The sequence below is a fragment of the Bubalus bubalis genome, chromosome 10 (genome assembly GCF_019923935.1).
Source record: "Bubalus bubalis isolate 160015118507 breed Murrah chromosome 10, NDDB_SH_1, whole genome shotgun sequence".
Taxonomy (NCBI): Eukaryota; Metazoa; Chordata; class Mammalia; order Artiodactyla; family Bovidae; genus Bubalus; species Bubalus bubalis.
The window spans coordinates 14,488,624-15,467,501 of record NC_059166.1 but is presented as its reverse complement, the minus strand read 5'-3'; the positions used below and the strand labels follow the sequence as shown (position 1 = coordinate 15,467,501).

Sequence of the window (978,878 nt, the reverse complement as noted above, 5' to 3'; positions counted from 1 at the left end):
ACTGAAGCAACTGAGCACGGTGTTATTTTTAATGTAGACTACCTTAGACAGGGGCTTCCCCAGCAGCTCAGTGGTAAAGAATATACAATGCAGAAGCCAAGGAGATGTGGGTTCTATCCCTGGGTTGGGAAGATCCCCTGGAGGAGGGCATGGCAACCCACTTCAGTATTCTTGCCTGGAGAATCCCATGCACAGAGGAGCTTGGAGGGCTACAGTCCATAGGGTTGCAAAGAGTCGGACTCTACTTAAGTGACTTAGCATGGCATGGCACCTTAAGCAGAGAGATTTTGGGGAGCCCTGTGGAAAGATCCAGGGTTAGACTAGCTTCAGCATGGCTAGATCCAGGGATTGAACACTGTTTTCTGATTCTTTTTGCTTTTATCCATCTTTTGTCTATGCTTGATTTGTTTGTCTTTGTACGTTGGACTCACTTGCTCCTTCTGAAAATGGTTTCTCTAGGCTGCCAAGAAAGATGCTCATAAGCAGTTACAAGATCCTCATAAGTTAGAAACAGCTGAGAAAGAGAGATTTGCCTCTAACATTCATGGAAGAAATCTCAGGGAATGGTCTGATCATCTCTTCTTAGTCATATACCCACCCCTGAGTCAATCACTGTAGCCAGAAGGATGAGCTCACTGACTTGCACCCATGCCAGCCCCTGCAGTGAGGGTGGGGTGAAGCTCCAGGATAATCTGTTCAACAAGAACCACGTGTAAAAATAGAAAGCTCCCCAGAGAAAGAGAAGCTGGAAGGACAGACAGCACAATCTATTGCACATGGCCAAATTGAAGACCTTCTAATCACCTAGAACTTCTCCACCTCTGAAATCTTAAATTCTCCAGAGCCTCTTATATCCCAGAACTCCATCTTTCACTCCCAAATAGCTGTTCTTTGTGATCCCTTGGTCCTCATATTTTTCTCCTTACTAGACTTGCTAGTCTTCATCTGGAGCCAGCCAAGATATTTCCTCAATCATTCTCTTCCTAATACCTTAAACTTCTTGTTCCCTTGCCCTTCTTCCCTTAACTTGGAATTAATCCCAACTAGCAATGTTTTTGCTGCTTTTCCTGCCTCACTGAATGAGACTGGAAATCACATGAAGGCATGGCTAAGTGTTATGCTGGATCCATGGCCTTTGATCTCACTTGAGCCCTTTGCACCAATTGGTAATCCTTCACCATATTCCTGGTTAGATCTCACTGCCATTTTCCAAAATGACTGTTGCAAATGTTCTCCATTCCCTCAAGGCTCTTACCTTGTGTCCTCCTTCTTCACTGTCAGCCAATAATCTTGTTTCCTACTTCACCCAGAAAATAGAAGTCATTACAGGAAATACCTTTAATATCTGATCCGAACATAGCCCAGTACATGTGCCCACCCATCTTTGCCTCCTTCTCTCCTCCTGCCTTGGGTTATTCCCTCTACCTGGCCTCTTATATCTTCAGCAACTTAGCCCTATTAGTTGTTTTCCTCTCTCAACTGTTCCCAACCTCACCATTAGTACCTTCTTTCCATCAGCATTTGAATATATTCAAATCTCTTTTGTCTTAAAAAATGTCACTGCTTCTACTCTACAACTTAGAACCTTGGTTTTCTCTCTCTTCACAGTTGAACCAGTTGAAAGTGTGGTTTGTACTGTTGTCTTTTTCTGGTCTTATGTCCCATTCATGCCATCATCCTTGGCAACCTGGCCTCTGTCTCCCCTCACCCAGCTCTTACATTTTTTGGTTAACAAATCTGTTTCTTTTAAAGTGTTGTCTCACTTGATCTTTCTGAAACATTTGATGTAATTGACCATTTCCTTCTTGAAACATTCTCTTCCATTAACTCCCATACTGTGACATTCAACTCCCTTTCTTTCTGCCTCTCTGGGCACTTGAGTTAGATTATTTTAAGGTTATCAGACATGAAATGAGAGATTCGTGTAAGGATAAGTGTGGATATAACTGTGAATGGGAATCTTGACCTCACGGTCAGAACTCAGTGGAGTTGTCATGCATCCCATCAGCTGGAACAAGTTGTTAATCCAGGCACTGGAGTGCCAGTTTCTGGGTACTGTACGGCTGCCATGGCTGGATTCTTGTCACATGAGTGCTGGTGTCCTTCGATGCCACAATGACTCAACCTCTCCTTCTACTGCTTCCGCCCATACCGCCATCCGCTCTCTGTTTCCCTCTCAGCCTTTAGCATCCATTTCTGCGTCTTCAGGGCTTCCCCTTGTCTCTGTTTTCCCGTGCTTCCTGGCTTTTCTGCATATCTTCCCACCTCGGCTCCCACCATCAACTCCCCTCATTCTGTCTCTCTCTGATTCACTTCCTAGGGAGAGCTTGGTTGGTGTAGTCAGTCACTCTTCAGGATGAGCAGCACGTTTACGCAGGGACAAGCCTGTAAATCGGTTCCCCCTCAGATCAGGCCCCCATTTCCGGTCTGTGTACTGTGGTCACGAAAGTGGAGTCTCCTTGTCTGTCTCTTGGATGTAAGTGTTCCCTCAGTCCCTGGTCTCCTTTCCCCATACCTTATACACTCTCCGGTGCATTAGCCTTAGGCAAGTTACTTTTCTCCCTGTGCCTCAACTTCCTCATCTGTAAAATGGACGTAAAATACCCATCTGTTATGGGTCGACTTGTGCTCCCCCCACCAAAGATGTTAAAGTCGTAACTCTCAGGACCTGTGAATGACATCTCATTTGGAAATGGAGTCTTTGCAGATGAACAAGTTAAGATGAGGTGATCAGGGTGGACCTTAATCCAATATGACTGGTGTCTATAAAAAGGGGAAATTTGGACACAGAAAGACACACACACAGGGAGAACACCCGGTGAGGATGAAGGCAGAGATTGGGGTGATGTAGCCACCAACTGAAGAATGCCAGACGTGGCCAGCACAACACCAGAAGCTGGGAGAGAAACATGCCGCAGGTGGTTCTCACAACCCTCAGAAGGAACCACCCTGCCAACACCTTGGTTCCACACTTCTGGCCTCCAGAACTGTGAGTCAGTGAATCCTGTTGTTTAAGCCACCGAGTTTGTAGAATTTTGTTAATGAAGCCCTAGGAAACTAATACAGTCTAAGATTGCTGTAAGGAATAAATAATAGAAAGTCTTTACAAAATATTCTGGAACATGGGGAGTACTCAATGCATGTGAATATCACTAAGCAGTTCCTCCCATTCTCATGGCTTTAATGATCATTTATGTGATGATGATGCCAGCTTTTGTCTCTCTAGATAAGGACTTTGTCCTGATTTTCACACTGACCTAGGCAGCTGAGGGGTGTGAAGGGGATACATACAGGATTTGAGCAAAATAGACTTGGATTCAAATACAGGCTCTCCTGAGTGACTTGAGCTACTTGATTAAACTCTGAGCACTATAGTGCTTCAGGACTATAATAGGAATAGCAAGAGTAGTTTCCTCATAGAGTCCTTATAACAGTACAATGAGTTGACATATGTAAGGTGCATAGCTTGGAACATGGGTGTTACAAGAGCTCAATGAATGTGATTAAATCCTGTCTGTTCCGCCGCTTACCTTCTCCCTCATCTACCCGTTATACACCATTAACACCACAGTTGTTTACACATCATTATCTCTTACTCAGTCTCTGCTTTAATGTTCCTGGCATGAGGCATTGTCCCCTCCTTCTCCATTGTAGTCTGAGGGATCTCTTAAAAAGTACAAATAGCATCCTATGACTTCTTGCTTTATGCCCATCAATTGTTCTCACTGAGCTTTGGATGGAGGCCAGACTTGCTGACTCAGCACACGGGGCTCTATTCCTCCCCTTCTCCTCTATGAATGTCATACTTTCTATAAAACCATGTTTGCAGTCCCCACAGTGCTCTTTCCCCTCTAGGGCTTTGCAACTGCTGACCTTTGGGATTGTCTTTTCTTCCCTCACTTGACAGATTCCTGCTTATTCTTAGGGTCTCTGATACCCCCACCAGAGAATTAGCTCATCTGCCTATGGGTTTCCATGGTATCCTGTGGATAACTCTACCGGCACTTAATTACAATAATCCTTATGGTTACATCTCCTTTCATGGACAAAAGAACATGAAGATTCAGAGAAGTGAAGGTTGTAGCCACCTCAGCTGGAATTGAAAGCTACACTAATCTTATTTCTAAATCTACAGTGTTCACTTTCAGCCATGCTGCCTCCTGAAGGGAAAAGAAGGGCTGGCATGCTGCAGTCCATGGGGTTGCAAAGAATCGGACACGACGACTGAACAACAACAATCAGTCTCAATAGGGTACAGAACAGACATTTTTCCAAGTAGCTTAAGCAAGAAGGGATTTATTACAAGGTGTTAAGTCGCTTGTAGAATCATGTGGAGGCTGAAGGAATAGACTTGAGGTTGAATTTCCATAGCAGTTCCCAAAGGCCCATCACAGAACTAAACCACCAAGAAAGCTGCCGCTACTGCTACAACCAGAAAGTCAGTGGAGGCAGAATCCCGTTGCTGTCTCCAAACTCTGGAAGCCACCATTTCAGGTTTGCAGAGTGCCTCCCCCACTGCTGTTAACTCCAGAACCTCATTCCCCTGCAGCCATCTGGGGTGCCTTGTGTCCTCCCTCTTGCTACACATGGATCTTGTGACCGTGTGCTGAGACCTCTGCTAATGATGCCCCAGAAGATGCAAAGTGTCAGTGACATGCTTGCCAAGCGAGATAGATGTAACAGTAGAGCTCTGACCACTGCCATCTTCCACATCGCACCCTTGGGCATCTGATCAACCAAACCCAAATTATACCTGAAATCTTTTATTTCTGAACACAGAGTACTTAACTTCCCAATGTAGGAGGTATAGGAAGACATGTCAGGACAATGTTTTTCACATTTTGGACATACTCTGCTGTAAAATTTATTTGATCCACATGTATACAAAATCACATTCATGTATAACTGAAATAAAAGATTCACAAGACAATGTGATGCCCCCAATGACTTTTATTCTAATCTCTGCTGTGCAATTCTATGCTGATCTAGGCTACTCCACTCCATTAAGAAATGCTGGTCTTGACCCCCCAAGTTGATTTTGTGACGGACTAATGGATGGCAACTGGTAGTTTGAAAAATACTACATCTTAAGAAGGGACAACTGGATGTTGAGTGCCAATCCACAGTATCTACTCTACTCTACTGTTCCCTCCCTTGCCTCTGAATTAACAGAAAGGATTTAAGGCTGCTCACAGAAGGGATTTAGTAATCTGATACAGAGTACAGTGGGTTGAGAATCAGGAGAGCTGGTTCTAGTCTTTGGGGCAGCAATTTCTCCTTTTGTAAATTTGTACTTTGCAATAGCTCTGTGTGCTTAATAACCTGATTGACACTTGTCTGAGAAAACAGAGAGAAAGAGTGATTGGTACCTTGTAATTTTTCAGTAGAAGTTGGATTAAGCTCACAAGGCAATTTTGATGGCAAACACACTTGTGGATCAGTTGTTGTACTCGTAAAAAATATTGTTTGGCTTTAATTAAGTTCCTGGTTATACACGTAGGTGTAAAATCTAATGATTTAATCTAAGAGTATGGTGGTGTGTATTGAATGTGAAGAGTAAGATTAGTTCACCTGTCGCATGTTTGAAGGCGATTGTTAATTTCATTGTTAAGGTATGTAAAGAATTTAATCCCTTAATGTAGAGCTTTTAAGTAAAAGCTCCTATATGCCAGTGACTGAGGCTTTCAAGAAGGACTTTTTCCGTAATTCAGTGTAGGTTGGAAGGTAATTGATTTTAAGAAACAAAAGCCTATTGAGAAGACAGAATAAATAAACATTTAACAAATGACTATTCTGTGCCAAATAGTGTGCCAAACATTTCATTTGCAATAACTCTTATAATCCTTGCAATAATCTTTAAAGGAGGAATTATGATTCTCATTTTTGCATATGAAGAGAAAAAAGGTTAAAGTGATTAAGAGGGGCTCATTCAAGATCCTTAAACCAGCAAGGGAAAGAATGTGGAGTTTGCACTCAGTTCTGGCTGAGGTATAGCTCTTGCTTTTCATACTGTACCAGAATGTCTCCATTGCTTTCATTGTTCAAGGTGAGTATAAGTGAAAAATGCTCAAAACAGATTTTATCAGGCAGACTGAGCTTTCGTGTTTTAGAAAAAGAGACATTCTAATGGGTACTTAAACTGCCCATTTTATCCAAAGATTTCTAAGACATACTTTGCTCTTTCCAGGGCATTGATGGCCAAAAGTAACTGGGAATTGTGAGGATTATTTGCAGGCATTATTTTAGCATCCTATGGTTTCCTTGTGTTTGTGATAGTGTTTAAAGAATCTAACTGGGAGAATTTATCATTTGTGCTTAGTCACTCTTTGCTACTCTATGGACTGTAGTCCGCCAGCCTATTCTGTCCATGGGCTTCTCCAGGCAAGAATACTGGCGTGGGTTGCCATGCCCTCCTCCAGTGGATTTTCCCAACCCAGGGATTGATCCCACGTCTCCCACAATGGAGGCGGATTCTTTACTGTCTGAGCCACCAGGGAAGAATTTGTAAGTAACCTAAAAGATTTCCCTAGGAATCTCCATTTTGTAAACTTAGCACAATGGTGTATCATGCATATGGGACTTTACTTGTGTCTGGTTGTAGCAGAGTGAGGAATGCCAAGCTTGTAAAACATGGGAAAAGCATCCACAAAGTCTTCAGGCCTCTTTAAACATCTTAACTCAGTATTTGTTTTTGAATTTTTCCTGTTTTAGCTAAAATACATAAAATTAAGTAAAATATTTGGTTAAAAAGAGCACATTTCAATGTGATTCTTCATCAGTGCAATTTAATTTTTATTACCCTCAGTACAGAGGTTGAGCATATAAACCAACAGGATATATAATACATGGCTTTGGGACATGTGATTCACATGCTTTCAAGAATCACATTGCTATTCCCCCCCAACCCCAGCTAAGTGTCTTATTTAAAAGTTTTCTTTGATTATTTCTAATAAGTAAGCTAATGCTGTTAGTTCTGAGGAGGTCCTTCACAGAGGTGATAAAGCCTCTTGGATGCTCTCACAGAATATGTGATAAATTGTAAAGAAGTTCTGAAGAACACTTAATCTTTTAAAAAATCTTTTTTTATTAAAATTATTTTTGTTATTAAATTTTTTATTTTATATTGGAGTATATAGCTGATTAATATAGGGATTAGATCTGATAGATAGAGTGCCTGAAAAACTATGTATGGAGGTTTGTGACATAGTATAGGAAATAAGGATCAAGACCATTCCCAAGAAAAAGAAATGCAAAAAAAGAAAAATGAGTGTCTGAAGAGTCCTTACCAATAGCTGTGACAAGAAAAGAAGTGAAAAGCAAGGGAGAAAAGGAAAGATATACCCATTTGAATCCAGAGTTCCAAAAAATAACAAGGAGAGATAAGAAAGCCTTCTTCAGTGATCGGTGCAAAGAAATAGAGGAAAACAATAGAATGGGAAAGACTGGAGATCTCTTCAAGAAAATTAGAGATACCAAGGGAACATTTCATGCAAAGATGGGCTCAATAAAGGACAGAAATGGTATGGACCTAACAGATGCAGAAGATATTAAGCAGAGGTGGAAGAATACACAGAACTGTACAAAAAAGATCTTCATGAACCAGATAAACATGACGGTATGATCACTCACCTAGAGCCAGACATCCTCGAATGTGAAGTCAAGTGGGCCTTAGGAAGCATCACTACGAACAAAGCTAGTGGAGGTGATGGAATTCCAGTTGAACTATTTCAAATCCTAAAAGATGATGTTGTGAAAGTACTGCACTCAATATGCCAGCAAATTGGAAGACTCAGCAGTGGCCACAGGACTGGAAAAGGTCATTTTTCATTCCAATCCCAAAGAAAGGCAATGCCAAAGAATGCTCAAACTACCACACAATTGCACTCATCTCACATTTTGAGCAAAGTAGTGCTCAAAATTCTCCAAGTGAGGCTTCAACAGTACATGAACCAAGAACTTCCAGATGTTCCAGCTTGATTTAGAAAAGGCAGAGGAACCAGAAATCAAACTGCCAACATCCACTGGATCATAGAAAAAGCAAGAGAGTTCCAGAAAAATATCTACTTCTGTTGTACTGATTACACTAAAGCCTTTGACTGTGTGGATGCAACAAACTGTGGAAATTCTTCAAGAGATGGGAATACCAGACCATCTTACCTGCCTCCTTGAGAAATCTGTATGCAGGTCAAAAAGTTAGAACTGGACATGGAACAACAGACTGGTTCCAAATTGGTAAAGGATTATGTCAAGGCTGTATATTGTCACCCTGCTTATTTAACTTATATGCAGAGTACATCATGTGAAATGCTAGGCTGGATGAAGCACAGACTTTAATCAAGATTGCTGGGAGAAATATTAATAACCTCAGGTATGCAAATGACACACTCCTTATGGCAGAAAGCAAAGAAGAACTAAAGAGCCTCTTGATGAAAGTGAAAGAGAAGAGTGAAAAAGCTGGCTTAAAACTCAACATTCAAAAGACAAGATCATGGTATCCGGTCCCCTCACTTCATGGCAAATAAATTGGGAAACAATGGAAACAGTGACAGATTTTATTTTTTTTTTTTGGCTTCCAAAATCACTGTAGATGGTGACTGTAGCCATGAAATTAAAAGGTGCTTGCTCCTTGGAAGAAAAACTATGGCAAACCTAGACAGCATATTAAAATGCACAGACATTACTTTGCTAACAAAGGTCTGTCTAGTCAAAGCTATGGTTTGTCCAGTAGTCATGTATGGATGTGAGAGTTGGACCATAAAGACAGTTGAGCACTGAAGAACTGATGCTTTGGAACTGTGGTGTTGGAGAAGACTCTTGAGAGTCCCTTGGACTTCGAGAAGATCAAAGCAGTCCATCCTAAAGAAAATCAGTCCTGAATATTCATTGGAAGGATTGAAGTTGAAGCTGAAACTCCAATACCTGATGTGAAGAATGGACTCATTGGAAAAAACCCTGATGCTACGAGTGATTGAAGGCAGGAGAAGGGGATGACAGAGGATGGGATGATTGGATGGCATCACTGGCTCAATGGTCATGAGTTTGAGCAAGCTCCGTGAATTGGTGATGGACAGCAAAGCCTGGCGTGGTGTAGTCCATGGGGTCACAAACAGTAGGACATGACTGGATAACTGAACTGATAGCTGACTAACAGTGAATGTTGTGATAGTTTCGGGTGGACAGCAAAGGGGCTCAGCCATACACATACATGTGCCCATTCTCCCCCAGACGCCCCTCCCAGCCAGGCTACCACATAACATTGCGCAGACTTCCCTGTGAAAAGCGCTTAATCTCAACACCAGTGGTATCCACTTATTTATGTATCAGAGACTGCTGTGTAAACTTTATCTAATTTAATCTTCCCCTAAACTCTCCGAGGCAGACACTGTTATTAGCCTCGCTTTAAAGCTGAAGAAACGGTCTAAAGTACCTCAAGGGACTAGGGTCAAGTGGCCCTGCTGGGCGCTGGGTGTTCTAAGCAGTGCTATCCCTCTTGCACTTCTCCATGGAGGAACCCCTTGCCAGTCCTGAAGGTGGGGACCTGGCTGGTTGTGCCCTGACCTAAAGGAGAGTGAGAGTGGGAGCCTCTTGAAGGTGGATTAGCCAGAGAATCCTCTAGGTGGATTAGCCTAGAGGAGTGGACAAGGAAGAAGGGATATGCTCAGCAGCAATCTTTGTGTGGACAGGAGCTGACGCGGACTCACCGGTTAGGGAGTTGGGACCATTGACTTCAACTGAATGTTAAACGTTAGTTTTAAAAGACAGGCTACTCTGACAGTTATGCCCCATTGTTGTTGTTCAGTTGCTAAGTTGTGTGCAACTCTTTGCAACCCCGTGGACTGCAGCACACCAGGCTTCCCTGTCCATCACCAACTCCTGGAGTTTGCTCAGATTCATATCCATCGAGTCGGTGATGCCATCCAACCATCTTGTCCTCTGTCATTGCCTTCTCCTTTTTTCCTTTCACTTCCCTTTTTCCTTTCACTTATTTGAATTGTAAGAGCTAAGGGCTACTCTGAGTACATTTTGGGAGAATAGTGAAATAAATTCCCAAAGACTCCTTTCTCATGCATTAAGATAGAAAATCCTATGGAATTAGATCCATGTTTACTTCCTAAATTATTACAAAATCTCAATTTTATTAAGTATAATCTGCCTAGCCTTGCATAAAATTAAATACTTAGATGTTAAAAAAAAGACATGCTACTGCCACTACCATGGGGACCTCGGGACCATTGGTCAGAAGTCAGGTAACTTGGGGAGTAATAGCATGGACTTTGGAGTTGTACTCACTGGACTTTCAACTGAGCTCTACCTTTGACTGTTTGCTTCCATACTCAGGCATCGATTGGTTCTCTCCTCTGTAAAATGAGGAATCACAATGGCACCAAATGTTCTACAGTTGCTATGAAAATCTAGTTAAATAATAATGCGAACTGTTTAGTCCAATGCCTGGTATAGCATAATTGTCTGTATATTTATTAGTTATATTAATTAAATTATTGTTAATATTAAACCCTTACTATGCCCAATTATCATGTTTTCATATTTAATACTTTTGTTCCTAGATTAGATCACTATCATCAAAGACTGTTTTTTTCCCTCCCTCTGGATGATGTTACGTGGATGGCCACCCATGAATCATGCCTCTTGATACCGAGGCCACAATATTCCCCCTCCATGATGAGTGTGGTCTTGGCTATGTGACTTGCTTTGGACAGTTGGGAGGTCAGCAGGTGTAATATAACCAGAGGTTTGATACACACTCGCATATTGGGACCCACCGTCTTGAAACCTAGTTGCTGTGCCAGAAAGACCAGACCCTGCTAGTCTTGGAGAGATATCCTCAGAACCTGTGGGGAGAGAGGCCCAGCCATCCCAGTGTTCTGAGTGAGCCCAACCCTGAGTCCATTTTCCAGCTGAGTGCAACTACTCAGGGGACCCCAGTGGTGAACAGAACCCACAGAATCCGGGGATTAATAAATTAGTATTGTTTTAGGTTACTGAATGTTTTAAAAATAGCTTAATTAATAAATTTTATTTTGGCTGTGCCAGGTCTTCGTTGCTGCGTGGGCCTTTATCTAGTTAAGGGAAGCGGGGGCTACTCTCTAGTTGCGATGCCTGGGCTTCTCGTGATGGTGGCTTCTCTTGTGGCAGAGCTTGGGCTCTTAAGCACGTGGGTTCAGTAGTTGCAGCCCCTGGGCTCTAGAGCACAGCCCCAAGAGTTGTGGCACATGGGCTCAGTTGTGCCGAGGCACGCGGGATCTTCCTGGATCAGGGATTGAACCCGTGTCTCCTGCATTGGCAGGTGGATTCTTTACTGCTGAGCCACCAGGGAAGCCTGGCCACTGATCTTTAGGGGGTTGATTTGTGATGGAGAAATAGATGATTGGCTTATTCTCTGTCACGACTGCATAAAACTGTGAGGCCTTACCTTTCATGAAACCTATGGTGATAAGAATGCAGCATGAATACTATAATCCCAGTGACAAGTGAACAGCTGTGGGGAAAGAACTCAGAGCAGCACCTCCTATGTCCTGTTGCCAAGAAGTCCATCAGGAGTTGCCCAGGGAGTTGCCAGGACACGGGCCTGATGGGAAAGCCATCACTGTGGCCTTGGGCCTGTGGAAATATGAAAAAACGCCACAGGCACTCCAACTGCTTCACCACAATAACTGCTAGTCACATTCCATTTGCCAACAAAACCAGTGTTTACAACAGAAAAATAAGACAATTTATATTTTCAGAAATGCATGTTTTATTTGGAAAATGTCAGTGCCAGTTGCACCCTAATGGTGTTTTTCCAAAACATGTGGTTAGTAAGGAGAGTGGAGTAAGGACTTGGGTTATTTTAGAGAGCTCTAAGAAGTTGACTAAATAATATTGAATGTTACTGTATTTGAAGGGATGGGAGCCTGTTTGTACCGTGGCTGCCGAATAGAAGTGACATGCGACTTATTCTTTCTACGTGGGCCAACCGAAATATACACACAGACGCTGCTGTGTTTCAGTGACTCAGCTTCCCTTCCTGGACCTCTTTTTATTCTTTTCATTTAGATGAAATGAATTGAGTGGTTTGGACATTGAAGAGGATGATACATCTTCAGGGGAAAATACATTTAATCCACGACTAGGATGGAATAGATAAAACAGAATTAATTTTGAATGGACATTAAAAGAAAATTATTTTTAAGAGCTGCTTTAGGTTTGTAGCAAAACTAAGGGAAAGATTTCCCACAAAACCTCTCCTTTCTACATGCATCGCCTCTCCACTGTCAACATTTTCTATCAGAGAGGTCCATTTGTTATAACTGATGAGCCTACATCACCCAAAGCCCCATGAGCTTTACAACTCTTGGTGTTGTACATTCTATGGGTTTTGACAAATACATAATGACATGTATCCATCAGTATGGTATGATACACAGTAGTTTCAGTGACCTAAAAATCCTCTGTGCTCTGCCTATGCAAACCTCCTACCTCTGAAAATCACGGATCTTGTTACTGTCTCCATAGTTTTGCTCTTTCCAGAATGTCATATAATTGGAATCACACAGTATATAGTCTTTTCAGATTGGATTCTTTCACTTAGTTGTCTGCATTTAAATTTCCTACATGTCTTTTGGTGGCTTGACAACTCATTTCTTTTTTAGTTCTGAATAATATCCTATTATCTGGATGCACCAAAATTTATTGATTGATTCGCCTACTTGTAGGACATTTTGGTTGCTTCCAAGTTTTGGCAAGTTAGGCTACAAACATCTGTGTATAGGTTTTTGTGTGGACATACATTTTCAGCTCACAAGGGTAAATACCAAGGAGCATGATTGTTAGACCACATGGTAAGAGAATGTTGCTTAATTTTGTAGGAAACTGCCTGTCTTCCAAAGAAGCTTTATTGTTTTGCATTCCCACCAGCAATACATGAGATTTCCTGTTGCTCCAAACCCTTGTCAGCATTTGTTGTTGTTGGTGTTCCAGATTTTGGCCATTCTACTGGGGTAGAGTGATATCTCATTGTGGTTTTAAATACGGTCTGTTAATGACAAATAATGTGGAGCATCTTTTCACATGTTTGTTGGCCATCTGTATATCTTCTTTGGTAAGTGTCTCTTCAGATCTTTTGCTCTTTTTTAAATTGGGCTGTTTTCTTACTGTTGATTTTTAAGAGTTCTTTGTATGTTTTGGGTAATACTGTTTAATCAGGTATGTTTTTTACAAATTTTTTTCATAACAATTTTTAAGGTAAATAATCTTTGGGAGATTTAAGTTAATCTTAGCATTGTATTATCAAATTACAAAATTTAAGAACAAATACAAATACATTAGCTATCATGATCAAATTTTGGGCAAAAGATTAGTAGATTGTTAGTTCTTTGATGAGTCTGATAATTTTATGTGCAGGAGGTATTATAGTAAAAATCTTTGTGCAACAATGTAGTTATGAAAATTATGAAAGAATAGGAGATCTAATTAAGGCTGAGAAATAGGAAATGTTTGTAGAGAAGAGGGGAACTGCCAGTGTCTTTCCACTCCGTCACTTCTGTCTACCGTATTGTGATTATTTATGTGTCTGTCTCTTCTGCTTGACTATGAGCTGCTGGGATAGTATCTTCCTGATATGTGAATCTTTATTGAAGCTGAAATGAGACATAGCAGAGCTTAAGTAAATGTTTCTTTGATGAATGAATATTTGAATGAATGTAAACAGACTTAATATTCTAAGGTTTCCATGTAATTGGATTTGTCAGAAACAATCTTAAATGTCATTTGATGACCATCTTGTGGCACTAAGACATTGGAAATCTTATTACACAGTGGTTGAGAGCTTGGGCTTTGAAATCAGAAAGATCGGAGCTGAGTGCTGATTCACCACTTTAAAGCTGTGTGATCTTGGACAATGTATTGCTATTATCCTGAGTAAAATGGGACAAAATGTAATGCCTGTCTCATGGGGTGGTTGTGAAGATTAAATAAGAACATGGCTGGAAAGTGCCTGGCATAGGAATGGGACTCAGGAGATGTTAGTCATGCTTATGTTAAATAAACTACGTGATGCACAAACAAGATTGTGTTTGAACAGCAAAGGGAGGAATGCCAAGTCCTGCTGGTAGAGACAGGGAACCCTTGGAATCCAGAAGCACAGCTAGATTAAGGAGGTGGTGCTAGGAGGCAAGAGTGAGCCTTGCTTTAGCACAGGCTTCTCTGGGCTACAGTGTCTCTCTGTTGATATCCTTTCTCTATATTGTGGTTGGTCTAGGCCAAGGACACTTATATTTACGGAACCCTACAGTCACATTCAGACTGTAGACAGGTCATGAGTGGGTAAAGATAAGATTCAGGACTGACTTCACGTCTAGATGGCCAGCCTGTAGCAATCTGCTAGTCCTTATAGACCCTCCACAAGGCTCCTACCCCAAGTCCCCAGTCCTAGGATTCAGATTGATTAATAACAACCGGTGGTCTCTTGGTTTGCTATCAACAACCATAAAACCCCAAGCACAAAGAAAACATTGTTGCTTACATGATTACTAAATCCTGCTCCATGGTTTACTCCAAGGGCTAACATGGAAGAGGGCGCTAAGGGTGACAAGAACTTAATGAGGAGAGTTACTGCTGTACATTCTTGAAGGGAAAGTGAAAACATGAGCTCTGGCTGCTCTTAGGAATTGATGTCCAGCTCATGTAGTATTAAAAGGTTTCACTGGAGAGATATTAGGAGCAGATGGATAACTGTGGGTGGGTGGATAAATAAACTATCCCATCTTTGGTAAACAGTTCCTACAAAAGTGAGGCTAAGTGGAAAAAGAACAGGATCTTGGCCTGGGTGAGGGTCTTTGGTTCCAGGCTTGGTCTTCACAAAATGTTTTATCTAGTTCTGAGTCTTGAGGACAGAAGTAGTCGCCAGGTTCAAAGGAAGATGGTTCTTAGAGCTCTTTGTAATCTGTCAGTTCCTTTGTAAAACCTTCTCAGAAAACACAGCAGATTTTTCTCCTTGATGCTTAGTCACATTGACTGCAAACAGCAAACAGTAGTGTGATGTATATTTTGATATCTAGACAATTACTGAACATATGTATGTTTATTTCTTCTTGTCTGTCTATCAATCATCGATCAAGCTATCCACCTATCACGAATGAGTTCTGTCTTATCTGTTAGAAAGTTTACTGGAAGCAATGTTTCATGGACTCTTCTCTGATAATCATGCAATGCTTTTCTGTGGAATTAGTAGAAACAAAACTCCCAGATAATGTCATTTCTTTGTAACCTTAATCTTTGGAGGAGTTTCTAGATCCTACCTATGTAACACATGCCAATATATGCAATGTTTAGGGGGCCTCAGATATTGCTCTGTAGGCCATAAAGAGAAAAAAAAAAGAACTGTTGCTATGATTTGGATTTTTAAAAATATACATTTTCCATGAAAAAATATATGAATAGATTATTTTCATGGATATTAATAAAAAAACAGGTAAAGCTAAAATTTCTTTCACCACTCCTAATTGCATTCTTCCACCCAAATAAGAAGAAGGCAGAGGAACCAGAGATCAAATTGCCAACATCTGCTGAATCATCGAAAAAGCAAGAGTGTTCCAGAAAATATCTATTTCTGGTTTATTCATTATGCCAAAGCCTTTGACTGTGTGGATCACCACAAACTGTGGAAAATTCTGAAAGAGATGGGAATACCAGACCACCTGACCTGCCTCTTGAGAAACCTGTATGCAGGTCAGGAAGCAACAGTTAGAACTGGACATGGAACAACAGACTGGTTCCAAATAGGAAAAGGAGTTCATCAAGGCTGTATATTGTCACCCTGCTTATTTATTTAACTTATATGCAGAGTACATCATGAGAAATGCTGGGCTGGATGAAGCACAAGCTGGAATCAAGACTGCTGGGAGAAATATCAATGACCTCAGATGACACCACCCTTATGGTAGAAAGTGAAGAGGAACTAAAGAGCCTCTTGATGAAAGTGAAAGAGGAGAGTGAAAAAGTGGGCTTAAAGCTCAACATTCAGAAAACGAAGATCATGGCATCCAGTCCTGTCACTTCATGGCAAATAGATGGGGAAACAATGGAAACAGTGGCTGACTTTATTTTTGGGGGCTCCAAAATCACCACAGATGGTGACTGCAGCCATGAAATTAAAAGACGCTTACTCCTTGGAAGGAAAGTTATGACCAACCTAGACAGCATATTAAAAAGCAGAGACATGACTTTGTCAACAAAGGTCCGTCTAGTCAAGGCTATGGTTTTTCCAGCAGTCATGTATGGATGTGATAGTTGGACTATAAAGAAAGATGAGTGATGAAGAATTGATGCTTTTGAAGTGTGGTGTTGGAGAAGACTCTTGAGAGTCCCTTGGACTGCAAGGAGATCCAACCAGTCCATTCTAAAGGAGATCAGTCCTGGGTGTTCATTGGAAGGACTGATGTTGAAGCTGAAACTCCGATACTTTGGCCACCTAATACAAAGAGCTGACTCATCTGAAAAGACCCTGATGCTGGGAAAAATTGAGGTCAGGAGGAGAAGGGGACGACAGAGGATGAGATGGTTTGAATGCATCACTGACTCAGTGGACATGAGTTTGGGTAAACTCCAAGAGTTGGTGATGGACAGGGAGGCCTGGGGTGCTGCAGTTCATGCGGTTGTAAAGAGTTGGATACGACTGAGCAACTGAACTGAACTGAATCCAAATACATTCAGTTAATAATCAGTTTATAAATAGATGTATGTGTGCGTGTGTCTGTGTGTGTCTGTGTGTGTGTATATGGAGATATAATGGGAGAGAGAAAAGCTATAGGGAGTTTTAAACATAAATGGTATTACATGGTATGCAGTATTCTAGATCTTGCTTTTATCACTTACTAGGATGTCTAAAGATCTTTCAATACGTATATATTTATCTTCCCTCCCATGATATCTTGTGCGGTATTTCATAACATGAATATTTCATAATTTATTTAATCATGCTGTTGGATATTCTCAATTGTTCACAATTATAAACAGCATTGCAATGAAACACATTATACTTGTGTTACTGTATATATTTCAAGTATTTATTCCGAATGATTATGTGACCATATAGCCTATATGCAAATGACAGGCATGTGTTTCAGTACAACTTTATTTGCAAAAGCAGGTGACAGGACTACCTATGCTGTGGTTTCCTGACTCCTGGTCTATGAGGTGACTTTTATATAGATCTGTTTCTTGAGAGGATTCTAAAATTTTCCTGTAAAGATATTCAGACCCAGTGCTTTTCTTAGGAGAAAGACTTTGACTAACTTTCTAATTTATTCTATGGTTACTGGTATAGTTAAGTTCATTTACTCTTGTACCAATATTGATAATTCATATTGTTTTTAGAAGATCAGACATATTATGTAGATTTCACTTTTCTTACTACCAATTTTTACCTAGTTTGCCCTTACTTTTCAAAATTTCTATATCACATTTTTAATTCTGTATTTTAAAAATTGATGTTTTATTTTGGATAAACTACATGAAATTTTTAAAAAGCCCTTAGTACAAATAAATAGAAATCAAATAACTGTATAGAACTCAAGGTGATATCAATTATTTGTCTAAATCATGATTGCTCTGTAGATAAGGAAGAGCAATAGCCAGTTATGATGACATCTTATCAATCTAGCCAGATTTGTTCATTCTTTTCTTTTTAAAAGCCATCCATAAATAAAGTCATTTACTGAGTCAAGGTATCCTGTTGACACCCAGATTCATGTATTAAAGAAAAATTATAGTGGCTAAGAGAATAGATTCTGGAGTTAGAATGTATGTGTCCAAGTCCTCCACCATTGATGAGAATTGTGAACAATAGAAAAGAAACTGTTCTGCCCCAGCTTCTTGTTTGTATAGTGTTAGTTGCTCAGTTGCGTCTGACTCTGTGCGACCTCATAGACTGTAGCCTGCCAGGCTCCTCTGTCCATGGGATTCTTCAGGCAAAAATATTGGAGTGAGTTGCCTTTTCCCTCTTAGGGAATCTTCCCAACCCAGGGATTGAACCCCGGTCTCCTGCATTGCAGGCAGATTCTTTACCATCTGAGCCACCGGGGAAGCCTAATTTTTGTATAATGGACTTCATAATATTTGTACAATGGAGTTCAAAGTCCATGTTTGTATAATGGAGTTCATAATCGTACGTGCCGTGCAATGCTGTGACAAATAAAAGCATTAATGCATGTAGGGTATTTAGAAGCGTATCTGGTACCGGTAAGTGCTACTTATTGTCAGCACGTTATTAGTCCTAGGTGATTATGTGCTCACTTTGTTCCACAACTGTACTTGTAAAAGTTTTACTCTGAATGGTTTCACTCCCTGGAGTCTGTTTTGGTAATTTTTAAAAAAAATTGGAGGATAGTTGCTTTGCAATGTTGTGTTGCTTTCTGCTGTACAGCAAAGTGAATCAGCCGTACATATTTTTTTATAACTACACCATTTTACTATGAGGAAATAGTTGGACTATTTTTTCCCCAGATACCAAAATATGAATTATTGTAGCTTATATATAGACAATTTTTATATTTGTATTTTCATTTATTTTTAAAATAGCTCTTATTGGCATATAGTTGCTTTGCAATATTGTGTTAGTGTCCATTGTACAGCAAAGTGAATCAGTTATGCGTATACATATATTCCCTCTTTTTGGATTTTCTCCCCATTTATGTCACCACAGAGCACTGAGTAGAGCTCCCTGTACTACACAGTAGGTTCCCATTAATTGTATAGATTATTAAATGACACAAGAAAGGTGATAGAAATGGCATGATGTAGAGACAAAATTCATATTCCAAATTCCAAATCTTGAAAGCTTTCTACCATCTTATTTGCTGTGTCTTCATTGGCTTGGAAATCCTGTTCATCTCCCTGACCTTCAGATTCATGACCTAAAAATGGGTAAAGGGGACAGTGGTTAAGGTAATCATTTCTAAAGTTTCCTCACCAAACATTTTAGGAGTCTATCTTGATTTGTATTAATACCTTCACTTACAGATTAAACATTTTGATAAGTTCACTATGGGCTCTTAATTCTATTATTGAAATTGTGATGAGAGCCAGCTGTTAGTCTATGGTAGAATGTGTTTCCATTCATTGTTATAGCTTATTGCAGTGATACATTTGATAGAATTATTTGCTTTCTCTCTAGGATATTGTCAAAATCATAAAATACAAAATATGGTGAGAGGTTTTTTTGTTTTTTTTGTTTTTTTTTTAACAAGATCGTGTTTTCTCTAACAGAGAGAAAGAATAAGTCAGATTTTGTCCTGTCATGATACCGTCTCATAGTCAAATGTCTGTGTGGATTTGAAAGCTGTTGCAGCTCATAATGAGACGTCATAAAATGCATATATTATTTTGTCCTGGCCTGACACTGTCCATGGTCAAGTTCCAGTTGAGTACCACTGCAGTCCATTAGGTGACATAGTCTGAACCATTTTGCAGATAACTGTCCTGATTTTATGACTTGATTTAGGGGACAATGCTCATATCTGTTACTTTTCTGCACATATAGTACTTTTTCTTTTGCACACCTAGCCTAAGTGATTGTTCAGGATAGAACACCAGTGACAGTCTTGATTTTTGGCATGGGAGGGAGACGATTCTGAACCAGGCAATTGTTGGTGGCATCTATGCTGCTGCTGCTGCTAAGTCGCTTCAGTCGTGTCCGACTCTGTGCGACCCCATAGACAGCAGCCCACCAGGCTCCCCCATCCCTGGGATTCTCCAGGCAAGAATACTAGAGTGGGTTGCCATTTCCTTCTCCAGTGCATTAAAGTGAAAAGTGAAAGTGAAGTCGCTCAGTCATGTCTGACTCTTAGCGACCCCATGGACTGCAGCCCACCAGGCTCCTCCATCCATGGGATTTTCCAGGCAAGAGTACTGGAGTGGGGTGCCATTGCCTTCTCCAGGTGGCATCTATAAATGTTATAAAAAAAAGTGGATCAGGAAGAGGAAATCACAGGGTCTGGGTCAGAATTTTAGTTGTTGGGCCTGGCACCTTCCCCTACCTCAGCACAATGCCTCAGTCTCCACTCATCACAGCAGGGAAAAGAATACGCGCTTTGTTGATTTCGTCAATCTGCTGTGAGGATACAAGGAGATGATGTATATAAAGTTACACAAAAACATAAAGCCGTCTCCATTCTGTTGTCTTTATGGTAGAGGAAGGAGCACAATGTTCCCCTCTTCCTTCCTCCTTTTCTTTTTCTCTTCTTCATCCTCTTTTTCTTTTTATTCTTCCTTGTGTTGTTTGATGCACAGCCGAAGGCTTAATGACTCTCTCGCTTTGTGCCTGACACAATTCCAGGTGCAGTACAGAAACTGTTACTTAATTCTCCAAATGATCCACAAGGCAGTGATATAATCTTTCATTTTTGAAGGAGAAAACGGAAGTTCAAAGAGGTCAGCTAAGTCGCACAAGCTCTGAACCACCAGCACACAATGGAGACAAGCTTCCAGTCAGCTCAGCTTGATTCCAAAGTCTATAGTCTTACCTACAATCAATTTCTTGATGTCCTTTGTCTAAATAATGTTCCAGAGAATTGCGAGCACAAGTCTTTTAGTTTTGACAGAGAATTTCCCTGAGGTGAAACCAACTATCTTAAGACTGTCTGGCCGAAAAATTGATCTGGTAGACAAAAATGCTCTGTGAAAGTATCAGTCTGGAGACCAGAGACAGAGATAGGGAAAATCTATAAAATTTTGGCAGAGTTGGGAAAGATTTTAATTAGAGCTATTATTCAAAGAAACAAGAATCTGTGAACACTAGCCCCTAATTTGGAGTGAGTTCACAAAGGACACATTCACTTGAGTTTATTTAAAATGGACATGGATGAGACAGCATTTATTGAGTTATAGTTCTTTGTTTATTGGCTTCAGTAAACTCAAACACAAAAGGATTGTATTGGTTCGGTGCCATGTAGATCATAGAGTAAAATCACTGGACCAGGACAACAAGAGTTATTTGGGCACTTGGGAATGAAGAGTCTCCAACCATCTTCCTTTCTTGCGTCACTCTGGTCAGAAGAAAAGTCCCTCGAGAGAGGGTCTGATGAGACCAGCTGGGGTGGTGTCCCTAGGCCTTGGCTATGAGAGGAATTTTCTTGCTGAAGTCATCTGTGATGGATCTTGTGGATGAATTTGGCTTGGAAATTCGAGTCTCCTAGATTAGAATTCCATCAAGACTGTCTGTGCATGGTGGGGGAATATTTACACTTTTATTCTCCAAAGGGAAATGAAGTGATCTCAGAAAGGAGGAATGGCTGCTAAGCAGGATTACCACCCCTCCCACCCCCAAAATTCTGTTGCAATGTGTACTTTAAAATAAGTTTAGACTCATAAGAAGTTACAAACACAATACAGAGTCCCATGTAAACTTCACCTAGCTTCCCTCAATGATAACATCTCATATAACCATTATTAAAATAAGGAAATTGACATTGGTAAAATGCTATCAAATGAGCTGCAGACTTATTCTGGTTTTGTCAATATTTACATGCATTCTGCTATTCCTATTTGTATATGAACATGTGTTTGTATACATATGTGTGTATATATTTTATGTGTGTATATATACATATATGTTTATATATATATATATATATACATGTATATATATGCACATGGAGAGAGACGACAGACAGACAGACAAAGAGAGAGACAGAATTCAAATCATAGTGCAGGCTTGTTTTGTAAACTGGTTTTAAAAATTTTATCAACTATTAAAGCTGCTTTCCCATACCATTTGATGTTTTTTCTATAATACAATTTAATGGCTACATTGTGTTCTATGTTATAGATACATTGAATCTATTTATTTAAAATTTTACTATGGGCTAAAAAAAACTTTCAGTGTTATAAAGATCCTGTGATGGACATGTCTTTCTTTTTTTTTTTTTAATATTTATTCAGTTGCACTGGGTCTTAGTTGAGGCATGTGCGATGGTGAGTCTTAGTTGTATCATGCAGGATTTTTAACTGTGTCATGTAACTCTTACTTGTGGATGTGGAATCTAGTTCCCTGACCAGGGATTGAGCCCGGACCCTGTGCATTGGGAGTGCAGTCTTAGCTGCTGGACCACCAGGGAAGTCCCTGTGATGGACGTTTCTGTATATAAAATTTTCTGAGATTTGAGTTCTTATACAATGCTGAACTAGCAGAGATTACTGGTTCTCATCTTCCGCATCTGGACAAATTATAGAAGGAAAATATTAAGATTTAGAAAAAGAACTGAGAAGATTGCTTTGAACTGGTGTGTGTGTGTCTGTGTGTGTGTGTGTGTGTTTGTGTGTGTTAGGGGTGGTGACTGCAGCCAGGTGTGTCTGTGGGATGATTAAATAGGAGATGAGATTTCGGAGTTCTGCTTTAGCCTGGAGCATTCAGTGTCTGCCCCCACGGCAGTGGCTCAGACTGCTGCCGTGTGTATCCTCAGAAGCAAAGTCTGGGCAGTGAGGAAGCTTCCTGGGAGAGCAGGAGGTTGAGGGAAAGAGGAGGTGGTGGGCTGTAATTTAAGGACTGCCTCATCTTAGTGCTGCCTGCCCATAGGTAGCTGAGGATGAAACGCTGACACGAGGAGGTGTTCGGTGGGGCAGGAAATGATTGCAATTTCTGGTACCCAGACTCTTCACTGTCACATGCACACAAGAGATGTGTGAAATAAAGATGATCAAGCATCTCAGTAAAGTTTGTTAACTTAAAGATATAATCAATAGCAAAGAATACAAAATGGGAAACTTTACTCATGATTTCCCAGGCTTAAAATGCTAGATCAACATAAAGGGAACTGATGAAGATGTAGGGAAAGATAAGGGATATCAGATTATGCTCAATTCTTAACTTGTTGGGAGAAGAAAAAAAATAAGAAAGGGTTAAAAAAAGAAACAGAAAACAGAATCAAATTGAAAGAGTAAAATAAGATGATAGAAAGGTATATAAATATATCACTAATTACAATAACTACAAACGGATTGAATTTACCAGCTCAAAGGAACTTTCAGATTATAAATATGCCAGGCCTATGTTTTTCATATGACTATAGCTGGAGCATAAATACACCCAAAACCAGAAAATAAGAGGATGGAGGAAATGAACAAATATTAACCAAAGGAAAGCGAGTACAGCTACATTAACATCAGACAAAACTCATTTTTTGACAAAAATCTTTACTAGTAATAGGGAAAAGAAATAAGTTTCAACTCACCAGGAAGATGTAGTAAATTCTAAACACATATACACCCAATTAACCACCTCAAAATAAATGAAGCAAAAAATGTGAGACCTATAGATTTAAGCATAAGGTTTGCAAAGAAAGAAAGAAATCTATCACTTTCAAATTGTATTTTATTTACGTAGCAAAAAAGAACCTTTGGAAAATTACTAAAACAATAGGAGAGACCATAATATGGCTGAATATACAAAAGTCACTATCGTTTCAATGTACTAGCAAAGATGACAGGAAAAAAAGACTCTGACATTAGAGAATATCAAGAATCTGAGAACAGTATAAAATGTTACAAGTTCTTTGAGAAAGAAAAAGTCATAAAACTTCATTGAGATATTAAAAAGACTAAGAAGGTTCATATCATATTCATCCATGAGAAGATACTATTTTGAGAATGTCAATTCTCAAATTGATCTGTAATTTCAATGAAAGTCCAATAAAAGTCCCAACAAGGTTTTTCATGATATGTGATAAATTAATAAATTTTTGTGAAAAAGTAAAGAGCTAAGAGTAACTAGAACATTTTAAAGAAGAAAAATAAAAAAGAGAGTCTTGCCCTATTAGATATTAGGATTTATTCTGAACCTATCATTAAACAAGGCATAGAAATAAGCAAATTGACAAACAAAATATTAATATTCTTGACAGCCCATGAACTGAAGTTTGCCATATAACAGAGGTGGTATGCTAGATTATTGAGGCAAGGATGGATTATTCTACTGGGTAAAAATGGTTAAATATAATAGGAAAAGATAAAACTGAAAATTGAATTCCAGTGTCATGAAAGTGAAAGTGGCTCAGTCTATGTCTGACTCTTTGCAACTCCATGGACTGTAGCCCATCAGGCTCCTCTGTCCATGGACTTCTCCAAGCAAGGATACTGGACTGGGTAGCCATTCCCTTCTTCAGGGGATCATCCCAACCTAGGGATCGAACTTGGGTCTCCTGCATTGCAGGCAGATTCTTCACAGTCTGAGCCACCAGGGAAGCCCTGTGTGTCATACCACATACAAAATCCAACTCCAGATGTCTCAAGGGCTTCAATGTCAAAAAACAAAGTTTAATTTTTTTGCAGAAAATTTCGTGACTGTATATTGAACTTTTGGTAGGGAACAATATCTTTTTTTTAAAATAAGTGCTAAATATGAAAGAAAAGATTCTCATTGTTATTATTTTAAGAAACTTTTTGCTAGTTTGATGAGTACAAACTGTATCTCATTCATTCATTTATATTTTCATTACTGCTGTGAAGTTGAATCTTTTTCATGTCCTGTGGCCATTTTTATTTCTTCTTTTGTCAATCCATGGCTATTTTTTGACTGTGATATTTGTTTCTCATTCATTAATAAGAACTCTTTACATTAAAAAATTCTTTGTCTGCTGTATATGTAGTAAATATTTTCCTTCACTTGTGGCTTTACATTTAGTTTTGCTTTTTGTATTTTTTGTTATATAGAATTTAATAAACAGAACTACACGTGAATTAAAGTTTGGTAAATGAGACAGATAAGATGATACATTAAATGATATTTTACTGCTTAGAAAACTCTCCCTTCCCTCAAGGTTAAATTTATTTTTCTTCTAGTACTATAAAAATGCTTTTCATTGAAAATGAAGACCAACCAAGGTGTTCTAGTTTATGCTTTACAATACAGCTACAAATTATGAACTCAAAATAATGCATTTTCTCCCAATATGTGAAAAGTGAAAGTTAAAGTAGCTTAGTTGTGTCCGACTCTTTGCGACCTGATGGACTAAACAGTCCATGGAATTCTCCAGGCCAGAATACTGGAGAGGGTAGCCTTTCCTTTCTCTAGGGGATCTTCCCAACCCATGATCCAACTCAGGTCTCCCGCCTTGCAGGCATATTCTTTACAAACTGAGCCAAAGGGAAGCCAATATTATTCCAAAATAATTTGTTGAACTGATCCTTTCCTCACTGAGTTGATTAGGTCCCATTTGATTTTATTTATGTTGCTTTGGAAGGCTGGCCCAAGAAAACACTGCTACAATTTATGTCTGAAAATGTTTTGCCTATATTCTCTTCTTTCCTCACTGAGTTGAAAGGCCATTTTCATCATGTACTAAATTATTAAATATCCTTCATTTTTGTATTTCAGTTTGCTGGGGCTGCTATAACAAATGCCACAGACAGGCCACAGAAATTTATTTTCTCACAATTCTGGAGGCTAGTAGACCAAGAACAAGTTGTCAGCAGGGTTTGTTTCTGCTTGAGGTCTTTCTCCTTGGCCTCCCTGTGTCTTGGCATTGTTATGTGTGTGTGTGTGTGTGTGTGTGTGTGTCTAAATTTCCTTTTCTTATAAGGGTACCAGTCATCTTGGATTAGGGCCCACCCTAATGATGTCATTTTAATTTAATTGCTTATTTAAACATTTGATCTCCAAACACAATCACATTCTGAAGTACTGAGTAGATAGGAATTTTGTGGGGGCGGGGAGACACAGTTCATCTCATAACAGTGCTGTTTTAGAAGTCCAGTAGGTCCAAAAGACTGTTCTATACGTCTGTGTCTCTTTGCTGTCAATGTATGGCAAAACCACTACAATATTATAAAGTAATTAGCCTCCAATTAAAATAAATTAATTAAAAAAAAAAGTGACTAAAAAAAAAAGAGAAGAAGTCCAATGGGCTACCCATTGCATGACAGAGCCTGACACAGCAGTACTGTTTGAGACTAGTAATTTGGTGTATTAATGAACTGTTTCATACTAAATCAATATTAGTTTTAAAATAATACTTAGTAAAATGTGCAGGTTAACTTTTCTCCTTTGAGATATATCTAGGCTACTCTTACGTGTTTATTCTTCCAGAAGACCTCAATGCAGAGACTGATTTTGGAAATAAGATTACATTTGCAATATAAAGTTTCTGAATCTATAACATAATGGATACTTTAAGATATTTTATTCTCCAGGGAAGAATCCTGGATTGAGTAGCCATTCCCTTCTCCAGAGGATCTTTTCCACCCAGGGATTGAATCCCAGTCTCCTGCACTGAAGGCAGATTCCTTATTGTCTGAGCCACCAGGGAAAATATAAAGATTTTTGTTTGTTTGTTTTCATGAGTGGGATATTTTTTCAATTATTTTTTCTGAATTGTAGATGAGGCAATCGGAAAGGTTTTCTCTTTCTTGATTGCTTTGAGATTTTGAACTTAAATTGTTGTTGAGGAATATTGTAACAATTTATTCTGCCCCCAGCTCTGTCCCATAGGGCCTATTTCCTGCATCATCAGAACTATAAATAGTATTTCAAAGCTGGGAGCATACGGTTTTAAAAATTTCTAAGTCTTTGATTACTGATGAGGTAGAGCTTAAAAAATTATATTTATTGGCCTTCAGTATTTTGTCTTTTGTAAATCTTTAGTTAGTTTTCCTGTTCACATGTTTCATTTAAAAAATAGATTTTAAAAAACTAATTTTTATTGGAGTACAGTTGATTTACAATGTTGTGTTAGTTTCAGGTGTATAGCAAAGTCAATCTGTTATACATATACACATATCCTCGCTTTTTCAGGTTCTTTTCCCATATAGGCCATTATGGAGATTTGAGTAGAGTTTTAAAGAGCTCTTTATATGTTATGAATATTAACCCAGTGTTTATTATAATTAGTATTGGGTTTGCCAAAAAGTTCATTTGGATTTTCTGTCATATTATGGAAAAACTTGAACAAACATTTAGGCCAGCTCAATCCTTTACAGGATCTCTTTTCTAAATGCATTTATTTTTGGTTTTAGTTTTTAGCTAAAGCTCGGAATGCAAGCTGGTTATTTGCTATAGCACTTTTTCAGTAACTAGTGATGTATTGGCACCCCACTCCAGTACTCTTGCCTGGAAAATCCCATGGACGGAGGAGCCTGGTAGGCTGCAGTCCATGGGGTCGCAAAGAGTCGGACACGACTGAGCGACTTCACTTTCACTTTTCACTTTCATGCATTGGAGAAGGAAATGGCAACCCACTCCAGTGTTCTTGCCTGGAGAATCCCAGGGACGGGGGAGCCTGGTGGGCTGCCGTCTATGGGGTTGCACAGAGTTGGACACGACTGAAGTGACTTAGCAGCAGCAGCAGCAGCAGCAGCAGCAGCAGTGATGTATTGACCATGAACACCAGTGACAGTCAGTATTCCCTTTACTGCAAATATTTGCCAGATTTTGGAGAAATTACTGAAGGCTTTTGAGACAGTTGTTTTGAGTTTTCTTTCAGTAAACAAATTTATCTGAAAGCAGAAGTGACTCAGCCAGACATACTATCAATGCCTAAACAAACTTTTTGTGAGCTTCGTCCAAAAAAATTTTGGTTAATAGATTTTATTTTGGTAGACCTAAATTTCTGATTGGTAAGATAAATGAATGTCTAGCTTCAAATGTCTTCAGAATCTGATACCAATTCATTTGATTGGGACTTATATTCTCTAGCTCTCAAAAATGGTTAAGTTTTAATTTTTCTACTTGATGAAATAATAATCTTCAATATTCTAATATACTAGGAAAAGATATAATCAGATCAAGACCTCACATTATGGGTTACAATCATACAAGACAGAAAGAATTTGGTTCTTATAAAGTGATGCCAAGACATGGATGTGGGCTGTGTGTTTGGTGTCTTCAAGTGCTTGAAAATGCAAGGTTATTAGATTTTCAGAGCTCCTAAATTATCATGACAACCTTTCACATTAGGAGAGTTCTTAGTTTATCAGCAAATGATAAAGTAATGCTTCAACTACGCTTATTTACAGGGAGCACATTTTGATTGTTTTTTTAAAATCTTTCTTTGTCTATTCAGATCAGGTTATCACATCTTCTTAAAAACTTGGATTTTAAATGTATGGTTATAAGTAAGTTTAATGTTGTGTAGGAATTAAAACTTATTTTGAAAATACATGGCAAAATATAGATGCATTTAAAATTTTGGGATCCACTGTATCATGACAAAAGGGACTTTAGTTAAACTGGACAACCTCTGAAGACATAAAACTTGAAAAATAAAATTTTCTCCATTATATTACATTGAAATTATTTACAATCTGTTGTGAAGTTAAATATTTTGGGTAGAAAGTGTAGCCCACAAGTGTTTGTAATCTGCACAATCTTCTAAGCAAAACAAGTCCTTTATTGGGGAAAATTATTCTTAAATCTGATTGTTAGTTAATTTCACTGCATTGTACTGTGTCAATAACTGGAGTTACTGGAGTGACTCTACCAAGCACATTAGCACTTTTCCCTTTATGAAATGTATTGAGTGAAACTTCATGCATCACTAATCAACTTTTTATGCTACTTCTTCCATCCCCTGAGTTTAAATATCATGTAATTTTTTTCTCCCCAAATTGACTTTGAATCTGAAAAAGCCCCAGAAGAAATAAGCAGGAGTTTAGAGTGGGTAAAATTTATGGGTTACACACAGGCCAATATATATATATCTGAGGTTAAAGAATGGCTCACTGAAATGAAACCATAAAAAATTTGTGGTTACGCATGTTAAAAAATGGTTGAATATTGACATTTTCATATCATTTGATCTAAATCTTTCTTTTTAAGGTTATTGACCAACATTTTGTGATAATTAGACAATTCTTTACTGTCTTCCCTCATCATAAGCTTTGTGTTTTAAAACATTTTTCAGTATTAGAGTAATCTGGCCACATTCCCAAAAAAGTGGAAAATTTTGTAGGCTCGTTTTTGTCACTTTTTTTTTTTATAGATTTATGTTTATGCTACCTTCTGTCTGCTCAATTAGATTTTAATCATCCAAGAAAGGTACCTTATTGTACACTTCTTACTAATTTTTCATATTAGTTAGCCATGAATGCAACCCACGCTACAGTGCCTTGAGTGTGGTAGGCACTTTGGTAAATATTTGTTGATGGTTCTGATTACAGTGTAATGAAATATGCTAAAGGTAACTTAAACTCTTGTCAACAAAATTGTGCTTCAGGTTAGTTTGACCTTTTTGGTTTCTCTAAATATTTCCTTCCATGGAGATGAAATGGCCCACATAAGCACTTATTGATTATGAAATCCTTTTACCCTTCTACAATTTTTTTAGGAATTAATTAATTTTAAATTGAGGTTTAATTGATTTACAATGCTTTGTTAGTTTCAGGTATATAGCAAAGTGATTCAGTTGTATATATGTATTCAGATTCTTTTCCCATACCGGTTATTACAAAGTATTGAGTATAGGTCCCTGTGCTATACTGTAGGTCCTTGATGGTTATCTATTTTATACATAATATATATAAAGTACAGTATACATAAAATAATAGTGTACACTATTTTATAGTTGTAAGTGTATGTTATTCCCCAATTCTTAATTTATCCCCACCCCCACATTTCCCTTTTGGTAACAATAAGCCACTAAATTTTTGAACTCTGAATTTAACAAAGATTTCATAATCTTTACATACAAACACAGTTAGTGCTGTTACTTGCTAATTTTATTAAAATCGTGCTTATTGACACCACTTATCTAATAAAAATAGTTGATTCCCAGCATGCACAAAGCACTAAAGACCACTAATTTCAATGCGTCAGCAACCTCGCACTGTTTTTCCTTCCATGCAAAATTCAGATGCCAATATTAAATATGTATTTATAAATAATATGTGCTTATAACATTTTTATTTAAAATGGTGATTGATGTCATATAATAAGCACCTCCTATGTGGTAGGCACTGTTCTTAGTGCATTAAAGTTATTATCTCATTTAGTGAAGTGAAGTGAAGTTGCTCAGTCATGTCCGACTCTTTGTGACCCCATGGACTGTAGCCTACCAGGCTCTGGGTCCATGGGATTTTCCAGGCAAGAATACTGGAGTGGGCTGCCATTTCCTTCTCCAGGGGATCTTCCCAACTCAGGGATTGAACCCGAGTCTCCTGGATTGCAGACAGACACTTTACCATCTGAGCCACTAGGGAAAACCTTATCTCATTTAATCCCTACATAATCCTGAGAGAAAGGAATATCATTCTCACTTTACAGATAAGGAAACTCAGGCTTAGAGAATTTATGTCTAACTAAGACTGCAGAGCTAGGAAAGCAGCCCAGCCTGGGTCTAAATCCAGGTTTTAAATGCCATAGTACATATGTGTATAAGTCTACTAGAATAGGTTTCCTGAAAACAGCCCATCTAGGCTCCCAAAAGAAAGCCCCAGGAGTCTGTTCCAAGACATGAAGGCAATGGCAAAGCACTGACTGGCAGAGGGGGTGACTGGAACCCCAGACTCATTCAGCCCCAGGGGGAAGTCTTTCCTATATAGAATCAGCCAGCAACTCTCTCCTTTTCTGGTTCCTTTGTTTATCCTGCAAACTTCCACTCATAAAATGGTTTGGCCAGTGATGTGAGTGTCCCAGCCCTTTTTACCATCAAGACCTTATGACTAAGGAATAAACTGGTGGTATCCAGGCTGAGCTATAGGACTCTGTGAGCCAGCCTCTGAAAAAAAGCTCCATGCCCTGGTTGTTGGCAAAGTCTAGGGATTGGACCCTGTTAGGGGTAAGTCATCAAGGCCAGAGTCTTCCTTGCCAACACTCCAACCTCACCAAGAGCTTTCTCTTCAAAGTAACAGTTAATAGTGTGAATCTCAACTAAGCCAAAAAACAAAGAACAGAAAAAGAACATGTGTGATATACATGTCAATCTATAATGTTTACTCCTAAAATTTATAGAAGATTTTGGCTGATCATTAAAGCCAAACTAAGGTGGCAACAGGTACGGAAACATAAGAAACTATTAGGCATAATTTGTCTTGAAAAATAACGCATTTCTACTGACAGTTGTTTGTGGGAAAGGCATCTTTATTTATGATGGTGAAAAGAATAAGAGAATTACTAGCATGTATCTATGTGCAATATGTCCATTTTATAATAGATGTGTCTGTATACTCATAAGTTCAGCACTTTGGAGTTCAATACTTTCAAAGAAATCAGAATGGAACATCAGTTCTGTATATTTAACTAGTTCAATTCAGTTCAGTTGCTTAGTCGTGTTGGACTCTTTGTGACCCCATGAACCACAGCACGCCAGGCCTCTCTGTCCATCACCAACTCCTGGAGTCCACCCAAACCCATGTCCATTGTGTCAGTGATGCCATCCAATCATCTCATCCTATGTCATCCCCTTCTCCTCCTGCCCTCAATCTTTCCCAGCATCAGGGTCTTTTCAAATGAGTCAGCTCTCCGCATGAGGTGGCCAAAGTATTGGAGTTTCAGCTTCAACATCAGTCCCTCCAATGAACACTCAGGACTGATCTCCTTTAGGATGGACTGGTTGGATCTCCTTGCAGTACAAAGGACTCTCAAGAGTCTTCTCCAACACCACAGTTCAAAAGCATCAAGTCTAGGTGCAATGAATGTATATAATGTGGAAAATGTATATAAAATGTATATGCTGCTGCTAAGTCACTTCAGTCGTGTCCGACTCTATGCGACCCCTTAGACGGCAGCCCACAAGGCTCCTCCATCCCTGGGATTCTCCAGGCAAGAACACTGGAGTGGGGTGCCATTTCCTTCTCCAATGCATGAAAGTGAAGAGTGAAAGTGAAGTCGCTCAGTCGTGTCCGACTCTTTGCGACCCCATGGACTGCAGCCTACCAGGCTCCTCCATCCGTGGGATTTTCCAGGCAAGAGTGCTGGAGTGGGGTTCCATTGCCTTCTCCGAAAATGTATATAATTCCCTATAATTTCTTCAAAGGACTTTATGACTTGCTCTGGCAACTTCAGTGACCATTGCATAGCTAAGGATGATTAGTATAAATATGTGTCATTCTTATACTCTCAACCTGGTTATGCCATGACTTCACTTCTCACATTTGTTATGATTCCGTGGCAAGTTCAGTATGACGGTTGGTCAGTGTAGATCAGTAGCTAAACTTTGAGATGAACAGACCTACGTTCTGAAGACACTGCTGTCACTGGTAGAACATGACTCTGGTCAAACTCTTTGCCCTTTTAAGTGTGTATTTCCTCATCTTCCAAACCTCATTTATGGGATTATTGTGAGGATTAAATGAAAAATGCATGTAAAATGCTTCGAAATATAAATCTGAGTTAAAAGTAGGAAGTCTCATTAGAAGGTATCCAGTAGGAATGCAGTCATAGCGAAAAACTCCATTTCTTTAGCTGCCAGCATACAGTTTATGGGCAACCACACAGTTTTACTTCCAGCTCTAGGAAATAATAATGGCTAACACGTTTTGAGAACTGATTTTCATCTCCTTTTCATATCAACCTTGGGGATAAGCACCATGGTGAAAGACAAGGAAACAGAGGTTAATAAACTGTCCTCCATCAATGGTTGGGAAATGAAAGAACCAGGATCCAAACCCAAGTCTGTCTGGGTCTTGGGCTGAGCTTGACATCTGTGCCATATTGCCCAGGACTGCTGCTACCAATTCTCTCCATCTCCTCATCCCTGACTTTTGTGGCAGCAAATCCGTGGGTGGTGACTTGAAAAGCAGGGAAGACCGCAGGTAAGCAAGTGGCACCAACCAGAGGACATGGGCCACGAGGAAGTGTTTGGAGGTTCTGCTTCCTCTTCTGTGAGGCAGCTCTCAACCCCAGGGTCCAAATGAGTCCCAAGTCCACCACGTCTCAGTTTCTGTTCAACATCAGTGGCAAAGAAGAGTTTTAAAAGTTTTTAGTGCGTTATTTGGAAGATGAAGGGGTTTGTTTATAAGAAAAAATATGTGGAGTGTTGTTCCATGCTTCTCTGGAAAATTCTTGTTGAATTTTTGTGCAGCTAGTAAATTAAGTCATTGTTTATTCTATAAAGGAAAGCATGCCTCAAGCGTGACTCAGGAGACCTGGGTCTAGGAATGGCTTGGCCCTGAACCCAATGTAATGGTGGGTAAGTCTCTAAAACTACCTGAGGGTCATGATGCTCACTGTTTAACAGATGGTTTGGGCTATTCTACTGGTAAGGTGGATTTTGGCTGCATGCTTTTGGAGACATTTTCTCATCTGTTTGAGCCTCAGTTTCCTTTTTGGTGATTATTCAGTTACATGCGGCATGCTTTGTATAGCACCTGGGACACATCGTGTCTGAGATTGTGTCTCTATTGCAGGAAGGAGTTGGTTTAGAAATTAACTTGGGCCTGTAGATCTCCCAGTGGGTTGGTTACTTCAAAATCTCATTTATAATATTCTACTCAACACTTTTATTTTGAGACCTATTCTTCCGCTGCATCTAAGTGAGATTTCTGGACTACAGTCTAAATGTCAGCACTTTTCCTCAATACATTTAGTAAGACCTGAGGAATATAGACTCAGAGTTGGTTCTCACCAATGGATTGGTGCCTTTGGTTTCAATTTTTTTTTTTTTCCAGATTGATTGCCCATAGTAATCGAAGGATTAGTGCCTTCAATTGGTGCCTAACTACCTCAAATTGTGGTTACTGTAATTACGGAAATGCATTAGTTTCTCTGGGTTATGAATCACTGACCTGAGAATTAGATTTGTGTCCCTTCTTTGTTCAATCCCGTTTATTTCCTGGGAGAGCTTTCACTGTGTCCCCAGGGCTGAGAGAGGTGCTACAGTGGCTCAGAAGTGTACAGTCTGATATTTGGGGAGACAACAGTCTTTTTGGAGAAAAAGCCTTACACAGGTGACGATTAGAGACCAGAGGAGAACAATGCACAAGGGAAGCTCTGACTATGTGTTTTGTGGCTGTGGTCTAGAACAAAGCACCCATTCTTCCAGATACTGAAAAAACAAGACTGTGAAAGAATCAGCAACGTAAAAGTGAAGGAAATGAACTCCAAAGGGAACTCAGAGCGTGAAGGTTTTCACTGAAACCCTATTGCTTGGCGGGGTTCTCTTTGTGGTGGTGGTTTTGGCTCACTGCCTCAGACCCTGTTCGTCAAAGATGTCCACTCCAGAAAGGATCCTGGGTGTATTTAGCCGCTTCCAGGGCTTCCCTAATAGCTCAGTTGGTAAAGAATCTGCCTGCAATTCAGGAGACCTGAGTTCGAGTCCTGGGCTGGGAAGATCACCTGGTGAAGGAAATGGCAACCCTCTCCAGTACTCTTGCCTGGAGAATTCCATGGGCAGAGGAGCCTGACAAGCTACAGTCCATGGGGCCACAAGAGTTGAACACGACTGAGTGACTAAACCACCTCCACTTCCCTCTGGTTGCCTCTGATGTCATGCCAGTGCATTACACTCTTGGTACGTGGATAAAGGTTACCATGATTTGAAGTAAAAAAAAAAAAAAAAAAAAAAAAGATTGAACTGATGATTTAGCAGCGAGGTAATATATCGGAGAAGGCAATGGCACCCCACTCCAGTACTCTTGCCTGGAAAATCCCATGGATGGAGGAGCCTGGTAGGCTGCAGTGCATGGGGTCGCTAAGAGTCGGGCACGACTGAGCGACTTCACTTTCACTTCTCACTTTCATGCATTGGAGAAGGAAATGGCAACCCACTCCGGTGTTCTTGCCTGGAGAATCCCAGGGACGGGGGAGCCTGGTGAGCTGCCGTCTATGGGGTCGCACAGAGTCGGACACGACTGAAGTGACTTAGCAGCAATATATCGTGTAATAAACCATAATGGAAAAGAATATGAAAAAGAACCTGCATATATGTATAACTGAATCACTATGCTGTACGCCAGAAACTAATACGACGTTGTAAATCAACCATACTTCAAAAGAAAAAGAAGTGTTGAGATGTAGATCCCACAGAGAAAACCATACTTAGACTGTAGAACACGCTGAAAACTCCTGTTACCACCAGATGGAAGTGAACACTGCTTTTACGGATTACTGGGAGAAGGTCAGACTTCCCTGAGAGCACATTAAACCAGGACGCCATTACCGTATTTTCAAGTAAATTAATTTAGAGAACTTAATACTGATATTGACTTAGTTTCTAAATGATCTACTAGTAAACCCAATAACATATTTAAAAAAGGATTACCAAAGAAATAAGTATTAAAAATGTATCAGGTATGATAAGGATAATGTTTCAGATAACACGAGAAGGTAGTTTTTCTTTAGGCAGAAAAATACCAGGTACAGATTTATCTTTGCCGGCGTGACCTGCCAAATACCCAGCTCTTTAGCCCATCTGATAAAGGTCAGTGATGGAGCACCCAAACAAGTCCATACACACAGCACCTGCCTGGCAAAAACAGTAAAATTATTTTTTTCAACCCGGACTGCACCGTTTTCTTAAAGTTTGAAAAACAGTCTAAATCTCCCTATCCTGTGTGTAAAGTTTTATTTTCCATTTTTTCCACGTGTGAGACTGATCAGTGTGGTTGCTTAAAGTCAGTAAAGAGAAATCTGATGTCTTTTTTTTCTGCCTCTGAACCCTTTCTTTCCCTCAACAAAACTCTCTCACTGCTAAACTTAGAAGGAAATAGGAAAGGAAGACAGACTTGCCTTGAAGATGGTCTTAGGAGAAACAACGATAACACTCATAATCCTTTTATCATGGGTTTACAAAGCAATAGAGGAGCTTGATGGGCTACAGTCCATGGGGTCGCAAAGAGTCGGACATGACTGAACAACTAAACATAAGTATTTTCCAAGTTATTGCTTTCAATTATAGATTAGGTAGAAGACATGCCAAATCTAACTGCCAAAAATTTGTAGTCCTCAAAATATGTTTTTCTTGTATTGCTATTATTATTATGAACAGAAATAGCAGTGATAAAAATCAGAGTGAGCTTTGTGAACACCCGAAATTCTCTTTGTGGGAGGGGGTGTAGTTCAGAATGAGCAGAATTAATATTCTTCCTTGCTCGCAGCTGTGTCCTGCGCGGTTGCTTTCATGCTCTTATTTTCCTGGCTGGGAGCCTCCTCCATTAAACAAGAAAATGAGGTGGGTTGGGTCAGAGAAATAGCAGGGTAACAGGGAATTGGACTTGAACCTAAGCTCCATCCAGTCCACTGATTTTTTTTAAGTGGTTTGTTTTTTAGAAGCGTCTGTCATGAAACATAAATCATTGTTAATTTCATCATTAAATCTGGCCTTGGAGAGATTTTTGTTTTAAAGAGACAATGCGGAGAAAGGATTGTGAACTCGGAACTTGGATGCCACTGGACCGGCGAAAGCCCCCCTCCGTGGTCCGGGAGGTAGGAGGAGGGGCGGCTTTTGGCTGCTGTCTGCGTGGCCTCCTCTGTCTTCTGCACACAAGCCTGCTCATCGCTGCCCTTTCTTCTCCCCTTTCCTTTCTTGGGCCACTCGGAGCTTACTGAGAGTAAACATTATATTTTACTTTCAGGCTGAACTCTGATTTTGGCAGATACGGAACAAGTCCCTTGATGCCCTAGCTGAAGGTGAAGGGGCTGGGAAGAGGGTGACAGCTGGCTGGCCCCGGAGAGAGGGATGAGCATCCTCGTGGTAACCGTCCTAGGCCAGCACTATTCTTTTCATCCTTTCCTGCATTCTCTTTCTTCTCCTTTTAAAAACAGATCTACCCTCCCTTTTCCCATGCCAAGACTTAAAAGGTTTCAAATACTTCAAGAATAAATGATTTCTAAATCATCTCGCATGGCTAACATAAAATGTTTTATCACATTTTCTAAAACAGAATGGCATATTAAGAAATGATTTCATTCTTACACATATCTTCTTTTAGGGATGTAGAGATATTATCTCAAATGATTACTCCAAAGAGACAGAGACAAGAATTTTTCCCCATTTTAGTTCTCAAATCATTTAGGTTATTTTATTTCAATTCCCCTAAATCTCTTGGACGGTTATTTCCTGCTGTATTTCCTTGTATCACTTAAAAATTACATTTTACTTTGTCAGGGTCTAAAGAATTGCATTGAAAAACTAAGAAATTATTGAAAAAATTCCATTAGTACAACTATAGTCATCAGAAGAAATTGGCTAATTTCAGTGTCTTTCTTTGGGCTCTTCACAGAAAATTGTTGAAAGGGGTCTGCCATAAGTAACTGGCATTCTGAAATTGATTTAAAGCTGCAGTGGGGAAGAAAAACTGCACTGGAAAAAAATTAAGCCTGAGATTTGGAGATATTACAAAAAATAAAGTCCCTTTCCCAGGGGATCCCAAATACGGGCCCTCTTTTTTTCAGCTGTTCAATGAAGAAAAGAAGTTGCACAGCTGGCCTGGGGGCAAAGACAGGTGCATCTTCTGGCCATCATGATACTTTAAGAGCATCTATTGGATGATTTTTAAGAGTGTCAACTACTTCTGTGGTGAAAACTACATGTTCCCCCCACCCTGTGGAAACAGCAATCATGTTCCCAGTAGATGAGTATGACAAAAGGGCCCACCGCTCTGAGACCACTTGTCCCCTCCATCCAGTCTCCACCGAGCTGGCCAGGCCCGTTGCAGTTTCCTCCTTGACCTGCTCCAAGACCCCTCAGGTCTATAGGAGCCGGAGCAGATCTCTGAGCGGGGTGTCGATGACAGCTGCCGACTAGAGACACTCGCAGCAGCGGTAGGGAGGTTGGATGGGAGGTGGGAAGCCTCCTGGAGGGCTTACATCAGTGTGGAAGCTGCCGTCCTGAGATCTGGGTGTGGTGCTAATTTCTGGAGATGGGCTACTGTTCGCGGGAGGGGAGAGCAGGGGAGAGGAGACATGGGAGGAGTGAGTCCCACCACAGAGAAGGTTTTCAACACGATGAAGATGACAAAAATTTAGGAAGGTAGAGGAAGAAGGGACAGTGACAGCCTTGGGAGGGAAAAGTTTGCTTCAAGGAGCAAGCCCCAGGCGCACCGAGTTCAGATTAAGAGGGAAGACTCTGGCACCAAACGGGAATCTTGGGATTAGTGGGCTGACCTTGGGCAAGTAATTAACTACCCCCGCCTCAGTTTCTTCATCTGTAAAATGGGCATCACCACATAATCACTGATAGGGTTGTTGTGAGGGTTAAAAGAGTTAATAAAGATAAGGCTCTGAGAACAGAGCCAGGCATCATAAGTATTATGTGTGTCTGACATCTTTAGGAGGTTTTATAGTGGTGTAGTGAAAATGGATATAAATGAGACTGGTTGGAGTGAGGAGGGAATCCAGGGAAGTTTATTTCTTTAGTTCATGGGAGATTTTAAAGAATGTATCAAGTTGAGGGAAAGGGCATATGAGAGAGGGAACAAATGAAAGATATTGAAGGTAAACTTAGACCAGAGGCTATGGATCAAGTGCATTGAGGGGTGTGTGTGTGGGGGGCACTTAGTATTGCAGGGAGGAAAAAAATGGCCTTGCTTTGCACTTGGAATAAAATCTAGGCTCTTTTCCTGGACCTCCAAAGCCCTCGTGAACTGGCTCCTATCTGCCTTTCTAGCTATATTTCCTATTGTCTCTATTGTCTTTTACACCCAGTCCTTCACGTCCACAGGTTCTGTATCTATAGATTCAACCAACTGCATATCCAAAATGCTTTCCAGAAGTTTCCAGAAATCTCCAAAAAGCAAAACTTGAATTTTCCCTGCACTGGCAACTATTTACATTGCATTAGGTAACCTGGAGATGATTTAAAATATACAGGAGGATGTGTACTTCCAGATGTGAAAGCTTGGTTTTACAAAAGGCAGGGGAACCAGAGATCAAATTGTCAACATCCGTTGGATTATCGAAAAAGCAAGAGAGTTCCAGAAAAACATCTATTTCTGCTTTATTGACTCTATGCCAAAGCATTTGACTGTGTGGATCACCACAAACTGTGGAAAATTCTTCAAGAGATGGGAATACCAGACCGCCTGACCTGCGTCTTGAGAAATCTGTATGCAGGTCAAGAAACAACAGTTAGAACTGGACATGGAACAACAGACTGGTTCCAAATAGGGAAAGGAGTACGTCAAGGCTGTATATTGTCACTCTGCTTATTTAACTTATATGCAGAGTACATCATGAGAAACGCTGGGCTGGAGGAAGCACAAGCTGGAATCAAGATTGCCGGGAGAAATATCAATAACCTCAGATATGCAGATGGCACCACCCTTATGGCAGAAATCGAAGAAGAACTAAAAAGCCTCTTGATGAAAGTGAAAGTGGAGAGTGAAAAAGTTGGCTTAAAGCTCAACATTCAGAACACCAAGATCATGGCATCTGATCCCATCATTTCATGGCAAATAGATGGGGAAACAGTGGAAACAGTGGCAGACTATTTTTTTGGGCTCCAAAATCACTGCAGATGGTGACTGCAGCCATGAAATTAAAAGTCGCTTATTCCTTGAAAGAAAAGTTATGACCAACCTGGCCAGAATATTAAAAAGCAGAGACATTACTTTGCCAACAAAGGTCCATCTAGTCAAGGCTATGGTTTTCCCAGTCATCATGTATGGATGTGAGAGTTGGACTGTGAAGAAAGTTGAGCGCTGAAGAACTGATGCTTTCGAACTGTGGTGTTGGAGAAGACTCTTGAGAGTCCCTTGGACTGCAAGGAGATCCAACCAGTCCATTCTAAAGGAGATCAGTCCTGAGTGTTTATCGGAAGAACTGGTGTTGAAGCTGAAACTTCAATACTTTGTCCACCTGATGCAAAGAACTGACGCATTTGAAAAGACCCTTATGCTGGAAAAGATTGAAGGCAGGAGGAGAAGGGGATGACAGAGGATGAGATGGTTGGATGGCATCACGGACTCAATCGACATGAGTTTGAGTAAATTTTGGGAGTTGGTGATGGACAGGGAGGCCTGGCGCGCTGCAGTCCATGGGATCGCAAAGAGTCGGACACAACTGAGCGACTAAACTGAACATTTTATTTTGTTTATTTATTTTTAATTGGAGTAGAGTTTCTTTACACTGTTGTCTTAGTTTCTACTGTGCAGCAAAGTGAACCAGCAATACATATACATAGATGCCCTCTTTTTTGGATTTCCTTCCCAACTGGATCACCAGAGAGCCCTGAGTAGAGTTCCCTGAGCTGTACAGTCAGTTCTCATTAGTTACCTACTTTATATATAGTGGTGGATATATGTCAGTCCCAGTCTCCCAATCCATTATTCCCTTCCCACCCCCTTCCTCTCTTGGTGTCTGTACATTTGTTCTTTATGTCTGTGTCTCTATTTCTGCTTTGCAAATAAGTTCATCTATGCCATTTTTCTAGATTCCACATATATGCGTTAATATACAGTATTTGTTTTTCTCTGTCTAACTTACTTCACTCTGTATGCACCATTTTATGTAAAAGACTTGAGCATCCAAGGATTTTGGTGTCCATGGAGGTCCTGAAATCCGTCTCTCCGAAATCCGAGGGATGACTGTATGTTTCTTGCATTATTTCACCCCTGCCCAGGCTATGCTCACTGGGATCTTTGCTCCAGCAAGTCTGTCTTCCCGCAGTGCTCTGTTTTCAGACCCTTTCTTGGCTGGCTTCTTTGTAGCACCCAGCTCTCACTTTAAATTCATCAAGGCCTTCCTTGACCATCCAACCCAAAGCAGCCAGTGTCCATTCCAATACCCACATATCCATGTCTCACTGCATTTATTACCACTTGATGTTCTCTTGTTTATCTCTTGTCCGCCTCTCTCCACTGGCGCACAAGCTTCACTGGGGCAGAGACCGCTTCTGCTCCGTCAGCACAGGGTCCTTTGCTGCTGGTACACAGTAGGAGCTCAATGAAATGTCTGTTGAATGAATCAATGGTTCTTTCTCTAATAGGTGAGAAAAATGGGAGGCACGTCTAGGTGAAGAACATACATATTGGAGAGGAAGGAGTTGAGGAAATGGCTCATCTTACCTATCTTTTACCTTTTTCACAGAAAAAGATGTAGTGAAATAACATGTAGAAAGTGAGGTGGGATGGAGCTCAAAATAGATCTCAGAGGAATGTGTTAAAGGGATCAAGCAGGAAGTGGAGCAGAGACAAGAGAAGAGCATATGGTATAGCTGTGCCCCCAGGGAATGGGACTCGATGGACGTGAGTCTCAGTGAACTCCGGGAGTTGGTGATGGACAGGGAGGCCTGGCGTGCTGCAATTCATGGGGTCGCAAAGAGTTGGACACGACTGAGCGACTGATCTGATCTCATCTGAGGGAATGGGAGAAAGTTCTTGGAGAATTCCCAGCACAAGGTGATCAGGAGTTAGAAGTCCTTGCTCTTTTAAATTTTCATTTATTTTTGGCTGTCCTGGGTCTTCACTGCTGCAAGCGGGCTTTCTAGTTGCAGGGAGCTGGGGCTACTGTCTTATTGCTGGTGTGGGCTTCTCATTGCAGTGGCTTCTCTTGTTGCGGAGCACGGGCTCTAGGGTGAGTCGGCTTCAGCAGTTGTGGTGCATAGGTTTAGTTGCCCGCTGGCATGGGGCATCTTCTCGGACCAGGGATAGGACCTGTGTCCCCTGCATTGGCAGGTGGAGTCTTATCCACTGCACCACCAGGGGAGTCCAGAAGTTCTTGCTTCTGATGGCAGCTGTTCTCTTGTTACTTTTTGCTCTCTTTTATTTGTGTATTTATTTTTGTAGTTTTCTACAAAATAATAGTTAACACTTTCTGAACATGCCATGTGCTTGGCATGGTGGTAAATCTTTGCATGTCTTTACTGCTCATCTCATCAACACAGTAACCCCTGAAGTGGGCACCTCTATTAGTCCCATTTTATGGATGACAAAATGGAGGCTTTGAGTGGAGCCAATCCCAGGCCCAACTGCTGCACCTACTGTCTTAACCACCCTGCTCCACCAACTAGCTGTATTTTCCCACAAGTGGTCAGGCAGGCTTTCCGGCTGCTCCTCGTGGTGGCCTGGCTTCAAGTTTCACTGCTGCTTTGGTGCCACCAAATAAAGGTGGGAATGTAGGAGGAGTGTTTGCTGCCTCTGGTCCCACCAGACCCCAACTCCATGCCTCTGGCCCGTGAGGAGTGGGGAGCTGACTAGGGCATTAAGGGAATGAATTCATGTTTCCTTTATGTGTTACACAGGAATCAGCGGTGATCCTGTAGGATCGTAATCTCATTTTCTTTTTCTTTTTTTCCTGTCTGTGCTGGCTCTTCCTTGTTGCGCTCAGGCTTTCTCCAGGTGCAGAGACAGGGGGTTACTCCCTGTTGCCGTGCGTGGGCTTCTCATTTCGGTGGCTTCTCTTGTTGTCGTGTGGAGAGTGGGCTGTAGGGCCTTCCGCAGTTGTGGTGCACAAACTCAGTGGCCTTCGGCATAATAGGATTTTTCCTGGACTGGGGATTGAACCCTGGAGTTCCTGCATTGGCAGGTGGGTTGTTTACCACTGAGCCACCAGCGAAGCCCCTCAGCCCCACTGTGTGATAATTTGCCTACTCAACTTTCCCACAATTTCTTGGGTCAATTTTAGTAATTTAGATTTTTTCTAGGAAGGCCTGCCAGGACATTTTTTATGTTGTTTTAGGTTTGTATGTGTAATTCTTTTAAACACTACTATTTTCTCATTGCTAGTTTGATATATTTAATTCTTTCTCTCTCTCTTTTTTCTTCTGTATCAGGTTTACAAGAGATTTATCTATTTTATTGGTCTTTTCAAATAAACAGCTTTCAGATTTATTTATTCTTTTCATCTTTTTTTGGTCCTTCCTTAACTTCAAGTTCTAATTTATCTTAAATTTTTGGATTTATTTTGCTCTTTTCTGATTTCTTAAAATGAGCATTAAATTGTATATTTGTATATATATATAGTATATAATGATATATGTTTTCATACTGATATGTTGTATGTATTATTTTATATTATTATGTATGTTTATATATAATATAAAATCACATATATAATTATAATGATGTCTATATAATATAGATATAATTATACAGATAATTATAAATATAAGATACAATTATATAGATATCCTTATAATTATATATAACTTATATAGAATGTATCATTATATATGATATATAAAAAAACTTCATTTAAGTCAGCTTTTTTGTGGCCCATAGGTTTTGGTCTGAAGCATCTTTTGCATTGCTGTCAAGATAGTTTGAGCATCATCTTTGATTTCCTCAATTCTAAAGGTTAGTTAAGCTTATATATCTTAAAAAGTGAAAATGAAATTCGCTCAGTAATGTCCGACTCTTTGCAACACCACAGACAGTATAGTCCATGGAATTCTCCAGGCCAGAATACTGGAGTGGGTAGCCTTTCCCTTCTCCAGGGGATCTTCCCAACCCAGGGTTTGAACCCAGGTCTCCGGCATTGCGGGCAAATTCTTTACCAGCTGAGCCACAAGGGAAGCCCTTATATATCTTAATTTTTAAGTAAAAACTTTATCTTTTATATTCCAATTTTATTGGATTATTATCAGATTATTTCTCCTGTAGACCTATAATTTCTCTGAAAAAATTTTTCAGCGCATTCTTTGTGCCTGAGTTCATAATTAAGTTTTATAAATGGTTGATGGGAAAATACTCTGCAGTTGAATCTCAGGGTCTCTATGTCACTATCAAATGTAGATAATTGAATGTAACACTGATTTTCTCCTACTAGAGATCTATTGACATCTTCCACTATAATTGCATTTTAATCAAATTCTTACACTTCGAAAGAACTTTTTCTTTATGTATTTAGCTATTACATTGTTTGAGCCCTTCAGTCTACCGACTGTTATACATCCTTTATAAAAGCATACTATTTATATTTCACAAAATCTCTATCTTTTTTGGTCAGTTTTCCCATAAATAATTAAAATGCCATGGTATTAACATTGCTTTTTCAAACTAGCATAGGCAGCTCTGCTCCCATCATGTTGTACTGGGCCTTTGGGTTTATCTTCCTAAGACATACAGACTCCATCTTGAGTCTATCAAAATAAACTACAAAAAATTTCATGTTACTTTTTGCCATTTAAAAGACCTATCACTTAATTTGGATGTTAATTAAAGCCAAATGGTTTTTCTCTGTTACAAAAGATAATGAATAATTTTCTATTGAATCTAAGTTGCAGTTCTGTTTTTGTCTAAGACTTACCAGCTCCATTAAATACCTTCCAGACATTGGTGCAAGGACCTGTCAAAGGCAATAGTAATAAGACTGCATTCGATTTCCATTGAGAAATACTATGCTTTATAAAGAACAGGAAATGTAGAGATGTATTTTTAGATCACTATCTTCTGAGCCACTGTCTTCTGAAACCACTTTCTTTGAAATGTTTTGGTGATTTATAAAAATAAATACTTTTCCTACTCCTAGGCCCATTTTTTAATAATTGGAGTATAGTGTATAACATCACATAAGTTACAAGTGTACAATAAAGTGGTTCACAAATTTAAAGCTTATACTCCGTTTATAGTAGGGCTTCCCTGATAGCTCAGTTGCTAAAGAATCTACCTGCAATGCAGGAGACCCTGGTTCAATTCCTGATTTGGGAAGATCCCCTGGAGAAGGGATAGGCTACTCACTCCTGTATTGTTGGGCTTCCCTTGTGGCTCAGCTGGTAAAGAATTTGCTTGCAATGTTGGTAAGGAATAGGCTACTCACTCCTGTATTGTTGGGATTCCCTTGTGGCTCAGCTGGTAAAGAATTCGCTTGCAATGTTGGAGACCCAGGGTTGGATCCCTGGGTTGGGAAGATCCCCTGGAGAAGGGAAAGGCTACCCACTCCAATATTCTGGCCTGGAGAATTCCACAGACTGTATAGTCCATGGCATCACAAAGAGTTGAACACAACTGAGTGACTTTCACTTTCCATTTGTAGTTATTATAAAATATTGACTATATTCTCCATGTTGTACAATGTTTCCTTGAACTTATTTTATACATAATAATTTGTACTCTTAATTCTCTACCCCTATATTTCTCCTCCCCTCTTCCCTTGTCTCGCTGGTAACCACTAGTGTTCTCTCTGCATCTGTGAGCCTGTTTCTTTCATGTTATATAGACTAGTTTGTTGTATTTTTTAGATTCCATGTGTAGGTACAATCATACAGTATTGGTCTTTCTTTGCCTGGTTTATTTCACATAGCATAATAACCTCCAAGTCCATCCATGTTGTCATAAATGGCGAAATTTTGTTCTTTTCATAGCCCAGTAGTATTCCATTGTCTTCTTTATCCGTTCATCTGTTGATGAATGCTTAGGTTGCTTCCATATCTTGACAATTGTAAATAATGCTGCTTTGAATATTGGGGTACACATATATTTTCAAATTAGTGTTTTTGTTTTATTTCAGGAGGGAAACTGATGGGTCATATTGTGATTCCAGTTTTATCTTTTTGAGAAACCTCCATACTGTTTTCCACAGTGGCTGTGCCAATTTACATTCCCATCAACAATGTAAGAGGGTTCCCTTTTCTCTACATTCTTGCCAATATCTGTTAATTATATTCTTTTTGATGATAATCATTCTGACAGGTGTGAGGTGATATCTCATAATGGTTTTGATCTGCATTTCCCTGATGGTAAATGATGTTGGGAATCTTTTCATGTGCCTGTTGGCCACCTGTATTTCCTCTTTGGAAAAATGTCTGTTTGGGTCTTCTACTCATGTTTTAATTGAATTGTTTGATTTGTTTGTTGAGTTGTATGAACTGCTTATATGTGTTGGATATTAACCCTTTATCAGTTATCATTGTTGTTCAGTCACTCAGTTGTGTCCGACTCTTTGCAACCCCGTGGACTGCAACATGCCAGGCTTCCCTGTCCTTCACCATCTCCTGGAGCTTGCTCAAGCTATGTCCATTGAGTCTGTGATGCCTTCCAACCATCTCATCCTCTCCTCCTGCCTTCAATCTTTCCAAGCATCAGGATCTTTTCCAGTGAGTTGGCTCTTTGCATTATGTGGCTAAAGTATTAGAGCTTCAGCTTCAGCATCAGTCCTTCCAATGAATCATTTCATTGAGTCATATCATTTTCAAATATTTTCTCCCATTCAGTAGATTTTCTTTCCATTTTATTGATGGTATCCTTCTCTGTGCAAAAGCTTTTAAGCTCTAGGTCCTTTTTTGACTAGTAATATAGAACGTGAAGGTAGGAGTAACTAAGGCTGTAAGATGAAGGAGCGTGGTGCATGTAATTGTCATGCATTTGTGCATATGGTAAGTAGTCCTGTCATGTCCCGGCGATATAAATTAACAAACAGAGTTTACTAAGTGAAGGTATGGATTGCAAAGTGCTGCTACTTACATATGCATTCATTGATCTATTCAACAAATACTTGAAAGTCTACTGTGTACATGACTCCAGCCCACGTGCTGGAGATGTGTGGGTGAACAGCTGTTTATGCTCCCGCTGTTCCTTTGGTTGTGAATGGCTGCATGGTTAACTCAGTGGCTTCAGATGCTAAAAGTTGTTCTAACATGTTTCTGAGCTGCTTCACAAATCAAGAGTCTTTCTTCCTCCTCCTTTTCTTTCTTCTTCCCACCCTGTTTATTATAATCATAGGAAATTTGAAGCACAAGGAAAGAAAAACCCAATGTTACATAAATGTCACTTTTTGGAATTACTCTCCATTTTATACAGTGTGTCCTCATGATTTGAGAAATGTCATCATTTTAGGCTGGACTTTTGAAGGTTTTCAACATGTTACTACCATTCAGCAGTTACCTTAAAAAATAGAACACTTCCCCTAAAGTGGCTCAGTTACTCATTTAACATAACTTGTTCATTAAATATGTGATTCTCTGGTAACTCAGATTGTAAAGCATCTTCCTGAAATACAGGAGACCTGGGTTTGATCCCTGAGTCAAGAAGATCTGCTGGAGAAGGCAATGGCTACCCACTCCGCCTGGTGGGCTACAGTCCATGGGGTCACCAGAGTCAGACAACTGAGCGAACTTCTTGGAGCCCATACATTAAGTCAGGTTATGGCTAAATAAAATGAAAAAATTTCGAGTTGGTGTCAAATTGATGAAGCCTGTGTTGGATATAAGGGCCAGTTTGTCAGATTACCATCTGCGTATGCTGCTGTGGACCAGATGGGGGCAGCAGAGAGCTGGCTGAGGTCCAGAAGCCCAAGGCGCAGGTGAAGGTAGCAAAGGGTTAGAACACAGAATCAAAGTTTTGACCGTGCCTAAGAGGAAGGGAGGAAAGCAAGGGAATTAGAAATGCCACAGAGGTTAGAATTCAGGGAAACAGGGATTGAAATAGGACTGATGTAAGTCAAGAATTCGGTGGTGAAAGCCAAGGGAGCAGGTGAAATAAGAGGGTGAGAGTGGGTGGGTAGACAGTAGGTGCCAGTGGGAAGCCAGCCTGCTCCCCCACAGTGCTTCCAGCACCTTCTTGGCACAGGTCCCCGCTTGGTCCTGCCTGGTCTTTCAAGGGCAGTGGCTCTTAATGGACTGAGATATGGAGGCACCAGCCACGTACCTTTCTGGAGCTGAAATGGTAATTAAAGTTTTTGTTTTATTAACAAAATCTAAAGTATGTTGAATGCATCTGGGGCGATTTGGGAGTGATCAGAGCGTGGCAGTGCAGTTTTGCTTGGGCTTTTTCTTTTGGTTAATCCAGAGAATGGAAGCCCTCAGCATCCTTCCGTCCATCTTTTGGAAGATTTTTCACAACCACCCAGGCAACAGAGTTCCATACTCCTGTTTACTTAATGGTCTACTCTACTTGAAACATCATGCTCTCCCTGTGTGGTCTTGTCATAATTATCTTCAAATGGTGCTAATTAACAGAGCCAACACATGGGCACCATTCCCGCCCCGACTTGGCACCCTCGCATACTGCATTTAGCACTCCTTGTGGGAAGGCGTTCTGGAGACCCCTTATCTGCACCCTCTCTGCATCGATCCCTTACCACCCAGGGAAGCTGCCTCTCCAGGGCAACCGCTAGTCAGTAAAGAATATTACTAAGCCCTAGCAGATGGCTGCTTATCTCAAGACACATCTATTCACCAAAACCCTAGCAGAAGAAAAGCCTTTGGATCGTCCCTTAGAGCTAATTATAACAGAGTTTGAACCACAAAAGGCAGTTGGGAAATGAAGATGGAGGCTGGAATTGGAGACAGAGTGTGGAGAAAGACCAGGGGAGAGTACAGGAAAGAGCTCCTGGAGAAACAGGAACATTTGAGTGAGAACGTGGAATGATAGGCACTGATTTTCTTGGGAAAATGGATGGAAATTTTTTGGTGTGTGATGACACCAAGAAACCATCAGAAACGGGCACCTCCCACTCTTAACTGTGCTGGAGGCAGCTTAACTGCCCTCAGTTTGATCAGACCCTGCCTTTGTCTTGCTTTCTGTGAAATGGGAATTTGACTGCTTGCTGACTGTGGTTCCAAAAGTTGTTTTAAAGAACAGGGACTATAACGGACAGTCCAGTGGTTCTCCGAGAGGCTGCTGTGAATGGGTAAAGACACGAGGAGCACTCCATTAATGAACTTCAGGGTGTCCAGCTTTTCCTAGGAGAGTAAACACATGCCCTGTGGGATCCACTGGGTTTGCATTGTCTTGTCTCGTTGTTTGTAAATCTTCAGAGTGATTACCCAGTATTCGTTCTCTATTGTTCGAAATACTCTTTTAAAAGCTGAATATAGAACTTCAGTCCCTGCTGGTTTGTTCTTTTCCACTTGGCAAGGATTGATTGATTTTATTTTTCTTTTGGCCTGTGTTTCTCAGTGGCTTGAAATGAGCATGGCTTTTTTTGTTTACTTCCTTACCCACATTGTCAATAAGAGAATTGCTCTTGCTCTGGGAACGGGGTGCGCCGTGTAATTTCTGCAGCATAGTTTGCAAAGGGAGGAAGTCTTGGCATAAACTTGGAATATTGTATTGTTTTAGTTTTCTTTTTTCAGGCATTGGAACGGTTGCCCAGCAGTTATTCTTTTCGACTAATGAAAGTTCACACGTTCACTTAACCAGTACTGTTCAACATGAGGTGAAGTCGCTCAGTCGTGTCCGACTCTTAGTGATCCCATGGACTGTAGCCTACCAGGCTCCTCTGTCCATAGGATTTTCCAGGCAACAGTACTGGAGTGGATTGCCATTTCTTTCTCTAGGAGATCTTCCCGACCCAGGGATCGAACCGGGGTCTCCCGCATTGTAGACAGACGCTTTACCGTTTGAGCCACCAGGGAAACTACTGTTCAACATAGCAAACTTGTAAAAAAAAATAACAAAAAATAGGTTGAAGCCAATGTAATGAACGAAACAGGAAGTAAAGTACAAAAATAGTAATGGGAGGAAATAGCGATATCATGGTCTGGTTTGATTATATGTGTGTGAGACACAGGAATGGTTTCGATTGGGACAGATTTATAGAAATGGTGACAACAGATTAATCTAATCCAGAGGAATCAATCCTAAAGGAAATCAACCCTGAATATTCATTGGAAAGATTGAAGCTAAAGCTCCAATCCTTTGTCCACCTGATGTGAAGAACTGACTCATTGGAGAAGACCCTGATGCTGTGAAAGATTGAGGGCAGGATGAGAAGCGGGTGACTGAGGATGAGATAGTTGGATGGCATCACTGACTCAGTGGACATGAGTTTGAGCAAGCTCTGGGAGATGGTGGAAGACAGGGAAGCCTGGCATGCTGCAATCCATGGGGTCTCAAAGAGTTGGACACGATTTAGCTACTGAACAGCAAAGGGGTTTGATACGCTTGCAGCATATTGAATTCACCTGGAGATTTTAAAAAATGATGCTCTGGTTTTTCTCAGAAATGAGAACATCTGAGGGTGTGGTTTAGGCATAGACATTTGTAAAGACTCCTTAGTTGACAGTCAAGTTTGCAAACTACCAGTAACCAATGGAAAAATGCTTCTTAGAAGTGTCTCCAGGCAAGGCATATCAGCCTAGCACCAGACACCTGTCTGGGCCGACACACATTTGTGATTTTTTTTTTCCAACTCTCAATAGGCCTCTTCTTCTGGCACTGTTCCCATGCTATCTGGTTCTTCCCAGCTTTCAAAATAATAAGCTTTTCTCCATTTGAATTTCTGGAGCATTTAGGATGCTAAGAAAATGCTGAATGAAATAGTATAAAATAGTATGGATTGCCTTTACTTAAACTGTGGTTGGAAATAGATATATTTCAAAGGTCCTGATCTAGTTGCAGAAAGATTGTTTTTGAGAGTGGATGAAATGTCTGTTTTGTGTCTCAAGGGCAGTACCTTCATCCTTGGAGCCAGCTGTCTTCCTGTATGCAATTCAAAGGATGCCGCGTGTCCCAAATGGGACTTCTGACATGGCCTAAAGTTCCCTATTAAAAAGAACTCACATTCGCTTGAAAGGTAATTTCCAGACATTTAGACCTATTAATTTAGTTTATATCTGCTGGCCTGTCATATCTAAAAAAGAGCCCTCTGAGGACATGGGGTTCATGAAAAGCAAATAAATACATTTAGGATGAAGAGGGAGGTAACAGCCAGGAGTAAGGAAAGCAAACTCAGCTGAAGACATAACAGGGAGATTATAGGCAACTGAGAATAGGGAGGCTGGGACTTTGGGAAGCTAAATGAAGAGAAGAGATGCCGGGGTCCACTGTCACCAACCTGCAGCCACTGTGTTCCAAAAGTCTTAAATACCATCTGTGCACTGATGCACCCCCTATTTATATCTTCATCCAAGCACTTTCTACTGACCTCAGTTGTCAACATATCCATTTGTTGTTTTTGTTGTTCAGCAAAGTCGTGTCTGACTCTTTGTGAGCCCGTGAACTGCAGCACACCAGGCTTCCCATTACTTCACTATTTCCTGGAGTTTGCTCAAACTCATATCCATTGAGTTGGTGATGCCACTCAACCATCTCATTCTCTGTCTCCCCCTTCTCCTTCTGCCTTAATCTTTCCCAGCATCAGAGTCTTTTCCAATGAGTCAGCTCTTCATTTCAGGTGGCCAAAGATTGGGGCTTCAGCTTCAGCATCAGTCCTTCCAATAAACATTCAGGACTGATTTCCTTTAGAATTGACTGGTTTGAGCTCCTTGCTGTCCAAGGGACTCTCAAGAGTCTTATGCAGCACCATGGTTTTGGAAGCATCAGTTCTTTGGCACTCAGCTTTCTTTATGGTCCAATTCTCACTTCCATACATGATTGCGGAAAAAACCATAGCCTTGACTATACAGACCTTTGTCTGCAAAATGATGTCTCTGCTTTTTAAAATACTCTGTCTACATTTGTCATGGCTTTTCTTCCAAGGATTGACTGTCTAAATTGGCACCTCAAACTTAACATGTCTAAAACTGGACTCTAGAGCCCTCTCTTCCCCCCAACCTGGGCCTACTGGGGTCTTCCTTGTCTGGGTAAATGGCTGCTCCATACTAGGGGTCTGGAGACCAAAGCCTTGGGGTCGTTCTGGCCTCCCTTCTTTCTCTCACTCCTTAGACATCAGCAAACATGTTGTACCTTTCAAGTTCACCCAGAATGTAACTACTTGGCCCTCTTACCATCACCGCCCTGGTGGAAGCACTCTGGCTTCTCATCTGGACTCTGGGGGTGGCCTCCTCCCTGGTTCCTGCCCCTCCTGTCTTCTCCTACCACCCCACTCACCCCACAGATCTATACTAATCAGGTACGGTAGGGTCTTTTAAAACTGGAGTCAGATCATGTCACTTCTGCCCAAAGATCTCCAGATGAAGCCAGTCCCCTTCGGATGGTCCTTGACAACGTGGAGCTCCTGTTCCCCCTCCCACCTCTCCTCCTCCTTCTACCCCTGTGGGCACCAGTTCAGCCCCTCTCACTCCACCCTGTTCCCCAGACATGCCTGGGACATTCCTGACCTTGCACTTGCTACTGCTCAGGCTGTGGCAGACTCCAGATGCTCATCCCTCACCATCTTCGGGCGGTTGCTCAATGTCATCTCAAAGGTCACCTGTCTGATTGCCATGCTTAAAGGTCAACCTTGCTCTTTTACTCCTTGTCCCCCCTCCCTGCTTAATCTTTACCTTTACACTTGGCTGTGTTTGACCTACTCTGTTTTCTTTATTGGGCTTCCCAGGTGGCTCAGTGGTAAATAATCCACCTGCCAATGCAGGAGATGTGGGTTCGATCCCTGGGTCAGAAAGATTCCCCTGGAGAAGGGAATGACAACCCACTCCAGTATTCTTGCCTGGACAGAGGAGCTTGGGGGGCTACAGTCCACAAGCTCACAAAGAGCTGGACACAACTGCTCAACTAAACACACACATATTTTACTTATTGGAGAAGGGCAGGGCAACCCACTCCAGCATTCTTGCCTGGAGAATCCCATGGACAGAGGAGCCTGGCTGGCTACAGTGCATAGGGTCGCACAGAGTCGGACACGACTGAAGCAACAACACACACACACACACACACACACACATTTTTACTTATTGGTTTATTGTTTTCCTCTTCTTCTTTCTCTAGAACATAAACTCCATGAGGTCAGGTATTTTGGTCTATTTTGTTTACTAAATACTATGTTCCCAACACCTAGAACAATACCTAGTATGATACAGGTGCCCAGTAAATAATTATTAGATGGAAAAAAAATGAATGGGTTTCCTAACTAATCTCTCAAATTCTGCCCAAATGACTAGCTTTGCCATGCTTTGTGGCTGAGTCTTGACCTTCTTCCCTAGTCTCCCCAGGGGTGGAGCTTCCCATGTCCTGGTAACCTGGGGCTCCATGGCCTATTGTGTGACTCTGCACCTGTCCTGCCCACCTGGGGCTCTGCCAGCTGCCTGGGTCGGCTGCTGGTCACTTCCTTGTCTCCGCTCCATCAGCCAGCGGGGGTCCCCCTCGCTCACACTCCCTCTGTCCCTTCCTCTCCGGACCCATCTCCTGGCTGACACCTCACATTTCTTACTTCTTCCTTCTGCAAACCATTCCCGGCCCTCACCAGCCTGGAGTTTGGTACGTTGGTCAACCTCAGGCTTAGTGACGCATCCCTTTTAATAATTCTTAATGATACTTCGGAGAAGGAAATGGCAACCCACTCCAGTGTTCTTGCCTGGAGAATCCCAGGGAGGGAGGAGCCTGGTGGGCTGCCATCTATGGGGTCGCACAGAGTCGGACCCAACTGAAGCAACTTAGCAGCAGCAGCAATGATACTTCAGGCTGACTCTGTGCAGCAGATCCATAAATAATGATTCTTTCTAAAGTTGCATCAGGGTGTGAGAAGGTGGGAAAAATGCTTCCAGATGATTGGACCGTGGCTGTTCTGGAATGACTGCTGAAGGCGTGTGGTCAGAGGTTCCCACGGCCCTGATGAGCTCTGACAGGGGAGGGGGCAGCCGTAGGTAGGGGGAGGGTCCTGGCTCCACCAGTTCTCCTCTGGCTTCCCCTAACCCTAGTCCTAACCCCAGAGCCCAGCGCTCTGACTGTTGATCTTGTGATATAGAAGCTTCTGGGGGGCAGGAGTGACCGTGGAAACCGAAGGCTGTTTCTGGACTATTTCGCAACACTTTTCTCCAGGAAAAAAAAAAAAAAAAAAAGAAGCCTCATTTTCTTCATCCCCAGGGTTACATAACCTAACGTTTCCCTCACTGGTTGAAATGAATATCCTCTCTTTGCCTGAATAAATAGGACACAAACTCTTTGGGACGGGCGGCTTCCTCTGCTGAGAGCGTCTGAGGGCTCCGCTGCTTCGGCTGGTTTAGTGGTGACCCACAGCTTGGTGGGGGCTGGTTCTCCCTCCTGGGCTCCTCCTTGGAGTGGGAATTCCACCAAAACACCTTTTAAATGTTTCAATAAACAAAGACCCTCCTGTGGTGACTCTGGAAGACGGGCTCCCCATGAGGTGCCCGGGGCGGTGTTTGTAGCTGGAAATCTACCGTCGCTCCTCACACACATCTCCTAAGAAACACTACAAAAGGCACAGGAAAAAAAAAGGAAAGATTAAAAACGCAGTTACAAACCCTCACATGCATAGCAATTTTCTGTCCCGCCTTTATAGGAAAAGACTATTTACCTGCTGGGTTATTTAATATTCAACCTTGATCTCCCAGGGTTCATCCTGAATGCCAGGAGCAGCTCCCTGTTACTACTTGGTAATTATCAGGATGGATCCAAGGTTTTAAAAATCAAGACCTCTTTGGACCTTTACAAGTAAATTGTTAAACCGTGAGAAGTGACTCTTTCGATTTAGCTTGGAAGAAAGATACAAACTATAAAACTTTACTGATTTGGTAAAAGGTGTTAGTTTTGAAAAGAAATCTAATCTTACCTGCAATGTTAAACATTTCAAGGAAATGTAGTTGACAGCATGTTACAATTTACAATAAGTCCATGCCTTTAGTAGTTCTTCATCTTGTTAGGCTTCATAAAGAATCACATGAAGTTTCTGTTTTCCTGTTTCTAAAACTTTTTATGTTGTATTGGGATATAGCTGATTAACAATGTTGCCATGGCTTCAGGTGAACAGCAAAGGGACTCAGCCATACATGGACATGGATCCACTCTCCCTTGAACTCCCCTCCCATCCGGCCTGCCACATAACCTTGAGCAGAGAAAGAATCACACGAAATTTTCTAGACTCTCTAGACTCTCTAGATTCTAGACTCTCTAGACTCTCATCAACATGTGTTGATGTAGCTGAAAGGTTGGCTATGATTTCAGAGGATTCCAAGTTCCCTGGAACCATCCATGTGGATCTTTGCTTTGAAACGTGGAGTAAGCAAACTAGAAAAGGCTAGATGATTTTATCAGAGAAAAACTTGATAAATAGTGGTCAAACAAAACTTGACTATGGAGAAAATGATTAAACACATTCATTGTCCAACTGATGGTAACACAATTATATTCATATTAGTATCCATTTTAAGCACATTTCACACTTAACAGTGATCTAGTAATCCAAATGTTGTCTTATTGTCTATTATCCTCTCATTTTACTTAATGCCAAAACTAGGTAATTTAAATATGCTATGTCTTATCTCTGATGTAATTATCTTGTTTTGTTTGTTGGTTTCTATGTTTTATTTTTTGCTTCCTGTCCTTACTTCAAAGACCTTAAAGGTATTAGGCCTCGAGGGAAAATAGTTTCCAGTACAGATTTTTATATTGTAGAGGAAGCTTTCCAAACCTCAACAGGCATGTCCTTGGGGGTTGAGACTACTCGGTACCCCTGTGCATAGTTAAGCTGTATGGTTTCTGCTGCTTGGAGAGCAAGGTGACTGTAGGTCTCCTAGGCCACTGGGGATGATGGAGGGTTGGGGAAATGAGGATAAACAGACCTTTATGTCTCTTCTACTCTAGTTGAAATTCACTTGAGTGAAAAAAAAAATGTGTCTCGTGCTGTGTGAATTACTGCCATGGATCTAGGTGGAGAAGACACATTCTCAGGTAACCTGCAATCAACTGCAATCAAGAGGTGGTAGGAGGTGTGGGCGACACACAAGTAACTCAGGACCAGACTGAATTTCATTTCTCTAAGAGTCTTATCTAGTGTTCAGTGAGAGTGTATTTCAGTTCTGATGCATCAGTTACCATGTTGTCTTACAATTCATCTGTTGAGGTGTCTGTTCCTTGTAGACACAAACTCCTCAAGGTTCTGTCTATCCATCCTTGCCTGGCACACAGGAGGTGCTTCCTCTGGACTTGTTCCTGGAGGGGGGAAGTGCAGGAAATACACAGGGGGGATGCAGAGGTGGGTGAGAACAGGGCAATGGTGGGCAGTCAGGGAGGGCTCCATGGAGAAGGTGTCCTTTGAGATGAACTTTGAAGATGTGATGAGATCATAGCTAACCCAGATGGGGAGGAGGTCGTTCCCTGGGAGCAGGGAATGAGTCCGCCTGATCTGAGCTTGAGTCTGGAGAGGTGCACTGGCACCGGAGTATCAGGGAGATGGGGAGTGATTTGCAACTTAATTGCATGACGGTGATGGTTAGTGAGGAACGTAATCTGGTGAAGGAGTATTCAATGGATTAGAAATAGGAGAGGCTGGAGGCAGTCAGAAGAGATAGGACGCTATTGCATTTGTCCAGCTCAGAGTGGAAGAAGTCTTGAGTAGTAACATGGAGAAGGAGACAGAAGGGAGGGAGGATAGGGGTATTTGGGAGATAGAATTTGATGTTCTTGTAGTCCATAGCTGATCTAGAATAAACCAGTCCAGGAAAGAAATGATGAAAACGGCAACAAAGGAACACTGTCTCACTCTGCTCTCCATCAACTCTTTTTTTTTTTTAACAACCTGAAGGCCTTTCAAATTCTTCCTTCCTGTGTCCCCAGGTGAGTAAGCAGATGCTGCTGAACTTGCCCCAGGTGTTGAGAGTCACTGCAAGCCTGCTAAAGCCACCACTGTCTGCCAGAGGTGCCAAGGAGGGCAGGGTTCACTTGCCGCTAAGTGGCCCGAATCCTTAGTTTGGGAGAGCTGCTCACTCCTGATGGTCATCTGGTTTAGGAATCAAGGCTTCCCTTTCTTCTGTTTTGCCTCTGCAGTTCTTTCACTGAAGTTGACAAACTTAGTGACAAAAATCTGCTCTGTATTTAAAAATTGTTTTTCTCTGGCACTGGCTCCTTGGCTTTGGGTGACATTTGTGGAGTTCTTTCTTCCCCCTGCAGGTTCTCCTAATAGTCCATGAAAATCAACTCCTGGAAGGGTCCACCATCTCCAAATCCTGGTTCAGACCTTGCTTCCCACCAAGGCGAAGAGTGTGTGAGTTTCTGGAACCAGCAACTGAGATAGATGGAGTTGGGCAGTGGTTAGGGACTGGTGTTTTGGGAAAAGAGGGGAGGCACAAGGTCTTGTGGGATTGAGGAGAATCACAGATTTTCTTCACTCAGCAAAGTGACTAGCTTTGCCACTTTATTTTTTATTTACTTTTAAAGATATATTTATTTTTTGCTGCATTGAGTCTTTGTTATTGGGCGAAGACTTTCTCTAGCTGCAGAGAGCAGGGACTACTCTCTAACTGGGGTGTGCAGGCTTCTCATTACGGTGGCTTCTCTTGTTTGGGTGCAAGGCTCTAGGGCGTGCAGGCATCAGTAGTTGTGGAGTGCGGGCTTAGTAGTTCAAGACGTGGGCTCAGTAGTTGCTGCGCACGGGCTAAGTTGCTCTGAGGCATGTGGGATCTTCCCAAACCAGGGATCAAACCTGTGTCCCCTGCCTTCGGAGGCAGATTCTTAACCACTAGACCACCAGAGCTTTACCACTTTAAATCATGGTATCCTTCAGATGTTATCCCCTTTGTCACCCTTATCAGTATGAAAACCCATTGATTCTCCTAGCAGAAGTCTTTTCAATAATTATTTCTTCACGTGGGATGTTTGTGTCTTGCTATATATCTTTTTCTGTATAAAGAAGAAGCATGTGATTTATGCAGGGAGGTTTTAAAGGCCTTTCTATAGATGAAGTGTAAGGTTTAATTGAATTGCTATCTTTTTGTATACGTATTTTCTGCCTAACATCTTTGTTATCTGAAGGAAGTTAGTTCTTTCATTCTTTTTTTTAAAGAAAAAGATTATCTTTATCCCTGTAAGCTTCAACTGCTGCTGCTGCTGCTAAGTCGCTTCAGTCGTGTCCAACTCTGTGCGACCCCATAGACGGCAGCCCACCAGGCTCCCCCGTCCCTGGGATTCTCCAGGCTAGAACACTGGAGTGGGTTGCCATTTCCTTCTCCAATGCATGAAAGTGAAAAGTGAAAGTGAAGTCACTCAGTCGTGTCCGACTCTTAGCGACCCCATGGACTGCAGCCTTCCAGGCTAGAGAGTTTCAATTGGAGTAACTAACACTGAGAAGAGTCACCAGATATTGCTGCTATCATGTTGAAAACAGGACTGCTGTGCATTGTGACTTCTGCTACAAGCTACCACTTGTGATCCAGGATGAGTGTTTTAGTTACAGTTTTTGATGACAAAGAACAGACTCCCTTAAATACCTGGGAATAGGGTTATGGGAGACTTGTGTGACTTCACACCTGCCCAGTGACCAGTGCAGCTGTGGCCGTATCCTGCCATGTGCTCATGGGTCCAGAGCCCTGTATTTGTTGATCTTGGCCATTCTCTGTCTTCATGTAACTTCCTTTCCGAAAAGCCTTTGCTTATAATGGCCTCCAGTCTACCCCAAGACATGAGAGCTTGAACGTGATTGGTTATGTTCATCCTTTCATATTAGGCATGTCCTTGGTCCCTGCCTATCTGAGTTAAATGCCTATCCAATTAGCTCTGATCTGAGGTGGGGACTGAGGGTCCTATGGCTGCAACTTGGTTGTCTAGGCAACAGGAGCTGAGTGCAGGGCAATTTTCCTGAGAGAGATGAGTGAGTGGGTGCTCGGCACTGACTGGTATCTCAAGGCAAGCAGAGTTTCAACTGTGATTGCTTTCATGACACAAACAAAACACAGAGCTGCCTTCATAAATGTGATGAAATCATATTTAAAGGAAACATCTTTGCTAATAAGGACAAAGAATTTGGGCAATTAACTGTGTAATTGAGTCACAAACTCTGCTATCATCTGGGGCATCAGACAGAAACACTCCAAATCAAAAACTTGGGTTTTATTTTAACCCGAATCAGCCAGAACACAGCAAAATTTTGCTTGAATGACCCAGACAGATTGCATCAATTTTCTGCTTTACTTTGCTTGTGAAGACCAGGCTGTTAGTGATCGCTTCTGGAATGAGAAAAGTACTAAAAAAAAAAAAAAAAAAAAACCAAAACTTTGGAACCTGGAAAGATTCTAGAATTTCCTTGTTCTGTGCTTCTGAATAAACAACATGCCACTATGAAAGAATGTGTGTGTTGATTTTTTTAAAAATAAAGATATTGTGGGTGGTATGATTTCAATGAAATAACAGGCTTTATTTTTCATTAACAAAATGAGGGAATTAGACTTAAAGGTATCATACTACTGTTTGAATTATGAGATTAAATTTGCGCTGTGTTTGTTTCAATTACATTGTGTCACACTGCTTCACTTACTTTGTTGTTTCTATGTCAATCTGTAGAAACATAATCTTACCCATTCACTGATAACTTCTCAACTTTTCCTTCCAATGATACATGTAAAACATTTGTGTCCTACATGGATGGATCCAGAGATTGTCATATGGAGTGAAGAAAGTCAGACAGAAAAGGAGAACTATTGTATGATATACCTTATATGTGAAATCTGGAAAGAAATGATACAAATAAGCTTATTTACAAAATAGAACAGATTCACAGACTTAAGAGATTGAATTTATGGTTGCCGGGGGAAGGATGGGGATGAGATAGTTAGAGGGTGGGATGGGCATGTACACACTGCTATAGTTAAAATAGATAACCAGCAAGGGCCTACTGTACCGGTACAGGGAATTCTGCTCAATGTTGTGTGGCAGCCTGGTTGGAAGGGGCGGTTGAAAGAGAATGGATACGTTAATATCTATGGCTGAGTTCCTTTGCTGTATACCTGAAACTATTGCAATATTGTTAATTGACTATATTCCAATACAGAATAAAAAGTTAAAAAATTTGCGTTCCCAAAGTGTGCTCCTGGGTGCTGGTTTTGATTCTGTAGTGGAGTGTTAAAATTTTGGTGATTGGGTCACACCACCTGAGTTTGAACTGTGACTCCAGCTGTGAAATGTTGGGGTAGGTACTTAATCTTGGTAGCCCATGGTTTCCTCATCTGTAAAATGGGTTTTCAATAGCACTTACCTTGTTGAGTTGTTGTGAAAGTACATAGAACAATGTTGGCCTCTAGTACATACTTGGAAGGCAAAATAGTAAAAGCTATTATTTTCCCAGTTGAGAAAGCACATGTTGGGCTGCAAATAAATGTCAATTATAGTCTTTGAAGGAGGATTGATCCAATTTTTATTTTATCTGAATTGTATATTATACATTTATATTTCTAGTGTGTAGAAAATAATCTGTAACTTTTCAGTTCCGAGTTCATTGGATGTCTTATTTTGAGAATTATTGGTCTAAATAATTTTCTTCTTTGTATTGATGTGCACAACTGGTTTTGACAGGAAGCTAAATGCTATTTGAAAAGTGTACTTCACACATTCTGGCAAGTCAAATAATTGAAAGATTTAATTAATTTAGAGAAAAATGTTTTGCTTTCAGAATGCTCTAAGTCCTCAAAACATTTTAGTAAATAATTTACCTTTTGCCACAAATCATAATAAAAATGATAAAAAGCTAATAAAACTGCCACAATGCATCAATATATATGATGGTTCTTTTTGTGAGTGAATCTTGTTGCCATTTTATGTTTCTTTAGTCAAAATAAAATACTTCACATATTAGCTAAAATATGTCCTGCTCTATGATCAACCTACACAACATATTAAAAAGCAGAGACATTACTTTGCAGACAAAGATCTGTCTAGTCAAAGCTATGGTTTTTCCAGTAGTCATGTATGGATGTGAGAGTTGGACTATAAAGAAGGCTGAGGGCCAAAGAATTGATGCTTTTGAACTGTGGTGTTGGAGAAGACTCTTGAGAGTCCCTTGGACTGCAAGGAGATCCAACCAGTCCATCCTAAAGGAGATCAGTCCTGGGTGTTCATTGGAAGGACTGATGCTGAAGCTGAAACTCCAATAATTTAACCACCTGATGCGAAGAGCTGACTCATTTGAAAAGACCCTGATGCTGGGAAAGATTGAAGGTGGAAGGAGAAGGAGACGACAGAGGATGAGATGGTTGAATGGCATCACCGATGTGATGGACATGAGTTTGAGTAAATTCTGGGCATTGGTGATGGATAGGGAAGCCTGGCGTGCTGCAGTCCATGGGGTCGCAAAGAATCAGACATGACTGAGTGACTGAACTGAACTGTCCTGCTCTATGTGGAAATTAATCTCAGGCAATTTGCATATTCAAATGACTTTACCAGCTAACTCGCAAGTATAGAGAAGATGGAAGGCAATCCTGTGTGTGCATGTGTGTGTGTATTCAGTCATGTCTGATTTTTTGTGACCCCATGGATAGTAGCCCACCAGACTCCTCTGTCCATGGGATTCACCAGGTAAGGATACTGGAATGGGTTTCCATTTCCCTCTCCAGGGGATCTTCCTGATCCAGGGATCAAACTCCTGCATCAGCAGGCAGATTCTTTGCCACTGAATCCACGAGGATGAACCACGAGGATGACCACGAGGATGAACCATGAGGATGACCATTAAGAGCCTTTATTTCAAAATGTTTTAAAGCATGGACTATGAGAATTTTGATTTTCTTTCCTAAGCCGATTTTGCGATGCATGGGTTGCCCTACAGATGTCAACATGCACTTGGAGATTCTAGAAGGCCCAGGAGCAAGACAGACTTTTCCTCTTACCTGTCCTCCACCATCCTCACTTGCAGAAAACCAGCCTCCTTCAGATTTGAGTAGAAAAAGCTAACGTGCTTTTAAAAGATCCTTTAAAATACATATTACATATGCAAATGAAAAAAAACACCCCTCAAACCTTTAAATGGCTGGATGAAAAGCCAGATGGGTCATGGGATGATCAGATGGCAGAGGAACGGCTTCAGAGGCAGAGAGAAGCTAACCTCAGCAGTTCACTGAAGTCAAGAGCCTAACTGATCAGGGACCAGTAGTGCAGAGCTGTTGAGCCAATGTTGAATGAGAAAGTTACCAAAACGCTCGCTGAACACGCATCCTCACTCCTGCTCTGAGCTGTAACAAAATTTATGTGCCCAGTGAATGCTTGATTATTATTTTTCCAACCCAAAATGCCTGTCTAGACTTTAACCTTTATTAGTAGTGAAGAGAAAGTGAGCTGGTATTCATCAAAAAAAAAAAATTCAGGCAGATTAACAGATGACTTATACCCTTGTGAAATGTCTGTCTTGACCCAAGTGCTAGGACAGTGAGAATCAGGCCTGGTGTGGAGAAAGAAGGGCCACCCCCTCCTCTATTTTGTACAGAAGACTTTTCCACTCCTAGTCAAATGGTGGTGCTAGTTCTTTAGTTTTGAGTTTCTGCATTTCCTAATTTCATGGTCATAACAGCCTCTTGTCTACTGCCTCAGAACGGATTTCACCAAAACTGAAAATAAAGGCTCCATGCTCAGAAGTTCCTTAACGGACTTGAAAGGTTAATATTCCTTTCCCTTGCCCTTCTATAGCATACGAAGACAGTCTTTCAGTGACATTCTTCTCCTCAAGCAGGTACTCCTATTTCTTCTTCTCAGTATATATGTATATATATACTTTTTTTCTTTTTGTTATATGTGCTACTATTTACAAACGTGATGTAACTTTACAGCTTCCCTCTCCTGTGAAAAGATGTTCATTTTTCTCTTAATACTCCAGGGATATTTTGCAAAGTTTCTGGCAAGTATTAGTATGACGTTGAAATGTTAAGTCTAAACTTGGTACAGTGAAAATCCACTTTTCAAATAATATTCAGCTGAGTCAGAGGGCAACCCGACTACCCTTTTCTTAGCACTCACTGACAGGCTGTCTGCTTGCTCCAGATAACGCCTATTTATTTGATCCAGCTCTAGCTAGAAGGTTTTGGATTATCGAAATGTGGCAGAATTTCAAAAATTATTAATTGGACTGATCACGGGCTAGCGTGAACACGCTACCTGTTTTCGTCATCTTTGGGTGCCGTAACTTCTGTGAGTTGAAACTAAGCAATCTGAATAAGCCATTACTTGTTTCCTGAAGGCAGTCAAGTTTTCTGAAAAGCTACGCCATCTAGCAATCCAAAAGTCAGCCACCCTGTCTTTAAATTGCCTGTGATTTCAGGGCAAGTTCTTTTGGGTCTTTCTGCCTCAGTTTGCTCTCCTGTGGAAGACACTCCTGGGCACTTTTTACAGGGGGTTGGCGTGTACATAAGTGTCTCCCCGCACCACAGAGTGCTACTTAAATAATGATGTGGCAGTCACAAAAGACAGGGCAGCATACTTTCATTTTGGTTAGAGGCATGCCACATGTTTCAGGAAATGCGCGTTACATTCTAAGTTCTGTGCTGTGTTAAGAGGGTAACCAGTCTTCGCTCTCCCAGACATGCCCATAGTAGCCAACATAATTAAAAAAAAAAAATCTTAATCTAAGGATTGAGCTTTATCAGGACTTGGGATCATGGCACTGATTTCTGTTCAAAGATGCCAGATTTGTATTGGCTTTCTGGGCCAGATATAACAGACTTGCAAAGTTACTCCATGCACAAGATTGCTGGGAAACTCACCTGGTTTTGAATATTATATATATACACACATATATATACATACATATGTAGGTATATATATATATATGTTTATTTCACATCTATGATGTATATATGATATTTATATTAATGTTGAAAGTGAACTTATGAATATGAGGTTGCAGTGTTTGAATTTTATCTTAAAATACACTGAGAGACAAAAGAAATGAAATTAGATGAATATTTATGAGATGTAGGCTTCAGAACCTGTTTCTACTCTATATAATCCTTTCCTATTTCTCCAAAGCAAATGTTTGCTCCAATTTTGTTAATATCCTATGAAGATTGCCCACTAGGATTTAATGCATGTGACTATACTATTCTAGTGGTTAGATATAACACTGTACAGGGTATTAGGTTTCAAAGAAATTAGGAATAAAAACAATATAATCATCAGAGACAACAACATGGAGGGAAAAAAAGCAAAATTTTTGAATATGAATGTAAGTGCCATATTTCCTAGCAGGATATTATTTCTTAGATTCTTGGAGGTATTTGTTTTGTTTTATGGCAATGACAGTCGAGGAAAGGGATTAAAGCTTATGTTCTCAAACTTGCAGCAAGAACGAAGTCAAACAATTATCTTTTATTTCAATTAACTCTGTATCTTTCATTCAGTTTAGGATTTAGAGTTATTGACTCTCTTCCTTTCTGCTAACACCCACTCTCAACCTCTGTACAATGTAAATATTTGCACTTCAGGTCTGCTAAACATTTTCATGTGGTTTTCTGTGGCTTCTCTCAGTATTTGTCCATATTCATTTAGTCCAGTTGATCAGTACAACCACTGAGACTCAGGGCCTGGTACCTAGGCTTTAGTTTGCCCAAAACAGAGAACAGTACTGGTTCATGGTTGCAGGTTGGCTACAAAGATTAGTGGGCAAGAATGAGAGTGACCCAGCTCTGAGTAGATCATCCATATCGGTTGTAAAATGTTCATAGCATAAGTTTCCCTCATAGTGGTTGAGAAATGGCCCTGCCCATTCATGTCCATCATGGCTGTGTCTGTCCTTAATCCCCTTGTTGGGCTCCCTGCACAGAGTGTAATAAACTGCTAGTTTTAGAGCAAGGTACTTGTATGTGTTAGTTGCTCAGTCTTTGTGACCCCATGGACGGTAGCCCGCCAGGCTCCTCTGTCCATGGGATTCTCCAGGCAAGAATACTGCAGTGGATTGCCATACCCTTCTCCAGAGGATCTTCCCAATGCCGGGACTGAACCCTGGCCTCCTGTACTGCAGGAAGATTCTTTACCGTTTGAGCTATAGGGAAGTCTTAGCAGGTGGCTTTTGATGAAGGTGATGGTGAGGAAGGTGATCTTGCCTTCTAGGCACCAATTCAGTCGACTTCCTCTGGATCGTTCCCACTGGACCCTGACAAAACCTTGCACATCAGTGAATTTATGATTCTTTCTAAGGAGTGTAATTTTTTTTTCTTTCTCACTCTGAGACAGAGTCAGGATGCAGAGGCTTGCATTATCCCTGTGTCCGTGCTAAGTCGCTTCAGTTGTGTCCGACTCTATGAGACTCTATGGACTGTGGCCCACCAGGCTCCTCTGTCCATGGGATTCTCCAGGCAAGAATACTTGAGTAGGTTGCCATGCCGTTCCTTAGGGGATCTTCCTGGCCCAGGGATTGAATCCACATCTCTTACATCTCCTGCATTGGTAGACAGATTCTTTACCACTAGCGCCACCTAGGAAGATCCTTGCATTATCCATTTGCCCCTAAAAATATGTTGCTGGAAAGCATCTGCTTCTGCTCGGGTCTCCCCTAGCAGACCTCTTTGGTGAGGATTCAGATGTTCAGCAATTTTGATTCAAAACCACAGGAGATGGCTGAGTCCAAACCAGCATGCCCATCACTTTCTAGTTGTGTGGTTTAACCTCTGGCCTCAAATTCCTCATCTGTAAAGTAGGGATAATAGGAGTGGCCCCTGGATTTAGTTGTGTGGAATAAATGAGATTAAACTACTTAATAAACCACTTGTAGTCTTCATATGTTAGAAACTCCATAGGATGAAGTCATTTTTATTCCAAGCCTAGTTACACTGCCTGAGAGTAAATGTTGGTGGAATAAATGACTAGACCTCATGGTCAGTATCACAGCCACTAGGAGTTTGCATCCATTGGACCAAACAGGGAACTTGACCTGAAAAAAATAAGAACAAAAGCAGTCAGCTGAGCCTGCCATGGGTGCAATGCTGCTGTGTCTGTAATGAGCATAAAGTATTGGAAGAGAAGGTACAGAAATCCCTAACATCCTACCCTCTGTTATGACTTCTCCTTTGTGACCCTAAGGGTAGTTACGTCCATTTGTGATAAGAGGAGTAGGAAAGAAAATGGGCCAATTCTTGCTGAGACAAGGATGAATGAAACTTGGTACAAATGCTTCCCATTCATTTTGCTGTCCGGAGAAGTGTTCGGTTTGGTGGTTGGGCCAAGCCTGAGTCTGTACATGTGTACAGTTGTACCCTGATTTTTCATTCAACATGATGTCGGAGACCTGGGGTGATTTCACCCTCTGGCTCTATAACAAACACTTAATGCCCACGAGGTGGTAGGAACAGCAATCGTATTAGTATTTCCCTTTTAGGGAGCTCTGATTTTGTACCATGCTTTTTATAAGCATGATCACATTTAATCCTTACAACCACTCCACATGGTAAACAACAGTATGGTTCCAGTTTTACAAATGAGGACACCAAGGCTTTGTGAACTTAGGTCACGTGCCCAACGTTACGTGTCTTTACAAAGGACAGTTCTAAGGCTTGAAGACAAGCTTCTCTGTTTCCCAAGCCCACACTTCCAGCCATTCCTTGATAGAACACTCATCTCTAAAGTTTTGGATCCATATGATCCTTGCCGAGAAGATCTAACCAGTCCATCCTAAAGGAAATCAGTCCTGAATGTTCTTTGGAAGGACTGATGTTGAAGCTGAAACTCCAATGCTTTGGTCACCTGATGCGAAGAGCTGACTCATTGGAAAAGACCCTGATGCTGGGAAAGATTGAAGGCGAGAGGAGAAGGGGATGACAGAGGATGAGATGGTTAGATGGCATCACGGACTCAATGGACATGAGTTTGAGTAAACTCCGAGAGTTAGTGATGGACAGGGAGGCCTGGAGTGCTACAGTCCATGGGGTCACAAAGAGTAAGACATGACTGAACTGAACTGAATTGATCCTTGCCTTGGAGGAGCAAGCTGAGCATCTAGGCTGATAAGAGATAAGAGAACAGTCTTTTGGACTCTGTGGGAGAGGGAGAGGGTGGGATGATTTGGGAGAATGGCATTGAAACATGTATAATATCATATATGAAATGAGTCGCCAGTCCAGGTTCGATGCATAATACTGGATGCTTGGGGCTGGTGCACTGGGACGACCCAGAGGAATGGTACAGGGAGGGAGGAGGGAGGAGGGTTCAGGATGGGGAACACATGTATACCTGTGGCAGATTCATTTTGATACATGGCAAAACCAATACAATATTGTAAAGTTAAAAAAATTAAAAAAATATGGAAAAAAATTTAAAAAAAAAGAGATAAGAGCATACACTCTCAGGGTCTCAGTATCTTCATCTGTAAACTGGGAATAATATTATCTGACTCATAGAAGCTTTATGGCTCTTCATGGGGATTAAATTGAATAATGTTAAGTAAAAGAACTTTGCAAAAAGTTCAGCCTTTTGAAACATAGGTGTTAGATGCAGAATGCATAAATAATGATTTAGTTACATGTCACCACATGAGTGAGAGTGGCCCTTGTGTGATGCTATGAAATGGGGATGAAAGGTGGGTTCATTTGTGCTCTAAAGGCCTGAGAGTGTGTGCAGTGGTGGAGATGTGGGTGGAGAGGCTTGGGCCCCTGGGCAGGTGGGAAAGGTTGTAAGTAGGGCAGGCAGAGGGGTGGGGCTTTGGCGGGGTAGTGGCAGACAGGCTGGGAGTCAGCCAGCTCCGTCTCTGTAATCCTGTCCCTGGGGCATCCCAGTAGTCCTTGGGGTGCTCTGTGACTTGTCTGAGAAGACAAGCGGCCAGGAGCTGCCCTCGCAGTTCTGTTGTAAAAAACCACAAACACTGGTTCAGCTGCACACCTGGCGCTTCATTTTACTAAGCCCGGCCATCAGGAGCTTGAACTGGCTTCTCCCTTCTATTTATAGTCATCAGCAACTCTCAGTTCTTTGAGGTTTCCTGCTAAGAATGAATGCAGATGGAGGCACAGCCCTCCAGCTTCCCTTTCTCACTACCTTGAAGACAACACACAGCCCCGGGTGGGAACTGGCAGTCATGAGCGGGGAGAGACAGGCCCCGACAACCTAGGGAAATGGACAAGTCTGTGCAGTCACGGCCCCTGGTCTGGGTCCCTGTCCTTTGCTGGGACAGTAGATTGCCACTGGGGTTTTGGCATTTCTTTTTCCTCTGCTGCTGCTGCTGCTGCTGCTGCTAAGTTGCTTCAGTCGTGTCCGACTCTGTGTGACCCTGTAGACGGCAGCCCACCAGGCTCCCCCGTCCCTGGGATTCTCCAGGCAAGAACACTGGAGTGGGGAGCCATTTCCTTCTCCAATGCATGAAAGTGAAAAGTGAAAGTGAAGTCGCTCAGTCGTGTCCGACTCTTCGAGACCGCATGGACTGCAGCCTACCAGGCTCCTCCATCCATGGGATTTTCCAGGCAAGAGTACTGGAGTGGGTTGGCATTGCCTTCTCCTTCTTTTTCCTCGGATCCCATCAAACTGTACTCTGACCAAATAACCAGCAGCTGAGCTCTCTAAACACGCTTATTCCCCTAGATTGGTTCAGAAGACCTGAAAGCCCTTTTGCAAATGGATGAACTACATTTCTGAGACCCTTCTTCCCTCTGCTGTTCATAGAAATAGTCTCAGCGGGGTATTTCCTTTTCAGAAGTTCGAAAAAGGCACAAAGAAATCCACAAGAAACTTTGAGTTTATCTCACAGAAAGCTGTCTTTTATACTCTCATCTTTACTTACCATTGGGGCTTCCCTGGTGGCTCAGATGGTAAAGAATCTGTCTGCAGTGCAGGAGACCTGGGTTCGATCCCTGGGTTGGGAAGATCCCTTGGAGAAGGGAATGGCTACCCACTCCAGTATTCTTGCCTGGATAATCCCATGGACAGGGGAGCTTGGTGGGCTACAGTCCATGGGGTTGCAAGGAGTTGGACACGACTGAGTGACTAACATACACTTACTATAGCCAGTCATCCGTCAACATTCACTTCCTTAAAACCATGTGCTGTAAAGTAAGAGATGATCACGTCATATATGACAATCCATTTGACTGTATTTCACCTTAAAACTATGTGCCAAATATAGATTTCTTTGAAATTTTGAAAATTCTACTTGCATCATTTTTTTTTTTTGCTTATTTTTGTTTCTACAGTCACCATGTGAAATTGGTGCCACTCAAGACAAAAGGACATACACTGCTGCCTCTGCACCTTTTTAGCAAGAAACACAAAGCCCTTCCCCAAAATCTCTACCCCTGCCCTGCCCCAGGCTTCCCTGCATCAAATTTTACTAAAGGATATTTAGAGATTACTTAGAATCCAATATAGTTCAATTTGACACACACTGTTCAGTTTTTTTTTCCTGATTTTATTTAAGGAATGAGTAATATTTACAAAGGCCCTGCTGTGGTTTATTAACGTCTGTCCAGAGTCTCTGCTCCCAACCAGACTGAAAGTGTCTCAAGTGCAATGACAGGCTTGTGCCCGCCTCACTCTAGCGCCGCGGGGGGACTGGGATGCACTGGGTGTTGTTGTTTAGTTACTCAGTCGTGTCCGACTCTTTGCTACCCCATGGACAGTAGCCTACCAGGATTCTCTGTCCAAGGGGATTCTCCAGGCAAGAATACCGGAGTGGGTTGCCATTTCCTTCTCTAGGGGATCTTCCCAGTCCAGGGATCCAACCTGCATCTTCTGTGTTGGCAAGCAGATTCTTTACCACTGAGTCACTTGGGAAGCCCTGCACTGGGTGTTGGGGACACAATTGTGTATGATAGAGCCTGACCTAAGGCACACAATAGGATATGTGATTATTACACAATGACCATCATGTCACATATTACAATATGGCAAAGTGGAATGTGATGAGTGCTTCATGAAAAGTCAACATGTGGTGTGGAAGCAAGGAAGGGAATCTATTTCTGGGGGAGGGGTGATGGGAAGGAGGGGCGAAGAGGGAGGGGATGCTTAGGGATGGTTTCACATAGGAAGTAACATTTGCCCATGGCCCTAATGGATGGGTAATGTTTACCTAGGAAGATTTAAGGAAAGACAAGAACATAAGTAAAGCATGGGGATAAAGGATCTGAAGACTCATGAGCCAGCTTGTGGAAACATGGGTGAGAAGGGTGCAGGGGAGTGGTGTGAGATTATTTTGTAATTGAGAGTTAACTGTCAGACTTCTGGACTGATGGTGTAGACACTCTAGAGTAGGGTTGGAATGAAATGAAAACTTAACCTTAGGAAAATGCTGTGTAAATTGTAATTCTCAGATGAAGAGTGAGCATGTCACTCTGGAGGTGATTAAACTAGTTCAAGAGAAAGTGAAAAGTGAAAGTGAAAGTGAGAGTGACTCAGTCGTGTCTGACTCTTTGTGACCCCATGGACTGTATATCCCATGGAATTCTCTAGGTCAGAACACTCAAGTGGGTAGCCTATCCCTTCTCCAGGGGATCTTCCCAACCCAGGAATCAAACGGGGGTCTCCTGTATTGTAGGCGGTTTCTTTACCAGGAAATCCCCAGTTCAAGAGAGGTGTGATACAATTTAAAAAGTCTTGATTGTTTATGGTTGTAAAGAATATTTTTGTTCCCAAAATGACTAGCATAAAAAGAAGTAGGTTAGGATTCAGAAGATATAACTCTGCCACTGATGTGCTGAATAATCTCAGCAAATAACTTGCATGCTCAAGGCTCTGTTTTCCCAACTGTAAAATGGGCATAATAACTACCAAACACTGATTAAAGATGCTCCTAGTGATGCAATGAAGATTAAGTGACAGAACTTGAAAAGTTATATATATGTGTTACTCATATATGTGTAAAATGCTATTAACTTGGAATATTTTTCTAGTAAAATTATTGTATTTAAACAAAATATAGATTTAGAAGAGTTTATGTTTCTATTAGATTAGATTAAGGTTGTTTTAATTTGTTTGTAGTTATTAAATAGGTACTTTGTACTAGGTGCTGAATAGTCTTTAAAAAAAATATTTTATTGTGGTAAGAACCCTTAACATGAGCTCTATTTTCTTAACAAATGGAAGGAAGTCCAAAAGGGAGGGACATATGTATATATATGGCTGATTTACTTTGCTGTACAGTAGAAACTAACACAGTGTTGTAAAGCAACTCTACTCCAAAAAAATTGATTAGCCGTACATACACACGTATCCATACGTATGGCTGAATCCCTTCACTGTTCACCTGAAACTATCCCAGCATGGTTAATTGGCTACACCCCAATACAAAACAGAAAGCTAAGAAATTAATTAAAAGACATTGTTGTTAACTATAGATGTTGTTCAATAGATTTCTCAGTTCAGTTCAGTTGTTCAGTCGCTCAGTTGTGTCCAACTCTTTGCGACCCCATGAACCACAGCATGCCAGGCCTCCCTGTCCATCACCAACTCCCGGAGTCCACCCAAACCCATCGTCATTAAGTCAGTGATGCCATCCAACCATCTTATCCTCTGTCGTCCCCTTCTCCTCCTGCCCTCAATCTTTCCCAGCATCAGGGTCTTTTCAAATGAGTCACTTCTTCGTATCAGCTGGCCAAAGGATTGGAGTTTCAGCTTCAACATCAGTCCTTCCAATTAACACCCAGGACTGATCTCCTTTGGGATGGACTGGTTGGATCTCCTTGCAGTCCAAGGGACTCTCAAGAGTCTTCTCCAGCACCACAGTTCAAAAGCATCAATTTTTCGGAGCTCAGCTTTCTTTATAGTCGACCTCTCACATCCATACATGACCATTGGAAAAGCCACAGCCTTGACTATATGGACCTTGTTGACAAAGTAATGTCTCTGCTTTTTAATATGTTGCTGTCTAGGTTGGTCATAACTTTCCTTTCAAGAAGTAAGCATCTTTTAATTTCATGGCTGCAATCACCATCTACAGTGATTTTGGAGCCCAGATAAGTAAAGTCAGACAACAGATCTCTCAGTTCAGTTCAGTTCAGTCGCTCAGTCGTATCTGACTCTTTGTGACCCCATGAATTGCAGCACACCAGGCCTCCCTGTCCATCACCAACTCCCGGAGTTCACTCAAACTCATGTCTATTGAGTCAGTGATGCCATCCAGCCATCTCATCCTCTGTCGTCCCCTTCTCCTCCTGCTCTCAATCCCTCCCAGCATCAGAGTCTTTTCCAATGAGTCAACTCTTCGCATGAGGTGGCCAAAGTCCTGGAGTTTCAGCTTTAGCATCATTCCTTCCAAAGAAATCCCAGGGCTGATCTCCTTTAGAATGGACTGGTTGGATCTCCTTGCAGTCCAAGGGACTCTCAAGAGTCTTCTCCAACACCACAGTTCAAAAGCATCAATTCTTCAGCGCTCAGCTTTCTTCACAGTCCAACTCTCACATCCATCCATGACCACTGGAAAAACCATAGCCTTGACTAGACGGACCTTTGTTGGCAAAGTAATGTCTCTGCTTTTGAATATGCTATCTAGGTTGGTCATAACTTTTCTTCCAAGGAGTAAGCGTCTTTTAATTTCACAGATCTCTAGGGCTTATTTAATTGAAACTTTATGTCTATTGATTAATAACCCATTTCCTCCTCTCTCAAGCCTCTGGTAACCACCATGCCAGTCTTTAATTTTATTAATTTGACTATTTAAGACATCTCCTATAATTGAAATCATGCAGTACTTATGTTTCTGTGACTGTCTTATTTCCCATAGCATAATGTCCTTCTGGTCCATCCATATTGTCACATACTAAAAAATTTACTCTTTTTAAGACTGAATAGTATTCCATTATGCATATATACCACATTTGCTCAATCAGTTTATCTCTGGATGCACATTCAGGTTATTTTCACACCGAACAAACTACTTTGAATAGTGCTGCAATGAACATGGGAGTGCTAACGTCTCTTCCAGATCTTGATTTCAATTCTTTTGGATGTAGACTCAGGACTGGTATTGCTGGGTCATCTGGTAGTTTTGTTTTTAAATTTGAAGAACTTCCTACTGCTTTCCATAGCAGCTGAACCTGTTTTGCATTCCTTCCAACAGTATGCAAGCGTTCCAATTTCTCCACATTCTCACCAATACTTGTCTTTTTAATAATAGCCATCCTGACAGTGTAAAGGATATTTCATTGTGGTTTTGATTTGCATTTCTCTGCTGATTAGTGATGATGAGCATTATTTCATGTATCCTTTGGCCATATGTTTATCTTCCGAGAAATGTTTATTCAAGTTCTTAGCCCTTTAAAAATGGGATTATTTGTATTTCTGATATTAAGCTGTATGAGTTCCTTACATATTTTGTAGACTAACTCTTTTCAGCTATATGGCTTGCTATATATTTCTTTCATTCTGTAGGTTGTCTTCTCACTTTGTTGAATATTTTCTGTGCAGATGCTTTTTAGTTTGATGCAGTTCCACTTGTTTATTTTGTTTTTTTGTTGCCTGTGCTCTCGATGTCATATGTGTTAAATCATTGGCAAGATCAATGCCATGAAGCGTTCCCCCTTTTCTTATAGGAGTTTTACAGTTTTGAGTCTTATGTTTAAATCTTCAATCCATTTTGAGTTGATTTTTGAATACTGTGTAAGTTAGTGTTCAATGTCATTATTCTTCGAGTAGAATCCAATTTTCCGAACACCATTTATTGAAGAGACAATACACAGTACAGTACATCATTGTGTACTCTTGGCACCTTGTTGAAGACCAATCAACTATGTAAATGTAGATTTATTTAGATCTCTCCTAATTCTGTTGGTCCATATATCTGTCTTTATACCAGTACAATACTGTTTTGATTGCTGTAGCTTGATAATATTTTTGGTGAAACCAGAAAGTGTTATGCCTCCTGCTTTGTTTGAACAAGTCCAATTTTGAGGTTCCATTTCCCTCATCAATTAAATGAAGGCATTGGATTAGGGGTGCCCTGTGCACCCTGTTGCTATACCACTTTATGATTCTATAATTCTTGCTCTCAGCAATCTCCACTTAGAACAGTGACTTGAGATACTTATATAAATAAAAGCACAACCAAATCCATGGGGATCTACACTGAAATAAAAGACATGTCATCATTCTATTGATTTAGGACTCTAGTCAGACAAAGAAGACTCTGATATCTCTTGCAGCTGCCTGACATGCTTTGTGCTTATGGATCCTGTGATTTGAGATAAAGGGAAGGAGTCAGATTGTGCTTTCTTTTTTGCCTGGCTCTAAGGAGAAGTAAAAGGCAAGGATAAGTTCAGTTCAGTTCAGTCGCTCAGTCGTATCTGACTCTTTGTGACCCCATGAAATGCAGCACACCAGGCCTCCCTGTCCATCACCAACTCCCGGAGTTCACTCAAACTCATGTCTATCGAGTCAGTGATGCCATCCAGCCATCTCATCCTCTGTCGTCCCCTTCTCCTCCTGCCCCCAATCCCTCCCAGCATCAGAGTCTTTTCCAATGAGTCAACTCTTCACATGAGGTGGCCAAAGTACTGTAGTTTCAGCTTTAGCATCATTCCTTCCAAAGAACACCCAGGAATGATCTCCTTTAGAATGGACTGGTTGGATCTCCTTGCAGTCCAAGGGACTCTCAAAGTCCTCTCCAATACCACAGTTCAAAAGCATCAATTCTTTGGTGCTCAGCTTTCTTCACAATCCAACTCCCACATCCATACATGACCACTGGAAAAACCATGCCTTGATTATATGGATCTTTGTTGGTAAAGTAATGTTTCTGCTTTTGAATATGCTAGTGGAGGTGATAGAATTCCAGTTGAGCTATTCCAAATCCTGAAAGATGATGCTGTGAAAGTGCTGCACTCAATATGCCAGCAAATTTGGAAAACTCAGCAGTGGCCACAGGACTGGAAAAGGTCAGTTTGCATTCCAATCCCAAAGAAAGGCAATGCCAAAGAATACTCAAACTACCACACAATTGCACTCATTTCACATGCTAGTAAAGTAATGCTCAAAATTCTCCAAGCCAGGCTTCAGCAAAATGTGAACCATGAACTTCCTGATGCTCAAGCTGGTTTTAGAAAAGGCAGAGGAACCAGAGATAAAATTACCAACATCCGCTGGATCATGGAAAAAGCAAGAGAGTTCCAGAAAAACATCTATTTCTGCTTTATTGACTCTGCCAAAGCCTTTGACTATGTGGATCACAATAAACTGTGGAAAATTCTGAAAGAGATGGAAATGCCAGACCACCTGATCTGCCTCTTGAGAAATTTGTATGCAGGTCAGGAAGCAACAGTTAGAACTGGACATGGAACAACAGACTGGTTCCAAATAGGAAAAGGAGTCCATCAAGGCTATATATTGTCACCCTGCTTATTTAACTTATATGTAGAGTACATCATGAGAAATGCTGGACTAGAAGAAACACAAGCTGGAATCAAGATTGCCGGGAGAAATATCAATAACCTCAGATATGCAGATGACACCACCCTTATGGCAGAAAGTGAGGAGGAACTAAAAAGCCTCTTGATGAAAGTGAAAATGGAGAGTGAAAAAGTTGGCTTAAAGCTCAACATTCAGAAACGAAGATCATGGCATCTGGTCCCATCACTTCATGGGAAATAGATGGGGAAACAGTGGAAACAGTGTCAGACTTTATTTTTTTGGGCTCCAAAATCACTGCAGATGGTGATTGCAGCCATGAAATTAAAAGACGCTTACTCCTTGGAAGCAAAGTTATGACCAACCTAGACAGCATATTGAAAAGCAGAGACATTACTTTGCCAACAAAGGTCCGTCTAGTCAAGGCTATGGTTTTTCCTGTGGTCATGTATGGATGTGAGAGCTGGACTGTGAAGAAGGCTGAGCACCAAAGAATTGATGCTTTTGAACTGCAGTGTTGGAGAAGACTCTTGAGAGTCCCTTGGACTGCAAGGAGATCCAACCAGTCCATTCTAAAGGAGATCAGCCCTGGGATTTCTTTGGAAGGAATGATGCTAAAGCTGAAACTCCAAGTACTTTGGCCACCTCATGCAAAGAGCTGACTCATTGGAAAAGACTCTGATGCTGGGAGGGATTGGGGGCAGGAGGAAAAGGGGACGACAGAGGATGAGATGGCTGGATGGCATGACTGACTCAATGGACGTGAGTCTGAGTGAACTCCGGGGGTTGGTGATGGACAGGGAGGCCTGGCGTGCTGTGATTCATGGGGTCGCAAAGAGACAGACACGACTGAGCGACTGATCTGATCTGATCTAGGTTGGTCATAACTTTTCTTCCAAGGAGTAAGCGTCTTTTAATTTCATGGCTGCAATCACCATCTGCAGTGATTTTGGAGCCCCCAAAAAATAAAGTCTGACACTGTTTCCACTGTTTCCCCATCTATTTGCCATGAAGTGATGGGAGCAGATGCCATGATCTTCGTTTTCTGAATGTTGAGCTTTTTTTTTTTTTTAATTTTATTTTATTTTTAAACTTTACATAACTGTATTAGTTTTGCCAAATATCAAAATGAATCCGCCACAGGTATAAACGTGTTCCCCATCCTGAACCCTCCTCCCTCCTCCCTCCCCATTCCATCCCTCCGGGTCGTCCCAGTGCACCAGCCCCAAGCATCCAGCATCGTGCATCGAACCTGGACTGGCAACTCGTTTCATACATGATATTTTACATGTTTCAATGCCATTCTCCCAAATCTTCCCACCCTCTCCCTCTCTCACAGAGTCCAACTTCTTCACTCTCCTCTTTCACTTTCATCAAGAGGCTCTTTAGTTCCTCTTCACTTTCTGCCATAAGGGTGGTGTCATCTGCATATCTGAAGTTATTGATATTTTTCCTGGCAATCTTGATTCCAGCTTGTGCTTCCTCCAGCCCAGCGTTTCTCATGATGTACTCTATATATAAGTTAAATAAGCAGGGTGACAATATACAGCCTTGACGGACTCCTTTTCCTATTTGGAACCAGTCTGTTGTTCTATGTCCAGTTCTAACTGTTGCTTCCTGACCTGCATATAGGTTTCTCAAGAGGCAGGTCAGGTGCTCTGGTATTCCCATCTCTTCCAGAATTTTCCACAGTTTATTGTGATCCACATAGTCAAAGGCTTTGGCATAGTCAATAAAGCAGAAATAGATGCTTTTCTGGAACTCTCTTGCTTTTTCAATGATCCAGTGGATGTTGGCAATTTGATCTCTGGTTCCTCTGCCTTTTCTAAAACCAGCTTGAACATCTGGAAGCTCACGGTTCACGTATTGCTGAAGCCTGGCTTGGAGAATTTTGAGCATTATTAGCGTGTGAGATGAGTGCAATTGTGCAGAAGTTTGAGCATTCTTTGACCTTGCCTTTCTTTGGGATTGGAATGCAAACTGACCTTTTCCAGTCCTGTGGCCACTGCTGAGTTTTCCAAATTTGCTGGCATATTGAGTGCAGCACTTTCACAGCATCATCTTTCAGGATTTGAAAGAGCTCAACTGGAATTCCATCACCTCCACGAGCTTTGTTTGTAGTGATGCTTTCTAAGGCCCACTTGACTTCACATTCCAGGATGTCTGGCTCTAGGTCAGTGATCATACCATCGTGATTATCTTGGTCGTGAAGATCTTTTGTGTACAGTTCTTCTGTGTATTCTTGCCACCTCTTCTTAATATCTTCTGCTTCTATTAAGTCCATACCATTTCTGTCCTTTATCGAGCCCATCTTTGCATGAAATATTCCCTTGGTATCTCTGATTTTCTTGAGGAGATCTCTAGCCTTTCCCATTCTGTTGTTTTCCTCTATTTCTTTGCATTGATTGCTGAAGAAGGCTTTCTTATCTCTTCTTGCTATTCTTTGGAACTCTGCATTCAGATGCTTAGATCTTTCCTTTTCTTCTTTGCTTTTCACTTCTCTTCTTTTCACAGCTATTTGTAAGGCCTCCCCAGACAGCCATTTTACTCTTTTGCATTTCTTTTCCATGGGGATGGTCTTGATCCCTGTCTCCTGTACAATGTCACGAACCTCATTCCATAGTTCATCAGGCACTCTATCTATCAGATCTAGGCCCTTAAATCTATTTCTCACTTCCACTGTATAATCATAAGGGATTTGGTTTAGGTCATACCTGAATGGTCTAGTGGTTTTCCCTACTTTCTTCAATTTCAGTCTGAATTTGGCAATAAGGAGTTCATGATCTGAGCCACAGTCAGTTCCCGGTCTTGTTTTTGCTGACTGTATAGAGCTTCTCCATCTTTCCTGCAAAGAATATAATCAATCTGATTTCGGTGTTGACCATCTGGTGATGTCCATGTGTAGAGTCTTATTTTGTGTTGTTGGAAGAGGGTGTTTGCTATATCCAGTGCATTCTCTTGGCAAAACTCTATTAGCCTTTGCCCTGCTTCTTTCAGTATTCCAAGGCCAAATTTGCCTGTTACCCCAGGTGTTTCTTGACTTCCTACTTTTGCATTCCAGTCGCCTATAATGAAAAGGACATCTTTTTTGGGTGTTAGTTCTAAAAGGTCTTGTAGGTCTTCATGGAACCGTTCTACTTCAGCTTCTTCAGCATTACTGGTTGGGGCGTAGACTTGGATTACTGTGATATTGAATGGTTTGCCTTGGAAACGAAGAGAGATCATTCTGTCGTTTTTGAGATTGCATCCAAGTACTGCATTTTGGACTCTTTTGTTGACCATGATGGCTACTCCATTTCTTCTAAGGGATTCCTGCCCGCAGTAGTAGATATAATGATCATCTGAGTTCAGTTCACCCATTCCAGTCCATTTTAGTTCGCTGATTCCTAGAATGCTGACGTTCACTCTTGCCGTCTCCTGTTGACCACTTCCAATTTGCCCTGATTCATGGACCTGACATTTCAGGTTCCTATGCAATATTGCTCTTTACAGCATCGGACCTTGCTTCTATCACCAGTCACATCCACACCTGGGTATTGTTTTTGCTTTGGCTCCATCCCTTCATTCTTTCTGGAGTTATTTCTCCATTGATCTCTAGTAGCATATTGGGCACCTACTGACATGGGGAGTTCCTCTTTCAGTATCCTATCATTTGCCTTTTCATACTGTTCATGGGGTTCTCAAGGCAAGAATACTGAAGTGGTTTGCCATTCCCTTCTCCAGTGGACCTCATTCTGTCAGACCTCTCCACCATGACCTGCCTGTCTTGGGTGGCCCCACAGGGCATGGCTTAGTTTCATTGAGTTAGACAAGGCTGTGGTCCAAGTGTGATTAGGTTGACTAGTTTTCTGTGATTATGGTTTCAGTGTGTCTGCCCTCTGATGCCCTCTTGCAACACCTACCGTCTTACTTGGGTTTCTCTTACCTTGGATGTCGGGTGTCTCTTCACGGCTGCTCCAGCAAAGCGCAGCTGCTGCTCCTTACCTTGGACGAGGGGTATCTCCTCACTGCCGCCCCTCCTGACCTTGAACATGGAATAGCTCCTCTAGGTCTTCCTGCGCCTGCACAGCCACCGCTCCTTGGACGTGGGGTTGCTGCTCTCAGCTGCCGCCCCTGGCCTCGGGCATGGGGTAGCTCCTCCCACGTGCCGCCCCTGACCTTGGACGTGGGTAGCTCCTCTCGGAGGCAAGGATACCAATTAAAAAAAAAAAAAAGAAAAGGCAAAGACTTGTTGGGGGTTAGGAGTTGGGGGCGGGGGGAGGCCAAGCACACTAAATAATTTAATTTCAGTTACAATAAATCTCAAGTGATAATACTCCACTCCTGAGGATGCTCCCTGGTGGGCAATGTTGGGGCATTTTATTTTAAGCAGAAAAGTACAGGGACAGGGTGACATCATAACATTTAGCATGAGGAACATTGCTCACATTGGTCTGTGGCCCTACCCCTCCAGATTATTTAGGCTTCACAAATCAAGCCAAGAGGTATTTCCAAATTTAGTTTGTGAGGGAAAGGTTTCATAGAAGAATGTTGTTTTCTAGGAAATGAAAAAGCAGAAAGCAAAGTCTCCTGCTTACTATGGCATTCATGTTGCATAAGCAGTATTAATAGAGTTGAGTATTAATCATTCAGAGCAGCTCACAAATTATCTATGTTCAGACTCCACAGGGCCCTTGCTTCACTTTCTTCTCACCATCTGGAGTCTGTCCATTTGACTCCTCCCTCGGCACTTGGAAGAGAAGCAAAACTGAAGTGCGCCAATTTTCTACTTGTTAACAGCCATGGTAAAAAGCTCAGTAGGGGAAGGGGTTTATACTGTTAAGCTGAAGAAAGTTTTTGGATTGCTTAAGGCTCCAATTTGTTGATGGGATTTCTAGAATTCACCAACACCGATATTTGAGAATTGAGTACTCTAGACAAGTTTGTAGATTTACGAAAGTGTAACTAACAAGGGCTGTCCTTAAATTTCTTATCCAGCTCTTCAGTTCTAAATTTATTGCCAATTTTGTTTATCAAACTTATTCTCAGAGGAGTGGTATTTGCTAGGGCCACAAGGAAACATCTGTGAGCTTAAACCTTAGAGGCAGATAGCCAATTAGAACATTTGGCATTTAAGGCTTAGATTGCAGAAGAGAAAAATTAATCAAGGAAACCCCTAAAAATATTGAGAAGGCAACTTAAAAAAAAGTCTTATCACTGATGAACTGAAGTACTGAGTTCATGTTAATTAAGAAATGTCAAGATTTAATAATGAATCAATGAGGACTGTCATATTATGGCAAGGTTGGAAGTTGATGTCAATCTCTGTTGCCAGGATTTATGGCAGATTATATAATAGAATCCTGAGCTCTGTGAGATCAAAGGAAAATGCTGGCTCTTTCTTCATCCATTCTCTTAGGTCAAGCCTACCCAGCAAGAAGCCAAGTTGAGAGTTGAGCAATTATCTGAAGTGGGCAGTAAAGACTGCCAAAACCAGATAATACATAACCAGAAAGTCACCATGGAGGGAAAATGTGGACTGAAAATAGAAGGGAAGGGGGTGAAATGTCAAACAGTTTGGTCAGTGTCCACAGTCCACAGTCACTGGATAACAGCCAATTCCTGGCTTCATGTAATTATCTAGAATGAGTATAAAGACTAGAGTTAAAAAAAAGATGAATTCATTACCAAGGTTGTTGTATATTTGTGCAAAATTTCTCTGTATCTGTATTACTATCTGTGACATGTTGATTTTTGAGTATTTCCAGGGATTTTACTATTTTAGATTAGTATGTCGAGGTGACTGAGGAAGCCTAAGCACTCTATTGTCTTACATGGAGAATAAATTTAAGATTAATTGAATGTTATATTTAATTAACCTTTTCCACCTACAGCATAGGCTTATGAACTTTCCATTGAAAACTTTGATTCTCCCTTACCTTTATCATTTCCTTATGTGGTAATTTCTGTATCTCCTTGATGTCCATAGAATTTATCAAGGAATTGTACAAACCACTGGAATAGGGTTTATATTATCTTTGGTTAAAAGATAAAAAATAAAACTATTAAAGTCTTAGATCAATGTCATTTGTTTTCTTCTATTTGAAATGGAAACCATAAACTACTTACTCTGAGCAGATGTTTCCTAGACCTAAAATATAGTTGTCATTCCTTGACCCCTATAAATCTGTCATTGTGTACCTGCTAATCTTGAAAACTCCTTAATTCAACATTAAACTTTCCATTTGTTGTTTTTTTATTGAGAAAAAGTTCATAAATTAGATTCCCTGCTGCTTAGAATTAAGAAAAAACACAGTCAGGCTAGTATTACAGAGAGAAAAACAAGTTAAGAAGTTAATATTTTTTCACTCTATCATGTCTTATACTTTGAAAGCCATTGTATACAGCATTTTGGAAAAAAAAAAAAAAACCCAAAAAATAACCCAGGGCCTTTTTTCAATAGCTCAGGCTGATGTTTGAAATTCACAGTGAAAATTGCCCATGGAATATTCTTGAAGTACTGCTAGGGAGACCATTGGAATACCTTATATAAAGTAAAAATTCAAGAAGAATTTTGCATGAAGTAAGGATTAAGAAAGTTGTTTTGTAAATAATATGAATGCGTGTATTAAGTGGCATTGTTAAATTTCTCACTCACTCTGTGTAGTGACTGCTTTTCCTGTCATAGAGCAATGTCTGAATCTCTGTGATATACCCATACAGCACAGCCACAAGAAGTTCAAGTCTGCTTCTGGTGAACTCATGTTTGGAGATGCTGTGGGCCAGCATTTTTTGCTCTAATAGCAAAATTGATCTACAAATAACAGAATTCATCCTATGGACCTGAGTTGGTAGGGTGTGTGGTGGTCTATGAATTTCACGTGATTGCTTGCTCATGGCATCCATGGTAAGTATCTTATGCCTTCCTTAGCTTTGTAAAAGAATATGATCAGGGAGTTATGTGCAGATGTGAGAGTTGGACCGTAAGGAAGGCTGAGCACCAAAGAATTGATACTTTCGAACTGTGGTGTTGGAGAAGACTCTTGAGGGTCCCTTAAACAGCAAGGAGATCAAACCAGTCAATCCTAAAAGAACCAACCCTGAATATTCATTGGAAGGACTGATGCTGAAGCTGAAGCTCCAGCACTTTGGCCACCTGATGTGAAGAGCTGACTTACTGGAGAAGAACCTGATGCTGGGAAAGATTGAAGGCAGGAGGAGAAGGGGATGACAGAGGACAAGAGATGGTTGGATGGCACCACTGACTCAATGGACATGAGTTTGAGCAAGCTCTAGGAGTTGGTGATGGACAGGGAAGCCTGGTGTGCTACACTGCAGTCCTTGGGGTCGCAAAGAGTCAGACATGACTGAACAACTGAAGAACAACAATGACCAGGAAATTTTGAGCTGAACAGTTACGTGAAACATCGATTCACCAAAACTTATTGATAATTGAGACTGCTTTATCTTCAACCACCTTGTTTAATTTATGCAAATAATCAAACCACTTATAATTATGAAAATCTCTAGAAACCACCCACACAAGCCTTTCCCTCACCGTTAGAAACAAAACGAGGACGCAAACTAGGAGACTTAAGCATACAAACTTCTTCTCATTGTCTAGGATTGTAGCACCACATCTTAGCAAGCTCCTTTTGAGAAAGGATGTAGATATTAATCTGGATTTGGAATCACCACTGAGACATATGTGAAAATTTTAGTTTTCTTTTTTTTTTCTCTCCTGTCTTCTTCCGTAAATACGTTAGACCTAATTCAGCCATTCGGTTTGAAGGAGGGTTTTTCATTTAGTTTCTTTGATTATCATATGTGTTTTGCCAGGGGTGGAGCAGTAACTGATCAGGGTCACTGATGTGTTTCTTGAGACCAGGTTCAGGATACAGACTGTAAGCTACATCCTCTGTATGCACGGTGTGATCCAAGTTTCTTTATGTGTGATCAGGGATGTTAACCAATGTATCTACAATGCTCAGTAGTCCACTTCACATACAGAAAGCCCAAACTTTTTTTTTTAAAGCTCTTTTATTTTACTCTTTTCCCCCTCAGAGCTCTACCATAGCTACTAGTAAGTAAGAACATTTCCTTATTTGAATTTCACAACCTCCTTTTTCTTTTGCCACTTGTGCTAATAGGAAGCAAAATGTGTGTGTGCTGAAGTGTTTTATAGAAGTATAAAACATTTACAATTTTGTGTTGTTTCAGGTGTATAGAAAATGATCCAGTTATACATGCAAATATATACATCAGTTCAGTTCAGTTCAGTTGCTCAGTCATGTCCGACTCTTTGTGACCCCATGAATCGCAGCACGCCAGGCCTCCCTGTCCATCACCAACTCCGGGAGTTCACTCAGACTCACGTCTATCGAGTCGGTGATGCCATCCAGCCATCTCATCCTCTGTCGTCCCCTTCTCCTCCTGCCCTCAATCCCTCCCAGCATCAGAGTCTTTTCCAATGAGTCAACTCTTCGCATGAGGTGGCCAAAGTACTGGAGTTTCAGCTTTAGCATCATTCCTTCCAAAGAAATCCCAGGGCTGATCTCCTTCAGAATGGACTGGTTGGATCTCCTTGCAGTCCAAGGGACTCTCAAGAGTCTTCTCCAACACCACAGTTCAAAAGCATCAATTCTTCGGCATTCAGCTTTCTTCACAGTCCAACTCTCACATCCATACATGACCACTGGAAAAACCATAGCCTTGACTAGATGGACCTTTGTTGGCAAAGTAATGTCTCTGGTTTTCAATATGCTATCTAGGTTGGTCATAACTTACCTTCCAAGGAGTAAGCGTCTTTTAATTTCATGGCTGCAGTCACCATCTGCAGTGATTTTGGAGCCCCCAAAAATAAAGTCTGACACTGTTTCCACTGTTTCACCATCTATTATATATATATTCTTTTTCAGATTCTTTTCCCTTATAGGTTATTACAAAATACTGAGTTTAGTTCCCTGTGTTATACAGTAGGTGCTCATTGATTATCTATTTTATACATAGTGGTATGTATATGATACTCTGAAACTCCTAATTTATACTACACCCTTTCCCTGTTGGTAACCATAGTTTTGTTTTCCATGTCTGTGGGTCAGTGTGTGTGTTTAACTTAACCCTAAAATAGGAGAACATCTTCCAAATATAACCTTCATTTATTCAATTACCTACCTCAAAACAGAGACATGATTCTTATATTCACAGTCATTGAGAATCCTTTCTACTGAATTCAGTTATTCAAAGTGTCAATTGGCAAGTTCATAAGGGGAAAAAAAGCTAATATTAGGTGGACAAGTAACCATTTCACTTTATTTGTGATCACCAAGTAATTGCATTGTTTTTTCTTAAAATTTAAAAGAGAAAATCACTGGCCTTCCAGTCCATTCCTCATTTTTTCCATGGAACATTTCTAAACTAGTTAGCAAAACTCTTGAAAAGCTGTGCATACATTACAGTGAAAATACAAATTGCTACCATTGCCTAGAAGCCAATCTGAGAGGCTATTTATTTAGCAGTTTGTGAATCCAGTTCAGTTTAGTTCAGTCGCTCAGTCATATCTGACTTTTTGCAACCCCATGGACTGCAGTACACCAGGCCTCCCTGTCCATCACCAACTTCTGGAGTCTACTCAAACTCATGTCCATAGAGTCAGCGATGCCATCCAACCATCTCATCCTCTGTCAACCCCTTCTCCTCCTGCCCCTAATCCCTCCCAGCATCAGGGTCTTTTCCAATGAGTCAACTCTTCGCATGAGGTGGCCAAATATTGGAGTTTCAGCTTCAACATCAGTCCTTCCATTGAACACCCAGGACAGATCTCCTTTAGAATGGACTGGTTGGATTTCCTTGCAGTCCAAGGGACTCTCAAGAGTCTTCTCCAACACCACAGTTCAAAAGCATCAATTCTTCGGAGCTCAGCTTTCTTCACAGTCCAACTCACATCCATACATGACCACTGGAAAAACCATAGCCTTGACTAAACGGACCTTTGTTGGCAAAGTAATGTCTCTGCTTTGAATATGCTATCTAGGTTGGTCATAACTTTCCTTCCAAGGAGTAAGCGTTGTTTAATTTCATGGCTACAATCACCATCTGCAGTGATTTTGGAGCCCAAAAAAAAGTCTGACACTGTTTCCACTATTTGCCCATCTATTTGCCATGAAGTGATGGGACCAGATGCCATGGTCTTAGTGTTTTGAATGTTGAGCTTTAAGCCAACTTTTTTAGTCTCCTCTTTCACTTTCATCAAGAGGCTCTTTAGTTCCTCTTTATTTTGTGCCATAAGGGTGGTGTCATCTGCATATCTGAGGTGATTGATATTTCTCCTGGCAATCTTGATTCCAGCTTGTGCTTTTTCCAGCCCTGCATTTCTCATGGTGTACTCTGCATAGAAGTTAAATAAGCAAGGTGATAATATACAGCCTTGACGTACTCCTTTTCCTATTTGGAACCAGTCTGTTGTTCCATGTCCAGTTCTAACTGTTGCTTCCTGACCAGCATACAGATTTCTCAAGAGCTTGGTCAGGTGGTCTGGTATTCCCATCTCTTCCAGAATTTTCCACAATTTGTTGTGATCCACACAGTCAAAGGCTTTGGCATAGTCAATAAAGCAGAAATAGATGTTTTTCTGGAACTCTAATCCAGTACTAGCATGTGATATAAAAGATTAAACTCCTCAGGTCTGTAAATACCATGCTATCCTTCAAAATGTTTAAAAGCACAGGAAGTCTGAGTCAATGGAGTAATACTGGAAGGTTTATTTTTATGTAACCTGCCCAAATTACAAGGGAGGGTTGGGGGGCAGGACCTAGGTTTGTCTGAAAATCAGCTAGAGATGCCAGTGGAGTAAACCCTGATTTCTCCAAGGATCAAACTGGCATATAACTACTCAGTGAGGTCACTTCTTCATTGTAGAACTGGCCTGCTTTAATGACGTATTTCAGGAAAATTTTCCATTAGATCGGCTGTATAGGAAATGGTTTCTTTATTTATAGGAAATGAAGGTTTCTTTATTTCATGACTAACCAAAATGTTAACATCACCAATGCCAGGCTTGGCCACTGTCCTCAGAAGTGCAGACTGGTCGGGTCAGTCTTCTGAGAGTTGGGGTGCACTCTTGTTCCTGGGTCCATGGAACCTACCGAGCCTGAATGCAAGGAGCTGGCTGTTTAGGTGCTGCTGCTCAGACACTCAATTATGTCAACTCTCTGCGACCTCATGGACTGTAGCTCTGCAGGCTCCTCTGTCCATAGGATTCTCCTGGCAAGAATAGTGGACTGCCATTTCCTCCTCCAGGGGATCTTCCTGACCCAGGGATCAAACTCGAGTCTCCTGCATCGCCTGCATTGGCAGGCAGATTCTTTACCACTAGCCCCACCTGGGAAGTCCACTGCCTATTTAGAAGCCCTGCAAAACCTCCTCTGGCTTTGGAATTCTAGACAGCTCTAGTTCTAATCCTGTATTAAGAGTCTGAACACCTATGAAGGAACTCTCATGTGAATCAGAGAACTGAGAACAGGACGAACAGCTGGAGTCTCTTACTTCCAATGAGACAGTGCTCATAGCTACTCACCAGCCTAGTGCAGACATCTAGTTTGGAGAACAAGGAGATAGACAATGAAGAGGAAGAAAGAAAAAGGTTTTTAACCAAAAAATGAATCCTCTACTCAGCTGGGACTGAAGAAAGTAGAGCGAATGCAAACCATTGGGTATTTGGTTCCTACACAATTTTCAAGGCTATTATTCCTTTCCCTCCCATAATTTTCCAGGGCTTCCCTGGTGGCTCAGATGTTAAAGAATTTGCCCACAATGCAGAAGACCTGGGTTCAGTCCCTGGGTTGGGAAGATCTCCTGGAGAAGCAAATGGCAACCCACTCCAGTATTCTTGCCTGGAGAACTCCATGGACAGAGAAGCCTGGACAGCTACAGTCCATGGGGTTGCAAAGAATTGGACATGACTTAGTGACTAATACACACACACACATTCCTTTCCTCAACCGTTGTGTTTCTATACGCTTGTCAGTCTCGGAATGATCTTGAATTTCTCTTCACTCTTTGAAGTCCTGGATCAGAAGCTGATTATCCTGAAAAGGCCTGAGAGTGTGCCTTTGCTGGGTTTATGAAAGATGTCTGAACAAAACCATTGAGGTTCTACAGGCCATGAACCTGGGGCTTGTTATTCTTATATCTTGTGTCTCTTGGATAATAACACCAAAATCACTCCTCCCCAATTTTTATTGCCTTTCTAGTTGTAAACAACACAGAGCATCAGTGTTTCTCCCTCTCCGAAAGTTATTTGGCTTTATGAACAGTAAATGTTGGTCTTGAAAGAATCTAAAGCCTAAATAATAAAATGCATAAAATATGTTAGTAGGTTAGTGTAGTGCCCACACGTGGGGTTGTCTGCTACCATTGTTTTTCATTTTTAGAAATTAAAAAATTTTCTTTCTTTATTTTTGGCTGTGCTGGGTATTTGTTGCTGCGTGTGGGTTTTCTCTAGTTGCGGTGCTCCGGCTTCTCATTGCAGTGGCCTCTCGTTGCCAACCACAGGCTCTAAGGCATATGGGCTTCAGTAGCTGTGGTGCTCAGGCTTAGTTGCTCTGCTGCATGTGGAATCTTCCTGGACCAGAGATTGAATCTGTGTCCCCTGCATTGGCAGGCAAATTCCTAACCACTGGACCACCAGGGAAGGCTTCTTTCTTTTTCTTAAAGATCCAACTCTCTAATTTAAATAATCAGTTCTTTAAAGGATTGTTTCTTTTATGATCTTCTTTGCTCATCTCTGGGGTCAGTCAATCAAGTAATAGTAATAGTGACAGTAATACTACCTATTCATGGGTTGATCCCTTTTTCTGCCCATCATAGTGTTTGCACCTTACAGAGAATACCTTAGTCATTACAACATCTCTAGGAATGGGTATCATTACTCCCAGTTTCTAGGGAGGCTCACTCAGAAATCAAGTGATTTGCTGAGGATCACCCAGTTATTAACAAGACTTGAACTTAGAAAAGTAACTCCAGATCTTGGCCACTATAAACATGGGTTTTCCGATGATGCTTGCGGGCAAGGGCTTCAATAGTGAAGGAAGTACAGAAGCAGTATTGTAAAAAGTCCCTTCCCTTGAGAACCTTATAATCCACTGAAATGAGGAGCTCAAATTTCCACTGTAAAATATCTGTTTCACTATTGCCTGGAACAAATTCTTATGATTTCCTTTTTTTTTTTTTTTTTTTTTTTTTTTTTACTGTTTAGAACCCATCCACTCAAGTCAGGAGCTCTGAGTGTGAGCCTTTACAGGCTTTGGGCAGTGACTTTTCTGGTTTTCATCAACCATCAGTATGCTTTCCTGCCTGTAAATAACATTTAATGGAGTTGACTGATTATATCTGGGTCAATTTAACTTAGCAAAAAGACAATAGGCGAGGATTAGTTGACTGGTATCCTCATTTACCGAGTTCAATTCCCATTCTGACTTCTCTCTCGTGAGTGAACATGTGTCATCAGATTTGATTTCTAGAGAGGTGAAGGGGGGTCTTTGGTCGATAAACCACAGCCATACCATCGAGTTTGCTTTGCTAAGTGAGTTTGAAGTAGGTTAATGGTAAACATTATTTTGGGGTTCCCTGGACACATATGAATTAAAGATGGCAGGAGATTACTCAGATGCATGTATGAAGACTGGCAAAGGGAAGGATAATCCAAAAAATTGGTAAATCACACATGAATAACCAAGAATTGAATACAATATAACAATATGTGCTCATTTTCACTATCAAATAAGCTACCTTTATCCTCTCTTCACTCTCCACTTGGGTTAAATTACTTTTCTGCTCTATTTCATTCTTACTGGTATCTATTTGCTATGATTTCTCCTGGTTTTGACTCTATCTTTTGGCTTTAATCTTGTCTCTAAGTAAATTGCAACCCAGTAAATATACTCTAGTATCATTTATTGTAATTCCTGGCTTTATGCCAGGAGCAAAGAGAAGGGACTTCTTTTATTAATTTATCTGTCTGGATATGTGCTAACAAGAGCCCTGAATACACACTTTGATTATGGTTGGTTAAGTCTAAAAGATTCAATTTGGTTCATTCAATTTATTTTGACCTGTCTACATTACAGTCTTACACAGCTAATTATAGTAGTTTTCTATTCATATTGTTGACCTGACACACAGTAGCAAGATGGATTAGAATTTTCTATCCAGTATGAAGCTATATGTATACAACAGCAACATGTTCTCATAAGAAGTGAAAATCTTAGTCATATGGAAGTTTGGGTTCTATGATACCAAAGACAGCCAGATGCTGGGAGCTAGAATCAGCTGAGGAAATATCCATTTCCACATTTTCTTCCCATTAAAACATGTAGCCATTGTTTGGGCATCTATTTAAGTTCCCCCAGAGAAATGAATGGCTACTCACTTCCGTATGCTTGCCTAGAGAATTCCATGGACAGAGGAGCCTTGTGGGCTCAGTCCATGCGGTGGCAAAGAGTTGGACATGACCGAGCAGCTAACACTTTTTTTTCTTTTTAAGTAGTGATGTTATTGCACATGAAAGTGTAAATAGTTTGGTGCTTTGCTGTTCGGTTGTTAAGTTGTGTCCAACTCTTTGTGATCCCATTCGCTGATTCCTAAGATGTTGATGTTCACTCCTGCCATCTCCAGCTTGACCACGTCCAATTTATCTTGATTCATGGACCTAACATTCCAGGTTCCTAGGCAACATTTTTCTTTACAGCATCAGACTTTACTTTTACCACTAGACACTCTGCAACTGAGCATTGTTTCTGCTTTGGCCCAGCCACTTCATTCCTTCGGGAGCTATTACCAATTGCCCTCCACACTTCCTCAATAGCATATGGACACCTTGCAGACTGGGGGGCTCATCTTCTGGTGTCATATCTTTCTGCCTTTTCATACTGTTCATGGGGTTCTCCCAGAAAGAATACTGGAGTGGTCTGCCATTTCTTCCTCCAGTGAACCATGTTTTGTCAGAACTCTCCAGTATGACCTGTGTATCTTGGGTGGCCCTGCACAGCATGGCTCATAGCTTCAGCTGAGTTACACAAGCCTCTTTACCACAACAAGGCAGTGATCCATGAAGGGGATTTTACTACTAGTTGAATACTAAAAAGATTTTTAAGAGTTTCTTGAATTTTGCTCAACACAAGTATGTCGAACACAGTTCTTCCAATTGCTTTGGCAACGGAAGGGATTGGCTGGTGTATTTGAAAGAAATCCACCTGTGTTTCTGTTAATCTTTCTTCAATCCCACTAGACCATGGGGACAAGATGTAGCCTGGAATCTTTGTCAGTGTCTTGGGTTGATGTTTACCTTGCTGGCCTATTAGGGAAGGTTTTCTGGGATAAGAACAGAAAACCTGTTCCTGGTTGTCCTTGCTGTGTCATGAGACCTCACTAGCTCCTTTTGCTACAGGCTTGTTTGTCTTAACACCAGTGCCTTTCCCTTACGATTCAGCTGCAATCTTTCTACCTAGGAGGAAAACCAACGGAGAAAGAACAGAGGAAGTGTTTCCAATTTTGAGAACTCAGATCGAACTAGAGATATCTGCTCTAACTGGAAATCTGAAGAAATAAACTACGAATGTTATTCACTAGTGCCCAGTCCTGTCCAACTCTTTGTGACCCCATGGACTGTAGCCCACCAGGCTCCTTGGAGATTGAACCCACCTCTCTTGCAGCTCCTGCATTAACAGGTGGATTCTTTACCACTGAGCCACCAGGGAAGCCCCCATACTACATTTTATCTTAGCTGAAAGGCAGAGAAATGAGAAGTTCAGTAAGGGTAGTATAAAAAATGACTTTGCTGGTTTTCATAGGAAGGCTTTCTATGTAGCATCTCTGGCACTGGCTATGTGTGTGATTCATCCTCAAAATTTGAGCATGTGTAGTATCCTCAAATCCTACAGATGCTATTTGAGGGACAAGTTGTTAATCTAGGGGATGCTGGGATAATGTGTGTGTGCAAAGTTGTTTCAGTTATATCTGACTCTGTGCAACCCTAGGTACTTTAGCCTGCCAGACTCCTCTGTCTATAGGATTCTCCAGGCAGTAATACTGGAGTGGGTTGCTGTGCCCTTCTCCAGGGAATCGTCCCAACCTAGGGATCGAACCGGCCTCTATTATGTCTACCTGCATTGGCAAGCAGGTTCTTTACCACCAGGGCCACCTGGGAAGCCCCATAATGTTAACAAAACCCCAAAATATAACACAAATTTCCATTTTCAAAACTCATACTTATTACATATACATACACAAAGTATATCTTTTATGGATTAAAATTATGTTGTATCTTGGATTTGCATTAAAATATTTGTATAAAATATGCACACATATGTATATACACATATGCACAGTATGGATTTTGCAAATTGAAATTATGTTTTATCTTGTAGAATTTATTAAATTATTCAGGTGTTGCAACATGCATTTTATCTACAACTCTATTTCTCTCCTTAAAAATAATTCTTAAAAGTGAAAATATAGTGTCAAAAGTCAAAGCTACTTTTAAGGTTCTTGAAAGGGTACTGACAGATTTCTCTTATTTCCTTCTGAAATATTGTATTTCAGAAACTCTCCTTAAAAATTCCAAGCAAAAATTGTCTTAATCCCACCTAGAAATCAAATTATTATTATATTTGGCCACATCACCCCTGGTCCCTGTCCATGAACTTACCCTATTATTCATTATTTCTATTAAGATAATGGATAGAATTTTATTTCCTACGTTTTCTTTTGTTGTTCTGTCATGTGTAGCTTCTATTATTTTTTGTCTTTCTTCTTCCCTTTTTCCTTTCTTTTTTGCTTTGCCTACACTCCTTCAGAGAAAGCAGTGAATACAGCTTGGTGTGTTCTATGTATTTCTCCATGGTCACACACTATAATATACACTATTGTACAAGGCAATGGTTTCTACTTATCTTAAAATGTGGGTCAGGCTATATACATAGTACACGCATGAGTGTGTATGTGTGTGTGTATGTGTATGTGTATTATCTGCCTTGATTTTCTCACTCTGAAATACATCTTGGAGATTCTGAGTCTGAGAAAGATCCCTTATTCTTTTCCATAGTTGTATGATGTACGAATTTGCTAAAATTTGCTCAGGTATTCTGCTATTAATGGACATTCTGTTGTGAATAGTGTTCAACACATGAAAAATGTTTTCACTACAAATATCTATAGACACAATTCTTAGCTCTTGGTGGTTTCATTTTTATGGTCTAATTCCCAGAAGTAAAATTACTGGTTCAAAGGATATGTGTATTTTTAAATTTTAATGGGTTTTCCCATATTATTTTCTAAAAATATAATAGCAAATCACATTCCCACTAGCAATGTTTGAGAATATAATTTTCCTCACATTTCCACCAACTCTCCTATTTCTCTACTTTCTAATTTTTGCTAGTCTAAGGAGTAGGCCTTATTAATTTAAATTTTCTAATGAGGTTGAGCATCTATTTAAATTATTATGATTCCTATGGATATCCTTATCTATCAACTACCTATATGTATCCTTGGCCCCTTATATGGTTGCTTTTTTACTTATTAATTTTTAAAGCCTCTTGAATATTATAGATTTTGAAGATTATGCTAGTTAGATCTTTCCCCTTCAACAATTTGTTCTTTGATTTTATTTTTTAATTTTATTCCTCCACAGAATTTTAAAAAACCTTATGATATCACATTTATCTCTCTTTCTTTACAGAATCTGGATTGCCTATTTTACTTTACAAGATCTTCCCACCAATTTTCTTAGACTTTTTTCTAATTTAAATTCTAAATTCTATTTTTTCTATTTTGAAATATTTTAGTATTTCCCCATCTGATTTTATTTTTCTATAAAGCTTGCAGTTCTAACTGTATTTTCTTTTAGATGGATAGCCAATTGTTAATAGCCACATAGTCAGTAAACTGTCTTTTCTCTAGTAAATTAAATTTTCACATATAGTAATATCTGTTTAAAATTTTTTCTCTATATCTATTGTCAGGCCTTTGATTGCTTTGCATATAATAGCTGTATAATTTGTATTAATATCTGGCAGGTTAAAGCCTCTCCCCTACATTATTCTTCTTCTTAATTTGGTCTAGTTTTCAATACTTAGAATTCCATATATATATATATATATATAGAGAGAGAGAGAGAGAGAGAGAGTTCCATATGCATTTTAAAGGAATTTTATTCAGTTCAGTTGCTCAGTCGTGTCTGACTCTTTGCGACCCGACCCCATGGACCACAGCATGCCAGGCCTCCCTGTCCATCACCAACTCCTGGAGTCCACCCAAACTCACGTCCATTGAGTTGGTGATGCCATCCAGCCATCTCATCCTCTGTCATCCCCTTCTTCTCCTGCCCCCAATCCCTCCCCAGCATCAGAGTCTTTTCCAATGAGTCAACTCTTCGCATGAGGTGGCCAAAGTCCTGGAGTTTCAGCTTTAGCATCATTCCTTCCAAAGAACACCCAGGGCTTATCTCCTTCAGAATGGACTGGTTGGATCACCTTGCAGTCCAAGGGACTCTCAAGAGTCTTCTCCAACACCACAGTTCAAAAGCATCAATTCTTCGGCGCTCAGCCTTCTCTTCACAGTCCAACTCTCACATCCATACATGACCACTGAAAAAACCATAGCCTTGACTAGACGGACCTTTGTTGGCAAAGTAATGTCTCTGCTTTTGAATATGCTATCTAGGTTGGTCATAACTTTCCTTCCAAGGAGTAAGCATCTTTTAATTTCATGGCTGCAATCACCATCTGCAGTGATTTTGGAGGCCCCCCAAAATAAAGTCTGACACTGTTTCCACTGTTTGCCCATCTATTTGCCATGAAGTGATGGGACCAGATGCCATGATCTTAGTATTCTGGATGTTGAGCTTTAAGCCAACTTTTTTAAGCTAAAACTCCAGTACTTCGGCCACCTCATGCGAAGAGTTGACTCATTGGAAAAGACTCTGATGCTGGGAGGGATTAGGAGCAGGAGGAGAAGGGGACGACAGAGGATAATATGGCTGGATGGCATCACTGACTTGATGGACGTGAGTCTGAGTGAACTCCAGGAGATGGTGATGGACAGGGAGGCCTGGCGTGCTGCGATTCATGGGGTCGCAAAGAGTTGGACACGACTGAGCGACTGAACTGAACTGAACTGAAGAAAACATTTCCTTATCATTCACCATCTTAACCATAGCATCTGACAGGTATCTAGAAGCACTCTGAGTATTTGGTGAATGAATGACTTTTATAAAACATTATAACAAAATGTAACACTTCGCATTTGCAGAAGAAACAAAAAATGTATTGGTTTCACAGTATGAAAAGAGAAAATGAAATTCAACAAAAATGTCTTGGTGGTGGTGAGAATATACAAAGATACATCTCCACTTCTATGAATCAGTAATAAGATGTATAGAGGAGGCCAATTCTTTCCAGAGGGTTCTATCTGTAGAGGAAGCATGATATTGATCTCTTTATACAAAGGATGAGAAACACAACATTGAATTGCAACTTAAAGTCACATCTCATCATCTTACTGCTACAACACCTAACACAGAGACCAGCACTTAATAAGGGCTTATGGAGTACTAGCAGAGTAATTAAAAATATTGGATTGTTTTTGGTGAGCAAAGAACTGAGCATTATTAGGTTCTGCTTAGTCTGACTCTTTGGGACCCCATGGACTGTAGCCCACCAGGCTCCTCTGTCTATAGGATTTTCCAGGCAAGAATACTGGAATGGGTTGCCATTTCCTTCTCCAATTATTAGGCTTCTCATTTAAAAAACATTCATGAGGTTTCTATCTATTACTAATATATTATACTAGTGAGAAGTATTATTCAAGGACTGGGATAAAAAGTCCTCATCTGTCTTTGCCAGTGGGTTGAATGTGGAGGTGATGGAGTGGTTTTACTATCTAAATGACTGAAAAATAGGTTATGGTGCCCCAAAGACATTTTTGTTGCTTGCTGACAGTTAGTAATGTCTGTTTAAAACACATGGTTTTATTGGGCCTTAAAAATATCTTTCAGTTTCGTTCTCATCAGGACAAGAGATGAGCTGAGGAAGGTGGATTGCGGCCCACTATTTAGTTGGAAGATTTCAACTTCATTCCACCTCTCTCCAGATGAGTGCTCTTTGCAGTTTTTCCTTTTCTCTTTCTCATTCTACCATTTTGCTTCCCCCTTCTTCCTTATCTTCAAGCTTCTTTTCTTGTTCCTCATTTCTGGAAGGGTGAAGAAGCAGCCTGAATCAGGATGAGGTGGGAAAAAGAGAAAAGAACCCTAAACTTGCTAGTTCTTCATTCTTCCCTGTGTCACCTCCTTTTAATCAAGCTCTGCCTTTATCTACAATCTCAGACAATCCAGTATATAGTATTCAATCTTGCGTTCAGTAAGTATTGAGCTCCTACTGTGGGGGTGGTGTTTTGGAAGCTCAGCTTCAGGAGCGAACAACATAGACAAAGATCTTGCTTTTATGGAGCTTACATTTTATGGCAGAGGGAGGCAGATGATAAACAATAAGCTTGACAAGTGGGTATAGATGTCAGAGGTGGTAAGTACTCTGACAAAGAGCAAAAAAGGAAGGTAGAGAGTGGAGGGGCTAGGTGGGTGTGGAGGCAGGATGTGGCAAGTTGGTTAAGGTAAACTTCACTGAGAAGGGAGCATTTGAACAAAGACACGGATGAGATAAGGAAGTAAGATAATGAGTATCCAGGGAAGAACTTCCCAGGCAGAGGGAAGAGCTGGTGCTAAGCCTTGAGGAGTAGCATTCTTCATCGGAGGCCAGTGGGCTTGGAGCCCATTAGGGGAGAGAAGGTCAAAGGAGGCAGGAGGGGATGGGGTAGGTAAACTGCTTTTCAACTGGGGAGTGGAAAGAGTAATGCTTTGGATAAATTTAAAGAATAGCTTTCTTAAATTTATTTTCACATTATCTATAAAATGTACTTTCATGTAAAAACTTGATTAGCAAGCAGATGGCTAGGTGGTTGACGTTTCCTCAGAGCTCCTCTTGATGAAGATGAAAGAGGAGAGTGAAAATCTGGCTTAAAACTCAACATTCAAAAAACGAAGATCATGGCATCTGGTCCCATCACTTCATGGCAAGTAGATGGGGAGAAAGTGGAAACAGTGACAGGTTTTATTTTCTTGCACTCCAAAATCCCTGAGGACAGTGAATGCAGGCACAAATTTAAAAGACCTTTGCTCTTTGGAAGAAAGCTATGATAAACCTAGACAGCACATTAAAAAGCAGAGACATCACTTTGCTGACAAAGGTCTGTATAGTTAAAGTTTTTTCCATTAGTCATGAATGGTTGTGAGAGTTGAGCCATAAAGAAGGCTGAGAGAGAATTGATGCTTTTGAACTGTGGTGTTGGAGAAGACTCTTGAGAGTCCCTTGGACTGCAAGGAGATCCAACCAGTCAATTGTAAAGGAAATCAGTCCTGTGTATTCATTGGAAGGACTGATGTTGAAGCTGAAGCTCCAATACTTGGGCCACCTGATGTGAAGAGCTGACTCACTGGAAAAGATCCTGATGCTGGGAAAGAATGAAGGCAGGAGAAGGAGGTGACAGAGGATGAGATGGTTGGTTGGCATCATCAACTCGATGGACATGAGTTTGAGCAAATTCCAGGAGCTAGTGAAGGACAGAGAAGCCTGGAGTGCTTCAGTCCATGGGGTCCCAAAGAGTCAGACACAATTTAGCAACTGAACAGCAACAACAAAGCTCCAGGTAAACTTTGTTTTGTAAATTTCTCTTCCATTTTTATTTACCAATAGAGAGAATTGTAAGGGAGTCACGAAAAACCAAAGCCGTGTTCTCCTAGAGCAGCTGAGATAAAAATATGTTCCAGTTATCACTGAGTTTAGTTCTGTATTTCTCTTTAATGTTTGAGGGGGTAGAAGTACAGGACCTAATGATTGTTTAGAAATGTGACTCAGCTAGTTTCATGACTCAACTGGCAGCTTTCAAGGAGAATATAAGGTCAGAATCTAGTGGTTGATAAGAGTACAAAAGACAGCACGGATGCACACATGTCCAGCAGGAGGACCAGGGTAACATACCAGAGGTGAGTGTTCAAGGAAAAGGCAACAGGAAGCATGTCTGGGTAACAGCGTAGGATTTGGCATGATGAAGGGGCAAGTGGTTCATCACAGCTGAAGCTCAGGGTTCTGTGGACAGACTGGGAGGAAGCTGATCACTCAGGGGCTTGTGATGACCCAGGAGGTTACCAAAACTCAAATTAAGAAAAATCAGATACAAGTCTAGAAAGAGCACTCCACCTGGAGTATGAGCATGAGGGAGCGGATAATTGATGGAGTGAGATTCTTGAGGGGACAGGAGAGATTGGACCATTTAAGTTCTGTGGATATTTTAAAACAGAAATTTTCAGCAGCAAAATTGGGACAGACATATCAGCCCTTTGGAAATGATGAAGCTAGATTGTTTGGAAAAGAAGTGAGATCATTCACTTGTTTATCGTCTATGCATTGAGTGTCTCTGCTCAGACCCAGGTGGCTGCCCAGTGCTCCGAGTACAAGTCAATGTGGAAGATGCTGAATTCCAACTCCTCCTTCATAGAACCCCAGTTCAGCAGGCTCAGTGGTTTAGTTGGAAATATAGGCTTTTGGTGTATCCATGATAACAGGAATGCATTCTTGTTCAAAAGCGATTCATTCCTCCAACGAGTGTTTGTTAGATAAATGTACGTGGCACTGCGGTAGGTTTTCAGGGAGCTAGCTGTATATGCCAGGGATGTTTCACTTTATTTGAAGTGAGTCACAGATGTAAACTAGTCAAGTATAATTCCAGGAAAAGTCTGATTTACTTTCCAAAAGACAGTGACACATTTGTTTCCTAAGAGATTGGCCTGCCCTGGTGGCATTGGGAGAGGCTTGTTTGGGAGATTGATTATAGGGAGGACCTTGGGAAATAATTGGGAATAACTGAGGCAGAGGAGGGGTATATCGGAGAGGACGGTAACAGCTCTTGAGCAGGAGATCAGTAGCTTTGGGTTGAGCACAGAGGGTGTAGGGTGCTAGGAGGGCCGCGAGGAGTGAGGGCTTGTTCTGGAGCAAGTACATGGGCTCTGACTGTGGAAACTTTGACAGACCTGCCTGCTAAGACGTGTTGACTTCCTCTGTAGGTGACAGACACTCATTAGGGCTCCTCAAACAAGAAAGTGACACGCCAAAGAGCCAGGATTTCCACTGAGTAGTCCCCAGATATAGGGAGGATTAGATTAGAAAGACCCGGGCCTCAGGAGAAGGCAGGGACAATGCAGAGAAAAAGACAGATGTGGATGAAGACAGAAGAAAGAGCAAAGCTCTGTGAGTTGGGAAAGCCTTTGGTGGAAAAGAGAGAGGACATTTGAACGAGCATGGCTGAGAGGGAAGTGCATTCGGATGAAGCACTGTAGACCCTCCTCCAGTAAAGCTCTGGCACTAACAGGCCCAAGTGTCTGTAACTCCCAGTATATTTCTGGGCTTGAGCAACTTCAGAGTCTTGCTTAATGCAAATCTAGAATTCTCTAAACTCATCGTCTTTCCGTAAAGCAGTAATATCTCTTACAGGTATTGTGTATCTTCGCATGAAACCACTGAGGCAAAATCCTGTTGAAAATGAATTCGTTATCTGAGTGACGTGTCACTTTATAGTTGATGTAAAGGAAGCTTGGGAGGCAGAGTGTTAGGACTTTTAGCAATGTATGTTGCATGACATTTATTATAGGCCGTTCTCTACCCTGGAAAGCTCATATAAATGTGGCAGTAATATAAGCTACACATCACACTAATGTAGAAACATCTACAAAGTGTTAAAGGTTAGATCGTTCCAGGCTCTCGGTGATAAAGAACTATGTGTGTGTGCGTGCTCAGTCACTCAGTCGTGTCTGACTCTTTGCAACACCATGGACTGTAGCCTGCCAGTCTCCTCTGTCCACGGGATTCTCCAGGCAAGAATACTGGAGTGGGTAGCCATTCCCTTCTCCAGGGGATCTTCCCAACACAGTGATCGAATCCACATTTCCTGCATCTCCAGCATTGGTAGGCAGATTCTTTACTACTGAGTTACCTGGGAAACAAAGAACTATGTAGTTCTTTGAAAAGTGCTTTTTTGCATCTTGCCAATATCATACATTTTTGATCTATGGATTAGGAAGGGGATGAAGGTTGGGCATATGGAGCTGTTTAGACAGAGAGAAGCCCTTTAGATTACATAAAATGTAACTAGGAGTTTTTGGCTCAATTGAGAAAATCCACTTCTTGAGAAACTGCTAAAATGACAACAGAGGACTGAGAAAAAGGCACAAATCCATAAGAACTAAGATTATGAGAGAGGAGATAACAGCAAGCTGGAGTGATACATGAAATTCTAGGATGTGAAAGCTGGTAGTTGACTGGTAACCAACCAAGCCTGTCCAGGGGGCAGCCGCTGAAAAGCAAGTCCATCAAATCATGAAATCCCAGAAAGGGATGGGATTTGGAGGCAGCCATTCTCCCTGAAGATGAGGGTTGGGATGGGGCTGAAAATAGAACTCACTGAAAATCTTCAAAAGGAGAAATGAGAGCCACAGATGCCCTTCCAATTTCTGAATCATTTACAGTTTAGTGGAGAAGGTAAAGGTCTTCCTGAAAATAGAGTGAAGGCTCTCACACTGAATGTGAGACCCTCCACCCCTTGCATCTCAATACTGACAGCAAGGCTTGTACCATCCAGGCAACAGTTTGTAGGAGCTGTCTCTGAGGAAACAGTCTAAGAGAAAGGACCCTCAGAAATCGACATCAAGAGAAAGGACCCTCGGAAACTGACATTGAGTTTCTATGAAATGGTGAGGTCCCACCTGATTAGAGATGCACATGTAGGAATATGACTTGGATAATCAAGGAACACCAGACAACACTGGTAACATGAGAGATAGACACCCAAATACACCAATAAGTACATACACACACATGCACACACATACTCCAGTTCTGTTGGAGGAACTATGTAGGATGAATAAAATCTTGTATCTTTCTTGAGCTACTCCATGCCCAGAGGAATGGTTGCATGTTTGTGGCCAAGCTAACTGTAAGACAGAGCTTTGTGAGGCAGAGAAACCCTAACCCTAACCCTAACCCTAATCTGGTTGGTTTGAGCAGCATCAGTGCTTGGACTGGTTTCCTTCTGGTCTCTGTACCTGGCTCCTTCTCATCTTTAGATTTAAATCCAGAGTTGTTATGGGTAGTAACACCTGGAACAAATCTATAGATGTTTTTGTAATCCATTTTCTAGGAATCCCAGAAAACCTAGGAGAAGGCATTTATTTTGCTATGCTAAAAACGAAATGTTCTGATTTTAAGTATTTTATTCTGTGTTGTCAACAAACAAAATGAGAGAACACATTGGCTGTCATCCTATGCATTTTACCTCAAACTTTATCATTGTTATTCTGAGCATTTGTGTAATGGATCATATTCAGAATGAAGGATTTAGAAGGATGAGCTTTCATTTTTTGTGTGTGAGCCCATGGAAGGCTTTCTGCCATAAATTTATTACAATTTCCCACTTCTGGCCACTGATTAAGGAATTGTAGGCTCTTCTCCATGACAATTCTTTGCTGAACAATATTGCTATACTCCATTCATGTGTTTCGGGGTCATGTGGAGGTGGTACACTTAATTGGATCCCTCTAGTATTATAAAACTCCAAGAACACAGAATTTATTCAAAAGTCTTGAGCCTTTTTGTTTGCTTTCCCAGGAAACCTTATGGTTATATCCTTTGATTTGGGACTATAGAATTTCTGGGTAAAGTCTCTAGTTCTTAGTTTCCTGGGTAAATTCTTGGGAGTTGGCAAGACTCCCAAGACTACTCTTTATTATACTTTTCCAATTAACAGGGGAAAAGTTATATAAATCTTAGATTTCTAAGACCTTGGGTTATTGCCTTTACTTGTCTATTTCTTATCCACTAATTGTGGCAACATGTCGTGTATAAAACAAATCACAGTTTTACATGTGCATCGAGCATTTTCTATGTGGAAGGCATTATAAAGAGAAAAGCAAAGAAATATAAATTATGAGTATTTGTTGTCTTAGAGTGAGTGTTCTAGTTGGGGAGATGAGTTGTGAAAAGTAAAATAACAAATATTTACATAATACACACAGTTGGCAAGCATTATTGACTAATTATATGTCAAAAAATATTATAGAATTCAAGGCAAGAGAAATGAACTTCAATTGAGTTGCATAAAGAGAAACGTATGAAAGCGTGTAACTGTATTGGAGGAGTGGATTTGGGTAGCAGGGGAAGGAAGGGTGGAGTAAAAATAAAGAGGTGGAAACCCTTGCAGTGTATTTGAAGAACAGAGGGCAAGGAAGTCAGGTATATGCGGGAGGGACACCCTCAATCCCAACCTTCTGGACTCTTCAGGGTGCTTGTGTCTTAAGAAGCTGAAACCAAATCTGACTCACTTGGGCAGAAAAGTAATTTGCAGTACTGGACCTTCCAACTCATGAAAATGATGTATCTAAAGAAGGCTGAGCACTGAAAAATTTATGCTTTTGAATTGTGGTGTCGGAGAAGACTCTTGAGAGTCCCTTGCACAGCAAGGAGATCAAACCAATCAATACTTAAGGAAATCAACCCTGAGTATTCACTGGAGGGACTGATGCTGAAGCTGAAGCTCCAATACTTTGGCCACCTGATGTGAAGAGCTGACTCACTGGAAAAGACTCTGATGCTGGGAAAGACTGAGGGCAAGAGGAGAAGGGGGCAAGAGAGGATAAGATGGTTGGATGGCATCATTGATTCAATGGACATGAGTTTGAGCAAACTTTGGAAGATACTGAAGGACAGGAAAGCCTGGTGTGCTGCAGTCCATGGGGTTGCAAAGAGCTGGACACTACTCAGTGACTGAACAGTAACAAATCATTTATTTAGGTCTCATTTAATCTCTCTTTAATATTTACAGTTTGAATAGTTTTCTATAAACCAGAAGATTTAAAATCTTTTAAATCCTTTTAAAATTTATTTTTATCGAGGTATAGTTGAATTGATGAAAGTGAAAGAGGAGACTGAAAAAGTTGGCTTAAAGCTCAACATTCAGAAAACTAAGATCATGGCATCTGGTCCCATCACTTCATGGCAAATAGATGGGCAAACAGTGGAAATGGTGTCAGACTTTATTTTTTGGGGCTCCAAAATCACTGCAGATAGTGATTGCAGCCATGAAATTAAAAGACGCTTACTCCTTGGAAGGAAAGTTATGACCAACCTAGATAGCATATTGAAAAGCAGAGACATTACTTTGTCAACAAAGGTCCGTCTAGTCAAGGCTATGATTTTTCCAGAGGTCATGTATGGATGTGAGAGTTGGACTGTGAAGAAGGCTGAGCGCCAAAGAATTGATGCTTTTGAACTGTGGTGTTGGAGAAGACTCTTGAGAGTCCCTTGGACTGCAAGGAGATCTAACCAGTCCATTCTAAAGGAGATCAGACCTGGGTGTTCTTTGGAAGGAATGATGCTAAAGCTGAAACTCCAGTACTTTGGCCACCTCATACGAAGAGTTGACTCATTGGAAAAGACTCTGATGCTGGGAGGGATTGGGGGCAGGAGGAAAAGGGGATAACAGGGAATGAGATGGCTGGATGGCATCACCGACTCGATGGATGTGAGTTTGAGTGAACTCCGGGAGTTGGTGATGGACAGGGAGGCCTGGCGTGCTGCGATTCATGGGGTTGCAAAGAGTCGGGCACAACTGAGTGACCGAACTGAACTGAACTGATAGTCGAATTACATTGCTGTGTTAATACTGCTTTACAGCAAAGTAACAGTTCTACATATATATATATATATATTTCATATTCTTTTCAATTATGGTTTATCATATTGAATAAAGGATATTGAATATAGTTCCCTGTGTTATACAGTAGAACCTTGTTGTTTATTCATTCTAGATGTACCAGTTTGCATCTGCTAATCTCAGACTCCGACTTCTATCCTCTCCCACCCCATACACGCTTGGTAACCGTCAGTCTATTCTCCGTGTCCCTGCTTTTGTTTCTGTTCATAGATGGGTTCATTTGTGTTATATTTTAGATTCCACTTATAAATGATATCATATAGCATTTGTCTTTGTCCTTCTGAGCTACTTCATTTAGTATAATAATCTGTAGATGTATACATGTTGCTGAAAATGGCACTATTTCATTCTTTTTAATGGCTGATAATATTCTATTGTGTGTGTGTGTGTGTGTATATATATATATATATATATATATATATATATATAAAGAAGTATAAATAGTGTATATATATATATCCAGTATCTGTTAGTGGATATATATATCTCCACTTATCTGTTGGTAAACATTTAGGTTATTTCCGTGTCTTTGTAATGAATTCCTTCTTGATCCTCTGCTTTCCTGCTAGTCTAGTTTTTACATCCTGAGTTTTTGAGGACCCAGACATTGGGCTCCTGCCTTCTCCCTGTTCTTTTTCCTAGAGCCAGGGCCAGGCATCCTGGTCCCCAGCTCTGTCACTGGAGCTTCTCTTCCTGCTCCCTTGGAGCCTTGATGCTAACTATCTGCTGGTTCTGCCCTGACTCCTGCTTCTTTCCTTGTTCCGCATCTCAGATTCTGCCTGCTCATCACTCTTGACAGGAACTCCCTTCCCTGTCTTATTGGCCTGTTCTGGCCTGTACCCAGGTCCTGCTCTCTCTGACCATCTTCTTTTATTCTGGTCCAGCCTTTAATTATCCACAGCTGATCTGTCCTCAAGGTCTACCTTCTCAGAGGGACTCAAGTTCCGGCTTCTTCAAGTCCTGTAGCTGGTGCCTGTCTCATGTATATCATCTGAAATCATCACTACTTCCTTTTTGGTATTTCTCTCCTTTCTTGATCTAGATTTGGACTTACTGCATGGATCATTAACAAATAAATATGTGTCTCCACAACTAATCACTTCCAATTTGGAGTTCAGTCTAGTGGATTACAAGGAAATAATAGCTCATATTGAATGACTTGACCTCACCAATAGGAACCAGGATCCCTGTGTTTCATGGACATGTGATAATATGGTGTTTATTAGAATAACGTGTGGTACTTAAAACATTCCTACTTGTCTTCCCTGGTGAAATGTTCATCCTAATCTTTTCTTTTATCTCTGAGACCACTTTTACACAATTTTAATAGGTCATTAAATTAAATAGATTCAATTTTCTCTGTCTAGCCAAACTACAGAAGAATCTCTGTATAAAATTAATAATGAAAGACATTTTGCTTGCCTCTTTTCTCTAGAACGGTGCCTGCATGTCACCCATTAGCGAGGAGCACATTTTTTCTCTGTGCCCCTTTTCTTCTTTCTCTGTTCCAGGGAAATTGATTAGCAGACACAACTGTGAGTGCAGACGTGGTTTTTAATTTTTTTTTTTTTAAAGAAAGAATTGGGCTTGGCTGGCACCTGGAACCATGTGGAAATGGAACAGCTCTTGGCAGCATGCACACGGCAGCCTAGCATAGAGTCACACCAGAGGTGGTTTGCGATGTCTTCAGGTCTCTGCATCTTGGAGACAATGATTCCTGCCCCCTGTCCACTACAACACCCCCTCTCCCTGCCCCACCTGCCTCCACCATCACAATCTTTGTATAAACTCTCTGGAGGTTTACTCAGAACCAGTGCCTCAGTTAGGACTTACCCATGATGGAATACTAACTATATTTTAGCCAGACTTCATGGCATACTGGGCTTCCCAGGTGGTGCAGAGGTAAAGAATCTGCCTGCCAATGCAGAAGACGCAGGAGACACAGGTTCGACTCCTGGGTTGGGAGGATCCCCTGCAGAAGGAAATGGCAACCCACTCCAGTATTCTTGCCTGGAGAATCCCATGGACAGAGGAGCCTGGCGGGCCACAGTCCATGGGATCGCAAACAGTTGGACGCTGAATACAGGCACACACGCACACGTGGGATACTAACCAGTAATCACTGTGAGATCGACTTGCAGGGTCTTTGGCTTTTAATAATCTTTATCATCTTCCTTCTTCCTTTATCAGGGAGATAACATAAGGTGTCTGTATTACCACTGCAATCATGCAACTTTAAGGATGGGATAGAAGTTAAATCTACAGTTGTGCTTTGATAGGCTGTAGTGGGTATCTGTGGAAGATGTTGTTTTCCCACTCATCGGAAAAAGAAATCACCGGTCCTAGTGAAATGGGCCCTCTGTGAACTAGAAGACAGGAAACAGACTGGTTATGTAGAAATTTGAGCAATGAGAGAGAACCACCCCCTCCATCCAATCATTAGACCAGTGTTATCAACCGGGCTGCTGTTTACTTTGAAAGCAAAAGTGTTAGTCACTCAGCCCTGTCCAACTCTTTGCAACCTCATGGACCATGGTTCCCCAGGTTCCCCTGTCCATGGGATCCTCCAGGCAAGAACACTGGAGTGGGTAGCCATTCCCTTCTTCAGGGGAGCTTCGAGACCCAGGAATTGAGCCTGGGCCTCCTGCATTGCAGATTGTTTACTTTGAGCTTTTTCATAATTTCTTTTTAGAAAGATAAAATCTGAAAATGTTTATATATGGTAACATTTTAGAGTTTTAGAAACTCTAAATGTTTAGAAACATTTAGAGTTTTAGAAAACTATGCTTCTTTACTTTTTCTAGGATAGCATTTTAATTTCAATTATAAAATTGTCACTCTAAACAGCCAGTCAAGTTCATAGGTAATCAGTCTCATGAGGCAGTTAATTTACATTGTAAAAATATATGAATCATTAACCTAAATTTAAAAAGTAAGTGGTATCTTCTTGTCACATATTGTATGTTATACCTTTTGTCAGAGAGGTGAAAAGTGGTTTCACAGCCTTGCCAATAAAATTCCAAAGAAGTAAGAACTTACTTATATTTGCTAATTGAAGTTATTCTGGTTATGAACAAGAAACCCTGGCTGTGTCTCTGATGAAAATAAAAGGATTTTTCACTTTCAAGATTGTCTTAAGGGTAAATAGGGCTCCCTTGATTTTTCTGGTGTGTAGATAGTTATACAGGATGTATACAACTCATGCTTTTATGCTGCTGCTGCTGCTGCTGTTGCTAAGTCGCTTCAGTCGTGTCCGACTCTGTGCAACCCCATAGACGGCAGCCCACCAGGCTCCCTAGTGAGTGTTAATTCAATTTGGTTATCTTTTCGGTCTGCTTCTTGCATTTAAAGAGAATTTTTTCATAGTGCCTTAACCCAGAAAATTAACTCCAATGATAAAAAAAGACTTGGGTTTTCATGGAGGTTAGCAGGGGGCATATTTTGGGAAAAGGATTTTTTTTTTTTAAAGGCATCAGACCCAATTTTGCAGACTGTGGCTACTCTAAGCATGACCTGTGATGGACAGTATTAAACATGATACTGAGTTTGAAAGGGATGACTGCCTTTGGATAAGAGAAGAGCTACAAGTTTTTGACCTTGTGAGTCTGACATTCTAGCCCCATCTCCCAAGGCTGCCTGCCCACGTGCCCTGTGCTCCAGTCCACCTCCCTCCTCCTGTGAACGACACCCTTTGTTTCTCTCGTTCCTTCATCTTGGCGGTCTCATCTCCTCTGGACCTGTGAAAAGCCTAGATAAAAATAGCAGACGACATTCACTTCTGAAGCACATTGTATATTGTGAGGTGTTCCAGGTCCTTGATACATACTGATTCTTGTAATCTTCACAATAACCCAGTGATAGAGGTTCTAGTCATACCCCCATTTTACAGTTGAGGGAGTTGGGGCCTTAAGGGACTAAACAGTTTGTCCAAGATCACATGGTTAGCAAGTAGTGGAGCCAGGACTTGTACCCAGGAGTCTAACGGAAGAACCCATGTTATTGGTCACCACACTATCGTGCGCCTTGAACTCACATCAAATATATAGCACCATCATGGCATAATTAGCCAGCAGCATGTTGATCTCTTCTGCTTAATTGTTGCTACTTATGATGAAGAATAGGCACCATTTCCAATACCTGGAGTCACACACATTGCAGCTGCCCCATAACCTTAATTATTGTCATCATTGTCATCCTCCTCTTCATCTACCACTTATTCGGCACATTTATGTGTCAGGCACACTTCACATAAATTAGATTTAACTTTCACAATGATCATAATGAGGTTCATCTTATCCCTATTTTATCGTTGAAAAGACTTTGCCTTTAGGAAGTGGCAGAAATAGGAGTTTAAGACCCCTCTGGTGAGTTCCAGAATTCTTTCCCTTAACCATCGTACATTATATACTCAATAAATTAAGAAAATTAAAAAGGAACTAAATAGGTAAGAAAAAAGCTAACGATGTGACAAGTTTTGCTTCCCCAGGTTTTAGGGTTTCTTCCTTACTTGTGTTAGAGTCTAGAGCACTCAGATCATGTGTAGCTGTGTCCCTCAAGGTATGGGCGAGGGTATTCACCCTGGCTTTCTTGCACTCATGATCCTTCTGTCCTCTGGATTCTTCCACCTTACACAATTATTTTCTTCCACTCATTCCGTTGATTACATATTCACTTGAGATAGCTGGTTTATCCCTTCTATTTTGAAAACTGTAAGGCAGTTTAGTTTCCTACTTAATATGGAACTTTTCAGTTAGACTGTTTTGCTTGTAACACCCTAGTTTAAATCAGTGCAGAAATGCAAATTTTCATTGGTTGTAGGATTAAGAAGTTATTTTGGAGTGTGGGCGTACTTTAAGAAAGACAAACTGGTATTTAAATAATGAAGCATTTCCTTGGGCTTCCTTGGACAGCCAGTTGGCCATGTAAGAAATCTGACTGCTTATGAGAGGGGTGATCACGTACAAGAGAGATGCAGAAAAAGAAGTAGGCACAATCCAAAGTCAAGTTCCATCTTTTTTGTGGTCCAGAGTGGCAGCTATGACTCCAAGGGTCACTGAAAGGCATTTTCCCCTGAAATGACTTCAGATGCCAAGTTGCGACCACCTCAGCTGCTATAGCAAGGTTAACCTATGAGAACTGAAAAGGAATTGCCTTGCCTCTAGCTCACCAAGTCCCACCTGCAGCTTGATGCTCCCCTGGTGTCTGAAGCGGTCCATCACTCTTGCCCTGCCAGGGGAGGACCTCAAGCTGGATGAGAAGGTCTGGGGCTTTTTGCTGCACTTTTGGCAGCTTGCTGCTCTCTATTTAGGGACAAAGACAAGTCCTAAAAAAATGAAAAAAAAAAAAAAAGAAAAGAAAAAGAAAAGTATAAACTGAAATGAAGTCTAGTTCTAATAGGCCTTGGGAGGATATAACAAAAATTGCCTAAAATAAAAATGTATAAGGCAGACTGTGAACAGACACATTATCGCCTTTGGCCATTATTTCTTTAGAGGAGAATCCATGATTGTGTTATTTTTGGGATTACTGATAGCTGATAGAACCAATGTAACATCTACAGTTTTTTTTTTTTTTTCTTAGAGTTCTGGGCTAGGTTTCTTAGCATAATGTGTTGTGATGCTCGTGGTCTCTAATTCTTTTTTGCCAGGCCTATTTTATCAGTCCCCCGGTGTCCCACAGATTTCTGAGGCATTGGAATCCTAGCAACGGATTTTTCATTTAAGTAGGATCATCTTGATCACCAGCCTCCCACAGGTTGGTAAAAGTTTTGTGCAGCTTCCTAGCACTCACAGAGCATCCCTAGAGCATATTTTGTTGAGCCTGCTCTCCCACCAATTTAGCAGAAAAATATAACTTGCTTGTGAATCTACAATCATGTGTCAAAACAAGATGGCCTTCTCCTCAGCGGCAACACTGCCTTAGTGGGGAGCTGGTTTTTGTGGTTCATTTGTTTGGGAGTTCATTTTCTATAAGGATATGAATAATAGAAAAGCTTTTAACCTTTTAAAATTGGGGAGGCCAAATTAATAGTAGTCTGTTCCATTCCAAGAATTTTCTGATTATTTTTTATTCATTGTCCCTCAAATTTGTGTATATATATATATATATATATATATATAAAATTCTCAGCAACATGTAATCAAGTGAAAGTTGAAATGTATACTAAATCATATGAATGAGTTTTTGAAAGATTTCCCCCTAATTCTAAAAGTAGAAACAATATTAAAATTATGTTCCACTTTCCAGTAGAAACAAGAGTATTAAAAGCTTAGAAAGCAGTTCACTTCTATTAGCTCACTGAAGTCCCAATAATGTTTTGCTGTGGTAGCTATTATTATCCCCATTTTATAGACAGAAAAGTGAAGCACACTGAAGCACAGAGACATTAGGCTCAAAATCTCAACACATGTAACACTGTGGGCATCTGAATCCTGGGAAGTTAATTATTAGCTCACGTTGCTAACAATTGATCTGTGTTTAATGCAGAGAACTTCAAAAGCTTGAAAAAACTGCCCATTTCACCACCATTTATAGATCTGGTGAGAGTGAAAGTCACTCAGTCGAGTCTGACTCTGTAACCCCATGGACTGTTGCCTGCCAGGCTCCTCTGTCCATGGGATTCTCTAGGCAAGAATACTGGAGTGGGTTGCCATTCCCTTCTCCAGGGGATCTGTCTGACCTAGAGATTGAACACAGGTCTCAGGCGTGGCAGGAGGGTTTTCTACCATCTGAGGCACCAGGGAATGGAAACAATTAAAGCTTAGCTATAGATACATGTGTGAAACCATCATGTTGTATACAGTGAACTTGCACAATGTGGTAAGTCAATTATATCTCAATAAAGCTGGTAAAAGATGGAGCTACATTTGCTTTCTGAATTTTCATGTGCATATAACTTTAAAAAAGAGTTTATTTGCACATACAGTTTTGTACCCCACTCATACCTCTCCATGTCAAAATCATTCTTCTTGACTGTGAAATTTTGCTACATAATGCTCCATTTTATGTAAGTACATAATTTGCATAATTAAATTTCTTATTAAAAGACATATAATTAACTTATATAATAATTTGCATAATTAAATTTCATATTAAAAACATCTGTGCTATTTCTTCAGTGACCCTTTCTGTTTTTTTATGAGTGTATCTATTATAGGTTTGTGGTTTCTATGAGGTTTATATATAAACAACATCTATAAATATAAAGATTTTTTAAAAAATTGATGATCTCAGGTTTGAACACATTCTAACAACTCTGCTTTTTTCCTCTGCCTATCCCAAATTTAATGCTTTTGCCATAATATTTACATCTTTTTGTTTTGTGTTCCCTTAGCTACTTATTGATGATTTTACTATTTTTGTCTTTTTAACCTTCCTGCTAGCTTTATAAGGGGTTAATCCATTACTTTTACTGTATGGTTGCCTTGATCAATGAATATTTCCCTTTATTAATTTTCCCAATTCTACTTGTGGTCTTTTTCCTCTAAGAGAAGTCCCTTTAACTTTCTTTTTAAAAAAATCTGTATATTTTTAGCTGGAAGATAATTGCTTTACAGTATTGTATTGGTTTCTGCCCTGGCTTCCCTGATGGCTCAGACAGTAAAGAATCTGCCCGCAGTGTGGGAGACCCAGGTTTGATCCCTGGGTCAGGAAGATCCTCTGGAGAAGGGCATAGCAACCCACTCCAGTATTTTTGCCTGGAGAATTCCATGGACAGAGGAGCCTGGTGGGCTACAGTCATGGGGTGGCAAAGAGTCAAACACAACTGAGCAACTAACACTTTGATTTTCTGCCATATATCAACATGAATCAGTCACACACATACATATATCCCCTCCCTCTTAAACGTCCCTCCCACTGCCTACCCCATCCCGCCATAATATTCCAGGGTTTATATGTACTGCAACTTCTTTATCCATTCATCTATTGATGGACATCTAGGTTAATTCCATTTCCTAGCTGTTGTAAATTTCTTATAAAGCTAGCTTAGTCATACTGAACTGCTTTAGCTTTTGCTTGTCTGTAAACTCTATATTCCTCTTTCAAATCTGAGTGATAGCTTTGTTGGGTAGAGCATTCTTGGCAATAGATGTTTTCCTTTTATCACTTTGAATGTATTGTGCCAGTGCTCCCTGACATGCAATGTTTGCTGAAAAGCCAGCTGATAGTCTTATGGGAGTTCTTTTTCATATGATTGGTTGCTTTTCCCTTGCTGCTTTTAAGATTCTTTATATTTAATTTTGCCATTTTAATTATAATGTATCTTGGTATGGTCCTCTTTGGGTTCATCTTTTTTGGGAGTCTTTGTGCTTCCTGAATATAACGTCTGTTTCTTTTCCGAGGTTAGTGAAGTTTATAGCTATTATTTCTTCCAGTAAGGTCTTTGAGCCTTTCACTCGTCTCCTTGTGGGACACAAATGTGAACATTAGTATGCTTGATGTTGTCCCAGAGGTCGCTTAAGCTATCCTCATTTTTAAAAATTCTTTTTGCTTTTAAGCTTGGGTGATTTCCAGTACTCTTTCAGTTCATTGATCTGTTCTTTTGTATCATCCACTTTACTACTGACTTCTTGTGCATCTTTAATTTCAATTAATGTATTTTTTTTTTTTTAGCTCTGTTCAGTTCTTTTCTGCATTTTCTTTGTTGTTTAGTCACCAAGTCGTGTCTGACTCTTTTGAGACCCCCATGGAGACCCCCAGGCAGACTGTAGCCTGCCAGGCTCCATTGTCCATGGGATTTCCCAGGCAAGAATATTGGAGTGGGTTGCCATTTCCTTCTCCTGGGGATCTTCCTGACCCAGGGATTGAACCTGAGTCTCCTGCATTGGCAGGTGGAGTCTTTGCCACTGAGCCCCCAGGGGAGCCCCCTGTGTTTTCTAACTCTTGGTTAAACCTCTCATGGCATTCATTCATTCTCCTGAGTTTGTTGAGCATCTTTATGATTAGTACCTTGAATTATATATTGGGTAGATTGCTTGTCTCCACTTCACTTAGTTCTTCTCTGAGTTTTTGTTTCATTCCTGTGTTTAGGACACATTCCTCTATCTCCTCCTTTACCCTAATTCTCTGTGTTTATTTCTATGTAATATGTATGTCAGTTGCAGTACCTGATTTCGTGGAAATGGTCTTATGTAGGAGACATCCTATCAGGTTCAGCAGCACACACCCCTCTAGTCACCAAAGCTATATGCTCTAGGGGTGTCCCTGTGTGCACTGCAGGGGCCCTTCTGTTGTGGTTGGGCTGCCTGCTGTGGGTGCACTTGTTGGCTATCAGGCCCTACATCATGCTGCTGGACTGCTGGTAAGTGAGGCTGAGTCCCAGCATGGCTGTTTGCATGGCTTGGGAAATCCTAGGACTGTTACTGGCCTGGAGGTGGGCAAAACTGAGTCCAGGCATGACTGGGTGGCTGGTCAAGACTGGTGTTGGCTTGCTGGTGGGAGGATGGGCAAGCCCCCAGTGCTAGAGGGAAGACTCCAATATGGTGGCTGTTAGCACAAATGTCCTCGCGGTAGAATGAGCCCCCAAAATGGCTGCTTCCAGCTTCTGTGTCACCAGGGGAAGTCCCAGTTACCTCCTGACTGTCTGGATATTCTCTGAGACAAGCAGGTAGGTCTGACTCAAGTTTCTTTCAAATCAGCCTCTGCACTGGGACACAGAAAGTGTGTGTGTGTGTGTGTGTGTGTGAGGTTTTTTTGTGTGTGTCCTTACAGAATGGAGTCTCTCTTTCCTACAGTCCCTTGGCTTTCTCATATTCAAGTCCCACTGGCCTCAAAGCCAGTCATTTAGGGGCTTGTCTTCCCAGTGCAGGACCTGTGGACCTGTGGGCTGGGGAGCCCAATGTCTGGCTCTAACCTCTTGCTTCTTGGGACAAACCTCTGCAATTGTAATCATCCTCCCCTCAGGATAGACACATTTTAAGTTTCTTGATTTGTATTGTCAATTATCCTCCAGAAAGATCGTCTCAAATTACATTAATCCTAGCAGCCAACAAGAGAGCATATTTGCCTGGACACTGGATACTTCTAGGCTATTATTCTTCCTATTCTTCTTATTTAATAGACAAAAAGAAGAAAAAGATTTCACATTTCAGTGTGTATTTTTTTGATTTGCAGGAAGTACAAAAATGAACAAACATTATTCATCCCTTGAACAAATATACATGGTTCAAGTGTTAAAGAAACAAAGATTTTTATGCAGATTGTGTACCTACAACACCTGCTTCCTAGACATCCATCAGTAACCCTCTCAAGGGGCAGCCACTCTAGCATTTTCTTGAGTGGCCTCCCCAAAATTATTACTCACATATAAGGAAAGGGGGGCTTCTCAGGTGGCTCAGTAGTATAGAATCTGCCTACCAAGCTGGAGACGCAGGAAGGTCAGGAAGATGCCCTGGAGACGCAGGAAGGTCAGGAAGATGCCCTGGAGAAGGAAATGGCAATCCACTTCAGTATTCTTGCCTGGGAAATTCCATGGACAGAGGAGCCTGGTGGGCTACAGTCCATGGGATCGCAAAGAGTCAGACATGACTTAGTGACTAAACAACAACAACCACCAGGAAAGGAACATGAGAGCAAACACATGTGCACGTATATATGTGTGCTTATGTTTTCCTCCACAGACAGAAGCACATACCCTATACATTGTTTTTTTCCTTTTTTTTTTCACTTAGCATAATATCTTGGAGATTTTTCCATATTAGTAAGTGAAGAACTGCCTTACTACTTTTAATGTCTATATACTATTGCATTATAAGGAAAGAGCTGCAAATATTAACATTTTAAAAATTGTCTATAGGCATTTCTTCTTTTGCAATTGCCTGTCAATATTTTTGGAGGCTTTTGTTATTGTAGTTTTATTATTTTGGTTATTGCTAATGATTTGTAAAACTTCTATGCGTAATATGATTACCAGTCCATTTTTACCAAATGATGCAAATTTTATTTCACATTTCATTGTTGGCCTTTCTGTTTCATTTTACGATTATGGGTTTTTTTATTGTTTGTTTTGTTTTTTGTTTTGGTGTGGATAGAGAGAATTATTTTTATATAATCAAATCTATCAATCTTTTTGGTTTTGTTTGTGAATAATTTCCTGGATTATCAAAACCTCCTACTGTCCCTTTGTATACTTAAATTCTTTTGACATAGTATCATAGGATTTGAACTAGAAAGACCTTAGAGGTGATGGAGGAAAAATTTCCAGTCAGTGCAAAAAAGCCCCAGAGCAATACTGATAGATAAAGGTCTTTATTTGCTTGAATGAATCAGTGACCCCAAACTTACCACCTAACAAAACACATTCCATTGGCCAGCTCTCATAAAACTCTTTATTGAATAAAGTTTTAAGGTCTCTCCTTGAATCTTTAGTCTAATTTTGTCTTAATAAACACAAAACAGATTTATTTTCTCTTCTACATATAGTAATTTTATCATTTTCTCATAATTTATTCCTTTTTATTATTTTTAAAGAATCCATATTTTAGATGTATTGTTTAAAATCTGCAAGATAATGCTATAAGAAAAAAAAACTCCAAATGGTATGGAAGGATTACCTTATGATAATGTATATGTGAGTTTTTACCATCTTAACAATTATTAAGTGTTCAGTTTGCTGGTTTTAAGGGCATTCACATTGTTGTGAAGCAGATCTCTAGAACTTTATCATCTTGTAAAGCAGAAACTCTGTGCACATTAAACAACTTACCTTTCCCCCCTCCACTCAGCCCTTGGCAACTATCATTCTACTTTCTGTTTCTATGAATATGACTCCTTTGGACCCATAATGTAAGTAGACTCATACAGTTTTTAAATTTTATGATTGGTTTATTTCACTTAGCATAATGCCTTCAAGGTTCATCTGTGTTGTAGCATGTGACAGAATTTCCTTCTTTTTTGAGGTCACATAATAGGTCTGCTGTGCTGCTGCTAAGTCGCATCAGTCGTGTCCGACTCTGTGCGACCCCATAGACGGCAGTCCACCAGGCTCCGCCGTCCCTGGGATTCTCCAGGCAAGAACACTGGAGTGGGTTGCCATAATAGGTCAGTAGGTGCCCATTATGCTACTGGAGATCAGTGGAGAAATAACTCCAGAAAGAATGAAGGGATGGAGCCAAAGCAAAAAGAATACCCAGATGTGGATGTGACTGGTGATAGAAGCAAGGTCCGATGCTGTAAAGAGCAATATTGCATAGGAACCTGAAATGTCAGGTCCATGAATCAAGGCAAATTGGAAGTGGTCAAACAAGAGATGGCAAGAGTGAATGTCGACATTCTAGGAATCAGCGAACTAAAATGGACCGGAATGGGTGAATTGAACTCAGATGACCATTATATCTACTACTGCGGGCAGGAATCCCTTAGAAGAAATGGAGTAGCCATCATGGTCAACAAAAGAGTCCAAAATGCAGTACTTGGATGCAATCTCAAAAACGACAGAATGATCTCTCTTCGTTTCCAAGGCAAACCATTCAATATCACAGTAATCCAAGTTTACGCCCCAACCAGTAATGCTGAAGAAGCTGAAGTTTAATGGTTCTATGAAGACCTACAAGACCTTTTAGAACTAATACCCAAAAAAGATGTCCTTTTCATTATAGGGGACTGGAATGCAAAAGTAGGAAGTCAAGAAACACCGGAGTAACACAGGAGTAACAGGAAAATTTGGCCTTGGAATATGGAATGAAGCAGGGCAAAGACTAATAGAGTTTTGCCAAGAAAATGCACTGATCATAACAAACACCCTCTTCCAACAACACAAGAGAAGACTCTACACATGGACATCACCAGATGGTCAACACCGAAATCAGACTGATTATATTCTTTGCAGCCAAAGATGGAGAAGCTCTATACAGTCAGCAAAAACAAGACCAGGAGCTGACTGTGGCTCAGATCATGAACTCCTTATTGCCAAATTCAGACTTAAATTGAAGAAAGTAGGGAAAACCACTAGACCATACAGGTATGACCTAAACCAAATCCCTTATGATTATACAGTGGAAGTGAGAAATAGATTTAAGGGCCTAGATCTGATAGATAGAGTGCCTGATGAACTATGGAATGAGGTTCGTGACATTGTACAGGAGACAGGGATCAAGACCATCCGCATGGAAAAGAAATGCAAAAAAGCAAAATGGCTGTCTGGGGAGGCCTTACAAATAGCTGTGAAAAGAAGAGAAGTGAAAAGCAAAGGAGTAAAGGAAAGGAAAGATCTAAGCATCTGAATGCAGAGTTCCAAAGAATAGCAAGAAGAGATAAGAAAGCCTTCTTCAGCAATCAATGCAAAGAAATGGAGGAAAACAACAGAATGGGAAAGACTAGAGATCTCTTCAAGAAAATTAGAGATACCAAGGGAACATTTCATGCAAAGATGGGCACAATAAAGGACAGAAATGGTATGGACCTAACAGAAGCAGAAGATATTAAGAAGAGATGGCAAGAATACACAGAAGAACTGTACAAAAAAGATCTTCACGACTCAGATAATCACAATGGTATGATCACTGACCTAGAGCCAGACATCCTGGAATGTGAAGTCAAGTGGGCCTTAGAAAGCATCACTACGAACAAAGCTAGTGGAGGTGATGGAATTCCAGTTGAGCTATTCCAAATCCTGGAAGATGATGCTGTGAAAGTGACGCACTCAATATGCCAGCAAATTTGGAAAACTCAGCAGTGGCCACAGGACTGGAAAAGGTCAGTTTTCATTCCAAGCCCAAAGAAAGGCAATGCCAAAGAATGCTCAAACTACCGCACAATTGCACTCATCTCACACACTAGTAAAGTAATGCTCAAAATTCTCCAAGCCAGGCTTCAGCAATATGTGAACCGTGAACTTCCTGATGTTCAAGCTGGTTTTAGAAAAGGCAGAGGAACTAGAGATCAAATTGCCAATATCCGCTGGATCATGGAAAAAGCAAGAGAGTTCCAGAAAAACATCTATTTCTGCTTTATTGACTATGCCAAAGCCTTTGACTATGTGGATCACAATAAACTGTGGGAAATTCTGAAAGAGATGGGAATACCAGACCACCTGATTGCCTCTTGAGAAATTTGTATGCAGGTCAGGAAGCAACAGTTAGAACTGGACATGGAACAACAGAATGGTTCCAAACAGGAAAAGGAGTCCGTCAAGGCTGTATATTGTCACCCTGCTTATTTAACTTATATACAGAGTACATCATGAGGAACACTGGGCTGGAAGAAACACAAGCTGGAATCAAGATTGCCGGGAGAAATATCAATCACCTCAGATGTGCAGATGACACCACCCTTATGGTAGAAAGTGAAGAGGAACTAAAAAGCCTCTTGATGAAAGTGAAATAGGAGAGTGAAAAAGTTGGCTTAAAGCTCAACATTCAGAAAACGAAGATCATGGCATCTGGTCCCATCACTTCATGGGAAATAGATGGGGAAACAGTGGAAACAGTGTTAGACTTTATTTTTTTTTTGGCTCCAAAATCACTGCACATGGTGACTGCAGCCATGAAATTAAAAGACACTTACTCCTTGGAAGGAAAGTTATGACCAACCTAGACAGCATATTGAAAAGCAGAGACATTACTTTGCCAACAAAGATTCATCTAGTCAAGGCTATGGTTTTTCCTGTGGTCTTGTATGGATGTGAGAGTTGGACTGTGAAGAAGGCTGAGTGCCAAAGAATTGATGCTTTTGAACTGTGATGTTGGAGAAGACTCCTGAGAGTCCCTTGGACTGCAAGGAGATCCAACCAGTCCATTCTGAAGGAGATCAGCCCTGGGATTTCTTTGGAAGGAATGATGCTAAAGCTGAAACTCCAGTACTTTGGCCACCTCATGCGAAGAGTTGACTCATTGGAAAAGACTCTGATGCTGGGAGGGATTGGGGGCAGGAGGAGAGGGGGACGACAGAGGATGAGATGGCTGGATGGCATCACTGACTCGATGGACGTGAGTCTGGGTGAACTCCGGAAGTTGGTGATGGACAGGGAGGCCTGGCGTGCTGCGATTCATGGGGTCGCAGAGAGTCAGACACGACTGAGTGACTGAACTGAACTGAACTGAATACGTCATTGTCTGTTGACACTGCTGCTGCTACTAAGTCGATTCAGTCGTGTCCGACTCTGTGTGACCCCATAGATGGCAGCCCATCAGGCTCTATTGTCCCTGGGATTCTCCAGGCAAGAACACTGGAGCGGGTTGCATTTCCTTCTCCAATGCATGAAAGTGGAAAGTCAAAGTGAAGTTGCTTAGTCGTTCCCGACTCTTAGCAACCCCATGGACTGGAGCCTACCAGGCTCCTCCACCCATGGGACTTTCTGGGCAAGAGTACTGGAGTGGGGTGCCATTGCCTTCTCTGTCTGTCGATACTACATTTTGTTTATTCCATCGCATGTGAAAGGATACTCAGATTGCTTCTACCTCTTGTCTATTGTGAATAATGCTGCTATGAACATGGGTGTGCAAATATCCCTTTGAGATCCTGCTTTCAATTACTTTGGATATGTACTCAGAAGTAGGATTTCTAGATCATATAGTAATTCTAACTTTTTTGAACAACTGCCATTCTGTTTTCTACAGTAGTTACATCATTTTACAGTCCCACCAATGGTTACTAAATGTTCCAGTGTCTCACCAATACTTGATATTTTCTGGCTTTTTGGATAATAATCATCATAGCAGATGTGAGATGCAATTGTTTTGAACATAACATATCTATTAGAATCTGTTTTTTTTTAATAGTGTTCAACTAGCAGTTCTCCAATTTCATGTATTTCATAAAAACAGTATCATAAATTAGAATGGGTCCATGAACATATATTGTTGGAGGACTTTTGTCTCTTATGGGTTAGTTTTACTTTATATATGCCTCACGTATATAATAATTTATATGTGCAGAAACTAAGATTCAGTGTCTGTGATCAAAGTGGGCTTGATTTGAATTGGAGTTGATTAAGATGAAATGACTTATAAGCTTCATATTGACTTGGGAGTTGGTGGTGGCTGAAGAAGGTCCTGGGGCAATGTTGAAACCTGATTTACCTCCTACCTCTGTTAAGTTGGAATATTAGTACTGCTTTCAGCACTTAGCAGGTATTTCTTAGCTTCTTTGAGCAGCAAAACATGTCCCACCATTTTCAAAATCAAGGAATACAGACTGTTGGTAGAGATTTCTCCATCCTCAATCCCTTCTAGTATTTCATGTTTTATCTTATTTGTAAGATGAGGTTTCACGAGTCCTGGCTTAACTGTCTTGGCCTGAGCACTAGGTGATTGGGAGTCAGGTTTCTCAGTCTTGGTAATTGTTAATTTTTTTTAACCTTTTAAATAAGGATAAAGATACTTGTACCTTATTCACAGAGTCGTTGTGAGATAAAGTGAGTCTTCACAGAGAGATAAAACATGGAAAGCATTTAGCAAAGTCCTTGGCATGTAAGTTTTACATAAACAGAATGACTGTTGATGTTTGCTGTATCTTGTAATCTTATTGTTGAGGCCAGTCAGCCTTTATTCTCAAGATAAAGGTCCACAACCATGATGTGTCTCTTTCTTTAGGGTAATTTTGCTAGGTAAGATATCTTCTATTTATCTTCTGTGTAGAAGCTTTTTCTTTCTTGCTTCTCATGAACATGAAGGGATCCCCAGTGCAGTTTTAATTGCATATTGTCAAACAAAGTGAATAAGAGCTGTTTCGTCAGCAGAGTCAGGATTATAAAAGTCTTCAGTGTTGCCCTATGTGATGTATCTCAAGGATTTTTCACTGAGACACTTTTATTTATTCTCAAATGATAAGATGTCCTTATAGACTATAATCCCAAACCTCTTTGATCTCATTGGCCATGAGATCAAAATATGGCCATGCCACAGATTAAAGTAAATTATTTATTTCACCTTGTTGTTCATGCACTGACTTGATTTTTGAACGTCTATCTTTATAGGCACCATAGTTCAATTTCTTGTGGCAGAAATCCTTTCCTCCTTATCCTTTCATTTCATCTGTTAGCAATCTACCACAATCCCCCATGATGTGGTCCTCATTAGCTATCTCTTCCCTCCCTTTCTCCTTCTTTCCCTTCATCCCTCTCTTTACCCCCTCTTTCTCCGGTCTCCATTCACACATTATTGTTGAGAAGCTGCTGGGTGCAAAGCACTGTGCTCCTTAAAATGTGGACCTGGGTACAGTCTTTGCTGGCTCTCTCACTGCAGATCTAACAGGTCAGTTGAGATTTATGGCTGCATTATCACTAGATTGGGCTTCCCCTGTGGCTCAGCAATAAACAATCTGCCTGTAACGTCAGAGATGCAGAAGACGTGGGTTCCTTCCCTGGGTTGGGAAGATCCCCTGGAGAAGGGCATGGCAACCCACTCTAGTATTCTTGCCTGGGAAATCCCATGGACAGAATAAACTGGCAGGCTACAGCCCATAGCGTTGCAAAGAGTTGGACACGATTGAAGTGACTTAGCATGCATGCACGTCTCACCAGGTCTCCTTGTACTTGTTGAAACAAATATTCTCTGAAGATAGATCTATTTTCTGCTTCATATCCCCAGGCCCCTAATCCCCTGTACTGTCTCAGAGCTGATAAGATGATCCCCTACCTCTAAACGCTCTCACCTCGGCCTTCACCTCTCTCTTGAACTTCCCTCTTATTCTCCAGCAACCATTCTTCATATTTCATACGGCCTCCTTAGTTATAAAGGAATAAATTTTGATAATTTTCTATTTTTAAAATGAAGCAAAGTGTCACCGGAACTTGTTTCTGGACTGTGCACGGTTGTAGCTGAGTGAACAGTTCTTTTGCAATTGGATGCCCAAACACTCAGAATTTGGTTCACCCTGAAAATTTCTCTTCAATCATTTACTTAGCATTTCTACGTCTTTTCCTGAAAGCCTAGGCTTTATTTTGAAAATATCGAGGTCTGTGTTCCGCTCTCAGGCGGGTGAATATGGCTCGAGGTGCAGCAGCGGGTAAGGCTTTTCTCTCCTCTGCCCACTTTGACCACCTGTCGCATCTCTAGAGGCCACTGGCAGCAGGCATGGGGCTGCTGCTATGGATTTGCCTGGCTGTGGCTGCGTTTCCCTCTGGCGAGCCGGGTCTCTTTATTGGGAGAAAAGTGTTCCATTTCTGAGAGGGGCATGAGAGGTGGTCTGTCGCTCACCGCTGTTCCCTAGCAATCCACAGCAATGTCAATTTTCTCTCCTCTGTGCCCTGGTGGTAATCTTTCCATTATCACAGTCATTTCCTCCTCCTTGTCCCTTTCTCTTCCTTTTTCTCTTCTTACTCCTTTTCCTCCCAGGGCCTTTATCAAAGCTTACCTTCAATGTGTCTCACACTAAAGCCTTCCCATTTTTAGAATAAAATTCATTGATTCCTCTTCTGTGCTCCAACACTTACCTGTCTGGTATAGCACTTATCATTTCATATTATAGCTCTCTCTCTACCCTGCTCCCCCATTCAGGCTAAATGCGGGGTATTATTAATATCATTTCCCTTAAACTTAGCTGACTAGTCATGCTGAGCAGATAGAGTAGTTATAAGCACTGACTTTGGAACAAGCCTGCGGAGACTGACATCTTATCCCTGCCAGTTCTTAACTGTGTAATCTTGGGCAAATTGTTTAACTTCTCTGTGCCTCAGTTTCTTGACTTACAAACCAGAGACAATAATAGTGATGCTTAGAGTAGTTCCTGCTGTACAGAGCCTCTTGATGAAAGTGAAAGAGGAGAGTGAAGAAGTTGGCTTAAAGCTCAACATTCAGAAAATGAAGATCATGGCATCTGGTCCCATCACTTCATGGCAAATAGATGGGGAAACAGTGTCAGACTTTATTTTTGGGGGCTCCAAAATCACTGCAGATGGTGATTGCAGCCATTAAATTAAAAGACTCGTACTCCTTAGAAGGAAAGTTATGACCAACCTAGACAGCATATTAAAAAGCAGAGACATTATTTTGTCAACAAAGGTCTGTCTAGTCAAGGCTATGATTTTTCCAGTGGCCATGTATGGATGTGAGAGGTGGACTATAAAGAAAGCTGAGCACCAAAGAATTGATGCTTTTGAACTGTGGTGTTGGAGAAGACTCTTGAGAGTCCCTTGGACTGCAAGGAGATCCAACCAGTCCATCCTAAAGATCAGTCCTGGGCGTTCATTGGAAGGACTGATGTTGAAGCTGAAACTCCAATACTTTGGCCATCTGATGCAAAGGGCTGACTCATTTGAAAAGACCCTAATGCTGGGAAAGACTGAAGGCAGGAGGAGAAGGGAACTACAGAGGATGAGATGGTTGGATGGCACCACCGACTCAATGGACATAGGTTTGGGTGGACTCCAGGAGTTGGTGATGGACAGGGAGGCCTGGCGTGCTGCAGTTCATGGGGTTGCAAAGAGTCGGATACGACTGAGTGACTGAACTGACTGACTGTGTGTTCAATTCAGTTTAATAGAATCATTATAATCAAGTTCACCAGTCATGTATTTAGTGACGGTATCTTTGTTGTATGCTGGTGATCATTACACCTAGAATAGGGCCAAGGATGTGGAGAAGGCGATGGCACCCCACTCCAGTACTCTTGCCTGGAAAATCCCATGGGTGGAGGAGCCTGGTAGGCTGCAGTCCATGGGGTCACAAAGAGTCGGACACGACTGAGCGAATTCACTTTCACTTTTCACTTTCATGCATTGGAGAAGGAAATGGCAACCCACTCCAGTGTTCTTGCCTGGAGAATCCCAGGGACGGGGAGCCTGATGGGCTGTCATCTATGGGGTCTCATAGAGTCGGACACGACTGAAGTGACTTAGCAGCAGCAGCAGCAGCAGCAGCAGCAGCAGAGCCAAGGATGTAGGCATTCAATCAATATTGTTGTGTAAATGCATGAATGTGCTGGGTGTTATAGATACAAAGAAATATAAGTCCTTATTTCTTTCCTTCGGGTCTCACAGACTGGGAATACAGAAAGGACATAAGACAGTAATTGAGTGCTGCGTGAATGCACCACTTATCTGTCTATGGATATTTGGGTTGCTTCTATCTCTTGGTTATTGTGGGGAATGCAAGTATCTCTATGAGACCCTGCTTTCAATTCTTTTGGATACATACCTAGAGTGGGATTGCTGGATCATATACTAATTCTATATATTTTGCTTCCTTTTAGACATATTCCATTAGGATAATCATGAACAAATTATTGATTCTACTTGAATTCCTGCCTGTGCTTTCTTTTTTAAACAGTGGAAGTGCTGAAGTTAATCAAACTTGTGGCCCTCCAAATACAAGTAGATCGATTGCTGTTCTTGCTGATAGGCTATTGGCTAATTCTTTATTACTCCAGAACACATTATTCAGTTAAAAAATATATATTATTTCAATGAAAAGGGAACAATGATCCCCTCTCCCTTTTTTTTCTCTTGAGAAGTATGTAGATGCAATGTTTGATTGATTTATTTTTTGCCTTTTAAACTTTGTGCGATTTGTATTATTGTAGACATAGTCTACAAAGAGGATGATAATTTAAAATTGTCACTGTACTTCCCTGGTGGTCCAGTGGTTAAGACTCCACACTTCCAGTGCAGGGGGTGAGGATTCGATCCCTGGTAGGAGAACTAAGATTCCACATGCTACACTGTGTGGCCAAAAATTTATTTTTTTAAATTAAAAAAAAATTGTGCCTGTAACAACTATCCATATACAGGTTCCAGTAAATTTATTAAATGGTTCATGATGGTTTTGTGTTTTACGTTGTTGTTGTTCAGTCACTATGTTGTGTCTGACTCTTTGTGACCCCATGGACTGCAACATGCCAGACTTCCCTCCCTTCACTGTCTTCCAAAGTTTGCTCAAATTCTGCCCATTGAGTTGGTGATGCCATCCAACCATCTCATCCTCTGTCGTCCCCTTCTCCTCCTGCTCTCAATCTTTCCCAGCATCTGCATCTTTTCCAATGAGTTGGCTCTTCACATCAGGTGGCCAAAGTATTGGAGCTTCAGCTTCAGTATCACCCCTTCCAGTGAACATCCAGGGTTGATTTTCTCCAGGATTGACTGGTTTGATCTTCTTGCAGTCCAAGGGACTCTCAATGGTCTTCTCCAGCAATACAGTGTTGTGTTTTATAACAAACACTGAACTGATATGGTAACTCAACTGAAGTGCTACATGCAACGTACATGAATCTGGTTGAGGAAGACTCAAAGTGATGAAAGGTACAAATTTGGGTTACTATATGAATTTGATTTTCAGTTTTATTTGACTAAAAGCATTATTAGAGAAAGCATAATATGTGGCAGATCTTTTCTATATCAAACCTGTATTTAGATGAGGAGTGGGTAGACTAGATCAAGGACACAGTTTCTGGAGTCTGAGTGTTTGGTGCTGATCCAGTCTCTGCCCCACTTGTGAGCTGTGTGACACTGAGCAAGTTACTCAGAGCCTCGCATTCTCGTGTGTGAACTACAGTTAATAATGGGTTGTTGTGACATTTATTGGAATTAATATATGCAACTTGCTAGATCTATGCATTATGGAGGAAGTGCTATGTCAGATTTTGCTATTGATTTTCTAGCATTGGCCACAAATCCTTAGGTTGTTCAACATTCCTCATATCTCAGGCATCAATGTTGTCATCTGCAAAAAATAAAAAAAGTTTTTCTCTTTACTGAATGGCTGTAAAATGTAGACCAACCAAAGGTCTAATCCTTTTAGTCAATTAGTAGTGCATAAATTGAAAGAGTGATGGATGGAACATTTTGTTCCCTGAAAGCTCTTAGATGGTGGATGTGCTAGGAGAGTCAGCAAGCGCATCACAGATAGATTCTGGGTGACTGCAAGAGTCTTTAATGAATGAATCATTGAACAGGCAGATGGGCTGTGGGAGGCAAACCCCTAGTAACTTTTTTCTTTTACTACAGAAATATTTCTGAGTGGTAAATACCCAGACTACTATTCATGACTACAGACTTTACATTTTAAAAGTAGTTGCTGTTTTTCTTTTCTGTGTTTTGTTGTATACAGTATCTCATCTGGTCTTTATAGCCATTGTTTCTGGGGACGCATTTGAAGATCCAATGTGATAATGTATGTGACCATGCGTTAAAATTTTTTTCACAGCTTTATAGAGATTTATACTATATTTATATAATTTATGTATATTTCACATAATTTTTATTATATTTCACATAGTATAAAATTCACCCATTTAAAGTACATACAGTTCAGGAGTTTTTAGTATATTCCATGTTTTATGGCACCACCTAGCACATCCACAATCTAATCTTAGCACATCTTCAATTCCTTTATTTCTCTATGGAGTTTTATTCTGGACATTTTATATAAATGAAACAGTATAATATCTGATCTTTTGTATCTTATTTCACTTACCATAATGTTTCCAAGGGTCATTCATGGTATAGCATGTATCAGTACTTCATTATTTATATTGACAAATAATATTCCATTGTATGGATATAGTACATTTTGGTTTTCTACTTGTCAGCTGATGGATGTTTGGGTTTCCACTTTTTGACTATTGTAAATAATGCCACTATGAATGTTTTTATACAAGCTTTTTGTGTGGGTATATGTTTTTGATTCTCCTGGGTATGTATCTAAGAATGAAATTGCTGAGTCATGTGGTAGCTCTATGCTTAGCATTTTGAGGAACTGCCAGATGGTTGCAGAATTTTACATTCCTACTGTATGACAATTCCAATTTATCCACATCCTGATCAACACTTGCTATTGTCTATCTTCTGCATTTTAGTCATCACAACTAATATGAAGTGGTGAAAATATTTTTTTAATTGAAGAAAGTGATGGGATGGGGGCAAGGTGCTGTGGGTTTCTTCTCTTTACCTACTTCCCAGGTTTGGGCCAATGTTCTCTAATAACACTGATGAACATAGAGCTTTCAGTCTTATAGGTGGACTTGCTCTACTTCTAGGTATTTTAAAAGGGATATTTTGTAATTTTCCTTTAGAACCAGCAGAAAGATGTCCCAGATGAAGAACTTTTTCTGGGTTTCCACTGAAAACTTTTTTCATGATCAGCTGCAATTTTACCAAGGTTTTCAAAGGGCTTTTCCTTCAGAGTTAAGAGACAACCATCTTACCTTCTTGAAGTAGAAGCCCTTCCTTTGGAATTCTAACCCTAAAAGCAAGACCTCTCTGACAGGTGCTTTATTTTGGCATCAGATTAGAAGACATGGGATTTGAGAAGCCATTGAAGCAGGTCAGCTCTGGTCTGGAAATCAGGGCTAAATTTTAGGACTACTCTTTTTTTTAATCACATTCTCTCAGTTGGAAAGCAAAAGTCAGAGGTCAAACTGTTCATCCTGCCTCTAGGCAGGATGGAACCAAGATGTGTTCCAGGAACCCAAGAAGTTTTGAGAAGAAATCTGGAAAACGAACCCAAGTGGAGAAAAAAAATTTTATATGAAATGCAGTAGAAACAGGCAATCTAGATGAACTGCAATATATTAGTATAAATGGTCTCAATACCAGTCTTCAGACACTTAAAACAAGGTCCAATAGGCAATTAAGTTTTTAAGGAAGCAGGATAATCTGCTAGGTGTCAGCAATGAAAGTTATTAGTCATTCGTCATACCTGATTCTTTGTGACCCCATGGACTGTAGCTTGCCAGGCTCCTCTGTCCATGGAATTCTCCAGGTAAGAATACTGGAATAGGTTGCTATTTCCTTCTCCAGGGGATCTTCCCGACCCAGGGATAGAGCCCAGGTCTCCCACACTGCAGGCAGATTCTTTACCATCTGAGCCACCAAGGAGTCAACATTAGTGAGCTCAATTTTTGGCTAACCCTGACTTCGCGATATGACCGTGGGCAAATTTGCTTGAAATGATGATACTAACTACTTTAAGGAGAGGGTTGGAATTTCTTGAGTCATGATCTATGGGGTCCCAGGTATGAAGCAGGAAGAAGCATAATATTTATTTGTGTAATATTTGTATGTGTTTGGTCCTAATCATACTGGCCTTCTGAGAGTTAAAGTCTGATTATTTTAAAGTCACTACTTCTGGATTTTTCTCTCTTCACTTATTCACTTCCAATAACTCAGTTTATCCCTATAGACTGTGTCTAATGTAGACAGTAAGACAAAGAGAGTCTTGGAATAAAAGAATGATGATGTACATAGGGTATTTTTATCTGACCTTGATGTTTCATGAGATTATTGTTGGATAGCAGAACTGGTAGAATGTACTGTAGATGTAAATTTAGAAAAAAAATATAAGCATTAATATTTAACCCAGGAAATTTATGTGGTACTGGTAAATGTGGTCCAATTTTCAAATTTATTTTTAATTGGAGGATAATTCCTTTACAGTGTTGTGTTGGTTTCTGTCACACAATGTGAAATAGCCATAAGTATACATATATTATTAAGAAGAGGTGGCAGGAATACACAGAAGAACTGTACAAAAAAGATCTTCACGACCCAGATAATCACAATGGTGTGACCACTCACCTAGAGTCAGACATCCTGGAATGTGAAGTCAAGTGGGCCTTAGAAAGCATCACTACGAACAAAGCTAGTGGAGGTGATGGAATTCCAGTTGAGCTATTCCAAATCCTGAAAGATGATGCTGTGAAAGTGCTGCACTCAATATGCCAGCAAATTTGGAAAACTCAGCAGTGGCCACAGGACTGGAAAAGGTCAGTTTTCATTCCAAGCCCAAAGAAAGGCAATGCCAAAGAATGCTCAAACTACCGCACAATTGCACTCATCTCACACACTAGTAAAGTAATGCTCAAAATTCTCCAAGCCAGGCTTTAGCAATATGGGAACCATGAACTTCCAGATGTTCAGGCTGGTTTTAGAAAAGGCAGAGGAGCCAGAGATCAAATTGCCAACATCCACTGGATCATGGAAAAAGCAAGAGAGTTCCAGAAAAACATGTATTTCTGCATTATTAACTATGCCAACGCCTTTGACTGTGTGGATCACAATAAACTGTGGGCAATTCTGAAAGAGATGGGAATACCAGACCACCTGACCTGCCTCTTGAGAAATCTGTAAGCAGGTCAGGAAGCAACAGTTAGAACTGGACATGGAACAACAGACTGGTTCCAAATAGGAAAAGGAGTCCGTCAAGGCTGTATATTGTCACCCTGCTTATTTAACTTATATGCAGAGTACATCATGAGAAACGCTGGGCTGGAAGAAGCAGAAGCTGGAATCAGGATTGCCGGGAGAAATATCAATCACCTCAGATATGCAGATGACATCACCCTTATGGCAGAAAGTGAAGAGGAACTAAAAAGCCTCTTGATGAAAGTGAAAGAGCAGAGTGAAAAAGTTGGCTTAAAGCTCAACATTCAGAAAACGAAGATCATGGCATCCAGTCCCATCACTTCATGGGAAATAGATGGGGAAACAGTGGAAATAGTGTCAGACTTTATTTTGGGGGGCTCCAAAATCACTGCAGATGGTGAATGCAGCCATGAAATTAAAGGACGCTTACTCCTTGGAAGGAAAGTTATGACCAACCTAGATAGCATATTGAAAAGCAGAGACATTACTTTGCCAACAAAGGTCTGTCTAGTCAAGGCTATGGTTTTTCCAGTAGTCATGTATGGATGTGAGAGTTGGACTGTGAAGAAAGCTAGCGCTGAAGAATTGATGCTTTTGAACTGTGGTGTTGGAGAAGACTCTTGAGAGTCCCTTGGACTGCAAGGAGATCCAACCAGTCCATTCTGAAGGAGATCAGCCCTGGGTGTTCTTTGGAAGGAATGATGCTAAAGCTGAAACTCCAGTACTTTGGCTACCTCATGCGAAGAGTTGACTCACTGGAAAAGACTCTGATGCTGGGAGGGATTGAGGGCAGGAGGAGAAGGGGACGACAGAGGATGAGATGTCTGGATGGCATCACCGACTCGATGGACGTGAGTTTGGGTGAACTGTAGGAGTTGGTGATGGACAGGGAGGCCTGGCGTGCTGCAATTCATGGGGTCGCAAAGAGTCGGACACGACTGAGTGACTGAACTGAACTGATACATATATCCCCTCCCTCTTGAACCTGCGGTTCAATATTTAACAAAGTAATTTTAGTCTTCTCAGAGCAAGCATCCTACATATACACAAACGATGATATGAGACACAGGTATAACTTCACAATATTTTCCAGAACTCAAGTCTACCAGCCAGTTGGTACAGCACGCTAGAGGGAAGATACTTAAGAAAATACTAATAGCATTTCCTTTTGTAGCCCACTCTACAAGGCATGAGACTTGAAAAAGCGTATCATAACAAGGAGATAATTTACTATAATACTGTGTTAATAGGAATATGTAATGTGCATTAAGAGGTTCACATGTTCTTGCAGTACCCTTGTAGGTGGCTCTTTACGATTTCTGTCTCTATGCATTCAAATGAAGGAGTTGGCTCGACATTTCGGTGGGCAGATGTTGCCGATATGCAGCGTTGGCAGAGGAGAGAGGGATGGTGTTGAGGAGGCAGCACTACGGCAACAGGAGCTTTTAGCAGCTACCACATTTGCTAAAAGCAGCCACATCCAATTAGCAGTAAGTGCCATACACCTGCAGTTACTAGGAATTCAGCCTCTCTAGAGGCTGAATCTTAACATAGCTTTATTTTTTTAATAACAAAAACCTTACTCTCTGAGAGAATAAAGAAAAATCAACAGTGGCAAAATGGAAGAAATCCAAAAATGTTTTTATTGATTTAGAATATAGAGGGAAATGTACAGATAATGATATTTTCCAAGCTGCTTTGCTTTAAAATATTGTTTTCCTAAAGATTACTTCCAAATTTTGAATTTCCTCTTCATATTAATACTGCAGTTGTTTCCTTAGAAATTTATAATGTTGTTGCAGGTCCCCCATGCATGTTTCCAAAATATTGTCACCAGGATAATAAAAATAACAGTTTCAAATTGCAAAGACAGGAAAAAAAAAATGATGTTCAATTTCTTTTCAAGGTGTCAAATTCACGGCAGTAGAAAAGACTACAATATACTATTAAAATGCTATTTTAAACATGGTACTTTAAAATGTTTTCAGCATTTATTTCCTTGAACATTTGATATCCCTCCTTTTTTCCTGAAAATGTTTGTTTACATTCAGAAAATATTTCTGCAAGTTCTAACAGTATAATGTTTCTTCTGTGTGCTTCCCCGCTGTCTCTTTTTTAAAGGGTATCATAGGAAAAAAACATCTGTTGAGTTCAGCATTTTCTGCAACTGCTAGATTCTAGTAAGACTCATGGACTAATAAAGTAATTAATTCATTGCAACTGGAGGGTGTACCTTTCCTTTATTTTCTTAATTCTTTTGACAGTGCCAAGAACACCAAAGTAATCAAATCTAATGTAGGGCATGGTAACTTTTATTTGCTGCTCATACTATGAGATTTACCATAATGAATAAATGAGAATGTTAAACTTGCACCTTTGTAACATACTCATTAACTACTTGAGATCTTCAACTGCCGATGTGCTTTAAGATCTAGGATTGCAATAACGTGGCAAGAAGGAAATGGCAACCCACTCCAGTGTTCTTGCCTGGAGAATACCAGGGAAGGGGGAGCCGGGTGGGCTGCCGTCTATGGGATCGCACAGAGTCGGACACGACTGAAGCAACTTAGCAGCAGCAGCAACATGGCAAGAAGATTCTACAGACTCATTATTTTGGTTTGTACTGCCAACCCCTGAGAATGAGGCAATTTTACATAAATCAGTTAGAAAAAATTATGCAAATAGGAAGTGTTTTTCAAAATCGATTATTTGAGTGAATTTTTATGTTAGTTGCCAAACAATAACATTATTTGAGGTGCATAGATATTGCCATGCGTGCATGCATGTTTAAATTGCTTTAGTCATGTCCGACTCTGTGACCCTACGGACTGGAGCCTGGCAGATTTCTCTGTCCATGAGATTCTCCAGGCAAGAATACTGGAGTGCGCTGCCATACCCTTCTCCAGCAGATCTTCCTGACCTGGGGACTGAACCCACGTCTCTTATGTCTCCTGCATTGGCAGATGGGTTCTTTACCACTAGTGCCGCCTGGGAAGCCCTAGATATTGCCATAGTGTTTATTTTTAAATGTATGCAATTATTTAGTTTGTGTATGTGTGGTTGGACTTTATCAACATGGAATTTCTAAATCTTGCAGTTTCTGGTTTAACCAGTTTTTGTGGGAAATAATGAAAGCACGTGGTCAATTTAGCCCACCTCCTCCAGTTTCTTCTCTCTTTTCCTTTTATTCGTTTTTCCCTCACCTGCCTTTCTTCTTGCTGTCCTGTTCTTTGAATTATCATATACTGTCAGTGACATCAATCTGCTGCTCTGAGAATATGCAGAATTTTATGATGCTCAAGATTAAATTGATTTTGATAGTGCAGAGGAATCAGAGATTGGGAAGGGATGAGAAAGGGGAGAAATCTGAGATGCTCACAAACCTTCAGAAAACCTTCAGAATTACCTGGAAGAAGAGAAAAATGGAAAAAAAAATCCCTCAAATCAAAACAGTCAAAGGAAATATACATTTTGTTTCATTCCAGGTATGATTTGGAAAAAATGGCAATTAAGGAAGAAAACCATCTGTGATTTCCAAAGTCTAGGAGGCAAAAAAAAATCTGTACTCCACGTGAAATGAAACCATCCATTGTGAGCTAAGCAGTTCTATGATTAAGTCTGACTGTCACTGTAGAGAGAATAAAGCTCTCCTTCTTAAGTAATATTTATGAAACAAAGGGCCACTGAAGATGATAAGGGTTTTTCCCCTGAGGTCTAATTAATAAGCCAAAACCTTGATCGATTTCTTTTGTTCGGGCTAGTGGCCATATTACAACAGCACTGAGTCCTTGACCTGACTTGGCACAGTTGCTAAACCCAGTATCCAGTTTCAGTCCTTATTTATTTGACTTGTCAGCGGAACTTGACCCAGTTAATCATCCCCTTCATCTGGAGACTTCCTTTCACTCCAGTATACTCCACTGTCCAAATTTTTTTCCTTCTAAACTGACTGCTCTTTCTTAGTATCCTTGGCTTGTTGCTCCTAATTTCTAGTCTCTCAAAGTTGCAGCTCCCCAGGGTCTGGTCCTTGGACTTCTCTTCTTGGTGTCAATCACATTTGGTGTCATGGCTTTAAAGACCATCTATCACCTTCTCTCCCCTTGAACTCTAGACTTGTCCCTGCCTACTTGACCACTCCACCTGCATGCCTAAGAGGTTGCTCAAACTTATGCCTAAAAACAAACACACCAAAGGCTACTCATCTCACAGTGTGTCCTGGCTTAACTTAGAGCAAATTCTTCCTTCTGATCCTGTGCCAAATATCACGGAGTAATACTTAACTCCCCTCTTCCACGCTCTCAGTCTAAACACCTGAGAATCCTGTTGCTGTTGTTCAGTCACTCAGTTGTGTCCAACTCATTATGATCCCATGAATGGCAACACTCCAGGCTTCCTTGTCCTTCACTATCTCCCAAAGTTTACTCAAACTCGTGTCCATTGAGTCGGTGATGCCATCCAACCATCTCATCCTCTGTCACCCCCTTCTCCTCCTGCCTTCAATCTTTCCCAGCATCAGGGTCATTTCCAATGAGTTGGCTCTTTGCATCAGGTGGCCAAAATACTGGCGCTTCAGCTTCAGCATCAGTTCTTCCAGTGAATATTCAGGGTTAATTTCTTTTAGGATTGACTGGTTTGATGTCCTTTTGGGTTTAGGATAAAAGCATTTTTGAAATATAACCACTTCCTATCACTTTCATGCCCATTGCCTTGGGTCTATCTACCACCATTCTTATCTGGAGTATTGGAGCAGCCTGGTAACTCATTTCCCTACTTTTTTCTTTTCTGCTCATAATCTGTCAGTCCTACAACTTAAAACAGAAGTAACATAAGGTCACGACTTTGTTCAAAAGCTCCCAATAATTTCCATTTACACTTAGTAAAAGCCAAATTTGTGTCCCATTCATCCTTACCTCTTTGACTTCTAACTCTTGCTTATTCTGCTTCAGGCATACTGAGGTCAATATTCCTTGAAAGATCTAGAACTTTGGCATTTGCTGTTTCCTCAATCACATGGCTCACTCTTCATTTTCTTGAGGACATTATCCAAACTTCTCTTGGGGAAAGGCCTTCCCTGACCACCCTATTTGACACTGCGGCCCTCTCCAACTTCCTCCTCTTTTCTGCATGTAGTGCACTCTCCTCCTTACTTTATTTTCTCTCTGTATCACCTTCAAACCTACTGTGTATTTACTGATTTATTTTCCTGTCTCCCTACACTAGACTGTAAGTTCTGGGAGGGCAGGGTTTGGTGTTCTGTCCATTGCTGTATCCCTAGTACTTAGCACAGTGTCAGATACATCATAGGCATTCAATTAACATGTTTTGAAAGAATCAAGAATAATAAATTATTATTGGGCAGAATCAACTAGGTGATCTCACAGTATAGTGTGCCTTGATTAGAGGAGAAGTTGGGGGTGTGTGGATGGAGATGCACAGAGCGTACTTGGCTTTAAGGTAAGAGTTCACATCAAAGTGATCTAACCTCCCTATTTGGTGGGTCCTATTTTCTCCTCCTGAGTCAAATCAAAAAGACTCTTGACTAGGCCTTTTACTAGTGCTGAGGCTATTTTAGCATTCCACTAAAAACCATTTAAAATACAAAAACATGGCTGTATTACTTTAACTCTGACCTTAGAAGACTCTCAGTTTTACAACTGTTTAGAGAAAATGTGGAAAGGTTGAATATGTTTGCTGGCCTCGATCTTTTTTATTACTCATCTCTATAAAGAGGCTTTTAGGGACATATTAAAAAGTTTCCATCCCTCTTGTCTCTTGCTTTCCTTCTCATCTTTCTTCAATGCACCCAGATGGTTGGAAGCAAGACCCCGAGAGTCCGGAGGAAGTGTGCTGTGGTCAGAGCAGATGGGGATGAAGCTGGCCTAGAACCTTGGATCCTGCCCTCAGGTCAGCTACTCAAGCTGTTGCTCTCGAACAGAGTGAGCTCACGTTATTACCAAGAACTCACTAAGCTGCTGTTTCCCCAGAAGGAGAAGTTCTCATCTGGAAGCTTTGCTTGTTTGTGTCTTCTCCCACATGTTTCTCTATGTCTGACTAGATCAAAGATGAAAGTTTTGGTTCTGAGATCAGGTGCCACACTAAGGAAGCAAAAAAAGAGATACGCTGGAGTGTGGTGTATTAAACTGAGAAAGTAGGTAGTTTTCTAGACAAACCGAAAGCCAGAAATGACATCATCTTGTAATAACTTTCCTATAATAAGGCAATGGTCTGACCTTGAGGAACCTATTAAAGTCTGCTTCAAAACACAGAGGCCACTTCTAGGGCTAGATGTAGGGTGGTTTTTACCCTCAATTCTTTTTGGAAACAAGGCAGTTTATAAACTTTAAGGAAGCTTATAAAACCTTAGGAATAGAAAGCTGTATGCCATCTCTGAAATCATGGAGAGTTTTGAAGTTCAATGTTCACTCCCTGTGAATTCTTTTTCAAAAAACTTTTACCAAAGTATTGTTGGTTTATAATATTGTATTAATTTCTGCCGTATAGCAAAGTGAATCCATTTATACATATATATACATTTTTCATATTCTTTTTATTCTGGTTTATCAGAGATATTGAATATAGTTCTTTGTGCTATACAGTAGGACTTTGCTGTTTATCCATTCTATTATATATAATAACTGGTATCTGCTAATCCCAAACTCTCAATCCATCTCTCCCCAACCCATCTTCTCCCTTGGCAACCATAAGTCTGTCTCTATGTCTGTGAGTCTGTTTCATAGACAGCTAATTTGTGTCATATTTTAGATTCCACATATAAATGATATCATATGGCATGTCTCTCCCTCTTTATGACTTACTTCACTTAGTGTGAGAATCTCTAGGTTCCTCATGTTGCTTTAAATGGCATTATTTCATTCTTATTTATGGCTTAGTAGTATTCCTTTGTATATATGTACCACATCTTTTTCCCCCCATTTATCTCTCTTTTTTTTTAAATTTATTTTTTAATTGGAGGGAAACTGTTTTACAATGTGTCGTTGGTTTCTGCCATATAACAAGTGAATCAGCCATAATATACATATATCCCCTCCCTCCCCTCCCCTCACCCCAGCCCTCTAGGTCATCACAGAGCATCAGGCTGAGCTCCCTGTGTTATATAGCAACTTTTCACCAGCTATCTATTTCACGTATGGTAGTGTATATATGTTGATGCTATTTTTCTCCATTTGTCTCACTCTCTCCTTCCCCCACAGGCCACAAGTCTGTTCTCTATGTCTTCATCTCTATTCCTTACCTGCAAATGGGTTCACTGATACTATTTTTCTAGATTTCATATATATGCATTAATATGCAACATTAGTTTTTCTCTTTCTGACTTAATTCACTCTGTATCATAGGCTCTAGGCTCATCTATCTCACTAGAATGGACTCAAATTCATTCTTTTTTATGGCTGAGTAATATTCCATTGTATATACATATTACATCTTCTTTATCCATTTAGATTGTTTCCATTTCTCGGCTATTGGAAACAGTGCTGCTATGAAAGTAGGGGATCATGCCATGTGAATTATTTGTAGTTTCATGTCTTGGCTATTTAGCATTCTGTAGAGATGCCTGGAGAATCCCAGGGACAGGGGAGCCTGGTAGGCTGCCGTCTATGGGGTCGCACAGAGTCGGACACGACTGAAGCAACTTAGCAGCAGCAGCAGCAGCAGCAGAGACACCTGCATGATAAAAATAGGGCAGGAATTTTTGGACAGTTTTGTTAGTTATGGGCTGGTTTGTTTTTCCTGATAGAGGTAGCAAAATAGATGCTAAGAAGCAAGCTACTTTCATTACTATATATGCCTCACAGGGCCTTCTTTCATCAGTGGAGTTTAAAAACAGTCTTATCTCTTCAGTTCTTTTTTATGCATTTCTTTAATAGTCTTCAACCTGTTTGTTCTTCATAAATTATTCCATAATAATTTGTGCTATACAGTAGGACTTTACAGAAACAATAATAATCGTTCATTCAGAATCATAAAATGACAGTATGTTTAAGCTCCAGGGGGCTTAACAGAAAGTCTAGCCCAATCCTTTATATTATAGAGGAAGAAAAGGGAAGATGGGGGAAGGGGTTGACTCACCCAAGGTCTTACACTGAACTACTGGCAGAATTGGGCATTATAAAAGCTGTCCATACTAATTTCTCAGCTGTTCTCAATATTAAATCACAAACAGGTAATTTTTCAAAATGAAAAAAAAATAACATAAAGTTACCTCTCAAAGTAGCCTTTCTGTATTTTTTGATCATATGGAAAAATAAAAATTATTATGTACTTTGGAGTAACAAACAATGAAAACTCAAAATAAAACCAGAATATTCCTGTGATTTCCATTGCATGAGATAGTATGATTCTATTAATACAATACATTAAAAATCTATTTACAAGTTAGATTCTTTTTATTGTATTTAAATATTCAAATATTTCCTTGGCATGGCCAGCCCTGAGCACCAAGCTATGGAGCTTTGCTCTGCAGAATACCACCCGGTGGCTGGATCTAACCAATGGATATCTTGGGACCCATTTTTGATAAAAATAGCACAACATGTGGTTCCACTTGGTAAATGTTTTTGATGAGGTGAATCAGATGACATACCTAGGTAGGAATGGTCCTTACTCAAGGATCCTTCTCAGTGACGTGCAACCTCATTCCTCCCATCATTAGGATGCTGGGTCCTTCTGGGACCTTTCTTTATCAGAACTGGAAAAGGTTGGTGGAAACCTGAAAATTATAAAATCAATAAAAGTTTAATCAAATGTGTCTGAATCTATGCTACAAGTCAAGCCATGTAGAGTTTACAAACAGCTGTAACTGAAGCATACATGCCTATGTGTAAACCAGGCTGTGATCAGGTTTCATTGCACCATGTACCATCTAGGAAAGATTGGCACAACTCTCAGTTTGTAAAGACTAATTTCCCTATGTCTTCAACAGACACATATTCCCAGAAATCTTGTTCAATTACTTCATTCCCTGCAGATCATTGTACTTCCTGCCCCTCTTCTCCACTGAGTAGCGTCTGAGGGAGAATTTATTCTCTTCCTTTGATTTCCACAAAAGGCCACCCAGGCAAGACCTTGTAGTTAATGCCAGATTTTACCAAAGAAAAAGTTTACAGCACAATAAACAAGCATCTTGAAATAGAATAGAATATCTTAATATCCCTCTTCTTAAGAAGTTCTTGAGCAATTCAGACTTCAACATTCCTGGTGCTCTCAGCTTTCCTATCTTCTTTTCTCCTTATTTCCATCTTGAGAACAATTCCAGCCTCTGTAATACTGTGTCTGGGATTGTTATTTTATGAAAATATTCCAGCTCATCATTTGGTTTGCTTTCTGCTTCTTGGTCTTGCTTGAGTCTATGCATTTAAAAAAGCAAAACAACCCAATATGCCATTGAGTTATTTTTTTAAGTGAAGAAAATTTTCCTTCTGCAAGGTGCCACTTGTTAAGATTTTATAAATAAATATGTAAATAAGTGATTTTACACAAATATACACGACTACAATTAATATACAGCCCCCCAAATTTCATAGTCCTGGTGTTAATTCTAGTCTTGCTTCATTTAGAATTGATGAATGTTTTGGCTCCATGTGGCAAAGGGAAAATGAACTGCTGTATTTTAAATCTGGGTCCTATTCTTTTAATTGCCTAACTTCTACATCTTTAAATCAACCTCCTTTGGGTTTCAAATATTTTCTCTCATTTAGTACATTTCTTTTTTACTTTGATGATGGTGTCCTCTGCTATGCAGAAGCTTTTTACTTTGATGTAAAGCCTACTTTTTTTCCCCTGCTTTTGTTTCCTTTGCGTATGGAGCCAGATCCATGAAACATCACCAGAACTTATGCCAGTGAGGTTACTTCCTGTGTTTTCATTTAGGAAGTTTATGGTTCAAAGTCTTACATCAAGTCATTAATTCATTTTGAGTTAATTTTTTGTATGGTGTAACACAGTGATCTAGTTTCACTCTTTGCTTGTGGCAGTCCAATCTTCCTAACATCAGCAATTGAAGAGAGTATTCTTTCTCTATTGTACATTCGTTATTCATTTATTGTAAATTAATTGTCCATATTAAAAGATGCTTGCTCCTTGGAAGAAAATCTATGACCAACCTAGACAGCATATTAAAAAGCAGAGACTTTACTTTGCTAACAAAGGTCTGTCTAGTCAAAGCTATGGTTTTTCCAGTAGTCATGTATGGATGTGAGAGTTGGACTATAGAGGAAGCTGAGCACCGAAGAATTGATGCTTTTGAACTGTGGTGTTGGAGAAGACTCTTGAGGGTCCCTTGGACAGCAAGGAGATCAAACCAGTCAATCCTGAAGGAAATTAGTCCTGAATATTCATTGGAAGGATTGATGCTGAAGTTGAAGCTCCAATACTTTGGCCACCTGATGTGAAGAGCTGACCCATTGGTAAAGACCCTGATGCTGGGAAAGATTGAAGGCCAGGAGAAGGGGACAACAAAGGATGAGATGGTTGGCTGGCATCACTGATTTTTTTTTTTTACGTTTTTCATGTTTACATAAATATTACATACTCACTGGAAAGAAAAACTGAAAAATATGGAAAAACACAGAAAGGTAAAACAAACCAAAAAACACTGGATTCTCAAAAAAGTCTGAAATGAATGTCATTAACTTTTTGGAGACCATCCCTTCATTCATGGTTATCAAATGTTTATACAAATACATAGTAGTTTTATACCATATACATTGCATTTACATTTTTCTGTTATCCTGTTATGTTATCCTGTTATATTCTGTTATGGACAGGGGTTTGAGCAAGCTCTAGGAGACGGTGAAGGACAGGGAAGCCTAGCATTCTGCAGTCCATGGGATTGCAAAGAGTTGGACATGACTGAGCAACTTAACAACAACAATTGCCCATATATGTGTGGGTTTATTTCTGGGCTCTCTATTCTGTTCCATTAGTCTATAAGTCTGTTTTGTGCTAACATTATACTGTTTTGATTACTGTGTCACCAGGGAAGCCCAACTATAACTGTATAGTATAGTTAAAAATCAGGATATATGATACCTTCACCTTTGTTCTTTCTGGATATTATTTTGTCTATTCAAAATCGTTTGAGGTGCCACATAAAATTTAGTTTTAGTTCTGTGAAACATACCTTTGAAATTTTGATAGGAATTGCATTGAATTTCTAGATTTCTTTGTGTAGCATAGACATTTTAACAATATAAATTCTTCTAATCCATGAAAATGAAATTTCTTTCCATTCATTTGTGTCTTCTTTAATTTCTTTCATCAGAGTCTTCTTATTTTTAGTATACAAATCTTTTCCCTCCTTGATTAGATTTATTTCCAGGTACTTTATTCTTTCTGATGCAATTGTAAATGAGATTTTAAAAAATTTTCTCTTTTTGTTATTTCATTATTAGTGTACAGAAACACCACAAGTTTATTTATATTGATTTTGTATCCCATGACATTACTGAATTCATTTATTAGTTTTAACAGCTTTTTTGTTTTTTTGGGCGGTGTCTTTATGGTGTTCTGTGGATAGCATAATGTCACTTTCAAATAGTGGACCCCAGACCAATTAAATTACAATCTCTGCAGGTGATAATCAGATCTTATTAGTTTTTAAAGTTCCCAAGTTTCTTACAATGAGCAGTCAAGGCTGAAAACCACTTCTAAGGTGACTTCCAAGTCAAAAATGATTATAATTCTAACTTAAAGGAATAAGAAATAAATCTGTCATGAAGACTCTATTCTTTACTCTTCCATGGATGGGTTTATTCCTCCAGAAATAACCATTTTTTATCTTTGGAGAATCCATTGGGACATATGTTGTGCATCTTGTGCCAAAACAGCATGGTATATGCTGAAATATTGCTTTGGACTGCATGCTGCTGCTGCTGCTAAGTCACTTCAGCCGTGTCTGACTCTGTGCGACCCCATAGACGGCAGCCCACCAGGCTCCCCGTCCCTGGGATTCTCCAGGCAAGAACACTGGAGTGGGTTGCCATTTTCTTCTCCAATGCATGAAAGTGAAAAGTGAAAGTGAAGTCGCTCAGTCATGTCCGACTCTTAGCGACCCCATGGACTGCAGCCTACCAGGCTCCTCTGTCCCTGGGATTTTCCAGGCAAGAGTACTGGACTGCATAGATTTTCATAAATTATTTTATAAGTTAGTTTATAAGTTACTTGATTTTTGGGGAGTAATGTGGACATCTTTCTTTGCAATCCAGGGGGTTGCTATCACATTTTTTAAAAAACTGGTGAATTCTACCAATTTATTAAAAATAATTTTTATAAACATTTTTAAATTGAAGTATAATTGATTAACAATGTTGTGTTAGTTTCAGGTATATAGCAAAGTGATTCAATTATACATATACATGTATATATTTTATATATTTGTATTCTTTTTCTAGATTTTTTCCATTGTAGGTTATTACAAGATTTTAATATAGTTCCCTGTACTATATAGTAAGTCCTTGTTGTTTATCTATTTTACATATAGTAGTGTGTACATGTTAATCCCAAACTCCTAATTTATCTCCCCCACCTCTTTCTCCCTTTGGTAAATTTGTTTTCTATGTCTGTGAGTCTATATCTGTTTTATAAATAAATTTATTTATATCACTTCATTTAATATGATCATCTCTAGGTCCATCCATGTGGTTGCAAATGGGCTATAGCTTTTAAAGTGTGATAAATCTCAAGTCCCAGCTCTTCCATTTACAAATTCTATGACCTTGGACTAATGTCCGTATTTTGCGCCAGTTTTCTCTGTAATTGGGATAATTATAAAACTAACTTCACAGGGTTTTGAGATTTATACAGCTAAAGTTATTTTATGTAATTAGCACTCAACAACATTTACTTTCCAAATAACATGGAGTTTTAAAAATATGTTTGATATTGGTTTCTCATTTTGGTATTAATTTCTCATTTAAATGCTTTCCTCTCTGCAATCACTGTCTGTGTTTTTCAGTCTCTTAACTCTGTTGAAGCTTACAATGACTAAGTCAAAGATCTCTCTTGGTAAATGTTATATTTGCACTGGAAAATATGTGGGTTATTTTCAAATACTTTTGATATTGATTTCTAACATAATTCCAGTGATAGAACAGATGCTTTATGATTTCAATACCTTTAGACCATGAAATTTTTGCATCATGTTATATGTCTCTGGATATGTTCCAGTGTCTCCTGGTTTATAGTGTATTGGAACTTGAATAGAATTTGTATTCTGCTGTTGTGTGAAAATTGTATAAATATTATTATATTGAATTGGTTCATAGTGCTTTTCAGGTCTAGTGTCCCTTTACTTTTCTGTCTATTCATTCTACTAATTTTTGAGGGTTTAATATTAAAACTCCAACTAAAAATCTTAATTTACTTAAAAAGTATTGCAATATATTGTGGAACTATATGTAACTTAGTTCTGTATTTTTGAAGTCTCCTGTAAATGTTATCATACTTTCAAAATTTAAAAAATAAAAAAGAGAATAAAACAGATTAGAACTCAAAAATGAGCACTGATAATCTAGTGTTTTAAAACCTGTTTAAAATGTATTTAAATACATTTTGAAATGTTGCTATATATAAAGGTATGCAAATTTGATTTTACTATATTAAAATGAATATGTTAAAGTACATCACAATACATTAACATATATTTATCATATAAGTTATTTATGTATTTAAATTTTTTGTGTATTTCTAAAAGCAATTTATTTCCTTAAGTGTTATATAGTACTTTGGTTCAGTTCAATTCAGTTCAGTTACTCGGTCATATCTGACTCTTTGAGACCCCATGGACTGCAGTACGCCAGGCCTCCCTGTCCATCACCAACTCCCAGAGCTTACTCAAACTCATGTCCATTGAGTCGGTGATGCCATCCAACCATCTCATCCTCTGTCATCCCCTTCTCCTCCCACCTTCAATTTTTCTCAGCATCAGGGTCTTTTCAAATGAGTCAGCTCTTCACATCAGCTGGCCAAAGTACTGGAGATTCATCTTTAACATCAGTCCTTCCAATGACTATTCAGGACTGATTTCCTTTAGGATTGACTGGTTTGATCTCCTTGCAGTCCAAGGGACTCGAAAGAGTCTTCTCCATCACCACAGCTCAAAAGCATCAATTCTTTGGTGCTCAGCTTCCTTTATAGTCCAACTCTCACATCCATACATGACTACTGGAAAAACCATAGCTTTGACTAGATGGACCTTTTCTGGCAAAGTAATGTCTCTGCTTTCTAATATGCTGTCTAGGTTGGTCATATCTTTTCTTCCAAGGAGTAAGCGTCTTTTAATTTCATGGCTGCATTCACCATCTGCAGTGATTTGGAGCCCAGAAAAATAAAGCCTGACATTGTTTCCACTGTTTCCCCATCTATTTCCCATGAAGTGATGGGACCAGATGCCATGATCTTCATTTTCTGAATGTTGAGTTTTCAGCCACCTTTTTCACTCTCCTCTTTCACTTTCATCAAGAGGCTCTTCAGTTCCTCTTCTCTTTCTGCTATAAGGGTGGTGTCATCTGTGTATCTGAGGTTATTGATATTTCTTGCAGCAATCTTGATTCCAGCTTGTGCTTCAACCAGCCCAGAATTTTGCATGATGCACTCTGCATAGAAATTAAATAAGCAGGGTGACCGTATACACACTTGACGTACTTCTTTCCCAATTTGGAACCAGTCTGTTGTTCCATGTCTGGAAATAAAGTTACAGATCTAGAAAACAAATGTATGGTTACCAAGGGGTAAGGGAGGGGGAGGGATAGATTGGATGATTGAGACTGACATATACACAGTATATAAAATAGATAACTATTAAAGACATACTGTATAGCACAGGGAACTCTCCTTAATACTCTGCAATGGTCTATATGGGAAAAGAATCTAAAAAAAGAGTGGATATATGTTTATGTATAACGGATTCACTTTGATGTATACCTGAAACTAATAAAACATTGTAAATCAACTATACTCCAATAAACATTCAAGAAAAATAAATTACCCAAAGCTCAGGTCCCTTTCTAAAACACACCAACCTTCATCCACTCACAAATTCGGCTTCAGGGTGAAGAGAAGACACAAATGGATGTCATATCTTGGTTCTGACTTCAAGCAGCTCACAGCTTATGAGGGCCCCAGGGGATGAGACAGAGGATTAAAATATAATGTTAACAATTTGCCTCAGCCTGGAAGAATAGGTAAAGAATTTGGAAGAGAAATGATTGCCTGAAAGATTAACAGAAATCAGGCCAGTTAAGGGACTGGTAAGGAGAAAGGTGACTGTATGGTTAAGGAGAGGTGAGAAACTGCAGGAAACACAGGCAGTGGAGTGTTCCTGGTGCACAAAGCTGATGCTTCCCTCTTTCTTGCTTTGCTGTCAACAGGTCAGATTGGCAAGTAGGGTGACCAACCAACCTGGTTTCCAGCAAGGTGAGACTTTCAATACTAAAATGGGACAGGCTTTGCATATCAGGAAGATTGAGCTCCGTATCTCTGTGTGGGTATCTGCCAGCTGAATCATGTACCTGTTGTTTTGTTTTTGTCTTCCAAGTAACAGAAGAACATGTTAAAGATAGGGCATGGAAAAGAAAGAGAGGGGAGGTATGATTTTTGTGGCTGGGAAGAAGATATCCTCCATGAAGGATAGGGTTAGGCTACGGGGGACTGCTTCCCATCTAAGGACAAAGAGAGGGGCCATGGAGAACAGTCTGTGCCCCGCACGTGTGAAAAGGAAGAACAGTAGAAGGTTGCTGTGGACCAGTGCTTGGAATTTATAGACGGGAGATAGTTAATGGAAGAAATGGAACAGAGGACAAACTTAACTGAAATTTCTTTAAAAATGTGTGGTTTCGGTCATCAGTTCTTTCACCATGGTAGAGACGGTTCTGTAATTATACTCATCAAAGTCTACAGTGTCTGCCATGTTAAGATATTTATCACCCACAGTGAGGGTCATTGAAAGTGATGTTAGGTAAATGCCCCCAAAGTCATGTTCCATTCATACATACAAGTATCAGTGTCTACTGCATGCTTTTTATTAATCTCAGGGCCAGACAAGAATTAAACACTTAGGACCTAAAAATATTTTAAAATACAGCATTTCGTGTAATTCTGAACACGTTTACTTTTTTAGAAATTTCCATCTGTAAATCAGAACAATGCTGTGCAGTAGCAGTATAATATGAGTCATGTGTCACTTAAAATTTTCTAGTTATCAAACTAAAAAGTAAAAAGAAACCAATGAAATTAACTTTGGCACTTTTAATCTAACATTTCCAAAATGTCATAATTTCAAACTGTTATAGATCTAAAAATTATTAATGAGATAGATTACATTCTTTTACTTTGTACCAAGTCTTCAAAATTTGGTGTGCGTTTTTCACTTACAGCACATCTCAATTCAAATGCTAAATTTTTATCAGAAATATTTTACCTGTATGTAAATATCTTAAAATTTACACAGTTGAAAAGGTAGATTAATATACCTAAGTAGTCATAAGCATACTTAAAAGTTTTTCAATGATTGACTTGAATGTCAGTTTTAGAACTGAAGTCACTTGAGTTAATTAAAATGAAATAAAAAAAAAACAAAAAACAAACAAACCCCTTTGTTCCTCAAGTCACAGCAGCTACATTTCAAGTGTCTCCTAGCCACAAATGGCTAGAAGCTGCTCTACTGGACAGCAAAGAAGTAGAATATATTTAGTAAAAGAATTGGAAAGTGGGGACGTTTTATTACTCTCCATTGTCGTGCTTTCTTCCCCCCCTCCCCTTTTTAGCTGTTTACAACTATAAAAGCCAAAAGACTTTCTCCATCTTTTTTTGTAAGGTTTAATTCCACGTACTTCCTGTAGATGGCAGCACTTTCTTCCCGAAACTCTAAGGGGGAGGAGTTGCTAGGACCTATCACTCAGATTCTGGCATTTTTCATAGAAAGAGTAAGTTCTTTGGAAAATTCCTTGGTGGCATAGGTTAGACTCTTTTCAGCTCTATTGTCATTCTGCATAGATGGCTGCTGATTATGAAAACAGTCTCTTAGCCTCTAATCTAGAAAATTGCACATTTCTCAAGCTGAGGAAAGAGAAAAGCAGCTTGAAGGTGAAAGGAGAAAGCGATGCAATTACGGGACTTTTATCAAAATGCTTTCATTTGCTCAAATCCACGTTTCAGAAATGGTGATTCCAAGTGCCGCTTAATAAGACTGTTCTAAGCAGATGAGAGGTAGATTTTGTTTTACAGACTGTTGGTAATGTTAATCTATTTTTTGTTTTTTTATTTTCTGTCAACTTTGTAACTGAAATTTTTGGAATGCATACATTTCATATTTCTTTTCTATGGAAGACATTCACATCTACTATTAAAAGAACTTAACAAATACCATTTAGATAAAGTTATGTATATATCTGTTTAAAGTTCATGGTTTAACATTTTAGCCTCCCTCTCCTCCCTTTCACAATGTGTTTGAGATAATGAACCACGAGATAAGAGGGGATGGAGACATTCAAGTTGAGTTTCTAAGGACTGGTGTGCATTTTTGTATAGTTCATGAGAATCTCCTGGTACAAAAGCCCAGCAAGTTGTGGTGTGTTTTTTTGATTCTCTTTGAGTGGCATTTAAAAATCACAGCCTCTATTTTCTGTAAGTATTACTTGGTCTATTTCTCAAAGAGAATATCAAGGTATGGTTTGAATTAGCTTTATAGGTAGAATATTTGTAGTGTAACTAATGTAATGCATGTAATATCTATACTTTTGATTAAAATTTTTATCATTTTTTAAATATGCTCTTTAATTCTCAAATTCTAACATAGCCTGTGAAGTGGTAGAATAGAGAAGAAAGCTTGAGGACAGGAAGAGGCAACTTTATTTAGTGATAGGTGCATGTCGGAAGATGTGAAAGATTCGTTTGCATGTGTTTGCTTATATTACCTTCTTTAATCTGAATAGCAATTTTTTATGGGTAAAGAAACTAGACTTGGAGAAGTACCACACCTGTCATTTAGCAAATCTCTAGGTATAGTTCAGAAAACCTGCTGAAACGGTTACCTTTCTTATCTTTTTAGCTGAGACCACATATATAGATTTATTCCATATGAAGACATCTGAGGAATTAAAACATGGTATCATTTACATAATTTATGGCATCATATATTTCTGATTATCTTTCTACTATTCCATTTCTCCTATTCTGTCTACTTCCTTAACAGTTTTTTCATCTTTTTCAAAATGTAATAATTACCCAAAGTTCAGCACTTAGTTTCTTCCTCATTTTTCTTCTTCAGTTATCATGTCCAGCCCCATGGCTTCAACTCTTTTTCTATGTATATTAATTCCCAAATTTGGGATTTCATTCTTTCTGTTAGTCAGAATAGGATAATTACTGAACAAATAGCATCATAAATCTCGGTGGCTTGTTTCTCTTACACACAAGTTTTAATGCAAATATTCCCCACCTGCTTTCCTGTGGCTCCCCACCAAGTGGTGACTCAGAGATCAGTCCTGTCCTGCCCATTTTAGGTCTTGAAGCCCTTTAACAGATTGGTGATACCTATGGGCCTCCTCTTACTGATTTTGATCAGAGTACTGTGGTTAAGTAAAATAAAATAAACATTTTTTGGGGGATGTACATCCTGATGTTGACAACTTGCTCCCAAATGTCTCAGGAAAAAAGAACAAATAAGTAGATAGGTAGACAGATGACAGAATGATAGCAGATAGGTGATAGGATGAAAAAGTAAGTCTGATAAATTGTTAACATTTGAGGAATCTAGGTAAAACATACATGGGAATATTTTATAATATTTTTGCAAAATTTTACTTAAAATCTGAAATAATTTCAAAATGAAAATATTGTTTAGACCTTATTCCTATAAAACCAAGAAGAAAGGTCCAAACTTTTGTTTGCCTTGTGCTTTTCTGTTTATTAAAGGACTTTATGTAGTGGCAAGCCAGGTTGGCCACTGGTATTTTAGTTAACATCAGAGTATAAGTCTAGGAGTTTCTGAGCCAAGTGGAAAGAATATAGTTCTGCATATTTTGATCCCCTTTTGCTAAGAATAGAACACTGTTGTGCTTTAAAGTATGGATGTGTGTGCATGCACGCTATGTCGCTTCAGTCATGGCTGACTCTTTACGACCCTGTGGACCATATAACCTGTCAGGGTCTTCTGTCCATTGAGATTCTCCAGGCAAGAAAACTGGCGTGGGTTGTCATGCCCTCCTCCAGGGGATCTTTCTGACTCAGGGGCTGAACCCATGTTGGCAGGCAGGTTCTTTACCGCTAGTATCACCTGGCTATCCCCTAATGCATGGATACTGTCTATTAATTTGCATCCCAATCCTGCAGATTCTGAAACATTTTATTATCTTGCTATCCTCTTACACGTTTGGGTAGATTTGAATGTCCAAATTGTCAATGGTTTTCCAAAACGTCATTGGAAAATCTGGTCTTGCAAGTTGACTTGCACAAGGCATCTCTCCAAGCATGTTTTCTTGAACCACAGAAGAAAAGATCCGATCAAATTAGTTTATTAATAAGAGCTTATAGTACTGAATGGAGCCTCTGGGAGGAAGTATCTACTTTCATTTCTTGAAAGTAAATGACTACCATTTTAATCATTTAACATGTTCTGAAAGTGATGATTGCTATTAAAGTAATTCTGATCCTTAGTATCACTGGTCTTGACTGACTGTGTGCATGTACCCACTGTGTTTACACACACATTCACACACATACACACACAGTGAGGTTACAGTAATGACGAGATTAAAGTGGAGTAAAGAGTTCTATAATTTTAAAAGATCATTTTGATGTCTCCAGGTGTTAGATTTGTTGGAACCAGTCTGACTGTCATTTGCCTTAGAAATCAGGTGCTGTGTCGTAGGAAAAGAGACATCCCTAACTAAAAAACCCTCATATATTTGTCAAGGCTCCAAAGCAAAATAAGATCAAGTTGAAGCTATGTGAACCTTATTAAGGTTAGATCCTCATATAAATAATTTGTCTGTTCAAAACATGTATTAAAATAAATGCCCTTGAAAGATTTCAGGTTTGTCTCTTAGATGCAGTGCTCAAGACTGTTTTAATATACTTGTCCTCAGGTGTTATTTCAAAAGGAATTATAAAGATATAAATTTCTATTGATGAAGATTGATTGAACTCTGTAGCCTACTGGGGGTTCCTTTGATGAAAGCCAATTATATTTTGAAGCTAAGATGTGATCAGCTAGTTACTAGCAACTTAAAAATGTTTCAAGGAAATGGTTTGACCCTCAAATTGTTTTTAAAATCTGTTTGCAAAAAAATACAATCTATTTGCAATAGTAGATCTCATATAAATGAAATAAGTTTAACTATAAACAACATTAAAGAAAAAAGAATTTAAACCCATGCAAAATCATACCATCTTTATTTTCTTTTGAACTTTTTATTTTGTACTGGAGTGTAGCCAAATAAGAAAGTGATAGTTTCAGGTGGACAGCGAAGGGACTTAGCCATACATATATATATATCCATTCTCCTCCAAATCCCTCTACCATCCAGGCTACCACAAAACATTGAGCAGAGTACCTTGTGCTGTACAATAGGTCCTTGTTGGTTATCCATTTAAAATATAGCAGCATGTACAATATGTACATTCCCAAACTCCCTAAAACTATCCATTTCCCCTGACAATCATAAGTTCATTTTATAAGTCTGTGAGTCTCTTTCTGTTTTGTAAAATAAGTTCATTTCCATCATTTCTTTTTAGATTCTACATATAAGGGATGTCATACAATATTTCTCCTTCTCTGACTGACTTCACTCAGTATAACACTGTCTAGGTCCATCCATGTTGCTTCAAATAGCATTATTTCATTCTTTTTAATGGCTGAGCAATATTCCATTGTATCTGGTGTACCACATTTTCTTTATCCATTCCTTTGTCAATGGATGTTTAGGTTGCTTCTCTGTCTTGGCTGTTGTAAACTGTACTGCAATGAACATTGGGGTACATGTATCCTTTCAGATCATGTTTTTTCTCCAGTTATATTCCCAGGAGTGGAATTGCAGGGTCATATGGTAACTCTATATTTAGTTTTTAAAGGAAACGCCATACTGTTCTCCATAGTGGCCAAAAAATTGAGGTCACAAGCCTATGGAATAATGTTTTCAAATTCACATCAATAAGGGCACAGAGAAAAACTCTTTATAAAAGCACAGAATGTTACTTGTTCCCTTCAATTTAAGCAACTCACCCCTGAACCAATGGATTGGCTGGATTAATTGGAATCTACCTCTGAAGCTGGGATTGTTGGTGCTAAGGGTGGGGGAATACATAATTTAAATTGTGATTCCTTTAAACTGAAGGAAAAGGATTTTGAGTTGGCATCAGCAGTTTTCACTGCAAAGAAAACATACATTTTGGACACATCAATCACTATTTGCCATGTTATGTGGAATTTATTGACTTGAAAATTTTGTCCAGACAACTTAAAGCTATTCTCAATGCCCATTGATTTTTTTCCAATGGCTTTTGATTTCATTGCTAGAAATAATTATGATTCAAACTATTACCTTGATTTAGAATTATTAATGATCCTTTGGAGTTTGCATCACAATATAACCATAAAATGAAGAGACAATGGAGCTGTGCTTACATGCATTCAGAAAATATTTACTAAACTATAATTACATGCTATGCTTGGTGTTAACTGCTAATGATGCAATGGGCAACAAGTCAGGGTCTTTGGTATTTCAAAATTTATAATCTAGTGGACCAATAAGTTCCTATTTTCAGTGGTATTAGACAGCATTCTACTGACTTCTTCTTAAGCTTATGCTTGAACACTTTAGTTATAGTAATAAAAAAGTTTAAGTGTTGTGTCTAACTCTTTGTGACCCCATAGACCATAGCCTACCAGGTTCCTCTGTCCATGGGATTCTCCAGGCAAGAATACTGGAGTAGGTTGCCATTTCCCCTTACTGCCATGCAAATGGCACATTCCATCTTGTTACAGGAAATAGAAGACAAGCCTGTTTTTTTGGCACTAGTGGTATAAATTTGTTTTTCTTGGCTAGGTATTTTGCCAAGAGATGGTTGAACTCTAGCTAATTGTTATCAGAAGGAACAGTTCAGCATAAATTACCCAGACTTAAACTCTTAGTTTGGGGTAGACATTCCCCAACATTTAAATGAACAATGCTGAACAGTCTAAGCCTACAAGTTAATTCATTTAGCTGCACTTATAAGTATTTCAGCTGGTAAAGAATCCACCTGCAATGCAGGAGACCCTGGTTCAATTCCTGGGTTGTAAAGATCCACTGGAGAAGGGCTAGGCTACCCGCTTCAGTATTCTTGGTCTTTCCTGGTGGCTCAGCTGGTAAAGAATCCTCCTGCAATGCAGGAGACCTGGGTTTGAACCCTTGGTTGGGAAGATCCCCTAGGGAAGGGAAAAGCTACTCACTCCAGGATTCTGGCCTGGAGAATTCCATGGACTGTATAGCCCATGGGGTCGCAAAGAGCCAGACACTACTGAGTGACTTTCACTTGGTAAACCTGATACTAATAATAACCTCATCAATGGATAGTTTGTAACATAGACTGTTGCACAGAACTGTCTTTATTTCTCCATGGGTTGTCATAATGGCAGTTGAAATTGTGAGTAATGGAATAGTGGGGAGCATGTAGATTAGATCTATAATTGACAGGCATGGTGACTGATTGAATGGACTGTGAATTTCTACTTTGAAAACAATTGAAAGTGGGGGAGGGCATGTGAAAACATAGAGAATCCTGAAGGGAAAACAGACTGAGATAGGCCGAAGGTAGATTATGAATTCAGTCTGGGATGTGCCAAGTTTGAGGTTTGTCTTTGTCACCTCAGGAGTGCCTATAGCAAAATACCGTAGACTGGGTGGCTTAAACAACAGACATTTGTTGGATGGTTCTGGAGACCAGGAAGTCCAAGATCAAGGTTCTGGCAGATTTGGTTCTTGGTGAAGCCCTCTTCCTGGATTGCTGATGGTCACCATCTTTCTCTGTCTTCACATGACCTCTCTGTGTTCTTCCTCTTCTTATAAGGGCACTGATCCCTTCATGAGGACACCACACTTATGACCTTAACTTCCAAAAGGCCCCACTTCCAAATGTCATCACATTGCCAGGTAAGACTTCAAAAGATGAACTTTCAGGAACATTCAGTCTGTAACAAGGTTTCTTTCTTTCTTTCTTTTTTTTTTTTTTTTGTAACAAGGTTTCTATAAAATGTACATGTGAAGATGTCAAATGAGGAGTTGGCTATTTTTGTCTACATTCCCATTAATCAATAGGCTTCAGAGAAAATGAGCTTTTAAGACTTCTTCGAACAACAGAAAAATAAGATCTTAATAAGATATGGTGGCATAATTGGCTATGAAAAGTTTTAAAGAAAAACACTGAAGATAGGTGCCTGGATAAAATAGAAGGGCCGGGAGAAATATCAATAACCTCAGATATGCAGATGACACCACCCTTATGGCAGAAAGTGAAGAGGAACTCAAAAGCCTCTTGATGAAAGTGAAATAGGAGAGTGAAAAAGTTGGCTTAAAGCTCAACATTCAGAAAACGAAGGTCATGGCATCCGGTCCCACCACATCATGGGAAATAGATGGGGAAACAGTGGAAACAGTGTCAGACTTTATTTTTCTGGGCTCCAAAATCACTACAGATGGTGACTGCAGCCATGAAATTAAAAGACGCTTACTCCTTGGAAGGAAACTTATGACCAACCTAGATAGCATATTGAAAAGCAGAGACATTACTTGTCAACAAAGGTTCGTCTAGTCAAGGCTATGGTTTTTCCTGTGGTCATGTATGGATGTGAGAGTTGGACTGTGAAGAAGGCTGAGCGCCGAAGAATTGATGGTTTTGAACTGTGGTGTTGGAGAAGACTCTTGAGAGTCCCTTGGACTGCAAGGAGATCCAACCAGTCCATTCTGAAGGAGATCAACCCTGGAATTTCTTTGGAAGGAATGATGCTAAAGCTGAAACTCCAGTACTTTGGCCACCTCATGCAAAGAGTTGACTCATTGGAAAAGACTCTGATGCTGGGAGGGATTGGGGGCAGGAGGAGAAGGGGGCAACAGCAGATGAGATGGCTGGATGGCCTCACTGACTCGATGGACGTGAGTCTCAGTGAACTCCGGGAGTTGGTGATGGACAGGGAGGCCTGGCATGCTGCAATTCATGGGGTGGCAAAGAGTCGGACACGACTGAGCGACTGATCTGATCTGATCTGATAGGGATAGGGGCATGATAGCTGAGTTAAGATGGAAATTCTTTACCTCAACAACAAACTCTGATGGTTTGTGAACCTAAATTGTGTGGTGACATTCTAGTAGATCTAGGAAAAGTGACTTCAACATGATGTGGTCTTAATTTTTCATTTATAAGTAATAAAAATGAAATAGCATCACGAACTCAATGGACATGGGTTTGAACAAGCTCTGGGAGATGGTTAAGTACTGGGAAATCTGGTGTGCTTATAGTCCATGGGGTTACAAAGAATAAGACACAACTGAGCAACTAAATGACAAAGTAATAAATATTACACATTTGCTATCCTTTTCTAAGAGCTGAAATGAGAGTGTTAATGCAATTAAAATGGAAAAAAATCTGTTTTGCTTGGAAGAAATTTCATTATAATTATTTATTAAATTAGAGTACAATGCTCTGGAAATATTTATTATGCAGCATTAAAAATTTAATTATCACTAACAAAGGCAGAATTTTGACTGTATTATAACAGTCCAGTTGTTAAATATAATTGATAACTGTAACTAATATTTCATTTAACTATAACATTTAATTTAATATAAATGTGATGAAATATAATTGAAAAGTAAAAAATGTTAAAAGTAAACTATCTGAAGAGTTTTAAAACTGACCAGTTCTTTCCAAGAAGTGATGATGATATGAGATTAATATGTACAAAGCAAAGAAGAATTAAACCAATATAGATCATCTCAGGCAGTGTTTTTTATATTATTGATTAGTTAGTATATAATTTTGCTATTATAAATTAGATCAAATCTATTTTTTTCACAAAGATTCTGCCATGAAAAGTGGAAGTGTTAGTTGCTCAACCATGTCTGAATCTGGGTGACCCCATGGGTTGTAGCCCACCAGGTTTCTCTCTCCATGGATTTCTCCAAACAAGAATGCTAGAGTGGGTAGCCATGCCCTTCTCCAAGGGATCTTCCTGACCTGGGGATCGAACCCAGGTCTCCTGCATTGCAGGTGGACTCTACCGTTTGAGCCACTGGGGAAATCCAAGATTTTGCCGTAGTGGGAGGCAAAAAAAGGTTAGAGAGATAAAGCTCTAAAAGTATCTCTGCACCTCAAATTAGATCTGAAGATGATTAACTTGCCTATTTTAGTTGTTTCTCTGAGCTTAAAGAAAGAAAAAAGGAAAACTGTTCAGATCAAAGGGGGAAAAGTTTGAAAGGAAGCATCTGGATCAGTTAAAGATGCCAGATATGCACCAGCAGCATGGATTATACTAGAATTTTCTACGAAAGTCTTGTAAATCACTGAGAAATAGTGTACAACTTATTTGCTTAAAATTTTCAGTTAATGTACCTTTGGAGTATTTTGCAGGTAATGATCCTCACTCTCTACCTTATTACAGAGGCAGAGCTGTTTCTCTTTGTCCCATTCTCCATCTGTGATATACTTTTTATTGCTCAAGAGCTATAGAATCATGTCCATGCTATTGTTGTCTGCCTGATGGGAATTCATGTAATTGAAAGCATTTATCCTCTCTTAGTAGAAAAACTGGGCATTTGGAAGTAATGAAATCCCCCACCTTTGACAACAGCCCAGGAAATACTATTCACCCAGCTTTGTTCTAAAGTCTCCACTTTTCCCCAGTATAACCTGTTGAAAATTTAGTCCTGTACAAGAAATAAAGCTGGAATTTCTTGTGGCAGGCTAGCTGTCCACGTTCATGTAGTTACACCTTTGGTTGCTATTTCACCACTGATCAAAAAATAAAATTACATTCTTTGAAAAGAAACATGGGATGACATGAAGAAAACCCATACTATATTGTAAAGTGAGAAAAAGCAACTTATAGTGCAAAAGTTGAATAAACTCTATTTTTTTGAGCAAGCAACTCTATACAAAACATTTAAGTACACATATTCAGAGGTTTGCTTAATTAGAGAATGATTACCTCTGGGAAGTGAGATGAGGAAACATAAGGAAAGATTTTCACTTTTTACATTATACTTTTTATTTTATTCGCTTTTGTATTTTTTGAATTTTTTAAAATGAGCAAGTGTTATGTTGTCATTAAAACAAAAACAACTGACAAAAAAACTCCAGGGAGTAAGAAATTACTTGGAATGGAATTTGTTTAAATAATTAATTTGTCAATACCACTTGACTATTATTTTCTCTTGCTAAATCAAAACTCCCCTGCTTTTCTCAGGAGGTTGCTTTAAAAAGGAAGGTAAATGTTTCTAATTAAATGAACAGCTCAACCTTCCCACCTCCAGCCTAAATTCCTCATTTTGGTTTTGTTAGTGACAAATGCTACATGCAGATTTTTTTTGAAGGTAAATCAAGGAACGTGGGTGTTCAACAGGGCAGTGCACAACACCAGAGTCAATGGGAAACCATTTTGTAACAGCTGCTTTATCAGACTGGAGCAAGAAGGGAGATGTGGGGCAACAGGAAGCAAAGTCTCAGTAGGAGTCCCAACTGCTTAGCTGTACCGGGCACTGTGACATGCACCCACAAATCATGGAAGAGTGGCTCTTTAAGCTTATGCGCCAGTCTAATCTTAACTCTACCCCAAATTAATAAGGACAAATTAGTTGTTATTAACTTTTGTAGTAACTTTTACATTATATAGAAAGGATGGGTTGTGTCTTGTGTGGCCATGTGCAAAACAACAACCAAACAGAAAGCTAGAGGCTGATCTCTTTTTTATTTTAACTTTTAAAGGCCAGGTTTAGCAAAATACGGGCTTTCCTGGTGGCTCAGATGATTAAGAATCTGCCTGCAGTGGAGGAGACCTGGGTTGGGAAGATCCTTGGAGAAGACAATGGCTACCCACTCCAGTATTCTTGACTACAGAATTCCACGGACAGAAGAGCCTAGAGGGCTACAGTTCATGGAGACGACTGAGTGACTAACACTTTCACTTCACTTAGCAAAATATGTGGCCGATTCTCCGACTATTTGCCTAACAGACAGTATCTGCTTTTCAGGGGATTTACAGTAGAGGCCCCCTTTGAGGGAGTCGGGAGAGCAATGAAGCCAGAGAGACAAAAGGGTGAAGAGTGATGATTGCCCCATGATAATCTCCATACAGGCAAGATTCAAAACAGTTCTGCCAACTTGAAAATTCAGATTTGTAAATCAATGACTGCCAACTTTGTATTCTCATCAGATGGACAGTCTTAATGCCCAGTGATTGTAAAGTCACTCAGTTTGTGGTGCTTCATTATGATGGGCCTGGTAAATGAATATACTTTCTCCCCTGTGATGGCACTCATTCTCTGGAACAATCCTTTCTCATTCTTCTATAGTAGCAGAAAGTCTTTTGATGAAGATGAATTACCTTTGCTCAAGAGTATGTTTGAAGGCTGCTATTGGGCAGCAACCAGGTGACTCTGGAAAGCTAGGGTTGTTTCCTTGCTTCATGGATCTTGCACAAACAGAAATTGAGGCAATTTCTCCTTTTCACTGGTTTAGGGGGAGATCCTGCTTGTAAAGTCAAGAACAGAGTTTTCAGAAAGAGTCCAATTGTCTTTTAAAAAAAGCTACAGGGATGCCTGGTGTGCTGCAGTCCATGGTGTTGCAAAGAGTTGGACACAACTGGGCAACTGAACAACAGCCACCTCTTATTTTCTCTGTTGGCAAATTATTGGGCTGTGGAGGTTCTAGTTGGAAAACTGATCCCTGGGTCAAGTCCAAAGGGTGAGCTGATTTTTGGGGTTGTTATCAGTAGTGTTATGGTGTCGTATGTGCATGTCTGCTAAGTTGCTTCAGTTGTGTCTGAGTCTTTGCGACCCTATGGACTGTAGCCTGCCAGTCTCCTCTGTCTATGGGATTCTCCAGGCAAGAATATTGGAGTATGTTGCCATGCCATTCTCCATATGGTGTTATGGCTTTCAAATAAACATACATAACATCGCTGGTAAAGAGAAAGCTTTCCACAATAAGAACGAGGAACAGATTTAAACACATTGCTTTGCACAAAGTAGGTATCTTATTGGATGGCTCAGTGGGTAAAGAATCTGCCTTCAATGCAGGGAATACAGGAGACGGGTTCAATCCCTGGGTTGGGAAGATCCCCTGGAGTGGAAATGGCAACTCCCTCCAATATTCTTGCCTGGAAAATTCCATGTATCTAATAGCTATTTGTGGAGTTGGAATAAGTGAATTAAGCAGGGCTATTATAAGGAACATTGTCATTAAGGAGTTAGAGAAAGTTTCTGGAAAGATTTGGTCAGTTTTGGTTCATGTTGCAATGGCGTTGTGTTGAAACCATTTCACTAGCCGGTAAAATTTATTAGCAACAAGAGGTAGAGACTTCCGTTCACTTGCTCTTGTTTTACTTCCGTGAGGTTGCTTTGGTCACTCCAAATGGTGCACAGCATCTCAGAGGAAACAATGAAGTTGGGGTTGGTGGGGATGGTGAGAACAAAGGGCTGTTCTGCAATAATGAATAACTTTGACATTTTGTTTGGAGTTAAGTTGTGCTGTTTGAGCTTCTCTGCCTCTGAATAAAGCATCATATGCCAAGAATGGGTAATAGTTTCTGGGTCACCGGGGGCCAGTTAGTCACGGCTGCGGCATCGCAGCACTGCATGGTGGTCTTCCTTTAGTTTCTAAAACCGTAGGCTGCTTGTGATGGACTCCCAGCTTAGTGTTTGCACAGGATTAGGAAGGCTGGATTGTCTTTGCTTTTTACCACTAAGGAGCATCTTCGGAGTCTGTGATGATTATAGAGGTTAGAGATGATCAGTTGAGTCTGACTGTATTTAGGAAAAATGTCTTCCTATCTACAGTGTTTAATATTTTCAGGTGTAACCAAAAGAAACCAATGTCTCTCTAGACCTTTACTGGTACATTAACATAGTTAGCTGATTAGATGGGTAGAAAAAAAGCTGAGCCTCAGTGAAGTCACTGGTATCCGTTAAATAACTATAGATTGACCCAAACTGCTTTTTTCTTGGTTTGTCACTGACTTCATTTTAATGTCATTTAAATTGACTTTTCCTTCATCTTAACACAGGGAAATAAGCGAAATAATTAGGGTGGCTCTTGAGCCAACATCTAGTCCAATGTAATCCCACTGACTTCAGAGAACGTCAAACCTCAAAATGTTACCTGCATGACTACTCTCTAGGCATCCATTTCTGTCACTGGACAAGGCCTGAAGTGTCAGGAGAGGTAAAAGGAAAAGTCAATGTCTACAAAAAGTAGACATTAAAAAGAATGCAATCTCTCATACAGAGCAAACATACCCGAAAACAACAGAACAGCTTGTCGGTGGAGAAAAGGGCTAGCAAGTTAAAATAGCCCTGGAGGTTACAGCGTAGAGCACCTGGCAAGGGAGGAACAAAATCTCCTGCAAGAGATGGATGTTCAAGGCCTGTTGGCTTAAAGTCTCAAATGACACCAGCATTGGGCAGGCCAAGGGAAGTCAGTCCCAGGCATCTGGTCCACCCTGAAGATGTGCTAAATTTTTATGATTTGGAGAGCAAGGGTGGGGTCAGGGAGTCAGTCACTTAAGAAAGGATATGTAAGGCCCTTAAATTCCAAAAAGGAGGCCAAATGAAGAGGATAAGGGATGGATGGGCACTTTTAGTTGTAAGTAGAGGGGTTCTGGCCTTCCCTCATGGCTCAGCTGGTAAAGAATCTGCCTGCAGTGTGGGAGACCTGGATTTGATCCCTGGGTTGGCAAGATCCCCTGCAGAAGGGAAAGGCTACCCACTCCAGTATTCTGGCCTGGAGAATTAAATGGACTGTGTAGTCCCTGGGGTTGCAAGGAGTCAGACACGATGGAGCAGCTTTCACAGAGGGGTTCCAGACTTTGGAGGCAGGGACGAACAGGTGATGCAAATTCAAGGAAGGAAGCTGGGTCAAAGTGGATTTGGCAGCAGGAGTCAGATCCATTATTAGTAGGGTGCCTGGAGAACACGGGGAGGACTGGAGACTAGTTTGGGCAAACAGGCAGTGCCCTGGCTGACAGAGGCCAGCACAAGTAGTTGAAACCCCTACTGAAATATTAGGAAAAGGAGCCCTGGGAATTCAGTTCAGGGTGGAAAGGATTAGTAGGGGCAATACCAATGGTTACTGCAGCAATTTTACGATGAGAAATACCAAAGCAGAGTCTTGTCTGTTCTTTGTCCTTCCTATGAACAGACTGGCAGGATTATTTGGCAGCTAAGGCAAACCATAGAGCTGTGGGTGCTGGTGGCTATTAACTGCAGGAGCAACAGAAATGAGTTCTCACTTACACAGATGGAGGGGAAAATGTGTTCTGACCACCGAGTGGGCTTGGCTGGAGAAGGAACTGTATACAGGGAGAAATAGGGAGTCGGGATGATGGATGGGCTGGCTAGCAGGTAAGTATTTGGGTTTTATGTGAGAGGCAAAACAGTTAAAATTTTTTTTTTTCTTTTTGAGGATGAGAGTGGCATCTCAGAAAGGTTAATCTAGGCTTGTGGGGAAGCTAGTTTGGGGTATGAAAACCCAGAGAAAATCATGTGCAGCTCTGAGCTTTGAGTTTGTTTTTTTCCTTTTATCTCAACTAACGGTGTTGGTGAGGATGAGGGGTGTGGAAACTGTGAAGAAGAGGTGAAACGAGCACTGATGTGAAGAGCAAGAGGTCGTGGTCAGAATGGTGTTAATATGAGAATGGGCATGTGAAGATCAGGAATCCCTCTGGTAAACAGAGGCCAGAGTGATGGGCGACCGTGTCTGCTTAAAATGCATAGTAGCTTATGCAAAGGGCTTCCCTGGTGTCTCAGATGGTAAAGAGTCTGCCTGTAATGCAGGAGACCCATGTTTGATCCCTGGGTTAAGAAGATCCCCTGGAGGAGGGCATGGCAACCCACTCCAGTATTCTTGCCTGGAGAATCCCCATGGACAGAGGAGCCTGGTGGGCTACAGTCCACGGGGTCTCAAAGAGTCGGACACAACTGAGTGACTAAGCATAGATTATGTAAAACCAGGAAACCCACGTGTTGGCATTCAGCTCCCCAAGACAGGATTCATTCCTGGTCTAATTTTTAAAAGTAGTTTCCACTTTCCTCTAAAATTCATGGACAACCATCATTCTTGAATTCTACTTTTTTTTGTCATACAGGTTCCCATTTTTTTCCCTTTCTTTGTGCACAGTTTATAAAAAAGCAAACACAACCAGTGCAACCCAGTACATTGCTGAGAAAAACCTATTCTTTTTCTTTTTTGAGTTTTGACAGTTCTCATTCCTTCCTTTTCCTCATATGATTCATTGTTTAACCCAGTGATTCTCGACTGGCAGTACATTGGAATCACTCTGATTCTAAAGACAATGCATACAGGCGACTCCCCAAGATTCTGACTTCATTCCTAAGAGGTGGGTTCTGGCCAGGAAAATGATTAAACATCTCCTGTCATGATTCTAAGGTGTAGCCAGGATTGAAAGCCACTGGACTTTCAAGTTTTCTGTTCTTCTGAAAAGGGGAAACCCAGACTTGGGCAGAAGTCAGATGATTAGGCTGGCATTTGGTGCCATTGACTGTTCATGCTCAGTCCACCCAGTGCCTTCCAGGAGGGCATTTGCCATCAAAATCTTGAGACAAAACCACTGACCCCCCAGTCAGCGTCTAACACTTAACAGTCCTAAAAGTGTTTTTGCTACTTTGTGTATATAATCATAGTGCAGTGGACATTTCCAACTAGATACTGTCTCACTTTTTAATGTGATTTTTAATCAAAATCTAATAAGAGAGTTCTTAAATATAAGTGGGTCATAAATATTCAGATTTTGCTTGTCATTGCTGTAGGAAGCAAATACTAGCAAAGCTAAGTCTTTGTATTCTTAAATTTATTTTTGCTTTTAAAGCTAGACATTTTCTTTCAAACTTCCTTTGAAGTAGAATTATATAGGTGAACAAATCCTTGAAGATGATTTTAATATAACCTTTTAAATTTATAGATGAAGAGACTGAGAGCCCAAGAGATGAAATGATTTCTCTAGGGCACACAGTCACTATGCCAGAACCCTGATGTGCTGGTCCCCAATTGAGAGTGTTCTTCCTCCTATACCCTGTCTTTCCCCTGTTTGCAGTCCTTTGTTTTCAGCTATTTCAACATATATTTACTAATTGATATATGCACAAATTGTGTAGACAGGTCAGAACAACTTTAGGATTTTTTTATTTTAGTGGAGAAAATAAAATGTTTTTCTAATAAATGGTGGCAAATATTTGTTTAAAAAGTATTGTGCGAGAGATACATATTCAGGATAGAATTTAATTTTCCAAATAAAATTTTAGTGGAAACAGCAGAACTCTTAAGAGGAGCTGATATAACTGATTTTATTGTTACTCTGCTTTTCTGTGAGAGTCTGAAGCAGAGGTGAGTAGTATTGAAGAAATAATAACCACTAAAATCCTAAAAGATTAGATACACATGGGCAGATTGTAATATGCTATATAAATGATATTATATGCTATATCATTAACTATAATATGCTATAGAACTGTAATATGCTATAGAAATGTATATTATAGTCATGTAAATCATAAAAAAATTGAGGACTTGGATTATTGTGTTCAAACCCTTTGTTTTAAAAATGAGGACTTCAAAATTTCCTTGACTGAAGGTCAGTCAACAACCTGTTGGAACTGGAGTTTAAATCAGTTCTCTATCCTTCTTGTTTAGGATATGAAAAAATGGAAGGAAGGAATTTATCAGTCACTGTTTTCCTTTTATTATAAAAGTAATATATGTTCGTGTACAAATATGAATTTATAAAATATTAAAAATTATAAAGAGGCAAGTATCATGTGCATTTTTATAGTCCAATTTCTTCATTTTACATTAAGATTGCAAATCTATTTTTGAACAAATTATTTTTAAGAAAAGTGTTATAATTCAATTTATAATTTTGTACTTATGGATAATGATTTATTTAGCCAGCTCCTCATTAACAGATTTCTTTTTTTAGTCGACTTATAAGTTTTTAATATCTGTTGGTTATTTTAGTGCATATTTTGGATTAGTTCCTTAAGACAAATAATTTTAAAAGTAAAGTATAAATATATATACAGCTCTTGATAAATACTTTCAGATTTCCTTCTAGAAATGCACACACGAATTTAAAAGTATGTGGAGTTGCCCATTTCACCACTCTCTCTTATTCTGTTTGCCTTCTAGAAATCAAGCTACCCAGCTGCTATGACTCTCTTCCTGCAATCTAATCATTTAAACACAAGAAGTATATGTGTGAATGAACAATTAAGTCCTGACCAAATGTGGAAAAGTGTTAAATATAAATCCAAATCAACTGGATTTTCAATATGCCTCTAGTTTCACTACCCTGTCCAAGTTCTTCCCGATATCCACTCACTGAAATTTGAAATAAAATTTAATCTTATTTTGTATGACACTTGAGACTTCTGAGCTAGTGGTTTTAACAAACCATGTAACAAACCATGTAAACTGGCTTCTGCTCCAGTGCCATGGCCTTCATTAGTCACCCAGTAGCAGCCTACGTGTCACCCTGAGTCCCCCAAGGCCACCACAAAGATGCGGGCTGGGGGAAAGGGCAGAGGGTGGCTGACATCCAGCCGTCATCTGCAACCCAAACCAAAACACCTTTGCACCAGGCTGTGTGTGCCTGGAAGAAGAGGCACATTCTGCCAGTTTCTGCAAAGGAGCTGGCAGCTCCTTGCCCATTGCTCCCTTTCCTGGGGAGATGCTGGCTGTTTTGTTGGCTGGAACAGGAAGGGAATTTTGTTGCCAGGAGCCAGGTTCTTAAATGCCACTGGTCTTTGCAGGGCAATCAGGCAGAGGAAACCCTCTCGGGGCTTCAAGAACCTTGTAAGCCTTGAGTGTAGACAACCAAAATGGAATGATTCCAGAATTGCCAAACAGAAAGTGGTGTTAGCAATTCTGTACATGTCTGTTTAGAAAGTAATTTCATATCTCCATGTTTTACTTTTTATAGAAGGTATCTGTGACTGTGTGTGTATTTAAACAGTTTTAGATTCACAGAATAAGCTAGTAGGGCTTTCCTGTATACCCTACGCTCAGTTTCCTTTGTTAGTAAGATCTTACATTAATACGGTCAATTTACTATGGTTAAAGAGGCAATACTGATATATTATTATTAACTAAACTCCATACTTTATAACAATTTTCATAATTTTTGCCCAATATCCTCTCTATTTCAATATCCAGGTTGCCATATTACATTTGTTGTTATGTCTTAGCTGTGAGAGTTTCTCAGATTTTCCTTGTTTCGGTATTCTTGACAGTTTGGGGGCTTACTGGCCAGGTATTTTGTAAGAATGTTCCTCATTTGGAATTTTTCTGGTGTTTTTCTCATGCCTAAAGCGGGGGTTACAGGTTTTGGAAGAAAGAAGATCACAGAGGTGAGATGTTATTCGCCTTACATCTCATCAAGAGTATATACCATCAACATTTATGTTACTTATGACTTGACACTGACCTTGACCATCAGGCTGAGGTGGTTTTTGTCAGGTTTCTTCACTATAAAGTTATCATTTTTCAGTACTGTATTCTTGGGAAGAAAGTCACTATGCACAACTCATTCTTAGGGAGTTGGGAGTTAACTTCTGCTTCTGGAGGGTAGGATATGTATATAAATTATTGGAAATTCTTCAGCATGGGAAGTTTGTCTATTCTCCTTCATTTATTTTATTTTTTCAATCATGTATATCAGTATGGATTCATGGATATTTATTTTATGTTTTGGGTTATAATTCACTACTACATTACTTATTATGTTGCTCAAATTGTTCTAACTTCAGAGGAAGATATATTTTTAAATATAAAAACACTCTATCAAAGAACTAAGTCAACTTCAGTAATAGGAGAAATAATTTTTTCCCCTTAACTGGTGTCATTTATACCATTTTCTAGCAAATAAAATTTTGATTGCTTATAATATAAAGATTAGTGTTTGTTTTCTAGTGTGCTAAGATCAGAGAACAAATGACAAGTTTTCAAGGATGAGGTAGGCAATATGTGACTCAATGTGATAAGCAGTACCTTCCCCAGGCCTCTCTCTAAATCTCCGTGGTGACCCCGTGGCTCTTGGGATAAAGGTAACACTCTCAACACGGTTATTCCTGGGCTATGGGTGTGGCCACTGTCGCCTCCCTCACTGGGTTCCAGTTGTTAGGGCTTTTTAAAGTTCCTTTAACATATTACCATTCCCATGAAAAAACTTTGGTGTATACTCGTTTCTCTCTCTCTCTTTTTTAAAAACATCTCTTATCCCAAAGCCATGCCTTTTGCACAGATCTTCAGTAATATTTATCAGTTGGCTCACACAGTTGTGGTGGCTAGAAAGTCTTAAATTTATGGAGCAGGCTAGCAGTCTGGAAACTCAGACAGGAGTCGATGCTGTTATCTTCAGGCAGAATTTCTTCTCCAGGAAACACCAGGTTTTGCTCTTTTGACCCTCAACTAATTGGGCGAGACCTACTCACATGATGAAAGGCAATTTTAAGTCACCTGACTATAGATGTTAATCATACCTACAGAATACCTTCACAGAAACACCTAGGCTAGTGTCAGATTCAATCACTGGGTACTGTAACAGACACGTGGACAAGTAAGATCAACCATTACAGGGACTGAGACAGAAAAGTACAATGAGTGGGAAAACACACTAATGGTGCCTCAGTGAGAGGCTGGAACGGGGAAGAGGGAATGGAGGATGCATTTTCATTGGAGTGTTCATGGAGGGTGGGTGATGTCTGAGCCAAGCGATGGAAAAGTAAGGAAGAAAGAGGAATTTATATTTGTACAAATTCCTAGATGATATTGATGAGGTTACCTTGGGGACCACACTTTGAGAACCACGGGTTTTAAGAGTTCACTTCTTACATTATGCAGTTAATCCTGGGAAGGTCCCTTAACATTGCAGAATGTTTTTCCTCTAAATGCCTTCCTCACATGCCCTGAGAGGCTGAGAGTTTTGTTGAGGAGGTGAAATCTTGAGAAGGAAGTTTTGAAAGATCCTAGGACTGCTAGGGCTGCTGTCAGAAAAGATAAAGGGCTGCTGCAGGTAAGGACCAGGCTTCACTGGTGGCTTAATGGTAAAGAATTCACCTGCCAAGCAGGAGACACTGGTTCGATCCCTGGGTCAGGAAGATCCCCTGGAGAAGGAAGTGCTACCCACTCCAGCATTCTTGTCTGGGAAATCCCATGGACAGAGGAGCCTGGCGGGCTACAGTCCATGGGGTCTCAGAAGAATTGGACATGACTGGGTGACTAAACAACAACAATAGGTAAGGACTGGCTTTCTTGGAAATGAAAAGAAACACAAGTTCCATCCACTTTTAATAAGTTATGAGACTGTGATTCTAGGTTATCACTCTGGGCGAGCGACTTAACCCCTTAGGAACTCAGTTTCCAATCGATAAAAAGAAGAGGTTATAATGGGCAAGCAAGTCTGAAATGCACTGGGGTGAAATTCTGTGTAGTGAGATTGATTGGGAGGTGTGATTCAGGTCCTTTGTTATCAAATAGTGTATATGTGTTTTGTGCAAAGAAGAGGTTATTCCCATATTAATGTCCTTTTAATTCTCAAGTTTTTTATTTTTTTTTTAGAGTGGTGTGTTGCATAGCACTTTATTTTTTAATTGGAGGAAAATTGCTTTACAGTGTTGTGTTGGTTTCTGCTGTACAACAATGCAAATCAGCCATCAAGTCTTCTTATATTGGAGAAAAGTCTTGGTGCAACAAGGGTTGCAGAGAACCTGGGATTGGACAGACATTCAAGCTTTTAAGTCTTTTCCTTCATGTGGGTTGGCAGCGGGGAAGAGATTGTGGTGCATTAACATAGGTGACCTCTAAGATCTTGTCCAACCCTTACATCCTGGCTTGTCCCTATAGCCTGCTTACAATGCTCTTGATTTTGACCTAGTTTTATCATTAAAGTCACAAGACTGGTCCAGAGCACAGCTGCTACAGAGAAGTGGCTGGGAGTGGTCCATTTCCTGAGAGAATGTTCCTGATTCTCTGGAGCCAGGATCAATCTCCAAAGTCAGATGTTCTTTGCAAACCCCATGTGCCTGACTCTCCCATCCACTATGCAGCCAAAAGTTGCCTTTCGTGGCCTTGACACAGTTCCACGTGAGCTGCAGGTCAGGAAGCTGGGCTGGAGGGTGGAGGTTCCAGGAGCTTGAGACCTGGAGAAGTCTGGGGCTCTTTTAACTGAATACAACCTTTCTTCATCTCATCAGCACTGGATTTGATTTAGAGAGCAGTTAATGAAAGAACATGCCCATTTTCTCCCAATTCTGTTTTTAAAACATCAACAACAAACAACCATTTATATACACAAATGTTGCTGAAGGAGACATTTGACTTTTTACAAGGGCTAAACCTCTTTATTCAAGGGTATAAACTGAACCTCTCAGAGAGCCTTTTGTTGACTTGTTTTAAAAATCTGTAATTTGACATATGAACAGTTATTAAGACATTTTATCCTGGTAGGCATCAAGTGTGTCCTTGAAAAGAAATAGTAGATATGTTGACTTACCTGGATCAGCAAATTTCACTCTTGTTAGTCTCAACTGTTACGGGAGCCATTTTTTTTTTTTTTTTTTGTATTTATTAAAGCAGTGTGGGGCAGAGTGCATGAGAAGCTTCAGTTCCTTAAAGGAAAATAAATGTTACCATTATGCTGAAAAGCAGGTCTCATGGAATAAGAGAGTATTTACTGTGACTTCAAATTTGTAGGCCAGTTGTTTCTTTGGGTGAAATGTGAAGCAAATCTCAGACTTTCTGATTCCTTCAAGTAATAAAGGACCTCTGCTGCTGCTGCTGCTGCTGCTGCTGCTGAGTCACTTCAGTCGTGTCCAACTCTGTGCCACTACTCACCAGTTAATATACCCAGTCCCATGTGAGGGGCTTCCCTGATGGCTCAGATGGTAAAGAATCTGCCTGCAATGCAGAAGACCTGGGTTCAATCCCTGGGTCAGGAAAATCCCCTGGAGAAGGAAATGGCAACCCACTCTAGTATTCTTGCCTGAAGAATTTAGTGGACGGAGGAGCCTGGCAGGCTAGAGTCCATGGCGTCGCAAAGAGCTGGATATGACTGAGTGACTAAACACACACACATACACATATTGCCGAGAATAGTGTTTTACAGGGGTAATTTTCAACTGATGGTTAAGACTGCCCATGCTCTCATTTATTCACTTTGTTAATATCAATGTTTGTATTTGAAAAACCTCATCAATTACTTAACTGTAATTGGCAAGGAAGAACACACAAGTCATGGTAAATCTGTTGAGGTACTTGATATGCTTTGGTTCTAGCTAACTGTTGAGAAAGACTCCCATGTGAATGTCAAATCATGTGAGTTTCGCATAATATTCCATCTCCTCTCTTTCCCCAGTTCATGCTCGAACAAGTTTGCTATGTGCCGTGGGATAAAGGGCAGTTGGCTTCTTTTCCTTCCTTACATTACTTTGTGCCGCTTGCCAGTTGAATTTCTGATCTCTCTAGGGTTGAAGGGCTTCCCTAGTGGCTCAGATAGTAAAGAATCTGCCCGCAATGCAGGAGATCCAGGTTTGAACCCTGGGTTGGGAAGACCCCCTGGAGAAGGGACTGGAAACCCACTCCAGTATTCTTGCTTGGAGAATTCCATGGACAGAAGAGCTTGGTGGGCTACAAGTCCATGGGGTTGCAAAGAGTCAGACATGACTGAGCAGCTAACACTCCCACTTTCAGGATTGAAAGGGGTGGGTTAGAAGCAGAGGAAAGGGCCAGGAAATACTGTGGTGAGCTGGTGTTGTGATTTCTGGATCTGGCAGGTGTTTGAAGCTCGTGTATGGTGCTTCTGATTCACACCCTGTACCCCAGTTCTGGGGACCTCTCACCTGTGGATCCCTCCATGCAGGTAAGGTCACATCCTCTGGCTGGTAACAGATGGTTCCCCCTCAGCCTTGGGAATCAGCATTGCTCTTGTTTCTGAGGTTACCTCTTCACTTTAGGCATTTCTCATGGGCTAGATACAAATTGAAGCTGCAAGAGGTTCTCTCCTGCCTGTTGCCCATATAAGCTCCATCCTTTGCCTCCATAGACTTTGGGAGCACAGCCCAGTCCCAACACAGTCCGCTTTCCTTGCTTGCTATCAGAGCAGTGAGCCAAGGTCTTTTGTCCCTAAGATTTCCAGTGGATCAGACATATGAGGCCATTGTGTCTGCCAGTTCTCAAGAGATACTTTTTTATTTTTTTAAAGGTTTTTCTGATGTGGGCCATTTTTAAAGTCTTTGTTGAATTTGTTACAATATTGCTTCTGTTTTATGTTTTGGTTTTGGGGCCAGGAGGCATGTAGGATCTTAGCTTCCTGACCAGGCACTAATGGAAAGCAAAGCCTTAACCACTGGACCACCAGGGAAGTGGTTTGTTGAATCTTCTAAAGGTGTGTTAAGGCTGCTTTCCCTGGGCTTAAGATGAGGGTGGACACATTCTACCTTTTCCACTTGAGGGGGAGGCACAGCAAACCACTTTCTCCCCAAATTCTCCCTTTTCTTCACTCCTTTCATACTCTTGATGTGTGATAGGAAAGAGTAAAATCCTCTTCCCAATCCAGGGATCCAGGAGATCAAACCAGTCAATCCTAAGGAAAATCAACGCTGACTATTCATTGGAAGGACTGATGCTGAAGCTGAAGCTCCAATACTTTGGCCACCTGATGTCAAGAGCGGACTCATTGGAAAAGACCCTGATTGGGAACGATTGAAGGCAGGAGGAGAAGGGGTGACAGAGGACAAGATGGTTGGATTGTATTATCAACTCAATGGACATGAGTTTGAGCAAACTTTGGGAGATGGTGAAGGACAGGAAAGCCTGGTGTGCTGCAGTCCATAGAGTCCCAAAGAGTCGGACACAACTTAGCAGCTGAACAATAACAGCAATGCTGTATAACTCAAACAACAGGCTTGTTGTTGTTATGCAGTCGCACAGTCGTGTCTGACTCTTCACAACCCCATGGACTGCAGCACATCAGGCTTCCCTGTCCTTCACCATCTCCTGGAGTTTGCTCAAACTCATGTCCATTGAGTCAGTGATGCCATCCAACCATCTCATCTTCTGTCATTCCCTCCTCCTCCTGCCTTCAGTCTTTCCCAGCATTAGGGTCTTTTCCACTGAGTCAGCTCTTGACATCGGGTGGCCAAAGTATTGGAGCTTCAGCTTCAGCATCGGTCCTTTAAATGAATATTCAGGCTTGATTTCTTTAAGGTTTGATCTCTGGTTTGATCTCCTTGCAATCCAAAGGACTCTCCAGAGTTTTATTCAACACCACAGTTTAAAAGCATCAATTTTTCGGCACTCAGCCTTCTTTATGGTCCAACTCTCAACATCCATAAATGTGCTCAGTTGCTCAGTCATGTATGACTCCTGCCATCCAAAGACTGAAGCCCGCCAGGCTCCTCTGTCCATGGGATTCTCCAGGCAAGAAAACTCGAGTGGGTTGCTATTTCCTTTTCCATCCATACATGACTACTGGAAAAACCATAGCTTTGACTATGTGAACTCTTGTCAGCAAAGTGATGTCTCTGTTTTTTTATAAGAAAAATTTTTGCTTTATATTGGACTATATAGTTGATCTACAATGTTGTGTTAGTTTCAAATGTGCTGCAAAGTGATTCAGTTATACACATATCTATTCTTTTTCAAATTCTTTTTCTATTTAGGTTATTACAGAATATTAAGCAGTTCCCTGTGCTATATACTATATAATAGTTCCTTATTGATTATCTATTAGTGTGTATGTGTCAATCCCAAACTCCCAGTCTATTCTTCCCACCCCAACCCTTCATTCCTGGTAACCAAAAATTCATTTTCTATGTCTGTCAGTTTCTGTTATGTAAATGAGTTCATTCGCATCATTTTTTTTTTGGGTCCACAAATAAGCGATATTATATGATATTTGTCTTTCTCTGACTTACTTCACTTAGTACAACAATCTCCATACACATCCAAGTTGCTGCAAACAGCATTATTTCATGCTTTTTAATGGCTGAGTCTGCATTGTGTATATGTACCACATCTTCTTTATCCATTTCTCTGTAGATGGAATGTCTTTGCTGTCTAGGTTTGTCATAGCTTTTCTTCCAAGGAGCAAGCATCTTTCAATTTCATGAATGCAGTCACTGATCACAGTGATTTTGGAGCCTAAGAAAATAAAGTCTGTCACTGTTTCCATTGCTTCCCCATCTATTTGCCATGATCAGATTCCATGAACCTAGTTTTTTGAAGGTTGAGTTAATTAATTCATTTATTCATGTATTCTCTTCCAATATATACAATGAGGAGCAAATATGTGTCAGGTGGTAAGCAAAGGACTCACAAGCTTCTCAACATCTAGTAAGAAACACAAAACAGAAACAATATGTGTAATTCAAAGTGACAAATCCTGTAATAGCAGGTCACCTACCTACTCCCCATGAAGAATTAGATCTGGTTCAGGTGTTAATTTTAGATCATGTACTTGTGAGATAAAAACATTTAAAAAATATTAGGGGAATACAATGTTATCTTTAATGCTAGGTTGTTTAATTGTCTTTTAATTGATTTCTAAAAAATTGGGAATGGAGTATATTTGACTGTGGAAAGAAGTGATATCAAACCTCCTTTGACATTTATGTTATGGATCAGAAAGCTTATGAATACATAGCAATAGAGTTTTCTTCTAATGTAAAAATAACTATTTGGCTTCTTTTGCAAAAATTAAAAATTAGTCATAAATATAAAACCTCTTTTTTTTTCCATTAAAAATACATTGAAGGTCACAGTGTATTCCTGTTTTCCTGTCTTTTATTGGTACCCACATTCTTCAGATTCACTGGTTGTATTTATTGATAGAACATAACTGGCAAGACCAAAACATGGTTTAAAAAATGGGTGGTTTGTGGTTTGAACTTAATTGATAATCTGTACATAAAGGGATTTCAAATTAGACTGTGGACGCATTTGCCATTTGAGTCACAAGCATTTTAGCTGTATATCAAAGCATCTTCATACCTGATATTTACAGTACTTCAAAATATTTCTTTTTATTTTTGTGAAAGCCACAGTCCTTTTCCTGTCATGGCAGCCAAGATTTTGTCAACAATCTACCACTTATTTACAGAGGTTTAAAATTTGATGAGGAGTATTTACTTGTCTGTACAATGCCTCCATGGGAGCAGTAGAAGGTGGTTTCAGCGAGTCTGAAAACATTGTAAAATAGTTAAAACTGGCATTTCAACAATTCATTCCTCAAACACACTGGATTCATAAGTGAGTCTCTGTTTTTCAAGTTTACATAGCTTGCTTCTGGTGTTAATGCTCTATTCCACACCTAAGGTGCCACTATGCAGAGTTATTTTTCATCCTCAGGGAAGCAGTCCTGATTTGTGCCCAATTTCAATGAGGTTGTGCTAAGCAAACTGTCATTTTGGAATGGCAATAAGCAAGGAAGGCTTCAACAACAACTCTTTATTTCATCTAAAACCTTCTGGTACCACGACCCTGGCTTTTATCATGCTTTCTATTACTTTTAATACATCATTAGCTTTTATTTCTGGAGCCCCTGTAATTGTCAACTACTGGAAAAATAATGGTGGAAGCTGGCAAGAAGAACATGCATTTCCTACATCATTGCATTTAATCTTGCAATGATTCTTTGATCTCAAAAACTTTAATTTGTCCAAATTCACTCAGCCTCTGAGTGGTCAACCTAATATTCAGACTAAAACATATGAAAAGATGCTCATCCTCACTCATAGTAAAAAAAGTACAAATTAAAACTGAACAGAGATATTTTGAGAAATATCAAAAGTTCAAAGATCCATCATATATGTGAGGGTGTAGGAGTTCAACCACTTATATAGAGGGCGTTTAGGCAACACCTACTAAAATGTTGCTTCCAGGCTTCCCAGGTGGCTCAGTGGTAAAGAATCTGCCTGCCAATGCTGGAGATGTGGGTTTTATTCCTGGGTTGGGATGATCCCCTGGAGAGGGGAATAGCAGCCTGCTCCAGTATTCTTGCCTGGGAAATCCCATGGACAGAAGAGCTTGTGGGTTACAGTCCATGGAGTTGCAAGAGGTTGTACATGACTTAGGAACTAAGCACACACAAGCTAAGATGAATGATGTGCATATTAATCCTATAAGAATTGACTTATGTACAAGATTATTAATTGTAGCATTGTTGACAATTGCAAAAGACTGGGGACAAATTAATTGCCCTGAATGGGGAACTGGCAAAATAAAGTATGATTCTTTTAAACAATGGAATATTATGCAGCCATAAAAATGAGGGATATATTTACATAGCAAAACAGGGAGATATATTGCTAATGAAAACAAACATGATACAAAATGGAGTCCGTGTTACTATTTTTAAAAAAGGATGTGGAAATGTGTGTGTTCTATATGTATGGAATATCTTTGGAAGGAGTCTTTTAAAAACAGGTAACACCTGTTGCCTCTAGAAAGGGGAAATTGGCAGGTGGCACACAGGGGTGGGAGGAGATTCTGTCAAAATGGTTATGGAAATATCTATTGAAGATTAAAGCACTGACTCCATTACATACTCAAAAATAAAGGAAAAACAAATTTTAAATAAAATAATACCTGTAAAGCACATGCTAGATTCTCAATGAACAGTCATCAGGCTTTACCTTAGGCTTCTAGTAAGACATCAATAAAGAAATCAACTCTAGAGAAAGGCTGTTTTGGGATATCTTCATTGTAGTCAAACCAATCCAAAAGAAAAGTCTCCAAAACTGAGTATTAGTTCATACTGCACTAGCCCACTGTGAACAGAAATAATCCCCACCCCCCCAACAGCCGAGCTTACAGAAAGGCTAAGGCAATCTGATTTCTTTTGCCAACCTCTTTCCTCCCCACATACAGACAAAGCGGGGGGAGGGGTGTGGGGTGGCAGATGATGAAACTTCCAAGAATATACACAAAGCTATTATAGCCATTGTGAGGCAACTACAGGCTCAGAGTCATGAGATTCTGGTTGAGTTTCTACAAAAACTTCTTTAAACAATGTGAAGAGTTTGAAACTGGAGTTGCAACTGACCAGTCAGCAAATGCTAGATTACCCAAAATGGTAATCGGGCTGGTGGGCAGAGATGGAAAAGTATGTTAAGTATAGAGTGAAGGGTGAATTTGGGCTGATTGGGAAACATTCATCTGAATGAATGCAGCATTTATTTTCAAGAATAAGCATGTCCAGATTCATGAGCAAGAGCTATATTTAGTTTAATTTTTCTTACGCCCATTCTGAAAAAGCTAAATTACCACGTCAGAAAGAGTCAAAGATCACATTTTACATGAAAGAGAAACCAATGGGAAGGGGACTGTTAGACCTAAATTTTTCCATGTTTTACACAAGCACTCAGAAAATGACTTTATTGCTTTTTATGGTCTTCTGCCTCTAGCATCTCAATGTACTGAGGGAGTAAATTTTAGGTATTTGGAATATATTCACCTTCAGTTTTCCTTTGGGAAGTAACTGCAATGAAACATATCCTATGAAAGCCACAACTTTGCTCCCAGGCACTGTGTGGGCTTGTTTATTACAGATCATTAGTTGCTTACACAAAAACAAAGACCATCCAGGTGAGAATAAGGACATATCCTTGTTGAAATGTGAAGAACAGTTCATTCAGGCACCCTGGGGGTTAACCAAGAGATAGTTTGGAATTTTTGAAAGTCTTGAGAAAGAAAAGGGCAGGATATGCTTTACTTACAGATAGCTCCTCCCAGCCCTTTTGCAATTCTACAAGTAGAGATTTCTCTAGTTTAATAAGATTTATCATTTAAAAAAATTCAAATACCTGCATGTGAAGTGAGAGTGGAAATTAGTTCAATCAGATACATTCCTGTAAACTGCAGGCTGAAGTTAAGGCTTTGAACAAGCTAGAATTTGGATGAGATGGGGTTGGGAGACTGGACAGTTGTACAACTTGAACTCTGGGCACCCTGCTCCAAATCAAGGTCCGAGAAGCTTGTGTTGAAGGAGTGTTGTGACTGGGACTGTTGAAAGGGGAGGCAAGGGAGTTGAGGCCACACATCACACGTGGGAGAGAACAGAATGACTGGGCAGGATTTTTTTTTTTCTGAATTCTGATTAAAATTCTGGGTCTCACTGGGGTGATCTATGTTGATTAGGGCTGGTCTCAGAGAAGAGGCAGGCTTGATAGCAGGGAAGAGGTAGATGTTTTAAGGACAGAAAAGTGAGAAGGGCAGGATGGAGAACATGGGAAGAAAAAGATAATTTGTACATTTTAGCCATTCATTAGCATTTGGCATAAAAGTTTGTGGAATTATTTTTTTCTTCACATTTATGTACAAAAGTTGCTGGAAAGTGTCACAAAAAATAATGTCTTTATTTGAGAATCAACGAAAAGTTTGCCACTATATTTTTCTGAATCCAGTGTTTATAATGTTATTCCCAACAATTTTTCCAGTTCTTTTAAGAAGATTTGGTTTTTAGGAAGGTGAGCACTTTTGGATCATAATGTAATTTCCCTTATGAGTATGACAGCAAAATGGAAAGGTACTTGAATGTCTTTCAAATTAGATTCTCTTGGAAATTGGAATGTGTCAAATACAGTAAAGCATTTTTTAGGTTAAGGATGCTCTATTTGCAAGTTTGTACAATTTACAAGATACAGCAAGGATATAAAGTTTTTCTCCAGCTCCAGTTTTTCTCCAGTTTGATTCAAATGATAGATATATTAATAGGTATCAGGGTCAGACCTTAATAAACTCTATTCTAAGAGTAATGCATGAGAAGTCATTTCTTTATGTTTCATAAGGCAAGTTATTTCTCTGAACACAAGTTGTTTCAATATTTTAAGCTTACATCCTCAAACCCTTCTCCCCATTTCTTTATCAGTGTTTTGAGAATGTGAAGCAATCTTGCTGTGTTTTCCAGAGTTGGGGTAAGACTCCAAGAATAAGAGTAAGACTCTAAGAATAGCCCACTGAGCCACTAAATTACATCTTAATTTGATTATGCAGATCACAGCCCACATAAAAAGAAAGAAGGCACTATCAACATGAAGAGAATAGGGGTGGGGTAGGATGGGTGATACACCCTAAATTTGGAGATCCAGATTCTAGTTCAGGTGTTCTGGACTAGACATTCAACAAAAATGATCTTTCTTTATGGAGACAATTCAGATTTGGACTTGACAACCCATAAAGGGGCCATTAATTCTAATAGCCTATTCATATAAGATAAGAAATCTGAGTTGTTCTAGAAAATATGAATCTTCTTTCAGATTCTTCTCTAAGCTCTAGTTCTGAATTCTAGCCCTTATAATCAGTTCTTTGGAATTAAGTTATTGAGGAATTGAGCTGGCAAAGCAAATGTGATATCAGGGAGAGGTTTAAACATTCATTATTTAAATAGTATTTATTGGGGCCAAATATTCATCAGAAATTTACTAAGCAATGGGCTCATGATTTGGAAAAAGACAGTCCCTGTGTGCCTTTTAAAAATTTATAGGTCAGTGGGAGGATACAGAGAAATACACAGGAAATTCCAACAGCATGATAAGAGCAATGACCAGGGATTTTTAGGGAGCAATGGGCATTCACAGTCAGGCACACGGTAGAAAATCAAGGAAGGCTTCCTGGTGGCTGTGATATCTGAAGGGAGACTTAAAGGATGCATAGGAGTAAGTCAGATGAAAAGGAATAGGAGGAAGATTCCAGGTAGAATGAATCAAAAATATGAATATTTAGATTCAGACAGAGTTGAGAGAGTCTGAAAAACTGGAAAATAATTCAGTATGGCAGGAGCGCAATATCTGTGGGAGAGAACTCTGGAGAAAGGAGAATAATAATTCAAGTTCCATTGCTCTTGAGATAGATTACTCTTTCCATAGTCTGGTGAATGGACAGTGGTAGAAAAAGTCTGGAGGCATATCTTGGGAGAGAAGATAGTGGCCTGAAAATAATAATGGCAAGAAAATGCAATTGACTCAAAAGAGATCAAGGAGACAGAAATAAAAAAGATTTGTGAGAGATTAAACACAGGCAGGTCAAGGCTGAAAGCTGGATGTTTGTGGCTTGCACAATTACACGAATAGCAATGCTGTCTGCTGAGATGGGAAACAGAGGGAGGAGTAGGTCTGGGGAAAAGAAACAGTAATTTTGAACAAAGTGAGCTGCTAATGGCAAGCACATACTAGGTGCTCAAGAAGTCTTTATTGAATGAATGAACATGCAAGTAAAAATGTCTAAGAGGTATCTGGAATGGCTCCTGGCCAGCAGAGACCTTTTGGTTGGAGATTTCTATTTTAAAGTCTTCAATGTACAGGTGAAACTTAGAACCCTGGGAGTGGTGGAGACCCTCGAAAGGGAGAAGAATAGAGGGGCCAAGGGGGCCAGGAGCTGAACCCAGAGGAATACCAACAACTGTGGGCGGACAGAGGCAGGGATTCTTCTACAGGAGGCTGAGTAGGAGGGGCCGTTACTGCAGGACTAAATACAAAGGCCCTAGAAGTAAGCTCTTTGAGGGCACAGACGTTTGTTGTTTATGTTTGGGTGGTGGCTGTGGACTTAATGGTGTCTTCCCTACATTCCTATGGTGAAGCCCTAACCTCCCCCATGATGGTATCTACAGACAGAATCTTCAGGGAGTAATTAAGGTTAAATGAGGTCATGGGTGGACCCTCATCCAACAGGACTGTGGCCTTCTGAGAAGAGAGAGCTCTGCCCACCAGGAGTGAATACAGGGAGAAGGCCCCTGTCTGAAAGCCAGAAAGTGGGTCTTCAATAGACTCGATGAAGGTGGCATTCTGATATTGGACTTCTGGTGACCAGCCCCGTGTGAAAATTAACTCCTGTTGTTTAAGCCATAAGGTCTATGGTCTTTTGTTACGGCAGCCTGAGCTGTCCAAGACAGGACCCAACATCTAGCAATGGTCCTGATAAATAGTAGGTAATCAGTATTTTTTGAGTGAACTGAATAAATGAGTTACTCTTTGGCATGTTCAAGAAATATATCGCTCCTTTGAGACAGTAGGATTGTAATTGAGGGTCTTGAGAGATGGGGGAGAGAGTCCACTGGTTATAGCCATGGGTAGCCTGGGATCCTGGGACCTGAGGGAGCTGGTTATCTGGATGAGTGTGGTAACAAAATAGGAAGAAAGACCCGAAAAGATTCAAAATGCAAAAATCACCCCCCTTTTTAAAAACCACTTGACTAAGGCTGGTTCTGAAATTTTGCCAGGTTTCTGGTTGGTTACTTGTGTGTGTGTGTGTGTGTGTGTGTGTGTGTCTATAAAGGTCATCCTTAACAGCGCATAATACTATTAGAATCAACTTGAATTGAGGCACAATCTGAATACTTCTCTCCACAGAGAAGTAATACCCTACTCTGGCAATGAGATTCCTCCAGTAAACAATAGATAAAGGGAGGGAGAGGGGCACAGTGTAATAATAATTGGAATAATTGGAATTCTTTCATCACTCATGGCACTTATAGAGAAAGTACTTTCTCAACTGTCTTATGCTACATGTCTTACAGTTAAATTACATTAACAGTTTTCTAAAAAAATGTAACCTGAAAAGTTACTAAATTTTTTTAAGTTGGTGAATTAAATCTGAACCACTCACTGATTCACAATAATGAGTAGCCATTCTGCCTGACAACCAAAAATCCAAACTACCCCATTGAGTTTTGGGTACAAAGACAGGGAATTGTATCTGAGGTCCTGACTTTCATGAGAATTAGGATTTGGGGTTTGATTCTAGGCTTAAAAATTATTAAATTAAAAAAAATATAGATGGTCTGTTTAATAACATGGTAAAGAATCCTGATTTCATTTGGCTCCTCATCATTAACTCGTATCTTGGCAGGCTTATGTAACACCTAATGAAGGAAAGCCTGTTATAGTTAAAAAGATCCCTGAATAGAGTGTAAGGAAAATTCTGGGGTTTTGAGGGAGCTTATCCCAGGGAGAGGGGTCTGACTGAGAGGATAGCTATGTACCTTGATGCCCTTACAATGCTGTGTGCCCAGCATCACGCTGTTGTGCCAGTGGATGGAAACGGGGTGTATTATGTGCTCCAGTATGAAAGAGGTCACGGTCCACATTTTGGGCCAGAAGGTAAAATAAATCTATGATGATAGCCCTCATAGCAGTGGTTGCCTGGAGGGGTTGCATGTTGGCTTGAACAAGGCGTCAAGTATTTCCTGAGTGATGGAAATACTGTATGATTTCATTGAGACGGTTGTCAGGTGTGCGTGTCCAAACTCATCAAGATTGAACACACAAGATATGTGCATTTCCCTGCATATCAAATTTACCTCATAAGACAAAAATCAAATGTCAGTTGAAAAAAAAAAAATCTAGGAGCTAATAAAAAGTCCTTAAATAGTATGAACCATTTTTAAAGGTGGAAACCTAACAGGAAATTCTTTTTCTTCTACTTTAGAAAAAAATAAATGGTGTCAAATAAATGTGCACAAAAACCTCCCAAACAGAGCATTTTTATCATCAAAATAATGATCAGTTTGAACAGAGTTGGAGCCCCACATCTCAGACTGAAGGAACCATTTCTAGGAGTGGAAGTTATTTTGGAAATATTTCCACATTTATTTTCTTTCATGTTTCTGTTGGAGGAATAATGTTTTTGTAAATGTAAAAAGCTTATAATGGAACTAGAGAAAAACTTTGTTTGGTCACAGTATTATCTGGTTACGAACTAAAAATTCAGAGCTTTCTCGTGAATTATGCTGCCAAGAATTGCAGGCTTAATCCTCAAGATTGTATGAATTTAAATTTTGACTTTATGGCCTCAGTCAGTATGAGTATACCAAGATAATCATTTAGGAAAAACAGTTTGAAGATGGTAGAACGTTACATGGAAAGTTAGCTTTTAGAGAGGGTTTATCCAGATAAGTATAATATTATTTTATCCTTTTAAGTATCTGGATGAATAAATTAGCCAATATTTGGTGACCTAATATGACTAGGCACAGTGCTAGGGACTCAGAAAATTCCCAAATAACTCGTTGCAGACCTTGTCCTCAGGGAACTTCTGAGCAGGAGGGGATATATAATCTATATATTAACACAAGGAAGAATGTAACACATGCATGAGAAATATCACTGGTGTTCAGAGGAGAGGAAATTACCTTTGAATAAAGAATAAAGGAAGGCACTTTTGTTGTGATAGCATTTAAGCTGAACTTTAAAAAAGACCTTCCCCAACAAGCCAGCAAAGCGGGGTTCTAGGCAGAGGGGATGTCATCAGGAAAGCTTTGAGTGCTTGGAGCCTCAAGTTTTTTTTTTTTTTTTTTTCCTTTGACTAAAGCACAGGTTACACATCAGGGGGAGATACACTAGACAAGATATTATGGGAAGAAAGGAAGGCCTGAACTCTGGAGGAAGCTGTGATCTGGGTGAAGAATGGAGCCGATCATGAGAAAATGGATCTCAAAACTGTAAAAACCAACAAAATATAAGGCAGCAAGATCTAGGAAGAAGTGTGCAGGGGCAGATGTCCCTAGGAGATCCTTTTGCCAGGTGAGGTAATGCAGGAGGGGCACAGGAGTGTCGGGGGAAGGGATAAATGGCAAAGCTAGAATGCTCAGGTGTGCCAAAGGCTACAGAAAGCCTACAGGAGTGCCCTGGGCGACTGCAGGGATAATGATGCTAGTCACAGACTGGGGGGTTGGAGAGGAGCCCCATGTCTGGGGGAAGGGAGAATGATGACTCACATTTTCAACGAGCAGGCAATGCCCAGGAGACTGTTGGCAAAGTGGTCTGGAGATGCTCTCGATGGTAGAGCTACAGAAATAGACTTGACCCTAATTCCCCAGCAAATGCCAGGAAGTCAAGGATGGGAGTGTGAGCCTGTGCAGCTGGGGAGGGGAGAGGAGGGAACCAGGCCGTAAGGCTGTTTGCCAGAAGCACTAGAAGAAAACTGGCAAGGTTCGCTGTCCTTTCCCACCCACCATCATCAAGCCTGGGTGATGATTCTTACCAGGAATAGGAAGAGAATACGGGCAAGAGAGTGTTCTGAAAAACTGACTTTATCGGACATCTGGGACTAACTTTGATGGTTAGTTGTAGAAAAATCAAAGTCTGTGAAGAGATAATGAGACTTCTTACCCTTCCTATGTTCAAGGAGAACAGTTGCAAAGTTCCTTTCCTCCCTCTTTCTCTCCTTTCTTTCTTCGTTCCCTTTTTTCCTCTCCGTCCTCCCCCTTCTCTCCCTTTCCTCTCCATTCTTTGCACATTCTTGAGTTTTTTTGGACTGGGCTAGGGCGTGCATGGCCATGGTTGGCCTAAAGGAGGAGTTAATATTCACAGCCATCAACAACAAAGGGTTCTGTGCTCTAATATTGCAATATTTTGGGACTTTCAAAGCACAAAATACTATTTGCATTATGACATTATTAACATTTTGGTAACTTTTTAAAAAATAGCTTTTTACTTCTTCCTTTGTACTGGTCTTAAGAGCCACTCATAAATCTCTCCCTAACTGCATGAGGTACCAGGGCGAGAGACTGGCCACTCCTGGCATTGTGATTAGAACCATTTAATACCCAAGGCAGTGACTAATGTCTGGCAACAAAGGCTCCAGTAGGCGTCACATGTCCTTAGACACTGGGTGAGGGCCACTAGGAGCTCTTTCCTTGTGTGTTAGTACCATGGTCAAGAGAAACGTTGAGAACGTGGAGGCTCTATGTGGGCATCATTGGTAAATAGACTCTCTGCCCATGCTCAATGCCTCTACAACCAGAAAGCCTAAAATCAGTGCCACACAAAGGTACCTACCTTTGTCTTATCTTCCTACTCTGGGACTTTAATGATATATTTTTTTCATGTTTACTGAAAGCAGTCAACTGAGCTATTCGTGGAAAGGTTTGTGGGTTTGGTTAACGAGGTGGAGGAATATTACATTTCAGTTGGAAACACATCCCTAGAATGCCAAAACATTTATTCCAAAGTCTGGTTTCCTGGTGCAATGGGAGGCACGGCAACAGTGTGTCTGTTCAGAGACAGGGGGATGGTGAGGAGGGACAGGGCGGGCTGGGGCCAGCAAGGCATCTGATCCAAGTGGATCCCAGAAAACTTTTATTGTTAAATTATATTCTTCAGGAAAAACCGCCCGTGTCACATTTTGTAAACTTGATATCCACGCACTTTTGACTGGCATTCTATTTTAGCCATAAGCCTGTGATTTTCAGCAAGCCTGCTTTCCCTCTTGCGTTGGATGGCAGCAGAAAGCATGGCACACTTGCTAGGCTTCAGGTAGAAGGAGCAGAAAGGCTTGGGAGTGTTGGTTCCATGCGATAACGCTGACTTGAGTGTGCCACCCTGCTCCCCGTGAGCAGACAGCAAGCCTCTCCTCACTCTCCACTGCCATTCATCCAGCTCTGTGCGGCAGCCCAGCTGCTCTGTCTGCCGGGAGGGGCTGCCAAGTGCCCTGCCTACTGGCTGCTTCCCGATTCCCTGCCATCCCACATGCAAACACATCCCCACACGCTCTGCCTTGCTCACACCCGGAGCCACAGGCACATGGGAGCACAGTCTTCCCTTCCTTCTAACTGTCTCAGCCCTTGACTTCTACAAGCCCATGGAACATTTCTGGAAAGACGCTCTTGATCCAGCAGGGTAGGACTGTTTTGATTTCTCTTTGCAGCTTTAGCATTTTGAGAAAGCAACTCACCTTTCTGACCAGTGTCTGTATCCGAGCAGGGAGATAAGAATTTGCTGTTTTCCCTGGGTTTGTGTGTGCATCTCCTTCTGCTTTCAGGACCCGTAGGGTTCTTTGTGTAATTTGCCTAGAATTTGGCAGGTTCAGATTTTTCAGAGTCCTCTGAAGTGCTTGTGTATGGTGTTTTTTTTTTTTTTCTTAAGATGTTTGAAAATTGAAAGTGTGATTTATGGAAACGAAGTCATCTGTAAAAAGATTGCTTTGGAAAGTAATGGTTGCTGGCCATAAAGAGAAATATCTGTGATTCACCTAATGTGTTTTTAACCCTTTCTTTGCTTATAATTCTAGTTATACTTATGGATGCTGAGCTCAGTTTTGGCTTCATAGTAAATCAGCTATATCTGCATATTATCCCCAAATGCTCTGTCTGTTCTTATAAGAATTAGGTAACCATGTACTTACTAGTATAAAGATATCCCCAGATATTACTATCAGTGATGGCATCTTTGGCATTTATATATGACACGGAAATTTTGTCAGGTATTCCGTCAGGTGTTTGGGATAGCAGTTAAAGCCAAGTAGCAGTTGTATCAGAGTTTATTAGACTGGGGACAAGGAAGTTTATTAAAAAGTATCAACTGTCCATGATTATAGGTGCACAATGTATTTACCATAATTTTTAAAATATATATTTATACACACACATTATATATATACACATTATATATTATATAATTTATTCTAATATATTATATATACATATATAATGTACTTGAGCAGGTTTAACTTTTAATGCAATACCAAACTTTTTCCTGTTTCTTTTTCAATCTGGATATTTGAATCTGCATATCCTAGTCCAAAGGAACAGAAAGGCATCACTGACTTTCAAAATTTGTTGCTGATTTTAAAATTTGTTGCTGAGACCATCAGTACAACATAATTGCTAAAGATGTGGTTAATGACCTGAGGTTCTGTTTTTTTTTTTTTATGGAAGGGTCATATTTCATATTCAGTTTTCTGAAGTTCTGGTTGCATAGTCCGTGGAAAGCATGAAGACCCATGTCCTCCTAACGGAAAGGTTTTGGTAAATCGTCATTCACATTAGAATTCCTAATGGACGCAAGTACAGTACTGTGGTCCAACACAGACAAGGCGGGCTGGGAGAATCTCGGAAGATCGCGGCTGGAGGCGACCACTTTGGGAGAATTTTTTAGACGAGGGAAACTGAGGTCAGGTAGCACTCTCCTGAAGGCAAAACTCGGCTCTTCCTATACGTACACCTTGAATCTCCGCCCCCTTTCCCCGGATGCTTGCGTTCAGTCTCTGCAGCTGCTAAATATAGCTGTCTGCACGGGCAACCGCACACCCTACTACTCTATCTACCATATCTCGGTTACAGAGTGGTCCTCCCCAGGGTCATTCTATGTACACACTACGTATTTCCAGCCAACGAGGAGCGTGAATCAAACAGCACGGGAGACAAACAGAGATAGATTGGAGCCTGGCACGGGGCACATAAGGTAGCACGTTAGAGAAAGCTGGCCCCGGGATGAGTCTTCCGAGTTGGTTTGAAACCCGTCTTCTCCGGGCCACCTTTAGGAGATCCCTCGGCGCCCCCGCCCTCCTGCCGTGAAATCCAGCCTCTATCCAGCAGCGGCAAGTAAAGTAAAGTTCAGGGAAGCTGCTCTTTGGGATCGCTCCAAAACGAGTTGCGCGCCTGGAGTGATGTTGAAGGCAACGTCAGGGCCAGGCAGCAGCCCCTGGCCGGGGGCCAGCACCTTTGTCATGCCTTTGAGCTCGGGAGAGCGGTACTTAAAGTTGGAGACCCGAGCCCGCGAGTTGGCAGAGCGCGCTCGCGCAGGGCTGCACTTGCTCGCGTCCGGCCGCCGCCGCGCTCCTCGGGACGGGGCCGGCTCCCTGGGGCCCGGCCTGCGCTCGCGTCGCGGCGGGACATGCGCTGCGCCGCCTCTAACCGCGGGCTGTGCTCTTCTTCCAGGTGGCCGGCCGGCTGCTGAGCCCTCTGCCGCGGGGGGAGACGGTCTGCGGCCGGCCCGCGGCCGCTCATCATGACCATGACCCTGCACACCAAAGCGTCCGGCATGGCCCTGCTACACCAGATCCAAGCCAACGAGCTGGAGCCCCTGAACCGCCCGCAGCTCAAGATCCCCCTGGAGCGGCCCCTGGGCGAGGTGTACGTGGACAGCAGCAAGCCCGCCGTGTACAACTACCCCGAGGGCGCCGCGTACGACTTCAACGCCGCGGCCCCCGCCTCCGCGCCCGTCTACGGCCAGTCGGGCCTCCCCTACGGCCCCGGGTCCGAGGCGGCGGCGTTCGGCGCCAACGGCCTGGGGGCCTTCCCGCCGCTCAACAGCGTGTCTCCGAGCCCGCTGGTGCTGCTACACCCGCCTCCGCAGCCCCTCTCACCCTTCCTGCACCCGCACGGCCAACAGGTGCCCTATTACCTGGAGAACGAGTCGAGCGGCTATGCGGTGCGCGAAGCCGGCCCTCCCGCCTACTACAGGTAACCCGCGCCGCCCGCCGCGCCCCGTCGGGGTGGTCGCCGCGCGCCGGGCGGCGGGAGGGAGCGGGGGAGAGGGGCCGCGAGGCGCGGAGGGAGCGGGGCCCGCAGGCCGCGGGGCTGGGCGCCCGGCCGCAGCCGCAGCCCGAGCCGGGGCCGCGCGACCCGAGGGCTAGCACGCCGCCCTGCCTGGGATCTCGGGTGCATCTCGTGTTCTCGAGTCAAGTTCTCTGGCCCAGCAGCTTAAAAAAAAAAAAAAAAAAATTTTTTTTTAATTTTTAATTTTTTTCCATCTCCACCGCCCCCCCCCCATCCCCATGTCTGCTTGAGACGCAGATCTGAAACCCCGTGTGCTTCCTGACTAAACAAATATTGGAAAACCGTGCAAAGCAGAGGTTTTTTTAGTTGGGGAGGGGGCCACCCCAGAGCCAATACACGTAAGGTGCTTTGAGTCCCTAGAAAAGGTCCCGCTTTGGTACTTAAGGCTGGAGGTGTTTGGGACTCGCTGAGCTCTGAGTGTTATTTATTTATATTAGTAGTAGTATTTAACAATTTTGTTTTACTGTGCGTGCCAAATTTCCCTGCTCCTCGACTTTCGGGTTGGAAATATGCACGCTCTGATAATGGTGACTATGGTGGTGGCAAAGGTAATTTCCTCGGGGAGCGATTCCTCGCAAGTCTTTCTCCCGTCCCACCTAGGAGGGCTGCGGGGCTGAAACGCGCCCCTCGGAAGACCCTAGAGTTGGATGGGTCTTGAGGAGTTTTCTGATTTCTGAGTTTCCCGGGCTGAGTCCGTGTCAGAGCCCAGTGCTGGCAGAAGACTTCTGACATCCCGAGATTTATAAGTGTCCTGTGAGTTTGAAACATGCCACATCGAAGCACGAGTGTTTTGAAATACTTTCCTGCCAGCTAAGTTTCATTTCTGGCCTACGGGGCACAGAATGCCCCCGGGGAGTGCTGTGCCCGAGTTCAGCCCGGTTCTGTGCTTTTCCTTCAGGGGAAGAAGCAGATGGTTCAGGGCACACAGGGACACTTTCGTGACTTAAAGGCAAATAAGTGTTGTGTCTTCGTTTTTTTTTTTTTTTTTTTTTTTTTCCCTTTTCTTTTCTTTTTCGTAAAGATGACAACTTTTCTTCTCCCTTCTTGCTCTCATTTTCCCTTTGACAATTTCTCCCTTCTTTTCCTGGTGGACTCCAAATGGGCTTAGGCAGGTGGTCCTGGGGAATACCAGTGCTCTAGGTGCTGCTGGACAGGGATGCCCTGGAGTGGGTTTGAGAGACCTCAGGGTACCCACGTGGCTGGGCACTGAGTTAGTCACTGCCTGATTGTACACTGGTGTCTGGACCTGCCTGTCATCCTTAACCCAGACCCTTCTATATTGCAAGCTGGGATGATTTTCCATTCAGTGTTCTATTTCCAGAGATATTTATAGTAGAAGCAGTAGGAGGAAGGTGCCAGGTGGCCCCAGAAAATTTGAAGGGGGGATCATGGGCTATCTGAGCACACCCCACATCCTTTAGCCCCTCAAAAGACTTTAGAACACCCCACAGCCAGGCAGGTCCAGCCTGAGTTATTCCTCAGAAGACTCATTAAGATGAACAAAACTTTCACAAGTTGGTGTCTGTCAAATTCATTTAACTTGTTTTAATTCAGGGTTAAAATGGAAAATGAAAAAGAATTTATTCTGCCTGCTTTTTTTTTTTTAAGTGTTAGAACAAAATCTAACGATTAAGTCTGATTTACACCTTTTAAACTCCTTGATGTGAAGGAAGGCATTGGTATGATGTGAGTTCCATAACCTCCTGGTAGACTCCAGAAACTATTTTCTTTTCCATTTAATTTTCAGTTCTTTTATTGCAAATTAATGCCACTGAATTTCAATGGGCACTAATGAGACTGCTTCTCAGTGGATTATTTACTGCCTTGCCAGTAATTACAAAGTGAGCATGGTTAAATGAAGAGGGGATCACATTTTATTCAAAATTGTTCATCATCCCAGTGGCAAATAATATCCCTATAATATGCCCCATCTTAAACTTTTTTGCATTAGATACTATTCTGGTACTTTTAAAAAAAGAAAAAGGGAACTTTCAAAAATAATAAAGGTAAAAAACTCAGTATGTATGGGATTCTGGATGGAAATTCATTTTTAGAATAATTTTTTCCTTTGGCATTTATTTTCCATAACATCCTTTTTTTGATGTTTGAATTTTGCCTTTTATTACCCAGGGAGGAAAAGAAGACTCTATGAAATAGAATTATTTTAAATAGACAGACGTCACTTAATATTTTTCCCCCTCTCAATTTTACTGTTTGAATGGGTAAAAAGAAAAGAGCTGGTTAGATTCTTTTAGGAACCCTTAGTTTTCTTCAGTAGTTATCAAAAGTTTTGGGGCCAAAAGCAAGTGTTTTTAGATGGCTTGTCATGATCCAGAGGATCATGAAATTAGTTTAGTGAGTCTAGAACATTTTTTTAAAGGAATAAAATATTAAAAAAATAGAAAATACTCAAGTGGGTAATATCTAATAAGAGCAGATTTTGTTTCCTATTTTAATTATCCATGCTTAAGTGTGCAGGCTGTGATTAAAATGTATTTCTTACTCTGGTTTGAGGTAAAGAAGTTTGAAAGCTACTGACCTAAAATGTTATGGTCAGTAGAAAACAAAAAGTTCAGGTAAGTGCCTGGTTGTTTTATAGACACAAACCAAAAAAACAGTTTTGATTGTTTCTATTTTACTTTTTGCTTACAAATCAGCTGGTGACTTTAGGTCAGTTAGGTTACCCTTTATTACTTAACTTTATTCTTAACTTTTCCATTTGTAAAATGCTATTGTGTGGATTGTCCAGCTAAATGCCCCGCTGGGATGTTCAAAGAATTTATGTGAAGTTCACATCATTTTATCATTAAGATGCTACGCGTGGTTTCTTCTGTTGGCCATAATATGCAGCCATATCTACGTATGAAGAAATGTAACAGATAAGACTGCCCTGGGCATATAGTAATGGGAGAAAGATGGTTATATATCCCAACAAATTGTTATTGAAAGGGAATAAATTTGTAAATAGGCAAGCGGTGACCTGTAAAATATGTCTTAGCTAAAATTTCATGATGAAGGCAAGTGGGAGTTACCTTATCCTGGGTTCCTTAGCATGTTTAAACATCTTAGAAGGTTTGAATAAAACTGAAGAAGAAAATTAATTATATCCACTATGTTTTAAAAATTCAAGTGAGGTATATAATACTCCATGCTGGTTTCAGTCTTATCAGTATTCTTAGAGGTGAAGTATTGCCCTCTTTTGCAAAAAATTGACCAATATCCAAACTTTTACATCAAAGCCAAAGCCCTAGAAATTTGTCTTCTGGCTGTATGCATATTGTCAGTGCCTAGTTCGTGCGTTGGTGAACATTTAAACTATTTTTCAACTTTAAGCAAGGCTCACTTCTAGAGAGAGGTTTGAATGGTTAAGTTGCAAGTTTTCAGTAATTCTTTCTTTGTAGTTAGGTAATATCTTAGCACCCTTTTTTCCTGGTCTTACTTTTTTTCAGTTATTTAAATTGTTACTGTGTACCTGATTACGTGGGTCTACTAATAGTTTAAGGAGCCACATATTGCTTCAAGAATGAATATATTTTAGACTGAAACAGGATCACATCTTAAAACCCCATTTCATTTTCACCTACTCTATGTGGCTTGTACCTGTTTGGTAGAAAGCCCCTGAAAGATAATTGTCACTTATTCTAGTCTTTCTCACACTCAGCTAATTTGGGTCTCTGAATTGCTTTTGTGAATGTATTTAAGATGTAAAATTCATAATTTAGGAAAATTCAGGTTCAGCATTTTGGTTTCTTATAAATTTTAAGGATATGAAAGACAGGGGTAAGAAACTGACCATGGCAAGAACCGTAGATACAGGAAAAACTATAAAAGATACCAAACTTTTCAGTAAGGGTAAGATAGTAGTACTTTTGTCAAGTGAGCTAGTATATGTAAAAACAATGCATAAGCTATACAAGTGATTTTATTCACATGTTAATATTTGTTCTGGTGCTTTTATAAGCTCAAAAAATACTGTAGGGAAGAACTGACTTAAATGGTCAGGAGTTTCACTACAAATATAGATTGATGATAATATAAACTCATTTTCTGTGGAAGCCAAATTTAAATAAAATCTTTATTACCATCTGCAACATTTGTTTGCAGTCTGGGTTTTCATAAAGAACATCTATCTTATACATACATTTTTTAAAAAGTCAAAACCCTGATTATGTGAAAATAGTTTTATATAAGGAAGTATATGAATTATGTTTTTTCTAAAATGTGTACTCAGCAAAAAAATAGTAAATCTAAATCCTTCCAATGACTTCAGTATTATTTTTAATGTAACTTTAGAAGGACCCAGTAGAGAAGGCAGCGGTCTAAGTATGTTCCCTTCTTCTCTAGGTTACATTGAATGGGTAAAAGCAAATTACTCATTTTGTTTAATTCCAAGTCCCAGTTTGCTTATCGAAGAAAGGAAAACAGTGCCATAACTGTTTAGAACCAAAATTCATATTCCAAAGAAAGTGCTATGTAAGTCCCCAGAATTCAGCCACTTAACCAGCTAAAGTGAAAATGTAGAGAATTTTATGAAACGGAGGCAGTCCACCAAAATCATCGAGTAGTTTTATTTTACATTTTAAACTCTGCTGATGAGTTAACCTGTAAAGTCAGTTTTTAAGAAGTGTGTCTGAGCTTCCCATACTCTATCTCTAAAACATATTCTCACAGTGTCATCTGAAATCTGAGGCTTGAACTGGGCTGGAGGTGACTGCAAACACCTTTATGATATTCTTGACCTCATGAGAGAAGAAACGACTGCCGAGTTCTCATCTTCGAGAATATTAGTAGGCATTATGAGGGGGGGATGTTTAACATAAATCAACAACAGTTTTAATTATGTGTATATGTTTAGACCCTGTTAAAAATACAAAGGCTAGAAAGGCAACTATTTTGGTCCCAATTGACAAAATTTTATCTATTTTAACAAAGTGATAATTTAATCAGAAACTCTAGGATTGACTCCACAGACATCAAGAATGATTGAGTAAAAGGAGATTTATTTAGTAAGGTGTAGTAGCTAAGAGCAATGACTCTGGACTCAAACTGCTAGGCACCCAATCCCAGCTCGACAGTGGGCCACCTGTGAGAGCGCAACCAAATTGCCCAGTCCTCAGTTTCTCCCTTTTTTTAAAAAACGAGACAATCAAATTCTCTTCATTTAGGATGATTGTAAAGCTTAAACAAAATACTGCAGACTTTTTTAAAAAAATAGTGCCTAATCCATTGTAAACTCTCAGTGACTTAGATCTCAATGCTAGAAGAAAATTATTTCACAATTCTGTAGTCAGTCATTATTTTGCACCTGGGTTAATGAGGAAGACTAGGATTTTAATCAAAATCAGTGTTTAATATTATGCAAAATAAATCTTATACAAAGTTTAGTTCGATCATTTCAATTTACTGAGCTTCTGAGATTCTTAAATAGATTCTTAATAGATATGGTGGTGTGACAGTGGAAGCCACGATGATGGTGGTGTTGGCAGAGGAAGGAGGGGATGGTAATGAAGATGGTGGGTTAGCAGCAATGAGGTGCTGAATTCAATTTGGGTAGGCAGTGTTTCTGAATGTCTATCATGTAGCCTGGAGATATCTATCCAGACAGAAATCAAACATTTTTAATGTACTTTGCTCATTTCTGTGGTGATATAATTTAGATACATAGTCAAAATTTTCCATAATAATACTGTCAATGACACGGATATCCTAAATCTATTAAGTGCCTCTCATTGCCATACAGAAATTCAAAAAGAACAATCCAAACAAGCCTGGATTGCTTTCTTTCTTTGTTTCTCTCCTGAACCTTTTAGGGGAACACGGTGCCTCCTTAGTATGTTCCCATAACATCTCCTTGAATCAAATGTGTCATCTTTCAGGAGGTAGTAGGCAACTCTGTCTTGTCATTTTCTGCTTTCTGAAAATTCAGTGGTTTAGGCTTGAGAAAATTAGAGTCGTTCAATGAAACTTAATTAAGAAAATTTCAGAACTAGACATTTCCCAATGAGCCCTCAAAAATTTCACATAGGGGTCCTTTTTGAGGGTTCCCCTAAAGTATCACCTCCAAGAGGAGCCAGAGACCCCTGAGGGTTTCATGTTCAGAGTTGCAGCTTCAGCTTGGCAGCTACAGAGCTGCCTGGCCAGAGGCTCCCGCTCTGTAGTTGAGGTTCTGTCTGGATTGCATCCCTCACCCTCTTTTCCCCTTGTCCCCAACGGTGGTGGGTGTAGGGACAGAACAGCTGTCTTGCGAGTGCCTGCGAGCACTACTTCCTGGGCAGTTTTCTTGGCAAATCAATTCACAACTCACTTCTCTCACATAAAGACTTGGAATTTCTTTTAAGATCCTGAAAGTAAAAGATAATTCTCTTTTGATTCCCTGCAACCAAATAATGTTAGAAATAGCCATTTATGCATTGGCATCCTTTCTCTTTCCTCCACTGATCTTTGTTTTAATAGTCCCTTCTCCTATTTTGTTTCTTTGCTCTGTTTTCTAACGTTCTTCCCTTTAAACATTTCTTGGCTTCTTTTCCGCTATCCAGCTTTCTTTCTCTCTTTTCTGTTTTAGTCACTCCATCTGTGTAGTCCCAGATTTTTCCTTCCATCTTTTCTGGTTTATTTCTTTATTGACCTGTGTCATCTGTTATTTTAATAAAATTTGGAACAGGGCTCAGCAGAATTCCTCCCTAGCCTAGGAAGGCTGGTGGTGTAAGAATATGCCTTAATAACCTAGTCATGACGTTAAAAGTGGCATTAACAACAGTAAAAGTTTCAAGAATGATTTTTTTTTCTTGTCTCTAAGGAGAGATGCTTAACAAAAATTCAGGACAAAAATTTCACTTAGTGAAATTGGTCCGACAGCTTATTCATTCATTCATTCATTTGGCTAACTACACACTTGTTCCAAAGTGTGTAAGTTCACCAGGGGCATAGATGGAATAAAACATGTGTTTATATTCCTAGCAGTTCATACATCAGTGTTAGCACGGAGCAGCCAGGAGCCTTACTGCATGGATGGCTGCAATCCCAGGGCCACAGTCTTCTGCATGTGGTTTTGTCAAGGAGGTGACAGAAAGTGCAGCCTTGGCTATTGTCTTCTAGCGGTCTACATTTCAGAAACCTATATCCACACGAACTTACACTACCCATATACAGCCGATTATAATTTCCCACTTTGTCAACAAAAACACTCTTTTTTTTTTTAACAGTCATAGATCTGTCCATGATTCATTTTACTTGATGTTTTTTTAATTGTTAGTTTTTTTTTTTTTTTTTTTGGCATAACTTTTGCTGTACAACATTGTCAGAAAGGTACTTGATTTTAAAGGCTGTTTTTGTTGTTTTGGTTGCTGAGTCATTCTTTGCGACCCCATAGACTTTTAGTCGTCAGGCTCCTCTGTCCATGGGATTTCCTAGGCAAGAATACTGGAGTGGGTTGCCATTTCCTTCTCGAAGGGCTCTTTCTGACCCAGGGATTGAACCTACGTCTTTTACGTCTTATGCATTGCAGGTGGGTTCTTTACCCACTGAGCCACCTGGGAAGCTGCTAGTTTGACTTTTTTTTTTTTTTTTTGAAGCCCTTCTGTTTCTGCTGGACTATTTCAGGCACTTCAGAGAGAGAAGTGCATTCTAATCTTGCATTCTAATTTGAATGCAAGATTCAATTTAGTTATAATGAGAAGGTATTTTCTTCAGTTATATGACAAAACCTGAGAGGCCTCCAGAAGCTTATTGGATTTCTAATGGGAAGAACCCCTGAGCTCTGGTCCGAACAGAAAGCCGATCTTATTCATCACAGTATTTCTCTGAGCCCTTAGCAAAGTGCATGGCACATGAAGTGCCTAGAAACGTGGTGAGCGGGAAGTACCAGTTACCCTGATTCCCTCTGGCCTCTTGCAGGGAGAAAGGCCGGTCAGGAAGAGATCTTTAGATGGGATTGGAAGAATGTGAGGAGTTTGAGAATCCCCTTTCCTTCACCGGGCATTTCACGTTCATTGATTCCCGTTATTCATGGACTGCGCATTTACAAATTCACCTGCTTGCTGACATTTTTTGTCACCTTCCAATCAGTCAGTACTCTCGGCACTTTATTGGTCATTCGCAGCAGCATGGGCCGTGCACAAAGTAGTGAAAAATTTGAGTCATCCGACATGCGCGTTCCCCGCTGAGGTCAAACCAGGCAAGCTCTGCCTGCTTGTTTCAGATCTCAGACAGTAAACAAGTGTCCTGGTTGAGGTCTATTTACTGCCACTTTGTGTGTGTGTTTGCATTTTTGTGCTTTTCATTTAGTGATTTTGCTCTTTAGAAAGCCTAGTGCTGAAGTACTGTCTAGTGTTCCTAAGTGCAAGAAGGCTGTGACATGCCTTATGGAGAAAGTACAGGTTAGATAAACTTCGCTCAGCATGGGTTATAGTGCGGTTGGCCATGATTTTATAGTCGACAAACCAGCAATGTATGTTAAATAAGATGTCTTTAAACAGAAACACACACACACACACAGAGACGAAGCAAGGCTGTATATTGTTTGGTTGATGAAAATGTTACAACTAGAGGCTCTCAAGAACCTAACCCTGTATTTCCCCTAGGAGTGATGATTCAGTATCCACTAACTCAATGATTGTAGTGCCTTGATAGAAGGTAACTGCAAGAACCGAAATAAGATTGTATATAATAGAGTGATGAAGGCACTGGTTTGGGAGACAAGCACCTTCTCAATCCCTGTCTAGTTGTAATCTCTGACTCCACATGCCTCAGTTTACTCATCTGTAAAATGCCAATCAAAATAGGCCCTACATCTTTTGGTAGTTGGGAAGATTAAACTAGTTCAGAGATGTCAAGGACTTTCAACATGCCCAGCACATAGCCAGCCACAATTTTTTATTACTTCTCTGATGGAGAATTGATTACTCTACACAGAAGAAGGTGAATATGAGAGCTCTTTAAGAGTCTGGAGTGTTTGTAACTTCCCTATGTGTGTTTATTTTGCCTTCAAGGGACCAGATTTAACACCCTGTTGCGATTAGAAGTTAAACTTTTCCAACCTAAAGGAAACAGGCAGCTAGGATTTTTCGAAATGCTTAGTATATGCCAGCTACTGTGTGAGCAAAATGAAACCAAGCAGCTGTAGTAAACCCCAAGTAAAAAAAAAAAAGTAAATCAGTTTAAAAAAAAAAAAGAGCGAAAGACGTAAAATACTCTGGACTGAAGCAATTCCAGAGAGGGAAGTAGTTGAAACTCAGGTAAACATGGGAAAGCTATGACGTATAAGGTAAGGAGAGGATTTCTCTGTGATCTGGAAAGAAGGATGCAGAGACTAAAGAGGGATAGAAGCCAGAATGTACAGAGTATCTAGAAAAGTTGATTTTCAACCCGACTGCACATTTGGATCAAGGATGATTTCAGAATCACCCAGATGATTAAAAAAACTACAGAGACCTGGGCCATGTCTCAGCAGTGTTGATGTCTGCTCTGGGAGTGAAGCGGAAATAAGCAATTAAGAGAACAAAACAAAACAGCAAAACTCCATGGGCTTTCCTCTTGGGTAGTCCGCTGATTCACGGTCTCCCAGCATTTCTGAAAGCTTTATCACATTTAATCTTCCTAGACCTGTCCATCACAGTGGCCCCAGGCTGTGTTCTGACCCTGAGGAGAACTATTCAGACCCAGGACTGCCTGCTTTCCGAGTCTCCATTTCACTGAGCCACTTGGGTTTCAGAAGCAGAGAGAGAAAGGAATGCCAAAGAGAAAAATGACAGTAACATTAATTTCTACTCCTCATCTTTCCAAAATAATGTATAAAGCACGCAGTTGCATTAAGAGTGTGAGGCTGCAGGCTTTTGCCACTGGATATGAAGAGGAAGTTGGGAAACAACCTAAAACAGGGATGTAAATACAGTTGACCCTCAAGCAACACAAGTTTGAACTGCTCACATTCATGCATAGGTGGATGGTTTCAGTATTAATTTCTATAGTGCTACATAATCTTCTGTTGGCTGAATCCACAGATGCTGAAGTAGGCATACAGAAGGAACCACAGATATGGAGGCAGGCTATAAGTTATACTAGGAAGATTTTTAATTAAATTGCAGTCGATTGGCACCCACAATCCCCGTCTTGGTTCAAGAGTCAAGTGTACCTACCTATGCCGATTAGCGGGCATGATTTGGGTTTTTGTCAAAGGTTTGGATAATTGAAGGTCACTGAAGTCTTTGAACCTTCCCCTCAGTAGGGTTCGCTTCTCTTCAGTTCTTCTGATCGTTGCCACACACCCAGACTCTAGCATTGTTGATATAACCTCTAAATATCAATATCAGGATAATCGATTGATTGTGCCAGATTTCCAGTTGTGTTTTTGGAAAGTTCCTCAAACATTTTAATGTGGAGGGCTTAATTAAAACTCTCCCTGTGTACTCCTTTCTGTTGGGAAGTGTTTGCAGAATTCTTTTTGTAGATAGAATTAGAAGACTCATTCATTGATGAGGGAAATGGGCATCCAGGCACCTGACCTTGGCACATCAGCAGTTTGGGTTCAGCTTGGTAAAGTTCCCTTATTGCTCAATCTTCCCTGTGTGACTCTGCCCAGAATCTGCTGAAAGCAAGCCTTTGAAATCACAGAAACATGTATACTTGTAGATCCTCAGGTTAGAAGTGAGCGCAGGGCTCCTCTGATGTCCACAAGATGATCTAGGTGCCACATAATGAAGCACCATCTGCCCACAGGCCCAGGGCTCTCTGGTTCTTTGTGTCTGAGGCTCAGTAGTTGAGATCAGTGAGATCAAAGTTGCTTTTCCATAACAAGCCCAACTCTCATCAAAGGCATCTGTGTTTGACATTAGAAAATGCTAGCCAAGATGTCAGGTGGCTGGTGGAAGCATTCACAGGTTCTGGTGTTTTTAAAGTTGGACAACTGTATATTTCACAGAAAGGCGGTACGAGGCATCCATTTGCAGGTGTTGAAAACACACAAAGACGCTCCTTCTCCAATGCCTCTCACGTCCTTCTCTCATTTCTCTGCACGCAACCAGCTCTCTGTTATGGCTGTAATAATTCTGTCCAGGTTTTGCAGATTTTGAACTTACAAACTCAAATTTTCCAGTTTACCCGAGCTTCCTACCCAAAGTATGCATTTGATTGGGTCCTTCCTCTGCTTCAAAGCCTTCAGTAGCTTCTCTTCATCACAGAACAGAGGCATATTCTGTAGTGCAGCATTCAAAGACCTTGTCATTTGATTCCAACTCATCTCCTCCACTCCATTCAGCTCAGCTCCACTCCATGAAGCTCTTGTTCAAAACCAAGTCTGAACGGGCACATTCCCACTTCTGTTGTTCAGTCATCTCCCTCATGTACCTTTCTTTCTTCTTGTCCCACCTATGTTAGACTGAGGGTACACAAAAGTCAGAGCTCAGTTCCAATGCCTCTTTTGCCAGATGAGTTTCCCCCTTGGTATTCTTTCAGTGTTATTGTGCACGTGGAGCACCTTCTTGGGCATCTCTATTATGGAAATAACCATGGAATGCCTTTCACTATAGTCGTGGATAGATTTGTCTCCCCTATCTATTTAATTGTTACCAATTAATTATAGGGGCTTTCTGGTGGCTTAGGCAGCAAAGAATATGCCTGAAATGCAGGAGAACTGGGTTCAATCCCTGGGTCAGGAAGATTCCCTAGAGAAGGAAATTGGAACACACTCCAGCATTCTTGCCTGGAGAATCTCATGGACAGAGGAGCCTGGTGGGCTACAGTCTATGGGGTTGCAAAGAGCCAGACATGACTGAGCCACTAACATTTCAGACTTCAGAATTAATTATTAGTAACAGTAATACTATATGGCAGAAATCAACACAACATGGTAAAGCGATTATCCTTCAATTAAAAAAAAAAAAACTGTTAAGTTCAGTTCAGTTCAGTCACTCAGTCATATCCTGACTGTTTGCGACCCCATGGACTGCGGCATGCCAGGCCTCACTGTCCATCACCCACTCCCAGGGGTTGCTCAAATTCAAGTCCATTGAGTCGGTGATGCCATCCAACCATCTCATCCTCTTTCATCCCCTTCTCCTCCTGCCTTCAATCTTTCTGAGCATCAGGGTCTTTTCAAATGAGTCAGTTCTTCGCATCAGGTGGACAAAGTATTGGAGTTTCAGCTTCAGCATCAGTCCTTCCAATGAATATTCAGGACTAATTTTCTAAGGATGGACTGGTTGGATCTCCTTGCAGTCCAAGGGACTCTCAAGAGTCTTCTCCAGCACCACAGTTCAAAAGCATCAATTCTTCAGCACTAAGCTTTCTTTATAGTCCAACTCTCACATCCATACATGACCCCTGGAAAAACCATAGCGTGGACTAGATGGACCTTTGTCAGCAAAGTAATGTCTCTGCTTTTTAATATGCTGTCTAGGTTGGTCATAACTTTCCTTCCAAGGAGTAAGTGTCTTTGAATTTCATGACTACAGTCACCATCTGCAGTGATTTTGGAGCTGCCTAAAATAAGTCAGCCACTGTTTCCACTGTTTCCCCTTCTATTTGCCATGAAGTGATGGGACTGGGTGCCATGATCTTCATTTTCTGAATGTTGAGCTTTAAGCCAACTTTTTTACTTTCCTTTTTCACTTTCATCAAGGGGCTCTTTAGTTCCTCTTCACTTTCTGCCATAAGGGTGGTGTCATCTGCATATCTGAGGTTATTGATATTTCTCCTGGCAGTCTTGATTCCAGCTTGTGCTTCATCCAGCCCAGCAGTTCTCATAATGTACTCTGCATATAAGTTAAATAAGCAGGGTGACAATATACAGCTTTGATGTACTCCTCTCCTGATTTGGAACCAGTCTGTTGTTCCACGTCCAGTTCTAACTGTTGCTTCCTGACCTGCATACGGATTTCTCAGAAGGCAGGTTAGGTGGTCTGGTATTTCCATCTCTTTCAGGATTTTCCACAGTTTGTGGTGATCCACACAGTCAAAGGCTTTGGCATAGTCAATAAAGCAGAAATAGATGTTTTTCTGGAACTCTCTTGCTTTTTCGATGATCAAAAAAACTGTTAAATATCCCCCCCAAATGACAATAATATTCAGTCATGTAGTATTAAGTCATTATTAAAATGAAATTCTTGTTTTGTTAATTTTATGGATTCAGTTCAGTTCAGTCACTCAGTCGTGTCAGACTCTTTGTGACCCCATGAATCACACAGCATGCCAGGCCTCCCTGTCCATCACCAACTCCCGGAGTTCACTCAAACTCATGTCCATCGAGTCAGTGATGTGATCCATCCATCTCATCCTCTGTTTTCCCCTTCTCCTCCTGCCCCCAATCCCTCCCAGCATCAGGGTCTTTTCAAATGAGTCAGTTCTTCGCATCAGGTGGCCAAAGTATTGGAGTTTCAGCTTCAGCATCAGTCCTTCCAATGAACACCCAGGACTGATCTCCTTTAGGATGGACTGGTTGGATCTCCTTGTAATCCAAGGGACTCTCAAGAGTCTTCTCCAACACCACAGTTCAAAAGCATCAATTCTTTGGCACTCAGCTTTCTTCACAGTCCAACTCTCACATCCATACATGACCACTGGAAAAACCATAGCCTTGACTAGTCGGACTTTGTTGGCAAAGTAATATTTCTGCTTTTCAATATGCTATCTAGGTTGGTCATAACTTTCCTTCCAAGGAGTAAGTGTCTTTTAATTTCATGGCTGCAATCACCATCTGAAGTGATTTTGGAGCCCAAAAAATAAAGTCTGACACTGTTTCCACTATTTCCCCATCTATTTTCCATGAAGTGATGGGACCAGATGCCACGATCTTAGTTTTCTGAATGTTGAGCTTTAAGCCAACTTTTTCACTCTCCTCTTTCACTTTCATCAAGAGGCTTTTTAGTTCCTCTTCACCTTCTGCCATAAGGGTGGTGTCATCTGCATATCTGAGGTGATTGATATTCCTCCCGGCAATCTTGATTCCAGCTTGTGTTTCCTCCAGCCCAGTGTTTCTCATGATGTACTCTGCATAGAAGTTAAATAAGCAGGGTGACAATATACAGCCTTTGACGGACTTCTTTTCCTATTTGGAACCAGTCTGTTGTTCATGTCCAGTTCTAACTGTTGCTTCCTGACCTGCATATAGGTTTCCCAAGGGGCAGGTCAGGTGGTCTGATATTCCCATCTCTTTCAGAATTTTCCACAGTTTATTGTGATCCACACAGTCAAAGGCTTTGGCATAGACAATAAAGCAGAAATAGATGTTTTTCTGGAACTCTCTTGCTTTTTCAATGATCCAGCAGATGTTGGCAATTTGATCTCCAGTTCCTCTGCCTTTTCTAACACCAGCTTGAACATCTGGAAGTTCACGGTTCACGTATTGCTGAAGCCTGGCTTGGAGAATTTTGAGCATTACTTTACTAGTGTGTGAGATGAGTGAAATTTTGCGGTAGTTTGAGCATTCCTTGGCATTGCCTTTTTGGGATTGGAATGAAAACTGACCTTTTCCAGTCCTGTGGCCACTGCTGAGTTTTCCACATTTGCTGGCATATTGAGTGCGGCACTTTCATAGCATCATCTTTCAGGATTTGAAATAGCTCAACTGGAATTCTATCACCTCCACTCGCTTTGTTCGTAGTGATGCTTTCTAAGGCCCACTTGACTTCACATTCCAGGATGTCTGGCTCTAGGTGAGTGATCACACCATTGTGATTATCTTGGTCGTGAAGATCTTTTTGTACAGTTCTTCTGTGTATTCTTGCCACCTCTTCTTAATATCTTCTGCTTCTGTTGGGTCCATACCATTTCTGTCCTTCATCGAGCCCATCTTTGCATGAAATGTTCCCTTGGTATCTCTAATTTTCTTGAAGAGATCTCTAGTCTTTCCCATTCTGTTGTTTTCCTCTATTTCTTTGCATTTGATCGCTGAGGAAGGCTTTATCTCTTCTTGCTATTCTTTGGAACTCTGCATTCAGATGCTTATATCTTTCCTTTTCTCCTTTGCTTTTCACTTCTCTTCTTTTCACAGCTATTTGTAAGGCCTCCTCAAACAGCCATCTTTCTTTTTTGTATTTCTTTTCCATGGGGATGGTCTTGATCCCTGTCTCCTGTACAATGTCAGGAACCTCATTCCATAGTTCATCAGGCACTCTATCAAATCTAGTCCCTTAAATCTATTTCTCACTTCCACTGTATAATCAAAAGGGATTTGATTTAGGTCATACCTGAATGGTCTAGTGGTTTTCCCAACTTTCTTCAATTTAAGTCTGAATTTGGCAATAAGGAGTTCATGATCTGAGCCACAGTCAGCTCCTGGTCTTGGTTTTGCTGACTGTATAGGGCTTCTCCATCTTTGGCTGCAAAGAATATAATCAATCTGATTTCGGTGTTGACCATCTGGTGATGTCCATGTGTAGAGTCTTCTCTTGTGTTGTTGGAAGAGGGCATTTGCTATGACCAGTGCGTTCTCTTGGCAAAACTCTATTAGCCTTTGCCCTGCTTCATTCCATACTCCAAGGCCAAATTTGCCTGTTACCCCAGGTGTTTCTTGACTTCCTACTTTTGCATTCCAGTCCCCTATAATGAACAGGACATCTTTTTTGGGTGTTAGTTCTAAAAGGTCTTGTAGGTCTTCATAGAACTGTTCAACTTGAGCTTCTTCAGCGTTACTGGTTGGGGCATAGGCTTGGATTACCATGATATTGAATGGTTTGCCTTGAAGCAAACAGAGATCATTCTGTCATTTTTGAGATTGCATTCAAGTACTGCATTTTGGACTCTTTTGTTGACCATGATGGCTACTCCATTTCTTCTAAGGGATTCCTGCCCGCATTAGTAGATATAATGATCATCTGAGTTTAATTCACCCATTCCAGTCCATTTTAGTTCGCTGATTCCTAGAATGTCGATGTTCACTCTTGCCATCTCCTGTTTGACCACTTCCAATTTTCCTAGGAACCTGGAATGTCAGGTCCATGAATCAAGGCAAATTTTATGGATTAATTTAGAGTAATTGAATAAAATTAATTAATGTGTATATTCACTCACTCAGCAAGCTTTACCCAGTGTCAACTGTATTCTAATCCCTATGGTAGTTACAGGATTGGACATGTTATCTGTCATTAAGTTGCTCACAGTCAAGTGAGGGAGATGACAAGTGACCAGATAACCAAAAACCAGTGGAGAAAGAATGGTAGTAGAGGAGGGACCACCAGAGGTACTGAGGAGGGGCACTTAGCCAGATGGAGGGCTCGTGTCTCCTGAGGAAGAGATCCAAAAAGGTGTGAAGGAGGGAGGATTTAGGCAATGAAAGAGGGTGGGTGAGGCTGGGAAGAGATGCCGATTCTGGTTGCCTGGTCCTCCCTAGAGTTCCAGCCTGGTTCCTTGCATGTAATGAATGCTTTATAATTTACAAAGCCAAACTGTTGAAGGAACCAAAAAGTAAATTGTTAAAAATAGGAGAAATAACTTGAATTACACCAGTGGCTAGTATTTTTCTGACTGTAGTGCACTAGGCACCCTGCTGAAAGCTTTAATGGATGATCTTGTTGAATCCTTATACCAACCATAAGAGGCTGATACTGCTCTTATTCCTATTTTATGGAAGAAGAAACTAAGAGAAAGAAAGTGATTGCCCAGGGTCTCACAGCCAAGAATGGAGAAGTTTGTGTGTACTAGCTTCCCTAGTAACTCAGAGGGTAAAGCTTTCGCCTGCAATGCAGGAGACCTGGGCTTGATCCCTGGATTGGGAAAATCCTCTAGGGGAGGAAATGGCAACCCACTCCAGCATTCTCGCATGGAGAATCTCATGGACGAAGGAGCCTGGCGGGCTACAATCCATGGGGTTGCAAAGAGTCAGACACGACTGAGCACATGAATTCAGTTGCTCAGTTCTGTCTGACATTTTGTGACCCTCGGGACTGTAGCCTGCCAGGCTCCTTTGTCCTTGGGATTCTCCAGGCGAGAATGCTGGAGTGGGTTGCTGTTTCCTCCCCTAGAGGATCTTCCTGACCTCAGGATCAAACTTGTGTCTCTGGTATCTCCTGCATTGGTAGGCAGGTTTTTTACCTCTGAAATACCTGGGCTGAGCCAAAGGAGAATTAAGGATTCCAAATCTAGAAGGTGAATTTTGGAACTCAAGTTTTAACCTGTTCTATTTTGCACAAAAATGGACAGAATGTCTTCTGTCACTGATTGATTTACTTGGCAGTTGATTCGTTGTGTCTTTATATTTAGTTGTGACAATGCTTTAATCTTAGACTATGTCCCAGAGCTGCTGCTTTTAGTTTTATGGGAAATGACTATTTTTATGCTGCTTGCTAAAAGTGTGTTTAAACATTTTTTCCATTTAGTAGGGGAGTGTTTTCCCTTCTGATATCAGAAGGAACCATTAAATAAAATCCCACAAACACTTCCTGATAGCAACCTTGTGCATGCCTCCACATGAAACATACCCAAGGATTTAAAATCCAGACAAAATTATAGTATTCATTTGGTCCAGTCCTCTCTTTATGTAATTAGAATCATAGAATCACAGTATTTGAAATCTAGGAAGAATTTTAGGTGTGATGGATTCCCACCTCTTTATTTTCCAGTTGAGGAAATTGAAGTCTAGAGATGTGAAGTGACTTCCCTTAAGTTCTCCAGTTAGTGTGGGCAGAGCCAAGGTGAGAACCTATGTCTGCCTTCTGCCTGCAGCCCACCACTTCATGCTTAACCACTGGAGGTGTGACCAGCTTCTGTTCACTGAGGACTTCAGGGCCATGCCCTACTCCTTGTAATTCCATCATGGAGAGTAGAAACTGAAGCAAAGTAGAATGAAGGAATGCCTGATGCTGATCATGACAAAACTGTAACAATTGCTTAAGTGAATGCACCAGCCATCCCTGGCTAGACAGGCCATCAGTTCAATTGGTGTTTGGACCTTGTGAGAATTTTTAATCTTGGTTTGACACTACAGTTTTAAGAATCTGGGAGGCTTTTATATTTAGATCATTCTGTCAGTTCTAATAATTATACAATCAGCCCTCTGTATCCATGGGTTCTGAATCCAATTAACCACCCATGGAACATATTGGGGGAAAAAAAGTCCAGAAAGTTCTCAAAAGCATAACTTGAATTTGCTGTGCACAGGTAACTATTTCCTCGCATTTTATCGTATTCACAACTGTTTATTATATTGGGTGTTATATATAGTCTAGAGATGATTTAAGGGTCTTTGGTAGCTCAGACCATAAAGAATCTGCCTACAATTCAAGAGACCAAAGTTCAATCCCTGGGTCAGGAAGATCTGCTGGAGAAGGGAATGACAACCCACTCCAGTATGTGCGTAGGTTACGTGCAAATACTATGCTATTTTATATGAGGGACTTGAGCATTCATGGATTTTAGGTGGGAGTCAGCTTGGAGGTGCCCCCAAATCAATCCCCTGTGGTTGAATGTCAAGGGATAACCGTATCTTGTTACTTTGTGATGGAAGATTTCCTTTCTTGTTTTCCATTTTTCTTTTTCCTGATCTTAAAGGTTCGGGATTACCTTACTGGACTTCTCTGGAGACTTCTGCTGACTCCTTTCAGATTTCTAAAGCAGTTGGATGCTATTTTTGTTCCATAATTACCACAGTGAAAATGGAACTTGAATTATTTCATAATAGATATTTCACCTCAGTATTGGCAAAATTAAAAAATAATTCAATCTGCACTTGATCCAGCAGCCTTGTTACAATAGACAATTTTTATAACAGGGTCCCATGTTGAAAATCTTGTGTCTTCTTTGGGACTAATTGCTAAACCCAATGTGGTTATACACTGTTTACTATTAAATTTTCCCCCTTGTGGTTAATATTGTTCCAGGAAATGAAATGTAAGATTAATAAGAATGGCTATTGATGGAACTGTATGTCCCAAGTATAATTAATGTTCCTGATAAATGTGTTAAAGAGAAGGGCATGGCTGAGGGTTATAACTATACTAAACCAAGATAATTTGAAACCACTTATTCTGTAGAAATTTCTATTTCTCAGGCTGCAATTTATAGCTAAACAAAACTATAATATTTTTTCAATTTCTTTTTTAAATTAATTAAAGAACTGTTAAAATTGTCAATTATACTTACATTAGCATTCAAGGACTTTTTGTTTTTCATGGAAAGGATGACTTTTATACATGTGAAAGAAGAGCTTGAGGTGTCAGTAGTTCCTAAAGACTTCTTGAGGTTACCTTTCCCATTTTTCTTTTCTCTTTTGTAAAAAATTGTAGACCACAATGTATTTTCTTCCGTTTGTGAAAATGCTGTCAGCAGCCTCTCGGCAAAAAGACTTTAGCTGAGAAGTTGAAAACAAAGCTTCCATAGTGATTTGTGGAGAGCTTTGGCCCTGCATTCTGATTTCTGGTGGCTCCTCGCAGCCTGAGGATGCTACATACAAAGGATGATTAGGTCAGTGGTGACTGTTTCTAAGTCAATATTTCTCCCGAGAATATGATCATTTTAATCTTCTCAAGGTCTAGGCTAAAACTCTCTAATTGGATCTACATGAAGGAGAACAGCAGCAGGTGGACGGAAAGTGAGAATGATCAATTAATGCGAGACCACGTCTCATAGTGCGATGCGAGATCGTGTTCAGCACAGAGCGAGCTTCCCTTCGGTGGCCTAATCCACGTGAATCGGATGGTGCATTAGTCTTTTGAACTCCTAAATAATTTTAGTAAATGAGTGAGCATTAATTTAATGTGAAATCCCATTGGCTCAAGAGTTATCATACATGTTCAAAATTGCCTAATTTTGTCTAAAGCAGTCTTTTGTCTCTTGACAAGAAAAGCATGGTTAAGCCTGTGATGTAACCTTTCCCACTGTCCTGAACTCAACTCTGTCATTGCTGCCAAACTCGTGTATCTCTGCTGCCTGCTCTTAAAAGCTTTGTATTTTGGATTGTCCGGTGTATATAGGCTGCTCAAGTGAATTTGAATTTCAGATAACAAACAGAAAAACTTTTTTAGTATAACTATGTCCCACATGATGTTATACTAAAAGATTCTTTGTTGTTGATCTGAAATTCAGCTTAACTGGGTGTCTTGCATTTTTATTGGGTAAATCTGGCCGCCCTGGCCACGTTGCCTCACTGTTTACTGAGTTTCATTTTTGAAGCCTGAAGGTTATGTTTTATGGCTCTCTCTTCCAACTAGTACACAGATGTCTGCCTGTCTTTTCCTACCAGGAAAGGAGGCAGGCTGATGAGGAATCTGCACATTTAAATAGTTGTCATCATTCTTGATCATAATTAAGGACATAGGTTTACAGTAAACCCAGAATGACATAGCTGTTCATTCTGTTACTCAGAATGATAGAGTACAAGGGAAAATATTATAATACAGTATTACAGCATTATAATTCTTCATGAGGACAAAACCAAGGATAAGGACCTAGTTTAAAGAAAGAGATCTGTCATCAGAATTATTGATTAGATAACTTTTGTGAGTAATATAGTGAGTGAACTTTTCTTGGTTGTTTGGAGGGAATTCTCTTGTTTTTACAGCATTATGATTGATTTCAGAAAACAGTGGGTTAGAAAAATTATTCTTGGAAATTCTTTCCAGAGTGTCAAAGATTTAGGAGAAAAAAATACAGCTTCTATCTAGATAGAGCATTAAACATATCTGCACTCCCTTCTTCTCCATTTCTTCACTTTTTAGCACTTTGGGGTGGCTGATTCACTAGCAGAACTTGAGCTTGGTGGTGGTGGCTTGCTGCATGAGGGACCTCAATGCATGGCTGCAAACCAGCTTGTCGGGATGGCATGTGACATGGGGACCTCCAAATGCATGGATACTAGGGGGCTTGTAAAGAAATCAAGGCTAAGGGGGGAAAAAGAGATGCTTGGGAGGCAGTGAATTGAGGAAGTGATCTAGCCATCTTCTGTGTATGGCTGGATAATTGTACGTGTGTAATTTTCTGGATGGGGGGGGAGTCCTCTGAAGTCTTTTGGGTGAGACCATGGGGAACAAAGTGTGAGTGAGAAGCCACAAGCCTTTGGAAACATTTTCTTTTACTCTGCCCTAACTCAAGGACATTAAATAGCTCCCAGAGGCACATGCCAAGGCATAGCTGGGGTTGGTGGGGTGGAGTGGGGAGAGTTGGAGCAAGGTTCTCAGCTGCTTGGGAAACTTGTTGCTTGAGCTGGTGGCAGCTGAGGCCACTGGCTAACAGCTGAGTGATTTTGCCCCAACTGGATGTGAGCCAGGTTTGAGCAGAGTACTGGGGATGGGAGGGGAATAAATGGAAGGTTCATTTGATTGTTTCTGCCTCATAGCATGCTTATACTTGGCAGAACTATGACAGAAGAATCAAGAGTATTTCAGAGCTAAATAGTACGAGTCATAAATACCACTTATAAGGGTAGTAAAAATGTGTAATATTGACTTCCCTCTGACCAATGCCAAGTCTTGCAGGAAGATTGAGCAAGTGGAGTAGAAACTGGGAATTTGAGCCCTTCCCCCAGAGATGTCATATTGCTTCTGACTGCACCTTCTAGAAAAAGCCATCAGAGGGTACTGTCTAGAAACTGAAGGAAGCTCAAGAGGCTGCTGTCTAGAAATGAGAGGCAACTGCAAATGCAAAGGCTAGAACACACCAGCCTGTGCCGGGAGGCCTGAGGCACTGATGTTTTCCAGGAGTTTCAGAGCAGCTGTTTTCTTTTTTCTTCATCTCATAGTGTTTCTTAATTCAATTTTCAGGATCAGGTCTTCTAAAAATCATCCAAAAATTCTTCTCTGATAAACAATATTCCTCTAATTTATGACTGTTATTTGATTATACAAATGAACCGAGTCTTTAAAAAGCAAATTCTGCCTAATTCTGAGCAGACGTATAGAGCAGATCCCTTCTGGAGAGTTGTTGTCACATCAGAACCCAAGCCTTGACCTTCTCAGCCGGAGGTGTTGGGGATCTGTAGTCTGAACTCTGCACGGAAGCCACTGTGGCGGTGAGGATACAGGACAGGCCCTTTGTGACCAGTCTGTAATCCTCAGGTTTGGCCTTCAGGAGTGTCAGGATGTTCTGGAAAGTGTGGGGTGCCTGCAGGCCCAGGGTGTCCATCACGTGATCAGGTAGTCGATGTCAGTGGCCAGCTGCTTGGTGGAGTGCAAGGCCCATCTCCATCTCCTGGCTACTTGAGACTCGGCTCTAGACAGCTGTGCTCTATTAATTTTGATGACTTCCTGAGCAGCACACTGGGCCATAGGTCCAAGGAGTATTTGAAGTCACTGTTTGCCATACTGATCGAGAGTCACCAATGTAGCCTGTCTGACATACTCTTACTTCACTCTGGTGATGCTGTAGGACCTCCACCTAGGTGCACTGGATGGCTGACTCATTCATTCAGTCAGTATTTATTGGCCATCTACCCTATGCCAGGCATTATTCTAGGCACTGGGAATAGGCCAGTGAACAAATCAGACCGACCAGGAAAGGTTCCAATATGAAGGCAACACATAAGCCAAGATTTGAAATAGGCAAGGGAATGGTAGCAGGAGAATATCTCAGGGAAGAGTATTTCAGGCTGAGGTCACAGCAGTGAAAAGATTCCGAGGCAGGAGTCTGCCCGCTGTGTATGAGACAGGGAGGCTGCGATGATGAAGTGGAGTACCAGGTTGGAGGTGAGGATGGAGAGGAGTGTAGGCCTCAGAGTGAACAGGGCCTTTGTAGACCACTGATGGGATGCTGGCTTTTCCTCCAAATGAGTGGGAGATTCATCAGATGATTTCAAAGAGTGGAATGACCTGATCTGAGCTTTTATTGTGACTGTTTTAAAATCTTTACAAAAAGGGAAAAGCACAATGAAAAGCACAATGTTTTCATCACCCAGCTTTGACCATTATAATATAGTTTGTCAGTATTTCTGTATGCATTTCTAAAGTATGGGGACTGCTTTGTAAAAATACAACTATACTATGATTATCATATTTAAAAGTTAACAATATTTCTTTAAATATCAAGAATTTGAATTGATTTATATTTTGAAAGTCAAACTGATAGGATTTCATGACAGCTTTGATGCAGCTTGTGAGAGAGGAGTCAAGGATTAGATAGTAATTAAAATCCTTTTTACTGTCATACATTTATTGGAATGCTACTATATATGTACTTCAAACTAGGTATTTTAAAAATTAATTTATTTTAATTAGAGGCTAATTACTTTACAATATTGTGGTGATTTTTGCCATTTATCGACACGAATCAGCCATGGGTGTACATGTGTCCCCATCCTGAGTCCCCTCCACCTCCCTCCCCATCCCATCCCTCTGGGTTGTCCCAGGGCACTGGCTTTGAGTGTCCTGCTTAATGCATCAAACTTGGACTGGTGATCTATTTCACAATGGTAATATACATGTTTCAATGCTATTTTCTCAAATCATCCCACCCTCGCCTTCTCCCACAGAGTCCAAAAGTCTGTTCTCTATATCTGTGTCTCTTTTGCTGTCTCGCATATAGGGTCATCGTTACCATCTTTCTAAATTCTATATATATATGCATTAATATACTGTATTGGTGTTTTTCTTTCTGACTTCACTCTGTATAATAGGCTCCAGTTTCATCCACTTTATTAAAACTGACTCAAATGTGTTCTTTTTAATAGCTGAGTAATATTCCACTGTGCCTGTGTACCATGATTTTCTTATCCATTCATCTGCCGATGGACATCTAGGTTGCTTCCATGTCCTAGTTATTGTAAACAGTGCTGCGATGAACATTGGGGTACGTGTATCTTTCAATTCTGGTTTCCTTTAAAGATTAACATCAGCATCTGGCTTCAGGATTTTTAGTTTCTTTTTGTAAATATTATCCAATACCATCAATTCTTCGGCTAGAGAAAATATTGGTATTGCTATTTTTAAATGTGGAAAAGTAGCACAGAATTGCTCACTTGTTAAGTGACTTATTCTAAAGTCCCTTAAATGGTGGTTTAGAAAATCCTGGTAAACTGGGAATGACTTACCCAAACTTGAAGTTTCTTTTGCTCTATTATCTCTTCTTCTCTAGAATAAATTTGGGCAATCAGATATATATTTGGACAGATTTCCTAATCTCTCATGGTATTTTAAATTATTTAAAGAGCTGTCATGGATATAGTTCCATGTATTATAACTCAGCTGAATTATTAAATTGAATTTAAAGAAAATCAAAAGATTGATTGGCTACCTCCTATACACTGGATGTCATTTACAAGGATTTAAAGGTCTAACAGGCGTGAAACCTTGGAACTGTAAATGTGATTAGTGTAAATGGAGGCAGAGAGAATACCAGGTGTAGAGATAGCAGAGGGAAGAAATGAATCTGGATGCAATCAGGAGTTCTTCTGGCTCGCAGGGGCTGGGCAAGGGTATTCTTGGCAGTAAACAACACGAGCAAAGGCATGAGAAGAGTGGAGGCATGGCAGGTTCGGAAGTGCATGCAGTTGGCTGCTGAAGTATGCGGTACCTGGCACGTAGGCAAAGGAGCAGCAGGAGATGAGTCTGGAGACAGAGGTCAAGCTTTTGCAGAGAGCACTTTGCATCTTTTGCCCTCAGTCAAAGAGGTAACAACAGCATCTGAAAACTCCCAAACTCTCTGCAAGTTACAGAATCACTGCTTTCGATGGGATGTTTCACATGTACCTACCCAATCTCGTCCGATGTTTGTCCATGAGACCGATGTTGTCTGTGGCTCTGTCAATGTCCCATGTGTTCCTGGTGTCTTTGGATGACACTGTCATCAAATGTTGTCACTGCTACACCTCAGAGTGATCTACTGTGTCTTCTCAGAAGTAAGGAAAATAACAACAGCTAAAGAATAGACTGTCATTGAGCTTGCATCCTGTAGTGTGGGCATGCTAAGTTGATTCGGTTGTGTCCCACTCTTTCTGACCCTTTGAACTATAGCCCACTATGTTCTTCTGTCCACAGGATTCTCCAGGCAAGAATACTGGAGTGGGTTGCCATGCCCTACTCCAGGGGATCTTCCCAATTCAGGGATCAAAACTGGGTTTCTCACCTGCATTGGCAGGTGGGTTCTTTATCACTAGTGCCACCTGGGAAGCTTCCTGTAGAGTGGGTTGGAAAAAAACAAAGTAACCCTGCAGATTTATTTCTAGTTGCCCTTTCTAAGTGAATTCTTAGTCCCTACCCAGAGGTGTTGACATTTCTGGTCACTGATTATGTTGGACAATTTGGCCATTGAGGAAGGTTCTGTGCAAAGGAACCTCTGTTCTTTTTAAACCATATCCGAATTGTCTTCTATTCCAGGATGTTTCATTTGCTTGGGAACTCTCTCTCCAGCCATGCATGCTAATCTAAACAGAGCCCCAGAAGATGAATTATGTCTCCTTTGTCATTGATCAGTTCAGTTCAGTTCAGTTGCTCAGTTGTGTCCGACTCTTTGCGACCCCATGAACTGCAGCATGCCAGGCCTCCCTGTCCATCACCAACTCCCAGAGTCTAAGCAAACCCATGTCCATTGAGTTGGTGGTACCATCCAACCATCTCATCCTCTGTTGTCCCCTTCTCCTCCTGCCCTCAATCTTTCCCAGCATCAGGGTCTTTTCAAATGAGTCAGCTCTTCGCATCAGGTGGCCAAAGGATTGGAGTTTCAGCTTCAACATCAGTCCTTGAACACCCAGGACTGATCTCCTTTAGGATGGACTGGTTGGATCTCCTTGTAGTCCAAGGGACTCTCAAGAGTCTTCTCCAACACCACAGTTCAAAAGCATCAATTCTTCTGTGCTCAGCTTTCTTCACAGTCCAACTCTCACATCCATACATGACCACTGGAAAAACCACAGCCTTGACTAGACGGACCTTTGTTGACAAAATAATGTCTCTGCTTTTTAATATGCTGTCTAGGTTGGTCATAACTTTCCATCCAAGGAGTAAGCATCTTTTAATTTCATGGCTGCAGTCACCATCTGCAGTGATTTTGGAGCCCCAAAATTAAAGTCAGCCACTGTTCCCACTCTTTCCCCATCTGTTTGCAAGAAGTGATGGGACCGGATGCCATGATCTTCGTTTTCAAAATGTTGAACTTTAAGCCAACTTTTTCCCTCTCCTCTTTCACTTTCATCAAGAGGCTCTTTAGTTTTTCTTCACTTTCTGCCATAAGGGTGGTGTCATCTGCATATCTGAGGTGATTGATATTTCTCCCAGCAATCTTGATTCCAGCTTGTGCTTCTTCCAGCCCAGCGTTTCTCATGATGTAATCTGCATATAAGTTAAATAAGCAGGGTGACAATATACAGCCTTGACGTACTCCTTTTCCTATTTGGAACCAGTCTGTTGTCATTGATAGCTCAGCTATATTTTCTTCTACCCAGGTTCCCACCTCAGTCATTGATAGAGGTCAGTGAAATAAGAATATGTCAAATATACAGATGTATTGAATATGTCCCTCTGTTTCTTTGTTTCTCTATTTCTTGTCTTTTTTCCCTCTAGTTTTTTTTCTTCCTGTTTTTTCATCCTTCATATTAGTGAGAAGTGACATTTCTGTGGGCAAGCCACTTTTATAGTTAGAAACACAATGGCCATCACCGTCAGCTCTCTGATAGAATGGGTGTTTGTCATCTTCTATCGGTCATGGGACTGAGCACTGAGCAGGCTTAAATACAGTGCTAGGGCCTCTTACCAACTTATCTTTTACACATTTTATTACTCTTGGGAAAGAGTTTTGAAAAATGGGCTGTGTACTGGCGAGACCCACTGAAGAAATCCTAGCTGCTTACAGATGTTATTGTTGGTTGGAAACATGGTCACCCAGCGTAGAGGCTGGAAAGCAGTTCAGAAAACACAGTTGAGACTTCTCATTTTACAGAAAAGAAACTGAGACCCAGAGAGGTTGGGGACTTGCTTAAGCCATGCAGCTGTTATTGGAAGCTTTTTATCTAGAACCCGAGAGTTCTGACTCAGGGTAGAATTTTTGCACCACAATACCCTGCCTCCCTAATTGAAGTTTATTACATTTGCAGCTCTGTGATCCCTAATGACATGCAGATGACATACAGATTCCCAAATAATTTTTTGTAAGGAAAACTTTCCATGTGCAGCTCTAGACGTGTTTGTGTGGTCTTTTTATGTGATGATATATTATTGTTCTAGCTCTCGGATGGGGTCATCAGTTTACAATTTATGGAGTATGGATCACATTCAGAAGCAAACCAGAGGCCAGTGGTGGAGCTCCAGGACTGTTTTTGGTGTTTTGTGTCTGGAGTCCTTTTCCCAAAGGTCCTAGGTCTGCTTTCCTAGGAAAAAACCTATCCTTCTTCTCTTCCTTCTATCCCTCTCTCCTTACTCCTTTTGAATCTGTCCTATGTCCTAGGACGCTCTGTGGCTGGTAATAAGTAGACACTTTCCCAGTGCTATTGAATGAATGGATGGATTTCTTAATGTTTCTGCCTGCGAGTAGATTAGTCCTCTGCTGACGTAGTGTCCTGTCTTCTGTGGAAATTAGTCTGGGAGTCAGACTTGTTTTAAGGAGTGAAAGTTGCTCAGTCCTGACCAACTCTTTGAGACCCCATGGACTATAGAGTCCATGGAATTCTCCAGGCCAGTATACTGGAGTGGGTAGCCTTTCCCTTCTCCAGGGGATCTTCCCAACCCAGGATTTGAACCCAGGTCTCCCGTGTTGCAGGTGGATTCTTTACCAGCTGAGCCCTTGTTTTAGGAAGGTGTGGTGTCAAACCTCTCTCCTTAGTTACCTCCTTCCTGTCATCCGTGTTTCTCGTTCACTGCTTCTTCTTTGGACTTCCCGTCCTCACTGTTCATTAGCACTTGCAACTGGTTCGTACAAGCAGAGAAGGGAGAGGTGATGAAACTGATCACATCGATGGGTGGCACATTAGTAACTGATAAAAGATAAAAACATATTGGCTAAATGGGTTTTCTTTAGGGAATTTTATGCCAGGTTTCTTGTTTCCCATTAGTGTGGAAAATCAACACTTGCTTGTATTGTGGGGGTGAAGATTTTTTTTAAGTGAGTGGGAAAACCTCTTGACATTTTACAGAGAGACTTAAGTTTTGAATGGCAAATGCTAGTATTCTTTGTGCATAAAGAATTTCAGGACTCTTGTACATGAGCACTAATAATACCTCACTTTTTCTTTGTTTGTGAGTTCAAATAGGCATTTTCTGAAATTGTATTTTTAGGAGATATTAAAACTTTCGTCAAGATGTTCTTCTGTATGACTGTCAGCTCCATTAGCTCTGTTTTCATGGAACTCAACAGAGTTCTCAACCTTTGCACTACAAATTGAATTAGCATTTTCCCTTAAAAAAGTGTTACTGGCCTTGTAATAAATAATTGTGGACAATTTCTAATGGGATTGCTATTTTTGAGTTTAGCGATGAGATATGAGGTAATGACTTTGTTCCTAGTTGTGATACTGTTGGCTTGGGTGAGTTGGGGTGGAGTTCTCAAGGATTCTCTTTTCTTTGGGGAGCGGGGCTCTGGGATCAGACTGCCTGGGTCCTTGACACCATCCTTTTCTGATTGGGTGACTTGATGAGTTAGCTAATCTCTCTGTACCTTGGTTACCTCATTTTAAAAACAACTGCAGTTATAATTGCATTGCTTGGGATAATTTTGAGGGCCAAATGATTTAATTCCATGAAAACACTTAACATAGTGCCTGCCATAACTATCAATTTTGTGTGAAATTTTGCTTGCCTACTCCTCCAGCTCCTCTTGTCTTGCTAGACCAAGGGTCACATTGGGTTTTCCAGAAGTTCAGGGTGTGGTCTGAACTTTTGGCTGAAGCTGAAATAGCAGCTATAACTCTCTCCCTGGATAATTTCATAGTGTTGAAGTGAACTGCATTTATCTCTAGTCATTTTTTAGAAGGAGTTTTCTTTTGTATTGTTTAGGGAAGGACATTATCTGCCTCTGTTTATTAACCAGAAGATACAACAAATACAAATAAAAATTATACTCATTTAAATGGATAATATGCAGCAAGAGATAGAGTAAATTTTTAGATAAGCAGTGTAAATCAGCTAGAGTCTTTTTCTGACAGAGTTGAAAAGACCTATATTTGTCATCCAGAAAATAATTTTTAACTGGTGTGTGTATGTGGTCAGTTGCTCGGTTGTGTCCAACACTTTGCGACCCCATGGACTGTAGCCCACCAGGCTCCTCTGTCCGTGGGATTTCCCAGGCAAGGGTACTGGAGGGGGCTGCCCTTTCCTTCTCTAGGGATCAAACCCATGTCTCTTGTAGCTCCTGATTGGCAGGCAGGTTCTTTACCACTGAGCCACCTGAGAAGCTCCTTTACTTGTCTATCAGAACATAACTACCCCCTATTTTACTAGGCTGCCCAGATGTGACCTAGGGCTTATTTAACTCTAGCTTTTCTAAAAATGAGATTCAGGGTTTTTGTTCTCTAGACTCTACCATTTTACATCGACTTGTCTATTCTTTTCAAGAACATATATGTACTGCCATGGAAAAGAAACGGAAATCATATTAAAATCCAAATATAAAATTGCCTAGAGAGTAGAAATACCCATAAGTTCTGGCCAAAGGCATGAACCACCTCTAGTTGATACCCATTTATGCTGATATTTAAAGCAGAGAGAGTTACATAAGAAACCATGTTCTGATTGATTTGTATGTTGGTGCACACACAGGCATCAATAATTGGTTTCTTGTTCTCTTGATACAGCATTCTGGTACTGCAATAGCTGTGTCTCTTGCATGCTGCTGCTGCTGCTGCTGCTAAGTCGCTTCAGTCGTGTCCGACTCTGTGCGACCCCATAGATGGCAGCCCACCAGGCTCCCCCATCCCTGGGATTCTCCAGGCAAGAACACTGGAGTGGGTTGCCATTTCCTTCTCCAATGCATGAAAGTGAAAAGTGAAAGTGAAGTCGCTCAGTCGTGTCCGACTCCTAGCGACCCCATGGACTGCCACCTACCAGGCTCCTCCGTCCATGGGATTTTCCAGGCGAGAGTACTGGAGTAGGGTGCCATTGCCTTCTCCCGTCTCTTGCATAGTTTTTCTTAATTCTTTACTGATCAATTTGTCCAATAAATTTTGTTAGATGTGTTCTTGCAAAGTACCATACCAAGTGCTTTGGGAGGTGGAGATGAAAATACTTGGGCTTCCCTGGTAGCTCCCACTGGTTAAGAATCTGCCTGCAATGCAGGAGACCCCAGTTTGGGTCCTAGGTTGGGAAGATCCCCTGGAGAAGGGATAGGCTCCCCACTCCAGTGTTCTTGGGCTTCACTGGTGGCTCGGACGGTAAAGAATCCACTTGCAATGTGGGAAACCTGTGTTCAATCCCTGGGTTGGAAAGATGCCCTGGAGGAGGGCATGGCAACCCACTCCAGTATTCTTGCCTGGAGAATCCCCATGGACAGAATAGCATGATGATCTACAATCCATGGGGTTGCAAAGAGTTGGACATGACTGAGTGACTAAGCACAGCACAGCACAGCAAATACTTACAGTTTCTGTATTGTTGAAAAGCTTACAGCCTAGTTGAGAAGGCAAGACATACAATATGAAACATGTAATCCTACTCATTCACAGTCAGCTATCAAATGCTTACTACTAGTTGTCATTACTTGGAGAAGGAAATGGCAACCCACTCCAGTGTTCTTGCCTGGAGAATCCCAGGGATGGGGGAGCCTGGTGGGCTGCCGTCTATGGGGTCGCACAGAGTCGGACACGACTGAAGCGACTTAGCAGCAGCAGCAGCAGCATCAGTTGTCATTACTACGCTGGAAACTAGGAAGTAAGGATGATACAATTAGGATCTCTTTCCTGGAGACTCACAGTGAATACATATAATGAGGAGGAAGATTTCAGAATAGTTATGGATGTGATACTCTAGGAGTGTATGTTGATTCTATGGAGAAATTCAGTGGTTGCTACCTAAGAAGGGGCAATTTTCACTAAGGATATTTTTGCTATTTGGCCAAGATAGGAAGCAGTGTGGACAAAAGCTCAGATGTGTGCTAGTCTGTTTGGGGAAGTGAGACACTTAAAATTAGCTCAGGGAGGAATAGGGAGACTGGACAAGTCAGAATGGCTGATGCTAAGGAACCTGCATTTCTCTCATAGACCTGGGGTGGGCACTGTTAGTCTAAAGTCTTTTAAGACCGATCATGGACTTACTGGTGTGTCTATTGGTGGCTCAGATGGTAGAGAATCCCCATGAGATGCAGGAGACCCGGGTTCGATCCCTGGATCAGAAAGATTCTCATGGAGAAGGGAATGGCAACCCACTTCAGTATTCTTGCCTGGAGAATTCCATGGACAGAGGAGCCTGGCAGGCTTCAGTCCTGGGTGGCAAAGACAAGACTGAGCGAGTAACACTTTAATTTTTCATGGACTTCAGCATGCCCATGAACACCCCAAAGATTATAAGCAAAATCTGTGTTTCTGGAAATAAGGGTGTTTTCCTGGAGTCCACCCAGAGGAAGAAGGTTAAGAAGCCTTATGATAGATGCTGAAGAGATGTGATGGATTTCAAATTGAGGTCCATTTTGCTCTTGCTGTGATATGGAGGACAGGGTTGTGTTGTGGGGGTTACAGGCAGCAAGTTGGGAAAACTTTCCAGAAAAGTCACCGTGTCTGCACCTTAACTCAGATGACAGATGTTTATCAGTCACTTACCTGTGTGTCAAGACTGTGCTGAACGTGAGCAGGGAGAAACCATACAGAGTGAGGTCACTGCAGTTCTGCCAGGGAAGACACTACAGTGTATGGGGTGAGAAAGATAATTAAACAGAGCACAACAAAAGTGTTGGTCTGTTGCCTCAATGATTTATTTATGTACTTGTTCATTCAGCAATTCTTTCTTTGCCAGGCTGTCTTCAAGGCTTTGGGGAAAGGAAGCTCATGTTCAGGGAAGACACATATTATGTTAATGTTAGCATTCGGTTTGGTATTAGGTAGCTGTAAAGAAAAACTGAACCATCATTAGGGTGAGCAGTAATAGGAGGCTTATGTTAGGTCAGGAGAGGCTTTCTGAGGTGAGAAACCCTGCTGGAGAGAGGAAGTATGTCAGGAAAAGAGTGCTGAGATGTGTATGTGCTTGGTCTTTGTGGAGCAGCAGTGATTTCAGGACTTGGAACTTGGTGAGTGAGAAAAGGAGTGTGAGGAGTCAGTGAGAGTGCGGCTGGGGGACAGACGGTGCTGGGCCTTTGAATTTTATTCTCGGTGTGGTGGGAAGCCATGAGGGTTTTGAATCAGTTCAGTTCAGTTCAGTTGCTCAGTCTTGTCCGACTCTTTGTGACCCTATGGACTGCAGCACACCAGGCCTCCCTGTCCATCACCAACTCCCAGAGTTTACTCAAACTCATGTCCATAGAGTTGGTGATGGCATCCAACCATCTCATCCTTGTCGTCCCCTTCTCCTCCCACCTTCAATCTTTCCCAGCATCAGGGTCTTTTCCAATGAGTCAGTTCTTCGCATCAGGTGGCTAAAGTATTGGAGTTTCAGCTTCAGCATCAGTCCTTCCAATGAACACCCAGGACTGATCTCCTTTAGGATGGACTGGTTGGATCTCCTTGCAGTCAAAGGGACTCCCAACACCACAGTTCAAAAGTGTGATTCTGACTCCACTCTGGATGTGTGCGTGTTTTAGCACACCACCAATGCCATGAACTCAGTTTTGACACTCATTTCCTGGAAATGACATCAGATCCCATAGGTTAAGGGCTCTGTCTCATGAGATCCCCTCACTTTAAATGCCGGTCAGAAGCAAGCCCTGGTCATCACCTGTGTTTCTGACCAACTGGCTTTAAATCCTAGTTTCTGCTTGGGTTTGATTAATTTGCTAGAAAGGCTCAAGAACTGAGAGAAACCTTCTGCTTGCTGAATTACTGGTTTATTATAAACATTTGACTCACTAGCTCAATAGCTAGAAGGAAGCGATGCATAGGGCAAGACATGGGGAAGGGGCACAGAGCTCCCATGCCTCTCCAGCTGCCCCACTCTCCCCAAATCTCCATGTGTTCACTTACCCAGAAGCTCTGAACCCTGTTCTTTTGGGGTTTTATGGAGGCTCCATTACATAGACACAACTGATTAAATCATTGGCCACTGGTGATATATACAACCTCCAGACCCTCCCCTTCCCCCTGAATCAGGCAGGTAGAACTGAAAGTTCCAACCCTCTAGGCTTGGCTGGTTCCCCTGGCAAACAACCCCCCTCCTTAGGTGGGGTGCAAAAGTCACTTCACTAACATAACAAGAGACATCTTTGTTGCTTTCATCACTTGGGGTTTTAGGAGCCCGGTGGCCTTGCACAGACCAAATATATATTTCTTATTAAAAAATCACAATATCATAGAGAGTGAAGACCTCTACTATAATTGGGGGAGTTTGGGGTCCATCTAACCTAGCTCATGAGGGTCAGCAAAGTCTCCCGGAGGAAGTTAAGTTTAAACTTTGAACTGGAGGATGAATATGAGTTCTTCAGCAGGTGAGGAAGAGACTGTTCTAGGCAGAGGGAACAGTATGCTTGAATGCCTCAGGTGGATCACTAGCCCAGGGGCCAAGACTGGGAATGCAAGGGTAAGAGCAACCTTTGGGGGAAAGATCCTGACTTCAGTTTTGTACACATTAAGGTTGAGGTTTCTTTGGGTAGATCAGTAGGAGCTGCAGAGTGGGTTGTTAGCATCTAGGTCTGCTGTCCAGGAGAAGAGTATGAGAAGCCAGTTTCGTGTGGCCACACACACGGCTGAGATACCCACAAAGAGCTGTCAGCTGAGAAGGTGAGGGCTGGAGGCAGAGCTTCAAGGAATAGTGACATTTAGGAGCCTGGTGAGGGAAGGAAATGCATAGTAAATATCAATAGTGGTGGAGTAGTTGCCAGTGAGATCTAAGTTGGTGTCCAGAGAAGTGGTGAAGACTTTACCTGCTGTAAGAATTTAAAGCTAAGCCAATATGAGTTGGGATACATAAAATAAGCCTTATGGAATGTGGGGAAGGAAGCTTGGTTTTATCTGATAGCTGAGATGTCTATATGATAGGCAGTGATTATGTGGGGAGCATAGTGTGAGCAGTCTCTCAGAGGTGGGTTTGATAAAAATTTTGCTCAGGAAGCTACAAAGAGATCAGTACTGACTGGAGCAGGGAATTCAAGCATTTGGGCTTAATTTTATTCGCTGATGATTTTTTAACTAGAATTTCGCTGGTTTATGACTCCCCTAAAATTATATGTAGAAGTGTGAGAATTTGTTTATGTGTGTTTTTAGATAGTTTCAGAATTTTCATTAGATGATCAAACAGGTCCACGAGCCCCCAGAAGGTAATTATTTCTGGGTGTAGGCAATGCGAAGTCATTGAGAGATGAATGTTGTCTTTTATGACAGTTCTTTGGACATTGATTGGCAGGGTGAGTTTGAGGAATGATGGGAAACTGAAACTGAGACTGTTAGTTGCCCAGGCATGTCTGACTCTTTGTGACCCCATGAACTGTAGCCTGCCAGGATCCTCTATCCATGGGATTTCCCAGGCAAGAATATTGGAGTGAGTTGCCATTTCCCTCTCCAGGGAATCTTCCCGACCCAGGGATGGAGCTCCAGTCTCCTTCATTGCAGGCAATTTTTTTATCTTCTGAGCCACTAACAGGAGACAGACATAAATTCTAGTAATTGAGACATGGAGTATTGTTTTCTCAGGCAAGAATGATGAAAACCAGAATGCAAAGAAGGACAGGCCTTGTGTTTTGCAGAAACGATGGACTAAATTTGATTATGGATTAGATGCAGGAGGTACATTTAGCAAATGTTTATTAAGGACCTACTGTGTGTCAGTTAAAATTGGGAGCAAGTGAGACATGGTCCCCACCTTCATGGACCTTCATGGCCTTCACAGGGAGCATATATTTGTCAATAATCACTCAAACATAGGGCTGGAAATTGTGGTAAATGCCATGAAAAGAAAGTTCAGGGAACTTGGCTCACAACAGTGGGAACTTGGTGAGGGAAGCTCACTAAGTTATTCCGCTAGCACTCAATTACTCCCACATTTCTAGAGAGTGGGTATTTGTTGGTTCCTTTAATTTAACTTTGCAAAAATATTTCCTTTAGAAACCAAGGCTTTAAATTTTTTTCTTTCAGTGCTTGGCTAATCAGGGGAATAGAGCTTTTGGATGGCTGGTACCATGATTTATGGTTGGAAAAACAACGGTATTTGATTACATTGAGCTTCAAACTTTTCCTTTGATTAATGAAAATCTTCCCGGCAAATTCTTTTTATTAGGCTCTGTTTTTAACTTGGTCCAAGAAAGTGCACTCTCTGACCCCAATATGAATGCCTTCCAACATCTCTCTTAAATCATATCAAATATGTAATATCAGTGGGGCATCCACTTGGAAATATCAGGTTGGCCAAAACGTTTCTGTCCTTTGGTTTTTTAAGTAAAAACAAAAGACACATATGCCGAAAATGTTGCTTTTTTTTCTTTCATCTAAAATGGCTGCCCCCAAATTCATCAGTTCTAATAAAATTTTTTAAAAATGCTCACTGATATGACAGCTGTTGCATTACTGTCTAACAAAATTGTTTCAAATGACATTAAAGAAAACATCTAGAGCTGGCTAAAGGAAAAAAAATTGAACTTTTTAGCCAACGCAATATTTGGTTGTCAAACTGATGTAATGAAAATGGAACTAAATCTAAATCAGTTGGGTTCCCAGTTTCCATAGGTGCCGTGGTGGTGTCTTTTGTTACCTGATGCTCTCCAGCTTCTGCTTTTCCCCTGCCATTACTTTATTCCACTGCTTAGTCATTTATGTGCATCAGAGTTGCAACTTGTTAAGTCACTGATGCGAAACATCCCTCCATGTCTCACTCAAGCATCTACCCTACTTCTTTTCAGAGAATCCTTAAAGGTATCCTGTAGGGCTAAAGAACAGCCACAAGACTGGAAAAAGTCAGTTTTCTTTTCAATCCCAAAGAAAGGCAATGCCAAAGAATGCTCAAACTACTGCACAATTGCACTCATCTAACACACTAGCAAAGTAATGCTCAAACTTCTCCAAGCCAGGCTTCAACAGTATGTGAACTGTGAATGTCCAGATGTTTAAGCTGGATTTAGAAAAGGCAGAGGAACCAAAGATCATATTGCCAACATCTGTTGGATCATTGAAAAAGCTAGAGAGTTCCAGAAAAACATCTATTTCTGCTTTATTGACTATGCCAAAGCCTTTGACTGTGTGGATCACCACAAACTGGAAAATTCTGAAAGAGATGGGAATACCAGACCACCTGACCTGCCTCTTGAGAAATCTGTATGTAGGTCAGGAAGCAATAGTTAGAACTGGACATGGAACAACAGACTGGTTCCAAATAGGAAAAGGAGTACGTCAAGGCTGTATATTGTCATCCTACTTATTTAACTTATATGCAGAGTACATCATGAAAAATGCTGGGCTGGAAGAAGCACAAGCTGGAATCAAGATTACCGGGAGAAATATCAATCACCTCAGATATGAAGATGACACCATCCTTATGGCAGAAAGTGAAGAGGAACTAAAAAGCCTCTTGATGAAAGTGAAAGAGGAGAGTGAAAAAGTTGGCTTAAAGCTCAACATTCAGAAAACGAAGATCATGGCATCTGGTCCCATCACTTCTTGGGAAATAGATGGGGAAACAGTGGAAACAGTATCAGACTGTATTTTTTTCGGCTCCAAAATCACTGCAGATGGTGACTGCAGCCATGAAATAAAAAGATGCTTACTCCTTAGAAGAAAAGTTATGACCAACCTAGATAGCATATTGAAAAGCAGAGACATTAGTTTTCCAACAAAGGTCCGTCTAGTCAAGGCTATGGTTTTTCCAGTGGTCATGTATGGATGTGAGAGTTGGACTGTAAAGAAAGCTGAGCCCTGAAGAATTGATGCCTTTGAACTGTGGTGTTGGAGAAGACTCTTGAGCGTCCCTTGGACTGCAAGGAGATCCAGCCAATCCATTCTGAAGGAGATCAGCCCTGGGATTTCTTTGGAAGGAATGATGCTAAAGCTGAAACTCCAGTACTTTGGCCCACCTCATGTGAAGAGTTGACTCATTGGAAAAGACTCTGATGCTGGGAGGGATTGGGGGCAGGAGGAGAAGGGGACGACAGAGGATGAGATGGCTGGATGGCCTCACTGACTCGATGGGCGTGAGTCTGAGTGAACTCCAGGAGTTGGTGATGGACAGGGAGGCCTGGCGTGCTGCGATTCATGGGGTTGCAAAGAGTTGGACACGACTGAGCGACTGATCTGAACTGAAATGAAAGAAAGTAGTTGATATCGGTCCTATGGAAATAAAAAAGCCCAAGGCAGATAGAGGAAGAAGAAGAAAGATTGCCCTGAGTGTAATAGAAGCACTTGCTACCGGCGAGGTGTGAGGTTAAGGGTTCCGGGTCCGTGACAGCTGCAGTCGGGCAAGACCAGGCAGAGGACAGCGGAAGAGATGAGTCCAGGATCCATAAGTAAGCCCCTCCCTGCGGACTGTTCTCATCTCGGGTTGGTGTCTGGCCCACTCTTGTGTCTTGGTCTGAGTCCAGACACGGGGACCTCCCACTCTGTGCCTTTCCACTGCAGTTTACCTGGCCAAGTTCATCTGCATTCTGAGGACACAGATCTCTATCTAGATGCAGTTGGGCCAGATGAGCTTGGCTTAACTCAACAGCCTTGACTGTTGCATTTTAAGGTGTGACAGGGCTTCACAGCCTGTGAGAGGACCTCACTTGCCCTTTTACTTGATCTGGATTATATTATTATTATTTTTTTCATGAAATCCTGGCTTGGGAGTCTTTGTAGAGCAGGGCTGAGCTCAAATGATGACTGACAGTGTTATTCACATGAATTTCACAACTGGATAAAAATGTTGCTTAACGGAGAGGAGATGTGGCCAATGTAATTTCCCCCTCATCTTCTCCGAAGCCTTCTGGTCTCACACCCTCTGTCTACAGTGAATTTTCAGTACTCAGGGCTATATGAAAGATAAAGTGTAGACGAAAGGCACTTTGTTGACAGCACACCACTGTGCTGGGTCTGGGAAAAATGGGCTTTTGCTCTTACATCTTTTACCAATATTCTTAAAAACAGTATATGCATAGCCTATTATATTGTTTTTAAAATTGTTATCAACTCAGCCATTGATTAATTCATTTGCTATCAATATTTATTGAGTTCCTATTCTGGAAGAGGCTTTGTGCTATGAACACTCAGAGTTCCAACGATGAATAAGACGCAGGGAACCTAGTGGACAGCAATGAAGACGAGAATGTACAATTGAAGGAGTGATAATGTTGTAAGTAGCAGAAGAGAAATGAAGGCCGGCTGTTGAATTCAAAACAAGGATATGTTACCTCCAGTGTGTGGGGATTAGGGGTAGCTGATAAGAGAGGAATTCATGCATAGATGACGCTAAGTGAAATAAGCCAGTCACAAAAAGACAAATACTGTGTGATTCTACTTATGTGAAATATGTAGAGTATCCAGTGCATAGAGACAGAATGTAGAATGGTGATTGCCAGGGGCTGGAGAAGAAGAAATGAGGAGTTGTTGTTTAATGGGTAAAGAGTTTCAGTTTTGCGAGATGGAAAATTTCTGGAGATTGGTTGTACACCAACCAATATACTTATGTGAATATACTTATCGCTGAATGGCACATTTAAAAATGGTTAAGATGATCGATTTTATGTTATGTGTATCTTACCACTATTTAAAAAAAATACAGTGTCTTATTATGCAGGGATGGGTGGAGGATACTTAATACCTTGGAACTTTTGCCCATGCACATACTATTCATTCATTCATTCATCAAATGTGTATTGAATGCTTCCTACGTGTTAGGTGCTAAGCTAGTTATTAATATAGGGCTCAATACTTAAAGCGCTTCCCTCATAGCTCAGATGGTAAAGAATCTGCCCACAATGCGGGAGATCCCGGTTTGATTCCTGGGTTGGGAAGATCTGCTGGAGAAGGGATAGGCTACCAATTCCAGTATTGTTGGGCTTCCTTTGTGGCTCAGCTCCCGCCTGCAGTGCAGGAGATCTGGATTCGATCCTTGGGCTGAGAAGATCCCCTGGAGAAGGGAAAGGCTACCCACTCCAGTATTCTGGCCTGGAGAATTCCATGGACAGTATAGTCCATGGGGTAGCAAAGAGTTGGACACAACTGAGCGACTTTCACTTTCAGTACTTAAAAAGCTGTATAAGACACCAAGTTTGTGAATGTCACACTTGCTAACCACCCCTTCCCTCTCTAGATGCTAAGCTTCTATAGTGAAATATTCACAACTGCTATCTGCTGACTTGACTTGTGCATGAGTTGTGAGTAAATAAACAGTAAAAAGATTTGAGGTTATGTAGGGAGGTGTGGATGGCATGGTGATGAAATGGAAAGAGATGGGTAAGAAATGAACTACAGGCAGTGCTTTCTGAGGATATTAAAAAATAAAGAACTCCTATTTGTGGCTGCCAACCCAAGAGCTAAGTCATTTAGAATGGAAAAAAATTGACTCAACCCAAGGAGCTAGTTGTTTTGTGAATACGGCCAATGTAGTTTGAGAATCACTGCCACAAAATTGTGGACAGTATTAATAAGTGAGGGGAGCAGGGAAGGACTGCAAAATTTGAACTAAAAGGAAAGATATGCGTGCTAAGTTTAGTTGTGTCTGACTCTTTGAGACCCCAAGAACAGTAGCCTTCCAGGCTCCTCTGCCCATGGGATTTTCCAGGCAAGAGTACTGGAGTGGGTTGCCATTCCCTTCTCCAGGGGATCTTCCCAACCTGTGATTTGAACCCGGGTGTTCCACATTGTGGCCAGATTCTTTACCATCTGAGTCACCAGGGAAGCCCTAAAAGGAAGGTCAAGGCTTGTGAAAGGAAGGAATGGTGATGGGCAGGGTGGTCTGGTTATTTGGGCAGGCAGTGGAAAGCAGGAAGTGTGAGTTTCCTTAACCAAGAGACCCTGAAAGTTCTATCTTCAGTTCACTTTATCTCATCTTATTTTCTTTTTAAATGTCATAGGCTTCATTCCATTTCTCCTTCAAATATTTTTCTACTTCTTTTTTTCCCCTATATACCCTGGAACACTGTTCATTCATTTCAAGATAGTATAGAGTGCCAACCACATACCAGGCACTGTGCTGGGCTCCGGCCACATGCTCCCCAGCCTTCTACCTTTATTCTGTTGTGCATGCCGAGCAAATCCTGGGGTCAGGGTAATTTCTGCTCCTATACTTGGCTCCATGAGAGATACAAACAAAGTCTCATCTACTCCTTTCCTGATCTCGTTTCTCCCTGTCTTCTTCAAGGTATCTTCAGTGAGGCTGTTCCTTCTACCTGTGTCTTTAATCCCGACTGCTTTACTTTTCTTCCTGGCTTTATTCTCTTTTCCCTTCCCTGTACCTGCCACTGTTCCCTGCCTGCTGGCCCATTCTTTTCAATTTCCATGACTTCTCAAGTTCCCTCCAGGGAGAAAATCCTTTCTTGTCTTTATATTCTTTAGTGACAACCCTATCTCTTTCTCTTCTCATTTGCATTAAGTTCTCAAAGAAATGGCCCTCATTTATTTTTATTTCCTTACATTCCATCCACTCTCCACCCACTGGGTTGGCTTGTACTGTCTACTGAAACTCCTTGCCAAGTGTTCTTCATGTCAAATCCAACTTCACTTTATCAGTCTCTCCTTCTTAAAGCTTTCTACTTCTTTAAACTTTTTGCTTCCCCATTTCCTTGGGTCTCCCAGAACTTTTGTTTGTACTTTCTCAGTTTCTTTTCTGAGATGTGCTTCCTCCCAAAAAATTTTCAAGGCTGGTGTAATCACTTGTGTTCTTCTGTTCTTCTCATTCTGCATGTTCTTGAAGAGGAATATTGAACATTGACCAGTATGCTCAAGTTATAGCCAAGTCTAAACAACTGATACCTAGGGTTATCTGATAACAGTGACATAAAAATTTGAATTATCTTTCTGCACTTGTTCTACATGGCTCATTGGTTCATCTGAGTTTCACATGTTCCCCTTTTTTATGCTTTGCCTCCACTTTCTAAAGACCCTTAGCATGGTCTGAAATTGGAATGAGCATTGGTCTCTAATGGTTCTGAGTTCATTGTGAACCCTTAAAAAAATGAATAAATCTAATAGAAACCAGCTAATTTCATTTTGTCATTTTCTGAATAATATATTCCGGTGTAGGCAGTCCATTTTTTAAGCAGATTTGCAATAAACAATTTCCCCTCAAGGTTAATATAATAGGCAAACACCTTTTGCTGCAACAGACGGTTGCAGAGGTAATGAAAGATTAGCTTACATTATGATTCATTATTTCAAAATGTCAGAATAAAGTGGATCTGCTACATCTTCCAAGCATCTTATTCTTTAGAGGATAGTGCATATTTTACTTTTCTAATGTTAATGGATTCACTGTTTTTTTTGTTGTTGTTTTGTTTTGTTTTTTCTCCTATTTTTTCCCCCAGGCCAAATTCAGATAATCGACGCCAAGGTGGCAGAGAGAGATTGGCCAGTACCAGTGACAAGGGAAGCATGGCCATGGAATCTGCCAAGGAGACTCGCTACTGTGCAGTGTGCAATGACTATGCCTCAGGCTACCATTACGGAGTTTGGTCTTGCGAGGGCTGTAAGGCCTTCTTCAAGAGAAGTATTCAAGGTAATAGTGTGTTGCAAACAAGTCATCCCATTTTTTAATCCTAAGAGGGGAAGCGACAGAGGAAGACATATGATCAGCCATTTGTACGAAACATTAATACCCAGTGAGTCCACTAGCATCTATGATAGAAACATGGAGAAGAGATAGGGTCCCAGGAGAAGGAGTTGGCAAATGTCAGGGTAGTTGTGGCTGAGTAATTATGCTTCCTCCATCTGGCAAGACTCCCAACAGTCTTGAGCAACTCTACAAGAAGAGGATTTCAATAGTTGGTTCTCTGAGACATTGTCCGTGCCATGATTGGGGGATGGCAGGTGGATCTTTGTGTGTTGTAGGCAGCTAGACTTATGTGATGTTGTGTGATATTAATTATCCATACATAGTTATTTCTCCAACTTGGCTTTGCCTAGATAAGCATTGTGTTCTGATCTCTGCTCCAGACCAATTCTAATTTAACTCATTCTTCTCTTGCTCTTCTTCCATTTCTTTGTTGTCTCAATGGATAATATGACCTTTTGCTAAAATGAGAAGACTCAGTAATAAGGGATGTATTATTTGTACCAAACAGTTATTAAGTATGCACCTGTAACATTTCATTCATTTCATTTGCAGTGTCTGCTTTGACCCTTTTCTTGTATATAGTTTTCCAAGTGCAGTTTCTCTGATAGACTGTTGGATACATTTCATTTCTATTCCAGGAGTGTCTATACTTTTGCTATATTGTCTATAGGGGATGCCCTGGGGGTGGGACACCAATCATTTTTACTACCTAAAATATCTATACGAAAGATCCTATGAGAAGAACAGAGGTCTGACAGCAGTCTAGCTGGATTAATCTTTTGTCTTAATACTGGACCATTTTTCTGTGTTCTTATTCCTTTACCTTTTCAGCTTAAGCAAAGTTTAGTATATAAGCACTAAGAATATTTCCGATGGAGTTTTTATGTGATTCCCTGTATAGAACTGAGACTGAAGTAACTTGTTGAAAACCGGACTCTACTAAATTAAGAGGTACTGATTGCAGACACTTTTGAATAGAGAATGAATCACTATTCTCACAGACTTTTTGCGGTAGCTCTTCACTGCCCTAATGTGGGGTGAAAGCTGGGGAATGATACACACTATTTATTTTTCCTTCCATTGCCAGTGGATGGATTTTTTTAAAAGGCTATTCATATCTTAATAGAGCAGTGTGTGAGGTCAGCTTGGTCCATTTTCAAAGCACTTTTTTTGGACAGCTATTACTTTCAACATCTTTTAGAAATCTACTGTAAGGCTTGGACCTTTTTTTGTCAGCATTTTACTAAAATTTATAATATATGCAAGTAAATTTTTATGTGAATATACATATCAACATAGACTATTTAATTTTTACTAGCAGACACTATTTCATTTAGGAAAATGATATCTGTATTTTGGTTTAAGTTAGTATAAATCCTTAAAGGTCTTTTGACAGCCATCTTCATTTGTGGTCCTCCTTTTTATTTACTTTTATATAATCTAAGATATTCTTTTTATCAGGCATTTAATCTGACATGGAGAAATCATCTGACAGAGGCAGATTTAGTGGATAGGTTCAGCTGCAAACTTGGGCAAGTCATTTATCTGAGACTGAGTTCTCTCATCTATAAAAATGATTTAGAAGAGTGGTCAGCAAAGGTTTTCTGCAAAGAACCAGAGAGGAACTATTTCGGCTTTGCAGGTCATGCAGTCTGTAGCAGCTGTGCACCTTTGGCATTGCGGCAAGAAGTCACAGGCGCTATGGAAATAAATGGATGTGTGCCAACAAAACTTTATATACACAAACAGGTAACTAAGTAGAACTGGCCTGTGGGCTGTAATTTGCTGACTCCTGATTTAATGTATGAAAAGAGAAATTGATGATTTCCAAATCTAATGTTTTATCTGTTCATGTTTATTGAGAACTTACTCTGTACCTGTGCTAGATGTTCTGAGAGAAATAAAAATATGTGTAAGACATAATCCATAATCCCACAAAATTTAGAATTTGTTTGGGGAGGAGGCAAAGGTATTTGTTCTCATGAGAGAATTAGAAAGTCAGTATAAAGAGCTATGCTATGATACAGATAGGGAAAACAATACATGAATATAGGGAAAATATTGGCAGTTATAGATGTAAAAAGACTGAGATTGAGGGTAGAAATGACCTTCCTCCAAGGAACAATGACAGTATTTTCACATAGTTCTTTTTATCACATAGGTTCAGCATTTAGGATTGTGCTGTGTAACACCATGTTGAACTTAGTATTGTCTGTAGACATCAAGGCATCAGAACAGAAAACAGAAAAAAGACTTTTAAAGATGAGGGAACCTTATAAGTCATGAAGTCCCCTAATGTATTAGTTTGTTTATCGAATGCCCCTACTAGGCAAAGCACTATGTGAGGTCCTGGAGATATAGTTATAAGCAAGACATAGTCTTTATCCACATAGAGCTTAAAGGTAGTAGAAGAGATGGACAAATAAACCAGCAATTAAATTACAGTATAATAAGCACCAAGACAGGTTGAATACAGGTCTTATAGGGTCCAAGCTTCACTCATTCCTGGTGGGGGTTTAGTCAGGCTCTCAAAGAATGTTTCCTGTTTTAAAATTGTCTGGAGGATTTTGCAAGTAAGCAAAAAGAAGGGCAGGGTGAGTATCTGAAAATAGAACTGAGTATGTGAGCAAAGACTAGGAGATAAGATAGAGTTTGGGGAGTTCCATGAATAAAAATTAACAAAATTAATATACAATATGGTTAAACAAAGGCATTCCTGGGCCATGTATTTATTCTTAGGCTGTGTAAAAACAAAGAAATTTACTTCCTTTTTACTTTTGTGGCATTTCCATCTATTTGATATGTTTGTGCACATAAAAGGAAAACACCAGAGCAATAGAGTCTTTCTCATCATAGTCTTATTAACTTGGAGCTAAAAAGTTTTGCTGAACTTCTGTGACTCTTTATAAATCACACTGGCCCTCAAGCCTATTTAAGGACAGTGAAGGGTCTGACATGATGCAGGTAGAAAGTTCTGAAGATGCTGTAGCTCTCCCTGCTTTTCTTCTTACTTAAGAAAAGAGCTAGAAATGAGTATCCATCAGATTGCTCTAGTGTTCTAAGTGTTTAGTTGAAGAGGTAAAGTGTTTGACTTGAAAACATACAGAGTTTCATCCCCTACTTAGTGTGTGAGCTTGATCACTCAAGACATTTAGTAATGGCTTCCAGTCAAACATACTTTTTTTTTAAAGCAAAGTCAAGGACATGACTTAAGGGAGATGGGTGAAATTGGATATTCTGTGAATTTATTAATCATTGCAGGTAGAGAGGCAGTGTTCCTTAAGATGTGTTGTAGGCAGAGACTCTTGGATGAGTTATATAAACTCATATGTATATATATATACTAAATAATAAATAAAATAAACTAAATAACACATATAAATAAATATATATGAATAACTATTATTATATATAAATATAGGAATAAAATATTATATATAAATATATGAATAATAAATATTATTTATATATATAAATAATAAATATATTATATATATAAATAGGTTCAGCAGCCAGGTACTAGGGCTTCCCTGGTGGCTGCAGTGTGGAAGACCCAGGTTCGATCCCTAAGTCAGGAAGATCCCCTGGAGAAGGGCATGGCAACCCACTCCAGTATTCTTGCCTGGAGAATCTATGTGCAGAGGAGCCTGGTGGGCTGCAGTCCGTGGGGTCACAAAGAGTTGGACATGACTGAGCGACTAACACTTTCACTGTCACTTTCAGCAACCAGGTACTTCCTTTGAATATTATTTGGAGGAAAAAGGACTCCACAGAACTTGCTGCTTGGTCATAGTATTACAAATAAATGTTATAAAGGCCCATATTATAAATGGTCATGAGGCACAGTGGAGGCTCACACCTATTATACACCCCTAGCTATGCTGCCACTTTTTCTTTTCTTTCTAAGGGATCTATGGAAGATGCTTAACATTACACCAAATGGACATGGCCCAGGCACACATTGGGGCTTAAAGGTTAGCTAAGGCCAGAAGGACATGGTACCAATTTTCAACACAGCAGGGGTCCTTAGGTCCCACAAGGACAACCGATATTCTGACCCATCAGGCCTTAGAAAGCTTCAGGGTGAGAGTCCAGCACCCTGGATAGCTCCCTCAGCAGCAGGGGTGAGCAGAGACTGACTTTCCACGGAACCTCAGGCCTGTTCAGCTAGTCTGTGAAAAGATAACTTAGTTCATTTGTCCTTAGGAACTCACTGTTGTTTGCCCAAGATGGTTTAGTTTTTATGTTTAGTTTCCCATTTCCAGTTGCTTTCTGTCTTGACATGTGCACCTCTGTCTAGAAAAGGCCAGAGGATGGGGTAGAAGTGGAGGCTGCTCTCTTGTTACAGAGCTGTCTTTATCTCTGGAGTCCTTTCAGGGATATGGCTCAGAGTTGGTTCTGGCAGTACATTCACACAAAATTCCTGCATTTTTGGTCTCCATATTTCCCCACTTGCCCTTCCACAGTCTAGTCTCCACGCAACAGCAGCAGAGATCTTTCAGATGCATTAATCAGGTCACATGCTCTTGTACTTCAAATGCTCACTGCTGTTAAAGTCCAGATCCTTTTCCATGACTTAAAGTACTCTGCATGGTCGTATCCCTGCTCACTTCTCTCCTTATCACTGTAATCCAACCAGGTTGGCCATACTTCTCTTCCCCCAACACACTGCATGAATTCCTTCTTCAGCACATGTGGTTCCCTTTTATTTTTTTCTTTGCTTTCAGCTCTCTACTTGGTTGGCTTCTTATCATTCAATTCCTGTCCAAGATCGTATTCTTAGAGAAGCGTCCCCTGATTATGACACCAAAAATAACTACAAATCTTTGCCTTCAGTTTTTTTTTGTTTGTTTTTAAAGTATTTTTCTTTAAGGCCCTTAAACCCTTAATGAACTTTAAAATTTATTCACTTGATTGATTATCTGTCTGCAACAAGTGCCAGGCTTCCCTGATGGCTCAGTGGTAAAGAACCAACCTGCCAATGGAGATGATGAGGGTTCGATCCCTAAGTCAAGAAGATCCCCTGGAGAAGGGAATGGCTGCCCACTCCAATATTCTTACCTGGGAAATCCCGTGTTCAGAGGAGCCTGGCGGGCTGCAGTACATGGGGTCACAAAAGAGTCGGACACGACTTAGCAACTGAGCACGCATGCATGCAGCAGGTGCCATGGTCAAATATTCCTGCCCACACTTGGATGGAAGCTCAGTGAGAGCTGATTTCTGGCCCTGTTTGTTGCAGTATCTCCCATGACTATAGTCATGTTGAGCACTGCTGCTGCTGCTAAATCGCTTCAGTCGTGTCCGACTCTGTGTGACCCCATGGACTGCAGCCTACCAGGCTTCTCCGTCCATGCGATTCTCCAGGCAAGAACACTGGAGTGGGTTGCCATTTCCTTCTCCAATGCATGAAAGTGGAAAGTGAAAGTGAAGTCGCTCAGTCGTGTCTGACTCTTAGCGACCCCATGGACTGCAGCCTACCAGGCTCCTCCATCCATGGGATTTTCCAGGCAAGAGTACCGGAGTGGGGTGCCATTGCCTTCTCCCCATGTTGAGCACACATCTGTTAAATAAGAGAATATGGCAAGAAGTCAAAAGAATGACAGATAAAACCTATAGGAAGACCTCAGAAAAGGGAGTTATTTGATTAAGACTAGCAAGAGAAGTGTTAATGCAAGTGGTATGTTTGATATAGGCCTGAAAAGAATGGGAGGATTTTCATGGGCATTAAGAAGTTTGGAGAAGAATTCCAGAAATGTGAAATAGCATAAACCAAGAAATGCACAGTGGAAATTGAGTAAATCGACTGTGAAAGAACCAAGGGCTTCTTGTCTTCTCCCTGACTCTTTGTTTTTCCTCTTCATCTCTCTACATGCAGGCATTCCCCAGAGTTTGCAGCCTCTGTTCCTTTCTCCTTCCCATCCGTTTCTCTGCCCAGCTTCCTAAGCACCGTCATATATATCTGTTATGGTAGGGGTCCGCAACCCCTGGGCTATGGACCAGTACTACTCCACTTGGCAGGAGGTGAGCGGCGGGTGAGCGGCCAAGCTTCATCTGTATTAACAGCCGCTTCCCATTGCTGACATTACCATCTGAGCTCAGGAAAAAAAGTTCAGGGAGCCCACTGATTCTGCATTATGGTGAGCTGTATAATTATTTCATTATACATCCCAATGTAATAATAATAGAAATAAAGTGCCCAATAAATGTAATGGGTTTGAATCATCCTGGAAATATCCCCCTCCCCTGGTCCATGGTAAAACTGTCTTTCACCAAAATGGTCCTGATGTCAAAAGGTTGAGGGCTGCTGTGTTATGGGTTGTATTGTGTCCCCCCAAAAGATACATTGAAGTTCTAAGCCCCCAGTACCTCAGCATGTCACCTTATTTGGAAATAGGGTCGTTGCAGGTACAATTAGTTAAGGTGAGTCTCCACCATACTAGAGTGGGGTGGAGCCGTAATTCAAGAGGACTAATGTTCTTACTGGAAGAGGAAATTTGGACAGAGAGGCAGAGATGATGGAGAGAGAAAATGAAGTGATGCATCTGCAAGTCATGGGATCATCAAGGATTGCTGGCAAACACCAGAAGGCAAGTAATTCTTTCTTGCAGGTTTCAGTAGGAGCATGGCTCTGCTGACACCTTGATTTCAGACTGTTAGCCTCCGGGAGTGTGAGGTAACACTTAATGTTGTTTTAACAATTTTGTGTTAGCAACCTTGCTACTTCGTGACTCCTGTGCGTCCCCAACACTAGCTCCTTCTGACTGCCTTTATATCAGTTCCCTCAACATTCCCCCACATGTCCAGACTTAGAAGCATGGAGCTTGTTATCCTCATCTTTGCAGTTTGCACTCCTACCCTATGATGGTTCCCATCAGAGGCGTTGTGTAATCCTGTTGAGTCCATCTCTTTAATGTCTATCCATTCAGCTCCCACTACCCAGAGTTTGCCCCATTAACTTTCACCATGATCATTGCAGTAATTTAATTTTTTTCTTCTGCGTTCTCCATTTAACTCATTTACTTCATTTGGTTTCCTCCTTCTAAACCCGTCTGCACACTGACAGTCTATTAACATTAGCAAATCACTAATCATATCAACACTTTGCACAGAATTCTCTAATGACGTTCAGGGCCCACAGAATAATCCTTTGACAACCAAGCATTCAAGGATTTCCACAGTCTTGCCCTAGCCTGTATTTCTAGTTGTTTTAAAGTCACCATTTGTACTTCTGAAGTAGACTGTCTAGATTGGACTATTTGCTGTTACTCAAACATAATCATCCCATTTCTTTGCTGGGACTTTCTTTCCAGATCTACCTGTACAATTTCTTCTTCTAAAAAGTGTTTGTATCAAACCCCTGATGTTAATGCAGAAATTCTGTCTCTCCTATGACCCTCCATATTATAGTCAACACTTTGTATCTGTGGATTCAACTAACTCCAGATTGAAAATAGTAAAGAAAATTTCCAGAAAGTTCCAAAAAGCAAAACTTGAATTTTTCTTGTGCCAGCTAACTATTTACCTAGTATTGACATTGCATTTACAACTATTTGCATTTACATTATATTGGGTATGATAAGTAATCTGGAGATGATTCAAAGAATACTGGAGGATTTGTGTGGCATATATGCAAATGCTATGGCTATTTTATATAAGGCACTTGAACAGATTTTGGTATCCGAAGGGGTCCTGTAACCAATTTCCCAAGGATACTCTGGGACGACTATATTTTGTTCCCATTGCCTAGGATGGCAGGTACGGACATACCTGGTTTTATTGCACTTTGATTTAGTGCTCTTTGCAAATACTGTGTTTTTACAAATTGAAGGTTTGTGGCAACCCTACATCAAGTGTCTTATCTGTGCCATTTTTTGAACAGCATTTGCTCACTTTATCTTGCTTTATTACATTTTGGCAATTCTCACAATATTTCAAACTTATAAATTCTTATTATGTTTGTACAGTGATCTGTGATCAGTGGCCTTAGATGTTACTATTGTAATTTTGGGGGCATCATCAATCGAATCCATATATGATAATTGACTTAATTGATTAATGTCGTCTGTTCTGACTGCTCCAGTGATGACCTGTTCCCCACTCTCTGCCCTTCTGCTTGGTCTCTCTATTAACTGAGACACAACACTATTAAAATTAGGCTAATTAATAACCATGCAGTGGCCTCTGATTGTTCAAGACGAAGGAAAATTCAATCGATGTTGCACACTTTGTTGTCTTAAGAAATTGTCACTTTCAGCAGCCACTACCCTGATCAGTAATCAGCCATCAACATTGAGGCAAGACCCTCCACCAGCAAAATGACTGTGACTTGCTGAAGGCTCAGATGACGCTTAGTGTTTTCTAACAACAGAGTATTTTTTAACTGAGGCATGTACATTTTTTAGACATAATACTATTGTACACGATAGATGACAGTATAGTATAAACATAACTTTTATATGTATTGGGAAACAAAAACATTTGTGTGACTCCTTTTATTGTGATGATCACTTTATTGCAGTAGTCTGGAACCTGGCCCTTAAAATCTCCAAGGTCTGCTTATGTTTGTGTGTGTGTCTTGCTCTGTCTGTTAGTCTCCCAAAAGCAAGATCCAAATCAAGACTTCATATTACAGGAGTCACTCAATGAATAAATATAAGAATGAAAAGAAGGTTAGGATTAGGCAACACAAAACCATTCCATTTTTTTAAATCATGGGAGAGAGATGACAAAACAGTCTTTAATTAAGATTTATCTGCCAAAGGCATATAGGAGGGACCAGAGAAGGGAGCGACTGAAAAAGCATGAGGATGAATTTGGCTCTTATTCACAAACCTTAGACATGCTGCTGCTAAGTCACTTCAGTCGTGTCCAACTCTGTGCGACCCCATAGACGGCAGCCCACCAGGCTCCCCAGTCCCTGGGATTCTCCAGGCAAGAACACTGGAGTGGGTTGCCATTTCCTTCTCCAATGTGTGAAAGTGAAAAGTGAAAGGGAAGTTGCTCAGTCGTGTCTGACTCTTAGTGACCCCATGGACTGCAGCCTACCAGGCTCCTCCATCCATGGGATTTTCCAGGCAAGAGTACTGGAGTGGGGTGCCATTGCCTTCTCCAACCTTAGACATACTTCATACTAAATCTTGATGTTGGTATTTGTGAAATGGGAAAAGGAATAGCATGAAGAATATTATAAGTGAAAGAATTAACCTTATTTTAAGATGATTCAATATGAAATATCTGGAAAAGAAGGAAGTTGAACAAGTTAAAAAACAGAGGGAAAATGATGGTGTCATTACCTAAACTGGGAAGATCAAGAGGAAGGCTGATTAGAAAGGAGTAGCCCTCGTGGCACAGTGGTAAAGAACCTGCCTGCCAATGCTGGAGATGTGGGATCTATCCATCAGTGGAGAAGATCCCCTGCAGAAGGAAATAACAACCCACTCCAGTATTCTTGCCTGGGAAATCGTATGGACAGAGGAACCTGGTGAGCAACAGTCCATGGGGTCCCAAGAACAGTTGGGTGTGACTTGGTGACTAAACAAGAGAAAGTTACATTCCAGACATACTGAATTTGACATGATAATTGGATATCCGGATAGAATTATCCAGCAGCTACAGAGACAGAAGCAGTAATCTCTTCTGGTGGGAGTTGGAATCGATTTCCTCAATAAATTTTAAAGAAACTTGATGACATGAATGTTTTAAATACTTCCTCATGGTTGTCCATTAATAATGAAGAAGCAACTCCAGAAACACCCTCCCGATTCTCAGGATAATATGAGTTCCTGGATCTTACCAAAACCTTATAAGAAACACTCTCATTATTAAAAGTTTATGTTCAAGGCCCTTCTAAGTAGAAAAATCACAAATTAGCCCAATAGGACCAAATGCTGCTCTCCAGGATCTTCCAGTTTGAGAACATGCTGGTACCAAAACATTAGCTGTAAAAATAGTAAACAGCAGGAACAAATATAAGCATTTTTATGATGTTCAAATAAAAAGCAAGTTTTCCCCCACATTATGAATACTGTGGGAGTCCATAGACATCTTTTTTTTAAACCCAGAAACATGCAAATTTTGCAAGAGAATTAAAACTATTGGGGCCAAAAGGCCAAAGAGTTTTAGTGTGTATACATATGAGTTATCTTGTAATTTTCAAATGAAAGCATTTATAGTGAAATTTTCTAAAAGTCTTACCTCCAGCTATGGATAAATTTGCCAGATGCTTGGCTTCTTGTTCTGAACAGAGAAAAAGGAAGGCACAGCCCTAAAATTTAAGACCTAAAAACCTCCTTCAATAAGAATGCCATCCTTATTACCAGTTTTAAGTGCTAGTTACTCTTAAATGCTACAGTATGAAAATGCACTTGTGCACGCATGCATTTGAAGACTGGCTCAGAAAAGCAAAATCATAGTCTTTCTACCTGTGAAATAACACTGGATTTTTTTTTTTATATCCTTCGGCCAAGAAATCTTTATCTTGGAGATAATTAAGACAAAATGCATTTGACAAATAAAATCAGTATAGAACCCCTATTTCTTGGCAGCTCTTGTGGACACAGCTGAAGCTTTCAGAGGTCTTTAAAAACCATGGCAACAAATGCCTTTGAAAGGTAAGCGAAGGTTCCAAATGTTTTTAATCGCTGGTGTTTTTTATGCTACCACTTCAAGCATTCTTTTTCATCTTTTTGTTCATCTGATTGAAATTAAATTTCCAATTTCCCTACTAAATGGTTCTGTCCTGGTCATGGCATTGACTGTTTCCATTAAAGGAGTAGACTTTATGCCCATGTATAGTGATTAAGCTTATCATCAATTCCATTAGAAAGCCTTGTTTATGAGCGACAATGATTTCACACTAAAATTATAGATAGCCATTAATAGGTACGTTTTCAAAGGGCATTAACTAGCCCTCAAAATTATGTGCTACCTCTGCTGTTACAGTTCCTACCAATGCTGGTCCGTGACCTAATGCTGCCTGAATTTCCCTCTCCTTCATACAAGGTTGCTGTTGACATCTTTAAAATGCTATTTCCTTTCAGGTCCTTTCAGAGAGAATGGCCTGATTCTCTCATGCTCTTTCAGAGAAAAGTATACTTTGAGATATATAGTCTGCTCATTTCTGATCTCTATATTATACTTTGCCATTTCAGAACTGTGTATACAAGTTATACGATAACCTGCTTGCCTGACTTTTTTGACTGAAAAATAACAACATTCAAGAAAAATCTATTTCATAGATCTGCCATCCACTTTGTAAAGCTTTTTCTTGCAATTAGGTTAATTCTCTGCTCATGTGTAAGTTTTGGAGCAGATTTAATGTTTTTAAAGAAGGAAATGCTTTGCTTGAGAAAGAGTATAGTGGGGGAAGGATTTCTATTATTTTCTTCACATTTTCATCTTCCTTTAGCTGCAATAACAAGAGACTTCATTTTTTCCAGTTGTTAATAAATAAAGGGACAAAGAAGTAAACAATTTGGTTATTAAATTATAATTTCTCTCTGCTATAGGTACTGTTCTCTCTCTTTTCTTTGAGAAAGAGGATGTAGACTTTAAATTTTATCCAAACAAACATATTTATCCGCTTCATTTGGCAGTTTGAAAATCGTGTATTAGAAAGTGTGGAGTGAATGAGTAAAGAAATTCTTAAATCGCCCCCCAGGAGTGAGTGGCTAGGTTACATTTATAAATATACATCTTTTTGTGATTCAAATTTAAGCAGAGTGATTTAAAAGAATTCTGCATACACTTTACTGCATTTCATTAAGTGAACTGAAATTCACTTAATGAATTTCACAATATTTTCCTTATACACCAGAGAAGATATTACAATTCGTTGGCATCACTGACTCAATGCACTTGAGTTTGAGCAAGCTCTGGGAGTTGGTGATGGACAGGGAAGTCTGGCATGCTGCAGTCCATGGGGTTGCAAAGAGTCACATGACTGAGTGACTGAACTGAAGATAATAAAAGTTTATCATTGTTTTGTCCCTTTGACACAGCAGAATTCCTAATGAGAGATTTCATTTGAAAATTATGTAAAAGTGCACTTACCACCACTGCTAACCAGTGACACGATGGTTGATTGTAGTCACCTTGGAGATGGTTTTCCTCTCTGTTTTGTTTTTCTGATTGCTAGCATGTTGATCAGTCTTCCCGCTACACAAGTGCCTGCAGACCAGCCCCGTGTCTGCTCTCTGGACAGACCTCATCATGTGCAATTCCTCGTACTCGCCTCTTGCTTATCAAGTTAATTTGGTGGATGTCTTCACCAACCCCTTGTGGGAGTTGTTTTCCCTCCACCTGTGTTATCTGGTACAAGCCATTCTCTACTCTCTTGCCACCCAACCTGACTTCTAAGAAGTGTCGTCTCTCAAAGCAGACTCAATTCTTGCTTTGCCTTAATGCACTCTTCTTAGCTCATGTTTTCTTAGCCTACGGACCTCCCTGTCCAAGTTTTTCACAGCTTCTCCACCCAAGAGGGCTAGCTCTTTGAGCTCAGACACTTAGAACAAGATTTTTTATGCAACAGATATTTCTTGAATGACCATTTTATTTTAACCCTGGGAGAAATGCAAAAATATAAATGCCATAGACTCTAGATCCAATTAAAAACTCAGTTTGTACAAAAATGGAAAGATTATAATAATACACACTAAACCACAGAAGCATTAAACTCAGTGCCACAGGAGATGCCTCAAAGCAGTATAAAGAAACAAAGGGGTATCTGAGAAGGTAAGGTTCTGAGTTGAGAGGAAGGCATGGGCACTTTGCACTGGAGTGAACTTGAAAACATTTTGGTGTTTAAATTTGTCCTCTGCATCAGAGGATCAGGCTGAGTTCTACTTCATTGATTTACATTGTGATCGCATGGCTCACGGCTGCATATTTAATACTAAAGAGCATTATATAATATTTTAGGGGAGCATTATATAATATTTTAGGGGAGTATGAGTTTTTTTATTTTTTAAACTTTTTTGAAGTTTATCTGTAGTTTACTTTTAAAATTTTTATTGAAATTTAGTTGATTTACAGTTTTATATTAGATTCAGGTATACAGCAGATTGATTCAGTTATTTATATATATATGCATATATATATACACACACATTCATACATATGGGTTTTTATTATTTGTAACATGTTTTAAAAACATATCCCATGTGTATATCTGTACAGCTGGCATTACTAGTAAGTCTGGCATGTATTCAGAAGTTGATAAGCCTTTACTCATTTGCAGGATAATGTGCTATTACAGTTTGCTTTTAAAGTTGGACATGGGAGTGATGTTAACAAAAATCTGAAGATGTTCCTCTGTAGTAATATATAATGTAGCTATTATACAGGCAAATGCATTTGATATTTGATGTAGAAGAAAACAGTTGGTCCCAAGCTAAGATGTATTTAAGTAGGCTTAACTTAGATTCTGTAATTTTTATGCTTGAAAGTTTCTTTATGTTTTTTCCTGGTTTAAATTTAATGAGATGTTTATGAAAGGGTGTTTTTAAGACTTGCACTTCTAAGCCTTGGCATAAACTTCCCTATGATGTGAACCACTTCTAAGATGTATCCTTTAATTTTTAAAATTGTGACAGTAAACCGGATCTTAGAGAAGAAAAAAAATGATTTGGTCACCTTTTATCAGTTTTGTACAGGGCATTTAAAGGATTTCAATTCCTCACTCCTCCATTCTTTCTGTATAATACTTTATAGTATTGTATAAGATTAGTACTGTTGGTGCAATGATGTAAAGACATGAGATGACATTAATATGTAAATTTAGATCCCAGAAATGGGCTTTAAAACAAACAAACTCTCCCCACTGTCCTTGCTGTGTTCCTTCCTGACTCTTTGCAATCCACGTGAAGACAGGAGGAGCAGACTGGCTGCTAGCTCAGCCCTGGGACTGAGGTACCCTGCTCCTTTTTCTTGCTTTTGTATTTCCTTTCTGAACCAAGTGAATGCATCAGAGTCACAATCCCCGATTTGGGGTCCATTTTCCTAGAAATACAAGTACTGCGAAGGGCCCTGTGGACCATTCATGACTCATTAAATGCTTCTTGCTGTTGCTGCTGCTAAGTTGAGTCAGTCGTGTCCGACTCTATGTGACTCCAGAGACGGCAGCCCAACAGGCTCCTCTGTCCCTGGGATTCTCCAGGCAAGAACACTGGAGTGGGTTGCCATTTCCTTCTCCAATGCGTGAAAGTGAAAAGTGAAAGTGAAGTCGCTCAGTTGTATCCAACTTGTAGCGACCCCATGGACTGTAGCCGACCAGGCTCCTCCGTCCATGGGATACTCCAGGCAAGAGTACTGGAGTGGGGTGCCATTGCCTTCTCCATGCTTCTTGCTGCTGCTGCTGCTAAGTCACGTCAGTTGTGTCCGACTCTGTGTGACCGCATAGACAGCCATTCTTCTTAGTGAGTCACTTTTTCTGAATATAAGGCAGGATAAAGTCTTGGCATCAGAGCTTTCTTGTAAATACTTCCTTTTGTCTGTGTGTGCGGTGTGTGTGTGTTCACATACATATGTCCATACACATGGCTGGCTGGCTTAGTCACTAAGTCATGTCTGACTGGTGCAACCCCGTGGACTGTAGCCCACCAGGCTTCTCTGTCCATAGGATTTCCCAGGTGTGGGTTACCATTTCCTTCCAGGAATCTTCCCGACCCAGGGATCAAACCCAGATCTCCTGCACTGCAGGCAGATTCTTTACCGACTGAGCCACCAGGGAAGCTCTCGTGTACGTACACATAGGTATATACATAAATATACATATTTACATGCACACATATATAGAGAGGGACAGAAGTACTTAACAGACTTTAGAAGTACTTACTACAAAATATTAGCAGTGGCTATCTCTAAGTCACTAAAAGTATGACTACATTTTAATCTTTTTGCTAATCTGTATTTTAATTTTTCTAATAAGTATCTTTACATGTGTAATAAAAAATGTTTTAAAGATTGTTGTCGTAGTCGATTCATTTCCCACTAGTAGAAAATTGTTCCTTCAAAATCAGCTTTGTTTTGGTGACCAATTAAGTAGGGTGAACTGTTATTAAAAAAGGCCAATGAGCAGGTTACAATAGCATTCTTTTAAGAAAATCTTTACAGGTGCAGCCATCATGGGGCTATCTGCCTCGTACCTGCCAATGTAGCAGTGGATCCAGAAGGGTCGGAAAAACGAAGCTATAGTATGGAATTGGAGGCGAACACTTTTCAAATTTATACTTGTTGGATGTGTAAATTATTGGAATCAACTTTCTTTTATGATTTGTTTGAATGAATTGGAATGGTCCATTTAAAATCTTGCTATGTCCTGAGAGTGATACCAAAGAATATAACCTCTATGAGCACATTCCCAAAGAGTTCTGCCTCTAAACAGGCATTTTGCTCTAAAGTCAAAGTGTTCAGTCGCTCAGTTGTGTCTGACTATTTGTGACCCCTTGGACTTTAGCCCACCAGGCTGCTCTGTCCATGGGATTTCCCAGGCAAGAACACTGGAGTGGGTTGTCATTTCCTTCTCCAGGGGATCTTTCCAACCCAGGGATTGAACCTGGATCTCCCACATTCCAGGCAGATTTTTTTTTACCTCTTGAGCCACCAGGGAAGCCCCATTTTGCACTAAAGTAGGAAAAAAAAAATCCACAGTAACCTTTGTATTAATAATTGCTGCTTCAAAATGGGAATTTGGTATGGCACCAAATTAGTAATCAGTTAGAAAGAATAGATTTCAAAAAAAGTGATTATACTAAATCTAGCACTTCTTGAAATATCTTCTGTTAAATAAAATGTAGTTCTTCTATGTTCTCATTTGTAAGCCATGAGGCTAATTCAGGAATCAGAGAATCAGGAATCAGAGTACCGATTGGCTTAGTAGTTTGGGGCTTACTAACTAGATGAATTTTGTCCTTTACCTTTTTGGACAGAAGAGGCAGCCATGTTCACTTTCAAGTCCAGAGGTGAATTACTTTTGACTTTAGTTCTTTTCAGAGACATGTTATGACTTTTCTGCGTTCTTGGACAGTTAGACTGTAATTCTTGGTTGTTTAAAAAGATATTTGAATGTGTTTTGTTAAGAGGCTCGACTAAATAGCTATTTCTCTTACATTTTCAGTTGCTTTCTCAAGCCTTAGAATAGTTTCCAGCTCTGACAGTTGGCCTTATGCTGGCTGAAGTGAACTTTTGGATAGGATGATGTGGATGAAGGATTCTGGATGATTTACACTTGACTGCATAAATGTAGCCTATCATGCTACATAATGTGAAGAGAATTACTTAAGGGTGAAAAAGATTTTTTTTTAACTATTAGGAAATGATAGGTTATTACAAATTGGTTTGAAGATACTGTCATTTATATGCTCTTCCTACAAAGTTGAGCTCTCCTGGTCTGGAGACTGAGTTTTTAATAAGAATGGTGTTTCATATTTAATGAGTACCAGCCCTGCACCAGGCTTTATGTTAGGGTTTCATATCAAAGTATTAGTTGCTCAATAGTGCCCGACTCTTTGCAACCCTATGGACTGTGGCCCACCAGGCTCCTCTGTCCGTGGAGTTCTCCAGGCAAGGTTTCCATTTCCTACTCCAAGGGATCTTCTCGACCCAGGAGTCGAACCTGGGTCTTCTGTGTTGCAGGCAAGTTCTGTAGGGTTTCATATGTATCATCTCTCCCTGGAGTAGGAAGTGGCAACCCACTCCAGTATTCTTGCTTGGAGAATCCATGGGCAGAGGAGCCTGGTGGGCTACAGGCCAAGGAGTCACAAAGAGTCAGACAGGACTGAGCAACTTAGCACACACAACACATGCATCATCCCATTTAATCCTCCACAAAAGTCTAGGAAATCAACACTAAAATTACTCTCGTTTACAGATGAGGAAACTGAGGTGTATAAGAAACAAAACCAGCATTGAACCCAGCTAGGGGACTGCAGAACTCATTGTGTTATATTAGCCACTGTATTCTTTTGCATCTCCCAAGGGAAGAAATGACTCTAAAGGGGATTCTGAAGGTGAGGATTGTCACTGACCATCACTGGCTTCTTTTCCCACTAGGTTAACAGGCAAGAAAAGCGAGGTAGAGTTGACTGGTATTAGTACTGTTTGCCAGGGAAAAATGGAGCTGTATTACTAGCATGTATCTGCGTGCCTGTGTGTGTGATTAGTTATGACTCTTTGCAACCCCATGGACTGTAGCTCACCAGGCTCTTCTATCCATGGGGTTTTCCAGGCAAGAATACTGGATTAGGTTGCCATTCCCTTTTCCAGGGGATCCTCCCAACCCAGGGATCAAACCCAGGTCTCCTGCATTGCAGGCAGATTCTTTACCGCTGAGCCACCAGGGAGGCCCACCCTCTGTGCCTACTTATTTCCTACTGGCATAAAATAAAAGTGAATGATGACTCTACGCTCAATATGGGGAGGGAACCCAAACCCTTTCGGGATAAAGGTTTGTGTCAGCAGAAAGCAAGGGGTGCTAAACCCAGGGAGGAGCAGAAGAGACAGATACTCAGGATGGCTTCGAAACAGGAGCGTCTGCCTGCGGTTTGGGCGTCTGCTACTCATTCTCTGCTGGAGCATCTAAAGAGCAAAACGCAGCTCACAATTAGCCTTTTCCCCATTCTTTATAAAAGAGATGTGATGTTTTCTCTTGCCTAGTGAGGTTCTGGTGGTTAAGTTTATTGCTTGGTGCATGAGTTGCTGAGTAGAGAGAAGTAACCACTGGATGGAAATCGTAGCAGAACCAGAAAAGAAATGAAGATTGTTGACGCCAGGCTGATGTTGGTTAGATATTTAAAAAATATTTTTTCTTTTTTGATTATTAAAAAATCCCTGATGAATACACAAATACACATAGTTATATGTTACACAGTACATGGTGTATGATGAAAAGTTAAGGTCTTCCTCTGGTCCCATTCCAGAATCCATACTTCCTTTCTTGATAGGTAAACACTGTGTTAACAGCTTCTTCCAAAAATTACCTAAATGTGTGTACACATACACTTACATACTATGTTTTGGTAACATATGTCTGTGCTCAGCTGTGTCTGACTCTTTGTGACCCTATGGACTGTAGCCCACCAGGCTCCTCTGTCCATGGGATTTCGCAGGCAAGAATACTGGAGTGGGTTGCCATTTCTTTCTCTAGGGGATCTTCCTGGCCCAGGGATCGAACCCATATCTCTTGCACCTCTTGCATTGACAGGCAGATTCTTAACCACTGCACCACCTGGGAAGCCCCTTGCTAACATAAATGGTATTCTACTCTTCACATTATTTGGTGCCTAGTTTTTCTCACTGCATAAGGTATATTGGAGATTTGTCCACCTTAGTATTTACTAGTTTCATTTTATTTGAATGGCTGTATATTAGTGCATAGTAATGCCTTCCATTGGCACAGAGTTTTATGATTGATCAAGCGTTTGCATATATTATCTTTCTGGGCCTCACAGAAGCCATGAGGGAGGGTATCAGATGGTCCAGAGGGGTTGACAGGTTCACCCAGGATAGCATGGTACCTGGGACTCAAGTAGGAGTTCTGTGCTCCTAACACTTTGACATTCCCTAAATATGCTCATATTCCTTCCATTTAGTTCCATGACCACCAGTGGAGGTCAACTCTTGGAAGCTGTAAAAAAAAAAAAAATCTTCAACCTAGAACCTCAATAAGCCAGGTGACAAGGAAATGTAGAAGAAGAAAAGTGTTAGTTGCTCAGTCGTGTCCAATTCTTTGTGATTATAGTCTCCCAGGCTCCTCTATCCATGGGATTTCCCAGGCAAAAATACTACAGTGGGTTGCCATTTCCTTCTCCAGGGGATCTTCCCAACCCAGGGATCAAACCCAGGCCTCCCGCATTGCAGGCAAATTCTTTACCATCTGAGTCATCAGGGAAGGCTAGACAAGGAAATGCATACCTCATTAAAGTGACAAAAGAGAATAAAAAGTTTAGTACTAGAATGGGCCCCCATGATCAACACATTCGGCCCTTTCCTCATACAGATGAGGATCTGAGGCCAGGACATCAGAGAGCTTGTTCGTACCCTACAGCTATGCCATTTCCTTTCCTGAGGCTAGATCTGGAGAGCAGAGGGAAAGGAGATTATTTATTTTTCCGGGCTCTCTCATTCTCATCAGCCACAATGGGGCATGGACAGCAAATAGACCCCTGAGAAATGAGAAAACATGACAAGCACAATGAGGTGATTTGTCTAAGAGAATGCTGCCTCCGGGACAGTATGACCAAGTAGACTTTAACTATCTGGATGCCCAGGCAATGTGCATTTTAATACCACTTCTGCTTCCCACTCATTCATTTATGGAGTGTCTAATGTACACATAGCTCTTTGCCAGGCGGCAGGGCTCCTGAAGCATATGGTGAAGAAACAACCCTCATCATGAGGACCATAAAATGCATGAGATTGATTATCTGTGCTATTTTGGGTTAAATTTACCATGCAAATAAGTACAGTTCAGTACAAAACAATTCTCCTTATGCATAGGTTGTGTTTTGTTTTATCCAATAACCATCCTGCAAAGGTTCACTGGCAACACAATGAATGAAAAGCAACATCCATTTATTTCTGTTTGTTAGGAGAAATTGTTATCCAATCTGAGACAGAAGACTCTAAGTCCAACAGATTGTCTTTTGGTTTACTTCCATGTTTTTGAACTGGATTTCAGTTTTTTAAAAAAATGATTGAATTCATCTGTGAAAGCATGCTAGAAGTGACCTCTGACCATGGATTCAGAAGCTTCTGCTTCTTCTTTGATTACGTTTGCCAGGATGCCTGAGAGGAACTTCCTCCTGGGCAATCATTTTGGAGGCCTCCTGAAGATGGATGAAACTCCTTATTTAGCAGTTTGATGGTCAGATGTCTACAAGGGAACATTCAGATATGGCAGCTTGAAGGATATTCCTATTCCACACCCTACCAGATCTTAGTAAACAGTGTTTCCTTTCTCTCCTTAAAGCACCACAATGACCCAGGGACAGGAGAGTAGGACAATGCACTTTTTCGCGGTTCTAGACATCCCTGATGCTGGGAAAGATTGAGGGCAAGTGGAGAAGGGGGTGACAGAGGATGAGATGATTGGATAGCATCACTTGGCTCAATGGACATGAGTTTCAGCAAGCTCCTGGAGTTAGTTAATGACAGGGAAGCCTGTTGTGCTGCAGTTCATGGGATTGCAAAGAGTCAGACACGACTTAGCAACTGAACAACAATAAGACATCCAGGACCAGAAGCATAGCTCTGCTCAGGGTCTCTGAATTTCACCCTCTTGCTCTGATTGCTCGTCTATTTTACTTGCTCTTCAGCTTGAGACCAGAACAGTTTCAAATTGTTTCTACTGCTTTTGGCCACCATTGTGTGGACTTTAAGTGAATGCAAATAGAAAGAAAGCTTAAAGAACTCTCTGGAAACAGTTGAACAGAGCCTAGTGAGTTTCTGGTGGTTAAGTTTATTGCTTGGCCTGTGGCTTGCTGAGGAGAGAAAAGTAGAGGAGAGGTGAGCTGAAGGCAGCCTGGCATGGAACTCTCTGCTTCAGTTGTCACTCTGGTCTCCTGTTCATTTGATACTTGTCAGTTGTTCCAGGAGAAGCAATTTCAGAAGGTCCTCCTCTGGGCTGTGAAACAACACTTGCTTTTGTGTTGAGCCCTAGGAGGCGTTCTGGAAAGTAGTTCATTGTCTCTGGGCTATGACAGTGAGCTGGTGGTTATTGATTTCATTATGTTTTTCTTTATTACAGCTGTTGGTTTGATCCTGTGCCAAGGGCTTAAAACAATTGTGGTTTTGCACATCATAAGCGAGGCTGGACAAGGAGATGGGTCGTGTTGCTACCGTGGCCGAAATTTTTAGAAGGTTGGGGTCTGATGAAGGCAAATAGATTGAAGAGTTTCCCTTACTTTATTTAGAAAAAGAAACGTTGCGGGACAATTATCTATCTTAGAATTCGTTTAAAAATTGTTTCTTCAAAAAAAAATTGTTTCTTTTAAAGCTAGACTGAGATATAAATAATGCTTTTATTTAAAAATACTTTCATTAAAAATTAAAAGTAAAATGGCATTTGCAGGTGGTTGTTATCACTGATAAGATATACTAGAATTCATTAGCTATAAAAATATAATTTGGGGATGCATATGAAGGCATACTGTTTTTATCTGCATGCCATTACATACAGATATTGTTTGTGAAATTTTTCAAATCATGGCACATTGAATATCCTCACTGGATTTTTAGGAATGTGTTCACTGAGACAGCCAAGTTCTATTCCATTTTGTTTGGCTCATTGCATTGGCTGTAAATCACTAAATATTCCCTTTAATATCTGAGTTAAGCTTTAGTTCCAAACACAATACTTCAGTTGTTTTTTCACAGAATGTAAATTTTTTATTTACTTCCTCAACACTTGACTTCCTACTTTCTCTTTCTCAGTTTTATGCTGGAGTCTGCTGAAAGGTTTTCCAAAAATATGTTTTTTTGTAATGTGTTATAACCTATCCATGAATGCATTTCATGTGATTAAGCTCACATAGCTTTATCTGTGGAAATATTAGGAATGACAGATTTTATTTAATTTCATTGCTGCTTCTGAGATGCCCTCCCAAAGGCATAATAGTAATACCATGATTACATTAGATAATTATATTTTTATTACAGTGTCAATTGTAACAATATTTAGGCATTCTGATTCAGTAGTTCTTGTGTTTTTTCCATTTCTCCAACCCTATTATGGTGTTACTTGGGGAACCAGGATTTGTGAATGACACAGACCTGAATTTCAGCCAGGGTTCCTCCTGCTACCAGCTGAGTGACTTTCAGTAAGTAATCCAGTGTTTCGGAGTCTCAACTTCTGCTTCTATTACATGGGAATTGCCTTACCTACATCCCCAGTTATGACACTTAGATGAGATAAAGGGCTGAAGCCACTTAGCACAGTGCCTGGTTCATGGGGAGCACAGCTGGTTCTACTAGTCCTGCCCCCAGTCATGCGGAAGGAAATCTGAATAGGCCAACTGAAAATACACAACTCTGATTCCTTTTCCTACCCTGCTTGCCTCATGCAGATGCTCTTTACATCTCCAACTTCGCATTTATTTATTTATCTTGTTGGTCTGCAACATGATATACGTTGCATGTGTACAATACTACATTTCAGCTTCCATATGCACTGCATGTTCTCATCAACAGAAGTGTAGTTTCCATCTGCCACCATCCTGTTGACTCCTTGTACCCATTTTGCCTTCTCCCTTCCCCACTTGCCTGCTGGTAACCACTACTCTATTCTCTATATTTATGTGCTTGTTTTTGTTTAGTTTGGCTTAATTGATTAATGGATGGATATATACTCCACATATGGGTGAGATCATATGATATTTGTACTTCTGTCTGAATTATTTCACTTAGCATAATACCCTCAAGGTCCATACATGTTATCACAAATGGCAAGATTTCATCTTTTTATGGCTGAGTAATATTCCATTGTATATATACATCACCTCTTCTTTATACATTCACCCATTAATGGGCACTTAGCTTGTATCCATATCTTGGCTATTATAAATAATACTGCAGTCATTGAAGAAAAATAAAAGGGATCCAAACTGGAAAATAAGAAGTAAAATTGTCACTGTTTGCAGATGACATGATATTATACATTGAAAATCCTAAAGATGCTAGCAGAAAACTACTAGAGCTCATTAATGCAGGATACAAAATTAGCACACAGAGATATGTTGAATTTCTGTACACTAACAAAGAAAGATCAGAAAGAGAAATTAAGGAAACAGTTCCATTTACCATTGTATCAAAAAAAATACCTAGGAATAAATCTGCATAAGGAGACAAAAGACCTGTACTCTGAAAACTATAAGAGCCTGATGAAAGAAATTGAAGATAACACAATAGATGGAAAGATATGCCATGTTCTTGCTTTGGAAGAATCAATATTGTCAAAATGACTATACTACTCAAGGCAGTGTGCAGATTCAATATAATCACTGTCAAATTACCAATAGCATTTTTTTTCAGATGTACAATAAAAAATATTAAAATTTGTATGGAAACACAAAAGAGCCAAAATAGCCAAAGTAATTTTGAGAAAGAAAAGCAGAGTTGGAGGAATCAGGCTCCCTGACTATACTATAAAACTACAGTAAGAAAAACATTATGGTACTGGCATAATGACAGGCTTATAGATCAATAGAATAGGTTAGAAAGCCCAGAAGCAAACCCACACACCTATGGGTAATTAGTCTACAACAAAGGAGGCAGGAATATACAATGGAGAAAAGACAATCTCTTCAATAAGTGGTGCTGGAAAAACTGGACAGACACATGTAAAAGAATGAGAACATTCTCTAACACTGTACACAAAAATAAACTCAAAATGAATTAAAGATCTAAATATAAGGCCAGATACTATATAAAACTCTTAGAGGAAAATATAGGCAGAAGTCTTTGATGTAAATCGCAGCAATACCTTTTTGGATCTACCTCCTAGAGTAATGAAAATAAAAATATAAAATAAAAACAAAAAATTGGACCTAGTTAAACTTAAAAGCTTTTGTACAACAAGGGAAAACATAAACAAAATGGAAAGACAACACATAGAATGGGAGAAAATATATGCAAATGATGCAACTGACAAGGGATTAATTTCCAGAATACACAAACAGCTCATGCAGCTCAATATCAAAAAGAACAAAAAACCCAAGTGAAAAAAAAAAAAAAACAGGCAGAAGATCTAAATAGACTTTTCTCCATAGAAAACATACAGATGGCCAAAAAGTACATGGAAAGATGCTCAACATTGTTAATTATAGAAATGCAAATCAAAACTATAATGAGGTATCACCTGACACCTGTCAGAATGGCCATCATCAAAAATCTGCAAACAGTAAATGCTGGAGAGGGTGTGGAGAAAAAGAAACTCTCCTACCTTGTTGGTGGAAATGCAAATTTGTGCAGCCACTATGGAAAACAATATGGAGCCTTCTTTAAAAAACTAAAAATAGAGTTGCAATATGATCTAGCAATCCCAATCCTGGGCATATATCCAGAGAAAATCATAAAAGAGACATACACTTCCATGTTCATTGCAGCACTATTTACAATAGCCAGGACATGGGAGCAACCTAAATGTCCAATAGATGATTGGGTAAAAAAGATGTAGTACATATTAACAATGAACTATTACTTGGCCATAAAATAAAAAGAAATAATGCCATTTGCAGCAACATAGATGTACCTAGGGATTATCATACTAAGTGAAGTAAGTCAGATAGAGGAAGACAAATATATGATACTGCTTATATACAGAATCTTAAAAAAAAATGATACAGATGAATGTATTTACAAAATGGAAACAGACTTATAGACTTAGAAAACAAATTTATGGTTAGTAAAGGGGAAAGGTGGTAGGCAGGGATAGATTATGAGGTTGGGATTAACATATATACACTACTATATATAAAATTGATAATCAGCAGGGACCTGCTGTATAGCACAGGGAACGCTACTTAATTCTCTGTAATATGGAAAAAGAATCTGAAAAGGAATAGAATTTTATATATGTATACCTAAATAACTTTGCTATACACCACAAACTAACACAACACTGTAAATCAACTATATACCAATATAAAATAAAAATTAAAGAAGTCTTCCTTTTTAAGCTTGAATATAATTCCATTCTATGTATAGTAGTCCCTCCTTACCTGCAATTTTACTTTCCTTGGTTTCAGATACCTCTGTGGTTAACCTTGGTCTGGAAACATTAAACAGAAAGTTCCAGAAATAAACAGTTCATAAGTTTTAAGTTGTATGTAGTTATGAGTAATGAGATGAACTCTTTTGCTGTCCAGCTTTGTCCTGCTCAGTGATGTGAATCTTCCCTTTATCTAGTGTATCCCACTGTTAGTTGCTCAGTAGTCATCTGGTATATCAGGTTGACTGTCGAGGTACTGTGGTACTTGTATTTGAGTAACTCTAATTGAACCTAATAATGGTACCAAAGAGCAAGGGTATAGGTGCTAGCAATTTGGATATTCTCTTACTGGGCCTAATTTATAAATTAAATTTTATCATAGATTTGAATGTATGTAAAAAAAATGCATGGTGTATATACTATCTGTGGTTCAGGCACCCGCTGGGGTTCTTGGAACTTACCCTCTGCGAATGGTGGGAGGAGTGTTGCATATACCACATTTTGTTTATCCATTTGTCTATTAATGGACTTCTGGATTGTTTCTGCTCATCGATTGTAGTGAATCATGCTTCTGTGAACATGGGTGTACAAATATCTCTTTAAGTTTGCTTTTACTTCTTTTGGGCACATACCTGAAAGTAGAATTTCTGGATCACATAACTTCCAGCTTCCTTTTGACTTGCCTCCCAAGCTTCAGTACTACATTTATAATAGCTTGCTTGGTAGTTGTTTTTTGGTATGCTACTGAAATTGTAAATACAGTGTGTTTAAAATTGTTCTATATCTCTTTTCCCCACCTGCCTCCAAAATCAGATCCTCTAATTCATAGTTAGATTTCAAGACACACTGGCACAAACCACGAGTATCTTTGACTTCTTCCTCCTCTTCTTTAGCCCTAAGAATTTGCAAAGGTATTTCAAACCTCTGCACACTTCTCTCTGCTTCATCTACTTTACTACTCGGAGATCATTAGTGCATATTTTGGTATGATTTTTTCCCTTGGTATAACTTTGAATAGTTTTAAATTCTTCATTTTTTAATGAAAATCATACACCCCTGTTTTCATGAAAAACTCTTTTGAACTCTCATTTTGACAACAGATTCCCTGCCAGTCTTCTTTTTTCCTTTGCTGGTAGATCCCAACAACATCAATGTTTGGACTGATTCTTCAGTGCTACCCAGCAACTCTTGTAACACTTCTTTCCTTTGGTCACAGTAAATGAGTGTGTGGGAGACTGCTAAGCAGAGATCAAGCTTCAGTCCTGAGTCAGGGTTGGAGTAGACGGGGATAATATAGGAAGTCAGTATTTTCCTTGGCGTGTAAGGGACGGTTAGATTTCTCTTCCTCTGTACACTCATGTCCAAGAGAGTTGGACCATTCATTTCATCCGAGTCATCTAAGTCAAATGTTATTGCCAAAAGAATTCAATATTGGTTTGGCCTTGCACAGTATTTTTTTGCAGATACGTTAAATAGAAGACAATAACATTGGTTCTGTTAATTCCTCACTTTTCACTTTCTCATGCATGAGCTTCCTAAGAAGGAGAACACACAGAGCTCCACCAACTGCAGAGAATCCGATCATTATTGCCTCTGGAAAAGTAGATATACAGTTTCCCAGTGAAGATCTTGCCCTTTTGGGATGTTGAGCTCTCCACGTATGCATGAGTTCAATCTCTGGAATAAGGAATACTTTGCTTCAAAACCCATCTGTGCTGCTTGCTTGCTGTGTGGTTTTGAACAGACTTTATAACGTTTATCATAGTTTTGCCTCTGTAAAAGGGAGATTAATATAATCCCTTCCTCATAGAGTTGCTGGGGAATTAAATGAACTAATCCATGTATAACACAGTGCCTGGTGCGTCATAGTACCAGTCTCCTGCATTGCAGGCGCATTCTTTACTGTCTGAGCCACCAGGGGAGCCCAGTCAGTACCCAAATGGGTCAGTTTTCTTAGTCACTAGGCTGTTTCATCCAGAGAAGGCGATGGCACCCCACTCCAGTACTCTTGCCCGGAAAATCCCATGGTTGGAGGAGCCTGGTAGGCTGCAGTCCATGGGGTCGCTAAGAGTCGGACACGACTGAGTGACTTCACTTTCACTTTTCACTTTCATGCATTGGAGAAGGAAATGGCAACCCACTCCAGTGTTCTTGCCTGGAGAATCCAGGGACGGGGGAGCCTGGTGAGCTGCCATCTGTGGGGTCGCACAGAGTCGGACACGACTGAAGTGACTTAGCAGCAGCAGGCTGTTTCATCAAACGATCTCATGCATGAGTGTGAAATGAACAAACTGAGGAGGGGCAGTACCTGGAGGCCCCCTCTCAGGTCGAAGTGGTTGCTTGTTTATATTCAGTGCTTTGAAAATTCATGGTCAAACTCTTATTTTCCCAGTGAAAAATCTCAAAAGTGTATTTTGACATGTTTTTTGTACCTGAACACCTCAAGAAAAATACCATCTTTCACTGATAAAATGAAAAGTTAGAGGCTTCCTTTGGGCCATGCATGTATAACATTATGTGATTCCTATCAAATTTGAAACTGTATAAGTGCATGTTGATTCTTAGAAGGAGAAAGAAATACTGATTTTACCATCTTGTTTGGCACCTTAATTTGTGTATGACTCTTGGATACTTCAGATTTTAATAAATGCTAGTTAATTTTATGCAAATAGCCTGTGAAAGCCTTTAATGAAAAGACTCTAAAGCTAACTAAGCTTTATAGATGTTAGCTAAATTTATGGATTAATCAGGTATAAAAGAACAGGACTTTGAAAATGAAATACTATTTTGTTGGAACCTTCCAATGAGGCTTTTAAATAGGATTAGCTTTATTTGGGCCTTTTTTGGATTTGTGGTTGCTTAAAGACTGGAGATTGTCTTTAATTTGAGAATTCATTTTCATGCCTTAAAAATATGAATAATTAGCTAAATGCTCATATGTGAGATAAAAAATGTTAAGTCCTTATTTCTTACCTTTCACTACCTTCCATACTTGAGTTTTTGCTTGACCTCATCAGAGTCTTCTTGATTTTAATGCATTCCCCCCCACCTCTCCGCCAGAGTACTGTGTATATCTTATTGAGCTCATTTATTTAAAAAAATCATAAAATATATTTGGCAAAACTAATACAATTATGTAAAGTTTAAAAATAAAATAAAATTAAAAAAATAAATAAATGAAAAAAAAAAAAGAGTTGATATGTAATTTAAAGTTTTCTGGTTATGACTTAAATCCTGCAGCTCACATCATGGATTTGTCCTCTTGCATTTCATATTCTGTGCAAGAGGAACTTTTGGGCTGATTTGGTCATAGGTACACCGAGTTCTTCAGTCTCTTCAGCAAAGACACTGTATGTTTCATTAATATAGTTGGTGTGAGTATTAAATGAACTCGGTTTCTGCAAGATTTTTCTCTTGCATTATTTTCACAGGCTCAAATAATAGCCTTTAAACAGAAGTTTCTTCTTAAAGAAACTTGAATAAATTGCTTTAAGAACACACCTTGACCAAATTATACTCACTAGGGAACAAAAATTTTTGTTTTTCTTTTTTCTGATGTAAGTTGAAGACTGACAAATAGTGGTTAATGGTGTTTGGTTAAGAAAATTTTGTTTTAAATGTATAGATCAAAGACATACTTATTAATTGTTTCTTGTTGCCAATTTGTCAAGTCTAAATTTAATGTAGTTTAGGCAGGAGAAAACCCAGCTTGTCACAAAAGGTTGGCATTACAACCATGATTCTATTGTGCCTCTATTTTAATTCTTGTTAAGGGATGAATTTGATTGTACAAATCCAGCATGTTTTGTCTATTAAACATGTTAGTTCAAGAACTTCATTTGGTTTTATAAAGATACGCATCTATGACGGCTGGCCAATCCAAACAAGATTTAACCAAATGACTTCTAACCCAAGTTTTCCTATCTTCTGGCTTGCAAAACATCTGGCTTTAGGGAGAGAAACTGAATCAAAGTAATTTTTTTATTCAAGTGATTGTTGACTTCTAAGGCTTAATATAAACTTATTTTTAATTTTATTTTGTTTTTAAACTTTACATAATTGTATTAGTTTTATTTTTAAGAGTTAAAATAAGTTAACATGTCCTGCACAAACATCATAGATGAAACACTAAGAGTTTCTTTGACGTGTCAGAAGAATATTAGAGTTTTAATATTTTAAACTTTTACTTAGAGTTTACATCTGCCCAGGTAAATTTTATTTCTAGATCTATTATTTCTTCAATTTGTCCCTGTTAATAGGAAAGATTCTAAAGATAAATAACTATGCGAGGGTATTTGAGACAATGTGTGGTCTTTTACTGAAGTTAAGAAATTTCAACTCTGTTGACTAGTTTGTTGTTTCATATTATGCAATAGAGGAATGCACATGTTAATTTAATCTGAAGCTTGTTTATACAATGGCTTTTATAATGTATATCTAAAGACAGAGTTGTGGTGGATTTATTTTGATATTTGGCAAAACTAATACAATTATGTAAAGTTTAAAAATAAAAAAAAATTAAAAAAAAAATAAAGACATAGAATCAAGTTTTATGAGACCAGTATTCTCTTGTCAATTCCCCACTCCACCCTACTCTAATTGGACTGACCCTTAAATTAAATAAAGGACAAAGAGGTCTGTAGTTTCACTACATGTTCTGGCTTGCCCTTAGTAAATGAGAAAATAGAAACTTAAAACAGAGAATCTGAATTAGAAGGTCACATATACACTTACCTTTTTTGTGAACGGAAAACATTTTAAAACTGTACATATCATCTTTCTAGTCTAAATTCAGGTTGTTTTCCAAAGAGGTATAAGAATTTAGACTTCTATAAAAGGACTTCTTTATAAAACTATGCTAATGATACTTTTTGATTTGTAAATTTAATATACTGCATATTATCAGCCAGACTTCTTTTGATGGGTAGAGGAATGGAGGTGACTTCCAGATCTTAGAGCAGAAACTTCATGTGGCCAGTTGGATATCTTTCCCCAAAACTCAGAGAAGAGGACTGGAGTGGCAGTTTAAGTCTATGAGTCATCTGCATTTAGTGGCGATGAAAGCCAAAGATGTGGGGCAGAATTTTCTGGTGGGAGAATTCAGGGTCACAGGAAGAGAAAAGGCCTGGATGTTGAGCCCCAGGCATCTCTGGATTATTAGGAGGAATAATATAAGGGAGGAAAATCTACAAAGTCTGGGAAGCCCCAGCCTGGGAGGTAAAGAGAGTGCTGGGAGCATTTTGTGTTACAAAAGCCCAGGGGAAAGCATATTTCAAGAGGAAGGAGGAGCTGTCAGATGCTTCTGATGGGTCAAGCATGAAGTGGGCTGAAAGTGGCTGTTGAACTCAGCCACTGAAGTCATGGATGGTTTCTAGGAAGCTACGTTTGTGGAGTGACAAAAGTGGAAAGCAGATTGATGTGACTGAGGCAGGCAGGAGGAAAAGGAGGAAGAAGACCTCTGGTGTAGACATCTGTGAGGAGCTGAGCTTGGAAGGAGGAGCAGGATATCTGATAGAAGTTGGCGAGTGTTGTGGGTTAAGGGGGAACATTTTTGTGGGACAGACCTGCCTGATGTGGTAAAAGCCAGTGAGAAAGAAGCCTTTGAGTGAGAGAGATTCAGTAAACAAGAGAGAAAAGAAAGAGGATTTAGAGTGAAATAACAGCAGCAACAATGACTAAATATTCATTCAGTGTTTGCCAGACCCAGGGCACTGGGCTAAAAATTAACTGTGACATGTGTTCTCATAGTATGTGTCTTACGTTATAATGTATATGACGTTATATAGTGGGTGCCTTTGTGTTTTCTAGATTAGAGTGGGGAAGTGTGATTTAGGGATGTTAACTAACCTGTTCAGTGTCCTTCAGCTAGTAAGTGATGGACAAATTTATTAAAGGATGAACTTGGCCACTGCCCCAGTCTACCATCCCTGACTTAAATTTAGGTGTTTTGTGCTGCATTTGGAGAGCTGCTTAAAGAATCTTTAAATTATATTTTAAGAAAGAGCATTTCAAAACTCTGTCTGAAGTTCTAATGACTTTATTGGGACAACAATTTTGATAAGTGGCCTGCGTCAAAGAAACCAACCAAACAAACTGTTGTTTATCTACTAAGAAAGCTTAACTTTGTGAATATATATAAAACGTTATGCCCCCAAATATAGGCTTTGTGAACCAAAATGGATTTTCACAAAGAACTCTCAAAGCAAGTGGGAGAGGTGGAAATTCAGTCTAGGAGAGTTTTTGTTTTTGTTTTTAGCACTTCAAGAAGGACACAAAAAGGACAGTGGGTTGAGGTAGCAACATGGGAAAGTCAAGTAAGTGATGATGGAAAATCTCCTCTAGACAGCTTCCCTGTAGATTCCCTATAGATTCAGACCAGCTAAATTTCCTGAAATAATACTAATTCTGTCCTCTTGCTTTTCACAGGACATAATGACTACATGTGTCCGGCCACCAACCAGTGCACGATTGATAAAAACAGGAGGAAGAGCTGTCAGGCCTGCCGGCTACGCAAATGCTATGAAGTGGGCATGATGAAAGGCGGTAAGTACCTTGGGCCCGGGGCACCCACCTTCCCACCTGCCATGATGTCCTTGTCCATCACCCACTGCTGGCTGTTTCCATTCTGGTAACTGTGGGAATGGAGTGATTTCTCTTCTAATTAATTTTTTTCCTATTCTTATTTTTCTTTGCAATGAAAGTATTTTATAACACATTTCCTTAAAAAAATTAGAAATTTGAGCATGCCATTTTGTGTTTCATATTTTTAATATAAATAATGATGTTTAAAATCAAGATGTGTGGGAGGTGGTGGTGAAAGAAAAGGAAAACTGCTCAATGAGTTATTCTAGAAATATTTTTCAGTTACTGTTTTAGATTGCTAATGCTAGATCATGATATCTGGGAAGACACCTTCACTTCGTTGAGACTTGTATATGTAAAAGCTAAAGGGCTAATTTATAATCTTTCAATCCCTTCATATTCCTTAGGAAATTTGAATTTCAATTGACGGGCAGCTTTCTCCTTTAGAAGTTGAGTTAGCCAGCTGCTCCCATGATCTCCGTGTCTAGCGTGGTGCTGGGGACAATGCAGTGATTTCCAAGCACTAACCATCACTAGGTGGCTGGGACTTGTGCTCGTGTGCTTGTGTCTCTCTGGCTGTGAGTATGTATATGTATGGCTTTCTGTCTCTTCATGTATCCAGTCTTCCAGTTTTCTCGTACAGGAATCCAGTGTCTTGTTCTGGGGGTATTAGGTGCTCCATAAAGAGAGTTTCCTCATTGATTTCCTTGTATTCTTTGGGATCTACTTTTGAAGAGCACTTTTAGTCTTGAATAGCCTTCAGAACACCGGGAGAGAACAAAGAGGGAATGTGTAAATAAAGGAATGGGCTCATCCAGTGTTGTACGGTAATATAAGGCTGCGTAGGTGGCACTAGCGGTAAAGAACCCGCCTGCCAATACAGGAGATGTAAGAGACATGGGTTCGATCCCTGGGTGGGGAAGATCCCCTGAAGGAGGAAATGGCAACCCACTCCAGTATTCTCACCTGGAGAATCCCATGGACAGAGGAGCCTGGCGGGCTACAGTCCATGGGGTCTTAAAGAGTCGGACATGACTGAGGACTTAGCACAGCATGCTCAAAGAGAGACAGACCTATGATGGTGCTGCCTGCTGAGCATAATGGGGAAAAGCTTTCTGGAGAGGAGGCTTGAGATTGGTTAAGGAGAGCAAAGTTGCCATGACAAAGATTAGTGATTGTGTAAATAGAGGGCAGCTAACCTTTAACTCATTAATACTTGGACAAAGTGGGAGGCAGAGGAAAAACCAGCAATCATGCTTGATGATTATATAATTGAGCTTATAGGCAAAGATTCCTTAGTTAGTGGTCATAAATAAACCTACTGGGTTGAGATTTTTTTTGGGGGGGGGGTGAGATTTTTGAATACAACATTTGGAATAAATTCTCTTGATGAACAGATGAAATGTTGGATTTACACATTGTGTGAGCTATGACTATATGTCTTGAGAGTCTGAAAAAGCAACTTTAATTCAAAGGGTAATTAATTCCAAGAATTTAACAGTTACATTCAGAAAATGACACTTTGAGTCATAAAGGGATTAAATATTTAAGAAATTCATCTTTCTTTGTACTGTTGGAGAATTAGTCAGGCTTAATTAAACTCACAAAAAGCTTCTTAAGGTAACTTGATAAGTGACAGAAATATAACAGCTACATGTAGAAAGTTTAATTTGAAAGAATGAGTCCAAGTTTGATATTCTTCTTTGGCAATTACAGGTAGATTAAGCCCAGCCTCTTAAATTCTCTCTAAAAGCTGGAATAATCAACTTGTAAATAGGTCCAGGACATTTTTTTTTTCCTTTGAGGGTACCCATACATTGATCCCACTTCATAGAAACAATTCTGTTTTTCCTAATTAACATCCAGATACAGTCTGACTGCATAAATATAAATTATTCATATTCATTTTTAATCTAACAAAAAATTTAACATGCAAAGACATAATAAAAATCTCCCCACTGTTTTCAAATGGGACTTTGGATAATTACTGCACATAGCCAATCTAAGTGTATATGCATATTCTTGTACATTATATTTATGGCTGCAAAATATATACCTGTGTTAGTCTGCTACTATATTAGTTTTCTGAGCCTGCTATAACAAAATCTATAGACTGGTAGCTTAAACGTAGAAATTGATATCTCATTGCTCTGAAGACTGGAAGTCTAAGATCAAGCTGTTAGGAGGTTCAGTTTCACCCTAGACCTTTCCCCTTAGTTTAAGATGGTCCCCTTCTCTTTCTGCCCTCACATGGCCTTTTTTCTCTGTGTGTGCATCCCTGGGGTGTGTGTGTGTGTGTGTGTGTGTGTGTATTTTCTCTTCTTTGAAGGACATCAGTCATGTTGGATTAGGACCCCATCCTTAGGGCCTCTTTTAATCTTTATTACATCTCTAAAGAGCCTATATCCAAATTTAGAACTGTTTTGAAGTACTAGGGTTAAGGCTTCAATTTGATTTTTTTGAGGAGACACAATTCAGTCCATAACAATTTCCCATAAGATTCCTTAGCAGTTGTTAGTAGCCCTCTGCATAAAATGAAAACATGTGTCTTTCTGGCAGTTTATCCATGTGTATAAGTTTTATGGCAAGCTTTAAAATTGTAAAACTATAGGCTGTGAAAACATCTCATTTTAATTATGTGTATAGTGCTTGCCATAAAGCAATGTAATTTATATTACATTTAAATTATGGGATAGGACACATAACCTTATAACACCTTATGTAACAACTCCCCAAATCCCACCCAATAAAGACTTTATTTACAGCTGCAAGTACAGTTATAACCAACTATAAAATCAGAAATTACTTGTAAAGAACAGCTGTGACTAAATAAATCTTTACAATGTTTTCCTACCAGTTTCACAAGAATCCAGTTTCTGAACCAGGCTAGAGACCAATTATAATATTGAATCTCTACATATGAAATAAAATGTTTCATTTCAGATAAAAGAGAGAGAACCACAAACTTACCCCTTACTTTTAGAGCAAGGCTGAATGTGTTTATTAAAGTATTCTAGAGATCCAAAAGAGTGCATGGTTTATCTACACAAAGAAATTATTTTAATCTCTTATGATACCTGCTGTACCCTGAAAATCCCAACATCATTGTTAGATTTGGTCCTGAGGCAAATTGGTTCAGTCAGATGCAGGATTTAAGACGTGCTTTAGGGGATGCTCTTGCCCATCTTAGTACCAGTGCTGGTTTCCTCATTTTCCTGCCTAGCTTGCATTTTCCTTTTCATCTGTCTCCCTCCTCCTCAACCTTAAGTGGCAGATTAAATGTCTGTTCTTTAGGGAGAGCCTCTCTGTTGCCTTGGGCTTCCCTTGTGGCTCAGCTGGTAAAGAATCCGCCTGCAATGCAGGAGACCTGGATTCGATCCCTGGGTTGGGAAGACCCCCTGGAGTAGGGAAAGGCTACCCACTCCAGTATTCTGGCCTGAAGAATTCCATGGACTGTATAGTCCATGGGGTGGCAAAGAGTTGGACATGACTGAGCGACTTTCACTTTCTTTTTTTCCGCTGTTGCCTCACTCTACATTAGCCCCTTGTGTTCTCCCTCTCATAGCAGACACCTCTTCCCTGAATTCTCATTACTGTTATTGTTCATTGTTCAACATCTGTCCATGAACTCCACAGTGGTGAGGGCTCCTTTCTCTGTCCTGTTTACTGATCTAGCACTAAACAAGCCACAAAGTGAGTGTTCAAGAATTTCCTTCCCCATGAGTTAATGGCATAGTTCATTTAAATAGTTATTAGTTTAGGACTGCTTAGGGGTGAGCTACTACAGAGAGTGTAAAGATGAATAAACACCCAGTCCCTTGCATCAGTATCCTCACTGTACAAAGAGGACGTTTGCTCATCAAGTGACAAATAAAAGTCCTTAAAACAAGTTAAAGACCAGGATGGAAGATAGGATGAGAATGGAAGACCATTGGTCAGTGGAAGCTCAGAGCTTTGGCCATTCACTACTGGGTTTAGTTCAACCCAGAGTGTTACTCAGACCATCTGACTTCCAAAGCGAATATTATTATCCAAGAACATGGAATTTCTATCTTGGGTTAATGAAAGGGGAAAACTTCAGAGATGGAATTCTTGGTCCAAATACTGGCTTCTCCTCAGACTTGCTGAGCAATCCTGTTACAGTCATTTTTATTGAGTTTCATTATCCTCAGATGTAAAATAAAAATAAACAATTTGTACTTAACAAGTTTCTTGTAAAGATCACAATTTATGTGACGTATTTATTAAAGTACCACACAAGTGTTAGTGGTTACAGGCAGCCCTCGGAGATACTGCAGGCGTGGTTCCAGACCGCTACGATGAGGTAAATATCACAATAAAGCGAATCACAGAAAAAAATTTTTTTGGTTTCCCAGTGCATGTAAAAGACATGTCTACACTACACTGTACTCTATTTTGTCTAAAATAATGTGCATACCTAGTTAAGAAATGTTTGTTGTTGTCTAGTTACTAAGTTGCGTCTGACTCTTCTGCAACCCCATAGACTGTAGCCTGTCAGGCTTCTTTGTCCTTGGGATTTCCCAGGCAGGAATACTGGAGTGGGTTGCCATTTCCTTGTCCAGGGGATCTTCCTGACCAAGATGTCTACTCCATGTCTCCTGCATTGCAGGCAGATTCTTTACCCACTGAGTCACCTGGGAAGCCCAATTAAGAAATACATTAGTGCTAAGGAAAAAAAACAAAAACAAAAACAAAGCTAACCATCCACTGAGTCTTTCAGTTCAGTTCAGTTCAGTCGCTCAGTCGTGTCCAACTCTGTGACCCCATGGACTGCAGCACGCCAGGCTTCCCTGTCTATCACCAATTCCCGGAGCTTGCTCAAACTCATGTCCATTGAGTTGGTGATGCTATCCAACTGTTTCAACCTCTGTCATTTCCTTCTCCTGCCTTCAGTCTTTCCCAGCTCAGGGTCTTTTCCAATGAGTCATTTCTTCGCATCAGGTGGCCAAAGTATTGGAGCTTCAGCTTCAGCATCAGTCCTGCCAATGAATATTCAGGACTGATTTCCTTTAGGATGGACTGGTTGGATCTGGTGGTCCAAGGGATTCTCAGGAGTCTTCTCCAAGACCACAGTTCAAAAGCATCAATTCTTCAGTGTTCAACTTTCTTCATGGTCCAACTCTCACATCCATATATGACTATTAGAAAAACCATAGCTTTGACTAGATGGACCTTTGTTGGCAAAGTAATGTCTCTGTTTTTTAATGATGTCTAGGTTGGTCATAGCTTTTCTTCCAAGGAGCAAGCATCTTTTAATTTCATGGCTGCAATCACCATCTTCAGTGATTTTGGAGCACCCCCGCCAAAAAAAATCTCTCACTATTTCTGTTGTTTCCCCATCTATTTGCCATGAAGTGATGGGACCAGATGCCATGATCTTCGTTTTCTGAATGTTGAGTTTTAAGCCAACTTTTTCACTCTCCTCTTTCACTTTCATCAAGAAATTCTTTAGTTCCTCTTCACTTTCTGCCATAAGGGTGGTGTCATCTGCATATCTGAGGTTATTGATATTTCTCCCGGTAATCTTAATTCCAGTTTGTGCTTCATCCAGCCCAGCATTTCATATGATGTACTCTTCATGTAAGTTAAATAAGCAAGGTGACAATATACAGCCTTGAAGTACTCCTTTCCTAAATGGGAACCAGTCTGTTGTTCCATGTCTGGTTCTAAGTATTGCTTCTTGACCTGCATACGGATTTCTCAGGAGGCTGGTCGGTGGTCTGGTATTTCCATCTCTTTCAGAATTTTCCACAGTTTGTTGTGATCCACACAGTCAAAGGCTTTGGCATAGTCAATAAAGCAGAAGTAGATGTTTTTCTAGAACTCTCTTGCTTTTTTATTATCCAGTGGACGTTGGCAATTTGATCTGAGTCTTTAGTGAGCCATAAAAGTAACATCGCAGATCACTGATTACAGTTCACCATGACAAATATAATATTAAAGAAAAAGCTTGAAATATTGTGAAAATTACCAAAAAGGAACACAGAGACAGAAAGAGAGTAAATACTGTTGAAAAAATGGCACTAATAGACTTGCTTGTGTTGCCACAAGTCTTTAACTTGTGAAAAATACAGTATCTTCAAAGTATAGCAAGATGAAGTATGCCTATATATCTTCCATCCTAAAAATAATCCCTATCACAGAGGTGTTTTTTTTGGGGGGGTGGGTGGGGAGGAAGAGAATGGCCATTTTGTCACTAGTTCTAGGTATAAATATCTAATTCTTTTGTAGAAAGTCGAACCCTGGCTAAGCTACATCTGCTTTTTCTTTTTGACTTTTTGGTGTCAAAAAGCATACTTTTATGCTGAGTATGTCTTCATGAGTGGGATTTGTTTTTTTATCATTTTATGATGCCATAGATTTACACAAACTGGCTAAAATTCCTCACATAGACTCAGAAGTGTGTTGGTGGAAAGGTTTTCATTTTTCAGATGAGGAAATTGGTATCCGAAATTAATTGATGTGCAAGACTCATGCACTGACCATCCTGGTTGTACTTCCTTTTTACATACTAAGAAGAAATTAAAGATGAAGTAATAATTGTCACTAACTGTTTACTTTGGTGACAATGTTGCAGTTTAATTTCGAGAAATACTCCCAAACAATAAATAAATTTAACTAACAGTACAGTCTTAAAGTGAGGAAATAAGATACTAATAATATAGATGGAGAAATGTATATTACGTGTTTCAAATAACTGAGATGCCGAATGAAGAGCTGGAAAATAAAATGTTTCCTGTTTTTCTGAGCTTAATAATTATAGTCCTGAGTAACTATAATTAGTTTCATTGATAGGATGGATTTCAGTCCAGAAAATTAGGTTTCTTTTGATCCTACACTGGCTATTTTTCTTTACCAAAATAGTCAAGTGTTTATTAAAGTTAATAACCAGAGAACCAAATCACTGAATTAAAAATGTAAATGTGAATTTCTTCCTAGGGATAGTCCAACAATTCTTGTGAGAACTGTAGCTGCATGTGAATCCAAGTTTTTTCAGAAGGCAGGGTTGAGAATTCATGTTTAGGAATTGATTTAAGAAAGATGTTAAGGGGAAGCTAATTGCTCTTGACCAAAGAGATTCTGGTTGTTTTAAGAAGCAACTTAGATATTTATGATATTAAAAATATCTTTTACTATTTTGTATTATGAATAATTAATTCAAGCAAAACTTCTTCCTTATTATCATTTTTCATTTTCAAACAAAGACATACACTGAATCACATACAGGACCTTCAGTTCAGTTCAGTTCAGTCGCTCAGTCGTGTCTGACTCTGTGACACCATGAATCACAGCACGCCAGGCCTCCCTGTCCATCACCAACTCCCAGAGTTCACTCAGACTCATGTCCATCAAGTCAGTGATGCCATCCAGCCATCTCATCCTCTGTCGTCCCCTTCTCCTCCTGCCCCCAATCCCTCCCAGCATCAGGGTCTTTTCCAATGAGTCAGCTCTTCACATGAGGTGGCCAAAGTATTGGAGTTTCAGCTTCAGCATCAGTTCTTCCAATGAACACCCAGGGCTGATCTCCTTTAGGATGGACTGGTTGGATCTCCTTGCAGTCCAAGGGACTCTCAAGAGTCTTCTCCAACACCACAGTTTAAAAGCATCAGTTCTTTGGCGCTCAGCTTTCTTCACAGTCCAACTCTCACATCCATAACATGACCATTGGAAAAACCATAGCCTTGACTAGACAGACCTTTGTTGGCAAAGTAATGTCTCTGTTTTTTAATATGCTATCTAGGTTGGTCATAACTTTCCTTCCAAGGAGTAAGTGTCTTTTAATTTCATGGCTGCAATCACCATCTTCAGTGATGTTAGAGCTCCCAGAAATAAAGTCTGACACTGTTTCCACTGTTTCCCCATCTATTTTCCATGAAGTGATGGGACCAGATGCCATGATCTTCGTTTTCTGAATGTTGAGCTTTTAGCCAACTTTTTCACTCTGCTCTTTCACTTTCATCAAGAGGCTTTTTAGTTCCTCTTCACTTTCTGCCATAAGGCTGGTGTCATCTGCATATCTGAGGTGATTGATATTTCTCCCAGCAATCTTCATTCTAGCTTGTGCTTCTTCCAGCCCAGCGTTTCTCATGATGTACTCTGCATAGAAGTTAAATAAGCAGGGTGACAATATACAGCCTCGACGGACTCCTTTTCCTATTTGGAACCAGTCTGTTGTTCCATGTCCAGTTCTAACTGTTGCTTCCTGACCTGCATACAGATTTCTCAAGAGGCAGGTCAGGTGGTCTGGTATTCCCATCTCTTCCAGAATTTTCCACAGTTTATTGTGATCCACATAGTCAAAGGCTTTGGCATAGTCAATAAAGCAGAAATAGATGTTTTTCTGGAACTCTCTTGCTTTTCCCATGATCCAGCGGATGTTGGCAATTTGATCTCTGGTTCCTCTGCCTTTTCTAAAACCAGCTTGAACATCTGGAAGTTCACAGTACACGTACTGCTGAAGCCTGGCTTAGAGATGAATAAATTCAGGTGAATGAAACAATATAGCAGGCAGCCCAGGGTTTCCGTCCTTCAGATCTTTTAATGTGCTGAGCAACTTTCTTAAAAATTTGGCAGAATATGATGGGATCATCTCAGTTCAAAGACTGTTTCCTTACTGATTAGTGATTTCTTCCATCAGAGTTACCAATGACTTTCAATTTGTTAAATCCAGCAGTCAAATCTTAGTCCTCCTCCTGATAGATTAGCAGCATTGGACACAGTAGATAATTTTCTCCTAAATGTGCTGATTGTACTTACCTCTCAGGACAATGTACTCCCCCCCCCCCCCCACCCGATTTGTCTCTTTCTCTAGATCTTCTCTGAGTGTTTCTCATTTTCTTTCCTGACTCTCAATGTTGGAGTGGCCCGGGATTCAGTCCAGGGAACTCTTCTGTTCTCTGTTCATTCTCACTCCATTTTGGTATTCCCTAGTCCCATGGCTCTAAATACCATGTATATGCTGATGACTGCCCAGTTCATGGGCTTCCTAGGTGGTACTAGTGGTAAAGAATCTGCCTGACAATTCAGGAGATGTAAAAGACGTAAGTTAGATCCCTGGGTTGGGAAGATTCCCTGGAGGTGGGGATGGCCACCCACTCCAGTATTCTTGCCTGGAGAATCCCATGGCGAGAGGAGCCTGGAGGGTTTCAGGCCATAGGTCGCAAAGAGTCAGACACGACTGAAGTGACTTAGCATGCACATGTGTCCAGTTTATACCTTTAGCTCAGACTTTCTCCCAAGTTTATGACTTCTATATACGGTTTCTAATGTGTGTTCCTCACTTGGGTGTCTAATAAATATCTCAAACTCAATTTGTTCAAACCTGAATTTCTTGTCTTTATCCTCCAATGTGCTTTATCTGTGATCCTTCTCATCTTAGCTGATAATTTCATCTTTTGAACTGTTCAGACCCCCAAAACTGAATTATCCTCAACTCTTTTCTTTCTCCCATACCTCACATTTGGGAAGTTCTGGTGGCTCTGCCTTCAAATATTTTTGGACTCTGACCACTTCTCCCCACCTTTATTGTTGCCACTCTGGTCTGAAATAACATCATGTTTCTCCCACTTTATTGCTGAAGTCCTACTTGATTTTTTCCTTGCTTCCCTGTAGCCTTACCCCCCCCAACCCCCTCCCCCGCCGCCAAAGATATGTTAAAAATGGAAAATAATCCAAGCACTTCTCAGAACCTTGCATTGCTTCCCAGTTCACTCAGCTGATGTCATTACAGAGGCCAGAAGACCCTGTCTCCTCCCTCTTCTTACTTCTTTCACCTTTTTTCCTATTACTCTCTGTCCTGCTTCCTCCACTCCAACTTGTGGGCATTTTTAAATGCTAGGTGCACTTTTGTCTTGAAGCATTTACTCTAACTTTTCCTTCTCCCTGGAATGCCATGCCCCCAAATGCTTGTGCACCTAACTCTGTGCTGCTGCTGCTGCTAAGTTGCTTCTGTAGTGTCTGACTCTGTGCGACCCCATAGACGGCAGCCCAACAGGCTCCGCCGTCCCTGTGATTCTCCAGGCAAGAACACTGGAGTGGGTTGCCATTTCCTTCTCCAATACATGAAAGTGAAAAGTGAAAGTGAAGTCGCTCAGTCATGTCCGACTCTTAGCAGCCCCATGGACTATAGCCTACTAGGCTCTTCCGTCCATGGGATTTTCCAGGCAAGAGTACTGGAGTGGGGTGCCATTGCCTTCTCCACCTAACTATGTAACCTCTCTCAAATTCTGCTGCATTATCAATTTATCAGTGAGGTTTATCCTGACCATTGTATTGATAGTTTGTTTCATCCACACATCCTGCAGTTCTCTCAGTTTTCCCATGTCCCCATCCTGCATTTCCACCTTTTAATACATCACATAATTAATTTCAGATGATTTATTATTTGATATCTGTCTCTATAAAACAGGCTCCAGATGGAAGTTTACAAACAAATCATACATGCTTGTTTGTTCACTAATGACATTTCAAACACTTAGGTCAGTGCCTGCATCTAATAGACAATCAAGAAATAGTTGTAGCATGCACGACTTAATAGAGTGAACGAGCACAACCAAAAGTGCATTGTTAAGTGTTGAGCTGTGAATAGGTTGAGTGTCAAGAGTCCTGTTTTTCTAATTAAGAACATCTGCTTGGAAATTAAAACCTGTATAGGAGTTAGCTTTTACTGCATAGCAGAACCTCACCTCAGCACCTCAATGGCAGTACAACAAGACGCATCTCTTACTCACATGTCAAGGAGATGGCCTAGATGCTGGCATTGGCTGGGTTCCCTCTGAGGTCTGGAGGTCAGCTGGCTGTTTTGGCTGGAGCACCTGGAATGACTCAGTTTTCTTCACATGTCTCCCATTCTCCAGCAGGCTTGTCCGGGCATGTTCTCATGGTAGGTCTGAGGCATGGAAGAGAACAAGCCCCAGACCGCAAGCCCATTCCAAGCTTTTGCTTGCATTATCCATTGATGTCCAAGGCCCCAAGCCAGTCAGATGGCTGGGTCTTTGGCTTCGTGAGAGAGGCTTTCAGAGTTGTGTGGCAAAGGCTACAAAATTGGAACCATTTTTGTAATCTTATCACAACCAGAAATATGAACTTTTCAGATTTTGGACTCAAAAATAGAGAATCATGAACTCTTACACTTGGAAGGGACCTATGGTTCATTTATTCTTCTTCCATACTCAGTGTAGGAACCCCCATCCAGCATTGCTAACAGCTGTGTTGGGGTGCTGAATGCAGATGTCAATTTTGTGTTCACACCCCATACACATGATGAGTGGACACAATAGGGGAAAAAAAAACAACGCAGGAGTAGATATGAGCCAGTAATTCTGGAAAAATAGGGGCTTGTTTTATATATGCCATATTTCACTAATTCGTTTAGATGTAGGTTTGGACTTCCCTCGTAGCTCAGATGGTAAAGAATGTGCCTGCAATGCAGGAGACCTGAGTTCGATCCCTGGGTCAGCAAGATCCCCTGGAGAAGGAAATGGCAACCCACTCCAGTGTTCTTCTCTCTGGAAAATTCTGTGAACAGAGGAGGCTGGCAGGCTATCATCCATGGGGTTGTAAAGAATCAGACAAGACTGAGCAACTAACACTTTCACTTTTGTTTTAAAAGGACAGAAAGAGGGATCTTCATTTACCTTTTCAAGGATAACCATGTCTCATCTTGAATGAGACATAATTCAAAGACATGCTGACAGATATTTACAAAAATTCCAGAACTGGGTCATTCTTATATCCTATAATTTGCTTTTGCAAAAGCAAATCATTCTTGAGATGATGTAAGGACCCTTTCTGTGGATAGAACTTACAAGATGCAGAACTTTGGGGGCAGTAATTGTATGAATAAATTGCTACTTTTTAAGTTCTATAAACCTAAAACCTCATAAATGTTCATGTGTTTACTTTTTATTTCAGTGATTGTGATTAGGATAATAAATGGTGCTTAGGGCTGAAAGAACTTAAAGATCACCTAGTCCATCTTTTTGTTTTTCAGCTCATTGTTCTTATCCAAGTTACACAGCTAGATAGCTGCTCAGACTAGAAGCCAAGACTCCTGACACCGAGTTCACGGCTCTTTTCATTGTCTAGCGCTACCTCGCTGACCTAGAGGACTTAGAGCATCATGAAAAAAGACACATGCATGCGTAAGATACTAATATCACACAGACCAAAATGACGACTTAGGAAACCTTACTGTGGGCCCCAAATCCTGTTCTTCTTCAACAAAAATATTAACACATTTGGCTTAATTGCACAACAGAAGCACCAAAATAAATTTATATGGAGAGTGTGCTGGTTATTTGAAAAAGAATTACTTAATATTTAATTACTTCCTATTGCTTAATATAATTTTAAAAGGACATTTTCTCCTTCAGGCCAAGGGTTTTCACTGTTTTGAGATAACAATGGCAATATTTGTTGAAAGCCCATCTGTTTTCTTTTTTAAAATATTTAGACTATTCTAGTATTAAAAAATGGTAACTTTGCCAAGTAAAAAGGAGGGCTGGCTAAGGGTCCAGTCTGAACCTGGCTCTTTCAAGGACTCTTGGGCAGATCATTTAATTTTTCTGAACTCAGTTTTCACTTGTGAAAAATAGGAGCTTAGCACTGAGTGGTCCCTAGAGCATCTTTTGATTCTTAAATTTTATATTTTATGAAGACAGAGTCAGAATCTAAAGCTAAAGTTATGTATATGAGTGTCCCATTATGAAGAACATATTGGGAAGTAGCTATCATATCAATATTAATATTTCAAGCTAAATTTTCAAAGTAGCTAACAACTGGAAAAACCGGTTGGAATGGACAAAGCTATTCTCTTCATTGATTAGCATGAAAAGCGAATGTCTTCAGAGTGAAGAGTGTCACCAAAATGAGTTTGATGTTCTAGTGATAGGCGCAGATGGCTATAACATCACTACATCAAACAGATCAAGAATAAAGTTTGTTGAGATAGATAGGGCTTTGAGAAGATAACTAACCTCTTTTTTTGGTATTCAGTTCAGTTCAGTTCAGTTGCTCAGTCATGTCTGACTCTGTGACCCCATGGACTGCCGCACACCAGGCCTCCCCGTCCATCGTCAACTCCCGGAATTTACCCCAAATCATGTCCATTGAGTCGGTGATGCCATCCAACCATCTCATCCTCTGTCGTCCCCTTCTCCTGCCCTCAATCTTTCCCCCAGCATCAGGGTCTTTTCGAATAAGTCAGCTCTTTGCATCAGGTGGCCAAAGTATTGGAGTTTCAGCTTCAACATCAGTCCTTCCAAAGAGCACTCAGGACTGATCTCTAGAGATGTATTAATTGTAGTTGGGCTTCCCAGGTAACACTAGTGCTAAAGAATCTGCCTGCCACTGCAGAGGTGGGTTCAATCCTTCAGTTGGGCAGATCCCCTGGAGAAGAGAATGGCAACTCACTCCAGTATTCTTGCTGAGAAATCCCATGGAAAAGGAGGCTGGTGGGCTATAATCCATGGGGTCACAGAATCAGACATGACTGAGCAGCTAAACAGCAACAACAAAGTTATGCTTACGACTTGAGTCCCAAGAGCTGGTGAAACTTTACAGTGTCTGCTTTGTGGAACAGAGAAAGGAAGAGGCTGAAAAGATAGTGTTTTGAGAAGTTCCTGATTAGATACCAGACAAATGAGTCTGGTGATTTTGGCTTGGAAAATTATCTAGTAGGTATAAACCAACACACACGAGATGAGATGTCTTAGAAATCTTGAAAATATATGCCAACCCTAAAAGAGATTTAAAGGTAAAGTGATGAGACACGTGGAAAGAAAGGTTCTGGTTACACCTGACGACAACACATGGTTTAGTTTAAGCTTGACTGAGCAAATAAAAGTAGTGAGAAATATGAAAATTATACTTAGGGGTTTGTATCTTTAAAAGTTTGCTAAGACTAGTTACTATCATATTTATTTTATATTACATTTTTGGCAGTCCTACTTAGAAAATTTTATATAACAAATGTCAGGCCAACTCCAAACTTCTTGCCTAAATCATTTAAAATAAGGGTAAACTTTATTGAGCATTTACCGCGTGGAGGTGTTTGGAGACACAAGGGTAAAACACAATTGCTTAACACAGTGTCTAGGCAACCTTATGATGCAAAGAGACCTTTCACTTAAAAGGTGACCAACCCTCTTCCTTCCCTCAAAAGACCTGAAATTTAAGTTGGCCTAAATACTCCTGCTGTCTCAGTTATCCGCCAGTTCCAACCTTAGTGATATCTATTATACTTTGTACTCCCAGGAATCAAGCTCAAGTTTGCTGGCTTACCTTTTGTATTTTGTGTTTTCAACTTCTGGCTGATATTCATGGGGATATGTCCTATTGCCAAGCTAAGTCCTGTCCATCCTAGATTTATTTCCATCTCTTTGTGGGTCCCAGTCTCACAGAAAACATTGCTGTGTGAATCCATTAACTGCGTCATCAGCCTCTCCCAAGAATCAAAGGCATGAATTATATTGTGGTAAGTAAAAGTTGGTACACAAAAGTTAGCTTTTATTTTTCATATATGATGTTTATGTCTTTAGCTTTTAAAATCAGTCTCCCTGGCTTCAAAATTTAGCTCTGCCTGGAAATGAGTGACCATGAATGAGATACTTAACCTCTCCAGACCTGGGAGAGGTTAATAATACCTACCTAAGATGGTTGTACAAGAATTAATTTGTAGCTTTTATTATTGTATTTGGCCTGTAGTGAGCCCTCCATATAAGTTGGTTGCAACAGTAATAAGAGTACACTCAAAGTCAGGAGTTTTCACCACCATGAGTTGCTGTTATAATGATGAGCTGCACTTCTTAGAAAAGATCAATAAAAACTGCTAGAGAATCAAGAAGGGCTTCATGCCCAACATGCAGGTTGAAGGAGTTTGCTGTGTGAATGATGCTTTGGAAAAATTAATGTTTGAAGAATTAAGGAATGCCTGTCGAGATGGTGGTGTTGGTACCTTTCTGCCAGCCATGAAACAAATTGGCACTGTGGCTGCCCCGCCTGGTATTGTTCATCGATCCATTGGTCTTCCTGATGTCCATTCAGCTTATGGGTTTGCTATTAGGAATAAGACAGCCTTTGATATGAATGACCCTGAAGCAGTGGTATCTCCAGATGGTGTTGGATTTGACGTTAACTGTGGTGTCTGCTTGCTGAGAACCAATTTAGACGAAAGTGATGTTCAGCCTGTGAAGGAGAAACTCGTCTAAGCTATATTTGACCACAGTCCTGTTGGGGTGGGGTCAAAATGTGTCATCCCAATGAATGCCAAAGACTTGGAGGAAGCCTTGGAGATGGGTATAGACTAATTCCTGAGAGAAGGCTATGCCTGGGCGGAGGACAAGGAGCACTGTGACGAGTACAGAAGGATGCTGCAAGCTGACCCCAATAAAGTCTCAGCGAGGACTAAGAAAAGAAGCCTTCCCCAGTTGGGAACTCTGGGAGCAGGCAACCACTATGTAGAAATCCAACTTGTTGCTGAGATTTTCAATGAGTCTGTTGCTAAGAAAATGAACATCAGCCATAAGAGACAGATGTGTGTGACGATCAAAAGTGGAAGCAGAAGCTTGGGCCACTAAGCCACAGATGCTCTCATAGCTATGGGAAAAGCTATGAAGAGAGAGAGGATTATAGTCAATGATCATCAGTTGGCTTGTGCTCGAATTGCTTCCCCAAAGGGTCAGGACTACCTGAAGGCAATGGCAGCAGCTAAGAAAGGAAATCAGTCCTGCATGTTCATTGGAAAGACTGATGCTGAAGCTGAAGCTCCAATACTTTGGCCACCTGGTGCGAAGAGCTGACTCCTTAGAAAAGACCCTGATGCTAGGAAAGATTGCAGGCAGGAGGAGAAGGGAATGACAGAGGATGAGATAGCTGGATGGCATCACCAACTCAATGGACAAGAGTTTAAGAAAGCTCTGGGAGGTGGTGATGGACAGGGAAGCCTGGCATGCTGCAGTCCATGGGCAAAGAGTTGGACACAACTGAGCAACTGAACTGAACTAAGAACCATGCCTGGGTCAACTGCTGTTCCATGACCTTCTTAACCTGTCAGGCTTTTGTCAAGGTCTTCAATGCAACCCCTGATGACTTGGACCTACATGTGATCTATGATGTTTCTCACAATGTTGCCAAAGTAGAACAACATATTGTGGATGGGAAGGTGCAGACTCTGTTAGTACACAGGAAGGGGTCCACCTAAGCCTTCCCTCCTCACCATCCCCTCACTGCAGTTGATTACCAGCTCACTGGACAACCAGTGCTCATTGGTGGCACCATGGGAGCCTGCAGCTGTGTTCTTACTGGCACTGAGCAGGCCATGACTGAGACCTTTAGAACAACTTGTCATGGAGCGGGCCTTGCATTGTCCCAAGCAAATTCAAGACATAATTTAGATTTCCAGGGTGTCCTAGACAAATTGGCAGATGTGGGAATTGCAATCCAAGTTGGCTCGCCCAGGCTGATCATTGAAGAGGCACCTGAGTTCTCTACGAGCGTGACAGATGTGGTGAGCACCTGCCATGATCCTGGAGTCAACAAGAAGGCCATTAATCTGAGGCCAATTGCTGTTCTCAAAGGATAGAATGCTGACTGCCGCCACCGGACACTGCTGATCCTCACTGAAGTGGAAATGGATGAAAACACTCTTCAGACATCGGACTCGAGACCTGACAGGCTCCAGGGTGTGCTGCTCTAGCTGCCTGTTTCAGAATGGCTGGTGGGGCGGCTTCCAATTCTGGAGTCAATGTTGTAAACTTTCCTTCTGGAAGGAGTCACGTTGCCCCCATTTGGAAAGGAAGGCATATGCTTCCTCTCTGATTATCCCACAGATTTTTAGGAAAATCTGTTAGTGGGTGGGGCTAAGTCAAAAAAATTGCCTTACTCAGGCACACAAGTCTTTCTTCACCAGAATCAAATTCTTTACATCAACCTCTTTTTCCAGCCTGAGAGGTGTTGTGAAGGCCATTCCATTAAATAGAAAGAGTTTGGAATCTTTTTTCCCTCTGTTTGTCACTTTGTTCACTTATCCACTCTTACCCCCTTGCCCTGCACTGAGCAAACCCTTAAAAACCATTTTTACTTGGTGCATACAAATGGGTCAAAGCAGGATGTTGAACAGATGGATAATGGTACAAGTTATAGAGGGGGGATGTGTGTGGAGGTGAAGGGATGTTAACCTAACCCTAACCCAAAAGAGAAAATCACTCTTCATAGACTTGTTACCTTTGTCTTTCTAAATAGAAGGCAGAGTTTTGACTTACCTGTAACAGTGGCATCAGCTGGTGTCTGTCATTAATTAGGCCTGGTCAGGGAGACTTTTCTTGAATAATAACTTGCACGGCTGCATCAGAGAACCCCCACAAAATACTGAGTATCTTTACATTTGTGACTGACATTATTATAAAACATCAAATGGCCACAACTCTGATGCAAATGGTTACTCTGTGTTGACAGGTTGACTAGTCTTGTGCTACCTAATCAGATGAGGTGCTATGTACTGTAATGCCCGAAGATGTTAAAGTTATAGGCTACTAAGGCCACAAATGAGTCCAAACACTAAAACAAAAAAACCTAATAAAGTTGTAATACATTGTCTATATGTCATCCTTAATATTTTATAGCTTAGGACAGTTAGTATTTCTACTTGATTCACTTTGGTCAGTGGTCCTGTTTTCTGATTTTCTCCCTGGTTACTTTCAGAGACGTACCTTAAAGATATTCTTTTCTAACACTTATTCCTCAAAGCCTGGCATGCTGAAGTCCATGCAGTCGCAAAGAGTCAGACTTGACTGACTGAACTGAACTGATCTCTTAACTTATAATAGACCTCCCCTTCCCACTGGAGTATCTTCTAAATGCAGAGTATCTTCTAGAGGCTGGAATAAAGCTGACTTCCTCTGAAAAAAATGTGACATGAAATAGCATGTCTTTACTCTGAAAACTCAGTGACTTTAATGATTTTGATGGTAGAGTTTGAAAGTTATCAACAAGTTAGTAATATTAATGCAACAGTTTATAGTTATTAGTTGTGTAGTATATAATCACTTACGCCTCTGGGTTGGACCAGTGACCACTGTGCACAGGTAACTTCAGGATGCAGTTACCTGTGAACACCGGCGGGCATCTGAAGATGAGAAACAGGCTTCTGGCAGGCGCTAGGTTCTCTAGAGATGAGGCAACACTGAGTATCTGTGTGGACTCCGTCTAACTGGGCTTTCCCAGTGATGTCATCTAGCAAAGTCCACTGCCAAAACTGTAATGTCAGTTTAAGAAATGCTGTTGATCATCCTAGGTGCTTATGTTACGTCCTATTGGATGCTTTGAAGGTCACTCTTTGGGGAGGGGATGGGGAGCAAATGAGGAAGAGAAATAAAGAGGAATGGTTTGTGCCATGGTGTTTCTGTATTATAAGCTTTTCTTATATGTAGCATTTCTCCCAGACTTGGCCCTTTTAATGACCTTGGGAAGTAATGGTTAATATTTTGAGTTCAAAAAGAAAACTGTAAACATTGTTTTCCTTGTTCTAAAGATGTTATTTTCTCATTTGAAGCAAAAAGCCATTTTAAAATGAATGTTCAAACGAAGTTGAAAAGATAAAGAGTACACTCAATTTTTGCCTTGTCTACTTAATCTAATCTCCCTATAAAATGCAATTCCACTATACTATTATAATTAAGAATTATTTAGCAATCAATTATTATGTATTTAGTTCAGTTTGGAAAATCAGTGATATGTAAAATGTAGTTGCCTCACCCCAAGGAACCTGTAATTTAACCTCCTGTCCACCTTGGCATTCAGAGTTCTTAACTTCTCAGTTCAGTTCAGTCGCTCAGTCATGTCCAACTCTTTGTGACCCCAAGGACTGCAGCACCAACTCCTGGAGTTTGCTCAAACTCATGTCCATCAAGTCAGTGGTGCCATCCAGCCATCTCAACCTCTTGTCATCCCCTTCTCCTCCTGCCCTCAATCTTTCCCAGCATCAGGGTTTTTTCCTATGAATCAGTTCTTTGCATCAGGAGGCCAAAGTATCGGAGTTTCAGCTTCAACATCAATCCTTCCAATGAATATTCAGGACTGATTTCCTTTAGGATTACTTCTTTGATTTCTTTGCAGTCCAAGGGATTCTCAAGAGTCTTCTCCAACACCATGGTTAAAAAGCATCAGTGCTTTGGCTCTCAGCTTTCTTTATGGTCCAACTCTCACATCCATACATGACTACTGGAAAAACCATAGCTTTGACCATACAGACCTTTGTTGGTAAAGTCATATCTCTACTTTTTAATATGCTGTCTAGGTTTGTCATAGCTTTTCTTCCAAGGAGCAAACATCTTTTAATTTCATGACTGCAGTCACCATCTTTAGTGATTCTGGAGCCAAGTAAATCAAGTCTGTCGCTGTTTCCATTGTTTCCCCATATGTTTGTCTTGAAGTGATGGGACCAGATGCCATGATCTTTGTTTTTTGAATGTTGAGTTTTAAGCCAGCTTTTTTTGCTCTCCTCTTTCACTTTCATCAAGAGGTTCTTTAGTTCCTCTTAGCTTTCTGCTATAAGGGTTACCTTCTGAATCACATCTATTTTTTAAAATTTATTTTAATGTATTTCTTGGAGAATAATTGCTCTACAATGCTGTGTTGGTTTCTGCCTTACGAAAATATAAATTAGCCATAAATATACATATGTCCCCTCCTTTTGTGTCTCCATCTCACCCGCCTCCATCCCACCCCTCTGGTCATCAGAGAGCACTGAGCTGAGCCCCTTGTGTTGTACAGCAACCCCCCCCTGGCTGTCTGTTTTACAGTAATTTATATATTTCAATGCTGTTTTCCCAATTTGTTCCATCCTCTCTTTCCCCCACTGTGTCCATAAGTCTGTTCTCTATGTCTGCATCTCTATTCCTGCCCTGCAAATGGATTCATCAGTACCATTTTTCTAATTTCATGTTATTATACGATAGTTGTTTTTCTCTTCCTGACTTTCTTCCCTCTAACAGGCTCTATGTTCGTCCACCTGTGATCTGCTGTCAGAATTCTGGTGTTAAGCCAGGTACTGAACATCTTGAACCTTGCCAGTCTAAGGACAAGCTGAATACAGTGGTGGGCAGTCAGTTCCAACTGCAGGAGACTGGTTTCTGCCATCTTGGCACTTGACTGCTGCTTGGCCTCACTGCCTTTGACTTTAACATATGTTTACTTCATTGTCTACCTTCTGCCTCCTCACTTTCATTTTGACTCTTTGGCATGATCCCATCTACATAAAGCTTTGATTTTTGACTACTAAGTCATTTATCTGACTGATCATTTCTCATTGCTTGAATCATGTCTAGACTTTGCTGTCACTTAGCCATGGTTATGCATACCACTCAGCTCTGGCCTCAATACTGTCTTGGAATCTTCTCCCAAGTGGCAGACTGTCCATGCCCCTTAGCTTTGGATCCTCTTTGATTGTGCTGTTCCCCAGTAGCCAGCCAGCTGCCTGGCACCGCACTTAATGTATCTTTGTTTATTAAACACTTAATTGAATAGGATATAGGTTTCATCTTCTAGGTGCCAGGTTGAGTTGAGCCAAAAATACATTCATCCCATATCTATGTGTGTGCTTAGTCACTCAGTTGTGTCCGACTCTTGTGGCCCCATAGACTGTAACATGCCAGGCTCCTCTATCCATGGGATTCTCCAGGCAAGAACACTGGAGTGGGTTGCCATTTCCTTCTCCAAGGGATCTTCCCAACCCAGAAATCGAATCCTGGTCTCCTGCATTGCAGGCATATCTATGCAGTTGGCTTTTTAATTTCTGGAAGCAGAGACTGTCATATTCTTGTTTTATTCGTAGCACAGTGACATCTTATAAATAGTTGTTATTGATGGTGAGTTTAATGATAACGGAAAAAGGAGGAGAGGTGGTTTATCTTAGTGCTTAGATAAGTCATTCTCTTGGCATTAGTCTGTTGTTCAGATCCCTAAGCATGACTGAAGTAACACCACTAATCATAAGGACCTCTCCTTCCCCTTCTTTCTCTCTCTCTCTTTTTGCCTAGTACACAGACCTGTGGAAAATTATTATGTAATTTTAGGCATAAAAATAATGACACCAAATATTATTTATTTGAAATTATCATGACAAATATATAAAACTATACATTGATTAAGTCAAAGAAAAGAAATTTTTAGGAAGTAAAAAGAAGCCATTTACAAGTTTATTAAGTTATAATTTCCTCATTATGGGATTATTTTTGTAGTATTCAGTATCACAGGTATGAACTAAATTGTTGCTTGCTAAAACTTTTTATTGTTGTTTAGTTGCTAAGTCGTGACCCCATAGACTGTAGCCCACCAGGCTCTGCTGTCCGTGGGAATTCCCAGGCAAGAATATTGGAGTGGATTGTCATTTCCTTCTCCAGGGGATCTTCCCAACCCAGAAGTTGAACCCGTGTCTTCTGCATTGCAAGCCAATTCTTTACCGATGAGCCACCAGGACACTTTTTATAGATATTTGTCTTGAGAAGTTCTAGGTATAGCATCTTTACTGTTGTATAATCCCTGTTTTTCCTTTAGCCAATACTTTTGTGTTCATTATTTTGTTCCTTGAGGATTCGAAGTATACATTTTGCTATACATGGAAAGTTTCTGTAAAATATTATAGTATGTTGGCTTCATAATGAGTTTTCCAGGTATTCTTTATTGCAGACAGATGTTAACTATATTTAAAACAAACAAACAAACAAAAACAACCAGACTATATTTATGCACATTTTTATTGTCTCCCTCTCTCTTTCTCAATATGGTTTCAATTCATTAAATGAAAGATTTCTTTAAAAATAAGTTTTAAGCATTTTCTTAATAATAATTGATTTTGGAATAACTTAGCTATGTTTGCTCCAGGGCTTCAGTTCACCACTTATTTACTCCAGCCCTTCCCAAAATTAAATGTTGCACATGTGGAACTGATTCCCTTCAAGTGGATGTGCTGTTTACTCCCAAAGCAATGTCAGTTTTTGGCTTTTAGTAATGGTAATGGGTCAGAAAAGTACCCATCCACGTCTGTCAGATAATCGACATTTTTGAAATGTAAGCCGCTGGGAGGTAGGGAAATAAGTACTCAGTGACTTATTTATTTAAATTAAGACAAAAATTAGAGAATCATCTGATACAAAGATGGGTTTCCCTGATGGCTAGTTGGTAAATAATTCGTCTGCAATGCAGGAAACCCCGGTTCGATTCCTGGGTCAGGAAGATCCCCTGGAGAAGGGAAAGGCTACTCACTCCACTATTCCTGGGCTTCCCTGGTGACTCAGCTGGTAAAGAATCTGCCTGCAATGCGGGAGACTGGGTTCTATCCCTGGGTTGGGAAGATCTCCTGGAGAAGAGAAAGGCTACCCACTCCGATATTCTGGCCTGGAGAATTCCATGGACTGTATAGTCCATGGGGTTGCAAAGAGTCGGACACAACTGAGTGACTGTCACTTTCACTGATACAAAGACAAATAACAAGACAAACCAAACACTTAAACTCTAGTAAGATAAATTTCAAAAATACTAAGAATATTAAAAGAATAAAATTCAGTCAGTCCTTTGTATCGTGGGTTCCACATCCACAGATTCAACCAACTGTGGATGAAAAATATTTGGGAAAAAAATTCAGAAATTTCCAAAAAGCCAAAAGAATACAATTTTATTTTGTTTGCACTTGGATAATCACATTGTCCCAGAGCTACTAACTGTATAATACATTATTTCCCCATTGATTTGTAAAGCTACTTCCTTTTTATATGAAGATCCTGCTCTGATTCTGAGAATCTGATTCTGAGCTCTCTTTGCTATTTCTTTCCTCTGTTTGTCAATAAAATGATAGTTTTAATAACTATAAGTTTATAACTGTTTTCACTTTTTGATTCTTCTTGAAGAAACTTTGTTCTGCTTCAAAACTGTTTTGGCTATTTATGGCCACTTTTGTTTCCAAAGGAATTTTAAAATCAACTTTTAACGAAATCGCCTAATTATAAATTAATTTAGGGAATTTTGACATCTTTATGAAATCTTCTCACCTGTTGACATATAATTAATTCTCCATTTATTTTAGATATTTTAAAATGATTTTTAATAAAATTTTAAAATTCTCTCCAAAAGATCTCACATATTAAAAAAATTTACTCCTAGCTATTTCATGCTAGTTATATTTTAAAGATGTATCTTTTTAAACATTTTTCTTTATCTTATTGTTTTAGACATGTAATTTTTAAAAAATTAACAAATTTAGAGTTGCATTGCTTATTCATGTAAAGTTTTCTCATGTTATTAAGTATCCTTCAACATAAGATTTTTGGGGTCTCTGCATTAATATTCCAAAGTAGATATGCTATAATTTAATTATTTCCGTGATTATTGGTGTTTACATTGTTTCTCAGTTCAGTTCAGTTCAGTCGCTCAGTCGTGTCTGACTGTTTGTGACCCCATGAATCGCAGCACGCCAGGCCTCCCTGTCCATCACCAACTCCCGGACTTCACTCAGACTCACGTCCATCGAGTCAGTGATGCCATCCAGCCATCTCATCCTCTGTCGTCCCCTTTTCCTCCTGCCCCCAATCCCTCCCAGCATCAGAGTCTTTTCCAAGGAGTCAACTCTTCGCATGAGGTGGCCAAAGTACTGGAGTCTCAGCTTTAGCATCATTCCTTCCAAAGAAACCCCAGGGCTGATCTCCTGCAGAATGGACTGGTTGGATCTCCTTATAGTCCAAGGGACTCTCAAGAGTCTTCTCCAATACCACATTTCAAAAGCATCAATTCTTCAGTGCTCAGCCTTCTTCAGAGTCCAACTCTCACATCCACACAAGACCACAGGAAAAACCATAGCCTTGACTAGATGGACCTTTGTTGGCAAAGTAATGTCTCTGCTTTTGAATATGCTATCTAGGTTGTTCATAAGTTTCCTTCCAAGGAGTAAGCATCTTTTAATTTCATGGCTGCAGTCACCATCTGCAGTGATTTTGGAGCCCCAAAAAAATAAAGTCTAACACTGTTTCCACTGTTTCCCCATCTATTTCCCATGAAGTGATGGGACCGGATGCCATGATCTTCGTTTTCTAAATGTTGAGCTTTAAGCCAACTTTTTCACTCTCCATTTTCACTTTCATCAAGAGGCTTTTTAGTTCCTCTTCACTTTCTGTCATAAGGGTGGTGTCACATTTGCAATTTTAAACAAGACTATAAACAACTTTATTGATAAATCTTTGCACCCCACAATAATTATTTATTTAGGATTCATTCCTAGGACTCAAATTGCTGAGTTAAAAGGTATGCTCTTTTCCTTTGACTTTTGTTATAGTTAAAATCATCCAGCAGTGTTGGTTCAGAAATCATAATATCACATAAAAGAACATGATATGAATTACAAAATAAAATATATTTCTTGATGTGGACTATGTCATGAAGAGAGCAGATTATAAATGATATTTAAGTATTTTATTTTACTTATGCTTATATTGAGCAATAAAAAGGAGAGTAAATAAGTGAATGAATACATGATTCTGGAAGGGTACTCAACAAGAACCTAGTAATAGCCTTGGGTAAGGGAATTTGCATGGTTTTTATTTTCTACTTTTTTCTTCTCTTATTTTCAACAATACACATGAATTATTTATAAATAAAAACATTTTAAATTTTGATATCTTTATGTAGGTTTAGTGGAATAATATTTCTCCTTATTTCTTTAATATTTGAGAAGCTTTCTTCATGGAAATTTTTTTTTCTTCATAGCAATTTTTAAAATGTGTTTCTTTTGCTCTATTAAGAATGAGGTTGACCAGCTGTATTACTATAACAACCATGTACATTATGATCATTGTCTTGAGTTGCTAAATTTCACAACTCTAATTATTTTATTCCCCATTAGACACTTAACTATATTTTAAGCGAGCTCAGAAATATCATGGAATGAATTCATTCAACATCAGCATTATAATATTGAAATGTCAATGACCAATGGCTGTTTTGTATGTGTATTTTAATATGCTTCTTGGTTATAAAGGTAGCCACTATTACAAATGAAAAGAATACATGAAATCCACTACTGCCTACTCTTTCCCCCTCTTTGCTTAAAACTGAAGCACAAATGACTAGTGTGATTCACTCATGAGGTACTTCATAAAGCTGTAGAGAAATAAGTTAATTTTTCCATTCCTTATCAGAATGTTTTCAATCCCTCTTGAAGGTAAACAACACAAAGAGATTTCGTGAACAATAAAAGCTTTCCAAACAATTGAGAAAAACATTCTGAGACAATAGCATGTGCCCCATCCTTTTATTTAAATGTGTTTTCTTAAGGCAATTACTGGCAGTTTGATGATTTTATGTTGAGAGTTATCTTTTTCTCAGCAAGGCATCACAGTAGCATCGGGTTTTCTTTCAGAGAGATTTGTAAGTGACACCTGGTAGTTCATTCTGGTTGCTTGCTCCACGTTCGCTAAGTAGCACACCCCATTCTGAAATATTGCAATGCTGAAATATGTTTATTTGGGCACCTTCTGCAGCCAAGGTAATTCACCCCATCTGCAAAGAATAAAATGGAAAAAGGCAACCCAATCTGTGTGACCTTAAGCTTTCACTGAAACCTAAGAGACGGGTTAGCTTATCTGAGGAGAGCTTGGTGTTAATGACACCAAGGTTATGGGCTCGATCCCATTACGGGGTGGTGAAACTCAAAGGAAAAGCTCCATTGCCTTGACATAGACTCCTTAGGGCTTCTGCTAGCCATTCAGAGTGGGGCAAAGGAGTGTGGATTTTTTTTTAATTAATCATGTCATAATTGTTTTTTTTAAGTCCCTCAGTTGTGTCCAACTCTTTGCTACCCCATGGACTATACAGTCCATGGAATTCTCTAGGCCCGAATACTGGAGTGGGTAGCCTTTCCCTTCATGATTTAGGGAGCCTCCAACTTGAAGCTTCTTCCAGCCCAGCGTTTCTCATGATGTACTCTGCATATACGTTAAATAAGCAGGGTGACAGTATACAGCCTTGACATACTCCTTTTCCTATTTGGAACCAGTCTGTTGTTCCATGTCCAGTTCTATCTGTTGCTTCCTGACCTGCATATAGGTTTCTCAAGAGGCAGGTCAGGTGGTCTGGTATTCCCATCTCTTGAAGAATTTTCCACAGTTTATTGTGATCCATACAGTCAAAGGCTTTGGTATAGTCAATAAAACAGAAATAGATGTTTTTCTGGAACTCTCTTGCTTTTTTGATGATCCAGCAGATGTTGGCAATTTGATCTCTGGTTCCTCTGCCTTTTCTAAAACCAGCTTGAACATCTGGAAGTTCACGGTTCACGTATTGCTGAAGCCTGGCTTGGATAATTTTGAGCATTACTTTACTAGCGTGTGACATGAATGCAATTGTGCAGTAGTTTGAGCATTCCTTGGCATTGCCTTTCTTTGGGATTGGAATGAAAACTGACCTTTTCCAGTCCTGTGGCCACTGCTGAGTTTTCCAAATTTGCTGGCATATTGAGTGCAGCACTTTCACAGCATCATCTTTCAGGATTTTAAAGAGCTCCACTGGAATTCCATCACCTCCACTAGCTTTGTTCGTAATGATGCTTTCTAAGACTTGACTTCACATTCCAAGATGTCTGGCTCTAGGTGAGTGATCACACCATCGTGATTATCTGGGTCATGAAGCTCTTTTTTGTACAGTTCTTCTGTGTATTCTTGCCACCTCTTCTTATCTTCTGCTTCTGTTAGGTCCATACCATTTCTGCCCTTTATCGAGCCCATCTTTACATGAAATATTCCCTTGGTATCTCTAATTTTCTTGAAGAGATCTCTAGTCTTTCCCATTCTGTTGTTTTCCTCTATTTCTTTGCATTGATCGCTGAAGAAGGCTTTATCTCTTCTTGCTATTCTTTGGAACTCTGCATTCAGATGCTTATATCTTTCCTTTTCTCCTTTGCTTTTTGCTTCTCTTCTTTTCACAGCTATTTGTAAGTCCTCCTCAAACAGCCATTTTTCTTTTTTGCATTTCTTTTCCATGGGGATGGTCTTGATCCCTGTCCCCTGTACAATGTCAGTACAATGTCACGAACCTCAGTCCATAGTTCATCAGGCACTCTATCTATCAGATCTAGTCCCTTAAATCTATTTCTCACTTCCACTGTATAATCATAAGGGATTTGATTTAGGTCATACCTGAATGGTCTAGTGGTCTTCCCTACTTTCTAGAATCAAGATTGCCGGGAGAAGTATCAATAATCTCAGATATGCAGATGACACCACCCTTATGGCAGAAAGTGAAGAGGAACTAAAAAGCTTCTTGATGAAAGTGAAAGAGGAGAGTGAAAAAGTTGGCTTAAAGCTCAACATTCAGAAAACGAAGATCATGGCATCTGGTCCCATCACTTCATGGGAAATGGATGGGGAAACAGTGGAAACAGTGTCAGACTTTATTTTTTTGGGCTCCAAAATCACTGCAGATGGTGATTGCAGCCATTAAATTAAAAGACGCTTACTCCTTGGAAGGAAAGTTATGACCAACCTAGACAGCATATTGAAAAGCAGAGACATTACTTTGCCAACAAAGGTCTGTCTAGTCAAGGCTATGGTTTTTCCAGTGGTCATGTATGGATGTGAGAGTTGGACTGTGAAGAAAGCTGAGTGCCGAAGAATTGATGCTTTTGAACTGTGGTGTTGGAAAACACTCTTGAGAGTCCCTTGGACTGCAAGGAGATCCAACCAGTACATTCTAAAGGAGATCAGCCCTGGGTGTCCTTTGGAAGGAATGATGGTAAAGCTGAGACTCCGGTTCTTTGGCCACCTCATGCCAAAGAGTTGACTCCTTGGAAAGGACTCTGATGCTGGGAGGGATTGGGGGCAGGAGGAAAAGGGGACGACAGAGGATGAGATGGCTGGATGGCATCACTGACTCGATGGACGTGAGTCTGAGTGAAGTCCGGGAGTTGGTGATGGACAGGGAGGCCTGGCGTGCTGCGATTCATGGGGTGGCAGAGAGTCGGATACGACTGAGCGACTGAACTGAACTGAACTGAACAACTTGAAGCTGGTTGTGGGATCAGGGAAGAGGACTAACTGAGGCTGGAAGATAGGACCTAGAGTGCCTTGGGCCAGGGCACAGTGGAGGGTAAGGAAAGCTACATAGGTTTCAGGAAGTGGATGTCAGTCCAGGCACTGTATTTAGTGGGTGAAGCAAAGAAAAGTGAGTTTAGCCACCAGGAATGTTTTCAGATGGAGTCATTGCATAAGCTGGTGTCAGGTCTCTGCCTGTAAGGAAGATAGCTATGGCAGGTAAGGGCCAAGGTCCATGCTGGAAGATGCGCTGGCAGGTGTCATAAATGGTTCCCCAGCCACCACTGAGTTCAGGGCTGAGGCTCACTTCTGAAATGCTTGGGCAGAAGCCTGACATCTAGCATGTGATCAATCAAACTGCCAGGGAGTGATGTAAGTGAGGAATGGAGGACATTTGGTGAACTATACACCTATCTTCTAAGGTCTTGGATGTGGATGTGGAATATATGCTGCTCTGTGTCTGGGAGCCTGATTTCACCACAAGCTTCACCAGACTGGCAGGTAGAAGTTCTGACACACTGTCTGTGTCTGCAGTGGCCGGCTCGGGGCCAGGGAGAAACTGAACTGTAGGTGTGGGCCACAAACAAATCCAGCTGTAAGATGCTATGAAGGAGGAGACAGAGGACAAGAGAGGGGGTTGTGACCAGGTGTCATGACTGCAGAGACTAGGTGGAGAGAATGTTCCATTGGCAGTAACATCCTTTTCATCTCTGACATAGTTCCCAAAGGATTTCATGCAGACTGTTCAGGTATAAATTTCTGCAAAGATGGATAGTTCAGTTCTGTCCATTTTGGTAGTCACTAGCTACATGTAGGGGCTTCCCTGGTGGCTCAGACCATAAAGAATCTTCCTGCAATGCGGAAGACCCCTGTTTGATCCCTGGGTTGGGAAGATCCCATGGAGAAGGAAATGCTACACTTTCCAGTATTTTTGCCTGGGAAATCCCATGGACAGAGGAGCCTGGCGAGCTACAGTCCATGGGGTCGCAAAGAGTCAGACACAACTGAGTGACCAATACGTTAACACACAGCTGCATGTAGCTGTTGAGTACTTGAAATGTTGCTAGCATGACTGAGGAACTTTTTAATTCAAGTTCGGTGTAGAGGGCAACATGTAGCTAGTGGCTGCTGGATTGGACAGAGCAGATTTAGATGCTAGGGTAAGTAGTAACAAACCCTATACTTAGAAGAGCAAAGTGATAATTATAAATAAATGAGCAGGGCAAAGCCCAAATGGTTCTTTCCCTTTGGCCTTGGCTGTGCACCCAACCCCAAATAAGTGGCATTCATTTTTAAAATTTTTAGACTGTAAACTCATCTGTCTATAGTGATCAAATTCATCTTGTGGAGATTCTGCACAGAGAAGGTATTGAATTCATTTTTTAGACCTGTATTGTACCATAGTTGGTCTTTCTGTAATATGGTGATTACAAATCATATTGGTATTTATCATAAGCAATAGGTAGTTAATGTATCAATTTCCAAATATTCCTGTCCAGTGGGATAGTCATTTTCCAAGTAGTTTCCGGAGCAGACAACTCAAATCTATTCAAGTACAGGAAGAAAATAATGTTTTTTTTGGTTCTCATTGCTGCTGCTGCTAAGTCGCTTCAGTTGTGTCTGACTCTGTGCGACCCCATAGACGGCAGTCCACCAGACTTCTCTGTCCCTGGGATTCTCCAGGAAAGAATACTGGAGTGGGTTGCCATTTCCTTCTCCATTGGTGTCCAATTGGTCTCATTAAGAAACTTGTATTTCAGCTTGTATGTTTTAGTCCCATAATATGTTAGTACAGTAGTATGTGCCTGCCTGCTCAGTCGTGTCCAACTCTGCGATCCCATGGACTGTAGCCCTCCAGGCTTCTCTGTCCATGGGATTTCCTAGGCAAGAATACTGGAGCCAGTTGCTATTTCCTCCTCCAGGGGATCTTCCTGACCCAGGAATCGAACCCGAATCTTCTGTGTCTCTGTAATTAAAATATGTACATCCATTAGGGCTGCTTGCTCAAGTATTTTTTCCTAATAGAGATATGTAGTCAAAAAAATACACAGCTCTCTGCTCGACAGTATATCCTACAGACAAAACTAGTCCTGCGGCTAAACAATATGATTGAATATCCTAAACTCAGATATTTTCATAACAGAGTAACAGGGAAAGTATAGTTACTGAAAGCGTTTCTTTATAGGTTTTTCAATAACTCTGTTAACCAATTCCCTGATAGCTCAGTTGGTAAATAATCCGCCTGCAATGCAGGAGACCCCAGTTTGGTTCCTGGGTCAGGAAGATCCTCTAGAGAAGGGATAGGCTACCCACTCCAGTAATCTGGCCTGGAGAATTCTGTGGACTGTATAGTCCATGGGGTTGAAAGAATTGGACACGACTAAGCGACTTTCACTTCAATATTAACCGATTCACTTATTTTAAGTTTCATAGCTCTTTTATGCTCAGTGAATTTTCCTTTTTCTTCCCATGTCTGTATCTCTCCAAGGTTTCATTTCCTGTATCTTTATAGCGACCTCTGACAATATCTGAAAATCAATCAGAGGCTTTAAAATTGTTTCATCTCACTTTATAACCTGCTCTGACTTGGAAAGGGCCTCTGTCACAGCTTCCTCCACAAGTGGTGTAAAATGAATACAGTGTCACAAACTAGTCCTGGGAGCGTCTTCTTCCTTAAGCACATGTATCATTCTGAATTTGAGATAGCAATCTGTGCTTCTACTGCCTCTTTCCAAACCAATTAGGTCAGACACTCTGAGAGAGGCTACCAGAATTGTTTTCAAAACTCCCCATGTGATTCTAATACATGCTGTTTGTTTTCCTCTAGCACTGTTAAGCACCATCAGATATTGCATAGTTTTTGCACACGTGTTTACTGCATAACCCAATAGTTACCCACTAATCACTTGTGGCCATCTAAACTTTGATGAATTAAAATTCAATAATATTACAAATACCACTCCTCAGTTGCACCAGCCACATTCATGAGTGGCTAGTGGCTACCATATTGTCCAGCCCAGCCACATAACATTTCCATTATCACAGAGAAGTCCACTGAGTGAAGTTACCAACTGGGACATGTCAGATTGGAGAAGTGAAGGAGGGAGCATATGATGCAGTAGAAACACCAACCTTTCTGGGTGATTGGTAGATGCTGGATCTTATACTACATTTGGAGCTTAGTTTATGAATCCCTTAATTTTTAGATTCAGTTGAAATAAGTTTTAGTTAATTTAAGTGAAGTACTGGTTTGATTTTATATAATTTGCTTAGCCTTGGAATTGGAAGTTTTAGTCACTCGGTCGTGTCTGACTGTTAGTGACCCTATGGGCTCACCAGGCTCTTTGGTCCATGGACTTCTCCAGCCAAGAATACTGGAGTGGGTATCCATTCCCTTCTTTCTCCAGGGGATTTTCCTGACCCAGGGATTGAACCTGTGTCTCTTGCATTGCAGGCAGACTCTTTACCATGTGAGCTACCAGGGATTCTAGTTGCTTAGCCTATCTTTGTTTAACTTATCTCCCTTGTTAGAGTGCTTTTAGCGGCATCTCAGTTAATCCCTGTCTCAGTTTTTGTTGTGTGTGTCATTTAGAAACAGTTGAATCACAGAAGTTATCCCCTCTGAAATCTGTATTGTTTTACGGAAAAGGTGAACAGCTGGTGAAAATAGCCCCAAGGTTTCTAATCCCGCCAAAGGAAAATATGATGCCAGTCACTGCCTTGTACTGTGACATTTGTGAAATCTAGGGATGGATTACTTGAAATCCAAATTTCAAATTACTTGAAATCCTATTCATAACCTGATGCTTCTATTCACACCATTGTGTAGATTTTCACCAGTATCTCGTGTTTCACTTTGTATACCCTCCTGCTGTTTCGGACACTTTCAAAAAGTCCCTTCCTTGCATGTAAACAGAACACATCAGTCCATTAATGGAGCTCATTATGCTCATTTGTCTTTGCCAAGAACTCTTGGAAATGATCGCAAATGACTATGTAATTATAATTAAGATCGCAGAGATGCATTCACTTTATTTTTAACAAGTTCATTCTGTTAAGTTTCACCCTATTTCAAATAATGACATTTGCTGGTACAAAGAAGAATTATTAAAATAACAGTTTAACTCATATTTTTGGTGGATAAGCTGGTTATTATATTTGATAATTGTAATGAGTAGCTGATAGTATGTAGGTAATAAATCAAGGGAGTTTATTCTCTTAAAATGCCTATGAACAGCTTCTTCTGATAGGACCTGGTAACCAAAGTGATCTCTTTTTCCCATTTTTATCCACTTATCTTCAGTTTTAATTTTGTTCTCTCAAAGACGGCTGAGTCCTTCCAGTGTGATATTTTAGAAATTGTAACACTGTGAATAAGAATAACATATATCAGATCTTCTTTTCACTTACTGAGCTAAAAATTATAAGCATCACTAAATTACCAGAAAATTCTTTTAACAATCAGGTCCTTAGTTCAAAAATGATTCCTTTTTAAAAGTTGTGATAATCTTGTAATTTTCAAAGTAGCATCTTTAGAAACCCCCCATCTGCCCATTATTCTCTTTGTTTCCATTTAGGATATTTCATCAAAACTTAAATTTTTCTTTCTCCTGCTGCATGTGGTCATTATGTGCTTTCACTGTGAACAAATAAAATCTTTAGTTTCAGGAGCTCTGTGTTCTAGTCCTTCACTTTAAAATCATGGGAAAAAATAACTGTCATTTCCTTATCCCTGTCTTCAATTCCCTCATCATTTTCAAAGAGCCAATTTTCTCTCTTTTTTTCCTGTCTACTTTAAGGAACTTTTTGCTTTGCTCCATTCTCTGCAATTCAGGGCTCACAATTTCTTTGAGCTTCTCAGATTATCCTTTGTCCTTGTGTATACTTTTTTTTAATTAAAAAAATCCCTTCAACCTTCTTTGGACTTCATCATATGTACATTGCCATATTGAAAATTCATCTGCTTATTGACCGAAATTAACTTTCTGTCCTGCTTAATCATATTGGATGTATATCTTCCAATATGAGTTAAAAAATCATCGTGTATCACGAAAGAATTTTCTGGCATATTCATGTTATTGCATAATATGCAATGAAGTCAAAGTAAAATAACTCATAATGAATATTCTATCAAGAAATAATAATGGGAATCTGCATATCCTCAGGACTGAATCAACAAGCCCATAAGACAAATCATCATGACATTTGACAAATCATAGCAGTATTGGGGATGGTATAATGAGACCCTAATGCTGGAAAAGGTTGAAGGCAGGAGAAGAAGGGGATGACAAGGACAAGATGGTTGGATGGCATTACCAATTCAATGGACGTGAGTTTGAGCGAGCTCTGGGAGATGGTGAGGCACAGAGAGGCCTGGCATGGTGCAGTCCATGGGGTCACAAAGAGTTGGACATGACTGAGTGACTGAATAACAACAATAGTGAGTAAAAGGACATGGACATTGAGATGAACAGTCTTGAGTTCTAATTTTTTGTCAGTTCCTAATTGTGTGCCTTTGGGTAAAGCCATCGTTACCTTCCTGAGCTCTTTCATTTGTAAAATCAGAATTAATATCTCAGATGCTTCAATGAAGTGCTGTGTAAAGTGTCCTCCAGAGAACATAGTATAATTGCCCTCTGTAATGATAATTCTCTTCCTTCCAGAAAATCGACACTTCTGTTTTGAAATCAGGATAGGTGAACTTCAGCCTAGATAAAACCATTTCATTGTCATGACTTCCCTGGTGGCTCAGATGGTAAAGCTTCTACGTAAAATGTGGGAGACTCAGGTTCAATCCCTGGGTTGGGAAGATCTCCTGAAGAAGGAAATGGCAACCCACTCCAGTATTCTTGCCTGGAAAATCCCATGGACAGAGGAGCCTGGTAGGCTACAGTCCAAGGGGTTGCAAACAGACACGACTGAGTGACTTCACTTTCACTTTCATTGAGTAAATGTACTTCATGAGTGGCTACACTCCCTTTCATCTACCAGCTAAAGCCTTGGTATCAGCTCTTAAGAAAGTGTTAGATGGAATATCCCATATGATCAAATCTCAAATAAATATTCTTTCTAGTTTTAAAAATATCTCTTATTCAAGTTACGAAGCATGTCTATCACCTGACTTGAAACAATTTCTTCTACTTTTTCTCTAGTCAGACCATACAGGCAGTCATCACTACCTTAATGGTTTGTTATTGTTCTTCCTTCACTATCTCCTGGAGTTTGCTCAAACTCATGTCCATTGAATTGGTGATGTTATCCAACTATCATCATCCTCTGTCGCTCCCTTCTCCTCCTGTCTTTAATCTTTCCCAGAGTCAGGGTCTTTTCCAATGAGTCGGTTCTTTGCATCAGGTGGCCAAAGTATTGGAACTTCAACTTCAGCATCAATCCTTCCCATGAATATTCAGGACTGATTTCCTTTAGGATTGACTGATTTAATCTCCTCCAGCACCACAATTCTAAAGCATCAATTCTTCAGAGTGCAGCCTTCTTTATGGTCCAGCTCTCACATCCGTACATGACTACGGGGAAAACCATCGCTTTGACTATACATACCTCTGTCGGCTAAGTGATACCTCTACTTTTTAATACCCTATCTAGCTTTGTCATAGCTTTCCTTAGTTCCTTTCAAGGAACTTAATGATTATGTAAGCCTTTTCTGGAAGACTGGAGGCCCTAGCCATGATATTCCCATGATAGACCTAAAAGTCCACGTGTTCAATTTTGATAACTTCTTTCTTAACTGAATCAAAGCCCTGCCAGCTTAAACAGGATAACTTCGGATTGTTTACTGAAAATTCTGGAATCACAATAAAAATATATTCACATATACTATAACCATTTCCAAAAGTAGAGTAAGCTTGAAAGAAGTATACACTTATCAGTTGTCAAGAATCAAGAATTTGATGAAGTTGATTGTGTGGCACTACCGTTCATGAGAAAGAGCAGAAGTCCCCCTGTGTTCCCTCCAAAAGGGACAATATGCTTCTGGAGAAGCCCTTTCCTTACTGAGAAAGCTTGGAAATCTTCTATTAATTTTTCACCTATATCTTCCTTTGAAATATATCCCGATTACCTATAGTATCTTGAGCTACAAATAGTGCCTAGGAACTTTTCTCTGAAGTTGCAGCAGTAGGGTTTTTTTTTTCCCCAATTTGGGCTACAATCTTCATTCTGTTGCTCAACTGTTTATCCTTTATAAAAACTTTTAATTTGCGCTAACCATGGGCAAAAGGACTGGTGTTTAGAAATGATACAAGTGCAAATATGGACAAGGCCAGGGAACCGCCTAACTGTCCTCACAAAGTATCAGGACTTCAGAGAATCACATGATGAAATGGACCTCGTTCTGCAAGTTAGATTTATGATGGTTCTGTTAACCATGCTTGATGAATTATCCAAGTCTTCAGCTCTTTGTACAGATTTTTTTTTTTTTTTAAGTTTGCACATGTATCTTATCTAGGTTTAAGAGTCTTCTGGCCAGCTTATTTTGGAATTTCTTCTACTATCCCAACTACTGATATAAGTTTTTGCATTCTAACTGAGGACTTCATTCTTTTTCTCTCTCTTCTTCCATTCCCAGCTGTGAAAATCTAGGTTATGTAGGAAACCAATAGTTATGCCAGGTTGCTAAGTATCTTCCCACTGAAGGACAAGTATTCTGGAGAAGCATATATTTAGCATTTGATAGTTGATAAACAAGCTTGCTTAAGATATTTTCAATAGAATTTCAGCTCTGGCAATTGAAAGCAAAGGATACAGTTGATATTTGGTGAAGCAAACAGATATGAACACACTTCCTGCATCAAGATGCATTAATTTTTTCCCCTGAAAAGTGGATAAGAGCTTGTGAGAGTAAATAATAGAATTCAAATGATATGGGGCGAAGTATTTTATATTCAGGAATAAATCACAGTAAAATAAATTTGTTACTTTGTTTGGATTGAACACTGCTGCTTGCTGTCACTTTAGTCGTGTCCGACTGTGCGACCGCATAGACAGCAGCCCACCAGGCTCCCCCGTCCCTGGGATTCTCCAGGCAAGAACACTGGAGTGGGTTGCCATTTCCTTCTCCAATGCATGAAAGTGAAAAGTGCAAGTGAAGTTGCTCAGTCGTGTCTGACTCTTTGCGACCCCATGGACTGCAGTCTACCAGGCTCCTCTGCCCAGGGGATTTTCCAGGCAAGAGTACTGGAGTGTGGATTGAATGAGGAGTTGCTAATACTGAAATACAGTCTAAGAAAAGGAAAACGGAGATTCTATAGAGGAGAGCCTGACCCGGGATGATGCTTCTACCCTCAGTGGAATGCTGTCTTCTTTGAAAGGCTTTGGTTCAGGTCAGTATATGAGACATTCATTGATCATTACCTAGGAAAGCTAGTTTATTTACAAGGCACAGAGTTAAGTCTGGTGGGAAATACAAAGAACTAGGTACAGTCCTTATCATTAAGAAGCTTTCAACTTGTGGCATGTTTCAGAGAGAGAGGCTTCTGGCTTTGGGCAGTAAGCACCTCCTTTGGCTTAAGTATGGTGAGAAAGAATTGCTCCTGTTATATCAGTGCTAAGAAATAAATATTTCCTTTTGCTATTGTTCAGTTACTAAGTTGTGTCCGATTCTTTATGACTTTATAGACTGCAGGACACCAAGCTCCTCTGTCCTTCACTATCTCCTGGAATTTGTTCTAGTTCATGTCCTTTTGCTGAGCTCTCTATTAATGTGGTGGTAGAATTTTGTGATTCTTAAGGCTGCTGATAATTCTGTTGTCTCCTCCTCTAACATTAGTACTTGTTCAGATCAACATTTTAGGAAAGGACCCCAAGTGCTATCTGTTAGCTACCAGGTTAAGTAATAAATTCATCATTTAGGATATATTTGTTCAGTTCAGTCACTCAGTCGAGTCTGACTCTTTGCAACCCCATGGATTGCAGCACACCAGGCCTCTCTGTCCATCATCAATTCCTGGAATTTACTCAAACTCATGTCCATTGAGTCGGTGATGCCATCCAACCATCGCATCCTCTGTCGTCCCCTTCTCCTCCCACCTTCAATGGTTCCCAGCATCAGTGTCTTTTCAAATGAGTCAGTTCTTCGAATCAGGTGGCCAAAGTATTGGAGTTTCAGCTTCAGTATCAATCCTTCCAATGAATATTCAGGACTGATTTCCTTTAGGATAGACTGGTTGGATTTCCTTGCTGTCCAAGGGACTCTCAAGAGTCTTCTCCAACAGCACAGTTCAAAAGCATCAATTCTTTGGTGCTCAGCCTTCTTTATAGTCCAACTCTCACATCCATACATCACTACTGGAAAAACCATAGCCTTGACTAGACGGACCTTTGTTGGCAAAGTAATGTCTCTGCTTTTTAATATGCTGTCTAGGTTGGTCATAACTTTCCTTCCAAGGAGCAAGCGTCTTTTAATTTCATGGCTGCAGTCATCATCTGCAGTGATTTTGGAGCACAAGAAAATTAAGTCTGCTACTGTTTCCATTGTTTCCCCATCTATTTGCCATGAAGTGATGAATGTTGAGTTTTATGCCAACTTTTTCACTCTTCTCTTTCACCCTCATCAAGAGGCTCTTTAGTTCTTCACTTTCTGCCATAAGGGTGGTGTCATCTGCATATCTGAGTTATTGATTGATATTTCTCCCGGCAAACTTGATTCCAGTTTGTGCTTCATCCATTCTGGCATTTCTCATGATGTGCTCTGCATTTAAGTGAAATAAGCAGGGTGACAATATACAGCCTTGACAGACTCCTTTTCCTATTTGGAACCAGTCTGTTGTTCCATGTCCAGTTCTAACTGTTGCTTCCTGACCTGCATACAGATTTCTCAAAAGGCAGGTCAGTTGGTCTGGTATTCCCATCTCTTGAAGAATTTTCCACAGTTTGTTGTGATCCACACAGTCAAAGGCTTTGGCATAGTCAATAAAGCAGAAATAGATGTTTTTCTGGAACTCTCTTGCTTTTCCCATGATCCAGTGGATGTTGGCAATTTGATCTCTGGTTCCTCTGCCTTTTCTAAATCCAGCTTGAACATCTGGAAGTTCACAGTTCACGTACTGTTGAAGCCTGGCTTGGAGAATTTTGAGCATCACTTTGCTAGCTCAATTTTGAGCTCACTTTGTGAGGTGGTTTGAGCGTTCTTTGGCATCCTTTCTTTGGGATTGGAATGAAAACTGATGTTTTCCGGTCCTGGAAACTCAGGCCACTGCTGAGTTTTCCAAATTTGCTGACATATTGAGTGCAGCACTTTCACAGCATCATATTTTAGGATTTGAAATAGCTCAACTGGAATTCTATCACCTCCATTAGCTTTGTTCATAGTGATGCTTCCTAAGGCATCACCAGTCTATGCCCAACCAGTAATGCTGAAGAAGCTGAAGTTGAACAGTTCTAGGAAGACCTACAAGACCTTCTAGAACTAACACCCTAAAAAGATGTCCTTTTCATTATAAGGGACTGGAATGCAAAAGTAGAAAGTCAAGAGATACCTAGAGTAACAGGCAAATTTGGCCTTGGAGTACAGATAAAGCAGGGCAAAGGCTAACAGAGTTTTGCCAAAAGAATGCATTGGTCATAGCAAATACTCTCTTTCAACAACACAATAATAGACTCTACACATGGACATTACCAGATGGTGAATACTGAAATCAGATTGATTATATTCTTTGCAGCCAAAGAGAGAGAAACTCTATACGGTTGGCAAAAACAAGACCGGGAGCTGAGCTATGGCTCAGATCATGAACTCCTTATTGCCAAATTCAGACTTAAATTGAAGAAAGTAGGGAAAACCATTAGACCATTCAGGTATGACCTAAGTCAAATCCCTTATGATTATACAGTGGAAGTGACAAATAGATTCAAGGGATTAGATCTGATAGAGTGCCTGATGAACTATGGATGGAGGTTTATGACATTGTATAGGAGGCAGTGATCAAGACCATCCCAAGAAAAAGAAATACAAAAAGGCAAAATGGTTGTCTGAGGAGGCCTTAAAATAGCTGAGAAAAGGAGATAAGCGAAAGGCAAAGGAGAAAATGAAAGAAATATCCATTTGAATGCAGAGTTCCAAAGAATAGCAAGAAGAGATAACGATATATTTATTGAGCCCCTGGTTTGCCCAGCTCTGGGCTGTTTGGCGTATCAAAGATTTCCAATATATTTAAGGTGATAGAGTTCACAAGTGAGTTTATAGAAAGGAATAGACCCTTTTTAGCCTCAGGAAATATGACACGCACCCACTGGAGGATTTGTGAAATCACCAGTGAGGGTGAACTAGTTTGTTGATCCAATCGTAGGATTGTTGTAAGATGACCGTCCCACTGGCAAGCACTTCTTGTCCAAGAGAATGTAATTGGGTGGTGGTGACTCAAGCAAGGCTGGGAAGACTTTTCCACGACCAAATTAAAGACAACGGGAACTCTACTTGTACCCAGCTCTGCACAGATCAGCATGAGACAGAGGACACCTATGGGGGAGATGGGGAGACAAATTGTTTCTTTTTACAAGTTGAAGAAGGAAAACTGCAGGTCTGAGTAGCAGCCCTGCTAAGAAATGGGAGAAAAGCAAAGAGCTTCACAGGCTAAACCTTGGTGTCTTATTTATTCCTCTTGGCTACAGAATGCCTGCCAGCAGGAGACTCATCACTAAGATATTACAGGGAAATGAAGCCAGGCAAGAAAAATATGTATTGCTTTTCTCCTCACCCCATAAATTTTGTTATTAATAAATCAGATTCTTATAGAACAGCCTGCCACAGCTGTCTCTCTAGAAACAAGGTTTTATTAGCTGCATTTTTATTAAAATACACAGTAGTTTTATGGGTGAACATTATGCTTTTAAGTCAAAATGGATGTCATTGAGAACACATGTGATCGGGACTTTCTCCATACACTTGGTTTTGTGGCTGGGATAAGGCAGCGTGATTTGACATGCAACGAAAGGTATGGCAACCTTGATTGACTTCCCTTTCTTGGCACTCCCTGCCTAGACCTTTGGGAAAATTCCAAAACAGTGCAATTCTTATATGAGGGCTACCTCTCTGGTCCCTCCAGCTTCCAAAAGGGACATTTTTAAACCAATTCTACAACATGTCAGAGCAGGAAAAATGCAATCCATTTTTAAGTTCAATTTCATCAAAGTAAATTTGATAAATTGTCAAATATCATCAAAGCCAGTTATGGTTTTCCAAGATGATTTGGTGAAGAGGGAGACATAACTCTCTCCCCACTTGCTTTGCAGGAGGATTCCTTGTGAAAACAGTAGCAAGTATGGGTTTTGTTTTCCAGATTATAAATGTAAATACATGGTAATTGCAGAGAAGAATCAGTGTGCTTCTGCCGTTGGTGTTTGTGAAGTGTTTTCAGGCAGACAGCTCCAGCTCAACAGGGCAGAAACGTGTGTTGTTGTAAACTTCTGGGCACATGCTCTGCAATGGAGCAGGCATGACCAGGCAGGGCTGACAGCATATTAATTAAGTTTTCTTCCATCGTAGAGCTGCAGCTGCTCCCTTCCATCATTGCAGAGTCCTTACTGTCATAGCAGAGAAGAACCTCGCTCTATGTGACCTGGGAAGAAGGGTGAAGACTGGGATGGGGTAGCATGATTAACCACCATGGTGGGCTCTGATTACTCTTATGCAAATGAAATAATTAGAACAGGTACAAGTGGAGTCCTAGTTTAGAAGGAAAGGGGGGAGAAATATGCTCTTTGCACCCACAGGAGAAAACACTGCTTATCTGTGCACAAGTTTACTCATCAAGGACAATTAACCCACAATAGTTAATCACCCCAAAGGAGCCTACTGTTAGTAGAACTTGCCAGTTTATTTGAATTTGGGTGCTGGCAGACAGTGCCTTGGGATACTGTGATTCCTCCTGAGTACTGCAGTTTGTTAAGTTGATAGGCCCCTGGTCTGGAAGAGAAGGACAAAATGAGTTGGTGCACAGCACTTGAGACAGTTGAGGTTAACTGGTGGTGGTGACGGTAGTATGGTGGGAAAGCTGGAATTCACTACTTTCAAGGAAAACTGAACTCATTAACCAATCTTGTCTGAGTCATGTACATAACCCTCTCTCCACTACTAACAGAGTTATCCCAAAGTTATATAAGATAATGAAAAAAAAAATGTGGGGAGGAGACAGAGCAATTAAGTCATGAGCTTAGACTGATCCCTACTTACTTGTTTTATTTAGCAATTTATTTAAGACTTTTGTTACTTAAATCGATTATAGAAAGTAAGTTGCCTTACTAGAAAGACCTATTTTAAACACTGCTATAATAAAATTGTAACAACTGATGGTGGCCAAGATGTTTTAATATATCAAACTTGTGCTTTTAACATATTCATTGTGATTCTAGGTCATGCCAAGACTCATTTATGTATTCCACCAACACATCTATTGAAGCCTAGTAGATAATTATCTCTAATGACAGATACAGTCTCTGCCTTCATGTGGTTTGTAATTCAGTCATCATTGCTACTTTGTTGTGATGGTTATATGTCTTTAACAGGAGACTCTTAGAATTTTAACTTGTGCTAACACTGAGCATAACTAACTCTCTCTCTCTCATCTCTCTCTCTCTCTCTCTCTCTCTCTCTCTCTCTTTAAAGTGAAAGTGTAGTGGCTCAGTCATGTCCAATTCTCTGCGACCTCATGGACTGTAGCCTGCCAGGCTCCTCTGTCTGTGGAATTCTCCAGGCAAGAATCCTGGAGTGGGTTGCCCTTCCCTTCTCCAGGGCATCTTCCTAACCCAAGGATTGAACCTGGGCCTCCTGCATTGCAGGCAGACTGTTTACCATCTGAGCCACCTGGGAAGCCCTTGTATATTTTAGAAACAGATAAAAAACTACAACAGTGTTAAATTTATGTGCCCAATTACAAAACTTATTCTGCATCCTGAAAACTTTTTAAGCAGCAAAGATATAATCTTTGTAGTTTTAATTTATAGGCCAGTGTATCTGACAGCCTTAAAATTTCCTATTGATCAACTCCATGGTCTTCTGCATATACAATGCTATCATGAATGTAGAATTATACTTTGACTCAAGCTCTTGGGTAAGATGATTCAGCTGTCCTCCTTTAACATAGCAATCTGAATGGCAGTGACTTGTTATTCCAGACAATCAAGGGGAAGTATAAAATTAAATTTCATATGATATAAAAACTGTTCTTGCTCAGGGTTTTGCACTTGACTTTTAAAACTAAACTTTTCACTTTAGATCAGTTTTAAATTTACAGAATGCCCGCAAAGATGGCACAGGGAGTTCTCAGATGCTCTACACTCCGTTTCCTCTTTGATGGAGGTCTTGTGTTACTGTATAGTACTTTTATCACCATGAATGAAACAACATTGATATTTTATCATTAACTGAAGTCTGTAATTATTCAGATTTCCTAAGTTATTACCTAATACTTTTCATCTGTTCTGGGCTCCCATCAGGATATATTGTATTTAGTATTCGTGCTTTCTTAGGCTGTCCTTGGTTGTGACATTTTCTGAGACTTTGTTTTTGATTACCCTGCCCGTTTTGAGGATCACTGGTCAGATATTTTGTGGAATATCTCTCAATTTGGATTTGTCTGGTGTTTTTCTCATGGTAGACTGGGGTTAATGAGTTTTGGGGAGGGAGACCACAGATGTAAAATGCCATTGCCATCACATCATTTCAAGGGCACACACAATCAGGACGGGTTATCGCGGTTAATGTTGACGCTGATCATCTGCCTTGAGGCACGATTTGTCAGGTTTCTATACTGTAAAGTTATTAAAGTTATTAAACTTTATTAATAACTGTAAAGTTATTAAACATTTTGCTTTGGAAGGAAGTCCCTATCTGCAGCTCATACTTAAAGAATGTGGGTTATGCCTTAAGGGTATAACTTAAAAAGAGAGTACTAACATTAATGGAGTCATCTATTCTCCATTAATTTATTTTTTCAATCATGTATTTATGTTAGTGTAGATTCATGGATGTTTATGTTTTGGGGTGTAATCCAACTCATTTATTTTGCTTCTCACATTGTTCCAGCCTTGGCACTGGCAAGTTTATGAGTTAAAAAAAGAAGTATTCTTTTGACATATACATCATTATGCAATTTTTTTTTATTTTTGAGCAAGTTCTTCCTTCTCTGTCACTACAAGATGGTTCAGACTCATTTTGTATATTTCCTGCTCCAGACCTAGAATAAGCCATTTTTCCATGGAGACATGGTTCTCTTATTGGGAACCAAGATCTGGGCAATAGATGCACTTGCTGTTCCTGGGAATATTGTTATTTCTAGAGCCTCTAAGCTGACAGTGTATGGAGATATATGTTTTTATACTACCCCATATGTATACACCTATTTATAAATATTTTATTTATGTTTTTTATACAGCTTAACATCTGTATCTATTAAGTTCACCATTGAATACACACTGATGTCTCCAACTCGAATCAATTGTAGCATGAATCATTCTAAACTTCTCTTACCTTCCACTTCTTACCCCAATAGTGTGAAACCTGGCTCTCACCATGTGCCATTCATTTACTTCATTAATTCCAATATGCCTAACAGTGGTTTCACAGTTGTTATAACATTTAAAGGTAAAAGGAGCTATACATAAACTCCATACTCTAGTTAGTAAAGTTATAACAATTAAGGAAATTTTTATGGCCCAGAATATAGTCTGCCTTGGTGAATATTCCACTGGAGCTTGAGAATAATGTGTATTCATTTGTTAGTTGGTGGAGTCTTCTGTAAATATCTATTAGATCAAGTTGATTGATAGTCTTTTTGAGGTCAATTCCATTCATATTGATTTTCTGCATACTTAATCAGTTATTGACAAGGAGATAATGATGTTTCCAACTGTAACAGTAGATTTATCTACTTTGCTTTTCAGCTCTAACCTTATTGCCTCCCTAAAGAAGTATCTTAAAAAATGGATATGATATATGAAACATATCATATATGTTTTAAACCTTAGATATCAGGCAGTGTGGGGCAGTGTTTCATGAGAAAGGGAAATAAATGAGATGAGTCCTGCTGCTGCTCCAGCTTCCTACCTGGAGAGAAATTCAAAGCCATAGCCAGGGAGGGGGAACTCAGGTGTAATCAAACACAGAAATTAAAACATGATGGTTATCCAATGAATGACAAAGGAAAGAAAAGCTATAAGAAGGAAGGAGCTAGAGCCAGTAGGCTGGGGTGGGGTCCAAGATTGCCTATGGAGGAAATGAGCTTTTACTTGGGATTTGGTGGCCAATGTAAGAGGAGTAGAAATTGCTCATGGTGGTGATATTGGAAAGTATTATAAAAGTGGCACGGCCCAACCCTCTTTCATTAAAAAAATCAAAGTTTGTGGGAGGGGGGGATTTGTAAAGAGAGCTTGGAAAAGCGCTTTAGGATTATTTGCGGAAATACATGAGTCAGTGTCATGTTCGGTTTTATTCCGTAGGTTAGTGGCTTTTTAAATTTAAAATACAACAGGTAAACTCCTTTAAAAATAAGTTATTTCTCTAATATATATATATATACATACATATATATAAGCAACTGCTTTAGACTGATGGGGGGAGTGGGACAACCAGAAGCCCAACCACACTGCCTCTGATACCTGCTTAGAATTGCCAAGAGTTTTCAGAGAACAGTTAAACCACTCTTGAGGTTTTGAGAGCTTTCGATGGACAATAAGAGGATATAGTATGTGTGTAAGGGAGATTAATTAACTGAAAGTTGATTTGATTGGAAGGGAGATTAAAGGTAGGCAAGGAGACAATTTAGAAGCTGCTGCATCAATCTAGGCAAAAAGGGAGAAAGGTGTGAACTAGGGTGGTGGCAGTGAAGACAGAGAGAAGGGGAGTACCCAAAGTCACCGTCCAGCTCAGTCAATGGAGGCAAAATGGGCTGCTTCCGTTGTTGGCATGCATCTTTGTAAGTCCCATAGTTGAGCAGTGGGAACCAAGGGAGTGCCTGGGAGACTCTGATATCTCTCCCCATTGTTAGATATGTGAGGAAATAAAGGTAGGGGTGATATGCTGGATACTAAAAGAGGAAGAGAAATAGCATTAAGCAGCTTTAAATGAACTAGGTAATTCATAGCCTCTATGTGTATCATCTTTTTGCCTTTTCATACTGTTCATGGGAGTTGGTGATGGACAGGGAAGTCTGGTCTGTTGCAGTCCATGGGATCGCAAAGAGTCAGACATGACTAAGTGACTGAACTGGACTGAAGTGTATCATTGATGGTGATATATCAATGATACACTTAGAGGCTATGATAATAATAATCTGTAATTGCATAATTCACCTGGGTTGAAATCTCTGTGATGCCCTTGGTATGACTTTGGGGCATGATAGTTACTGTAAATGTCTTTCTTCTGTTAAGTGGGGACTCTAACAGTGCCTACTTTACAGGCTTCATTTCTAGTATTTGAAAGGAAAGCATTCAAACTGATGCAGGGGAGTTTCTCTGGCTGAAGTTTCATTAGTTATTAAGGTTATTTAATTCTTAACTAATCACCACTTCTGTTTTCTTCAACATGTTGAGTTAGAAAGCTTTTAGCGTGTTTCTCTGTCTGGCTTTTTAATACCTCATGAATAATGTGAAATTATTGAGAAACAAAAGAAAGGTGATTATGCAAATGCTTGAAATATTTAATAATACATTAAAGTAGTCTTGGGAAATTGGAGAAATAGCTTTACTGAAGTTATAGTAGCTTTTTGTAGAGGCAGAAGGTATTAAGGAGAAAAAAGATCATTTCAGGAAAAGAAAATTTAAAAAGCAGAATGCATTAGAAGCAAATGACCTAATAAATTCAATTAAGTAATGAATATTCAGATAGCATTCATTTTCCTGAGATATAATGGGCAAGCCAAAGAGTTTAAAGAATGAAAAAAAAAAAAAAGGGTGATTGAGTAAACTCTAAAGTATTAGAAGTAAGCCTTTCAAAACTCCTAGTTAGACACATTAGGACAGACATTTTTATTTTAGGGCCAGGGCGTAATTGTTTAAGCAGTGAATATGTCTTCAGACCTTTTCTCCCTGCCAGGACTTTACCCCTACATTGCCTTATTATGAACTTCCCCAAGCCCGGGCAGTCTTAAAATCCTTAGGGATCTTAGAGAGTGCCCTGGGCATCATCTTTCTCCCCTTCATTTTCATTCCATTGATCTGTGCTTATTAGTTTAATAAATTCTCTTCAATTAATGCTTCCTTGTGGATTAGAATCACTCAAATTCACATTAAGTACTGCTATGTGCAAGTTTTATACTTGGCTTTGAAATCCTTAACAACAGTGCAACAAAGATATTAAAGAAAGGCTTAACCCAAGGGCATGCAATTCAAAGTGGTGGCATTTCACATGTATGGTGGGCTTGCTGGACGAGAGAGTTTGTATCTCAAGCCTGAAGGTAATCCTTGAATTTTGCAAGTTAAAAAATTTTTTAAAGGAATGTAAAGAAATTTGCTGTGATATAACTCTTGTCTAATCAATGACACAACTTGAGATCTAATAATGTTTGTCCACTAGCAAATCTGTTAACATGAAATCTGTATTGCATTGCTAAATATTTTGCTCAGTCATTCTGGGAAATGACATTTTGGGGTGCCGAATACATCTGCTTATATGGTGCTACCAGCCAAAGTGCTATCTGTTACACATAAACATCTCAACTGTTAAGGAGTTTGTTTAATATTTGCACGATCTAAACTAGTTGGTTTTTTTCCTCTCTGCTTTGTGAACTTTTTTTAAAATACCAAAATGGTTGAAATAATTTAGACAAGGGAAATGAGCTTAAGTAAAATACTTATTAATCTATGTTGTCTGGAAAAATCCTTGGTAGGGAACATAGAACGAGTTTTTTAACTTTATTTGGATTTAAGTTATGCATGCCACTCATATACCCTGTCACTATATGTAATTAGGAACTGGCTGTATATTCCGTAGTGACACAGGTTGTAATTATTGGTTGTGATCTGCAATTCTCATTTAACCTAGGTTAAAATAGAGCTGGAAATTTGTCCATTTTTCACCTATTGCACTCAATTCCAGTTTGAAATTTTTTAAACTACTGTAAATATGCATTATTGTCACTGGCATGTCACAGCTAATATGACCATTACTGCTTCCAAGTAGACACAGTGGCTTTCCTCTTTGAGTTGTGCCCTGGGATCCGATCTTTGTAGTCAGGCACACAATATGTACAGCTTCCTAATTTTGCTCTGTTTGTACATCTTATAGAGCCTTTGACATTTGAAAAATATAGAGCATCTAGGGGTAAATTTAAGAAAATATTTGTCAATGCTAACTGAACCTACCATATTTGACTCTTTGATAATTTTATAAATATTCAGCTCTCATCTCCACCTCTCCAGTTGTGTTTAATTGTTCTGCATACCAAGTCTGTGGTCATTTTTGACTTGTGTTCAACAATGGGAATCAAATATTTGAGACTCAAAGAGGTGTGGTGGTTCAGCTCACTGCTGTAATAGTGCTATACCTAAACCATCTGAAGAGTCTGCTTCTAAATTTCTCCAAGAGAGGAAATCTCAGGTATTGGCCCAAATGTAACATTGTCTCCTAAAGATGCCTTCTTTGTCTCCTCTTCTTAGCTTCACTTCCTCTCTTCCATTGTGTTTTGGGCAGTTCATTCATCCATTCCACAAATAACAGAACAACTTTTGATTCGTGTCTTTCTCCCTCCAAGCCAAAAACTTCATGGAGGATAACATAATCTGTCTTTGTTTAGCATTGCATCATCTGTGAATATACATTGTTAGTATTGAACAAATGTTCACAAAATGAATACTTTGATAAGCAATTTTTAATAACTGTCACTTTTAGAAGCTAAATTGAGTTTAAAATTATTCTAGAAAACAGATTTGTCTGTAGTATGACTGCTGGGACCTTTTAAAGTGTGGGGAATACTGTGTTTTGTTTTCCTTAATTTACCTTGTGTCTATTTGTCTTTATCTTGGAAATATTTTAAAATGAAGATAAATTGCAACGATAACAGAAAGCATCAGCTTCATTTTTAAAAAGTAAAATGCATGTGTATAGTCATAACTTGATTACTTAGGTAACTTTGTTTTGTCTTAGGGTGAACAAAATCACCTTTAATTATTTCTTCTTTGTTCAGATCACTTGCCTTTATCTCTCCATGTAGATCTGATATTAAAAGATTGTATTGTTTACATCTGTTTACATTCTCTATCTGTTTACATTATCTCTCTCTTTCTAAAATTATAGAGAGGGAGTCAAAGAGTATTTGAGTTATATACATACACTGCCTAATATTGAAGAACAAAGCATTTTTTCACCCTAGTTGCCACCCAAAGTAGGTAAATAACAATGAGCATCATCTTCTCAAAAGTCTGACCTCAAAGTTTCTAAGAAATATGAATCTCTAGGAATTCTTTGCTTTTGATCTTCCTTTCCTGTTTTTCATCCAAGGCCACTGGTCTTACATTCTAACAGGGAAATCGTGGAGTCCTACACTCTCAGGAGAGAAAGTACATTGAAAGTCATGCAGTACAAATACTGGGTAACTGAATGCCTTTGGTAACACCCCTGTAAAGTCTTCGTCTAGCCTATTCTTGGAAACCTCCAGTGATCCAACACATCCTTTCCTGTGGCAGCAGATTCTATCTTTGTTGTCAGCGTTGAGTCTTTGTAGTGAGCTCTGGCTTCTCATGATTTCCACATATTTCTTCTATTTTACTCTCTGGACTTGTAAAAAGCAAGTTGAACGCATCTCTCTTAGTCAGTTTAGGGTGCCGGAATAGAAACATCACAGACTTCATGGCTTAAACAGCAGACATTTCTCACAGTTCTGGAGCTCGGGAACTCCAAGCTTGCCAGCAGATCTGGTGTCTGATGAGTGCCTGCTTTCTGGCTTGTAGACAGCTGTCTTCTCATACCCTTACGGGGTGGAGAGAGCAAGTTGGCACCCTGGCCTCTATATATAAGGGCACTAATCCCATTCGTAAAAGCTCTACCCTCGTGACCTAATGACCTCCCAAAGGCTCATACCTTTGGGATGGTATTCAAAGTGTGAAAACCATCACACTGGGGATTAGATGTCAACATATGGATTTAGATGGGGGACACAGACATTCAGACCACAATGCCGTTTTATAAGGTACAGCCCACGTGAAGGTGACACTCATGTTTCCTCTAAGTCTTTTTTTCTCTTTGGCTAACCCCTCCTAGTTCCTCAGTGGTTCTCCGCGTGACCTCCATCCTCGTTACTCTGAATGGGTTTGTTTTGCTTGTCTCTGCAGCATCCAGCACTGCGTGCGATAGTCCACGTGTGCTCTGATGAGCTGAGGGTAGGGTGTGTTTCGCTTTCTTAATTCAGATATTATACTCACATTAGCACATCTAGTGATGAAAAGAATTGACCAAGGACAGCAACTGGCCAAATGCAATGATTACTCTCACTTGACCTATTTTATTTCTTTTTTGTTTTGTTTGTTTAGTCACTAAGTGATGTCTGACTCTTTTGCAACGCCATGGACTGTAGCCCTCCAGGCTCCTCTGTCCATGGGATTTCCCAGGCAAGAATACTGGAATGGGTTGCCATTTCCTTCACCAGGGGATCTTCCTGATCCAGAGATTGAACCCATGTCTCCTGCATTGGCAGGTGGATTCTTTACCACTGAGCCACCAGGGAAGCCCATTTTACTTGTAGATGTCCTTAAATTTGTCAACTGTGTGGGATACAATTTTGAAACTCTGGTAACTGGGAAAAAAACACAAACTTCATTTAGAAGCTTGGATCTTGGATCATACTTAATAGAGAATGGTCTTGGACCAGTTCATGAATCTTTCTAAAGGAGCAGTTTTCTGGCATTTACCTTACAAGGTTATTGTGAGGACTAAATTAGTTGTAAAATGCATACATGTAAAGTGTATTTAAAGTGTTTAAGCACATGGTGAGTGATCAGTGTATGTTAGTGATAATAATCTTTATGATTGTTACTTATTCCAAGAGTTCTGAGAAATGCTTATTGTGATACTGAACAAATAAGGAAGGGTCTGTGGCATCATTATATTTTTAATATCATGTAACATATCTAATCTAGATCTACAAGAATAAAAGCTATGCATAAAAACTCACCAGTGAACATTTGTCCAAACTCCTTGACAGAACAAAATAGAGCAAAATTCTGACATTAGTTATTCATTTGTTTTGGAATCAGAGGACAGGTGATCTGTTACAAAGAATTTTACTTCTCATGTCTTTTATATTAAAAATAATTGTGTTAGATTTTTACCAAAATAATTATTTCTTTTATACAAATCTAAGAAATGTTGCTTTCTGGTCTATTTTGGAGAGATTAAGAGTTTTTGAAAATATGGATCCTTGTGTTCACTTTTGTCCTTTAAAATGTTTGTTTCTGCTGATGCATTTTAGTACTATAGCCTGGTGTTTTCTAGGTTAAGATGCTGAACCAAGACTCAAAGAATCTCTGCAAAAAAAACTGGAGTCTCTCTCCTCCTTTAATTAGTTAGGGGGAACCACAGCTGGTAAATCTTTGGGGGAAGACTATTTTCAACTCTTTTAAAACTTTAATATTAGGAAAATAGAAAGACATTTGTGACATCTTAGAACCTAGTCAACAAGTTGAGGCTCTTGGGTTGATTACTCAGGTGATGAGGTACAGCTTAGTAGCAGTAAAAGACTGACTCAGTAAAAGACTGACTCTGTGGAGGCTTGAGACTGTCAGATACATTTTGGATAAATCATTCCTCTTTAGTGTCTTCCATTAAGAGGTCTACTTGGGTGATAAGGACATTTATTAAATATTTTATATAGATGCTTTTTAAATTTGCTATTGAAAGAATATTCATAGCAGGAGCAATCTTTAATATGTCATATTTCAAGAGTAGCTAATTAATATGTTGTCTTTTTTATAGCATCTGTTACACACACACACACACACACACATCCCGCAATGGTTTGTAAGAGCAGCTTGTACTGGCTCACAAAAGCCTATTGTTAAATTTGTAGGAGTTTTGTACACTGCTTGATCTCAGACAAGAAGCTTGAAATTTGCCATGGTGGGAGTAGTTACACCATGGAAATTGGTGAATGCTACAAATCAAAGCCTTTTGTTTCCCCTCTCGTGGACAGCTGGTTGTTAAACACTTAGAAGCACAACTGTGTCCCAAACTATTTCCTTAAATAAAATAAAGGGCTGTTAGCATTAAAAATGGTTTCCATGTGAAAGTTTATATGAGCAAAAGAATAAGCTATTTTTGTGTGTGTGTTCTCAGGGATACGGAAAGACCGAAGAGGAGGGAGAATGTTGAAGCACAAGCGCCAGAGAGATGATGGGGAGGGCAGGAACGAAGCGGTGCCCTCCGGAGACATGAGAGCTGCCAACCTTTGGCCAAGCCCCATCATGATTAAACACACTAAGAAGAACAGCCCGGTGTTGTCCCTGACAGCTGACCAGATGATCAGTGCCTTGCTGGAGGCTGAGCCCCCCATAATCTATTCTGAGTATGACCCTACCAGACCTTTCAGTGAGGCTTCAATGATGGGCTTGCTGACCAACCTTGCAGACAGGGAGCTGGTACACATGATCAACTGGGCAAAGAGGGTGCCAGGTAAGAAGACTAAGCTGGACTTTTATTTTGAAGAGCCATTCACTATTCATGAACAGGTTGCCATACGTACCATGGGAGAGATAGTGGGACACAATAGCTTGTTATCTAGTTGATTTCAAGGTTATATCAGAACTGATTAATTTTCAGTAACTATACACTCTTAATTCTCCTGGAAATTAGGAAATAGTGTTTTGAAATAAAAATCTAGATGATTAAAGTCTTTAATCTGACATTATTTTTTTAACTGATGAATATTCACCCCACAAATCTGGGGTGAACACTAGATAATAAATGCATTTAATATTATACGTTCACTGTGGCAGAAATTTTTAACACTAAATGATCTATGTCCTATAAAATTTTAATGTTGAGGACCTCTGTTCAAAACACCTAAATTGTGAATCATCACTTTTGCTTTACAAGATTTTATTTTCAGGTATTTATGAGCTAAAGAAATAATAAGGTTTTTTTTTGTTTGTTTGTTTTTTGTTTTTTTACTGAATGCCAAATATTCATTTAACCGTCTATTAACATTTTAGGAACAAGGTAATGCAATAGAAAAATCAATTAGGTTCTCATCCCTGAGGGGAGCTTGTGGGAAGATAACAGTGGGTGAAGTTATACTTGATTCTTCAGCTGATATTTTCAGAACTGGTGTTCTTATAAAACATGACTGTTGCTCTATGTTCAGGGGGAAGAACTCTAGTTATTATGGAAACAAGACTAAAAATGACCTCCTCCATACCCCATCATATCCATTCAGGAGCTAACATAGATGAATGAAGGCAAGAGGAAGTTAAATCTTCTTTTCTGGGCTTACAGATCAAACAAGTAATGAATTTAGATAGTGACTATCTTGTGAGTTTTCTTTTAGTTCAGTTCAGTTCAGTTCACTCAGTAGTGTCCGACTCACTGCGACCCCATGAATCACAGCACGCCAGGCCTCCATGTCCATCACCAGCTCCCAGAGTTCACTCAAACTCACATCCATTGAGTTGGTGATGCCATCCAGCCATCTCATCCTCTGTCATCCCCTTCTCCTCCTGCCCCCAATCCCTCCCAGCATCAGGGTCTTTTCTAATGAGTCAACTCTTTGCATGAGGTGGCCAAAGTATTGGAGTTTCAGCCTCAGCATCAGTCCTTCCAATGAACACCCAGGACTGGTCTCCTTTAGGATGGACTGGTTTATTTTAGTAGATGAACTTATTATCTATGAAGCATGGGTTTTTTTTTTAATTAAACTAAATAAATAAGGAGTTTTGTACTTACATTTTAGAGATTATAAGCCAAGTGAATATATATCTGGCCTTAGATTTGCATTTATTAACATGTAAGCATCTCATCCTTTGAATAAGGAGCCAGCAATGTTGTGATCCAAACTGGATAGAAGGCATCTATTTAGGTGGCAGAGGCTGGGTTACATGGGAACATGGGGATTCACAGGCATATTTAGATTATGAGTCAGTCCAACTGGCAAATAAAGACTCCCAGCCATGTTTGGAATTAAGAGTTTTAATGAGCACGTCTCTACTTTAATATTTCTTTGTGAGGCAGATCCATAAAGTAAATATTGGAATTTAAATGTAATGTGGTTATAGGTTTTCTCTTTATATTTATTACTACTTTCATTTTGTAGAAAGGTACTTCAGGAGAAGAACACAGACAAACAAACAACTAATGGTCATATCCCTGAGAGCCAACTCTGAGTTGCTCTTAAGTTTTATTGTTGTATATAAGCCTGTATTTTTGCTAATGAGTTTTGGTAATGTTAGTTCCAGAGCACTGCTGAAGTCAAATATATATCTTTCATACTTAGCAGTAGATTTCCATCTTGACATTTTTATAAATTTAAAAATTTGAAGGACACTTAAAACAATGGGTTCAGTTCAGTTCAGTCGCTCAGTCCTGTCCGACTCATTGCGACCCCATGAATCACAGCACGCCAGGCCTCCCTGTCCATCACCAACTCCTGGAGTTCACTCAGACTCACGTCCATCGAGTCGGTGATGCCATCCAGCCATCTCATCCTCTGTCGTCCCCTTCTCCTCCTGCCCCCAGTCCCTCCCAGCATCAGAGTCTTTTCCAATGAGTCAACTCTTCGCATGAGGTGGCCAAAGTACTGGAGTTTCAGCTTTAGCATCATTCCTTCCAAAGAAATCCCAGGGCTGATCTCCTTCAGAATGGACTGGTTGGATCTCCTTGCAGTCCAAGGGACTCTCAAGAGTCTTCTCCAACACCACAGTTCAAAAGCATCAATTCTTCGGCACTCAGCCTTCTTCACAGTCCAACTCTCACATCCGTACATGACCACTGGAAAAACCATAGCCTTAATTAGACAGACCTTTGTTGGCAAAGTAATGTCTCTGCTTTTGAATATGCTCTCTAGGTTGGTCATAACTTTCCTTCCAAGGAGTAAGTGTCTTTCAATTTCATGGCTGCAGTCACCATCTGCAGTGATTTTGGAGCCAAAAAAAATAAAGTCTGACAATGTTTCCCAATCTATTTCCCATGAAGTGATGGGACCAGATGCCATGATCTTCGTTTTCTGAATGTTGAGCTTTAAGCCAACTTTTTCACTCTCCACTTTCACTTTCATCAAGAGGCTTTTGAGTTCCTCTTCACTTTCTGCCATAAGGGTGGTGTCATCTGCATATCTGAGGTGATTGATATTTCTCCCAGCAATCTTGATTCCAGCTTGTGCTTCTTCCAGCCCAGTGTTTCTCATGATGTACTCTGCATAGAAGTTAAATAGGCAGGGTGACAATATACAGCCTTGACATACTCCTTTTCCTATTTGGAACCAGTCTGTTGTTCCATGTCCAGTTCTAACTGTTGCTTCCTGACCTGCATATAGGTTTCTCAAGAGGCAGGTCAGGTGGTCTGGTATTCCCATCTCTTCCAGAATTTTCCACAGTTTATTGTGATCCACATAGTCAAAGGCTTTGGCATAGTCAATAAAGCAGAAATAGATGTTTTTCTGGAACTCTCTTGATTTTTCGATGATCCAGTGGATGTTGGCAATTTGATCTTTGGTTCCTTTGCCTTTATAAAACCAGTTTGAACATCTGGAAGTTCACAGTTCACATATTGCTGAAGCCTGGCTTGGAGAATTTTGAGCATTACTTTACTAGTGTGTAAGATGAGTGCAATTGTGTGGTAGTTTGAGCATTCTTTGGCATTGCCTTTCTTTGGGATTGGAATGAAAACTGACCTTTTCCAGTCCTGTGGCCACTGCTGAGTTTTCCAAATTTGCTGGCATATTGAGTGCAGCACTTTCATAGCATCATCTTTCAGGATTTGAAAGAACTCAACTGGAATTCCATCACCTCCACTAGCTTTGTTCATAGTGACCCTTTCTAAGGCCCCCTTGACTTCACTTTCCAGGATGTCTGGCTCTAAGTCAGTGATCACACCATCGTGATTATCTGGGTCGTGAAGATCTTTTTTGTAGTTCTTCTGTGTATTCCTGCTACCTCTTCTTAGTATCTTCTGCTTCTATTGGGTCCATACCATTTCTGTCCTTTATCGAGCCCATCTTTGCATGAAATGTTCCCTTAGTATCTCTAATTTTCTTGAAGAGATCTCTAGTCTTTCCCATTCTGTTGTTTTCCTCTATTTCTTTGCATTGATTGCTGAGGAAGGCTTTCTTATCTCTTCTTGCTATTCTTTGGAACTCTGCATTCCGATGCTTAGATCTTTCCTTTTCTCCTTTGCTTTTCACTTCTCTTATTTTCACAGCTATTTGTAAGGCCTCCCCAGACAGCCATTTTGCTTTTTTGCATTTCTTTTCCATGGGGATGGTCTTGATCCCTGTCTCCTGTACAATGTCATGAACCTCCGTCCATAGTTCATCAGGCACTCTATCTATCAGATCTAGTCCCTTAAATCTATTTCTCACTTCCACTGTATAATCATAAGGGATTTGATTTAGGTCATACCTGAATGGTCTAGTGGTTTTCCCTACTTTCTTCAATTTAAGTCTGAATTTGTCAATAAGGAGTTCATGATCTGAGCCACAGTCAGCTCCCGGTCTTGTTTTTGTTGACTGTATAGAGCTTCCCCATCTTTGGCTGCAAAGAATATAATCAATCTGATTTCGGTGTTGACCATCTGGTGATGTCCATGTGTAGAGTCTTCTCTTGTGTTGTTGGAAGAGGGTGTTTGCTGTGACCAGTGCATTTTCTTGGCAAAACTCTATTAGTCTTTGCTCTGCTTAATTCCGTATTCCAAGGCCAGATTTTCCTGTTACTCCAGGTGTTTCTTGACTTCCTATTTTTGCATTCCAGTCTCCTATAATACATCTTTTTGGGGTGTTAGTTCTAAAAGGTCTTGTAGGTCTTTATAGAATCGTTCAACTTCAGCTTCTTCAGTGTTACTGATTGGGGCATAGGCTTGGATTACTGTGATATTGAATGGTTTGCCTTGGAAACGAACAGAGATCATTCTGTCGTTTTTGAGATTGCATCCAAATACTGCATTTCGGACTCTTTTGTTGACCATGATGGCTACTCCATTTCTTCTAAGGGATTCCTGCCCGCAGTAGTAGATATAATGGTCATCTGAGTTCAATTCACCCATTCCAGTCCATTTTAGTTAACTGATTCCTAGAATGTCGACGTTCACTCTTGCCATCTCCTGTTTGACCACTTCCAATTTGCCTTGATTCATGGACCTGACATTCCAGGTTCTTATGCAATATTGCTCTTTATAGCATCGGACCTTGCTTCTATCACCAGTCACATTCTCTACTGGGTATTGTTTTTGCTTTGGCTCCATCTCTTCATTCTTTCTGGAGTTATTTCTCCACTGATCTCCAGTAGCATTTTGGGCCCCTTCTGACCTGGGGAGTTCCTCTTTCAGTATCCTATCATTTTGCCTTTTCATACTGTTCATGGGGTTCTCAAGGCAAGAATACTGAAGTGGTTTGCCATTCCCTTCTCCAGTGGACCACATTCTGTCAGAAGGATGTGTTCCAGAAACAATGGGAATTAAGTTCAAATACAAAACCAGTGGGAAAAGGGCATGGTAACTCACTCCAGTATTCTTGCCTGGAGAATCCCATGGACAGAGGAGCCTGGCGGGATACCATCCATAGGGTTGCAAAGAGTCAGACATGACTGAAGTGACAGCATGTATGCACATTACTAATCAATGAAGAATTCATGGCAATAATCACCTGTGAAAGTGAAAGTGTTAGTCACTCAGTCCTGCCCAACTCTTTGCAACCCCGTGATCTGTAACCCACCACGCTCCTCTTTCTAAGGAATTCTCCAGACAAGAATACTGGAGTGGGTTTCTCTTCCCTTCTCTAGGGGATCTTCCCAACACAGAGATTGAACCCGGGTCTCCTGCATTGCAGGCAGATTCTTATACAGTATTAGAATCTTCTGTATTTAGGAATAAAATGGAGATGGAAATCAAGGGAAGGAAAAATCATGTCCATGCTTAACCATTCCACTGTAAAACCCCAGAACTAAACACATTTATGGTAATGAGAAGTACAGAAAAACCACTTTATAACTTGATTTGTTTAGGAGACCTGAACGTTTCCAAAGTCCTTGGGCCAAACTATGTCTTGTTATTTGATGATTTAAAAAAAAAAAGAATTATATAGGCGAAAATGAAATTATATATATGCTATGGTGATAAGATGAAAAATGAGGGGAAAATAGTCTTCTGGAATCATCTTTGAAGATGATTGTCAAGTTTTTCAGGGAATTTGGCAAAATCACATTTTGAAAAGTTTTTTTACATCCAGATACCATCTGTCATTAAAAAAAAAGCGAACTCACACGAGAAATCTAAAATCTAATATAGACAATACTACGTTTATATGGTCATAGTTTGAGATTAACAATAATATTAATCTAGTATAGATTTACCTTATATAGATATACTTTTTGCCTGAGTATAAAGAGTAGTAGGAACACCAGTTGTAGAGGTACCTGGAATTAGCTCTATGATACCTGCATGGAACATGTGGATATCCTCAGACGGCTATCAGTATAACAGAGATTGTGAAGTGACTTCATTTTTAAAATTTTCAGCATTAATTGAGTATAGTTGACAGATGATATATTTAAAGTATATGTTACAGTCATTTGATAGACATTGTAAAAGAATTCCCTACATCTAGTTAACTAAATATCCATCACCTTACCAATTTACCTTTTCTTTCTCTAATGAGACCCTTAAGTTCTTTCTTAGCAAATCAGTTACACAGTACAGTGTTTTGTACTAGATCCTCAGACTTTTTTCATCATATAGCTGAGAAGTTATACGCTTATCAATCTTTATTTGTCTCATCCTCCAAACCCTGGCAACCACTTGTGTATTCTCTTTCTATGAATTTGACTTTTGTTTTTAGATTCCATGTATAAGTGATACCATGCAATATTTATCTTTTTCTCACTGGCTTGTTTTTAATCATAATACCCTCAAGGTCCGTTCATACTGTCGCAAATTGCAGGATTTCTTTCTTTCTTGTGGCTGAATAACATTCCATTTTGTATATCGTTGTGCTGCTAAGTCACTTCAGTCGTGTCCTACTCTGTGCGACCCCATAGACGGCAGCCCACCAGGCTCCCCCGTCCCTGGGATTCTCCAGGCAAGAACACTGGAGTGGGTTGCCATTTCCTGCTCCAATGCATGCAAGTGAAAAGTGAAGTCACTCAGTCGTGTCAGACCCTTAGCATGGACTGCAGCCTACCAGACTCCTCCGTCCATGGGATTTTCCAGGCAAGAGTACTGGAGTGGGGTGCCGTATATCATAGATACAGATTTATCAGATCTTTTTCCATTCATCTGTTGATGGTCACTTAGTTTATTTCCGTATCTTGGATACACAAGAGTACAACTATTTATTTTGATATTCTGTTTCCAAACCCTTTGGATGTATATTTAGAATTGGGATTGCTGGATCATATGGTAGTTCTGTTTTATTTTGGCAGGAGTAGGGGTCTCTTTACTGTTTTCCACAGTGGTTGCACTAGATTACAATCTCACCAACAGTTTACAAGGATTCCCTCATCTCCAGATCCTTACCAACACTTATTCTTTGTTGTCTGTTTGATGATAACCAATGTAACAGGTATGAGGTGATATCTCATTGTGATTTTGATTTTCATTTCCCTGATGATTGCTTGAGGACCTTTTCATGTATCCATTGGCAATTGTATATCTTCTTTGGAAAAAAAGGTCTATTCAGTTCCTCTGCCCATTTTTTAATGAGACTGGGTTTTTTCTTTCTTTTGCTATTGAGATATATGTGTTCTTCATATACTTTGGATATTAACCCTTTGTCCAATAACATGATCTATAAATATTTTCTCCTATTTGGTAGGCTGCCTCTTTGTTTTGTTGGTGGGTTCCTTTGCTATGCAACAACTTCTTAATTTGATGAAGTCTCACTTGTTTATTTTTGCTTTTGTTGTTTTGCAAATAGAGACAATTTTATTTCTTCCTTTTTCAATTTGCATGTCATTTATTTCCTTTTCTTGCCTAATTACTATGTTAGGACTCCCAGTAAGTCCTATGTTAATCAGGAGTCTTGAGACTGGATACCTTTGTCTTGTTCCTGATTTTAGACGAAAAAACTTTCTCTCACTGTTTGACATGATGCTAGCTGTGGACTTTTTATATATGACTTTTATTATGTTGAGGTATGTTTCCTCTATACCCACTTTATTGAGAGTTTTTATTAGGAATGGATGTTGAATTTTGCAAATGCTTTTTCTCTATTGTTGATATGGTCATATACTTTTTATTCTTCATTTTGTTAATGTTCTATATTGATTGATTTGCAGATGTTGAACCATCTTTTTATCCCTGAAATAAGTCCCGCTTAATCATGGTGTGTGATTCTTTTAATATGTTGTTGAATTTGGTTTGCTACTGTTTTGTTGAGAGCTTTTGCATCTGTGAGTATCAGGGATATTGGCCTGTAATTTTCTTTTCTTGTAGTGTCCTTGTCTAGTTTTGGTATCAGGGTAATTATGGCTTTATAAAATGATTTTGGGCATATTTTCTCTCCTTCCATTTTTTGAAACAATTTGAAATTCTTCTTTAAGTGTTTGGTAGAATTCACCAGTGAAGCAATCTGAGCTTGTCTTTTTTGGTATGTTTTTGATTACTGACTCTATCTCCTTACTAGTAATGGTCTGTTAGAATTTTCTGGTTTCATGATTCAGTATTGGTAGCTTGTATATTTTCAGAAATTTATCAGTTTTTTTCCTGTTGTCCAGCTTGTTGGCATATAACGATTCATAGTAGTTTCTTATGATCCTTTGTATTTGTGTTATATCAGTTATAATATTCTTTCTTTTCTGATTTTTTTTTCCCTTGATAAGTCTAGCTAAAAATTTGTCTGTTTTGTAGATATTTAAAAGAAAACTGTCTCTTAGTTTCAGTGATCTCTTCTGGTGACTTTTTAATCTTGACTTCATATTTCCAATCTAATCTTTGTTATTTCCTTCCTTCTACTAACTTTTGACTTAGTTTGTTTTTCTTTTCTGCTTCCTTGCAGTATTAAATTTGTTGTTAATTTGAGCACCATTTTTTTCTTCAATGTAATGAGCACTTTTCTTTTTTTCCTAATGCAGCTGTAAACTTCCTCGTTAGATTGCCCTTCTGCATTTTGTAAGTTTTGGTGTTTTATTTCAATTTTTATTTGTGTCCAAGTATTTTTTTTTCTTTTTTGATTTTTCTTTGACTCATCTGTGGTTCAGAAGCATGTTGTTTAATTTCCAAATATTTGTGAATTTTACAGTTTTCTTCTTGTACTTAATTTCTAGTTTCATACCATTGTGGTTGGGAAAGATACTTTATATTTCAGTCTTCTTAAATTTATTGTCTTGTTTTGTGGTCTAACATATGATTTATCCTGGAGAATGTTCCATGTGTGCTTGAGAAAAATGTTTTCTGCTGCTACCAGAAGTTCATCTGGTCTAATATGCAGTTTATACAGTTTAAGTCCAGTGTTTTCCTTATTGATTTTCTGTATGGATGATCTATCCTTTGTTCAAAGTAGAGTATTGAAGCCCCCTACTGTTATTGGATTACTGTCCACTTTCTTAAGGTCTGTTAATATTTGTTTTATGTGTCTAGGTGGTCCTATGTTGGTTGCATAAATGTTTGCAAATATTATTGTATATCATCTTATTGGATTAACCCCTTTGTCATTTTAAAATGATTTTTTGTCTCTCTTTAAAGTCTTTTGCTTGAATTCTATTAATATATGTCTGATATAAGTATAGCTGTCCCTCTTCCTTTTGGTTTCCACTTGTATGGCATATCTTCTTCCCATCATTTCACTTTCAAGCTGTGTGTCCTTAAACCTGAAGAGAGTAACTTGTAAGTAGCATATAGTTGGATCTTGTTTATGATCCATTCAGCCTTTTGTCTGTCTTTTCATTGGAAAAGGTAGTCCACTTACATTTAAATGAATCATTGACAGATATTTACTTATTACCATTTTGTTGATTTTTTTCTGACTGTTTTGTATTTCTCTGTTTCTTTTTCCTTCTTGTGCTCTTTTCCTTTGTGTCTTGGTGATGTTCTTTAATGGTGTGCTTAGGTTTCTTTCTTATGATCTTTGGTGTATTTAGTACAGGTTTTTGCTTTGTAGTTACCATGAAACTTATATAACAACTTATAAGCCTATTTTAAGTTGTTAACAACTTCCAAAGCTATGTATTTTTACTCTTCTTCAGTTTTATGGTTGATGTTGTAATTTATATTTTTTTACCTTGTGTATTCATTAGCAAATTACTGAAGTTACAGTGTTTCTTTTTTACCATTTTTCTTTTCTTTTTTTTTACCATTTTTCATACTAGATTTAAAAGTTAGTAAATACCTACCATGGTTACAACTTTGGAGTATTCTGAATTTAACTCTATATTTACCTTATTATTGAGATTTATATTTTCTTTTTTTAATTGAAGGATAATTAATTGAAGGATTGTTGATTTACAATGTTTCCAATGTAATGTGATTCAGTTGTGTATGTGTATCTATCTATCCTATCTGTCAGATTCTTTTCCATTATAGGTTATTATGTTGAATATAGTTTCCTGTGCTATGCAGTAGGTCCTTGTTTATCTGTTTCTTAGATTTATACTTTGATATGTTTTCCTGTTACTAATTAACATCCTTTCATTTAAGGAATACCTTTAACCTTTCTTTAAAGGCTAGTCTAGTGATGAGTCCCTTCGATTTTTGCTTATCTGGTAAACTCTTGATCTCTCCTTCAATACTGAAGGAAAACGCCTAGGTAGAGTATTCTTGGTTGGTGTTCTTTTTTTTTTCTTCAGTTCAGTTCAGTCGCTCAGTCATGTCTGACTCTTTGTGACCCCATGAACTGCAGCACGCCAGGCCTCCCTGTCCATCACCAACTCCCATAGTTTACCCAAACTCATGTCCGTTGAGTCGGTGATGCCATCCAACCATCTCATCCTCCGTCATCCCCTTCTTCTCTTGCCCTCAATCTATTTTTTCTTCAACACTCTGAATATATGATGCCCTGTAAAGTTTCTGTTGAAATATTGCTGATAGTCTTACCTATCTTGAATGTAACAAGTTGTTTTTTCTCTTGGTTCTTTTAAGATTATCTCCTTGTTTTTAACTTTTGATACTTTAATTTTAATGTGTCATGTTGTGAGTCTCCTTGGGCTCATCTTATTTGAAACTCTTTGAGAAGCCCAGATCTGGATATCTGTTTTTTCTCCAGGTTAGGGAAATTTTCAGTGATTATTTCTTTAGCTTTCTACTCTTCTCACTTTCCTTTTTTTCTGAGACTACTGTAATGTGAATGTTGGTTTACTTGATGTTGTCCTTATATAAATTCCTTAAACCATCTTCACTCTTTTTCATGTTTTTTTTTTTTTTACTCTTCTGATTGGATGACTTCCACTACCCTGTTTTTTAATTTGCTGATCCTTTATTCTGCTTGATCTAGCTGATATTGAACCCTTCTATTGAATTTTTCACTGTAGTGTATTCTTTTGTACTGTGATTTCTGTTTTGTGCTTATATTTCCTGTGTCTTTGTTGAATTTCTCACTTTGTTCTTGCCTTATTCTTCTGATCTTGGTACGCATCTTTGTGATCATAACTTTCAACTCTTTATTAGGTAAATCACTTATCTCCATTTAGTTAAAGTCTGTTTCTGAGATTTTATCTTGTTCTTTTATTTGGAACATTTATTATTTATTTATTTATTATTTATTATTCCTCTGATTTTTTATTTTCCTTGACTCCCTTCATTGGTTTCTTTGCCTTTGATAAAACAATTACCTCTCCCGGTCTTGACAGAGTGATCTCATATTGGAGACGAACATTACTGATCAGCCCAGCTTGAGCTCTTGGTTGTCTCTCAGACTTTTGTGATTTTTCCAAGGTGACTTCTTTGTTTTAGAGGCTCCCAGTAGTTGAGAGTATGCCAAGACCTGTCAGTATCTGAAAGGGAAGGATCTCGGTGAGCATGTAGATACAAACTGATTAGAGCTGGACCTTCAGGTCCCAGCTTTTAATGTATACAAATAGATCTCTTTTAGGGGAAGACTGAGTGGTGGGATTTTGTTTGCTTCTTCTGTGCTGAGCCTTGGAAGGATAACCTCTTAAGAACCCTTTGTTTGTTTGTTTGTTAAAGACCTGTGGGGCTGATAAGTGCAAGCTCTGCTGGACACTAGAGTCAAATGATAAAGTTATGTTTTCCTTAGGTGGCAGCTGCAAAAGCTAGCATACCAAGTATATGTACAAGCTCCTTCCAGAGAGATATTAGTGATTTTGAATAGGTTACAAGCAGAATGCAGAGATGGTATGTAATGCTTTCCCGGTTTCTGGGGGAGAATCAGTCATTCTCTGCTGCTGCTGCTGCTAAGTCGCTTCAGTCGTGTCTGACTCTATGTGACCCCAGAGACAGCAGCCCAACAGGCTCCCCCATTCCTGGGATTCTCCAGGCAAGAACACTGGACTGGGTTGCCATTTCCTTCTCCAGTGCATGAAAGTGAAAAGTGAAAGGGAAGTCGCTCAGTCATGTCCGACTCTAGCGACCCCATGGACTGCAGCCTTCCAGGCTCCTCCATCCATGGGATTTTCCAGACAGAAGTACTGGAGTAGGGTGCCACTGCCTTCTCCCAGTCATTCTCTAGATGGTGCTAAATTAGAAACCTGACTCTCAGATAGCAGCTCTTAAAGTATGCAGATGGGCCTTTTTCAGGAAAAACTCAGAGATGAATGTATCTGTTTGCTTCTTTTGTACTGGACCCTGAGAAGATTGTGAGTCCTAGTGAGCCCATTAAGAACAATCTGTTTGCTTTAGTATTGTGAGTATGGTAGATATAAGCCCTGTTGGCTTTCAGAGCAGTGTGTTTTGGGGGCATATCCCTGGTGCTAGATATTAGGATCAACCCTTCCCTCCTCAGGGAGAAGCTAAGAGTGGTGAGTTCCCTCCTAATTGTACAGTGCTGTACAAATTTTGAGTATGTTTATGGTAAGAGTATGTCTCAGTCTTTCCTACCCATTTCAACGTGAGTATTTTTTCATTTGCCCAAAGTGAAGGAATCACTCAAGTAGTTTCTGGATTTCTTTTAGGGGAAATCACTCTGCGTGTAATGGAGATATGTCCATGGGAGGTTATGAGTTCAGGGGTCTCCTACATCTCCATCTTGGACCATAACCCCAGTTGACTTCATTTTGCATGATGAATTTTAATTAAAAAAACAGTCAATTCATTGGACTATTTTATTCTAGAAGTATACTTTAGTAATAAAATACTGTCCGAATTTTCAAATGTTGGTGATTTTAAGTTGAATTTCCCTTTATCTTAATATCTAGGGCATATTTTTGACTTGCAATGTCTCTCTACTCAGACTCAAGATATGAAGAGCATTATGATAAATCATGCAAGGATGATAATCAAGTTCCTATCTGTAAAGTACTTATAGTTAACCTAGCTAAAGATCACATCATGACATTAGTTTTTTTCCTCTCTGCAATTTAAAAAGCAGCAGCAAGGAGAATGATAAAAACCTACCTACCTACTGCACTCCAAGTTATGTTTTTTCATAACACATGTTACATACCTGCTTTTACTGTAGAGAATGATTTTTCTTTTTATTGTTTCCACTGAATTTGTTAATCTTTAAGAAGCACTTGGGTTTCCCAGGTGGTGCTAGTGGTAAAGAACCCCCATGCAAGGCAAGAAGCATAATGAGATGCGGATTCAATCCCGAGTTGGGAGGATCCCCTGGAGGAGGGCATGGCAGCCCACTCCAGTATTGTTGCCTGGAGAATCCCATGGACAGAGGAGCCTGGCAGGGTGCACTGCATAGGGTCTCAAAGAGTTGGACCCGACTGAAGCAACTTAGCATATATGCACGCAAGAAGCACTTTACATAATCTATCTGTGGATGGAGAATTAGTTTTAAGAGATTGTTAAATCTCAATTTATTATTATCATATACATGGTGAAATGTCAGCAAATGCAGCATCATTATCTGAAGGTCAAAAAGGAAAAGAAGTATGACTGCAAAGTTGTTATGTTTTTAATTTCTGCGTCACACTCATTTGCATCTTTGGCTGATTCTTAGTTTCAGTGTGAATCAAGTACATTTGATTTTTACCCCCAGAAGCTTGACTTGCATCATGAAACCATTCATTTGACTTATAAAAAATTATACATTTTCCAAAATTCACTATAATTTTGAATACCTGGAGGGCAATTTCATACTTCATGTTTATGTTCTAGTTCTGTCTAGTGGATATTTGGACAAATATCTAGCCCTGGGCTCTTCACTGCTTTTAAAGGCTGATGAGTATGAGCCTGACAGTCTCACTGACCCACAGGGACATCTGGGAGGGTGATGAGGATGCTGAGGGTTATGAGGAAGCTGCTGGCCCAGGAAGAATAATACAAAGGACATATGTCGACAGTTGAGCTCAATTTCATGGGAAACATACTACATTATCCACTTTTTTCTTTCAGTGGCAAACTAGATGACTTTTCTCCTTCTCCTTTCCTGCCCAAGGCCCTCTCTACTCAATAACTAGAGAGTCCCCACTTCCTTCTGAGCCCTGACTCCCCATCATTTGGCTGTGCATTCCTTTCTTCTTCTGTTTGGTCCCAGGGGGAGGGGAGAGCTTCGCTTTTTCTGGGTACACCCCCCAACCACAGGTTTCTCAGGAGCTTCTTATATTGTCTCTGAGGGTGTAAGTTTGTCTTAGCTGTGCCAGGGCTCAAGGCTGTGTCTGCCCCTGTGTTTACTAGGAGTCTAGTAATTAGCTTCCTGGACTGTAACTCATCCTCCTCACTCAAATTAGAAATGAACTGAGCTCAGGACATTCCTGTTGAATGAATTAATAAATGAATGAATGAATGATGCTCTTTGAAACCCCTGATTTTTAAGAAATCTCTGAGCCCTGTTAGAACTCAGTTTTTCCACAAAGTCGATGCGATTTTTAAGGTAAGGGTGTTAACTCTTTTTTTCCTTCCTTCAGAAACTACCTGCTGTTCTGACAGTCCTCTCACAGCTGCCTTCATGAGTCTCATTCCCAACCCTTCTATTTTAAAAAATTAATTAATTTATTTTAATTGGAAGCTAATTGCTTTACAATATTGTAGTGATTTTTGCCATACATTGACATGAATCAGCCATGGGTATACATGAGGGCCAAGAGCAGTATCCACAGGCATGGACAGAGCTTAGGCTGAGGACTTTTAACAGGCTTCCTTGGCCAGCAGCAAGGTAGTTTCACTTCATGAGAGTGTAATTTAAACCTTAAAATGGGTATGGCCAAGAGGAGAGCACAATACCCCAGTCTGGAAATTGGGAGCATCTTTAAGGGACACGTTTCTATTCTGGGAGGTGGATTCCAGGGACTTGGCAATCCTACCCTGTATTCTGATTCCCAACCTGTAATCAGACCAGTGGACCCTACTCTAAAGCTGTCCTAGTTTTCCAGCCTGTTTCAGCGTGGCACAGTGATGAATGATAACTTGGAAGTGACTTGGAAGCATAGGTGATGTCCCAGAGAGGCAACAAATACTTATATTTAAGCGTAAGATCTGTGGTTTAGATTTTGCAGCCTTTCTATAATAAGAGCCTTAGGACTTGGGTTAAAAACCCCTGCATGAATGGTGGCAGCCCCCTGGGAGCTTTCATTGGAGTGTTCCATTTCCAAGTCAGTCTTGCCCAGGCTTTCACTGCTCCTCTGGAAGCTCTGGTTGAAATCCAAGGAAAGCAGCTACTTACTTCATTTTTTTCTTTCGCTTGAAACTTTGAAACCCCATAGAAGCTTGTTGGCCCAGATGCAGTTAAACCTTTAAAATCCTTTTCTCATCTTGAGAGTATTTGGGAAAAATGCTCCATCTGGGCTTCTTTGCCCTGCCCTCCTCAGGGTTCTGTTTCATTGAGTCTGGGCTGGGGCCTCTGGGTTCTCAAGCCTCCCTATGGGGAGCTGTTGGCCTTTGGCTCTGCTACTTCTGGGGGAAGTTTGGCATGGAGAATGTCAGGGTTTTTTTGCATATATGGTTGGGAAGATCCCCTGGAGAAGGGAATGGCTCTACACTCCAGTATTCTTACCTGGAGAATTCCCTGGACAGAGCTGCCTTGCAGGCTACAGCCCATGGGGTCGCAGAGTCGGACATGACTGAAGTGACTTAGCACACACACACACATACGCACATATATATGCGCTAAACAGATGTAATGCTGTTGACATGTGTTGAAACAGGTGGAATTGTATCCCCCCAAAATATGTGTGGAAATTCTAACCCCTTTATCTCAGAATGTGCTCTTATTTGGAAATAGGGTCTTATAGGGTAGATAAAATTCAAGTGAGTTCATTAGAGTGAGCCTGAATACTTTTAAAAAGAGGAAATTTGGGAGCGAGACACACAGAGCGGGAAGGTGATGTGAAGGCTCACAGAGAAAAGATGGCCTTGTAATCGGAGTGATGCATCTCCAGGCTAAGGAAAACCACAGATGCATCTCCAGGCTAAGGAAAACCACAGACCGTCCGTAAACACCAAAGGCAGATGAGGTCAGAAAGGTTAGGGCCCACCGAGAGAGCAGGGCCCTGTCCCCTTGATTTCAGACTCATTTCTGTTGTTATTTTATCGTTTGTATGAAAGTCCTAGCAACCGATTACCACGCATTTATTTATTCTTGGCTGTGCTGGGTCTTCATTGCTCGTGGGCTTTTTCTCTAGCTGTGGCAAGTGGGAGCTACTCTCTACTTGCCGTCCACAGGCTTCTCATTGTGGTGGCTCCTCTTGTTAGGGAACAAGGGCCCCAGGGCAGGTGGACTTCAGTAGCTGTGGCTCCCGGGCTCTAGAGCACAGGCTCAGTAGCTGTGGTACGTGGGCTTAGTCGCTCCTCAGCATGTGAGATCTTTCCAGACCAAGGATCGAACCCATGTCTCCTGCATAGGCTGGTGGATTCTTTACCACTGAGCCACTAGGGAAGTCCACCAACAGATATAGAAATTAAAAAGGCTGACTTTTAAGGCAAAAGAAAGAAGGAGTTTTTGATTTAAAAGGATGTTGGGCTCATCTGATGAAGGCTTGGCTAATCATTTACTCTGTAGATTCTCTCCTTTGCCTTTGTAGATTCTCTTCTTTGTCCAAGTGGTTCCCTGAACTTCTGACCTTGAAGTTGGTTTAGAGCTTCAACAGTTCTGTGCACCTACCTGGCAAATGCCTGGTAAAAATTTTTAACCAACAAAAGAATGTTTTCATCTGTTCCTTTGGTAGTTTCCCTTTTTACATTTATGTCTTTGATCCATTTGAATTCGTCCTGGTTTACACTGTGAGGTGTGCTCTAACATTTTTCTACACGTGGCTGCACAGCTGTTTCGATTCCATTCATTGAACCACCTCCTACAGAAGTATTGTTAAGACTTCTTTTCTTGACCTTCCAAGTTTACTATTTGTTAAGAGCTTTTATTATTTATTTTTTTAAGCACTTTTAAAGTAGAGTGATAGATATGACCCCTTAGTTTACATGTTTCATTGTTTTTCCCCCAATCCTGAAATTAAAAAAACAAAGGACTTATTCACAAGCTATAAATTTTGCTTAATTTATATTAGCTGAATATATAATGTGATTTGTGTATCTTGTGCAGATATATTTTGTAACATTCCATTGATTTTATAAATAAGGAGGAAAAGTTCATGAGATGTGACACATTTAGAAAAGATTACTGCTGATAAGAGGTAATCAATAGAATTATCATTTAATATTCACAGGACAGAAAAATTGTTCCCAGGAGAGAAAAAGAAGGCTGCACCAAGCTTCCCTTCTCTCTGGGGAAGGTGTTATCCAGATTCTCCAGTACTGGGCCCTGAGCACTTTGCTGCTTTTAACCAACTTGAAAAGCTAGTCTCCTCAGAGCCTCAGCTATTAATTTTTAGGCTCATGATTCCAGATTTCTTTCTGGAGGTCCCAACACCTAAATATTCAGTTCCCACTTTCAAATGCCCACATTGCTACCAATATATCTAAAATCAAACTAGTCATTTTCTCTTTCTGCCCTTATAACAAACTCATTTGTTTCTCTTAATCCTCCCCATTTCTGCCAGGGGCTCCAGCCTTCTTCTCCATCTAAGTTTGAATCCTCTTTGTGTCTGGCACTTCTTCACTGTGGATTATCACTTCTTCATCCTCAACATCTCTAGATTTTGGCTCTGTTTTCGTTCCACTGTCACCACCCTGGTCCGCATCCCCATTGTTTTGCAAGCCCAAATTACTATCATATCCTCCTAGCTGGTCTGTTTTTGATTCCAACCTCTCCTCCCTTCAATTCCTCCTGCTCGTCCCTGCCAGAGTAATTTCTATAAATCATCATTTCAAAATGCTCCACTCCCTGTGTTAGTTTCACAATGGCTGCTATAACAATGTTTCACAAACTGGACGGCTTAAAACGCTAGAAATCGATCCTCTCACAGTTCTAGAGGCCGCATGTCTGAAATCAAGATGTTAACAGTGTTGTGCTCTCTCTGAAGGCAGGGCAGCTCTTTCCTGGCATCTTCTTGGCTTCTAGAGGCTTCCGGCAACCCTTGACATCCCTTTGTTTACAGTACTTCTCTGCAATCTCTGTCCCTCGGTTGTCACAAGATGTTCTTCTCGTGTGTCTGTAACCAAGCTTCCCTCTTCTTATAAGGACACCTGGGCCCACCCTAATCCAGTGTGATCTCATCCTACTTGATTAAATCTCAAAGACTATTTTTGAATAAGATCACATTCATAGGTTCTGGGTGAATATGTGTTTCAGGGGAGACAACTATTCAATTAAAAATTTGGCAGTAGACTTGACTGTCTAACTTAATAATGGCTTTAACAGAAAAGTGATGGTGTCCCTTGAAATTTAAAATGTAGAATTAGACTATGCCTCAGGGCGCCAGATCCCAGGTTAATCTTTTATGGAGCCTTGGGAAGACCCACTGGCTCTCTCTCATCTTGTTTGATTTCTACTTTCCAACCTGATCTCCCTGCCTCACACTTCCTGCCAGTTTCTGCTCCACACGGTGTATTCATTTTATTTTTCTTCTGCTTGAATACCTGCGTCTCCCTCTGTCTGTTTCAGTTCTATGCTCATTTTCCAACCAAAGGGACACTTCAACTTCTACTTCCTTTCTGAAACTTCAAACTAGCTTAACTAGCAAATCTCAGATCGAGGGTGCCATCACAGGGTAACCAATCCATGGTCCAGGGTGCCTTGTCAGATGTATATACATCAACTAAATCAACCAGAGTCTAAAGCACAGTAAGAGCTTTTAAACTGTATTCTTATTTCACTAATAGTAGATTTGAGGCTGGATCATTCATTTAATACTATGGTTGGATTTCTCCTTTTAAATGGAAAGTTGAAGTTTTTGTTGGCCACTGTCTGTTTTTGTCTAGGGAACTTTGTCAGAGGAAAAGTATTTTTACAATCTGGATTGACTGGCTAAAGCCATGAACTTGTTCTTTAAGGGTTGTATATGTGCAAAATGAATGTATATTAAATTAATCATATTTTAATTGTAGGAAGTGTGTCTCACTTGTATAAAACCGGCTATAGATACAGATACGTGAAGTGAGCCTTCCTTTGACAGACAAGTGTTTTCCTTTTTGTTGAAATATGCTTCTTCAGAAATTGAGATTTCTCAGTGTTCTGATCATTTGCTGCGTTCTCAGAATGACCCTGAAACAGTACGTCTTCTCCAAGATACATGCGGTAACTTCCTGGGTTGAGAGCACTTATCTTTTGGCTTAATTGGTTCTCTATCTAGAACCCCAGAATCCATTTATTCCTTTGTTGCTGTTGTTCAGTTGCTAAATCGTGTTTGCCTCTTTGTGACCCCATGCACTGTAGCCCTCCAGGCTCCTCTGTCCTTGGGAGTTCCCAGGCAAGAATACTGGAGTGGGCTGCCATTTCCTTCTCCAGGGGATCGTCCCAATCCAGGGATTGAACCCATGTCTCCTGCATTGGCAGGGAGATTCTTTACTACTGAGCCACGTGGAAAGCTCCCTGCCCTCTTTTATTCCTAACAGGGGTGTTTTTAGAGCCACTGTGGGCTTAGCCTCTGTGCCCTGAGCATCACCATGCCAAACGAAAGTTTCAACTTCCCTACTACCCAGTGGAAGTTATACCTCAGTGATGTAAGCTGTTAGTTTTCTTTAGGGGATTAAAGACTAGAAAACTGCAAAAAGGGGAGAAAATCAGTATTGGCTCCAGTGAAATCTAAGGAGGTGGAGCCATCAGCAATGATGAGAATCTTGGAAGCAGTAGGGGAGTAGAATTAAAAGAATTCACCTATTTCCTACATAACTCTATATAACCAATAATTTCTAGGCATGTCTCAATAAGTAGATTTGAAATTTGTTTCATGCCACCACTCTGTTATTTCATGGGAACCAGAGAGCTCTAATCAATAGATTTATGCTGCAGTCTTTATGTTAGACTATAGTCTAACCAGATTATTTGGGACACAATTATTCTCTCTCTCTCTCCTTATCTCCTCATACCCACATCTCTCAAACATTCATGTTAAACGTTTCTCTTGCCAGTGTGAAAATAAATCCAGTGCCTATGGCAAGTGCTTAAACATTGCAGTAGGTTGGAAAGTATTGGTATTAATCTAGCGATATTATATTAGCACTTATTTATAGCACGTTGTAAAACCTAGTGACCTCTTAACTTTGGGGCGGAATGAATGACTGTCAGTAATGCCTAACACGGCACCTTTGGGAGCCACATTAGGCATTACTGACAAACGACCTTCAGAGTCTTGGCATGGATGAAACAGCTTGATGCTGATCTCTGGACTACTGGAATCCAGAATGAAAGTTTGGTGAGTGTAGGGAGCTTGAATTGAATATCAAGGAAGAATAGACAGAGGTATTTGCTAAGGAGGTAGAGGGCTTCCCTGGTGACTCAGAGGGTAAAGAATCTGCTTACAATGCAAGCAGACCCAGATTCAATCCTTGGGTTGAGAAGATTCCCCAGAGAAGGAAATGGCAACCCACTTCAGTATTCTTGCCTGGAGAATCCCATGAACACAGGAGCCTGGCAGGCTACAGTCTATTGGATCACAAAGGGTCAGACATGACTGAACAACTAAGCAGCAGCAGATATAGAAATGTGTTCCTTTTCTCTAATCAAATACTTTATTTCCCAGAGAAGGCAGTGTAATTGTTCTCTTAAAGTGATTCATAGTCATTAGGTAAATAGATGCTTGCTCTATACCCTGCTGCTACACAGAGGGTTCGGTTCAGTTTAGTTTAGTTCTTCAGTCATGTCGGACTCTTTGCGACCCCATGAATCACAGCACGCCAGGCCTCCCTGTCCATCACCAACTCCCGGAGTTCACTCAAACTCACATCCATTGAGTCGGTGATGCCATCCAGCCATCTCACCCTCTGTCGTCCCCTTCTCCTCCTGCCCCCAATCCCTCCCACATCAGAGTCTTTTCCAATGAGTCAGCTCTTCACATGAGGTGGCCAAAGTATTGGAGTTTCAGCTTCAGCATCAGTCTTTCCAATGAATATTCAGGATTGATTTTCTTTAGGATGGACTGGTTGGATCTCCTCGCAGTCCAAGGGACTCTCAAGAGTCTTCTCCAACACCACAGTTCTAAAGCATCAATTCTTCGGCACTCAGCTTTCTTCACAGAGGGTGGAAATTAACAAAAGTGCTGTGGTAAAGTCCTTTTACTACTTGTGGTATTTTAACATTAATAGTAAGGTTGATCCAATCTTGGGCTTGTTATATTTGATTTTTAACCTCACCTGAGCCACCACAAGCAGCTTAGTGTTAGTTCATCTTCTACAAAAGGATAAGTGACAAAATTAGCTGTTCCTGTTGGGAACCCCTGGTTCCAGGAAATCTTAGAGGTTCGATTCTGTTGCCTTGGTTACTAAACTGTTCCATGCAGGTTGCTCAACTTCATATGGGTACTTCTCTGAGGAACATTCTCCTTTGGAAGTCAGTTGCTGATGTGTTAAAATCTAATTTCTGCTTAAAAATTCTTGAGTCGAATTCACCATGATTTAGTTCAAAAAACAAATGACCTTGTGATTTTGGTCTAGGATTTTTCACCTAGTTGTACCTGGCAGAACCCCTAGCACAATAATATGAAAAATTTGAAGTGTGTTTGCTAAATGAAATCTAATAAAATGGAAGCAGGTGCTCTTCTTTAGAGTGAACCGAACTGTCTCTTTGTGGTACAGCATGTGTTTATCACGTGATCATTTTATAAACTTGAAATCTACTAAAATGGTGGGCAGTTTCTTTCTCTGGAGGGTATTAAAAGTGTATCTTCATAGAATAGCATGTCATGTAATAACATTTGGTTCTTTTTTACCCGATCAAGATGTTTGCTAAATTTGCTTAGGTGATTTGAAAGGCGTTTTTGAAAATTAGTGGATAAATGCCATGAACGTGAAAAATTGTTCAACACCTTGAACTGTGGCCTTGAATATATGCATTTAAGTTGCATCTGGAGGGGTTTTTCTTCTTGTATCGATGAGGCAGAAATGGGATCTGATCAGTTTTGTTTTTTTTTAGTTTATTGCTAAGCACAATTCAGAGGTATAATCTGGAAGAGGTATACCCTTCTTGTGTAGATCTGAAGTTCCCCAAACTATGATCCAGAAAAATGCTATCTTTAGATTGGATCTGTGAGAGTAATAGGCTCCACTGAGACTGGTTATGAAAGATCTCAAATTTAAAAGGTTTATAAACGTGTAGCTATATAATCAATTAGCATCAAACAAATGTGTATCAAAACACGTGACACACAATTTCATGAAATCAGAATGATCTACTTAAATGTCTTTTACTTTTCCTTCCTAATAACAGACCACTTTGGTTGAATCTTTAGTGTAAAAATGACTGTTAGAACTGTAACATGGGACAATAGCCTTGTTAATCGTTTTCTGATTTGTCTTGATTATAGTAAATGGAACTTAAGGTATCCTAGAAGCTACATTTTTATAAAAGAGGTAGGTTCTGAAGATGGGTCGTGGTGATGGTTGCACAACAGTGTATTTAATGTCACTGAACTGTACACGTAAACATAGGTAAATGGTAAATTTTATGTTGAGTATATTTCGCCACAATAAAAGAAGAGGTATAATACTTTTTGTAGGAAACATGAAACGGAAAGAGGCATTGCATGGCAAAAAGGTAATAGAGAAAAATGATACTAAATTCAGAGATCATTTGTCTTATCCATAACTTTGCATAATATGCATTTTTAAATAAGCATATAAGCACATTGTAAAAAGATAAATTAATAAACCAATGAAGTGAAGTGCAATAGTGAACTGGAACAGTTTATATATTAGGCTCTTATAGAGTCTTCTATAATAAGAGCACAGTTTTATTCATTTTACAGTGATTTAATGAGTTCCTCCTTTATGTTCTAGGTGTGGGAATATTCTAGAGAGCTAAAGTGACAAAATCCCTGCTTTCAAAGAGCTTCTCTTTCACTCTTCTAGCTGTCACATGAGGAATGTGAATGCAGGTATTATGGTTTGCCCATTTTCCAGATGAAGAAGAAGTGGAGCTGACTTTATCAGTTTACCTGTTACAAAACAGTAGCCAACTAGGTGTCAGGCTCTGTTCTAAGCAGTTAACTGATATTAAAAGCTGAGTGATTTATTGTCCCCATTTTATAGGAGAGGAAACTGAGGGACAGAGAGGTAAATAAGGTTTAGTATTAGGGAAACAGCATTCTGGAATACTGTCCTGTGTGAAATTCTTAGAATAGGCTAAAAAAAGTGATTACACAGTTTTAAAAAGTTGTACCATTTTATCACTATTAGATTAAAAGAAAAACGCCTTCTACTCCCCCTTCTGCTGTTTAAGACATATATATCATCAAGAGCGTTTGTATTAATATAATCAAAACTAATTGAGATTTTACTTTTCTTTGCCTTTGTTTTGTTTTTACATGTTGTTACATTTAAGCAAAAAAAAAATTCCTGAGTTATATCAGCGTCTGCCAATTTTTCTGAGTTAATATTAACTGAGATTTTGGGCTACATTTAAATGTGTTAAATTATCCTACAAGCTTGAAATATTGCAATTATTTACATGAAATTGAAAAGACTATGGGATAAAAAAATAGTATCTATTTTAGAAGAAATTCCTTTCAAATATAATTTTCTTTTTAGGATTAGAATCAACCACATATAACAGAAACCCTCCAGGTAATAGTGGCCTAATACACAAAGCTTATTTTTGTCTCACATAAAATAAATCTGGACTTCTTTACCAGTAGTATGGCAGCTCCAGAGTCAAAATTACCCGAACTCTTTCTGACTTTCTTTTTCGTCTAGCCTAGCCCAGGGCTCCCATTCTCAAGGTCAGCTCTTAGTCCAGTGTGGCTACTGGAGCTTCAGCCATCATAGCTGCAGTTGTGCCGAGTCTCTGTGACAATGGACTAGCCCTCTAGGCGCCTCTGTCCAGGCCCATGCGTCTCTTGGATCTCCTGCATTGGCAGGCAGATTCTTTACCACTTATGCCACCTGGGCAGCCCCATAGGCAAGTGGGAGAGGGAAAAGTCAGTAATGTCACACTTCACTGAAACAATTTCCTTTAAGGAGCTCTTGGAAGTCTTACCCAGCCCTTCCTCTTAGATCATATTGATGGCAACTTAGGCTCCATCTGCCTGCAAGAGACCCTGGGAAATGTAATCTTTAAGCTACGCACATTGTGCCTGGAATAAAATCTGAGTCCTGTTAGTAATAATAAGAGCTGAGTGGATATTTGTAGACAAGTAGCAGCAATCCCTATTATAAGTTATCTTCATATAATTTGAGAATTGGACATCCTCTTTAATGAATATTCTGACTTGCTGAGCATGAATATGTAACACAGATAGATCATCATTTTAAAAAAGAATCAGAATGTGAAAAAACAAAATTCATATGAAAGCCATATTGAGGAAAAGCTAATACTGAGTGTTTACCTAAGCATTGGGTAAACTGTGGTCACAATATTCCTATCAGTTACATGCTATGATTGTGGCCACATTAAAAAAAAGAAATAGAAGCATCAAGATGATAAATAGCTTTTCCAAGCAGCATAAGCTAAGAAGTGGTAGAGCTTTGGGAAACTGATTCCTAACAGTATATCTTCAATGCCATTGCTTCATTTTGTCAGTCAGGATGTTGAAGTATTTCAGGACAGTGCAACTGGTCATCATGAGCATTGATGATCATTCTATGGCCTGGTGAGAAATTCTGACCATTCAAATGATTTGACTACTGGGATTCTGTACCCCTGTGATTGTACTCTATGCATATTTTTTAAAATATGGGCAGTAGTTCAAAATACACACACTCACATTTACCCCAGAGAATGGTTCTTGAAAGATTTCCTCTATGTGAGGGAATGTTCTAGCACAAATAGTGAACGAATATTACATCCTTGTCCTCAGAGGGCTTAAGATGCTGAGCCCTCAGATGCTGGGTCCCAGAACTCAGCGTCAGTGCTGGCTGAGAGCCAGCATCTGAAGTTTTTAGTTTTTGCATCACTTCTGCTTTTGCTTCTCTTTGAGATTCAAAGATGATAAATTTGAAGTAGAGTTCTACTTCTTCCATTGGAGGAGGCAAAGTTTCTGCAACTGCATATGTGTGTGTGTGTGTGTGTGTGTAGAGTGTGTGTATGGTTAGAGAAATTTCAGGCATTTGCAAGGAGAGCTGCCATTAGCAAGTAGAGTGGCATGGAGTGGAGAGAAGAGTGAGGAGGGACCAAAACTGGCATCTCCCTGGGGCTCCAGAACCACTCACCTAATTATATGAATGCAAACACCCCCCAGTGTATGAGCTGGTCATCTCAGGACAGAAATTTTCAACAGGAAATGCCCCCCTTCAGACCACACCTTTTCGGGGGTAGAACTTGGCTTGTTCTTCCATCTTTGTTTAAATCATCCCATTCATCAACTGTAGTGAAAGCTCCCTTAGTCATCTGTGAAAGTGTAAACTCTTCATTGTTAGGAATCACTGGTGTGGCATACAGCTTTTTCTACTCATGAACAAATGCAAACTCAAAAGCTGATTTTTCTCATGACTTAAAAAAAAAATGTTTCTTTTGCTAAACAGTCACAGCCTCTTTTCTTTTGTCACCCCACCCCACTAATCATCCTTTCTCAGTCTCTGTACTCCAACATGTCTCAGGAGAGTCGTGGCCAGTGCTTTGCCATGGGTGACTCCTGTCTAGGAACCAGCTTTTGAGAGACCTGCAGCTCTCAGAGGTCTACACATTATTGATCTGAACATATTTTTATTACTAAGCATTTTGTAAATCGACACTCACTAAAAAGAGATTAATGTGTGTGCTTAGGGAAGGGGGATTGCAGATAGGTCTTCAAAGTCTACTGATGTTCCAGTGGAGTCCTGTATTTTAAAATGTGGAGAAATGCTAATGAACCCAGAGTAAGGTTGGAAATGGCAACTACTAGTTTACTGATAATTTTGTTCATTTAGCGATTATCGTTGAGTATGCTACAGGCCCAGTGCTGTTCCGGGTGCTTACAGTCTAGTAGAGAGACAGAAGAAGCCCAACGTGGTGAACAAGCTATATGTGGAAGGTGACAGTGGGCAAAGGAAATGGAGACAGGGGAGCAGACAGTGAGACAGAAGGAGGAGGTGGCATGATTTTCCTCAGGCTGGTTGTAGAGTGTGAGAGAAAGAACAGTGTCAAGAATGGGTGCAGTTATTTTGGCCTGAATAATTGGAAGGTGGGGTTGTCAGCAACTGATATGGAGAAGTCTACAGGTAGACGTTTTCTGGGGAAAAAAAAATCAGTTCAGTTTTGAGGTGTTTTCAGACAGTTCAAGCAGAGATGTCCTGGGGTTTGGAAGTGATTCTGGACTTGATATAATGTCATGAGTCCTCAGCATAGAGATGATTGAAGTCACCAAGTGTGTGAGTATACAACAGAGAAGGAGACTAATGTTTTCATCTTCATCTTATGCATCTACTCTATTGTTAGATTATGTCACTTTTTCTTAACATCGAGAAATTTTCCAACATCTGAAAAAAAGTGGAGAAAATGGTACAGTTCCCTCCAATACACTTGTGAATGTATGTGTATTTAAAAAAAACAAAACAAAAACAAACTTCAGATCTTATATTTTTGCATCCATAAATATTAACACCTTAGTGTATATCTCTACTAGGGAAAGACTTTTAAAAGTAGAGTGCTATATCATAACTATATTTAACAGGCAAAAATGATAATTTTTTAATATTAAATTCCTAGTTTTTGCCAGCGATCCCCAAAATGTCCCTTTACAGTTGCTTTGTTCCAGTCAGGATCCAATGTCCAAACCATGCATTTGGTCGGTGTGATCCTCTAATTTTTTCCTCACCATTTATTTATGAAAAAAACCAAAAAACAAAAACAGGAAATATATCCTGTAAAGTGTTCTACAGTTTTGAGGCAGTCAGCTGAATCTTTACTATGACATTTAGCATAATCTCCTCTACTTTCTTCATTATCTGTTACCTTTTCATTGGACCTTAAGACTTGATTAGATTCTTGTTCAGTATTATTTATAAGAAAAGAATGAAATTGCATCAGGAGGTGATAAGATCTGAAAACATCACTTTTAGAGCTGTTAATATTAATCACCAATTCTAATATTAACAGTTTGTCTGTTATTAAGTTTCCTGTCAGCCTTTCATCCTAATAGTTTTGGTTACCACTAGTTGCCTAGATTCATCAAGGTTGAAAAGAAAGATCATTTTAACAAGGTTGGAAAAAAAAGGACACCAAAGGCCAAGACCTTGGGACACTCAGAGTGAAGGGAAGGACCTGGCCAAGGACGTGGAGATGGAGTCCTCTGTGGCATCTTGAAAGACAAATGAAGAAAATACAGGAAGTGATCAATTATATCAGTCTTAGGTCAAGTACGTAGAGAATCGATAACTGGTCATTGGAGTTAGCAACGTGGAGGTCACTGGTGATCTTCTCAGGAGTTTTATAGAGTGCTCGGGGTGAAGGCCACTTGGAGTGAGTTCATGGAAACTGGGAGGAAAGGAATTGCAAACAGGAGAGAGGAGAGGGAGAGGCCCCTCTTGGGAAGCTCCAGGAACAGAATTTCTGTGGTTGCTTGACACCGAAGTGGGTCACCTCAGCTTATACCAGATCCATACTGTGTTGCCTGTGAGGACACCCCACAGCCTCTTGAAATGGCTTTGCTGCTCTGATATCCTTCCTGCTTTGATGTGATCACAACCTTTAGCACCTATCTTCAGCTGCAATGTAGGGCTCTTAGTTGATCAAATTACTTTCCAAATAGTATCTTATACTATAGCAATCTAGCAAGAATTAAACTGATTGAGTTTTCTTTCCCTTCAGTTCAGTTCAGTGGCTCAGTCATGTCCGACTTTTTGCGACCCCATGAATCGTAGCACGCCAGGCCTCCATGTCCATCACCAACTCCTGGAGTTCACTCAAACTCATATCCGTTGAGTCAGTGATGCCAACCAGCCATCTCATCCTCTGTCGTCCCCTTCTCTTCCTAACCCCCAATCCCTCCCAGCATCAGAGTCTTTTCCAGCGAGTCAACTCTTCTCATGAGGTGGCCAAAGTACTGGAGTTTCAGCTTCAGCATCAGTCCTTCCAATAAACACCCAGGACTAATCTCCTTTAGGATGGACTGGTTGGATCTCCTTGCAGTCCAAGGGACTCTCAAGAGTCTTCTCCAACACCACAGCTCAAAAGCATCAATTTTTCGGCACTCAGCTTTCAACTCTCACATCCATACATGACCACTGGAAAAACCATAGCCTTGACTAGACGGACCTTTGTTGGCAAAGTAATGTCTCCGGTTTTCAATATGCTATCTAGGTTGGTCATAACTTTTCTTCCAAGGAGTAAGCATCTTTTAATTTCATGGCTGCAGTCACAATCTGCAGTGATTTTGGAGCCCCCAAAAATAAAGTCTGACACTGTTTCCACTGTTTCCCCATCCATTTCCCATGAAGTGATGGGACCAGATGCAATGATCTTCGTTTTCTGAATGTTGAGCTTTTAGCCAACTTTTTCCCTCTCCTCTTTCACTTTCATCAAGAGGCTTTTGAGTTCCTCTTCACTTTCTGCCATAAGGGTGGTGTCATCTGCATATCTGAGGTGATTGATATTTCTTCCGGCAATCTTGATTCCAGCTTGTGCTTCTTCCAGCCCAGCGTTTCTCATGATGTACTCTGCATAGAAGTTAAATAAGCAGGGTGACAATATACAGCCTTGATGTACTCCTTTTCCTATTTGGAACCAGTCTGTTGTTCCATGTCCAGTTCTAACTGTTGCTTCCTGACCTGCACACAGATTTCTCAAGAGGCAGGTCAGGTGGTCTGGTATTCCCATCTCTTGAAGAATTTTCCACAGTTTATTGTGATCCACATAGTCAAAGGCTTTGGCATAGTCAAGAAAGCAGAAATAGATGTTTTTCTGGAACTCTCTTGATTTTTCGATGATCCAGCAGATGTTGGCAATTTGATGTCTGGTTCCTCTGCCTTTTCTAAAACCAGCTTGAACATCTGGAAGTTCACGGTTCACGTATTGCTGAAGCCTGGCTTGGAGAATTTTGAGCATTACTTTACTAGCATGTGAGATGAGTGCAATTGTGTGGTAGTTTGAGCATTCTTTGGCATTGCCTTTCTTTGGGATTGGAATGAAAACTGACCTTTTCCAGTCCTGTGGCCACTGCTGAGTTTTCCAAATTTGCTGGCATATTGAGTGCAGCACTTTCACAGCATCATCTTTCAGGATTTTAAAGAGCTCCACTGGAATTCCATCACCTCCACTAGCTTTGTTTGTAGTGATGCTTTCTAAGGCCCACTTGACTTCACATTTCAAGATGTCTGGCTCTAGGTGAGTGATCACACCATCGTGATTATCTGGATCATGAAGCTCTTTTTTGTACAGTTCTTCTGTGTATTCTTGCCACCTCTTCTTAATATCTTCTCTTAGGTCCATACCATTTCTGTCCTTTATCGAGCCCATTTTTACATGAAATGTTCCCTTGGTATCTCTAATTTTCTTGAAGAGATCTCTAGTCTTTCCCATTCTGTTGTTTTCCTCTATTTCTTTGCATTGATTGCTGAGGAAGGCTTTCTTATCTCTCCTTGCTATTCTTTGGAACTCTGCATTCAGATGTTTATAGCTTTCCTTTTCTCCTTTGCTTTTCGCTTCTCTTCTTTTCACAGGTATTTGTAAAGCCTCCCCAGACAACCATTTTGCTTTTTTCCATTTCTTTTCCATGGGGATGGTCTTGATCCCTGTCTCCTGTACAATGTCATGAACCTCATTCCATAGTTCATCAGGCACTCTATCAGATCTAGTCCCTTAAATCTATTTCTCACTTCCACTGTGTAGTCATAAGGGATTTGATTTAGGTCATACCTGAATGGTCTTGGTTTTCCCTACTTTCTTCAATTTAAGTCTGAATTTGGCAATAAGGAACTCATGATCTCAGCCACAGTCAGCTCCCGGTCTTGTTTTTTTGCTGACCTTATAGAGCTTCTTCATCTTTGGCTGCAAAGAAAATAATCAATCTGATTTCGGTGTTGACCATCTGGTGATGTCTGTGTGTAGAGTCTTCTCTTGTCTTGTTGGAAGAGGGTGTTTGTTATGACCAGTGCGTTCTCTTGGCAAAACTCTATTAGCCTTTGCCCTGCTTCATTCTTTACTCCAATGCTAAATTTACCTGTTACTCCAGGTGTTTCTTGACTTCCTACTTTTGAATTCCAGTCTCCTATGATGAACAGGACATCTTTTTTGGGTGTTAGTTCTAAAAGGTCTTGTAGGTTTTTATAGAACCGTTCAACTTCAGCTTCTTCAGCATTACTGGTTGAGGCATAGGCTTGCATTACCATGATATTGAATGGTTTTCCTTGGAAACGAACAGAGATCATTCTGTCATTTTTGAGATTGCATCCAAGTACTGTATTTCGGACTCTTTTGTTGACCATGATGGCTACTCCATTTCTTCTAAGGGATTTCTGCCCACAGTAGTAGATGTAATGGTCATCTGAGTTAAATTCACTCATTCCAGTCCATTTTAGTTCACTGATTCCTAGAATGTTGACGTTCACTCTTGCCATCTCCTGTTTGACCACTTCCAATTTGCTTTGATTCATGGACCTAACATTCCAGGTTCCTATGCAATATTGCTCTTTACAGCATTGGACCTTGCTTCTATCACCAGTCGTCACATCCTCTACTGGGTATTGTTTTTGCTTTGGCTCCATCCCTTCATTCTTTCTGGAGTTATTTCTCCACTCATCTCCAGTAGCATATTGGGCACCTATCGACCCGGGGAGTTCCCCTTTCAGTATCCTATCATTTTGCCTTTTCATACCGTTCATGGTGTTCTCAAGGCAAGAATACTGAAGTGGTTTGCCATTCCCTTCTCTAGTGGACCACATTCTGTCAGACCTCTCCACCATGATCTGCTTGTCTTGGGTGGCCCCACTGGCATGGCTTAGTTTCATTGAGTTAGACAAGGCTGTGGTGCATGTGATCAGATTGGCTAGTCTTCTGTGATTATGTTTTCAGTGTGTCTGCCCTCTGATGCGTTCTTGCAACACCTACCATCTTACTTGGGTTTTTCTTACCTTGAACGTGGGGTATCTCTTCACGGCTGCTCCAGCAAAGTGCAGCTGCTGCTCCTTACCTTGGATGAGGGGTATCTCACAGCTGTCCCTCCTGACCTTGAACGTGGAGTAGCTCCTCTCGGCCCTCTTGCGCCCACGCAGCCGCTGCTCCTTCGACATGGGGTTGCTCTTCTCAGCAGAAGAAAAGAAACCTGAAACAAGCAAAAGAAAAAGCCTAAAATATTTTAACGCCAAGAACCCTGAAATAATCCAGTCAATGCTTAAGACAAAGCACTTCACATTTACGATGAGTAAAAATTCTGCAGCACGCATGCTCAAAAGCAGCTGCTAATGTAACTTTATTGTCTTTACTAAATCAAACCAGTAAAGTTTTACCTAGGGGACTCTTTGAGGCTACAGGATTTATTATTAGAAGACAAAGGACAGGGTTTTAAATGAAGCTACATAATGATTTTCAATTTTCTGCAAGAGAAGATATGTGGAGAGCTTATTCTACCTCTAAACAGGAAAAAAAATGAGCATAGATAATTTTACTGTCTATCTGTCTTATTGACCAACTCTGTCATCACAAAATCATGTGACATTGGGAAACATATCAAAATGGAGCTGGACAAATGATCCGTAGATGTGAGCAGAGAATTTGGGCAAAGCTTTTAGCTACTTACTGATAGTATTTGCACAACAGTCCTTTCAGAGGTGGTCAGAAGCAGGCTGTCTGAAGCTGGTTGTTCAGTGGTGAAGCATTCAAACTTGTTGGTTAGACAGATCCTGGATTAAAATCAATCTGTGCTCCTGAATAGCTGATTGACCTTGTTTGAATCAGTCTCTCAAAACTTCTATCATCTGTATTAGTATGCATGTTATAGGTTCGGAAGGGGTTGGAAGGATTGAGACAATACATATATTTAGTTTGGTACCATCATCTCGGGAACTACACATCAGAAACAAGTTTCCTCTTGGTTTGCCATTTCCCTGCTGTCACCAGCTACAGTGATATAGAGAATATTTGTTGTTGTTTGTTGCTCAGTGGTGTCCAACTCTCTGTAACCCCACGGCTGCAGCACGCCAGGTTTCCTGTCCTTCACCATCTCCTGGAGTTTGCTCAAAATCATGTTTGGACTCATGTCAATTGAGTCAGTAATGCCACCCAACCATCTCATTCTCTGTCACTCTCTTCTCCTGCCCTCAATCTTTCCCAGCATCAGGATCTTTTCCAATGAGTCGGCTCTTCACATCAGGTGGTCAAAAGTATTGAAATATTTCTTCTTTAAAAATTTTATTGATGGTTGATTGATTTACAAATGTAATACAGTTTCTGCTGTATAGCAAAGTGATTCAGTTATACATAAATAAATACATAGATATTCTTTTTCATATTGATTTCCATTATCCTTTGTCACAGTCTATTGAGTTTAATTCCCTGTGCTATATAATAGGACCTTGTTTATCCATCCCATATATAATAGTTTGCATCTGCTAATCAAACTCTCAATCCTTCCCTACCTCACCACCCTCCCACTGGGGACCACAAATCTATTCTCTACGTCTGTGCGTTTGTTTCTCTTTTGTAGATATGTTCGTTTGTGTTGTATTCTGGATTCTACAGTTTTAGCTCTTATGGGAAGCAATGTGAGTTAGATACATTCGCTTGCAGCCTCTAACACTCTGAACATTGGAAAAGACTCTGATGCTGGGAGGGATTGGGGGCAGGAGGAGAAGGGGACGACAGAGGATGAGATAGCCGGATGGCATCACTGACTCAATGGACGTGAGTCTGAGTGAACTCCGGGAGTTGGTGATGGACAGGGAGGCCTGGTGTGCTGTGATTCATGGGGTCGCAAAGAGTTGGACATGACTGAGCGACTGAACTGAACTGAACTGAACACTCTGAACACACATATCAATTTAAACTAGTAATTTTATGTGATAAGACAAAAAGTGTGTAAATACCTCGCAAAGAAGATAACTACTTTACAGATACAGTTTAATTTTTTCAAACTAAACAGAGTAGCTCATTACTTATGAAATTGTTAGGACTCTTGATAACATGCAATCAATGCTATCCATTTAGAAATAAATGTTGTTTTGCCAATCACTGGGTTGATGTTAACCTAGCAATTAAATCATACACTGTTGTAGTAATTTTCATACTAATATGGAGAACTTTCTTTGTTTAGGAGTAATAGATCCTATTCTCTATTTTCTTAATTATGTGGTACACACTGGCTTGCTGAAAAAAATCTAAGTGATGAAAAAGTTTATAAATTAAGAAGCAAAAGATATGTTGTTTTTTCTAAAACCACTCTCCAGTAGATAAACATTGTTAAATAGTGTTATGAAACTCTCTCCAGATATTTTCTATGCATTTTCACACATATACACACCTAATTAATTTTTATACAGTTGAGATCATGTACCATCTGATCTGCAACTTGCTGTTTTTCACTTAATATACTGTGACTGTCTTTCCAAACCATGGCCTGTATCTCTAAATTTTTTTAAACTGCTATAGTTTTTAAGATTTTTAATATCTTCATATACTTGTGTGTGTGTAAATTGATTGCTTACTTGTATCTTTGTTTATTTTTTCTTGTTTCTGTTGCTGTTTAGTCACTGAGTCATGGTATGACTCTTTGCGACTCCATGGACTGTAACCCGGCTCCTCTGTCCATGAGATTTCCCAGGCAAAAATACTGGAGTGGGTTGCCATTTTCTTCTCCAGGGGATCTTTCTAACCCAGGGACCGAACCCGAGTCTACTATGTCTCCTGCATTGACGGTGGATTTTTTACCACTGAGCCACCAGGGAAGCTGTTTCTTTCTTTGTTGTTGTTTAGCCACTAAGCCATGCCTGACTCTTTGTGACCCTGTGGACTGCAACATGCCAGGTTTCCCTGTCCTTCACCATCTCTCAGAGCTTGCTCAAACTTATGTCCATTGAGTTGATGATGCCATCCAATCATCTTATTCTCTGTCATCCCCTTCTCTTCCTGCTGCCCTCAATCTTTCCCAGCATCAGGGTCTTTTCCAGTGAGTCAACTCTGCATCAGATGGCCAAAGTATTGGAGCTTCAGCTTCAGCATCAGTTTTTCTGATGAATATACAGGGTTGATTTCCTTTAGGATTGACTAGTTTGATCTCCTGCTGTCCAAGGGACTCTCAAGAGTCTTCTCTAGCACCACAGTTTGAAAGCATCAGTTCTTTGGTGCTCAGCTTTCTTTATGGCCCAACTCTCACATCCATACATGACTACTAGAAAAACCATAGCTTTGACTATACGGAGCTTTGTCAGCAAAGTGATGTCTCTTCTTTTTAATACGCTGTTTAGGTTTGTTATTGCTTTGCTAGGTTCAAATTAGTTCTCCCTCAGAACTTTGAAGATACTGCCCAAGTGTGTTTTAGAATCTGTTGCTGCTAATGAGAAATTTGGATGTCAGTCTGAGTCATTTCTTTTATATCACTGGACTTTTCCTTCTAGGAAACTATTATTTATCCTCTGAATGATGAAACTTTTCTGTCTCTAGGTATGAGTATTTCTTTTGTCTAAGTTCTGTAAATCTTCAAAAGGTCTTTGAAATAAGGTCTCATCTTCAACTTGGAAAAAATTTCTATTATTTTTTTTTTCTTCCCCTTACTGTCTGTCTTCTCTTTTGAATGCCTTTTTGATAGATATTGGATTCTGTCTTGGAGATTATCTCATATTTTTAATATCTGTGTTTTCTTTTTACACTATATTCAGAATACTCTTTCACCTTGGGATACCACCTGTTAGATCTTTAGTCATGTCAATTTTATTAGTAAATCTATCTTTGAATTTTTAATTTCAGGTATGGTTAACTATGTTTTTAATTTCTAAGAATTTGTTGCTTATATTCTACTTTTCCCTGAAACCTGCTTTTATATCCCACAATATCTGGAAAGGATTTATTCATAGGTAAGTAAGAGTACACTCTGAGTGCAGATATAATGGGGCAAGCATTTTATTAGTTTCCCTACCAATGTCCAAAAGTTATCGTGTCCCTCCAGATCCTTTTTTCTCTTTTTCTCTATGTCTCACCATCATCACTCTTTGTACTGGGACTAGTGGACTTCCATTTGATGCTTTCATCCCTTAAAACTTCATTGTCAGTACTGCTTTGCATTCCCTTATTTAGAGTGAGGTGAGAAAAACAGAGACTATGAAGAGAGATGAATTCAGTCCCACTGTTCTCCTTTTTCATTGTAGTCTTCGCCCATTTTATGAATGAAGCAACCTGTTTCAGATCTCTCTGAGGACAGAGAAGTCAATTTTAAAAGTACTGTTTTATTCCCAGAACCATCTCTATTTTCTGTCTTTCATTCTGTCCTTGTCTCATAAACAGACTCATTAATTCCATCTGTTTGTCTCAGGTCCTCCCTTCTTTTGCTCTTGCTTTTCCTCAAACATCCGGTGGTCCATGGTGGTCTGTTCGTTGTGTTCCCATTTATTAGTTGGAGTCAAGGTCGGAACAGGCGGCTGGTCAGTGACTTCACTGCAGTTGTGGGAATCTGTTCCCCCACCGCACCTCTCCCCATTCTGGGCCAGCTTATCTGGTTCTGGGTCAGTGGATGGAGCATTTCCTCTTGTAGGCATACTTCAGGCTGATGGATGGGAACCTAGCAGGGAGACAGGCTGGAAAAATGTCAAGTTAGAGAAGACTTCCTCCATGCATGGTCCTGGGCAGAGCTGCCTGCTTGATTTATTTTTTCTTCTTCCTGTCTGCAGTTGATACTCTAGTTTCTTAGTCTTTCTCTGGCATCAAAACCTCTGGCAGGAATGTTCTTCAAACAAATCACCCACATATTTAGGAAACAGAGCTCAGTCTTTGGGTGGAGGCTTAAAGGTTCAGGTTTATTGGGTGAGAGGCAAGAAGAATATGGTTTTCCAAGATGTTCTGAATGCAGTTCTTAATGAAATATTCTGATAATTGCTCCAGGGTGCTTAGCATTTGTGAACTTCTAGCTCTCAGCAAGAGCCCCATTAGCTCTGGTGTGTTCAGTTCTGTTCAGTTCAGTCGCTCAATCGTGTCTGACTCTTTGCGACCCCATGAACCACAGCACGCCAGGCCTCCCTGTCCATCACCAACTCCCAGAGCCCACCCAAACCCATGTCCATTGAGTCGGTGATGCCATCCAACCATCTCATCCTCTGTCTTCCCCTTCACCTCCTGCCCTCTATCCCTCCCAGCATCAGGGTCTTTTCCAATGAGTCAGTTCTTCCCATCAGGTAGCCAAAGTATTGGAATTTCAGCTTCAACATCAGTCCTTCCAATGAACACCCAGGACTGATCTCCTTTAGGATGGACTGGTTGGATCTCCTTGCAGTCCAAGGGACTCTCAAGAGTCTTTTCCAACACCACAGTTCAAAAGTATCAATTCTTCTGCGCTCAGCTTTTTTTATAGTCCATCTCTCACATCCATACATGACCACTGGAAAAAGCGTAGCCTTGACTAGACGGACCTTTGTTGGTAAAGTAATGTCTCTGCTTTTTAATATGCTGTCTAGGTTGGTCATAACTTTCCTTCCAAGGAGCAAGCGTTACCTCTGCTCTAATTTCTGTTCCAGTGCCTCTCACCTGCTTCTGACCTTGGAGAGAGGGCTCTGTCCCTTCCCCTGAACTGGAACCCCTTCTGATCTATTTTAAATAAGATTTTGTATTTTTACAGATTCATGAACTTTACTATTATAGCTTATTAGTGTTTGGGTCCAGAGTCAAACCTTTATAATTCTGTAATTTAAAAATCAGCTTTCATTTTCATGTGGAAAGAAGGAGCAGACTGAAATGATGTTCTTCTGTATATTTCAAAATGTTTTGGAATGTTTTTCTAAATGAGTCATTCAGGTGTACAGCAGGCATGAGTCCCTGCAAAAGAGTGTGTACATGCAAGTGTGAACACACACACACACACACACCACCACCATTTCTCCATGTCTCCTCTCATCTCACCTTGCCAGCAGGCACAGGCAACTGAGGGGTGGCTGATGGTGGTAACTTTGCCATTTGCACTGCCAGTGGCTGTGGTAGGAATTGTGCACGAGCCAGCCGTATCGACAATAGGAGTAACAAGTCATCGGGAAATGACTTTCCCTCCCACTTACCTCTTCTCTTGCACCTGACAACTCCCCCAAACAGTCATGAAAGCAGTTGTGGTTGACTTGCTTAGCCTGTGTCCACTGGGAGCCACAAAAGCCTTAGAGAGTTTATTGCAGGATGCTGGAACTCATGAAATGCAATGAAACTCATGGCCTCTTCCCACTCCTCAAATCCTGTTATATCCCTCTTCGTAAGTGGTCCTTTCCCTCCCCACTTGACTCGCCTTTTGAAACATACCCTAGTTTTCCCTAACTTTACCTTACTCATTGTCACCCTTGTGGATCTCCTCCTTTCTGGAGACAGTGCTATGGCCCAGTCCCCATAGTCTTGGACTCTTACACTAGTCTCTGCTGACCTTCTGCCTTCTAGTTGCTTCTCCTTCCCATGATTTCTGTCTTTGCCGCCACAGAAGCCCTTCTAATGCATGGCTCTGATGATGACCAGATTAGACCCTTTGCAAAGAGAACATCCCTGTCCCATACCCTTTTCATCCCGTGCAGGCTTACCACATGCTTGGGATTCAGTCATTCAGGTTAATGAGGATCAAGGACACAGAGCTGGCAGAGGATGGAGGTTAATGAGGGTGTGCATTCTTCTGTTGCTATCCCTGCTCTATGCCTTCTTCACCACTGGCCCCTTGCACCTCCGTCTTCCTATCACAACATGCCTGGCCAAGGACACTGATAAATGAGAAGCCCTCTCATGAACAAATGTCTGTTTTATAGAAACAGACATAAATCTGTAAGGATCCAAATCCCTCTGGGGCTTCTTCTTTCTGGGCTCCCTGAAGATAAGCCTAGTGATGGAGCAGTCCCAGCCTTGGAACTTACCTGAAGTGGGCTTCTTTCTCTCCTACTGTAGAAAGCAGAGCTGAGATAATGAAAGATGTTAACCTCAGGCTGCTGTGGAACTCCTTGAATTTATATTTTAAAGAGAATCATTCACAGTTTATTGCTAGTAACTGATTACATGGGGAAACCCTGGACGGCTGACCAGGCAACTCTGCACTTGAAGAAATGAAACATTGCACTTAGCAAGGTGGTCAGTCTCGTGCAGTGGCTCATCCACGCTTTCTGTTCTGCACAACAGGGTGATTTCCTATCCTGTTGAGCTCACTCCTTTTTCCTTTTTCTGTATCTTTGCCACACCATTGTCTCCCCTTCAGGTGTGCACATGTGCATGCATGCTTAATCTATCAGTCTTGTCTGACTCTTTGTGACCTCATGGACTGTAGCCTGCCAGGCTCCACTGTCCTTGGGATTTTTCAGGCAAGAATACTGGAGTGGGTTGTCATTTCCTTCTCCAGGGGATCTTCCCAATCCAGGGATCGAACCTGTGTCTCCTGCATTGGCAGGCAGATTCTTTATTCACTGAGTCATCAGGGAAGCCATTAAGTGCACATAAGATCCTCCTAAACAAGCTCAAATGCTACTTTTTCTATGACATTCCTCACCCCTGTCCCAATAAAAAAACTTTTATCCATCTAGCTGTTTGTTTACATTTTTATTATAATATAGAATTTTATCAGAATTTTTAGTGGATATGCTTTATTTCTTCCAGACTCAGTGTATTTCATTCATTTTTGTGCTCTCCATAGTGTCTAGCATACTACCTTTTACATCATAGATGAACAGTAGATATTGTGGAATGGATTTATATTAAATTGGCATCATTTGTTTGTCCTGGATAGTAGAGGTTTTAATCCAGAGGAGAATGTCTGTAGCTAATTTTTAATTGTGACTAGTAGTCTACAAGTGGCACTAGTGATAAAGAATCTGCCACAGTGTAGGAGTCACAAGAGACCTGGGTTCGACCCCCGGATCAGAAAGATTCCCTAGAGGAGGGCATGGTGACCCACTCCAGTGTTCTTGCCTGGAGAATTCCATGGACAGAGGAGCCTGGAGGGCTACAGTTCATAGGGTCACAAAGAGTCGGATGTGACTGAAGCGACTGAGCACGCATGGAAAAATAGATAGTAATAACAACAATAAAATCTTATTTAATCCTTAGGACAACTTGGTGAAGTAGGTATTTATTTTCATTTTACTGAAAAGGAAACAGGCCTGGAGAAGTTGAGTAACTTGCCAAGGATACACTGCTGGTAGGAAAGAGCAGAGCCACTGTGTTCTCTCTGTGTTTGGGTGTGTGCTGGTTTATTATTGTTTGAATTGTAAACAAACTAAAGAATATAGCTGGATTTTCAGTCTACTCCCGTTTTGATAGCTTGGCTCACCGTACTATGAGGCCAAAAAGGGGGACTTTCCCAAAGTGACTTTCTGCACTGAGAGTTTGGGATGCCCAAAGCTGTTACTATGCTGTCCATGTATATCATCATTTCCTGGGTATGCATCGTGTTAGAAGCTGGAGGTAAGAAAGTCATGTAAGTTACCACAATTTGCCAGGTGCTTTTGGAAATAAACACAAGTTCATCAGAGGGCCAATGAGCGTGTCTTGTTGGTAGAAAGTAAAGCTTCGTGTACTGTAAACACTCTGTGAATGTTTTCAGGGGAGAGAAAGTGTTAGTCACTCAGTCGTGTCTGACTCTTTGTAACACCATGGACTGTTAGCCCGCCAGACTCCTCTGTCCATGGAATTCTCCAGGCAAAAATACTGGAGTGGGTTGCCATTTCCTTCTCCAGGGGAGCTTCCCAACCCAGGGATCAAACATGGGTCTCCTGCATTGCAGACAAATTCTTTACCATCTGAGACCAGGGTGAGGCAGGACAGGAAAACCTGGCTTTCTAGATTCACAGATGGTTCATAGACCCTTCCCATCTTTGTAATTCCCTCTACCTCCTGTCAGATACCTAGCAGAGTTATTTACTTGCTTTGTTTTGTTTGAATGTTCATTATTGAATGAAAGCAGAAGTTGGCGAACTTTTTTTGTAAAGGGCCAGAGCATAAGTGCTTTCAGCTTTGTGGGCTGTTCAGTCTCTGTCACTCCCACCCAACCATGCCACAGACAGGAAAGCAACCGAGACTATCTGTGGACAAGGGGCATGCCCGTGGTCAAATCCGACTTGATTGGGGAAAATGAGGGGATCGGCCTGGGTTGTGGCTTTTTCACCCCTGATTTGAAATGTGCTGTGTTTCTGGGATGCTTCCATGTTTGAGTCTGTGTTCTTTGCATTTTTCTAAAATTTACCAGGCAGGAAATGACTAAATTGATGACACAACCATCTAATTTCATCATTGAGATAATACCGGCTCACACGTATTGAGTGTTTGCTAGTGGCAGGCACTTTGTGAAGCACTTTACAGGCTTCATGTTATTTCTAAAGCAAGTACTATTATTGTCTTCATTTATAGCCAAGAATAAGCAGCCTGGGTGGCTCAAATGGTAAAGCGTCTGCCTACAATGCGGGAGACCTGGGTTCGATCCCTGGGTTGGGAAGATCCTCTGGAGAAGGAAATGGCAACCCACTCCGGTACTTTTGCCTGGAAAATCTCATGGACAGAGGAGCTTGGTAGGCTACAGTCCATGGGGTCGCAAAGAGTCCGACAGGACTGAGCGACTTTGCTTTTGCTTTCACAACCAAGAAAACTGAGTCACAGAGCACCTGCCAGGAGTTACATGTCACCATTATGTTGATACAGGCAGTCTGATTACAGGATTCATGAGCATCTATGCAGAAATCTGTATGCAGGTCAGGAAGCAACAGTTAGAACTGGACATGGATGGAACAACAGACTGGTTCCAAATAGGAAAAGGAGTCCGTCGAGGCTGTATATTGTCACCCTGCTTATTTAACTTCTATGCAGAGTACATCATGAGAAACGCTGGACTGGAAGAAACACAAGCTGGAATCAAGATTGCCAGGAGAAATATTAATAACCTCAGATATGCAGATGACACCACCCTTATGGCAAAAAGTGAAGAGGAACTCAAAAGCCTCTTGATGAAAGTGAAAGTGGAGAGTGAAAAAGTGGGCTTAAAGCTCAACATTCAGAAAATGAAGATCATGGCATCCGGTCCCATCACTTCATGAGAAATACATGGGGAAACAGTGGAAACAGTGTCAGACTTTATTTTGGGGGGCTCCAAAATCACTGCAGATGGTGACTGCAGCCATGAAATTAAAAGACGCTTACTCCTTGGAAGGAAAGTTATGACCAACCTAGAGAGCATATTCAAAAGCAGAGACATTACTTTGCCAACAAAGGTCTGTCTAATCAAGGCTATGGTTTTTCCAGTGGTCATGTACGGATGTGAGAGTTGGACTGTGAAGAAGGCTGAGTGCCGAAGAATTGATGCTTTTGAACTGTGGTGTTGGAGAAGACTCTTGAGAGTCCCTTGGACTGCAAGGAGATCCAACCAGTCCATTCTGAAGGAGATCAGCCCTGGGATTTCTTTGGAAGGAATGATGCTAAAGCTGAAACTCCAGTACTTTGGCCACCTGATGGGAAGAGTTGACTCATTGGAAAAGACTCTGATGCTGGGAGGGATTGGGGGCAGGAGGCGAAGGGGATGACAGAGGATGAGACGGCTGGATGGCATCACTGACTCGATGGACGTGAGTCTGAGTGAACTCCGGGAGTTGGCGATGGACAGGGAGGCCTGGCGTGCTGCAATTCATGGGGTTGCAGAGAGTCGGACACAACTGAGTGACTGAACTGAACTGAACTGAATGCAGATAACAATAATACTAAACTGAGAGGGAAAAGCATGGGACTTAACAATTGGAAATGGGGTTTATATTCCAACTCTGTTCCATGGCAAATTATGTTCAGGCTGAGCCTTGGTTTTCGCACCAATAAAAGGGGAACACTAACAGAAATTGTTCTTCCAACCTTAGAGACTCCTGGGAGGATAAGAAAGTATATGAATGTGCTTTACAAACTGTAAACACTGTACCATTGTTAGTTACTAGTCTGTTATTTGGATAATTCTTAGTCTTTTTTATTGAAATGTTAGCTTCAAGTGTACAGCAAAGTGATTTGTTATACATATGTATATATCTGTATTCTTTTGGGGAGTCTTTTCCTTTATAGTTTATTACAAAATATTGAATATAGTTCCCTGTGCTAATCAGTAAATCTTTGTTATCTGTTTTATATATAATAGTAAGCATCTGTTAATCCTATACTCCCAATTTATCCCTTCCCTCCCCCCACCCCCCCCCCCCACCACCACCCCTGCCCTGCAGAGGAAGACAAATACGATATCATTTACATGTGGAATCTAAAGAATTGTACAGATGGACTTATTTGCAAAACAGAAACAGACCCACAGACATAGAATACAATCTTAGTCTTTTTTTTTTTAATGTGTAATAGCAAGTAAAAGTTTTTAAGAAAAGCTGTGAAATTCTTGAACTGTAAGGTTATCAGGGTGTTGACACCTAAAGCAGTCTTCATTGATTTTCTCCTTGATCTCTCCCAGCCCTGGAGCACTTACCTTTTCTAGGTGTTTGTGGTTATGCATCTAGACTCCTCTCTGCTGTAAAGGAAAGCTGTACCATTCATTCTTTTTTTTTTTTAAATTTTGTTGGAGTATGGTTTCTTTACCATGTTGTGTTAGTTTCTGCTGCACAGCAAAGTGAATCCTCCATACATATGTCCCCTCCTTTTTGGATTTCCTTCCTATTTAGATCACCACAGAGCTAGTAGAGTCCCCTGTGCTATACAGTAGGTTCTCATTAGTTATTGCTTTTATGCATAGTAGTGTCAGACACGGCTGAGCAACTTCACTTTCACTTTTCACTTTCATGCATTGGAGAAGGAAATGGTAACCCACTCCAGTGTTCTTGCCTGGAGAATCCCAGGGACGGGGGAGCCTGGTGGGCAGCCATCTATGGGGTTGCACGGAGTCGGACATGACTGAAGCAATTTAGCGGCAGCAGCAGCAGCAGCAGTGTGTATCCATGCTATGCATGCTAAGTGGCTTTAGTCGTGTCCTACTCTGTGAGATGCTATGGACTGTAACCTGCCAGGCTCCTCTGTCCATGGGATTCTCCAGGGAAGAATCCTGAAGTGGGTTGCCATGCCCTTTTCCAAAGGATATGTCAGTCCCAATCCCCCAGTTCATCCCACCCTCTTCTTCCCCTCTTGGTGTCCATACGTTTGTCCTCTACATCTGTGTCTCTGTTTCTACCGTGCATTCTTTCACTCCTTTTCTCTGTTGAGCCAGATTTAACTTTTTTCAAAGAGCATTTCCTAGATCACTTAGACTGGGTGGATGTAGGGTGTGTAGAGTGAGGCTGGAATGCAAAGAAAGAGGTTCAAGGGCACAAAATATAGTTATGTTTTTATGGAGTTGAAATGTGTGATTCTCAGATAGCCATGTCTTGTTAAAGATTGTCTTGGCTGATGCAGTTCTGAGGCTTCTCTTTCCCAGTGCCTCCGTCCCTCCTCCAGCCTCTGGCCAGATGTTAGTAGCTGACTCATGGGGATGCATGCATGCTACATTGCTTTAGTCATGTCCAGCTCTGTGTGATCCTGTGGACTGTAGCCTGCCAGGCTTCTCTGTTCATGGAGTCCTCCAGGCAAGAATAGTAGAGTAGGTTGCCATTTCCTTCTCCAGGGGATCTTCCCAACCCAGAGATTGAACCCAGTCTCTTATGTTGCAGGCAGATTCTTTACCATCTGAGCCATTGGAGAAGCCCTGACTCACAGGGATGGAATGGTACATGTCTCTCCATCTGGAAAAAAACAAACACACAAAATAAAAGCGTTGGTATAATCTTAAATGCTACACCTTTTCCCACCCAAGCAACTCCTTCACAATATTGTGCTTAGTAAATCCCCCTTTAGGTTTTCCTCAGCTCCCTTATCAGCTCTTTATGGAACAAATGTCTATATCAATTTATTGTATTAGTCAAGAGTCTCCAGAGAAATCGGAGAGGGCAATGGCACCCCACTCCAGTACTCTTGCCTGGAAAATCCCATGGACAGAGGAGCCTGGTAGGCTGCAGTCCATGGGGTCGCTAGAGTCGGACACAACTGAGCAACTTCACTTTCACTTTTCACTTTCATGCATTGGAGAAGGAAATGGCAACCCACTCCAGTGTTCTTGCCTGGAGAATCCCAGGGACGGGGAAGCCTGGTGGGCTGCCGTCTATGGGATCGCACAGAGTTGGACACGACTGAAGTGACTTAGCAGCAGCAGCAGCAGCAGCTCCAGAGAAATGAACCAATAGGATTTATGTATCTTTCTATCTGTGTATCCATCATCCTATCATTTTGCCTTTTCATACTGTTCATGGGGTTCTCAAGGCAAGAATACTGAAGTGGTTTGCCATTCCCTTCTCCAGTGGACCACATTCTGTCAGACCTCTCCACCATGACCTGCTCATCTTGCCCATGGGCATGGCTTAGTTTCACTGAGTTAGACAAGGCTGTGGTCCTAGTGTGATTAGGTTGACTAGTTTTCTGTGATTATGGTTTCAGTGTGTGTGCCCTCTGATGCCCTCTTGCAACACCTACTGTCTTACTTGGGTTTCTCTTACTTTGGACGTGGGGTATCTCTTCATGGCTGCTCCAGCAAAGCGCAGCTACTGTTCCTTACCTTGGATGAGCGGTATCTTCTCACCGCCGCCCTTCCTGACCTTGAACATGGAATAGCTCCTCTCGGCCCTCCTGCGCCTGCGCAGCCACCGTTCCTTGGACGTGGGGTTGCTCCTCCCAGCTGCTGCCCCTGGCATGAACAGTATGAAAAGGCAAAATGATAGGATACTGAAAGAGGAACTCCCCAGGTCAGTAGGTGCCCTATATGCTACTGGAGATGAGTGGAGAAATAACTCTAGAAAGAATGAAGGGATGGAGCCAAAGCAAAAACAATACCCAGCTGTGGATGTGACTGGTGATAGAAGCAAGGTCCGATGCTGTAAAGAGCAATATTGCATAGGAACCTGGAATGTCAGGTCCATGAATCAAAGCAAATTGGAAGTGGTCAAACAGGAGATGGCAAGAGTGAATGTTGACATTCTAGGAATCAGCAAACTAAAATGGACTGGAATGGTGAATTTAACTCAGATGACCATTATATTTACTACTGTGGGCAGGAATCCCTTAGAAGAAATGGAGTAGCCATCATGGTCAACAAAAGAGTCCAAAATGCAGTACTTGGATGCAATCTCAAAAATGACAGAATGATCTCTGTTCATTTCCAAGGCAAACCATTCAGTATCACAGTAATCCAAGTCTATGCCCCAACCAGTAACACTGAAGAAACTGAAGTTGAACAGTTCTATGAAGACCTACAAGACCTTTTAGAACTAACACCCCCAAAAGATATCCATTTCATTATAGGGGACTGGAATTCAAAAGTAGGAAGTCAAGAAACACCTGGAGTAACAGGAAAATTTGGCCTTGGGATATGGAATGAAGCAGGGCAAAGGCTAATAGAGTTTTGCCAAGAGAACGCACTGGTCTTAGCAAACACCCTCTTCCAACAACACAAGAGAAGACTCTACACACGGACATCACCAGATGGTCAACACCGAAATCAGATTGATTATATTCTTTGCAGCCAAAGATGGAGAAGCGCTATACAGTCAACAAAAACAAGACCGGGAGCTGACTGTGGCTCAGATCATGAACTCCTTATTGACAAATTCAGACTTAAATTGAAGAAAGTAGGGAAAACCACTAGACCATTCAGGTATGACCTAAATCAAATCCCTTATGATTATACACTGAAAGTGAGAAATAGATTTAAGGGCCTAGATCTGATAGATAGAGTGCCTGATGAACTATGGACTGAGGTTCGTGACATTGTACAGGAGACAGGGATCAAGACCATCCCCATGGAAAAGAAATGCAAAAAACCAAAATGGCTGTCTGGGGAGGGCATACAAATAGCTGTGAAAAGAAGAGAAGTGAAAAGCAAAGGAGAAAAGGAAAGATACAAGCATCTGAATGCAGAGTTCCAAAGAATAGCAAGGAGAGATAAGAAAGCCTTCCTCAGCAATCAATGCAAAGAAATAGAGGAAAACAACAGAATGGGAAAGACTAGAGATCTCTTCAAGAAAATTAGAGATACCAAGGGAACATTTCATGCAAAGATGGGCTCGATAAAGGACAGAAATGGTATGGACCTAACAGAAGCAGAAGATACTAAGAAGAGGTGGCAAGAATACACAGAAGAACTGTACAAAAAAGGTCTTCATGACCAAGATAATCACAATGGTATGATCACTCACCCAGTGCCAGACATTCTGGAATGTGAAGTCAAGTGGACCTTAGAAAGCATCACTACAAACAAAGCTAGTGGAGGTGATGGAATTCCAGTTGAGCTATTTCAAATCCTGAAAGATGATGCTATGAAAGTGCTGCACTCAATATGCCAGCAAATTTGGAAAACTCAGCAGTGGCCACAGGACTGGAAAAGGTCAGTTTTCATTCCAATCCCAAAGAAAGGCAATGCCAAAGAATGCTCAAACTACCACACAATTGCACTCATCTCACACACTAGTAAAGTAATGCTCAAAATTCTCCAAGCCAGGCTTCAGCAATACGTGAACCGTGAACTTCCAGATGTTCAACCTGGTTTTAGAAAAGGCAGAGGAACCAGAGATCAAATTGCCAACATCTGCTGGATCATCGAAAAAGCAAGAGAGTTCCAGAAAAACATCTATTTCTGCTTTATTGTCTATGCCAAAGCCTTTGACTGTGTGGATCACAATAAACTGTGGAAAATTATGAAAGAGATGGGAATACCAGACCACCTGACCTGCCTCTTGAGAAATCTGTGTGCAGGTCAGGAAGCAACAGTTAGAACTGGACATGGAAGAACAGACTGGTTCCAAATAGGAAAAGGAGTATGTCAAGGCTGTATATTGTCACCTTGCTTATTTAACTTATATGCAGAGTACATCATGAGAAATGCTGGGCTGGAGGAAGCACAAGCTGGAATCAAGATTGCCGGGAGAAATATCAATAATCTCAGATATGCAGATGACACCACCCTTATGGCAGAAAGTGAAGAGGAACTCAAAAGCCTCTTGATGAAAGTGAAAGAGGAGAGTGAAAAAGTTGGCTTAAAGCTCAACATTCAGAAAACGAAGATCATGGCATCTGGTCCCATCACTTCATGGGAAATAGATGGGGAAACAGTGGAAACAGTGTCAGACTTTATTTTTTGGGGCTCCAAAATCACTGCAGATGGTGACTGCAGCCATGAAATTAAAAGATGCTTACTCCTTGGAAGAAAAGTTATGACCAACCTAGATAGTATATTGAAAACCAGAGACATTTCTTTGCCAACAAAGGTCTGTCTAGTCAAGGCTATAGATTTTCCAGTGGTCATGTATGGATGTGAGAGTTGGACTGTGAAGAAAGCTGAGCTCTGAAGAATTGATGCTTTTGAACTGTGGTGTTGGAGAAGACTCTTGAGACTCCCTTGAACTGCAAGGATATCTAACCAGTCCATTCTAAAGGAGATCAGACCTGGGTGTTCTTTGGAAGGAATGATCTTAAAGCTGAAACTCCAGTACTTTGGCCACCTCATGCGAAGAGTTGACTCATTGGAAAAGACTCTGATGCTGGGAGGGATTGGTGGCAGGAGGAAAAGGGGACGACAGAGGATGAGATGGCTGGATGGCATCACTGACTCGATGGACGTGAGTCTGAGTGAACTCTGGGAGTTGGTGATGGACAGGGAGGCCTGGCGTGCTGCGATTCATGGGGTCGCAAAGAGTCGGACACAACTGAGCGACTGAACTGAACTGAACCGATCCATCATCCATGGGCTTCCCTGGTGGCTCAGATGGTAAAGAATCTGCCTGCAGTGTGGAAGATTTGGCTTCAATCCCTGAGTTGGGATGTTCCCCTGGAAGTGGGCATGGCAACCCACTCCAGTATTTTTGCTTGGAGAATTCCATGGACAGAGGAGTCTGTCCTACTACAGTCAATGGGGTTGCAAAGAATCAGACAAGACTGAGCGACTAAGCACATCCATCGTCTATCTACCTATATACAGAGTGATACTTATTTTTAAGTAATTGACTTTTGGGATTGTGGATGCTGGCAACTCCTGTAGTGCAGGCCAGCACAGTGGAAACTCAGGGAGGGTTGCAGTCTTGAGACAGAATGCCCTCTGTCAAGACCTTGCTCTTGTCTCTAGCTGATTGTGGACAAAGGCCTTCCAGGATAATCTAGAGGATAATCTGCTGTACTTAATTTTAAGTGGAGTCGCTCAGTCGTGTCCGACTCTTTGCGACCCCATGGACTGTAGCCTACCAGGCTCCTCTTCCATGGGATTTTCCAGGCAATAGTACTGGAGCGGGCTGCCATTTCCTTCTCCAGGGGATCTTCCTAACCCAGGGACAATGAAAAAACTTCACTCTTAAAAAAAATGGGGAAAAAAGACAATGTACAGAAGTGCCTGCTTCTTGCCTGCTATTTGATAGCATTATAACTTTGTTTTCACCTATAGTGTTCTGTTCTGCCTACGAGAAATCTTGGCCGAGTTCAGTTACTGTCTATGTTAGTTTCAAAATAAAATAATAAGTTTATCAACCAGTTCCATTTTCATAGATGAGAGGAGTTTAACACAACAGTAAGCAAACAATTAACGTTTGCACAGAGACTTGATTTAATTGACCGCTAACTATGGAACCATAATTAGTTATAGAACCTTTCTTTTCTCTTATCTGAATTCTTTCTTTTAATGACCATAAAGTTGGAAGAGCATGATCTGATTGAAATATTTATTTTTTTATTATTATTTATTGAAAAATAAGAGTAGACAATGTTAACAAATGCTTTCCTAGTTATTGCAGAATAATAAACTGGTAACAGGATGTCCAATGGGAATTTACCCATTCTTAGATTTTTTGAGGGGTGGGGGAGGGGTTTCCCAATGGCTCAGTGTAAAGAATCCACATATAATGTAGAAGACGTGGGTTTGATCCCTGGGTTTGGAAGCCCCTGGAGGAGGAAATAGCACCCCACTCCAGTATTCTTAAGGTGGGAGGAGAAGGTGATGACAGAGGATGAGATGGTTGGATGGCATCATCAACTCAATGGACATGAGTTTGAGTAAACTCCGGGAGTTGGTGATGGACAGGGAGGCCTGGCGTGCTGCAGTCCATGGGGTCACAAAGAGTCAGACACGACTGAGTGACTGAGCACACACAAGCACAGATTTTTTTTTTCTTTTTGTTCCCCCAGCATTTATAATGCATTCATAATGCATTCACTTATGCCACAACATAGCCTCTATAAATTCTGATAAATCTGGCCTGAAGTGCAAATTTGTTTCTTGAAATGTAACACCACATCAATTTAAAAGATTCTTTGGATTTTTACAAAGTGTGAAATTTATTCAAATATAATTTACATAGATATTTTAATGTCTGTTTGATAATGGTTGCAGTGAAGCTCTTCATAGGTGTGTTAGGTAACATTTACATTAAGAGCTCTCTGCTGAAAATGTCATAAAAGTCTGCTTCTAAAAGCTATGACGGAAAAAAATAAAAAATAAAAAAATAAAAGCTATGATGGGGGGGCAATAGGTCCTGGTAAAAGTAACACAATATGCAATACCATTCTGTACACAATTCAAGCTTTTAATAAGCTTTTAAAATGTGTGCCCTTTCTGAGGTAAATAAACAATATGGATGCAGCGTGAATAACCATGAGAACTAGAAATCAGATCAGATCAGATCAGTCGCTCAGTCATGTCCGACTCTTTGCGACCCCATGAATCGCAGCACGCCAGGCCTCCCTGTTCATCAGAACTAGAAATGGACATAATCAAATATAATATCTCTGAAGAATAGAACTAGGAGGTTTTCACTTTTAATTTTGTACCTCCTGCACTCCTTGCGTATTTCTGCATGCATAACTCCAACAATAATAGTTCCAACAGTAATAGCTAAAGGTTTGTCTTTTCAAATGTACAGTTGAGTGGAAAATAAAAGGCAATAATTTGAGATATAAAATTATGAAACTGTTCCAAGTGATTTTTATGTGAATGAAATTTCCACCCTTTTAAATGGCTCCAAAAAAGTCCAAAACTTCCCCATCTTTTCCGCTCGCTTTATTAAGATATGACTGACATATGACATAGTGTGAGTTAAAAGTACATAATGTGATGACTTGATACATGTATCTATTGTGAAATAATTACCAAATAAAGTTAATTAACACTTGTTGCCTTACATAATGACAATTTTTGTGGTGGGTACATTTAAGATCTCTTGTCTTAGCAGCTTTCAAGTATTGCTAACTGTAATCAGCATACTGTACATTAGATTCCTCAGAACTTATTCATCTTATAACTGGAAAATAATATTCTTCGACCAGTATTTCTTGATTTCCTCTACTCCTCAGCCCTGGTAGCCATCATTCTATTCTCTGTTTCTGAGTTCAACTTTTTCAGATTCCATGTGTAAGTGAAATCATATGGTATTTGTCTTTCTCTGACTTTTTTCACTTAATGTAATGCCTTCAAAATCCATCCAGTTTGTTGGAAATGTAGGTTTTTTCCCTTTTTCTGGCTAAATAGTATTCATATATATGGGTATATTTTTGTATATATACAAATATATGTTATTTAATCCATTTGAGTTAACTTTTCTGAGTGGTGTAAGATAGGGGTCCAGTTTTATTCTTTTGCATGTGGCAATCCAGTTTCCCAGAGCCATTAATCAAAGAAACCATCCTTTCTTGGCTCCCTTGTCAATTTTAGTCAACATATATGCATAGATCCATTTCTTGGCTCCCAGTTCTATTCCATAGGTCTATATGTCCGTTTTCATGCCAGTACCCTACTGTTTTGATTACCATAGATTTGTAATATGGTTTGAAACCATGAAGTATGATACCTCCAACTTTGCTCTTATATCTTGGGATTGCTTGGGCTCTTTTGTGGTTCCATGTGAATTTTAGGATTCTTTGCTATGTTTTTGTAAAAAATGCCGTTGGCACATTGATAGGAATTGCATTGACTCTCTAGATGTTTGGGGGCTACTACGGACATTTTAACACAATACCCTCAGTATTATGATACATGAGAAAACAACTCTCTCTGCAGAAAGAACAGTAACAAAACTTGCCTGGCACAACTATGGTTCTGGATAGAGGAAAGGAAAATATCTTCCTTGTGAAATGATAACCACAAGCTGGCCCTCATGTGAGTGTTCAGCTAGGACTATAGTCCAGATGAACCACAGACAGACTGTGTTCTTTAATGTGGACCCAGGTTGATAGTGACCACAGGGCACTGGGAAAAGAAACACAAATCCTCATGGGGGGATGGAATTTCAAGTTGGGCCTCAAAGAATTCCCACTAAAATGTTTCAAAGAATATGCACCCACACTCAGAAATCACCAAACACCCACCCCTGCCAAAAACAAACCACTATGAGTAAGCCATCAGGGGAAAAGAAAGACAGACAATAGAATTGGACTCAGAGACTTCAAATGTTGGAGATTTAGACACTTAATACAAAAGATATATGTTTAAGAAGTAAAGGGGCATTGAAAATATTTGCAAAGAGTAAGAAGTTATAAAAATGATGATGCATATTTTAAAATAGAATAAAATAGCTTTTGGAAATAAAGATAATAATTATAGTGAAATAATTGCTGCCGCTGCTGCTAAGTCGATTCAGTCATGTCCAACTCTGTGCGACCCCAGAGATGACAGCCCACCAGGCTCCCCCGTCCCTGGGATTCTCCAGGCAAGAGCACTGGAGTGGGTTGCCATTTCCTTCTCCAATGCATGAAAGTGAAAAGTGAAAGTGAAGTCGCTCAGTCGTGTCCGACTCCTAGCGACCCCATGGACTGCAGCCTACCAGGCTCCTCCATCCATGGGATTTTCCAGGCAAGAGTACTGGAGTGGGGTGCCAATTCCTTCTCCAGAAATAATTGCTAGATGGGCTAAACAGTAGAAGGGCTATAGTAGACATTTAGTGAACTGAAAAATACATTCCGATAGTTGATCAGGAATGAAATTTAAGGAGATAAATAGATGACAGGTATAAACTTCAATTTAAGAGACATGGAGAACAGAATATGAAGGTGTAATAAATTCTAACAATGATTAGAGGAGATAGTGAAGGGAATGGAAACATATAATATTCAAGAAATATAATGGCTGGTAAGTGTCCAGAAATGTTAAAATCACTAATCTTTGGATTCAGAAACCTACAGTTTGCCACCTTAAGGAATAAGATTCTAGAAAGAATGTTTGATATACAAGAAGAAATCATAAATAAAATATTAAGAAGAGTTGACTCATTGGAAAAGACTCTGATGCTGGGAGGGATTGGAGGCAAGAGGAGAAGGGGACGACAGAGGATGAGATGGCTAGATGGCATCACTGACTCAATGGACGTGAGTCTCAGTGAACTCCAGGAGTTGGTGATGGACAGGGAGGCCTGGCGTGCTGCGATTCATGGGGTCGCAAAGAGTCGGACACGACTGAGTGACTGATCTGATCTGATCTGAGTAAATAAAAATAAGCATGGACTAATTAAGCAATGATAATGTCTAATTTGAAGGTTAAATAGTTAAGTAGAACTAAAATATGGAACCATAATAATATCTAAGTTGGAATGATGGGATTTGAAGTGGTCTATGAACCCCATGTCCCTGGTATCTCTTTTATGTCCAGGTTTCCTCTTCTTATAAGGAGAGCGGTCAGATTGGATTAGGTCCCATCCTAGTGGCCCCATTTTAACTTAATCACCACTTTAAAAGCATTATATCCCAAAGTAGTCATACTCTGAAGGACTTGCAGTCAGGACTTCAACATAGGATTTTTGGGAGGGCTACCTCTCAGCCTGTAGCCACACAACTTTTGCAGTAAAATCCCATCTTCTGAAACAGGAAGAGACCAAAGTTATTTTGGAGGATTGAACTTGGCTATTTAACCTAAGATGATTTTTGAGAATATGGATATTAAATATGTCAGTTCTCTTTTTTGATTTTATTAATGATGTTGAAGCTGAAACTCCAATACTTTGGCCACCTGATGCGAAGAGCTGACTCATTTGAAAAGACCCTGATGCTGGGAGAGATTGAGGGCAGGAGGAGAAGGGGACGACAGAGGATGAGATGGTTGGATGGCATCACCGACTCGATGGATATGCGTTTGAGTGAACTCCGGGAGTTGGTGATGGACAGGGAGGCCTGGCATGCTGCGGTTCATGGGGCCGCAAAGAGTTGGACACGACTGAGCAACTGAACTGGACTGAAGTGAATGACTAGACATGTTTTTAAAATTCAAGAAAATAAGCAATAGGCTTATAATCATAACTCAGTTATGTGCTTCTTACTTTAGTCTTATAAAACTATCATTTCTAAGGAATAACATCATGAAAAATAGTATTTTAATTTATTTTCAAGCCTGTATGGTGACTCACATTAAGAAAGCAGATTGTGAAACCTCCTTTCAGGAGCAACTGATAATTAAAATTAATTAATAATTCCAAAGTTCTTGATAATAATCTGTTTAAACCACAGTGAATATTCCTCTTCCTCAGTATTGTTTGCAATATTGCATTTCTTGATTAATCTGGGTTTATTTCTAAATAATGGAACATAAATCTTGGACACATTTGCTTTCTAAATACCAAATTGCACGTGGAATTAAAGCTTACTGAGCTTTTAGGGCTGTACTTTCAACAAGCATAATCCAGAATCTCTGTTTGCTTTTGGTTTTTCGGTAAGAAATATTTTGTGATATAATGAGAAAGGATTAGTTGCTCAGTCCTGTCTGACTCTTTGTGACCCCATGGACGGTAGCCCGCCAGGTTCCTCTGTCCTTGGGATTTTTCAGGCAAGAATACTGGAGTCGGTTGCCATTTCTTTCTCCAGGGGATCTTCCCAACCCAGGGATCAAACCCATGTCTCCTGTTTTGGCAGGCAGATTCTTTACCACTGAGCCACCAATGAAACCCTTTGTTGGGTAATACAGTGGGTCATCTAAGAACCATAAAAATAATCAGAAGGACAGATTTCCCAAGTTGTATAATATTATTGCCCAGTTCATTGCACATGATTTTTTTAATGACAGCCATTTTACTCAATATTTGCGTGTCAGTAGTTGAAAGATTGAGGACTTCCCTGGTGGCTCAGATGGTAAAGCATCTGCCTACAGTGTGAGAGACCCAGGTTCGATCCCTGGGTCGGGAAGATCCTCTGGAGAAGGAAATGGCAACCCACTCCAGTACTCTTGCCTGGAAAATCCCAAGGATGGAGGAGCCTGGTAGGCTACAGTCCATGGGGTTGCAAAGAGTCAGACACGACTGAGCGACTTCACTTCACTTCAGTTGAAAGATTGAGACAAACAGTGCAGTTTTGGTTGTCACATTTTGGAAGGGTTCTTAGGAAAAATAATGGCCCGTTGGTTGGTCAGAAAGTGATGGGTTTCCTAGAATATATTGCTTGCTAATTTTATTAGACAAGCAAATAAATTCAAATGGTCAGCTACATTCCAATTTGTTTTCTTCTTCTAAAAGTCCTCCCCTTTTGCATTCTTGGATTTTGACACTCCTACACACAAGTTACTTGTTAGAGTGTTCAAAAGAAATTGTTGCAATTAATTTCCTGGTCTCTTCTCTCTTTGGTGTGTCACTATAATGCTTTGAATAATTTTCAGTGTCTGGCATTTGTCAAGGACAATTTCTTGTCTTGGAGGAGGGGAAGAAAAAATGAAGGAAAGAAGATATATTCTTTCTTAAACAGGAGACAAAAATCATTTTTGTCTAAATAGCCTAAAGCATTTTGCTAGATAGGTGACAAAAAACAGATAACTATTTGGCATAGTCAATTATCATAGAGATCTTTTCTCTTTGGGATAGTCATGAAGGGCAGAATTAGACCAGCAGTTGGTAATATCCGACATGTCTAGGTTATCTTGCCCAAAAGAAATCAGATAGATGAGCTTTGCAAACTGGAGCCATCTGAAGTTTTAAAATGGCTGCAGGTGTCTTAGTAGGAGACTCATTTTATTTTCTAATGATTAGAAAGAATGACCAGACCATAAACTCTAGGGTTATGCTTGGTCTCTCATGTCCTGCACAGGATGTTCTGAGCAGTTTCTATTTGTAATTTTACCGAGGTAAGGTTTAGAGGTATTCTACCTTTCCTTGCTTCTTTACAAACTTGTTTTATTTTTTCTTCCATACTGCCATTCCTAAAGTAATGACAAATTTTCAGGAGTGGGTAAGAATGGAAAGAAATGATAAAACTATTGATCTGGAGGAGTTTCTATTCATGGCCTTGTTCACTTAATAATCAATACCTAGCATCCAGGAGGTATTTGGTCAGTTTTTGTAGGGTTGGATTGAATTCTTTACAGAGTAAATTACAATAATGAAAATAGTATTACAGAAGCTTTTCATCTAAGGGAAACATCAAGACTAAAATTTCTATATATCCTTCTTCTTTTGGATCATGAGCTTTACCTTGTAAAACAAACTACATTTAAACGTAACACTTTCCTTAGTGACAGATCAAGGCCAACAGAATGAACTTGAGAAATATGTGTTGAATGTTTATTTAAAAGTCTGTTGTGAAGTATAAACCTAAGAATATAAGATTGTTCTTTTGTTCACACAAAGTTATTGCTGCTCTAGCTTGAGTAGGTTCAACTATATTGACCTTAAAAATTCAGATGTGTGAAAATTTAGTATCCCTTGCTTTCTTGGCAGACCTTTGCCCAACTTGGCTTCTCAGCAGCTTATCCATCTGTCATTAGGGTCAACCTTTCATGTTCATAATGACCATGTTTTCCTCAGAAGGGTTGTATGTCTTTGGTCAAATGTAAACATCAACACTAAGAAGTTCTTCAGTGTTTCCAGGCAAATCAGATGTGTCTTCATCCTCTATATATTGTTAAACTTGAGTTTAACATTATGTAGTTTCTTTTCATATGATACTAATATATTTACATAGATAATCCCATTTAATCCATTCACTTCGTGTTTCATTCAGTCAACAGGCATTCACTGGTTGCCTGCTGTGTAGAAATTGAGGAAGACAGAAATACGATTAAGGCAGGGTCTGTGCTCTGGAAGACCTCACGGCTTAATGGGCAGGCTAACATGTACTGGGTATTCATTGGAAGGACTGATGTTGAAGCTGAAACTCCAATACTTTGGCCACCTGATGTGAAGAGCTGACTTATTTGAAAAGACCCTCATGCTGGGAAAGATTGAGGGCAGAAGGAGAAGGGGACGACAAAGGATGAGATGGTTGATGGCATTACTGACTCAATGGACATGGGTTTGGGTGGACTCTGGGAGTTGGTGATGGACAGGGAGGCCTGGTGTGTTGTGGTCCATGGGGTCGCAAAGAGTCGGATGTGACTGAGCGACTGAACTGAACTGAACTGAACATGTACACACCAGAAACAAAGAGCAGGTGAGGGCTGGAACTCAGAAGCCATGGAGACCTGGGTCAAATCCCACTCTAACTTTGCTCCAGGGGATGTTACATGACTTTTATTTAGGAGCCTCTGTTTCCTTATTGGTAAAACAGGCTTTACATATAAAATGGTTATCTTAGTGAAAAGCATTTAGTAAGTGTTCATCAAATAGTCTAGAGCAATGCTTATCCAATAGAAATGTAACCTAAGCCACATATGTAACTTAAATTTTTCTAGTAGCCACATTAAAAAGGTGAAGAGGCATCAGTGAAATTAATTTTAATGATATCCTTTATTTAATTCAGTATATCCAAAATATTCAGTCGTGTCCAACTCTTTGCAACCCCATGGATCATAGCCCACCAGGCTCCTCTGTCCATTGGGTTCTTCCAGGCAAGAATACTGGAGTGGGTTGCCATGCCATCCTCCAGGGGATCTTCCTGACCCAGGGATTGAGTCTTCTGTATTGGCAGATGGGTTCTTTACCACTAGTGCCACCTGGGAAACCCTTTATTTAATTCAGTATGTCCAAAATATTAGCTTTTCAATGTGCCATTAGTATAAAATATTATGAATCAGCTAGTTTGCATTCTTTGTTTTGTCTTTGAAATATGCTTTGTATTTTACACTTTTAGCATGGATGTTAACTTTTCTTTTCTTTTTTTTTTGTATTTGAATTTTATTTTATTTTTAAACTTTACATAACTGTATTAGTTTTGCCAAATATCAAAATGAATCCGCCACAGGTATACATGTGTTCCCCATCCTGAACCCCCCTCCCTCCTCCCTCCCCATTCCATCCCTCTGGGTCGTCCCAGTGCACCAGCCCCAAGCATCCGGTATCGTGCATCGAACCTGGACTGGCAACTCGTTTCATACATGATATTTTACATGTTTCAATGCCGATGTTAACTTTTCATTGAGAGTATTTGAATCTATATTTAGATTTCATAAATTTTAGGGTGGAAAAAAGTTGATTTACATACCCAAGTAGATCCAAATAAAAGGTTTTTTGCAAACTGAATTGAGCATCAGTTTTAAAATTTAGTCCAATTAAGATTAAGTTAAAAATTGTGGTCCTTATTCACACTAACCACGTTTTAAGTGCTCAACAGCCTTAGGGGGCCAGTGGCTATCATACCGGGTAGTGTAGTTCAAGAATGACAACTCAGTAAGATGAGTGCTATAGCAGAGGCATGAGCAGAGAGCTCTAGGGAGTTAAGGAAGGAATCTGTGAAGTGGATCTTGAAAACCCAATAGAAACTTACTAAGAAGAGAGGAAGAAGGAGAACACTTCCATCTGATCTCTTGGAAACATGTGAAGTAGCAACAGTAGACTCATTTAATCGTTTAACAGCGAGTCATCGAACACACATCACGTGAGATGCAGGGGCTAGGTGTCGGGGCTTCAGTTAGCTAGACATGGCCCTTGAGCCTAAAGAGCTTAGAGACTAACCATGATTCTTGGGCCTGTTTTTCAGAGAGATAGATGTGGGTGTCATTTTGGGTGTGCCAAAATGCCTAGCCTCTGTAGCTCAGATTTCTAGCTTGTCACCTTCAAAGGATCCTTGTGAATAGGACTTTTTCGAGCTGTAAGCAAATTTACTTTGCTTATTCATTTCCAGTGAAAAAAGCTGTTTTGTTGTTGTTTTATTATTGCTTGTAATTGGTATGGCCTGTACTGAAGGTTTCCTGTGGCATCTAGCTCTAGTAGTCATTTGCTTGTTGGCATTTCAACTGTCAGGTGTTGGGTTGAGCTAAATCTCATTCCTGTCTTTGGCTCTTTTAATACCTGGGCAGTGGTAGGAGTGGTTGCTGTTCTGTTAGCTGTGTCTGGGATATTGGACCTATCCCTGAGACAAACAGAAGATGACTTAGATTCAGATGAATCATTTCTGCTGCTAGTGAAGACCCTCATAGAGTCTTCAGCACATTACTTAATTTTGCAATTCTGAGTCCTGAGTATGGATCAAGTCAACTCTCAAATTTGCAGATTTCTATCTAGTTGACTGTGTAGATTTTGCCTGTTGCTTTGTCTTCAACTCTCCCTGAACATTCGGCAAAACAATCAAAGACACCAGCAAAACAGACAAGAAACAGCTTGGTAATTCTAGAAAGATTCTCAAGAAAAACTATTTTCTACAAGATAATTGTCTACTCCTCAGATTATTCAGTAAAGGAGACTTCCATGGCATCCCTGATTATGTTTTCAGTATCTCATAATCCTTCTGGTTACAGGAAGCTTTTTCTAAAATCTAATCCATATGTCCATTTTCTCATTGGATGTCTTTAATAAGGCTGCTACTGCTAAGTCACTTCAGTCGTGTCCGACTCTGTGCGACCCCATAGACGGCAGCCCACCAGGCTCCCCTGTCCCTGGGATTCTCCAGGCAAGAACACTGGGGTGGGTTGCCATTTCCTTCTCCAATGCATGAAAGTGAAAAGTGAAAGTGAAGTCGCTCAGTCATGTCCAACTCCTAGCGACCCCATGGACTGCAGCCTACCAGGCTCCTCCGTCCATGGGATTTGCCAGGCAAGAGTACTGGAGTGGGTTGCCATTGCCTTCTCCCTTAATAAGCCTTAATAAGGCTACTTCCCATCAGTAATAGAGCTCTCTTATCTTCTGAGAAATGGGCTGAGATGACATTCAAAACCAACTGTGAGAAATTAAAATATCTAAGTAGAATTCAATTTGGGAATCAAAACACTAGAAATAGCAAATTTGGTAATCGATTTTGGCATTGAAAACTAGGCTAAAGACAGCAGTTATAGCATCTATGTGTACAAATGCAAAGTTTTTTACACAAAGTAATTTTGACCTCTGTTGCTAAGCTCCAGCCATGCTTGAGCAGACAGTCAGATTCAGAACCTGTTGTCCACTCTTGGTTGTAATAATTTGAGCACTGAGGGGCTATGATTTTCAAGTATTGTTTCTATGATTAAAAATGATTTAAAATAGATAAATTGCACATTTCATGGGCTAAGTAGTTATTTTTAGAAAATCTATTTTTGAAAACCTTGTTAGGTATAATGTAAAAGGCAAAAAATTAAAGTGCATGTGAGTATTATATTTTAGAAATGTAAGAGTCCCTTCCTACCTTTTCTTCACACCTTCATTAATCCACCAGTTCTCCTGGCAGCTATGAAAGTAAAAATGTCTATTGCTCAGTCGTGTCTCTTTGGGACCCCATGGACTGTAGCCCGCCAGGCTCCTCTGTCCATGGAATTCTCCAGGCAAGAATACTGGAGTGCTTTGTTATTTCTTCCTCTAGCGGATCTTCTCAACCCAGGATCGAACCCAGGTTGTAACCCAGTGGTTATGGCCATATTTTAAATGACTTGCTTGTGTCTTTCCCAGCAAACAGAGAGTCCTGACTTCCAGCTTTGGAAGATTAAGAATATAGGTCATTTATTCTATCCCTTCTCCGTTCCCCTTTCTCCACCCATCAATTTTTGTTTCATGCACAAGTGTGTGTGCATGTGTTTGTGTGTGTCTGTCTGTTATATGCCTGCTCTTGAGTTTATTTTGTCTAGAAGATAGTTCAGGAAGAAGATAGGTCAGAGTTGCTGCCTGCCCATCTTCCTTATAGGGAAGGATTCTCATGCTGGAAACCTTGACCTTTTCCAGGAAGATCACTTACATTTCCTCGCAGATTGTTTCTCGTCCTTCAGCCTAAATACTGGTGGGCTTTGTTGTGAGCAGCGGCCCAAGGATTTCAGATCTCTGCTAGGCTTCTGTTACCCTGCTTCATCTCATCCCACCCATCAATCATTTGTCTTCCAGGAAATCTGTGAAAAGTGTTTGGTTGGTTAATGTTATATTCCTCCAGTTGGCAGCACTTTTAAGAATGTGTCCCCCGCTGTATATCATTATCATTTTAATAGGCTCTTGGATTATTAATATTAATTACCAGAACTATACCATATCTGTCTTTTAAGCATCTATTTCTTTGTTACTTGGGTGTCTCATAAATGCATATAGTAATTCTTTCCCCAAATAATGTGAAGAATGGAAATAAATGACTATCTTCTTTGCTTGCTGTGCTGTGCTGAGTCACTCTGTCCTGTCCGACTCTTTGTGACCTCATGGACTGTAGCCCGGCAGACTCCTCCCCATGGGGATTCTCCGGGCAAGAATACTAGAGTGGATTGCCATGCCCTCCTCCAGGGGATCTTCCCAACCCAGGGATCGAACCCAGATCTCCCACATTACAGGCTGATTCTTTACCGTCTGGGCCAGCAGGGAAGCCTAAGGATACTGGAGTGGGTAGCCTATCCCTTCTCCGTATCTTCCTGACCCAGGAATCGAACTGGGGTCTCCAGCATTGCAGGCAGATTCTTTACCAGCTAACCTACCAGGGAAGCCCTCTTTGCTTGCTACTTGGGTTTAATTGTGAGGTCAATACAATTAAAGACTCCAACTTCAGATAGTTGTAAAGAATATGCTTATATTTATATATGAATCTCCAAATATAATCTCTGGTCTCCTCTTTTTATTTCCTGGTGAGCACCAGAAACCCTGTGTGTGTGTGTGTGTGTGTGTGTGTGCGCGCGCGCGTGCGCGCTAAGTTGCTTCAGTTGTGTTTGACTCTTTGTAACCCTGTGGACTGTAGCCTGCCAGGCTCCTCTGTCCATGGGATTCTCCAGGCAAGAATACTGAAGTGGGTTGCCATGCCCTCCTCTAGGGGATCTTCCCGACCCAGGGATCAAACCCATGTCCCATTGTGTCTCCTGCATTGGCAGGAGGATTCTTCACTACAAGTGCAACCTAGGAAGCCCACAAGAAATCCTAGGCACATACATACTCAATAAAAAGTTGTTAAATTAAGATGGAAAATAGTCCTCCCAATAAAGTGAAAGCAAAGCACAAGAGCCCACTAAAGTCCTAACACACTCCTCAAGCTGCTGATCCAGGACCTGTGGGTTTTAAACTCCATCCCACTTATTATCTCATGTGCGACAGCAAGCAGCTTCAAAAGCCCTCCATCAAAAGTGAGTCCAGGAAACTATGTCAAAATAAGTAAAGAGGCTTTCTTGTTTTCTCTTTATGCAGTAAAGTACATTGTGACCAGTTGTGGAAAGCTTACTAAATCACATTTTAAAAAAATCTTTGTAACCAGGAGAGAGGTGCTCATTGAGAAAGAGGCAAGAGAGAGAACAGGAGAGACAGATTCATTAAGCCTGCCCATTTTTTGCGTAGGGTACATTTATTTGAGAATTTATCATTGAAAGGATCAATTTCCCCACTTTCCAAGGCAGGTTTCTTACCTTGACTTAAAATGAATCTTTATAAATACTATTTAAATAATGTAATTTTCCCAGATGCAAAGAAGAAATCTTTAGGCCTTTCACGTGCCCTCACATACCCTCAGCATTTCACAAACTCCAGCATGGGGTCTTGTTGAGGGGATACACAAGTAGAGAAGACACAGATGGGCACACACTCAGAAGCTAGTGTGCTCATGCATCACCTTCTGTGTTCTCAAGGTCAACATCTGCATGAAAATTAGCCCTTAGCAGCAGGGGTGTTTGCTCTAGATACCTAACTCCTGAGTCTGTCAAAGGATTTTTGACTTCCCATGCTGGAAAAGGAAATAACTCTTACCCTACTGATCAGCCTAACTGCTTGTCTTTCTTCCTTCTGACCATCTATCATCCATCCATTCAGGATTTTTTGAGCACTTATGTGCCAGAGAAGGCAATGGCAACCCACTCCAGTGCTCTTGCCTGGAGAATCCCATGAATGGAGGAGCCTGGTAGGCTGCAGTCCATGGGGTCGCTAGGAGTTGGACACGACTGAGTGACTTCACTTTCACTTTTCACTTTCATGCATTGGAGAAGGAAATGGCAACCCACTCCAGTGCTCTTGCCTGGAGAATCTCAGGGATGGGGGAGCCTGGTGGGCTGCCGTCTATGGGGTCGCACAAAGTCGGACACGACTGAAGTGACTTAGCAGCAGCAGTAGCAGTATTGCCAGAAGGAGCCTAGGAGATAGAAAAGAGAATTGTATACAACTCTTCTAGGTGCATAAGCTCATAATTAAGAGACAGTTTCAAATGGGAAATGCTGTAAGGTTATGATTTCAAATGTATGTCTATTATTTGATGAGAGCATTTTGAAGTTCAGCATTGAAATTCTAAATATATTGTGTTCTTAATTTAATTTGTTTGGTGAAACCTTCACAAACTGAATCATCCATACTGTTACTTTATTGGATTTATTTCACCTAACTGGCAAGAATTGTAGGAGAAACTGAATACCTTCGCAACAAAATTACTTGCATGGCAAACTGAGTCTCTCACCTTGAATCCTAGTGAGTACTATGACTATTAATAAGCTCCTACTTAATGAATGATTACCAGACACTGGGCACTATTTAAACACTTTCTATTTATTGGCTTGTTTCCTCATCATGGCAACACTATGAGGAAGGGGCTTTTTTTTTTTATTCTCTTCTTTTCAGATGAAGAAACCGAGGCATGGAAAAGTTAAGTAGCTCTCTCAAAGTTTCTCCACTATGAAGTTGATGAGTCAATATTTCAGAGGTCACATTCTTAAGTGCTCACATCTGTGTCACACTGAATATTATCTACTCTACTGAAGTTTCCTCTGGGGAAAGACATTGCCTATCAAGCATATTAATATCTTCTCATAAACAGCTCATCGTATTAGTCCTTACAGTATGCTTGAACCAATGTACTTGTCTATAAAAAATGAGGACATCATGACTGCTGGCCATGGTTACCAGAGTGGTTACCACAGAATTGCATTAAAATTTCTCTGCACACTATTGAGATGCTTCTCAGTTTGACAACACTCCCCTGGACAAATACTTCCTTCTCTCAGCACACACCCTCTGCTTTGGCCAGAGCAGCCACCTCTCTGTCATCTAAATGTGTTATACTCATGCCCAGGCGCAAGTCTCTGCTTGTGTGGTTTCCGTATTGCTTCTTCTACCCCGTTGTCTTCATTTGCGTCTTCATGTTTTCATTTGCATCCCCATCATATCTGATGGGCTGCACCAACCCCCTCCGCTTAGTACACCCCTTCTCCATTGCTTTTCCTCTCCTTGAAATGCTCTAAGCTTGTAGGTTGTGCCTCAGGATTGGGTACCAAGTCTCACAGTGCCTCATTTTGATCCTAAGAGACCATGTTATATATATAACTCTTTATAGATCATTTACTTTCTAGCAGTTGAATAATAAACATGTCTGTAGAGGCAAAATTAGAACTTTGGGGTCTATCCCAATATGCAAAATAAAGTGCACTATTTTCAGTCCCTAATACATGCCTTGAACATAACAGATCGTCGGTGAATATTTGGGGGAATCACATTTGTTGTGTTGGTTTCGTGAACAAATCTCAGAAGTCTCACAGTTGGTGTAAAGCACAGAGAAGCTGATCCTTTGAATCATCTTAAACAGGTGGGAAGCCACTGTCTCCTTAGTCAAGACGAAGGAGATTTGAGTGACAAGGTTTTCAGCCCATCCAAAGGTATTTATTCTAATACTTGATCCCAGCTGGCAAAATGGGACAAATAATCTTTCATAAGCAGGTGCTTTTTCTCCCTAACTAATGCCCTTCCTCGTCCTGGCCAAAGGAAGAGCAAGATGGTAAAATAAAACAAGAAGACAATGTGAAGAGCATCTCCCTGTTTATTGTTTTGCCCAATCTTAGTTAATAGGACTAGATTTGATCATTCTTTGGGGAAAATCAGTATTCATATATATATGGCTCCTTAGTTTTCTCATAATATACTCATTTATTTTTTGCCCACTCAATTAACATATAATTTACCAATCAACCAGTAAATGAAAAGATCTGTGGTAGCCCATTCAAGAAATAGATATTGAGGCGTCAAATGTCTGTAAACCCAAACTGTTGTGCTCAAATTCGACAATTGTTTTTTGGTAGTAACCTTAGGAAAACTAGAATGCTTTTACACTCTGATCCAAAAAAAAAAAGTTGTTTTCTTCTTTTCAGTCTTAGTCCCAGTGTTGTACAATGAGACAGAGGACACAAAGTATCCCAGAGGTTTAACACTGTAGCTTGTAAGAACTTCAAATGGACAAGTATAACCCATTATAAGCTCTAATACTGATGCATCAGAAGAAAAATGTCCCCTGAGAAGTAATGTGCAGAATACCTATGATTACTGGAAGCTGATTGATCCAGGAATTTAAGTTATTTCTCAACAAACTATCGTTTCACTGTCTGCCTCCTTCTTGACACTGGCTGTGCTTTTAGCTGGGCAGAAGTGATTTGAAATTTTTGTTAGAATTCAAAATTCAAATCAAGCTCACTTTGCTAAAAGTCCATTGGATGGAGTAGCAGAAGAGAAAAACATAGAAATAAAAGAAAAGGGAATGGAAAAAGTTTAGAAATGCTACCACCATCCTGAAAAGATTAACAAACAGGCCACTGAAAGCCAGGGGGAGGAAAAGGGCACTTGGAGGTGTTCCTAAAGTCTTCTGTAAGTGCTGAGGGGATCCCAGCCCTCCTTGGTATTTGCTAGGATTTTGTTGTTAGGAAGATTATTTGCTTTCAGATTATTGCTTTCATATTTTCTGTGTAGTTAAGAGTGTTCTTTTTCTCGTTGTTATTTCTCTGAGTCATTCCAAAAGGGAGGTAGTAAATGGCTAGGCATATTATATGTGTAAACATGCTATTTACATATAGCCACAAAGATATTGAGGCCTAGCCCAAGAGACTCTACCATTAGGATATTATAGTTGCCAATAAAATCAGCATTCTGTTTTTTAATTGATTCCTAGACCCTTGCAAGGGGAATTCCCTGGTGGCTCAGTTGTAAAGAATCAACCTGCCAATGCAGAAGATGTGAGTTTGATCCCTGGGTTGGGAAGATCTCCTAGAAAAGGAAATGGCAACCCACTCCAATATTCTTGCCTGGGAAATCCCATGAACAGAGGAGCCTGGCAGGCTGCAGTCCATGGGGTTGCAAAGAGTTGGACACGACTTAGTGACCAAACAACAGCAACAAGACCCTTGCAAACATTTACTCAGAATCTTTTAGAATGTTAGTTTTGTGAAAAGCACTGTTCTGGGTTCTTTGGGGAAAACAAAGATGAGTGAGCCTGCATCTTCCTCTCCAGTAAGTTCATGCATTAGAGGGGTGGTATCTTCTAGAACTGGACAAAGGCTGACAGAAAGGATGAAAAACCTGATGTAAAATGAAAATCAGTTACATTTTTCTGAAGGCATGTCATTAATCACGCACAGTTTTGCAAACTTCTGATAAAGATGACATCATTGGTCTACTTAGCCAAATATAATCAATTCTCCTAATACTGAGAACTGTTTTTATGTCTTCATGTTTTTATAACTAAGAACTGTGTGCTTCCTGCCAGCTCACATTCTGAAGTTTAGGTATTCTTCACATTCTCATTGTATTTCAAGCAGAATCCTATCACACACCTGCATGTGTTTCAGATAATTTGGCCTCACTCTCAGTTTCTAGTCCTAAAATTTGAATTTTATTGGTGTCTAAGATGCCTTGGACAGAATATTAGAAGCCCTTCAAAGTGGACTGGGTGGCCATTTCTTGCCTCATTTGTCCTGGCCACCCCTTACGATGGTTGTGGCAAAGTTAATGACCAAGTGGGTGGTCCTGTCCCCCTGGCCAATTCTCAGCTGGCCAGTTACATTTGGAGAAAAGCTCACATATCTGAGATGTCTTTATAAGAGATATGAAAGTCGAAGAGCATGTATTTTTGAGGTTTTGCCTATTTTGTGTATAACTTCATGGTCAATTTTACTCTCTTAAAAATAAATAGAATGTGCTTTTTGATATCTCAGTCATTTTATAATTCATTAAATTGCCTCTTTATTTTAAGACCTGTCATTTACCTGTACTCTTAAAATCCTGATAAATTTTTCACAGACATTCTTTAGTTAAGTAAGTATATAAATGGTTTCCCTTAGTATTAATAGCTTATAAAGTAAGTCACTGAATGTGAGTCATTAAGGCCAATTCCTGTACATGCTCTTAAGTAGCAGTTTGTTTGTTTTTGTGTTTAATAGATCCATATGGACAGAGGAGCTTGTTAGGCTATAGTCCATGGGGTTGCAAAAGAGTCAGATATGACTTAGCAACTAAACAACATCTGTATTATAACTTTTTTCCTTATCTCTTTGTCTCTTATGCACATAGCATTCCAGTAGTTTATAATCTTGCTCTTCAATAATGTTTTGAGAGCATTCCAAGAAAAGTGAAGGAAGAAAGAGAACTTCCCTGCTGTAATGTGATATGCTTGAAATTATTAGCGGCCTCTGTGTATCTGGGAAGTCACTCACTGCAATCACTCCCCTACCAGGGGTTCTTAACCCAGGGTCCATGGGCCCACAGAGTTCTTAAAAAAGAACTGAATGTCAGTATTGTTTTGTTGTTGAGTCCTTAAGTCATGTCTGACTCCACAGACTGTAGCCTGCCAGGCTCCTCTGCCCATGGGATTTCCCAGGCAAGAGTACTGGAGTGGGTTGCCATTGCTTTCTCCAGGGGAGCTTCCTAACCCAGGGATCAAACCCACTTCTCCAGCATTGGCAGGCAAATTCTTTACCATCGAGCCACTTGGGAAGCCCAATTTCAGTATAACGGGTTTTATTTTGTGATTTTTAAAATATCTTCTTTTATGTATTTAGAACTCTATTCTGAGAAGAGTCCATGGACTTCATCAGACTTCTAAATTGAGCAAAATGTTTAAGAATCTTGTCATAAATGTATTTCAACCTACAAATTTAGATGATGGAATGCATGGGCATGGTGTAAAAAGAAAATATGTCATAATATTTGTGGCACATTTTTTATCATTCAAAAGGAACCAAAGCAATGATAGCTACTATTTATTTGTCAACTGACAGTATTTGCCAGACAATGTCAATTATTTTAGTTTTAACCAAAACATACTGTAGGGATAGTATCATTCTCATTTTCTAGGTGAATTAACTGAAGCCCAGAGCAATTCAGTTATTGAAACAATACATTAAAAGTAGGCATTATGCTAGGCATCAGGGATGAAATAATTCACATAAAGTCACATCACTAGGAAGTGGCGAGGTTGAGCTCAACAAAGCCTCTTGCCCCCACCCCCGCATCTCACATTGCATCTTCATAGTTCTAATTCTGCCTTGGAAAAGTAAAAAATCCTATTGAAAAACACAGACCTCTAAGAAAGTAGCCAACAGATATTTTTTTCCTTTGTATAAATACGAAACATAATTAAATTATCCTGCAGAATATTAGTAATTCTGCATATACTTTTCTTCGTTCTAGCATTGCCTGAGCAAACCAGAGTCCAATTAGCAGTTGGAATAAGCTCATTCTCTTTTAGGACCATCACTAGTCTGTCATCATGAGAAAGAATGATATGTCATTTTCAGTGATGGTATCTTTATGTCTGTGAATCCAAGAAAACATTTCTACTCCTCTGCCTCACTAAATAGTCATAAACCTTGCCTGTAATTTGGCTCATGTGCCATTGGTTTGTGTAGGGTTGTGTAGGGAGGGAAAGGTATGGAGGAGTGGTTTTGAATTTTTTAGTGATCCCATGATTTTCTCTTTGTCATCTGGAACAGTTAGAACAAGAGACTTTACAGTCTTGAAGACAGATTATATTTTCCTTGTGGAGTGTTATCCATGTTTATGATGATAAACACAATTTTTTGGAATCAAAAGAGCCACTTCATGCTCTTGTCCAATTCTGGCTCAACTCTTCTTTGTGTATTGGCGGCTGATTTGAGAAGCTGATCTTGACACCAACAGCAGTTGAAAATATGATGAAGAGTTTTAGCCCATTATAACCTGGAGGATACCCTAACTGCTTCATAGGTGGTAGGAAGAGAAAAGGGGGAAAAAATCCTTTCTTTGGGTTTATGACAGGGGGTTATAGATTGGACATCTGACTAATCCAGACTTAGTGGGCATGGATATTCTCTTTAATTTTAATTTGTAAAAATAAAGACAGCATCTCCATAAAAGTGCTTCCCAGCTGGCTCAGTGGTAAAGAATCCACCTGTAATGCAGGAGACACAGGTTCAATCCCATGGGCAGAGAGAGGAGCCTGGCAGGCTGCAGTCCATGGGGTCGCAAAAGAGTCGGACATGACTTAGCAACTAAACAGTCTCCACAAGAAGAAGAAATAGTTATGTTCAAAATATGTTTAGTTCCAAGAATTCAAAATAGACAAAGCAATTTCGAGTTTCATTTTCCTCAAACGTCATTCCAGATTGATACCTTGGTTTCCAGGTTTGTAAGAAAGAAACCATCCCATCAGCTCTGCCTGCTCCCCTCTGGGATGAGCGGTGGATGGCTCCAAGGCTGGCGGCCCCCTCAGTGCGGTCAGACCATCTCTCTTGTCCCCAAAGAGGAAGCTGGTGCCGGGTCTGCTGGGAGGCATGAGGTGACAACATTCCATAGGCCGGGGCTGCATTTGAGTCTAAGCGGACTTTCCCAGGGTCCTGGGGGAGGGAGAACACAGCTGCAGCAGCTCCTTGAGGCTGGGGCCCTGTCCGCCCTCAGGATTCCCTTGGGATTAAAGAAAAAGAACACATGTGATCTTTTCATGCTCAACTCCTAATGTGAGAAAGTGAATGGAAGTGTTGCCTCTCAGCCAGCCATGACCAGGCAGCAGTGTATTTTATGCCGTTTTCAAATTTGTATTATTGAAAGTATTTTGATAAAAAGTCAAAAGCATGGCCAGAGTTGGTTTTTTTTTTTTTCCGGAATCAGTAAATAACAAATGTTTATTTTTCCCTTTCTGGACATCTGTTTAACAACTTTGGACATAATGAGTACAAAGAAAAGAAAGCATATGCCAGTCCCATGCTGATTTTTATTTTCTTTTTTAAAGTTATCAAGTCATTGTTTTCAGCATGGGGGAACAAACAGCTATCTTTTTGATGCACTGGCATTTTTCATGGCATCTTAGTGTCCTTTTCTCTGCACATCCTTTTAATCAATACTATCAATCACATGATTTCACTTCTCACCTACTTTTTAATAAAACCCAAATTTATGATTTCAGGCTGCACCAGGCTTCTCAGCCTCAGACTCTTATTTCAGCATCCACTAGACTTGATCCTTTCCTGGTGACTCAGCAGTAAAGAATCTACCTGCAATGCAGGAGATGCGGGAGACCAGAGTTCGATCCCTGGGTCAGGAAGATCCCTTAGAGGAGGAAATGGCAACCCACTCCAGGATTCTTGCCTGAGAAATCCCATGGACAGAGGAGCCTAGTCCATGGGGTCACAAAGAGTCAGACACGACTGAGAGACTGCCCACCAGTAGATTTTTCCACATGGTTGCGCCTTATGAAGCTTAGACTAAGTATGTTCCACCCGGCGCTTACTGCCTTCCCCTGTGAACCTCCTCTTCCTTCTGTCTGCCCATCACATGGCCAACTCCACTATCTCAATCCTCCGGAGATGCTGGGCCCCTCCTCTCCCTCTTTTCATCTCATCAGTTGCTAAATTCATTTTATTCACCTTCCTTAGTATCTTCTCAGTGGGTCTCTTTCAGTTCATTCTCGTGGAATGAAGTCTTAACGAGTGAGGAAGACGCTTATTTTTAAAATCCTCCAGTGGCTCTTCTTTGCACCAGAGTGAAGCCTAAGCTCCGTGGCAACCATGTGGCCCTGTCTTCCTTCTCCAGCCCCGTTTCTGACCACACCTCCCTCTCCTCTGTGCCCCGGCTTATCTGGTCTAGGGACACTTCCAGGAATGTTCCATCCTCTCTAGTCCCTCTGTAGGTTTGCTTCCCCTTTATCAAGTATGCCATCAAGACCTGAATCAGAAATATGAGGAAGGCTTGCCACTATGGATTAGCTGCCAGTCTTGTTGCGTCCAGTGAACCCTTATTTTTAAAATCCTTATTTTTATTTTTAAAATACTCTTATATTTAAAACCCTCCCATGGCTCTTGTTTGCACCAGAGTGAAGCCTGAGCTCCGTGGCAACCATGTGGCCCTGTCTTCCTTCTCCAGCCCCGTTTCTGACCACACCTCCCTCTCCTCTGTGTCCCGGCTTATCTGGTCTAGGGACGCTTCCAGGAGTGTTCCACCTTCTCTAGTCCCTCTGTAGGTTTGCCTCCCCTTTATCAAGTATGCCATTAAGACCTGAATCAGAAATACGAGGAAGGCTTGCCACTATGGATTAGCTGCCAGTCCTGTTGCATCCAGTGAGCCCTGGACAGTCCTCTAATGTGATCTTAGATATTACTTTTGTATTTTATTTTTAACCATTTTATAATTGAGGTATAGTTAATTTACAAAGTAGTATTAGTTTCAGGTGTATAATAGCAAAGTGATCCAGTTTTATTCATATATTTATGTATAAATATTTATGCAATATATACTCTTTTTCAGATTCTTTTCCATTATAGATTGTTACAAGATATTGAATATAGTTCCTAGTAAGTCCTTGTTGTTTATCTATTTTATATATAGTAGTGATTGCAATCTTTTTAAAAATTGGACCATCTTTTCTTTTAGCTTTGATGTCAGAGACCAATACATATTAAAATTTTTGTCCATAACATTAATATTGTGCCTGACACATGGTAGATGTTCAGAAAAGTGAAGAAATTCATTTTTCTGTAACTAATTTATGCTTGTAGGTACTCCAGAAATATTGTATGTGCAATGTGCATTGTTGTGGTGGTTTTTTTTTAGTGATTGGATTGGGTATTTAAATTTCACTTCTTGCTCCTTAAAAATTGGGTTTGCGCAAAGATTTTATGGACTTTTTAAGACGTAAGCAACACTGTACTCAAAAGGACAGTTTCCCAATTAAAGGGAAAGATACATTTCTATTTTAATCCATGATCATGTTTAGACTTATTTGTAGAGATTGGAAGGTCTAACAGGTAAATTCTCTGAGTATTCTTCTTGTCTCTTTAGCGCATTCTCTCTTCCTTTGTCTCGGTCTCTGTCTCTCTCACTCTTCCTCCTGCTCCACTTTCTGCCTATTCCACAGCAATTATTTCAGTCTCCTGCCTTTGCTACCATGACACCTTGTCATCTCCTTCTCCCCTCTAGAGACTAGTTCCCCCTCTTCTTCCCTGAGATACTTGATACCTTCTTACAAGAAGTCCTTCAGATTGCTACCCCTACTACTGGAAGATAATTCACTTCCGCTCATTATCTCATTCATTGACTTGTCTCCCCACCCCACCCCGATTCATTGGAGAAATGTTTATTAAGGGCCTTTTCTCACAGGCACTGCATAAAGTACTGCAGGTAAAATGTTAAGACATAGTCCCTGTGTTTGATCTGTTTCCATTCTGGTGAGTGATGCTAAAGAGCACAGGCATTCACACAGATAAGAGCAGCCCTAGGAATAAGAACTTAATCTCGATGCTGTGAGCACTGAAGTCCTTGGAAGAGTGTGCTGGGAGGAGGGGAAAGTGTATGCAGTAGCCCAAGGAGTAGCCTTCTCTCCAACCTCCAGAGATTAAGGTGTCTGAGCCTCAGATATTTTCCTATGTTTTAGCACTTGGCACCTGCTGTTATTATCATGTTCATTGTCTTTGCTTCGCCTGTAGACTAGGAGCTTTTTGAGAATGAGAACATTGTCCCATCTCTGTACCCACAGTACCCAGCCTCCTGCCAGGTTTATATATATTGGAGATGCTCAAGAAATATTTGGTGAATATTGAGCATGACCAAGTAAGAGGTAAAATGTTACAGTTTCTTATTGCTGTGGGTTGAACTGCATCTTCCCCAAAAGATATGCTGAAGACCTCACCCCCAGCACCTGTGAATATGACTTTATTTGAAAATAGTATTTTCAGATGGAATCAAGTTAGGATGGAGTCCTGCTTGATTAATGTGGACCCTAATCTTATATGACTCATGTCTTTATAAAAAGAAAAAAGACATAGAGACACACAGAGAAAACCATGTGATGGTGGGGGAAAGATGGGAGTGACCCGTCTGCAGGCCAAGGAATGCTAAGGATTACCAGCGACACCAGAAGCTGAGAGAAAGGCATGGACACTGCTGCCCCAGAGTCTTCAGAGGGAGCACGGCCCTGCTGCAACTTTGATTTCAATTTCTTGTTTCCAGAGCTCTAGTTTTCTGTGTTTTGATTTTAAGCCACCCAGTTTGTGGAACCATGTAATTGCAGCCTTAGAAAACCAATGCAGCTTCTCTTTACTTTCACTGGAAATTACTATTGTAGTTCCTGTTGTAAACCTTAGGCAGTCAACATTATTGATGAGACCCAATACCAAGCCATGGGCTGTATTGAGTTAGCATAAACATGAAATCATTCTTGCTTTGAAGGTAACTGGCATTTAGAGAATCTCTCTTTCAGGTTTTCTTAGTTACCCACTTTATTTTTAGACTGGTTATTTAATGGAGTGGCAAGAACGGCTGTGCTTATAAAAGGATCCACCGTGGATGAAAGGAATATAGTCTCTGACTTTCTATCTCCTTTTGGCCTCTCTCAACACTGGTGTAGCTAAGGTCAGCGTTCATTGACTTCAGATATGGGGTGGAAGACGCTGAAATCCGTTCTTTCCCCTTTTTGTTGCTTGTTCTCTCTGGGGCTGAAATTTGTATAGGATAATGGAAAGATGTGGGCTGTGGGCACTTTGAGAAGACCGGAGGAGAGGGAGCAGTCTTGTCTAAATAAATCCCCCCCACATGCTTATGAGACCCTCAGGCCTCCACATCGCCAGACTTGCAGCCCTGTCTCTTCTTGTTATGGGGCCCTGGACCTTGGCCTCTGATTTCTCAGCAGAGGTATTCTCATGTGAATTGATACTCAGCAGTTCTTTTACTTCTTGAAGATTTGGGCTTGCAAAACTCCCATTCTAACCTTCCAACTTAAAGCAAAGGGAGAATAAGCCTTTTTTTTTTTTTTGCTCCTAATTCATTCATTCTAGAACTAGATGTCCTTGGGTAATTGGCAACAACAGGTGTTCCTCTAGCTTTTAAATCAAGTGTGTACGTGTGTATATGTATGAGGAAACACCCCCCTACAATTATCAGGGTCAATTTGGGTTTCACTGAGGGATTTGAGCAGGGTGGGTGTAGGAGGAAATCATCATTTTTCATTTGTTTGGGGGACTTGCCCTTAAAAGGAGATTGTCTGCTTCCCTCTCAGTCTTTGTATTGATGACATTTGTAGTGTTTACTGGGAGCCCACGGTTATCCGGAAAACTCAGACTGATGACAATAGTATTTGAAATGCTTCTGTAGGTCTGCTTCGAGGTAGACAGGAAAAAAATGTATGTTCCAAGGTACAAGTGCTTGTTGACTTTTAAACGCAGCCAGCCCGTGCTCTTTATCAGGGAACTCAGAATTGCTCCACAGCGCTGCCCTTCCTGTCCATTTAACAAGCATGTCAAAGGACAGTCTTAAGTACTTTATAGTTTATTAATTTTTTTCCTTCTTTAGTTTGCCATCTCCTCTCAGAAACTGGAAAATAATTTCTTCGACTCCGCCCCCTCCACCTTTCTCATTTAAGCTCAAATTGATTTCTTTCTGAGCTTGGAAGGGAAAAAAAAATTAAGCTGTAGTTAATACAATTGCTTGGCTGAATAAAAATAAAAGACCAGTTTACTTTCAAGCTGTGCTGTATCAGAGTAAAAAGCTGTTTTGTCCCTCCGAGGAGGATTTTGACATGAGAGAGTGCAAAATTTTATAGCATCACTATAGGATATGGTTTGGTAGCCAATACAAGAAGTAATAGAATTGTTTATTTGGAGGATGCGGGGGATGGGATTTTTGTGTGTGTTGGGAAAATTGGGAAGCTAGGAGACACGCTTAAATCCATCAGCTTCTCCAGAACTCTTCTCAAATGCTTATTGTCATGACAACCATCTCTTCATGAACCAAAGCTTCAAGTATAATACAGATGGATTGGTAACCAGGTGGAGCTGCCATCTGCTTTGTTTTCTCTGAGGGACATTTTTTTTGATCCCCAAGTATGATCCTCATATCTGAAAGTCTTGACTTATTTTTCTTTCTAGAGTCAGATATAGTTGTGAGATTAATTCTTTTCTCCTGACGAACAACTTCTTTGTCATCACATACCTTACTTATTGTTAAAAGTATGAAAAAAAAGGATAATTATTGTCTTTGGATATTCTGTCTCAGTGAGTAATCTACTCATTGTATGTAAGATATTTTCAGAGGAAAGACAGTCTTCTGCATTTAGCCTTTCCCTCATGTATGCATTGTAAGAGAGAACATCTGGGAAATATCTCAGGTCCTCCCAAGCGAGCTCTCCGTGGGTTCTCTTTCACTTAGATAAAAATGGGGAAGATGTGTAATAGAATAACCACAAACAGCACTGTTTGTTTTTCTTTTGGAGATACCATAAACAGAAGCTTCGAATCTGTGCATATAAAAAGAATTTTCAGCGTGGATGCATTCAGCTCTGTTGTCCTGTTCTGAAGAAAGTAATAATTATGTCACAGTGTCTTCATCATGTACGTCAGCTTAAACACAGAATCCTTGTCAGGCTGCAGAGTCAAAATTGGAAAGTTCATGGATTTATATAGATACCTTGACTTCCATCAGGCTTCCCTGGTGGCTCAGTGGTAAAGAATCCGCCTGCAATGCAAGAGATGCCAGTTCGATCCCTGGGTCGGAAAGATCCCCTGGAGGAGGAAATGGCAACCCACTCCAGTATTCTTGCCTGGAGAATGCATGGACAGAGAAGCCTGGCGGGCTGCAGTCCATGGGGTCACAAAGAGTCAGATATTGCTGAAGTGGCTGAGCGTGCACACGACTTGCATCATCTCTAATTCTTTCCATGTATGGCCATCTATCTGAGTAAGGGGTGTCTGAAGGATGCACTGGTTTGAAAAGGCAGTACCTTTGTTTACCCTAAAATCTCTGGACTGAATTCTTTAATCTTTACTCAAATTAATTTGGCTGTCAACTATGCTGAATGTGACATATTTAAAAAATATCAACTTTGTCACATTCAATTCTTCACTTCCCACTGGTTTTTACTGCCTGGCATTGCCTTGAGAACACCACTTTATTTCCCAAGGCAGGCAGTTACCGCAGGGTAAGATCCATTCTCTCTACCCCAAGGTGAATAAGGGGCAGCGCAGTGTGGTTTTCTGAGTTCAGTAGAAAATCATCAGCCATTTATTTTGGGGGTGCACAAAGACAGCTGCATTCTGGATTTGCTAAACATCTTGAAATGCTTTGCGTATAACAAAACCCCAAACGTGCTTTTTTCCCCATTTTTTTTCCACATATGTAGGAGAAATATAATCCACATGCTCTTGTTCCCTCCACTTTTAAATCATGAAAGTATTGTTTCATAAGAGCCATTTGATGTCCAGGAAGTCTTTTATTCTTTTTATTAGTTTTTTTTTTTTTACATATAAACAGAAAAAAATAAACAAAAAACACAATGTGCATGACTTAGGATGAACACAAAGTGCCCAATTGAATTTCAAAGTTCTAAATCTACAATATCTTAAAGCCTATCCTTTTTCTTGGTGCTTTGCAAAAGCAGTCTTCCCTTCTATTGGATTGGAAGTTCCAGAATGTCAGGATAAAGTAGGGAAGAGAACAAATGTTCATTGAGAAGCGACTGTGGTACTCGGGAACATCTGCTAACTCCTTAATGTTAACAGTAGCCCCCAGTGGTCATTTTACAGATGGGAAGAGCTTTCAGAGACCTTAAATAACTGGCTGTGCGCCAAGGAAGAATTTTAAGCTAGGTCTGTGACTTTTCACTTTATACTCTTAATTACTTATGTCCTCCTCATCTGTTGCAGAGCCTTGAGGAGGTATAACTTCCAGAAAGTCCCGTCTTGGGAGGTGACTTGGAAATAACTAATAACCAGGCCTGAGGATAAGGATAACCTCTGGAAAGCGGCCACTTGGTATTGGCAAGGTGGATGTTTAGGACAGTGTTTGCATAAGGGCTTTGGATACATCATATTGTGCCAGATAGGCCTGGGCACCTTCTTTTTATTATAGGGGAGGAAAGCCAGAATACACATGGGATGGGAAGTGGGGCAGGCTTGGTAGGAGGCCCATTTTTTTGCACTGTGATTCAGTATCAAAGTGATACTCGATTACCTCTTATTTTGTAATCGTGGTACATATTTGGTAAATGTGGTACATGACATTACTTAAATGGCTTAAACTCTTTTCTTTGAAAAGAATTTTTCAGTGCTTACATCTTAAAGTATATAGGGTGAGGATCACAGTTCTAATGAATCCTTCCATAATGAGGCCACATATAAAAGAGAAACCAAAATTTTATTTGGAGGGGGAAGGTTATAGGCAGCGATACCATGGGGTACATGATTCACAGTACGGCATTAAATTACTATCTTCTGGAGAAAAGGAAAAATAAAATTACAAAATGAAGGATGTGAAGACTGCTTAGGGTTTGACCTAGGATCTAGGTTCTTCTGATATTATCTGTTCTATCCCAGAAATCCTGTTTTAGTCAATGTGGAGCTGTTTTGTGCTACAATCCCATGTTCCATTACGTTCTTTCTTTCTTTTTAACCTTATATTATTTTGGCATCAAGGGGAAAAGAGATGAATTATTTAAATCTTCTTTCATTGAGATAGGGCAATACAGAAAGAATGCAATGGGCAATTTTATAACTGACATTTTGGAGAACATTGGGGTCATCATATGACTGAGAACACGATTAATTTTTTGAAGGTCAGGACACTAATATTTTTTCCAGTGGATTTACTAAGGGAACCAACCACCTGGTTTCAAGTTTGGAGAGAACTGCTCCCCAGGAAAAAGTTGCCTTTTTTTTTTCAGAGAGATTCTACTTTGTTTTGCATCTAAATAGAGTGTATCCCATGGAAATAAGAAATATAATTACTGTAGCATTCTTTTTTCTTTTTTCTCATGCCTCTACTGAAGAGCCACGCTGGTTTATCTTTTATACAACCGCAGTGCAGAACTTAACCGGCATTCATATCACATTAGTCATTTTGCCTTAGGCTCTTGGCACACTTTTCAATGTCTTGCCACACCCGGTAAGAGTGGGTAATGCTTTAAATGTTTCTTGTGTGCCAAGGCAAATTAAGCAATTAGTATGGCACTCCTTAGCAGAGTTGGGAAGAAGATCTTATGAAGCTCAAGGGAGGGGATGGGGAAGACATGCCACGAGCTCTTTTCACAGTCAAAACTCAGTTAAAAATCTTGGAGGAAGAACAGTTACTTTGCAACCAAGAAAGAAGGCAGGAATATCTTTACTTGGTGATGAGGCTGGAAATAACAAGCTGGTTGACTGTACAGAGAGAGTTTTTTTCCTCTGAAAGAAGGCTCCTTCAGCTTCATCAGATCTATGTCCACATAGCAAGTAGGGAACAGGACTTGAGGCATTTCTGTTTCCAGTATATCCTATCTGTGGCTACTCTACGACTAGACCTGTGAGTGCAGACTAGAGGAAAAGGCCCTTGTTCACTGTCTTTTGAAATTTCATTTTATAAAATGAGATTTCCTTGCATATGACTTCACTTGCTCTCAATCAACTATTGTTATTACTCTTGACACGTGCATTCTGTCCCACTGGTGTGGACTCCATAGCCCCAGGGGGCCCTTGTCACTGTCACTAAGATAAGGGTCCCCAAGTGACGGGTGTGAATCACAAGTGTCAACTATAAGGAGATCTGCCACTGACGCCTCTGTTTATATCCCGTAGATGCTACAAGCTCCCAATTCATATTGGTAAGACTTTCGAGTGTTCAAGAAAGGCATAGAAACCAATGCAGTACTCTAAAGCAATTATCCTTCAATGCAAAATAAAGAAATTGAAAAAAGCAACAGTAAAGCTCTTGGTATTCTACTACTTTTACAAAAAGGCATTGTTGGATGTCTCTAAGTTATGATAGGAGATTTCGCTGAAGTTGCATATTAGATTATTCTTCCTTTTATAGGGAAAACAAGCCAAAGTATCAAAACTTGATGTTTATAGATAGTTGTGGTTTAGTCGCTGAGTCGTGTTCAACTCGTTTGAGACCTGATGGACTATAGCCCACCAGGCTCCTCTGTCCATAGGATTTCCCAGACAAGAATACTGGAGTGGGTTTCCATTTCCTTTTCCAGGGGGTCTTTTCCAACCCAGGAACTGAACCTGCATTTCCTGCATTGGCAGGCAGATTCTTTACCCCTGAGCCACCTGGGAAGCCCCTTTAGATAAGTTGGCCCAGTACAATTTTGTGTGGGATTTATGAACATTATTTTTCTTCACTGGATATGAATTTAGAGTACTCAAGGACATTTATTTTACACCAAAAGAACATTTAGCTTCTGTGTGGTTAAAATAATATTGAGGTCAGTATATTGGAAGAAAGGAGACACTCCATCCAGTAACCCTCTTTGAAATCCCTCACGTTCATTGGGAAGGTTAATTGACAGTCCTTGCACACTTCCTGCAACCTTGGCCCTGGAACTTGCAGAGGATCCTTTGCAAGAGACACAGTAACCCTTGTCTGCAGGCAATATGCACAGCTGGGAAAGATAATTAAGTCAACTATTTCTTTTTGAGAGATCTACATCATTTCAACAGAAGGACCAGCAATTCTGCTGGATTCAGGCTGAACACTATTACTAGCAGACATACTTCAGACAGATTTCATAATCACCAGGCTTCTGTGGTACAAATGGTTATGGTGAGCTTCTGAGGCTCCCCAAAGGCCACTAAAACTGTCCGACTTAAATAGCACTGAAGTTTTGATGTGAGAATTAGAAAGTATGGTTCAGTTTAATCTGTAAGGTTGGATACCAGAAAATGCTCCTTTGGTTTCCCAAAGTTGAGTGGTTCAATGGCTCCCATTCTCTCGTGAGATGGCCCCTAAATCTCATCCTGTGTGATTACTGGGGGCTCATGGAGGGTATCAAATAACATGGGTTGGGTTTCGTTATGGGTGACATTATCACATGATTACTTTCCCCCCACATCAATTAGGGAATGTCATGAGAAAAGAGAAAATATCTTTTGAATGTTAACATTTCTGAAAGTGAGTTGGATTTACCGGGTAATTTTTTTTTTTTAATATAAAATAGATAGCCAATGGAAATGTGCTGTATGGCTCAGGAAACCCAAACAGGGGCTCTGTATCAACCTAGAGGGGTGGGATGGGGAGGGAGGTGGGATGGAGGTTCAAAAGGGAGGGGATATATGTATACCTATGGCTGATTCATATTGAGGTTTGACAGGAAGCAACAAAATTCTGTAAAGGAATTATCCTTCAATTAAAAAAAAAAAAACAACTACTCCGAGAATTTACCCAGAAGATTGGAGTGAACTTTCAAAGAATTAAAACTTCCGTGTGAGCTTTCCTTTTAAGCACTGCTCACTAGAGTTCATTTATCCCATTAAATGTTGGGTACTGATAAAAAGTAGCCAACAGTATTCTTGTCTGGAAAATTCCATGGATGGAGGAGCCTGCTTGGCTACTGTCCATGGGGTCGCAAAATGTCGGACACAACTGAGCGACTTCACTGATAAAAAGAAGCATTCCTTGCTGCCCCAGACAGAGCTTCTTCCTAGCAAGGCTAGTCTATTTTCACCCAGTGCACACTATGGGTGCAAGATTGCAGGGTGTAGGGGTTTGTTCCCCAAAGTCCTGAAACCCAGTCACAGTTTTTTAATCTTTTAGTTTTTCTTATGAACAAGAAAGGCCCATATTCTCTCTGGTTACAAATCATAAATGAGTGAAACCCTCTTTTTCCAGGGAGAAGACTCTTTCTCTGGTAAATGCTACACTGTTATTGGACTTGGCGTGGCTGAAATGATGTAGCAGAAGGGGTAATAAATTGAGACTTTAAAAAGGCATAATTTGATAGAATCATGCATTTTGTGCTTCTAATGAGTACATAGTCTAGCAGAATTTACAGATATATGCATAATTAATGTGAATATAGTATAAGATAATGACCTGTTAGAAGCACATGAAAAGATGCGCAGTATCATTAATTTTTAGGGAAATGCTAATTCAAATCATAGTGCCAGTGTGAAACCTCTGTATATCTACTAGAATGACTAAAATGAAGAAGACTGCCCATATCAGTTACTGGCTAAAGAGGTAGAGTAACTTACTCTCATCTATTGCTATTGACTGGGGGCAGGGGGAGGGGGAGCGGGGAGGCTTCCCAGGCAGCCCTAGTGGTAAGAAACCTAAGAGATGTGGGTTCGATCCCTGGGTCGGGAAGATGCCCTGGAGGAGGGCATGGCAACCCACTCCAGTATTCTTGCCTGGAGAATCCCATGGACAGAGGAGCCTGACAGACTGCAGACGACAGTCCATAGGGTCGCACAGAGTTGGACATGCATTGCTGTTAGGGATGTAAAATGGAAGAATCACTTTTGAAAACAGTTTAACAGTTTCTTAAAAAGTTAAACATATACCTATCCCATACCTTCTACATACTCCAGTCATAGTGCCTTTAATATTTACCCAGGAGAAATGAAAGCATACGTTCATACAAAAAAAATGCGCATAGACTGCTCATGGCAATTTTATTTGTAATAACCCAAAGTAAACAAACCAAATGTTCAATGAAAAGATAACAAAATTGTATTTACTGATTGGCTGTATCCATACAATGAAATATTCAGCAATGAAAAGAGTCACCTACAGTGTTTCTATATTCAACAACACAGGTAAGTCTCAAAACAGTCATGCTGAGTTAAAGAAGTCAGGCAAAAAGGTGAGAGCCTCTTGGGAATTAAATAGAGTAGTGGTGGACATATATATTGGAGAAAAATAATTTTATCATTATTTGAAAGATAAAATTTATGAGGCTTGGTTATGGAATAGTGGCTAGAGGGTCTTTCTCTAGTTTGGGTTTTTCTCTATGGATCATCATCTATTTAGTGGTAAGGATTTCATGAAAGAGAATACTTAAGTATGAAAGAAATGGTGAGTTAATTGTTGAGTGCTGATTCTTTTAACTAACATCACCAAAAGGAAACATTCAGTAGGCAAAACATCAATACTGCTGCTTAAAGAAAATGAGTTACATTTTGGCTTTTTAGTAAATACAAGCATAGATGACTAATAGAAGTATAATATTAGTGAGAAAAGAACAAAGAAGACAAAGAAAAATGGAAATCCTAGACCCAGTCTCATGGATGAGAGAGAACAAAAGAGCTGAGGGCAGAGAGGGAGAGGAAAGAAATGTGATGGGATGTCCCCGGGCAAAAGCATAGGGAACTGATTTGGAAAGCAGCAGACTTTATGGACATCTCGTTTATGCAATGCCCCGGTCACTCACTCTGGCATGTGTTAATGTGTGTGGTTAGGTTTATTTAGCCACTTGATCCAAAGTCTATAATCAGTTGCAGCTTACAAGATGTGGTGGTACTTGTGGTCAAGGGCAAAGGTTCTGGGGACTATTCCTGCCTCTGACCTCAACAGGTATCTAAGCTCTCTGAACGTTTGTTTCCTATCTGTAAAATGGTATCCCCATGGGTTCTTATCTCTAGAAATTATTGTATTAGTAAATACTTTTAAAAATTGGCGTGGTGGTACTTAGCATTGCTTCTAACCCATAGTGGAGGTTCAATGAATTAATCTTCCTCTTCTTTCTCCCTCTTCTCCTTCTCCTCCTCCTCCTCTTTCTCATTATTAGTAGGCATCCACCATATTGTCAGTGATGATTGGAAAAAGCTTTACTTTCCCAATAAGCCATTAAAAAATAAGAAATCAGAATTTCCTTTTTTTTTTCCATTGGATTCTTTCTCTCCCAAGTGATTTATGTACATATGCTATTTTATTAATCTTTCTTTTACATGGTGTGAAAAAAAGAGCATGACTTAGTGATGCAGCAAAGAAGTAGAAATTGAGTGACTTTGGTCCTGCCTGTTCTTCAATACCTATTTGGTTTAGTGCAAGTAATTTAAATTTCTTACACTTAAATATCTTCAACTAAAACAGAAATGAAGTATAATAATCACATAAGGCTATTAGAAATGCCTAAGTAAAAAGCATGCATATGTAAATACCATTTAAGTTCAGAACTTTATAGAAAGCTAAGTGCGTTACATCAGATCAGATCAGATCAGTTGCTCAGTCGTGTCCGACTCTTTGTGACCCCATGAATCACAGCACGCCAGGCCTCCCTGTCCATCACCAACTCCCAGACTTCACTCAAACTCATGTCCATCAAGCCATCCAGCCATCTCATCCTCTGTCGTCCCCTTCTCCTCCTGCCCCCAATCCCTTCCAGCATCAGAGTCTTTTCCAATGAGTCAACTCTTCCCATGAGGTGGCCAAAGTACTGGAGTTTCAGCTTTAGCATCATTCCTTCCAAAGAAATCCCAGGGCTGATCTCCTTCAGAATGGACTGGTTGGATCTCCTTGCAGTCCAAGGGACTCGCAAGAGTTTTCTCCAACACCACACTTCAAAAGCATCAATTCTTTGGCACTCAGCCTTCTTCACAGTCCAACTCTCACATCCGTACATGACCACAGGAAAAACCATAGCCTTGACTAGATGAACCTTTGTTGGCAAAGTAATGCCTCTGCTTTTGAATATGCTATCTAGGTTGGTTACATAAGTTAGTATATTTTTGTAAAGGTAACACTAAGAAAATGCCACATTAATGTTCATTGATATACAATGCTTAAAAAATAGCTGTTTGATTTTCCTAAGTGTGCTTCTAGTTTATATTTTAACATCTTATGAAAGATAGACCCTAACCATTCAAATCCCTGGTTGCATTCATTTCACCAGCAGTTCCTTTTCATTTGAGTCAGGGGGGTTTTCTTGTCTCGTTTCAGGATTTGTGGATCTGGCCCTCCATGATCAAGTCCACCTTTTGGAATGTGCCTGGCTAGAGATCCTCATGATTGGTCTTGTCTGGCGCTCCATGGAGCATCCAGGGAAGCTCCTATTTGCTCCTAACCTTCTCCTGGACAGGTGAGTGACCTAGCTGTAGCTTGGGGAAAGTACATCCCTGAGAATCACCAGTTTTATACTGAAGCTTGTTTATTCAGCATTCCATGAGACTTCCAAGAACTTTATCAGATATGTTTACAAATGGGTGAATTCGAGTGAGGTAGGCTAATTGAGTTCACAGATAGCTAAGGTTAACTGTCTGCCTGATGCGTCTGCAGGTTAGCTCTATCATTTCTAACATAGACATATGGATATTGTATATGTGTTTATAATATACATATATGGATTTACATATACACATGTATTTGCTTGTATTTATAACATTATGAGGGCTTCTCAGGGGCTGCTAGGTAAAGAACCCGCCTACAAGTACAGAAGGCCTAACAGACATGAGTTCAATCCCTGGGTTGGGAAGATCCTCTGGAGATGGCATGGCATGGCAACCCACTCCAGTATTCTTGCCTGGAGAATCTCATGGACATAGGAGCCTGGTAGGCTGCAGTCCATAGGGTCGCACAGAGTCAGACATGACTGAAGTGACTTAGCGTACATGCACATAACATTATGAACTGTCATTTTCTAACTCCATCTTCACCTTGTGTTATATTAAAAAATGATGAGTAACTTTCCTGTAATTAAAATCTTTTTTTGGTTCATGTACATCCAAACCACAATAGTCTTTTCATTTCCTCTTCCAATTTTTCCATCATTAAATGAGGAAATTTGATCATAGTTCCAAAGGTCACTTCCAGTTTTATGAATTCATAAAAGTTAAGTTGCTTATTTTTGAAAACAGAGAATTCAGTTTCCAAATGCGCTACCTTGTTTTATGTGTTTTATTTGGGTTGACTTGGAATGTGAGTCTTATTGTTCTTACGCAGTCATTACTTAGAGTAATTGGATTTAGACATTATTTAACAGCAGCTACCCCTGACAGAGTTCCTACCCAGCACCAACTGCTGTGCTGACGGCTTTATGAACATGATCTCATGTAATCATCACGGCACTCCTGGGAAGCCTTATCACTCCCATTTTACCAGAAAGGGAGCTAAGTTTCAGACACATTCTGTTACTTGGGAAAGCATGGGACGAGCTGATGGTGGAGCCAGGATTGGAATTCAGGATCTGTCTGGCTCTGGCATAACACGTTGCCACGTGTTCTTCACATTCCCTCCTCATCAGTGATGCCATCTTTGGTCTGATGCTGTGACCTTTTCTTTCCATGTATACCTTGTCTTTATGGATGCCATAAACATGTGAATGGGAAAGAGCCATTTTCTAAAGTTTCTTGCCGACTTTGTATGCCTCTGCTCAGCAGTCCAAGGTCGCCAGGTTGCTCTCAATGCATCTCTGTTCTTTCCTTCCTTTTGGAGCACCAGACTGCCTCCCATCTCCTGTCATGCTCCGGCTTCCTTCCTTATACCTGCCAAACACCCTGGAGCAGACTTCTGGCAACATTGATTTAACTCTGGAGAATTGCATAAGTATTGGTTACCATTTCATCATTTTGTATTATTATAGCTTTTGAAAAACAGTGATGATGCTAGTCAAGAAGCAACTCGCTCTTTCCATTGAATATAATCCCATATCACAATTTTTTGGAATGATTGAGGATGGCCACTGGTCCTGTTCCATAGAGCTCCTCATGCAGTGTCTGGCTACCTTAAAGGATGTCTCTGCAGTGCTTCTCACTTTTCCCATCTTCCTTTTTTTTTTCTTTCCCTTCTCTTTTCTTCTCAAGTTTCCCTTCCACTTCTTTTCTCCTTCTTCCTTTGCTTTCCTCTTACCTTATTTTTCACCTCTCTCTTCCTTCTTTTCTCCCTCCTCCTCTTCCTCCTTCTTCTTCTACTCTTAAAAAGTTTTTTTTTTCACCTGTTACAGTCATGTGGTTCTGTGACTGAATTATAATAAATTTGCAAATGAAAATCACAGACCACACATACTGTTTCCCCACTATAGACTGGAAGGTATCTTGAAGGTTGAGGATTTGGGGGACATTCATGACTGAAGTGATCTGCCTCATGATTTCATGGTGACTACCTAGTCCATATTTATCTTCTTGGGTACACACTTCCTAAAAGCAATCATCAATTGTTGCATTTTAGGTGTGCAGGTGTTTTTGACATCACTTCATCCCAATGAGCTCACTTTGCCATGAGGTGATATTGCCTAGTTTTATCATGCACCTGCTTATCTCTCTTTTCTGCATATTCTCACGGTGGTTAATTTTCTCCCCTGTCTCTGACTGCAGTGTGAGTGACTAAGAGTTCTCATCTCTCTCCACTCCTGCTTTCTCATATTCCAGATGTGCAGTTCCTACCACCTCTAGACCAGGATTTCTCAGCTTCTGCACTATTGACATTTTGGGTTGGATTGTTCTCTCTTATGAGGAACTATCCTGTGTGTTTTAGAATGTTTAGGAGCATCCCTGGACTTGCCCTGCTAGTTGCTCTCATAGCAGCATTCCTTTCCCTGGAGATAACAACCCCAAATGTCTCTGCATGCTAAGTTGCTCAGTCATGTCTGACTCTTTGGACCCCATGGACCATAGCCTACCAGGCTCCTCTGTCCATGTGATTTCCCAGGCAAGAATACTGAAGTGGGTTTTTGTTTCCTTCTTCAAGAGCTCTCCCCAACCCAGGGATTGAACCCTTGTCTCTTATGTCTCCTGCATTGGCAGGTGGCTTCTTTACCACTTGTGCCACCTGGGAAGCCCATCTAGACATTTCTAAATGTCCCCTGTGTGTGACAGGAGAGGAGGCACAGAATTGTCCCTGGTTGAGAACCACTACTCTAGATTTTCCTATTTCAATATCCTTTAAACTCTTCAGACTCACAAGAACTCTCACTGAATCGTCCTTATAAGTTTGTTCCTATTCTTTACTGCTGTCTATTAGTGGCATCAACATTCACCTAGACATTGAAGTTGTCAAGTTCAAATTAACCATGGATTCCACTCCCCCAACCCCACCAGATTATCCAGTTAATTGTCAAGTCTTTCCTTCTCTGTTTCTGAAATCCACACTCCCCTTTGTCTCCACGCCTCCCCTAGCACAGGTCCAAATCAGCCCTCCCTAAAGTGTGACCTGGCCACCACTATGTCTCTTTCTCAGCCATCAGCCCTCTTTCCTTCAGTCTCTTCCCAGAGGGCTGCCAGATACTTCTTTGTAAGGCACAGCTGTGATCCTGATGCTTCCTGACTCAGCTTTCATTGGCTTTCTCTCTTCTTTAGAAAGTACTCTCTAGACTTTTTATCTTGGTAATCATGAATCCCTGTTGCAAGTGTCATAGACACGAACATCTGCAGAGCCGGGCCAGTGATGTAATGGGGAAAGCCAGTGATTGTGAGTCCAAAAAGGAGTTCTGGGGATTTAAGTGAGCCAGGTGAGCTCTTGTCCAGGCTGAAAACACCTGGACCCTGACTTCAGCCTGAGAGCCACGAACTTAATTTCACTCTTCAAGGATTTTTTTCCACTGCTTCTGAAAGGCCCTGGGCCTTTAGAATTGTCAGAATCTTGGGACCTTCTTTAAGGCTGTCCTTAGTTGCCACTCTTCTGGAGAAACCTTTCTTTAGAGTCTCTCCTCTTCAGCCAGAAAGTAGCCTTTCCTTTGTTTTAAATCCTCACTAGGTTTGGTTTCTGCTCCTCTTCTTCTCCTTCTGCCTGTAAGTTATGATCATATGTCTTAACTTCTCTTCAAGCTCACGAACTGCTTGTGGGCAGGAACCAGATCTTGTTTGTCTTTTTTGCTCCCTCCAGTGAACAAAGTCTTCATGATCCCCAATAAGTATTTGTTAATTTCACCGGCCAAGGCCCCTCGGGTGGCTCATGTCAGAGTCAGGAGAAACCACATCTTCTGATGGTCGTTTCGACCGTTCGTGTCATCATACTCGCTCACCTCTTGTTCAGAGCTACTCAGCAATTCCTGGCTTAGTCCCTCCTAGACTTTGAAGAAATTAAGATACATATGTTTTGAGAGAATTTTTCAGATTACTAAATGCGCTTGATTCATGCTTACACTTCTGCTTTTATTCCACAGACCTGTTAGATTCTGAATGAGGATAAACAAAGGATCTTACTTTTCTTCCATCACTAGACCCACTATCGAGTAAAATCCTCAAGATCTACATACATTTACATATATGTTAGTGATTAGAAAAATATATAAGTAAATATAAATTATATGTGCATATGTGCTTAGTTGCTCAGTTGTGACTGAGACTCTTTGAGAGCCCATGGACTGTAGCCCACCAGGCTCCTCTGTCCATGGAATTTTCCAGGCAAGAATACTGGAGCAGGTTGTCATTTCCTACTCCAGGAGATCTTCCCTACCCAGGGATTGAATCTATGTCTCCTGTGTTTTCTACATTGGCAGGTGGATTCTTTACCACTGCAGCACCCCCTGGGAAGCCTCATGAGTTATATCAATAATTAGTACTAAATATGTTAAAAATTATGGCCTATAGTATAAAATTTTCTATACTTTTCTATTTATCATGTACCTACATATGAAAAAAATTTCAATATTATGAAATTACTCCCTTGGTATTAGAAGATAACTCCTTTTGATGCCATTGATATACTGATAACAGTAAACAATATTGTGACCAGTAACTCACTTGAAATTTTATACATCTGGAAGATGGCTTTTGAGTGAAAGCTGAGAACACTGTTTATGTTTTTGACTTGCAGGGTCCCAACCCCTCTGATAACATTCAGCTCTCTGATTAGCCTCAGTCATCCTGATCTCCCTTTTGTCCTTTTCCAATCCTTTCTCACATTGTAAACACTTTTTGGTAACAAGCCGTAGGAATCCATGAGTTTCAAAACCAAGTGTTCCAGAGCTGGTAAGCGAAAGATGAGTGTTCAGTTCAGTTCAGTCGCTCAGTCGTGTCCGACTCTTTGCGACCCCATGAATCGCAGCACGCCAGGCCTCCCTGTCCATCACCAACTCCCAGAGTTCACCCAAACTCACGTCCAATGAGTCCGTGATGCCATCCAGCCATCTCATCCTCTGTCGTCCCCTTCTCCTCCTGCTCCCAATCCCTCCCAGCATCAGAGTCTTTTCCAATGAGTCAGCTCTTTGCATGAGGTGGCCAAAGTACTGGAGTTTCAGCTAAGATGAGTGCTAGCTGCATCATTTTTGTTTTCTCTCAAGCTTGGTGATACCACCTTTGCAAAGTCAGTCTCCCTTGCGTGCTTACATCTTCACAGACACAGGGACAAGTGAAAGCCAGAAGTCCCAGGGAGTCCTGTCACCCTTGGATTACCAATGTTGCTAACTGGAGACAGGGATTTATCTGTGATAGATCATATTGATGTCCTGTTTTCTCAAACCTTTGCAAATCCAGGCATTTGTGCTTTCCAAGGCTATCAAGAGGATAGAATGTACCCCAGTCTTTCCTTGTAATTACTCCAATGTTAGCACTGGTAAGTGGGGTTTAGTGACTATAGGAATATAAAAATCTGCTGGGTTGTCATCTCATGTTTGTGAGCAGAGGACATATTTCCTATCTTGCATCCATTTAAAGAGTTATTGCTTGATTTACTTCCTGATGACAGGCCATGGTATCTTGATTCTGGTAGTTTGTAACTTTCCTGGTAGTCATATGCTCAAAGGCTAATTTTATCCTTGCCATGCTTAGCCTATCCACAATTTCCAGTTCTTCCCCCATAGCCTGCAGGAGTGAGTTCCAAACACTTAATGCAGTCATCTCTTTCTGTGAAAACTAAGAAACAAAGCTTATTATAAGGTATTAATAGAGAACCCAGTAATCTCTCTTTGTGTGTGTGTGTCTGTGTGTGTGTGTATGTGTGTTTTACAAGAGGAGAGTTAAAGATAATAAGAACGCCTGTGAAAGTCATCAGGGAATGGAGAAAACTCATTTTCCATTCTAGCACCTAATCCTTTGGTGTGTTTTGGCACCAGAAAACACAAAATATGTCCTCTGTGTCAACTAGGAATGCGCCTCCTCATTGAGTCCTGTTTGAGCGCTCAACCTGGAAAAATAGAGACCAAAAACAGAAGCAAAAGCTTCAAGATATGTCATTCCTTGTGGGATCTCTTTGTTTTCGTAGGAGCAAAGTTTACTATCACTGGAAGACAGATGTGATGTTAGAGGAAACAATGCGAATTGCCAGTTCAGTAAGACCATCCAGTTTGCAGAGCACTGTCTAATTCTGTTTTACTGGTGCCATCCGTGCTAACAAATTCTGAGAAATATTTGTGGATTTCTCAGGGAGGCCAAAGCACTCTCTTTCAATTCCTATTCACTCTCAGGGAAAAAAAAAAAAAAAAAACCTATTCATCCATTTAAAAAGCAGAGTTTAATCCGACAAGCAGAATATTCTCTCTACCAAGTGTCTGGCCAGAAGGTTGTTGATCTGGCTCTTTCCATCACTCCTGAATCAAGAGGCTCTGCCTGTAGGAAATAATACTGGACAACAGAAAGTTCTTTGACTTGTAGGCATGGAATAGGAATGAGTTCTCTTCCTTAAGAGAAAAACAGGTTGCTGCCCTGGGAGAGGATATTTTGCTTCTTCTACTAAATAGCTGACTGTTTTCAGACCATAAATTCATTTAAAATAGAAAAACAAGCCATTTTCTAGAAGCAAGAACATGCTTGAGTTATTTATTGTCAATATTTCAGAAAACAAAGCATGCAAATAAAAACATGCAAATAAAACAGTGCTTCCAGCAATGCTTTTACTGGACTTTTTTTTTTTTATTGGCCTTTTAAAATTTTTTCCTGTGTAAAACTTGATGTAAATTCTTTGCAGATTTTTTTTTTTTTAACTTGGAAGAGTGAAAAAAGAAAGTTCTGGAATAAGCTGATAAATTCAGAATGTAATTTGTTTAAAGGTTTCTTGGGTATAAAGAGGAGGACCTCCCTTTATACTCCTGTTTTAAGATTTCTCTTCTCTGAAAATTGTGTCCTCTACTGAAGGGGGATGTTGTAGTAGCAGAGGTAGCAAGTGGGTGGGGATGGCGGAGTGGTCGACTTACCAGCAAAGTGAGTCCTGGGTTAGGGTTTTGGTTACTCCAGTGGCTTTGCTGGATTCCCTCATAACTTTCCAGGTGTGCAGTGATTTGCATGCCTGTTTGGCCCACTCAGATCTCAAGGACTTCGTTCATAAATTTTTCTTTTTTTTTTGCTCTGCCTTGTAGAATTGGATGAAGAAAGAAAGGAAGCCAACATTTATGTAACTTCTTTCATCTGTACAGTAGTGGGTTGGGTTATCTTTTATACTATAGTTTGTTCATGATATGAGAATACAGGGAGCAAGGGGTTTTACTGGTTTATATTTTGGCTCTATCCATTGGTTCTTTCCAGTTATGAGTCCTTCACTTACTCAGCAGCAGATGCCACCAGGTTGACTTGTAAAAGTCTTTGGCGTAGCATTCTGACACACTCTGGAAATGAAACTGTAAACTGCAGAGAGAAAAATGGAGGCCCAAAGAAGAGAGAAATTAGAAAGGAATCAAAATATCTATTGGACTAAATCTCAGTTGCATTATATACTTTAAGTGGGTCAATTATGTGATATGTGAGTTATATCAATAAAAATATTAAACACACACACATATTGGAGTTTTAGAAAAAATCAATTTGGCCAACAGGACCTTCAGTCATGAGAGCACATGTAGGGGTTCTACTGGAGAAAGGTGAAAAACAGAATATTCAAATCATGATTGCGCCTTAAAAACAAAAGCACTTGAATAGAACAGTGTTATAAGCCTGCTAAGCCACAAGTCTCTAACTCCTCAAGAGGAATAAACCTACAAAGAGTAAAGATTTGTTTGATATAAAATCGCTACAGAGGAAAAGGCAGAATTCCAGCCAAAGAATTAATCCTGTGTAAGAGGCTTGCTTTGACTTCTCTTATGTGTTTACCTTCCACATTGTTTTGGTATTTGCCATATGTTGTTAACAGTTAACCATTGCTAATTGATCTAAAATGTAATCAGCATAATGTTTTTGACAGTTTAGTTCTAAAATATCTTGATGTTATTTAAGTCACACATGCTCCATAGAGGTAATCATGTAATCCCCCTATCATATCTGTTTTAATCTCAGCTGCCTTTCTATAGTTGACATTGAAAAGATCCTCATTTGTTTGAATGAATGCAGTTAAAATCCAGTGACAAAAGGAGATAACACAGCTTCAACTCTGTTAGTTAGGAGTCAGTTTAAGTCAACTCAATAGATATTTGTTGAGTTTGACCATGTCTCTAGGGTTCTGTCTGATGCTGGAGGGTATGGAAAAAATTTGTAAGAGGCAGATCTGGCCTCAGGGAATTCACTGCCTAGTGGAGGAGTAATATTGGTGTACAAATGAATACAAGCAAAAGCAAGACATTGTAAGCAAACCTCCACCACATCCCACATCATCCCTGTCTAGTTTATCCTCCTTCATCACTTTCTCTTTTCAACTGAGATATAAGTGACATGACATTGCATTGTATAGCATATGCATACAGCATATGATTTGATATATTATATATTATAAAATGTTCACCATAATAAGTCTAGTTAACATTCCATCACCACAAATAGTTACAGTTTTTTTCCTATGATGAGAAATTTTACGTTCTACTCTCTTACCAACTTTCAACTATACAATAAAGTTTTATTAACGATAGTCACCATGCTGTACATCACTGTGCTTAGTCACTCAGTAGTGTCTGACTCCTTGCGACCCCATAGACTGTAGGCCACCAGGCTCTTCTGTCCATGAGATTCTCCAGGTAAGAATACTGGAGTGGGTTGCCATGCCCTCCTCCAGGGAATCTTTCCAACCGAGGGATGGAACCCAGGTCTCCCATATTGCAGGCAGATTCTTTAACATCTGAACCACCAGGGAAGCTCAGGGATGGAATGCTGTACATTATCATCCCCAGAACTTATTTATCTTATAACTAAAAGTTTGTACCTTTTACTGTCTTCACTCAATTTGCCCACTCCCCACCTCTGGCAAGTACCAATTTGTTCTCTGTATTGTTGAGCTTGGTGGATTTTTTTTTTTAACAAGATTCCACTGTGATGTGTCTGTCACTGTCTGACTTATTTCATTTAGCATAATGCCCTCAAAGTCCATCCATGTTATCACAAATGGTGGAATTGGATTTCCTCCTTTTTGTGGCTAAATAATATTTCATTATATATATATATATACGTATATATATATACATATACACACACACACACACACTTTTTCTTTATCTATTCATCCATTGATGGACACTTAGTTACTTCTGTATTTTGGCTATTGTAAATAATGCTACAATGAACATGGAGGTGCAGATATCTTTTCAAAGTAGTGTTTTCATTTTCTTTGGATAAATGCCCAGAAGAGGAATTAGTTGATCATATGGTAGCTCCATTTTTAAATTTCTGAGGAAACTCCATCCTGTGTTCCATAGTGGCTGCACCCATTTGCATTCTCACTAACAGTGCACAAAAGGGCTCTCTTTTCTCCACACCCTCACCAACACTTGTTATTTCTTCTCTTTTTGATAATAGCCATTCTGACAGGTGTGAGATGGTAGCTCCAGGTTTTGATTTGTATTTCCTTGTTGGTTCATGGTGTTTGAGCACCTTTTCATACATGTGTCGGGATATCTTCTTTGAGAAAATGTCTATTTAGATCTTCTTCCTATTTTTTAATCAGATTGTTTTTTTGCTATTGAGTCGTATGAGTTGTTTACACATTTTGGATATTAACTCCATATCAGATACGTGAATGCAAATATTTTCTGCTGTTTGGTAGGTTGCTTTTTCATTTCGTTAATGGTTTTCATTGCTGTATAAAAGCTTTTTAAGTTGGCCCAGTCTCTCTTGTTTAGTTTTGCTTTTGCTGCCTTTGCTCTGGTGTCAAATCCAAAAGAAATATTGCCAAGACCAATATCAAGGATCTTACCACCTATGTTTGTACTTTCAGGTCTTATGTTCAAGTCTTTAATCCATTTTGAAATAATTTTTGTGTATGGTATAAGACAGTGGTCCAGTTTAATTCTTTAGCATGTGGTTATTCAGTTTTCTTAACACCATTGATTAAAGAGTATCCTTTTCCTATTGTATATTGTTGGCTCCTTTGTCAAATTAATTGACTGCATACATGTGGGTTTGTTTCTGCACTGTCTATTCTGTTCCCTTCATCTATGTGTCTGTTTTTATGCCAATACCATACTATCTTGGTTACTATGGGTTTATAGTATAAGTTTTAAATCAGGAAACATGATGCCTCCAGCTTTGTTCTTTCTCAAGATTGTTTTGGCTGCTTGGGATTTTTCTGTGGTTCAATACAAATTTTTGGACTATTTGTTCTCTTTCTGTGAAAAATGCCATTGGAACTTTTATAGGGATTTCACTGCATCTGTGGATTGCTTTAGGTATTATGGACATTTTAACAGTATTAATTCTTCCAATCCATGAGCATGGATATGTTTCAACTTATTTGTGTCATCTTCAGTTTTATTCATCAGTGTCATAATTTTCAGTCCTTCACTTCCTTGGCTAAATTTAGTCATAGATATTTTATTGTTTTTGTTGCAATTGTAAATGGGATTATTTTCTTAATATCTCTGTCTAAATAGTTTAGGTCAACATAGAAGCTCAACTGATATATTGAGTTTGAAGATTGCAACTTTATAGAATTCATTTATTCTAACAGTTTTTTGGTCTTTAGGGTTTTTGAAATATAATATCAGGCTTCCCTGGTGGCTCAGATGGTAAAGAATCTGCCTACAGTGTGGGGGACCCGGGTTCGATCCCTGGTTCAGGAAGATCCCCTGGAGAAGGGAATGGCTACCCACTCCCATATTCTTGGGGATTATCATGTAATCTGAAAATAGTGTGTTTTACTTCTTCCTTCCTGATTTGAATACTTTTTATTTCTTTTCCTTGCCTAATTGCTCTGGCAAGGACTTCCAATACTACCTTGTATAAAAGTGATGAAAGCATCCTTTTCTTATTGCTGATCTTAGAGGAAAAGCTTTCACCTTTTGACTATTGAGTATGATGTTTGCTGTGGGCTTATCATAGATGGCCTTTACTATGTTGAGATACTGCACCTACTTTGTTGAAAGGTTTAATCATAAATGAATATTGAATTTTATCAAAAGCTTTTCCTGCATTTATTGAGACAATCATGTAATTTGTGTCCTTCATTTTGTTAAAGTGGTGTATTATACCGATTGATTTGCGAATGTTGAACCGTTCTTGCATCCCTGGAATAAATCTCACTTGATCATGGTATATGATTCTTTTAATATGTTGTTGAACTTGGTTTGCTAACATTTTGCTGAGGACTTTTGCATCTCTGTTCATCAGAGATCTAGCCTGTAATTTTCTTTTCTTGAGAGTCTTTGGTTTTGGTACCAGAATGAAACTGGTCTTATAAAATGAATTTGAAATTATTCCCTCCTCATATTTTTTGAAAGAGTTTGTGAGAATTTGGTATTAATCTATCTTTAAATGCTTGGTGGAATTCACCAGTGAAGCCATCTGGTCCCATCCCTCTATTGGGATGTTTTTGATTACTGATTTATTCTCCTTAGTAGTAATTAATTTGCTCAGATTTACTATTTCTTCATGATTCAGTTTTGGTACATTGTATACTTCTAGGAGTTTATCCATTTCTTCCAGACTGTCCTATTTGCTGGCATGTAGTTGTCCACAGTAATCTCTTATGATTCTTCGTTTATCTGTTGTATCAGTTGTACCTCTATCACTTTCTAACAACTATGAATTCTAAGGGGAAAATCAAATCCTGATTTGCACTTACATTAATAAACTGATTCATTCTTGACATTTCCATGCCATCATAACTCTACTCATTTTACATTTATCTTGCCTAAAAATGCATCCTAATATAGATAGCTGTAAAAGATCATTCCATATATTGGTCCTTTGGGACTGGTAGGAGGGCAACATGTGGTTTTAGCAGAGATTTGTCAAGTTTCTGTGCTTGATAATCACAATTTACACATTTTTGAAATATTACTTATGACAAGGTATTAATACTGCTAGGATAGTTTTCTATAATTACAGTTTTTAATTTTATGACTGGCTAAGGATTTAGAATTTTACTTCAAAGCAAATGAAGTTAGTGTGCCTATTTCCATTTCTTAAAGTTGTAATTGTTTTTATCATTATTGTCATGGTTATATGCCCTTATGATCTATAATTGAGTTCCAGTCTCTTCTTTGGTTTTATTGACTTCTCCCTATGGGCTCCTAATCCAAAGATTAAGGGTCGTATTTCTCTTATGATTCTTCAAGAGACACTTCTAAGTCATTTTATATTCTTATTCATTATTTTTACCTGTGTTTCTATTTTATCAAACACAAGAGAGATGAAAAGCTCACCATCAGTTTTTTCTTTGGTCTTTTGCCACGGCAGAGAATCAGTTGCTTAACCTGCTATATATTGTGGGCTTCCCTGGTGGTTCAGATGGTAAAAAAAAAATCTGCCTGCAATGCAGGAGACCCTAGTTCGACCCCTGGGTCGGGAAGTTCCCCTGAAGGGAATGCCTACACCCACTCCAGTCTTCTTTCTTGGAGAAGCCCATGAACAGAGAAGCCTGATGAGGTCGCAAAGAGTCAGACATGACTGGCGACAAACACCGCAGCAATATTGACCACTCTCCACTGGCACAGATTCTAAGATCCATCATGACTTCATCATTGGAAAATATGATGCCATGGACATGTTACGATAATAAGGAAAGGTTACTCAAATCCCTGATAAGAAAGGGGCTTCTTCTGCATCTCCAGGTTTGATAGGACAAACTTAATACTGTGTGAAGTGGAGCCCGTGCCTGGTCCCTCTTAGCCTTTGAAGAGAGCAAAGCCTGAGGGAGAGCTTAATTTAGTGTGGGTGTGGCGGGAATTCTGGGGAATGAAGAAAGTTTCAACATATGTGGTCATAGGAATTGAAAGGGTGGCTATGCTGTTGATATAAGACTGAAAAAGAATAGGTGTTGGAGAAATCTGATGAATTTTTCCTTATATATGTTGGACTTAAGATACAGGAAGGGTATACTGAAGGCTGTGTCCTTCAGAAAGTTGGAGCTCAGAAGAGAGATGAAGATTAAAAGCTGGAGATAAAAGATTTGAATCATCTCCTTAGTTGAAAGTGTGGAATGCATGAGACAAGTAGGCAAAATATTGGAGAAAGTAGTATCCAAAAGGTTGAGGAAAGACTTCTTAAAATGCTCAGCTTTAAGAGTTATAAGCGAAAAAGAATCCTAGCCTGGGGTTTGAAGCAGAGTTGTTTTAGAGGTAGGAGCCCAAAGTCTCTGATTCCAAGGGAAGAATGGCTTTCCAAAAAGGTTTTTAAATTTATTGCATTGAGTTGGACAAAGTAGTTTCTGATGATTTAGAAAATTTTTTTCTCTAGGTTGATGGTTACTTCCACCTTATAATTTATTTTGTATATTTATCTTTTTTTAGAACTTAGGTCAGCTAGTGGTTTCCCCATTTTGTCAATTCTTTTCCCCTTATTTTTTTTTTATTAGTTCTACTGGTTTTCTACTTTCTAATTCAGTTATATTTTTAGATTTACTGAGACCTTCCTTTTGCTTCCAGTCAGTTAACCTTGTAATTCTTTCTCTAGCTCTTTGAGTTGATATTTAGCTCATTTATTTTCATTTCATAATATAGGTAATTAATGCAAAGAATTTTCCCAGAGCTCTAGTTTTGCCTTAATTATGTATAGATTCTGATATACTTACTCACATTTTTCTTAAGTAACTTTTAAATAATTTCTTCTTAGTTTTTTTTGTGTGAAATGCTGTTGTCAAGAAATTGGGTGGCAGTATGACTTACTTTCCTTTATTAGGGATTTGGACTTTTATCTGAATGCTTAGATAAAGTTTGTTTTTTCATAGACTTAAATTTCAGTAGTATTTATTAAGATATATTTATTAAGTTTTATAAAGATACGGCCTCTTAATGGTCTCTGTGTTGACCGTTTTAAGTTACTTATCCCAGGTACATGGTATGTCTTTTTGAATACATTGATTGAAATCTTCTTTTACTTCTCGACTCTTGATTTATAGTTTTGAGTAACTTTTGCTATATTGCTTTTTCAGGGGCTCATTTATACATACAATGGGGATCCTTTACTGTACTCTATAATTAAGACTTTATTCTAAATATTTTTATTCTTTTTTTTTACTTTTTATCTTTCCATCCTTTGTTCCCCTCACTGTGCTGTCCATGGTGTCTATTTCCTGTTATACCCTCCTTAATTTAGTCTATCTTTCTGAATGTTTTTCTTTTATTTTAAAATTTATTTCCAAAATGTCTCAGTTCTTGTTTATTTTTTTTTTCTGTTGCCTGATCCTATCATTTCTGCATTTTCTGTTTCTGAAATGTGCAACTCTTCCAAAGCTTTGATTATTGTCTCCAGTAGTTTTAACTTATCCTTAAAGATTAGGCTATAGTTTTCATCTGCTTTGTGGATATCAGTACCTAAATGTGCTGAATTGTCAAAGCAGACCCCAGTGAATCGTAGATCTCAATCACACCAAGTTTTTACTAACAACTAACAAAGATACACGGAGAAGGCAATGGCACCCCGCTCCGGTACTCTTGCCTGGAAAATCCCATGGACAGAGGAGCCTGGTGGGCTGCAGTCCATGGGGTCACTAAGAGTCGGATACGACTGAGCGACTTCACTTTCCCTTTTCACTTTCATGCATTGGAGAAGGAAATGGCAACCCACTCCAGTGTTCTTGCCTGGAGGATCCCAGGGACGGGGGAGCCTGGTGGGTTGCCGTCTATGGGGTCGCACAGAGTCAGACATGACTGAAGCGACTTAGCAAGAGCAACAGCAGCAAAGATACATGTTAAAAATGGGCATTAAACAAACATATCATCATCCTTCATTAGAAGGACTCTGAACCATCAGATGGAGCTTTCAAAAGACCCTTTTTCTTTTCTAAAATGTGTTGTAAATTTTGGAGCAATAGATGATTGCTATATGCATGGTAGAAGTTCACTCAGGAGAAGTCATTTAGATTTCAGGTTACTCGGTTTTTATATTTTGTTAGGCAGATAGAAAGCCTATGAGATTAATTTCTATTCTCTAGTAGCTGCCTCGCATAAAATTGAAAATTCCAGATTTTTTGTTTAGCCATGAGAAATTTAGACAGACTTGATTTATCTGGTTTAAAACATCCCTAGATAAGAACTTCCCTTGCTATATTTCTGCTGTTCAATCCCATCAGAATGTTTACAAGAAGGTTTAGTTCAGTTCAGTCACTCAGTCCTGTCCAGCTCTTTGTTACCCTATGGACTGCAGCACGCCAGGCTTCCCTGTCCATCACCGACTCCCGGAGCTTGCTCAAACTCAGGTCCATCGAGTCAGTGATGCCATCCAACAATCTCATCCTCTGTCATCCCCTTCTCCTCCTGCCTTCAATCTTTCCCAGCATCAGCATCTTTTCTAATGAGTCAGTTCTTCACACCTGGGGCCAAAGGATTGCAGCTTCAGCTTCAGCATCAGTCCTTCCAATGAATATTCAGAACTGATTTCCTTTAGGATTGACTGATTTGACCTCCTTGGAGTCCGAGGTACTTTCAAAAGTCTTCTCCAACACCATAGTTTAGTTAATCAATATGAAAAACCCAAGTCAATTTGCATATACCAGCAATAAATATAAAATATAATTATATAGATATATAATTATATAAGCATTTCATATAATTATGTATACTTTTTACAGTAATAATAGGATGTTTAATGTATTTTGGAATAAATTTCACTGAGAGATTTCAGGAGTTTTATAGACATAACTAGAAAATTCTGTTGAAATATACTGAAAACATAAAGCATTGAAACAATATACCATGTTTATGGCTAGGAAGATCTATTATTCAAAATATACCAGTTCTCCACAAATTATTATTATTATTATTAACTGATTTATTAATTCAGTGAATTTATAATCAAAATCTCAAGTTAATTCTAAAATTTATATGGTAGAGGTCAAAGACCAAGTATAGCTAAATGTTTCTGAAGACTGAATTAAGGTGAGGGAGATTGGGTTAAAAATTATAATAATTGAGTTACAAAGTCATAAAGCTATTATAATTAAGACAATGTGGTACTGGCATGAAAATAAGCACACTGACTAATGAAATAGAAAAGGGTGTTCAGAAACTGACATTTATGAAAAATTGACATCAGATAGAGCATTGAGATTGGGAGGGAAAGCAAGAAAGCATTAATTGTTCTGAGACAACTGGTCATTTACACAGGAAGAGAAAAAAAAGAAGGAAATCTGATTTGATTTCATAGCATGTGAAAAAAAGAATTCCAGATGAATGAAGGATTTAATTGAGAGATAACATTTAAAGTTTTCTAGGAAAATGTAGGAAAATATCTATTTCAGATTTGAGAATGAACTTGAGAACTCAAGAAGGACAGTCCTTTTTGTGTTCTGTCTAAGCAGGGCACAAAAACTACTATTGCTGGAAGAAATATTGCTAACGTTGATCTCTCTAAAATGAGCAACTTTAAAAAGAAAATAAAAATAAGGTGGGTTGCTGGAGAAATGGGTATTTATTTTTTCATTATGTTTTACCAAACATATATGATCAAAATTCTGTTGTCTGAATCAAATATTAGGCTGAAAATGAAGTCAGGAAACAGAGAATAACCTAAACAGCCCAGAATGAGCACCCCTTTACATCCATCACCAGCTCAGTCAGGAACCTGCGCCACTCTTCAGTTTTCTGAAATGTGAAATGGAAATCCTTGTGAAGGGCCCTCACAGATGCATTTAGAAATGTATGTTCAGAAAATGGAATTGAAATGTTTTAGTAAGAGTCATGGGCTCAATCCTTGAAATAGATGATGGTTGAATTTCCTATAGTATGTAATTACAACACAATAAGACTCAAAAGCAGCTTCAATAAAGGGTGGGTGGAAGAGAAGCAGCCTGCTTCTAGGGCTTCATTAGCTTCTGCCGACTGGAGCTCTCCAGGCTATGGGGAGGAACCCTGCTAACCTTGGTTCAGAATCAATTTTAACCATCACTGAGGCCTTGGGGGTCAGAGTGCAGCACGGAGTCCTTGGGAATACACCAGGCCAGGAAAGAAAAGATGAAAATGGTTTTTGAAAAGCCCCGAGACGGGCTGCAGTTTTGTTGACCAGTTGTTCCCAAAACAATGTGTTGTAGTGCCAATCACTGATGAAATGATACTTAGACCCCCTACTTTAGTTTCTTCAAGAAGTTTCTGGTAAATTAGAGCAATGCCATTGGCCTAATTTAGGCTATTCTATCTAAATATAATTTCTACATATTCTGCAGCCCTGGGAATATTTAATAAGGGGAGAGAGGCAGCAAAAAAGAAAGGATCATAAAAACAAATGAACAACAGAATAAGAAACAAAACCTTGCCCGTTATGGTAAGGATGCTGAGAAAGACGCACTTATCCGTAAAGGACATGTAGATAATTTCTCATTTCTCTCCTGAAAATGCTAGCGCACATTGCTCTGGTTGGAGTAGAATAGGTTCATCTGGCCTTTGAGGTCACATTGATGATGTTGTGTCTTGCTGTTAATGAAACTTTGTGAATTATTCTTAATTTTTATTTCAGTTTCTAATAAGCATTCATGAGCTATAACCTTTCCCTCTCCTAGATTGCATGCTTCAAAAAAATCCTTAGAACCACGCTTCTAGAAAATAAGGTTGTGTTTTAAGTGATAATTATAATTCTAAAGTGTGTCATACTTGTGGTTTCTAACGTGCTAACCTCCACATTCTCTCATTATCCCTGAAAGAGCTCTTTGAGGATATTAAGATAGACATTATAATGTTCACCTTTCCTCTGGGAAAATGAGGTTTATAGCTGTTAATGTATCTACTTACAGTTGTAAGGCTCTCTAGTGGCAGGAATCAAAACTCCTTACTCCAGCGTCAATGTTTTTTGGTTGTTGTTCAGTTGCTCAGTCGTGTCTGATTCTTTGTGACCCCACAAACTGCAGCATGCCAGACTTCCCTGTCCTTCGCCATTTCCCGGAGTTTGCTCAAACTCATGTCCATTAAGTTGATGATGCCATCCAACCATCTCATCTTCCGTCACCCCTTCTCCTCTTGCCCTCAATCTTTCTCAGCATCAGGGTTTTGTCCAGTGAGTCAACTCTTCATATCAGGTGGCCAAAGTATTGGAGCTTCAGCTTCAGCATTAGGCTTTCCGATGTATGTTCAGGGTTGATTTCCTTTAGGATTGACTGGTTTGATCTCCTTGCTGTCCAAGGGATTCTCAAGAGTCTTCTGTAGCACCATATGGTGCCAGAATGTTTTTTCACTCCACCATTAATGATCTAGATTAATAAGATCAACATTTACCTGGGAATTAGAAATATAAGATACAACCCTGTCCTCTGATAGCATATAATCTATTAGAGGTGTGGGGTGTAGTAAGACAGTTACATGAATATATACGGCTTAACATGAGTCAGTAACAAGTAGCTAAGTGCCAAATGAGGCTTCCTTGGTGGCTCAGCTGGTAAATAATCTGCCTGCAATGCAGGCAACCCAAGGAGTCCCTTCTGGTACGTAAACTGGCCTGTAGGTGGAAAGTGTGAGAAACCTCCCCCAAGCCTGAGTTAGGAGAATCCCCTGGATCCCCTGGAGAAGGGAACAGCTACCCACTCATAGAGGAGGCAAGTGCTGCCTATGGGTATATACTTAGTTCAGAACTCATCTTGAGAGAACCGCTAGTGGGGAGTGGTGGACGGAGAAGCAGAAGGGATAGTTGTTGTAGGAAGATGCATGGTTCACTCCCCAGAAACAGGAAGAAGATGGAAGTGCAGTGGAACCTTCAGTCCATGAATTTGGTGCCAAGCTCCCACGTCTTAGTCCCAGAACTGACATGATGTCCTTGACACTGAGCAAACCTTTGGAACCTGTTGAAAAAGAGTTGTAGGAATTTGTGACGTGTCAGAGCAACAGAAGCTTCTCCAGGCTCATGTTCAGATACATTGGTTTGAGGGGAGTCACAGAAAGGGAGGTCCCTCTGGGAAGGGTTGGATGTGGGCAGGGGTGCAGCAGAGATAAAGGCACATAAAAGTGAGCCTAACTGGAGAAGGGGATGGTCGGGGGTTGGGGGGGTGGGTTGCTATTCAGTGTGCTGTTTGAGAGCTCTGGAGCTAGGTTGCAGGTTGACCACCCACCAACTGTGACTTTGGGTAGTCACTTAACTTCTCTGTGCCTCAGTTTCTTTCCATGGAGTTTTTGGGTTTTTTTTTTTTTTTATTTATTCATTTACTTGTTTGTTTATTTTGGCTGCACTGGGTCTTGGTTGCTGCACCCGGGCTTTCTCTGGTTGTGGTGAGTGGGGACTACTCTCTAGCTGCCGTGCACGGGCTCCTCATTGCAGTGGCTTCTCTTGTTGCAGAGCACGGGCTCTAGGCACGTGGGCTTCGGTAGTTGTGGCTCATGGGCTTAGTTGCTCTGCGGCATGTAGTGTCTTCCTGGAATGGGGATTGAACTGGTACCTCTGTGTTGCAAGGTAAACTCTTAACAGCTAGACCACTTAGGGAAGCCATCCATGGAGTTTTATAAGGATTCAAGGAGTGAATGCCAAGTTTTTAGACCACGTTTATTATCACATAGTGAAAATGTCATTGTTAGGACTCGTAGTTGAGGTAAGTGACAACATGGTCCAACCTAGGAGACTTCATTGGTGCCAAGAGTAGCTGTATTTTAAGACGTTTCATCACCAAAAGTGAAGCTTAGTATTATAATTAAAGGGCTGAGTGAACCCTTTTACTTTCTCGTAGAGGTTAGTAAGTGTACAAAAGGTTGATTCTGTGAAGTATGATTTTGGAGACTTATCTTGTTTGCACTTGGAACTGAAGTAACATTTAAGACCTAGGGCCCTGCTTTTCAAATTGCCTTCTGTGGGTCTTTCCAAGGAGGTAACTAAGAATTTGCCTTGGAGGAAGGAAGAAGATGTGGTCTCCAGGGCACCCTTAGAGTTCTTCCAAAGAAGATGCACTTTGTTCTGCCTTATAATTGAAGTGCCACATAGTATTTCATTTAAGAAGTTTGAATACTATTGATTCACTCCAGCCTCCTTGTTTAAAGTGAAGTCGCTCAGTCATGTCCGACTCTTTGTGACCCCATGGACTGTGGCCTACCAGGGTCCTCTGTCATGGGATTTCCCAGGCCAGAATACTGGAGTGGGTTGCCATTTGCCTAAGGTTATACAGCCAGCTACTGCCAGAGGGTGGCCAGAAACACAAGGCCACTCTTTCTGGTACCGTGCTTGTCACTAGTTATATAATGCTACCTACTGCGTAATCAAAAGAAAACTTCAAAAAGAAATCAGCACCTATATGTAAGAGCTACACAAAACAACTCCAATCAAGAGCGCATTAGTATTAGGACTTCCCTTGTAGTCCAGTGGTTAAGACTCTGCGCTTCCACTACCAGGGGCATGGGTTCAATCACTGGTGGAGGAACTAAGATTCTATATGCCACGTGGCATGGCCAAAATGTTTTTTCAAAAACTAGCATTTAACTCCACGCATACATATCCCAGCACACTGGAAACAGCTCTCAGTGTCAATTTGTTGTTGTTGTTCAGTCACTCAGCTGCATCCGACTCTTTGTGACCCAAGAACTGTAGCCTGCCAGGCTCCTCTGTCCATGGGATTCCCCAGACAAGAATACAGGATTGAGTTGCCATTTCCTTCTCCATGGGATCTTCTCAAGCCAGGGATCAAACCTGCATCTCCTGCCTTGGCAGGCAGATTCTTTACTACTGAACCACATGAGTTCAGGGTCCATTCAGATCAGATCAGATCAGATCAGTCGCTCAGTCGTGTCCGACTCTTTGCGACCCCATGAATCGCAGCATGCCAGGCCTCCCTGTCCATCACCAACTCCCAGAGTTCACTGAGACTCACATCCATCGAGTCAGCGATGCCATCCAGCCATCTCATCCTCTGTTGTCCCCTTCTCCTCCTGCCCCCAATCCCTCCCAGTATCAGGGTCTTTTCCAATGAGTCAACTCTTCGCATGAGGTGGCCAAAGTACTGGAGTTTCAGCTTTAGCATCATTCCTTCCAAAGAAATCCCAGGGCTGATCTCCTTCAGAATGGACTGGTTGGATCTCCTTGCAGTCCATTACCCTTCTTCAAATTAATGTTTTCTATCTGTATTTTTATTTGGCTAAACCTTAGATTGAAATAAATGAAATGACGTTAGAAAGTAGAAATTATATGGTGAAGTCAAGGCAAAGATCATCCGTAATAAAAGAAAAGATAAAATTTTTAAAATGAAGTAAACCAAAGAACTCCACGTGAGTTGTCAACATTAAAGAAAGATGAATTGTATCAAACAGGATTGGTTCCAATGTGGGCTAAGAAGTACCACCGCCACCTCCTGTTGACTGTTCATGGGCTGAGTTTGTGAACTGGCTACCAGGGAAAACCATTGTTCTCCTAACAGTTGTAGGTTCAATTTTAGCGTGAAAAAGACTGGAACTTCTAAGAGGAAGGCAGTGTTCTGGCCACCTCTGATTCTCCTTTTTCAATTCCAGTTTCTTGGATTATTTGGCACAGTGCTTGGTCTGTGTAGATCTGCCTTATTGGGTTGCAAAGCCAGAATACTTTTTCCTAGCCTTAAAAACAACCATTAAAATGACTACCTTAATTCTTATCCTGATGAAAAACACTTGAAAATTTTCTCTTCTAAAATTAGAGCCTGGGTTATCTCAAAACATCTTGTCACTTGGGCCTCAGTCCAGATGTCACGGCCTGGAGAACAAGCTAGCTGGAGGTGGCCCTCTGCTATACTATCCCACTGCTCCCTGGTTTAGTTCCTGTGAAGGCACTTCTCACAGTGGGAATTATCCTGCCCATTATTTACTTTTCTTTATCTGCCTTTACCATGTGAATGGAAGCTCTTGGAAAGTGGGGACTTTGACTAACTTGCAGAGTGCCTGGGATCTAAATAAGAGCTTGATAAATCCTAATGAAATGACTCCAGAATCCCCATGAGAATTCCTAGGTCATTAGTTTAGTTCTTGGCTTGTGTATTGAATATGTGTCATTTGTCTTAAAGGATAGTGAACAGATTAAGGTTTTCCATATAAGAAAGGCGAGGCCCTATAGCTCAGGGATTAGAGCACTGGTTTTGTAAACCAGGAGTTGCGAGTAAAAGACAGGATAAGAAAGGAATTGCTTTTTCTTCGCACATTTCAATGGCCGATTATGTCGCATTTAATTTCTGCACCATAAAGCAGCATTTGGTGGTGCATTTTGGTTTGGTTTTTTGTGTGTATGTGTGTGTGCTGCAATTAGAATGGCGAGGATAAGAAATATGAATTTTATATTCTTCTTGCCAAGAATCTGCTGCAATTCAGGAGACCTCGGTTTGATTCCTGGCTCAGGAAGATCTACTGGAGAAGGGATAGGCAACCCACTTCAGTATTCTTGGGCTTCCCTTGTGGCTCAGCCAGTAAGGAATCCACCTGCAATGTGGGAGACCTGGGTTCAATCCCAGGGTTGGGAAAATCCCCGGGAGAAGGGAAAGGCTACTCACTCCAGTATTCTGGCCTAGAGAATTCCATGGACTGTATAGCCCATGGGGTCACAAAGAATTAGACATGACTGAGAAGGCAATGGCACCCCACTCCAGTACTGTTGCCTGGAAAATCCCATGGATGGAGGAGCCTGGTAGGCTGTAGTCCATGGGGTCGCTAAGAGTCGGACACGACTGAGCGACTTCCCTTTCAGTTTTCACTTTCATGCATTGGAGAAGGAAATGGCAACCCCCTCCAGTGTTCTTGCCTGGAGAATCCCAGGGACGGGGGAGCCTGGTGGGCTGCCGTCTATGGGGTCACGCAGAGTCGGACACGACTGAAGAGACTTAGCAGCAGCAGCAGTACAGCAACTTTCACTTTCACTTCATAGAGACTTGGGGCTTCCCTGGTGGCTTGGATGGTAAAGACTGTGCCTGCAATGCAGGAGACCTGGGTTTGATCCCTGGGTCAGGAAGATCCCTTGGAGAAGGGAATGGCTACTCACACCAGTATTCTTGCCTGGAAAATCCCATGGACAGAGGAGCCTGGTGGTCTACAGTCCATGGAGTCATAAAGAATCAGACATGGCTGAGCAATAACACTTTCACTTTCTTTTCATAGAGACTTGAGGAAATAATACCCCTGTGAGTCTGGTCTTTGAAAAACACAAATCTCGGTCACTCTTCTCTTAAGTTATCCTCGGAATTCTCTTAAAACTGCAATGGCCTCTCTTGGCCTGGGGCTGAAGATCACCCTCCCGCTCGAAGCCTGAAGCCCTTGTTTCTATGGCTGCCTCTTTAGTCTCCTCAGGACCACTGTGCTTGGGATCACAGTGAGTTCCAGCATTCCAAAGTGCTGACCTTCTTTTTAGTGTCTCAAACTCATCAAGCACTTTGTTTTCGCTTCCCAAACCTATGTACACTTCTCTCTCTTTGATTCACTCTTCCCAAAGTTTTTCCTGACTAATTCCAGGTTCTGTAGGTTTCAGATTAAGTGTCACCTGTTCAAAAAGGTCTTCTCTGAGACCCACCTTTCCTCTGAGTTAAGGCAGGCAGTCCTCTTGTCGCTGTCTCATAAGACCCTATACTCTTCCTTCTTGGAACTGATTGCAGTTACTAGTTTTATTTTGTTGTTGCTGTTGTAGTTGTGTGTGTGTATGCACTGAATACCTGTCTGCCTTACTAAATTGTACACTGCAGAAGCACAATGTTTTGCTTATTGTTAAACCCTCAACACTCAGCTCAGTGCATGGAGCATAGTAGATTCTGATGTAGTAAATGTTCACTGAATGAATAAAGGAATGAATACATTTGATCTTTGAGTTCCTAGCACTGAATCCGACATATATAATAGACTTAAAAAATAGCGTATAACTAAAATCAAGTTAATGAAGAAGTGTTTATCATACACAAAGAAACAGTTATTGGTTTATCAAAAATAGAAACCCTGCTCTGATACAAACCACATGTTCTCTGTTAATTTGTTTGCCTTCATTTCAATTAAATAAATCTGCTCATTGAAGTACATGCAAGAAAAACTACCTAACTTCTTTGTGTAATTACAGCGGTTCCAAATGAAAAGTGGATAACCAGGGAATTCTTCGCGATGTTTTACATACTTGATGTGGACATCTTAAAAGATTTAAAAGATTGATCGACTCTATTTTCAATTGGATATTTGAATAGACACAACCATTAGAGAATTTTCTTCTAGGAACTTACTTTAGCTCTTAAACTGTATACACTGAACAAGCAAACTCAAGTGGATCATTATCTATAGAAGTACAGAATTCCATCTCCCTTTGGGAAACCATTCAAACCCAGAAGTGTGTTTTACACATTCTGACAGAAGCACCTGTAATAGCCAAGTGTAACCTTCTTTCTTGCTATGTTAGTACCCAAAAGTATATGAAAAGAGTGCACGTTAAGGCTTTTTCTGTTTATTAGAAAACACCTCTTGGCTTCAAAACTCTTTTGACTATCAACCTACTAATGTGAGAAAAGTAAATAAGCAACGAATTCCATAGAGTCTTACTCCTGTGTGAGAGGTGGCTTAATAAAGATAATTGGACATTAGATGACTAAGTGTGTGACGCTAATATACAGACACATCTTTCAGATAGGCCATTGTAATGTTCCCTGTGTAATTTTCATGACTACCATTTGCACCAGTATGAATAGAAAGGGTCTGGATCTTTCTGGGTGAGTAATAGGCATGTCAATTATCTGTACTCTGTTTCCAGGATTAGAGGTAGGCTCACAGTGACTCTTTTGAGGCTGAAGTCCCCCCTTAATGACTGAAATGAAGGGAGAGGAGAGTCCTCTTGGCCTTGTGTCAGGGCATGATGTTGGGGGGGGGTGGTGGGGAGCATGGGTAGAGTCTTCCTTTTGTAAAGGATTGGATATATGGTTAGATATGTGTGGATGGCCAGTCATTCTAAGACTTCAGTCATCAATGAGTTAATGTCTCAGCAAGGCAAGTCTCTGAATGACAATGACTTTTCTCTTTTTAAAAATATTTATTTATTTGACTGCATGGGATCTTAATTGCAGCACGTGGAATCTTTGTTGTGGCACAAAGGGCTCCAGAGCTCATGGGCTTGGTTTCTCCGTAGCATATGGGATCTTAGTTCCCCAACCAGGGGTCGAACCTCTGTCCCCTGCATTGGAAGGTGGATTCTTAACCACTGGACCACAAGGGAAATCCTAAAGAATTATTTTTTTCTTGAGCTGAATGTATCCTCCGGACACTCCTTGAAGGAAAGCCTCATTGATTTTAATGAGCGTGGACTTCCTTATGCTGAAAGAATCTTTTTGGTGTTTTTCCCAATTTATTGGAAGTCCACTTACTGGGCACCAAGGTTGACTGGCTTCTCTTGGTAGATCCTGTATGTTTCTGAGGGAATCAGCAATAGCAGCAAAGCTTAATATGGATTGAAACTGAGAAAAGCAGAGTCCGGAAAACCTTCTTCCTACTGTTAACCTCTCCTGCTTCTTCAGGAAGGTCTGCTTGACTTGCAATGTGCCTTCTGAGAACTGTACATTTCTAGGATGTTCCCAAATTGTCCCATGCATTTAATCCTCCACCTCTCCATGAAGGCAGCACTGGTTTTCAGTCTCATAGCAACTCTCCTCCAGGTAACGGACCACTTGAAATCCAGTTCTTTCAAATGAGTCATAGAACATAGTTTTTATCTCTGTTTTCTCAGAGTAACTCTAAGAAGATGATGTATTGGCCATATTCTTAAAATTTCCCCTATTGGTTTTTATTGTATTCCACTTTTCCTTTCTCTGCCTAAACACTATCCTTTCTAAGAGGAACAACATTTTTGCTAGTTATCATTATGTGTTGTTAGCTTATTTGCCTTGACATATAGCCTGTGATAGGTAAAGCACACTCACATGTAAAGCACGGACTTTGATCCAAAGCCACGTGGGTTATATGTTCTCAGGTGCACAGAGGGGTGGCTGAGCCCTGAGAGAGATATGCTCTCCTTCTAGTGAGTTTGTTCAGCACATCCTTGCAGACATCAGATCATTGCTTTTGTTCAGAATCATTTTCAGAAGAAAAGCCTTCAAACCAAGGAGGTCTTTGAAGAGTCAGAAACAAATGAGTCCTGGGTAATTTTTCAAAACACTCAGACCTTTGGTCAGCTCTAAATCAGTCACTTAATACTGGGCTTTGTTATAACGATAGGAACCTTGATCTCAGTGTTCATAAGATTCTTGTTGTTGTTTAGTTTGCTAAGCTGTGTCCGATTCTTTGAGATTCCATGGACTTTAGCCCACTAGGCTCCTCTGTCCATGGGATTTCCCAGGCAAGAATTCTGCAGTGGGTTGCCATTTCCTTCTCCAGGGGATCTTCCTGACCCAGGGATTAAACCCAAGTCTCCCGCTTGACAGGCAGATTCTCTACCACTGAGCCACCTGGGACGTCCTTGTAAGATTCTACATTTCAGTTATTTGGTTTCTTCACTCCTTGAGTGGATGTCACCAGCAGTATCATATTTTGGAGGCTCCCTCTCCAGGAATACAGCCCCTGGAGCCTCAAATTTCTCCATCCCTAATGCCACATACTCATCAACCTCTTTCCTAATGATACCAGTTAGAAGTGTCTGGTTTCTCTAAAGCAAGATGTCACAGAGATACATTCTTTATATCCCTTTGGTCAGTTATTAGTAGTCTCCATCTCTCAGAAGAGCACATCTTTGCATCCTAAGTATTTGTGTGTCAGTTGTTTTGTCCCGAGTGGCCTGGAGCACAGAGGATGCATCTGTGCATCTATTCTGTGTCACGGGGTAGAGGCTAAATATTGTCACGGTTCTCCCTAAAATGTCTGCTGTTCAACACAGTGAAAATCTGTTTCTTACTCAGGTTGCCATCCAATGCAGGCATCTTCCTTGGCAGGTGACCTTCCAACTCAAGGACCCAGAGCCTTTCTAACCTCAGGCTGTGCCCTCTACTAGGTCTGTGGAATGCTCTGTATTCAGGCAGTAGGTGGGACAGGGACTGGAGAGGCATGTCTGTTTCTTTTCTATCCACTTTATCACAGAAGTGGTCCCAGTTGCTCCCCCACACTTTTCACTAGCCAGAACCCAGTCCCATGTCCACTTTAACTTCCAGGGAATATTGGGAAATGTTTGTATGTCTAGGAGGAAGCCCAGGAGAGAAAGGAAATGTGTTGTGATCGATTCAGCAATCTTTCACTTCTGGTCACCAAATATCTACTCCCCCATACCCAAAATTCAGACTGTTCCTCTCCAAGAGAGAGAATTCAGTTTCCTCCAGCCACGTGCTTGGTTCCAAGTCAGTCCTACACACTGATTTCTCAGGAATGTGTGGTCCCCTCTGTCCAGCACAGATATGGCTTATCCTGGTTTGGTAACCTTGATCCACAAATGTATTCATTATCGCACGGTAGAGTAGGGGCGAAAGAACAGCAATAAAAAGTCAATTGAGAAACAAAGAAGTAGGAATATCCTGTGTCATTTGTCAGACAGTAGTTGGTATCGAGACTGCAAAAAACCAAGAGCTTTATTTCACATCTTAAGAACTGCAATTCAGGAGATATGGATTCAGATAAAGAGGAGAGTGTTCTGGGAAAGAGAGTCAGGAATTTCTAAAGGCAGAAGTCACAAGGAAAGAAGTATTTATTTTTAAGGGATAGGCTGTCATGAGTTGCTTTAGAATAAGAATCTGATAAACATTTTGAGTTTCTGGTAAAGGTTCTGGATATCTTCCTTAGGACAGTGAGTGGTCAAATGTCAGGTTCCATCCAGGCTGAGATGTGCTCAAGTTCCACTTTCTTAGTGGCCTCCTGGCTCCATTGCTCTCTTAGCAATACTGGCTCCATTTTGATTTTCTTGTCACATACTCTTTCATACCAGTCATAACATCGTACTGGATAGAATGTGTATGCATACTAAGTCACTTCAGTCGTGTCTGACTCTTTGTAACCCTATGGGCTATAGCCCACCAGGCTCCTCTGTCCGTGGGATTCTCCAGGCAGCAATACTGGAGTGGATTGCCATGCCCTCCTCCAGGGAATCTTCTTGACCCTTTGATCAAACCCGTGTCCCTTAGGTCCTCCTGCACTGGCAGATGGTTCTTTACCACTAGTGCCACCTGGGAAGCCCACTAGACAGAATGTGGAGGTTTCTACTCTGAGGAGCCTGAAAGTAGTTTCTTTAATTAGTTCCTAAATTTGCTATCTGGGGAGAAGGAACTTTCCATTCTTCGAGAACCCTGACTTCACCTTCTGGGAGGTTCTTTCTTTCCATCATCCACACTGGCTACAGCTGAATTAGCGTGAGACTGCTTCTCCTTCCAGTGTGCTCTGCCATGTTCATAGCACATCCTGTTGGCACATGTTCCGAGTCTTCCTGAGTCCTTTCTCCGTCTCCTGTCTGAATGAAGAGTACTTCAAGGACTTCTACAGGGCAGAGATAGAGGTTAAAGGGATCCTGAGTCCCTGCATGGGAAGTTCATTTACCAAGAAAGATGCTTACATTGGACAATGACCTGAGACGGGAATACACTTTTATTGTGTTGAGCAGCCTAAATTTTAGGGTTAGAGACTTGAATGATCAAAGGCTCTTGTTTATTAGTTTAGACTTGTGATTTCTTTGGTAGTACAGTTGTCTTAAAAAAAAAAAAGAAGAAGAAGAAGAAGAAGAGTAGGCTTCTGTTCCATTTGCCCTTGTCAGTTTCATCTGCTTGTAACCGCACCCAAAGTCTTTCCTCGACACAGTTCTCAAGTCTGATGTTCTCATTTGCTTCTTTGGCCTTTGGCCTCTCGTGATTTACTGGTGACAGCCTTGAGGCTATTTGAAACCACAGGCTTGGATAAAGAGGTAAGACCCTCTTGATGTCACCCTTTACCACCTGAGGTGCTTTAAACGCTCTAAAATCTAAACCTTGTAAATCAAAAAGTCTTACCGGGCCTTCCAAATACAGAATGCTTTTCGACTTCGTCTCTTTAATATTTCATAGCCAGGAACATTTGGTTTTTCCAAATTTGTAAGACTGTTTATCTTTGGGATTTCCCCATTTCCTTCAGTTTCTGCTTCAGAACCACTTCATTCTTGCCTGAGTTAACTTCTTTTTTGTATGGACAGCCATATACCATTACTTGGACTCCCTCTATTCACTTCTCGAGGTGAGTGGTCTGCCTTCCAAGTTCTTTCAGACCATGGTTTTACCTGATAATTTGCTGACAGGGCTCTCTAGCTTGCTCTATCTGTTTCTTATTACTCAGTATCAAGGGGGTAAATATTTCTATATCAATACCTCACTTCCAGGGCCAACTTCATTATTGCTCCTCATAAACCAACCACTATATCAAACAATCATATATTAATGACTTACTATTTCTTATTCAACCTACAGTCCACTGTGAGTATATACTCATTCAGGCACACAGAATTTAAGTAACTGGTTCAAGGTGACATAATTGGTAAATAATGGTCTCAAGATTTGGACCTGGCAGTCAGATTCCACAGTCTTAGCTACTTTCCTCTCAAGTAATCAGCTTTAAGATATAGCCATTCAAATGTTGTGTCTCTCAAGATACCTTACAATTTGCCATCTTCAGTATTGTGTTCCATACATCAAAGCATTGTATATGCAAACCTCTTGATCATACAAATATTTATGGAGTCATAGCATGTCAGAGCATGTGCTGAGAGATTTTGTAGCATCAAAGATACGGAAACTCTTTATTTTGTTATTGGAGTATAATTGCTTTACAATGTTGTGTTAGTATCTGCTGTACAATGAAGTGAATCAGCTATATGTGTACATATCTCCCCTCCCTGTTGGAGCTCCCTCCTACCCCGCCACCCCCACCCATCTAGGTCATCACAGAGCACCAGGCTGAGCTCTCTTTGCTTTACAGCAGGTTCCCACTAGCTATCTTACACATGGTAATGTATATATGGCAACCCTAATCTCCCAGTTCGTCCCACCCTCTCTTTCCACCGCTATGTCCACATGTTCCTTCTCTACGTCTGCATCTGTATTCCTGTGCTAGAGGTAGGTTCATCTGTGCCATCTTTCTAGATTCTACATATATAAGTTCAGTTCAATCACTTAGTCGTGTCCAACTCTTTGTGACCCCATGAATTGCAGCACGCCAGGCCTCCCTGTCCAGCACCAACTGCCGGAGTGCACTCAAACTCATGTCTATTGAGTCAGTGATGCCATCCAGCCATCTCATCCTCTGTCGTCCCCTTCTCCTCCTGCCCCCAATCCCTCCCAGCATCAGAGTCTTTTCCAATGAGTCAGCTCTTTGCATGAGGTGGCCAAAGTATGGGAGTTTCAGCTTTAGCATCATTCATTCCAAAGAACACCCCAGGACTGATCTCCTTTAGAATGGACTGGTTGGATCTCCTTGAAGTCCAAGGGACTTTCAAGAGTCTTCTCTAACACCACAGTTCAAAAGCATCAATTCTTCGGCACTCAGCTTTCTTCACAGTCCAACTCTCATATCCATACATGACTACTGGAAAAACCATAGCCTTGACTAGAGGGACCTTTTGATATTCAGGCAGCATCTTAATTTGTAGCCTTTTTCTAACCATGTTGTAATTTTTCAGGATAGCTAAATTAAATGTCTTATGTTGATCTCCTGGGTTTTCTGTCTCCATCTATCAATGTTGATTTATACAGAGAGGCTACAGGGTGGGCTTCCCTAGTGGCTCAGTGGTAACGAATCTGCCTGCCAATGCAAAAGATGAGGGTTCAATCCCTGGGTCGAAAATAAACCTTGGAGAAGGAAATTCCAATCCATTCCAGTGTTCTTGCCTGAGAAATCCCATGGATACAGGAGCCTGATGGGCTACAGTCCAAGGGGTCGCACAAGAGTCAGACATGACTTAGCAACTAAACAACAATAACAACAAAGTCCAAGGGATAGCTTTACATTTTAAGATTACTTTTGAAGATATGCAAGTGCAGGTTTGAGCTGTATATCCTCATTAGAGCTCTTTATTTCACCTGTGGAGGAATGAGTACTTAAGGGCTTCCGTAAAATGGGCATTCATTTCTGTAGAGGAGAACCTCCCATGAACAAACGCGCTTTCCAAACCTGTTTCTTTCCCCATAACTTAAGTGCACATGGACTGCATTGGGAGAGGGTAAGGAGAAGAATGAGGTTTTCCGTCAAGGCAATTCTGAGGTGCTCTGAACAGCAGACTGTGTGATGAGGAGAGTTCGTCACTGCAGGCTGACGTGTCTCAAAGTGGGAGTCGTGGGCCGGTCTGCTTGGTAAACTACTCGTGATCTATGCCTGAAGCTGGGCTCCTTTAAAAAAATATATCTTGTTCTTTAAAAGCCCACATATCTCTCAGGCTCAGGCATACCTCAGGGATTTCGACTAATCCTGTCTTATTGTAGTCAGGTTACCTCCAGATTCTTAGCAATCACCCCATCACAGCGCCATTGACTCATCTGTTCCTCTGATATTGAGTTAACTGTGCTAGTCTAATTGGCTCCTCGAAGTTAGTGCAGGGTGTGTCGTGAGGGTTTGAAAATGAATCGCCGACCCCAATGTGTCATGACCTCCGTGGATAGTAAATGATACCTTTGTGTCAGGCAGGTGATGAGCGTCTGTTAACCTTCCAAATCCATGTGGATTTGTACCTGATCTTAGGGTGAGAAATCAGCTGTTCACTAGCTCACTCAGCAAACCTTTTCAGCTGGTGGCAATGCCGATGGGAGACCCTCACATACCATGTAGTCAGTCATTTCCATGCAGCTGACATTCTAGTGATTCACTGAAAATATCATCAGGGCTCTCAGAGTACATGCTTTTTATTTATTACACAAATAACGGATTGGCTAAAGCGTTTAGACCAAATGAAGTTTCTCCACCGAAAGACAGTGAGTTCATTCTTATGGAGACATCAACGTCAAGTTTTTCCAGACTCTTAGAGCACAGCTTAGAAAACTGCAGCTTCACTGCAATGAATGTTCCCCCAGGAGCCTCCGAGTTGACACTCACACCAGCCCATATGAAGCACTTCCGTTTGCTTGGAAGGTTAGACCCAGGGTCCTTCTATCAAATTGTCTCAGTGATTTATATTTAGGCATGTATGCTCCCTCCATGTCCTCTAAAAGAGAACGTGCATGTGCGTGCAAACACGTGCAAATACACACACACAGATACACATTAAGAACTGAAGTGAGAGTCGTGGGTGTGCGCCATGGCTGAGGGCTTGGTCCTAAAGTGTGCTGAAGGGCCAGCGTTGTGCTGTGGCCAGGTAATAACTGCTGCTTAGAAATGCCAGGATAGCATCCATTGAGAAGAGGCTGAAGAGAATACACTCTCACTGGCAGAGTGAAGAACAAACTCCTCATGAGAAAATGTAGGAGACTGTCATAAGGGGATGAGAAGAAAAGAGGATTGTGAAAACTCCACTGTCTCCGTTTCTGAACTGAACTTTTGCTCACAGCAGGCAAACACAGGCTCCCTCCCACACTGAGAAGCCGTCCCCCGCCGGTGTGCAGTCTGTTAAGTAAACAAAGACTTTATACTGAGAAAGGAACATTTCTCTATTTTGGCTATGAGTTGTTATTTTTAAAGCTTTAGCCTCCAAACATGTCCCCCTCTCCTTGTTTATTTTTTCACTAGAAAGAAACAAAATATCAGCTACAGGACAGGAAAGCTCACTTGTAGATTAAGGCCACTTTTGGTTTAAGGCTCACTTGGGCTTGAGGCCCACTCACCTTTTGGGGTAACACCAGCTCATTCCTCCCGTGGAGCAATATATCTTTTCAAGATTCCCCTCTGCTAATGTCGAGCTCTCAAGCACCCAGATTTCCACAAAGCAGAAGGCACTTTGGGAATTGTTTCCTGGATACTTCAGGTAAAAAGGCCAGGCTCTACCCTGATATCTATGACTCTACCTACTTAGCACTGTCTGTAGCTACGACTTAAATATGGCTCCTATGGTGTGCTACATGCCATTTAAGCACTTTACATAAAAACTCATTTACCTTTAACTGAGAACTTTATGACAATTGCTTCAATATTGATGTGGGTTAAATTCGGAGAGACTGTTATTTGATGTAATATACCTCTTCTGGGGAATATACCTTGTATTGCACTCATCTTTTTCCTTGTCTGTCTTGACTTTGTTTTGAATCTCTTTATTTAAGATTTATATTGAAGTAAAGTTGATATACAATATTGCATTAGTTTCTGGTGTACAGCAAGTGATCCAGTTATATATATACACATATATATTCATTTTCAGATTATTTTCCATTATAGTTTATTGCAGGATATTGAATGTTTTTATACTATACTGTGCTATACAGTAGGATCTGAGTTTTTATGTATATATAGTAGTATGTATCTGCTAATCCCAAACTTCTAATTTTTCTCACCCCACCATCCCAATCTCTATATTAACAAGGTCCATGGTTTTCCTCCCTGTACCCTAATGTTAACACAAAGCCTCATATATAATGGGCCCTCAATAAGTCATTTTGAATGTGTCTAGACATAAACATAAGTATAGACATTGCATGAAATGTTTGTAACAGCACAGTACTTGAAATCAAACTAAAAGTCAAACAACAAAAAACTGATTAAAGAAATAAAATCATTTTGTTTGGTGAAAAACTGTGCCGCTGTTAAAAACAATTGATGAAGAACTCTTAAGTATATCCATTAAAAACAAAATAAAGTGCTGGACAAGGTGTTAACTGTTCATGTTTTAAATTTTTATATATGTTACAAACATATGTTTGCATATGCATAAAATATCTTAGCTTCTTCCTATGCCCCAAGCTTATCATGCCCCAAATTCAGTTAATGAATAACTAGATGAATGCATTCCCTTCAGATGTATCATCTCTGCATTTAGTTTCTGTACCAATCCTATTGAAAAATATGCTAATACTTTCTTTTGAAGATATTGCATGTTTTGAACCTTTGAAAGTAAAAAATGAAAGTGAAGTTGCTTAGTCATGTCTGACTCTTTGCGTCCCCATGGACTGTAGCCCACCAGGCTCCTCCATCCATAGGATTTTCCAGGCAAGAGTATTGGAGTGGGTTGCCGTCTCCTTCTCCAGAGGATCTTCCTGACCCAGGGATCAAACCCAGGTCTCCCACATTATAGGCAGACGCTTTACTGTCTGAGCTACCAGGGAACTTCCCTTTGGGTTTGCTTATTTAATAGTTACAACTACTAATGTTAAATCCTTGACACCAAAGCTTTGTTGTACAGGGAAAATGCTTAAACTTCTTATAATGATGTAAGATCTCTTTCATCTTCTTTCCTAGACTACTGCCCTATCTCCTTCTCCCGCCAGATTTTTTCACACTGTTCCTCCTTTCCATGTTTGGGAGCTTTTCCAATGATGCTTTCATACCTCAACCCAATGAAATCCTACATTTTCTTAAAGTGTCCACTCAATGTCCACTCATTAAAGATAAGTGACATCTTTACCTGTCATCCTAGGCAACATTAATGGTTTCCACACAACTACAGCTCATAGTTTTCATAGTTGGTCCTGTATCTCCAAATCATTTTATATACATTTATTAATACAAATTGAATTATCTCAAGGTCATGAGCATATTGATATTAGCGGCCCTATTTTTATTCTTATTATTATCACAGCAACTAGAATATAGTAGGCGATTGATAAATATTTATTAGAATAATGTTTTTACCTGAATTAAAATCATGTTTAATTATCCATAGGTTGAAGAACTTCATATTTAACATAACAGATTTGGGGACTGAACAAGACATCTTTTCTAAGAATTTGAAATGGAAGTCTTTTTATGGATGGAAAATCTTTTTCCATCTTGCCTTCTAGAATTCAAGTGAATGTTCATGCTTCATGAAGAGAATGGGCCGTGGTTTTTTGTTACAGATTTGGAATCAGTAGATTTTTATGAATGTGAACCTTATCATGTCTTCTGCAATTTTTTTGTACTTTAATATTTGTGTGTGTGTGTGTTTTCATAGGAACCAGGGAAAATGTGTGGAAGGCATGGTGGAGATCTTTGACATGTTGCTGGCTACTTCGTCTCGGTTCCGTATGATGAATCTCCAGGGAGAAGAGTTTGTGTGCCTCAAATCCATCATCTTGCTTAATTCTGGTGAGTGAATCACATGGGAAAATTTAATGCCAAGTTACTGGAAGAAACATTTATTTGTATTTTTCAACCAGATACAAGCTACCTATTACAAAGGCATAATCACAAATTGAAAACAGCAACTGACGTACATTTAAATTAGCTATCTTTTTGGCACTAGGGATAAAAAAAATCTGCCTGCCAATGCAGGAGGTGCAAGAGATGCAATTTTGATTCCTCTGTCAGGAAGATCTCCTGGAGGGGGAAATGGCAATCCACTCCAGTATTGTCTGTAAAATCCCAAGGACAGAGGAGCCTAGTGGGCTAGAATCCATGGGGTCGCAAAGAGGCTGGCACAGGTGAGCACAGACACATCTTCTTTGTAGATGACTTATGGAGGCAAAACCATGCTGATAAAATAAGATGAATGAAAGCAAAAATTCAACATTGAATCAGGTGGCCTTGTTGAAATAGTAGCATCCTTCCACAGATATGAGTTTATTTATTTATTTTTTTATTAAAGTGACACATGTATATGGACATAAGTCTGTTGTTAGTTGTATGTGTCAGAAAGTAAGTAGAGTGGTTGACCCTGTTAGGATATTGTGACCAGTTCCAAGCTTCAGATCATAAGGAAAGAGACTTATTTGAGACAGACTGTGTTTCTGGTCAAAACTGATTAGCTGAAAAATACCATTGACTCAGAGATAGAAAAACCTAATTCTAAAACCAAGGAACATGGAATTTGGTATGTTGGTCCAGCTAAAAGAGTGGTTTTCATTTGATCCATGGTATCCAATTCAACTGTCCTTTCCTATTTATTCATTTGAGAAATCTTAGCTGAGAGTGGCATCCTTTTTTTTTTTTTTTTTTTTTTTTTTCGCTAGTGAGGTTGGCTGTTGCATAATGAGTCACTCCAGGTCATCCAGATGGAAACTATGGCTCAGCCTGAATTAGCACCCTGACTCGTCCCAGCCTCTTCAGCAGTCAAATCTAAGCACTTGATCTCCAGCCTATAACACCTGATGCTTGACAATGGGGTGTCAGCTGCACAGTTTAGATGCCCTTAACCTTGACCTTAGCCCCCCAGCCCCAGGCCCGCCTCCTGCTGGAGACCTCATTTTCACACAGAAATCACAGCTGCCTGGAAGCCCTGGACCTGATTTTAGATTTAGCTTCTTACACCCTTCGATATGGTCTCAAATTTCCCAGTAGCTGAACTAAAGTCTTTGTTGATCCCCATTTGGGGAGAATTGGCACTTGCTTGTCTTTTGAGGTGTTTTGCTGATGAATGTCAATCCCTTCCCACCTCCCCTGACAATTTTCCACTTCTCCCCACCAGTGCTTGTAACCTGTATTGCTTAATGGTTCTGATAGTAATCATTCTCCCTTATCAACTGATAAATGGAAATCTGTACCATTACACTAGGCAAGGACTGAATTGCAGGATGAAGTTGTGTGAAAAATAATGGCGTCTCTACTAAGGAAGTGATTACCACGCCATTCAAGTTTCAGGTTCCACTCACATGCATTGTGCTTTTCATTTGAGTCATTTGTCCTGTTGGTTGAAGGGTCCAGAGCCCACAATGGCTCTTTATTGGAGGAGAGTTCTGGGAGCAGTGCCACTCGGCTGCACCGTGCCAGGTCCCGAACCTGCTCCTTCTTCGCTGGAGGGCTGGCACACGCCGACGGCTCTCGTGTGGACAATCTGTTAATTTCAGGGAAGGCAGGCCTATAAAGTGCTGGGACTTTTTTCCCTACTTTTACCAGGAAATAATACCCTGGACAGGAAGTGAAATTAACCAGAGTCATATAATCAATGGAAGTAGATGCTCTGACCTTGATGATCAAAAATATTTTCTTCAGATGCGTATCTTATTTTCCTGCATTACTGGTCTGTGCCTGTGAGAGGGTGTATTTTTTTTTTCATATTATATAATAGAAAAGGGGGAACTTTTGCCATCAAAATATTGGATTTATAGGCCTGAGTCTTTTAAATCCCAGAGGGAAACACTTTCAGCCCTCACAAGAAAGTCTTTTATGAAAAGACTGGCACTGGCATCTCAAAAACAGTACTTCTTGCCACAGAATTTGGACCTTCACCTGCTGCCTCCTGACACCGCCGCCTCCATCCTTGTTCCTTCACCTCTTTCTCAGGATATTCTGTGAGCTGCCTTGCACCGGGAGGGCTGGAATGCTATTTTGGAGAAACAAGGCACCATCTCAGTGACAGTTCATAGTTGTCTTTTTTGTGAGACGCCAGTAGCTCATCTTTTCTCTCAAGAGCAGTACTGCTGGCTGGCTCATGGGCTGTAGCAAAACAGAAGCTGCCTCTCAACCTGGGAAAAGTGAAATCACTCTTTCCACCCCCAGAGTGATTTCTGTTTTGGAAAAGTGGATCTGCCTGCTGAGCACAGCTCCCGACGTCTCATATTGTTCCTGAAAAAAACAGAATCGAAAAGGACTTGACTGCAAAACCCAGGGGTGTGGCTCTCCGGGCCTTTTTCAGAGAAGTGATCAGTGATATGAGGGTCACCACGATCAACACCTTTTTCCAACTACCGGAGGTGTGGGCTTTTCTTAAAACCCAACCAAGCCATAGCTCTGATCAGGGCCATTCTTCACCTGTTGTGAGACAAACTACAAAGTGCCGCTAATTCCTGGACTCGCTGACAGAAGGCAAGCTAGAAATGATTCAGGACAACTGTGCTAGAAGCTGTTTTCCTGATACTTGGGAAACAAAACCTCAGTGTGTAGAGAAACCTGGGGTTTCGTGTTGAGCCCCTGTCACTAAAGTCTGAGAAGGGTGTGTTTACATTGGCCTTGACTTTGGCACAGAGGCACAGGGGGAGTTGAATGGTTGTTATGAGGACCTACTAGGAATGTGTTTCTGGAAGACTTGACAAGGTCTCCCAGGTGCCAACGTTTCCATGAGAAGGCCTCCTCACAGCTATTTGGGAGTGGGAGATTTTCATCATTTCTGCGACAGAAGAATTTATTCCTTTGCTTGCAAAAGTCTCCAATTATCCACAGGACAAGCACTGTTTTTCCACTCTCCACCAAAGGACAGAGGCCTTTCTGGTTAATCTGAAGATGTCTTTGCCCAATCAGTATTAGCGTCAAGGGATTCTGAGAGCTAGCTGGACAGGGTTCAAGGTAGGACAAATGCAAACAGGGCAGATGAACTCAGGGTAATAGGCTGTTGAGGGAGCAGCAGTGGAAGAGGAGGATGGAGCTGGAGCTACAGCAGAGAGGAGGTTCTGGGCCCATTTACAGTATTCCTGCTATCCAATGGGACTTTAGTTCTTTTTTGTAATTCCAGTATTTCAAATTCTTCAAGCCCAGTTCAGATCTTACTTCATTCAGGAAATCTTGCTATGACCCCGTCCGTAATGAGTTTTTCTTCTCTAGACTGTTTTAGTTCTTAGAGCTAATACCTCACACTCTAGCATTTAGTCAGCATTTGGCTGATTTCATTCATTGATTCAATCATTCATTCATTCAAGAACTCATCAGTGATGGAATTCCCACTGTGAACTTTACACCAAGTATACGAAGATGTATAGGGCTTCTCTGGTAGCTCAGTTAGTAAAGGATCTGCCTGCAATGCAGGAGATGGGGTTTGATTCCCTGGGTTGGGAAGATCCCCTAGAGGAGGGAATGGCAACCCACTCCAGTGTTCTTGCCTGGAGAATCCCATGGACAGAGGAGCCTGGTGGGCCACAGTCTATGGGATCACAAGAGTTGGACAGGACTTAGCCACTACACCACCACCAAACGAAAATGAATGACATGGTTTTTTGCTTTTGGTTTTCCAGTTGCTTTTTTTTTTTAACCCAGGTGGAGTCTTTACGCATGTGTCCTAATTTCTCTATAAATCATTAATGCTTTTTTGTATTCCTCAGAGCCTGTAAACTGCCAACAAGTATTATACTGTCTAGTCACTTAATAGATGCTTGTTTGCTGGGTATGACCAAAGGGACCTAAAAAGTTCCCATTTTTCCTGTGCTGTGCCCACCATGATGAAACATGTCATCCTTTTCAGTTTATTAAAGATCTAGATAATGGGAAAAATAATGTCTGTCTCCTCGGGTTTTTGTGAGATCTAGGGGAAACTGTGTATAAAGTGTGTAATGCATGGACTTCCCTGGTGGTCTGGTAGTTGAGAGTCCACCTTCCAATGCAGGGGACACAGGTTCGATCCCTGGTGGGGGAACTAGGATTCTACATGCTGCAGAGCAGCTAAGTCCATGCCACAACTAGAGAAGCCCGTGTGCAGCATGAAGACCCAGCACAGCCTAAAGAAATAAAAAGTGTGTAATGCACTTCCTGGAACATAGTAGGTCCTCAGTCAGTGACAATTGTCATCATCACTTATGAGAATCTCCGACTTTAACAGAGTCAGCTTGTGCCTCTTTTCAACATAATTAAGTACTTTGGGGCTTCCCAGGTGGCACCAGTGGTAAAGAACCCACCTGCCAATGCAGGAGACATAAGAAACAAGAATTTGATCGCTGGGTTGGGAAGATCCCCTGCAGGAGGGCTTGGCCAACCACTCCAGGATTGTTGCCTAGAGAATCCCATGGATAGAGGCACCTGGTGGGCTACAGTACATAGCGTTGCAAAGAGACACGACTGAAGTGACTTAGCACGCAGAAGTGCTTTTAGTTTAAAAGCCTCCCTCTCACTAGGCTTAAAAAAATATGCAAGGACAGGAGGGTAATAACAATAGAGTTTGCAGCTGTTCTGAGGCTTTGTTAGTTGTGCTATTTAATTTTATTTGGAGAAATTTTAGAGCAAGATTTATCTGATAGATAATAATGAATTGTTATTTAATTTTGGCTAACCTTAATGAAAACTGGTGGTGTCCCTATTCCCTGTCGGTTGACTGCTTCTTTGCATCCTTTCTCCCCACATATGTGATCCTCACAAAGCCTTCGGAACCCACTCCCATTCAGAACACCACCTTTTTAGGGACTCTTTCAAGACTTAGAAAAATTCAAGAGTCAAAGCTCAATATGTATAAATGTACAGTCCCTGATAAATGTTGGATTTGGCTTTCAAATTCAATTTAATAATTATTTCTATCCATTTTCTTAACTTTCTTCTGACCATCATTCTTTATATGTCTCAATAATTCTGAAGAGCCTCACCTACTTTGCTCCCTGGTAACTTTATCCAGCTGGCTCCCTGGAGAGCCTGTCAGACCCCTGACTCCAGCTCCTCTGCCTTCTCTGTGTTACAGTGGATCTCTTTTCCTCTCCTGATACACGAACTAACTGTGTTTACTCCAATTCTGTGTCTGCTGGATCCCCGTGGTATCTTTGGCAGGCCTGTTGGTTACTCCTGGACAACCTCCTGCTGTAGAAACATACCCTTCATTACCTGTTCATCCAAAATTGATCTTCAGACATTTCTCTGTCAATTGATGGAATATTAGAGAGCAGAAAAGAGCCAAAACCATAGGGACTTAAAACCCAAAGCGAAAAATTAAAGTGAAAAGCCGAAAAGGAAGAATTATGACAACATCTCTAAAGTGTGTATCTTGGTGTTCATCTAAAGAAAAAAGGCTGTGGAATATCACACAAGTGCGTGTATGTTAAGCATAAACATAAAAATGGTGCCAGCTCTGTGTGTCACTCAGCTCTTTGTTAATACGGCACACCTTGTCGTCTTGATGACTTGATGAGACATCTGGTGCTGAAGGTGATAACATTCGCTTTGTGTATGTTCACCAGAGGCTGCGCTCTGCTCAAAGAAGCATTTATAATCATGATTAATTACAACAGGCTCCCATCGCATAGAATATTTCCTCTTTCCAGACCCGAATACTTGGCACTCCTTCTGTTAATTATTAGACATTAGGACACTTAAGAAACATACTGGCTGTAAATATTAAGGATCATTATTTCTTTAACTGTTAAAGTTCTCCGATAGGAACAAGCCTTGGAATCTCATATAGACGCATTGTCAGGTATGCCAATGGCTGTCACAGTGGAGAAGATTTGATTATATTGTCTCTTGAGTTCTTTGTAGTGCCAAACTTCCTGTCCAGGGAGCCTGCCTATTGTCTTGTGGTAATTTTGAGATAAATGGCTCTTTATAGTTATTAAGTTGTTCACCGTCTTCTTGCTGGCTGATGGATTCTGTTGGCAGTAGATTCAACTCTTGAGCCTTTTCTTGCTCCCACCTTCTGGTGTGGCCTTAAGCCTTATGGTCTCGGTTAATTTCTTTCTTTTCTTTTTTTTTTTTTTACTGTTTATTTTTATTTATTTATTTGGCTGCACAGGGCCTTAGTTGCAGCCTGCAAGATCTTCAGCATGCGGATGCTTAGTTGCAAGATGTAGGATCTAGTTCCCTGATCAGGGATGGAACCTGGGTCCCCTACATTGGGAGCATGACTCTTACCCACTGGACCACCAGGGAAGTCCCTGCCTTCATTAATTTCTTGAACACTTGGTGTGCCATGGACTTTGTCTTAGAAAGGCCAGTCATTCAAGAGAAGCAACGCTGCCACTTAGCAGATAAGGGATGCCATTTTATAAGCCACTTCCCTGAGACATATCTGTACAATGGAAATAATGATACCTAACAGACAGGAGTGCTGTGACTATTGAAACTATGCCCACCTGGCACATCATAGGTCAGTTTGTACACTCGCTAAATACAAAAACTCTAACCATGTTGTTCTTCAGTTCAGTCGTTCAGTTGTGTCTGACTCTTTGCAACCCCATGGACTGCAGCATACCAAGCTTCCTTGTCCATCACCAACGCCTGGTGCAAGCTCAAACTCATGTCCATCGAGTTGGTGATGCCATCCAACCATCTCATCCTCTCTTGTCCCCTTCTCCTCCTGCATTCAATCTTTCTCAGCATCTGGGTCTTTTCAAATGAGTCAGTTCTTCACATCCTGTGGCCAAAGTGTTGGAGCTTCAGCTTCAGCATCAGTCCTTCCAATGAATATTCAGGACTGATTTTCTTTAGGATTGACTGGTTTGATCTCCTTGCAGTCCAAGGGACTCCCAAGAGTCTTCTCCAGCACAATTCAAAAGCATCAATTCTTCGGCGCTCAGCTTTCTTTATGGTCCAACTTTCACATCAATACATGACTACTGGAAAAACCCTAGCTTTGACTAGATGGACCTTTGTTGACAAAGTAATGTCTCTGCTTTTTAATATGCTGTCTAGGTTGGTCATAGCTTTTCTTCCAAGGAGCAAGTGTCTTTTAATTTCATGACTCAGTCACCATCTGCAGTGATCTTGGAGCCCAAGAAAATAGTCTGTCATTGTTTCCATTTTTTTTCTCCATCTATTTGCCATGAAGTGATGGGACTGGATGCCATGATCTTAGTTTTTTAAATGTTGAGTTTCAAGCCAGCTTTTTCATTCTCCTCTTTCACTTTCATCAGGAGACTCTTCACTTCCTCTTCACTTTTTGCCATAAGGGTGGTGTCATCTGCATATCTGAGGTTATGGATATTTCTCCCGACAGTCTTGATTCCAGCTTGTGCTTCATCCAGCCCGGCATTTCGCATGATGTATTCTCCATATAAGTTAAAGAAGCAGGGTGACAATATACATCTTGACATACTCCTTCCCGATTTGGAACCAGTCTATTGTTCCATGTGCAGTTCTAACTGTTGCTTCTTGACCTGCATACAGACTTCTCCAGAGGCACATAAGGTGGTCTGGTATTCCTATCTCTTGAAGAATTTTCCACAGTTTGTTGTGATCCACACAGTCAAAAGCTTTGGCATAGTCAATGAAGTAGAAATAGATGTTTTTCTGGAATTCTTTTGCTCTTTCTATGATCCAATGGATGTTGGCAATTTGATCTCTGGTTCCTCCGCCTTTTCTAAATCCAGCTTGAACATCTGGAAGTTCTCAGTTCATGTACTGTTGAAGCCTGGCTTGGAGAATTTTGAGCATTACTTTGCTACCATGTGAGATGAGTGCAATTGTGCGGTAGTTTGAGCATTCTTTGGTATTGCCTTTCTTTGGGATTGGAATGCAAAATTACCTTTTCCAGTCCTGTGGCCACTGCTGAGTTTTCCAAATTTTCTGGCATATTGAGTGCAGCACTTTCACAGCATCATCTTTTAGCATTTGAAATAGCTCAACTGGAATTCCATCACCTCCACTAGCTTTGTTTGTAGTGATGCTTACTAAGTCCCACTTGACTTTACATTCCAGGATGTCTGTCTCTAGGTGAGTGATCACATCATCATGCTTATCTAGGTCATGAAGATCTTTTTTGTATAGTTCTTCTGTGTATTCTTGCCACCTCTTCTTAATATCTTCTACTTCTGTTAGGACCATACCATTTCTGTCCTTTATTGTGCCCATCTTTTCATGAAATGTTTCCTTGGTATCTCTAATTGCACACAATTTTAAAAGGCTAAGAGGCAATTTAGTACCTTTGAGAATCCACCTTTAATTCTCAGAGGTGTGTGGAAATTAGTTTGAAAACTACTGCTATAGATAAAAAATGTTACCTAATTAAACTGGTTCTCTGGTATATTTTAAAATTAACCAGTTTGCAAACCATGAGGGAAAACTGCTCAAAAGGGTGCTTAGCACTGGGGACAGGAATTGTGGGCCTGTCTTTCACAGGCTGGTTTGGGCAGGGGACGCAGGCAGTTAACAGATCATTTCCATGTCAGGAGATAAGGGGATGTCATGATGAAAGGAAGCAGAGTGATGCAGAGACAGATAGCAGGGTCCTTACCTAAGAAGGAGGCTTCAGCTTTAGGTTGAGTTGGACTTGGCTAGAGGCAGAAGAAAGGCATGGGGTTGGGGGGACTTCTGGCTGCATCATTAAATTAACATGAAGCCACTGGACTGCTCTTCCCTGGTTGCCTCAACTATAAAATATGTATAATAATTCCAGAAGCTTCCCTGGTGGCCCAGTGGCTAAGACCCTGCACTCCCAATGCAGAGGGCCCAGGTTCAACCCCTAGTCAGAGACCTAGATCCTACATGCTGCAGCTGAGAGTTAGCATGCTTCAAATAAGACCCAGTGCAGCCAAATAAATAAATATTTTTTAAAAGGCATAAAAATTCTAAACAGTCCTATTAACCCTATAGGTTTGTTATGATATAACAAGATAGCTTTAAAACATGAGCTACTATCATCATTACTAATATAGTCTGTTACTTTTAATAGGGAAAACATTATGTAACCTAATACTGTACAGGGATTTTGGTGTTCAGGATCTCCCTGTTCTAATCATAGGATGAGAATTACACTCAGGCCCTATATTTGGAAGGGCCTTAAGTGTCCTCTGTCTGCCCTCATGCCTGGAACACTGAACTGTAAATCTAAAAGTGTGTCAACACTTGAACTGAGGGAAACCATGAGGAAACAACAGTAAATCCCCACTAATTTATTGAGCTCAGAAGGAAAATGCAATACTGTTTTTTAATGGAGTTTTCTTTCCCTACATGTTACTCACTGAACAAGTAAAAGCCAAAATGGAATATATATGTTTCCTTAAATCTTTCTATGGAAATCCAGACTATAAAGTTTTCAGTCTAAACCAGACATCCCTACACTTAGTTGGAAGACCTACCTCTGCGCCTTGACGTTCATGCATGGGTTATATCCACCTGCTTCACTTGGTTTGAAAGAAAGATGGAAAAACACACTCTCTGCCTCTTCTTTGGAGTCCTGGTCCTTGAACACTGCATCAGCCTCAGCTGTCTTCAGTGATTTCCTGCAGGAAGTGGATGGCTACTCTTACCTAAAGGGAGTGGATGGCTACTCTTTCCTGAAGGGAGTGGATGGCTACTCTTTCCTGCAGGGACTGTATGATTAGCTTTTCTGCAGGGAATGGATGCCTACGTTTTCCTGAAGGGAGTGGATGGTTACTCTTTCCTGCAGGGAGTGGATAGCTACTTTTGTATGTTGGGGTAGCTTGAGGGTTGCCTCAGTTCTAATTTCTCTGAGTTTTTAACTTTATATCTACTTTTCTTTCCATTTTTCTTCTAATGAAATTAAGACAGAGATCTCCTGGAGATGGAAATGGCAACCAACTCTAGTATTCTTGCCTAGGGAATTCCATGGACAGAGCAGCATGGCAGGCTACAGTCCACGGGGTCCCAAAGAGTCATACATGGCTGAGAGACTAACACATTCACTTTCATTGACTTATAAGCTACTATACATTAGGATCTGCCCAGGTGCATTAGTGGTAAAGAATCTGCCTGCCAATGCAGGAGAAGTAAGACATGTGGTTTCGATTCCTGGGTCAGGAAGATCCTTTGGAGGAGGGCATGGCAACTCATTCCAGCATTTTTGCCTGGAGAATTTCATGGACAGAGGGGTCTGGCAGGCTATAGCCCTTAGGGTCGCACAGAGGCACAGAATCGGACACAACTGAAGTGACAGCACCACACACACACTAGCTTGCGTTTCTCTGGTAGATACGCGGTAAGCAACCTTCCTGCCAATGCAGGAAATGAAGGTTCGATCCGTAGGTGAGGAAGAACCCTTCAATTCAGTTCAGCTGCTGAGGCGTGTCCGACTGTTTGCAAGCCCATGGACTGCAGCACACCAGGCTTCCCTGCCCATCACCAACTTCCAGAACTTGCTCAAACTCATGTCCATCGAGTCAGTGATGCCATCCAGCCATCTCTTCCTCTCTTGTCCCCTTATCCTTCTGCCTTCAGTCTTTCCCAGCATCAGGGTCTTTTCCATTGAGTCAGTTCTTCACACCCCATGGCCAAAGTGTAGGAACTTCAGCTTCAGCATCAGTCCTTCCAATGAATATTCAGGACTGGTGTTCTTCAGGATGACTGGTTTTATCTCCCTGTAGTCCAAGGAACTCTCAAGAGTCTTCTGCAACACCACAGTTCAAAAGCATCAACTCTACAGTGCTTAGCTTTCTTTATGGTCCAACTTTCACATCAATACATGACTACTGGAGAAACCCTAGTTTTGACTAGATGGACCTTTGTTGGCAAAGTAATGTCTCTGCTTTTTAATATGCTGTCTAGGTTGGTCATAGCTTTTCTTCCAAGGAGCAAGCTTCTTTTAGTTTCATGGCTGTGGTCACCATATGCAGCTTACCACGTGACCCCATGGCTGCTCTGTACTTAGTTGCTCAGTTGTGTCCGACTCTTTGCAACTCCATGGACTGTAGCCTGCCAGGCTCCTCTGTCTATGGAGATTCTCCAAGTAAGAATACAGAGTGGGTTGCCATGCCCTCCTCCAGGGGATCTTCCCAACCCAGGGATCAAACCCAGGTATCCCACATTGCAGGCAGTTTCTTTACCATCTAGGCCACCAGGAAAGCCCCTCTAGCTGTGCCCTTCTCTAGTGATCAAGAAACTGCTGGTTCCAGGAATGCCCTGTCTGATCTCATGGATCCCAAGGACTAAGTGTAATCTCGTCTCCAGTTCTTACAACTGGAAGCAGTCAGACAATGGGCTGTTGGACCAAGGAGCTAAGCATGACTGCAGGAGGGGGCACTGGCAGCAACAATTTGTTTAGTCTTTAAAATCGGCAGCAACAGTACTGATAAATTCAATCCAGAATGCAAAATTCATCTTCATCTAGATGGTGAAGCATCTGCTCTTACTTACTTTTGGTAGAGCAGATGTTACTCTCTAAGTGAGAGAATATAGCCTTCACACTCAGTGAAAGCCAGGCACTCAGCTCCTTCTAGTAAGACCTTAATGCTCTGCTTCCTTTGCAATTCAGCTTGCCAATCCTGGAGGAAGATGGGCTACCAGTCTTTTGAGGCTGATCTTTTTTTGTACTTAGATAAGTAACTCAGGTTACTGATGACATGTTGGAGGTATTTCCAGCCAAGAAAATTTTTCTCAGAAGCTTTAGTAACAAATTTGTTAGTTCCATTTTCTGCCAAAATGGCAAACTTAGAAGTTTCAGAAACGTGAACAGCCTTACCGATGATAGAAATATTATGAAAATAGTAACAAGGAATATCTCTACAGCAAGCTCCTTAGTCCTTGGGATATCCATTCGTCAGCTTGGGTTTCCCTCCCATCAGTCCAGGCGTTGGCAAAGCTTTTGAAATAATGGAAGTGAAAGTCACTTTGATTTTGTATTTGCAATAGCATTTTCTTTCACCAGATTATGAAAGGCATGCATGCCCAAGGCAGGGAACTTGGAAAATACAGAAAAGCCACCAAGAAAAATAATCTCCCAAGTAATCCGTTTCACCACACAAAGGTGACCGTTGTTAACATCTTGATAAACATTCTTAATTAAAGAGGCAGAGGCCTCAGTCCATCAGCACCTCTGCTCTGCCATCTTGCACCTAATGTTTTGAAATTCTGGAGTGCTCCTAAATCATCCCAGGGAAATTGTTAGTTTTCTCAAATATCTCTGGAGGCGAGACTGTTGCTGGCAGTCATTTCCAGTTTTTCACAAACTGGAAGTTAGGAAATTCTTTGTGTGGCCTTTGACCACTGGCCGGGAATGAGGAGTATTGGAGTGTTAGTTCCAGCTTTGCCATTTATACCCACAGGGTGACCTCTGGCAAGTCCAGCCTTATGTTCTATCTGAAAACCCTCCCAGCAACAGCATCCACTAGCCCCAGCTCCTTAATGTCTCTGAGCCTTTGTTTCCCAGCAAGTAAAATAATGAGTGGATCAGTAGGGGGCCTTTTTACATTAAAAATAATTTTTTTTTGGTCGTCCAGTGGTTAAGATTTCCCGCTTCCAACACAAAGGTCATGGGTTCCATCCCTGCTCAGGGAACTAAGATCCCACATGCTGTGCAGTGCAGACCAAGAAAAAAATATAGAAAGAAAAGAAAAAAATATTTAAAGAACGTCTATATTTGTTTACCTGAGTCAGTTTGCTGTGCAGCAGAGATTGGCATAACATTGTAAATCAACTATACTTCAATTTAAAAAATTAATTAAAAATGAATAAAAATAGTTCTTTATTTAAAGAATGTCTATATGTGTTTACCTGAGTTGCTTTGCTGTGCAGCAGAGATTGGCATAACATTATAAATCAACTATACTTCAATTTTAAAAATTAATTAAAAATTAATAAAAATATTTTTTTGTAAAATTTAATTTTTAGAGCAGTTTTCGGTTTATAGCAAAGCCGGGGGAAGGTACAGATTCCCCATGTAACCCCATCCCTACCCCACCCCCAGCTGCCTTCACTATCAAAATCCCCTACCAGAGATGTATCAATGATTTGTTTGAATTGATAAACTTATGTTTACATACCTTTATCACCTAAAGCTTGTAGTTTAATTTAAGGGTCACTTTCACATGCATGTGCTTGGTGTTCTGCATTCTGTGGGTTTTGAAAAATGTAAAATGACATGTATCCTTCAGTACAGTATTGTACGGAGTAGTCTCCATATTGTATGATATTTAAGACATTGAGGACATTCTGCCCTAAAAATCCTCTGTGCTCTATTCATCCCACCCATTTCCATAACTCTTATAAACCACTGATATCTTTTACTGTCTTCTTAGTTTCATCTTTTGCAGAATGTCATATAGTTGGAATCATACATTATGTAGTCTTTTCAGATTATCTTCTTACATGTAGTAATATGAATTTAAGATTCTTCCATGTCTTTTGATGCCTTGATAGCTCATTTCTTTATAGCCTTGAATAATCTTCCATTGTCTGGATTTACCACAGTTTATCCACTTACCTTCCCTGGTGGCTCAGAGGTTAAAGTGTCTGCCTGGAATGCGGGAGACGCGGGTTCGATCCCTGGGTCAGGAAGATCCCCTGGAGAAGGAAATGGCAACCCACTCCAGTATTCTTGCCTGGAGAATCCCATGGAGGGAGGAGCCTGGTAGACTACAGTCCATGGGGTCACAAAGAGTCGGACACAACTGAGGGACTTCACTTTCAAATCCACTTACCTACTACAGGACATCTTGCCTCCAAGCTTTGGCAGTTACGAGTAATGGTGCCATAAATGTCCACATGAAGGTTTTGTGTAGACATAAATGTTCAACTCATTTTGGTAACTATCAAGGAGCATGATTGCTGGCTTATATACAAAGAGTATGTTTAGTAAAAATTTGCCAAATTGTCTTCCAAAGTGGCTACACCATTTTTCATCTCTTCCAACAATGAGTGAGAGTTTCTGCTACTCTGCATCCTCGCCAGCATTTGCTGTTGTTGGCATTTAGATTTTGGTCCTTCTAATAGGTGTGTAGGTGCATCTCCCTGTTGTTCTCATCAATTCTCTACCTGATGCGGAGAGCTGACTCATTGGAAAAGACCCGGATGCTGGGAAAGATTGAGGGCAAGAAGAGAAGGGGGGCAACAGAGCATGAGATGGTTGGATGGCATCACCGACTCAATGGACATGAGTTTGAGCAAACTCCTGGAGATAGTGAAGGACAGGGAAGCCTGGCGTGTTGCAGTCCATGGGGTTGCAAAGTGTCAGACACAACTGAGCAACTGAATAACAGCAACAACAATTGACATATGATGTGAAGGATCTTTTTATTGGCCTATCTTCTATCTCTTCTTTGGTGAGGTCTCTGTTCAGGTCTTTTGCCCAGTTTTTAATTGGGTCATTGATTTTCTCTTTCTTGAGTTTCAAGTTCTTATTTATTTTGCTAAGAGTCCTCTAGTAGATGTGTCTTTTGCAAATATTTTCTCCCAGTCTGTGGCTTGTCTTCTCATGGTCCTGAGATCAGTGGTTTGTAAACCTTCTGCTCGAGCCCTGTGTGTCAGAAGGAGCCTCCGGTCACCAAAGGATAGGGGCGTGAATCAGAGAGGGAGAGGCTGAGGGACCAACCTCTCGTCTCCACTTCCCCATTTCTTCTGCTTTAATCAGAGAGATTTGACTTCATTCAGTTTATATGTGAAGGTTTCACAGGAAGTTCACTCTTTTAAAAGGATTTTGTTCCTCCAAATGGTGCGAAAAACCATGAAACTTAAGTTAAATCCACAATTCTAGAATTCTGTGTCTCCTTTTTTACGATGTAATACATCCTCTCACGAGGCTCTGTTATGGAGAAACGAGACAGACTGTCACAGTTACGCGGCACTTTTTCAACACAATTTTCATCTAATGCAGAGCTCTCTTGAAATGATGGAACTGATACATCTGAAGAATAGGTATCATCTACATGTCCACTTATCTTTCTGAAACAGTAATTTTGGACAGTAATTATCTTTTTCAAAATAATCAGTGAGAAGTGTCAGCCATTTCACCATTTTCATTCTCTGTCTAGGAAAAGGGGAGAGAATATATCTGCATCTCTGTGGCTCTGAAGATAAACATGCAAACCCAAACCAGAAGGGGTGGCCTTTACAATCACACAAGAAGGTGTCACTTCACAGTGACCAGCGTAGATCATCCCAGGATTTTTAAACAGTGCTGTTCAACTCAGAATTACAAGAACATGTGCATTCAACCCACTGTATATTCTTAGATCATATATCATCTTTTTTTGGCTTTGCGGTGAAGTCAGATGAATGTTTAATGATGTTTTATAAACATTTGTATTCACGCTAACCCTGTTTATTGCTTTGACAGAGGAGGGCGGCGTGTTCTTTATTTTGTTTATGTATTGCCTTTGTTCCACAAAGGATTTGAAATGGCCTACTGAATTTCATGTGATGCAAAATGAGGAAGGCAGTAATTGACACAATCTGAAAAAAGGGGAAATAATGTGAAGAAAATAATAAATTCAGAAGTCAGATTAGCACACAGCAGTCCATCTGTACAGTTCCTAGGAGTGGGCCACAAATTTGGCTTTCAGCTTCTTCGCTGGGCCAAAGCAAAGAGAACACATTCCATTATAAGGTCTACCGGCTTTTAATAAAAATAAAATGAAATAGATTAGTTGTTCAACGTAAAAACTCTCCTTTAGGCAAATCTCTACAAGGTCTATTTATTACAGCCAGCACCTGATAAGGATGCTGCAGCTGAGAATTTGAGTGTCCTCTTCTCTTGCCATGCTCTCCTCCAGAGGATCGTCCTGACCCAGGGATCGAACCCACGTCTCTTATGTCTCCTGCCTTGGTAGATGGATTCTTTACCACTAGCATCACCTGGGAATTCCTCTGATAAGAAAGTAGGGTGCTGATACATGAGGTTGCCAGTTAGGGGAAGATCCATTTATTTTGATCATCAGCTGGGCAGTTGTTAGGGGTAAATACCTCCTATGAAATTTGTTAACTGTGCATAGCATCTGATAGGATGAACTCAAGCCCTGACCATTATACTAACCAGAGTGGAGATTCAAGGTGGGGTTGAGGCATCGGGAGTTGGGAGGATTCCTCACGTGGAGCAGGAAGTACTCCAATGCTGTCTCATCTCATGATGTACCAGATCCGGAGTCTAGTCTCCACTTTGCCTGTCTTGTGCAGACACCCAGGTGTGCTCTGTGCTCTGCTGCAGTGGAATAAATCACCTCAAAATTGAATGGCTAAGAGAAGAGAAAAAAGGATTTGGACTGTCTCAATCATGGATTTGGATAGAGCACAGAGGGCATGCACCATTCCCTCTTCATCATGTCTGGGGCCTCAGGTGAGGGTCATCCACTAACAGTAATTTGATAGTCATTGGCTGGAGACATCTTAAAGGTCTTTGCTCACATGCTGCCTACTGATGCTTGCTGTTGGCTGGCGCGTCAGCCAACAGTCAACTGTGGTGCTTAGCTGTGGCCTTGGCTTCTTTGTGGCCTGTTGCACTGTGCCTCTTACAAGGAAGACAGTGAGGGCTCCAGAAGCAAGTGTCAGTTGACAGGCAGAAGCTGTATGCCTTATATGACAAGCATATTGTACCTTGGAAGCCAGGCAGTGTCATCTATCCCATTCTATTGATTGCAAGCAAGTCATGGGTCCACCCAACCTCCAGGGAGGGGCATAACTCACACATCTCCATGACAGGAGTGCCAAGATCACATTCTGGAAACCCATGTTGGATGGGAGATATCATTGTGATCATTTTTGGAAAATAAATCTGCCCCCATGGGTGTAAAGAGCAGCTTCCAGCTCTGCGCTATTGCTCCATTGTCTTTGAAACGGCAAGTGAGAAAAGGTGAGATGCAGGGCAACAAATCCATCCAGACTGCGTTAACCTACGTTTTCTGGGGAAAAAAAAGAAACCCTCAGCACCTCTTGAGACCAGGCCAGCTCACCTGGACTAGGAGTTCCACATGGAACCGGTGAACAAACTCCATTGTATTAGACAGGCCACCCATTTTCCATCAAGTTATCTCTTCAGACTGTCTTCTTCTTGATCTCAGAAAGGTAGTAATTGACTGAGGAATAGGAAAATCAGAAACCTGGCTGTTTCTTCATATATCACAGACATAACTAACAAAAAGGAGGCCCCTAAGCAACATAGGGTTTCCCTGAAGGCTCAGGTGCTAAAGAATCTGCCTGAAACGCAAGAGACAGGGCTTTGATCCTTGCGTCAGCGATACAGATTCATAATGGCTTCATCCTAAAAGGTATAAGGCTAGGGGGCTATTTATTACAAAAAGTAAAGACGGTGATTTTATGTATAGGAGTGAGACACATGGATACCACTAAAATGATTTTATTTTTCTTTCAACATTGTACTTATTTGGGCTGTGCTAGGTCTTTGTTGCTGTGCATAGGCACACAGGCTCTAGGCGAGGGCTTTAGTGCTTCTGGCACATTGACTCAGTGGTTGTGACTCATGGGCTCTGGAGCATAGGCTCAGCTGTTGTAGTGCACATGTGTAGTTGTCCTGAGGCACGCAGGATCTTCCCGGGTCAGGGATTGAACCCATGTTCCCTGCAATGGTGAATTCTTAACCACTGGACCACCAGGAACGTCCTAAAAAAATTTTTTTTTTTAAATACACTTTTGAGATTTCTTTTCAGGTCAATTAAATCAAGTCATCAGTTTCACCACCTGAAATCATTTAGAGGTTTGTCCTTTGAGTCAGCTTGAAGGCATATAAGTGGATATCTATTAGATTTCACTAAAAATTATGCTCAATTGATAAATGTCACTGAATCATTCGTGGATGAGTTCATAGTCATCTGTGCCACGGGAGTACTTGTGGATGTTATAGGGATGCCAAAATGAAAGGACTGCTGTGGTCCCTGTTGTGTTGTGACAAGAATACTTATCTTCACTGTGAGACCTCACTATGAGACCACTTAGAAGATGATTGGAGGAGTGTGTGATCTTACAAAGACTAGAGTAATAGTAAACGTTTGCTCAAGGACTGGGAGTTATGAAAAGTTCTTCACCTTTTAGTAAATAATCACACACTGCCAGAAGGATGGACCTTTCCTGCCTCTGGACAAATATTGCTCAAGGCAATACTCTTTTTGTTCAGTTCATGACATGAGAAGTCAGTTCCTGCATGGTACAGTGCAGTCTCTGAAACCTTAATAATGTTGGGAGTGGCATCTTTGAATGATGACTAACTAAACATTCTGACATCCTGGGCTTCCCTCTTGATTCTTTGAACTTATTGGTTGCTATGAATTATGTTAGTATTCAGAAGGAATGATTAGCATGACAGGAGATGATGAGGTGGTTCTAGAATCTACATCATGCTTTCTATGACAAAATGTGGCAGTTTTGGCATTTGGGAAGAGAAATGATTTATATTGCCACATTTTGTTATAATGCAACCTAAGGACTTCCCTGGTGGCTCAGTCAGTAAAGAATCTGCCTGCAATGTAGGAGACCCGGGTTCGATCCCTGGGTCAGGAAGATCCACTGGAGAAGGAAATGGCAACCTGCTCCAGTATTCTTGCCTGGAGAATCCCATGGACAAAGGAGTCTGGTGGGCTACAGTCCACGGGATCGCAAAGAGTCAGACCTGACTGAGTGACTAACACTTTCAGTTTCATACAACCTAAGGCCTTAGGAATGCAGAAATGGCAACAAAAGGAGGTGTACCAAGCATCACTTTGACTTCGTCTGATTTATACAGTTTATTCATTGATACAGTCAGCAAGTCATAAAATACTTCTCATCTTGCCTTAGAGTAGAACAACTATAACAAATAGGCTCCAAAATGTATAATGTTGCAAACACATGAAGGTTTGTTTCTTGTTTACTTAATATCACTGGGTGCTTGAATAGGTTAGTGCCAGAGCCTTCTTCCGTGTGGTTGTACAAGGACTCTGCAATATTAATTGGGTGACTTCCATGGTCATCCTAAGAATTATCTCCATTCTAATCAACCCAGCCAGAAAGGGGAAAGAAGCATAGGGGACCACAACATGGCAAGGAAGTTGGAAAGGAAATCCTCAAAGTAGTTTCAGCTTTGGGATAAGACACTTTTCACTGAAGATATAGTCCATGTTTCTAAGAGCTTACATAGTAGTGGCCATAAAAGAGCAAATCATGGTAATCATGTGATTCTTAATCGTAGCTAGGCATCAGACTCCTCAGTGGGGAGTTTTTAAGAAGCACAGATACAAGAGCTCGAATTCCAGCTTTCGGTCAGCAGATTTGGCTGGAACCTGAACAGCCACATCTTGGAAAACCCCACAGACGAGACTGAGAGACAGCCATGCTTGGGAATCACAAACTCTGGAAATAAATCTATTAGAATTGCCAGGAACTTCAAATGAAAACCTACTATATAGCACAGGGAACTCTGCGCAGTGCTCTGTGGTGACTGAAACTGGGAAGGAAATCCAAAAAAAGAAGGGATGTATGTATATCGGTTTCACTTTGCTATACAGCAGAAACTAACACAACATTGTAAAGCAGCTATACGCTAATAAAAATTAATTTAAAAATAAAATAAAACTGTGCTTAAGGAAAAAGCCATTAAATATACAATTAAGCTTGAATGCAGGGGGAAAAAAAAAAAAAAAGAATTGCCAGGAACCAATACCAGTCCAATAAAACATGCATATTCCTTTGACTAGCCTAGAATGAAGTAAATAATAGTCTATACATGTATATCTTTTTTTTAAAATATAATTTCAGATAATTTCAAAATGATCATAAAGGAGGGATAATATTGAACTAATTTAAAATAAAATGCTGTATATTTCAATGCAGATGCCCAGGCTTGACTACAATACAAAAACTGATAAAGTAGTAAAATGCTTACATGTAAAGAAACTGCCTGCCAATGCCTGAGACATAAGAGATATAGGTTTGATCCCTGAGTCAGGAAGATCCCCTGGAGGAGGGCATGGCAACCCACTCCAGTATTCTTGCCTGGAGAACCTCATGGACAGAGAAGCCTGGTGGGCTACAGTCCACGGGGTCACAAAGAGTGGGAGACGACTGAGTGACTAACACTTTCACTTTTATGCATGTGTGCATGTGTGTGCTCAGTTGTGTAAAGTAATTATACTCCAATCAGAAATTTTAAAAAAGGAAAACTCTGCCACAGAACATACACACACACTCACATACACACACACAAAGAAACTGGAACTCAAAATCTTTGATGGTTAATGCATCTTTAATGATGGATGGTGTCTATTTTGGTGAAGTGAACGTCTAACTTTAAATATGAAATTATCTGCCCTTTAAAAAAGAAAGAGAAAAGAAGTCCTTCATTCTGTGGGACTGTCCCACATATTGTAGGCTATCCAGCACAGCCCTCCTCACTAACTAGCTTCAGCCACCACGAGCCATCCAACATCCCACAGGACCCACAGTGCCAGGAGGAGGAGCAGCCATCAGACGTGATGCCCAAAACGAATGTGGCACTCGTGAAACTGTCCGCCGAGAAGGCACTTAAGAGCAAACACACCAGTTTAACTGTGGGAGCCATGCCCAGCAGCACACCTAACAGTCTGATCTGCGGACGAGTCACCGAGTCCTTCGTGTGCCGAGTCCCCCCAAAAGTTCCTTTTTTATTCCAGCAGAGCAGCAGCTTTCAGGTCTAAACCACTTATAGCTGGGGGTTTAAGGAGTTTTCTTTTTTCCTTTGAGTCATTCCCTTTGCTTTTCTGGTCAAGCTGCTGTGGACACAAGGACTCTCCCAGGATCCACTGTCATATTTGTCCTTCTGGAAAAGAAAAGGAAAAAAAAATGGCCTTACTTGAAGACTTTGCTCTGAAGCATCAGTGTCTTCCTTCCTCACTTCTCCGAGAACAGCTGGATGCGCCCCCCACCCGGTGGAGGTCAGCGCCCAGGCGTGTGGCCCCGGGTCCTGCTAGTGTTTCCTCTGGATACAGTAACGGGCAGGTGTGCACCGCCGTCTCCATATCTGCATTCTTCCAGCTTCCCGAAGAGAAGACTGCATCATCTGGAAAAGTGATGAAGGGGCAACAAGGGTGTTCCTGCAGGATGGAGTGGAAAAGAGGAAGGAAGGAAGGAAGGAGAGTGTCTGAGCAGAGCAAGAGGGGGAAGGAGAGCGCAGAAGATCGAGGCAGTGAGAGCCAGAGACGGCGGCGGTGAAAGGCTGAGCTCTCTTCTGTACCGGGTGTCCAGGCGCTTCTGCTCCCCCTTCCTTTCTACCACCAGATTTTTCTCCATAGAGTCTTCCCGAGACTCCCAGTGTTTGGCCGCAAGATTCAGAATACGTAGAAGCTCGGATTTGCCAACAGCGCTTCGAGCCTGGATAATGACATACAGATTGTTTTTTCCATCTTGGGGATTTGGAGCAGCCTGGGGAGTTGCAAAAGCCTGCCTTGTTGTAAGACTGTTTCTGAAGGCCCGCACTGTCTGATCACTGGCTCCGTGCTTCTGGGAACAGTGGCACAGCTGTCCAGGGTGGCAGGGACCACCTGGGGTATGAAAATTACCAGAAGCCCTAGCTTGGCTCTTGCCAGAGCACCTGAAGCCTTCTGGGAATTAGGATTTCTGTTGTTTCTCTCCACTGGCCCCTTAGGAGCAATAGATAACAAACTGGGACCACTTGTTTTTTTTTTTTTTTCCTTGCCAGAAAAGCCCAGAAAGAAGATGGCTGCTGTTGTCGATTATTGGCATTCCAGCAGGACTGTATGTTTATTTCTAAGTATATTCGCACAGCTAGGAAGCATCTGCCGACAAGGATGAGATGATAAGCTGTGTTGGTGCCAAAACAGGACTAGAAAAACAAGCTTGTTCTGAGAATGGCAGGTATCCGGAAAGTCAGTTAAGAAAAGCAACCCTCCACAGGCAGTAGCTGCTCTTACAACATTAACACTTAAGAGAAGACTTGGAATCCCTGTCTCCTAACGCAGTGCACGCACACTTCTCAGGGAGAGCAGGCTGGAGGGAGGACCAGTACAGGAGGGGGAACCAGCAGTGGGAGGTGGGCTGCACTTCCAAGAGCCTGCGTGCCAAGGCTCTGGCCTCCGCTGGCGAGGGGAGGGTGCCACGTGGGGTCTCAACACGTCCGCAGCTCTGTACCGGCCGCTCTCACCCTGGGCGCACAAGCAGGACGAGCAGGTGCAGAGGCGTGGAAGCTCCTCCGTCCTGTGGTTTCCTTGAACAAGAATGGGATGATTGGTGAGTGAGGCCAGCATCCTGGGTGGTAACAACAAAAAAAAAGGAAATTGGTAGAAAATGCATCATCCAAGTTGGATTCAGTCAGCTCTGTGGCCTGGGCAGGTTCCCAGGGTATTCCAGCCAGACGGCAGGGCTTCTGAGAGACACCAGGCTAGAATGTGTGTGTGATGACATAAGGGCAGGGAGAGGCAGGGCCGTGGGGCTCAGCAGGGGCTGTCCCGGGCCCCCCAACCCACTGGTGCACACCTCCCTGGCCACCCGTTACCTCCGGGTCCACCCCAAGGCACTGGACATGTGCCCTTTTTTCTAATGAGCACAACCTTTCTCTATCAGAAGCCCACAGGGAACATAAGTAATCCAGCAATTTCTTTCTCGTCCCACTGCCTGTCCACTGCTTACTTATCCTGGGCTCTGTTTCCTTTGGACAAGAACGCCTCCGGGTACCAAAAGCTACATTGTTCTATTCTACAGCCTGTAAGCCAGGAGCCTGGCCGTTCTGGTTTTGTTGTTGCTGTATTTGTTTTGAATATTAGCTGTTTCCCACTCTGGGCAGTTACAACTGTGTTTACTATGAGTTCCTCTGTGTGGGCGTTTTCCCCATTTTCATCCTACAGGCTGCGGCGTGAGCGGTAACTCATCACTGCGCCACCAGCACAGAGTCGGGGATTCATAAACTGGGGGGCCTTTAACTTGAAAATACCCAGTGAGGATGGGGGGAGGGGAGAAGGAGAAATATATTTATGGGAGGGCCAGTGGACTAATAAGACTGAAAATAATGTTGCTAAATAGATGTATGCTAAGTCACTTCAGTCGTGTCCGACTCTGTGCGACCCCATAGACGGCAGCCCACCAGGCTCCCCCGTCCCTGGGATTCTCCAGGCAAGAACACCGGAGTGGGTTGCCATTTCCTTCTCCAGTGCATGAAAGTGAAAAGTGAAAGTGTAGTCACTCAGTCATGTCCGACTCTTAGTGACCCCATGGACTGCAGCCCACCAGGCTCCTCCATCCACTGGATTTTCCAGGCAAGAATATTGGAGTGGGGTACCATTGCCTTCGTCATCTGCTCCCTTCAAGGGGCTGTGCTTTGAGCAGAACAAGTTGGCTTCTGCAGTGCTCACTTGATAGAGCATCCATCGCTGCAGTCTCGAGACAAGACTGCTCCATCCTGCCTTCCGTTTGCTTTCAATACTTCTCACCTCTTATCACTCACCTTCCTTGTCTCCTGAACTCCCAACTTAAAGCGTCTGGATTCTTTCAGTTGCAAGTCACAGAAATCCAACTCACACTGTCTTAAGCAAACAGGAAATTTATGGATCTGTGTGTTTAAAAGGATATGATGGAAGCTTTAAGGTCAGATGGAAGAAGTAGGGACGAGGACCTTATGAGGGGAACCGTGATTTCTCCCCTCCCTCCCCGCCCCCTCCCCTACCCACGGTACTATCACCTCTGCCGCTTGTTTTTTGGCTCCACTCAGCAGGGGGAGCCTCTCCTACTGGGAAGGTGGCGCTTACAAGCCCCATATCCTCATCCTCCAAGCACCTCCACCCTAGAGGAAGGAATTTCCATCCACAGCTTCCGTATCTGTTGTTGTTGTTGTGCTTAGTTGTGTCCAACTCTCGGCAACCCTGTGGACTGTAGCCCACCAGGCTCTTCAGTCCATGGAATTCTCCAGGCAAGACCACTGGAGTGGGTTGCCATGCCCTTCTCCAGGGGATCTTCCCCACCTACGGATCAAACCTGCGTTTCTGACATCGCAGGCAGATTCTTTACCATCTTAACCACCAGGGAAGCCCAAGGAAGCCATATACAAGCCCAGAAAAATCTTTGATTTTCTAGCACGAGGCTAATGCTATCCAAAGGAATCGAGTGACCCGATTGTCTAATTTTAGTCTGAAGACTACCTGTGGCTCTAAGAGCAGGGGTTTACTACCAGAAGAAAGGCAAGAGGGCACATAAATCCAAACTTGGCAATGAAAAACAGCACTTCCCAGGGTCCTTTCGCCCTTCCTATCATAAACCTTTCAGCTGAGCCTGAAAAGTACGAAGGTCCCAAACCTGACCTGAAATGTAGCAGCAGATTAAGTCCTACCTGCAAATGTTACCTGTCAATCACTTAGTAAATCCCTTTTACTCACTCTGTGCATCTCACCTAGGGTGTCACGTGTCTTCTGAGAGTTTCCAGTATAAGACTGGATGTGGAGTCGGCACATTGGGGTTATTCTCAACTCTGCTCTGTCCCGTTGAGTTCACTCCACAAGTTAATACAGTTTTTTGGCACTTTGGTTTCTTCGTGTGAAATGGAGCGATAATGCTGCCTTCCTGGAGCTGTCATCAGCGTTAACAGGATAGTTGGCACTGGCGAAGGGCCTGTCAGAGAAGAGATGGCTGGTATGACTGTCACGGCCCCAAAGCAAGCAGAGCCTTTCTAGGAAATCTTGATGACAAACCCTGAAAACTGGCTCACACACAGGAGGTGACATGAGTTTCCTAGACATGTGCTCTCAGACATATATATTCATGAGGAGTTTTGCATAGTTGCCTGGACCAAATAGATCCTCAACTTCTCAGTGGTTGGGCGTGGAGGGTGGGGGCTTCAGAGGGGCACTGTCTCAGTATCACCCCTGGACCTTATCCTCTTTGAGTTTCTCTCTCTCTTTCTCTGCACATTCAGGAGTGTACACATTTCTGTCCAGCACTCTGAGGTCTCTGGAAGAGAAGGACCACATCCACCGCGTCCTGGACAAGATCACAGACACCTTGATCCATCTGATGGCCAAAGCAGGCCTGACTCTGCAGCAGCAGCACCGGCGTCTGGCCCAACTCCTCCTCATCCTCTCTCACTTCAGGCACATGAGGTGAGGCCTCCTTGGGTTTCTCTCACAGCAAAGATGTAAGGGAACCCAGCCCCCAACCCTGTGTGGCAGCAGGCCCAGGAAGGGCTGACGCCTGCATACAGATAACACACTTGGGGCAGTTCTGGGCCCACGAAGAGTGTGAACACCATGGGAGGATGGAGGACGGAGGCCCCGAATCTGTCTGGGGGTGTGGGCAGGCGTCAGAGAAGGCTTCACAGAGGAAGCGCTAACTCACGCTCAGCTTGGAGCCCATGCAGCATCTTACGTGGGTTCACAGTGTGTGGCGTGCAGGTCAGGGAAAGGGGGAATCTTCTTTGGTTGTTCACTTTGTCCCTGCCAGTCATGGGCAGTCTGTGAGCACACTCGTCCTCAGAAGGCACTGGGCACATCTGTTACAGCTCCCGTGTCACACTCTTCTTACTTATGGGTGTAAATTCTAAATGAGACACTCTGGGTCCAAACCCCTCATGGACGGTCAACCTCGACTCTTCTAGCCCTCTCAAACCATTCTTGTCGCCCCCTTTGCCATGATCCAAGTCCGAGTCCCCATCATTTCCTCCTAGATGTCTGTCCCAGCTGCCTAACCTATCTCTCCAGATTTAATTTCAGATCCATTAACAGCCTTTCTGATCTACTCTCCACGGTAGAGCCAGTGTGATCATTCTGATACCAAATCTGATCGCACTGTTTTCCTACTTAAAGCCTTGGAATGGCTTCCCATTGCTTTTAGATGAAAATATAAATCCATTTATTTTGCTTCCATTACTTCTTATCCTCTGCTGCTGCTGCTACTATTCTTTAGTTGTTAAGTCATCTCCGACTCTTTGCAACTCCAGGGACTGTAGCCCACCAGCCTCCTCTGTCCATGAAATTTCCCAGGCAAGAATACTGGAGTGGGTTGCCATTTCCTTCTCCAATGCATGAAAGTGAAAGTGAAGTCGCTCAGTCGTGTCCGACTCTTAGTGACCCCATGGACTGCAGCCTACCAGGCTCCTCCGTCCATGGGATTTCCCAGGCAAGAGTACTGGACTGGGGTGCCATTGCCTTTTCCAGGGGATCTTCCTGGCCCAGGGATGAAACCTAAGACTCCTTCTTGGCAGGCAGATTCTTTACCACTGAGCCACCTGGGAAGCCCCTCTTATGCTGTAGCCTTACTTGTAGGACTTCCTGGGAGTCTAGGCTCTGGCGCTGATCAGCTGTTCTCTGAGTCAGCGGGGAGGTGCTGCAGGCTGCGGGTTGACTGCACAGCTGTTTTACTTCCTCTGGACTCACACACCTGAAGGTCAGGTGATGGAAGCTGGGCACAGCTGGAGGCTCTGCACCAAGCTGCAGGCCTGAAGGTCAGCTGGGTGACTAACCCGAGTGCCTTTTGTCCTCCTTGTACCAACAGGAGAGCTGGGACACGTTCTTCTCATACTGATGGCAGAGGCACCAGAGGGCGAGTCAGTTTGGTGAAGCACATTTTAATCTTTTAGTTCAGTCCATGTCCACGAACATCCCATTGGGCGAGCAAGTCATAGAATAACACCCAAAGTCAAGGATCATGAACACAGGGCACAGAGAGTGAATCTTCCTGGACAGTAAGCTAGCCTGTCGTAGCTTAGATACGATTCCTTGCAGGAAGCATCTCCTGACCCTTAACACGTAGATGGGATTTACAGCCTGTTCTTCCAGATTGTTATTGCCCATTTTATTATCTTCCAGTACCATTAGACTACAAATGTAAACTCTGTGAGACAGTTCTCACAACCTGTTTTGCTTACTCTGTGGACCCAGTACCCCGAAGCATGGGGCTTGGCACGGAGTGACTATTCAATAAATATTTTCTATAGGAGATAAGGAAGGTTGATAGTGGAGGAAATAGAGGCTTTCTGCACCACAAGGCGAAAATGGCCTTGTTTCTATTCTAAATGCCTGGCCAGGGACTTACTGGGTACTGTTCCCATGAACAGAACTTATCCCTCAGGGAACAGATGAAGAAAGTATTAGATTCTTTACTCCAGAAAGACCACAACAAAGTGATGGTACACCTGCATGATGAAGTCCCTATGACCTTGGGCTTACTTCAGGCCTCCAGGAATGAAAAAGAGATTCTGTTTCTCAGTGGCTCTGAGGGAAGGGCCAAGGTGTCTGGAAAGAGATTTATTTTTTAAGGGGTCTTCAAACCTTGAAAAACTGTGAGTCAGGTGGCGAGAAGTTCATCCCATCAGAGTTCCAGGTGGCTCCTTTTCTGGAGCTAACTCCACAAGTCGTTTGCTTCTTGAGAAAATAAATGTATCTTTCTTTCGTTGTAACCCACTCAGTGCCATGTATGAACTCTTAGATGCGGTATATGAGCATAACTTCATTACTGAGTGAAGGAGTTGTCACTCATGAAGGAAAAGACAAATTACCTGAGGTTTTCCCCGTGAATTTGAAATTCAAAAATGATGGCTCTCACTTGTCAAAGTGACTGTAGTCTGTGTTCCCAGGAGTCCCCGAGAATCCGGCCAGGTTAAGTAGATTACTGCATTTGGAGTATACATTTTCAGTCCTTTCCTGTCCATTTCTTTTGATGAATATTACACAGAGGGAAAAGGGGGATGGATCAGAATAACACAAGCCTCTACCAAATTTTCTGGCTCAGAGAGTAGCCTTCCCCTTGAAGAAAATATATTAGCTTTACTCTGAGCTAGGAATTCGATGAAGAAACTGTATATCACAGATGAAGGATTTTTTTTGTTGGTGGTGGTGGTTGGAATTGCTGAATTTTCAGATCCATTAACTGCTTCTCAGCATTAGGAAGCCTCATTAGTTAATACCAAAGTATATTTGCACTGAATATACAAGCCTTGCTAGTTTTACTGGCAACAGGTGGAAAAGGGCAATGGCAGTGGGAGTTTCTGTTTGAATTGTGTGAAGGGCTGAAGAGAATTTGCTGTTCTGTTGCAAGCTTTGAACTGGCTTGCAGACTCCCTCTCTCTCTCTCTCACACACACACACACACACACCAACACCGACAATATTGTGGTGCCTCATTACAGCCAATCTAAATTACAGAACTCTGTTGTGTTAAGCTTGGCCCCGACCATATGCTGTCATGCAGAGCATTTAACACCAGATTTCATCTCACGGTAAATGTGATTCATCGGGTTGCAAGAAAAAGACGGTGTCAGATCCAGGGGCATTTAACTTTAACAGCATTTTAAATTAAAACAAACAAACCAGAAAAAAAAAAAACAACCACAGAATCCCACTTAAAAATGTAATTTTGGTGGCTGTTATACGGCCCGAATTGCTCTGAAGCCTGATTGTTTTCATGGCACGTCTCCAACAAGGGTTGACATTCCCCTGACTGAAAATGCAAGTAATTTTTAGGAGGCTCTTGGTCTGCCTACTTACGATACATGATTCTTTTAAAAGAAATTTCAAGCTAGATAATAGTGTTTGGGTTTTTTTTTCTCCTGCTGGTGGTGTGGTGGAGGAGACAGGCAGAAGTGTGGCTGGTGGAGCAAGACAGTAGGGGAGAGTGGTCAAAGGAGAAATGCCATTTGCCTGCATTTGCCTGTCTATCCCGTATTTTCTGAGGATTTACCATGTTCTTGCCACTGTGCTAGGCCTAACAGGGTGGACAAATTGCTACCCCTCGTGGAACTTGCACCATGTGTGTTAGGTCTGTGTGTGTCTGTGCTTGTGTGTATGTGCTTGTGCTTAGGGAGCAAGAATAAAAATACAGGGACTTCCCTGGTGGTCCAGTGGTTAAGAATCTGCCTTGCAGTGCAGGGGACCAGGGTTCGAATTCTGATCAGGGAACTAAGATCCCTCATGCCGCGAAGCTACTGAGCCCGTGTGCCACAACTAGAGAGTCTGCACACCAGAACCAAAGATCCCGCATGCCGCAACTAAGACCCAAGGCAGACAAGTAAAGGTGTTTTAAAAAGAATAAAAATACATATGTACATAAATACATACATAGAAGGGTTTCAGGTTGATATGCGCGCTGGCAGGTAAACAGAGTGAGGTTGAAAGAGGATGGCTAAAGCCGCAGGGCCTTGAGCCCCCTGCCCTTGGGGTCTTGGCAGGTCTCTCAGAACGGGTGACACCCGGAGATCTGGGAGAAGTGCCTCCAGGCAGGGCGGGGAAGAACCAGTGCAGGTACCCTGAGTCTAGGCATAAAGAACTTGGTGCCTTTAAGGGGCAGCATGAAAACTCCGCTGGCTCAAGGTATGGGTTAGGGAGGAGGGACAAAGTCTGAGAGGTGGGTGGAAGGCATGTCAGTCCGGCCTTGCACAGCACAGCCAGAAATTGAGATTTTATTCTGAGTTAAATGAGAAGCAGCTGGACAGTTGTGAGCAAGGGAACTTCTTGAACTGTTTTGCGTATTTGAGAAGTTCCTTCCTGGACCTTCTTGGCAGTCTTAGTGTTTAAGACTCCATGGTTCCAATGCAGGGGGCCTGGGTTTAATCTCTGGTCAGGGTACTAAGATCCCACATGCCAAGCGATGTACCCCCACCCCGCCCCCATTAAAAAAACCTTTTTCCTGCTTGGTGGCTGGCAACCCACTCCAGTATTCTTGCCTGAGAAATCCCATGGACAGAGGAGCCTGGCAAGCTACAGTCCATGGGGTTGCAGAGTCACACCACTTAGCGACTAAATGACAACAACAAACACAACTTCTCTTTTTAGATGTAGCGGTGATAGAGGAGAGAAAGTCACCTGTGTAGTGAACCCTAAACTGGCTCTTGAAGCAGGAAGAAAGGTTGGCATAGTGTCCTGGGGCTTTTCTTAGTTGCCCTTCCTCAGCGTTTCAGCCGTCCTGGGTCTGAGTCTGGTCTGAGCGGTCCTGTCTGTGTCTCCCCTCCTGCAGCAACAAAGGCATGGAGCATCTATACAGCATGAAGTGCAAGAACGTGGTGCCTCTCTACGACCTGCTGCTGGAGATGCTGGATGCCCACCGCCTGCACGCCCCAGCCAACTTCGGGAGCGCACCCCCGGAGGACGTGAATCAGAGCCAGCTGGCCCCCACTGGCTGCACTTCATCACATTCCTTGCAAACATATTACATCACTGGGGAGGCAGAGAATTTCCCCAGCACAGTCTGAGAGTTCCCCCGCTCCCTGCCAAGGTTCTGAGAATCCCTGTTGCACTTTACCCACATCATGCATCACTCTAGCCGAATTCTGCCCCTGCACACACTCTTGGCATGCACCCACCACGGGCTTTCTGATGTGGATGGCCATTCATTCGCTCACTCAGTTCTACGTGGCACGCCTTGTTTTGGGAACAGCCAAAGGGATTCCAGGGCTCATTTCTTTGTAACCGTTCTCTCTCTCTCTCTGCCTTTGCTACCTTACTCAGCACGAGGATTCACCTAGCGCTTCATTACTGAGCTCGGTCTCCCAGCTGGGTTCAGATGACTGTGCACTTTAGCTATTTGTGACCCAGGCCTGGAGAATGGACATTTCACCTCCGTGAATGTGAAGCACTTTTTAATGGATCTGAGCATCAGCCACAGGAAAGAACTGAAAGTGGCTCCTTTAATGGCTGACTTGGAGAAAGCGAGGCCCAGGGTTCATTATAATGTCCTCTTGTATTCCTATAGGTCCATATCATTTTATTAAAGCTTTTGCTCTGTTGTATGGCTGTAGCAGAATATTCAGTGATTGTCCACCCACTTCCCCTATAGGAATACAAGATGCACACAGGGAAGGAAGGCCCCTAATTGTCAAGACTTTGTCAGCTTAGTACACTGCACCTTCAAATTTGCTAAATGCTTTACCATTTAGAGCACTAAATATATATAGGTCATGGGTTCCAATTAATTCATGCTTCCCATGGATCCATGGAAAGCAGCAAAGTTGATCCCAGTTAAATAACCTCCACATCCACCAGTTTAGATAGATACTTGTCTTTTGTTTTCATTTTCATTTTATAAAAGAAAGCCTCACCTCCCCCTGCTTCCCCCCCACCCCCCTACCCCCCTCCAACCCCAGGACTTGCAGTAAATGGGCTTCAGGACCTGTTCTAGTGTGATCTCACTCCTACCAGCAGAGGGCGCTCTACATGGCTCTTCCTGGTGTGTCGCTTTCAAGGTGAATTCCTAGTGCCTAGGCTGCAAAAATCCTGCCTGGAAAATCCCATGGACTGAGGAGCCTGGTAGGCCACAGTCCATGGGGTCGCAAAGAGTCAGACACGACTGAGCGACTTCACTTTCATTTTCAGGCTGCGACCAAGGGCAAAGGAGCAGGCACTCTGGTGACACTTTTAGCCCCGGGGCACTGGGTTTAATAGTAAACGTGCATGATTCTCGTAGGGGCTAGAGACCAAAGAGGTAAACAGGGCAGAAACTGGATAAAACTGTGAGGCTCAGGGTGGCCCTGCCACAGGCTGCAGCCACTTAGGAGTGCTACAGGCTGACCCCACAGTGTAGTACGGGGCTGCCCTGGGGTCCATGGAGGGCTGTCCTCCTCCTCCTCCCTTCTATGCTCCCAGTGACCCTGGTTGGAGGCAAGTGCTCCTTGGGGGAGGAGGGCCAGGATTGGAGCTTTCTGAACTCAGGCTGCCTGGGGCCTGGTCAGACCACACCTGCCCTTGGTTGTATGCAGCTCATGCAAAAATCAGGGTATAGCCTCAAGGGGTGGTGGGGGGAAACAAAACTTCTCCAGATTCTATTTCATTGAACTTCCTAAGCCAAGAGAGAAAGACTAGAATTGGGCCATAGGAATCCATTGGACCTATAGGCTAAACAAGAAAAGCTCACTCCAATCACAGGGCAGGCTTCCCTGGGTCTTTGCTTCTCTAAAGCAATTATGAATTAGTTCCCCTTCTCAGCTATAAAGAAAGTTTGGTTTCCTCTGGTGACCACATCGTCTGTAACTCGAACCCTGTTGATAGGCAATGTGTTAGTCAACAAACCCAGCCAAGCTTCTAGGGCTTCTCTTGGGATGCCTGTTTCAAAAGTGGATTTCACTCATCTGATTACCCAGTAAGTGATCACCAAAGGGCCAGGAACCTGGGAAGGCCAAAAAAAAAAAAAGTTTTTTCACAAGTGCATCTAAATTTGGGGCCGATTTTATGCATCTGCAGTAAGAATGTTTAGAACATAATTCTTTTGTTGTTTTTGTTTAAGAAGCACCTTATATAGTATAATATATATTTTTTTGAAATTGCAATGCTTGTTTATCAGACAACTGAATGTAGTGATTCTGTTTTGGATTTAATTTGACTGGGTTAACATTCAAAGCCAACAAAAAATATGTTTACTTTTTTTGTATTACTACCTTGTCATGTAGTCATTGATGCCTAAGGCCTGGTGATTATTCATTTAAATGATGATCACATTTTCATATCAACTTTTATATCCACAGTAGATGAAATAGCACTAATCCAGATGCCTATTGTTGGATATTGAATGATAGACAATCATATGTAGCAGAGATTATGCCTGAAAAGGAAAATTATTCAGGGCAGCTAATTTTGCTTTACCAAAATATAAGTAGTAATATTTTTGGACAGTAGCTAATGGGTCAGTGGGTTCTTTTTAATGTTTATACTTAGATTTTCTTTTAAAAAAATAAAAACAAACAAAAAAATTCTAGGATTCTAGATGATGTAATACCAGCTAAATCCAAACAATAATCCAGCGGAGGGTTTTACATTATTCACATAAGATGTTTGTATTCATGTAAAGACACTATTACATTTGAAATGGGCAGAGAGCACCAGATGGTTGGTATGGTAGCCTGGGAGTTTCAAGTAATTTTAGAAATCTCTTGTTCTTATATGAAGTGCCACTAATGGAGAGCTAATACTTTGCAGCTGATGTTACTTGGAAGTAGGGAATATGCTGTGTTTTTCCCCCCTACTCTGATACAGTTTAAAGTTTGAAAGACATGGTCAGAGAGGGAGTGGATGGGTTGGAATAGAGTGGGGAAATGGGTTTGGGCATTTTAAGAATGAAAAATATCGTGATAAGAGTCCTGAAAGCATCTTGAGGCAGATCAGCACTGGCACTTGGGGCATGCACCGGGATTCAGTATTTCACTTGTGTCCTGTTAACCCGGAATAACTAGCTGTATATGACAGCTGATCCTGTAATGGCAGCTTGAGTTCTGGGGCAGAACTAGAGGCATGTGCAGTACAGTCCAAGAAATAGCTGGTGGTCTGTGTTTCTTTTAGCCATTGCCTAGCTCCAGGCTTGCAGTAATGATTCTGTAATGCTGTCACGCAACAATCAGAGAGGTTAGTTCATCCAAAGAGAAGACCCTAGGTAGGTTGCAAAACCCAGCCCTTGAGGAAGTATAGTCACTGATTCAATTTCCCTATTAACCTTGCAACTATGTTTAACCATGCCATAGCCCATGCCTTTTGAGGGCTGAACAAATAAGGGGCTAACTGATAATCCAACTTCTGATCCCATTACAATGTTCTTGCTTTAAAATCTTTATACGCTGAAATGGCTATTGGTTTAGGCCACTGGTTTAGACTATCCCTACATGAAACTAATCCCAAATCCCTTCCTAGTCACACTCCCCACCTCTGAGATGGACTGTGGGTACTGGGAGTCATCACTAGGACCATAGTTAACGTCTGATATTCACAGGCAGATTTGCTTCCGGAAACTAGTTATTAGAAACACATGTAGACTCATATGTAGCTTCTGAGATAACCGTGATTCTCTTGGGTTCAAGTCTTGGGATGACGACCCAGATGACACTGCACAGTTCCTGGGTGAACTCCCTGAAAACTTACTGTCAACTGGAGCAAATGACTTTAAGTGCCGTCCCACACATCCACCTTTTCATTAGTGTTATTTCTCTGTTTTTAACTGCAGTTCCTTTCCATTTGGATTAAAGTGAATGTGGCCTCCTTCTAAGTCACTGAAAATTATTTTCTAAGTAACTGCTGCCTCTATTATGGCACTTCAAGTTTGCACTGTCTTTCAGAGATTCAAGAAAAATTTCTATTCTTTTTTTTTTTTGCATCCAAATGTGCCTGAACTTTTAAAATGTGTAAATGCTGCCATGTTTCAAACCCATCTTCAGTGTGTTTTTACAGAGCTGTGTACCCTGGAAACCACATACAGCCCCATGAACAGGTGCCTGAGGCACAGACCCCTTTGCATTCACAGAGAGGTCATTGGTCATAGAGACTTGAATTAATAAGTGACATTATGCCAGTTTATGTTCTCTCACGGTTTATAAACAGCGCTTTTTGTGCACTACGTATTCTTCAGTGTAGAGCTCTTGTTTTTACGGGGAAAAGCTCAAATGCCAAATTGTGTTTGATGGATTAATACGCCGATACATACTATTATTGATGTGATTCTGTTTTGTTGCAGCTTTGCTTTGTTTAATGAAACACACTTGTAAACCTCTTTTGCACCTTAAAAAAAAAAAAAAAAGAATCCAGTGGGATGCTCAAGCACCTTAAACAATTTTCTCTACCTATTTGATGTTCAAATAAAGAATTAAATGAAAGCCTTTTGTTTGTTTTTGTGTCAGCCCCCTTCTTGCTGGTGGTTTAGTGCTGGCTGCCCAAGATCAGAGTGGTGACATGCATCGTCAGAGTGCAGTGAATTCAGGTGATCAGTCTGATGCCAGGCTCCCCTCCAACCCCCACTGACCTCCCGCCCCAGGCACAGAAGGGAACGTGTGGTCCTTGGAGTCAGGCAGACCTGGCCGCACTTCTTGGCTCCGGCACATACAAGTTTTATGACCATTGGTCATGAATTTTCAGAGCCTCTGCTTCCTCATCAGCAAGGTGATAACAGTAACACCTAATTCACAATTGTGCAGATTATATGAGACGCTCATGAAAATAGTAGTTCCTTTTTTTTTTTTTAACTATGTTGACACATGTACACCCATGGCTGATTCATGTCAATGTATGGCAAAACCCACTACAATATTGTAAAGTAATTAGCCTCCAATTAAAATAAATAAATTAATTGTTAAAACTGGTAGTTATTTTCTAAGGCCTAATCCCAACCCCTTCCATGTGGGGAAGTAGAAAGCTTCAGAGTAGTTATGAGGGGGTTCCCAGGTGGCGCTAGTGGTAAAGAACTTGCCTGCTACAGGTTGGATCCCTGGGTAGGGAAGATCCCCTGGAGAAGGCGATGGCAGCCCATTCCAGTATTTTTGCCTGGAGAATCCCATGGACAGAGGAGCCTGGTGGGCTACAATCCATGGGGCTACAGAGTTGGACGTGATTGAGCACTGCGTGAATGCATCTGAAACTTACATAATTGTTCAGAAGCCTTGCCCCCATCATGGACCCAAAGCAGAGAGGACTGGTTCACCCCAACCCCATCCCACCTCTGGTTTCCATTTCAGACTCTCTTCCCTTTGAAGAGCTACCTGCATGTCCTCTTTGCCCCATTGTTTCTGTGATTTAACTGGTGAACTGGGGAGATATGCACACGGGGTCTGCAGCTGGGTTAGTCCATTGGAAACCTCGCTCTACTATTTATGATGCCAACTTGGGCAAGGTAATTTCCCCGTGCCTCAGCTTCTTCATCTGTAAAGATGGACAATAGTACCACTTGCCTGGAAGTGTTGCTGAGAAGACTACATGGGTTAATTCACAGAGAACACTAAAGGATAGCAGCTGGCATTGCTTCTTTCCCCTTTCCCGAATCTTCTCCAACTGCATGTCTGCACTCACCTCTTTATTAGGATGAGTATAATTTTTCACATTGTTTGTCATTTGGATTCCAAAAAGCTTGTGTTCTGTCATCCCTGGGCAAATTCTTCAATCCTGATTTTCATTGGCTTCCTTATATCTAAAATATAAATAAGAACAATACCCATTCTACAGGGCTATTCAGTTCAGTTCAGTCACTCAGTTGTGTCCAACTCTTTGCAACCCCATGGACTGCAGCACACCAGGCTTCTCTGTCCATCACCAACTCCCGGAGCTTGCTCAAACTCATGTCCATCAAGCTGGTGATGCCATCCAACCATCTCATCTTCTGTCATCCCCTTCCCCTCCTGCCTTCAATCTCTCCCAGCATCAGGGTCTTTTCTAATGAGTCAGTTCTTCGCATCAGGTGGCTGAAGTATTGGAGCTTCGGCTTCAACATCAGTCCTTGCAGTGAATCTTCAGGATAGGGCTATTATGAAGATCAAAAGAGATAAATGTCTCAAGTGTTGGTATAGGACCTGCCCATAGTAAGCTCTCAATACATGTTAGGCATAATTATGTAACTGTTATTATGCTCTGTGAGCATTTACATTTAGTGGGAGCATTGATAGGTTTAGATTTACACTTATCACTTTGTTATTGCTTTGACTATGTCTCCTGTCTTTTTCATTGCTCTATTCCTCCTTACTGGCCCTTCCTTTGTTTTGGTGAAATAAATATCTTTAGGGTATCATTTATATTTATCTGTTGATTTTAATTTTTTTTACTATTCTAAAGTTATTTTCTTAGTGGTTGCTTTTATAGCATGCATCATAACTTCACAGTCTATTTTAGATTAATACTAACTTAAATTTGATAAAATGAAAATCTTTGCTCCAACATACTGTAGCTCCATTCTCTCCCTTCTTCATATTATTATTGTCATAAGTATCTAGATGTTATAAACCCAGTAATGTTATATTTATTGGCTTGTACAACTTTATATCTTTTAAAGACGCTAAGACAAAAATGAGAAAATATATATATTTATAGGCTTTCTAATATTAATCCAAGGGCTTCCCGTGTAGCTCAGTTGGTAAAGCACCTGTCTGCAGTGTGGGAGACCTGGGTTCAATTTTTGGGTTGGGAAGTTTCCCTGGAGAAGGAAATAGCAACCCACTCCAGTATTCTTGCCTGGAGAATCCCATGGATAGAGGAGCCTGGTAGGCTACAGTTCAGGGGATTGCAAGAGTCAGACATGACTTAGCACTTTTTAAAATATTAATCCACATATTCACCATTTTCAGCACTCTTCATTTCTTCCCGCAAATTTGAGTCACATGTCTGGTACCATTTTTTCTCAGCCTGAAGGAATCTTTAAGAGTGTTTCTTCTAGGGCAAGTCTACTAGTAATGAATTCACTGTTTGTCTGGCAATGTATTTATTTCACCTTCATATTTGAAAGATGATTTTTCTGAATGTAGAATTCCTGGTCATCAGTTTTGTTGCCAGTATGTTGACTATATCATTCCACTGCCTCCTGGCCTCCATTGCTTATTCTGTATCTGATGAGTAGAAAGAAAAATTCCCATGGGATTTTAAGGCAAATGTGACTCTTAGCAATACGGCACTTTGGGCAGGATGCTTCATGTCCTGTCCTTCGAGTTCTGGCGAGACATGTCCTCCTCTCTGACTAATAGGTGGCCCTTGAGTAGGGCAGTGTGACAATCATTTATTTCTTCTGCTCATGCCCCCGGAACTCAGTGTGAGTGTTCCTGGTCTCTGAGGTCATCCAGGTACCCTTCCTGCCCCCGTTTTCTGCCGGGAATAGTGGGTGAGCTGAAGAGTGATGTTCCTCTGTCCCTTGGCACCAGGAAAGGCTCTATTTAGCTGATGACCCGAGACATTGAAGTTGGAGGCAGAGGCACCCTCACTGGCAGCAAACCCTGTTTCAGGGTGACAGTACCTGGGCCAGGCTCACCCCCTTCTCCTGCCCCCAGAGCAGCTCCTAGCTCATGGCCTGGGAATGGGACCATGGGCTCTGGCCTAGGCACTTGGTTTCTGCATAGAACTGACAAAAATAGGCGCTTTCATCCCAACTAGATGAAATTGAGGGGGGGAAAGAATGGAAACAAAATGAACAAAGAACAACAACAAAAAAAACTGGAGCAGGGAAACACTGAGAGTAAACATTTTAAAAAGTGATTTTGAATCAGGGTGGGATGTCCTCAAGGGGCCGGAGGAGCAGAAGAAGGGACTCCAAAGGCACTCCAAAGCTGCCAGCCGGCCCTGGACCCTTGGTCGAGAGCCAGTCTCCCAGAAGGCCCCGGAGCAGACAGCGTTCTGAGCGCCTTCCAGACTCAACTCTCCCAGAGGCCCCTAGGCAGCTCTACAACCTGTCAGCAGATGCCTTTTTGCTGAGAAGTCAATGATTGTGGGGAAGGCCCATGAAAGCTTTGTGAGCTGGTAAACATTTTATGGGCTGCAGGAATTCAGGCTCAATGGGGTGTACGCTGTCCACATTCCTGCGTATTCCCAGATTTACAACCAGAAAACCCACGTGTCAACTCCCAGGGCCCCAGACCACAGGCTGGAGGGGAGAAGGGTGGGACAAGGGGACAGCACAGTCATCGGGGGCATCGTGCCGTGGCCTCTGGGAGCTGCTCTGCGGGCCCTCCCAGGCCCTTGAGGACCAGGTGCAGGTGGGTCTCCGCGGCTCAACCAGGCTAAGGTGCCACTTTGTTCAAAACAAGGGAAGGGCTGAAGATGCCAACCTGGGGCTGCTAGATGCTTCACGAAGATGGGACTAAAATCTAGAGCTAATGACCCATTCATTCATCTTTGAATTTATTATTAAATATTCAGAAACAGTCATTAACAATCCTTACAAGCCAAAGAATGCAAAAAACCAACCAAACAAAAAATGGTATGTAAGGAAAAGCAAGTTTATGAAAACACAGGAGGTCAGATAGAGAAACCGGTTTTCAGTACTTAGCAGTGTAGAAGCAGGTACCAACTGCTTCTAGCCAAGGATCACAGAACCAGAGTTCATGAAGTATAAAGACCTGGATCCTGAAAAGGCAGGTGAATCCAGGCTTAGTCCTATGGGAAAAGCTGCTGACCCTTGGCCTTGGTTTAAAAAAGTGAAGGGGAGCCTGTATCAGAGTTTAAAGCTATATGGAGATCTCCCCATTTATTTTCTATGATTGCTTAGAGGCAGAAAGATAAAAGAAATAGCCTTACAAACATCCTGAGTCCGGTTTCAGATAAAGTGTTCTGAAAGGTGAGTCTTTTTATTCCCCGACCCCCCACCCTAACCTCTTTGTGACCTTGGAGACACAAGTTCACAACAGTTGCCAGGGCAGTATAGACCTCTGGGTAACACAAGGACCATCAAAAGAAGACACTGCTTGGTACAGTCCCCAGGGAAACGATGCCAGGAGCTCAATGAGCCAATAAAGAGGAGCTAAAAATGCTGAACACACAAAGTTTATCACCTGTTAAACTATGTCACCATCCTGGTACCATACTTCCCATACTTCATCCCTGCTGAGCTCTGGGAAGCCACGTATGCACTCTCTCTGCCAACGGGAAGTACCCAGCCCTGAGAAACAAGCTCTGCAGAGGGGCCCGAAGCCTCAATTTCTCACGTTGGCACCCACAGCTGAGGGAAAAGCGAGGACCGTTGACCTGGCAGGCGCCCCAACTAGGACTTTGAACATGCAATGTCTGAGAGGCCAAAGGATTTGCAGAACCCTCTGTGCCTATTACTCATGAAACAAAGATGCCATTTTCATTCCAAAGACGAACATGAAAGTGCTGGCCTCACCTCACCCCCCACAAAATCCAACAAAAAAAATTTTGAGGGAGAAAACGAAAGATTTCTTCATGGCTGCCATGGAAGTGGTTTCAGCAGAAGAATTCCCCAGGGGCAGCCAGACTGAGGGGAGGGATCTAGTGCTGAGCTGACTCGGTGGAGACGTCCTTCAGAGAAGTCATGTCAGGAGAAGGAGTCTGAAAATCTCAGGGTGGCGCTTTAATGCCACCCTCTCACTAACAACTCCACGACAACGGTGTTTGTCTCAAGGAACAAAACTCTTTTTGTAAAGGGCCAGAGAGTAAGTGTCTTACTTAATGAGGCTGGCAAAGTTTTCATGTGTCTTTTTTCGTTTTACAACCCTTAAAAAATATGAAACCCAGGACTTCTCTAGTGTTCCAATGGTTAAGACTCCACCCTTCCAATACAGGGGACATAGGTTTGATCTCTGTTCAAGCAACTAACACAGGGAACTTGTGGTGTGGTCAAAAAAAAAAAAAAAAGTTAAAAAAAGTGGACCCCCATTCTTAGGTCAAGGGCCTACAAAAACAGGCCACAACCTGTAAGCGGCCAACCAGTTTGCCTTGGTCTATAGGTTGTGACCTTTGTCAGGCATCTTCAGGGTCCAGGTCCCCTCACCTCCATCCAGCTAGGAAGATGGCGAGAGTCTGGGGAGGTGAGGTCCTGAGGGACCTGCACCTGGTGAGGCGGCAGGGGTGGGGACGGCAGCTCAGAAATGCAAACCCAGGAGATGCTCATCTGTTCCTGCTTATTGATTCCCGGGTATCAGCAGGGCTTTCAAGTTCCTGAGTCCTTCTCCTTCCAAAAAAGGTTAAAAATGAGTGTGGGAAGAAAATGTGGAAAGCTCTTCTCAAAAACCATTTCTGAAATCAATTAGAACTGGAATAAACAATGAACTGTCCAGCATTATCGTCCCTTAGTACTTGCCTTGCAGTGTGCAGCCCTTACATTGCTGTAGATAATCCTCGTAACAAACCCCAGGCAGTGGGTACTGTTATTATCCCATCTTACAGAGGAAGAAACTAAGGAACAGAAAGGTTAAGTAACTTCCTCAGGTTACAGGGCTAGGAAACTGCTGAACTGTGGGTCGAGCCCAGGTATTTTGGCTCCGGAGTCTCTGCTACAGGTAGACCCTTTCTAGGAAGGGGTTTGTGTTTTATTATCAATTTCTTATTCCTATCACAGACTCAATGGGGGTGGGGGAAGAAGACGAGGGGCTGAGCCTCACTCAAACCTGGTTTTTGGTGGCAGGATCTGTCAGGAGAGTAGGGGCAGATTGCAAGGAACAAGGAGAGCAGGGTGACTCCGTGGCACCTGCGCTGGTATACGCTGCCTATGACTTCCGGGGCTTCCGCCTCCATTCCTTCTGTGATCAGGCTGCCCCAGATGGATTCACCTGCAAGCAGGGTGACTCCTGCAGGTGGAGTAAATTTAGGAAGTGGAGGTTTTTCCTGAACAAGAGTACCATTTGGAGGACATCTCTCCTGAGAAGGCTCTTCTCTGAGGATTCAGCAAGTCTCTCGGTCCAGGAGCCTCCTCATCTCAAATCAGGGGCTTGCACCACCTCTGCTCATGAGTCCTGGAACCAAGAATAAATCCAGGATGACCACCTGGAGTGGAGTCAGCCATTAAGATTCTGCCGCTTTTGATACATGCTGCTGCTGCTGCTGCTGCTAAGTCGCTTCAGTCGTGTCCAACTCTGCGCGACCCGACAGACGGCAGCCCACCAGGCTCCCCCGTCCCTGGGATTCTCCAGGCAAGAACACGAGTGGGTTGCCATTTGATACATGACCTGTCACAATTTATTTTGGGCATATCAAAAAAATTTTAATTAAAAAGCAAATCAATGTCTCATCATGAAAGAACAGAATTACCTTTTTCTTGTCTTTTAAAATTATTATTAGTGCAGCAATTTTGAATCTCAAAAACAAATCACGCTCTTTGTCACAAGTTAAATAATGTGTTGAAAATTGTTTCTTCCCCTAAGACTCTATTCATAATGTTAAGTCTTGAATTTTATATATAACTTTCTAAACTTTTCCCTTGCCTTTAAAAATTATCAGTTCTCTTTCTACTATAGTAGGGGCATGTTCATCTGTAGCAACATGGATGGACCTGGATATTATCGTGCTAAGTGAAGTAAGTCTGAAAAAGACAAATACCATATGATATTGCTTATATGTGGAATCAAAAAACTGAATGATACAAATGGACTTATTTACAAAACAGAAATAGACTTGTAGACTTACAGAGTGAATTTATGCACTGCCCTCCTCAGGGGGTAAGGGCGGGTAGGGATTAGATTGGGAGTTTGGGACTGATGAGTACACACTGCTATATTTAAAATAGATAACCAACAAGAACATACTATACAGAACAGGGAACTCAATATTCTGTAACAACCTAACTGGGAAAATAATTTGAAAAAGAATAGATACATGCATATGTATAACTGAATCAGTTTGCTGTATACCTGAAACTTATACAACATTGTTAATCAAATATACTCAAATATAAAATTAAAATAAAAATTTCGATGGGGATATTAAAGAAACCATTCTATATCTTTTTTTTTTTAATTTAAGAATATTTGACAAGACTTCCATGGTGGTCCAAAGGATAAGAATCTGCCTGCCAATGTAGAGAACACAGATTCAATCCCTGGTCCAGGAAGGTCCCACATGTCTGGGAGCAACTAAGCCCACACACTGTAGCTACCGAAGCCCACGTGCCCTACAGCCCGTGCTCTGCAACAAAAGAATCCACCTCAGTGAGAAGCTTCATACCGCAACTGGAAAGCAGGCCCTGTTCCGCAACTGCGGAAAGCCCCTGTGCAGCAACAAAGGCCCAGTGCAGCCAAAAATAAATAAATACAAATTTAAAAAATAATAATAAATGCTTAGACATCTTCCCTAACAAATATAGATTGATCTCATTGAAAAAAATAGTTGTATTATAGTTAACACTTTACGTATGCACTATAATTTATTCAACAAACTCCATGCTGACTGACATTTAGTTGCTAAAAACTAGTGATAATAGACTAGTTCTTGTTCCTGACCGGCACTGGGACAATTATCTTTTTATCTGGAAAATAACAAAGTGGTTCTTTGCTTCACAGCAACTACAAAAATAATTCCAGATAGATTAGAGACCTACTTATAGAGAATACATGCAAAAATCTGCATAATCTTACAGTGGAAAAGGCCATCTTAATATACAATAGCCAGAATCTTGGAAGGAAGAAGATATCAGATTTGATGACATAAAAATTAAAACATCCTGTGTGACTAAAGGAACTGTACGTATAAATTATATGAATTACAGGGCTAATTTTCTAATATGCAAAGAGTTCCTTGGAAATAGTATTAAAAAGTTTTTAAAAAAAAAGCAGCAGAGAAACAGAGAATAAACTGGAACAATGGTCGGTCATACAACCTGGTCATGAAAATACACACTTTACAAACAGCAAGCTGAGACTTCCCTGGCAATCCCGTGGTTAAGACTTCGAATTACCAAGACAGGGAACATGGGTTCAGTCCCTGGTTGGAGAACTAAGATTCCACATGCCACAGGGCACTGCCAAAAAAGAAGAAGAGTGAAATAATAATAAAAGAGCTAATGCTGCCTCAATCATGCAATATTTTAGAAAACGGATAACATCTAGTCCAGATCTTCAGAACTTGTCTACACAAGGGAATCACCCAGAGAGCTTCAGACGACACTGATAGCTGGAGACCCATGATTTAACTGGTTTGGGGTGATGCCTGGGGTTCTACATTGTAAAAGTTCCCTCAAAAAGTATAATGTACAAGAATTGATGCTTTTGAACTGTGGTGTTGGAGAAGACTCTTGAGAGTCCTTTGGACTCCAAGGAGATCCAAACAGTCCATTCTAAAGGAGATCAGTCCTGGATGTTCTTCGGAAGGAATGATGCAGAAGCTGAAACTCCAGTACTTTGGCCACCTCATGCGAAGAATTGACTCATTGGAAAAGACTCTGATGCTGGGAGGGATTGGGGGCAGGAGGAGAAGGGGACGACAGAGGATGAGATGGCTGGATGGCATCACCGACTTGACAGACGAGTTTGAGTGAACTCTGGGAGTTGGTGATGGACAGGGAGGCCTGGCGTGCTGCAATTCATGGGGTCTCAAAGAGTCGGACATGACTGAGTGAACTGAACTGAACAGATTCTGAACATTAATAATTTGGAGTGAATTCCCATAATTTGGAAGACACCACTCTAGATTTAGGGAGGATCTCTAAAAAGGGTCCTCTTCTCTAATTTGGGTGGGATTGAAAATCATTACCACTTTTCAGAACATAATCTGGCAAAATTTATTAAAATTTATTAAAGTTTAGAATATACATACCTTTTTGATTCAGTAATTCCACCTTGAACAATACATCTTGGGGAAATAAAAGCAGCATTATACAAAAGAGAGCATGCATATACCTGCAAGCATGATTACCGCAGCATTGCTTAAACAGCAAAAATCTGAAAGGAAACAACAGTTGAAAAAAAAGACTCTGAGATGTCCAATGCAGAGGAAATAGATACATATGTATTGATATGTCTGTGGAATATTGGTAAGTGAAAAATGCAAGTCACAGAACAATAAAAATAGATGCAGTTTTAAAAAACATAAGTGTATGCTGTTTGAATGAGAAAAACAAAAGACATAGAAAAGTCACATCAAATTGGGAGATGATTAAGAGGGAGAGAGAAAACTTTCTTTTAGAAAACAAAAGAATCTTTTGTCATTCAAATAGTTGATCTTTTAAAACAGCCTTTAAAATAGACACATATAAAAAAGAGACAGAAATGGGATTTATTCTAAGATGTATTAAAACTTATAACAAACTAGTATACTCTACTATACTTAATAATGAATTAATATTTATACTATATCATTATTAATATTATTATATATCTTATATTTATATATAGTTGCATATATACATTATTACTACATTCAGTTACACTATATACTGCTCTTAATATAACTATATGCTGCTAATACAATTAACTACATACTGCTAATATAATTAAGACGGCAATGGAAAAGTAGATCAAGAACACAAGACAGAGTCCAGAATAAAAAAATCCAGTTTTATACAGAAACCTATTATTGGATGAAGTTGACATTACAAGTCAGTGGGAGAGGTTGTTTACATAGCGTGGTGTTGTGGCAGCTGGCGAGAGTTAAAGGGTCCCAAGACAAGGAAATCCAGGGCAGTGGTGGCTTGGAAGCCCAGCTCTAGAGCCAACAGTGGGCAGAAGTTTCCAGGTGACTCTGATGCTGCTGATCTGGCACATAACACTCAGTCGTGTTCAACTCTTTGCAACCCCACGGATTGTAGCCCACCAGGCTTCTCTGTCCATGGGTTTCTCCCAGCAAGAACACTGGAGTGGGTTGCCATTCTCTTCTCCCAGGGATCTTCCTGACCCAGGAATTGAACCTGGGTCTCCTGCATTGCAGGCAGATTCTTTATCATTTGAGCTACAGGGAAGTCTTGCTGACCTGGACCACGCTGGAAACACCACTGGCCTGGACAGACTGCTTGTAGCATGATGCATCCCTACTGTTTCTGGTCAACCTGTAAATCCCACAAGGAGGTGTGGCATCGGGGGTGGGAGGTGTGCTGTGCCAGGTGGTTTGGGGTTGGAGGTAATGGTCTGGACCTGTCCTCGGTGTTGGCAGCTGTTTGGCAGCTTGACTTTCTGTGTCCAACCACTCACTGCCTCAAGAATGTGTCCAGCAGGATTTAAGCTTGGGCTGGGAACATGCATCTGTGAGGCCCTGATGTGAGGATTCCTCTGGGAGATTTGGATTTCTTCTAGACCACCTATGGCATCAGATGCAGGCATCTGTGCAGCTGACCCAGGACTTTCTTCTGATACAACTGGGCTTTCTAATTCTATTATGATCCTGCTTCTGTATTAGGTAACAGGTAAAAAAGAGAAAACAAAACTGCATCTGAGTCCTTATACTATGACCATATTTTAGAAAGATTATGTCCAAGTCCCACTGGCATCCTTGGTTCCCCAGATTAACTGTTCCTCGTTGCTCGGCCTGTGTTACGGCATATCGCCCTGTTTTTCATTAGCCAGTTTTCAACTTTCCAACTTCCTTAGCATTCCAAGATGCTCCTGCCTGACCACAGCATTCAAGTGAATTCCTCTGCTTCCCACCTTCTACCCAATAGCAGACAGAACTCCCCCTCTGTCTGAGAAGCCTTCAGCTGCCCTGCAGAGAACAGGCTCCCCGAAGTGCCCCCACCAATGTCCCCAGTTCCTTCACTTGCTCATCTGAATGAGGAGGGTTCTCCCCGAGTTTATGCCCCTCTGTGATATTCCCAAATAGATTTCTGGTGGATATTTTAAAACTTGGAGGGACAGGTCAGTGAGGAGCCAGAAACTGAAGAATAAAAGTCATTCCCTTTAGGTTTCATCATCTCTGGGTTACTTGAGGTACAACAATCGGTCACAATTATCACAATATATTATTAAATCTAAAATTGAAATGGCCACGCTGGGTGAAGCACCTTCTCTCACCACCCAAATTAACGTCTTGGTGCTGCATCTGACTAAGCCGAAAATTGCCTCTGTGTGCTCACAAACCACGCTGCCTCCACGTCCATGGACTCTTACAGATGACAAAGGAGAGGAAACTGTTGCCAGAACCTGAAGACAGACTGAACCAGGCTTAATTTCCCTTTTCTCTTCCAGATTAGAGATTGCTTCTGTTTGGTTCCCTTCTACTGTCCTCATTTATCCTTTATCCCAAATTTCAGGACAGAATCAGTGGAGGAAAATACAGATGCTCTTGTATGTCAAAGGCCGAGGGATGGCATTTTAACGGGTAATGAAACAGGAAGGGATGAGGGCTCAGCTGCAACTTGACTCCGGAAGAGTTTGAAGCATCTTTGCCACCCACACCGGGCATTTAATACATACTTGTGATGTGAGTGTGTGTTGCTATGCCTGGGGATTTGGGGTTCTATTCAGCATATCCTCTGAGAAAGTTTTATTTCTAACTCCCTAGGGGCATATTTGGTGATAGTGGACTGGTGGGCGGGGGCAGGGAACCCAGCTATTGGGACTGCTCTCTGGTCCATCCAGAGCAGCTAGAGACCCTGCTTTTCTAGTCGTGATCGGCTCTCATAAATCTATTCCCTCCACCTTTCTTTGCTTTATGATCTCTTTTTTTTTTTTTTTTTTTTTTTTTTTGCTTTATGATCTCTTAAGTGGCTTGCCAATAAAATTTTGTAGCTCTAATTTCTTAATATTTGGCCCTAGGGCACAGGCTATAAATCTGTCTGCCCCCACCTGTCTTTTGACAGTAAATCTCGGCCCTCAGCTTGCTGAACTGCCCATCCAAGACTTCTTAAGGCATCTCTTCTCAGTTCTTACAAAAACAAGGGGAGCTGAGCTGCCCCGTTTTCCAGGAGGCAAATTCCTGCTCCCTGGGCACAGTTTCCACAAAAACCTTTCACTTCTCCCTGGACGTTTCAGTATGTCACTACTTTTAGTTTCTAACTCTTTATTTTTCCTCCTCTTCATCCTAGGTTTATGGGTTTTCTCTTCCCTCAGTTCTTCTAACATTTTCCATTTGTGCAAACTTCATTACCAAAGTATTATTAATCCTACCCTTCATCTCTTCACCAGGCCCTTCCTCACTCACCACTTGGGCGGGGGGACATGACTCCCTACCTCTGGGCCACAGCGGGGCTCTGGACAATCCCTACTCTGGAAGTCAGAGCCTCTTTAACAGCCATCAGTGTCCTTTTAGTCCCTTAATATTCTTCCAAAGCCCCTTTCTCATCCACAAAGCCTTTGTTGACCATCTCTCTCTCTGCTGCCAGGGAAGCTGCTGGGACAGGCGAGGATGCTCCAAATAGTCTTATCTGTGGCTGGTTTGGTCCTTGCTAGATGGATCATGTTGCCATCTGGGGGAAGACAGCACCTCATGGTTTTAATGTTTACTCTCACAGGAGATTCCCACTTCTGTCCTTTTCCAATGTCCTTTCCTCTAAGTCTTGAAAATATTTAATAGAAATGCACATGATGCCTTCCATTCAGTGTTTCACAGGGGTTTTAGAAAGGCAGAAATGGGACTTGAAGACTTGTCTTAGTCAAAGCTACATCACTTTCTCAGCCACATTTAATATCTGACCCTTCGGTGATGGGGAATGAGTAGTTAAGTCAGTTAACTGCCATGTGGAGAAGTGACTCTGAAGGCTTGGGCTGGCCTCCACCATGACTGATGCCTCCTCGTGTGGTGATTTCCATAACTGGCGACACATGTCTCTTCAAAGCCCAGACTGCTCTAGAAACAAGCACAGGGCCTCCAGGTATCCGGAGCCAGGGTGACTGGGAAGTGAGGGAAGAGCCCAACTGAAGAGGAACCACCTCAGATGAGGGCACAGAGCATCCTTCAACTCCAGTGTCCACCACTGCTCACAGCCTTCCCAGAAGCAGAAAGACAGAAATCGTGACACACAGGTGTGTGTCTTCTTCAGAAAAGAACATCTCACCTCTGATCTGTTCCCTAAGCAGGAAAGAAGGAATAACTTGACAGTATAGAGCAGGAGTACACCACGGGAGATAAGTTCAGTCCAGGGAAGTCAGTCAAACAGTGATCTGCAAAGGCAACAGGGAGGTGGCTTGTGAGCCAAGTCTTGTGAGGCAGGAAAGAATGAGTAGAGAGAACAAAAAGTTGGAGCTAAGATGGTATAGAGGAGTGCTTTTCAACAGTTAGTAGGACTTTAAAAAAAAACCAACAACAACAAAAAAAACGGGCTTCTTTCATAGCTCAGCTGGTAAAGAATCTGCCTGCAATGCAGGAGGCCTGGGTTTAATCCCTGGGTTGGGAAGATCCCCTGGAGAAGGGCACGGCTACCCACTCTAGTATTCTGGCCTGGAGAACCCCAAGGACTGTATAGTCCATGGGTTTGCAAATAGTCGGACACGACTGAGCAACTTTCACTTCACAGGATTAAAAACCACCTCGGGCTTCTGTTTAAAATGTCAGCTCCCAGGCTGGACCCCCAGAGACTTCATTAGAAGGTCTGCTGTGAGCCCAGAAATCAGAAAGCCTAAAAAAACCCTCTGAACCCCTAGGTAAGAAGGCACTCAGGCTATGAACAATATGAAAACTATGGAAGGAAATTCCAGGTAATTCTGAGTGCCTCAGTCGGGTTTAAATTCCCAGTTTAGAGCAGGATTTGAAAACTAAATAACTGCGGGAGTTAGGCTGGTACAGGTATGAGGGAGGTTCATAGGCCATTAGCTCAACTGTAATAACTGTCTCCTCTTGTTCTTCAAAGGAAGCGGTCACGTCACTCCAGCCATTACTGTCAAGTGAGAATATGTGTCCAGGACATGTGAGCTTTCCACTTGCAAGAGAAGCCAGAAACTTGGATTTTAAATAAATCTTCCTCCTTTGATTGCTCAACGGTGGATTAAATGACCACGAGCACCAAACAGCTCCATGAGAGCCACGAGTTGGCAAGATGAGATGGACAGAATAAAATCTGACTGTCTGAGGACTTGAATGATAAACTAAAATTCTATTTCCTCCGCTAGATGATGAAAACAAGATTCTGGAGCAAAGAAGGGGTCTGAATGGAAGTGTGCTTCAGGGATATTCCCGTGGTTTTTTGGTAAACCTTGGGATGGAATGGACAAGGGGCCTCAGTCAGGAGATCACAGGTTGTTCCTCCAATTGTGCAGGGAGAACAGAAAAGAAAGGAGAATAGGAAAGGTATGAAAGATGCTGGGAGGCACCTGGGAGACAGCTGGGAGATGTGACTGGCTGTGGAAGGAGAAGGGAGAAGTTATCCAGAGTTCTGTCTAAATATGCACTACCTCTGTTCATCCTTTTTTCTTTTTTTTTTTTTTTTTTAACATACGCTTATGTTTCAGCTTCATTTATCCTACAAAAGAAAGATAACTCAGGTTGCATTCTGGAGAAGGCAATGGCAACCCACTCCAGTATTCTTGCCTGGAAAATCCCATGGATGGAGGAGCCTGGTAGGCTGCAGTCCATAGGGTTGCTAGGAGTCGGACATGACTGAGTGACTTCACTTTCATGCATTGGAGAAGGAAATGGCAACCCACTCCAGTATTCTTGCCTGGAGAATCCCAGGGATGGGGAAGCCTGGTGGGCTGCTATCTATGGGGTCGCAGTGTTGGACACGACTGAAGCGACTTAGCAGCAGCAGCAAGTTGCATTCTGAGAAGTGCCTGCTTAATAGGGAAATTCAGAGTCATTTCTTTAGGAAGGAAAAAAAAGCACAGACAAAATATTTCATAGTATCTGTAATAAATGCAAATAAATTGATACAAACAAAACTTGGCTTTAGCAAACTGTACATACATAAATATCATTTCTTTTACTATAACATTCAACTTTTTTTTCACATAAAGCCTTCCATGATTTTTATTTATTACATCCAATGTTTCTTTATACCTTTAAAAAAAAGTGCCTTTTAGATTTACAGCTTGTGCTTCTAATGCAAGGTTAGAACATCATGCCCCAAAGAAAACAAGGTAAAAAGGAAGCTGCCATATAAGCTCTTAAAAACTGTATGTTACAGGGTCTTCAAATCTCTTCAGCACTGGTTGGCTGGTAGATTGTTCGATGCCAACGTGGTGCTCAGGTAGCATCACTTGTTGAATGGATGGAGCAGCACCTTGGGAAAGCTGCCCAGATGGTCTCCGGAAGTCCCTGGGTACACACAGGATGGGCCAAGGGCCCAGAGTTCACGTGTCCAGGGAACGGTAGAAATTTTGACTCTCTTGAGTGCTGAGGCTCAATCAGAATTTCTTCCCAGCTTCTGTTCTCTATGTGCCCTCCCCCATCACCATTTACGTCGCCTCCGAAGCTGCGATTTGCACACGTGGGAGGGGGAGGTGGGCGTCAGCTGCCGTACCGAGGGCGTCTGCCAAGACTCATGTCCTCTCTTTGCTCTTTTGGGATTGCCCTGGGCCAAATTCCTCCTTAGGCGACCAACAGCAAGCTGCAGAGAGCATCTGCTTGGTTCAGAGAGGAGGAGGGCCGTTGGTGTATCTGAGCATGGGGTGGAATGATCGGGCAAAATTGTTGGAAAGGGCACAACTGTAGTCTTCCTCTGACATCGGGACTAGGCAGGCCAGCCCAATGAGAAGCAGCAGGAGGAGCTGAAGAGGAAGAGCCGCTCGGAGGACTCTGAACAGGAAGGCTCGGCCGGACCGGGCTGGCCGAGGCTCAGAAAGGGAGGAATCGGAGCCACCTTTTATGGACCTGAGAGAAGAATCGACATCAATAACTCAAGTATCTCCAGTGTTGGGTGGATGCTGCTGTTTGCTTCCTCCCCTTTGGTTAGGCTGAACACAACCCAACCTGGCAGTTAGCTGCCAGCCTTCTGCAGTAAACCCAGGTGATCCACCCACCACCAAATGAAGAGTTGTTTGGAAACTGCATTGATGGAAAGCAGACATTTAGTCAGTTAAAGGTAACTAACTGGGTTCAAATTCCACCCCTCGATTTGGCAAAACCTTTTCCAACAAAGATAATTTCTCTACACACACTCCACCAGCATAAGTTAAGTAGACCCGGGATAATTAAAATGTAGATGTTTGATGCAGTACATTTTTGGTGCAAGAATATCAAGAGCAACATTAGGCACAATTAGTGGCTGTCGGGATGACACAAGGTCTTCCTCCTGTCTAGCTGTCCTGGACGTGCCAGAGTCCGTGTAGTAAGGACAAGGACAGCTGCAGTCATTTTGCACAGACCCACAGAGTTGAATTAACCTTAGAGTATACCCTGGTTTCATCTTGCACTGAGTCAGCGACTGGCCTAATATTAGCGGATCCAAGGCTGTAAGAATAAGTGTGGCAGTGGAGTCAGTCTACACAATGCAGGTGCTGAATGATACTGAATCCAGGGTGATCCTTCTGTCACTGGCTCCATGCATTTGGGAAACAGACACACTATTTCTGAAGATAGATTGTGTCTTGAAAGCTCCTTCTAGACCCAATGTTCCACATTTTCCTATCTTCTTAAATTTCCCCATCTACTTTTGAAACAGTGCATTAGAGATCAAGCATGAACTTCAGAATTCATAAGAAAGACTGCCTGTGAAACACTGAATATGGAAATAGGCTCTGGGTGGGGGGTACTGCTTTCTCTTCGTAAGCATCCATTAATGTTTTGGTTACTAGTGCAGAAGAGGAGGAAAGCAATGTTATTTACAAGAGGAATTGTGTACACACACACACAACATTGCAGAAGCAGAAAGAACAGATGTACCAAGGAGACTCATTCCCCACACCTAGTCTGAATTCTCTAATGGTTTGATGGTAAGGGCATTGATTGTGAGACCACAGGAGAGGTATACAGGTATGAACACTGTATTGGTCACTCTGTATGCTTATCTCATGAGAAAACACCATCTCCAGCTACCTTGAAAAGAAAAGTGAAAGTCGCTCAGTCATGTCTGACTCTTTGAGACCCCAGGGATTATACAGTCCATGAAATTCTCCAGGCCAGAATACTGGAGTGGATAACCTTTCCCTTCTCTAGGGGATCTTCCCAACCCAGGGAGTGAACCCAGGTCTCCCTCATTGCAGGCAGATTCTTTGCCAGCTGAGCTACAAGGGAAGCCCAAGAACACTGGAGTGGGTAGCCTATCCTTTCTCCAGCAAATCTCGACCCAGGAATTGAACCGAGGTCTCCTGCATCTCAGGCGGATTCTTTACCAACTGAGCTATCAGAGCTACCTTATTAGCCACTAATTTCAGAAGCCAGATTACACTGGTATCAGTGAGGAGTGGCACCAAAGAAAATGTTAAGATAAAAAACAGAAGTAATCCCCTTAAAAGGGAACAGAGGGACTACTCAAAACTCTTTCATTAAATTCACAAAGAAATATGTGAAACAGTCTAGACCGGTCCTGTAGAAGCTCTGAGCAGCCGTGTACTATACTGGGTTTCTATTGCAGCTCTCAGAGCGTGATTGAAAAAAACAGACCCCTGGCCTAAATTGGGACTGAGTTCTTTTCCGGTCTACAAACCTTGAACAACTGACTTCACCTCTATGCTACAACCTCTTCTTCAAATCCTTCAAATTAGACTAGACAGGCTTCCAACTTGCAAGCTCCGTGTTTTATACACTTTATGTCTTCTAGTAATTGGTGAATGTAAAGAGGTTACCAACTGGGAGGCCACAAGAGTTCAATCACCATCTAGTGGTCAAATTGATTAACTGCCCTCTGCTAGGACCAATGCTCAGAAACACTGTTTAGTGAAGATATGCTGTGTGCGTGCATGCTCAGTCTCCTCTGGCTCTTTGTGACCCCATAGACTGTAGCCCACCAAGCCCCTTTGTACATGGGATTTCCCAGGCACAAGAACACTGGACTGGCTTGCCATTACCTTCTCCAGGGGATCTTCCTGACCCAGGGCATAAAATAAGTCTGTCACATATCTATTAATTAGAACTTTCTCTAGCTACCAAACTGTAAAATATTCATCCTGAGATAAAGCCTTAGAGTAGCTAATCCATCTTCTGATTTTGTAGATAAATAACTAACAAAAGTTCACATTTACTCTTCTAACTGCTGGATAACAGAAGCATTTGTCTCTCGCTTCATCCCCACAGCAGTCCTTGGTGTTCCTGTCCCACCTTCATTTTATAGCTGACGTAAAGGAGGCACAGAGGTTAGGCAACCCACTCGAGGTTACACAGCTAGCATGGCATAGAATGAAAATTTCAACTCTGGTATTCTAACTTTTAGAACTTAGGCTTTATAAATAGAGTAAATCACGTGCCCCAGTTGACAATTAAAGGAGGAGCTGTATGGACTTCCCTGGTGATCCAGTGGTTAAGACTCTGCCTTCCAATGCAGGGGACACAGGTTCGATCACTGGTCAGGGACCTAAGGTTCCACATGCCTCAAGATGCAGCCAAAAAGTAAAAAATATAAAAAAGGAAGAGCTCCAGCAGCATGTCTCTGTAATGTTTTGCTGTTTGGTGGCATGAATGAAGGCCATCCAGGTCATATTTACATCACGGGTATCTCCCATGTAGAGGCAAAGAAGGCAATATCTTAAAATACTTGGAGGTGAGTGGTTTCCTCATGTCTAGAATAAATGCTTTTAATCATAAAGCCTCACAGCTTTACAGAGATCACCAAGTCAGTATATGGACACAGAAACATTCTATTTTGAGGCAGCTGTACAACTGTGGGCAAGTAATTTAATCTCTCTGGCCTTCAGTTTTCTCATTTGCAAAGATGAGAGTGCATTAATCTCCTAAAAACTTCTTGGTTCTGACAGTTTATGAATTCAGTGGTTTAAAGTGTCTGGAGAAGGACGAGACAGTCACCCATGAGCTCTGGACTGAATGATCTGAAAATAGGCCCTGGTGAACAACACTCTCCACCTGTCAGCTATCTGGCGACTTAAAAACAAAAGAGAGCTCCACGTTTCTTATTATTCAGTATCTAAATAAAATGAGGGAGATTTCAAACTGACTTTTTTCTTTAGGAGACACTTCAGGACATTAGTGATGGGCAGATTCATGCATATCATTAAGAATCTGACTGACAGAGCTGAACAGCCTGTTTGTCAATTATTAGCTTCTTTGAACAATTAAGCCAAAGATCGAGATCAAAACAAGGGCTACACATTGACCAGTCCACTCCTGAGAAAAGCAAGACAAGGTCACCATATTTGGATGACAGGCTCAGATGCTGTAGTCTACTGAAGGACATGGCACATTTAACAGCATCAGAGCATTCTGTATTAACATTTAATTAGTGCAAGCTTTCTAATGTTGAAGAATGCCAGCCTGGGTAGAAATAATGGGCTAAGATGGGGACAAAGAGAACACACAGAGCTTAGTGATTTTCCATGCAGTTGACTGCTCTTGGAAATGTCCAGTTGGTCTACTGAAAACAATGCCACCCGCGTGGGGCAATTACTAAGGTTTCAACAGTCCCAAAGTTCTCTCTTCTTAGGATGAACCTGTCCCTTCTAGTATTAATACTAGCAGGTTAATGATACCAAGTAAGTGAGTACTTTTAATATTTAATCTATTAATCTAAATTCAATTAAGTTTCAAGAGTCTTGGGGAATCTGACAGGAGGAAGAACAAAAATCTCTCACTCATCCCTCTCCAAGGGCCTTACTCTTCAAACAGATGTGGTGGAGGCTGAGTTGACAGAGCAAAAACTAAATGTGTAAGCTTGCTTAAGGAACTTAATCAATGGAGATATTTCGGGTAATCTTGTCCTGCACAAACATGCTTATTCTCTACAAGTAAACATTTATAATTTTTCTTACTCCCCTCACTCATTCAAATTTGAGGGTAAAAAAACTGCCTAGGCATTGTTTCATCTCTTTCCCAAACTATGTGTAGTTGTGGGAACTCTGGCCATGGAATTCTCCAGGCCAGAATACTGGAGTGGGTAGCCCTTCCCTTCTCCAGGGGATTCTCCCAACCCAGGAATCGAACCCAGGTCTCCTGCATTGCAGGCAGATTTTTCACTAGCTGAGCCACCAGGGAAGCCCATACCTATGAACACACCACAGCAAAGAAAGTCTCAGAAGGGCTGTGAGAAGCCTAAGGAGTGAGTGTGCATGTGGGGTGCAACTCATCTCAAAAATTTTATATCACCAAGGAAATAAAATGAGTTAATTCTGTGCATATTTCACTGAAACACAAATGAAAAGACACTTTCAACTCATTTTGTAACTTGTGAGCAAACACTGGCAGCAGAAGAATAGAAAATTTTGTGAGGAAATATCAGGTTGTCCATGATCTTGTCTGTTCTTGTGTGAGTGATCTTTATTCCTTGGGTATGTGGTTCAGAAGACAAATTTTCAGAATCAACTTAGGGTGTGTCTTCCCTTATTCCAAAATGAATATCCTGGCTGGTCCAAAGCTATCTCAGGCAGCCCACGGTAGCCCCAGACCTGGAACTGCTGTTTCATGTAAGCCTCTCAGGTGGTGGTGCATTGGTAAAGAATCACCTGCTGATGCAGGAGATGCGGGTTCAATCCCTGAACTGGGAAGATCCCTTAAAGAGGGAAATGGCAACCCACTCTGGTATTCTTGTCTGGGAAATCCCATGGACAGAGGAGGCTGGTGGGCTATAGAGTCCATGGGGTTGCAAAGAGTCGGACATGACTTAGTGACTGAGCACATATGCACATGCGTGCACACACCCACACACACACCCATTAAGAGCCTGCAGTTGGGTGGAGTGGTTAACAAGCTAGGATTCAGAGTAAGAGAGACCTGGTTTCAAATTCTATATCTTCATGCCTCTATTTCCAGATATCCTTGTCTATAAAATTGGGAATGAACATGTTGGGAGGATTAAATAAGGAAATGAGATAACAAATATATAACGCTTAGCATGGTCCCTAGAATACACCAAATGCTAAATAAATGTCAGCAACTTATCATTCTTATCTGTAGGATTAAAGCAAGGGTGTGCTGACTCACACCCTCAGGGATATTGCTAGATTCAGCCTTTTCTTCCAGGGAAATAGCCCTGATTTATAGCAGTACTTTCAAAGAGGTGATATATTTTTCCAAAGTGTCTTACTTGTTTCCGGGAAACACTGGGAATGCAGACCTCAAAATATACAAGAAACACAGTGGAGCCTGCCCTATAACTAACTGTCCTATGCCAGGGTGTCCGGCTGCCTCGGGGGCAAGGTTGTTTTAGTCTGAGGCCTTTGAGAGCTTTGAATAAATAAATACCCAAGGGAGGACAGAAAACACCTGCAAAAAAAACTCCACAAGAAATTGAAGTGTTTACAGTGAGGCCATCATGTACGTGTGAAAACCCCACTGTGCCTGCTTAAATGCTCCCTTGAACACATTTAAAAATGAGGTCCTTTTCCCCCTCTGTTTCAGTGTTTCAGCCAGTCATTCGCCCCTTATTCTGTCTCAGCTCTTTGTGTAGAAGGTGCCAAAGACTAAAGAGGCCCAGGGAAGATTTACATGTTATAATTCTCAGCTTGGGAACGAAGTCATCATTTCCCTCTATGCAGACTATGGAGGAGTTTTTCCTTTGCCTTGCAGGAAATTGGAGTAAAATCTTCCCATGTGTGAACTTCAACTAATCTATAGTAGAATTTTGAACATTAATTGGCTCTCAGGTTAGATAATTTCACATCAAAACTGGAGGAAAAATGTCAGCTGGGCATCATAAACATGGCTTCAAAAAGCCATGCATCTTAAGTATGTTTAATCTCAAAAATTGTGAATAGTTGTTAGGAATGTATGCTTTCAAATGTTTTGAATATTAAAGAGTCTTGATTTAGGGGATCCCTAGATTCTGACATATCACTATTTTTTTATGACACGAACCATATTGTATTAATTTTGTGGGTCCTGGGCCTAAATGTAGTAGGTGTATGGTAAACACTGGTATCAATCCAGTGTTAGCCCTAGAATATCATGTAAGAGAACAGAGGACAATGGCTCTAGAATCAATCTGAAATATACAGCAGGCAAACAACTGATATTCTTAATATCTGACTTTAAACCACAAAAAGAATATAAGAACCCTCCCTTCAAACAAATACCCAGCTTCTTTCAAGTCAGCCTCTTTGCTCTCAGAAAGAATACATGCCTAAAATTTTCCCATCACAGATGGCTGCGGTCAACGTTCTAAACTGTTTGTGCTTTGGCAATAACCTTTGAAGTTTGCTGGACCAGTGCAAGATCAAACGCGAGGTAATCTCCAGTCCAATGTAAAGGAACACCGTGACAGCCTGGATTGTGAGAGAAGTTAATTCTTTCCCAGCAGACTCTCCATGTTATTGTCCCTGTGGGTGCACCCCAAAGAGAGGTGCCAAGGAGTTAAGGATCCAAGAATGTTCAACCACAATCCGCCTGCCAAGGTGTTTGCCGACATTTGCCATTCAGGTGAGGATCATTTGTATTTCAGGTCCTGTAAGCAGCAAAGTGGACACCGTGCTGTGTGCTCAGAAAGATGTTAATAAACAGTGCTGGACAGAGCAGAGCTGAAGGCACCTTGCGGATGTCACATTGAGAACGTGGCTGCCCCAGCTGCAAAGCCCCATTAGGAGACGCGTCGAAGCCCTTGCTGCCCTGAGAAATGAGGCCTTTGACATTTCATGAGGCCGGGTGGCTGTCTGAAAGAACAGGGGAAATTGGGAACCAAAGGGCGGTTGCTACCAGTATGGATACTATTAATAACATAAGAGCTTTTCCCCTTCTCATCACCATCATTTATGTGAACTACAGAGTCTGTCTCTGGTATCCTTAAAGGAACGCTGTGGGGACAGGATGCCCCGTCTCTGTTTATGACACATCAGTAATTTGTGGCGAGAAGATGGACTTTATGAAACAGCGATCTCTCTACAGTACATGATGTCTTTTTTTATAGGGGGCTAAGAAAACATCAGCGCACCTGGAGAAGCCCATCGTGATCTTCAAAAATCCCCATGAGTTTTTCTCCATTCATGTTTTATTATTGATATTTTGTTATAGACCACCGCCCCAAAAAAAGCCCCACAAAACTGTCATCAAACCAAACCAAAGGGAAAGGAAAAAAAAAAGCAAAACATAGTGAAGGGAAGCTTAAAACCAGAAAGCAGATCATGATCTGTTCTATACTACACAGCTGAGTGGAAACGACCAGAAGCAAAGGCTGGTCCCTTTAGCACACAGCTGGAAAGCTAACACTCTGACTCGGGGCCACTCTGACTCGGGACCTGTTTGCGCTTCCTCATCCCCCACCCTCCTTCCAGGAACTGAGATTCCAGCTCAGTGGTGAGACAAACCACTTTTAAAAGTGAACTTCTGGCGACTGGAATGAAGAGTCAGCTTCCACGGACAGTATTTTCAAAAAGTTGTCTGGGGAAATGTGAACTGATTAGTGAAAGGGCCGGGGGCACAGACATCACACCAACAACGAAGAAGGCAAAGCATCACTAACTGCAGAGACAGGGACTGTTGGAAGCCAGGCGTAAAGCAGAGCGGCAGCTGTGAGGAGGCTATCTGGAGGTCCCCGGGCGGGGGTGGGGGAGACTGACTGCTCTTGTTTCCGGAGGGAAAGAGCTGGCCGAGTGTCAGGAAGGTAAGTGTGTGTGCTGGCTGAAGAGGAGTTTTAGGAGAAGCAGAAGAGAGAAGGTGCTTATAAATTTTAAGTGATATCAGATTAGGACTTGCCATGTTGAGACTCCAAAACCCACCATCTGGATAAAACACGAAAATAAAATAAAAAGTTGGGGGTGTTAGTAGATTTTATTCAGATTTGTGGGTTCTGGGGATGGTAAAATAATTCATTGATCTATGCCTATCTTATTGTAAAATCTAGAAAAAAAGAGGATGATAAAATTCTGCCATGAATCAAATGGCACTGTGCTATCAGTGACGTCGAATCTTTACGAGGACACAGAATAAACACCATCGGATGAAAAGTACTGGATGGCCTATGTATAGTTAAACCAAATTTTGGTGGGGTCCAAATATTTTACGCTCTGAGATTTTCTTATACTTTCCACTTAGAAAATTCTCTCTCAATTTATTAGGAAAGGGTGTGGACTGAAAAGAGTAGTTTCTCAACTACCCTGAGGCAGACCAAATATAGGCCTGACTAAATCATGGACAATTTTCATCATCCTCTTGGAGTTCTAGAACAGTGTGGAAACCAGGAGAATAAGGTACCTGCTATGTGGACTGTTGACAGAGGGTCCAGGCTGTGAGAGACTACATTTGCCTCGTGGCTGTTTGCAATGAACAGGGGTAAAGAAAGAAGAATGTTCAGTCCAGGCAAATAAAGACGAGCTACTGATGAAAATTAAAAGTGCAGCAAAGGAAATATAAATCAAATGCAATGATCAGTACCCATGAATCAAGGAAACTGGCTTTTCTTTGGTTGAAGAAACAAAATCAATGAACATCTATATTACTCATCACTGAAGAAACATGGATGGTGGTTTGGCATGCATATCACAGAGGGTACATTTCCCCCCTTTTCATGGTAAAAACATAAATGACTACACCACCCAAAGATCTCTGCATATTTAATTACAATGAATATAAACTGCAATAAGTTACGTTACGGATTTCAAATATACTTTACATATTTTTTCATCTTCCAGTACACTGGAACAATATTACAATTCTTGGCAGGTAGGTCAAAAATAATGATGAAGTGAGACTGTTCTGTGTATAGTGATGAAGACTCAATAAGTTAAATACTCAAATAAAGGCTAAAATTTGACTTGAAAAGCCAGTATTCCTTCACATTCTTAAACTAGGATCTACAGGAAACTAGTGAATGTAGTAAAAATAAAAAAAAAAAATTCTAAAAAGATAACAACATTTATCAGCATAGAATTTAAGTGTTTATAACAAAAAAAATACAAATGAAATCAATATTTCTAAAAAGTAAAGAAATGGAATGATAATCAAAATGAATATAATCATAAAGCCAGACCAAAAAAAAAAAAAAAAAAGAAAAACGAGCCTCTAATTACACAAAGAAATCAAGGTAGAAAAGGTAGCAGGGGCCAAAACTGGTCTTTTCTTCCTCATTGTGTGCCAGGGAGACAGCCCCATAACAGGCCTTGTGCGTGAGTTATCTTGAGCTGGTGCCACTCTGGGGGCAATACAATCACAGAAAACCTTCAAGACCACCTTCAGGAGCTTCCCTGCTTGAGAGTCAGCAGAACCCCTGTTGGTCTTATAAACTCAATGGCCTTGTGAGATGCTCGGTTTTGTCCACCTCTGCCTGAGGCGCCCCTCTATGTGGAGCCTACCTTTCTGAGGTGGACTATGGCGGTGGTGGTTTGAAGGGAGGGGCCGCCAAAGGGACAAGGGGCACCGTTCTATTAGAAATGGCCCTTGGAGCAAGAAAAGTAATTTGTCTCCCTGCTTATGAACCGCAACGTTGAACCCTGATTCTTCTGAAAAACAGAACTGCTCTTTTCGCTCCTGAGTGCTTGTGGAGAGGGTTCAAGGCAGGACTGAGGAAACGGAGCTCTTCCGTGTCACAGAGTGACAACCCCACGCTGCCTGAGTACCCCTGCTCTGCAAGGGGAGAGCCCTTGGACCCTGCGTCAGGTACAAAGGCCGTCGCGCCCCTGTGTTCCCTCCCTTGGGCCAACTGAAAGTAACCCGTGGGAAGTTACCGTTTTCTGTCTGTTTGGGGTACTTCTTCCCGAGGTAGGACTCACAGATCCTGAGGTGTCCAGTTCATCAGCAGAAGACCAGGAAGACAGATCCTACGCGAGAAACAGATGCTCTTAATGATGCCACGTCCCAGAGCCATGATGGCTTTGCGATCTACAAAGTATTTCCCACCCCATCCCCATCTTTGGGAAAAAGAGAAGGGGAGGAATAGAAACACAGACGTAGAGAAGACACGTGCGGACACGGCGGGGAGTAGGGGGCACACTGGATGAACTGGGAGATTAGGATTGACATAAATACATGACCATGTGTAAAGCAGATAGCTAGTGGGACTCTGCCTTATAGCACAGGGAGCTCAGCTCGGCGCTCTGTGGTGACCTAGAGGACTGGGATGGGGGTGGAGAGTGGGAGGGAGGTCCCCGAACGAGGGGATGTGTGTACGCATATAGCTGATTCATTTAGTCGGGCAGCAGAAACTAACAACACTGTAAAGCAACTATACCCCAGTTTAAAAAACAAACAAAAAATAGAATCGGACAGTTGCAGTAAAAGCAGAACCTAATTCTTCTAGTGTGTTGGGCTTTCCTGGTTGTGAGTTTGGGCTTTCCAGAAAATAGAGGTATTTATTTATTTAATAGCTATGTTTTAATAGCTAGGTATTTAATAGCTCTGTCATTACTGGGTCACTTGAAGCTTTGTCATCTCACATGCTAGTAAAGTAATGCTCAAAATTCTCCAAGCCAGGCTTCAGCAATACGTGAACCGTGAACTTCCAGATGTTCAAGCTGGTTTTAGAAAAGGCAGAGGAACCAGAGATCAAATTGCCAACATCTGCTAGATCATCGAAAAAGCAAGAGAGTTCCAGAAAAACATCTATTTCTGCTTTCTTGACTATGCCAAAGCCTTTGACTGTGTGGATCACAATAAACTGTGGAAAATTCTGAAAGAGATGGGAATACCAGACCACCTGACCTGCCTCTTGAGAAACCTATATGCTGGTCAGGAAGCAACAGTTAGATCTGGACATGGAACAGACTGGTTCCAAATAGGAAAAGGAGTACATCAAGGCTGTATATTGTCACCCTACTTATTTAACTTATATGCAGAGTACATCATGAGAAATGCTGGGCTGGAAGAAGCACAAGCTGGAATTAAGATTACCAGGAGAAATATCAATCACCTCAGGTATGCAGATGACACCACCCTTATGGCAGAAAGTGAAGAGGAACTAAAAAGCCTCTTGATGAAAAGTGAAAGAGGAGAGGGAAAAAGTTGGCTTAAAGCTCAACATTCAGAAAATGAAGATCATGGCATCTGGTCCCATCACTTCATTGGGAAATAGATGGGGAAACAGTGGAAACAGTGTCAGACTTTATTTTGGGGGGCTCCAAAATCACTGCAGATGGTGATTGCAGGCATGAAATTAAAAGACGCTTACTCCTTGGAAGGAAAGTTATGACCAACCTAGACAGCATATTAAAAAGCAGAGACATTACTTTGCCAACAAAGGTCCGTCTAGTCAAGGCTATGGTTTTTCCAGTGGTCATGTATGGATGTGAGAGTTGGACTGTGAAGAAAGCTGAGTGCCAAAGAATTTATGCTTTTGAACTGTGATGTTGGAGAAGACTCTTGAGAGTCCCTTGGACTGCAAGGAGATTCAACCAGTCCATCCTAAAGGAGATTGGTCCTGGGTGCTCATTGGAAGGACTGATGCTGAAGCTGAAACTCCAATACTTTAGCCACCTCATGCGAAGAATTGAGTCATTGGAAAAGATCCTGATGCTGGGAGGGATTGGGGGCAGGCGAAGAAGGGGATGACAGAGGATGAGATGGCTGGATGGCATCACCGACTCGATGGACGTGAGTCTGAGTGAACTCCAGGAGTTGGTGATGGACAGGGAGGCCTGGCGTGCTCCGATTCATGGGGTCTCAAAGAGTTGGATACGACTGAGCGACTGAACTGAACTGAACTGAAGCTTTATCATTTCTCAGTGACGGGAATGGACTGACATGAAGTGGGTGATGGAATCTGCCTTACAGCTGCAGGGTATTCAGGCTGGAGAGACAGCACATGGGTCATCCAGCAGCCACCCTTTTCAGCATCAGAGAAACTGTACTGTTTCTGGCACCTGCTGTTACTGGGAGTAGATAGTTCTTTTGCCTTCAGCGTGTCTGTGTGTTCATGACAGGATTTCACAAGTGAATGTCTGAAGTCTTACCTGCAAAAGCTTTTCTTAAAACCAACAATATTACTACGATGCAGTAGATTTACCAATAAATAAAGAGATAAACAAACAAGTAAATAGATAAATAAAAGCTAGTAGAGAACACTTCTTATGACTTAACTGTCATCTATGTCAGGAGAATTCATGCCTTCTAAGGTCTGAATACGAAACTCATGTGCGCCAATTGCTTGTGACCTCCTCTCGCTGTGTTACTGAAAGCACATGCATTCTTAAATAAACTGAGTAAAATAAAATGCCACAATAGTGGTGCTAACAGGGTCAGCAGTAATGGTTACAAGAGGATTTTTGGATGTAACAGAATCAAAAGTAGTGTCCTGTTAACGAAAGTTTTCGAGTCGCTTTTTTATTCTGAGCCAGATTTGTAAGAGCAGTGATTGAAAGAAAATACACTCTATTCTGACAAGTACTCCATTCAGAGTCTTTCTGAAATGGATAAAGATGGTGCTTGTTTGGTCTTCTGCAGGAAATTCGACACAATGATGTCTGTTGAGAGCTTACCTGCTGACTGCTTGACATGTCTAATAACTTCTCCAGCTCCTTGATATGACGACTGACCTCCTTCAAGAGAAGTTTGAGTCGATTTCCAATCACGTGGACTTTTTCTTTGGCTTCTAAACAGTCTGTGCCTTCAGCATTCACCAATAGTTGGCAAGACATGTCTTGCAGTGAGGCCACTTTGAGTTGAGATTCCAACAGCTCATGCCTTATTTGCTAAGAATATAATAAAAAATATTTTTCTGAGAATTTCTGATACTTGGAGAAAGTGCCCATGTGCAGGATGACATCACTTTAACTCAGTGGACAATTATACCTAAGCATCAAACAAGGAAGGATATAGCAGCCATGGCCTTTGGGAATCAGGGACATATGTTCTAATCCTACCTCTCCCAAAAAGCATCCTATAAAATCCTTGAACATTTCTGATCTGTTTTCTCATTTGGTGGTGGTTTTTTTTCAGTCACTAAGTCCAACTCTTTGTGACCCCCACAGACTGCAACATGCCAGGCTCCCCTGTCCTTCACTGTCTCCTGGAGTTTGTTTAAATACACATCTATTGAGTCTGTGATACTATCTAACTGTCTCATCTTCTGCCACCCCCTTCTCCTCCTGCCCTCAATCTTTCCTAGCATCAGTCTCTTTTCCAATCAGTTGGCTCTTCAAATCAGGTGGCCAAAATATCTGAGCTTCAGCTTCATCATCAGTCCTTCCAATGAGTATTCAGGGTTGATTTCCTTTAGGTAAAATGGTGATATTAATTCCTGCCTGGTCCACAGTATTATTGGAAGGTGCATGTTGGTGAATGCATGTCAAATTATTTAAAATATAAAGTATTATGCAAATGATCCATAAAATAATCATTTAAAAAGAAAAGTAAAACTAACATATAAATGCAGAAAAACTCAGCTTGGTTGAGGTATACTCTGATATCTATTTGAGATTTTTTTAAAAGGTATATGGGTGATTCATCACTCACAACTTAATGTCTGAGGTCAAAAGTCTGGTAAAAATGTAGCTGCATAGCTATTTCCTCTGGGTTTCTAAGACGTTTATAGTACTGAACTAAAAGCTGCCAATTCTGTTGGTTAGGTCACTGTGAGTGTTAAATGTTAAGAAATAGCATTTTAAAAATACAGAAAGTGACAAAGTGCAAATTATTTTCTCCTAATGGAACTCAAATATGCTTCCTTATCTTCCATAAAATCACTTAAGTATATGGCACATTATATTGTCCGAAGTTCTTTGCATAAGAATCTACACAAAAATCTTGCAAATATCCTTTTGAATTTAGTACTATAAAATGTTTCCTATTCCTTGAAAACTAGTATATTTCCTTTTTGTCAGGTAATGAAAATCGTTTAACTTACCATGTTTCCCTTGTCTTAGATTTCAGAAAACTTGATACTGAGGTTGAATCTACATACTTAATTCTTCTTAAGAATCCTTAATGGTCTCTATTTTAATAGATTCTCTATTTTAATAGATTTAATGTCCTTCTATTATCAGTTATCCAAAATAGTCTTGTGACATAGATTCAATATATAAAGTTTAAATTAGAAATAAATTGTAAATAAGAATAGAACTGCCTTGATAAAAGCAGGCTAATTAAGATGAAGACCATCTGAGGACTTCCCTGGTGGCACAACAGTTAAGACTTTGCCTTCCAATGCGGGGGATATGGGTTTGATTCCTGGTCAGGGAGCTAAGATTCCACATGCCTAGTGGCCAAAAAACCAAAAACATTAAACAAAAGCAAGATGGTAACAAATTCAATTAAGACTTTAAAAAAATGTCTCAGAAAAAAAACTTTTTACAAAAGTCTATTAAAAAATTAGCTTAAAAAAAAAAAAAAGATGAAGACAGATTTTTAGATGAGCAATGGCCTTAGAACAAGATTCTAAAGCCAGTATATGCCATCTTCTATGCACATGCTTGCTTCACAGAGATGAAAAATCATGAGGGGGAAAGAAAGACTAAAAGACTACAACATAAAAGGTAAATAAGTAGAACCACCTATCACATAAGCAGAGGCTGTCCAAGTCTACGTATCTTACCTTAAGCTGTTTGTGATGGTCCTGAAGTATTTCTGCATCAAGGTTAGAATCAATGGGGACAATTTCATTTTTCCTTCTGTCAATGTTCTCCAGCATAAGCAGCAAACTGTGACTCATTTCATGAAAATCCTATGGAAAAAATAAAATATGGAGCATAAAATCGTCTTGAATGAGACATTTTTCTTTCTCTCACAGCTTAAATATCCATGCATTACAATTCCTACCATTGGTTTTCAGATCTTATATACAACTCCTTGCTAAGCAAGGCACTGAAGTTATTGTAATTATCTAAGTTCAAGTTCTTACCAAAAAACATCTAATTTATTACTCTAGGGAAAAATTAGACATAAGGAAAACTGGCATCAAATACTGAATTCCTAGGGCTCTAGCATAGATTGGAGACAAGAACTCTCCTCCTCTCTCTTCCTCCTGTATTCAAATTTTTCCAACATTAAAAAAAAATATTTATTTATTCGGCTGTGCTGGGTCTTAGTTGTGGCATATGGTATCTAGCTCATGGACTAGGGATTGAACCCAGGACCCCTGGACTGGGAGCACGAAGTCTTAGCCACTGGACCACCAGGGATGTCCCCACATCTTTCCATCTCTGAAGGCCTAAATTCAATCCCTTCTCTCCACACATCCATGTGTTCATTTAATCAAGGTATGGTTATGGAAGATCTCCATGGTGGGAGACTAAACTAGAGATGGGGGAAACCACAGCTTGGGTACCTGCTTTCAAGCAGCCATTACTCTTGGGGGCACCTACAATCCTGGAATACAGGCTTCCCATCCTGCTCAGATTATAACCCAAACTCCTGGCCCTGCCCACAAAGCCCTGCATGATCTGTCTCCTGACCACCTCCTGGATCTTTCTTGGCCATTCATCTCCGATCACACTGGCCTCACACTGGCCTCTGGCCTCCTTCTGTCCTTGAAGATGCTAAGCCCTTTCCTGCTTCTGAGACGTGCCACTTGCTTGACCCCCTTCATGGCAACATCCTTCCGGTGTCGGCTCAAACATTCATACAACTTCACCATTCCAAAGTGCTTTCATTCGGTTACCCTTATCATCATCTGGAAGTAGCTTGGTTAAGCATTTATTTGCATTTTTGTTGTCCATCTTCCCCAACAAAAGCAAAGGCTGGGCTGTATCCTGCCTGCTTAGTGCAGTGTCTGTCATGTCTGTAAACACTGGGCAAGTAACTGTGGTCTGAATGAATGGGTAAATATTTGTAAAGCTCACTTGGATGTCTCCTAATGTGCTCAGAAAATATCTGTTGAATGAATAAATGAATGAGTCAAAGGAGGAATGGTGAGACTGAAATAAATTGATGGGAATAGTCTCTTGCAAATTCTAAAGGAGATGGGGTTTTTCAACTCTGGGTCATATGTACACATTCTCCAGTAAAATGAAAACTGGGCACAAAGTTACCTCACATGAATACTGACTTTGGGAAGTAACTGCATCCCTCTAGTGATCCTGATAAATTGAGTCACAGACTTAGCCACATTGGAAATGTTGGATTCTGGAACGTGGCCTGCCCAAAGCCCCACAGACCTGGCACTGCATGAGCGCATCCTGGAGAAGACCCCGCCACTCCTCCAGCAGGGAGCACACGCGTTCCCACCGCCCGTTCATCTGGGACAAGCGATCCTGAAGATCCTGGCTCTCCTCCCGGCCAGGCTGAGTGAACTCGGAGCTGCACAGATGGATGGACAGGATGATGGCTTTGCGCTGGTCCACAGCTTTCTGGAGCTCCTGCAAAGAGAAAGGAGAGCAATCAAACAAGGAAAACAACAATAAAAACGTTAAAGAGATACAGTCTGAGACCTCCGGAAATGCTTCACCCAAGTTAAAAAGATCCATTAATTAACACTGGCCTTATAGCAAGATGGCTAAGGTACACACCCCTGGGGACCACACTGGAGCTAAAAGAATTGGATCAGATATAGACTTACTGACATAAATGGATCTTAAGAAAATATAGTTGTAAGTGAAAGAGTCATAAACAGATTGCTATAGGCTACAAAACAGCACTTATGCAATTTAAAATTTATTGTGCACATACAAATCCACATTTTTCAGGAATACATGTGAAAAAAGAAGATTAAAATTTTGGAATGGTTGCTATGGGTTTGAGGAATGGGGATTAAGAAACAGTGGGAGAAAAGGGATAGAGAAATAAAATTAAGGAACTTTTCAGGAAGCAAAGATGATCCTGAGCAGTGAACTAAAGAGTACGATGAAGTCAGCCCCTATCATGGGAGTCCAACAACCAACCAACCAAAACAAACCAAACACAGCATCGTCCAACAGTTCTGAGCAGCAGGAAATGTGCTCTTAGTTCCAGCATACAAATTCAATTTCAGGAGTCTAATGCTACTCATTGGGCTCCAATATCACTGTGGACAGTGACTGCAGCCATGAAATTAAAAGACACCTGCTCCTTGGAAGGAAAGCTACAGCAAACCTAGACAACATATTAAAAAGCAGAGATATCACTTTGCTGATAAAGGTCCATATAGTCAAAGCTATGGTTTTTCCAGTAGTCTTGTTTGGATGTGAGAGTTGGACCACAAAGAAGTCTGAGTGCTAAAGAACTGATGCTTTCGAATTGTGGTACTGGAGAAGACTCTTGAGAGTCCCTTGGACTGCAAGAAGATCAAACCAGTTAATCCTAAAAGAAATCAACCCTGAATATTCATTAAAAGGACTGATGCTGAAGTTGAAGCTCCAATACTTTGGCCACCTGATGCGAAGAGCCAACTCACTGGAAAAGACTGAGAAGGACTGGGGGCAGGAGGAGAAGAGGGTGACAGAGGAGAGACGGCTGGATGGCATCATAGACTCAATGGACATGAGTTTGAGCAAACTCTGGGAAATAGTGAAGGACGGGGAAGCCTGGAGTGCTGCAGTCCATGGGGTCTGCTTCTGTAAAGAAGCAGACATGACTTAGCTGCTGAAAACAACGCTACTCAAAGTTGTGTGCATAGGTATGAAATGCACCGCTTGGTAAGAAAGCAGATTCCTAGGCCCTGGCCTCCAGCTGTTCTGACGTCACAGGCACCGACAGTCAGTGGTCCACAGCCGGAGAACGCTGCTTCTGCCACAGGCCAGACTTTTTGAGATGATAAAGAGAATAAATAGTATTTGGTCAGCTAACAAATTTAGCTTGGTTTCACAAAAAAAAAACAGAACAAAAACAAACAGGTGACTGATGTGTTACTGTGTGTATTTCCCCAAAATCTAGAACTAAATTTCAAGAACTTGAGTACAAGGTTATACATTAATCACTGAATATCTTGGTACTGTTTAAATGTTCCCAGATCAAAGTAGAGTCAATGACCCTATAGATCACATCGACCCAGGCTACATTTTCTTATAATTCTCACCATTTGTTATGTTTCCAACTTGTCTTAATTTTCACTTTTAAGTGGATTCTTAATATGCCATGATATAGAATCAACCACAAAAAAGCACAAAAATCCGCAAATATTGTAGAAAGTACTAGGTTATTCCACATATTTATCCTCAGAAAACAGGAAAGATAGGGGAGGGATGGATAAGAGGGTGGCTTTTTCTTATCACATAGGCTGACTTTCAAGGTCTCAACTTTTCCACCCTGATCTCACTTAGGCCTCAGATTCTGGCCAGTATTTGCTTCATCAACCTTTTAAGGAACTGATTACAATGCAACACTGCCTTACATTTTCCTGGAGAGACACTCAAGTAATTTAAGCACTCTAAAAAAAAAAAAAAAATGTAATCCAGAGAATATAAAAATGCATTTCCCATCTGATGCTTCATCTTGAAATTGATGGAGCTGGTACAGAGGCTACTCTATAAGAAGTCTGAGCAGTGGTCGGGAAGACTCATTTCACTGTTTGAAAATTTAAAACAAAATAACAGCTAAAACAAGGCAGAAAAACATCAGCCCCAAAGAAAACCAGCATACACAGAAACCAGGGAGACACAAAGACAGTGTGTTTTGCTTAATCCTTGAGTCTAGAGGGCCCAGTAGCTACATCTGAGGAAAAGCACAGCTTGACGTTCTCCAAACAAAAAGGCAGGACCAAGAGAGCTATTAAGAAGACACTGAGCTCTCTATCCATAGTATGCTTACAAAAGTCTCCACACATGCATCTCAACGCATCTCAATAGCTGGGCTGAAGAGGATTTTTACGATCTAGAGAGGGAGTTAGAGAAGGTTATCTTCTGTACTACACCCAACAAGGTCAAAATCAAATGGAAATGTCAGGTGTTGTAGCAGGATTACTCCGCAGGTTTTGTTTAGCTGGATTCATTACACTGAAAATTGCTTCTGCCACTATCGTAACCTAGTTCAGAAGTTCTGCTGATTCCAGGATGACAAGTGGCTTCCTTAGGTCTCTACAAACTCACATGTATACCATCTAGGACAGGCTTCCTCTCCAGCTCTAGATAGACTTGTAGGGCCCTGGCCATAGCTGTGTTTGCCTTAAAAGAGGTTAACTAGGTCCCAGAGGTACCTGGAGGTTTTATGAAATTTTAACTGGTCAATAAATCATGATTATTTTCATGAGGGGCTTCCCTGGTGGCTCAGATGGTAAAGAATCCGCTTGCAATGCAAGAGACATGCACTGGATCCCTGGGTCAGGAAAATCCCCTGGAGAAGGGAATGGCTACCCACTCCAGTATTCTTTTCTGGAAAATTCCACAGACAGAGCAGCCTATGGGCTACAGTCCATGGGGTCTCAAAGAGTTGGATGTGACTGAGCGACTAAAACATATGCACATTTTTATGGGGCTGGTTCTGCAATTCAATCCAGCTCTCAACTCTTCCAAGCCTTCCTAGGAACACCCTGACTCGGGATGGCTGGAGAAACATTTGTGTCCACTTCCACCAACCACTGGCCCACTGCTATGTCAGTGTTGTAACAGCCAGGGCTGGTGTTTTTCATCTGACTGGGCATTCCACGTGGCCGCTTTCTGTCTGGCACCATGGGAAAGGCCAAGAGCAGCTACCTTCAGCTTCTGGATTTGGAACGCGATGGACTGGATGTCGGTGCTGAGCTGTAGGCGCTGAAGCTGTTCCAGGTCGCCCTCCGTCTCCTGCAGCCAGGTCAGAACGCTATTCAGATCTGAGTCCAACTGCTGCCTCCTCTGGGGCTTCTGTTTCATCCTCAGCTCCTTGCTCAGGGCCTCTGCCTGGATGAGTTCCCAGCGGTCAATCACGCCTGGCAAGACAGGACACGCACATGAGACTAAGGGGCTTTCCTCCACGTGGAATGTTTAGGAAATGCTTGAAACCGACATGGGCGCTAACTCTAAAACAGAAAAGAAAGTAACGCCACTGGGCATTTCTATTGCTGTTAGCTGTAAGTAACAGGATAGTGGCTGTATTTTTCCTATGTGCATTTTTAACAATGATGGGGAAGAAAAAAATCAGCTCCATAAGATTTAACACTGTAAAGAGATTTATGAAGTGATAGCATTAAAGTGAGCGAACATTGGGACTTCCCTGGTGGTCCAGTGGCTAGAACTCCCTGTTCCCAATGCAGGGTGGCCTGAGTTCGATCCCTGGTCAGGGATCTAGATCTTGCATGCTGCAACTAAGACCTGGGGCAGCCAAAATAAATACATACAGAAATATTAAACAACAACAACAATAAAGTTGGTGAAGATAACTTTCAGTTCTTGGTTTCTTTCTGCAATAGAGCTCTGAGAGCACTGGGCATATATCTAGAAGATTCCTGACTAGTGCTTCAAAGATGATGCTTTAAAATAAATGGGACATGGGGAAAAACCACTGTGATACTTTTCACCTTCTTGTTCTGTCCCCAGAGATCCTTGTAACCTGAAGGAAAGTTCTCAGGACAGAATAGTATAGATTGAGGTAAGCAACACAGTGGAACTCAGAGGCATCAGAGTGTTTTGAGATCTTCTATTTCACTCTGTTCTGAATAGAGCACAACGCACTCACCAGCTGTTTGGGTTTCAGTGCTATTCAAGTTAACAAAGCCAGGAAAATGGTCCTCTTCCTCGGTCAGCTTGTGCTCCAGTCTTTTCACTGAGTCTATGCTGCCACTGCATTCACCCAGAAGTTTCATCTGTTTTGACACAGAAAAGAGGCTCCCTTGTCACAAAATTCTCAAGCTGTCATGAGTGCAAGAGATCCTGGGGAAAATATCTTTGGAGTCCTCAAAAAAGACAGTAGCTAAGTGCCACCTTTCTGTAAAGAGTAAGCTGCTCTTAGCTTCCCTGATGGCTCAGTGGTAAAGAATCTGCCTGCCAATTCAAGAGACATGGGTTTCATCTCTGGTCTGGGAGGATCCCACATGCTATGGAGCAACTAAACCTCAAGCATCACAAGTAAGTCCGTGCTCTAGAGTTTGTACTCCATGAGAGAAGCCACCACAATGAGAAACCCCTGCACCCCAACTAGAGAGTAGCCCCGTTCGCCACAACTAGAGAAAAGCCTGTGCAACAATGAAGACCCCGCACAGCCAAAAAAAAAAAAAAAAAAGAGGAAGCTGCTCTGCTGGAAACAAAAAAGTCAAGTTCAAAAACATGCTTCTAAAACATGTGACATGTTCATATTTACACAAAGCAATGCCTTGAAGATATACTTGGCACACATGGTTTTACACAAATCCTCCCAATTTCTATTAAAATTTATGAATCAAAACAGACTAAATCGATCTGGGATTTAACACTCAGAGCCCCCAGCTGGCAATATAACATATTGTCTTTGGCAAGCTGCTCCCTTTTTCTTAAACTGAAGTGTGGGAACAGTGATATTACCACAAATCTCACAGGGGCATCTATTTGCATTAAGTAATTAAAATGCTTAAAAGAATAAAACAATATTAACACTAGCAGTTTCATGAGAAAATCTAAGCAATGCTTAATACATACTAAGGGAATAAATTTGACATCAAAAGAAAAGCTTCCAACTCCATATTTAATATCAGGCACATATTCAAAGACTAAAGGAACAAATCATTTCAAGGCATGCCTGCTACACTGCTCATAACGTTTTCTTTCAAAGCCTTTACCAAATCACGTTGCTATTAAGTTACTTTGATTGCTTTTGATTGGTGTTAAGTATAATCTCAGTTGATTTCAGCACGCTCATTGTGAAACTGTATTATATTTTTTAAAAGGAGGTTTCACTATAATAGAAGTCAGGATAAGAGGCCAAATTGAACAGGAAGTAAACTCATGATTAATTAATTACTCTTCTGTAACTGTGAGGATGTTAACGTCAGCATAAAAGGTTCTCTTCCCTGGTTTCAAAAAAGCAGTACGTGTGAATTGTCATTAGGCTTAGGGAAATTAATTTTTCTTTCCTTTTACGAGGGGTGTGAAGAGACATGACAGAAGGCCTTGAAGAGATTTACTTTCAAATCTTCTTGCTTAAGTATGCGTAAGAAAACAGGTAATTCTCTGAGTATTTCTCTGGGAAGTTATCCTGTCAGTAACTTGAGCAGAGCAAAGCTATTACATACTTTACAAAGAGCTTTAAAAATGGAACTGGTAATACACACAATCTCTTGCCATCTTCTCTCCAAATCTTGTTAGTCAGAATTGTTTTCCCCAGAATGAGAAAACAAACAAGAGAATACAAAAGTCCCAGGGTCATCAAGTGACTCAAAAGACACCCAGGAAAAAAAGAACTAAACCCATTCCATGTCAGCAATATACCAGCTGAAATCTGCTGCTCCGAGCATAACCTTGGTCAGAAAAATCATTAACTGAATTTGAAAGAATGCCTAGTTACCTTCCAGGGCCAAAGCAATCTGTGAAAAGATTTCACAAGAGATCTGGATTCGATCCCCTGGATCAGGAAGATCCCCTGGAGAAGGGATCTTCTACCCACTCCAGTATTCTTGCCTGGAGAATCCCATGGACAGAGGAGCCTGGCGGGCTACAGTTCACAGTGTCAAAAAAAAAAGTCTGACACGACTGACTGACTGACTAACACTTTCACTTTCAGTTCTCTGTGTAAAGGAACAGGCTGGTTCTTAAGGTAGATCAGGGGGCTGAGCACAGACCACTTTTGCACCAAAGGTAATCTGCTAACAGGGCTTTGTTTGGCACACACACACCTATGAGTTCAAGGGCAGTTTGGTACGCAGAGAGCGGACACAGACCTCATGCCACAAACAGATGGTTCTTTGTCACACAGCTGTGATTACCAGGTACGTATGAGGATCAAGAAGGATACTCACATAGCCCCTGTAGCCGGAGTCTAGCTCTGGTCCTGTGGGCGTTTTGCTGTGGATGATATTCTCTGTTTGCTGCATCTGAAAGCGGCTGTCATCCAAGGCTTTGCCCAGCTGTCGGATCTGTGACTCCAAGGCACCAGGGTCCCCTGCAGCGTCAACCATGAGAATCTCAATAAGCTTGACATTCAAGGAGATGGTTAAGAAATTCTACAGGCAGGGCAGCAGAGAGATGGCATGTGTGTGGGTGATCATAAGGCACATTTAGTACTGACATGCTGGTGGGTTAGGAGTTCAAATGACTAGACTGATGAATGTGCTTGACCAGGAGTCCAAGCTGACTGGGTGGCCAGTCAGGGGCCACACAGTAGGTTCTCACAGCCTGTGAGTCTACTTCCTCTTAAACTGCACACTGTGAGTTGGGGAAGGCCATTCTCAAAACATCAGGTGGTCCCTTCTGCTCCCCGTTAACTGGGAGTTATCAGTTACGTCTCAGGCTCCCTCTGCAGTCACTTATCAAACAGAAAGTCACACCATCTTATTTTCCTCTCTGCATCTCAAGAGAAGATGGTGCCCCTGAAGTCTCAGGTGGCTGCACCCTTCACTTAAGGCAAGACTTCACGTGAGCTGAGAAAAGGTATGTGTGGAGGAGCCACGCTAGCAATGACTTCCTTTTGTCTGAAACGTGAAACAAAACCAGGAGAAAGCGAAAATTTTAGCATTTCCATCCAGGCGTGCTCCCACTCAGAGCTTAGAACTCCTGGCTTACCTCCTTTGAGAGACATGACGTTGTTTTGGAAGTTTGTGTGTGCGTGTGTGGTACAGTCTTTGAACTCAACAAGAATATGATCGTCAGAGTGAAGCTAGCGCAGGGTGAAAGCAGAGTAAATATTAGTAAGCTTTATTAATTCTCTTTTGGAAAGAAAGCCTTCTAAATATACCTGGAAGAAGTCTCTCACTGGGAATCACTCAGGTAGTCACCATTTTAGCAATGAGACTTTATTTTCCATCCTTTTGCTTTTTTACAGAAACGTTAAGTGTAAACTAATAATCTCACGAGTCAACACCCTATCACCAGGGTCCAACCCTTTTCTCTCCATTGTCCTCCAGATTACAGACTCTGAACTACAGTTTGTCTACAGCAAGAGCCTAATTTTTTGGAGCTGAATACCTGACTCATCCTTTGTCTTTTATGGGCCCCCAGAGATCAGGAAGATAAACAGTGGGCCTGGGGTCCCACCTATAAGCTAGTGAACTTGGGACAGAATCCCTGAGCCCTGACTCCCCAGCCAGTGGTGGGTCTGCAATTCTTCCTTGAAGTCATAAAGTCAGAGCTGTTACAACCAAGCAGGGAGCTAGAGCACCAATGCTAAGACTAGTGTTTCCATCTCCTATTTTCTGCCATTAATGGGCATCATAGTTCATACCTACTGAGAGTGACTACCATTTCACAAGTTGAATAGTTGTTTTACTGCACTTGATTACTGAAGCTATGGGCTTCCCTGGTGGCTCAGGCAGTAAAGAATCTGCCTGCAATGTGGGAGACCCAGGTTTGATCCCTGGGAAGACCCAGGGAAGATCCACTGGAAGAGGGAATGGCTACAAACTCCTGTATTCTTGCCTGGAGAATTCCATGGAGAGAGGAGCCTGGCAGGCTACAGGCCATGGGGTCACAAAGTCAGACATGACTGAGTGACCAACATTTTCACTTTCACTGAAGTTTTACTCTTGGTGTGGATCAACCAAGTGGTTTGGGTTTTTGTTTCTGAGATGGCAGTCAGAGAAGAAGGTTCTGCCTTAACATGCTTGTGGCACAGAGCTGTGAGAGGGCGGGTAAAGGTGCTCAGAGAGGAGAAGGCTGGTTACAGGTAAGCAGGGGAGGTCTGCTTTGGCTTTGGTGCCTACCAGAGGAATTTCTGATTGCACTTTCTGTGAGTTTAACATAGGCCTCGGGACTTTCAGGGATCACTACATCTGCAAAAAGAGCACAGTCTAAGTTGACAGCTAAGGTCTGCAAACCTGGATCCCCTGATGGCAAGAAAATAACTTTCCTAGAGGGAAAAAAGGAAATTAATCATTCTGGGCCAATAATTCTTGAACATACAGAGAAGTCTGAGTCCGACCACCAAAGGGTTCCTGAAATAAATCATAATAAAGGCTCTCATTGATGGAGAGCGTTTTATGAGCCAGGCGATGTTCTGGGCACTCATTTATCCTCACAGAAACCCTACAGGGTGTATGGAAGTGTTATTCTCATTTTATTGATGAAAAAACCTGAGGCCCAGGGGAATTGTTACTCATTCAAGTTTCAACAGCTAGTAGCGGCTTAACTGGAATTGCAATCCATACAGGTTCTAGAGCGGTGCTGTCCAACAGAAATAACACACATTGTTTTAAAGAGTCTAAGAGCCACAATGACAAGTCAAGGGATGAAAATAAATTCAATACTTAATTTTACTAAATCAATGAATCTAAAGTATAACATGTAATCAACATAAGTACTATTATTAATATTTTACACACTTGCTTTGTGCTAAGTCTTTGAATTCTGTGTGTTTGTGTAAGGGCACTGGATGCAACAAATATCCATCTGCACAGTCACATTTCAGTGCTCAGCTGTCACATGTGGCTGAGGGACTGCATATTGAGTATTTCTGCTTTAGATGCAAAATGCTTAGTTATTAGGCTGTACTGTAAAAACAAAATAGAAACGAGAGAAATCATTTTCTTTTTGTACAGCGTCAGCCCCTTGGGAATCCAAATGTGAACCATCACACAAAGAAAAAGCACAAATTGTCTTTTAGGGAATGTGTGAGATGTGTTTATAAGGGCTACAAATCGGCCTCTGGTTATTTATTCTGTCGACTCACCTTTCTTAAAATGCTCTTCTTTCTCTGTCCACCTCTTCACTATATGTGCTTCCTGAGGCTTCATATGTCTTGATTCCCTTTGTACACTCTTCCTGTGTGGTCTCCTTTCTTTCCTTGGGGACCACTAACATGTGGATAACTATCTAGTCTACATTTCTGGTTCCTGACCCATGTAGCCATTTACTGCTGGCTTTTTCCTGTGGGATAGGCCACAGCATCTCAAGTTCAGGACATGCACAGAGGAACTCACTGCCTCCTGCTCTCTCACTGCCCTGCCCCGGTGCCTCCACAGCCACCCAGAACATTCTCTCCTACTCATGGTCCTCAGAGCCTAGGACCACCTGCTTCTTTTACCAAGATGTTCACACCAGAAATTCACTTCAGCCGCAATCCAATCAGCCATCAGTCATGCAGGAGCCATCTCATGATTTCTCATAGCTTTCATCTATTCCCAGCGCTGCTTCCTTAGTTCAGGCCATAACCACATCTGTGTGATTCCATCTGGACTTTCTTTCAATGTGCCCTTCTCTAGATATTGTTGAGACAGGTTCTTCGAAAACAGACATCAGATCACATTACCTCCCTCCTTAGAGCCCTGCTGTGACTGTCTAGGGTCTTCACGGTAAAACTGCTTTTCATGATAAACAGGTTGCTGTATGACCAGGCCCTGGTTCGCCTTTCCATCTCCTCTTTGTTCACTCTCCACCTCTCAATCTACAGCCCTGTCATTCTAGACAAACTCCAGGTGACCGAAAGTGCTGAGGCTGGTCATAAAGCCGAGATGGGTGTCCTCTCCTTTCTTCCTCTGGACACTGTCACATCCTCCTGGCTGACTTCTATTCATCCTGCAGGTCTCAGCACAGGTCTCTTCTCTAAAGCCTTTCTCCAAAGCTCCGGCTCAGCCACCCCTGGGCTCTGTTTTCACATCACCGTGTGTACCCTGCTATTCCAGTGCCAAACATTTCACACAGGTGTTTCTTATTTGTCTGTGTTCTACCCTAGAGTGTTAGGGCTTCCTTGGTAGCTCAGAAGTAAAGAATTTGCCTGCAATACAGGGGATGCAGATTCGACCCCTGGATTGGGAAATCCCCTGGAGTAGGAAATGGCAACCCACTCCAGTATTCTTGCTTGGAGAATCCCATGAACAGAGGAGTCTGGTGGGCTCCAGTCCATGGGATCAAAAAGAGTCAGACACGACTTAGCGACTGAACCACCTCCACACTACCACACTACCACCCTAGAATGTAAGCTCTTTGAAAAGAAAACGAACTGTGTATTTCCAGTACTTATAAAGTGCCAGTCCTGTAGTAAGAATGTAAGCATATGTGGGATAAATCAGTGGTCATATCAATTTTGCATTTGTGAACCGTGTTAATATCCAATTATGCCATTGAGTCCAAGTTCCCTTGATGGGAGAATGAAGATGATTCTGCTTAGCTATGGGTTTTCAGGACAGTATCCATTCCTTCGTATTTTCTTTCAAGCTAGCATACACATAGGAGGAGCTCTTTCCTACCTGATAAGCCAACAGCTCCCCTGAGGTAGAAATCTTTATCTTCCGGACCCTCTTCATCCTCAGATGGCAGAGTTCTGGACACGGCGGACTCCAGGTCACGGCTGAGGTCATAGTCATGGTCCCATTCCAGGGGGATGGAGTCCACACTGGCAGGGGTGTCTCGTCCAGACCTCTCGCTCCGGAGGGGCTGGGCGAGTGAGAGGGAGGGGTTGGAAGAAGGCTGCGGGGAGAGCACGCCGTCCGTGGAGGTGTCCCGCCAGTGGAGGTCCGACAGAGCTCCAGCCTCATCCAGTTCCAGCTCCCGGTCAGAGAGGTCGTGCTCATCATCTGGGAGCTAGAAACGCAGCCAAGACAGCCCTGTTACTGCAGCGGTCAGCGGGTCCCCTCCCCACTCTGTGCTCTGCCTCTCATCAGTGTTTGGCACGCAAGCCTAGCTGGACCACATCCCCATCTTAGTAGGGTTAATTTTAAACTTCCTATCATCGAATAATAAATAAGTATCTTCTGAGCACTTTTCAAAATGCCTTATACGTGAATCTAGTAAATTCTCAATTTTATCGCTGGTAAAATGGAGATAATATTAAGACCTACTTCAAAAAATTGACAGAAGATTAAATAAGATACTGTAAATAAAGATAACTTAGTGCCTAACCTGCAACACAGTAAGTACTGAATGGCACAGATCAGGAGCCAAAGGGAATCACTGATAACACCCTAGCCTTTTACATAAATCCCTGGTGCTTTTACACCTTATATTCCAGATAGAAAATACACTTTATCACAGAAGATGACAGATATTCTAATAATAACATCTTGACAATGAGCTATGATTATGGTAGCAATTAGGGAAAAGGAAAAGAAAAATAAATTCAGCTAAATAACCACATCAATTGGGCCACTGTTTAACACTGCTCACCTTTATCCCCTTGTTTCCTCTAGAAGCTTCTTGATCTTCCATGGAAGATATGTGCCAAGTACTCTTCTAAGCTCTTTATATGCATGTGTGTGTGTGTGTGTGTATATATATATACACACACACACACAAACTCATTCCATGCCCAAAGCAATCTTTTCTATGAGATAGGTACAGTTATTAAGCCACGTTTACATTAACGAAACTAAGGCAAGCCATATGAAGCCAAGCACTCTGGCTCCAGAGTCCAGTACCCACTAAATGATGCTACTTGATCTCACATTATTAATTCTCTTTAGATTTCATGACCATGAAAAAACAGTGTCACGTACAGGCAGGCGAATCAGTTTCTTATGGTATCTTTCCACGCGTCCGAAGACCTCCTGACAGTAACGTCGGAGCTCATCCAGCTCTTCCTCAATGACGGCCGCATCCAAGGGCTCACTTTTTTCTATCAGCTGTTCTCCTTGGGCGATTATCTGTTCAATCTTACTGTGGTTCAATGAGATTTCCTGCTGGAAGGCCTAGGGAGCATACCTCTCATGTTAATTTTTCATGACTCACATAAACATGAAGTAACTCTAAGATACATATTAAGAAAAACCATGTAGGAGATATTACGTTTACCATAGACAAAGACAAGCCAAGAGGCTATTACTTTCTAAAGTAAGCTATAAAATTTTGAAATCAGAACAGGAAGCAGAAATGGAATTGTTAGAATTCCATGACCAGAGAGGCGCCTTTGCCTAATAAAATTTACCACCATGGACAGTGTGGGTAAGAGAATCATAGGAAAAAACATTCAAACTCATCATAAAGTTGAGAGCACTGGTTGTCCCTGATGAAAAGTAATGGCAAGCAATAGAGAACCACCAGAATTAATTTAGCATTTTAAAGAATTCTATTCAATATTTAAATTTTAGATTTTTTTAAATTTTATTTTATTTTTAAACTTTACATAAATGTATTAGTTTTGCCAAATATCAAAATGAATCTGCCACAGGTATACATGTGTTCCCCATCCTGAACCCTCCTCCCTCCTCCCTCCCCATACCATCCCTCTGGGTCGTCCCAGTGCACCAGCCCCAAGCATCCAGTATTGTGCATCGAACCTGGACTGGCATCTCGTTTCATACATGATATTTTACATGTTTCAATGCCATTCTCCCAAATCTTCCCACCCTCTCCCTCTCCCACAGAGTCCATAAGACTGTTCTATACATCAGTGTCTCTTTTGCTGTCTCGTACACAGGGTTATTGTTACCATCTTTCTAAATTCCATATATATGCATTAGTATACTGTATTGGTGTTTTTCTTTCTGGCTTACTTCACTCTGTATAATAGGCTCCAGTTTCATCCACCTCATTAGAACTGATTCAAATGTATTCTTTTTAATGGCTGAGTAATACTCCATTGTGTATATGTACCATAGCTTTCTTATCCATTCGTCTGCTGATGGACATCTAGGTTGCTTCCATGTCCTGGCTATTATAAACAGTGCTGCGATGAACATTGGGGTACATGTGTCTCTTTCCCTTCTGGTTGCCTCAGTGTGTATGCCCAGCAGTGGGATTGCTGGATCATAAGGCAGTTCTATTTCCAGTTTTTTAAGGAATCTCCACACTGTTCTCCATTGTGGCTGTACTAGTTTGCATTCCCACCAACAGTGTAAGAGGGTTCCCTTTTCTCCACACCCTCTCTAGCATTTATTACTTGTAGACTTTTGGATCACAGCCATTCTGACTGGCGTGAAATGGTACCTCATAGTGGTTTTGATTTGCATTTCTCTAGAACTAATCAATGACTATAGTAAAGTTGAAGGATATAAAATCAACACACAGAAATCCCTTGCATTCCTATACACTAATAATGAGAAAACAGAAAGAGAAATTAAGGAAACAATTCCATTCACCATTGCAACGGAAAGAATAAAATACTTAGGAATATATCTACCTAAAGAAACTAAAGACCTATATATAGAAAACTATAAAACACTGGTGAAAGAAATCAAAGAGGACACTAACAGATGGAGAAATATACCATGTTCATGGGTTGGAAGAATCAATATAGTGAAAATGAGCATACTACCCAAAGCAATCTATAGATTCAATGCAATCCCTATCAAGCTACCAACAGCATTCTTCACAGAGCTAGAACAAATAATTTCACAATTTGTATGGAAATACAAAAAACCTCGAATAGCCAAAGCAATCTTGAGAAAGAAGACGGGAACTGGAGGAATCAACCTACCTGACTTCAGGCTCTACTACAAAGCCACAGTTATCAAGACAGTATGGTACTGGCACAAAGACAGAAATATACATCAATGGAACAAAATAGAAAGCCCAGAGATAAATCCATGCACATATGGACACCTTATCTTTGACAAAGGAGGCAAGAATATACAATGGATTAAAGACAATCTCTTTAACAAGTGGTGCTGGGAACTCTGGTCAACCACTTGTAAAAGAATGAAACTAGAACACTTTCTAACACCATACACAAAAATAAACTCAAAATGGATTAAAGATCTAAACGTAAGACCAGAAACTATAAAACTCCTAGAGGAGAACATAGGCAAAACACTCTCTGACATACATCACAGCAGGATCCTCTATGACCCACCTCCCAGAATATTGGAAATAAAAGTAAAAATAAACAAATGGTACCTAATTAACCTTAAAAGCTTCTGCACATCAAAGGAAACTATTAGCAAGGTGAAAAGACAGCCTTCAGAATGGGAGAAGATAATAGCAAATGAAGCAACTGACAAACAACTAATCTCGAGAATATACAAGCAACTCCTACAGCTCAACTCCAGAAAAATAAATGACCCAATCAAAAAATGGGCCAAAGAACTAAATAGACATTTCTCCAAAGAAGACATACAGATGGCTCACAAACACATGAAAAGATGCTAAATTTTAGATTTTCCAAATGTCAAACATGAGTAAGAAAAAGCATCCAAAATCACAATATCACAAATTCTTCTCAGATGATTTGACTATTTCAGGACATAAGTAGGAAAAACTGTAATTATTTGAAAAACAGGTAATTCTGGATTCCATAGACTTATTTTATATGATTCAAAACAGTTAAGCCTCAGGGAACATGTTTCAAGGGATAAATTTTAATTCAACACAAGAATAAACTCTGGAATAGTTGAAATTTCCCAATAATAAAAAGACTGCCAAGGGAGAAAGAGGGCGGTTATAAATGCTATGACCCTGACAGAGTCCAGAAAGAGAAGATTCAACTACCACTTGGTAGAAATTTCCTGCTAAAGCTTTTAAATAGGTATTTTTACCTGTGAAACAACTTGGGAGAGTTGAGGTGAAGGGGAAGGATGGAGAGGCTGGTCTATTAAATAAAATACCGGGGCTATTTTATGATTTTTTTATTCTGAGAATCTAGGATTAAAGGTAACTTCCTTGCTTTATTATGACAACTTTAAAGTCACAGGCACCATGAGTGGTAGTTTAGTTGTTAAGTCCTGTCTGACTCTTGTGACCTCATGCACTGGAGCCAACCAGGCCTCTCTGTCCATGGGATTTTCCAGGCAAGAATACTGGAGTGGGTTGCCATTTCCTTCTCCAAGGCAACATGACTATTCTTATAAAAAAAGTCTACTTATCCTATCTTATCTTGGGATGAAAATTTCATAAGCTTCATTGCATATTATTCAAGATGTTAAACATTCTTCCTTTGAGGGAATCCTCATATTTAATATAAAACCCTCCCCATGTAAAATGCTTCACTCTCCTTTTTCACTTTTATCAAGAGGCTCTTTAGTTCCTCTTCACTTAATGCCATAAGGGTGGTATCATCAGTGTATCTGAAGTTATTGATATTTCAGGTTAGTGAAAGTGAAAGAGGAGAGTGAAAAAGCTGGCCTAAAAATCAACATTCAAAAAACTAAGATAATGGCATCTGGTCCTATCAGTCAGTTAAGTTCAGTCGCTCAGTCGTGTCCGACTCTTTGCAACCCCATGTATCGCAGCACGCCAGGCCTCCCTGTCCATCACCAACTTCTGGAGTTCACCCAAGCCCATGTCCATTAAGTCGGTGATGCCATCCAGTCATCTCATCCTCTGTCATTCCCTTCTCCTCCTGCCCCCAATCCCTCCCAGCATCAGGGTCTTTTCCAATGAGTCAACTCTTCGTATGAGGTGGCCAAAGTACTGGAGTTTCAGCTGCAGCATCAGTCCTTCCAAACAACACCCAGGACTGATCTCCTTTAGAATGGACTGGTTGGATCTCCTTGCAGTCCAAGGGACTCTCAAGAGTCTTCTCCAACACCACAGCTCAAAAGCATCAATTCTTTGGTGCTCAGCTTTCTTCACAGTCCAACTCTCACATCCATACATGACCACTGGAAAAACCATAGCCTTGACCAGATGGACCTTTGTTGGCAAAGTAATATCTCTGCTTTTTAATATGCTATCTAGGTTGGTCATAACTTTCCTTCCAAGGAGTGAGCATCTTTTAATTTCATGCCTGCAGTCACCATCTGCAGTGATTTTGGAGTCTGACACTGTTTCCACTGTTTCCCCATCTATTTCCTATGAAGTGATGGGACCAGATGCCATGATCTTAGTTTTCTGAATGTTGAGTTTTAAGCCAACTTTTTCACTCTCCTCTTTCACTTTCATCAAGAGGCTTTTTAGTTCCTCTTCACTTTCTGCCATAAGGGTGGTGTCATCTGCATACCTGAGGTGATTGATATTTCTCCCGGAAATCTTGAGTCCAGCTTGTGCTTCTTCCAGCCCAGCGTTTCTCATGATGTACTCTGCATAGAAGTTAAATAAGCAGGGTGACAATATACAGCCTTGATATACTCCTTTTCCTATTTGGAACCAGTCTGTTGTTCCATGTCCAGTTCTAACTGTTGCTTCCTGACCTGCATATAGGTTTCTCAAGAGGTATGTCAGGTGGTCTGGTATTCCCATCTCTTTCAGAATTTTCCACAGTTTATTGTGATCCACACAGTCAAAGGCTTTGGCATACTCAATGAAGCAGAAATAGATGTTTTTTTTCTGGAACTCTCTTGCTTTTTTGATGATCCAGCGGATGTTGGCAATTTGATCTCTGGTTCCTCTGCCTTTTCTAAAATCAGCTTGAACATCTGGAAGTTCACGGTTCACGTATTGCACCTGGCTTGGAGAATTTTGAGCATTACTTTATTAGGGTGTGAGATGAATGCAATTGTGCAGTAGTTTGAGCATTCTTTGGCATTGCCTTTCTTTGGGATTGGAATGAAAACTGACCTTTTCCAGTCCTGTGGCCACTGCTGAGTTTTCCACATTTGCTGGCATATTGAGTGCAGCACTTTCACAGCATCATCTTTCAGGATTTGGAATAGCTCAACTGGAATTCCATCACCTCCACTAGCTTTCTGAGTAGTGATGCTTTCTAAGGCCCACTTGACTTCACATTCCAGGATGTCTGGTTCTAGGTGAGTGATCACACCATCGTGATTATCTTGGTTGTGAAGCTGTTCTTCACAGAACTGTGAATTCTTTGTTCTGTGTATTCTTGCCACCTCTTCTTAATATCTTCTGCTTCTTTTAGGTCCATACCATTTCCGTCCTTTATCGAGCCCATCATTGCACGAAATGTTCCCTTGGTATCTCTAATTTTCTTAAAGAGATCTCTAGTCTTTCCCATTCTGTTGTTTTCCTCTATTTCATTGCATTGATCCCTGAAGAAGGTTTTCTTATCTCTCCTTGCTATTCTTTGGAACTCTGCATTCAGATGCTTGTATCTTTCCTTTTCTCCTTTGCTTTTCACGTCTCTTCTTTTCACAGCTATTTGTAAGGCCTCCTCAGACAGCCATTTTGCTTTTTTCCATTTCTTTTCCATGGGGATGGTCTTGGTCCCTGTCTCCTGTACAATGTCATGAACCTCCGTCCATGGTTCAACAGGTTCTCTGTCTATCTGATCTAGGCCCTTAAATCTATTTCTCACTTCCACTGTATAATCATAAGGGATTTGATTTAGGTCATACCTGAATGGTCTAGTGGTTTTCCCTACTTTCTTCAATTTAAGTCTGAATTTGGCAATAAAGGAGTTCATGATCTGAGCCACAGTCAGCTCCTGGTCTTGTTTTTGCTGACTGATATAGAGCTTCTCCGTCTTTGGCTGCAAAGAATATAATCAATCTGATTTCGATGTTGACCATCTGGTGATGTCCACGTGTAGAGTCTTCTCTTGTGTTGTTGAAAGAGGGCGGTCCTATCACTTCATGGCAAATAGATGGGGAAACAATGGAAACAGTGACAGACTTTTTTTTCTTGGGCTCCAGAATTGCTGCAGATGGCGAATGCAGCCATGAAATTAAAAGACGCTTGCTCCTTGGAAGAAAAGCTATGACCAACCTAGACAGCATATTAAAAAGCAGAGACATTACTTTGCCAACAAAGGTCCATCTAGTCAATGCTATGGTTTTTCCAGTAGTCATGTATGGATGTGAGAGTTGGACTAAAAAGAAAGCTGAGCACCACTTTTTGGTGACGCTTTTGAACTATGGTGTTGGCGAAGACTCTTTAGAGTCCCTTGGACTGAAAGAAGATCCAACCAGTCAATCCTAAAGGAAATCAGTCCTGAATATTCATTGGAAGGACTGATGCTGAAGCTGAAACTCCAATACTTTGGCCACTTGATGTGAAGAACTGATTCATTTGAAAAGACCCTGATGCTGGGGAAGATTGAAGGCAGGAGAAGGGGATAACAGAGGATGAGATGGTTGGATGGCATCACGGAGTCAATGGACATGAGTTTGAGCAAGCTCCGGGATTTGGTCATGGACAGGGAAGCCTGCCGTGCTTCATTCCATGGGGTTGCAAAGAGTCGGACATGACTGAGTGACTGAACTGAACTGATGTAAAATGTTTAACTAGCCGCTGGTTTTTAATTATATATGAAACATACCAAATATACTTAAACATTAATTTGGCACCTAGGAATGCAGTCTGTGCGGAATGAAGTTTCAATATAAGAAAGCTGAACTGGTCTGGATCATGGGAGTCAAACTATCTGAAAGTGCTTGAAACCAACAGAAAAAACCACCATCAAAAATGAAAACGACAGCCTTGCAAATCAAGTTCATACTTAAAGTTTATGTGTTAAGGGGAGTTGTATCTCCTGATAATGCTCTTTATTTCATTTTTAGTATTTTTCTGTTTTCTGAATTTCTTTTCAGTCAAGAAGATCTATGTTTTTAAAAAGCAAAGATTCTCATATGTAAAATACATAGCCAATGGGAATTTGCTGTATGACTCAGGGAACTCAAACAGGAGCTCTGTAGCAACCTAGAGGGGTGGGGTGGGGAGGGAGCTGGGAGGGAGGTTCAAGAGGGACATATGTATACCTATGGATGATTCATGCTGATATTTAGCATAAAACAACAAAATTCTGTAAAGCAATTATCTTTCAAGTAAAAAACAAATAAATGTTTTAAAAAAGAACAGTTCTTTAGTATGCTCTTCACAAAAGTATCTATAAATCATTTCCTCTTCAGACTCTCTGCATACCAATTTGAAAAAAAAATCACTATTATTCTATTACCTTGAGCTGCTTTATTTTAGCTTGAACGTCACACTCAGAGAAGTGCTCGATGTTGGTGAGCTGCAGATCCATCTCCGTCAGCCACACCAGAATGCTGTCCCGTGCCGTCTCGAACTCCTCCCGCTGGCCAATGAAATGCTGGAGAAAAAAGAACACAAGTGAAAAAGCCACAGACACATGCTGAAATGGAACCGCCAATTCCAGCCTCCTCCTGGGAAGTCATTTCCTCAATGAGCAAAGAGAACACCACAATGTTTTACCAAATAAATCATATGCTAGATACCCGTCTTGTCATCCCAGTCTTACAAAGTCACTGAGATTATGTCCTAACACTGTACTCCAATGGCCCCACTCTGTCCTCCTGGCCTCTAAGCTACAGAGGAGGCGGCAGCATGGACCTTGAGTCTGCGCAGGATGGAGGTGACACGCTTCTGTAGGTTGTCCCATCTCTGGTTGCCTTTGTGAACCATCTGTTTGAGGCTGCCGGCCGCGTCCGTGCGGTTCTCTCTGGCCAGGCGGCGGTACTGCTTGTTGATCAGCTCCAGCTGGGTCAGGCTCTCATGGACCTGTCGCTGGAAAGCCTATGACCACAAAGAAGCACATCAGCCGGGGAGATCTGAGGAGTGCTCTCAGCAAGGGTGTCTGGGCGTCCTGTTGTGATGTTAGACAGAATGGGAGGTTAACTCTTCCCCTCAAACAGGAAAAGACATTTGGTAACCAGCATAAACTTTCCCTTGTTAAAGAAAACTCATGTTACCCATGTGGCTTAAGAAAGGGAGTTGATCAAACAAAAATACATAAGAAAATGACAAACAGTACTAAATATTTGTATATATACAAATCCATATATGATACACATATAGAATATGTACATATACATGTAGAACATACACATATTCATATGATACATGCATATAAAATGTGCACACATACCTATATATACATATACAAATGGCAGCCCACTCCAGTATTCTTGCCTGGAGAATTCCATGGACAGAGGAGCCTGGTGGGCTTCAGTCCATGGGGTCACAGAGAGTTGGACACGGCTGAGCGACTATCACACACTCTCGCTCAGTCGTGTCTGACTCTTTATGACCCCATGGACTGTAGCCTACCAGCGTCCTCCCATGGGATTTCCCAGGCAAGAGTACTGGAGTGGGTTGCCACTGCCTTCTCCAGAGGATCTTCCCCACCTAGGAATCAAACCCGGGTCTCCCGCATTGTAGGCAGACGCTTTACCGTCTGAGCCACCAGGGAAGTCCTATCACACACTCACTCACATATATAACACACACAATATACATATGTAATATAGCTTTTAAAATAATAGCCTAAGAAAACTTTCCCATAAAGCAAACTGATTACAAAAATATGTTGTTGCTTAGTCACTAAGTCATGTCCTATTCTTGCGACCTCATGGACTATAGTCCGCCAGGCTCCTCTGTCCATGGGATTTCTCAGGCAAGAATACAGGAGTGGGTTGCCATTTCCTTCTCCTACGGATCCTCCCAACTGAGGGATTAAGCCTGTGTTCCTGCATTAGCAAGCAAGTCCTTTACTACTGAGCCACCAGGGAAGCCCACAAAAATATGGATGTATGCTGAAACGTGAGTTTAAAATGTTCCAAGTTTCTGATGTCAATACTGAGAAAAAAATATATCATAAAACTGCTTCTTTTATTTATAAAATATGTTATTTCCTAAGAAATCCAGAAATTGCCTCAATTCTGGTGTTCTATTTAAAAAAAATAAAACTACTTTTTGCAGAATGTCTTTTAATTGCAAGCTATTACTGACTTTTAAGAACAACAGCTTAGTAAAACAGAAGTAACCTTACAAAGAAAAAAGTTTCGAACATGCTCTATTGTTTTTTTGCTGTGCCCACGAATGATTTAGTTTGTATGAAATGTTTTAAAGCTGATGTGACGCCTTACAGAGTATTACAGAGTAGAGTCTATCTACTTTGGAGGTTACCCCTTGCACACCTTACAGTTTCTGCAGGTAAAGTACTTCTTTTTCTCTGCAGTATAGCCTAACCCTAGCAATAAGAGTCATTTGGCCAAAATAAAATGAAGCTTTTACATTTCAAACTTAGGTGTGTGATTTATGACCAACTTTTATTCTGGCATTGGACAGAAAATTGTGTGACTAACTGAACTGCACTCATCGAAATCCCAAACTTTTGCTTCTTTTGGCTCATCACACTGTTTACATGCTACCAAACTCCTGCCTCTGGGATGGCTTTCCTTCTGAGAGTCGTTTGAAGGGCCGTCATCCGAGTAAATCCAACCATCTATTTTATAAAACTTCGAATTATTTCCCCAGAAAAGGAAATAGTAAGGCAAGTTCAGCTTTTGCAATTACTGGAAGTCACAGAATATATTTTCTCACTGAGGTGAAGGTGGGCATAACAGGTGGGGACCCCAGCACCCCTAGATCTGTCCCCAATGTTTGTGCAATTGAACAGGCAAAAGCTGCCCTCAAAATTTCATTTTTGTAATTTATTTTTCTCTTAAAACCCAGAGGGATGGTATGGGGAGGGAGGAGGGAGGAGGGTTCAGGATGGGGAACACACGTATACCTGTGGTGGATTCATTTCGATATATGGCAAAACCAATACAATATTGTAAAGTTGAAAAATAAAACAAAATTAAAAAAAAAAGAAAATTAACTACAAAGATAAATAATAAAATCAATCATTATATCTAGCTAGTTGTATAAGTAGCATTTATATTTATAAATAGTATATATATAATGCTATATTTATACAGCATTATACAATTAGCTAGTTATATAAATAGCATTATAAGCTTAACTATATGGCTAACCTTTGTCATAAAGTCTTGAGTCTAAAATAGCATCATAAAAGATCTTACATAATCTTCTTTGTAGTGGAAGCCAATTATAGAAGGTTTAACCTTTATGAAGCTGTGAGTAAGAAGATGCAGTACAAGAATATTTCTACTGGCACTGGGTCACACCAGGATAACCTGAAATCTACTGCAGAGTTTATTGTGGCTTTTTACTAGAATTTTACTACGGAAAAGTCTTTTAGATAGGAATTTCCGCCCCCCCCCCTCCCCCGGGATTTAGTGGAATAGTTATATATAGGTCCATATTCAGACAGCAGAATAACTCTTATTTATTTCACATAGTATTTGAACACTTGTATAGCTTTGTGTAGCTATCCATTTATGACTCTTAGATTTTGAACCCAACAAGAACAAAAACCAAACTTCACATTTACTATGCTGCTGCTAAGTCGCTTCAGTCGTGTCTGACTCTGTGCGACCCCATAGACAGCAGCCCACCAGGCTCCCCCGTCCCTGGGATTCTCCAGGCAAGAACACTGGAGTGGGTTGCCATTTCCTTTTCCATCACATTTACTATAACAGGCCTCAAAAAAAAAAAAAAAAAAAAAAAGGCTGGTTAATTGCTATTACAAGGTAAAAATGAATCCAGCTGAATTTGGTTGGAATTTTTAGTCTTATTTTAAAATATCTCAGGGAGCTTGGGGTAGACTTGGCAACCAAGAATGATTTTTGTAAGATAACATGCATCGGAACTGTTCACAGTAAATATATATGAGAACACAACTGCCAATCAATGGATATTGACTGGCAAAGTAACTTCAAATTAAAAAATGGTCAACTTTAGGGACCAGTCCTCGGTGAAAATGAGAGGCAGTTGAGAACTGGGGTTTCCTATCACAGTGATAGAGCAGATGTGAGACTGCCCACACAGGCAAGGAACTAGAATCAGTTACTGAATGATTGCTTTCTTGATGAATATGATTATACTGCTGCTATTTTTCTCTATAAATTTGAAAAGTCTTAGTGACTCAATGGCACTGTTCCTCATTTATAATTACAGTTGGTTTATGATTTAAAATATTTGATCAATTCTGGAGTCAATTCTATTTATCAATGATTAAAAGATAAGAAGAGACTGGTGGGCTACAGTCCATAGGATCACAAAGAGTTGGACATGACTAAAGCAACTTAGCATGCACTTACACACACACACACAAACACACACATATACATGTATATGTATACATACACATACACCTCAGTTAAGTGAAAAAAAATCAAGAAAATATCTTGAATACACAGACACACACATACACACACATTATAGTTGTTACAGTATGGAATGGCATCATATTTGAGCCTTAGAAGCTTGATTATAAAGAACTGTGAAGTTAAAAGAATGCCAAGATCATTTTTGGGGAATCATGATTCCTGTTTTCTAACAGAGTTTCCCTTCATTACTACTTTATTTGTAATTCTTGATAATTTTAAAGTAAAAACTTCCTTTGTCTTCTTTACATATCAATGATGTAATAAGAAAGATGACCAGAAAGTTATCACCTAGCTGTCTGAACAAATAATATGTGGGCAAACAGTTTGTTTGGGTCTTGAGACACCAAAGACCAGCTGGTTACTCTCGTAGCAAAATAAAGATGAAATATTTGGCATTGAAAATCACCTCGAATTTCTTTAGTTCCTCCTTGGCAACTGTATAGAGCACCCCGGAAGAGCTGGGAAAGGCAGCTGTCCTTTCTGAGATCTTAAGCCAATCTTCAAAATGAGAAAAGTCATCCAGAAACTTCTGCCACAATCGCCATGTCTCTTCAATTCTGAGACAGAAAGGAAAGAACAGAATCTGATTGTTTGAGACTGTTTATGCTCCAGAGCCCTGTCTGATGCCTGCAACAGGATTAAGAGTGCCCAAAACAAGCAACTGCTGTGCCAAACAATAACTAACTGTGCCTTGAGTCAAATTTGCCCAGACTGAAAAAGAAACAACTGTTTGACTAAAATGAAACAGCTGTGTGAGTGTGTGTGTATGTGTGTGTGTGTTTAAACACATGTGCTGCAGCTCTGGGTTTGGAACGAGTCAAACTGAGTCTGATAAGCACATGGTATGAACTGTTCTGGGTATGTGCAAGGAAGTTTAAAAGTGTAACACTCTGCTCTCAGTGCACACTCATCCCGAGGTTCCCTGGACTAAAACTAAGGTATGAAAATTCATTGAACGTCATTCACCCTCATCAAAATCAACCAATGACGGCAAGACAAATACTAAGCTTTCAGGAGGTCCCCAGAGAGCATGAAGATTCTGTGTCTGAAGTCACTGTGGTCACTTTCTAACACATCACTAATTTTTTACCACCTTGAATTTCAAAAGGCTTCAAGAGAAGTCCTTTTGTTTTATTATTTCCTTTTTAATGAAAGAAAGTTACTTTTTCACACCACGGATTATGTAACATAATACTTGTTCAGCAAGGGCATGTTTTAATTTTTCTAATTATATTTAAACTGTTAGGTCAGGTGTCACTTGGCTTTTTATATTTATAAGTGACCTTTATACCTACTTATGTTTCCAATTGAACGTAGATGACAAGTTTGAGAAACGGAGGCTATATTTGGACACTGCAACCAAAAGGAAATGGTGAACAGCAGATACCCTGGATAAATTCATTGATTGATTTTCTTGCCCTTCCTCTGTTTCAGCTGTGTGCACATCCCCACTTACTTGAGCCTCCTTTCCATGGACATGGCACAGATGTTCCTCCATCGGCGGTCCAGGTTTCGCGTAGCCTGCTGGATGGAATCGCACTCGGCGTCTGTAGCGCAGGCATCACAGTCATGGAGAAGGACCTCGCACAGGTTGAGCACAGAGGCCACGCCTGTGCTGTGTTTCTCGATGTCTCGCTGAAGCTCCTGCAGGGAAGGAGACGTGCTTTATTCAAACACTTGTTTACCCACGGGAAGAAACTGCAGTTGTATTCACTGACTCAGAAATGGTTAGGCAAAACCTTGACGAGTATTTCATTTCCTTGAATGCACAAAACTTCTTCAACTTCCTTTATGAAATACAGCAAGCTCAAAAGTATGAGAAAATGAGTCTCGAAATATTTGGCCTATGTGAGCCATGCCAAGATAGCAACTGAACAAGTAAGACCACATCAACTGTGCAGAGTAAAATGAGCTTCTTTAGTGGCTGAACAACGAATCTTGCCCCAGTTTTTAACTTAACAGATATATCACTTCCATGCCAATCCATAGATCAATCAAAGGAGTACGTGTGCTCCTGTTAAGAGCTGGCACTCACTTTGATCTCCAAGGATCTGCAAACTGTTTTAAACAGTTAATTCCACCATCATTAAAAGGTACCACAGTTGAAGGGACCTTGGTTTTCTGTCATGTATGACATCATTATCAGCAGCTTCCTCAATTACCTAATTTAAATGTAGGACAGAAGGAAGATATGAAATAGGATGATAAAGTTCAATTCTTAAAGTATTTTATGTTTTAGGGCCAGCAATTCCTGTGATAAATTCCATATAACTGAAAGCGGTTGTCCAAGAGATTTGAAAGAACAGTTTAGTGTAATAGAAATATTTGACAATTTATTTTCTTGTGTCTAGTTTATGAAATCTCCAAAGTTAATCAATGGCACTGTTATTGCATTCAAAAGTAAGCTACAGTTTGTGAAGAAGACACTGGGATCTGGTGTTAAGGAGAAAAACAGGAAGAAGAATCTACATACAAGAATATAAATCCCAGTTACTTGAATAAGTTGAGGAATTATCAAGAGAAAAAAATTAGGCAAATTCAAGAACTGTATAAGAGAAAAGGAAAATACCTTGAGGACCTGAATGAATAGGACAAGCAAAACACTGCACCAGTCGGCCTCCTTTGTAATAATGGAATACTTTGAGTAAATTGAGTTAAAAGCTCAACAGAAAAATAATGTATATTTCGTTACACTCTGTGCAGTTAATATGGTAGAATGGAAGACTTGATATGGTAGAACTCTGGGCAAATTCAATGCCTTAAACAAGAAAGATAAACATTAATCTGTTGATGGCTACTTAGGTTGCTTACATGCATTTACTTGTAAACAATGCTGCAATAAACATGGGAGTGGAGATATCTTTTCAAGATAGTGATTTTAGTTCCTTCAGATACATACCCCAAAAGTGGAACCGTTAGAACACATGGTAGATCTAGTTTTACTTTTTTGAGGAACATCTATACTCTCTTCCATAGTGGCTACACCAATTTACATTCCCACCAACAGTACCTAAGGGTTCCATTTTCTCTAAATCCTTGCCAGTACTTTTTAATCTCTTGTCTTTTGATAATAGCCATCCAACAGGTGTGAGGTGATATCTCACTGTGTTTTTTATTTGCATTTCTACCATGATTAGTAGAATCTTTACATGTGCCTGTTGGCAATTTGACTATCTTCTTTTAAAAAATGCTTGTTCAAGTCCTTTGCTCATTTTTAAATTGGATAATTTTTTTTGGGGGGGGGGCTATTGAGGTGTATATATGAGTTTCTTGTGCATCTTAGATACTAACTCTTGATCAGATATGTGGTTCGAAAATATTTTCTCTCATTCCTAGGTTGCCCTTGCATTTGGTTGATCATGACTTTTGCTGTGCAGAAGCTTCAGAGTTTGATTTAGTCTTACCTGTTTCATTATTGCTTTTGTTGGTTGAACTTCCAAAAGTCATTGCTAAGACCAATGTTAAGGAGTCTTTTCCCTATGTCTTCCTCTGGGTTGCAAGTCTTAAATTTAAGTCTTTAATCCATTTCAAATTAATTTGTCTACGTCGTGAGAGGTCCAGTTTAACTCTTTTGCATGTGAATATCCAGTTTTCCCAACACAATTTTTTGAAGAAACTATCTTTTCTCCATTGAGTATCCTTATTAGTCAAATATTAGTTGACTGCACATGTGTGTTTATTTCTGGGCTCTCTATTCTGTTCCATTGGTCTGTGTGTTTGTTTTTAATGCCAGTACCATACTTTTTTGACTACAAAAGCTTTGTAATATTAACTTGAAATCCTAAAGTGTGATGCCTCCAGGTTTGTTCTTACTCAGGACTGCTTTGGTTTTAGGGATCTTTTTGGTTCCATGACTTTCAGGATTTTTTTTTTTTTTTCTATTTCTGTAAAAAGTGCCATTGGAATCTTCACAAGGATTGCATTTAATCTACAGATAGCTTTGTATGCACATTTTAGCAATATTAATTCTTCCAATCCATGCGATACCTTTCCATTTGCTTGTGTCTTATTCAGTGTCTTTCAGCAATGTCTTACAGTGTCAGAGTACATATCTTTCATCTCCTTAGTTGAATTTATTCCTCAAGCATTTCATTGTTTTTGATGTCATTGTAAATGGAATTTTTCTCTTTATTTTCCAGATACTTCATTGTTAAGTGTTCGGAAACACAATGATTTCTGTATGTTGAATTTGTATGCTACAACTTTCCTGAATTTATTAGTTGTAAAAGGTTTCTGGTGGAGTCTTTAGGATTTTTCTATATTTAAGGCCATGCCACATGCAAACAGAGACAATTTTACACCCTCCTTTCTGTCTGGATGCCTTTTATTTCTTTTCTTGCCCAATTTCTCTGACAAGGCTTTCCAGTGCTATGTTGAATAGAAGTGGTGAGAGTGGGCACCCTTGTCTTGTTTTCAGCCTTTCATCACTGAGTATGATGTTAGCTTTGGGTATGTCACGTATGCCCTTTATTATGTTGACGTCCATTCTCTCTATACCCAGTTTGTTGAGCGTTATCACTTGAATTTTGTCAGTGGTTTCCCTGCATCTATTGTGATGATCATACGATTTTTATTTCATTTTAGTAATGCAATGTATTATATTTACTGATTTGCATATGTTGAAACATTCTTGCACTCTAGGAATGAATCCAACTTAATTACAGTGTATAATCTTTTAAAGTGCTGCTGAATTTGGTTTGTCAGTGCTTTATTGAGAGTTTTTGCATCTATATTCATCAGGCATATTGGTTGATAGTTTTCCTATGGTGTCCTTATCTGGTTTTGGTATCAGGGTAATGCTGGACTCATAAAATGCGTTTGAGAGCATTCTTTTCCCTTCAATTTTTTGAAAGAGTGAGATGAAATGGCTGTAAATGTCTGGTAGATTTCACTTGTGATACCAGGTCATAGAAATGTCTAGTCTTGGACATTTCTTTGTTGGGAGGTTTTTGATTATTGATTCCACCTCCTTATTCATTATTGCTCTGTTCAGATTTTCTATTTCTTCAAGATCCATTCTTGGTAGATTGTATGCTTCTAGGAATTGGCCATTTTTCCTAGATTGTCCAATTTGTTGGCTTATAACTGCTCATAGTAGTCTTTTATGATCTTTGATATTTCTTGTAATGTTTCCATTTTCATTTATAATTTTTAAAATAATTTATTTTGGTCCCTATATTTTTTTCTTGGTTCAGCTCAGTTCAGTTCAGTCGCTCAGTCATGTCTGCCTCTTTGCGACCCCATGAATCACAGCACGCCAGGCCTCCCTGTCCATCACCAACTCCCGGAGTTTACCCAAACTCATATGCATCGAGTCAGTGATGCCATCCAGCCATCACATCCTCTGTCGTCCCCTTCTCCTCCTGCCCTCAATCTTTCCCAGCATCAGGGTCTTTTCCAATGAGTCAACTCTTCGCATGAGGTGGCTAAAGTATTGGAGTTTCAGCCTCAGCATCAGCCCTTCCAATAAACACCCAGGACTGGTTTCCTTTAGGATGGACTGGTTGGATCTCCTTGCAGTCCAAGGGACTCTCAAGACTCTTCTCCAGCACCACAGCTTAATAGCATCAATTCTTCAGCGCTCAGCTTTCTTCACAGTCCAACTCTCACATCCATACATGACCACTGGAAAAACCAAAGCCTTGAATAGACTGACCTTTGTTGGTAGAGTAATATCTCTGCTTTTTAATATGCTATCTAGGTTGGTCATAACTTTCCTTCCAAGGAGTAAGCAGCGTCTTTTAATTTCATGGCCGCAATCACCATATGCAGTGATTTTGGAGCCCAAAAAAATAAAGTCTGACACTGTTTCCACTGTTTCCCCATCTATTTCCCATGTGATGGGACCAGATGCCATGATCTTCGTTTTCTGAATGTTGAGCTTTAAGCCAACTTTTTCACTCTCCTCTTTCACTTTCATCAAGAGGCTTTTGAGTTCCTCTTCACTTTCTGCCATAAGGGTGGTGTCATTTGCATATCTGGGGTGATTGATATTTCTCCCGGTAATCTTGATTCCAGCTTGTGTTTCTTCCAGCCCAGCGTTTCTCATGATGTACTCTGCATAGAAGTTAAATAAGCAGGGTGACAATATACAGCCTTGACGTACTTCTTTTCCTATTTGGAACCAGTCTGTTCCATGTCCAGATCTAACTGTTGCTTCCTGACCTGCATATAGGTTTCTCAAGAGGCAGGTCAGGTGGTCTGGTATTCCCATCTCTTTCAGAATTTTCCACAGTTTATTGTGATCCACAGAGTCAAAGGCTTTGGCATAGTCAAGAAAGCAGAAATAGATGTTTTTCTGGAACTCTTTTGCTTTTTTGATGATCCAGTGGATACTCTAGCTAAAATTTGTTGTCAATTTTGTTTATAGTACCAGAGAACCAACTCAGTTTTGTTAATCTTTTGTATTGTTTTCTTATTCTTTATTTCATTATTTCTGATCTACTCTTTATTATTCCCTCTTTTCTGTCAACTTTGGGCTTAGCTTGTATTTATTTTTCTAGTTCCTTGAGTTGAGTTAGGTTGTTTATTTGAGATATTTATTTCTTAATATAGGTGTTTATGTCTACTAACTTTTCTCCTAGAACTGCTTTTGCTTTATCCCTTAAGTTTTGGTATGTTGTGTTTCCTTTTTTGTTTATCTCCAGATATTTTTAATTTCTCTTTTGATTTTTTTCTTTGATCCACTGGTTGTTTAAGAGTGTGTTGTTTAGTTTCCATGTATTTGTCAATTTCCTAGCTTTCTTCCTGTTATTAATTTTTTAATTAATTTATTTATTTTAATTGGAGGCAAAATTGCTTTACAATATTGTGGTGGTTTTTGCCATACATCAACCTGAATCAGCCATGGATATCTAATCTCATATTGTGGTTGGAAAGACACTTGATGTAATTTACACTTTCTTGAATTTATTGAGACTTGTTTTGTGGTCTAACATATAATCTATCCTGGAAAATGTTCCATGCTCTGAGGTTGGGGTGGGGCAGGGTATGCTACTGGTTGGGCCCTACAATCAGCTCTGATTGTATGAGGTCACAAGCTACGTTTACTGGCAGGGCAGTGCTACTGGCTGGACTCATGACTGGGCAGGGCTATAGGCTGGTCTCTGCAATTGCTCTTGATGGGGTCTCAGCCTGTGCTCCCAGACTGGAGGGTGATGCTGGCTGGACTCTGTTCAGGTGAGGCCTCAGGCTGTGCTCTGTAATGATGCAAAGCTGCAGCCTTGGAATTGGGCAGGTCCATAAACAAGGCTTAGCAATCAGGTAGGCCCCTGGCTGTGCTCCCCTGTTGGGCAAGATTAATGGCCAGACTCTCTGGTTAAGAGAGCCCTCCAGCTGAATCCCACAGTGAGTGGGTCTAGAGACTGTGTTTCATGGTCAAGCTGGTTTGTTGTCTAGGCTTTCTTGACAAGAAAGCCTTTGTTGGGTGGGGCCGTAGCTTAGGTTTCAGGCTGTGTTGAGCAATCAGACTAGGCCCTCAGTTGGACTCCACCACTGAGTAGGGATTTTGTAGGTTCGGCTGAGGGTGTCCAGGGTCACTGTTCAGGCTCCCTGGCTATGCAAGGCCAGAGGCTATGCCCAACAGTTGGTAGGGCTACTGGCTTGGCTTCCTGCCCAAGCAGGGCTGTTGGATGGGCTCCATGGCTGCCTGGGTTCTCTGGCCCGGCTTCCTGGTGGGGTCGGGTGGAGACAGTGTTCAGCTGTTGGGCGGGGCTGGGCATCTGCCTCCCTGCCCAGGCCGAGAAAGATCAAGGCCAGTTGTCTGGGGACCCAAATCAGGTACAGCTGCCAAGTGAGTCTGCAGGCTAGACAGGGCCACTGGCTGGGCTCTGCTGATGAGCAGAGGCGCTGGCTAGGATCTCTCTTTGGGTGCAGCTGCAAGCAGGAATGCAGTTCCACCGAGAGCTGAGTGTGGGTGCTGTAAGCCCCCATGCCTTCTCCATCTTATCAGATCCCCTGCAGATGGGCCCTACAGATTTCCTCCCTGTGAAGTGAGACCCCACTGGGCCTCCTGGGAAGCATCACACAGTCCCGGGGGAGCTGGATGTCCATCTGGGCTTCTCTTTTCCCACTGGAAAAACCACAGGCCTGGGCGGTCCCCTTGGTACAGGGCTGTGCCAGCCTGGGGAGGGTGATGGGGGCAGAGTGCAGCCACTCCTGTCGTCTTCTAATGTGGGCCTTCCCAGTCTCTGTGGTCCAAGGGGTGCCACAGCCTCAGCCTGGGTTCTGGGGTTCTCACAGTGGTGCTCTGTCTATGGATGGTTGCTTGTTGGTCTTCTTGTGATGGGGACTTAAGTCAGGAATGGCTTAGGCCACCATCTTGATAACATCACTCCTCTATATGCTTTAGAGTCTATCTCAGAGCAGAGATTCAAGAATGGAATCCAGCACCAGTGTGTGAAACCCAGACTCTGACACATGGCTGGAGGCCCAGCGTTGACACCTCTGATCAACCCAGTCATGGGGGCCCTCCATAGTTTGGTGAGATTTACTTCCAGGTGCTTGGCCAGGTTCCCACAGTAACTATTGGAGAAAAGTCTCCATGTGCTTCTGCTCAAAAGTTTCTGTTCAAATCAACATTAAAAAATAAAGCTTGAGGAATTTTATAATTATATAAGAAACCAAACACAGATCACAATTTTAGTCTCAGCTTTAACTTCCATTGGTAACGGTCTCCAATTGCCCCACAGTGTCTCCGGATTCATTATTTTTCATTTATAACACAGAGAAATCTGACAAAACATCCTCTGAAGCCACCTCAAGCCTTATATACTTCTGCCCAATTAAATTTGTAAGTACATTGGCAGTAAGAATTAAGTACATTGGCAAGACAGACATATAGAAACTCCACATAGGAAAATGGAAGAAAATCTGTTCATTTAAATATTTGTCAGAATTTTTCCCCTTTGGAGACAGATTACTTTTTCTGTTTTTTTAAAGCATGGATCCAATATGCTATACATACATTTTTTTTTTTTAACAAAATCTATGGTCAAATATTTTCCATAAAGGAAACTAGTAAATATGATTAAAGTAAAATCTGCTAAGCACCCACTTTGTGCTGGACATTGTGCTAAGTGCCTTTCTTGCTAACTTCGGTAATAACACTGTGAGTCATGTACTCTGATTCTTAGCATCCTATCTGTAAGGAAGTTGTGGGTTAAAAGAGTTCATTGCTTTGCTCCAAGTCACACAAAAAAGTGGTAAGGCCAATATTTGAATCCAGAAAGTCTTTACTTTTAACTGTTAGTGTACAGTTGTTTATCTTTTTGCCTTTAAACTTTAGAAGTCTATATGAACATTTATTAATATATTAAAAATCTACTGATCCTTTAATTAAGTAATGCCCTTTTCACATCAGATTCTTCACCAGAAATAACCATTTCCATCTCCTGTAGCTCAGTTTTCTGGTTTTTATTTCTGTTTTTCTAAGTAACATGTTTATATTAGTATTTCTTGATTTTTAAACGTTAGACATTATCAGTGAGTCTAGAGTAGGGAAGGAATAAACTTCTACATGACTCACCAGGCTCCAATTATTGGTTTAGCACCTCTTATAGCTAAAGCAATAATCATTTCTTTGCAAGATTACAGTTCTTTAATATTTTTCACACTTGAGCTACACAATACGCTATGGTTATATTTCTTTTCTTATACAACTTTTTGTTTTCTAAAATCAATAGTTCTTCATTTCTCTCTCTCTCTCTCTCCCCCTTGCTCTCTTTTTCTCTTTAGAATTTGTATTGCTAATTTACATTGCATTCTTTCTCTTATGGTGCTAATAAAGCTCCTTCCAAGAATTCCTCATTGCCAGGGGGAAGGATGGGAAGATGGGAGGTAGGAAGTTTGGGATGGACATGTACATACTACTATATTTAAAATGGGTAACCAACAAGGACCTACGGAAACTCTGCTCAATATTATGTGGCAGCTTGGATGGGAGAGGAGTTTGGGGGAGAGTGAATACATGTGTAAGTATCGCTGAGTCCCTTTGCTGTTCATCTGAAACGATCACTTTGTTAATCAGCTATATCCCAATACAAAATAATTTAAAAAAAAAAACTCCTTCCAGTATGGTTAAGTCCATCAGGTCCCCTAGTTCAGCTGTTTTCTTCCTTGGAGATGTCCCTTTTAGGCGCACAGACTCCCTACTCCTGTCTGGACAGGTTCTTGCTAGACGACAGAATCACTGTCATCTGGGACTTTCCTTTACCATCACCCTGGGGATTTCCTTCTTTCTCTCCTGAATATTATTTTTCCTCTCATTTCACTATACATAGCATATCCTTCATTAGATTTTGTGAATGTATGCAGAGAAGGCTAACTATTTTATATATTAAGTGGCAGATATAATATTCTAAATCATAAACTATCTTCTAACTTTTAGAAGGCATTCTGCCATTGTATACTGGCTGCCATCATGGTTTTGGAGAAATCAAACTTTTTCATCTTGGAAACCTTAAAATCTCTTTATCCACCATCTTCTGAAGTTTTGTAATAGCTTTGCTTTGTGTTGATTTTCCAGGGCGCTTGTAGGGTTTGTGCTCTAGAAGTGTTTAGTTTTCATTTTGGGAATTTTTTTCCTGCTTTACTCCTTTGATCATTTTTTCCTTTCCACTTTATTTTGGAGAGGGAGAGGGCTTTTACAGCATAACTGAATTGGATTTTGAAACTCTTGCATGAATCCTGGCTGCAGGCTTAACTGGATGCAGTGTGGTGGGAGTCAGACCATTTGGTATAGTCTTCCACTTATTCCATCTTTTCTTAATAGAGTGGTTCAAGCAATGACAGCATTCTGTATTATCAAATTAAAGGTCCCTCTGGTTTGCCTGACTAGCTGGGCTTAGGCGGGATCTGCTCACTGAACCACTCCTTTTTCTGACCTTTGAGCAATCTTCCCTTTAAAGCCCAGCAGACTTGATAGTTCCACTTCCTGAGCGAGACTTCTGGGAACTCCGTCTGCAGCAGGAAGCAGCTGTCTTCCTCCTCCATTCTGCTAGCACCATCGCTGTTTATCTATTATTCATCTTCCAAATTCTCTTGGATGTCTGTCAGCTCTATTATCTTCTGTTTTTTTTTTTTTGTTGTTGTTTAGGGTTTTGACCTTTTATCCCCTTTACTATCATTTTATTGGGGTTTTAGTAACAGGTAGAACTGTAAATGCATATCATCAATTTACCATTTTTAACTAGATACTGTTTTGGTTTTCTTACATTTGCTAAATCACAATACTGGCCACTAGCATTTTAACTCTTATCACTTGTCCATATCATTACCATGTTCTCCAGGAAAATGTGGGAAAAACTTGAGGCAAACCACAACCCCCAGAGTTACTCATCAGAGTCCTTCAGAGGGTTTTATTCTTACAACAAGTGCAAAATATCCTGCTAACAATTTCTTACAAAAGAAATGCTAATTTAAATATCAAAGTAACCCCAACTCCTAAAAACTGTATTTTAATATCTATTCTCTTTGGTTTAAATGGTTTATAAAATAAAGTACATAAAACATTTCATAGGACTGAAGAAATAGGTCTGTTTATACATTTTGTAAAATTAAGGAACTTGAATAAAATGGCTTAATGTAATGGAAATAACTGAGATCGGTAGAATTTTCAAAGATAATTTAAAAGCATGAAATAGCAATACATCTTATGGGGGATGTATGGTGTTGATTACTGACAGCTGGAGTCTACTATGGTGTATAAGAATCAGCAAGGAGAGTGGGAAGTGAAAATCCGTTCTGCATGTATTTTTCAGGGTCACCCTCTTTTGCTTTGTTGGGTTGGGTATGGTGCTGTGTTTGCTACACACGTGAAGATGACGTTATAGTCTGGTCTGTAGGTCATGCAATCCTCCTTGCAAAATTAAATTATTTAGACTCTAGAAACTCGATAAGTATGCACTGTGATCTCTCTCAAAAACACTGTGTGCAGAACATAGAAAAGGGCTCCTAAGACTATGGCTGCGGGTTAGTGACTCACAAATAAATAAACGAAACTGTTAGCACTGTTCTGGATATATCACTGCAGCTCAATCCAAGCTTCCACCTTAGGATGGCTTCTTGGAGGACCCGTGGCATTAACCCTATGATGGTAGATCTACTTAAGAGTCAACTTTGTGAGGACTTCCCTGGTTTTCTAGTGGCTAAAACTCTGTGTGCAGGGGGGCCTGGCTTCGATCCCTGGTCAGGGAACTAGATCCCACATGTTACAACTAAAGGTTCCACATGCTGCAACTAAGACCCAGAAGTAAATAATTATTTTTTTTAAAAAAAAGAGTCAACTCTGTGAGGAGATGGAATGTATTTGCCCCAAACACCTGTCTAGCCACTGCCTCCCCTTTCTCACCAATCCTGCCCAGCTTCTTCCAGATTTCCCATCCCAATTCACCATCTCACATTCATGTCTCTATTCTGCCCAGGAGGACCAATTTTTAAGAACCTATTGATTCTTTCCTTGTATTGTTTTACACTTTACCTGCTGCTCGTTAAGCTTTTTCTGTATTTCTTCTGAGTCACAGGAATCGTAGACGATGGGTTTGGCCAGCTCTGACTCGATGTGGGCTAACCACGTCCTCAGACTGCTCATGTTCTTATCCAGCTGTTGTACTGCAACCAGAGTCTCCTTCAGCTTCTTTACCCTGTGGGCAGAAAAGGAGTGTCAACTTCAGGGAGAGGCCTCACTCATGCTTCCCTCAGGAACAGAAGCCAGAGCTGGGTCTAAACCCAGAGTCCAGCCTGGTTCAGCCACCTACTGTCTGTGTGATTGTGGGCGGTGGCATAGCCCTTCTGTGTCCCTGTTTGCTTGTCTATAAAATAGAGAAGAAGTCACAGTATTTATGAGATTCAAATTAGGTGAATAACGAAGGTGCCAGTACATGGGAAACATTAAAAAGAATATCAGCCATGGTTATCCTCAACACAACTATAATGATACAACAGTTACAAAAACCTCATGGTTGTCACAGAAATTGTGACTTCATCAATAATATAATCTATACTACGTACTTTCACAAATAATATAATGTATACTTCTACCAAGAATAACTGGGAGAAAAAGTTAACATTTCCAATAATTTGTCACTAAACAGATCACATCTCCATGGTTCTGATCACTTAGGCTCCACTGGGATGTGTTTCAGCAACACTGTAGCAGAAACTTAGTTCAAAGAAGAAACCACACTTAAGATCCACTAGCAGTGAGTTATTGCATGCACTTATGCAATTTGAGTTTTCATGATGCCAGATCATGTCAAAGGTAACTAAGGGCCTACTGGATTGTCAAGTGGCCGAAGGCAGGTGCCAGAACTACTGTTATCCAGTCTTCTACCTGCAGAGACTAATTCGGTCCACTATTCACTTTGGCGGTGACGGCATGCATGCTCAATTGTGTCCGACTCTTTGCGACCCCTTGGACTGTAGCCCAGCAGGCTCCTCTGTCCATGGAATTTTCCAGGCAAGAATACTGGAGTGGGTTGCCACTTCCTACTCCAGGGGATATTCCCAACCCGAGGATTGAACCTGATTCTTTATGGCTTTGCCACAAGAAGCCCAGTATTCACTACATGGCATGCCTAAAAAACAACCAAAACAAAACACTGTTTCCCATTCTTTCCAGGAAGGAGTACAAACTCGTTTCTTTAAGATTGCCATTTCTCTAACAATAACACGTGAACACTTTAGAAGTAAGGTGCCAGAAAGACAAAATAAATGATTTGATCATTTTCTTAATGAAATGTACAATCTGATCAGAAATCTGGCATGGAAGCAATGAAATATAACAATATGGTAAGAATGAAACTAAAGAAACGAACCAGGTTTCTGGCTAATACATAAGGAGTGATCAATTCTGTCTTGCCATGTTCAGTAATTATTCATTCATTCACCACGTGTTCATTTCTTTATTCCTCCTACAAACATGTATAGTGCGAGGTACACACTGACAATTAAAGTTTCATCCTTGCCATTGAGGAGCTTAGACTTTGATGAAAAAGAGAAAATGAAGAAATGATATGTGAGCTGCATCTTGCGAGGCAGATACAAGCCAAGCAGAATGCTTCTGGCTTCTGAAACATAAAGAAGAAAAGTTTGAGATTCTGAAGGCGAACAGTGTCACAGCGCCCAGGAGATTAGGGGTGAAAGAACTGGGAAAAGAAGCGGAAAAGAGATGAGATGTGCTAAGATACAAGACTGATGGGTGGATGAGAATAAGATTATAAGACTCCCATAGTGACATGATAATGCATTTGTCTGTAGTTTTAAAGATTAATAAGAACTTTTTCCAAGATCTATTTGTGGAGGACTGTTAAGATTAGTTCTGATTTTGAGTGCAGAAGTTTGAGGCAAGGCTGTTGGAAGAGTCCGTTTAGGAAGTAAATAAAACAATTCAAGTGGTTTACGTCAAAAGCCTACTTTCAAACAGTGGGGGTTAGAGGCAAGGACTGGATGGCTAAATTCACAAATCCTCATGATGTGAGACAGAAAGAGCTAGAAATGATGTCTTTTCCAATTGAATGATTAGATGGATGCTGGTGCCTCAGAGGATACATGATGAGGAGCAAGCTCTAGGGATTAATGGGGCACAAAGTTTAGGATATGATGAGTCTGGAAATAATAATTCTTAGGTCCAGAAAAGACAACAGAATGCATTGCACTGATTTACATACTGTGGCATAGAGTTGAAGCCCAATGAAAGGACATGTTTCATTCTGAAAGGGGGTGGACTAAGAAGAATGAACTTTAAAAGGTTAAAGGAGGAGGAATCATAGGCGAAGAAAAAATAATTAGAAAGGAAGGAGGTGAAGTAGGTAAGTGTAGCAAAGGCGGGAAAAGTTTCAAGAAAGTACTTGTGGACTCGGGAAAAAGACTGATGGTATTTAACGGTACAAACTTGTCACGAGCAGTAATAAGCCACATGGATTGAATGCATAGTAAAATGAATATAAATAACAAGAGCATATTATAATTTCGTACTGTGATAAATATGATAAATACAATGGCCACCACATTATAAATTATCGATGTATCAAAGTAACACGTTGTACACCTTAGAATTACAATGCTGTATTATCAAGTACACTCAATTAGAAATAATTTTTAAGTAGTGTCATATATAAGTGTAAGTGAATCACTTTACATTTGAAACTAACATAATATTGTAAATTTACTAATTAAAAAAGAAGAATTAAAAAACAAAAAGTAGTGTCAGGCCATAGTTATCAGGTGTTTAGAAACCCAGCGTGCCACAGTAAAGTGATCTTAAAAGATGATAAATATTTATTAGTGTGCAGGTTAATGGATATGTGTGCATGTTTCCAAATTTTATGTTACACAAACTAGCTACAAAATTACAGTCACTAAGAGTTATCTTAAAATTAAAAAAAAAAAAGAAAAAAATTAAAAAAAGAAACTGTTGGTCAGGATATGATCTAAATGCCCTCTTCATTAGAGTTCACCTGGTTTCCCTCATGAAAGTGCAGCTCCCTAGACCCCAACACTGTCCTATGGAGCCAGAACCTCAGGGGATATGGCCAGGGAATTTCCATTTTTAAGAAGCAAGCCTTAGGTGTTGCTAAATTATGGAACCACAGGTCTGCTTAGTCAAAGGCAGAGCAGGACAGCATGATGAGGCCTAAAAACAGCCATTAGAAGAGGTCTGCTGGCCCCAGGTGAGTAGTTTAGCAAGCACCGTGGAACCAGAACACGGGCAGCATCTGGCTTCAGAAATCCTTATGATAAAAGAGGATTGTTAATCATTTTAAGAAAGCAGGCAGGGGAGTTGAGTAAATATGGTACAAAACAGGTAGAATTCTCTGGCTAAAAGAAAAAATTTGATTTTTCGTTCTGTTTAATGCAGTTGAAGGCCTGGAATCACTTTAAAATGTTTTTAGGCAGAGAAAAAGGAACTCATGAGATAAAAGCCAAAGACAGAAGAAAAAGGCGGAAAATGATACATGAATATAGATGATGGAGCAAGGATGCATAGGAGGCAGGGTCAAGGGTACAAGGGCATGGATAAATAAATGAGTTTTGAAAGGAATTTCCCAGTGAAGAAAGAGTGTGAGCAGGAGTTTGGGAGGAACACAGATAGTACTTTTCAACTCTGTTAATATCAAGTAATAGTAGCAAAAAACCATTATTGAGTCCCTGTTGATGGGCTGACACGGCTGCATGTATGTACACGGAATGCTCTGAAAAGAAAGGGGATGGGGAAGGGGAGCACATGATCAATGATTTCTGATGCAGCCCTTATTTGAATTCAATTTTGCTTTTAGACCATAAGCTTTTTTAAAAATATATTGTAGACTTTTTCATTCAGGAAATGTGGTCACCTTACTGACACTGCTTATAATAGAAACAAATGGCACATAAGCAAAATACTTCCATTTCCAAGGTATCAATCTGGCTCAACCAAAGAAGTATCTGCTTGGAAAAAATGTCAAGAGCGGTATGTCTTTTAAAACTCTAGAGATGTGATAGGGATTTCTCTGGCAGTACAGTGGTTAAGATTCTCTTGATTCTACTGTAGGGGCCACAAGTTCGATCTCTGGTTGGAAAGCTAAGATGCCGCATGCCGAGCAGAACAAAGAAACAGCAACAACAACAACTCTAGGGATATGATATGTTTCAGGTAGGTATCTGCAACAGAATGTTCTCAAAGATGGATAACCCTCACTCAGAACGACCAAATCTCTCTATTCTATTACTCCCAGATGGTAAAGAAGGGATTCTCAAGCTAGAATTGATCACTTAAGGGTGTTTTCCTGCCACACAGGCCAAAGCTAACTCTCTCCCCACCTCCTCACTTCCATGACTCTCCAGATAAATCTGATAGGCTTCTCTAGTTAGGAGCCACCTTTCTGAAGAAATTCTCATAACCAAACTATGTTGAGAATTTTTATTCATTTTTAATTGCTTAGAATAGATATTATCACTTCTGTTAACATTTTCTGTAAATCAATGTTTCTCTCGCAAATGAAAATCTAGTCATGACACCTTCACTTTTCCTTTTTGAATGCTTAAAAGGATTTTCACTATGCTCAGTTCTTGATAGTACCTATATTTCATTAATTATAATAAAACCCCTTATGTTTGAATAACATTTTCAGTGTGTAAAGGCATGTTACCTTACATTGTTTAAAAAAATGTGTATTTAAAAATTATATTCATGGAGAAGGAAATGGCAACCCTCTCCAGTACTCTTGCCTGGAGAATCCCTTGGACCGAGGAGCCTGGTGGGCTACAGTCCATGGGGTCGCAAGAGTCGGATACGACTGAGCGACTGACACACACACACAATTGAGATACTTGATGGTGCAAGGGCGCACTTTCTCTACTCTCCCATCTCCTGCAGGAAGCAGGATGGGGCAGGCAGCACCGGGGAGGCAGGCTGACTCCCCCGACCCCCATCCCTTCTGGAAGTCTTGGGGCCTCAGTGCCTGCAACAGCTGGCCTTGGGCAAATAAAAGACTAAGTTGTTTATTGGCAAAAAAAAAAAAAAAATTATATTCATATTCTGCAATGTATTCAATTGATAGGGAACAGAAAACTTGCATTACAATGTATTTCTCATGACTTACAATTCCATTCAAGATAAGACTTCTCTAATTAGCCTTCTAAGTATAATTTGTACCTGTCTTGAGAGCATTTGAAAACATTAGCCTTGAACAATAATTCCAAGGACTTTTACACACAACCCACTCACATTTCTCTAGTACGTCAGACAAAATTCACCTGAAGGTCAGTTAGAGAAGCTACTGGGTATAAAGTTCAGGGTGCATATCCTACCAACAATGATCATGGCACGAGCTTAGGGTTTAACATGACCTTGGCCATCCTGCCTCAGAGTCCCATATGGAAAGGACAGTCTACAACCAATAAAGCCACTGGAATAGGACTGAAGAGTGGCTCATTGATCTGAGATGTGTGTCCTGGTTTTACCCCAGTGAAGAATGTCCTCCCAGGAACCTCTCCCACTGGACCAGCTTCCTGTCTTCAGATCTGGTAGGATGTGAATGCTGACCATGCTTTGGGATGGGGCTTTACAATAAACTTACAACAGCATCAGGCTTTTGTGTGGAGCTGAAGGCTTCGAGTTGGTGATGGACAGGGAGGCCTGGCGTGCTGCGATTCATGGGGTCACAAAGAGCCGGACATGACTGAGCGACTGAACTGAACTGAAAGGCTTTGAGGGTACCTCACTCAGTGCCTGCTTCCTTCTTACTCTTGTTCAAACTCTCTGTTGTTATTTATGCCCATGTTCTCCCTTCCCATGGGAAATTCCCTGGAAAGCTAGAACTGTGAATTTCCACTTTGAGTTTTCTCTTTCCATTTTTGGCTGCCATACTAAGCTCTGTACCTTGCACAAAGGTGGGTTTTATTTAAATATCTACTTTCCCTGATGGCTCATAGGGTAAAGAATCTGCCTGCAATGCAGGAAGACACAGGAGATGCATGTTCAATCTTTGAGTCAGGAAGATCCCCTGGAGAAGGAAATGGCAACCCATTCTAGTATTCTTGCCTGAAAAACCCCATGGACAGAGGAGTCTGGCGGGCTACTGTCTAACCAGTCACAAAGAGTCAGACATGAATGAGTGACTAAGCAAGCAAGCAAACATTAATAATTGGTATTCTAACTAAAATATTTTTATTTTGTTAACATATTTTATTTGACATTAAATGTATACTTAAATTTTCTTCTAGATCATTTGCTAATGATATATTTGTTAAGGACAAAAATTAATTGATTTTCTTGGTTCAAAATTCACTTACAAAAATGATCCAAGACACAAAGGCTATGAATAAACACTGTTCCACCGGATATTATCTACAGTAGCCAAATAATTTACAGATCAGTAATCCTGTATAGTATTGAAGGAGTTCCAGTAGTCAGAGCAGTTGGTGCAGTATGTGAAGGGCATCGTGACATGGAAATGCTTGTTCATATAGTCCATTAAGGACAAGTTCCTCTTTCAAATGAATATGTAAATCTTAGTATAGTCAGGGAGGGTGAACACTTAAGTGGGTCTCCCTTCCCATTTTTAAAAAAGTGCACTTTACCACAAATAGCAAAATACATTGTGTGTGCAAGTGCTGGGGGTGGGGGGGGGGGGAAGGGGTGCTGATAGGAGCTGAGAGGAGGTGGGGGATAAAGTCCCCATACATCATCATACATCAGTTGATATTGGTGGGACAGGGATCATTCTTTTTTCAGAGAAATGTCCCACTTCTTTTTTTCCCATTATTTCTTTAAAGGCAACTTTGACTAAAGTATCAACAATAGTTTTTTTTATCTATCATTGTAAGAAGTTTGAGCAACATTCTTTTTGGTAGCATCCAGGATTATAATTCAAAATAAGTGTTTACAGATGTCATTTGTCTGGGTAAGTTTAGCAAACCTGGTCTATCTGTAAGTCCCTGCACCTGGTTCCTTTTTCAGAGTCTCCTGTGCTTCCTGAGTATTTGATCTTTCTTGAGAAGGGTTCTAATACCAATTTCAGTTGTACGGCTTTTTAATATTGCCACATGAATACACACATATACGCATATATACATACACATTTCATATATACCTCACTACTTTCCTTCAGACAAATTTAGTAGATACATACACCAAAACCAAAAAAAAATTCATGTGCTCAATATATCAGAACCAAAAGTACCATTAATAAATTTCTATTCATCAATAGGGGTTTATATGGGGGATGTTATGGTACCAAAAAAATGTTGAAAAATAAAGTGAAAATTCCTGATGTAATGTTATTCTAACTGAATAAAAGTCATTAGGTAAATATCTGCATTATGCACTAAATTACCATTTTAGAGACGCATTTCCCCATTTGCACATATGTTTGAAAACCTTTATACTAGTCAGTGACCAAAACCTACTGACATACCTAAAGAGAAACGACTTTCTCTCACACACACAACCCTCCAGGCTGCTGAAGCATGAGAGATTATTTTATTTCATAAAGGGAACACTTTCGGTTACAAAGCTGTGAACTGGCCATGACTGAATTTTAGTTTTAGCAGCAGCCGTCCTTTAAATAACAGATGACGGACTGACAGGATCTTTCCACTGGACCTTTTTTCTGAATCCCTTTCCTGTGTCTCAGACTCTCTACTGTAACCATACCCCTCATGTGACGATTCTAATCCAGAGACAACTGGATGCCGAGCCATGACAAAGCCCATTAACCTTTCCATCTAGCTTCACGGGCCAGCAGAGGGACAAGAAAAACCGACAAATAACTCTTAGGAGTCCATGTCCAACAACCTCCTAACACCAGTCAGCCCCACTTCACACTGGCAAAAACAATTATGGATTAAAACTCCAGCCTCCATCCTGTCACCCCCACGTAACAAGAAAGTTATGCCCAGGGGAAGCAACTCAAGGAGGTGCCTGCCTTGCGACATCGCAGTTACAGTCCGGGAGGTCTGCATCCGCACAGCCGTCGTCTGCCATCCTCGGGCCACAAGAATCTTCCGCCACCACCATGAAGTATCCACTTGCAAAAGTCAGCTTTGCAGAGCAAAAGGCTGAATCTTGCGCGGGGATGAAAGTTTCCCTGGTCTGTGTATGAAGTATGAAAATGCTCCCTCCAGACAAATGTTGGTAAGTCTCTGCCTGATAATATGACACTGAGCAGTGAGTGACAAGTGGTCATGCTTCTAAATAAAACCTACATTCATTAACATGTGCCAGGCTTGATCTCCTGGAATGTAGGCCACGAGGGTAAGAAGGGGAAAGGCTCAGGGTAATCTGGAAGGAGGGGGAGGCTCCAGGTCTAAAGAAAGAAGGGAGCAGAAATAAGACTGGCTGCAGACACACTGCCATTCTGGAAGGACCTTCCACCTTTTCTAGCAGGCAGTCTGTTAAGTTGGAAAAGATATTTGAAAAGGCAAATGACCCAAACACAAACAAGCAAAACAGCCACAAGTACAGCAAACTGTAGTAGCAAAAAGGAGCAACTTCTATTTTTCTTCAGTTTGCTTGCCAGCTAAGTGATGTAAGTAGGAGTTTAAGGGGTTGTTTGGGAAGATGGGATGGGCAAGAAATTCTGCTGAAAAGTGACTGGTCTTCACCTTTGAATAGACAATATGAGCAGGAAAAGGAATGAAGACATACTATTCTCCACTTGGCTCAACCTTTGTCCTTTTAAAAATAATGATATAAAGTGACAAAAATAATATGTTCATTGTAAGGTAATTAAAAAAATATGTTCATTTGCTTTGTGGAATTTCAGTTAACTTGGGGAGGGGGGATGGAATTGCAAGAATTTCTAAATTTTCTGCACTGATTCAATATAAACTTCATAACTTAAGCTTTTAAAGAAAATAAGCTCCCAAGTGATTCATTACTGGTAATTAAAAAAAGAAATGTGACCAATGCTGCCTGCTTTAAATCCTTTGAGGATTTTAAAGTACATACGCACAAATGACTTATGAATAAATAAATGGGCAATAAACATTTGCTAAGCTTTTTTTTAAAGCCAATATGATGAATTTTAACTAAAACAAAACAAAGCACTTGGTTCTGGTTATATGAATTGATTGCTTTTAAAATAGTAATATATTTTCTCTATAAAAGAAACAAACCTGAATTTTTATATTAAAAAAAAATCCAGAAAACTTCGTTAAAAATAAAATTATTTTTAAAATGCTATTAAAGATATAATATTTTTATTCTTTATAAAAAAATCACTTCACTGATATATTATTTTCATCAAGATGGAAAATATTGGTTGTAATTCCATAATAGAAGGTAAATTTGTTTTTTGTTGATTACTACCAACATTAAAAAAGACTGATTAATTCCCTTTTACTATATTTGCATTATTCCATGGGTTAATTTTTTTTCCATGTTCACTGTTCTTAGCACAATATATTTATTCCAACGAACTAAATATAAGGCAAGGCTATACAGACACGATTATTGTAGTAGCAAAAAATGACAATAATATACATTTTCATCAGTAGGGAAAATATTAGATAAATCACATTATATAAAACTATGGAATGATCTAAAAGAATAAGATTGGCACATATAGTATATGATAGTATACATGATCCTTTCCCCGGTGTTGTCTCACTGGAGAAGCAGCAGTTATTTTTAATGAACACTTTGAAAATGAGGAATCTGGGACTCAGAGAGGTTATACAGTAAGCCCTAGGTCACACAGCCAGAGCAAGGTGAACTAAAGCTAATTGAAAGTGAAGTCGCTCAGTCGTGTCCAACTCTTTGCAGCCCCATGGACTGTAGCCTACCAGGCCTCTCAGTCCATGGGATTTTCCAGGCAAGAGTACTGGAGTGGGTTGCTATTTCCTTCTCCAGGGGATCTTCCCGACTCAGGGATCGAATTCGGGTCTCCCATATTGTAGGCAGACGCTTTACCCTCTGAGCCACCAACTAGGATGGTGTCATTTCTGAGCTTGCTGCATCAAAGCATTTCCAATTCTGGCTTGACTTTTCTGAATGGATCACCATGAGGTAATACCAGCCACAAATTCCAAGAATTACTTTTTCTTTTTCTTCTAGTTTGGGCAGAGCTCCCACTGGACTGAAATCCCTAGTGGGGGCAGCTGCTTCAACTTTGCAAAACCCTCCTTATTCTCCATGAGCCTCTAAACTCCCTCTAGGATGAGAGCTGACGTTTATTGACTGAGCGCTTCACTGTGCTAAGTGGTTTACAGGTACCACCTCATTTAATCCTCCTGATAGCCTTTTACACCATATAATTGAAGTACTGAGAGGATGAGTAATTCATCAAATATCACAGTGCAGGTGAAGCAGAAACATTTTATAATTCAGGCAAGTGAAGCCCCAAGCCCAGGCTCTGCTATATTACTAAATGTATGTAGGGTACTTTTCACATGCTGTGTCTCAGGCTGAGAAGCTCAGCAAAATACTGGAGGGACTACTATATGCAAAGAACTACATTAGGTTCTGGGGTTACTGTGATCATCAAGTTTGATACACTGACATTTCAACACAGGAAAGAAACTTCCAATAATCTTCAAAATGGGATATTTATTATAAACAAGGGAACTGCTACGGACTGTGTGCAGGAAGCCTAGATAAGAAGGGTTTGATCTAATCTGGAGAAAAGGAAGAACATGAAGAAGAATTAGGAGCTGGCTGGTCCAGAGAGAGAGAGAGCAGGAAGATGAAACAGAAGAGGGGAGGCTCTCAGGTGAGGAGCCCTGTATCCTTGCTTTATCACTCTTATGTTTGGGGAATCATTTTCTTTTTCATCTTTATATCCCCAGAGGGGTGTCTGGAAACTATGCCTGGCTACCTGCTTTGGTAATAAGATATTACTGAAATCTATTGTGTTTCTCTACACACTGCCTAAGGCTGCTTTTGGGATTTATTGGCAGAGGGCTTTGTCAGAGGCTGTTCAGCCCACAAAGCCTCGAATATTAGTTATTTAGTAATCCAGTCCTGAGAGTTTGCCAGCTTCTGCCATGTAGCAATATGCAGAGGAACTATTAATACTTCATACACTTTTGTATACAGGGGGCATTCCATAGTTTTTAAAAATTGTATTTTTTTTCCTGTTTTTGAGATCCATGAATTATGATAAAGTAGACATGATCAAGCAGGAGATGGCAAGAGTGAACATCGACATCTTAGGAATCAGTAAACTAAAATGGATGGGAACAGGCGAATTTAATTCAGATGACCATTACATCTATTACTATGGGCAAGCTGCTGCTGCTGCTAAGTCACTTCAGTTGTGTCCAACTCTGTGCGACCCCATAGACGGGCAGCCCACCAGGCTCCCCCGTCCCTGGGATTCTCCAGGCAAGAACACTGGAGTAGGTTGCCATTTCCTTCTCCAATGCAGGAAAAAGAAAAATGAAAGTGAAGTCGCTCAGTTGTGTCTGACTTGTCGCGACCCCATGGACTGCAGCCTACCAGGCTCCTCTGTCCATGGGATTTTCCAGGCAAAAGTACTGGACTGGGGTGCCATTGCCTTCTCTGCTATGGGCAAGAATTCCCTAGAAAAAATGATGTGGCCCTCGTAGTCAACAAAAGAGTCCAAAATTCAGTGCTTGGGTGCAATCTCAAAAACAACAGAATGATTTCAGTTTGGTTCCAAGGCAAATCATTCAGTATCACAAGTAATCCAAGTCTGTACCCCAAACACAAATGCTGAAGAAGCTTAAGTTGACTGGTTCTATGAAGACCTACAAGATCTTTTAGAATGACACCAAAAACAACATCGTTTTCTTCATAGGGGATTGGAATGCAAAAGTAGGAAGTCAAAGATACCTGGATTAACAGGCAAGTTTGGTCTTGGAGTACAAAATGAAGCAGGGCAAAGGCTAACAGAGTTTTGTCAAGAGAACACATTGGTCATAGCAAACATCCTCTTCCAACAATACAAGAGATGTCTCTACACATGGACATCACCAGATGGTCAATACCAAAATGAGACTGACTATATTCTTTGCAGTTAAAGATGGAGAAATTCTATATAGTCAGCAAGAACAAGACCCGGAGCTGACTGTGGCTCAGCTCCTTATTGTAAAATTCAGGCTTAAATTGGAGAAAGTAGGAAAAACCACTATGTGATTCAGGTATGACCTAAATCAAATTCCTTATGATTATACAGTGGAGGCAACAAATAGATTCAAGGGATGGGATCTGACAGAAAGAGTGCCTGAAGAACTATGGACAGAGGTTCGTGACATTGTAAAGGAGGTGACCAAAATGCAAAGAAAAAGAAATGCAAAGCAAAGTGGAGGCCTTACAAATAGCTGAAAAAAAAGAGAAGTGAAAGGTAAGGGAGAAAGGGAAAGATATACCCAACTGAATGCAGAGTCCTAGAGAATAGCAAGGAGAGATAAGAAGGCCTTCTTAAATGAACAGTGCAAAGAAGTAGAGGAAAACAATAGAAAAGGAAACTAGCGATCTCTTCTAGAAAATCGGAGATATCAAGGCAACATTTCATGCATGGATGGGCACAATAAAGGACAGAAATGGTATGGACCTAACAAAAACAAAAGAGCTTAAGAAGAGGTGGTAAGAATACACAGAAGAAATTTACAAAAAAGATCTTAATGACCCAGATAACCATGAAGGTGTGGTCGCTCACCTACAGCCAGACATCCTGGAGTCTGAAGTCAAGTGGGCCTTAGGAAGCATCACTACAAACAAGGCTAGCGGAGGTGATGGAATTCCAGCTGAGCTACTTAAACTTCTAAAATAGAATGCTGTAAAAATGCTGCATTTGACATGTAAGAAAATTTGGAAAACTCAGCAATGAGTGGCCACAGGACTGAAAAAGGTCAGTTTGCATTCTAATCTCAAAGAATGGCAGTGCCAAAGAATGTTCTAACTACTGAACAATTGTGCTCATTTTATATGCTAGTAAGGTTATGCTCAAAATCCTTCAAGCTGGGCTTCAGCATTATGTGAACTGAGAACTTCCAGATGTACAAGCTGGGTTTAGAAAAGGCAGAGGAAACAGAGGTCAAATTGCCAACATCTGCTGGATCATAGAGAAATCAGGGGAATTCTAGAAAAACATTTACTTCTGCTTCATTGACTACATTAAAGCCTTTAATGGTGTGGATCATAACAAACTGTGGAAAATTCTTAAAGAGACGGGAATACCAGACCACCTCACCTGTCTCCTGAGAAATCTGTATGCAGGTCAAAAAGCAACAGTTAAAACTGGACATGGAACAATGGACTGGTTCAAAATTGGGAAAGGAGTACGACAAAGCTGTATATTGTTGTCCTGTTTATTTAACTTATGTGCAGAGTATATCATGTGAAATGCTAGGCTGGATGAATCACAAAATGGAATTAAGATTGCCAGGAGAAATATCAACAACCTCAGATATGCAGATGATACCACTCTAGTGGCAGAAAGTGAAGAGGAACTCAAGAGACTCTTGTTGAGGGTGAATGAGGGAGTGAAAAAGATGGCTTAAAACTCATCATTCAAAGAACTAAGATAATGGCACCTTGTTTCATCACTTCATGGCAAATAGAAAGGGAAAAGATGGAACTACTGAGAAATTTTATTTTCCTGGGCTCTAAAATCACTGCTGGTGGTGACTACAGGCATGAAATTAAAAGACACTTTCTCCTTGGAAGGAAAGCTATGACAAACCTAGATTTCCTATTAAAAAGCGGAGACATTACTTTGCCAACAAAGGTCCATATAGTCAGAGCTATGATTTTTTTCAGTAGTGATGTACATATGTGAGAGTTGGACAGTAAAGAAGGCTGAGCGCTGAAGAATTTAATGCTTAGGAACTGTGGTGCTGGAGAAGACTCTTGAGAGTCCCTTCGACAGCAAGGAAATCAAACCAATCAATCCTAAATGAAATCAACCCTGAATATTCACTGGGAGGACTGATGTTGAAGCTCCAATCCTTTGGCTACCTGATTCGAAGAGCCAATTCATTGGAAAAGACCTTGATGTTGGGAAAGATTGATGGCAAAAAGAGAAGCGAGCAACAGAGGATGAGATGGTTGGATGGCATCACTGACTCAACGGATGTGAATTTGAACAAACTCGGAGATAGTGAAGGACTGTCAGGTGTGTTGCAGTTCACGGGGTCACAAAGAGTTGGACACAACTTAGTGACTGAGCAACAACAATGACGGAAGATGCAGAGTTCTGTGAACATACTAAAAATCACTGAATTGAATACTTTTGACAGATAAGTTGTATGATATGTGAATTATATCTCAATAAAGCTATTATTAAAATAATAACTTTACTGGATTCCCTGGTAACTCGGGTGGTAAAGAATCCACCTGCAATGCAGGAGACCTGGGTTTGATCCCTAGGTTGGAAAGATCCCCTCAAATAGGAAACGGCAAGCCACTCCAGTATTCTTGCCTGAGAAATCCCATGGACAGAGGAGCCTGGAGGGCAACTGTCCATAGGATCTCAAAGAGTTGGGGGACTAACAATTTCATTATTAAAGTAACACATAACTAATGTGTGCTTTGTTTTGGTAATGAGTATTTTAGGTTTGGTGGGGAAAGAAGAATATCTTTCTATTAGAGAGTCCAGTTAACTAAAAAAAGAAAGGTCATCACAACAGAGTAAACAACTTGAATCTGACCTTCCTAGACACCAAGATGGGAAACGTTGAATAAAGCATTTTCTATTTATTAGAAGCTCTGAACAACTAAGGCTACAGGATGTTTTCTGTCAGTCCAGGCTCTGGAAAACAGCCATTTGGGTTTTTGCATAGGGTTCAGAAATGAGAGCTAGACTCCTTGAAGACAGTATTACAGAAATTATCAGTTACACTGATGACTGTTAATTATGTTGACTCTTAATTAAAGGTGAAAGCTCAGAAATGCTTTTGTCTAGGCTAGCACTGACCGACAGAGCTTTCTAGGATGATGAAAATGTTCTGTGTCTGCAGTATCCAGTAAAGTAGCCACTATCCTCGTGTGGTTTCTGAGCACTGGAAATGTGATCATAATTCAAATTAAATTCTAAATGAATTGTATTCCATTTCAGCTCATTTAAATAGCCATCAAATAGCATGTAAGCCAGTCACTGTTACGTTGGACTGAGTAGGACTAGAAAGCATACTGGAACATTATCCATTGAGCCCTAAAAATAACTGCAAAATTTTTGTTATCTTAAAAAGCTGACAATGCTTGGTAACAGTTTAAAAATTCAATGCAAAACACATCTACTGTGCACTTAGAGTGGTCTAAGCTAGCTAATCAATTAGTAATAGGAAGCTGACTCAAAGTTATGGATTCTATTGGTACATAACAGGTTATTATCTATGAATCTTCTTTCTTTCTTTTTTCCCCCCATTTCCTGTTAGCTGGAAAGCTGTTCACCTGAAAATATGATCATCTTCAATAACAACTTCTCTATTCCCCCAAAAGCACCAAAACAACATAAAAATATCAAAAGACAAGTTATGTTCTGCTTTAATGAATCAATGTTAAAAAATTTTTTTGGAAGAGGGAGGCGGACAGAATGAGACTGAATCATAGAAACTTAGTATTTCAACTGGCAGGTCACAGTTGAAGACGGGTGTGGGAGATGGGCATCTAGCCTGTGCACTTGCGAAATGCCAGTAAACCGAACAATGGAAAGAAAGCAAATGTGATGGCTGAGAGCCATTTAGGAGACACTCCAAGAACTATGAATTCAGCGTGGCATTAAACCTCAGGACAAACCAACAGTCAGTACGTCATACCGTCCGTGTTGGAAAGAGACAATTAGAAATGGACAATATGTATTACATCTGTGTATCAGTCATGCCCGACTCTTAGCGACCCCATGGACTGCAGCCCACCAGGCTCCTCTGTCCATGAGGTTCTCCAGGCAAGAATACTGGGGTGGGTTGCCGTTTCCTACCCTAGGGGATCTTCCCAACCCAGGGATTGAACCCACGTCTCTTGAGTCTCCTGCATCACAGGAGGATACTTTACTGGGCCACCTAGGAAGCCTGTATACCCTGTATTCAATTGATTCAAATTTACTAATATGTCTTTGGAAGAATAAACTAAGTAATATCTAAAAAATTCTTGATTGAATAAACTATACAGAGGACTTCCTAAGCACTCCAGTGGTTAAGACTCTTCCCTTCTAATGCAGGGGTGAAGGTTCAATTCCTGGTAGGGGAACTAAGATCCCACATGCCATATCATGTGGCCAAAAATACCCCAAAAAACAAAAATGAACAAACAAAAACTAGACAGAAAAGTTATAAATAAGCATGACTTTGAGGAGTAAATACCTAGCTTATTTTATACAATGTTGGCTAACAGCTGGGCATACACTAAACTGATTGCTTGTGATTAAATTATATTAAATTAAAAAAATTTTGATTTCATGCAGCCCCATATTCCACAGCATTGAAGCACTAAAAATTGGAAAAGAATATTAACTACTTTAACTGGATTACATGGCAATGCAAATCAATCTTTGAGTCATAATCCGACCAAAAAAAAATCCAGGGATGTTTACCAAGTAGGTGGCTTCCCAAAGAAGGGTATTTTTTAGCACAAAGGCTTCAGATCTTCCCTCTGAAACAAGGTTTGGTTATCAGTGCCTGAGAAGTGAGGCTAAACATGGTATTGAGGTTCTAAAACCTACATATGCCTAAATACTTCAAGCAGTTTAAGCTGAACCGTTAAGTTCCCATCTCTTTATATACTTTGCATTTAGTGAGTCATTTTACTTGATTTCTTTGCATGTCTATATGCCCACTGGAAGAAAGGGGCCTCTGTCTTTGTATCCCCGAAATCTCTCACAGTCGCTATCAGTCCTTTACAAATAGAACCGGAAAGTTCGGTTACAGAAATAAATTGTTGTCATTGTTCAGCCACTAAATCAGTCCGACTCTTGAGACCCCATGGACTGTAGCCTGTCAAGCTCCTCTGTCCATGGGATTTCCCAGGCAAGAATACTGGGGTGGGTTGCCATTTCTTCTTCAAGGGATCTTCCTGACCCAGGGATCGAACTCACGTCTCCTACATTGGCAGGTGGGTTCTTTATCACTAAGGCACCAGGAAAGCCTGTAGAAATAAATAACAACCTAATTTCCTTTTAATTGCATTCTCTGGAACAGGGACAAAGAAGTCACAAACTTGGCAGGCAGAACTGTGCAGGGCATGGGCTGCAGAGTCAAAGAATGCAGACTCTGCCACTCAGTATGTGCATGACCAGGAGCAAGCCTGAGCCTCAGCATTCCACACCTGGAAAATGGGTATAACAATAATACCCATCTCAAAGGATGCTGTAAACACACAAGAAGATGCACATGAAGCCTGTAGCGTGGTCACTGGGACAAGCTAAAGGTTCAGTGTTAGCTATTAGAGTCCTACTGTCTAACATTTTAAAATCTGGTTAACGCTTGTTCCCTTTTTACTATATTCTTACTAAAACTATAGCCTCATTTGCTTCATAAATTAGACGCTTTTTGAGAACTCCTTATAGAAAAAAACCTATACTAAATGTTTTCAAGATCAACATACGGAATTGTCATGCCCATAGGCAGTCTTTACGGGCACACAGTATTCAAAAGGCACTATTTCACATCTACCTTCATGGCTAGGGAAAATAATCCAGATTTTTTATAAAGTGTATTGTGGGATGGCTCCAAAACAACTGTGAATCAGAAGCATTTGTGACATTCTAACTCTCCTAACTGCTATAAAGAAGACTGTCCATTCAAATATTCATTCATACATTCATGCAAATATTTGCTGAGTCCAAACTGTGTTCAGGCACTGTTTTTGCTGCTAGTGACAGGCAGTGAACAGAACGGACAAAGACGCCTGCCCTCGTGGCGGCTACAGTCCCACATGAAGCAAAGTTCACTTCAAATCAAGCATCTATCCAGCTTTTCCCTTTACACATAACCCTATGTCAAATAACATAATAGTTCATTCAGGCATATCAGATTTTTATACTGCTAGCAAAGTTTCTCAGATTTTTTTTTTCTTTTTGACTTTTATATTTCTCTCACTCTGCCTTCTGAAATGGAGCAGAATCCTATGGTCCTTCCACCCCCCACCTCCCACCCACGTCCTCTGCCTGCCTTTTGTCTTTGGAAGACCTTAGTCAAAGAATAAGTTTAATCAGAGAAGTAAGAAATATAGAAACAAAGGAAAACACTCAGAGACTAAATAATAATAATGTGGTCATTAAGCATAGTCAAGGACCTTTAGTCCTTTCTCAAGGGCTATAGATAATATTCTGAGCCATATCCTGTGAGCTGTCTTATAGATACCAAAACACCAGGTGGAAAAGTTAACTACATGATGACCAGACTGTACCCAGAACATGAGTGGTCACAATTCTGAGAACTGGCCACAAAGAAATGGGAACAAATGGACCCTGGAACTGAAGATTAACTGTACCTAAAACAATCAAAATGACACTGGTCAGACCACCGATGACCAATCTGAAGATGACTGTCAGAGCTGACTGTGCTGTTTCTGCATGTAGCCCCCTCCTTCTGTCTATAAAAGCTCTTGCCCCCCGATTGCTGTGTGTGTGTGGTGGTGGGTGGGGGGGAGTTGGCCTTTGGACAGATGTCCACCCCCCTCCCCAAGTTGGCGGCATCTGAAACAAAGCAAACTTTCCTTTTCACCAACCTGGCCTGTTTATTGCCTTTTGAGCACTGAGCAGCTGTACCCCACCTCGTCCTTTCAGTAACATTTCCACAACAAAAATTGATGTAATATTCCTCTCAGACACGAAGCAGACACTTACAGACATCACTAAAGCTAAGTACAAAATACAGTAATGCAGCAGGTTATTTTTACACCTAAGCAAAGTGACAATAATTAGCTTCATTCCCACATCTTACCAATAAGAAATATAGTAGGAATATAATTTTATATATTTTATAAATACATATAATATATAAATACACACTGTATGTATAATATAATACAATATAATACATATATGTATATATCTTTTTTGCCACTTCAGACAAACACACCCTCCACAGATACTTGTCAGCAGTTTCACTCTCTTTCTTATAGGAAGTTGAGTACTATGAAGCCTCAGAATAAAGACTCTTCCCTCGGGGATGGATTTTGTTTGGATATGACTTTCTCTCTTTTAGTTAAATGAAAACACCACTGAATTTGTGAAACAAGAAGGGGAATTTTAAAGTTAATGAAAGTGACATTTATGAGACAAGCATGAACTAAGGTGGTGGGATGAGGAACGCAGAGATTTATCGGATGACTTGTCGCTGCAATGGAAGGTGGCCTGAATGCACTGAGATTCTGCACATGTGTCCTGTTGACAGGGGTCCTTTTTACCTGGCTGCCATGAGGTCCAGAAGGTGCTGCCACCGGTCATTGATCTTGCCAAGCTTGTACTCAATCTCAGACGCTTTGCTTTCATGGCTGGCTCGAGCCAGCCGTTCTCCCATTTGCTGGAGCTGTATTTTGTTCTCTTGGGCAATTGCAATTTCCTCTTGATAATCCTGTGTAATAAATAGCAATCACAGAGGTCAGAAAGCATGTTCTTGATGTATTCAGCCTAGCTCTACTAGAAACAGGGTAATTATAGTTTTCTACGGCTTGGAAATAGTTTGGGCATAGGGAACACTATGTGATATGAGTCCTAGTACACAGGAATTAATGGTACCTGTTATTTTCAGTATTTAGGCAAAGTCCAGATTTTCAGTACGTAGGCAAAGTCCAGATTGAATTTTTATATAGATCTTTTTAAAGGGAATAGATGTTCTTAAAGGGCAGGGGGAGGCTTTCTTTTTACTTAAAATAGGCATTAAAAAAATGTAAGTATATACATAGAAACAAAAGACAAAACTTGAAGAATTTCAATGCTGGGAAGTTATACCTTATTGCTGTAATCACCAACCACATGTTATATTTAGAATCAATCCTCCTACAAGTTAACTGCCAATAGGCTTATAAGATGTGTTTGCATGTATGTATATCTAAATATATATGTGTGTGCGCCCGTGTGTGTGAATGTCAATTGTTACTTGTGCAGAATGTTTTAAAAGATTACTACTTTCATTTTAAGGAGCTATCTTCTATACAGTGTAAAATACTGATTTTACAACCCATAAATCATTGACATAAGTCTCAAGAATAATGACCTTTAGTCTTAGAGGATCAATGGGCCTCAAATCTCCTTCATTTACCCAGTTTCTATAGGAGCTCCTCCGAAAGACTGTTTTAGGTAAGCAAGACAGGCTCTCAGTACGGTCTACAGTAAGGTCACTGAGATAGACCACTGAACAGTATGATTAAAGGGATGATAAAGGCCATCTCCTCTTGACCCCTATCTGTCCCCTCTTCCCTCCCCCCCAGCCTCTGGACCAACGGTCCTCTTAGTTTCTTGCCATAGTGACAGCATCCAAAATTTAGAATCAACTTTTTCATTTTTGGTTTAAGCTTCTGTTAGGCAGGCAGCAAATTTTTTCTCATGAAAATAATATACAAACACAGGTATTATAAGGATATGGGTATTTTAGCCTTCTATTGCTCTAAAATTACCTTGGGAACAGGGCTACCTTTTCAAGTCAGTAAAAAGGGCCCCCAAAGAACAGGAGGAGCCAGTGAAACTTCATTCTATTCAGGGTTGAATGCTGTCCTCAGACTCAGTACCCCACCCACTCACCTTTCTATGTTACTTCAACCTCGTGGGAGTCAAAGACCAATGAAATAAATGCTTATTAATAGTTACAATATGCCATTACAAATTTGAGATTATTTTACTGAGAAATGTTTAATTCAATGGAATTACTCCAACCCTAGAACAGTATTTATAGTAAAATAATCTGCCTAGGTTGTCTTTTAAAGCAAAATGCTGAGTGTTAAGGCCAGTAGGTACCCACATCATAGTTACAGTCTGTTTATTAATTTCTTTATCCTAAGTTGAAAAAATTACCAAGACTATTATTTTTCTTTACAAAAGAGACACCACATAGTGCAAGCTCATGAAGATTTTTTTAGAGTCCATAATTATATGTATATATATACAAAATGGTATAGTCCATATTTTAAAGGTTACTAAACAGTATAACAAAATTATCTGTGTGTCAAGGTACAGTTTTTCTAAATTTTAAATTATGCTTGCATTTTACTCAAGAGACAGTTTTTTCCATACCCCCCAAAACATGGATCTTAAATTTCATGATAAAATCAATTGGAGTATAAATATGCTTGGTCAAAATTTATTCTATAGCAACTTTCATATAAAACCTATTACATTAATCATGTCTAATAGAACGTTCTCTGACACCCATAAACCAGCAAAGGGTAGAACTGTTACAGATGCTTAAATGAAATATGTATTGTCTCAGTCCACATTTTAAAGCTTTACAATATTAAATACATTGGGTTAATCAAAAAGTTCTTTTGGGTTTTTCCATAAGATGTTCTATTGGGCTATTCGGACCCAACAGAAATGCTGATGCTTAGAACTTGCACTTTTAAGTGTAAACCTATAAAGTTATTAATATCACATCTTGGCTTCGGAGTTTTTGTTTTTCTGTATATGTGCCTGTGCACACCCATAGAGAAAAAAAAAATACAATTCCCAAAGACAACATACAATATAAATAACTTCATAGACAAAGGGAATTTTTCCTAATACTTATTTATATATTTTTTCAGAATGAGTGAAGCTATTGTCCATTTATTCAATAAATAATGGCTGAGTACTTCTGAGAAGTCAGGAGCTGCGGCAGTGAACAAAACTGACGAAGTTCCTGTTCCCATAAAGCTTACAGGCCAGTGGGGCTTCCAGTGTAGACAGATAACAAACAAGTAAATCAGGAACATGTACTGTATTTCAGATGGCAATATGTGCTTAAGAGAAATATAAAATTTAAATGATTAATTGTTCAAATGCAGTGTGGAAACACCACTGGAACCATCAAAAACATTTTAAAATGCTATTAAATCTGACCAATCCTATATAGACATTAAAAACATTCTGTATGCATTTGAACATAAAAATATACTCTCATCATCATATATACCTTGAAATTAATATGAAGCTAAAATTCCAAGAAAAGTCCTCATTTCTGTAACTGTCTATAAATCATGTTTTATAGAGAAAATGCCAGTTTAATGGATCCTAGGAATTTTTTCTTTTAGTTCCTCTCTAGTGATTTTTACCTTTTTAAAAACAAACAATAAATCAATTATACTCTGATTAAAAACAAAGAAAACTAATACACATAAATAATTCCTACTGAACAGGCAGATAAAATCCAAAAACTGAACGCTATCAGCAGACAATCTATTTCATCACAAATTGAAAATATTCTATATAATTTATATGTCAAGGAAGCCTTTCCAGGCACATTAATTTTATATCAAGAAGTGTTTGTAACAGAGTGCTCCTTTGTCGGGAAAGTAACCAGGAGTAAGCCCATCTTCCATACCAACGCCTAAACACTACGAAGAGTAAAACACACGTAGCCACACATCTGTTACCTTCCTGAGCTTCTCAATCATTTCTTCAATGAGAATGTCTCCATTCTGAGAGACCTTGCTTTCCATCTGAGTCAGCCATTCGCAAAGCTCCTTGTTCTTTTCACTGAAGACGGCCCACTCGTTCAGCCTCTCACTTACTTGCTGTCGCCTTAAGGAGAGCTGAAAAGTTCAAAGTGGGAGAAAATGCAACAGGATAATCAGAGTGGAACTCATAGCCTGAGGGAAGAAGCAAACGAAGTTTGTTGGGTGGACTAAGACAAGCGGTGGTCACAGTGCATCTCTTTAGGCCACTGTTCCCGGAGGCTCAGTCCCAGGACACTGCTCTAGCCTAGTGAGTTTCACAACCAGGATTTGCTATTAAGTATGAGTGGGAGACATTGAATCCTCTACTTCCCTCCCAAGAGCCACATGACCGTTCTCTTATAAAAGGTTCTGAACAATCCAGTTTCTCATTATGGTTGGTTCTGTAGCTATGATATGGGATTACTGAATGTACTTTAACTAAAAAAATATATAAACAAGAAACAAGAAAAGAATAAGAAAAGGGGGAAGGGGATGGGCAGGAAAAAAAGAAAAGACAAAAGAAGGAAGGAAAAGGGAAAAGAAAGAAAAATAGGGAAGAAAGGAAGGAAGGAAAGTTGAGCATCAGGTGTCTGAAGAGGGTGGACCAAGGGACACAGTGGGAGAGCTTAGTTCCTGATCAGCTCTATCCTGATCACTTTACTTTGAGCAAATTCTTTTATATCCCTGTTGGTTTTCTTTTTTATTTAGGTATCCTTGTTTCTTTTTCATATAACAGCCTTACTGGGATGTAATTTCCACACCATACAATTTGTCTGTTTATAAAGTGTACAACTCAGCGGTTTTTTTGTTTATTAACAGAGTTTTACAACTACCAGCACAATCAATGTTGTAAGATTGTCATCAATACAACACCCGGCCCCTGCCCCACTCCATACCCATCAGAACTCACTCCCTTGCCTACCCCAGCATCTTCCTCCCAACCTTAATCTACTTTCTAGCAAATGTGGAAAACTCAGCAGTGGCCACAGGACTGGAAAAGGTCAGTTTTCATTCCAATCCCAAAGAACGCTCAAACTACCACACAATTGCACTCATCTCACACACTAGAAAAGTAATGCTCAAAATTCTCCAAGTCAGGCTTCAGCAATACGTGAACCATGAACTTCCAGATGTTCAAGCTGGTTTTAGAAAAGGCAGAGGAACCAGACATCAAATTGCCAACATCCGCTGGATCACTGAAAAAGCAAGAGAGTTCCAGAAAAACATCTATTTCTGCTTTCTTGACTATGCCAAAGCCTTTGACTCTGTGGATCACAATAAACTGTGGAGAATTCTGAAAGAGATGGGAATACCAGACCACATGACCTGCCTCTTGAGAAACCTATTTGCAGGTCAGGAAGCAATACTTAGAACTGGACATGGAACAACAGACTGGTTCCAAATACGAAAAGGAGTACATCAAGGCTGTATATTGTCACCCTGCTTATTTAACTTCTATGCAGAGTACATCATGAGAAACGCTGGGCTGGAAGAAGCACAAGCTGGAATCAAGATTGCCGGGAGAAATATCAATCACCTCAGATATGCAGATAACACCACCCTTATGGCAGAAAGTGAAGAGGAACTCAAAAGCCTCTTGATGAAAGTGAAAGAGGAGAGGGAAAAAGTTGGCTTAAAGCTCAACATTCAGAAAACGAAGATCATGGCATCTGGTCCCATCGCTTCATGGGAAATAGATGGGGAAACAGTGGAAACAGTATCAGACTATTTTTTGGGACTCCAAAATCACTGCATATGGTGACTGCAGCCATGAAATTAAAAGACGCTTATTCCTTGGAAGGAAAGTTATGACCAACCTAGATAGCATATTCAAAAGCAGAGACATTACTTTGCCAACAAAGGTCCGTCTAGTCAAGGCTATGGTTGGTTCTTCCAGTGGTCATGTATGGATGTGAGAGTTGGACTGTGAAGAAAGCTGAGTGCCGAAGAATTGATGCTTTTGAATTGTGGTGTTGGAGAAGAGTCTTGCGAGTCCCTTGGACTGCAAGGAGATCCAACCAGTCTATTCTAAAGGAGATCAGACCTGGGTGTTCTTTGGAAGGAATGATGCTAAAGCTGAAACTCCAGTACTTTGACCACCTCATGCGAAAAGTTGACTCATTGGAAAAGGCTCTGATGCTGGGAGGAATTGAGGGCAGGAGGAGAAGGGGATGACAGAGGATGAGATGGTTGGATGGCATCACCGACTCGATGGACATGAATTTGGGTGAACTCCGGGGGTTGGTGATGGACAGGGAGGCCTGGCATGCTGCGATTCATGGGGTTGCTAAGAGTCAGACACGACTGAGCGACTGAACTGAACTGAACTGATAGCACATTTTTGGGGATTCCCTTGTTACTCAGCTGGTAAAGAATCTGCCTGCAATGCAGGAGACCTGGGTTTGATCCATGGGTTGGCAAGATCCCCTGGAGGAGACCATGGCAACCCAGTCCAGTATTCTTGTCTGGAGAATCTCCATGGACAGAGGAGCCTGGCAGGCTACAGTCCATGGGGTCACAAAGAGCTGGACACGACTGAGTGACTAAAGCACAGCACATAGCACACTTTATTTCTCAATTCATCTACCGATGAACATGTGAGTTGTGTCTGCTTTGGGGCTGTTATGAATAACACTGCTATGAACATTTGAGTGCAAGTGTTTGTCTGGACATAAATTTCATTTCTTTGGGGGTGTATACCCAGAAGTAGACTTGCTGAGTTGTACAGTAACACTACAGATTGTTTTCTAAATGCCTACACCATTTTACATTCCCACTCTCAGTAGGGCTCCAATTTCTTCACATCCTTACCAATACCTGTTATTATCTGTCTTTTGGATTACAGGCATCCTAGTGGATATAAAGTGATATTTCACTGTGGTTTTGATTTGCATTTCCCTGAAGGCTAATGATATGGAGAATCTTTTCATATTCTTGACCATTTGTATGACTTCTTTGGAGAACTGTCTGGTCAAATTCCATGCCCATTTCTTAATTTTTTTTTTATTACTGACTTTTTTTTGTTCTTTATACATTGTAGATACAATGAATTTATTTTCTTATTTCTAGGACTAGAATGATCCTTTTGAGAATTCTAAACTTTTCTGACTTCATAATACTCTTGTCTTTACAGTACTGGTTAGGATACTATGGAATACTTCTAGTTGAGTTAAACTGCATGTTAGTAAAATACAATGTTATTTGAGTGGCAAGAAGATGATCCACTTTTGCAGACATTCTGTACTATCAAGTTGATAATGCTAGACTTCTGCCATTCATCTCACTGCATTAAACACTTACCTCTCAATTTTCCTTTTTACACTAATATTTTATTATGAAAAACATCAGACATACAGAAAAGTTGAAGGAATTGTGTGGTAAACAGCTATGACATACTCTGTAGACTAAAACTGTTCACATTTTGCTACATTTTGCTTTAATATCTATATGCCATTTTTCCATAGATCTATTTTACTTTTCAATGATTATTTAATGAATTTTCTTTTTCAAATGAATGTGAAAATATTTCTAAGGTGTTACACACTTCCTAGTTAGCAATTCTGTCAGAGCTGGCTCTGTTATTGATTAGGTAAATAATATTCAAGGTTCCTTACAGCCCCAAATCTCTGTGATTCTGCCTCTTAGTAAAGAATGGGAGCTAATCACATGAAAAAGAATAAAATACCTAGGAATAAACCTTCATAAGGAAGCAAAAGATCTGTACTCTGAAAACTGTAAGATGCTGATGGAGATTGAAGACTATACAAAGAGATGCAAAAAAAAATACTGTGTTCTTGGATTGGAAGAATCAATATTGTTAAAATCACCATACTATCCAATGTAATTGACAGAGTCAATGTAATCTGTATCAAATCACCAATGGCGGTTTTTATACAACAGGAACAAAAAATTTCAAAATTCGTATGGAAACACAAAAGACTGAACAGTCAAAGAAATCTTGAGAAAGAAAAACAAAGCTGAAAGAATCAGGCCCTCTGACTTCAGACTATACTACAAAGCTACAGTAATGAAAACAGTATGGTACTGGCACAAAAACAGGCGCATGGTTCAATGAAAGTCCAGAAATAAACCCATGCACTGATGGTCAATTAATCTACAACAGAGGAGGCAAGATTACACAGTGGAGAAAAGACAGTCCTTTCAATAAATGTTGATAGGAAAATTGGGCAGCTACATGGAATAGAATTAGAACATTCTCTAACACTGTCTACAAAAATCAACTCAAAATGGATTAAACACCTAAATGTAAAACTGAATACTATAAAAACACCTGGAGGAAAACACAGGTGGAACACTTACTGACATAAATTCCAGCAATATTTTTTTTTTGATCCATCTCATAGAGTAATGGAAATAAAAACAAAAATAAACAAATGGGACCTAACTAAACTTAAGAGCTTTTGCACAGCAAAGGAAACCATAAACAAAATGAAAAGGCAACCTACAGAACAGGAGAAAATATTTGTAAACAAGGCAACTGACAAGGGATTCATTTCCAAAATATACGACCAGCTCACACAGCTCAATAAAAAAAAAAGAAAGAAACTCAATCAACAAATGAGCAGAAGATCTAAATAGACATTTCTCTACAGAAGACATACAGATGGCTGACAGGCATATGAAAAATGTTCAATATCACTAGTTGTTAGAGAAAGGCAAATTAAAACTGCAATGAGGTAACAACTCATACTTGTCAGAACGACTATCATCAAAAAGTCTACAAATAATAAATGCTAGAGAAAGTATGGAAAAGGATCCTTCCTACACTGCTGGTGGGAATGTAAATTGGTGCAGCCACTATGGAGAACAGTATGGAGGTTCTTCCAAAACTAAAAACCGAGTTGTTGCATGATCCTGCAACTCTACTTCTGGGCATAGATGTAATTCGAAAAGATAAATGTACCCCTATGTCCAAAGCAGCACTATTTAGAATAGCCAAGACATGGAAGCAACCTAAGTGTTCATCAACAGATGAATTATTCTCAGCCATAAAAGATAATCAAATAATGACTTTGAAGTAACATGAATGGGTTTAGAGATTATCATATTAAGTGAAGTAAGTCACAGAAAGGAAAATATTATATGATACCACTTATATGTGGAATCTAAAAATAAATTATATAAATGATCTTATTTACAGAATAAAAGTAGATTAACAGACATAGAAAACAAACTTATGGTTACCAAAAGAAATAGTGACTGAGGGGAGGGAATTAACATATATACACTACTATATATAAAATAGATAACTGACAATGCCCTACTGTATAGCACACAGAACTATATTCAATCTTATAATAACTGATAATGGAAAATAATCTGAAAATTATACTCACACACACACACACATTCACTGGCCTGAAAACCTGAAACTAACACAACACTGTAAATTAACTATATTTCCAATTAAAAAACAGCTGAACAAAGATACTGAAGAAGTTTTCTCAAAAAAAAAAAAAAGTTGGGAATTAGACTATAAGCCCAGGATATTCATGCCAGGTCCAGCTTAGTGATCTGCCTAGAGAGCAAACCCCACAACCTGCCATAATTTTTGAAATGTTACCATTAGAAATTCACTCTTTTGAGTTAACATGATATTTTAAAATAAAAATTTCTCTGGGTAGAGGTGACATGTATGAATCTATTAAGTATTTCCCCATTGGTATAATTCAGTTTACCATTAATTTTTCCTCAAGGCAGAACAATAGTGCATTTACTTGTTGTGGGTATTGATGGGAATGGAAAAAAGAAAACACAGATTAAAAGTTTTAGACACAAATTTCACCTATATCAAGTTCTACCAAGACAGTCCTGAAGAGCACGATTCCTCCAGCACCATTTTCCTCTCAACCTCTGACAGCAGAGTGTATTTCCATCTGCTGGAATGCTAAGATTTTGAACTTTCTGGTGTATATAACTTTCTTTTTCATTCACAGAATATCAGAATCACACTAATATTACAATTTTTGCTTTGACTGCTATCCAAACTGAAACTATATTTTCATAGTTGAAAGTGCCCAAAGGAACTGTTTTCCATACAAAGTTAGAAATCCCTGCCCTTCAGACTTCAGACGATGTGTAGCTCTGCTATGTGTAATGCCTCTGAGTCTTCCCTTGTATCCTGGCCATGGGCAAGAATAAATTCTAGGGCTTTTAGCAACAACACTTCAGGGAAGACAACCACACAACAGAAAATATTATCTACCTCTTTGAGAGGTAGCTATTAGGTTAAAAGAGAGTAATACCTACCCTCTTTTCAGAGACAGGGAGAGAGGAGGTTAGACACATTTGAGGGCCACGTTGACCAGTAAAGCTTGAGTTTTTGATACACGTTGTAATATAATGTTATGATCAAATACCAGAGGCAGATGAGATTCAAAAACAATCTCTATCACTTACTACTGATTATGACCAGGGCAAGATTATTCATCTTTCTTAAGCTTTATTTTCACTGTTTGTAAATTAATCTTCCATTCGTCCCAAATTTCACTAAATGTCTACGGTTTGCAATAAACACGTGTCTGCTATATGAAATGTCTTATGTACTGGAACACTGGAGGCTCATAATAGAATATATTCTTCAAACAAGAAAATAATTCAAGAAAGTGACCAGTAGATCTTAAAGAGCTAACAAAAGTTAAATGCTGAGTCACTTCAGTCGTGTCCAATTCTTTGCAACACCATGGATCATAGACCACCAGGCTCCTCTGTCCATGAGATTTTCCGAGCAAGAATACTAGAGTGGGTTGCCATGCCCTCCTCTGGGGGGATCTTCCCAATCCTGGGATCGAACCCAAGTCTCCGGTGTCTCCTGCACTGCAGGTGGATACTTTACCACGTGAGCCATCAGGGAAGCCCAACAAAAGTTAAGTCTACTTAACTACTGTTACTATTAGTAGTACAACTAGATACGAAATTTGCGTTTTAACACTTTTTTCTCTTTGACATGCATGCATTCATGAAGCAGCTTGAATACATGTTTCTAGTTTTTTCACACACCATGCAAGTGCTATTTTCATTTTACTTGCTTAGACAGAATAGCAGTTGAAAGAAGGAACAGGTAGGCCATAAACACTGGTTACAAACTGGTGCCAAAAGCTTTTCAAAAGATTTACATTAATAATGGGGACAGCATTTTCCTTTTGGTTTTTCCTTTGAGCTCAGTGGAAGCCCTCAACTTATTTATCAGTTTAGCACATATTTGTGTTTTCTCAAGGGTTTAAACACATTGCATTGCCAAGAGCTGACAAACACCAGCTAAAACCTCCAGAGCAGGAGGCAGCTGAACAGGAAACACATCCTCTTCTGCTTCAGATATTTTTACCATGACAATCTGAAAGAACGCCGAGCAATGACAATGATGATGTATTTAAATCTCAGCTGGAATTACACACAGCTCTACAAACCAAGGCAGGAATGAAAGCCAACAGAAGCCATGACTATCCACAGGCACGACAGTCCTTTCAGGGGCTCTACTTGAAGGCAGGACACTTTTCCGTTACCTCAACTCTGCAGTGGTCACGCACAGGGCGGCCCTCTCCTCCTCGTCTGGAGCCCCAGTCAGATCGTACTTCTCACCAGTTGCTTTCATTGGAATGTGAACACACTACTTGGTCTTTAACAAGGGGATTATGCCTTGCTTCACTTAAGTTTTTAACTTTTTAAAATGAGACATAGGCACAAGCTCATTTCCTTTTGTGGTTGCATGCTTGACAGAAGTTCTCCGGAAACACTAACTCAAGAAGTAGTAACTGGTCTACACTTCTCCTTCCGGTTATATCCTGGCAACTTTGGTATGAATACACATGACTAAACTTTTGCTGATTTAATTGTTTGTGTGCTGTGCTCAGCCACTCAGTCGTGTCTGACTCTTGCAACCCCATAGACTCTAGGCTGCCAGGCTCCTCTGTCCATGGGACTCTCCAGGCAAGAATACTGGAGTGGGTAGCCATTTCCTTCTCCAGGGGATCTTCCCAACCCAAGAATCAAACCTAGGTCTCCTGCATTGCAGGCAGACACTTTACTGACTGAGCTACAAGGGAATCTTTAGACTGAAGCAATGTGAGAAGGGTATGCTTCAGCTTCAGGCCTTAAGACGTTTAATATTGAAGGTTTCTAGAAACAGTTTCTGCTTCCTCTTTTTTTTTTTATTTGTCTTAGTCTACTCACAGGTGCAAGGTATTAGTCTCTTCACAGAATGTTATATGATCAACAGGCACTTTCAAAATGTATTTCTAAACAGACTGTTGCCTAGCTATATGTAAGTCTGCTGAGCAATTTTACAACATAACTTTTATGTTAAGTTAATTTTACAATCTAACTTTTATGTTTTATGTTTTAAGATTATATCAATCTTAAAGGAAATCAGTCTGAATATTCATTGGAAGGACTGATGTTGAAGCTGAAACTCCAATACTTTGGCCACCTGATGCGAAGAGCTGACTCATTGGAAAAGACCCTGATGCTGGGAAAGATTGAAGGCAGGAAGAGAAGGGGATGACAGAGGATAAGATGGTTGGATGGCATCATCAACTCAATGGACATGGGTTTGGGTAGACTCCGGGAGTTAGTGATGGACAGGGAGGCCCGGCATGCTGCGGTTCATGGGGTCGCAAAGAGTCAGACACGACTGAGCGACTGAACTGAACTGAGCTGAGAACACTTAAGATATACCCTGTTAGCGACTTTAAAGTATATAATCTGGTCTGTTGACTACAGTCCCCGTGCTGGACATTAAATCCCTGGAACTTGTTCAGCTTGTAACTGGAAGTGAGCATCCTCTATACATGATGCTTTTCTTACATAGTACTGGTCTTCCTAAGCCAAAAAGTATTACATACTCATAATCTTCTCACCCTCCAAAATATTCAGAAACCTTGTCATTATTCTACATTTAGAGGAACGTAAGAAATAAAATAAATGTCCAAAAGTCCTATCTTGATAATCAACAGTATAAATGAACACTCAGCTGTTCTAGGTACTGCAGATGCAAAGAAAAGGTTTGTCCTCAAGAGCTTCAGAGTCTTCAAATCAAGTCGCAAACATAAAAAGAAAATGAGAAGAAGGGAGGAACAAAGGAACAGTGTACTGCCACACGATGGCACAGACCAAAAGGTAGTCGGGAGTTCAGAGAAACAGGAAAATACAGAGGTCTCAGCATCTCAAACAGTGGCATCACAGGAGTGCTGGAATTCAAGAGAAGAGAATAGATTAGAAAATCAAAAAAGAAGGAATGAATAGTCTAGGCAGGAAGTTCAGGCAAGAAGAATGGCCTGAGCAAGATCTTGGGGTAGAGGATTTCATGGTAGGTTTGGGAAGGTGATGGGAGCCAGTATTTAAAGTGTTTTCTCTCTGAAAGCTTCACAGACCTCAATTAGCTAGAGAAATGGATCTAGTCTAGTTCATTTCACATGATCTACTAAAAAGTACTGAGTCAGCAAGCAGTGCTAGACTTGTCTCAGTTTTAAGAAAAACGGATGAATAAAGCTCACAAGGGTAACTTAACATGGCTGTGATCATTCTCGAATGACTATATCCACCAAATACCTTTTATTTATATATGCTATGATACAATCTTTACATTAAAAAGTATACACTAATTTACTAGATGGTATAGATTCTGGATTGAAAACTCAAAAAAGAATAAAGTGTGACGAATATCAACACACTCCATTTAAGTTCCTCACTGGGTTAAATGAGAATGTACAACCCTGGGAAAAGTGACTAAATGAATTTTGAATGCAAATCATTGACATGCTTAACGATAATCATCTCTTACAATTCTTTCTTTTAAAAGCACACACACACACACACGTGTGTGCGTGTGCATTTGCCAAGTGTGCTCCAGAATTTTTCTCCAGTCCTTCCCACAGCTACTTTTATCCAGCCAGGAGTGTTGGAATAGAGCAGGTTCTCTTTCTGCTCTATTCCTGTACCTTTTTCAAGCCCCAAACTTGTCTAACACCTCCACTTTTCCCCCTACACCAAGCCGTCTTTTCCACTCTGATCTCAGCACTCAATTCAAGATTTATCCAGTTCAATAAGCACTTCCTTTATTCTCTGCGATCCACACTGTCATTAGTTTGCTTACATTTTTGTATATTGTTTTACTTATACCTGGTTTTCCTCTTCACTGTATAAGTTCTTTTTAATGGATTTTAGTCTCAGCTCAATGATAAACTACACAGTAGGGACATCTACTCTAGCTTGTGAAATTCACAATAATTAATGTGACTGATTCGTTTAACAAATATGCATCATAACCTATTTTGTGCCAGGCAAGGCAATGAAGGTACAGTAAGGAACCCTACAGACATGGTTCCTGCTCCCTGAAATGTATGATCTCAAGGCCATAAGTCAGAGCCATTCTTCACTTATGGGCTCTATTATTCCTATTTGCCTTGAGTGTCCACTCCTTGTCACTCCAGCAATCTTTCTCTTTCATTTACAAATCAAAACCCATTCTGGGATCTCTTTTAAGGTATTGTGCACAAAGAATGTGGGCTTCCCAGGGGCACTAGTGGGAAAGAACCCGCTTGCCAATGCAGATGATGTAGAACATGCAGGTTCGATCCCTGGGTCAGGAAGATCCCTTGGAGGAGGGCATGGCAGCCCACTCCAGTGTTCTTGCCTGGAGAACTCCATGGACAGAGGAGCCTGGTAAACTACAGTCCATAGGGTTGCAAAGAGTTGGACACAACTGAAGTGACTTACCCTGCATGCACTTTGAATGCACTTACTAAATGAGTCAAGTATGGCTAAAAATGTCAAATACCCATGAATTGTGAGGAAACAACTATCATAAATCAAGAGCAATAAGAAATGTTAAATGTACAAAACCGAGCTTCCCCAGTTGCTCAGCAGTAAAGAACCTTCCTGTATGCAGGAGATATGGGTTTGATCTCTGGGTCAGGAATATTGCCTGGAGAAGGCAATATTGGAGGCAATACTGGAAACCCACTCCAGTATTCTTGCCAGGAAAATCCCATGGACAGAGGAGGCTGGTGGACCACGATCCATGGGGTTGCAAAGAGTTGGACACGACTGAAGTGACTGAGCATGCATACACATACAAACCACTCATAGCATCAGCTAAAACTGCAAATAAAACCATGCTTTTTTACCTGTTTTAAGTATGAAAGGGACTACCAATATCTACCTAGCAAAACCATATCTATGTACCACATAACTGTACTTCCTTTTAAAAATATTTTGACAGCCAGTAAAAGAAAGAGCAAGAGAATCCGGTTTGGACACATTTAAAATAGAGTGTTAAGATATAATTGTCTAAATTTGAAGCACTGTCAAAATAAGCCCAGAGTTTTCCTCTATCCAAGTGGGACGGGTCCAAATGTGGACACAGCCACAGACATTTCAAACCATCTTCTAGTCTGCAGCCTTTCTGAGCGGATGCTGAGTGTCTCGAGTTTGTCTCACCTGGTGGCATAGTTCTTCCCACTGCCTCTGCAGAAGCTCCATGCGTTCGTTAAGGATGGAGATATCATCTGCACTGATGTAAGCACAGAGAGCCTTCTTCAGCAGTGTCAGCTGTGCCAAGTCATCTGTCCAGCTCCCAACTGCGTTTTCCAATTCCTAGATTTTTTTTTTTAAAGAAAAGCACAAAACTTGAATACTCATGGGCATCTATCATCACCAATTTCTCAAGTGTATTTGAAATCCCTCTTGATGTCTCTGGGCTTCCAGGTGGCACCTGGGAATGCAGCAGATATGAGGCTTGGGTTTGATCCCCTGGAGGAGAGCACATCAACCCTGTACTCTTGCCTGGAGAATCCCAGGGACAGAGAAGTCTGGCAGGCTACAGTCCATAGGGTCACAAAGAGTTGGACACAACGAAAGTGACTTGTCACTGGCACTTGATGTCACCGCCTTTCCATTCCATTCTATTTGAACACCCAAACTGGTTATCTATTGGGTTGGTCAAAAAGTTCATTCAGGTTTTTCCATCAGATGTTATGAAAAAACCTGAATGAACATTTTGGCCAACTCAACACTTTTCTTCCTACATAATCTGATAATTTGCCAGGTTCTTCTGATATAGTACCAGGATGCTTGCAGAATCTTTCCTAACTGGAAATGGAGATCTATTTTCCACTTCACTGACCACTTCTGATTGTCTTTCCTAGTTCAAGTTTCATCACCATATTAATCTTACTTACTTTTAAATCAGCTTAATAAAATCCTTTACCTTTGTCTCAAGTGACCGATCATGTTTGTGAAATACTTTTTAAAAATCCAAATACTAAATTTAACTCTCATCTTCAAACACTATCAATTGCTACAGACTTACTGATACATTGTAGTTAAAAAGATGTATTGCTGGTATTACTTGATTTAAAATAATGGACTGAATATGTTTACTGCAGAAGAAGAGAGATCATTCAGCTACTAGTAAAATATGTATTTTGTCCTTTCGGGGAATAATTTCAGGAAAAAAATCCATATAATAATATTTGAATGTTTTTCCAACAGTTTTTACAATGCTTTGAACAGATGACTAGTTTTAAAATTTGTATAGCTCTTGCTTTTTGCCAGCTGTTGATGTTTTTAGATTCCAGCTAATTTTGTTCATGAATAGAATATTTCACATGGCTTTTACCTTCTCTTTTGTCTCATTAAACAGGAGACAAGTTTCCAAAGGCAAAGGCAATTAACGGTAGTCTGAGGCTAACTTCTCAGGCAATTTAAGCAAACTAGGTTTTAGCCAGAATTTTCTAGGTAATTGCTTTGTTTTGCTGCTAAGGTGGTTTGGGGGCGAGAGTAGCAGAAAGCTGGACCGCAATGCATCCTTCTAATCTCCAAACTTAATAGCAGGGCATGTTTGTAACTGCTGTGTATTTTGGGACACAAGGTCCCATGGTAACAGTGTTTGGCTGAAAGACCAAACCATCCGGGAGTATTAAATATGCAGCATTTCTGTTTATATCTGTAGTCATATTAAACTGCCATATCACTGTAAAGATTTTCTTCTTTTTATACCAATTTCCAACTCCACCCGAAACTCAAATATCAGATTTGGTGTATGGGTTTAAAAAAGAACCACCACCACCAGGGATCAACTATCACAGACTCACGGACTCCATTTTAGATGTTTGTGTGATAAAAATATAGCCTTTGGATTCAGGAAACTCTGATAATTACCAACTTTGAAAAGTTATTAAACTTCTAGCTGCTTCGTTTTCCACATCTGCAGAAGGGAAATAACAGACTGTCCTCAGGAGCTTGCGTTCATGCCAACGGAGATAACACTGGCCAGCCATGGGCACACAGGGGCCCACTAAATGCCCATTCCTGCCTGTTGGAAAGTTTTCTTTAATCATTTGTCATAGATTTACAGTCAAAGACTGAAATATTTTTTAATCTTTGCATAGTACTGACTTTACATCTCTAGATAATATTTCACTCCCTTATAAATCCATGACATAAAGTACACTACCTTTCTTTTTCCTAAATCTGCCTCTTTTCAGTTTCAAAGATCATCTTCACATTTTAATACTGAAGAAAAATTCTTATATCTACTCTTTTAATGATTTCTGGACTTCTCTAAAAATTAATCTTTCTTGGGACCTCCTTGGTGGTCCAGTGGCTAGGACTCTGAGCTCCCAAAGCAGGGGACCTGGGTTCGATCCCCGGTCAGGGAACTAGATTCTACATGCCTCAACTAGAGATCCTGTGTGCTGCAACTAAGATATGGTACAGCCAAAAAAAATTTTTTTTTTAAATTAATCTTTCTTAAAGGCTTCTGACTTCTTAGACAATGTGAAACAGAGAACTTCTGATCAAAATCTAAATCATTTATATCTGTGTGAAGTTTTAAACAAAGTCACTCCAGTGCAGTAATTTACAAATGACTTGGAGAACATGAGGACATGTTTCATTGGAGGGAAAAAGCATCTTTAAAGATAACTTTATTTTGATCTGCATATTGCTCAGCAGAGAACTGCTGTCTTGGCACTTGACTTAGCTACTCAGGAGTGAATGGAACAAATCCTACAGACACTAAATCATGTTGGTCTCACTGAGCGCCCCGTGCAGGGAGCAGCCTGTTTTAGCTACTGATTGGCTTCCAAGTGCCATTTGAGGTGTTGATCACAATCTCTAAATTGATAGGGCCCTGAAGATACAAAGGACTGTGTGTCTCAACGCAGTAAGTGAAATCAGCTACTTATAGTTCCTGTTTTTCTTACAGAAAAGAGCCTTGAGGGCAGGTTGTGTTTCTACAAGGACCATGATCTACAGAATTTCCATGTCGCCGAGCCTCACTCCTCCAAATGTGAACTAGACTCTTCCAGTGTGGACGGTTTAGAAGGATTGTCTTTATTGCTCTTAATCTTGGTTTTAAATGTCTTTTAATGTTGTGTTTTACATTTTCATTGACTCACTCATGGTAATCCATAAACTAGTCTATAATTTTATCAATTGCAATAAATCAATAAGCAAGTTTCACCAGAGTTGCCTGCCCTAATGCAAGATACCAGAAACTTGCACCTACAGGTAGACAATTACAGGAGCTCAACTGAATTATGCTTTCAAAGGCATCACACTAGAAGCACAAGAAAGTGGAAGTGTTAGTCACTCAGTTGTGTCCAACTCTTTGTGACCCCATGGATCATAGCTGCCAGGCTCTGTCCATGGAATTCTCAAGGCAAGAATACTGGAGTAGGTAGCCATTTGCTTCTCCAGGACATCTTCCCAAATCAGGGATCGAACCCTGGTCTCCTGCATTGCAGGCAGATGCTTTAACATCTGAGCCACCAGGGAAGCCCAGAAGCGCAGGTAGGTGACAGTTAGAGGCTAAGTCCAGTGGTTTACCTTGCAGCACATCTGCTCCGCGTGGAGCTCTTCGTGATGATCTGGGAGAGGCTGGGAAAGCCTATTTTTGAAAGTTCGTAGTTTCTTCAGAGAATCAGCTATTCCGTTCTCACATTTTTCCCAGTCCTAGAATGGGCAGAGAAGGAAATTTTAAGGAATAAGAAGTTAGAAAACAAGAAAAACTCTCTTCTCAACTCCCAGACAATGGATTAAAGTTACACTGATGAGTACTGCAAAGGCGTCCACATCCATAGCCATGGGCATCAGTAGCAGAAGAGCTGAGTTCTAAACTTGTCTCATTATCTGTGTGACTTCAAGCAGGTGAGGCGCTATGTCTCAGTGTTCCTTACAAAAACCGAAATAACACAAACTCTCAAAAACTGTGGGAGAATGCAAGGAAACAACAGGTGTCAAGATGTCAAGGACAATGCCCAGAATATTATCAGTTTTCGAAAATGTTTTCTGCATCCAAATCTGTCTGCGGAGGTAAGAGTATAAACACACTACTTTGCCTCTCTCCTAAGCCCACCCATAACTGCACTCATGTCTCTACTATCTCAACACACTATAAGGGGTAGAAAAGAGGATATGGAATCTCTCTCACGGTGAAAATACATATTAGCTAAGAGAAGTAATATGAAATGTAAAGGTAGTATAAACCTGGCTCTGATTCAATTCAATATATAAACAGTATGAACTAAAGCAAAAACAGTAGAGGAAGAGAGAGAATTCAACAATTTTAAATGTACACCTTATATGTCAGTACGGATCAGTACTCTGAAGGAGAATGTAACAGGTAAAGAAGTAGAGTATTGGGACTTCCCTGGTAGTCTAGGGGATAAGACTCTATGCTCCCAATGCAAGGGGCCCAGGTTTGATTCCTGGTCAGGAACTAGATCTCACATGCCACAGCTAAATATCCGCATGCTGCAACAAAGATTGAAGATCTAGCAACTAAGACCCAGAGCAACCAAATAAATTAATTAATTAAAAAAAAAACAGGTAAGAACATGGAGGTAAGGAATGTGGTAGATCACTGTTGCTGCTGCTGCTAAGTCGAGTCAGTCGTGTCCGACTCTGTGTGACCCCATAGACAGCAGCCCAACAGGCTCCCCCTTCCTTGGGATTCTCCAGGCAATAACACTGGAGTGGGTTGCCATTTCCTTCTCCAATGCACGGAAGTGAAAAGTGAAAGTGAAGTCGCTCAGTCGTGTCCGTGTCCGACTCTTAGCGACCCCATGGACTGCAGCCTACCAGGCTCCCCCGTCCTTGGGATTTTCCAGGCAAGAGTACTGGAGTGGGGTGCCATTGCTTTCTCCTAGGTGCTGACAAAAGAAAGCATACATGCTGTGATTGTGTTTCAGAATATTACACACCAAAGGTAACAAAGGTTACCTCTAGGAAAGATACTAGGATTTGGATTTGAGTGGTAGTGTCATGTAGGGAAAATTTAATTTTTTTTTACTCTCTGTACTTCAGTTCTTACCTGAATTTTTTTTCAGACACATGACTTCTTGAGTAATTAAAAAAAGAAGAGTAAAAGAAAAAAAAAGAGAGAGAGAGGGAGAGAGCAACCATGATGGAGACCTGATTCTTTACAGCACCCTATCTACAAATAGCCCACATCTGGGGTCTCTGTGCCAATTAAATTCAACTCAACAAACCTCCTTCAGTTTGTCTGATACTCTACACTCCTGGCCTTCCCTCCCCCTCCCACAACTTAAATTACTGAGTTCCAGAGAAGGCAATGGCACCCCACTCCAGTACTCTTGCCTGGAAAATCCCATGGACGGAGGAGCCTGGTAGGCTGCAGTCCATGGGGTCACTAAGAGTCGGACACAACTGAGTGACTTCACTTTCACTTTTCACTTTCATGCATTGGAGAAGGAAATGGCAACCCACTCCAGTGTTCTCGTCTGGAGAATCCCAGGGACGGGGGAGCCTGTTGGGCTGCTGTCTATGGGGTCACACAGAGTCGGACACGACTGAAGTGACTTAGCAGCAGCAGCAGCAGAGACAACTTGAGTTGTTTTTAGTCATCAGCCTAGTGCCAAATCCTGCTACATTTCTCTTCACATTATTCTTTGGACTATCTTTCATCACCAGTCTTTTCCTGTCTGAGTTCTTTCTATCTTTTCTCCTGATGCCTTATTTTCACCACAGCAACACACTGTTGCTATTTCAACTCTCTTCTTTGAGACATAATTGCCACCTTACCTCCTTGCTCATAATGTCTTTTGGTTTCTAAATGAACTGACAGTTTGGCCCAAACTTTTCATTTTTTTAAAAAAAATTCCTTCAGGGAACTTCCTAGAGTATATAACCACATTCCTTCTTCCCATTCACCAGAAAGAACAAAAACAAAACCCAAAAGTCCCAGCTGTCTGTTTTGGACAGAATTGTTCCAATTCCCCTTTATTAAAATATCTTGGTGTTTCCAGGCTATGCTTTGTTCATCAATGCTAAGCACAGTTAGGGCAGATAACAGACTCTCTTTCTGCTTAAGCTGAACAACATTCTCAATTAAATCATCTCACACGCTGAAATCTCTCAACATGTGGGCAAGGAATGTTCACTGATCTAAAAAGAGAAAAGGTCAGCTTTTATTCTTTATAACGGAATTAAGAGGTAATTGTGAAGGTGGTAAACACACAGGCATAGACTTATGATGCCTGTGTTTCTGGCGTATTTACCCAGTATTCAGTTAAAAGCGAAAATAGGTAAGCATCATGGCTATGGTGAAAAGATACAGTAAAATGAGACTGTATAAACATTAGAATTCAGCCCCATAAATTCTTTCTCAGGCAACTAGGATCTAATGTATGATCCAAAAATAAAAAATACAACTTTAACAAGAGAATAGGGATTCCCCTTCCCAAAGATGGATTAGATTCTAAAGCTATAACCAAGAGTTTTACTAAATGAATTATAAGGAAATAACTAAATGTTATGGTCTGCAAACATTTATCAAAGCGGATATTTTATATGCCAACGAACAACAGACAAAGCAAATGAAATGACTCAGCCATCTCATCTTAGTCAGTCTTAGAAATGTGTCCAAAAGTCAATCACAAATAAATAAAAAATATATGATTAACATGCTCTGTACAGAATGATTTACAATGTTTTTAATCCTTTCCTGAAAGCCAAAAAAGAAGAAAAAAGAATTAGGTATATTGTATTACTGATGAATTGCAGTGTGTGCAAATAATGATTCTCTAACATATGTTGGGTGGCATTTTTGATTCATTGCTTCCTGCACAGAAGGTAATATATTATTCAATAAAATTCAGTAGAAAAAAAAATGAGTGTGCAAACATTAAGTATTCAGAGAAAAAAAAGCAAAATGTGTTTTATTAACTTTATTATTATTACCTTTGATCCAAAAACAGACAGGCCAAATTTAATAAATGACCTCATTAAAGTGCTGGTGATTATCAATGTATATTAAACTTTGGTATTTAGTCATGTTCGGTTTCAAAATGTTAATAATCTCAACAATAATTACCATCATTTGTTGAGTACTCAGTGTGTACCAAGTATTTTGATACATAATTCACTTTCATTATTTCATTAAATCTTCACAATGTCTTATGAAAGAGATGTGATCATACCCACTCTACAGATTAGGAAACTGAGGCTTTGAGAGGTTGAGTTTGCCAGGCTACCTTGTTTCTTATGGTTTTAACTTGGGTTTATCTGAGTTTAGAGCCCCATGCCTTCATTCAACTGCTGATTTAATTGTCTTATGCAAAGAATTGGAAAGTGAGGGAGAAAAGCACATTGTGGGAGGTCTGATAAATCTACATTTCCCTAAACTTTCTGTATGATCAGCATGCTGTCTGTATCCAACTACAGGCTTAATATACCTCCTGGAGATTTTATCTTACAGCAACTTGCTTGGATAAGCTAAGATCAAATCAAGAGTGTCTTCTTGGATAGTTTTTCCCTTGCTATAAAAGAAGAGATATCAATCTCGAAAACCACTTTAGAGTCTTAGATTAGGGAGTGGAATCTGCTCTTTGCATTCTTGTCTGGATTTATAAAGTCATCTCATGGCTTCTGGCTTAGCACTGACCATGAATCAAGAGTTCATCACTTGGACGGTCTTATTAGATTTAAAACTACTTTGTTGGGGGATTTTCCTGAAAGACAAACTGCTGAAGATTGGGAAACTTTTCCCCTTGAGGCAAGACAGGACAAAGTCTTAAACGAGACACAGGGGACAAAATACTGCAAGGTCTAATGTAATGATCAGCATTATTTGATTCACAGGATAAATGACATTGAGGAAGCAGCACAACTATTACAAGGGCATTTTAAACCACACGAGGCCCATAGGAGGGAAGAGCTGAACTTACCTGCAGCAAGCCAGACAGTTTTTTCTTCTGCTCCTCCAGACACACACTTGCTGACTTCCATTTCTCTTGGATCTCAGCGAGTTCAGCCTGCAGGGTGGCCTCAGCCCCGCTGTCGGCCGAAAGCAGAAGCTGCTTGCCAGCCTCCACAGTGAGGATGTAGCTACCTTGTTGCCGCAGGAACACTTTTTCTTTGAACTGAAAGGAACCGGAGATTTTTGATTTTCTCATTCTTCTCTTCACCATATCCCTGTTATAAGTGTTTTTAAATAATCCTAAATTTCTGCATCCATAACATGCTTTTTTCCCCCCAAAGCTTTACTGACCCTATACTTTGGGCCCGAGTGAAGGAACATATAAATAAATGAGAATTCCACAGACAGGGCTTAGTTTCTGTTGCCAACTTTTAAACAGTCATGATGCAACAGGAAGACTTCTCTATGCTGCTGCTGCTGCTGCTGCTAAGTTGCTTCAGTCGTGTCCAACTCTGTGCGACCCCATAGACGGCAGCCCACCAGGCTCCCCCATCCCTGGGATTCTCCAGGCAAGAACACTGGAGTGGGTTGCCATTTCCTTCTCCAATGCATGAAAGTGAAAAGTGAAAGTGAAGTCGCTTAGAGTCATGTCAGACTCTTAGCGACCCCATGGACTGCAGCCCACCAGGGTCCTCCGTCCATGGGATTTTCCAGGCAAGAGTACTGGAGTGGAGTGACTTCTCTATGAAGTTGACTTCTCTATGAGGCTAATGCAAAGAGACACAGAGGGATGTCTGACCCACTTGGAGGGCACAGTGAGGCTTTTTCAAGAGGCAAAAGCCTCATGAGCCTTGAAAGACAAAGGGATACAACCAGATGAAGAAGGATCTGGTGTGATGAGGCCAGGAGTCAGGGAGAGAACACCTTCCGCACAGAGAAATAAGGATGGGCAAACTCACTCAAGAGTATAAATTATGAGGAGTTCAGGACACTAGACTCAGTTGTCAGTGGCTAGAATGTAGGATGTCTATAAGTGAGTGGTGTTAGATAAGGCAAGACCAGACCTTGAAGAGAAGATTGATTTTTATAGTAAAAGTGACTGAGATTCATGGAAGAGTATTAAGCCATCAGGTAGAAAATGGAGTGGAAGAAAGTCATATATCGGATACCCTAAGACACGTTAGGGTTTCTCTGGTGGTTCAGTGGTGAAGAAAGTGCCTGCCAATGCAGGAGATGCAGGTTTGATCCCTGGGTCAGGAAGATTCCCTGGAGAAGGAAACGGCAATCCACTCCAGTATTTTTGCCTAGAGAATTCTATGGACAAAGGAGCCTGGTGAACCACAGTACATAGAGTTGCAAGAGAGTGAGTCAGCATGATTTAGAGACTAAACAACAATAACAAAGATAGGTTAGGAAGCGCTTGCCTATTTAGGGAAGAAATCATGACCACCTAATCTAAGGCAGTGGCAGTGGGGATGAAGACTTGAGGGATATAAGATGCAAGAAGCATGAGAAAAAAGGAGAGTAGAGCTCTAGAAGGACTCTAGGGTTGCTGATGGATATAGACCAGTGATAACATTTCCTTGGTTTGGACACATGGAGTGGATTGATAGAGAGTGGTTGGTTCAGGGATCATAGATGCTATTAGAACCCACCAAGTATATTATGTCCGTGATGCAGATAAAGCTAAAAGGTGGCTGGATGCATAAATTGGAGGCTCAGGAGGTGAATGTGACCAGAAGATCCAAAGTGACCCTTCTTTCCTGGTAGGGAGCAGTGGAAACCATGTGTAGAGATGGGGTTTCCCAGCGAAGCGAGGAGGAGACAGGAAGCAAGAGAATGACCTTTAAGAAAGAGGAGTCCACGAAATATACTGGGAGGGACCGATGAGAGGATGAGGAGGTCTCTATTTAAAAGGCTGGAGTCCCAAAGGTGGTGAAAGCAAGAGGTGGTGAAAGTAAGGGGAATGGACAAACAGCCCACCCAGGGCTGATCCTTTCACCTTTTCTGGAATATTTAAGGTTCATGTTTAAACGGCTCATGAGTAAAATATGTATTATCAATGCCAGGTTTCCCTGTCCTTGCCACTGCATTTCCATCCAAGCTGGGACTCACTGAGCTGCTGAGAGGGCGTTGGGGGTGAAGTGCAGGCAGTCTTTGAAGAAGGTGGGACTTTCACTGTTAAATATGGACTCTGTAATGGATCATTTTGTACATTTCTGCGGACATTTGAGAACAATGCTTGTTGCCATTCCAGTGTCACTCTAGAATCCTGAAGAACTGGGGTTAGGGTAAAGCATGCAATGAACACACAGAAGAGGTTTAAAAATAGCCTGCTTTGCACCTTACCTGCACTTGATCAAAGAGGGCCCTTGCCTGCTGCAGTGGTATCTGGACACTGCCCAGATCACTCACGGGCAGACAGGACACCTCCACCAGCCATTTACGGAGCTTTTCTGCCATCTCCCTGTAGCGCTGCCACTGGTGGATCTGGCTGTCAATGATGCCCCGCCTCTGCTGAGCCCGGCGGATCACCCCCTGCCACTGATTACTGAGGAGGGTCAGTTTCAGGTTGAACTCATCCCTGGTGAAGAAATAATTACATAAGGAAAACCATTGTTATCCTGATGAAAGTGTTGTAAAAATGTAAGCTGCTCAGTCGTGTCAACTCTTTGCCACCACATGGACTGTAGCCCAGCAGGCTCCTCTGTCCATGGAATTCTCCAGGCAAGAGTACTGGAGTGTGTAGCCATTCCCTTCTCCAGGGGATCTTCCTGACTCAGGGATCAAACCCAGGCCTCTTGCACAGAAGGCAGATTCTTTACCATCTGAACCACCAGGGAAGCCCCATCTAGGATAGAGTTCTTCATATATCATGCTGTGATCTACTGTCAGCTCTACTGAATGTAATTTAAAAAATTAATAAGCAGTTAAACTATCGGTCCACCAGGACTTCCCTGGTGGCTCAGATGGTAAAGCGTCTGCCTACAATGCGGGAGACCCGGGTTTGATCCCTGGGTTGGGAAGATCTCCTGGAGAAGGAAATGGCTACCCACTCTAGTACTCTTGCCTGGAAAATCCCATAGATGGAGGCGCCTGGTAGGCTACAGTCCATGGGGTTGCAAAGAGTCGGACACAACTGAGAGACTTCACTTTCACTTTATTAGTTTGCAAACAGTGTGTCAGAATAGGTGGACATATCTGTAAGGTCACTGTCATTCACTCCGAGTGCACAAGAGGGGATAGAACATAAGACAGCGGCTTCAGTGGAAACGACCCCCTGGACATGCCCAGCACGTGGCAGCATCTTAAGTATGCCACTGCAGGAGAAAGTGAGGAGACCAGCTTATTTACAACCTCTGTCTCCAGCTACAATTATAAACCACTTTGGATGAACAAAACTGGGTTATTTTAGCTAGAATCATAAACCACTTGGATAAAATTATGTTGTTTAAAAATACTTGAAAAACTGTACTCCATAAACTCTCACTATTCCCTCACAATAGACAGCCCTAATCTTTAGCAAATTATTTCACATTCTAAAACATCCCTTCTACATTTTAAGCCCACTTTACCCGTTCTTAGAAAAATGTAAACTATCTAATCATCATTTTTGAATAAAGGTTGTCCATATACTTACAGACATCAAATTTTATTTAAGCTTTCTCAATATCAGGCTGACTAATCTCAGAACTTTTAGTTGCTTCTTCCTACCTCTGTGTTTCCTAACTTTAAAAAATGTTGGTAGTTTTTTTTTTTTTTTTAATTATGTTTCTTTAGCAGCCAACTGTGGCTCTAGAACTGGTTTGTCCAGTATCAAATAGACTGGGTTTCTTTGTAGATAATGGTGCTAGTCACACATTTTAGTAGTAAAGTGTAACATTACTTGCTCTTTCTCTATGTTACTCATTTTGCTTTTCTTTCCTCTTGCAGATGGGTTCTAATCTGAATTAGATTTATTATTCTGGACTCCTATATTCTTGATATATTACCTAGGGCTACTATAAACTTCGGTTTCCCTGGTGGCTCAGACAGTAAAGAACCCGCCAGCCAATGCAGGAGATTTAAGAGACATGGGTTCCATTTCTGGGTAGGGATGATCCCCTGGAAAACGGACTATTCACTCCAGTATTCTTGCCTGGAGAACTCCATGGACAGAGGAGCCTGGAGGGCTACAGTCCACAGGGTCACAAAGAATTGGACATGACTGAGCGACTAACACACACACTAAAAACTTTGATTTTGTAACCAAATGTGTTATTCAGTGCTTCTGTTTTTGAAAGAAAATTCTGATGTTTATAATCTATTTACAATAGAACTAAATATGATGAATTAAAAAAGTAATAACAGTTAAACTATCAGTGTTTGCAAACAGTGAGTGTATCAGAATAGGTGGATGTATCTGTAAGGTCAAATATGATGAATTAGGTTCATGACACTTCCTTAAAAGATGCAAGCATCCGTCATCTCTGACAATGTCTAACTCCAGGCCTTGAGGATGTTCTGTAAGAGTACCATACATATTGTTTCCCTATCAGCTAGCATTCAGGGTCTCTCTGGAGCCTCATCTTCACTTTGTAGAACCAAGCTGTCTGGAGCTCTCTGACAGCATGAGGAACTACTCAAAACATGACACTGGGTTCAGTGCTGAACCTGAACTCTCAAAACCAAATGTATAAACAAACCTTTAAAACACAATACATTGGTAATCTAGGACCTCTCTTATTTATCAACATGCTCGCATCTGAATTTTTTTTTTTTTTCTACTAGCAACGTTCAAAATTATTCTCAGGTCCAATCCTCATATTTTCATCTCCTTGGTGTTTTTCCCTGCTAACATTTAAAATTTAATAGATGTTGGCTTGCACATGAATTTTAAATTTTATTTTACTTAATGATGTGAGCTTTTATAATATTGTCACAGAGAAGGGAGGATAAAGCAAAAGATAAGTTGATTGCATTTCAATATGTCTTATTCTAAAGGCCTTAAATTCTTAGTTAAGCTCACATTTAAGTTTGGCTTCCTTAGAATAAATATGGCATCAAATTTTGTTGTTCCAAGTTTAACCATGAAAATCTTTCATGTACTTCCAAAGAAATATCCACTTAAGACTAAAATTGGTTCCAAAACATGAAAAAAAACCCAACACACTCTTAATCAAAATAATGACTTATTTTCTATTTTGTGTGTGTGGGGAGGACTAAGTTAATTATAATCACAACTAGACTCTTGAGAGTCCCTTGGACTGCAAGGAGATCCAACCAGTCCATTCTGAAGGAGATCAGTCCTGGGTGTTCTTTGGAAGGACTGATGCTAAAGCTGAAACTCCAATACTTTGGCTACCTCATGCAAAGAGCTGACTCATTGGAAAAGACTCTGATGCTGGGAGCGATTAGGGGCAGGAGGAAAAGGGGACGACAGAGGATGAGATGGCTGGATGGCATCACCAACTCGATGGACAAGAGTTTGGGTGAACTCCGGGAGTTGGTGATGGACAGGGAGGCCTGGTGTGCTGCGATTCATGGGGTTGCAAAGAGTCGGACATGACTGAGCGCCTGAAGTGAACTGAACTGAACTGGTCCTAATTATGGAAAAGACATACAAATGTGATAAAAGAAATGAGGTTTGTATTCCAAATATCACCATAGAAAATTGATTGGGTAGAGTAAATACTGTTCCTAGGAAAGGTAACACAAGACGAAGCTGCCAATTCACATACCATAAATTTAAAAAGGGGCTAGATTTTACTCTGTATTTTTAATACAGAGATACTTTGCTAAGCAATAAAGAGAAAGCAGGGTTTCAGACTGAGTGTAATCTGACTTAAGGTAGCAAACCATTTCCAAATCATGGTAAGGGAAACCTGGCTTTTCCTGAGTAAAAACCAGGTACATGAGGGCTAGGCTTGATTCTGTTGCTACTTAGTTATGTGATCTTGGTCAAATGAGTTCACGTTTCTGGGCCTCAATTTTTCATTTGTAAGTAAGAGAGATGGTCTAGTGACCTCTGTGCTACTCTGAGGAATAAAATTTCTGCAACTGTATGAGAATATTACCAGCATCTGTTGACACATCATTGACACAATTCATTCTGATCTATTTTAATTCCAGTCTCCTCCAGACCACTAGCAAAGATTGGCTAGGTGATTTCCAATTACTCTATGTCCTTCATATAACACAACAGAGGTTCTTTAAAAAGATTCAATACTCAGTCATTTCAGCGGTTCAGACAAGTCCTTCCTCTAATTACTGAGGGTCCTTTGTGGGACACTTGCTTTAGGCATATATTCTCTAATCTGCTCAAAGAAAATGACTAATTTACTGGAACCTTTCTTTGTGATACAATATCAAAGATCCTACCTGTCATCAACTTGACCTTGTTCTAGAAGGTGCTGTCCATCAAAAATGATCGAGTGCAAAATCTGCTGACGGCTGAACATCTCTGCTTGAAACAACTGTTATTTAAAAAAAAAAAAGAAAAACATAATTTAGAGTTCCTAATTTTACTGACCAGTTCTCCAAAAACTTTCCAAAATTTCTGGTTTAAGCAAGACTATGAAAAACACTTCCAGATGAATCAGGCTGTATTAATATATAAAATCCTGCAAGGTAAGAACATTTTAAAAACTATCCATTAAGATAAGCTTAAAGATACAGTTTAGTTTTTGTTTACTAAGACTGTGACTAAAAGTATAATTATGTTTCCCTTCTTTCTTTCAAAATCACCCAATAAAGTTAGTTAATACATAATTTGTATTCTGGTTTATTTTATATGCAGAATACAGTCCATTTTTAGACAGAATAGTTCTAAAACCTTTTAAAAAGTTGAAGAATGGAAAAAAATCCACCATTTTTAATAAACTCATTGTTTTTCAATTTAGCTTAGTTAATAAAATTGTTTCACCACTAAGACTTTCAAATTTTCACTGTTTTTTAAACAGGTTTATTGAGATAGAATTCTATATCATATAATTCATCTGATTAAAGTGTGCAATAATTTTTCTTATATTTACAGTTATACAACATCACCACAATCAATTTTAGACTATTTTCACAATGCCCTCCCAAAGCTCCATACTCATTAGCAAGTTTCCAGCTTTTAGCTTTTCTCTGCCCTAGGAATCCTGGATCTCCGTTTGTGTGTATTTCATAAACACATGGAGCAACTTAGTTACACTAGAAAACAGCAAAATAGAGGCTAACAGCAAATTTATTAATTTGCTTTCCGGATCTAATTCACTCTAGATGTTTCTTGAGAAAGAATTATAATGCAATTTGATCAGGAAGTACACTGGGAGATGTTTGGTAGCTTGATTTTCTAGTATAAAACATGTATGTGCTTTTTAAAGAACTCACAATTTTAATTTATTAGAGATTTTTGACCAAAGTGTAATCTCTAAGCAACTAGCCTCAGAAATATTATTGTAGTCTGTAACTCAACTTGGAAATTACCTTACCGTAATTCTGACATGATACCTTGCAGGATATTGAAGCCTGTCCCATGCTTATAACCAATCACATTTTTGGGATTAAGATATCAAAACTTCAAGCTTAAAAAAGACGACAAAAACATTGCATGCATTTGAGCAGACTTGGCGCACAGTACAGGTCTTTCTTCCACATGGCATTTTTTGCAGCATCTTTCAAAGGCCTAACACTGTTTTATCAGCCAAAACAGTACTGGCGTAACTTACCTCATGTGCTCTCTGCTGCTCCAAAAGATGCTGATAATTGCCTGAAATCTCTACTGCTAACTTTTGTTCCGTTTGAACTAGGAATTCCATCCATGTTTCACATTTTTCCAAGAAAGTCTGATGTTGTAGCAAAAATGACTGTAACTTACTGACAGAATGAAAGAAAAAGAATGACAATGTTGCTGCTTTTTTCTTATGCCTGTAGCACATAAAACTAGATTAAATATTCTCTGCCTCCAATTTTAATTTGACCTCTACAAAGCTCTCCCATGAGGTAGTAAGTGTCTTAAAAAATAAAAAGAAAACTGAAGAAAAATGTTTTAATGATAAAATTATATATCTTTTACATATTCTTATATAAAGGGCTTCCCTGGTGGCTCAGAGGGTAAAGCATATATAAAAGCTTTATTTTTTGATAAAAACAAGATTAAACATTCCTCAGTACATTCAACATGGGAAACCGTATCACAATTTGAGTTGCCCACTTTTAGTTCAAATTTTGTATCACTGGAAAGACCTAGAATGTATGCTATGCTATGCTAAGTCGCTTCAGTCGTGCCCAACTCTGTGCGACCCCATAGACAGCAGCCCACCAGGCTCCGCCGTCCCTGGGATTCTCCAGGCAAGAACACTGGAGTGGGTTGCCATTTCCTTCTCCAATGCATGAAAGTGAAAAGTGAAAGTGAAGTCGCTCAGTCGTGTCTGACTCTTAGTGACCCATGGACTGCAGCCTACCAGGCTCCTCCGTCCATGGGATTTTCCAGGCAAGAGTACTGGAGTGGGGTGCCATTGCCTTCTCCGCTAGAATGTATAAATATACACAAATCATGAACTATCTGTACAGATATTTCAGAGTAGCCAAAACATCTCTGGGTTACGCTACCTGAATCTTTCCGTAGTCTGGGAGGAGATCAGAGACCAGTGCCGATTGAGATTCTGCATCCTTTTGATTTCTTTATCGTTCAGGGGCAGCCTGTATCCAAGCTCATTCAGACGGTCTAAATCTGGGACCATGCTGCTGAATTTCAGCATCTGTCCCTGGAAGCAAGATGCAAAAGTAGGTTTAGCACCACGGTCAGAAAAGGCAGAGGACTTTCAGAGTGGACAGTGAACTTCTGATTTCAGGGAGAAGCTGGTCTTTGGTCTCCTCTGCGTTTCTAGGCATCCACTTGCCATCTCCAGAGTTGCACAGAAAGCAAAACGGCACCTCCCCATCAGCTTTCAGCGCTGCTGCTGCTACTGCTGCACGGCTACTCTCTGTCCTTTATTGAACACTTTGTAGTTTACATGTGTTATTTACTTGCATCATTTACTCAGCAGTAATGCTTGCTTGAACTGATAAAGGATGAAAATTGTGTTGATGACTGAAAAAACTTATTTCCTACCCTTTATATGTCATTTATCCGTGTTAATCTGCTCCACTATTATTTAATAATAATAATAATAGTTATAGCAGCAATAGCTAACATTTATTGAGCCCTTATAAACAAAGTACTGTTGCAAGAGCTTTATAGATAATAACTCGTTTTATCCTCAAAACAATTCCATAAGGTAAGAACCACTACTATTCCTGATTTACAACAAGAAATATGAGGCACAGACTCTTTAAGGAAATTGCTTAAGACCACCCAGCTTGTGAGAGAGCCAGATAAGCAACATTTGATGGGTTCTCCCTGGATACAACACAAACTCACTTAAGCTCTGAAATTACTATGTGTCATCTCAACAGCTTCAGCTTTAGTTTCTTGACCCCAACCCCTAAGTTGGGGAGACTCAACTGAGAAAGCAGTTTATGCTTTCTGGTCTCCTTTGTCCCTCCACACACAGGACAAAGCTGCCTGTCCTGCCTTTCCCTGTGGGCATCCTTAACTCCATCGAGGAAACTGGCTATAGGAAGAAGAAAAGGTCAGGCCACCTTTGGCTGTGTGTTTCCACTTTACGTGCTCTGAAAAAAGGCTCATCACCCTGAGAGGGAATAAATCTTTCCAACTGTCAAAGCCAAAAGCAACCTGCTAGATGCCAGAATTTCCACGGGTACGTATCAGCAGTGAACAAAACTGACACGGTGCTCACAGAGTGTAAGACACTATTCCAGTAGTGGAGAGAACAGTAGTTAATTGCATGAGTGTCATTAGAAGATATGACGAAACTCTGAAGAAAAAGAACAGTGGGTCTAACAGTGTATTGCTGGGGAGCCTGATCATGGACAGAAAGGGAGGCTTTCTGAGAGCGCCATTGAACAAAAGGACCAGGAACTGATTCCTTTTGGTGGGCATGGAGTTGGTGGGGATAAGGAATGAATTCCAGGAAGAAGGAAGCCAGGGCACATCTTCCCCAGAGACGCTGGGAAACATCGCAGCTCCCAAGTGGCTGGAGAGTGACAGGGACAGTGGTGAAGATGAGATCCTTAGGAGGGTGGAAGCTGGGTATTTCTGGTCTTGATACTTCACCACATCTTTATCCTGAGAGCAATGCGAACCCATAGAGGGTTTAAGCAGAGGGATAATATAATAATAAAAATGGGCATGTCTATTGTATTATTTTACTTACTTTAATATAGTTCATAATTAAGTAAATCCCTGCAAAAGGAAAAGATCATTGTAGCATTATGGGTTGGAGGGAGAGAGAGAGATTCAAGGAGGTCCATGGAGGTTGAAGCTTGGCCTTGGCCCCTGAGAGAGACTGGGCAACTTGAACTGGGAGCGGATGAAGGTAGCGATGAAAGGCTTAAGAACATGGACAGAGGTCATGGACTAAGTGTGAGGAGGGACCAGAGGGAGGAGGAAGAAGAATGAGATGCAGACATAGCACTGCTCCTGGGGTCCACCATCACGGACCATGACATCTGCTGTGGTCACAGACATCACTCCTCTCACGAGAAAAGGAAAGCAGAGCTGGCAAAAATTCTCTTGGGAACAAATGGCAGGCCTATGTCAGGAGTTTTTTGAGTTACCCTTAAGATTCTGAGCATATAAACCTGGGGGACTTTTCTGGCACACCAGTGATTAAGACTCTGTGACTACACTGTAGGGGGCATGGGCTCGATTCCCTGGTAGAGGAAGTACAATTTTAAACAATTAAAATGCACATGCTTAGCCAAGATAAAAAAAAGAAGCAGCAGCAGAAGCTAGATCTGGGATGAGGATTTGAACACACTTACCTTCAGCTCCTCCATCCTTTCCTGGATGGTCGAGAGGTCAGAGGAGTGGCTAGGGTCCTGCCCTTGTAGTATTTCTTCAGCTTCTACTATCCAGGTCTCCAAAGCTTCTAAACTCTTGGTAAAGGTTTCATAGTCAAGAACGCCAGCCTTTGTTTCCACAAAAGAAAATTGGTATTTAGAAATCTAGTGAAAGGGCAAGTGGATGTTAAAATTATTTTTCATATTCTTGCATCAAATTGCCATTCTCCAGATGTCATTTCTAAAAAGACAAGGTTGCCATGATTTACACTTTCTTCTTTGTATTTATGTAATTTTCCTAAAGCTTAGAATTACTTCTATGTACCATTAATTAACCAATTAAAGTTTTTTAAAAATACATTATCAAGAGAGATATATTGATTCTTACAAAAGCTTATGTAAACATGAGTGTTAACATTAAAGTTACTTAACATTTATTAATTGAACACATTTTACCAAGGGAAAAAAATCACTGATTTTAGGGCAAAATTACATGGTAGAGAACAGGGCAAGACGCCCAGCTTTCCTTGACCCCACTGGAACTTTCAAATTTGTTTATTTTTAAATTTTTTGATCTTGAAGGAAGCATTGTTTGATGATGAAAGTTCTCCTTTTCCTATTTATGGCCAGGTTTTACAGGATGCCTAATTCATAACACCTGCTGAATATAAGCTCTGTACCTGTAACACAGTCTGCTGTTTGCAGAGAGCCTGTTCGAGGGCATGTAATTGTTGCCTCAAAGAGACCCAATCGGATTGAATGGCTGATGCTGCCGAAGCGTCCACTTGTTGCTTGAGTTGCCCTCCCAGCTCATGAAGAACTACAAGAGAATCCTGAATCGGCCCCAATCCTTTGAGGAGGTCCTACAGAAGACGAAAATATGCTCATCATGAAACAACAGGTTAAGTGTACTCATTATTGTAAACAATTACAGACACTCATTCTTATTTGTCCAATTATTACACTAAATAACCTCCCCCTGAAGGGGGGGAAAAAATCAAGAACTGAATTCCATTTTTAAAAACGTGTGTATTAACATAAAAAAGTGCTATTCTGATTATAAAAGCCACATAGGTTCCTTATAAGACATAGAGGAAATGCAGAAAAACTTACATAAAGAAGAAAAAAAATTATCTACAAGTATAGCCAATAACTAGAAATATTTTGGCAGTTTTCTTTTTTTTTTCCCCTTGCCTCTTCATGTAATTGACATCAAGTTGAAAATCCAGTGCTACATTTTACCTTCTAGGACTTAACATTAGACACACAAGGGAGCAGCTGTATGTGTGGTCACACCATAGTGGTTACAGTACCCCCCTCCCTGGCCGGGGGGCTCAGAAGCCTAGGTACGGCTCTGTGAGCAGCAGCAAGAGTGGACTCCATCCTTTTCCGCGGCATCTCTCACCTCCATGCTTTGTGGGACCCTCGTATATACTCCAAATTATAAGCTGGTGGAAATTCCCTGTTTCAGTTCCATCTACCACTTGGGGATGACAACTGACTGGTTCTTCTGCCTGTTTCTGATGACTCACAGATAGATGGAAAGAGCAGAGCCTTCCTGGGGCGTCAGTGAGAGGGGAAAAACACGGGGCAACTTTAATCCTGACACAGAGATCAGAAAATTCACAGCCATCATTTGGCGCCCTGACTGTAAAACAAGTATCTCTCAACTCAGGAGGACTGAAAATGGAAAATGACAAATCTCATAAAGATGAGCTATGTGGAAAGAGAAAAAAAAAAAAAACACTGAATTAACTTTACGGTAAAACTTAAACTCTAGCTTTCAAGGGATTATTCATTTTTCATGTGAAGGCCTTAGAACGAGTTAAACTTTTATTTATGTGTCTTTTATAACCTGCCTAATTCTAATAAACTGATTTGGGAAAGTTTATAAGAAGGTCTTTGAAATAAGTTCATTAAAATAAAGACAAATGGGGGAAACAGTAAGAGGCATGTGATAAGTGAAACAAGAGAAGAATAGTTCCTGAAAACTTTAAGTAGGTTATTGGCAGCTGCAGTGAAAAAGAGAAATATTAAAAAGCTATTAAAAAGAAGTATACTCATAAATCAGGAGAGAAAGACTTCTTCTTACCATTAAGTTCTTAGAAGAAATTATTGTGTTGAGGCTTACATAAGAGATAATGGCCCTAACTGGACGATATCTTTTAACAGTGGATTTTTAAAAGATATAACATTACTTTTCATACGGTCATTTCTTATATTGACCATCTCTGTAAAAACAGAGATCCTTAAGTCTATCACATGGACTGTATTCCATTAGGAAAAATGGGAAAATGACTCTTTAAAAAGAAAGCAATGGGAGGGGATCTCTTTAACTCTGATACATGTGCAACTGTGTTCTGAAAACCTAGCAGGCTCTCTGATATTGGAAACAATTATTTTTGGAAAGCTGTCCCACATAGAGCCATAACAAAAGCTTACACACAGCAGCACTTGCCCTGTTAAACTCGAGAAGTCTAAGCCTGGCAAGTTGAGAACTCGAGATAGTTCTTGAACATACATTGCAATCTTGGATCCAGGTGGCAACTTCGTCATCACCGATGTCCTTGTCGGTGGCTGCCTTCAAGAACTCGTTGGTTCGTCCCTCCTGCTGTTGAACTGTAGCAGCACATTGTTTGAAGTAGTCCTTGTATCTCTGCCAAAGCTGAAGTAGGGCCTTGCTGGCACGCAGCTGCTCGGCAATCTCTTCCAGCAAGTTATTCCATCTGGAAACGATAGCCAACACTCATGGGTTGATTCCCACCTCTCACCAAATGCTGTTATTTGCTATTTTATTTTTCATGATCCTGGTTCATGTGAATATGGACATAATGCAGATGTCTCATTTCTATTTAACGTAATAAAAAGTAACATTTCACAGTCATATTTCAAGGGTAGATAGTAGAAAAGGGGTCAATCTTGGGGTATATTGCAGTTATAATTCCTTTCCAAATGTCTTCACTGCATTTATATGTGCGTGTGTGTGTGTGTGTGTGTGTGTGTGTACAGTCATAGCCCGCCAGGCTCCTATGTCCATGTAATTCCCCAGGCAAGAATATTAGAGTGGGTTGCCATTTCCTTCTCCAGGGGATCTTCCTGACCCAGGGATTGAACCCAGGTCTCCCATACTATAGGCAGATTTTTTTTTTACCAATGAGTCACCTGAGAAGCCCCATCTTCACTACATTTGTTTCTCCTTAAATTCATTTTGTGAAAATAAAAACATTAATAGAATAGTGCCTATAAGGCTCAAGTTCAAAATGCTAGGGTTTAATTGTATCATTATTTATAATTACATTGTGATATAAATAATGAGCAACAGTGTAAAACCAGCATATTCCATACCTCATGTTGACTTCTTTTAGTGTATTAGTAAGAGTTTCTGTCACAGGTGGGTGACATTCTTTTAAAAGTTGATTGGTCACAGAGCCAAATTTCTGCAAGCTCTTTTCCTGTTTTTCTAGATCATCTTGAAGATTCTGCCCAAAGAAAAGGCCACAGATGACATGACAGGGTCTAAAAATGCTAATGATCAAATTTTGAAGTAATATAGCTGTTTTCACACAATATGAAAATATGCAAACACAAATACATAAACTGTGACTTCTGCCCCAATGTTTCGTAAGTTTCCTTTAGATAATCATTTTTCCTTTTTAATGAGTTTGTTCTTGTGAGTGTGAGGAGGGACTCTTAACAATTGAGCCTTGGAGTGGGATGGGTAATTCTGCCAGGAAAGTTCACATAGGGAGCCCCTGTTCATCATCCAGGAGGAAGCCGTGGGGCTGGTGGGTGTGCAACCGTGGTTCTCTTTGCTGCTCAAGATCAAAATCCAGATCTATATTCTATCGCTTACCGAGAGCTGCTCTATCAGAAACTTCTAATAATGACAGTTTAAGATATCATAGCTTTTCTGCATGCGTGCATGCTCAGTTGCTTTGTCGTGACAGTCTGACTGTTTGTGACCCTGTGGACTGTAGTCCGTCAGGTTCCTCTGTCCATGGGATTCTCCAGGCAAGAATACTGAAGTGGGTTGCCATGCCCTCCTCCAGGGGATCTTCTCCACCCAAGGATCAAACCCGAGTCTCCTGTGTCACCAGAATTGCAGGCAAATTCTTTACCCACTGAGCCACCCAGGAAGTCCCATAGCTTTTCTGAGTACCATCTAAGTTCTAGCTCTGAGTGTTCTTCCTTGCAAAGGAAGCCTATAACCTCCAAGGTTATAGGCTTGGTGGAGTCTTCTACCAAGAACCAGTGAAGAAGGATATTTCCCAGGAAATGCTGAAGTGACAGATTCAGTTCTTAGTAAAACTCCTCAGGTAAACCAGGCTGCAAAAATCCACCCCTACCTGACACTGCTTTCTGGCTGCCATCAAATCAAAACATGAGGAATAGACCCCACGTCCTTTCATATCTTAAGGTAGAAGAGGTGAAACACAGAGTAGGCTAAATTAAAAGATATTTCTCCTCAAAGGTTTAAAATGTGTTTTTAAACTTACTAGTCTCAAAATAAGTTGTAATGATTTTTAGTATTTACAATAATTATTTAAGGTTTCATATAACTATATATAACTCATTTTATCCTTCCTGCCTCCTGCCTCACCTGAAAAAAGGGCATTCTCTTCAGCAAGTCTGCACATCAGATCAGCAACATATAAACTTTGATTGCCAAGTGAGGGATGTGAGCCGAGGTAAGGAGGGTCCATGCTGGGCTCTTGCTGACCCCTCATCCCTTAGGCCTGCCATGCCCATGCCATTGGCTGCACTATTCACCCAGGGAGAAAGATCAGTAGCAGGTGAAGAGTGCCCAGTGCCCAGGAACATAGGGGATGAAGGTAGCAATCAACTGAGGGCAGTGGCCCGAGTGAGGAGATTGTGCTCTTTAAGTCCAACAACAGCCATGTCCGTCTGGATGAAGGACATGATAACAGACACACAGGAAACAATGCAGCAAGTGCTAGAAAACGGGGATGACGTGTACGCATTGCAGAGACCACTGACATTCTGCTGAATGCAAAGAAAATAACTTAATGGTTTAAAATTTTACTCTTTTGCTATTTTTCTGTGTTCTTTTAAATCCCTTAGAATATGTTTAGAAAAGCAGGATTAAAAAAAGAGAAAGGGAAGACATAAAAGGCAGTGATAATAGATACAGAAGATGGATTTGGGAATAAAGTCATTTGATAAAATACATCCATCAGGATATTTATATAATTTAAAAACTCATTTAGTTATATACCAGCTACTCCAAAATCTGGTATCCACAGGCAAGTTTGATTATGTAACAAATAAAGCAAGTAAAATTAATTTTGAATATTTTGAAAATAATTAAATGCAAATAATATAGACCAACATTCCAGCACGATGTTTGAATTTGTTCACTTTTAAAAAAAATTTTCTCTAATTAAAAAGAATGCTAAGGATGAGGTCAATTCACTCCTTACCTGAAGACTGTCCACCTGAACTTGCACAGCTTCTAAAGAGCCAGTGAGTAGACAGAATCGAGAAAGAGAGTATCGGGCCTCCATGAGGCAACTGTTTATCTCATCAAACGCCACTTTATGATGGCCCCACTGGTCAAGCACGGATTTCAACAGGATCTTGAGTTGGCCAACCTTTCAGAAGAGACAGAGACTTCTTATAATTGCATACTATTTTACATGATAAAATATATTTTCCTTCGATGGAAAAGGCATTAACATTTAAGAACTTCACTGGGGTTTCAGGCATTGCATGTAAACTCAAATTTAAAAAATTATACATTAAAACAAAAAGTTATAAAATAGGTTTTTAAAGTAAAAATGTAGCAATGTTGAAATTTAAGCCTTTCATACATGTGATCACATAGTCTAAATTAAAATGCTTAAAAGGTTACTCATATAACCTTGACCTATATTATCAGTTCAGTTTAGTTGCTCAGCCGTGTCCGACTCTTTGCAACCCCATGGACTGCAGCACGCCAGGCTTCCCTGTCTATCGTCAACTCCTGGAGCTTGCTCAAACTCAAGTCCATTGAGTCGGTGATGTCATCCAACCACTTCATCCTCTGTCATTACCTTTTCCCCCTGCCTTCAATCTTACCCAACACCAGGGTCTTTTCAAATGAGTCAGTTCTTTGCATCAGGTGGCCAAAGTATTGGAGCTTCAGCATCAGTCCTTCCAATGAATATTCAGGACTGATTTCCTTTAGGATTGACCAGTTTGATCTCCTTGCAGTCCAAGGGACTCTCAAGAGTCTTCTCCAACACCACAGTTCAAAAGCATCGATTCTTTTGTGCTCAGCTTTCTTTATGGTCCAACTTTCACATCCATACAGGATTATTGAAAAAATGACAGCTTTGACTAGATGGACCTTTGTTGGCAAAGTAATGTGTCTGCTTTTTAATATGCCGTCTAGGTTGGTCATAGGTTTTCTTCCAAGGAGCAAGTGTTTTTTAATTTCATGGCTGCAGTCACCATCTGCAGTGATTTTGGAGCCCAAGAAATAAAGTCTTGTCACTGTTTCCACTGTTTTCCAATCTATTTGCCATGAAATGATGGACTGGATGACATGATCTTTGTTTTCTAAATGCTGAGTTTTAAGCCAGCTTTTTCACTCTCCTCTTTTACTTTCATCAAGAGGCTCTTTAGTTCCTCTTCACTTTCTGCCATAAGGGTGGTGTCTTCTGCATATCTGAGGTTATTCATTTCTCCCCGCAATCTCAATTCCAGCTTGTGCTTCATCCAGTCCACACTTCGGCATGATGTACTCTGCACATAAGTTAAATAAGCAGGGTGACAATATACAGACTTGACGTACTCCTTTTTCAATGTGGAACCAGTCTGTTGTTTCATGTCAGGTTCTAACTGTTGCTTCTTGACCTGAATACAGATTTCTCAGGAGGCACGTAAGGTGGTCTGATATTCCCATCTCTTGAAGAATTTTCCACAGTTTGTAGTGATCCGCACAGTCAAAGGCTTTGGTGTAGTCAATAAAGCAGATGTTTTTCTGGAATTCTCTTGCTTTTTCGATGATCCAATGGATGTTGGCAATTTGACCTCTGGTTCCTCTGCCTTTTCTAAATCCAGCTTGAACATCTGGAAGTTCTCAGTTCATGTACTGTTGAAGCCTCACTTGGAGAATTTTGAGCATTACTTGGCTAGTGTGTGAGATGAATGCAATTGTGTGGTAGTCTGAGCATTCTTTGGCATTGCCTTTCTTTGGGATTGGAATGAAAACTGACCTTTTCCAGTCCTGTGGCCACTGCTGAGGTTTCCAAATTTGCTGGCATATTGAGTGCAGCACTTTCACCACATTATCTTTTAGGATTTGAAATAGCTCAACTGGAATTCCATCACCTCCACTAGCTTTGTTCGTAGTGATGCCTCCTAAGGCCCACTTGAATTCACATTCTAGGATGTCTGGCTCTAGGTGGGTGATCACACCATCATGGTTACCTGGGTCATGAAGATCTTTTTTGTATAGTTCTTCAGTGTATTCTTGTATAGTTTGTATAGGTGTATTCTTTGTATAGTTCTCTTCTTAATATCTTCTGCTTCTGTTGGGTATATACTGTTTCTGTCTTTATTATGCCCATCTTTGCATGAAATGTTCCCTTGGTATCTCTAATTTTCTTAAAGAGATCTCTAGTCTTCCCTATTGTATTGCTTTCCTCTATATCTTTGCAGTGATCACTGAGGAAGGTTTTCTTATCTCTCCTTGCTATTCTTTGGAACTCTGCATTCAGATGGGTGTGTCTTTCCTTTTCTCCTTTGCCTTTCACTTCTCTTCTTTTCTTAGCTATTTGTAAGGCCTCTTCAGACAACCATTTTGCCTTTTTGTATATTTTTTTCTTGGGGATGGTTTTGGTCACCACCTCCTGTACAATGTGACAAACCTCCATTCATAGTTCTTCAGGCACTCTATCAGATCTAATCCCTGTATCTATTTGTTACTTCCACTGTATATTATAAGGGATTTGATTTAGATCACACGTGAACGGTCTAATGGATTTCCCTACTTTCTTCAATTTAAGTCTGAATTTTCTAATACGGAGTTCATGATCTGAGCTTATATTTATATGTATATATGTATATATTTATAATTATAATATGTATATATATTTATATTTTATATTTATATATATATATATATAAGTGATAAAAGATAAATATATTTAGTACCACCATTTAGGAAACACATTAACTGAGTGTTTTAAATTCATTACCCATTTTATCCTGGTAACAACCTTTGAGGTAGATGGAATCTTAACTCATCTTACAGATGAGGAAACTGAGGGATGAAGAGGTGACTTAGACCTAGCTGTTAGCTTCACAGATAGGGACAGAGGTCAGATTCTAGTCTACCCTGAAATAGGGCTGACAAAATTGCTGATGGACTAGAGGTAGGTCTGAGAGAAAGAGAGGAATGAAGAACGACTCCAAGGGTTTCAGCCCATGCTACCGGAAGGGTAGAGTTGTCATGAACTGAGATGGCAAAAGTGTACGTTTGAGGGGGACTGATGGGAGTTGGTTTGTGCAGGAAGTTTGAGATGTCTACTGGCCATGTGAGTGGAGACGTTGATAGAGGACTTCCCTCTGTATTTGTCTCTGACTGAGTTTAGGGGAGAAGTTCAACCTGAGTATACACATTTGAGAACCACCTGTGCCTAAATGGTATCGATAGACCCGGAATAGATAAGATCATTGAGAAAGGAATGTCCATAATAATGTTAATTATAGGAAACAGCTGAAGCTAGACTCTCTTTGAAAGGTTAACAAAGTGGACTTAACAGTATAAATACATGCTGTTTAGATTCAGCAATTATTTTTTCAGTTACTTTACGAAAATCAAAGCCCATGTCACATTCACATTTGGACACAAGATGGTAAGCGCGGTCTTGGAGCCAACTCTCCACAAGCAACATTACCATGTGGTCTAAATTTGCCCAAGTTTGGTTGAGCTCCTGAAGCGTGCTCCTGACAATGCCAGAGACTTCTTCTTTCTTGTTCTGAACCAAAGCAAGTCCATTCTGCTCAATTTTCTCTACCTCTTTCTCTTTTGCTTTAATCAAGTCTTCCAGATCCTGAAAGATGAAGAAATAATCATTTTAAATTATTCTATTATGGAACTCTGGGGTGCACTGAATTTGAGCCATGATAGTCTCATATCCAAAAAAACCTTTTACTAATCCAAAAAGCTTATTGTTCTCAGGAGAGGGTAGCCAGAATGATACTTCTTCCTACATTTAAATTTTAAAAATTCTCTTCTCATTCCATGAGAGATGAGTGTAACTTAAAAAATACAAAATTTGATTATATAATAGATAAGGAAATGGCAATATGGAATTTTTTTTCAACAAGCTACAAGGAAAGAAATATATGTTGTAAATGTTTAACATGATTTATATCCTTAAATTCATTTATCTTGCTATTGGAAAAGTTTCACAGTCCTAGCCTCTGGAATGAAATGCAATAGAATGGTGTTCTGGATCCCAGTATCTGAGATTTAGTTCCACTTCTGTGACCATTAAGCCAAGCCACTTTGTGCAAGTGAGAAACTTCCATAGGGTCTCAGTTTCTTCAAATGAAAAAAGAGTCTCCATTAACCTCTCTTTCTCCCTAAAATACTCTGATTCGAGTGATTCAGAAAGGTTGTGTGGGCTTTTTTTCATGAGTCAAATCCTCATCTTCCTTAGGATTTGCATTTACAATGGGCAGCATGAAATGCCCGGGCTTTCCTGGTAGCTCAATTGGTAAAGAATCGGCCTGCAGTGTAGGAGATCCTGGTTCAGTCCTTGGGTCAGGAAGATCCCCTGGAGAAGGAAATGGCAACCCAGTCCAGTATTCTTGCCTGCGAAGTTTCATGAACAGAGGAGCCTGGTGGGCTACAGTCCATGGGTTCACAAGAATCAGACACAACTTAGCGACTAACACATCACCACCACCGCCACCATGAAATGTTCTAAAAAGAAAATGAGATGATGATATAGAGATCATACTTAACCATAATCCTAACTCATATTTTAAATTCATTAGAAAATTTTGAAAGCACCTTGAGCCAGGTTGAGACTGCTGCTGCTGCTAAGTCACTTCAGTTGTGTCCGATTCTGTGCGACCCCAGAGATGGCAGCCCACCAGGCTTCCCCATCCCTGGGATTCTCCAGGCAAGAACACTGGAGCAGGTTGCCATTACCTTTTCCAATGCACGAAAGTGAAAAGTGAAAGTGAAGTCGCTCAGTCCTGTCCGACTACTAGCGACCCCATGGACTGCAGCCTACCAGGCTCCTCCAGCCATGGGATTTTCCAGGCAAGAGTAGAGTGGGTTGCCATTGCCTTCTCCGGTTGAGACTGCTATCAACATTTTATGGGTGAACAAGAGATATTTAAGTCATACAACCTGTCTCAGGTCACAGAAAGGCCAGAAGCAGAGTTAGAACCCAAGACTTTTGAGCCTACTGACCCCCAGCCCAGTGCTGCAGGCGGGTCATTGGACAGGAATCATGGAGAAGGTGTAAACCTATGTTGGGGTGAGGTGAGCAGCTGTAGTATATGGAGACCTGGTTATATGATCATATTCAAAAGTACATCCCCAGAGCTAGGTATGCAGATGTGTAGGCCTTGGGGCTCGGAATGAAGAAAACCGAAAAATATTTTAAGCTTGGATAATGTCTCTGTGAAAAAGATTTCCACCTCCCTGTCACGATCCACACATGGATCACTCCATCAGTCTTGGGTGGTGGTATGGGTACGGGTAGGGTAACGTCCTGCTCTCTGTTTTCCTTTAATGTGCCCCTTTGGTTTTTGTTTCTGTGTGGTCCAATCCTTTCATCACTCTCTGTGTGTCTGTGCGTGTGTGCTCGGTTGCTCAGTCACGTCCAACTCTTTGTAACCTCACGATGGACTGTAGCCCACCAGGCTCCCCTGTCCATGGAATTTTTCAGGCAAGAATACTACAGCAGGTTGCCATGCCCTCCTCCAGGGGGTATTCCTGACTCAGGGATTGAACCTAAGTCTCCTGTGTCTCCTGCACTGGCAGGTGGATTCTTTAGCACTGTGCCACCTGGGAAGCCCTCGACCTTATGTACAAAATAGGAATAATAATACATTTGGCTCACCTCAAAGAGATAACATTGGATAAATATATCTATGAAATCCTTTTTAAGCTGTTAAAAACTAGGCAAATGTAAGAGTATTATTTTATTTAGCCATTTGGTAATTTGCCTTGCTTCGGTGCAAATTTATTTATTTATCTCTCCTTAATTATTAGGAAGCTATTTTTGTCTTGATGTATTAACTAGAAGTTCTTGCAGTCAGTAGCCTAAAGAGATAAATTTTGTTTTTAATAAATGGTCTTTTATTTATGATTTATAATTTTGCCAGTCTGTTGACAGCTTTGATAATTAACCTGAGAATGAACATAATGATTAGTAGAGTTACAGGAACTATATACACTGAAGAAAACATAATCAACTTTACTATTTAAGGATTTTTTTTCTCTACTTCTCTAAAGGATTACATAACCAAATAATCCTTCCAACATGTCTTTAGTATTATTCTAAAATTCAGCCACTGGAATTAAACTTATTCTCATTTATCCATAGATGTTAGTTTTTTAAGTGAGCAATATTAAATAAATTATCCATTGCTTAGAAACACATCTCAAAAGTGTCCTGCACATTTATATTGGCATAAAAGCACAACCCTGGAGAGAAACAGGAATGAAATATATATTTTGTGCAAAACAAAGGTACGTTTTCATTTCTCTCCAATAATAATTAAAAGATGATTCTGTTTCTGATCAATGAAGGGAAAAGCCAAAACTAACATTTTTTGCTATAATAAATCATTCTTAACTTGGGTTAATTCAGAAATATCAGTTTTTAGGTTGGTTTCAGTTCATAAATTACTTCTGGAAAAGTAAAAAAATATCCAAGACCTTTTAAACAAAATTAAGCTTGAATCCAGTCACCAATGTAAGTATGCTGGCTTGAATTCTATACTTTGGTCCAGAGGAACAATTTCTCAAGAATGACAATAAATTTTCACCAAGGTTTGTGGTGCTGTCAAATGGAACCTGCCAGTTAGGCTATTGTGATTTATCTGTGAAACCCCAAAATAACTGTGGGCTACTTTAATTCTGTTGTTGCTATTTTTTTTTTTTTAAATGACTTTTCATTTGAAATCATGAATTGGCATCGGAGTGAAGTCCTTTCAACCACACACGAAACTTTCTTTCTGACACTGCCTGGTGTGACCCTCTGGGAGACTAAAATTTGGGTCGGAAAAGGAGTAAAACTTGGTCAAGTTTCTGCTATATTTTCCATCTAGCAATCTCCTCTCTCTCTCTGTTAAACAGAAGACATTATATAAAAATAAAATGGAAAATGGCAGAAGAAAAGTACATTAAGGAGAACAAAAAATAGCAAGAAAGAAAAAAATAAACGAGGAGAAGGAAGAAGGAAAAACAAAGGAAAGGGAAAGCTAACCTATAATTTCAGTCTTTTCATAGTCAAGTTTCTTACAACAAGGTCATAAGGAAGCACTCATCTTTCTCATATTCATTCTGAAATTATGTTTTAGTTTTAATAAAAGCATGTTAGTTGAGGAAGTCATTCTTCAAAGTAAAATTCTGAAATTCTGGCTTACTTGTACATTTTAGAATTGATAGCCTAGGTTAAAAACACTACTGGACCCTGGAAAATTGGAAAGGCAATGAGACTAGCTAATGCATGTTTCTGGTCTTCCATCTTTTACACAACCATCTTATTTTGCGGGGAGAGGGGTGAGTGGGGGGTGTGGGGGCATGCCATAAGGTACGTGCGATTTTACTTCCTTGACCAGGGATTGAACCAGTCAGTGTCCCCTGCAGTGGGACCACTGAACCACCAAGGACGTCCCTACACACCCATCTTAGGATGTGAAGTTTTTGTGTTTTTTTTTTTTTTTCAAATTATTTCTCTGCATGATAGTTTCCTTTGCCATTTTCATGCATCCTCAAAATTGCACTTCATTAGCTTGTCAGCCCAGTACAAAAGCCCATGCTCTTTTCTGAACCAAAAGGCTTTGATTGAGAGCTTAAATATATCTCTTTACATATACCTCCTGAAAAAAAGAAAACATTGTTTCAAGGGAAGATCATTAGGAAAGGCCTTTCTTTTTGAAAGCTGAACTAGAAAAACAGATTTGGGGTAAGGAGCATTTCTGTAGAATTGCTTCACAGTTTAGTCTTCAACTATCCTTAGGAAATACTAGAGAGAACCATCATAGCCAATCTGTAACATATAAATTACTGAATTTTTTTTTAATTACAGCATTAACTGTAATAGCTTACATTTCTTTCATATAAACAAGAACCCCTATGGAAATATTAAGGAGTCCCAAGTCACTGGAAAACATTTAGTTAGCCCACTCCACCTGAACCAACATCCTTATCACTAACTGTGGAATAAGCAGGCGCTGTCTGGTCTTTCTGATGGGACGCAGTAGGGGGGCAACACTGTCCCCTGGGAAGCACTGGCTCACTGGAGTTGAACCAGAATTCAATCAAGCCTCTAATGCTGACTTCCATTTATACAGGAAAGACAGGTGAGAGAAGAGCTTCTTAAGGAAGTGTGCGTGTGCGTGCTCAGTCGCTTCAGTCCTACCCAATACTCTTTGTGACCCCAAGGACTGTAGCCTGCCCTGCTCCTTTGTCCATGGAATTTTCCAAGCAAGAAAACTAGAGTGGGTTGCTACTTCCTACTCCAGGGGAATCTTCCGACCCAGGGATCAAATCCCTGTCTCTTGTGTCTCCTGTCTTGGCAGGTGGATTCTTTGCCATTGCGCTACCTGGGAAGACCGAATGATCAGTATGGGGGGTTAGAACCATTCTCTATTCATAAATTCAAATTTATAAAAACAGGTGGGAAAAAACCTAATAGGTGTCAAAACATTATAATTCATGTAATCAGAGAAATTTGTTACCAAATGCAGCATTTTTTAATATGTAACTCTCAACTGTCATGACTTGCAAATTTGCCATATGCCATCAAACTGTGAAGGGTGCTTGTCCGCCACTCGGACAAGTTACCTGACAGTCTTTCATTGCATTCTGAACTGAAGCCTGGTCTCCAATGCGATGTTGTTGTTTCAGTCTCTTTTCCTGGGTTTCAAACCACGTTTTCAGACATTGTACATTATTTTCATATTCTGACCAAGATTCCAATAAGCCTTCCAACAACTGAATCTGAACAAACATAACAAAATTTGCAATTTTGTTTTAGAATCCCATTACTGGCAGATTACTATTTCCTCCAGATTAAGAATTCTTGAAAAAAAAAAAAAAGTTCATTGTATCTGTGATTAAGAATGATTGTTAAAGAATGTAAATCAATGACCATTATTGGTAAACAAGTAAAGAACTTAAGTCAACTTTGAAACAAAGGAAAAAGATATTAAGACCTTAAATAAAGGAAAATGATATGAAATATTCAAAGAGAAGAGAGTACAGGGACAAAATAATGAACATGGTTGAAGAACACTTAAAATGAGAACCTCCAGGATCTATCCCTTCAGAAGCAGTCCTATGCCCAGTGGAGCCATGCTACTTTGTGGAATGAGTTTTCTCTACCGAGTATACCTGTTCTTGGAGTTTTCATGAAACATGGACAACAAGGAACGCTTGGCTCACCTTCTCAGTGACCAGACCCTGCAGGATTTGCCAGCTTTTATTCATTGCTCCAAGTCGCTCAGCAAAATCAGTCTTGTCACTGCGTTTACTTTCCACATCCTGACTGCTGATCTGTAGCACAGACTGATTCACAAAATCAACAGTCAGCTGCTTACAGTTAATGTCGATCTGAAAACCCTGAAAAGGGAGAGGAGAAAATAAGAAAATAAGGTTATATGTATACATTTCTTATATGATTTTATACATATCAGCTTCCTTGATAGCTCAGTTGGTAAAGAATCCACCTGCAATGCAAGAGACGCTGGTTCAATTCCTGGGTTGGGAAGATCCACTGGAGAAGGGATAGGCTACCCATTTCAGTATTCTTGGGCTTCCCTTGTGGCTCAGCTGGTAAAGAATCCACCTGCAATGTGGGAGACCTGGGTTTGATCCCTGGGTTGAGAAGATCCCCTGGAGAAGGAAAAGGCTACCCACTCCAGTATTCTGGCTGAGAATTCCATGGACCATATAGCTCATGTGGTTGCAAAGAGTTGGATGTGACTTTCATTTTTTTATATTTTACCAGGAGTTAGAAAGCCTTAAGCAAGCTTAAGATGAATATTATCACTTCCATGATTTTAGTCCAAATGGCACAGTCTGTATATATTAATGTCTATTATTTTCAGAAGTTGAATATATATGTAAATATGCAACATATGAATATACTGAATATAAATTGATTTAATACATTTTGAGTGTATAAATATATAGAATTTAAATTTGTGAAAATTTGAACATATAGATATATTGAGTATAAATATGTGTGTGTGTGTTAGTTGCTCAGTGGTGTCTGACGTTTTGCGACCCCATGGACTGTAGCCTACCAGGCTCCTCTGTCCATGGAATTCTCCAGGTGAAAATACTGAAGTGGGTTGCCATGCCCTTCTCCAAAGGATATTCCCGACCCAGGGATCGAACCCAGGTCTCCTACATTGCAGACAGATTCTTTACCATCTAGGCCATCAGGAAAAACCTGAGTATAAATATATATATTTTTTAGGAAGAGTAAGTAGAATTGGACAAACTACATAATCCTACTATATAATATATATAAATTATAGTATTTATTTTTATGACTTCTTAATATGACACAAAATCTTATTCAAAATTTTGTCCTAATACCAGACAATGCTCCTATGCCTATAACGAGGGAGGCAGTTTTCTTACTATTGGATACCTCTCTGGTCATTATGTATGAAGCATACACTTTCAGACCTGATTTCTATAACTTGAGTTTTTGAGTTTCTTCCAATAAAGCAGTCCTAAAGCACAAAAAGCCAGAAACAAACAAGAATGTTTAATTACCTTATATTTCTGAAGGTACTCATGAATTGTCTTGTAACCGATGGAATTTTTAATATTCTCTTCATCCTTTTGAATAACACTTTCCATAAGAGAAATCCAAGTCATGACTTCGGAAATGGCGTGGCGAGAAGGCAGTTTATCCATTTGGAGCTGCCCACGTCAGAGATAGAACGAGTCACAATGTTAAAATTCAAACCGATTTCTGTTAACTTAAAATTCTACTAATTCCTACTAAAGTACCAACAGAATAACACTTCTTAATGACATTTTTGGATATTAACCTCGTTAGAAGCTGGAAATTAAACATCAGGCAAACACTGAACAGTAAAAGTCCTCTTATGTTCACTTGACATCGAATACTATAAACACTGCATAAACACTACCTAATTAATCAAAACACCAGCAAGAAGAAAATATTATTCTTATTTTATAGCTAGTTTTATGAGTATTAAAAAACGTAACTACAAAACATTCAACAGATGTATTTTATTAATTATCTTGTAAAATCTCTGTGTATTACGATTCAGGAATGTTCAAAGAAGAAAGAAAAATACCACCACACGACAAACTATCATTTTCTAGATTTTTGGCACTCTGATATTTGTTCCAAAGAGTATAGCCAATTTCCTCCGTCTTTCACTAAAATATACTTAGAATCCTGAATCTTCCTTAACGTGTCAAACATTTATGCAAATAGTTAGAAGGACTGGAGGGGACAAAAGCAATCATTTAAAATATTTATGGACTTCTAGGCAGTGCAGAAAGATAGAGAAGTCAATGTGAAATGTTTCCTGCCCTCTAGAAATGTCCAGCCACTGATTAGGAGGGATGAGACATTTATATGAAACACACCCTTTTACATAGTGATGAATCTTAAAGAGAGATACAGATAAAATAGCTGGGAGGTCAGGGCTAAGAAGCATATTTCCAGATAAGGAAACTGCTTACTTTTCCTTATTCTATTTGTTGCATGTCAGCGCTATTGTCGGTAAGATTATAGGTCTTTTACATATACTATTGGGCTTCCCTTCTGGCTCAGCTGGTAAAGAATCCGCCTGCAGTACGGGAGACCTGGGTTCGATCCCTGAAGAAGGGAACGGCTATCCACTCCAGTATTCTGGCCTGGAGGAATTCCATGGACTGTATAGTCCATGGGGTCGCAAAGAGTCAGACACAACTGAGCGACTTTCACTTTCACATATACTATTATTAAATCTTCGTAACTACTTACTTTTTGAGAGAGGCATAGTCATCCTCATTTTATTTATGAGAAAACAAATAATTTAAACATGGACAGACAAGGATTCTAACACACACAGCACAATAAAGAAGCCATTGGAAGACAGGGAATTTACAGACTGGGCATTGGTAGAATCATTTACTCTTCTTTTTGGGGGGCATGGGGCACATCGATTTACAATGTTGTGTTACCTTCAGCTAAAAAGCAGAGTCAGTTATACAGATAACATGTTCACTCTTTTTTAGATTTTTCCATACAGGTCATTACAGAATATTGAGTGAGGTTCCCTGTCTTATACCATAGGTCCTTTTTGATTATCTATTTTATGTATAGCAATATTAACATGCAATATAAGGGAAGACATAAAAGACAGGGTGTCCAAGACATAGCTGATTTAAATTTGTGAGCAAAAGCAGATACATGTACTTTTCCATCTAATACCACTTACATCAGTTATGAACAATTCAACTGATGATTATTTCTGTACCTGGTGAAGCTTTTCCTGTACGGCTGGAATATTTGTCAGCAGGTCATTCCACTGGCCATCAATGTGGGACAGCTCAGAACGCAAGGCAGCTGTGTCCACTTTCTTTAATCGAAGAAGCTGATTTCCAGTGCTCAGAACAGATGATTTTAGCGTGGACTTGGCATCCACCTCTTTGGAAAACTCCTAGAAGTACCAACAGTCAAATCAGGATGAAGTAGCCAGACCTTACATTTACGGAAAGAGGCTAACTTATTACATAAAGTTTTTTCTTTCCATCTTGAAGGAGAGTAGTGATTAAGCACTCTGAGGAAAATAAAAGCAACAGACCCTTCCCCTGAATGAAAGCCAACCTCCCTTAGACACTACTCTAAAGAGGCAATGTGGAGGCTTAGTATTTTGCAGAATTACTGAACACACAGAGTTAACAATGACAAATTCTCTATAGCTTGATTTACTAACTACATCCATTGACAGCTGATTTTTTTACTGGTGTTAAGTCAGGTTTTACCTAAAGGCCTGAAAATAGTAAAACTGAATCAAATGCTTTAGATTCTTAAGCTTACCAGAAAGCCATTCAGGTGATCACGGACCATTTCCAGTTCTTGTGGGACTGTCACAGATTGTTGAGTCCAAAATTCCAGCCTGTCTTTTGCAGACTGTAACCAGTGGATTAGATCTGCAGATTCGCTTTGATATCTGTAAGGATAATAATAAGCCTATTAAGTAAACATCCAATCCTGACTTTGTGCTAACCTATGTTATTCGCCAATGCTAATTTTACAAGGAGACAGGTCAGGATTTGGGAGAATCATGCCCTGAGCTGACACTCTCAAATTCCCTTCTCTTCATATCCATACCTTAAGTAGGTCAGTCTCTCCGTTTCAGTTTTCCCATCTCTAAGCTGAAAATAAAAAAAATATCTTTCTCCTACTCTTTCACACTGAGGCTACCTACTGAGAAAATATTAGATGATTGTTAAAGTTCTTACATAAAGGTGGCATAAAAACAAGGATTTTGTAATATAAAATCAACCTTCCACCTCTCTTGACTACCTTCTATTGCCCTCAAGGAAAACTCTATCTTTTCAAAACACACTCTCTCTTCCTTCTCTCCTTCTAAGATTTACTGTGACCACCCATGTACATCGATAGGCAGGGGAGATGACAGCTCAAAGGTTAGATGTATTGCATAATGCTTGCCTCCCTCACCCCTTTTTAAGTACATGTTTATACAATTACGCAAGAATCCAATTGGAAGCTTTGTGTTTGCCTTTCTTTTCCAAACTCTGTGGTATGTTCCTTGAGGGACCACATCTTTTTCAACTCGGAGGCCCAACAGCCTTATAAACACTGCAGCAGTAATTTAAAAATTTGCTGAAGTATTACCTGGTCCAGTGTCTCAATATTGTTTCCAATCTGTGAAGTTCCTTAGACACTTTGTTGGTATCACTTAACCAGTGCTCTCCAAGTTGATTTAGCTGGCTTTCCAGATCTGAACAGCTAACAGATATCAGAAGTCGTTTTCCATCATCTATTACCTGATATAATTTGGGCTGGTATTCATTAAGGCTGGATTTCAAATGCTAAAATGATTGAAAATACTGGGTCAAAGTTCAGATAATGCAATTTTTCACCCTAAAGATTATAATTTCTCCATAATGTTCCCCTTACCCATTAGTCAGATTTCAACTATTTACACTGAAGTTTCTACTTCATGATGTTTCTATATCTAAGTATATAACTTTGGGGGTACTTAAAACTATTGACATATCATTAGTTTAAGAATAGTGTAACACCAACAAAAAAATACAAAGTAATGCTTGGTGGAGGATGAATTTTCAAAAAGAGCTCTCTCTCATTAAAAATAAGAAAAAAGGGTGGGGGGGCTTTTTGATTCTCTATCATAAAACAACCATCTGTAATTATTTCAAGACAGTGAGACTTCAGCCTAACAAGTGGAAAACACTTGCTGAAGGCTACATTTCCAAAAGGGGCTCTCATTTAAAAAAAGAAAAAGCTCTTTTTATGTTCTATTATGAAACAAACACTGAAAGTACTTAACAAAATATTGGATTGAAAGTTTGAGTAGATCTGTTAAAACCATGGGAAAGCTTCAAAAAGCGATGTGGCAACTTCTTACACCATGCTGTCATCTGGACGCTGACCTGGTAGAGTGCGATCCGGTCGATAAGCCTGTCTTCGCTCTCCTCCACCAAACCCACGCTTGGGGTGCTGCTCTCCACCACCTCCAGCTGCCGGCTAAGCTCCCAGTGCTCCTTCTCCAGTTGGGACCATGTCTAGAAACATGACATCAGTGTGTGAGCTGAAGACCCTCATTAAGGAACAGCATCCCTTCTGAGTGCACCCACACACCTGACAGAGTCCTTTAAAGACATGTCAGAGGTGCCTGCACTGGGGCTTTGCTCTGGGAAGCAAAAAATGGCTTTGAAGGAAGTCATCAGAAAGTCACCCTGCAAAGCATCGTGCACGGTTCTCACATCTGCAGCTAAGCAGCTGTAAGACCTGGGCAAATTACTGCACGTCTCTGAACCTCACTTTCAACATTAAAAGAAATGGCGATGATACTAACAGTCTTGTCCATTGTGAGGCTTAAATAGAATAATATATGCAGCACATCTGAACACAGTGGACATCTGAAATGCACGGTTTCATCCTTCCCTGCAGTGAGGATAAACCAATGACTTAAGTGAAAGGAACAAGCTTGTTAACTTCCCAGAGTAAGTGAACTAAATACTTCAGGTGTGCAGAGAAAAAACTGACACAGACAGTTAAGAAATATGAATATACAGTGTAGACAGTCTATTAAGAAGAAATTTCAAATCACTTATTCTAAAATTATTTTTTTATTTAAAACTGGAAAAAAAATGTTTTTAATCATGTGAAGTCTTCTTCAATAATTTATATCAAAGGCAAGTCTTTCAAGACTGTAAATATCACCGTGCCCATTCTGGAATCAGTCTTCTTCTGACTGAACTTACAGAAAGGCACAGGCTTTACCTAAATGTAAACAGGAAGCATGAGGGGCACACACAACATATGATGCCCAGTCTGTGATGTCTCCGGGTCATAAGAGACAAATCGCAGGAATGAGGACGTCTCGCCTGCCGGGTCGGCCATGCAGCCGGAGCGTGCTGAAGGGGGGAGTCTCACCTCGAGGATGTACTCCAGCTCCACACCCCTCTTGTGAGCCCCTTTGAGCACGGCGGAAGCCTGCGCCATCAGGTCTGTGTGGAACTGAGTTTCCCGTGGGACTGCAAAGCTGATGATCTTTCTGAAGAGGGTTTCGGTCAAGATCATGTGAGATTCCAGACCCTGAAAGTATTCCTGCAATTTTTCAGATAGAAAGGGGTCAGCAACTCATGCGTTTACTACCTAACGATAAAAACCGCTTCAAACCCGGTAGCTGCTGGAGCTCAGCCAATCCCTGGGCAACAGTGGTCCTCCCCTGCTGGCCTCCACTCACCCAGGCACCCACAGCCTTGTGCAGGGACCGGGGAGCTCTAGTCTCCTGACTGGCCTCTCCTGGCCCCTCACTCAAAGCACCTACACAATGCTGAGCTGCAGGTACTCTGGCCCCCAAACAGAACCCATTACACATGAGCAGCTGCTAAAAACTCATCTGCCCTCTCAGCTCATAATCCCCGTACCACCTGGGTGGACACTCGCTTCTGCCACCACACAGACCGGCCTCCCTTGGCCCTGGGACACATCAGTGCCTATCCCCCACCTTCAGCCTCTGCTCACGCTCTGCTTCCTGCAATGCCCACCCCTGACAATGTCATGACTTTCCTTTCTCCAGGGTGGGGCTGGAGCTCTGTTCTTTTGAATTCTCAGAACATTTGTTGTACTTTATACTCAATGCCAAGCTTAACTGGACACACACTGATTGGCATCAATATATTTAAATTTCCCTCATAAAATGCCTACACCCAGTAGAACTGTAGGCCTTGCTGCTGCTGCTGCTGCTGCTAAGTCACTTCAGTCGTGTCCGACTCTAGTGACCCTGTAGACGGCAGCCCACCAGGCTCTGCCGTCCCTGGGATTCTCCAGGCAAGAACACTGGAGTGGGTTGCCATTGCCTTCTGCAATGCAGGAAAGTGAAAAGTGAAAGTGAAGTCACTCAGTCATGTCTGACTCTTAGCGACCCCATGGACTGCAGCCTACCAGGCTCCTCCATCCATGGGATTTTCCAGGCAAGCGTATGGAGTGGGTTGCCATTGCCTTCTCCGGCACAGCCCTACAAATGCATTTCAAAATGTTACTTTCTATACGGAAATGTCCCCAGAAGATGTGTGCTAAGTTACTTCAGTTGTGTCCGACTCTTTGTGACCCTATGGACCATAGCCCACCAGGCTCCTCTGTCCATCGGATTCTCCAGGCAAGAACACTGGAGTGGATTTCCATGCCCTCCTCCAGGGGATCTTCCCGACCCAGGGATCAAACTCTCATCTTTTATGTCTCCTGTATTGGCAGGCGGGTTCTTTACGAGTGCCACCTGGGAAGCTCCCCCAGAGGATAGGAGAGGGCTATCCCATTTCCTGTTCCCAGCACCAAGGATGGAACTACGACTGGGAATTAAAAACATCAGCTAACACTGAGTGTGTACTATGTGCTAAACAATATAAACACTCCATTGAGTAACTTGTTGAATCCTTATCACAGCCCTAAGAGGTAGGTAGTTTTAATTTCCCATTTTCAGACTCTAAGCCACTCACGCAGAGCTCTCCCTCAGAAAATGATCTGGTCAAGAGGAACTAGAACCATTATTTTTAACGGACAGTTATGATATCATAGAATCTCCAAGTTGGAAGAGAACCTGGAGGTCACTTAGCCCAACATTCGCAGAAAGCTGATACTTGTTTCACAACTCCGTCTCCCCCGACAGCCTTGGACGGACTTCTGGCCAGGAGGGCTATCCGTTTAATGGCAGCCTATCCTTTTAGAGTTCTTCATCTATTGAGCTTTATTTCTTTGTTATTTATACTCATTGATCCCAATTTCCCCTCTGGAATAACTCAGGATGATATTTTATTGCTATGGTCAAAGATTTGAGAAAAACCAGCTGCTGACTTTAAAGCACTGCTTTCAAAGCCAAATGATAAGGCTTTAATAAATCACAAAGTTTTGGACAAAAACCTCTGGGAAAAATAGCACGAAGTGAAGTTCTCTGCCCCCAACCCCAAACCTAAATCTACCTTTATAAGTCACCAAAGAGCTACATAAAGGTAGAATGTTAACCATCTATAATTCAAGGGAATTTTAAAAGTTTCCCTATGAGAAATTTCCACTGTCTGGGAAGTTGAGTCTTTGAAGTGGCAAAACCTTTATTTTTGTAATGTTACTAATAATGCAAGTTGTGTTTCTGAATTAAACAGGCATTCCATGGACAGAGGAGCCTGACAGTCTATGGTCCATGGGGTCACAAAGTGTTGGACATGACGGCACACACGCATACTAAGCATCTTTTATGAAGGGAACAGGGTCTAACCTGAGATTGGTTATCGTACATACTGGTGGAACAATCTCAGGGCTACCAAGTTTGGTTATATAGTAACAGCACTTGTTGTCCCCAGGAGGAAACTCATGAGGACTATGGCAACCAGAAGAGCACACATTTAAGGATATTTTCTGGGTTTGTTTTTTTTTTTTTTTAATATAACCTTATGTTTATCAAGTAGTTGTTGGATTTCCTCTTTGGAAGACACAATAATTTTCTTGTCTCCTGCTGTCTTCTCTCGTCCTGTTTCCAGTAGGTCGGCCAGATCCTGCAAGGCTCTTTCGTACTGACTCTTGAGGGCAAGATTCTGGTTCAGCCCGCTCCGCCGGGAGCCAATAGTCATCATGAGTTCATCATACATGTCCTAAGAAACAGATAAAACTCATGTTCAATTCAAACTCACTCTACATGGGGTACGTCTGACACCGGTCCTCACAGAATGTCAATAATTGATGGAGGTTTAAAATGCTGAAAAGCTGTTCTTGCAGCTAAGGGACATGTCATGGAGAATGCAGTTCTAATTTTTAGTCACGCTCTCAAATTTTCTAATTTTGAAGTAACTGAATAGAGTATCCTTAACATTGGGTCTGCTTAAGTAATAATCAGATCTGAGACTATTCCTTAAATAAAGAGCTACAGAAACATCAGTTTCAAGTGAGCAGAAAGACTTTAAAACTTAAAAAGGCAATGTTTTCTGGTGGGGTTTTTTTGCCAAATGTGGTGGAGTAAATAAATAACTATTTAACTGGAAAGACATTTTAGCGGACGATGATACACCAAAAACAAAATTTATTTGAGCCATATGGACCTGATTAATGTATCATATTAAAGTTGAGTAGGCCAAAATGGCTCAATCTGGAAAAGTTCAACTTTAATGCCTATTTACTGCTATGACGCTTGACTCTTACACCTGACATTTGAGTGCTGTTGGAAAACTATCTCAAAAGGACAGAGTGGGGGCCGTGGGCTCATCACATTATGAAATCTTAGATAATGGAATGAGACAGTTGAAATAAAAATGTTCTTTTAAAATAAGAGGTGTTTTATTTTCTCAAAAGAATCTGTGACCCTGTATTGGACTCAAGAGTGAAGAAAAACTAATACATGCACATTTTTTTCTTAATATAAATTATCTGTGTTAGCAGATGCTACAGTTTGTTGGCTTTACTATCTCATTATCTTCCTGCCAATCTGATACCAGCTATCTGCCTAGGTGCCAGATTTAAAAACACCAATTCAAAGTGTTATTCTCTTCTCCTGGAAGATGCTGGGGAAGTTGGTTTGGATTTCAGCTACCTTCTAGCTTAATTTTTTGTTGTTCTGGAATTGAAACAATGTCTCTTTTCCATTCAACCATGTATGAAATATAAACTATAATTTTGAACACTTGAGAAAATACACGTTCTAAAAGGTATCAGCTTAAGTATTTTTTCCTTAAAACCTGTTTTTGGCTACAGTACAATACAGGGTTTTCTAGATACCTAATAAGATTGCCAATTAATAAATTTTCTGGAGTAGAAAGCAATAGGCCACAAATAAATTATACCAAAGTGCTTAACCATCAGAATAATAATAACACAAAAAAATTTTAGAAGCATAAGACTATAAGAAAAATACAAGACAAGACCTAAAGATTTGACACAAAGTTCTCCAACAAATAGCCCACACAGACTACCCTTCAGTAAATCTAAAAATGTGTCCATTTATTTTATTGTACTAAATATTTATGATAAATGTTTTAGAAAATGTTCTAAGAGTTACTTGGGAAAAAATTAGGGCCTAAATGACATGAACTTTACAGAAAACCTGACGAAAATGGAGAAAATAATTTTTATTTTTTCTTGACTTCCAATTAGGATGTACCACTGAAGCTGAATGCCATTAGTGGAAAACTGTACCTGGAGTTTGGAGAGTTCTTGCATGGAAGGCTGCTCAATCTGCAATTTATCAGCACGCCTTTTTAACTCAATGATTCCCGCATCTAATTCCTTTAGTCCATCTTCAGCCTGCTGTATTGCCTATGGAGGATTTATGACTTGTCATTAAAACTCCCATAAACAATTTCCCATGCATAATATGATTATCGTGGCTTCTTACTTGTTCCTCCCTTTGGCACCTAAAACATTTCCCATGTAACATAAAAACAATGTTCCTCTATTATCTAGAAAAGGGAAGAAAGCCCTTTGTTATACTACATACAGATCAGATGTTTTAAAGGTAAGGAGGTTGGAAAGGCTTAATGTGGAGGGTTGGGAGAACAATGGCTTCCTTGAAGAAATAAGGGAAATGGTGAACAGCAACCTGAAAAAGCAGCATGATTTTAAGACAAAGTTAGAAAAGGGCATTTGCCTAAGATGTTCTAGGGGATCACGTTCTGCTTTTCTGAAATGCAGTTTTGAGCATCTTTGGAGAGAGATTCAGCGAGGAAAGGGAAAGTACATTACAGCATGGTCAGGGAGAGCTTTCTCATTGTAAAGCAGAAGGACAAGCAATAAAGCATGAAGGTGACCACTAGAGCTGAGCCTTGTCTTCCCAGAGTGAGGTCTACTGAAGCAGGACAAGACCTCAACCTGGCCTTCAAGGAGCTTCCAGTCTGCTTAGGAAGCTGGAGTAAAGAGAAGAAAATGAAACAAGGCTGAATACAGTTAGGTACTAAACTTGCTTCCGCTCCTCCCTGTGAGAGGACTTGGGAGCAGGCAGTGAATTCTGGAACAGCCAGGGAAGGCTTTTGGAAGACAAGCAACCTCAGCTGCCTTTGAAGGAGGAGAAGAACAGGGACTCCAGATGGCAGATAAAACACATGTGTCCTATTTTCTATCTCCTGGGTCGCCAATATTTTGTTTGCTTGTTTTCTGGTGTGTTTCCCCCCAATAAATCTACAAGAGCAAGGAAACAGGAAAGAAGATGATACCAACAAAACTTTGCAAGCTGAAAATCAGAAGGATACACAGGAATTGACAGGGAATCTGAGAAAGCTGAATTCTAAGCTGGCAGGGGTTCTTCATTACCAGATTAAAGCAAAAGGAATCTTAGGAACTCTGGGAAATGCAGGATGAGTACTAACTATAATTCGAGGGTTGGTGGAAAGATGCTTGAAGAATATTCAGATTCTCAGACCCTCTTCCTCACTTCGCATTGGATCTTTCCATTTTCTGAGGAAGGTATTGGATTGCTCGAAAAGTTTGTTCAGGTATTTCCATTACAATCCACTTTTTGGCCAACCCAATAAGACAGATAGTCTTTGGACTGAGGGGCACCAGAGGCTTGAGTCCTTGACTGCAAACAAGGGGATAAAGTGACCAAATGCCCAATGATCGCTAAATGTGGATCTCCTCAGTTCAGTTCACTTCAGTCGCTCAGTCGTGTCCGACTCTTTGCGACCCCGTGAATCGCAGCACGTCAGGCCTCCCTGTCCATCACCAACTCCTGGAGTTCACTCAGACTCACGTCCATCGAGTCAGTGATGCCATCCAGCCATCTCATCCTCTGTCGTCCCCTTCTCCTCCTGCCCCCAATCCCTCCCAGCATCAGAGTCTTTTCCAATGAGTCAACTCTTCGCATGAGGTGGCCAAAGTACTGGAGTTTCAGCTTTAGCATCATTCCTTCCAAAGAACATCCAGGACTGATCTCCTTCAGAATGGACTGGTTGGATCTCCTTGCAGTCCAAGGGACTCTCAAGAGTCTTCTCCAACACCACATTTCAAAAGCATCAATTCTTCGGTGCTCAGCCTTCTTCACAGTCCAACTCTCACATCCATACATGACCACAGGAAAAACCATAGCCTTGACTAGATGGACCTTTGTTGGCAAAGTAATGTCTCTGCTTTTGAATATGCTATCTAGGTTGGTTATAACTTTCCTTCCAAGGAATGTCTTTTAATTTCATGGCTGCAGTCACCATCTGCAGTGATTTTGGAACCCAAAAAAATAAAGTCTGATACTGTTTCCATTGTTTCCCCATCTATTTCCCATGAAGTGATGGGATCAGATGCCATGATCTTCGTTTTCTGAATGTTGAGCTTTAAGCCAACTTTTTCACTCTCTACTTTCACTTGGTTCCAAATAGGAAAAGGAGTACATCAAGGCTGTATATTGTCTCTGCTTATTTAACTTATATGCAGAGTACATCATGAGAATCGCTGGACTGGAAGAAACACAAGCTGGAATCAAGATTGCCAGGAGAAATATCAATAACCTCAGATAGGCAGATGACACCAGCCTTATGGCAGAAAGTGAAGAGGAACTAAAAAGCCTCTTGATGAAAGTGAAAGTGGATCTCCTGCATCTCCTAAAGTGCTGAAGCCTTGTCTCTATTTTCCAGACAGAAGAAGGTGGGTGGGAGAAAATGAAAAGATCTGAAAAAAAACTGAGACAAGTATTCGACAACAAATGGCCCACATAGATCATCCTTCAATAAATCTCAAAATCGTCAAGCCCCATCCATTCATGAAGCTCCCATTCGTGAGCTGATTACTCCCTCATCCTAAATGTGAAGAGACAGCATGTCCATGAATCCTAGAAAAGGCTCTAACATGAAAGATAGAAACTAAAATAAGCAAACAAATAAAAGCAACCTTGAGGGAAATAGATTATGCAGGAAAAACGAACAAACAAACAAAAACCTTAAAGTCTCCTAAAGTATCTTCAACTCCCAAATCATTAATTTACCTAGAGAGATTACAGAAGACAATGCATCGATTTAAAAAATAATAAGATACTACTACCAAAGAACACATCATTTGGAGAACCAAAAAGAGCTCTAGGAAGATTAAATGCATGAGAGTAGAAATGAAAAAGTCAATAGAAAAGTTTGGAGCTGAAACCGAGAAAGTCTTCCGAAAGCAGAACAAAAAACAAAGAGAGAAACGTCCCTTGATAAGAAAGTTAGAAGACTGGACCACAACATCCAACGTGTGCCTAAAAGGATTTTGAGAAAGGGAGACAGATAAAACAGAAGGATGCAAAATATTTCAATATGCTCATAAAATGTTTCAGAATGGAAGGATGAAGTTGCCACATCAAAAGAGTCCACTGAGTTCTCAGCCCAGAGGATACAACAGACTCTCTCCAAGGCATGTCATCATGAAATTTCAGAACACTGAGACCTTTGGGAATCAGAACAATTTTACATTCCTCAAGCCAACACTGGAAGCTAGGAAACAATACAGGAGAAGCCTCAAAACTCTAAAGAGTCCACCAAGAATTCTATAAAGAGCCAAGTAATCAATAGAATGTGAGTACAGTACTAGAACACTTTGAGACATGGAAAAATTGAAAAATATATCTAGCATGCATCCATTCTTAGCAAGGATGTACGCTGATAAAACAAGGAAGCAAGACAATAAGAAGAAAGACGTGGTTTGGACTCAGGGAAGACAAGACCCAACAGAAGGGAGAGGTGAAGGGGATTCTCAGAACGACAGTAAAAGGGAGATCCCAGGAGACAGCTTTGCACCAGGGTTCAGACACAGGTCTGTTCTAGGTTGGAATGACATGACTCAGAATACGAACATATCCCCTTGCCTTCTGCCACTGTTACCTCCTCAACTCAAGGAGGGTAGAAATGGAATTAGCACTTTTTACAGTTTTATAATAATAATCCATTTATTCAATGAAATAACTGAGTAATTTTTTATCTTTGAAATTGACATTGGTTATGTTGGCCAATAGTACAGGTGTTACTTGTAATAATACCTAACCTAAATTTCACATTAGAAATTCAAAACAAAGCATTCTTTGGGCTGCTCAAATTTTTTTTTACATCAGCTAACATTACAAGCCAAAACATAAAAATTAAGGTCCTTTCAAGTAGGAGATGGAGAAGGCATTGGCATCCCACTCCAGCACTCTTGCCTGGAAAATCCATGGACGGATGAGCCTGGTGGGCTGCAGTCCATGGGGTTGCTAAGAGTCGGACATGACTGAGCGACTTCACTTTCACTTTTCACTATCATGCATTGAAGAAGGAAATGGCAACCTACTCCAGTGTTCCCAGGGATGGGGAAGCCTGGTGGGCTGCCGTCTATGGGGTCGCACAGTGTCGGACATGACTGAAGCGACTTAGCAGCAGCAGCAGCAGCAAGTAGGAGATACGATATGAACGAATTATTTTTCAATTTGGGAAAAATGAGGGCTCTCTTTAAAAAGAAAAACAGGTGAAATTATGGTAAAGAAAGATACATATTCAGATATAATTTTGCAAATTATTTTAAATGGTGAAAGAGAAAAAGAGAGATCTCCTATAGAGAAATATTTGGGGTGATTTCTATGGTATGTATTTATGATAGTATGATCACAATTAACACTTTTACTAACTATTGACAGATATAACCAATGTAAATTCCAAAAAATATATTTCTTGATTATTTAATTGAACAAATGGTGATTTCTATTTCAGGGGATTTCTTAGGGCCTACCCATAGAACCATTAGCAGTCTGCTAAAATTAAGGTATGCCATTCTATTAAAACACACGTTTTCATAATGACTTAGCTTGTGAAATGGGATATTCTTTGTGGCATCCTTGCCATTTCTTGTCTCCTCCCCATTTTCACTGCCACTATGACAGTTTGAATTCTTATTCCTTCTCCTCAGAGCAGCTATGGGAGGCCTCAGGAGGATACCCTGCTTCCTGACCCTGGAGTTGCCATGCCAACCACCTGGAAGCAGGAGGTAACACTGCCACTCATCCTCACCCTATGAACATCCCAAGTGACTTTCCGCTGCCAGTGGTCTCTGAGGTGGGTGTAAGTACTCAGAAATGAATAAGAAGGTCTGTGAGAGAGAAACACTATGTCTTTCATTTATATTCAACCACATGCATTTTAAATGATCATTTGCATGTATACTTTATGACACACTACCCACTTATAATTTATAAATAAGTAAATATACATACATTATGGTATGTGCCTATTGTTTTAACCAATGAAGCAGGAAATCAATAAAGCTCACCATTCATTCGTGGAACAAGGCCCAATTCTCTGACATTCAATAGGCTCCACAGGTTGCCTCAGATTTTCTCTTCCCATCCTTACTTCCCCTCAGTCACTTTGGTTCACTAAGTCAGCCAAACAGGATTACTTGCTTTCCTCCCAAAGTGTCCTGAATGATCTAACATTTATGCCTCTGTTCTTCTGCTCTTTGCTAGACTATCTTTCTTCCCAATCTCTGTGTATCCAAACGTCTAAGTCCAGTTCGAATTTCCCTTTACAAAATTTCTCCTTGATCCTACGGCTGGCTGGAGGTAATCCACCCATCTTCTAAACATCCACAGCGCTTCATCTGTACCACTACCAGGATGGTCTGACTGCCTATCATAAGTCATTGAGGTTCACGTCTAGTCTCACACGCCTTCAGGTCAGCATCTGTCACTGACACCTTTTCCTCTCTCACATTTCCTGGCTGCACAGAAGTAAGTAGCAGAGTCAGTGTAATCTGATGTAAACCTGGCACTTAAAAACAACACCAATGACAAACAAAAAACGCTACAGTAAGTCATCATATTCCATCAGCTGTATGGGATTTCATAGTAAACCAGATATACTCATTGCGCTTGCTCTTATGGAAAAAGCTGCAGCCGTAAATACCTCTATTTGCTCTGCCACAGGTTGTTCAAACATTTTCGCCAGCTTCTGCAGAATGATGTATTTGTGGTCAGCCAGTGATGTAACTAGCACCTTCAGATCATTCTAAGGAGGAAAGCAATAGGAAGACTTAATATGAGTAATGGGAAACTTAAAATGGTTATAAATATAACACACATTCTCAGAAATAATATATAGCTGTAGGAATTGAATTGTTTCCAGAAGAAACAATATTATCTTATGGGAAGATAAAAGGAACTGGTAACAATTTATACAAGTGCTAAAACTGACTTTTGAAGAATTTTACAAACCATTTCCAACTCAACACAGATGAAGGAGACAAAGTTTACAAATAAAAAACAATACTGGTAACTTTAATCTTGTTATTTCTGTAATAAGTGAGCACATTTAAACAGAAATATGGCAGCAGAAGCATTGCACTAAAGACTTCTACATGTAGATGTTTTCTTGTTTTGGGGAAAAATATTATTCTTAAGAATAATTATGATCCCTTTTTTCCTTTTTCCTCTCCTTCCCTCTCTGCCCTCACTTCCTTCTTCCTCCTATTTTCAAAGAATTTGCACAAGCCTATTAAAAGCCATCCAAAAGTTTAGAAAATATGCATTATTTACAGTGGCCAAAGACATATGAAAAGACAACACAAAAAGCTCTTAGCTAAGCCTATTCATAAACATTACTCATTTAAATGACCAAATATGCTTATCTTGAGTTAACTTTGTACAGAAAGGAGGTAACTATCAGAAATTTGACACTCAGTTCTAAAAGGAATAATAACCTGGAACAAAATATGAATTATAAATTTTTACATTTTTCTCCTGAAATATCAACAGATATGTTCTATTTTTTATTAGTTAAAAATGTCTCTGATGGTCTGGTTGCTCATCATAGTGTGAAGTTCAGCTCATCACATTTTCTCCACTGGGAACTGATAGCATGTGCATATGTCACCAAGATGCAAGAATTCTGTCTCAGGAGAATGATAATCACATCAAGGAAGAAAGTCTTTAAGGAAATATGGAAGCATTATAATACAAAATGCAAGGCTAAAGCAAATTAGTAGATGAATTATGCAGTTTTTAAAAAAAAAAAGAAAGAAAAGTAAAGAAACTGAACATGAGATTTAGAGAAAAGCTATACTATCCTGCTAAGTCTGACTCTGTGCAACCCCATAGACGGCAGCCCACCAGGCTCCCCCACCCCTAAGAGGCAATAATTATCCCAAAGTGAAAGTCACTCAGTGTCTGATTCTTTGTAACTCCATGGACTATATAGTCCATGGAATTCTCCAGGCCAGAATACTGGAGTGGGTAACCTTTCCCTTCTTCAGGGGATCTTCCCAACCCAGGGATTGAACCCAGGTTTCCCGCATTGCTGGCAGATTCTTTACTAGCTGAGTCACAATGGAAGTCCAAGAATACTGAAGTGGGCAGCCTATCCCCTCCCCAGCAGATCTTCCTGACCCAGGAATTGAACCGGGGTCTCATGCATTGAAGGCAGATGAGCTATCAGGGAAGCCCAAACCAACACTCAAACCTATCTGCAAGCCTAGCTGCAGACTAAATGAGAAACTGTAACAAAAGCACTGAAGAAATGCTGCCAGAAACAAGGGTTGTGCTTATAAGTTATGGTAATGCTTCTGTCATTCAGCTGTGTTGAGGGCCAGGTCACATGGGCCATTAGAACCATGACATAGTTATCTGTTTGCATGCACAAGAAGAGATGGTCTCATTCACTTGAACAGATTCAAAAGAAATCAAGTTCCTGTTATCTACATGCATTTAGAAAAATATTAGTTCAGTTACTCTAAATGAGAAGATAAGTACAAATAACATGAGTTAAGAAATGAAGAGGGTGTTTGTATTATCTGTACATCAATTTCACATTTTTAAGAGCATATTTTCTGTCTTGCTAACATATTCTCCTCCAGGTAACAGAGAAGAAAGTTCACATTTCTGAAAGCTGCAATAATTACTAGAAGAGATTAGCCAAGAAGACAGTAAAGCAGAGAACAGGACTGATTTAAAGGTTACTAAATAAAAGACTTTATTTTATCTTATTTATTTATTTTTTGGCCATGCTATGTGGTATGTGGGATGTTAGTTCCCTGAACCCATGCCTGCTACACTGGGAGTCTGGAGTCTTGTTCACTGGACCACCAAGGAAGTCGCTAAATAAAAGACTTTATGAGAAGGAAATGGCAACCCACTCCAGTATTCTTGCCTGGGGAATGCTGCAGACAAAGAAGCCTGGAGGGCTACAGTTGATGGTGTCGAAAAGAGTCAGACATGAATTAGTGACTAATCAACAACAAATTGTCTGGATAGAATAGTTTGATCATAAACATATTCTATTTAAGATTGAAAAATAATTTGTGTTATAATACAAAATAATTATTTACAAAAATAAAATATTTTAAGAGGTGCTTATAGCCACATGGATGTTCATATTTTATTAAAAATAAAAATCCAAAGGCTTTAACCATTTCTTAATACCACACTTGTGATATGTGTTCAGTTGCTCAGTCATGTTCAACTCTTTGTGGCCACATGGACTATAGCCTGCAAATCTGTTTTTCCATGGAATTTTCCAGACAAGAATACTGGAATGGGTTGCCATTTCCTACACCAAGGGATCTTCCTGAACCAAGGATCAAACATGGTCTCCTGCATCTCCTGCATTGGTAGGGGGATTCTGTACCACAGAGCCACCTGGGAAGCCCTACAATTGGGATATAGCAGGTAATTAAGGTATCTATATACTGCACATATAATAGACATCACAATTGTTTTCCTACAGTTACTGGAATTACTTGGAGAGCATGAAAAGGCAGCCTTCTAGCTGTTTAAGAAACAGGTCCAAAGAAAGTCTCGAATTTTAAAAGCATTTGTACTGCCCTGATCATTTAATAAGAAATTCTTTCATATTGCTCCTTTTTAAATACCTTGAAATATTCAATTATAAAAGTGTCCAGAAAATGTATTTTGGTTTAAGTCCACAAAAAAGCTTTTAAAATATAGAAGAGGTGATAAATAACTTGTGATTACTTGTAGATAACATATATCTACATAACACCTACCCATTCTTCCAGATTGTTTGTTGGGTATAAGGTAATATTAGCAGTTTTGCAAAAGCTAATGCTCAAAAGTTAACTGGGAAATCAAGGCTACAGCTCCAATAAGCACTGAACGGCGATAGTGTATCAGGTGCTCAGTGCAAAGTAAAATAAAATGACTCGAGACTGGTCCTTTGGCTTCCCATGTGGCTCAATGGTAAAGAATCTGCCTGCCAATTAAGGGGATGTGGACTCGATCCTCAAATCGGGAAGATCCTCTGGAGAAGGAAACAGCAACCCACTCCATTATTCTTGCCTGGAAAATTCCATGGACTGAGGAGCTATAGTCCATGGGGTCTCAGAGTTAGACATGACTTAGAGGCTAAGCACGCACACACAACTTGACTTTTAATTACATTAACATTGGAAGTCTTTCTCCCAATTAAATTGGAGCACAAACATTTTGAAACACCAGTGTTTATTTGTGAGCTGGCCACCAACAAGTAGAAACTCGGCAGAAGAAAAATAGAGAACATGATTGAAACAGAATTTCAAGATGACTTGTTCTTCTCTTGGTCCTCTACCCAAAATAAGTTGCAGAGTATTCACTTAGTTCATCTTTTACTGTGTCTGTGATTACCAGGAACTATTTAAAAGTACCAAAGACACAGTGAATGCAATTTGAAAAAGGGAAACATGGGCCCTAGCGATATATTCATTTGCACTTTTAACCCACCTCAGTCATGGCCAATAGACTAGAAAGCTGTTAAAACTCACTGCGTTCTTTTATGCAAGAGGAATTTTAGAATAATGAAACAAGTTTCTATAAGTTGCATTCCAGTTTCGCTGATTTTAGACATACACTGTGTACACATACATGCAATCAGATCTTGCATTCAAGATAAAGTACTCAAATAATCAATGCCAGGTTTTCAGATTCCAAGGGAAATGTTCCTTCCTCTCTGTGTACTATACAACGCAAGGGATACAGATGCAATGATCCAATGTAGGTCATTTTTCTAAGCCACAGATTTGAGATTATTCACCTGAGTATCTTCATTCTACCTGATAGGGTTGCCCCAGCAGTGGTCCTGCCAGCAACCCAGTCCTGCCCAATGGTCAAGAGCACTGCTCCCACCTGTCCTCACTGTTGGCCAGTGCCCACCCTCCCCCCAACCCTGGAGTTCCTCAGTTGTCCCCCTTTCCCATGTTCCCCAGATCCAAACAATCAACAAGTGCTCCCCTACTGATTTTGCCTTCCAAATATACCTTGACTAGGTTTTCTCTTCTCCATCTCCCTTGCCATCACCCTAACAATATAAAATACACAAATAATCTGAGTCAAATCCTGGTTTTAATTCTCGATGGTTAGATAAACTTGGGGCAACCGCAACCCACTCCAGTACTCTTGCCTGGAAAATCCCATGGACGGAGGAGCCTGGTAGGCTGCAGTCCATGGGGTCACTAAGAGTCGGACACAACTGAGTGACTTCACTTTCACTTTTCACTTCCATGCATTGGAGAAGGAAATGGCAACCCACTCCAGTGTTCTTGCCTGGAGAATCCCAGGGACGGGGGTAACCCCAATGAACTGCCATCCATGGGGTCACACAGAGTCGGACACGACTGAAGCGACTTAGCAGCAGATAAACTTAGACAAATATTTAACTTTTTCACTGGTTTCAGATGCTGTATCTAGTATCATAAGTACTACTATTAACAGCAACATAGTAATAAAACATGCTGAGTATTTACTATGTTTCAGATACTTTGCAAAGTATTTGACACATTTTAACTCATTTTATCTACACAAAGCCCTAAAAGGCAGTTAATATGGACATGATTTAATAGTTGAGGACACTTAAGTTAGAGAAGGAGCTAAGGTTATACTGCATCAGGTGATAAAACTATCATACTATTATTATGTCAGTAAAACACATGAAAATTTTTTTGTGAATAGAATAATGATACATAAATGCCTACAAATGTTTACAGATTTAAGAAGGCAAACTGCAGGAAGGCAGGGATAATTTGTCCCTCTAGATGGATATCTAGAAAATTCCAGTTCCTGGCTAATGGTAGATTTACTTGACATTTTATAGTACTTTTTTCCTGAAAATCAAAATTTAACATCAAATGCTTGGCTCTAAATACATGTATTGCATAAATCTATTTTATAAATCTTCTATGTTTGCTAAAAATAAAGTTCAATTAAGCCTTAATTATTCCTCAAAGATGCTTTTTATTAGAAATGAAAATCAACCCTAAAGTTTATCAGTGGCTTTTGCATTTGTTGAAGTTCGTAGTCCTAAGAAAAGTTGCTTAAGCACACAATTACTCGGAGGTGAAACTCCAGTCTGGGGCTAAAAGACAGTAAGTCTATTGAGCGAAGACTGGGAAGTAACAGAATGCATTTTTAACACAGATAGAAGTAATCAGGGCACAGCCACTTTCAGTGGCCCCCATCGGTATTATGTATCTAGGGTTGATTCTGTGTTACAGCACTTCTTTGGTCTTATGAGATGGTTGGATGGCATCACCAACTCGACAGACATGAGTTTGAATAAGCTCTGGGAGTTGGTGATGGACAGGGAAGCCTGGCGTGCTGCAGTCCATGGGGTCGCCAAGAGTCAGACACGACTGAGTGACTGAACTGAAAAGAACTGAACATCAACTGGAAATTAGCATTATAATGTGCCAGGAATATGGTTTTTACTGGTTGAATTTAAAGTTCTATTCAGTCCTCAGTCTGATTGGCTAGTTTCCTCAATGAAAAGCATAAAACATTTTGTTTTCTGTTCCTTGAATTCAATCTTGAATTCCTTGAATTGTTTTTCTGTAATGGTCATGCATTTTGTACCTTTGAAAAAAAGTAGGTCTAGATCATATCTCAGTAAGATCCTGTTTATTGTTGAATGTAGCTGGAAGATGGTGAAACACCTCTTGATAATGCCTTACCTGGAAATTTAGTATCTGCTGAAGTCTTTCCTTCATCTGATGACATCGTTGATTTACTACTGAATCTAGCAAAGATAACCTGCCCAAGAGACAACCCAAAGTGTCTTCAATAACATCTCGGTTATCACCATTCTCCGGAAAGGCTTGGGAAAACAAGTTCTTGTTCTTATCCATTTCTTCAGACATTTCCTTAATATCTTTGGCAAGAGTCTGGGATTGATAAGAAAGTACATGTCAATGTTTAGATCTATGAATTTATATATGAGTCATTTCTTCAAAGAAAGCCCATTACATTTCTCTTACTATTCAGTGATAATTATATCCAAGGCAAGCTGGGACCACTTTCATACACTTCTATAAACATTAGGCAAGTTACTGCTGGAGAGAGTTTTCTCAGAAACTTTATATCATTCACTAATAATAAAATATAATATTAATATTTGGTGAAAACATGAGTTTTCTAAAGTGCTATTTAGAAATTCATAATTATTATTTTTAGTCTGTTTTTCAAATATATTTATATATATAATTCATATATTTCTATATCATAGAAGATTTGCAATATAGAACAAGGCTTCTACAGACTCTTCAGTGTTTTCTGCCTCCTACATACACAAAAAAAAGCATAAAAATTCAAAGCCTATGAGGGAGGGGATGTATGTATAATTATGATTGATTTGCATTGTTGTAGGGCAAAAACCAATACAACATTGTAAAAAAATTTAATCGTAAATCAAAAAACAAAAATACAAAAACTAAGTATCTTTCAGAGCTTGTTCTACTTAGGCAATTCTTTTCTGCTCTACGCTGCTTGGAAATACACATTTGTACCTTAGTAGAACTGTTTTATGCTTCACCTTCTTTATACATAACATTAATTACCCAATGTCAGCATTTAAGTGCTTTGTAACGTACCCTCAGACACAAGCTGCCACGCTTACCTCTTGGTTGAAGATGCAAGTTTCCGTCTCTTCTGGTAAAAGGGCTGTGGCAACAAATAACCGTTCCTCTACATCATCCAGCCAGGTAGAGGTGGCCGAGACCCCATCATACAACTTCTGTTCCAAATCAACGTTCTGCTTCTTTGTCCCTCCACCCTGAGAAACAAAAGGGAAGGACAAAGAAGTCATTAGAGCATTTTGAGGAGTCAAAGAAAGATACCAGGATGAGATGCAGGGGTCCAGGGGCTCTGCCTTTCCAGTCTCAACAGCTCAGCTCAGGGGATGGGGAACCTCAAGGGGTCCCAGATCCACACACCAAGCACACAGCCCCACCTGGGATGAAACCTCCTCGAAGACCTGGTTCAATCCATCCAGCAAAGACGTCACCGCAGATTTATCCTGGGCCTGTCCGTCCCCTTTGTACAGTGGCACGCCAGACAGGAGCCGATTGGGCCTGCTGTAGAGCTGGAGGCACACAGGAGAGCTTCTTTAGGACCAGACGTACTCTGTCCAGGTGTTCTCATTTAGACATGCACACTGAAACAGATGCTGGAACAACTGTGTTTATGGAAACCTCTGCTAGAAAGACGACCTCTACAACACACTATGTCCACTCAACATGGCAACCAGATTCAGCAGTGGCAATGTTTCCCGTGATGGACCAAAAAAGGAAAGAAAACAGTGGGGAAACTACCTGAATTCTCATTATAGCCTTCCTCTCAACTTATCTTGGTTTTAACACTTCTTGTTTTAGTCGATCAGTTGTGTCTGACTCTTTTGCAACCTGATGGAGTACAGCCTGCCAGACTCCTCTGTCTGTCGGATTCTCCAGGCATGAATACTGGAGTGGGTTGCCATTCTCTTCTCCAGGGGATCTTCTCGACCCAGGGATCGAACCTGGGTCTCTTGCATTGGCCGGTGGGTTCTTTAGCACTGAGCCACCTGGGAAGCCCTAGTTTTAACACTACTTATGATAACAAGGGGCTTTCCAGGTGGCACTAGTGGTAAAAAAACCCCATTTGACAGTACAGGTAGACGTAAGAGGCTGGGTTCAATCCCTGTGCCAGGAAGATCCCCTGGAGAGGGGCATGGCAACCCACTCCAGTATTATTGCCTGGAGAATTCCTCGGAAAGAGAAGCCTGGTGTGCTATAGTCCATAGGGTCGCAAACAGTCAGACACAACTGAAGCGACTCAGCACGCACGCACGCACGCATGCATGATGAAAGAATCCACCCGAAGTACTGTAACTAGATTGATCCCTTAGCTCTCATGATTCCTTTACTTCCCCCCTAAACTCTAGGTGGCTTCCCTGGTGGCTCAGATGATCCCTGGGTTGGGAAGATGCCCTGGAGAAGGGAATGACTACCCATTCCAGTACTCTTGCCAGGATAATCCCATGGACAGAGGAGCATGGTGGGCTACAGTCCATGGAATCACAAAGAGTTGGACATAACTGAAGCGAAAGAGCATAATGTCTCCCCGGTAAGGACCATGCTATGACCTAGCACTCAAACTCTTAAATGATGTTTCCAATCAAACTCAGTGCCCTATAGTTTTTTAGATCATCTCATCCTCATATTGGAGAAGGCAATGGCACCCCGCTCCAGTACTCTTGCCTGGAAAATCCCATGGACGGAGGATCATGGTAGGCTGCAGTCCATGGGGTCGCTAAGAGTCGGACACGACTGAGCGACTTCACTTTTGACTTTTCACTTTCATGCATTGGAGGAGGAAATGGCAACCCACTCCAGTGTTCTTGCCTGGAGAATCCCATGGACAGAGGAGCCTGGTGGGCTGCCGTCTATGGGGTCGCACAGAGTCGGACACGACTGAAACAACTTAGCAGCAGCAGCAGCAGCATCCTCATCTTACTTTTCAGCTTGATTACTCATTATCCTCTAAACACACCAGCTTCATTCCCCACTGTGGCTGGAATGCCCACCACCCAACACCTCTCTGTAATCCACTGTCTTAAATTCCACATCACCCCTACAGCTGCTTCCCACTTTTTAATAAATTTTGTTTCCTTTTTAATTCCTGCTTGTGGAGCCCCCCTGGCTGCTTCATTTTTCAGAAATGTAGAACACAGTTTCTTAGTTGTGTTACAGTACCTAGGAGCAGGAAGTCATATCTCATCCTGAAGCCAGGTGGGCTGTTCTGCACAGAGATGCTAAATACAGTGAAGGTGAACAAAGAAACACTGCTCTGAGAGAGAGATGCCTTTCAACCTAGTCTACATGAGGCCAGAAAAAGTAAATAAATACAAGTGCCTACTTTCACAATTGAGAATAGTACTATACCATCCAGTGTACAAACTGCCAGCAAGGTAATGTGAAAAAGGAGGAAGTTTGGAGTTAAACACACCTATGTCCCCATCCCAGATCTGCCTCTTCTTAGTCATGAGACCCTGAGGAATCTTCTAATCTTCCCAAGATTTGGGTGTATGGGTGGTTCAGTGATAGAATTCTTGCCTGCCATGAGGGATGCCCAGTCTCATTTCCCAGCCCACGCAGCCACAGGGTCCCCGGTTTTTATTCTGGGCTTCCCAGTTGGTGCTAATGGTAAAAAACCTGTCTGCCAATGCAGGAGACATGGGTTCAACTCCAAGGTCCATAAGACCCCTAGAGGAGGCCATGACAATCTACTTCAGTGTTCTTGCCTGGAAAATCCCATGTGCAGAGGAGCCTGGTGGGCTGCAGTCCATGGGGTCACAAAGAGTTGGACACGACTGAGTGACTAACACTTTTACTTGACTTAGAAAAATCAGAAAAGGCTGCAGGCCCTGATGCAGGACTGTAGGTGTTCCTCATAAACAAAGGAAAGGGGAAATCCTACAACATGCATAGCGCTGTAAAGCCCAGGAGAACTGTATCAGAAACTGGGAACTCAAGCCATGAGTCTGAGCAATGTTTGATCGGGGGTGTGAAGAAGCGTTCTTTCAAAGAGAGGTAGGAAGTCCAGGCAAAAGGTACAGGGACCTGTGTGTCAGGTGGAGTCTGTCTCTAGGACAATGACCTCTGGGAAGGGAGGGCTTTCTACTCCCCAGGACCAGAGCTGGTGACATTCCTGTGAAGGTGTTAGTCACTCAGTCATGTCTGACTCTTTGTGACCCCATGGACTGTAGCCCATCAGGTTCCTCTGGACATGGAATTCTCCAGGCAAGACATTCTTGTGGATGGTAGCAAAGAAGACTCCTGGACAGGGAGTGAGAAGGTATGAAATGCCCAAAATTTTGTAAAAGGAAACAGAAATGAATGGCTCTGTAGGATTTATACAGGGTTCCCAGTAGATGTGGGGGACACATTCTGACCTCTAGACTGGCCCCCTGCAGGTCATTGGGGCAAGGTGCACCTGTCCGAGTTCCTGCTTCATCACTTCCTGCCTTCCCCTCCCCTGGTGCTCTGTTAACTACTGACAGCCTTTCTCTCCCCAGCTCAGTCTCTCCCAGCTCCTCAGCTAAGCCTGGCCAGATCAGTGACAACAGCAGCTCCCCAGATTGCCAGTAAAGGTCCTAGAATGTACTCTGGTGATGCTACCACTGGGGAGTGGCCAGTGCAGAGCTGACCCGGGATCTGGGACAAGGCTTCTATCTTCACCACCCTACTGTACCACAGGTGTGGTGAGCATCATAGCCTTGCCCTATTAGATCTTTAAGGGGTGGATTCCTCGGACTCTCTGCTGTTCTCTGGCTTCTGCTTAGGGTGAACTAATAGCTGTTATCTATCTGGAACCTTGTGTTGCTATACTTAATTCCACTGGATTTGGCTTGCTTGGTGGAATCAAGTCCAGCATCACACAAGGCCCTGCCCATCTTGGGAACCGGCCTATAGAGGGTCGGTGACCACTGTAACTGACTCTGAATTCCCTTCCTTTAGCTCCACCGAGGTCCCAGTATGTTTCCCATTAAGATCTTCTGAAATGAGTAAATACTGGAAGTAGCAATGGAAAATAAGATAACATGGTAATTTACTGACAGATTCATAACATTTCTTTTGGCCTGGATGTGTATATCCTTAGTTTTCAAAGCTGTGGGAAACAAAAGTGGAGGCGGGGCATTGATATTTAATGGTTTCTGCTAATGAGTCATCAGATATTAATCTTCTCTGAGAACAGTATCTAGCAGTCATATAAATTTCTACATATAAATATATAATTATAAAGGGATATGTGAAACAGGCTTGTTAAGAGTGTAGGATGAGTCATTTGTTTTGTCTTCTTTTTGAATTGATAATGAAATATGGATTGCTGCAGTTACATTCATTCCCATAGCATAAGCTGCAAATCTTCTCTGTTAGTTAATATGGAAAAGCAAAATGTTCAGTACCACTTGCTCTTGTTCCTGCTCCAGAACATTCTGAAGTAGTTTCTGCTTGGTGCTAAATTCTTGATGTAGGCTTTCCCATTTCATTCTCATCTGGTCTTCAGCAGGTGATTTCTCCCCTTCCATCCCCAACTCCTGGGATAACACATCAGGTTTTTCGCTATTAGAAGAATAAATAATCTAAGTTTACAATGTGCATAAAAAGGCAATAAGTTCTAGGTAATTTATTACGTGCACTAGATCTGGCCTCTACAATTGGAACCAGATTATCTCAGACATTGGCTTACACTTTAAAAATATAAATTAAAATGGAAAACTTGAGACTAATAGTAAAACAAGTATATTCTTACTGATCTTAAAATTGAACCATGAGGACAATAAATTAAAAAAAAAAACTGAAAATAGCTCAGCATTAAAGATAAAAATAATTGTAACTTTTAAAATCAGAAAGCATATGATCAGAGCAGTAGCCTTTGACAAAGAGCCCACAAATTAAAAAACCCTAACAATATTGCCTAGTCTATTGAGAGTTTTTACCCTGAGTCTAAAGAAAATACTACAGATCAGGTTTCAGGACATGGAGCAGGAGCACAGAAGGGGGAAGGAAGGCACAGCAGTATCATCCTTAAAGAGGCAACAGTGTGGCCTCTGTGATGACTATGGGTTTGGAGGTGAGACAGATCAGGGTTCCATTACAGAATGTTAGATCTGTAACTTTGAGCAATTTGCTTCATTTCTCAGAGTCCCAACTGTCTCATCTTTAAAATGAAGGTCGTACTTACCATGCAGAAGTATGAGAATTAAATTTAGAGAAGAGATGAATAATGCCTCTGACCCTATCTGATAAAAAACAGCCACTAAATCAGTGGGGCCTAACGCTGATGGTAATGGCAACGATAAGAACCTGGGAGACTCTAGATTCAGTAGGTCCTAGTTTGTATATAGGGGTTTTGAAGTCCGAACTAGAATCATGTCATCCAAAAGCCATATTATGCTAGAGAGTCATTGTTATTTTAATGGAAACTTTTGATCAGGTGAAGGAAAAAAAAATAAAAACCTTATTGGCAGAATATTACACACTACACCAAAGCCAACTCATTTCAGATTAAGTATTGAATACAATGGTTTCTTCAAGTAAGTTTGTTGAAGAAAGCCTTAAAAAAGGATCTATAAGGCTATGAGGCAAGAGTTCTACTTCTAGGATATATCTTAGAGAATCTTTCTCACCTACACACTTAAAGACGTGTAAGAAAGCTAAGTTTGGCAGTACTAGTAAGGACTTCCCTGGCAGTCCAGTGGTTAAGACTCTGTGCTTCCACTATAGGGGGTGCAGGCTTCATCCCTGGGGGGAACTAAGGTCCAACATGTCGCAGGAAATGATCAAAAATTAAAATAAAAAAATGCCAGGAAAAGCAAAAAAAAAAAAAAATGGCAATAGTGTAAAGGCCCATCAAGAAGAAAACAGGTGAGTTGTTATTATCACAAGATAAAATACTCTTAAGCAGTCAAAATGAAAAAACTAGATCTATATGTATCAACATGCATTGATCTAAAAAAGTAATACTAAGTTAAAAAATAAAACTGATACTTCTAATTTTGTTGGTTATATTAGTCTCTGGATTTTCTGCTTTTTAAAAATCGTTTAAAATAAAAAATGCTTTAAAATTCTTCTGACATTAGGGCTTCCCTGGTGGCTCGGTGGTAAAGAATCCGCCTGCCAATGCAGGAGACGGGGGTTCAATCCCTGGTCTGGGAAGATCCCACATGCCATGGACTAACTAAGCCATGGACCAACTAAGCCCCTAACTAACTATAGCCCATGGGCCAACTAAGCCCATAAGCCACAACTATTGTGCCAGTGTTCTAGAGCCCAGGAACCACAAGAGAAGCCACCGCAGTGAGAAGCCTACACACAGAAACTAGAGAGGAGCCCCTGCTCGCTGCATCTAGAGGAAAGCCCGAGCAGCAACAGAGACCCATCACAGCCAAAAATAAATAATTAAATAAAAATCACTTTCAAAAATTCTTCTGAAATTACATTTCTTTATTGTGTTCTTTTGAGATGGTGGACTATCATAACACTTTAAATTCATTCATGTTTATATAACAATTTAGTATATGAAACCAGAGGATATTTAATATCTATATAGTCTTATATTCAACCACTGACACATAAAATGCCACAAGCAGATCAGTTTTAAATTAGAACACAGCTTTTCTTTTCCCATAGAAAATATCCTTCCTTTCCTTTGATATTTATATTGATTAATTTCCAGTTGAATTTCCTTAGTACTCTTAGAAGTACCCTTCAGTTCTCCAGTACATCACAAAGTGGTGGTGGAGATGATTTACTCGCTCAGTCCTGTCCGACCCTTGCGACCCCGTGGACTGTAGCCCACCAGGCTCCTCTGCCCATGGGATTCTCCAGGCAAGAGTACTGGAGTGGGTTGCCATTCTCTTCTCCAGGGGATCTTCCCGACTCAGGAAACAAACCTGGGTCTCCTGCATTGCAGGCAGATTCTTTACCAACTGAGCCACCAGGGAAGTCCCACATCACAAAATACTTCTTTATTCAATGAATCTGTAACCATGAAGCAAGTCACGCCGCTCCCAAAGGGATTTTTACATAAACCAATTCACAGTTGATAGTCTTAGAAAATCAGCTAATAAGTTGACGGCTGAATATATACTCTTTTCTCCACAAATGTTATTCTGTTCTTTTAAAAATATATACATGTTTTTTCTTTTAGCTTCTGGATATTATTCAATTTATGTTTGTTTGTTTGCTTGGTATATTTACCCGAGGCTTGAAAGGCATGACTGAACTGTAATCAACTAGATTTAAAGATTTTTCTAAAGAATTTGCATAAAAATTAAAGAATTTATAAGCAGTCTTTAGACTAAATCTTACACAGAGAGCCAGTACTGAACCGCAGATTTCTCTTTAAAATAGTCTTAGATTTGAAAGAGCAATTTATAGTTGTTTGTCTTTCATCTGGGCCCTTTCCAAAGCTAAAGGCCAAGGAAAGAAAAAAAAAAAAAAATATGGCAAGAAAGCTGCAGAAGGTTCTTACAGCTGCTTTTCATGACTCTATGTATGATGAGGAAGCAACGTGTGGATGGGTTCTTTGTAAAAATAGAGTTTGGTAAAAATATTCAGAAAACCATGAGGGGTGAGTAAACATCTTAGAAGCAGAAACAGAAAAGGCAAAGTGGCAGCAAGTCTCGACTTAGTCACCATGGAAGAAACAGAGTTCCTCATTTTAGATCCATACAGATACATGTTATGGTCTTATCAGCATTTCTAAGCATGACCATAACGGAAGAATTTTTTAAATTGCATTATATTTTACCACAATTTTTACAGTATTAGGGTTATTTTTATGGAGTTCCTGATTATAGATGTTATAATCTTATTCATCTCTATTCTTTTAAATTGATTATCTATTAGCTGTTATCAATATTTTTTATTCCTTTTTCCCCCCTTGAATATCTTCCTATTTCCTAGATGTATAGAAATATATAGTCAACACTTTTGTCACATGTCAGCAACATTATGTCAGCATTAATTAAATTAAAAAAAAAAAGAAAAGGAAAGAAAACTCTCCAAAGCTGACCTTACTAAAGTTACTTTTGATCATCTACATCTAGTCTGGGTCTTACCCATACATATACTATATACTCAATTTTATATCACATTTTTTACTTGATATCATAAACTGTTAATGATATTGCTACGTAATTTTTGTTAAGATTATATAGGCAAAAATATTTTCTTAGGCTTTTTTTTTTTTTTTACTAATAGGAATTTCTGTCTTTTTATATGGTATTATAAATAGTATTTCCAAAATCACCTTTATAATATGCATTTCCTCCAAACAAATGCTCAGAACTGAGAACACCGGAGTCCACAGGATTAAAGCTATTTGAGACACGATGGTTGTCAAAGGATGCTACTACTGAATTTCAACCTTTAATACTGCACGAACACAGAGGTTTTGCTGAAACTTTTTTTAATGTTTTAGATTTTAAAGATAGCTCTCCTATGTATCTTTTCAATTGACTTTCACAGTGTTCACAGCCTTTCTGTGATGATGGCAGCCAATTATTAGTCTCATTCTACTGGTGAGCAAATGAAGTCTCGGGATTGAGTTCCTTTTCCAGGGTGACACATGCAGAAGCAGAATAAAACCCAGACCTGCCTCAACACAGGCACACTTGCACTCTGCTTCAGTTTCTTTTCCTTCCTACCTTTTAAACCAGACTCTTCAACTTGAAAATTCTCCCCTTTCTTTAAATTTTCTTTCAACGCTTTACTTTCGTGCATGTAAGACTTTCAGTCTCACTCCAAACCAGGACTCAAAGCTCAATGACTTTATATATAGAAATTATAGAAACAGATCATCAAGAAAAGTTCCCTGGTGGACCAGTGAAAAGGACTCCAGGCTTTTCACTCAGGCTTTCCAAATTCAATCGTGGTTGGGAAACTAAGATCCCACAAGCCTCATGGTGCCATCAAATTAAAAAAAAAAAAAAAAAAAGTCAATATACTTACAAGACACATACATTTATTTTTCAGAATGATATTAGAGGAAGATAGAGAAGCTCTTGTAAGGAAAATGTTTTGCAGTTAGGTAAAATCATTCAGTCGTAAACATCATGAATCTAATTTTATAATGCATTTATTATTTGACTTTCAAAAATGTACTATTAAATAAGCATCATCCCTGATCAGATATGCTAAGCATACTAGAGAAAGGAAAAGGAAGTCAGCCATTGTAATTACTAGTTATGCTGCTCAACTAAACGTTCAAAATACAAGATTTACAAGTAAAAATGAAACGATTAAATTTTTGCAAAAGATGTTCAAAATAAAATTTTAAGGAAGATGTTTACTTTTATTATTGTTTTGTCCACAGGGTATGTGAGATCTTAGTTCCCTGACAGGGATTGAACCCAGGCCCTTGGAAGTGAGAGCTGGAGTCCTAACCACTGGACCATTTTTCAAATATCAGGACAACAGCAATAAGAAGAGAACAGCAGACTGTCATCAGAGAAATGTAAAGCGAAGCCACAGTGAGGCGCCACCTCACACCTGTCGGAAGAGCTGTCACCGAAAAGACCGTACGTGGCAAATGTTGCTGAGGATGCAGAGAAAAGAGAATCATGGTACGTAGCAAATGTTGCTGAGGATGCGGAGAAAAGAGAATCATGGACACTGTTGGGGGGAATGTAAATTAGTGTAGCCACTATGGAAAACAATATGGAGGTTTCTCAAAAAGCTAAAAACAGAACTGAAATAGACTCAGCAATTCCACTCCTGGCTGTATATTTGGAGAAAATAAATTCTAATTAAAAAATATACATGTACCCTAATGTTCAGATAAAGCAACCTAAGTGTTCATCAACAGATGAATAGTTAAAGAAGATGTGATGTGTGTACACACACACACACACACGGAAAACTACTCAGCCATAAAAAAGAATGAAAAATGCTTCTATTTGCAGCAATACAGATAGACTTGGAGGGTATTATGCTTAGTGAAATAAGTGAGACAGAGAAAGACAAATACTGTATGATATCACTTAAATGTGGAATCTAAGAAATAAAACAAACTGGTGAATTAACAAAAAAATCCCCAAAGAATGAAAGAAACATACCCAACACCACCAGAGGTCTCTGCAGCTGAGTGTTGCGTTAGAATTTCCTCTCCAAGGCTGGCTACTGACTGGAGGAGGCTTTTCTGCTCTGCCAATTCCTGTTCCAACTCCTGCTCAAGGAAAAGGAAAAATAAAAACATCTTTGTTACTTTATGATTATTGTCTCCAAACACAGTTGTATGTCTAGAAAATCCTCAGAGAACTTTGGTACAATAGTATGTTTTTAAGTTAGCACATTACATAAAAGGTGTGGCTTAGGTAACTGTTCAGAGGTGCCTCCAAGTCCTCTGTAGCTTTCTTTGGCTTTGATAAAATAATGTCTAAATAATCTTGTGGGGGGGGGGCGGCGGGGTGGTAAAAACAAAGAGAAAAGAAAATTTTGCTTGGCAATGGCGCCCCCAAGTGGTCCAAAATGCACTTTCACTTTTCAAAATCGATACTCCCTTGTTCAAGCTGAAAGAGATACAGAGAGCAACAGCTCTCTTCAATTTCCCACTTGCTTGATAAACTGGATCACCACTGGACTCAGTTTTATTTTTTCACTATTGGTGAAAACGTCTCTACTCTTTGAGAAATATTTTAATATGCCGTATCCATAAAGTGAAGGTACTAATGAGATGTCATTCTTTGAGTAATCAAAAGATGTCATTCTTTGAGTAATCAAAGCTCATTTGCTTCATAGGCAGTAATTTGCAATCCTGTTTTGTGATGGCATCTACTTGAGAGTTGAAAGCAAATTTCATTTTAAAAAAATGCAACTTTTTGCATATTTACCAATTCTCAGAGGCCTTCTTGGGGCTTTTATTATATATAATAGACTCAAATTGGGGCAAGCTAGAAATAGAGGGCAGATTATAATTGAGTTACACTATTTTAAAACTAAGCTTTTCTTAGAGAACCGACTTTAAAATGACCAGTTTTCCCAGTGGTCACAAGTAAATGGAAACAGCCAGGTTCTGCTTCTGTCCAAAATGAAGATACAGGGGCCCTCTGTCTTCAGCACAGAAGGAACTTGTCCTTCTAAAACATTTCTCTCAAGGTGCATGCTTGGCCGATCTGCAGGCGAAAGAGGTGGGAAGCGCATTACTTTTTGTTGCTGGAGGCTGCTCTGTCGCTGGTGGGTCCATGCGCTCCGAGCTTGAGCCAGCCATTCCTGAACCCCGGGGCTTTGTGTGGCAGCCAGGTCAGCATCGCTCTCCTCCTTCTCCTGGGCTGTCCCCTGCTTTTAATGAGGGAGAAATCAAGAGTCATACTACCCACAGGAAGATATTAACCAAAACAGAGTGATGGCTCTTTTAGTGTGGTCTGAATAATAAAACCAAAGTGACTCCATTTGGATGTGAAACCACATTTAAAAAAAAAAAAAAAGGTAACACAAAACCCATGGAATTTATTATGGCATTTGCAGGAAGGAGAACAATAAATAGATTATTATACTCAGAAATATTAAGGGAGGGAGAGAACTGCCATGTCGAGGCTAGGCTTTTTAGCTGACTGATGTGGTCAGCAGACATTATTCTGGAATTTCTTCCACAAGAATATAACTCTAGGTCTTACTCCCTTTCCTATCCCCGCCAGGACTAGACTCCACTGCCATCTGTTGCCACTCTGGCTTTGACAGAGTGTGGCTAAAGGAGAAAGCCAAAGTAACTACCTATTACCTGGGCAGGGGTTTATTATTCCTGCTAGACTATTCCGATGGAATTTAACAGGCCCTAAAACACTGCATGGCCTTCCCTGGTGGCTCAGTGGTAAAGAATCTGCCTGCCAATGCAAGAGACGTAGGAGACGTGGGATCAATCCCTAGGTCAGGCAGATCCCCTAGAAAAAGAGATGGCAACCCACTCCAGTATTCTTGCTTGGACAATCTCATGGACAGAGGAGCCTGGTGGGCTATGGTCCATAAGTTGCAAAAGAGTTGGACAGGACTAAACAACAAACAAAATATTTTGTATCAGAATGGAATTAGTTCTGAGTGAGCACCTTTCTACTAACATGTATTTATATGCCAAAGGATAAATTACACTGTGTTGGTAAGACGCACTAAGTGCTTATCAGCACCCACTGTGTGTCAGGCACTGTTTGGGGCACTGGTGGGAATTGGAGGGGATTTATTTGGCTCAGAAGCCAGACAAAGGTCCTGCTGGGATGACAGACAATAAATAGACAGGATAAACTGGGATGGTGATAAGACAAAGAATGTGAAACTAGAGAACGGGGTGGAAAGTGGAGGGGGCGGTTTCCTAGGCTGGGTAGCAAGGCATCTTCAGAAGTGACAGCTGTGTTGTGTGTTGCCAAAGACGGGGCCTCCCTGCTGGCTCAGATGGTAAAGAATCTGCTTGCAATGCAGGAAACCCAGGTTCGATTCTTGGGTTGAGAAATCTCCTGGAGGAGGGCATGGCAACCCACTCCAGTACTCTTTTTTGGAGAATCCCATGGACAGAGGAGTCTGGCGGGCTACAGTCCACAGGGGTCACAAAGAATCAGACACGACTGAGCAATTAACACTGATATTGACTGACTGAAAGATGGGGTAGGGGCCTCTAGGCCTCTGGAACCACTGGAGCAAAGGCCAGAGGGGCAAGAAACTTGGTGTCTCAGAGACAGCAGAGGAGGGGCAAGTATGATTGGAGCACGGGGAGGGGCCGGGGGCAGGCACATAGGAAGGGAACGTTCTTGGGGGTGCTTCCATGGAGGCGTCATCCTACTGAACCGCCGCCCCCCTGGTCTCTGTTCTCTGCCAAAAAAAAAAAAAATCTGACCTCAGCATGGGGTTCAGCCACAACAGCTCACCCCACCTGACTGCCCACAGGACCCTTCCTTTCTTTTTCTTTCCAGAATTTTACACTAACTCTTACAGAGAAATAGATGGGGTCTGTTTCCCTCTGTCTTACTTATTAGAATCTCATCCTACTGAACCGCGGCCCCCCTGGCCTCTGTTCTCTGCCAAAAATCTGACCTCAGCATGGCCAACCACAACAGCTCACCCCGCCTGACTGCCCACAGGACCCTTCCTTTCTTTTTCTTTCCAGAATTTAACGCTAACTCTTACAGAGAAATAGATGGGGTCTGTTTCCCTCTGTCTTACTTATTAGAATCTCATCCTACTGAACCGCGGCCCCCCTGGCCTCTGTTCTCTGCCAAAAATCTGACCTCAGCATGGCCAACCACAACAGCTCACCCCGCCTGACTGCCCACAGGACCCTTCCTTTCTTCTTCTTTCCAGAATTTTACACTAACTCTTACAGAGAAATAGATGGGGTCTGTTTCCCTCTGTCTTACTTATTAGAATCTCATGGTTAAACTAAAATGTTTGAGATCATTTGGTATCCACACTTGAGGCGCAGTGAAGGCAACAGTGAAACCTACAGGTACCATTCATATTTATACTTCATTCCTTCCCGGATTCTGAACCACCTCAGCTCACAGGTGCTTTCTTCCCTTGAAGATGATCCAGCTTCCCAGTAGAAGAATGTGCTTCAGATAGAACAATGGTAGCGCCGTTGGTCTAAAACATGCTACCTGCATTTTGCAGGATCTTCAGAATAGATGACAAGTGTTCAGTATGCTCCCCACCCTCCCAGGAGCACCTCTTTCAGGCAAGCAGTGATTTTCCTGAAGGCAGGAGGTTTGGGGTGGTCGGGCATTCCTCCAGGATCAAAGCCCACACATTTCTGCATGAAGCAGAGTTTTCCCATCTGAGGATGCTTCATTGACTCAGAATAAGCTCTGAGATACGTTGGCTTTTCCAGGCAAGGATGAAACAAAAGTCAAAAGGGATCTGTAGAGGATGGCCCCAAAGAAGTCAGTGGGACAAGTTGAAAGCTGTCCCTAGTCAGAGACCCGGTGACAAAACAGTGGCCATAGCCACGACCTGCTGACTCTCTTTTGTGAATTCCTCTCTGCCTTGCCCTTCAGTAAAGGTTTGCTTTCACAGCCCAGCCTGGAGACTCCCGTGGAAACTTCTCAGGGCTCCAGCTCACCCTTCTCTGCAGGTTTACTACAGTTGACTGAGAGCTCTGATTTCAAATTCCTCATACCAAGGAAAGAGACCAATTGTACTTGGGAAATAACAATTGAAATGTCAGGTCTACAGAGCGACTTAACCACATTTACATGTACAGACACATAGTTAGATTCTAAAACAAGTTCTAAGAAAGGGACTCCTATTTGACTAATTGAATCCACAGCTTTAGAAAAAGGGAAATTTAGCAGCATCAAAAGCATATGACTAATATGTATTTTTTCTGTAGCTAGGTTTGGTTTCTCAGTTAATGAATTTTTCTCTGGTTGATTTTACTGTTTTGAAACCTAACCCTTGGACCACAGGAAGCAAAAAATGATTAAGGAACAGTTCAAATTTCATTCTCTTTCCCCTTGAGATATGAAGGTACTGACATAAGGAATAAAATAATGGCAATTACACTCTCTGAGGTCTGATAACAGTTTTCTGACCTATCTAGGGAATAGGAAATAGGGTGGCTTTTATTCTCCACCAGGCTCCTGCTTGGGTGGGGCTATGTAAGCTGTTTATTTTGGAAATACTAGAAGAATAACCATTTTTGCCAGGAACATTCCTTGGAAGATTAGTGAGGATTGGAGAATGCTAAACATTAAATAAAACACTTCTTTAGAAAGCATTTTGTTATTTTTATAGGATGAACTCTCTGCTCCTTGGATAAACGATAATTTGTGAAAATGACAAATTTATTACAAATGAAGATATCATGTAATTCAAGAGATATTATAGGCCTGTGTCATAGAGAAGGACAACAGAGAATGAGATGGTTGGATGGCATCATCGACTTGATGAACATGAGTTGGAGCAAGCTCTGGGAGTCAGTGATGGACAGGGAAGCCTGACACGCTGCAGTCCACGGGGTCGCAAAGAGTTGGACTCGACTGAGCGACTGAACTGATAGAGAAGTAAGAATTTTGGGCCAGGGTGGAGGGGATTCACTGGAGTGGATTATTCGCTGATACACGGCATTCATGTGTGTGTGTGTGTGCTCAGCCACTCTGTCGTATCGACTCTTTGTGACCCCAAGGACCGTAGCCTGCCAGGCTCCTCTGCCCATGGAATTTTCCAGGCAAGGATACTGGAGTGGGTAGCCATTTCCCACTGCAGGGAATCTTCTCAACAGGTATCAAGCCCACAACTCTTGTGTCTCCTACACTGGCAGGTGGATTCTTCACCACTGAACCACCGGGGAAGCCCCTTATTCCGGGTTTACCTGGTATCATTCTGGCACATTTCAAAAACATACAGTTAGTATTTTAATTAAGAATAACTTTAATTCATGTTTTAACAGAGGAAAATTTGAAATCGCCTATTTAAAAATAAAACCTCTATATTTCCACTTGTTTTGGTACCACTCAGGTTTTAAAGTGTTGAGATTTCATATATTTTATATTTTGTTCATGTTTTAGATGGAAATGTATTGCATATTATTTCTCTAACTTTTAATTTATATATAGGAAAGTTATGAATTCCATTTTAATTTTTTTAACAAATTTTTTTTTTTTACTAATATCTTCCATTGCTTTTAATCGTTTTCTGTTGGCTAGGTTTGATGTTCCAGATCATACAATCATATGATTAGCAAATAACTGAAAATACATAGTTTAGTCCAGAAAAAAATCATTACACTGAGAAAGTAGAAGCAATCGCACCACAGTATCTGTGCTGTGTCCCCTGCCAGCATCTCTACTCAAGTACAGTTGCTCCCCTCCCTCCTGACACTGGTTCCAAGACCATTCCCCTGCCCCTTGGGTCTTATTTTCTCCCTTCTACACAAGAAGACTTTTGCTGCAGTCTCACTTCTTTTTCATCAATTTTTCCTCTACTGAGTTGTTTCTGTCTCCCTGTAAACATGTCATTATTCTTCTGATCTTAAAATGGAATGAATTTCTTCTAACCTGCTTCTTATAGCTCATTCCATTCCTTTGCTCCCATGACAGTGAAACCCCTGTTTCCTGCCCTCTTCCTCTCTAACTCCTCTCTCCATTCTCACTTTCATTTCAGAGTGATTTTTGCCTTCACTATTTCACTGAAATAGTTGTAGCTGGGGTCATAGAAGACCTGTGTGTTGCCAGATCCAGTGGTCAGTTCCCAGTTCTCATCTTACCTCACTTACCCTCAAGTGTCTCCCAAACCCAAATCTTGGTCTTCTTCCCACCTCACTGGTATCTCCTTCTTATTCTTTTTTTTGTGGGTTCCTCCCCATCTTCCTAACTTTTCACACTGGAAAGCCCCAGGGCTTGCTCCTCTTTATCTCTCCTCACTCCCTTGGTGATCTCATGGGCTCTCATGCCTTTAAAGACCATCTAGGGACTTCCCTTCAGTCCAGGGGTTAAGACCCGGAGCTCCCAATGCAGGGGTATGAGTTCGATCCCTGGTGGGGGAACTAAGACATGACTTATGGCACGAACAACAACAAAGAACCTCTAGAGGCTGACAGTTCAGTCTAGATCTGTCTGCTGAATCCCAACAGCTCATTGACATTGGATAGGCATCTCAAACCTAGCCTGTCCAAAATGAAACCAGTGGCCTAATTAGTTCTCCTTCCCCAAGTTCTGTTCCTCGAGAGTTTTCATTTTCCTAATTATCCACAACCTGTTAAGTTCTCATCCCCTCTAACCTCCTAACCAGTCTCGCAGCTTCCACCCTGGTCCCCCACGTAGTTATATCTGGTCTTGTCATGCCTCTGTCCCCAAACACTCAAGTGGTTTCTCATTTTCCCCAGAGTAAAAGCCAAAGTTCACACGATGCCTACAAGGTCCTTTGCAGCCTGGGCCCTTGTTACCCGTCTGGCCTCTCACCTTGTTCACTCCACGCCAGTTGCTGGGCTCCTTGAAAAACCAGGTAGGAGCCCACCTGAGAGCCTCTGCCCTTGCTTCCCCCTCTCTGAGCCTGGTGAACTTGAACTTCCCTGGTGGCTCAGAGGTTAAAGTGTCTGCCTCCAATGTGGGAGACCAGGGTTCAATCCCTGGGTCAGGAAAATCCTCTGGAGAGGGCAATGGTAACCCACTCCAGCATTCTTGCCTGGAGAATCCCATGGACGGAGAAGCCTGGTAGGCTACAGTCCATGGAATCGCAAAGAGTCGGACACGACTGAGCGATTTCACTTTCACTTCTCCAAGCCTGGAAATCTCTTCCTCCATGTCAATATGGCTCACTCCTTCAAACGTAAGCTGAGGGAGGCTTCATTGGTCACCCTGTTTAAACTTGCAAATCCACCCAGCCCCAACTTTATTTATCTGCCTTATACTATTTTACCTACAGCTCTTATCATCTTCTAACTTAGCATATAATAACACACCTTAATTTTATATTACTGTCTCCCCCAAACATAATCTCTTGAAGATGGACTATATAGATATATACATATACAGATAGATTTTGCCCTTGCTCCTTCACTCTCTCATATAAAATAGTGGCTAGCACATAGCAGCTTCGCAATAAACATTTGCTTAATATTTGTGTAAGATAATAGTTATAATATGTAGAGATGAAAAACAAACAAAATCAAAATATTAGACACTACTAGTATGCAAGGTGCATGCAGAGAAATCTGAGTGAATGTGTTATGAGTTTCTTATGTTGATCTGGAACAAGAATAAAATAATGACTTAGAATTTATTAGGTACACATGGTAAAAAGTAGAGAGAAAAAACAAAGGAAAGCATTCAACCACCTAGAAGCAAAAGTTAAAATGGAGAAAGAAGAATAGAAAGAGCAGGACAAAATAGAAAAAAAAAAAAAAAGTATAAAATTTCAAACATATCAGTGATCACAAAGAATTTAAATAGATTAAACCTGCTGTTTAAAAGTCAGAGGTTTTCTGATTAGATATGCTTAAAACCAACAAAATACACCTAAATGTTCTTTATATGAAACAAATCTAAAAAAATAAGGACTCAGAAAGGGTTAAATCAATGGAAAAGTGAAAGATATACCAGGCAAGTATTATCCAAAAAAAAAAAAAAAAAAAGCTCTAGTCATCTAAAACAAAAATCACTATAGGGAAACATGAAGGACACTGCATGATAGTAAAAATGTTCAATTCGCCTGGAATACATGTCAAGTCTAAACCTGGGGGCACTAAGTAAAACAGTCTATCTGAAAAGTAGAACATAGGAGACATAAAGGAGAAATATAACACTGCCACAGGGTATCTTAATCTATGATTTAATCTATGTTTAATCTATAAACATTTTCTTTTCAATGATACAGCTGCCTGCTTTTGGTAATTATTTTCATTTTCTTTTCTTTTCCTATGCTGCAATTTCCAGGTCTCTGGATTCAAACAACTCTTACAAAGCCTATTTGGAAACCTATGCCAGGGACTTCCCTGGTGGTCCAGTGGCTAAGACTCAGAGCACCTGATTCAGGGGGCCTGGGTTCGATCCCTGGTCAGGGAACTAGGTCCCACACGCCACAACTAAAGACCCTACACATCCCAACGAAGACTGAAGATCCTGAGTGCTACAGTTAAGACCCAGAGCAGCCAAATGAATAAATATTAAGAACAAACAAATAAAAAAACTACGCCAGAATGTGTGTGAAGCAGGTACGTACATAAGTATGTGCTGTTCCCCAGCCATCCCCTTCATGTGTCCCGTGCTCAGAGGGCAGACTAGTCTTATGCAAAGATGAGCCTCTCTGTAGCGCCACACTCATGATGTGGCTGGAGCCTCACCTGGATGTGGAGCTGTCTGTCCTGCAGCGCCCTCTGCAGCTCCAGGAGGCTCCCCTTGAGGGTTCTCAGCTTCACCGCCAGCTGTTCGGCCTCGTCCTTTGTGTGAGCCTTGCCCTCCAGCAGCAGGTTTTCATTGTGGACAGAGAGCTCTGATAAGGCCACCACCTTCTGCTCTATTTCCACCAGCATATTCTAGGACAACAGAAATAAGGTTGAAACTGACACAGCCTGGGCGCCTCTGCAAAGACCACGTCTCACAGAGAAACCCACTGCTTCATTAAGTCTTTCACCAAAACAACATGCCTCCAGGCTTGTTTTTATTCCCCCTAGTTTTTGTACAACCTTCAAGAGTGGTATATAGGTTTTAACAATTCTTTGAGCCTCCTAATTTTTCTCTTATTTAAGATTAGATATTATACCAAAAAAAAAAAAAAAAATAGGGGAAGCACATTTTATATAGCCAACAGATAAGGAGAAAAGACCAGGCCTTAGCGTTACCCCATTATGACTGTTCTATTATTTCAGTGTTAGAGGTGGCCCCGTGGTAAAAGAATCCACCTGCCAATGCAGGAGATGCAGGAAATCCAGGTTTAGTCCTTGGCTTGGGAAGACCCCCCTGGAGGAGGACATGGCAATCCACTCCAGTATTCTTGCCTGGAGAATCCCAGGGAGCCAAGAGCCTGAGGGCTACAGTCTAGGGGTCGCAGAGCTGGACATGACTGAGTGACTGAGCATGTATGCAATGCATGCATACACATTATGCTTGTGGCTAATAATAGTGAAGACATCACATGACCGACTCTTTGTGTCAATTTAAAAAGGACTCTTTTTTTCCAAAGAAAAATGTTTTGAAAGGGACTTTTCCCAGACTAGTGCTCTTTTACTTGATTTTTATTATTTTTGTTTTGTTTTGTTTTGTTTTTTGGCCATGTCACCTGGCATGCGGGATCCTAGATATTCAATCAGGGACTGAACACGTGCCCCTCCATTGGAAGGGTGGACTCTCAACCACTGGACCACCAGGGAAGTTCCCCTGTTTTTATCTTTTATACAACGCATTTTTAACTTCACATTTCTGAAAGTTTTCCTAAGAATTTCACATTCACTTTCTAGTGTTACAAGGTTTTTTTCTAAAATGGAGGCTAAATCCAGGAACGAAGTGGAAATAGTCTCCCCACTTTCCAAGTAAGATTTAAAACAAAAACCAAAAACCGAAAAACTAACAAAGTCAACCAAAACAAATAACAACTATATTATTTTCTACAGAAACTGTTCTGTTTTTCTATACCTTAAGTCTGAACTCTTTGAAATATACTTTCTAATTTATATTCAATTATATATTAATAAGAAAAGATTGTACAAAATCAGAATCACTACCATCAGCTTCTAAGAACATAAGTGAGATCCCCAAACCTAGAACTAAAAGGAAGAGTGAACCTTTTCATGAAATGGGCCTTAAAGGTTCATTTCTTGAGGATTACTTGTGAGGAACTAATATTATTCTGTGCAGGACTGCCTTTTCCATTAGGCATGGTTGTCACAGAACTGAAGGCCCCTAACACAAGGGGCCCAAGAAAATGTCTTTCGTTTAAAATCAGAGGAAAAAATGATTAGGATAATAATTAATATGTAATGATATCACCTCAGGCTCCCCAGGTGGTACAAGTGGTAAAGAACCCACCTCCCAATCCAAGAGACATAAGGGATGTGGGTTCAATCCCTGGATTGGGAAGATCCCCTGGAGGAGGGCATGGCAACTCCCTCCAGTATTCTTGCCTGGAGAATCCCATGGACAGAAGAGCCTGGTGGGCTACAGTCCACAGGGTCGCAAAGAGTGGGACACGACTGAAGCAACTTAGCATGCACCCACGACAAACTACCCTAGATTACATTAGCCTCTGTACTCAAAGCAGTTACAAAATACAAATATAACTTTTAGTATTTCTATAGAGGAAGAGAGGTTCATGGAAACAAAGTACCCTGGGCCCCAAAAGTCATAACAGGACCCTAATTCCATATAATAGCCACAGCTACGATTATACTACTGGGTCAGATGCCAGAGTTATTTGCATGAGGAACTATCATGTATTTGTGTGATTTCATAGGCTCTGAGTTTTGAAAAATATTGCCAAAGTACCACTTCAATACTTCGTTAAGAGTCCTGAAACATATTATCTCAACTATGCATCTTATGTATAACTATAAAAATAGAGACATCAAAAAGGAAGAGGTGGGAGTAATGATGAAACATAATTTTGAAATGCTAGTACATGTGGTAATTTCAAGTGCTAGAAGGCAAGGCTAAAAATACATGTCTCTTTTCAGAAAAGTAACTTTAGAAAAGATGATATAAGAAATAGAAAACACTCACACACGGCTCTCTATTCTCTACCATCAAGGCAGAAATGCTTTGAAGACACATAAATAAATTGTCCACAGACTTCCCTGGTGGTCCAGGGGCTAAGACTCTGTGCTCCCAATGCAGGGGGCCCAGGTTTGATCCTTGATCCGGGAGCTAGATCCCACATGGTGCAACTACGACACAGCATGGCCAAATAAATAAATAAAATAGTTTAAAAGTTTAAAATTATAAGTTGTACAAAGAATTAAAAAACCTAAATTATAATAATATTAAAAAACCTCAATCATAAGGGATGACCAGAATGATACACTATGTATTAAGAAAAGAGATGGCATTCATAACTAATGGCTGTGCATATTTCCTTCCATCCCACATGTATGAAGTCATGTACACTGATATTTAACCTTGCAGATTAGACTGGGTTTTCTAGAGACTTGCTGGTTAAATGAAAAAGCTTTTAAAACAAACTTCACCCGCCTGTAGTGTAAAGTCTACTATGATGATACTCTTTGAAGTCAATGACTGGTACATGGGAGTTCAGCATCTATTCTCTATGCTTTATATGTGTGCTTGAATGTTTCCATAATAAGGAGGTAAGAAAATAATATTACAGTAAAAACTTTGATGTCATTACCCCTTACATTAATTGCTAAAGACTGCACGTTGAGGAAGGAAATTCTCTGCCCCAGAAGACAACCTTCCCATGTTGAGTCTGGCTGCCTATAACTACAGTTTTGCCAAGTTTTCCAAATAATATTTCTGAATTAAAACCAAAATTGCAATGGCCCACCTATTCTGTTGTTTATCCACAGTCCTTGATACTAATTCTGTGCATTAGGTACTTATATTCCTTATTAGCCACCGAAATGGACTCTGTTGGAGAGGGAGAGGGTGGGAAGATTTGGGAGAATGGCATTGAAACATGTATAATATCATGTATGAAACGAGTTTCTAGTCCAGGTTCAATGCATGATACTGGATGCTTGGGGCTGGTGCACTGGGATGACCCAGAGGGATGGTATGGGGAGGGAGGAGGGAGGAGGGTTCAGGATGGGGAACACATGTATACCCGTGGCGGATCCATTTCAATATTTGGCAAAACTAATACAATATTGTAAAGTTTCCAAAAATAAAATAAAATTAAAAAAATAAATAAATAAATCTGACATGAGTTCGAGCAGGGTCCGAGAGATGGTGAAGGACAGGGAAACCTGGCATGCTGCAGTCCATGGGGCCGCGAAGAGTCGGACGCGACTGAGTGACTAAAAAACACCAAATCTTTACAAAAATGTCCTTCAGGAAGCTGAAAATTTTCTAAAGAGTAGATACTGTTGGTAAAATTTTCAAAAGACTAAGCCCACATCTGGATTTCATTTAAGCTTTTATAAGATATTGTTTTTCTCCTAAATATGTAAAGTATATGGATTGTGAAAAATCACATATCCATACCCCAGTTTGTTACCATTACACTTTTTTGTAGTTAAAAAGCATGTCTTGTGGGACCTTCCCTGGTGGTCCAGCAGTTAAGAATTGGCCTTGCAATGCAGGGGATGTGGGTTCGATCCCTGGTCAAGTGTGTGTGCATGTGTACTCAGTCGTGTCTGACTCTTTGCAACCCCATGGACTGTAGCCCGCCAGGCTCCTCTGTCCATGGGATTATCCTGGCAAGAATACTGGAGTGAGTTGCCATTTTCTCCTCCAAGGGATCTTCCCAACCTAGGGATCGACCCTGTATCTCCTGTCGCTCAGGCATTGGCAGGCAGATTCTTTCCCAGTGAGCTACTTGGGAAGCCCCCTGAGATCCCTGGTCAGGGAATTAAAATCTCACGTGCTAAGGAGCAACTAAGGCTGTGTGCTATAATTACTGAGCCCACATGTTCCGGACCCCATGCACCACAACCAGAGAATCTGTGCTCCCCAACAAAAGATTCTGCATGCTGCAACTAAGATTTGACGCAGCCAATAACATACATTTTTAAAAAGTCTGCCTAATGATGTTGGCATACTCCTTGGAGACCATTTTTGTACCTGGCAGTCCACTAACTGGGCCTCCATGTCCATGGGCTCCTTGGGTGACCCCAGGGCAATGTCCAGAGTGGCCTTCGTGCTCAAGAGCCAGTGGTCCAGCTGATCAGCTTCACAGCGATACCTGTGCAGGGCTTGTTCCTGTCTCTGTTCCTCCAGCTGATCGTTGAGTTTCTCCTGATGAATTAAGTAGGATGGAACACAGATCATCCTGAGGCAAAATCACCAGGACTCAACACATAGAGCAATGGTCCCCAGCCCTGACTGCACACCAGAACCACCTGTGAAACTTCAAAAACAATCCCCGGTGTTTAGACCACAGTACAGACTGGTAAATCAGAATTTCAGGAGGTGAGCCTCAAGATTAGTATTTTTTAAAAACTCCTACAATGATTGTATGCCTGGAGTTATCTGTTCTTAAATAATATACCTACAGAACAAGGCAGATAATGTGGATGACAGAAACTGGTCATTGGTGTAAGACAGTAGGTAACTTGACTTCAAAGTTTGGGAAACTGTAGGATGTAGTGGGGAGCATGGCAACGGAAGAACATACTTGGTGCACAGAAAAGGGCAGAACCATGCAGCTTCCGGCAACTCATCTCCTACAGGAAGGAGTGGTCCCGTGCTGTCGCTTTCTAGAGCACAGGCAAAACTTCAAAAAATTTGGATCTCTGAGGATTCTTTAGTGATGGCAAATAATCCATATTTTTGTTAAAAATCCAGGCCAATCACTCCATTTCACAACTCCACATGGGTTTCACAGACTGGGGACAATATCAATGAATTAAAAGGGTAATTATTAAGATACTCAAGTATTTTACTTTAAAAGTTATTTTATCAATAATTCATTATTTTTAATTAATTTTTATTAAATTGTTTAGAGATTAGAGTAGAAACATTGATTTAAAATTTCTCCAAACAGGAAAATATATGGATACATGATTTGATCAGCTTTAAAATAGATAAAACTGGAAATATCCTGTGTCCCTAACAATAGGACAAAAGTTAATTGAATTATGGTATAATCCGCAGCTAAATAACATAATGTTAAGCGGATAGCAATAACTGATTTTGTGCTAGAGAAGCTGCCAGACCCTAGAGATACAAGGACACAGACACTTCATCAGATCAACAATACGAACATCATACATGTTGAAGGCCAGGAAAGGTAAGAGAACAACAACAACAAAAGGAAAATAACTTATTTTTAACACGTATGGTAGTGTAACTAAAATTTATCTATCGAGTATTAAAGTTACCATCAGAACCAGAACTGCAAGAATATTCTCATGAATTAATGTGCTTGAATTGGCTTCCAGTGACTAAGGATTTATTTTTCACAGCGTTAGCAATGCTATTCATAAAAATGGTCTTATTTAAACATAGCAAACTATTATGCAAACCTTCTACAATTCTTCCCCACAAAGCTCATGTCTACCCAGTATTGGCTCTCCGCTGCCTCAGTTCTGCAGGCCTGAAATGAGTCAGAAACGGGTGAAGAGACACATTCATGGCTCCACACGGACTCAGGGCTCTATTCACGAGGCCGTGCACACACAGTATACCAGCTTCTTTTGAGTGGGAAACAATAGACATGTCATCACGTAAGTAGCTGGACATACTTGTCAACCCAACCTCAGGACTTAATCTGGACGTGAGGGGCACCCCCAGGGTGGCCTGTTACCTCCAGAAGCTGCCGCTTCCCGGATGCCTTCATCTTGATGGTGGACATTCGCTCCGCCAAGACGGTGAGCGTGGACTGCAGGGCCAGCTGCTCTGCCGGCTCGGACTCCGGGGACCCGGACACCAGCTCGTCTGCGAGGGCCGACTGCAGCTCGCTGATCTCCTCTTGGAGCATGAGGATCTCATCCATCAGAGCCTGAGGGGAAGACTGTGGAATCACACTCCTGTGTGCAGTTTTTTGCACTGAGGAATTGTGGCACTTAGCCAAGCTCACTTGGAAGTCATTTAACCAACAAATAGGGGCCTTCTAACCTAAGTTTCAAAATGACATTGCCAGACTGAAAGTCAGGAAGTTTCTGACTTTAAGATCATCTGCATCGGTAACTTAAAGTTAATTAATCTGGGCAAATCAATTAACCTGGCTTTCAACAGGCTTGTCTGTAATCTGATGGGGCGCGGGGGGTGGTATGTGCAATTAATTCTGAGTCCACAATTCTGAGTTGAAAATAAAATTCATCACTTTCTTCCTCAACGTGACTCCTCCCACTCCAAATTTCCCTGAGTCTGGAACAAGGCTGCATTTTAATCGCAAACTCATATCCTACAGGCAGGAAGAATCTGTCACCTGCTTCTACGCCGTTGCCCTCCCCTTACTTTTCTCCTCTCCCCAGGTCTAAAATTTGAAGCTTCTCAGGGCTACTTTCTAGACCCTGTTTTCTCTCTTCACAATCTCTCCCAGGCCTTGTCCATTGCCAAGGCTTTAATTCCTTTCTAACACTACAGGACACTTAGGTAGAACAAAATCTCCCACTCCAAAAGGTCTCTGGCATGCAGATTATTTTGAGCTGAGAACAATCAAGGCCCAAAAGACTTAGGAAAAAACTCTGACCTAACTACCTAAAGAATCTAACTCGGAGACATTTGCAAAGAATAGGAGTGGGTGTGGTGAGGGAAACTCTTATGGAGTCCACTTTGCATCCCTCTGTCTCTGAATGGCCCAGCTAACACACGCTTCCCAAGCATTTGCTTGGTGTCTCCTCGGGCAATTCACTTCTGTGTTAGACAAGAGCCCACTCTCAGACTCTGGAAGGGGTCCCCCTTCCTGCAACACAACTGCCTTCACCTCCAAAACATCTTGTTTGTCTCCTCTGCTCCCACCTAAGTCACAACCATTTCCTTATCTGAATTGCTCTCATAGTCTACTGGGTGGAGTATCTGCTTAAACCCCTTTAAAAAGATAAATCAGATCCTCTCACTCCCTTGCTTTACAATACTTTGTGGCTTTTTGCCTATGAAATAAAATCCAAACTCCTTACAGTATTCATGCATTCTCACACCTGGCTGCCCCTGGTACCAGGCTTCCTTCTTGCTCACAGCATCCCTGCCTTCAATCACTCCAAGATCCCCACTGCTTTCTGCCTCAGGGCCTTTGCACATCCTATTCCCTCAAGGTTTGGAATGCTCTTCTCCTCACTCTCCTGAGATGGGTCTCTTCCTCCATGGAGCCTTAGGTTAACTGTCTCATTTTCAGAGAGGCCTTTCATGACTGCTGCTGCTGCTAAGTCACTTCAGTCGTGTCTGACTCTGTGTGACCCCATAGACAGCAGCCCACCAGGCTCCCCCATCCCTGGGATGCTCCAGGCAAGAACACTGGAGTGGGTTGCCATTTCCTTCTCCAATGCAGGAAAGTGAAAAGTGAAAGTGAAGTCACTCAGTTGGGTCTGACTCGTCTCAACCCCATGGACTGCAGCCTACCAGGCTCCTCCATCCATGGGATTTTCCAGGCAAGCGTACTGGAGTTGGGTGCCATTGCCTTCATGACTACTCATTCAAAAAACAAAACAAAACTCTATTGCTGTCTTTGAATAGCATCCTATTTCCTGTTTAACAGTCATCACAATTATACACTGCATTTCTCATTTTTTGTATTTTATGATTTGCTCTTTAGCTGGAATCTTTTTTTTTTTTTTTTCGTTTTTGTGGCTGTGCCATGCAGTTTCCCCAATCAGGGATGGAACCCGTGCTCTCTGCAGTGAAAGCACAGAATCCTAACCACTGGGATGCCAGGGAAGTCCTTAGCTAGAATCTTGACAGGAGAAATTCTTATTTGGGATTTCAATGACGCATTAGAAAAAAAAAAAAAAAAAGCCCCTCCACAGGAGGGACAATCATGACCCAAGTGAAGAATCACTGATTTTATAGTTGCCAATATTTCATAGTTTGCAGTATACCCTACTTGCATGATTCCCATCTCTTCCGCAGGCTTCGCTGTGAGCCAAGTGCCTCCTCAGAGTGGGCTGTCAAGAGACATTAAAGCCAAAAAACAGACCCTCTTTTTTCCCTAATATCAGGATGTCATCATGTCCAATCCCCGTTTAAGTAAACTATGATACTGAAGTATGTATATACATCTAGAAAAGTACAGACAGTAAGTGTACAGTTCTGTGAATTATCACAAACTGTATCTCCTCATGCTCCTGCACCCAGACTGAGAAAGTGAACATTCCCAGGATTCTACAATCCCCTTGGACTTCATCCTGTTACAGCCTTTCTGCTTTCCAGAGATTACCACAGGGCGGACTTGCAAAGCCATAGATGCTTCTGTCTGGTTTTGAGCTCTCCAGAAATAGAGTCACTCCTGACGTACTGTCCTGCGTCTGGCCTCTCTCACTCCCTCCACGATTGTGACTATGCAGGCAGAAGGAGCTGACCCTTTTCAGGGTTGCATTGCATTCCTCTGTCTCCTGGTTTGAGGGTCTTGTCCATTTAAGCCTTTCTAGTGGTATCTCACACAGCTTTAATCGATTTCCCTGATGACTTCCCTGGTGGCTCAGATAGTAAAGAATCTTCCTGCTATGCAGGAGGCCTGGGTTTGATCCTTGGGTCGGGAAGATCCCCTGAAGAAGGGAATGGCAGCCCACTCCGGTATTCTTGCCTGGAGAATTCCGTGGACAGAGGAGCCTGGCAGGCTACTGTCCATGGGGTCACAAAGAGTCGGACATGTAGTGTGAGGGGGTTTCTGGCTTCTAGTTCTGTTCCACTGACTCATGTGGTGTTTTTGCTAATATAACACTCTCATAATTATTATAGTTTTATGTCTCACTCTCATTTTTCAATTTTATTCATCTTCTTCAAGGCTGTCTTGGTGGTTCTTAACTCTTCATTTTCAATATATATTTTTTCATACATTTACAATATATTTTAGAATTATCTTAATCTCTACCAAAGAACTTGCTAGGATATTTTCATAGGATTGTAATAAATTTACAGGCTATTATTGCTTGTTATACATTCAAAATGCTTTTCATCCAGTAAGTTATTTTCTCCTATTTTATAATCATTTTTGGTATTTGATTGCCAAAAATATAAAATTCATATCATTTGGTCTGTTTTAAGGGCTTCTCCATAACTAGTCTGACCTATTGTCCTTTTTCCTGCATTGATTCTCTGTACAAGATGAGCCCCCTTTGCTAATGCACACCACGTCCACTCTCACTCTCTCATTCTATGCCTTTCCTCACATGTTTAATAGTGCCTCCTACCCACTCCTGTTACTATTCCAAACTTTCAAAATCCTTGTTTTCCCAACAGATCTGTTAGAGTCTCCTTTCATTTACCTCCCACCACTGTAACACACAATCATCTCACTGGGTTATGTATAACGTGCTGGTAATTCACTTCACCCCCTAAAATCATGTTAATGAAAAAGTCTATTTCAGCTGTGAACACAGTAGGCACTCTGCATATCTAGTTGAATTAGTTCCAATTCATTATAGACAAAACAGGTATCTGAATCATAAAGCAACCAGAAAAAAAAAAAATCTTCCTCACTCATTTAATCTCAGTGGATTTGACCAATAAGGTATAGAGTGAAGTGAACTACTTCCTTTTCAAACTCATAATGTTGTAAAGCAGCTATATGAATGTCCTGAAGTAAGGGATAAAGGAATTAGGAATCCTAGAACTGCTAATTTCCATACTGTTAGAGTCAAGCCTCTCTGTCCATGCTTCAGTTTACTCTCAAGGGAGAGTGGATATTTTAGGGAAGGTTGTTAAGTTTTAACTTCAAGACCCACTAGGCAAACTTACCAGGAGATGGGATTTCCTTTTGTGGTGATGTAAATGTTTTGAAACCAGATAGAGGGGGGCGATTGTATAACCTTGTAAAAGAACTAAAAGTCACTGAACTGTACACTTTAAAATGGTTAATTTCATGTGATGTTAACTTCAATCTAAAAAACAAAAAAATCCAGCAGTTGAATATGTCTTTGATTTGTAACTCTTTTCAACTGGTGGCCAGCTGCTTCCTTTCCTACAGCACCTGACTCAAAACTAAGGAGAGGAGATGAAATGTTCCTCTTTGTGTTTCTAACTTGTGTTTACAAGGAGGGCATGTGTATGACCAGTCCGGCTTAAAGTACCTTGGGCTTTTCTAAACTGACTCTGGGGAGAACACGGAGTGCACGTCTGGTTCAACAAGAAAGGAGAACATGAATTTCATTGTGACTTTCATAACTGTCTACACAAGCTCAGTCCATCTCAAACTTTGAGCAGTTACATATATTAAAGAAACAGAACCAAAATAACCTCAGAGCTCTGCCTCCAAACTACCACTGGGTTCAGGTGGCAAAGATAACATACACCCACAAAGGGTTAGCTGCCCATGATAATGAAGGTCCCGTAACACGCAGAACAGCCACAAGTCAGCTCATGAACTGCACTGATGTCTCCAAATTAAACCTATTGTTCAATTTCAAGAGGGTAACAGGAAAGGCACAAGACTCCACCCAAATTCGGTAGATTTAGACAGGTGTTTAGAGGAAAAGCATAGGAATTAGAATAGTTCTTTAAAGAAACATTACTTCCCAGAGCATGTTGGGGAAAAGAAAAAAATTAAAGTATTTTTATTAACCTTTAGAAAGTACGAAAATCATATTGGCCCCTCTTACCCACATTCCATTGGACTTTATTTAAAAAGAGTAATTCTCAAAGTGTGCTCAACAGTCCCATAGATCTGTCTCTTGCTTCAACAGTGATTGGACAGAACAGATCCAGGGACGCCCCTTGCCCCAGCCTCAGACCACCCTCCAACCTTTTTTCCAGTCGCAACCTTTAGCATCAGCCACTCAGCTGTCCACGATCACCGGGACCAGCCACCATTTGTTGAGCTTAACTCCTTATTAACGATCAACCATGAGCTCTCAGATTCGTCAGAATTATTCCACTGAGGTGGAGGCCGCCGTCAACTGCCTGGTTAACATGCATCTGTGGGTCTCCTACACCTCCCTTTCTCTGGGCTTCTATTTCGACTGTGACGATGTGGCTCTGGAGGGTATGGGCCACCTTTTTCTGCAAGTTGGCCAAGGAGAAGGGCGAGGGTGCAAAGCATCTCTTGAAAATGCAAAATCAGTATGGCAGCCGTGACCTCTTTCTGGACGTGTGTAAGCCGTCTCAAGATGAATGGGGTAAAACCCAGGATGCTAGGGAAGCTGCCCTTCTCACAGAGAAGAACCTGAGCCAGGCCCTTTGGGATCTGCATGGCCTGGGTTCTGCCCGTGCAGACCCCCACATCCGTGACTTGCTGGAGAACCACTTTCTAGATGAGGAGGTGAAACTCATCAAGAACATGGGCGACCACCTGACCCACTTCCACAGGCTGGCTGGTCCCCAGGCTGGGTTGGGCAAATATGTCTTCGAAAGGCTCACCCTCAAGCACGACTAGGAACTTGTGGAGACCAGTGGCCATTGAGCAGTCCCCCTAACGTCAGGGCTGCCTCAAACCCCTCTCTGCAGCCACTAGGCAGCTTTTTAACACTCAGGAGCCCTCTCTTAAGCCTTGGACCAAATGGAAACAATAAAGTGTTTTTGCAGCATCAAAAAAAAAAAAAAAAAAAAAAAAAAAACTAGAGTAATTCTATCATATCTTAGGATTTTTAAAGTATCATTCCAGAAGCCAAAAACCAATTTAGATATTATGATACCATTAGCTTTCCATGTAGGCAGCACTGTCCCAGAATTTGCAGAATTTAGGTACAGACAGCAAAAGTTAGCAAAAGTAGGTCAGATGGAAAATGTTAGATTTGTGGTGAAACAAGAAATTATACATTATTTATATTTCCTTCCCTCTCCTTAGAGCATTAATATACTTGTTAAGTGCAAATGCTGGCTAAGCACTGAGTTAGAATCACATCTCCTCAGTGCTATAATTGTTATAGCATCACCCCTCTCAATTTAGAAAGGGATGAAAATCATGTGGTTGGCCTTAATGACAAGAAAACTCACAGGATAGCTTCTAATTTATAATGCTTAGCATTAATGTGCAATTTTGAGTTTTCGCCATTAGATCCCTTAAACAAAATAATAATTCTGCTGTACATGCAGTTTGTGTGCGTTTTCATACTAATGCCTGAGAGGCAGGGTGATGCTGGTGCTTGGGAGTTAATTTGCATCTTAATTCTGAACTCTGGAAGGTCAAGGCAGACCACCAGGACCCTACTTTCAGTTCATAAATGCTGTGGGACCCAGTGAAGGGTCTTTGGGAGCTGTGGTCTGTCACCTGGGACACAAGAATGATGAGCCCTGAACAAACACAGTGATCAGAAAGTACCTGAAAGTAGAGAGAGTCAAATTTTGTAAACCGTGACACTGACTAAGCTGTGACACTGAGATTCACTCTAATCAAGCCTTTGGACGACTTCTCCTCAATCCTTTTTGTGCGTGCATGCTAAGTTGCTTCAGTCATGTCTGATTCTGTGCAACCCTACGGACTGCAGCCTTCCAGGCTCCTCTGTCCATGGGATTCTCCAGGCAAGAATACTAGAATGGGTTGCCGTGCCCTCCTCCAAGGGATCTTCCTGACCCAGGGATGGAACCCATGTCTCTTACGTCAATCAGGTTCTTTAGCACTAGTGCCACCTGGAAAACTCCCTAATCCTTTTTGGTTGCTTAAAAGAAGCTGTAATCAAATGCATGGATGTTCTCTGGCTAGTACAGGTACAGTGAAGGGTTGGAGAGGTGAGGGGCAGACAGAGCCCTGGGAAGCACACTGGGGCCACCCAGAGAGCCCCCTCAGGTGACAATGAAGTGGATGTTGACAATTACAAAACCGAGGTATCAGTTAAAAAGGACCGTGGTGCTCAGGGGAACACAGCATGGTAGTAACAGAGACCTAAGTCCCTGACTGTCCTTGTGATCGGCTTGATCCAAGCAAACAAAGGTTAGTTTTAATTTTGTATTTTTATAGCACCCTCCCCAAGCCAAATGGACTGTGGGTGATTTTAAGATAGCAGAAAGACCAAAAGACAATCATTTTACCAAAACAAAGCCTGTAAAAATGGATGCTGTACACTCTGATGTCTATCTTAAGAAGCTACGAGAATGTCAAAAACCCGAAACCACTATTTCTCAATACTGTCTCTAGATGAATTGTTTCCACTTTTGTGTTAATACTTCAAGGCCCTTTATTGTAAAATAGTACAATTTTATCTTGGACTATACATATAAACAGGCAATGTATGCCAAGGTTACTGTGGGTTCCAAAACTACAACGATTTTAAGTAAAGACAGAGTACACAGTTTCATTCTTAGAGCTGACAAATTTCCCAGTCTTTATTTGATAGACACATATATCATACCATGCTTTCACAGCTCTAAATTAGCATCTAAAAGTATCTCTCTTTCCCTCTGCCTTTGATAGGGTTGTTTTATGCTTCTGAGATCTGGTCAGGGCAGGCAGCATTTTCCTGCGCCGTGGTGATCGAATATTTAGGTCACTGTAAAGATACTGATACACCTCAGTATCTTGGACTCAGTTACGCGTTAATAGTAATCTGATAATATTGCTAAAGCATTATTAACCTATGCACTTAGCATGCATTATAAAGTGATGCATTTCTAACAGTGTCTGAGCTAGGTTAATGTAATCATCTCATCTCTGTTTCTCACCTAAAGCTGAAGCATCATCCAGTGTACCTTTTTCCTTTTTTTCCCAGTGTACCTTTTAATAAATGATTTAAGTCTGGGACAACCACAGGATTATAACTTGGAAACCCTTTTTCTTCAACTGCTGCTTTGCCCGCTGAAGTCTCAGAGCTATTCTAAGTAATAAGAAGGTACCCGGTACACACTCAGATGCTCAGTCGTGTCTGACTCTTTGTGACCCCAAAGACTGTAGCCCGCCAGGCTTCTCTGTCCATAAGATTCTCCAGCAAGAGTACTGAAGTGCGTTGCCATGCCCTCCTCCAGGGACTCACTGGCTAAGTTTCTTTAAACAACTCACCAGAAGTCCAGTGGTTAGGACTCTGTGCTTCCACTGCAGGGGACACGGGTTTGATCCCTGATCGGGAAACTGAGATCCCATAGGCTGGGCAGTGCAGCCAAAAAGGATAAATTCATTAATTTAATTAAAAAAAAAACAATACCCAGAGAGGGTAGATGTGGGGTGCCTTTTATTGTTATGATAATAGTTCAAAACAAAATAAAAATAATGTGGCAACAATAAGGAAAGACAGTTTATGTAATAATAAACGTGAAAAAGCAACACCAACGCCTGAATTCCTTTCTTCCCCTCTTGGATCCCTTCCTGAAGCAATGATGGAAACAAAACCACCACTTGGAATCTTGCTGACTCTGTAACAGTTGATCAGTGAAACATGCCAGCCTGCCCTCTTATGCACCGGCTTGAGCAGTCAGTCATAAATAAGGGTGCACCAGTTTGATCAAGCAGGAAGCTGAAGTCATGGCTGTTCTTACCTGATGTTCGGCCATCTGGCTCTCGGGACTCCTGCCCTGCTCCAGACTCTCACTGAGTTTCATCTCGATGGCCTCCATTTTCGTGGAGATGGACTGGAGGGAGTCCTGGTACTTCTGCTGGCGTTCCAAGGCTTCATAGAGTGTGCGCTGCTTCTCGCTGATCTAAAGAAGAAAAGGGATATTACCAAATGTCTCCCACCCCTTATCTTCTAGATTACGACATTTCTTTCCTCACTGCTTTACCTCTGTGACTCAACTGAGGCTATTCAACTGTACACGGGATGTGCAAACATTAGGCACTTATTTCATAAGACAATCACTAAGGAAATCTGGTGTCTTGAGTGTGTGCACAGTTGTGTCCGACTCTTTGCGACCCTAGGACTGCAGCCCGCCAGGCTCCTCTGTCTCGTGGGCTAAATAGTCCCACATCTGGCAGACTTACCACATTCTTTAAGGTTTCCCAAGAGCGCTGCAAATCGTCCAGCTTCGCAGTAGCGGAAGGCTCCAGTCCTGGTTCATAGAGCTCTTGGGGTGGCAGCGTGCTGGGGGGAACCTTGGCAGCATCGGTCTGTAACCTCTCAGGAGATAAGGCTTGGTAATAAGCGATGTCCTGTAGGAGCAAGGTACAGTGTTAGATGCAAGAGGAAGACAAAACTTAGGTCACTGTGCTTGTCATGCAGAGGAAAGTTTTAGGATTCATACCTGGGCCCGGGGGCTACAACCATCAAAGTTAGTAAACTCCTGTGATAAGAAGGTCATATCAAAGCACACTGTTGTTGCTTTCAGATGTTGATTCATATAAAAAGCAATTTACCAATATTTCAAGTTGCCAAAACTCATTCCTACTTTATATTTGGCAAAATTAAAATACAAAGAATTTAACTGGTATACACATTTCAAGACTGATTAACCAGAAAAAAAGGAGAATCTAAATGATGTATTTCCTGAAATGGTGATGAATATGTTGATCAGTTTTGAATAACTTTTAAAAACCTTTGATTGAAATACATTTGAATCTCTGAAAAGTTTTTCAGGTATAGCCAGATTTTCAATATTTGAGTTCTTTATTCACAGAAATTAATGTAAATATGTTAATATGTTATTTAAATATGTCTTAATTAAACATGTTAATAAATTACTTAAATTATAAATATATTAATATTTAATAAGGGAAAATGTAATGGGGAGGTTAAAACTACTCTAAGAAACAAATAATAATGAGGTTTTCCTCTATTCAATTCCTGGAAGAACACAAGAAACAAAGTGGATGCTGAAACAGGAGGCTTTTGAATTTTTTATATCTTGGGCAATAAGTAACATGACATGTTTTATTAGTATTGATAATAGAATTTACTATATCAAGATACATAATTCATATGCTTTTAATTGTTTTTATGGTTGTGTATCTATATATTTATAGAAATTGAAGGGAGTACTGTTTATATTGTGGAAAATACTATTATAAATTTCACTACTTCACAGTTGTACTGTTTAAGATTAAAAACCTGAGCCTTATTGATGATAATGTCTTGGTAAAAAGTATTGAAGGCCCCAGATACCTGGGAAAAACCAAGGCAACAGCAGGAAGGAGCCTGGTGTCTTGGGGTCAATACTAGGGCAGAAGCAGGGTTGTATAGTAGAATGAGTTCAGACAGGAGTCTGACACTGGAGGAGTCAGGACACCTGAGACCCCAGGTGAAATTCACCTTCTAAGTAGCTAGAGAATTGGATCCTTGTAGCTCAGTTAGTAAATCATCTGCCTGCAATGCAGGAGACCCAGGTTCGATACCTGAGTCGGGAAGATCCCCGGAGAAGGAAATGGCAACCCACTCCAGTATTCTTGCCTGGAGAATCCCATGGACAGAGGAGCCTGGTGGGCTAGAGTACATGGGGTCACAAGAATCTGACAGGACTGAGCGACTAAATCACCACCACCACCATAGAATTGGAGAAAGTCACTCACATCTTGTGCATAGACTCCCTCATCTGCACAACCCTGGGTAGATTCGAGGATTAAATAAAGTGATATCTGAGTGGCCATGAGACCCTCTACGATCTTCTTATTGCTGAGGCCTCCAGGTAAGTCCTCCACATTTACTGATGACACTGGAGCATGGAGACTGGTTCCTTTTCATCCCTAACCCTGTCACTCATCTCAAGCAGATCATCTTGGTATTTTCAAGTCCCTGACAACCTTATATCCATCCATCCTCGCCCACTTGCCCTCCTTGAACACGACAGGTTGTCGTCACTGAACTGATTCACCCTGAGTATATTTCTGACTAAGTGATGTAAACCATTCTCTTGCCAACAGCTGTGTTTCCTTTGTCCCTTTAAGTTCTGCTTCAACCACTTGGAAAACCCCAACTATGACTCAATCCAACTTTTCCTTACAGAATGCATATGTGTGTGCACACATGTACACACACAAATTGGGATATTTCTGCAACTTCTCAAATTTTCAAAGGTCTGTCTATATTCAGACTCACCTCTATTTTACTCATTCTAGTCCTCTTGAGTAAAGATAATCCTCTTACCTGCCCCTACAACCTCATCCACCTTCCCTTTCTCAAGGATCTTGGTTCATTAATATCTACTCCATCTCCACTGACTTTTCCCTTAGCATATAAATAAATCTTTTCCATCTGAAAACACCTACACACAGCCTTCTTTGTTTTTTTCTTTTAGGGTATCATATATTAGAAAGTTCTACAAATCATAACATAATGACTCATTACACACAAATACAATTTGCACACACATTTCTAACCATTGTTTTCTCCCTTTTGCTTCATAATTCAGTTTCTGAAGATAGTAGTTTACACTTGATATGTTCACCCGTCCACTTCTAAATACCCAACTGAGCCTTGATTCTAGCAACTCCACTAAAAGTGCTCTGGCCATAATCATCAGTGGCTGTTTTCTATGATATAAAATGATTATTTTTCGAATCTTCTCTTGCCTGGTTTCTCACTGGAATTCAGTACCACTGATCATCCCTTCTTGGAAAAGACTTTCATTTTACCCTCTCTGTTCTACCTCTCTCGTCATTCAGTCTTTCTCTTTTGTTTTGTGCACTCATTCTTAAACACTGCTATATTTATGAGCTCCAGACTCACATAATGAGTTGTACAAGTTGATCCCATAGTCTCTTCAAACTCAATACTTGAAAAAAAAAAAACAAGCAAACCAATCAAAAAAACCACATGGAGGATAAGAAATGGATTTAGGAAAAAAGATGACGTTTTGCCCATCTTTCAATGAATGAATGAAGTTTTATCCATCTTTCTAATCACCTCACTTGGGATTTATTCTCCATTCCTTCTCTTCCTGACCACTGCTGCGCATGTAAGAATGAAGTTCTATACCTTTGCCACAGCACAGTTTGGGTTCAAGTTCAAGTTCAGGTTATAGCGACAACTTCCTAACTCTGAGGTTGCAAACTGGCAGCCTGCAGGTTGACTCTAGCCTGCATATATTTAGCTTGGCTTATACAGTGTTTTAAATTGTTTTGAATTTCTCCTCAACCAGAAAGGGAGCTTTTGTAAGAATCCCGATTCATGGCTTCCTCTGCAAACAAAATCCAGGTAAGACAGGATTCCACATTCACATGCCTACGGTAATTCTAAGAGAGGAAAGGCTGCCTAGTTCATGTGGGGAGGCTCTGTCAGGGCCCCACAGCCCCCTGGCTGTTTCTTTCATTTACATCACCAGTAAATGACTGGTGATCAGTCATCAGTCTGAATGACTGGACCAGACACCAGAGTGTGTAAACTTTTGTCCCTCACTCACTTCCCTGGCTCTAGATTTGTCCATCACCATCCTCCTGTCTATACTGATACTGAAGAATCTGTTCTACAGCTCACTTCTGTGCAGAGCTTCTAGTTAAATTCCTTCAGTGGTTAACTATTAGTTCCTGGACAAAGTTCAGATTCTTTCGTGTGGCATCAGGGTGTGTTTCCTATATCCCCTTCAGCTTCATTTCTCCCCCCATCTCCTTCACCAAATCTATGCTTCTCCCATTATTCTGATGTTATTTGCAGTTGCTTTGCTAGGCCATTTTCCTTCCTGCTGCCTGAAAAAACTTCCTATATGTGCTTCTTTCTGCCTGAAAGACTTCTCCTCACTCTAGAGCACTCCAACTGTACCTGACTTATACTACTTTAAAACTAAAGGGGGGAGTCCTCGACCCACTGAACTCCAGCCTTGTTTAGGTACTTACCCTGTGTCCTTCCTTCACATTCTGCTTCCCGCCCTCAGAGCACTTGTCCCACTCCATGGTCACCATGTGCCTGCTCTCACACGGACTGTGAGTTCCTTAAAAACTGTGCAAGTGTCTGAATCTGAGCATACCATGGAGTGTTTGGCAAATAACAGGTAGGTATATACATTCATTGGGCTTCCATGGTGGCTCAGTGATAAAGAATCCACCTGGAATGCAGGAGACTTGGGTTTAATCCTTGGGTCAGGAAGATTCCCTGGAGAAGGAAATGGCAAGCCACTCCAGTGGAGAATCCCATGGACAGAGGAGCCTGGTGGGCCACAGTCCATGTGGTCACGAAGAGCCAGACACATCTTAGCAACTAAACAACAATAACATATACATTCATAAAAAAACTGTCTATGTAAAAGCACTTTTCTTTCTCTTTTTTTTTTTTTGCTGCACTGCATGGCATTTAAGATCTTTTAACCTTCTCAACCGGGAATCAAACCCGTATCTTCTACATTGGAAATGCAGAGTGTTAACCACTGACCACCAGGGACGTTCTCTAAAAAGACTTCTTTAAACTCTATTATTTTGCTTACATGGATGGTATTAATAGTACTATGAGTGTCCACAAGGAAAAGCAAATAGTTGTTTTGATGTAAAAATTTTAAATACTCTATTATAAATAATGAAAGCCCAAAAGAATAAAATAAAATAAATTTGTTACAAAAAAAATCTGTTTTCTGGCTTCTGTGTCTCAAATTTCTTAAAATAATTTGAAAATATCACCTTTTATAGATTAATAATTTGCATCTATTTGAGGACTACATAGATGTAATAAAATAAATTGATCAGTTTTATAAGTAACTACTAAATATTTGTTATAGTGAGGAATCACCCCCAGATATATCTCTTGTTGGTTACGTGTCTACATTAAAGGGGTTATTATCTAGCAGATTCCTACGGAATTGAATTTGGAAACTGCTACATTTTGATTCCTTTTCCAATCTAAAATGTGCTTTCAGAATCCACATCGCATTTAACTTTCACAATGTGGTGAATTAAGTAGCCCTGCTTCCCATTACAAATGAGGGACTTTCCAGGTACATGCAACTTAGCAGAAGAGCTGGGATCCATCCCCAGCTTTTAAACTGGAGACGGGGATTCTACTTACTACAATACTGCTCTTTTCAAACTTCTACTTTCCTCAACTCTTCCGAGGAGGAGCCCAAGTCTTGGCCTGCTTTTAATAGGATCAAGAATCCTGCAGCAAAGTCTGGGGATGTCTCATTATTTCTCTCCTCAAGTAAACTAAACCGCTATCGCATTTCAGCTAATAACTACTGTCAGAGACAGAACACACTGACTGTGGGGAGATCAGTTAGTTATATAATGGAGATCTACTTACAGAAGTAGCAAGCACACAGTCTTTTTTTTTTAACAGCTGTGATTTTATAAAGCAGTTATATTTGGCCCTTCCTTGAAACAGCTGTGTACATTCTGTGCAGTGTTTTGAGTCTGCAAACTGGAACTTATGGGAATTCTAAACGTTTTCCTCAGCTTCAAGAGAAAGTTTTGTAAATGCAGGCATCTCTGGCCATGTTGCAGTATTTGTTCATTTTCCTCTGACTTACATCACTCGATGAGAATTGCATGTGGCTGGAATGACGGGGTCAATTTGTTTGAATAACACCAAGCATAACACTTATGCTTTCTAACAACTTCCTGGGAGTAAAGTCTGACATGAAAGAAATAAAGATCTTTTTCCCCTAATTTATATAATACTATGTCAGGTTAATATTAAAATTTAAATCAAAGTTTTCCTGTGATCTGGGAGGGAGGGGGGTCAACATGGGATTAAGACAAAGCATAATTTTGCTCATAATTTGGAGATTTGATTGAGCTTGACAGTTAAAGCAATTGTAATGAAAATGCTTGCATACAACATCATTTACAGAAGACTTTCACCTGTACAAGGAAAGATACTTCATAAGATGCAGCACTGAGAATTATAATTTTAGAAGAGGGATATTCTTTCCATAGTGTTAGTCCAACAGTCAGTGTTCATTGTTCAACTTGGAAATTTTAAGAACATTAAACCCATCGTATAGGACACATTTTCTTACACAATAAAAAGCTGACTCTAGCCATATTTCTATGATTCTAATGACATCTGCGGCCACAGGGAAGAACACATCGTCAAAGAATGAGTAATTCATATTTTTCCCAAATCCTCCAGAACACTGTGAACTTCTCCTTTTTTACAATTTCCCCTAACACTTTTGTTATTATTCAACTTATGGCCACTTTTCTCACTCAACTATAAGGTGCTTGAAAGCAGGGGCTACTGCTGTTTCATCCTTTATTATATCTCTGGATCCTAGCACAAGATTTCATGCCAAGCAAGCTAGCTAGCTGATAATGAATGAACTGATACCTTTCTTAGAGCTCCATAGATTTTTACCAAGAGAACTGTTTTATCGAAAGATTTCATTGCTTTATTTTCCTTGTTTGGAGGGAGGTGGGCTCTCTATATCACAGAAATCCTATTTTGCATGCTTCTGCTTTAAAATAAAATAATATGATTGGTTGGTAATATAGCTTATAGAACATTTGCTCTGGTCAATGCTTCTCCCTTGATAATAAATTTCAGCTTTTTTGAACACAAGTAATTTCATAGTAAAGCAACTAGAAATTTTTTTTTTGGTTCTTTGGCTAAAGAAAAAAAAAGAAAGCATTATTCAATATGCATTAAACAATTCTGATTATTATAAAAACATCCTTTTGATTTCTATGCAATATTTTTCATGAAAATTTTTGAGATATTTAATTTAGTATGATCTATATTTAATGGAATGTACACTCAAAAGGCACCTCATAATGAGAAGCTGTTGTCCCCATTTTATATAAAATAAAACTTAAGGTTATCGACAGATAAGAAAACTCAAAACACAGATCTAGTTAGGCACTAACGTATATACTGACAGATGGCCTTTAAATTGGTTGGCAACTAGTAAATAATGAAGAAGTCTTTGTTATATTATATGGTGAAGATAAATTTTCCATCTTCAAAATCCGAGCTGGCAAGTGTCAAAACTTTGTTCAATGAATGTTAACAACAGCAATAGAATCATGTTATTTTACAAAGGTGACATGAACATTTCATTTTCTATTAGGATGCAGTACTCCATTACAAACAGCTGTTAGATGCTAAAGCCATAATGCCTTAAAACAGGCCCTTCTGCAGCTCTCGTTTCTGTGACCTAATTTTTGCTCATCGCATCTTAGTAGCCCAGGAGAGATGGTAGGTTAAGCCAGCGTGGGTCTCACATGATAATCCCAGTTTATGCAACTGTCACACCTAATGGTGTGACAGATTCTCAAAGTCTACGAGCCATACCCACAGTCTAATAAGAACAGAGAATGGAGTCCTGCATCCGTTCAGAGATCTGAGCTAGAGGGATGCCAAGTGGGCAGTACCTGGTTAACAGAGGCATCTGTATTAGCCACAGGTGAAGGGGAGCGGCAAGCAGGCGGAGAGGAGATCTCACTGTTGGTTCCCTCCTCCCCAGACTCCTCAGTGACAGGTGACAGCAAAGTGTGACAGCGACCTGCAGTCATCTGTCACATAGAATGTGGCCCAAAGGACATGAAAATCGGTTAGTTATATTAACAAAACACCTGACCAGGCACCGGTTAAAACAGAGATAACCATACAACAAAAGTTAGAGTTACTGAGATCTCAATTTACATACAAATTCTGTGTTACTATTTGAAAGTTTTGTCCTCAAGTGACTATGACATTAGGGACCATTGTAAAACACACATGGGTAGGGGATACATGTCACATCATGGAGTTTCATTGTCGATTAAATATTTCTTTAACTTATGTTCCTTTTCTTGATTGTCTGTATCTTTATAAATAATGATTAAAAATCACAAAGCATACAAATGAGAGACGGTCTATGAATTAAGGCTTGGTCTTTTGTAGGTATTTCAAATTCCAACTATTCTAGTGAGACAAATGTACCCAAAGTAATATATCACAAAAAGAGGTCAGGCTTGGTTATACACTACCGAAGACACAGTACATATGTGTGAAAATATAAGTGCTGGAAAACAATGAATTAAGAGGATAATGAACTCACTTTAGATGTACAGTGATGGGGGAAATAACATTGCAGATAGAAATGAATGGAATTTATTTTAATCCAAAGTTAACTGTTGGATTTTCTATTATCTTATTCTTCTAATAATAGCTTTTCTTCGATATATTATGAAACATTTATAGGACAGAGTAGGCAAGCACACCTAGTCACCCAGCACATTACCAGGAAACACACACACACACACAAATGTATGTAGCGTGATTCTCCCATTCCCCCAGAAAACTAGAAAACTGTGCAAAGGAATTTTTTTGACGCTCAGAGCCTCTGAGCATTATTGCTAAATTATAAACAAATGCAGGGCTGACCTTCAGCACATTAAGTAATTACGGAGTCTCAAACAGCTTCGCTTCAACTGCCACTGTTTACAGTGTCAAAGACTGGCCTCGGCCCAAATGTAGTCAGAGAGTTAAGGGGACTGTTCCTCAGTTCATATCTGCAAGATCTCTAATACCAAGCCCCCTGAAAGGAGCTCAGGCCACTAGCCAGGAGACAGAAGGAAGACAGCGCACTGGCAAGCCGGCCTTGACCCTTACTCACCATGACCACAGAGGGGTGGGCCGAGGTCGCGGGGAGGAGCTCCCCGTCCAAGTCCTCCGTGCCCTCCGCCAGCCCCTCCACCTCGGTCACCGTCAGCAGCATGGTGGCGTGCTTGGCTTTCATGGTCAGCATCTTGCACTTGGAGTTCAAAGAGGCGATCTGCTCCTGGTAGCCCTTGATTTTCTGAGCCAGCTCCTGAGGAAACATTTCCCCCCCGCCTCGGGGTGTCACAGCAGCATCAGAAGGAAACAGAGCTAGAAGCGTTCATCTTCCTCCGGGGCTGGCCAATGAAATCACAGAGCCGCGCCAGACCGAGCGGCGGGGAGGCAGGATGTGGACGGTGCGAGCGCGGAGCCTGCCTGCCGCGCGCCCCGAGCCAGACCACAGCGCGGCGGGCCGGGAGGGGCGGTGGGGACCGCGCGGCGGGAGGCACGGAGCCAGGCGGCAGGGATTCTAATCCCAGAGATGCTCAGGGCTGGCCTGGCATTTGGGTAACGTTAAAGACTGGCAACTTTCTTTAAAATGCCTGAGGAATCTGAAATTGCCAGATGGTTCATGCCATGGAAATTAGGTCATGTGATGACTAAAACTGCCAAAAATGCAATGCTGGGTTCTTACCATCTCGAATATGTCAAACAGAGCAGTCATTTGTGACAGAGAAGTCATAAAGTAAACTGCTCCTGAATTCCTGTGACCCTGGCGAGTTGTTTTTTGCAGATAAGCTAAAGACTACTTAGGAAATCCTTATTTTTGATGCATTTTCCTCCCCAAAGAAAATTTTGTGCATTCATGAAAATTTCCCTCATGTACTCCATTATGCCTCTAATGTTTCTGATGCCTCAAACTAGAGCTTTGAACTTGAAGTTCTGTTCCATTATAATGTCTTTTGATTTCCTTTGTTAGTCAAAAAAATTGTTTTGAGGTTTTAAAATTTTTACAAGGAGCTAATTGAAAATATATTCTGAATAGCACATAGCTCTTAAAAAACAAATATTATAGTATTAAAATTCTAAAATAATCTAAAATGGTAATCCTAAAATGTTAAATTTATACTTTCTTTACTTCAAAGATTAAAAAATGAACATGTAAGCATTCTTTTTTTTTTACATTCATGTTAACAAAAATATTAATCCTAAAAGTACAAAATCTCTGCTTTTTTTTCTATTCCTTTTATTTGGCTTCTTCACTTGAAAAGCTGTCATTTAGTGCTTGTACGGTACACATTTTGTGAGTCTTTAAAATGTGTGTGTATACACTCAAAGGAGAGCTTTGAACCTGACATTCAAACTACAGCTTTGAACTTGAAGTTCAGAAACAAAATAACAATAACAAAATGATACATGTGTATATATATATACATGTGTATATGTATGAAAAGCGAAGTCACTCAGTCGTGTCGGACTCTTTGCGACCCCACGGACTGTAACCTACCAGGCTCCTCTGTCCATGGGATTTTCCGGGCAAGCGTACTGGAGTGGGGTGCCATTGCCTTCTGTGTGTATATGTATATGTACACACAAACACACCATTTTGTGATTGTGTCACTTTGTGTTTCCCCTCCCAACCAAAACCGACTGTGTCGGTGTAAGGGAAAACAATCCAGCAGAATTCAGCTAGCAGCCTGTCCTCTTGACTTCTAGTAGAAAGTATAGGAATTTTTTAATCTAGGATTTAAAAAGTAGAAATCATCACTTCTTTACCTTTCAGGGTTGCAGATACTTAGTTAAACCTAATAGGGTTTTGTTTTGTTTTTTTTTGGCCTAGTCACACAGCTTGATGGATCTTAGTTCCCTGGATTGAACTCAGGCCCATGGCATTGAAACCACCAAGGCCTAGCCACCAGACTGCCAGGAAATTCCCCTAATAGGATTTTTAAATAGCTATTTATCACATATGCTTTCATGCCTAACATATGAATACTCTATAATAACTAGTAACCATGCATGTTTGGAAGTCATCTACCAGCTCACTGGACTCCTTGAATTCTATGTTTTCAGCTAAAACTTTGTGCATTCATGAAAATTTCCCTCATATAGTCCACTGAGCCTTCATACCACGGCTGCCCATCTGGTAAAATTGAGGACTCTGTGAGCAACCGAGTTAGTCTCAGTCCTTCCACCATTCATGCCCACAGGGATGGTCATGTCCCATATGGCAGTACCCTGCTTAGCACACTGACAGCAAATGCCCGTTTTCTAAATCTCAAATTATTGGGTATAAAACTCATCTGAGTTGCTTGCTAGCAATGCAGTTCTGATCTAGGCTCCAAAAGATTTTGATTTATTAGGCCTATGAAAATCTGCCTTTTATCATTAGTCCATGAGACTCCCTTGAAGAAATAGTTCTCTGCCGGTATCCCAGGAGCTTTGTGGGTTGGGGGTCAAATTCGCTAAATTAAAATGGAGCATGGATGAGTTAATGAGTTCTCCACGCTCAGGAAGCATATGTATGTGTAGTTTTAACTGAGTATTTCTGAAGATCAAGACAAGGGATGAGTGTACAAGTGGGGACTCGGGTACAGAGGCTGCTCTGAGGGAAGGTGCCCTCTAGGCAACCTCCTGCACCCAGGAGCATGCCTTCTGTGTCACGTGGAAAGCAGCTCTGAGAGTCTCTCCTATGCCTTAAAAGTGACAGGATCACTTTTTTTTTTAATTAAATGTAACATTTGAAAAATTACAGGGAAAAAAGTGAATTCCCTAGAAATAAACAAATAATTAGTCATCTTTATGAGTTAAAGTTAAGCAAATGGAAACTAGCCTCACCTCAAGATGAAAATCCATTAAAAACACACATAAAAAAACAGGAAAAAACATTCTCCCAGAATTCCCTGTTATAAATCAGGCTTCCCCAACGACTCCCCCTACCCCCACCTCCACCCCCACTGCCCTCCACCACACTTTCCTTCCTGTGTTTGTTTTACATAAACAATGAGCCTGATGCAGGACTATGTCATTATAAACATGCAAATGCACTCTAAATCACATGCCAAGACTAACACAGTCTGCACTAATGTTTAGAACTGGGAGAAGAAGATGCGACAAAATGAACAGATCATTGAACAGGAGCCAGAGGACCATCTATGGCTGACTCTGCTGAGAGCTGGCAAGTCATTTATTCTCCTACACCATCATTCTTTTTTTTTTTTTTTCAGTCTTAGTTCCCTGAGCAGGGATTGAACTCGTACCCCCCTGCAGTGGAAGCTTTGAGTCTTAACCACTGGACCACCAGGGAAGTCCCCAAATGTACCAGATTAGAATCTGTTTTCTATCAGCTACTACATTTGGAGGCTTAAGAAGTCATTCTAAAAAATTAATTTCTGTTTTCTTATCAGTAAAATGAAGACAATTCACACCCACACAAATTCTTAAGCTCATTGGATTTTTGTGAAAGATAATCTGGAAAACACTGTAAACTGTCTTAAAACACATAAAACAACAAAAAATCTATAGTAATGATAATTATTGTCATTCCAGATAGATTAAAAAAAAGTATTTTCTGTGCTGTGGTTGAAAAGTTGTTGCAACAAAATTCTGGATCTTATGATGTGGGATTAAAAGTAGTTTCAGAATAAATGTGTATTATGAAGTCTAATGGAGAAGGCAATGGTACCCCACTCCAGTACTCTTGCCTGGAAAATCCCATGGACCGAGGAGCCTGGTGGGCTGCAGTCCATGGGGTCGCTAAGAGTTGGACACAACTAAGTGACTTCATTTTCACTTTTCACTTTCATGCATTGGAGAAGGAAATGGAAACCCACTTCAGTGTTCTTGCCTGGAGAATCCCAGGGACGGGGGAGCCTGGTGGGCTGCTGTCTATGAGGTCACACAGAGTCGGACACGACTGAAGCAACTTAGCATGAAGTCTAGTGTATGCCTTATATATAGTTTTCAAGTATTTGCAAAACATCTTTTCATTTAACCAGTGACAGAAGAGAAATGAGTAGTTAACATAGATGATTATCTACAGTATAGGAGCAAATGGAGGTAGGATATTTATTTACATTATTTTATAAATCATACATGAATGTGATGCATTGGCTGTGACAAGAAGTTAAAGAACTGCATTTGCCAAGGCGGAGGGAGTGAGATTTTCCAACAATTATTTAACAACAATTGCTAAAAATTCAACAACTGAATCTTATGAGAACCTTACTATGATATTTGGTTTGGAAATTTTTGTTGCTCTTATGAGAACACAGTTAAAATAGAGTAGATGGAAGGATAAGCTAAATGTCTATCCTTGGCACAGAGAAAGAAGACACGCCCTCCTCTAGTAACTTTCCGAAATTCATGATGCTGTAATCAGCCCCCAAGGAAAGAGTCAATGTGACCTATACAGGATTTAACAAGTCAGGAAAGGAAAGTCACTGCTCTCCTGAAGGAACTGAAACACTCGAGGTATATGATCTCTGAGACCAAGTTTGCACAAAGGGTGTTCAAGTCCTCAAGGTCATAATGATGCCAAAGATACAAGGAAGGAGGCATATCTGAAAATGAAAAAGCTGCTAAGAGTCATAACACAGTAATCATCAAAACCAACAATATAAGCCATTCACTCATTTTGGTAAAAGGAGGTGAAATGACCTATATGTGAAAGAGCAAATGATTTTCTCTTTAACATGAAATATCCCTTCTTTTTAATGAAGGCTATCAAAGCAGCAAGGCTTTGAGCGTTGTTGTTCCTATAATCTGTAAACACAGAGAGTACAGGGACTTCTCTGGCAGTCCAGTGGTTAAGATTCCACACTTCCAGTGCATGAGACACAGGTTCAATCTCTGGTCGGGGAATTAAGATCCCATATGCAGCATGGAGAGGCCAAATGAATAAAGAAAGAAAGAAGACAGGGAGGATAGTGTGTTTTGGTGTATGAATTGTGAGAATTCTGATGGAAGCAGTCAGTGGGTCATGGTGGAGACAGACATGTCATGAATGTTGGGTCAAAAGGTTTTGGAATTAAGTGGAGGACTCATGAGCACTCAAAATGCAAAGACAGCCAAAGAAGCTCTCCAAGAACCCAACATGTTATGCCCCAACATGTTATGCTAAAAACCAATCACATATTCTCACCACACCAGGGCCCTGCCCTTGAACTTGGCCTGTCCTACCTCATGCCGAGAAATCTGGGCTTGCAGTTCCTGGATGTTGCTGGTGGCCACAGGCTTATCCTCAATCTCTCTGTGAGCTCCTTCTATGAGTTCCTGGAGGTGCTGCATTTCTTGCTCATATTGTTCATATTGCACCACAGCCTCCTTTGAAGGAAAAAACAAAAGCATAGACGATTATCTGTTGATATCAATAACTGTGTGTGTGCCTCTGTGCTGCTGTCTGACAAACTCTGGTGTTAATGTCTATTTACCCATGAGTCAAGGGAGCAAAAAAATGATGGGGAAAATTCCTAGATGATTCAAATTCCCAGTTTTCTGCTGATATTTCAGCACCTTCTCTCTAAAACATTTCATCAAGATTATTGATGGACTGAACATAGTGGTGCTGGAGAAGACTCTTGAGAGTCCCTTGGACAGCAAGGAGATCAAACCAGTTAATCTCAAAGGAAATCAGTCCTTAGTATTCATTTGAAGGACTGAAACTGAAGCTGAAGCTCCAAATACTTTGACCACCTGATGCGAAGAACTGACTCACTGGAAAAGACCCTGACGCTGGGAAAGATTGAAGGCAGGAGGAGAAGGGAACAACAGAGGATGAGATGGTTGGATGGCACAACCAACTTGATGGACATGAGTTTGAGCAAGCTCCAGGAGTTGGTGATGGACAGGGAAGCCTGGCATGCTGCAGTCCATGGGGTGGCAAGAGTCAGACATGACTGAACAACTGGAGTGAACTGAACTGAAGTGGTAGATCCTCCTTCTTCTCTTTATTGTCTTGAAGATGACAATGTTATGGTCCAGAACATGGTAGAAAAGTAGTATGAAATACATGATTACTTCATTTTTCTATGAAGGAAATTCTGTGAGGGACTCAGCTAAGTGCTGGAATAGGAGATAGAGAAAAAGAATGAAGTATGTCATTTGTAGCAACAAAGGTAGAGAATGTCTAGAGGTTGTCATACTGAGTGAAGTAAGTCAGACAAAAACAAATATTATATGAGATCACTTATATATAGAATCTAAAAAAAAATGGTACAAATAATGAACTTATTTACAAAGCAGAGAGTCACAAATGTAGAAAATAAACCTGTGGTTATGCAGGAGGGAAAGATGGGGGATAAACTGGGAGACTGGGATTACAGATTCTTTACCGTCTGAGTCACCAGGGAAGCCCATGCATAAAATAGATAACTAATAAGGACCTGGGGCTTCCTTGGTGGCTCAGATGGTAAGAATCTCCCTTCAATACAGGAGACCCAGGTTTGATCCCTCGGTCAGGAAGATCCCCTGGAGAAGAGAATGGCTACCCACTCCAGTATTATTGCCTGTAGAATCCCATGGACAGAGGAGCCTGTTGGGCCAAAGTCCCTGGGGTCACAAGAGTTGGACATGACTGAGCAACTAACACTTTCACTTTCACACAAGGACCTACTGTATAGCACAGGGAACTCTACTCAGTACTCTATAATGACCTATATGGAAAAGGAATCTAAAAAATGTGGATATATGTATAACTGATTCACTTTACTAGACAACTAAAACTAACACAACATTGTAAATCAACTATACTCCAATACAAATTTATAAAAAATCAATGAAGTGTGACTTCTACACTCAGGAATTTACTGTCTAACAAGTCATAAGATAATGCAAGAAGAGCTGACCAAATAGACCAGTGGTGGTTTAATGAGAGGGCATGTATACAATTTTTGGATAAAGTAGGTGAAATACTAATTGAAAGCAGATATGAGATAGTTTCATTTCTTTGATATGCGATAGTTTCATTTCTTCCTAGTAAATAATCGGTCTCTTAGGTGAAAGGACTAAGAGTTATAGCTGGGTGTACTTCTCAGGCAATAAAATAAGCTGAATAAGCTGAAATATGAAAAAAAAAAAAAAAAAAACACCTCTGTAGTATGCCTTAGCAGTAAAATCTTATTACAAAGTTCTAAATGATTTTCAGATGAATAATAACATAAAAATATATGATTGAATATAAAATTAACCTTTACAAGTTGTTTTTTATAATATATATATATATATGCTGCTTAAAGATAGTTTTCACCAAAAGATATTTTTAATAGAGCTTGCCCCAGGCATTTGTGGGTGATCTAAATGATAGCATTTCATGTCCCTATTTTATATAATCACAACAAGCTGTCAGAGTTAACACTCTGGATGTGTTCTGATGGCTGAGCCCACGCAAGCGCTAAGAAAAGCAGCCCATGACTCATTTGCTGCTGCTCTGCCGGCGGCGCGGGGACCGCCTGCAGAGGCCGGCTGGCCCGGCTGCACATGCCTGCATGATGTTGCACTGCTGGATGGCCGTGTGCTGGAGCCGGCTGGCCTCCTCCTGCAGGTGCAGAGCCGCGTGGCAGAGCGGCAGGCTGGTGACCACGTCCTCGGGGATCCGGAGCACGCTCTGACAGACCTGCACCGCGTGGACTTTTGGCTTGAGTGACTCCATCTCAGACAGCAAATGCTGAAAGTGCAAGTTCACATTCTAAATTTTAAAATTCTATATTTATACAATTTGATATCAATTTATTTATATAAGGTATATGTAGGTATAAAATATACATTTTTCCTGGGTGGTCCAGTGGTTAAGAATCCACCTTCCAATGCAGGGGACTCAGGTTCGATCCCTGGTCAGGGAACCAGGATCCCACATGCTGGGGGCAACTGTGCCCACATGCCACAACTCGAGAAGCCCGTGTGCCTCAACTCCTGAGCCCATGTGCTCTGGAGTCTGTGCTCTACAACAAGAGAGGCCCACACACCACAACAAAGACCCAGAACAGCCAAAAAGAAAAAAAAAATTTTTCCCATTTAAGATATATTCTAAAATATTTTTAAATTTTACATTTTAATAGTTTATTTCAAAAGCAAGAGATATTAACTAAATTACAGGTCTGTCCAAAGTTATAAAAACTTCCCCAGGAATTTTTTTTTTTAATACTGCATACAGTGCTCAGACAATAAGTTTAGAAATCACTTTTAGAAATCACTTTTCCTAACTATCCTTTCTTTTTCAAAAATATAGCTCCCCTCTCATTTCCCCTGAATTATTTTTGCTTGCCTGTCGGTGAGAGAGTTGCTCTTTGAGACTTAGACGTCCAACTTCTGGAGAAGTCAGGGTTGTCTGGGCTTGCTCCAAAGCAACTTGTAAGTTTCTGAGCTCTGCTTCAAATTTTTTCATATCCTGCAGAGTAAGAGCGACATCAGTGTTGATATATAAGCACTTGAAGTCCAAAGTCATAGGTGGAGACTACTATCATGTAAACAGGCAGTGAAACAAAGGGAAGGGGGGAGGGGCACAACCATTAAAACAATGACATAGCCATAGGACATGACAAAAACTGATTAGAACCAACTAGGTCCAAGATGGCAGAAGATTCACTTCCAGTAGCCCTTGAGCCTCGTTATGTTCTATTGGGAATACACTTGCATCTAAATCATACCTGCACCAGCACCAGAACAGTTCTGAGGTCAATCATAAGTTAAAAAATGGGTGGTGGCCCAGTTCCTGGAAATCCCCGTTCTTTCCCCCCAAAATAATTGGGATAATCCTCCCACTCATTAGCCTATGAAACTTCCCAGCCCATAAAAATGAACCACAATATTTCGGGGCTCTCTCTCACCTTCTAAGATGGCCCATGCTCTGTGTAGTGTGTTTCTCTCTAAATAAACCCACTTCTTACCTATAACTTTATCTCTCACTGAATTCTTTCTGCCTCAAGACATCCAAGAACCTCAGATTCAGGAATAGCATGATCCCCTATAAGGCCTTCTGGGGCAGACCCTTCCCCTTATACCCTCTATTTTAGCTTCTCTTTGAAGTACCCAGATCATAGTATCTGATGTAAATTCCCTGACTTGTTTTACAGGTGTTAAAATCTCCCACCAAATGGATGGTGTTAACTACTTGATGACTCAGAGCACACAGCCCCAGGCGTCCTGGGGCTTAAGGACTGATAATGTTAAGCCACCACCCTGTCACCCCACCATCAGCCAATCAGAGAATTGTGCATGAGCTGATCACAGATGCTTCAAAACTCCTTCCTCATCTGGCCTTAACAATGCTTTGCTGAAACCCTTTGAGATGTTATGGGTTTTTTGGACATGAGCCACCTGCTTCCTTGCCCGGCCCTGTAATAAACCTTTGTCTGCTTCAAACTCCAACGTATGGTATTGTGTGACCTCCCCATGCATCAGGCATAAGAGGGTAACATTCATAGTCAAGAAGGCTCATTAGAGGTGAGCATCTACCTGCACTTCCTGCCACCATTTGTTTTTACTTTAAAAATGTATCTATGTATTTTATTTTATTTTATGGTCACAGCATCCCCCAACAGCAAGGGGGATCTTGTCTCCCCTGCCAGGGATCGAACCCATGTCCTTTGCATTGGCAGCACAGAGTCTTAACCCCTGAACTGCTAAGGACGTGCCATTGTTGTTTTTAATGATGTGTGTGCTCAGTCGCTCAGTCATGTCGGACTCTTTGCGACCCCCTGGACTGTAGTCTGCCAGGCTCCTCTGTCCATAGAATTTTCCAGGCAAGAATACTGAAGTGGGTTGCCACTTCTTATTCCAGGGAATCTTCCCAACCCAGGGATCGAAACTGCATCTCTTGTGTCTCCTGCATTGCCAGGAGAAATCTTTACCACTGTGCCACCTGGGAAGCCCATAATGATAGACTTTTCCATTTAAATAACCTTTTTTTTTTTTTACCTTGGCAGCATCGTGGAGACTCTGTAAACGAATTTTGATCACCTGTCGCAGCTCCTCAGTCTCCCGTCCCAGGTCTGCCACTTGCTGAGACATTGTTTCTGTATGGTACACACTGTCGAGGTACTGTAATTTCTCGGTCATTGCTTCCAGATCATTGTGAATATCTTCAGATTCTTCTAGCATGGTCTAGAGTGAATTATCAACATCCAGGACATTGATAGGTAGGTAAAGAGGTAATCAGTAAAGTATGGTGTAAAGACCATCAGATTGGGAAAGGGATAAGGAGATTTAATTTACATTTCCCCGTGCACACTGTGTAGGTTGTGTATTTTATTCTGTTTTATTGTGTATTTTATTCTGCCCTGTGCCTGCTTCCCACTTCCTGTCACCCCCTTTTCAGAGAAAAAGAAATCAAAGTTCAGGAGCTGTAAACAATCTGTTGAGGCCATATGTGTTGAACCATAAGGCTAGTGCTCAGTCTGCCACCCCAAGCTACTCAGGACAGGAATATTCTAGCAGTGGTGATGCTCTGAGCACTGGGTGTCTTCATCAGCTCACTGGCCTCTCTTTTTTCATATTCAACTAAAGAGCTGCTTTTCAGCTATCATATTCTATAGCTAAGCTCTAAGCATATATGGATCTAAGATACGAAAATAAGACTCAAATGCTTGAAGTGAGACAAAGGGGTAGAAACTATTTGGGATTAAACAAAGCCCTTGGCATTCAGGGCAGCATCATCTATTGAGACTAACAATCATATGAGTGGAATAATAAGCATATAATATGCATTGTATGAGTAGAGTGAGAGAGAAGAAAGGGTTAAGGATGCCGGAAATGAGAGGTGCTATTACCTGTACGAGGGTTGGGAGAAGGCTTCCTGGAAAGTCACATCAGAGCTAAGTCAGAGAATGTTTGTATTTGTACAGATGGAGAGGAAAAGGAAAGACCTTTTATGCTGACGGGACAGCATAAGAAAAGGCACAGAGGTGAGTGGGCACAAAATGTGCAGTTCCTGGGGCATGCGATGTGTAAAGAGGAGAAACGGGAGGTGGGACATTACTCTTTCGCAATAGATCCCTTTTTTTAAAAGTAAAGTACATTGTTTTCTTTTGCAATATCATACATATATATTATATAGCATATATTATAAAGCTTAAAAAATATTGAAAAATAAAGAAGATAAAATATTCCGCAATCCCATACCCCGGGAATGACTTTAAGTAAGGGATAACTGCTGTTCAATTTGGGTATAATTTTAGGTGATTGAGATCATAAGATACCTACAATTTCCTATCTTTTTCGCCTGGCATTAAAACACATGCATTTTCTGTGCATTGTTTTTGGATAAACTCAAGGCAGTTTTCATTAATTCTTAAGGCAGGCAGACATGACAGAACTCCCTGGAACATTGTGTATAGGCTGAGTTCTCTCCTGAGCATCTGTGTGAGGTCACCACCGACACCTGACCTCTGTCCCCCTGTGCCCTTGATGCACCCAACCCAGCCACCTGCCCAAGTCAGAAAAACCTGCCAACCATCCTGGGCTCCTCTCTCTTTTACCCAAATCCAGAAGCCTCCAAGTCCAGAATTCTCGCTAGGTAAAGCCCCTTGATTTTTGTCCTCTCAGCCTCCTAAATGAGACTTTGTCACTGTCCACTGGGTTATTGAAACCACTGTCTACGTTGTCTTACCTTCATCAATCTGTCTTCCACAGGCTTCTAAGTCATCTTTCTTAAACTGTAAGTCTGAGCTTGTCACTTGCCTGCAGAATGTCTGTCAAAGGCTTAGAGTGACTTCAGGAGAAAGGTCAAGAACTCCATAGGCTCTCATGACCTGTCTTTATCGTCTCTTATCTCTCTGGGCTCTTTCCAGCTCTCAGCAAAGCCCCTCAGTGCACCAAGCAGAGCACCCCTCCCTCTTTCTGCTGGGATTTTCCGGGGCATTTTAGGCTGTGTGTTTTTCAGGTCAGAGTCACCTTTTCCTTCCTTGTGCTGCTCTCTGCTAAGTCGTTTCAGTCGTGTCCAACTCTTTGTGACTCCCAAGGACTGTAGCTTGCCAGGCTCTGCTGTTCATGGGATTCTCCAGGCAAGAATACTGGAGTGGGTTGCCATGCCCTCCTCCAGGTAATCTTCCCAACCCAGCAATTGAGCCCACATCTCTTGCATCTCCTGCACTGGCAGGTAGGTTCTTTCCAACTAGTGCCACCCGGGATGCCCAGTTTCTTTCCTTCCTTAATCTAACCTGTCTCCTGGTGCTTAGTCACTCAGTCATGTCTGACTCTCTGCGGCCCGCTGGACTGTAGCCCACCAGACTCCTCTGTCCATGAGATTTTCCAGGCAAGAATACTAGAGTTGGGTGCCATTTCCTATTCCAGGGGATCCTCCCAACCCAGGGAGCGAATCTGTGTCTCCTGGGTCTCCCCCATTGGCAGGAGGATTCTTTACCACCTGGGAACCCCCTCCATCTCTTTTCTCCCTTCAATTATCAACTCCCTGGGGCAAGGCAATGAATATTCTTTGTATTCCAATGCCTAACAAAATTCCTAGCTTTGGAAAGCACTCTATAAACGTTTATTGAATAAATAAATGAATGAGAATAGGGGCTATTTTTAAAAACTAAAAAGAAAACCTTCATGGTCAATTAAAACCTTCATGGTGTACATTATATCTTATTAAATCCAAAAATTTATTCAGAAAACCTTTTTTAACATTATTTAAGTTTTCTTTAAAATTTCAGTATAGTTATTAATACTCATATAAAAAATTTCCTACATTTTGGATTACAGAGCAGTAATGTTTTGATGAGCATGATACATTTTCCAACTGTTTTTCAAAAAGATTTTACCAAGTTACCAACAGTGTCTAAGAGCTCTCGCTTCCTTAAATATGAGCTTTTAAATAATAGTGTTAACTTGACAATGAAAATGCTTTAAGTTTGCATTCTAGATCTCTAATGAGGATTTTTCCATTGTCTACAACCAGTTGTAACTTACGTCTTGTCTGTTAATGCATAATGCAGATCCTCAAACAGAACAACTCTGCAATTGTTTAAGAAAGACTTCTTGAGAGGAGAGTGCAAGATTGATTAGAGAAGAACGATAAATACAGGGAAACTAATTAGGAGCCTGTTAAAGCATTCCCAGAAGGGGAAAATGAGGTTTTGATCTAGAACTCTGTCAACACAAATGGAAAAGGGGATGTATTTAAAAGACGCGAGTATACATAAATCAGAACAAAAAAGAAAATCTAACATACTTGAGGATATCCATGTAACTTAAACAAGGACCATTTTGTATTTGATGGCCTGATAACTGGGCTAAAAGATACCTGTATCTAACTCAAGCCTAAATTTAAAAAGATGAAATAATTTCCTGGATGATATGGCCAAGAGAAAACTTCAGAGGAAGTGAAGTCATGCAGCCTCCATGTGGTGGACTCATTCCAGCTGGCCCCTACTTCCTGCAGGAGGTCAGCTCCCTGTGACCAGGTGGAAGCGCTAGAAGGAGGAGGCATGAGATTCAGGCTCTGACCGAGCCCACAGGTGCCAGGCGTTGTGCTTGATGATTGCACATATGTTAAACCATTTGATCCTCGTGACAACTCTGCAATATGCATATTATTTACATCTCCATCTTACTGATGAGAAGACTGGATTCTGAAAGGCAAAGTAGTTTGCTCCAAAGTACACAGCCCTAAGTGGCAGGACTTGGTTTTCCCATCAGTCTGAGTCTAAAGCTTGTTATCTTTCCACCTGTCCCTGCATCTCTTCCTAAGGGTAGAATTTCCCACCATATCCCTGTGTACAATTGTTTCAAAGAAGCTGCAAAAAAAAAAAAAAAAAGATACTATATGGATGATTATTTTTGGTCTTGGGGAATGGAAAATTTAGAGGTGATAGAGAATATTTATTTACTTATTCAGTGTTATGAAATCTCATGGGTAGCTGCTTTTTTTTTTTTCAATCCCCAGGACAAGTTGTTAAAGCTACCTTGGCTTTCATTTTTCTTGGCATCTTAAATAATTTTTCATCACATTCTTCCAAATTTTCTGTCAATCTAGCCAGTTAAATCAAATTACCCTCTTAGTTACCTTTTGAAAACTATTTTTGCTAAAGTTACCTGATGTGAAATGTATTGTTCTCGAAGCTGGCTTGCAGAATTCCATGCAATCTTTCCATGTACCAAGATTTTAGTTTTCTCAATCCACCTTAAAATTAACTCAAGCATTTCATTGTATTCTTCTAGATGGGATGCTGCCTGAAAAATAAATCATTACCATTCAGATAAAAAAAAGATACTCTGCTTCTTGAGCTAGAAATCAGTCTTCTATTTCTCTTTGGATACAACAAGCCTGGCAGTTGATCATTGTAATATCTATGATATCTAAAGGTATCATGAAAAATAATTTCCTTATTGAAAACCTATTAAAGACTTCCCAGTGACATTAGGATGAAGTCCAATTTCCTAATATGCTTGAATAATCTGTCTTTAAAAAAAAAGTCTCCACTCTCATCTCTTATTCCTCTGTATAGCTCTTCAGTAAGGAGGTGGTAGGTGGGGATTATAACTTTCAATATTATAATTTACTGGTTGCAAATTCTGATTTAACTCATATTTGACTGCAGAAAAACAACATACTCAATTTGCAAAAGTTTAGTCTATACTCAACAATTATGATGAAGCGTGACCTGAACCAATTCAGTAAAGATTAAGTAAAGACAAACATATATATATATTCATAAAAAAGTCCATTTATATGAACACCTTTGTGAATGAATTTATAATATGGTTTGATATGAAGTCAGGTTTACATGTATAAATAAATCTTAGGAATACAGGCATGATATGAGATAAACTACACTTAAATTACTCTTATTGTTGATATTATTTTTTTACTTATTTTTAAAAGCAAAAAACAGAAAATTGAATTTTGGCCATAGAGAATGTTGATTGCCAGTCTGGAAAGCATACTTGGTTGAGCTTGGAGAGCTGGTTCTCAGCCTGTCTGATGGTCTGCTGGTGAAGTTCAGTCAGTTTTCCTATCTTCTTGGCCAGTGGTTTACCTAGCTGGCTATTCTGTTCGGAGAATTTTTGCACTGCTTTATCCAGTTCCATTAATTTTAAGTGACAGCCATCTAATTCCTCTCCTAGCACCTGGATGGTCATCAAAAAGAAAGCACATTAGACTACTGAAAATAAATTTTCCCAGATTTTCTGTAATCAGAAGGATTGTATTTTAAATGATTTTTGTAAAAGCCAAACACTGTAAAGAAAAATTCTACTATGATCTGCTCATTTCTATTTCTTCGGTTGGAAAGGAAGAGCAGGATGTTTTGTAACTGGTGTTTATTTCCTAGGAGGTTGAGAGAGCTAAAATTTTCCTTCTGTCCCACCCAAAAAGGATTAGTCACTTCACTCATTGGCAGAGTGAGAACACAGATTTAAGTACCAAGAACATCGTTCATTTTGAAATGCATATATGTACTTAAGTTACTCAGCCATCATTTAGGCTTTGACACTCTTCCCTCTTACCTACATATACATGCATATTTATGAATTCAGTTTTACTATGATAATACATTATACTATTGTATTTATAAAATTTCTTTGTGCTGTGCTTAGTCGCTCAGTCGTGTCCAACTCTTTGAGATCCCATAGACTATAGCCAGCCAGGCTCTTCTTTCCATGGGGATTCTCCAGGCAAGAATACTGGAGTGGATTGCCATGCCCTTCCCCAGGGGACCTTCCCAACCCAGGGATCAAACCCAAGTCTCCTGCATTGCCAAGTGGATTCTTTACTGACTGAGACACCAGGGAAGCCTAAGAACACTGGAGGGGGTAGCCTATCCAGACTCCAGAAGGGTCTCCAGGAAATTTTCCCAGTCCAGGAATTGAACTGGGGTCTCCTGCGTTGCAGGCAAATTCTTCACAAACTGAGCTATAAACCACCTGCCTTTATTGTCTGGTTTTGATGAAGCCTGATAAGAAAGGTTTTATTTATTTTTTAATATCTTCAAAATAAACTAATGCACCCAAAATATTTTAAGGCATTGAATAGCACCCCTTATATTTCCACTTTCCCTTCCTTACCTTTTGGTCAGTTTTAGCTTGAACTAAATTATCTGTCTTTGCTCTCAGCTTGGTTAGAATAGTTGTGAGATCTCTGGCTATCTTCTGAATTTGCTGGCTGAATTCCTGACTCATGGCCTTGCTCTGTTCAACTTCTTTTACTTTGTCCTGGATCTAAACAATCAATAAAAACAGGAAAACCAATCATGGTTAAAACTGAATAATTAATACTAATAACTTCAATTTTCAGATGTTGCCGAAAGGCATTGTTGGTCATTGGTGCTGCTTTGGTATCCATGTACCTCCTCAAACCAGCCATGTGCAGTTACGGGCTCTCATGGTGTTCCTTGCAGCCTTACTTCCTGCTATTTTTATGTATTCACTGTACTTTCTGCTGCTATTTCAGCAAAGGAACTAGCAACACATGTACAATGATTCACTCATTAAATGTTTACAGATAGCAGTGTAGATAGCTGAGTTTGAATTCTATCTTCTCCATTTACTGTGTGATCCTAAACACACAAACTCTTCTAAGCCTTTTTCTTCATAAAATGGAAAATGCGTCCAGATAACTGGAGGCACACATATTTGCTTCTGTGTACCTTTTCATGAGTAGCTGTTAATGACCTGTTAACTCTTTTTCTAACTTCCAATTACCATCTTATAGTGTGACCCTGAGCACATCCAGTGGAAAGGAAAATGAAAAAATAACAGCTAATATTTATACATTTCCAATGGCTTTAATTTGATGTGATTACAAACATTTATATTTTGCTCATAATGTTGAAGAGAAGATGGTAAAGAAATATTTCCTTTACATAAATGAAAGGCCTTTAAAAATATCTTTAAGTCTTGGGGATGTAATATATAGTAGCGTGGGGATTGTAGTTAACATTCCTATGTTGCATACTTGAAGGTTGTTGAGTAGTTCTTAAAAGTTTTCATCACATGAAAAAATTTTATAACTATATGTAGTTTTGAATACTAACTAGATTTACTGTGCTGCTCATTTTGTAATATATTGTTGTTGTTCAGTCACTCAGTTGTGTCTGATTTTTTGCAACATCATGGACTGCAGCACGCCAGGCTTCCCTGTCCTTCACCAACTCCTGGAGCCTGTTCAAACTCATGTCCATTGACTTGGTGATGCCATCCAACCATCTCATCCTCCATCGTGGCCTTCAATCTTTCTCAGAATCAGGTTCTTTTCCAATGAGTCAGTTCTTCGCCTCAGGTGGCCAAAGTATTGGAGCTTTAGCTTCAGCATCAGTCTTTCCAATGAATATTCAGGACTGATTTCCTTTAGGATGGACAGGTTGGATCTCCTTGCAGTCCAAGGGACTCTCAAGAGTCTTCTCCAACACCACGGTACAAAAGCATCGATTCTTCAGCGCTGAGCCTCCTTTATGGTCTAACTCTCACATCCATACATGACTATTGGAAAAACCATAGCTTTGACTAGATGGACTTTTGTTGTCTCTGCTTTTTAATATCCTGTGTAGGTTGGTCATAGCTTTGATAGCTTACAGTGAACAGTATCAGATTCCTGATCTCCAAAGAAGAATTAACTTTGGAACCAGAGACCAGGCTTGATCACTCAAGAGCTTTTGTGTAGTGGAGTTTTATTAAAGTAAAAAGGGACAGAGAAAGGTTCGGACATAGACATCAGAAGTGGGACGGAGAGTGCCCCCTTCACTAGTGTTAGCAAGGGAGTTAGATACTTTTTAAATTACTTATTCAGTTCAGTTCAGTTCAGCCGCTTAATCATGTCTGACTCTTTGAGAGCCCATGAATCACAGCATGCCAGGCCTTCCTGTCCATCACCAACTCCCAGAGTTTACCCAAACTCATGTCCATCGAGTCGGTGATGCCATCCAGCCATCTCATCCTCTGTCATCCCCTTCTCCTGCCCTCAATCCCTCCCAACATCAGGGTCTTTTCCAATGAGTCAACTCTTTGCATGAGGTGGCCAAAGTATTGGAGTTTCAGCTTCAGCATCAGTCCTTCCAATGAACACCCAGGACTGATCTCCTTTAGGATGGACTGGTTGGATCTCCTTGAAGTTATTACAATAAATCAAAAAAATGCCTCAAGTTTTAAAACTTGGCTAGACCCACTCCCACAATTTAAATTTTAGTATAACAGGATTAGAATTTAACAATAGAAAGATCCTACTAGACCCACTCCCATAATTTACATTTTAAGATATCAGGATTAGTCAGAAGGTTTTCAGGAAGGAGAAACTGTCCTCAAGCAGGATACATTGTTGTATAATCCCTAGTATACAATAAACTGAGTTGTTTGTTGTATAATCATCAGTTCTAGGCTTAAAGAAGAAGAAGAAAAAAAAACATTTTATGTGACTAACACTAAGGAATGTAGAGGAAAAAAATTAAGTTTGTCCTTTCCTCGTCCTTCTTGAGAACCCCAGGCCCCTTTCTCCTCCTCCAGGACCCCAGACTTCTTATCAGTTTGCCTAAGAATTGACTCTCTCAGCTTTTCTTCCAAGGAACAAGCATCTTTTAATTTCATGGTTGCAGTCACCATCTGCAGTGATTTTGGAGCCCAAGAAAATAAAGTCTCTCACTGTTTCTATTTTTTCCCCATCTATTTGCCATGAAATGATGGGACCAGATACCATGATCTTTGTTTTTTTGAATGTTGAGTTTTAAGCCAGCTTTTTCACTGTCCTCTTTCACCTTCATCAAGAGGCTCTTTAATTCCTCTTTCTGCCATAAGGGTGGTACCATCTGCATATCTAAGGTTACTGATGTCTTTCCCAGCAATCTTGATTCCAGCTTGTGCTTCATCCAGCCTACCCTTTTGCATGATGTACTCAGCATATAAATTAAATAAGCAAGTCTACTCCTTTCCCAATCTGGAACCAGTTTTTGTTCTCTGTCCAGTTCTAACTGTTGCTTCTTGACCTGAATACAGATTTTTTCAGAAGGCAGGTAAGGTGGTCTGGTATTCCCATCTTTTTAAGAATTTTCCAGTTTGTTGTGATGCACACAGTCAAAGGCTTTAGCATAGTCAATGAGGCAGAAGTAGATGTTTTGTCAAATCAGATCTCCTTTGTGGTTGTTGTTCAGTTATGAAGTCCTGTCTGACTCTTTGTGACCCCAAGGACTGCATCACGCCAGGGTTCCCTGTCATTCACCATCTCCTGGAGCTTGCTGAAACTCATGTCCATCAAGTTGGTGACACCATTCAGCCATCTCACCCTCTGTCGCCCCCTTCTCTTTCTGCCCTCAATCTTTCCTAGCATCAGAGTCCTTTCCAGTGAGTTGGCTCTTCACATCATGTGGCCAAAGTAAAATCTCCTCAGTAGCAAGGAAATATATCAAGAAATGAATACCTTTTTTTTTATTTCATTATTTTCAGTTGAGTGCTAACATAAATGGAATGCATGTGAATAATTTTATAATAGGGAAATTTATCCAGAGGGGTTAAAAAAAAATGAGATTTGAACTTCTTTTTTTAAGATCTGAACTTGACAAATCATCCATCCTGACAAACCCTCCAATGTCTAAGAAGAAAAACCAAATAAGTAAATTAAATATTTAAAACAGAAAATTGCATTTTAATTTAGGTCAAACGCATGATACAGTAGAATTGGATTTTGATGAGAATCTTTAAACACATTGCATCGTACACTGGCAAGTTCAAAAGGTACAGCACACTTGCATGAATATTACAGTTTCTATAGTGCAATACTACTTTCCATTTCGTGTAGCAGTTTAGAACTATCTTTTTTTTTTTCTACTGACCAGTTTTAACTAAATTGCTTTAACATTGGGCCACCAAGAAGGTCTTAAAACCCATTGTGTTTGCATACAGATGCTACTGAAGCTATTTTCATGAAATACATGGAAGTGTATCCTTCTTATGAGGTCTAATATAAAAATCTCCCTGTTCTAAGTATTATGAATGGCTATGTATCACTTTCCTTAAAAAGAAAAGATTTAAAATATATATATTTATATATTTATATATATATATATATACACACACACATGTATTATGTTTCATTCCCTTCCTTGATTGTTTGGAAGTTAGACTGACAGACCTTCCTCTAGATAAAATACAGGACCTTACAGCATGAATTTTGGATAAAAATCTCATTCCTGATTCTACTTTATTTTTAACTGTTTTCCTTTTATTCAAATATCTTCACCTACGACATCATGCTGAACCACTGAACTAAAATAACAAAGAGAAGAGTGCCTGGCAGACTCTGGGTACCCAATAAATATTTGTTGAATACATGAAATATATCTTGCTTTCTTTGTTTCTTTGACTAATTATTTTTGGGGGGAAAGGTTAGGGAAGTCATATAAATTATCTTTAATGTTTGACATTATTGTTTACATTTAATATCATTTCATATGCTTCTCGCCTATGAATAAAACCTTTAATTTAATATTATTGTTTACTACTGATCTGTTTTTTAACTCTGTTTCCATGAAGACGTGAGTGAAAATCCTGCACTGTTACACAAGAGTACTGAGACAATAAAGAACGGAAAGCTACTCTTTCTTGACTGCAGGTTTACCTGGTCATGGGTAGTTCCTAAGTCCAAAGCCACTTCAGCGAGCTGAAGGGAGAGTTCAGAAGGTAATATAGTATAAAGACCAAGGTACTTATTCTTCTGTTCTTCAGCCATTTTTTCAACATTCTGTTGGTGATTTATGGCTTCTGTTAGGAGAATCTGAAGGAAAGATCAACATAGGAAATTTCTAGGAGCCAGATAAGGAAATTGATTTTTACACATACAGAGACAAGGATATGTATGGTTCCTCAAAATTGGATTAAGTGTAGAATTAGAGAAACACATTTACAAAAAACAAACATTTCCTTAGTCTCTAAATAAGAAGCATGTCCACTTTATATGGAACAAAAGAATGTCCAATGAACTAACACTAAGAGCCTTTCATGTAAAACATTTCTAAAAGATTTCACTTCAATATCTCATTGAATATAAACAAGAATATGTGATTAAAATCAGCACTGTTTTTTTAAATGATGAGTCTAGGGAATGAATTTTGTACCTTAAGTTCTTCAAGTTGAGCATCTATTTCTATTGTTGGATTTCCCAAGTATTCCTTCGTTTCCTGAACCCAAGATTTTACTGAACTGATGTGTGTCTCCACCACTTCTCGTTCCTTGAGCTCTTGCTTTACTATCTTCCCGTTCTTCTTGACTTTCTCCTGCATGCTTTAGAAACATTAAGGGAAGAAAGCAGACATGGATTGAAATGAAAGGAAACCTCCAGTACATGACATCATATTGTCAAAAACAGATGTTAAAAAGTAAAACCTTCTATTTTTTTCCAAGTAAAGACACTTCCCCCAAACTGCCAGATAATTTTCAGTAACATTTAAACTTACTTTAAATACAACAAGAATACACTTAATGTGAAGTGAATGATTTATCCCTGGAAAATGGAGAGCTGACATACTCCCATGCCACTATACTGCAATCCATTTTCCTGTCTAAAATAACCTGGAGATTGTCTGATTTTTTAAATTTCCTTTTTGGAAATCTACTTATATGGTACAGAATCATCAGCCCTAAAAATTAATGTATAATTGGAATATTTGTGCCTATTAGAGACTAGCCTTTAAATAAAGAATCAAATTTTGGATATTTTATGACTAATAATGCTCAGCATCCAAATTATAAGTCTTTATTTGAATTGACATAATTTGGTTGCAAAGTTTGAATAAGTGGAGTCAGATTATCCTGAATTCATCTATAATTGAAGGGGTGAATGTGGGATACATATGAGTGATATATTACTAGGGCCTGGCAACCCCGTTCAGTATTCTTGCCTGGAGAATCCCCATAGACAGAGGAGCCTGGTGAGCTGCTGTCCATGGTGTCGCAAAGAGTCAGACATGACTGAGCAACTAAGTACACATAATATTAGTCAATTCAGGAGTTAAACTATATAGTGACATTTCCTCTTTGGTCCAATAAGTAAATCAAGCTGGTTATATATCATTAAGATTAACTTTCTCTACATTCACTATCAGTAAATAACTCTTATTTACCTGGACTTTGGTATCATCCTTGCTCTAATGTCTCTGTTATCCAATTTAGCCAATGAGTAATCAAGATTTATCAAAACCAAATCTCAATATCTCCCAACTGTGAACCTTTCAAGCTTCATCTCTCATGAATTACCCCATCACCCAAGAGTTCCTTAAAAGTGCTTACTACCAAGCTGGCTTACTTGCTGTTCCCTTGTCTTCAGAACTCTCCTCCTACCTCATTGGCTGGTTCAAACCTGCTTAGTTTTCAACTTAAATATCCCTTCTGAGGGGAAGCCTGATTTGACTCCTCTCCTAGGTTAATTGCCTCTGCTTTGATTTCATTTAGCTCCCTTTAAATGCTCCACCTAAATGTATCTTTAGCTGTCTACCTCTGCTGCTTGACTGCAAACTGCCTGGAGGTAGAGATTGAATCTGTGTGCTTCATCACTACATTTCTAATATGACTCGATATGTGCTAGATAGCAAGGATGATAGGAATAGATCCCCATGTCTTTAAGGCGGCATGGTGGAGCTCCCCCAAGACTCTTAATACCACATTTGTCCCTTTGGGTCATGGCCACATTTAGAAACAGAGAATGAGGGCAGGTGTATAGTTACTTCAGGCACCGGTCCTGCATGGCTGTGATCTCCTGCACCGTGGGTGGCTCTCCCCCAGGGGATGGTGTGACTCCATCCTGGAGCATGCTCAGCGCTTGTTGCCGCAGCATCCCTAAGGCTGACTGTTGCCGTTCCAGCTCCAGGATGAATGTGTCATGGTATTCAAGAAGAGTTACGAGTTCTGCTTTTGAGGCCTTCTCTGCTGAGCTTCCCGGTAATTTATCTTGCAGCTGATCAATCATTTCAGAGGCTTTTTTAACCTGATGACAAATGCACACACTATGAAGTTCAAAAGTAAATAAAATGAAAAAGAGAGGACTATTCCAACAAATGCCACATTTGATGCTAAAAACACTGATGCACGGTAGAGACGATGGTGTCAACTCTAAATCTTGGGAAGCTAAAACATGAACAATTCTCTTAACATGGAAGAAAAGACCACTTCTATTATTCTGGGTTTCAAGATTTAATCTCAAAATAATGTTAGGGCAATCAGGGACTTCATAACATAGAAAAGGGTTTAATTTTATTTTTTACTAAACAGATAAGAGAAAGACTCTTCTCAATATTTATGTTAACATGAATATGTGCCTTTGAGTCAAAGGATGATGTGGCTTAAAACACTGAACCCTGTTTAAAAAATAGAAGATAGTAAACATGATTTGAAAAATGACTTAAATTCCTTCCTTATTTCATGGAAAGACAAAGTGTTTTGCGCTTTTTCAGGGCCAGGAAAGAAAATTTCACTAGGAACCCCACAAATGAGGCAAAATTGGCTTGCTCTCCTCTCAATATGCAATTGCTTGGTTTCTTTCTTTCTTATTAAAATAAATGGGCCTGGACTTGGGACCGAACTGCACACTGCATTATGTATTTTATTTCATGATTTGGTTTTCAAGTCATGGAGACAGAGATTTTTTTTTAAAAGGCTTTTTACTTTCATAAAGCCAATTTCAAAAAAGGGACAAAACATTGCTTTCAAGATACATTCTCATCAGTGAGGAGACACTACTTTGAGCCCATCAGTAATGGTGATTACCTTATTGTTAAAGCTCGTCCACTCATCCACTGCATCTTCCAGTAACTTCTCCTGGTCCTGGGCCACAGCACGGAGCCGCGTCCAACGCTGCCAGACAGCTGTTGTTGACCTGCTTATGGCTGCTTTGCTGGCATCATTTCCGGTTCTTTCCAGTTCTGAAGCTTCACCCTCTAAAGCCACGATTTTCTCATGGAAAGAGTTTATTACTGACACTAAAGCCTGGAGTGGGAACAGGAGAAAAGAAGTTGAAGGGAGAGATGATTTTTTTCAAAAACTCAACAGATTTTGGTAAAGTCCAAAATCACCTGCAAAAGAAAATGTTCCTACATACATTTATTTTCCTCTGTTAATTCTTACTTTTACATTTAATTTGTAATTGAGTTAGGCGTGAGTTTTCTAAAGCAGCACAGTGAATACTTATTAAAAAGTTGACATGCTATCTATCTGACTGACATTATCCCATTTTTTTAAATTAGCAAAGGTATAAGTGAACAGAATTTAATATTTAAGTATGTCACATTCAACTTTATATTGCTGTGATATATGAGTGAAACTCAAGTTGTTAACTTTTGAATTTCAATTGAAGTAATCTAAGTTACATCAGAAAGTATTTACTGAAATCTACTGTGTCACATCTTATCAGAAGCAAATGTCTCTCAATGTACCTTTTTAAAGCTAGCTATGCTTTTCCAATGGAATGCTAAATGAGTGACAGCACTTAATTAAGTTAAAATTGCTCTGAAATGTGGTTAAACACATCCTTTTTTTGTTTAAGAAGCCCTCGTGGGAACGAGGATTTATTGACTTGTTTCTTGAACTACCATAGTGCAAAGACCCGTTACAGCTACAATGACAAGACTATTAAAAACAACAACAGCAAACTAACCTTATGTTCTGACAATTTTTCTTCTGCTTCATGACTGGAAGAAGTCTTCAATAAAGAAAACTCAGACAATTTCTTTTCAGCTTCATTCATCAATTCGATAACCTCTTCCCTTGCTTTCTGATAATCCTGCCATTGAGCTGCACATCTTGAAAAAAATCCAACAAAAGTCAAGAGACAACTTAAAATCACACATTTCTATGCAAGAGCTCTGAGGTCAACATGTCTAGGGGTACTCAAGAGAATGAATTTACATGATAATCTACATCCTTCGGCTCCTGCTCCTTCTTAGTTGCTCAGTCATGTCTGACTCTTTGTGACCCCATGGACTGTAACCCACCAGGCTCCTCTGTCTGTGGGATTTCCCAGGCAAGAATACTGGAGTGAGTTACCATTCCTTCTCCGGAGGATCTTCCCAAGCCAGGGATCAAACCCCAGTCTCCTGCATTGCAGGCAGATTCCTTACCATCTAAGCCTTCAGCGAAACCCCGGTGTACATCCTTAGTGTGTTAGTCTCTCAGTCATGTCTGACTCTTTACGACCCCACAGACTGTAGCCCAGCAGGCTTTTCTGTCTATGGAACTCTCCAGGCAAGAATATTGGAGCGCATAGCCCTTCCCTTCTCCAGGAGATCTGCCCGACCCAGAGATCAAACCCAGGTCTCCTGCATTGCAGGCAGATTCTTTATCATTTGAGCCACCAGGGAAGCCCATGTACATCCTTAATGCATTCAAATTTTCCATATGAAAACCCATTTCACTAGAATATAAAGAACAAAGTAATTTCTGTACCTCTGCAAGAGCTCTAACTGGGCATGTGAATCCTGCATTATCGTCTGGCTCTTCTCTTCCAGGGAGGCCATTTTCTGTGCTAGGTCCTCTTTTCCATTCGGCTTGATGAGTGGGTCCAGCTTGGCTACCAGGCCTTGAAGCTCTTCCAGATTGCTGTGGAACTGATCCTCTGCACTAAAAAATTCCATGTGGCTTTTGAGACTCTCCTCCGCACTCTCCACATCTAGGCCATTGCCTGTCAGTTGTAACATTTCATGAGCATCCTCAAGCCAGTCGTTAGCAGCTTGAAACACTTGATAGTACCTTTGACACTGACTGTATATTTGAGTCAAGGTAGTCTGAAAAACAGCAAGAGCAAACACAGTAAACGCTCGTTTGCAAAGTGTTTCCCAAAAACAGTTTCACCTTCCATTTCCTTTCAGGTCTCAGTCTCGTGGTGGTATGTCTGCAAGTGAATTGATAAGCTGGTGACATTTGTTTTTTATTATTCTCTACTTTCCCTTCAGCTCTTCTTGTTATAATTTTATTATCTCAGTTAAAATAAACAAGAAAGGTCATAGAATAGAAATTTATGATGGTTGTGAAATGTCCTCTCTCTAAAGAAAAAGTATAATGCTTAGCAATATGTGGCAGAATGAATATTCACCAAAGTGAAATAATGCCTTAGGTAGGGTGTGTGTTCTTAGTCACACTTGACTCTTTGCACTCCCATGGACTGTAGCCCATCAGGCTCTTTTGCACATGTAATTTTCCAGACAAGAATACTGGAGTGGGTTGCCATTTCCTCCTCCAGGGGATCTTCCTGATCCAGGGAGTGAGCCCACATCTCTAGCATCTCCTTGCAATGGCAGGCAGATTCACCTCTGTGCCACCTGGGAAGACCCAGTTCCTCAGGTAGGAAGGAGTATAACAATACCAGTGGGAATGTAAGCTGGTATAACCACTATGGAAAACAGTATGGAAACTCCTCAAGAAATTAACCACCAATATGATCCAGCAATCTCACTCCTGGGTATCTATCCAAAGAAAACAAAATCATTACCTCAAAGAGAAATCTGCACTTTCATGTTAATACCAGTGCTATTTACAATAGTCAAGGTATAGAAATAACCTAAGTGTCCATCCACAGATGAATGAATTAAAAAACAATACACATCTTGGAATATCTTGGCTGGTTGAAATTCCATAGAATCAGAAGGACTGAGAACAGATGTAGGGAAAATGGGCCAAGGTATTAAAGCAAGTAAACTTTTGGGCAGGGTAAGGTCCATAGGGTCGTACAGAGTTGGACATAACTGAAGCAATTTAGCACCCACTTTATTATTTATTACCTCTCCAAAAGGAGAGGGAGAGCCAAGGTGTTCCTGTGTTAAAATGAAAGTCATATCAACATGGAAATCACTTGAAATGAATACCATGAACATAAAAACTCACACCTGTTTGCTACTGTTCTTAGTTGCTTGCTTCATGCCTGACTCTTTGCAGCCCCATGGACTGTAGCCCACCAGGCTCCTCTGTCCATGGGGATTCTCCAGGCAAGAATGCTGAAGTGGGTTGGCATGCCCTCCTCTAGGGGAATCTTCCCAACCCAGGGATCAAACCCAGGTCTCCCGCCTTGCAGGCAGATTCTTTACCAGGTGAGCTGCCAGGGAAGCCCCACACCTGTTTACAAAGAAGCAAAGTGAGAAAAATGGAGCAGAAGCCCCATGGCACCCACCTGTCTGGTGCGGAGAGCTTCCTGCAGGGCCCCATCCAGCTCTGAGAGCTCAGCCAGCGTGCGCTGTAGGTCAGCGGAGATGAGCTCCTTGGCTCTCGTGAATTTCTCCTTCTCCTTGTTACTCAGCGCATTCATTATCCTCAGGCTGGACTGCACCTCTTCCTGATGGATCTGGACCTTTCTGATCTCCTCTTGGATGTCCCGCAGGTTCGGGTCCAGGCACAGTGGTCCACTCAGGGCCACCTCCACGCTCCGCAGCCACTCCAGAGAGCGGCTCAGCTCTGTCTGGAAGTCTCTACTCTGCACCATGCGGCTCTCACACTCCGTCACTGTCGCGCCAATGGCAGAGGTGAGCAGTTTTAACTCCTCCTGCCAGGCCTGGAGCTGATGCTTGGATTTCTCGTAAGCTGCGGGGTCGAGATGCGCAACGAGATCTTCGAGATGCCTAGTGACACGTTTTAGGAGAATTCCGGAATTCTGGAGGTTTCCCGCCAGGGAGTGATACACTTTGAGCTTCTCCTCTGCGGGCAGCGTCTCCTCGTTCACCTTGGACTGCTCCGTCCTCACAGCCTCTAGCTGTTTCTCCAGCTGGAGGCACATCTTCTCGTGTTCCTGGTAAGCACTGGTGGTGTCTTCTAAAAAGCTCACCCTCTGTTCTGTCTGTCGCTTCAGCCTGTGGTACAGGGTGACGAGCTGAGGCATCTTGTCCGGTTGCCATGGCTGCCCAGTGCTGCGAAAACTTTCTTTCTTCTGGTTCAGTTCATCCACAGCTTCGGCAAGGCCTGCCACCTCGCCCCCCAGAGCTTGCCAGCCATCCCGAAGAGACAGAGCCTCTTCGACGCTCAGGTGGCCAGGGATTTGGCTCATCCTGGAGAACTGGTCTTCAAGGTCATGCAGAGACTGGCTTGTCAACTCGATCAAGGAGGCATATTCTTTCCGAGCCAGCATCGCCTCTTGGACTTTATAGAACTTGTCTTTAGCCAAGTCAACGATCACGTTAAACTGCAGGGGCAGCGCATGGAGCTTTTCGTTGAGGTAGGAATGGTCCACTTCATTCAGCGTGGGCAGGATGGCCTGTCCAGTTCTCTGCAGGGAAAGTAGGAGGTTTTCATATTCTGGAGACTGTTCGAGAATGTGTTGGTATTTGGCCAGCTGTGTGTGCAGCTCAGCAGTCTCATTCATTAGATTGATCTCAGGAAAGGTAACGATATCTGCTTGTTTGAGCCAGTGACAGGCTTTATCAAAATCTTCCTTAAAATGCTTCCTAGAAACCAGATTTTTCTCCAGCTCTTGTAGCCGATGGCTGCACTTTTGTAAAACGGTGTCATAGACGCTCTGCAATTCCTGGAGCTTCCCTAGTATCTCACTCTTTTCCTGCTCTGTGACTCCTTTCATTAACTCGCGACCCTGGGCCCAAAGTCCAGTGACCTCGTTTTGGTAAGTCTTGAGGCTGGCTTGTGCACTCTTACATGTTTTCACTTGTTTGCTCACGTCATCCGGTAGCAGGCAGATATGTTCACGGAACATTATCTTGCGCTCGTGTTGCTGAATCTGGCTGGTCGCCTGGAACACCGCCATGAGAAACTGGGTTTTCTCGGACAAAGCCTTGTTTAAGTACTTCCGTCTTTGGCCCACTAAGTCACTGAGACTGCTCACGTGCCTTTGTGCATCAGACAGTGCCTTCTGGATTATCTGCCTCTCGTTGAGGCCAAGATCAGCCATCACCCTGTCAGCATCCTTCGTGAGAGATTTCAGGAGCATCTGTTTGGCTTCCAGTTCGCTGCAAATGGCAAGGTGATCCATGAGCAGGTTCTGAGCCATGTCAGGTGGGGGGCTCTGTTTAAGGGCCTCGGCAATGTTGGGCTGTTGCTCTTCTGCCCACTCCATCAGCTCCTGAAACCTGGACCGAACCACACTGAGCTCCTCCAGGTTGGTGATGGACACTTGGATTTTTCTTTTAACGAGGTCCTCTAGCTGAAACCAGCGTTGTTCAAGGTGACTCGTCTGTTCTTTGACTAATTCTTTGTCATCTAAATTCAGATGTTCTATCATTTTCTGCTTTTGTTCTTTCAGATCTTCAATGGCCTTCTTTCTCTCCTGCAATGCCAGGGCCAACTTTTTCAAAGCTTCCAGGTGAACAGCTGTACTCTCTGCATCAGATCTATATTTAAGCACATAAAGTCAAGTTAACTTTAGTCCATATCTGTGTTTGTTTGTATCATGTTAAATTGCACATTACCATCTTTAACTGGGTGTTCTTAGCTTAAGAAAGAAAGAAAGTGAAGTCGTTCAGTTGTGTCCGACTCTTTGCGACCCCATGGGCTGTAGCCTACCAGGCTCCTTTGTCCATGGGATTTTCCAGGCAATAGTCCTGGAGTGGATTGCCATTTCCTTCTCCAGGGGATCTTCCCAACCCAGGGATTGAACCCTGGTCTCCCGCATTGTAGACAGACGCTTTACCGTCTGAGCAATTCGTGGCTTATTGGCAGAGATTCTGTAGTTACTATGAAATATAGTGTTAGTCACTCAGTCATGTCCAACTTTTTGTGGCCCCATGGACTGTAGCCCACCAGGCTCCCCTGTTCATGGGATTCTCCAAGCAAGAATACTGGAGTGGGCTGCCATTTCCTTCTCCATTATAGAGTATAAGACCCATATATTTCCATAGCAGAAGTTGAACTAAGATAGTTTGCCTGGATACTTCTCTGCTCTTCATTGTTTAGCTAAGGCTGCCCTCTCATCACATCTGACATGTACTTGTAGCTTCTTCCTCTGGATTTCATCAACAGAACAGCAACTGCATGGTAACAAGACCCCTTGATGATTTGTGGAAACACAAAATACTGAAAAACACTGATCTACTGCATTCTTGACAATGGCACTGAAAGGAATTAAATGATCTGTGATTTCTGTGCTTTCCTGAGAGAAGTTCCAGCAAACAATCCAGTGGTAGACAACATGCCATGTTTAAGCTATAACCAATGACTCTAACAGCTGCTCATTGGTATAACTCAGATATTTTTTATATATCATTAGAAGCTTTAAAAGTAAGTGTGAAATGCAAAGAATTCTCATGCTGTTGACTACAAGACACATATGAGAAAAACTGAATCTTAGAATCTTTTTCACTTACAAAACAATTAGTTCTTAAGTATGAGGAAGAGTGTTGGGAGAGTATATGATGACTTCCGTTTGAGACATATTGTACTGCTCTTAGTCACCCAGTTCTGTCTGACACTTTGCAACCCTATGGACGGTAGCCTGCCAGGCTCCTCTGTCCATGGGGATTCTCCAGGCAAGAATACTGGAGTGGGTTGCCATGGACATATTAAGTCTGTCGTGTTTGTGGGTTAACCAGACCCAGGTGCTGCTGTCAGTCTGAAATACAGGCTTTTGCTGACACTGGATTTATCCCAAAGACTAATAAAATGTTGAGCATCAAGAAAAAGTAAACACATCAGAAAGTAGTGTACTTCCCCTAAAACAGAAATCCACATAAACAAAAAACCCACGATTGAATTACACCTAAAATATGTTTTCAGTTTTAATTGCTACAAATTACTAAATCTGGGCAGAAAAAGTACAGATTTTAATAAATCATAGCGATCAGAATTACACAAAGATTTCTATATATGACTCTGTGTATGTGGGTGGGGGGTGGTGAGGGAATCCTTTTCAAAGAAAAAGTTAAGAGGTGTTCAGTTGCTATAAAATCAAATAGTGTTAGTCGCTTAGTCATGTCTGATTCTGTGATTCTATAGACTGCAGCTTTCCAGGCTCCTCTGTCCATGGATTTCCCAGGCAAGAATACTGGAGTGGGTAGCCATTTCCTTCTCCAGGAGATCTTCCCAGCCCAGGGATTAAACCCAGGTCTCCTGCATTGCAGGCAGACTTTTGACCATCTGAGCCATCAGATTATTCACTAAGTTCTAGAATACCACAAGTACAAGAAAAAACTAGACTGAATTACACAGAATGTGTTACTTCACAGAACTGGCAAGAAAGCTATGGAACTTCTTTCAAGAAGGATTCGTGTCCTCAATTTACAGAGTCCCATATCAGGTAATTAAAACTAGAAATATTCTTGGGATGTACTTTAAAGTCAAAGTATAATAGCCCTGAAATATTCCTTGAGGTCACAGGTAGAATCAGTGCTGTTTTCAAGCATTTTCCTTTTGTCCACTGCTTAAAGTAATATTGGGTGAGGAAAATTGTGATTCTGTGTGCATACGATCACACTAGACTCTTAATAATGTTTTATCAGTATTTAAATTTGATTTATGCATTCATGATAGAAAATGGATGTTTAAAATGTAAGAAAGATACTTTTGATTTTTATAGAAATTAAGAAATTTCTGGCTTAGCATTTTGGTGACCCACTGGAGAACCGCTATTACCTGGCTAAGTTATCCCATTCTGTAGTAAATTTTTCTAAGAACCCTTCGACAATGTTCATACGGTCGTGGTAATCTCGTGTTCTCTGGAGATCTTCTTCTCTTTGCAAGCACAGATTGTTGGACTGAAGGCACAGATCCAGCCACTGGTCATTTAAATGGCTTATTTCCTTGTGTTCAGGGGACTCTTGCTTCTTGGTCAACTCATCCACTTTCTCCGTAATAGTGTTCACCGATGCCTGTTTGCACTGTAGCTTCTTAACAAAATCCTAAAGGATAACAACAATAAAATAAACAATATGTTATAACCCACTCCCCAAATAAATACAGATTGAAGCACAGATACAATACCTCTGAACACTTTAAGTAACTGAAGAGTGTATACTGAGGGGCAAAGAGAAAGCCATCATGCTTTCTTATAAACACAAATTTCCAAGTATATAAGAGTCAAAGGGAAACTGTGGTATCTTCTTGTGTTACTTCAGAAAGTAAAAAGAAAAACTGATAAATGTGGAACAATATTGTAGTCACTAAGAGAAAAAGTTAACATTTTATCTTAAAGTGTATCCTTAGTTTTCTAAAAAAATTTTAAGGTTCATGGTTTTCCAAAAAATCTAATTTATCTCCAGGAGATATATCTTCTGCTGGAGACAACATTCCAGCAGAAAATATAAATTACTGATTATCACAGGGAAAATATAAATCTTAAAGTTTGTTAAAAGTCTGGTACAACTTCCATTCAGGTTAATTTAATAATTTTCTATTGCATTTTAAATATATAAATATTTTATTACATTTAAGTTTGCTATGTTAATACATATATATTACATATTATATTCATTTATTTATTGGCTGTGCCATGTGGCTTGCAAGATCTTAGTTTCCCAACCAGGGACTAAACCCAGGACCCAGCAGTGAAAGCACCGAATCCTAACCACTGAAGTGCCTAAATATACATTTAATAAATTGATACATTTACAGTCCTACAGCTTTAGCGATTTTTGTGATGAGACGCTAATAAATAGTAAGGCTCTGTGTTTGTTTAATGATACAGCTTTCTGGTTCTGCCAGCTGAACTATAGTTGCTTTGTTCATAAACAAGCTACAGAGTGAATGTCCTTCAAAGCAAGTAGCCAATGGGAGCTCCAAAAAAATATCTGAATATTGACTTTCTGATCTGTACTCTTTTGGTACTAAATGAAAGTGGTTCTGATTCTGTCTTATTCTTTAACAATGTGTAAGGACTGGCTGACACACACCCATGCTGTTGCCTCTGTTTCCCCTGGAGACACGTGAATTCCTACCTTTACTTGAGACACCATGTTCTGTGCGATGTTTAGCTCCAGTTCTGAGTGCCTCCTCTTCATATTCTGCAGCTGCTGATCGGCATCCTGGAGGTAAATCCAGAGCTCAGCCTTCATGTGCTTGATCTCCTCCCAGCCCTGAGTTAGGTTCTGTGCCTGGGCAAGCCTTTGTTCAATCTGGAGAAAACACAGAGGCAAAAGTCAGCGGCAATAGACAGAAACATTTATGTTCAGTGAATCAGCCTGTCCATGTACGCAGACCCATACTTGGGTGCACACACAAACACACACACACACACACACAGTGACAAATGCCCCCCAAATTATTTGCTCCAAGAAAAACAGATTTTATGTTTCGGTTTTCTGAAGACTTTCAGCATCGAAGACTTATGCCATATGATTTCAATCAATACTGTGAGGCTTTAGAAGTTCTACCAATTATTTAGGTCAGAAGCTGCCCTGATGGTTTCTCACATTGGGCATTTCAGTAGACACAGCTGTTTGACAGACTCATCAATGTGGTCTTGGGGTTAACTAGAAAAGACTTACATTGTTCTCTATTGCACATTTGCTGATACCTTTTATAGAACACTGAGTTATTAATGTTTTGGATATATGTTTAGATCTGCTTCACTGGTTTTTGAAATCATGCAACTTTTTTCAATAAACCATGTCTGTAAAAAATATAGAAGCTATATCATCTTTCTTAAAGATATAAAAACAGACTTGCTCTGGTAATATAGTAAAATATAAAAGTAAAAAAAATGCTATTTTAATTATTTATATTATAATTATTTATATTTATTTCTTTTTTCCTTTAGAATATTTTACTCTTCTGGAATATTTAATCAATTAAATACCAAAACCGGGTCTTTTTTTTTTTTTTTTTTTTAATCCAAACACATTGAGTTGCAGAGTTTAAGGCAGCAGCAGAAGGCACATGACCTCTATGGTGCCATCTATCTGCTGAGCACAGGTACTGCTGGTTCATCACAACTCTGTCCAAAAACCCCAAATACAGCTTCAGTATCCTTATCAACAGCATCCTCAGCCACTGCTGCTGACTTAGAAGGGTCATGACAGATGCTTGCTATCCTAAGAGAATGCAAGTGTCAGGAGTCCCTTTCATACTAAGTACGACCCTTTCATACACACTTTATGTGACTCTTCATCCATATGTATGAAGTCCCTTTCATACATTCTTTAGGTCACACTAAGTATGACCTAAAGAAAAATGATGGAAAAGAACAACAACAACAAAATGATCAGAAAGAAGAAGAATGCTAATTGAAGAGGAAAGAGAAGAGGAAAGAGGCACAAATGTTCAGCAGTTCAGTGGGACTAAATATTTCAGTTCTGTTTCAGAGGCGTCAGTATCACAGTGTGCCTATTTTTCTGTGACTCAGTTGAAATTCAATACATACTTATTATAATGCCTGAAGGAGCGTTATAGCAAGAATAATCCAAAGAGAATTTTTTTTTCACATCTAATTTAGCAGCAGCAACGTGCAAGCAAGAGAATATGATCAAACAGACATATCCAATGTCACTTTTTTTTTTTAACTTTTTACCATTTGTTCTGTTTGTTGAATGTCTTTTGCTGTGGTTTTCACTGAAGAGTTTGACAGGTCACACATGGAGCAAAGGAGATCTAGGTAGGTCCTTGCTTGTTCTTGCAAAGCTCTGAAGTGTTTGACCTCAAAAAAAAAAAAAAAAAAATTGTCAGAGTGCAAGAGAGGCATGCTATATTTAGATAGCAAATATTTGTACATTTGCGGTATTTTGTTGACATTTCAAAAATATACTCAGTGTTTTCACCATTGTTATAAATGGCATATATTAAGTACTCAAAAGAAAGCTTTCAAAGCACATTGGCAGGGAGCCATTTGTCCACCAGCCATTTCTTATTCTAATTAGTCTGTAAGTTCTGGGAAAGGGGAACACCCAAGAAACGTCCACAATTGTTGCAGATTCTCTGTTCACATTCTAGCTTGTGTTCAATTTCAGAGAATCAATAGACTACTCTGGTCTCTTTCTTAACATGTTTTGCATATTCTGTAGACATAAAAGGTTATTGTGCATTTATTTGTAGGTTTCACTGGAGTTTGGTGAAAATGCACACGGCTGGGCTCTTTTTCTCTGCAGAAAATTCACATAGTGTCTTCCCTTTTCATAAGCCCAAGACAGGCATCTCCAGGTGAATCCTTGAATTACACACAGAAGCACAGAGAAATGTGTTTCTTTGAAGATGTTTAGAGGCCCTGCAGGTTCTGTTTTAGATGCTAAGCATACAGCAGTCTCCAAAACAAAACGGTTGCTCCAGTGGAGCGTACACGAGAAAGACAGATAATACATAAACACAGAAACACATATGCAGTGCAGTGTTTGGTAGTGATAAAATAAACACCATGGAGTAAGGTAAGGGTTCAGTCCAGTTCAGTTCAGTCGCTCAGTCGTGTCCGACTCTGACCCCATGAACCGCAGCACACCAGGCCTCCCTGTCCATCACCAACTCTCGGAGTCCACCCAAACCCATGTCTATTGTGTCAGTGATGCCATCCAACCATCTCATCCTCTGTCGTTCCCTTCTCCTGCCCTCAATCTTTCCCAGCATCAGGGTCTTTTCAAATGAGTCAGCTCTCGGCATCAAGTGGCCAAGGTAAGGGTAGGGAAGTATTAATATAATGAAGAAGCACTGTTACTTTGGGATGAATGTACCCCCAAGACCTCTCTGAAAAAGAGCCTTGAGTTGTAGAGGGAGCAAGTCATGCCATGGGGTAGGAGCATTCCAGGCAGTCGGGGGTGATGGGTGATAGCAAGTGCAAAGCTCCAGGCTAAAGCAGAGGAACCTAGGTAGGAGCAGAGTCTAAATGATAGGCAAGGGCCAAAGCATGGAGGACCTCACAGGGACACTGACCATACATCCCAATTTGCAGAGTTTATATTTTTATGCCTTCTCAACTGTGGCACTATTGACATCTGAAGACAAATCATTCTTTGCTGTGAGACTGTCCTGTGCATGGCAAGATGTTCAACAGCATCCCTGGCTGATACCAGAAACATCCCCACCAGTCAGAGTTATGACAACCAAAACTGTCTTCAGAGACTGTTTTAAATTTCCCCTGGGCAACAAAATCACCTCTCCTTTTTGGTTGAGAACCACCAGTCTAATCTCAACTGCAATTATGAAAAGTGGCCTCCTTATTAGCAAATATTCATTTTTGGAAAACAAATTATTCAACCAAAGTATTCACTGACTGTAGTAAGAAATTTGGAATTTATTCTAAGTGTGATTGAAAGGTCGGCTTCCCAGGTGGCTCAGTGGGTAAAGAATCTGCTTGCCAATGCAGGAGTTGTCTAAGTTCAAATAGTTTTATATTTGTACCCTTTCCTGGGTCAGGAAGATCCCCTGGAGAAGGGCAAGGCAACCTACTCCAGTATTCTTGCCTGGAGAATCCCATGGACAGAGGAGCCTGGTGGGTTACAGTCCACAGGGTCTCAAAGAGTTGGACACAATTGAAGCAACTGAACATGCACACATGTGACTGGAAGGTATTGGGAGAAATGTTCCAACACAGGTTTAAAAAAATCATGCTTACTATGGAGTAAAGGCTGACACGAGCAGTGGAAGTAGGTAACCAGTTTTTAGGCTACTTTAGGAGTCAGATGAAAATTGATGATGGTGTGATGGAAGGTGGTGGATAGCAGAAGTGGTGATAAGTGGTTCTTATTACATCTTTGTGATAAATGGGGAAGGAGGTATAGACTGCAATTTGTATAGGATAAAGTAGACTTGCAGAAACATTAGGTGATTTTCCAAAATCATAGTTAATAAGACAGCCTAACTTTTTGACCTTTATCTTAGTGTCTTTTTCTCTGAGCTGTGTGGATTGCCCAGGTACATCATTCTCATGTAGATGTAATAAGCATAGATCAATTTCCCATTAAGTTAAAAGCAACACCTAAAGTTTTATTTGTTATACAAATTGACTGGTATTTCACTTCCCATTAGCATCATTAGCTGCTAACCTAAAGCACCCCACCATGTACCTGTGACTCAGAGAACATTATCTGTCCCAAACAGCTTTTGGATATAAGAAGAGAACAAGATATCAGGATTTTTATTTTATAAATGTATTTACTTTAAAAAGAATAGTAATTTATTTTAAAATTTACAGAGTTTGCCTGATTCTAAAAGCATTGGCCGCAACTTGTTGATTGTCGATGACAAAAGAGTTTCAGAAGATTTTTGCTAAAATCAACTTCAAGGGCAAATCTGATAGTGAAAGTGTTAGTAGCTCAGTCATGTCTGACTCTTTGCGACCCCATGGACGCAAAGAACCTAGCTTGCCAGGTTCCCCTGTCCATGGATTTCTCCAGGTAAGAATACTGGAGTGGGTTGCCATTTCCTTCTTCAGGGGATTTTCCCAACCCAGGGATTGAACCCAGGTCTCTCACATTGCAGGAAGATTCTTTACTATTTGAGCTACCTGGGAAGCCAAATCCGATAGGACTTTTTCTTATTCTCCCAAATTCATATGTTATGCCTTATAAAAACAAATGGCATTCTTATGGAATCCAGTCAGTCTGTCATTGACTGGTGGTAGTGGGGGCTACGTTATCATTACATATGCATTGAGTGTTTACCATGTGGGAGGCCCTGGGGGGTACACAGTGCGTCTGGGACCACGACCAAAGTCAACTGCAGACCATCGAAGCAGTTGATTTGGTGTTTCCAATACCTCTCATTCTCTTCTCTGGCTATTTTCTGAAGAGGGCAGCCTATTTTGAGAAATAGTGCAGAAAGGGCAGGAAGCAAAAACCAAACTATACAGTCATTGAATCTGGGCCCCTAGAAGGATCAGTGTCTTCCTGCAATCATGGCTAACGCAGGGAGACGTAGAAACTTCCTGTTCTAGGAAAGGTTCATTGGATTAATACTATTTTACCCCCTCTCTTTTAATTCTTTTTTTGGGAACAAAGGAGAAAAATCAAGCGTTGGTCTGGATTGTTCTGAATAAACTACACTGGAAACAAACAGCCATAAGATAATAAATGGCCTAAGAAACTCACAATCTAATGAAAAGGCAGAATGCAGACAATTTTTAATTCATTTCTTGATTCAAGGAAAGTCTAGATTTGTTTGTCCAGATTCTGTCCAGATTTGTCCAGATTCTATTCTTTACAAGGTATAATAGGTGCATTTCTGTGAATCATTTCATGACTTAAATAATGCAAATTATTTAAGCCAAAAGGCATATTTTGGAGGGATATAAACCAAACACATTCTCTTTGTGGACTAAATGAACAAGCATATTATTTTAATCTCAGTTTGAGGTAAAAAATTGAATTTTTACTATTATTTCATATCTGGCAGCAATAACCTTTATAATTAAATACCTTTGAAATATTTTCTTTGAACCACATAGAAAAGTTGCTTAGTTCAAAAGTTTTAAAAACATATCTCAAATATTCTGATGAAATCTCAGCAGCAACATTTTAAGCATGTAGATGTCAAATTAATATGCCACAGAATCCTTTACATGACAATATTTCATTCAGCATTCATTCGATAATTATTTAACAAGCAACTTGTTCTGTGCCAAAAAAGGTGAAGAGGCTAATTTTGCTTTTCTGTTAGCAAATCGGGTATATTATGGCATGGCATTTGAATTTCTTCATAACCTTCAGTCCTATAATCACTTAGGACATTAAGGCACAGAGAAATTCAATGGTTTATCCATGGTGACCCTACTGAGTAGGTACCTTTTGGGCACAGTGTCCATGCTCTACTTATTCTACCAGACTGATCCTTAGTTGTGTGTTCATCTTTCTGGCTAGAATGTGAACTTGACTAGGATCAAGTTCAGATCTTATTTATATTTTGATATTTAGCACAATTTGCACATAACAAGTACTTAGCATGTTTCCATCAAATGAATGAATCACAGTGTAATATAAACTTTCAGGAATCACAAACTACCTGCTTGACAGCTTCTGCCCTGCTAAGAGGAGGATTCGCGCCTGGCTTTAAATCTGGCTGAACCACAGAAAGCCAGGCCTGGCACTGCTGAAGGGTGTCTTGTCGACTAACGTGCTTCTGAAGTTCGTGTTCCAAACTCTGGTACACCTGAGACAGAACGATCAAGCTGCAGTTGTGAGAGCTGTTTTACATTACTGTAAATATCAGTAGAAGCAAATGAAACAAATCCACCATAAATGGATCCCCCTTTGCCATGCTCCCTGACATCGGACACACATCGATGGAGTTTGCATATGTTCCAAAATGTTGCAAAGCACGTGGGCCATGCCCCAGTTTCTAACTTCTCAACCCATGCATTACAACACTAATATCCTGATTATGGAAAGGGAAGGTGGGAAGGGTTAATATAACAGTAGAAATGTATTAAAATGTATAGAATCTTTGAAGTAAATTGGTCAAACCTAAACCAAAAGCTTTTGCAGCTTCTCCCGATTGTATAAAATTGCCCTTTTTGTTTAAATGAGGAACTAAAAGTAACAATAAACTGCCAGTTTATGAAAAGATAACCAATATCTCTCAGCTGAAGTGCTTCCTCTTTAGGGGTAGGGTAAATTGGAACTAAATTATAACACAGGGGAGGGAAGAGTTTGATGCCCTCATTTCATTCAGAAGCAATATTCCAGGACAACAATAGCCCAGAATAATCCAAAATTATATATCCAGAAAAATCCAACATTTTCTAATATGTCATTTCAATTAATAGTTCCTCAACCAGCCAAACAATTTTCATTTTATCCATAAAGACATGTTGAGAAACTTACAGGTTTCCTTCAACGTAAATATACCTATGATGGTTTTTTGAGCAAGTTACTCATCAAAAAAAAAAAAAGGAAAGAAAAGAATATGAGGTTGACTGACTTTTCTTTGGTTATTGAGAGAACAGAAGCAATAACTGAATTCTGCTTTTCTCTTTCATGTATTAAATTAATCATTTTATCTGCTATTGGGAATATCCCTTATTTTTATTATAAGCAGAACTAAAAAGAAAAAGGTATTTTGTTTTCTTTAACATTTTTTCAAACTTAAATTTAAGGTTCTGACTCTGCTTTTAGAATTTCATCTGCTTTTTAAACTTTTATTTCTAAAATATGTTTGTCTTTCAAACATTCACCACCTTTAAAAAAAAAATTGAGCTATATCCCTAATGCACAAAAAAAGCCTGCTACAAAGACGGTGTTCAATAAATCTATGTTGAGTGAGGGAATGAATGAGCTCACCAGAAAGTTTCATGCTGCCATTCTCCTTGTCTCATTCCCCTTTCCCCCTTCGTCATCTTCTGTAGTTATTGTTAGATTCCTTTATCCCTCTTTTTTTTTTTTTTAAATAAACAGTTTGAAAGTGAATTTTCCAAGTCTAGGGATCAACTAATAGCCCACATTTTTTAATTATCATAGTGAACACAAATAATTTTCCCTGTGTCACTTATATTTTTCTAGTTCTTACTCAATAGCCCAGCAACAAAAATACATGGACTTTTCTCAGTGTCATTTATAAATTCTAGAATAATAAAAAGTAACCCACTAATTTTACTTAGTTACTGTTAAAAAAGGCAATTCTTATGTATCTTAGACTTATATCTATAACATTAATGATTCCATTTTATTGGAAGAATACCCACTGAAGTATACTTCAAAATTGGTGCTTGCTTCTTTTCTCAATTTCTATATGAATACACAGAAATACTGAATTAGAGTAGAACCTCAGTTACAAAGGGTTAAAAAGAAAATAATTATTGTGAGACTTACAGAACAAACTTATTTTGGTATTATAGAATAAATGGCAAATTAGAAGTATTGATGGTATGCAAATAAAAACAAAAAATATTAAATTTTTTTTCAAAATCAATTCATGGAATAAAGGGATTGTGTACAACCAAATGTCTGAAATTCACTACTTCATCACATTAATCAAATATATAATATGTTATTTCTGTGTACACATAGACTGGGAAATCCATCCAAAGGATGAAGCATAAAAACTATTTTAAAAAACCTTCAGCCTGCACAGCCTTTCTCCTTAATTCTTCATCATTCTAGAATGTTCCAGCAGTACTTACCCTCTGGGCTGTACTGCAGATGGCTGAGTAACTGTCCTTTGTGCCCTGCAGATGAGCATGTACATTTTGTTTAAGTTTCGCTTGAAGGTGATCTGCACATTGGCTGATCAAATTGTCACCTTTAGTTTTAAGGTCATTCAAACGGTCTTCAAAACCAGCAATTTCTTCCATCATTGCCTTCAAAAATGAAACAAATACGCAGTTCTCATTATTCCATTTTTAGCCTTTAAATATTCTATTCACCAAACAAAGTTTAAGATCAATTATCTCACTGTTTAATATGTTTTTAAAAGAGTTTTGCAATTTGTCTTGGTATCAACACAATGAAATAAATGTCTCGGTGTCTTCATATCAACAAATTAAATAAAAAATGTATACTTTCAGGTTTCCTCCAATAATGGACTAAGTTACACAGAATGATGAAGTAACCTTTAAGAGTGAATTCATAAGACTGACCTCAGTTAGAGATCTGCTCCATGGAAATATTACCAGTGAAAAAGATGTCCATACATTTTTTAACTCTAAAAATTATAATTCTGGTATAAATTATATCTGTGTGTTGTGCTTAGTCGCTCAGTCATGTCTGATGCTTTGCAGCCCGCCAACTCCTCTGTCCATGGGGATTCTCTAGGCAAGATATTGGAGTGGGTTGCCATGCCCTCCTCCAGGGGCTTTTCCCAACCCAGGGATCGAAACCAGTTCTTCAGCATTGCAGGACGATTCTCTACTCTCTGAACCACCAGGGAAGCCCTAATTTATGTCTAAAATAGCCTAATTATATTTTAATTTAATTAACTAATGTCTAATTTATCTAATAATATGATATCTGATTTATGTAATAGCTTAATGTCTAAACTGTGTAAGATCTAATTTACATCTAATATTTATATTGATAAACGTAAAAACGTTTACCACTTAACATTTATTAAGCACTGATAGCCCAGGGACTGTATATAAGCCCTGATAAGTATTTATCATTATTATTGTTTTACAGATGAGGAGGCTGAAGCACGGAGAGATTATAAAACTTGTTCAAGGTCACACAAGTAGTAAATGGCAGAGCCTTGGCTTTGGACCCGTCTCTGCCTGACTCCGGTTCACACGCTATGCCCGCCTGTGTTCTCTAGTGAGCTTTCTCAGAGAGGGGGACTTAGAGAGGAGGACCCAACTTTTTCAAGTCAGGTTCTAACTTCCTTACTGCAATACAATGCTAGTGACTAGGGACACATTACAACACAAAGTTTCCTAGGCTGACACATCGATATCTAAGGGAAACCATGGTCCTCCAGCAGTGCAGGGTTCACCACTTTTTTCCCCAATGGTGCTGGGTTAACAGTTATTATACACGCCATATTGAAAAGAACCAATATATCTTCAGGCTGGAATGGAACCACTACATCATATGGTCACTGAGGCTATTTACTCAGTACCAAGTACACTGTATCATGTCGTTACTTTTCTGTTTGCATTTGCTAAATAAAATTTTCTCCTACAGATCTTGAAACCTGGAGTGGTTAACTGGTTTTCCTAAGACACAATAGTAGATGTTGACCAGATTAAAACCAAAATTCAGTTTCCCATTAAGCTTACTAAAATAGCTTCATAAAGTTGTGAGCATATGATATCTGTCATTTGGCACATATGATTACTAAAAATACATATTAATAAAGATATGAACATCCCATATCGGTACTGTACTTTGTGGTCTACAAAAGACTTTCAGATATGTTATCTTCTCTGATGACCACAGTGGCTATATAACGGGACTGATGTCATTATCATCCTTTACAGAAGAAAAAAAGGAGGCTCAGAGAGGCTACGTGCCCCTAACTAGCAAGAAGAGACTTTGGCTAGAATTTAGACTCTTTGACTACTATTTCTGTATCCTATCTTTGGCTATACTTTTCTAGAATAAAGATAATTTAACTGATAAATTACTCCATATAGATTATATTCTGAAATTAAAAAAAAAAAACAACTATTAGCTGGGAAATATGCTACAATGTGTTCAGAAGTTGAGTGCCAGGATTCAGCTGTTGTCGAGTCACTTAAATATTAAATTGAGCTGTTCTCAACTATCAGGCATTCTTGGAACTCAGACCTGAGTCTTTAAGGACAGTCACTATGATCCAGAGATTACCCCCGCCCCCCAACACACACACAGCACGCCTGTCAAAGCCATCCTGTGTTCTTCAGCTCCTTAGAGATCAGGCCTACCTTGTGGCGGGCCAGTTGCTGGGTAATTGTCTCAAGGCTGCTTGTCTCCATGAGGTCGGGTGCCACCAGCCTTCCTGACATTTGCAGCAGCCACTTTTCCACTTCCTGGAGCTCACTGTTGTAATCTTCGTGGTCTCTGACTTTTGCCTCAAGACTGCAGACATGCTCCTGTGAAGCCAGGTGCCTGTTAGAAGTGACTTTCCAGCCAAAAATCTACTCCAAACTTTAACATTTTTAAAATCCCAGGGCAACTCATAGAGTAGGTAGACTTACACACATCAGAAAATTACTAGGGACAGAAAACACACACACACACACGCACAGAGTTGCTATGCCATTTAAAAATGCCCACCTGAATGAAAAGGAAAAATACTGACCCATACCAGTGCTACATTTTCTGACAGATAAAATGCAGTCAAGACTCCTTTTGTGGCAAACACCACAATTTTATTCTACTTCTGAACTTTCCATACCTTTGCTGCACTGCAGAGATCCTGGTAATCGCTTTGAAGCTGATCGATTTTGTCCTTTAAAGTAACATCTTGCACCAGCTCCAAGAGGGCTTCACCTTTCTCTCTCACCGATTTTACTGATGGTTCATGGGACAGCACTGTTTGTTGAAGTGACTTGAATTACAAAGGAAAAAACAAGAGCCAGCTCATTCACGTGATCAAGGAGAATACAGACACATGCATTGCCATATATAAGATGATCTATCTCAAACAAAGATCTGATATATATTTTATAAATCAATAAATGTAAAATAATAAAGAGAAAATGACTTTTATGGCTAATACAGTTTTTTTCAGAGTAAAAGTAACACATCGAATAGTCCTCACACATGCAGAGAAAAGTATAGAAAAGAATTGTATTTGGGTGAATTTAACATAATGCATATTGCTGGCTTCCACCTCATTCCTTTCAGCAGAGAAATAAATCTTAATGTTATATGAAGGGAGAGAGGTGTTATCTTTTGATTTTGAATCGTAAACTCAATTGTAGCTTGAGTTGGATGTGAGGTTTGGGAGACAAATTCCAGTTGCAACGTTGCGGTGACAGCCTTAAAGTGCTATTTAAATATATCAAGAACTCAGGGAGAAGGAAAAAAGGAGAAGCAGTTGTGCTTCTTACATTACACTTTCAAAGACACACTGTCAGGCTTGGCAGAAAAACCAAGGGCAGAAATAGACATATTGGCTGGAGGACGGAAAAGCTTCCACCAGGAAAAGCTTTGAGGTAAGACATCACACTGTAATTCTTAAAGACCATTGCTAAATAATCTGGGTCAAATTTTAAAAGCAGACTATCCCATGTATAAGCTTTAATAATTGTTTCACAAATTTGAGCAGGTGAAATATTTATATCTACAGCATGTATAGCAATATCTATATCACCATTTATTTTTTCAAAAATTAATTTCTAAAATGTTTTACCTACAGTTGGTTAATTAGAATTTATTTTCTTAGGAGTATGAAGTCTCATTTGGAATTTACCATAGATGTGCTTATAGGCTTTTGGTACCAAAAGATGAAGGAGAGACTCTAGGTGAAACAGAGAAAATCTATAGGTGTGAGATCCTGATGCCAGAAAGTTTATCTGAAGGACCCAGGTACCTGGATCACACTGTCCGAATAGGTCTCCATCCACTGATACAACCTTTGAATATCAGACAAACACAGTACCTGAATGGACAAATAAGTCTGGCATAGTGTATGCGCTTAGTCGCTTCAGTCATGTCCAACTCTTTGCGACCCTATGGACTGTAGCCTGTCAGGCTCCTCTGTCTATGGGATTCTCCAGGCAAGACTACTAGAGTGGGTTGTCATGCCCTTCTCCAGGGAAGCTTCCTGACCCAGGGATTGAACGTGTGTTGCTTATGTCTCCTGCGTTGGCAGGCAGCTTCCTTATAAATCTGCACGCCCCTTACCAGTAGAACAGGCATGCTAAGGACCTCTCCCAGTACCCACTAAGTGTGACACACACCAGAAATCATGTGCCTGCAGTTCAGTCCTACGTGACCTCCTCACGCATCTGTCAGTAACAACACACTACCTTGTATTTAGATAACTGAGCTTTTTTCTCATATAACTCCATTTTGGGTTCTTCAGGACCATGTAGAATATCTCGGTATTCTGCTATCCACTGAGTTAGCGCTTTGTATTTATCCGAGAATTCCTTCGTCAAATGAAGGCCTTTTTCCAGGGTCATGTGCTCCTTCCGCACAGTGCTGGTCAGTTCCTTCAACCGCTCCACTTGGTCGTGGATCTCTTTTCTTAACGTCTCTGCCTCAGCATCTTCCAAGTATTTAAGAGCCCTCTCGCCTTTCTCTCGGGCTGATTTGAGCAAGCTCTGGCCTTTCTCCATGTCTTTCAGCAAACCCTGAGAAACAATGGGAAGAAATGTAATACAAACAAACAAACAAATAAACAAATTCAAATTGGTTGGCATTATGCCCGTCCCTTTAAAGAAAAGCCTTGCAAGTCCCATTCTTGAGTTCACCAATTTCCCCTTACCATATGTTTTTGAAGTTTATAATCAGATTTGGCCCACCAGCAATCCAGATGGAAGATTACAATCAGATTTGAAGTTTATAATCAGATTTGGCCCACCAGCAAAGAGAAGCCTCTTTACTTCAACATAGGTCTTTTAAAATCTCGATTAACACATCATTTCCAAATCAGAGACTTATGGGAGAACTTGATGCTTTTCTCATCCTTAACAGAGCTCCTAGAGTTCTGAGTTAAAACACGACTAATGCACAGTGTCATGAGTTAGAGATTTTTTTTTTTCAATATTTAGTGTCAAACTGGAATTTAGTTAAGAATTTCGTGCACAGTCATGTGTAAGTCATTGGGATAACATCACATCATAAGTAAATGGAAGGCAATCTTTGGCTTAAAGTGATCTTAACTTGGAATTTAGAATGAAATGAGGAACCAGGGATCACCAATCATACTGGGCAGGGATGAACATACATGCTCCCAGTTCTACGTGGGAGATGGGAACCTCTCAGTGAAAGAAGAACAAACAGTTGGCAGACAACTTTGATATTTGCATGCCTACCTCCAGCGTCTTCATCTTTTTCCCCATCATCGCTTTATCTACTTTATCAATTTTGGCAGCCACATTCTTGAAGTTTTTATGAGTAGAGCTGTACCAATCAGAATAGGAACTTAAGGATAACTCTGATTCCTCCAAACTCTGGATCTCCTCTTCCAGGAATTTTATTTGTTCCTTTGAAAGAAGAGACAACATGGAATAAGTGAATTAAAGACCTGTGCCTGTGCCTTTCTTGATCAACACGTGTCTTCACTGGAAGTTAGTGAAAGGAAGAATGTCTGGGTTGTGAAGTCTGCTGGTCTACAATGAGCCGGGGTGGCCCGCTCACCAGCACTTGGAGGAGCAGCGCTTGGTATTTGGACGTCAGCTGCGTGGCCTGGCAGCCCATTCGGCTGCTCACGTGGCTCTCGTCCAGGATCTCCTGTGCTCTGGCTCCCACTTCCTCAACTTCATCTCTGTATGCGGTGATTTCTTCATGCCACTTCTGAAATGACACCGTGTAGGAGTGGAAAGTTCAATCTGAGGGATTCTTAAGTAAGACAAATATTTTGTTTAGCCCCTAAGTCCCTAAGTCACGACCCCATGGACTGTAGCCAGCCAGGCTCCTCATGGAATTTTCCAGGCAAGAATACTGGAGTGGGCTGCCATTTCCTTCTCCAAGGATCTTCCTGACCCAGGGATTGAACCCATGTCTCCTGCATTGGCAGGCAGATTCGGTACCACTGAGCCACCTGGGAAGCCCTGAGACATGGGCTTACTAGAAAATGATTTATATGATTTATTCTTACTAGAAAATGATTTATATGATTTATTCTTACTAGAAAATGATTTATATGAATGATTTCTATATAATTTTGAAAACACATCATGTATAACCTTCATAAAAATTAGAATAACATTATAAAACTGCACACGAGTTTGAATGCTCTTCTGTCTAAATTACATATATTTTATATCTTTTGTTGTACTTAGATACATTTTAAAACAGATGAATAAGGAAAATGAATTCCAAAGGCCTAAGCATAATTTTGATCATGTGCACTGAATCTGCATAAAAATGTAGTAATTAGAGCAATTTCAAGACAGAACCATAAACTTAAATTATTGCAACACTAGCATTCATGTATCTTTACCAAGCAAGGTAATAAAGTGTGGGAAAAATATAAGATACTTCATTAAACTATATTCTATTATCAATAAAATAGACTACCTTAGGATTCTAGTAAACAATTTCTCACAGAAGAATACTCCATTGTAATTTATATCAAATTTCTTGCAAGTAGAAAGAGATTTTGCAAAATCTAAACCTTGGACCAAAATTTATTAAATAGTTGAGAAAAACTATGCAAGGCAACTGCTACTTTGACAAACATCAGGAATTCACACCAATAGTACCTTCATCTGATGTAACTGCATCTCCTTGGCAGCTCGGCTAGACTGACGTGCCGTTCTGAGACTCACTTTCTCCTCCATTGTTTTCAGCCACTCATCTACCTGCTGAAACTTTTGTTCCACCAGTCTCAATTTGTTGACCACGTTATTGAACTGAGTTCGGGTCTCCAACAGCCTCTGCTGGTAAGCCTGCCAGTCCTGCCGGAGGGACTCTAGAGCCCGGTCCTCTGTCTGTGGGATGCCTGATGGGATCACCTCCTCTCTGGTGTGCAGTGCTGAATTCAGCAGGGCCTGCCCCTCTGCGCAGCGCACCTGGAGCTCCTGCAGGGGAAAGGCATGGCTGTCACACCTCGTTCACATTTTATACCCACACAGGTGACTATGTCTCACTCAAGCCAACTGCACCCTTTTGAACTTCACGTTAGGAAAGAACAAGCTGATTCTGACAAAAAATGTGTACCTAACACTGAACCTTGTTTCCCAAGTCAGGAGAGAGATTCTGAAATGTTTCCAGTTAAAACATTCAAACTGCACACACACACACACACACACAGATACACACATATCGAGAAGTATTTTTCTCAATCATGTTGGAAACAACCTCTGACATCTGGCTTTTTAGCTGGGAGGCAAAAGCACTGTGATGAAAGGATTATTGTTTAGTCTAATAACCTAAGAGTTTTGTGGCCCCTAATCTGTTTAAAGAGCTTAAGTCTTCTTGCTTGACATTGAATTTGATACTGAATGGGATCAGAGCTCCACTTTTAGCTGAGAAAAGAACAATAGTCCTTCTTTCTGCTAAGGAGGGATTCTTTGTTGAAGCTGTTCTAGGGAATGATGGTTAAGAGAAGTTGGCCCTGGAGGGTACAGGGCATATAAACCTGCAAGGCTGAATTATCACACCTGCCCATCAGTTGTGTGCATGCATGCTAAGTCACTTCAGTGGTATCTGACTCTTTGCCACCCCATGGACTGCAGCCCACCAGGCTCTTCTGTCCTTGGGATTCTCCAGGCAAGAATACTAGAGTGGGTTGTAATGCCCTCTTTCAGGGGATCTTCCCAACCCAGGAATGGAATTCATGTCTCTTATGTGTCCTGCACTGGCAGGAGGGTTCTTTACCACTAGCAGCCCCTGGGAAGCCCCCACCCATCAGGTACTTCTAGGTACAAACATATTTCCCTCCATCAAAGCATAGTCCCAGAAATGCACCCTACAAATTCTGTATGAACCAAGTTTTTAAGAGCATCAGCTATTTTTGATAGAAAAATCATAACCTTAAAGGTGTTGGCAAAACACTATATCCTTGTGTTACTTGATCTGATCATCTAAGGTTGAAAGGGGCCAGGTCAAATCCCACCAAGAGTGTTAAAAGCACTATCACATTTATTTAGAATACAATATTATTTTTAAAAAATCTTTAATACTAATGAAATTGCTGATATCTGACCACTTTTATCTACAGAAATAGTGATCTTCTATAGTTCAGATTATAGATACACTTTCCTCAGCTATGATATCACTACAAAAATGTTGTAATTGGAAAAGAAGGGCAATTTATATGGTAAAATATTAATCAAAATAACCACAAACAAATTTTATTCAAAATTATAAAAAATTAAAGCTAATTTTATACAATCTCTTTCCTTAATTCAGGAGTTGACGAACTTTTTCTGTAAAGGGCTGGATAGTAAATATTTTAGGCTTTATGGGCCACAATCTCTGCTGAAGCTACTTAACTATGTAATCTTGCCATCTGTGGCATCAAAGTAGCCATAGATGCTACATAGATGAACAGGTGTGTCTATGTTTCAATTTAAAGAACAGGTTCCGGGATACAGTGTACTGATCTGTGCCCTAGTTAATCTCAATATATCACCCTTTCCCTATTTTATAGCAGTTTTCACTATTCTACAAATCACTACTGTATTAGAGAAATTCTTATATATCCCACATTTCAAGGATTTATCTGAGGCAGAAATATGGTTCAATATACATATTTTAAATTTATTTAGTTTTATTTTTTGGCTGTGCTCTGCAGCATGGGGGATCTTAGTTCCCTGACCAGGGATCAAACCCATAGCCCCTGCAGTGGAAGCATGGAGTCTTAACCACTGGACCACCAGGGAAGTCCCCAAAGGTACTAGTTTAGAATCTGGTCTCAATATTTTAAAAACTCGATGTACTCTGATCCAAATTAAACTGTTGGTGACTACAAAAGGAGCCTGGTGGACTGTAGCCCGCTAGACTCCTCTATTCATGGAATTCTCCAGGCAAGAATACTGGAGTGGGTTGCTATTTCCTTCTCTAGGGGATCTTCCTGACTCAGGGACTGAACCCATGTCTCTTATGTCTCCTGCATTGGCAGGAGGGTTCTTTTTACCACTAGCGCCACCTGGGAAGCCCAAATACAAAATAATTTTAAATGTGGTCCACACTGCTGGCAGACCCCCAGATCACTAAGCCAGCTGTGGGACATTAGGACCCTGAAGGAGTTCTGCTGTGCAGGTGGAATGTCACCGTTCTGCACCACCTGTTTTGGCCTCTAGTGTCTCCCTTCCTTTATAAAATTTGTGATGACTCAAAATAAGACAGTGTCAATAAGAATTAATACACGGTGAAATGAGAGGTTGGAGTCGGGTTTTGCTTTGGGCCAGAATAACACTGACTGAAATGAGATATTTTCTTCTGGAACAGGAGACATATCTGCTGATGACAAGTGACTTCTTGGCCCAGTTTCTCCACAGAAGTCTGGAGAGCTTGGTATTTGCTTGCCAAGAAAGTCTGCAGTGAATGCTGGGAGAGGTCATAGACAGAAAAGAAAGCCCATTTGGCTAAGATAAATTATAACAGCTAAATCTAAGAGACCTGGATATGCTACTATTAAAAATAAAATGGATGAGATCCTTAAAGAAGCTAATGAAACTGTGAGCCTTCCAACTTCTGCTGCTGCTGCTCCTGCTGCTGCTAAGTCGCTTCAGTTGTGTCTGACTCTGTGTGACTCCATAGGTGGTAGCCCACCAGGCTCCCCCGTCCCTGAGATTCTCCAGGCAAGAACACTGGAGTGGGTTGCCATTTCCTTCTCCAATGCATGAAAGTGAAAAGTGAAAGAAGTCGCTCAGTCGTGTCCGACTTCGCGACCCCATGGACTGTAGCCTACCAGGCTCCTCCGTCCATGGGATTTTCCAGGCAGGAGTACTGGAGTGGGGTGCCATTGCCTTATCCCTTCCAACTTCTACTATATATTTATTTCACGAATGGACTACTGTTCAAGTAAGATTTTTCTCCCATCTCATTTAATCCTTCCTCAGAACAATGCTGTAGAGAAAACTGAGTCAGGGAAGCTCTTCTCTGCCCAAAGTCATCCAGGACCAGGTCTCACCATGAATCGGAGTCTGAACTTCCTAATCCCAACCCTGCACTCCTGCCATTATTCAATTCTCCCTGAGAGCCATTGAAATAGGCAGAAATGTTATATGTCAATGACCATCTCAGTCCTGCTTTTCCACCTTGTTCGAGCAGTGGGCAGATCTTGCCCAATCCTGAACCAATTCCAGTGAGGGCTGACAGCGCTAAGTTCCAACACGGAGCTGTCTTGTTGGCCTTTCTCTCCATTCTCTACTATGTGTCTGGTCTCCCCTTCTTGGGAACCCCCTGATGGCTACCTATTGCTGCAGATAAGATTAGGGGCTCTCTCTGATGCTTCCATAAGATCCATAATAGAGTCGTTCTATTATTGTCCCCATCACATTGTTTGTAATGATCCATCAATGGGTCTGAACTTCTTTAGAATGCAAGCTTTTTGAAAGCAGGAGTAATATTTTAATTATCTTTACCTGCAGTAGCAATAATCAATGGGTTAGGACCACTTTGCCCATGAGGTTTGCCATCTCGCCCTGAATCACAGCCTGCTGGCCTGAGTACTTTTCTTACCTCTTTGAATTCCTTCTTCTAGGTCCCTGACTCTAGGCCTGTATCCTCAGCAATGTGGGTGATTTGGGTTAAAACCAAAGGGCCTATGATGGTGCTACCAATTTGAATTTGAGAAGTGTCACATGCTGTTGATTCCTGCAGCTGTGTCCCACATCTAATTCAGTCCTTTAGGGAGAAACAGGCAGGTGGGCCTGTTAACACCATAAATTAGACCACTAGCCATTCCTATCAGAGGCCACTCTGTAGCTGGACAAAGTCTTCAAGTCCCAGTCCTGCTCAGTCTGAACTACCTACCAAATGATTTCGACTAGCATACTCTACTGAGGTCCCAGAACACTCTAGATCAGACCTTATTAGGATGTCATTTAATATATATCAGCTATTTATAGGCTTTAAGGTCATAGTGACTTCTCACTTAAAATAAAGTCCTTTGTTTTATGATGAAGCAAGAGTTTACCTGAAGGTCCCGCAGGGCCATCTCATGAGTGTGCGCATCACCTTCAAGAACTGAGTACCGATCAAGCTTATCTTGCTCTTTCTCAAGCCAAGCTTCAAATGCCTTCAAGTCTCTCTGATACTCTTGGTGCAGGCGAACTAGTTTTTCCGACTTGGTTACTGCTTCCTGTTGTTAGCATTTAAGATGATTAAGATGGGAAAACATTGCTATAGTCTGCAGTTTACACAGACTGTTAAGAATTCACTTTTGGAATATTAGAAAAGCATGATTATTAAATCATTAAAACATGAATCATTTCCTAGAAGAATAAAATGTCAAGATTTATGTAAAGAAAAAAACATAACGTGAGTAAAAAGTGAAAGTCAAAGTCACACAGTCATTTCTGACTCTTTGCCATCTCATGACTGTAGCCTGTCTGGCTCCTCTGTCCATGGACTTCTCCAGGCAAGACTACTGGTGTGGGTTGCCATTTCCTTCACCAGGAGATCTTCCCGACCAGGAGTCAAACCCAGGTCTCCTGCATTGCAGGCAGATTCTTTGCCAACTGAGCCACCAGAAGGGGTCTTAAAGATCATTTCGTTGAATTAACTTCTTGACCTTTGAATTCCTTATGAAATGTAAAATGGATATTCAAAAAAATGAATTAAATTTATTTGTCATAAAAATACATTTTTACTAATGAAGAAAACTGAAGTTTTCATATTGTTCCTTGAGTGAGAATTTGGATTCACTGCAGATTCAATTTTCCATGTACTCTCATAAAGTAGGCTGTGCTCTGAAAAGTTCTTTTTATTTTCTTTGTGAGATTTAAGCAAAGAATGATAAATATTATTGGCAATTTTTTCCTGCTTTAGAAAGTTTTCATCACCAGACACATGAAGATATTTATGATTCTTCCTTATGAAGCTCTCCCCAATTTTTTTTCAATAGGTACATTCGGAGGACTTTTTAATTGAGAACTATTTTCCTCCAATAACTTTCATATACTACCAAGAGTTGAGGGTTTTTGTTTGCTTTGCCAATAGGGTACTCTAAGTATTAAAATTCATTTTGCTTTTTTTGTCCTATTTGCTTTCACAAGCCTGTCATTCCCCCAAACAAATGAGTCTTTAATAAGCACAACTCCAAACGCCCCTCTTTCAGCAGTTCTGCGTGGAACACGGTGAGCCGTACCTTGGTCCGCTCTCTGATGGCTCCATATCGCTCCTGCAGGTCTTGGAATTCTAACTGGGTGACATAGTGCTCCGTCATGCCAGCCCCTTTCACTTCAATGGTCTCCAGTAAGCTGCCGTGACTCAGCACTTCCTCGTTTAATAACTAGAGAACATTTTTTTAAAAAAATAAAGGAATTATTGTGCATATCATCGCATTGATGTTAACTTGTGAAATCAGTATATTTTAACTGCATAGCTGACAAGTGATCTCAGGTTATCTATCTGTCAGTCTACACTCTATCCACCATCTATTGCTATATAGATATATGAATGGTGTGTGTAATTGATATCCAGCCCAGAACTTTATCTGAGTGGACTTGGAAATATCACATTTAATTTGTCCAAAAATTGGCTCCTGAGCACTACTCCATTCCTATCCATCCCCAGCCACCATCAAACCTCCTTCTGCTCAGTCTTCTTGTCAAACAGTAAATGCTGCCGTTCTCACCCAGCTGGTCAGTTGAGAACACTGGAGTCACCCTTTGTCCCTCCATCCATGGTGAGATCCTGTTAGTTCTAATCTCTTCACTGTATCCTGACATGTGTCCTCCTGTCTCCCACAAGCCCCCTGGCCCCTGCTGCTATCATCTTTTCCTTGGACGTTTGTAATATCTTGCTAGGCAGATTCCCTGCCCCCGGTTCCTGCACTGTGCCTTTGTCCACCTTCCACACAGCAGCTTGAGTGATAAAAGGCCTTAAGATTCTAAAGGGGATCGCTTTGCTCTCCAGTTCAAAACACTGATTATCTTCCCCGGGCTGTGGGGATCAAGTATGAAATCCACAGGCTTGGATCCTTTTAACAGCATGGGATCTGGTCCCTGCCACCTCCACCACATCACCTGGACACGTACTCATTGAGTCTCTGCTCCACCAACAGCCAGCCTTTCTTACAGTTCCCTTTTATCCAACCCAGGTTCTCTCCTCTCCAGGGACTATGGACATGTGGATTATCTCATCTGAAATCCTCCTTTCCCACCTCCTCCCCAACCTGATTTCTCTGCACTAAATTCCTGAAGGCATCATCTCCATCTCCTCTTTCAAGGGGCCTTTTCTGTCCCTCCCCACCCCCGACTGCTTGATGTCCTTATCAACCCAATCCCGATGACTCTCTCTCATCACTCGCAGTGTTTTCTTCATATCACTCATCACCAGTTATAATCATTTACTTATTCAATCATTCTCGAATGAGTCCATGTGCAACCTCCAGAGTGAAACCTTGGTCTGTTTTATTTACCTGGAATCAAGCACAACACCTGCGTGTAACAAGTTCTCCATAAGTATTTGTCGACTAGATGAATAATGTAATAAATGAAGTAATCATCATCATAATACTATGAAGTCAATAATTATAATTACATGAATTTTCAGATGCAAACAGCAGACCCAGAAATGTTAAGTGGCTTGGCATAGGTCATGCAAGGCCATTTAGTTATTCAGCTAACCTTTACTCAGCATTTGTTCTGTGTCAGAGAGCCACGTGCATAGGATAAGAAGAAAATTGAGCAACTTTATCCACTGAGAGAGAGAGCAATGTAAGTATAGAGTCTATGAAATTTATCAAGAGATGAGAAAGACAGAGAACAGAAGAACTAATTAAGCCTCTGGTGGTGGTGTTTCAGAGCAAAGATGGGGGCTTCTGAACTAATTCAGAAGGTTAAGTACAAGGTTGCTAGGTACAAGGGTACAGCTAGGGTATTCTGTGAAAAACGGAAGATGTGACAGAAAAAAAGTTTTACTTCCTCAGGATGAACAGGCTAAAGATATCAAAAGTTATTTGTAGTTGTTGTCTAGTTGCCAAGTCATGTCTGACTCTTTTGCATCCCTATGGAGAGTAGGTCACCAGGTTCATCTGTCCATGGGATATTCCAAGCAAGAATACAGGAGTGGGTTGACACTTCTTTCTCAAGGGGATCTTCCCAACCTAGGGACTGAATATACATCTCCTGCCTTGGCAGGTGGATTCTTCACCACTGAGTCACTAGGGAAGCCTGATTAAAACATACTACAAGGTGCTTTTTAATATTTCATATTTAAATATTTCATAAAACATAGGTCTATGAAGTTTTCCTGGAAAGGGACGTTTTCACTCACTAATAAAATAGCCACAAACAAAAGTTTGTTTAAGAAGCCATTAGAAATTACAGTAAACTCCCCCAACAGAGTTCACCTATATGGACAGCCCTAGCCTATAGATGGGCATGTTTTAGTATGCGCTTAGTTGCTCAGTCGAGTCTGACTCTTTGTGACCCCATGGACGGTAGCCTCCCAGGCACCTCTGTCCATGGGGATTCTCCAGGCAAGAATACTGGAGTGGGTTGCCATTTCCCTCTCCGGAATGTTTTTGTGTAGCCGTGGCAAGTCCGAAGCACGGGCAGAGGACGAATCGAATGTAGAACCCAGCCTCACCTTGGCCTTCCCGAGAGCTGCTGTTTTCTCCCGCAGTTCCGCGTGCTGCCTCTCAGACTCGTTCAGGCTGGCCTCCACGCTGTCCATCCAACTGGAAAACTGTCGAACATCATCCTGGTAACTTGTCCACTTAGAAAGAGCTCCTTCAAGTTGACTGAAAAGTAATTGAAAGGTCAGTAATCTACAGTGAGAAGCCGTCTGCATGCAGTCTGTCTGATCTCTATCACGTGTCTGCTCTGTCCACTTCCCTGGCAGGAAGCCCATAGATCAGGTCGGGGCAGGCTTGAGGGGGACTGAATGGTCACGGCTTATCAAATCCAAGCCTGGGTCTCTGGAAAGCACAACTTTGAGAAGCAAAGGATGGTGAAGCCCAGGCTGACAGGTGGAGAACTGGGACAGGACATAAAACTTGGAGTCAGTAACCAAGTCACATGAGACACAGGAAGAGGTCTGAAGGCAAAAGGAGAGATGCCCCAAGCAAGGCTTTTCTTGAGCCAAGACTCAAGAAAATAAGAGTATCAATATTTAATTCCACCAGAGGAGAGAAACAAAAAAGTAATAAAAGACAGGAAACTGACACATGGCAGTTTGTTTACAAACATTCCAGCTTCACCCCTCACCCCTTTGCTCTCCATGGGTAATTTCCAGAGACGCTCTGTCTACACTGGCTCCCAGCAGTGCCTTTTTGGGGTGGGGGGTAAATTCTAGCTCCCACGCTTTACTGACTGCCCTCTTCTCCTCATGGCTCTTTCCCACCACCCACTGGTGTGTTCTGGGGCTACTTCCCAAGGAAACAGTTTAGTTTTAACTAATACATCTTCACATGATTAAACATTTATTTATCCTGTGGTTTTCTAAGCAGTGAACACCAACATGAAGAAACATATAGTTACGTAAAAACACAGACACAGTACTGTCGGTCAATGTAAATGCAAGGTTGCACCTGCCACTTTCTTTTCTTCCAAGAAGAAAAAAGAAAAGAAAGGAAGGAGGGGATGAAGGAAGGAAGGAGGCAAAAAATAAGGGAGCAGGGAAATAGAGAGAGTGAAAGAGACACAAAGAGAGGATAGGGGAAACCCTGTACAGTGTGTTACTGAGCTATTCTATAGATATTTTAGCAATGACTTGCAGTAGCCCTTCAGCTTCACTAACCTTTTACAACGAATTGCTGCAGACAAAAGGGATGCCCACATATCCTTCACACTCGCCAGCTGCTGCTGAATGGCAGGGATGCCTTCTGGGGAGGTGTTCTGAAGGACAGATTCTCCTCTGGTCACTATCATCTTCATCTGGATCTCTTTTTCCTGTTTCACTGATAACAGAGCCTGTAAAAGCCCATACAGAAGTCCTTTGTCATCTGTATGTTTAACATCGCTAGCTTTAAATATTTCAGAGTCCCTGTGGATAGCAGATGACCTGCCGTCGTGTTGAGCCCTGGATCTCTTGGGCTGATCAGGAGGCCAGGAGAGTCACTGGCTGGTGGTATCAGGAACCAGTAACCAGTTACCAGTCACCCACTGGTCTCCAAGTGGCCTTGGCCTTTCAGATCTTTATTATTCTCTGAATGAATAATCCCTGATTTCCACTGAAGTTTAAGTTCACTGTTTTTTAATAAGCAAAAAATAGACAACAATAGGATTCCTAAATTCTCAAAGGTCACAGGATGAAGAGCTCTATGCATGTTAAGGTCTCTCATACAACAAACTGAAAGAAATAGATAAATTCATAGTCTATATTAAATTTATACATTTCAAGTTCTTCACAAGCACTATTCTTTTTCTATATAAGAAAGATGCTTGAATTCAAAGTTATAAAACTGGTGTTTATCACCTAAAAGGTAAAACTTCATCTCTCTCCCTCATCTGGAGCTTGCCCACTGCTGCAGATTCAGTTTCAGCCACTCCTGGCCATCGGCTTCTGCCGCAGCAGAAAGGAAGTGCTAGCGGCGATTCACACACCACACCACTGGCTTTTTTGCTCATTGGGTTCCATCCTCAAGTCTCAGGTTTTCTGAGAAATCTGCTCCAACTCTCAACACCATCTGTCCTTGCCCAGCTCTGGTCCTCTATGTGCCCACGGCTCCATCAGCACACCCCATCTGCTATTACTGTCTCCTGTGCCTCAGCCTCTAGCCTCAGACTATAAAATCCTGAGGACAATGACCATACTTTATTCATTTTTCAATCCTTGGTATCAAGACAGAGCACCAGTCTCCTAGAAGACACTCAGTGTATAAATGACAGGTGAATGAATGAAGAATGACTGACTTACCACAAACGTAAACTCATGTTAAACGGATTTCTTATGATGGGAGAAGAATGGACTAACTGATACAAGCAGGCAAGTTAATTGAACAAGATGGGAAATGTTTCTGCCTGATAAAATGTTTCATTGAAGTATTTTCTCAGAATAGATATGTCTGATATCATTTGAATATAGCCTATTCACTGGCTATATCAAGCAAGTAACCACTTTTGGGTTGTTATTTCTTTTTTTGTAAAGTATTGATGGGCAAGTCTATCTGGGCTCAAATGATTCAGGAATGCTTAGGCAAGGCCTCCCTGTGTCAACAGGATCATATCAGCAGAGTATTCCTGGGTTTCTTTTTTTCTTTTTAATATTTTATTATGTATTGGTTTATTTGGCTGCATAGAGTCTTAGTTGTGGCATGTGGACTCTTTTGTTATAGCACACATATTCTCTAGTTGTGGTGTGCGGGCTTTTAGATGCTCCACGGCATGTGGAATCTTAGTTCCCTGACTAGGAATCCACCCAGTGTCCTCTGCATCACAAAGCAGATTCCTAACCACTGGACCACCAGAGATGTCCCCATTCTTGGGCTTCTTACCACACCAGGCAGATGGAGAGTTGAGAAATTTTGAGAAAAACAAATTCTGTAAATCAGAGACATTTCTTGTAAAAGACACACCTCAAGCTTGAGCATCCTGCTGTCCAGCACACTCTTGTCAGAGGTCGGGTGGCAGTAAGAGTCCAACATGTGGACCGTGTCCGTCATCCAGTCCTGTAGGTCTTTAATTCCCAGGGAGAACTGATTGTGTTCCGCAACAATCCTATCCAGTCTTGACACTTTCTCCTAGAAATGACAGAGACCATCATCTAGCTGTCCCTTCCATAGAGGCTTCACAGCCTACAGCTACGCAGACTGTAAAGCTTACCCCTGGTCTAAATAACTGTGATCAGCCATAGGTGTGACTCTGCATAGATACGATAAAGGCTGTATTAATCTGTGAGATGGGAAATAGCTTTCTAAAGAGTAAAAATATGAGAATAATTGGGTCAAGAAGCAGAAAGATTACAGTGACAATTTACTGACCCTCAACTTACTTGCTACTCTTCTTTATGACAATTGGGGATGCTTTTCAGAAATTTCATTAATTCATTCCTCACACCTTCTCTGGGAAACCCACTGAAGTAGTTTTTGCTTTCAGATCATCATATTTGGGTCAATACCACATACCCAAATGAACTACATGATAGCCAATTCAAAAAAACCAATTATCTGAGATTTTGTAATACCCCTAAATTGGGACCATACATGTGGATTTATTTATTAAGTAAAGTTAACATCCAACACAATGAAGATTTTATGAATATAATTTTTACCACATAAAGCATTTGAATATCTGTTGATTTTTGGTACCTAAATAAATACAAAGCAATAGAAAGATGGTCTTAATTTACTCTAGATTTCCTGAATTTATGCCAGATTTTCTAAAAACAAAAAAAGTAACAAAAATTGGTGTAAATATAGTCTTTTCACTCCCAGGCTAATACTATATGACTGTCTCAACGATGTTTTATTGGGGATGCAAACAGCAGGCCAGGAGTAAGCCCACACTCAAACAGGTGAAGCCAAGTTCCAGCAGGTTCCCTACATTCTCAGATCTGAAATGCAAAAGAGAAATATGGGGAACAAATGTCACAAGGCCATAAAACTCAAGGTGGTCTGGCCCTCTGCAATTCAGGATGGGTCTGCTGAATGCTCTAAGTGAGGTCACTGTCGGATCCCATTTACTTTTTTTCTAAGTTGTTAGAAAAGAGCTTTCATCTGTGATGGGAATCACTGCCAATTTTGAGCTCTGCTCCAGAATCTGAACTGAAACTCTCAATCAACGCATCTTTGATGACTATGTAATAAATATAAAGAATTGAGACAAATGAAAACAAAAAGTACTATCCTTAAAACTCACTAAAATTTAAAAACAGCTTTGAATTTCTGTTTTTTGGAAAGTAATTTAATCTGTGTCTCTTTAGACCTAGTACTCTGAAGTCTGCCTTCTATTTATGCTTTGAGTCTTCAAAATAAGAGCTCTGGGGAACCATTTCAGGATTAAAGGGAATACTTGGTGTAACCATAGAGATGGAAAGTCTCTTGGATGTTTGAAACCTCCCTTGCTGTTTTCAGACAAGCACGTTGAGATGACGCAGCACACATGTTTGGCCGGGGTTGCAAGGCTAGGAAGAGCACTTACACGCCTCAGCCCTGCCCCGGGGCCCCCGGGACTCCCAGGCCCCAGCTCTGCCACCAGGACGCACACTCACACACAGCACATGGCAGGCGTTACCTTTGTTACATTGCTTAGCGCTAGATACTGAGAAGACAGCTGCGACACCCGGTGCATAAAGCTCCTGCTGGCCGCCTGGCCCTCCCACAGCTGCTGAGCTTTCTCTTTCAGCCTGCGGAGCTGAGGCTCGTAGCAGTTTATTTCCTCAAGGACAGACTGAAAAGCACAAAGCAAGTCACTATTAAGAGGCTGGGGAAGAGCACACGGCAGACAAAGCTTTGGCCCCAAGACCGCGGAAACAAGCACTGGAGAGTAAGACGTGGCCCAAAGGCGTTATTATTTCCAAGCCACACACAATGTAGGGCTCCAGGACCAGACAAATTACACCTCAAAGGAAAGCGGGAGCTCTGAACTCAGGAAAGGGTGCACCCAATCTCAAGACAGCATCATCTAACTTCAGGGTGCCCCCCTGCCTCTGATCTGCAGGAGGATCAGAACCTGCCAGGGGCTCATCACCTGCAGCTTCTGCTGTTCTCGTCTCTTGGCTGGCAGATCATACAGGCGATTGGTGCTTTCATGAACCATCTTCTCAGTCTTACTCAGCCAGTCCTGTACAGGCTCAGCACTTACTTCAAAGTCCTTCATTTGGATCTTTAGATTCTATGAGGTTTTAGATAGTGTTAGGGACCAAAAAAAAAAATGTTAATAGTAAGTGTAGAGTCTTTTAATTTCCTCATTCATAAAATAGAAATGCGGTGATGAAGACTAAACACATTAATACATGCTAAGCGGGCACCTACAACAGCACCTGATAAATGTCCACCTTCACTGTTTTGGCAGCTCTAGCCTCTCTCTTGAACATCACACTTATGTTCGCTGTTATTTTCCTGGCCATTACCCACTGGTTATCTTGCAGGCCCATCGAATTTAATATCTATTAAACTGAATGAATTTTTCTCTCTTCCCCAACCACTTTTTCTACCATATTCAAGACTCCCCTAATGGCATCATCATTCAAGCTATCTTCCAAATGAGAAACTAAAGACTTAAAATTAACTTCTTCTTCCTCGAGCCCCTTGTTAAATCAGTTATCAAATCCTGCCATGTTTTCTCTTAGAGAGAAATCCTTCATCCATTATCAGTTCTTTAATTCAGGCCCTTGTCTCTTTCATCTGGACCATTTTGAAAAGCTTTCTCTGGTCTTCCAGCTACTTACTATTTACCATTCTGGTCTACACTATGGCCAGATAGTTAAGATATGTGTCTCTGAAAGACCAGTAGATTCTTTATTCAGCTTTTTTCAATCTTAGAATTAAGCCCTAGTGTCCTAAAACATTCATTGTATGTAATGAACTAAAAGGGGTTTCCCTCATAGCTCAGTTGGTATATCATCTGCCTGTAATGCAGGAGACCTGGGTTCGATTCCTGGGTTGGAAAGATCCCCTGGAGAAGGAAATGGCAACCCACTCTAGTATTCTTGCCTGGAGAATCCCATGGACAGAGGAGCCTGACAGGCTACAGTCTACAGGAATGCAAGAGTTGGACACGACTTAGCGACTAAACCGCCACCAATGAACTAATGTCTCTTCTATGCATCTAGAATGGTATGGGTCATGTTGCATCCTTGGGAAAATCGAGAAAATAAGACTGTTCTGAGGTTCAGAAAAGGAATCCTATCCAAGAGTCAAGGTCAAATTGTTTAGGACACAAGACATTCTACTATCAGGTCCTAATCTTCATCCTTGGTCTTACGTTTGTTGTTCTTCCCACAATATTTCACCTGAATGCCAAACATCTCAAAGCCTCCCACTAACAGTTGACACTTAACACTCTGGCCCTGCAAATGCACTCCTTTCTAACTGAAATGCACAGTGGCCTCGGCAAATTCAAAGCATGTTTAGTTTCCAGATTCAGTTAGAATGTCGCCTTTCTGGATACCTTCCTTGATTTCTCCACACAGAGTCAGTTTCATCCTTCTTTGAGTGATTCCCACATCCTGAGTATACCTATATTGCAACCATCTCTTTTCATATTGTTTCCCTCTCCCTGAGGAGAAGGAAAGGTTAACACTTTCATATTCCTAACATAGTGCTTGGCACATAGTAAGTGTTACTATGTGTATTATTGTGTGTATTCTTAATATAAGTGAAGGAAGAAAGGCGGGAAGACAGTAAGGAAGGAAGGGAGATAGGCAGAAAGGAAGGAAGAAGAGAAGGAAAGAAAGAAGGAAGAAAAATAAGAAAAGCAGGAAGGCAAGCAATCCCTGACCTACTGGACATTTCTTGAATTAGGTAACCTCATTATCTATACTATATGCACTGCTTTTGACAGGAGATGCTCAGGCCACACTGCACTAATGATCCCTGCAGGGTTGACAGCGAATTTCTAGACACTGCAAAATGGTTCTTTTATCTGTGTCAGATGCTCAACCGCGTCCAACTCTTTGAAACCCCATGGACTGTAGCCTACCAGGCACTTCTGTCCATGGGATTTTACAGGCAAGAATATTGGAGTGGATTACCCTTTCCTTCTCCAAGGGATCTTCCCAACCCATGGATTGAACCTATATCTCCTGTCGCTTCTTCATTGCAGGCAGACACTTTACCACTTGAGCCATCTGGGCCTCTGCAAAATGGTTATTACTCTCTATTACATGGAGGATGCCTGCCATGAAACGACAGCCACTATTAAAGTCGAGAACTACAATGGTCTCTGGTTAGTTAAGAATTGAGGAAACATGCATTTTCTCTTTCCAGATATTAATTCTCTATTATTAGTTTTCCGTCCTTCATTGATTATGGCCATAATTAAATTAAGGCTCTCTTCTGCTAGGAAGCATTTTAAAAGGAAGAAAAAAAATACTTTCCATGATGCTTGAGTTGGTACACAAAACAGATTATTTCAAGAAAAAAAATAATTGCATTGTGGGGTAATTATGATTATAATAAATTCAAGTTCTGTTATCCCTAGGTAAAATCAAATTATTTTGTCTCTCTGCATACTGAACTCGTAAAATCTACTATTCAGTACTTGGTATCTGCATTAGTTATAACACACTGTCTCATCCTTAGCATTTTGCAGCCTTGCATGGATATTTCTGTTCAGTCCTCCTAGAACAACTTTCATAAATGAGGGACTTCAAGTAAAGATTAAATGATATTGCCTAAAACTAAAACCAGTTGTTCCTGATGGGCTGGTGCATGGGCAAGCCTGTGATAATTGCCTCTATCATGCAAGAAGCTATTACATTCCTCAGTGAGGCTCACACTTCAACAACGAGCTGATTCTTAAAGTTATCCAGTTATCCAATCATATTCAGTGAGGGATGACCAAAATCTCTGACAAGAATATCTAGATGTACTGGGTATAATACACTGGATTTTAACAACAACAACAACAAATAACACAGAATGTGTCCACATGGTTGGCTATCGTATACCTCCAGAGAAGATTCCTTTTGGTGGAGATTCGAATGAAAATTTTTCCAATCTTCTTTTGCAGTTGCAATTTTGGCCTGAATGCTGCTAGCTTTCTCTTTGGTCAACAGAGTACACAAAAGTTCTCCTTTAGAAAGCATGGTGTTTAGCTTGTGCTGTCCATTTTCACTTTCTGAGAAAAATTCCTTAAAGAAGAGATTAGGTACAATAAAAAGCTCTATACATTAAAATACATGAATTTCCTACTTATTTCTCAATAAAATCAAAGAAAAGAAATAAACAATTTTGTTGCATATATTAACTGAAGAAGATTCTTTTACCCTATTTGTACAACAATACTCTTAGGCATTAGTGTATTATGTATGCATTGTATCTACTAATAATCTTATGTAACTGTTACAGGTATTGTGAAAATTAATGAGAAAATCTGCCTAGCATGCTCAAGCACAATGTTTCTCACATACAAAGAGCTTTTATTATCTCCTAAATCCCTATTAATATATAAAAATAGCATGCATTTAGATGAATGGACTAGTTTCTTTTCACTTACATATCAATTGTTTCAAGAAGGGATTTACTTGAAATCTGAGTTTCTTAAGCAAAACTTAAACAGGCTTATAATAAGATCTAGAAGTCAGCGATGCATACTCAGTCACTTAGTCATGTCCGACTCTTTGGGACCCCACAGACAGTAGACCACCAGGCTCCTTTGTCCATGGAATTTTCCAGGCGAGACTACTGAAGTGGGTTGCCAAAAACCTTCTCTAGGGGATCTTCCTGACTCTGGGATTGAACCCGAGTCTCCTGCACTGGCAGGTGGATTCTTTATCTCTGAGTCACCTGGAGGCACTGTTACTACATATTTTCTTTTTTGGCCATATGGCTTGTGAGATCTTGGTTCCCTGACCAGGGACTGAACCCATGCATGTCCCCTGCAGTAGAAGCACAGAGTCCTAACCACTGGACCACTAGAGTTTTTCAGCACCATTATTAGAATTAATTGATCACACTCTTACCTGTATTTTCTGAAGACTCGTTGAAACTTCATTGATATTTTGAGGTATGTCAAAGCACTTAGCAGTTGTGATCTTTGCATTAACCAACCACTGTTGGAAATCCTTGAAGGCTCTCAGAAATCTTTGCTGTAAAATCTGTTCTTTATTCTGACAGCCCTTGGATGCTTGCAAACAAAGACTGGAACCATGATTTGAAGCATTTAACGGGAGAAAAAAAGTGATAAAGTAGATCAAAATAATGTTCAAGAAAATCAACAGCCCTTAATATACACTCACACCATTTGATAATATATTTAAATATTAATTTATATTATTACTGAACTCACAACTTAAACAAACCTCTGACTTCTTATTTGTGTAAAAATATTTTGAATGTCCGTAAGGTTTATGCTCACCAATTATACTCTTTAATCAAGCCAGAAACTTTTCCGCTGTATGTACTCAGGTCTCTGGAAAATCGACAAAGTTCATTCAGTTGAGACTTGAGATTTTCCGTGTGAGGCTCTGCTTTTTGTAGAGCATCCAGTATCTCCTACCAGGAAATAACCAGGCAGAGGAGCAGGTGCTTAAACTGGGCAATTTCCACATCTTTGTATGATACACGCATACATCACATAATAAATTATTAGTGGAGGGAGAACCAACACAGTAGATTCAGTAATGAGATGAGGCCTATTTTCAGGATTCCCACTGGCAGATGATAGCACTTGGTTATTTTGCATCTTTTTCTAGGAAGAGCTAAGTTCTCAAGTATCCAGCGTTGCCAGATAGTCAAATGATCAAGTGGTCAAGTAACTTAAAGCAGAACGAGAAACAGAAAAACAAGAATAGCCTAAACTGTTCAAAAACATTCTGACTATGCCATTGGAAGATGTGCATGGGTATATACTGTTTAAAGGTGAAGAGAAATCATTTCAAAGCAAAGCAATACTAACCTTGGATTAAAAAATACATGTAGCAACTGAATTTATGTAGTATATATACAGTTAACTTTTACATTAAGAATTTCTTATATATCAGAGGTCTAATTTAACTAGTAATTTATTCCTTTCATAGTTTAATTCATCTAGTCATCAAATATCTGCTAAATATCTGGTATCTATCAATCATTTTGCTGGATTCTGGCACTCTCAAAACAGCTAAAGGTGTGATTTTTGTACTTGAAGAGCTCACAATTTAATAGATGAGAGAGAGACATGATTAATCACAATGTTATAAATCTGAAATCCAAAACAAAGTGTTGGGACTTGACAAGGACACCTCTGAAACCACATGGTCTATTGAGTTACACAAGGTGCTTTGCAATCAGAGTTTTTTTATAGTTTCTCACAAGGAACACGTGAGATCCTCAGTGTCAAATCCTTAGCACAGTTCCTGGCACATCAAGTGCCTACTTAGTAAAGACAGCAGGCTATTTAAGTGGGACTATGTAGATAATATTATCTCCAAGTTAAAAAAAAATATTAAGGAGGAGGGGCAAGAAGATGAGTAACTACTCAAATAGCTGTTGCTGTTACTATTACTGTTCTCAGAGATATTTATCAAGACACGGCCTAGACTTGGAGGAAAACCAGGCCTCTCAACAAAGTAGGTCTGTGTTGTATTTCTCATCCTAGAAAATGGCACCACTGTCCTCCCACTGATCTGAATCAGAAAACTTCTCACTCCACACAAGATGAACGAGGTCTGATCTATTGTATGTCTTAACTCTTAATCAGCTCTCTTTCCCTCTGCTTCTTGACTCTCAGCGCCCCTGTCTACTCTCGAATGGCACAATGTTCTCTGATTGTGAATCCCGTTCTCCAGTTGTTGCCTGTGTTTTCTCATTCCTCAGTAATTCTGGATCTTGATACTGTTCCTCCACCTCTCCCATCTGGTCAATTTGTAATCAAGCCTCAAGACTCAGCTCAAATCAGGGCTCCTCTAAGGATTCTCTGATCTCTGTCCCACCTCTTAGGGGATTATCTTGAGGACACACAGCACCGTGTCTGCACTCATCACCAGCCAGAGTCCCCACTGGTCTTGAACTTCTTGGCTTTTCCACCTAGACTGTGATTCTCAGAGGAGGGATGAAGTTCCATTGGTTTGAAAATTCTTTCTAGGTTAGTGGCTGGACTTCAGAGGAGTATATGATGTTTTTATTTATGAAATTCACAAATAATTAGAAAGTTTCTCTCCAAAACTCCAAACACTAGTAACTACTATTTTACACCACATTGAACCTTTTATTTAAGGGAAAATGTTATAAGAACTAAAGAAATTTACCACATACCAAAAAAGTAAAAAGAACCAGAGATTCAAAACAGTCATTTATAAATTAGATGATATGAAAAGTGAAAAGCTTTTGACTAAAAACTTATACTTAAAAAAAAAAAAAATCATCTCCCCTGGTGGCTCAGAAGGTAAAGCGTCTACCTGCAATGCGGGAGACCTGGGTTCTATCCCCATGTTGGGAAGATCCCCTGGAGAAGGAAATGGCAACCCACTCCAGTATTCTTGCCTGGAAAATTCCATGGACAGAAGAGCCTTGTAGGCTACAGTCCATGGGGTCACAAAGAGTTGGACATGACTGAGCAACTTGACTACACTAAACTTAACATAAATTAAAGCATTTTGGCAGTCTTTCATTTTATAAATATCAGGTTGTATAATTCTGTTTCAGTTAAGTCTTAAAATGTATTTTTCCCCCTTAGAGGTTCTATAGGTTAATAAAATTGTTAAATCTCTAAGGTTAATAACCTTGGAAATTAAAAAAAAAAATGAGTTTTGCAAACACAGTGAATAAGATACTTTGCAACATGATTTAACATAGTTTATAGATGATGATCCATTTTTATTTTTTAAAGATTTCTTGAGTCTCATCATTTAATTGTGGAATAGAGAATAAACACTTGTGGAATTTTATGTCTATTACTGTGATTTTCAACAGTGACAAACCCCGCCTCCAACAAACAGCAAAACAATGTCAAAGAACGCTGGCAAATCCATTATTTTGTAAAATGTCCTATGCATCTATCGTCATGGAAATATTATCATTATTTTTTAAAATTAAAAGCTTTTCTTAGCTTTATTGAAATGCAATTGATAAGCAACATTATATAAATTTTAGGTGTACAACATATTGATAAGGTACATTTATATATTGTAAATGATTATCACTAGATCATTAGCTCACACCTCCATCCCATCACATAATTACCATTTCCTTTGTTGTGTGTGGTGAGAAAACTTATTATCTGTTTTTATCTTTTATTTTTTCCTGGTTTTATGGGGATATAATTGACATATAGCACTGTATAAGTTTAAGGTATACAGCATAATGTTATCTGTTTTGAGATTAAAATATCATTATTAAAAATAAAAGGAAATCTGAATATTGGGAGGTTATATAGTATTATCATCTAAACTATGAACTTTAGAGCCAAATCTGGAAGTAGATCTAAGCGAAGGGCTGGCAATTTTTGATTACCAGCACAAATAATAATCTATATTCTCTTCTTGAGATTCCAAGAAATGTTAATAATGTTTTAACATTAGTATAAATGTGCCAAACCTGTCCTCTTTTAAATAGAAAATTTAAAAGGCCACTCTCAGGTAAAATCAAGGGAGAAATGTTATCTTAGTTTACCATGCACCTGTTACCAAAAATAGAAGAGGAGAGTCTTAACCTTTTCTCTTGAATTTAAGTCAAGGTACTATATACAAGTTATGTAAAATCAGTATGGAAGTTCAAGGTTGTTTTTCTTGCTCAGTGATTCTGAATAAATTAAGTAGTTCCAGTATGTTTTTCTTTTCTTAATTTTCTGAATTACATGCCTATGACCACCTAAGGCATACCTCTATGTACTGGCTACTACAATATTTTGAAAAGTGATTGGGATATTTCTTTAAATTATGTACAACCCCAAATGTTGGTGTTTTGTATGGATCGCAAGTGCAGCATTCCTTAATTATTTCTGTTTGTCACAAGTGTTACTTAAAGAACAACGTATGTATTGCATGAAAAGATTACGACCTTTTTCTCTTCGTTTAAACAAACTTCAAGGTAACTGGACTTCTAAAGCAAAAAAAAAAAGTCCATATTCTCTTTACATTATCATGTGCATTTTTATAGGTTTCACCTATTACTTTCATTAGTAGTATGAATAAAAAAATGATAGCTCAAAACAGTAATTCGATCTAAATATAACCAAATCTTTCTTTTAAAAAAAATTCATCATATTAATGGAAGAGAAAGAAAAGGAAACACAAAAGAACTAAAGCATAATAATTCATTTTTTTATACCAGAGTGAATAATATTGACCACATAAGACAAGTACTGACTTCCTTCTCCCTGTTTTACAGAACTTTCTGTGCTTTATTCTAGAGCTTAAGCCTAAAGGATAGGAAACTCGAGAAAACAAAATCCTAGAAACATTATAAATTAAATAGTATAAGAGATGATTATGAAGTTTTATTTTGTGGGTGCTATATTTGTTTCAGATACTTGACTTAAGACAGTGTTGGAAATACTGCAAGACTTTCTTACTGGCTGGAGATATTTTGAAATGAATAACATAAATAGAAACAGAGAAGTTTACTAAACTTCCTTTTAAGGACATCCATGATTCAGAGCACTCTAAAACTGCACATATCGAAAGGCTTTCTGAGATATTATTTAACAGTAAAAGAAAGAAAGAAGATTTCAAGCTTCTGCCCGTTTTTCACTCTTCCTTTTATGCTTTCCTTCCTCACATTCTGAAAGGGCGGCTATTAGTTAAAAAAAAAAGTCCACAAGGCAACTGGCGAGCATGACTAGGAGTTCTGTTAACGGATTAATTCAAACACAGCTGTCAAATCCACACACAGGAGAGCTAATCAGGGTGAAAACTATTAGCTGTGCTTTAGGAGATTACCAAACATTTCTTTCAAAGCTATGAATTCAATCATTTAATTGTTGGAAATAATTCCCTGGCAGGAAAACAGCTCTGACTCTCTGTCTATTTATGCCTCTACCCACAGGCCACTGTTTTCAGACTGAGTAGCTGAAAACAACATTACAAACTCTTACATCATAAGAATGAAAGTAAAATATTCCTACTATCAATAAACGCTTCTTATGGTAAAAAGAAAGAAAGCCTCTTTCTCCCTTATGTCTATATTTTTACAGTACTTTGACTTATGAAAAAAGGAAATGGAGCAGCTTTACAAATTTAATTAGATTCATACTTATTTTTCCAAGTATGAATGTTGCATGTTTTTAGTTAGCAAGGAATTTTTTGTTGTTGTTGTTGTTTAGCAATAAAGAAAGGCAAACAAACATTTTAGCATAACCCCCCAGCAGACACAGGAAGCCAACTTACCCGGCCCTTCTGCCAGCATTCCACCAGCTCCTTATCTGTGTTCTTGCCTTCCAGGAGGGCTAACTGCTGAGTCCAGCTTGTCAGGAGGGCACTGAACTGTTCAAGGGCCTGCTCCAGCTGAGCCACTTGGCCTGAGAACTCCTGCTCCGAAAGGGCCATTTGGCTAACCAGGTTCTCCAAGCTGGTCTGCGTTTGGAAAACGCTGTCTTCCCACTGCTTCCAGTCCGCACGCAGGGCCTGCATCTCCGTGTCCAAGAGCTCACAGCCACTGGCAGTCGTGTTCCGTTTCACGGCAGGGGCCAGAGACTCCACTCTGCTTAGGCGGCTTGCACCAATCTCTCTGGAATCCATCAGCTCCTGTAATGGAATATCACCATGGCAACCGAGGAGGCTCTGAGTCACTTGGCCTTCAAGTTTCCAAATGTGTACAGAGGGGGACCCTGTCCTGCTAGGAAGTTTTAGCAAGTGTGCCACAAGGAACCGGATTCAATTCATCCGCCCCCTCCTAAGTTATTATAGTAGAAAATTATCATTGTGAGCGTCAAGGTTTGTGGTGAAGTAAATTGAGGAATCTGCAACATCCTGAAACAGACTAAAGGGGAACCCTGAAATCCAGCATTGTTGGAATATGTGAAACTATTTTGATAGTGATTTGAATGTTTGCCTGTGGTGTATTACTCAGATAAATGAGTGAATCTTATTTTTCCCTAAGTTGACATCAAGACAAGTGAACAAGGATTGTCCTTGTTCTTGTTCTTGTTCTTGTTCTGTCCTCTGCTCTTGTCTCTACCCCATTTCCATCTTCTTCCCCGAGGTGGTAGCTTAAACGACACTTCTCTTCCACTAGGAATCAAGCTAACTCATCCAACAAAAGAATAAGCCCTCCTCAATTTCAAATACTTCAGTATGTTAATATTTTCATATGACATATTTTAAGTATGAAATAGTTCAGTATGCAGGTTTCCCTGATAGCTCAGTTGGTAAAGAATCCGCCTGCAATCCAGGACACCTTGGTTCGATCCCTGGGTTGGGAAGATCCCCTGGAGAAGCAAACAGCTACCCACTCCAATTTTCTGGCCTGGAGATTTCCATTAACTGTATAGTCCATGGGGTCCCAAAGAATTGGACACAGCTGAGCGACTTTCCCACTCCAGTTCTTGCCTGGAGAATCCCAGGGACGGGGGAGCCTGGTGGGCTGCTGTCTACGGGGTCGCACAGAGTCAGACACGACTGAAGTGACTTAGCAGCAGCAGCAGCAGCAGCAGCAGCAGAGCGACTTTCACTTTTACTTTCACTTTCAGCATGTTAACGAAATATTTTTATAGTAACTAAAATAAATCATTCACAGACATACTTAAGCTGAAAGCTCAAAACAACCTTTACACAGCATTCATTTTTACTATTCTTCTTACTTTTGAGAACCTCACTAGAAATTCAACAATTTAACTGCAACTTTTAGCACACAAATACCCCAAAAGATAACAAAATAAACATGTATTGCTAATTAGGTAAAATAGTGGTATTTCTTGCTAAGAATAGATTTCTCTACAGAATCTATTCTGATGTTTATATATTTATGTATCCATTATTTTTGTTAATTTTAATACAAATTCATGACTTAGCTCCTGGACTGCTAAAATGCTTTAGGCACAAGATCTAATTTAGTCCTCAAAATGACTCTGTGAGGCAGGTACTATTGTTACTCTGATTTTTACCGATGAAGAAAGAGGTTGAGGCTTGAGGACATCAAGTAACTTGCCCTAAGAAAAGCAGTAGGGATAAGGTGTAGTGTCAGGGTCCGATTCTAGAGCCTGAACTCGTGAGCTAGGGTTAGATTTGCTGTATGATTTTATAAGCATCAGTTTGTGCATCCTCATTCCCTCCCACACGTCAAGTTCCTTGAGGGCTGTACAACCTTCATTGAATAAATGGATGAATGGGTGAATAAAAGGAGGAACAAATCAAAATATTAGTGAAGAATATAGCAAAGCATTTTATGGAATCACACAGGTAATAAGAATTTTAGAAGTGGCTTTCTGTGGTTATCTCATTTAAAACCTGTGCAGTTGTAGTAAGATTTAAATAAGATAATACTTTCTGAGCATTTAAGAGTAAACTTTCAAAATGTAGTTATTGTTGCTGTCATCAACGAGTATTTTTATGTTCTGATTTCCAGGTGTCAGAACACAATCCCAGTCTTCTATTCCTGACCACATTTATACTATGTATTTCAATGTTTCCTCATGTACAATTAAACAATTGAAAATATCACCATTTCCTGGTTCTCAGATTAAAATCTATTACTTCCACATAGAGGAAATTAATGCAATTTAATATTCAAGTAAATAGAAATATACTTGTTCCAGCTCCCTCAAATATGTGAACTTCTTTTTTTTTTTTAAAGTAGACCTTATAAACAGGAACCTATTTTAATGCCCTTAAAATTACTGTTTTCTACTATGTTGTCATACTGTTGGCTAAGAAAGCAGAATAAAACAAGTGAATTATTCAAATACTTTTAACCAAGTTACTTTATAAACTTTTCTTCCACCGTGCTAGAAAATAGTATCTGGTTTTGTCAGCCCACCAATCTGGTGCATATTTTGTAGGCCTTGATGTTACAGTAATAATAAGCACATTTGCACACAGAAGCATCCATGGACAGTGGTCCATTTTCCTCACAAGTGTACTATGTTTTGAATTTCCTTTTTTCTCCTATCTATATTTTTGATTCTTGAGGTACAAGGTAATAAATGCCAACAAATAGAAAACAGGAAGAAAATATTTTAAATAATCTTATCCACAGAATCTTCATCACAGAAATGTGATACCCAAGAACCAATGCAGTTATACCATCCGTCTATTTTCTGACCTTAATTTTAGATAATTTTTTCTGGGTGGCTGGTGAATCTCCTGACATATCTGACCACCGATGAAGTTCTTCCTTTGCTGAATGGAGCCAATCCGTGAATTCTTGGACTGCGTCTAAATACATGAGATGGTCTTTCACAATCTCTTCTACTTTCTTCATTTTCTCCTGGTAGAGAAAGAAGAGTACTTTAACAGTAATCATTATTCAGAACCCGAATCATTATTCAGACAAGGCAGCAGGTGTCTTAATGATCTTAAAAGATTCTTTTCTTATTTTTGAATTTTCTCTATGTCTAATATCTCAAAATGAAAAAAATCGAATCTTAATTCTACTGAAAGACTGTGAAGAAGCAATCATTTTCCTTTAAGTTTTACTTGATCTAGCTTAGAATAAAAATCTATGCTTAATGAATGTTGACTAACATCCCTCACTAATAATCTACTTAATTATTACTATTATTATAACTGTTCTTATTGTTCAAGAAATTATTTGTGTTGCCTTTGTGTACAGTATTCTGCTCAGCACTTAAAATAAATTTGCTCATTTAATCCTCATAACAGCTATGTGATGTAGATAATACTATTTAACTGTATTATGAGAAAGGACCTTTAGAGGTTACAGAAGTTAAGTAACATGCCCAAAGTCATACATCCAAAAAAGCCTCAAAGCCAGAATTCAAATTTGTAGGTCTTTTTAACTGAAGTCATAGCTCTTAATCATTACCAAAATAAAAATTAAGATAAACTAACAACTGACCTGCCTCTTGAGAAACCTATATGCAGGTCAGGAAGCAACAGTTGGAACTGGACATGGAACAACAGATTGGTTCCAAATAGGAAAAAGAGTACGTCAAGGCTGTATATTGTCACCCTGCTTATTTAACTTATATGCAGAGTACATCATGAGAAACTCTGGGCTGGAAGAAGCACAAGCTGGAATCAAGATTGCTGGGAGAAATATCAATAACCTCAGATATGCAGATGACACCACCCTTATGGCAGAAAGTGAAGAGGAATTAAAAAGCCTCTTGACGAGAGTGAAAGAAGAGAGTGAAAAAGTTGGCTTAAAGCTCAACATTCAGAAAACGAAGATCATAGCACCTGGTCCCATCACTTCATGGGAAATAGATGGGGAAATAGTGGAAACAGTGTCAGACTTTATTTTGGGGGGCTCCAAAATCACTGCAGATGGTGACTGCAGCCATGAAATTAAAAGACGCTTACTCCTTGGAAGAAAAGTTATGACCAACCTAGATAGCATATTGAAAAGCAGAGATATTACTTTGCCAACAAAGGTCCGTCTAGTCAAGGCTATGGTTTTTCCAGTGTTCATGTATGGATGTGAGAGTTGGACTGTGAAGAAGGCTGAGGACCGAAGAATTGATGTTTTTAAACTGTGGTGTTGGAGAAGACTCTTGAGAGTCCCTTGGACTGCAAGGAGATCCAACCAGTCCATTCTGAAGGAGATCAGCCCTGGGATTTCTTTGGAAGGAATGATGCTGAAGCTGAAACTCCAGTGCTTTGGCCACCTCATGTGAAGAGCTGACTCATTGGAAAAGACTCTGATGCTGGGAGGGATTGGGGGCAGGAGGGAGGAGAAGGGGACGACAGAGGATGAGATGGCTGGATGGCATCACTGACTCGATGGACGTGAGTCTGAGTGAACTCCGGGAGTTGGTGATGGACAGGGAGGCCTGGAGTGCTGCGATTCATGGGGTCGCAGAGAGTCGGACACGACTGAGCGGCTGAACTGAACACATATGTTAAAAACTGTAGTACTAATAATACAAGAGTTCCCTAAAGGAAGCCAAGAGAAGGAAAAAACCTTCTCCCGTATTTTCTTTAACATTCTCACATATATGCCATAGAAAAGTCATGGAGGAAAGTAATGATTCAGAGATAGAATTGAGAGAAAATCTTCATATTACACGAAGGAGCCAATTTCTTGGAGAACAGAAAAATGAGGGTTTTACTAAAATGAGAAATAGAATACTTGGTACATGACTTAAATCTGGGAGGTAAATAGACTTGCACCTAACGTAACAAATATAAGTGGCAGCAAAAGCAAAAGAACTTGAAACTGACAACTGAGTCTCAGAGAGTCTTACAAAGAAAAGAAATGGGTTGATTAACATTCTGAGTGGAGAAGGATAAAAAACAAATAAACAATAATCCCAAAATTGCATAGAGAGAAAAATTCATGGGCATCCATTGGTGAGAAATGACCCTTTATGTAATATACCTGTTCCCTAAAGATATAGTTTCATTTTTTATTTCTAGTTTTAAAATTTTTAATTGGAGGATAATGGCTTTACAATGTTATGTTGGTTTCTGCTATACAACAAAGCGAATAAGCTGTATATATATGTATATATATACATATATACACATAACGTGTACATATATACATAATATATATATTATATATATATATCCCCTCCCTCGCAACCTCCACACCAATTCCCCTAAAATTTAACCTACAGTGTGTTCTTTACCTGAACCTTGACGTTTTTCCTTTGCTATCAAGCACTAACCTTGGAAACGGTCAGTATGTCATTAAACTGTGTTTTCAGTTCCTCTTGAGCCGTATCCGTGAGAGCCTCATCCTCAGTCTTCTGGTAGAGCTCCCTGGCCTTTGCTGTGAGTCGCTGCAGGGCTCCGGCGTGGTCTTCCGCCTCCGATACAACGGACTGAAAGTGATCCAGGAGGGAAAACTTCTCTTTCAGACCAGGCTGTGGTTGCAAGGGATGTTCTACTTTTTGATCCACTGATTCCATCCACTGCTCCAACTGGTTTTTCCACTCTAGATAGTCATTCCACTGGCTAATCACAGATTCTAAAGTGCTAGAATCAATGTCACATATTACAAAAGTAAGTTATCATCACATCTCTACTAAAAACCAACCATGAGGGCATTGCACCCATGTAAGCTCTTTTACCGAATGGTATTGTGAGTGATGAAAACAGTGTCTTCAAGTGAAGGGGAAAACATTACTCTTCTGACCTACAACACAGCTTCTTCCAAATAAAAATAAATTTATCCCCAAATTTGAAGATGTCTTAGTCGCATATGCATCTGGAGATTTGTCTTCCAGATGCTAATTGCCCTAAATGAATAGACACATATATATGTTACATTGTCAAAACATCAGCCAGGGGGCACCAGTTAAATTTTATTTCATATACATTAATTCTGTATTTTCTTGGATTTGGTTTATCCTATTAAAGATAATGGAATTCAAAATGTAAAGTATTCTTTTGCGTAAATGACATAATTAGATTGATTTTTTCACTTGCAGATATAATATATAATGTTTAGTGCTTCTGTGTTGAATGTGTGAAGGGATGAAGGCTCAGTGTGCTAATAGTATTAGAAATATAGTCGCCTAAGTTAATAGTCAAGTCAATAGCTCTCCCAATAGTCAACTAAAAGGCTCTCTAGACTGGCATTTTTAAAATACCTCCAACATTTAGCTTTACAAACTATTCTAACTCATCTTCAGTGACCCCTCCCACTCTCCCTTGCATATAATTCTATGACACTGAAGTTATATCTGTGGTGAATGTACTTCCAAATTGTTTCTTTTGCTCAAAATTTCCCCTTTGCACCAATATATACCTTATCATATATGCCTTAAAGCCCTATTCTTTCTGCAAATAATTTTCTGGAGAGTCCAAATCCATCTCACTTCTCCAGAAGCCATCCAAGCCCTACTCTTTTCCACAGTCCACAGCATCTTAGGAACACAATCTGAGTCAGAGGCTTGGTTGTTTTATTTTTTTTTTTTGGAATATATCCTACCCTAGCTTTTGAGCACTGAGAGAGCAAAAACTACTTTGTTTCATTATTTTAGCACAATAATTTGAGCACCGCTACTGCTCAAAATGCAGTTTCCAAAGTTAATTCCTTGCTGAAAGAGAAGAATCAAGGATTTAAATCCGCTTCCTGTATTTAACATCTTATTCTAACATCCGGAAAATATTCACCTGTATTGCTATTCGCTTTTATGAAGTTGGCCTGTTACCAAGCATTGGGGAGTTTAGTTCATGCCCCAGCAGTCTGATCTATAGAATGATAGAACTATGGAATCTGATTTTTTTTTTTTTCTTTGCTGACCATTATGAGTTGTGATGAAGATTCAAAATCCTGCTGACTCTGTGGAGTTACCACCTACCCTCCATATGCAAAATAAACAAAGCACATTTTTAGCTGTCACCGTGGTTCACTGTTTACACTGCAATGAGTATCTGGAGTGTTATTTTGTTTTGCGATGAGCTCTAATCTTCTGTTCATCTATTTATGAAGATCATTTTGAGCACACACTTCTTCCGCAATTGAACAGTACATATAACCTTTAGAATGTGACTTCTGGAATGTGTGTTAGTATAATACTGACTGAAAGTCATTTGTCCAACCAGCCAGTCAGATAATTTGTAGATCCTCTGAGAAGAGGGAGGAAGATGAAAGTCTTTGAATCATAAATATAACACAACAACAAAACCTTGTGTAACAATTAGAATCTTCTCTGTTTTCTCATCAGCGTCTGATGCAATGGGGTCATGTGGTCTGGTTGTTGCTCATGTGAAGGTGTTCACACATAGCAGGAGGTTGGTTCCCCTGGCCTTACTCTAAATGTCAGGATAGAGTGGGGTGATCACATACTCTCCCAACATCTCTGTAAGCCCACTGTTAGGGATATTACTTCGATTGAGAAAAAGATTTGTATGTAAGCTCAAAAGCTGCCAATGACTTAACTTTCCTTAAAAAGCAAAAAGTTATTAAAGTTGTTAAAGTTATTAAAGACATATTCTTTCTTTGATGAATTTAGAGGCGGTATCTGATTAAGCCCATGTGTGCCAGATTCCATGAGAGATGTTATGGGAGATGTAAATATTACACACACACACACAAGGCAAGCAAGCAAACAAAACCAGCCATTGCAGTTTTAGAAAATTCAATCAGGCAGAGACAAGCATTCATACAACTATCTAAAATAACATGCTTGGTAACTCTCTTACAGGATACCTTCAGCACTACTCCATCATTTTACTAAGTCACTGGGTTTGACTCAGGCAAAGACACACTAAAAATGGGCTCTGTACCTCTGGGCATGGACGGAGGAGCCCATGATGTTAGCCCACACATCTTTAAGGGTCTGTAGCTGAGTCTGGATCACCTTCTGACCCTCCTCGTTGCTACTTCTCAAGGCCTGTTCCCCTTTGCCAATGGCCATGTTCAATTTAACTTCCCCTTCACCTTTCATCAGGAGAATTTCCTGTGAAGGAAGAATGAATAATCATCAACAGGATTACTAAACCTTCTGATGTGTTGTTTCCCATGAGAATCAAGCTAAGGCATACCTTACCTTAAAATGGAACAACAACAACAATATCAAACTCTGGACCCTATGGCTCTATAACACCTTACTTAAATATTAGAAGTCCGGGAGTCTGGAAGTCAGAGACCAACTCTGATTTAAGTTCCTGGAAAACTCTGGACCACAAGCCTAGAAGTGGAACTTTATTGAATTTTGCATCAGAATAAAGAGAAGTCATTTTGAAAACGAAGACACTCTTGTCCAAAACTTGATAGATCCCTATTTCTATTGCCTGGGTAATTTCTGCCTTTCAAAGGAAACTTCACGGACTGCAGGCTAGTCTGTGGCCTTCTCCGTACTTCATCAGGGCCCCTCCATACAGGCTGTACTGAAAGTAATAATTTACAGGTTGATCTCTTCCACTAACTGGGAACTTCTGGAAAACAAGAACTAATTTTGGTCTCTATATTCCAATCAACTTGCATGGTACATTCATAATGTTTGCTAAAAATGTTTACTAAAATTAAAAAAAAATAATTTCAAAGCTATTAGAACAAAAATATTCCTTGACAGAAGAGAAAAACAATCCCTCCAAATTCTTTTTTTGCCCATTTTCTTCATTTTGCCCACGTAATCCTGAGAAGGCTCACAGTTGAATGATGAGGACCTAACTCAAACACCTGTGTGTATGCATGTGTGTGTGTGTGTGTGTTTGTGTGTGTGTGTGTCTGTTAATTACTCAGTCATGTCCGACTCTTTGTGACCCTACAGACTGTAGCCCACCAGGCTCCTCTATCCATGGGATTTCCCAGACAAAACTACTGGAGTGGGTAGCCATTCCCTTCTCCAGGGGATCTTCTCCACCCAGGGGTTAAATCCAGGTCTATTGCATTGCAGGCAGATTCTCTACAGTCTGAGCCACCAGGGACACCCCAAACACCTGTGAGTCTAATCCAACAGTCTTCAGAAGGCCTCAGGCTGGCGCCCCACGTACCTGCACTTGTAACAGCCGTCTCTCCAAGGCGTCTTTGCTCCCCACAGTGCTCTCTGCACTGGCCAGTCTGTCCTGCATGTCCTTCACCCAGGACCACATGCTCTGCAGCGCCTCCTCCAGGGCCTCATGCTCCTGCAGGGCCACCTGGCAGCTCCGGAGCTTCTCCTTGGTCATCCGGAGTAAGTTCTGATAGCTCGTGAGGAGCTGGGAACACAGGCGGCTTTCTTTCCCAGCACCGTGGCCTTCTTCACTGAGAAGCTGCCCTCTCTGGGACAGCTTGTCCAGAGACTCTCTAAAGAAAACAGGGGAAAAAAAAATGAATTCTGACTGTCAGGAGCACAGGGGAGTGACACGTGATTGTTGACATTGGAGCAGCCACCAGACCAGAGGGCACAGCTGACATGCCTTTCAGTGATGGTGCTGGGCGCCCTCAGAGGGCTGGCTACCTGGCTCTCTGTTTATCTGAATGCAGTCACTTCCCATAGAGGGATCTCATTCAGTCTGTGCTATCTATGCCTGGATCCCAGCCCTGTGTATTGTCAGGGATTCACTTCAGGAAATGTCCCAGGCCTGTCTCTCTGGGCTGATCTCTGACTTTTCTTCATTCCTAGTTAATGCTCTAATCATAAACAGCTCCCTGAAACTCCCTAAGCACTCCACCCTGCTGTATACACACGAAGACTCCTCCTTCATAACCACTCTTCAATTTCTTTTCTAAGAGGCCCTTCAAATCTCAGTGCAGGGCTTATATCCCCAGGAAGCATGATGCTGACTCCCCTTCTGGTGCCCTCTTTCCGCCTTTCTCTCACCTCATACACCCTGTCTGTCTCCATCCACAAGGCTTTCACCTTCTAGAAGCCACGGTAATTACATTCATCTCATATCCCCAGCATCCAGCACAATGTGTGGCAGAGATAAAGTGCCAAAGAAAGCTCCTTTCAAAAGGCCATCTTATGAATACTTATGGGTTTCTTTGTTGTATCTTGGGAACTCCGCTCATCTCAGTTTGAGGTTATGTTAATTAAGTCAAGGGAAAACATGATCTTCTATGGCTAGGTCGGCTTTATGCTGTTTTACAGATTTCTGAATCAGCATATCTCTCAGGAAATGCCTGGGATATCAGAAGGGAGACTGTTGATGCTGTCACACAAGCTGTTGTGAATGTCAGAAAAAGGACAGGAAGCCCATCTCCTACCTCGTCTTTTTCTTTTGCTTGAGCAGCAATTATCTGAACAGAATCCTGTGTGCTTCAATGAGATATATAAGACTTAGACAACATTACATATACTTTAAAGTACATCTCTTATACTTGTAATACTGGGAAAAATTGGAGGTGGGAGGAGAAGGGGACAACATAGGATGAGATGGTTGGATGGCATCACTGACTCAGTGGACCCTAGTTTGAGTAAGCTCCGGGAGTTGGTGATGGACAGGGAAGCCTGGCATGCTGCAGTTCATGGGTTGCAAAGAGACACGATTAAGTGACTGAACTGAACTGATACTTGTAATCTGCATGAGACATGAAGGTAAGACATGAAGATGGTTTAAACAATGACTTTAGTTAAATAATAATTCAAGAGGACATATATCACATGTTACCACAAGAAGAACTGCTTAATAGACAATAAAAATCAATGATTCTTAAGTCTGAGGTTCTTTTTAAAAATACGGGGCATTTCCCTAAGATATGCAAAGTACTTGCAGAATATTATGATGAAAAAAAAATCCAAAGGACTGGGAAGAGCAAGTGGCCAGCAAGTGAAAGAAGTCAGGTGACTCAGCTGGAGAAGCTGGGATACCAGTGGAGCACATTAGGATTGTCTAGAGAAGCTGCCAGGTGGAAAGCAGATGGGAGCAAATACACCTAGTGTCCAAGCATCTGGTCCTGGAATATCAGAGTAATAGCTCAAGAAGAATATCAAATGTTTAAAAGGAGGAGAGAAATAGGTCTGGCCGTGTTATATTGTACCTAGACAAGAGTCAAGATTTAAATTCACCATTGGGTTGGGGTGAGTTTCAATTTATAATTGAATCACTATTGGGTTCAATTAATAAAAAATTGAAATTGAGCAGGACTCTGTGAGGCCTTCCCAGATACCAAAGCCCTTCTGTGTCCCTTGTCTCTTGTTTGTAGAAAAGCTGTAGTCTCCCAGGTCTCCCCTGAGTCACAAAAAAGCAGGTTCAAACGGTTAACAATTAGGACAACACAGTCACAGAATCTTTAGCTTCTCCCTGAAGGATATAAATAACAAAGTCTGATTCACATTCTTGAGTTGTTTTGCAGACACTAAAATGGCCACCAGAGGGAAAAAGCTAGCTGCCCCGGTAGCTCAGCTGTTAAAGAATCTGCCTGAGATGCAGGAGACCCCAGTTCGCGTCCTGGGCTGGGAAGTTCCCCTGGCAAAGGAATAGGCTACCCACTCCAGTATTTCTGGGCCTCCCTGGTGGCTAAGATGGAAAGAATCCTCCTGCAGTGCAGGAAACCAGGGTTTGATCTCTGCAGTGGGAAGATTCCCTGGAGAAGAAAATGGCAACCCACTCCAGTATTCTTGCCTAGAGAATCCCCATGGACAGAGGAGCCTGGTGGGCTACAGTCCATGGGGTCACAGAGTTGCACACGACTGAGCAACTAAGCACAGCACATGATGACCAGACTGTAGTCATGACATAAGATGCTCTATCTTGAGCAATACTGAATATGTGGCTTGCACAATTCCAAGAACTGACTTCAAGGTACTGATAACAAACTGAACTTATAACTGAAGATTAACTGTGCTTAAAACAATCAAGGTGATGCTGACCAGACCACCAAATGACCAGTTTCAAGATGATTCTCAAAGCTAACTGTTTTGTTCTGCTTGTAGTCTCTGCCTGCCCACCCTTCAAGTTTTCCTTTAAAATCTGTTCTCTGATCAGCAGTGGGGATTGGTTCTTTGGGACATGAGTCCATCTTCTTGCCAGAATTTCCAGGTGCCTCAATAAAGTCATCTTTCCTTTTATTCAACACTTGTCTCTCATTCTTAGATTCTTGAGTATGAGCAGCTTAACCTGAATTCAGTAACAAAATCAACAACGTGTTTGCCCCATGGTAAAGGTTCACAGCTGCTGCTAAGTCACTTCAGTCATGTCCAACTCTGTGCAACCCCGTAGATGGCAGCCCACCAAGCTCTGCCATCCCTGGGATTCTCCAGGCAAGAACACTGGAGTGGGTTGCCATTTCCTTCTCCAATGCATGAAAGTGAAAAGTGAAAGTGAAAAGTAAAAGTGAAGTCGCTCAGTCGTGTCCAACTCTTAGCGACCCCATGGACTGAAGCCTACCAGGCTCCTCCATCCATGGGATTTTCCAGGCAAGAGTACTGGAGTGGGGTGCCATCGCCTTCTCCAAAAGGTTCACAGAGGTAGGACCAAAGCAACAGTCAGACAGAGTTTTGGGCCAAGCTTCCCTCCCCTAGTGAAAAGTGTTCTATCTTCCAGTGCAACAATTTCAATGAAGCAACTGAAAATGCCAGTGATGTAGTGTGAATTGAGGGAGCAAAGCCATGAAAGTGGAATCCAAAGCACAGGCCAGAGAACTGCCTGAGCCGGAAACATTTGCTCAGTTGACAAACAATGAGAAGACAAATACTGCAGTGAAGAAAATGAATCTTTAGGGCAGTCAGACTTCATGACAATACCTTTTGCTTTACTAACAATATTATGAGGATATGGTGGATTGGAAATAATCCTGGAGGCTGAAGTGTGTGAGAAATATATGGAAATTGGGGTCTATAGTGTTATTTTGTAAATGAAGGGTATTTTATAATCACCTTATATCCTTATAATAACCTCTGGGAGGAAAATGTATTTATTATTATTCTCAATGTTTAAAAGCTAATATCAAGAAATACAGGAAATGAGTGGCCTGTCCAATTTGTTGAACAAAGGGAGATATAAATGCAATGGAGATCAGCTCTTTACCTCCAATCCAATACTCTCTCCAGATCACCACACTGCCATGGAAACACTATACAATCATTTGTGTACTAGGTATAGAAACATCACCACCCCAACTAACCATCTAACCAGCCAACAAACAACCCGAATAACCAACCAACCAACCAACCAGACAAGCAAACATTTGCTAGTAAGAAAAGCATCTATTCCACTTCCACATCCTACCTTGCAGCCAACAGTTCTCCCAGAAACATTTCAATTTTATGGACTTCGTTTTTCTTCTCAGGAATGTGTTGCTTGCTCTCTCCTAAGTTTTCTGTACTTAATCTTTCTTCCATTTCATGGATCCATAAGTTCAGTTTTCTGTGCTGATCTTCAAAGCTAAAGAAAAGAACAAAACACGTTAGAGAAATTCTTATATGTTCATTATAATAAATAAATTATAATATTGAGGTCAACAATGTCTATGGCCATTAAGATCTCATGGATTTTCAAGTAGAGTAGAAAATTTGACAATAATCCCATTCAAATAATCACTTATTTCAGTAACAAAATGACAAATTCTGGACATTTTTCTTGAGATCCAAGCAGAAAAAGAAGCACTCTATCTTGATAATTATAGCTGGTAATTAAGATTACATTTCCATGCCTGTGTGCACTTAACTTTACATCTTACTACAAAGACCCTAAATTGGGGCCAGTGGAAAAATGGGGCCGTGGAAGCCCTTGGAACAGGAAGGAAAGTCATCTCTGGGTCTTTGTATCTTATGGGGATTTGAATATGGCACAAGACTCTAGGGTTCTTAAGTTTTAAAAAGACACTGTAAATTCTCTAAGAAACCTTGACAAAAGTCAGGCAAATACCTCCAACCAAAAAAAGGCATTTTGATTATACTGACATCTTTCCTTAGCAACAGAATATTTTTTCTAATTTTATATCCAGCCCTGTTGATATAGCTTCCTGATTGGAATCTTGATTCAGAGAAATATAATAAGTGTTTTCTGCCATAATTCCAACCTCACTGAAGTAGACACAGTGAGGAAAGGACTTGGATAATCAAAAATTCGGGTGTCAAAATTCTAATATCTAGAGTTAGCCAAACAGACAAAAAGTACATACATTTATGTCATTCATAATCATTAGTGAATATAATTCCTTTCTTTTTCTGTATAGAAAATAAAGCCAAATGATACCATCAGAGTTTGAGCAATCAGTTATTGTCCTAGTATGAACGTGTACTTAAAGTCAAAACATTATAATTTAAACTCACAATTTAAAATATTTTTTGTTTATTCCCAATGCCTCTTTACTTTAAATCACTGAAGAAATAGTCCGTGCATGATGAAATCTATACCTGTTGAAAAAACTTACCTCCCAAGTTCCAAAGCACAGTCTTGTAGCGCCTGTCTGTCTTTAAGGCACTGTTTCAGAAATGCTTGAAACTCTTCATTAGCTTTTGTAACTTGTTCCTGAATGCTACTGACAATTTGTTTAGATAAATGTGCATACAAAGTTTGTCCTTCTCGGGTCACCGCATCAAGCTTGCTCTGTCCATCACTGACCGAGTCCAGAATGTTCTGTTTCAGGAAATAAAGGTAATACAAAGCATTTGCTATTATTCAAAGATCCTACTGAATAGGAGGATTAATTACAACTCTGATCTGAGAAAGTAAAGCAAGAGAAGAAAAACAGCCCAAAGGAAGAAGGCTTTTGATAAGCTTCAGTGAGAATGATGTATACAATTGGATACAGTCAAGACTGAGAATGGAGGATGGTGCCAGCCAGTCACTGGAACCGCTGAGGACCAACTGCAAGCAACATGGAGCTGGAAAGAAGGATGCTCTCATCAAGGTCTGTTCTCACTCAGTCCCTCTCCATTCTCACCATCTTAACCTGGTCCAGCCTCCACTTCTTCAAATGGTTAATGTGACATCTTTCAATTGGTTAATTGCCTCCACCCTGCCTCCTTGTCTGACTCACACTGCGCACAAAATCCTGTGCTCAGATCCCTGCTTTTCTGGGTATGCACCTCTTCCTTGGAAGATCATATACATGGGCATGGCTTCAACTGAGCAAAAGAAGTCCAGAACCACTATGCTGGTCTTGCCTCCACTCTGAGCTTCACAGAGGTATTTGTGACTGTCACTCAGACTTTGCTTCATGGAGATCCTCTGCATTTCAAGCTTTATGGAGCCCAGCTCCACATCTGAATTCACCATGCCTCCAGCAAAACCAGCTTCCTGTATTATAATCATCTTTCTCCCTGGCTGCTAATGAGTTATCTACATAATTGCTATCACATCACCCATTAAGCCACAAAATCCTTATATTCCTCATTAATGTTTTCCCCCATTAATTTTTAAAAAAATATTTTTATAATACTTAACACAGTGCTTTGCTCAGATTAACCATTTGAAAAACTTGGCCAAAACTTAATTTGAACTTAGGCTCCTGACAATCATTCTTAATGTTGCTGCACTCCCTTACCAAAATTTATACATTTTTAATTGTCTGTCACACCTTTAAAACCTACAATATCTATTGCTTTTATTTGAATATATCCTAGCTCCAAATTCAGATGCTAGGTTATTAAAAAAAAACACAAGCCATGTCTTCTGTTTAAAACTTCTTCATGACAATGATGTAAAATAGATACAATTATTTATGCTTTTACTGCCATAAAAACTAAAATTAGGTTTAGTTCTGAATGATTGCCGAAGAATGAGTAATAGACTAAAAAAGAGAGGAATGGGATCTGGAAATTCTGAAATTTTAACTTTTTAAAAAATTTATATATTTTTAATATATTTCAATATTTTATATGTTTTCAAGGGGTAACTGCTTTACAATATTGGTTTGATTTCTGCCTTACATCAACATGAATGAAATTCTAACATTTTTATCAACTTACTTTTCATACTTCCTATCTCTTTTTGACCCAAGAAATCTAATTCTGTTAGGGAAGAAGAAAAGTGAGAAGAAAAGAAGGTTTGGGGAAATAGATGGTTTAGGTCTGACCTGAAGGCACTTGAAGGCAATTTAGGAAAAAGTAGCGCCAGCTTGCATACCTGAAGATCACGGAGCTTTGCCTCCAGAACCTTGCTGTCCCCAGTTCTATCTGATGATTCCTTTGCTGCTGCCTTTATTCCAGAAAACCATTCTTGGAATTCCTGCATAGACTCTATGGAAAGTAACAAAAATAAGGAACACATAGAAAACATTGAAAGAGCTTCCAGGATGACCACAATGAATTAATTCTGGTGATCAGCCCATTACATCCTGCCTTACAACATATTTCAGAAAGAAAACAATATTAATAATAGTATAGAATATAATACAGTATGACCTACAAGTGTGACGTCTCATGGTAGAACTGAGAAATTATCTCAGATGTAAGACTGAAAAGAAATTTGTATTCCTGACATATTTGATTTCCCATTTTTTTTTTTTTTCTCTTGGTGAAGAAAGATAATTGCTTGACTATGTAAGAGTAAGCAATGCTCTTGAGGTGTTAAAGCCATTTCTATGGCAAAGGGAGGAACCATCTCCCCTGCCCGCCATGCTGACTTAGAGTGTCACACATTGACACCAAAGCAGAGGCACAGCAGTGCTGGAGGCCAATCAGGGACACAAAAGACCAACAGTTCCCTGAATTACATGCCTGCTGTTTTATAGGCTCTCCTAATATCCAAGCTTACTGTGCCATTTCCTCAGAGCAGTGGGAGTCATTTTCCACACAAAGGAGCTCTACTTAGAAAATCCACATGAAGTTCAGATTTATCAAGATGGCAGCCTCCTATTTTCTTAGGGAGAAAGAAGAAGAATCCTGCCAACAGTGAGAGCCCAACCACAATAATTTTATTGCTCAAATCACAACGCAGACACAAATTTAAAATGCTACTCTTGTGGAAAGTTTTCTGGCCGTTTCTAGGCAGCATTTGGTTTGGACTATGTCTTGTAAACAAACTACTCATGCTAGGGCCTGTCGGAACTCACCATTGAAGTGTTTTTCCAGAGAATCCTGAAGGCTGGCCTGTGTCTTGGAGCAGGACTGGCTCACAGCCTCGTGTCTCTTTATCAGCCCCGTCATCGCACTGCCCAGGCTCCCCAGCTCCACTGAGTGGTACTTGCGGCACAAGCTATTGAGATTTTCCTGGGTCGTACTGATGTTGCTTTGCTGACTCTGAAGTTCTTTTTGTATGTCCTAAGAATAAAAGTATGCCATGAAGGATATTCTTTACATTCAAGAGAAATATCTCATCTACCACACTCTGGAATGTTTTTTGGAAAGTGATGTTGTTGAAATCCACTCAATAATGTATACAATTTTGTCTACACCTGTAAACAGCTGTTGAGAGATAGGTAGGAATTGGGTTATAGTCTAGGATTTAAAACAAACGGAAAAGATCTGTGGATTCCAGCCCAGAATCTTGGGTTTAGTTAGTTGATTAGAAACTATTAATCAAATCAGCTTCCTGCATTCACATTTTCCCCTGGGTTACTTGGCCTTTGTTTTAGGATCACAGGCCATACCAAAAGCACCAGTAGCAAATTTTAGAAGTATATGTCCTTAGTCTCAAGAATAGTAAGAAAATATGCTAAAAGAGCACAAACTACATATATCATTTTCTCAACCATTTTTAAAACATAGATCCTTCTCAGTACGAAAGCAGTCATGCTGACCAATAAAAATAATTAAGTGATGAAAAACTATTAGGTATTCAAGTTTGAAAATTTGTAGAAATTCAAACAGTTCTTCTATAGGCTCCCACCTTTTTACTAAAAAATATGTATTATATATTAACAAGTACAATCTTTTAGCAGGCCCTATAGCAATGCATGCTTTCCATTTTTAGAATATTCGTGTTTAGTTTCTTACCACCTGCATTCAATTCTCCATCTGTTACTTTGCTGTCTCCTATAGTTGGTTTGGTGCTAATATGGGTAACATAACAGAGGTTACATTTATATTATAGTCACTGAAAAGCAGGAGAATTAATATTACTATTGAAAGGTAAAGACTTAGTGATAGTTTATGACTTACCTTCACTTTTTTCAGCCCTTCACAAGTCTCCGTTTGGGCACAGTTCATCAACGATTCTTCTAATTTTGTCAGCCAGGTTGCCGTGTCATTAATAAACTTCTCCACTTGTGCACTCTGAGCAGTGAATTCTTTCAAGGTTCCTTTTGCTTCTTCAGCAATTTCTTTGGCATGCTCCAGTTTCTGCCTTAAGTCAGCTTCTATAAACTAAAACATAAAGTGAGATTTCATTCAAATCTGTAAAGACCAGAGCCCTTGTTCAGTAGGCATTCCGTTCATGCACAGCTTAACAGTAAAAATCACAGAAGCCTCACCAAGGATGCTAATTCAACTTTTTTAAGAGGAAAATCAGTGGTTTCAAGTTGCCAAATATCTTGAGTAATGGGGAAATGGAAAGAGTGAGGATTATAGTTAATACTGGGTTTTTAAAGTGGAAGTTTTGACTGAGATTCCAGGAAATCCACAAGATCTCATTTCAAAACAGAACTAGACCTACACAGAGTTACCAAGTTGGTGACCAAAAACCTGCTCTTCATTCTCCCAGGGAAAAACATATTTTTCACCGTGAGGTAGCTACTACTTTGAACAAACACCACTTTGGGATTCTATCATGAAACAATGTCATTTTTGTCTCCCATTTAAAATATTCACTGAAGTTAATTCTTGTCTCCTCCCTGGATGACTGATTTTGGGAAGCCCTGGACTTTCCCACACATAACAATAAAAGGATTTATAATCCTGGTCAACTGCAAAGCAGTTTCAACTCCACACTGAGAACATCCAGGCTGATTTAATAATCAAAACTTTGAAGGTAAACTTAGAGATTTTTTTTCTTATCCTCTGCTCAGACCTGCTGCAAACATGAAGCCTCCAGCGGAAAAAGGGGCCAAGTGCCTTTTCCGTCTTTCTTCCCTACTCCCCCACTTTCGACAGCCTTTGACACCTGCAGGCTGGGACAGGCAGGACAGTGGTGACCACCGCCGGTGGCTGGCCTCTCTGCTTTCTGGGCTGGGTGAGTTCACATTCACTCCTGTCACAGGCCTCATATGGGGCTTTCTGAGGTGCCCCTCACTGCTGCCCCCTCCTGCTGAAGTTCCCCAGAGACAGGCAACACATTCCTCTCAGGTTCTGTACTTCCTCCTTATGCAGCCTTAGCATCTCTAACTCCCTGCTGCTGAGGCCTGTTCATCACCCAGAAAGCCTCTTAAGCCTGCAGAAATTCTCTGCAGGACCCTGAGATGCCCACACGGAAGCTCTTCTCTTTCATCATTCACTTCCGGGCCAGAGGTCACACACTGGCATTTCACCCCAGATGACTCTGAGATGTAGGCCACTCAAAACAATCATGTATCCTTGGCAAATACATCAGCAGTCAGCCAGCCAGCCTGTCTCCCGCCCTTAAGGTTTTTTGTGGGGGATTAGATACTAGTCTCCTGTGTCTGCCAACCACACAGGGCACATGTCATGCTCTCCAGACAGTATCAGTGAAATCCTTTCCATTTTGAGGTAAGGTGCAGGGACCTCCACATCTCCTCCATGGGCATGGGTAGGAGTGTATGTGTGTGTGTGTGTGTGTGTGCATGTGTGTGTGAAAGAGAGAAAACAGAGCACAACAGTAGCTCTCTCTCAAAACCCTGCCTCCATCTTCACTCTGCCAAAATCCAACTGTTGTCCATTTATGCCCTTGATAAGCACAAGCTCTCCTATTTAATTTTGCTGATTATCAGCACCCTTTTTGCCTATCCTTGCTTCAGGTGAAGCATCTAACCTTCTGGTACAAGTATATCATCCACCAATATAACTAACTGATAGATAAAACAGTCTTGGGCCAGAGCAAAAGTATAGGTGATCAAACAAGATTGATCGGTTAGTAAGAAACAGTAGAAAAAGGAGAAAGGCAATATAGGAAGAGAGAAAATGTAGAGAAAATGAAAGCAGCAACAAATAGCTTAAAGTAATGAGTTAGAAGCCCTGGGCCTGAGAACTGGTGCTGGCTGTGCCCAAGCTCCCTCACTGAAGCATCCCCGGTTCCTGGTCAAACCCCGTCTGCCTGGCCTGCCTCCAGTACCTGTGGATTTATGCCATCTAAAGAGCCTTGAGGAACAAAGGGAGACATTGTGATGGTAATCCCTCCAAATGCAATTATTCAGTAAGAAGGATTAGAAAAATGTGAATTAGGATATCAATATTCATAAACATGTTTTCTGTTTCTGTCTAGACTTAAAATGGTTCTTGAGGAAAGCTGAATGCTATGACTTCCAAAATTTAGTAAGGAAAAAAAGAACTAATCTTATTATAATATTTGGGTTGGAACTAGCACCAGGAATTCTAAAGATGCTATATTTTAACTCTCATGTCTGATAAGGTCTATGTGTCTGCTTGGAATTATGACAGTGATAACAATAAGAATATACACACACATATACATGCACTTTTTTGAGAATTTATATTAATAGTATATAGAGTTATTACAAACTTGATGGAGTGCTTACCTGAAGGTCTGGAGGTGTTTCTGGATTTTTAGTTAATTCTTTAAGATCATTAACTTTAGAATGAAGTTCTTCTAACCTCAATGCTTTCTTTTTAACTTCAGACTGCCAGGTAAAAGACAAAGGGGAAAACATAACTTATCAACTAATTACATGTCATACAACGAATGACATGTTTTACTTGGCATTTCATAATTTCAAGCATTAACTCTGTCAAAAAGACCCAACTTTAACCCAGGGTAAAAAACAAAACAAAAAACAAAATTCTGCTCCATTTTCTGAGGATTCTTATTATTTGTGAATGTGGAAAAATATCATCATTAACTTTCACTGGGAATGTGAGGGAGTATGCGGAACTTTCTTCCAACCCTCTTTTATTGGGGAAAATAAAAACTTCTGGAAAAAATTAAACACTAACCGAAAGTCTTGAGTCAGTGGGAATTCTCAGCAGACTAACTGTCATTTACTTATTAGCATTAATATCATTGGCTACTATGGCAGCATTTAAGTCTTAGAGAAGCATTTCAGGAGTGCCTCTTCACTACTGTAGACTGTATGTAATATAGTATGTATTACATATATATAATGTAATATATATGTAATATGTATAATATATGTAATACAGTCTACAGTAATTGAAGAAATGCTTCAATTAGAAATTTCAAGGGTGTTAAAACAGAATTCAGGTTAATTATGAATTGACATCTAACATTTTGCCTTTTGCCTTCTTTTTTTTCCTCCTGTCAACACTAACACAAGAAGAAGAAAGAATAACCAGAGAATCATTATGGAACAAATTAGATGCTTGGAAACGTCATTATTTATCTGGACCCACGAAAGTGAAAGTATTATCTGCTCGGTCGTGTCCGACTCTTTGCGATCCCATGGACTGTAGCCTGTCAGGCGCCACTTTCCATGGAATTCTCCAGGCAATGGACCCCTGAAGAAACATTTAGTAAAATGACCCTTTCAATTGAAATGTGGTGTTGCGGTTCTTTGTAGACACTAACAAACCTCCTGATGTCTTCAATCTAGAAAGCAGTTTCCTCACCCAGGAAGAAATTTCCTGTCAGGCCCACTGGCCTTCCCCAGGAGCAGCCTGGGAAATTAAGGGGCCACACACACACACCTCCCCTTCATTTCCTGCACTGCAGCAATGAAACTGTTAGGCACCGAGCTGAATCCAGTTCACTAATCTTATTAACTGGTGCACCACAGAGAGTAACATAAAAAACTGATCTCTGTGAGTGACCAGATCTGACACTGTGAATGTGGCTGACGCCCACTGGCTCCCTGTATCCCAGAGGTGAGCAGCAGGAGCGTCCTCCAGACTCGTTGAACAACTGGCCCTGACTTATAGCATTTACCACCATTTTGAGCTACAACATGATGCCATAGCACAAGGAGCTGGAAGTACCATGTAGTTGCACATATTCTACAGTATTTTCATCATACAATGAATGTCAGTTACTTCAGAACCGAGATAATTGCTGAAAAGTAATGAGGAAGTGATGAGTTTTGAGAATTTATTGCTTTCATTTTTAATACAGTGTCTTTACTAATATCAGTTCAGTTCAGTTGCTCAGTTGTGTCTAACTCTTTGTGACCCCATGGACTGCAGCATGCCAGGCTTCCCTGTCCATCACCAACTGCTGGAGCCTACTTAAACTCATGTCCATCGTGTTGGTGATGCCATCCAAGCATCTCATCTTCTGTTGTCCCCTTCTCCTCCTGCCCTCAATCTTTCCCAGCATCAGGGTCTTTTGCAATGAGTCAGTTCTTTGCATCAGGTGGCCAAAGTATAGGAGTTTCAGCTTCAGCATCAGTCCTTCCAAGGAACATTCAGGACTGATTTCCTTTAGGATGGACTGGTTGGATCTCCTCATAGTCCAAGGGACTCTCAAGAGTCTTCTCCAACACCACAGTTCAAAAGCATCAATTCTTCAGTGCTCAGCTTTCTTTACAGTCCATACATGACTACTGGAAAAACCATAGCTTTGATTACATGGACCCTTGTTGGCAAAGTAATGTCTCTGCTTTTTAATATGCTGTCTAGGTTGGTCATAACTTTTCTTCCAAGGAGCAAGTGTCTGTTAATTTCATGGCTGCAGTCACCATCTGCAGGGAATTTAGAGCCCAAGAAAGAAAGTCTCTCACTGTTTCCATTGTTTCCCCATCTATTTGCCATGAAGTGATGGGACCGGATGCTATGATCTTTGTTTTCTGAATGCTGAGTTTTAAGCCAACTTTTTCACTCTCTTCTTTCACGTTCATGAAGAAGCTCTTTAGTTCTTCACTTTCTGCCATAAAGGTGGTGTCATCTGTGTATGTGAGGTTGATATAGCTATTTACAATTTAATTTTTTTATATTTAGTTATTTGGCAGCACGGGCGTCTTAATTGCTGCACATGGGATCTTTGTTGTGTCGTGTAGAATCTTTCCTTGCGGTGCATGGACTCTCTAGTTGTGGCCTGAAGGCTCACTAATGGCAGCATATGGGCTCCAGAACACTCAGGCTCAGCAGTTGTGGCTCTTGGGCTTAGCTGCTCCACAGCATTTGGGATCTTATAATAGTTCTCTGATTAGGGATCAAACCCATGTCTCCTGCATTGCAAGGCAGAACCTTAACTACTGGACCAGCAGAGAAGTCCCTACAACTTAATTTTAAATAATGATTGTGTTTAGCCCTGGCTTGCAAAATTCCTGAAAATGTAACAATTGACTTTTGTGAGCTGGTGCAAGCTGTACTCTAGCACACACCACTGTCTGAGCTGTTATGTTAATTTAACATCAAAGATAACACTTAAACAGGTTGTGCGATCCCTCTCCTGACTGTACTTTTAGTCTGAATAATTTCTTCTATTTGTTTGGTTTTAGAAATAGGGATAATCTATAAAATGTTCTTGGGGTCAAAGACAGGTGATAACTTAGGACATACAGATGATTCAACTACATTTCATTCAGACTGCAGTCACTTTTCATGTGTCTGTCAAGGTCCAACCATGTGCCAGGCCCTGGGCTGGAGTCCTGAGGACAGAATGTGAACTGTCTCTTCTCTCACCAAGGGCGCAGTCAGTCCCATGCTTTGTGAGGCAGGTTACTTCTGATTACTCTATTTCCTCTTACCTTGCTTCATTTTTCATCACGGCCCAGTTACTTCTGGACAGTTTACATAAGATAGATGTCGTAATGCAAATACCGTGAATACCATGAGGGTAGTAACTTTGTTTTAGTAGTAAATTCTCAATGTCTAAAACAGTGCCTGTCATATTTTAGGCGCTCATGGGGAATCTGATGAAGGGATGAATACATGAATGCAGGAAATGGGAATAAAATGAGTTATTAAATTGATGACCAGAACTTTAGAAGCCTACTTTCCGTGGAAGCCTGTGACACTCCAGTCTCCACTTTTCTTCTATTTCTGAAAAGCCAGTGGAAGAATCTAGCACCTAACGTAAGTGATCGGGGCGTGGTGACTGTTCAGTTAACATTTTGTTTGAATGAAGAAAGAATACATAATAAATATTATTAGGTTACAAACACTTTCCATCTGATTCTCTGATAGGAAGGTGCCATAATCTCAGAAGAATGGGACAAAATATAGATTCGATGAATCTTTACTAGTCTATTAATACTTTAAGTAAAAGAGCCCCAATTAAGAAATGGTAAAGACATACAAAAGAAAACACCTCTCGTATCAGTAGTCTATTCAACATTCAAGTAAACAGCAAATGATAATTAACAGTTTTATTACACTCATATCTGTCTTAAGAGGAAGAATTAACTTTATTTTTCTCCCCAGTGGTCTGTTTTCTTTTTTAAAAAATTGAAGTACCGCTGATTTACAATGTCATGTTACTTTCAAGAGGAGAAGGCAATGGCACCCCACTCCAGCACTCTTGCCTGGAAAATCCCATGGACGGAGGAGCCTGGTGGGCTGCAGTCCATGGGGTCGCCAAGAGTCGGACACGACCGAGCGACTTCACTTTCCCTTTTCACTTTCATGCATTGGAGAAGGAAATGGCAACCCACTCCAGTGTTCTTGCCTAGAGAATCCCAGGGATGGGGGAGCCTGGTGGGCTGCCGTCTGTGGGGTTGCACAGAGTCGGACACAACTGAAGCGACTTAGCAGTTAGCAGTTACTTTCAAGTGTACAGCAAAGTGATTCAGTTGTACATACATATGTATCTATTTTTAAGATTACTTTCTCATATAGGTTATTACAAAATATTGAGTATATTAGGTGTCCTGAAAGCAATTACAAAAGACAGTTTTTTTCATATTCTGGTCATGATGTACCATGAGCTCACATAGGAAGGTTGTAATCATTTTACCTCAAATTCTTTGAGGGATTCTTCTGCTCTAAGGCTGTCATTCAGGTTGCTGATGCTTTCGGTCAGCTGTGGAACAGAATGGTTTGACCATCCATCAATCTCATCTTTACTTGTAAGTACATCATCCCAGATAGACAGGCTTACCCTCAACCTGTCCATGTTCTCCTCAATCTTCTCTGATATCTGGGATAGAAAAGAAAGACCTTATCATTAAATCCAAGGCTTTTAGATGCTCTCTGGCCAATGAAGTAATAAATATGCCAGTGCTTCATTCCTATTCTGACAGAAAAACAAAGGTTTACAAAAATTTGTTGTTGTTGTTACTTGCAATGCTGAGATATAAAAATGTGCATAATTAGACTTGGATATATTTATAGAATAAGTAAATACATAAGAGAGAAACCCACTCTGCATGGTTAAAGTGTTACTGTTTAACAATTTATCAATTCTTGTCATACTAAGAATGCCATTTTATTTTATTTTTTGGCCATGCCATGCGACATACAGGATCTTAGTTCTCTATAGTGATAAAACCCATGCCCCTTGTATTGGAAGTGCAGAGTCTTAACCCTGGGACCACCAGGGAAGTCCTAAGAATGCCATTTTTTAAAAGTGTAGGCAGATAAAGTTTTCCCAAATCCCTAAATTATCTCATTATAATATGCAAATATCAATATCTAACTTCAGTAATTTAGCTTAAGTGAGGGAATCCACTGTAGCTTAAACTTATGAACCTAGATACTAAAATAACAGGGCAGGGGTAACAGAATCACAGGATTTATGTGCTGGAAACCAACATAAAACATGTATAGATTGAGATGTAGAGCTCCAGAGAAATCAAGCATCTTCTTGTATAACACAGGCACACAGCTAACAGATGACAGCAAGAACTAAAAGCCAAGGACGTAAATTCCAGTGTTTTTCAATGCACAATTACAGTCTTATTACTTTATTTTATTATGGTTTAATATCCTGAAAGATGTTTATAAATTATTCTTCTATTTTATCCATGATCCCAGAATGTGTAAAAGAAAAACAAAGTTATGAATATGTTATGATTGAAGCTATCATGTGAAATTCTAGAAAATCTGCCAATAAGTTTTAACAAAACAAATAAATTTTTAACTATGTATAAATTCTATGTAAACTATTTTCCTTTACAGCATGATTTTGAATTTAGTATTAAAATTTAACAATGAAAGTCACATTTCTAAATAATCCTTTGCCCAAAAAATGTGATTGAAAAATGTAAATATTTAAATTATTCATCTTCCCCGGGTGGCTCAGCAGTAAATGCAGGAACCCCGGCTCCAATGCCTGGGTTGGGAAGATCCTCTGGAGGAAGGCATGGCAACCCACTCCAGTATTCTTGCCTGGCGAATCCCATGGCCGGAGGAGCCTGGCGGGCTACAATGCACAGGGTCACAGAGTTGGACACGACTGAAATGACCACACACGCAAACTATTCATAGAATCGAGGGGATGAGCTTACATCTAGCCATTTGTCCACTGTGCTTTCCATGTCTGTTTTCACCACAATGAAATCACCACTGTGAATTTTTTTCAGCTCAGACAGCAACTGTTTTCCTTTACTGGTAAAGTTATCCAAATCTTTCTGTTTATTACACATTTCATTCTTGGCAGCTTCATGCTGTGGACATAAATGTTTCCTTAGTTAATAAAACAGCCAGTAATAAGTCAAGAATTTAGAATCATTTGCCTTTAAGAAATTAAATTTGTGGTTGACCTTATGCATAAACCAGTGATAATAATGAAAAAAATATATAATTTTCTCGAATTGCTAGGATCCTAGGATATAAGTACTCATAAAAAATAAAGGTTGAGCTTGTCAGCATGAATTAGCTATCTCTAAATATACTTTCAAGAGTCGAAAAGAGAATGCATTATGAGTAAAAAACAAACCTACTAAAAATTCTAAAAAATAAATATATTATGAATTATTACCTTTGATAAAGCCCACTTAAGGTCTTCTTGATCTTTTACAGTAGTTCTGGTTGCAATCACATTGCTGGCATTTTCTAGGACTTTTGTTATGGCTGACTTCAAATTCTGATACTCTCTCATTAAATCAATAAGTCCACAGCATTGACCCTGGCTGTAATAATTAAGAAAACACATCATTTATTGTCATATATCAGTATCGAGAAGAGTTCCCTATGATTGACCTGATACATAACTGCATTGCTGTATTCTGATGAGTGCTGGAATGAAGGGAAAACCATATTTTTCCTGAACTGAGGCCAAAAGCATTCTGGTCAGTCTGACAACTCTAGTGTCCAAAATGTTCTCCACGAATGAAGAATCCACACAGCCATTAGCCACGGCCATTAAAACAAAGTCAGCTAAATTAAAAAAAAATTTCTTCAAATGAACTTACTTACAAAACAGAAAGAAACTCAAAGAAAACGAATTTAAGGTTGCTGGGGGAAGGGATAGTTAGGGTGTTTGGGAAGGTCATGTACACACTGCTATATTCAAAATCGATAACCAGCAAGGAACTCTACTATAGCACATGGAACTCTACTCGATGTCATGTGGCAGCCTGGATGGGAAGGGGGTTGGGGGAGAATGGATACATGTGTATGTACGGCTGAGTCCTTACACTGTTCACCTGAAACTATCACATTGTTAATCTGCTATGCCCCAGTACGAAATAAAAATATTTAGGTTTGAAAAAAAGCTTATATTCTAGTAAGGAACTCAGACATCAATAAAATAATTCCAAAAAGTGAAAAAAAATTTGCTAATTAAAAAAATTTTTTTCTATGATTTAACTACTTCATAGGTATATGTTGTAGGAAAGAAAACCCACCTGCCTCCCTGCGACAAAAAAAGACAAAAAACAAAACAAAGAAAAAATACTGCTCAATAATTAAAGTTCACATGACATTTTCTTTTCCATTTAAATTATGCAAACTTTCATTGACTATGAGTCCCCTGAGAATGGCTAAAATAGGAAATAGTTTTTGTTTAAAAGACTAAAATGTCTTTGAGCAAACAATTCTTCATCTAGGTATTTTTCCAAAGAAAAAGGTGTGCACTAAGATTTGGGTACAATTCTATTCTTTATACCATTATTTATAACAGAAAAATTAGAAATAACCCCAAAGTTAAAAATGGGCCAATAACTGAATTAATTGTGATACATTCTTGTAATTGAATACCATGCAACCTCTACCAAATCACAATTTAGAGAATATTTAATAACACAGAATAAAGTTTGTGCAGCAGGATTACATTTTTTAAAGTCTACATGAATAGTCTACAGTATAATAAAAAATTATGTACACATAAAAAATAAATGTTTACAGATGCTTTTGTAGTAATTCAAACTGGGAAGATCCCAAATATCTATCAACTGGTGAAAAAAATCAACACTTAGTAAATGGAATATCATTCAGCTGTTAAAAAAAAGAATGCACTTTATGGATACACATCACAAGGTACTTGTGCTAAGTAAAAGAAGGTATTTAACCAAGTGTAGTAAAAACTGATGTACACACAAAAAGTGAGCATGAGTGTTTAGAGATGCTTTATTTATAATCATTCAAACTGGAAAGAATCCATTTATGTGTGATTCTAAGAAAGAAGACACTACAGAGACAGAAATCTGATCAACAGTTGCCAGGGGTTGGAAGTGAGGAAGAGATTGATTACAATGAGACATGAGGGCATTTTTCAGGTGGTGTAACTCTTACCATTTGATAGTTGTGATATTTATACAACTATATGAGTTTGTTAAACTCCTATAGTTTAAGGGTATACACTTAGGGTGAATTTACTGTATGTAAATAATACCTCAATTATAAACGAATATAACAAAACAAAAAAAGAAAATCAGTGGTTAAGACTCTCCTACTGGTACCCTGTAAACGTTGACAATTCTTACTTCCAAGTATTGAATTTCACATGTAATTGCTGTCTCAAGAAAAATTCCTCAATAAAATTCTGTAGGACTAAATTTTTAATGTTATTAAAGAGACAGCAAATACCTAAGATGGCAAAAGATATTAAACTCCTGATCAGACCAACTCAAATCAATGGGCAATGGACCAATGTCACAAAATAAATAGGAAATTAAAAACAAAAGCTGAGAAGTTTTTTACTTACTTTTCATGAATTAGTTTTTTGGTATCATCCCAGGTGACCTCTAAGCGGTTTATCTCCTTGTCAACCTCAGGTGCAAAGGCTACATCTTTCTGAGCAATTTGCTTAGCTTTATCTTTCAACCAACATAATTCATGCTCGTGAGAATTCAATTCATCTTCTAACTGATTGAAGACTCTCAACCTGCAAATTAAAATGTTATTTTACTATTAGTTTACTACAAGTGTTGAACTACTATTTCCTTTCTGTAAATAAGGGCTTCCCTGGTGGCTCAGACAGTAAAGAATCTGCTTGCATTGCGGGAGACCTGGGTTTGATCCCTGGGTTGGGAAGATCCCCTGGAGAAGGGATAGGCTACCCACTCCAGCGTTCTGGTCTGGAGAATTCCAAGGACAGAGGAGCCTCGCAGGCTAAGTCCATGGAGTTACAAAGAGTCGGACACAACTGAGTGACTTTCACTTCCATAAATAAAGCATGCATATCAATAGCTAGAAAAGCTTTTAACACAGCAATTTATGCATATCAATGAATAAAGATGCTTTTACAGTTAATTTTGCATAATTCAGACTGTAACTTAGAAAACATTTGAAGTCATTTTTACCATTGACCTTCAAACTTCTATTAAGTTTGTATTCTTTTTCTATTTTCTTTTGATGATATAAGAATTTCAAGACCAGGGCCAACATTTGAGGTAAAGTAGTTGAGTACTTATCACAAGGTCATCGGTAAGAAATTCTTCCATGCTGTGAGGTTTGATTCACATTAAAGTAATATTTCAAAATCACAGTCATTTCACTCAAAATAAAAATAAGTTTCACTGAGATCTACAATAAGTATGTTTTTAAAACTTTACCTATATTTTTTTTAAGGTTGTCACTAGAAAGGGTTTTTTGGGTCCTTAATATTTGAGTATTTGTTAACAGTGACCATAGAGAGGCAGCCATTGACTCTTTTAATTTTTGCAGTTTGGTATAGAGATGATTGTGTGCATTATCCCATTTAATTCCCCAAACAAAGTGGCTGCTGATGCTGCTGCTAAGTTGCTTCAGTCGTGTCCGACTCTGTGCGACCCCATAGACGGCAGCCCATCAGGCTCCGTCGTCCCTGGGATTCTCCCGGCAAGAATACTGGAGTGGGTTGCCATTTCCTTCTCCAATGCATGAAAGTGAAACGTGAAAGAAGTCGCTCAGTCGTGTCCGACTCTTAGCGACCCCATGGACTGCAGCCCACCAGGCTCCTCCATCCATGGGATTTTCCAGGCAAGAGTACTGGAGTGGGGTGAACAAAGTGTCTAGGAACAGGTATTATCAATAGTTCCATTTCATAAGAGAGCCAATTTGTTCAAGGTCACTCAGTAATACCTAGGCATGGTATGACTGGTATTTAAAAAATAATCTAGTCCAGGCAACATTTTCCGTAGCCTCTGTACAACTTTGGTGAGTTTAGCGTTGTGTGTTCTGAAGTGGCCCTTGAAACCAACCCAGGGCAACTTGAGCAATTTTAGGATCTCCTGGTCAGCTTGGCCTGAGCAGGCTAGGGAGGGCCATGCAGCACCAATCCTATTGCACATTTCCGGGGTGAACTCATTGCTCCTTTGTCACACACGGCTCTTCCTTCTATCCCTACTCTGGAGGCCATTTTTCCTTTCCAAATCTTATTTCTTTTTGTAAATTTGTTGTTAAACTAGTCAGATAGCTTATTGCCCATAAGGAATACAACCTCAGTAGTCATTATCACCTAACCAACGCCTTTAGCTTAATGTTTGATTCTGGTTGCTGCTGCTGCTGCTAAGTCGCTTCAGTCGTGTCCGACTCTGTGCGACCCCATAGATGGTAGCCCACCAGGCTCCCCCGTCCCTGGGATTCTCCAGGCAAGAACACTGGAGCGGGTTGCCATTTCCTTCTCCAATGCATGAAAGTGAAAAGTGAAAGTGAAGTCGCTCAGTCATGTCCGACTCTAGCGACCCCATGGACTGCAGCCTACCAGGCTCCTCCGTCCATGGGATTTTCTAGGCCAAAGTACTGGAGTGGGGTGCCATTGCCTTCTCCGTTGATTCTGGTTAAAAGGAAGCAAATGGCAATGATCTTGACAGGGTCAATCTAATCCTTATCAATTATGGATGTCTTGGTATACTCATCCCTGCTCTTTCTTTGCCCCCTGAAAAAATGGAAGAGAAAGTGATGCTGAGACGAGTGGGGAAAATTTCTAGTAAAAAAGAAAAATAGGAATGCAAGGAAGCCTACAGTAAAATATTACTTGGAAAATTTACTATAAAAAAATACCTTTGACCTCTTAGCTTCTCTATTAAACTTCCCTGACAAAACAACCAGCTTTGCTTAAATCTTCTTCTCTGCCTTCTCCACACTTCTAAGCAAACTGTTAAAAGTAGTTGGGGAGAACCACTCTGCCAGGCTGATTGGTTCTACTTTAAGTGAATGAATATAAATCTCAAATGGCAGCGTATCACTTACCAAGTGCCAGAGGCTTCCTCTCCATTTCTCGCTGCATTTTCTACCCACAGTTTCCTATCACTCACTGTCAACCAATGAATTCATTCCAGTACTTTCTCATAGGCTAGAAGCCACTGGGGAAAATTCCCTCATATTTTACCACCAGAAATACAAATCCATTTCACTTCCTTTCTCCTCAGCTTGTCATTCTTGCTAAAGAAGATAGGTCCCTTCTTCTATCAGCTAAAAACTGCTTAAAAATAGATAATATGATCAATATACTCTATTGTAAATAAGATCTCAAAATGGCTTATATATAGCTCTTAGGAAAGTCCTTAAGGAAAACAAAGACATTTTAGTACTTCTTAAGTGCTAAAATAGTCATTAATTTTACCCTATGGTGGCTAAGCCAGTAAAGAATCTGCATGTGAATCAAGAGACCTGGGTTCAATCCCTGGGTTGGGAAGATCCTCTGGAGAAGGGAACCGCTACCCACTCCAGTATTCTTGCCTGGAGAATTCCATGGACAGAGAAGCCTGTCAGGCTACAGTCCACAGGTTGCAAAGAGTCAGACATGACTGAGTGACTTTCATTCACTAATGCACATATATGCAAGCCCTGTGGCATGTGGGAATCTTAGTTCCCTGACCAGGGATCAAATCTGTGCCCCCTACAGTGGAAGTGTGGAGTCTTAACCACTGGACCACCAGGGAAGTCCCCTCAAAATATTTTAAAAACGAGTCCAGAACAAATGAAAAGCAAAGGAATTAACTCTTGGCAACCGTCTTCCAGACAGTTGCCATTCACCTCTGTTGAAGTGCTTGTCGGGTTAGATCTTTCAGCCTCTCTTTGTCAGTCCTTTCTTCAATGTCCTCGATGCTTTTCAGCAGCTCCTCTTTCTGATCTCGGAAGGCCTTCTTCAATACTGCCAGGGCATCCGCCTCACTCTGCTTGGTTCCCAGAAGGTTCTGGATCCTCTCTAATTCCATGCTGAGGTGATCTGAGGTGGCTCTGCAGGATGTTCTCTGCTCAGAATCTCCACTTTTGAGATGGTACTGGGCTTTGGTAAGAAGGCTGTCGAGACTGATGGCAGCAGATTCTAGTGTTTTCACATTTTGAATAGCATCGTTTAGGTCCCTTTCTAATAAGTCAGACTGTTTCTTATTCATACTGTGGGTTGCTTCCACTGTTTGCCTCAGTTGGTGGAGACTCTCTGACAGAGAGGCGTGGCTCTGTAGGAACTTGGCCAGCTGGGACAGGGCATGCTGCCGCCTCTCCACGACCTGGCTGGCCTCCTCAAACAGCTGCAAGCAGTCCTCCGCCTTGCCCTGGAGAAGATGAAGGTCCTCAGCGCGGCCCAGGGCACCCAGCTTTGCCAGGTGACCCTGCAGACTCTGCAGTTCTCCCTTTTTGCTCTCTACTTCCGCCGCGTGGTCCTGAAAGAGCAGAGAGAGTTAGTAATTTCCCAGATGCAGTGTGCTTGACTCATACAGATACAAATTTGTGATGTCAAGATACATTTAAATGCAACGGATGGCACAGTACTTAAAGGTCAACTACGGTGAATCTTGTAGAAACATTATTAAAATTTCTCCTGTTTTGTTTATCTATATATTTCACATAAAACACAACTCTCATTTGGAAATAATTCATTCCACAGAAAATAATTACTCCATGGATAGAAATAGTTAGAAGGAATTATATATGGATTTCCCAGGTAGTTCAGTGGTAAAGAATCTGCCTGTCAATGCAGGAGTCATGGGTTCAATCCCAGAGTAGGGAAGATCCCCTGGAGAAGGAAATGTCAACCCTCTCCGGTATTCTTGCCTGGGAAATACCATGAACAGAGGAGCCTGGTGGGCTACAGTCCATGGGGTCACAAAAGAGTCCTACATGACTTAGCGACTAAACAACAACAAATATATATGTGTGTGCATATAAATACATCATACATATATACTTTTAAAATCATCCAAATTTTCAATTTTTTTTTAACTATATGTGCACGCCGCATGCTAAGTCACTTTAGCTGTATCTGACTCTTTGAGACCCCATGGACTGTAGCCTGCCAGATTTCTCTGTCCATGGGATTCTTCAGACAAGAATACTGGAGTGGGTGCCATGCCCTCCTCCATGGGGTCTTCCTGACCCAGGGATTGAACCCATGCCTTTTAGGTCTCCTGCATTGGCAAGTGGAGAAGGCAATGGTATCCCACTCCAGTACTCTTGCCTGGAAAATTCCATGGACAGAGGAGCCTGGTGGGCTGCAGTCCATGGGGTCGCTAAGAGTAGGACACGACTGAGCGACTTCACTTTCCTTTTCACTTTCATGCATTGGAGAAGGAAATGGCAACCCACTCCAGTGTTCTTGCCTGGATATTCCCAGGGACGGGGGAGCCTGGTGGGCTGCCGTCTATGGGGTCGCACAGAGTCGGACACGACTGAAGCGACTTGGCAGTAGCAGCAGCAGCATTGGCAAGTGGGTTCTTAACCATTATCACCACCTGGGAAGCTATTTACCTATACATATATGCAGAATATAACTAAAATATTTACAGAATTAGCTCTACTTTAGAATTAATTCATTAGATTTTATTTAGAATTACTAATTTATGGAATTAGCTCTATGATCTATGATTCATATTATATTAAGTTGGCCAAAAAGTTCATTCAGGTTTTTCCATAATGAACTTTTTGGCCAACACTTTAAATTTACATTTTATATATTATAATAATTCACTTACAGGCAAATTATAATATTTATATATTAGAGCTAAGCTCTATTATATATAACACATATTTACATTTTACATATTATAGTAATATATTTATATACAAATTATAGTATTTATAATTATAGCTAATATCAACAATTTATAGGGAAGGAGTATAGGAATAGATGAACATTAAAGCCTGTTCTCCTTAGCTTGACTACTAAACTTTCGAGGGCTTTTTTGAGCATTTACACTAGAAAATGTATAAATTCCCTCTCTGCCCCTTTGTGAGATAAATATTTTTAAAGCCTCTGGCCAATTTTACAACTCAGAATATCTTTCTCAGGGACTGCGGGAGCCATTTCTTTGAAATGTAAATCATTAAGGAAGATAGCACCCCTGTCTTGTAACAGGAAGATATGATAAAGTACTTTTACTTCGGGTAAAACCAATTAGCAAACGCACCATAGAGTTAGCACTCAACAAATATTAAATGTTTTATTACTAAATGTTGTTATAAACTTATTATATAGCTTATGTCCAACTATCCCAATGCTTGATGGTCAGAATCTTATTAAATATTTTATTTTTTGATGCCTCAACAGCTGTTTTACATGGAAAATAAATCATGAATTTTAAATAACTTTCAAGCTAAAGGGTAATTCAGAAAAACTCTATCATTAAAGCATCAGAATTCAGTATTAGTTTTCAGCACTGTAACAAAGCAAAGTAGAAGCTTTAAAATGAACATTCTCATATCATTCACTCTAGAAATCATTTGCTCTACTTTGAAGGAGCAGTCTCTTAAGGTGGTTGCCTATTTTATCTGAAGTAGCTTTATGTGTTTAATTTGTCTGCATAACATGTTGCCTGGACCCATATACTCAATTATTAAAACATTTGCATATTAATAAGAAGTTAAATTGTTGCAAGTGTTCTTTAATGTTGCATCCCTTTATAATTCAAGAACTCTATTTTATGAATAAATTCTTCTTCAATCTTAACAAACTTTACCTTGTGCCTTGTAAGAGCTGCTTGATGGTCCATTATGCTTATCTCAGAAGTAGTTTGTAATTCACTGAGGAACAGCTTAATCCAGACAGAAAAGGAAAGCAGCAGTTCATCAAATTGCTGGTGTTCGGCGACCACAGACTGAAGGAAGTTAATCCTATGTACAGAAAAGTGTTAATGTTAAAATGCCACACATCTGGACAGAAAAAATTAATGACATGTTTCTAATCAAGGGCAAAAGCAATGCTGTCATACATGGCCAGACCAGAACTCTTGACGTTTTCTACTTCTCAAGCCCCATTTCTCTCCCAATTTTCCCCATCTCAGTTGACGTCCTCACCATCCACCCAGATGATTCTACGAGTCAGTCTTCATGCCCTTGTCTTTACCACCACGTCTGATCTGTGTTGATCTTGCCAGCACCCCGTCACAGTATGTTCTGTGCTCTTCTCTCCATTTCTACACCCTGGCCTAAATCTCTTCATCTCTTGCCTCTACCAGCCTCCCACACCAGCCTCCTTCCTGCCACCATGGCCTCCCTACTATCCACTTTGTAGATAACAACCAGAAATTATCTTAATATAATCAGAACATCCCTGCCAAGCTTAAACATGGGGGCAATTTCCTGTTGCATACAAGAAGGCAAAACTCCAAGGCTCCTTACTGTGGTCTGCAAGGGATCCCAGGTAATCAACTTCTCTGACCTCATCTGATACAGCACTGCCCCATGCTTCACTCATCTCTGTTTCCTCAGTATCCCAGTATCCTCAGATACTCCTCAGTATCCCAGCTCATTACTGTCTAAGAGCCTCTGCCCTTTTCTGCTCCCTCTGCCTGTACGCTTTGTCCCCAAAGTACCGCGAACATGCTTTGTACATAGTATTCAGATCTTAATCTGATGTCAAGTCCCCTGAGAGGCTTTGCTTGGCCACCCAATCTACAGCCCCTCCCATGTCATCCTATTTTGTTGTCTTCATATTACTGAACACCACTTGAAATGGTCTTGTTCATTCTTTTGATTAATGATCTATTTATCTTCCCCCTCACCCAATAAGACATAGGTCTTGCTTTGCTTACTGCTATAAACTCAGTACCTAGAAAAGTACCTGGGATAGGGTCAGGGATCAATCATTGCTTGTGTAATGAATGAATTAGATCAGCAAACAATAGGCAATCTGACTTCAGAGCCCAAGGCTGGCATTAAGGATAACCTTGGGACTTCCATAGTGGTACAGTGGATAAGAATTTGCCTGCTAATGCAGGGGACACGCTTTTGATCCCTGGTCCGAGATAATTCCATCTGCTGTGAAGCAACTAAGTCTGTGCACCACAATTAACTGAGCCTGAGCTCAAGAGCCCAAGAGCCACAATAAGAGAAGCCGCCGCAATGAGAAGACTGCACACGGCATCTAGAGAGTACCCCAGCTCACTGCAACTAGAGAAAAGCCTTCATGCAGCAGAGAACACCCAGCACAACCAAGATTAGGCAATTAACTAATATTAAAAAAGAATAACACTTTAATAAAATATACTTGTTATGATGGCTCATATCCAAAGTTCAACTCTTTAAATAGACTTTCATGCTTTAATCCTTACAAAATCTTCTACATGTTATCTTTACATGCATAGAGTATATTTTGAATGCTTTCATACATTTGTATCATTTGTAAAATCCTTTTACTTTTTTTTCTGGGAGGGCTGGGGAGGGCAGATCCTCCTCTATTTTGTAGAAAGTTACTCATCTTTCAAGAGTTTGGCACCAAAAATCTTCTGTCAGCCTTTCATGAACCCATTCAAACGTCCTTTCTCTTGGCTTCTGTAATATCCTGTGCTCCCCTCCCATTGGGTTTCTTGTTATTCCCACACTGATCTATAATACTTGCCCTCAGGTTTTACTGATTTTTATGGTTTCAGTGTCTGATAGGTTGTCTCATACTCAACAGGTACCCAATAAACATTTGCTAACTGAATATATGAATGAATAGACAACAGAACAAATACAAGCTCCACAGAGTTAAAGAGCAGAACTCTGTTTACATTGCTAACCTCAGCACATGGAAGAGTGTGCTACTCATTAAAACTCAGTAAATATTTGCTGAAAAAATAAATTAAAAATTGACTAAAAAGGTTAACTGCTTTTTTCCACATTACATGGATAATCAATACCAATTTAAGACAAAAACTTGTTTTCTGGCATATTAGAAATATGTAGATGTCAATTGTTAACCATCCAGTCAGTTAAGATTTAATCCATGTTTGTCTCCTTTTAATGTGATAATAATAATTTTCCTGTTCTCTATAATACTGGAATGAAATGGGAAAAATACATATCCTCTGTTGAGAAATATCATGTGAGGTAAAATTTTATTTACCATTTTTTTCCTATATATATAAACAACTTGAGCAATAATAATTAAAACATGAGTAATCCTACTCTCTTTAATATCGTTCAACTAATTTGATCATTTGCCTTGATTGCAAGACTAAAATTTTGAATTTAGGGTCATCTGAAATACTAGTTTTAAGCACTTTGATTTATAAATTACGATTAGTTTTCTTCTCTTTATGCTCAAATAATGGGGTTAAGTAAAAGTAAACAAAACTAAGCTTTCTTAATTTATATGCTCACTGTTTTAAAAAATGAGCAATACTGAAGTTTGTTTGAACCCCAACCTTTTGCTAATTATCTGGGGCAAATCTCGCCATCTCTCATCCAACTGCTCCAATTGTAGTTTCATCATTTTCACATCATCTTTGGAGGCCACTGAGAAGAGGGATTCCTTTAGCTGCAATAGGTTGCTGTAGATGGAAGCCTGGGACACAACTTCATTTTGCAGCACCTGAGAAAAAAAGAATGGATTACAGATTTCATCCTAACAAGACTGACCAGGAAGGACCACATGACACAGGTAGGTGTTGTCTAAAGGCTTTGTGTTCTTGAAAAATGGAGGTCATTAGGACCAGGCTAAGAAGAGTTTTTACCCCTTGATTTAGAATTGGATCCACTTAACCTCTAATGCAAGGCTTCCCAGGTAGCTCAGGGGTAAAGAATCTATGTGCCAATGCAGGAGACACCAGAGACAAGGGTTTGATCCCCGGGTTGGGAAAAATCCCTTGGAGAAGGATATGGCAACCTACTCCAGCATTCTTGCCTGGAAAATCCCATGGACAGAGGACTACAGTCCATGGGGCCCCGAAGAATCGGACGTGACTCAGCTACTGAGCACACAGCACAACCTCTAATGCAATGTTAAAAATGCTTCTGAAACCCGAATTAGTTTTCCAACAGTCTGAGTTATATTAAGTTAGGCAAATTTAGAAGCTGTAGAATTTCTTTCAGAATAAAGAAACTGAGTAGGTGAAAAGAATCAAAGAATAACTACTGCCGAGGAGAAACAATGCATATCTAACAGTGACAGAGGTGCAAGTCTAGGAACTGGGAACACGGTGAGTCTCTGGGTTTAGAGATGACATTAGGCCAAAGCAGGGAGCTTAAAGGCTCTTCATTTTATTTTCATACAACAGAACAGGAGGCACCATATGGACAGCTGTAGCATGGCACATAGATGATGCTCTTTCCACTTTGTAGGGAGGTCACATGTGCGATAAAAGCAAAATTGCTAAAGGTATCAGAGGAAGGACTGTCTACAGAAGCCAGGAAAGATAACAAAGCAGAATCTGAGTAAGTTGAAGGACACGAGGCCAGGAGGTTGGAACGTACAAGGAAGGTTCAGACTGGGGCAGGGAGCAGCTTAGTTGACACAGTTCCTGTATGTGGGCCTGCAGCCCCCTTTATAGGTCTTTAACTTGAATAGACCTGTTTTCCATTTAGAGACACGTAAGAATACATTTTGATATGGGCAGATAATTTTATGAACAGGAGCAATGACTTTCCCTCTTAGAATTCCCCACACTCTAATTGTAAGAAGATAAACACCAGATTGTGGATTGTGGATTATCCAGACAGGACAGTCACCAGAGACTTCTGAACAGGGACTTTTGGGGAGATTAATGCAGAACTACTGCATTAATAAATTGTGTTTAATAAACTAGAAAGGCAAGAGAACCAAGAGCACGGGAAACCCTCAAAGTCAAAGTAGGAGAACATCTGAAGTTGGGGGAATAAGACCAGAAGCTACAGATGTGCACTGATGGAATTTTTAGAGGAGAAATTATGAAAAGTAAAAGAATCCATTTTCCTCTTAAGTGTTTTATAAAAGGGGAAGGGAGAAAGTTGGGGTGCAAATCTGTTACACAATAAATCTCTTTGTTGAAGCAATTTTGCTTGTTGAATTTTCTGGCACAGATAGCATCACTTAAAGCAAATTATTAATCTCCAGAAATCAGTAGCATTGTCTGTAGTTTCCATAATACTGAGAGATTCTTTAAAGTTTAAAAAGTTGGCTTCTTAAAAGATGTAATAAACTAGAATTCTTTGTCTTTCTATTTCCTGTACTTTGGTTATTCACTTTTTGGTGTCTTGCTTGAAAATAATCACTACTGTGACTTCTTTCTACATTGTATTACTTCTCTCTCTCTCTCTCTCTCTTTTTTTTTAAACTTATCCCAAATTTATACAAATACAAAAGTATAAAGAATATAGCTATTATCCAACTTCAAAAACTATTCACTGAGGGATTTCCCTGGTTAGGACTCTGTGTTTCCATTGCAGGGGGCATGAGTTTGATCCCTGGCTGGGGAACTAAGATCCCACATGCAGTTCAGTGCAGCCAAAAAAAAATTACTCACTGAGAATCAACCTTGTTTCATCTATGTTTCCACCCACTTCTCCTTCAACTCCCCTACCGGATAATTTATATTCAAGTGCCAGACATTATGCTACAGGATTTTCTAGTATACTGTGGAAATTGGTCATTACAAAGTTCACCATGACTTTGTCTTTCAGGTCAGGGCTGTTCTTCTCTTCAGGATCACGAAATAAAAACAAGAAGCTAAGTTGAGAGAGGGTTTTGTTCTTGATTTTGTTTTTACAATGCAACCATGACAAACAGCATTTCATTCTCCTCACACTTCCTTGAACTTGCCTGTATTGACTGAAGTTCACTCTCCACCTTGACTCTGTCTGCAGAAATGTCGGCTTCTGGTGAACTGGCTATAGCTTCACACCGCTCTAACCAAGTCAAAAAGGTCGACAGTTCTTTCTCTAGCCTGCAGAAAGCAGAGATAATAAACAGTCTTGCGAAATTATCATACTTGAAAACTAAACCTTTCTGAAGTCGGGGAGTTCAACAGTAACCATGATAAATACCACAGTGTTGGTTGTCTTTTTCTGGTGTGAAAGTCCAAAAACCTTTCCTTTTGTATTTGCGTATGAACTTGCTCATGTGCTTATATCTGTGCCATGTGTAAAGACAGACACGCATCATTTCCACAACTAGGGGACTTTATCTTATGATGAAGATCGGTGTCTTTCCATGGTAGGCACATGAGTTGAGGAGTTTTACATGTGGGATGATCGCGTCTCATCCCTCAAAGTTCAGAATTTTCCACTGAAGAGTAGCTATTGATACCCTGGCTGCCAATGGGAGAAGGAAGGCTGCTTACCTCTGCCAGCGGGCCAGCAGATTCTCCAGCTCTGTCTGTCTCTCCTTCGCCCGACCCAGCAAACCCTCATAGCTCTGTTGCACGGTTGTAGCCTCCTGGATGGAGGAGTCTCTGTTGGATACTTTCCGAGCGCTGGCTGACAGGGCAGCCACCATGCTGGACAGAGATTCCAGGGCCTGACAGAGATCCTGACGTGAGGGCGAAAGAGTGCAATAAAGTCCCAGCATCAAGGAAGGAGCCCCATATTTTCCCTTGAGACCAGTTATCACCAAACATTTCCCCAATGTCACAATAAACAGTTGTGGTACTAAAAAATGTCTCTCTGTGTGATTTACAGCAAGACAGAGTGACAATTACTTCATAAATGCAGAAGTCAAAGATGAGAATGGAAACTATTTCCCAAATAAGAAATTGTCCCTGTCTATTGGGATAATTTTAACTTTCCCTTAAGGATTTAGGTAATATGGGAAAATTGTTATTCATGATATAGCACAAGTATTTAAAAACACTATTCCTGCTTTACAAAGAGGTACATGCAACATGCTGTAATTTTATTTAAAAATATCTATGGGAAGTTATGACTGACATAGCTGACGTCAAGAATCCATGATAACAACAATTAAGGTACCTGAGAATGTGGCAGGCGCTGTGTTATGCACATTATGTACATTAACTCATTTACTCTTCACAAGAACCCTAAGAGGTATGCTCTTTCATTAGCCCCCATTTTATAGGTCAAAAAGTCAAGACAGAGAAACACAACTTAGTTTAGGAAATCCAAATGGTAAAAAAAAAAATGCATTATTCTCTCTTGTACTCAACTGTTAATTTAGTTGTCTATTAAAACAATTCCATCAAATCCGATTTTCCTACTTTTCCTCATTTGGAGGTTATTTCTTAAGAAATTGTATAAGTAACAAAATAATGCATTCTTACCATAAAAATTCAAATGATATAAATTCCACTCGCCATTCCAGTTGTGTTTTTGTCAACTGTTTGTTATTACTGCATCCCCTCATCTGCATTTATATATACGTTTTCATGCATGCACACATGATAGGGATTATATGTATACATATATATGCTACATATATATACACACATATATATATTTGTTGGACATGAATTTGAGCAAAGTCTGGGAGACAGTGAAGGACAGAAGAGCCTGGGGTGCTATAGTCCATGAGGTCACAAAGAGTCAGATGTGACTTAGCGACTAAACAACAACAACAGCATATTTTTTGTGTTAATGAGCACGCTTCTTTTGAGTATTTCTTTGCCATGTTCCCTTGCTTTGCTCCTTCCTGTAAATTCTGCCAGAAGCATCTGTTGCTTTGCAACATATCTCACAGTGGGTGGGATTCCCCGGTGGCTCAGACCATAAAGAATCTGCCTGCAATGCAGGAGACCTGGGTTTGATCCCTGGGTTGGGAAGATTCCTCTGGAGAAGGAAATGGCAACCCACTCCAGTATTCTTGCCTGGGAAATCCCATGAATGGAGGAGCCTGGGAAGCTATAGTCCATGGGGTTGCAAAGAGTCAGACATGATTGAGTGACTTCACTTTCACAGTGATTATCAGTTCAGGGACCAGATCAAAAAAGCTAGCCATTGAGGAAAAGATCAGTGAGTACATAGTCTTTGCACATCTGAGTGTATTGGGTTAAAATCTGAAATCTGCTATGCAAATATATGCATATTTTTCTGTACATTTCATTTTTTATAATGTTGGCAAGAGGTAACAGGATTTATTAAAGCTATAAATCTGAAAAAGCTACATGTTTTAATTACGAGAGAAATATATCTTAAATGACTACTTTTTAACAAACATTTTTAATGAAAACTTATTTGTATAGTTATATTTCTTGTAGTATATGAAGTGAATATATTTGATCATATTATTTCTCAAGTAACATACAATTTTTTTTCAAATATAACTGTCATAGAAATATTACTGTTTTCTTTTCAAACAGAAATCATCACATTTCTGAGCAGACAAATAAGAAGAAATGTTGAAACATGCTATTACCATATGTTCTTGGAGAACTTTGTATGTTTCTGTAGCTGAAGAACATATTTTAACTGGATCAGCAAGTTTATCTTCAAATTCAGACACAGACTGCTGGATCTAAAACATTGGTAAAATATGAAAATACGGTGGGAAAGACATACTTCAAGGCAGAAAAGGTTGCTGGGGAAACAGCATGCTTATCTTTTTGGGATAACTTTCAATGTGATGATAAAATAAATTAAAAAAAAAAAAACCCAAATCAATGTATCCCACTATTTGAAAGAAATCTAATTAAGCCATAAGATCTTTCTGAACACAATATATAATGACATTTTTATATTCTCCCCAAAAAGGTTACATACAAATTATACACTCAATCATCACTGACAACTTGATAAGGAACTGGCAAATTGTGTCTTTTTCCCTCATTCCATTATTTCTGGGTGATTTATAAAATGCAATGTGAAATAGGTAACTTTAGCATGCATGGGCCAATTCTTACCTTTTTAAGATTCTCTTCAAACTTCTGCTGCTGAGATAAATGTCCCAGGATTATTCCTTGCAGACTCTGTGCATGCTCTCGGAGCTCTTCCCAGTATCTTCTTATTTGTGTTAACTTGGCTTTGATGCGAGCAGATTCTCCAGTGGTAACAAACTGAGCAAAAGACTGAGCTTCTTCTTCTAGTCCTGTAATGCTGCTGATCTTACTTTCTATTTCCTTAATCATGACCTAATATTTAAAACAAGAAAAATGACAAGGTAGGCTGAGCAAGCTTGCCTTCCTGAAATGATACAATCATCTGCAGAGAGAAAATCAGCAGAATTTTCCTTAACTGGCATTTCAACATATTTGCACCATTGTAGAGCAGCTACAAACACACACCACAGGTTCCCTGACCTTGTTTGGGAAGGATAGGCACACAAAGTCGGAAAGACACACGCTGACGGTGGGTGTGCTCTCTGGCTGGAGAGTAAGGAGAAACACCCACCCTGCTTGAAGTGAAGGCAGCAGGAATGTGTCCCAGGAACTCTTACTGTCTGTCTGAAGATGCAGAAAGTTCTCTTCTTATTCTATGAGTTGAGAATTTTGACCAATTGGCCTGGGAAGCAGTATGTTCCCAAACTCATAGGAATGCTAACATTGACATACATTTAATTTTCCTAGAATGTAATTTAGTTTTTCATATTTTACAAGCTAAAAAATTTTTCTGCTTCTGCTTCAACCCAGTCTTTTAAAGTTTATCAACTAGTCTTTATGCCAATGATGTCCAAATTTGGAATATATTAGGGTCACCTGGCCCCATCCTCAGGGACTCAGACTCACTGGGTCTAAGGTGAGGCCCACTTTGCAGCTGTACAACTTCTGGGGTGATACACTGCTGTTGACCCAGGGAACCCACTCTGGGAATCACTGCTTTATTCACTAGCTAGGACTTGACAGTCAAGAACCTACAGACTATGATTTCTGTTTGGGGCAGGAGGACATTTTATCTATTAGCCAGTACAGAAAGAGTACTGAAAACTGCGAAAGAACTCAGCGTGTGTATGTGTGTGTGTGTGTTGGGGACAGAAGTTTCTTATAAACATAGATGTTTATTTATGTATAAGAGAGAAACTATTTCTCTGAGAAAAAATCCAAATAATTCAATCAAAATAAAGCCAAAAATCCAGACAAGTTTCAACCCAAATAATTTAAATAGAAAATACTGTTATCCCATAAAAATATATGACTTCTGTCCAGGTGAAGCAACAGAGTAAGAATAACTTCTGTCTAGAGAAGACAGTCAGAAATAACTGGCATCAGATTAGTGCCGGGGTACATCATTTATTTGTTTGTATTTTTATGTTTGTGACTAAAGTCATATAGCTAATGGACGCTTGTTGTTTGAGCATTGATACAATCTTTCTTTGTTTTGCTGTCTTTTAAGATGATTTTTCTGGAAAAGTTACTCAAAAATTCAACAAATAATCTTTGAATTTTTTATGTGCTAATAGTTGTAGTAGGCTCTTCCAACACCTTAGTGAAATAATCTTAGTTAAGATCAAAATTTTTAGTTTTCAGCATAATACATGCCATTAACAAATTCATAGATGCTAACTATATAATTATACTGCTGGGCTGTGGCAGAAAAAATTCCAGTCCAAGAAGAGAAGATGGAAGATGAGCCCACTGAATGTTCTTATCATTTTGGAGTTATCAATTAGGAATGAATAAGAAATTAGTCAATCTGGAACAGCATGTAATAAAGAAGAAAAATGAGATTATAGGTATCTTCATGGTAACATGCAAATGAGTTATTAATTTTAATCCTAAAACTGTTTTAAAGTGAAAATACTATGACAAGTGTAAACATATTTTGAATATTTCCTATAACCCAGTCTTCTGTTTGGAAATAGAGCATGAATTTATGATTCCACTGTACAATGAATTCTATCTTTGCTTATTTCTAGCAAATATATTTTTTCCTGTTATTCGTATTCATTTTTAGATAGTTTTCAAAGTGCCATATCAGAATATTAAAATGTATTTCTAGCTTGATGGCATGGCAATCCACAGTTGAATGCTTATACACTTAAAAATAAAATACATGATTATTTTGTTTCTTAAAAAGTAACAATGTGATACTTTTGGTTACTGATGTATTTCAGAAGTTGTGGAATTAAGGTTTCAAAAATAGAAGAGTGAATTTAGAGAAAGGATAAACAAGTTAAAAGGGTTTATGTCAAAGTTTTTTGAGAGAAAAATTTTGAGATGAAACTATTTAAATGGACTATTGTTTGTTTTCTTAGAATTTAGTGGAAATGATTAAATGGCAACTTTACAAACAGTTTTAAAAATTAAACATATTTCTTGGATATTCCTTAATGGCTGGGTATCTGTTTTTCCTGGTGTATCACGCAGGACATAAGCTAGACTGCAGACACCAAACTCCGTGTACCCTTGACTGCAGAAGGTGTTTGACAGGCAATCTGTCCGGCATGTAATCTTAGCTAAACCATATTGCACCTCCCACCGTGCACATGGCAATGACTTCTTCTGAGTCATAATGTGAAACATTCCCTCACCTTGTTATTCATTTTACTATATTTAATCGAATGAAATGGCAGAGGGTTTTCCCATTCCAAAAAAATGAGCTGAGGCAGAAAAAGAAGTGGCTGGAGTTTGAAAATGTGTTGTGTAAAAATAGCACAGAAGAAAGAGAAATGAACACTCAGAATTCATTTCTTTCAGCTCATTTTTTTTTTTTTTGGTACGCTATTTGAATGAAGTGGATGATGATAGCTTATACACGTGGTTATCTGAGGACTGTGGGACAGCATATCAGAACATCTTGGTCCACACCCCCAAAAGGCGTCAAAAATGCCAGTGTTAAAGCAATGGAATCTGATTGCTTCACCTAAAGAAAGCAATTTCTTGAACGCTTCTTTGTGGTTGGTGAGGGTAAATGCTACCAATACTTAAGCTAGACATTTAGACTTGTTCTTACAAGTAAGAACAAGTAAGGTTGTAGATGATGAATATATTTCATGGCATATAAACCCATCAACAGGGGACTCTAATGGCGCTAATTCAAAATCAAGGAAAAGAATAATGTAACCATAAAAACATTTTAATGATATTGCACACAAGAATGACTTTGAATGCATAAGTCAGTCAGTATTAATACATAATTCCATCTATTAAGCATTGCCCAGTATCAGTCAAGACCTCTTAGCTCAGCATTTTGTGTGAATTTAATTTTAATAGAGTCACATAGCAATGAAAGATTTGTCCTGGGGTCAGATAGCATTTGATGAAACATAAGAAAGGTGCTCTTAAAAGCTAGAGATGGATTGTAAATGTAACTTGCGAGCAGGTCACCTTAATTTGGTTGATTTGTGTATCCATGGCAGATGACGGCGTCTCCAAGGCATTGAGTTCTTTTTCTTTCTCAGTTATCCAGACGGACAGGGTCTCAAAGTTAGTGCCAAAATGATCCCACTTGTTTTTCACCATTTCCATGGTTTTAATACTAAAATTAACCAAATTAAGTAAATAAAATGCAGTATTTTAATAGAGAAAAATACATCGCCCTTTAAATCACCAAGTGAAAGGATAGTGAAGACATCTGTGACCACATAGAAGCTGAAACTATTATTAACAGGGGGGAAAAATGCACCTTTGATGTGAATTAGTCAGTCCTCAAGTCTTCCTGTCTCCTCTGAGAATGAGGTAGCACTACTCTATATTATGTACGGAACTGTGCTTTGAAGAAAATACTGCTGGGTTCAAACGGTTTGAATCCAGGTATAATCTAGTTAAACACTGCATGTGACAAGTAGTTGCCAAGGCTTATTTTAGTAAACTGCCCACCTTGATTACAGAGCACATAACGTTTTTAACAGTCCCACTTTTGCCAACATGGTCCTTTTGCTCTTAGAGGAGAGATGTTTAGTGATGCCTTATACTCAAAGATCTTTCTACAATACATCTCTATGAATCAAGATAGAGCTTGTAGTCTGAATCTCATGCTGTCATGCAGGAACTGTTTCTATTATTAGAGTGAAGCCTGCAATCTACTATCTATCACAATTTCAGCTATTCTTAGAGTCTGGATGATCTTGATTCCAAAAGACTTTATAAATTCTTGTACATGAGCACCCTAACTGCTTTTAGACAACTTGGGCTTTATTTGTAATAAATCTAGTGAATAAAATTCCAGCTATAGGTTCCCAGTTTATATTAATTATGTATATATAACCATGTGGTAGTTATGCATATCTAAGCAAGAGATTATGGCTTTCAGTTTAGAAAAAGACTAGGAAACTAAGAGGATATCATTGAACTATTAAGTCCTTGGGTTAAAAAAAAGAATTTCCCTGTTTACCAAAAGGCACTTGAAGACATCAGGAAAATACAATGGCATCAATGATTGTCAAATTTAATAATATTGCAATCTCAAATGTATACCCTGGATATACCTATGTTCTCATCAGCACAGGTAATGCAAGCTATATTATATTGCAACTTTTAATGAAATACAGATTCAAAAGGATATTTCTAATATAGATAGATGTCGCTTCCTTTCTAATAAACTGTTTAACTATTTCTACCCAATAGATAATATTTAAAATTTTAAGTCACAATTTGTTTTAAGTAAATTATTTAACAAATTTTAAAGTTTAGATAAATGCAAAATATTAATTTTAAGATATTCATAGTATTAAAAACAAATTTTGCATTTTAAAGCCCATCTTAGAAATTATGCCCTATACCTTAAAAACAATATGTGTTGGTGATATGCCACTAAATAACCTTTCAAGTAGAACTGTTAAGCCATATTATTTTGGTTATTGGCCATATGTTTATCCCCTCCAAATTTGTGTGTGTGTCTGTTTTGTACATAACAGGATACCACAGGCCAAACTATAATTTCTTTTAGATATTTAAACATTAAATCTTTAAAAATAAAATATATTTTTGAAGTTAATTTTTGGAAATAGCATACAATCAGTGACAGTTTGAATACTGAGGCACTGTAAGTAAACTCTGTGAGCTTCTTGGAGTTGGAGATGCTTGGTCTATGTGTTTAGACCTAGAATCTACACAACCAAAAATCTACCCTTCCCTCTAACTGGTGACAGCAGAATAACGCAGTAAAAAAAATTATTTTAAATATTGATTCTTTTTTGAGATTCTCCTTTCCAGTGTACGAAGGCCACTTGAATTTTATAGATATGGCTTTCTCATGAACAGAATCAGTTTACAATGCAAAAACCATGTCCCTCACTTATAGATGCTGGATTCTCTATTGCCGATGCTTTCTTTTGAGCTGCAAGTTGCTTCCTCAAAACATGCTGAAATACACAAACACTTTGATTTTAAAAGAATGTTTTGAATACAATATACAGGAAAGAGCGTTATGAAACAATCTCAGAGAAGAAAGTCTAGGACTTGTCAAGCACATACTCTTCTTCAAGGGTGTCTTCTAATTTTTTAACTTGCTCCTTGATTGACTTGGCCTGCTGCTGAAGCAGCTGCTTATTCTTGGGCCCAAGTGGGATCTCTGAAGCTTCCTTCACAAGATTCTCAGCCTGGACTGCAATACCTTCTGTGCGTTTAGAAAACTCCTAAAAAAAGATATTATAATTGTAAAGGCAGCCTCTTCTGTTAAACTCTGCCCTCAAATAAACTGAACATACAGTCTCACCAGAATAGATGGAGAGATGAATAGATAGATTCAAACATGTATGAATATTGGCATATGATACTTTTAGCAATAAAACAGACATTTTCATTATGGCCAAAATAGACACTTTGTTAAATTATTTTCTTTTTATATAAGTGAAACCACAACTAGACCTTCATAGTTAGAGAACTGCTTTCATATTTATCCAACAATTCCCCAAAAAACATTGACTCAATGGTCACCTGGTTTGTGTTTACTGTTTAAAATTCTTAGCTGCATGATAATAATTAACTTGTGTATGCCTATATCAGCTTGTTGCAGGCTAGTTAGGCCATGGTCAACAGTGACTGGAGAAGGCAATGGCAACCCACTCCAGTACTCTTGCCTGGAAAATCCCATGGACGGAGGAGCCTAGTAGGCTGCAGTCCATGGGGTCGCTAAGAGTCAGACACGACTGAGCGACTTCACTTTCACTTTTCACTTTCATGCATTGGAGAAGGAAATGGCAACCCACTCCAGTGTTCTTGCTTGGACAATCCCAGGGACGGGGGAGCCTGGTGGGCTGATGTCTATGGGGTCGCACAGAGTTGGACACGGCTGAAGCGACTTAGCAGCAGCAGCAGCAGCAGCAACAACAACAGTGATTGCTTTTTTTTTTTTTCAGTCATAAAGATAACAGACCTCTAGACCAGTGCCTATAAATACTTGTTTATTTAACTGAAGGATATTTTGGTCATTACAGAGTATCATTGATCTTTAAAGAAACATTTTGTTAACTAGCTTTCTGAAAAGATCTATAAACTGATCTTGATGCTGTTAAATCTTATCTACCATATATCCACATACTACACAAGGGAAAGAAGAAAAATTTTGAACCAGTCAAACCTGAACTAGGATTCTGGATTTGCTAATTACTAGTTGTTTGACTTTGACAAATTATTTTTCAGGCTCTTTTACATAAAATGCAGATAGTAAACTGTTCTCACTAAGGTCACTGTTAGCATTTCACTAGTAACCTCATTTTTAAGTACCTGGCACTCTGACAGGCACCTATTATCATTTTTTTAATGTCCAGCACATAAAATTGAGGACAAAACCATTTATGAAGTTCACACACTGATTTTCAATAATAGTGAACTACCTTAATTCAAAAATTAACTTAATATATTTGAGGTATCAGTAAATTTTAGTTGTCTCAATTTTGCCAGGTAAATGTATTGAATACTGAATTAGGAAAGGTAAACCCAGAGACAATTTTGAGTAACTTAGCATCTCATTTCTTCTCCTGGATTATATCAGAGAAGATTTACATTTTGATCATAAACTCCTCTCTCTTAAATAGGTAATGTAAATGATTTTGTAAAATAAAACTTCTGATAGCTGCCTTTTCTTACATAGCATCTCTCAGAATTATTACATAATGCAATATATGATAGTTACTACATAATACTATTGCATCTTCATGTTTGAAAGGTTTAACGTCCTCATAGAAATTATCAATATTACTTCAGAGAAGTACCCTGCAATTTGAAAGAATAAAAGATCAGTAAGTCATAATCTCTTATGACAGAGAGATTTATAATATCCTAAAATACAGTATGTACTGTCACAACATTAAATTCTGTGGTTATAAGCATTTATTAAATTATTAAATGCTATCACTATATGTGAACTCAGAGTCATTGCAGATTCAACTGTGAAACTGTAAATAACAGCAGAACCCCATGAATAAAATCAGAAGTGTAAAATAGTGTTTTTTCCTCCTGGTGTTTTTCAGAACCCAGAAAAAAAATGGAGAAGGCAGAGTTATGTTTGAAAATGCTTATATACATTCCAAAGAATTGATGCTTTCAACTTGTGGTGCTGAAGACTTTTGAGAGTCAATTGGACTGCAAGGAGATCAAACCAGTCAATCTTAAAGGAAATCAACTCTGAATATTCATTGGAAGGACTGATGCTGAAGTTGAAGCTTGAATATTTTGGCCACCTGAAGCAAAGAGCTAATTCATTGGAAAAGACCATGATGTTGGGAAAGATTGAAGGCAAAAGGAGAAGAGAGTGGCAAAGGATGAGATGGTTAGACAACATCATGAACTCAGTAGACATGTATTTGAGCAAATTCCAGGAGACAGTAAAAGACAGAGGAGACTGGCATGCTGCAGTCCATGGGGCTTCAAAGAGTCAGATAGGATTTAGCAACTGAACAACAACAAAAATACACATTCAATCTAAGAGCATTCTGTGGGAGCTACATATGGGGAAAGCACAGTGCAGAGGAATCTGGAGAACAGAATGATGCTGATAAAAACCAAGTTAAATAAAACTAGAATACTCTCATAAGGCTTTATCTCTAAATCCCAAGAAGACATGAGTGGTGGCAGGAAGCAGCAGGAGAGAATGGATTCTGACATCAGCTAGGTCTTCAGCCATATAACTCTTAGGTGTTTGAGCCATATAACTCTGAATTCCCATTTCCTCATCAAGTAAAACCTTGTTATGAAGACTAAACACGACATTGCTATAAACACGCAGTGGCAGACAGAAAACCCTCAAGTTCCTCAGTATAGCCACTCAAGGATTACAACAGGCATGAAAGCTGCATTAACAAGTAAACAAAGAAATAGAGAACAATTATTCCAGCTGTCATACACGTGTGCAGCAGCATATAGAAACAACCAGTAAAGTAGATCAGTTTTTTTAATGAAAATATGATACAGTTATATATGAGGTTATGGGCTCTAGACTCAGAGCTCTTGAGTTTGAATCCTAGCCTCACCAATTAGTAATTCCAAGATCTAGGATAAATTCAGTAACAATTTTGTACCCTGTATCTTCTCATTTATACAATGTGATTAATAATGGTACCTATCTCTAAGGACTGTTTTGGTGATTAAAGAAAATGATAGCCATCAACTAATTAGATCAGCAAATAGTAAATGTGACTTGTTCATCTTCTTCTACTAACAGCTAACCCAATTTCCTGTCCTGCTACCATTATCTCTGTCAGGCTCAGAACCTTGGGTATCATCCTCTCTTCTTTCACTCTGTCCCTTTTATATCTGTCCTTATATATCCACTGCCATAACCATTACCCTAATTCATGTTCCTGTTCATGTACACAAGCAATGAATGACTTTATAATTAGAACCCATGACTGCAGACTTTTACCCTTTCAAAGTTCTACACCAGATTAAAAACTCATCTCCCTAAAGTACAGCTCTTCTGGTCATGTGACTCTTTCTTACAAAACTTTAAGGGTAGAGAGTAATGCTAGAGACCTTCAAGAATCTTTGTGATGCAGTGCAAATTTCCTTTAAAACTTCACTTCTCTGTTTCTGCTTTACAACAGCGAATTCCCATTTCTCACTCTTTAATACTTCATGGTGTTTCCTGTTACAGAAATGCTGGTTTTCTGCCCCAAACTCTGCTTTTCTGTGTCTTTTTCTGCCCTTCAAAGTTCAGTTAAAAATATCACTGCCTTCAGAAAGAGGTTTTAGAACTTTCTCCATCTACTAGGAAACTAATCATTTTCCACTTTAATGAAAACTTTCTCTTACATCTTGATGTTTAAATCTTATTTATGTTTTCATTCCCCAGAGTGACTTGACCAATGTATTGAAGAGTGAACCATAAACAATAAGAATTGACTAAATGAATAATTACAATAATTAATGACACGATGAAATAGAAACAGCTTTTCATGGGAATTAAGGGTACCAAAAGACTATATGGTCTTGCCAATATACCTTTGTCTGTTCCAATTCTGAAGATAAGCTTTCCAAACTGCTAAAACTCAAGAAGCGCTCATGGCTGGAACCTGTTTGAAAAAGGTATCTGACCACTGTCTCTTTGTTTGTTTCAAATCTCTCCCATTTTCTTAATGTGACCTGAATTTGAAAAAATAACAATATATCATGTTATGAATTATCAGAATGCCTCACAAAATACAGTCACATTTTCATTCGTTAGGCTGTGAACTTCCAGTTAACTCTCAGTTCCAGTCAAACGACTACACTGACTAAACATCATCCTTATATCTTCTATAAGAATTTCCCTTCTTGAGTCTCAGTTCACCTACAAAAAGAATATGTGGCCCAGGACTCGAAATTTTCTATCTGCTACAAAGCCCTATGAATCCAAGGATACTACTTAATGTAGGTATGGGACAAAGGAAAGAAACTCTTCAATGTGTCTCAAGAAAATAAAGGAGTAAAGGGAAGATAGAAGAGAGAAGGGAGAGACAGAAGGAAGGAGGGAGAGAGAAGAGACTCGGAAACAGTAGTGGGCAGTCAATAGGTGGAAGTAAAAATCCAAGAACACATTAACTTGTATGTGTTAAGGGCACAACAAATCATAAAGATGTGACTGTTGGACTGTCCAGAGAAGTGAAATTATCCAGCAACAAATTTCTGGATTCAAACAAGAGTGGATTCAAACACTAGCTTTATTATTGATTTTCAGGGAATATCCTCAAACTCTCTATTTTTAAGCATCCACTCTTGAAAAATGTGTTAATTACAGTACCCATCTCACAAAGCTGATGCTATGATTAAAAGAGAGCACTCATGAAGTGTTTAACTGAACGTTGGCACCTCAGAGGCAGGAAAAATAAATATTCGCTCCCGCTAGTAGGAGAGGTAACTTGTGACCCGGAAGTTAATGCAGCCTATAATGTAACTTCCGGTCTCCTACCTGGATGCGGCGCTCCTGTTTCTCCCGACTGTGCTCCACGCTGTCCAGGGTGCTCTCCAGCTTCTGCAGCTCCTCTTGGACTCGCCCAGGCAGCCCACCTTCTCTCTTCTGAGCCTGCGTGATCTGTTGTTGCACGTCCTTCTTCTTTGCATTGATCCTCTTTGTCTTTTGCTGGAACCATTTGTTCAACAGATGGATAGAAATGTTAACTCTCTTAAGCAACTAAGTAGGGACATAAACACCCACGCTATAATGGAGGTACAGAAAGGTAAAATCTCCTGAGCAGGGACCTAAACTGCATTTTAAACTTAAGATGGATAGTTAAGATGGTAATGAAGGCTCTGTGATAGTCAAAGATGGGCATTATTTATAAATATTTTATGTTTTTTAATGGGAAACAACATAATTAATTTGGCCTGAGTGTTTTAATTGTGTGCAGATTTAGACAACATGTAATATTTTATGCAATAACCCAGATGGAATCTGGCAAAACTATTCATTTGACATAATTCTCCCTGAAGAACTATATTCTGCCTAAAAACACAAAGCCCCAATTCCAATTTTTAAAAATCAATCATGTTCTAAAAATGCTAATATGAAGAGATTTAAGCCCAAGGTATATTCAGTATTATTAATATGCTAAGATATCTGAGGAAAGATGTGTTTTAAAATAAATATTTTATTGAAGTATGATGTACAAAAATGGTACACAAATCTCAAAATACAACTTATGAATTTTCACAGAGTAAACACACCATATAACCAAGTAGTTGGTTCAAGAAATGAAGAGTTTTAATATTACTATATTACTGTGAATATCTATAATTTCATATTTCTCTAATTTAAAGTAAACTGAAACCCAAACAACACTTTTACCAGTGATTGAGAACAATATAGCACTAAGCATTTTTTTGAAGTCTAAAGGCTGCTCTTTTACAACTACTTCAATGCAACTTCCATTTTGATATATTATTACTAGACAATTACTTAACATTTTCCTATACATTAAGTTAGCTAAAATTCTGCCATTAGATTAATTTGAATCATACTTTCACTTCTGTTGAATTTGACAAGTAAAGCTGATTAAAATTGTTAATTATCAATACATGTACCAGAGCTTCTTTGGTTCCAGTTTTAATCCTTTGTGGGAGCACACTCTTTAGAAAGGACTGGTACTTCATGTTAGTTATAATTTCCCAAACCAGGATGTATTCAATGTTGTAAACTGAAGATCAAGGATTATAACATAATAAAAGAATAGTCATCTCAAATATGAGATAGTTTGTTTATGCTTTCCTTCTCTATTAAGAAAAGGATAATTTAGTGTTTTATGAAAGTTTTCATAGCTAAATCAATTTTCCTTCCACAATATTCCTTGAACATTTTAGTATCATCAAATCACACTGGCTAAGAATTTTTCTTGCAAGATATTCTGAAATATTTACTATTTAATAAAGAGAACAGAAGTGCCAAGTTCTTTTAACTATTCGACTGAGTTCCTTCCCAAGCTCCCCATCTTCCCCGCTCAAGTCAGTGGAGAGCCTTACTCTTTATCTTTCTGGTTCTCAGTAACTAATCGACTTTGCGTAAATGCTCCAGAGTAAAGAGGCATTCTACCTGGTGATGAAGGAGTAGTTGTTGTGCTTCAAACAAATTTTCAGTGTCCAAGATCTTCTCGGCTTCTTCCTGGACTTCTTTAGAGCCAGTGATTAACTCTTCCAGGGAACTTTTGACTATTTCTTTGTACTGGACACAGTCTCCAAAGTTGCTTAACATCTTTTCAACCTAGATTTTCATGAAAATCAATCAAACTGTTAGGTTAGGAACATCTATAGAGAATTTCAGATCTTTCAGAATCAGGGAACTATGTCAGCCAAATGATTATTTTTTCTATGCAAGTTTATAAACAATTTCAAGAAATCCTGATACCTATTTGCTGTACTTTACATTCTTACATTATCTTCCAAAATACAAAGTCATCAGATTCGTAGGACAACTGGGTCAGTAAAAATATTCTTGCTAAGGGTAAATGTGGCCTTGTGTGTGCATGCTAAGTTGCTTCAGTTGTGTCCAACTCTGCGACCCTATGGACTGTACCCTGCCAGGCTCCACTGTACATGGGATTTTCCAGGGAAGAATACTGCAGTGGGTTGCCATGCCCTCCTCCAGGGAATCTTCCTGACTCGGGGATCAAACCCGCATCTCCCAAAGCTTCTGCATTGCCGGAGGATTCTTTACTGCTGAGCCACCAGGGAAGCCAAATGTGGCCTTACTAGAAATGAAATAGATGGTCTTGTATAGTATTCAAAGGACTATAAACATTGAAATGTATATAAAGAAGTTTAAAGTGAGTAGATCTTGCCTAAAAGGGATTTTACTAGCCTGCTGGCTCAACATGAACGTGTTGCTATTATTAGCTATCAGTTATTTGGGCTTCCCAGGTGGCTCAGTGGTCAAAGAATCCTCCTGCCAATGCAGGAGATGCAAGAGATGCAGTTTCAATCCCTGGGACAAGAAGATCCCTTGGAGTAGGAAACAGAAACCTACTCAAGTATTCTTGTCTGGAAAATTCCCTGGACAGAGGAGCCTGGCGGGCTACAGTCCATGGGGTCCCAAAGAGTTGGAGCTAACCGAGCGCAGCACAGCATCAGTTATTTAACTCTGTTCAGGCACTGTACAGGCTTCCTTTGTGGCTCAGCTGGTAAGGAATCTGCCTGCAATCAGGAAACCTGGGTCCGATCCCTGGGTTGGGAAGATCCCCTGGAGAAGGGAAAGGCTACCCAAAACTCCAGTATTCTGGCCCGGAGAATTCCAGGGACTATATAATCCATGCAGTTGCAAAGAGTCGGACATGACTGAGCGACTTTCACTTCACTTCAGGCACTGTACTAAGTGCTTTACATACAGTATTGCATTCAATTCTTGAAGTTAACTTTTGGGGTATTTTTATCCATTTTAAGCTCATGGTTAAGTAGGAAATGGGGTAGCAGAGTTAACCTCTACCAGTGGGCTTGTCTGACTCTCAAACCTGGGTTCTTAACCTCTGTAATTTACCTGAAACTGACCATGAAATAATGCTTCTAGTAAAAGTATGGATTTAGAAGCTTTGCACTTTAAACATAGATGGTGAACCTGAACTATTAATAATATATCCAGTAATGGCACAGACTACCAAAGCAAAGATTCTGCTCATCTTCCCCACCAATCTTCATATACATAAGTGTTTGTTATAACCATTTGGTTTAAACAATTAATACACATTTTAAATAAAATTATTTGTTAAACTGAAACCCAAAGGAATCTTCCAGACTCTTCAGCCAGAGCTTCTGTTTAGCGTGTGAATAAATAGCTTACCTCTGACAACAAAGTCCCGAGAGCCTTGAAAGAACTAGATAATTTTGCCAGCTCATCTCCTTGCTTTTGGGCTTCATCCTCAGAAGAAACTTCAATCAGAATTTTAAGCCTGGATTTCAGCCAGCTGAGAGTCTCCCCTTTTTTGGTAATACCACTTCTGATCTCCTGGAATGAAAGAACACTTTTGATGAGCAAAATAAAACTGTGAATCATAACTTTCCAGCACAAAAGAACTCAACCTAAGAAGGTTTGTAACACGGAGGTAGAGGAGCCAGAAATTCATTCACCAACACAGTGCCTGCTTATTTCACTTTTTGTTCACGTCTTTAACCGAAGTCTATGAATGCTAGAAGGAACTGTTTCCCCAATGCCAAAACCTGATGTGTAAAATCAGTGTTCTCTACACCAAAAAATTCCCTCCGTAACTATCTACATATTTACAGATATTTCCTTGATCACACAAAGATGCTTCCAAAAGTACTTTAGAATATGTGACACCAGAACTGGAAATTATAACATATACTTTTTCACCGTATTTTCTGTGAGCTGGAAGGAACAGTGTATTTTTTTGAAAAAAAAAAAAAAAAAAAAGTGACAGAGTCCTTTTTTAAATTAGTGGGTTTCTTTTATTGAAGAATTTATTTGGTGAATATTATTATGGATGCTCTAAAGATTTATGGTATTAGTGGTAAAGAATCCACTTGCCAGTGCAGGAGACACAAGCGATGCGGGTTTGATCCCTGGGTCAGCAAGGCTCCCTGGAGTAGGAAATGGCACCCCACTCCAGTGTTCTTGCCTGAAAAGTGCCACAGACAGAGAACCCTGGTGGGATACAGTCCATGGCGCCGCAGAGTCAGACACGACTGAGCAGCTGAGCACAAAGATTTATTTTCACTTCATTAGCTCATATTTTATGTTTTACTTTGGTTGGTTTTTGGAAGTCAATACCCCAGATAGTAAGGTGCACGAACAGGAGCTCAGCTCTAAACCAGGAAGAGAAGACTGACTGGCTAAGATGATACCAGAAAGACCCTAGGCATCAGCATTTGTAGGACTGGGGACCAGGGGAATGGTGCCTGGGGCTGTCTCTCCCTCCTGCACCTGCTTTGGGTAGCTGAGAGCTGTGGACTCTGACTGCTTGTGTTGCTACAAGAGGGTCTTACAGGGCCAGTACCTATAGAGGAAATAGTTGGTTTTAGAAGCAAATGCTTTCTTCATTCCGAGATGTGAACTTTTTGGTACTATAACATCAACCAAGAGCAAACATAGACATCCGTCTACAGACGGACATGGTATTGTTGAGTACTTTTAGCATGTCAAGGGATTATAAATTTAATAGGGAAAAAATGAAAATCAGAGGATGGGAATAGAAGGGAAATGCATTCTTATCAGGGCTTCACTGGTGGCTCAGCAGTAAAGAACCCACCTGCCAATGCAGGAGACTCTGGTTCAATTCCTGGGTGGGGAAGATTCCCTGGAGAAGGAAATGGCAACCCACTCCAGTATTCTTGCCTGGGAAATCCCATGGATATAGAAGCTTGGTGGTCTAAGGTCCATGGGGTCGCAAAAGAGTCAGACATGACTTAGCGACTAATCAACACAACATATTCTCATGAACAACTCTGTGACTTGCAGTGGTTCAAAATACCGAAAGATAAATAACATACACAACAGCGTGTGTCTACAAAGCCAGGAGCCAAGATAAGAGGGAGAGGGTTGCTGTGTGCCATTCACAGACTGCAAACTGGATTCAGGCCTGAGGTTCTGTCGCCCTGGCTGGGTTTATCAGGCGGTACCCATGCTCACAGGGACTGATCCAACCCAAGCTGCAAGTGACATAGAAACGATGCTTAGAGACCATGCCCAGTTCTTTCATCTTCTGTAACCCAGCTTTTGAGTGGCTGAAAATGTACAAAAACCTGCAGTGTTCTTGTTTTCCATGACTGTTCTTGATCTCCACTGTGTTGTGCGCCCACGCATACAATTTTCCTCGCAAGATTCCCCATTAGCTAAAGAGGCATTAGAAGCACCACTGAACATGACTAAATCTCAGAGCTAACAATGATTCCATAGAGAACACCCCTACAGTTCTCCACAGTAACAGGGGGAGACTTATTTTAAGACAATTTTCAGGAAGTCAATTTTTTTATAGAAAGAAAACAAGACATCAGTTAGACTGTTGCTATTTTTTTTTTATTAATAGTTGTTTTCTAGTAACAAAAAAAGTGGCCCAGAACTTACCTCCAGAGCACGTTTAACTTCTCCTTGATTAGCAGTATCAATGGTCTCATTCTTAATCCCCTTTAACTGGGTCTCCTTTGCAGATATCCAAGAGGAGAACTCAGAAATTCTGAAATAACAGGTATTTTCTTATTAAAGGGAGAAAATATGCCCAGAGTTAGAATACATTTTCTATTTTGAGTTTATGCATAGACATTTGATAATCAACTGATGAGAAAATGGGTTAACACATTTCTTTCAACTCATTAGGAAACTGATTAACAAATTTCCCTACAATGGTTCCTTCCACATGAAGCTCAAGGCAGGAGAGGCTACCCCTGGGCTCAGTCACTTGAACCAAAGGGGAAGCAGAGCAGATGGACCTCAGTGGTGGAGAAAATGCATCTCAGAGTCTGGGCATATGGAAGCAAGGAAGGTACACCTGAGGTCTTTCCTCATAGGTCTCCACTAGAGGCAGAAGTCCCTTTGGCGGGGACATGAGGAAATCAGAATGTAAGAGATTGCCTAATTCTGATTCAAAGAGACAACATCTGGGTCACCTGGAAGTAATGTGCTTCACTCTTGTTTCTGACTGAAAGTGAAAGGGAAAGTCACTCAGTCGTGTCTGACTCTTTGCAACCCCATGGACTATATAGCCCATGGAATTCTCCAGGCCAGAATACTGGAGTGGGTAGCTGTTCCCTTCTCCAGGGGATCTTCCCAACCCAGGGATCAAACCCAGGTCTCCCACATTGCAGGTGGATTCTCTACCAGCGGAACCACAAGGGAAGCCCAAGAATACTGGAGTGGGCAGCCTATCCCTTCTCCAGGGGAACTTCCTGACCCAGGAATCAAAATGGGGTCTCCTGCATTGCAGGCAGATTCTTTACCAGCTGAGCGACCAGGGAAGCCCCGTTTCAGTTTTCTAACTGAAGCTCATTCTTTAAATTCAATGAAGCATTTTTGTACAAGAGCATGTACACAATCATACCATCTGATTTTCTTCATTGCTTAAGATGAAACATATTTCATGACTTGTTTTGCAACAATGTCAGAATTAAAATAATTATGAAAGACCACGTCCTTCTCTGGGAGCCACCCACAACTACCTGCTCGTGTAGTCCTTCCATTTGTCTGGGTCTCCCACCAGCTTCACGTAGGTGCAGTCAATAGCAGCTCTGAGCTCCTTGAGGGTCACGTGACAGGTCTCAGGTGTGTTCCGGACTGCATCCCGGACTGGAAGTTTCAGACACAGTTCTTCAATGAGCTGTAACCTTTTCTCACAGAGATGGTGAGGGCCCTTGTCACTGAAGAAAATCTAGTGAGCAATAAACATTTATATGATCTCTGTGAGAATCCTGCCATATTTTCTTGTACAATACTGCCATATTTTCATGGCTGATTCCCATCTAGTCTAGCAGTATAAAGTAATTAAGCTATTGAGTGTTTTCAGACCCAAACACAAGCATCAGTGATATACTTGAAGGGACACCGGGACTCCCTGGGACATACCCTGTGCTCTTTGATGATTTTTTCGCTGCCTTCCTGGGGCACCAGCTTGGTCTCTCGGTCCAGCTCAGCTCTGCACTCTTCCACAGAAGCTAAGAACCTGTTCTTCTCCACCTCAATCTTCAGATGAAGCAAATGATATGGAGCTTCTGCTTGAAGATCCTGCATGCCATAGGAAGAATCCGGAAAATAAGATACCATTCCTGATCATGTACCTTTCCCACTGAAGTGGCAGAAAATATGAGATAGTTCCTCTTCCAGGGGATCTTCCCGACCCAGGGATTAAACCTGTCTCTCTGACCTTTCCTACACTGGCAGGCATATTCTTAACCACTGAGCCACCTGGATAACTTAGCACAAATGTGACTTAATCCCTTATCATCAGCATTGAGACTCTGTGCTTTGTACTTTTCCAAGTACCAGGACCACAGCCAAGCTTTTCAGCCTGCTGTGAGTTGGGTGTTTCCACAGTGATTATCCTATTTAACTTTAATAGCCCTATACGGTATTAATATTCCTATTTTAAAGATCAGACCCTTGAGGCTCAAGGTTAAGTAGAAAAGCTGGATTTGATTCTAAATCACATACTGATTCCATATTCCCTCTCCCTGGCATGTGTCCTTTTAAATTTTGTCAACAGCCCTATGTGGTAGGAAGGACAGATATTATGTTCACTACACAGGGGTTGAGGGGGCGCACAAGGAAACCTTATTAGTGAAAAAGCCAGGATTAAGCAGCCCACGGCTCTGACCACCTGTCATCTCCTCTTTTCCTCGGAGCATACACTAAGAAAACACAAGCAAGCCAGCACACGAACAATGGCACCCTGACAATGGGAAATGTTTTACATTCTTCTTTAATACAAGTATAAGCTTCATCATTCCCTTTAGTTGTACAATTTATTTTTAGCCTACTTGTCTCCTATGGCATTTAAAAGATTAACATAAAACACTGAAATAACTGATGAGAAAAATGAGTTAAGGCTTTGGAAAGACTAGGACAGATTATATCTCAGAGAGTTGAATGTATGTGTGTGTGTATGTAAAATAAAATACAGCCTTCAATTATAGTCTCTATTCCACAGTACATTTTTGATAATGTTAAACCTCAAAGACATCTTTAAAAGCTTGGATTTCTGTAAGCATCTATTTTAAAAAATTCAAATTTAGCAAGTAAAAAGGTATTTCTTTTTTATTTTTATTGAAGCATAACTGATTTACTTCATGGGAAATATATGGGGAAACAATGGAAACAGTGTCAGACTTTATTTTTTTGGGTTCCAAAATCACTGCAGATGGTGACTGCAGCCATGAAATTAAAAGACGCTTACTCCTTGGATGGAAAGTTATGACCAACCTAGATAGCATATTCAAAAGCAGAGACATTACTTTGCCAACAAAGGTCCGGCTAGTCAAGGCTATGGTTTTTTCCTGTGGTCACATATGGATGTGAGAGTTGAACTGTGAAGAAGGCTGAGCGCCGAAGAATTGATGCTTTTGAACTGTGGTGTTGGAGAAGACTCTTGAGAGTCCCTTGGACTGCAAGGCGATCCAACCAGTCCATTCTGAAGGAGATCAGCCCTGGGATTTCTTTGGAAGGAATGATGCTGAAGCTGAAACTCCAATACTTTGGCCACCTCATGCGAAGAGTTGACTCATTGGAAAAGACTGATGCTGGGAGGGATTGGGGGCAGGAGGAGAAGGGGACGACAGAGGATGAGATGGTTGGGTGGCATCACTGACTGGATGGACGTAAGTCTGAGTGAACTCCGGGAGTTGGTGATGGACAGGGAGGCCTGTTGTGCTACGATTCATGGGGTCGCCAAGAGTCGGACACAACTGAGTGACTGAACTGAACTGATTTACAATGTCAGGTGTACAGAAAAGTGATTCAATTATTATACATGTATATATATATATACACACACATATATATATTTTCAGATTATTTCCCTTATGGGTTATTACAAAATATTGATTATAGTTCCTTGTACTATATAGAAGGTTCTTGTTGGTTATCTATTTTAAAAGGTATTTCTTTAATTGTGTTTTTCTTATGCAAAGGGCTGAAATTTTTAGCCTATGTTACTGAGGTTAGAAAAACAAAATCCAGAAAGTGACACAACTTGATGGAGAGTGTTCCAGCTGCATATTTTCTGGATCTCATGACTCCTTCAGCTAACACATATGAAATTCACCACTCAATATTTCCTTAGAGCATAACTTGTGAGTCTGCTGCTAGCGTAGCTTCCTCCAGTCTGCCCCAAGGATGACACCTTCAAAGGGCCCCGTCACCTACAGCTGCTTCCCCTGTCATGCAGATTCTGAAGTCGGCTTCCACACAAGTGCACCCAAGACACTCCAGTCACACTGAGCCCAGTGGAACCCGCGTGCCCCTGGCACACCCTCCAGCTTGCTTTCTTCCTCCCTGCCGCCCCCAGATCTCTGCTGCTTTTTAAGGCCCTAGCTCAAAACTAATTACCTGCCTTATTCTTGTCTGCTGTCCAAGTGGTCCACTTCTCTCTTTCAAAGCTTTCATCAATGTATTACTTACACTTTTTGGAACTTATTATATATTGTACTTTTATTATTTTGCAACTAATTATCTCCCTTACTGGAGTCTAAGCTCTCTGGGGGGAAGGATTATGCTTTGTTCATCACTGAATCCTTAACCAATAAATTGTTTTCATTTATATGTTTCAGATAATAACAAGCTAAACCAGATGGCAAAATCCTTGAAAAACCTCCAACATATACGTGTATATACATATATATATATATATATATATATACACACACACTCATCTATATGTATATATCAGATCAGTCACTCAGTCATGTCCTACTCTTTGCGACCTGATGAATAGCAGCACGCCAGGCCTCCCTGTCCATCACCAACTCCCGGAGTTCACTCAAACTCACGTCCATCGAGTCAGTGATGCCATCCAGCCATCTCATCCTCTGTCGTCCCCTTCTCCTCATGCCCACAATCCCTCCCAGCATCAGAGTCTTTTCCAATAAGTCAACTCTTCGCATGAGGTGGCCAAAGTATTGGAGTTTCAGCTTTAGCATCATTCCTTCCAAAGAAATCCCAGGGCTGATCTCCTTCAGAATGGACTGGTTGGATCTCCTTGCAGTCCAAGGGACTCTCAAGAGTCTTCTCCAACACCACAGTTCAAAAGCATCAATTCTTCGGCACTCAGCCTTCTTCACAGTCCAACTCTCACATCCATACATGACCATATATGTATATACCTATCTATATATAGTACATAATTGCAGACTTTATATACAAATATATATAATATATAGGACTTCACTGGTGCCTCAGATGGTAAAAAATCTGCCTGCAATGCAGGAGACCTGGGTTCTATCCCTGGGTCAGGAAGATCCCGTGGAGAAGGAAGTGGCTACCCACTCCAGTATTCTTGCCTGGAGAATTCCATGGACAGAGGAGCCTAGTGGGCTACAGTCTATGGGGTCACAAGAGTCAGACACGAGTGAGCAACTAAACACTTTCACACTTTCATACATAATGTATATATATGATGTTTTCATATGAAATATGAATACAGAATATATATTTCATATACATATGATATATTTCATACACCATGCTACTGAAATTATAAGAAACATTTCTTGTCATTTCAATAGCATATCTAACATAACTAAGATGGGAAGAGTTTATGAAATGTCGCTAAAAAAGTTAAATGCCTTGATGTTCCCATCCCCAAAAATAATCAGGAAAAGAAAGCATACTCTTAGGTAATATAATGAAATTGATAATACTTAAAAATAGGAAAAGCGGGACTTCCGTGGTGGTCCAGTGGTTAAAGACTTTGCCTGCCAATGGGGGATATGGGTTCAATCCCTGGTCCAGAGGATCCCCTGTGCCACTAGGCAATAAGCTCGTGTGTCACAATTACTGAGCCAAGTGCCCTAGTGCCTGAGCACTTCAACAAGAGAAGCTGCTGCAGTGAGAAGCATGTGCACTGCCAACTAGAGAGTAGCCCCTGCTCACCGCAACTTGGGAAAGCCCACATGCAGCAAAGAAGATCCAGTGCAACCACACGTAAAATAAATTTAAAAAAATCTTTAAAGCTATGGTACCTATACACAATGGAGTATTACTCAGCCATTAAAAAGAATACATTTGAATCAGTTCTGATTTGGTGGATGAAACTGGAGCCTATTATACAGAGTGAAGTAAGCCAGAAAGAAAAACACCAATAAAGTATACTAACGCATATATATGGAATTTAGAAAGATGGTAATGATAACCCTGCATGCAAGGCAGCAAAAGAGACACAGATGTATAGAACAGTCTTTTGGACTCTGTGGGAGAGGGCGAGGGTGGGACGATTTGGGAGAATGGCATTGAAACATATATATTATCATATGTGAAACGAATTGCCAGTCCAGGTTTGATGCATGATACAGGATGCTCGGGGCTGGTGCACTGGGATGACCCAGAGGGATGGTATGGGGAGGGAGGTGGGGGAGAGGGTTCAGGATGGGGAACACTTGTACACCAATGGTGGATTCATGTCGATGTATGGCAAAACCAATACAATATTGTAAAGTAATTAGCCTCCAATTAAAATAAAACATTTATATTAAAAAAATTTTTAAAAAGCAGAGACAAAAGAAAATTAAAAAAAATCTTTAAGAAAACAGGAAAAGCAAAATGCTATCATATTCCTGTTTTATTCAAGCTCAGCTTTTTCAATGGGAAAGGTATTAAAAACTATGATAACTTTTCCTGGTTTCTAAATTTCTCTGACCATTGAACCCTCACGCCCTCATGTTCTCTTCCCTCGTCCATGATACATGACCTTCCCGTGTGGTCCCAACTCACCTTCCACTGTTTGTGGAGCTTTCTGACGGCTTCCTGCAGGCCCCGCTGCTCCTGCTCAGGCAGAATGTCAGTGAGCTCGTCACACGCTTTCAGGAAAGCATTGAGCACCCTCTGGTCCAGCTGACTGAAAAACTCCTGGCATGGAGAAGGGACAGAGTGGTCACAAGTGTCAGGCAGAATAAAAGGCAGCATCAGACACCAGTGAAGTAGTCATGCTTCTAAACAAGCCTCTTAGCCAGCTGCTGCCCTCTTCAAACCTTCTGGGTGACTACCATTTTGTTTTCAGGAACAAACTAAAATTATCCACAGTGATGAATCAGAAGCCATTGAATCTGAAATTCAACTAGGACTTTTTTATTTTTTAGAAAAAAGTCTTTCCAGTTTTTAAAGTTGATAGAATATTCTAGAAAGTCAATGGGAGATTCTAAAAACTTGATCCCACAGGGACAGAGTTTTAGTTCCTCTTTGGTAAAAGTCAGAAGAGCGGAGTGGAAGCCAGGACTAAACCTCACAATCCCTCACTCCCTAACTGCAGTGTGTTCCAGGCCTTGCTGGTTCATTATGAGCCATTTCTGCATTCACACCAAGCACACAAACTGTGGACTGAATTGTGTTGCCCCCTCTTCACCGTCCCATCCCATCAAAGTCATATGTTGAAGCCCTAACCTGCGGTGCGATGATATCTGAGGGTGGGCCTCTCATGAAGGAATTAGTGCCCTTTTTCAAGGTGAGACATTGAGGATCTTCCCCTTTACCTATCTCTGCCATGTGAGGACACAGTGAAGTAACCAAGTGCATATCAGGAAGAGTCCTCACCAGAACCCAGCCAGGCTACTACCCTTAGCTCAGACTTAGTTTTCAAAACTAAGAAAATAAATTCCTATTGCTTAAGCCACTCAACCTGTCTTTTTTTTTTTTTTTTCTTTTTTTTAATGGTAGCCTGGGCAGATGAATACAACACCTGCAAAAATATACATGGCTAAGTCTCACAAAGTCTTAGGATTATGTATGCTGGGAAGCCACAGTGATTCAAAAGAAAGAACAGAAGAGTAGGGGTGTATAAATTTGAATGAGATGTTGGATGGTCATGGACATCAAACCTAAATCCATCAGCTGCATCACAAATGCATTGCATTCATCATTTGAGAGTGTGGCTTGCATAAATATCCACTGAAATTTCAGGAAAAAAGTATATATTGTCAGAGGGAATCATCTCCATACACCATTTAAGAGATTACTCATATTCTCAATACTGATATAATTTAAATGAGTATGATTAACAGGGAGATGGCTTCACAATACAGGCTCAAGTTGTAGATCAGCTATCAAACTTCAAGTGACATGGCACCTATTCCATGTGTGAGATGGCAGAATTATGATATAAGCACAAAGACTTAGCCATCCCCCTAACTTCTTTCTTAGAAAGCATATGTTGGTCATGAAAGAGTGTTTCAGCTAAATAATGAATTAGTAGTTTGGAGAGTCTGAATTAGCTCTTCCATGGTTATCTGCTACTCCAGGGGCTCAAGAACGGCGAATTATAGGGCAGCTTATCAACTGCTTCTGAGATTCTTTTTGCTGTCATTTCTTCGGGTCTCGTATCTAACAAGTTCCTTCTCCTGGCTCATTTCTCCCTCTCCCCTCCCTTTCTCCCCTTCTCTCCCCTTCCTTCTTCCCTTCCTCCTCCTCCCCCTCCCTTTTCTTTTTCTTCCCTTTCTCTCTGTCTCTCTCTTCCGGTCTCTATCTCCTTCTCTGTATTAGAACATCATGCTCTTTTTAGTTTTCATCCAAGATGGCTTGCTCATGTCCTCACATCCTCAAGGGCCCACGTGGGATGCACTCACGGTGTGTCTCTTCAGCAGGTCTTCTGGGTCCCCCTTTTCCTCCAGGCCCTCCTGAGCAACCCTGAGCACCTTCTCCAACTCGGCTCGAGACTCCTCAAACTTCTTCATCAAGCGGCTGTTGGTTTCCACATGTTTCTTCCAATCTCCAGTTTTCTTTACCATATTCTTGATTAAAAAATAATAATAATCATAATGGGATATTGATCTCTAGTCATTGAAAATGTCATTTGTTAAAGTATACTGTTTCTTTCAAAAAACACTTGGAGGGAATATATGTTATTATAATGACAATAATCAATCCTTCTAAATATTAATTAATAACAGAGAAAGAAGTAAAACGATTGGTTTCCAACCTCAGTACATGAGCTGTTTGTCAAGAGTGAAGACATGAAATGGGGTAATTACAAGTCTTCTTGGAATTTTCCTCATTCACGTCTCTAAGGCAGGCAGTGAACCTACCTGAAAAGCAACATGCATATCTGCAATCTTTCTCTGTAGCTTCATCTGATCAAAATGCTTTAACACGTTGCTCAAGGTCACAAACTTCTGAACACTTTGACTGCCTTTCTCAATTTGAGTCATGGCTTTCTTACAGCTTTCTTGACAAGCCAACAGTTCCTACAAGAAAAGGGAACTCACAACAATAGTATTTAACAGGGCAAGAAAGAATGACAGTAACCATTACAAAACATTAACAGCATTATATAGCTTTTAGGCTTTTAATCAGCAATAAGTAAAACCAAAAGTATGGAGAGGTGGTGCTTTGCAGAAGACCACAATTTTAAGCAATCACTGAAGTCAGTGCCTTTTATATAAGACATTTAAATGTCATGCTGAGGTTTCTGAAATCTTTTACATTTCATGCCTACCTTATTAATGTCAAGAGAATGACAGAGCATCAGAATTGTTATCTGCCTGGTGCATGCCTTCCTTCTACCAACAGGTCCATAATTTATTGTATAAAACAATAATGAAATCAATCTACATATTAGGCTATAATCTACCTCAATAAATTTAATACCAGTGCATATTATACTTTACAGAGTTAGTTGAAGCAGTATACATAATTTGTATATCCTAAAATATACAACATTTGAATTCTTAAGGTTTACAAACTATCAACCTCATTAATAAAATGGTGGACCCCAGGTTGGTTGGTGGATTAGTTGCTAAATTATGTCTGACTCTTGCATGGACTGCAGTCTAACCGGCTCCTCTGTCCACGGGATTTCCCAGGCAAGAATACTGGAGTGGGTTGCCGTTTCCTTCTCCAAGGCATCTTCTCAACCCAGAGGTCGAACCCAGGTCTTCTGCATTGTAGGCAGATTCTTGCATTACAGGTGGATTCTTTACCAACTGAGCTACCAAGTGGACCCCAGATTCTAACACAAAAGGCAGCAGACTAGTGGGCCTGGGAATACTTGGCAGTTGTCATGCATTTGCAGATGAGAAGCAATGGTGACTCATAGGCCTTTTCACCTGACTATATCCTGGGATCCTGGCAATTTCTGCCTTAGACAGCATGGAAATTATTCAGCTCCATGGCAAGCAGTCATTTTTTTGACTTGAATCTACACCATTTGCACTTCAGCATCCTTGATTACTTTGAAGAAATAGTTCAAACTGGTAATATGGATACCAGTTTGGGTAACTTAGATGCAAATATTGAGAGCAAGATTTCTGTTTTATTTGTGGAAGACAGAGTAAGGATATACTTGTTCATTTTGAACATTTAGGAAGTAAGAGAGTAACATATGTTAGAAAAATCTTGAAGTGAAAGTGAAAGTTGAGCAGTTGTATTTGACTCTTTGTGACTCCGTGGTTTATACAGTCAATGGAATTCTCCAGGCCAGAATACTGGAGCGGGTAGCCTTTCCCTTCTCCAGGGGATCTTCCCAACCCAGGGATCAAACCCAGGTCTCCCACATTGCAGATAGATTCTTTACGAGGTGAGCCACCAGGGAAGCCCAAGAATACCAGAGTGGGTAGCCTGTCCCTTCTCCAGCGGATCTTCCTGACCCAGGAATCAAACCGGGGTCTCCTGTATTACAGGTGGATTCTTTACCAAGTGACCTATCAGGCAAGCCCTAGAAAAATCTTACTCATATTTTATCATTAAAAATAGTAAATACAATTTTAATTGTGAAAGGATTATTTGATGGAGACATATAGCAATTTGGGAACACAGGAAATGGCACTATGATTTCAAAATCAAAGACAATCTTTAACCAATATGATGAGAACCCATTAGAATAGGGTTTGGTGGTATAATCATTGCGTGTGTGCTCAGTCGCTCATTCGTGTCCGACTCTGCAACCCCATGGAATGCAGCCCACCAGGCTTCTCTGTCCATGTAACTTCCCAGGCAAGAACACTGGAATGGGTTGCCATTTCCATCTCCAGGGGAATCTTCCTGGATCAAGGATTGAACCCATGTCTCTTGCATCTCCTGCATTGGCATCATCATTGTGACTTATCATTACTACTAATAATAATGTTAATTGCTAACAGTTATAGAGTATGTGCCCTAATGTGTTAGTCCTATTATAGAATATTTAATGTAATCTCTACAACAAGTTCTCAACTTAGGTACCACCACTCCCATTTAAACATGAGAAAATAAAGCTAATCAAGGCTTTGTAATTTGCTGTATCAGATCTGAATACCTGTCTGACTCACTTCAGATGTTCTCTGCTCTTTCTGCTAAGTGACGCTGCCTTCCTTCCATGAGTCTATGTTGATGAATACAGTGGCAAACCTTTTGCCCATCAGTTTCACCCTCTGTTGCTTAAGTTCATTTATAATAAACCAATTAAATAAGCCAATTAACTGTCACACTCAGTAGGAGGCTGTTCTGCATACAGATTTGCTTGCTACAACTGAGACAAAGAAGAACAATTCTCACTCCAAATACATTTCCAGAATGCTATAGTCATGTCGACTGGTCTAATCCTAGAGCCATGAAAAGATCCCATAAGACAGATGATAGACACTGGACAGAAATGGAATGCAATTATTTCTGTACATAGCTAAATATATACAATTTAAAATTTATCTATACAATTTTTATCTACATAAATATGCAGGTATGCCTAAGTCGCTTCAGTCATGTCTGACCCTCTGTGACCCATGGATTGTAGTCTGCCAGGCTCCTCTGTCCATGGAATTCTCCAGGCAAGAGTACTGGAGTGGGTTGCCATGCCCTCCTCCAGGGGGATCTTCCCAGCCCAGGGATCGAACCCACATCTCCTTGGCTTCTGCACTGGCAGGTGGATTCTTTACCACTGAGGCACCAGGGAAGCCCCTATGTAAATATACCTATATATAAATATATAGAGAGATATAACATTTTTTATTCTATCTATAGTGCATAGGCTTTTCATCTTTGGCCATGCAATTTTGTTTTGAGTTGCCAGTATTATTCTATTAAAAGTTTTCTTCTCCTATCACTGAATTTCTATCATTATATGCACCTCAGTGTTACTACCTATGCATTCAATTAACTAGGTCTCCTGAAAAAAACAATTTCCTTACCTGATGTTTCTGTTTAAAAAGAGGACTAGATTGTGCCTCATGTTCAAGAACTGTCATAATTTCATCGATTTTCCCAAGTGAGTCATAAAAGGCCGTCATCTGCTTTTCTAATTCCTCCAACGGTACCAACAGCTGCTGAGACTCAGAAAGGAGTGGGGAGTAACAGTCTTTGACCTTTAAAAAAACAAAGACACAAACTGCATCGAAGGCCATGAAAGACCATAAGCTCAGGGCACTATTCATAGCTCTCAGGAATGTTTTCTTCATTATGGGGTCGTTCTGTGCTTACAGATCTCCAGAGATACTCTTTAATGATATTTCCTGTGTATTGTTAAATTTTGATGTAAAAAAAAAAGCACTACTATTGTACCACTGAGACAAGTAAATGCTACAGAGCTTTCTCATGAAAATACATCTATAGGATGTATTTGCTCATTTGGATAGGTCTTGCTCATTTAAATTATGTCAGTGAGCCAGATGGCATCAAATTCCATTTTATGAACTCTGCAACCCATCTTCACATTGGGCTCAAAATCTGACCTAAGACAGTCATGAATGACCATTATCTAAGCCGACTTGGACTTTCCAACTTCATTTCTAAGAACTCCACTACTTGACCCCTTAACTCTAGACAAACTTACAAACTTGTTGATGCGTTCCTCCCAGGGAGGTCCTGTGCCTCTCCTAACCTCCTTCAAGCTCCGTGCTTAGCCTCTCTTTCCCCATTGATATCCCACTCACACCAAGCACTCATGTCATATACAAATTTATTCACAAAGGTTCTCAAGCTGGTTCTTCCTCATCTGAGTTGGCCCAGCTCCCATCTGTTACTTCTCTTTTTTAAAAATGTTATTAATTCATACACCTGCATTGTGTTTATCTTCATGATGAGCTCCTGAAGATGAAGATCTCCATCAAATTTCTGCTTTGTCATATTTGTTGGAATCCAGGAACTCATACAATCTTGCAAGAACTTCCTGCCCCTCTCATTTTATTTAGAGTTGCTCCCAAAGTATTATGGGTTGACCAAAATACCATTTGCATTTTCCCTAAGGTGGTATGAAAAAACCTGAATGGACTTTTTGGTCAACCCAATGCTTTTGGAAACCAAGGAAAGGAAATTAAGTATCTGTTAGTAGATCATTTATTTTTTTCTTTACCTTATAATTATTCTCATGCTCTTGGATATACCGAATGAAGGAGAAACTCATAGAAAGCAAGCCACTGTCCTGTTGCCACAGGGCTCTGTTAAAATTACTGAACAAAATAAAGAGAATCTGCTGACATGTGTAATAATTGGTATACATTCTAAATCTTCTCAGGACACAAAAGGAATCTTCCCAAGATGCTATATCTAACACAGCAGTTAAGAAAGTGTGATGACTTACCTGAGTCTAAAGGAGCAATTTGCTTTCTCAGAAGTTGCCCTAAATCACTAAACCCAAGCTAGGCTGAGATGTGCCAGCCCAAGACACAGCTCTAAAGGCTGCTTGAAGGTTATCTAATTGATAATGTTGACTCCAAATTGTACCAAATCCTTATAAATAATCTTGAATATTTGAAAGGATTTAAAATTACCATTCTAGTATATACCAGTTTGACAAAATTTTCTCTTCTTTCCATGGCCTTGATTCTTCCTATTTCTACCTGTCTCATTTATTCCTTTTTAAAATGAATTCTCCACAGTTGATTTCATATTTTCATATTGGTCTTTCTCTTTCTAAATTTCCTTTTCTAATTAACAGGGTTTTCTGTCTTATTTCCCTTTGTTTTCCAATTCTTCGTTATAAAATTTTCTCTTCACTTACATAATACCTCCTTTTTTTTTTTTTAAGGAAAAAACCAGGTATTAATTACCCAGTTTAAATGGACTTTGAAAACAATATCATCTTTATAAAATGCAACTTTAGATAGATAAAACATCCTAATGAAACTTCCAAAGCTGTTAAGGAAAACCCCTCAATAGAATAGAAATGACTTATGGGTCATTTCATATTCTTTGAGTTTCCTGCACAGAAGTGGCATAAATGTATGTATCCTAAGTTCAAAGTGAGCTCTGTGAGATGAAGAGGGAAGAATTTCACTATTTTGTGGCTGTGCAAGTGAAAAGAAATGGTGTAATAAAGAGCATGTAAGTATGTCCAATATCAATACACCCCAATACAAGAGTATGCTGGAATTCTTTCTCACTTAAATATATGATGTATTCCTCCTCTTCTTCTCCCCTTGCGTCCCATTTCATCACTTCTCACTGGTCCTCTGTTCTTCCAGAGGAGGCTTATCTTCCTATTAAAATACATGTACTAGTACTTCTACATGAAAGAGGCAAGGCTTCAGTTATCATCTCCATAGTTTCATTTTTTAAAACTCACGACAAAGTTACTAGACGAAGAATCCCAATAAGAAATAAACACAGGATCTGCTAACAAGTGAATGAGTTGCCTGCAGTGACAGAAAAGTAAGACGAGCAGAAAGTGATGTTGGTCCTGAATGGAGTTTCATGCTTTAAAAATATTTTCCCACCTTGGTTAGTTGCTCTTTGAGCCCAGACATGGTTGCAAACATTTCATTAGCTTCTTCTTGAGAGATCTCTTTGGTAATGAGGTGCACTGTCTTTGTTATCATCTTATACTGAGCATCCATCACAGGCACCCTCTGTTCAATATCCTACATGAATCATTGAAACAGCTATGTTAACACATGATACATTTACTCTTAATTTCAAGATTTGACAAATGGATACAAATAAGTATGTACTGAATAAAACTCTATACTTGTAATAATCTTTTGGAGAGTCCAATGATTACTTTCCTTCATTACTAATATATGATACTAATATATGATATATTGATATAAGAAAATAAATAGAAATAAATATAAGAAAATGAATAAAATAAGTAGAATTTAACAAATAAATTTTCTTAAATATCACCATAAATCCTTAGGTTAACATAAAGATAAGCAGAAGTAATCTTTACACTTTCAAGATACATATTAATGTAATCTGTAAACATTATATCAGGTAAATGCATGTTAACAATTTGGGGCAATTCTGATTTTAAAAATGAAACAACTTACTTCTTTAAAATAAGTAACATTGCAAAAATTTATAAATTAGAGATAATAATGAAAACTTAATACAGTCTTCTCACACCAGAGCCAACACCCCTACCACCACAAGGCTCTGCTAAAATTACTTAAACAAAATTAATATTTTTCCTGTGTGTATTTACACCTATTTTTATTTTTACAAAAAAAGGATGATGCTTTGTTTTGCTTTTCTTACTTAATGATATATTGGAAAAGTCGTTCCATATCATTAAATATGCTTCCACTGCTTCATTTTTGAGAGCTGCAGGGTATTCAAAATATATAAATAGCACAATTCATTTAGTAAATCCTTTATTGTTGGAGGCATTTATATAGAGGTATCTCCAGACACCTGTTTTTTCCTGGTACTTTATAATTCAGTTGTAGAAAATGAAAATTTCTATTAAAAAACTATTTTGAAGTTACTCTATGGTCAATACACATCTTAAAAAATTTAGATAGCTTTTTTATGAGACCAGAAATCAGGATATGCATACATGTCACAGTGATGCCAAGGAGACACAGAAACAGTTCTTGTAATGACCTAAGTAGCTTCACTGATATTTCTTTACACAATAGAATAGGTTTTTCACTTTATGTTCCAGAAAACCAGCTCACCTCCAAGTCTTGAATTAATAACTTGACATTCATAAAAGAGACTTCTAAGGGCTCTGAAAGTTTCCTATGGGCTTCAGTTGCAAAATCAGACAAGATAGTAACACAATCGTTGTATTCTTTCTTCATTCTGTCCAACTCATCAGCTCGAGCATACTGTTCAGAAAAGGGAGTGGGGCAACACAGAAAACCATTAAGCCAAGACTCAGGAAGCTTGTTTAACTTTCATTTCTACATACTATCTGGAATTGTTAGGTGGTAGGAAAGACTCTGATTCCTGATTCTTATTTTAGATATACTTGAAGTTAGTCAAATTACTGTGAAAAGAAGAAAGGAGCTAGCATAGAAGCAACGAATTATGATTTAAAGCATGAATCATTCCATGTAAGTAAGCTCCATATGTCAACATAATCCTTAATCAAACTATACATTTCTGTTATGTTCCTCCATTACAAATTGGAAAGAATAAAGGACCAAATAGAAACATAACAGTTCTAAACACATCTGTACTCTGCCTTAATAAGCCCATGCTATAACAGTAAAGAGTCTCTAAACAGACTGTTTATCACAACATTTATGACACACCCATCCATGTTCTAGGCATAAACATATTTGAAAAACATACTTGCTTGACTTCCATAAACAACTCCCTCCATCGCCCATTTAGCAACAGTAATTGCTGTTTGAGATCACGGGAAACTATCTCATCACAGGTTTCGATTAAAAAATTGCCAGCATCATTCATGGTAGTGTGCTGCTGTATCCAATGAGGCAAATTTCGGAAAAAATCCTGAACAAGAAACATGCACACTCTTGTAAATCATAAACCAAAGGTTAGTAGATGATATGAAAGTAACCAGACCGTGAGAAATACCTTGGTTCTAAAATCTGTGCAAATTTTAAACTGAATTTTAACTCTCTTTCAAAATGGAAAATTTTAACAAAAAAGTTAAAAAATGTGAACTAGAAATTGTGCCTTTTCACAAGAACATGTATGCCACATATTTTGCTGAAAACAAAACAACATGATGACCACATTCTGTTATTCCTATTTTGCGGATGAAAAAGCTGAATTTCTGTGAATGTAAGGGACTTGTGCCTCTATTCTTCAGGCTAGTAAATACCAGTGCCAGAGTCATATAAAAGGTATAATATTTTAGGGAATATATAGCTTTAGGGAATATATATATATATATCTTTCTCAAGAAAGATTTTACTGATTACTTTTGATATTAAAATCAAATTTTAAAATCTGAATACAGTCCATGAAGATAATTAACAATCATGAAGATAAACTCTTCAAGGAAAATTTTTAAAAAGTAATTATCTGGGCCAAGAATACATAATACAATGACATCCTTCCTTATTTAAGGTTACACATCTGATAATGGAGCAGCTTCCACTGGATTTCAAATTGTGTGCGTGTGCACACACACACATATGCACCATGGTAAAAACCAAGAACACCATAATTCAAAATCGATTTCACAAGTCATGTGTGGGAGGACTTCCTACATAAACCAGTGAGAACACTTCTGTTTCTGGTGGTTATATCCCCTTGGATGAAATGATCACATACGACATCTGCTAGGGCACTGCCAGTCTAACCAGAAAAGCCAAAATCTGTGTGGGTTACAGTTGCTCAGGTACATGAAAGCACTTAATCTATATGACATATAGAATGGGAAACATATAAAAATTATACATCTGCTTGTATAACATAATAATCAAAGAACCAAACTTGAATGGCAAGCAGTAATTCTAATATAAGTGCCATACCTCTTAATGGGGGTCTGGCATTTTAATGTTTTACATAAAAGTTGTTTTTCCATGAGAAAATACCAGACTCCCATTGAGAAGTATATATATGGAAATCAGTCCATTTCATGTGATATTTTAATGTAAGTGATATTAAAGACAGCAATTCTTGCACACACCTGTAACTGGAGGAAAGAAAATCACTCCTACCCAGAAGAAGACCTTGAATGACAGTTGATAAAATCCAAAAACAAACTTCCAGAGAGACAAACATGTGGTGACCCATCTGTTGAATCTGTATAATGCCATCACACAGATTTAGGGCTACGTTAGCCAGAATTGTTTTAAATGATCAGCATTCAGTCGCTCAGTCTTATCCGACTCTTTCCGACCCCATGGACTAATGTAGCCCACCAGGCTCCTCTGTCCATGGAATTTTCCAGGAAAGAATACTGGAGTGGGTTGCCATTTCTTTCGCTAGAGGATCTTCCTGACCCAGGGATCGAACTCGGGTCTCCTGGGTCTCCTGCGTCTCCTGCGTTAGCAGGTGAATTCCTGGGAAGCCCAAAATTGTTTTCATCCTCCCTTAAATTAGGAAATCCAGAGGCTGCACCCTTTAAGTCATAGACCTTATTGTGTGTATAGCGCCCTCTGCTGCCCACTGGGTTTGGCTGCCCCTCCACAGTGATGGCTCTCTGAATGCACAAGTCCAATACTGTCTTAATGTTAAGCTTTAAAAGCAGAACATTTCTTGGTCTAAAATAATTTACTAACCTGAAAGTGCAGCGTTTAAGGAGAAGTCAGGATTTGTGTGACACGTATGCAAACACATAACACTCCCTAAAGAAGTTTGCTGTGAAAGTCACCTATTTCCAAATTCGCCTGTGCTTGTTAGTTGTAAGTAGCAGTCTTACCTTTTTGGCATGTTCTGACTGATTTAGCATTTTTTCAGCATCCTCGAGCCAAGCCTGAAGACTAGTCACGGTATTGCCGTATCGGTCCCAGTTGGCGATGACTTCCTCCAGCATGCTTCGCACACTCCTGACTTCCACGGAGAGGTTCCTCCACTGGGCAGTGGTTTCATTCATGAATTTCATCACATTCTCAGCTTCTTCCACTGAAACAGATAAGTTATAATCCCTGTTTTATATTTTAAATCCACTACACCTTTTTTCTAGGGTCTATTGGAGGGCATTCATGATTCTTCTTAGGATTTTAAATTTAACAGATGTAACGTTAGAATCACATTCAGCTAATGTTGGGGATGCCTTATATCTTATTTATAGATATTTATAAAGATTAAAGACAATGAATATTTAAAATTTCTGATAAATGGTATATATAAATAAAGATGGCATAGATTTGTTTTCATTTTATATGCATTCAGATAGACACATATATAGTACAATCATAAATGCTATAGTTCATTTTCAGCAAATATGAGAAATATATCTGCAAAATGAAACAGACATATTTTACAATTGTGTCTTTCCACGAACTTAAGTTTTCATTCATTTTATTATAATATTCAGGTTGGTCCAATTTTGCCTTTAACCATTGGAATTTAAAACAGGTTTGACCATTACAACTTAGAAAGTGAAAACTTATTTTCCTTTCTCTTAGAAAATCACACACACACACACACACACACGCATATACATAGGAGAGGCATAATACAAAGTCAAGGGAACTGAATCCAATATGAATTTTCAGGCCAATGGCATGGTCACACAAAGATTCTGCAGAGAAAAACTGATTTAATCGTACAGAAAATCGTTCTAATTCTACTGTATTCAATACTACAACAAATTCTGTCTTGTGCTTTACCTGAACCATCAGCTTTGACATACATCTCAGCTGTCTGTTTCAAGATCTGGTATGTCACTTCATATTGTTCAAAGAACTTGCTGTTTTCTATAAAAGACTAGAAAAAAGAGGGAACAGTTAGGTGATAACTAATATAGGCTTATATGCAGGCATGCCAAAGTCAGTCTTCTGCAGTGCAGGTATGTGGCTATGTTACCCAAATTTACCAACCTCATTTTTCTTCAAAATATCGACTTAATTCAACTGCTGTAAATAACCTGATTATTCCTGAGAATATAATGTTATTCCCCACTTTTGCTTCTAATTCACCCCTAGATTGAGAAAATATTACACTTCTTCTCCACCCAAGGGTTTGTTTTTAGAAGAGACAGAAGCTTCTCCAGAGTATGTGGGGCTAACATTTAGAAAGCACTAAATTTGGAACAACATTTGAAAGTGTCCCACTGGGTCTTAGCTGTGGGATTCTGTTGCTCTTTAAACAATAATTCTGGTGGATGATGATTCTGAGGTATTTCAGAGTATAAATAACTGGCACAAGGCACACTTTCTTGAAAAGTAAATACAAAAATATTTCCAAGTAGAAAATTGCTAAATAATCATACATCCTATCCATGTTATCCATGTTCTCATATTTTTATTAATCCTTCTCCAGGGGATCTTCCCGACCCAGTGATTGAACCTGGGTCTCCTGCATTTTGACCTCTGAGCCACCAGGGAAGCCTCAGCATAAAAATTAAAGATAAGATACATCTATATCTAATACGGTGGTGGTTTAGTTGCTAAGTCATGTTCAACTCTTGCAACCCTGTGGACTCTAGCCCGTTAGGCTCCTCTGTCCATGGGATTCTCCAGGCAAGAATCCTGGAGTGGACTGCCATTTCCTTCTCTGGGGATGTTCCCAACCCAGGGACTGAACCCACGTCTCCTGCATTGCAGGTGGATTCTTTACCGCTGAGCTACTGGGGAGCCCCTATATCTAATATGTCTGTATGCAATTTACGTATGCATTAGAGTTACTATAAGCAAATGGAGACTAATGGAGGACACACAGGTGATTTTTATTATTGCTAACTCCAGGAAATATGAAATAATTCCTGTTTCAAAAATTATTCCTACTTTTCTAAAAGTAGAAAATTAAAGCAATTATAGATAACAACATATTACCAAAGGCTTCTTAATTTCTTTTAATAGTGTAATTACTTCCTATGATTTAAACTCAGTAAAATACTTTGTGTCACTACTATAGAATATAAAATTGGTCTTCAAAAACTAGCTGAAGTTCTGAATAGGATGCTGATGAATGCTTAATGTGGAGATGCAAAATGCTTGTGAGCAGATGCAAAACTATTCATACAACAATTTCATAGGCATCCCTAGATTTTATTAATAGAAATTTATAGCATTTCATGACTATATTTAAAAAGTTACATATAATACATTTCATACCATTTTATGTTTGAATTTACTACATAGTAACTATTCTTCATGGGTATATTGAATAAAGCTGCGAATTATCTGGAATGAGGGATTCCCTGATGAATACCTTACCCAATAAGTGAAATAGGCTTTCTTATTTTTGTTGAGAATTGGTTAGCTCATTATTTAGCCTTATGTCCTATTCCCTTAACCTCTACCTGCTCCCCAAATGGAGAAAGAGTAATTTAATGGAATTTAAACTTTGAATAATTTCACAAATAAGGTCCTGATTTCATCAAACATGGATGATTACACCTAATTTTCAAGACCTTGTAAGAAACCGAAGAAACAAATATATTCAGCAAAGTTTTAAAAAATAGTGTCCATTTAGTTTGGACCCAATTTCAAGGAGCTAATGGGAAAACAATTGCTCAAAGTGTCAAATAAATGGAAAACAGTGCCTACATCGGACATTAAAACATACACATGCTTTTGCTAGAGTGATTTACAAATTCATTATAAATGAACAAGAGAGAAAAGTTATTTTTTGGTTTAATTTTTGGTATGGGTGGGGAGAAGAATGTTTTAAGAATATTATAAATGTAGAAATTCATTAAAGTACTTTTGAGTTTTCCTATAAGGACAAAGACATCACTTTGCTGACAAAGGTCATATGGTCAAAGCTATAGTCTTTCCGGTAGTCATGTACGGATGTGAGAATTTGACCATAAAGAAGGCTGAGCAGTGACAGATTAATGCTTTCAAAGACTCTTGAGAATCCCTTGGACTGCAAGGAGATCACATCAGTCAATCCTAAAGGAAATCAACCCTGAATATTCACTGGAAGGACTGATGCTGAAGTTGAAGCTCCAACACTTCGGCCACCTGATGCGAAGAGTCAATTCATTGGGAAAAAACCCTGATGCTGGGAAAGACTGAAGGCAGGAGGAGAAGGGGGCAGCAGAGGATGAGATGGTTAGACAGCATCACCAACTCAATGGACATGAGTTTGAGCAAGCTCTGGGAGACAGTGAAGGACAGAGAAGCCTGGCATGCTGCAGTCCATGGGGTTGCAAAGAGTTGGACATGACTTAGCTACTGAAAAACTACGAGGAAAACTAAATAATAAATTTTTGAGGAAGAAGCCTTATTTGTTATTTTAGTTTTAAAATTGTTTCATTTACTTCTGCCCTTTCTTTCTGAGTCCTGAGTAACTCCACTTAGCAAGATGAATTATTTTGTCTATTAGAATCACTTCAGCAGAAGGACTGCTAACTCCCTTTTTCGCTGTGAGCCATCTAGACAAAGTCTTTCAGAAGAATGCCAAATTAAGCACAAATGTGTGTTTAAAATACCAGTGATGGGGTTAGTTTATTATTTTTTTTTAATACAGCTTACATTTTGAAATCAAGTTCAACAAATTAGCTGTGTTGGTCAAAGGACTTTTAAAGTTGATGGCACTTCAAGAAAAGGAAGCTATTTCTTTATGCTGCAAAATTCAAAGAATTGGAAGGGAGTAAATTTCTACTCTGAAAAGAGAAATATAATAACTACAAAGCTCATGAATTTCACTCAAAGAGAGCTAAACCAGACAATTTAAGGTTTTAAAAAATCAACTGAGATGTGAGAAGTACTTTCATTAGAACTGCCTATTGACTTTAATAAAATCATTACAAATATTAGACTAAATGTTCACATTGCATAGGCTGCATTCACTTTATCTACACTCCCAAGAGCTTTTCTTCTATGTGAAAGAATGAAATTCTGTCTCATTTCTTCCACTATAAAATTGGAGCATGTGTTAAGTAACACAGTTATGTCATGAACAGTTCTGACATCAAGAACCAAACCAATCATCTTCTTATTTACATTACAGTATGTAATCTCTTACCAGGATCCTGTGGCCTAATTTAATCAACAAGCATTCATGAAGTATTAATATTTTCTAAGAATTCCTTGAGCACTTAGGGGCTGTGTACCTAAGTGCCTCTTAAAAGAGGCACTTTTTAAAGGAGGAAACACATTCTTTAGTTTCCCAACTCTTAAAAAAAGTATCTTTTTTTCCTTGCAGATAAATAGAATAGAATTGAGAATTCAGATGAAGGAAAAGATAATTATGGAAGTCTTATATCCCAAATATTACTTTGCTTATTTGATGATGTAGCAGCATATGGCTCATTACAATAATGTTTTTTTAGAAACCAAGTAAAGGATTATATTTAAGAAACTGATTTTATGTTTTTTTTTTTAAATCTTCATGCACTTTGAAACAGTCTCTTCTAAAAAGAATGATTTTCCCGAAAACTCCAGAAGAATGAGAGAAGCTCTGTGGCATGTGAGATAGAAGGAAAAAAATGAAGTGTCAGTCTTTGTTCCTTAGAAGAATTCTTATTATTGTTAAAATTTTGGAAAAGAGTATGTCTTCTAGACATTAAGTTATGTATAAGGTCACATAGGCAGTGAGGAGCTGAGTCCTGATCCAACACAATCCTATGTCACTGGTGGCCACATAGAATAATCTATAGTGTCCCAAAAATCTCCCCAAGAATCCAACCACACCCTGCCTCAATACCATGCTGCCTATTATATATAAGAGTAACTAACAGGCTTCAGCATGGAAATGTTAAATATTGTCAATTATGGACCAACATTGAATGGAACTGATGTTTATGTGAATGACATTCTTTAGTTCACTGAGCTACAGAATATCATTTCAATTATTTGGACTTTCCAGTTTTAAAAAAAAATTTTTTTCCCAGCCAATTTGTTAGAAAGTAAAGTTCAGTGCATGCTAAGTCACTTCAGTCATGTCTGACTCTTTGTGACCCTAAGGACTATAGTCAACCAGGCTCCTCTGTCTGTGGGATTCTCCAGGCAAGAATACTAGAGTGGGTTCCATGCCCTCCTCCAGGGGATCTTCCTGACTCAGGGCTTGAACCCACACCTCTTATGTCTCTTGCATTGGAGGCGCATTCTTTACCACTCGTGTCACCTGGGAATTCTCATAAAATTCATAAACACAAAGGCTTTTGATGCAGAAAGATGCGGATTCAAATCCAGATTCCACTTCTTATTAACTATGCCACTTGGAGCATGAGACTTGAACATTCAAAAGTCCCATTTCATCAATGAAACAGTGTGAGAACACCCAGCCCATAGGGTCATGTTTGAGATGGAAGATGACACATGTAAAGCACTTGGCACATGGAAAATATCCAACATCCTCTAATTATTAAAACTACTGAACTATGAATATCTTAAACCTCTTTTGGAATAGTTTAGGTGACAAATACATATCTTTCATCAGGGAACAAGAATATCAGGAAATATTCATTAAAGCCCGCTATATTTATAGAGTTATTAGCAATCTTACAAATAATTTTGCGAGACACATTACAAAACAGTTTAAAATTACCAGCTCAGTGAATGTCTATTTATGAAGTAGGTAGAAAGTACTGATTTTTTTATCATTAATCATAATTCTTTAGCTACATATGCTTCATGTGAGAAGTTCAAAGAGAATTATTAACATCTTTGTGTTGGAACATTAACCTGGTGAAACAGTCTCATTAGGCATTTCAATCTAATTGGCTGTCCTTAAATAGCAAGAACAAAGATGGATCCTGAATAATTACCTACTGAGCTCAGAGTGTATCATTTGACATGACTAAACCAGAAAATATACATGTATATCTGCATTTAATATTTGTAGGACTAATGTAAATGCTCAAAGTTAAAAAGAAAATCAGATTTCTCATTACTTTCCAAAATCATTCAAAATGAATAAGGGAACAACATATTGTCACATATTTCACATTTTTGGACAAATGTTTCCTAGAAAATTATAGTAAATCTAGAGAAATATTTTTATTGCAAACTTGTTAAATTTTTTTAAATGCATGTTATTCATTTATTATGTAGAAAATAACATTAAAATGTAGCAAAATATATTATGGTTCTAGCATACTTCAGTAAAAATGTGATTCAATAAATATTCAGTCATGTTGGTAACAGAACCACTGAGACTAGTCAGGTTAGAAATGGGCTTATATTTTAAATGAATTAATTTATCGGTTAGAACTTCTAAATAAATACAAATGAAACAAAGGACTGAGATGTTCTATTAATTTTGTGAGCATATCTGTGTTGCTAATTAATTGAGGAGCATCTTGAAGAGAAATAAACTCCTGTTAATAATTATAATTCTCTGATTACATGTAAATGGAAACTACAGTAGGGCCTACTTCCCTCATTAATGCAGGGCTACTCGTCTATGTACATACAGGATTATCTATACTGATAGCCCAAAGTAGAAAATACTCCTCAAAAATTAAGTTCTTACAGGTTCACAGACAAAATTTTACTTTTCCTAGGCGTACACAGGAAGTAATGAAACTCACAGCATGGCCATAAACAAGGCATGCTTGAACTAATCTAAAAAAAAAAAAAAAATTAGTTCCCACTGAACAAGTGAGAATTGTCCTCAACTACTCATGATTGGATTTTAGAAAGCTTAAAATGTTTAAGTATTTTAAGTCAGCTTCAGTAGTGAGCTCACAATCAGTTGTATGCAATACAAAAACTTTCTTTTTTTTAAGCAAGAAAGCTCATCAAAATTGGTTCAACATGATTAAAGCTGCAAAACATTTTATACTCCAAAGAATACAGGTGTATATTTCAGATTGCTGTGAAAATCTCACAGATTTACATTAAACCCATTTTACACACTGGTAACTTAAGGTTTAAATTCAAGATAAAAGACACAATGTCCAATAAACTGGAAGGTATTAGATACTAAACCCAGGGTACCTCTGACCTCTGGCAGAGCCTCGGGGAGACTTACGATGTAGTTTTGCAGAAGTAGCTCCACTGAGTCTCTGCCCCCATACTTGATGATCCAAGACTTCAGCTTTGACTCTGCAAGAACCAGCAGTGAGAGCAGACGGTACTTTAATTCTAGAAATTCCATTTTCATTAAGTGTAGCTCTGATGTGGAGGAAACAAAATGAAACCTAGAAACAAAACACCAGAGAATTTACAGAATGTAACTAATAGTAACAGAACGGGGCTTACTTAACCTGTTACACGTCAGTATTAAATAAAATGCAGGCACAAGGTCTTCTAAACTCTGGCTGATCAATTACTCTCAGGAAAGCTGGTTCGGTTTCTAGCTCTGGGTTTAAAGGCAAATCACGATTGATTGAAGTCTTTGATTTAGTTCTTTCTCCTGCCAAGATCGCTCTCATCTGTTTCTTTTAGAAGCTGTTTTTGCAATATTACATAATGTTCCTCACAGTACTGAATAAAAATACAGCCTCTGAAGAAACCATTTCTGTGATTTTTCAGGCTGTGGGTACATGCTGGTTTACTCTTTTTAACTAATCATATATTAGAATGTTGGCATTCTCAGCATATGCTATGGGAACCCAGTTTTTATGTACCAAATGCAAGCATCTAGGTAAAAAAAAAAAAAAAAAAAAAAAAAAAAAAAAAAAAAAATTAACTCAGAAAGAAAAGACATGGAAAAAAAAAGCATCCACCGAGCCTTTTAACTACACTTCATTCAAAATCAGACATTCTCTTACCTCTCGGCCATGTCCTCTAATTGATCAGGCGGCACTGGGATCCCGTTCACAGACCTGGTTCGGTAGATTTCATGGAATGCTCTTTTGTGGGCATCTGTGTTTTGAAGCAGATCCTAAGATACAATTTTTTTAAAAAAATAAAAAATGAAGAAACATGTTCACAGGAAGCTAAGCAGCATAATTTCCAGCCTGCACGGATGAGTCAATGTATTCAACAATTTGATGGTGCTGCCGCAGCCATACGCGGCTTGCTGTGGAGCACAGGCTTTTACCTTGTACAGGAGCCTGGGTGCTTGTCCATAAGGCCCTGTGCTAGAGCCGTAGCTAATAATTATGGCATCTTTTAAACACACATGACACTTGCACAGCAATGCATTCAGACATTTTAAAGGCACATGGTCCAAAGGAAGATGTAGTTAGTGCTATAAACGATAAATGTTAGCATTTTTCTTTTTCCCTGATTTTGAATCTATTGGTTTTCCAAAGCTTAAAACTAGGTACAACTAGTTTAACCCTTTAAAGGTAAAACTAAAAATATTAAATTCTCTATTTTATTCTGAGTGTGTGCAGGCTACCCTAAAGTTATGCTTGCTTGCCATCTTAAAGTAAATCAATTGCATTACCACATATTATGAAAACACTCTTATGGTTAGAAGATTTCAAACAAGCACAGGGAATGTCCCATAGATATCACAGTGGGAAGAGTAAATGTGATGTTTATAAAGATTCTGTCTAGATTGTACAGAACTCCAAAAACTTTTAATAATGTATTTAGATTTGTTTTCTGAGTTTTTCATTGTCAGAAGATATATTTATATGAAGATTCACATGTCCTTCACAATTCCTAGCTAATTTCTCACATAAAAGCAAAGAAGGAGAGAAGTGAAAACAGATTCATGCCATATTTTCTAGAGCTTAGGTGGTTTCTCAATAGCAGAGTAAATAGCCAACAGATTGTCACTCACTAAAAAATAAGATACGTTAACCTACCAGAATGAATTAGAAAAATCAACACTCTTTTGGGACTTCCCTGGTGGTCCAGTGGCTAAGACTCTGCACATCCAATGCAGGGGGCCTGGGTTCAATCCCTGGTCAGAGAACTAGATCCCCATTGCAACAACTAAAGGTCCTGCATATCACACCAGAGACCAAAGATCCTACGTGCTGCAACTAAGACCTGATGTGCCAAATAAAAACATATATATATATTTTAAATTAATTAACTAATAGTGTTTCACACTAAGATTTAGTAGATTAATCGGAGAAAATAGAAGCAAGAAAACAGCCTAAAACATAAGACACTTGATGCTAAGTCGCTTCAGTCATGTCCAACTCTGTGTGACCCCATAGACGACAGCCCACCAGGCTCCGCCATCCCTGGGATTCTCCAGGCAAGAACACTGGAGTCGGTTGCCATTTCCTTCTCCAGTGCATGAAAGAGAAAAGTGAAAGTGAAGTCGCTCAGTCGTGTCCGACTCTTAGCGACCTCATGGACTGCAGCCTACCAGGCTCCTCTGTCCATGGATTTTCCAGGCAAGAGAACTGGAGTGGGGTGCCATTGCCTTCTCCGAAGACACTTGATAGACAGGTACAAATGAAGGCTTTCATATATAAACTAAGACGCTAAAGTCATACATGTTTGTTAACATAAAGGATTAATTTTCTTTTCCTTCAGAGGATGTTATTTGTTACATTGTAGAAAAAATTCCAGCCCCAAACTATTTCTATCTTGATATGTACTTGCTATTATCACCTTCTGAGGTGCTCTGAGTCTGTAGGTAATGGCACAGATATTCACAAGTTCCCTGTTCCCAGTGGGAGGGCACCACAGACATCTCAGAGCTGATCCCAGAGAACAGCGGACCATCCTAGAGTAGCTATTGCTTGAGTATTTCAATCACTTGTCTGCCTCCTTCTTAACCTGTAGACACAGTTCTATAGCTTATATCTTGACCAAAACTCCCCCAAATGACTTCAGGGCAAGTTTAGAGCTACCACCACTCCCACCTCTTATTTGTTCTGTGTGACTACATGTTAATGTGTGGGTGGGAGTCTGTGACTCTACTGGAATTTCCAAATGTCCAGTTGTCTTCCGAGAAGCTTTCCCTGTTGTAGTTTTCTATATCTAATGACTTGAAAAAAATCTTGACAAGAAATCAAAACAAACAAAAACATTTTTAAACGTGACAAAAGAATACAGATGCTGTGATGCTGCTGGGTCCTCTGAAAGGCTGTCTCACTACAAAGCAACCAGATGCTGAGCACAGCGTATGACTTTAGTTCACTAGTGGGCTCACAGGAAGTAAGTGAAACCTTTAAGTTTCCCATTTTCAGTAAAACATGACCCAAAACTGAATCACAGACCTATGAACAAAATCATTGAAAAAGCTGATTGTCCACCTCATTAGAACTGATTCAAATGTATTCTTTTTAATGGCTGAGTAATACTGCATTGTGTATATGTACCACAGCTGGTGCACTAGGATGACCCAGAGGGATGGCATGGGGAGGGAGGTGGAAGGGGTTCAGGTTGGGGAACACATGTACACCCGTGGCAGATTCATGTTGATGTAGGGCAAAACCAATACAACATTGTAATTAGCCTCCAATTAAAATAAATAAATAAATAAATATATATATATATAAAAGCTGATTGTCCTGGACAAATATCAATACCGCGCAAGTCTTGGAACTTGAATAATGTGAGAAATATTGAAAGTGATAACTCAACAGTTAGCTAGAACCCTCCAAGAGAGCTGATGTGTCCCTGGTTGATAGCAAATGCAAACACAAAATGAAGAATGCAAATATCGCCAAACACAGGAGACACGCTACCATGAGTGAGAACCAGCAGAAACAATACATTCACAGTGGTAGAAAAATGTAAGTAATTTAATACTTGACAATAACAGTTTGCAAGTTAGAAGAGTAGGACCCAGTTAAAGTGTTCTTAATTCCTTATATGGATTAAAAGGAGGTCAAGACATTGATTTTCAATTTCATTAAGTATCTATGGTATAATTTCAAGGACAATCACATTACACAACTACAGTTTATAACTTGAAGACAGTTTGAGGGAAAACATGGAATAAGAAAAATAGGGAAGCAAATCAACAATGACAACAAAACCCCTCAATCAAACATTTTAAAGCAATTTTCCTCCCCTTAAAAAATTTTTAAAAAATTCCTTCAATCAACTTATAAACAGGAAGAATGCAGGGGAAAAAGAAAGAAAGAAAAAGTAGGGCAAATAGAAATAAATGGTAGAAACAAATTCAGATATATCAGTAATTATAAATAAATGTGAATGGAATATATATTTCCTTATGGAAAGTGAGAGATTGTCAGATTAGACAAACAGAATAGAACTATCTGCTTTTTAAAAGAGATATTCCTGAACATTAAGAACAAGGATAGGTTGAAATTAATACAATAGAAAACAACAAGCCAGGAAAATTCTAATAAAAGAAGTCTCATATGTGTGCATCAATATCAGACAAATAGACTCCAGAACAGAAGTCTTTACAAGTTATTAACTGCTTAATTAATTATTGTTTTCTTGGGCTCCAAAATCACTGTGGATGGTGACTGTAGCCATGAAATTAAAAGATGCTTCCTACTTGGAAGAAAAGCGATGACAAACCTAGACAGCATATTAAAAAGCAGAGCCAACAATTTTGCTCTAAAATTAATTGTATATCCTAGAATTTTGTTTGAGAATTAATTGTATATCCTAACAAGTATCTATTGAATAAAACTAGACTTCCCATAAATCTATTGAAAATTTGATCATCCCATGCAGTTCAGTTCAGTTCAGTTGCTCAGTCGAGTCTGACTCTTTGTGACCCCATGGACTGCAGCACGCCTGGCCTCCCTGTCCATCAACAATTCCCAGAGTTTACTCAAACTCATGTCCATTGAGTCAGTGATGCCATCCAACCATATCATCCTCTGTTATTCCCCTTCTCCTCCAGCCTTCAACCTTTCCCAGAATCAGTTCAGTTCAGTTCAGTCGCTCAGTCATGTCCGACTCTTTGTGACCCCATGAATAGCAGCACACCAGGCCTCCCTGTCCATCACCATCTCCTGGAGTTCACTCAAACTCATGCTCATAGAGTCAGTGATGCCATCCAGCCATCTCATCCTCTGTCATCCCCTTTTCCTCTTGCCCCCAATCCCTCCCAGCATCAGAGTCTTTTCCAATGAGTCAACTCTGCATGAGGTGGCCAAAGTACTGGAGTTTCAGCTTTAGCGTCGTTCCTTCCAAAGAACACCCAGGGCTGATCTCTTTTAGAATGGACTGGTTGGGTCTCCTTGCAGTCCAAGGGACTCTCAAGAGTCTTCTCCAACACCACAGTTCAAAAGCATCAATTCTTCGGTGCTCAGCTTTCTTCATAGTCCGACTCTCGCATCTATACATGACCACACTGGAAAAACCATAGCCTTGACTAAATGGACCTTTATTGGCAAAGTAATGTCTCTGCTTTTCAATATGCTATCTGGGTTGGTCATAACTTTTCTTCCAAGGAGTAAGCGTCAGGGTCTTTTCAAATGAGTCAGTTCTTCCCATCAGGTGGCCAAAGTACTGGAGTTTCAGCTTCAACATCAGTCCTTCCAATGAATGCCCAGGACTGACCTCCTTTAGGATGGACTGGTTGAATCTCCTTGCAGTCCAAGGGACTCTCAAGAGTCTCCAACACCACAGTCAAAAGCATCAATTCTTCAGCACTCAGCTCTTTTTATAGTTCAACTCTCACATCCATACATGACCACTGGAAAAACCATAGCTTTGACCAGATAGACATTTGTTGGCAAAGTAATGTCTCTGCTTTTTAATAAGCTGTCTAGGTTGGTCATAGTTTTTCTTCCAAGGAGTAAGTGTCTTTTAATTTCATGGCTGTAGTCACCATCTGCAGTGATTTTGGAGCCCAAAAAATAAAGTCTGTCACTGTTTCCACTGTTCCCCCAGCTATTTGCCATGAAGTGATGAGACCAGATTCCATGATCTTTTTTTTCTGAATGTTGAGCTTTAAGCCAGCTTTTTCACTCTCCTCTTTCACTTTCAACAAGAGGCTCTTTAGTTCTTCTTTGCTTTCTGCCATAAGGGTGGTGTCATCTGCATATCTGAGGTTATTGGTATTTTTCCCAGCAATCTTCATTCCAGCTTGTGCTTCATCCAGCCCAGAGTTTCTTATGATGTACTCTGCATATAAGTTAAATAAGCAGGGTGACAATATACAGCCTTGACGTACTCCTTTCCTGATTTGGAACCAGTCTGTTGTTCCATGTCCAGTTCTAACTGTTACTTCCTGATCTACATACAGATTTCTCAGGAGGCAGGTCAGGTGATCTGTTATTCCCATCTCTTTCAGAATTTTCCAGTTTGTTGTGATCCACACAGTCAAAAGATTTGGCATAGTCAGTAAGCAGAAGTAGATGTTTTTCTGGAACTCTTTCGCTTTTTCTATGATCCAACGGATGTTGGCTATTTGATCTCTGGTTCCTCTGCCTTTTATAAATCCAGCTTGAACATTTGGAAGTTCACGGTTCATGTACTGTTGAAGCCTGGCTTGGAGAATTTTGAGCATGACTTAGCTACTGTGTGAGATGAGTGCAATTGTGGGGTAGTTTGAGCATTCTTTGGCATTGCCTTTCTTTGGGATTGGAATGAAAACTGACCTTTTCCAGGCCTGTGGCCAACTGCTGAGTTTTCCAAATTTGCTGACATATTGAGTGCAGAACTTTCAGCATCATCTTTTAGGATTGGAAATAGCTCAACTAGAATTCCATCACCTCCACTAACTTTGTTCGTAGTGATGCTTCCTAAGGCCCACTTGACTTTGCATTCCAGGATGTCTGGCTCTAGGTCAGTGATCATACCATCGTGATTATCTGTGTCATGAAGATCTTTTTTGTATGTGTATTCTTGCCACCTCTTCTTGATATTTTCTGCTTCTGTTAGGTCTATACCATTTCTGTCCTTTATTGTGCCCATCTTTGCATGAAATGTTCCCTTGGTATCTCTAATTTTCTTGAAGAGATCTCTAGTCTTTCCCATTCTATTGCTTTCCTCTATTTCTTTGCATTGATCGCTGAGGAAGGCTTTCTTATCTCTCCTTGCTAGTCTTTGGAACTCTGCATTTAAATGGGTGTATCTTCCCTTTTCTCTTTTGTCTTTCACTTTTATTCTTTCATAGCTGTTTGTAAGGCCTCCTCAGACAGCCATTTTGCCTTTTTGCATTTCTGTTTCATGGGGATGGTCTTGATCACTGCCTCCTGTACAATGTCATGAACCTTCATCCATAGATCTTCAGGCACTCTTGTCTATCAGATCTAATCCCTTGAATCTATTTGTCACTTCCACTGTATAGTCATAATGGATTTGATTTAGGTCATACCTGAATGATCTAGTGGTTTTCCCCACTTTCTTCAATTTAAGTCTGAATTTGGCAATAAGGGGTTCATGATCTGAGCCACAGTCAGCTCCTGGTCTTGTTTTTGCTGACTGTATAGAGTTTTTCCATCTTTGGCTGCAAAGAATATAATCAATCTGATTATGGTGTTGACCATCTGGTGATGTCCATGTGTAGAGTCTTCTCTTATGTTGTTGGAAGAGGGTATTTGCTATGACCAGTGTAATCTCTTGGCAAAACTCTGTTAGCCTTTGTCCTGCTTCATACTGTACTCCAAGGCCAAATTTGCCCATTACTCCAGGTATTTCTTGACTTCCTACTTTTGCATTCCAGTCCTCTATAATGAAAGGGACATCTTTTTGGGTGTTAGTTCTAGAAGGTCTTGTAGGTCTTCACAGAACCATTCAACTTCAGCATCTTCAGCATTATCGGTCAGGGCATAGACTTGGATTACTGTGATATTGAATGGTTTGCCTTGGAAATGAACAGAGATCATTCCCACAGAAGAGCATCCCACTATGCTTCTTTATACTGCTAATCTAGATACTGTTAAGTTCCAATCACTTCATAGCAAATAGATGGGGAAAAGTGGAAACTGACAGGTTTTCTTTTCTTGGGCTCCAATATCACTGCAGATGGTGACTGCAACCATGAAATTAAAAGATGTTTGCTCGTTGGAAGAAAAGCTATGACAAACCTAAACAGTGTATTAAAAAGCAGAGATATCACTTTACTGACAAAGGTCAATATAGTCAAATCTATGGTTTTTTCAGTACTCATGTGTGGATGTGAGACCTGAAACATCAAGAAGGCCGAGAAACAAAGAACTGATGCTTTCCATCTGTGTTGCTGGATAATAATCTTGAGAGTCTCTTGGATTGCAAGGAGATCAAACTAGTCAATCTTAAAGGATATCAACGCTGAATATTCATTGGAAGGACTGATGCTGAAAGTGAAGCTCTGATATTTGGCCACCTTATGTGAAGAGTTGATTTACTGGAAAAGACCCTGATGCTAGGAAAGATAGAAGGCAAGAGGAGATAGGGGCAACAGAGGATAAGATGGTTGGATGGCATCACTGACTCAATGGACACGAGTTTGAGCAAACTCTGGGAGATAGTGAAGGACAGGGAAGCCTGCCGTGCTGCAGTTATGTGGTCACAGAGAGTCGGACATGACTTTGTGACTGAACAACAGTAACTATAAGCACTGAAGCTTACTTACTACTGGATTCCCTCAGGGCTCAGCTCTTGACTAATTTTCTGTCTATACTTATTTAAGTCTCCAAGCTTTTAACTTCCCTTTATATACCAAGGACTCTGAACATCTGGCCCCCTCCTGTCTCATCTCCCGCTACCCACTCCGCATATTTGCTGGGGCGTGAAACAGTCTCACACTTACCTTCCCCCAGACTGAACTCCATCTTTCCTCCCAAACCTGCTTCATTGCCTTTCCATCTCAACTGATGGAAACTCCATTTTTCCAACTGCTTGGTTGAAAAATCATAGTGTCATTTATGACTCCCCTTCCTTCATAATCCATATCTAATGCTAAACATTCTCTTTGTTCTGCCCTTGAAATATATTCAGAATCTATTTCTTACCATCTCTATAGCTATGACCTTTGTTCAAGCCACTCTACCTGGATCATTGAAATTGTTTCTCTCACTTCTCCCCTCTTTGACCAGTCTAAGCCATATGCTCACACAGCACCAGAATGATGCTGCTAAAAGAGGGATTCTGTCATTTCTCTGGTAAGAAAGTAGATGGGAAAAGATCATTAGGATATATCAGAGAAAATTAAGGATGCTGAAAGTGCATTTAAGGAATGTGACAAAGTGCATGGAAACAAAACTGGGGGAAAATGGAGGCTTAACTACAGGCACAAGAATATTTTGAATAATTTTGTGTCAATAATTTTGAAAACTTAGTCAAAGGAACAAATTCTCAGAAAGTATGATTAGCATTATTGACCCAATCACAATTTTGAAAGCCTGAATATTTATAAAACCATTTTTAGAGGCTTTTTTTTTTTTAACAAGAGTAAAAAACAAACAATAATCATTGCTCTTACAGAGTTGAGATTACACTGTAGGAGATCAAGCAATAAATAAGATAATTAAATTAGCATTTGAGATGAAGATAATGCTAAAGAGAAAAACTGAATAGGGAACAGGAAAAGGATGTTGTCCTTTCAAAGAGGTGGCCAAGAGAGGATTGACTAAAAGGTGACCTTTCAGTAAAGGCCCAAGGAGATGAGGAAGAATGCCTGGAAAATATCAGGCAAAGAGACAAGAACATTCCAGAAATGTTGGCAAGGGCAAAGGCCTTTGAGTAGGAACACACTTGCATGTTTGAGGTTCTCTTTTCAGTGTGGTTTCACTGACTCCCCTGCTTAAAATTGCAACACCACCTTACCTTCCTTGTCCTTCTATCTTCTATTCTAATATAAAATGCCTTTATTTATCATATTTATTATTTCTTAATTGCCTCCTCCTATGAAAAGGCAAGTTATATTAGGGTAGAAGTTTTGTCTGTTTTACTTATGGGTATATCACAAATGCCTAGAACACTACTTTACACATAGAAAGAGTTCAATAAGTATTTGTTGAAAGAGAAGGAAAGACCATTTTAGGACCATATGGTCCTGTTCAAAATTACCATAAAATATCTGGTTTATGCCAAAAGGTCCTTGATAATTGGTCATATCTGGTCCTATCCAAAATGTCCATAGAGACATTTGGTCCACATCAAAAGGTCCTTGATATTTGGCCCTGTCCTAAACTATTTGTTCTATGAACCAAATACACTCATGGACATTTTGGACCAAATGTGGGCTAACGGAAAACACTGGAAAGAACAGAAAAAAAAAATTAAGAAACCAAATGGATAAAGTAGTTCAGAGTCTAAAATGCTTCCAATAAAGGTAAAATGAGGACTGAAAACTGACCACTGAGCGAGGAGCAAAAAGCACCCTCATGAACCTGCCATGGCTAGACGGGCAAGGGAAAACACGATTGGAATGGGTTCTAGAAAGGATGAGATTTCAGATAGTACTTTCAAAGGACTTCACTTTTGTAAAAGAAAGAAAACAATGGACAGTAGCTCACTATATACATTATCCAGGATATGGGAGCAACCTGAATGTTCATCAACAGAGGAATCGATAATGATGTAGTGCGTATACACGATGGGATATTACTCTCTGCCTCTGCTGTGAAAAGGAACAAAACTGGGTCATTTGTAGAGATGTAGAGGGACCTAAAGACTGTCATACAGAGTGAAGAAAGCCAAAAAGAGAAAAACAAATACTGTATATTCATGCATATATGTAGAATCTGAAAAAATTGGTATAGATGATCTTATCTACAAAGCAGAAAATAGAGATACAGATGTAAAGAGCAAACATATAAATACCAAGGGGGAAGGGAAGGAATGTGATGAATTGGGAGATTGTGATTGACATATATACACTATTGAGCCTCTGTATAAGATTGATAACTAATGAGAAACTACTGTATAGCACAGGGAACTGTATCCATTGGTCTGTGATGACCCGAGTGGGAAGGAAATCTAAAGAAGAGGGGATACATGCATATGTATAGCAGGTTCACTTTGCTGTACAGAAACTAACACGACATTGTAAAGCAACTATACCCCAATAAAATTTTTTTTTAAAAATGGACAATAGCTGAAAGGAGGGGTATGGTTAAGAAAGAAGGTATTAAGAATAATGACACTATATTTCATGTGGGTGGGAAAAATCCAGCAGAGAAAGAGAGAGAAAAAATAAAGAAGCAAAGTACTACAGGAATTATCTTCTGGAACAGAGCTGGGAGGATGGGATCCACTGTACATGTGGAGGGGCTGGCCTTAGCTCGGAGCACAGATGGTTCGTCCATAGTAACAGGAGAGGAGACGGAGTATTCGGTCACAGATGCGTGTAGGTGGGTTGATGTGGTCGTGGGAGCTTGCGGAAATTCTTTTTTGACTGCTTCTATTTTCTCAGAGAAATAGGAAGCGGTGTCATCAGCTAAGAGTAAGGATGAAGGAGGAGGTGTGGAAGGTTTGAGGAGAAAAGGTATAAAATAGTTGTCCCAGAAATGCAGAGGGAAGAGAGTCCAAAAATGCCTTTGGAGTGCCGGGGAGCATTAAAGGCCCACTTGGGTTAGTCAGCGTGCCTGGGGGTGTGTTTATCTCCAACCACAGTCAACTGCATGAACGTAGGCAGGAGCTGGGCTGAGAGCTGGCTTTAACCAAAAAGTCACTTGGTGGATCAGATGGTAAAGAGTCTGCCTTCAATTCAGGAAACCTGGGTTCAATCCCTGGCTCAGGAAATCCCCTGGAGAAGGGAATGACAACCCACTCCAATATTCTTGCCCAGAGAATTCCATGGACAGAGGAGCCTGATGGGCTACAGTCTATGGGGTTGCAAAGAGTTGGACATGACTGAGAAACTAACACTTTCACTTTTTCTTGTTTAACCAGGAGAGAAGAACAAAGTGAGACCTGGTTGTTGGTTTATCTTCCACATATACAGTTAACCCCCACCATGACTCAGTAAATGAGATACACAAATTCAACTGCACAAAATGCAGGGTTGCATTAACGAGATGTTAGTGAAAAACACAGCATTTTAAGTTAGGACTGTACTATCACAAGACACACAGGAAGAGTATTAGAACTTACACAAAGCACAAAACATGCAATGAGAAAATAAAGTCGCAAATGGCTGAGAGATCAAGGCCTAATCCCACCACTTTCTAAGGCCACTAGTAACCCCTCCCCCCACCCTGATCCTCACTTTTTTTAAAATTTAATTTTATTTTATTTTTTAACTTTACAATATTGTATTGGTTTTGCCATATATCAACATGAATCCACCACAGGTATACACGTGTTCCCCAACCTGAACACGTGTATCCTGTTCTCCCTCCTCCCTCCCCATACCATTCCTCTGGGTCGTCCCAGTGCACCAGCCCCAAGCATCCAGTATCGTGCATCAAACCTGGACTGGCGACTCATTTCATATATGATATTATACATGTTTCAATGCCATTCTCCCAAATCATCCCACCCTCTCCCTCTCCTTACTTCTTAAGCACCAGGATGTAAGAACTTGGTGACTTGGTTTGCCTTCCTGTGAGAATGGAGGAGGAAAAGAGGTCTGGAGCCAATGGCCAATTACACTGTTATGTAAATACACACTGTCTATGGCCTTATATTTTCAAAGACAACAATACAGCACGAGAAATAACAAAAGTAAATGCAGATGAAAAAATAACACAGAGCTATTGGAGAACAACTCAGGAAATGAATCTACTGGGATTGTCATAACAAGTACAGAAGAGGGAAATGCAAATCAAAGAATTTCTAGGAAAATGGGGACAGCTCCGAACCAGAATGAATGGGTGCCTGGGAGACCTGAGTCAGCGCAAGTCCCAGACTATACTAGTGAAACAAGGGTATTATCAGTTAGCTGTTAATAAATAATAAATTGTAACCTGCTGAAGCTCCAATACCTTGACCACCTGATGCAAAGAGCTGACTCACTGGAAAAGACCCTGATACTGGGAAAGATTGAGGGTAAGAGAAGGGGGTGACAGAGGATAAGATGATTGGATGGCATCATTGATTCAATGGACATGAGTTTGAGCAAGCTCCAGGAAATGGTGAAGGACAGGGGAGCCTGGCGTGCTGCAGACGGTGGAGTCACAGAGAGTCAGACACGACTTAGCAACTGATCAACAGCAAGGTACCTTCACTGATCAGGTTTGCTTTAATAAAATTTGTAGGTCCTCCAACTATCACACAACCTTAACAAAAAGATGTTGGCCAAGCTGAATTTAGGAACTTGGAGTCAGTTTGAGCTCCAGCTGGCTAAGACTGGTTAGGTCCACTGACCCTCCATCTGACCATGGGTGAGTGTCCGCATGGTGACCTTTTGATGTCAGAGGGCCCAAAACTCCACCCTCTGATCACATTGATGCCACATTTTTGGAACACGGAGCCCATGAAGACATCTGTGGCTTAGTTACATCTGCAGAGAACGAGGATCACCTCACCCGTTTCTTATCTCCAGTGACCTTTCCCATGTTCAGCTTTATCCCATAAATACTCAGAACCCCTCACCTTCAGGGAGATGGACTGAAATTTGTTCTCTCATCTCCTCAATTGGCTGCCTTGTGAATAAACCCTTTCTCTGCTGCAAATCTTAGTGTCTCAGCCTTTGACTCGCTGAGTAATGGGCAAACAAACCTGATTTGGTAACACTAGAACCGTTACGCTGGAAGGTTTTCCAGCCAGAGTATTTACCTTGTGTTGCTCACGTTTCCGTTGTATTGTGTTGGCTGTTTCCTCGTGAACCTGCTGAATGGTTATTTCCTCTCTTAGGGCCACCTCTGCTCTGTATAACCAGGCCCCTATGGTGCCCAGAGGTGCAGGAAGAGACTTATCAAGTTGTATATGCCAATCGAAGAGCTGAAATAGAAAGTAGAAAGACAGTGTCTTAACACAGAAAAAAAACAATTCCTAAAATTCCCCCAAATGATTTTAAAGCCTACAAAATGCTGTAAGTTATTAATTTTGGGTTAATTTAATAAATATCAAGTAAGAAAATATCTGTGTCCTAATCTAATGTTTTGAAAAGTTCAGAACACAGATACTTTCCTTCAAAATCTCCCACATAATGAGAACAGGTCCAGAAAAATCAGGGTCATCTAGACATCTCGGGAGGAAAATGAGAATTCAGGATTCTTTCTACAATAATGTAATTCTCTAATGATTTAATAATTTCTCCCACTTATCTGATTCTCAGGAACTGCTTCACAGCTTATTGGAATGATGGGGGGATGGGTTGGGATCTAACTTATTCTTTAATAGAGCTTAATGGGAAAAGTTGGATTATAAAAATGAAAATGGAATAAGTACAAGGTAAATATTCCCATGAGGGATAGAAATTTCAGAGGTTTTGAAATCTCAGACTTAATGTTTGCAAAATATTAAAATGAAAGCTACAGAGCAAGGTTCCTTCAAGTTCAAGACCAGATAAGAAGATAAACTTAAATTAAAGAATATAAAAATAAATGTGAATACAGGAAGATAATTAGCTGTTGATGAAATCTGGTTATGGAATTTGGAGAAGTTGAGGCCTCATTCTTGGGGAGTTACTTCTAAAAACCCAGGATTAAATTGTGTAAAAGGAGAAGTAACCCAGGTGGTCTTTCAGGATTTCAGTGGGTTGTCTTGTCGATGGTGATATTACAATAAGGCAGGCAAAGTAGGGAAAGAGTTGTTAAACAGGCACTTCCACTAACTTAAAGGAAAACTTGACGAGAGGACAAAGACCATCCCACTGGTAAAACTTCCAACCACAGACAGAGGCATGAGGACCTGGTATAACATCGTTGTGAAGAAAGAGATGATAGAAGGTATTCTCGACTAATTTAAGTCCTAATGAAATGAATTATCAGAGGACTTACCCTGGAGGACACTCTATCCCAGGCCTGTTTTACCAATGCTTGGTCAAGTGACAATTTACCATCTCTATGTAATGGTTGCAATAAGTGTTCAATCTGTTTCCTCTTCATTTCATATTGAACTCTGAAATGCTTAAATGACTAAAAGAGGAAAAATAGCAAGAACATGGCAGTCAGTCAAAAAAAGCAAAAGCAAAGGAAACCAGGTTTCCTAAATAACAATCCTTTATATTTGGATAACGTTCAATAAATGTTGCTGATAATAATAATGACAATCGTGATACAGCCAGCATTCATCTAGCCCTGATGATGACCCTGGCCCCTTGCGAAGTGCCTTCTGCACATTATCGTCTCTGGCTTCCCATCATGCTACAACTTAGACAAGCCCGTTATTACTACCACAGTAAGCCCAGAGGTGACTTGGCAAACACAAGTAGTAGAGACAGCACTCAAGGCTAGGATTTCTCATTCCTAGGTATAATCTACAAGCCAGTCCCTGCTCATGATGAAGTAATAAACAAGAGTATAAATCTATGTTCATAATCAAAATTGTTGTTTTACTTTAAAGTACCAGTTTACAAGTAGAAATTGTATACATCCAAAAAAAAAAAAAACAATTAATGGTTTCCTAATTTATATTTAAGTAAATTTGTATAAAGAGGTTTACTTTATGCAATAACCTTTTGCTTTAATTTTATGATGTTAAAATACTAAATATTATATCTTTCTTTTGTCACAGTATGGTTAAGATAAATTTGTAACAGGTAGACTAAACTGTAAGTCTAAGATAAATTTGTAACAGGTAGACTAAACTGTAAGTCTAATATTAATATAACCTAAGAAAGGTTAGTGATTTTAATGAAAGCCCTACATTTTACATTACACTGCTGCTGCTGCTAAGTCGCTTCAGTCGTGTCCAGCTCTGTGTGACCCCATAGACGGCAGCCCACCAGGCTCCCCCGTCCCTGGGATTCTCCAGGCAAGAACACTGGAGTGGGTTGCCATTTCCTTCTCCAATGCGTGAAAGTGAAAAGGGAAAGTGAAGTCGCTCAGTCGTGTCCGACTCTTCGCGACCCCATGGACTGCAGCCCACCAGGCTCCTCCGTCCATGGGATTTTCCAGGCAAGAGTACTGGAGTGGGGTGCCATCGCCTTCTCTGTACATTACATTAACCCACTCTAAAATATGTTTCAAAGTCTACATATGAATTAAAAATGTCACTGAATGTGCATTTAATGTCTTTAATATTAAAAATATTAAGGAACATGAGAATAGCCCCCATAGAATCTAACAGATAGCACATTTGAAAGAACTTCTAAGTCACTAAGTACACAAACATGTAAATTCACATGAAGAACACTGGGGGGAGATGGTGAATAAATATTTTACCACAAAGTTTACCTACCATTCACTATAACTTAATGCAATTTTAAAGTACCAAAACATATTATCAGCCTTAAATTTTATTCTACAGAATTCTATATACAGAAAAACTGGAAAATGCACTATTAATTGATAAGTACAAACATTAGATTCTGATTACATAATAAACATACAAATGAAAGAAAACGTTCCCTATGTGGTCTAACCCTATTTAAGAGACTGATCTGAAAGGAATGCTTCTGTTTTGTACTTTTCTGATACTTAGATTTCCTCTTATAAATTAACTTCTGTACAATGGTAACTTTATAACTTGGAATTTATTTTTTGATAATTTATGCTAAAACTGAAGCTCACTAATGGACTAAATAAGGACATTCATTCTGTTCTTGCATTTATAGCCTCAATTTACTGATTTAATCATTTTAATGTTCCCAGAAAATTACCTTTTGGGGGAAAAAAATTATAATGAGCTTCAGCAAAAGGAACACATATATAAGAATGTATTTATTGCATTTCCAAGTCCATCAAATGTAATATTGATGAAACCATCCATCTAAATTCAGGCACACTTTATAGATATGATTATATAAAATCACACACTAATTCCAACAGCTAAATCTTTTATCATCTGCCGTTTCACATCTCTTACATCATTCACCTTTTTTTTGTAGCAAAAATTGTCAAAATACATTGTAGATTAGAATATACCATAGTTCTGCCACCGAAATGCAATGATATTTTAAGCAGGAGAAAATGTCAGTGCTACGCAGAGTAAGTCACAATTCAATGGAAAAAAAAAAAACTTGTTAAAGGATTTTGGAAGTGGAAATTGGAAGCTGAAATCTAATTAATGACGGTGTGATGAAACTGGGAGAAAGAGCAACAGCAACAGCAGCAACACTGGACTCAACCTGAATGCAGCGGTGCTGAGTGAGGCAGGTAGCAGGAGAAACCGATCTTACTAAGGGACCTACGCCAACTCTTCATGCTGCAATTTTTATTTAATTCAGCTTATCCTATAGAAAATGTCAATTTGCCACTGAAGTCACATTTTGGAGGAATTTCTTGTGAGGTAACATCTGTAAGGTCATGTGTTACATAAAAACAATGGCCAGATTTTTGTGTTTTGGATCGTCTACAAGACTGAGTTCTGGGAAAGTGATGGAGCCTCAGAACTCTATATAACGTGACACATACAATTTAAAACTACCAACTCCAGCTCTGGGTGTATATCCGAAGCAAATGAAAACAAAGTATCAAAGAGATATACACGCACTCTCATGTTTATTGTCACCACAGTCAATTGTTAGAAACAATTAAGTGCCCATTAACGGAAGAATTGGCAAAGAAGATGCGGTGTATATATATAATGGCATATTATTCAGCCATGAGAAAAACGGACAGCCTGACATAAGTGACAACATGGGTGAAACTTCAAGATGCTGTACTAAGCAAGATAAGGTAGAGAAAAACAAAGATTGTATAATATCATTTATATATGGAATCTAAAAAGTCAAACTCCTAAAAACAGAGAGCAAAAGGATGGTTACCAGGGGATAGAGGGTGGAGGGGAGAGGGTGGATATTTAAGTATACAAACTGGAAAAGTTTAGGGTATATAAGTCCTAGTTCCAAATGCACAGTACAGGGAATATGGACAATAGTATTGCATTACAATCATCAAAATTGCTAAGAGACTGGAACTAAAACATCTCACCCACTAAAAATAAATGATAATAATGTCACATGATAGAGGTGCTAATTATTGTTACAATGGCAAACATATTACAATATATAAATGCATTAAATTTTAAAAACTACCTATTTACATAGAAACATGATTAAATTATATGTAAACAAGATAATGCATATTATTTTTAAAAGATATTTCTCATTAACATCACTTGAAAGATTAAACATAGATTAAATGACATATGTGGCTCTTACTCATGAAAGGCTTTTAAGAAAAATGAAATATCTCTTCCATACATTACCTGATATTTATCCTGCAAACTTGAGTCTGTCATCTGTGCCCTTGTCAAATCTCTTTCAAATTGTTCTATCCAAACTTTCATCTCCTTCAAAATTAGCCTGTCTTCTCTCTAGAAACCACAAGACATTACAATTTTATTAGTAACTGTGCATTTACTTAATTGCTGATTAATGCCTGACTGATCCTAGGATACACTGAATATTTAACAAGCTCCAAATGTCTCTGAAAAACTTTCTCCTTCCCTGCCCTCACCTTTTCCGGAGAATAAGAAGCAAAAATTAATTCTATAAAAAATCTTAATTATCATACTGAATACTGAAATTATCTACCTCTGTTGTTCTTCTCAAGAAACATTAATTTAATTAAGAAAATATGCTCCCGAGGAAATGTGCTAAGCACAAAAATACTCAGAAAAAGCAGTGGCTTGGAATGGGAGTGGAAATAGGCCTGTGGTTGCGTCTTAACCCAAGGCCACTCACTGGTAACCCAGAGGACTGATCAAGATAAGATTAATTTTGACTGAATTAAAGGAGCTACAGTCAGAGTAACATTGGATTACTTGTGTACATTATGTTTAAAAACATTATGCGATAATATAACATAAGCCCCATGAGGGCAGAAAGCACATTTATCTTGCTCAATATGGCATTCCCAAACCCTGGCAACATGAAACCTATATGATATGTACCAGATCATCTGCTGAATGAATTCATTCATTCACATCTCAAAAATGAAAAAGAACTGGAGAGTTACATTCTTGTTTCCACAATTAGTAAGAGCTATTCTAGCACTGATGTAGTGAAAATATCCTAAACTGTCATTAAGACTTCTTATCAGGTAAGAATGCCAGAATAATCACAGACACATTTAATGTGACTTTTTGGCACTTAACTTTCCATTACAACATCTCATCTGATGATCACAGCCCTATGACAGGTTGAAATGGCTGTCCGCAGACAGGTGAAATGGCAGAGGAGAAAGAGTGCTGGCTATGGAGGCAGGCGAAACTGGTTTCAAACTCTGGTCCTGACGTGTATTAGCTCTGTGAATTCAGATGCAATTTTTTAAAATCCTCTCTTCTGTTGTACCATCATCTGGGTGGTCATGGCACCCCCTTTACATGGTTTTGAGGAGAATCAGAGATTCTTCATCAACACCTCCAGAGCAGAGGTTGCCACGAGTGCTATCGTGGTCTGTGTCCTCTTTCTCTTCCTGGCGTTACAAAGACAACCCTCTTGGGCCTGGAACAATTTCCCCTGGGTGATGACTTCCTCAGAGCTCAGCTCAGGTGCACCCTTCTCTAAGAAGCTTTTTTCTGATCCACAGGTCTGAGTTATGAGTTTCTCTTTTGCCAGTGGTGCTCAAACTTTAGTGAACACTAGAATCACCTGGAAAGCTTGTGAAGGAGATGCCTGGGCACACCATCAGGTTTTCTGGCTTAGTGTATCTTGAGAATGTGTATTTATTACAAGTTCCCAGGTGAACCTGATGCTACTGGCTTAGGGACCACATGTTGAGAACATTTTTCTATGATCTTGCAACAACCTGAGCTCAAATATTCACCCAAAATACATTATATTTCATTGTCTCACCTCCCTCCTCCATCCAGCATTCCAAACCACATATGTATCTTTTTTTCTCCAGACTAACATAGCAGTCTGGCACCTGGTGTCACTTGATAGATAACTGGGGAATAAATCACTGATTGGTAACATAGTTAGAGGACAAAATGGAATAGGAGGACCCCAAAGTCTCCGCACTTCCCATGATGGCTCTTCTGAATGAACAAGGGAATGGTATCAAGGCGCATGTTCTGTTCTTGGTTGACTTTCATGGCCACAACAGCACTAATGACATATTTTCTGAGCTCAGAGGAACACAAAGCTCTTGTTCTACCTTCAAGGAACCTGAGCTCAATATGACCACTGGTGGAGCTCACCAAAGTGAGCATGGGGCTTTGACTCTCCAAAGACAGGCTCATCATAAGCTTTTCTTCACCAATTGAAATTATTTCACAAAATCATCTGAGAGAAAAAAAATATGTTCTTAAAATAACTTTACTAGAGTATGTTCAACAAAGGACTTTTTCTTCTGGTGTGGAAGTGCAAATTGCAATAAGGTTAAAAAGGATGCAGCTCTGTATACACTTAGCATTCTCCTTTTAAAGGAAAATGAAATATTTAGATTTAGATTTCAAAACTCATTTAGTTTAGTGGGTTTTCTTCAACTGGTAACTTCCACACACATTCAAAGACATGGAAATCTATTTGCCTAGAGACCATCTAAGCGCCAAATAACCAAACTGTTAGCATTCTCACTACTTTTTCTTTTCTCTCTCACTCACTCACTCAAATGCATGCATTATATGTTTGGTAGTGTACTTATATATACTTAAAATCATGCTTCATGAAGCATGAAATAAAAATTTTTACTTCTAATTTTTTTATCCCAGTGTTGGCACAAAGTCTATTGTGTTGATAAATCTTTAACTTCAGGCCTAGGTAGAAAAATGGAAGTAACCTGGATATGGGAAAGAATTCTTAATCATGAATTCCACAAATATTTTTTGAGCACTCACCGTGTTCCATGAACTTTACTACACCATGTTACTCAATATTGAGCAGAAGAGTTGTGATGAAACTCAGGGTTACAAGCTAATTGAACACTTACCTTTTTCAATTAATTATTTCCTATTAATACTTTAAAATGAAAAAAATAAAGCTTTAACTTAATTTTTATTTTCCATGTCACACATAAATAAATAATAGTTATTTTAATTTTTCCTTTTGTTAGTGCTATTATTATTAAAAAGAAATTAATGCCATCTTATAATTAGAGATTAGTGGGAAAGTCCATGGGAGTAGCTTAGATTGTAACTAATATTTAAGAATGCACATATTATTTTTCTACTAGAAAGGAAAAGAAAATAACAGAATTAAGGTATTAAAATAAATGTGTATAAAAAGACAAATACATGCAAAGGGATGGCTAACAAGCTATATAGAATGCAGAATGTTTGAAAGAAGTCACTAATTCAAGATGACTTAAATCTTACCTTAAGAATTTGGATAGAATTTGTAAAAGATGGGAAACTTGGAAGTATTTCCTACCAACATGAAAAGATAACATATAGAAAAATAACATAAATCATGGACAAAAATTATACAGGAAACACAAAAAATGAAGAGGCATCTGTCTATAAATAAATAGGCAACAATTTGAAGGGTATAGTTATTTTAAGACATTTTCACAACTTTTGAAAGTATCAAACTGTTCAAATCCAATAAGGCAATGTAGAATTCTGGCATTTGGTGGTTTTGCTTTAATTTTTAATAGTCATATGTGACTATATATATATTATACATATGTCTTAAAATGGTAAATATTTTGAAGGGAGAACAATGTAAAGAAAAGGTATATGGATTCACATTTTTCTCTATACTGTCATGATATATGTCTGTGTATTCCTACACAACTAAGACTGAGCTGTGGTTCTGAAAACAGTCAGTGACATTTGTTGAGATTGGGGAAGGAATGAGTGAATAAATAATTGAAAGTTTGAGAAATGAGAGCGATAAACCAGTGGGTCTATTGCATTTATTAATAATTTAGCACTAATTATCCAAGGAATACTTTTAAGGAAAATTTCTTTATCAATTTTACTGACTGAAGTAAGAAAAACATGGCACTATCTATTTCCAATCAGAAAATCAGATTTAAAATAGTATCTATAAAATAACTAATTTAAATACATTCATAAAGGGGATATAAGAATCAAAAAGAAGGGAAAATGAAAGCCTGATAGATATGTTGATGCCAGTATTTTTTAAAATGAATTTTAAAAACGATTTACTAAAACTTGAGTACAAAAGTAATGCGGACTTCAAGGGGATGACATCAACCCTAATGTGTATAGTCTATAAAATCTTCAAGGTTCATTAGACAGAATGAGAGGGCCACTAAGTTGCATTAAACAAAAATAAGTCATACATCATAAAAAATAATGATTTTCTATTTAAAATATTAATATTTAGATGTTCATACTCTACATTACCCGTCATTTAAAAAAGGGTAACATTTATAACACACTTTCCTCAAAATTATTTTTTGAAACTCTCTTGAAGCATCTCTGTTTTAGGAAAGAGATGGAAGTTTTTAAAAGAAAAATCAGAATTTTTCTTCTAGAGAATGAGATTAATTGCTTAACAATAAAGCTCTTTAGTCAAGTATATTAACAAGTTTAAAGCAGGAGTGTATTTCAAATCTCTGAGGATTTTTACATTAAATCCTTGCTCATGAGCATTAACATAAGTATCTCCCTTTATTTCTCAGACATTACCAGCCACCGTGTTTACTGATCTGGAGAGATGATTAATGTCAGAGAAATTAAAACAGTACAAGCTTAGACATCAGGTCAGAAATAAATCCAACTGGCCAATATAAGAAGTTTAGATATGACAATCAGATGGAAAACTGATTTTCTCTGTGCCCTGTGAGGGAGTTCTAATAGACCTCCGTACAGTTTCTTATTCACAGAGCACCATCCATACCCAAAAACATTCTCAAAACCCAGAAAACACCAAATGAATACCACGCACATGACTCAGTCCACACTGGAGTTTGCAAGGAGAGTCTTTCGTGTTCAGTGGTGCTTCTTAGGAACATTATTTTGCCTGTTGTAGAATAAGTTACTCTGGTTATCAATATTTGTTCCTTCCAAGCTTGGCAAGGAACAAAGAAAACAGTTTCTTGAAACCACAGTTTTTAAAATAACTAACATAGTTCTATCAAATACCAGATTAACTTCACCCAAGTTACCTAGGAAATACCAGTTACTGTTGTTTCATTTAATTCTTTTACAAAGATTTCTATTACTGCAAAACCTTTTCCTACTTGAAAACTCTGGGTTATGTTCCTCTGATCTTTTCCTTCCTTAGATCTGTTTCTAAGAAAGTGTATTTTTTCGTTTGTTTGTTTTTCTTGTTTCTGTTCATTATAATCTGAAACCTCTCTGAAAACCCTAGCTAAGACTTGAACAGTAAATCCTAGTTGAGACCTGAATGGTAAAGATGAGAGTGTTTTTAACGTGTCTTGAAAATTCATTTATTACTTTCCCTGATGTGATTTTGCCTAATAAATAGTTTTAAATTCAGTAGTAAATCCACCTCTCTCTCTAAAAACAAAAAAAACCCCAAACCTAATAGAGTACTTTTAAAAAATAGGAGAATGTAACATCCCTTGTTGATAAGGACAGAATATAGGCATTCTGGTGTGCAGGCTAGAGCGTAAAATGAGACATCCTCCTGAGAGGATTTGCCAAAACTCTGCATACTCTTTAGTCTAGGAATTCCTCTTTAAGAAAGAGTTGTAGAACAGTTCTTATGGAAGTATTTTTATAATAGCAAAAAATCAGAAATTTTCAACAATCAATATTGGATAAATTACCATCCACCTTTATGAAGTTCTAGAGAGAATGGCATGAGAAAGGTGTTGTATCACTGAGGAAATAAAATTATATGTATACTATGATTCTATGTTCTAAAATTTTATTTATTTACTTGTTTTTGACTGTACTGGGTCTTCACTGCCGTGCGGGCTTTTCTTTAGTTGTGGAGAGTAGGGACTCCTCTCTAGTGGCGATGTGTGTGGGCTTCTCATCGTGGTGACGTCTCTTATTGCAGAGCACAGGCTCTAGGGAAGCCCGGCTTCAGTAGTTGTGGCATGAGGGCTCAGTAGTTTCGGTTTCCCAGACTCTACAGCGCAGACTCGATAGGGGTGGCGCATGGGCTTACCACCACCAGGTAAGCTGCTACTCATTGTAAACATACGGAGGTCATATGTGGGATCTCCTCAGACCAGGGATTGAACCTGTGTCCCTTGCATTGGCTGGCAGATTCTTTATCACTGAGCTACCAGGAAAGCCCCATGATTCTATTTTTGTTAAAATATATTATACGTCTACATATACAGGGAACTCACACCAAAGTATTAATTTTTTTAAGAACAGATTCTCTACAGAAGGTTAAGTACAAATAATTTTCTTTTCCTTTTCCCCCCAATTTTTGTTTTTCTTTATTTATGACAACAAATATATGTCATTTGAGTACTATGAAAAATATGTTATTCAAACTACTGAGTGGCTGAAAAATTTAAGCACAGTGAATAATTAGAACTTTCATAAGTCTGCTTCACTTCCATATGTTTACAATGAGTAGCAACTTACATGGTGGTGGTGGTTTAGTCACTAAGTCATGTCCCACTCTTTGCGATCCCATGGACTGTAGCCCACCAGGCTCCTCTGCCCATGGAACTCTCCAGGCAAGAACACTGGAGTGGGTTGCCATTCCCTTCTCCAAGCAACTTACATAATAAATCTAAAAGTCAAAATTGGGTTTTATCAGATTGAACAGAAGAAGGAAACTCAGGATGTAAATGCATAGATAATATGATGATACAAAAATAATTCAGTGGTCAAATTGCTAAAATAAAGTTTTTCAACACTCTTATCTTTCATAGATTTCAATTCATATTATATGTATTATACATCCAGCAGTTATTATTAATAATGCTTTATCTGATTCAGCCAACACATCAGATAAATTTTTCCCTCTAATTTCCTCCCAAGTGTGGGTGATATCAATCTAGTGTGTTATCAATGCTCACAGAAAAACAAATACTTACATCATTCTCTTGCCCATCAGAGCCTGTACTGTGGATGTCAGGATACTGCTTCAGAAACTGGGCCACATAGGTCATAATAGACTTCTCATCTGGTTTATCCACATCAACATCTAAAAAAATCAAACCCAAATATGAGAAATTAATAAACATTTTAAAAGATTTTAAGAATATAAACTTTGAACTCTAGCTAATATACCAAAATACAGTGTCCTAAATGCAGAAGAAAGACAGAATACTATTTAGAGATGGAGAGAGGGAAAACCAGTTTAGTCTGGATAATATACAGTGGAAATTTTATGACTCAGAAAGCTGACACATTTTAGCCAAGAGCTGTTGGGAAAGTAGCATGTGTTTCGTTTAAATAATTTCAACACTCATCAGAAATATGAGATATATATATAATTATGCATAGATTTTGTCTAGTTACTAAAATACCAATAATATGTACATTACAGAATCAGACTAAATGGGTAGTAAAACAAGTTACAGGCACAGCACTGAATGATAAATGACTATATAGTTTGTATACTATACATGGTCACGCATTAATTTATTTCAGAAAAGAGGGAGATGCCTTATGTCCAAGTCCTTACACAGCTTCTCCATTGTGAAGCCTTCTGTCTAAGCCACTGTATATTGAACAATTAAGTACTCTTTAAGTACTTAATTTGAGAGCTGAAAAGATCTGTCACTGTCATTTTTAAGTATATAGATGTTTATCTAAAATATCAGTAAAAATCAAGCAAGGATATTTATATAGATTTAATAATTACAAAATCAGGGTAAGACTGGATACATTTGGAGATTTCAAATACGATATTTATACTTATAGAGCAACAACAACCAAAAAAACTGAACAAACAGAAACCATGAAAATCAAAATATAAAACTTCCCTAATATTTTGTATTGTTTCTTGTGATTTGAAATATAATTTATAGGGATTATCAGTGTAGGATTTAAGAAGTGGTACAACTCAAAAGACTTAAAAATAAGCAAAGATAATGTATTCTGGAATTCATGAGATGATTCAAAGGGGATTTTAGAAATAATAAGATCACTGATGTGGAAAATGCATGTGAAGAGTAAAACTTTCATTAAGTGTAAAAGTGGAAAGAAAACAACATTTAATACATGATTTACTACAGTACCTGCTTTTAGTATACACGGGACTAAATCATAAAACAATCGTTATTGATTGATATTGATATCTGGTCTATTTAATCAATATTCCTACAAGTTTATACATTCAAATTGGCTAAAAATTTGGGAGGGGGGAGTTCTCATTAGGAAAATAATTACTTTATATCTGGGTTAGGCTTGCATTTGGGCAAACTCAATTTCTGATTATCAAAGAAAATATTAAGATCCTCTGGTCTAGTGAATCTGAAAGAATCATTTATATCCTTCTCCTATTCCACTATAGGAAAAAGTTCAGCTCTGATGTACTCTCTGAAGCTGAGGGTTAGGATGTTTGCGGTCTTTCCCCTTGAACTGAGGTGTGTCCTGGATACTAGTGGCTTGGCACATGTGTGTGTGTGTGTGTGTGTGTACAGAAACAAGGTGGAAAGCCCTTGGCAACCCTAGTGAAATTGGGTAGGGGAGCAGGCAAGAAGGGGAAACAGGGTCACGAAAATGGCAAGGGATCTCCATGCTGGCCATCATCACATGGAAGCCAAGAAGGCAGATGGTGTTTTGAGAGCTAGAAATATTCATTCTGAAATCAAGAATCCGCCTGCCAATGCAGGAGGCCTCAGTTCGATCCCTGGGTCAGGAAGATCCCCTGGAGAAGGGAATGGCAACCCACTCCAGTATGAATGCCCAGGAAGTCCCAAGGACAGAGGAACCTGGTGGGCTATAGTCCATGGGGTCGTAAAGAGCTGGACACAATGACACAGCGATGCCGGGAGCAGGAGCTCCACCCATAGCAAAGGTCATGAGGAAGGAGGCTTGGCATACGCAAAGGCGGGATCGAGCCTCAGGAGTCCCCCTGGAAATTCTCGAGCATATACCCCCAAAACCAGAGTCTGCCTACTTTCTGCTTTGTGCTCTCACCTACACTTCTGACTTTACGGGGGGCTGTCCCCCACTACCTCTCTCTGAAAAAAGAGTTAACTTACAGCTCCAGTTAATAAAGTTCCTGGGTGTGATAGTGTTTCACCCTACAAACTCCTTTGGAAGTCCTCTAGCCTGCCTGAATAGGTTTTTCTGGCCACATGTGATTGCTCAGAGCCTCCCAACTGTGAGAGGGATGAGACGTTCTAAACTGTCTAAATACAGATTCCTTTGAGCAGTTAAAAGATTGATTAGAAATTGTATTGGTGAAGGGTTTTTCACTTCTTGGGCCAATGTTTGCTGCTAAGTTTCCATATCCCTTACCTGCTGTGTCCCTGGCAGTGTATTGATTAATATAATTGGTGTAAGTAGTAGCTTTAATGTTTGTAACCTTGGACCCTTGAGTTAATTCTTGTTCTTGTTATAGCCCACCACACCTTTGCTCTGTAGAAATGCAACTTTATCTAATGCTTTTGGAGTGTGGCGCCTGACTAATCACCTTTAGAGAAAAATAAGTTTTCTGAAGAAAGGGTCTTAAAATGTTAACAGGCCTCCGGGCCAGAAGATGATGCAAATCACCTAAACTTTTGCATATGATAAGTTTGCAGGAAGAAAGCCTGGCTTACTACATGACTCTACCCCTTCCCCCATTATCCTCTATGCATAACTTAAGGTATAAAAACTACTTTGGAAAATAAAGTGCGGGCCTTGTTCACCGAAGCTTGGTCTCCCCATGTCGTTCTTTCTCTCACCTTCTGGCTGAATTATTCAGCCTCTTTTCTCCACTAAATTTTCTCACTGAACTATCCTTATTTAACCACTCTTTATATCTTTAATTAACATTTAAATAAGCTGTTGTTTCCTGATCGCCGATGCCATCTCCCCTTCGAATTCCCTGGATCCACCAGGGCTGGACCCCGGCACAGCGGCACATATTTCTCCAAAAGAAAATCTGTGCAGAAAAATACCATTCCTTCTCACTTTCCAAGGTTTTCTGAGCTCTCGGACGCATCTATAATTTCTGGGTTTAGGATGTAGCCCTCCTGAGTTGAGGGACACAAGCACCAGAATCACTCTACATGCCTTCAGGGTCCAGGAGCCGTGGGATCCCCAGTTCCGTTTCAGCAATGGTGAAAGCCTCCTCCAGGTTTTCTCGGTTAGGCCTTCCTTTCACCTTCTCCAGGTCCACTAGTTCCGGCCGAATAGCGTGGATGACAGAATGAAAGGCCACTCCACTTCTCCAACTCCGGCCGAAGTCTTTTACTTCTATTCCACTCTGCCTTTAAAAAAAAAATGATAACGTCACCTTCTAAACAGGTAATGCACGCTTCCTCAAAGACTCAATCCAACCTCCTCCACAATGGGTGATGTATGGTCAGCGATAGCAGTTAACTGGTCTTCAGGAAAAATAAGCAAAACAAAAATTTTAGTGGAAAATTCTGGTTCCATATTTAAGAGTTTTCTGATTTCTGATATAGCTCTATAGCAGTTAACTGGTTTTGAGAAAAAATAATCAAAATTTTTAGTGGGTAACAAGATGTGTGTGTGTGTGCAGTCGCTAACGTGTCCAACTCTTTGCAACCCCATGGACTGCCTCACCAGAAACAAGTTAAGAAGTAGAAATTCTGGTTCCATACTTAAGAGTTTTCTGGATTAGAGCTTTCAAGAGTTTGAAAGCCTCCATGTAAAGCACATTTTCAACTGAGAGAAAAAATACCTAACAAAGGAAAAAAAAGGAACATTTTAAAAACACCCCAATTGATAATAATTCACCTCTGTGTATTTTTTTTAAGAAGCCTCTAACACATTTCTAATGACAATGACAAGCAGCCTGTGTTTATATGCACAGATCATATCAGACAAATATAATGTGGTTGAACCACATTAAATGTGGTAGAATGAACAAAATGCAGAGGGATGTGGTCATCTCTCTAAATTAGCCACAAAAAAGCCTATACTCCACACAAGTACCAGCAAGATTAATTTACCCTACCAATCAAACTGTTTGATCAAACTGTGTTTTAAATTCTTCTTTTTAGAATTGCCTTGAGGGCAAAGCACTGGTGATAAATCTTTGCTCTTGCATAGTGGGTTTAATTCAAAGTCAATTATTATAATTAAGAAGAGATTCAAGTTGGTGGTAATATTTTGTCGTTGAAAACAGAAGCGAGGCAAGCTCACAATGAATAATTTTTTTTTCTTCATGTAACTTATCAACTATAAAGGCAGTTTCAAAAGTGTTGTAAATATGTCTTTGAACAACATTTTTGATTAAGTCTAGAGCGTTTAATGGCACCCCACTCCAGTACTCTTGCCTGGAAAATCCCATGGGCGGAGGAGCCGGAAGGCTGCAGTCAATGGAGTCGCTAAGAGTCGGACACGACTGAGCGACTTCACTTTCACTTTCATGCATTGGAGAAGGAAATGGCAACCCACTCCAGTGTTCTTGCCTGGAGAAGCCCAGGGATGGGGGAGCCTGGTGGGCTGCCGTCTATGGGGTCGCACAGAGTCGGACACGACTGAAGTGACTTAGCAGCTTAGCAGCAGAGCATTTAAAGGTGATCAGTGAATTAGGTAAAATTCAATAGATAGATACTCTGGTAATTTCTTTTTAGAAAATTAGCCCCATTATAGTTGTTTCTAAATAAAGCAGAAATAATACCACTCAATTCTTTTAATTTACTATATTCTCAGAATTTCCATAAACTATAAAATACCATATATCTTACTGAAACATTGATTAATATAAAAAGTTGGTAAAGTAAAAGTGAAAGTGAAATTGCTCAGTCGTGTCCGACTCTTTGTGACCCAGTGGACTGTAGCCCACCAGGCTCCTCCATCCATGGGATTCTCAAAGCAAGAATACTGGAGTGGGTTGCCATTTCCTTCCCCAGGGGATCTTCCCGACCCAGGGATCGAACCCAGGTCTCCTGCATTGCAGGCAGACGCTTTAACCTCTGAGCCACCAGGGAAGCCTAAAAAGTTGGTAAATGCCCTTAAATTTTTTTCTCTGCAAACTTTAAAGTTCGCTTAAAATCTTGTTTTGCCAGCACACACTCAGCTTGCATAATTAAATGCCATGTGGATCAATAGACAACAGACTATCATACTGACATAACCACAAAGTTTTATCATGATAGCATCGTGATATATGTCACAGCATGTATGTGATCACCATCCTCTCCTACTCAGGACATCTCTTCTCCCTACTCCATTAAGCTTCAAATAGATCACTGATGCCCACTGTGGATGGAATGTAAAGAGCATGCCAGCAATGTAGGAAGGGCTTTCCATTTCATCCCTACTACAGTCCCAAGAGCCACAAAGCTTTGCTTTCAGAAATATTTTTGATTGCAACTTGAATCATCAAAATATACCCCCAGTTAGAAAACAACTTGAAAAGTTAAACAAAACTATATAAACTAGTAACACTAATTATATCTTCTCTATGTTTATTTTTTTCGCTCCTTATTTTTGCTCTTCAAATGCTTTAAAAATAGAACTCCCTATGTTTAGTGCCTCAGTGTTTCATAATGATAAGTACTTGTTTACAACTATTTTCCAGAAGTAGAGCATTAAATTCAGATTAGATTTAGGCATGAAAAGCAAAACAGAAAGTGAGTCAACTTTATATTTCATTAGGAAAATCTTACAAAAACACAACTTCTATGTGAATAGATCTTATTACTGACCACATCTGACTGCAAAATGTTGGTATGATCAATTGAAAACTCTACTGAAACTGCTATGAGAAGGTACTTTGTGAGAGTAGGAATTTTATATCCAGTATTAATGCACATGGCCTTCCTGGTAGCTCAGTAGAAAAGAATCTTCCTGCAATGCAGAAGATGCAGGTTTGATCCCTAGAGAAGGAAATAGCTATTCATGCCAGTATTCTTGACTGTGAAATCCCATGCACAGAGGAGGCTGGCGGGCTACAGTCCATGGGGTCACTAAAGAATTGGATATAACTTAGTGACTAAACAATAACAACATTATCACATATATACATACACATGTAAATTTATTATGCTCTGAGGCAAACAAAACTAGAAGCAAATTCCCAGTCCATAAGCTGGAGTTGACAAAATAATCTACATTCCAGACAAAAGATGAGATCAAAGGAAATATTGAAAAATAAAATTGCTGGCAAGTTTCAGGACATAAAAACAAATTATACTTATTTCAGAATGTGGACTTTAGTTCATGATATTATTGAATAGCACGTAGTAGTCTCATGAAGAGATAATCACGTTTAAACCTCTAATTTATTTGTGGAAAGATTATTTAATAGCAGCAGAAAATCCAAACAATGACCTAAATAGAATTAGTCCTCATGCTAATCAGAGTGTAGGGATTAAACAACTTAATCGGGTCCCATCACACGAGTGAAGAAGGAATTAGCTTTATTAGAGCATTTTTCTAGAGTATCAGGGGTGCTTTCTGTCTACATTTTAACTCAAGACGAGAATGAAAGGAGACCTGAAGCAAAGCCAGTCATTCATATGTCTCCACAAATTTTGCAACCACTGAAATGAGTACTCAGTCATAAACTAACTTCAATTTTTCAAGGGTTTCTTTAAACAAACCCCTGCCTAGGAACTTACTTGGTGACTATGTACTGGACCCAGTTCAATAGCGCCTTCTTAGCGTTTCCTTGGATCTTTGTGGCCACCTTCCGTTTGCTCGGGGGGCTGGCGGTCTCAGAGCTGACCATGCTGTCCACGGAGGACGTGCTGCTGGACAGAGCCTGCAGCTGGGGCAGGTTGCTGGTCAACTCCTCGATCTGCGTGTGCAAGTCAGCAAAAACATCAGCATTATCCCGGTTCTCTCATCAGATGTTTTACTTTTCCAGCTTGATTGATCTTAACAACCCTAACACCCCCTGACCATGTAGGCTCTTAAAGGACACGATTGATGCCTTACTCCTCTGTCCACTTCCTACCACATCTAAAATGGGACCTTGGACCCAGTAATGAACAGTTGTCAAATACATGCATGAATGAATAAAAACAAAACCTAATGGTTTTCCAGACTCATAGAATGTACACATCAAGAGTGAACTCTGTTGTTTCAGATTGACATATATGCAATGTTAAGTGCCAAATAGCTAGCTAGTGGGAGGCTGCTGTGTAGTGCAGGGAGCTCCGTTCGGTGTCCTGTGATGACCTGAATGGGCGGGATATGGGAGTGAGAGGAGAGCCCAAAAGGGAGGGGACATATGTATACATATGGCTGATCCGCTTCATTGTGCAGCAAAACTAACACAACATTGTAAAGCAACTATACTCCAAGTTTTAAAAAAAGAATGAACCCTCATGTAAACTAGGAACCTTGAAATGATAGTGATGTGTCCACAGAGGTTCATTAATTGTAACCAAAGTATTATACCACTCTGAAGAGGGGTGCTTGTTAAGGCGGAGGCTATCTACGTATGTTGTGGGTGCAGAGGGTACAAGGGAAATCTCTGTCCTCTTTGCTAAATTTTTCTGTGAACCTAAAACTACTCTAAAAAATAAAGTATTTTTCTTTAAAAACTAAACTATCGGCTAAAAGAATTATCCTGGATAGATTAGCACGTTAATTTCTCCCTTCAATATTTAAAAGGAGTATAGAACCTCTTCCTTCCAGAGGACAAAGTAAAATTTCCTGAAGTCTTTCTACACCAATATTTCATCTCCATCATGTCCTGACCACTTTTCAGATTGGGTATGTAGGCCAGAGTTCTTTGGGGACTTCAATATATAACACTTTAACAGAGGCTAAGGGACCTTTTCCTGCTCGCAAAAAAAATAATATACATGTGAAGGTCACATTTCTGCTAACTTGAGGATTAACCACAAAAGTATGGAAAAGGAGGGCATCTTCATTATGGAAATGCACCTCTATCTCCATCCATGACATTCTATCAACTGAAAAGGGAGATGAAACACAGTACCTGGAAATACAGGATAATGGTCCACATCAATCCGAGAACAATGGAGGGTCGACCATCAGCTATATCAGTGGAGTTAATGTTGACTAGTTTAATCTGTTCAAAAAGAAAAACTGTACTAGTAATGTACTAGAAGATTACAGACCATTTCATTATGCAATAAGGAGCACTTTATTAGACATCAATAACATCTGGTCATGCCTGTGCAGTGGTACACAAGAGTAAGTAAGGTGAGCCATAAAAAACAAACAAGCGTATGGTTTCAGTGGAAATTCCAGGGGCATTCATTAGGTGCACACAATCAACGCAACTACAGAATGAATTTCAAAAAACTAGTTTGAAGTTGAAAAAAAAAATACGACATCATGCAAGGAATTACTAACAAAATACCAGACAGGGAAAAAAAAAAGGGTTATTCTTTACATTCAAAGGTTGACTGGAACGTAAAAGAAACTGTGAGGGGTATTTTAAGAAGATGCACTTACTTTGAAGTTTGTTACCAAATAGCATGAAACTTATGTTCTCTTTTACCTATAAAAGTCAGGAGTTAAAAATTCTAAAATTTGTACTAACCGGTGATCCTCTGTACATGGACTGACATGAAAAACAAAGGGAGAAGATGATACATATACATAAATAGTCTTTCAAAATCCACATTATTTGTTCAAAGGGGGTAAAAAAATGTAGGTGGTGAAGGCAGAGCATAATTTGCAGCATACATTTTAAAGACAAAGGAAAGCCAAGAAAGAGTAAAGCAGAAAGTGATTGTGGGGCTCAGTTCCCTACTTTGGGGCACTGACAACTGAAAAGCATTTAGTATTAATCTGCCTACTGTTGTCCTCACTTATTCATTTTAATGACTTCCCAACTATGAGAAATGTGACTTCCTAAGTCTCAGGAAAATGGACTCGTATGGTAGGCCCAGCTTAGTCAGTCTACAGAATAGAACTGACAACTACTCCTCGTCCTCTTCATAACCACTGAACAAATTAGAAAAAAATAAAGAACTCCTTAGATTCCAGTTCAATAATTCTCAGCAGGATTTAATAAGGTGTGCTATTAATGATAAAATTCAGGAGTTTGTAAATGGTTTACCTTCTTAAATTATCAGAAGGAAAAATATTCCACAAATACTTTACTCTTGACTAATAAAAGTTATTAGTTAGGTATAAGAAGAGTAAGGTAAAGGCTAGCACAAAAGTCACTGTAAATAATTTGAGACATACCCATGGGATTTTGCTTCACTAGTGAAGTTCATTCATCAAGTTCAGAAAGAAAACAAAAAAAAAAGGAGAATTCCCATAGATTACAAGCATAGGTGTTTATTTCTTTAAAACCTAGCACATAAGATATGTAATACTTTTTTATTGTATTAATAATAATAAAAGATTAAACTATAAATAATATTTCTTTAATCTTTTATGGCAGAACCTATTGCAATCTCTTATATTCATTTTAATTGTTCTGTTTTATACCCTCTCCAGAATTTTCTCCACATCCATTTTAGTATCTGCAGGCCACAAATTTATAATATATGCTAATAACCACAAGATTAATGCATTTAACAGAAGACAATTTTTTTCTTTTTCCTTACATATCATTCTTTTTAAAATGCAATTGAATATATAAGTTGTATTTCCTACCTCAACCCAGTTCCAATTATACTGACGTTTACATATTCAGCTTACCATAGAATCTAAAGATCTTTTGCTCAACTTGTGAAGAAAAAATGTTTTTCAAAATTATTTTTTTCTCTTAAAAACTGTTCCATAATGGGTTTGAGGAGCACAGGTTTTATGTTTGTTTTACCTCCTCTACCTTGAAAAATCCTATGAAATGTACAATAAACTTAATAATCTAAGATTGTAGGACAGGCAACAGAGACACATCCAAAGAGACTAAAGAATTCCAGAGACCAGAAAGGATGAATCACACAAATGAGCCCTCAATGGAGAAAAACTCATGGAAAGTGGCGATGAATCTATTCCTCAGTCATACAAGTCTTATTAAACACTAACACATCCCTTTTTACGTAAACTAGTGGAAAATAAACAGAACGGTAGGGTTTTCTTCAGTAAAACTTGAAGAGTGTCTTTGTTATTCTGTAAATCAAGCTAGAACCCAAGTACTAAAAAAATTTATCATGTAAGGAAAAAATCTAAATGGGGAACAAAGCAAATATAAACATTAAAGAAAAATTCTTGAAAATATGTTTGAGATATAAGTTCTTAAATTACAAAGAACAAAAATAAACAGTAAGAGGGAGGGAACCAAAGAATTTTCAAAAACTCCTTCTATCCCATAGTCAATTATTTTGTGAGCCAATGGGGTAAATAAATACAAGAAAAAGAAACCCAAACCATGTATTTCAGAAAGATTTTTAAAAATTAAAATAAGTTTTGAGATATGTGGAGACAAAAAATACTTGGGATTTTTGTCCTAAAACTCAAATGTATTACTTTTTGCCCTTAACAAATATAATGTTTGAAATCTGAATTCGCTACTTTCTAAAATTTACTTAGGTTTGTTCTGTGAAAATGAAGATGGTACAAAGAAGTTTTCTGTGAAAATAAGACTTTTTGGTTTTGTTTATAAATGATGCCTTTCATATTGAAAGTGAAAGTCGCTCAGTCACGTTGGACTAGACTGTAGTCCATGGAATTCTCCAGGCCAGAATATTGAGGTAGGTTAGCCTTTCCTTTCTCCAGGATATCTTCCCAACCCAGGGATCAAACCCAGGTCTCCCACATTGTAGGCAGATTCTTTAACCTGCTGAGCCACAAGGGAAGCCCAAGAATACTGGAGTGGGTGGCCTATCCCTTCTCCAATGGATCTTCACTGACCCAGGAATTGAACCAGAGTCTACTGCATTTTTCTCCAAGCCATTAATTAGTAAAAAGAATTTTGTTCCACATTCTAGTCAATGAATATACATCAGAACGAGAAGAGCGGACATGCTCGCCCTGTCAATGAATACACACCAGAACAAAGAAGGCCACTATTGTTATATCAGTAAAATAGACAACAGAATGATTTGGAAAACTCTAACTATTCTGTTAAATGAGGCTTCGTTCAGCTTTCCATGAAAAACTCGTTGAACAAGAGAAGGAAGAGAAACACTCCATTAGGATGATGTTAGAGTGACCTGGAAACAATGTCCAGTCTTCTACAAGAAACTAAGATTGTTTTTTCGCACATCGCAGTGCCTAGACTCTCTGTTTGGCGTGAAGTTAGCACACCTGACTGAGCTTTATCCTGACTCACTGCACTATCAACTCATCAAAATGTAAATTATTTAAGAGCCAGAATATAGTTTTCTTTAATTTTTTATTTTTCCAGAGTTCCTATTCAGTTATGCACTTGTGGAGTAAATGAATTAATTTAGTGCATAAAGAAGTAAATAATTGAATTATTCTTTTTTCCAGAAGTATCTGGATATCATTCATAAAGCTGATTTTGGTACTGCCAAACACAGACTTCTTGAATTTCCACAAGTTAGAAAAGACAAAATCTAAAAGGAGTAGTGCAACCCTTTTGGAGGGAAATATGTCAACACCTAACAAAACAAAAGATACACTTATGTTTTGATCCCGCAATCATACTTCTAAAAATTTACCCAGAAGATGCACTTCCAATAATATAAAAGTACTTATGCACAGTTATTCGGAGAAGGCAATGGCACCCCACTCCAGTACTCTTGCCTGGAAAATCCCATGGATGGAGGAGCCTGGTAGGCTGCAGTCCATGGGGTCGCTAAGAGTCAGACACGACTGAGCGACTTCACTTTCACTTTTCACTTTCATGCACTGGAGAAGGAAATGGCAACCCACTCCAGTGTTCTTGCCTGGAGAATCCCAGGGACGGGGGAGCCTGGTGGGCTGCTGTCTATGGGGTTGCACAGAGTCGGACACGACTGAAGTGACTTAGCAGCAGCAGCAGCATGCACAGTTATTAACAGCATCATTGTTTCTGTTTGAAAAATGCTAGAAACAAGCTAAATGCTCATTCATAAAAGAGTGGTTGAATGAACTCTGCCATATCCAGACAATGGAATAGTATGTAGCTGTGAAAATGAATGAAGAAGATCTTTATGAATTGATTTGAGTGATTTCCAGGGCATAATGGAAAACAAAAATAGTAAAGTACAATTGGTTTATCTCTAGAATGCTACCCTCATGTAAGGAAGAAGGTGGTATATGAAAATATACCTGCTCATTCTTGCAAAAGAAATATAGAAAAGATAAATCAGAAACTAGAGAGACTGGTGAACAAGAGATGAGAAAAGAAGTGAAAGGAAGGGGAGTGGGCATGGAGAAGTGGGGATGAGGAGGAAATGGCACTTCTCTAAGTATAATTTTTACCTTGAATCACAGTAATGTCTCATTCTCTAAAACAAAAAAGTCAACTACGGCACCTGTGTGGTGGTTACCCAAAGTGGAATATAACTTTATTAGGGGTGAAAGTTGCTCAGTCATGTCTGACTCTTTGTGTCCCTGTGGACTATATAGTCCGTGGAATTCTCCAGGCCAGAATACTGGAGTAGATTGCTGTTCCCTTCTCCAGGGGATCTTCCCAATCCAGGAATTGAATGCAGGTCTCCCATATTGCAAGAGGATTCTTTACCAGCCAAGCCGCCAGGGAAGCATAACTCTACTACATAATTCTACTACAAATTAATAACGTAATTACACTGAAAGGGATGTGGAGAACAGAAGTAATCGAAGGAAATTTGGACAACAGTCTTTTGACTGGATATTGTAATGCCGAAGACAGAAAGAACTGTACACAAATACTGTTCTCCAGTTAGCAGATCTGTTATTTATAAAATTTGGATTAACAAAAGTAGTTCTGAAACTACTTTGTGTATATATATTAGGGGTGAAAAAGAAAAGAATATATTGTAGATGAGAGCCAAGTTTCTCATTGTCAGAGAAAATGGAAAAAAATCAGCATGAAATGGATCTTGAGGTGTTGGACTGAAATCAGAAGTGTCAGTTTGAAGTAATGGTTTACACATACCTGTAACAGGACAAACTAAACAGAGAGAGAGAGAGAAAGAGAGAGAAACATAGATATCTGTGTATACCCAGACAGTAAACATACATATCTCCAGATCTGTATGTGGGCCTGGGGCAATGAAAACTCAGTAGCAATGAGCACACACGGCACCTAAATCTTGATTTCTAAATGCTATTCACTAATGAAAGGAACAAAGCTGCATTAGGAAGTGGTTGATTCCAGGACTGGGATAGGGGAAATATAAGATAAACCTTGAAAAGCTTTCGTTCTAGGAAATAAGGAAATGCTTATAAAAGAATGGGCCCATGTCAAAAGAGTACAGGAGTCAGCATGAAGGAACTCCTAATGGCCAAAGGTAGAAAAATTTGAGCAAAAAATAATACTAACAACAACAATAATAGTACTCATATTGGATTAAAACTATAGAATAAAATAAATATACATGAGTTCACAATGAAGTAAATAAGCAATTGAATAAATAAATGGGGAAGAAGAAAGGTTGTCTTTTTCTTACCTAACAATTCCAATTAATAAGTATAAAAGAAGTGAGGGAAAAACAAAATCATCATCAGGTGAACAGCACAGAAGTATTACTGAAGGCAGCTGATACTAAAATCAGTGAGCAAAAGTTTGAGGAGAAGCAGAATATTAGCATAATCTCAATTATCTTCCCTAAGTTATTTCTCAATTATAAATGGAAAAGTAGCGGGTTTACCATAAAAAAACTCAGTCGGTGACTTTATCAAGTAGTTGAGGGTAGGATCACCAGCAATAAGCCATGATAGAATCCTGTCCCTTCTAATATGATATAATGAGAAGAATATATCATTTCCTTGGAATTCTTGTCAAAAGTGAATAACCTCAATCTAATCATGAGAAAATATCATACAAACCAAACTGAGAGACATTCTGAAAAACAACTGCCTAGCAGTTATCATCAAGATCATGAGAGACATAGAAACACAAGTGGTAGAATGGAAAAGACAAAGGAGCAACAGCTGAACACAAGCTGTGTTACTCGATTGTACCCAGAATAGAAATAAGACACTGGAGAAAAAAATGATGAAGTGAGATTAGTTTCTATGCTTTACTTGACAGTATCATATCAATTTTAATTTTCTTATTTGATAGCTTTACTGTTAGGTATATGCTACATATGCTACATATATGTTATACATATTATACAAATGCGTAAGTGACCAATAGACTAGTGTTTCCTATGTACTGCGTGTGCGTGTGCTCAGTCATGTCTGACTCTTTGAGACTCCATGAACTCTTCACGTCCCTGCTAGGCTCTTCTTGTCCATGGAATTTTTCCAGGCAAGAATACTGGAGTGGGTTGCCATTTCCTCCTCCAGGGGATCTTCCTGACCCAGGGATTGAACCCGAATCTCTTGATTCTCTTGCATTGGCAGGCCAATTCTTTACTTATGCAACACCTGGGAAGCCCTACATATAGGTACCATGTATATAAATAGGTTTTTCACATCAGAGAAAGCTGACCAAAGTACAGACATGACATCTCTGTGCCTTTTTTTGCCACTTCGGCAAGTCTAAAATGATTTTACAGTAATACCACACTTTTATGTTGTATAGATTGCATGCAGTATTTCTACCCCCAAAATCAACATTGAAAATACTAGTATGCCCACGCCTTCTTCTTTTGTCTCTGTTTCTCTTACCTTCCTTCCTTCAAGGAACTTCAGTGCTGTGCCAATGTTTGCCACAGCATGAATTCTCTTCATCCGGCGCCCTTGTTCACATGGCTATGAAAGGGAGAAAGACAAGAATAAATAAAAATGCACACATTCAAATGATAGTTATAAAAGCTATTTAAGTGGATTCAAAACATACTTGAAGAATATTTGAGAACAGCCAACATTACTGAATTTCTATAAAGGTTAGCCAATACCTACAGGAGCATTATCCCCACAGCACTTGGAAGGTGTATAACTGACTCAATAAATAAACATTCATTCTCAGCTTATGAATGCACTTACCCTTAAGGTTTCTGTATGCGTAAGGTTAGAAATTCACAAAATTCCTATGCTGTCTATTGAGACCGTTCCCCCTGTACGTTAGGAAGTATTTTTATGAAAAGTCCTCTTGGTGCATGTAAGGGGGCAGGAGAAACATGGGAAATCTCTCTCCTTTCCTCTCAATTTTGTTATAAACCTAAAACTGCTCTGAAAAATAAAGTCTTAAGAAAAGTACTGTTGGTCACTCACATTTTTTTTCAGTCATATCAACATGAAGGTCACTGACAGTGATATTTCTCGGTTTGAACAACCAAATGCGTGGTGCATATGCATGCATGCCAAGTCACCTCAGTCAGGCCTGACTCTTTGCAACCCTGCGGACTGTAGCTTGCCAGGCTCCTCTGTCCATGGGATTCTGCATGAAAGAATACTGGACTGGTTTGCCATTTCCTACTCTAGGGGATCTTTCCAACCCAGGAATCGAACCCACGTCTCTTATGTCTCCTGCATTGGCAGGCGGGTTCTTTACCACTAGTCCCACCTGGGAAGCCCACATGCTTTATATGAGCCAAGGTTAAAAAGAAGGAATGTGAGAAAGAAAATGTTCTGCACAAAACAGTATGATCTGGTACAAGGATACTAAGTTACTTGCATTTAACTTAGCAAATGTAATAAATTAATACATATTTTAATAAATATAATAAAATAATAAGTGACTTCTATGTGCCACACTGTTCATTTTAAAACTCAAAATAATTTCATTGAAGTCAGTAGCATTACATTTATAGGGCCTGAGAGGATAACAAAGTCCATGTTTGCAGAGCTGATAGACTGGTCTCTTCTCCGTGACACCAAAACTCTATAAACAATTTCCAGTTAGAGCTCAAAACCAAGTATCTTTTCATTTCCAGTTAGTAACATAACAGGTGATTTCTATGATATGATTTTAAACAAATATTTAAATAGAAAATATACTTAACTTTTTAAAAAATTGTAGTCTTTTCCTGCATGGCCCACTTAGTTATTTAATTAATTATCTTTTAAAATATAAAAAGCATCTAGGAACCTACAACTAAAGCCAAGTCAGGACCCAGAAATTAAGAACGAATGCCAGATCCCTCAACATAACCCTTCATCTCATCCTCCTGCCTTCCTACACCATGGCGACTATCTCATATTTGCATCAGTTTTAACACAATTGACCTGCCATTAACTAACACACTGATCCTCCCTACCAGGCTACAAGCTCTTTGAAGGCACCAACCATACCTCATTTATCTTTGTTCTCCTTAGAGGGCAAAAGGCAGTGCTTTATCCATAATAGAGACTCCAGATATGTTAGCTGGACAGTCAATAGATAATGCTAAACCCAGTTACACACAAGTTCTACTATAAATATATGATTGATGCTTAACAAAGTCATCTGATGGACACAGGTGATGATCCCAATTTCCTAAGAATGCCCACTGTGTACTTTTAAGTGGCTTTTTAGACTCTTCTTGAATGCAGAGTGTTAAGGAGTCTTTAAAAGCACTATACAGAAGATTAACAAAATAAATAAGAAATAAATTTATCTGCAGTCCTTAAGCTTTATTCGTATTGCTTCTACTATTTAAAATTTTTCAATGGTAATTCTTCACATTCTTTAAAAAAACCTGAGTATAAAATTAAATTTAGTATTCCTATCTTTATGTGTGATTAAAGACATATAATCATGGATCCATTCAAAGAGTAAATGTTCTACAAATAATAATTAAGTGATGTAGAGAAATCCAAGGATACTAATTCCAAAAAATTTAAATTCCCTAGTACCTGAAATAAAATCACAGATAAGAGAGTCACAGTAGGTTATTAAAAGAAACTAAGATATTGAGATTTTTCTCTTACATTGAGATGCTGATGATAAGAGAATATTAAGGTATTTGGCTGCATTTCCCAGAAGATCATGGTCAAAGCCAGAGTCCTAGGCTATCTGAATCATGATGTTAAGTATAGTGTTCTTAATAGAGCTCTACGTATGAGATAATTATAGAGTTCCTGAATTCTGCTAACACTCCTGAGGGAAATGCTTTTGTTCACATTCTCCTTTTGAAAGCTCTACAAGAATGCCTCAGATACTCAGCCCCTTAAATGATGCTTTTCATCTTAATGTGGTCCTGGATCAAAATGCCCACATGTACAAAATTTAAATAATGATCACCAAGATTTATTTATAATTTCAGAGTAATTTCCTTCTATGCAATTCAGAATTTTGAAGGGCTTAATAAAAATAAATAATGAAAGGGACTTCCCTGGAAGTCCAGTGGTTAAGACACCACGCTTCCACTGCAGGGGATATGGATCTGATCCCTAGTCTAGGATCTAAAATCCTGCATGCTGCATGGCACAGCCAAATAAATTAATTAATTAATTAATTTTGTTTTTGTTCAGTCACTAAGTCATGTCCGACTCTTTGCGACCCCGTGACCTGCAGCATGCCAGGCTCCCCTGTCCCTCACTATCATCTCCTAGAGTTTGCTCAGACTCATGTCCGTTGAGTCAGGGGTGCCATCCAACCATCTCATCCTCTGTTGTCCCCTTCTCCTCTTGCTCTCAATTTTTCCCAACAACAGGGTCTTTTCCAATGATTCGGCTGTTTGCATCAGGTGGCCAAAGCATTGGAGCTTCAGCTTCTGCAACAGTTCTTCCAATGAATATTCAGGGTTGATTTCCTTTAGGATTGACTGGTTTGATCTCCTTGCAGTCCAAGGGACTCTCAAGAGTCTTCTCTAGCAGCACAGTTTGAAAGCATCAGTTGTTCAGCGCTCAGCCTTCTTTACTGTCCAACTCTCATACCCATACATGAAAAACTATAGCTTTGACTAGATGGACCTTTGTGGTCAAAGCGATGTGTCTGCTTTTTAACACACTGTCAAGGTTTGTCACAGCTATTGTTCCAAGAAACAAGCGACTTTTTAATTTCATGGCTGCAGTCACTGTCTGCAGTGATTTTAGAGTCCAAGAAAAGGAAACGTGACACTGTTTCCACATTTTCCCCATCTATCTGCCATGAAGTGATAGGACTGGATGCCATGATCTTTTTTTGAATGTTGAAATTTAAACCAGAAACTGTATTTCTATGTCCCAGTTTCCTCTGTGTTAAATAAGAATGCTCAGATTCTTTCTGAAATTGCTTCTAGCTTCAAGATTCTAAAATTCTTACCATGGCACTTACAAGGGCACTTAAACAGAAGTAGAATTATTATGTCAAAATGTATACTTTCTCTAGATTCATTTAGCTTGGTAGGTAATGCCCATCAAGGTTTCTGTATACTGTTGGCCAAGTAGAGTGGCACAATTATAATGACACTTTGAATGAGACACTTCTTAAATCTTGTTTGAATTATAATGAAGTTTCCTTCATATAAGTAAATAGGTTAATTCAGGAGGACACATAAAGATGGCTAGTTACACCTGACCATCAAGGAGGTAAATGTTTCAGTTCAATGACTCTCACATCCTAATGCTAATCCAGTTTATTTAGCTCATGCATACATCTGTTGATTGCAAATTGGATTGTCACATGTGTCTTGTTTGATTTCTCCCAAAGCGGAGCCTGAGATAAGAACATGGGTGCATGCATTGACTAGGGAGATGATCCCAGGTAGCAAGAGTGAGGATGCATGGAGAATGAGAGAAGGAAGGAATAAAAATTAATTAACAATCATCTATAATAGTTCAGTGTGCTGTTGAGGGTCTCCTCAGTGGGCAACTGGGGCTCAGCTCTGCTGCAGATCCAATGGAGCACTCCCTGATGTGTGAAATAAGCCTTGAAATTGTCCCTCCTACAAATGGCAGGCTGGAGTTTTTATTCACAGACTCCCACCCCCTTTGAAACCATTAACTTTCCCACACTTCAGGGTTGCCTTGTGCAATCTGTGGCTTTGATAAAAGCCCTGGGGGCAGAAATTCAGACAGGTGTTGTCAGAGCTTGAGTTGAGATGCTGATGGAGGGTGTGGGTTGTGTCCACCTCTGCCGTGGCTAGATCAGAGGTGAGCTGAGATGGCTCACCAGAAGCCTCTGCTGTAATATGAATGCAAGTAGATAATGACTTACACAAAAATCATCAGTTTGTATTTTCCAACAAACAACTATCTTACATTTATAAAAGCTATGTTGAAGACTCCTACATGAAATTAACTGGAAATTTATGACCAGGCAAAAACACTTTAAAAACCTCAATTATCCAAGAAACAATGATCCAGCAGCTCTTTGTCAAGATGCAACAGATTAAGAAAAAATGAGTACATCTAATTTTGGACACTATGTCTAGCGTGTTATACAATATTCTGAAGATTATTTCCTGAGCTCCTTTTAAAAATTATGGGAAATGTCACATAAATAATTTATGTTCGCAAACTGCTTCTCTACTATTCCAAAATGGAAAAAAAAAAAACATAAGCCAGAAAGAACTAAATATTTTATTATTTTAGTAATGCAGAAAAAGACACTTTATAGGTCAGTGGCAATTTGTTTTTCACTTTGCTAGTTCTGCTGAACATAAATTCAAATGGTTCTGAACACGCTGTTCCCATTACAAACGACTGATGATGGAGAATGGCCACCAATGGATGAAAAATGCCATGCTGCTTTCAAGCTTAATTTTCAATACTATGGAAACAACTGGACCAACAATCCTTTCCAAATGGAAAGTAAGCACTTAAAATGTGTTAGATATTAATTTCCAACTTATCTTCCTGGATACCGCACAGATGCAGCAGTTAACCTCTTTACCTTTAAAGAGTTAAGCTCTTTACCTTTACTTGTAAGTTGCTACTACTATACATAATGTTTTAAAGCTACTACAGGTATCCGGGTACAAAAAGGAAAAATTATTCCTTGCTCCCAGAAGTGACCGATAGACTAGTGTTTCCTATGTATTACCAACTACAAAAGAGAAAAACCTTTACATGGGTAGCACCCTTTACACTCCCCAATCTACACTCCCCAAATTCCAAATGGGAATAATTTGACAAATCTGGTCACAGAAAACATCCTTACCAGTTTCTGCCCAGACAGGACTTCCAGCAGAGCAAGTAGCTTCACACCATCTTTCATGTCTTCAAAAAGATCATCTACCACCATTGGGGGTTTCCGCTATAAAATTAAAAAAATGAGTTAATGCAAAAAATGCATCTCTCCCTCTCTGGCAGACATTTGGTACTCACTGCAGTGAAATCTGGTGAAAAGTGTCTAAATGTCAAAGTCCTTTATTAAGGATGTGATTGGCAATCAATTTTGATAGATGCAAAGAGAAAAATGACCTTTTGGAGATAAACTTAACATTCAAAAAACCTCCTGTTTGGGTTTTTACGTACACACCAATGTTGTTTAGAAAGGGAGTATTTTTTAAAATTTTCTTCCTTTCATTCTTTATTTATTTTTGACTGCTCCGGAGCTTGGTTGCTGCTCCATGGATTTTTTCTAGTTATGGCGAGCGGGGGCTACTCTGGTTCTGGTGCTGGCTTCTAACGATGGTGGCTTCTCTTGCTGCAGAGCAGGGCTCTAGGGTACTCGGGCTTCAGCAGTTGTGGCCCATGGGCTTAGCTGCTCTGCACCACATGGAATCTTCCAACACCAGGGATCAGACCTGTCTCCCCTGCATTGGCAGGTGGATTCTTAACCACTAGACCACCATGGGAAGTCCATAGAGAGGGAGTGTTGACAAGAGAGAGATGGTGTGGGATACAGGAGGGAAAGAGGGTGCTATTAACATAAAAGATAAGAGAGGGGTTAAAACAGGATGTAAGCAGGGAACAGGAGGTACCCCAGATAAACTGGAGCAACCTCCTTACCTGAGTGAGCATACTGCTGGACTGAGGCAGGTGCCAAGTTTCTATGAACATTCTCTCCAAGGTAACCTTGTTAGCTCAGGGACCTGCTGGGGGGACACTGTTAGCTTAGCCAGGGTGGCAGATTGACTCTCCTGTGGGTTAGCTGGACACAACAGTTCTGTTTCACAAGCTGGCAAATCCTGCAAACCCTCTCTCACTGTGTGGCATTGAACCCAAATGATCGTAAGCTCAAGAGTACAGGCTGATCAGGGCAAATCTACACCACTACTGGAAAAATAAGCCCATACTTAATTCACAGGGAATTTTTATTATTTTACAAAGGTTATCGTAATACCTGGGCTTCCCTGATGGCTCAGATGGTAAAGAATCTGCCTGCAATGCAGGAGACCTAGGTTTGATCCCCGAGTCAAGAAGATCTCCTGAAGGAGGGCATGGCAACTCATTCCAGTATTCTTGCCTGGAGAATCTTATGGACAGAGGAGTCTGAAGGGCTTCAGTCCACAGGGTCGCAAAGAGTTGGACACAACTGAAGTGATTTAGCACACACACATATACTAGAGTTTATGAAATCTTGGATTAAGGTATCTTTTGGCTCAGAAGGAAGCAAAAAAGTGATGCTTAAAGTTGATGGTCAACAGAAGTTAGGTGACCTCAGATTTCTCACAAAAGATGAATTTCAAAGAAGTCTATAGCAGATTCATGCTCTGTAATTTTCTAATTCTCCCTGATCATGTTAAAAGCCTAATGCTGTATACCTGACTTTCAATTCTTTCTTTATTTTCTAGAAAGAAAGTTTTTTTCAGAGATATTTAATCACCAAATGTTTTATTGAAACATGATTTTTTCTCTACCCACTGATAATGGCACATTTATATTTCTCTTATGACTGCATGAATTACTGGCTCTGAATGGCACAATTCTAATTTTAAATGCATTTTTCTGTTTATAAAATGAATAGCTGAATACATTATGTTCTCATGCTGTGAAATACATGTTCAAAAATAACAGAGTTTTCATTGTCAAGCTTTGTCTTTTAAGTTCCACTATTCACACTGCTTACTATTTATACAGCAAAAACATAATAGTGACTTTATATGCTAAGCATTTAAATAAAATTATTAGGAATAAAATGAGCCTTTCTTAATGAAAAATATTCAATATGATAACAGTCAAAATTGTGGAGTTGGTGATGGACAGGGAAGCCTGGTATGCTGCGGTTCATGGGGTCGCAAAGAGTTGGACACTACTGAGTGACTGAACTGAACTGAACTGATATATCATCATTAAAAATATGGTCTATTTGTCTTTTAAAATGTCCATCTGTATCCTAATAATAACAGTGAAATAATGAGGGGAAAAGTTAATAAACACATGATACATTCTGCAAGCAAATACGAATGGGGGTTTTCATATATTGTGTTAACTGCAAACATATTTTAAAAATTAAACAAGGCAGGGAATTTTCATGAAATAATAAAGATTCCACGAAATTGGACACCAAAAATAAAAGATAAATTGCATCCATCCTTTATGCCTTTAAGCATACACAGGTGGTGGCTTAGGCAGTAATGCATCTACCTGCAATGCGGGAGACCTGGCTTCAATCCCTGGATTGGGAAGATCCCCTGGAGAAGGAAATAGAAACCCACCCCAGTACTCTTGCCTAGAAAATTACATGGATGGAGGAGCCTGGTAGGCTACAGTCCATTGGGTCGCAAAGAGTCAGACACGACTGAGCGACTTCACTTTCTGTTACTTTGAAGAACATTTCCTTTTTTTGCCATGTCACGAGACATGGAAGATCTTAGTTCCCCAACCAGGATTTGAACTCGGGCCCCTGTAGTGGATGTGCGGAGTCCTAACCACTGAACCCCCAGGGAAGTCCCTGAAGAACACTTGGTCTTCACCCCACCTCTGCCGCTCATTTGTGTTCTCCTGCATCCCTATCTGTCCACCACGTGCTCCCTGCCCCTTTCGCCACTCCTAGAAGCGGCCTCCAGACCAGCACTGACCTCTGAACAATCAGTGACCCCTCATCCCACCGCACTGGGTCTTGTTGGCTCCAGCAGTGGTGGTCGAGGCCTTGCTGGCCTCTCCTTGAGCGGCTTCTCCCCAAGCCCTTTTGATCAGCCCGCCTGGTTCACAGGCCTCTTCTACTCCTCTCTTGCTTTCCTTTCTTCCTGACTGTGGCCATTCACCAAACCCAGTGCCAACTCCTCTGTTGTTTAAAAAATTGTCTGGACAGACATGATTCTTGAATCCTTATTTCCAGGTAAGTGTTCTCTACTAAACACTGTCGAACACAAGGCAGGCACTCAACAAATATTGCTGGCTGACTGAATGAATGAATGAACAAAGTTTTCTTAAAAAAATGATCTTTGCCCTATGCCCATACTAATGGTTCTCAAAATGAGGTGCATATATGATGAGTAAAGACAAATTATCTCCAGGTTCTTGGCAATCCAAGACTACAATGCAATGCATAGAAGCATCTTGTTTCTGAGTGTTTTATTCACAGTAGGAACTCATTAAAAACTTGTTGAAGAAATGAATGAAGTTTCTAGCCTGCGCATGGGGGAAAAAAAAGAAAAACAGCAGGTGGTTTTTATCGCAAGAACATAGATACATAGAATACTCTCACTTTCGTACTTTCCCATTTAGCAAATTCCTGGTCAGTTATATGACACAGTCAGTCTTACATTATCTTTTCCAGTTTCCCAACTGGAATTAAATCACTTCTTTTGTGTTAGTGCATGGTTCAGATTATAATAATCATACTGCATTACAGTTAGTTATTCACAAGTCCGTGTCCTCAGGAATTCAGATCATGGACTTCTGGAGGACAAGGAAGTTGAATATATGTTTATATACATAATACCAAGAACAGTGCCTCGCCCATAGACAGATATCTCAACAGAGATATGTGATGCTTATCTGCAAGTTACCTTGTGGAATCTTGGAGAGAGAACAATATGAAGCAAAATAAGGACATGAAGCAAAATTTTCTTTTTTTATAGGAAGCATGAGTCGCTTCTGAAAATTTTTTCACCAATATCTTCTTACACAAAGTAAAGAGATGCAGTCTGATGACTATTAGCAGACTAATTAGAAACTGGACAAAATATTTTTCTTTAAAATAAAAATGTTTATGTTATATATAATATTCAATTATTATATTTTCAATACACAGAATTATAGAACCTAGTATGTAATAAATTCTTGACTTAATACCTCAACCAGCAAAAGAGGAAACAAACCTTTGACTGCAAAGAGCTCACAAAAATGAATCCCAGAAAATGATCTCCATATTTCTACAAGTTCTATCCAATTTTACATAATGTACATGCTGTGTAAGATCACTTTATTTATCAAAAGACGTTATCAAAGATTATACTAGAATAAGAAGTCCTAGAAATTATTGGACGAGTTTTGCTCCCCCATTTTGTATGAAGTACCATTTATCTATAGCGAATGGTCAACTAGAGGGGACCCTTACTATCGTGACAATAGTGCATTTACTTTTTGAAACAATTTTTTAATAGAAAACCTCTCATCTAAAATGCCTCTCTTGTCATATAGATAAGTGTTCACAGTATCAATCTATTTCTTTGTAGGATTCAGGTCATGGTGCTAGAGGCCAAAAAGAAGAGATAGAAATGAGGGTAATTCACTGGAGCCTGACTTAATGGAAAATAGAGATAATGTGGTTTGTTCTGACGGCTTGACAATGTACAGTTTCAAGCACTAGACAGAAATCTACCAGGCACATTTTAAGACCATAGCTATCTATTTTTTATTAAGATAAAATTACAATAAGCTCTTAGTTTTGTATAGTGTTTGGAAATACTATACTCCTTGCTCTGGAAATCACATTTAGGTATTCCACAGATACTCATGATGAATCTGAGATTCATGATGAATCTCAAAGAATGGAATGTACTGACTGAGGGGAGAGGGAGATGGAGGAAACAAGAAAAGAGAAAGAGGTACTTGGCTTCTGTAGCTACTCCCTTCTAGAAGCTCTCCTCAAACTAGGCTTAAGTCCTAAGTTTTGGCTGTCAGAGGATTGTCTAAAGTCTCTGAAACTCAGGGAAAAGGCACATCCTGGCTGTGCCCTCGGTAGTTAACTCATGAGTGGAACAGACCTCACAGAGTATTTTTCTCTAATTTTTTCCTCCTCCTCCTTTATTTTTGTGGCCCCTTTAATGTCATACAATGAGATCTATTCCTTTACTCTTAGAACTTACAGAAAGGAAACCAAATATTTCTCCTTCAACTTTATGAGATCTGAGAAAACACAGGGATCTTTGGCATAACTTTTACTGAGCATTCCTATATTGGGGAAAAATAATCTACTCTCTGTCACTGTGTATATGAGAATAACTTGTGATCGTTTACTAGTCTATAAGTGTTGCTGCTGCGGCTGCTGTCGCGTCAGTCGTGTCCGACTCTGTGCGACCCCAGAGACGGCAGCCCACCAGGCTCCCCCGTCCCTGGGATTCTCCAGGCAAGAACACTGGAGTGTGTTGCCATTGCCTTCTCCAATGCATGAAAGTGGAAAGTGAAAGTGAAGTCGCTCAGTCGTGTCCGACTCATAGCAACCCCATGGACTGCAGCCTACCAGGCTCCTCCATCCATGGGACTCTCCAGGCAAGAGTACTGGAGTGGGGTGCCATTGCCTTCTAGTACATGTTTAATCCTTATCGACCATTACTTTCATATTTTCACTCATATAGGAAGATCATATTTGCTATGCCACATGCTGATTTTATGTCCCTAGAAAATTGCCTTGGGTTCGATCCCTGGGCTGGGAAGATCCCCTGGAGAAGGGAAAGGCTACCCATTCCAGTATTCTGGCCTGGAGAATTCCATGTATTGCATAGTCCATGCGGTTGCAGAGTCACACATGACTGAGCGACTTTCACTTTCAGAAAGTTGCAATACTGAAGAGAAAAAGGAATATGAGAATAATTTTGAGGAAAAAAGGCATAACTACTTGTTATGAAATGAAAATTTAAGGAATTCTCACATTTTTAAAACTATATAGAAATCATAATTGCCATCGTGACAGGTGTGAGGTGATATTTCATCATGGTTTTGATTTGCATTTCCTTGATTAGTGATCTTGAGCATTTTGTCACGTGCTTGCTGGCAATGTGTATGTCTTCTTTGGGAAACATCTATTCAAATCCTCTGCCCATTTTTCAATCATGCTGTTTTTTGGATATTGAGTTGTAGGAGTTCTTTGTATATTTTGGATATTAACCCCGTCTCAGATATGTCATTTGCAAGTATCTTCTCCCACTCATTAGTTGATCTTTTCATTTTGTTGATCATTTCCTTCACTATACAAAAGATTTTTAGTTTGATATTTAACTTATATGCAGAGTACATCATGAAAAACGCTGGGCTGGAAGAAACACAATCTGGAATCAAGATTGCCGGGAGAAATATCAATAACCTCAGATATGCAGATGACACCACCCTTATGGCAGAAAATGAAGAGGAACTAAAAAGCCTCTTGATGAAAGTGAAAGAGGAGAGTGAAAAAGTTGGCTTCAAGCTCAACATTCAGAAAACGAAGATCATGGCATCCAGTCCCATCACTTCATGGCAAATAGATGGGGAAACAGTGGAAACAGTGTCAGACTTTATTTTTTTGGGCTCCAAAATCACTGCAGATGGTGACTGCAGCCATGAAATGAAAAGACACTTATTCCTTGGAAAGAAAGTTATGACCAACCTAGACAGCATATTCAAAAGCAGAGACATTACTTTGCCAACAAAGGTCTGGCTAGTCAAGGCTATTGTTTTTCCTGTGGTCATGTATGGATGTGAGAGTTGGACTGTGAAGAAGGCTGAGCGCTGAAGAATTGATGCTTTTGAACTGTGGTGTTGGAGAAGACTCTTGAGAGTCCCTTGGACTGCAAGGAGATCCAACCAGTCCATTCTGAAGGAGATCAGCCCTGGGATTTCTTTGGAAGGAATGATGCTAAAGCTGAAACTCCAGTACCTTGGCCACCTCATGCGAAGAGTTGACTCATTGGAAAAGACCCTAATGCTGGGAGGGATTGGGGGCAGGAGGAGAAGGGGACGACAGAGGATGACATGGCTGGATGGCATCACTGACTCGATGGACGTGAGTCTGGGTGAACTCCAGGAGTTGGTGATGGACAGGGAGGCCTGGCGTGCTGAGATTCATGGGGTCGCAAAGAGTCGGACATGACTGAGTGACTGAACTGAACTGAACTGAACTGATAGTCCAATTTGTTTATTTTTGCTTTTGTCTCCCTTGTCCAAGAAGACATAGCAAAAAAAAAAAAAAACCTACTAAGAATGATGTCAGTGAGTGGATTGCCTATGTTTTCTTCTAGAAATCTTATGATTTCAAGTTTTACATTTAGGCTTTTAATCCATTTTGGATTTATTTTCATGTATGACATGAGAAAGTAGTCCAATTTGATTTTGTTGCATGTAGCTGTCATTTTCTCAAAACTATTTATTGAAGTAGCTGTCATTCTTCCATTGTATATCCTTACCTCCTTTATCATAGTTTAATTTCCTATAGAAATGTGCATTCATTTATGGGCTCTGTGTGTGTGTATGTGTTCAATTTCTAGGTCATGTCCAACTCTTGCAGTCTCCCCTGTCCTTCACTGTCTCCCAGAGTTTGCTCAAATTCATGGGCTGTCTATTCTGTTCTATTAATCTATGTGTGTGTGTTTGTGCCAGTACCATACTGTTTTGATTACTGTAGAAGGCAATGGCACCCCACTCCAGTACTTTTGCCTGGAAAATCCCATGGACAGAGGAGCCTGGTAGGCTGCAGTCCATGGGGTCACTAAGAGTCGGACACGACTGAAGCGACTTAGCAGCAGCAGCAGCAGCAGCTTTGCAGTATAGTTTGAAATCAGAGAGCATGATGCCTCCAGTTTTGTTCTTTCTCAGGATTGTTTGGACTATTCAGAGTCTTTTGTCTTTCAATATACATCTTAGAATTATTTATTCTAGTTTGTGCCCATCAAGAGATGAATTAAGATATGGTAAATATACAATGGAATATTACTCAGCCATAAAAAATAATGAATCTTTTTTTTCCCATTAGGACAACATGGATGGATCCAGAGAGTATTATGTTGAGTGAAATAAATCAGATAGAGAAAGACAGATACTGTATAATTTCACTTATAAGTGAAATCTAAAAAAGAACAAAAACAAATGAACAAACATAACAAAACAGAAACAGATTCATAGATATACAGAACAAACAGGTGGCTGCAACAGGGAAGGGGGTTTTTGGAAGGAAAAAAATAGGTGAGGGAGCATAAGAGGTACAAACTTCTATTTACAAAATAAATGTCATAAGTGTGAAATGTACAGTGTGAGGAAAATAGTCGATAACTGTATAATGTCTTTTTATGGTAACAATAACTAGATTATTGCAGTGACCATTTTGAAATGTATAGAAATACTGAGGCATATGTGTATACATATACATTGGAATAGAAACAAATCAGCCCCACTCACACCATGTCCCCCTGTGGCCATGTCTGTGCATTTAATAATATAAAACTTATAGCATTTTACTTTAAACTCCTAAATACATATCTCAGGCTTTAAAATTTGTGATTTATACATATCTAGCAATACCAATAAAACTGAACTGGAAGAGACCTAAACGAAAAGTCTGGAGCACAGATAATGCTTCACTCCAGTTGAAACACTCATGCTGCTGGGCACGATCAGGCTTGCTGACCATGATGTGTAATGACGGCCTGAGATATTCCCCAGATGGCCTTCTGTGCAGTATATAAAGATGTCTGAAAGCAAAGGCTGGATCTCAAGGTGTATTCTGTGTACCTCAACACTTCTGTTTACACAAAGGCTTCTCACTTCGGCAGCGAGTGAGATGAAATCACTCCCGCCTCTGGTTTACATGAGTTCCAGGTGGGAGCTATATGACAGGCTGAGAAACAGGGCATGGGGAGACATCCCATCCCAGGACCAGTCGAGCATGTTCACGTGCTCTGCTGGTTATCTGATGGGCAGGGACAATAAACTCAACAACAGGAACAGAGAGGAGAGTGGGAAGGGAAGTGAGGTTGACCTGCAGATATGGAGCAAGTTACCCCCCAATGGTTGGCAAGGAGCCCACCACACAAAACTCTAAAAATGCAGAAACAGCTGGACTAGATGAGTAAAACTGTGATTACAACCACTGACAGGAGCCAGAGAAAATTAATTCAACATCTAAAAGGTTCTGTCATCTTATTCAGAAAATCTAATTAGACATTACCAATATCTCCAGAAACAAAGTGAAGTAATTAAAAAAAATGTTATACATAATCTGTTTATCCTTCTCTCCCTTTTAACAGTACTATTGTGATTATTTTCCACCTCTGTTTGGCAAAAATGAGAAGATAGTTCCCATTCTTTACTGCTTCCTATGACAGATAGCATAAATATTTCCATTTCCTTAATTATTTAATTCGATTTGGAATAAATATCCCAAAGGCAGTAACTTTGCCCTCCAGCTCAACTTTAAATCTGCTTGAAAAACTGCTCTTAACAACTTTCACATGTAATCTTTCTTTTTCATTATATAGTTTAAAAGAAGCATACTCCTCAAGTTATTTGTTTTATTCAGGATGAAGCTGGAGTTATCCTTTACCCATCTCTGTTCATACTCCACAGCTGATTCATCAACAAATTGTTGACTTTATTTTCAAAATTCACCCAGAATCCAGCCATTTCTTACCACCTCCACAGCAATGATCTTGGTCCAAGCCAGTCCTCTCTCACCCGAATGACCCAACAATCTCCTACCTTATCTCCTTCCTTCATCCTGTGTCCTCTTCAGTCTATTCTCAAGAGAAGAGCTATTTTCTTTCTCTCCCGTCCTTCTCCCCAAATGGGATAAAAGCATCACAGTGAAAGGGTTACTCCTCTTGTTTTGTTCACTGTTGCAGTCTCAGTATCTAGAATCTTGCTAAGCATATCAAATAACATTTTAAAAGATTTATCAAATAAATGTATTAAGAAAAAATATTTCTAAAAGAGGGAACTTTGATAAACGTTATCAAAACGTTTGGCAATTTGCATAAACTTTGCTATGTCTACATCTCTGTTATGAACAAATTAATGTTAATGTTAGTTGCTCGGTCATGTCCGATTCTTTGCAATCCCATGGACTGTAGCCCTCCAGGCTCCTCTGTCCATGGAATTCTCCAAGCAAGAATATTGGAGTGGGTTGCCATTCCCTTCTTCAGGGTATCTTCCCAACCCAGGGACAGAACCCTGGGCTTCCACATTGCAGACAGATTCTTTACTGTCTGAGCCACCAGGGAAGCGCAAAACGTTGGTTGCTCAGTCATATCCAATTCTTAATAAATGCCATTTATTTTGAAATGACGATTTTCTTTTTAATCTTTTAGTTGCATATTTGGAAACAATTTATTAGTATGTTTAGGATTACCAAACTAGTTTTACAAAATCAACTAAAGAATTGTTTCTGGGGTGTATTATTACATTTACTTTTTCCTCCTTGTCTCTTTAATCTCATCTCAGTTCATTAATAGTCCCACCAAATTGAGTACAAGAAACTGAAGGATCAAATTTCAATTTTGAACATTTCCATACTATCTTTTAATACCAGTGGTGGAAAGACAACTGAAGAAGAACAAAAGCAGCCACTGAAGTGATATTTTATGTCTGTGAGGATGTTGATCAAAGTCATTACTAGTATGGATTATTGAAAAGCATGGAGTGTCAAAAGTGTTCCTTTAAAAGGAGTCTATGTATTTGACTTGGTCTCAAAATGTGCTCTTAATAGAACCTATTATGGGTTGAACTGTGTGCTCCCTCCACGATACACGGAAGTCTACCTTGGGATGTGGTTTTATTTGGAAGTGGGATCTTCAGAGAAGTGATCAAGATAAAATGAGGTCATGGCGGGGAGGGGTCCTAATCCAATATGACCAATGTCCTTATATAAAGGGGAAATTTAGACAGTCTCACACAGGCACAGGGGCAAAGATTGGACTAATGCAGCTGCAAACTAAGGAATCCCATATACTCCAGGCCACCACCTGAGGCGAGGAAGAGGCAAAGAATTCTGCCCAGAGTCTCAGAGGGTGGCATGGCTGCCTAACCTTGAGGACGGTGAGATAATAAATTTCTCATTTGAAGGTACCCAGTATGTTGCACTTTGTTATGGCAAACTCACACAGAATGTAAATAATGTTAATGGTGCTTTTTTCCCAGCTCATCTAAAAAGCGAGGACATGCTCATGACTGAGGTCATCCGAGAGTTGGTACTTAGAGTGTTCAGTTCTTATCCTTCACAGCCCCTTAGATCTAAGGCTGGCAGACGTGGAGTGGGTTGTTTATTGCATCCTGAAAGAGATGCTCCTTTTATAGAAACAAGAAACAATGGCTGTTTCAGACCTATCTTTATTCCCAAAGGACTTAGTGTCAAACCATATATTTATTTCAAAGCCATATATTATAAAGAATGAATCCAAGGTATTTAAATACAGATATTCTATTCCATTTGACAAATTTACAGAAAAGTGAAACTATAACCATTTGATGACAGAGTGTAGCCAATGTTAATTTTAAGATTATTTATACTATCTTTTCCTAATTAAAAGTAAAACTTCGGGGGAGATATTTTTGGAAAACACATCTTTAAACTGGTATCTTTGGGGGCCAATGTGACACTATACAATAGCTTTTGAATCTTGCTTAAAATTTAGAAATTTGCCATGATAGCTACATTTTAAAATGTGAAAGAACACATTTATTTAGTTCTTTTTTTTAATTTCTTTTTCATTGGAGGATAACTGCTTTACAATATTGTGCTGGCTTCTGCCATACATTAACATGAATCAGCCATAAGTTTACATACGCCCCTTCCCTTTTAAACCTCCCCCTCCTCCCTACCCCATTCTACCCTTCCAGGTTGTCACAGAGCACCAAGTTGAGTTCCCTGTGCTATGCAGCAACTTCCCATTTCATACGATAATGTATATGTAATGTAATGTAATGCATATGTATATGACAATGTATATGCTTCAGTGCTACTCTCTCAATTCTTCCCATCCTCTCCTTCCCCCGCTGTGTCCAAAGTCTGTTCTCTGCATCTGTGTCTCTATTCCCCTTCTGCAAATAGGTTCATCAATACAATTTTTGTAGATTCCGTATACATGCATTAATATACGGTACCTGTTTTTCTTTTTCTGACTTACTTCACTCGGTATAGCACATTTTAACTGTCGGTTTAAAAAATGTTTTCATAAATTCGTCTGCTCAGAAAGGTAGACTATTGTGTTAGACCTAAAAAACCTGCATGCAGTCTTCAGGTGGGAATCCCCTCAAATTCAAGTCCACCCCACTCTGTGTTTCTCTCTCCCCCATCTCAAACTTAGGCACATCCACACCCTCCTTCCCATCACCACTCTGGCCTCAGAAATGGGGACTTTGGTGGAAGTATTCTTTATCTCTGTGGAAATATCCACCCTCTACCTGTGCTCCAGATTTTCTCCCCACCATGCTTTCTCAGGAGACTTGTGTCTTAAAATAATCTTGTCTTCTTTCTTTATCAGCCTATCCCTCTCCACCAGTTCTTGAGCTTTCCCTTCCATAAACACACGCTTAGGACCACTCTTTATCGAAACAGCTCTTACCCGATCCTATGTTCTACTTTAGCTAATACTCCTGAACACGTAGTACACACTCAGATCCTAACATCTTCCCCTCTCGTTTACTCATCAATTTGCTAGAGTTGGGTTTCTGCCATGACTTGGTCACTCCCAGTGATGGCTAATGACTTCCGAATTGCCAAATCAAATGGGTCCATCTCTACCAAGTTAATTTCTCCATCTGTAGTTGAACCCATTAGCTTTCCCCCAAAGTCTTATATTCTCTGTCTTTGTAAATGATCCTAATAATTTGTTCAAGACAGAAATTTAGAAGTCATTCTTGACTCCTTCTCCCCCAACCTTCCCAGGAATGACTCGATTGTATCAAATCCACCCCTAGATAACACTTGTCAATGTATCCACTTTTCTCCATCCCCCCAGCACTGTTTCAGTCCAGAGTATCCTCACCTCTCATCTGATTTACTGCAAGTTCACTCCAACTTCACTTTTACTTGTTTATGTGAGAGGGTGTGGGGAAATGAGAGAGGGGGCGGGAGAGAGAGATGAGCGGAAGAAGAAAGGAGGGAGGGAGGGAGAAAGACAGAGAGAACAAGACTGAGAGAGGGGTTTAGCCCAGAGTGACCATTTCTTTTTCCTAAGATTCTTTAATGTGTCCCAGTGCCAATAACACAGCATCTGAACCTGTTTAACGACTGACCTTCGATTGAGTCTCAGTTCTCTCTGTCGCCAACCCATCTCTGGAACCTGTATTCGTAGGTATTCCGAGCTTCCTCCATTTCCTTTACTGTACCAAGCTCTTTCTTACCCTAAACTTTTGAAAACATTAGCTCCTTTACCTAGCCAATCTCGAGACATTTCTCAGGTTCCAGATGTTTCTTCCTCTGAAAACCTACGGTCCTCCATCAGGTTACTTGAGTGGTTGGTTGCAATTGCCCTGTGCTCCCTAACACCCTTGACTTCCCCACTAGTGGGATTTCACACACACACACACGCACGCATGCACACACACATCTGTAATTGCTGTCTCTTCTGCTACAGTGTCAGTTCCATGATAGCATGGATTATAGCTGTTTTTGTTCACCATAGTACCCACAATCTGTAGCACATAAGAGGTGCTTGAAAAGTATTTGCTACATGAATAGTTCATCAAATGAAGCATGGGCATATAACAGTGATTAGTGCCCAAACTTTGTAGTCCTGGGACTGAAATCTAGTTTTCTACCTACTTGTTATATGACTTTGAGTTTATTAACTAACTCTAAGTTTTGGGTTCACAATCTATAACGTGGTGAAAATAATACTTATATTTGATTGTTGTTGTGAGATTTAAATAAAAGATAAAGTAGCTAAGGCACAGTAATTGGCACATGGATAAGAGTTCAATGAACAGCGGCCCTGGAATTTAAAAAGATATTTAGCAATGAGTGGTGATAGCTAGTGCTGAATCAGGAGCTAACTTTGAAAAACTATTATATGGATTGATATTGGGCTAATTAAAAAACAAATACCCTACCTTCTTTCACTGACAGAGCAAATAGAACAGAAAGAGTCAGGTTTCTTCTTAAAAAGGAAGAAAATTATAGGGTCCATGTTTAAATATGAAACTCCCTTCCTGAAAGGAAGTACCAGGCATATGAAACAAACAGAATTCACTAACATTTGCTAATGTTATATCACACTGTATCGATAATTTGTGACTCACAATGCTTAGCATAATCACAGAAGCATAGAGTGTTCAATTTGAAAACAGCAATCTATAATATTTTACAAAAACTGATAACTATATCCACAAGTTTGAACAATCTACAGAAAATTATCAGGTTTTTTTCTTACTTTTAATAAAAGTTTTGTTTTGAGAAAAGCATGTTTTTTTGAAAACAGATTGCTCTCTCATTTGCACCCTATCACTTCATACTCTTGTCAAAATATTTATAAAGAATTGTTGCAATCGAATAAAATGTCATCCATGAAAGAGTTTATTCTTTTATTTAATTAGCATTAATTACTTTACTTATTTGCAACTGAGAAAAGCAGACTAGGACAAAACTGAAATAAAAAGCCTCCCCAAATTCATGTCCGTGAAGCATCTTTTGAACATCTCCCATGTAGCCAAGACTAAATGATCACAGGACAGAAGAGGAAATTTTCTTGCTTCTCAATTCAACATTATAGCTCTTAAACCTGGCACCACTTGTTTTTGGAAAAGGTCAATTTCCAAAAAAGATTTTGAGAAAACAGATACTACAGTTTTCTTGCAATTTATTGAAATATAATTGACATATGAAGCTTTCTTTCTAAATAAGAAGTCTTCTAAATTGTTCTTTAAAATAAAAGCGTTATTTATTTTTGTTTAGTCTGCTTACACAAACTATGAAACTTTGACTTTTAAAGAAGGCATCACAGTAGTAAGGCATTATAACAGAATTTAGGGTGAGATGGTTTATCATCCTAGTTTAAATCCATAAAAATCCTCATGACTTGTATACAATATCTCAGGCAATAGAGATCCTGCAAAATATTTACAACTTGCATTCTAGAAAAAAGTTGAAACTTTTCTTTTTCCTGCCAATTTAGCACCTTTGTCCTTTCTCATTTTTAGAGAACTGGGAACTGAATCAGTCAACACACTGATCTTGAACTTCCCAGTCTCCAGAATTTCAAGAAATAAATTTTCCTGGTTTAAGCCACATAGTCTATGGCCACAGTTGACTAATAGCGGGTCTAAGCCAGCTGCATATTTACTGGACAAAGTAAATGAACACAAACAGTACACCAAACCGGACTCAATCTGACCCAACAAATTACAAAACACCAGGTCGTTTCAAGGCTGACAGCAATTAGGGCTCCATCCTTGGAGCAGACTGTCAGTTACAGGACAAACCACTGGCCTTTGGTATTTAATAAGCAAGAAGGAAGAAGAAAAGTTGGCTCCTGAATCTCTAGAGGATAAGAAAAGACCTCGAGGCAGATCAAATTGCCTCTCTGTGGTTCCTTCTCTAATGAGAAGCATTTTTATTCTAAGTATGGTTTGGGGCCTGCTCTATGACTGAAAACCAGAGGCTAGGGAAGATATCTCTGTATCATTAAAAGGTAAAACAGATAGCTATGGGAACCTGCCGTATAGCAAAGGGAGATCAGCCCAGTGCTCAGTGACCTAGGCGGATGGGGCGTGAGGAGTGGGGGAGGAGATTCAAAAGGAGGAGGGTCTATGTAAACATACGGTTGATTCACTTTGTTGTATAGCAGAAATTAGCACAACACTGTAAAGCAACTATACCCTAATTTTAAAAAATAAAATAAGGGGGGAAACAAAAGGGTAAGTAGGAGCTGAGGACCAAAAATCTAAGAAGCTGCTTTCACAAGAGACTTAATAAGACTCTGGGCATAATACATGCTTCTGTGGAACCCAGGTAACTAAGGTGTGTGTGTCTGTGTGTCTGTACAGGTGCGTGTTGTCCACATCTGGGGTGACAGACTGATGGACACACTCCAGCATCACACAATGGCTTTGGGAGCAAGCCTTCTCACAGAGACAACAGGAAAAGTGATACAGTGTCCAGAAAGTGAAAGTGAAAGTCGCTCAGTCATGTCCGACTCTTTGCGACCCCATGGACTATACAGTCCGTGGAATTCTCCAGGCCAGAATACTGGAGTGGGTAGCCTTTCTCTTCTCCAGGGGATCTTCCCAACCCAGGGATTGAACCCAGGTCTCCCACATTGCAGGCGGATTCTTTACTGGCTGAGCCACCAGGGAAGCCCTACAATGTCCAGAGGCCAGATCACAGATATGAAACTGATCCTGCTTCTGTTGCAAGAAAGGCATTAGTCTCAGAAGCAAGTGAACACATTGCATTGGGGAGGGAAGAATGTGCTTCCATTTAAATTTGGGTGGATATGTAAATGTGATTTCAACCATACTGTGAAGCCTAGGTTGCATTTTTTTTTTTTTTTTTTTTTACAGAGAAGGGATACAGAGAGAAATAGAGTTGGAAATGGGGATAAAACAGGGACCGGGGATTGAGATACAGATGGAAGGGAGTTGGGTGGAGGTGCGATGGAGGAGGAGATAGGGTGGGAGAGATGGAGGTGACACAGGAATGGGAGCAGGGTGGGAGGGAGAATGAGCGAGAAACAAGCCTGGAACAGGAAACTCAGATAGGAGGAAACTCAGATAGGGATAAAGGTGAGCAGAGGGTGGGGGACAACAGAGAGGGGTGAACAAGCAACCATGGGATCAGCTGCCAAGACAGTCACAGACATAAACATGCACTCTGCAGCCCTCCTAAAACTCTCAAGTGTCAAAGCAGGGTCATGGGGTCAGATTTGATTTTCAGAATGTTTTCCGACTATGAGTGAATCAGAAAAAGGAAAATATTTTCCAAAGAAGTTGTGGTTTTGGCAAGATACTATGCTGTCACTATAGATAAGTTCTGGATAACAAGTATCGGCATCACTGTTTCTGTTGTCAAGAGACAGGAAAACAAAAAATAACAAGTACAGAGAAGAAAACAACAACAAAATCTCTATGGCAGTAAGTTTCTAATGGAGCAGTTGTGGAGATAGCAATTTTCTGGGTCTTTCCAAATGATACCATCAACATAAAATGGTGTAAAGTAGGGAAACCAAGTGAATTTCAGGCTTACATCTGCATTAAAACCTCAGCAGCACCAACGACCAGGTGTATGATGAAGTTCCCTATAAAATAACCTGGGTTAAGCACTCAGCACAGTGCCAGAAATTAATCATTATTTTTCCTCATGTGATTGATGTCTTTACTAGTCTCATAAAGTAAGGCAAGATAACGACTCTTTGCTGTTGCTGTTTTATTAAGCAAACGGTGCTTAGTGTTGTGCCCAGAGCTATTGCGGTTTCTTTTTTTAATTTGAGTAAGTTGCTTTACAATGTTGTGTTAGCTTCTGCTGTACAATGAAGTGTATCAGCTATATGTATACATATGTCCCCTCCTTCTTAAACCTCCCTCCCACCTCACCCTCACGCCATCCCTCTAGGTCACCACGGAGCACCGAGTTGAGCTCCCTGGGCTATACGGCAGCTTCCCACCAGCTATTTACTTACACGTGATAGTGTATATGTGTGAATTGCAACCTCCCAGTTCACCCCACCCCTCCTCCCACTCTCCATGTCCACATGTCTGTTTTCTATGGAGACATGCATTTCTATTCCTGCCCTGCAAATGGGTTCATCTGTACCATTTTTCTAGATTCCACATACACACATTAATATATAATATTTATTTTTCTCTTTCTGACTTATTCTGTATGACCTGTATACTCTAGGTCCATCCACCCCTCTACCAATGACCTAAATGTGTTTCTTTTTATGGCTAAGTAATATTCCACTATGAATTCCAATAATTAGCACGTCTTAAAGATTTCACAGCGTTGTTGGGAAGGTGAGATATGAAATAGTATGAAATCACTGAAGTACACGCTGAACTTCTCCACCTGCTGCAGGTTCTGGAGGAGTGCTGAGATTTCAGATTCCACCAAACCGGAGGCAGGTATAGCAGAGAGGACACAGGGATGGTGCTGGGAGATGGTTGCCAGGGAAACTACTTATATTCTGGAGCATTTGCTGGGGCCCACCCTCACTGTTTCACATGTGGTCAGAAATGACTTCACGAATGAGAAAGCTTTGCACTAAACATTAAAGGTAGGACTTAGATATTTAGACAGGAAATAGTAGGAGCAAGGTCTGCTAGCAGGACTAAGAAAAAGAATGGAAAAGGATACACACTGGTATTCCAATACCCATTTAGCACAAAAATATGCAAAGCAATTTGAAACAATGAAAAAATGGTGATAAAAGTAAAGTAGAAAATGAGCTCCTGGCCTACAATCTCTCCACAAAGGCCCTTTGTATACTGTGTGCCATGGCACACATTCTCATTTTAACTTCTTTTTAAGAATTCAGTATGTAAATAAGTATATCCCAGGAATTCTGCTTTAAAATCTCCCACAAAGATATTCAACTCCATTAAAAAATAAGTATGAAAATAATTAAAAACTTTTTCACCACTCAGATTTAAAAATACTGCTAATCTTAAAGATGATTAATAGTGTGAGGAAAGAGGCATTCTCATAAGTTCTTGGTTATTTATTAAATTTATAAATGTGCATGTGCTGTGCTCTACTCAGTCATGCCAGATTCTTTGCAACACCATGGACTGTGGCCCTCCAGGCTCCTCTGTCCATGGAGATTCTCCAGGTAAGAATATTGGAGTGGGTTGCCATGCCCTCCTCCGAGGGATCTTCCCAACCCAGGTATCGAACCCAGTTCTCCCACACTGCAGGCAGATTCTTTACCGTCTGAGCCATGAGGGATGCCCATGAATACTGCAGTGGGGAGCCCATCCCTTCTCCAAGGGACCTTCCCAACCCAGTTATCTAACCCAGTTCTCCCACACTGCAGGTGGATTCTTTACTGTCTGAGCCATGAGGGATGCCCATGATTACTAGAGTGGGGAGCCCATCCCTTCTCCAGGGGATCTTCCCAACCCAGGAATTGAATAAGGGTCTCCTGCATGGCAGGCAGATTCTTCACCAGCTGAGCTACCAGGGAAGCCCATAAATGTGTATACTTGTGGACTATCCACCTATTTCTAGAAATTTATTCTAGAAAGTAGAAAAAAATAACACAAGTGTACAGATATATACATGCCCAAGGACTTTTAGTGTGGTATTTTATATAATATTAACCAATTGGCAACAACCTAAGTGATCATTAATAGGCAACTATTATAGCTAATTTATAATTATAATTTTATTATATTTATAATAAAAATGTTATGCAGCCATTAAAATGTTTCTATGACTCTGTATCTATTGACATGGGAGGATGTGCTAAGTGAAGTCAGGCATCCAGAACGGTATCCTCTAGAGGCATTTACATGAAATTATGCATGTCCATGTGAAGGGAAACAGTGATCAATACTTCAGTAATGGTTGCATCAGGACTGTGGGACATAAGGTGATTTTTACTTTCATTGGGCTTCCCTGGTAGCTCAGATGGTAAAGAGTTCACCGGCAGTGCAGAAGACTCAGGTTCGATCAGTGGGTTGGGAAGGTCTCCTGGAGAAGGGAATGGCTACCCATTCTAGTATTCTTGCCTGGAGAATTCCATGGGTAGAAGAGCCTGAGAGGCTACAGTCCATGGGGTCGCAAAGAGTCAGACATGACTGAACGACTAACACTTTCACGTACTTTCATTACATTTTTCTAAGGACTATTATCAAAATGATTTACAACAAGCACATAACCATTTCACAATATGAAAAAAACAATAACTCTATTTTTAGTTTGGAAAAGCAAGAATTTTTCAAAAGATGACCAGTCTCTAGTGTAAGTAATGGCCATGGAGAGATGGCACCCTCCTAAGCCTGAGAAAATGGGCCCCAAAGTCCTTCAGTGCCTTGTCACAGGGCAGGTTCTGGGTGCCGCCACTGGGCCAGAGAATTCCCATCTTACCAAGAGGTTTTTGGAGAGAGATCCTAGAAAAGACAAGCCTACTGAATCCTGTATCTAGACATGTTATGCTAGTCTCCAGTTTTTGCTGGACTGTGAGCTTCCCAAGGCCTGGGAAAGTGTTTTGCAATCTTCTTTCCTGTCTCCAAAGCCTAGCAAAGACACACAGTAAGCAGTAAATGTGTACCATACCACTGAAATTAGTTGTCGTGTTTTGCTTCTGAACAATAAAAGAAGCTTTGGGGGAAGTCCCCAGTCAAAAATTGCTCATATTAATAGGATTATACCTTGGACACTTACAGGTAGCGCCTCAGCAAAGATCCTCTAACTGAACACAGAAAATCATTGTATCATCGACATTATTTTTACAAATGCAGTGTTTTTTGGTTCACACAGTTGTTCATCAACATTATAAGAGATTAATTTTATTGTAATGTACCTACCTGGGAATTTCTTTTACATTAGTATTTATGTTCAAAATAATCACAATGAATGAATACATAGTCGCCTGACACCATCCAACATCAGTATGCATAATCTCAGAATGATTAGTTTTTGTAGTGTCCTGACCCCATAATTACTTTTCTATAAAAGCACTTGAGAGGGGAGTCTAGACACCATTACAATTTCTTCAGATAAAATTCTCTGCTCAGGGTAGACCACTCATTGTTTCTTTCTGTTCCAAATAGAAACAAATACAAACAAAAATCTAGCATGAATTCTCCTTCTGGTATGGCACACAGGTTAGTACAGAAGAAAGAAGTGGATGAAATATTCCATCAGGATTCATGGAAATGATATGAAGTAACTGCTCTTTACTCTGGTTATCTGTTGATTATCTAAAGGCAAGGTTAGCAAATGCCACACTTAGGTGACAATCAAATTCATAGGACTGCCAACACTGACTAGGTAAGAGTGACAATAATCATGGTAGTGCTATTTTATGCTGTGAATTTAATGATTTATTGGCTCAAACTAAATAAACATAGAACTCTGGGGAGTTTTATTTACCTTGGCCAGATGAGAGTTGATCCATTTTGTGAAAGTACGTTTTTGTACTATCTCTTGCTCATCTAGAAGAAAAAGAATTAGCTGGTTAGATAACAAGTCAGGAAGTTGTATCATGAAAAAATTCATAGTCACACAATTCTAGAAATGATATTATATATAATATATATGCTATATATAAGGCCAATTCTTTATCAACTGAGCTATTGGGGAAGCCCTAATTATCTATAATAATATATATAGATTATTTTATCTTGTAATTCATCTTGCCATTTATTATCTTGAAGGAAAAATCAATAAGGCTCCAAATATATTAAGGAATTTGACTATTTTTAAAAAAAATCATCCGCAAATGCTTTAAAATTTGTGAAATTTTAGCCATATGTTTACTCAGATGTTAAAGCGTCTGCCTGCAATGCGGGAGACCTGGGTTCAATCCCTGGGTCAGGAAGATGCCCTGGAGAAGGAAATGGCAACCCACTCCAGCGTTCTTGCCTGGAGAATCCCATGGATAGAGGAGCCTAGTGGGCTACAGTCCACGGGTCGCCAAGAGTCGGACACGACTGAGCGACTTCACTTTTCACTCACTTTATTTTCATTCACTTACTGAAAACTCATTGAATAATTAAACTCAATAAGCTGTTAAAAAAAAGAAATTCACAGAGACCAATTAACTTCTGTGGGATGCAGACAGATAAACAGGATATAGTCTCTACCACAATGACTCTAAAGGGAAATATCCAGAAGACAACATAGGCAGTATGCTCTTTGGCCCTGGTCTTAGTAACATATTCTTAATACTCATTTTCAGGCAAGGGAAACAAAAGCAAAAGTGAACAAATGGGACTATATCAAACTGCAGAGTTTTTATACAGTGAAGGAAACTATCAACAAAACAGAAAGGCTGCCTACAGAATGGAAGAAGATATTTGCAAATGATGTATCCCGTAAGATGTTAATATCCAAAATATACAAAGAACTCATATCACTCAACATCAAAAAAAAAAAAAAATCCAGCTGAAAAGTGGGCAGAGGATCTGAATACATATTTTTCCAAAGAAGACATATGGATGGCCAACAGGTATGTGACAAGATGCTCAACATCACTAATTATCAGGGAAATGCAAATCAAACCACAATGAGATATTATCTCACACCTATTATTACAAAAAAACCAACAAATAAGAAGCGTTGGAGAAAATAACAAGGATGTAGAGAAAACGAAACCCTATGCACTATTGGAAGGAATATAAATTGGTGCAGCTACTATGGAAAACAATATAGAAATTCCTCAAAGAATTTAAAAACAGAACTGCCATACAATCCAGCAATTCTGCTCCTGGATATTTAGAAAATGAAAACACTATTTAGAAAAGATATATGCACCCTTATATTCACTGTAGCATCATTTATAATACCCAAGCTACGGAAACAAGCTAAGTGCCCATCAATAGATGAATGGATAAAAAACAAAGAACATGATGTGGTATAAATCCACATTTATAAAGTGGAATATTAGTCAGCCATTAAAAAGAATGAAATCTTACCATTTGCAACAACATGGATGGATCTAGAGGGTATTATGCTAAATGAAATAAGTGAGAAAGAAAAAGATAAATACTGTATGATTTACTTATATGTCAAATCTAAGAATTAAAAAAAAATCATAGATACAGAGAACAAACAGGTGATTGCTTAGAGGCATTGAGGGGAGGAAAGAAATAGGAGAGTGAGATTAAGAGGTACAAACTTTCAGCTGCAAAATAAATGAGTCACAGGTATGAAATGTACAGGGTGGGGAATATAGTTAATTACTATGTAATATCTTTGTATGGTGACAGTTGGTAACTAGACTTATCGTGGTGATCACTTCGAAATGTATGAAAATAGTGAATCACTGTGTTGTGTAACAGGAACTAGCATAGTATTTATACTTTTCAATTATACTTCAAAAACCAACAAAGGCATAGAAAAAGAAATCAGATTTGTGGTTAGCAGAAGTGGTGGTGGCGGGGGGGGGGGAACTGGATGAAGGTGGTCAAAAGGTGTGACTTCCAGTTAAAAGATAAATTAAGTACTTTATTGTTGCTACAATACAATGAACAATGCACTACAGTAATATACAACATGATAAATACAATTGACACCGCTCCACGTTATATATGAAAGTGGTTTAAAGACCATAAATCCTAAGAGTTCTCATCACAAGGAAAACAATTTTTTTTTCAATTTCTTTAACTTTGTATCTATATGACATGAGGGATAGTCACTAAACTTACTGTGATAATCATTTCATGGTGTGTGTAAGTCAAATCATTACACTCTACACCTTAAACTCGTATGGCGCTTCATGTCAATTATATCTCAATAAAACTGGAAGAAAAAGGTAGGCAAGTCAAAATAGAAAAAAAAATTATAATAAAAGTAAATATTTAGAGGTGGAGAGAAACAAGAAAGGGAAAGTATATAGTGGAGGGTACAGTAATGTACCAAGATAGAAGCATTTTGGGGACTCCATCCCATGGGGAGTGCGGTGAACATACTATAGGGTAACCTCCAAGAACTCCCACATCCTAGAGTCCATGACCTTTGTGTGAACAACTGCAGCCAGAACCTGTGAACTGCTTCTAATCAACAGAAGACAGCAAAGGTGATGACATGCCACACCCATGAACGTGTTACTTCATGTAAGACTCCTGAGCTGACTGGAGTGAGAGACTCTCCTTTTGGCGTAAACAACCAAACAGCCAAGATGTGACCAATCCCTGGAGAGGGTCCTGGAGCAGAGAACTGCAGGCTGCCTCTGGAAGTAGTGGGTGAGGGGGGCAGCCTCCAGCCAAGAGCCCGGAAGAAGCTCCATCACACACAAGGAAATGAATTCTGGATGAGTTTGAAAGTGGATTCTTCCTTTTTCAGGCTCCAGACGAGAGTGCAGCCCAGCTAGCACCCTGACTGTGGACTCATGAGACCATGGCACAGCCATCTGCACAGACTCCTAACCCAGAAGAATCTGGAGATAATAAATGAACATCGTTTTAAACTGCTGAGTTTGGTAACTTGTTATGCAATAAGGAAAACCTAATATACAAAGAAAACAGGTCTGCTTCAAGCAGGCTTTAATTAGAGATATACGGAGATAAATGCCAGGGGACTTCCCTGGTGGTCCACTGGTTGGGAGTCCGCCTTCCAATATAGGAGGCATGGATTCATTTCCTGCTTGGGGAACTAGGATCCCCCATGCCAGTGGCAACTGAACCCATGCACCTCAAACACAGAGCCCACATGCTCTGGAGGTCTTGGGCTGCAATGAGAGATGCTGCTGCTAAGACCTGAAGCAGCCCCAAATACTAAATAAAATAGATAAAATGGTTTTTAAATGATTGAAACGGTATAACTGCTTTCAAGGAAAAGGTGAATTCTACTCTCTACACCAACATCTATTGAATGTCAACTGTTTGCTATAAACTGATTGTTGTAAGGATCACAGATGAAAAAGATATCACCTCAATTCCTTACCTTTTAAAGGTGATGCTCAAAGAAATGTAATTTCAACTAGCTAGAAAGGTAGATTTCATCTCTGGAGCTGACCTCTCCTGGGCTTCAGGTCAGAATCCTTGACTGCCTAGTAGAATATAAACCCCTGAGGACAGTAACTTTGTTCCCAATGCCCACAAATGTGACATATAAATCCTGCTGAATGAATAAAGAAAATACAAAGCAAAGTCTTAAAATTTAGAGGAAATCTGGATATATTCATAAAATTTAAAGAAACCACTATTCGTAATCACATTAAACATGCATTTTTAACTTTCAAGTACCTACCGGAAGCAAACCCAAATAATAATAATGGTTAAGTCTTCCTATGTATCAGGCACTTGTTTCCCTATCTATTTATAGATCATATTACAATTAAATTGATTAATTATTATTCTTGTGTAATAAATACTTATTAACGCTCTGACTTCTTATAACAAATCTACAAGAGGAACTACTTTAATGTCCATTTTACAAATAAGAAAACTGGGGGAATTCCCTGATGGTCCAGTGGTTAAAAATCCACACTTCCACGACAGGGAGCACAGGTCTGCAAGCCGCTGACGTGACCAAAAACCAAAAGAAAGAAAACCAAAGTACACAGAGGCTAAGCATTTTCAGCAAGGTCACTCAGTGGCAGTACCAAGTTTCAGACGCCACAAGTTTCTGAAGTAAGAAAAAAAAAGAAGGGAGGGAGGGAAGGGAGGAAGGAGGGAAGAAAAAAGTAGCAGGTTTGAGAGGGAAGATTATGAGAATTCACGCCCACTGCAAATGCATCATGAAATCTCTGGATGGAACAGCAGCATCAGCACAGAGGAGAGAGGAGATGAGAAGCCAGCTTAGGAGCTGGGTGCCCCCCGACAGGAACATGCACTGCGCTCTGATTCAGGACGAACTTTTGGTCTAGGTGAGTGTTACTGAGCAGATGCAGCTCCAAATCCCCTCTCCTAGGGCTTGAACTTGATTCCTTTCTAAAAGCCACACCGTGAGGATTAAAAAAAAAAAAAAACCACAAAACTAGTTATGAAAATTCTCTAGGTCCTTCAACCCTGCGGCTTCCATCACTACCTCTGTTTCAATAACAGCTGGTCCCCACGAGTTAGAGAGATGTCTACCTAGGAAAGCTGCTGGCTGCACACAGCCCTGGGTAATGTTGTTATGTGTGATAATCCCCAAATCCCATGGCAATATCCTTCTCTAAAAAATGAGTGAAAAATAAAGAGAGCTAGCTCTGATATTCAATTTCTGTATTTCTTGGCCCCATCTATAGATTTCCTCAGTACTAGGCTGTTTCAGGGCAAGATCATGACACGTTGCAGACATGGGCCTAATGCAGCAAAGGTGGTTACATCTGACTATTCAGAAACTGTCACCTGACTATAGTCAATAGCTTTTTTCCTGATGAGTCATAGTAACAAAGACCGGCTGATAAGCCCAGAGACCACAGGAAAAGGTGACCTGGGTTATTGAGAGACTTTGCAATCAATCACGAAAAGTTTGCTGCCTAGAAGTATGTTAACTGTATTTTCATTTTACCATATTAATAAATTTATTCTATATAAATATGTTATGTAAAACTGACACAGAACCCAACCATCAGCAGCTGTTAACTAGCATTACCAAATTTAAAAAAAATTAACATAAATGCCAATATCCTCTTAACAGATGGTATCTTTTAAAATGTTAACAGTAATTAAAATTAGCATATTTCAATATATTTAACAAATTTGTCCATCAGAATTTATTTCTGAGATACACAGCATTGCATTCATGGGTATGCAAATAAAAATGAACATTTTTATCACAGTTATGAACAATCATAAACAGCAAAATACTGGATTTCTAGGTATATCCATTCTTAATCAATGTCATCTTTAATATAGAAATACCAAGAAGAAAGACTGTTTAAACAGATACAGTTAAGTCTGACACTGCCATCTCTGACAAAAACATTAGGGTATCATATATTAATACACTCACAGTTTGTAATAAGTTATGATTAACTTTTTTAGTTTTTGCAGACTCTAATTAGTTTTTGCAGACTCTTTGGATGCTTTAATGACAATGATGTCTAAGTCGCCTAAGAGTAAATATGTTAATTTAAAACAAACCAAATATTTAAAATAATATTGTTCATAATTGCAGCTAATAAAGTTTTTTCATTTCTGATGCAGATATATTCACCTCAACAAAGTTGGAAAGCAATTTATAAATAGAAATAAGCAGGTTCAATTTCTCAACACAATCAAATATGGCTACAAAGGAAAAAACAACAAAAAGATATGATGGCAACATAACCATTATTCATTTAATAAAAGCCTCAATTCAGTGATCTAAATTAAAATTTTAGTTGTTTTGGGATCAAAATTACATGATCCAAATTGTTGATTTATAGTTACTAAAATCATCACTAGTTTTGTTATATAATATGGGTAGGGTCTAAGTTATATCAAATATTTCAACAGAATGAAAAAGTTTAAAATTACCCAATGTTTAGATTTTAAATTAAACATACACATGAAAAGCGGCTTCCCTGGTAGCTCAGCTGGGAAAGAATCTGCCTGCAATACAGGAGACCCCAGTTTGATTCCTGGGCTGGGAAGATCCACTGGAGACAGAAATGGCTACACACTCCAGTATTCTGACCTGGAAAATTTCACAGACTGTATACTCCATGGGTCGCAAAGAGTTGGACATGACTGAGTGACTTTCACTTCACTTTCACTTATACATGAAAAAAATTACAGGACCAGGCTATCAGTTCAGTTCAGTCGCTCAGTTGTGTCCGACTCTTTGCAACCCCATGAATCACAGCACGCCAGGCCTCCCTGTCCATCACCAACTCCTGGAGTTCACCAAAACTTATGTCCATCAAGTTGTTGATGCCATCCAGCCATCTCATCCTCTGTTGTCCCCTTCTCCTCCTGCCTCCAATCCCTCCCAGCATTAGGGTCTTTTCCAATGAGTCAACTCTTCGCATGAGATGGCCAAAGTATTAGAGTTTCAGCTTCAGCATCAGTCCTTCCAGTGAATATTCAGGACTGATATCCTTTAGGATGGACTGGTTGGATCTCCTTGCAGTCCAAGGGACTCTCAAGAGTCTTCTCCAACACCACAGTTCAAAAGCATCCATTCTTTGGCACTCAGCTTTCTTCACAGTCCAACTCTCACATCCATACATGACCACAGGAAAAACCATAGCCTTGACTAGACAGACCTTTGTTGACAAAGTAATGTCTCTGCTTTTCAATATGCTGTCTAGGTTGGTCATAACTTTCCTTCCAAGGAGTAAGCGTCTTTTCATTTCATGGCTGCAATCACCATCTGCAGTGATTTTGGAGCCCAAAAAAATAAAGTCTGACACTGTTTCCACTGTTTCTCCATCTATTTTCCATGAAGGGATAGGACCAGATGCCATGATCTTCGTTTTCTGAATGTTGAGCTTTAAGCCAACTTTTTCACTCTCCTCTTTCACTTTCATCAAGAGGCTTTTGAGTTCCTCTTCACTTTCTGCCATAAGGGTGGTGTCATCTGCATATCTGAGGTTATTAATATTTCTCCCGCCAATCTTGCTTCCAGCTTGTGCTTCTTCCAGCCCAGCGTTTCTCATGACGTACTCTGCATATAAGTTAAATAAGCAGGGTGACAATATACAGCCTTGATGTACTCCTTTCCCTATTTGAAACCAGTCTGTTGTTCCATGTCCAGTTCTAACTGTTGCTTCCTGACCTGCATATAGGTTTCTCAAGAGGCAGGTCAGGTGGTCTGGTATTCCATCTCTTTCAGAACTTTCCACAGTTTATTGTGATCCACACAGTCAAAGGCTTTGGCAGTCAATAAAGCAGAAATAGATGTTTTTCTGGAACTCTCTTGCTTTTTTGATGATCCGGCAGATGTTGGCAACTTGATCTCTGGTTCCTCTGCCTTTCCTAAAACCAGCTTGAACATCTGGAAGTTCACAGTTCACATATTGCTAAAGCCTGGCTTGAAGAATTTTGAGCATTACTTTACTAGCGTGTGAAATGAATGCAATTGTGCGGTAGTTTGAGCATTCTTTGGCGCTGCCTTTCTTTGGAATTGGAATGAAAACTGACCTTTTCCAGTCCTGTGGCCACTGCTGAGTTTTCCAAATTTGCTGGCATATTGAGTGTAGCACTTTCACAACATCATCTTTCAGGATTTGGAATAGCTCCACTGGAATTCCATCACCTCCACTAGCTTTGTCCGTAATGATGCTTTCTAAGGCCCACTTGACTTCACATTCCAGGATGTCTGGCTCTAGGTGAGTGATCACACCATCGTGATTATCTTGGTCAGGAAGATCTTTTTTGTACAGTTCTTTTGTGTATTCTTGCCACCTCTTCTTAATATCTTCTGCTTCCATGAGGTGCATCCCATTTCTGTCCTTCCTTGTGCCCATCTTTGCATGAAATGTTCCCTTGGTATCTCTAATTTTCTTGAAGAGATCTCTAGTCTTTCCCATTCTGTTGTTTCCCTCTATTTCTTTGCACTGATCACTGAGGAAGGCTTTCTTATCTCTCCTTGCTATTCTTTGGAATTCTGGATTCAGATGCTTATATCTTTCCTTTTCTCCTTTGCTTTTTACTTCTCTTCTTTTCACAGCTACTTGTAAGGCCTCCTCAGACAGCCATTTTGCCTTTTTGCATTTCTTTTCCATGGGGATGGTCTTGATCCCTGTCTCCTGTACAACGTCACAAACCTCCATCCATAGTTCATCAGGCACTCTATCTATCAGATCTAGTCCCTTAAATCTATTTCTCACTTCCACTGTATAATCATAAGGGATTTGATTTAGGTCATACCTGAATGGTCTAGTGGTTTTCCCCACTTTCTTCAATTTAAGTCTGAATTTGGCATTAAGGAGTTCATGATCTGAGCCACAGTCTGCTCCGGGTCTTGTTTTTGCTGACTGTATAGAGCTTCTCCATCTTTGGCTGCAAAGAATATTATCAATCTGATTATGGTGTTGACCATCTGGTGATGTCCATGTGTAGAGTCTTCTCTTGTGTTGTTGGAAGAGGGTGTTTGCTATGACCAGGCTATAGCTGATTACCAAATATGTCCACAAACTCCTTCCATTCTGGTCAGCACACCCTTTGCAACGTGGTTTTGCTGTTCCTCCTATCAGGATAGAGAGACAGCTTCCCCACCCTGAGCGAGTCTGTCTGGGCTTCCCTGGTGGCTCAGTGGTAAAGAACCCACCTACCAATGAGGAAATGTGGGACTGATCCCTAGGTCAGGAAGATCCCCTGGAGAAGGCAATGGCAACCCACTCCAGTATTCTTGCCTGGGAAATCCCATGAACAGAGAAGCCTGGTGGGCTACAGTCCACGGTGTCACAAAAGAGTCAGACACGAGCAACTCAACAACAACAACAGAGTCTAGGCTGGGCCTTCAGACTTGCTTTGATCAATAACATGGCTGAAGTGATTTCATTCAACTTCAGAGGCTGGGCTTTAAAAGGTTTTGAGGCTCCATCATGGCTCTCTATGAACTCTGTCCTGGTGGTGATACAGCATCCTAGAGGAACAAAGACACTTGGAGGACACCTAAAGCACCCAGGGTGACAGCCAGAATCAACTGCCAGACACGTGAACAAGGGGACTTGCCAGCCCTGCTGATTTTCCTGCTGAACGTAGCCAAGTGAATGTTTCCAGGCACAGTCAACAGAGGAAACGCATAGCCCACCCACGGGAGCAGCGGAAACCATATGTATTATTGCATTAACTCTCTCAGTCCTGATGGTGGTTTAGCAAAGGCTAATTGAAACAGAAATTGTTACTGGAGGTCAGTGGTACTTTAAAAGAAATCGAAAACATGTGGCCTTGGCCTTGGGATGAGGTGGGGAAGGAGGCTGAAGGTCACAAAGAGACTGTTGGTCAAGGCTGAAAGAACAGTGAGAAAATTGCCAACTGGGACTGGAAGGAGAACTACACATATTTTATGCATTTATATTCTGTCATTGGAAGTAACTTGAACTTTTGCAACTGGCTAGGGGGATTTTCCTATAGAAAGATGTCAACTGGCTTTTTTTAACTGCACATTATAAGGTCCTGGGGTCGCAAAGAATCAGACATGACTGAGCGACTGAACTGAACTGATAAGGTCCTGGAAGAAAGGGAGATGAACCAAAGAAGAAACTATTAAGTTTGCAAACAGAATTTAGAGGAAACATAGAAAGCCTTTGATATGGTGCAGTGGAAAAAATTATTGTTCTGTCATTGTCAGTCTCTCGTGGAAAAAGATTTGCAAAGCAAAAAATAGCTTCAGGATAACAGTAAATCAAGAATGTGACTGTAAGACCATTGTGAAGGACTTGGAAAGATTTAAGGCATTGCTTGGTTGATGATCCCACCCAGACAATCCAGCTTCTGAGAAACTTGAGGGCACTGCCAACTGCAGTGGCCTGTGATGCAAAGTTTAATTCAGACTTTGGGTTGGAGGACACAGGATAACCTCCAAGCAGATTTAGGGAAAGCCAACAAATCTGTTAAGCAAAAACGCCACCCGTTGGAACTAAAGGGATTGGATAATTCAAAATGAAGAGAAGATTTTGGAACCACAAATTTATATGGCTAAAAGAAGCTGAGAAGACTATCAGCCACAAATATGAGCCACTTCTTATCAAAAAGACAGGGAATGACCCTTGTTCTTGAATGAAAGGGACGGGCCACCTGTGTCTGGCTCGATTTCAGGATAACTTCAGAGTATGACTACCATCTCCTTTCCATTCTTCCCTTTTCTGAACAGAAGCATCTGTTGCAATGGTCCCTCCCTGTCTCAAGACTGCATGTCAGATGAATGGGAAGAAGTAACCTCTCTTTTCAGAGAAGGAAATGGTACCCCACTCGGGTACTCTTGCCTGGAAAATCCCACAGATGGAGGAGCCTGGAAGGCTGCAGTCTATGGGGTCACTAAGAGTCAGACACGACTGAGCGACTTCACTTTCATTTTTCACTTTCATGCATTGGAGAAGGAAATGGCAACCCACTCCAATGTCCTTGCCTGGAGAATCCCAGGGATGGGGGAGCCTGTTGGGCTGCCATCTATGGAGTCGCGCAGAGTTGGACACGACTGAAGTGACTTAGCAGCAGCAACCTCTCTTTTTAGTTTCCAGGCCTAGGGATTGAGAGGAATTGCAGTTGAGGAGCCTCACCTGTGTCTGGACCAGATGAAGATCACATGACACTGGAGTTGGAGCTTGCTGACATAATTGGATGACATTTTTGATTTCTTGAGAGGGGGTGAGTGCATTCTGATGTAGAAAGAATATAAATCATAGTGACCAGAGCACAGATTTTAAATTATGGACACAAACGCCTCCAGTTCAAAAATACATCCTCTTTTGCAATGTGACTTTGTCCTTCCTCCCTTCAAGGGCAGAATTGATTTCCTCTCTCCTTGAATCTGATCTTGCATTGTATTGACTTTGATCAATAATGCAGCATAAATGACTTTATATCATATGATTCTAGGGCTTAAGAAGTCTTATAGTTTTATTTTAGCTGTCTTGTATCTCTGTCCTAAAGTCACCAAGCAAAGCAAGTGGTCTATATGGGAGGATGAGAGTCCAGGTGGAGAACAGCTGAAATGCCCTATCCAATAGCCAGAACCAACTGCCAGACATGGGGTGAAGCCATCTTGGACCTCCTAGTTTGGCCAACCCTGCAGATGAACACAGGCCAGGTGAAACCAGCAAACTGAGACCTATCTAAGGCTTCAGAGTTAATGTATCTGTTAACTCCTCCTTCCCACACCCCCAAACAAACCTGCTTACAAATTCATCCTGGGAGGAAAGCGTTTCCCCCATCATTGTATCCCTAGAAAGTAACCCACTGCCTGGCACATTGTCTCATGTATGCGCTCCTCAGAAAACCATTCATTTTTAAACTATAAACTAACCAGCCAACCCACAGATCATGAGAAATGATGAATTATGACTGTTCAAGCCTCAAAGTTTTGGAGTGGTTTGTAACATAGCAAAAGCATTTACTTGTGTGACAGATACACACACACACACACACACACACACACACCTCCTTCAGAAGACCCTTCTGTCTTCTGTAATAAAAGACCCTTCTGTCTTCTAGACTTGCTTCATTGGCTCCATCTGCTGGGTCTTTGGTTTTCTGATCAGATGAGCCATGCAGAGAAAAGTGGCAAGGAATAAGGGCATCCAAAGTTACTCTACACAAGTTCAGCATAGACAAAAGGGGACAGAGAAGAAGAGGAGACGAGAGCTAATGAAAGAGTGAGATTGAGGAAAAAGATGAGTACAGGGAATTTTTAAGGATCTTTGCTTATACTGAGTGCTCTAATCACTGCTCCAATTTTTTTCGAGCACATGTTGGTAAAGATAAACTGCTCTGAAGATTTCTGGAAGTGGAGCTGTATGTCATATATATGTAAACGCAGTGACTAGATTAAAAGAGCCCAGTTTTATTAAAGTTACATTTGCAAAATTTAGTATCATCTCAGTTTAAATCTAAGGCACAAGGGATGAGAAAAATATAATTATCTTGGTTCCCAAATTAGAAATTCCTCAGCCTCTACACTATTGACAGTTGGGGCAGGATAATTACTTGTTCTGAGAGGCTGCCCATGTATTATAGGATGTTTAGCAGCATCCTTTGGCTCTACTCATTAGCTGCCAAGAGCAATCCTCTCTCCCCACCCAACAAGTTGTGACAATAAAAAACGTCTTCACATTGTCAAAACTCTACTGGGGAAAAATTACCCCAGTTGAGAATCACTGGCCTAAGCTGTGTCCTTGGCATTTATGTGTATGAAGTGATATGAACATTTGAAAATGTTATATTGGTTTCAATTGAATTATTATTGTCCAATTAACTACACCCAAAAGTCAGGATCATATTGGGTTATTCCCACAGTTTATACATTTATTTAGACAAAAATTAAGCCTGAGATATATTTAAGAAATGGCAGAATGCAGTAGATCTAGCATATTTGCTAAAAGGGTTACATGATTTTTCCAATACGAATACAATATCCTACCATGTCTGCGGTACTATCATTCAAATCTGGAAAATCTGGTCATACGCGATGGGGAGTGGGTGTGTATATATCCTGATATTGTGTTTGATTTATTTAACTTTTCTAAACCTTTTTAAGTTTTTTTTTTTTTTCAGAATTGTAGAAAACAACACAAAAAGGAAGGTAATTTTTCAGCTTCAGTTAGTTTTTGTTAGTTAAAAATATAGTCTGAAACATTCATTACAACACTTTAATTTTATCACTGTCAGGCAAGGAAACGCATAGCATATGTCAGTCAGCAATTAGAAAAACGTTTAAATATTTAGAGAATTTTCATATATTTGTTTGAGAGGCAGTTAAAGAAGTTTGCTAAGGACCCCTAGATCAGACAGTATGCCAGGAAGTAGCCCAGGCAGTGGGTTAGTCTCTAAGGACAAGCAACGGGGAAAGGAAATGCATTCTTACCGTGAGGAATTTTAATCAGGTATGTATGGGGGTGTGATGGAGAGAAGGTAACAGATACATCAGCTCTGAACCCTTAAAGAGGCCTCCATTTCAAATATTTTTTAGGAAAATCACTTGGTGGGGAAGAAAAACCCATCGAGAAAGGCTGTTTATAATCTTTCTTTATCCTACTTAATGTTAAAATTCATACTTTTTTGCATAAATATTAATGTCTCTGATTACAAAGTGCTGTCAGAGTCCCTGACTGGGGATGATGCACACCGAGTAGCATGCCTACCAGATTGTATTTCTAAACTCCAAAAGATTCTGAATTTGAAAACAACGAAGCTTAGACTTCTGCACAAAGGACTGTACCATGATAGAGATGTATCCTACAGAGGAGTAATGATAATACTAAAGAGAACATAAGCAATAGATATAATAAGAGATTGAAAGCAACGAAGTTCATATGGCCATTCATCCTGGGGCTTCTTTCAATATCTTCCAGTTTCAAAGACAATAAATGTGAATAATTCTGGCAGAAATTTGGTGCCTTTCTCTACCATTTTTCTTCCTGTTTGTGGGTATAAACATTGCAAAAGAAGATAATCACATGGCAAATTAATAAACATACCTTATATTTTTACAACCTGAATTTACTCTTGTCTTCATGTATACTTCTCATTTAAATTCACACAAGTAGCCTGGCCACACAGACAGAGGAGGTATCATTAGTCCAGATGGAATTAAGGCATCGAAGCATGGTGGGGTTAAGAAATATGCCAGAAATCTAGAACATAGAATGTGGGTAAGAAAGCTATAGATGCATGGTCAGAGTTTAGGTAGACTGACTCCTAATTTCAATCCATTCACTGATTGTTTGGTTCATGTATTTAATAAATGTCAGTATGCCCTTCTTGTGTACCAGCATCCACCTCTGACCAACTATGGGTGCAATCAGAGAGGATGGATGTCACTGTGGTTCCTTACGGTCCAGTAAGGAGGACAAGATTCAAAAGGAAGTACATCATAAAAGGAAGTACATCATAGCCCAAGTTCTGTACATGCAGCGCAAAGTAAGAACAGGGGCATGGAATATGCGAGTGGATAAAAAAAGACCACAGTGAAGGAAATTAAAGGCAACATGAATGTGGAAAAAAGTAAAAGCCAGTCCTTACAGTTTGCAACTAATGGGAAAATTCTGCTTCTATATCTAAGATGTTTCCTGATAAGTGAAATATAAAGGAAAGTGACAAAGCAAAGTAAGGACAAGTGATCACGATGAAGCCTTATTTCCAATTAGCACAGGAACTGTGAAAAGACCTTCAAGTTGGCCCTGGATGAACTCCCCATTGTAAAAAGGGGCCCGTCTCCTGGTTTTGGAAGAACGTTACCATAACTTTGAAATTGTATCCTGTTGTGAGCACTTAGCAACACCAGCACAGTAGAAGAAAAGTGAATATTAAAAAATGTCCTGAAGTATTATCTTCAGACAAACACTTTGCTGCTGCTGCTGCTGCTAAGTCGCATCAGTCATGTCTGACTCTGTGCGACCCCATAGACGGCAGCTCACCAGGCTCCTCTGTCCCTGGGATTCTCCACTTTACTTTAACATTAAATTGTACTACTGTTTCAAAAAAAAAAAAACCACAGTTTTTAATTCTGAGTAGGGAATAGTAGTTGACCAAAGTGTTCATATATTTTACATCTAATATTTAGTCTAGGCTTTTAAAAACATATCGCTCTCCCAAATACATATGACGTTTCCCCAAGATAGTGCCTTCAAAGTCTGCTTGTTTGTTTTCCATTAAATTACTACCCTTTGTTTTAAACAGGTTTAGGGTTACAATCACATACTTTGGGACTTTTATTTTAAACATTACTAACTTTATTTTCTATTTTCATCCTGTGATCTAAATTTTCCTTTTCTTTTATTTTCAAGCCAAGCACAGACACAAACATTTGACACAACTGCATTTATCTTCTACCTTATACTGCACATCTTCTTAAGAAGCCATGCAGCCTACCAGGCTCCTCCGTAGGGATTTTCTAGGCAACAGTACTGGAGTGGGGTGCCATTGCCTTCTCCCACAATTTTAATGTGAAAATCCATAAACATGAAAAGGAGATGAAATGATTTAAAATAGGAGCTGAAAAGAGTAAAATTGAAAAAGAAGATCAAAGCACAGAGTTTGAGGAGCAGATGCTAGAAATCCAACACCCACATAACATTCAATGTTGGGAAGACGTGCATTCAGTGTTCAGTCACACACAGAACACCAGATGGTGCTGGAACTTTCTGTTGCTGTGACGCCAGTGACCTTCAGCATAAAGATTCCCCATCATGGAACCTGTGACCACCCTGCCAGTATCAGGGGCGTCTACGTGAGACAGCAGCTGGTGGGTGTCACAAGCGGGTGCTGGGTGTCAGCCCAACCTCATATGTTCAAGTTTATTTTTATAGCAAGCTATGGTTTTAGTCATGTACGCATGTGAGAGATGGGCCGTAAAGAAGGCTGAGCATGGAAGAATTGATGCTCTCAAACTGTGGTGCTGGAGAAGACTCTTGAGAGTCCCTTGGACTGCAAGGAGATCAAACCAGTCAATCCTAAAGGAAATCAACCCTGAATATTCACTGGAAGGACTGATACTGAAACTGAAGTTCCAATACTTTGGCCACTTGATGCAAAGAGCCAGCTTACTAGAAAAGACCCTGATCCTACAAATGATTTCTCTTCTCCATCTGTATATTTGTATCTGCTGCAATATCATCATTTATCAGGGTCCGGATAACAGGGAAACAGACTCTAGAAGGATTTTTGTCAGTAGAAGGTGCTTTGGGGGATGTGCTCTCAAAAACAACACTTTGAAGGCGTGGGGGAAGCAGGATTGGGCAGCGAGAGACGCTGACCTGAGATGCAGAGAGCTGAGGTATTACTTCAGGGGTGCCCTACATGGAGGGAAGGGCTGCGACCCTGTACCCGTTGGCTGGGTGTGAGCTGCCCTGCGCAGGGGCACAACTCAGTTGAGGCAAATCCCTGGGACTGAGGACACATCCTTCCTGGGGACTGAGCCTTCCGTGGGTAGCACTCTGGGCAGCTGGGGGAATCAGGGCCCCAGAACTGAAGAGCAGCGCCCGGGCTGCTCCTGCCAGCTTGTGCTATTAATATATCAGCTACACTGTTAGCTACTAAGTTTCCAGAACTGCTGCTTTCAAACAACAAAGAGAATAAAGCTCCCGTCAGTTGTGTTTCATGGCAGACACAATGAATACAGAGGGAGGCAACATTTGCTTTCATATCTGTTTGACACCAGAGTCAAACCCTTTATCGCTATGAGATGCTGCTTTCTGCATTTGTCTCTAAATGAACATTGTTTCCAAGTCCCACTGTTGAACCTTTCTAAGGACTGAATTAGCAGTGTGGCAGCAATGAGAACCGTGCTAAGACAGGCAAAGGGCCACACCTCTCATGAGACAACCAATTACAGGGAGGTCTCCAAACCACCTCAGATGTCTGTTTTTCTAACTGTTTGAATGGTTGCTCAATGATCCCAATGGTTTCTCTAGCCAACCAATCAAGGCTGGATCCGCCTTTCTTCCCTCTAAGTCTGCCTGCCTGCCTAGGTACCTTTTCTACTTCTCCGACCAGACAACTCCAACAACTAGCCCTTCCCTCTGTCTGGCTCCATATCACTGTCCATCTGTCTGATTTCTTCTTCCACAGATAATCTCTCCCAGCTCTTAAACCCAGCACTGACCAGGAACCAGGTGACTGGGTAAAGAAGATGTGGTACATACATATAATGGAATATTATTCAGCCATAAAGAAGAATGAAATAATGCCATTTGCAGCAGCAGGGATGAACCTAAAGATTCCCTGTCACACTCAGTGAAGTAAGCCAAATAAAGACAAATGTCATATGATATCACTTATATGTGGAATCTAAAAAAATAAGTGATACAAATGAACTTATATACAAAATAGAAATAGACTCACAGACATAGAAAACAAATTTATGGTTACCAAAGGGGAAAGGTGGGGGTGAGGGGATAAATTAGTAGTTTGGGATTAAAATATATAGACTACTGTATATAGATGACCAAAAAGGACCTGCTATATAGCACAGGGAACTATAATCAATATTTTATAATAAGCTATAGGGAAAAGAATCTGAAAAAGAATATATATATATATGTCTATATATCTTAATCACTTTTCTGTATACCTGAAACTAACACATTGTAAGTTTACTATATTTCAAGTTCTTAAAAAAGGAGTTGCCAAATAGTGGCATGTGGGTAAGAATCTGGGCTGAAAATGGGCTTTCTTTCACCAGCAACATTCTAAGAAAACATTTTAATTTGAATATTTTTTAGGTGTGACTTAACATTTCCTAGTTTCCCATAGATCCATTACTCTAGATTTCCTTAAACCAGCCACATCTCAAATCACCTGAAGGTAAATGAGTTTAAAACATGTAGAAAAGAGAAAGACTTGACTTCCATATATTCACAGATGGGAAGGGAGGTAAGGAGGGAACCCGATGAGAAATCACAGGAAGAGGTAATAAGCAGAACAAAGACTCTCCCAATTTAAAAAGAAGCTATTGCAATTTTCTGATATGGTTATTTTAATTATATTCTTGGGGAAAGTAGAAGAGATTTCTGTTCACTTTTTCTACCCCACCATCCAGTATTTTAAATTAGTATAAATTTAAATAAGTTTACTATTTCAACTGAACTATTTCAAGGAAACTCAGAGCAATCAGAACTAAATAAAAATTATTTGTTAGCAATGTAAAGATATATATACAGGAAATGTATATTTTGATACATGTATATAAAGTCTAAGATTTTGGTGTTTTTATATATAACCAAGCACCAGATCCCAAGTTTCAATCAGCTATAAAACCTCCTGGTACATTTTATATAAAAGTTTGGAAATCACCAAAGCACATATAAACAGCAATTAATTGGTATAGTTCATGTAGCCAAGTATTAGCATAAGACTTGACATTGTATCTACATTTGTTTCCTAGTAAGGAAAATGGCTCAGCTATCTAAGTATGTTTTTGAGGGTCACCACATAGGAACAGTTGTTGGGAGTCCAGAAGCAAAGTTGGATGCGTATTTGGTTATCATCCTCGAGTATCTATACACAATGGAAAGGAGGTGAAATTTTGAGTCATCCTCATATTTTATAAGAAGTCTGAAAACAATAAAATTAAAAATAAGATGAAAAAACTCCATTAGGTTCACATAAAAACATGAAATGTCAGGGACTTTGAAACTTATAATTAAAAGACAATAACTGGAAGTTAAAAAAAAATTAAGTCATAACAGACTATGACAAATTTTTGACATGAAATTAAGGCTTCAAGAATAACTTTTGTTCATGAATTTGAGAAAGATATTTAGCTCTGTCATAAATGGCACTTATGACACTGAGGTCTTAACTTTCAAGAAGCATAAAAATACTTACCTATAAATCATCTATATTTCTATTTTAAAATTTGGCTTATATCTTAGTACTCCTAGAAAAATTGCACAGTTCAGGCTTTCACTATAAATAATGGTTTTAGGTTTCCCAAAATCATGAGCATAAGTCAGTAGTATTCATTTTACTTCTTTGATTTTCAGGTTCAGATAAGATAGGAAGAAAACAATGCTTAATTTAGAGTTGCTTTAAAATCTACTTTACATAACCCCAATATTCTCTACCAAGGATTCAGACTGAAGTATTATTAGAAGAAAGAGTGCACACACATACACACACACACACACAGAAAGACAACAACAACAAAAAGTACCTTTTATCGCACCAGGAGTCTTGAAGGTTGTTTTTATCATATTCCACCTTTTATGGTGGCTTTTGGGAGTTGTCCTAATTCAATCAGTATCTAAACACAGCTTTCACCAAGTGAACTTCCAGCTCCCCCAGAAGCTCTCCCCTCAAGTATCCCTATAGCAACCCCTCTATAAAAGCATATTATTCTCCTCTCATTCTTTAGCCTCACCCCCTGCTTACTGACCAAATGCACCGCTCCCTAATGCCAACATTTCAACAAAGACAGTTTTCACATTGATTAATAAAAAGTGCTTCAGATGCATTTTCAAGGGGAAAAAAATGACACCTTTTTCAGTCAGTGTTTAGAATTCAGGCATTCTTATTATGTTGAAAAAAAATCATTCAATGCATTCAAAGTCCCCAGTTTTAACCTTAGATATATATGTAAAGTTTTAGTTTCAGAATCTGAGAGAAAGAAATTTGTAGACCAATACTACACTGGCATTTAATTTCTCATATTCATATTTACACAGCATATAATCTGGTTTATTTCTAATTTGTTCTTTGAATTTGCTGGATTTTTTCCAAGTGCCACTGTGGGACACATATTAAAAGTTATAATTACTATATTAGAAATATACTTTATAGCCAATTACCAAAGGAATCACACTGTTTTTTTAAAAAATATATATATGCAAATAACATTGGAGAGATTTTACATTATCTTACATAAATATCAGCTAAAGAAAAAGCCAATCCAGAAAAAAAAAAACTATACATATATAAGTGCAAGAATCCACAAAAAGTATTTTTAAAATTCCATGTTATGCTTCCTAAGGCAATTAGACCCCCAAGCAATAAATGTTTACAGACTTATGAGTCTCTACAGGCTACAGTAAAATAATTCTTTGACCAAGGATTTCAAGGCAAAATAGAATCAGTTGCAGCATACTCATGCCCATTAAACAACACTACAAAATTATTAATAATAACACTGTCTTCATGTTTCTGTCTTGTTTAGAGAAAGCAATGTTTACTGTGAGATAAAACTTAATCCCCAAAATTTGTTTATATAGAATGCTGACTATTTCCATGACTTACAGAAAAAAAATCCTTGCAGTTCAGTAGAGGCAAAATGGAATAATTAATTTCTCCAGAAGTCAACTTTGGACTCTGGAAGTGAAACAGACCTGATTTGGAATCCTAACATCCACATTTACTGTGAGACCTTAAAAAGGTGACTCGGCCAATTTATGCCTCAGTTGACTTATGTGTGTTAGTTGCTCAGTTGTGTCTGACTCTTTGTGACCCCATGGACTTTAACTTGCCAGGCTCCCCTATCCATGGAATTCTCCAGGCAAGAATACTGGAATGGGTGACCATTCCCTTCTCCAGGGGATCTTCCCAACCCAGGGACTGAACCCAGGCCTCTCGCATGGCAGGCAGATTCTTTACTGTTTGAGCCACCAGGAAGTCCTGACTCATATGTAAAATGGGGATAAAAAGAGTAACACAAACCCCACAGAATCACTGTAATGATTTAACTGCACACATGATTTATTGTACACAAATTACGTGCAAGGCAATGACTAGGTATATTAGTGATTTGGGGAGGTGAAGGTGAGGCAAAGGTAGCCAAGGAGAACTTGTAAACTTAGCCCCTTCATATCCCGTAGAAGTATTTCCCCCTCCCAACAGCATGGCTGTGTCTGTGTGCATGCGCATGTATGTAAGGAGAAGAAACATCATGCATACATAGTAACCTCCATTTAGATTATTGCTCGAAAAGCTTGAATCTGTGGTGCACGTGGAAAGACAGTTAACCACTAAGTCCACTGAGATAAGAGCGAAAAGGCACTTCAGTTGCTACAACCTAAGTGTCCATCTGAAAATAACTGGATAAAGAATAGGAGACTAGCAGGCTACAGTCCATGGGGTCTCAAAGAGCTGGACACAACTGAAGCAACTTAGCACACACACACACAGGGGAGAGGGAAGGAGGGAGGGTCAGTATAGGAGCAGGGGAGTAAAAGGAACAAACTATTAGGTAGAAAGTGAGCTACAAAGATACACTGTACCACACAGGGATTATAGCCAATACTGTAGAATAACTATAAATGTAGTGCAACCTTTAAAATTATGAATCACTATATTGTACACCTGTAACTTATATGATATTGTATATCAACTATGCTTAGATTTATAAAAAATTATTTAACAGAGGGAAAAGCAACAGTCAAAGCTGTGGGCAAGATAACGATGCTGGTTTGTTTGAGAATAATGTGTTCCCTCTGCTCACTCTGGAGCAAGCAAGGAGCATGACCTTCCCTTCTATTGTAAGTTCACACTGTCAAGGGCAATTTTACTTCTTTTCAGGAAGAAACAATATCAACATGGAGAAAAAAAAATCCACATTAAAAAATAGCAACAACAAAGAAGTTGTGATAGGAAGGAGGTGAGAAAGGGTCAGAGGAACACAGAGCAGGAAAATATAGATTCAGAGGTAATTTGAGTCCAATCCACCACCTTTCAAATTATATTAAAAGCATGGTTGAAATAGCATTTTTGGCAGTACATTTCCAATTCACGACACTCTAGGATAAGGCTTAGTGGAATTATCAAGAGTGTGGATGCCAAATGGACATCAGGCAGGAAGAGAAACCACAGGCTCATTTTCAGCAAGGTGTCCTTACAGCATCACATCACGTAGAGCTTGGCCTGACTCAAATATTAATTTCACAAACAAATGCAGCTATAAGAGAGACTCTTCATCATTTAAGGTTATAATCTCAGTGGTAGAAAACCAATCTCTTGGATTTTTGTGGCACTGTAAAGTAACCTGTGGTTTACTACACATTATTTTAAATATTAACCAAACCATGCTAACTCTTTTTGCCTTTTCATTGTGTTCATGGACACAAATCTGAGCAAACTCCAGGAGACAGTGAAGGACAGTGAAGCCTGGCGTGCTGCAGTTCAAGGGACTGCAAAGAGTCGGACACGACTGAGCGACGGAACAAAAATGTTAACTCTTCATCAATGGAACAGATTTTCCTTTTCTTTTATAATAAGATAAAAATGTACATTCTTTTGTTGTCCTGAAACTTATGGTTTTCTTTAATACCGAGGACCTTTATCAGTGGATTGTTCTACAAGCCTTAGTGAAGTATATACAACAGGTACTTTGAATGCTTCTGTTGAATTCTTTGTCTCCCTTTTTACCATTCCTCGAAGCAGAAGCAACAGAGAAGAATAAAAGAATATTTTTTCATTGGTCATGATCTTTAGTCTGAAATCTCCTGTTATCCCAGTGTCAGTTATTATAACAGTCACCTTGAATATATAGATATTTCTGCAAAATCCAAGACTTTAGATGTCTTTACTGAATGGTCAGAAACAGCTTCCTTCCTGCTTTCTGGGAAAAAAAAGGAAAAAAGGAGGGAAATCTGACTCTTTTACAAAGATAACCTTGGTTATAGAAAAGAAACATATTGATGAGGAAAGCAAAAGATTCATCTTCACTTCACTTCACTTCAGTCACTCAGTCGTGTCCAACTCTTGCGACCCCATGAATTGCGGCACGCCAGGCCTCCCTGTCCATCACCAACTCCTGGAGTTCACTCAGACTCACGTCCATCGAGTCAGTGATGCCATCCAGCCATCTCACCCTCTGTTGTCCCCTTCTCCTCCTGCCCCCAATCCCTTCCAGCATCAGAGTCTTTTCCAATGAGTCAACTCTTCACATGAGGTGGCCAAAGTACTGGAGTTTCAGCTTCAGCATCAGTCCTTCCAATGAACACCCAGGACTGATCTCCTTTAGAATGGACTGGTTGGATCTCCTTGCAGTCCAAGGGACTCTCAAAAGTCTTCTCCAACACCACAGTTCAAAAGCATCAATTCTTCGGTGCTCAGCTTTCTTCACAGTTCAACTCTCACATCCATACATGACCACTGGAAAAACCATAGCCTTGACTAGACGGACCTTTGTTGGCAAAGTAATGTCTTTGCTTTTCAATATGCTATCTAGGTTCATCTTACCAAGTATTAAAATAAAATAAATAGCTAAATTAATTAAAACATTGTGATACCAGAGAAGGAACAAACCACAGAATGGAATGGGATACATAATCCTGAAAGATACTCTGCTGCTAAGTCTGCTGCTAAGTCGCTTCAGTCATGTCTGACTCTGTGCAACCCCAGAGACGGCAGCCCACCAGGCTCCCCCATCCCTGGGATTCTCCAGGCAAGAACACTGGAGTGGGTTGCCATTTCCTTCTCCAGTGCATGAAAGTGAAAAGTGAAAGTGAAGTCGCTCAGTCGTGTCTGACTCCTAGCGATCCCATGGACTGCAGCCTACCAGGCTCCTCCATCCATGGGATTTTCCAGGCAAGAGTACTGGAGTGGGGTGCCATTGCCTTCTCCAGAAAGACACTCTAGGCTCATTTAAAAATGAGAATAATTACCTAGCCTTCAGGAATGATTACTTAGGTTAAGGGAAAAGTAGAGGGCAAATTAAACAGAAAAATCCACTTACAGCCAAACTTTGCCCCCAGAAATTTACAAATGGGTTAGGGAATTAAAGAAAATAAAATAACTATAACAACTACCTATCAATATCTATGTTTACCAAATGAAGAAACATATTCTAGGTCTAAAAGTAACGATATTCTAGGTCTAAAAAACAAAAAAAAAAAAGTAAAGATATTCTAGGACTAAAAGAAGAGGGAGAGATTTCATTGCATAAAAACAAAAATTGCGCACTCGAGAAAGCATAACCATAATTAAAAGTAAAGAGGAAATATTTGCCAAAAATATAATAGCAAAAATTTTAAATAAAATCAATGGGAAAAAACTTTAAATCCTATTACACTGTTAAGCAAAGATATGAACCAGCTATTCTTGGGCTTCCCTTGTGGCTCAGGTGGTAAAGAATCCACCTGTAATGCAGGAGACCTGGATTCAATCCCTGTGTTGGGAAGATCCCCTGGAGAAGGGAAAGGCTACCCACTCCAGTATCCTGACCTGGAAATTCTATGGACTGTATAGTCCATGGGGTCACAAAGAGTCCGACACAACTGAGCAACTTTCACTTCACATAAACCAGAAATTCACAAAGTGGCTTTTAAAATATGGGAAATAAGGTTTGCGATTACTTGAAAAGTAGAGATTACAACAGTGAGATAAACATGAATTCCAGGGGTAATTTTTAAACAGGAAGATCTTGAGTTGTAAAGAGCTCCTATTTTTGAAAGCTAATATTTTCAATTATTATAATAAAGCTTAAGCAATATTAATAAATTAGCAATTTCTTTCCCATAGTCTCAATATTATGGGAAATCAGTGGTTCTCAAAGTGCCTTCACAGCATCACCTAGGAACTTGTTAGAAATACACACAGTCCAGCTCCAATCCAGACCTATAGAATCAGATCAGCAACCTGGTTTAACAAGACTTCCCCGTGATTCTTATACAGAATCAAGTGTGGGGACAACTTCATGGATCATAATGAAATTCTGTGGCACAGTGTTTTGGATACAGCATGTGTCCAAAATGCCTTGGTCTAAGTTCCAGCATCACCTCTTTTTCTCCACCTTTCAGTTCCTCATCTGTATAATGGAGATAGTAATGCCATCTGCCTCATATGGCTGTTAGGAGGACAGCACAGTGTATGTGTGTGTGTATGCGCTCAGTTGCTTCAGTCATGTCGGACTGTTTGCAACCCTATGGACTGTAGTCCACCAGACTCCGCTAGCCCGCCAGGCTCCTCTGTCCATGGGATTCTTCAGGCAAGAACACGGGAATGGGTTGCCATGTCCTCTTCCAGGGGAACTTCCCAATCCAGGGATCAAACCCAGATCTCTCATATCTCTCCTGCATTGGCAGGCAGGTTCTTTACCACTAGCACCACCTGGGAAGCCCCCAGCACAGTACCCAAAGGATACAAAACAGTGCTTGGCATAGTCTAGCCATATTGTCAAATAAAAATTTAAAAACAAATAACTTTTAAAAGGGAAAAGATCACATTCAAGGTTTTTTAAAATAATAATTCACTATCAAAAATGACAGTAAATTGCATATCTATAATAGAAATGTAGGTTAGTAAGAGAAGTTAGGAAGGATAAGAATAGGAGAAAAAAAAAAGAATATACACAGGCTGCATCCAAAATATTCTCAAATACTCTGACAGTCGAGGGCCACACGTAATTCAAGGAATATCTTAGAGGTAAGCCTAGCAGTGCAAATTCTTATGCTCAGTCTAAAACAATTTGGGAATAGAAAACTCATTATGATGATGGCAAAGATTGTGCTCGCTTTGTTTTCTATGCTAATAAAGCAGCTGTTGGAGACATGGCTTGAAGCCCTACTTTGAAAGATAAATAACCCTTTATTAATTTATAAGTGAGGCAAATATGATCTGAGCCTATCATCAAAATGTGTTTTTAGTGAGTTCAGTCTATTAATTGTCACTCTTCTGATTTACCATTTTGTTACTGAAATAATTTAAAAACAAAAAGTGTAAGTCTAGTAATTGCTTCAGTGTTGTCTAGACCCTGTCTGACAACTCTGCTAAATTCTTCAATTATTTTGTTGTTAACAATAACTAAATAAATTATCATGAAGTCACAGCAAAATAAGTGGAAAATACAGTCTTGCAGTTTCTAGTTTTAGCCACTCTTGCTCAAGACTAAATGAAATAAAAATTCAAGTATTATTTATTACGTTCTCTGTATTGTTCAGGTATTTGATTTTTCAAAATGTTAAAATATCTTTGTTATGCTTTCAAAAATCTTTTGAATACTTGCCTATAAAATGTTGACTCTCTCAGATTTCAAATGTCTGCTCTTCCATCTCTGTGTATAATTTTTTTGTTTGTTTTTTTAGCTCCTTTCATAAGAACAGATTAACCAGGGAGCTAGTTACCTGTGCATTTGGGGTCAAGTAGATGAGGGAGTCATGAGGGCCCACGAAAAATAAGATTGTGGAAGAATGAAGTTGTCAATTTGAACCTCTTGGGGAAGCCCAACCTTAGCATCACTAGGAAATGGATTGAGGCCATATTGAATGTTGAGTGTTTCCTCACAGCAAGAGAAATAGTGCTGGGTCCTTTTCTTCCTTCAAGGCTAACATGTTCGGGATGGGCAGGTCTGCTCCATCTGCTCCCACCAGAAAGTCAGACTCCCAGACTATAATTGTTCCTTCAGTCAAAGACAACTGAAAAAGATGGAATTCATTTCCTCCTACTGTTAGGTAGGAAGTTAGGCATGAGCAAAGAGGCACGGCCTACCTGAAAAAGATTCAAACTGATCTCTTAAACCCCATACCAAACATGCCCCAATGTGGCTCATGAGAGCTACATTACAAAATAACCACAGAGATTCTGTGCCCTAAGCACTGGATACAAACTAGCCAGAGGGACTTCTCCAGCTCCTGCATATGTGCTGGTGATGCACAGCTGTGTCCTCAGTGACCTTAGGCAGCCAAGAGCCTATTAACGGTTCATAAATATTCTATACCTACATGCATTTGATTATAACAGACTGAATTATGGGAAAGACATGCGCAATACAGCCTGTTGTTACATAACTTGGAACTGTCCATGAAAACCATCAGTCCACACTCACGTAGACAAATATGTAAAAGTCCTGTCTTGAAAACCCTGTGTACCTCAACATTCTGGGCCCAGTGCTTCTCTTGGCGTGGCCCACCACTCCCTTGAGGTGTTCTTTCTGTTCTTTCTTCAATAAACTTGTTTTTGCTACAGGTAAGACCTCAGATTCATTTTTATGTCCTTACCAAGAACCAAGGCCCACGAGGAAGGGTCGTCTTTGACTCTCCCTATCGGGTAACACTACAAATTTATAAAGAACTGTCTAGGATATTTCAGTCCCTAGTAGCAAGGAAAGAAACCTTTCCAGTGGTGCCCACATTCCTAAAAAGGAAAACAAACCAACTCCCTCCCCATCAGGCCCGGATCTGGAGGGATTTGAGTGTGATCTCTCTGCCCAGTCTCAGGAAGGGAGGAACAAGGGGATTTTCGTCCCTTTGGTTTGTAAACTAGGAGACGCGAAGGGTCTCACTCAGAAATCAAATTGTTTCTTTAATCTGCTTCTTAATCTGGACTTTTTGGACCCATGTAGGAATACAGAGTTTTTTTTGTTTTTTTTTTTTTCAACTGACAATTTATCTCAGCTATGTGCTCAGAAGCTCAGTCGTGTCTGACTCTTTGTGCCACATGGGCTGTAGCCCACCAGGCTCCTCCAATCATGGGATTTCCCAGGCAAGAATACAGGAATGGGGATTTTCCTGAGCCAGGGATCGAACCCGTGTCTCTTACATCTTCTGCACTGGCAGATGGGTTCTTTACCACTAGTGCCACCTGGGAAGCCCTTATCTCAGCTACCTAGTTGCAATAAATTTAGCCAGCAAGTGTCACCTTACAATGTGTTCAGTTTGGGGGTTCCTCTTAACCCAAGATACTAATGGAAACACATGTGCTTTCTTGTCTTCTGAGATTGCTTAAGAATGGGAAACAAAGTAGTCATTACTATTCTTGCTTTTTTAATAGCCTGGGCAATAAACTCCAGGTTAGAAATGGCACTTTAGAAAAGCAAACCAAAAGAAGAAAGAAAAACACATCACGTAGAAACAAAAAAGGCCCGAGATTTCATAAAGAACGGATCATATACATGTGTGTGTGCATGAATCTTGCAGCATCTGAGGTTAAACGCTATACACATGAAGTCCTTTGGAGGCATTTCATAAGAGCTGCAGTATAAGGGAAGAATATGTATTTAATTTTCATATGTATATACTTTTTTACTCTAACAAAAGAACAAAGCATGTGTGTTCCCTTCTTATGAAAAACAGTGTCATCTAACTTATTTGCAAAATTTGGGACTGTGATTTGTCCACAGGAGGGAAGACGGGAAACAGTTCTTAGACACACAACTGTCTGATTATATCCGTATTTGTCTTGGACCAATTACTATGACAGAAGGGTATTTTCTCTGGTAGAGAGAACATCAGTGCTTTATTTTCTTAAATAATGTGAAAAGGAAAACATAACCTGTGATTCTACTCACTTTTTAATTTGTTTCCTCCTTACTTGCTAGGTGCAACTGACTTGTTATTTTTAATGGATTTTTGAAAAAAATATTCAATGCTAGGCTTTTCTTCATAACAGATTTTTCATAATGCCCTTGTGAAAAGACTATCGTATTTGTAGGTACAATGACAAAACTCTCCTCAGTAACTTCCTGAATAAGGCAGGATGGGGACGGAGGGTACCTTCAAAATCACAATCTTGGACTGGCTTTTTGCTTTAAGCATCTGAGAAGGCAAACAGAAATCGCTATTTTTAAAAATAAAATGTCTACATCCTAAGTGACATTCTTTAAAAGTGTCTGAGTGACATTTCCATTGTCATTACAATACTTAGGATTTTACTGTAATAGACATGACAATTAAGGTCTATTTTTACTAACATAAGGGGCTTCCCTGGTGGCTCAGATGGTAAAGAATCTGCCTGCAACACAGGAGACCCAGGTTCAATCCCTGGAGAAGGGAATGGCTACCCACTCCAGTATTCTCTGGAGAATTCTATGGACAGAGGAGCCTGGCAGGCTACAGTCCATGGGGTCACAAAGAGTCAGACACGAATTAGCAACTAACACTTACTAACATAAAATGAAATTTCTACAAGCCAGTGTTTGTTCATATTTTTGCCAATTTTGTCAATTGATGATCCCTTCTTCTCATTTCCCGGTTAAAGGTGAGGTCCATTAATTATACATATCCACAACACACAGTGATCTACCTAGCTGTTAGAACAATTCAGTTCAGTTGCAGATGACTTGTTTCTTGTAAAACAATTCATTTCATATGCCTTTACAAGAGGAATTGCTCAGACAGGAATGGCTTAAGAACAAATAAACAGAATGAGAGAACTGCTAGAATAAAAGAATTCTAGAATCGAGCACTGTGTATGAGTGAGCTCATGTCTGTGACCTGCCCAGAGTCACAGAACCAGTTAGCCACAGAGAGTCAGAGATGATGCTCTTCACTGACTGATAACCCAGAGCTCTTTCCTCTACAGTCAGAAACATGAGCCGAAGGAAAAGTCTTTCCCTAAGGACAGCTTATTACAAAGCATATTAAACATATTAAAAAGCAGAGACATTACTTTGCCAACAAAGGTCCACCTAGTCAAAGCTATGGTTTGTCCAGTAGTCATGTATGGATGTGAGAGTTGGACTATAAAGAAAGCTGAGTGCTGAAAAATTGATGCTTTGGAACTGTGGTGTTGGAGAAGACTCTTGAGAGTCCCTTGGACTGCAAGGAGATCCCAAAGGAAATCTGTCCTAAATATTCATTGGAAGGACTGATGTTGAAGCTGAAACTCCAATACTTTGGCCACCTGTTGCAAAGAACTGACTGGCTGGAAAAGACCCTGATGCCGGGAAAGATTGAAGGCAGGAGGAGAAGGGGATGACAGAGGATGAGATGGTTGGATGGCATCACCGACTTGATGGAGATGAGCTTAAGCAAGATCCAGGAGTTGGTGATGGACAGGGAAGCCTGGCATGCTGCAGTCCATGGGGTCACAAAGAATCGGACACGATTGAGCAACTGAACTGAAAACTGAAGGACAGCTCGCTTTCTGTCAGGCGTAGAGGAGTTCACTTAAAAAAGGAGCAGAGCAGAGGTAAAGAGAATCAAGTACTGAAATGCCCAAAATTATAAACTAAAACTGATTCTATGATATTTGCTCATTGGTGTTTTGTGTTAAATGGATTCTGTACGTCTTCCAGGTCACCTGGCTTCCTAGGGTAGGCAGGAAGTACACCAGTGAAACCTATCTCAGCCACAGATTCTGAAGCAGGGAGATGTCTTTGGTCTAATAAACACTTCAGGGATGAAAACACCTCCTGGGAAGGGTAGGCATTTTGTCATTCACACCTCACTGGCAATTGCTCTAATTAGACAACACCTTGCTCAGTAGCCTCTGGCAATGAGAAATAAGGGATGGGAAAAAAGAAAGGAATAGTTTTCTAAGGGTGAGGCACTTAGAGGTGGTTTAGGTACCTAAACTAGAGAGAGAGGATGAAAAAGGGGGAACTCCATTTCTCACAGTTCCCCTTCCCTTGCATAGGCCTGAACTATCACTGTCCAGTTTTGAACATGAAAATAAATGTTTGGGAAGTTTTTAGAAAGCTCATTCTCAAAAAATGTTAAGCATGTAATCTTGGGATTTTCACAAATAATAATTTCTCTTTATGAATTTACCTATAAAAACTCATTATCCTAGCGTTCTAATACATGTGTTTGAAAGTCAGGTCAATCATTAAAAAAAAAAAAAAAACTGATTAAGATTAGCAAACTAATTGTGATAATAGCACCCGCTTATCCTAAAATAACATTTATCCCAGAAGGCTAACTTCTATTACTAAGAAACAGAAGGGGTTCATTTTCAAACATGTTTTCAGACTAGCACTAAAGCTCTGTTTCCCCTAACGGAAGCACAGAATATATTTTATTTATTTATTTATTTTTTTGTTGTTGTTGTTTTTATTTTTTATTTTTTTAATTTTATTTTATTTTTAAACTTTACATAATTGTATTAGTTTTGCCAAATATCAAAATGAATCCGCCACAAGTATACATGTGTTCCCCATCCTGAACCCTCCTCCCTCCTCCCTCCCCATACCATCCCTCTGGGTCGTCCCAGTGCACCAGCCCCAAGCATCCAGTATCATGCATCGAACCTGGACTGGCAACTCGTTTCATACATGATATTTTACATGTTTCAATGCCATGCTCCCAAATCTTCCCACCCTCTCCCTCTCCCACAGAGTCCATAAGACTGTTCTATACATCAGTGTCTCTTTTGCTGTCTCGTACACAGGGTTACTGTTACCATCTTTCTAAATTCCATATATATGCGTTAGTATACGGTATTGGTGTTTTTCTTTCTGGCTTACTTCACTCTGTATAATAGGCTGCAGTTTCATCCACCTCATTAGAACTGATTCAAATGTATTCTTTTTAATGGCTGAGTAATACTCCATTGTGTATATGTACCACTGCTTTCTTATCCATTCATCTGCTGATGGACATCTAGGTTGCTTCCATGTCCTGGCTATTATAAACAGTGCTGCGATGAACATTGGGGTACACGTGTCTCTTTCCCTTCTGGTTGCCTCAGTGTGTATGCCCAGCAGTGGGATTGCTGGATCATAAGGCAGTTCTATTTCCAGTTTTTTAAGGAATCTCCACACTGTTCTCCATAGTGGCTGTACTAGTTTGCATTCCCACCAACAGTGTAAGAGGGTTCCCTTTTCTCCACACCCTCTCCAGCATTTATTACTTGTAGACTTTTGGATCGCAGCCATTCTGACTGGCGTGAAATGGTACCTCATAGAGAATATATTTTAAATTTACACACATACACAAATGTAAAACTTTAACAATATTTATTCAAGCTCTGAGTCATCTCTTTACCAGTTACAGCTTCTCAGTAACAAATGACAAGAAGGTCCAGGCATGCAAGAATCTCCTGATTATGACCTGCCAAAGTGGACATGGATACCAGTTTATAACTACAACCTGAGCCACAAAACGGGAAGAATGAAAAAGAGGGACAAATCCACTATGTTTTATATGTCATAGTTACATACATCTTATATATATATATATATATGTGTGTGTGTGTGTGTATATATATATATATATATATATATATTTGTTGATGACATTGGAGAGTGTCAAAAAAATGTGCAGTGTCCCCAAGCTCAGTCTTGCTTGAGAACAGCTCAGATGAGGCTTAGACACACTCCTCATGTGACTCTTATCCAAATGAAGTTTAAAATCCAGTGCATTAGATTCTTAAAATATCTGTATAATTATGTCATTATGTTAATTGCCGGTAATAGTCAAGAGAGCAGTGATATTTTATCCCAAGTGGCTCAGTGGTAAAGAATCCGCCTGCCAATGTAGGAGACTCAGGAGACACAGGTTCAGTATTCCCTGGAGGAGAAAATGGCAACCCACTCCAGTATTCTTGCCTGGGAAATCCCATGGACAGAGGAGCCTGGCGGGCTACAGTCCATGGGGTTGCAGAGTCGGCCAGGACTGAGCACATAACCACACATAGATCAGTCATGATCTAAAATGTCTCTCCACTTTTAAAGTCCAATGTCGTGGGAACAAGCATGATCTTTGGAATCAGAACCACGTAGGTTTCCCACCGTTTATGAGCTGTGTGACCAGAGCAAGTTTCTTAACCTGTCTGGGCATCAGTTTCCTTAGCTTTAAAATGGAGGAAGTAGCAACAGCGACCTCACAGGGTGGCTGAGAGCAACATGTGAGTAAATCAAACAGCAAAGTGCCTGGAACACAATGAGTACTTAATCTATGGTAGACTTATTATTATTGTTATTACCCTACATGTGAGCAACCTGATGTTAGTTTAATCTCTTTAAAAATACCCAGTTTAGACAAAATTTCTCTTATAAGTCCCGCAGCACTATCAGCAGTGTTCTGAGAAACAACTCTTGCATAATCCACCAAATAAGAACAAAGTGGACCTTGACTAATCCACTAACATGCCTGTGCATGCCTTTCTGGTAGCCAGTCAGTCAGCTATGTAATTGTTCCTTCTGTGATTTCTTTTTCCTTTCTTTTTTAAATGTGTACCAACCCATCTTTCTTCACTAATGTTAAATCTAATCTGCTTGCTGTGTGCAGTTGGAGGTATGTATTTCTATTCTATAGCTTTAGGAAATACCCAAAATAAATAAAAATTGTTATGCATATGAGGATTCTCAGGTGGTCCAGAGCAGGCCACAAGTTAGGGTGCCCCAGCTCACACACACCACAGACACAGAATAACTGATTAGTAGGCATTTAAGAGAAACCTACATGCAGGTCAGGAAGCAACAGTTAGAACTGGACATGGAACAACAGACTGGTTCCAAATAGGAAAAGGTGTACATCAAGGCTGTATATTGTCACCCTGCTTATTTAACTTATATGCAGAGTACATCATGAGAAACGCTGGGCTGAAAGAAGCACAAGCTGGAATCAAGATTGCCGGGAGAAATATCAATAACCTCAGATATGCAGATGACACCACCCTTATAGCATAAAGTGAAGAGGAACTGAAAAGCATCTTGATGAAAGTGAAAGAGGAGAGTGAAAAAGTTGGCTCAACATTCAGAAAACGAAGATCATGGCATCTGGTCCCATCACTTCATGAGAAATAGATGGGGAAACAGTGGAAACAGTGTCAGAGTTTGTTTTTGGGGGCTCCAAAATCACTGCAGATGGTGACTGCAGCCATGAAATTAAAAGACGCTTACTCCTTGGAAGGAAAGTTATGACCAATCTAGATAGCATATTCAAAAGCAGAGACATTACTTTGCCAACATAGGTTTGTCTAGTCAAGGCTATGGTTTTTCCAGTGGTCATGTATGGATATAAGAGTTGGACTGTGAAGAAAGCTGAGCGCCGAAGAATTGATGCTTTTGAACTGCGGTGCTGGAGAAGACTCTTGAGAGTCCCTTGGACTGCAAGGAGATCCAATCAGTCCATTCTAAAGGAGATTAGTCCTGGTTATTCTTTGGAAGGACTGATGCTGAAACTGAAACTCCAATACTTTGGCCACCTCGTGTGAAGAGTTGACTCATTGGAAAAGATGCTGGGAGGGATTGGGTGCAGGAGGAGAAGGGGACGACAGAGGATGAGATGGCTGGATAGCATCACTGACTCGATGGACGTGAGTTTGGGTGAACTCCGGGAGTTGGCGATGGACAGGGAGACCTGGCGTGCTGTGATTCATGGGGTCACAAAGAGTCGGACACGACTGAGCGACTGAACTGAACTGAATGGCAGAAATATTAGCACATACACTAGTCTTGATTTTTGAGTTCTGTTAGGCAGAGGACAAAACTTTTCTATAGATTATGTTATTTTTGTTTGTTTCAATCAATTAATTTCCAAGAGTTCATTATATGCTAAGTTCTTGATGACTAATCCTTTGTAACTTGGTATGCTCATGCTTCTACACCTAGTCATTTCTCCATGAAAATAACTTCAAAGGTATTTAAATTTGTCAGAGCTAACTAAAGAATCATTACTACAAAATGGAGGTTATCCCCAAAAGACACAGGTATTTCCAAGTACACAGAGACAAACAGACCAAAGGGCTTTCAAAACTTCAACTAGAGGGACCTCCCTGGTGGTCCAGTGGCTAAAACTCCAAGTTTCCAATGCAGAGGGGCCCAGGTTCAATCACTAGTCAGGGAACTAGATCTGACATGCCACACCTAAGCTCTGGTGCAGCCAAATGAATAAATAAAATTAAATAAATGTCTAAAAAAACTTTGATTGGATACTTTGCATCATAACAGGTATAAAAATAGATGGTCAGATTCTTGACCTTCCTATCAAAATGAACTAGAGGAACTGCAGAAATTATCTTATTGTCTCCCAAAGCTGACCGTCAAATAATCAGTGAGAAAATCTGGGTTTGTCTCTGGGATTCCCCAAATCTAATTCCCATTTAGTCCAATTATATTAAAGACTAATGGATAACACTCAAAGCAAGCAGAGGAAATGGAGATAAAATTTAACTTAATAATTGAGCATTAACAAAAGATTTATGGCAAACAGATTGTGAGCAATGCAAATATGTTTTACACTAATCATTTTCATACAAGAAAGGCTTTTAAAAACAAATTGAGGATACATAAAATGCCAGCTTTAAACTGTCAATCATCACTTTGCATACATTAAAAAAGTATTCTCTTGTCTTTAAATTAAATCAAGCATTGACTAAGATTGGAGAAGAAAACGGCAACCCACTCCAGTACTCTTGCCTAGAAAATCCCATGGACGGAGGAGCTTGGTGCAGGCTGCTGTCCATGGGGTCACAAAGAGTCGGGCAAGACTGAGCGACTTCACTTTCACTTTCACTTGACTAAGATGGCTATTCACAATCATAGGGGATAATGAAATGCTTTCTTTTCTTTTTTTTTTTTTTTGAGAATAAAACCTGTTGCAAGTGGTTCAATAATAGGAAGGATTTTTTTTTTCATGTATTTATTTTTAATTGGAAGATAACAGCTTTGCAATTTGTGTTGGTTTCTGCCATTCATCAACATGAATCAGCCATACATATGTCCCCTCCCTCTTGGACCTCCTTCCCACCTCCCACCCCATCCTACCTCTCTAGGTTGTCACAAAGTACTGGTTTGAGCTCCCTGAGTCATACATCAAATATCCACTGGCTATCTATTTTACATATGGTAATGTATATGTTCATTAATAGGAAGGATTTTCTTGGGAGCTGTAAGGGATGTTAGAAAAGTCACACAGCTAAGCTGGAATCCCATGTCTGCAGGCAGAAACATGGGCACAACCACACACATTTTGAGAAAGGCGGTGTATGCTGCTGCTAGTAAAGGAAATTCATCAAGATCCATGCAAACGGCTGAGTCTAAAAATGACATGGTTGTGATATTTTAGATCACAATCATTTTCTAACACTGAAATGTTTCATTATGACAATTTTTCAGACCAGCTTTAGAGTGAAGAACTCCAGTCATTGGTATCACATCTCATTCTTACAGATGTGAGTGGCTTGTTTTTTTTTTTTTTTTTTTGGTTTCACAAAGCAATAGGGTGATATATATATATATATATATATATAATTTACTTTTTTTTTTAACACTGTACAGTATCCACTTACAAGAAGACTAGTTGGCCTCACATAGACAGCAAACAACTGAAACAAACAGTTCTTGGAATAAGCCCCACTTTTTCTTTCCCTTCTTGCATTTTCCTTCCCTGAATATACTAACTAGAATGTAACACAGGGTTGGTGTGGCTGTGGGTACACATATGTGTGTCTGTGTATGCCTGTGTATTTGTAAAGTGTCATCCTTTCTATTACACATAGACAGCAGAAACAGTTATTCGCTATCATCAGCAGCAAAACCATAGCAAACTTTTTTTTCATACTTATTTTATCGTATTTCCCTTTTCTGGCCATGCTGCACAGCACGTGGAATTTTAGTTTCCCAACCAGGGATTGAACCCCTGTCCTCTGCAGTGGAAGGGCAGCGTCTTAACCATTGGATGGTTAGGGAAGTCCCAGAGTTTCTTAGTCTTCATTTCCAATATTCTGACTTTGATTTCACGGTTCCCTACTTTGAAGGTTTGAGGCTGGTCAGCCCTGAGAAGTCTATAGCCTTGCTTTCCGACTAATTTTCAAAATGAATAATTTTGACCTCTAAGCACTATGAATAGATCTCTTCTATAAAATGTATGTATTATTCATAAAACAATATTTTATGTCACTGTCACTACTAATCGCACGAACATTTTTAAACAGTAAGGGGCACATTTTATTTCTAGGTTATCCACTTAAAACCCTCTGAAGTCTTTAGAGATGGGTATTATTTAATATTCTGATTTGTTTCAGAAGACATTTGACTGCACGTGCCTAAAACTGAGAAATGTAAATGTACAAGTATAACAATGCTTCCTGGCCGCTTCTCACTAAATAGGCTCCATTGGCTGAAATTTAGTAACATAAGAATATTCTCTTTTTTCACCATTTTGAGGAGGATTGCATCTTCTGAATAAGACAACAGCATTTCTAATCCTCCATGCTCTTGCAGAACCTTGCTACTACTACTCCATGAGGAGGTAAAGAGTACTTTTCCTCCCTGGGACAGTGGGAGGGCCTATAGGACCTTCTCTGACAAAGAGGAGGGCTTCCCTGGTGGCTTAGACAGTGAAGAATCTGCCCGCAATACAGGAGACCTGGGTTCGATCCCTGGGTCAGGAAGATCCCCTGGACGAGGGAATGACTACCCGGTGACAAACAGGATGTATCTGGAGGGATGCCCTGTGACTTCTGTGTCTGGGTCTTAGAGGCAAAAAGGTTTTTCCCTGGCGCTCTCTCTCTCCTGCCCTTGGAACCCAGGCCCTATATTCAGAGGTTGATCAGGCCACATGCAGAAGCCACAGGCAGGTGCTCCAGCTAAAGTCTCAGCCAAGAGCCAACCAGCTGCCAGATGTGCTCAGAGAGCTTCGTGATGGGTCCAACCTCCAGGTTTCAAGTCTTCTGGCTGAAGACCCAGACATGGTGAAGGACAGACAGGCCATCCCTCCCAAGGCCTGTCCAAATTCCTAATCGACCAAGTGCCTGGGCATAATGTTCTCTGCTATGAAGCTTCTGTAGCCTGTTACAGAGCCACGGATAACTAGGATGCCCGTGTGTGTAGCGTTCAGCATGTGCGAAAGGCTATTTGGCACCTAACTCAGGGCATGCATTAACATCTATGTCACTTTTCTCTTGGCTGTTTAAACAATGTGTCACTTTCTTCATTGATCAGTTTCTCTTCACTTGGTAAGGTTGACTAAAATCTACCCTTGCAAAGCCAGTCACAAAGGAAGTGTTTGAAAAGCTGTCCCAGGAGGCCTCAGGAGCCACTGATGGGTGAACCCAAGGGTGCAAAGAATCGCCTGCCTGAGACTGTCCCCCAAGTGGCGCTTGCAATGAATTGAATTCCTGTCTAGCTGCCGATGGGCCTAGTGATGTAGCACTTTTGGGCACACAGGGACAGGGCAGGGAGAGCCTGAGAGGGCTCTTCCATGAGCGACCATGTTCAACCAGTGCCTCCAGCTGACTGAATTCCCAGTTGGTCCTCCAAGAGAGAGGCTAGATCCCTGCAGGCATCTCTGAGCCTGCAAGAGATCGTGCCATTCCACAAACACTTCTGAGTGCTCACTGCATCTTAAGAGGAGCTAGGGCAACGTCAGGGCAGGAAATGATCGTGTAAACACATGGGCACAGCGTGATGAGTCCCAAAATCAAGCCTCTCTCCCGGCCCCAGTTCTCAAACTCAGTCACCTTTGACAGCTTTCATTCCTTCTGTCCGCAGGCCACTCCCATTTCATTTGTAGTTCAAACACCTCCTCACTTTCTCTCAGTGTTTCTTAACAGGGCACAGTGTCCACCAGCCTAAGCCTCATTTGGGGTCCCTGTGGATATCAAGACCACAGGGCCACTTCAGACTCACCGAATCAGAATCACTGCCTGGGTGTAGATGTGCATAGGTGCTGCAGCTGATTCTCATGTATCTCTTCCAGTCTTCCCTGATTCCCCCTCTTTGCTGTCTGCGTCACACTACTCACTAACACAAGATTAATTTTTCAGAGCATATCTCTTGACAACATCATTCCCCTGCCACCTTAAAATGGGTTACCACTGCTTAGCAGGGTTCGTACTTCATATCCCAGGACTCAAAGCTTTTTCCAACCTGGCCTCAACCTACTTTCTGGTCAGGTCACCAATAACCCACACAGAGCTGGTTGCACTGCACTGCGGCTTCCTTCTGCCAATCTGTACCCGCTCCACACTTTCTGAATACAGACTGGGCTTGTCTTTCTGGCTGCCTGCTGACTCCATCTTTTTTCAAGTTGGCTCTGCCACTTTGGACACCTCCAGGCAATGGCACCCCACTCCAGTACTCTTGCCTGGAAAATCCCATGGACGGAGGAGCCTGGTAGGCTGCAGTCCATGGGGTCGCTAAGAGTCGGACACGACTGAGTGACTTCACTTTCACTTTTCATTTTCATGCATTGGAGGAGGAAATGGCAACCCACTCCAGTGTTCTTGCCTGGAGAATCCCAGGGACGGGGAGCCTGGTGGGCTGCCGTCTATGGGGTCGCACAGAGTCGGACATGACTGAAGTGACTTAGCAGTAGCAGTAGCAGCTTCTCTGTTGCACCTGGTAAAACTCCTCTTCTTCAGCTCCAAGTTCAAAGGCAAGCTCTCCCATGATACCACACCTGGGCATTCTCTTTCCTTTTCTCAAAATCTGTAGCACCTTGTCTTAAATACTTTCATAGTAGGTCTCACATCCTTCTTTGTATTAATAACATCAACACTAACCTATTCTTCCACATTAGCTAGCCCTGCTCACTCCATAGAAGTGCTTAAAGATCTTTGCATGTGTGTGTGTGTGTGTACAGACACACATACACAGACTGCTAAATTTAAAAAGAAAGATCAAATTTATAATTTATGATGGTCCTGACAGCTGCAAATATGAAGTTATCTCAGCAGGAAATTCAAAAGGAAATCATGTTATATCACCTTGTGATAATTTATTCTATTAATGTCTAGCTTCAAAGAGCTTTTGAAATGTAAATGGCTATCTTGACTCATAAATAATATAACACAAAATGTAATTTAAAGTTGGAATCAGTCTAAAAAGATACTTTTATTTATTAATTTCTAGAAAATTATACTTCTTTTCTTGACAAACTATGACTCATCATATAAATACTTTAATAACCCCAAATACAAAGGTTATGCTTTCCTTTTTGCACAAGTACACCTACATCAGTTCCTTGCACTTCAAACATGACTGGCCACTTATATTGCTGCCTTTTCAACATTTGCTGACAGTCATAATTCTGCAGTGCAAATGTATTTCATTATTTCCAAACACTTTGTGGGAGGTGGAATCATTCAATATTTTAAATGTTTTTAACCAGATCATTATATCTAGATTTGTTTTGCTCTAAATACGGACAAAATCATGGAGGGCTATAAAAATTTAATTAGTACTTTCATTAGAGTAGAAGACTTTTGAAGTGTTACAAATCTTATCATACATTTTATAACTATTTTATTGATAACAATAAATAAGTCATGCCCCAGTGGCTCAGTGGATAAAGACTCCGTGTGCAATGCAGGAGACGTGGGTTGGATCTCTGGTTGGGATGATTTGCCAGAGGAAGAAATGATAAGCTACTCGTGTATTCTTGCCTGGGAAATCCCATGGACTGAGGAGCTTGGTGGGCTACAATCCAAAGAGTCATAAAGAGTCAGACATGACTGAGTGACTACACATGAATGCTAGTAATGCATTTACCAATCTAAAAGTTATTTTTCACTAAAAAGGAATATATTAAAATTTATTATGAATTATCTGTATTTAAATTCTAAATAGTGGTCCTCAGTAGAGAACCAGAATGAGCCAGGGCTTCCAGTACATCATGGTCTCATGGTCATATCCTAGAATCAAGGAAGCTTAGAGGGGATGAGTCTGTAGGACCATCACAACTGACATTATTTCTCATGGCCCCAAGCCATAGATACAGACTTGTGACATTTCTTTGTTGTTCAGTTGCTAAGTTGTGTCTGACTCTTTGGGACTCCATGGACTGCAGCACACCAGGCTTCCCTGTCCTTCACCATCTCCTGGAGTTTGCTCAAACTCGTGTCCATTGAGTCAATGATGCCATACAACCATTTCATCCTGTCACCCTCTTCTCCTCCCGCCCTCAATCTTTCCCAGCATCAGGGTCTTTTCCAATGAGTGGTCTCTTTGCATCAGTGGCCAAAGTATTGGAGCTTCAGCTTCAGCATCAGTCCTCCCAATAAATATTCAGGGTTGATTTCCTTTAAGACTGACTGGTTTGATCTCTTTGCTGTCCAAGGGACTTTCTACCATTACTAGTTGAATAACCTTGAGCAAGTTCCCTAACTGCTATAAGTCTCCATTTCCTTAATTCTAAAATGATAATAATAGTGCCCCCCAGCTTCCTAAGGTTATTGTGAGGGTTGTGTAGAATAATATGAAATCTATAAGTATTATATACTTTATCTACAACAATCCCAATATGTGGTCTTAAAGCCTATATCAGAAAATTTGGGGAACCAGGGAATTCTGGACCTCAGAGGCTAAGAAACAGGCTATATCTATTTTTACAGGTTCCAGAAATCTTCTTCTTTCAAATCCCAACTACCAGCCTCCAACCCTAGGACACAGAGAGCCTTCCAGTCTAGAATCCGTGATTCGTGCTCTTCTCACGGAAGATGGTGGTTATTGAAACCTGCACAGCTCTTGCAGGAGAGCACTAGGTCCTATTTGCCATTTGTTCCTCTCCATGACTGAATTTATTAGGTTCTTTCTCGAGAGCAGACATGGATGGATTAGACAATGTATGAGCCCTGGGGCAAAGAGTGAAGACACAGGAATGGACTGGAGGTCAGGTGTCATCAAGAACATATTTCCACTACTCAAAACTTCCTTGAAAATAGACATGACCACTTAACGAAGGAGAAAAACAGAAAACATGCTCCGTGTACGGGAATAAAAGCAGGGATGAAAAAGAAAGAAAACCTAATGTCTTATTTTTCTCAGTAAAAGCAAAACCCACGAATTTTCCAGCTGAGCAACTGATAACCTGTTAGGCTGAACCAGGTGAAACTGCTAATTTTGTGGATCTAAAACAGTCAAATGAAGGCAACTTCATAGGCTGATATACTTAGCCTGTGCTAGCCATCTCCTATGAAAATTGCATCTCTTTAGGCCTAGAGTCATCCTCGGAGGTGAGATGCCCACACTAAGAGGTAAGTGGACACTGAGACGGACTGAGAGAAGCACAGGCTCTGGACTCCCATCTCATTCTTCCCAGACTCAGTCCTGAGCCAGGAAAAGCCTGGCAGAGCCACCAAGACCATTCGGACCAACGTTCATTCTCTTTCTCCCAATCCTTTCAGGTTCAACGTAAATTCAGGCTAACTTACTTAGGTGCCCATCTAATGCAATAGCTGATGTTTACTGAACATGCTGATTGCTGTTCTGGGCAGTTGACACTTGATAAACATTTAATCCTCACAATAAATCAAGAAGCCTATCCTTTTCACGATATACATGTTATACAGGAGCAAACAAAGGTAGAGAGAAGTTACGTGACTGGTCCAAGGTTGCACAGCTAGGATGCAGAGGAGAGAATCACGTTCCAGCAGGAGGCCCACAGAGCCATTTTCTCAGTGAAAGTATAAATTTAAAATCCCACAGATAACACACTAGATTTCTCCACCAGAGGACAAGGCAGGCCCATGTGCTTTAGATTTTTTGTAGTACATAATAGGGAACTAGGCCTGATTCAAACAAACAAACAAACAGGAGTAATACAGTACAATCGTATAATGGCCACAGACTGTGTAATTGACATACAGAAGTACAAATAAAAGCACTCTATTAAAAATGCCCTAAAGCTATATTCTGCCAACCACTTTTTCTGTGTGAAGCTGTGTGATGGATGCACATGTGTATAGGACAGCATGACTGCCTAAGAATTATGAACATAAGCTCTAAAGCCAGACTGCCTGGTTTTAAATTCTGGCTCTGGCATTCACCAGCTTTCAGATTTTGGGCAAATTATTAAACTCTATATCTCAATATCTTCATGGCTAAACTGTGAATGTGTTAATAAAAGTTTTCTTTGGGGTGGTTTTAAGGTTGTTGTGAGATTTAAATAAGATTACCCATATGAGGCACTTACAACAGTGCTTGGTATGAAGTTTCAATAAAGGCAGTGAGAGAGAGGAAGGAAAATGAGACCACAGATAAAATCATATTATACTTGACCTAACTTTTTCTACTTAATTTATCTTGATGCCAATGAATATTAACAGCTTCTTGGTTAGCCTCACAATTTTAATAAACTGTTAAATATGGGTGCTAAGTTGCTTCAGTTGTATCCAACTCTTTGTGATCCAATGGACTGTAGCCCAGCAGGCTCCTCTGTCCATGGGATTCTCCAGGCAAGAATACTGGAATGGGTTGCCATGCCCTCTTCAAGGGGATCCTCCCAACCCAGGGATTGACCCACATCTCTTATGTCTCTTACATTGGTAGGTGGGTTCTTTACCACTAGTACCACCACAATGTAATATTTATATGGGCTTCCCTGGTGGCTCAGGTGGTAAAGAATCAGCCTGCAATGCAGGAAACCTAGGTTCAATCCCTAGGTTGGGAATATCCCCTGGAGAAGAGAATGGCTACGCATTCCAGTATTCTTACCTGAAGAATCCCATAGGCAGAGGAGTCTGGAGGGCTATAGCCCGCGGGATTGCAAAAAGTTGGACACGACTGAGCAACTAACACTTTTACTTTCTTTCAATATTTATATATGCTCACACACTCTTAACATATGTAGAGATTACTTTGGGGATAAAAGTACATACACTTTCACAACTTCACATTACATCAAAACAAATCTTCCTCATTTTTAAAATAGATTCATGATATTTCATGGTATGGATACATTTTACTATTTATAAGGAGCTCCCTATGGGAGAAATTAGGATGTATAAATGTATATATTAGGATACATATATATTAGGATATATATATATATATATAGCAAAAATTCCATAATCATCAAGTCTGTAATATAGCTTTGCATACAAGTATGTGTAGATCCAGGGGATGAAATCCTAGAAGCAAAATTGCTGATTGGATGTTTTAATGCATCTTTACTTGGAGGTGTGTTGCCTAAGTGCGGATATTTCTCTTCTGTTTTTAATTGACACTTTTATTTATTTATGGCTGCGCTGGGTCTTCGTTGTCGCGCAGTCTTCTCTCTAATGCAGCAAGCAGCGGCTACTGTTTAGTTGTGGTATGCGGGCTTCTCACTGCGGAGGCTTCTCTTGTTGCAGAGCGCAGGCTCTGGGGCATGCGTGCAAGCTTCAGTAGTTGCGACACCTGGGCTCAAGAGTTGCAGCTCCCAGACTCTAGAGCACAAGTTCAGTAGTTGCAGCACACAGGCTTAGCTGCTCCTCGGCACGTGGGATCTTCCCAGACCTGGGATTGAACCCGTGACTCCTGCATTGGCGAGCGGATTCTTCACCACTGAGCCAGCAGGAAGGCCTCATCACTTACTTTTATAAAAGATGCCTACTTTAAAAAAAATTTTAAGATTTATTAATTTTGCCTGTGCTGCTGCTTCTTGCTATGCACAGGCTTTCTCTGACTACTCTCAGTGGGGGTTACTCTCTAGTTGTGGTGCCTTCTCATTGCAGCAGCTTCTCTTGTTGTGGAGCATAAACTCGAGGCACCCGGGCTCAGCAGCTGCATCCAACAGGCTTAGTTGCTCCACAGTAGATAGAATCTTCCTGGACCAGGGATTGAACCCCTATCCCTTGCATTGGCAAGTGGATTCTTAACAAGTAGACCACCAGGGAGCCCAGTGCCTACTTCTTAAGAGGCCCATGCCTTGCTTGAGCTCTGGATAAGTGTGTGTTGGTTCTCAAAGTCCTTCTCAATGTTCCAAATGTCACTATTCTGGCTGATATTTTGGGGGGGGCGGGGGGTAGGGTTGGATTATGACTAGTATTTTCAAGGTTATTAAAGTTAACATTTTTCCCATTGTTTTTACATTCTTTTTTGTTGCCTTTGGTAAGTCTCAGGGAGAGATGTAAAAAAGAATCCTTCTTCACAGTCTTTTACCAGAACACCTACACTATTATTCTCAAGGCTGCCCAATGTTGCATTGAATGGCTGTATTTTATAAGATATTTAGGTTGTTTCAAATTTTCACGGTGATAGATATTATTGAAAAGAAGGAGCATTTCAAAAGACCAGGATGAGAGAAGATCCAATTCAGTTACACCAAATAAAGACTGGCAGAAAAGCAGAGGATGCCTGAAAAATAATGCAAAAGGTACTAACTGGTGCTACTTTTAAGGGGTAAGCTATTCAGGCAGAAAGGAGCATAAAGGGAACTTTATGCCTTGGGCAAGTTCCTCTTGTTTAATATCTTCTTCTTTTTTCCTCCCCACATCCTCTCTCATACAAGATCTGCTGTGGCAATATTGCTGTGAGATTAGAAGGCCTCTCTCAATCAACGTGTAAGATGCTAAGTTACCAGGGCTCCATTAGCAATTACAGAAATGTTTTTTAGGTTAGACTTACCATCTGGAAGAAATTCCTTTTATGCCACATGGAGCTCAGCTCCCATAAATTATGATTATGGGGACACTGCAGCAATTTAGAGTCACCCTGAATAAAAGAAGCAAACTAATTTGGGTTTGCCTGTGTTGTTTTGTTTAGGACTAATGATAGCAACCAGTCAGTCTTAAGGGAAGTCAACCCTGAATACTCGTTGGAAGGACTGATGCTGAAGCTGAAGCTCCAGTGTTTTGGTCATCTGGTGCGAACAGCTGACTCATTGGAAAAGTCCCTGATGCTGGGAAAGATTGAAGGCAGAAGGAAAGAGGGCATCAGAGGACGAGATGGCTGGATGGCGTCACCAATGCAATGGATGTAAACTTGGGCTAACCTCGCGAGATGGCAAGGGACAGAGAGGCATGGTGTGCTGCAGTCCATAGGGTTGCAAAGGGTCGGACACGCCTGGGTGACTGAACAACAACAACGATAGCAATGTTTTACTGGTCACCTATCTTAAATGCAAGTTCAGTTCAGTTCAGTCGCTCAGTTGTGTCTGACTCTTTGCGACCCCATGGACCACAGCACGCCAGGCTTCCCTGTCCATCACCAACTCCCAGAGTTTACCCAAACTCATGTCCATTGAGTCAGTGATGCCATCCAACCATCTCATCCTCTGTCATCCCCTTCTCCTCCTGCCTTTAATCTTTCCCAGCATCAGGGTCTTTTCAAATGAGTCAGCTCTTTGCATCAGGTGGCCAAAGTATTGGAGTTTCAGTTTCAACATCAGTCTTTCCAATGAACACTCAGGACTGATCTCCTTTAGGATGGGCTGGAAATGCAAATGCCACAACAATTTTTAAATGCTTCACTTTAATCCTTTAACGACCTACAGACAACCAGTCTAGTTGGCTGTCAAGACTCTGTGACTCCAACTATCCACCCACTGCTTTAGATATAGATGCTTCAAGCCAGATTGAGTGCTAAAGGCAGAGAGCAGAGAAGAAAACATCAGTTTCAGCAATAAAAATCACAGGAACTTTTCAATAACTGCTATGTTGAGACTCTGCACTGAGAAATAAAAGCAAAGAAATGTATCATATGATCTGTTCCTTGAAGAGTCTTCCACTGGTGGCACTAGGGGTAAAGAACCTGCCTGACAATGCAAGAGATGTAAGAGATGCAGGTTCAATCCCTGGGCTGGGAAGATCCCCTGGAGGAGGAGATGGCAACCCACTCAAGTAGTCTTACCTGAAGAATCCCACGGACAGAGAAGCCTGGCGGGCTACAGTCCATAGCGTGGCAAAGAGTCAGACACGACTGAAGGGACTTAGCATAAGCACCACTGCACCAGATTAAATAGGTCACTTCCATATAAATGACTATTTACAATACATAAAATATTCTAAAACTGAAATGATCTATGGCATAGTATCACACAGAAAACCGGGAGCTATTCTATAGGTTCTCTTGTTTGAATTGCTTTATGGCTTCACTCTCTGAGTTGATACAAATTGGACTGCCAGTAAGAATCCTGACCAGTGGTTGACAGGGTTGGAGGGCAAGCAAGGTCAAGATGAGACTTGAGGAAGGAAAAAGCATCCTCTCAGGGGGTCATTACAGATGGTATTGATGATGGAGGTGGGGAGAGTGGGTTATAGCAGACCGACCAGAGTATCAGCCGAGCTCCTGGACAACATGCGGGCCTTGGCTTCCTCCTGCTGCAGTTCTGGTAAATTTTAGGGGGGTCAGGGGAGATACGCAGGCAAGTTTTAAACAAGCTCCCTCCCTACTCTGCATCCACATAGGCCTGGGGCAGGGTGGGGGGCATTGTCCTGTTAAGATTCCTCCAGCTGGGCCCCTGGAAGGGTGGCCACCTTTAAGAACATCTGAGACGGCCGACATCCTTCTACAGCCACATAGTAAACAGAGTTACTCAGCTATTCTAATAGACAGCGAAAGCAAAACTGGGAAAGCCCAGAGTTTTTAAATGTTTCAATTTCAGTCCTCTTTAAGAGATATTTGGAATATTTTATAGCCATTCTGTGGTGTTATTGAAGGAAGATGTAATAAAGAGATGGTTTATTAATAGCTTTAGTATTCTAAAAAAAGGCAACTAGTAATCTCAGAAAACCATTTCCTATCAGGAAATTTAATATAAATCTAGCTGATTTCAAATTCTTAGCTTTTACGGGCTTTAAATAAAAACCCATTAATATGAAAACTTTTCATCCTCTTACTAGAAAATCAATCACAGAAATGAATTTGGGTATCAAATGGATCTAAACAGACAGAGGTGCATGATATAAATTATAATTTGAAAGGTACAAAAATAGAACCGAAGGGGGACTTTTTGTCGGAGAAGTCTGCAGTCAACATTTTATCCACCAATTCAGATTGCTATTAATTTTTGACAGCTTTGAGTCAAACAAGAATCATGTTCCCAACCCTAAGGGATGTCAGGGGGACAGCAAAGGGCCGGTGTGACAATCCAGTGTGGTTTTCCTAACTAAACATGAAGTACAGTTATTCACCTGGAACATTAACTCAAAATAGAATAAAGGGCTTAGCAAATCTTAATTGAATCCATTATTTTTTCCCTTGCACAATCTTTCATATTTAAACAGTTTGCTTGCTAGTTTGAACCTACAGTCTTTATATACAAAAGTATATTTCACTTAACATGGGAATGAGAACTAATAAATTTTATTTTTTATCACCAATAAATTTGCAAATTGTGTTCATTTTAAAATAGTCACCTGACGATATTACAAGCAAGATCTAAGATTGCAAGAAAACTCAAGAAACTGATGGGGCAAATCCATCCGTTCCAAATAGGTCATAGCACATGACCTATTCTGACATGTTAAACGGTGGCTCAAACGGTAAAGGATCTGCCTGCAACGTGGGAGACCTGGGTTCAATCCCTGGGTCGGGAAAATCCCCTGGAGGAGGAAATGGCAACCCACCCCAGAATTCTTGTCTGGAGAATCCCATGGACAGAGGAGCCTGGCGGGAGTCCACAGGGCCACAAAGAGTCAGACACGACTGAGCAACTAACACTTTCACTATAATTAAAGATGTAACTTCTCTTAACAACACAAAAAAGTCCTAAATCCAAAAAGTCATGAGCCTCCTATACATACTACAGTCACAACTTTTCTTAAAAATAAATCCTGTAAGGTCTCCTGTTACCAGGTGCATAACAGTCATACCTTTGTCAGTATGGTCCTGTCTTTCCTGTTGATGAGCTGTCTATCATTTATCTCTAATGTGCGTCTTTTCCTCCAGCTCAATCACTAGACGCCTCCTAGCTTATCTTAAGGTTTCCCACTGTCCACGCTGTTCTCGAGTTGTGGCTACGCCCCACCTCCCCCTGAACAATCTCATTCTTTCATCCTTTCAAACTCATCTCACATTCTAACTTTTTCATGAAGAATGTTAAGGTCTCCCACTTGATCATGGCCGCCCCATCCCCATACAGTTCTAGAGGCAAGAGCACTCATTTGTGCCTCTCTTCAGGATCATCCATCCTGTTTTGCTTTATATAAGTATTTGGGTTATCTTTTCCACAGACTCACCAACCTCTGAGGGTCAGGGACTGAGTTTTTCCTGTCTTAGCATATTCTACCTTGAATCGAGTTGGACCCAGAGAAGGTGTCAACAGAATAATATAATGTAATATCTTAGAAAATAAAACATCTGATTAAAATAGTATCATGAAGAGCATACCATAGTAAAAAGTATAATATAACGAAACATGCTAAGAAATGACACATCTTAATCACTTATATGTGGAATCAAAAAAAAGATACAAACAAACTTATTTACAAAACAGAAATAGACTCACAGACAGAAAACAAACTTATGGTTACCAAGAGGAAGGGGAGTGGGATAAATTTGAAATCTGGGATTCACAAATACACACTATTATACACAAAACAGATAAGCAACAAGACCTACTGCTTAGCCCAGGGAACTATATATAATATCTTGTAATAACATATAATGGGGCTTCCCTGGTGGCTTAGAGGTTAAAGCGTCTGCCTGGAATGCAGGAGACCTGGGTTCGATCCCTGGGTAGGGAAGATCCCCTGGAGAAGGAAATGCAACCCACTCCAGTACTCTTGCCTGGAGAATCCCATGGAGGGAGGAGCCTGGTAGGGATCGCAAAGAGTCGACACGACTGAGAGACTTCACTTCACTTCTACTTCAATAACGTATAATGGAAAAGAATTTGAGTCACTTTGCTGTACACATGAAACACATATAGTATATCAACTATACTTCAAATTTTTTTTTTAATTAAAAAGAAATTATACACTTTGAAGACCCACAGAGAAAGGAAAACATCCAAGGTGCCCCAAGCCTATGATCCAAACACATTGCCAAGAACTCAGGTCAAGTCTAAGAGAGTCTCTGAAGCCAGACAGACTTTGGTTTAAATGTCAATGCTGCCACTTGCAAAACATATGATTTTGAACAATCTATCTAGAGTTTCTGGGTCTTTATTTTCTTCTTTATTAAGCAGGGATTAGAGACGCCTGCTTCTGGAGTGGAAAAACTTATATTTGATCGCTCTGTGAACACCTGGATGTGTTCACGGCACATATAACACAGGGTTCCTCAAACACGAAGGTCAGAAGGCAACTGCGCTGGGTCCATAAGCCAAACTAAACTCCCCACCAAGAAGCACCTACTCACCTTGTCTGTCATTCACTTTTTTTTAACCAACATTTCAGATCAGAAACACATGCATTTCCTCCCCCCATTCCCATTCTGTTCAATTCCTATTTATTTGGATTCCAGAGAGACTTATGTGACTGAATACAGGGATTTTTCAGAAGAGACAAAGATCCATAGAGGAGATCCGATGGTTACGCCCGTTGTATGTGGGACCTGGGCCATTAGAAAGGATTGGCTGTCAGACTGGTGAAGGGATTTAAAATGATATTATGCAAAGAGTAGATGGGGGATGGGAGTGCTGGGCTGTAAAAGAGGTGCCAAGGACACCAGGGTCACCTCGGGTGCAGCAGATGCAGCTAGACAAGGTGTGGCCCAATGGGATAAAACCAGGACATCCAAAGGTTACAAGACAGATTTCTGTTTGGTACACATAAAGAACTTGTTTTGGACTCTTTGGTCTGTACAAAGATGCAATGTGCTGCCTTATAGGAAGGGATATTGGTCTGGGAAGAGGTTAGATTATTCTATCTTTAGAATTTATTTTAACACAGATATTAAATAAATCTATGAAACATTTAGGGAACTTCTTTTTGTCTGATGCCACACAATATATAACATAGCAAACACGGGAATTCCCTGGTGGTCCAGGGGTTAGGACTCTGTGCATCCACTGCAGGGGGCATGAGTTCAATCCCTGGTCAGAGAACTAAGATCCTGCATGCTGCCTGGCATGGCCTACATATATATATATATATATATATATATATATATATATACACACACACACACACACACACACACACACACAGAGTGCAAACAGTTATTATTTTAAATTACTGAATTCCATAGCAAATTTACTGAAAATCCTCTAAAAAAGATTCACTACATAAATACCCCTTTAGATGTCATGTCTCCATCTATTACCATCAATTTCCATAGTGTCTTGTGCTTAAAAAAACACAAAACTCTTCCAAGGAATTTTTAATACATCAACCTCCACTTCCTTCTCAGTCTCTCTCAAGCCTAATCCAGTCAAACTTCTATTCAATGAAAACATTCTTGTCAGAGCCACATCTACACCTTACCAAGCCCAGCAATTCATTCAGATTACATGATGTCTCAGCACACAGGCATTGCTAGGTACCCTCCTAGTCTTGAAACTCTATCAGGCTTAAATTCCAAGTCATCCTCTTCTCCTGATTGTTTAGTTTTTTTTCCCTTACTTGCCTTTCCAGTTTCCACCGCTGTCTCCTCCTGAAAATTTATAAAATTTATGAAACATTTAGGGAAGTTCTTTTCATCTGATGCCACACAACATATAACATAGCAAATATGGGAATTCCCTGGTGGTCCAGGGGTTAGGACTCTGTGCATCCACTGCAGGGGGCTGAACTTCAAATATTGAAGAGGACCAACTGAGCAGTGATCACTTCATTCTCCCCTGACATTCTTCTTTCAGTAGCTCTCATCCAGCAAGACATCATCCATATGCTCCTGAATCATCAACATCCATCCCCAGCCTTGAATTCTCCCCCGAGTTCCAGCCTGTTTGGTAAAACTGCTTTATAGACTTCTCCACTGGATCTCCCAACATCTCACCATGAACAGTTCTAAGGCACAGCACTTGATTCCATACCTCTTCTTCTTTTTTTAATTATTATTTATTCCTATTGAAAGTACTATCACCTGTGTGCGAATCCAGTTCATATGCCATTGACATGCTCCTGGCTCTGCTGGATCAGTACCTTCCATTGAAGACTATAGAGATGACTTTTGTCCATGATCTGCCCCTACTCCCCATCTTCACAATGGGAGATGTTTATAGTGGGATATAATTTTCAGTTTTTTCTTTTTTTAGACATAATTCTTTTTCTTATTTTTGGCCACACCACATGGCCTGCAGGAACTTATTTCCTTAAACAGGGATCAAATCCAGGCCCATGGCAGTGAAAGTGCTGAGTCTTGACCACTAAACTGCAAGGGAATTCCTCATGCCTCATCTTCTAAATCCCAGACACACTGAACACATTTGTTCCATGGTACTTTATATTTGGGGCTTATATGACCTGGAATGCCATCCTCATTCCAAGACTCCATCCCTCTTGTTTGGGTCTCTGATCAAATGTTATCCCTTACACATGGCTTTGCTGGCAACCCTAGTTGAAAAAGTGTTGCATAAGTTTATTAAATGGTTAGTGAATGAATAAATGAGCAATCACTGATCTCTTTTTATCATAATACTTAAAAATGCTGCCACTAGCTATTCCAAAATGCCTTGCCAGAAACTATATATTCTTTCTCGAATTTGGAAACACAGGAACAGAAATCTGTTAACAGAGCTGTTGTGGGAAAATCTACTTGGCTCTTTATCTGCCCCTAAAGGGAACTCTGGAAACTCAATAAAGAGGGTGTAACAGCGGCCGCTAACCCAGAGTCGAGGTTTCAACAAAGCCTGAGACTTCAAGGCCACAGCTGCCTCGTCTATAAGTATGCCGCTGTTGGGTCTATGCTCTTTACAGCCCCATCCAGTTCTAAAATTCTATGCTTTCACGTTTCAAATACCCTGTGTCCTAAGTAAGTAATCGGGGATGTTGGCCTGACGCACATTTATACATGGGAATGAGATGAAGGCTGAGCCCAGTGCTCTAATCAAGACCATCACAGGCAGAAGGCTGAAGTTGATCTTCTTCACTATTCCTTGCACTTCTCTCTCAAAAAGGTGTGAAAGGAGTACCTGGAGCAAATGACAATCAAAACCAGAAAATAAAAAAAGATGGCCCCCTTCGATCTGTGCTTCTTTGGCTAGCTAGAACTTCCCTAGAGGAGAATGAATTGTCTAAGGCCCACTTGGCATGATGGGATATTTTTCAATTATTTTCTCATTTTAAAAATCTTATAGTATTGTTTTAACTTGATTCTCTTTCTAGAATTCTAATTATTTAAATTAGAATACATATGGTAACTGCAAGTATTAATACTGCAAGTTAATACTGTTGAATTATACTCAAAGGGTTTCCCCGGTGGCTCAGTGAGAAAAGAATCCACCTACAAAGCAGAAGACAGATGAGCCGCAGGTTCGATTCCTGGGTCAGGAAGATCCCCTGGAGTAGGAAATGTCAACCCACTCCAGTATTCTGCCTGGAAAATCCCATGGACAAAGGAGCCTGACTGGCTACAGTCCAGACCCCAAAGAGTCAGACAAGACTTAATGATTAAACCACCTCTATACTCAAGGCAAATGTTAAACGTAAGCAGAGTGAAAGGAAAGGCTACAGGAAGCATGATTTTTATAGGATTGTTTCATGGACATCATCTTAACTATGGGATGTATAAAACAAAGTTTTCAAAAATTAATTGGAAAAGAGATCTTCCTTCCTATTATCTTCCCTTCCTGTTGAATTTAACAACCTTAAGTAAAGTTGGCATTACAGACTTTCTAATATACAGGAATACTGCTTTATTTCATAACAAACTGGTTCTCTATAAAGGTGCAAACAAAGGAACAGGCAAAGACTGCTCAAAATCTATGCCAGGAACATGAGTGCTTCACTTGCCCAAGGAAATGTGGATGTCAAACTGGTAGATAAAATAAAGTTCAAAAAACTATTCTTACCATATTCCTAAATCATAGATATTTATTTAATAATATGGAATTTTTTCCTTTTTTGGTCATGCTGCCTAGCTTGTGGGGTCTTAGTTCTCTAACCAGGCATTGAACCCAGGCCCTCTGCCGTGAAAGTGTGGAGTCCCAACCACTGGACTGATGGGGAATCCCCTAGACGGCTTTTCTTAAACTGAATGTGGAATGGTGGATTTTTGTTTTCGTGCACTAATCTGGATGATCTTTTAGTAAACTAACAGACATTTGAATTTTTTGCAAAATGATGTTTTTCCACTAAGCAGAGTTAGGCAGATTTACCTTTAAATGTCAAATAGACGTGTATCTTAACAGTAACTAAAACTCTGTAAAGCCTTTTCCTTTTTGCCTCAAACTTTACACCTTATGAAATGTGTTTTAGCAAGTGCAAGATAAATACTTGCTGAATTGGATCTGATTGCCCAGTCCAGATACCTGTGATGCTAGGACTGAGTGAGTATAAGCTCTAAAGACCATATTATTGACTATCATCCAATTGTAGAGTGTATGTCTAATGAGAAAATAGCCACAGGTGAGGAATTCTTTCTTTCATTGTAAATATTATGAATATATTCATAAGAAAAAGATCAAAATACATGCTTGAATACGTAGTACACATCACAGTCAAATGGAAGGTTTTTTTCTCCTTTAGAAAAACTCCCTTTTTCTTTCATAGTCCCTGTGACAACTATGGTATTGAGGATCATTTACTTTGAAAATGATAAAGATTCTTTTACATTCGTGTGTGTGCTCAGTTGCTCAGTCGTGTCCAACTCTTTTGGACCCTGTGATCTGTAGCCCACAAGGTTCCTCTGTCCATGTAACTTTTGCAGGCAATACTGGAGCAGTATTGCCATTTCCTACCCCAGGGGATCTTCCTGACCCAAGGATAAAACCCAGAGATCTCTTGCGGTCTCCTGCACTGGCAGGCAGATACTTCATCACTAGCACCACCTGGGACGCCCCAATTCTTTTGTGTGTGTTAGCCGCCCCGTTGTGTTTCAACTCTCTGCAACCCCGTGGACTGTAACCCGCCAGGCTCTGCTGTCCATGGGATTCTCCAGGCAAGAATACTGGAGCGGGCTGCATTTCCTTCTCCAGGGGATCTTCCCAACCCAGGGATCGAACCCGCATCTCTTATGTCTCCTGCATTGGCAGGTGGGTTCTTTACCATCTGAGTCACCAGCGAAGCCCAATTCTTTCATATATATATTAATTCATTTTTCTTTGAGACTAGGAATTGATCCATGAATTCCCTCTAATTTGGTAGCAGAGTCACTGAGCTAATGAAGTGGTAGCAAATACACTTCCTTTTTATTATACTTAAACAAGGTAAGAGAGAGAAAGTGTTTCCAGGGGCTTAGGGAGTAAAAAGCTGAGGTTTGGAAACTCAAATTCAGAAACTGAATACATACATTAGAATATTAAAATCATTCTTTTTAAAATAATTGCATTAATTAACTCATATTTGCCATTTTTTTTTTTTTCACAAGCCCCATGGTCTCTTAGCAATATCTCCTGAAATAAATATGGTTTCAGCTTCTGGATTTTCAAAATAACATCATGGTATACTCTTAATTTTCAAGGTTAAAAGAAAGCTTACTACTTGTAGAACACAAGAGGAAGGGGCAATGTAGCAATTACTCATGACTGTTGACAGCTAATAACAGCCTGTAAGAGTCTAGATAAATCTGTTATTTTTATGCAGAAAAAGAATCAGGTAGACAGAGCATCAATAATATGTACACATATACTCATAACATGTTTGTTTGTTGTTTTTTTTTCTTTCGTGAATGCATTATTTAAAGACACATGCCCCTCCTTTACTCCACGACATCCCCCTAGGCCAGAGCAGCTTCCAGGCACCATCACTTTTTGGTCCAGAATCGCTTGTCCTGCTCCACTGACCAACAAGGGTATTTTATGACATAAGTAATGGTACTGTTTTTCAACTAGCTGCTCTTCCTTGCTAACCCAGATGTTTTGTTGCTGTTCACATGTGTTGTCCCAGAGAGAAGCAGAATAGTTAGTAACTTCAAGTGATGTCATTCTCTTTGGTAAGAGGTCAGAGGCCTCATCTATGTTGCCTACATTATTCAGAAAACAAACTGAGAACAAACAGGGGATTTGATTTTCAACCATCACATGAGAAAAAGAACCAACACAGTTTGCTGGAAACTGTGGGAAAAAGCAGGAAAGTTTACTGCTCCTTTAATAATTTCAATAATGAAAATTCATAAGCAGAAAAACTATCCTTTTGACTTTATTTAAAGCTCTAAGTACAGGCTTTTGTGAGTCTCTCAAAGCATCATAAATTTTAGAGTGGAGAACCCACTGACTGATAAATGCTCTATAAGCCTGCCAAAGAAAACATCATTGTGACTTGTTCTAATAAGTGCTTGAAACACAGAGGAAGGATTTGTTCTAAAATCCTATTTGGATCTTCTTATCTGATGGCATTAGGTTATCGCACATCCACACCTTTCCAGAACGCCTCCCACTTTCCTCTCTTGACATACTGAGCAATCCTACATGGGTAACACTTTCAGATCAAAGAACTAAAAATAACTTTGTTCTTAATGTTCTTAATGTCAATATGAAATGGTGGATCTCATTGAAATGCACCTCTCTGGGAGGCTCTAGATATGTTAGTAAACCAACAGACATTAGAGTTGAACATGCTTTCCCATTAAGAATATAGAGGTAAATTTATTTTTAAACATAAAATAGATATGCATCTTGGAATCAAGGCTGTAGACATTATCTACCGTGGCCAGATACATCAGTGTTTTCCCTCTTACTTTGCAGATAAAGATGAATAAACGGCAAAAACATTGCCTAAAAGCTTGGTCAATTCCTTGGGTAAAAATCTTCAAACTATTGATTATAAAACTGATCATTTATACAACTGAGTTTCTGCTGCTGGTCTAGGGCAAGAATTAAAATCCATTTGTCGGGTTCACTTGAGTCCAGTGTATTCACAGATATTATTTTATTCATACCAATAGGTCTTCTATTGCTTACTCATCCTCAGAAAGCAATGACAAGCATTAACTTGTCTATTTGTTCTATAGCCTTGAAGGTTAGTCACAGGTACTCTAGTCAGATGCTAGAAGTCGACAGATGAGTATTAAATACCTGGAATGATATCTGGTAGGTTAAAAGTAAAAGATAACATAAGTGGACACACAAGAACTATTGGGATGATGAAGAGCGCTACTTGAATTGAACCTCAAAATAATGTGGGACTTGAAAAGATTCAGTCAACTATTTGAAACGTCTCTCTTAGTAGCAGCAAGAGCCAGCAAAGCTCAGTCACGTTGGGACGGATCATTATATTAAATGTAGTAGCAGTTGACAAGCCCTGAAATCGGCATATAGGAACAGAGGTGAAGAGTTAAACCATAAAAGGACAGCTCTGATGTGGCAAAATAAAACCTCTGAAAAGATGACTAACCACCGCTGCAGTGACAAGGGACTGGCCATCCAAACAAATCTCACCTTTGCATAGTTTTTTTTTAGACGCAGGACAATAAAGTGTACTATCCAAATAAAAATTTGTATTTAAGTGGCTAGTAAATGGCAATAATTGTGTGGGTTTTTTTTTTTTTTTTTTTTTTTTTTTAGTTTCCTAGTTAAAAACAAAAAACCAAAAACCCCCAAAACAGAAACCTTTTTTCAGTGTCCTCTATCCTCTCTGAAAAATAAGAGGCAAAATTTTAGGATTAGTGAAACTGTGGACTTTTTTCCCTTGTAGTGGAAGTGTTTATGTGCTGGCAATAGTTTTTGGGGGTTTTATTTTTTATTTTCTTTTTTTAAAGCAGCAAATAGATCTGCTGAAAATCTGTCTCTGCATTTTCCTGCTGACTAATGACACTCTTTTAGCTCTCTCTACCATGATCAGGTTTTTCCTTTTTTCTTGGCCTTGACCTCAGGCAGTCTAAATTCTCCATTTCTCAGAGAAATTGAGAGATGGGACAGAATTGGAATCACTGGAGAAAAGTTTTTCTCTAGATAGCTCTTTATTTCATGAGGGAAAAATGTAATCGTGAAGTTCTCAGATAGTCTGAGTATGAATCTATGCACCATGAAATTAAAAAGCTCTTACTTAAAGGTAGCTACGCTAAAAAATGAGATTTCAATCCAGAACTAAAGGTCCAGTGAGGGCAGGAACAAATAATTTTCTTCTTTTCTTGATGGAAACTATGCTTTCACTTTACACTGTAATTATACTGCCTTCAAGTTGCAAACCTAAAATTAGATATTTGGGGAATGTCACCTTCCAAATCTAAGGAGGCACCAAAGAGAACCTAAGAATGAGAAAAACACTGTTATTCTGACATGAGGAAGCTTCGTTCATTCAACTGAGTACAGGGTATATTCTAATGATTTACACCAAGTAAGGAAGCACTTACTTACACCAAAAGCAGGAACATTGGTAGAAGTTCAACAGGCAGTTATATGCTTAAAAATAGGAAGAAGAGAAGCCTCTGCTAACAGTTGAGAGAATTTATGAATGATAGTGCTAGCTGTCAGAACCTTGAACAATAGTAGACCTAGCTGGGTGCGGGGCTAACTTAATTGAAGAAACCGAGGCTCACCTAAATTGGGTATTCATCCTTAACCTTGGGCTGATCGATGCATTTGAGGCAAACCAAAGAAGAAGGAACATGTTAAGGTCAACTTTCAACAAGCAATGCCACTGAGAAGCAAATGGTAGGAGCAAGTGAAGCAGATGAAAGACACCAGCCTAAGGCAAATGAGAAACCACAGCTTGATAAGGATGCAGATGCTTTTCTTTCCCAAAGAACAAAGGATCCTGGTAGGATCTGGCTCTGCTGAATACCTAAAGAGTAACAACGACCTTCAGGCCACAGGCCGAGGGCACCCTGAACCCCTGTGGACAAGATGACAAGTCATGATCTGAAATGATTTGAAAGTCACTAATGCTGCTGTTGTTAAGTCACTTCAGTCGTGTCCGACTCTGTACGACCCCATAGACGGCAGCTCACCAGGCTCCCCCGTTCCTGGGATTCTCCAGGCAAGAACACTGGAGTGGGTTGCCATTTCCTTCTCCAATGCATGAAAGTGAAAAGTGAAAGTGAAGTCTCTCAGTCGTGTCTGACTCTTCATGACCCCATGGACTGCAGCCTACCAGGCTCCTCCGTCCGTGGGATTTGCCAGGCAAAAGTACTGGAGTGGGTTGCCATTGCCTTCTCCTAAAGTCACTAGATTTAGCAACAGTTCCGGTAGGGATAGAAATGAAACAGCACTGAGAGAAACAGCTCATATGATGTGGTCTAAGCTCTGGGCAATTGAGAATATCTAAACAAAGAGTGAGGCTGGTCGGGAGGTGGGTGGGGTACATATTCCTTACTGATTCCATCCTGACAATCAGTCACGGGGTGTATGCAAAAGGCTACAGAGGCTTTGTAAATTCACCCCCAGGGTTCCCCAGCCACTCTGTTTATCCAGATGTTCTTTGTCCTGGGTTGTCCTGACCCCCAATTGTCCACTCATATTATGTTCCTTCAGTTGATGCCAAAGTCTGGTGCTCAGCAACCAGGAAATAAGACACTCAGTGCATCATCTCCACCCTCCACTCCCACCAGCCTGACTCCTTCAACCCTCAGCGGGAGAAAAACTTGGACGCTCTGCATGAAGTGAAGAAGGAAGGCAATGTGAATTAGTACTTTCCATGGCTCTCAGTGACTTGCTTCCTCCTTTAAATACACACTGCAACTGGTTGTGTGCACTTCTGTTATTTTCAGTTCTTTCTGGGACAAACAGAATATAAATAAACAAATTTTTTTGTTTGTTTATTTATTTTGTTTCTGAATCTGAAACCAGATTCAGAGGTGCTTCCTTTTTTTGGTTAATATCAAGTTTTAAGTAGCTACTATTCAGAGATAGATATAGAGAAGTGAGGGAGGCCAGGAAGAGGCTTAATGAGTCCTACCATAAGAGCTAACTTGGAGAGAGAGGCACCCCTTTTTGGGGCCACTAACCATGAGCTGAAGAACAAAACAGGAGCAATTGTGAGACAGGACAAAACGGAGAAGCAGTGGCCGGGGCCAGCCGGGGACGATGATCTGTGTATGTCAGACTAAAGGAACTGCCCTGCAGGTGAAATGAGCCCTGGAAGGAATACAAGGCAAGACTGTAGCATCTCGGCCCTGATCGTTTTCCTGACTTCTCACAGCTTCTTCTTCCCACTCACAGCATAAAACTGAGAGCTGAGCAGTTGTCTGGGTGATTTAAGGAAAAGGAAAATAAAACTCCACTACCTCAGTTGGAGATTTGTTTTTTTTTTTTTTTTGTTTGCCCTGCATTCTTAGTTTCAAGGTTATATTCTGCAATATCGGGACTAAATTCAGTGTTATTATAAGACAGGTAGTGCTGTTTTGCATACATGTTTGTATTATTTTGAATAAAATGCTGCTGATGGCACTGACCTTCACCTTATGGGAATCAGTCTGATCAAAGGAAAGGATACATCAACTCCTGACATAAATCTCCTTTCAGAAGCACCCGTTTAAGTTAGATGCGGATACCAGAAGAACAAAACTCTTCTTCTGGGTTAGGCAGTTTGATTATATCTGAAGAAAAATGTTTGGGAATATCATGTGAAAATATTTCACAGTAATGGGGTATTACACCAACTTATATTCAAACTTTAATTCACTGATAATGATCATTAGATTTTTACCATCTTATTCTTTGGAAAACTTGTTCACTAAAATAATTATACAACTGATTCTTAAAAGGCATAAAACTGTCTCACATTTAGTCCATGCTTCTTTTTCGTCCTGCCAGGTATATGGGATCTCAGCTCCCCATCCAGGGATCAAACCCACATCTCCTGCGTTGGAAGCGTGGAGTTTTAACCATTGGACCGCCAGGGAAGCCTCTAGTCTATGTTTTGTAAAGTAAAATCCAATACAGAAAGAAGAGCGTCTTATGTTAAAGGATTATTATTCTTACCTACAATAGTGAAAAGCGAGACACCAACAGAGGATGAGTTAAACCAGCAATGGCACACATCTAAAATGGAATATTGGCGGGAGGTGGGAGAGAGGTTCAAGAGGGAGGGGACAGATGTATACCTATGGCTGATGCATGCTGATGTATGGCAGGATCCAACACAATATTGTAAAGCAATCATCTTTCCATTAAAAATAAATTTAAAATAAAAAATAGGGGAGGGCTGAAAAAAAATAAAATAAAATAAAAAATAAAACGGAATATTATTTAGCTATTCAGTGTCAATGTAGATATATACTTATTGATGTGTGGAGAAATATACAATATATTGCTCCATTAAAAAAAACTACAAAGAATAAAGAGTATTCATAGCGTTTAGCCATTTGTCGTCATTTATAGGGTGTGTGCACTGAAAAACATTTAGAAGGAGACCTACCAGAACACTTGGACACATCTAGCTGTCATCTTCTATCAGGCATCTACTCATCTACCTGGGTGTATTGGAGATATTATCACTTTGTTGTTTTTATTTTTCTATGCTGGTTGAATCTTAACAAACATATTATTTGTATAATCTGAGAAAGTTAAGCTATCTAAATTTTGGAAAAATATTATAGGCCTATCTAATTTTTGTTTTGTTTAATCTCACTGATAAAATGATGAAAACAATTACTGTAGTTTATGAAGAATGTTTTTTTTTTTAGAGTACAGCAATCTTACTAGCTTTCCACTTGGACTTATTTCTTTCAGCTCAAGTGGCTAAAAAAGTAGTGATAAGATCTCTGTGTTTTCTAGACATCACATTTTTCTATGATAAGTTATTAAGTAGCCAACCAGCAATGAAGATGTTTTTGAAAAATAGACTCATGTTTCCTCTCTCAAACCAGAAACAAAAGCCACTGGCTATTTTCAAAGCACTAATTGCTCTTGAAATGTACAGGCATTGATAATTTGACCCACATAGAAGCCATTTGAGATAACAGGAAATATTTATCTTTAACAAACACATAAAAGCCCTCATTAATGTGTAGCTGGTTATGAAGCAATAGTGCCAAGAAGAACTGCATTACAACACGTGAATCCAGTGGTTTGAACTTAAGGCTGATTTGATTTTTCCCTTGTAAAACTCCCTTTCTTAGGCATCAATAACTAAGCCAATTAAAACCAATATCAGGTTGGAACCACACATAGCTTTATGGGTAGAAAGGCTTTCTTTATACTTTGGAGCATAGGAACAATTTTGCTTTTCTAAATGCAGATGTTTAAAGACATTTTTATAGTTACGATTAAGGCTTGGAGCTTTTTACTTATTTAAAAAGTATTTTAGATCATTCTTGGAGAAGGCAATGGCACCCCACTCCAGTACTCTTGCCTGGAAAATCCCATGGACAGAAGAGCCTGGTAGGTTGCAGTCTATGGGGTCGCTCAGAGTCGGACATGACTGAAGTGACTTAGCAGCAGCTTAGATCATTCTTGGAGCTATATGCATTCTTTAGAGTAATGCTTGTTTTTTTAAATAAAAAGGGCAGAGTATGCCATTCAACTAGTCCATACCTTCCCCATAAGTTCGGGAAAGTAATGATGAACAATTACGATTCCTATAAGTCTTGGACATGGAACCACAGCCAGCTTTCCTGGTATAATGAGGACTAAGGCAATGTTACAAGTCTGTAGCATAAATGCACTGCAGATGCGTGCGGGGAAGGAAGCAAGCATCCTTCACCCCTCCGTCCTCCCCATCTGTGACTTGGCAGTTCCTGGAGAGAAGGAGCCACAGTTTGTTTTCCACAAACCAACATTCCATCTGGAGCATGGCAAGACGGGGCACTCATTGGCAGTTCTGTCAGACTGTGGCCTAGTTCCCAAAACCTGGCATGAGAATTAACATGAGGAAGGACCAGTACCCAAGACGGAGCACAAGAACCGCGGTAGTTAGGGAGACTCCTGGGGCCATGGCTGGCATCAGCCCAGGAGGAATCTCAACCAACCTCCAAGGGGTGCTCTGCCCCCTGTCCAGAGTGACTTGTGCCAGTTGTGATTACAAGCAGGTCACTAGCTTTGCATCCTGGAAGGGCCAGGATACGGATGTCAGTTTCACAGTAAGATCCTCTACGCTTAACACAGGATCTGGAACACAGGAAGTACTGAATTATGTTTGCCATAGGAATGGAATATCTGCTGAATGGCCATCCTTTACTGCATTTTACAAACAAAAGATCACACAGATGCAAAGCAACTAGTATGACAAAGCTTTCAGAAGAAAAAGCATTCTTGAGAGTAACATTACTTTCAAAACTACAGCCCATAGTTAATATTTGCTAGTTCAAGTAAATAGTACCCACAGAGGAATCTATTGCAACAGCCTTATAGAAACAATAGTTTAAAATCAAGTGATGAGCTAAAGACCTCTCTTTCTGTCCCTCTGACTCTATGTCTCTCTCTTCAAAGGCTCACTGGAGAGGAGGTGAATTTACTAATGTAACATCCATTCAGCAGATGCTTGGTGAACACTTACCATATTTTGCAAAGCTGAGAAAGACATTAGTTATGCCCCCAACAGCACCAAGTATTTGTAAAAAGTGCTCTAATTAGAGGTAAATATAAAGTGCATGGTTTTATGTGAACTAAACACACACTAAATATCAACTTTGCTTTTCAACTCAGAACAAAGATAAAGAGACAATGCTTATTAATGGGTCATATAATTTTATCATGAGAAGAAAATTCATAAAATTTCATAATTCTGGAGACAGTCAGATAATCTAAGGTTCAAGTCCTATTTTGTCTTAACTAAATGCATGATTTTGTACAAATCACTTAATCTTTAGGAATCTCAGTTACTTATCTTTAAAAATCAGAGTTAGACAAGATCTTTTAAGATTTTTCCCTCAAAAATTTTATAACCCTTTCAGGATATTTAGCTTTCAATCTTGAGTGTCACCTAGAAAATCTTTAAAAATGAAGATTTTTTTTTATAGGCAATGTTAAATGAACAAAGTGATATTTTTAATATAACTGGTCATCTTCCAAATATTTATAGATACTTATGTGGTCATTGCTATCATCATGTTAAACTCAAAAATATCACCAAGACTGAATGCGGCCATGAAACTATTCTTTCTACAATTATAAAGTTTCAAAAGAAGAAAATACACAAGGTTTAAATTTTATCAGAAATACCATTCCTTTTTTTTGTCTGTCTGATTATTGTTGAGGTGGTGAGCTATTATTTTGAAAAGGAGCCATTTTATCACAAAGATGAGACACATGTATTTCACAGAAAATAGACATTATAAAACCAAATAGAAAATCTTAACAAGTGCTATATGTAAATGGGCAAAAGATCTAAATAGACATTTCTCCAACCTACCAGGCTCCTCCGTCCATGGGATTTTCCAGGCAAAAGTACTGGAGTGGGGAGCCATTGCCTTCTCCGAAAGAAGACATACAGATGGCCAACTGGCACATGAAAAGGTGTCCATCGTTAACTATTATTAGAGAAATACAAATCAAAACTACAGTAAGGTACCAATTCACACTGGTCAGAAGAGCCATCATTAAAAAGTCTACAAATAACAAATGCTGAGGAGGGTGTAGAGATAAAGGAACCCTCCTACACTGTTTGTGGGAATGTAAATTGGTGTAGCCACTATGGAAATGGAGCTTTCTCAAAAAACTAAAAACAGAGCTCTCATACGATCAAGCAATCCCATTCCTGGGCATATATCTAGATAAAACTACAATTTGAAAAAAATACATGTGCACCTATATTCATAGCAGCACTATTTACAACAGCCAAAACATGGGAAAAACCTAAATGTCCCTCAACAGATGAATGGAGAAATAATGGGTCTAAGGGTTAAATATACTGGGGACGTGGGAGCCTTCCCATCACTTACAATCTTATCTTTCTGGGTTCAAAACAGCTTATCAAAAAATGATTCATGGCCACTTAGTGAATTAAAGCTTGCTGACACATTTCCTCAAAAGGAAACATCATTTGGATTATTAATACACAATGGAATAAACTCAGCCATAAAAAAAGGATGAAATAATGCCATTTGCAGCAACATGGATGGACCTAGAGATTATCATTCTAAGTGAACTAAGTCCAAAAGAGAAAGATAAGTACCATATGATATCACTTATGTGTGGAATCTAAACTATGATACAAATGAATGTATCTAATGAAACAGAAACAGACTCACAGATATAAAGAACAGACTTAAAGTTTCCCAGGGAAGTCGGGGAGGGATGGATTGGGAGTTTGGGATTAGCAGATGCAAACTATTATATACAGAATGAATAAATGACAAGGCCCTACTGTATAGCACAAGGAACTATATTCAGTGTCCTGCAATAAACCATAATGGAAAAGAATATGGAAAATAATTTTTTAAAAAAGAGTGCTATTTGTTTACAATGTGTCTCCAGTCTGATTTAGATATGTTTTATATTAATTTATTAAATTCACTAGTTATACATAGGTATTTTCCCACCACAATTATGAAAATAAAGAAGTATCACAACATCAGAACATGAAATTATCTCCGAATATCTTACTCTCACTGCATGAGATGTATGAATTTGGCAATGCTTTCAAACAACATGTTTTCACGCCTTTTGACTTGTAAACACAAGAGCCATGAACTCGTTAGGGAATTTTCACAACTTTACTGAATAACATGAAGTCAAGAGACAAGAAATTTTCACCAAATCTTTATATACACCCTATATCCCATTTCTTACAAATCTCACTGTAGTACTACCAACTGTAGAACAGAGAAATTAAAGGGATATAATTAGCATGAAAATATCTAGAAATAAGAAATTTATTGCTAGTTTCTCATCATGATTATTCAGTACAACCCAAATGTTTCTGGTAGAAAACTGGATATTAAAATAATTAATAACCAAAACGATCTTTCCTTTTGAGGAAATATATCAGCAAGCATCAATTCACTAAGTGGTCGTGAATCATCTTTTTGACAAGTTATTTTGAACCCAGAAAGATAAGATTGTAAGTGATGGGAAGTATGTTTAACTCACAGATGTTTAACTGTGAGTTATGTTTAACCCCGGTATGTTTAACTCACAGATCAGTTGACTGATTGTCTCTCGTGCTCAAGGACCAGCTTGGTATTCTGGTCAAGGGAGAGTTGAGATGAGGATGAGAGAAAGAGTCCTCCTTTTATAGGCTGTTCCAAATACAATTTTGAGATAGCTAAAGGATGTCTTTGATTTTTTCTTTCCTCTTCTCTTGACCCTCTTCCACCTCTTAATTTTACTTCGCAATGGCCCTAATATCCTCAGGGTCCCACGTCCGGTCTCCTACCAGTGCTGGCCTCATAGGGGTGGACTGAGTACTCTTTGGGGTCCTGCACTCAGACGGCCCCACACATGGCTTAAAGCTCTGCTGCATATTAGCTATTCTTAATAACTGTTGAATGAGGGTCCCACATTTTTATTTATAATAAACCAAAACAAAACCAAAAAATTAAGTAGCCAATCTTGTCTCCTATCCATAAGGATACAGTGATCATTAGCAACTATGCAAAAGAATAATCTTGAAGGAATATGCACTAATGTATGAAAAGCAGGTTATCCCTCAATTTTCTCAGACACTGGAGTTGCTCAAATATCTACTTATGACCTTAACTTATCCCTTCCATGCTTCAGTTCAGTTCAGTTCAGTCACTCAGTCGTGTCTGATTATTTGCGACCCCATGAATTGCAGCACTCCAGGCCTCCCTATCCATCACCAACTCCCAGAGTTCACTCAAACTCACGTCCATTGAGTCGGTGATTCCATCCAGCCATCTCATCCTGTCATCCCCTTCTCCTCCTGCCCCCAATCCCTCCCAGCATCAGGGTCTTTTCCAGTGAGTTAACTCTTCGCATGAGGTGGCCAAAGTACTGGAGTTTCAGCTTTAGCATCATTCCTTCCAAAGAACACCCAGGACTGATCTCCTTTAGAATGGACTGGTTGGATCTCCTTGCAGTCCAAGGGACTCTCAAGAGTCTTCTCCAACAGCACAGTCCATGCTTAAGAACTCTGTTATTTCATCTGTAGAATAAGTGCATCAAATTATAAATGCTAGGTCCCTTCTTGAAACAACCACACCAGTTCTATATAAATTTAAGGACCTGAGCTTGCAAGAATAAGGTGCTGTCAACACGCAGAGCAAAAGATTACACGAAAATAATTCAGACCGTTAAATGGTCTGCTAGTCTGGTCAACGTACTTAATTACATCTGAGCGTTTTGTGGAAATTTAATTTAGTCAGTCAATATTTTATCAAACATATACTCACCCATCATATCTATCACCCAATTTATAAATTCCTTGTTAATTATCATGTCACTCCAGTAGACTGTAGCCCCATGAAGATAGGACCCCCATGTTATCATATTCACATCTGTTGTCAGAGGACTTGGCCATAGCAGATGCTCAAAATATATTTGTTAAATGCAGGCATGAACAACTGAGGATTTACTACATGTCAAGTTTTATGGTCAGTGCTGGAGATCCAAAATTGACTAAGACAAGATCCCTAATCTCAGGCATATTCTAATGGGACACAGAGAGAAAGAAACAAACCATGACAGCCTGATATAATCGATAATTTAACAGAAACATATTGAAAGTAGAGGACAAGGAGGAGTCCTTTCACTTTGGCTGGTGGTACTGGAAGAGGTGTCACAGAGGAGACAGCATGTGAGCTGAATCATGGAGCCTGAGCAGGTCTAGATAAATAAAAAAGAAAAAGGGGAGAGAGACAGAGAAAGAGAACATGCAAAGACATGGAAGTGAGATGGAAGGTACATGAGAACTAGAAGTGGTTCAGGGCGATGGAAACGACATCATCAATGGAGAGTGGAAACAAAGAGAAGTGAAAAGGAGCCACATATGGAGATCCATTTTGAATAATAAATTGTAGGCTTTTATCTGTATTTTTTTTTACCAAGTATTTCTTTAAGTTGTTGTTGAATTTGTTATAACATTGCCTCTGCTGTTTATGTTCTGTTTTTTTTGGCCCCAGAGGCATGTGGGATCTTCGCTCCCTAACCAAGCATCAAACTCACAGCCCCTGCACTGGAAAGCAAAGTCTTAACCACTGGACCACCAGGGAAGTCCAAAGTCACTGCAGGCTTTTAAACAGGGCAAAAGACCCACGTGAAGTTGTACTTTGAATGATCTCTGTCATCAAAATATCTAGGGTACAGTAGAGTTTAGCTCCCAGATTTCTGGGTAAGAATTCTATATTTTTCTGTTCAATACTAGAGCAATGAATGCTCATATCAACCACAATGGGATAAAACGAGATAATTTTTGAGAACTCCCAAAGAAGTAAAGAAGATGAAAATCTGACCATGAGTATGTAATTAGTGTAATTCTTGGCAACATGAACACCACAGCTCATAAAGAAATAACATCAGTAACAACAACAACAAAAAACTCACAAGTCCTGAAAACAAGTCATCAGTATAATAAAGAATAAACAGATAAAAGAGATTCAAAATGTCACGTGAACAATGTTGGTGACACATGTGAGGAGAAGGGAAGCAAAAGAATGGAGAACAACTGTATAGTTGAAGGTAAGTGATTTTTTAAAAACATGGGTGGAGACCAATGTTTACTAAACATGAAAGATTAATATCAGTAGAGGAAGGAAGTTGTTTGTTTTTACTCCAAGAGGTCATTACAAACAATGGGGGGAAAAAAGAACACAGGTTACCATAGAAACCACTTAAAAAATACTAAAGCAGACTTCACTACATCCAAGGAACTAAAAACATTGCATAAAACATTTGTCTTTGACCCTGCTTGAGGCAGATGTCAATTCCTTCATTTCCCTGTTATTTACATTCATTGATTTGAGTAAGACAAACAGAAAATTACTATTTGCCTTTCCTTAGAATCACGGCAAAACTGCATAGATTCTTACATGATCACTTCTAAACTAAATGAATGCTTGATTAACTGAATCCTATGATTAACAGTTGCTTAATTAAATTACAAAATGCCATGCAAAGATCAGGAAATATGTATTTAGGTGTGAATAACATAAAAAAATGTGTCAACATTTCTCATTAGCTCCAATTAGAAGGAAAATATAAGAGAAAAATAATAACCTAGGGTGTGTGAATTATTTTTGTAAGGCTCTTAGGATATACGAGGAACTTACCACATGACATTTAAAGTCCAGCATTTTTCCCTTTATCAGTATCTATTACCTAAATTATACATTCATAAAAGTTTTCAGTTCAAGGACATCTGAACTTTTCTTACAGAGGGCAACACACGACCCCAGGTCTGACTCAACACAGGAAGGGTTAAATAGCTACCAGCACAGTGCTGAAAGAATTCCCCTAAATGCAAAGATGGGTTTCCCAAATTCAGTTACAGCATTTGGGGGAAGGGCTTCCCAAGTGGCTCAATGGTAAAGAAGTTGCCTGCCAAGCAGGAGACAACAGTTCAATCCCTGAGTCAGGAAGATCCCCTCGAGAAGGAAATGGCAACCCACTCTAGTATTCTTGCCTGGAAAATCCCATGGACAGAGGAGCCTGGTGAGCTACAGTCCACGGAGTCGCAAAGAGTTAGACACGACTTAGTGATCAAATAACAACAGACCACTATTGAATGAAACAGCTATGCAAGTTCTTATTGCCTTTGCCTTGGGGAAGTGGGGCAAGACGGCAAGACTTAGCAACTAAATAACAACAACCTACCACCTCAGTCTTGGTGGAAAATCCCAAAACCATCACAGCGTTTCAAATAATGCAAACACCCCTAAAATCATATTTTCATTAAATCCTAGAGGAGCTAACTCAACCATGACCAAAGCAATGAAAAGAGATGACACTAACTTCATAAAGACTTTCTCCAAAACATGAGGGGAATGCTATTAGTTTTGTTATGTGGAATGAATCTAGAAAGATAATGCCAAGGGAGGCAAGTGGAAATTAGGAGTGGAAGAGGCGTGCTGAGACGTAAGAGTCCCACACAGGCATCCAAAACGGCATCAGTGGGTGCACCATTCTCACGAGGACAATCCTTCAGTTCACAGCAGGGCCGCCAACTCCACGAGGATGGAGAGCTGATTAGAGTCTGAGTGAGAGCTATTTTATCCTTAGGATGCAATTTTAATTGGGCTCAACATCAATACAGAATTAGATTTCATTAATACTTAAGGAATTGCTCGTATCCTGACTTCACTTTCACTTTTCACTTTCATGCATTGGAGAAGGAAATGGCAACCCACTCCAGTGTTCTTGCCTGGAGAATCCCAGGGACGGCGGAGCCTGGTGGGCTACCGTTTATGGGGTTGCACAGAGTCAGACACGACTGAAGCAACTTAGCAGCAGCAGCAGCAGCAATGAACTTCCAAGAACCTTGTAACTCTATGGGCAACATGCAGGACCATTCTCTTATTCTTCCAGAACAGATTTGGAAACTATATGCATATGTCCTTGCACCAACTCGGGCTCGATATTTATGTATAAAAAACACACACTCTTTTTATATTCTATAAATAATGAATCCTGCACATGCTAAGAACTTTAATGGTGAGAACATGGTTGATCACTCCCTCCTTGAACTCTCTCCTTTTGGCTTCTGTCTTCTTTATTCTGATCATGTAGGCTGCAACTCTCAGTCTCATATGTGGGGCTTTCCTCAACCCCTGATGCTGGATGTTCTATTTTTCTAACCTCTTTTCTATGTGTTCTTGCTCCCTGGGTGGTATCAGCCCATCTCACAGCTTTAAAACCTATGGGTGCCTATGATTTCCAAATTTTTTTTTCCCAGCTGTGTCTTCACTCTTGATCTCTACAGTCATAGACACTCAATTACTCTCCTGAATGTCCACCAGCCAACTAAAATGTTTTATTTTAGATTGATTCACTGGCATGAATTTGACCTAATTTCTGCCTTCAAGGTGGTTTATCCTCTGAGTGGGTGGATTAGACACTACATGTGACTTTCTTGATTTTCTTTCTCAGCCTTGTTTCCAACAGTCTTATGCCTTTCCTCATTTCCAAATGAAAAACAAAGGGGCTACCCTGAACTCTTCTCTCTCACAGACTACCTCCAATCCATCAGCAAAATCTTTCTGCTTTACTTTCAAACTATATCTAGATTTTCACCATCTCTGTATCCACTGTTTAATATCTAGTCGAAACCATTCTTATCTCTTCTGACTTACCAGAGTGGACCCTCCAGGTCGCCCTGCTTCCACTATTGAAAATCAGTATGAGGTTAAGTATACATATTATATGCTCTCAAACAATACTTATGAAGCATCCATATTATGAAGTGCACTGTGCTAATCAACGTGTAGGGCACTGGCATGAACTTGACCTAATTTCTGCCTTCAAGGTATTTATCCTCTGAGTGGGTGGATTAGACACTACACGTGCCATAAGGCAAAGCAGTACCAACGATGGACATAAGAGTGCAACAAGGCATTTAGAAAGAGGGGAGAGAGTTTCTGATTGTATTGGCAGTAAGGTCTTCATTGCGGACACTGTATTTAGATTGGGCCTTGAAGATAAGTGGAGTTTTCAGTGTAGTCTTTTCCAACGCTGTCCCAGCTGGAGACAGAAAAATCTTACATCTCGAGAGCATTGCTAGTGTCATTTGACAGACATCTGGGGCTAGGCAGGGATTCAGAGGGGACAAGTGCTAGACAGTTAAGATGGAATTAGAATACGATGCCAAGCCAAGAAGTTGGGATTTGATAGGGAGACCAGAGTCTAGGAAGAATTTCATCATGAATGTAACAAAATTAGTAGTATGTTAACGAGAATTAATTTGGAGGCAAAGTGTAGGAATAGTTTATGTTTTATTGGTAAGCCTTAGAAACCCTTATGTTTAAAGGCCTGCCACACGCTGTATCAATAGCAAGAAAGTGCACCCATACCCCATGTCAAATACACTTTATACATAAATAATGTTTGAATTGGCTGGATTTACATTTGACTAGTTCACATAATTTTAGCATTTCCAGTGGTCATGTATGGATGTGAGAGTTGGACTGTGAAGAAAGCTGAGAGCCGAAGACTTGATGCTTTTGAATCGTGTTGTTGGAGAAGACTCTTGCGAGTCCCTTGGACTGCAAGGAAATCCAACCAGTCCATTCTAAAGGAGATCAGTCCTGAGTGTTCATTGGAAGGACTGATGCTGAGGCTGGAACTCCAATACTTTGGCCACCTCATACGAAGAGTTGACTCATTGGAAAAGACCCTGATGCTGGGAGGAATTGGGGGCAGGAGGAGAAGGGGATGACAGAGGATGAGATGGTTGGATGGTATCACTGACTTGATGCACATGAGTTTGGGTGAACTCTGGGAGTTGGTGATGCACAGGGAGGCCTGGCGTGCTGCGATGAGTTGCAAAGAGTCGGACACGACAGCGACTGAACTGAACTGAACTGAAACCCTTGCTAATTTTGACTTAGCAGTTTACTTTTTCTATTTGAGAGTCAATATTTTTACAAGCCGTTAAAAATCCTGAAGGCCCCAGGCACTTTCACCGTAATACATAGTGGATAAAAAGGCTCTGCAAAAGGAAAGGCTTTCAGGACAGGGCATTATACAAATGTAAACACTTTGATACATTTAAAAGTAATAGGAGGGTGTAATATACCTTTAGGAAGGAGAAATGTGTTTAAAGCACTATAGTTACAAAAGCCATGTACATATCTGAGGGGTCAATATAGTCACCCACTCAGGCTGGACATGTGTCCTTAAAATGATTTTATGGTCAAAACCCAATTCTGATTAAAACTCAGAAAAAGATTTTTTAAAAGGAAGCAAATAAAGTAGGATCCAATTTAAATGGTTTCTTCATTTGTTTTAACATATGTTTTGACTAATTTCATTTTCAGTTCTTTAATTTAGAGATCATGATTTATCTATTCATTCATCAAATAGTTATTGAACTAATATGTTCCAATGTATCCCTGTTTTGTGACAAGCTTTGTGTTATATTTAAATTTGAGATGCTACCATATAATATCCATTATAGGAAGAAAAAGATTAAAAGTAGTTCAACCTAGATGTGATAAATGGATCTTTGACACTACTTTGTACTTTAATAAGAAGAGTCATTAAGTCAGAGTAACAAAGTATAAAACTTAATCTTCAAGGCACTATAAGAAATCAGAAGCATTACAAGATGACAAACTTTTACACTCTACCCAATGTTTAATGTTGTCAAAAGAAAATCAGTTATTCTACTTTTCAGTCATCTTCTTTTTTTAAGTCTGAGGTCTTTTATTTTTAACAGTAAAATGAACAAAAAACAGTATCTGTAGGAAATACTATATGTAGCCAAAAAAGTTTAACATTGCTCCTAAAAACAATTTTAGGGGAAGGTCATGATTATGTTTTTTGAAGTTAGCAAATTTCAGAGCTACATCTCCAAGAGTAAGTGTTTACCCCCTTTCTCATTTGTTTCTCTTTGAATTTATTCACAATGTTTCAAAATTAAAGCTTAGGGTCTTCCCTGTGGCTCAGCGGTGGAGTCCACCTGCCAATGCAGGAGACACGGGTTTGAGGTTTGATTTCTGGTCTGGAGAGATCCCATATTTCGTGGAGCACCTAATAAGCCTGTGCACCACAACCATTGAGCTTGTGTTCCAGACCCCAGGAAGTGCAACGACTGAGTCCATGGGCAGCATCTACTGAAACCTGAGCATCCTAGAGCCCGTGCTCTACAACGAGAGGCCACTGCAATGAGAACCCCGTGCTCTGCAACAAGAGAGCAACACCCATGCTCCAAAACTAGAGAAAAGCCCTCGCGACAAAAAAGACCCAGCATAGCCAAAAAAAAAAAAAAAAAAAAAAAATCGAAGTTTAACCTTACAATCAAGCATCCTTCTTTTTATTTAATTGATCTCCGTGTGACATCCTAGCATGCCCATCTGGTCTTCTCTGGCATTTACCTCTTGCTCTACCAAGTTGCATGAATGCTACTCTGCCTTGAAATAATCAACACTGATACTTTATATAAAAATCTTTCTAGATGATCTTCAAATGAAAACAATGCAATTGATAAAAGTCAGTCAACAAACCCTTTTAAAGCAAACATTATGCAGAAGTCTTAGAGAAAATGACAAAAGCCTTAACCTCTTGTCACTCTCTTAAAGAAACTTATGATCTGAACAGTTCAACATTTACTTTTTCAGATGTGATTATAAACTAAAGTAGCTTCCCAAGTGGCACTAGTGGTAAAGAACCCACCTGCCAATGCAAGAGATGTAAGAGACACAGGTTCAATCCCTGAGTTGGGAAGATCGGGCTTCCCTTGTAGCTCAGTCGGTAAAGAATCTGCCTGCAATGCAGGAGACCCGGGTTTGATTCCTGGGTTGGGAAGATCCTCTGGAGAAGGAAATGGCAAAAAACTCCAGTATTCTTGCCTGGAGAATCCAATGGACAGAGGAGTCTGGCAGGCTACAGTCTATGTGGTCACAAGAGTCAGAAACGACTTAGCAACTAAACCACCACCATAAACTAAAGTGACTCCATGAGCCACCTGTTAAACAGATTCCCTTGGTAAGCCTTTAGGCTTCCCGGGTGGTTCAGTGGTAAAGAATCCTCCTGCCAAAGCAGGAGACATGGGTTCAATCCCTGGGTCAGGAAGATCCCCTGGAGAAAGAAATGGCAACCCACTCCAGTATTCTTGCCTGGGAAATCCCAGGGACAGAGGAACCTGGCATGCCACAGTCCATGGGATTGCAAAGAGTCAGACATGACTTAGCAACTAAACAACATAGTAAGTCTTTTAAGAGCAGAAAATGTATGTACATATTATGCGCAATTAAAACTTAATGCCCTATACTATGCCAGTGTCTACTATTTTCTTTTATTTAAATATTAAAATGCTTATATTTAAATTGATGAAAGTTACAGAAACATTCATTTTTCTTAACAGCAAATGAAACTCTGCATTGCAGTCTGTCTGCTTATCCATAATTCAGGATCCCAGCCTAAAACATTAAGCCCAAACAAGCACAAATATTGGCAAAGGTGAAATATTGAACTGCTACAGTAGGAGCATAAATTATTATGTCGCAATCTGTGCATGCGCTTTAATTTCCTAGCTCTGGAAACAAAAACTAAGACAAAAAAAACAGACAACAATTATAAATGTAAACTAAATAAGTAAGAGAGAAAAGCCAAGGTGTCATTATTCAAATCTTCATACATTTTATTCGTTTTTTATGGAGCTGATAAGACAATAAAATCCGAGAAGGGGGGGGAAAAAAAACCCCTTAGTTATGTGGATTATCTATCCAGGCAAAGTAATGAGGATTCCAGAAGAATATTCTTATGGAACTGAACTTTGAAAGTATTAATAGTAACTCTGATTCTATTTAAGTTAATAGAAATAAAAGAGTATATAATAAAAGAGTCGTGTCGCACTCTTTGCAATCCCATGAACTGCAGCCCGCCAGGCTCTTCTGCCCATGGGATTCTCCAGGCAAGAATATTGAAGTGGGTAGCCATTCTCTTCTCTAGGGGATCTTCCTAACCCAGGGATTGAACCTGGGCCTCCCACACTGCAGGCAGATGCTTTACCATCTGAGACACCAGGGAAGCCCAATAGAAATTTACTTTTCCTCAAAGAAATTTCACTCATTTGTCTTAATTATCTGGGCAATAATGGCAGCCCCTTGTTTATTAGGATCTTGGTCATTGGTTTGGAGATTCTAACAGGCAAGAACAGTTACTCAATACCCTTGGCAGAAGACGGGTCTCCTCCATCAGAGGAGGCTGACTCTTCTCTGGGCTCGGAGCAACAGTAAGAAATAGTGAGAGCTAAGCTGAGGAGGAAACCTCTCTGGCTGAATCAGCAGAATTAACCCAGGAGATAAGTAGGTTAGCAGAGAAGTCCTCCTGATCAACTTTCCTTCCACCTCTGCCATTTGGCTTCCACTAATGCAGGTTAGATGGTGGCAGCTTGTAGCTGAGCAGACCTTACATTTCACTGTCGCCAATTAACCTATTTTATGAAGTACTTGATGCTAAAAGTTAATGATACCTAGTGCAAAGGAATTTTCTCTCCTGAATTGTAAGATTTACTGTGCTAAATGTGTCAGGTACCCTTAAGACATGTTATAACTCTTATACTACAAAGAAAAAAAATTATACAGCAAGTACAGTCCATTATGTAATAAACTGACTAGCTTTATACAGTATAGAATATATTAAAAAGTTAACATTCCTCCCCAAATTTGCATGATGAGCCCAATGTGTGAGAAACTGTTAGGCTCACATCTTCTCATCCAATTTTCTTCCGTGACTACTGGGACAATTTGTCATGTGACAGTGTTCGCAGTTTTAAAAGCACTTTTTGTCTATTATCTCACTGAGCTTGACAACAATCTTGAGAGAGCTAAGCAAGGTAAAAACAGTCCACCTTTTGCAAGTGGGGGTCCCTAAACTCATAGATGTGAATTAGGACATTTATCATCACAGGCCTAAGGTGGGGTGAGGGTGGGGCTCCAGGACTGTCCCAGACTTCACTCACCTCTCAAGAAAACCCACTTAGGTCCCCACCCACAAGAACAAACAAAACACTGAGGCATCAGTACCCTTCTCTCTCCTCTCACCCCTAAACATTACCTTAATTAAATTTTTTTACTGAAGCACAGTCACTATACAATATTATATATTATATGTATATAATATAGTGACTCACAATTTTTAAAGGTGATACTCCATCTTCCTGATGGGAGGGACTGGCTGTGGGGAAACCTGGGTCTTGCTCCAGTGGGCAAGGCCATGCTCCGTAAATCCAATTTTCTGCTGCTGGGTGGGGCTGTGCTCTCTCCCTGTAGTTTGGCCTGAGGCAGTCCAGTTCTGCAGTCTGCAGACTCTGAAGTGAAGTCGCTCAGTCGTGTCCAACTCTTTGCGATCCCATGGACTGTAGCCTACCAGGCTCCTCTGTCCATGCAATTCTCCAGGCAAGAATACTGGAGTGGGTTGCCATTTACTTTTCCAGGGGATCTTCCTGACCCAGGGATCGAACCCAGGTCTCCTGCACTGCAGGCAGATGCTTTACCATCTGAGCTACCAGGGAAATCCCTGCAGACTCTATGGTAGGGCTAATGGTGATCTCCTTTAAGAGGACTTATGCTAACAAGTCACGCCTCCCAAGACCACTGCTGCCATGCCCCTGACCCCCGTGGCAGCCAACCGTCGACTCCATCTATAGCTATCATAAAACACTGGCTAATTTCCCTGTGGGCTGCAATACATCCTTGTAGATTACTTATTTTATACATAAGTTTGTACCTTTTACTCTCCTGGCCCTATACCACCCCTCCCCTCTGCCTTCTCCCCACTGGTAACCACTAGTTTGCTCTCTATATCTGTGAGTCTGCTTCTTTTTCATTATATTCATAGTCTGTTGTAGTTTTTTTAGATCCCACATATAAGTAATATCCTATAGCATTTGTCTTTCTCTGTGTGATTTATTTCACTTAGCATAATGCCCTCCAAGTTCATTCTTGTTGCTGTACTACAAAAAGTAAATAAAACACTGAGGCATGTATTTTTCTCTCCTCTCATTCCCAACCACTACCTTAATAAAAGAACTTTCATTCAAACCAAAGTAAGTATAAAAAGAAGCATGTTCATAGGACCATAATCTAATTCTGAATTAAGTGTTTTGAAATTTACTGTCTACAACTTTCCATTGTTGTCAATATGTATCTTATCCAGAGAAATTTCACATTTAATCACTTAAAGGATAATCTGCTTTATTATCTAATTATCTTCCTCACACTTTTACTTATCAATCCATCATTTTGAAGCTGAGGTTACTGAGGCACAAAATGGTTCAGTCCTTTGCACACAGGCAGACATAGACAGTGGACTGGAACTCCAAGTTCAGTGTTCCATCCGCCCAAGAAAAGATGCACAACTTAAACTGCAGATCCTCGGCACTGGACAGACCCAATCGGAGGTTTTTTCAGCCTGTGGAGGAGGTTTCTGCACATACTAAGCAATGATCAGTCTTTCATCCAATCAGGTTCTTTCCAGCAGGACAAGTGGGATTTTTCAATAATCAATGTGAAACAAGTACCACTTGCACTGACGCAGCACAAATCAGCCCAGGCAGACAAATGCGGGCGGGGGTCACACCACTGCATCTGACTGCTTCAGTCAGATTGCCGATCTCTGTTCAGGCAAGAAGAACATTCAGCTCCACCGATCACCTGATTTTCTATAACTGGAAGCGTGTACCAGGTCACGAACACCCAGATGTAGTAGTTCAGTCTGTATTTGAAAGTCGAAAGTGCCCAACTGGAAATAACCACAATGCACATTAAATGCATTATAAGCAAGGAAAGTCAGGCTTTCCCACTTAATGTGATGGCTAGGGTGCCAAACCACATGCTCACTGGCTGGAGACACGAGGAAACCTAAAAGCCAAGCTACTGCATTATGTGCAAGGTCTCTTGACAAAGATTAGAGCAAAACCGTGCTAAGTATGGATATTTTTATGTCCTGAAAATAGCCACGTGAAGCCTGAGAGAAGAGATGACTGTGACAAAGAAGCAATATTTTTATATATGCGTCCATGATTTTTTTTTAATGATTCCAGGAATACACATATTAAAGAAAATTCAGAATTAGAAATTCATCTATCAGCTGCCATAACATTTCACTGCTAACTCTCTTCTTTAAAACAGTTCGCTGTCCGAGAAGAATACAGGTAAGGGACGTGGTTCCAGTCCATCCAGGCTACTAGTCACTGACCTCATCTCATCACACGCCCCCTCTGGATCTCTTTGTCTCTCTTTACTGACAGACTTTCTAAATATCTAAGCGCTTTCTCCCTGGGATAAGGGAACCACTTGGCCACAGCACACAGTTATCTCTTCACCACTGTCACGATATCCTTATCAGGGCCTCGTCATGCCGCTGCGTCTTCATCTCTTATTGAAGGACAGGTTGCCAATAACTCGGAATTCCCATATGGACACTGGACTAAGAGCCATTAAGGTCACGCTCACCCAGACACAAAACCAAAACAGGAGCTTTGTCTTTTTTTCTACTTAAAGAAGACGGCATCTTAAAATCACGTGGATACTAGTTTGAAAACTTTAGGATAAAAGCCATCATTGTTATCCCCTTGCTGTAGTTTCATAAAACTGAATAAAAAGGCAAGCAGATTTGGAAAGAATCTGAGATAAGTCAGTATTGCAACTTTAGAGCCTCTAATAAAATAAAACAAAAAACCCTCCAAGCGTTTTTTTACCTTGCAGCCTCTGCATCACATTGGCGATGTCCCGAGGGGCCCGCGAGGCTGCCCTGGAGGTGGCCATGGCTGCCCCTGAGAGCGGAACCACCACGGGAGACTCTGTGTCCGGCCGGCTGTGTCCCTAGACCACTCCAGAAAACATACTTGAAGTTCTCCAGTTCTTTCAAGTGACAGGTGATTGCCAAGTCCCAGGCACTCACAGCAGTCCGGGAGGAAATCTCCCAGAGATCCAACCACTTCTTTTTCTTCTCTTGCTTTAAGACTGTCTTCTCAGGATGAACTCAGGATTCTGAAAACCAAATAGAAAAAAAAAGGTTCAATATTTTTTCAAAAAATCAATATACGTCACCCAAGCGCAAAAAGTAGAACTATGCTTATTTAATTTGAAGAGATGATTCATTACCAAGTGAAACAACTAATGTAAAAATACTTAAAAATCTATAAAGTGGTAGGCAAATATGAGGGCTTCCCAGGTGGCTCGGAGCTAAAGAATCTTGCCAATGCAGGAGATGCAAGAGGCGCAGGTTCAATCCCTGAGTTGGGATGATCCCCTGTAGTAGGAAATGGCAAGCCACTCCAGTATTCTTGCCAGGAAAATTCCACAAACAGAGGAGTCTGGCAGGCTACAGTCCATGGGGTCTAAAAGAGTTGAACCCTACTGAGCACAGCATAGCACAGGCCAAATGTGAGACATTCCCATGATGCTTGATAAAATAAACAAACACTTGAAACATACACAATAAATTTGCTAAAAGGAGAAGTGTTCATGTTTTTCTATGTTTTCTTTTTAAACTAGTCTTTTTTTCACCAATCTATGAAAATAAAAGTACTTTTACCCAAAACACCAAGCATTTCTCAATATTCATAAGTTCTCTTATCTGGGTTGTTTTAGCCGGTTTTGCATGCCTACTCTGCTCTGTTTTGTCTGTACACTTTTCAGGAATGAGATTAGATCTTAGCTCCTAAAATTTGATGAACTGAAACAGGATAAATATAAAATTTCCTGTTCGATTACTAAGTCCTGTCTGATTCTTTGTGACCCTGTGAACTGCAGCACTCCAGGCCTCCCTGTTGAGTTTGAGACTCTGTCATTTAAAGAGACAAACGGGTTTGATTTCTGTTTTTCCTCCCCATAGAAAGATTCTAAAGTAAACCGTAAGGCCGTGGTGGGGTTGGGGGCTAAGCAAGAGAGGACATTTTTCTTGTAACCTCTTCCTGAATTCTCTGCTTTGGTCAAGTCTAATTCATCATGTTGGACTGGGGAAGCAAAACAGAAGTAGGAGAGCAGCTGATGAAATCTTGACATTGAGACACGTGCTTTGAACAAGGATTTCCTCACCCTGTTGCTTCTCCTGCTAAGTTGCATCAGTCGTGTCCGACTGTGCGATCCCAGAGACGGCAGCCCACCAGGCTCCCCTGTTCCTGGGATTTTCCAGGCAAGAACACTGGAGCGAGTTGCCATTTCCTTCTCCAACGCAGGCATGCATGCATGCTAAGTCGCTTCAGTCGTGTCTGACTCCTTGCAACCCTATGGACAGCAGCCCACCAGGCTCTTCTGTCCACAGGATTCTCCAGGTAAGAATACTGGAGTGGATTGCCATTTCCTTCTCCCTTCCTAACCCTAGGGTTGACAGAAGAAGAGGTCTTGCCATGAATAGGACAATTAATGACAGAAAGAGAAGGAGCGTGAAAAATGTACACAGAGAAATTTAACCAAGACACCAAACCAAGGGGGCCGATGTGAACATGACACTTTTACAATTCATACTCATCTCTGGGCTGTGATGATGAAGGTGAAGAAAGGAAATAGGGTGAGTCAGGGGAGAAAGGCAAAAGCAAAACTGTAAAGAAAACAGTTCCTCTGTGTGGGGCAGTCCACTTTTAGCAAGGAAATAAGAGTCTGTGAGGGCAATCAAACATTATGACATGAATGTGTGGTCATAAAACCTGCAATATTTATGAAGAATTGGTTAAGTAATACACTGTAATTACAGATTACAACAGATTTTTTAAATGGCGTTAATACTAGCATATACTGGTACCTGGCTGAATTGTATGAATAAGCTGAGAGCATCGTTTTTAGATTACCACCTTAAAAAGGATATAAAACACCCTACCCTGCTGCTACCTTGCACATTTCTGGGGCCAGAAAGAGTGTACTGGCCCCTTAACAAGTTAGGGGGCTGCGATGCAGTGAACAGCATTACCTCGTAAGAAGGTAAAGACAGATTTCTCTTGGCTACTTGCAAAGATACTGGAAGTTGGACCCAATATTTGGCAGCTTCTGAGCTAGAGAGGTACCTATGTGTGGGCAGCTCCCCCAGGGATTCTTAGAGAAGAAATAATTACTACCAGCCAGCCCTCATCCATCAAGATCTTAGTCCTGCTGGAGCTGTGTGCCCATTAGTAGCCTCCATGTCCTAGGGAAAAGCATTCCACCAGCCCACATACCAAAGCTACCTTAATTTGAAGACTGATGGACAGTGAGCAATGCCTGAAGGATCTTACAAATGGCTTTCCTAAACTGTTACAAATTAAGGTTCTCCAAATACAAGATTATAACTTTCTGAGGTCTAGCTAGCTGGCTACAGATACACTAGGTAGAAATGAGGGAAGAAATTCATTTTAATTTAGCTACCCAACGCCAGACCCTGCTCAGCACTGGATTTCACAGATGATTAAGACAAGGCCCCTACCATCAATCAAGAATTAGAGAATTAAAAGGGATTTCTTCATGCCATTGCCTTACAGATCACCATGCTCTCAACTCTTCTAAATCACGTTCATCTTCTCAGTGGAGTAATACTGAAATAGTTCCCTCTCTCCCTCCCTCCCTCTTTCTGTCTCTGTCTTTATTTTGATACCACATTAAACCCAAAGCAAAGTTTAAAGCAAAGAGGAACTAAAGAGCCTCTTGATGAGGTGAAAGAGGAGAGTGAAAAAGCTGGCTTAAAACTCAACATCCAAAAAACTAAGATCATGGCATCCAGTCCCATCACTTCTTGACAAACAGAAGGGGAAAAAGTGGAAACAATGACAGACTTTCTTTTCCTGGGCTCCAAAATCACAGTGGACCATGACTGCAGCAATGAAATTAAAAGACGCTTGCTCCTTGGAAGAAAAGTTATGACAAACCTAGACAGTGTATTAAAAAGCAGAGACATCGCTTTGCCAACAAAGGTCCATAGAGTCAAAGCTATGGTTTTTCTGGTAGTCATGTAGGCATGTGAGAGTTGGACCATAAAGAAGGCTGAGTGATGAAGAATTGATGCTTTTGAACTGTGGTGTTGGAGAAGACTCTTGAGAGTCCCTTGGACTGCAAGGAGATCCAACCAGTCCATCCTAAAGGAAATCGACTCTGAATATTCATTGGAAAGACTGATGCTGAAGTTGAAGCTCCAATACTTTGGCCACCTGATGCAAAGAACTGATTCACTGGAAAAGACCCTGATGCTGGGAAAGACTGAGAGCAAGAGGAGAAGGGGATGACAGAGGATGAGATGGTTGGATGGCATCACTGATTCAATGGACATTACTTTGAGCAAACTCCAGGAGATAGTGAAAGATAAGGAAGCCTGGTGTGCTGCACTTCGTAGGGTCACAAAGAGTTGGACATGACTTAGCAACTGAACAACAACATTAAGCTCAGAATTTCTCTGTTTGAGTCCATCTTTAGTTCATGTACCTGGTGTTACTTTCACAGTATAACTAATACATTCTGAGTGCCAGAGTTCAGTGCTAGATAAACAGGATGAATACAACATGTAACCTATTGTTTGAGAAGCTTAGAATATAGAAAAGATAATGCAACAAAAAATCATGGCTAAATGCAAATACAGAAATGAGGAATATAAAGCACAGGCACTAAACCAATCTGGAGGTTCTGAGAGTGTCCTGGGAGAGAACAGCTTCTGCCCTGAGCCTGGTAAAAGTGTTAGAGTTAATCAGGTGAAAAACATGGGATGCATTCCAGGCAGAATGAATAACTTGAGCAAAGGCATGGACACATGAAACAGCTTGACCAACAGACAGATAGTGAGGGACTCGACCAGGTGACATTCTGGGGCTGAGGCTGGAAAAGGAGGGAGCAGCCAGATGGCTGAGTGCTCTGCTCAGAAGTAGGTTCTGAGTCCCCAGGAAGCAACAGGAAACGCCGAGGGATTTTAAGCTGGAAGTCATCACGTGCAATTTAGATTATTCTGGCTACATTTTTAAAGGGTGTATTTGAGGTTAACAACACAAAGCTCCAGGAAGAGCAGTTAGGAAAGCATCTTAGGGACCCAGCTGAAACATGATGAGAGACTGTACAGGATAGTGAATGAATGGAGGGTAAAATCCAAAACATCTTAAGAAGGCAGGATATGCAGGACTTGGTGATTGGTGGGGGAGGGGAGACGGGAAATGGGAAGTGGGGTCGTCAGGGGATCTTGAGGACTCTCAGGGTTCTGACTTGAGATTCTGTGTGGGCCATGGGCTGAGTTCAGCACTAGAGTGGCTGTGCAAGTTATTATTTCCCCAAACTCTGCCTTTCATACCCTCACATTCTTGCTGAGCAGTTTCTTGATGACTCCTTCACACTCTCAGCTAATCTAACCCAAAGGCTTCCTGGACCCAGGACCCGCACTGCGTGTGAAGCCAACCTAGACACAACACACTTTCAGCAACTCCCTCCATTTCTTCTGAATCAACAACCCACACTCTGATAAGAGCGATTCATCTTATATCCCTCACCAATGAGTCTCGTCTCCCTCTAACCAGGCTGTGAACCTTTTGCAGGCACAGAGATCACAACTATTATTGCTTTGACATCCTACCCATTGATATTAACTACATCCCTGAACACATCCTAGCCCCTAAAACATATTTCTGTTTTATTGAACAATGTTCACATTACTTTACCTCTGCAGGGCAACCCCCAGAAAACTCGTTCCTCCCTACAGTAAAAGATGTTGATGCAACATCCTTCCCTTTTTGGGCATGAGATTAAATATTTTGCTTTCATCATTCATGTACACACATTATTTCCTATTTTGTGAAATTCTGATATTCTTGCTTTTTACTGATACTTAAATTTAAAGGGGAAAATATGCCCCTTTAATTTGTTAAGAAATTTCAAATGAATCCAACAATGATCATAAAGGGAGGTTTTACAAGATATGTGCTCGGGAGGTTAGAAGATGTGAGTTTAAACTTAGCTTTGCTCTGACGGAGCTTCCCTGGTGGCTGACTGTACAGAGTCTGCCTGCAAGGCAGCAGACCTGGGTTCTGTCCCTGGGTTGGGAAGATCCCCTGGAGAAGGGAATGGCAGCCTATCCAGTATTCTTGCCTGGAGAATTTCTGGGACAGAGGAAACAATCCATGGGATCGCATAGAGTCGGGCACAATTGAGTGACTAACACTTTGTTCTGACAATCAGGATGATTCTGAGCCGGTTCTGTGTAGGGAGGTTCTCAGCAACATCCTCAACAACCCCCTGACATGTGCAGGATGGTCCCCAGAAAGGCATAGACTCTGGACTAAAAAGACATGGAAGTGACTCTTAATTCTGCCTCTTCCTGCCCATGTGGGCATGATCTACAGAACTAGAACATCAGAGGAAGGTCCGGCACCATCAGTGAGCTCACTACCCCCAGGGTAATTAACAGTTTTTAATTGGGTGCAATATACTGTAGGGGGTAGAGGAGGAAGAGGTGGAAAGGGACGAGAAGAGAGAATTAGAGAGACATTGATGGGTCATGGACCAATTAATAGTCCTGAGACCGTTTCCAAATCCTCTCCAGAGAAGGAACTAAGATTACAAAGTGGCAAGCAACATCCACTACACCTAGCAGAGAGGTGAGATTCCTGTATTGATTATTTCATACAGAAATGCATTGAGAATTCACATGTAAAGGACACACTGCTACTGGGTAAACATCAGTAAACAAGATAGATAAGCCCCCTTAGAGTTTGTGTACCAGAGGGGAAGATGATATAAACAGCATTATAACAAAGTAGGTCATGTATTGTAATGGAAAAATGCAGGGTACTGTGGGAGCAAAGAGAACATCCAATCAATACCATCTGCTGCATTTATCATGTGGGCTGCAGAGGGAATTTAGACGATCTACTATCTGGGATCCTCCTGTCTGAACAATGGGCTCTTCTTAACCCCGAGACCTGTGAAAAGCACAGGAGTGAATCATCACAACTTGACTTTTCCAGTCAAGCAGAGTGGAATGGACTTTTCTGTCCATTCTAAGCAGAATGGACAACTGACTGCTAAAGCAGTCTCCTGTTTGTGCTCTTAAAAAAGAATTCCGTATCATCCCTGAATATCCACTGGAAGGACTGATGCTGAAGCTGAAGTTCCAATACTTTGGCCACCTGATAAGACGAGCCAGCTCATTAGAAAAGATCCTGATGCTGGGAAAGATTAAAGGCAAAAAGAGAAGGGGGTATGCAGAGGATGAGATGGCTAGATAGCATCACCAACTCAGTGGATGTGAATTTGATCAAACTCGGGGAGACAGACAAGGACAGGGGAGCCTAGCCTGCCGAAGTTCATGGCATCACAAAGAGTCGAGCACGACAGTGACTGAACAACAACACTAGAAGAAACACTGCTAAGCCACAAGACTATATATTCAGGCAATGTAACAAGTTTTTAAGTATTAGGAAACTACAGCAGAAAGTTACAACCTCTGCAACAACCAGAAATGATATGGCTCATTTCTAGGCAAAGAAGATGAACTGAGACCATAAAACATACACAGATTCACATCTGTATGTAGCACTTCATTAGCTCTCTCAATATGTACAACAGCACTCCTGTTAATACTTCCCTGGTGGCTCAGACGCTAAAGCGTCTGTCTACAATGCAAGAGACCTGGGTTCGATCCCTGGGTTGGGAAGATCCCCTGCAAGAGACCTGGGTTCGATCCCTGGGTTGGGAAGATCCCCTGGAGAAGGAAATGGCAGTCCACTCCAGTACTATTGCCTGGAAAATTCCATGGACAGAGGAGCCTGGTAGGCTACAGTCCACGGGGTTGCAGAGAGTCGCACACGACTGAGCAACTTCACTTTCATTCCTGTTAAAATCCACTATTAAAAAATTTTGAAACCTAATAAATACATTTCAACACCCCCTACTATCAGTCCTTAGCCGCTGTGAGTCACATAGTGTCTAATTTTACATTTAATTATTGTTTTTCTCTATGCATCCTTTAGTTATGGTACTAATTAATGAATACCAAGACAGCTAAATGGCTGGGGAAAAGAGGGATATCCTGTAGTCACTACAAATATATTACAACATCTGTGTACTGGCTATCAGTGTGTAGTGCTGGTAATTATTCACTGTTATGAACGTTATTACACCTCCCCCCAAAATGGCACAGTGGTAAAGAATCCACCTGCCAATATCGGGAGAGGTGGGTTTGATCCCTGGGTTGGGAAGATCTCTGGAGAAGGAAATGGCAACCCACTCCACTATTCTTGCCTGGAGAATCCCATGGACAGAGGAGTCCATTAAGTTGCAAAGAACCAGATGTGACCAAGCACCCACAATTCATGAATGTTACAGGGTAACAAACAAAAATTGGTCCTGTCCTTGGAAGAACAAATGTGCATGACAGATACTGTATCGTAATTGAACTTTCTTCGGTTCGCCTGGAGTGTAAATCCTGCCCAGAGATATCTGCTCCCCTTCCTCCCCAGCTTGGCTAGAGTCTAGACTGCACTCTGTGCCAAACAGAAGTTCTCACTGGTTTAGACCACAAGGAAGGACACATTTAACACTTTAAAGAGAAGATATGGACTTCCCTGGTGGCTCAGATGGTAAAGCATCTGTCTATCAATGCGGGAGACCTGGGTTCAATCCCTGGGTCAGGAAGATTCCCTGGAGAAGGAAATGGCAACCCACTCCAGTACTCTTGCCTAGAAAATCCCATGTACCTAGGAGCCTGGTGCAGGCTACTGAACATGGGGTCGCAAAGAGTCAGACACAACTGAGCAATTTCACTCACTTCACTTAAGAGAAGATAAGCAGATTTCCTCAAAGAGGAGTCTTGGGTTCAGACCACAGGGTGTGGCTGCAGTCTCTAGGCTGGTGCCGCCTGCCCTGCAGGAGAAGTTGTCACCAACCTTGCCCAGTCATGGGCTTCTCACATCCGGTTTCAGTGACACCTCCCTTCACCTCCAAGTAGCTGTGTGGGCTGCATAATTATCAGAAATCAGGTTCTACTACAGCACCCTCCCCACTGAACACAGCAATGCTTGAACATTTTTAAACAGCAAACCACATTTTCCCAATCCTTACTCCTTTGCAGAGAAGAATCAAGTGGCGGAAAAAAAAATCTTACAACAAAAAAGAAATAAACCATTTTGTGAAGAAATCATTAGTTAAGACAGATAAAAGTGAAGCTTTAATGTAATAACTGAGCAAGTATTTCCAAAGGCTAGCAATATTATTATCTGAGTCAGTCTGAGGCTGTGGCTTTTATCTTCTGTGTGAAATAAATATATTCAGTTAGCATTGATTGGGCACTTTTGTTCTCAATTTGCCACAAAGTAATAAACAGACTCAAAAATGCAAGGCAAAATAGCAATGTTGTTTTATGACATCTTTCTGGTGATGTCAGGAACTTTTTATCCATTCTATTAATCTTTTTCCTCATGGAGAACAGCAAGCCTCTCCAAGAAGAATCCTCATGACTCATGGTTAAGTCAGCATTTTATACAGATGGGGGTCATATTAACAACCTTTGCTTAGTCGAAAATTATCATACTTTCTCTTGCACAAGTCTGGCTCTTGCATACAAATGCTTTCTTTGGAAAAGTGCATCTCAGATGAAGACAAAAATAGACAAGCATTAAGGAAGAGGGAGGGAAAAAAATCATTCATTTTGAACTTTCTTAACATGCACAGAAAAATTTCAGATGCATACAGGTTTTCTACCCCCAACGGAAAAGCTCAGAAATGAACATTCTGGGATGCTAAACCTCACAGCTGGTGTCTTCCCACTGCCCCGCACGCCCTCACCCCTCCAGTCCACCCCCCTCACCCCGCACCCCTGCTGAACCTGACTCTATTTATGAAAAAGGGCCTGAACTTGAAGCCTTTCAGATCTGTTATCCCAGATAGCCCTCCAAACCCCGTTTCTCAACCGGCTTTCTTTCCCTGATGGCTACTAGCTGCTTTATTTTACATTATTTTCGTGCCCTTTGCCATACACCTGCCACTCGGCGAACCACCATTTCACAGAACTCCCTCTGGCAGTGATGCAAAAAATCTGTCTGAAACGTGTCTTTCTGGAAAGGAGATGAAAGTTATCTTGCCCTCTAGCGTAGGCTCCGCCTGCCTGCCATCGCAGGCGACAGCTGGAGTAGTCTGAAGCCCCAGCCTCCTCGGTTCTTCAAGCCCCCGGGGCTGCGCTACCCATGTCCCCTCCCCCAGCCCTTCCTAAAATAGTCAGTGGAGGAAGGGAGGCTCCTGGAATTTGTTCAACGCCCTACATCTCCCTTCTGATAGTAGCAGCAGCCCCGACCACCGCAACAAGAGGGCGGCTGCCTTTTGCTTCTGCGTCTCTGGACCCCGGGAGAAGTGCCACAAGCCGAAATGTCAAGTCGGGGTTGGGGGGCGGATATTAATAGGGGTATGTACGTAGGAGATGCTGGCAGGACGCCCCCCACCTCCGTATCTCCCTGAGTACCACACACGTACACACACCACCGCCACCATCACCACCTTCTCCCTCCCGTTAAGCACGCAGGACCCGAACCTGCAAGTGCAAACTTGCTTACAATCTGTCTGCAATTTGTTCGGCTGGCACCCAAAGCCTCTCTCTTACCTTCTCTCTCTCGGGCTCGTCCAGGTGCCGGGCAGCGCAGCGAGCGAACCCGCGGCGGCCGGGCGCGCTGGGGGGAGCCGGAGCGCGCGGCTGCGGGGCTTTGCGGGGCGCCGGGCGGCCCCGGTGACCGAGGACAGCACGCCGGGGGCCAGCTCCCGGGCCGGTGGCGGATCGCCCGCCGCCGCGCTCCCGGGCCGCTCGCACGCTCACTCACTCCTGCGCCCAGCCGCTCGGCGACTCTGCCCTCCCTCGGCGAGCGGGTCCTCCTTCCGGGTGCACCCGAGGAGGGGGGGGTTCAGGCCTCTCCCCACGACCCGCCACCCCCCGCAACCCCCGCGGCACTGGGGTTCGGGTAGGGAAGGTTGGGGAGGTTCCCGACGCGGCCCGTGCGCCGCCACGCCCCTCCCCGCGCCCCGCGCCCGGCGCCCGGGATGCGCTGGTCCCCGGCACCGCTGGGGGCAGGCGCCCAGGCTCTCTCCCCGGCTTCCCCTACCTCCTGGAGATGCTCGGCCGCCTCCAGCGTCTTGCTGCAGCGGCAAAGGCTTTCTGCGGCTCTCTTTCTCGGGGAGCCTTTCCACCAGGTCCACCTCCCGGGGGGTCGAGGAGGAAAGAAATGGCCGAGAGCGCCGGGAAGGAGATGCTCTGCCCCGGCTGCTAACTTTTGCCTGGGATTTCCACCGCCCGGCTGACCTTTCAGGGCAGAACCTATCTTGAAAGGCTGGGGAGGTTCGCTGATGGTCCCAGGAAGGAAGTGATGCGGTTCACTGAGGACATTTCTCTGGCTCCTTTTCAATCAACTTTCGAAAAAGATCCTAACGGCTGACCTCTTCCGTAGCATGCAATTTAAGGAGACGGGTCAGACTATATAGGCTTTTGTTCTTGTGGTTTATAAAGCTTCGATTTCCTAAGGAGACATCCGACCTCTTGATATTTCTTCTTGGTTATTCGTCAAGATGACGCTGGAGAACTGCCTTCAGGTTCTTCCCTCGCGCTCTCGGCGAGTCTGTCATCACAAGTCCTTCTCAAGGTGTCGAGGAGATCCTGGGGTTGCCGGGTAGCCTCCTGAAGAATTTATTTTGTTGTGGTTTTATGGTCTCCAAGCAAAGTCAAACACAGCCTCTATTCACCAACAAGGAAGCTCAGGTCCAACAGGACTGCAGGCAACAAATAATTACAGCTATGTTGCAAGAATCTTAAAAATAATAATTACTCTCAAATTTTCAATCTGAACAAATCGTTTTTCCCATTAGCTACGTTTGCAGAATGGGAGGCTGGAGCTTTTCAGTGGACAAAGTTTTCCTCTGCCGTCTGCCTTTCCCTAGCTCACTGCCAACACTTCACTCTTTAGCTTTGCATTTTCTTCAAAGGCTTTTCTTTCTGGATTCTAACAAAATCATAATATCTGAAATGAATCTAGTGAGTTAATCTGATGTGTTTCCTTGTGTTTACATATTTTAGAGACCAAGGAATGAATGTCTAATTGCAGAAACTGGTTGTGTCAGGGAGTCGGGCCTGGAGAGGGTGGTGTCGGGGGTCACTCTGAACATATCCTCTGCCTCAGGGTGACATTCCGCATGGCTGTCCAGAACAGGTGTTCTGGGTGGCGAAGTGACCCACCATAGCCTAGTCATGCAGTTACCACCCTCTGCCTGCATATGACTGGACTGAGATCCAAGCTGCAGGCCTGTCATTCAAGAGGAGAGGGTGAGAGGGCAGTTGAGCTCTTCCTTGCAGTCTGTGCTTTCATCTAACCAACTCACTCACCAACTGAAACTCCCCTCCTAGACTTAGCTGCTCTTCTCCCAGGAGCAGACAGGCAGGAGCCTAGGGCTTTCTGGCTGGCATTGGTTGCCTGATGAACTGAATGTCCACTCTCAGCTCATTTTTATCCTCCACCGAAGGACTAAGCACATCATCGACTTTTGGGAAAGGCTTGTCTTTTTTCATAAACCCCAGGGAAGTGTGTTGTAGCTTCATTATTCGACTATATTGTTCAAACACCTACCATATCCTGAATATTGTCCTAACTGTTGGAGCCACAATGGTAAACGAAACCAAACCTGGCTCCTGCCTTCACTGAGCTTCCAGTATAATCAGGAAGAGAGACATTGATCAAAAAACCATACAAATAATTATAAAACCCCAGCTTCCAAAAGAAGGAAGATACTTTGAGAGCCTCCAATGAAAGGAATCAATTTAGGAAGACTTTGCTAAGGAAGTGACTTTTGAACTGTGAGCTGCAGGAAAAGAAACTTCGACTAAGAGGAAGGCAGATAGACTGGGGTCTAGAGTAACGCTCCAGGGCAAAGGATCCATGGAAGAAACGCACTTGGTGCTTTTGAAGAAGTGAAAACTCATGGGACTGCAGAAGAGAAAGCAAGGGAGGGAACAGGAGCTTCAGGGGAAAATGGGCCCCCTGAGACTCAAAACAAAGCGAAGGGCAGATTGTGGACTTAAAAAACAGCCCAAAGAGATGGATCATTAGGGAAGTCTTTACAGTGTTCTAAGTGGTGCAATGTGATAACACTTAAGTCTTGAAGCTTTTCCTTTGGCTACAATATGGAAAACAGATTAGAAGTGGGGCCAAAATGTGTAAAGGTGGACCAGTTAGGAAGTTGTATAGTAATCTTTTAAAAGGATCATAGCCCTCATCATTACGGTGATGGTGGTGGTGAAAGTGCATGGGTTCAAGGGATGTTTAATGGATAAAAAGTGTGTGAGACATAAGGTCGTCTGTGGCAGAAGGAAATCATAATAGTATAAAGTTAAAGTCTTGGATTTTGAAACAAGAAAGGCCTGAGCTTAAGTCTCAACTCCATCATTAACTACCTGTGTGAATTTTAGCTAGTAATTTAACCTCTCACAAGCTCAGATTTTACAAACTCATAATCAGGATTATAACAGCGTATCTCATTCATAGGGCTGTTGTGGGGAGTAAATGAGCTAATATTGGCAAGATTTCATAGTTCAGAGCCTGGTGCGATCAGGAAGTACAGTATAGTTAATGTCATTTTTATAGTTATAGTTATTATTGCCATGATTCTAGATGTTTCTAAAGTTGGCAAATAAAGGAAATACGAATTCTACTTCACTTTGCAACAGGCTGATTGAATTGATTGCAATTAGAACACCAGTTTCTGAGGGCAGCAAAATAGAACCCATGGGGCCATCACAGGCTGAGAGACAGCAGTCTGGGTAGCAACCTGATTTCCTCCTCCGTGGAGCTCAAGGTCTGTCCTCCTCATCTGTCTATTCTTCAGACCCTCCAAGTTTATACAAAATCCTACTCCTAAGCATCATGGCAACAGGGCCAACTATACCTCTTCCTTGCATTAATAGGAGGTGGAAAAGAACAGCAAAAAAGTGCCAACTGGTTTCAGTTCAGCGTTATCCCAATGGCCGCATCACTGTGTTCCCTGTATTTGTAAAATAAACCCCAATGGCCAAATGAAATAAACAGCGAATCCTTTATATGGCTATCCTTTCCCTTTTATGTAGTTGTGTTAATACCATGGCAAAGATTTACCACAATTAAATATGTTGTCGATTTATTGAAAGCAGCAACCCAGGGTCTTACCAGAGGTGCATCTTTCAGAGATCTGCACAAGTGAAATTCAATAAACGGGCCTCTTCTTCCACCTGCTTCCATTAGTCTTAAGTCCCTTCAAAACAAACTTCTATGCACAGTGCAGGGAAACACTAAACAAAATGGCTCTTGCTTCTTAAAGTTAAAGGGGCTTTGCATTGTCTTGATGCCGTCAGTAATGGTCTGCTTGGCTTAGGCAGCCCCTCAGTGGTAATGGCCTCTGTGGAGTTAGTACAGTCTGCTAAGGAGAGGGGAAGGGCAGACAGGGAAGGAGGAAGGGGTTTACCTGAAGGAAAGCTCAGGAGGATTTGGGGTTCAAAGAACTAAGATTCAACCAAATCCGCCAAAATGTCCCTTCTGCAGTTCTCAACAAGGGCCTTTACTTTCACTTGAGAGGCCTAGCAAGGCTTTGAACTCACTTTACATTATAAATTTGCAAGCTGCAGCAAATTTAAGTCTGTCTGATTTTTCGCTCTTCCAGCATTGTAATAACTGCAAGGGTAAGACTTCTAGAAGCTACCTGGCCTCTGACCATGCCTTGATCTAAGATTGTAAAGTTTCTAAACTTATCTTTTCTTTTCTTTATGGTCTTCATTGTCAGAAGTAACTGACCCATCCCATAGTTCTCCTAATTCGCTTTCCTACTATAATATTCCACAACAGTAGCCAAATTGGTCTCCAAATTCTTATCTTCAATAGGCCCTTAATTTCCAGTGTGAATTTCTTCCCCCCTCCTTGTGATGTCTCTTTAGAATTCTTTTGTGCAGTGGAATCATATCATCCTTCATCACTGTATGTGAACCCAGGCAGGTCAACTAATCAGTTTGAGATTCCCATCTTTGAAGGTCTGGACCTTGGCATGGCATGAAATAGTATGTCAGCCAGGATTCATTAAAGAAAAGTCAAAGCAGCTTGAGATTTTGAAACAGGGATTTAGTTGTTCAAAATTTTTGCTAAGGCAGGGTGAGGTGAAGTTGCTCAGTCGTGTCTGACTCTTTGTGATCCCATGGACTGTAGCCTACCAGGCTCCTCTGTCCATAGAATTTTCCAGGCAAGAGTACCAGAGTGGCTCGCCATTTCCTTCTTGCTTTTGTCTTTCATTGCACCTGCCATTGCAGGAGCAATTCAGACCTCGGTGACTCACTGCTGCCACCTAGAGGGCAAGGTGCCGCAGCAAATGGCTAGCAGCATCACAACTGCCTCTGCTCTGACTCCTGGTGGTGGAGCTTGGTGTCAATCACTGTAGAACTACTGTCTTGGCTGCTGGAGGGCCAATTTCTCCACCTTCCATTTGCCTTCCAAGTCTCATGTGAGAACTTGGGCAGAATGTATGTTTCATCCACCCCACCCTTCCCCAGGAAAGAGCCTTGGAAATGTAATCCCCATACTTCCAACCTCTGAGATGCAGGGCGAGTGCATAGAATGGACAGCGAAGATTGTTTTCCAACAAACAATATTCAGTACAAACACAGACTCGGAAAGAAAAGCAAACATATTTAAATTATAACTCATAGGAACTCCAGTTTAAAACATGGAGTCTTTTAAATCTGTTACCTCTCATATTGATAGTATTTTAGAATTTCAAGAGCTACAATTTTAAGACTGTTTTTTAAAAGAAGACAAAAAATAGCATATCTGATGAATTTTAAGATGACATCTACCCAGTGTAAGCTTGTCCCTTTCTCCCCATTGTTCCTTCAAGAGCTGTTCTTCTTAGACCAGTGTTGTCTTTCCCCTGCTTTAACCATACACTCCCATGATCATGGCCTTGATTTTGTCACTATCAATAATAACAATCATTTGATACTGATAATCTCAATGTTAACACTCCACTCTCTGACTGCTTCCTCTTTTGTTTTCAGCCCATTATTTTTCTGCTTCAATTCCAGGAGTTTCTCAGCTAAATAGGACCTTATAGCCCCTGATAAGGCCACTGCCAGCCCTTATGATGACTTTGTGTTAGAGAGGGAGCCTTCCTCAAGATGTTTCAGTTCATTCTTTTGTAGACTGTTATAATAGGCCATTTTGTAAGAAGTAAAACCATTACTGTCTGCAGATGACATGATACGATAGATAGAAAATCCTAAAGAGACCACCAAAACACTATTAGAGCCAGTTACATGCCAAAGAATCAAACTGGAATGCCATTTGCACACCATATACAAAAATAAACTCAAAATGGATTGAAGACCTAAATGTAAGACCCGAAACCATAAAACTCCTAAAAGAAAAAGAAGCAGTAAGCTCTTTGACATTTCCCTTCGTAGTATTTTCAGAGATACCTCTCCTCAGGCAAGAGGAACAAAAGCAAAAATAAATGGGGCTGCATCTAACTAAAAAGCATTTGCACAGGGAAGGAAACTGTCAACAAAGCAAAAAACTTGTCTACCGGATGAGAGAAGATACTTGCAGCGTGATTTACAGTAACCAAGATATGGAAGCAACCTAAGTGCCTGTGGATAGATAAATATATAAATATATATTTGTAAATATAAAATACATACACACACGATTATTCAGTCATAGAAAAGAAAGAAGTCCTGCCATTAGAAACAACATGAATGGACCTAGAAGGTATTAACCTAAGTGAAATAAGTCGGACAAAGAAAAATAAATGCTGTATGATTTCACTTGTATGCAGAACCTAAAATACCGAAACAAAGGAATAAACATAGCAAAGCAGAGTAGACTCAACAGAGAACAAACAAATGGTTGCTAGAGGAAAGGGAGGTTAGCGGATGAGCGAAAATAGGGGAAGGAGATTAAGAGGTACAGACTTCCAGCTACAAAATGAATGAGTCACAAGGATGAGAGGTACAGCTGGAGGCATATAGTCAATTTTATTGTAATATCTTTGTGGAGGGTAGCAAAACTTAGCAAATAGGGTAACTTGGAGAAGGAAATGGCAACCCACTCCAGTGTTCTTGCCTGGAGAATCCCAGGGATGGGGGAGCCTGGTGGGCTGCCATCTATGGGGTCGCACAGAGTCAGACACGACTGAAGCAACTTAGCAGCAGCAGCATAGGGTAACTAAACATATCGAAGTGATCATTTTGTAATGCATAGAAATATCGAATCATTATGCTGTGTACCTGAAACTTACATAGTGCTGTAGATAATTTTATTTCGATTTTTTAAAAGTATATAGGACTTCCCTGCTGGTTCAGCGGCTAGGAATCAGCCTGCCGATGCAGGGGACATGGGTTTGATCCCTGTTCCAGGAAGATTCCACGTGCCACAGGGCAAGTAAGTCCAGGCACCACAACTACTGGGTCCGTCCACCCTAGAGCCTGTGATGTGCAACAAGAGAAGCCACCACAATGAGAAGCTAAGCACCGCGACTAGAGAGTAGCCCCTACTCACCGCAACTAGAGAAAGCGCACACGTAGCAACAAAGACCCAGTGCAGCCAAAAATAAAAATAAATCTAAAACATTAAAAATAAATAAATAAATACGTAAACACTGGGAAGCAATGACTCAAAATGCCAGTTATGGTTATATGTGGGGAGTAGGGATTATGGGTGACTGTTGTTGTTTTCACTTTATTTTGTACGTGTTTTTAGTTATCAGAAGCGCTTCCCAGGTGGCACTAGTGGTAAAGAACCTGCGTGTCAATGCTGGAGATGTAAGAGACGTGGGTTTGATCCCTGGGTCAGGAAGATCTCCTGGAGGACGACATGGCAACCCACTCCAGTATTCTTGCCCAGAGAATCCCATGGACAGAGGAGTCTGGTGGAATACAGTCCATAGGGTCACAAAGAGTTGGTGTGAAGCAACTTAGCACGCAGTTATCAGAAACGAGCATATATTGCTTGAAAAACTAGAAAGAAAATGACAAATGTCATAAAAGATACTTTTTAAACAAAGCAAGACATTTGAGTACCATCTGCCAGATAATTATTATAATAAATATACAAATAATATTTCAAATATGAATAGCATCCAGTTAGTCATAGGTGGTAGCTTGTGACTATTGATCCTACCTTTTTTTTTTTCATTGTCCACCCCTTTTATGTTTATCCCTCTTAAAATGATGTCAATTTCTTATTTTCCTTGCATTTATCCTTAACTACCTTTCCTCTCACTTTCTCCTACTCACTTGGCTGAACCATGCCCCTCTGCCTGTTTGGTGCCAGCACTCAGAGTGCTGAGAATGGCTGGAGAAAAATCCAGTCATACTAATTGTTCTTTGCATTTGTGATCGCAGAACTGCATACCCCTGAATACTCTGCTTCTCTGATCAACACATTCTCCCACTTCCCTATACAAATTTCATACATTTCCCATTTCCACAGACTTCCAACAGTCTTCCCCACATCTAAGTTTTCAACTGTCAACCTTTCTTCTTATTTCTCTTGAACATCTTAAGCAATCCAGAGAATTTCCATAGCTTCCACTGACATCTGCACTATTTGCATCAGTGACTTATATAATATTCAAACTTGTCTGCTATTGTTACACAAGAGTTCTTCAAGCTCCTCGATAATGCAGTTCCTCCACTTACATACTCAATCCATCCTTTTTGCCAACAATACTTTCCTCTCTTCCCAGAATTGTTTTTTTTTTTCTTTACTTGTTCTTTCTCATCAATATGGAAACATGCTGCTATTTATCTCATACTAAAAAAACAAAGGACAAAAAAACCCCTCTTGATTACCATTTGAACTCTAAATACTACACATTTCTTTCTTTATTTTCAAGGGTTGGCTGTGCTCACTGTTGGCCAATTCTCTCCCCCCGACTTGCTGTGAGTTACCTACCTTATCTGGTTTACTAGTCACTTCTTTTCTGTGTAAGATTTTGAACATTCATCACTCTACCTTGAGCTTTCTATCCTTCTTTCCACTTTATTTTTTTCTTCCAGCGCTTAACACCAACATTGTGTGTATATTCCCTTACTTATCTAGTTTATTTTCTAACTGCTGCAAAGGCAT

At 40.2% G+C, this 978,878-nt stretch overlaps 2 protein-coding genes, 2 long non-coding RNA genes, 2 other non-coding genes and 1 pseudogene across 25 annotated transcripts; 5 read left to right on the top strand and 2 right to left on the bottom strand.

The window, feature by feature from the left end:
* The first annotated feature begins 62,068 nt into the window (after window positions 1-62,068).
* Window positions 62,069-460,957, top strand: ESR1 (estrogen receptor 1). 4 transcript variants are annotated; one of them, XM_025294352.2, is made up of 9 exons: window positions 62,069-62,086; window positions 182,454-182,978; window positions 224,472-224,662; window positions 255,849-255,965; window positions 307,368-307,703; window positions 391,011-391,149; window positions 426,164-426,297; window positions 451,316-451,499; window positions 456,346-460,957. In XM_025294352.2, exons 2-9 carry the CDS (start codon window positions 182,524-182,526, stop codon window positions 456,578-456,580), a joined length of 1,791 nt encoding a protein of 596 aa, XP_025150137.1. In that variant the 5' UTR covers window positions 62,069-62,086; window positions 182,454-182,523; the 3' UTR covers window positions 456,581-460,957. The 4 variants fall into 4 exon arrangements, with proteins under 4 accessions (XP_025150137.1, XP_025150136.1, XP_006080265.2 ...); XM_025294351.2 differs by lacking the exon at window positions 62,069-62,086 and adding an exon at window positions 180,263-180,414; XM_006080203.3 differs by lacking the exon at window positions 62,069-62,086 and adding an exon at window positions 181,737-181,977.
* Window positions 448,520-450,953, bottom strand: LOC123327649. Its single transcript, XR_006542284.1, has 3 exons — window positions 450,794-450,953; window positions 449,855-449,959; window positions 448,520-448,621 (listed from the first exon to the last, which is right to left on the bottom strand). It is a non-coding gene; the product is annotated as an uncharacterized LOC123327649 (long non-coding RNA).
* A 15,294-nt stretch (window positions 460,958-476,251) lies between the features above and the next one.
* On the bottom strand, window positions 476,252-971,184 carry SYNE1 (spectrin repeat containing nuclear envelope protein 1). 17 transcript variants are annotated; one of them, XM_044924072.2, is made up of 146 exons: window positions 970,851-971,176; window positions 960,525-960,816; window positions 882,400-882,461; window positions 861,448-861,543; window positions 856,110-856,193; window positions 849,412-849,504; window positions 848,081-848,259; window positions 844,557-844,753; window positions 841,421-841,530; window positions 837,795-837,845; window positions 834,741-834,848; window positions 831,368-831,505; window positions 830,202-830,366; window positions 817,475-817,587; window positions 816,733-816,901; window positions 810,474-810,570; window positions 809,561-809,763; window positions 807,514-807,678; window positions 806,892-807,044; window positions 805,707-805,850; window positions 803,184-803,357; window positions 800,109-800,267; window positions 799,650-799,814; window positions 797,806-797,940; window positions 792,949-793,107; window positions 792,546-792,754; window positions 791,458-791,566; window positions 789,217-789,381; window positions 787,480-787,647; window positions 785,863-786,033; window positions 784,917-785,057; window positions 780,951-781,111; window positions 778,863-779,013; window positions 775,503-775,730; window positions 775,019-775,117; window positions 772,992-773,179; window positions 772,472-772,595; window positions 770,100-770,266; window positions 767,430-767,583; window positions 764,509-765,137; window positions 761,255-761,434; window positions 759,089-759,239; window positions 758,616-758,774; window positions 757,124-757,306; window positions 752,793-752,894; window positions 750,304-750,507; window positions 749,256-749,463; window positions 748,328-748,440; window positions 746,631-746,836; window positions 745,484-745,639; window positions 741,326-741,617; window positions 740,117-740,289; window positions 737,548-737,857; window positions 735,015-735,179; window positions 732,143-732,499; window positions 727,195-727,331; window positions 726,800-726,977; window positions 725,786-725,968; window positions 722,863-723,006; window positions 722,407-722,562; window positions 720,750-720,914; window positions 718,973-719,145; window positions 717,821-717,974; window positions 715,374-715,517; window positions 714,201-714,365; window positions 709,816-710,133; window positions 708,749-708,904; window positions 708,424-708,594; window positions 707,413-707,739; window positions 705,834-705,986; window positions 705,361-705,528; window positions 703,144-703,320; window positions 701,028-701,174; window positions 696,616-696,741; window positions 695,045-695,221; window positions 693,744-694,009; window positions 689,347-691,507; window positions 687,630-687,967; window positions 686,842-686,986; window positions 685,956-686,174; window positions 684,917-685,176; window positions 683,312-683,477; window positions 682,816-682,971; window positions 678,282-678,434; window positions 677,163-677,345; window positions 676,311-676,448; window positions 672,195-672,380; window positions 670,543-670,665; window positions 669,763-669,945; window positions 667,464-667,607; window positions 662,359-662,553; window positions 661,133-661,273; window positions 653,888-654,055; window positions 653,446-653,607; window positions 644,696-644,902; window positions 643,012-643,185; window positions 638,622-638,813; window positions 631,007-631,141; window positions 629,920-630,029; window positions 624,262-624,418; window positions 620,269-620,400; window positions 619,936-620,091; window positions 618,995-619,204; window positions 612,967-613,068; window positions 607,277-607,396; window positions 605,542-605,742; window positions 603,032-603,205; window positions 602,026-602,157; window positions 601,247-601,443; window positions 600,425-600,557; window positions 599,862-600,044; window positions 598,135-598,284; window positions 596,791-596,967; window positions 596,191-596,346; window positions 591,050-591,205; window positions 587,585-587,755; window positions 585,489-585,622; window positions 584,665-584,869; window positions 582,824-583,006; window positions 582,126-582,272; window positions 579,849-580,003; window positions 578,966-579,113; window positions 577,632-577,726; window positions 573,621-573,855; window positions 571,300-571,494; window positions 566,939-567,064; window positions 563,546-563,701; window positions 552,026-552,184; window positions 548,867-549,033; window positions 529,553-529,715; window positions 518,531-518,718; window positions 517,481-517,631; window positions 513,389-513,571; window positions 512,991-513,128; window positions 505,756-505,947; window positions 504,511-504,844; window positions 502,030-502,098; window positions 500,131-500,273; window positions 497,880-498,006; window positions 496,922-497,133; window positions 493,475-493,675; window positions 491,914-492,042; window positions 489,860-490,072; window positions 487,115-487,207; window positions 485,646-485,704; window positions 476,252-477,230 (listed from the first exon to the last, which is right to left on the bottom strand). In XM_044924072.2, the coding sequence occupies exons 2-146, from the start codon at window positions 960,589-960,591 to the stop codon at window positions 476,990-476,992; spliced, it is 26,481 nt and encodes an 8,826-aa protein (XP_044780007.2). In that variant the 5' UTR covers window positions 960,592-960,816; window positions 970,851-971,176; the 3' UTR covers window positions 476,252-476,989. The 17 variants fall into 17 exon arrangements, with proteins under 17 accessions (XP_044780007.2, XP_044780009.2, XP_044780010.2 ...); XM_044924074.2 differs by having other exon boundaries at window positions 631,007-631,138; XM_044924075.2 differs by having other exon boundaries at window positions 644,696-644,890.
* Window positions 565,695-565,767, top strand: TRNAW-CCA. Its single transcript has one exon. It is a non-coding gene; the product is annotated as a tRNA-Trp (tRNA).
* On the top strand, window positions 649,888-650,416 carry LOC112587347 (annotated as a pseudogene).
* On the top strand, window positions 672,277-675,484 carry LOC123327648. Its single transcript, XR_006542283.2, has 3 exons — window positions 672,277-672,415; window positions 673,121-673,180; window positions 675,212-675,484. It is a non-coding gene; the product is annotated as an uncharacterized LOC123327648 (long non-coding RNA).
* Window positions 930,957-931,028, top strand: TRNAS-GGA. Its single transcript has one exon. It is a non-coding gene; the product is annotated as a tRNA-Ser (tRNA).
* Window positions 971,185-978,878: the final 7,694 nt, after the last annotated feature.

What these genes read in the sequence shown, in the direction of transcription:
- ESR1 (XM_025294352.2), top strand. Translation starts at nt 182,524, where the DNA reads ATGACCATGACCCTGCACACCAAAGCGTCCGGCATGGCCCTGCTACAC. An exon ending in CATCATCTTGCTTAATTCTG is followed by an intron (nt 426,298 to 451,315) that starts GTGAGTGAATCA and finishes CTGCACATTCAG; the next exon opens with GAGTGTACACATTTCTGTCC. An exon ending in TCTCACTTCAGGCACATGAG is followed by an intron (nt 451,500 to 456,345) that starts GTGAGGCCTCCT and finishes CCCCTCCTGCAG; the next exon opens with CAACAAAGGCATGGAGCATC.
- SYNE1 (XM_044924072.2), bottom strand. Translation starts at nt 960,591, where the DNA reads ATGGCCACCTCCAGGGCAGCCTCGCGGGCCCCTCGGGACATCGCCAAT. An exon ending in AAGCTCTCCGCACCAGACAG is followed by an intron (nt 687,968 to 689,346) that starts GTGGGTGCCATG and finishes GCTGTTTTTCAG; the next exon opens with ACTACCTTGACTCAAATATA. An exon ending in GGGCAAATTTAGACCACATG is followed by an intron (nt 587,756 to 591,049) that starts GTAATGTTGCTT and finishes CTCTTCTGAAAG; the next exon opens with GTTGGCCAACTCAAGATCCT.